This window comes from Heptranchias perlo, chromosome 37 (assembly GCF_035084215.1).
Source record: "Heptranchias perlo isolate sHepPer1 chromosome 37, sHepPer1.hap1, whole genome shotgun sequence".
Lineage (NCBI taxonomy): Eukaryota > Metazoa > Chordata > Chondrichthyes > Hexanchiformes > Hexanchidae > Heptranchias > Heptranchias perlo.
The window spans coordinates 2,282,454-3,413,606 of NC_090361.1; the positions used below are offsets into that span (position 1 = coordinate 2,282,454).

Genomic DNA, 1,131,153 nt, shown 5'->3' on the forward strand with positions numbered 1-1,131,153 from the left:
TCGATGATCTGGCATGTCTTGCAGAGGTTACCGTGGCAGGGTTGTGTGGTGTCGTGGACGCTGTTCTCCTGAAGGCTGGGTAATTTGCTGCGAACGATGGTTTGTTTGAGGTTGGGTGGCTGTTTAAAGGCGAGTAGTGGAGGTGTGGGGATGGCCATAGCGAGGTGTTCGTCATCATTGATGACATGTTGAAGGCTGCGGAGAACATGGCGTAGTTTCTCCGCTCCGGGGAAGTACTGGACGACGAAGGGTACCCTGTTGGTTGCGTCCCGTGTTAGTCTTCCAACACGGGACGCAACCAAAGAGGCCATCCCCTATGGACAGGCCCTGCGAATACACAGGGTCTGCTCAGACGAGGAGGAACGCAATGGACACCTACAGATGCTGAAAGACGCCCTAGTAAGAACGGGATATGATGCTCCTCTCATCGATCGACAGTTCAGACGGGCCACAGCGAAAAATCGCGTAGACCTCCTCAGAAGACTAACACGGGACGCAACCAACAGAGTACCCTTCGTCGTCCAGTACTTCCCCGGAGCGGAGAAACTATGCCATGTTCTCCGCAGCCTTCAACATGTCATCAATGATGACGAACACCTCGCTATGGCCATCCCCACACCTCCACTACTCGCCTTTAAACAGCCACCCAACCTCAAACAAACCATCGTTCGCAGCAAATTACCCAGCCTTCAGGAGAACAGCGTCCACGACGCCACACAACCCTGCCACGGTAACCTCTGCAAGACATGCCAGATCATCGACACAGATACCACCATCACACGAGAGGACACCACCCACCAGGTGCACGGTTCATACTCCTGTGACTCGGCCAACGTTGTCTACCTCATACGTTGCAGGAAAGGATGCCCCAGAGCATGATACATTGGCGAGACCATGCAGACGCTGCGACAACGGATGAATGGACACCGCGCAACAATCGCCAAACAGGAGGGTTCTCTCCCTGTCGGGGAACACTTCAGCAGTCATGGACATTCAGCCACCGACCTTCGGGTAAACATGCTCCAAGGCGGCCTTCGAGACACACGACAATGCAAAATTGTCGAGCAGAAATTAATAGCCAAGTTCCGTACCCATGAGGACGGCCTCAACCGGGATCTTGGGTTCATGTCACACTACACGTAACCCCACCAGCGAACAAATGTTATCTGTTTTTAATATAACGGGTCATTGACTGTCTTCCTTCTCTCTCTCTCTTTTTTTTTGGGGGGTTGTATATTCAGTGGCCTTTTAGATGACACCTTTCTGTCTGCTTACTGTGATTGCCTTGGCAACGGGCAGTAATCACCAGGCTTTGTTATGTGATCTTAAAATGCGAAGGATTCGAAATTGTCACTTCCACACCGCCTGAGGAAGGGGAAAGCCCCCGAAAGCTTGTGGGATTAAAAATAAAATCGTTGGACTATAACTTGGTGTTGTAAAATTGTTTACAATTGTTAACCCCAGTCCATCACCGGCATCTCCACATCATGGCTACACAGAATGACATCACGAACAGAAACTGCTCTATTTCGAGAGTAAGTGTGCACTGTCATCCATTCTCCACATGACACCAAGGCGGCAATTTACTGCATCACATCTCTTTATTTGCATACATGGTGGCCAATAACAAGAAACAAAAGTTACGATAACTACCTCGCTCGTAAGCAGCAACCACCCCAGATCAAACAGGTCACAGTAACAGGCAGCATCATCAGCTTCAGCAAAACAGTCATTCTGAGCCCCAATCTGTGCAATGCGCAGGTTTCATTAAAATATATGTACAGAACGCAAGGAATTAAACCCGGTACAGACAATACGAGAGTGGTTTCTATTGAGAGTTCAAAAGAACTGAAAATAAAACCACCTATCGAAATTGTTTGATGTAAATTGCTCACCTAACCTCATACTTAAAAGGATCTTGTACTAAAAACCTAGCACTCAAAATCCTAAAACCTACACAATTTTGCTAATTATTCTGCTTTCCCCTCCCCATCACCTCAGAAATGTGTTCAGAATGAGGGAGTAAAACATCTGCCCGTGAAGTCATGGAACAAGGACACTATGAAATATGAAGTCATTTCCAGTCAGAATTTTTTATTTAAGTTTGTCAGTAATAATTTAGGTCAGGGATTCTACTTGTTATTGTTCAAATAAACAGAACAGTAGGCTTTTCCATTTTATTTCTGTTCCAATTGTGAGTATAAATATGCTTCTCAGAAGTTTTCCCCGATTTCTCCCCAAATATTATTTGAATTAAGTGACATCTGTAGACACGCCCACTCCACTCCCTTGTAGGATTTTCAACAAACATTGTATTATTTCCAAAATTATCTCCCCACCCCCCCCATCCCCCAAGATGGTAACTCATATGGGGCAAGGTTCTATGGGCAACAGCAGCTCTCTCTCCAGTACCTCTCCCAAGTGATCAATCTTCCTGCACAGGCTTCGACAGTGAGGATTGGGAGGCTGCTCAGGAGGGTATCACTGCAGAGTCTCATCAGGTAACTCGGCACTGACCAGGAGCTGAACGTGGCACCTTCCCAGTCTGCATGGCTCAGCGTCACATCGAGCATTAACTCAATGAAGCAATGGGGAAGCAGTCACTCACTCTGACAATTGTGAAGATTTCACTTGCCAGCTGACCCAGAGAGTTACTGCATCGGAGTGAAGCAGTCCGTATGGTCTCAAAACATGTGTTTTTTTACAAAAAGCAGTTGATTTGTGCAGGACTTAACCTTTCATTCAATAGACTGATACATTGAATTTATGTGAACCCCTAAGGGTCAGTGAACAGGATGCTGTCTGTAACTCAACACAGCACTTAAAACTAGCAGATACTAGAAACAAAATAGGTTTATTTTTCTTCACCGCTTTCCTTTTTAACCTCTTCGTACAGAGGATCCTCATCCTCTGTACTCTTCTCTCCTTCCTCCTCTGCAGCCTTCGCGTTAGGAATCCAGAGCCCAGAGTCAATGCAGCGTTGCATGTGGTATTTAGCCTCCTGCAAACAGCACAGAGCAGATTCATCTTTTAATACTAGTATTTAGAATTTCTCCCTCCAGTGAAGGCAATGACAAACAGTATCAGAATTTCAGGAACCCCTCCAATATCTCACGCAGTTGGCCATTTCTCAGGAGAGCACCTGGAGTATCATTAGGTTAGATGACCATCAAGGGCACCACAAGCAAGCCTGATCTTCATCCAATATCCAAACATGCACAGCTTCCAGCTGGGGACAATGGACACTGAGCAGATGCCAGGGACACGGATCAATTAGAGCACCCAATCTTAAGCGACCACTTTACTCCAGTTGGTGGCACTCTCCCCCGAGTCGGAAGGTTGGAGGTTCAAACCCGACTCCAGGACTTGAGCACAGTCTCGGTCGACACGTCACTGAGGGAGTGCTGCGTTGTCACTCTTATAAACGTGTCCCAATTCAGAATCCTCATCAATCCAAAATTAACATTTCACATCTTTTAATTGCTATATTGTGCTCATTTGGCTCTCCTCTTTTATTCTTTTGATCACAAAGGTATTTTCTCCCTCCCTCGTTCTGGAGTTTTCCTATACCGGACACCACCCCATCAGAGTGTTCTGCTCTGAAAAAGCCGTGAGCATGACCAGGCGAAGATCAGGAACTCAGCGTGTGACCCAACCTGCCCAAAACACTGTCAACTCAAATTATGTTTCTTTCCTCTCTCAAATCCTCTTCTCTCTTCTACCTCCACCCCCCCAACCCACCCACCCACCCCAGGGACATTTTCCTGGCCATTGCAATCCACACTGGTATTCTACAGCCAATCTCTGAGGGGTTTGGAAAAGTGGTGCCAAAATGACACCATGCCTCCAACAATCAAGATCAGGAGGTGTGGGAAATAGGGGTGAACCAGTACCCCAAGAAAAAGCACACAAGCACAGAATTAACTATCAGGGCAACCCGGAAGCATGGGTTATTGCATTAGCAGCAGGAAATACTTACTGTTGGGTCCATTTTGCTGATAACATCCTGTAACAACTGAATATCTTTTGCATCAAAGCAATTCTTCATCTCCTGCAAAGACAGGATGTTAGGAAAACGATGAGCAGCTTTCTAAAATTTTGAAGCAGCACAACAAAAGAGCAAACTTTCCTGTAAACTCTGTCATTATTTATTGGGTGTGGAATAATTTCATAGGTCATTCAATCATTGCCAATTATGAGGCTCATGATCAGCATCACTGATTTACAGTAACTGAGTCAAATGCAGTTTTTAACATGTTGCATTCTGAGATTTTTCCAATGAACTGGAATTCCGCAATTCCCTCCATTTTTCTGTGAAAATCAGTGGCCTTGGTCAACACTTGCTTGGGAGTAAAGAGGCAGCAAAATAAAATTCTGCAATACTGGTTTCTGCCTCGAGGGTCTATGATGGGAATAACTTTGTGCAGCCTGGCAATACGGGGCAGATTATTACTCACTGCATGTAGAAGTGTTGAAAGCACCTGCCAACTCCACTGTGAAAAGCATAAAAAGGGATAAAGCCAGGCAGTTTGTGCTGGGTTTTTTTCCTGACCTGAAGATTTGCAAAGCACCTTCCTGCAAACTTCCCTTATCAAACACCAACTAAACTCTGATCAACCTCAGACTGTTCACTTACAGCAATTCGACATGATGGATTTGGAGAGACAGACCAACTTAAACCCAGCAACAGATTAATGCAGTGTGCCTTATATGGTATCATGTTCCTGTCCTCAAAACAGCACATCCTCTGACTTATGAGCAATGCCATGGGAGATTAGCAATGTCTTGAAACCAGCAGTTTTGCTTCGTTGAACAGAAAAAGTGACGGGATGTGAACTAGAAGTTGAAGAAAAAGCTCAAAGTCAGGAAGCTGCTTCTCCAATGGCACAACTAGTAAAATGCAATTGAGCTGCACAGATCCAGACTCAGGTACAACTCCCAAGTCTGTCGGGAGTTAGCTGATTCCGGCCAGAGACACAGTTGGGGGCGTCCATCTCAGAAGGAAGGAAGGAAACTGGAACAAAAGGAGGAAAAAATACTGCATCTAATGGGTCTTCTATGCAACCGCTCCAACAATCCTCCAGAGCTGGGGCATCATTGCAAAATAATCTACTCACTGTTGGAAGGTTTTCATACACCTCCACAGGGTCTAGTCCACCAGGCCCCATCCGCTTCTGACGTTCCTCCTCTTCATATTCCTTCATTGCCTTCTCTATCCTTGCCTGAGCACGACCTTTGACCCTCTCCTTAAATGCTTCAAGCTCATCATTAAACGCCTCGATGTATTGTTTATCTGCGGTCTGTACAAAGGGAAGTAGTTATAAATATCTCAGTCAACATCACAGGTTCAATACAATGATTTCAGAATGCATCCCCCCCCTCCCCGCACAACGCACCAACTCACGTTGGGTCAGGTTCCACAGGCACCTCACCAAGCAGCTATTCTTCATCCCTGAGCTCGACAGCGAATGTCTGCAGGCTATTCAACCAGACAAGGATCACAGCCCAGCCCAATTCTGTTCTCATCACAAAAACACATTTTCGAACAGTATGCAAATCACTAAAAGCTAGTGCACAGGTACAAAAAGTAATCAAAAAGGCTAACTGAATGTTGGCCTTTATCTCACAGGGACTGGAACACCAAGAGGAAGAAGTTATGCTTTGTTTGTATGGAGCCGTGGTCAGACCCCGTTTGGAGTACTGCATTCAATTTTGGGCACTGCACCTTAGGACGGATATATTGGCCTTGGAGGGGGTACTGCACAGATTCACCAGAATGATCCTGGGGCATAAAGGGTTAAATTATGAGGACAGGTTCCATAAACTTGGCCTGTATTCTCTTGAACTTAGAATGTTGAAGGGTGATCTAATCGAGGTGTTTAAAATGACAAAAGGATTCAACAGGGCAGGTACTGAGAAACTATTTCCCCCAGTGGAATGTCGAACAAGGGGGTACATACTTAAAATTTGAACGAAATCAATCATTCAGTGAATCAGGAATCACTTCTTCATACAAAGAGTAGAGAAAGCTGGAACTCTCTCCCCAAAAAGGCTGTGGACACTGGGGGGAGTTAATTGAAATTTTTAAGACAGAGGTCTTTTTGTTGGGTAAAAGTATAAAGGGATACCGATCACAGGCGGATAAATGGAGTTGAGGTACAGATCAGCCATGATCTTATTGATAGCGGAACAGGCTCGAGGGGCTGAGTTGCCTACCCCTGTTCCTGTAAGAACATTCGAAATAGAAGCAGGAGTCGGCCATCGGATCCCTCGAGCCTGCTCCGTCATTCAATAAGATCATGGCTGATCTTCGACCTCAACTCCACTTTCCAGCCCTATCCCCAGATCCCCTTCGGGTCAAAAAATCAATCTCAGCCTTTAATAAGTTCAACAACTGAGCATCTGCAGCCCCCTGGGGTAGAGAATTCCAAAGATTCACAAACCTCTGAGTGAAGAAATTTTTCCTCATCTCAGTCCTAAATGAGATGTTCAAAGTACACACGCTAAAGTCTGTGAATAAGGAACAAAGAACTCTGCACTGAACACCTACCAATGTTCAGGATCCTGGTCTAATCACCGGAATTCTCTGCCCCACCCCCCTGTCATTTTTACTAAACACCTCCCAAATAAGGGGCATTTCTTTGGCTACTCCTCCCCCCGCCTTTCTGTCCATCCCCATTGCCATGATCACGTCCCCAGTTAGTTTCCTCCCCACCTTCACCATCTCTCCTCCCTGCCTCCTTGTCCCCTCTCTTCTCTCATCTTCCTTCTCCCCCCTCCGCCCCGGCCTTGGTCCAATCATTCCACCTGCCTTTTAACCTTATTTAGAAGCAAGATTGCGGACTTGATTTTTCCCCTCCCTAGCCCTGGGGCCGAGAGCAAATGGAGCATCTCACTGCTACCACAAATGAAATCAATTAACCCAGCACAGATTGGGGTTTAACTTGGGACCCGTCCTGTTCTGCAACTTCAGTTCCATTCTAGGCTGTGTATCTACTGACCGAGTCATCTTGGAGCTATAATTTCCTTGATCAACTATGCGAACAGAGTTCAATTTTCTGTGCGCTCTATTTTCACCACACTGTTAGCATGTGTGCATTGTCTTCTCCATTAAAATGTAGTTGTTGACCCTGTCATCAAACAAGCTAATGAATGTGTTAGAATAGCACAGGCAGAAATTTCATGCAAATCCGTTAACCAGTGTGTTAAAAATAGAACAGTGTGTTAAAAATAGCACAAAGATCAAGTTAATGGCCAGCACAAAAATGTAAATTTATAAGCAATAAAGGAGAACAAATCTTCTCATTAAGTCAGTTATTCAACCACAGCTCTGTTGAGATTTATAAACCACTTGGTTCAACTACAGTGTTACAACTTATCATTGGTCATGATACATAAATTTTATACAGTTAATAATACACGAGATCACTAGAGCAAACATGAATTATTTCACAGGGGGTCAATCTCACAAAATAATTCAGGATAAACACGTGCCGTGGACTCCCAATTGCTTGAAATTAAGCTAACCGGCAGCCAGTTCTGTACCTTGATTTTGGTGAAGAACTGTCGGAAACAAGCTCTGGGATCCACCTTAAGGCTCTTGGCAAGTTCCAGGATAAACTGCATCACTATTGTCTGGTGGGCTACCTGCTCCATCAGTGCATGTTTCTGTAGAGGGAACCCAGAAACATAATTAACATATTGCAAACTAAAAGCTGTGGAAAACCATAAAGACCACATTAATGTAGAAATACGTGAACAGTTACTTGACCATAAAAAAGAGAAAAGCATGATGGGTATTTGACCAATGTTAACTCCTTGACTCCCATACATAGGGTAGTTACAATTTCACACACACACAGAAAGACACAATTGTCCTTGGTACGTTGATAATTAAGTTGGCTGTCCAGGTGCTTGGTACTGTCTGGCCTCCCCCCCTCCAGATAAGGGTATTGCTGGCTTATAATGTAATGAGAATACAGTTTCTTGAGAGGCCATGTAGCCTTGATTCTGACTTCAGCCCTATGATTAACCAGCTTTGGAATTTAGGGAGGTAATGTTCTCAAGCTTGCGAAGCCTGCTACGTGCCAAAGCAGGAATGAGCTATGGAGTCCAGAGGAGGCAGGCTCCCTGCTTGATTGACTAACCACTTGAACCAATAAAAATGTACATGTACGCCTATATTCTATGATAGACAGATATTGCTGATTGAACTGTATAAATGTGGGGGGCGTCCTTTGTCCGGCGAAGTGGTAGTTCTGACTATGGTCAGAACAGGACTTCCTTTGAGCTCAAGTTTCTTTTAATTAAAATTTTTTCTTGTCTGAAAATATGTGTTTGGAGTTAATGCATTGTATATAAGGGGTAATTAAGTTTTCGACAAAGCAATCAGAAACACTCTCTCCAGATGCTATCCACCTGCAGCCCTATTGTCTGTGATGAAGTAAAACCCCCACCCCAAGAGTCCGTTACCACCTGTGTTGGATTCCCATTTCATTCTAGGCGGTCTAAATTAGAAACCATGCCCTGAATATCACCCCAACCTTCTTTAAGGGCTCCACCAGTTGTCTGCAGTGACAAAATACTGAAAGAAGGGAACAGACATCCAAGGTGTACTCCACATGCATCAGTGTAAAACAACACTGCAGAAGCTGAAATACACAAACCTTACATACATACTGGTTCAAAAAGGCAGGTTACGTAGAATTATACAGTGGATAACCTATCATAAGTAGTTATTTTCACAATTATACAACCATAAACCACGAGTATTAAGGGATAAGCATCACTAGCAAAAGTGAGTGCACTTCTGTAGCACACATTAACAAGAGTACAATACTTTCCCATTGTACAAGATTTCATATGAAAAATTCTGCAATGCATCAACATTTATTCACCAACAGTCAGAACCCTCCTGGGTAATAAAAATATCACCAAAAGCTATTTGAGTTACACAAATTCCGACACAAGGTAACAGGGATGAGCTTTTCAAGTTCTAAAGGAGGGTTCTCACTGGAGCTTGGTTGATCTGAAGCTGCAATCTGGGTTTTCTCCATTGGTCCAATTCTCTGAAGCTTAGCAAGTACTTAACTTGCTGGGCAATGCAGACTAGGACCAACCAGTGTGGCTTGTACTATCATAATATTGATCATTTGGCAAACGCAGAGTCAAAATAGCAGTGTGGCCACTATACCTCTTCAACTTCTAAATCGATGCACCAGATGACCAGGTAGTTGGCTGTCTCCTCACACACGAGATGGGGATTATCAGACAGGTATTTCTGGCTGTCATCCCAGCGTCTTAGCATGCCTGTGTGTACATATATGCAAGGAAGTTAGTTTTTCTCCTCCTCTGACCCTGGCCAAGCTTCAGTTCCACAGGCCCCTGCAGCCCTCCAGTACCTCAAACAATCTGCCACCATTGAGGCAAGAACCTGAACAGTGAGTATTGTGTGCTACTTGACTGTGAAAGGCATCAGTCAAGCCCGATCATGTCTTCACATAACATCCACACACATGCAGGGGACCCAAGACAAAATTATTGGTGTACCAATCCAGTATCGCCATCAAGACGTATTGGGAATTGATGTTCTTGTTAAGTAATTAGTTCTGTGCTCATATTATAAAACTGACCAGTAAACTGCACATGGCTCCTAAATATACATTGCAAAAAAAAAAGGCCAAAATGGATTTGGCACTGTGATCGAAGAGAAATAAAGGGAGGAAAAAGCACGAGCTGGCTTTCATGTTGGAAACAAAGTCAACAACGCAGAATATTACTCATGTTAATAAGCAATAGTGAGATGAAGTTTAGCTGATTTCACTGAATTCAGTAACTGGTGCCAAGCCCCAAGACACATGCAAAGGAAAATGATAATGGAAAAAGCAGCTGAGATTTAAAACAAATGGGGAAATGGGAAACTAAAGAGGAAGCACTAAGTACAAGTGATGCAATAGGAATAGAATGAATAATCCACAAATTGCTGGGACTGTCTTGTTCATGCAGGCTCAGAACTAACTTATGTACATTGTAAACAGAGCCCCCAAGAGTACAGACATCCAACAGGAGGTCAGGATTGATGTGGAATCTCAGATGCACAAACAACTGACCATCAGTATGAGTGGTGTCTGTCACAGCACATGTATTGTATGCAGTGCCAGATTTCAAACCGTATACTGGACAGGAAATGGTATTTAGAAAGCTAATGAAAAATGCAGCACATCGTCACTGTGACCAACCACGAACAGGTTACTCCCACTCACCAAAGTGCTTGATCTGTTTTTCATATTTTTCCACAAAGGTTTTGTGTTTCTTTTCTTTATCTTCCTCTGTTTCAGCCTTGGTTGATTCTGGCTTTACATTAAAAACACTCTGAAGGACAGAAGCAGAAAACATCAGTGTTTATGGAATGTCCAATCTGTGCCTGTGAATCTCAGTTACACCCGAAGTCTTCCCCAAATAAAATTACACACCAATACATTTGAAACAACGGAAGAACAATTGTATCCGACTTTTTAAAAATCTATTTCAGATTTTTTTTTACTCTAGCTCCCTTTTATCACCAATAGCCAGTTCCTGCAGTAATTAAATCAGGGTCTTACTTACAATTTCGGTTATTAAAATATACAAGGAGCAGGAGGGCTTCAATATCATAACATGTGAATAGCGTACAAATCAGAGAAAATAGATGATCACCGAGCAGCAGCCGACTGGGGTACAGATACAGTAGACAGAGGTACAAGGGACTAGGGATTGCAGCGTGATACAGGAGAGCAAGGAAGGGAGGATCCAAAACAGAAAATAAAAGTTAAAAAACACAAAGCAGGTTTGTGGCATGTTTGTTAACATGTCTATGCCAGAATTGTAGCAAAATAGCCCTTGGTCCCAATTTGAAGATTGTTACTCCATCAGAAGGTACCAAACAAAAAGCACGTTGTTCCCCAGAGAGACAAGCAGCTTACCTCAGTAGCTTATGATACATTGACTGTCTGGTAACAGTACTTTCAGGGGTTCGGGAGGAGGTGATGATGTGTGACCAGAGGGTAGCAAATTCCAAAATTGGCAGAAACAACTCTGGGAGGGGGTGGAAGAGCCGGATTAACAAGTTAAAAGTTCCCAGTTTGGAAGTCAAGCAAAGCAGAGAACAATGAGCTTAAATGGCCTTATTGCCGAGTGGGTAAAGGCACTCAGCCACATAGATCAAGAGGTCCCAGGTCTGTGCTGGGCAGGTTAAACTTCAGTGAGGTAGTGGGTTGGCAAATAATTGGCCTTGTATCCCTGGGCGATTTAGGCACAAAACAAATTCAGACCAGGTTTTTGACTGTTAATCGCCATCTAGTAACTGCTGCTGGAAGTGGATATTGGGTGAAGCAAGGTAACAGACAATAGCTAGCATCCAAAGAACCACACCCTCACAAGGAGAGGGGAGGAGAGAAAAAAAGAAAAGCACCAAAAAAAGGGCAAGTCATCCCTGGCATACCTCAGTGACTGACTCAGGAACAGCACTGACATATGTTGGGAATTCACCCCTGCTCTAACAGTCCATGAGCTAACAACATGTAACACTGGTTCAACAAACTGCTAACACATCTGTGCTAACCTTACTGAATCCCTCTTTACTCAGCGTATCCACATTCCAAGGCATTGACTTCTCCTTCTTCTTCAGCGACGCCCCTTTCTTTTCCCATTCTTTCTCCTCCTTCTTCAGTTGTTTGAGATCATCCTGTAACTTTGCAATCTCTTTCTTTGCATCGTCCGTTTCCACCAGCACCAACTCCTTCAGCTTCTTTTGGCACTCACTGAGTTTACGTTTACAATCCCCACAACTCTTCTCGTACTCCTCTCGTTCTTTCTGTGCCTCTTCCATCCGCTCGACCCGAGCCTGGAACACAAAACGAACAAGTGCTATTTCTCTAAGCTGTTAATTGCGGAAACAATCAGAGTGAATTTTAGAAACAAAGAGCATTTTATTTGCAAACTGTATTATGCAGTGTTGCCACACTATGTCAGAGGGTATAATGTTTTATAAGAATAGGAGTATTATACCATGTAATACACAACATATTACACTGATTCAAGGTGGCGATATGCGTAATGCTCAGTCCCTTTAAGGTCACAAGGTATGATTGCTTTACAGACATAGCCTGAGGTTAATTAAAGGATGTATGTGGGACCCTGTGTTTACCTACACTTTCTAATATATTTCCCAAAATAAAAATCACACAAGCAACCACGCCTCATACAATGTTCATGCAGTACACAATGTTCTCACCATACACAATCCAAGTTTGGACGGGCAAAATGTACAAAATAGTGTCCATCCAACCTGCAGGAAATATGAAAAATTCACACCCCAACCATACGCATTTTACTAAAATCCGAGCGACATCTTTGGTTTATCGGCTGTATGTCTGAATTTGGCATGGATGATTAGAATTTGTTATTCTCTCAAAAAGCATAAAAAGGTACAAGTACACAGAATGTGCAGCACAGAAACAGGCCATTCACCCCAACAGGTGGTGTTTATGCTCCACACGAGTCTCCTCCCTCCCTACTTCATCTCACTCTATCAACATATCCTTCTATTCCTTTCTCCCTCATGTGTTTATCTAGCTTCCCCTGAAATGTATCTGTACTATTCGCCTTACCTGTTCCTTGTGGTAGCGAGTTCCACATTCTCACCACTCTCTGGGTAAAGAAGTTTCTCCTGAATTCCCTATTGGATTTATTAGTGACTATCTTATATTTATGGCCCCTAGTTCTGGTCTTCCCCACAAGTGGAAACAGTTTCTTTACATCTACCCTGTCAAAACCTTTCATAATCTTAAAGACCTCCATCAGGTCACCTCTCAGCCTTCTCTTTACCAGAGAAAAGAGTCCCAGCCTGTTCAACCTTTCCTGATAGGTATAACCTCTCAGTCCTGGTATCATCCTTGTAAATCTTTTTTGCACTTTCTCCAGTGCCTCTACATCCTTTTTATAATATGGAGTCCAGAAGCGTTCACAGTTCTCCCAGTGTGCTCCAAGTCAATTATCAATCTTCAATTAGAATGGTGTCCTGCTTCCATCCGAGGTCAGCACTTCAGCAGTTAGTTGGGATTCTAAGCCAGGCCTGTATCACCTTAAGGCTCCAACTCTCTCAAGCTCTCCTAGCCAACCCCCACTTCAAACTACTGAGACACTATTGCTGGTAGACATTGGACATAAGGAGCAGGAGCAGGAGTAGGCCATTCGGCCCCTCGAGCCTGCTCTGCCATTCAATCAGATCATAGCTGATCTTCGACCTCAACTCCACTTTCTCGCCTGATCCCCATATCCCTTGAAGTCCCCACCTGGAGGACATTCTGTGCTCCTGCTTTCTGCAGAACTTCTTGCAAATGATATTCAACATGGAGGAGTACTGATTTGTCAGTTATGGGGGGACAGTGGGTGATCAGCAAGAGGTTTCCTTGACCTTGTTTGACCTGAAGCGTGGAGCAATAATGGCCTGTGAATCGTTACTATAATTGGTCAGCACTCCCAGTTCATAATGAGTGAAGAGGGAATTCTACCCAGGATACTTGCACCTATGACTTGACTACCCTTAAAAAGGATAAAATAAGGTTAAAAAAAATGGATAGTTCAACATAAGCACTTTGGAGAGAAGTGTGTAGTTCTGTGTAATTGTGTAATTCTGAAAAGTACACTGTCCCTTTGAGCTCTGAAGTGCTCGGATATCCTGTTAGGTTAATTGGAGTAGACTATCATGTTTATATTCAAAAAGGTGAGGGAATCATAAGAGGTGTTCCCATATCTCTAAGTGTTGATCTTAATTGTTCACCATCCACAAAGATCTGGACAGTGTTCAATAAAGATAACTCTTCACACAGTCCAATCAAGTTTTAAAACTTTCCAAATAAAGAACACCATATCACTGTAAGTCACTCTGCTTCTGTTTACTACTGATATGCATTTTAGAAATTTGGGAAATTAGTTACACACGTAACAGGAATGCATGTCACGTGCAATGGAGAACCTGTTATAAGTACTGATTAGATCAGAAAGATCTAGCTCTCCAATGGTTCAGCTGACAAAGATGGTATGTACCTGAGTCAGAGGATCTCTGGTTTGATACCTGGTCTCAGCTGTGGCAAGACAGGTGCCACAGTCGGTTGCAATGCCCCTAGACCAGGGAGGGCGAGATGTGCTCAGGTTCCTGCTCTTGATCTATTATTGTGTGAGAAAGTCTGCCTGTCTGGACATCCAGCAGGGTCAGGGTCAGGGTTTTGGAACAGCCTCGAGGGGTTGAATGGCGCTACAGCACCACCAGCGGCGGGAGGCTGCAATCACAGGGTGATTGTTTACATGGGACATTCCCATTATAAACACCCACAGAAAGCTTCCCAACGGGAAAAGTTGGCACAGGAAGTGGACAGATCCTAGACCTTTAATATCTTATATAATTAAAGATAAAGATGGGGAAGGGTCGATCCCTCTCCCTATTCCTTCTATTACTGAGCCCAGTAACTATCAGTCGTATTTTACAGAGGGAGAGTGGTATTTTCTCCACACTATTAACTCCGCTCCCAGGCCCGAGGCCCGGGGCTTTCCCTGGATCACTGCGGCCTGTGCGGCGATCGAGCCGGGCCCTCACCTGGTGCCTCCATCGGAACAGACTGGCCGTGTCGATGTTCGGGTGAGTCTCGTCCTCATCGTCCGACACCTCAATGTGGTCCCACACGCTGTAATCCACCATCTTGGAGCGAGGGGGGATCGGGCGACGTGCCGCGCCTCGGGCCTTGCTTCCCTCGCCGCCTCTCTGGCGCTCACTCCCGGCTTCCGCTTCTAGAAAACTCCCTGGGCAACACCGCCGCTGCCGGGAGAACGTCACTTCCGGCCCCCCCCCGGGGGGAGGGGTGACGTCATTGAGAGGCGGCACCTTCTTGGAGCCAGAGAGGGCGGGAAAATGAGAGAGGGCGGGAAAATGAGAGAGGGTGCGAGAGTAGGGGGGTGGGTGTGGGAGGGTGTGTGTGAGAGGTTGAGGGAGGGCGGGCGGGTGTGTGTGTGGGAGGGTGTGAGAGTAGGGGGGTGGGTGTGAGAGTAGGGGGGTGGGTGTGGGAGGGTGTGAGAGTAGGGGGGTGGAGGGAGGGCGGGTGTGTGTGGGAGGGTGTGAGAGTAGGGGGGTGGGTGTGGGAGGGTGTGAGAGTAGGGGGGTGGGTGTGGGAGGGTGTGTGTGAGAGGTTGAGGGAGGGCGGGTGTGTGTGGGAGGGTGTGAGAGTAGGGGGGTGGGTGTGGGAGGGTGTGAGAGTAGGGGGGTGGGTGTGGGAGGGTGTGAGAGTAGGGGGGTGGGTGTGGGAGGGTGTGTGTGAGAGGTTGAGGGAGGGCAGGTGTGGGAGGGTGTGAGAGTAGGGGGGTGGGTGTGGGAGGGTGTGTGTGGGAGGTTGAGGGAGGGCGGGTGTGTGTGGGAGGGTGTGTGAGTGGCACAGACCAATACTGACTGGGCACAGCGACACACCAGCAGGAGGTTACCTCTAATATTTATCCCTCAACCAGCATCACTAAAACAGATTATCTGGTCGTTATCTCATTTCTATTTGTGGGATCTTGCTGTGCACAAAATTGGCTGCTGCATTTCCTACATTACAACAGTGACTACACTTCAAAAGTACTTCATTGTCTGTGAAGCGTTTTGGGACATCCTGAGGTTGTGAAAGGTGCTGTAGAAATGCACGTCTTTCTTCCTTTAAATGATCCATTAGGTTGATACTGGATTGCCCCAGTGTCATCAACAGAAAAAAAGGAATTGACATATGACCCCCCTTTTATTTTTAAGAGGCACAACTAATAAAGGAATTTAAACATAAAGAGTACTTCTCAACAAAACAAAAGGAAAGTTAGAAAATGAAATAAGAACAGTGTTGCTTGTGTCTCCGAGACTCTCTACTCCTTGTAGTGCCCACCGGTCACAGAAGGGTATCAGGTGGATGTGGCTGAGAGGGAACCTCATTCAAAGAAACAACTTGCATTTATGTGGATTGACAGCCAATGAATGACTTTTTTGAAACATAGTCACTTGTCATGTAGACAAATGGAGCAGCCGATACGCACTCAGCAAGATCCTGCAACAGCAGTGAGATGGGCTACGGTCTCTCAATAATGAAAAATACATGCCGAGACTGTCAGCATCTGTCAAGCGAAAAGATGATCAGTTTGGGTAGCGACCCTTCAGAAGTCAGATGGGATGGGAGATGAGGCCAAGAGATACCTTATTTTCCTACATTACAACACTGACTACACTTCAAAAGTACTTAATTGTCTGTAAAGCACTTTCGGACTTGCTGAGGTTGTGAAAGGTGCTATATAAATGGAAGCTCTTATTGTGAGAGTAGAGATGCAGGAAATGGAGTGAATAAGGCTGAGAGCCTCGATAACCACAGCTAAAGAAAACCTAGGCAGAGAAAATGGGACATTTTGGAAGCTCTGGTGTGGATAGTATCAGAGCAGACAGGATGGAAAAACTGAAAAGAAAGGATTGAAACTCCTGTTGCCTTTCCAGCCACTGAATCCAGATGTTGCAGCACATTATCTGAGGGGGCTGCTCTTCAATTTCTGGCTTCATTTCACCTCCATGCTTTTCATCTTTGGTCACCTGGTGCACAGGGGGCCTCCTGGTGGGTCTGCAACAAACCCCCATCCACAGTTCCAGGATATTGCAGCCCAAAGGAGGGCAGATTCGACTGCTTGCCTTTCTTCCAAGGCCATGTGCACACCCGGGTGACCGTAGAATTAGGTGAGCAGTGTCTGCCGGTTCACCTGAAGCCTTTCGCGACCAGTTTTTGTATCATTGATGATTAAATCCAGATTATGGTCGAATATCTCACATACAGGTTTGATTGTTCACCCCATTTATATCAAGAGGAGGGCACGTGAAGTGACGATTTTACACTGGTGGCTTTGGGCTGATGCCCAGTGCCATTCCATTAGTTCAAACTGAGCCCCTTTGAGATACGAGTGAAAATGGCAATATGAGTGTTGATTTGGACGGACTTCTCCACTCAACAAAGAAATTGGTTAATGGGTAATTCTATGAACTATCTCTGGGTTTTTTCAGGAGAGTTGTATGACTCAGTAATCATTGAACACTTAAACACCACCAAGATTAGACGGATAAGGCAGTGACTCTTGTAAAGGTTTGCAGGTTGTAGATTGTGGAAGAGGAATTTGCCTGAACAAGATTAACCCTTAGAGAGTAGCTGTGAATATTTTTTCCCTCCAATTTTCTCATCTGTCCTTCTCTCCCGATTCCCCCAGTTGACACCCAAGGCATTGGTCAATCACCAGTACGTCAGCCAAATGACCATTTTTCATGTTGGGTCGTGTCAGAGAGAAACTATTTCCTCTGGTGGGAGAGTCCAGAACAACGGGGCATAACCTTAAAATTAGAGCTCGACTGTTCAGGGGTGATGTCAGGAAACACTTCTCCCCCAAAAAGCTATTAAGGCGGGGGAGGGGGTCAATTAAAAATGTCCAAACTGAGATTGATAGATTTTTGACAGTTTCGGGTATTAAGGGATATGGAACCAAGGCAGATAAACGGAGTAAAGATACAGATTAACCATGATCTAATTGAATGGCGGGACAGGCTTGAGGGGCTGAATGGCCGCCTCCTGTTCCTATGTTCGTATTATCAGCAGACTATCTGAGCCCCACAGCCAAGCCCGATTCTGTCCTCACATGATGTGGACATGTACATACCTCCAGTAGGGGGGCCAGCAGAGAGAGGTCACTCTGCACCGATCGGGGCATTGGGATCGTCCTGATCTCTGCAGCTCAAAGATGAAGAATTCACCTCTCGGCCACTGGGGCTCCCTGACATTTTTTTTAATGTTTTATTTTATGCTTATCAGGTTGAGGGATATCAGTGCCGGGGAATACAATACTTATCTCAGATCAGGTACCCCAGGGAAGCTGAACTGAACAGTGTTACACGGGGAAAGTTGAATGTACTGAACAGTGTATTACACAGAGAGCTGTATGTACTGAACAGTGTTACACAGGGAAAGCTGTATGTACTGAACAGTATTACACGGGGGAAGCTGTATGTACTGAACAGTATTACACGGGGGAAGCTGTATGTACTGAACTGTATTACACAGGGGAAGCTGTATGTACTGAACAGTATTACACGGGGGAAGCTGTATGTACTGAACAGTGTTACACAGGGGGAGCTGTATGTACTGAACAGTATTACACGGGGGAAGCTGTATGTACTGAACAGTGTTACACAGGGAAAGCTATATGTACTGAACAGTATTACACGGGGGAAGCTGTATGTACTGAACAGTATTACACAGGGGAAGCTAATTGTAAACAATTTTACAACACCAAGTTATAGTCCAGCAATTTTATTTTAAATTCACAGGGGAAGCTGTATGTACTGAACAGTGTTACACAGGGGGAGCTGTATGTACTGAACAGTGTTACACGGGGGGAGCTGTATGTTCTGAACAGTATTACACAGGGGGAGCTGTATGTACTGAACAGTGTTACACGGGGGAAGCTGTATGTACTGAACAGTATTACGGGGGAAGCTGTATGTACTGAACAGTGTTACACAGGGGAAGCTGTATGTACTGAACAGTGTTACACGGGGGGAGCTGTATGTACTGAACAGTGTTACACAGGGGGAGCTGTATGTACTGAACAGTGTTACACGGGGGGAGCTGTATGTACTGAACAGTGTTACACAGGGGGAGCTGTATGTACTGAACAGTGTTACACGGGGGGAGCTGTATGTACTGAACAGTGTTACACAGGGGGAGCAGTATGTACTGAACAGTGTTACACGGGGGGAGCTGTATGTACTGAACAGTATTACGGGGGGAGCTGTATGTACTGAACAGTATTACACAGGGGGAGCTGTATGTACTGAACAGTATTACACAGGGGGAGCTGTATGTACTGAACAGTGTTACACGGGGGGAGCTGTATGTACTGAACAGTGTTACACAGGGGGAGCAGTATGTACTGAACAGTGTTACACGGGGGGAGCTGTATGTACTGAACAGTATTACGGGGGGAGCTGTATGTACTGAACAGTGTTACACGGGGGGAGCTGTATGTACTGAACAGTATTACGGGGGGAGCTGTATGTACTGAACAGTATTACACAGGGGGAGCTGTATGTACTGAACAGTATTACACAGGGGGAGCTGTATGTACTGAACAGTATTACACGAGGACCTTGCATTAATACAGCACCTGTCACATCCTCAAAACATCGCAAAGCACTTTCCAGCCAATCAATGACTTCTGATGTTTTGTTGGTGCTGTACAAACAAAGAGGTGAACTAATTTGGAGTTTGCGACCTGAGTGCACACCTGTACCTTACACTTCTTTTAATTCATGGGATGTGGGCGTTGCTGGCGAGGCCAGCATTTATTGCCCATCCCTAATTGCCCTTGAGAAGGTGGTGGTGAGCCGCCTTCTTGAACCGCTGCAGTCCGTGTGGTGAAGGTCCTTCAGTCACGACTGGACTTTTAAAACATAGTTGTGTAAATCACACCTTGTTGTTGCTGCCACAGGTATCCCTGAACGAGCCTGGTGTTTACACCTGTCTGATATCAGTGAAGACCTTAAATCTTGGAATGAAGCAAAGCTGGTTTGTGAGTCTGAACATATAAGTTGAGCAGTAAATGGGCAGAGTTAAGTAAGGAGGCAAGGTCATTGCACCTGGCGAGAGTGACCTTTGGGACATGTTCTGAGTTCCCCAGTTGCCGTGCTGAGATTGTTCCTATTTTGATCTGACTTTGCTTTTTCCTGGTTTGTTCACCCTTTCCCGAAGCTGCTGATCGATGCCCGTATACGGTAATACAGGTGCCAGTGCCCCTCTTGTACCTCGCTCGGGGGCGGGTGGAGTGCTGTCCACCTATTAGGTCCTGTAAACTGAGCATCAGCCGGCTATTCGACCATGGGTAGATCCCACTGTGAACGGCTCCCCCTCCCTGCCCCCTAGCACTCAATGCCCAGGCTCAAATGTGACAAATGGGTGAATGCCCTGCCCCTGTGGAACTGATGCCCCAGCGTGAGTCAGTGCCTTCAGGATAAGACAGAAAAATAAAGGATGGGACTGGGAGAGGATCTGGGAAGAGATCAGCTACCCTGTCCTAATGGTTGTGACCCAGCAGACAAATCAGCAAAGGAGAGGGGGAGAAAGGATATAAAATAAACATTCAATAAATATTAATAACGGGGGAGAAAATGGCCAATAATTCCTTTCACCTCACAAGGAACAGTCTCTGGTTGGTTGAGTGCATTACCCAGTTTGCAACACCTATGGATCAGTCCGGAATTGCATCTTTTTTTCCATTGTGCCGGCCTCACCTGTTAATCCAAACACTTACTTTAAGTGCTAACAGATGTTCGGGAGAAACATAAAAGGACCTTCATCTGCACAGAATGATTGACCAGCTTTGCTCAGTCAGGGTTATCTGGGCCGCCTCAATCCGCCCACTGCACCTCCTTTCACCAATGGGATTTTGAGTTAAAGCAATGAGGCTGACCTTATGTTTTCCGTTCACAGATTCAGGGAGACGCTGGGTCGGAAGGCGAGACAGTGACTCGGTGCCAAAGCAATCAGGAAAGTCGTTTTTATCCCCCCCTTTCTCAGGGTTTAAACTGTCAAATTGTATTTATTTTATCCGATCAGGAAAGAAACCTAAACACTGATTTATATCCAGCCTGTGCTGTTTGGTCCAAAACTGCACCAAGTCAATTAACAAAGAGTCTCCCCTTCTGTTTAATCACTAAGAGCGAATTTTAATAAATGAAAAGCTTTCTCCGGTTGACATTTTAGTGCCTTGTTGACTTTTTTTTGCCAGCAGTTTCAGTGTCACATGATCACCGGTCGGGAGGCTGATTGTGTCGGGAGCTTTGGTCACTGGGCTACGTTGGAGATTGGAGTGGAGATTGGAGTGGAGATTGGAGATTGGATTGGAGTGGAGATTGGAGATTGGATTGGAGTGGAGATTGGAGTGGAGTGGAGTGGATGGAGTGGATTGGATTGGAGTGGAGATTGGAGTGGAGTGGAAGGGGGAACCCACTGAGTGCACTGCAATTCAGTTGGACTGTGAAGATCTTCCCAAGAGCACTGAAGGAGATCCCTTCCAGCCCTGTCACCTTTCCCACTGAGGAGGACCAGAGCAGCACTCATAGAATCACAGAAAGGTTACAGCACGGAAGGAGGCCATTCGGCCCATTGAGTCCGCACTGGCTCTATGCAAGAACAATCCAGCGAGTACCACTCCCCCCGCCCTATCCCTGTAGCCCTGCAATGTTGCAGGAACATCACCTCCTCCAAGTCACACACTTGGGTTACGTGTCAGCCATGGCTCAGTGGGTCGCACTCCTGCCTCTGAGTCAGAAGGTTGTCCCACTTCAGAAACTTGAGTATAAAAGCCAGGCTGACACTCCCAGTGCTGCACTGTTGGAGGTGCTTTGGATGAAATGTTAATCCGAGCCTCCGTCTGCTTTCTCAGGTGGATAGAAAAGATCCCATGGTGCTATTTTGAAGAAAAGCAGGATGTTCCCCCCCCCCCCAACAATATTTATCCCTCAACCAACATCACCGAAAGACAAAACATCTGATCATTATCACATTGTTGGTCACCACATTGCAGGAAGGATGTAATTGCTCTGGAGAGAGTGCAGAGAAGATTTACAAGAATCTTGCCAGGGCTTGAAAAATTGCAGCTACGAGGAGAGATTGGATAGGCTGGGGTTGTTTTCCTAGGAACAGAGGAGGCTGAGGGGAGACTTGATTGAGGTGTACAAAATTATGAGGGGCCCAGATAGAGTAGACAGGAAGTACCTGTTTCCCCTAGCGGAGAGTTCAAGAACTAGAGGACATAGATTTAAGCCGATTGGCGGAAGGATTAGGTGGGACATGAGGAAAAACTTTTTTACCCAGAGGGTGGTGGGTGTATGGAATTCGCTGCCCGAATTGGTGGTAGAGGCAGGGACCCTCAACTCTTTTAAAAAGTACCTGGACCTGCACCTCAAGTGCTGTAAGCTGCAGGGCTACGGACCGGGTGCTGGAAGGTGGGATTAGAATGGGCACCTGGTTGTTCTTCCAGCCGGCGCAGGCATGATGGGCCGAATGGCCCCCTTCTGTGCTGTATCTTTTCTATGGTTTGTGGGAACTTGCTTTGCGCAAATTGGCTGCTGAATTTCCTAAACTAGAACAGTGACTACAATTCAAATAAAGTTCTTAATGGCTGTAAAGTGAGGTGGTGAAAGATGCTCTGTGTGTGTATATATATATACACACCTACACGCAAGCTCTCCTTTTTTCTTAACACACCCTAACTTGGACAAATATAGTCGTTCCTTCATTGATCCTAGGCCAATATCCGAGAATTCCCTACCTAGTACCATTGTAGGAGCTCCACACGGATCACACAGTCACTGCTCCTGTTTCTAGTGAAGGCTCAAAGTGACTATTTCAGGACAACTGATCCACGGTGTCTTTTCCTCCTCTTATTCCAGCGGGGTTAAAGCCAACAGCAATTCACAAGCCCCCCTGAGTTACAGGGTACGGAGGCTGCACCGTCAGGTCCAACAATTGAGGTAGGAGGTGACATAAAACAGCAGATTCAGCCTTGAACTCCCCTCCCTGGTGTTTCAACTCGACACCAGCAGCTTCCTCCTCCGTTCACCGCCGGTGATTGTTGCAGACGGTCGTTTGCTTTGGGGAGGGGGGCGAGTGCTGGTCAGACGGGGTCGGGCTGTAACAGCAGCCCCCTGATCATGTCTGTTCGGGGTCAGAGCGACCTGCGACCTCCCTCGCCCCTTTCTGGTGATCTGCACTTTCTGCGAAAGCTCACAGCTGCCTTGGTGGCCGGGACGATGTGCCGTGTGTGGGGAGCGAATGTGTAGTCAGTCGGAACCTGCGGACATGGGGAAAGCTCTGTGGAGGTGGAGAGTCACGTCTGCGGAGGGTGTCGGAGCGGAGGATCGAGACCCCGAGAGGGAGAGGAAATGGGCTGAGCTCTTCCAGCAATTTGATACCAACCGGGATGGGCGTGTGGACATGACCGAGCTGGGGGAAGGCCTGAGATCCATGGGCATGTTGATGAGAGCTGATACCGAGCAGGCACAGTATATTTCAGTTCATCTTCTGTTCCTCCTCCCGGGATCTGAACACACCCAAGAGGATCGAGTGAATCTTTCCAGCTCCCTGGGCTCCCCTTCCCTCTCACACCATCAGGGCCAGAGTCAGGAGCTTGTTCACACACAGGCTGTTTCACACGGTGTTTGAGAGTAAGTGGGGAGGTGCGACCACACACCGGGGGTCTTGTCCCATCAAACACTCACACCAGCGGATCGGTTTCTCTCAGGGAGTAAATAATCTGAGCTGGTATCAGAAACCGGTACTAAGGTGTGACACACATTGGTTCCCCCGACAACTGACAGAACGTAAACCTTCACTAACAGGTCTCTCAGAGACATGAAGCACACTTAGCTTCAAGATCTCTCTCCCTCTGTTTCTCTTTTTCTCTCTCTATCTCTCTTTCAGTGCTGGGTCACTCAGTCCTGTTATACACACAGTCAGTGCTGGGACACCCAGTGCTGGGTCACTCAGTCCTGTTATACACACAGCCAGTGCTGGGTCACTCAGTCCTGTTATACACACAGCCAGTGCTGGGTCACTCAGTCCTGTTATACACACAGCCAGTGCTGGGTCACTCAGTCCTGTTATACACACAGCCAGTGCTGGGTCACTCAGTCCTGTTGTACACACAGTCAGTGCTGGGACACCCAGTGCTGGGTCACTCAGTCCTGTTATACACACAGTCAGTGCTGGGTCACTCAGTCCTGTTGTACACACAGTCAGTGCTGGGACACTCAGTCCTGTTATACACACAGTCAGTGCTGGGACACCCAGTGCTGGGTCACTCAGTCCTGTTGTACACACAGCCAGTGCTGGGTCACTCAGTCCTGTTATACACACAGTCAGTGCTGGGACACTCAGTCCTGTTATACACACAGTCAGTGCTGGGACACCCAGTGCTGGGTCACTCAGTCCTGTTGTACACACAGTCAGTGCTGGGACACTCAGTCCTGTTATACACACAGCCAGTGCTGGGTCACTCAGTCCTGTTATACACACAGTCAGTGCTGGGACACTCAGTCCTGTTATACACACAGTCAGTGCTGGGACACCCAGTGCTGGGTCACTCAGTCCTGTTGTACACACAGTCAGTGCTGGGTCACTCAGTCCTGTTATACACACAGTCAGTGCTGGGTCACTCAGTCCTGTTATACACACAGCCAGTGCTGGGACTCTCAGTCCTGTTATACACACAGCCAGTGCTGGGTCACTCAGTCCTGTTATACACACTGTCAGTGCTGGATCACTCGGTCCTGTTACACACACAGTCAGTGCTGGGTCACTCAGTCCTGTTATACACACAGTCAGTGCTGGGACTCTCCGTCCTGTTATACACACTGTCAGTGCGGGGACACTCAGTCCTGTTATACACACAGTCAGTGCGGGGACACTCAGTCCTGTTATACACACAGTCAGTGCGGGACACTCAGTCCTGTTATACACACAGTCAGTGCGGGGACACTCAGTCCTGTTATACACACAGTCAGTGCGGGGACACTCAGTCCTGTTATACACACAGTCAGTGCTGGGTCACTCAGTCCTGTTATACACACTGTCAGTGCTGGATCACTCGGTCCTGTTACACACACAGTCAGTGCTGGGACACTCAGTCCTGTTGTACACACAGTCAGTGCTGGGACTCTTGGTCCTGTTATACACACAGTCAGTGCTGGGACACTCAGTCCTGTTATACACACAGTCAGTGCTGGGACACTCAGTCCTGTTGTACACACAGTCAGTGCTGGGACACTCAGTCCTGTTGTACACACAGTCAGTGCTGGGACTCTCGGTCCTGTTATACACACAGTCAGTGCTGGGACACTCAGTCCTGTTATACACACAGTCAGTGCTGGGACACTCAGTCCTGTTATACACACAGTCAGTGCTGGGACAGTCGGTGCCTTTTACTCGGAAGCATTTTCTCCAGCCAATCCAGTAGATGTTATGTTTCTTTCATGTAATCACTGGCTGCTAGAAAAGTTTTATTCAGGGTCTAACTTTCTAAAGAGACCCAGGTTTTGTTGCACACTGTGAACCCTGGGCTGGCTGGGTAATACTGGGATGTGTGTATCATCCACATGCTGCATTATTGCCCTGACCCCTCAGCTGGTGTCCTTTCAACAGATCAACAATGTTAATAACATATTACAGTAATCGGTTTAGGATTAGGGTTTTGCTCATGTTATTACTCTGGGTGTTAACCTGAGGTCTGCTCGACACAGAACAGACTCCCTCAGCTCATATACTGGGAGCAGCTTTAACAGACAACGAGACTCCCCCTTAAATTAAAGTGTAAAGCGATGTTTAATTTCCAAGCACAGGATCAGCTCAAATTGGTGGGACTCCACTCCCAGGATGGAGACTCTGGTGAGAGAAGCAATCGCTTTGGACACAAAGCAGATCAGTGGAGAGAGTTTACAACCATCATCTCACTGTGCTCACCCCCTGTCACACCCACTCTCTCCACTAGAGAGAATTTGACTATCAGCAAAGTAATCTTTCTTTTGGCCCCTATCCTCTGCTCTCCTCCCTGGAGATGTTGGATTCTCCCTGGGATCATGTTCTGTGGTTACTGGGCCCTTCTGGTCTCTTTCCCGAGTGAGCCGAGACATGGAATGTTGGCAACTGTCCAGGACGTCACACGGAAGAGGGTCCCTGTCTCCAGCAGCTCGCTTTCCAATTGGGGCCACTGGGTGGCGATTAGGGGCAGCAGCTAATGTTTGATTTCCCTTCAATATCCGAGGGAGGCTCAGGCTGATTGTGACCTCAGTGGCTGCCCATGGTTCGGATCGGCGAACAGCACAGACCGGAGGCCTGGAGAAGAGATTACAGACACCGTGTGACACATGGGGGTTGTTACCACAGTCACACTGTGGCTCAGTGGGTAACTCGCCTCTGAGTCAGAAGACTGTGGGTTCGAGTCCCACTCCAGCGACTTGAGAATAAATAGCCAGGCTGACACTCCCATTGCGGTACTGAGGGAGTGCTGCAGAATGGGCCTTGCCTTGTCTTGTCTGTCATCTTTGAGTTGGATGAAAAAGATCCCATGACTATTCGAAGAACAGTGGAATTCTCCCCAGTACCCTGGCCAATGTTTATTCCTCATTAATAATATTATCCAAGTTTGCTGATGATACAAAGGTAGGTGGGAAAGTAAGATGTGAGGAGGATACAAAGTGTCGGCAAAGGGATATAGACAGGTTAAATAAACGGGCAAGAAGGTGCCAGATGGAGTATAATTTGGTGGGAAGAATAGAAAAACAGAATATTTTTTAAATGGTGAGAAACTATTAAATGTTGGTGTTCAGAGAGACTTGGGTGTCCTCGTACAAGAAACACAAGAAGTTAACATGCAGGTACAGCAAGCAATTAGGAATGCAAATGGCATGTTGGCCTTTATTGCAAGGAGGTTGGAGTACAAGAGTAAGGAAGTCTCACTCCAATTGTACAGGGCTTTGATGAGACCACACCTGGAGTACTGCGTACAAGCTTTGGTCTTCTTATCTCAGGAAGGATATACTTGCCTTATGGCGGTGCAACAAAGGTTCACTAGATTGATTCCTGGAATGAGAGTGTTGTCCTATGAGGAGAGATTGAGTAGAATGGGACCTATACACTAGAATTTAGAAGAATGAGAGGTGATCTCATTGAAACATATAAGATTCTGAGGGGGCTTGACTGGGTAGATGCTGAGAGGTTGTTTCCCCTGGTTGGCGAGTCCAGAACTAGGGGCCATCGTCTCGGAATAAGGGGTTGGCCATTTAAGACTGAGATGAGGAGGAATTTCTTCGCTGAGACGGTTGTGAATCTTTGGAATTCTCTACACCAAAGGGCTGTGGATGCTCATTTGTTGAGCATAGTCAAGGCTGAGATCAATAGATTTTTGGACTCTAGGGGAATCAAGGGATATGGGGATCGGGCGGGAAAGTGGAGTTGAGGCCAAAGATCAGCCATGATCTGATTGAATGGTGGAGCAGGCTCGAGGGGCCGAATGGCCTAGTCCTGCTTCTTATGTTCTTATGGGACCTTGCTGTGCAAAAAATGGCTGCCACTTGTGGGGCAGGACATAGGCGAGAATTCCTCGACATCTCATCCAAAAGACGGCACCTCCAACAGTGCAGCACTCCCTCAGTACTGCACTGGGGGTGTTGGCCTGGATATGGGCTCAGGTTTCTGGAGTGGGGACTTGAACCCACGACCTTCTGACTCAGAAGCGAGCGAGAGAGCTCCCCACCGGGGCCGGGTGTGCACCTGCATTTTGCTCTGGTTAGACCTTGAGTGAACTGCTGAAATGAATGTGTCTGTGGGAGCCGGTTGTTAATTGTATCCATGCGATTTAGTGTTAATTGTATTCAGGTGGTGAGCATCAATTGGGAACTCTCTTGTATCCATTTATAAGAGAGCTGATCTCGGGTTTGGTGTGAGTGTAAATGTGGAGCTCTGTGAATAGAGGCTTGGAAGCAACTGAAGACCAAGCTCTAGAATTCTATCCTTCACCACCAGGCCATCCAATTTAGAACACCGGTGAGGGGGGTGCGCAGAGTTTCCGAGGAAGGGGCAGTACAGCCCTGATATTTACGGGGAGGCTGGGTGGGGGGATCCTGGAAATCCTGGGGATCGAGCTGGAGTGCTTCTCCCGGCCCCTCCAGCAAATCCTCTGCCGCGATTGGCCAACCCCCAAATCCGCGACCCTGAGCCTTCTGCCCCGCGACCTCCTTAGCATTTTTTTTTTGCTTCGTCTCCCGCCCGCCAGCCGGACGGTTTGAGAGGCTGGTGGGCGAGAAAGCCTGCGGTAGAAGGCTGCAGCTGGGAAAGATCGCGGGGCAGAAGGTTTGGGATCGCAGGAGTGCTTTAGGGGGCTCGGGGTGGGGGCGGGGGGGAGCACTCCTGCTCCTCCTGGCCCACAAGCTGTGCTGGAGAAAGCACTTACCTGCCGGATCCGGCTGTTCATATCTCCATTTCGCTGCTGAGTTTCCCGAGCCCGGACTGATACCCAGACTTCAAGGGTTAAGTTACGAGGAGAGATTACACAAATTGGGGTTGTATTCTCTGGAGTTTCGAAGGTTAAGGGGTGATCTGATCGAAGTTTATAAGATATTAAGGGGAACAGATAGGGTGGATCGAGAGAAACTATTTCCGCTGGTTGGGGATTCTAGGAGTAGGGGGCACAGTCTAAAAATTAGAGCCAGACCTTTCAGGAGCGAGATTAGCAAACATTTCTACACACAAAGGGTGGTAGAAGTTTGGAACTCTCTTCCGCAAACGGCAATTGATACTAGCTCAATTGCTAAATTTAAATCTGAGATAGATAGCTTTTTGGCAACCAAAGGTATTAAGGGATATGGGCCAAAGGCAGGTATATGGAGTTAGATCACAGATCAGCCATGATCTTATCAAATGGCGGAGCAGGCACGAGGGGCTGAATGGCCTACTCCTGTTCCTATGAGCCCTGGGTAGCTGGTCAGCTGTCAAATTTAAATCAGGCTTCCGACTGCACTGTGGTAGCCTGATTTCAATATTACAATGAGGCGTCTCGCTGCTCGAGAGCAATACACAGACACGCAAATCGCCCGCCGGAGAAACCTCAGCAGTTGCGTCGGCAGTGGGTTGGGGTCGCATGACTCAATTTTAAAATTTTAAACCCCCCCCGCCGACCCCACACAAACAGACCCCCTCCGGCCTGTCGTCAGGGGGTTAAAATTCCTCCCCAAGTCTCTGGAACGAATTGATGTTGAAGATCCAAGTGTGGTTTGTAATCCCAGCGATTGGCGGAGTGACAGTGGCAGAGGGGGGAATCACTTTACATCCACTTTTAGTTTAGCTCTTACCAGTCGCTGACTGAAATGCCAACAATTTCACCGCCCCCTGCTCTGAGGCATTGTTGATGTTTTTAAATGTCAGGGGATGTTACACACAGTGTGAGAGGCCGCCCTCACCAACTGGGCAGGCAGTATAACTGCGGTCACAGGGGTAACGGCAGCGTGAAGTCAGTCACCCACATCCCAACATCTGTCAGTTTGCGAGGCCTGAGAAAGCAGCTTAGTTTACAAAGCGCCTTATCGCAGCGACGGGCCATCTGACAGCCAACTACCTTACCATGCAGACAAACATGGGAACCGTTTTATACACAGCAGGTTTCCACGAATGGCAACATGATGCGCTGGCTAATTAATCCGCTTTGGCCAAGAATTCCCTGGGAGAATTCCCTGTCCTCAAACACTGGCTTCGGGGGAGGGGAGGGATTTTTCACGATGCTGGAATTTGGCTCAGGGAAGGATCTCCCGTCTCCCCCTCTCCCCTCTCCCCGTCTCCCCTCTCCCCGTCTCCCCTCTCCCCCTCCTCACCAACTCCCCCTCCCAAGCCTTTCCAATCGATCACATGGGCTAAAGCAGCTCTTTAATCCTTAAGTAGCAATTCTGGTCACCAGAAATGCACAGGTATAAACGGGGGAGACACATGAGGTGATATTCCCCCGGTTTACCTGCTGTTATCAGATGCCCTTCATATATTTAGCAGACCCCATTATACAGCCCCTGCACTGCAGGAGGGAATCCCACAGGTGAGAGGACTCGGACCTGGAGTAACTCCAGAAAAATCCTGCCCGGGATCCCGAAAATACACCCGAACTGGTTACTCAGGGCATCACTCAGTCCTGCACTGGAGTGTTAACCATGGGGGGCATCACACAGTCCTGCACTGGAGTGTTAACCATGGGGGGCATCACACAGTCCTGCACTGGAGTGTTAACCATGGGGGGCATCACACAGTCCTGCACTGGAGTGTTAACCATGGGGGGCATCACACAGTCCTGCACTGGAGTGAGTCTGGTTTATGTGCACAGGCCCTGGGTTGGGGCTGAATCTGTTTGATGACCTGGACTCCAATGACTTGGACTTGGTCGATAATGATTGCAAAAAGAACAAAAGAAAAGAGACTGGAAAATAATTGGAAATAAAAGGAAAAATATGCAAAAGACAAGAAGAAAAAGCAGGAGACATTTTAAAAATAGTTATATTTCTTAATGCTAAAGGGATTAAGGGCTATGGGGAAAAAGCGGGAACAGGGTACTGAGTTAGACGATCAGCCATGATCATTTTGAATGGCGGAGCAGGCCCGAAGGGCCGAATGGCCTACACTTGCTCCTATTTTCTATGTTTCTCTGTTAAAACTTGATGTGGACGAGGCGAAAAAATCAAAAAACAGCGAAAGAAACGGAAACTGAGGTGGTAATTGACAGTGATGTCGAAGTCAAGACTCAATTTTAACACTGTTAAGATGTGAGTGGGTGCAAATCCAGCATGAACTGGTGATCGGACTCGAGCCCACGACTCGGGTTTCTCCTCTCTGCCCGCCGTTCTGTCCCTCTCCCTCTCTGCCCGCCGTTCTGTCCCTCTCCCTCTCCCTCTCCATCATTCCACTGCCAGTCTTCCCACCTCTACAGGTACTGTTCCATATCATTGGCAGCCCGACTGCCCTCCATCGTCCTTCGGACTCTAGAATATATCAATCAGATTATCAAAGGGGGAAGGTCTTCGTGTGTAATGTATGATAAATGGAGTGATCTTTGTGTGTCATAAATGCAGTGTCAAACGGGTGAGGGCAAATTTCAGATTAACGGACGGCCACAATGTATTTTAATAATAAAGCGAGGGCTCCCTCAGGTGGCTCTTTCAGTAAAAGCGTTTGGAACTGTTCTGCACCGACCGAGAAAACAATAATTTGCATTTATAATTGCACCTTGTCTGTTTCTGTAAAGTGCTTCACAGCCAATTAATTCCTTTAAAGAGCAGTGACTGTTGTTATGTGTGAAGTTAAAATAAAACTGGAAATCTGAAATTAAAGCAGAAAATGCTGGAAATTCACAACTGGACCTCAACATCTTAAAGGAGAAAAGATTAATGGTGTGGAGCCTTGGTCAGAACTTGAAGCTTTTACAAACAACAGGGAAAATCAAAAGTGAGATCTGCTGACTATTTATCCCATTCATGGCGATAAGAATCTGGCTGCTGGATGATGTACAAGAAGAATGAGCGGTGATCTCATTGAAACGTTTAAAATTCTGAGCAGGGTAGATGCTGAGAGGCTGTTTCCCCGGCTGGAGAGTCTAGGACTAGGGGGCATGGCCTCAGGATAAGGGGTCGGCCATTTAGGACCAAGATGAGGAAAAATTTCTTCACTCAGAGGGTTGTGAATCTTTGGAATTCTCTACCCCAGAGGGCTGTGGATGCTGAGTCGTTGAATATATTCAAGGCTGAGATTGGTAGGAATCAAGGGATATGGGGATCGGGCGGGAAAGTGGAGTTGAGGTCGAAGATCAGCCATTATCTGATTGAATGGCGGAGCAGGCTCAAGGGGCCAGATGGCCGACTCCTGCTCCTACTTCTGATGTTCAAACTCAGCCAGGCGGTGGAAAAGGCCTTGGAAAGGCAGAGAGTGAAAGAATCTCAAAGTGAAAGGGAACGGAGAGAATAAGAGAAACAGGCAGGTAAACGGGGGAGAGCGCCACGGTCTGAAGTGGCTGAAGTTAACGTTCAGACCAGTGGGCAGCAGAGTGGTCAAGGGAGAGGTGACATACTCCTCATCTGATGGACATTAAGATTGGTGTCAGAGTGCGAACGGGTAGGGCAGAGAGGATCACACTTAAAACAGAATAGAGAGGTCCCGCAATCTGTGCTGGGTCTCGCCGGTGTTGTGGAGACTGCACTGTGAGCAGAGGCTGCACTAGACTGGAGAATGCACATGCAGATTGTTGTCTCGCAGGGGTGCTGCCCTGGACTATGGTGTTGGGATAGAGGGGAACGAGAGGTGTTGCATCTGATGGGGTTACCAAGGGAAACCGGCAGGGGGTAGTGGGGCAGGGGGTAGTGGGGCTGGTGAAAGAACGAGCGAGGAGGGAGGAAATGGTCCATCCAGAGAGGGGAGGGGAATGAGACCTTGACTCAAACTTCACGTTGTAGTGGTGGGAATAGTGAACGATGAGCGGGCGGATGGAAGGTGAGCACCAGGAGGGAACCTGCTGTCCTCACTGCCATTGGGGTGATGGACTCAGGGTATCAGGGGAACTGAACCCCAGGAGGAGTCAATACCTGCAGGAGAGGAGAACATTTAGTCTATGAAAGTTTTTACAGCAACTTTCACTTCCAGAAAGCAGCAACTGAATAACCGTAAAAATATTTATATAAATATAGAAAAAGAGGGAGAAAGGAAGTTATTTCCTGCTGTTTTCTGATCTTGAGATGAGATGGAGATGTTGAGAAACGAGGAGAGGATTGAGTCCGGACCATAACAAGAATAATTAATCTCCAATTGACCTTTGGATGTATTTAGACCACTTCAGCACAGGGTTACCTGAGCATTGGCCTTAAAGGGACCGGTTAAACACAGCTCCATCTCACCAGCGACACATGCTTCAAACTCCATCACAACGCCACAGGAGACCTTACTGGTCTTTCGAAGAATGTTTCCCATAAATATGGCCGGTGCGTTGCACTAACCAAAGCACCAGGCAGGTGAGAGGATATCTGACCCCCATTGTCCACCGACCAACAGTCACAGCGCCTCAGACTAACTCGCTGTACGTGAAACGCTCTGGGACACTCCTCAGAGGTCAGATGAACGCAACTTTTTTCATTCTTTCCTTATTTCTGCTCTCGTCTTTCAGGAAATCCTGCGAGCGGGTGACACCAATCACGATGGTCAGCTGGACCTGGCGGAGTTCATCGAGTATCTGCGGCAACACGAGAAAAAACTGAAGCTGATGTTCAAGAGTCTCGACCAGAACAATGACGGTATTTATGACGAACCATTCCCCTGAGAGCTGTCCCATTAGTCCCACTCCCTGCCCTTTCCCCAGAGCCCTGCAAATATTTCTTTTTCAAGTATTTATCCAATTTCCTTTTGAAAGTTGCTATTGAACCTGCTTCCACTCTCAAACCCCTTTTCTAAAAATTCATTCATGGGGATGTGGGCGTCTCCGGCGAGGCCGGCATTTATTGCCCATCCCCTAATTGCCCTTGAGAAGGTGGTGGTGAGCCGCCTTCTTGAACCGCTGCAGTCCGTGTGGTGAAGGTTCTCCCACAGTGCTGTTAGGTTGGGAATTCCAGGATTTTGACCCAGCGACGATGAAGGAACGGCCGATATGTGTCCAAGTTGGGATGGAGGGGAACTTGGAGGTGATGGTGTTCCCATGACGATGCTGCTCTTGTCGTTCTCGGTGGTAGAGGCTCCGGGGAGGGCTTGAGGTGATGTTGAAGTGACCTTGGTGAGTTGCCCCAGTGCATCCTATAGATCGTACACACTGCAGCCACGGTGCGCCGGTAGTGGAGGGAGTGGAAACTGAGTCCAGAGGGAGATGAGAATTTTAGCTCTGCTGACCACCAGGCCAGACTGGGATGCAGTAGAAACCGGGCCCCAGAGGTGAAAAGATAGTCACTACTTCATGACAAACCATGTCAGCAGATCAAAGAGTACGGCCCAGCATTGACTGTCAGGGGCTTGATCGGGTGGATGCGGTAAGGATGTTCCCAAGGATGGGTGAAACTAGAACTGGGGGGCATAATCTTAGAATAAGGGGCTGCTCTTTCAAAACTGAGATGAGGAGAAACTTCTTCACTCAGAGGGTAGTAGGTCTGTGGAATTTGCTGCCCCAGGAAGCTGTGGAAGCTACATCATTAAATAAATTTAAAACAGAAATAGACAGTTTCCAAAAAGTAAAGGGAATTAGGGGTTACGGGGAGCGGGCAGGAAATTGGACATGAATTCAGATTTGAGGTTAGGATCAGATCAGCCATGATCTTATTGAATGGCGGAGCAGGCTCGAGGGGCCGATTGGCCTACTCCTGCTCCTATTTCTTATGTTCTTCTTCCTGCAAAGTGTAATAAACACTTGGAATAGATTTCCATTTGGAGGAGAGGGAGAAAGGAAAACCTTTGGATGAGATGATAGGGGAGGTAAGATGGGCCGAATGGGCCTGTATTTATCCTGGCCTCTTGTTGTCCGACTTTGCCCTCCCGCCCTCAACCTCAAAGTGTGTCAGTGACGGGCACACAGTTGAAGAAGTTCAATGGGACAGGGCAGAGTCTTCTGCAATGGATGGAAACACTTTCCCATGTTTGGCCTAATCTGGTCTCTCTCTCGATTGCTGCTCCTGTGCCTCGGATCAGGTGAGATCGACGCCTTTGAGATTCAGCAGACTCTGTCCAGCCTCGGGATCTCCATCACTCTACAACAAGCTGAGAAGATCCTCCTGAGGTGAGTCGCATCCCGGTCGGTCGGCGTTTGTTTGTCCAGTGAGTTTATTTTTCTGCAAAGGCAAATTTATTCTCCCGCTCCTCCTCTCAGGACAATGGTGGCTGTTATTGGGGAACAGTTGCCACCAGCAACCCCCCCTTAGAGTGACTCACCCAAGTAATCATCCTTCATGGGAAAGAAAGAACTTGCAAAAGTGAGCAGCCAGTTTGTGCACAGCAAGGTTCCACAAACAACAATGGGGTACAAATGACCAATGGTGTTGGTTGAGGGATAAATATTGGCCAGGATATCGGGGAGAACTCACCTGCTCGTCTTTCAATAGTGCCACGGGATCACTTGCGTCCACCTGAGAGGGCAGACGGGGCCTCGGTTTAACATCTCATCCTGAGACGGCACCTCCAACAATGCAGCACTCCCTCAGTGCTGCACTGGGAGTGTCAGCCTAGATTACGTGTTCAAGTGTCTGGAGTGGGGGCTTGAACCAACAACCTTCTGACTCAGAGGCGTGAGAGTTACCCACGAGCCACAGCTGACACTTAAGCCACACCTTGAAGTCCATGAGTGTTGGTGGGATTTTGGACTGTGCCGGGGGGGCTCTGCTTTAACCCGAGACCCAGACACTTTCCATCACCTGTTACTGGGCAGAGATCAGGAGCAGGTAACCCCGGCTGACCTCATTCCTCTGCCTAGCCCTGGGGCACTGAGGCCAATTGTAACCTCCACTGCTGTCCCTGTGTGATGTGCTTTCTATGAACAGTCTGCTGTTGCCCAGCTCCCACGGCTGGTGTTGGTGCACAGCCTGAGGCAGTCCAGTAAAGGAAGAGATCTGGGAGGGTCAGGTGGGAAGGATGTTAACGTACCCGAAGAAAAATAAGTGAGCAGCAATTGTGTGAGGTGGGAATGTACAGTGTCTGACTCCAGAACTGACGCTGATTTCTCCTCTATCCCAGCATGGACAAGGATGGAACAATCACAGTGGACTGGACTGAGTTTCGAGACCATTTCATCTTTAACCCATTAACCAATGTGGAGGAGATTGTACAGTACTGGAAACACTCGACGGTGAGTCCAACACCGATGGTGTCACAAAGCATTGCCCGCTCACTGACCCAGTCACCTCTGGGACAGGACTTTGGTTCTGCTCACTCGACCCTTTCAAGTCGCACAGCGCTGACCGTATGGAATCTCACTTTACGTGTCAGTGAAACAGCTCCCTGGAATCAGATGAGGGAGGCCTGTATCAGAGGCAGTAACTGGATTTGGGCACAAATTAAGACACTTAAACTCAGCTCAGGAGTCTCTCCGTTTTCTGCCCGGTTGTTGTAGGCATTGGGTTCTTGTCTCTAAGACGGGAACGGCTGCTCGGTCCCAGGCCTCTGCCGATATCCAATTTGGACAGTTGCCAAGCGATGTGTGACAGTGATCTGATGATAACTCATCTCCCATCAGATTCTGCCCATTCCCCCCCCCCCCATCCAGCCTATCCCACAGGAGGAGTTGGCAGTGATGGGGGATGGGGGATGTGGGGGAGGGGGGATGTGGGGGAGGGGGTGAAGCTGCATCCTCGCACTCGACAGCTCTGAACAACCCTTCTCCGCTTCTCAACATCACTGACCTCCAGCTCATGGGGACATCTTGTACCAGGGTTGGACTTGATTGGGATGTTTGGCCCATTTGGCACATTCTGTCTTCTTCAATGAACAATAAACAGTGCCAATATTAGCTGAACTTTAGAACGATGCGGACACTTAGTGCTGGTCTACATCTGTTCTTGGCCCTGGTGTTTCTGGAGAGAAAGCGACCAACTCATTTCTACTATTGCAAGCAAACCCCTTTATTGGCTAATCCCAGAGTTTTGCCCACGGGGGATTTCTCAGCCTGCACTGTCGTGTATTTTGATTGGTGTGAGGGCATAAAGGGGGGTGGGGAGGGGGGAAACAGATGATTTAAAAATAAACATCTTGTACAAGTTTTAATAAAATAAAAGGACCCTTCACTTTCCTGGTTCTGGGTGCAGTCAGTACCCGGGACTGTGAGGCACTCAGATTAAGAAAGCCCAAAGTTTGACTCCGGATGTTTACTGAGTAGAACCAGAGGACAGGGGGGTAAAATTATGGAACATGCTACCATAGAAGCAGTTAGTATTGATTCATTCAAATGAGATAGAAATCTTTCAGAAAATAACATTTTGGGATCCAGTATACGAGTAATTTGAGACATGACGTGTGGTGAGTGTAACAGACTCGGGAGGTACAGGAGACTTTGGACCTCTGGTTCCCAAAGCTCTCCCCCACTGGGGGTTTTCCTCGCCTCATGTCTGGGTCTGTTGGAGACTAATTGACGGATATTGATTGCTCTGATTAGTCATTAACTCCATGACCATCATATCACACGACTACCAGGATGGTGGAAGGTGAACTAGATGGACCATGGTCTTTAGATTTTTGGACACTAACGGATATGAGGATAGGGCGGGTGAGTGGAGTTGAGGTTGAAGATCAGCCATGATCTTATTGAATGGTGGAGCAGGTTCGAGGGGTCGTATGGCCCCCTCCTGCTCCTATTTCTTATGTTCTTTCTCATCTAGTAATTCCTAACGTCCTCTTGTAGGTAAATGGTTTCAGTCGAGCGGTGATGAGTTACTAAATCTGGCCTCAGTGACCCTGGGTCAGGGAGGGAATCGGCTGGGACTCCCAGTCCTGTTTGCTGTGCAGTGATCCCTTTGCTGGAAGTTCATGAGTGCTTGTGAGGCCAGGACAGGCTCTGTCCCTGTTGTGGAAATAGGCTGTTCACACTCATCAGCATGGCTCACACACGTAAATGATGGCCACTGTCACCAGGTTCCGTTATCCGGGAGTAACTGGTTTCTGTTGCACTTCCGACAAAGTTACGGAAGCTTCAAGGAAATTGGCCCCAAACCCCTTTCAGGAAAATAAAACGGTGCCTTTCCCTAAAGTCTTGCTTACCTTGGGTTGCAGTTCCTGGACATCGGAGAATCCTTGACGATCGTGGATGAGTTCTCGGAGACGGAGAGGCTGAGTGGGACCTGGTGGAGGCAGTTACTGGCGGGAGCGATGGCCGGTGCAGTGTCACGAACCTGCACCGCCCCCCTCGACCGGCTCAAAATCTACATGCAGGTGAAGTGCAGTCATTGACTGTAAAGGTAACAAGAGAATGGGCAGTTCCTCTGGTGTCCCCCAGAGGGCTGTGGCCTGACCCGGCATTTTATTTGACCCCAGTTTTCTCTCCCCACCCCACCCACCCCCCCCCGGCCCCCCGGAGGGCTGAATCCCAGGGTTCAGGGTTCAGGGAGCATCAGTCAGCACCTCACCTAGTGACTGTTCCTCACTGCTGTGTGTTGCCCGACTATTTGTGTCTCAGCGTCCGTCATGATTCAATGGGCATCACTCTCGCCTCGAGTCAGAAGGTTGTGGGTTCAAGGGACACTCCAGAGACTTGTTGGTGAGTGTGAGCTGGAGCTAGTGAGTGTGAGCTGGAGCGAGTGAGTGTGAGCTGGAGCTGGTGAGTGTGATCTCGAGCAGGTGAGTGTGATCCACACCTGGTGAGAGTGAGTTTGAGTTGGTGAGCTGGGGCCGGTGAGTGTGAGCTGGGGCCGGTGAGTGTGAGCTGGGGCCGGTGAGTGTGATCCACACCTGGTGAGAGTGAGTTTGAGTTTGTGAGCTGGGGCCGGTGAGTGTGAGCTGGCTCCTTGACTTTCTCCCTGACCTGGCCCTGTGACTCTGCAGGTGGGATGGGGAATGCACCGTCAGGCTAACCCTGGCATGAACTCACATCCTCCACCACATTCGAACCACTCCCTCCAGAATGAGAAAATGTTTTCATCGAATGCACAGGAGGCCTCGGTGAACATTGGTCCCTTACTCTCTCCTCCAGGTCTTTGCGCACAAGCACAAGTTAAACCTGTACGGGGTGTGGATGATGATGGTGCGAGAAGGAGGTTATTTGTCGCTGTGGCGGGGCAATGGGATGAATGTCCTGAAAATCACTCCAGAGACCGGCATCAAGTTTATGGCTTACGAACAGGTACCAGCTTCAAGGGGGAGGGGGAGAGGAGGGAGAGATGGGGAAAGGGGAGGAGAGGGGCACGCTGAGTGATTTCTCCTCAAGGCGACCCTTGATTTTCATATAAATGTATTCCAAAATATTGTAAACAAAGGTGATCGTTCATTTAGGGAGATGCTGTGCGCGTAGCAGTGTAATTTAAGGTGTCAGCTATGGCCCAGGGTTAAAGTCCCGCTCCAGAGACTTGAGCACAAAATCCAGGCTGACACTCCCAGTGCAGTGCATAGAATTTCACAGCACAGAAACAGGCCATTCGGCCCAACAGGACTATGTCGGCGTTTATGCTCCACACGAGCCTCCTCCCACCTTACTTTCTCCCACATGTGTTTATCCAGCTTCCCCTTAAATGCATCTATGCTATTCGCCTCGACTACTCCTTGTGGTACTGAGGGAGTGGTCCTTTTACAGCTTCACGGTGACTTTTACTGATACAGCTTTTTATTTCCAGATTTTTAAAAACTGGATTCAAATTCTCAAACTGCCGCGGTGGGATTTGAACTCACGATTTCTGAGTTACGAGTCCAGTGACAAAACCCACTACACGACGGAAGCCCCTACAGCAGACCCTAAGAGTTATATGTGGAGCTCACTCTCTCGAGACTGGAACACAGTGAAGTGCCTGTAATCGCTCCCTGTCCCTCGTTGTCGCAGTGTCCCTCGTTGTCGCAGTGTCCCTCGTTGTCGCAGTGTCCCTCGTTGTCGCAGTGTCCCTCGTTGTCGCAGTGTCCCTTTATTTCTGCAGGCAAGAGGTTTTCTGCATCAAAGTGGATTTGTCAGACTGTCTAAAGTTTAACTTTTACACTGATAGTAAACAACTAGCACAGAGCAGGAGGTTGGTCAGCGCCTGACAGGGAGACTGAGCAGTTGCTTCTGGACTTCCCGTCCATTGCATTCGCCCATCTTTCTGCTTCAGCCTCGAGCTGACCAGCTGGACATTTCCAGCCACCTTTGTTTAATTTCTCATTTCCAGCATTCCCGGCTTTGCTTCCCATCTCTGCTATTCCGTGTGGGAATTCCCACCCCCTGACCTGTGTCACAGATTGGGGGGGGGGGGGGGGCGCGGGCTTGCGTCCCCCTCGGTGTTGTCACGTTGCGAAGAGTCACGCTGAAGGTTGTCTGATGCCGACAGCAAATTAAAAGTGTAAATCACGGGGAGGTGGAGCGGGATTAGGGGGCGATTGTCGGTCTTCCTCCCTCTTCCGTCCCCTCTTCTGAAGGTGGTGACTCTCGTTGGGTTCATTTCACATCTGCCAACAACCCCTCCCTTGGTTCAGCTTTCACCTGTGGGCCGACAGAAAGGCTGCTGGTGGGCTATTTGACCATGATGGGAGAACATTGGCTGCCCAGCCCGAACCTCTCCTCACACAGCATGTCCACTATCCAGGGATGGTCAATGAACCCCAATTAGTAGCAGGAATCCTGATTCATCTTTTTCCTCCATCCTTAGGAAACTGAGGCCAATGTTAGTGCTCCCGTTGCTACCTGTGCAGGCCAACTAACCCAGCACAGGGCAGTGATTGAACCGGAGAACTTTCCGCTCTGCTTGCCCACACCTGGGCAGTGCCACAGGGAGCTGCCCCATGCATCCTGTCCCCTGTATTACTGGGCCCAGCTCGGAAGCCAGGATGTCGTGGTGATTACAGTTTTACAGAGGTGTATGTCAATGAGTGATTGCTCCCGATCAGTTCTGCTAATCACATCATCAGTATGCAGAGTTTAAACAAGTTACGTTTCAATCAATAATACAGCACAGAAGGAGGCCATTCGGCCCATCATGCCAGTGCCGGCTCTTTGAAAGAGCTATCCAATTAGTCCCACTCCACCTGCTCTTTCCCCACAGCCCTGCAAATTTTTCCTTTTCAAGTATATATCCAATGATTAAATTTGTTATTAAAAGACACTGTGATATTCTGTTGCTAAGTCTTTGTTTTTAAAATTTTGAACAGTATAAAAAGATCTTTCTGGACACCCACAGCACACTCGAAATGCACGAGCGGTTTGTCGCAGGGTCCCTTGCTGGTGTCACAAGTCAGACCCTAATCTATCCAATGGAGGTAAGCAGTTCGTACGGTGCCTGATGGATCTTACACAGCCTCCTGTGTCTCCATCACTCACTCCTGGTGCAGCATTAACCTGACAGAGAGACACCATATTGCACATTACCAGCAGCGCTGTAGTTGACCACATAGGAACAGGAGTTGGCCATTCAGCCCCTCGAGCCTGTTCCGCGATTCAATCAGATCATGGCTGATTTGTACCTCTACTGAAATGAATAGTTGGTAAAAGTGTTGTTTTTTTTAGACACTGAACCAAAACAGAACTAAATTTCTTCTGAAAACTAAAACTAAAGCAAGATTAAAAATTCAAGATAAAGAGATGGGGCTAAAATTAAAACTACAGCTCGTTCTTCCAATGGCAATGCCTATGGGGAGTTAAGACCAAGTGAGTTTTGAGGTGAAGTGGGGTTAGTGCGCAGGGGATAATTGGACCAGGACATGCAGATGTTAATCTGTCTGCATTTTGAAATCATACATTGTGTCCTTATATTTAAATTTCCATTATAAATTCCTATGTGCACATTGAAAATGGGAACTGCCTATGTAAACGTGTCATGCTACAGTTACACCCTCTCACCAGTGGTAGCGCTGCAACAATTCCACTGGGGGAGGGTGTAATTACAGTGTGACGAGTTTACATGGCAGTTCCCATTATGAATGTGGACCGCAGGAAATTATAATGGAAAAGGTTAGGCTGACACTCCAGTGCAGTACCGAGGGAGTGCTGCACTGTCGGAGGGTCAGTACCGAGGGAGTGCTGCACTGTCGGAGGGTCAGTACCGAGGGAGCGCTGCACTGTCGGAGGGTCAGTACCGAGGGAGCGCTGCACTGTCGGCGGGTCAGTACCGAGGGAGCGCTGCACTGTCGGCGGGTCAGTACCGAGGGAGCGCTGCACTGTCGGCGGGTCAGTACCGAGGGAGCGCTGCACTGTCGGAGGGTCAGTACCGAGGGAGCGCTGCACTGTCGGAGGGTCAGTACCGAGGGAGTGCTGCACTGTCGGAGGGTCAGTACCGAGGGAGTGCTGCACTGTCGGAGGGTCAGTACCGAGGGAGCGCTGCACTGTCGGCGGGTCAGTACCGAGGGAGTGCTGCACTGTCGGCGGTGCAATCTTTCAGATGAGATGTTAAACCGAGGCCCTATCTGCCTTCTCAGGTGGATGTCAAAGATCCCATGGCACTATTTGAAGAAGAGCAGGGGAGTTCTCCTGGGTGTCCTGGCCAATATTTATCCCTCAACCAACATCACTTAAAAAACAGATTATCTGATCATTTATTGTAAACAATTTTACAACACCAAGTTATAGTCCAGCAATTTTATTTTAAATTCACAAGCTTTCGGAGGCTACCTCCTTCCTCAGGTGAACGATGTGGAAAAATTTCCACATCGTTCACCTGAGGAAGGAGGTAGCCTCCGAAAGCTTGTGAATTTAAAATAAAATTGCTGGACTATAACTTGGTGTTGTAAAATTGTTTACAATTGTCAACCCCAGTCCATCACCGGCATCTCCACATCCTGATCATTTATCTCATTGCTGTTTGTGGGATCTTGCTGTGCGAAAATTGGCTGCCGTGTTTCCGACATTACAACATTGACTACACTTCAAAAAGTACTTTGTTTGCTGTGAAGTGCTTTGGGAGGTCCTGAGAACATAAGAACATAAGAAATAGGAGCAGGAGTAGGCCAATCGGCCCCTCGAGCCTGCTCCGCCATTCATAAGATCATGGCTGATCTGATCCTAACCTCAAATCTAAATTCATGTCCAATTTCCTGCCCGCTCCCCGTAACCCCTAATTCCCTTTACTTCTAGGAAACTGTCTATTTCTGTTTTAAATTTATTTAATGATGAAGCTTCCACAGCTTCCTGGGGCAGCAAATTCCACAGACCTACTACCCTCTGAGTGAAGAAGTTTCTCCTCATCTCAGTTTTGAAAGAGCAGCCCCTTATTCTAAGATTATGCCCCCTAATTCTAGTTTCACCCATCCTTGGGAACATCCTTACCGCATCCACCCGATCAAGCCCCTTCACAATCTTATATGTTTCAATAAGATCGCCTCTCATTCTTCTGAACTCCAATGAGTAGAGTCCCAATCTACTCAACCTCTCCTCATATGTCCACCCCCTCATCCCCGGGATTAACCGAGTGAACCTTCTTTGTACTGCCTCGAGAGCAAGTATGTCTTTTCTTAAGTATGGACACCAAAACTGTATGCAGTATTCCAGGTGCGGTCTCACCAATACCTTATATAACTGCAGCAATACCTCCCTGTTTTTATATTCTATCCCCCGAGCAATAAAAGCCAACATTCCGTTGGAATTCTTGATCACCTGCTGCACCTGCAAACTAACTTTTTGATTTTCTTGCACTATGACCCCCAGATCCCTTTGTACTGCAGTACTTTCCAGTTGCTCGCCATTAAGATAATAACTTGCTCTCTGATTTTTCCTGCCAAAGTGCATAACCTCACATTTTCCAATATTGTATTGCATCTGCCAAATCTCCGCCCACTCACCCAGCCTGTCTATATCCCCTTGTAGGTTTTTTTATGTCCTCCTCACTCTCTACTTTCCCTCCCATCTTTGTATCATCTGCAAACTTTGATATGTTACACTCGGTCCCCTCCTCCAAATCGTTAATATAGATTGTAAAGAGTTGGGGACCCAGCACCGACCCCTGCGGAACACCACTGGCTACAGGTTGCCAGTCCGAGAATGTACCATTTATCCCAACTCTCTGCTTCCTGTTAGATAACCAATCCTCCACCCATGCCAGAATATTACCCCCAATCCAGTGATTCTTTATCTTGAGCAATAATCTTTTATGTGGCACCTTGTCGAATGCCTTCTGGCAGTCCAAATACACTACGTCCACTGGTTCCCCTTTATCCACCCTGTACGTTATATCCTCAAAGAACTCAAGCAAATTTGTCAGACATGACTTCCCCTTTGTAAAGCCATGCTGACTTTGTCCTATTAAATTATGTTTATCCAAATGTTCTGCTACTGTCTCCTTAATAATAGACTCCAAAATTTTACCCACCACAGATGTTAAGCTAACTGGTCTATAATTTCCAGCCTTCTGCCTGCTACCCTTTTTAAATAAGGGTGTTACATTGGCAGTTTTCCAATCTGCCGGGACCTTTGCCGAGTCCAGAGAATTTTGGAAAATTATTACCAAAGCATCCACAATCCCTACTGCCACTTCCCTCAAGACCCTAGGATGTAAGCCATCAGGTCCAGGGGATTTATCCGCCTCGAGTCCCATTAATTTACTGAGTACCAATTCCTTAGTGATTTTAATCGTATTTAGCTCCTCCCCCACTAGAGCCCCCTGTTTGTCCAGTGTTGGGATATTCTTAGTGTCCTCTACCGTAAAGACTGAAAAGGTCGTGAAAGGTGCTATAGAAATGCAAGTCTTTCCTTCTTTCTTGATCTCATGTCTGTTATTCATTCCAAGATTCCCTCCAACCCTGAATGTCCTGTTATCGCCACACACTGAGAAACCCCACGTTCTCACTGGATACCCTTGCTTGTTTACATGGAAGTACATAGAATGTACAGCACAGAAACAGGCCATTCGGCCCAACAGGTCAATGCTGGTGTTTATGCTCCACGACAGCCTCCTCCCACCCCTCTTAATCTCACCCAATAAACATATCCTTCTATTCCTTTCTCCCTCATGTGTTTATCCAGCTTCCCCTTAAATGCATCTCTGCTATTCACCTCAACCACTCCTTGTGGGAGCGAGTTCCACATTCTCACCACTCCCTGGGTAAAGATGTTTCTCCTGAATTCCCTATTGGATTATTTGTTTAGATACTGAAGACCAGGCTGGGCCTGGGAAAGAGCGGCCAGTACATGGGGATCTTTGACTGCGTTCAGAATATGCTCAAGAAGGAAGGCCTGCGCTCCTTTTTCAAAGGGTATCTCCCAAACATTATCGGCATCATTCCTTACGCTGGCATCGACCTTGCCGTCTATGAAGTAAGTCTCAAAAAGAAATACTGTGATTTTTATGAGATTTCCTTGAGTGACCCATGATCACAAGTGTGAGATCTTCCTCCGATTACTGAGTATATTTGATGCTCGGTGAACACACTTACACTGCAGAGATTTTATCCAAGGACGATTGTTGGGAATGTTAGCAGACGAACACTAACTGAAGCCCGGATAACATTCCTTTCACACTGTTTCAGCAGAGACATTAACCCCTTTAAAATGGACGGGCTGATGCCTGTGCAGACCAAGGGATGTAATGGAGCCTCTCTGCAAGTTAATTGGCTAATATCACGCAGTATCTTTCCGGGTTGCAGGGATTAGTTGAAGAGCCATTTCCCTGCCGTGATTTGGGGTAAAGTGCGGATGGTTGGACTCAGGTTAGTGGGAAGAGGATCAAATCACAGGACCTCATCTCTCCCCCCACCTTCCACAAAGACTAGACAAATAATTTTATGTCATGGAGTTTGCTTTATTCAGAAATGATAAACCAGTGGTTCTGATTTGTGGAGAATTAGAACATAAGAAATAGGAGCAGGAGGAGGCCATTCAGCCCCTCGAAACTGCTCCACTATTCAATCAGATCATGGCTGATCTTCGACCTCAACTCCACTTTCCTGCCCCATCCCCATATCCCTTGATTCCCCTAGAATCCAAAAATCTATCCATCTCAGCCTTGAATATACTCAACGACTCAGCGTCCACAGCCCTCTGGGGTAGAGAATTCCAAAGATTCACAACCCTCTGAGTGAAGAAATTCCTCCTCATCTCAGTCTTGAATGGCCGACCCCTTATCCTGAGACTATGTCCCCTAGTTCTAGACTCTCCAGCCAGGGGAAACAACCTCTCAGCATCTACCCTGTCAAGCCCCCTCAGAATCTTATATGTTTCAATGAGATCACCTCTCATTCTTCTAAACTCCAGAGAATTTAGGCCCATTCTACTCAATCTCTCCGCACCCTCTCATCCCAGGAATGAATCTAGTGAACCTTTGTTGCACCACCTCTTCTTTAGATAAGGAGACCAAAACTGTGCACAATACTCCAGATATGGTCTCACCAAAGCTCTGGACTGGCAGTTCCCACGTGCATTAAAGACAAGGTCACTGAGTTGTTGTTTCGATGGAGAAACAGATGGATATATGGAATATGATGGCTGAAAATACTGGTAAAAGTCCTGGAATCCCATTAATGAGATCACAGGTAGACTTTATTCACTCACTGTCATCAGAGGCCGTCTCAGAAGGCAGGTATCCAACCTCAGCTATCACAGGCCGGTGTCCAGAGAAGGTCAATTGCTTCTGAAGCAAGTTGGGGGGATTAATTGGAGAGTCCCAATTTCTCCTGTGTGATTCCTGGCGGCTGGTTACAGAGTTCCCCACCCAGGAACCAGCTGCGGCCCACTCTCCCCAACCAGGGGCTGGGAGACTCAGAAAAAAGGGAAAAGATAAAATAACAAAACCCAGCTCCAGTCTTGTCTGGTGGCTCTGGGAATGATGGTTATACAGTTTAATTGTGTCCTGTTTTGTTCAACGATCCCAACTGAGGTGGGGTGGTATAATATAATCAGCCTCAGTGCCCCTGAGCTAGGGAGGGGGAAACATCATTGAGGATTCACGCTCCTGATCACTATCCATTCACACTGGCTGAGTGTGTCTGTCTGTGAACGTGTCTGTGAGTGTGTGTGTTTTGTGAGTGTGTGCGAGTGTGAATTTTGTATGTTGGGGGAACATTGGATCAGACCTGATTGTGATGCCTCCTGTGGTTGAATACCCCATAACATTCCCTGCCTTTACTGTTGTTCCATATATTCGTAATGTGACACACTTGATTCATCACCTCAAATTGCTTTCACCATTATGAGTGATGGACTTCTGGGGACCAGCTCAAAATGCACAACGCAAGTTTGGAACGGCGACATTTGTCCTGTCCCATTGGGTGTTTCCCAGTGAGCAAACCCATCACTCTTTCACATTCCCGCCTTTATGGCTTTTCTGAAATCCTACTGCCGACACTGTGGGTTGGACACGATGTAATGTGCACCATGTGACGTGGATGAGATGACCGGGAGCCGCTGCCTTCTCCTGGTAATCTCGAATTTCAGATCCTTCCCAGTCGCTCCCCTGTGCAGTGCTTCCTATTCATGCATTTTTCTTTCATTCAATGTCAGACTGTGAAGAATCGTTATTTACAAAGATATGGGCGGAACAGTGCCGACCCGGGGGTCTTTGTCCTTCTCGGCTGTGGCACCATCTCCAGTACCTGCGGTCAACTGGCAAGTTACCCACTGGCACTCGTGCGGACCAGGATGCAGGCACAAGGTGAAAGCGCAGGATCCCCCCCTTTGATTCAGGCAGCATTTCCTTTGTGCGCCGTCCGTGGCATCGAGATCACACCCTGTTAGGGATGATGTAGGACACTCGGGGATAGCAGCTTGGGTTTGTCAGCTCCCTCGACACAGTGACTTACTGACCTGAGGATCGCTGCTGACATGAGCTGCCCGGCAGAGGCCAAGAGTTACGATACAGGGAGCGAGGAGAGAAAATCAATAAGGCAGAGGATTGTTCCAGGCTCCACATGCACCCCCCAGGGGCCCATTGCAGAGGGGAACTGGCAAACTGGCAGCGCCCTGGGAGCGGGTGCCGGCAGTGCCCTGGGAGCGGGTGCCGGCAGTGCCCTGGGAGCGGGTGCCGGCAGTGCCCTGCGAGTGTCCTGGGAGCAGGTACTGGCAGTGTCCTGGAGCAGATGGCACTGCATGCACCATAATACACTGTGAGAATCACTTACTGCACTGAGTTATTCTTCGCCTCCTTGCTTGGGTGGGTGACAAACTGAGGCCTGGCAGGAGGGCGGGATAATGGGGGCAAATAAAAACCTCACCTTCAGGTCTGTATCTTTTCTTTTTCCAGCTGTCATTAAAGACGAGCCTCAGCTGAGCATGCTTCAGCAGTTCAACAAGATAGTGCAAGGGGAGGGCTGGTTTGGCCTCTACCGGGGAATCACGCCCAACTTCATGAAGGTGGTGCCTGCCGTAAGCATCAGCTATGTCGTGTACGAGTACATGAAATTTTTCCTGGGCGTCACCTCAAAGTAACTGGTGCGAAGACTCTCGTCCTTTGAATGATTCTTCCCTTTGTCCTTTTCTTTCTTCTGTGCCCTCTCCAAACAAAAAAAAAACTCGAGAAAAATATAGATACCCGGCAAAAACTGAAAAAGCATGTTCTCCCTGATCCTCGATGGTCTGCTCCAGTTTTATTTCTTTGCCATATCGGTTTTACGTTCTGCTGTCCAATTCTCCAGCCACCTAGCGCCTCGCCCCGGGGGGGAGAGCGGCCTCCCAGTGCAGGGCTTGACTCTTGAGTATTGCCAGGCTCACCTGAGCCTTGAAGAGCAGGCGCGGGTGGAAGATTTTACCCTGCACAGGGCTCCTCTTCTCGGGCCTCGAATCAGATTCTTGATTCAGTCCTCACCTCAGGTGCACTTTGCAACAAGAAGCACTGAACTGGGTCACTGGAGACTCCTCAACTGCTGTCCTGGCTGAGATCAGTGGAACCAGTGCAGACTGGCAGTGGGATTCGGAACCTACTGGTCTTGGGTGACCAGGCATTCTTTAAAATAGAAATGGTTTCTCACACTGCATGTTGCCAATACAGCGGGGTAACTTGCTAATGCATGAGATATCTACTGTTGAATGTGATGTCGAAACACTGTATGTATATAATAATAGTTTTAATAATTTAATAAACTCATTTGCTCTTAACCCCTCACTGCTCTTTACTGATGCTGATCTGTGAACTGCACAATAGTGGAGTTGCTATGAACCCCCCTGGAATTCCACGACCTCTACCCTCCTCCCTCCAGCCAGACATTCCAGGACAGCAAACTTCTTTCATGAGATTCACACTCCCACTTTATAATGCATGACCGGGAACATCCCTGTGACCTGGAGAGGAGGCAGTCGGGGAGGGGAGGGGGAGCTGTTTTGCACAGTCAGAAGGCAATAACCCTGCCCCCACTTTTACAGGCACACAATGAACAGCAGCAGGAAAGTAAAGTCTGTGAGCCACAGTGGGAAACCCAAAGAAGGGGCACTGTGAAAAATTGCATTTTTAAAAAACTGATAAGAGGCCGATAGGAACCAAATATTGGACTCGGCTTCCGTTTGCTACAATACACAGGGTATAACCGTCCTAGACCAACAATTAAATCCTGATGCTGTACATACACCGAACTCAATGAGACACATTTACACACTCCGCTCAATGTCATTATTTTGACGCTGGAGAATTAAGGCAGAAAGTGCTGGAAATACACAGCAGGTCAATCAGCATCTGTAGAGGGAAATGAGTTAATGTTTTATGTGCAAACCTTTTGTCAGAACTGGAAACATTAACCTACCTTTTCTCTTCTCAGATGTTGTCCGACCTGCTGTGTATTCCCGGCAGTTTCTGGTTTTCTTTCAAATTTTCAGCATTTACAGTTCAAAATTTTTTTATCACGGTGTCAGCTGTGGCTCACCAGTATCACCCCTGCCTCGGAGTCAAAAGGTCATGGGTTTAAGTCCCACTCCAGAGACTTCAGCCCATTACCTAGGCTGACAGCTTAACATTGCAGTACTGAGGCAGGACTGCACTGTCGGAGGTGCTGTCTTTCATATGAGACGACAAACAGAGGCCCCATCTGCCCTCTCAGGTGGACATAAAAGATCCCATGGTGATATTTGAAGAAGAGCAGGGGAGTTCTCCCGGGTGTCCTGGGCCAATATTTATTCCTCAACCAACATCACTAATACAGATTATCTGGTCATTATCAAATTACTGTTTGTGGGATCTTGCTGTGCGCAAATTGGCTGCCGCGTTTCCTACATTACAAACAGTGACTACACTTCAAAAATACTTAATTGGCTGTAAAGCGCTTTGGGACATCCCGAGGTCATGAAAGTTGCTGTATCATAGAATCATACAGCATGTGAGGCCATTCGGCCCATTGTCCCTTGGTTGGTTCTTTGAAAGAACTAACCAATTAATCCCACTCCCCTGCTCTTTCCCCATGGTCCTGCAAATTTCTCCTTTTCAAGTATTTATTCAATTTCCTTTTGAAAGTTATTATTGAATCTGCTTCCACCGCCCTTTCAGGCGTCGCATTCCAGATCAGAACAACTCGCTGTGTTAAAAAAAAGTTCTCCTCATCTCTCCTCTGATTCTTTTGCCAATTACCTTAAATCTGTGTCTTCTGGTTACTGACCCTCCTGCCAGTGGAAACAGTTTCTCCTTATTTACTCTATCAAAACCCTTCATAATTTTGAACACCTCTATTAAATCTCCCCTTAACGTTCTCTGCTCTAAGGAGAACAACCCCAGCTTCTCCAGTCTCACGGCGTAACTGAAGTCCCCCACCCCTGGTATCATTCTGGTAAATCTCCTCTGCACCCTCTCCAAGGCCTGAACATCCTTCCTAAAGTTTGGTGCCCAGAATTAGACACAATACTCCAGCTGAGGCCTAACCAGTGAGTTTATAAAGGTTTAGCGTAACTTCCTTGCTTTTGTACTCCATGCTTCTGTTTATAAAGCCAAGGATACTGTATGCTTGTTCTTTATAGAATCATAGAAAATTTACGGCACAGAAGGAGGCCATTCGGCCCATTGTGTCCACGCCAGCTGAGAAACGAGCCACCCAGCCTAATCCCACTTTCCCGCATTTGGTCCATAGCCCTGCAGATCACAGTTCTTCAGGTACACATCCAGGTATTTTTTAAATGAGTTGAGGGTTTCTGCCTCTACCACCCTTTCAGGCAGTGAGTTCCAGACCCCCACCACCCTCTGGGTGAAAAGATCTTTCCTCATTTCCACTCTAATCCTTCTACCAATCACTTTAAATCTATCCCCCCTGGTTATTGACCCCTCCGCTGAGGGAAATAGGTCCTTCCTATCCACTTTATCTAGGCCTCTCATAATTTTATACACCTTAATCAATCACCCCTCAGCCTCCTCTGTCCAAGGAAAACAACCCCTGCCCCTATCTAATCTGTCATCATAGTTAAAATTCTCCAGTCCTGGTAACATCCTCATAAATCTCCTCTGCACCCTCTCTAGTGCAATTACATTCTTCCTGTAATGTGATGACCAGAACTGTACGCAGTACTCAAGCTGTGGCCTAACTAGTGTTTTATACAGTTCCAGCATAAATATCCCTGCATTTATGTTGTGTGCCTCGGTTAATAAAGGAAAGTATTCCATATGCCGCCTTAGCCACCTTATCGATCTGTCCTGCTACCTTCAGGGATCTGTGGACATGCACTCCAAGGTCCCTCACTTCCTCTACACCTCTCAGTATCCTCCCATTTATTGTGTATTCCTTGCCTTGTTTACTCTCCCCAAATGCATTACCTCACACTTCTCCGGATTGAACTCCATTTGCCACTTTTCTGCCCACCTGACCAGTCCATTGATATCTTCCTACAGTCTACAGCTTTCCTCCTCACTATCAACCACACAGCCTATCTTTGTGTCATCCGCAAATTTCTTAATCATGCCCCCTCGTTTAAGTCCAAATCGTTAACGTATACCACAAAAAACAAAGGTCCTAGTACCGAGCCCTGCGGCACCCGACTGGAAACAGCCTTCCAGTCGCAAAAACACCAGTCGACCATTACCCTTTGCTTCCTGCCACTGAGCCATTTTTGGATTCATTTTGCCACGTTCCCTTGGATCCCATGGGCCTTTACTTTTTTGACCAGTCTGCCATGTGGGACCTTGTCAAAAGCCTTGCTAAAATCCATGTCGACTACGTCAATTGCGCTACCCTCATCGATCCTCCTTGTCACCTCCTCGAAAATGCAATCAAGTTAGTCAGACACGACCTCGCCTTAACAAATCCGTGCTGACTGTCCTTGATTTGTCTGTGCCTTTCTAAGTGACAGTTTATCCTGTCACTCAGAATTGATTCCAATAATTTGCCCACCACCGAGGTTAGGCTGACTGGCCCGGTCTATCCTTCGCTCCCTTTTTAAACAACGGTACAACGTTAGCAGTCCTCCAATCCTCCGGCACTATATCCAGTGAAGTTTGGAAAATGATTGTTAAAGCCTCCGCTATATCCTTCCTGGCTTCTTTTAACAGCCTGGGATACATTTCATCCGGCCCTGGTGATTTATCCACTTTCAAAGATGCTAATCCCCTTAATGCTTCCTCTCTCACTTTGTTTATCCCATCCAACATTTCACACTCCTCCTCCATAACTTCATTCCCTGTATCATTCCTCTCCTTTGTGAAGACAGATGCATTAAGAACCATACCCACATCTTCCGCCTCCACACATAGTTTACCTTTTTGGTCTGTAACGGGCCCTACTCTTTCCTTAGTTATCCTCTTGCTCTTAATGTATTAATAAAACATCTTTGGGTTTCTTTATATAAGTTCTCTCAAATTTTCTTCTCAAAGAAAATACACAGGTAATTAACCTTGCGCTGCATATTGTATCAGCAGGTCATCTGTAGCAAATCCAGCCGCTCAGTGTGAAGCTCTCATTCCCTCCTTTTTCACATGCTTTACTCATGCAGCATGACGCTATCATCCCGCCTTCCGCCGGTTCTGGAATTCCATTGGCTGAATCCACTGCCAATCAATTCTTGGCCGCACGCTTCACGTCGTGTTCTGATTGCATCGCCAAGACGTCAATCAGCGCGACGTCACAAGGACCGCGCGTCGACGTCGGCGCGGCTCCGCGCGACGATTGGTCGACGGGCGCGTCAATCAACCGTCAGCCGTGTGCCCGCCCCCTCCGTCTCTTGGCGGTGTCGAGGCGGGAGCGTTGGAAGCCATTATTGCTCGTCGCTGGCTCCGTGCGGCTAAAAGTGACTGGTTGCCCAGTGCGTGAAGCGGGGAGGGGGGAAGAAAAAAATAAATAAATCAATAAATCAAAAGACAGGCTGCCCCGTGGAGACGAGACGAGAGGAAAGGAAATGGCGGATTTCGCGACTGTGGCACCCCCGCACGCAGGAGGTGCCGGCGCGGCCGGGCCTGGAGCTGGCGGAGCGGCCTTTAAGAAGCCGGACGCTTTCGCGGACGCGGTGCAGCGGGCCCGGCAGGTCAGTTCAAAGGAGAGGGAGGAGGAGATTGGGGGGGGGTGGGTGGTGGGAAAAGGAAGGAAGAAAAATGTGCGGCCTAGTGGTGAGGTGAGGAGGGAAAGGGGGGGGGTTGGTGAAGCCTGATTGACTAGGCCGCACTGAGGTGGAGCACGCTGAGGGGAGGGGGTGGAAGAGAAGCAGGGGACCCGGCGCTCTTTCTGGATCCTGGAAGGCCGAGGGAGCCGAGCGGCAGGAGCGGATTTGGTTCTGTGAGAGAGAGAGAGGGAGGGGAGCACCTGCACAGGCCGAGGCCCCTTTGTTGGCCTGGTCCGGACTGCAGCACCTTTCATCTGTGGGTAAATGAGGAGAAATCTCCGTCTCTCCTCAACGTTGCTCAGGTTCTGAAAGTGAAACAGGAGGCCCAACACCACAGGGACTGTGCACACTCCACCCTCCCTCAACACTGCACATCCTCCTTGGTTAAAATTACATCTTCATTATTTTCTTTGTTTCTAAAAGAAAAAGTCACAAAATATGTGCAATTATTGAAATTTTGAACTTTTAATCATTTCAAGTAGGTGAATAGCCCTTTCTTCAATACACTAATAATAAAGACTCTACACAGTATTTTAGATATGGCAGTTGACATCAGTTCACCTGATTAGGCAGGTCAGTAAAACTTGAATTTGTCTGCTCAATCTTTGTAGAAATGGGGAGAAAAATCTTCACGTTCTTGTGGAGGAGGTTGTGGGTGAATGTAGATGTTGGTGGAGGGGGGAGACCGAGCATGAGCTCCTTCCCCTGAATGGGAATGTATTCTCATCTAAGGTGCTGAAAGTTTCACTTTTTTGTACTCTGAGCACCCCTATGTCAAGTGTAATGTAGCTCTGATGCAGAGTAAACATCCATTTACTAAGCCCCCAATGGTGGAAGAGGACTCGTAGTTTCACCAGTGTAACTGTTTTCATTTCCCCTCACAAACTATCCTTTTAAGCACTCAAATGCAGTGTTGGTGCCAAAAATTGTCAAGTTGTGGACACTACTGTGAGCTCATGCTCTCCAGGAACTGGACAGCGCCAGATCCAGTCTCATTCTATTTAGGATGCATGGAGCCAGACGAGAAGGCACAGGTAATCAGGTTTGAGGTCAGAGGTTGCACTGTAACAAAGTCCCAGTTTTCTAGTTCTGAAATTTTACACCTTAATGTCTTTTTTTTGCTACTGCATGCTATAGTAAAGTGCAGTAAATGTTTGGGGGTGGTTAGAGAACTTTGGAAGTGTATAGTTACACTACAGTTTTTCAGTCAAGATCAGTGGTGGGCAAGTGAAGTTTTTACACTATGTTCACTAGAACTGTGAAAAGTGCTCAATAATACTATAATGGATTCTGTCTTTCCAAACTTGGGTTGTGCTTGGAGGAACATTTAGAACTCTAACACTAAGATGAAGCATGATCAGGACTGTGATCACTGCTGGTGTTAGCAGTGGGAGCAATTTGTTGTGATGAAATGGCTGCAGTAAGGTATTTCCCAAAGTCCATCGGCACCAATATTATCTGTACAATAAGGATTGTGACCCTGGTTGGATGATGGTGCTGTTTGGAGTGGGGGAATAGTGTAAATTGTATTAAATTAATTTGGGGAATGGGGAAGAGAGAGAATAAACAAAGTAAGTCAGTGAGTTGTGTCTGTGTCAGAACCTTCCATGTGGTGAGGGGAAGCAATTAACCCAGAGAAAAAGCTGGCAGGTGACTAACTCTGGTCTGGAAATTGAGTGTCAAGATTTGGGGCCAGTAAGAAATAACCTGAAAATTAGAATGTCCCTCCATTGTGTTGTCTCCCCTGAATTTGCTGACTCTTGCTGGGGTAAGGCTTTGACAGGTACTGGTATTCTTCCTGCTTTTGCCACAGTGACCACTTTTCATGTGCGAGTGTTTGCAGGCTGTTGATGCAGTGTGTCATAGCTGAGTCCGATTCTGCTGTCGCCTGCCAACTATCTGCTCTTCCAGGAGGAGTCAATGGCTATCATTTAAGAGTAGAAACAGTTGCTATTACACCCCCACCCCTCCCAACTGGGAATGCTGATGACCATTGTGGCATTGTTGCTGCTGGCCTGGCTGAGATCAGCACTGCAAGTAATTTCCTCCTCATGTACCCTAACCAACTGAGCCACTGATGGAGGAGAACTTGTGTTGCTTAAAAACATTTCTGGGATTAAGTTGGCTCTTTGTTCTGGAAACTAAATGGCTGCTCAGCAGCTAATATAAGTTTAAATAAAGAAGAATGACCCCACCGGCATTATGAGTAAGTGGGGCAGCTTAATGCTTGTAACTTTCTGTTTAGTCACCAGCTGATGCAGGATATCCAGACTGAAGAATTAAGGTTTGATGCATTTGCTACAAATTCACTGACACTTAATCAGTTGATTAGCAAGAAGTAATGGATAGTTTACATTTAAGATACCAAATGGGTCCCTCTCTAAGCTGTGAGAAAGCTCATCTAATAAACATGATTTTTGGTGCTCCACTTGTGATGGCATCTCGTCTCACTGGAGTATGGTGCCAGCATCCCTCAGTAAATGGCCAGTCCTTGTGTACTCTGGAAGTTGGAGCAAGTAAAGGCCATTTGACCCATCAAGCCCAATTGTTCCATAGACCTACCTAATCTGCCGTATCCAATTTATACAGCCTGGGATAATGCAAGATTTCTTCTTCTCCTCCTGCCACGATGTCCATTCCAGGATATCTACCTAACCTGGTATTCTACATTCATCCTTGGCATGTCATTTCTGTATTCCCAGTAGTTCAGGAATCAGCATGTTCCACACAGTTTTCAGTTTCCTTAACAATCCTCAACTGTGTTGCAGTTGATGTGTTCGTCCACTTTTTACAAAAAAAATGCTAACATGGAATTAATTATTTTGCATGCAAATTCATTTAATTACTCGAGGTGGGGGAAGGAATGAAATCCACAATAAAAGTGAGTGTTAAGCTATTCAGCTACCTTGGAGCATTATCTGAGCACATACTTTCCTCACTGCGCTCCTCATGCACTCTTTCCAGGTGTGGGTTACTGGTTAGTGACCAAAAGCTTGATCTGTGGCTGTTTTCTCCTCTCTCCATTTGGGGCAAATAGTGCCCTCACCAATCAGAGATCAACTAACTCAGTACGATGCAGGGAGGTTCATACCGTACCACGTGTTGGATTTACCCCAGTCATTGAGTGACCCAAACCAATAGAGTCCAGCCTTGGAATAGATCTTTAACCATTGGAAGCACCACCAGAATTACCCCCTTTCATGGCTCCTCTAATGGCTATAAGCCTCTAATGAGTAGCTGAGCTGTACCGAAAGGGAAGGGCCCCAGTTAGGTTTGTGACAGGAGTGGTTGGGGTTCTCCCATTGGCCTCTGTGTTCTGGGTGAGAGAAGATGATAATGAACCTTTGTTGGTGATCCCAGCTGAAAAGTGTGCTTGTGTAGATGTTTGGTGAGGGGAGGTTTAGGGTCAGCTTGATGCATCCTGCAGGCAAAATAACCTGCAATATTTGCTATCGGGCTCCTTGTATCAATTTAGAACTGTGCCTGAATCCAGCTTCAGGAGTTAGGAAAACTGGTGAGGGAATAATTAGCGCATCTTCAGTTTTTTTTTCCTTGTGCTCAAAGTGAGGGATGTTGGTGCTGGTGAATGGAACTTTCCCCATTCAGCCACCCAGTATCAACATCAGGCACTCCCAGGCCAGGAACAGCTGAGCTGCATTCTGAGCAGAGCTTCCTGTGCTCTGTCTCAACACCATGCCTTAGCTGGGTCACAGAAGAGCACCCCCTTTTCCATTGTATGCACCTGCTGTGCAGTGGCTTCTCGAGATTATCAGCGAGTGCCAATTCAGGAAACCTTGGACCTCGACTGAGACTGCCAAAATCTATTTCATGTGGGACCCTTGGCGTCAGCGGACAGATACATCTGTCAATCTGGGTTGGAATTGAGAGCAGTTCCCGGAGGTGAAAGATTTGTGTCTGACTCTCTGCATACAGTTAACAAAACTGTTGAACAGCAGCAACTTGCATTTATAAAGCACCTTTAATGTAGTAAAACGTACCAAAGTGCTTCACAGGAGAGTTATCAAACATGGGAAAATTCTGCAATACTTATTGGGTTTGATGGTTTGGTTGGATGTGTGTTTGTGCCCATAATTCTGCATTTGGTGAGAGCCAAGTGGAGCACAAGTGCTGCCCCACAGAGGGGGAAATTAAGAGTTTGTTTCCCAAACTTTTTTAACCCTGACCTGTTGTGTATCACTCCCCCTACCCACCCCATCCCATTGTTGGTGGCTTTGCCTTCAGTTGCCTGGATCCCATGCTCTAATTCCCTCCTTAAACCCTTCAGCCCCACTGCCCCTTTCAGACCCTTCTCAAACCCACGTCTTTGCCCAAGGCTTTGGTCACTCCTCCCTATTCCTTTTTGGGGTCTGTTTTTCACCATGCCTCTTTAGCACCATGGGATATGTTCTATGTTAATGGTGCTATATACATCTAAGTTGATTTGTCTTGTGCATTCTGGTGGCTGGTTATAAAGCAGCAGTGACAAAACTCTGGGAGATAGTTGTCTGCTTCCTTTACTGGGAGTGATTCCATTTGGCACTCACTGTGTGGAATCATGGGCACAAACACGTGTTGCACCAGGCCATCACACCAATAGGTACTTGTGAATGTGCAATAAAAGGTGTGGTTTTGGCAACCGAAGATGAGATTCAAGAATTTAAAACTAGAAAGCAATTCCAGTCGTCACACATGAGCACCTTGAGCTCTGTAATGAACTCAGATGGAACCAAGCCTTCAGTTTTCTACTTTACTCACAATTTAAAAGAGCGTTCTTATTTTTCTTCCCTGTCCCTACAGAAGGAATTGGAGGGAAGGAATACTTTTACTCCCATCCCAGCCCAGGAAGAAAACTACAGTGCGCCCCACTGGAAAAAATTCTCTTCAAGCTCCCTTAATGGCTCAACTGGTTACGGCAAAATTGCCCAGCCATGCAGGGCAGGAAGGTCTCAGTTTTGTTGTCTGATTTGTGCGGTTAGCTGATGTCAACCAGAGTAGCAGCTAGCATGCTACTGTCAGCCTTTGTTGGTGCCTCTGGATTTGTGAAGGAAAAATCAACCAGCGGATGCATTTTTGGACTATGGCTGGACATGGTCAGGTTTGATGCCCTGTGATTGAATAGCTTGCTAATGCTTACTGTCTTCGCAGGCAATGACCTCTTGGGTGAGGTACCTGAGGGTTGCTGGCACCTGTGGAACAGTACACAAGCCAAACTTGGTACCTCCCAGGAAAGGAGGGGAAAAGATTAGGAAGAAACAGAACTAACAAAAACCATTGGTGGGAGTCATAGAGTTGCACAGCACGGATAGAGGCCCTTCGGCCCATCGTGTCCGCGCCGGCCATCAGCCCTGTCTACTCTAATCCCATATTCCAGCATTTGGTCCGTAGCCTTGTATGCTATGGCATTTCAAGTGCTCATCCAAATGCTTCTTGAATGTTGTGAGGGTTCCTGCCTCCACAACCCTTTCAGGCAGTGAGTTCCAGACTCCAACCACCCTCTGGGTGAAAAAGTTCTTTCTCAAATCCCCTCTAAACCTCCCGCCTTTTACCTTGAATCTATGTCCCCTTGTTATAGAACCCTCAACGAAGGGAAAAAGCTCCTTAGTATCCATCCTATCTGTGCCCCTCATAATTTTGTACACCTCAATCATGTCCCCCCTCAGCCTCCTCTGCTCCAAGGAAAACAAACCCAATCTTCCCAGTCTCTCTTCATAGCTGAAGCGCTCCAGCCCTGGTAACATCCTGGTGAATCTCCTCTGCACCCTCTCCAAAGCGATCACATCCTTCCTGTAGTGTGGCGACCAGAACTGCACACAGTACTCCAGCTGTGGCCTAACCAGTGTTTTATACAGCTCCATCATAACCTCCTTGCTCTTATATTCTATGCCTCGGCTAATAAAGGCAAGTATCCCATATGCCTTCTTTACCACCTTATCTACCTGTTCCGCCGCCTTCAGGGATCTGTGAACTTGCACACCAAGATCCCTCTGACCCTCTGTCTTGCCTAGGGTCCTCCCATTCATTGTGTATTCCCTTGCCTTGTTAGTCCCTCCAAAGTGCATCACCTCGCACTTTTCCGGGTTAAATTCCATTTGCCACTGTTCCGCCCATCTGACCAACCCATCTATATCGTCCTGCAGACTGAGGCTATCCTCCTCACTATTTGCCACCCTACCAATCTTTGTATCATCAGCGAACTTACTGATCATACCTTTTACATTCATATCCAAGTCATTAATGTAGACCACAAACAGCAAGGGACCCAGCACCGATCCCTGTGGTACCCCACTGGCCACAGGCTTCCAGTCACAAAAACAACCTTCGACCATCACCCTCTGCCTTCTGCCACTAAGCCAGTTTTGTATCCAAAGTGCCAAGGCACCCTGGATTCCATGGGCTCGTACCTTCTTGACCAGTCTCCTGTGGGGGACTTTATCGAAGGCCTTACTGAAATCCATGTATACCACATCCACTGCGTCACCCTCATCCACACGCCTAGTCACCCCCTCAAAAATTTCAATCAAATTAGTCAGACATGATCTTCCCTTGACAAAGCCATGTTGACTATCCCTGATTAATCCTTGCTTCTCCAAGTGGAGACTAATTTTGTCCTTCAGAATTTTTTCCAATAATTTTCCTAGCACTGATGTTAGGCTCACTGGCCTGTAGTTCCCCGGTTTTTCCCTACTCCCCTGGGGGTACCTTGCAGGTTCTTGGCTAGGGTACGATATGGGAGCTCAGAAGATGGGGGAGGATCGTTGTACGGTATCTTATTTCTATTCCACCATGTCATTCAAGTAGCGTATTGCTTAACTTCTCTGCATTGATGTCTTTTTCATCGTGTGATTTTGTTGGATTGATTGTTCTTTAGGTGCAGAAAGTATTGTATTACTTTGGTTTCCCTTTGGTCTCTTGTTTAGATCCAAAAATGGAATTCTGAAAGGAAAAAGTGCATATGTAGTGAGAGGATTTTTGTGGCTTTTCCCCCACCCCCCAAAAATGTAACTCAAATCCCATGACATCTCTTGCTTTGCAGGTGCTGCTGTTGATTGTAGTGCATGTGATCCTGTGGCGATATGCCTTTCTGCATGGCCTGAGATTTGTCGGTCCTTGCAGTGTACCATCAATCAGGGTGGGGGGGGGGGGGGAGGCTTCAATCTTTGCTTTGGTTGATGGTGAATTTTCCTGGCTTGGATGCCACCCCCTGCCCCATCCCCCAGTGAATATTCAGGACTCACCGGGTTTCTGACTATGGAGTTTCCTGTGGGTCACTTGCTGATGATTTGTAGCAACTAAGAGTTGAGACCTGAAATGGTACCTCTTCATGGAAGGATAATGTTGCTTGAATCTGGACTGGCTTCCAGAGGTACAGGAGAGCAACGACCTGCAGATCGTTGACTGTTTGCTTTAATCGTGCCTCTGAAAAGACTAAAAAGTACAATCAACTATGGTGGTCCATGTTACTCAGATACTACTTGCACATACATTGGAGCAATAAAAAAAAATATTTGAACACAGTTTATTTCTGCAGCAACTTTAATATGGAACATGTCCCACGATGCTTTAAATAAGGGGGAAAGTTGATAGGATTTGAGGAGCAGGTGGGTGCTGTGCCATGGTGCTCGTTAAAAGAGATGGCCCTTGGTTGAAAGGGTGGATTTTGAAAAGGGTTTTCCAAGTGGTGAGGTTGAGGGCAGGAGTTCAACATTTGGGCCAAGATGGCTGAAGGCACTGCCACTAATGGTGGGACAAAGAGGAGGATGCACATAAACTTCAGAGTTGGAGGACTGAAGAGTGAGAGGATGTAAGGCTGCACAGATAGAGGGGTGATTGGGGGATTTTAAATACAAATGTGCTTTTGTGCTGTATTTCAGGGTTGTGATTACACTATGAACTTGAGAATTTTTTTTGTAATGTGTAAACTAAGATTCCGATAGGATGGGCAGATATTGAATTTGGTTAGGATGCTGTTCATTTGTGGTCAAGGTTAATCTTTTTCTTAAAAAAGGTTAACTGAAAAAGAATGGAAATGACAAGAAAGGGAAAATAGAGCGAAGAGTTAAAAGCAAATGGAGAGAACATATTTTAAGATAGTATGGTGGTGGAAAAGGTAACCTCAGTGTGGTTATGGCTTCACGATTCCCCATACGACAACTTTGGGTCTTGGCTGAGCAACTGGGTTGGGTGGTAAAGGAGACTGGGCACGCTGCATTCTGCTGTGGAGCAGTTGCAGAACTGCCGATATTCAGGTGCAGATCTGATGCCTATTCCATTACTTGGCAAAATTATAATTAGGGCTGAGGAAGGAAACGTGTAATTTCTTTGTAATTAGTATGTGGATCAATTATTTTTCCTGAAACTGACGTTTCTATCCATACTGATAGATAACTTTGAAACTTTTCTGATCTCTGTTTAACTTGCTTTGGGAGAATGTAGGGAATTTAGAATGTCAGTTCCACTTATCAGTGCTGTACATTTTCCCTCTGCCTATTTTTATTGCCCATGTGTGGCCGCTTGCTCAGGTGTGCGGGGGCCATGTGTGGCCACTTGCTCAGGTGTGCGGGGGCCATGATTCATGTGTGAGCCTTGAGTGCGACAGGCTGTTCAGACACTGGAGACGTCTCAACTGCGGTGAGTAGAGATCAGGGATGGGAAACCTCAGCTTTTTGTTCCTCTTTCCACCTCCTTTTTAACCCTAGAGCTATGGTTGAGATCAGTTAACTCGGGACAGAACTGCGACCTTGCTGGTCTGTTTGGCTGTGCTACCCACCGGCTTAACTTGGTGAGTCATTGCATTTTAAATTACCAGAGTACCTTTTCTCAAATGTCTGGTTGACGACTGCATTTTTCTCCAAGGTATACTGGCTCATTTAAAATTTTATGTGTTGTCTCTTTTGATATGATTCCTGGGTCTACATGCATATGTTAAAAACAAAAAAATTAAATTTCTGTACTTCTGTTCTGAAGACAGCTACTGATGCTCAGCTGTAGTTCTGCAGGCGGACGATCTCCAGTGCCTGCAACAGGTTTGAACAGTGATTGCAAACCCTTTCTATTACTTTTGCTTTTCCAGCCCTGTGCCTCTAATATTCTATTACTGCCAGCCCCAGCTCAGAGCACCGATCAAGCTTGCACCTTCCTGCTTTGTGTTTAGTACATGCCATGTGGTACACTTACCCACTGAATAATCAGGGAAGGCTCGCTCTATGCCTTCCCTTGATTATTGAGAGTAAATGTTTTGGGACGTTGTTATTTTTTTTAAAAGGTAGCGAACGGTCAGCACCAGGATAACCTTTTAAGTTAGCTTTTGATTCAAGGCAAATAGTGGATGATCTCTTACACTATATCAAGGTGGTGAGAATAAGTCGCATTAAAATATACCTTGTGTTGCACGTTATCTGTGCCCTGATACAGTACAGGTTGATGCTGTTTGAGCCGCTACCTTTTTTCCTGGTTTCTGTTCAAATGATATGCTGAAGTGAAGAGTTAGTTGACACCCAATTGGGTGTTAAGCTCTCGTGAAGGTGCACTCAATTAAGTTTGAATGTCTGGTTTAAGTATCTGTTTCAATGTACAATATTGCCAATTAGTATTTCTGGCTTTTGGGTTTCCTTGGGTACGCTGCTGACTTGGTCCTTCTGGCTCATGATGGAAGGGAGATAATGTTGATGATAACTGGAAGGCAGGTTTTGGCCATGTGGTTTAAGGCATAACCATCTGACAAGAAATCTCTATGCAACACTTCGAGGCTACTGAACTTGCAGTAAATGATACTCGTACATGAGTAACTGACCATGACTTTTAATGAATCTGCAGATAGCTGCTAAAATTGGAGGTGACACTGCCACAACAGTAAACCACAGCACACCAGAATTTGGATTTGTTGGTCAAAAGAGACAACTGGAAGATGGAGGTAAGACAATTGGGGGATAACTTGTTCCTTCAACTTGTTGATGTACTTAAGTTTATAGTCAGTCAGTTAAGTAAGTGCTCTGCCTTGATATCTGACATCACCAGTCTTTAATAGTATAATTCTCTAGCCTCTGATCTTGTAGCTAAAGCGATTTCTTTTGTAAGATGTTGAAAAGACTGGCTTCTAAACTGTCCATGGTAGTCAGTCAGTCTGTAATGGTTACAGATGCCATATGTAATAAATAATTTGGTGGAAAACTTCACCGGTGGTGGATCACAGGGGCACTGGTTAACAGTGGTGTAAAATAATACTGGAGTAGTGGTGTGGATTGCAGCTGTTATGACAGATGGAAAAGGTCACTAAGTGGAGCCCAAAGAAACGAGCCTCACTGTGGATCTTTGCTGTTCGCTTACTGAGTTCTGCTCGTCGAATCACAGGAAGAATATTATTGCCCGAAAGGGTATTTGGAGGTGACCATCCAGTTGATGGTCACTGCATGGCTATTATCCCACTCAGACTTTGAAGTGGCCGAGTTTAAAATATAAAGGGGCTTGATGAAGCTGATTCTGCAGTTTTTTTTCACTTTAGTAAAGTGTTCAAAGGCCAGGTCACGAGCTAAACATTAGGAAGTTAAGAGCAAGAAGGGATTTGTTTTTCGGCCAGTAGAGTTGTGGAATAAATTTCTAGGGAAGGCTGTTGAAGTAGGTGGTATAAAAGGGTTCAAAGTACAACCTAGAGAAGGGAGAGATATGGTGAGAAGGTGGGTAGGTGGAGATGATGTTGGGAAAGGGGACATGTTTGGGCTAACGAGCTTTTTCTGTTCCTGATTTTTATGTTCACAGCCAAGGTTTAACCTGCCAAACTTTTTCTCCATCACAAATGCTCAGAAGACTTGGTGAGCTTATAGCAAATCTTGGTGTGTTGTACATATGATAACAAGCACTGGAAGAATATCTCAGACCTGACTCAAAAATGTGACACAATGGATCGCTGGTCTTGTTCTTTTTTAAAAAATCTTGTCTTAATTTATGTGCTGCTGGGGAGGGGTGCAGCTTTCGAAATCACTAATCTCTGCTTCAATACCTTTACCTTTGAGCTGTTTTTTTAAAAAAAAGTGAAAGGCACTGGACACCTACCTTAATGATTGTCATGTAAATGTTACGCTCAAATGGAGACACATGATCTCTGTGCCACTCTTACCGATTTATATTGCAAATTGCTCTTCTCTGGTCCTGAGTAGTGAACGTAAACCCATTCTTTTATGCTTGCATAGTGCTTCTGTCCCAAAATCAGTGTTTACGAGATCTGAGTAAGGAATTTCTTTACAGGCATGGTGCTGTGCCGTATGACATCAGAAAGCTGCATTAACGCCAGCAAGAAACACTCCACACTGACCAGGGAGTTCTCCTTGGCACTTGTCAGACTGGGCTTTGGCCTTAAAATCAAGTTAGATTTCATTGTGGCAGGGTCCAGAATGAACAGCAACAGCACATCTACAGACAGTACGGGTTAGTCCAGGAGGATACATTTTGGAATAGTTATAACTGAACTAGTGTGGTTGTTTCCTTTTTATATCTGGTTTTTGTTACTGTAAAGGTATGGACAGTGTGTATAGGTACTATACAGTGCAGTGGAAATGTAAAATACTTCCTTGATGTTGACTATATTACTAAAATCTATTTTATAAATTTGAGGAACAGGCAGGAAGACTAGGATAAAGTATAATCTATCTAAGTTGAGTTCTACTTATATTTACAATGAGGATCTAGATTTTTGTTTTTGTTAGTATCTTTCTCAATGTTTTGATGTATTGCATAAAATTCTCAGTTAAAGTTTCTTGTTTATTTTTCCTCTGCTGCAGTGACCATCGAAGAGCTTGCTCCATAGTTCTCTAATTGACAATGATACTGATACCAAAGCCCTCAAAAGTTTTGAAATTAAGCTATCAAATTGATGGCAACCCAGCAGACTTGAGCACCGTTATTCCTTTCCTCAGTATCTTATTTGTTGCTCAGTGGTTATGAAGTGTTTTGCGATGTTGTGCAGATCTGATGAGGCAAAATATAAATGCATGGCTTTCTCTTCTTTCACTATCTCGCCAGTTTCAATTCTCTTGATAACTGGATTTGATTGCTTCAGTGGGCCAAAAGTGGCTAAGATTACATTCGTCATGTTTTTCAGCATTAAACCTGTTTGCTACTATATATTTTTTTTAAAAACACAACTTACTTCACCTGTACTCACATTTCCCTTGCTTTTATTTGCTGAAGGCCAGCAGTGGCTACATTTAGATATATAGGTTGTGCATTTAGCTGGGCGTTCCTGTACAACAACATCCACTTGAATGCATAACCTATATCTATCTATCTTAAAAACCTTGAGTAGGGGACGTAGTTCTTGCCCACAAATCTTACTTCCTGATTTTTGGTCATGATCTTCTGTCAACATTTACCACTAAATTGCTATGTCAACAGTCCCAATCCACTTTTTTCTATGTCAACCATTAATTTGTGGTTGTAGGCTCTGCCCACTAGCTGGCACCAGGGGGGCAGGCTTCTGATGTGTCTCCCAACTCCGTTCTCAGTTTGCGTATTTAAAAAATCAGTTACCTGTGGTCCTCATGGGCAGTTCACTGGTGTTAAAAACCTTGCATCTGGCACACACTAACTTTACTTCTGGTTTCACACAGTTTTTATGGAAACCTATATGTCAACATGTCACAATGGGAAAACCCTGTCTAAACGTGAACATTTCTTCAGTTTGTTGAGACAAATGATAAACTCGATACTTTTTTCAAAAAAAAATTCCTCATTGTCTCTTTTCCTCAGTAACTGAAATTTCTGTCCAAAATAAGTTTATAAACCAAATAAAAGCTGCAATTTCCACAATAACATGATTACATTTATTCATTGTTTTCCCCCTTTAATAGCTTCATTTGAAGTACCTTGCCCACCCCCAGTGTTGTGCCAATGCTCTCTCCTCTTGGTACCAACAGGCACTGGGAATCCACCAATGAGCCAATCTGTATACTACCTCCCTAATTCTGCCAAACCCCATGTTTCCCTTCTGCAGTAATTTCAGATCGAAGTATCTCTTTCCCCAAGCTACTAAAACCCAGCAGCCCCACTGGCGTGCTTCCAAATGCCAGCAGCTGGGCCTGAATGCTGCCAAAGACCCAGACCACCCTGTGCAGCTCAATTTCACCCCCCACCCCCATGCCATACTGCTAAATACTCGTTATCTAACTCCAGTTGATGTTGCTTTGTATTCTTAGCTTTGTTACTAGTAATGGATAAAAATTAAATGCATAGATAGATATTTATAATCACTCAATTATGGTTTTCACAGAATCGTGGGATTCTGTTGCCAAAGCACCAGTTAAGTCCCAGAATGCCATTTAAGAAAGGGATTTGACTTATTCACTGACCCTGATGATATCCCTGCAAATGGCAGAGACTTATTTTCATAGGACAGCAGGCCCTCTGAGCCGCATGAACAATAACATGGGAGATCAGCAAGTACAACATGGAGATCGCATTGAGACATTGTCGTGTCTACCTAGGATGAACTTCGCAGTTTGAATTGGGGATGGAGGGACCCAGATATTGGTGTTCTGTTGCACCGGTGGCAGCTTGTAGCAGAGTGCCCAACGGGTGTCAACATTTTTGGTACTCTGGGAATATTAAATCTGTGGTCCTGTCGCTGGTTAGTGCAGTAAAGGGTGGTGGGTGGAGAGAGAAATGTTTTGCCTTCAGAGATGGGACAGAGTATGACATGAATGCTTTTGATATTCTGTACATAGCAGCTTAAATTCTTCACTCCTTGCATGGTGTCAAAAAAATTCCCTCCTTTGTTTTACAGATCAGCCCGATAGCAAAAAAATAGCAGCACAAAGCGATCGTAAGTACAGAGTCCACTTACTACATGTGTTTTCAAAATAATCATTTGGTCAGTGTTGTCACTAGGATTTCAGTCAAGTATGATAATGGGCATGTGAACTTTCTTGGGAGCTATACCACAGGCAACTGTTTCACATCGGCATTTCAATAAAACTTTAAATGGTGGGTGTGTCTAAATTGTGGAAAAACACAAATCGAGTTCCAGATTCCATTCATCCAAAGTCTGCAGAGAATACTTTAAGCTAGTTAACACTATTGCAAGTTTCTGATAAATTACAGGTCACTGTGTAGTAGTGGGGGTAATTTGAGGTGATGAATTATGAGCATGATACTGGGCAGTTAGTGTATTGGCTGATGTGTAATTGATCTGGTAGGACGTTTGTATCATTCTAAATAAACCCAGCAACAACACTTGCACTGAACCAAGTTCTTCACATTAAGCAATGACTGAATATTTTGCTGAAATGTTTGACAGTGGCTGTAGTGGAATAAGATGTTGCTCTTCAGTGATGAAAATTGAGAATCAGGATGAATGATTTTTATGAATCAGTTATATCGCATCTGCATAAATCAATCCAGTAAAACAAGCTGCAGTGTCTCAAGCTGCTAGAAGTTTGGATGTACTTATACCTTGCCTTCTGGGCTTAATTTTTGAAAGTTTTTCCAAAAGGAGGAAGGTAAAACAAATGAATACTGTGCATATGACACAATGGAGTAACTGTTTCACCCTCGGTACAAGAAAACAAAAGGACCATGAGATATGGAGTATAACAACTGGGCAGCAGATACATAAGTGGAATTGTGTTTCCCCCGGTGAATCGCCAGAGTATCCATGAGTAGAAAGGAGTCCAGTAACATGGTGTTTCCGAAATAAAAGATCTTATGTACAAGTGCCATAAAGTTCACTTTCCAATAAGGGACAGCTTAAACCACCAGAGGCTGGAGTGGGCACTCACCGACCAAAAGTTATTTTTAATGTTAAACTACCCCACTTGTTGCACTCGGCACTGCATACAGACATTTGAGTGAGGCTGCACTTGTGACATCTCATGGGGTTGGAGAAAAGAATTAAATTTGTGTTGTGATTTCAGTGTATTCAGTCGTATAGTTTGAATAGCTGGGCAACTTTTCCCCATTATTAAGTTGGGATTTTTAGCTAACTTCACACAAATGAGGAAAACATCGACCCTTGATGGTTACAAAATGCATTATGCAATTTTCTTGATCAGTGTGTTTTTGTTGGGTCCATTTAATTGTCATTACCGTGACACAACATCCAGTGCGAAACAATTGCGCCTTAGCAGTGAAAGTGATCCACAGTATTCATTTCAGTGAAGGAAATGCTTCAGAACTGATGAGCATCGTGTGTAGTTGTGTTGAAGGGTTTTGAATAAATTGACAGTTCACATATTTCTCTCAAGTTTATTGCAGCGACTTTTTCAGTGTGTAATAAGAGCTTCAATATAGAGTTCCATGTGGAAGATTAGATATTTTTCCTTTTAACTTCAACCCTATTTTCTCTCCTAGCGATCGGAGCTCAGCTTGCAGCAATACATCAGCAGCAAAGGTATGTAGAGCTTGATGTTGAAGGTAAATGTCCAGCTGCCCCCTCACAGCTCCTGAGCGATACAGGATGATCCAAGATTTAATTCTCAGTCTGTGCTATGAGCTGGGGCAGCAGCAGTGAGGCACCATGATTGGCTGTAGAGCCTCTGGGTTAGGGTGGGGACAGTTGGTCACGAGTCCTGCTCCTGATAACCCCTACCAGAAACACAGGTGCTTGGCTGTGATCTTGAGCCTGAAAGCCTGCTTCCATCCTTGGTCAAGGATCGTGCATGAATAGTGCTCACTTGAATGAGGTATGGGAGAGACACAAACATCCACGGAGCTGAACTCCTTAAAGAGTCAGCCCCTTCAGGAGGGGTGAAAATAAGAGAGAGAAAGAAACACTTAAACAAGTGACCTCATAACTTGGATCAGTTAGTGAATTGTTCAACAGTTTAGAACTGGAGATGTGTGCAATATGGTTACCACATCTCAAAAATCAGCAGACATAAGTAATTATGTGCAATTTAATCGCTTGCAGATGTTCGGTAAGGCATTATTTAAAAGACTTGGGCGCTATGAAGTAGTGGCATGCAGGTTCATATCTGACCACCCATGTGCTGATAAACCAGTCTTCTAAATGGAAAATCAAAGGGTGATCCTTGTGATTCTCTTGTTTTACTTCCTTTCTGTCAATTTGGTTGGTTTTGGCAGAGGTCTTAGTAGGTTGGCCACAGTTTGTGTAAGTAGGTTGGAGGGGTAAGAGTGTAGAGCTTTCATAATTTTGATCCATACCTCACCACAAGGCACTGCTGGTTTGGAATATGCTTGTAGTTTACATGTTGTACAATAAGATATTTCCATTCAGCTTTATTGATCACTTCCAGTTGTAATTATCTGGCTTGTATCATATTTTTCTGTCGTGGCTATTGTAGGATACCTGCATTAATCCTCACGGCATTGAATAGTTTGCGTTTGAATTGTCTTCCTGCAATAATGTAGTCATTGTGATCTGAACATATTTGCTCAAGGCTGAATGTGTGGACCCCAAGTCAGATCCTTCCAGTTCTATGAAGGTAATGGCAGAGAAGAGCTATAAACTGACATGTGAATCAATGACCAAAATGGTACAAAGCATTTAAATTTGCTTCTGAAATATGCCTATCCAAGACGTTTCTTCAGCGTCAATTTTCTACCACCCCCAGTTTGTTTCTGAAGACATCAATTCCACGTGGGGTGTGAATTTCCAGCTATCAGTTGTGCTCTAATATCTCACCCAGTTGGCCACTTCTCATACGTTGGCCCTGATGGTGTGTCTACAGGCTGTTTGACCCCATGAGGCATTGTAGCCATGTCCCTACATGCACTTAAAGTAAGAGCTGCTGGATCAGGATAGGGTGTCCTCTCATTTCTTCTCCTCCCCACCTGCTTGCACCCGCGCCCCCCCACACACACACAAATCTACAAACACAAGGCCAATTGTAGCACACTTACCACTGCCTTGGCTGAGTTTGATTAATTCAAAATACAAACTTTGTACTTTCCTGGTCTGTATAGCTCAGCTACTCACTGAACCATTGGGAGAGCCGCACTTGTCAAGGCCTGACAAGAAATGGATTCCTAACCTTAAAAAAGAGGAATGCGTAGCTTTTGTTCCTGGCCGTCTTGTTCTTGGTGCTCCTTTCATAGTTCATTTTTAGCAGGAGGAAGGGTGCAACATGATCTTTGGTTAAGTGTAAGCTGTGGATTCAGGATCCATTTGTAGTGGGATGTGTGCTGTTGTGTAAGTTCTCTTTGTGTGAAAAGATTGTCAACTTCATGGAGTGTCACCTTGCCTGAATGGGGACATGGAGGTTATTGGCACTGATCGGGGGGCGTTTGTTCTGTGGTGGTGACCTGTTATGTTTTTGTTTTACAGACCGGAAGATCATCACCCCTTTAACATGTATGCTAAATTTTATTATCCTTGAACTATTACTCCTAACACCAGTTGTTACAAGTGATTTTTATAAACTGCTCACCACCATGTGTTGGTGAATTTTTTTTTGGTAAACTTACATTAGTTAAAGCATTCATTCGTATCTGTTTCAGATAAAATATTTTGCAATGTTCAAAATGTAGGGATGCAAAATTTCAGCTTTTCCCCCAAACTTTTTCCCACATTAAGCAAGGCTTGATACTTTTTGGAAAATGAAGCCTCAACTTTTTTTTGACTAAATGAGAGTGTTTTCTAAGTTGTCTGTGGAGTAATGTGCTATTGTAGGACTGCTGTGCATCATAGGGTCAGAGTTCGTTTTGAAGCTTGAGAATCAGAAGTCAGCATATTAAACGTTGATACTTTTCAGCTTTTTACTTTTTGACAAACCCATTTGTCCCAAACTGAAGATTCTCTGAGTTGGGTTTGTGCTAGCAGCTTTAAGTATGCATTAGTATGTACTTAAGTATATTGTTTGCCTTTTGGAATCAGAGCACCAGTAGGCTGTAAAATACCAGCTATATTGTGAAACTTATTAATAAACAGTATCTAATTAATGGTGGTATATGTGCTATTGAAGTATACAGTTGTAATGGCTTTCCCTGGTTTCTTTCAACCTTCTGTCAGCACTCTCCTCTGGCTGCTTCACTCCTCTTTCCACTTCCAGTTTTGCTCTAGTTAAGAGTCAGTCAAGCTACAGAAGGTGGAATGGACATATGGTGCTTAGAACAGGTAAAACTGCTTTGTGTGGTTGTTTTGCCACTTGCGATCCCCCATAGCAGAATAGTCATTTCCACCTTGCCGAAAGAGCAATTTGAGTGAATGGGAGCAGTAGGAGGAGAGTGAGAAAATACTAGGACAGTTCATCTCTGCTTATGGCTGAGCCAAATATTTTGTAGTGTTGCTTTATTGGCACCAAATGGTTTATCTGGACTTTTTTATTTGGTGCTGGTCCTAAGGGGATATATTTGGGGATAGAAATTAACTGTACACTAACCCACAAAGAATACCTCTGGCAAATTAAATGATATAAGTTTGGAGTCTGAGAACTTTGAGACTACCCCCCTGCTTGTACATATGCAAACTGTGTAAACTGATCCATGGTGCAGAGTAGTGTGAGATATTGTATCCTGTTTATCCTTGATAAAAGCTTTTGGTTCCCTGTTCTGTTGACAAGTGTATTTTTAACTCAGTATTTCAAAAGTAACTGAGCAAAATTCTAAAATTGTTTTGCAACATTAATATTGTGACATAAGGACAGTATTTTCATGGCATCCAGATCTCAATGTTTTAGTAGTTGCTGGATTGTGTATAACTGTGTCTACAACTGTAATTGTGTACACTTCAAAAAAATAAATCACAATAATAATTACATTGACTTGTGCAGCGCAGTTGACCACACTGGAATATTTTTAAACACAGGCAATGAACTTAAAGGATGAAACTTTCGTTAGATTTTTGCAGTGGCCTGTGTCTTCATGCACTCAGATTTATCTTCTTTTCCAGGTCAACCCTTACAGAGGAATACAGAGTGCCAGATGGGATGGTTGGTCTGGGTAAGTGTACATTAGGATAATGCACGAGTGGAGCTTCAAAAAACGTTTATTTTTTTCCAGTTTCATCCTCTCCGTAACCCTGAAGGCCTCTACTCCAGTACCTTGCCCAATTGACCTTCCTTCATGTGAGACCAGACAGTTGCTGTCCTTATTCAATTCCCATACATGTTCACAATTCAATAGGGACCACTGGCTAGCGATCAGGAATTGGGAACTTGGACAAATTTTCCCTAGCCTGGGGGTGCTGAGGCAAATTATAATACCTTGACTACCACCCCAGCTGAAATCAGCTAACTCAATACAGTCCAGGAATTGAACTTTGGTTCAGTTATATGCTGGCTTTACCAACTGATGCGTTGAGAGTCTATATTTGGAAGTGGGGTTGAGGTCACTGCACTGTAATTTGTCTCTCATGCACCTTATGGCCATTTTCATCTTGTAGTAAGTGCTTAAGAGCTTCCCACTGAAGGGGCTAGCTTGTTTTTGAATGTTAAGATTGGAGATTGCTGGACTGTAGCCAGCTATTCTGTACCTTTCATCATTTCTGTATTCTGAAAATTGGGAGCAGTAGAAATGCTGGAGTATCCTGATATGTGCGGCGTCCAATGTTTAACTTTTTTAAAAAGTGGAGATATATTTAAACTTTGACTTTTAAAGTGCGTGTATGTGTAAAATATATAAATATTTTTTTTAAAAAGTGTCAAGGTGTGGCTCATGTAGTGTTTTTGCATTTTTCGCTGGAGCATTCTAATTTCAGCACATGTTCTGCGGAAAACACCTCATAGCTGTTAGATGTTGTCCCTGTGTTGCTGTAGAGCCATTTATTGGAATACTGCATATCTACCCAAATTGGGGCAAACTATGGACAGGTTGGTGAGCGAGCACTAGTTCCCAGTATAGTGGAAGCCTCAATCCTAATTTCATGTTTAAATATTTCGTTGAATCAGCAGGTGCTGGTATTGGTGCATGTTTAAACCCAAGTAACTTGGATTTGTTAGTTTGGAGTATGGAGCCCCATGTTGTATGTTTTCTTCCAAAGTGAGAAGCTCCCAGTTGACCAGAGTGTGCTAATCTGAGCATGCTAAATTTGTTCCCAATGCCCATAAATTTGGGAGGGGGTGAGGGAGATTAGTCAGGCTTCTGATTGCTATCCAACCTCTCCCAGAAGTGCTTTGAGCATGAAGATATCTAACTGCATAGTTGCATAACCCTCTTTTCCCCCAAACCCTCAACACTCACCTTCCAATCTCACTGATGCAGAATGGTCACTTGGGCATGATACTGGAGGCCTGCCACCAACTGTGGAACCATACAGTGGCATGTGTTGTTAACTTCAGGAGATATGGGGTAAGGAGAGAAAATTGGATTGGGAAATCTGGAGGTTCTCATGGGTGTGTGAGATGTTGCTTTGAGTTGCGTGAAGATGGGGCTCTGATTACGCTAGAATAGATGTTGGTGTTCGACTGTGTTTTAATTGTAACACGCATGTTCATTGTTGTGGTGTTAGACTGTAGTAAACTGATCTGATTTCTAAGACTATTGCTGTACTGCATTGATCTGTACTATTGACAGCTCTGGAAGGTGCTCCATGTACCTGTGTACTGTGTTTGCATGCCCAAGATGTGTAGCCACCTGCTGATTAGTAATCCTGCCCAATGAGTGAATTGTGAAATGTGGGTTTATTTTAGTTATAGGCAGAGGTGGGGAACAGATAAACCGAATACAGCAGGAATCTGGTTGCAAAGTACAGATTGCTCCAGGTATTGTAAGCTTTTTTCTTTACTTAAGTTAAAATTTTGGCGGTCCACATGGCAGTGTCTTAATGAAATTTAAAAATGTATTGCAACCACCTGTGTGCATTGTTGCAAGTTAAAGTAAATATATTTCCAGGGTGAGAAATGTGAATTCTCAGCCCTCGTGTTATTTCTGGGCATGGCATTCTTACCAGCTGAATTGATATATTTTAAATCAAATACAGAACTGCTTCGATAAATGCTTTTCACTTGGGGTTTTCTTGATGCCCTCATGGATAAAGTTTTGCCCCATATAGCACAGGGTTCCTGGTTTGATTCGTGCTCTGTGCTGAGTAAGCTGATTTCAGCTTGGGCAGCAGTTACTGCGCCACAGTCAACCCAAGCACCCCATTAAGGCACGGACAAAGGTCAGCCAGGGTTCCCATTCTTGACAGCTATCCTGTGTTCTTTTGTTGGGAAGTGCACATAAATGGATATTGAGCAAGGACATAATTTGGCCACATTGTTATGCCAAATATGTCCAATAGGTGACCAATACTTACTGGGTTGTTTTGTAAAAAAAATGATCACTTGGATGAGATACCAGCAAGCTGTTGGCACCCACAAACATACACCTGATGAAACATTGCTGGTAATCAAAAAAACATTGGCTTCCCTCACCCAGCTCCTGTCCTTTGACAGAAGTAACATTCTTGAGGTAAATTCGCTGTATATGTAGCAGCATTGCAGTAAACGAGTCACTGGGCAGTAAATTGTCCGGGCTCCAGACAAAAAGTTTTTTGTGCTTGTGGCCATTGCTAACCTCATAAAATTTGAGGATCTGGTCCCAACAGCTTGTGTTGCTACAAATCAAAATAAATTGTGATTTTCTTCCTTCCCCAGGGCCAAATTGTGATGGTGAGTACGACTAAATTTTATAATCCTAATTTGCACAGTTTTCCATTATATCTTTCCCTTTTTTGAATTGCCAATTTAGCTGGAAAAATAACATTGGTTGCACGTTTGCAACATTTTAAAGTCATTCTGCATCCCTGTATGATCAGAGCAAAACAATGATTTTTTTCTCCCTGAAAAGTGCCGCTAGTTGAAAGTATGGAACAGTTGGTAACTGTCTTTCACGAGCAGAGCACAGTTCAGCTGTTACCTCTCCAAAAATAGAGCTTTACTGCGTCTGAAGTCCTGATGTGGAGTAAGTTTTTTTTGTACTCCTTGGAAAGTGGTGCTTTTCGACAGCCTTTAACTGTAGCATGCTCCACTTGTAAACGCCTTCCTGTTCAACAAAAGAAGAGCTACGTTATTTCTGATGCTACAGTGGAGAAGCATTAATCTACTAAAAATTGAGATTTGTCTGGCTGCAAAGGCCATATTCTAGTTCTGAGTCCTTTTGTCTTTTTGTGGTTATGGAGGTTTTACTGTTCCACATACAGCAGATCAGCAGAATTTGTTTTGGTAAACTACTTGAGGGAAAAAGTCTTATGGGGGCTATTCATTTTTTTTCTTCCTTTATGCCTGGAAGGATGTTTATATTCAGTATGTGTTGGGAACTCACCATTTAATTAGAAATTGTTTTCTTCCAGAAAGCGGAGGTTTGCCAGAACGATGTGTCTCGTTGACTGGGAATTCAGAGTCAATTCAGTAAGTGCAAATGTCCCAGTTACTGTCAACAATGTTGGTCTGCTCTGTAGTAGAGTAATGAGGCAGTGCCTTTATCCATGCCCCACCCTTTTGTATTAAGTGGCATGTTGTGTTAGACCGTATTCATTCAAAGTAGCACAATTGGGCAGTAGAGTGCCCTGACACAGTTGGGCAATTGAGTTCCCTTCCCAAGGCATTCTCAAGTTGGATCAATGAACTGGTGACAGCAGCTGTTTTCCTTTTTGAATCATGGTCTCAGTGGAATATTTAGGTCTTCAACAGTGACCAAAATAGCATGGGGAGAGGGCTGGCGACCTAGAGATTAGTACCCCCTCAGGAGTTGATCGTCACAAGTAGCTCCTAGAAGCAGGCTTGGCTGTAATTTTTTTTGTGTTCTGTGGCATTTTGGATTCACCAGGTGTTTGGGTGATTAGTCCACTCCACACCTGAAACAGGATTGAACAAGAATGGAACATCTGCAAGAAGGCATCGCTCTACTTGTTATGGCCCAGTATTTTTATTTTCCTGCAAAACCTATACTCCATGACTGCTGGAATATCATAGCCCTATTTCGCTGACCTACATTGGCTCCCGGTCCGGCAATGCCTCAATTTTAAATTTCTCACCCTTGTTTTCAAATCCCTAATGGCCTCGCCCCTCCCTATCTTTGTAACCTCCTCTAGCGCTACAACCCTCCAAGATCTCTGCTTTCGTCCAATTCTTGCCTCTTGCGCGTCCCTGATTTTAATCTCTCCACATAGACAGCTGAAGGCACGGCTGCCAAGGCCCTAAGCTCTGGAATTCCCTCCCTAAACCCCAACCTCCTCCTTTTAAGGTGCTCCTCTTCGACCAAGCTTTTGGTCACTTGTCCTAATACCTCCTTATGTGGCAGTGTGTCAAATATTGTTTGATAAAGTTCCTGTGAAGCGCCTGGGGACGTTTTGCTAGTTTAAAGGCACTGTATAAATGCAAGTTGTTGTTTGAGTGGTTGCAGTCTTGCTCTTGGATTCAGTACAGTTGAAAGTCATCCAAATCAGAGAACTTGATTGGAGTTCACAACACTTAAAGGGACATAGCTGGGTTGGGAATGGAGCAGCAATCACTGTTGCTTCATGCAATATATTGTATGATGGGATCGGTAGCAAAATACCGTCACTTTAAATATCCTAGGAGAGTTTGCTTTTAACTCCCAGCTTCTTTTGTAATAGAAGCTGCAAGAATACTGTCAGGGATCGACTGCTAAAGCAATAAACTGTTTATCAGAAATTAAAATAGCTGCCGTAAGACGCTTGTTATGATGTGATTTGCATTTGTGTGCATTATATTTTCAGGACGGCAAAAATGCTGCTGGACGAGATAGTGTCCAGGGGTCGAGGCGGGCCTCCAGGTCAGCCCCACGACACCACAAATGGACAAAATGGATCCATTCAGGAGATCGTGATTCCAGCAGGGAAGGCTGGACTAATTATCGGAAAGGGGGGAGAGACCATCAAACAGCTTCAGGTACAAAGGGGAGAAGGGAAAGTTTGTGAGGGAACCTAATCGGTCAAAATCCATTGAAATGATCTATTTTGTTGAAGCCAGCCTTTAGTCAGTAGATTAAATCTGAGTTCCCAAGTAGGATGGTTTGGGGCCGAGCTGTGTGGGTACCGTTGGTATCTGATCAAACAGGAACCTGGTTATGAGCACTTTGTTCAATTAGATTGTCGTCTTTCATTTCTAGCTCCATTCAGCTGGGGTCCAAACCTTGAGAATCATAGTTAGGACGCGTGATTTGTTTGAGTGAATTGTCACTGTTCAGAAACCAGGAGCTCAGCTGCTCTGGGACTTCACTAAATTGTGATATTTACGCAGCAAATCACCATGTATTGATATTTATGGAGTGGTTAGAGCAGTATTCAAGATCGTAAAGGGTATGGACAGATGATGGTATGTTTTACATAGCCACAGATTCTACAAGAAGGCACAGTCCCAAACGTAGAGGGAGGGTGAAAAGACAGCTTAGATTTAACTACTTTATGCAGAGGGTGGTGGAATGGGCTGCCAAGGAAGATAGTGAGGGCTGGAGTACAAGAGAATGTACCTGGCTGTAATACTGCAGCAAACAACTTGTTTTAATCAACAATAGGATCTTAACTGGTTTTTGAAATTTGTGAGATTAATTCTAACAAATATGTTAGATTGTAAAAGTTCTTTGAACATATTGTATGATAACTCTGGTTTGCAGGCAATGTGTGGTAGGGCATGGTGTTTTGCTGCACTGTATTAACAGTTAACTGAGCAGAAACCGCCTTATCACCGAGTGAAGAAGTCACCTTGGGTCATTTCTGCACCTACTAGCCTGTCAGAGTGGTGGAGACCTGTCCCCAGGTTGTTTAACCACTTATTTCATTGTGGTTGGTGTGTGGTAGAGGGCAATCACAGGAAAGAAATACTAAAATACTGAATTATTAACCATCTAAAGTTCTTGTGTATGTTTGTTTTTAAATGTTCTCTTTCTGTGAGACACCATCTGCAAAGACTGCTATCCCAGGGAAACCCCTGTCCTTTTGTGGGGGGGGGGGGGTGGGGGGGAAGCTGAATTACCCAAAGAAAAATGGCGCTGTCAACCAGAAGTAAGATGAGGAGAACATTTTTAATGAAGGAAGTTATGATCTGGAATACACTGCCTGAGAGGGTGGTGGAAGCAGATTCAATAGTAACTTTCAAAAGGGAACTGGAATAAATACTTAAAGGGGAAAAATTTTCAGGGCTATGGGGAAAGGGCAAGGGAGTGGGACTAATTGGATAACTCTTTCATAGAGCAGGCACGATGGGCCGAATGGCTGCCTTGTGTGCTGCATCATTCTATGCAGAAAATGTTTTATTAGTCTATAATCTGATAATTCAAGTACAAATACAGAAATTTGTAATTAACTTTTCAGATAGTTTAAGTTCCAAGTTTTATAGACAGGGATCCTACAAGTATTACTCTTTTCATACTTCCATACTAAAGGTTCTGTCTTTTTTGTAAACAGGAGCGTGCTGGAGTGAAGATGATTTTAATCCAAGATGGTTCACAGAATGCTAATGTAGATAAACCACTCAGAATTATCGGTGATCCTTTTAAAGTACAGGTATGAGCCTGTTTGTATCTCCGAATTCAGACTCCAACCATCCACTTGCAGATTATCACCACCTACCTCCTACCCCAGTCCTTCTGGAGCAGCATGCCTCGTGCAATTAGGAGACCTGTTAATAGCCACTTCTCTACTCCCAACAACTTGGTCTCCCAATTCTTCACCCTGAGGCATTGCTTAGCAGTTGCCTTAATGGGAATCTATGGTCATCCCCAGCAAAACCATTGCTCTCTTCCTATTCTGATCGTTCCCCATGGTAAGGCCCCCCACCTTCATCCCCTCAAGTCCAAGGGGTGCAGACTCGAGTGTATCTAAGGCACGGCTGGTTTTGCCATCCATCACCAGATCTGGATGAACCACATGAAGCGCACTCGGCCTCATTTTTCACTGCCAAACCCACCCATTACTCCAGGATCATCTTGGAGAGCAAGGATAACCCTGGCTTCTTTTCTTTACCACAAATTATCTCTTTGAACCCCTCTCCCCTAAACCTCCCACCTTACCAACAAGTACGAGGAACTGTGCACTTCTTTCAGCAATATTGAGACCAGCTGTCTATTGCTTCCCATCTTCCCCTTGACCACCAAACGTAACCTCCTCCTGGCTCCCCCCTGCCCTAGCACATTTCTCTAGTTTCTCTTCCATTGCTCCCCCTTCCATTTCCTGAGATGCACCTCCTGCTCCCTTGACCACATTCTCACTAAACTGCTGACCACCCAACTTCTCTTCCTGGCCCACTAGGTGGCTACCATTGTAATTGGTTCCCTCTCCTCACCACTGTCCCCCTCCCTTTTGGAAAGTCATCACCCACCCCCCTCCCCAAAAAAACACCCTTGGCCCCTCTATCCCTGCAAACTACCCTTTCACCCTTTTCTCTCAATTCCTTGAATAATGTGTTCCCTCCCAAATCCATTCTCATCTTTCGCGCAGCTCTGTGTTTGAATCTCTCCAAACGGGGTTCCGCTGCTGCCACAGCACTGAAACGGCCCTAACCAAAGTCACAAATGACATCCTCTGAAATAGTGGTACACTATCTGTCCTCGTCCTCCTTGATCTTTCTGCAGCCTTTGGTGTGGTTGACTACACCAACCACCTCCAGTGCCTTTCCTCTGATGTCCAGCTCAGTGGGACTGCCCTCACTTGATTTCACTACCTATCCAATTGTAGCTGGACCATCTCCGGCAGGGGCTTCTTTTTATGCACCATTGCCTCCGGAGTCCCCCAAGGACCTATCCTTGGCCCCTCCTCTTCCTTATTTACATGTGGCTCCTTGGTGACTTATTTCGTGCTGCCCCTTGACATTATCCACACACATGGTCAGTTTTCATGTGTACGCTGACGACCCCAAGCTGGGCTTCTAACCCCATGTTCTCTCCATCTCAAAGATAGCCTCCTCCGCTACCTCACCCATTTGCTGCTTGAACTCTCACCCGTGCCAACCTCCAGACTCGACTATTCCTGGCTGCATTCTCATCCTCTCCTGGAAGCTTCAGCTCGTCCAAAACTTTGCTGTCTGCGTTCTATTCCACACAGCCTTGCTTGGCCCCTGTCCTTGTTAACTAATCTCCATTGGCTCCAGGCCTCCACACTTCAAATTTAAAATTTTCTTCCTTGTATTTAAATCTCTTCACTCCCCCCCCCCCCCCCCCCCCCCAAAAAAATGTCATCTCTTCCAGTCCTACACACCCCCTCTTCCAAACTGTCTGTTCCTCTGACTCTGCCAAAGGGGATGGGGCTCTTCTGCAGCCCCACGGTTGGCGGCCGTGCCTTCAGCAGCCTGGGCACCTCAATTTTGAATTCCCTCCCGAAACCCCTCTGCGCCTCCACCTCCCTTTCCTCCTTTTAGACCTTCCTTACAATTCTCTTTGTCCAAGCTTTGGCTTGGTGTCCATTTTTGTCTGATCACACCTCAAACGCCATGGGATTTTTTTTCTGTGTAAAGATGATCTATAAAGGCACGTTTTAAAAAAATCCTTAACTTGGTAGTTGCCTGACACCAGCGACTTGATGAATGTACCCAGCCACCACTGGCTTGTGAGCATTAAGGGTCACCGGAGGGTTAAAAACAATCAAACTGGTTGTGGAATCTTCAAGTTGCAGCTCACTGACTTAAAATCTAGTGAGGAAAAGGCAGGGTTATTGTCAGTCAGGAAATAGGGGCACAAGAATATTTTGTGTAGCCCGAAGCCGCCAACATTTATCAAAGCATTTCTTTTGATGAGACATTTGGGGTTAATGTGAATAAATTTGCTGAATGAATTTCAAATTTAGTGAAATTTGACATGAAAATTTTCTGAGACATTTGCCCCAATGGGAAGTAACAGGAAGGTATTTTGACTCTATTTGGCCAATCAGGCTTCACTAAGTTTATATGGGTTTCATCTTTATGGACGTCATCAACTTGAAGGAGCCCTGTTTTGAATACAATCCAGAGCTGGGGGGTGTTTGCCACCTACATATAATAAGTTTGGGCACTAAAACCTGGACTTGATTAGTGAGACAACTGTCCATGCTCTAGCATACAATACAATGAGATACTTTTGAAGTGTAGTCACTGTTGTAATGTAGGGAAACGTGGTAACTAATTTGTGCACAGCAAGGTCCCACAAATAGTAATGAGATTAATGACCAGATAATCTGTTTGTGATATTGGTTAAGAAAAAAAATATTAACCAGTTCACTGGGAGAATACCTTGCTTCTCTCCAAATAGTGCCATGGGATCTTTTACACCCACCTGAGAAGGGGGCAGGGCCTCTATTTAATGTCTGATTCAGAAGAAAAAGGCATCTTTGACTTTCAGTACTGCACTGAAGTGTCAGTCTAGATTATATGGTCAAGTCTCTGGCTTGAGGCAAACTTGCTATATAATATGAGATCTTGCACACTAAAAGTTTTGAAATTTTCACCGCTTCTACTTTTGATACCCAGTATCTGCATGAAACATTCACAGGACAAGAATATATATCGGACAGATACTGAGTAAAACAGCTATTGCTTAACCCCAGCTCAGAAGAGGATTTTTTTAATCTTCCCCTCTCTCCACCCTCCAAGCTATGTTCTCATTTCTGAACCAGGCATCCTCACAATTCAAGTGCCCCATGCTCACTTAGTATCCACCAGTCATAAGAAATAGGAGCAGGAGTAGGCCATACGGCCCCTTGAGCCTGCTCCGCCATTCAATCAGATGATGGCTGATCTTCAATCTCAACTCCACTTTCCTGCCTGATCCCCATATCCCTTGATTTTCCCGACAGTCCAAAAATCCATCTATCTCAGCCCTGAATATAGTCAACAACTGAGCATTCACAGCCCTCTGGGCTCGAGAATTCCAAACATTCACAACTGAGTGAAGAAATTCCTCCTCATCTCAGTCTTAAATGGCTGAACCCTTATCCCTGCGACTGTGCCCTCTAATTCTAGACTCTCCAGCCAGGGGAAACAACCTCTCAGCATCTACCCTGTCAAGCCCCCTCAGAATCTTATGTTTCAATGAGATCACCTCTCATTCTTCTAAACTCGAGAGTATAGGCCCATTCTACTCAACCTCTCATAGGACAACCCTCTCATCCCAGGAATGAATCTGTCGTTGCCCATATATGCACAGTGTGCACTAGATTTTAAACTGATGCATGCATTTTGCAAAGTACCTAGCAGACAAAGGAGACACTCAATCTGGTCTAGATTCTAGCCCAAATCTGAGGTGAAAGAGTGGTAAAGTAAGCTCCCTGTGTCACCCAATTCTGGAGTCCAGTTCTATACATGTCAGCAGTGGCGTGCATCTTCTGCTTTGAATTGCCAAGTTGCAGGGTTAACTTTCTTTGCTATAAACTATTGCAGCAAGCACGAGACATGGTGATGGAGATCCTGCACGATCGTGATCAGGGAGGGTTTGGGGACAGAAATGAGTTTGGCAACCGGGGTGCTGGCGCAGTTGGTGGTTTAGATGTAAGTATAAAACATTTATTTTTCTTTGTTCACTTCAATTTTTTGGAGGTGAGGAGAAAGTGTATTTAATTTGTACTAAATTCAGCAAGGCTCAAATTGATTAGCTTTCTATTTTTGCTACACACTGTCGGCGCTTCATTTCCTTCAGAAACAAAGTGATTTTCCTTGAGCTGTAATTTTGTACCAGATAAATCATCCCATGGAGTGTGGATTCAGTGTCTGGATTTGCAATTCATTTAGCATTTCTCTCAATTTTCCCCCTTCTGCAGATGCTAACTCTTGCCGGAGTATGGTTTAATGGGTGCCAGTACCGTGCTCAAATAATTTTTGAAAGTTCTGGCAGCACGTTGATTGCCTATTCAATCATGGAGGCCATGCCAGCTGAACCCAAACCTGTCCTTGCTTGCATATGCACACTGCACAGCACGGTCACTAGGTAGTGACGAAAAGCTGAAGCCCTGACTCATTTTCTCCTTCCTTAACTCAACTGCCCTCTGACCTCAGCGGTTTCTAAGTAGCTGCGATTACCTGGTTTTGTCTAGTTACAACAGGGGCTTTTAAGACCTAAGCCAGGGGTTAGCAACTAATGGTTACAGTGGTGGTCTAGACCAGAGACTCCAATGATCAAAGCCACAAGAAATCCACTCGTGTACAAAAATAAAGGTAAAAGTTTATCTTCTGCCCCCCTTATTTATTCTGCCCAGTTGCTGGAGGCGGGCTTTCCTGGAAGCTGCACAGATACTGTATGTAATTCATAGAAAGTTACGGCACAGAAGGAGGATATTTGGCCCATCGTGTCCATGCCGTAATTGTCCAGAGGCTATCCAGCTTCAGAAGAAAGATTAATGTGTGTTCAGTGTTGTATGGCCTAATCCACACAAATGGACTTGTTCAGTTGGGAGTTGCATACTTACGAACAGACGTTTTTCCTATAACTTGGATTTAAGCTTTTTCTCTGTCTCTCCAAATCACGCAGGCTTCATCATAATGGATATGCTGGATTTTTTGACAGTTTTTGTAAATGGAGGGAATATTCCTTTTTCTTTTGTTCTTTACCCCTCCCTCCCCCTCTTCCCAGATGTTCTGAGCCTTCAGCTCCCAGATGGTGCATTTTGCCCCCACTCTTAACCTGCAGCAGTACAGCTGAGATCGGTGCCCCTGAAATAAGGATCTGACTGTTCTGATGCCTTGGTATTCATGCTGGCTGATTCTGTTTTTGATGTCTGAGTGTGCTATCTGAAGTCCATGGAGCAAGTTTGGTTGGATCACAGTGGTACGGTAGCTGAGAACAGTAGAGGAAGTTTATCTGTACCCAGGTACCCAAAGCAAGCTTAAGTTGCTGAATAACATTTGAAAGTCTCCACGTTAAAACCTTGATGTATTGATGGAGCAAATTAGATGAACAGTTTACATATTGCGCATGTCTTGCCTTTCACCTGTGACCACCTTTTACATAACCTGGTAAAAGCTATTTAGAAGCACCAGTCAGACCATAAGAACATAAATAGGAATAGGCCATACGGCACCTTGGGCCTACTCCACCAATCAGTGAGATCATGGCTAATCTTCTCCTTCAACTCCATTTTCTGCCCTAACCCCCATATCCCTTGATTCCCTTCGTGTCCAAAAATCTATCCATCTCAGTCTTGAATATACTCAACGACTGAGTATCCACAGCCCTCGGGTAGAGAATTCCAAAGATTTACAACCCTGGGTGAAGAAATTTTTCCTTACCTCAGTCCTAAATGGCCGATCCCTTATCTTGAGACTCTGTCCCCCTAGTTCTAGGTTCTCCAGCCGGGGGAAACATCAACCCTGTCAAGCCCCTCTAAAAATTTTACATGTTTCAGTGATATCACCTCATTCTTCTAAACTCTAGACAAAATATAGGCCCGTTCTTCTCAATCTCTCCTCAAAGGAGAACCTTCTCATCCCCGGAATCAATCTAGTGAACCTTCATGCAGGTGTAAGATTGTTAATATATAGACGAGCATTGTGACCTTTATATATAATCTTTTAAACCCTAGATACCAGTGCCACGGCATTCAGTAGGAATTGTGATTGGACGAAGTGGAGAAATGATCAAGAAAATACAGAATGATGCAGGAGTCCGAATACAGTTCAAACCAGGTCAGTTTCAGTGCGTGCACTCGGTGCCTGACAAAGAAGCTAAACGTAAATCCTGGAGTCCACCGTGGAGTTTTCCAGATTTTAATACATAGCAGTAGGCGTGACTGGAGTCGACTACAATGAGAAATGTCGTGTATTGGATTAGGTAGTTGATTGAAATGCGCAAACTTAAAGCAATCACTCGCTCCTTTGGAATCCTGTGTAAATCTGCCTTCAGGTTCAACATGCTGCAAGCTCCCTGGTTCAGCAAATGATGGTCTACTGCCATTGGAGCTGCTGTATTCAAAGGAGGCAGAGTTCCAGGCTGGAGCTCTCTTGGTGGATTGTTCCCCGGGGGGGCAAGCAATGTATCCAGTTTCCCCATATGTATTCCATGTAGATGCCTTGGATTGATCGAGAACACCTGGGTGCATAAGGTGCAACTGCTTACTATTATTTTCCTGTTTAGTGGCGTGACTTTTTTTTGCTTTCTTCTCCCCTTCCCCAGCTACGTGATTGGGAGCTGAAGATTAATTATGAGCAAAACTCTTCAATTTAACAAAAATCTTCCTGGTTTTATTGAGAATTTTGCTGTGCTTTGGATCAGCTGTGTTTTTAAGCTGTTGCTCCCAAAGCTATTGGTCTGAAACCACCTGAGGATTGAAGAGTAATGCATCATTAGTGTAACGTGGGTTTCTCCTTCATGGCGCAGGCTCGTTCCAATCTAGCCTGTCCTGTGAACGTTATAAACACAGCAGAGGGGTGGGTGTTGAGAGTTTGTGGGTGCTCTTTTGCAGCTTGTGGCTAGTTCAATCACTATCCCGGGAACAGATTGCCCCCTTTGACCAGGGAATGATGTGTGGAGAGACCTAGTGGAGGAAAATTGGAACCCCCCAACCCCCCAAAAAAAAGCCATGATGTTTAAGGTCTGGAGTGCGCAGAACTTTCTGTGGCGTGATGAACAACATTGCACCCATAGGATGAAATTAAATATCTCACCAGTAATGAGGGTACTTGTGACAAAATGAGCACTCGACATCCCTTTACTGTCTGGAAGTAAATATTTGTTTTTATTTTTTTGAGAAATTGGATTCATTGTTTCAGGTGCTGTCTGTTCCATTTGGACTCGATTTCTGTAATGCACGCTGCGGCTGCTCTGGGACTGCTAACTTTCATCTTTCAATAAAGTCCTTTTCCTTTTTTCATCCCGTAGATGATGGGTCTACGCCAGATAAGATAGCGCATGTAATGGGGCCTCCAGAGAGATGCCAGCATGCTGCACAAATAATTACTGACCTTCTGCAGAACGTGCGGGTATGGAGTGGACTTTTGTTCTCGCTTTCTTCCTTACTGATTTTCTCCCCTTACCCCTCCACTCCTGAAGGAGGCGAGTGTTCCATGGATAGTGGTGGCCTCAAGTTATTTGCGTACTTTAAAAGGAGGGAGGCATCACAGCAGAGAGCACCTGCTTGATCCAGAATCCATGCAAGCACTTGAAGCAAGTGCTGCACAGCAACTGGGATCAGGAATGAGTGCTGTCAACTCAATCTGCAGTCTCAAACTTAGAAAATTGCTCTTTCTGGGATTGCAACTTAACGTTGAAGATCTTTGCAGTGAACGCAGTGCTGTGAAACCCGCTGTATAAAAGCTGCTCCTTTATGCATGTTTCATCCATCATGCATGTATATTTGTAGGGTTCCAACAAAATGTCCATCCGGCCAAAATATGTGTGACACATTGTTCTGTCGTTAAAATCTGATCGACCAGGCAACTGACGGGGCTGCCTGACATGTTTTCGGAGAGGGTGTAGAGGTGATGAGTGCAAGAGGTTGCAGCACTCCCCACAAACTCCTGAGATCTGGACCTGAATCCAGCTCTGATGAATGGGACAAGAATTATCTCTCCACTTGTGGTGTTCCACATGAATTAGATGGTTTCAGCCCAGGAATAATTTGGTTAATATTGGCAGCCTTACTTAATGGTGAGAAGGATATGTGTGGGGAAAATTTAGAAATTCCCACTGGTGTGAGGAGTGTTGTTTGTGGTTGGGCTCTAGGCCCCCTCACCCCTTGAGCACTAAAAAATAGAAAAGATTACAAGTTAACAACAACTTTTGATTTGGTGAAATAAAGGTACAGATGTTTGGCTGTTTTAATTAAAGTAAACCCATACACAATTGAGCAAAAACAGACATCTGAAAATGAATAGCAAATATTTTGGGATCAATAAAGCACAAGTTAAGTTAGATTGCAGTGACTGGCGTATACTATCTCAGTTTGAATTTACTGGTTTGCAGCTGGAATAAGTTTGTGTTTAAAGGTGTACAGACCAGTAACTGGTGTTTTATTGTATTAACATTATACCTTTCACCATACCCAGACTATGTAAGGTGATTAAAAACAGAAAATGCTGGAAACACTCAAGGTCAGGAAGTATCTGGAGAGGAAGGTCGGGTTAATGTTTGAGATCGCTGACCTTTTGTCAGTCCTGACGACCTTTCATCGACCTGAAATGTTAACCCGACCTGCGCCTCGCCTCAGAAGCTGACCGATCTGCTGAGCATTTTCTGTTCTTTCAGATTTCTAGCAGCTGCAGTATTTTGCTTTTTGTTTGATCATGCAAGGTGATACTACAGTAGATGTTGAAACCCATTTTTTTGTGAATTGCTGTAGAACCATGGGTGAATTGCGCAGCTTATCAATTAATATTTCCAGGTATCTTTCCATGCAAGATGTCGGGTGTACTTAGTCTAAAGTCACTGCGTCACACCCACAGCTTGCTTTGCTCCTCCAATTCTCTCCTGTGAAGGTGATGACTTCGATCAGTTCCACAGCTGCTGGTCATCCTTTGCTAACTGTTGGTATCTCATATTCGTGTGCATTTGCCAGCAGAGGTGGCTGGCTGGTGATATGAGTGGGAACCCTGCCTGACTTGAGTCCACACTGGGACCAGTTGTAGTTACTCTTTTTCTCTTCGCCACCCCCCCCCCCCCCCAACCTTTTTGTGGAGCAAAGTTGGGTAAATGGAGTCGAGGAACAGATCAGCCATGATGGCGGAGCATGCTCTGGCTGCTGAATGGCCTATCCTGTTCCTAGAATGAGGCACTTCACGTGGAAACAATGAAAAATCTGGTGGCCAGCTGCTGTTGGGCAACGGTTTCAGGTGCAGAGGCCTAGGAAAAGCACCAATAGAAGGACAAGGGCAGCAGGCACATGGGAACACCACTGCCTGCACGTTCCCCTCCAAGTCACACGCCATCCTGACTTGGAAATATATCGCTGTTCCTTCATCGTCGCTGGGTCAAAATCCTGGAACTTCCTACCTAAGCACTTTGGGAGAACCTTCACCTCACGGACTGCAGCGGTTCAAGAAGGCGGCTCACCACCACCTTCTCAAAGGCAATTAGGGATGGGCAATAAATGCCGGCCTTGCCAGTGACGCCCACATCCCATGAACAAATAATTTTTTTTAAAAACCCAGGTTGGAGAATGGATGCCAGTTTCCTCCAGGTTGAATCCATGTAAGTTTTCCTGTTTGTTTGAAGAGCTGAATTTTGCTGCACTGGATGCAGCAAACAGCTTTTAATGCTCAGTTTCACAGCAGAACTATTGAATTATCAAATTCAAGTACCTGCCCCCAGTGGATCTTAAAATGAGGTTTTCCTGAATTGTTAAGGGTGGGTCTGGACTTTAATGCATTATTCTGTGACTTTCTGTATTGTAAACTGTGTGTGTGCTTATATAGGCTGGTCCTCCTGGTCCTCCAGGTCCTCCCGGGCCTGGAATGCCTGGTCCTGGCCGAGGAAGGGGAAGGGGACAAGGCTCGTGGGGTATGGGGCCTCCTGGAGGAGAGATGGCCTTCTCAGTCCCCAGCCACAAGTGTGGCTTGGTTATCGGCAGAGGTAGGTTATTGAGTTCGCTTGGTATTTGTTTGTTTTGACTCTTAAGGTATGCACTGTATTTGAGGATGTATCTGTGCTAGTTTCTTCCTGGTGTGCTTTTTCAAAAAAAAAAATCAACTTTTTGGTTTGATTTTTATCCTATTTTTTTTCCTCTTTCTGAATGTTGGGACACAGTTCCACATATCGGGAGGCCAATCGACTGAGACGTACCAGCTCAGCTGGATCCTGTCCAGGCCCAGCTTTCACTTGATGGGATCGTTAGCTAGTGATCAGAGCGGAGGGGTTGGATTCCTCCCTGTCGCCACTTGCCCAGGGATATGTGGCTGTTTGTAGCTGCCCTCATTGAACTTGGCATTATTGGGGTTGAACCTCGGAACTTCTCAATCAGTGTATGGCCTAGTACTCTGCTGAGCTTTGCAATCAGGTCCGATTCCCTGTTGCCGCAATGTATCTCCAACCCAACCAGCTTTCCTTCTCTTTTTTTCCTCCCCAGCCCCACCCCCACCGGCCCTTCATGATTCTATGTTTAGTTTACTTAGAATTACATAGAATGCACAGCATAAAACAGACCATTCGCCCAACTGGTCCATGTTGGTATTTATGCTCCATGCAAGTCTCCTCCCCACCACTCTTCATCCAACTCCATTCTATTCCTTTCTCCCTCATGTTTTTCCAGATTTCACTGCAGATGATGTGCCCGCTTTGAAATTGAGAGTATTAATAAAAGGAAGTCCTTTTTCCTCTTTTGTATTGTGAATGATTGGGTTATGTAATTCTGGTTGAGCTAAGGCTAATTGTTTTAACCTTGCAGGTGGGGAGAATGTGAAGGCAATAAACCAACAGACGGGTGCTTTTGTGGAGCTGCAGAGACAGCCCCCACCCAACGGCGATCCTAACTTCAAGCTCTTTACTATCCGGGGATCGCCCCAACAGATTGACCATGCCAAGCAGCTCATCGAGGAAAAGATAGAGGTAACTTCACAGTCTTAGGGCTTCATAATTTTTTGAACTGAGACTCTAAGGCCCTCTGAGTTGGAAAAAATCAATGCAAATTATTTTAACAAGTGCTGCATTCTATCTGTACTAACATCTACATTTGCAAGTTTACAAAGTGTTTTAGTGAATTTAGGCATTGGTTGTGTACATGCACCCCAACTCGCAGCAAAATAATTGCTTGTGACTCGTGCAGCAGTCTGGGGTCCAACACAGCAGAGGAACATTCTCTAGATGCGCACTGTGCAACAAAACTCTATACCCATTCATATAAAGGACACGGGTGACTACCCCCGATGTATGTGCGCTTTGCTGACTGCTAGCAGTGTTTCGAGTACTGTTGAGTGGCATTTGGGCTATTTGTACCCCCAGGAGATTAGAAACTGTGCGCGGGTGGAGGGGTGCTGGGAGGAAGAGGGTGGTGTCCTGTGTTATATTGCACCATCCCGTCACCCTGAGTTTGAGTTGCACCCATCTTGCAAGCGAATTATCTTAATATCCTGGACTCTGGTGGTATCCACTTCTCTTGCTTTTTCAGAGATGGAGTTACCCTGCAATGATCTGTAACTCACTCATGTTACAGCTCCATCAATTCTGCTATCGGTGAAATAGGAGTTTTAATTCAGGCCCTTCAAATATACTTAAGGCTCAATGATCTGAGTGCTAATGGATCATTTTTCAGCAACAGAAAAGTAGTGATGCATGTTTCATCCTTTGGCTGAGACAGTGAGTGCATAGCTTGCTCCCAGACTTGCCAGTGTCTCTGGCTAGCAGGTGGCTTTGAGTATTGCTTATAGGCCTTGTTGGGAACTGCAACTTCTGCTTGGTGCAGCTCAGGAGGGAAGCTGAACAGTGTGGGCATAGTTCTAATAAGGACCATTAGTGTTGCCCAAAGGTGCATTAAAAAGTGCAACACTGTCATTGCTAGTGTTCAGAGCTAGGAGGAGAGTGGTAAGCACTACTAATGTAGAACTGTAAGTTTCAGGTGTAGATGTGCTTTTAAAGATTGGAGATGTTGGCTTGTCTGTGCAGTCTACATTCATCAGTGTATCTGTCTCACTGCTTCTGATTGGGAAACTTGGTAGCCATTAATCTAGTGTCCTACCACTGAGTTTGCTGGAAGGAGGAAAAGGGTGTTACCCTAGACAGTCGTATAATCTTAAAGCAGCCTTTGAACCAAGCCCGTTAAGATTGGCGCAGTAATATACTTGGGTTTGTACTCAACAAATGTTCTGTTTTCAGGGTCCCTTGTGTCCTGTCGGCCCCCCAATGCCTGGTGGCCCTATGGGGCCTTTCCAGCCAGGACCCTTCAGCCAAGGACCCCCAGGGGCACCTCCTCCCCAGTAAGTAAACTGCCTTTTTCTTCCCCCCTCCACTACTACCTTTTTACTGTTCATAGCGGTTGAAATCTGGATCACTTCAGATAAATCGAATGGTGGGCAATGAGCAGGACCACTGGTTTGCAAAGACATGGGACTCTGGGATTTTTTTTTACTAGTGTATTGGAGATTATGTGTTGTGATTCTGTCCTTCCTTCCATGAACATTGTAAATCAGTAGCCTTGGCAATGAGTCCGACAGCCAGATATGCCCACCTGTGTCAGTGATGCCAATTCATGAATCTCTTCCCCTTAATCAGCAGGAAGCTACCTGCTCATTTTGCTGTCACCCAATGGTATTATTGTGCCATAGCCACATTTCCAATGTTTGTGTTTTGTAAAGAGGTTGGGAAACCGGCCCACCATTGATCATGTGCACAATTATCTGAAGCAAGGGTTAGTTTAAATTTGTGGGAGTTCTCACTGGGATAAGATTTTAACTGGGAGAATAGCATGTTTTCCTTGCCACTTCTTCCCCACCCTATCAGTTATCACCTTATTGCCATTGAAGGTGGCCTCTGATACCTCACCCTAGTGAATACCCAGCAGGGGTACCAGTGTGAGCCTTGGGGTTAAGTGTTTGGGAGCTGTTTGGCTGTGAAGGGCTTCACAGCCTGACCGTCTTGTCTGATGTATAAACCACTTTTTGCATTGGCTTTAGCGGGGTGCTAGTTTTTTTCCTGCTGGATGTTCCCGGCAGCCTCCCTTAGCAAGGCTGGTAAGTGTACTCTCTGGTTACTGTCTGTTGCTCTAGACCAACGAGTCAGGAAATGGCAGTCCCAAAGCCCCACTAAACCAATAGAAAAGCATCTGTACAGACCCTGTGAGTGTTGAGTGAAAGGTGACCGGAGAACTGGGTGTCTGCTTTTTCCCAATGTTACATTGCCTTCGGTCAGATGTGAAAAGGAGTCAGATAGATGAAAGGTGAATGAAACAGGAGGATCTGTAATTTTGTTGTGAAGTGAAATGTCTAACCACCATTCTTCCCCAACAGTCCTGCTGCTGGTGGCCCTCCTCCTCCACATCAATATCCTCCTCAAGGTTGGGGCAACACGTACCAACAATGGCAGCCGCCCGGACCTCATGACCCAAGTAATTATTTGCATTTTCTAGCTTCATTCACGTTGTTTGAACCAATCGAGCCATGGTTTCTGAGACAACTGGGAAGTGCTGATTCATGCTGAGTGTGTGTCCACACCCACTACCTTGTCTGAATGGCTACCCTTCATACAACAGCCTGGCTCTGGTATACAGGGCCCGGGACACCCTGGTACATCGGTATGGCTCTTAAAATGACTCTGTCCCGAGTCCACTGATCTATCTTTGTTCAGGACCATCCATTGAGAGGCCCGTATACCCATGATGCCCTTTTTCCTCCATTCATGGAATCTTACAGCACAGGGGGAGGCCATTCGGCCCATCCTGCCTGTGCTGCCTCTTTGAAAGAACTATCGAATTAGTCCCACTTCCCCTGCTCTTTCCCTACAGCCCTGCAAATTTCTCCCTTTCAAGTATTTATCCAATTCCCTTTTGAATTATTGAATCTGCTTCCACCATCCTTTCAGGCAGTGTATCCAGATGATAACTCGCTGTGTGAAAAAAATTCTCTTCAATTCCCCTCTGGTTCTTTTGCCAATTATTTCAAATCTTTGCCTTCTGATTGCTGGCCCTCCTGCCAGTGGAAACAGTTTCTCCCTATCTTCTTCAAAACCCTTCATGATTTTGAACACCTATTAAATCTCCCCGTGACCTTCTCTGCTCTAGGGTGAACAATCCCAGCTTCTCCAGTCTCTCCACATGACTGAAGTCCCTCATCCCTGGTACCATTCCAGTGAACGTCCTCTGCCTCCTCTCCCAAAAAAAATTGTGTTTTCAAACATTATTTATTCTCAAGATGTGGGAATTTATTGCCCATCCCAAGTTGCCCAAACAGTTTGATGCAACTGAGGGCTTGGTAGGCCACTTCACAGAGCATTTATGAGTCAACCTCTGTGTGGGACTGGAGTCATATAGGCCCGACCGGGTAAGGGCGGCAGGTTTCTTTCCCTAATGACATTAGTGAACCTGTTGGGTTTTTACCTACATTGGCTCGTGGTCTGGGAATGCCTTGATTTTAAAATTCTCATCCTTGTTTTCAAATCCCTCCATGGCCTCGCCTCCTCCAGCTGTACAACCCTCCGAGATCTCTGTGCTCTTCCAATTCTTGCCTCTTGCACACTCCACCAATGGTGGCCTAGGCCCTAATCTCTGGAATTCCCTCCCTAAACCCCTCTGACTCTCCACCCTCTCTCCTCCTTTAAGTCGCTCCTTAAAAACCAACCTCTTTGACCAAGCTTTTGGTCACATGTCCTAATATCTTATGTGGCTTGGTGTCAAATTTTGTTTGAAAACGCTGCTGTGAAGCGGCTTGGGATTTTTACTATGTTGAAGGCGCTACATAAATGCATGTTGTTCATGGTCGCCTTTACTGATACCAGCTTTTTATTTCCAGAATTTTGTAAACTGAATTCTCAAACTGGCATGGTGATGGTTGAACTCTCGGTCTCTGGATTATTAGTTCAAGCCTCTAGATTACTAATCCAGTAATTGAACCACTACATAACCGTACACGGAAGTGGTCTAGCAAGCCACTCAGTTGTATCAAACTGCTTGGGCAAACAGGGAGTACGTCCATCTTTTGCTGCTTGCACTCTCCCACCAAGGGTTGAGTCCAAATCTTAAACCAACATAAGGGCAAAATATCAATGATTTCCCCCTTTTTAAAGTAGTAATACAGGCATTTTAAACAAGTCTTTCCAGAATTTGAATTTTTTTTTTAAAAAAAAATTCCTGATCAGTTCATTGCATATTTGTGCAGTAGATTGAGACATTGTTTAGTTTTTCTGTCTATACTTTTCAGTGACTAAGGCGGAAACTGGGAGCTGCTCCTTTTGGTTTCCCTGTAAACAGTTTAAACCAAGGGATATATCATAGTAACAAGAGTCGACCATTTAGCTCAAGTCTGCTCTGCCTGTTAGCTGTGGCAGCTCTTCATCTTTTTAATCCCAGTTGCCTGTCCCTTCACCATAGCCCTTCATACCCTCACTTTCCAAGTCAATATCTATCTCCCTTTGAATGATTCTGCATCCGTGACATTCTGGACCAGTGCGTTCCACATTCCAGAATTTGTTTCAGTTGGTTCTAAATTTTAATATTGTGATCCCTTATTCCAGATTCCACTGCTCGAACAAGAGCTGTTAATTACCGTGTTAATTCCCTTCATAGGTATAAAAATCTATAACTAGAGAAGGTAACCCAGCTTTACTCATTCATTATAACAAAGTCCCTTCATCCCAGTGAACTGTTACTGAACTCCCTCCAGGGCCAGTATATCCTTTTCTAGATGGGTTGCCAAGAGTACTTCATGAGGTCTGACCTGTGTAGTAATGCTTTCTTGCTTTTTGCTTCCTATATACCTTAGTGAAGCCCAACACTTGTTTGCCTGTTCAGTGACTGTGTACCTGGGCCCCTAAATTCCTTTGTTCCTCTTCTGCTCAACACCTCACCGACTCTTGTCTGCCTCACCCATCTGAGTTCTTTGTACCTTCTACAAAAACTGCGCTGACTCTCCTTAGTTTATACATTTCCAAATGCTCACTAGCCTTTGTCCCATATCATGCCTTGCAATCCTTTAATGTTGCAGCACACACATCTAGAGGTGGGGGTGAAAGTTAATAGGCTCTGTTGCCTTTGCAGAAGGAGGCAGTGTACTCTTATGGAAAATTAATGCTGCCTTTTGTGGTGTAGGTAAAGCTCCCGGAGACCCGAATGCAGCTGCCTGGGCTGCCTATTACCAACAGTATTACCAGCAGCCTGCAGCGCATGTGCCACCCCAACAGCCAGCTGCTGCTCCCCCAGGGCCAGGTAAGATGGCGGGCGGTTTGTGTGTTGTTTCCCACGGGACCTCGGTTTAACGTCTCATTAAAAGACGGCGCCTCTGACAGTGCAGCGCTCCCTCAGTACTGCATTGGAGTGTCAGCCTAGATTTTGTGCTCAAGTCTATGGAGTGGGACTTGAACTCACGACCTTCTGACTCGGGCGAGAGTGCGACCCACTTGTAGGTGCCTATGGGAAAGCTGCAGTTACCTGTAATTGTATTCTAACTGTGTTTTAACAGATCCGACACAGCAGCCTCCAGCTCAAGGCCCAGGAGGACAGCCTGATTACACTAAAGCATGGGAGGAATACTACAAGAAGCTAGGTGTGCATATCTCTCTCCATTTATGTTTGTAATAGTAGCCTGCAGAGGAATCCTTGCCTTTTCCTCTCTTCTCTCTTTCTCTCTCTTCCTCCCCCCAGGAGGTGCTTTATCACAAGGGTAGTTTTGTAACGGGTTGGTAGGGGTGTAGCTGTTCCTGTTTTTGAACTGTGGAGGTAGTCCCCCCTTTTAGTTGCTCTATGCTTTCCCATTTACGGTTCAGCTGTGTACTGCTGAGTCCTTGCACAAACAGGGCAAGGATATTTAAATGACCCGCTAAGGCTACAATGAAAACTTTGTAGCCCACCAGTGGACACGCCCCCTTGGGAGAATAAAAGTGCCTTTTTCCTTCATCCTCTGGTCTTCTGGGCCGTGCGTGCCCTCCAGTGTTGGTCACCTCGGGCCGTGCAACACTCCTCCCCCACACCATCACTCAGTGACTGAGGTCCGGGTAGGAGGATTGGCCCTGCACCACCATGTTTTGAACCCACTGCTCCAGTGTGTTCCTGTGTGAGACACGTAAATCTATACCCCTTGTGGCTTGTTCACCGCCATGACTCAGGTGGTTCTCTTGTGTTTTCTCATCCTGACATCCACATGTGACCAGCTGCCCTTCTATACTTTTCTCCTATTCCAGTTGTCCCCTCTTTTGGGCAACAGACACCCACCTAAAAAATCCTTCCTGATTTATGGAATTATTCCATGCCCTTTTGTTTTCCCTCCTGCAGGTCAACAGGGCCAGCCAGGCCAGCAGCCAGGTCCCCAGCAGGATTATACAAAAGCATGGGAAGAGTACTATAAGAAACAAGGTAAGCACACGTGCACTCCACTTCTCGCCCCATTGCTGTGTTCAAAAACATTTATAGAGCATTTCTTTTACTTTCTATCATGCTTGTTTCCTTGAGCTTTATTTTTGTAGCTTTAAAAAAAAAAGGAATTTGGCTTTCTCAGCTAGATGGGGGATGTCTGCTCCAGGGAGTGAACACTTTCCCCTCTCAGTTGCAGAGTGAAGCTGCCAGTCCCACACCCAGCAATGTACCCGGGTCCCAGCTGTACCAGTAACATTTTTCTAGTTCCCCAGGCCAGCCATCCACCGGGCTCAGTGAGATTTCCCAATAGATTGCCCCACCGGGAGTTGCTTTATGCTGCAGCCCCATGATCAGCAGGAGGCTGGGCTGAATCTGCCCAAACTCATTTCATTTAGGACTCCTGAAGCCAATGAACGGAAGAAACTTTGGTTTGAATTGAGTTCAGACCAAATGAAACAATGTCCCAGGTTAGTCTCCCCGCCCTTACCCTCTTTCCTTCTCTACCCCCCCCCCCCCCCTCGCCTTGCCAGCTCGCAATGCGGCTGCATGAGGGTTGCAGATCTCCATTTGAGCACTGCACTCTTGTGATCCCTTTGTAAATAAGTGCTAGAGACTGTTTATGTTCCTTGTTATTGTTCATAGGAGCAGCCATTTTGTTGCTTTGTGACATAAAGTTTGATTTATACTGACAGTGATTAGACTGAGTGACGCACACTATTCACCTCATCCAAAGGGAGTTCCATTCACAATGTATGGCCATGGGTCTATAGTTATGTGTGGGTGACACTGGATTGGAAGACATTGCCTTGGGTATTAAAAGATCCCATGGCACTTTCCAAAGAAAAGCAGGGTGTTCTGGTGTTATCAGCAATATTCTCCCCTCCTTTACTGTGTGAAACATGACTGCCACATTTGTCTGCACAAGTCACTGCACTGCACTGTGTGAAGCCCTTTTGGACAGTTTAAGCAGGTTCTGCATCCATGTAAAACAAAAGCAAAATACTGCAGATGCTGGAAATCTGAAATAAAAACAGACAATGCTGGAAACCCTCAGCAGGTCGATGACTCTTCATCAGAATTTATCAGTTCCGATGAAAGGCCATCGACCTGAAATGTTAACTCTGTTTCTCTCTCCACTGATACTCAGCAGGTCAGGCAGTATTTCCAGCATTTTCTGTTCTTATTCTATATCCATGTATTTGGCTATTGGGTATGGGGTAATTTAGTGTAAAGTAGTTTTTTATTAGGGAGACTTAGTGCACTAAGGGCTGTGAGTGGGAATGTAATGTTTGATCTGGGTGAGGTGTGTGTTGGATAACCTGGTGTGCGCGATCTGCTCTCCAGCTCAAAGTGCCCAGGGGGCAGCAGCAGCACCACAGCCGGGGGCCCAGCCAGATTACAGTGCAGCCTGGGCTGAATACTACAGACAGCAGGCAGCTTACTACGGGCAGCCCGGGGCACCGCAGCCGGCCCCCCAGCAGCCTCCCGCACAACAAGGGCAACCGGTAAGTGCACACATCTCTCCTTCCTGCAGGCTTTAGTTCATAGAATGACATAGAATGTACAGCACAGAAACAGGCCATTCGGCCCAACAGGTCCACACGTGCTCCACACGAGCCTAATTCATCTCACCCTCTCAGCATCTCCTATTCCTTTCCCCCTCGTGTGCTTATCTAGCTTCCCCTTAAATGCATCTGTACCATTTGCCTCAACCACTCCTTGTGGTAGTGAGTTCCACATTCTCATCACTCTCTGGGTAAAGAAGTTTCTCCTGAATCCCTTATTGGATTTATTTGTGACTATCTTATATTTATGACCCTTAGTTTTGGACTCCCCACAAGTGGATATCTCTTCTCTGCCTCTACCCTGTCAAACCCTTTCATAATCTTCAACACCTCTATCAGGTCACCCCTCAGTCTTCACTTTTCCAGAGAATAGAGCCCCAGCCTGTTCTATCTTTCCTGGTGGGTGTAACCTTTCAGTTCTGGTATCATCCTTGTAAATCTTTTTTGCACCTTCTCCAATGCCTCTCTTTTTATAATATGGAGACCAGAACAGTTCACAGTACTTCAAGTGTGATCTAACCAAGGTTCTCTACAGGTTTAGCACAACTCCTCTGCTTTTCAATTCTATCCCTCTCGAAATGTACCAGTGTTTGGTTTGGGTTTTTTATGGCCTCATTAACCTGTGTTGCTACTTTTAGTGATTTGTGTCTCTGTACCCCCAGATCCCTCTGCTCCTCTACCCCATTTAGACTCTTATTACCCAAGCAGTATGTGGCCCCTTATTCTTTCTACCAAAATGTACTACCTCACACTTACCTATATTGAAATTAATTTGCCAACTACACACCCATTCTGCAAGTTTATTAATGTCTTCCTGTGCTTTGTCGTAGTCCTCCTCGGTATTAACTATACCCCCCAATTTGGTGTCGTCTGCAAATTTTGAATTTGTACTTCAGATTCCTGAGTCCAAATCGTTAATGTAAAATGGTGAACAACAGTGGTCCCAGCACCGATCCCTGTGGAACACCACTTCCCACCTTTTGCCAGTCTGAATAACTACCTTTAACCCCTACTCTCTGTTTTCTGTTTTGTAGCCAGCTTGCTATCCATTCCCCTCCTTGCGGCAGTGGTGTCTGCCGGGATACGGCTTACCGCCCGGTAGCACTGGTTCACCGAAGTCAATCGTGACGCTCCGGCTAACACCAACTAAACCTGGCCTGTAAATTTTGTCTACAACTCCGCTCCACACTGGGCAGTGCATTGAGTCAGCGAGGAGGCCACACACACGTGCAGCTTAAATGGTTTAATACTCAATGGAGCCAACAAGCGAGATGGTTCCATCTTTTATAATTGATCAGTGAAAAGCGTTAATGGTATAATTTGTTGGGTGTGACTTTTCCTGCTCACTGCTAGATATTTTCCAGAAGCAGGCCGTGTCTCATGAACTGAAACCTGTTTCTCTTTCTCTCTCTCTCTCTCTCCTTTGCCGTGTATGGGTTAGCGTGCCCAGGTTTAACAATTACCATCTAATTGTGCTAATTCATGTAGAAGGGAACATGTGGGATGCCTGCCGTATTCTTTCATCACCTCAGAGGTGGGAAATAAGACGCTGCCAGACCAGTGTGTGTAGGCTGAAAGTACTTGGCAGATTCTTTTTAAACGGGTGAAATGTACAGTAAGATCCTAATATAACACTGACCAAACTTACACAGCACATGAACTGGCTCTAGCAAGAGAAGATTGAAACCTTGCAGCTTTTCTCAGTAAATTCTTGAACGCAGTTTTCTATTCCGTGCTCCTCGTGAAGGTTCGATGACACAGAAGTCTCTGACCGTCACACGAGCCTTTCAGTTACAAGATGCATTTTCATTGATGTAAAAGCAGACCTGCTGAAGATTTTCATTAACGGGCATTAGAGGAAACAGCGTGTTAGTGGCTTGGAAAACAAGTCTCTCTCTTGTCTTGACATCTTCCCAGTTATCCAGGTTCTGGGCATCCAGTTACACTGGAAATTACATATTCTGTTTGCGTGACCTGGAATTGGCATATAAAGTGCCTCCCCATTCAGGAACCGGTAAAGTCATTAATTTCAGAGGCCACAGCTCAGCACCAACGTTAGTTTTCCCAGGAGCTGCTGAGACACCATCTTAAGCTGAATCTGGGAATGATACAGCATAGAAAGAGGCCATTCGGCCCATCATGTCTGTGCTGGCTCTTTGAAAGAGCTATCCAATTAGTCTCACTCCTCTGCCTTTTTCCCCATAGCCCTGCAAATTTCTCCTTTTCAAGTATATATCCAATTCCCCGAAGCAATAAGTCTCACAGACGTCACAAAACATTTTTTTTTAGAAAGAAAGCCAGTTACTGATTTGCAGCCTGAAATTTACAAGCAGATAAAACTGCCTTCAAATCTCAGCAGTTTTTAAACTCGCTAGAGATTTGCCCGTTTAGAACAGTGACTTTAGGTTAGCAACTAAATGTTACAACTGTGCTCCAGCCTCTTGTTATCTGTGAGCAATGCCATGGGAGGTGTGCTTGTGTATAGAAATTGATCCAGCTGCTGGGATGGTTGCCCCATTGTGTCACCCCACTAATTTCCACATTAAATATTTTCTCTCTCCCCACAGACACAGTGAAGCAAACGGGGGGACGATTGCAGTATCGTCGGGAAGAATATTCCTTTTAACAATGATGCAGACTGACGAAGATCCGTAGGCTTTAGGTTCCCTATCACTGTTTAAAGACGTTCATATTGAGCCAGTGTAGGAGATAGAGTCAGCTCAGCTCCATCTTCAAATTCAGTCCGTCTACAAGAAAAAAAACAAAAAAAAACATGGAGGGGGAAAAAGTGAAAAATTCAGGGTAATACTTTATTTGTTTTTATTTTAAATATAGATCACCCGGCTTTTAGTTGAAGATAGTTAAACATTCCAGACAATGTACTGTTTTGAAATCAAATCCATTACACTGAAAATGGCTGCTGGTCTGTTTTTTGCATCTTGTTGTCTGTTTAAGGTTTAAAAAAAAAACAAAATGTAAGCTTGGTTTTTACTTTTTACCGCTCGTTTTACACTTCACAATAAATGATATTAAAACAGTGGCTCTTCATTACTGTGTGGCTGCCTCAAACCTCAAACTTGTTCTCCCCGCCCCCCCCCCCCCCCCCCCCCGGCCTCAGTTTGTTTTTTTGATTAACTTTTCTCTTTTGGAGGTGCTGACTCTTGCTGGGCACAGTCCACAGACAGCAGCAACTTACCGGTACCTCCATAAGTAGCTGTTTGTCCTTAGTTGTGGGCTGGGGAGAGGGGCAGGAGTGGGGACAGCGCCTCAGGCAGGGTGTGAGAGGGAGGTTTGGAGTCGAAACTGCGTACAGGTTGAAGACTGGGAACCTTCCTGATCTGTGACTCGGTAATAAGCCCAGCATTCTACTCCCCACACCTGCTGCATAGCTGAAGAGCCCTGACCTTTTGGTTCTGAACCTATCAGCTCTAAGAAGTTTGCGCTGTTTTTTCATTGTGAATTAAATTCACACCAATGTTGCGCACACACAAACTGAATCTGTGTTGCAGGCACTGCTTTGTGACTGCACTTTGACAGAATGGCCTGTTTCAGGCAATTGCTTCAGAGTCACTCAACTTCCAATTCCAAGTGAGAGTCTGATTATACCAAAGTACAGAGCCTGGTGGGACACTGGTGCCCCTGGTTGCTGAGCTTGGAGCAGCACAGCATGGAAGCTCCTGGCCTGAGCTCACAGCTCAAGATAGTAACACTCTGAAATCATGCAGAAGTCAGTAATAGACAGTGAATGTTGCCCTGCATTATAACTGACATGGAGAACAGTCCAACAATTCTCTTCATAGGAGACTTGGGAATGTAACCTGGTGGATCACTGCCTCTGCTTGCAGCTCTTCAGTGAGCTTTGGAATTCAATCATTCCACTGTGGCTAGGAACTCCCAAACAACAGGCTCTTCACTCGCTGTGCGGGAGATGGGGGGGGAATCTTCGCTCGCTGTGTGGGAGATGGGGGGAAATCTTCGCTCGCTGTGGGGGAAATCTTCACTCGCTGTGTGGGAGATGGGGGGGGAAATCTTCACTCGCTGTGTGGGAGGTGGGGGGAAATCTTCACTCGCTGTGTGGGAGATGGGGGGAAATCTTCATTCGCTGTGTGGGAGATGGGGGGGAAATCTTCACTCGCTGTGTGGGAGGTGGGGGGAAATCTTCATTCGCTGTGTGGGAGATGGGGGGAAATCTTCATTCGCTGTGTGGGAGATGGGGGGGAATCTTCGCTCGCTGTGCGTGTGATGGGGGGAAATCTTCGCTCGCTGTGTGGGAGATGGGGGAAATCTTCATTCGCTGTGCGGGCGATGGGGGGGAAATCTTTGCTCGCTGTGTGGGAGGTGGGGGAAATCTTCACTCGCTGTGCGTGTGATGGGGGGAAATCTTCGCTCGCTGTGCGGGAGATGGGGGGAAATCTTCGCTCGCTGTGTGGGAGGTGGGGGAAATCTTCGCTCGCTGTGTGGGAGGTGGGGGAAATCTTCGCTCGCTGTGTGGGAGGTGGGGGAAATCTTCGCTCGCTGTGTGGGAGGTGGGGGAAATCTTCACTCGCTGTGCGTGTGATGGGGGGAAATCTTCATTCGCTGTGTGGGAGATGGGGGGGAAATCTTCGCTCGCTGTGCGTGTGATGGGGGGAATCTTCGCTCGCTGTGCGGGAGATGGGGGGAAATCTTCGCTCGCTGTGGGGGAAATCTTCGCTCGCTGTGTGGGAGGTGGGGGAAATCTTCACTCGCTGTGTGGGAGGTGGGGGAAATCGTCACTCGCTGTGCGGGAGGTGGGGGGAAATCTTCGCTCGCTGTGTGGGAGATGGGGGGGAATCTTCGCTCGCTGTGTGGGAGATGGGGGGAAGGAGTTGTCAGAGTTCCTGTTAAAGCCACAGACGTGGAATTGTGTGGCATGAGTGGCCCCAAGGCATGATTACGACTCCTTGCCATATGAAGTATTAATGATAGCAGTAACATTGCTGTGGCTGTCCAGTTTCTTTAAGTATTTGCTGAGGGTTCTTAAATATTTTCTCTTTCTTCCCCCCCCCCCCCCCCCCCCAATTGATTTACTGACTGGAGGACTCTCGTCCTGGTTATTCGGGGGAGTGGAAATCCTGGCTAATTTATCCTATTCTGTGATCCAGGACATTGACCCTAATTGTCAACAAAAACTTAGCACAGATCAGGAATTGAAACTGGGACCATCCTCTCTGGCTCAGCACAAGGTTTACCCATTCAAGCCGAGGATACTGGAATGGTCTGCGTCTGGACCAGGAAGTTGTTCAGTCTGGCCTGTATGTCTGTTGTCTCCTGTCTTCCCCCTCTGAACCTGCCACTGCTGCTTTGCTCATGGATCCAAGTTCCTGAGTCATAAGTGGCCAAATGGAAGTGTAGAAGCATAAGAACTGAGGAAATTGGGAAGCCAACGTGAGGAACGTAGGAACAGGACTAGGCCATTCAGCCCCTCGAGCCTGTTACACCATTCAATTGGATCATGCTTAATCTGTACCTCTTCCCCCATCTACTCCCCTTGGTTCTATAATCCTTTTATACCCTTGCCCAACAAATCTATCAATCTCAGTTTTGATTTTTTTCAATTGACTCCCAGTCTCAACAGCTTTTTGGGGGGGAAGAGAGTTCCAGATTTCCACTCCCCTTTGTGTGAAGAAATGCTTCCTGACATCACCCCTGAACGGGCTGGCTCCAATTTTAAGGTTATGCCCCCTTATTTTGGACTCGCTCATCAGCGGAAATAGTTTCTCTCCATCTACCCTATCAAATCCCTTAATAATCTTAAACACTTCAATTAGATCACCGGTCAATGGTCCACAGTCAAACTGATGCCCGTCCAAACACTAAACCATCAGGGGATTTTTGTTCCTGCAGTGTTTTGCCAGCAGGCGGAGCTGGTTCACAGTGTTGGACCTGTGGAATTTTTAACAGTTCTGCCACCTTCTGGTGAAATGGTGAAACAAAACTAACTGCATCTTGTCAAAGTGAGCCCTGGCATAGTATGGAAACAGGTGTAGACCATTCAGCCCCTCAAGCCCGTTCCGCCACTCAATTAGATCATTGTGAACAATTTTACAACACCAAGTTATAGTCCAACAAATTTATTTGACATTCACCTGAGGAAGGAGGAAGCCTCCGAAAGCTTGTGATTTTCAAATAAAATTGCTGGGCTATAACTAGGTGTTGTAAAATTGTTTACAATTGTCAACCCCAGTCCATCACCAGCATCTCCACATCATGGCTACAATTAGATCATGACTAACCTTGATGGTACTTGTGCCTTGTCACTTTTACATAAAATGTAGCTACTTGTGTCCTGTCAGCACACGACTGATGGTTTGGAGGAACTTTACAGCAGTGGCTGATGGCCAGGGGTGTGCAATGAGATGTTAATGTGCACGACAATTACTCCATGGCTCTTCATTAGTTTAACACTAAACTGTTGGGGAAAATGGCCTGAGTAGGTTCTGATTATCCCAGAGTTAATCAAGTTTTTAAATATCACACACACAAATTTGATAAAATTAGCAGGTGACACTTTCTACACCTGGTTTAAATTGAACATTTACCTGAGGAAGGAGGAAGCCTCCGAAAGCTTGTGAATTTAAAATAAAATTGCTGGACTATAACTTGGTGTTGTAAAATTGTTTACAATGGTTTAAATTGTGCATTGATGCTGCAGAATGGGCTGAGTTGAAATGAACATTTCAGAGGTCTCGATACGGGAGCACTTCGAGTTGATGCACAGGGAAGGAATCCAATCCTTGACCTACTGCACGAATGTTATGTTTTGTGCACAAGCTGAGGGTGGTCAGTGCTCGGTGTTGGGACACTTCCACTTTTGCATCGCGTGTCAGTGTCCAGCGCTGAGTTTATTATTGCACCTACAACGTTCCTGAGCCGGAACATCAAAAGTGGGTCAATGAGTTGGAGGCGGTTTTGTGCCTGTGCAGATCATGAATAACTTACTCACAGCGGAGGCGGGAGCCTTTTAGCCCATCAATCTGGACTCCATTCAGGCTCAGGTCTCAGTGAAAGGTCAGGACCTAACCCACTGCACAAGCGATTAACAGCTGTGGGGAGATTGTGAGCAAAGGAGGACACTGCGATAATATGTGCATTCAGCTCTCGTTTTGGATGCAGGGTCTTGGTTTATTTCAGAAGGGGACTGGATGGTGCAGTGAGTTACTGCGCTATCAGTTCACCTCCGGATCCAGCCCCAACTGATGGGATGAATATCTCCATTCAGTATTGGCTGTGAAATGAGTTCTTGGATGAATTTCTGCTCCAGCTCCAGGTGGTCAGGTTCACATCACAAAACAGCCACAGTTTGGCACAAGTTGACATTAAATTGGCTCTATGGTTCAGGAAGATGGTTGATTTGGCAAATGGAAGGTCATACTGATGCTGTACAGGTTGGGCCTAAGATACGTTGTTGGGGTGCAGTAGTTCACTCTACACCTACCTGTACAGGTAGAGTAAGCACAGTGGGTTAATGTTCCATTCCCTACACTATCATCCTCCAATTTGATCAATTCAAATATTCACCGGAAAGGTAGAAATACACGTGTATATTTTCAATTAATTTAAACTGGTGGGTCATCAGGGACTGGCCCAGATTGCTGGTCGACCCCACGTTCCAGGCAGTCTGGTCTTTACCTGCTGTGGTACATGTTCCACCAGGATGTTTGATATGGGGTTGGTTACAGTCTGCCATGGGAGGGCAAAGCATCTTCTCGAGGTTAGCAGTGGTAGTTGTGCAAACCTGCATGTCCACGTGCCTCTTGCACGTCACACTCACACTCAGACCACCTCCCAAAGAGATAACAATGTGAACAACAATCCCCACAAAGGGGAACAGCCTAACTCTGCATATAGACTGGGCCCCAGCCCAACCCCAGGGGCTATTGTCAAATTCTACCATCACCCAGTGTCCAGAGTGTGCACAGCCTCCAATTGACCATGTGACTAAGCTGTATATTTATATTCTAAAAGAAAATCTATAAGAATATCTTATGTACGGCATACTCTTCCTGTCCACAAATCTTACTTCCTGTTGTCATGATTTTTGTACCAATGTTTACCATTGTAAATTGTTCAGTCAATAGTTCCCATTTAATTTTGCTATGTAAACTGTCATGGTGCAGTTTCACGCTCTGGTTGTTGGATGGTGCTGTGTCGTGAGTTTCTGAAATCTCTGTCGCGAAAGATGAAAGAACGAAAGACTTGCATTTATCACAACCTCAGGACGTCCCAAAGTGCAAAGTCCGTCAAACGGCAATGGGATAAATGACCAGGTCATTAATCTGTTTCAGTGGTGTTGGTTGAGGACATTGGGAGATCTCCCCTGCTCTTCGAATGGTGCCAGGGGATCTTTTACATCCGTTGGCCGGGCAGACTGTCTTTTAACGTCTCATCTGAAAGACGGCGCCTCCAACAGTGCAGCACTCCCTCAGTACAGCAATTATGGGCTCAAGTCTCTGGAATGGGGCTTGAATCCACAGCTATCTCTCTCTCCTCCCCTCGCTCTCGCTCTCCCTCTCTCTCTCTCCTCCCCTCTCTCCCCCTCTCTCTCTAAATTAACTGTAGGCAATTTACTAGTGAAATGAAATAAATTCTGACTTAAGATGTTTTGGAACAATTTATTGGGTCATTGAGATTTGGTCAAGAAAAACCAGGTTTAAAGAAATAACCACGAAACCCCTCACTACCTTAAACCAGACAGAAATTTTATTTCAAGTTTAGAATCTATAAAAGTTAAATGCGCCATTGTCATGTGCAGTAACAGTGAAGATAACAAGAAACAGTTGCCAATGGGACCTGAGGTCTAACCTCGGTTACTTTTGTTTGAGTACTCTTGTTATGAACTGTTTCTCTCTCTTCCCTCTTCCCATGACCTCCTCTGTGCCTCGTGCAGACGCTGGCTCACAGTCCAAGGGACTGAGATCCTCCCCAGCTGCCTCCCCCTCTAGTCCCTGTGCCCTCTGGGTGCTTGTGCATGTCCGGGAGGCTGTGATTTCGGGCCAGTGGGAGGAGGATTGAGGGCGTGTGACTGACCGAGCACAGTGGGGCCTCCCAATGGGTTGGCTGAAGACAGTCGGCATCTTCTGTTTCAGTTTTCTACTCTCCTCTCCTAAAGTTGTGGTAGAGGTTCACAGGCCGCAGTAACTCACTTGCATGACCACTGTGAGCCCAGACAGTAAATGGGAGCAGGCCATTCGACCTTGGGAGGCATCATTTCTTTCTTTCGGAAGTATCATAGCCGAAACCAATCCCACCCTAGTCTGACCTCCAACCCTTATCCTTTCCAGCGGGGGGGCGGGGGGGGGGGTCTCTAGTCAGGAGCTGTGGCTGATATTCCCCCCGCCTCTTGTTGAGTGGAAACTGAAGCCATTTGTAGCGTGGGATCAGCTAACTTAAGGTCAAACATGGAACATTCCTGCTTTACACGGCTCGGTGCTACATTTACTCCAGGAGACATCAGAGGAAGTGTCAATACTTTTAGTTTACAAATACGGCACAAAGCTTTTTACAATGCTGGTTCCATTTCTATCGGTGCGACTCTCCCAGCTTTTATGTGTTGGAGTCCAGTCTTATCCTGTGACGTGGGTGGGGTCAGTTGCTCTCTCATGTAAGAAGTGTTGCATTGTAAATGGGTTGGTCTGTGCAGACTAGAACAACATGTACAGCGTGTTGTACATGGGCTAACACGCAGCCTACAGCGTGTTGCACATGGGCTAACACGCAGGATAACAGGCAGACTATGCAACAAGCAGTGTGTTATATACAGGATACTACAGCCTGCAGTGTTAAATACAGGATAAGAGGTTGCCTGCAATGTATCGTACAGATATGGTAATACACAGGTTGCAGTGTTACAGACATGATAATGTACATCAGCAGTGAGTTATTTATAGGGTAATGTACAGCTGCAGTATATTATGCTGATAACACACAGGTACAGTGTGATGTGGGTTAATGTACAGCTGTAGATTGTTATAGGATAATATACATCTTCACTGTTATACAGGATAACACACAGCAGCAGTGTGTTGTATATAAGATGTAGCACAGATCGGAATGCGTTACATACTGGTTAACACACAGGCAGGAGTGTATCACAAGTTAACACACTGAATGTCTGAGCTGATCAGGTGGGAGACCTCGTCAGGGACCCCTGACCACAAATAACTGAACGTTGTTTATAATCTCACCTGTACCGGATATTGAGCTATCAGATATGATAAACTTGCTGGGGACACCAAACTGGTAGATGGCCTTGGGAATAGGTGTTGCTCAGGGGCTGGGGCTGAGTTACGTTCTAATAAAGTACAAAGAAGCTTTGCATTGCTCCCCAATCAGACCTGAGCTCGGCAGCAGTCCGGGGTCACTGAGTATTTATAAAGTTTTTTTTAAAAAGAAAAAAGAATCTGTAATTCATCCCTCCTGTTTATAAAGCACGTATACACAAAATGACTGGCATAGAACATTAGTTTCTAAAGGGTTGTTGGTGAAAGTTATCCAGGAGTTTTTAAACTCTCATTTTATTGGGTGGTGTTGGGTCCCAGTAAATCCTCCTAAGCAGCAGCCACCGAAACAAAAACTCGATGCAAACTATGGATAATCTGATCCCAGAGTGGCTGCCGCAGGATTTTCCAGCCTGCAGCCTCGGCTGCTAAAGTTCATCGATAATCGCGGTGATACTCTGGAAAACATCATCCTCAGGACCTTCTCCTTGAATCTAAAAGGGCAAAAAAAATCACAAAGACTTGAATCAGCAGTCGTTTCGCTGGGTGAAAACAGGCTCCGTCTGTCCGAACAAAATTGTGAGAAGCGGCTGCTGAATTTTACCCCTCTCCCCCCTTCCCCCCTCTCCCCCCTCGTCCTCCTCTTCCCCCCCCCCCTATCCTTGTCCTCCCCCCCCCCCTTATCATCCTCCTCCTCCTCCTCCTCCCCCCTTATCATCCTCCCCCCCCCCCTTATCATCCTCCTCCCCCCCCCCTTATCATCTTCCTCCTCCCACTCCCCCCCTCCCCCCCCCTTATCATCCTCCTCCCCCCCCCCTTATCATCCTCCTCCTCCCACTCACCCCCTCCCCCCCCCCTTATCATCCTCCTCCTCCTCCTCCCCCCCCCCCTTATCCTCCTCCTCCTCCCCCCCCTTTCTCCTCACTTTAATGTCCCATCTGAAGGGCAGTACCTGTTACAGTGCAGCACTCCCTCAGTCAACCTTCTGACTCAGGACTCTGCCTATTCCACGCACTGTCAGTTAGTTTCCATCTCCCGGCGCTAAAGTCTTTCACCAAACTGATTTGGTGGGACGATGTATAAATGTCTTTACCTTCCTCAGGAGTCCGTTGGTCTCGTAGTGTTTCACAACGGGGAGATTTTCGACGAAATAAGCTTCAACCCGTTTACCGATCGTCACCTCGTTGTCATCAAACCGGCCACTGGTCTGTCCCCGATTCATCAGACGCTGTTTCATAACCTCGGGACTGCAGTCAATGAGCAGCACAATGCTGGGTAAAGCAAACTGGAGAGAGAGAGAGAGAGAGAGAGAGAGCACCGTCCAGTTAATCATTCACTCTGGAACCACCCCCTACACTCAGCTATCTGATCATTTATCGAATCGAACCGGTGATCTTTCTGGTCTTGTGTAATGGAGAACGTCTGACCATCTAACCAGTGACCCCCCTCCCTGTTGGAAAGTGGATGTTAAGGATCTGACCTGGCTGAGAGTCCCCTTGATAACCTTCCTTTACACTCACACATGGAGAATCATCACTGAGGCAAGTAACCAGTACCAGCAAGAATTGGGAAAGAGGTCCCAAAATGCTTTACAGCCAATGAAGTATTTTTGAAGTGTAGTCACTGTTGTAATGTAGGAAACGCAGCAGTCAAATTGTGCACAGCAAGATCCCACAAACAACAATGTGATAATGACCAGATAATCTGTTTTAGTGATGTTGATTGAGGGATAAATATTGGGCAGGACACCGGGGAGAACTCCCCTGCTCCTCTTCGAAATAGCGCCATGGGATCTTTCACGTCCACCTGAGAGGGGCAGACGGGGCCTGGGTTTAACACCTCATCTGAAAGACGGCACCTCTGACAGTGCCGCACTCCCTCAGTACTGCACTGGGAGCTACCGACTGAGCCACGGCTGAGACTTGGGCAGGAGGAAAACTGAAGAGGAAATTAAATAAAAACCCCACAAGAAGATATTTCTAATAACTGTTCCTGTTTATGGGTGTGTTGATGATGAATGTGCTCCTTTAAACATCTTTCTTAAATAGAGGACACGTAGCCTTTAATGACCCATTGATGGAGTTGCTTTTCATGATGTAAAGGAGTAATTATTGGCCATTCAAATTTCACTTGTCAATTATTTTGGAGCTGAGATGGAGGAACCAGTGAGCACGAGGACTGAGCACCGACAACAGTGGAAATAAACCTGCAGCTAATCTGCAATATTATCAGAGTATTCCCCAAACTGCCTTGAACAATATTCCAGGGGGAAAAATAATGGGAATATATTTTATTTCAAATCATTACACAAATGTGCAACAAAGTAGGTGCTCAAACAGATCGACAAATATGGGCCGACACGGAGACCAGAACATGCACACATGTAAACACATTCACACATGCATGTGGACAAGTATGTGCACATGTAGGTAGACAAGTGCATGCACATGTAACACGTAGATAAGTACATGACACAATCATGCATACATAGACAACACATAGACAAGAATGCACAGATACACACAAGTGTATATACACAAGTACACATAGACAAGTATGGTACACACAGACACGGACATGTAGACACGGACATGTAGACACGGACATGTAGACACGGACACGGAGACACGGTCACACGGACACGGTCACACGGACACACAGACACGGTCACACGGACACGGTCACACGGACACACAGACACGGTCACACAGACATGTACACACGGACACACGGAGACACGGACACACAGACACGGACACACAGACACGGACACACAGACACGGACACACAGACACGGACACACAGACACGGTCACACAGACACGGTCACACAGACACGGTCACACAGACACGGACACACAGACACGGACACACAGACACGGACACACACTCATACAGATGCACAAACGCTTTTTAAGAAATATCTTCACCCTCTCCAGATTTCCTCTCCTGAAGGTGCTGACTCAGACTTCAGTACAGTTTCCAGGTGTATCAGGGGCTCTCTGGTACCTCCCTTCAGTGACCCTCAACACTGAGTGTCCACACTCGAGACTGACCCCAGCCCTCACTGGACACCGCTCTGGGACTGCGATTAGCAGCGGGAATCCTCGGGCTGATCTCCCCACTCCCTGGAGTAGGGGGTGGGGGTGCTGAGGACAGCCCGAGAGGGTCTGGGATTCTGAAATGGTTAAATTGTAACGTTTCCCCCGGTAATACGGGCGAGGCTTTACTTGGGAATTGATTATTAAAAAATATTTTACTTTAAGAAATGCCCAAATGGCAGATCAGGGATTCAAACCTTAGCTTCGGGGACGGGACCTGTTTCTCCCCTTCTTCACTCCAGGGCCTGAGATGAATCTTTATCTGTAGTGAGGTTTTAAGAGACTTTTTGCCAAAAAGGCAAAGTGACCGTAATCTGAGTGTGTCAAACTTCCCAACAGCCAATCAAAAACACTGTACCACTTAGCATGCTGGTGATCACATGCAAAACTGGAGCCAATCAGGTTAACCCGATAGTTTTATTTATGATTTGATCCAAACCACGTCTCCTGAACTAATCGATAAACAATTGACCACCATCCATTTTACTGACCACATCTCTGACCAACGTCTGTCGTATCCTTTGACTGACCAGGGCAATGCTGCCAGAGATCCACCAGATTATATTAAACATGTTTATGTTGCAGGGATAGTGATGGGGTCCTGGACAAAGCTCGGGACTCTTGCAGCGAGGGGGTGGGAGAAACCGCTGGGAAGAGGAGAGGAAGTTATTTGAGATCCTGTTCCAACCACATGTCCCAATATCAGGAGCTTATCCGAGGGAATAACGAGGAGACGGGAGGGAGGGGATAAAAGGCGGAAGATTGGATGCAATCTCGGCCTCCACACTTACAGACTTTTCGAAGGCCTCAGCCTGCTTCAGAGTCCGTGGATACCCATCAATCATGAAGCCTTTGGTCTCCTGCAAATTCTCCAACATGGCATCCTTCAAAATCTCTAAAGTCGTTCCCTGAACAAACACAAGGCAAGTTATTTAAAAAAACAGCGAATAATGATTGAGAAACACTATTTAAAGTTTGCCATTCCTAGTTACCAGGGAGTAGCCTCTGTAATTATTCTACCTTTTTATTTATTTATATATTTGGTAATTTTTACTTGATTTTGAAAGAGAAGTTTTTGATTTCCTTTGTTCCAAGACAGCTCAGAAGACAGTAAATCTGTTCAACATGCAATGCAAGTGTATTAGGGTTGCCAACTCCGATCATATTCCTGGAGGTTTCATCACATGACTTCGTGCCTCCAACCACCCTGCCCCCACACTCCCGCCATTGGTCACCTGACATGTCCATCCTCACGGTGCCCCACCCCACACTCCCGCCATTGGTCGCCCGACACGGCCATCCTCATGGTGCCCGGCCTTCCCACGGCCAATCGGTAAGTGAATAGACTCTTCGTTACCTGATTGGCTGGTTCCTGACTGTCAGTCAAACAGCTTTTTTCCCCTCTCCAATATTTTTAAAACTGGTAAACAGAAGGGTTAAAAGAAAATGAAAAAAATTCACATTTTTTTAATACCCATTGATTTTTCATAGAATGAAACAGCACAGAAGGAGGCCATTCGGCCCATCGTGTCTGTGCTGGTTCTTTGAAAGAGCTATCAAATTAGCCTCATTCCCCTGCCACTTCCCCCAAAAAACTGTTGATGCTGGGGGGGGTCAGTTGAAAACTGAGATTGGTAGATTTTTGTTAGGCGAGGGTATTAAGGGTTACGGAACCAAGGCGGGTAAATGGAGTTAAGATACAGATCAGCCATGATCTAATTGAATGGCAGAACAGGCTCGAGGGGCTGAATGGCCTCCTCCTGTTCCTCTGCTCACAGCTTGCCTCTGATTAAAGATTAAAACTTTAGGCTAACAGAGACACTACGGGGAGGATGCACGGATCCCTATTTATCCCTGTTTATCGAGCTGGGCATCACCGGGAGTTCAATGGAACGCAGTTTGACTCCAATTTTTGCCTCTTCTGTCCTGAGGGCATTGACTGGTCTGTGGCTCATTTCATGCACCCAGTGAACCAGAGAGGGAGACGGAAATGTTTGCTTTTAATTAGAAAGGGCATGAATTGGGAGCTGGAACTCCCAACTGGAAAAGGAATCAAAATATCTTACAAGAAAATGGGAAAATCACAAGATCAAAGCTAGCAATGGATGAGGAAGTGAAAGTCTGGGAATGGATAAGACATTAGCTGAAGGACAGCGAGCAGTGAAGACTTTTTGGGATGGTGATCCGAGAGTGGTTTATATCCCAGTGTCGGGATCCCCAACGATTCTAATTTACACCCAGAGAAGTTCTTCAAGACTGAGAAAGTTGATTTAAGCAAATCGTTTTGAGGAGGGCATGTGACGTAAACAGGGAGAGAAATACAGTGAACAGGGATTTCTGTCTGACCTTTGATTACATTCTCAGGCAGTTTGGGTTGGTCGTGAGCGAGGGTTTTTTTTCGGGGACTGAGCATCAGAGAAAGATTCCAATTCAAAGGGGACGAGAAAGTTTGGAGTAAGGAGAGAGTTGGGTAGGACTGTTTGACCCACAGTAAACAGGAGCTCTCGGAACATCCCAGCAGGTAAAGGCAGACGAGATAAATGGGCTCATGCAGCAATTAGAAGGGTTTTTTGGGGAGGGGAAGGATTAAGGGATAAGGTGAGGCAGAGGGGCGGTGAAAGATCGGCTTATTGGGCCTAATATCCTGTTCGTAAACAAATGGTGTTCTTACAAATTGAACAGCGCGGGCTGGTGGGATCAGATTACTCCCCGTGGGGTCAGATTACTCCCCGTGGGGTCAGATTACTCCCCGTGGGGTCAGATTACTCACGGTGGGGTCAGATTACTCCCCGTGGGGTCAGATTACTCACGGTGGGGTCAGATTACTCCCTGGTGGGGTCAGATTACTCCCCGGTGGGACCAGATTACGCACGGTGGGGTCAGATTATTCCCCGTGGGGTCAGATTACTCCCCGGTGGGACCAGATTACTCCCCGGTGGGACCAGATTACTCACGGTGGGGTCAGATTACTCCCCGGTGGGGTCAGATTACTCCCCGGTGGGGTCAGATTACTCCCCGTGGGACCAGATTACTCCCCGTGGGGTCAGATTACTCCCCGTGGGACCAGATTACTCCCCGTGGGGTCAGATTACTCCCCGTGGGGTCAGATTACTCCCCGTGGGGTCAGATTACTCCCCGTGGGGTCAGATTACTTCCCGTAGGTTCAGATTACTCACGGTGGGGTCAGATTACTCCCCGGTGGGACCAGATTACTTACAGTGGGGTCAGATTACTCCCCGTGGGGTCAGATTACTCACGTTGGGGTCAGATTACTCCCCGTGGGACCAGATTACTCCCCGTGGGGTCAGATTACTCCCCGTGGGGTCAGATTACTCCCCGTGGGGTCAGATTACTCCCCGTGGGGTCAGATTACTCACAGTGGGGTCAGATTACTCCCCGGTGGGACCAGATTACTCCCCGTGGGGTCATATTACTCACAGTGGGGTCAGATTACTCCCCGTGGGGTCAGATTACTCCCCGTGGGGTCAGATTACTCCCCGGTGGGGTCAGATTACTTCCCGTAGGTTCAGATTACTCACGGTGGGGTCAGATTACTCCCCGGTGGGACCAGATTACTTACAGTGGGGTCAGATTACTCCCCGTGGGGTCAGATTACTCACGTTGGGGTCAGATTACTCCCCGTGGGACCAGATTACTCCCCGTGGGACCAGATTACTCCCCGTGGGGTCAGATTACTCCCCGTGGGGTCAGATTACTCCCCGTGGGGTCAGATTACTCACAGTGGGGTCAGATTACTCCCCGGTGGGACCAGATTACTCCCCGTGGGGTCATATTACTCACAGTGGGGTCAGATTACTCCCCGTGGGGTCAGATTACTCCCCCTGGGGTCAGATTACTCCCCGGTGGGACCAGATTACTCCCCGGTGGGGTCAGATTACTCCCCGTGGGGTCAGATTACTCCCCGTGGGGTCAGATTACTCCCCGGTGGGACCAGATTACTCCCCGTGGGGTCAGATTACTCCCCGGTGGGACCAGATTACTCCCCGGTGGGGTCAGATTACTCCCCGGTGGGGTCAGATTACTCCCCGTGGGGTCAGATTACTCCCCGTGGGGTCAGATTACTCCCCGGTGGGGTCAGATTACTCCCCGTGGGGTCAGATTACTCACCAGTGGGACCAGGCCTCCTTCAGTCATGATCTTTTTAATCTTATTGCCACGGTCGGTCTCGTTGCTGATCTCCTTCCGCAGGAGATTCCCTGTGGACAGATGTGTGTATCCGTATTTCTCCATCATCTTCACACACTGGCTTCCTTTCCCCGACCCAGGACCCCCTGAAACATCACAAGGTTTTTGGGGTTCAGAGTGAGTTTTGGAATATCTTTATGAGTTTATTTCTTTGCAAACTTTCCCCTCATTTCAGTGAACATTCTCAATACAACAACTTGTATTTATATAGTGCCTTTAATGCAGTGAAACGTCCCAAGGTGCTTCACAGGAGCGATTATCAAACAAAATTTGACACCGAGCTGCATAAGGAGATATTAGGACAGGTGACCAAAAGCTTGGTCAAAGGAGAATCTTAAAGGAGGAGAGAGGTGGAGAGACAGAGAGGTTTAGGGAGGGAATTCCAGAGTATAGAGGCCTAGGCAGCTGAAGGCACGGCCATCAATGGTAGACCGAAGGAAATTGGGGATGCACAAGAGGCCAGAATTGAAGGTATGCAGAGATCTCGGAGAGTTGTAGGGCTGGAGGAGGTTACAGAGATAGGGAGGGGTGAGGCCATGGAGGGATTTGAAAACAAGGATGAGAATTTTAAAATCGAGGTGTTGCCAGACTGGGAGCCAATGTCGGTCAGTGAGCACAGGGTGATGGGTGAACAGGACTTGGCGCGAGTTAGGATACGGGCAGCAGAGTTTTGGATGAGCTCAAGTATTTTGAGGGTGGAAGATGGGAGGCCGGCCAGGAGAGTATTGGAATAGTGGAGTCTGGAGGTAATAACGGCATGGATGAGGGTTTCAGCAGCAGATGAATTCCAAAGGTTGAAAATTTTGGGAAATGGAGATGTCACTTTCTGAAGTTAGGGTTAAGCAAAATTGTTGGGACAGTGCAGAGGGAACTTTATTCTGTATCTAGCACTTGCTGTAACTGCCCTGGAACAGCTTGGTAAAGCAGTGTAGAGAGAGCTTTAATCTGCTTTCACCTTTAGGGTCCATAGAGACCGTGTACATGGAGAGTGATATCTGAGCAAACCTCACACACTGCTCTGCTCCGTTACATTGCTCCTTTGGTCCAGTCTTGGTGTAGTCCCATCGGAGAACAGCATCAGTTCCCTGATGACCTCTTACAATGGGTACATCAGGGAGTTTGACACAGAGCTGGCCCAAGGTGTCAGCTCACTCACTTCATGTCACTATTCGGCATTTTAACCCCCTGTAATGTACAGGGGGTGTGGGGGGAGGGGGTGAATTGTGCACACGGTAATAAACTCATCATATTATCATCATCAAATCAATGGAATGAAAATCGAGCGGGTTTTATAAAGGGAATGTGATCAGATCCGAATGATTACCAAGCAGACAGTGAAGATAAAATCTACCCCAAATACATTAATCCCCTGTGGTATATACCGTGTATATTAATCCCCTGCGGTATATACCGTGTATATTAATGCCCTGCGGTATATACCGTGTATATTAGTCCCCTGCAGTATATACCGTGTATATTAATCCCCTGCGGTATATACCGTGTATATTAATCCCCTGCGGTATATACCGTGTATATTAATCCCCTGTGGTATATACCGTGTATATTAATGCCCTGTGGTATATACCGTGTATATTAATCCCCTGCGGTATATACCGTGTATATTAATGCCCTGTGGTATATACCGTGTATATTAATCCCCTGCGGTATATACCGTGTATATTAATCCCCTGTGGTATATACCGTGTATATTAATCCCCTGTGGTATATACCGTGTATATTAATCCCCTGTGGTATATACCGTGTATATTAATGCCCTGTGGTATATACCGTGTATATTAATCCCCTGTGATATATATCTTGTTTTCCCTCTTCAATAGTTCAGGTCTGTCCCACTCACATTAAATATTTTGTATCTAATGTATTTTATTCCTGTTACAGAACAGATTGTGTCTATATTACTCTCTGCTCGTCATTCCCCTTGTAAAATATATTTTGTTGCTCCATCTAATATACACTGTGTGCACTGAGGGGCTGCTGTGGATGATTCCTTCGGCCAACATCTCATCTCCCTGCTCAGGTGGACGTTAGATTTTTACGGCACAATTCAAAGTTCAGGGAGTGATGGCAGTGACCAGCCCACAGTCCTCCATCAACCAACACTGACACTAACTGGCCGGTTGTCTCAGTGATGTTAGTGAGACGCGGGGAGCACAGAATGGTCGCTACTCTGGCCCAGATAACAAGTAACTGCTCCCTGAAATATCATCTCATTGTGTGAAGCAGCTCAAGAATCATAGAATCATACAGCGCAAAAGGAGGCCATTCAGCCCACCATGCCTGTGCCGGCTCTTTTAAAGAGTTATCTAATTCGTCCCACTCCCCTGCTCTTTCCCCAAAGCCCTGCAAATTTTTCCTTTTCAAATATTTATCCAATTCCCTTTTGAAAGTTATTATTGAATCTGCTTCCACCGCCCTTTCAGGCATCGCATTCCAGATCAGAACAACTCGCTGAGTAAAAAAATTCTCCTCATCTCCCCTCTGGTTCTTTCACCAATTATCTTAAATCTGTGTCCTCTGGTTACCGACCCTCCTGCCACTGGAAACAGTTTCTCCTTATTTACTCTATCAAAACCCTTCATGATTTGGAACCCCTCGATTAAATCCCCCTTAACCTTCTCTGCTCTAAGGAGCATAATCCCAGGTTTTGATGTGATGAGGTATTAATTATTGTAAATTATTAATGTATGTATTTGTCTGACTATAATAATATCATAAACCTTTACACTAGTTTCCGGAGAAAGTTGGCAGTTTTATTTACTCACCAATTACGAAGATAATTTTGGTGACTTTCAGTTTTTCTGTAAAACCAAACAATGAACACATTTAGAATTTCAAAGTTAAAATCTTTGTTTAAGTTGAATTTTCTCAACTCGTTTCGGTGTTCTTGCACTCCGCATGTGACGGATCACAGGTGGGAACTTGTGTCCCTCCCCCATGATGGGATGTGCAACGGTTAAACACCCAGATCGTCAGACACATTCACTATTCGAGTAAACCGAAAACACAAGACAGGTGAACGAAACCTACCTGTCCACCAGGGGGAACTGACGAGTCATTCCTCAAAGGACGTTTTGGAACTGAACCTGTTGTCAGTCCTTGGGTCACTGAGGCAGCTGGTGTGTGACGCTGGGCTGCATTTGCTCTCAGTATTTCTCTGCTCCCCTTTAGAAGGGACTGCCTCGTGTTCGGATAAAGTCCCACCAGTGGCAGCTGCTGTCCGACTGCATCTCACGCCCGTCCTTCAATTGTCAGTGGGCTATTTGACCCTTGAGGAATCACCCCTTTGCCTGATCCTGTCCCAACCCAGGAATCAACATGTGCATCCTTTCCAGCAAGGGGTCATTAGACAGCGAGCAGGAGTGGGAAACTCCCCCTTCCTGCCTCAGGCTGCTCAAGCCAACACTAACCCCCCCTCCCTCTCCCCCCACCCCGCCAACGACACGTACAAGCTCATTAATTAAGATCATCTGTCGATCAACACTGCAAAAAAGGGAGTGAGCTCCTAAAATATCAAACAGGCCAAATGTCCAATTAAAGCTGGTTTTGAACAGTCTCCGAGGAAGTGGATTGGGACCTGGTCAAACATCACAGAGAAAGATCTTCATCGTATTGGTCTGGACAGGATTCTCAAGAGTAGCCCATGGGATGAGTCTCGCTCTTCAATTCTCCCTCTCATCTTTAGGACCAGAGCCTGAGACCTTCCCCCAGAACTAAGGCTCAAATTGGGAACTCCAACAGTGTGTTTGAGGTACTGGAGATGGAGACACATGTCCAGCACTCTGAGACCCCGTGCATCAGTTCACCATCACGCCACATGCTACACACGCAACATGCAACACGCAACTCAACACCATCACCGTGACATCCTTAGCATCGTTTATAATATGTCCTTGAGTGAAAATCTTTTAAAAGCTAAAATGCTGGGGGTAAATTTAACCTAATCCCTCAATTAACACAACAACCCCAATTTTAACCTACCCCGCCCAGTGGGAATATGACATGATCGAGTCAGCCTATTTTACACTCTGCCCAATTTTACTCTCCGTTGATTTCTTTTCCTGTTGGTTCTAAGGGTGTTTGAGCAGGACCCCAATCCAGTTCCTAGTCGACAGTTCAAAACCCGCTGTAATTTGACACTAACTGATGATAAATTGGCAAACTCACCCAGACAGGGGAAGGCTGGTGTGGGAAATGGAAAAGATGTCCCACTGGTGCAGTCAGGGCAGAGCGGAGGGAGCTGTGTTTATAATCTGTGTTTATTACCAACCCTCCTCGACGCTGACACTCGGTGCCCAACACTGAGATGCCTAAACGTTGAGGAATGAAGCTTAGGTCTGTCAGAGTTCACATGTTCTCATGTTCCGACTGTGGTTGGTCAGTAATGGCACCGCCCCTTTCCTCTCACAGCAACAACATTTCTATAAACACCCTTAAAATCGGAAAGTGTCCCAAGGTGCTTCACAGTCAAGGAACAGACACTGAGCAATGATAGAAGAGTGAGGAGAGGTGACCAAAAGCATGGTCAAAAAGATAGAAACATAGGAAGAGGAGAAGGCCATTTGAGCCTGTTCGGCCATTCAGCCCCTCAAGCTTATTCCGCCATTCAATTAGATCACGGCTGATCTGTACCTCAACTCCATTTACCCGCCTCACCTCCATATCCCTTGATACCCAACAAAAATCTATCAATCTCAGTCTTTAAAATTTCATTTGCCCCCCCCAGCATCCACAACCTTTTGGGGGAGAGAGTTCCAGATTCCCACTCCCCTTTGTCTGAAGAAATGCTTCCTGACATCACCCCCGAACGGCCTAGCTCTAATTTTAAGGTTATGCCCCCTTGTCCTGCACTCCCCCACCATCTCTCTATCTACCCTATCAAATCCCTTTATCATTTTAAATACCTCGATTAGATTATCCCTCAACCTTCTAAACTCAAGGGAACACAGACCAAGTTTATGCAACCTGTCCTCATAATTTAACCCTGGTATCAATCTGGTAAATCTGCACTGCACCCCCTCCAAGGCCAGAGTGGATGACCTCACACTTCCCCACATTGAACTCCATCTGCCATAGTTTTGCAACTCACTTAATCTGTCCCATGCCCCTTTGTAACTTCCTGATCCCACCCACACAAGTTACTGTGCATCCTAACTTAGTGCCACCTGCAAACTTGGATATACAACTCTCTATATCTTCATCCAAGTCATTGATTTATATGGTGAAAAGCTGCAGCCCCAGTACAGGTCCCTGAGGAACATCCTGCCAATCAGAGAACAAACCCTTTATCTCTACTCTGTCTCCTACCTCCCAACCTATCACCAACCCATGCCTCCAATTCCATGCATCTCATTTTTGCTAATTATCTCTTTTGCGGAACCTTATCAAATGCCTTCTGGAAGTCCATATAGATGACATCCAAAGACACTCCCTTGTCTACCTCATTAGTAACTGCCTCAAAAAATTCAACTGGATTAGTCAGACACGACCGGCCCTTCACAAATCCACCCTGACTCTCTTTGATCAGTTGATACCTTTCTAAACGTAGGAAAATGAGGGACAGAAAAAGACCAGCTAGCCCAGCCAGACTGGAGGAGGCTTTCAAAGGCAGAGAAAGAGGCAGAGATGGGGAGGGATTTAGGGAGGGAGTTCCAGAGTGTAGGATAGAGATGGCTGACCTCTCTCTATATTGTAAAAAAAAAAGCACAGAAATCTCACATTTCTTCACCCCTTGCCCATTGCTGCACGGAATCTTAATCTTGCAGATTCTCTATTTTCCTCTTTCTTTTCCATCATTTGTATTTCTGATGAATATTTGTGCTCGGATAAGATATTTCAGCACTCGGCAATGGAACCATGTGTCTGCATTGAGTACTCCTAGATTAGATGTAGCACAATTAAATCTCTTACATAGAGTTACATAGAACGTACAGCACAGAAACAGGCCATTCGACCCAACAGGTCCATGCTGGTGTTTATGCTGCTCACGAGCTTCTTCCCTCCTAACTTCATCTCACCCTATCAGCATATCCTTCTGTTCCGTTCTCTCTCATGTGATTATCGAGTTTCCTCTTCCTCAACAATATCCAACTTCAGAGGACCAGCTCCTACTGAACTCTGACCTTTTCTTCCATTCCCCACACCAACCAACCAATGGGGTCAAGATGTAACTTAGTGCCAACTAGCTCAGCTTTGTGGGTAGTTTCTTAACGGTGAGCTGACACCCAATAGGAGTTCATGTTACTTGTGTTTTATGCAGCCAATCGGAGCGAGAGAGAGGAAGATTCCATCCCATCAGTCTTGGGATTGGATTTGAGCACAGAAGTGAAAGGATAATGTCCCAAAGCAGCCAAACCCTCCCTCTAACCCCCTGTCTAAACCTCAAGCTCTGGTGGAGAGAGTAGTCGTCCCACTGGCCCTGGTTCCAGGCCATTCTGAATTGGGTTTATCTCTCGGCGGCTGAGTTGTTCTCACACAAAGTCTCCGGGTTCTTCTGAATGTCGCATCGGTTTAATTCGTCACAAGTGATGAACATTCTTCTCCGAAGGTACGGATATTTGGACTGCGTTACCCAACCATGGAGCGTGAGTTAAGGACCCCAGAAGTTCAAGATAATTATGACATTTTCACCCTGGAGCAAACTGCCCAGGAGTTTTGTTTTCTTGAGTTTCTTGGTACAAACTGTAGACCCCAATATAAAAAGTTTAAATTCCACTGCTCATCAGCCATAATCTAATTGAATGGCACAGCAGGCTCGAGGGGCTGAATGGCCTCCTCCTGTTCCTATCCTCCCATTGAAACATATAAGATTCTGAGGGGGCTTGACAGGGTAGATGCTGAGAGATTGTTTTCCCTGGCTGGAAAGTCCAGAACTAGGGGGCATCGTCTCAGGATAAGGGGTCGGCCATTTAGGACGGAGATGAGGAAAAATTTCTTCACTCAGAGGGTTGTGAATCTTTGGAATTCTCTACCCCAGAGGGCTGTGGATGCTCAGTCATTGAATATATTCAAAACTGAGATCAATAGATTTTTGGACTCTAGGGGAATCAAGGGATATGGGGATTGGGCGGGAAAGTGGAATTGAGGTAGAAGATCAGCTGTGATCTTATTGAATGGCGGAGCAGGCTCTCGGGGAGCTTTGTGGCCGACTCCTGCTCCTATTTCTTATGTTCTGAAGTTCATTGAGAATCATTTGTTTCCCTTTTAAGGATCAGCAAGGAAGTTTAGTGACATTTTGGCAATGAAGAGAACTTTCACTCGTTCGTCTCATTGGAGAAGCCAGATTCCTGGCAGTGATTGTTACGAGGCACCACTGTCAGTTTTTTCTGGTGGGGAAGGAAACATTCACTGGTTTTGCTTTTTCCAAGTGTTCCAGAATTACCTTTCACTTCGTCACAAATCTGTACAGAATCGCCACTTTTACAGTTCCCCATTCCACTCTCTCGTCGTGTGTTTGGGACTCCTGATATCTTCCTGTACCCGGTGAGTAATACTCCCCAATATCGCTGCTGTTTGGCTTTTTTCTCTTTTTTTTTCTTGTTTCTTTACTGGTCACCCAGCCATTGTGACTTAACAGTAGGAGACCTGCTGTCACGCCTGTACACGTATGCTGCACATTGGCTGGACCTCATCCAAGCACTGTGCCATTTAGGAAAGTATAACAGGTGTAGCAAGTGCATGCAATTCAGTAATGTCTCCTGGTCAAGATGTGTAAGTCTGAACAAAGTCTCATCCTACAAGGGGCGTTTGATGTGTCATCGGCAAAGGGTTGTACCATCTAACACAGACTAATACTACCAATTAAAGGTTATAGTGTTCCCTTTTCTTTCTCCATTGATACCACTATGGTCATCGCTCCTCTGAACCTTCTAAGTTCCAATTATGTCAACCTGCACACTCTTCCTTTTTCTTGATCCTCATGTGTTGAAATCAAATCATCACACAATCTTTTACTTGATCTCATTCTTTCCCAGGGTCTCTAAAGTGTGGAATTCCTCCCCCTCCCCCAACCTTCCCTTCCTTCTACAACCCGCAGGCATTTAAAAAACCAAACTTGCCATCTCCTTATCTTCCTGAATCACCTCATCCTTTGGTTCTGCTCTTCTCAGCCCTTGTGGTGTCCTGCACTGTGTGCTTGGGCCCTTGGTTGTGCTTTCTTCAGTGGAGTATCCAAGTAGCATCAATCGGCTGTTACAGCATTGCCCTGTAAACTGCTCGATATTGCTGATATCATCTTGAAATGATGTCACAAAGTATATTATCCCCTGTTTCCCACTGATTGCTGAAGTGTGAAAATTACCAGGAACACTGTGACATCAGAAAGACAAAGAATGTTCCAACATTACAACAACAGACAACATGAGAGCTCCGGATTTAAAGGTCTCGAACACTGGCCATTTCGATAACAAAACGAGCAATCTAATGAGGACTTTGAATACCTCTCAGTGACTATCGAAGGCAGTAAATCAAATGGAGGGGGTTAATTACTGTGTTCAATTCACCGAGACAAAACTAGTATTTTATAAATATATATATATATGAAAGAAAGAACAAACTTGCATTTATATAGCGCCTTTCATGATGTCCCAAAGCGTTTTATAGCCAATGAAACGTAGGAAATCTTGAGATTAATTAAACGTTACCTGCTATTGGTTAGGGAGGGTTGCAGATTGACAGGTGCTTGGAGAGTTTTGGCTCCATTTCAGAAAAAAACACATAAAATTCCTGCTTTTCTTTCCTATACTTTGACGGTGAAATGTAACGTTTGAGGTGTGACAGACTTAAAACTAACAGCAAACCTCCCATGGTACAGCTCACACAGCAAGTTGGACAGGACTTTGTTTAATAAGCACAGGAGCTTTATACCATGTAAAACTCGATATTACTTCCTACTAATGTGTAGGCGTGTATCTTTCAAAGGTTACAGTCAACTAAGAGGCTGCAGACGTTCGGGCTCCTGTTTTCTGTGCTCCTGGGGAATTTCTTTCTTATACTTTTTTTTAAGTGTGACACATAAATTTGAGTGTAACACGAGGGAGTGTTACAGAACAGTGTGACAGACCAGAAACAAGCACTGCATGCGTCCCATTTTTATAAAGAAAAAAAGACTTACATAGTGCCTTTCACAACCTCAGGACGTCCCAAAGTGCTTTACAGACAATGAAGTACTTTTTTTTATATAAATGACTAGAGAATCTCCCACCTATTGCTGCTCAGTGTAAGTCAGCCAATGTGCTGGTTTATAATGGAGTGTTATACTGTACACTAGAGTGTAAACATATGTCCCTTTAAGACTAGAAGGTGTAATTGCTCTGATCATTTGAAATGAATCCTAAGGTCTGTTACAGATCAGGCTGTGGATCAAAGCCTAGATTTGTCTGATGGGTCAATTAAGAAGTTGGGAGGCTTTGTAGAACAAGTATGATTTTAGAGAGCAAGCTGAAACATTTTAAAGATTGTTTTTCACCTGTTAGAAAGAGAGCTGAACGCAGGAGGTAGAAAGTGTAGATTGTCTGACTGTAAGAATCATTGTTTTAAAACTTTCCTCTATTTATACCTGAACTGTTGTTAGTTTGTTTACTGTTACTTCTCCATGGTATACTGAAACTATTGAGGAAGTGGAGGGAGTCAATCACGTGGCAAGAATTACCCAATCAGGTGTGATAGAATAAATTTGCCTAATATATTTGCTTAGGTTAGAATATATTTGACTTTGGTTAAGTGAAGGAGTGTTACAGAATTGCATTACAGGAAGTGTTTCACAATAGGGTCACATGAAGTGCCCGCACTACACTGAAGTGAGCTCTGGGTGAGAACATAATTGCTATTCAGACTGAAGATCAGAACCCTCGTTTTGTTTGTGTGAAGATCAGTGAAGAGGCAGATATTGTGACTCTGGTGTTCTCTGTTCCCGATAAGTTACATCGAAACTACAGCACAGAGACAGGCCATTCGGCCCAACTGGTCTATCCCGGTGTTTATGCTCCACACGAGCCTCCTCCCTCCCTACTTCATCTCACCCTATCAGCATATCCTTCTATTCCTTTCTCCCTCGTGTGTTTATCCAGCTTCCCCTTAAGTCCATCTACACTATTCACCTCAACTACTCCCTGTGGTACTGAATTCCACATTCTCACCACTCTTTGGATAACGACGTTTCTCCTGAATTCCCTCTTGGATTTATTAGCGACTATTTTATATTTACGACCTCTAGTTTTGGACTCCCCACAAATGGAAACATTTTCTCCATATCTACCCTATTATTATCTTAAAGACCTCGATCAGGTCACCCCTCAGCCTTCTCTTTTCTAGAGGAAAGAGTCCCAGCCTGTTCAGCCTTTCCTGATAAGGATATCCTCTCTGTTCTGGTATCATCCTTGTGAATCTTTTTTGCACCTTCTCCAAGGCCTATACTTTGCTAGGTTTCTATACATTGCTAATGACTTTGGTACCTTATACTTTTTAAAGTTTTGCTTCGAAATTTGCATTAGAAGTTTGTGATGCGTGAAATGTAGCAGACAGGAAATGTTCTGGACAGTAAGTGTGGAATATTATTAGTGGGATGGATAATGACCAAGAGAGGTGAGGGTTTCCACAGTTTTCAGATCCTGGGAAAGAATGATTTAGGAGTAGACGACAGTGAGGTGAGTCGGGATTTTAACACAGTGAGGATCCAGGAAGGAGAAACGTCTGAACAAAGTTTTTTTCACCACACACACTTTAAGTGAAGAATCCTGGATTTCATAACTGCACCTCTTGATATGAAATCTGTACTTTCCTACTGTCAGACTGATTAATTCCCACCAACCACATCATCAGGAGATATCGCCAACACTCACAACTAAAGTATATCCAAATAAAACAAATGAACTGTGTAAAAGGACGTCAGTGGCTCTTGGTGACTTTAATTCTCTTGTTCCTTGACATTTTCGCTTCCTAAGTCGAAACGTGTGCAAAATGCACAAGAGCTTTGTACCTCCAGTGCCCCTGGGACCCGTCTCCTGGCTTCAGAGTGAGAGGCACCATAATGTGTGGTCCCTTCAATTCACACTGGGATAACAGAGGGAGATCTTTTGATCTGTTCGATTGGTTAACAGCAGAGTCGGTGAGACTGCAGGGGCACAAAGGGTAGTGTATTTGATTTCAGGTGGACACCTGCCGTTGCCTTTCATGTGCTCCCGAGAAGCCCTTTCTGACGGACTCTAATGCCTTCTCTCACATGCTCGCACACACACTGTGCTTAGACCTTTATTGTTTTGAGCTGGGCTGGGTCCGTGGGATTCAGAAGTTAAACTGACAAGGTCTCATTAGTGGCGAGGGAATTGTGGCATTTCCTTCATGACTGCTGAAGACCGATATAAAAGAAAGAACTTGCATTTATATAGCGCCTTTCACAACCTCAGGACCTCCCAAAGCGCTACACGGCCAACTAAGCACTTTTTGAAGTGTAGTCACTGTTCTAATGTAGGAAACGCAGCAAGCAAGATCGCACAAAGAGCAATGAGATAAATGACCAGATAATCTGTTTGTGATGTTGGTTGAGGGATAAATATTGGCCAGGACACCGGGGAGAACTCCCCTGCTCCTCCTTGTCTCCAGGCACAGTTTGATTAGAAGCCTTTACTCTACACCAAAAGGTACCTCAGCCTCTATCCCACCAGTGTTAACAGTTTTCCATTTCCTGTGCTGAGTCACAGGTGTGGTTAGTATTTACCACGTGGCCTGTACCACGGCCAATGCAGAATCCCGAGAACATGCTGATTAACTGACCTTGCAGGGGCTCCTCGGCAGGGGGAAGATCTCCAACCTGTTACAAAACACAGAGCAGGAAAATATATAATTAATCAGCTGAACACAAGCAGCTACAACCCCAGAAAATCCACAAGCTCGAGACATTCAGTAAAGTTGTCAATTTCCACAACTCCCCCAACCCCAGTTTTTACCCCTCCCCTCCTGAAATCCAACATCTGCTTCATCAGGTGTCAGGAGCCCTCTGGTATTTTGCCTAAGTGGCCATTCTTCATGTGTGAGCCTACGTAATATCACCCGTCTCCGCCCCTGCCTCAGCTCATCTGCTGCTGAAACCTTCATCCAGGCCTTTATTACCTCCAGACTTGACCATTCCGATGCTCTCCTGACCGGCCTCCCATATTCCACCATTCATAAACTTCAGCTCATCCAAAACTCTGCTGCCCGTATCCTAACTCGCACCAAGTCCCGATCACCCATCACCCCCTGTGCTCGCTGACCTACATTGGCTCCCAGTCCAGCGACACCCAGATTTTAAAATTCTCATCCTTGTTTTCAAATCCCTCCATGGCCTCGCCCCTCCCTATCTCTGTAACCTCCTCCAGCCCTACAACCCTCCGAGATCTCTGCTGTCCTCCAATTCTGGCCTCTTGCATATCCCTGATTTTAATCGCTCCACCATTGGCGGCCGTGCCTTCAGCTGCCTAGGCCCTAAGCTCTGGAATTCCCTCCTTAAACCTCTCCGCCTCTCTACTTCTCTCTCCTGCTTTAAAGACACTTCTTTGACCAAGCATTTTTTCACCTGTCCTAATATCTGCTTATCTGGCTCGGTGTCAAATTTTTGTCTGATAATCGCTCCTGTGAAGCATCTTGGGACATTTTTCTACATTAAAGGCGCTATATAAATGCAAGTTGTTGTTGTTGATGTTGAATGTTGGTAGGTTATTCTTCTACAGGGGGCATCACAGCTAGGCTGCTCCTGCATTTGATTGACGAACACTCAGACACACATTTTCCAGCTCTGGCCAGTAGATATTCAGTGTGAGAACCCAGATTTTCTCTCCCTGGCTTAGATGCACCAAACCCGAGTGTGATCAACTAACAGAGCCCAGACTGGGAATCGAGCCTGGGGCCTTCCTGGTCTGTACGGTCTCCTGCATCAACACTGTGCTGAAATCGAGGCTCGTCACACTGTTCCCCACTCAAACTCATTCTTTTCCAGGACTTCAAGCCTGTGGGACTCCTCCCTTCCCTCATTCTGCCCTTCCTGCTACAAGCTACAGGCTTTTAAATCCCCAAATTAGCACCACCCATCTTCGGTAATTAGGGTTCCCAACTCTGGTTGGATCTCTTTCTGAAGGTTTCATCACATGACCTCCAACCAGCCCGCCCGGTCAAACAGCCTTTCTCCCCCATCTCCAATATTTTTATAACTCATAAATTAAAGTGTTCGAAAAAAATGAAAAGAAGACACAATTATTTTAATTCCTCGATGATTTTTCTCCCTGCTTTGCAGTGTCCAGGAGGTTAATTCCTGGAGACTCCAGGGCATTCCTGGAGGGTTGGTAACCCAATTGACCCTGCACTGTGGGTCTTAGCTTTTTACTTGGGTTTCGCGAGTTAACAAACGTGACTCCCTGTGTAGGAAATTGTCTCTGTACCGAGTGGAACTTGAATTGTACAACAAAATTGCTTCTAAATATATGTCTCTTCCCTCCTCCATACAATACTCAAAGCTGACTCGTGATTTCAGCTAAAAGGCAAGGGGAAGCCGGAGAGAGCCGCACAATCTAACATATCACAGACAAGGAGACAACGCTCTTTCTGCAAATTTTGTCCCCAAAGTGCAATCACCGCCATGGGGTCAAATCTTTATCCGTGGAACTTAAAGGCTTTCCTGAAATCTTTAGAGGAGTGCCAATGTCCCTTTAAAAGGTGGACATGTGTTCACGCACACACAGGACGCTGCTGTTAGTGGAGTGGCTCGAATGGGTCCTGACACCAGTCATTTTGCCCTTTCTGATGGGACATGGCCTGTGAGCCGTTCAATCAATTCAAGTCCAGACACTGATACATGACAACAACCAGATCATTTCTTTTCTCTCACACTCTGTCTATCTTCCACTCTCCCTTCTCTCCTCTTGTCCTCCATCTCTCTCTCGCCCGTTTTTTTCTCCCTTTCCCTTTCTTGCTCCCTTTCTCTCTCCCTCTTCCTTTCTTTTTCTGACCCTTGTCTGTCTCTCTCTCTCTCTCTCTGTCGCCCTTTTGCATCATCAGGCCCGTCACTGAGTGAAGGACACTGAAAGTTTGAGATGGATCTGATGAGTAGAGGAGGCAGTCGCCATGGAAATGCTAACAAGGAGGTAGGGTTGCCAACTCTGGTTGGGCCTATTCCTGGAGGTTTCATCACATGACGTCCTGCCTCCAATCGCCTCGCACGGTCAAACAGCCGTTTTTCCCATTTCCAATATTTTTTATGACCAATGAACAGAAATGTTCAAAGAAAATGAAAAAGGAACATAATTGTTTTCTCCCATGTCCTGGAGATTAATTTTCAATTCCTGGAGACTCCAGGACATTCCTGGAGGGTTGGCAACCCCTACAAGGAGGTTGATGCCCTTTTGTGACCCTCACTTGATGGGGAAACAACCCCACTGGGACACGAGGAAAGTGGTGAAATGGGAGGCTTGTCTCAGAGTATCTCTTCTGATAGGTGCTGCATCACGGAGCATTTGGCTGATAGTTTCCATGGAAACCAATCACTCCTGACATTAACATTCAAACTCAATCGCTGTGAAACGGGCTGCATTTAGCAGGAATGTAGCCTCGTCTTTTAAAGGAACCTCGTCCTGTGAGGTGTCTCACGGAACATTAGGCAGAGGCTAAGCCTTCAATTTCATCCCCTTCTGAATTGGTACAATCTCAGCCCCCCGGGGGTGGGGAGAGATAAGGTCAGCCTGCAGTCTGACTCCTGTTAGTGGCCACTGTTGGGAACTGGGTTTTGTGAACATCAGGCTCAGCTGTGCTGCTTTCTACAGTTGAAGAGTTTGCCTACACGGCTCAAACACGTAGAATGGACACTTTGGCCCCCCCGATAGCTCAGCTGGTTAAGACAGTGAGTAGGTGAGGCCTACGGACCAGGAAGGTTCCAGGCCCGACTCCCGGTCTGTGCTGAGTTGGGGTGGTGCAGCACTCCCAGAGTGAGAGCAAATTGCGTTCCAGATCACCACCCAGCCAGATCACCACCCAGCCAGATCACCACCCAATCAGATCACCACCCAGCCAGATCACCACCCAATCAGATCACCACCCAGCCAGATCACCACCCAATCAGATCACCACCCAGTCAGATCACCACCCAGCCAGATCACCACCCAGCCAGATCACCACCCAGCCAGATCACCACCCAGCCAGATCACCACCCAATCAGATCACCACCCAGCCAGATCACCACCCAATCAGATCACCACCCAGCCAGATCACCACCCAATCAGATCACCACCCAGTCAGATCACCACCCAGCCAGATCACCACCCAGCCAGATCACCACCCAGCCAGATCACCACCCAACCAGATCACCACCCAGCCAGATCATCACCCAACCAGATCACCACCCAATCAGATCACCACCCAGCCAGATCACCACCCAATCAGATCACCACCCAGCCAGATCACCACCCAGCCAGATCACCACCCAACCAGATCACCACCCAATCAGATCACCACCCAACCAGATCACCACCCAGCCAGATCACCACCCAGCCAGATCACCACCCAATCAGATCACCACCCAGCCAGATCACCACCCAGCCAGATCACCACCCAGCCAGATCACCACCCAACCAGATCACCACCCAGCCAGATCATCACCCAACCAGATCACCACCCAATCAGATCACCACCCAGCCAGATCACCACCCAGTCAGATCACCACCCAACCAGATCACCACCCAATCAGATCACCACCCAGCCAGATCACCACCCAGCCAGATCACCACCCAGCCAGATCACCACCCAATCAGATCACCACCCAACCAGATCACCACCCAACCAGATCACCACCCAGCCAGATCACCACCCAATCAGATCACCACCCAGCCAGATCACCACCCAGCCAGATCACCACCCAATCAGATCACCACCCAGCCAGTCCTGCTGCGATGGGTGTCGGGCGAGAGGTTGAGGCTCGGCTCTGATGCCTTTCAGAAGTGAACAGTCTGTAAGCCTCCACGTGAGGTGTGGCTGCTCGGGCTAGGAGTGGGGGAGGGCTGGGTGGGGTCAGCACCCGCGGAACATTCCCCGAGCAAGAATCAGCACCGTTAGTAAAACATGGAGGGCGAGGGAGAGAATGATCGAAGAGGCTGAACAAGAGGTAATTGCTGCTTTACCTGCTCCTCGGTGTCTGAGCTGACATCAGCAATCAGGTGTAGATCGAGCTCACTGGGGCCTGAGTGAGAAGAGAGAAGGAAGAATTAGACAAAGCTTCCTATTAACTGTCTTTAGACACCTGCAGAGCCACAATATTCAACAATATATCCCCAGAGGTTTGTGTTTCCAAACCATCTCCTGCCTCAAAGTCAGGGTGGGAAATAAACTCACAGCACAGGCTAAACACGGGGCAGTCGAGCTTCGACTGGTCTTCGGGGTTCAAAGGGTTTTGTTAACTCTGTGTGTCTGCTAGTTTTAATTTGTGTTAACTTCCTGTTGGCACTTCTTTGAACCCTTTAAATCTGTGGTTTTGTGAGAGCCAAGAATTTAACACAAAGGTGTTAACCAGGGCGCTAAAAATAGCAGACAGAGGGAATGAATGATGAAAGTTTGAGTTGGAAATATTTGGAGCTGTTAGTCCCGTGTCCAGGACTGTGATCATGTGGATCTGCTGAGGTTTCTAGTGTAAACCAAGCAGGTGCATCAGCCCAGGGGCACGAGGCCAGCTGAAGAGAACCTGCTGAGACAAATAACTCAGCACAGGCAGGCGATCAAACCTGACACCTCGTTTGCCTGGCTGAGCTGAGCATCATAGAATCACACAGCACAGAAGGAGGCCACTTGGCCCATTGTGTCTGTGCCGGCTCTCTGAAAAGAGCTATGCAATTAGTCCCACTCCCCCCTGCTCTTTCCCCAGAGCCCTGCAAATGTTTTCTTTTCAACTATTTCTCCAATTCCCTTTTGAAAGTTATTATTGAATCTGCTTCCACCGCCCTTTCAGGCAGCGCACTCCAGATTAGAAAGAAATTTCCCCTCATCTCCCCTCTGGTTCTTTTGCCAATTATCTTAAATCCGTGTCCTCTGGTTACCGACTCCCCTGGGGAGAGCCAGCCTGAGAACCGGTCAAACTCATCCCGATTGTAACCGGTCAATTCAACTACCTGTCCTGGAATTCCAAACTGCTCGGCACTGTCTGGTCACAGCTGCATTGTCTGGTCATTGCTGCACTGCCTGGTCACGCTCAGCCCCGTCTAGGCACTGCTCAGCCCTGTCTGGTCACTGCTCGGCCCTGTCTGGTACAGTTGGCAGAGGCTGCCCGCTGCTACTCACCTGCCACTGGCTGTTTCGTCAGGAAGAGTTTGCCATCCACTGTTGCTCTGATATCACCAAACACCTCCTCTTCATCCCTGTCTGCATCAAACTGTGGGAGAAAGAGGACACACTGTAGTCAAACACTCGTCACTGTCAGTCCCTCGTGACAGCGTCAGAGAAAGCAATCTAGGGCAAGTCAAGCAGCCGGATAAATGTCTGTTTGGGAACAGGGCTGGGAGTTACAGCGGGCGAGATGATTAGATACTCCACGGGGTGAGCTCCACAGTTCAACGATAGAGGTAACGGTAAAAGAATATTCTGAGGTTCTGCCTTAGAAACCCTCGGGAATCAGGAAGTATCAAAAACAAAAACAAAAGAGAATCCTGGGAACACTCAGCAGGTCAGTCGGCATCTGTGGAGAGTGCAGAGAAATTCATATTTCAGGTGTGGATCCTTAATCACAATCAGTACCGAGGGAGCGCTGCCCTGTCGGAGGGTCAGTACTGAGGGAGCGCTGCCCTGTCGGAGGGGCAGTACTGAGGGAGCGCTGCCGTGTCGGAGGGTCAGTACTGAGGGAGCGCTGCCCTGTCGGAGGGGCAGTACTGAGGGAGCGCTGCCCTGTCGGAGGGGCAGTACTGAGGGAGTGCTGCACTGTCGGAGGGGCAGTACTGAGGGAGTGCTGCACTGTCGGAGGGGCAGTACTGAGGGAGCGCTGCCCTGTCGGAGGGGCAGTACTGAGGGAGTGCTGCACTGTCGGAGGGGCAGTACTGAGGGAGTGCTGCACTGTCGGAGGGTCAGTACTGAGGGAGTGCTGCACTGTCGGAGGGTCAGTACTGAGGGAGCGCCGCACTGTCGAGGGTCAGTACTGAGGGAGCGCCGCACTGTCGGAGGGTCAGTACTGAGGGAGCGCCGCACTGTCGAGGGTCAGTACTGAGGGAGCGCCGCGCTGTCGGAGGGTCAGTACTGAGGGAGCGCCGCCCTGTCGGAGGGTCAGTACTGAGGGAGCGCCGCGCTGTCGGAGGGTCAGTACTGAGGGAGCGCCGCACTATCGGAGGGTCAGTACTGAGGGAGCGCCGCACTGTCGGAGGGTCAGTACTGAGGGAGGGTCGCCCTGTCGGAGGGTCAGTACTGAGGGAGCGCTGCACTGTCGGAGGGTCAGTACTGAGGGAGGGTCGCCCTGTCGGAGGGTCAGTACTGAGGGAGCGCTGCACTGTCACAGTGGCTGCCTTTTGGGTCGAGATGTTAAACTGAGGTCTCGGATGCTGGGTGTAAAAAGTCCCTCGGCACCAGTTTAAGGAAGAGGAGGGGAACTTTCCCGGTGTCCTGGCCAATATTGACCCCTCAACCAACATCGCCAAAGACAGATTTATTGGCCGTTCATTCATTTGCTGTTTGTGGGAGCTTGTTTTGTGCAAATTGGCTACAAAACTGTGACTACACTTCAAAATTAACTTTCGGACATCGTAGGACATTAAAGGTGCAATATAAAGGCAAGGTCTTTTTATTTCTGGAGCCAGTAGTTTCCAGATTAAATGGATGGCCTGGAATCCACGATGGAACCGATTGTACAGGGACGGCAGCAGGAGTGGGACTGATGCACCAAGTGTCCTTTTCTCATTCCGTGGCTCCCTCTGTTCTAATGCTTCCATCAGTTGCACATCATCTGAACCCCTAGAATCCTCCCCAGACACTAAACCACTCCCATAAACCATTGGACCCCAAAATCATCCTGGTATCTGACATTTTCCATTATTCCCATAAATGCTTATCTTGCTTCCTCCCCCCGACATGCCCCCCTCCCCCCCGACATGCCCCCCTCCCCCCCGACATGCCCCCCTCCCCCCCGTATCCCCCCCCCCCCCGTATCCCCCACTCCCCCGTATCCCCCACCCCCTCCTGAAGGTGCTGACGCTCACTGGGATACAGTTCCGCAGGACTCACCCGCCCTCCAACACATTAAACAAGTGGCCACTCCTCATCTATGAGCCTTGGCAGTGAGTGTCGGCAGGGTATTTAACCATCGGTGGGAGGTGCTGTGTTTTGGTAGGGGGAGTAAGGAGGTCACATTCTCCTTGGAAAATAAGAGTCTAAATGTGTCAGAGGTCGCAAAGGGATCTAGGGATCCGGAGTCGCAAGTACAGGCACAATGGGCTGAATGGCCTCTTTCTGTGCCATAAGATTCTATGATTAAAAGTATCGACGCAGGTTAATAAGGCCATAAAAAATGCAATCAAAGCACTGGGGTTAATTTCTAGAGGGATAGAATTGAAAAGCAGAGAAGTTATGTTAAACTTGTATAGAACTTTGGTTAGATCACACTTGGAATATTGTGAACAGTTCCAGTCTCCATATTATAAAAAGGATATCAAGGCACTGGGGAAGGTGCAAAAAAAATTTACACAGATGTTACCAGAATTGAGAGGTTATAACAATCAGGAAAGGCTGAACAGGCTGGGGCTCTTTTCTCTAGAAAAGAGAAGGCTGAGGGGTGACCTGATATAGATTTTTAAAATTATGAAGGGGTTCGATAGGGTGGACGTAGAGAAGATGTTTCCACTGGTGGGGAGACCAAAACTAGAGGCCATAAATATAAAATAATCACTAATAAATCCAATGGGGAATTCAGGAGAAACTTCTTTACCCAGAGAGTGGTGAGAATGTGGAACTCGCTCCCACAAGGAGTAGTTGAGGTGAATAGTATAGATACATTTAAGGGGAAGCTGGATAAACACATGAGGGAGAAAGGAATAGAAGGATATGCTGATAGGGTGAGATGAAGTCGGGTGGGAGGAGGCTCGTGTGGAGCATAAACACCGGGATAGACCAGTTGGGCCGAATGGCCTGTTTCTGTGCAGTAAATTCTATGTAATTCTAAGCATTACACTCGAAGCCAATCTTATCCTCATGTGACATACACAAAGGTTCAGATTTCCCCAGTCAATCACAGTTTAGCCATCAGGAGCAGGAGATCAGGCCGATTATCCATCATCACAGCCCAGGTCACTCAGGCTAATTGGGAAATTGTGGGGCTGAATCAGCTAATTTGTGATTAAACTGGATAATGTGTTTCTGTGAGGCTCAGTATCACTCTCACTGATCCACGCGCTCCCTCGGCCACTGGAAGCCTCCCAGTTTAAAGAGGCTTTTAAAAAAGGGGCAAAGAAGAGCAGCTCAGAAAGACTGCGTTCAGACAGCAATTTAAACAAAGTGAGAGAACGCCCACGACATCATCTCTCCAGTGTCTGGCGAGATCCCATTGGCTCCTTTCAGCAGTAAGTGAGGTCTCTGATCCTTTTGTGTTGGCGGAGAGTGTGAGAGCTGCCTCTCCAAGTGAATCATCAACACCCCCATCGAGTGTGGAGTTTGTCTGCTCCAGCTGCCGATCACTAGGTCCTTGTGACCCAACCAACTGAAAGGAAACTTCTTATTATCCCCAGCACAAAGAGGCAAAGACCCCATTTTTATCCTTTTTTTTGCCATCTATCAACAGTCACATCCTTAAACAGTCTGGTACTTTCATCCACTGCAGGATTACCCTCCTGATTACAGATGGGAAATGTCGAAGACCGGGGGGGGGGGGGCGGGTTTATATCGCAGGACAGTGACTGACTTCGCCAGTGATACTGGGTAAATCCTGTTGGTTATCTGCAAGTTTATTCTTGTGGCGACAAGAAAAGTCAATCATCAAAGACTCCCAGGGCAGGAACAGGATGGGTTAGATACAGAGTAAAGCTCCCTCTACACTGTCCCATCAAACACTCCCAGGGCAGGAACAGGATGGGTTAGATACAGAGTAAAGCTCCCTCTACACTGTCCCATCAAACACTCCCAGGGCAGGAACAGGATGGGTTAGATACAGAGTAAAGCTCCCTCGACACTGTCCCATCAAACACTCCCAGGGCAGGTACAGCACGGGTTAGATACAGAGTAAAGCTCCCTCTACACTGTCCCATCAAACACTCCCAGGGCAGGAACAGGATGGGTTAGATACAGAGTAAAGCTCCCTCTACACTGTCCCATCAAACACTCCCGGAGGGAGGGGGAGATGGAGACCCTGAGGTGTGACAGTCACCATGTGACAGCTGGGCCTCCTGCTGAATGAGGAGGGGTTGGGCATTCTGCAAAGAGCAAGGTGGAGGAGGGGCCTGTCCCCAGTTGCCGTGGTTACTGAGTTGATAAAGGAAGCCTTCATCGACATGACGCTGGGAGGACGCTTGTCACAGATCTTACTGTGCGCCTCACTTGATGTTGATTCAGATCGATGGTCCTTCCAGCCCCGCTTCTGCTGTCAGTTGTCAACTAGAAACCTCTGTGAGGTCCCCTCTCAATCACCTTCTTTCAAAGATGAAAAGCCAAACGTTTTCCAGTCTTTCTTTGTAACTGATGGTGATCAGTCTGGTGGCTCTTCCTTACACGGCATCAAGTAATTGAAAGCCTCTTTCCGTAAACTTGAGCTCATCCAAAACTCTGCTGCCCCGTTTCCAAACTCGCACCAAGTCCCGTTCACCCATCACCCCCTGCGCTCGCTGACCCACATTGGCTCCCGGTCCGGCATCGCCTCGATTTTAAAATTCTCATCCTTGTGTTCAAATCCCTCCATGGCCCTCGCCCCTCCCTATCTCTGTAACCTCCTCCAGCCCTACAACCCTCCGAGATCTCTGCGCTCCTCCAATTCTTGCCTCATGTGCATCCCTGATTTTAATCGCTCCACCATTGGCGGCCGTGCCTTCAGCTGCCTCGGCCCTAAGCTCTGGAATTCTCTCCCTAAACCTCTCCGCCTCTTTATACTTCTCTGTCTCCTCCTTTAAGATGCTCCTTAAAACCTATCTATTTGACCAAGGTTTTGGTCACCTGTCCTGATATCTCCTTATATGGCGTCAAATTGTGTCTGATAATCGCTCCTGTGAAGCACCTTGGGACGTTTCACCATGTTAAAGGTGCTATATAAATGCAAGTTATTGTTGTTGCATCCGATTTGGAGCAGCGTTTAGGTCTTAAGACAGACCTGGGCTTTATGGAGATTCTGTTCCTCTTTCCTCCACTGGGACTCCATTTAACATTTCCCCAAAGCAAAGTTGAGATTGGCAACACAAACACAAGTGCCACAGGCTCCACGTGCTTGAGTTGAGATTCTAACTGTTCATGTTGTTGCTGCTGCTCGGTCTCAGTGTGTGTGTTGGGAACTCCTGACGAGTATCTTGTGGAAACAAACTGCACAGGAAATACTCCCTTTCCTCAATCATTGTTACCCAGCGACCAGACACTCCGACAGCACTTAAATTAACAGCAAAGATGTTTCATAAACTGCGCAGCAAGAAGGCGGCATGCAGCTTTCGAAATGTCACTGCAGTTGGCTAAGTTATCCAATCTCATTGGCTAATTATCCCAGCAGGGAGTTGCTGGGAAAATGATCCCAACACATCACTTGGCTGCTAAGTGTCCCCTCAGCACAATGAGAATACAGGCGGAGAACGTCCCACCCACAGCTCCCAGCAGAGATTTCAGGTTTTTTGCTTTAGTTTTTGCATTTTCTTCCCTTCACCTCCCAAAGGCGATGACTCATCGCAGCCCTTGCACAAGTGGCCATTCATTGTGAGCTGAGTGTGAACCGTGAGCTGTTTGTGAACAGTGAGAGGTGGTCGGTTATAAAGAATAATGAAAGAACCTGCATTTATAGAGCACCTTTCACAACCTCAGGACATCCCAAAGCGCTTTACGATCAATGAAGTATTTTTGAAGTGGGGCCGAATGGCCTCCTCCTGTTCCTATGATCTGATAGAGGTGTTTAAAAATATGAAAGGATGGGACAGAGAAGATAGAAACAGACTATTTCCATTGAGGGGACATGGATATAAGATCAAATGTAAGGGATTTAGGTCAGAGCAGGAGAAACTTTATTACACAGAGAGTTGTGTGGCTGTGGAATGTACGAACAGAGTTAGTGATTGAAGCAGATATTGAAGAATAGGTTAGAAAGGTGGTTACAGGAGGTGGGGATATAGGTGGACACATGGGATCAGGATGCTGCTCATGTGGGGGATAAATAACAACACAGACTGGATGGGCTGAATGGCTGTTTCCGTGTTGTAATTTCTCTGTAAATCTCTCCCCGACCCCTGAGTGCAGTTGACCTGAAACCTCCAAAGTATCAGTCCAGGATGTACAGAGGCTATTCCCGCGATGCCTTAAGTTTGTGTGCGGAGGATACACGGGTTGAAGCTGCGCGGTGTGATATTAACCAGCGTGTTATCACGTGCCGCTGTGCATGATCTGAACGATGGCCGAAACTGTCGCCTTTGTTAATTCCGCCGACGGTGACGTTCCAACCCAACTGGGGTGGACTGAGGCCTCGCTCCTCCCCTGATGGAAAACAGAGTGGGACGGAAACTGAGTTCATGGAGCAGGTCAGAAATAAATACTCACTAATGAGGGAATCTAACCCTCGAGAACGTCAAGGCGCTAACACAGGGAAGTGGTGACAGGGGCTGGAGGCAGCTATGAATGTTTCAGGAGATGTTTCTCTCGCTGTGGTGCCCATAACAACATAAGAAATAGGAGCAGGAGTAGGCCATACGGCCCCTCGAGCCTGCGCCACCGTTCAATAAGATCATGGCTGATCTTCAACCTCAACTCCACTTTACCATCCAATCCCCATATCCCTTGATTCCCTTAGTGTCCAAAAATCAATCCATCTCAGTTTTGAATATACTCAACGACTGAATATCCACAGCCCTCTGGGGTAGAGAATTCCAAAGATTCACAACCCTCTGAGTGAAGAAATTCCTCCTCATCTCAGTCCTAAATGGCCGACCCCTTATCCTGAGACTATGCCCCCCAATTCTAGACACTCCAGCCGGGGAAACAGCCTCTCAGCATCTACCCTGTCGAGCCCCCTCAGAATCTTATATGTTTCAATGAGATCACCTCTCATTCTTATCAACTCCAGAGAGTATCGGCCCATTCTACTCAACCTCTCCTCATTGGACAACCCTCTCATCCCAGGCATCAATCTAGTGAACCTTCGTTGCACCCCCTCTAAGGCATGTGTATCCTTCCTTAGGTAAGGAGACCGAAACTGTACACAGTAGTCCAGCTGAGTTGTGTATAATTCATCAGCTGGAGCAGGTTTATTGACCTTTACCAGCTCCCACTGCACTGTGCACTGGACTCCAGGTCTAACCGTTTAGAAGAGTTGAACATTCTTCCTACTTTACAACAGTGTCTACTCTTCAAAGTACTTCACTGGATAAATACCTGAAATGGAAAAATTTGCAGGGCTACGGGGAAAGAGCAGGGGAGTGGGACTAATTGGTAGCTCTTTCAAAGAGCTGGCACAGACACGATGGGCCAAATAGCCTCCTTCTGTGCTGTATCATTCTTTGGGATGTCCTGAGGTCGTGACAGGCGCTATAGAAATGCAAGTCTTTCTTCTTTCTGTTCTCTTCCTGTAACTAGTTTGGAAGCCATAAAGAAAGAAAGATTTGCATTTATATAGCGCCTTTCATGACCTCAGGACGTCCCAAAGCGCTTTACAGCCAATGAAGTAATTTTGAAGTGTAGTCACTGTTATTATGTAGGAAACACGGCAGCCAATTTGCGCACAGCAAGATCCCACAAACAGCAATGTGATAATGATCAAATAATCTGGTTTTTTTCAGAATCTCTGTAGAGATTATTTAGCCATCCCTGTAGTGTTACCTACCAGACTGCACTTGGTACAGTCCGCTCAGTGTGAATGCAAAGGTACAGGGATCTCTGTCACCATGGTTACCTGTTTAAGGTCACGAATGGGGAAATATAGATTTGTTGGGCAGCTGAGATTTTGAGATCATTAACAGCTCAGCCCAAAGGTGGTGCTGGTTTCCTTGAGGTACCTCACTCGAGATGCAACTATTTGCACAGGAGCCTTGACCGTGAGTGTTTACAGGCAATTTGACCATGAGGGCCATCTCACTTCATTAACCCTGTAATGTTCCTTAAAGCAGGGGGTGACAGACTGAGGGGTGAATCAACACCAGGTGTCTGTCCCGTTACTCACTCCACCATCAGAAGAGCTACCAGCGTTATGGTTATTACAACTACTGGTAACCTCTAGTTATTTTTCTAGTTATGTTGGACTAGAGGGACTTCAGTTCCGTGGAGGGACCAGAGAAGCTGGGATTGTTCTCCTTAGAGCAGAGAAGGTTAAGGGGAGATTTAATCTTTCCTAGCACAAAAGAAGATGGTAGTGGTTGTTGGAGACCAATCATCTCAGCCCCAGGACATTGCTGCAGGAGTTCCTCAGGGCAGTGTCCTAGGCCCAACCATCTTCAGCTGCTTCATCAATGACCTTCCCTGCATCATAAGGTCAGAAATGGGGATGTTCGCTGATGATTGCACAGTGTTCAGTTCCATTCGCAACCCCTCAGATAATGAAGCAGTCCGAGCCCGCACACAGCAAGACCTGGACAACATCCAGGCTTGGGCTCATAAGTGGCAAGTAACATTCACGCCAGATAAGTGCCAGGCAATGACCATCTCCAACAAGAGAGAGTCTAACCACCTCCCCTTGACATTCAACGGCATTACCATCGCCAAATCCCCCACCATCAACATCCTGGGGGTCACCATTGACCAGAAACTTAACTGGCCCAGCCATATAAATACTGTGGCTACGAGAGCAGGTCAGAGGCTGGGTATTCTGCGGCGAGTGACTCACCTCCTGACTCCCCAAAGCCTTTCCACCATCTACAAGGCACAAGTCAGGAGTGTGATGGAATACTCTCCACTTGCCTGGATGAGTGCAGCTCCAACAACACTCAAGAAGCTCGACACCATCCAAAACAAAGCAGCCCGCTTGATTGGCACCCCATCCACCACCCTAAACATTCACTCCCTTCACCACCGGCACACAGTGGCTGCAGTGTGTACCATCCACAGGATGCACTGCAGCAACTCGCCAAGGCTTCTTCGACAGCACCTCCCAAACCCGCGACCTCCACCACCTAGAAGGACAAGAGCAGCAGGCACATGGGAACAACACCACCTGCACGTTCCCCTCCAAGTCACACACCATCCCGACTTGGAAATATATCGCCGTTCCTTCATCGTCGCTGGGTCAAAATCCTGGAACTCCCTTCCTAACAAAACTGTGGGAGAACCTTCACCACACGGACTGCAGCGGTTCAAGGAAGCGGCTCACCACCACCTTCTCGAGGACAATTAGGGATGGGCAATAAATGCCAGCCTCGCCAGTGATGCCCACATCCCATGAACGAATAAGAAAAAATAGAGATGTTCAGAATTATGAGGGGTTTTGATAGAGTAAATAAGGAGAAACTGTTTCCACTGACAGGTGGGTCGGTAACCAAAGGACACAGATTTAAAGTAATTGGCAAAAGAATCAGAGGGGGAGATGAGGAGAAATTGTTTTACGCAGCGAGTTGTTCTGATCTGGAATGTGCTGCCAGATTCAATAATAACTTTCAAAAGGGAATTGGATAAATACTTGAAAAGGAAACATTTGCAGGGCTTTGGGGAAAGGGCAGGGGATGTGGGACTATTGGATACCTTTTTCAAAGAGCCGGCACAGGTACGATGGGCCGAATGGCCTCCTTCTGTGCTGTAAGATTGGATGATAGTTTTCACCAGCACCTTGACCCAACTTACCGTTACTATCAGGCTTTTTTCTTGGTAATATTGGACCAATGACACCGCGTTTTGCTTGAAGGTGACGAGACGCCTGTTAATGGCTTTGGGGTTGTTGTCAGGGCGTCCTTGTTCTGCCCGTTTCTCCAGCCTCTCCCTCAGTCTAGAGTTGGCGCAGGCCAGAAATATCACCAAATCTGGGTCGCAGATCTGAGGGGAGATGTTCCAAAAAATTAGGATCAAACATTTGATTCTTTTCGAAACATGTTAATTTCAATTTTCCTGTTAAAATTTATATCCATCTATATTTTTAGCCTTATTGTTTCCTGTTCTCTGCCTGTATCTGTAGCACTGTAGCGTGACTCTGGTCCAGCAGTGACCAATCAGAATACAATCAACTTCACTCACTTGGTTGCACTCTCACCTTTGACTCGGGAGGAAATCAAAAATTGGCGACCCATTTCCTTGCTAAATGTCGACTACAAGATTCTGTCTCGCCAACACGCTCAAGTCTGCTCTGGAGCGGGTGATCCACCCAGATCAGACCTGTACTGTACCCGGCAGGAAGATCTCTGACAGCCTTGTGCTGCTCAGGGATACGATCGCCCACGTGCAGGACAGGGGGGGTGAACACCTGCCTTATCAGCCTGGACCAGGAGAAGGCCTTTGACAGAATATCCCACACGTACATGATGGATGTGCTCTCCAAAATGGGGTTTGGGGAGGGAACCCGGGTTTGGATCCGACTGGCCTATGTGGACATCCGTAGCACAGTCCTGATCAACGGGTGGGAGTCAGACAGCTTTCCGATCAGATCTGGAGTCAGGCAGGGCTGTCCTCTCTCTGCGGTCTTGTTCATTTGTTGTATTGAGGCGTTTGCCACGTCCATCAGGAAGGACCCAGGCACCAGAGGGTCAGTACTGAGGGAGCACTGCACTGTCGGAGGGTCAGTACTGAGGGAGCGCTGCACTGTCGGAGGGACAGTACTGAGGGAGTGCTGCACTGTCGGAGGGTCAGCACTGAGGGAGCGCTGCACTGTCAGAGGGACAGTACTGAGGGAGCGCTGCACTGTCGGAGGGTCATTACTGAGGGAGTGCTGCACTGTCGGAGGGTCAGTACTGAGGGAGCGCTGCATTGTCGGAGGGTCAGCACTGAGGGAGTGCTGCACTGTCGGAGGGTCAGCACGGAGGGAGTGCTGCACTGTCGGAGGGTCAGCACTGAGGGAGCGCTGCACTGTCAGAGGGACAGTACTGAGGGAGCGCTGCACTGTCGGAGAGTCAGTATTGAGGGAGTGCTGCACTGTCGGAGGGTCAGTACTGAGGGAGCACTGCACTGTCGGAGGGTCAGTACTGAGGGAGCGCTGCACTGTCGGAGGGACAGTACTGAGGGAGTGCTGCACTGTCGGAGGGTCAGCACTGAGGGAGCGCTGCACTGTCAGAGGGACAGTACTGAGGGAGCGCTGCACTGTCGGAGGGTCATTACTGAGGGAGTGCTGCACTGTCGGAGGGTCAGTACTGAGGGAGCGCTGCATTGTCGGAGGGTCAGCACTGAGGGAGTGCTGCACTGTCGGAGGGTCAGTACTGAGGGAGCGCTGCATTGTCGGAGGGTCAGTACTGAGGGAGCGCTGCACTGTCAGAGGGACAGTACTGAGGGAGCGCTGCACTGTCGGAGAGTCAGTATTGAGGGAGTGCTGCACTGTCGGAGGGTCAGTACTGAGGGAGTGCTGCACTGTCGGAGGGTCAGTACTGAGGGAGCGCTGCACTGTCGGAGGGTCAGTACTGAGGGAGCGCTGCACTGTCGGAGGGACAGCACTGAGGGAGTGCTGCACTGTCGGAGGGTCAGTACTGAGGGAGCGCTGCACTGTCGGAGGGTCAGTACTGAGGGAGCGCTGCACTGTCGGAGGGTCAGCACTGAGGGAGCGCTGCACTGTCGGAGGGTCAGTACTGAGGGAGTGCTGCACTGTCGGAGGGTCAGTACTGAGGGAGCGCTGCATTGTCGGAGGGTCAGCACTGAGGGAGTGCTGCACTGTCGGAAGGTCAGCACTGAGGGAGTGCTGCACTGTCGGAGGGACAGTACTGAGGGAGCGCTGCACTGTCGGAGAGTCAGTATTGAGGGAGTGCTGCACTGTCAGAGGGACAGTACTGAGGGAGCGCTGCACTGTCGGAGGGACAGTACTGAGGGAGTGCTGCACTGTCGGAGGGTCAGTACTGAGGGAGCGCTGCACTGTCGGAGGGTCAGTACTGAGGGAGCGCTGCACTGTCGGAGGGTCAGTACTGAGGGAGCGCTGCACTGTCGGAGGGTCAGTACTGAGGGAGCGCTGCACTGTCGGAGGGACAGTACTGAGGGAGCGCTGCACTGTCGGAGGGACAGTACTGAGGGAGCGCTGCACTGTCGGAGGGACAGTACTGAGGGAGCGCTGCACTGTCGGAGGGTCAGTACTGAGGGAGCGCTGCACTGTCGGAGGGTCAGTACTGAGGGAGCGCTGCACTGTCGGAGGGTCAGTACTGAGGGAGCACTGCACTGTCGGAGGGTCAGTACTGAGGGAGCGCTGCACTGTCGGAGGGACAGTACTGAGGGATTGCTGCACTGTCGGAGGGACAGTACTGAGGGAGCGCTGCACTGTCGGAGGGTCAGTACTGAGGGAGTGCTGCACTGTCGGAGGGTCAGCACTGAGGGAGTGCTGCACTGTTGGAGGGACAGTACTGAGGGAGTGCTGCACTGTCGGAGGGACAGTACTGAGGGAGTGCTGCACTGTTGGAGGTGCCGTCTTTCAGATGAAACGTTAAACTGAGACCTGTCTGTCCTCTCAGAAGGACATAAAAGATCCCATGACACTATTTCGAAGAAGAACAAAGGGAGATCACCCTGGTGTCCTGGCCAATATTTATCCCTCAACCAACATCACTAAAACAGATTATCTGATCATTATCACATTGCGCAAATTGGCTTCTGCGTTTCCTACATTACAACAGTAACTACACTTCAAAAGTACTTCATTGATTGTAAAGCGCTTTGGGACATCCTGCGGTTGTGAAAGGCGCTATATAAATACAAGTCTTTCCTCCCTTCATTGACTGAATAAAAGCATCACCTGATCATCGAAGCAGATTGCCTGAGAAACCTCTCGTGGGAAACCATCGATCACAAACCCTTGTGTGTCTGGGTGCTGCATCAGCTGGTGTTTAATCTCCGTTATTGTAGTTTCCTAAAGAAGAAATGTAAGGAAACAAAATCCCAGTGACGTTACGAGCTATGGAAGAGTTCCTCGTTGAAGCAGATGTTAATACCCAAGAGGAGCTTACATTAATGCAGATGTTAATACCCAAGAGGAGCTTACATTAATGCAGATGTTTGGCCCGGAGAGGGTTGGCAGCATTAGTGCTCCAGCCCCCTTACCCCATGGGCTAATCTACACCAGCAAAACTGCCCTCCAGTTCCTCATCCATTGAATGAATGTTGGCAGGCTATTTAACCATGGGGAGCATCATAGCCAAGCCTTGACTTGTTCTCACCCCCACCCGCACACTCCCCAATGGGCATCACTGGGTTGCGACCAGGAGTGGGGATCCTGATGGTTTCTTTTCCCTTCCTCCCTGTACAGTACAGCTCCTATTGGTGAAGATCAGAAAACTCCCCACAGGGCAGGGATCAAACCTGGGATGCCACTGGTCTGTGTGGGCTCGGCACTCGGTGCAGCGTTTAGTATTTGAGCCACTGATGGAGGTGGAAGGTTCCTCCTGCCCGTATCCTAACTCTCACCATGTCCCATTCCCCCATCAAACCCTGAGCTCACTGACCGACATTGGCTCCTGGTCCGGGAATGCCTCAATTTTAAAATTCTCATCCTTGTTTTCAAATCCCTCCATGGCCTCGCCCCTCCCTATCTCTGTAACCTCCTCCAGCCCTACAACCCTCCGAGATCTCTGCACTCTTCCAATTCTGGCCTCTTGCGCATCCCCGATTTTCATCGCTCCACCATTGGCGGCCGTGCCTTCAGCTGCCTCGGCCCTAAGCTCTGGAATTCCCTCCCTAAACCTCTCCACCTCTCTCTCCTCCTTTAAGACGCTCCTTAAAACCTACCTCTTTGACCAAGCTTTTGGGCACCTGTCCCTAATATATGTCTCAGTGTCAGATTTTGTTTGATAATCGCTCCTGTGAGGCGCCTTGGGACGTTTTACTATGTTAAAGGCGCTATATAAATGCAAGTTGTTGTTGTTGGTATATGTCAAGTGAAATAAGACCAGTGTTGCCGACCTGGGGGGAATCAATCAGACCGAACTGTGAGATTTCTGTAATCCCCGACTCTCTGTTACCTGGGGTGCCAGCTCTCCGTTTGTAATGATTTTCGCGATCAAGCCCCACTTCCTGTTGTTACTTGCGTTGTGAAGCATTTTTTCACGCAGAAGTTCCCCCACTGAGATGTAGAGGAATCCATATCGTTCCGCAATTTTCATGCTTTGAGTTCCCTTCCCGCTGGCTGGCCCTCCTTAGGAAGGAGGGAACGAGAGAGAGAGAGAGAGAGAGAGAAAAGAAAACCTGAAAACAAGTATGCGACAAAAGGAAGTACACAACCATAACTATGTCAGTCAGAGACCGGTGGGGCCTTCAGGATCTTGCATCAGCCTAACTCGTCGCCACTGTACAGATGGGGACATCCAGGACAAAACAGCCCGCTTGATTGGCACCCCATCCACCACCCTAAACATTCACTCCCTTCACCACCGGCGCACAGTGGCTGCAGTGTGCACCATCCACAGGATGCACTGCAGCAACTCGCCAAGGCTTCTTCGACAGCACCTCCCAAACCCGCGACCTCTACCACCTAGAAGGACAAGAGCAGCAGGCGCATGGGAACAACACCACCTGCACGTTCCCCTCCAAGTCACACACCATCCCGACTTGGAAATATATCGCCGTTCCTTCATCGTCGCTGGGTCAAAATCCTGGAACTCCCTTCCTAACAACACAGTGGGAGAACCTTCACCACACGGACTGCAGCGGTTCAAGAAGGCGGCTCACCACCACCTTCTCAAGGGCAATTAGGGATGGGCAATAAATGCCGGCCTCGCCAGCGACGCCCACATCCCGAGAATGTATTTTTTAAAAGTTAGATATTATTCAGCTCGTTATTTAAATGTGGAGTTTGTGGAGAAGGAGGAGCTTCAGTTGCCTATTTTCAATAAACCACAAGAGTTAACTCTGAGTTGCCCCAGTGTCACTAACAGAAAGGCAACCTCACAAACTGAGGAGACCCCACCAATAGAATTAAACGTAAGATCTAATTAAACTGAAATAAACTCATATTTCCGTGCCGCTGTCTGTGCGTTTACAGAGAGGATCCATCTATCTGAAGAGCACTGATCTGAGCTGGCAGCTTTCTGAACTGTCTAGACCTTGGCAGGTGGTTTATGTCTGTAATTATTCCATCACTTTGTGTATTGTCTGCACACTGAATTAATTTCCCTTCACCATTGCAATGAAATCACGATCAGAGGGGTCAGAGGGTCATTGTACTGAATAAGTCAAATTCTGTTTTTATTCTGTGGGATTCTTCCCACTGTTTTGGGGATTATGCTCCATAATTGCATCCGTGAAAAACAGAGTGGTTTCCTGATTTGTTCAGTCAAAGTCTGTCCCTGTGTAATAACAGTGGGATTGTAGTTTCAGTGAACACGACTTTTGCTGCAGTGGTTAACGATTCTGCTCAGGAATTTTACATGAGTTCACTAACCAGTGCTCTGAAAATAGCTGCCAGTGGAATTCCAATCCAACTGGGAGTAAGGAATCCCTTGGAATGATTAAAAGGAATAATGACACCATACTGAGATCTTTCCATAGATCCTCTCCTCCCATCCCCTCCCATCCCAGCTAAAGCCACATCCCCAAAGTATCTTGCTGTGGGTTGAGGGGCGGTGACAGGGATAAAAAGAGACAGACTCCTATATCTGTCGCCTCTTTCATGTCCTCAGGACGTTCCAAACTGCTCTACAGCCAATGAAGTATTTTTGAAGTGTGGTCACTGTTGTAATGTAGGAAACGTGGCAGCCAATTTGTGCACAGCAAGATCCCACAAACAGCAATGTGATAATGATCAGATCATCTGTTTTTAGTGATGTTGGTTGAGGGATAAATATTGGCCAGGACGCCAGGGAGAACTCCCCAGCTCTTCTTCGAAACAGTGCCCTGGGATCTTTTACGTCCACCTGAGAAGGCAGACGGGGTCTCCGTTTAACGTCTTATTCGAAAGGTGGCGCCTGAGTACCTGGCACTGGGAGCGTCGGCCTAGATTATGAATCTACAACCTTTGACTCAGAGGCGAGAGTGCTACCGACTGAGCCACGGCTGACTCTATAATCTGGAAAATTAACCTTGTTGAGGAGGAGATTCCCGGACCACCTTGTCCCACCAGCCAAGGACGGAGTTGGCAGCATTTGTGGAGATGGCAGTAAGTCGACCAATCCTGGATGAGCCCAGCCTGGATGTGTGGGCAGCTAACTTGAAGAAGGAATAGAGATAAAGAGAGAGATTGGATTGTCCAAACTCCCTCTCCCACCGGCGATCTTACCGATGACGAGGATGACTCGAGGCCTGGGTTTTGAAGGGTCAAACACCACGTATTCCTCAATTAGCTCGTCTGTCTCCGATAGGTCCGTGTCACTCTCAATTGAGAATTGGTGGATCGGAGGGAGTCGGTCGTACCGTCGATGACCTAAACTGTGACTCTCCGAGAGAGCTGGGGAGGAGAGAGAGAAACACATACCCATCACAATAAACAGCGAGTCACAATGACAGCCTGAGCTGGACCATATTGAGCTCCTTGCTTCGCAGTTTCAACCACAAGAGCTGCCCTCTCGTTAAAAGCAACCTCATTAAACATTGGCGCTGTGCCAGTCTCCCTCTCTCTACTTTCAGTGGAGTAAATGTGTTACTTTGCATTGATTTTCAACTTGTTGTACTCCCACATAACACCGCTAAGTTGCAATTTAAAAACACGACATCACCTAAATGCTAAGGCATGTTTGATGTGCTCCAGCATTATCTGGCTCAGCCCCACTTCTAATAATACAACTAACACCTCCTCGCTGTTGGATTTGAACCTTCCCTCTCTCTCCTGCTATTGTCATGATTCAGCCTCTCTTCCCAATTCTTTCATCCGTGTTCACGGCAGGTTGCAGTTCCCATATGTCTCCCCACCTTCCCTATGATATAAAACCCACGATATAACACATGTAGTGACTAGGAGTATCGTGGCTGAGGTCTAACAAGGTCCCTGTTATTGCCAGGTTATGTACTGGATGTAAAATGAGATGTGCACAATGCATCCACCCCAATCTCTTCAATAAGCAGAAAAACACCATTCTATCTGAGCATTTAGTTCAGGCTATACAACAAATCAGATTTATTATGAGAAATAGATTTACACTGAAGCAAAATACACCTGCAGACCACAGAAACACGGCACTTAACTTACATATAAAATGTTAGAATTTTTAAATGCCTTTCACAGCCTTTTAGCCATGTCTTTTGATCATTTTTACATTGAACAAGTCTTTCCCCATGGAGTTGTGTCTCACTCATTCCTCACTTGGGAGCCTTGATAATGTCAGCAGGCTACTCAACCATAGAGGCATCACAATCGAGCCCAATCATGTCCTCACCCAACAGTCACACCCTCATTTTTCACAGGGGCCAGTAGGTGGTGATCAGTGGGGCCCTGGGGGTACATTTTAACCCCCAAGAACAGACGGGCAGTGGAAATTCCAAGTTTTCAGGGCAGGACCGCATCCCAGCTCCAACCCGCCATCTTCTGGGTTTAACCCAAGCCGGTTTGTCTGCGTCTGGAGATCAGACACCAGGAAGTCCCACCCCTGCTTAAAGCTGGTGGGCCGATACTTAAAAGGGCAACGTACCTCATTGAGATACTTAATATTTTGTGTATTGGACACTTAAAAAACAAATTTAACCTTACCGTTTGTTAAATTTACCCGAATTGCACTGCTTGTGGGCCCGGAGGAACAGGAGTACTTCATCCAGGCCCAACAAGCTCACCTGGCCAGCAGGACCCCCACGATCGGCCGACCCCCAACCCCCAACCCCCCCACAATGGTGGACACCTCCCCCCCCACCGTGGTGGACCCCCACCCACCTCCAACTCTGCACCGGATCTCCAGTGACCTCCAATCTCTTGCTGGCCCCTCCTCCTGCCCGCCCCGATCTCCTCCCCGGCCTATAATCCCTCCCTCCCTCCGATCCCCAGCTGCGGCCTGCTGCAACAGGCCTTCCTGGTTGACAGCCTGTCAATCAGGCTGGTTGCCGGGTGCGAAACCTGGAAGTGAAATTGATGGGCCTCATTAAGCGACCCGCCCACTTACCTTCCGTGTTTCGCACCCGGAAAACTTTCCCCCCCACTCCCTTCCCGGGTCTCAGTTAGAATTTATCCCTTGGTGTTCATTTCCTCACTAGTTCATAGAAACACTGAGGCCAATTGTGACCACCCCCTCCCTCACCTTCCTCCACTACCCCAACTTAAGATCAGCGAACGAGGCACAGACCAAGGATAGAACCTGGGGCCTTCCCTGGGCAACAGCATCCCACGTGATGAAGTAGCCACTGAGCCATCAGGGATACCTCACCAGTCCCGCACAAACGGCCAACCTAAACCTATCGGTATTAAACCGTCTAGATGTTCTTAAGGCCTTGTGTGTATCCAGAGAACAAAGGCATCTGCAAAGAATGAGCGAGGTTTTACAAGAGCTTTCATTGGAACTGGGGCCCTCCTCTTCTGGTGAGGAGCAGCCTGCAGACTCCGGAGTTACATTTCCAGAGATTGTGACAAGAATCTGCGATCAGGAACCTCCCCCCATTGACCAAGCTCTGAGATGGATCACAAGATAGACCATTTCACAACAGGCCTCAAATATCTCCCGTTGGCCATCTGACAGTGGCCCGGGGAAGTCTGCAGGTGGTCTGACTGACCTCAAAGCTGAAGAAGGCCCAACAACGGTCAGTAGCCAATTAGATTCTTAAAATTGCACCAAAATAAAGAACATAAGAAATAGTAGCAGGAATAGGCCATTCGGCCCCTCGAGCCTGCTCCGCCATTCGACAAGATTATGGCTGATCTTCTACCTCAACTCCGTTTTCCCGCACCACCCCCATATCCCTTGATGCCTTTAATATCTAGACATCTATCGATCTCTGTTTTGAATGTACTCAATGACTGAGCCTCCACAGCCCTCTGGGGTAGAGAATTCCAAAGATTCACCACCCTCTGAGTGAAGAAATTTCTCCTCATCTCAGTCCTAAATGGCCTATCCCTTATTCTGAGACTGTGACCCCTGGTTCTAGACTCCCCAGCCAGAGGAAACATTCTCCCTGCATCTACCCTGTCGAGCCCTGTAAGAATTTTGTATTTTTCATTGAGATCACCTCTCATTCTTCTAAACTCTACAGAATACAGGCCTAGTCTACTCAATCTCCCATCATACGACAATCCCGCCATCCCAGGAATCAGTCTGGTGAACCTTCGTTGCACTCCCTCCTAGGTAAGGAGACCAAAATTGTTCACAATACTCCAGGTGTGGTCTCACCAAGGCCCTATATAATTGCAGTAAGACATCTTTACTCCTGTACTCAAATCCTCTTGTAATAAAGGCCAACATACCATTTGCCTTCCTAATTACTTGCTGCACCTGCATGTTAGCTTTCAGTGACTCATGTACAGGTCCCTTCGAACATCAACATTTCCCAATCTCTCACTATTTAAAAAATACTCTGTATTTCTGTTTTTTTCTACCAAAGTGGATAATTTCACATTTTTCCACATTACATTCCATCTGCCATGTTCTTGTCCACTCACTTAGCCTGTCTATATCCCCTGTCTATATCCTCTTTGCATCCTCCTCACAACTCACAAAGGATAAAAAGTGGAGACATTGCAAAGACTGTGAATAGAAAAGGTTTATGAGTTTACCACTCCGGTAAATGGCTCTCCTCCCCTGGCTCCCACTGAGGGGTGGCAATGTGCGCCTCTCCTGAACAATGAAAGTATCCCATCGCACTTTCTCGAGTCCGCCAATCTCTTTGACTTTCTTCAGGCAGTTCTCCAGATACTCAATGGGCTCGTCAGGCCGATGGTACATCAGGCCTGTCAACATACTCTAGGGAAGAAGCACACAGCAATCACAGGGGATTAATAGCCAGCCTGGGATCAATAATCAACATGGGGTCAATAATCAACATGGGATCAATAATCAACATGGGATCTCTTGTTAAAAAGTTACATTTTAAATGATTTAATTTTTTAAAATGGCAATTGTTTTACATTAAATGTAGATTTTTCTATAAGTGCTGGTGAGTCCTCTCTGACCATCGATGGAGCAATGGTACCTGGGATCATTATCACTGAGAGGGAGCCCGTTCTGTACTGTGAAGAATCCTAACATTATGTGACTGACTGTGTAAAGCTGCTGTTTATTCACAGAGTTTACAATGCAGAAGAAAACTCTATACCCACCTCACCCGAGGGTACTAAACCAAGTCTCTGCGCCTGTCTGCCATTATAATTTCCTATGTCTACACTTATAATGGAAACTGCCTATGTAAACGTGTCATGCTGTAATTACACCCTCCTGATGGTTGGTGGTGCTGTAGCACCTTGGATTTGCCTCTCCCAGCAGCTCGGTTCCGCAGACGAACTCCTGTACTTCAATTCACTCAACTTGTTTCTTTCCAAGATTGCTGCAGGTTTTTGCTATTTGACTATAAATAATATTAAATATTATCTAAAAACAAGACCAGAAGGTGTGACTTTAAGATGGGGACTGGATTACATCTGCACCCTTGGCCCAATTACCCCACACTCTCTCACCCTGCTTCAATGGAAGACGACTCTTGGTCTTCACTCCATGGGGGGTAATGTTGACTTTGGGTGACAGTGTAAAATGGGTGATATCCAATCAGTTAAAAGGGTTAAATTACAAGGACAGGTTTCATAGACTAGGCTTGCATTCCCTCGAGTATAGAAGATTAAGGGGTGATCTAATTGAGGTGTTTAAGAACATTAAAAGGAGTTGATAGGGTAGATAGAGAGAAACTATTTCCTCTGGTGAGGGGAGTCCAGAACAAGGGGGCATAACCTTAAAATTAGACCTAGGCCGTTCAGGGGTGATATCAGGAAGCACTTCGTCACACAAAGGGGAGTGGAAATCTGGAACTCTCTTCCACAAAATGCTATTGAGGCTGGGGGTCAATTGAAAATTTCAAAACTGAGATTGATAAAATTTTTTTGGGTGAGGGTATTAAGGATTACGGAACCAAGGCGGGTGAATGGAGTTAAGATACAGATCAGCCATGATCTAATTGAATGGCGGAACAGGCTCGAGGGGCTGAATGGCCTCCTCCTGTTCCCACCTTCCTTATACATCTCTCCCGGAAATGACAATGGGGCGAGATGTACAATGGACGGTCAATTCAATATCGCCCGCTTTACACTGTCACCAAAAGTTAAAATGACATCTTTTGTGTGAACCATCTTAAACCACAGGAGATCAATTAGTGATTAACATAATATTTGGAAGAGAACATTGTGTGGACTGTAGATAAAGGCAGTAAAAGTGATGTATTGTTTAAAGGCCTGCTGATGTGCTGTAAAGAAAGACATCCATCACTTTCTGTCATCTGTTGCCTTGCTCCACACTGGGGCGTTCAGTGACCTCCCCTGTACAGACAGTGAGCGAGCATCGTCTCAATGGGATTGTGTGCACTGGTTCATGAATAACAAAGGTAAACGTTACTAATTTAACCCACACAGGGAGGGTGATGCAGACCTGCACTCTACGGGCCTAATGCAGTCTGGCTCTCTCACTCCAGCCTGGTTAAGTCAGATTTCTTCCCTCCCTCAGTTTTAACCCCTTTTGCCCCTTTCCTTCACTGAACTCACTGATTCACGTCGGAGGCTGGTTCAACTCTCCAGGATCTTGCCCAGAGTCTCGCTGACCTGCGTTGGCTCCCGGTCCGGGAATGCCTCGATTTTAAAATTCCCATCCTTGTTTTCAAATCCCTGCGTATCCTCGCATCCCCCTCCCCCATCTCTGTAACCTCCTCCAGTCCTACAACCCTCCGAGATCACTGCGTTCCTCCAATTCTGGCTTTTGTCCATCCCTTACTTCCTTTGCCTCACCATTGGCGGCCGTGCCTTCACCTCCCTAGGCCCTAAGCTCTGGAATTCCCTCCCGAAACCTCTCCACCTCCTCTAAGGCGCTCCTTAATACGCATCTGTTTGACCAAGCTTGTGGTCGCCTGTCCTAATGTCGCTTTCTTTGGCTCAGTGTCAATTTCTGTCTGATTACGCTCCTGTGAAACACCTTGGGATGGTTTCCTACGTTAAAGGCACGATATAAATGCAAGTTGTTGTTGTGAATAGAATCTCCTGTTGATTCCCCCCCACACCTCAGTGATTATATTCGAAGACAGCTCTTGTAACTGATGAGGATCACTGGCCGTAACCTCCAGGAAAACCAGAGCACTCAGTAAAGACAGTAATGACAGGTGTAATTACTGCTGTCAGTCTGAAGCACACCCGCCTTCTGTAAGTACCTGACACTTGACTGTAATTACCTTCACAAGTGGCACATCCCTTCGAGGGTCTGGTACTGTCATCGATACATTTGCTGTTCCAATCAGGCTCTAATAAGCCTTAGAGAAGTGACTTATGGGCGGAGTGTTTTGATAAAGGCCAATTACTGTGCTCTTGCAAATGGTCCAGCCTCAGAGGGGAGCTTAAGCCTCACTTAGCAAAAATAGAATCATAGAATGATACAGCACAGAAGGAGGCCATTCAGCCCATTGTCCCTGTTCCGGCTCTTTGAAAGAGCTGTCCAATTAGTCCCACTCCCCTGCTCTTTCCCCATAGCCCTGCAAATTTTCCACTTCAAGCATTAATCCAATTGCCTTTGTCACGTTTTCTTGTCACATTATACAGTGTGCTCACCATTTAATTACTGTGAATTTCCTGAGCTGGTTTATTCATTCCTCTCTGAGTCTCAGTAATTTGGTGTACTTGCGTTGCTATGGCACCCTGTTCCTGTAGAGAGTTATGTTTTCATGTATGCTCAGCTCCGTGACATCACACAACCAGCTTCACATGAGAACTCAGCTGGGTTTTTGCAGAGTAACTGCGAGCCCCACGATGACATCATTTGTTCCACCTGAGCACGTGTGTTCAGAAATAAACAGAGAGATTTGTGATAAGAAGCTGAGGAGGGCCCAAGTTCGAGGACCTACTGTGGTCTGGTTCGAGCAATGGGTGCTGTCGGGTAGTTGCTGGACTAGTAATCCAAAGAATGAGAGTTCAAATCCCACCATGGCAGTTTGAGAATTTGAAATCATGCTGTATGGTGTGTATCAAAATTAACGGCAATTAGGGATGGGCAATAAATGCTGGCCTTGTCAGCGATGCCCACATCCCATGAACGAAAAAAAAATCATACTGTACAGCAAGTGTCTTGTTGTATATGTATCATATATTGCATGTATAATTCTATGGTATGTACAACATGCATCATATTGTGTATGTATCATATATAGCATATATATCATCTATAGCACATATCATTCCATGGTATGTATCATACAGTACAGTATATAACATATTGTATATGTATCCTATATAGCTCGTATATAGCACATATGGTATGTATCGTGTTGGATACACCCGACAGCTGTTGAGCTATAATTGGCTCATCCTCTAACAGTATGGAACACTCGTCTGGGCTCCCAGTGGTTTTCTGGATGTCTGTTGTTATAAACCAGCGATTCAGAGACTTCTAACATCAATTAAATCAGAACTTCAGTCTGAGGAAGAGCTAAATCCTCACAGTCCTCCTCAGCCCTATTCCCATCCCGTACTGACAACTCACTGGTGATCCTCGCTCACACACGAGCCCCCACTCTCACACCCGAGCCCCCCCTCACTCACACACGAGCCCCCCCTCGCTCACACACAAGCCCCCACACTTACACCCGAGCCCCACCTCACTCAGCCTGAGCCCCTCCTCGCTCAGCCCAAGCCCCCCTCGCTCAGCCCCGAGCCCCTCCTCGCTCAGCCCCAAGCCCCCCTCGCTCAGCCCCGAGCGCCCCCTCGCTCAGCCCCAAGCCCCCCCTCGCTCAGCCCCAAGCCCCCTCTCGCTCAGCCCCAAGACCCCCCTCGCTCAGCCCCAAGCCCCGCCTCGCTCAGCCCCGAGCCCCTCCTCGCTCAAACCCGATCCCCCCCTCGCTCAGCCCCGAGCCCCTCCTCGCTCAGCCCCAAGCCCCTCCTCGCTCACACCCGAGCCCCCCCTCGCTCAGCCCCAAGTCCCCTCTCGCTCAGCCCCAAGACCCCCCTCGCTCAGCCCCAAGCCCCGCCTCGCTCAGCCCCGAGCCCCTCCTCGCTCAAACCCGATCCCCCCCTCGCTCAGCCCCGAGCCCCTCCTCACTCAGCCCCAAGCCCCTCCTCGCTCACACCCGAGCCCCCCCTCGCTCAGCCCCGAGCCCCTCCTCGCTCACACCCGAGCCCCCCCTCGCTCAGCCCCGAGCCCCTCCTCGCTCACACCCGAGCCCCCCCTCGCTCAGCCCCGAGCCCCTCCTCGCTCACACCCGAGCCCCCCCTCGCTCACACCCGAGCCCCTCCTCGCTCACACCCGAGCCCCCCCTCGCTCAGCCCCGAGCCCCTCCTCGCTCACACCCGAGCCCCCCCTCGCTCAGCCCCGAGCCCCTCCTCGCTCACACCCGAGCCCCCCCTCGCTCACACCCGAGCCCCTCCTCGCTCACACCCGAGCCCCCCCTCGCTCAGCCCCGAGCCCCTCCTCGCTCACACCCGAGCCCCCCCTCGCTCAGCCCCGAGCCCCTCCTCGCTCATACCCGAGCCCCTCCTCGCTCACACCCGAGCCCCCCCTCGCTCAGCCCCGAGCCCCTCCTCGCTCACACCCGAGCCCCTCCTCGCTCACACCCGAGCCCCCCCTCGCTCACACCCGAGCCCCCCTCGCTCAGCCCCGAGCCCCTCCTCGCTCACACCTGAGCCCCCCCTCGCACAGCCCCGAGCCCCTCCTCGCTCACACCCGAGCCCCCCCTCGCTCAGCCCCGAGCCCCTCCTTGCTCATACCCGAGCCCCTCCTCGCTCACACCCGAGCCCCCCCTCGCTCAGCCCCGAGCCCCCCCTCGCTCAGCCCCGAGCCCCCCCTCGCTCACACCCGAGCCCCTCCTCGCTCACACCCGAGCCCCCCCTCGCTCAGCCCCGAGCCCCTCCTCGCTCACACCCGAGCCCCACCTCGCTCAGCCCCGAGCCCCTCCTCGCTCACACCCGAGCCCCACCTCGCTCAGCCCCGAGCCCCTCCTCGCTCACACCCGAGCCCCCCCTCGCTCAGCCCCGAGCCCCCCCTCGCTCAGCCCCGAGCCCCCCTTCACTCAGCCCCGACTCCCTCACTTCCATAACAGAGAATTTGAAATGATTTTTGACACATTTTTGCACACACAGGGTTAGTGTGTTACAGTGACACCGGGCGAGTTGGCGGAAGTGTCATCATGTAGACGCTCCGTTGCCACTGAGTGGGGGAGGGCAGAGAGCGGGGGAGGGACAGAGAGCGGGGGAGGGCAGAGCGGGTGAGGGGGCAGAGCGGGGGAGGGCAGAGATCGGGCGAGGGGGCAGAGAGCGGGCGAGGGGCAGAGAGTGGGGGAGGGCAGAGCGGGCGAGGGGCAGAGAGTGGGGGAGGGCAGAGCGGGTGAGGGGGCAGAGAGCGGGGGAGGGCAGAGCGGGTGAGGGGGCAGAGTGGGCGAGGGCACAGGCTGCGGCATCCCAGCCCAAGGGGGAGAGTGGCATCTCCCGGGGGAATGAAGGGAAATGCAGAGAGACGGAGAGGGTGGGCGGGGGGATGGGGGAGGCACCTGGGTGCTGGTTACAGGTGGCACTGGCACCATGCCTGCCCATCACCCACCGATAAGGTGTCAGGCAGATGGGCAAAGGGACGAGATATTCCAGAAATCCTGATTTCAAATTTGTAATTAGTGTTTAACATTCCTTAGTGTTGCTTAAACTAAGTGCATTTTATAACATTGGATTCAAAACATTTCATTCATTTATATAAATAATATATATTGTTAAATCCTTACCTCGAAAAGGAGAGGGATTTCCCTTTTAGAAATGTAGTCTTTAGCTTCACTGCTGCTCATTCCGACAGTCTGGCTTCTGACACCGACAGTCTAGAATTTCCTGGTGCTGATGTTGCTGATTTCTCTTCCTGTGTCTCTCTCCTTCTCTCTCTTTCTGTCTCTCTCTGTCTGCCTCTCTCTCTCTGTCTCTCTGTCTGTCTCTCCCTCTGTCTCTCTCTCCGTCTCTCTCTCTCTGTCTCTGCCTCTCTCTGTCTCTCTGACTGTCTCTGCCTCTCTCTGTCTCTCTGTCTGACTCTCTGTCTTTCTCTGTCTCTTTCTCTCTCTCTCTCTGTCCACTCTCTGTGTCTCTCTGTCTGTCTCTTTCTCTCTCTCTCTCTGTCCACTCTCTGTGTCTCTCTGTCTCTTTCTCTCTCTCTGTCCACTCTCTGTGTTTCTGTCTCTGTCTTTCTCGCTCTCTGTCTGTGTCTCTCTCTGTCTGTGTGTCTCTCTCTCTGTCTCTATTTCTCTCTCTCTGTCCACTCTCTGTGTTTCTCTCTCTCTCTGCAATACCTCACTACCTCATCCAACTGAATGTTCTGTACAGATAGATTCCTATTTATTTATTTATTTATTTACATTGTTTCACAGGGAGGCGTTGCCTTGGTAATGTCGTGTAACCCAGATCCAATCCAGCCCCATACTTGGTCCAAGAGGCCTTATATTATTTTTTGACATGACCTGGAGTTTTTTTTAAATAATGTGAGCATTTATGGTTCCATTTACAAACCATCTTCAGTCGGATTTAGCCCCAACCCATAGACCTGTAGAAAACACTTGAGGACCAAAAACCGTGAATGGGAAAAGGACAGGCCTGTATCTCCCCACGGACTGACCCCAACCTCTGCCTTTATATCGTTTCTGCAGGTTCCGACTCACCAATTTCCTGGGCCTTTTGAAAATTTGAAAACTTCAAAACTGATTGTTAGATTTTTGTTCGGGAAGGGTATTAAGGGCTACGGAACCAAGGTAGGTAGACGGAGTTAAGATACAGATCAGCCACGATCTAATTGAATGGCAGAACAAGCTCGAGGGGCTGAATGGCCTCCTCCTGTTCCTATATAACAGACATGAGGGGCTGAATGGCCTCCTCCTGTTCCCATGTAACAGGCTCGAGGGGCTGAATGGCCTCCTCCTGTTCCTATATAACAGACATGAGGGGCTGAATGGCCTCCTCCTGTTCCCATGTAACAGGCTCGAGGGGCTGAATGGCCTCCTCCTGTTCCTATATAACAGACTCGAGGGGCTGAATGGTCTCCTCCTGTTCCTATGTAACAGATTCGAGGGGCTGAATGGCCTCCTCCTGTTCCTATATAACAGATTCGAGGGGATGAATGGCCTCCTCCTGTTCCCATGTTCGTTCCAATTTGTTTCTTTGTTTTTTTTTCGCCTTTTGTTTCCTCCTTCTTAATTTATTGTCCTTGTTCCTATTTCTTTAAGACTTCTTTTTTCTACCTTTCTTTCCCCTCCTCAAACGAGTGTCTGCTCTTCATACCGGAGTTTGGAGAGTCGGTGTCGGCAGAGCTATTTGACTGCAGGGGGCACCACAACCTTACTGGATCCTATGTTCCTGTGCTATCCACATGCTCTCCATCAGGGGTCACTAGATGGTGATCAAGAGTGGGTGGGATCTCGGCTAGAATTTCTCCTCCCTATCCCGGGTGATGAGGTCAATTTTAGAAACCAACCACTTATAGGTCACTCTGAGTTTAATCGTAGTAAATAAACACAGCCCGAGGTCACTCTGAGTTTAATCATAGTAAATAAACACAGCCCGAGGTCACTCTGAGTTTAATCATAGTAAATAAACACAGCCCGAGGTCACTCTGAGTTTAATCGTAGTAAATAAACACAGCCCGAGGTCACTCTGAGTTTAATCGTAGTAAATAAACACAGCCCGAGGTCACTCTGAGTTTAATCGTAGTAAATAAACACAGCCCGAGGTCACTCTGAGTTTAATCGTAGTAAATAAACACAGCCCGAGGTCACTCTGAGTTTAATCGTAGTAAATAAACACAGCCCGAGGTCACTCTGAGTTTAATCATAGTAAATAAACACAGCCCGAGGTCACTCTGAGTTTAATCGTAGTAAATAAACACAGCCCGAGGTCACTCTGAGTTTAATCGTAGTAAATAAACACAGCCCGAGGTCACTCTGAGTTTAATCATAGTAAATAAACACAGCCCGAGGTCACTCTGAGTTTAATCATAGTAAATAAACACAGCCCGAGGTCACTCTGAGTTTAATCGTAGTAAATAAACACAGCCCGAGGTCACTCTGAGTTTAATCGTAGTAAATAAACACAGCCCGAGGTCACTCTGAGTTTAATCGTAGTAAATAAACACAGCCCGAGGTCACTCTGAGTTTAATCGTAGTAAATAAACACAGCCCGAGGTCACTCTGAGTTTAATCGTAGTAAATAAACACAGCCCGAGGTCACTCTGAGTTTAATCATAGTAAATAAACACAGCCCGAGGTCACTCTGAGTTTAATCGTAGTAAATAAACACAGCCCGAGGTCACTCTGAGTTTAATCGTAGTAAATAAACACAGCCCGAGGTCACTCTGAGTTTAATCGTAGTAAATAAACACAGCCCGAGGTCACTCTGAGTTTAATCGTAGTAAATAAACACAGCCCGAGGTCACTCTGAGTTTAATCGTAGTAAATAAACACAGCCCGAGGTCACTCTGAGTTTAATCATAGTAAATAAACACAGCCCGAGGTCACTCTGAGTTTAATCGTAGTAAATAAACACAGCCCGAGGTCACTCTGAGTTTAATTCCTGTTTGATGAGGGAAGTTTGCAGATTGGAAGGAGCTTGTAAATTTCCAGCTACAGGTCAGGAGAAAACAGTATGAAATGACTGGCCTCTTCTTTTTATATACATTTGACACTTCGAAGTGTGACAGACTTTTATGTTGATACTTTCCTCATTTTGTTTTCACTTCCTTGATTTTCTTCCTCTGTCTTTTGAATGCAGAGATGTCTCTAACAGTCCTAGACTGCTAATAATTGTACCGGTCAGTTTGATGAAAGGGTAAGTATAATTATTGTCTCGCATCCAATACAGACATTGCTTATAGCTGTCATCTTTCGAAGCCATCCTTCAGATGAGATGTTCCACTGAGGTCCTGTCTGCTCTTCAGGTGGATATTAAAGATCCCAGGGCACTATTCAAAGGGCATGGAGCTCTCTCCTTCCCCAGGCCAACATTCCTCCCTGAACCAACACCACCAAACGCACCTTGATTGGTCATTCACCTCAGTGTTGTTTGTGGTTGCTGTTTATGCCAACAGAACAACGATAATACACATCAAAAATAGTTTGTTCAGTGACGCACTGCGAGATGTTTCAGTGTGATAAAACCGATTAAAATGATTAAAGTATTAAAATGATTTCTTATCCAGCTGTTGCTTCCTGCTGTCACCGAGGACTGAATCATAGTCACAGTCCGAAATACAACAGAACCAGGCAGTGGGTCATTGGATCATTCAGAGAGAGCACTGGGATGAATGAAGAAATGATTTCTCATTCTGTGCACCTCTTGAATTCCGCTTCCCCACTGGTCCCCACAGTTTATTGATTCCATTTCAGAGACCGGGTGCTGACTAGATGCTCGATTCAGTCTCGTCCCTGCTCGGTGGTGTCATGGACAAACCCAGTTCTTCATCAACATGAGAATAGAATACATACCAACACTCCTCCCCACCCTGATCTTCACACACATAAACACACACACACACAATCACACACACAATCACACACACATAAACACACACAATCACACACACACACACAATCACACACACATAAACACACACACACATAAACACACACACATAATCACACACACACATAAACACACACATCAACACACACACAATCACACACACACACAATCACACACACATAAACACACACACACATAAACACACACACATAAACACACACACATAAACACACACACAATCACACACACACATAAACACACACACATAAACACACACACACATAAACACACACACATAAACACACACACACATAAACACACACACATAATCACACACACACATAAACACACACACAATCACACACACACATAATCACACACACACATAAACACACACACACATAAACACACACACAATCACACACACACATAAACACACACACATAATCACACACACACATAATCACACACACACATAAACACACACACAATCACACACACACACAATCACACACACATAATCACACACACACATAATCACACACACACATAAACACACACACATAATCACACACACACACAATCACACACACACATAATCACACACACACATAATCACACACACAATCACACACACACACAATCACACACACACACACACATAAACACACACACATAATCACACACACACATAAACACACACACAATCACACACATAATCACACACACACATAAACACACATACATAATCACACACAAACACAATCACACACAAAAACACACTCAGACACAAACACACATGTACACACATAAACACACATTAACACGCACACACATAAAACGTGAACATACAACAAAAATCTGTTGAAATCTCTTTATCAGGACAAGCTGTAATTGTGATCCCGCAGCATGTGGTTCTAGCACATTTATCTCTCTGTCACTCCTGCTATAATTACTCTGATTGTAGTGAAAAAAACAGGTTTCAGAAAACAGCACAAGTCTCACCTTCAACAGTTAAAAGCTCCCCTGGTAGCATCACCCTGAAAGTGAATCAGGACAGCAAACCACCCAGGAAGGGCCTGGTTTCGCCCCTTGGTCTGTGCTGTTAGCTAATATCAGTTGGGGTCGTGGTGAGGGAGCTACAGTGTGGTGCCATGCCCCTGGACTAGGACGGGGAAAAATACGGCAGGGTTCCTGCACCCGATCGCTATCCAGGTAGCCCCCTCCCACTTCACTCTCTCCCTCACCCCCCCCCCCACCCCGCCCCCACCGCTGGAAAAGATGTTTGTGGATGTTGCATGAAGACGGGATTGAGCTCAACTGTAATGCCCCACATGGTCGATTAGCCTGCTGTCATTCACTGTCTAGATTCAAACATTAAGAATGGCCATTTTGGATGTTATAACATAGATTTGTGATATTAAGGGAAAAAAGCCTGAATGAAATAAAGGAAAATAGGAATGGGAGTTTCGATGTCTCTGCCCGGCTGGTGTGATGTTCACCTGGTGAAGTACAGAGCGGGAAAAGTCAGCATTTGGTGCCCTCTGGTGGAATTGAGTGAGTCAGGCAGTAGGGAAAGGGGGTGGATTGAGCTCAGGATAGAGCCTTCTGAGTCAGTCTTATACCGATCTGTAATATGTTCAAAGTCGTGCATATAGCGCACACCTCCTGTGACACACTGACTTCCTGAAACACTTCCCCAGTCACAGCTTGGTCATTTGACAAGAGAACCTAACTTATTTGATCGCCATAAATCAGCGGCCCTGAGAAACTTTGTTCATTGTTTGATGCAACCCAGCTCTTTAACAGGGAGCAATGCCACGGGAGGGCGGTCAGCACTTTTATATTTATCATTTTATTCCCAATTTTCAACCTCCTTTCCTGAAGGTGAAACTCAGGTCAGGGTTCAGAGGCCAACAGTCTAATGGCAGGTCCCTCAAGTGGCCATTTTTGATCTTTGTGCATAGACAATGCCAGCAGCCTATTCGACCATGAAGGCATCACCCCTGAGCTCATCTGAAGTCCACAGGAGCAGGAGGAGTCACTGCACAGCCATCTAGCCAAAGTCTGGCTGCTTCTCCCCTCACTATCCTCGGACCAAAGAAATCAAGTGTTGTATTATGAAGGGTTTTGATAGAGTAAATAAGGAGAAACTGTTTCTACTGAGAGGAGGGTCGGTAACCAGAGGACACAGACTTAAGAACCAGAGGGGAGTTGAGGAGAATTTTTTTACGCAGCGAGTTGTTATGATCGGGAATGCGCTGCCTGAAAGGGCGGTGGAAGCAGATTCAATAATAACTTTGAAAAGGGAATTGGATAAATACTTGAAGAGGAAAAGATTTGCAGGGCTGTTGGGAAAGAGCAGGGGGAGTGGGACTAATTGGATAGCTCTTCCAAAGAGCCAGCACAGGCACGATGGGCTGAATGGCTTCCCTCTGTGCTGTGTGATTCTATGATTGTCGTGTCTCTGACTCACTGGCTGAAATAAGTTAATTCTACGCAGACCAGGGATTAAAGTCGAGACTTTCCTGGTGTATCGAACAAGCTGTTCGCTCAGTTATTCATAACATTTTTTTTTGTTTTAATTTCGCCCTCAAACTTTTTCATCCTCCCGTCTCCCACCCCACACATTTACCTCTAGGTCAACAGCTCCCAGCGCCCTGCCTGTCTGTCACACTCTGTGACCAGTTCTAGGAAGCTGTTTGTGTGCCACTCAATGCAGTCACCCCAGAATTTGGCCACACACCCCTAAATACAACACAACTCACCCCACACGCCCCTAAATACAACACAACTCACCCCACACACCCCTAAATACAACACAACTCACCCCACACACCCCTAAATACAACACAACTCACCCCACACACCCCTAAATACAACATAACTCACCCCACACGCCCCTAAATACAACACAACTCACCCCACACGCCCCTAAATACAACACAACTCACCCCACACACCCCTAAATACAACACAACTCACCCCACACACCCCTAAATACAACACAACTCACCCCACACACCCCTAAATACAACACAACTCACCCCACACACCCCTAAATACAACACAACTCACCCCACACACCCCTAAATACAACACAACTCACCCCACACGCCCCTAAATACAACACAACTCACCCCACACACCCCTAAATACAACACAACTCACCCCACACACCCCTAAATACAACACAACTCACCCCACACACCCCTAAATACAACACAACTCACCCCACACACCCCTAAATACAACACAACTCACCCCACACACCCCTAAATACAACACAACTCACCCCACACACCCCTAAATACAACACAACTCACCCCACACTCCCCTAAATACAACACAACTCACCCCACACTCCCCTAAATACAACACAACTCACCCCACACACCCCTAAATACAACACAACTCACCCCACACACCCCTAAATACAACACAACTCACCCCACACACCCCTAAATACAACACAACTCACCCCACACACCCCTAAATACAACACAACTCACCCCACACACCCCTAAATACAACACAACTCACCCCACACTCCCCTAAATACAACACAACTCACCCCACACTCCCCTAAATACAACACAACTCACCCCACACACCCCTAAATACAACACAACTCACCCCACACACCCCTAAATACAACACAACTCACCCCACACTCCCCTAAATACAACACAACTCACCCCACACACCCCTAAATACAACACAACTCACCCCACACACCCCTAAATACAACACAACTCACCCCACACACCCCTAAATACAACACAACTCACCCCACATGCACCAACATGCAATTGCCTGACATTTAGTTTCAGAATCATAGAATCTTACAGCACAAAAGGAGGCCATTTGGCCCATTGTGCCTGTGCCGGCTCTTTGGAAGAGCGATCCAATTAGTCCCACTCCCCCCGCTCTTTCCCCTTTTTGAGGTTGTGTGACTTGGCCCCGAGAGGCTGGTGATGGAGCCGAGGACTTGGGACAGTTATGTAGCTGCCCTTTCAGGCCAGTGTTGGTGTGTGAGGCAGTGGAGACCCAGAGAAAGGGGGAAGCAGACAGAAATAATGAGTGAAGAAAACACACAAAAAAAATCCGTCGAGTTTTTAATCAAATTGTACAAGATTTGCCTTTTTGATATTAGTGGTGTTCAAAATTGGGAAAGTTAGGGTACAAGAGGGATGAGCTGAATTGTCCTCGACTTTTCTTATGTTCTTCTGACTTTTGCCCCCTGTGTCAGGGTGTATTTGGCTAAAATTATAACTGGTTCCATTGGTCTTCACTACGAGTCTCTCGGCTTCTCAAACGACCAACTCCAGTAAGACCACAACTTAAGTTCCTCTCAGTCCGTGTTTCCAAGCTGCCAGCTTGTATTTGAAAACAAATGAAGAGCAGCAATTGGTCTTCACGCTAATTGCTCACACTGGGTAAGATGTCCCTTCATTTATTACATATATATATATATTATAAATATAAATAGGAATTAGGTCATTGGTTTATTGTCTTATTTGCTCAGTGTTGCCGATTGGAGTTCGAGCAAGGAGGCCCAAAGCTCAGCTACTGTCTGCTTCCAGTGGCCTCCAGATCTTAAAGCAGAACCAGCTCGATTGTTAAGCCTCTGTCAGGAGATATGCCAGGTGGGATTGAAGAATTTGATCTTCCTCTCCTTTGCCCACTTTGCGAAGACTGTTTTCTCTGTGATGAACCGATGGCCTCCGTACCGTGCGTTCTCGTGTATGTAATACTCCAGACACTCCTCCTGTCCGCTGGGTTCATAATAATGGTATGGGACATTTCTGTGCCCTTCAGTTCTGTAGGCGCGAGAGACATACAATTTTATTCTCCCAAGGAATCTAACAGAGACAGACAAATCCGAGAACAAACTGAGGTGCCCTGAGGTGAGCATGTTTGATGTAATAACGTTAAGTGAACCCAGGGCCCACATGTTGATCTCGTCTTCTCCCGTCTGCCCTCTCAGGTGGACGTTAAAAGATCGACACTATTGGAAGAAGAGCAGGGGAGTTCTCCCTGGTGTCCTGGCCAATATTTATCCCTCAACCAACATCACTAAAAAACAGATCATCACATTGCTGTTTGTGGGATCTTGCTGTGCGCAAATTGGCTGCCACGTTTCCTACATTACAACAGTGACTACATTTCAAAAGTACTTCATTGGCTGTAAACGCTTTGGGACGTCCTGAGGATGTGAAAGGCGCTATAGAAATGCAAGTCTGTCTTTCTGTATTTTCCTAGAATTTGGTTACCAAAAGTTTCTCCGTTCTCCTAAACTGCTAAGTAATTGGAATTTCCCTCACTTAGGTCTATGTTCAGGATCTCCTTGATTTGAAGCTCTAACGCTATAAGGAGAGAGTTAATAACAGTGTTATGAATAGTGTTAGAGCTGAGATTCCTCAGTCAGGTGCACAATGTGCGACCAAAGACCTCCATCTTGGTTATTATGTTGCTAAGAAACAAAGATCTGTCCCGAGTGCTTCATTGGAATCTTAACGTCAAATGGGTTTGGGTCAGTCTGCATTCACTCGCCAAAAGGGACCAGTTCAAGGCAATAAATCAGGTAATTCATATCCAACCAGCAGCTCCCCCCTCTTGTGTCTGATATTCCACAATTACTCCTTCTACATCTGATAACACTCTTGACCTCACCTTGTCCTCCATCCCTGAAGCTGCTTCCAACGAGCTTGGTTTCCTTTCTGTCAACAAACGCTTCTTTATCCTCAAACAACTCAACCCAAGTCCACGCGAAATGCTTAACACCTCCCCACAATGATAAAGGCCCCTCTATCCCATGGTGAAGGCCCCTCTAACCCCTCTATCCCATGGTGAAGGCCCTCTAACCCCTCTATCCCATGGTGAAGGCCCCTCTAACCCCTCTATCCTATGGTGAAGGCCCCTCTAACCCCTCTATCCTATGGTGAAGGCCCCTCTAACCCCTCTATCCTATGGTGAAGGCCCCTCTAGCCCCTCTATCCCATGGTGAAGGCCCCTCTAACCCCTCTATCCTATGGTGAAGGTCTCTCTAATCTCTGACCCATGACTGTGAAGGCTTATCCATGGTGCCTTCCATGTTTGAAATGTGTAACAATACCCACTGTCTTGCCTCGTACGTTACAAATGGCTACCTCACACCAAAGAGCTACAGGTACTGGTCGATGTGTCCACAAGTCAGGAAGGGAGAACGTTACAAGAGGGAGGAGTGTGTTTCTGAAGCGATGTAATGGTCAGTGCCCCTCCGTACCTGCAGTAAGTATCATTGATCATTCCATAGACATGGATAGTGCTGCACGCTTCCATGGCCAATATAAAGGTAAACCAGCCCGTACTTAGATAGGAGCCAGACAGCACCCTGGGTCACAGAGAGAAGAGGACAGGTTAGAAATGGAGGAACAGGCAGAGGAATTCACACAAGTTCAGTAGTTTGATACCAAAACAGCCCACAGCACAATGTGACAGGACATGGGATTGAAAGTCTCTCCCTGCCAGGCCCTGTTTCTCTCACGGAGAGCAAGGGGAAATTGCCGGCTGCCTTGTGATACTGAACAATACAGACTGTTAAAATTGGATAGCCAAGTGGTGAAGGATAGAACACTAGAGCCTGGTCTTTAGTTACTTCTAAGCCTTTGTTCACAGAGATTCCCCTTTCACACACCCCACACCCTAGCTAAGCTCTCCTATAAAAAAGATACACGAGAGCCCCAATTGATACCCACCACCTGAATACAATTAACACTAATTGATATCAATTATACAATTAGCACAGACCAGGGCGGGGGGTGGGTCATTCTGACTCTGGGCGAAAGTGTAAAATGGGCCATATGGATTCGGTCGTCCGTTGTACCTCTCTCCCGATTGAAGTCAGAGGAAATGGAAATTCGGGAGAGATGTACAAAGGGCCGCTGATCCGATATCGCCCGTTTTACCAAGATAACCCCCCCAGGCAGGTCGAAGGGTCAGTGCCTGATCTGTGATGGATGGACTGATCTCAGTCGGGCAGCAGTCCGAATGCTGCCAGTCACCTCAATGCCGCGTGGGTGCAGCTTTTCGAAGTTGGGCACTGGGGCTTCTGTGAGGGGACTCTCAGGGTTCCCAAACTCACCAGGTTTCTGGATTGACTTCCTAGCTCATCATTTCTGCTGCTTTAAACTAGGAAACATTTTCTGCAGTGAAGTTCGTGTATTCCTTTGGCTAGCTCACACTGTCGTTTGGAAAAGAGGACAAGTGGTCTCTTGGAGTGTGTCAATATTTGCTCGGGGTCCCTGGGAGTGTGTCATTATTTGCACAAGGTGCCCAGGAATGTGCAAATATTTGCAGGGGGTCCCTGGGAGTGTGCCAATATTTGCACAAGGTGCCCAGGAATGTGCAAATATTTGCAGGGGGTCCCTGGGAGTGTGCCAATATTTGCAGGGGTCCGCACAGAAAAGTTTGAAAACCACCACCCTAGGCCAGGGAGTGAGGATTCCTGCTCCTGGTCACTGAGGAAAGACACCTGTTGGAAAGAGGCGTGCCAGGATTGGGAGTAGATGCGAGGCCCCCTCTGGACCCTTGGTTCATTGGCCTGTCCAGTCTCCTGTGTGAAGATTGTCCAGTTAATGGCAAGCTACTGGTACCTGTAAAACCAAACCCCAGCTCGAGTCAACTCCCTTTGAACAGAGGAAGCATCAGCTGGGGAATGAACTGAGGTACCACATGACTCATACTTAGGGTTGCCAACTCTGGTTGGACATATTCCTGGAGATTTCATCACATGACCTCCCACCCAGTCAAACAGCTTTTTCCCCCATCTCCAATATTTTAATAACTAATGAATGAAAGTGTTCAAAGAAAATAAGAAGAAACACATTTAGTTTTAAAGCCCCTATGATTTTTCTCTCAGGTGTAACTCACAGAAGTGTCCAGGATATTAATCTTTCATTCCTGGAGACTCCAGGACAATCCTGGAGGGTTGGCAACCCCTACTCATACTGTAGTGATAATGTTTGATTTATGGAACATAGAGTCATAGAGTCATAGAGTTATACAGCACAGATAGAGGCCCTTCGGCCCATCGTGTCCGCGCCGGCCATCAGCCCTGTCTACTCTAATCCCATATTCCAGCATTTGGTCCGTAGCCTTGTATGCTATGGCATTTCAAGTGCTCATCCAAATGCTTCTTGAATGTTGTGAGGGTTCCTGCCTCCACAACCCTTTCAGGCAGTGAGTTCCAGACTCCAACCACCCTCTGGGTGAAAAAGTTCTTTCTCAAATCCCCTCTAAACCTCCCGCCTTTTACCTTGAATCTATGTCCCCTTGTTATAGAACCCTCAACGAAGGGAAAAAGCTCCTTAGTATCCATCCTATCTGTGCCCCTCATAATTTTGTACACCTCAATCATGTCCCCCCTCAGCCTCCTCTGCTCCAAGGAAAACAAACCCAATCTTCCCAGTCTCTCTTCATAGCTGAAGCGCTCCAGCCCTGGTAACATCCTGGTGAATCTCCTCTGCACCCTCTCCAAAGCGATCACATCCTTCCTGTGGTGTGGCGACCAGAACTGCACACAGTACTCCAGCTGTGGCCTAACCAGTGCAGAGTCCCCAGAGTCTTGCTTTCCTTACCTGTCCTTCCCTGTCTCTTTTTTAAAAACGATGTCGCAGTATCTCATCTGCTCCTCTGTCAGAGTGTAAAGCTTGGCAGAAGGGAAGCGTTTTCGGATGGTCCTCAGCATGTTGTAAACCAGCCCCTTCCCGTCTCGTCTCATGTTGCGCTGAGGGCCCCAGAAGATGTAAACGGAGTTGTTGAGGTCGGAGATGAAAGCTCCCTGCCGGAGGAGCAGTGGGGTGCTGGTGTGAGACACCACTCTCACCGTGGTCCTGCTGCCCACATCTGTTTCGTACCCTTCTGTTGGGGCGTTATTCATCCTCCACACGCATTCCGATTGGTCGATCTCCGCCCCCAGGCTCTTGCCCAACATCTGCCCAGAGCTGGAGATGATGCTGCACTGGTGACAGGAGAGTCTCAATGGCTACAGACGGGGACACACACACAATTACATCGTTTAGTTCCCCCAATTTTGGTTGCTTTCTACTCCCATCCAATCATCTCCCCTTCTCCCTTGAGGCTATCAATGTCTGTGCTTCAGCTATTTCAATAGCCGTTCTTCAAAGGGTAGATGTACACAGTAAGGGTCAGAATGCTATTCAGTCGTGGGGTGCATCAATGCTGAGCCCAAAGCCGTCCTGTGCCTCTGAGTCAGAAGGTTGTGGGTTCAAGTCCCATTCCGGAGACTTGAGCACACAATCTAGGCTGACACTCCAGTGCAGTACTGAGGGAGTGCGGCACTGTCGGAGGTGCCGTCTTTCGGATGAGACGTTAAACCGAGGCCACATCTGCCCTCTCAGGCGAATGTAAAAGATCCCACGGCACTATTTGAAGAAGATCAGAGGAGTATCTCCCCGGTGTCCTGGCCAATATTTATCCCTCAACCAACATCGCGAAAACCGATTATCTGGTTATTATCACATTGCTGTTTGTGGGATCTTGCTGTGCGCATATTGGCTGCTGAGATTCCTACATTACAACGGTGACTACACTTCAAAAACTCCTTCATTGGCTATAAAGTGCTTTGGGATGTCCTGGGGTCATGAAAGGTGCTATATAAGTCTTTTTTTTCTGGGGAACAGCAGTCTCTGTTAAGCCAAACGGGAGTTCTCCTCACTCCCAGTAGCAGTAATGCTGTGTTTGTCTTTATTGATGCTCCACACTTACCCATTACAGGGATAGTGCAGTTGTCAGAACCTCTGCTTGTTTCCCCAAATGTAAGGAGTCTTACAACACCAGGTTATAGTCCAATAGTTTTAAATAAATAAAACTGTTGGACTATAACCTGGTGTTGTACGACTCCTTACATTTGTCCACCCCAGTCCATCACCGGCATCTCCACATCATGTTTCCCTAAATACTGTCGGGCACATGAATGGGGCATATCGACAGTGTTGGCAGCACAGACAAGCACCAGTATACTGAAACATGTTCACATTCCTCACTCTAACTTTCTGATCTCACCTGTTGGCTGAAAAGTGCATTGGGACGTCCTGAGAGCGTGAAAGACATTTATATAAACGCGAGTTCTTCCTTTCATGCAGCTTAAGTGCGGGCATTTAACAAACTCCTCTCAGTTCAGTGATGGGCATTGCCTCACCCAGGGCCTTACCTGCTGCTCGGGCAGGCTGACGTAACCTCTTAGCAGCTTGTCATTTCGTCCAAAAGTACCAAAGAAGTGACTTAGGCTGCTGCTGCCTCGGTCCCTGGCCAGCTGTGAGAGTATTATGGGATAGGGAGACTGATGTATGTAACGGACCATGGCAACGACAAACGACACGCCTCCAATCAGAGCCACCGCTACCAGAACATTCCGCTGGATAAAAACCACAAATTGATTAAAGGTCATTTATAAAGCTCTGATTAGACTCCATCTGGAGATACTGCGCTCAGTTATGGGCACTGCACCTCAGGAAGGATATATTGGCCTTAGAGGGGGTGCAGTGCAGATTCACCAGAATGATACCAGGGCTTAGAGCCTTAATTTACGAGGACAGGTTTCATAGACTAGGTTTGTATTCCCTCGAGTATAGAAGATTAAGGGGTGATCTAATTGAGGTGTTTAAGTTGATTAAAGGATTTGATAACGTAGATAGAGAGAAACTATTTCCTCTGGTGGGGGGAGTCCAGAACAAGGGGGCAGAACCTTAAAATTAGAGCCAGGCCATTCAGGGGTGATGTCAGGAAGCACTTCTTCACACAAAGGGGAGTGGAAATCTGTAACTCTCTCCCCCAAAAAACTGTTGAGGCTGGGGGTCAATTGAAAATGTCAAAACTGAGATTGATAGATTTTTGTTAGGCGAGGGTATTAAGGATTACAGAACCAAGGCGGGTAGATGGAGTTAAGATACAGATCAGCCGTGATCTAATTGAATGGTGGAACAGGCTCGAGGGGCTGAGTGGCCTCCTCCTGTTCCTATGTACTATACAATCCTGTGTATAGGTCAAGTCCAAATAAAGGAGTGTAACTTGTACACTCGCACAATTATAGAGTTTCTGCCAAAATGTTAAAGAGGAGCTTTTCATGGACAGTTAAGATTTACACACCTGGTGTTGATAAGTAGGTGCACAATTTGTGGTGAGAGACCTCAGTGCAGGGGAATGGACTATTTTCTTACTCTGCACCTACTGCCAAGCTCAAGCATTCAGAGGTCAGGTACAGTACAAGCCGAGTGTGGTGGAGAACTCCCCCTACACTGCCCCCAACATTATACAAACTCAGAACCTCTTCCCCTCCTGAACTGGCACCAGCAGTCCAGTGACTATCCCAAACATCTGCAAAATTTAACTTCGATTTATTGAAAATGGAACAGGATTTTATTCTGAGGATTCGTGTAAAAAGACCCAGGTTTTCTAACTCACTCTTGCACAAGGTGTCTTCACCCCCATTATGGAATATTGACCAGAACTTTTGCAGGGGGTCCCTTGGAGCGCGCTAAAAGATCCCAGGGCACTATTTTGAAGAAGAGCAGGGGAGTTCTCCCCAGTGTTCTGGCCAATATTTATCCCTCAACCAACATCACTAAAACATTATCTGATCATTTATCTCACTTTTTATTGTGGGATCTTGCTGTGTGCAAATCGGCTGCCGCGTTTCTTACATTACAACAGAGACTACACTTTAAAAAGAAAAATACTTCATTGTAAAGTGCTTTGGGACGGCCTGAGGTGGAGAATGGGGCTATAGAAATGTAAGTATTTTCATTTTTTACTTTCTTATAATACGCAGACCCAAGAACAGCTCAGGATGAGAAAAAGCTGTTTGGCCTATGGAAGTTCATCATTCCTGGGCATTAACTCTTCCATCGCAGCGTCCGATTCTACTCTGAAAGCCCTCCCCATCTTCCATCCCCCAGTGTGTTTGTTCTTGCTACCTTGGTAGCTTATTCCAAACATATATCACTCTTTGATTAAATGCCATCACATTTCCTGCAGCCTAAGCTTCTGTGCAATACGAGGTTGATTAGGACAGAGGGGCGAGAACAGCCAGTTTATCAAATATCTCTGTCTAACTGAGAATCTTTTAATACTGCACATGTAGAGATACAAAGGCACATGCAAATCACGCTGGCTGCCTCTTCCCCTCACTGCATTTCACCGGAAGATAAAAAGGGAACAACGAAAAGATGCATTTACCTTCTTCTGTGCACAGATCATCCTCACTCCTGCTCCAACGCAGCTTGTTTAAAGAGCAGGGTGGAGGGCATGCGCTTGTGATCTGAGAAATTAGACTCTTGTCGACAAAAACAGCCATCTAAACACTCTCAAGGCACCATTCTTGCATGCCTGAGCTTATCTCTGTCTCTCCCCTCCACCAGCTGAATTCAGCTCGCTCCCCCTCCCCCCGGATCATGTGACAGTGAGGAGGCCAGTTTCACTTCCATTAGCTGCAGTTTACACTCTGAGCCACGTAAGAAGATTTGGGACCCCTTTCTGTGCACACTAGGGAGTGTGTTAAACTGGACAAGGCTGCCTCCAGCATTTAATTTCTACAGATGGGTGTTTGGGATGACGTTGGTTATCTTAAAGAGAGAGCACACTCCTTGCCAAAAAAAAATACTGCTTGTGGCAGATATTTGCTGGTTTTATTTGATTCGTACAGACCAGCAGATTCCCAGATCCTGTGCATCCCCAGTCTGTGCTGAATGATCTGATCTCAGTCCAGGCTTTACTGTGACATTATAATCACCCTCAGTTCCTCTCTGGGTAGCAAGAGGGATAAATCAGCCAGGTTGCAACCCCTGGTGTAAAATGCAGATGCGCGGATATCGGGCGAGCAAGAGGAAGGTTATAAAGGACAGGTTGGTGGAAATCTCCTCTCTGAGGGCAGAGATGGCCTTAGTTTCTCCCCAAGGATTCAGGTCACCATTAGAACCCACTGACATTTTGTTTCTGCGATTTACGTTATCTCTCTTTATTATTATTCATTCTTGGGAAGTGGGCGTTGCTGGCAAGGCCGGCATTTATTGCCCATCCCTAGTTCATAGAATCATAGAAAGGTTACAGCACGGAAAGAGGCCATTCGGCCCATCGAGTCCGCACCGGCTCTATGCAAGAGCAATCCAGCTAGTCCCGCTCTATCCCCGTAGCCCTGCAAATTTTTTCATTTCAAGTACTTATTCAGTTCCCTTTTGAAGGCTATGATTGAATCTGCCTCTACCACCCCCTCAGGCAGTGCATTCCAGATCCTAACCACTCGCTGTGTAAAAAGGTTTTTCCACATGTCACCTTTGGTTCTTTTGCCAATCACCTTAAATCTATGTCCTCTGGTTCTTGACCCTTCCGCCAATGGGAACAGTTTCTCTCGATCTCCTCTGTCTAGACCCTTATAGAGGGATGTATAAGATAGCAAACGATAGGGAAAAGGCAAATGCAGAAAATTAAATAAAATTAAATTGTGAGACTAGAACAAGGGGACACAGGTTCAAACTACTAAAAAGCAAAGTTTGGACTGAAAAAAGGAAGAATTTCTTTATACACAGCGAGCAACACTTGGAATGGACTCATGTAAAGAGCATTGGAATCATTTAAAAAAACAATTGGACTGTAGGCTCTTTCTGAACAGCCTTCCTCATCTGTAATTCTTGTGATAGTATTTTTTAAATAGAAGTTTAAAAGAAAATTACGAGGAATTACATAGAAATCACAACACTGACACAGGCCTTTCGGCCCATCCAGTCCCTGTTGGTGTTTATTCGTACGAGCAGTACCATAATCCCATGTGCTTACCCTGTTCCCATATCCCTTTATCACCTTTTCCTTCAACCTCTTATCTAACCTACTCTTAAATGTTGACATGGTCTCTGTTTCAATTATTAATTCTGGTATTACATTCCACAGCCTCTCAACCCTCTGTGTGATAGAGTTTCTCCTGCTCTCTTTCCTAAATCTCTTACATTTAATCATCTATCTATGTCCCCTCGTTCTTAGGATTATAGAATCACTGAATGATACAGCACAGAAGGAGGCCCTGGGCCCATCGTGCCTGTGCTGGCTCTATGAAAGAGCTGTCCAGTTAATCCCACTCCTCTGCTCTTTCCCCATAGCCCTGCAAATTTTACCCCTTCAAATATTTATCCAATTCTCTTTTGAAAGTTAGTATTGAATCTGCTTCCTTTCAGGAAGTGCATTCAAGATCGTAACAACTCACTGCATACAAGAATGTTTCCTCATGTCGCCTCTGGTTCTTTTGCCAATTACCTTAAATCTGTGTCCTCTGGTTACTGACCTTCCTGCCACTGGAAACAGTTTCTCCTGATTTACTCTATCAAAACCCTTCCAGACCCTCAATCACTGGGAACAGTTTGTTTCTATGTGACCTCCAAAGTGACGGAGCAGACTGCAGCACACCTTAGCCAAACTGGGAGAGCCCAAAGACATTGCAAGAGCCTGGATGGCATCTGAGGGATACAGTGAGAGCCCGGCAGTGTTAGAAGACACTGAGTGCTGGGAGAACTCATTTGCCTTGTTGCTAAAACATTCTAAGTCTATCTGACTGTTCTAGTTGTTGATCAGTTCAATTAGGTTTTGCAAATTTCCACGGAGAGTGGAAAAACTCTCCAAGTAGATATGTGAATAGGTAAAATATTTTATTTTTTCTTTCTATTGTGATCTCAGTGCAGCAAAACTGTACTGTTTTACTTGGCAGGAATGTTTTGCACAGAGGGGGACAGGGGAATCCGAGGGCTGGGGGAGAGGGGAAACTGAAGGTGGGGGAGTGATTCAGAGGGGAAATCAAAGATGGGAGGAACATTGATTCCACCTGTACCTAATAGCAACTCACTGAAATTGTGATGCCTTGTGCATCACAATATGTAAACTTCCCATCTTGCCAATCAGAATTGGACCCAGTGCTCAAGCTGCAGTCTGACCACAGCCCTGCGCAGTTTGATCACCACTTGTATTGTGCTGTTTTGGCTTCGCAGCTCAACATTCTATTGGTTGCTCTGCATGTTGAGTGTTTTTTTTTAACTGTGCAGTTTAGATCTCAACTCAGATTTCAGATAAAAGGTTTTTTTTTTACTGTGGGATGGAAGTTTTTTCATGTTGAGTGTTGAATTTACAAAGATTCCCTACTCTTTCAACCTCATCGTTGCTGAGCTGCTGATTGACCCTGCTGTGCTGTGCTGTGCTGTTTCCCTTTTCATTTCAGATTTGCAGCTTTTAACTCCACTATTTAAACACGAGAAGCTGCGTATAAGGCGTGACATCAGACTAGGTCGCACTTTTAAACCAAAATGTGTCACTCTCACCCTGGATGAAACTTGATAGTAAATTTATATATAAAATAATATATAGAAACTTATATAAAATAATGTATATTTAATCTAGATTATGTATTTACACCAGATTACGCTGGCACATTTTAGTACTGTGTACTTTACACAATCTGCTTCAGATGCACTGGCCATGAAATGCTGCTGTGCACCTTTAATTGCTGCAGGGACTCACCTGAAGGGAATTAGCGGCTGATGCGCGTGCGCAGCCAGGTACTGGCGCTCGCAGTGCTCATGCGCGGGCCGAGAGGTCAGTGGCGAGCGCTCCAAATATTCAGTTGGGGGGGGGGGCTGTTTTGGCTTCTTTAACTTTTTAACCTTTTTATAATATTTGTCAGGCGGGGCGGGAGGGAAAGTCACTTCGGCGGCTGTTTTATTTGGGGAGGTGCGGAGCGTCCTTTGATTTTCCCGCTCTAGCCGGGGGGGAGGCGTCTCCTCCTGTTGGTGTTTGAGACGCCATGTTGTGTGGGGCCGGTGATCGATCAGATTTACCTGAATCACATCCCTGTCTCGCTGTAAAGATGTGGAGATGCCGGTGATGGACTGGGGTTGACAATTGTAAACAATTTTACAACACCAAGTTATAGTCCAGCAATTTTATTTTAAATTCACAAGCTTTCGGAGGCTTCCTCCTTCCTCAGGTAAAGAGTTATCCAACACATAATCGTATGGGCCTTCTCTAAATCTCAGATGCCTGGGGTTGTGAGTATTGACTGTCGAGGGATTTTTGCCTGTCCTGGACACAGGTGACTTGTGTTTGTTTTATTGCCCTGAAATTGCGTCTTTTTTAAAAATCCTTTCACATTCCAAGAATTCTGTGGTATTGTTGATCCAGCTCCTGTAAGGATGCAACATCCTACACTGGATTCACCATAAGCCTTGAACAGTAGCTCATCTTTTTGAGGCAGTAGGGGGGGGGGATATTGAAATCTTGAAAGAATTTGCTGAAGTTCTTTGCAAGGCACTTGTGGATAGATTGTAGGTTTGTGGGATCATGTTGTAAATCGGACAAATAAATGAGTTAGGTGTAGTAATTGGAATCCTAGTTGTCCTAGTGGTGATGTGGAGCTGTAATGAGGAAACAAAAGTGATGCATATAGTCTTGAAAGTGAGAGGGTGGGTGACTGAGTGGATCCAAGGTAGGTGGTATTTAATATCTATTGGTGCTTTTGAAAAAAAAATAGAAAATCTAATATTCCCATAGTGAAGGAAAAACTGAACTGATCTTCAAATGTTTAAAGCAGTGAGTGGTAAGGAAAATAATATTTTAGCAAGTGTAGGTAGGGCCACACAATATCAGCTAGAGAAGTGATACACTTCATAAAGCATTAGTGAGATTGTATTTTGTACATTGTAAACTGTGATCATCATACTTACAAAGGACATGAGGACAATGGAAAGGGATGTAACAACAACTTGCATTTATATAGTGCCTTTTAATATAGTAAAATGTTCCAAGGTGCTTCACAGGAGCGTTATCAGTCAAAATTTGACAGCCACATAAGGAGATATTAGGACAAGTGACTGAAAGCTTGGTCAAAGAGGTAGGTTTAAAGGAGCGTCTTAAAGGAGAAGAGCGAGGCGGAGAGGTTTAGGGAGGGAATTTGAGTTTAGGGCCCGGGCACAGCCACCAAGGGTGGAGTGATGAAAACTGAGGACGTGCAAAAGGCCAGAATTGGAGGTGTGCAGAGATCTGAGGGTTGTAGGGCTGGAGGATATAAAGAGGGTAAAGAGTTTTAAATAATTTAAGATATAAATAGGCAATTGAAACTAAAATGTTTTCATTTAGAGAAGTGATTCACATTCTTAAAATCGTTAGGAATTGTTCGAGTGAATATTAAGGGGGATCGTCAGAGCTTAGGATGTGGTTGAAAGGAAAGCACGATATGAACTTAACTGTTGATAAGGTTGTTTACTGTTTAGACAGTGATCCAGTCCAGGATTTAGCCCTATTGCAGCAAGATGTGGATTTAGCTGAAGTGTACAAGAGGGCAATGTGTTGAATTGGAATTTAACTGGGAGTGTGGAGAGGACGTGCGATGTTTAGTACCAGAGCAGAATAGATCTCTGTGGGTCAGGAAATTAGATTGAAAAGATTGGGAGAGTTGTGATGTATTTCTTTGCAGTTGTATGCTTTGAAATTACTGCCTGGTTGCTGGATTTTATCTTATTTTGGGTTTGTACTCTCTGCTCCTCAGCTATTGCTTTTCAGTGCTCCAACCAGCAACATTTCAGTGCAGTCAGAATTATAAAAACACAAGTATCGTCCTGTCTGTGCCAGCTGACCACCTGCTGCTCACCAGCTGACTACCAGAACATTCTCATTCTCTTGACCTTTTCAAAGCCTTTCATACTGTGCTGATTTTGTTTTCGAAGTGTTTAAGGCTTCAAACAGTAGTGAGGTGTGCAATAGAATGTTGCTTCTGGTGTCACCTGGCTTAACTCTCCCTCCTGAGGAAGATCTGACATTTCATTCGTTTCTGTTGTGCACCCAGGATTGCCCTCCTACCCTGTGACATTCATGTACCAATATGTGACCCAAGGGCATATGGTGCTTGCACGTGAGCAGAAGAGAATTTTCTAATCATGGATTTTCACAAGGCTTGATTGAGATCCCAATTTGTTAGTCCTGAAGTGTTTTTTTAATTCATTCTTTGGATGTGGGTGTCAGTGGCAAGGCCGATATTTATTGCCCATCTCTTGTTGCCCTTGAGAAGGTGGTGGTGAGCCACCGCCTTGATCCACTGCAGTCTGTCTGGTGGAGGTGCTCCCCACAGTCCTGTTAGGTAGGGAGTTCCAGGATTCTGACCCAGCAACGATGAAGGAACAACTGATTATATATCCAAGTCACTCCTATTTCTTATGTTCTTAATGGCAGCCCTCCCCTTTACAATAAAGAGCACAAGGTGCTTTGAAAGCACCTCCCAAACCCGCAACTTCCACCACCTAGAAGGACAAGGGCAGCAGGTGCATTGGAACACCATCACCTCCAAGTTCCCCTCCAATTCACACCACCCTGACTTTGATATATAATCAATTTATCAAACTTATTCTACTAAATCAAGCAGTTGAGTCACATGAGTAATCTATGGTTCTTAGACTGTAAAACCTTATGCTCACTGTTTTCTTTAATGCTTACAGAACTTGGTCCATTAATAAGTCTGTGAGTGGTACAAGAAGACATTGAAGAGTTACTTATAGGTGGTATGGAAATGATCAAAGACTTGACCAATGACACTGAGTCAAATCTTGGACCAGAGGTAGGGATGTTAATACTGGATTGAGAGAATTTTTTAAAAAATAAAATAATTGGATTGAGTGTGAAATAATGCACTGGAATTGGTTGAACACCGATATGATCTTTCCTTCCACTTTTCTGAACTCAGCGCTGCTAGGAGTTGGGAAGAAAGAGCTTGCATTTAATTAGCACCTTTCACGGCGTCAGTAACACCCCAAAGCTCTTCACTGTTGTAACATCGGGAAATGTGGCAGTCAATTTGTGCATAGCACGATCTCACAAACAGCAATGAGATAAATGACCAGTTAATTTTTTTTTTGGTTGGGTTGTGTGAGGGAGAAATGTTGGTCAGGACACCAGGAGAGCTCCCCTCCTTGGAATGGTGCCGTGGGATCTTTTATGAGCACCTGAAGGCAGATCGGACTTTGGTCTCACCCAAAAGACAACGTTCTGATGCTGCCCTGGTTGCACATTCTGAACTCTTAAGTCCTGTAGTGGGGCTTGAACCCATGATCACCTGACTCCAAGATAAGAGTACTATCACTGAGTGTTGCCAACACTGGATGGGAAATTTAGAGGGGGAAGGCCTTTTTCCAATGCTTCTCACATCTGGTGGCCAGCTGAGACCAGCAGTGCACTGAGAGCAGCCTGCCCTACTCTCTCGGCATGAGTTATGAAGCACAAAAAGTCTGGAAGGAAACTGTTAGAGCATAACCTCATACAGGTGTCAGCCGTGGCTCCGTGGGTAGCACTGTTAGCTCTATCAGTAGGTTGTGGGTTCAAGTCTCGTTCCAGGACTTGAGCACAAAATCCAGGCTGACACTCCAGTGCAGTACTGAGGGAGCGCTGCACTGTTAGAGGTGCCATCTTTCGGATGAGACGTTAAACCGAGGCCCCGTCTGTCCTCTGGTGGATGTAAAAGATCCCATGGCACTATTAGAAGAGGAGCAGGGGAGTTCTCCCTGGTGTCCTGGCCAATATTTATTTATCCCCCAACTAACATCACTAAAACAGATTATCTGGTCGTTATCATATTGTTGTTTGTCGGTGAGCTTTTGGATGTCATGAGGTTGTGAAAGGTGCTATATAAATGCAAGTCTTAAATCTTGCTGTTCAGAGTCTGATGTTGGACAGTTGGGGGAGCAAGCTAATTTTTAACTTGAGGCTTTTCGTCTAAAAGTGCAAATTATCACAATTTAACTTTATCCTCTTCTGAAAGGAAAAGAAATTACTTATGGTCAGAAGTTTAAATGTGAAAATATTGATGTACACTTTTTTCCATCTCCCCCACTCACCCCACCCTGCCCAATCCGTTCTACTGCAGCCTGTAAATTAGCCTTGAAGGATGGAGGTTTAACTAGTTACACTACTAGACCTTGCACATTTGAGTTAATCCAGTGATTTTTTTTTAAATTTAATTTCTTGGGGTTCAAGATTACATTTTGGGGAGAAGGCAAAGGGGGTTGGGGGGGGGAAGTCATTCATGACTGACTATTGAGATGTCTAAGTTTTAGGTACAATTGATCACTGGCTAATTCAGTGCAGTTTATATGTTGGGCACAGGATGGCAACAGAACTCCGTGCTTTTCTGTGTTGACCTTTTCTTTTGTAAATAATTTTACAACACCAAGTTATAGTCCAACGATTTTATTTGAGATTTACAAGCTTTCGGAGGCTTCCTCCTTCCTCCGGTGAAAGTCACTGTCCTGGAGTTGCAGGGGAATTCTTCCCGGTGTCCTGGGCCAATAGTTATTCCTCAACCAACATCATAAGCAGATTTTATGGTCTTTATCTCATTGCTATTTGTGGGATCTTGCTCTGCACATATTTCCTACATTACAAACAGTGACTACACTTCAAAAAGTACTTCAGAGAACATTTTAAAATCTGGCGTGTGAATGTGAATGAAACCTGCTGAATTTTGCTAGAAATGTCAAACCGTCTCCCTTGTTGACCAGCCTACCTGCCGCTGAATTGCAGTCTGTTTTGAACCTAAGATTTGGGTATCGATTTCTCCAATTTCAGAAGAATTCAGCCGTGGTGTCCATAGAGAAAGGATCCCGCAACCCCAGGAAGAGCTTCGATGCTGTTGTGTTCGACGTTCTGATGGTGACCCCAGAACAGTTTGCAGTAAGTAGAATATCAAGGGGGGAAAAGGACAGAGGGAGATAGATTTGTATAATGGAGCCATAACTGTAAGCAGCAAATGAGATATTCAAAGGAAGAATTGATTTAAGGTCCATCTCTAGACTCCTCCAGAGATTTGCTGAGTAATGCACCAAGTGATACTAGATAATGTAGACCAGAAGGTCCCATACTTGATTCCTAATCTGTAATATTAGCTGATTGCAGCTGGTGGGGTACTACAATCGCTTCAATGCCCTTAGGCTTTAGAGGGGAAAAATGGTCTTGAAATCCAATAATTCCTGCAACAAAATGTTCACGTGTGAACATCCAACTGGGTCAGGATTGATCGCAGTGCCTGTCACATTCAAATAGCCCACTGATGCTCACTGGGTTCACAAACATGATACTGAAAGGCAGGCTGGAGTTAGAAGGAGTTGGAGAGAAAATTGGAAGGGAGTGGCATGCATGGAAGGTGACTGGTGGCTGTCTTGGAGCAGATTGTTCCAGACTGAAGGAATAAGTTGCAGAACAAAGAGTGAGAAAAATACCTGAATTTTAAGACCTGACAAATTTCTAGGATGGCAACAATTTCTAATTTTTGACCTTGTTTCACTTTCTTTCCCACTTCTATGATTTTAAGCTGCTGGTTTGTTTAAACCTGGATTTCCAAAGTCCACAGTTTTTCTTTGTGCCCTTGGTCACTGCAAAGAATGAAAGAAAGAACTTGCATTTGTTTGGCATTTTTCATGACCTCGGGGTGTCCTAAAGCACTTTAGAGCCATTGAAGTACTTTTTGAAATGTAGTCACTGTTGTAATGTAGGAAACAGCAGCCAAATTGCACACAGCAAGGTCCCACAAACAGCAATGTGATAATGACCAGATAATCTGTTTTAGTGATGATGGATGTGGGATAAATATTGGCCAGGACACTGAGGAGAGCGCCCCTGCTCTTTTAATAGTGCCGTGGGATCTTTTATGCCCCCCCGGAGAGGGCAGAAGGGGCCTCAATTTAATGTCTCATCTGAAAGACGACACCTCCGACAGTGCAGCACTTCCTCAGTATTGCGCTGAAGTGTTGGCCTGGATCATGTGCTCAATTCAAAGCCCAACAATTACTAGGTTTAACTTGTTCCTGGGCTCTTCATGAGTTAACACTGATGAGGCAGCCTCGGGGGTGGGGGGTGGGGGAAGGGAAGGGAAGGGGGTGATCTGATTTTAGTGCAGTCTCAGTTTTGAGTTATACTGCCAATTGTGCAGACCTAAAACCTCTTTCCACTCTTTGTGTATTTTTATCAAAGCGCAAAACCACCAGTAGATTCTGTCTGTATCTTCGAAGCAGAAAGAGAGAGGTCAAAAGTTTGCAATGTCATTTTTTTAGAAAACCCAGACAGTCTGGTTGCTGGAGAGTTGAGCCTCGTTCATGGTGACAGGAGGTCACGTCAGTCTTGGAACTGAAGCCGGTATGTTTTTTAAGATGTCATTCCCCCCACCACCTATCACACTAGCTGTGGTCTTGTAAAACCCAACGATGGTGACTCTCCCTACACCTGGGGAATTCCACCGTGCACTGTCGGGATTAGCAGTGGGGAATGTTGGGAGGGATGGGACAGTGCTACGCTCTGCGGGGCATTGTACAAAACTTTTACCTTTGCTGACAATTAGACTTGGGCTGCAAACCCTCCCAGATTGTCGCTGTGAGCAACCAGGGAGAAAAAACAACTTTTTTTTTCATATGAACACTTTCATTTATTAGTTATAAAAATATTGAAGATGGGAAAAGTTTTGTTTTGACTGACGTCCAATTGGCACGGGAAGGCAATATGCTGTGAGGATGGATGTGTTGGGTGTCTGATGGCAGCACTGTGGGGGCGGGTTAGTTAAAGGTAGGAGGTCATATGAGAAAACCTCCAGGAATGCAAGCAACCAAAATTGGCAACCCTAAATCTAACACAAGTAGCCAATTATGGTTATCGTATTACCATAAACAGGATGGTGGACAATCCCATAGAACAGGAAAAAAATCTGGAAATAAAAAGTTGCAATCAGTTAAGTGACCATGAAGCTGTTGGATTGTCGTTAAAAACCCAACTGGTTCACTAATGTCCTTTAGGGAAGGAGACCTGCCATCCTTACCCGGTCTGGGCCTATATGTGACTCCAGTCCCACACCAACGTGGTTGATTTTTAACTGCCTTCTGAAGTGGCCACTCAGTTGTATCAAACCGTGACGAGTGGTTCAAGGCGGTGGCCCACCACCACCATCTCAGGGCAGCTAGGGATGGGTAATAAATGCCGGCCTTGCCAGCGACACCCACGTTCAGAGAATGAATAAAACAAAATGCAATCAGTAGTAAACCCACGATAAATGCCTTCCTTCCACTGGAATTGTGTGACACTGTGCATTAGCACTCTGTCCTTTCACCTGGGCACGCTCTCTGCTGACTGTAGGATCCTATGTGATACATGTTTGGGACAGTCTCCTCCTAGTTCCTGGTGAGCATGGGTCTACAGGATAAAACTGCATATGATTTGGTGAAGTCATCAGTCTGGGTGGGAGAAGTAGGTGGGTGTTGCCTCTGAGGCTGGGGTTAAAGCAATGCCTTCATATAAACTTCTTATGCAGCCAGATATCCCAAAGCAAAGATGGGCATTGGGAATGCAAACGAGGAAGTGTGGGAATAGGGGCAGAAAACAAAGGCAGGGTAAAGGAAAGTTTTAGGGGACTTGAAGGTATGGAGGGTGGGTTGTGGGGCAAGGCAATTTTATGAGGAAATCTTGGCGGTGGGGGGGGGGGTGCCTGGTGGCTGAATAATTGGTGTTCGATCAAGGAGAGGGGAGTAAGCAATAATTCGGATGAGCAGTGTGCGCAGACTGGGATTCGTGTCTGGTTGTAAAGTACTTTTGGTGCGGTGTAGAATTAGCTGACTTTTTTGTTTGTATATTTAAAACATTTTTTTGCAGCTTACACTTAGTGGAAAAGATTCAGCTTGCATTTCATGTCTTGTGTTTTGTCAGTGGCTGATCCCTAATTTTCTGTGGTTTGTTTCAGAGTCAGATCACAGTCCTGGACATTCCTGTCTTCAAAGCCATCCAACCTGAGGTAAGTGCCACACTGAGGAGTGGTCGCGGAGACCATCATTGATCAAATGCTGAAAGGACCCATCGTTGCTGGCGGCACACTGCGGAAAAGTGACTATAGTGGGAAATGTGCAGCCACTGCTCATCCAGCTGAACTCGCATAGGGTAGTGTAACCTGCTAGGAACAGGAGGAGGCCATTCAGCCCCTCGAGCCTGTTCTGCCATTCAATTAGATCATGGCTGGTCTGTACCTCTGCTCCATTTACCCGCCTTCGCTCCATATCCCTTGATGCCCTTACCCAACAAAAATCTATCGATCTCTGTCTTGAAAGCTCCAGTTGACCCCCAGCATCCACAGACCTTTGTGTTTTGGTGGGGGGGGGGGTTTCCTGTCCAGCCAGCGAAAGCATGGGGCAAAAGTAAAAGTCAGCGGTCTTTGGCTGCCGGTGGGCTGGGCCTTTGCCAGTGGACTCTTGAGGCTGCAGCACGGCGTTGGTGACTTGTGAGAGCAGGGCTGCCATTGGGTGTGCTGCTAAGCATTGCCTACCAACCCTCCCCTCTTAGTCCAGGAGAATCCACCTCCCCCTCTGATTAATAGTTTCAGGGGTCGTGATGACCCAGCTGGGCGACTGGTTTGTATCACTGTCCTATCATTGGCGTTTCTGCTGCTAGCTGTAAAATCCTGATTTATTGCCGAGTTGACTGACCGGTTCAGTTAAGTGCACATACTGATGTGATTAATGGATTTCTTTCCCATGGGAAATTACTCAGAATTTTTTTTTTGCTTTCCCACAATTTTTTTTAAAGTTAAGCTGACAGTGGGGGAAGAAAAATCCAGATAAATGCAAGATTTTTGCTCTGGTTAGAAGGCTGTTTGCTTGGGATGTGATAAGGTTTTTAGGACAACAGTAAAGGCTTATTCTTTGAGCTAGTGACCCTTATTAAAATGTCGTTTGGATGCATTGTTCAGTCTCTGATAGACTAGAAATCATGGGCAGCTCTAATTGCAATGTTGTTGGTTTAATTGCTCATTTGCATGTTTCCATAGTAACCGGAGATGACTGCATAGTTAAAACCAAGTGGTGCACCTTGGTACAATTTGCTTTTTTAATTGAATAAAGTTCTCGTGTTTAAATCCCTCCATGGCCTCACCCCTCCCTATATCTGTATACCTCCTCCATCCCTACAACCCTCCGAGATCTCTGTGTTCCACCAACATGGGTCTTTTGCTCATCCACGATTTTCGTTGCACCACCATTGGCGGCCGTGCCCTCAGCTGCCTAGACCCTAAGCTCTGGAATTCCTTCCCTAAACCTCTCTGCCTCTCTCTCCTTTTTAAGATGCTCCTTAAAACCTGCCTCTTTGACCAAGCCTTTGGTCACTTGTCCTAATATCTCCTTATGTGTCTGTCAATTTTTGTCTGATACGCTTCTGTGAAGCGCCTTGGGACATTTTATTATGTTAAAAGCACTATATAAATGCACTTTGTGTTTAGTGAAAAATATGGACGTGATAGTCACGTATGCTGGGAGGGGGTGCTCTCCCATCCGCTGCTTCCGACTACCGACACCTCCATTCCTGGGACCTGAGAACTGTGGAACTGTTGCCCTCCCTCAGTCTTCTCTTCCCTTACAGCCCACAGGTTTTAAACCCCAATGCTTATGCCCCCAGTCCTTACATTTTCAGTTATTTGCTAATTTAGCACGAAAATGAGTGTCTCTGCTTCTTATTTGCACCTACCGCGTTGCCAAAAATGGCAATAAATTGATCTGCAGTTCTGGATTCATCTCGTCTTTTTCTTTAATCGTGTTGATGCCCTGCCTTGACCTTTTAACCTGGGTTTCTTTTGTTCAGCGAGCAGCCTTTGTGCTGAATAATGGATTGTGGGAAATAAATGCCCCTGTGACACTGTCCCCACCACCTGCTGTGTTTAGACAAGGAACTAGTTTGGAATGTCTAATTTAAGGATTTACTACTACAGCCACATAATCTCATTCTCGTTTCCAACAGCTGTTTCTGTTCATGAACAATTTTTTTTAAAAAAACGAATTGGTTATATTTGCCTAACAGCCTATTAAAGGTACAATGTCCTCAAACTACAGTTAGAAGCTGACAATCCAGATTTTAATGTTTAAAATCATGCTGATCCGGAAATCCTAGGGCTAAAAGACGATTAAAAACAGTATGTTAGTGAAAAGTAAAATAAATATCGAGCAAAGCTCAGTGTTTGGAACAATCTCTCAAGCAATGGAAGAGGCAAAAGCAAAGGGTTATTGAAATGCGGTTAGATGCCTTGATTAGGAGGGTGAGTCTGGACTTTCTGCAGTCTGTGCCTAGATTCTTGAGCAATTGTGGTATGTTGCTGGATAGTGTCTACTCATATTGGGCAAATAGAAACCCTCCCTGTGTGAATTTCTCAGTGGTTTGGTAAGCTCAGACTTGTGTAGAGTCCCCATTGACATCAGACAACAGGCTGACCGAGAAATTCTCTTTTTAATGCAGCCTGTTAAAGGCTCCCTGCTTACCCCATCCCACCTAACTTGGGTGTCAGCCGTGGCTCAGTGAGTAGCACTGGAGCTTCCGAGTCAGAAGGTTGTGGATTTAAGTCCTGCTCCAGAGACTTTAGCACCAAATCTAGGCTCACACTTCCAGTGCAGTACTGAGGGAGTGCTGCACTGTCGGAGGTGTCGTCTTTCCGATGAGACATTAAACTGAGGCCTCGTCTGTCCGCATGGGTACAAAAGATCCCATGGCATTATTTTGAAGTGCAGGGGACTTCCCCCTGGTATCCTTGCTAATATTTATCCCTCAACCAGCATCACTAAAACAGATTATCTGGTCATTATCTCATTGCTATTTGTGGGACCTTGCTGTGTGCAAATTGGCTGCTGTGTTTCCTACATTACAACAGTGACTACACTTCAAAAGTACTTAATTGGCTGTAAAGCACTTTGGGACAAACTGAGGTTGTGAAAGGTGCTATGTAAATGCTATTCCTTTCTTTAATGCCTTTTGAAAGCAGTGACTAGTACTGCCTTACAGACCCATGGACACTAGGGTTGCTGTGTTTTGCCACGTCCAAAACCAGGCATGTGGTGGATCTGAGATTTGCTTTGTATATGTTGAAAATTCTTCAAGATTTTAAATGTCTCCACATCACAAGGCAATGGGCTTTGGTGCCTCGACTAAGTGGGCAATCTGTGTTCAGGGGCTATATGACCAGGAAGATACATCCTGGCCTGATATCTGAATTCATGCAGTTGAAGTCAATGGATAGTGATGAGGCATGGTTACCCTGGCTGGCTGGCTTCCCCCCCCCCCCTTAACCTTTACTAACAACCAACCCCCCCCAAGACATCTTGCACCATCCCCAATGTCAGGTGAGGTCAGCTAACTCGTTATAGATGAGAGATTTGTACCTGGGAATCTCCCCCCACCCCCTCAATGGGTTTGGTTCAGTACCAAACCGCTCAGTACATTTATCAACTCTGCCTTCAGGAGAGCTTGAAATCCACCAAATCGATTAATGTAGCATCACTGGTTACCATGGCGTTTTGTTGCCAGAGATACAGGGAGAAGACCCAAAATGGATGCTTTTAAGGTTTCCTTATAATGTGCAATTTTTTTTTAAGTGATAGTGTCTTAGAAAGGGATTAAAACAAAGTTTGGAGCTGCCCTCCTGCCAGCTGGGACACGTGGATATAAAGCCTTTGGGAATTGCTGAAAAACACTCCCAGATGTTGTGCAGTAAATCTTGTTGGTTGCTGTTTTTTTTATTGCCCACTTTGATGTTTGTTCCTTCGGGGCAAATGCTTTGCCTCTGCCGTTAGCCCTCCGCACCCCGCACTGATGGGCCTCTGCCGTTAGCCCTCCGCACCCCGCACTGATGGGCCTCTGCCGTTAGCCCTCCGCACCCCGCACTGATGGGCCTCTGCCGTTAGCCCTCTGCACCGAGCATTGAAGGATTTTGCTGCAAGTTAATTGCTTACTATGGGGCTTGTTAGAACTTCACAATACATAACTAACCCCATTTCTCCATTACTGAGTACTGGTCGATTTTAAAGTTGAAACGGTTATCCTTGATAGTTAAAATTTAAAATTCTCATCCTTGATTTCTAATCCCTTCAATGGTCCCTGTAACCTCCTACAACCCTCCAAGATCTGCGTTCCTCTAATTCTGGCCTCTTGCACATCCCCGATTATCATCTCTCTACCATTGGCGGCTGTGTCTTCAGCTGCCTCAGCTCTATGCTCTGTAATTCCCTCCCTAAACCTCTCCGCCTCTCTACCTCTCTCCTCCTTTAAAACCTACCTCCTTTGACCAAGCTTTTGGTCACCTGTCCTAATATCTCCTTATGTGGCTCAGTGTCAAATTTTGTTTGATCGCTCCTATGAAGTGCCTTGGGTCGTTCTACTACATTAAAGGTGCTATATAAATGCAAGTTTTTGATTGCTAATTTAGTACCAGTTTTATGAGCTGTGGGCCCATGCTCGCTTGCAATTGGTTTGAGACTTTCCAACTCATTGCATGTGGGACCCTTGCAGCCAACAGAGGGGGATGCTTTCCTCCCATTGTTTGCTTAAAACATGGAAACTGTGTTTAGAAGGCTGTAGGAAGTGGAACGGATAAGATATTTGCTTCGTCACTTTCATCTTCCCTTCCCCTGCTCCACCCCCCCACCCCTGACACTCACTCCCTCCAAATTTAAATGATCTCAATTTGACTTTTTAATAAAACACTCATGGCCAATTCAGGTTGTTTGCCAAAGAATGAAGTTCTGTAATTAAAGTTCAGATGCTGGAAAACATCTGTGTCCAATTCAGGAATTATTTGATTTTTTTTCCCCTCAGAGGTTGGATGGAGAGAAGCTGTTTTTTAAAACTCTCTTTAGCTGTTGCAGTGACTTATATGGTTTATTTGTATATTTCAGCGACAACTACCGACCTGTACGAAGTGACCCGTGCATTTCACAATGGGCCAGTGACATCACAGAACATACAGCACAGAAATAGGCCACTCGGCCCTTCAGGTCCATGTCGGTGTTTATGCTCCACACGAGCCCAAGAGAGAAGTGTAATCCTGTCCTGACCCCCTACACCTAAAATCATTAGGGATCACTGGATACCACTCGGGAATCGACCCCCGATATTTGTTTAGTCTCGTTTCCGAACCTTGAGTTTATTCGTTGTTCTGTGAGCCACTTCAGGACATCCTGAAGTGATGAAAGGGGCTACTAAGTGTGAGCTCCTTCTTCCATTGTAGCTGGGGGGGTAATTTAATCTTTTTATTGTTTTCATGATTTTAACCTTTTATTTCAAAATATCTTTCAGAAGATGTTGCCGTTGTTTTACTTTTCATGCACCACAAATGTTGTTAAATAACAAGCTGGGATTCATTGACAGCTGAGATTTTATTCATCTGCCTCTTTTTTCGTTGTCTGGTCCAAAATTTATTGATCACTGACCATGGTCTTAGTCCTGGTCTCAGCTCTTTATCTCCAAATTTTAGTCTTCAGAAGAGATTTAATCCCAATTTGAATTCAATGAATCAAATACAATTTTAGTCAACCAACTTCCTCGTTTTAGTTGATTTAAAACCACACTGGTTAAGGGCCATTGTTGTGGAGAGTCTCGAAGAGTAGGAGGTCATTCTTATCATGGACTGGGTGTGGCCCTTGGGGGATTTCAGGGGGTTTAGTAACATTTCTTCCACTTTTTTTAATAATGGCTCTCCTAGGATATTTCTCACTAAGTTGGAGGGTACACTGCTTCTTAAAGGCATGAACATTATACCATGTAACACACTCGTTAGCAATGCTGCATCTGGACGTTCTACCAGGAGCTAAACCTGACTCACTCTTCTGGTGTCTTGTTGCTTATCAGGCTCTACTATACTCTTAAAACAAGAATTTCAACTCCTTGTGGAAAAGCATGAAATAAAATTAAAAACTTGCACATATATAGCGTCTTTTACAAACTCAAGCTGTCCTAAAGTGCTTTACAGCCAATGAAGTACTCTTGAAGTGTGATGTAGGGAAATGTGGCAGCCAATTTGCGCACAGCAAGGTCCTAAACAACAATGAAATAATGACCAGATAATCTGTTTGTGATGTTGGTTGAGGGATAAATATTGGCAGGACACTGGGGGAAACTCCCCTGCTCTTCTTTGAAATAGTGCCATGGGATCTTTTACATCCACCTGAGAGAGCATATGGATCTTGGGTTTAATGTCACATCCAAAAGACGGCACCTCCGACAGTGCAGTACTCCCTCAGTACTGCACTGGGAGTGTCAGTCTAGATTATGTGCTCAAGTCTCTGGAGTGGAGCTTGAACCCACAACCTCTGACTTGGAGGCGAGAGTGTTACTCACTGAGGCACGGCTGAAATCTAACTGCAGATTCAATATTTCAATAAGGAGTATTCTGAAACCGGATAACATGAGCATCTGCTCATCTGGAATTTTTTGCAATGGATCTGAACTTTGCATCTTTAATCATGGTTGATTGACAGCTTTCAGAGGACTTGACACTAGATAAATAATGGGGAACTCTCCTGTGATCCTTTGTTCTACTTTCTAGAATATGGGTTATCGAGTGTGATTTCCAGTCAGCTATTCTATCTTTTGAAAAAAAATATGTTTTTGGATGTGGGTGTTGCTGGCAAGACCAGCATTTATTGCCCATTCTTAGTTGCCTTTGAGGAGGTGGTGATGAACCACCTTCTTGTACGGCTGCAGTCCATGTGGTGAAGGTGCTCCCACAGTGCTGTTGGGTAAGGAGTTTCAGGATTTTGACCCAGTGCCAATGAAGGAGTGGCTGATATATGTCCCAAGTCAGGATGGTGTGTGACAATAAGGGTGTATTTCATTCAGGGCACATTAATCCACACATGCTTTGTATAAGGGTGCAGGGGTTCAGGACATGGAAGACTCAGAGCTCATAGTAACTGCCGTTTTGCCAGAGCACAGGAAATGCTATTTGGTGGGAGGAATGGTGAAGTCCAAACTGGAATCTGGAACTGTCCTGCTCCTAAAAGCTCTTTTGCTGGTATTGGGTGATGAATCAAATTTTAATTATTTTTTCCCAAACAGGAGTTATCTGGTTGTGGTTGGAACAAAAAAGAGAAGCATACTTTGGCTCCTAATGTGGTCGCTTTTACCAGGAGATTTAACCAGGTAGGACGTAGGAACGGACATGCTCTGGTAATTAATCAGATAGATTGAAATGAACAAGCCCCTTTGGTCCATTTAATTCTTTTCATCCAGAATGTCAATTCTACCATCTCCCCATTACAGCATCTTGCTGCTCTCTGCATGGGTCCAATGTCCTGGTAATCGCTCCCTGCGCCAGAATACGTCTTGTCCTAAGCTTGACCTTCACAACCTTAACCCTGTGCCCACTTGCCCGGCACCCTGGTGTACTTGAAAGTACTGTTCTAGATCTACTTCCCTTATTTTATTGGAATTTGGGTTTTAGGTCCTGTTTGATCAGCCGTTTGGTTTTAATGTAAAAAAATAATCCAGCTTTTAGACAGAGGAGGAAAAATAAAACCTTAATCTAGTTCTGTTCAGTTACCCATCAAAGTTTTTGATTTTTGGGGAGGGAAAGTTCTAAAGTTTAGAATTTTTAATCCAAGAAATTTGAAATTAATTACTTGTGATGTGCTTTGGCTAAAGCTATTAGTGGATACCTTTTTATTAATTCGCTCAAAGAAAAGACTTGGCGCATGATTAAGAAATGAAGGAATAACACAAATAAATCAATGTTTCTCATTTGCAGGTCAGTTTCTGGGTCACCCGAGAGATTCTCACCAAACAGACTCTTAAAATAAGAGCAGAAGTTCTCAGCCATTTTATCAAAATTGCAAGAGTAAGTCTCTACTTAACCCCAGAGTGGCTTTGTAATCGATGCAGGATTGATAAGTGACTTGTCCAATTGACTACATGTGGTTGAGCAGGAACTTCAGTGACTTGCTCCACATGTGCGATGTTGAGAGGTTGTTGCAGATAAAGTTGATGGTGCTTCCCACCAGCTTAATTTTAGAAAGCTTTTTTTTTTGGTGATGTTCTATATGATAAGCTCTTCTATCTTTTTAAATTAAAAAAACACAAGAATCTAGTACTGGAAAAGGAACTCGTGAAATAGGAAATGTGAGAAGTGTAATATCAAACTGGAGAGGAAGTGTTGTGGGGTTGTGCAGGGGTGAACACTGGAGCGGGCTAATATTGCTATCAATCCGCACAAATGACCTGGCTGTCAAAACTAACTGTAACCTGGTCGAATGTGCTGATTATATTGGAATAGAGGGGGGATTAGGGGCAGAGGAAGCATTGAAGATTTGCCCTAGGATTTAGATTGGCTGTGTAATTGGGCAGGCAAGTATCAATGAAAATCATGCATAGGTTGAAAAATGTGAGTCATAAGTGTACAACGAATGGAATTAGAACAAGAGTACTTAGAAAGGAACTTGGAAACGATGACAAATGCATAATTTTCAATATCCAGACAATGTGGCAAAGGAATTAAAAGAAGCTAATGGATTGAGCTGTAGAGCAGGAACAGGAAAATATACTGAAGTTAGACTAAGGGCATTGCACTAGTCAGAGCAGTGAAATACAGTGTTCCGTCTTGGTCAGCATGTCGCAAACAGATATAGATTTATTGAGCAGGGTACAGAGAGAGATTGCTCCAAAGTGTAAAGGGGAAGAACCCTTCCTAATAATCTGTGGCATGGTGCATTGGAGCCCTGAGTCCAGCACCTGAGACCAGTAGCTGAATCATTCACTACAGGATACTGGTTTGAGTTGGGATTTGATATAGGACTGTGATGGGAATAGAATAACCTGTGCCTATACTCAAGATCCTTCCACCAGTGTGCTATATAATGCCAATTAGTAACATCCAAAGTCCTAAAACCTGGTTATGACAATGAGTTGGCCTAATGAGTGCATAATGAGATCGTTTTCCCATAGTCAGTCGAACTCGAGATACTCCCAGATGGACCAGAGTCAAGTTGTTGGCCCTCGGTCTCTGACTAATGGAATTTTCAACCCTCCGTCGTACAAGATGGTGAGAGATGTTGTGTGGGAGGCTCAGCCCTTCTTAGTCAACTGGAAGAATGTTTTTTTTATTGGATTTAATGAATGGGGAGGAAAGAGAATAAATAGCATTTGCCCTCGCAGTGTTTTACTGAGTATATTTGCCCTGAGGTCATTATATAAATGCACGTTTGTTTCTGTTGCAGAAACTTCAAGATCTCCACAATCTCCATGGATTGATGGCAGTCATTTCAGCTTTACAAAGCACACCAGTATTCAGATTGTCAAAAGCATGGGCGGTATGTGAAGGATCCTTTTAAACTTTTTATTTTTTGTTTCCAAGGAACTACCTGTAATGCCTATTGTACCTGGCTCAGAGCAGGTAAGTGACCTGTTCAGTCTCCCATCAATGCAGGTCCAATAGGCCTAGGAAATGTTTGGATAAAGTCCTCCTCTTTTGCCAAGTCCAGCACTAGCTTTGGACAGGTGGTAGGATCATGGTGTGAGTTCTGATACTTGCGTTGCTGATGAAAATGAATTCAAAACTGTAATTAACAAAAGAGATGGAAGTGGTAAAACAGATGTTTACTAATTGGGCAATCTTGTTTAAACTATAAGGATCCAGTTACATTAATTCAGTCGGGGCACACTGTACTTAACATGTTTTTGTGTTTTCAGAATCTCCAAGGCCACAAATGTAATGTTTTGACATTTATGGGTTTTCTAGGACAGTTCTGTTATGATTTCTTTTTCACCTGAACTTTTTTTCATGTATTTCCACCAACCTCAGCTGAGAGAACAGATTGTAAGTCCCCTTACCTTGCGCTAGGCTGCCGTCTGAAAGGGCAGGGTCACTATTTATTTATAGAATTATAGAATGTACAGCATAGAAACAGGCCATTCGGCCCAACTGGTCTATGCCGGTGTTTATACTCCACATGAGCCTCCCACCCCTACTTCATCTAACCCTATCAGCATAACCTTCTATTCCTTTCTCCCTCACGTACTTCTCTAGTTTCCCCTTAAATGCATCTATATATATATATAATCTCCATCCCCTAACTTTGGACTCCCCCACAAGTGAAAACATCTTCTCTACGTCTACCCTATCAAATCCCTTCATAATTTTAAAGACTTCTATTAGGTCACCCCTCAGTCTTTTTTCTAGAGAAAAGAGCCCCAGTCTGTTCAGTCTTTCCTGATAGTTATAACCTCTCAGTTTTGGCACCATTCTTGTAAATTTATTTAGTGTTTTTCCCCCTATACAAGTTATATATAACAAATTCGCTTGGAATGGGCTGGTCCTCCAACTGACTGTGCCTGGGACTTTTTAAAATGTTACCAGGTCTTAGTTCAGGTTTTGGGAGAGTGACCTCTTTTCCTGCATTTCCTTCTACATTTGCCATTGGATGATGGTCTGTTAGGTGTGTTGGTCCTCACCATATAAAGTAAGGAGGCCCAAGGTGCAAACTGTGAGATTGATTTCCTGTATATATTTTGATGGGCAGGTGGTCATAGCCCAACAGCAGACTCTTAGTACCACATTTTGTTGAACACTTGGTCATTTACACTGGGGCTGGCAGAGTGTAGAATGACAAGTTTGTCAATACCTTATTTAACCTCTTTCTTCCTCCTCCTCCTCCTCTCCACCCCCTGCCCCCGCCCCCCCCCCCCAAGCCAAAAAAAGAATCCTTTTATTCAATGTTGCATTTTGCCCTTTTCCATCTTGGACTGTGATCATTGATTTAGCTCTAGTGCAAAAAAAACCTATTTTTCCCTTCCCTAAAAGAAAATATATATTTTTTAACCTGCTTGGTCAGAAGAGGTGCAGTGTGGTAGGATTGATACAGGGCTATGGGGGGAGAGGGGGCAGTGGGATCAGTTTTGGATTGTTCTAGCACAGACACAATGGGCTGAATGGCCTCCTTCTGTGCTGTATGATTCTAAATGGCCACCTTCTGTACTGTAAACTACTGTGGTTCTAAATGATCAAAAAATGTAATCCTTCTATCTCAACATGTGAGAGGAATGTTGTGATTAAGGTCATGTTTGATCTTTAACTGCAGCTGCTGAGCAGAAAGGATAAGGCTGCGTTTGAAAAACTGGAGACCCTGATGTCCAAGGAAGATAACTACAAGCAGCTAAGACATTACATTAGCTGTTTAAAAATGACACCGTGCATTCCATATTTAGGTGAGTCAGATTTCAAATCTCTCTTGAAAGGCTGTGTTCACCAACCATCACAGTCTTACACATTTTAATTGTAAACTTGGTGGCTTGTGTGGGGGAGTTGTCTGGGTATTTGGTTTGCATGTGTGGAGAAAGCACTATTTTGCAGTCATTACAGTGAGCATATAGTGTGTATTCTGAACCACATATCTTGTAGTTAACGTGGAATTGAGTGCAGAATGGCAGAACACTGGTTAATAGTTTTACTCTGGGAATATTGTACTCCATCTAAATTTTCATTGCACAAATGTGTTGCGTAATGTTACTGATGTCTCCAAACCCTTAATGATTCACAGAAGTGTTCAGCTTTGAAACTCTTGGCGGGAGGTTCCTATTAACTAGAAAATATAATGTACAAGTGTAGGGCAACTTAGGCGTTGGCTTATTGTTTCCACTATGTAATGTTGGCCATGTGGTTTGATTCACGATTAGAAAATCTTTGGGACAATTATAGGAACAAGATATGTAGTCATCTCTCTCGCTCACTCCACAAGCGACAAGTCCAAGAGACTTTTGGATTGTAGGGGAACCAAGGGATATGGGAATCGGGCGGGAAAGTGGAGTTGAGGTCGAAGATCAGCCATGATCTGATTGAATGGTGGAACAGGCTTGAGGGGCCGTGTGGCCTACTCCTACTCCTGCTCCTATTTCTTATGTGCTCTTGCTCGCACCTTGGGTCCAATTTCCTTTAATTGGAAGAGTTGGGATTCCAGACTCTGAGTCAGTCGATCGTGGGATAAATCCAGTGAACAGTCAAATGGCAAACCGTATTTCAAATAAAACTGAGTCAGAAACCTGTTTCAAGGAGGAATGACTCCTCAGCTGGGAGCCGCATCTCTTAGTGATTGCCTCGCAACCAGGGAAAAGCGTCTCAAGGAATTTGGTGATGGTCAGTCCTTGATTGTGAAGCTGTGACCGTGGCAACCAGCTCCTGTGTTTACATTCTTTTCCCTCAATTCATTTCTCTGTTATTTATTTTCCCATCGTCGTCTTCAGAGTTAAATAAAGTCACTAAAGTTGGCAGAAAACCCAACTCGGTCACTCTACCGATAAGTGAATGTGAGATTGCAGCAGTCGAGTGACTGGACGGTATGTATCCCTAATCCCCAAGTGGACACAGCTTTTGACCATGATAGTTGAGGCAGCGCCTCCGATGTACGGCTGACTGAAAATTTCACAGAGATTGTCCAGTGTCGACTGGTTTAACTCACTAATCTATGGGACAGAGTATGTTACAGCACAAAGTGTTTTATTTCTGGAACTCGTTCAAATATTTACAGTGATCTGTTTTTATAGAGCTCAGAGTTGTGATCTTACATAAACAATAACAGATTAATATTTAGAATGAGTGTCAATTTTTTAAAAACTGGTTAGGTTTCTTGTAAATAGCTGGGAGAAATCTCCATCTTTAAAAGATTGAGCAGATGTATATAGACTATTCTAACCATTGGCTTCCATACAGAATGTTGGTAGTTTAATGTATCAGGGTATAAGGGATATGGGCCAAAGGCAAGTATATGGAGTTAGATCATAGATCAGCCATGATCTTATCAAATGGCGGAGCTGGCACGAGGGGCTGAATGGCCTACTCCTGTTCCTTTGTTCCTGTCTATATTGATGTAACTTCAAACTACCACAGGACAATGCCCTTTCGGTTTGGATGACTTAAGCTGCTGACCTGGTTTATGGCATCATCCAAACCCTCTTCTAGTTTGTAGTGCATACTTTTAGAATGACACAAACTTCTTGAGAATAGGAGAGAATTGCCATTATGTTTATTGTGGTAGCTGTAACTCTTTACTGGGGCTTAGTTCACGAATGAAGGAATTATTGATTCACTGCCAGTTGGTTCCAAATCCCAATGGATATGGCTCTCAATTTCTACAATGTCCTTATCGGAGTCATTTGCCAGCTGCAGTCAAGCCCTGGCAGTTGGACCAATGCCAAAACTCCAACTATGCTACTGGTTGCTGTATGAGAATGTCCTGAAGGGGACTGCTTGTTCTTGGTTATCTGTTAAAAAAATTAACCACACCCCACCTACCCATAGGGAACTGCTTGGCCACTTTTTTGGCACATTCCCAAAGTGATATTGCTGAGATTAGCAATTCAGTGACACAAGGTTTATAGATCCAGGTCCCACCACTTCATAGTTGCATATTAATGCTCCAGTATGCCATTCCGCCATGGTGCCTTTGGTCTGCCATGTTTGGGTACACCAGCTCCATTAACAGTCTTGTGTTTGGTGTGTTGCCTCTCTATGTATTTGTATTTTGTGTATTGTCTACCTATTGATTGTGTTGCTCCTTTATTTGCACCAGTTAGGCACATTGACCAAGGTAAATCAGCATGGTTTTTGGGTACTAGTTTCCTGGTATTTGCAAGATGACTGCCCCTTTTTCGAAAATCTTATAAAGGCGCCACAATTTGCGCGTTTCACTAAAAAGACACTACCGCTAATTTTAAAGTGTTTGGGACATACTTGATTGTTTTAATAATTAGTGAGATATAATCTAGCAGTTTGTTTTTTGCCCATATATTTTCTAGCAGTGTGTTCAGGTGGGGAGGGAAAGCTATAGTACACAGGAAAAGCCAGAATGTGATCTGGGAGTAGCTGAATGAATGGTGAATTCTGTGCCATCCTTCCCCATTCCATTGTGTTACTCTGCTCTTCTGGAACATTCAGTCTGTGTGATAGAGCAGGAGGGATACTCCCATAATGCTTGGGATCTACTTTAGTCTTGTTGAGACATATACTCTAAATAGGTAGTTCTGTTGTCTGTAATTTTACTTATAAAACGGTTATTGTGTAACACAATATTTAAAAATTATAAAGAAGTGTCTGACAATAACATGCTGGCTAGTTTGGTTGCGATCCCATTTTGTAAAGCTGAACTAATGTATTACAGCAATGCCTAGTTTGGATGTATCATCATTACCACCCTTTTCAGGGAGTAGGCTCCACCACGGAATTCAGACCAGTAAACGCCATCTTGGTACTTGCTGCGATAGTGGCCTCCTTTATACCACACTCCATTGAGGTTTGAGTGTGCACAGGTGTAGTACCACCAACCTCCTTTCTGATAGTGGGCGCAGTTACCTTTTAAAGGAAGCACACAGACATTAATGAACAAAGCTACAGTGCACTGTGGAAAACATCCAAATTCACTTTGTAGTTCACCTTAGAGGGCTGAGGTAAAATTAGTCCATCCACTTAGGAGTGAAATCAGGAAGCACTGATTCACACAAAGGGTAGTAGAAATCTGGAACTACGCACACACCTGTGGATGCTGGGGGTCAATTAAAATCTTCAAGATTGAGATCAATAGATTTTTTTTTGTTAGGTAAGGGTATCAAGGGCGGGTAAATGGGGTTGATATATAGATCGTCCGTGATCCTATTGAATGGCAGAGAAGGCTCGAGGGGCTGAATGGCCTCCTCCTGTTCCTTACATTACAACAGTGACTGCACTTCAAAAAGTAATTAATTGGCTGTGAAGCACTTTGGGATGTCCTGAGAGTTTGCAAGGTGTTGGAGAAGTGAAAGTTCTTCCTAATTTTTCTTTCATTTGCAAATTTTTGTTTGGCTGGAAGGTCTAGATTTCGTTTTTCGTATTCTAGTCTTGTCACAAATTTCAGAATTTGAAAAGGTGAATTGTTTGACTTCTCGCACAACTCAAGAAATGCCGAAATAAACTGAGGCTTGACTAACACTATTTTTTCCAATTTCCGACATTGTTCCAAAAGTTATGGGTCGCTTTAAGCTTGGGAAAAATTTTAGATTTAAGGATGCCTTTATCTTTAACTTTAGTCTCTGTTGGTCTTTGATGTTTCAGTCCTGTGGATAATATAATTTTAGCTGAGCGCTATCTCGCTCCCTGATACCCTTCCTTTCTGCTTTTGCCCAACTCTGTGTACCAGATTCAGTGGAAGAGCTGCCCCCGAGCCCCTGAGGTACAGCTGCATGTAAAGAACTGGAGAAGCAGTAGTTCGGTGATTTATGAAGGGGAAACAATCTAGGAAAAATAAAGATACATTGGGAGAATGGAGGGGACATCTCCCTTCATCATCTCCTCACCCAGTGGTTATTCTATAAAACCTCCAACTATGCCACTAGAAGCTGCGTGATGGGTGATGACCCTCTTCGCAACTCCAATCTGTCTGCCTGTGGGGAGGTGTCCTTTTGGCGTGAGATTGACATTGCTCACAGCTCCGTAGATGCCATCCTTCCCACTTCTTTGGTGAGTAAGGGAGAGCCATGCGTTTGAGCAATGCGGGCAATCATTTCTCCACCAGAATGCCCAATCCTCTCTGGGTTCCCGAGGCGAGTGGATCTAACTCCTGAGCTAAACATTCTTTGATGACATGACTAATCAACAAATGGCCAAAGTAACAATGGGACAGCTCCACTTTAAATGTGGTATACACTTCATTTCATGTAACCTCTTCCCATTTATTTCTGTACAATCCTGTTCATTAAAGGAGCAGGTAACTTTACAGGTGATTATTATCATGGATGGGCACTCCAAACCTTTGGTAATTGCCCTGAGATATCGACCCAGGCTCCCACTAGTTTTTGAAATGAAAAGGAGAGAAAATAAAATTGCTGGAAAGCTGAACGAAAACATAAAACGCTGGATACTGCACAGCAGATCAGTCTGTATCTGAAAGAGAAGGATGGGTAAACTCATGGGATCCTATCTGATTCTTTTCACTTGTCTTTCTCAGATGCTAACTGATCTGTACATTTCACAGCACCCTTTTCTTGTCTCCACAAGTTGTGTTTTTTGTTGACCTTCAATGACAGCGCAGTCTAACCCGGGGGAATGCACTACCTGAGTACAGGTCCCGATCTCTGTCCAGCGTGGTGAATTGTTTGCCGTTGTGCCAGGAGAAGGAGTCTCCAGCATTCCCGCGGTAATGGCCTAATCGCAGCCTGTAGAAGTCTCTCTCCGCTTCCACTCGGAAATTGTCATACTCCGCAAACACTCTCCTCCCTTGCCAGTCGTCCATGAGGACAAGCAGCTTGTAGTTGTCCTGGTTAGTCAACCAGTAGATGTTTTCCAGGCCTAGCCAGTACTCACCATCTATGTTCCCGAAGCCTTGCTACAAATGAAAACAAAGATTGTTTATTCATAATAACTTTCCCTTATTTGCATAATATTATTGGGAAAGAGTCATTGGAAGCTTTTAGGGTGTATGTGCTGTGAAAGGCAAGTATTGTAAAATCTGATACTTCAGTTCCTCTCCTATTACTTGTCCAGTTTAGCTCATTTACATGAAGTGGCCCCAAGTGTTTGATATCAACGAATTGCAATTCAATATTGCAACTTTTTATTTGTGCTTTTGAAAACCTGGCTCTAATCCACACTCTGCTCGTTACAAAACCTGCCTGCTTTCACCGCCACCAAAACCTGTGTCCATATCTTCACCTCAAAGTTTGATTCCTCCACTGCTCTTCATTGGCCTCCCAAGCTTTAGTTTATATAGACTGCAACTACTCTAGAACTCTGCTGTTACGGTGCCCTGCACCGCACTCCCGCACGCCGTCCCCTCTTCATTGGTGACCTGTCCCCTAGCATGTAAATTTTAACACCTTCATCCTCATTTTTACATGCCTCTGCGACTTCACTCCTCCTGCCTATACCATCTCCAGCCTTACGCTCCACCTGCACTGGTCTGGTCTGTTGTGTTTTGCACACTCTCCATCACCATTTGATGACTGAGCTTTTGGTCACCTCATTGCTGCACTCCAGTTCTCTGGTTGGACCCAGTCATCATGCAACTCCTTCCCTGCACCTTCCAAAGCCTCTTCAAACCCTGCCACTTGGACTGTACTTTGGCCAACCTCCTCTAACGTTCCCCCACTTCCTGCTCCAACCCCCATCTAGAGACAGCTATTCAATTTAAGGTAAAAAATCAATCAAAGTTTCATCTTTTACCATTGATTAGCAGGCAGGTGAGCCAGGAACACTCCTACTCTCCAATTGATGGCTAAACCCACTGTCCAGAAATGGACTTGAGACCAGAGTACTAGCCAATTGGGGCACTTCACTCTTACTTAACTAACCTTATAATTCTCCCAAGTCCTAAAAAAATTGACCGACCCGTCTTGCCGCCGCTGGATGACTGTCCAGCCACCAGGATCTCGCTGATGTTCGCACCACACCTGCATCAGTCGGTTGACGTTTCTTGGTTTGACCAGGTAGATTCCGTTGGATCTATGACCGTCTTCCAAAACCTGGAGACAGTCTTTCCAGGGACCTGATTAAGAAATCACAGTCACACGAGATGGATTTCATCACTTTGATCTTATTTTAAAAAAATATTAATTCTCAGGATATGGGCGTCGTGAGCAAGGCCAGCAATCATTGCCCATCCCATCTTGTGGAAAAGCAGTGGTCACAGGCAGCAAGAGATGTGACAACTGGACTTCTGGATTGTCTAAAAAGAAAAAGTACATGCATCTATTTAATATCTTGCATCTGAAACATTTCAGATGCAAGATATTAAATAGATGCATGTACTTTTTGGTTGGAACTGAAGTGAGTTTTGTATGGGCAGATGTGACCATTTTGTGCATAGCATGATCCCAGAAATAGTAATGAGATGGATGACCAGTTATTTTGTTTTTGGTTGAGGGAGGAAGATTGACCAGAACCTGCTGTTCTTCAAACAGTACCACGAATCTTTAACTTCCACCTGAACAGGCAGACAGCTTTCATCGGAAGGCTTCTGACAATGCCGCACTCCCTCAGTATCTCACTGGATTGTCAGCTTAGGTAATGTGCTGATGTGGAGCTTGAGCCCACAACTTTCTGACCCAGAGGTGGCAGTGTTGCTAACTGAGTCAAGCTAACCTGACCTGAGCCAGTACTAAAACACTGACATGAGCCCAGCTTCAGCTGACACACTAACCTGGGTCAACCATTGGTGTAGTGCTAACCTGGGCTGTTTCTGAGCAGACTGCAGCTTTGTGTTTCAGCTCGATTCATGACGATATAGTGGACCGGTAGAGAGTGGGTGTAGTTTACATGCTGTTTTAAGGTCAGAGGTCGTTGCAGCTTGAGAGCTGTGGGAACAGCTGCGTTGTATTCTACATTATTTTTAGTCCTTTTCTGTAATAGCTGTGGTCTATTATCTTACAAAATGAGACTAATAATAGCTGCTGTCGGTGGCCTGCTTTGTTATCTGAGACATGAGTGGCAATTAACAAAAACTCAAAATATTCCCATCTCCCCCGAACAATAATGGTACAATTTGTTTTTGTTTCTCTCTTGTGCTTTGTTTAAATGTGTTAAGTATCTTAAACACTACTTTGATCTTCAAAGCATTTTTCATCCATTCTCAAACTAACTGGTTCCTGAACAAATTCGACATTCAGTGAGTAAGAGGGAGTAGAGTGGAAGATGCTAAGTTTTGAAGCCCCAGTTTTCACCCTGCCCCCCCCCCCCCCCAACTCCTGATGGATGTGGTTTCACAGGTTCGAAGTGCCCTCCAGTACCTTGTCCTTGTGGTCGTCCTTAATTCTTATTGGCAGACCAGGCTCGAAGGGCTGAATGCTGCTACAGTGTGTTAATCTAGACTTGGAGCAGCAGCATTTTAAAATTCACCAAGTAGGGACAGGATCGAAATGGACCTGCAAGATTGGGATTCACCAAGTCTTCAAGACTCCTGCATGAAGTGGGGGAAGAGGGGAAAGAAAATGGAGGGAGAAACAATCGAGTTTAACTTGGAGCAGGAAAAAACAAATCCTTCATGCCTAGAGGCAGCATCAGTGAGGCATGTGTGTCTATCACAATGACATGTTTTTGGGAGGGTGTGTGTCAGCTTGCTGAGAAATCAAGATTACTTTGAAGGATATTTTCCTTCTTGTCTTGTGCCTTACTTGTCTCTCTTTGCACCCTTTTGCTCTTAAATCTTTTCACTGTTCTATTGGAACATAGGAATTGCAAGACGAATAAAGACCAAAGTCCATCTAGTTCACCACCTACCATCCTGGTAGTCGCAATGATAATTGAGTTATTGAGTAATCATAGTAATCAATCTCTATCAGTTAGTCTACAACAGACCCAGACATGAGGTGAGGAAACCCCCCAGTGGTGGAGAGCTTTGGGAACCATAGGTCCAATGTCTCCTGTTCCTTCCGAGCCTGTTACACTCACCACACGTCATGTCTCAAATTGCTGATACACATGTTACTTTCTGGGTTTTTCTCCACACGTTATCCATGAGTTTTAATTTTCTTTCCAGCTTTTCAAAAATAAACCATTTTAAAATAAAATAAACCCCCTTTTAGTGGAAGGGTTTTTTTTCCCCCCCCTTCCACTAAAAGAACTCACTTATCATTGTGGTTCCAAACCCAAAGCCTGAACTTATACTTTTCCTTACATGTGCTGACATACCTGCTGTGTATTCCCAGCATTTTTTAATTTTCAGAATTGTGGTATTTGCACTTTTTTAAAAAAAAAAAACTGGTTTGATACTTTACCAATACCCAGGTCCTAATCGCTCGTTCTGAGGTACACACATTCTCGAGCACACCACAACAGTGGGTCACATTACCCCTGCTTTCGAGGATCACCATTGGGGTATTTAAGGGCAATTCAGGAAGAGTTCCGCACAGTGAAGTGAAGTGATGTACAACTGTGCCTGTAACCCTCCAAAGGGTGGTGATAAGCTATCAGATGTGCCACGCTGGGTGTAGAATTTGGGGTATTGACATAAAAGGCTAATTGGCATAAAATGGCTGATATTGTATGCATTATGGGAAAGAGAAAGCTCACTTGAGTTAGAAAGATGGGCATTCGTTGCAGACATACTGCCAAGGCAACACTGATCAGGCATTCTTTGTAACTAGCTAGATGGAACAGAATAAGATGAGGGAGGAAGAACAAGGCTTTCTGTGTTATCAACCACAATACAAGTTTAAGCCACAATGAGTGATAGAATAGACTAGATTATAATGTGTGATATTTATACCTGTGGTTGTGATCCTATAAGAAATAACATGAGTGGGTGCAGCGCAGGTTCACCAGAATGATACCAGGGCTAAAAGGGTTAAATTATGAAGACTGGTTGCATGGACTAGACTTGTAATCCCTTGAGTAAAGAAGATTAAGGGGTGTACAATTGAGGTGTTCGTTTGGATTAAAGGAGTTGATAAGGTAGATAGAGAGAAATTATTTCCTCTGTTGGGGGAGTCAAGAACAACCTTAAAATTAGAACTAGGCTGTTCAGGGGTGACGTCAGGAAGCACTTGTTCACACAAAGGGTAGTGGAAATCTGGAACCCCCAAATCTGTTGAGGCTGGGGGTCAATTGAAAATTTCAAAACTGAGTTTGATATATTTTTGTTAGGCAAGGGTATGAAGGATTATGGAACCAAGGTGAGTAAATGGAGTTGAGGTACAGATCAGCAACAATGTAACTGAATGGCAGAACAGTCTCGAGGGGCTGAATGGCCTACTCTTCCTATGTTCCTAACAGTAAGCAAGTTGGTTTAGGGTAATGTGAAAATTACTGTAGGAAAGCAACTGAAGGCTGTTAGCTACCAAGGAATGTGTCCTTCTCATGCACAGATAAGAAAACTTTCTGCCTGGAGGATGATCACAGCCAGTTTGTGTTCTGGATGGTTGCTCAGTAGTTGTATTGAGCAGTGCATTGTGCACCTGGTCAGGTGGCTCTGCTTTAGCTTTTCAGCTGATCAGAAGTTCTCGTGTCCATTGGTTTCACTGGAGCTAATCCCATACCACCCCCTCAATGCAGTTTAGTGGAGGTGAAGAATTGTTTTTAATTCTGCAGTGGATGGAACATAGGATTTGCCAAATGAAAAAAAATCCAAGGTCTATCTAGTTCATCTTCTACCATCCCGGTAGTCCTGTGATACGATAATGGAGTTATTGACTAATCATAGCAATCAATCTCCATCAATTAGTCTACAACATGAGCTGAGGAAAACCCCAGTGTTAAGAGAACTGTGGGAACCATGAGTCTAAAGTCACCTGTTCCACCCAAGCATGCCACATGTTTTTGGAATAAGTCTTTTCCCTCCCCCCCGCTTTACTTTTAACTTGTGATCTCTTCGGCTCCTAGGTTTGAAATTGTAGCAGTTCTTGATCTGAGTGAATTAGAATCGATTATTTGGTGCACAGATGATCTAGATGTAGAATAATGGATAATTGATTAATTACAAGGCAATCATCCAGAAAAGGGATTGAATTGGCACTATACTGCAAGAAGTAATGGTACTTGCCACAGCTTGGATGCATGTTAATGTTTGATCTACAGAATAAATGATTTAGTTATGAGGGAAGAATGCAGGCACCTGGGCTCCTCAGCCTCACCAAGAGGCAGTTGAGAGGGGACCTCAAGGTACAAAAGCTAGAAGAGCTATAGAAATATAAATCTGGAACATCACCAAGGTGAGCTATGAAAATAGGACCAGTGGCACAAGTTCAACCTGGTGACGGGCAAATCTAAGACTGATGCTGGGAAGTTCTTCGCACAGTGATTAACTCTTGTCAACTTTGACATGAGTTACTGGAAGCAAAATACCTTGGAGCTAGTTGGATGCTGTGATGGGGACAGTAGTTGAGCTAAATGGTCTTGTAAACTGTGACATTATTGGAAGCTTATAAGAAATAACTGCTAATTGATTACCAACAAATGGTACGTTTATGAAGCATCGGCTGGTATGGTGGGATCAGGTGATGGGGAAACTATGAGCTGGATATCTCAATGAATGAGAGGTTACAGAGCCAATATTTACTGTCCACTGTTCACTCACCTGCTGTCTTGGTGGTCGTCACCATTGGAACTGTAGTGGGAGGAGGCTGTTCAGTTCTCTTCAGTCTGTCCTGTGCCATGCTGTATATCTGATCCCTCAGTATTTCATTGCCGGAGACCAGGCTCTTGCTTCTGTTGGTGCTGCCATTCAGACTGTTGGGTATGACGGAGACAAGAGATGCCTGTCCTGCCCCTTGCTAGTAAACACACAAACCCCAGGTAGTGACTTGTACATAGAACTATCAAATACTCGACCGAAAATATCTATTTCAGGGTTAACTCTTGGGAAAATTGTCTCAATGCAGGAGTGCAGTGGAATTGCAGGGAAATCACTCTAAAGAGGAACTGATATCTGGGGGAGTTTTTCAGGAAAGGTCAAAGAGCCTAGAACAGCATTGATCATGAGTTGGCTGCAGAAGAGACCCCATTGGGTCAGATCATGAGTGCAGGGTACATCTTTAAGACATACCAGCAGTTTGTTAACAGCTCCTGTGCTTAGCCATAGTATGACCTGGTTCTGCACCTACAGTTTATTTCACGTAGAATTCCTGATCTCCATTGTACTGCTCTGAACCAAGCTCTTGCACACCTCCTAGCAACTGGCTACTTGGAAGTATTGATGCAGGTGGGGGAACAAATCATCAGAGTGTCCCATTGGACGTCCTGTACTGTCTTGGTTACATGCTGACCTCCCCTACCGGCACTGACTCTTGCTCGGGATACAGTTCCACGAGCTGGCTTCCCTGTGAACGGGCTCCATGTGCAAGATGATTAAAGGATGCCTTGGAATCCCCCTCTGGTGGGGGATTCCAGAGTAAGGGGCATAACCTTAAAATTAGAGCTAGGCTGTTCAGGAGTGATATTGGGAAGCACTTCTTCGCACAAAGGGGAGTGGAAATCTGGCGTCGTCTCCCCCACAAAGTTGAGGCTGGGGGGTCAATTGAAAATTTCAAAACTAAGATTGATAGGCAAGGTTATTAAGGGATATGGAACCAAGGCGGGTCGATGGAGTTAAGATACAGATTAGCTATGATCTCGTTGAATGGTGGAACAGGCTCGAGGGGCTGAATGGCCTCCTCTTGTTCCTATGAGTGTTGGCAAGCTATAGGGCATCACAGGTGTGTGTGATCCTGTCCTCTCCTTCCACGTCCATTTTCCAACAGGAATGGTTGTATATCGATAAGGAACAAGACTCTGGGCTTTTTCTTTCCCACCTCCCTAGTCCAGAAATGTTGCGGCCAACTGAAGGACCAGAATCGCTGCCCCAGCTGAGAGATCGAGTGATTCCACTCGGGCCAGGTGCTGGACCTGGGACTATGTCTACTCTGCATGGATTGCTCTGAGTAGCGACATATGTGATGATATCACGTGTGCAATGTTGCTGAACGAGAAACTAATTCTAAATGGGTCATTATCCAAAGAATATACCGTGCGGTGTGTGAGAATCATAGGTTGTAATATCGGAGGGTGAGTGGCAGCGCACTGTGACTGATGGAACTTACTGGACCCGAAACAAGATGGTTGATGTTACGGGTGACCTTGGTTCTCGTGACCACCATGGGTGGCTGTCAATATAGTGGATTCCTTGAGGTATCAGGCCACCCAAGAACTCTACCCTTATATCCTTCCCTCCAGTGGATGTCACGGTTGATCAAACTGCTCATTGTAGTGCAGTAGGCCTGCAATGTCTTTGTTGTGTTGATGCAAAGCAGAAGTGGAAATGCCTTTCATCCCTATCAACATGCACAGTCTATATGGTTGACTTACCTCTACAAAACCACAAACGTACTGTATAGTATAAATACTAGCTTCAAGAACACAACATTGTTCAAATTAGTGGCAACTTTTGTGCTACCGACCCATGTAGCACTGGATTGGATCCTAAACTCTTTTCTGTTGGGAATTTTTCTGCTTTTTATCCTGTTACAGTGGAATGGGTGAGTGACATGTTCCCAGTCCTAGTCAGTTCAGTTCATTTACTGCCTTGAGACCGTTTACCCCGCCAGTGTTCTTCCCCTTCATCATCCCCCCCGCCCCCCCCAAACCCGAATGACACAGGTGAGATCAGAAAGTTTGAGTTGGGGTTGTGAACGTGTTCCAGTATACTGGTACTCGCCTGCGCCGCCAACACACCACTCGCGGGACTGTCGAAATGCCCCATTCATTTGCCCGACAGAATTTGGGGAAACAAACAGAGGTTCTGATAACGACACTGTCCCTCTAACGGGTCAATGTGGAGCATTAGTGAAGATGAATGCGCCGTTACTATTGCCTTGCCAGCGATGCCCACATCCCACGAATTAATTTTTTACAAAAGAGTGGGGTTAGAATCTGGGATCTTATTCATTTGGCTCGGAGATTGAGACTTTATAATCTCTGAACTATGAACATTTCTTTGTTCATTACAGACTAGAAAGGATTGTCTGTGCTTTAGGAAGGGCTAATGCCCAAAAGAGTTGTCATTTTCAGTGACACCGTTGACTTTTTTTTATTTTGTGTTTTTACAAATGGAGGGAAAATTCTTTCCCAGCAACCTATGGGATGGCCATGCCCTTTGAAATGGTGAAACCATCCATTCTGCTATGCCACATCAGGGTTTAGTTGGGGGCATAGATTTGAACCCTTCTGTATAGTAGGTCCGTGTGTCATCAAAGGAAAGCTTCTTCTCTGGAGGTTGTCACTCCCGACCCTCGAACCTACTGGTGCTTTTTTTTTCGATTAGTGCTCGGGATGTGGGCACTCTGCCAGCAAGGTCACATTTATTGCCCATCCCTCGTTGCCCTGAAGATAATGGGCATTCTCGAGGCAACAGTTGTTTGTACAAATGAGGGGTTTGCTAGGCCACCTCGGGGCATTGAGCCAACCATATAGTGTGGGACTGGAGTTGTGTGGAGGTTAGGCCGAGTCGGGAGGCCACTTCCTTGAAGGAAATTAGTGAACCAGTTGGGGTTTTACAACAATCCGGCCCAGCCCATCAATATTACCAAATTAATTCACAACTTGGCATGGTGGGATTTGAACTCTCACTCTCTTGAGTTGCTGGTCCAGTGCCATACCCTAGTTAAGGGGCAGCATTGGCAGAGGCCTATAGGCAGGTTAAGTACATCCTCTTTCTTTCCACCTCCATCTCCAGGATGGAATGGTGTGAGGAGGGGAAAGTCTCACAGTAGTTATTGAGATGGCGGTTTGTATCTTCAACATTATGGACAATAATTGGGCTCAATAACCATCTCATTGATAACTAGCTCACGAGTCCTTTACCTGTTGATTCTGTTGCTGGTGGATCCCTGGGGACACTTGTCTGCACTGTTCCTCCAGCTTGGCTATGGTGCGGCTCTGGTTGTTCATGAGGGAGGTGAGGGCTGCGTACTTGCGCTCCAGGTCCCGGTACCTGCTCGATAGCCTCAGCACCTCGGCCGTGGCATTGAGAACCTTGTTCTCCAGCTGCGAGATCTCCAGGGAGGAGTCCTTCTTCTGGATGATCTCGTGTAGCAGCTGGGCATAGAGCTGAGAGACCCTGGAGTTCATGTTGCGGCTCTCTTTGCGCAGAAACTTCACCTCATTAATCACGCCTCCGTCCACCTCCACTATCTGCCTGAGGTCATCAATCTGCTGCTGCTGCTCGCGCATTTCCTCCCGCATGGCTTGCAGCTCACTCTTGTTTACGCTGCTGTTTTCGGCCGATGGGTTCTTGGTGCTCAGGCAGATGGGGCCGGTGAGCCGTTGCTGCGGGACGATGAAGGTGTAAGTGCACTTACTGGCTGCCTGGCTCTTGGGGGATCGAGCGTATCGATTGGATTCTCCTGTCTCCGCAAGTTTGCTTGAATCCGTTTCTGTGGGACCCTCTTCAGCTCCTGCTAACCCGATCAGGATCATTAGACTGATGGTGAGTTTCAGCATTGTTCCAGTCGAGCTGTAGGAGTCTCAAGTTTCAAAATCTGCAAGGAAGCAATATCCTAAGTTTTAAAAACGTGTGCCGCTGCGCCCCCAACCCCCCCCAAGCAATGGTCGGATCGAGCTCCCTGTGTTGCTGATGTTCAAATCCCTCATGGCCTTGCCCCTCCCTATCTCTGTAACCCCCTCCAGCCCTACAAACGTCAGATCTCTGCCCTTCTCCAATTCTGGTCTCTTGCACATCCCCGATTTCCTTCGTCCCACCGTTGGCAGCCGTGCCTTCAGTCGTCTAGGCCCTAAGCTCGAGAATTCCCTCTCCACCTCTCTACCCCTCTCTCCTTCAAGATACTATTTAAAACCTAGCTCTTTGACCAAGCTACCTGTCCAAATACCTCCTTGTATGGCTCAGTATCAAATTTTGTCTGATAATGCTCCTGTGAAGCGCCTTGGGATGTTTTGCTACGTTAAAGACGCTATCTAAATGCAAATTTATATTGTTGAAAAAGAGAGTGCAAAATGTCATTGCAATATTAATAATTCCTCTGATTTTCCAAGGATGAGACCAGAACTGAGAGTTTATAATCTATTGGGAAAGACTGAATAGATTGGGGCTCTTTTCTCTCCAAAAGGGTAGACTGAGGGGTGACCTAATAGAATTATGAAGGGGTTTGATAGGGTAGCAGTAGAGAAGACGTTTGCTTTTGTGGGGAATCCAAAACTAGGGGCCACTAATAAATCCATTGGGAAATTCAGGAGAAACTTCTTTGCCTAGAGAGCGGTTAGAATGTGGAACTTGCTACCACATGGAGTAGGTGAGGCGATTAACATAGATGCATTTAAGGGGACGCTAGATAAGCACATGAGGGAGAAAGAAATAGAAGGTTATACAAATAGTTAGATGAAGTAGGATGGGAGGAGGCTTGCGTGGAGCATAACCACCAGCACAGGCCTGCTGGGCTGAATGGCCTATTTTTGTGCTGTAAATTGTATGATTTCCATTCCAGAGCAGCATTGGCAAATGCCTTTGATCACCTCTCTCTGCCACCGTGTCAGTCCAGGCAAGGGGAAATAATGGGGGCAAGGGGGAGGGAAGAAGGACCTCATTCTATCTAGAGAGTATCTCACTCGAGGTTGCATCCTAATGCGTCAACCTAGACTTTGTGTTGACTGTATCCTCGGCCAAATCCACAGCAGAAAGGAATGTGCTTTCAGCAAAACAATTCATAAAAATAGTAACATTTTAGAGAACTTCGGTTACACAAGGGTTGGAACTGACCTGGAAGAGATGCTGTTCTGTGAATTGTGCGTCTAGGTTTGTTTGATGCTGTGCAGTGTGTTTGTGAATGTGGTCAGTGTTTACATCCTTCTCAAGGTCTGTTTATAATCCAAGGCAATGAAAACGTTTCTTTAATCTCTCTCAAGAAAAGCAATGTCTGAACTTTCACAAACTGAGATGGATTATACAGTCAGTTACTGAAATACTAAGAAGGGCAGGCGCAAAACTCACTTGGTACTTCATTGAATTGCAATTACTATCCTATTGGTTTGGGTTTTTATCTTTTTTTTAAGGCTAATTAAAGTGGTAAGTGCTGGTGATAGCAGCGGAACTTGCTTGAGGTGGTTGCTGAAACAAACACTGAGGGGGCTGCACTAATATGGAAGGCTAGGATAGAATGGTCAGTGAAACAGCCTTTGGTAAATCATTGCATCTCTACCAATGTTAGTTCTTCCATTAACTTGGCCTCTGTCTCATTTAAAAACAAAAATATTCCAAAAAATCAGTAGGGTTAGAAAGGTGTTTAGTTACGCTTAATTCTTTAACGACTCGCTGACCTCCCGTGGTTTTTGCTCATAGGCAGTCAGGAGTACAGTTATGGTGAGCTGCCAACCCTTTTAAGCCATGTTGAGGCACTCCCTGTGAAGAAGTTCTCTAATTGTACCCTGGGGTCACTTATGCTCTTAATTATGAGCAGTTTCTCTCACTAACCGTCTGCTCTGGCTCCTCTCCAAGTTATCAAAGACGGTGGCCTTTGAGAAATCAGTTCAACATCTTGTGTACTTTGTGAAATGTTGCCTAGTAGTGAGATTGCATTGTTTGTAAAATGATGGATGACCATTGGGGCACAACAGTTCATCTGTTTGCCCTCCGTAGATTTCCTGCTGCATCAGTCTCTGGCTCTCCATTTGCGATCTGCCCAGGCTAGGAAGGAAAGTGGAAGGTCTTTTTATTGCTGACCTGCAAAAGACAATCGAATGCTAGAAGGAGGATGGGTTATCTCAGCATGGTGATGTGGGTGGTAGCATTTCTAAGAGTGATCCTCCAGCAATTGTGGTGTTTGACAAAAGGTTATTGAAGAACAAAAGACCTAACCTGTGGCAGATAACTGATCGAAGCAGTAATGAGCCCCAAGATGGGAGTCTGTTGGCGGTTTACGAACATATGAAAATGATGGGCAGGAAAAGACCAGCTGGACCATCAAGGCTGCCCCACACGTGTGATGGCTACAGCATCACAACTAAACACTCTCCTTCCTCCCTCCCTCAGCCATGCAATTTTCTGGGAGAGGCAAAAAAAAAGACTAATCCAGGACCAATAAGGGGAAAATATACCCTAGAAAATTCCTCTCCAACCCCCCCCAACCCCGCGATCAAAATCAGTCCAAGAGATCGCGTGGACCATGCTTACGTTAACTGTTAATCCACTGACCTATATGATGCGATCTCTGCCCCAGTCAGGAATCGGTCCAGCTCCCTCTTGAAGGCAGAGAGTCGGCACCCACCACACCATCCAGCAATGCATTGCAGAGGCTCACTACTCTCTCGGGGGGTAAAGAAGAAGAACCGCCCAAACATCTATTCCTACTTTTGCATAGTTTTAAGTGCACGCCCCCCTGGTCCTCCCCAATTTGTTAAACTGAAATAATTTATCAATAGGCACGCAATCCAGCCTGCTCATTATTTTAAATACCTGCCAGGGTCTGATTTGTCCCAAAGTGAATTGAATCCTGAACCAACCAATACTGAGGTTAAATTCCCCAGTATGGGTGAAGGATAGCACCAGATCCTGAACTCGATATGTGTAAAATAACCTTGATTGTAAACAGTTGAGCGAACAGCTCAGACTCAGGAAACGATTAAAATTCCAAGATGAGCACTGATCACAGTAGAGATTTCAGTGCCGTGACAACCAGTCCCAGTTCTGTCCTTTCTGTCGGGGGTGTTTACTCCTTGTTCCCAGCACTGTAATCAGCAGCTTCTGTTTCATCCATTATATTCCTGAACCTCCCTCACTAAATCCCCCAGTCTCTCCACTTCCCTTCCTGTTTTCAACAGCTTTGCAAAAGACCCTTGGCTGTGGTTTTTGTAACCCTGCGTTTCTACTTCCATTTTTTTAAAACTCCCTTATATTGAGGGACTCCTCTATTTTATAGAAGAAATATCTAGTTTGTGGAGAATTTTCTTAGGATGCAAATTTTATTAGTGACCGTGGGGTCTGGACAAAGCTTGTGAAATTTAAATACGTGACCAGATCGAGATCTCAATGCTCAAAATGCATCAAAACCAGGAGGACTACAAGTAAACAATGTGTTCAATGGCCGCTCGCTCCTTACCCCCTCCCCACCAGATGATCACACCTGGAAAAAGTCTGCTTATGCACGAAAGGCAACAACAACTGCATTTATATGGTGCCTTTTAAGTAGTAATACGTCCCAAGATGTTCACAGTAGCATAATCAGACAAAAATTGACAACAAACCACATATGGCAATGGACAGGTGCCCAAAAGCTTGGTCAAAGAGGTCTTGGTTTTAAGGCGCATCTTAAAAGAGGGGTAGAGGTTTAGGGAGGGCAGAGCTTAGGGCCTAGACAGCTGAAGGCACAGGCGCCAATGGTGGAGCCAGAATTGGAGGAGCGTAGAGTTCTTGGAGGGTTAGAGATAGGGAGGGGTGAGGCCATGGAGAGATTTGAACACAAGGTTGAGAATTTTAAATTAAAGTTAAATGTGCTGGGTGTCATGGAGTTTTCTATAAATATCTCTGCAAAGTTCACTCTAGAGTACAGTTGTGTTCTGAGTGCAAGACTAAAATGTTTATTTAGGTTAATCTTCCAGTGGAGACCTTGCACTTGTGTTGTCTCGACTGTTTTATGTTTTGGTCATGTTTTCCAAATCCTGATCCCCCGCCTCAATAGTAATTTTCAAAATGTGTGGATATTTTCTCCATTTAAACACCAAACAGCTGAAAGGAGGAAGGAAAATCTAAGGCCGGAGTATTAAGCCTTTTATCTTGAGCTGTATAGATACCAAGGAACCATGTGGAAAGCTTAAATCCATGTTGCTGTTAGGTTGCATGTATCCAGGTGTTGGGATTTGGGATTTGGGATTTTTCCACAAAAAAAACAATGGGAACATCCCTGTGCTGCCTGGACCTGCCAGCTGGGAATTCACTGTCCTGGTTAGGGTTAATAATTTTCCCCAGGCTTCCACTGCTGTGAGCGGGGTTCTGGGAGGCCTGAACTCCAGGCCTCCATTCTGTTATGGAAATACCCCAGAACGATTCCCAGAATGACCGAGCATGGAAGGGGCCTTGGACCCTGGGATCTCCATACCGATTAGGGTTGCCAATGCTCCAGGAATTGACTGTTAATCTCCAGGACGCTGCAGCGAGCAAACGTGGGAGAAAAATCATCAGGGCATTAAAAAAAAAAATCACTTTCTTTGAACCCTTTTTATTAGTTATAAAAATATCGGACATGGGGGAAAAGGCTGTTTGACTGAGGCAAGAATCATCTAATCGGGTAACAGTCTGTTTCCCAATTGGCAGTGGGAAGGTGGGACTCTGCAAGGATGGACATGTTGGGTGACCAATGGTGGGACTGTGGGGGTGGGGCGGTTGGGAGCAGCAAGTCATGTGATGAAACCTCCAGGAATACGTCCAACCAGAGTTGGTAACCATAATGGCAATAAGGCTAATATTCTGTAAAATGGAGGCAAATGTTGAATAAGTACTTTTCCCCTTTTTTGGTTCTTTTGGCTTTTATTTCTAATTTTTCTTTTTTAAACTGGTACAGTGTATTAGAACCGCTAATTTTTTCAGGGATATTTTGTCCCATGTTCCTCGGGAACAGTCTTTCTTAGGTCGATTCAAAAGAGGGAAAAATACAAATATTGGGAGTCTGAAATAAAACCAGAAAATACTCAGCAGGTCAGTCAGCTTCCAAAGGAAAGTGTTTCAAATATCGTCCTTCCTTCCGCAGGCTAGTTTTCATAAAGATCACCGCAGAAATATGAACCATTTTTTCCCCCTCAGGCAGTGACCTACTATGTGTTTCCAGCATTTCTTGTAACTTTATTTTTTAGCCTGCAGTCCTGTTTTCTATTAAATCCTTTACTTTATTACAATCTGGAGAAAAATCACCTTTTTAGAATACCTGTATTTGTACAGTTCCTGATCAAAACATCTTGCTCACAGATGACAAATTACTTCTCGAAGTTCAGTAACTGTTTTGCAGGCAAATGCCACAGCCATTCTACACAAGTAACTTTTTTTTCATTCATGGGATGTGGGCGTCGCTGGCAAGGCCAGCATTTATTACCCATCCTTAATTGCCCTTGAGAAGATGGTGGTAAGCCCCCTTGAACCGCTGCAGTCCGTGTGGTGAAGGTACTCCCACATTAACAACCACTTGCATTTATATAGTGCCTTTAATGTAGTAAAACGTCCCAAGGAGCGTTATCAGACAAAATTTGACACTGAGCCACATTAGGAGATATTGGGGCAGGTGACCAAAAACTTGGTCAAAGAGGCACTTTTTAAGGAGTATCTTGAAGGAAAGAGAGCTTTAGAGAGGGAATTCCAGAGCTTAGGGCCTAGGCAGCTGAAGGCATGGCTGCCAATGGTGGAACGACGAAAATCAGGAATGCACAAGAGGCCAGAGTTGGAGGAGCACAGAGATCTCGAAGGGTTCTAGGGCTGAAGGAGTCCGTGGAGGGATTTGATTACAAGGATGTAAGCAGCAGTGAGGTGAGCGGCTAATCTGTTGTAGTTTTCTGGTATTACCTGAGGTAGGAATGTTGCCCAGGAATTTGGGAGAATTCCCTGCCTTTCTAGTGGTGACACGGGATCTTCAACATCCACCTGAACCTCTGGGACAATCAGATGGGTCTTGGATTAATATCTCATCCGACTAGTAGGACCTTTTTTAAAATGTTTGATTTCTTAAACAGATACTAGTACATCTTTCTCCTCTACCCTGCCCCTCAAAGCAGTGCACACACTGAGAATCTTATGAGTTAATGAGAACACACTTAACTTTTTTTTTAAAACCCTAAAACTAAAACAAATTGGATTTAAAAGAATATCATGCATTACGCTGATAAATTTTGTAAATGCCCTTACCTGTATGTAGCAGACTTTAACAGGCCGATATCTGATTATCTGACAGTCGTGGGCACTCTCAACTTCAGATAATGATGGATCGCAGCAAACGGTGTTCCCTCTCTGGTTGTATCGAGTGCAGCCTGTGCACAGAAACTTCTCTGCGTTTAAGATAACTTTTTTTGGTCAGTTCAGCAACTGCTCGGTGCTTGGTCATTCCATGCTCAAGACAGGGAGCTGAGAATTGCTGGAACTTGTCAATTGCAATCTGTACTGTGTGTGGACAGTGAGGAGAGGCAGCTACAGTGCAGCTCCTCTCTACCTCTTAGTGCAATCTGTCTCCTCCGAACCAACTCGCCCCCTTTCAGCAGCCTGTCTCCTCGTAGCTTGCCGCCCATTAAAGGCTCAGCTTGTCACTGATTGCTGAATGTTGTCATTTTGCAACAAGTCCCGGAGAGTTGTAGACTCCTCCCCAACAGCCCGAGAGGGAGGTGCCGTGAACTCCACATCAATGTCTACCTGATCCAGGGAGAAAACTTCATTTCTCCTGTTCTCTGAACTGGTATTTTTTTTTAAACTGGGCTTTTCTCTAACAAAAGAAACATCATCACAACAAATGAGGGGTATATCCTGTGTGAAACCCAGCCTCCAATTAAAGGTGGTGTGGTCAATCGTGAAAACATTGTTTGACGAGTTTTTCTTTGGGGAGCAGGAGAGAAGAGCCCTGCACTGATTTATATAAATTACACCCGTGTGGGTGTGTTTTGTGTTCAGAGGCAGCACAATGCAAGCAGAGATCAATTCTCCCGCCCCGTGCCCTCCGAGAAGCACAGCCTCGTGCTGCGATAAGATATCTCGGGGGCCGGCTGCTCTCCGCTACTGCAGCCAGCCTTCGTGTGTGAAACTCGAATGAGAGCTTCGGCAGGCTATTTAACCGGGGTTGGGGGTGGGGTGGGGGGTGACGATCCTGTCCTTGTCAGGCCACCTGGATAAGGGGTGGGGGGTGTGGAAACTACCCCACTGAAGTAAATAAAATATTAACTGGTATAAAACAACCCCACTTTATTACTTTAAAAATGTACCTGGAAAGTAAGTACCAGTGACCTAAGTGGGGGTTGGTGAAAATGTCAACTTTTGAATGGGTGTGGGGAAGAAATTTGAGTCAAGATAAATGTTCACGGTGCTTTGCCAGACAGGGTAATAGAGGCAGAAACAAGGCGGGGGATGGAATTGGTTGCTGTACTTGGAGGATTAGGGGTTACAAGGGATGAGGTTTGATGGCCAAATAACTTTTCCTCATCCTGACAATACTTGTGTGCTTGTGACATCCACATGTGCACTTTCCAGTGGGAGTCACTGGGTCACAATCTGGAGCATGATCCCAGCCAACTGACTTTAGTTTTGTTCCCTCCCTGACCATTGATGCAGAAAGAAGGAAAGAGCTTGCATTTATATCGTGCCTTTCACGACCTCAGGATGTCCCCAAGTGCTTTACAGTCAATGAAGTACTTCTGAAGTGTAGTTACTGTTGTAATGTAGGAAACACTGCAGCTAATTTGCACACAGCAAGATCCCACAAATAGCAATGAGATTATGACCAGATAATCTGTTTTAATGATTGAGGGATAAATATTAGCCGGGACACTGGGGAGAACACCCCAGCTCTTCTTCAAAATAGTGCCATGGGATCTTTTACGTCCACCTGAGAAGGCAGACCGGGCCTTGATTTAACGTCTCATCCAAAAGACAGCACCTCCGACAGTGCAGCACTCCCTTAGTACTGCACTGGGAGTGTCAACCTGGATTTTGTGCTCAAATCGCTGGATTCGGACATGAACTCACAACCTTCTGACTCTGAGGCGAGAGAGCTACCACTGAGCCATGGTTAAGGGCAATTGTTATCCCGAATGCTGCTCCAGCTGAGATACACTAAATTGGCACAGACCAGGGTTTGAACCTGGCTCAGTAGAACAACAGGTGGTACCTCTACCCATTAGGGAAGCTTGAGAAACGTGTTCAATGTAGTGAAGGGATGGCGGTACTCTTTCACCAGAATAAAATCCCAGAAGCAATTGTAGTTTAATAAGGAATCACCATCTGTCTGCTGTCCAATAGGATTGTCCTAGTGGACAAAGTAAGGAATGGCTCAGTGCGCCATGTGACGTGGAGCTGAGCCGTACGGAAGTTCTCGAATACAGTTCCCAGTCTGTGCTGTTAGCTGGTCTCAGCCTAGGTGCTGAAATTAGCCTCAGTGCCCCTGAGCTGAGACGCAAGAAAAATTAGTCAGAGTTCTCACTCCTGCTCGCTGTCCAGTAAAGCCCCTGCTGGAATATGGATGTCGGAGTGATGAGGTCAGGGTCACCTGTGGCTCCCTCCGTGATAGGGGATTGTTGATGCTCCATGTCCAGGCTCGCTCATCCCTGTGCCCCCCCCCGCCATGGAATCATAGCCCAGCGTGAGTCAGTACCTATAGGAGAAATTGGGGGAGAAAAAGAAAGGGGGAAGGGAAAGGAATTCACAAATACGAGTGAAGTCACTTTGCTTTGCAAACAAATCTGCGATGGACTATTGGCAATCGTCAAAATGGACGTCAGTGCAGATGTTAACATATACATTCAGGTCAGTGATCCTCTCGTCTAAACAAAGGCCCACTAAGTTGAATAGTTTTGAACCAGTGACCTTGAGTTTATTTACTGTACCAAGGGACTCTAAGAAGCTGAGAAGTTCCAGAGCTCCAAGGAGGGACATGAGGTGCTGAGGAGAATGCAGGAACCTTTTTTAATATTCATGTTCAAAGTCATGCTATAACATGTGCCCAGAAATAAGTTCAATACTGTACATTAAAGAGGCACCGATGCCCTTGTGAAACTGTTGAAGCTATTTTCTTTTGGTTTAAGATTGGAGGTGCGGAGCCTGTTTTCATATTGCTGTGATGTATAGCTGTTCTAAGTACCATCTTCCACCTTCCCCTTATTGTACTGGGTGAAACTAAAGAGCTTATTGACGTCTGGTACGGAGTAATGATTGCCTTGGTGTTAAAGGGCCAGTAGAATTGCTGGCAGTAATCGGACTTGATTGTGCTGGAGGGTTCTTGTGTTGAAATTTGGTAAATGACCAAATCTTTCTCCCTTTACACCCTTCACTCTCACATGCCTCCAATTATTCGTTTAAAGCAACAACCTGCTATTTAATGCTTTTCCCCCCTCTCCTATTTCTCACATTTTGTGCCCTTTCCCCAGGTCAATCAAACACCATCCTCCATTTCCCGAGTAAGATGGACAGGGTGACTCCATTTACAGCTCTCTGTCTAGACAGCTATTGGTTTGCACACCCAACCAGCCAAGACTGAGGGGACTTATTTTTCTTCCAGCCCTGGAAACTGCCCAGTCTTCATTCTGTCTACCTCGCTGTCCAGATTGGGCACTTGACTATTTATTCCTCAACCAACATCACTAAAACAGATTATCTGGTCATTATCGCATTGCCGTGTGCAAATTGGCTACTGCGTTTCCTACATTACAATAGTGACTACACTTCAAAAGTACTTAATGGGCTGTGAAGCGCTTTGGGATGTCCTGAGGTCGTGAAAGGTGCTGTGTATATAAGTTATTTCTTTCTTTCATTCTTTCTTTGACAGGACAATCGCCAGCACAGGTCTGGCGTGTGGGCAATTTTCAGGAGATACTGTCGGGGAAGGGCGGTTCTTGGGAGCGCACCATTCAGTGGATAGGGTGAGCTTTGATGGGCCTGGTGATCTTATCTCACCTTTTCTGTATATGCTATAATGGTTTATTTCTAGTGATGGTGTCCACATTCTTCTCCATCCCCCACCCCACACACTCTGGAAACAATCCAGCTTGGCAGTCAGCTGAGTGGAGGATTGCTTAGTGTTTGGATAAATGGTTCGGATTCTTCCATTCAGGGTGGTGGGGAAATGGGATGTTGGGAAGGGACAGGAAGAAAGCCACATGGTACTGGCCAACAGCCAGGATGACCTTTGGCATTACACTTCCTGATCGCTATCTACCGAGATTAATATTTTCAAATTCATGGGATTTATTTTTTCCCCTGAAACAGCCACACTGAATATGTTTAAATATTGCACAGGAACATCTGTCTCGATGTTGGTACAGACTTGATAACACAGCGGTCGCCATTGATGAGCTTGATAGTGTCACCATTAGCCTTGAGTGGTACAGGAAATTCCAGCTGTTCGGAATTCACTCTTGTACATTTGAACCATTAAAAGATTTGACATTGCAAACTTTTATTTAAATAGATTTTTGTGAACCATTATAATTTTTAAAACATAAACTGAGCTTCCAAGGACTAGGTGGTGCAATAGGTTTAGCACTCTGTAATTTCACCTCTGAGATCCAGGATTGCATTCAGCCTGGACTAATGGGATGAAAGTCTTTCCTGTGCTGTCAGGGAGAGTCCCTAAATTAAATGAATTTGGATGTGGATCCACAACAGACACACTCCCTAACTGGCAATCTCTTAATGGTTTGCAGTGGTGGCTTTTATAGGAAACCGAAGTGTTACATTAGACAGTGGGAGCTGTCTTTCCGAGGTAAAGGCACATTTGTGGAGCTGGATTGAGGGAGCTTTACTGATCTGTGTCTCCACCTGTGCTATACCTGACACTGGCTACCTAAAAAGAAGGAAAGAATGAACTTGCATTTATAGAGCACCTTTCACATCCTCAGGATGCCCCAAAGTGCTTTACAGCCAATTAAGTACTTTTGAAGTGTAATCACTGTTGTAATGTAGCAAAGCATGGCAGCCAATTTTTGCGCACAGCAAGCTCCCACAAACCACATATGAGGTAAATGACCAGACAGTGTGTTTCCAATGTTGGTTGAGGAAATGTTTATGTTCCCGGAGCTAACATTCTTCAGCTTCATGAAATTTATCAAACACAAAAATATTTCAGAAAGAATCCCTCGGTTTGACATCTCTGGACTGTGGCTGTTTGTCTCTTCCAGGTATCCACTTGTCTGACCTGACCTACATCGATGCTGCTTATCCGCCATCGTCAAGCATCTTAGAAAATGCGCACCGCTCTGATCAGATCAACAACGTTCTACGTCTTATCTGTGACTTTCAGCAGTTCTGCGAATACGGTAATGGCCTGTCTGGTGCTCTGGTCAATAGGAGAACTGAGGTTGGAGCTGTCTTTACTTTGAATCTTTTTCAGTAGTCTCTCTCTCTCTCGCTCACCCGCTAATGGGTTTGACAGCCTGTCGAGAGATCTATAGTGTACAGTGCACTTGTTCAGTCAGATGTGTGAAAAACTACTTTGTATGGAGTTCCTCCGTCCTGCCTCAGCAATCTCCTCCAGCCCCATGTTCTATCTCGCCTGGAGTGCGGTTTCACGGATCTTCCAGTACCCTACCAATTCTTCATCGATGAGCCCAGTGAGTGTGTGTTGGGAGGCTGTTTAACTGGTGGGAGAAATCATATTTGAACCCTGTCGACACTTGTTTTCCAGCAGGAGCTGTCAGATAGTGATCGGATGTCAGAACCCTATCCTCCCCCGCCCGTGGGCTAAGGAGGAAGAAATACTGGGCAGTGTTTTTCCCCTCCTGGTCGTGATCCCGGGTAGTAGCATGATCGGGCTTGGCTATAATCACCTCATTCGTTCAGTAGTCTACTGTCAAGGCTTAGGCAAGAATAGCCACGTGAGCAATATGCCAAAGGACTGCCGGTCCCTAATCAGACCGTATCCCAGCAGGTGTTTGATAGGAGACGAGGGAGGAGGAACAAGCCACCTTGCAGCTATTGGATTGGAGAGTCTTATAAAACTGTTAACACAAGCCAAGGGGTTCAGGCCAAAAGAGTGAAACTTGAGCTGATTCTTGTGAACATTTTCTGCAATCCGAATGTGGGCGATGGGTCCTACTCATGGTCTATGGATTAGCTGAGTCCCAGTCTTAACTGCACTGGTGTGGGTAGGTGACGAGCAGAGCCCGGGCTCTGCCCCTTGGAGAAGGCAAAAAGGAGGGTCGTTGTCTCTCAGCTTTGACTATGGTTGTGACAAAAACAGCAAACTAATATAAACAAATTGCTGGCAATGTCCAGAGGGAAGGCGTAGAAATTTCAACATCTGAAATCTTTACCGTACTCTTTCAGATGCTGACTGACCAGCATTTTCTCTGTTTTTGACTTGGGCAGGTGTTGGATTCACACTTGTGTTGATGTGACGTCCTCGTTTGTTTTTCAATTATGTTCTAACTGAATTTTTTTTGTAGATCTTCCCACACTGCCCCATGTCCAGAGGTACCTGAGCTCTGTGCGATACATCGAGGAACTGCAGGGGTTCTTGGAGCACGACAACTACAGGTGAGTTCTGCTGTCGGCTGTGCTTTTAGAGAAGAGTTTATTCAAAGTGCTGATTTTTTTTTTTCCTGCTGGTTGAGTTGGAAGGCAGATCCTTTCTGGGGAAGGGGGGAGAGAAACTTGGCAGATGAGAAACCCTGGCTGCATTCCAGAACCTTCTAGTACCCAACTTGAGTTAACATCAGAAGAGGCACGGGATTTGGTCTTGGATTGGAAAGGTGCATGACACAGGAGAGGGAGGGTGAGAATATGTAAAAGGGGGGGGTGGGGGGGGGTGGTGCATTAATTGAGGTTGGGGCTGAGGCACATTGTTGGGGCACAGTCGTGAGAGCTTTACTCTGCATCTAACTTGGGAGTGAAGCTAACACAGGTGCTGGAGATGGAAAGTTGTTCCAATCCCCAGCACTTGCATCCCTCACCTTTTAGCGCAATGATTCATTGAAGTTTTAAGAAATTCCAGAGTAATCCATTGTATTAACTTTGAATATTGTTTAATGGAACTCTGAATATTTTGACCTCTTTCTACAGACTGTCCCTGACGATTGAACCTATCTCTTGTGTTCAGTATCGGGTATCCAGGCGAGAAGCTGTAGGTGAGGACCTTTTCTTCCAAACCTAGCACAAAACAGTCGACAAATTGGCAATTTGTAGAGTTGAATCTGATAATTATGGGGCATGTTACTGGTGGAACCGGAGGTGCTCCTCGAAAGAAAGACAGACTTACATTTATATAGCACCTTTCACGGCCTCAGGCCGTCCCAAAGTGCTTTACAGTCAATGAAGTACTTTTGAAGTGTAGTCGCTGTTGTTATGTCGTAAATGCAGCAGCCAATTTGCACACAGCAAGATCTTACAAACAAATGGAATAATGACCAGATAATCTGTTTGTGATGTTGGTTGAGGGATAAATATTGGCCAGGACACTGGGGAGAACTCCCCTGCTCTTCTTCGAAAGAGTGCCATGGCATCTTTTACATCCACCTGAGAGGACAGACGGGGCCTCTGTTTAATGTCTCATCTAAAAGACGGCACCTCCGACCGTGCAGCACTCCCTCAGAACTGGCACCAGGAATGTCGGCCTGGATTATGTGCTCAAGTCTCGGGAATAGGGCTTGAACCCACGACCTTCTGACTCTGATGCGAGAGTGCTACCAACTGTACCATGGCTGACACCCAAAAGAGAGTAAAGCACATTGTACAGGGATGATTCCACTCCCCCAACGCCCCCCACCCCCGCCGCAAACCCCGGACACTGTATCCAGGCCCTCGCTTGGGTATGGTTCTGAAAATCTGTTAGCACCCATGGCAGGAAGTTATCTTCAATTTCTGGATAGGTTTGTTACCAAATCCTGTAGAACAGCCTATAGAGTTCTGTCTAAGCACTGTCTCCTCCTCTTCCTCAGACCTGCTCTCCTCCACTGAGACTGAACCGGTGACTATCGAATATTCTGACGCAGACACCACAGTCACATGCCTGTGCTTGATGCGGGGACACAGAAAATGGCAGAGTGTCAATTACAAGTGAGTATAGACTCCGTTCCTAAGATAATCAGCAAGCATCCATTTGTAAACTTGCGCTTTATGTTCTCGTAATCACGAGGGCTGCTAAACAGGACAGCGGCCTTTTACCGGCCATCAGCATTCAATGGTGGGCTCCAGGGCGTACCATCGGACACCACGTGCTGGGGTCTTGATCTCAGCCAAGGCTGTCTGAGGGGGGGGCGGGTGGTGGGCTGTCAGTCTGTCTCTCTCTGTCTGCCTGCCTGCTGTCACTTGTGCCTCTGGCAGAGGAAAATACAAGTGAAGTGATCCTGCAGGGGTTATTCTGAGGCTACCAACTGCTTTTTGACTGGAAATATCTGGCACGAAACTCTGGTTTTAAAAATCGGTATTTTATTTCCTGCCATTAGTTCCTGTACCTCATGGAAATGCTAATTGTTAAAGGGGCCAAAGAATTCTCATCAGTGAAGCAGATCTGAGAGGTCGAGCCGCGATATCCACTGCCGTGTTGCCAACTTGGTTCAGTTTTGTGCCTGGCAGAGGGTGTCTGCTCCAGATTAAATAACCTCACTGTATTTCTCCAACTACTTGATGTACTACATGTTTGATGTATTTTGTACAGAGATAGACGAACGAGCACAGCAGACCCCAAAAGGGCCACATTCCCTGGATATCGGCCACGGAGTCTCTTGGACGACAGTGTGATGGAAGGCGACTTGTTGTGGATGATGCAAACTGTGGCCCAGCCTGCCAGTGGCTGCTCTCCAGGTAAAGGACGGCCTGGTGTAAAGGACGATGGCACCACTTCCAGCCTGATGGTTTTCTCCATTTTCTTCTGTAGCTTTTCAGTTCTGGGAAAGAAAGAACTTGCATTTATATAGCGCCTTTCACAACCTCAAGACGTCCCAAAACGCTTTACAGCCACTGAAGTACTTTTGAAATGCGTTCACTGTTGTAATGTAGGGAAACGTGGCAGCCAGTTTGCACACAGCAAGATCCCACAAACAGCAATGTGATGGTGGCATCGCTCTTACATCTGAGTCAGAAAGTAGTGGGTTCAAATCCCACTCCCAGGACTTGAGCACATAATGTAGGCTGACACTTCCAGGGCAGTACTGAGGGAGTGCTGCACTGTCTTCCAGATGAGATGTTAATCCGAGGTCCTGTCTGCCCCCTCAGATGGACATAAAAGATCCCATGGTGCTATTTCTAAGAGCGGGGGTGTCCTCCCCCGACGTCCTGGACCATGTTTGTCTCAACCAACATCACCAGAACAGATTATCTGGTCATTCATCTCATTGCTGTTTGTGGGATCTTGCTGTGCACATTGGCTGTCATGTTTCCTATATTACAACAGTGACTACACTTCAAAAATACTTCATTGGCTGTAAAACGCTTTGGGACGTCCGGAGGTCATGAAAGGTGTTCTCGAAATACAAGTTCTTCCTTTATAAAACTCCATGTCGTTTATCAGTTGTGTTGACAACACTGGCCCCCTATATCAATGAAACATTTCCATTTGACACGCGCGCACCTTCTTGCCGACCTCTGGCCGAATGTGTCCAGTTCATTTACATGGGGTAGGTTCATGAACCAGCAGGTTAGGGTAAGAGGAAACACAAGTGCAGCTGGTCGGCCCTCCCCCTGGAGCAGCTCCTCCTCCTCTATTTTGCCTGAAAGAATCTCTTGAGTTTAATGGTGTGGTTACTCGCAGCAAATAACCACAGCGGAAAGTAGTGAGGGCACAAGTCTGCACACTACGACTTGGGAGCACCAATGAGGTGCTTTCCTCCTCCCCACCCCATTGCATTGGGCTGCAACTAGTGAAGGCACAATGTGCAGGAACAGCTTGGTTTGTTTCTCCCAAGTTCCTGCACAGGGAACCGGCCAGGATCGATGTTGGGTCCGCTCAGCACCTGCTCTTCAGGTTCTCGAGAGAGAGAGAGAGAGAAGAACATCTAGGGTTTCATGTGTGCATCCCTCACCGCCAGGTTTGTAGCACTGCTATGGCAAAGTTTGAAGAGCCCTCCTGCCCTCTCGGCTGGGGGTTGGTCAAAGAATCGGAGCGAGAAATCCAAAATGGTATTTTTGGAAGGGCTGGTGATGCACTTTCACTTCTTTTCATTCCAGTCTCCCATGAAGAAAGCTGCGATGCTGGAGAGAGAAGCTCTTGGCCAGTGTTTGAAAGGTGAGAGCAGAGTTGTCCGATTTGCGGGGGGGGCGGTGGGGTGCTGATTCGGAGGGCAGGGTAATCTGAAGCCGATAAACTGCAATCGGTTAATGCTGTGCTGATTGTAAGTAGAGCTGGGTGAATATTTGGACTCTTTTTTTTCTTCCCGCACCCCCACCAACTCCCGAGAGTGTTAATTATTTGCTTTACACATTTGTACAACAGGAACCGATTGTATCGCTCCCTGGGTCCCGTATCGAGGGTTATGCGGAGCTGCCACAGGAGTCCAGTCAGGTATGTAATCTTCAACATGTGCACTGTGGTAACTCACTGCCACTGGAGACCCAACACCCTCAACTATAGACACTGGAAATGTACAGGGAGGGCACCTGGTGAAACTGCTCCTTGTGGCACAGGACATTCAGGGTAGGAAGCAGATGTGTGGCTCATACATTCCAGTGTGGGGACTTTCCTGACTGCCGTATTCAGCAAGAAAAATGCTAATATTTTCCTTTTTGGGCTGCCCGTGTTTCATAGAAACACGTGGTGCTGCCCCAGACTGTCTCACTTGATTAATGGTGTGTGTCACGTGGGTCTGGATATTCTCCAACAATGGAATGAATCTCTCCTTATAGCTGCTCAAATCACGATACAATACCAATTGCGCGTGATGCCCTCCACGTTCAAATAGCCTGTTTGTCTCTCAGCTGGAATGGTGACTAGGATATTGAAATTAGATTCTTCATTCCGAAGGAGTGGGTGGGGGAGAGAAAATCACTCGCCAGTGACCCCTACTGGACAGCACCTGTGTGTAGGCATTGGGTGAGGACACGATTAGCCGTAACTGTTTTAGCCCCCTCCCTCCCATGGTTAAATAGCCTATTGAAACTTGCTGTCTCAGCCCACACATGAACGACCATGTGGGCAAGATACTGGAAGGTGACAGCCTGTGATATTGTACCCCAGTCTTCAGGAAAGGAGCGGAGATCAAATGGGAAGGACGGAGGGAAAATAATTACAACGTACAGTTCCTTCCCCGTTAACTTGGGTTGGAGCCTGAATGTCGCTCTCTACACGGAGAAGTGGAATAATTTTGCGTTTGAATTTACTACAAACTTAGAAACTGGAGAGAGGCTGTGAGGCTCCCAAAATCCCTCACTTCACATCACATTGTTACTGGAGTAACGTATTTTGGATCTGTCCTTCCTAGACCCAGACTACCTGACGATTCTGGAGTCCATACCCATCGAGGAGCTGCGACCATCGAAAGCATCCTGAGGAGGAAAACGGTCCTGAAGGCCGGCAAGAAACCAACGGTAAGGGAACAGTCTACACATGTCCTCAGTTACCGTTTATTATATGATCCAGTTATTGGGGGGAGGAAGAGACCGTCCGTTATAAGTTCTGTAACTGAGTTGTGTCTTCCTCGTACCCCACAGTTCCTTTATTATGTGCTGGGTTAGTGCTCGGGAATGGGATACTTCGGGCATCAACCAGAGGTGAAAGGCCAACGTCTAAAGCACTGCACCACACCGACCACCTGCTGATCTAGTTCTAAGATAAGGGAGAGAGAAAGAAAGACTTGCATTTATGAAGCGACTTTCACGGCCTCAGGACGCCCCAAAGCACTTTACAGCCAATGAAGTGTAGTCACTTGTGGGAAACGCGACAGTCAATTTGCGCACAGCAAGGTCCCAGAAACATTAATGAGATAATGACCAGATAATCTGTTTTTAGGTGTTGGTTGAGGGATAAATATTGGCCAGGACACCGGGGAGAATTCCCCTGCTCTTTGAAATAGCGCCATGGGATCTTTTATGTCCACCTGAGAGGGCAGATTGTGCCTCAGTTTAACATCTCATCCGAAAGACGGCACCTCTGACAGTGCAGGACTCCCTCATTACTGCTCCGGAGTGTCAGCCTAGTTTTGTGCTTAAGTCGCTGGAGTAGGACTCAGAGGCAGAGAATTATTTGCAATTTACTGTTTTTTATTGAGCATTGTTTAAATTTTCAGCTGGATGTCCCTTACAGATAGTTAATAGAAATGGAAAAATGTTTACTTGGTGTGGATGGTTGAACAGGAAGGGATTAGTGATTGTTGGAAAACCCCAGTGCTCTGGATTCAAGCAGGGATAAATCATCTGGGACCCCTGCTCCTAATCACTGTCCAGTGCCCCCCCCCACTGCTGTAAAGTGCTTGTTTGTGGACTTTGGGTGAGAGCAGGATTGGGCTTGACTGTGGTGCTTCCACGGTTGAATAGCTTGCCAACACTTGTTGTCTAAGCTCACACATGAAGAATGGCCACTTGGGCATGGCACTGGAGGGCGACCGGAGCTCATTTAACACCTTCAGTTGGGGAGAAAATGGGGGGTAGAAGTTGGGAAGAAATATGCATAACCCACCCCCTTCCCCCCACCCCCCCCCCCACCCAAAAAAAACACTCTATGCTTTGTTTCCTAGGATTCCCTTCATGCCACATGTGGTACCATTGCAAAAAGCCACGACATCTCGGGCTCGTGACTGGTGGAAGTTCCCTGCGTTCTGTTGTACCAAGACAACATTGAGGCATAGATAAATTCATGAATGGGGTGAAACCACCCTAAACATTCACTCCCTTCACCACCGGCGCACCGTGGCTGCAGTGTGTACCATCCACAGGATGCACTGCAGCAACTCGCCAAGGCTTCTTTGACAGCATCTCCCAACCCCGCGACCTCCACCACCTAGAAGGACAAGGGCAGCAGGCACATGGGAACAACATCACCTGTACGTTCCCCTCCAAGTCACACACCATCCTAACTTGGAAATATATCGCCGTTCCTTCACCATCTCTGGGTCAAAATTGTGGAACTCCCGACCTAATAGCACTGTGGGAGAACCTTCACCACATGATTGCAGCGGTTCAAGAAGGCGGCTCACCACCACCTTCTCAAGGGGCAATTAGGGATGGGCAATAAATGCCAGCCTTGCCAGCAATGCCCACATCCCATGAACGAATAAAAAAAAAATCTGTTTATCTCCCCCACTACACATTCCCCACCCCTTGGAAATACACTACACTCCTTCAAGCCACCCCACCCCCCCCCCCCACCCCGTAACCAAGAAACCTGGCTACTGGAGTTCGAATGGGAATCTCCCCCCGAGCTCGTTAACTGGAGAGGCCAGACTACCCCATAGAATGTGTGAGATTGTGGAGCCGTGGATAACACGGAGTGTCAGTAATGGCAGAGAAGGAACCTCTCATCTGTGGACTGTTCTGTCTTAACTCAGGTATCATCATGGACGACATATTGGGTGGCGCTCTGTGACAGTCAGATGGTTTACTACGCAGCCAAATCTCTGAAATCTACTGATAGAAACCAGGTCGGTGCTGTTGGAACACGGTATATGGAAAAGTGTTTGCATTCCTTCCCTGAATATCTTACATCCTATTAGAAAAATAACTGACCTCAGTCTGTTCGGGTTGGGGTGTTGAATTGAGTTCTCGGGCTGGCTAGGTTCCTGGGGCCTACTGTGCAGGCTTTGCTCATAGGATCATAGGAACAGGAGTAGGCCATTCAGCCCCTCGTGCCTGTTCCGTCATTCAGTTAGATCATTGCTGATCTGTTCCTCTGCTCCATTTACCTGCCTTTGCTCCCTATCCCTTGATGCCCTTACCCAACACAAATCTATCGATCTCCGTCTTGAAAGCTCCAATTGATCTCCAGCATCCACAGCCTTTTGGGAGAGAGAATTCCAGATTCTCACTACACTTTGTGTGAAGAACTGCTTCCTGATTTCACTCCTGAATGGCTTAGCTCTAATTTTAAGATTATACCCCCTTGTTCTGGATTCCCTCACCAGAGGTAAAGCCCTTTCGAGGAGGACGGTGACCTTTGAGGTTGGGATTCAAACCACGGAATTCATATATTTCCAATTTAATTGACTCTAAGGTGAAGGAATCTTAAACTGCCTAAGATTTTTTTTAAAATTGTTGACTTTATTGTTTTGTTTGTTTGCGGTGCAGTTTAAGTCGAGCTGGTGTAAGAGGATGTGTGTCGTGGGTTGGATGCCTCTTCTGTTGGGAGATCCAGAGAATGTGGACATGTTTCAGCTCACTGACTCTGAACACGGTGAGTTCAAAGGTGCTATCGTCACTTGGGGATCTTTTTCTATTTAAAAACCTGAGGCTATTACGCTCAGTTCCTTTGGACATGCGGAGGGTGAAGTAAATTCTGTCAGGCAAAGTATTGAGGGATCGTTTCTTTTGATGGGGTTGGTTAAGAAATTGTTTGTTTTTATTTTGAAGCTGATGATATCACGTGAAATGCCTCGAGGGGCAACTGGGCACCATTTCAAAAATGGCCCTTCAGTCTTATGACTGCGTGAGGCAGGGAGCACGTCAAAAATATCTGGTGACACAAGTCTGTCCGTCTCCATAACATTGTAGAAGGCAGCATTGCCGACTGGAGTGGAGCAGGGACAAGGAAAGAGTGACTTTGGCCCTTTGCAGATACAAGTCACTGGGATTGGCCAGATGGGCCGCAGTGGGGTCTCCCAGTCCTGTATGTTCCTATGTTTACCGAGGTCGAGACTATCGCACACAGCTGTTTAATAACAGATTTATAATCAGTATATAATCCTTGAGTATCCTTCTGTTTTCAAGCAGGGAATTCCTATAAGTTTCATGCAGAGAGCAGACTGAATGCATTGCTGTGGTTCAAACACCTTAGCAGGGCTTGCAAGAGCAACAGGAAGCAGGTAAGTGCTACCTGACCAGGGACTACCCAAAAATAGAGGTAAGATTTGAACATGTAACTTGGTCAGAAGATGAGAACTTGAGTCACTGAACTAACCTGTTCAGGTTCTCTGTGGTAAAGGGGTGCATAGTCAGAAACTCAGCTCTCCTCCCTCGAGGCTGTTGTCCGCTGGATCGATGGAGTGCACCCCATCTCCCCTTCACCTGTCACCCTCCAAGACCTCGTGCTTTCTACGAGTGTGGGGCTCCATTCACTCTGCTCAGCTGTGAGATGTTGACCCAGCTGGGATTGTATTCTTTCTTGCTCTGAGTGTGAGGAATTGCTGTTGGCAGGCTTGCTTAGCCCCAGTCGATTATATGTTACTGATTAACAGTGGACCAGACCGTCTGCCCCAGCTGGAGGTACGGTATGTGGTAGAAACAGGATGCCTCATTGAAGGAATACTCGGCCAAGGTTCCGCAGTAGTCTTGCCCTTGAGCGTTTGTTTCAAAGAGAGACCTGTTTAGAAGAAGAAAGACTTGCATTTTATACAGCGCCTTTCACAACCTCAGGACGTCCCAAAGCGTTTCACAGCCAGTGAAGTACATTTTGAAGTGTAGTCTCAAGGAGCTGACTCATGCTGGGCAATAGCTTCATGAGCAGCAGACATTTCACGTGTGAGCCTAGACCATGAGAATCAGCAGGCCCCCCAGCCACGGGGGGCAATCCCGGCCCAGCACAACCCTGTCCTCCGCGATCACCGTCCCTTGTTTGCACACTTCAGCCTGGTGTCAACCTTGAAACATGCCTCTGATCTGAACTGATTTAATTTTTGTTGCAGCTTCCGCTGAACTTGATGTCTTTTGAATGAAGACCAATGGAGGAAAATGTCTGCTTTGTGGAAAACATGATGCAATTTACAGATTTTTTTTAAAAATAGAAGCTGACTCTTTGAGGTGTGAATGTGCTGGATATCAGGAAGCTGATGAAATGATGTAATCTTCTACCAGTATCCCAATCAGTCTGTCCGCCTCCTGAAATTTCCATTATAGACACCAAATAGACTTCCACTGTAGAGCAGCTTCAGACACTCGAGTTAAACTATATGTTCAAGAGTGGGGAGGGGGGGAAGAGATAAAACCACCTGACCAATGGCATCTTTAAACTGGTAATCGTCCAACACGACGGTTGGTGGATGGAGAAATATAATGACTGCTGCCCCCAGCAACAAAGGACCATGGAATTTGAGTTTGATGTGGAGGCTTGATTTTCTATTTGAATGGAGGAAATCTTCACCGAAAATCTTGTGCGTAATTTATTTTGGAGACCTTTTGTAGGGTCTGGACATCTTGGTATTGACGAATGACTATTTTTCTCAAGTGTGGTCCTGATCTGTAACTTACAAATGATGCAGCTGTGAACAGGTAGTGGCCTTTTCCTCTTTTTAAAAAAAAAAAATCATCTTTCACCAATCCTGGGCTGCTCGAGGGAGGCGCAGGCAATCTACTCTTAGTCCTCAGCCAGTGTCACTGTGTAATTAGCTACTGGAATGGAGGACAACATTCTACCTTTCTTTTGGGGGAAGCAACTGGCCTCTATTTGATTACCCCTTCCGATGGTGGTACAGCTCGGATTGGGAATTCTATCTGGGCGTGAACCTGCATCCTGTTACCACTTGACGCAGCAAACTGGAGGTTTAATGTCTGCACCAGCACTTTGCCCCAAGGTCTAACTGTCCTGGTTATTGGCAAGTTGGGTCTGATCTTGTTACACATTTTCTTATAGTTGAACTGTAAATGCACCTTTGAAGGGGCACTGCCTGCATCGAAAACACTTGGTAGACACCCTGTTAAGTGACATCATGATGGGTCAAAACACCTAATCATGTCACATGTACAAAACCTGGTGGTGGAAATGAACAGGGAGCTCCCCTCGAAACCAACAAATACTTGTTGATGCTTTTTCATGGAGATTTGCCCTTTTTTAAATGAACTGTTTGCCTTCCATTGTTATAGTTTTTACCCCAGTAAAGGGATTAGAGTGAGTTTCCATATTGTAATTGTTTCTCTGACTGCTGCCAAAGTTGTTCTATATCCAGACTGGCTGCACTGGTACTAAGATGGAACAGTGCCACCTCTGTCCACCTGTTCCACTACCTCAAGGTTTTTGTCTGCAGCTGACCATTAGGCTGGAGTCTCCGTTGTGCATTTCACCAACCCGCGATGTTCCGTTAAAATGAATGTGGGGGGGAAATCACAAGCAGAAAACCCCGGCTATAATCTCCAGTCTCTGAGGAGACTCGAGTTACTGACGGCCCTGGGACTCGAACCTCCGACTGGGAGATTACTGCTGAGTAAATACTACTTCAGCCACAACTCCCTGGACCTGGATTCTATCTTGGGCCACTTGAGCTAATTTTGATGAACCAGATGTCATTTTACCAGCTGCTAATTGCTTTTCCACAGGGTGGTTATTGCCATTCAGAAGCTTCACTTAATGCACAGATGTGAATAAACCCAAAATCTCCAAGATCCCACAACTACTTCCTAACCCGGCATCAATCTGACACCTGGGAAGAGATGATAGTGAGAAAAAAGTGTTGTTGTGTTGCTCCATATTTGGGGTTTTTCCTCTCCTCCCTTGTTCTCGTTACTGTTGCCAACTCTGGTTGGATGAATCCTGGAGATTTCATCACGTGACTTCCTGCCATTAACTGCCCCGCTCCCACCATTGGTCACCTGACACATCCATCCTCATAGTGCACTCCCTGCCCCTCCCATTGGACAGTGAACAGACTCTTCATTGGCCCATTGGATGATTGTTGACCGTCAGTCAAACAGCCTTTTTTCCCCCATCTCCAATATTTTTCTAAATAATAAATGAAAGTGATCAAAAAAATAAAAATAAACATAATGCCCCTGTGGTTTTTCTCCTGGGTTTGCTCACAGCAGAGTCCAGGAGATTAATCTTTAATTCCTGGAGATTCCAGGGCAATCCAGGAGGGTTGGCAAACCTAATTCCAGTGCTGTTGCTGGTTTCAGTTGGCAGAATAAACTCTGTGCTTGCTATTATCTTTATAAAGAATCCCCCCTTGTGTATATGTCAGCCCTCTGCTGATTTTATGGCCCATTCATTTGCTCGATTTACTGGCTGGGTGTCTTTTGAAATCACACTGGTTGTAGATTAATTGCAAACAAGCTTTTAGGATTTCACTGGTGGGAAATATGTGAGGAAATTCCATCCCCACAGAAACTGGTGAGAATTGGTGTTTGATTTTACTTCCAACTCAATATAGAGAGCCCTGCCTTCACACATCACATTAGTTCCATGTGTGGAGAAACCATGCTTGTTCTGGAAATGGTCAGTGTCCACACCTTGCTGCCTTGTAACTCACTCACTACCTACCTCCCTCATGCCCGTGTTACGGCACCCATCTGACACGTGGCTGTGCCTCACTGTGATTGAGAACACCCTCTCTGCTTATGGTGAAAGGGACATTGTTTGATGAAAAACTAATTTCCTTCACTGGTTTGCTTTGCAGTTGTAAGGATTCAATTGAAGAACAATGTACCAATATATGGTCTGTAGCTCATTTGAAGGGTGAGCTCTTCAAACCATCTGGCCTGTTCTATATTGCACTATATGCTCTTGTATGTCATGCACTAACAGTATGCATTGCACCTTGTGTAATGTTTATCTGCCTCTTACCTCCTTTGTTTCAATGCAGTTGGGTCCTTCTTACATGGGTGACTTCTCACATTGCCTGCTGATTGCAATGAGCTGTACACGTTTGTCTCCATCACCACAATGTTTAATTTAGTTCACTGTTGCACAAATAGCAAAACTGGTACCATTTTTTCTTTCTCTTAACCTGCCCCCATCTGCCACATTAGTGAAATAGCACCTAAATAGAGCCTGGACCTATGCTACATGGCAACAGTAATGGTGTGTGTGGTGTGCGTTAATTGTGAAAAGTCTCAAAACTGCGAAACCCACTGACTCCTTTTTCCTCTGAGGGCTCATGACTTGTTTAAAGGGCTGTTGACGCAGAGAATACATTTTTTTTAGAAGTTTAAAAATAAATATGTAAATATTAATCTGACTCCAGTTACATCCAGAGCCTTTGGTCTGTGAATTCTGCCCCATACACACATGGGCAGTGGGTCTGCTGAGGGTCACTGGTAAGTGAGGGTGAGGAGGGCATGAAAGCCCCAGGCTGTATTCTGAGCATCTCTGGATTAGACGGGTCTTGTTGATCTGAGCAGAATGTAGATTTTTTTTTTCTCCTCTGCAGTGCAGTTACAGCCTCTGTCTGTAGCGCATTCTCCAGTGTGCAGTTTGGGTGCAGTGTGTCAGTCGGAGCTGATGCTGAACATGTTCTGTTTTTTTTTTCTATAGAGGTTTTAATTTAAAAAGAAATATATTTATTATAATTTTTGATACAATGGATGCCTTAACCCTGAGCCTATTGTGTATTAAAGAACTCGCCAGTGTATCCACTTTTCTCTAATGTATATTGATGCTCACCTACCCTTGATTCAGTTTTTAAAAAATAAATATTTCTGATGTAACTCTGCCCTTGGCTCTCTAACATTTTTTTCTCCCTGGTATAATGCCCATTGCTAGTTCAGTAGGTAAACTTGCTACCTGCTGTACGACTCATCTACACTGACCTGTCCCCCATTCGGTCTCCAGTCTGTGCTAAGTTAGCTGTCTGCCGGATTAGCAGTTGGTCCAGTATAGTTATCCTTGGTGGCCTTGGACCATGAAGGGGAAATCGGTGCTGGATCAAGCTCCTGCTCTTAATTATATCCATACACTGCGAGTTAGTACTGGCACGAGAGAAGGACAAGGGCTCTTGTCTGTTGTCGAATGAACAACAAATCACTTTCCTCAAGGAGGAGGAAATGGGACGACTTTGGATTTTTAATGCCTTAAAGATCACGTGGGGCGATCAGAACCAAATCAAGATGGGAACAGTGCTGATTGGCTCATTAATGGGACCTGGAGGGATAGTCCTGTTGGTTGTAATAGGGAACTGGGTCCTTCATATTTGTGTCAGATAACCCTATAAGCCCTCTCGGGTAGATGTAATGTAACTTAGTCTGTTTTGTGGCAGTCTGGCTAAAATGTAAAGCAGATGCAAAAAGTACAATCATGGGGTGACGTTAGTTAGCCATTTTTTCAATGAATCTCAGCCCATGATTCCTCTCCAGGTACAAAGTGGCAACCCTCAAACATAATTTCTGACTATTTCCACAGTTCTAACTATTAAACGGGGAAACATATTTTGGTTCAGAAATGTGATATTTCGACGAATTACTGTTAAAATATTTAAAGCTCCACTTGTCTAATTGGGTTTCTGATCGATTTCACTTTATTTGCTCATAAGCCCTGTTCCTAACGTTTCCCTGGTGTTTGTAGTTCTGGATTGTTACAGATTGGACTGCAGATTCAAGCCGGAACCTTGTACAGGAGCCGCCTGCGGTGTGGCCGGAGCGCTGAGCGGCTGCACACACACACACGTGTTGACCTGGCGGTTAATGGCGGCGCCCAGGAGCCGAGCGTGAACAAGTCGCCGGGCCGGAGAGCGGGAGAGGCGGGAGACCGAGCAGGGCCTGAGCCCCGACACCACCTTCACCCCGGGACCCTCACAGACCAGCGGAGGCCGCAGGATGGGCAAGCTGGACCGGGTGAGCGGGGCTTTAAGCACGGGGCCCGGGCCGGGCCGGGCCGGTTTCTCCCTCTGGTGACTCTCGCTGGGTTTGGGTTTAAAAATGGTATTTTTATCTCTCGAGGCTTCTGCTTGTTGCTGGCGAACCGGCTTCCCTCTGGTTTCCCAACCAACTGCCCCTCTATGAACGTGTCAGACTGTTCAACTACACTGTGCATCATAGAATTAATTTTTATTTATATCGCGCCTTTCACGATCTCAGGACGCCCCGAAAGCGCTTTACAGCCAGTGTAGTATTTTTGAAGTGTTGCTGTGGTAATGTAGGAAACACGGCAGACAGTTTGCGCAAAGCAAGGTCCCCAAAACAGCAAATGAGATAAATGACCAGACGATGTGTTTGTGATGTTGGTTGAGGGGTGTGTATTGGCCCAGGATACCTGTGAGAACTCCCCAGCTCTTCTTTGTAATAGTGCCATGGGATCTTTTACGTCCACCTGAGAGGGCAGACGGGGCCTCGGTTTAACGTCTCATCTGAAAGACGACACCTCCAATAGTGCAGCACTCCCTCGGTACTGCGCAGGCAGCATCAGCCTAGATTTTGTGCTCAAGTCCCTGGAGTGGGACTTGAACCCACAGCCTTCTGACTCAGTGAGAGTGGTATCGCTGAGCCATGACTAATGCACAATCACAGTCAAACCCGATCCCATGCTCACCCGGCAACCAACCACACACTCACTCACTCTCGTTCTGTCTGTCTTTTTTTCTTTCCAGGACATCTACAGAGAAAGGGTACCATGACTGACATCCCCCTCCCTCACTTAGGACTGATTTCAGCAAATTCTTCACCCAGAGTGAAATGGCCGGAGTAAAAGTCCTGGCATCGTTTTATAAAATCAGATATTATGATGGTGGTGGGCTTCAGGGTCTTACTGGTTGGATGAGCTCTGACAGATCAAGTGGCCTCCTTCTGTAGTCACCTGGTAGTCAAGGGGCATTAAAGCCAACTGCAGAGTCAGCTGATCTCGGTTGGGGGGTGGTGGTGAGGGCTGTAGGGGGCCACAATTGGCCTCGATGGCTCCCAGGCAAGGGAAGGGAAACCATCATCCAGGATTCCCACCCCAATTGCTACCTTCTGACTGTGGGATTGGGGACATCGGGTGAGGACAGTGTCGAGTTTGACTGTAATTCATCCCACAGTCGACATCCATTGTAGATTTGTGCATGAAAAAATGGCCACTTGGGTGGAGTATTTACACAATGACCAGTGCTGGTGGAGCAAGCAGCATCGGGAAAGGAGAGGAGGAGGTGATTCACCAGCTCTAAAGCACACGCATCAGGGGACTGAGAAACACTATTGAGAGTTATGTAACTTTTATGAACCTTTGGAGTTATTGGGCAGTTCAGTTGAAGGCAAGAAAGAAAGAAAGAGTGTGCATTTATATAGCACCTTTCACGACCTCAGGATATTCCCAAGGCGCTTTAGAGCCAATGAAGTACTTTTGAAGTGTAGTCACGGTTGTAATGTAGGTTATGGGGCAATTCAGTCGAAGCAATGCTGTTTCCTTAGTTATACTGTGATGCTAGTATATTATTGCCAGCTATGGTTGGATGTTTGTTGTAATTTGAACTTCTCTGGGTAACATTGCAGATGAATTTGTTTAAATCCTATTTCAGACTAAGAATCAGAAGAAAGCTCGTGCGAATGCGATTCACCTCGCGCAGGAGGAGTTTGCCAATGTCCCTCACTCCTTTGTCTTCAACCGAGGCCAAGTGGGGAAGAATGTGCAGCAGCTCATCGCAGACATGAGGCGGGTCATGGAGCCCTTCACCGCCCGCTCACTAAAGGTGAGTCTCGTGCAACCTGCAGCTGAAAGTTCAGGTTCTTGCCGAGGAAGCTCCATCCTGGGAAATCTCGTTATTTAGAAATCTCCGTGAGAGGTGAAACCCACAATGCAGGAGACCACTGATAGATTACGGTGTGGTTAGCAGACAGTAAACTTAGGCTTAAAAGCTGGTATATTGTATGACCATACTCCTTCCCCCACAGACTGATTACCAGTGGAATCTGTCAGCTGGTGGCTGTCACGTTGCCTGGGGATTGATATTTGTTCCCTTGCATTTAAGGGGAAGCTAGATAAACACACGAGGGAGAAAGAAATAGAAGGATATGCTGATCGGGTTAGATGAAGAGGGGTGGGAGGCTCGTGTGGAGCATAAACACCGGCATAGACCAGTTAGGCCATTGGCCTGTTTCTGTGCTGTAAATTCTATGTAATTTCCTGGACACTGTTCTGGGAATTTGAATACATTTCTTGCCAGCCTGGGCCCCACTGAGGCAGCATCCCCTGGCTTCTGGGGATTGTGTGTCACATTTGGAGCCTGCAGTGAGGGGAAGGAGAAAGTGGATGTGTTACTACCTCCTCTTAATAGGTTAAAAAAATAAAAAGTGCAGATACTGGAAATCTGAAATAAAGAAGTTTGCAAATTGCACAGGGTCTGAAGAAAGTGTCTCAATGTTTCGTTGAGACCCTTCATCTGAAGTGATGCCCCGTACGTGGGTTGTCACAGTCTCTGGGAACAGGCTGCTGGTCTGCTAACTTGGCCGGAGACAATGGAGAGATCGGAGAAAGATGATTCATGTTAGGGGACCATGGCCTGAAGTAAACAAGAAGACACTGCCCAGGGTAACCTTGTACTGTCGCCATGATATCACTGGAACTGGAGGAGGCCATTCAGCCCCTCGAGCCTGCTGCGCCATTTAATTAGATAATAGCTGATCTGTACCTCAACTCCGTTAACCTGCCTTCGCTCCGTATCCCCTGATACCCTTTGCCTAACAACAATATCGGTGAGGTACGATGGTGAGTGGGTGAAAGTTTCATATTGTGTCTGCTTGAACTATGGAAAAAAAAAACAGCCAGCTACACAATTGAGGATTGTCCCCCCAAGGTTTGGGTTGTGACTCGGGAGAATGTTTGAGCTATGTGTCATAGGTCTGTCACTGCTGGTTAGGGGTGGGAGCAGTTAGGGTTCATGAGTTATGCCCATCACACAAGGTGTATCAGCACATTAAAGTGCATGATTTTACTGTAAAATGTTGGTGCCAGTATGCTAAGTATGATGGAGTTACGAGGCTATTCAGTAACTCGTTTTACTATTGATAAAATCATTCTCCGTGTGTGTCATTAGGTACGGAAGAAGAACTTGCTGAAGGATTTTGTCTCGGTGGCCGGACCCCTCGGTGTGACACATTTCTTAATTTTTACGAAATCATCGATGAGTGTGAACTTTGTAAGTAGGCTTGAGATCTTCCTCCGAGGGGGGGGGGGGAAATATCATTATTTTCTTCCTTTTTCTCCGATCCTTTGTGATTACAGTAGGGGTTCTTGTGCCTAATCTTCCTATGAATTGAAATGTGACCGTATTCACAATGTATTCTGAGTGGTGTTGTGCCTGGGGTGAATAATGAACCCATTTACCACCGATATCTACACTGGAATTACTGTCTCAAGCTCCTGATTTCTATCTTTGTTGAAATTTGTTCTTGGGAAATAGGTCACACTTATTGTCCATTCCTACTTGCCCAGAATTGATTCGCTGGCTAGGTCACTTCAGAGGGCATTTAAGAGTCAAACACACGGTTGTAGTAATTTTTTTTCTGGTGCCAACCCACAAATTTTTAGAAGTTGATTTATTGAATTCAACTTTTCAACTTCTCAACTTCCCACGGTGGGATTTGAACTCACGACCTCTGGGTTGACAGTCCAGTACCATAACCACAACACTACTGCACCCAAACTGCTGGACAAATAACACTCTGACAGACTCTGGTATAAACTACAAATCAGGGTTATTAAGTGAATTCCCTTCAATTCCAAATATTGTCAGTGGAAAATTTCCCCCAAAATGCAGCTAGGAAAAGTGGCCATGAAGTGCGCACACAAAAGTTTTATGTAAAGGCATTAAATTATAGAGACTCTTCCACCTGAAACAAGACAGCTGTGTGATCTGTCACCGTTACATATTCTCTCTCTCTCTCTCTCTCTGTATATGGCCCTTGTGGCTTCACTGCGATTCCGGCCACCTCCCCATCTCACTTACTGTTTGTCTCCAGCGGTCTGTCTGTTCTGACTGGGGTCAGAGTGAAATACTGTGTGTTGCCAACTCCTCCTGTGTGGTGAGTTCTGGGTGTCATTGAGTTGAAAGCTGGTGTAACAGGAAATCTGCTCGAGAGGTGGATTTGTGGAGGTTTCAACGGGTTCTCTGTCGCACTTCCCTTCTTCCTCCCCAGTCCCCATAAACACTTGCACACACTTCTCCCCTTCATACACCGTGCTGATGGGTAGACTGGAAGGTGACTTAATTGGAATTGCTGTTTTCACATCTTGCATCCAGTTATGAAACCAGATTAATGGAGGCCCTGGAAACCAGTCAGTGCCGGCTGCACCCACCCTGGGAGTGATGTCGATGGGAAGCTCTAACAATAAATGTGAGGGATTGTCTTCAGATCACTGACTTGTATTTTTTTCAACCCACCCTCAGAAAATGGCCCGTTTACCAAGAGGCCCCACGCTCACTTTCAAAGTTCAGCAGGTATGTATCTCCTGTTTAGCTGTGTGCTCAATGCTTACTGTAAATAATCAACGTATCTCGGAACAGTCAGACTCGCCATAGATCCAGCGCCCGAGTATTGTTGCTCCGATTGGGAAATCCCACTTCAATGGCTCATTTCCAATTTCAGGTTGAGTTAGTCATAGAGTTATACAGCACGGATAGAGGCCCTTCGGCCCATCGTGTCCGCGCCGGCCATCAGCCCTGTCTACTCTAATCCCATATTCCAGCATTTGGTCCGTAGCCTTGTATGCTATGGCATTTCAAGTGCTCATCCAAATGCTTCTTGAATGTTGTGAGGGTTCCTGCCTCCACAACCCTTTCAGGCAGTGAGTTCCAGACTCCAACCACCCTCTGGGTGAAAAAGTTCTTTCTCAAATCCCCTCTAAACCTCCCGCCTTTTACCTTGAATCTATGTCCCCTTGTTATAGAACCCTCAACGAAGGGAAAAAGCTCCTTAGTATCCATCCTATCTGTGCCCCTCATAATTTTGTACACCTCAATCATGTCCCCCCTCAGCCTCCTCTGCTCCAAGGAAAACAAACCCAATCTTCCCAGTCTCTCTTCATAGCTGAAGCGCTCCAGCCCTGGTAACATCCTGTTATTGAATGAATCGTTGAAAGGGGTTAGTACGAATAGTCTGGTCAATCCTGAGAAAGACACACACTTTATAAATCTAATCAGTTTGGTGTAAACTAATTGATGGAGGTTGATTGCTATGATTAGTCGGCAACTCCATTATCATCGTATCATTAGACGACCAGGCTGGTAGAAGGCGAACTAGATAGATCGTGGTCTTTTCTCGTCTAGCAATTCCTATGTTCCTGAAGTGTTTTTTTCCAGTATTAATCGTTCTGGTATTTAGCCCACTTAGCTCCTTCTGCCTAATCCCCCTGATTAGTTACAGTGCGGTAAGTTTCAGGCCTCTATTTAACCTCTTTCAGTTGTTATGAGAGGTTGTGTGTCGGCCGGGATCAGTTGGTAGAATTGTTGTATCTGGATCAGCAAGTTGTGGATTTTAACCCCACTCCAGGGGCTTGAAAGTCTAATCTAGGCCCACATTCCAGTGCAGTACTGAGGGAGTGCAGCACCGTCAGAGACACTGTCCTTCCAATATCCCTCCCTGGGCCCACGTTCTCCTCCTCCCTCCCTGGGCCCACGTTCTCCCCCTCCCTCCCTGGGCCCACGTTCTCCCCCTCCCTCCCTGGGCCCACGTTCCCCCCCACTCCCTCCCTGGGCCGACCTCCAAAAAAATCTGAATTTTTCGGAACTGGTAGAAAAACCATTTGGCCCAACAATCCTGCCCCTTTTTGAGGGATCAGGTCCACTTACCCGCCTTAACCATCGAACCCCTCAGCCCCTTCTCTCCTGGAATGCATCTCATTGGGTGGTGTAAATGGGGTCAAGTCACAATCATTGAGCTTCCCTGGTAATTTCCTCCACAGCTCCATCATCCTTTGGGTGAAAAGGTTCTATCTGACTTGCCTCCAAACTCCCTGAGTAACTCCTGTCACCTGGGATTTGAACCATTGTGAGCAGTTTGCCTGGATTCATCCTGTACTTCTTGTGATTCCCAGTATTCCCTGGTGAAAGATATCATCTCATCCTTGAAACGACACCGGATGCACGAGCAGCAGTTTAACCATCACCCTCTGCTGGTGCTGAATAACTTCGGAGGGCATGGGATGCACGTCAAGCTGATGGCCACCATGTTCCAGAATATGTTCCCGTCAATAAATGTCTACAAGGTAGGGGAATATGGAGCGGGAGGGGGTTGGGTTGGGGGAGATCTTGAAGAAAGGGGGAGGGACAAGAATCGAGTAAGGTCCACCCCCTGACTCTCAGCGGCCTTCACCTGATGTGAAACTGGCCTGTGAAATCCAGACGGTCTTCGATTCCATTCCTGGTCTGTGCTGGCCTCAGGCAGGACATCAGTGAGGTGTCCACAGTTAGCCTCAGTGCCCTGAGCTAGGCAAGTGGGAAACAATCAGCCAGGACTGCCACTGCTAATTGAGATCCAGTGACCCCCTGCTGGACAGTGTGCATGTGTAGACGATGATAACAACTGGTCTAAATTTAGCTGTGGTGTCTGAACTCTACCCCAGCACGAGGCAGCACCTCCAGGGGTGAAGGGGATAGAATGAAACATTTGAGCTTAGAAGGAGTGGGGGAGCCCAGGCTGTGGGTGGGTCTTGCTGGGGGGAGGGGGGGCTTTCCTAGATTGTGGCTGGTTTATTTCTAGGTGGCAGTGGCAAGAGTTTAAAGCTCGTGATTTGATTAATTGGGGAATGTAAATGGGGTGGGGCTCGCTGGTTAATGGAAGTGGGGGCACTCTCACTGAGAAATGTTATTGTTCCGCCCCCTGCTAACAACTGGACAAGTTTAACAAACTCTGCAGCCTTTATCTGGCTGGATGATGTCCTGTTCAAGCTCTGGGGTGGTGGGTTGAGAAGTGCAAAGACTATCACTGTTGCTGTGTCTTAATCCTGTCGTATCTCTCTCTTTCACAGGTTGGACTTAACGCCATCAAGCGCTGTGTCCTGATAAACTACGATCCTGCCACACAGTTGGTTGACGTCAGGCACTAGTAAGTGAGCCTCGTGCTTCCAATTTGCTGCTTTGCCAGATACTTTTTTTTGTAAAAAGTGGAGAGGGGGATGGAGAAGAGAGATGGAGGTTCCCTCTGACTCGGGTAAAACCACAACCCAGCATTGAACTGAGCCAAAATCAAAGAATGCAGCACTTACACAACGGGTCCGTCAGCACCGGTGAAGGGGGAACGGCGGGTTATTGATGTTTTGGGTCTGTCCCCGTTATCGAACTGAAGACCTCCAGTGGGTGCGGATTTCTCTCTATCACTGAGCCGTGCAGAAAATCAACTACCCACTGATCCTGGGGAGGGAAGGGAGGAGGAAATCAGCTATCCAGTGATTCTGGGGGGGGGGGGGAAATCAGCTATCCAGTGATTCTGGGGGGGGGGGAAATCAGCTATCCAGTGATTCTGGGGGGGGGGGGAATCAGCTATCCAGTGATTCTGGGGGGGGGGGAAATCAGCTATCCAGTGATTCTGGGGGGGGGGGGGGGAAATCAGCTATCCAGTGATTCTGGGTGGGGGGGGGGGGAAATCAGCTATCCAGTGATTCTGGGTGGGGGGGGGAAATCAGCTATCCAGTGATTCTGGGTGGGGGGGGGAAATCAGCTATCCAGTGATTCTGGGTGGGGGGGGGAAATCAGCTATCCAGTGATTCTGGGTGGGGGGGGGGGAAATCAGCTATCCAGTGATTCTGGGTGGGGGGGGGAATCAGCTATCCAGTGATTCTGGGTGGGGGGGGGGGAATCAGCTATCCAGTGATTCTGGGTGGGTGGGGGGGGGGGAATCAGCTATCCAGTGATTCTGGGGGGGAGGAGGATTCAGCTATCCAGTGACCTGTATTTGTGAGTTTGCCGATTTGAGGGTGGAATTGAAATCCTCCGCCCGGCCAGAAAAAATTATTTTGGGATGAAATGCAGTCGCAGCTATGTGTTTATGTGGAAATCTGGAACTCTCTCCACAAGAGACTATGGATTCTGGGGGTCAATTGAAATTTTCAAGACTGAGATTGACAGATTTTTGTTGGGTAAGGGTATCAAGGGATATGGAGCAAACGCGGATAAATGGAATTGAGGTACAGATCAGTCATGGCCTAATTGAATGATGGAACAGGTTCGAGGGGCTGAATGGCCTCCTCCTGATCCTGTCTGTAAGTGCGGTAATAACTAACTCATTCTCCCCATCTCCAGTTCCATTAAGGTGGTTCCTGTGGGGATGAGTCGGGGGATGAAGAAACTGCTTCAGGAGAAGTTCCCCAACATGAGCAAGTTTGAAGACATCAGCGAGCTTCTGGTGAAGTAAGTGAGAGCTGGGCCCCTATTTGATTTCTCTGCCTCCCCCTCCCGAAGGCTCTTGCTGGGTTTGGTTCTGTAGGCCCCTGCACTTTAAATGTTTAGAACGGTAATTTTAAGTAGGACCATGTTTCCGTGGCAGGAAGCAGATTGTCTGTGGGGCGTTGAGGGACGAGTTGCACTCACTCAGTGGGGGCTCTGGGTGGGGCACACACTCAAAAACAAGTGTTTCTCACTTGGGTTTTCTGGGTGTGTGTGACTGCCTGAGGGTATTTGACCCACACACTTCCTGATTTGAATTTTTCCTCTCTCGATCTGACCTCCTCTCTTAGTTCTTTTATTTTGAGTACAAAAACGTAAGCGTATACATCCGGCAAATTCCACCGTCGTTCTGACCACAGGGTGGAGCTGTGATTCTTTTTTCTCTTTCACAAACGCTCGCTCTTTCCTCACACTCTCTCTCTCTCTCCTCACTCTCTCTCTCTCTCCTCACTCTCTCTCTCTCTCTCTCTCTCTCTCCTCTCTCTCTCTCTCTCTCTCTCTCTCTCTCTCCTCACTCTCTCTCTCTCCTCTCTCTCTCTCTCCTCACTCTCTCTCTCTCTCTCTCCTCACTCTCTCTCTCTCTCTCCTCACTCTCTCTCTCTCTCTCCTCTCTCTCTCTCTCTCCTCACTCTCTCTCTCTCCTCACTCTCTCTCTCTCCTCACTCTCTCTCTCTCTCTCTCCTCACTCTCTCTCTCTCTCTCTCTTCACTCTCTCTCTCTCTCTTCACTCTCTCTCTCTCTCTCTTCTCTCTCTCTCTCTCTCTCTCTCCTCACTCTCTCTCTCTCTCTCTCTCTCTCCTCACTCTCTCTCTCTCTCTCTCTCTCTCCTCACTCTCTCTCTCTCACTCCTCTCACTTGCTCTCTCCTCTCACTCTCACTCTCTCCCCGTACAGTCTCTCTCCCCTCACTCACACTAGGGTGGGACTAAAAAGTACTAGGTAAACTAATGGGTCTAAAGGCTGACACATCCCCTGGACCTGATGGCTTGCATCCAAGGGTCTTAAAGGAAGTGGCTACAGAGATAGTGGATGCACTGGCTGTAATCTTCCAGAATTCACTAGATTCTGAAAGGTCCCAGCAGATTGGAAAACCACAAACGTAACACCCCTATTCAAGAAGGGAGTGAGACAGAAAGCAGGTAACTATAGACCAGTTAGCCTAACATCTGTCATTGGGAAAATGCTAGATTCCATTATTAAGGAAGTAGCAGCAGGACATTTGGAGACTCATAATACAATCAAGGAGAGTCAACATGGTTTTATGAAGGGGAAATCATGTCTGACAAATTTATTAGAGTTCTTTGAGGAAGTAACGGGCAGGATGGATAAAGGGGAACCAATGGATGCAGTATATTTGGATTTCCAAAAGGCATTCGATAAGGTGCCACATAAAAGATTACTGCACAAGATAAGAGCTCATGGTGTTGGGGGTAATATACTGGCATGGATAGAGGACTGGCTAACTAACAGAAAACAAAGAGTCGGGATAAAAGGGTCATTTTCAAAATGGCAATCTGTAACTAGTGGGGTGCCACAGGGCTCAGTGCTGGGGCCTCAACTATTTACAATATATTTAAGGCTGAGTTAGACAAATTTTTGATCAGCAAGGGAGTCAAAGGATATGGGAAAAAGGCGGGAAAGTGGAGTTGAGGTAAAAATCAGATCAGCCATGATCTCATTGAATGGAGGAGCAGGCTCAAGGGGCTGAATGGCCTACTCCTGCTCCTATCTCTTATGGTCTCTCTCACACTCTCTCTCTCCCCTCACTCACTCTTTCACACACATTCCCTGTGCAATAATATATCAGGATGCTCTTTCTCTCTCCCTCACTTCCTCTCCCTCCCCTCTCATTCTCTGTACATTAATAAACCGGGTTCTGTGTCACTTTCTTTGTCTCTATTTTTCAGGGGAGCCAATCTGTCTGAGAGTGAGGCTGAGCAGGATGGAGATCACAACATAACAGAACTACCACAGGTGTACGCAGGACGCGGGAACCTGAAGGCACAGCAGAGTGCGATTAGACTGACCGAGGTCAGTGGGTTATACACGGATACCGGGAGTGCTGGGTCAGGTTTCTTTTTGCTTTGCAGCTTCCCACTAACCCCAGCTTACTCGGGGCGAGAGAGGAGAACGTGGCACGGTGACTCCGAGCTCTCTGCATTTCACACAGGGCCCAGAATGGCATCAAGCTGTAGACACCAAGGCCCGGGTTAGACTCCAGGACCTCACTGATGTCAGCTGGTTCGGTAGGGGTATTACCCCTTACTGTCAGTACCTCCTGGGCCAGGGAGGGGGAGAATCAGCCAGAGTCTCCCCTCTCATTCACTACCCAGTAGCCCCGGCTGGAAGTAGATGTTGGGTGAGAGCAGGGTGGGGCTCTGCTGAGGTAATTTGCTTATTCGAGCAGCCTGCTGCCTGCCCTCGAGGTGAAGAACGGTCACTTGGATGAGCTGGTAGTTCCCATGAATTGTACAATAGGGTGAGAGCTGGAGGCAGTCGGTATTCTTCCTCTTTGTTACTGAGTGTTTGTTGCTGGGGAGGGCAAGCCGAAAGAGGCCATCATGGCTTCTACATGGATTCAGGAACCAGCTCCTTCCCCAGAGACGGTGTCCTGATAGAGATCTATTTGCCTGAGGAATTTGTTCATTTATGTCTGATTTGTAAGCGCGGTCTGGTTTGATCCCAGTTGCTTGCCGTACTGGGTGTAGGTGATGACTGGTATAGTCTGCTGATGGTTTCCATGATTTCCTGAAGTAAACGCTCTGATACACCCAGTCCGACAGCACCGAGTCTGCTTGATGGAAAATGCAGAGCGCTCATTGATGTAGGTTGAGATTGCAGATGTGCAGGAGCCGGAGAGAGGCTTTAACTGATTCTCTGGGATACCTTGAATCTTCTCCAAAGTCATTTTTCACATGTCCGTTGTAAACAACAAACATTGCAATATTTATTTTAGAGTAGAAAAGCAGAATATATTGCTCCCCCGACACAGGCCAGTGTAACAGTTCATCCTATTTTTGGAACAGTCTACGTTAGCCGGTTGCGCCGGCCCGCGCTCGCGCGTGTGCTGGCCCGGGTCCCTGGTTAACACGGGGGCGCGGAGACGTGTGTCACTGATGAGTGATTGCGCCCTTACTATCCCGCTGCTTTCTGTGGTCTCGGAAGTCCTTGGCTCAGCCCTGAGTGTAAGGGTACGTTATTGAGAGGAATGTCCAATGCACGCATGGCCTATAAAACGCCACGTATCAATGCAATCTTTCGTTTCTCAGATTGGCCCTCGAATGACTCTGGAGCTGGTGAAGATTGAGGAGGGGCTGTGCAATGGAAATGTGATGTACCATTCGTTCAGTAAGTACTGGTGAAAGAACTCCAGCCGGTCACCTGTCGGGAGCAGGCCACGGAGCTGCCTGTCGGGAGCAGGCCACGGAGCTGCCTGTCGGGAGCAGGCCACGGAGCTGCCTGTCGGGAGCAGGCCACGGAGCTGCCTGTCGGGAGCAGGCCACGGAGCTGCCTGTCGGGAGCAGGCCACGGAGCTGCCTGTCGGGAGCAGGCCACGGAGCTGCCTGTCGGGAGCAGGCCACGGAGCTGCCTGTCGGGAGCAGGCCACGGAGCTGCCTGTCGGGAGCAGAAGATTAGACCAAAGATGGGAACAGTCATTTTAAAAAAAATAAATGCTAGTCTATTTTGTGCTTTGTTGCCATCTCAGCAAAAGTTAAATTAAAAATAAAATCGTGTTTAGATGCCTGGTGGCTCAGTGGTTTTATCCAGTTACCAGCTGAGACGTATAGTAGAGGAAGATCCCAGACCTGATCCCTGGTTTGTGCTGGGGTGACATTGAGAGTACCGCCCTGTGTCAGGGAGGACAAAATTACCCAAAGCTCCTGATCACTAAGTGCACTGGTGAGGATAGAATGATGTTCAGCTGTGAGGCTCCCCATGGTGGAATGACTTCTGAACACTCACTGTGGAAGCTGACAAATAAATAATGGGCACTTGAGCTACTGGAAGGTACCCGTGAAGGCAACGTCCAGCAAGAGTGAATCAGCATTTGGCAAGAAAAAGATATTTACACTTGAGAAACGACTGCATAATGCATTTTATCCTTTATCTAAATTCCATTCCAGTTCAAAAGACCGAGGAGGAAGTCCAAGAGATGGTTCAGCGGAAAGAGAAGCGACAGCAACTGAAAGAGGAGAGACGGAAAAAGCAAGAGAAAGACATCCGGCGTAAACAGGAAGAGCGAGAGGTGCACAAGTGAGTGCTGCACTGTCCAAACCGCTTCACAATCGCGTTCACACTCCACTCCCAAAGACTGATCCACAGTTCCACTGGCACCAGCTCAGTTGACCACCTGGGACACTTGATGGTATCACAAGCTCGTTATCACAGAGGCCATCATGTGCCTGGAGTTTTTGATCATCTCGGCCTATGCTTGTCCCTGAAACCTCCAATCCAGCACCTTTAATTTGAACATAGGACGAGAAAAGACCAAGGTCCATCTAGTTCACCTTCTACCACCTGGATAGTCGCGTGTCACAATGATAATGGCGTTATTGACTAATCAGAGTAATCAATCTCCATCAATGAGTCTCCAACAGACCCAGACATGAGGCGAGGAAAACCCCCAGTGGGGGAGAGCTTTGGGAACCACAGGTCCAAAGTCTCCTGTTCCTCCCGAGCCTGTTACACCCACCACACGTCATGTCTCAAATTACTGTATCCCAAAATATTATTTTCTGAAAGAAATCTATCTCATTTGCATTTTAATGAATCAACAATCACTGTTCCCACTGTCTCCCTCGGGAGTTTATTCCATAGATTGGCCACTTGCTCACTGAAATAATGTTTCCGCAGATTAGTTTTGAATTGACCCCCTTCAAGCTCAGGCCGTGTCCTTTGGTTCTACCGTTCTGGACCAGGTGAAACAGCTCGTCTACTGTATCCAGTCCCTTTAGAACCTTAAAATCAGCAATCACATCACCTCTCAATCTTCTCTTTTTCCACTGAGAACATGCACAATTTATCTAAATCGCTCCACATAATCCAACCCCTCGACTCCCTCAATCATTCTGGTTGCGTGAATTGCTCTAGTTAGACGGTGAATGGCGGCCCTACCCTCCCACCCGGAGGACGGTGACACGTCCGAGCAGAGAGACCCAACACCAGTCGGAAATGTACACGAGTGGCATTTTGCCAAATTGATATGAAGTGCAGGACAGGACCATGGGTTTAAAAAAAAAAGCAGTGGGAGCGGAGATGGGTAAATGGAGGATTAGTCATAGGTGGCACCAAGTTTGGAGTTTGAAAGCCTGGAGATTGTAGGAGTGAGGGAGCTAACAGGTCCTGGGAAAGAAGGAAGCAACAAGTCTAAACTTCAACACAGTGAGAAGCAACATCAGGCAGGGTGGTGTATTTGGAGCTCAGGATGATCTAGAGAGGAAAGTTCAGAGAAGCAAGGACCATGGTTGATGATATAAAAATTATTTTAATTTGCAGTTTAAATCCTTTATTCTAGAAAGAAGAGTCTGGACGGGATCAAGAGGAAGAAGCTTCAAATGGGTGAGGCTGAAGGGGACAGTGATGCCGAAGACCCGTGTACTGGGGAGAAGCACGGCCTGAGTGAGCAGTCTGAGGTCGATTCGGACGTGGAGTATTACAGGCAGGAAGTTGGAGTTGAACCAGACGAAGGTAACATTATATTTCACCTTATCAGAACCCCTCTGGAGCTTGCTGCCTTTTAGCAAAAAACGGAACTGTATTTTTGATTCATACAATCTTCAGAAACTACTAGCAGATCTCCTGAGGCGTTGCTCGTGGTGAGTTGATGGTTATACCACTGTGAGGGGAGGAACAGAGGCGCTTTTACATGGCACAATGTTACTATCCTTAAAAAATACCCCACTAAATCCCCTCTTCCCCCGGTCTTTTCACACTCACTGATACTCACCTGAACCATGTCTAAGGATCGTTTCTTTGGAGCACATTCTTTAACCGTGATGTCATTTGGTGCCAAGCTCACACCCTGCCCACAGTCTGCTCTGGTTTTCTTGCTCAGCAGTGAGAACGTGTCGGGGAGGTGGAGCCGTCTTCCAATTACTCGTATTCCAGCAGAGTGTGATTGCGCTGTGCTGTGATTGGTTTGGAAGTGGTGGTGTGAAACTAAAGCCCGCAGCTGAGGGTGCAACACTGTTGTTTGCATAAGTGAGAAAGGGAGCTGTGAGCTGCCCTCAACGACAAGCGGCAGATCTGGAACGGAAATGTTTTGCTCTGGGCTGTGCACAGCTCTTCTATCATTTCCTGCATCGAGTTCCAGTTGCCTCTTCTCCTTAGAGAGTTTTGATGCCTGGGAGGATCCCTCCTATGTTCAGGGGTGCATGGTGTGGTCCATGCCCTCTGACATCGGGGGGCTGGTTTTACCAGATCGTTACCCTGGTTTGCATGTTGGTGCACTTTTGCATTTGCCTATATGGCACTCACAGTGTGGTCCCTGACACTTGGTGTCGTGGGTTCAACTCCCACTCTGGAGACTTAAGCACACAATCTAAGCTGACACTCCCAGTGCAGTACTAAGGGAGTGCTGCACTGTTGGAGGTGCCGTCTTTCGAATGAAATGTTAAACCGAGGTCTGCTCAACATGGATGTAAAAGATCCCATGGCGCTATTTTGAAGAAAAGCAGGAGAATTCCCCCTGGTGTCCTGGCCAATATTTATCCCTCAACCAACATCACTAAAACAGATGATCTGGTCATTATCCCATTGCTGTTTGTGGGACCTTGCTGTGCGCAAATTGGCTGCTGCGTTTCCTACATTATAACAGTGACTCATTAAAACACTTCACTGGTTGTAAAGCAATTTGGGACATTCTGAGAACATGTAATGTGCTATTCAAATGCAAGTTCGTTCTTTCTTTCTACACTGATCCAATGAGAATGTTGCCGTAACTGTACATACACTGGTTCACTGGTGTTAGACACTTCAGGATCCGATGTCCTGTTGCCAGTGGCAACATTAAGATGAGAAACAGAAAATAGGAGCAAGTGTAGGCCATTCGGCCCTTTGGGCCTGCTCCGCCATTCAAAATGATCATGGCTGTTTGTCTAACTCAGTACCCTGTTCCCGCTTTTTCCCCATATCCCTTGATCCCTTGAGCATTAAGAAATATATCTATCTCCTTGAATACATCTAATGACTTGGCCTCCACTGCCTTCTGTGGTAGAGAATTCCATAGGTTCACCACCCTCTGAGTGAAGAAATTTCTCCTCATCTCGGTTCTAATTGGCATACCCCGTATCCTGAGACTGTGACCCCTGGTTCTGGACTCCCCAGCCATCGGGAACATCCAGTCTGTCTAGTCCTGTTAGAATTTTACATGTTTCTATGTGAGGGGCCTTGTTTCTCTTCCATTTACCCTGGCTCATACCAGTTTTGTAGTGTTTGTGGAACTGATGAAGTTTCTGCAGCTCCCATCCACTCAACAAACCCTTGTCCCATCAGTCTGTGTTGCAGCCTCTGGGCAGGGGCACTGTTTGGGACAAAACGTTGGTGAAAGACGCTGTGCTGGATTGACTCCCGCTCCTGTCAGGCATGTGGTGGGTGCAGGGTGATGAGTAAAAGATGAGTTGTCCTTCACGGTCGGCCGGTGGCTCTGAACCTATTTGCAACTTTTTGTTTTCCAACAGATCTGTTCCCTGCAGCTTCAAACAGGAAACGGAAACGGGACAAATCATCTCAATCGGTCAGTAAGCGCAGGAAGACTACGGGAACGGATAAAACAGCCAGCAAGCAATGCAGCGGCCCAAACTCTGAAAAAAACGACAGGAGGAAGAATTTGCAAGGGAGGAAAACCCGCCTCATTGGGACTTACCTGACTAATTCCAGGTTCAAGGGCGCAGTGCTCGGGAGTAAAATTGCATTCAAGGGCAAGGGTCGTCGAGGTCCGGGCTCCAAGGACAAGGGTCGAGGTCCGGGCTCCAAGGACAAGGGTCGAGGTCCGGGCTCCAAGGTCAAGGGTCGAGGTCCGGGCTCCAAGGACAAGGGTCGAGGTCCGGGCTCCAAGGACAAGGGTCGAGGTCCGGGCTCCAAGGGCAAGAGTCGAGGTCCGGGCTCCAAGGACAAAGGTCAATCTCGGAGAAAACCCGTACTAAAACGTTACTTTAAAAAGAAATGAAAATAAGAGAAGAAAACAGACAATAAAAAAAAACTCATATTTTGCTGGATTTATACTTTTTTTCCCCACTTTGCAGGGCAACCCTAGAGCTCCAGTATATAATACAGTAACATAGCTTAAAGCTTATCTATTGGTGAAGGACACCTTTGTACTGAGCTCTAAGAATCTCACACTCCCACAAAATGTAAATCTGAGAGGTATTGGTGTTTAAAAAAAATGTTTGATTTGTAATAGTGTGATTTGGGATTGTGCTAATTGAGGTAGAATCTAATGCCCGTGGTTCAGTGTTGGCTTTTGGACCATGAGGTGCTTGGCTGGAATCCTCCACGTTCCTACGCCAGTAATGCCCCTGAAAAAGGGACTCGCTGTACGTGGGCTCCAGTCTGTCCAGTGATGATGGGACATGAACAGGGGGAGTCCTACATGAATGACTGGCTTCTGTCCACAGGAATTGCAGGCTCTTGAAAAGGGGTCGGTCGCTACCTAGCTTTTAACTATGGATCAGCGAATTGTTCTGGGAATTCGAACACTTTTCTACCCAGAGTCGGTCTCTACTGAATCGGAAGTCAAGTCACGGGGGACACATTAACTGTAAACTTTAGCCCTGGGGACTAAAGGCGCCTCACTCCATACTGAGTTGTTTCTGTGTCTGTTGGAGCAAAGGCATTAAATCAAAGAGCAGATAATTGTGGCCGGTGGGAAACCGTCCCTTGATTGGCTCTGGAGCCTCATCTTGTGCCAGTTTCTCGGTGATGCGAAGCTTGGCTTCAGTCTCTCTCCATTAGGGAGAGGGAAAAGTCGGCCAGCCTTCCTGCTCCTGATCGTCATCCAGTCACTTCCCATTGGGTGAGGTCGGGATTGGGGCTCGGCTGAGATTTAAACCCACCTCCACAGGGGAATAGCCTCTTGGCGCAGTCTGGCTCCCATGTGACGATCAGCCAGCTGATTGAGTTGAGGATATTTGGTGTCCTTGAACCTGTACCCCAGCAGCTCCAGGAGAGGAAGGGAGACGATTGGGGTGTGGGTGGGTTGGTTCAATTCAAATTATTTGTTACTCCGTGACCCAAACTGTGATGTATGTGTGTCTTTTTTTTACTCCCATGTCGCAATGCAACACGTACCAGTTTTATGCCAGTCCAAAATCTCTCCCCTCCCACCCAGTGTAAGTTGGTGTGTAAGGCCAGGACTCTATACATGTGCACACTGTGCAAATGTATCACCTGGAAGTGTATCCAGAATAACAACTTTGAGCACTATCGGCTGTGAAACACTCAGTACTTGTCTCATACACCTGTTCTGTGGAAGTCCCACGTTTAATATATCCGTGTGGTTCACACTCACAGCGGCATTCCTCGGTCACTAAAGAGAAGGAAGCCCGGCTGGAATTCCAATGTTTGGTCGGCTTTACAATCTCCCGGCTCCCGCTTAACAAGTGTGGTGACCTTTCACCTTACCAGCCCTTTTCCTTGCATTTGTTCTCTGTGCTCTTCAGTTTTCAAACTTTTCCCTCTTCTGTGCTTTTCCTTAAAACTTTTAACTTCTCCCTTTTTCTTTCCTCTTCCTGATTTCCCCCCACCCCTTCTCATTTTCTCTTCCATCTTTGTCTTTGCCCAAGCCCCTCTGGATCAGGACCACAGTCTCCCAGAGTGCTGTCTTGGTACAGTATACTCTTTCTTTAAAGTTCACATGGCTCTGCAGGTAAACATGTGGCCTGGAGTGCATCTGAACCACATGGACCAGTCAGGTCCCAGGTTCCATCCCTGGTTTAACTGATCTGAGACAGTGTTGATAGAGGCACTATAATTGGACTCTGCTCCTTGGCTAAGGAGGGGTATATCAGCCAGGGTTCGTACTCCTGATCCAATAACCACTGCTGAAATGCCATTGTATAGGGACAACCTTGGGTGCAGGTGTGAACCCCAATGGTTGAATATCCTGTCCAGACTTAATAGCTCACAAGAATTGGCACTTGGGTAAGCTATTGGAGACATGCAAGCACTTGTAGATCTGTAACCTACCAAGTCTCAACCCTTTTGGCAGGGTGGGGGAGGGAAGGAGCTGTCCTCCATGTTAATGGATGCTTTCACTGTTCTTTGATATTCTGTTATCAACTTCACCAGACCCAGGGCAGAATAAGCTGTGGCTCAAATGTGATGTACATTGGGGATGTTTAAAAAAGACAAATGTAGAATTATGTTCAGATCAAAACCAGTCCTGAGCTAATCTCATTGGCTCAATGAGTTTATCCGGTGAGTATTTTGAGTCCCACAGATCAGTAAGATCCCAGATTTGATCCCTTGTCAATGTTGTTAGTTAATCTTATCCAGAATGAGAGTGGGGTTGCTACAAGAGGCTTCACTGCCCCTGAGTTCGGGAAGGGAAATGAGCCAGGTTTCCTGCTCCTAGTCACTATTCAGTGCCTCATACTGGAGAGTGTGCAGTTTTGCCTTCACAGTCAAATAGCCTGTCGACACTGATTGCTGAGACTCATACGATTAACGGCAGCTCGGGGGGAACGAGCAGCAATTGTAGATTCAGACCCCTGCGACAAGTCGGTGTCTTGAGGAGGGAAAATTCTTTTTTAAAAAATGTCAATGGATGGTGAGGTGGTTGGCATTTATCATGACTTAGGTTTAAGGATGGACCACAGACGGTGAATTCAATCAAGAGAATTCCAACTCTTTTTGAACAGATAACTTGAGATGGAAGGATTGGTTGACCAAGAGTGGTGGAGATTAATAGAATAACCAATAGAACTCTGAGAATTAGAAGAGCAGATCTTATGTCACTAACAAAATACTGCAGATGCTGGAAATCTGAAACTGCTCTCAATCTCCCTCCCACTTTCACTCCCCCAATCCCACCCACTCTCACTCCCCCAATCCCCCTCACACCCACTCCCACTCCCCCAACCCCCCTCCCACTCCCCCAACCCCCCTCCCACTCCCCCAACCCCCCTCCCACCCACTCTCACTCCCCCAACCCCACTCCCACCCACTCTCACTCCCCCAACCCCACTCTCACTCACTCCCCCAATCCCCCTCCCACCCACGCTCACTCCCCCAATCCCCCTCACTCTCACTCCCCCATTCCCCCTCCCTCCCACTCTTACTCCCCCAGTCCTCACCCCACCCACTCTCACTCCCCCTCCCTCCCACCCACTCTCACTCCCCCTCCCTCCCACCCACTCTCACTCCCCCTCCCTCCCACCCACTCTCACTCCCCCTCCCTCGCACCCACTCTCACTCCCCCTCCCTCGCACCCACTCTCACTCCCCCTCCCTCGCACCCACTCTCACTCCCCCTCCCTCGCACCCACTCTCACTCCCCCTCCCTCGCACCCACTCTCACTCCCCCTCCCTCGCACCCACTCTCACTCCCCCTCCCTCGCACCCACTCTCACTCCCCCTCCCTCGCACCCACTCTCACTCCCCCTCCCTCGCACCCACTCTCACTCCCCCTCCCTCGCACCCACTCTCACTCCCCCTCCCTCGCACCCACTCTCACTCCCCCTCCCTCGCACCCACTCTCACTCCCCCTCCCTCGCACCCACTCTCACTCCCCCTCCCTCGCACCCACTCTCACTCCCCCTCCCTCCCACCCACTCTCACTCCCCCTCCCTCCCACCCACTCTCACTCCCCCAGCCCCCCTCCCACCCACTCTCACTCCCCCAGCCCCCCTCCCACCCACTCTCACTCCCCCAGCCCCCCTCCCACCCACTCTCACTCCCCCAGCGCCCCTCCCACCCACTCTCACTCCCCCAGTGCCCCTCCCTCTGTTTCACAGGCATCAGCAGTAATTCCCAGCCCCACAAAGCCCAACTCCTTGACCTACTCCAGCCCACAGGTCAATGGCCGAGGGCCTGGGTCAGTGCACTTTGCCTTCTGACATGGGGACATATCTGGATTTAAAACAACCAATTCAGTTAGATTTGGATTAATCACAATTTGATCAGTTGAGCCTAAACAGGAGGAACCCTGCCTGCCCCAGAGAGATGCCACATTGGCCTTGGCACTTGTCTGAGCATTAAGTACATGCGGCTCATGTGATGCCAGCCGGTCACCCCCGTGTGGAATATCTGCCAGTATAAAGGGAATTTGGTTGCGTGTTGCAGATTATTTAAATCTAATACGGCAATTATTGCCAGTAGAAAAGAAAGACTTGCATTTATATAGCCCCTTTCACCAACTCAGGATGTCCCAAAGCACTTTACAGCCAATGAAATACTTTATGAATTGTAGTCACTGTTGGAATGTAGGAAATGTGGCAGCCAATTTGCGCACAGCAAGATCCCACAAACAGCAATGTGATAACGACCAGATAATCTTTTTTAATGATGTTCGTTGAGGGGTAAATATTGGCCCAGGACACTGGGGAGATCTCTCCTGCTCTTCTTGGAAACAGTGCCGTGGGATCTTTTACGTCCACCTGAGAGGGCAGATGGGGCCTCATCCAAAAGACGGCACCTCCGGCAGTGCAGCACTCCCCCAGTACTGCACTGGGAGTGTCAGCTTAGATTATGTGCTCAAGTCACTGGAGTAGAGCTTGAACCCACAACCTTTGACTCTGAGGCGAGAGGGCTGCTCACTCTCCCGGTTGTGCAGCATGTGAGCCATCTGTAGACAAGAAGAGCTTGAGAGAGAGCAGCGTAATTGGCTGGGAGCCAGATGTGTGAGCAGAGGTGTCATTTACTGGAAATACTCAGCCTTTTCATTCGGTTGGTTTTCTGTTACTCATTGCAGCTTTCAAGCCGGAAAGCTGCCAGCGTTGATGATGCATAGCTGTAAACAACTTCAATATAGAAAGAAACCCTGAACTAACCAATGCCACTTTGAGAGTGGTAAAAAGACAAAATTAAAGGTTCTTTATCTGAATGCGCGCAGCATTCGTAATAAGATAGATGAATTAATGACACAAATAGAAACAAATGGGTATGATCTCATGGCCATTTCAGAGACGTGATTGCTGGGTGACCAAGGTTGGGAGCTAAATATTCAGGGTTATTTAACATTTCGGAAGGATAGGAAAAAAGGTAAAGGTGGTGGGGTAGCTCTGTTAATAAAGGATGAAATTAGTACAATAGTGAGAAATGATCTTGGCTCAGAAGATCAAGATGTCGAATCAATTTGGGTGGAGGTAAGAAATAGCAAGGGAAAGAAATCACTGGTGGGAGTAGTATATAGGCCCCCTAACAGTAGCTACACTGTAGGGCAAAATATAAATCAGGGAATAAGGGGGGCTTGTAAAAAAGGTAATGCAATAATCATGGGCAATTTTAACTTTCACATAGATTGGACAAATCAAATTGGCAAAAATAGCCCTGAGGAGGAGTTCATAGAGTGTATTAGGGACTGTTTCTTAGACCAATACATCGGGGAACCAACCAGGGAACAGGCCATTTTGGATCTGGTAATGGGTAACGAAACAGGATTAATTAATGATCGCAAAGTAAAGGATCCCTTGGGAAGCAGTGATCATAACATGATAGAATTTCACATCCAGTTTGAGAACGAGGATCTTGGGTCTGAAACTACTGTATTAAACGTAAATAAAGGCAATCATAAAGGAATGAGGGTGGAATTGGCTAAAGTGGACTGGGTAAACAGATTAGATGGTATGATGGTGGATAAGCAGTGTCAAACATTTAAAAAGATATTTTATGACTCACAAAAAAAATATATCCCTGTGAGGAGGAAAGACTCCACAAAAAGGGTGAACCAACCATGGCTAACGAAGGAAGTAAAGGATGGTATCAGGTTAAAAGAAAAAGCATACAACATGGCAAAGATTACTGGTAAGCCCGAAGATTGGGAAAACTTTAAAAACCAGCAAAGGATGACTAAAAGAATAATAAAGAGGGAGAAAATAAATTATGAGAGTAAACTAGCAAGAAATATAAAAACACAGTAATAGTTTCTACAATTATATGAAAAGAAATAGGGTAGCTAAAGTAAACATTGGTCCCTGAGAGACTGGGGAAATAATAATGGAAAACAAGGAATTGAACAGATATTTTGTATCTGTCTTCACAGCAGAAGACACTAATAATATACCAATAATAGTAGAAAATCAAGGGGCAAAGGGGAGGGAGGAACTAAAAACAATCACTATCACTAGAGAAAAAGTACCAGGTAAACTAATGGGTCTAAAGGCTGACAAGTCCCCTGGACCTGATGGCTTGCATCAGAGGGTCTTAAAGGAAGTGGCTACAGAGATAGTGGATGCATTGGCTGTAATCTTCCAGAATTCACTAGATTCTGGAAAGGTCCCAGCGGATTGGAAAACTGCAAACGTAACACCCCTATTCAAGAAGGGAGTGAGACAGAAAGCAGGTAGTTACCAGTTAGCCTATCATCTGACATTGGGAAAATGCTAGAATCCATTCTTAAGGAAGTAGTAGCAGGACATTTGGAGACTCATAATACAATCAAGGAGAGTCAACATGGTTTTATGGAAGGGAAATCATGTCTGACAAATTTATTAGAGTTCTTTGAGGAAGTAACGGGCAGGATGGATAAAGGGGAACCAATGGATGCAGTATATTTGGATTTCCAAAAGGCATTCGATAAGGTGCCACATAAAAGATTACTGCACAAGATAAGAGCTCAAGGTGTTGGGAGTAATATACTGGCATGGATAGAGGATTGGCTAACTAACAGAAAACAAAGAGTCGGGATAAAAGGGTCATTTTCAAAATGGCAATCTGTAACTAGTGGGGTGCCGCAGGGCTCAGTGCTGGGGCCTCAACTATTTACAATATATATCAATGACTTGGATGAAGGAACAGAGTGTCTTGTGGCCAAATTTGCTGATGATACAAAGATAGGTGGAAAAGCAAGTTGCGTTGAGCACACAAAGTGTCTGCAAAGGGATATTGACAGGTTAAGTGAATGGGCAAAAATTTGGCAGATGGAATATAATGTGGGAAAATGTGAAGTCATCCACTTTGGGAGGAAAATTAAAAAAGCAGAATGTTTGAATGGAGAAATACAACAAAACGCTGCGGTACAGAGGGATCTGAGTGTCCTCGTACATGAAACACAAAAAGTCAACACACAGGTGCAGCAAATAATCTGGAAGGCAAATGGAATATTGGCCTTTATTTCTAGGGGGTGGAATATAAAAGCAGGGAAGTCATGCCACAACTATACAGGGTGCTGGTGAGACCACACCTGGAGTACTGCATACAGTTCTGGTGCCCTTATTTAAGGCAGGATATACTTGCATTGGAGGCAGTTCAGAGAAGGTTCACTAGGTTAATTCCGGGTACTGAAGGGTTGTCTTATGAGGAAAGATTGAACAGGTTGGGTCTTTACTCATTGGAGTTTAGAAGAATGAGAGGAGATCTTATTGAAACATACAAGATTCTGAGGGGACTCGATAGGGTAGATGCTGAGAGGATGTTACCCCTCATGGGGGAATCTAAAACTAGGGGGCATAGTCTCAGAATAAGGGGCCGCCCGTTTAAGATGGAAATGAGGAGGAATTTCTTCTCCCAGAGGGTTGTGAATCTTTGGAATTCTTTACCCCAAAAATCTGTGGAGGCTGAGTCACTGAATACATTCAAGGCTGAGTTAGACAAATTTTTGATCAGCAAGGGAGTCAAAGGGAAAAGGCAGGAAAGTGGAGTTGAGGTAAAAATCAGATCAGCCATGATCTCATTGAATGGCGGAGCAGGCTCGAGGGGCCGAATGGCCTACTCCTGCTCCTATCTCTTATGGTTTCATGTATTAAAAAACAGGTGAGAAGTTTGACATTTGACATCCCTCCAATCAGAGCTTAACACTGGCGGGGCTTTGAGAATGCAGTGTACGGGGCTCCGAGTCTGAGGGGGCTCTTAGGGAGGATGATAGGCTTTGGGGCAATGTCAGGGGGGTCTGCATTTATCACCCATCCCTAGTTACACTGAGGAGGTGTGGGCTTACTCAGCCACTTCATAGAGTATTGAGAGTCCATGTAGTGTGGGACTGGAGTCACATGTAGGCCCAGACCGGGCTGGGGCGGGACTGGAGTCACGTATAGGCCCAGACCGGGCTGGGGTGGGACTGGAGTCACGAGTAGGCCCAGACCGGGCTGTGGTGGGACTGGAGTCACGTGTAGGCCCAGACCGGGCTAGGGTGGGATTGGAGTCACGTGTAGGCCCAGACCGGGCTGGGGCGGGACTGGAGTCACGTGTAGGCCCAGACCGGGCTAGGGTGGGACTGGAGTCACGTGTAGGCCCAGACCGGGCTGGGATGGGACTGGAGTCACGTGTAGGCCCAGACCGGGCTGGGGCGGGACTGGAGTCACGTATAGGCCCAGACCGGGCTGGGGTGGGACTGGAGTCACGAGTAGGCCCAGACCGGGCTGGGATGGGACTGGAGTCACGTGTAGGCCCAGACCGGGCTAGGGTGGGACTGGAGTCACGTGTAGGCCCAGACCGGGCTGGGGTGGGACTGGAGTCACGTGTAGGCCCAGACCGGGCTAGGGCGGGACTGGAGTCACGTGTAGGCCCAGACCGGGCTGGGGCGGGACTGGAGTCACGTGTAGGCCCAGACCGCGCTAGGGTGGGACTGGAGTCACGTGTAGGCCCAGACCGGGCTGGGATGGGACTGGAGTCACGTGTAGGCCCAGACCGGGCTGGGGTGGGACTGGAGTCACGTGTAGGCCCAGACCGGGCTGGGATGGGACTGGAGTCACGTGTAGGCCCAGACCGGGCTGGGATGGGACTGGAGTCACGTGTAGGCCCAGACCGGGCTGGGATGGGACTGGAGTCACGTGTAGGCCCAGACCGGGCTGGGGTGGCAGGTTCCCTTCCCTGAATTGAATGAATTGGGTTCATCCACCAATGCAGCAGCTTTCACGTGTTGCAATGCTAGCTCCAAAAAACAGATTGATTGAACTCTTGACCTCTATTGCTAGACCAGTGTTGTAACCACGACATTACCTTTGGTCTGAGCTTAGAGTGCGTTATGTAATAATACTTCACAGGAGCTGACATAACAATATCCCTGCGTTCATTGTTAAGTTTGAAGTTGTTTGTGACTTCAGTTGTTAATGTATTCAAAGGAAAAAATGTTTTACTGTTTGTGGCCTAATGAGGAACGATTTCTATTCGATTTTAATTAAACAGATGACCTGTCTGGTTCTGTTGGTGGAGTTCAGGGAGCCACCGTGGATAAGAACATAAGAAATAGGAGCAGGAGTAGGCCAATCGGCCCCTCGAGCCTGCTCTGCCATTCAACAAGATCATGGCTGATCTGATCCTAACCTCAAATCTAAATTCATGTCCAATTTCCTGCCCGCTCCCCGTAACCCCTAATTCCCTTTACTTCTAGGAAACTGTCTATTTCTGTTTTAAATTTATTTAATGATGTCGCTTCCACAGCTTCCTGGGGCAGCAAATTCCACAGACCTACCACCCTCTGAGTGAAGAAGTTTCTCCTCATCTCAGTTTTGAAAGAGCAGCCCCTTATTCTAAGATTATGCCCCCTAGTTCTAGTTTCACCCATCCTTGGGAACATCCTTACCGCATCCACCCGATCAAGCCCCTTCACAATCTTATATGTTTCAATAAGATCGCCTCTCATTCTTCTGAACTCCAATGAGTAGAGTCCCAATCTACTCAACCTCTCCTCATATGTCCACCCCCTCATCCCCGGGATTAACCGAGTGAACCTTCTTTGTACTGCCTCGAGAGCAAGTATGTCTTTTCTTAAGTATGGAGACCAAAACTGTATGCAGTATTCCAGGTGCGGTCTCACCAATACCTTATATAACTGCAGCAATACCTCCCTGTTTTTATATTCTATCCCCCGAGCAATAAAAGCCAACATTCCGTTGGCCTTCTTGATCACCTGCTGCACCTGCAAACTAACTTTTTGATTTTCTTGCACTAGGACCCCCAGATCCCTTTGTACTGCAGTACTTTCCAGTTTCTCGCCAGTAAGATAATAACTTGCTCTCTGATTTTTCCTGCCAAAGTGCATAACCTCACATTTTCCAATATTGTATTGCATCTGCCAAATCTCCGCCCACTCACCCAGCCTGTCTATATCCCCTTGTAGGTTTTTTATGTCCTCCTCACTCTCTACTTTCCCTCCCATCTTTGTATCATCTGCAAACTTTGATACGTTACACTCGGTCCCCTCCTCCAAATCGTTAATATAGATTGTAAAGAGTTGGGGACCCAGCACCGACCCCTGCGGAACACCACTGGCTACTGATAAGGAGATTCAGAACCTCATCTGCTGTAAAGAAAAAACTTGCATTTCTATAGAGCCTTTCACCACCTCAGGATGACCCGAAGCGTTTTACAGCCAATGAAGTACTTTTGGTGTGTTGTAATGTAGGTATGTCACTCAAGTGCTGATTCTTCATGTGAGCCTAGATAGTGAGTGTCGGCAGGATATTCAACTGTGGCAAGCATCATAGCTGAGCCTGACCCTGTCCCCAGGGATCACTGGGTAATGGTCCACAGCAAGAATGCTGCCCTAATGCTTTCTCCTCAGCCCTAAACCAGTGGGGCTAAAGCCAATCGTAGCATCGCTACTACTCCCCCAGCACAGACTGGGGATCAAACCTGGGACCTTTCTGTCCTATAAAGCTCTGTATAGAGAATCAGCCGTGGCTCAGTGGGTAGTGCACTCGCCTCTGATCACAGAAGGTTGTGGGTTCGAGTCCCACGCCAGAGTCTTTAGCCGATTATCCAGGCCGACACTCCCAGTACGATACTGAGGGAGTGCTGCACTGTCGGAGGTGTTGTCTTTTGGATGAGATGTTAAACTGAGTCTTCATCTCCCCCCTCAGGTGGACATAAAAGATCCCATGGCACTATTTTGAAGAGGAGCTGGGGAGTTCTCCCTGGTGTCCTGGCCAATATTTATCCCAACACCTAAAAAAAACAGATTATTTGGTCATTATCACATTGCTGTTTGTGGGATCTTGCTGTGCACAAATTGGCTGCCGCATTTCCTACATTATAACAGTGACTACATTTCAAAAGTACTTCATTGACTGTAAAGCGCTTTGGGACGTCCCGAAGTTATGAAAGGCGCTATATAAATGCAAGTCTTTCTTTTACCTGAAGGCTGGGGTTGTGAGTCTTAAGGGAAGCTGTAATAAGAACTCAGTGCCTGACTAATGATCGACAGTTTCCTCTTCAGAACCATTGGTATCATCACAATCAACAAATCCCTCACAGGAAACATGAAATAATGATATGCATTCAGCCACTACTGACTGTCAGCTCCGCCTCTTGCTTTAGTAGAGACAGGCTTGCTGAACAGACTTGACTGGGTGCAGTTGTGCCACAAAAGTACAAGCGAGGAGCTCAGTGAGGAGAAGGACTAGGAAGTTTACTTTTAGGTACAGTATCCCCATTTGCAAAAAACAAACTTCAAGCTCTGGGCTGTTGGGATTTTGCCATCAGTGCAGGTGAGTGTGAGGGAGATTATTTTATCTGCTGTAACTCGTGTTTGCACCTTCCCAGTAACTGTCTCTGATCAGCGTAGCATGCTTACTGTGACTGAATGTCTTTGTTCTCTTTTTATTAGGTGGGATTTTTACCGGTGTTTTGGGGGGTCATGTTCCACAATTCTGTCCATTTCTCTCTGAGAAAAAATAAGTGCCCTTCTCGATAACACACGATAATCGGGGACTGAATAGGTGAAAATTACATGTGATTTCAGGAAACCAGTGACCTTGGTGATGAAGGGGTGCTCCACGTTCCCCTCCCAATCACACACCATCGTGACTTGGACATATATCGCCGTTCCTTCATCGTCGCTGGGTCAAAATCTTGGAACTCACTGCCTAACAGCACTGTGGGAGCATCTTCACCACACGGACTGCAGCGGTTCAAGAAGGCGGCTGCTCACCACCACCTTCTCAAGGGCAATTAAGGATGGGCAATAAATGCCGGCCTCGCCAGCGACGCCCACATCCTGAGAATTAATTTTAAAAATAACATTTTATTGATTGAAGTCGACACGTAATTTCATTAATGCTCATGTACAGGAGTAGATTTTAGTGCAAGTCAGGAATTCAGATCCAGAGGTCACTTTGTCTGATCTGCAGCCCATAATATTTCATATAGCCAGCAATGGAAGCACTAAACCATTAGTCTATAATTAAAGAAACATTAATTAGTTTTTATTTCTAGAAATGAGATAAGGTAATTTGTTACTGCGGAAGGTGTCAGCATGGCTCATGTGGGTAACACTCTCGCTTCTGAGTCTGAAGATTGTGGGTTTAACCCCAACTTGAGATTTGAGCACAAGATCTAGGCTGACCCTCCCAGTGTAGTACTGAGGGAGTGCTGCACTGTCGGAGATGCCGTCTTTCGGATGAGAAGTTAAATTGAGGTCCTGTCTGCTCTTTCAGGTGGACGTAAATGAATCCCATGGCACTATTTTGAAGAAGAGCAGGGGAGTTCTCCCGGGTGTTCTGGCCAATACTTACCCCTGAACCAAAATCTAAAAACAGATTATCTGGTCCTTATCCTTGTTTGTGGGACCTCACTGTGCGTGAATTGGCTGCTGTGTATCCTACATTATAACAGTGATAACACCTCAGAAAAGTACCTAATTGAAACTGTAAAGCACTTTGGGACGTCTTGATGTGGTGAAAGACACAAATGTAAGTCTCCCTTTAACCACCTGCTATTGAAATTGTATTGTCAGAAATTACACGTTTTAACACGGTTTATGGCAATTTGATTAGAGGGTTGTTAATTACCGAGAAGAGAAACACCCCACAACTCAAATCAGAACCCACAGAGGTTAATGTTTCTGAATATCTTGTAATCAGTAACTTGCAGTCTACACTTGGGTGTGGGATAATAGTGAAAGAAAAACACAAACACCAGCATTCCTGCCACCCTCCTGTTCCAGGAATGATTACGCAAGAGAACTGTGTTTTTTTCCAAAGTCAATAATCCAGGCGCTATTTCCATTTGTAAGCAAATTCAATTTGGGAAAGTTTGCTTGCTGACTAGAGAGGTGGCTAAAGACTGGGGAGTGGGAGAAGGAAGGGGCCGTCTGGTGACTCTCTCAGGGTCCTGGAGTTTCGATGCCATGGACATTTATATTAAGGTTCAAACTGAAACCTTCTTGAATCCACTCAGCCCCAATCAAAACAGGACATGGCAGAGAAACAAAGACGGGAGCTGAAGCTCGGAGTTTTGCATTTTTCAGGATCCCATCTAAACCCCACTCGTTTCTATCTACAGGAGATTATGGCCATCTGACCCAGTGACCGACTGAAACTGCAGGTCCAGCCAACCAAACGATCCTTCACATGAGAGGGACAGGCAGCAGTTGATCCTAGGCTGGTTGGAGACAAGACAAGATGAATGGATCAAGTGCTCACTCCTTCAATGTTTCGTTTGCTGATATCCAGAAGGCATTTCTGCCCCCAGTGTTTGGCGTGGAGTTTGTCTTGGCGTTCCTCGGTAACAGTCTGGCGATCTGGATGTTCCTTTGCCGGGACAAGCCTTGGCACACTGGCATCGTCTATGCGTTCAGCCTGGCTGTGAACGACCTGTTGTACGTTATCACTTTGCCGCTGCTGATCCTGTACTATTCCAATGGGAAGGACTGGGTATTCGGGGAGGCGATTTGTAAAATTGAACGTTTCCTCTTCACCTGTAACCTGTACGGCAGCACCTTCCTTATCACATGCATCAGCCTGAACCGCTACCTGGGCATTGTGCACCCAATGTTCGCCCACAATCACCTACAGGCGAAGCATGCCTGGTTCACCAGCCTGGCGGTGTGGGTCCTCGCCAGTGCCATAACCTCACCGGCGTTTGTGTTCTCTGAAGTCAAGGTGTTGAGGAACAGGTCCGAGTGTTTGGGCACCGCCAGTGATGAGATGCTGTCCCATTACTTCCCATACAGCCTGTTCCTGGCTGCCTTGGGGTGCGCTGTGCCGTTCACCGTGACCCTGGGCTCCTACCTTTCCATATTCAGGGCGGTGCACAACAGCCAGAGCTTGAAGAGCTCGGAGAAGAGGCGAGTGGCTCTCCTGGTCTGTGTTGTGGTTGTGTTGTACGCTGTGTCCTTCATCCCATACAACATACTGAGGAACACCAACCTGTACCGGCGGTTACACTCCTTGGATAAAAAGCCCAGCTCTATATATACAGCCTATCAGGTGAGCAAGGGCTTGGTCACTCTCAACATGTGCATCCACCCCTTGCTGTACGCAACCCTACTGGACAATGTGAGGGGGCTGTGCGTGAACTGTACATGGCGGAAAGTCACCACATTGCAATCATGAAGTGTTAAACCTCGCCTGTGATTATAGCGGTGTTACATCACATGGACTGTGGTTTCATCCTTCCACTGGTCAGTCAACATGTTTATTTATTTATTCTCAGGATGTGGGCGTCACTGGCAAGGCTGGCATTTATTGCCCATCCCTAGTTGCCCTGGATGCAACTGAGTGCCTTGCTAGGCCACTTCAAAGGCCAATTACGAGTCAACCACATTGGTGTGGGACTGGAGTTACATTTCGGTCCAGACCGGGTAAGGACGGCAGGATTCCTTCCCTAAAGGACGTTAGTGAACCAGTTGGGTTTTTACAACAATCTGACAGCTTCAGTCACTTTTACTGAGACCAGGTTTTTATTTTCCCAATATTTTATTTTATTTGAATTCAGCTACCTTGGTGCAATTTGAACTCAGGTTCTCTGGATTATTAGTCCAAGCCTCTGGATTACTAGCCCAGTAACATAACCACAACCCCACCGCACCCCGAATGCCATCCCCGTTTGCATCATAACTGGGCGGTTATATTTTCAAAACAACGTCACTGATCAATAAATTGGGGGAAATCCTTGGGTTGAGAAAGTGACGGCCATTACTTCTGGATCTGAAACTGGTGAAGTGTCGTCAGTGGAAATGAGGTTTCCTCAACGGTGTTTGAAAACATAGCCGAGCACCAATCACACAATGGGACTGTCCTACAGTTAAATGTGGGGGAGGGCCAATGTGATGGGGTTCAAGATTCTTGCGTTACAGGGTATTAAGGCACGGGTCCCAAGATAAGGTCCAACCCATGGCCCCTTCAAGTGCAGCTTCCCCCGGGAGCACGGAAGTCCTGAATTTACCCTCTGAGGATTGGAATCACTTACAGGGTGAATTTCTGATTATGCTGTTTGGGCAGTGCCAATCCTGCCACTGGAAAGAGTCAGCACAAGGCTGGCCTCACAAACCTTCCACGCTGGCAGAGGTCTCCTTCTGTGTTGGGGGAGAGGGAAGAGAAAGAGGGAAGACCAGAGGGTGAGGGATTTGTTCTGTGCACCATCTAATGACTGTTACTGAGGTACATTGACGGAGAGGTTCTTGGTTGAGTCAGTAGCTGGGTGCCTTGGTAACTGGCACCAATCTCTCCCCCCTCTGAAGGAGGGGGTCTGATGTCCAGTCAAGACCCCCCCCCCCCCCCCCCCCCTCCCCGACAATGCAGCTAAAATTCAGAACTCACTATTTGGGACCCAGTCACAGGGCTGGAGGCTGTGCCACTGCTCAAAGTGTCGTTCGGTCACCATTAAAGACCCTTCCAGTTTTGAGTTCACCGCATTGTAAACTGCTCGCTGAACAGTGATCGGTTCCTTAGGCACATTCTCCACCTCCCTAACCAACTCCCAAGCTCTGTGAACTCGCTAATTGTTATGAAAATCCCTCTGATTTACGATTGTAAATTGTTGCTTTCAATTTCCTAAATTTTAAATAAAATATTTCATTCACAATACCACCTGTTTTATATTCTTCCTCCTCCCCAGAATCTCATTGTGTTGGAATCGAGACTCAGCGTACTGTTTCCTCTGACTCAGTCACTCCCAGGACTGCGGGACTCCTCATTTCCCTCAGCCTTTCCTCCCTCTATAATCTGCACCCTTTCAAAACTCAAACTTCTCAGCCGATCGCTACTTTCTGATTTATCTTACCATCTCTCACACATTTCAGACCTGGTTTCTCAACAAAAATTCAAATCATGATTTCCTGACTTATTCAACAGACCAGATAACTCGAGGGTGGTTAACAAGATATAATAGGATGGATGGACATTCTCTGCTCTAATTCTCTGCTGGGTCAAAATCCTGGAACTCCCTACCTAACAGCACTGTGGGAGAACTTTCACCACACGGACTGCAGTGGTTCAAGAAGGCGGCTCACCACCACCTTCTCAAGGGCAATTAGGGATGGGGAATAAATGCTGGCCTCGCCAGCGATGCCCACATCCTACGAATGAATAAAAGAAATCTCAGGAATGCAAGTACACTTGAAAGACAAGAAGCTGCTTGAGTGAGAACAGGGACCGTTATAAAGGCCAGTGAGGCATTCCACCAGAGAAAAGTTGAACCTACACATTCCGATCTACAAAACTAGCAAAGACCGGCCCTCAAAACAGCTCTGAATAAAATCCTGTGACATGTGAAAGCAGGTGATTACACTGAGAGTGCAGTGGGACAAATGCTGTTGGCCTCTCTTCCCCAATCATCAACACCCCCCCACCCCGCCTCCACAGCAAGGGCTGTCCCTGCCCTGGGAGTGTTTGATGGGACAGTGTAGAGGGAGCTTTACTCTGTATCTAACCCTGTACCTGCCCTGAGAGTGTTTGATGGGACAGTGTAGGGGAAGCTTTACACTGTATCTAACCCGTGCTGTACCTGCCCTGGGAGTGTTTGATGGGATAGTGTGGAGGGAGCTTTACTCTGTATTTAACTCGTGCTGTACCTGCCCTGGGAGTGTTTGATGGGACAGTGTAGAGGGAGCTTTACTCTGTATCTAACCCGTGCTGTACCTGCCCTGGGAGTGTTTGATGGGACAGTGTAGAGGGAGCTTTACTCTGTATCTAACCCGTGCTGTACCTGCCCTGGGAGTGTTTGATGGGACAGTGTAGAGGGAGCTTTACTCTGTATCTAACCCTGTACCTGCCCTGGGAGTGTTTGATGGGACAGTGTAGAGGGAGCTTTACTCTGTATCTAACCCGTGCTGTACCTGCCCTGGGAGTGTTTGATGGGACAGTGTAGAGGGACCTTTACTCTGTATCTAACCCGTGCTGTACCTGCCCTGGGAGTGTTTGATGGGACAGTGTAGAGGGAGCTTTACTCTGTATCTAACCCTGTACCTGCCCTGGGAGTGTTTGATGGGACAGTGTAGAGGGACCTTTACTCTGTATCTAACCCTGTACCTGCCCTGGGAGTGTTTGATGGGACAGTGTAGAGGGAGCTTTACTCTGTATCTAACCCGTGCTGTACCTGCCCAGGGAGTGTTTGATGGGACAGTGTAGAGGGAGCTTTACTCTGTATCTAACCCGTGCTGTACCTGCCCTGGGAGTGTTTGGGATTCTGTTTCTACAGGAACTCATCTCGATTAGAATAAAAATTCAGAAAAAAATTTGAAAAGAATATTCTTTTTACAAAATCCTGGGAGAGGACTAGTGAAATTTTTGTGGTTTGCCAAATCCCACAATGAATCAAAACATTTTAGTTTCCAATCTCATGTCAGGTTGAGCTTCCTGGAGCTTCCAGTTGGGCAGGTCAGGCCCCAAAAGGTTTCTGATAGTGTTTCATCTCCCCAGGGTGCAGACTCCATAATCTGAGCACCGGCCAGTACACATCTAAAGCAATCGAACTGAGGCTCCATTATGGCTGAGTGGGTAAAAGCCCCATGTGGTGTCCACTGTCCCAGATGGACCACAACAATACCTCAACCTGTAGAAAGAGGCCTGAGGGTGTAATGTTTTCCATCATCAGGAGAATGTTATGTGCAATTTTTTCAATGTTGTTCATGGGATGTGGGTGACCTCCCCCACTCTACTTCAAAATAGTGCCATGGGATCTTTTACATCCACCCGAGAGGGGCAGACGTGGCCTCAGTTTAACGTCTCATCCGAAAGACAGCACCTCTGACAGTAAGGATCAATTGCAGTATCTTTACCAGAGCCATGGCTGAGACCATCTAACCCGAGCCAGGGATTGATCCTGAGGTTTTCCTGCTGCGTACAGCTCAGTTAGCGACTGCGAGCTTCAATGAACAAATGTGGTGGGATATTAGTTAACAGACGCAGTGATAGATTGAGAAATAATCTGTTCCCCACTTGGTATAACCTGAATTAACTCCTCTGGAGTAGATTTATTGTGAATTCCGGTTCAATGCTTACTCTGAATTGTGATTAGGCAAATGGCCAATAACCAATGACGCAGATGGCACATTAAGGCAGTGCTATCTATGCACAGCATTTAGCTTGTCTGCACTTGTTTCCGCTGTAAGTCAGAAGAATAAAGCTGCATGAGCAGAAACCTCAGAAACACAATGGTTGTTGTGGGAAATGGACTGAAGCTTGAGTGGCAAGTTGTTGGGGCAGATTAGAGGCAGCACTTTCCCTCCGACCTCCTGCTCGTCTCCTGAAGGTGATGTATTATAGCGGGGTACAGGCCGTGCAACACCCCACTAGGGTTGCCAACCCTCCAGGATTGTCCTGGAGTCTCCAGGAATTAAAGATTAATCTCCAGGACACTGCTGCGAGCAACTCAGGAGAAAAATGATTGAGCAATTAAAAAAATTATGTTTTTTTTTCATTTTCTTTGAACACTTTTGTTTATTAGTTATAAAAATATTGGAGATGGGGGAAAAACTGCTGTTCGACCGGGTGGGGCAGTTGGTCATGTGATGAAACCTCCAGGGATAGGTCGAACCAGAGTTGGCAACACTACACCCCCCCCCCAGGCAGCCATTGTGAGCCTGGAGAATATCAGCAGCCTCTGTGAATTGGAAGTTTTTTGGGGGGAAGGAGCAAGATCCAGAATCAGGAATTTCCAAAATCAGAACACTGTGAAGAACACAGTGAGACAGCTTCTAAACCCATTGAGGTGAATGGAAGTCGGGTTTGTTACTGACAGTGAAATACTGGAGCTAGGGTGTGGTGCAGACAGCAGGTCGGTGCTAACCACAATGTTATGTTCGATTTGAATAACTGGCATATTGCACTCCTGGTAGAAATTTCAATCAGTTTAAAAAAAAACATAAATGTCTGGCACGTTTTTTTAACAAAACTCTCTCCTAAGAACATAAGAAATAGGAGCAGGAGTCGGCCATATGGCCCCTCGAGCCTGTCCACCATTCAATAAGATCTTGGCTGATCGACCTCAGCTCCATTTTCCTGCCCTACTCCTATATCCCTTGATTTCCTTAGTGTTTAAGAACATATAACTTTAAGGGAACCTCCATCTTACAGGTCATTTTCTCAGCTGTTCCAGTTCCAGGGGGGACGGACACCATTCCTGCTCTTAAGATTCCACTTTTTGAGAAACCCAGATGAAGGACCAAAGCTTGTAGTGACCAGAATAAACCAGAAAGTACTTACGAAGTGATGTCAAGTTAGTGTTTTTAAAGCCGGCTCAGTGGGTAGCACTCTCACCTCTGAGTCACAAGGATGTGGATTCAAAGTCCCAATCCAGAGACTTGAGCACAAAATCCAGACTGACACTTCCAGTGCCGTACTGAGGGAGTGTTGCACTGTCAGAGATACCGGCTTTCGGATGAGATTTTAAACCGAGGCCCCGTCTGCCCTCTCAGGTGGATGTGAAAGATCCCACGGTACTATGGGTGCAGAAGAGATTTACTAGAATGATTCCAGGGACGAGGGACCCCAGTTATGTGGATAGACTGGAGAAGCTGGGGTTGTTCTCCTTAGAGCAGAAAATGGAATTTAAAATAAATTTGTTGGACTATAACTTGGTGTTGTAAAATTGTTTACAATAGAGCAGAAACGGTTGAGAGGAGATTTGATAGAGGTATTCAAAATCATGAAGGATTTGCATAGAGTAGATAGAGGTAAACTGTTTCCATTGGCGGAGGGATCAAGAACCAGAGGACATCGATTTAAGGTGTTTGGCAAAAGAACCAAAAGCGACATGAGAAAAAACTTTTTTACACAGCGAGTGGTTGTGATCTGAAATGCACTGCCCGAGAGGGTGGTGGCGGCAGATTCAATTGTGGCTTTCAAAAGCGAATTGGATGAGTACTTCAGGGGAAAAAATTTGCAGGGCTGTGTGGGGATAGGACGGAGAAAGTGGGACTTGCTCTTGCAGAGAACCCGTACAGACTCGACGGGCCGAATGGCCTCCTTCCGTGCTGTAACCGTTCTATAATTCTATTTCAAAGAGCAGGGGGATTCTCCCCGGTGTCTTGGCTAAAATTTATCTCTCAACCAACATCACTAAAAACAGATTATCTGGTCATTATCTCCTTGCTGTTTGTGGGATCTTGCTGTGTGCAAATTGGCTGCCGGGTTTCCTACATTACAACACTTCAAAAGTACTTCATTGGCTGTGAAGCACTTTGGGATGTCCTGAGGTAGTGAAAGGCGCTATATAAATGCATGTCTTTCTTTTTTTCCTTTAAGGGTGTCCAATCTATGGCCTATGGGACAAATACAGCCTGTGAATACCCTATGAAGCTCAAGACACTCAGTTCTATTTCGTGCTTGTATTTGTTATTTGCTGCGTTGTTCTATCTGCATTTTGTGGGGCTGGAAGTTTTTAAAGAGTTGTCCTTAACTGCGCTGCCTCGTTGATGGAAAAGTCCTAAATCAGAACACCAAAAAAAAACCTTTCCTACTGTTATCCACACTCGGGAGATTGTTATCAGCCTACTCCTCCACTGCCAGCAAAAGCAGAGAGAAATTCGAGGAAAGCCAGTTATCCTTAAATCATGAGATTTTATATAAACAAGGTTTTAACTGGTGATTAACCAGCGCAGGACATCAGATAATCTGGAACATGGGAATTATTAGACAAAAAAAGACCAAGTCCATCAAGTTCTCCTTCTACCATCTGGGTAGTCGCATGATACGGTGATAATGGAGTTATTGACTAATCATAGCAAACAATCTCTATCAATTAGTCTACAACAGAACCAGACATGAGGCGAAGAAAACCCTTTGGGAATCACAGGTCCAAAGTCTCTTGTTCCTCCCAAGTCTGCAACACTTACTCCATGTCATGTCTCAAATTACTCACATACTGTATCCCAAAATATTAAGTTCTGAAAGAAATCTAATTTGCATTTGATTGAATCAATACTGTTTCCACCGTTTCCCTAAGGAGCCTGTTCCATAAACCACTCACTCACTCACTGAAACAATGTTTCCACAGATTAGTTTAGAATTTATCCCCTTCAAGCGCAGACCCTGCCCTCTGGAGAAATGAATTTAGAACCTGCACTTTCCCGAATGAGCACCGGTGCAGAGGTGGCGCTGCGCCCTCCGTCTTGTCTCGAGTCCTCCCAGCCTGCAGGTGGCGCTGCGCCCTCCGTCTTGTCTCGAGTCCTCCCAGCCTGCAGGTGGCGCTGCGCCCTCCGTCTTGTCTCGAGTCCTCCCAGCCTGCAGGTGGCGCTGTGGCCTAGGTTTTACGCGCCCTCCCAGCCTGCAGGTGGCGCTGTGGCCTAGGTTTTACTCGGGCAACTCCCAGCCTGCAGGTGGCGTTGTGGCCTAGGTTTTACGCGCCCTCCCAGCCTGCAGGTGGCGCTGTGGCCTAGGTTTTACTCGCCCTCCCAGCCTGCAGGTGGCGCTGTGGCCTAGGTTTTACTCGCCCTCCCAGCCTGCAGGTGGCGCTGTGGCCTAGGTTTTACTCGGGCAACTCCCAGCCTGCAGGTGGCGCTGTGGCCTAGGGTTTACGCGCCCTCCCAGCCTGCAGGTGGCGCTGTGGCCTAGGGTTTACGCGCCCTCCCAGCCTGCAGGTGGCGCTGTGGCCTAGGTTTTACTCGGGCAACTCCCAGCCTGCAGGTGGCGCTGTGGCCTAGGGTTTACGCGCCCTCCCAGCCTGCAGGTGGCGCGGCGGCCGAGCCCCGGCCTCAGTGCGAGCTGCGCTCCGGTGATGTCCCCCATGGATTTTGAGTGAGTGACTTTCTGTGGAAAGCGGGGCCTAGGCCTGAGCCTGGGGGGTGTGATTTTACTCGGGCGGGCCTGCCACTGCCTCACTAACCGTTGCCTTTATATCTTTTCACTCCCGCAGCTCGAAGCCAAGCTGGGCCGACCAGGTGGAGGAGGAGGGAGACGAGGGTAAGGAGTAGGCCGCAGACGGCGCCGGGTAACCGAGCAGCAGGACACGTGGGGAAAGGGGGGGGGCTGGAGATGGAGCAGCCTGGGCTGGGCTGGGCTGGGCTGAGAGTAACTCCGGCCCGGGCCCGGTGCTGATGCTCTGACACAAAAACTTCATTTTAAACCTTATTTTCCCCTTTCCCCGAGAGTCCTCGTCGGGTCCGGCTCCCCCGGGCGCCCTCCGGGTCCGGCTCCCCCGGGCGCCCTCCGGGTCCGGCTCCCCCGGGCGCCCTCCGGGTCCGGCTCCCCCGGGCGCCCTCCGGGTCCGGCTCCCCCGGGCGCCCTCCGGGTCCACTTCGCCAGAATGAGTGTGCTGGCAGGCTATTCCACTGCAGGAAGCATCACAGACGAGCCCTCACTCGGCGATTGGGGCGGGGCGGGGTCGTGACTTGATTCGTGTTTCAGAAGCAAAATACTGCGAATGCTGGAAATCTGAAATAAAAACAGAAAATGCTGGAAAAACTCAGCAATTCAGGCAGCATCTGTGGAGAAAGAAACAGTTAACGTTTCAGGTCGATGACCCTTTGTCAGTTCTGACGAAAGATCTTCGACCTGAAACGTTAACTCTGTTTCTTTCTCCACAGACGCTGCCTGAATTGCTGAGTTCTTCCAATATTTTTTGATTTGCGTTTCCCCTTTTTTTTCTAGCCCAGGGGTGTTGTAGTGTGCCTGCTACTAACTGACGACAGGAATGAGAATCGAACCTGCTACCTTCCTGTAACTCAGTATTAAGTTGGTGAATTTACACTCACCAACTGAACCATTGTGGGGCTAAATTGATTTACTGAAGCCCTGTAGTATTTTAAAACAACAGCAACAACTTGCATTGATATAGCGCCTTTATAAAAGCGTTGTAAAAGTTCCAAAGTGCTTCACAGGAGTGTAATTAGACAAAGGAGGAGACATTAGGATAAGTGAGCAAACGCTTGGTCAAAGAGGTAGGTTTTAAGGAGTGTCTTACAGGAGGCGAGAGAGGTAGAGAGGTTTTGTTAGGGCCTAGATGGCTAAAGGCACGGCCGCCAATGGTGGGGCGAAGGAAGTTGGGGATGTGCAAGAGACCAGAATTGGAGGAACGCAGAGTTCTCGGAGGGTTGTAGGGCTGGAGGAGATTAGAGATAGGGAGGGGTGAGGCCATGGAAAGATTTGAAATCAAGGATGAGAATTTTAAATTTGAGTCAAGGAATCAACAACAACAACAACAGCTGAGATTTTAAAGTGCCTTTAATGCAGAATAACCACGGCCCAGTGATGGGGTGAAAGGAGGGTGGAACACACAAGAGGTCAGGAATAGGAAGGGAGGTGTGGTTGTAGGGCTGGAGGAGGTTACAGAGATAGGGTGGGGCGAGGCCATGAAGGGATTTAAGGATGCAGATAAACATTTTAAATTTGAGGCGTTGAGGAACCAGGAGCAAGTGTAGGTCAGTGAGGATAGTGATGGGCGAGTGGGGCTTGATCTGGAATTTAAGAAACATAGTTTTGGATGAGCTAAAGTTTAAGGAGGGTAGGGGATTGGAGGCCGGCCAGGAGAGCATTGGAATAGTCAAATCTGGAAGTGGGAGGCACGGGTGAGGGTTTCAGTGATAGGCTGAGGAGGAGGATGTCAGAGATTTGAAATAGGTGGTCCTTGTGATGGGGAGGACATGGGATTGTAGGATGGGAGGGGAGAGAGGATAATCGTGTGGTCTCTGGGTGGAGTGGGCTTGTTTTTTTAAAATTCAGCTTATTTCACTCTTGTTAAAATAAGCATCAGCAATAATCTCACAACTTTTATGTGCGCTGATCCTTAAGGGAGGATGGATCGGGAGGAATTTAATGCAGGATGAACCTTGCCAAGGTTAGAAGAATCTGAGGATGTACACTGGATTTATTCATCATTTGGTGTGATTATAGTTGTTGCATGGTCATTTGTCAAACTAATTTGAAATACAGCGTGCACAGCATTTTGCATAAAACTGGCAGAAATCTCTACTAATTTTTGCTGTCGTTTGCTGCAGTTGTTTGTGGCCCTGCTTGTTCCTGTATATACTGTGGGATAGATCGGAAAGAAGCTCGGAGATACACAAACAATTCCCGTTACAGCACTACTCTCAGGTAGTGGCTGACCCTTGTGGTAGAATCAGTGGGTTTCTGTGAAGGTTGTATACCCTAAATGTCACCCCATCCCTGTGTTTTTCCCCTAGGGCTGTGGGTAACATTGGCAAGGCCTTGCTGGTGATGGGGGGCTGCCATCTTGAAGTAGTGATTGTTTTTACACCTGAGAGGCTTGCGAGGCCAGACCAGGTGGAGGGAAGGATTTTAGTCGGTCGGAAGCGATTTGTTGAATGTGAATGTTGCAGGGCTGCAAAAGCCGATGGCACCCAATTCCTTTTTAAATCCTCCTTTCTTTTCCTTTGGCCAGAAGAGTAGCTCTTCACAGGCCTCTGGTCATTTTTACATTGACCACTCAGAGGAGCCTGACCATGGCCTTTGGATGATGATGGGGTGGGTCAGCTCCACACGGCCGTGCAATGGAAATCAGCAGAAGCATGGTGAGGGATTGACCGTGTTCCACATCACTGCAGTGTTAGGACGCTGATGCAGTCTGCCGCCCAGTCAAACTCATTTTATTTTTTTGACTAATTTCCCTTTTGTAGTAACTTTGCTGAGTGATGTGCAGAGTTTTGGTGGGTTAGCTGCTGCAAATAATTCCTACTCTCGCTTCAGTGCAATGGCTGTCCTTGAACCTGTCCCACACTGGACATCGTACCGTGGTGTTAGATAAGTCCCAGTCCTGATTGCTGTTTATCGTCCTGCAGTTGTTTAGTGGAATTTTTAACCCTTTACCATTCCAGATAAAAGTATTGAAAATGCATTTGAAGCAGATGTGGCTGGATCGTCGCAGAAAGGTAGGCAGCAGGTGGTAGACAATAATTAGTTAAAATAGTCGGAGGTTAGTATTGCTGATCGGAGCCCCTCCCCTCCACACTGCTGGACACACAAATTATTTTTTTTAAATTGACCTCCTTCGCTGTTCAAAGCCTTTCATAAAGGTCATCTTAGCTGGACAGTGTTCGACTCCCTGGGGTTAAGTCGCTGGTGTGTGTCTATTGAATTTGGTTCCCCTTCACTCAGCAAATTGAGCTCCTCTGTGGTTTGGGGGGTGATTTGGGGGAGGGCTGGTCACTGGAGATTCCTGTAAAGCCCCTTCCCCCTCAGGTGGCAAAGGCAGCAGACACGGATACGAGTAGATCACCTCATCCCTAAAGGGAGAATGCGATAAAGGCAGCAGAAGAGAATAAAGAGCTTGCATTTATACTGTGCCTTTTGCAACCTCTGCATGTCCCAAAGCGCTTTACAGCCAATAAATTACTGTTGTAATGTAGGAAAACACGGCAGCCAATTCATGCACAGCAAGATCCCACAAACAGCAATGAGATAAATGACCAGATAATCTCTCTTTTTAAAACTGAGGTGGGAGTAATGGGAGATGCAAGCTGGGACTTGGAGGTGGAGAATGTTCTAGAAGTGGGGGTGGTGGCGGGAGGCCTCAGAGAGATCTGTAAACAGGATGGGGAATGGGGAGCCAGTGGAGGCTGGAATGGTCAAGGGCGCCCGGTGAACAAGGCGGAGTTCTGGATGGATTGGACTTTGTGTAGAGTGGAGGTCGAGAGGCTGGTGAGAAGAGCATGGGAGAAGTCTCGTCTGGGGGGCTACGGAGTCTTGGATGGGGGTTTGAACGAGTGGGGATGGATGCGAATGCGAGTATATTGTGGCTATTCAGTAGATACATTAGCCCCTTAATCTGGAGGTTTTCTGGCTCTGACTGTTACGCTGGACTGCGTTACTCCAGATCAATCTTTCAGATACTCCGAGCATTTACTGGAATCAGCTGAAATAGACAAGAGGATCCTCAGTGAGAATTCTTCAATCTTTTTAAATCACGCTGATGGTGAGATTCCTGCTTCAAGGATTCAGGTGTAAAATTTAGCGAAACAATGATTTAGGATGGCTGATGCGTCACTCCGTTAATTGCCTGCTTTGCTGGCCTGGGGAGATTTGCAGCTGCCCGGCCAGCAGAAGAGAACGCCTGTGGTGAGGAAGGTAAAGCAGCACTCGAGTTGGGGGGGGGCGAGTGAACTTGCACCGTTTCCCCACCACTGCTGGTGCTCTGAATGCAGTGTAAATGGAGGGGATTCCAGACATCCACAGCCTGAGCGCGTTGTAAACTGTTCCATTCGATGCAGTTCTGTGATACAACCGTGCTGTGAGACTGAGAACAGGGCTATTAGTAGGATTTCAGTAAAGCATAATGGTGGGTATCACCACTCACTGTGTCAGACACTTGCTTTCCCCCGCACCCCCGTTTTGCTTTATGTCTCTCACCTGCCCCCACAGTTTGAGACAGCTTCATGCTAATGGAGACAGGGTGCTCCATGGTGCTTAGCAAGAGTGCAAGTGCAGTGTAATCACTCTTGTTTCGCCCTCTGAGCAGTATAGCTGAGCTCCGTCTCCGTTAGTAGGTAATGGACTTGACCTACAACAGGAGAGGAATAGATTCGTGCTGATCCTAGTACTGTTAGAGGATCAGCCTCTGTGTAATGTTTGTCTCCATTGCTTACGGAGCTCAGTGACACTAACAGTCACCAATAGTTTGGGGATTGATACAGGGCTATGGGGAGAGCGCGGGGCAGTGGGATTAGTTTGGGGATTGATACAGGGCTATGGGGAGAGAGCGAGGCAGTGGGATTAGTGTGGGGATTGATACAGGGCTATGGGGAGAGAGCGGGGCAGTGGGATTAGTGTGGGGATTGATACAGGGCTATGGGGAGAGAGCGGGGCAGTGGGATTAGAGTGGGGATTGATACAGGGCTATGGGGAGAGAGCGGGGCAGTGGGATTAGTGTGGGGAGAGAGCGGGGCAGTGGGATTAGTGTGGGGATTGATACAGGGCTATGGGGAGAGAGCGGGGCAGTGGGATTCGAGTGGGGATTGATACAGGGCTATGGGGAGAGAGCGGGGCAGTGGGATTAGTTTGGGGATTGATACAGGGCTATGGGGAGAGAGCGGAGCAGTGGGATTAGAGTGGGGATTGATACAGGGCTATGGGGAGAGAGTGGGACAGTGGGATTAGTTTGGGGATTGATACAGGGCTATGGGGAGAGAGCGGGGCAGTGGGATTAGTTTGGGATTGATACAGGGCTGCGGGGCAGTGGGGTTACTTTGGGATTGATGTGGGGCAGTGGGATTAGTTTGGGATTGCTCTAGGGATGGACACAGAGATGATCTTGGCAAAAGAGCCTGAGAGATGTGTCTGCTGGACCTGAGCTGTCACGTGTTGGGGGAGGGAGGGGTTGGAGGCCTGTTACGGTGTTACTGTGTCCTCAGCTTCACAAACTCTTTACAATAATGCAACAATATGCCTTCAGTAATCTCAGTTTTTGATGATTTTTAGGTCCGCTCCCTTCACCTAAAGAATTGCTCAAAGGGAATATTAAAACTATCATCGAGTATAAAATCGACGAGGATGGGAAGAAAATGAAGGTGAGGTTTGTCTGCTAGGGTAGCCAGGATTGGCTAGTCTTCCTTTTTCAATCCACAGTTGAAATTTTCCTAGCCCAGGAATGTTAAAGCCAGATGTACTGCCCCAATTAAATTCTTTAAAGATGGATTAAGCAGATCAGGCTTCGCTAAAACTCCTTTAGTGACCTGTTTTAGACCAGACTGCGTGTAGGTTCAAGGTAACTTCTCCCTCCCAGACTGACTGACTGGTTTTCTGTTGATGCACTGTGACGGTGAGATTAACAGCAATCGATCTACTGAAACAACAGGTCTATATTTGTTCCTGTAATGTTAACATTTATAAAGTAGTTGTGTGTGCACATGTTCTGTCACACTCCACATATCATACTTTGTAACAGGTGCAAAACAGTCTTTTTAAAACAAGACAAAAGGCAGTCATTTAAATGCCGTGTGATTTTGACCTGCGCTTTGAAACAGGCCTGCACGATCCGGTCGTGTAGTGGGTTTTGACACTGGACTAGTAATCCAGAGAACGAGAGTTCAAATCCCACCGTGGCAGTTTGAGAATTTGAATTCAGTTTTTAAAAATCTGGAAATAAAAAAAACTGGTATCAGTAAAAGTGACCGTGAAGCTGTCGGATTGTTGTAAAAATCCAAGGGTTCGCCAGTGTCCCTCAGAGAAGGAGACCTGCCGTCCTTACCCGGCCTGGGCCTATATGTGATTCCAGTCCCACACCAACGTGGTTCACTCGTAATTGGCCTTTGAAGTGGCCAGTGGTTCAAGAAGGCGGCCCCCCACCACCTTCTCAGGGCAACTGGGGATGGGCAATAAATGCCAGCCTTGCCAGTGACGCCCACATCCTGAGTGAATTTTTAAAAAAATCTGCTTCGTTCCTTCACCAAACAATAATCAGTCTCAGTCCTGAAGCGATGTTTAATTATCAACACTTCGATTTTGTGACCTTAAAGGGGCCCAACTTCACTTTAGCAGCAGAATAATATTGTGCATTACATGATTTAACACTCCTGTCCTGGTAACACTCCTGTCCTGGTAACACTCCTGTCCTGGTAACACTCCTGTCCTGGTAACACTCCTGTCCTGGTAACACTCCTGTCCTGGTAACACTCCTGTCCTGGTAACACTCCTGTCCTGGTAACACTCCTGTCCTGGTAACACTCCTGTCCTGGTAACACTCCTGTCCTGGTAACACTCCTGTCCTGGTAACACTCCTGTCCTGGTAACACTCCTGTCCTGGTAACACTCCTGTCCTGGTAACACTCCTGTCCTGGTAACACTCCTGTCCTGGTAACACTCCTGTCCTGGTAACACTCCTGTCCTTTTTTTTTATTCGTTCACGGGATGTGGGCGTCGCTGGCAAGGCCGGCATTTATTGCCCATCCCTAATTGCCCTCGAGAAGGTGGTGGTGAGCCGCCTTCTTGAACCGCTGCAGTCCGTGTGGTGACGGTTCTCCCACAGTGCTGTTAGGAAGGGAGTTCCAGGATTTTGACCCAGCGACAATGAAGGAACGGCGATATATTTCCAAGTCGGGATGGTGTGTGACTTGGAGGGGAACGTGCAGGTGGTGTTGTTCCCATGCGCCTGCTGCACTTGTCCTTCTAGGTGGTAGAGGTCGCGGGTTTGGGAGGTGCTGTCGAAGAAGCCTTGGCGAGTTGCTGCAGTGCATCCTGTGGATGGTACACACTGCAGCCACAGTGCGCCGGTGGTGAAGGGAGTGAATGTTTAGGGTGGTGGATGGGGTGCCAATCAAGCGGGCTGCTTTATTTTGGATGGTGTCGAGCTTCTTGAGTGTTGTTGGAGCTGCACTCATCCAGGCAAGTGGAGAGTATTCCATCACACTCCTGACTTGTGCCTTGTAGATGGTGGAAAGGCTTTGGGGAGTCAGGAGGTGAGTCACTCGCCGCAGAATACCCAGCTTCTGACCTGCTCTCGTAGCCACAGTATTTATATGGCTGGTCCAGTTAAGTTTCTGGTCAATGGTGACCCCCAGGATGTTGATGGCGGGGGATTCGGCAATGGTAATGCCGTTGAATGTCAAGGGGAGGTGGTTAGACTCTCTCTTGTTGGAGATGGTCATTGCCTGGCACTTATCTGGCACGAATGTTACTTGCCACTTATCAGCCCAAGCCTGGATGTTGTCCAGGTCTTGCTGTATGCAGGCTCGGACTGCTTCATTATCTGAGGGGTTGCGAATGGAACTGAACACTGTGCAGTCATCAGCGAACATCCCCATTTCTGACCTTATGATGGAGGGAAGGTCATTGATGAAGCAGCTGAAGATGGTTGGGCCTAGGACACTGCCCTGAGGAACTCCTGCAGCAATGCCCTGGGGCTGAGATGATTGGCCTCCAACAACCACTACCATCTTCCTTTGTGCTCGGTATGACTCCAGCCACTGGAGAGTTTTCCCCCTGATTCCCATTGACTTCAATTTTACTAGGGCTCCTTGGTGCCACACTTGGTCAAATGCTGCCTTGATGTCAAGGGCAGTCACTCTCACCTCACCTCTGGAATTCAGCTCTTTTGTCCATGTTTGGACCAAGGCTGTAATGAGGTCTGGAGCCGAGTGGTCCTGGCGGAACCCAAACTGAGCATCGGTGAGCAGGTTATTGGTGAGCAAGTGCCGCTTGATAGCACTGTCGACGACACCTTCCATCACTTTGCTGATGATTGAGAGTAGACTGATGGGGCGGTAATTGGCCGGATTGGATTTGTCCTGCTTTTTGTGGACAGGACATACCTGGGCAATTTTCCACATTGTCGGGTGGATGCCAGTGTTGTAGCTGTACTGGAACAGCTTGGCTAGAGGCGCAGCTAGTTCTGGAGCACAAGTCTTCAGCACTACAGCTGGGATGTTGTCAGGGCCCATAGCCTTTGCTGTATCCAGTGCACTCAGCCGTTTCTTGATATCACGTGGAGTGAATCGAATTGGCCGAAGACTGGCTTCCGTGATGGTGGGGATATCGGGAGGAGGCTGAGATGGATTATCCACTCGGCACTTCTGGCTGAAGATGATTGCAAACGCTTCAGCCTTGTCTTTTGCACTCACGTGCTGGACTCCGCCATCATTGAGAATGGGGATGTTTGCAGAGCCTCCTCCTCCCGTTAGTTGTTTAATTGTCCACCACCATTCACGACTGGATGTGACAGGACTGCAGAGCTTTGATCTGATCCGTTGGTTGTGGAATCGCTTAGCTCTGTCTATAGCATGTTGCTTCCGCTGTTTAGCATGCATGTAGTCCTGAGTTGTAGCTTCACCTGGTTGGCACCTCATTTTTAGGTACGCCTGGTGCTGCTCCTGGCATGCTCTTCTACACTCCTCATTGAACCAGGGTTGATCCCCTGGCTTGTTGGTAATGGTAGAGTGAGGAATATGCCGGGCCATGAGGTTACAGATTGTGTTGGAATACAATTCTGCTGCTGCTGATGGCCCACAGCGCCTCATGGATGCCCAGTTTTGAGCTGCTAGATCTGATCTGAATCTATCCCATTTAGCACGGTGGTAGTGCCACACAACACGTTGGATGGTGTCCTCAGTGCGAAGACGGGATTTCATCTCCACGAGGACTGTGCGGTGGTCACTCCTACCAATACTGTCATGGACAGATGCATTTGCGACAGGTAGATTGGTGAGGACGAGGTCAAGTAAGTTTTTCCCTCGTGTTGGTTCGCTCACCACCTGCCGCAGGCCCAGTCTAGCAGCTATGTCCTTCAGGACTCGGCCAGCTCGGTCAGTAGTGGTGCTACCGAGCCACTCTTGGTGATGGACATTGAAGTCCCCCACCCAGAGTACATTTTGTGCCCTTGCTACCCTCAGTGCTTCCTCCAAGTGGTGTTCAACATGGAGGAGGACTGATTCATCAGCTGAGGGAGGACGGTAGGTGGTAATCAGCAGGAGGTTTCCTTGCCCATGTTTGACCTGATGCCATGAGATTTCATGGGGTCCAGAGTCAATGTTGAGGACTCCCAGGGCCACTCCCTCCTGACTGTATATCACTGTACCGCCACCTCTGGTGGGTCTGTCCTGCCGGTGGGACAGGACATACCCAGGGATGGTGATGGAAGAGTCTGGGACGTTGGCTGAAAGATATGATTCTGTGAGTATGGCTATGTCAGGCTGTTGTTTGACTAGTCTGTGGGACAGCTCTCCCAATTTTGGCACAAGTCCCCAGATGTTAGTAAGGAGGACCTTGCAGGGTCGACTGGGCTTGGTGTTTTGCCGTTGTCGTGTCCGGTGCCGGGTGGTCCGTCCGGTTTTATTCTTATTATGACTTTTCGTAGCGAGATTTTACAACTGAGTGGCTTGCTCGGCCATTTCAGAGGGCAATTAAGAATCAACCACATTGCTGTGGGTCTGGAGTCACATATAGGCCAGACCGGGTAAGGGCGGCAGGCTTCCTTCCCTAAAGGACATTAGTGAACCAGATGGGTTTTTACGACAATCATGGCCATCATTACTGATACTAGTATTTTAATTCCAGATTTTTATTTAATTAATTGAATTTAATTAATTAATTGAATTTAACACTCCTGTCCTGATAACACTCCTGTCCTGGTAACACTCCTGTCCTGTAGTTTTATATCATCCAACTTACCATGAGCAGTGTTATGGGAAATCAGCTAGTCAGTATGTCTGCCTTTTGCATTTATTATACTCTGGATATTACATTTTGTTACAGATGCAGAACAGTCTTTGAATTTCTTTCAATTTTAGCCATTGACCTGGAGCCTGAAACCTGCAAACACTTACTGCTGCCCTCTGATTGACCAGAGCACTTAATAACTATTGGCTACAATTACCTGGGTTTACCATGGTGACCTTAAAGTCACAGGTCAGGTTAGCAACTGAACATCACAATCATGGTCCAGACATTGGACTCCCCATGAGAAATGACACAGGATATCTTTTAGAGAAATATTAGAATTTAAACATGTTATCTGTGGTCATCCCCTTTTCCTCCTATTCTGTTTTTTTCTTCCCTAAAACCTCTTGTTAATTTTACTCTTTTTATATCTAATCTTTTCTATCTCTAGTTGCCTGTTTTTTCCCTATTTATTCCTAACTTGGGTAAAATCTTTCACTTGCCTTTTTACTTCTGCTTCCCTCATTTTGCTGTACGTTTCTCAGCCGATTAAAGTCCCTGATGTTTCAGTAAAGGGGCTTCACTTGTCAGTGTCCCCGGGAAGGAGTAATTCGTTGTGTGGTACGGGGTGGGAAGAGTGATCGGGCACCGTACAAGACACTGCAACTTCCTACACCCACCTCGACTTTGCAGGCGTGACTGGTAACAGCTGACTGTCCAGCAATGAGCTCGTGCGAGAAGTTAAATATAACTATTTGAAAGATATCAAACTTCGTGTTTTTGCAGATTGTCCGCACGTTCAGAATTGAAACGAGAAAAGCTTCAAAAGCTGTAGCCCGGAGAAAAGTGAGTTTCTGTACGAGTGATCACCCTCTGTACCACATCCTCATCAAACGTGACTTTTTAAAGCTTATGTTCTTGGACATTTAATGGTGAACTGTTGGCAAAAGGGTTTGCTTGTTTACTTGGTAAGAGTATGTGGAGTTATTCAGACTGTTTGTGTGTGTTGTTTGCATTGTTTACACACTTGGTTTTGGATCATTTGCCAGTGAAGAATGCTTCTCAAATTAAGATCGCGCAAAGTTCGGTTAAATTGACCCTTCGCTCCACCAGTAACTCAGATTGTCGAGTCCAGTCTCCTGTCTATTTTACGTGTTTGATCTTCAGTCTGTGCTCACTTCTGAGCTTGCAGATGACACCGTATAGGGGGATGTGGAATTTCAAATAACGGAACGGGCAAACAAAGTACAAAGACACCTGGATCGATTGGGAAGGTGGGCTGATGAGTGGCAAATGGCATTTAATGTGGACAAATGAAACTAAGGAAGAGAATGTAAATGGCTGCAGGGGACAATAGAGGGGAGAGATCTGGGGATATTGATGGAGAGCAAGTGCACGGTGTTCCACAGTAGGATTGGGCTAGGGTACATCTGGAGTACAATCCACGATTCTGGTTATTGTACTCAGCATGGATGTCCAGGCATTGGAGGCAGTGCTGAAAAGAGCAGCCAGGCTGGTAAGACCCTGAGCGATGAGGTGGGAGAGCCCGGGGTTTTGTACGGTGGAGAAGTGAAGGCTCGGGGAGATATTATCCAACATCCCGAAGGGAAGAGATAAATCGAACTCTGATAATATGTTGGAGATTGCCACAAACCCTAGACTAGGGGGCACAGACTGAAGTTTAGAAGAGGAAGCTGCACAGGCAGTTTAGATTTAACTACTGTATGCAGAGGGTGTTATTTTGTGGAACGGTTTGCTCAGAATGTGGAAAAAACAGGGTGGAATTGGGTGGATATTCGAGGGAGTGGGTGTTCGAGAGGGATATTCGTTTTTGAGACTGGCCGGATGGACTGCAGAGTATTTTCTGGTCCTGTACTTTCCTTTGTTCCTGTCTCAGGCGGGGCTATGGTAAAGGCCCCACAGTTGATCAAGCTTTGTGCTCCTGATCACTCTCCATTGACCTTTGCAAAGTGTCGAGAGAGAAAATTGGGTTTGGCAGTGATGCTCTCTACAGTCGAATAGCCTACCACCAGTCAGTGTTGAGGCTTACAGGAGAACAGCCGCCATTTAGGCAAGACCAAAGGGCAGCCAGAGCCCGTGGGACCATAAACCAGCAAGGAGCTGTCTTCAGAAGAGATATGAAAGATTGGTGGAGAATATTGTCAAGGTAAGAGGTGAGCCTGGAGCCCTGGACGACTCCACCCTGACTGACTGTCTTTTACCTGCTTTCAGAACTGGAAAAAATTTGGAACTTCAGAATATGATCCACCTGGACCTAATGTTGCCACAACAACGGTCAGTGATGATGTGTACATGACCTTCATCACCAGCAAGGAGGTGAGGCACGAAACGTGGTGTGGCCACTGGGATCGGCAAGTAGAAGGTCAAACTGCACTCACCGCTCGCTGGAGCTGCGATATGTTTGACCTGTCATTTCTGTACTATCCTCAATACTCCCACATGAACCTCGTTGTGTATCAAGAACACAGTGCACTGACAGCACTGTACTGACCCAAACCTGCAGCAGAATCTCCACGTGGAGAATTAAGGCAGGAGTTGGCCAGGGCACTGAGGTCTTTAACATCCACTGGGGGTGACAGACAGGGTGTCGTTTTAATGTTTCATCTGAAGGGCAGCACTCCCAATATTGCAGCACTCCCTCTGTTCTGAACCATGTATCAATCCAAATCACCTGCTTCAATATCTTATGGGAGCCGGGTTATAATTGACCAGTACCAGCCGAGCGTGTGGTCCTCTTGCACATGGTTGGGTTCAGTAACCCTCAAACGCCCTCCAGTGAATCTGTTGCTGTTTTTCAATCACAGTAAGTAGAATGGGGGGAGGAATAGAGGTAAAGGGACATCGTGTACAAGCTGAGATGCAAGGGCAGGTAAATGGAGTTGAGGGACAGATCAGCCATGATCTAATAGGATGACGGAACAGGTTCGAGGGGCTGAATAGCCTCCTCCTGTTCCTATAAAAGCCTGCTAGGTTACATGTGTAACTTTTTAAAATGCTCTGTAACACACAAAATGATGCAGTATATTCCCTCCTCCCAATCCCCCCATCTTTCTCCTCACTGTCCCCCTGACTCCGTGCTAGGCTATTGATGAGTTAGTGCAGACTGCCCTCTGCTAAACCGTCCCCCTTTAATTTTTATAGGATTTGAATAATCAAGAGGAGGACGACCCGATGGCTAAACTGAAAGGCCAGAAGATTGTGTCGTGTCGAATCTGTAAAGGGGATCACTGGACCACACGCTGCCCGTACAAGGACACCCTGGGCCCCATGCAGAAAGAACTGGCCGAACAGCTCGGACTCACCACGGCTGAGAAGGAAAAGGGCTCAGGTATGTCTGGACCCTGAGGGGCGAAAGTGGAGGGTGGGTTATCTGTACAGTGCGTGTAATCTGGGGGTGTTATTCATGTTCCCTTCCCTGTAACTGCTTTGTACCAGCATTTCATTCTTTGAGTGTTAGTCTCTCCTGAAGGTGCTGATTCCTGCAACAGTAATTAGTACAATTCCGGCGTAGTTGGTCCCTCTCTGACACATCAGCCTGACGAGTCGTTTTATCCTTGGTCGGCCTAGAAAGTGTTGAAGCTTTTGACCATGGGAAACATCGCTTGTGAACCCGATCCGGCAGGAGTCACTGGATAATGGAGGGGGGGGCTCACCGGATAATGGAGGGGGTGGGGCTCACCGGATAATGGAGGGGGTGGGGCTCACCGGATAATGGAGGGGGTGGGGCTCACCGGATAATGGAGGGGGTGGGGCTCACCGGATAATGGAGGGGGTGGGGCTCACCGGATAATGGAGTGGGGGGGGCTCACCGGATAATGGAGGGGGGGGGCTCACTGGATAATGGAGGGGGGGGGGCTCACTGGATAATGGAGGGGGGGGGGCTCACTGGATAATGGAGGGGGGGGGGGCTCACCGGATAATGGAGGGGGGGGGGGCTCACCGGATAATGGAGGGGGGGGGGCTCACCGGATAATGGAGGGGGGGGGCTCACCGGATAATGGAGGGGGGGGGGCTCACCGGATAATGGAGGGGGGGGGGCTCACCGGATAATGGAGGGGGGGGGCTCACCGGATAATGGAGGGGGGGGGCTCACCGGATAATGGAGGGGGGGGGCTCACCGGATAATGGAGGGGGGGGGCTCACCGGATAATGGAGGGGGGGGGGGCTCACCGGATAATGGAGGGGGGGGGCTCACCGGATAATGGAGGGGGGGGGCTCACCGGATAATGGAGGGGGGGGGCTCACCGGATAATGGAGGGGGGGGGCTCAATGGATAATGGAGGGGGGGGGTGCTCAATGGATAATGAAGGGGGGGGGGGCTCAATGGATAATGAAGGGGGGGGGGGCTCAATGGATAATGAAGGGGGGGGGGGCTCAATGGATAATGAAGGGGCACTGAGGCCAATTGCAGTGTAATTTAGGCTCAATCAGCCCAGTCCAGGGATGGGTCCCAGGACCGTCTGTGGCTCAGTCTCACTTCCCAACTGAGCCACTGGGGGGGAGTAAACTCCTTGATCTTTTGGGAAATCCATAGTGAATGAGTCCGAGTCAAACCTCCTCCATCTGATGGTTAACTCGGGAACACGTGCAGATTTCATCCGTTTTCTCACTAAGTTCCGGAGCAGGAGCTAGCCTGGGGCTGTCCTTCCTCGCGGCATCTTTCGCAGCCTGGTGACCGTCACAGAGAGGAACTTTCCGAGAAGTTTGGGAACATTTGCTGCAATACCACTGGCGGCCAGCAGCTGGCAGCAGTGCCCCCTTCAGTCGGGCTGTGTGTTTAACACTGATTTTCATTCATGGATGTTGTAGATTTGTCTTATAAAATGCACAGGCTAGAGTATCTCTATGGGGAGGGATGATTGGTAGAATAGTTGCCACAAGTTGCTGGACTGAGGAGCAGGGACCTGATGACAGGTCTGAGAGAAAGGCAAAGAAAAATAATACTCTGCCAAGGCATGAAGTGCTGGCAGGACCCGAGTCACTGAACATATTTCTGTGTAAAGATGGAGTCTGTGTGTGTTTTTAGTTTCATTCTTTTTCTCCCTCCCCCCAGATCCTGAACCAGTCCAACCAGCTCAGAGTAAGACCGGGAAGTATGTCCCACCCAGCTTGCGAGATGGAGCCAATCGGCGTGGGGAATCGATGCAGACTAATCGCAGAGGTAAGGGGGCGATGGGCGATTACATAATATGTACCACCCTCCCCACCTTATTTCAAACATTAAACATCTTTCAAAAAGTACAGAAGCAGTGGATCTGTATAAGAATTAAACAAATGAGGCAAACCGTTCAATATTGGCTTTTCCTCTTCCCCTGCTGAAAATGTTGACTCCCTTACTCAGGTACGATTCCTCAGGTGACGATTGCCCACTGATGTGACCTCGTACTCGCGTCAGCCTTGGTAGTGAATGTCACCAGGCGTGTAATTAAAGGGGAGGGGGGGTGGCGGTCCCTTTGCTCTTCAACCTCTGACCTCTGGGGGTCGCTATGTGTGGTGTTGACGTGGCTGTTCTTTCTTTCCCTCAGCGGATGACAACGCGACAATCCGTGTCACTAACCTCTCGGAGGATACACGGGAGACCGACCTGCAGGAACTGTTCAGGCCTTTTGGTTCCATTTCTAGGATCTATCTGGCGAAGGACAAGAACACTGGCCAGTCTAAGGTAATGACATTTAGGGTATTAATGTTAATTAATATTAATATCTGTCTCTAGGGTCAGTGTCACTCTGTGCTGTCTGTCTCTAGGGTCGGTGTCACTCTGTGCTGTCTGTCTCTAGGGTCAGTGTCACTCTGCTGTCTGTCTCTAGGGTCGGTGTCACTCTGTGCTGTCTGTCTCTAGGGTCGGTGTCACTCTGCTGTCTGTCTCTAGGGTCGGTGTCACTCTGGGCTGTCTGTCTCTAGGGTCAGTGTCACTCTGTGCTGTCTGTCTCCAGGGTCGGTGTCACTCTGGGCTGTCTGACTCTAGAGTCAGTGTCACTCTCTGCTGTCTGTCTCTAGGGTCGGTGTCACTCTGTGCTGTCTGTCTCTAGGGTCGGTGTCACTCTGTGCTGTCTGTCTCTAGGGTCGGTGTCACTCTGTGCTGTCTGTCTCTAGGGTCGGTGTCACTCTGTGCTGTCTGTCTCTAGGGTCGGTGTCACTCTGTGCTGTCTGTCTCTAGGGTCGGTGTCACTCTGTGCTGTCTGTCTCTAGGGTCGGTGTCACTCTGTGCTGTCTGTCTCTAGGGTCGGTGTCACTCTGTGCTGTCTGTCTCTAGGGTCGGTGTCACTCTGCCATCTGTCTCTAGGGTCGGTGTCACTCTGTGCCGTCTGTCTCTAGAGTCAGTGTCACTCTGCTGTCTCTATTCAGAGCTGTTAAATTTTATGTGTGCTTTGTTTTCAGGGTTTTGCCTTTATCAGTTTCCATCGCCGAGAGGATGCTGCCAGAGCCATTGCTGGGGTTTCAGGCTTTGGTTACGATCATTTAATCCTGAATGTGGAATGGGCCAAGTAAGTGGTGAAATGTTTAGTCTAATATGTACTGCGCATGGAATTTTCCAGTAACTGAGCAGTTTTGACATGCTGGTTGATGGTGTTGTCTCTATATGAAGTGCACTGACAGGCTAATGGCCCCAGCTGGCAGAGCAACTGACCACAAATTGCAATATGTACAAACATATGCAGCTGTATCTAATGGAACCCAGTAAAATGTAACAGAGTGTGACATGGCTGCACTTTAACCCTTTGACTGCCATGTGGAGATTTCTGTCTCCCTGGACTAACCGTTTCACTTGTTTTCAGTTGACACACTGTGACTGAAACAAACACTAATACTGGAATAAAACTGACTTTGGGAATTGCTTTAGAATTTCAATATTAACTATCAACTACTGAATTAAACATTTAACACAAAGTACAGAACATAAACACTTAAACAACAATGGCATAAAAATACCTAACTGTTTATCATTCTCTTTCTTTAGTTTTACACATTGACGTTTCCAGCTGATGCATTGGGTGCTGGGTCTTCTCTAGTTAATAACTAATTTAATCCATTGAGAATCTGTTGAATTAATCTGTGAGTTTTGTCCTATGATACAAACCGTACTTCATTATTTTTCTCTTTCAGACCTTCAAACAATTGAGGTCACTGATAGCTGAACCAACATGGACCAACTTCCAGTTAACTTGTCATCAAATAAAGTTTTTGGATCAGACATTTTTGTCCCACGTCTATTGTTTGATTCATTTGAAAGTGAATCCTAGAGTGTTTTGTTGCCCTTTGTACCCAGTGAAAGATGTTCATCTCTTCTCCCCCCATCAGGTCAGTGCAAGTTGCTGCACTGAAGTTGTAAAACTTTTTAAAAAGTTCAGTAAAACTAGTTGATCTCACGGTGAGTCAGAGAATAGTGTTGCTCGCGGGTATCTAATGCCCCACTGGAGCTATCGACATGGCATTGTATTCCGGTGCGTGCTGTCCCGCGAAACTCCCGTTCCCTCACAATCTGGAGCACAACCTGCCCCTAATCAGCAATGTTTCAAATGAGACATTGACAAATGTATGTAATGATAAACTAATAACAAATCTTAGTAAAATATTAAAATGTAGTCTGAGTAAAATATGGAAATTGTATTAATTTGCTGTGTAGCACTCCTTATTTGAACATCACCATTTTGTTATGCTTCTAGTGCATTGTGATAGATTTTATTATTATAGAAAAAGTCTCAAAAGTACTTGAGGCATAATCAGAAATTGGACACTGAGATACTTGGATGGTTGGTCAAAGAGGCAGCTTTTAAAGAGCTGCTTAAAAGTGGAGGAAGAGTTTAGGGAGGTAATTTCAGACAGCTGGATGAATGGTTGAGACCAGAATCAAAGGAACTGTATTGAAGGGGGGAGGTTGTGGGCTGGAGGGAGGATAGAGGCAGGGAGGGCCAAGGCCATGAAGGGATTTAAATACAAGGATGAGAATTTTAAATTGGAGATATTGGGGGTCCAAAAACAAGCAAGGAGAGTGGGACAGGATACGTGCTGCAGAGTTGAGGTTTATGGAGGATGGGAGTTTGCCAAGAAGAGCATTGGCACAGTCAAGTCTGGAGGTGACAAAGGCATAGATGAGAATTTCAGCAACAGATGGATGTGGAAAAAGTGGGCTCAGTTATGCATTACTACTAGGGTTAGGGGGTAATTGAATTAAGATGCAGAGGTATAGTCAATTATTCACTCCTTATTTCATAAATGATATTTTTTTAAATATAGTTAAATAGCAAAGTTGATCTCAATTTGGAAAGCAGAAGTGGTTGGAGTACAGGAGTGTCTCTAATACAGACTGAGGAGCTGCTACAGTGTCAAGGTTACAGAGGCAGTTTCTATTAGAATTGTAGACAGGAATTTATAATGGTAACTGACAGGAAGTGACTACATTATTTACAGATGCAAGACAATTAATGTTAAGTAGCAGGCACTTAATGTAACAAAATATTTAATTCCTTGTAATGTCAACAATCTGGGTCTTCACACAAAGGGTCACTTGTGTGAGGGTTACTGGTACTAGCGGCATCACACCCCACCATGCCACCACCTTCAGGAAAGCTGGGAGAAAATTTGGTAGTGGAAGGAAGTAGTATTAAGTTGAAAAGCTGTGCAGTTCTAGTATGTCAATCAATTCATTAACCTATGCTAGATTTACACAGTTACACCGAGTTAGCTGATCTCAATGGGGCGGTGATGAAAATGATACAATTGATTACTGTTCGTTGGGGAGGGAAAAGTCAGTTAAGGTTCCTGCTCCTGATGCTCTCCTGTGATCCTAGCTAGGTGTGGACATGAAGGACAGCATTAGAATTTGGCTCACATGAAAAATTGGGGGGGGGGGGGGAGAAAGAGAAAAGTTTAAATACTCTATGAAACACATTGACTCCTGTGCTGCTGCTACCATGGAATAAGCAGCCAGCTGAATCATGAGGAGGTGGGGGGTGAGGGTTGCAGGAGACAGGAACTTGAATGGACTCCTTCCAGTTTCAATTAATTTACTTTTGGAGAGAGCAGCAGCACATTTGCAGAACTTTTTCCCAAGAGATTAAAAAAAAGTTTGGACAGTCTCCACAATAGTGGATAGCAGGTGATCTGTGGAATGAACTAACTTGTCAGGGTAGACAGCCTATTCTCATTTCAGACGTCCTATTTCTTACACTGGAGCATAAGCTACAGCCAAACACCCTGTTTCTCAGTCTCCAGGACTTGAGACCCTGCACAACAATTTAGAGGGCTGGGGCTAAGAAATAAGATGTGCAAAACACCTTACTAAATATAAACACGTAGTTAGGACACTGCAGCATTCCACTTAATAAAAGGTATTTATTGGAAGAAATATTACAACATATAAAAACTACAAGTTTATTAAACATATGAATTACCACTGCAGAAAGTGGGCAATTATTCAAATACTGTGCATTTTAAAACCACGTTAAAATCCACAATGCATGACAGCACTGCACAATCAAGAGAAAATGTTCATTCTTAACTAAAAACAATGTTACATCTTCATTGGCAACTCCATGCCAGCCAGTTAAAAAGGACGACGCTTCACTGAATATTCACAGGAATCTCGTCTATTTTTTTTTACCCTCAATTTAGTGCGTGAAGATTCTGTGGGGACATCAAGCTCAAGGAGATGAATCAGTTGGTAGTGTCCATGGTCTCTGGTTTGATGGGCTCTGTTAGAAAATGAAGAGTGGTTAAGAACTGAACACCTGTGTCTGTGACTGTTTTGGTAACTTTTTTCTACCCCCAATCCTTGTTCGCCCCATTCTCTCAATCCCCTGCATCCCATAATACCCAAAAGATCAGGTCTGGGTAATTGGATTGCTGATAGACCATTCTATTAGGGAAATGTTTGGCCTTCATTACCTGTTGGTAGAACTCTTGCCTGTCAGCAGATTGTGGTTTCAACCCCACTCCAACGATCCAGCCTGAAACTTGTATCCTTTTGGCTGAGATGTTTAACCAAGATACCATCTCACTGTTCTGGTGGTTTGTGTGGATGCTAACTATCTCCTGGCACTATTCCACCAAGAGCAGGGAATTCTCCTGGTAATCTAGCCAACATTCGTCCCTCAAACAGATTAACTGATCCTTCAATATTGGATTGGGGATTTCAGGTTCAAATCCACATTCCAGCATTTCACATCACGTGTCATTGCACAGCTCACACATCCCCATTATTTGTACATTTTATCTCCAGCTAACACAGCACTGTATGGGCTTGTTGAAGTCACTGTGGAGTGTCCAGTTTCACATCCACTGTTTCCTGTATCACCATACCACAGGCAAGTGCTCAGCAGAGCCAAAGACCTTCCCATGAGAGAGGAGATAAGAGTAACTCAGCTTTTGAAACCTCTGCATTGTTGGGTACAGAGCAGCCATGGCTGGGAACAAGCCTGTAGTTGTTCGTATTTTAGTCTGCACTGTGCAACTTGCATGAGTAACTAATAAAAACAGCCCACAAAATAAATCTTAAGTGAATAAAAATGCTGTCAGGGATGTATTATCCAATTACTGACATTTCAAAAATACAGCATCATATTAAAATTTCTGAACATAGTGAATTACTTTGAAGGGCAGTGAAGCAAATATGCCGCTAATTGTGCAAAGCAAGATCCCACAATCCGCAACTATATGAAGGACCAGTTAATCTGTTTGAGGGACGAATGTTGGCTAAGTTACCAGGAGAATTCCCTGCTCTTGGTGGAATAGTGCCAGGAGATAGTTAGCATCCACACAAACCACCAGAACAGTGAGATGGTATCTTGGTTAAACATCTCAGCCAAAAGGATACAAGAGTTTCAGGCTAGATTGTGTGCTCCAGTGTTGGAGTGGGGTTGAAACCACAATCTGCTGACAGGCAAGAGTTCTACCAACTGAGCCAAGCTGAATATTCATTTACCTCCAGAGCCTCAGATATGGAACAGAGTCTTCCACCGTTTCCAGATTACACAGTAATTGCACCCCCAAGAGTGAAACTCACACAGTTCAAGGATAATCACACTGTCAATGGCACAGAAATAGACCTCAACACAGAGGTTGAGAGTAGCCACTAGTGTTATTTTCAAGCAACAGAGAAGTAGAAGCAGATTTGTGCCCAAACCACAGGTCACCAGTTGTCCAGGGAGCAAACCGTTTATTCCCACCACTGGTAAAATTTACACCAAGACACTTGGCTGGCTGATTGGTGTCACACATCCTCTAGGGGCTATTTCTATTTACTGTGAATATTTAATTTAAAAAAGTGGCGTAATTTAATGAAGGTTCAATTTTGTCTCAAGGGGGCAATTCTCTAGCAATGGGTAAATTCCATAACATCTTGGAAAAAGATAGGCCTTTGCTAATAGTGAACAAGGCCACCACTGCACATTGCCGCAAGATCTGACACATGGCTAGGAAGTGACCCAGTTCATACAAGAAAGACTTGCAATTATATAGAGCTCTTCACAACCTCATAACGCCCCAAAGTGCTTCATAGCCCATTAAGTACTTCTGAAGTGTAGTCACTGTTATAATGTAGGAAACGTGACAGCCAATTTGCACACAGCAAGATCCCACAAACAGCAATGAGATAATGACCAGATAATCTGTTTTTAGTGATGTTGGTTGAGGAATAAATATTGGCCCAGGACACCGGGGAGAACTCCCCAACTCTTTGAACAGTACCATGGGATTTTTTACGTCCACCCGAGAGAACGTCTCATCCAAAAGAGGGCACCTCCAACAATGCAGCACTCCCTCAGTACTGCACTGGAGTGACAGCCTGGATTATGTGCTCCAGCCTCTGGAGAGGGACTTGAACCAACAACCTTTTGGCTCAGAGGCCATCTCAAAGATGCAAGACCACAAAGCTTTGAAAGCAGGGTACGATATAAAATAAATGTGTTCAGCTGTGCACATTTTAAGCCAATTACCTGCTGTGCTCGCTTTCTTCCTCTCAACTATACACAGTTTAATTTCCATGCCGATGGCTTTAGCCAGAGGAGGCGGTACTGCATTGCCAACCTATTTAAAAAAAAACACAGCAACCAGTTAGTAACAAGAGACTTCCTTACGATACAAAGCTTGCAATGCTGCCACAGCGTTCAACAATAAAAGCTACAGCTTCAGGGCGAGATGTAACAGCAACACGGCTCATATGCGGCAAACATTTCCCCGACTACATTATTTGTAAAACTTCCTCTGCCGTACAAATTGCAAAAGGTATCTGTTGCCGTGTCAACATACTGTGCTATCCAATGGCAGGAGACGGGCTCTCTCCAACATACCACCCACCAGTTACCAAGGCAGCCAGACGACTTGCTACTAAGCCTCTGCCAATGACAAGATTAGCAACAAGATCACTCTTCTTAAACTAGCCTGCTGGCAAGTACTATAGAAAGATTTAGTTTTATTCCAGGATCCCAGCAAATTGCGACAGTGCTACTCATTTCTTGCCACTAGCATGATATGCAAATATCCCTGCAGGATTATATGCCAGAAATTGAGCAGTGCGTCAGTACCGCACAATGTTTCAACGAGGAGATAAGCAGCCTCTACATGGTCAGTAATTGCTGCCTCAAGAGCTGTTCTGCTAGACAGCGTTTAACCACGCATCATTCAGCAAACATTTTCCAACTCCAGATTAATGATTAGTAAAAAATTCAGCAACACCCACCTGTCTGTGCTTGTCTAGTACATTTCCAAAGAGCCTGTATGTATCTGGGAATCCCTGGGAGCGTGCGCACTCTCGCACACTCACTACACGGTGCTGTTCAGGATGTAGCACACGACCCTAGGACACAGAAAGTTACATTAGATTCAGTCAAAAATATTATTTAGCTCTTGCCCCAATTTCCCTCCCTCCTCTCCTGTAGGTGTCCATCATGCTGGGAGATCGCAGGCAACCAAAAGCCCTCCTGTACTGCATCCAAGTTGCCATGTGAGAATCAACACGGTGAATGTTGGTGGGTTTTTAGACAGATAGCACCATATCCGAGCCTATTCTTTCTCAACCAACATTCACGTGCACCTCCTAAGCAAGAGTCAGTAAGAAGTCAACAGGAGGAGGAGCCTGGACTAATTTTCCTCCTACCCAGGAGTCAGAGTCCGACAGTAGCAGCCCTATTGCTGTCCCAGCCGAGACCAGATACTGAACCCAAGACCATCTGGTTTGTATGGCTCACACAACACTAGGTGGTGCCTTTACCCAATGGGCCATCAAGGCAACTCACTAAGTTTGTTTTAAATAAGGTGATAGCGACAAGCCAGAGATTACCAGTCAGCAAATTGTTGCATGAAGAGATTGAGTAGAAACCACCACGATTTACCTGTTTACCCATAGGCTCAGGATTGGTGACTGTAGTACTGAAAAATCCATCCCACTCCAGTCTACCGTATAGACCAGCCCAGTGATTGTGCCTGTTTCCAGTGTGGGGTAGGCACCAAGGAATGAGTGTGTTAAACTGTCTGTCAGCTGAGTCACATTGTTTACCTGCAAAATAAAATACAAGCTGTAATCAATTCCGCTCTGGTAATTCCCTGCGTGCTGCGGTCTCCAATCTTTGTAGAGGGGAGGGCAGTGTTCGGGAGGGAGAAAGAAAGGAGACAGACCCAGTACACCAAAGTAATTTCAAACACAAATTGCAAAGTTTAATAAGTTTTTAACGATTACAAAAATTTCTATTTGAAACCAACTTGAAATTCAACAACAGACCCAAGTGACAGAGAGGCAATACACTACAAAATGGGACATTTAAACCAGACTATGTTTTTGCAGAAGGGAGCTTGGAGAAATCTGCACTGATAAGGAAGGCACAATTATGAATTCATGAAAATAAAGCCCATGAAAAACGTTACTTTTCACATTCTTGGAATGGAAAGAAAAAGCTGTTTTCTTGGTGATCTCTCTCCCTTGCGTCTAACTTCCCATGTAACCAGTGTCATCACTTTTTTTTTAAACCAATCCTCCTCCCTGGTCACTTTCTTAGGCTGAGCCAGACAGTTTATGTCCTATTCGACCGAGCTGAGCTTCCAACCCTGTAATCTTTTCCATCACAAAGACGGCCTACTTCACCCTCAACATCGCCCACCTCGGTCCCTACCTCAACAAATCTGCTGCTGAAACTCTCATGCATGCTTTGGCAACTTGACTATTCCAACTCTCCTCCCATCATCCATTGTCTTAAACTTCAGCTCATTTAAAATTCTGCCGCCTGTATTCTGTCCTATACCAAGTTCCACTCATCCATCACATCCATATCATCATTCTATGGCTCGGCACCCAATTTTTTCCTTTGCCTTTGAGACGTTTTTCTATTTTAAAGGTGCGATATAAATGCAAGTTATTGTTAAATCGTTATGTTTAGTGCTTCCCTTAATTTTCCTTTCTTGTTCCCCTTTGAATGTGAATACACCACCTCACAACCTGCATCCTCAGAGTGCTGATCAAAGCTCACGGCAGTGTCCTACTCTAACTCATTCTTAGTCAGGACTTCAGAGCTGTGGAACTTGTCTTCCACCACTTTAAAATCTCTAGGCTTTGAAAACTCGAGTTTGGTATTACTTAAATCATTACTTTCTGAATCAGCCTGTCTTTTTATGCTATTCTACTTTGTTGTCCTGCACTATTAGCCCTGGTTTTTTAATCTTGATTTCTCAAAGAAAAATCTGTGTACTAATTCTAAAGGATATACTAATCCTTAATCATGGAGCACAGAAGGAGGCCATTCGGCCCATCGTGCCTGCCCTTTGAAAGAGCCACCCAATTAGCCCCATTCTTAAGCTCTTTCTCCATAGCCCTGCATTTTTTTTCTTTTCAAGTATTTATCCAATTCCCTTTTGAAAGTTATTATTGAATCTGCTTCCACCGCCCTTTCAGGCAACGCATTCCAGATCATAACAACTCGCTGTGTAAAAAATTCTCATCTCCCATCTGGTTCTTTCACCAATTATCTTAAATCTGTGTCCTCTGGTTATCGACCCTCCTGCCAGTGGAAACAGTTTCTCCTTATTTACTCTATCAAAACCCCTCAAAATTTTGAGCATCTCCATTAAATTTCCACTCTAACGAGAATGAGACCAGCTTCTCTAGTCTCTCCACATAACTAAGTCCCTCATTCCTGGTATCTTTCTGGTAAATCTCCTCTGCACCCTCTCCAAGGCCTTGACATTCTTCTAAAGTGTGGTGCCCAAAATCGTACACAATACTCCAGCTGGGATCTAACCAGTGATTTTTAAAAAAAAGATTTACCATAACTTCCTTGCTTGTGTACTCTATGCCTCTATTTATAAAGCCACGGATTTAACAGCCTTTTCAACTTGTCCACCTTCAAAGATTTGTATATGTGAACCCCCCAAGTCTTTCTGTTCCCGTACCCCCTTTAATATTGTACTATTTAGTTTATACTGCCTCTCCTCATTGTTCCTCCCAAAATGCATCATTAAGGTGCTAACACACACACACACGTATGACTGCAAGTTGATACATTTTTCCCACAACGTCCTCCACTCACCTTCTGCACAAGAGCATACTCCTCGCAGAGCACCAGTGCTACTATGTCCGTTCTTTTTATCGTGGTGTGTATACCTCAGCTTTTTGGTCATGGTGCCATCTGAGAGGCGGACCTCAATGTTTGGAAGGTCGCGCCAGTCCGACCCTGGAGCAAGGGGGATGTGTCGCATTCTGCCTGCCACTAAGGCACTCATATCCTGCAGAGATGGGGAAAAATAGGGGATGAGGTATGAAGAAGCTTTACAGTCTGGAGATTAAGGGGTGGCAGAGTAGAACCTCAGATACATAAAGTATTAGACGACAGAAGACGAGTTGAACTCAAAATATTATTTAGTTAAGTTGGGCTATAAATTGGCATTAGTGAACAGCAAGTTTAAAACAGCCAAAGGAAAGGATTCCTTTACTCAAAGGATGATACATGTTTTGGTTTAATCTGCCAGGTAAGACAATGAAGTCCAAGAAATTAGAGATGCAAGGCTAGGTCAACTGGAAAACTGGATTGGTTGGTGTTTTCCCTGTCTTTGAATCCTTTATGTTTGACATGCAAGGATTGCTAGCTTCTGCAGCTGGTGTTAACTTTGCAGTGAGTGATGGAGGTTGAGCTAGTTGTTAAAACCCATACCTTGCAGATGTGATCCCGCAGAATGGGCTGGTATTGTGTGCCACGGATCTGCCGCTGGAACCAGGACTGCGGTTCACCGTTGTATGAGATTTCGAGCGCAGATGCTCCATTGCGGATTTCAGGGAGATCGGACATGGTATCCCTTACAGTGATGGTTCTGTACGGGGCAGACTTCGTCCTGTGGAAAATTTAATTTGTTTAAAAACTCTCCGACTAATATCATATCAAATCTTCTACAAATTAGAAAGAACGCCACATGGCTCAATTGGTAACTGTACCACCCATGATGGTACTGAACCACACGAACCAGGAAGTCCCAGGTTTAACGGTCAGTCAATGCCAAGTTAGCTGCCTTCAGTCAAGGAACATGGAGTCAAATAAGTAATGGGTCCCAGGAGTTAGCCAACATGGTGGATTCAATGCAGCATGGTGCCACATACTTGCAGGAAAGAAATAAAAAAAATAGAAGGTGTGTTACATTTTCAAAAGATAATTTTTTCTTCTTTTGGGAGAGGAAAAAGAAAAGCTGAAGAAAAATAAACACATTTTATTATTGTAAAGTAAAAACAGGCAGTTTGTCCATTAGACTATAAATAAAACGTGAGCACAAAATTGTACCCATGTTCAGTGAATTTATCCAGAGATTAGTTGAGCCTTAAAAACCAGGAATAGCCCAGAAATGGTCACTTGCCTGCGTTGAATTAACTGATCTCAGCTAGAGTGCTATAACTGGCTTCAGCATTCCTGCAATAGGAAAGGGGGATGGGAACAACGAGAGCTCCTGCTCCCATTAGCTATCTAGTTAACCCCTGCTGAAAATGTGCATGGACAAGCTCCAGCTTGGCTATTGTAGTTGAATAGCTTGTTGACATTCACTGTCAAGACTTGTGTGAAAATTGGGTGAAGTACAGGAAGGTGACTGGCACCAAAGGAAATCACACCCCAACAAAAGTCAGCACCTTCAGGAGAGGAAGAACATTGGCCAGGAAAAGCAAAGATCCCACGCAGTATTTTTTACCTGGTTACGTTGCTGACAAACTTCTTATCATCTACTGCCACACTGAGTTGGCAGGCCCTGGGTGCGAAGACATGTAAAGGCTCTGGGAACAGCGGCAGCTTCTCTCCAGGGGCTGCAGCCAGAATGATAGCTCGCCTGCGCGTCTGGGCGACTCCATACTGACCAGCCTGTCAAAAACAAAAACCCGTTAAATCCAGAAAAGGAGACTGTAATCGGCTTGAAAACTACAAAGATGAAAGTGGTGCACTTTACACAGTTACTTTTGAAGAAGACACTGGCCTCTGTTCATCTCCATCTTTTTTGATCTCTTTTCACCCACAGTATTCACTGGACTGGAGATAAACCCACATCCCCTATTCCATGGTGCAGCTCAAGACCTCCAAGCAACTGCACCAATGTTTAAAATTAAAGTGAGCAAACTGCTCTGGCGACTTAACAGGGGAAAGGCACTGCTCAACATAGCCCTGAGGCACACAGAGCAAATAGCCCCAGACTTCATCCCCATCTGTGCTGAGTTACCAATTTCAGTCAGGGCAGTGGTGGACCACAGTACCCCAGGGCTGGGGAGAGAAAGTTAGCCAGAGTTCCTGCTCCCGATTGCTATTAAATGGCTCCCAATGGAAAAGTGGAGGCCTGGCAATAGTGGATCAATCTCTCAACTGCCTTGTCCACCACTTGTGGGCATCCTGCTGGTGATATCTAGGCTCACGTGAAGAATGGACACTGGGGCTGCTGGCACCTGAGGAACAGCATCCCAGCAAGAGTCTGGGCTTTCAGAAAAGGGGAGCAAAAAAGTGCGATAACTAATTTCACAGACAACTTAGAGTAACCTTTCAAAACAGTGCACCAATACACACTTCAGATTAATAAAACCATTCTATTCGGTGCCCTTTAAAAGTCTCAATAGTTCAAGAAAACAGAAATTAATCAAAGCCTTAGTTACATAGTCTAGTACATCGAGAGAATTGCAGGAATAAAAAAAAGACTGATATCACTATCCAGTGACCCCTTCCACGAATAGCAATGACTGTCCTCACAGTTGAGTACACCACTAACAAAACAGCTACTTGAGGCAAAAGACCAGAAGAATGGACAACCTCTGCACAAAACACATTCTGCTGGCAGACATACATCTGAGTAGCACCAGCTTACCTGCAACACACCGAACGTGCACTGGTAACCCATTCGCACTAGACATCGAAGAGTCAGCTTCAGAACCATGGAGCGCTTGAATGATACAAAGTTCCTCACATTCTCCAAGAGGAAATACCTGGGCCGGTAATAGTCACAATAGCTGCAAAGTACAAGAATACAAGAGATTGGAAAGTTGCGCACAAGACACCCTGCCCAATCTATCAAACAGATTTGTACAAAAATAAATGGGAAATATTTTCCTGTTGCTACTTCTATCAAAACCCCTTTAGGTACAAAGTCAGAAAAGGCACAGCAGTCATTAGTAAACTCCCTTTCCTGCAATGGTAGTAAGGCTGATACTCAAGATGAGCAAACAGACACTGTGAATTTCGGCAGCGACATATTCTGCTAAGCAACTGTACACGGTCAGCATCCCAAATGTTCATACGAGATCAATTCAAACCTAACCGGTACTCCAGTCATTGTAGTTCTGGAGTACCAGAGTGCCCCCTTCGAGCGAGACTGTGTAGTTAAAGCTGCCTCAAAGAAGCTCAATTTCCTTTTCCGCCAAACACTTTCCCCCTCAACAACTTTTAACTGTCCATAAAACCCAAGTCCATCCAAGACTCGAATATTGATTTTTGTACCATAGTGCCAACATTATGTAAACATTGATTAGATTAGTTAATCGGTGGACATTACACCAGTGATACATATAGCTAGATTTCAGTGAGACCACACCTGGAGTATTGTGTGCAGTTTTGGTCTCCTTACCTAAGAAAGGATATACTTGCCGTAGAGGGAGTGCAGCGAAGGTTCACCAGACTGATTCCTGGGATGGCAGGACTGTCGTATGAGGAGAGATTGGGTCGACTAGGCCTGTATTCACTAGAGTTTAGAAGAATGAGAGGGGATCTCATTGAAATGTATAAAATTCTGACAGGGCTAGACAGACTGGATGCAGGGAGGATGTTTTCCCTGGCTAGGGGGTCTAGAACAAGGGATCACAGTCTCAGGATACGGGGTAGGACATTTAGGACTGAGATGAGGAGAAATTTCTTCACTCAAAGGGTGATGAGCCTGTGGAATTCTCTACCCTAGAAGGCTGTGGAGGCCAAGTCACTGAATATATTTAAGGAGATAGACAGATTTCTAGACACAGAAGGCATCAAGGGGTATGGGGAGAGAGCGGGAATATGGTATTGAGATAGAAGATCAGCCATGATCATATTGAATGGCGGAGCAGGCTCGAAGGGCCGAATGGCCTACTCCTGCTCCTATTTTCTATGTTTCTATCACTCCACTGACCTGAGATAAGAGACAACGAGGGAGTTCTTGAATTTGGAGTAAGTGCGGGAATTGAAACGATTCATTCCACTAAAGCCTTGGCATGGAGGCCCACCACAGAGTAACTCCACATCACCCTTCTGAGGCAGCTTCTGCCCAAGAGAATTGGTCTTCTCCCCGGCCATGACGAGTTTCAGGAGAACGTTGCAGTCCTCTGTGAATACAGTTGCGCCGGGATTGTTCAAGCGGAACGCCTGGGCTGCTGGATCCCACATCTCGATAGCCCATAGAGTCTCCGAAATACCTGCGCAAAAGGAAAGTTATTTCTCATGCCACATCTTGGCACATGCACACAGTTTACTGCCCCTTCGAGTAGTACAGCGTCACAGTGCATTCCAGACTGGAAAATCTTAAATGAACTCTGACGTACATTTAAATGTTGCAATCAGTGACATGCAATCCTTAGTCTTAGTGGGCTCCATATAAAGAATGAGCCACTTCTGCTACATTAAAAGTGAATTCTGTGTAACTAAATACATATAAAAAGCACCCCCATCTAAGCCAAGTTACAAACAAATTCCATGAGGGCATTTATGCATTTCTATTCAAAGTTTTTTTTAATGCTACTAGGTTCACTGATTTAAAAATGGAAGGCACTCCCGCTTGGTGAATCAATGGTAAATCCACCATCAAGGGAACACAGCAGAGGCTTTTCAAATCACCAGGCCAGTCAAAATGAAATGGGCAAATCCAATGGCACAAAAATGCAAATGGCAATTGAAAGGGGGGTTTATGGGTCAGATAGCGAGGACTCATGAGCTGTAGATTGGACACCTGTATATGCACGTGTAATGATTCAGGAGGTTATATTGTCATGGAACTTTTGCCTGATTCACCACACAGAATATTTGTCAACAGTGAAATTATTTCCATCAGTTTCTCTAACCACAGAGCCTGACTTCTCAGCCACTCGTTTCGTTTATGTACAGTCCCTACCCCTCCCCCATACTCACCTGCCTGATGGAATCCTTCGGAAAGCCCCCCACAGCCTGAGAAAACATCAAGGCTGCGGAGTTTATCCAATTTGTCCGTGACCTCTGGCTCAGTTTGCTCAGGCTCAGCTGCAGTTTTGCCCTTTGCTTTTCCTGTAAGCAAACAAAAAACATTACAGCTATAAAACACACATCTCCCTTCGCCAAACCCTAAAATAAGGACTCAATCTACCCTGATTTCTGAAAGCATTCAAATCTGTACAAGAGCACAGTTTCTCTCCTCTCATAAATCCACTTACTTTACTAGAGTTCAGTCATTCCCTGTTTACATTACAGACATGCCTGACAATGTCCTAACCTCCACGCATATGCACTTTCCAACAGAGATATCACAGAACAGCGGTAAGGGAACCGGATAAGTACTTGAAAGGAAAAAATGTGCAGGGCTATGGGGATAGGGCGGGGGAGTGGGACTAGCATGGACTCGATGGGCGGAATAACCTTTCTATGATTCTAGGAGCAAACAGCCTGTCTGAGTTTGTGCCATTGTAGCCTAAGTGCACATAGGCTAATTGTAATGTCAAATTTAATATCAGATGAGATTATCTAACTCAGCACAGACTGAGGACCAAACCTGGGCCTCCTGATCTCAGTTACATGCTACCTTTACCAATGGAGCCACTGGGCAAGGTAACAATCTGCAAAACCACATCTACTACTATTAGTAACGTCACAATGACCAGCAACTTCCGAACACCATACCTTTGCCTTTCCCTTTGCCCTTGCCTTTGTTTGCCGAGCTGCGAGCACGGTTTGGCGGATCTTCGTAGCCTTTTATCTTTGCATTGTAGGCCTGTGAATTAAAGACAACTGACAGTTTAAGGGTCTGAACACAGGAATCCCATGCAGAAAATTGTACGCTATTCCAAGTTTGTCAAAAGCATCTTGTAGCTGTATCGGCCTAGCACTCATTGCATACCTGGAATGGACTCAATGCCCCACCTTGCAATCAATCAAGATACTCACTTGCAAGATGTTGAGCACAGAAAATAAAAAGCTCAAATAGCTCAGTGGGCAAGTGAACCACATGATGTGGTACTGAGCCATGCAAACCAGGCATGCCCAGGATTTGATACCTGGTCTGTGCTGAATCAGCAATCTGAAACAGACCATTAGTGGGGTCACCAAAACCAGTTTCCCTGACCGTGGTGGGTAGATTGTCTAAGCATCTTGCAGCTGATCAGTATTCAGCACCCTCTATTAGAAAGAGACTTTTGGGGATATGAAAAAAAAAGACTTTTATTCCTATAGTGCCTTTCACAACCTCAGGACGTCCCAAAGCGCTTCACAGCCAATGAAGTACTTTTACATCCACCCGAGGTGACAGACGTCTCATCTGAAAAAGATGGCTGGTGGCTAAGATAGAATTTGTCTGGGTCACTGAGGACGCGACACAATGAAAAGGAAACAATGCTTATAAGCACATTACTAAGTTTGTGCTTACGAGTCATCCTGCCCCCCACCATTGTAGGAATCGTGCAATCCAACGCAACTCTCAATAATACGAGCATCAGAGACTCAAGCTTCCAGCCAGCGAGTTAGGTGGCAGGAGGTTCACTGTTAAAGATGGCAGTTACACTTAGAGCAGGTGGCAGGAGAGAACTCCATCCACAGCCATTTGAAAATTAATTTCAATCCATTCTGGTACACACTGAATAATCTCATGGTTTCTAAAGTTCTTACCTCTAAGAAATAGAATCGGTCCGGCCCTCCAGCAGAATACTCCTGGATGGACACGGTGAGATCTTCCCCATACTCCACAGAACAGCGTCCCTGAACGTCTTTGAAGTCGATGATCACTTCTTCATCACTCCAGTACAACAAGTTGATATCAGTGTGGTGACTGGCTTTAAGGCCCTTGTGCGTGTTCTCAGCCCTGGAAGAAAAATTTCCAATCAATCAGTGGCGCCATAAAGAAGCACACCTCAAACTCTCCAAGCATCGCGAAATGGAACTCCTGCCAATACCAAACGAATCTTTAAGTGGAAGCATGCACAACACTTATCTAATACAAATTAATTTGTAAGATTTAAAGTGTGGGCTTGGATCAGTTGTTAGTACTCACACCTCAGTAAGAAGTTGGTGGATTCAACCCCTGCCCCGGGACATAAGCTTGTAATCTAGACTGACACTAAGGTAATGCTGAATTGTTAGTGGTGCCATCCTTAGAGATTAAACCAAGGCCCCATCTATCTGTTCAGGGGAATGTTGCAGATTCTATGGCACTATTCAAAGAGCAGAGAGCACTCCTGGTGTTCCAGCTAACATTTCTCCTTTAACTAACACCATCACAAAAACTGATTAACTAGTTGTTCATTTCATTCTGGTTTTTGGGTTCTTGCTATATGCATAATGGCTTCTGCATTTGCCTACATAACAGTCCTTGCATTTAAAAAGAAATTTAATTGTATACAAACCACTTGGATGCACTCCAGACTCTCTTTACTCTTAAGTGTTATTCTGGCCTCTTGCGCATCCCCGATTTTCATCACTCCACCACTGGCGACCGTGCCTTCAGCTGCCTAGGCCCTAAGCTCTGGAATTCCCTCCCTAAACCTCTCCGCCTCTCTCTCCTTCTTTAAGATGCTCCTTAAAACCTATGTGTTTGACCAAACTTTTGGTCACTGATCCTGATAAGAACATAAGAAATAGGAGCAAGAGTGAGCCATATGGCCCCTCGAGCCTGCTCCACCATTCAATCAGATCATGGCTGATCTTTGACCTTAACTCCACTTTCCCACCCGATCCCCACATCCCTTGATTCCCTTAATATCTCCTAATGTGGCTCGATGTCAAATTTTGTTTGATAATCCTTCCAGTGAAGCGCCTTGGGGCGTTTTACTACATTAAAGAGCTATATTAATGCAAGTTGTTGTTATTGGATTTTTATAAAATTTTTTTTTAAAGGCCTCCTTTCCCTAGAGAGATGGGCAGATAGCCTGCTCCTAGGCCAATGCAAATTTCTAACCAGCTCTTAAAAGATGCATAGTTATCTTATTTTGACATGTACAAGCTTTCCTTTACCATGCAAGGCAGGGAAGAAGTCTGCCTAAATTCTATGCCCAGACAGCCAGGATAAACTGGAGGGTGCAGCTATAAAACAACCTCTGCAGTGCCAGGTCATCACTATGGATTGCCACTGATTATTTAGCAACTTATGTACGAACAATAAATTACTAGAAAGAAACAGTTACATATGTTGTAGCTTGGCGTCATGGGATTCTACGCACCTATAGAATTTATTGATACGCAGCTTAATATCTGCTTCATTGGGTTTGCCATTGCTACGCTTGTGACAGAAGATTTCTTGAATGCGGCCAATTCGGAATGGGTCGGGTGCATCAAGGTTGCTGCCTTTGATATAATCAGATGATTTGCGGTAATACTCAGGGTAGAGGTCTTCATCCACGTCATCTTTCTTTATTGGCCGCTTGCCAGGACTGGACGGTTTCACACTGCCGACAAGACATTCATGGTTAGAAAGTTTTTATAGGAGAACCAAAGAGGGAAAATGATTTGTTCAAATGAACAATTCCTTTCTGCTTGCTTCATCCATCTCATAGCTGCTCACGTATCCTCTCAAATGATACAAACTGGTTAACAACTCAGGACTTGTCTAAATTCACCATCTATGCACCTCAAAACATTAAGAATTGTGCTTGAGTATGTTTGAGGAAATGTACTAGGTAAAAATTACTAAGCCCGACAGCGAAGGAACGGGTTCAACTGAACCATCATGACCTCCAAACGTGTCATACTTCCCGATTTTCTCCTTTTCTTCCCTTGAAGGTGCCGACTTGCTGAGGTACAGTTCCAACTCTTCAACCTGTCCAAATGGCCATTCCTTCATATGTGGCCTTGCACTGGCAGGCTGTTCAATCATGAGGGTACCATTTTTACATCTTCCAGCAGCACCGTATAGGAAATAGGAGCGGGAAACATAAGCCCAGGGGTCAACTTTAGGGCTGCAACTACTAGTAAACCAAGACCAGCTCAAGTCAGCACAGATTAGGGATTGAACCAGAACCTTCCCAGTCTGTGGAAGCTCAGAACGACAGCAAGCAGTGCATATACTCATTGAGGTGTAGTTTAATTATTTTAAATCAGTATGCAAAAAACTGGGTCTAGAAGTCATCCCAATCAGTTGTTAGCTTTTTAAAAAGTTTAGTCCTGACACAAGTCATGTAGAATTGGAAGTCATCGTAACTTTACACCAGTTTATATTTAAGTGGGCGAGAATCCTCTCTAATCAGACTTTCAAATGAATTGTTTGGAATTGAATTGTGCCCCTACTGAAAATACTTAACTCAGACTGTAACCTGCACACTGTCTGGTAACCTTTTCTAGTGCAAATGGGCAGTGATAGCACTCAACAATATGCATCCAGTGTAGAACTGGTACTTGTTAGGGAAGTGTATTACCTGAATGAGAATGCATCTTGCAGCAGGTAAATGCCATCTCCAACTTTATACTGCGTTCCATTCTTAGAAGCCAACGAGTAGAAAACCTTTGAGTCATCCTTTACTTCCATCGATTCTAAGACCCGAGGCATTTCACGTTGCCTGATTTCAGCCAACCGAGTACAGCTGTCACAGAATCTAGAAAACCAGCAGCCCAAAGGACTCATAGTTAACAATGATACTTAGAGTGTCACGGTATTCAATAGGTTACAAATTCTACATTGCAGAACATTCTCAACCTGGATCAGTACAACTCCGCTTAAAAAGTCGTAGTAAAGCCGTTTGTAGATAGGTCCCCTAAATTAGGTCTAACAATTTAATATGGAATATTTGAGGTAAAGACTGTCATTTTTGTTGCGGATTTTTAAAAAAGTTACGTTCTTCAGGGTTCTATTGTTAGTGTCAAAACAAAAAGGGAGAAAAATTCAACCCCCTCCCCCAAAATACTGGTGAATAGGGAGAAAATGTAACTTATTAAATGTGAAACCAAATGCATTTTCAGGAGATATAAGCCATTCGCATGGGAGCAAAGCAGTGTTAATAGAATCAGAGAATGATACAGCACAGATGGAGGCCATTCGGCCCATCGTGCCTCTGCCAGCTCTTTGAAAGAGCTATCCAATTAGTCCCACTCCCCCGCTTTTTCCCTACAGCCTGCAAATTTTTCCCCTTCAAGTAACAGGGCTGTTGTACTATTCCAGATACTGGATAAACTAATACTGGCCCCTCCATCACCCATACATTATGTTCTGTTCTCAAAAATCCATTTTCTGGACTGTGGCTATCTTGGTTTGAAAGACCATTTAGTCCAAGTGGCATATAGACAAAAACTGGAGAGTGATCTGACAAAGGGCTTGACACCTTCAGCACCAGGAAGGCCAGGCCTGTTGAGATATTTGACCATGATGTTTATCCGTATATCAGCTTCAAGTGTACCAAATTCTCTTCAGTTTCAAACATTCATCTTCTCGACCTGGTAATCCCAATCTTGCTACTCTGAGGCAAGCAGATATAGAGACTGGAAAAGCTGGTACAACATTGGGAATTATCAAGGATCTTTGGATCTATATTCAATGATATCATTGGTCTATGTACACCCAGTGATGGATTAATGTAGTCCAATTTACCAAACTCTTGCTTACAAGCTCCATGTTTGGCATTTAAGCCTTCAGTTTCTCAGTTTCTTTTTTTTAAAAACCCTAATCTTTGGAGAATCATATTTTCACACTGGACCTAATAATTTTTGCTGTGTTCTAACCAAAATGTTGCAGGGACTCGAAGTTCAAGGTGGTTTCAATTTCTAATGACAGATTAGCCATGGCCACAAATGATGGTCCAAGCCTCAGTGACTACAGGCAAGCTCTCCCCAAACTCCCAACATAATGTTTCTGATCTTTACGCACTTGTGTTTATTCTCCTCAGTCGATTCACAGTTTGGAGGAATCTGGAATCGTGAATACTCTGGGTCATACCACATCTGGTAGAAATAGGTCTTCCCATCATCTTCAACCATCTTCAGCTCAAAATCATCATCCATTCCACCCTGAGATACACAAAAATATACTGCTCACTTTATATTCCATACAAATATAACTTGATGTATATCTTTTAAAAAAAAAAGGCAAGTCACATTGTGGGGTAGTACAGCTTGGAGTTTTGATATGTGCTCCAAGTAGTAGAATTGGGTTCACCTGTTTGATTACAATCTACCGCCAATTCAAGGTTGTTTATTGTACAACAAAATGTGAAATTATTTGGTACAAATCCAGAAATATTAATAATGCAGGAAGGCTTTTTTTGTTGCACCATTTTATTTTGAATTAACAGATAATTTAAATTAAGCAACTTTGAATTAATAGTAGACTGTATTTCTAATGTGTTAAAGCATTGATGAGAAAGAGGAGGCCAAGACTCCTACCCCTGCCAGCGAATGCAAGTTGGGTGAGGATAGAATGGCTCTCCAGGGCCTAACCACCTACCAACCACTAATCAAGATTCATGTTTGAATAAGTCACTTAGGTAAGGTATCGGAGGGTGACTGGTGTCCATGGAATCACACCCAGACTTCGGAGGGGGGAGAGGGGGAGACTTGGGGGGGGGGGGGGCGGTGGAGGGGGGAGAAGAAAGAAAGAAAGAAAGGAAAACATAATAAAATAAGCCTTTTCACTTGTTGCACAATTTGAGCTATGTTGAGTACAAAAGTGCTGAATGGAGGTAATGGTGCTTCCCAGCAGGTAGCAAGGGAGAGCAGGAGCAACAGACTGAATGTCTGCTTCGGGTACAGGCATCGGGTGTAGCAAAGTAGGAAAAGGTTAAACAAAAAAATGCAAAAATAAAAAGCAGAAAACATACCAGAGTATAAACATACCGTATAAAACAAGTATACAAACCATAATAATGGTCTATTGGTAGCTTGAGACACGGGGGAAACAAGAAGTTTACCACATAGGAATTATGGGGCAGTGAGTTTGAAAATCCAACTTTTGGAGCCATCACTGAACCTTTTCTTTGTGCACTTGTTACATCAGCAACAATTTGAGATTTATAAGGAACACAACTTTTGAACAGGGAGTTTCGTTGCAGACAGATAAAGTTAACGGATTCAGTTTCAGTTAAAAAGCTTCCTCACCTCTAGTGCCCAGTTCTCTGAAGCAGTCTTGTAGATGACCCTAACTTTGCTGTCTACGTAAGATAACTGCATGTCTTCACACTCATCTACCAGAAAGAGCTCAAGGGGATCAGAGGTCTCGCCCAACACCGTGTCAGTGCCACGGCAAAACCAATTTGCGTGGAACATCTTCCCACTGCTGTCTTCCCACATGGATGTGATTCTGCAGGAACAAGTACACAATTGTACAGATCACAAAAATACTGTTTCATAACCCAACAGTCACCACTTCAAAAGTGATTTGTTTTGAGGATCACTCTGATGCTATTTGACATGAGGTAATTTCATGCGTTATACACAAAATCCAGTCATTGTTGAACAAAAACTGTTCTGTTGGCTAAGTGCAATTATTGCTGGTTGTTTCTTGTAACTGGATAGTAGAACTATAGAATAAATGAAGTGCTTGCCCAGTGATAAATGATAATTGATTAGAAAGAAAATATTCATTGTTCAAATAGAATCCTACTATCGAATCCAAAGTAGATTCCTGAATTTAACTGTTTCAAAGAAACAGATTATCAAGCGACGAACTCTAGTGAATCTAACCGTATGTAATCCCACGATGATATTGGTATCACTACGACAGTTCTGTTTAGTGAACAGCTGCTGATATACCAAGCATTAGTTACATGAAAAACAAAATCACTAAACCGTCCTCCTCAACCTAAAAATACTTCAGCATGTCAGTTTATCTGCAATATCCAGCTTATCTGCATAATAAATAAGCCAAAAAGTTATTTTAACATCTAATCCACAATTTCATCACAAGCTGAATTACTATCCTTAACCACTATCATCAGAGGTCAACAGAAAGCCTGACCCAAGATGATGGCTTAGCAGACTAATAATGTGACTGTAGAGTGTTTTAAAATCAAGCTGCAGAGTTTTGCAAGTAACTTAAAAGGACTGATTTACAAACTCTTCTTTGTGAGGGACCTCCCATAATATTGATACATTTCCAGGGGCTGCAGTTTTTCAAATATGACACACTCAGCACTCACCCACCCTAATTTTTGAAAGACAGCACTGTTTTCCTCAGGGTAGCTGAAACCATGGTGGGGTGGGGGAGATTTTAACCCCCAGGACAGGCGTGAGGGAGGGATGGGAGTTAAATTCTTAGAAATGGGAAACCTGACCTCAACCTGCCTACTTCCGGTTTAACCGGTGTGGACGAGTAACCAGCCCGCGAGAGGCCGGTTAGTAATTAGAATATGTTAGTGAGGCTGCGGTCCTCAGATTTTAGCAGCCATTTGGATTGAACGGCTATGGGCCAAGTTTCCCAGGGCTCGGGGAACCCAGCAACTGAAGGGAGGCAAGAACTGCCGGCTGCAGCAGCTAAGTGCTTCACCAAAACTCCCCTCTGGGCCAGGAGGAGGAGTGCTTCCCCTCGGCACCCCCCCCCCACCCCCAAAGCAAACCTGCCACGATCGGCCAAACCCCCCCCATCCCGGCCAGTATCTCACCCCCCGCAATCTCACCCTCCCTCTCAGCTCTCGATATGGTTGGCTTCCGGGCGGGAAATGGCCGCTTCCTCCCCATAAATATCAGGGCTTATTGTTCCAAAAATAACTTATATGAGCACAATAAAAATAATGTCCTAGTATGTCAACAAATACATAAAACAAGAAAATATCTATGAGGATGGATAGAAATCTGATGACCTATTCCTTTCGGGGAGTTTGATTTAAAAACCTACAACTTAAGGACACTAACCTGGCTAAGTAAAGGGGTTTGGTGGGGTCGTCTGGGCTGACTGCTACGCAGTCATTGATCGCCAGCATTTCATCATCAACAGACACCTTCTGGTAATAGGTTTTCCTTCCGTCAGACTGAAAAGAAAATCAAGCATCAGACGGTAAGGTTTATGCTATTTAGTGACGATCCAGTCTACTTGTGTTTCAGCAGATTCTGTTGTTAAAACTAACAGACCACAATGGTGCATGTATTTAAGAGCTGAAGATAAAGTGAGGGAGCAATCCTATTCAATTGCTGCAAGCTCCCATTTCCGCAGAAGCACATGGTAGGGTACGAGAAGGAAATAGATGACATTCATTATTATACTGAACAGACCAGTCAAATGAAACACAAGTGTTTAAAAATGCATTCAGGGAGATGGTGAATGCAGTGGTAGGAAAGAGCCCACCATCCCCAAAAATGGCAAGCTGAGGCTTGATGCTGTCCTTCCATACCAGATGTGAGTGAGTGAATGAGTGAATGAGTGAGTGTATATAAGGGGGTTGCATTTCATAAAGGTAACTATTTAAACAGTAATGTTCCTTTTAAAATATGATTATAGCTTTTGGCATCTAAAAGTCCACACAAGTTCGTAAACTTTCAGATTTCTGATTTTTTAGTGTCAACAATATTAAGCACCGTGGGACATTTCACTATGTTAAAGACGCTGTGTAGGTGCAAATTGTTAAGTAAAGGGATTCCTTTGAAATAAATTCAGTTTCTATGGTGAATTTTGAGCTAAAGGTGAGGGTATTTAGTTTGGGGGTCAGCACCAAGCAGTCCCAGGTTTGCTCTACCATGGCTGGATTGCAGAGTAAACTTCCTTTATTTGCTCCTACGTAAAAGTGCACTTCACTGTACTAGTGTGCTACTTCAGTTGCTCTTATCAGCCATCCTGTGACCCCCAAGTAAGGTTGTCGAACTAGTGCTGAATTAATCATGAACAATTTTGTACCAGACAAGCAGAACTTCTTCCCTTCACTCCAGGTTGAATTTAAATCCAAGTCACAGTAGTCAAAGGCCAAGATAAAATGCACCGAATGGATTCAAGCCCTACCCCCAGCACCTAATCTAAGTTGATAGTTAAGTGCACGACAGAGAGGTTTGAAGCACTGCCAGAGGTGCCATCCTTTGGGTGAACCATTAAAGCAAGGCTCCATCTACCTCTTAGTGGTTCAGGTGGATGTTAAAGATCCCATGGTACTATTCGAAGTGCAGGGAGTTCTGTCAGCACTTTGGTCAACATTCTTCCCTCAACCAACATCACCACAAAAAAAAATCATTGTTCGTTTATCTCAGCCAGTTGTGGGACTGTTATTTAGTTGACATTTTGTGCACAAGTGACTGAATTTCAAAGTAACTCATTGCACATGAAGCACTTTTGGGACACTTGAAAGGCAGACGGTGTGACATAAATCCAAGTTCTTTGCTGTCTGACACTGCACTGTCCAATTAAGCAGAGAAGTTCCTCACTTAAAAAAAAAAGATTATGAATTTAGAATTTCTAGAGGTTTAAAAATCACTCGCCGATCAGTTTTACAGCCATGATGTGGAGATGCCGGTGATGGACTGGGGTTGACAATTGTAAACAATTTTACAACACCAAGTTATAGTCCAGCAATTTTATTTTAAATTCACAAGCTTTCGGAGACTTCCTCCTTCCTCAGGTAAATGTTTCGGAGACTTCCTCCTTCCTCAGGTAAACATTTACCTGAGGAAGGAGGAAGTCTCCGAAAGCTTGTGAATTTAAAATAAAATTGCTGGACTATAACTTGGTGTTGTAAAATTGTTTACAGTTTTACAGCAGTAGTGTAAATTAAATTGTGTTTACCTTGACAGCCTCTCCAATCCAGGAGATGCGACTCTTAGACTGCTTCTTCTTCCTACCCTGCAACATTCTTTTGGGAGAAGCTTTGCCAATTATCTCGGAATCATCTTCATCATTTTCGTCATCATCAGCCTCCTTCACAGCCAGATTTGGACACCTTCAGAAAAAATACAGAACAACCTGCAATTAGTTGCAGAGTGCACTTGATAGTGCAATCATTTTTTAAATGAAGGATTCTTCTTACAGTGGTTCTACTGGTTGCACAATTAGTTCCCTGAATGAATGAATTTTGTGCTATAACCTCTAGTTTACTTATCCCCCCCATTTCCTTTATCATGCTGGCTCCAACACTAGCACACAAAGTGCAACAGCAGAATCACTACAAATATTGAGGACAGAACCTGCCACATTTGCTAGTGGACTCATCTTTCAACTTGTCCATTACTTGCAGCAATGCAGTTTTCTGATCACTGGCCTGTAGACACCAAAGTATATTTAACAGACAGAAGCAAATCACAACATAGAATTTCACACCACCAGGAGTCTATTTTTTTGAAAACCATTGTACACTACTAATAATGTGGTTCTTCCAATTTAGCCTCATTTTAATTATACTTAGTAAATTGGTAATGGTATGTACATTAACTAATGCCAAATTAGCATTTAATGCTCTTGTAGAAAAATATGATGTTCCTTGCATTCACACTACAATGCAACAAGATGGTTGACTTTACCTTCTCTGTAAGCAGGCCTGTTTGTTGCGCCCACCGCCTCCAAACTTCACCATGTCCTTACAAGCTCTGCACTTCCCACAGTCTGGCTGTTGGCAAACCTGTTACAAAACGAAGATGGCTGAACAAAGAGGTCGCAAGTTGGGCCAACTTGTAAAAGGTTATTTTCTCCTCCTCCTCCGTTGCCCCTTCATGAGCCGCAGCTTTAACGTGTCCAGTTATAGGAACCATCCTTTAAGTTTCAGCATGACATAATAACCCACTGGAACACAAGGACGCTATTCCCCCAGACCATAAGCTACCCTAATTGCTCTGCCCATTTCATCTCTGGAGAGGAAATTCCACACAAATCACAATCCCCAAACATAATCAAGCAAACTATTAACTAGGGCACATTAGTGTAGTGGTTTTGTTACTGGACTAGTAACCTCAAGGCCTGGAGCAGTAATTCAGAGAATGAGAGTTCAAATCCCACCATGAATTCAGTTTTTAAAAAAATCTGGAAATAAAATGCTGGCATCAGTAAAAGTGACTATGAAGCTATATATAGTCTGATATAACTCATTTGCTACATAATCGTACATCATAGCTTAAAAATCAGAAAAGTATTACGTAAAACTTGATTCACAACCTCATTAAATGCAATCAGTCATCAAGCGACCGCTAAGTTATAAACTTTATAGTATACTGGAACGCCAAGCCAACAACCACCCTAGGTGGCATGGAGACCCTGGTTTCCCCAAAAGCAAGAGCTCAATCTACCTGCAGCAGGCTGCTCCTACACCAGCTTCTTCTGGTGGGTGACTAAGTGGCACTGGTGCTCATAGGAGACAGGGATCTGCTAACGTTCCACATCGCAACTATTAAGTAGTGGAAGTCACTTTCAGATTGTAGAGGAGTCTGATTTTTGGTATAATATTGCCATCCTCCAAGCTCCTCTGAACTGTTCTACCAAGTGTAATAACCCCCAAGCAATGGTTAATCATGATGACGACACAGCACTTACCTCACACACACCACACCGCCTGCGCTTTGGGCCATTCTCTTTGTCATTCTGATCGATTTCCTCCGAGAAGAACGTATCGAAAATCTGATACACCAGCTTAGTGGTGGTGGCTTTGGTGGGTCCCTTGTCCTTATCGATCTTGGTGGGGTGACGTATAGCCTGTCGTCTTGCTGCTCGTCTAGTCACCAAGCACAACAGCCAAAGTAAAGGTACTGCTCAAACAAAGGCCCGTTTGCATCCCTGAATTCTCTTTAAAATAAAATTAACACTCTCTCATGTGGCTACAGTAGGAGGTATGATAAACAAAAGGATGGCACCAGCTGTGCCGATGGCAAGAATTTAATGCATTCTCAGTTTACCATCAAGGTCCCACAAAACGCCAAAGAACCAATCAGAAATCAATCTTTACCAGTGCTCCAGTCCTGGGAGCTTCCACACTTTGGCGGGGGGCGGAAAGAAGATAGGCAGGGGTTAAGAAAGGAGGAGGTAGAGGACTTGAATTCTGTGTGTGGGGCATCTCATTTCTGTGCAACAACATGCGGTTCATCACTGCTTTTGATGTGTATTCGGCCTCCAGCTCTAAAACATTTGATATCCCTATCTTAGAATTAAAGAACACTATATATGCTTCCACACTTTTACTAAGATTTTATTCCTACTTCACTATCCCCAAATGCTCACCTTTTACCAAGAGTGACACCAGCCAGTTTGATCAGGTCTCTCATACAGGGAGTTATGATGATCGGCTGCTCATCAACATCTCCAGCCTCATCATAACTCTCCACCTGTTCCACTACAAACTGGGCGTGTCTCAGCAGCGAATCCTCAGTGAAGCGAGAGAAGCTCAGCCCAGCAGGAGGTACTGTAGTCTATCAAGAGAAACAGGCGATAGTTATTAAAGTCAATCATACAAATAAAAGGAAACCTGCCTGTCTCCTGGGTTTCATAAGTTGTCATTTGTTTTAAAATAACTCAACCAAAAAGGACCTTAGCAGGAGGGATCTTCTGGGAGGATTTTAAAAAAAAAACAGCTCCAAAGAACTGAAGTTAAAGGGGAAGGAAAATCTGGTGAAGGGAGAAAATAATTTTTTTTCGAAGTGCCCCCCAATTGTCTATTGGGAGAACTATAAAATATCCATTGACATTTAAATGTCAAATATCCTATCCAAGCAGAGACTGATTGGGTCTCAAATGATTTTAATGGACAGTAAAATCGGGTGGGGTGTAAAACCAGCCTTGCACTCGATCCAGTCAGATTCCCAACAGGCAGGTTAGGTTAAAGTTGTCCCCAGTGTGTCAGGATTATCTCCTAGGCCATTCCTAAGTCATCGTCACCACTACAATCAGATGCTTCCCTGTTATTGGGATTACCTGATTGTCCCGGAGGAGAGAAGACTCAAAATGGCAAGTTCCCATTCAGGTTAAAAAAAGACCTCATAGACTTTACTTCCTACATGGCCTTTTTATAATATTTTAGTGACTGCTCGTGATATCAAGGGAACTAGCTTAGACTCAGTAAGTCCTACTGAGTGAATAGCGCAAGTCAGAAATATGTAACAATGAAATAACTGTTGCTGGATTACTGCCCATTTCTACTGATTCAGTGTAATCAAGATTGAACTGTCAATTTTTTTTAAAAAAGCCACTAAAGTTACATAATTTATTAAAATTATTAACAGAAGCTCATCCACAATACATCAGCATAATATGCTGGCAAAAGCACCATTCCACCCACATGCTACCATCAAAATAATGGTTCAGGCAGTAGATTTGATTGAATATATCAGACAAATGTAGTGCACCTTAACTCTAATATCACCATTCTAAAGAACAGGAAGTTTTGCAGAGTAGTTTTGGCAGGTACAAGCCAGGGAACAAGTAATCAAACTGTGAACTGCTAACATCTACATTTTTCCTCAGTTGGTAAATGCATGTCCAGTGTGAAGCTAAGCCATAGAGAACAAGATGATCCCAGATTGCATAACCGGTCTGTGCTGAGTTAAGTGATCTCAACCAGGGTAGTGGCAGATGGCACTAGAATTGGCCTCAGTGCCCTGGGCTTAAGGGAAGGGAAGCAATGGTTTACAAAACTTCACACCCTGAAACAACTATAACTTACCTCTATCTTATTCAGCAGGTCTTCATAGGTGGAATCTGGATTATTCTGCAGAAACTCAATGACTATCTTACTCATGTGGATTTTCTCCTGCATCACAGCAAAGATGGCTGCATACTCATCACTGGGATTCATCAGTATATAGTCGGCAAATGCTAGAGGAAAAAGGAATACATTATATTCTCATCCCAAGAACCTTCTAATAATCCAGGATACTGTTCCATTATATCTTCATCAAATGCCTACTTCTAAAAATAAAGTTGGACGCGCAGAAACACGACATTAAGTTGAATTGCAGAACCCTAACTGTCAACATCCTATAGCTCACCACTTTCAATATCGGGAGGAGGAGGCTCTGCAAACATCCCCATCCTCAATGATGGTGGAGTCCAGCACATGAGTGCAAAAGATAAGGCTGAAGCGTTTGCAACCATCTTCAGCCAGAAGTGCCGAGTGGATGATCCATCTCGGCCTCCTCCCGATATCCCCACCATCACAGAAGCCAGTCTTCAGCCAATTCGATTCACCCCACGTGATATCAAGAAACGGCTGAGTGCACTGGATACAGCAAAGGCTATGGGCCCCGACAACATCCCGGCTGTAGTGCTGAAAACTTGTGCTCCAGAACTAGCAGCGCCTCTAGCCAAGCTGTTCCAGTACAGCTACAACACTGGCATCTACCCAACAATGTGGAAAATTGCCCAGGTATGTCCTGTCCACAAAAAGCAGGACAAATCCAATCCGGCCAATTATCGCCCCATCAGTCTACTCTCAATCATCAGCAAAGTGATGGAAGGTGTCGTCGACAGTGCTATCACGCAGCACTTACTCACCAATAACCTGCTCACCGATGCACAGTTTGGGTGCTGCCAGGACCACTCCGCTCCAGACCTCATTACAGCCTTGGTCCAAACATGGACAAAAGAGCTGAATTCCAGAGGTGAGGTGAGAGTGACTGCCCTTGAGAATCAAGGCAGCATTTGACCGAGTGTGGCACTAAGGAGCCCTAGTAAAATTGAAGTCAATGGGAATCAGGGGGAAAACGCTCCAGTGGCTGGAGTCATACCTAGCACAAATGAAGATGGTGGTGGTTGTTGGAGGCCAGTCATCTCAGCCGCAGGACACTGCTGCAGGAGTTCCTCAGGGCAGTGTCCTAGGCCCAACCATCTTCAGCTGCTTCATCAATGACCTTCCCTCCATCATAAGGTCAGAAATGGGGATGTTTACTGATGATTGCACAACGAAGCAGTCCGAGCCCGCATGCAGCAAGACCTGGACAACATCCAGGCTTGGGCTGATAAGTAACATTTGCGCCAGACAAGTGCCAGACAATGACCATCTCCAACAAGAGAGAGTCTAACCACCTCCCCATGACATTCAATGGCATTACCATCGCCGATTCCCCCACCATCAACATCCTGGGGGTCACCATTGACCAGAAACTTAATTGGACCAGCCATATAAATACTGTGGCTACGAGAGCAGGTCAGAGGCTGGGTATTCTGCGGCGAGTGACTCACCTCCTGACTCCCCAAAGCCTTTCCACCATCTACAAGGCACAAGTCAGGAGTGCGATGGAATACGCTCCACTTGCCTGGATGAATGCAGCTCCAACAACACTCAAGAAGCTCGACACCATCCAGGACAAAGCAGCCCACTTGATTGACACCCCATCCACCACCCTAAACATTCACTCCCTTCACCACCGGTGCACAGTGGTTGCAGTGTGTACCATCCACAGGATGCACTGCAGCAACTCGCCAAGGCTTCTTCAACAGCACCTCCCAAATCTGCGACCTCTACCACCTAGAAGGTCAAGAGCAGCAGGCACATGGGAACAACACCACCTGCACGTTCCCCTCCAAGTCACACACCATCCCGAATTGGAAATATATCGCCGTTCCTTCATCGTCGCTGGGTCAAAATCCTGGAACTCCCTTCCTAACAGCACTATGGGAGAACTTCACCATACGGATTGCAAAGGTTCAAGAAGGCGGCTCACCACCACCTTCTCAAGGGTAATTAGGGATGGGCAATAAATGCTGGCCTTGCCAGCGACGCCCACATCCCATCTGCACCCTTGAGTCTCCCATCTTAGGATTTAAAGCTTTGGGTACACAAACCCAATCGCAGTCCCAGCACCCTTCTGCTCAGTGAAAGCGCTGAGCAATCGGATAGTTGTGGAAGTGAAGGCTCAGGCTCAGCAACATGAAGCGAGCATGTATTTCTGTACACTAGTCTCAGAAATGCTGAGAAGGCAGAAGACCCAAATCAGCACAGCCAGTCACAACGTGGTCTGATAATTTTCTTAAAATTCAATACATTGGAAAATACCACTTGTAAATATAAATATCCAGGGTTCCCCTGATGGGACAGAAAGTTTATCCAGTGAATGGTTGAGCCACATAGACCAGGTTCAATGCTAGTTTGTTGTGAACTAAGACAAGTTAGCAGTAGAGTTGCTGCAGTTGATGTGAGGTTAGGGGAGGAAAAAAAAAAATCAGCCAGGAACCCCCACTCTTCGTTCCAACAGCTGGAAGCTTGCCCTGTAGATAATGCATGAGAACAGGATTGAGCTGGGCTTTTTAAAAATTCGTTCATGGGATGTGGGCGTGGTTGGCAAGGCCAGCATTTATTGCCCATCCCTAATTGCCCTTAATAAGGTGGTGGTGAGCCGCCTTCTTGAACCACTGCAGTCCGTGTGGTGAAGGTTCTGCCACTGTGGTGTTAGGTAGGGAGTGGTAGTCCACAGCAGAATAACCTACCAACACTTACTGTAAAGGCTCACAACATGACTAATGACCACTAGAGCACCAAGTGCTCGTCAAAGAATCACTTTCAGTAGAGGGTGGGAAGAAAGTTGCAACAAAAAAAAGATACAAATCCTGTTCCCTTCAGACCTGCTACATAACATCAATACTAAATGGTATTGGTAACAGCTCAAAAGCACTTGTTTTAGATTTGAATAGAGGCTGAAGCTTTGATAGCCCTGATGTTTCTTTACCTGTAGTGAACCCAATCAAAGCCTTTTCACCGCCATCAAACCCAGTTATCCACCAGGCGTTTATTGGTCCTAGTTTCTTAGCTCTGACTCCACCTGTTTAAAAGTGAATACAAAACATGTCAATACCTCACTATAAATTGTCACCACATTGCCCCTCACTACCACTACATTATACATAGGTAGGCACTCCACTGAACTCAAGACTGCTCACAGTCCACAGATGACTAATAAAGCATACTGGTGCAGACTTGTAAATGGGGGAAAGAATTACAAGCAACGGGTCAAGTTTCAATTGGGCCACTAAGAGATACTGCTGAGGGATGGCACCACTGGTGCTATTGTGAGCATGTCAGTCAAGTATAATGGCGATCTTATAAAACTTTCATCAGCATCCACTTGAACCGTAGAATACACCCAGCTGTCTAAGCAGATTTTATCTTTCCAAAATTGTGTTGCGCCTGGAGCAAGCATTCTGAGCTACATAACGCTTAGGGTGAAGAACTAGTGGTTACAGATGAAGGGAACAATCAGAGATTGAATTAAAAACATCTCTCAGGAAGTATACTGTACAACATTGAGCAAAATGGACTTTAAGTTTCCCTTATAGTGTGTCGACACCAATGCATTAAATACATAGCCCTGATAACAGTCTTTCCACAGAGGTAGGGAAACATACACAGGAATCACTATGGATATATCCACTAGCTAACAAATCCAAAAATAATTCAATTAAATATATTTTATTTTAGAATGAGTTTACAACATGGAAGAGTTTACACTGCACTTAACATCGAGACTGCCTCCTTCACATCAGACTACATGGTATTAACTAAGCAGTCCTGAAGTGGAAGAAAGTCAGTGGCCTCAAGTGCCAAGATTCGGTCTTTATATATATCATGCTGTCCTAGTGGCATACTTAGATCAGTTATTTGCAAGGAAATTCACTCACCGTCGAGGCTGGGATTGTCATCATAGATTGGTTTCACCACACCGCTAAAGTACAGCTCCACATTCTTTTCGATCAGGCCAGTATCAAAAGGACACAAGTGACCTTTCCGATCATAAATACTGCAAAGACAATAAAATAAAGTTCAAGAACGAAAGTGGCAGCAACCAAGTTTTCACAATATTAATTTTTATAGGCAATTTCATTAAAAAGTTGACTAAAACCACAAACCTAAACCTTATTTTTTATGCAAATCTCTAGTCTTCCTTGTACTACTGTACCATTAGTTTTGTGAAAGCCTTACCTCACAGTATCTGCAATACCCATGCTCTTTGTTTTTTTAAAAATAATTCCAGCTCATGCCCACACCACTCGGTGAAATTTACCCGCGAAGTTTCTTCACTTTTTGGGAGCAAGTCATCTTGAATGTTTTGAGGGTGTACAATAGTAATGACGTTATTACCATTGTAACCATCCATACTGACCTGAAGGAGGTAACTTTATGTTGAGGCAGGTCATCATAACTCTCAAACCCTTCATCATTTGTTCCTTCAAATAGTGACAAACGCTCATTAGTCAACATCTCAGGCTCTTCCAACTGTTGAAGTAATAAGATTTTTGTACAGCATTAAATTCTTCCCCTTCACTTCTGTGGATTCTCTCCACTACCTGAACGGAGACGGCAGAGAGTTGACCAACTCCCAGGCATTTCCCCGAACATAACTGACTCCTGGGCATGCATGTGGAAGTACTGTTCTCCCTCCCCACAATGGGGCACATAGCAGAGGTCATTAACAGATAGTGTGAAGGAAAAAAATAAAGTGCAAACTGGCACGCCACGACTCTGCAGCACAGGTCACCGGAGCTCCAATGCACCTGAGATACAGATCAGCCATGATCTAATTGAATGGCAGAACAGGCTCGAGGGCCTGAATGGCCCACTGCGTGCCATCAGCAACTCACAGCTAATGACATGGAACAATGTAATCTTCAAATGCCTTTGTGCCACTTTCAGATATATATATGGTTACTGTACCTCAAACAGCTTCAACCACAGGTTAATGACAAAACATTTCAGCAGGAACTGCAAAAGGTAAAAGGCATTTCTCTTGACAGAGGCATAGAACAAATAAAGTCCTAAGCGAGAACTCTACTCAAACACCACCCCCCACACCCAACAGCCAGTTGAACAGCAAAAATTAGGAGAATCTGAGAGCTCATAGCTCATGTTCTCAGGTGGTGCATGACGTAGATGGCCACATTTTTCTTTGTGTAGGGAAATGTCCAGCTACGCATCACCTCCCCTTCAAACACAGCCAAAATTGCTGGGCATTACATGCATCACCCGCAGCCCTATACTCCATGATATAGTATACCAGTATAAACATGCATCAAATTCTTCAGATGGCTGTGGTTACCCGTTCTCAGCTAAGGGAACTACAATTGGCCTCAGGCACCTCACACCAAGGAGAATTGCTGCCAAGTGACACTTATAGAATCATAGAATGGTTACAGGACAGAAGGAGGCCGTTCAGCCCATTCAGCCTGTGCCGGCTCTCTGCAAGAACAATCCAGTCAGTCCCACTCCCCCGCCCTTTCCACATAGCCTGCAATTTTTTTTCCTTCAAGTACTTATCCAATTCATTTTTGAAAGCCATGATTGAATCTGCCTCCACCACCCCCTCAGGCAGTGCGTTCCAGATCATAACCACTCGCTGTGTGAAAAGTTTCGCCTCATGTCGCCTTTGATTCTTTTGCCAATCACCTTAAATCTATGTCCTCTGGTTCTTGACCCTTCCTCCAATGGGAACAGTTTCTCTCTATCTAGGCCCCTTGTGATTTTGAACACCTCGATCAAATCTCCTCTCAACCTTCTCTGCTCTAAGAACAACCACCCCAGCTTCTCCAGTCCATCCACCCAACTGAAGTCCCTCATCCCTGGAACCATTCTAGTAAATCTTTTCTGCACCCTCTCTAAGGCCGTCACATCCTTCCTGAAGTACGGTGCCCAGAATTGGACACAATACTCCAGCTGTGGCAGAACCAGTGTTTTATAAAGGTTCATCATAACTTCCTTACTTTTGTACTCTAATGCCTCTATTTATAAAACCCAGGATCCCATATGCTTTTTTAACCACTTTCTCAACCTGCCCTGCCACCTTCAACGATTTGTGCACATATACCCCCAGGTCTCTCTGTTCCTGCACCCCCTTTAGAATTGTAGCCTTTAGTTTATATTGCCTCTCCTCGTTCTTCCTACCAAAACGTATCACTTCGCACTTCTCTGCGTTAAATTTCATCTGCCACATACCGCCCATTCCACCAGCCTGTCTATGTCCTCTTGAAGTCTATCGCTATCCTCCTCACCATTCACTACATTTCGAAGTTTTGTGTCGTCTGCAAATTTTGAAATTGTGTCCTGTACATCCAAGTCCAAGTCATTAATATATATCAAGGAAAGCAGTGGTCCTACTTGTTGGAAAATGTATGTGTGGATGTCAGTCAAGGACAAGCTGTGATGTTTCCAGAGTAGAAGAGCTTCCTGACACTCAGGAGTCTCACGTGAGGAGCTGTGCTAGAGAAGGGTCCAGTTAGACTGGTAATACTTGGTCATCTTCAGGAGAAAAGTGGCAAAAGAAAAACCACTCACTGCGTCATCAGGATCACCCTGGAAGTACTTGAGATCTGGGTCATCCAAGAACTGTTTGCAGTCTGTGCATTTGGGCGGTGGGGTCTGCAAAAATAAAAAAGTATGAAATACATTTCTCGATCTTAGATTATAATTAACCCATCCTCCAAAACACCCAGCAGACACCCAAGTTCAGATTTATGTTTGAGGACAGATTATCCCAGGAAAAGAGTGGATATGCTGCGCCTGATGTTGGCAACATGGATGTATGTACAAACACAAAGGAGACACTTGATTTTCTTACTTCCTGTAAATATTTATCTGTTAAGCTCATGTTACAGAAACTACTCATCAAAAAATGAATGCATTGAGAAAACTGCTCACCCCATGAATGAGAAGAACGTCAGAATCAACTAGTGTTCTGGTATTAGGATTTCAATTGTAGAAAGAGCACTTTGTTTTACAAAATTATTAAATTAAGCTTCCCCCTCCCCAAAAACATCATTCTGCCATATGAAATTTATATTTCTAGGATGGATAAACCCATCTCTGATCCTACTCACCTTGGGAGTTTGTTCAGCTTTGGGCTTGCAGTCAGAAGTTGTCTCAGTCCCATCAGGCAGCCTACAAAGCAGATGCTCGTTAAATTGCTGTGACGAGGCAACATTCCCCACCATCGGATCCTGCCGTTAATGCAGCAGGTTTCAGCCCTTTACCCGCAGTGAGACTAATTACCAACATTACGTTACGTTTGCTGAAGATGAGCCATTTCCAATTTTATCCACAAACAAGTTTACTTTCTGACCCAAAATACTAAGTCAGTCGATCTCAAATCCATCTCTGCCACTTCCCTGTATCCCTCACCACCCATATCCCCTTCCAACCCCACTTCCTTCTGTATCTACCACTGGAAAAAAACTCTGCACTTTTAAACTCCCAACTGCCTTGCTTTTGGCCCTCCATTCACTACAATACTTCTGCATCTGTCCATTTGATCAAAAACTCCATCTCCACCGTTGATGGCTTTGATCCCATCAAAGCTCTTTACTCGCTCCCATCCTGGTCACTCCCTCAAGTCCAACGGGGGCAGACTTACGTGGCACACAACTGGTTTAGCAATTCTTCACCAGATCTTGCTGGATCTTATCAAGCGCTATTAGCTCTCATTCTCCTCTGCCAAACCCGCAAACTGCTCCAGGATCATCCTGGAGAGCAAGGATAATCGCCGGCTTCTTTCCCCCCCCATTACCAAATGTCGCCTCAAACATTTATCCCTGCCCCCTCTATCCTCACATTCTGCCCCCTCTATCCTCACATTCAACAAGAGGAGCTCATGCTCTTTATTCAGTTGATTCTGTCCGCTTCCCCAACAAGCCAAATCTCCAAGATTCCCCCGCCCTAGCCCTGAATCTGTGTCTCTCTCCAGTTTTTCTTGCATCGCCCCTCGTGCTCTCTCTGAGTTCATTTCGTGCACAAGACCCCCAATTCCCACTAAACTGCTGACCACCCAACTTCCCTTCCTGGCCCTCATACTAGGTGGCATTGTAAATGGCTCGCTTTTCCTTTCAAAGCTGCCATCAACCAATCCTCAAAAAAAAGCTCAACCGGAACCCCCTTGTACTTGCAAACTAACACCCCATCTCCAACCTCCCTTTGCTCTCCAAAGTCCTTGAACGTGGTGTCACCTCCGAATCTGTGCTCATCCTCCCCAATTCCATTTGAATCTCTCCAATGAGGTCTCTGCCTCTGCCACAGCACTGAAATAGCTCTAATCAAAGTTACAAATGACATCTGTAATTATGACTGCAGTTATTGTTGAATGTTGAAAGGCAATGCTGAAATAACAGCAAGTCAGTTTGTAATACATTTAAAAATTATAAAAAGAGGGAAATAAACAAAAACTTACTTTTGTTCAGATTCCACTTTAATTCTCTTCTCATCCTGCTCCTTCGAAGTAGGAAAAAAACCCAAACTGTAATATTTGCGTTAAAAGATTTTCAGTTGAGCATTCCCTACAAACGCACAATACATCAATAATGTATAAAGCCGACAATTTTAATCATGGTAGAATCAAAAGAAACCTAGTGATAATCCCATTTCACAAATGATCTGACCTGTTGTTGACAGAGACTCCTATCCAAAAGACTAATTTGGTTGGAACATTGCAAGAAAATTTAAGTTTACATATGTAGAGGAAGCAGAAAGGGCTGAATGCAGTGCAATAGAACAGGAATGTAATGTGATGCAATACCCTCTCCACCAGTGGTCAATGGCATCCAATGGTAGCAGACTACCGTATACCAGTAAAGAGCAGATGAATTAGTTTAGCTTCCAACCCAAACTGGAAGCAGTTGTTTGACAAGTACTCTTCCCCCATTTAGCTATTCCTCCTAGCCTACCCCTGTATGCCAATTCTATTAGGTCCTGTCAAATGGAGGGGTGGGAGAAGGAAGAGAATGGTAGAAAGGAGGAAAGATATTCTCTCTGCAGCCTTTTCAATTCCAGGGCAACAGTGTTTCTACGCACAGCAAAAACACACGAATAGCAATGGCATAGTACCAACAATATTTAGGCCGTTTTGACATTCGGGAGGCCATTGAAAGAAGAGCTAAAGAGTTCCCCTTCACAGCTAAATGGTGAAATACCAATCCTTGCAGGCCATAGATCCTAGGTTCAATTCTCGATTGTGCTTAGCTGATCTCAAGCACAGTTCGGAGAGCAACAATTGGCTTCACTGATCTGAAGCTAAGTAGGAAAGGACAAGAAACACACACACACCCAAGATTCCCACTCCTTAGCACTAGCCACTGATTCCTGCTGGAGACCATACAGTGGGGAAGTCAGGATCAGACACGGCTGTGATGCCCTTCATAGTCAAACAGCCCCAATATTCACTGTTTAGCGTTACACTTCAAGAACAACCAATTGGGCTGCCAGCATCTGCATGAGTCAGCAGGCGAGTGATGGGGAGCAAGGAGGATAAGTGACACCACAAAAGATAAAACCCTACATGATCTCCTTATAAAAGTTTGCCTAATGCCAATACCTGTTCATCACATTCCTCTTCCTTAACATTTGCTGCTTCTAGTTCATTTAGGTCCTCCGACTTGCGTTTGTTTGCTCTAGAACGGATACAAATATAAACTATATCAAAAACTCTTGATCAGTACATTTATCGTTTCTCCCATTTCTAGAGTCCATGCATCTATGCTTCAATGTTTGACTTCACCTACGAGACTCATGACTGTTCTCTACCTCAATCATACTGTCCACAAAGCATGAAACAGAATTTTAAAAAAACAAAAATCACAAGAGAAAGATGTGCTACATTTCATTCACAACTCTGCTCGCTTGTTACAAGAGGAGGCCTGCAACAGATTCCTCCAGCCAATATGGTGGGCAGTTATTTTACCATATTGTACACTCAGAGCAGGCAGCACACAAGGCACCTCCTCCATAACTGTAACTTTAAATACTTGTTAAAAGCAGATTTTTCCTCCAAGATAAATCAGGGCCAAATGTTACAACCAGTTACCTTCTCCTAGGCCCCACCCCTGCCAGGTAAAATGCTTCCTGGCCTGTGTACATGGTGCTCCTGAACCTCTCAATACCTTATTCAATACAAGTATACAGGACTGCAGTATTCTCATAGTAACTTTATACCTATGGGTCCTTGTGTGAGCAACGCAGACTGGCATTTCTAATTTTAGATACCTCACTGAGGGCACCTAGTGATAGAAACCTATTATTACAGCGGCAAACCATCACTTATGTAACTCATAAAATGGCTGAATGTATTACCGACTCCATCAAGTCCTGGGCCACCACGACCACTGATCCCTCACTCGTTCTTGCCGTACCTTTACATTTGACAAACGTACTCTGAAATACACCCATTTTATTTTTATAACGTGGAATTACTTTTACTCTTATAAACAACTGCATTTATATAGAGACGAAGAATATTCTATCCTCGCTGAAAAAATTAATACGCTGGAATCACATTTATGGGTCAAAATCCACAGACCACCTTTTCCCATTGTTATATAAAGGATGGTTATTACTTTATCTGTGTTTCGCCAACAGAAAAAAAGCTGCTAGATCATACATCAAAACTCGATATACTGAGAGGTCTCAACTCACAACAATGGTTGCCATCATCAAAAAAATATTGGTCAGTAGATTACAAACAAGTAACATCCAGCAGACAAATCACTCAAGCTTTACTGTTTTTTTTTTGCATCACCTGAATCCAATTACTATTAACTTATAATTCATCAGCCAGGAACTTCTAGAAACGAGACATTTCTCCTTTGTGCTGCCTGAACGCTGTTAGAATACTCACGCTTTAGCGAACATGGATATAATCGTAGCTTGCTGTTTTGCTGAATTCCTGGTGACCCTTGGACTTCCTGATAGCCCTGGAATAGAAAGGAATATTGCCAATTGTAAGCAGGGCTTGAAAATCCACATAGGATTTCAAATATAGCAGGTTATTAAAATGGCAGGATTTGGAGAAATCTCAAATGTGGGATTTCCCAAGTCTCTCGGTCCTTTTAGGAAACCTTTCAAAGCATTAGGAAAAGATTCCCCCAAGGCTTCAGTTAGTAAAGGTGCATGAGACTGATCCACATCACCAGAAGGACCCAGGGACCATGGTAGCTGATCTCAGTCGGGGGTTGTGTTTGGGAGGCTATAATTGATTTCAGTGTCCCTGGGTCAAGGAGCGAAAAGTCAGCCATCCTCATGGTTTCTAATCACTATTCAGTAACCCTCTATTATAAAGCAAGTGTCAATATCTGGTGGCAACACAATTGTGCTCAGCTGTGAAGCAACCATGGTAGAATAGCCTGCCAGCACACATCTAGGCTCATGAAGAATGGCCAGGTGAGTCATATACCAACATGCTGCGTGTGCCTATGGAACTGCATCCATCGAGAGTCAGCATTCAAGAACACAGGAAAAGTCCAAATGGTCCATCCAGCCTGTCCTAGTAAACGTTATCAATAATCAGCTGCCCTCACCTACCATCTATAACTCTGCCCAGCTCCCTTCTGAAAGGGCTGCAGTAAATCCATACTTACAGATGACTCTCTGAAAAGAAATCCTTCCTGGCATCTAATCTAACTCCAAGTTTTCCCATTCCCTATCAGGCTCAAGTAACCTATCCACCCAACAAGAATCTATTCCCTTTGCCATTTTACAAAACCTCAATCGTGACCTTGAAGCCTGTGCTTCTTGGCAGAAAAAAAAACAGGCTCCAATTCCCCGAGCCTGGCAGCCAAGAGCCCCAAGGCTAGGCATCATCCTGGTGACCCTCCTCTGCACCACTCCAGGGTCTCAATATCCACTGCCAAACAAAGAACCAAAATTGGACAGGATATTTTAGATGGGGCCGTGCCTTGGACAAGGCGAGTATTGTAATTCTAGATTTATAATGATCTGTTCTAGCTATACGTCCTATTTCCTTTCCCCATGTTCTCACAACATTGGCCGTGGACTGTCCACATTTTGTCAACAATGATCCCTAGGTACCTCTCCTGGTCCGCAGCCGTAAGCCGGTAACTCTGCATGTTATACACATGCCTGGAGCTCACAAGGAGGGGAGGGTGAAAATTCAAAGAAAAAAAAACATTGAAGACATCAGGAAGAAGGAATTCATCATTTAAAATTTTTAGCATATTTGCTCCCCGTCATGCAGTGTACTTTTCCACACAACCACAAAGAATAGACAGAGAGAACACTTCTGAGACTCAGCAACAAGCTATGAGGTGGCTCAAGCAGCTGTCTCTTCCACATCAAGAGTGATTAGATGCGAGGGGTGAAAAATCAGAAGGATAATCATCCTTACAACATTTTTGTGCACCCATAGCTGCAGGTACCACAAGATCATCTTTCAACAAGGGGGTGAGGATACAGAGCCGATAGAGGGCAAAGAAAATGAACGTACGTTTGTTATCTCCGTTGCTTTTACTTAGCCGCTTCCCGCGACTCTTTGCTGTAGGGAAAACCACCGCTTCAGTCTCCATATTGCTCTCCTCTTGGCCGTTTGGCTCATCAGCCACCCCGTTGGTCTCATTTTTATCGCTGTCCTTAGCTCCATTTTCGGAGCAGCCATTTGAATTGACACCAAGCTCAGAATCTCCATTCCCTTCGGAAAGCTCCTGGCTGAGCAGCGCTTTCACTTTGGCTAGATAACCCTCCTGAAAAAGGACAGGCGCACCAGTGACAAAACTATCCAAGACAGACCTGTGGCAGACATACATTACACAACGATGGATTATTTGCAACTAATGAGACGAATGAATCCAGCCCCGAGATCCAGACATCAACCCAACTCAGACTAATGGAATGTAAACACGAGTCTGACCCTTCAGGCCCACTGCCACGTGGGCGCAGTATGCTTCAGCACTTTGTGGGATCAAGGTTGCAGAATCAAAACCCGACTGACAGATGGCACAAGCATTCTCTTATCTGAGAGCTGTTCCGGTTCAGGAAGTAAATATTAATCTGTAGCAGTCTTAAGGGGGTGGGGAGTTGTTTAAAATCTGCAACAATGCACCCCCACATGTATCCAATTGGAGTGAGATTGAGACACAGCTTATTGCTGAAAGAGCAGCAAATGAAGGGCTCATCCATAGAACCCAGGAGGCAATAATCTGACTACAGAACTCTTACTGCCAGCTGACACTGAAAGCTCCACTGTCTTGATATCAGCGACTCTATCCATTTCAAACAAATCTTCAGTTTGCAAACTGTAAGCTACATTTCAAGCCCATCACTATTGTTTTTGGGGGGTGTTTCTCCACATTCATTGGCATTCCCTTTTAAAAAGGTAGATACTCTTCTTAACTCAGTGCAGGTTTCACTGGATTTCTTTACTAACTTACCTCGGAGAGCTCTTCTTTTTGAAATTTAGTTTCCAGCTCAGAGAGGTCATTCTGTGCATCTGCTTGCAAGAAGCCATGCAGCAAACTCAGCTTTTCTTTCACACATTCCTAAAAGAGGAAGATTTTTTAAAAATTATAAAAGCACAAAAATAAGACAATTAAAACTCACCCAAAAATAAAAGCTAATCTTCAGCCAATGTTACATATTACAAGAAATAGAACATAGCAAGAGAAACACAACCAAATAATCCTTACTGCTCCTCTCTCCTTCCCCCCACCAAAAATTGAAATCTGGTTTGATTCAGTGACACTTGTGAACAAATAATTATCCATTCCACTTAATAACCCGCATACTCTCAGAGTAATAGCAATATCCCTACAAGTGCACAAAGAAAAAAAAACTTTGTTTCCCGCAGACAAAAACTTGGGTAAGAGGACAAAAGATTACAGAATCCTGGACTGATCATTGAAAGAATTTAAAAAGGGGTCTACCAACTTTCTTACCACAGGCTGCCAATCCTCAGTCCTTGTACAGCATGGTGGGGAATAATTCAACATTTTTCATTGGTGGATCATTACTGCATTGGGACAGGATATTTTGGAATAGTTTTAAAATGGAGATTTGAAGATAATGCAAATGCTTAGTATTTCAACACACCTTCTCCGTGAGATCAACTTTATCCTCAAGCGCTTGAAGTCTGCAGAAACAAAAACAATGATAAAATCTAGAACCAAGAATTTCAGATATACACAGCTGCTGATTTCTCAATATTTAGCTTGGGTGCTTGTCTAACTAACTAATAAATCACACAATATTTAGATTTAAAAAAAACTTAATGCATAATTTCACCTAAAGAAAAAGACAAATGTAGTCTTCACATGAAGCAGAGCTTGAGGGTGGAGGGGTAACTGGACCAGGGCATGCAAACATAATTCAATCCATATTTTTAAGTGAGACATTCTGTCCTTATAATCCTTATGCCTACATTTAAAAAAAAAGTAAACTGCCCATGCAAATTTGTCATGCTGTAATTAGACCCACCCCAGTGGTGACACTGCAGCATTTCCACTGAGGGGAAGCTATGATTACAGCGTGACAAGTTTACATAGGAATTTGTAGTGGGTTGACAGGGAGTGCATGTAGAAACATAGGAACAGGTATAGGCCATTCAGCCCCTCGAGACTGTTCCGCCATTCAATTAGGCCATGGCCAATCCGCACCTCAACTCCATTTATGAACATACATAATTAAGAGCAGGAGTAGACCATTTGGCCCCTCGAGCCTGCGCTGCCATTTGATACGATCACGGCTGATCTGATTGTGACCTCAACCCTACTTTCCTGTCTACCTACCATTTACTCGCCTTTGATCCATATCCCTTGATACCCTAACCCAACAAAAATCCAATTGACCTCAGTTTTGAAAGTTTCAACTGACCCCCAACATCCACAGCCCTTTGGTTGGAAGATTGTTCCTGATTTCTACTACTCTGTGTGTGAAGTGGTGCTTCCTGATTTCACTCCTGAATGGCCTTGCTCTAATTTTAGGATAATGCCCCCTTGTTCAGGATTCCCCCACCAGAAAAAAAATAGATTTACTTTATCTACCCTACTGAATCCTTTTTATCACTTTAAACGCCTTGATTAGATCACCCTTTATTCTTCTATACGCAAGATAATACAAGCCAAGACTTTTAATATATAGATTATATCCACCCAACTTGATATAGCTTAGTTTCAAAAAGAATGAAGGCTGACTTTGTCCTCTGAACTCTGACATGTTCACACTCTTTTCCAGTAAGAGAAACAAAGGCATAAGTCCCCTCATCTAATTTCATAAACACTAACTGAAGTTAAATCAACCAGCTACCAAAATAAATCAGTCTGTCAAGGTACATTCGGACATAGCTTATGTTATTCCTATATTTAAAAAGGAAGACAGAACAAGTCCAGGAAACTCTAGACCAGTTAGCTTCATGTCGGTGGTAGGAAAGATAAAGGATTCTTTACTCAAAGATGTAATAGTAAAACATCTAGAAAACGAAAATATAATAAAGGATACTCAGCACGGATTTCAGAAGGGAAAGTCATGCTTGGCCAACTTCTCTGAAGTAGTAACAGACAAGAGTAATGCAGTAGATGTAATATATTTGGATTTTCAAAAGGCCTTCGATAAGGTACCGCATTGTAGACTCATGACTACAGTCAGAGCACATGGAGTCAGGGGACAGGTAGCAAAACAGATAGCAAGCTGGCTACAAAACAGAAAAGAGAGAGTATAGGGGTTAAGGGTAGCTACTCAGACAGGCAAAAGGTGGGCAGTGGCGTTCCACAGGGATCGGTGCTGGGACCACTGTTGGTCACAATTTACATTAACGATTTGGACTCGGAAGTACAATTTCAAAATTTGCAGACGACATAAAATTGTGGCGGTGTAGTTAGTACAAAGGAAGAATGCATCAAAATGCAAGAAGACATTAATAAACTTGCAGATTGGGCACATAATTGGCAAATGAATTTCAATATAGAAGTGTGAGGTGATGCATTTTGGAAGGAAGAATAAGGAGGCCACATACTGCTTGGATAATGAGTCTAAATGGGGTAAAGGAGCAAAGGAATCTTGGGGGTACAGATACAGAAATCACAAAGTAGCGATGCAGGTTAAAAAGGCCTTTAAAAATCCAAATGTAAGGAATCTTACAACGCCAGGTTATAGTCCAACAATTTTATTTTAAAATCACAAGCTTTCGGAGATTATCCCCTTCGTCAGGTGAAAATTTAAAAATACAAACCAAGCACTGGTTCATTTCTAGAGGGATAGAATTGAAAAGCAGAGAAGTTATGTTAAACTTGTATAGAACCTTGGTTCGACCACACTTGGAGTACTGTGCACAATTCTGGTCTGCATATTATAAAAAGGATATACAGCCATTTGGGAAGATGCAAAAAAGATTCACAAGGATGATACCAGAACTGAGAGGATATATTTATCAGAAAAGGCTGAACAGGCTAGGGCACCTTTCTCTGGAAAAGAAGGGTGAGGGGTGACCTGATAGAGGTCTTTCAGATAATGAAAAGGCTTGATAGGGGAGGCGCAGAGAAAATGTTTCCACTTGTGGGGAGTCTAAATCTAGAGGTCATAAATATAAGATAGTCACTAATAAATCCAATAGCGAATTAAGGAGAAACTTCTTTACCCAGAGTGGTAAGAATGCGGAACGCGGTACCACAAGGAGTAGTCGAGGCAAATAGCATAGATGCATTTAACAGGAAACTATATAAGCAAACGAGGGAGGAAGGAAAGATATGCTGATAGGATTAGATGAAGTAGGGAGGGAGGAGGCTCGTGTGGAACATAAACGCAGCGTAGGCCAATTGGACCCAATGGCCTGTTTCTGTGCTGTAGACTTTATATAACATTATAAAAACTATTAGCCTAGATGTCATTTTTGGGGCTGAAGTACCGCATTTGATAGCTACGTATATTACAGAATCTCTAATTCAACATGCCAAACAGTGGCTCAGTATTGCAGCTAGCAAATTTGATTCCTGCCTCTTTAAAAAAAAATGGAAAAAAGATTAATTTAACTGAAACAAAACTTATCTTCTCAAACCATTTACAATGCAGTAAAGCACCAAATGGGTTAGGTTTATATAGAGATGCATTCACAAGAGCTTTAATTTGTCCCAAGTGTGCAGGATATTACTGATCCTCCCCCAAAACAAAAAAAATCCTTTTCTCTCCAGTGTAACAGGCACACAAATCAGTATATCTGTACACCAAGTATTCTCCTCAGCTTCTTCCCTCGTTCTCCCTGCCCCCAGATGGCCCCTGACTGCTCCATATCAGTCCTCAATGCTCGTCTTGTTATGGCCAGTAGTGGTGATGGGCAACGGAAGTACTTCTCCCCACCCTAACCGTGGCACTTGATCAGCCCAGCTTATAACAGAGCTTTAAATCCATTTTGATTTTAGTTGTTCTGCACTCCTAGCATCAAAGCTGCTCATAGTGACAATGTACTGCAAGAATGAAATTTTTAAGTTTCATAGGAAGCCTAATATAGCATTCAGTCCATCCCACACATTCCTAGGCAGCCACTACTTTACACAACAGTGAAGTTCTCTCAGACTGTTATTGTGTAGGTTGTTGAGATTGCCAGGAGGAAGAATCTTGAGTATATAGTAAGTACGCAGCAGCAGTTTGATTGCGGGCACAGATTTGCGTCACAGTATTTAAATCATGACTGAACTCATTGGCCACGTGACAAGCTATAGTATTAAACTGTAAAATACAGAGTGTAATAGCGAACCATATGGTGCATTGTAAAGAACTTAACCAACACATACAGACTTTTATTTTTAACTTTGGTCTTTGAGAAAATACTTCAGATCAACCTCTTATTCATCTTGTCCACAGGCAGATATGTGCTAGAGCTGGTTTGGGCTAGTATCACCATTTTGGCACAACTGCACACCACTACCAGGAAATCCAACACTAACTTAGAACCATTTTAATGCATATCAGATTGTTTCAAAAGAACAGCTCATTGAGCCAGCTGAAAAAGCTTTCATTCACAATGCTTTAAGTACAGGATACTGCTCCACACAATGTCATGGAGGAAGTTCATACCATGTCTCACAGAACTGAACTCTCATCTTAAGCAAAAGATAGACTGGAATTTTCCACATTTTAAAAAGTGGAGATGCGTATCAAGATGAACATCAGGGTATGAGCTTAAGATATAACCAAAGCCTGGGGTTGAGGCCAGAAAAACAAAAAGCATTAGCTTCGCTACAATCATTCAAGGGGGGGAGGGGGGGGGGCAGTGGAAGAGAAATTGACTGACCACATTTTATTTTTGTTTGGGGGTGGGGGGGGGGGGGGGGGGGAAGGAAATGGTCACAAGTATAGTTAAAGTTTTATCTGTCTAACATTATACGTTTAGTACTTATTCCAATGCTGATCTATACAGCATAACAAGTCCAGCAATGCACCTACATAGTTCCTCCAAAAGCTTTCCACAACCCACAAAAGATAATTTTTAAAAATTCAGGTTGTAAGGCCATTAATCAACTTGCCCAGATCATTAATCAAATAACTAAAGATAATTTCTAGAAAATATGCATTAACATTCAATGTGGAGGTTCATTAGCAATACTTTATGTACATAATCTGCAGGATTCATATCCTTCTGTACAATACAGCACATTTAGCAGTGGTACACAAGGTGCAGTCAATAGTCATCCATGGTAAATGACACTGATTCCATGGCATCTACATGCATTGTACTCTGTTACAATGATTGCTATTGTCATGTGACTGAACCTCACTACAATACAGTGGAGAGAACCAAATGCAAATACACAGATTCAGAGCAAGCAAGATCCATTAAAAAGCAACTGAAATTCATTTTCTTCTCCATTTGTTTCTGACATAGCTCCCAGTGAAAACAGACAACCACCCTGGCCTGCTGGAAGATGACTCGGAACACAGACGACTGGAATGGGGACAAAGCAGAAGAATGGGATTAGACTAGGCAGCTAATGTGGAGAAAAACACCGCTGCAGATTTGATGGGCCAAACAGCCTATTTATAAGCTGCAACACTGAACAACACCACTCTTCTACTTAGTCCCATATTCTTCAACATTTCCCCTTTTCAAGGAACTGTTTCCCTTTCAAAAGAATTTATGGATTGTTTCAGCAACATTTTGTAGCAAAGAATTTCAGTTTAAATCAACCTTTAAAGAAATGTTTTCTAACAATCCTTTTAACTTCTTTTTGCAATGTTAAATTTGTGGCCTCTGATTCTAAGAAATGTGCAAAGTTCATGGTTGCGAACTTATTCTATCGATCTGGTCATTAGTCAAAACCACATTAGTAATACCCTTGAATTTCCTCACTTATAAAACAGGGAAATAGCAGTTTTCAACAAACCTACCATTGTTCTTTTGAGTGAGATAGTAATGACAGGTTTTACTTATTTAGGAATTGTTAAACTGCTGTCAAAATACAGATCAAGGGACTTTCTAGACTCCTAAATTTCTACATGGTTGTTTTTAAACACAACACCGTAACCAATTCCAATCACATCCCCTTAGAACTATAAATAAATGAAATATGAAGTCTGATATTTAGACTTGCACTCTTGCTTGAAGGTTGTGGGTTCCAACCCAACTCCAATACTTCAGCATTCAAACAGCTGCCACATTTGCCTACAATTGGCTGGACTCCCATCTTCCACAAACTTAAGCTCACCCAAAACTCTGCTGCCTGTATCCTAATTTGCACCAAGTCCCTTTCACCCATCACCCGTGTTCGCTGACCTACATTGATTGATGGTTTGAGCAACGCCTCAACTTTAAAATTATCATCCTCATGTTCAAATACCTCCATGGCCTCGTCCCTCCCTATAACCTCCTCCAGCCCTACAACCCTCCGAGATTTCTGCTTTCCTCCAACTCAGGCCTATGTCCACCCCCCACTTCCTTCACCCCACCATTGGCGGCTGTGCCTTCAGCCGTCTAGGCACCAAGCTCTGGAATTCCCTCCCTAAACCTCTCCGCCTCTCTCTACTCCTTTAAGACGCTCCATAAAACCCACCTCTTTGATCAAGCTTTTGGTCACCTATCCTAAGGTCTCCTTTAGCTCAATGTCAAATTTTGTCTGATTGAGCTTCGATGAAATGCCTTGGGATGTTTTATTATGTTAAAGCCGCTACATAAATGCAAGTTGATGTTGTTACATAATAATCAATGCATCTCAAAGCAACTAATTATAAAAGTGAAGTGATTTGAAACATCAAAAGGCACAGAGTAAGGCTCCATATAAAAGCAAGTTACAATAAATAATAAGCACAACTCCATTCATTTAAACGGGTGGCACTCTTCAAACACAACTGTAACATTCGACAGATGTTGACATCTTGGAGTATCACTGTACAGAAGTTAAAGTCCACCTCAAGCATTCAGAGATAACCTCATCTCACAAGTGATATAACAGGCACATGTGCAACTTCTGACTGTACATTTTAAGCCACTGGAGCAGAATTAATGTACAAGAGGAAGAAATCCCTATTTTATGGAACATCTGCAGAACGCTGCAACCATTTTCTAATCGCCTGTCATTAAGAGTATGCGAGTTCCATTTACATTGACCGCAAACAAAACTGACAGGAGAGATGATGATTGTTGCAGGGCTGCAAATCAGAATACAGACAGATATTAAAGGAGCATTTTAAAAAAATTATTATTCTTTTTAAAAAAGGGCCAAAATGTTAGTTGGACGCTAAACTGCACATGAAGATAAATTATTAAAAATTACAGCCTTTGCAGCCTGGATTTTCCCCGAAACAATGTGACTGAAATACAAAATTGTGAAGCGGGCTCTGGCTCGGCCCCGGGCGCCGCTCGTTGGAGGTTTTTGCAGTTTGGCGCCAAATCTTCAGCATCAGCTCCCGCGCTCGAGCGGCCCGGTCCAGTCAGGCCGTTTGTTTTAATCCTTCCACCGCCCCGCCATTATTATTATTAATAATAATAAAACACAGAGACACACACAATGAGGAGTTGAAATTACCACATCCGATACCCGGGGCGGGAGGCGTACAATAACCGCCGCGGGGATGTGAGGTAAAATCGGGGGCCCTCGGGTGAGGGAAGTTACCGTTTCCTGATGTCCTCGGGCAGGGAGGAGGAAGCGGCGGCGGCGGCGCTGCCGGTCCTGGCTGGCATGGTCAGCGGGCGGTTTGCGGCCGGCGGGCGGCGATCCAACTGAAGCTTCTTCGGCGACAGCAGAAAAAAAAAAGCTCCGGCGGAAAACAACGAACGGACGAACGGACAGGATTTTTCGCGCGCGATCGGGACTCGTCCACTTCCGCCAAGAAAGAGAGAGAGGGGGGGGGAGAAATCACAATTACTTATGATACTTTAAATAAAAAACTTATTAATCATGTTCTAACAATAACTTTTTATTATTATAACACGTATTTATTGAGTGCATAAAAGAAAAAAGATTGATTTTCTTCTTTCAAATATTAACAGCCTGAGAATATTTATAAGCCTCATGTTAACCACCCCACCACCATTGTTGTAAATGTATTCGTTCCCGACCATTGATCATCAAACAGATAAATAATAGGGGGAACTTTTTATACTTTACTATGTTTTTCGATCTAGCACTTTTTCTGTTCACACAACTTATCATCCCTTGTATAATTAATAATGATGAATTAATTATGTGAAGACAAATAGTCACAATGGATAATTTGTTTTTGCAAATTGAATGTGTTTTTTTAAAAAACATTCCCCTTTCAGGAAATGGATTGTTCCCAGTATGTTGACCAGAGAAGATGAATGGGAAAGAGGAGGAGGGGGGAGTTACTTCTGTGCATTGTCGTAGTAACTGGGCTCAAATACTCTACACATCGTAGTATTTCATATTTTTTCATATCAACAATTTAAAATATTGTTTCAGCGAGAATAAAGCAATATCAGTCCAATTTTATTTTAATTTCAAGGTGACATTTTAGCACCTCTCCCTCTGTAGTAATTGAATTAATCCACGTGTGTTGATACTCGCTGGTTCAGAGCGACGTCAGGACAGGAAAGCTACAACTGGCTTCTTACACTTGCAGCATTTGTCACATTTGGTGCATCTCAGTTTCTTTACCAAATAATTTTTATTGCATTGCAACAAGCTTTTGTATCCTTCCTGCATAATAAATCGTTTATTAATGGCTGCAAAGCATTTCTTACTGCCTCTCCAAATTTTCAACCGTAAATATTTAAAAAAAAGCATTTAAGAATCATCAATAAAAGAGGTTCGGAGAATTTTTTTAAGAGACGATGGGGCGTGGAATGCACTAGCAGAACTAGTGGTGGAAGCGGAATCCATAATAGCTTCTAAAATGAAGTCGATAAATGTTTTTTAAAGATTAGAAAAGGGCAGTGGATAGCTCTTTCAGAGCCAGCACAGGCATAATGGCCTCGGACCCAAGGAGAGGTCAACAAGGTAATTAGATTTGTCAGTCTGTCACTGGAATTCTGCATTTTCTAGATGTTATTTCTGCTCCAAATATAAATGTTTATGCAATGATTATAATGCACTTGTTTGGAGAGCTGACACCAAATTAGGACTGGGGGGTGGGTGGGTCCATGGGAATGTGTCAATATTTGCAGAAGGTCCCCACACAGAAAAGTTTGGCCTATTCTGACCATGATGGGTACCACAGCCAAGCCTGATCCTACCCTCAACCAACATCCAAACTTTCCAGTATAGAAATTTTAGAAACAGGAAAAGGTTTTTAGCTGAAAAAGCTTGTTGTTCTCAAATCCACTTATCTGCCTCCTCTCAATATCCCCCCAGTAACTTATTCTGCAATTGTATTACCTTTTGTGTAAACATCTTCTGCCTGACTTCCCTTCTTACTCCTAACTTTCTGATTATTGAATCTTACAAATCTTTGAAAAAGTTATAAACAACTTGGGAAATGAAAAGTGTATTAGTGGTGAAAAGAATGGGAAAATTCTGGTGCATTTTTCCAGAAGTCTCTTGCTGGGATACAGTTCCATAGGTAAGTAACCCTCTAATACCTCGCCAAAGTGACTAATTTTTCATGTGTGAGCCTGAATAGTGCTGGCAGACTATTCTTCTTAGGAAGGTATCAGAGCTGTGCCTGTTCTTGTTCTCACCAGTCACTTTGCAATCAGAGTGGCTGAACTTTGCCTGATTTCCCCCTCTTTAGCCTCGGTGGTGCTGAGGCCAGTTGTAGCAACCAAACTGCACCCCTGGCTGAAATCAGCTAACTCACCACAGACCAGTAGTCAAACCTGGGATCTCCTAGTTTGTATGGCTCATTGCTACACTAGGTGGTACCTTTACCCATTTGACCATCATAGGAACATAGGAACAGGAGTAGGCCATTCAGCCCCTCATGCCTGCTCCACCATTTGATAAGATCATGGCTGATCTGTGATCTAACTCCATATACCTGCCTTTGGCCCATATCCCTTAATACCTTTGGTTGCCAAAAAGCTATCTAGCTCAGATTTAAATTTAGCAATTGAGCTAGAATCAATTGCCGTTTGCAGAAGAGAGTTCCAAACTTCTACCACCCTTTGTGTGTACAAATGTTTTCTAATCTCACTCCTGAAAGGTCTGGCTCTAATTTTTAGACTGTGCCTCCTACTCCGAGAATCCCCAACCAGCAGAAATAGTTTCTCTCGATCCACCCGATCTGTTCCCCTTAACATCTTATGAACTTCGATCAGATCACCCCTTAACTATCAGGGTGCTTGTACTTTTTTTTGTTCTCTAATCATAACAGTGGAACTTCTATTCTTCCTTCAATTTGAATCATAGAGATTGTCATCCAAAACAGCATAGCAACCCTATATAAGAATTGTATTTTAGAGATTAAGTTTGTGATTACGCAGTTACATCTGGGAATCGATAGAGTTATATCGACTCATGTATACGAATTGGATGGCTATGAGTCAAAATATTGGTAAAGGAATAAACTTTTCATATTAGATTCAGCAGCTGTAGCTCCCATATGGCTTAAGTGTAAAATCAGCAAGGCTCTGCTGGAAAATGCACGTGTTGACAGACGAGGAGAGGATCAGGCTTGACTGTGATTTCCCCCTCCTCTTCAATAACAGGGCAACATACCGTGTTTGTTGATTGTAAGTCTGCATTCAGTGCACGAGGTGGCAGTGTTTCCCATAAATTAAATGCTTCAGTTACACACAAACCCAGTGCTATGAGTTGGCCTCAGTGCCTTGAACTACCCCTAAGGTATGGAAAACTGGTCCATGGTAATAAAGATCCCAACTTAATTTACAGAAAATCAGAGACCAAATCTGTAAGCTGCACCAATTATATGAGGTTGCCTCAGGCTTAATAGGGCACAAAACTGTTAGGACTCAGACAGCTACGCTGCATATATCTGTATGACACCCCTCTTTCCACTTCTAGTACCTCACCCAAGTGCCTATTTTTGTAAGTGTTAACCTAGATAGTATCAACAGGCTATTCAGCCATCAGAAGGGGACATGATTCCCTGCTTTCCAGTAGCAATTGTAAACAATTTTACAACACCAAGTTATAGTCCAGCAATTTTATTTTAAATTCACAAGCTTTCGGAGGCTACCTCCTTCCTCAGGTGAACGATGTGGAAAAGCAGGTCACTGCATAGCAAACATGTGAAACCTGACTGATTCCCCTCCTTACCCTGGGGCGCTGAAGGTAACTGCTATCTGGTTGGAATCTAGTCAGCGTAGACCAGAAATCCAACCTGGGGTCTTCTCGTCTGTATGAACGAGCATTACACCAGGTAGTATCTTTCTCTACAAACAAGTTCACCTGATAGCTTGTTAAAAGGTAAAATTTGGGGGGGGGGGGGGTGCCCTGGACAGTGCGTTTAATATTATGACACAGGAACAATCTGTCAAACTGTCACTTGGATTTTGGCAGTTAAACTGGGGCAACTGGTACAGATCTGAATCTATGCTATCAAACTGGCTTTTTGAACTGGATTAGGCAGATTTGGATTAGTTACACTGCACATTTGAGGTCATTATTGTTGATTGAGTAAACAAAATTTAAAAAAAATCTTTAAAATAAGTTTAAACTTAAGTAAACTGCAAGCAAACTAAACACAGAAGCGACTATACAATTGTGTCCTGTCTCTGCTAGATGTTGAAGTTTAGCTCTAGTTTCATCTCCCTTGATTGCTTTAGTTCAATAGGATTAAAATAGCTCCAGTTGAGCAGCTAGCACCAGCATTATGGGCTAAATGTCCCCTTCTGTGCTGTTATTTCTACAAGTCTAGAGAGTGTTGCCACTGGTATACCTAACCCACTGGTATTAATAAAACAGCAAAAATAATTAACCCAACATGCTTCACCTGTGTTTGACATGAATCACCTTAAAATGCTCCTAAAACTATTTAACCCGAGAGATACACAGATTAAAATGCTCTTTCTAGACACAACCCAAGGACAAAATCAATAATAATTGTTCACTTGCTGTTTTTCCACAGCGCAAGTGCATGTGGTATGAACATTTTGAACACTCAACATTATGGTTTACTGAAGTTCTAATAACAATGATACCCTCTCTCAAAAGTTAGCATAGTAATTCATTTAAAACCTTCCACACAGATGGGATAATGTTAACTCCCTTTGTAGCCCACTATATATTTGTGAAGCACCATTCCAACTGTGGCTTCAGCTATTATCACTATATATAGAACAAACAGCAGTTTTTCAATGCATTTAATGAGTCTTCCAGCAGAACTGCAAATACAACCACAATGTCAAGACATTCAGAAGTCAGCATTGTCTGCACTTACTGCTGCAGATTTTTAAGACACTTTTGTACTAAACACATTAAAATCTATTTATAAAATGGTTATGTGTTTGTAACGAATGGTTTTGGCAATTTATGCATCCGAGGTATCAGTGGAAAAGTTATCGCAGGGTTGAAAGAGGCTTCAAAGAATAAAAAAGTGTTGAATTTTTGCAAGGGTTGCAACTTTGATTTTATACAAGTGTAACCTGCAACCTTCTCTTTCTTTCTCCCTCCCACTTGAATCTTGCAGTACTTAAATTCCAGTGAGAAAGCCAATAGTAACAGAAGATCTAGTCACCAGAGAAGATCTTACTGTCAAAACATTTTAACCATCCTGACAGCTCTCAAATTAAATCGCTTGACTGGCAATGCCGCACAGCCTCACAAAAACCACACGGGGCACAGGTGTATTTCTCCACAGACCTCCTAATTTTACCTGTGCTATCGTGAAGTGATACCAAGCAAAACGTAAGCACTGCCACACCAGCATGAGGAAAAGGAAAAGAGGAAGATTGCTGTGCACCAGTCCAGGGTACCTCCTTGTGGCCTATTACCATGGCCTATTACCATTGGCAAAAATAATTAGTGACATTTGCCATGTAAAATTTTAACCAATAAAAAATACTGACGCTCAAACACATGGAAAATAGAGCTTAGTGATAGTTAAGGAGCTAATAAGGAAAAGCAACACATTTTGTCAGCAACTCAAGCATTTTTAAGTACAGTGCCTGTCAAAAGATTCTGTATTAAGAGCTGTACCAAGTTTGCTTCCAAACTGCTCATTGTGCCAGTGTACAGGAATGGCACTCTATTGTGTGCTCTTGATTCAGTCATTCAGATGCTGTTTTGCAGAAGACAGGTAATTTTTTAAAAAAAGACTACAAACAAAAACAAACACTATATCAAACAGTTGGTCTTTAGTTTAGCTGGGAAATGGGACACAGGTTATAGTCTCAAAGTTGCTATCTGTACAACAACTAAGTTTGAAATTCACACATTAACACATTGCTGTGCAAGGCACTTCAGTTTGTAGCAAGGCAGTTGTACCACGTTTTAAGGTTTACAGCATCTGAATATTCCATTCATTATACTGCCAATCAATAGGATATTCAAGATAATTTGGTCCAATTTGTCAAAGGTACATTTGCTTTATTCATGATACAAGTTGGAATGAAGGTCCAAGGTAAGGAATGTTTCAGAGCCACGTGCCACGTGTTATACAACAGAACCGAGCTATGGCACCCTCAACATTCATTTTACCATCGAACCTGAGGATATTCTAACTTCCCATTGAGTCATCCCGCATACAGAATATTCATTACACAGATTGTCTGAAGCATCAAGGCCCAGCAAGAGGAAGAAACAGTTTCCAGCCAATCTGTCCCCAGTATTGAAGCTGTATCGGAAGGTGCTGAAAAGAAAATATTGTACTAGAACTGAATGCCTGGTAAATTTTGGCACCGATTTTACCACCACTTATTACCAAAATACTGGGAGGGAAAGAAAAGCAGTGAAACTGATCTGTGTAGTTTTTAATTTATGCTTCACATGAGAGAAACCTGATTGAAAAAAAACAATTCAGACTCAGATAACTGATACGGTAGTAAAAATAATTAAAAAAAATTACACAAATATATATATATTTCTCTTCCGAAGAACCTCTTCACCACTTCTTTTTATGTTCGTCCATCGAGACTCCACCAGGCCCCAGTGCTACTACTAACAGAAGGCCGCCAATCACAGACATGGTTTGGAAAAAGTCATATTTTAAGAAGTCATGCATGGGCCTGTAAACTGGGACACTCCAGAATGGATTCTGAATCAGATTCAACGCAAAGAGCCAAATGACCAGTGTGAGAGCAGCCAACTTAGTCTTGAAACCAATGGCCACGAGGATTATCAAGCTTGTGCCAACAATGTCTTGAAGAATCTAGGAAAGAAAAATTGCAACACATATTTAGGGAATACTTGATTTTTAAAACTGCCCTATCCCTTGCCTCTCACAAAAGGTGCTGACTCGTGGGGCAGTATAGCTCAATGGACACCAGCACCATTTCCAATCTTCGCATGGTCATTTTTTTAATGTATGACGCAAAAGTGAGTGTTGATAGACTATTTTATTGTGAAGGACTCATAATTGAGCTGGATCCTGCCCTTACTCGATATCAACATCGATGCACACTTTCTAGGGTTCACAGGATAATGCTGAGGATAGAGTGTTTTTAATTGGTTGGGAGGTAGCAGACAGAGAGTAGGGATAAAGGGAAGATTCTCTGATTGGCGGAATGTGACAAGTGGTGTTCCCCAGGAATCTATAGTGGAGCCTCAGATTTTCACTAATATACGTTTCTTGAATGAAGGCATATACACATTCATATGAAGTTTTATATCCATGATTGCAGATGACACTAAGTTAGGAGGCAGAGTTGTGTAGATGGGAGCAGGAAGTTACAAAGGGACATTGAAAGATTAAGTGAGTGGGCAAAACTATGGCAGATGCAGATCAATGTGGAGGAAATGTGAGTTCATTCACTCTCGATCTAAAAGATAAATTGAAATATTTTCTTAATGGTGAGAGACTAGGAGCTGCGGAGGAGTAAAGGGGATTTGGATGTCCATGTGCACAGATCAGTAAAAGCTAGCGTACAGGTACAAAAAGTAATCAAAAGGGCTAATGGAACTGTTGGCCTTTACCTCAAGGGGTTTGGAATACAAATGGGAGGAAGTGATGCTTCAGTTGTACAGAGCCTTGGTCAGACCCCAAGTGGAGTACTGCGTTCAGTTGGCCTTGGAGGAGCACAGCGCAGATTCTCCAGAATGATACCAGAGCTTATTTTTGGGCTCTGCACCTCAGGAAGGATATATTGACTTTGGAAAGCAGATTCACCAGAATGAAACCAGGGCTTAAAGAGTTAAAGTATGAGGACAAGTTGCATAAACGTGACTTGTATTCCCTCAAGTTTAGAGGTTGAAGGGTGATCTAATTGAGGTGTTTAAAATGATAAAGGGATTCCATAGGGTAGATGCAGATAAACTATTTCCTCAGATGGGGGAAATCCAGAACAAGGGGCAGTCTTAAAATTAGATCTGGGCCATTTAAGAGTGAAATCTGGAAGTACTTTTTCACACAAATGATAGTGGAAATCTGGAACTCGTTCCTCCAAAAGCTGTGGATGCTGGGGCAATTGAAATTTTTTAAGACTGAGGTCGATAGATTTTTGTTAGGTAAGGGTATCAAGGGATATGAAGCAAAGGCAGATAAATGGAGTTGAGGTACAGATCAGCCATGGTCTAATAGAATGGCAGAACAGGCTTGAGGGGTTAAATGGCCTACTCCTGTTCCTATATTCCTAGAACCCTGGTCAATTTTCATTCCCCACAACCCAAGAATGTTGCAGTCAGTTGTCACAGTTGTATAGCTGCCCTGGCTCAACAGCTAACATGGCACAGACTGCAATTAAAATCTGTTCTGTATCAATAATAAGCCAAAAGTAATTTGCTTGTTTTGTTGATATTAATGAATGAAAGGGTAGAAGTCTTAAGTTTGCAAATTTTTTTGTCCCTCCCAATTACTACAATACACTTCAACTTCAATTCTCAAAACTCATACTGTTAGGATTATTAAACTCTGCACATTTGGCAGGTGCTCCATAGATCACAATATTTGCTAAACTAACCAGGTACCTCTGGTATCAAAACTGATCTTGCATTCTACAACAAAAATCTAACCAAAAAGGACTGTGCGGCAGAATACATTTAAAAGCTGTTGGTGGGGGTTGGAAAGGGACTGGGACTTGAGGTTGAATCCAATTAAGACTAACTGGCATGAAAGACTCAGATGTGGTTGCAAGGTGACCAAGGTTGGGAGCTAAATATTCAGGGTTATTTAACATTTCAGAAGGATAGGACAAAAGGTAAAGGTGGTGAGGTAGCTCTGTTAATAAAGGATGAAATTGGCATAATAGTGAGAAATGATCTTGGCTCAGAAGACCAAGATGTCATATCAATTTGGGTGGAGGCAAGAAATAGCAAGGGAAAGAAATCACTGTGGGAGTAGTATATAGTTCCCCCCAACAGTAGCTACACTGTAGAGCAAAATATCAATCAGGAAATAAGGGGGGCTTGTAAAAAAGGTAATGCAATAATCATGGGCGATTTTAACTTTCACATAGATTGGACAAATCAAATATGCAAAAAATAGCCCTGAGGAGGAGTTAAGAGTGTATTAGGGACTGTTTCTTAGACCAATACATCAGGGAACAGGCCATGGGTAACAAAACAGGATTAATTAATGATCTCAAAGGATCCCTTGGGAAGCAGTGATCACAACATGATGAATTTCACATCCAGTTTGAGAGCGAGGATCTTGGGTCTGAAACCGTTGTATTAACTTAAATAAGGGCAATTATAAAGGAATGAGGGCGGAATTGGCTAAAGTGGACTGGGTAAACTGATTAGATGGTATGATGGTGGATAAGCAATGGCAAACATTTAAAAAGATATTTTATGACTCGCAAAAAAAAATATCCGTTAGGAGGAAAGACTCCACAAAAAGGGTGAACCAACCATGGCTAACTAAGGAGGTCAAGGATGCTATCAGGTTAAAAGAAAAAGCATACAACATGGCAAAGATTACTGGTAAGCCTGAAGATTGGGAAAACTTTAAAAACCAGCAAAGGATGACTAAAAGAATAATGAAGAGGGAGAAAATAAATTATGAGAGCAAACTAGCAAGAAATATAAAAACTGACAGTAAAAGCTTCTACAAGTATATAAAAAGAGGATAGCTAAAGTAAACATTGGTCCCTTAGAGGATGAGACTGGGGAAATAATAATGGAAAACAAGGAAATGGCAGAGGAATTGAACAGATATTTTGTATCTGTCTTCACAGTAGAAGACACTAATAATATACCAATAATAGTAGAAAATCAAGGGGCAAAGGGGATGGAGGAACTAAAAACAATCACTAGAGAAAAAGTACTAGGTAAACTAATGGGTCTAAAGGCTGACAAGTCCCCTGGACCTGATGGCTTCATCAGAGGGTCTTAAAGGAAGTGGCTACAGAGATAGTGGATGCATTGGCTGTAATCTTCCAAAATTCACTAGATTCTGGAAAGGTCCCAGCGGATTGGAAAACTGGTCTATAGTTACCTGCTTTCTGTCTCACCCCCTTCAAGAAGGGGGTGAGACAGAAAGCAGGTAACTATAGACCAGTTAGCCTAACATCTGTCATTGGGAAAATGCTAGAATCCATTATTAAAGGAAGTAGTAGGACATTTGGAGACTCATAATACAATCAAGGAGAGTCAACATGGTTTTATGGAGGGGAAATAGTGTCTGACAAATTTATTAGAGTTCTCTGAGGAAGTAACAGGCAGGTGGATAAAGGGGAACCAATGGATGCAGTATATTTAGATTTCCAAAAGGCATTCGATAAGGTGCCACATAAAAGATAAGAGCTCATGGTGTTGGGGGTAATATACTGGCATGGATAGAGGATTGGCTAACTAACAGAAAACAAAGTCAGGATAAAAGGGTAATTTTCAAAATGGCAATCTGTAACTAGTCGGGTGCCACATGGCTCAGTGCTGGGGCCTCAGCTATTTACAATATATATCAATGACTTGGATGAAGGAAGAGAGTATCTTGTGGCCAAATTTGCTGATGATACAAAGATAGGTGGAAAAGCAAGTTGCGATGAGGACACAAAGTGTCTGCAAAGGGATATTGACAGGTTAAGCAAATGGGCAAAAATTTGGCAGATGGAATATAATGTGGGAAAATGTGAAGTCATCCACTTTGGGAGGAAAAGTAAAAAAAGCAAAATATTATTTGATTGGAGAAATACAACAAAAACGCTGCGGTAGAGGGATCTGAGTGTCCTCGTACATGAAACACAAAAAGTCAACACACAGGTGCAGCAAATAATCCGGAAGGCAAATGGAATATTGGCCTTTATTTCTAGGGGGAAATGAGTATAAAAGCAGGGAAGTTATGCTACAACTGTATAGGGTGCTGGTGAGACCACACCTGGAGTACTGCATACAGTTCTGGTGCCCTTATTTAAGGCAGGACATACTTGCATTGGAGGCAGTTCAGAGAAGGTTCACTAGGTTGATTCTGGGTATGGAAGGGTTGTCTTATGAGGAAAGATTGAACAGGTTGGGTCTTTACTCATTGGAGTTTAGAAGAATGAGAGGAGACCTTATTGAAACATACAAGATTCTGAGAGGACTCGATAGGGTAGATACTGAGAGGATGTTACCCCTCATGGGGGAATCTAAAACTAGGGGGCATAGTCTCAGAATAAGGGGCCGCCCGTTTAAGATGGAAATGAGGAGGAATTTCTTCTCCCAGAGGGTCGTGACCCTTTGGAATTCTTTACCCCAAAAAGCTGTGGAGGCTGAGTTAGACAAATTTTTGATCAACAAAGGAGTCAAAGGATATGGGGAAAAGGTGGGAAAGTGGAGTTGAGGTAAAAATCAGATCAGCCATAATCCTATTTAATGGCAGAGCAGGTTTGAGGGGCCAAATGGCCTACTCCTGCTCCTATCTCTTATGGTTATGGTCTGTAAGCTAACTCACCAACATTGTTGTATCATTGTATCTTGAGGCAGAATTCCCCCGACTACAATACGGAGCAGACATTCCTAATGTAATTCATTGCAGAGCAAGGTCTTATACCAAATAAGTGCATCAACATTTGGCATTTAAAATAGAGGATATTTTCCACTCACCATAAGCGCATTTAAGGAGAAGTGTAACAAAGTCATAAACATTAGGACAAGCAGGACACGGCCGCCCAACTGCATGTACTGACGTGGGGAATTAGTGCCCATGGTAGGGACACCTGCAAACATAGTCTTCCCTTCTGATCGAGACTCGGCCAGCAGAAGCAGCAACCCACCTCCAAGTGCAAGATTCCTAAATAAGAGGGTCAAAAGGAGTTCAAGTCATTAAACAATTTGGCTGATACCGGGAAAGCAAAATACTGTACTTCTTCCAACTATTGAACAGTTCTAATTTTCAACACAATTCAATGCAGCACATAATTCCCCATCATGTACAGAAAGTAGGGACAACACATACAGATTTCTTATCAAAACTTCTCTAACTCTCCCCTTCTGAAGGCCAATGATTCACAATGGTACAGACCCCCAGGCACCAGCAGTCCCCTGCCACTTCACCCAAGTAGCCAATCTTCATCTGTGGGCCTGGACAGCAAGCATCAATAGTCAGTGCACCCGGGATGGGCATCATAATCAAAACTGTGCTCGCTTAACATCAACACACATGCATTTCCAACAGAAATCACTAGATAGCAATCAGAAGCAGGAAACCTGGTCATTTTCTCAGCAAGTTTGTCCACAGTGGAGGGAAGGAGAGACTTAAAGTTTGTTTATAAACACATGTTCAGCCTTCCCCACATCCATTCATCTAAACAAGAGTTGGTTTGTCTCATTCTTACAATTGATTAAAAAATTCCTCAGCTAAAGTTTTGGAAAAGGAGAGGATTAGCTGGAATAAAGCCTTCAAACTGAATTTTCAGCTTTGGAAACCCAAGGAATCAGAATATAATTTCACCCCTAAATGCCAATTTCAACAACTGCCAAGACTGCACTACCACCAATTAACTTACCTCATAAGGAATTTAAGGTCCCAGAGAATACTGTAGGCAATGGTCTGTAAAAAGAGAATACAGCAAACTGCCATTACTACCCTGAAATCTTAACAATGTAAGTAATAAGTACATTTGTCCTTGAATCATAATTTTAAGGCACAAAAGGAGGCTCTTTGGCCCATCAAGCGTGTGCTATCACTTTAGTCCCATTCTCCTACCCTTTCCTCACACTATTTTAATTTTTTCTTTATTAAATATTTCTCCATTTTCCTTTTAAAAGTTATTCAACTTCCATCACCATTGCTGGTAGGGCACTTCATAGAATCATAGAAGAATCATAGAAGTTACAACATGGAAACAGGCCCTTCGGCCCAACATGTCCATGTCGCCCAGTTTATACCACTAAGCTAGTCCCAATTGCCTGCACTTGGCCCATATCCCTCTATACCCATCTTACCCATGTAACTGTCCAAATGCTTTTTAAAAGACAAAATTGTACCCGCCTCTACTACTGCCTCTGGCAGCTCGTTCCAGACACTCACCACCCTTTGAGTGAAAAAATTGCCCCTCTGGACCCTTTTGTATCTCTCCCCTCTCACCTTAAATCTATGCCCCCTCGTTACAGACTCCCCTACCTTTGGGAAAAGATTTTGACTATCGACCTTATCTATGCCCCTCATTATTTTATAGACTTCTATAAGATCACCCCTTAACCTCCTACTCTCCAGGGAAAAAAGTCCCAGTCTGTCTAACCTCTCCCTGTAAGTCAAACCATCAAGTCCCGGTAGCATCCTAGTAAATCTTTTCTGCACTCTTTCTAGTTTAATAATATCCTTTCTATAATAGGGTGACCAGAACTGTACACAGTACTCCAAGTGTGGCCTCACCAATGCCCTGTACAACTTCAACAAGACATCCCAACTCCTGCATTCAATGTTCTGACCAATGAAACCAAGCATGCTGAATGCCTTCTTCACCACCCTATCCACCTGTGACTCCACTTTCAAGGAGCTATGAATCTGTACTCCCAGATCTCTTTGTTCTATAACTCTCCCCAACGCCCTACCATTAACAGAGTAGGTCCTGGCCCGATTCGATCTACCAAAATGCATCACCTCACATTTATCTAAATTAAACTCCATCTGCCATTCATCGGCCCACTGGCCCAATTGATCAAGATCCCGTTGCAATCCTAGATAACCTTCTTCACTGTCCACAATGCCACCAATCTTGGTGTCATCTGCAAACTTACTAACCATGCCTCCTAAATTCTCATCCAAATCATTAATATAAATAACAAATAACAACGGACCCAGCACCGATCCCTGAGGCACACCGCTGGACACAGGCATCCAGTTTGAAAAACAACCCTCTACAACCACCCTCTGTCTTCTGTCGTCAAGCCAATTTTGTATCCAATTGGCTACCTCACCTTGGATCCCATGAGATTTAACCTTATGTAACAACCTACCATGCGGTACCTTGTCAAAGGCTTTGCTGAAGTCCATGTAGACCACGTCTACTGCACAGCCCTCATCTATCTTCTTGGTTACCCCTTCAAAAAACTCAATCAAATTCGTGAGACATGATTTTCCTCTCACAAAACCATGCTGACTGTTCCTAATTAGTCCCTGCCTCTCCAAATGCCTGCAGATCCTGTCCCTCAGAATACCCTCTAACAACTTACCCACTACAGATGTCAGGCTCACCGGTCTGTAGTTCCCAGGCTTTTCCCTGCCGCCCTTCTTAAACAAAGGCACAACATTTGCTACCCTCCAATCTTCAGGCACCTCACCTGTAGCAGTGGATGATTCAAATATCTCTGCTAGGGGACCCGCAATTTCCTCCCTAACCTCCCATAACGTCCTGGGATACATTTCATCAGGTCCCGGAGATTTATCTACCTTGATGCGCGTTAAGACTTCCAGCACCTCCCTCTCTAATATGTACACTCCTCAAGACATCACTATTTATTTCCCCAAGTTCCCTAACATCCATGCCTTTCTCAACCGTAAATACCGATGTGAAATATTCATTCAGGATCTCACCCATTTCTTGTGGTTCCGCACATAGATGACCTTGTTGATCCTTAAGAGGCCCTACTCTCTCCCTAGTTACCCTTTTGCCCTTTATGTATTTGTAGAAGCTCTTTGGATTCACCTTTGCCTGATCTGCCAAAGCAATCTCATATCCCCTTTTTGCCCTCCTGATTTCTCTCTTAACTCTACTCCGGCAATCTCTATACTCTTCAAGGGATCCACTTGATCCCAGCTGCCTATGCATGTCATATGCCTCCTTCTTCTTTTTGACTAGTGCCTCAATCTCCCGAGTCATCCAAGGTTCCCTACTTCTACCAGCCTTGCCCTTCACTTTATAAGGAATGTGCTTACCCTGAACCCTGGTTAACACACTTTTGAAAGCCTCCCACTTACCAGACGTCCCTTTGCCTGCCAACAGACTCTCCCAATCAACTTCTGAAAGTTCCTGTCTAATACCATCAAAATTGGCCTTTCCCCAATTTAGAATTTTAACTTTTGGGCCAGACCTATCCTTCTCCATAGCTATCTTAAAACTAATGGAATTATGATCACTTGTCCCAAAGTGATCCCTCACTAACACTTCTGTCACCTGCCCTTCCTTATTTCCCAAGAGGAGGTCAAGTTTTGCCCCCTCTCTAGTCGGGCCATCCACATACTGAATGAGAAATTCCTCCTGAATACACTCAACAAATTTCTCTCCATCCAAGCCCCTAATGCTATGGCTGTCCCAGTCAATGTTGGGAAAGTTAAAGTCCCCTACTATTACCACCCTATTTTTCTTGCAGCTGTCTGTAATCTCCTTACATATTTGCTCCTCAATTTCCTGTTGACTATTTGGGGGTCTGTAGTACAATCCTATCAAAGTGATCTCTCCCTTCTTATTTTTCAGTTCTACCCATATAGACTCAGTGGGCGAACCCTCGGATATATCCCCTCTCACTACTGCCGTGATGTTCTCCCTAATCAAGAACGCAACTCCCCCTCCTCTCTTACCTCCTGCTCTATCTTTCCTATAGCATCTGTACCCTGGAACATTGAGCTGCCAGTCCTGCCCCTCCCTTATCCATGTTTCAGTAATAGCTATAACATCCCAGTCCCATGTACCCATCCATGCCCTGAGTTCATCTGCCTTGCCCATCAGACTTCTTGCATGTTAGAATAAAAGACTTTTGCTTGAAGGGTTATCTCATAACTTCTCCCTTTGTTCTTTTGATGATCTTAAATTTATGCCCTCTAGTTATTGGCTCACCAACTAGTGGAACTGGCTTTTCCCACTTTACCTTATTGAAACAATGCATGAGTAGAATCCTGGAATTTACAGCATAAAGAACATAATTTAGAGCATACAGTATTCAAGGAAACTACAAGACCGCCATTGATGAGAATAAGTGAATACAAAAGATGTACAATGCAGGCAACAATACGATGAAACACATTTCAGTGCTGATGAATGGCATCATAGTGTGGGACACAGAATTGATCCCTGCTTTGTTATGATACTGAGCACAGTTATGCTGCTTTGGGGCAAGTACACCTTAAGTACACGTTATTTCAAAGTGAATACGATATGGTATCTTGTGGAGGGGATAACATGATTAATTATGGTCTTTCAGTACAATATACTTCTTGCCTATAGGGGTGGAACATGTGTTCACACTGTAGCAACCCACAGATCATGTTCCTAATCTCAGCCATGCCATCATGAGGTAGTTCTAGCACAAACATTTTTTTCCCCCCAGCAGGGAAGGACAAGGGAAGATTGAAAATTACAAGAAAAAAAAATGTTTATATAATTCAGGAGTAAAAGAACAGTTTCTGCACACTTACCTGCATAGCAATGAGTACAAATAAGCCGCAGCAAGCATAAGGCACAAACCTCCGACTCAGCACCAGAATGCAACCACCTGTAAATAAAAATACAATTGCTAAAAAAAAGTACAAATCGAACAAAATAAACAAAAAAATTGCATGCAGTAGTAAAAAATGGACCTTTTCCGAATCATTTGCAATTAGTATTCATCTGGCAGACTTAGTAATCTGATATCCGAGCTAGTCGAATCTTCAGCCTGGTTCATTTATAGAATTGGAGGGTTAGACTGGTCACTGGGGCTGAGATTCTTCCCAGTTAACTCCAAATAACCCTGCAAGCCAATTTCATATGTACATGGAATGGTGGTCCCAGCTGGACAAGCAGTAGTGCTCTGTGCGGGTAAACTGCTGAGCTTTAGCTGATGCAAACTTGTGGGGGATCTTTAGCCTTGTCTTTCTGAACTTAGTTAAGGGTGTCTCCCCCATGGGAAGATGTACTCTATATTGAGCAAATAGAAACTCTTCTTGTGTGGCTTGGTTTAGAGACTCAAGCCTGGTGATGTGTTTCCACATGTGAGCCACACAATCTCATAGTTGGTTGTAGAAAATAACTATTCATGCTATACATTGGTGAAATTCCTTCCCTGACAACTGTTAAAATTAGCTTGAATCTGACAGCACAATTGGACGACATTTTTAGTGAGATGGTTTCTTAAAAATGTGCATGCTATAGGACTATTTTAGATTTTTTTCCCCTCAAATTCTCTCCAGTCATCCAGGACACAGATTTCTCCACAATCGCCAGAATTAGTGGTAGGAAAAGGAGGTTCAACAAGGGGATGCTGGATATTGTCCATTCACTTTCTCCTTCCTCCCATGACAAAATGCTTCACCTGTGTGCAACACTGAAGACATGACGAAAGCAGCCAAATCTGGCAAGTTTTAGCAAAAGGCATCTTTGAGGCCCCATGCCTTTCTGGTTGGGAGCCAAAGACTCAAATACATCACCTACAATGCCATGAACTGCAGATCATGGAAGTTTTTAATGCGACGATATTCTCTTGGATAAATATTACTGACATCTTAAGTACTATTTATTAAGAATATATCAATAAGAAGAATGAACAGCCAAATACAATTATTGCTATCAATATATTTTTATCAGTGCCTATAACTCACCTTCAGTAGCAAAATGAGACCAGAATGAAAGGCAATGATGACAACGATGATAAAGTGAGGACTGAAAACTGGGACACTTATAAATTGCAACTGCTTATACCAGAGGTGTGTTTCAAGGTCCTGATTTAAACAGGTTTCCTAGACTCAAGAGTCTTTCAAAGAAATAAATAGCACAAGAACCAGAGTATAAAAGTGAACATACTTCTGCCAAGTATGATGCTGTTTTTAGGTCACTCCTGAATTTGGCTTATGCTATTAAAAAAAGTGCCACAGCGGGTGGCTATGCATCTTCTACATATCTCAGTGCCATTCTGCTGGCCTGCAGTCAGTATTCCTCTTAATTTTAAAAAAAGGTTAAAAAAATTCTGTACCAAAACTTAACAGTCGCCAAGTCAAACTCCCACAATCTGGCTGCAAACTTCACGAACTTATCGAGGCCCTAATTTCCAAATTGGAAACGATTTAAAAATCTTCAGAAAGAAAGGGCCATGGATTATAAACATTTTCAACTAATGCAGGGTAAAAGACTGGAGTATAAAGTTAAAATGGTTATTCACCAACTGCCTGACATCGAGTTCTTGGATGAGTTGGAATTATCTTCAACTCAATGTTGATAAAACCAAATCCATCCTTTGGCTTGCACCAGTACCTTACTGTCTCTGACTTTCAGTGAGCCTCTCTAGTTGCTACTTCCTTTAAATCTAGGTTTGGATCCCCAGCACCCTGTACAATCAGGAGCTGAACTTTCCACCCTGCAAGGTTGCCATCTTTGACCTTCAGAACACAACATCTCTACTTCTCTATCACTGCTGCTGAAACTTTCTCCAAACTTGAGAGTTAGTAGTCACTAAGTACAACCACCTTGAGCACTGACTTCTCCAATGCTGTCCTCCACAAACTGCAATTTATTCAGACCTATGGCCCTCTCCCCCAAAATCCCACACAGCCATCTTCCTCAATGAGATGAGCTTCAAAACCCACATCCTATACAACATTATGGGTGGCTACTTTTACCTTAACAACATGCCCCCTCCCTTTGTTATCTCATTTTACCACAGCAGGTCTTATCTGTGCTTTTGTTACCTCAAGACGACATCAACGCCATTCTCACAGCTTCCCTAGCACCTACACAAACTCTCAACTCAAAAACATTGTCACTCACATCCTGCTCTGCAAGCCCATCTGTCTTGTCCACCAATGCATGGAATTCAAAATCCCTGTCTTTGCTCACAATTTCCCCTCAGCAAATTGACTTTGTCCTGGTTTTCAAATCCCTCCTATCCAAGCCACCTTTTCCAGCTATATTTCCACAATCACCTGCCACTCCTCTAACATCATTCATTCCCTCTACTCTATCATCCGTGGCTGTTCTTTCAGTCATTTCGCCTTTGCCTTCTGGAATTCTTTCCCAAAATGACCACCTTTCCACCTGCCTTCAATAGCCCTCTCCTAATTTGTTTCCCTCCACTTTTATGTTCAGTACTCACCTCTCTCCATTTGGCCAAACAAACATTCAGACATTTCATGTTAGGAACACATTAGAAACATACAGTGTTGCTGACAAACACTTAATTCTCTCCTATTACAAGATATTTCCCTCCCCATAACACAACATTCTCTGACTAAACAGGCTGGTGCTTGGTCATCTCCCAAGCTTTTCCCATTATCAGTAACTTAAAAACTCCAGGAAGTGCAAAATCCACAAAGCTCATTTTTCTAACAAATTAAGGTATTTCTTAGGTAAATTCACCACCTGGTGTGCTGTACTGAGTCATACAGATCAGAAAGATCCGTGGTTCAATCTTTGATCAGTATTAAGTTAGCTGATCCCAGTTAGGGCGCTACAACAAGCTGTGGTATCTACTCCTGAATGCTATCCAACGGCTTTGCTAAAAACTGTGCGCGTGGAAGATTGGCAAAAACTGAACTGCACTTATCTGATGCCCATAATGGTCCTACTGCTTACTGATATTGTCTAGGCTTACAAATGAACAGCCATTTCGGCAAAGTACCAGTGGAACTGTATCCCAGCATGGGTCAGCACCTTCAGGAGAGATGGGGAGAAAAGTGGAGTTAAAAAATCTGAATGAAGCCAATTACACTTTCTGTCCACACCTACAAAAGAATTGAGACTGGAGAAAGTATCCCTGTATTGTTCACCAGACCCTGTAGCATCCTTTTTTAAAAAAAATTGTCAACTCAAAAAGGGTCATCCACTTTGGATCCAAGAGAGACAAATCTGAATATTTTCTTAATGGCAAGAGACTAGGAACTGTGGAGGAGCAATTGGATTTGGTGTCCAGGTGCACAAATCACTAAAAGCTAGTGCACAGGTACATAAGGTAATCAAAAAGGCAAATGGAATGATGCCTTTATCTGAAGGAGGTTGGAATAGAAAGGGAAGGAAGTGATGCATCAGTTGTAGAGAGCTTTGGCCAACCCCAATTGAAGTACCGTGTTCAGTTTTGGGCATTGCACCTCAGGAAAGATATATTGGCGTTGGAGGGGGTATAGTGCAGATTCACCAGAATGGTACTAGGGTTAAATTATGATGACAGGTTGCATAAACTTGGCTTGTATCCCCTTTAATTTAGAAGGTTGGCAGGTGATCTAATTGAGGTGTTTAAAATAATAAGGTAGATACAGAGAAACTATTTCATCTGGTGGGGGAATCCTGAACAAGGCAGCATAATCTTAAAATTTACAGGCCATTTAAGAGTGAAATCAGGAGGGACTTTTTCACTCAAAGGGTACTGGAAACCTGGAACTCACTCCCTCAAAAAGCTGTGGCTGCTGGGACAACTAAAATTTTGAAGACTGAGATCAATAGATTTTTGTTAGGCAAGGGCATCAAGGGACATAGAACAAAGGCAAATGGAGTTACAGTACAGATCAGCCATGATCTAATATAATGGCAGAACAGGCTCAAGGTGGTGAATGGCCAACTCCTATTCCTCAAACTCAGTACTATAAAGTATTACAATGCCAAACAAATCCCAAGGACCTGAATGTTTCAAGAATCAAATTATGGACGAATGTGCCCTCTCACTTGCACCACTTGATAAAAACAAATTGCACCAATGAGTTACACATTTTGTGGATCTCATTGTTACTATCCAATGACTCACCTAGCTGCCCGATCATATTAAGCAAAACAAACAAGGTGGCGAAGAAGGTCCCACAGTGCCAGGTCATGTTGATGTAATCACGCTGCTCATTCCACTGGAACCACATGCGAATCCCATCTTCCAGGAACGTGCTGATCAGACACAAGTGCGCAACGTGAGGCAAGAAACGCTTGGTCACTCGCAAAAACTGGAAAATAAAAACAACAGACTTAGGACTCTGCAAAGTACATATCAATTAGCCACGACTGACTGTTTTCCACTTATCCTGGACAATGTCATTTCTGCCGCACCATATAGCTGGTTAGTCAGTTTATCCCTAGAATGAGAAACAGAAAATGTTGGAGGTCTGCAATAAAAGATAGAAAATGCAATGCACAACAGTCTTTGATGAAGCGTCTCGAGCGATACGCAAATAGCCTTTCTGAACCAACAGGCCCATGAAATTCGAAAAGAAAAAGTGATTAACAAACATAAGCAAAATTAGAATGGAGTTGACTGGGCCTTAGGAACCAAACTGCCAGAGTCCAAGGCGTAGAAATGCCCCACCGGCTATAGTTTGGACACCTCTGTCTTAAACACAGGAATAAACACATATAGAAAAGAAACATTTTTAAAGTTTTATTCAGCAAGAAAGAGATAAAATACAAAACATAAAATTTGTGAGCTGCACAATAAGGTCATGTCTCACACAGGGCTTTGTCCTGCAAAAATTCTGATACATAATTGGAGCACAGATTTGGGAGGTTGCACTGAATATTTTTACACATCTATTAATCAAAACCCTTAAAAAAAACTTTTACTAAGAGCCACAGTACTTAGTTTAACATACAAATTTGCTCTTGTTTAAAAGTACACCTACTAAACTAATCAGTTGGGAATCTGAGCTGATCTGTACCTATAAAGCAGCAGTTTTGCTATAAAATAATCCCACAAAATCAATGTTATAACTAATTTTAAATACACACCATCAACTCTTCAGATATACTCTACAAAGTGTCAACAGTAGTTTACCCTTTGGCCTATTACATCAGCAGCTGCTCTATGAAGCAGCTACCCATTTAGTTCCATTCCACTGCTCTTTTAATTTTTCTTTTCCAAACATTTATCCATTTATCTTTTGAGAGAGATTATGGATTGTATTTCTGGTAGGGAATCTCATGACCTAACATCCTTCTGCATAAAAGCAAGTCTCTCCCTTCACTCCTTATGTATAAAAACAAAACAAACAAACGTCATTTCACGATGGTTTCTTTGTACTTAGAGCTGGGAATTTACAAATATCTGCCAATCTGCAAACTTTCCTCAACAGCTTTAGAACATGAACTATTTACAGGCCAGTAAACCACAGTTTGACTTTAGCAACAGAATATTGTGCACCATGTGGTACAATGCTATTATAAAACATGTCATGCAACTTAATTTGAGCAATTGAACTGTAAATACAAAGTAATCCTTTGCCCAATTTTCTGCACCCCTCCATCTTGGAAGTAGCTACATATGCTGGATGTGGTCACTTGCAATCTTCCCTAGGGACTCATACTTCACCACCAAGCTTGGACAGTGAGTGTTAGTGGGTTATTTAAGTCTGGGAAATGGACTTCGATCCATATACACAGTTTACAGAAGTGGTCATGCAGATTTGATTTTTCTTTCCCTATCTCACAACCACAGGTCAACTTTAGTGCTACTAGCCGAGACCTTCATGCCAATTTATATGGTTCAGCGTTATACCATACAATGCATTCACCCAGTGAGTCATTAGGGATGCTCCATAAACTAGGTCTACGATCTGCCCCAGCAGAACTGTGTGGCTTTACAGTACCTTTCAACCAAATACAGATATTTGCCAAACACTGCAACATGGCATGCAATCTGTTTCAAAGCACGTCATTGTGTCACAAAACCAGTCACTTGTTAGATGCAAAACACAACTAACTGCCTATGCTCTTCCCCCCAGCACAAGGATTTATGAAATAATCGTGCAAACTAAAATGAGCTTTCATACAAAGCATTTTGTTCTTTAATATCTTCAACAGCAATCTGCAAGTTTCAGATGAATGTTAATGCCAGAGCTGAAATATTAATTCATTATCTACTTTATAATGTTCCTGCATGAAATGGTTCGTGTATAGTGTTGTGTTCTATTCTATATTGGGTCTGTACTGTATGAATTAAGACTTGTATTCCAGAATTTCAATCTATTACTCATTGGACAGCTGTTATTTTTGTAATATTCCACAACAGTATTTGTACAGATATTTCCAATGGTTGCACATTAGTTAAATTATAAGTTAATTAGAATTACAAAAAGAGAGTGCATCTCACCACTATCTTTCATAAAATGTGGGGAGGGGGTCAATTCGAGTGCCGAGGCTGCTCCCCCGACTAGGCCTTACCTCGCTGAACAAATCACATTTTCCAGCCCTAATGCTAATTTAAAAATTGATCTGTTATGGACGTTACGGTTAGGGTGGTCGCGGTAGTTCGGAGTGAGGGAGTACCTGGTCGGCGACGTCCTCGGCGGTCCCCATCACGTCGTTCTGAGCAGACATATCGGTGTCTCGGTGCGTCTCTGTGCTCGAGGGGCGGAGAGCGGGGCCACGGGCACGAGGCTCGAGCCCGACTGCCACGTAAGTAGGCAGAGAGCACGGGCACGAGCCCGCCGGCAAACGAATGAGCAAAGCGCGGGAGGGGGGAGAGGCAAATGGAGGTGCGACGATAGCGAGATCGGGCGCGAATTTAGCAAAGCGGACGTTAAAGAGCGAGAGCTAATTAATGACTGGGTGGGGAGGCGGACGCGAAAGAACCGACGTACCAGGGAATGACTGGGGAAAAGCGGACGCGAAAGAACCGACGTACCAGGGAATGACTGGGGAAAAGCGGACGCGATAGGAAAGGAACGGGTCAGGGTCGCGCACAAGTAGGCGCGCGACAGCCTGAAGGACCATTGAGAGAGGGACACGTAACCGGGAGCTGCAGCTGACTCCAAATTCAGCCAACGCAGGGCTGAGCAGTGGGCTGGAGAGAGGAATGAGCAACACGGAGAGAATTAAGAATTAAAATCGTTGCAGTAGAAAGAAAACGTGCAGTGAGGGACAAATCAGAGGGAGAAGATTGCCTTCATGAACTGATGATGTGGAGATGCCGGTGATGGACTGGGGTTGACAAATGTAAGGAATCTTACAACACCAGGTTATAGTCCAACTGTTTTATTTGAAAATCACAAGCTTTCGGAGGCTTTCGCCTTCGTCAGGTGAGTGTGGAGGAAGCCTCCGAAAGCTTGTGATTTTCAAATAAAACAGTTGGACTATAACCTGGTGTTGTAAGATTCCTTACATTCATGAACTGAGGAGAGGGAGGCGAGAAGAGAAGTGCCTTTGTGAATTGGGAGGCTAAAAGTGAACTGAGGGAAGAGAAAAGATTGTCTCTGAACTGAAGGGGGTTGGAGAAGAGATCCTCTGAACTGGAAAGGAGAGAAGAATGCCAGTATCAACTGGGGAAAGGAGATCATTGTATCAACTGTATAAACAATTTTAATATAATTTATCAGATTAGGCAACACAGCTGCAATTTCTCCTCGAGATTAACTAAAATCTTTACAGTCTTTGCCACAATCTTTCTACAAGTGATGTAAAGTTGGGTATATCCACAGCTTAAACTATGACAAGCTCGTGTCTTACTGTACCTTCTGTGTAACCATATGCCATAGACATTTGATCAGGTCTGTTTCTGAGTTGTCATCTTTTTTGAAGCTGTTGGTCAGCTTTGATTAGTTTTGTAGGTTGGCATGTTTGCAGCAGAATAACAGGTTGGCTAACCAAAGTCAACGAGATGGGATTCATCAATAGTTTTTAAAAATTCATTCATGGGATGTAGGCGCCGCTGGCAAGGCCAGCATTTATTGCCCATCCCGAATTGCCCTAGAGAAGGTGGTGGTGAGCCACCTTCTTGAACCACTGCAGTCTGTATGGTGAAGGTTCTCCCATAGTGCTGTTAGGTATGGAGTTCCAGGATTTTGACCCAGCGACGACGAAGGAACGGCGATATATTTCCAAGTCGGGATGGTGTGTGACTTGGAGGGGAACGTACAGTTCGTGTTGTTCCCATGTGCCTGCTGCCCTTGTCCTTCTAGCTGGTAGAGGTTGCGGGTTTGGGAGGTGCTGCCAAAGAAGCCTTGGCGAGTTGCTGCAGTGTATCCTGTAGATGGTACACACTGCAGCCACAGTGCGCCGGTGGTGAAGGGAGTGAATGTTTAGGGTGGTGGATGGGATGCCAATCAAGCGGGCTGCTTTGTCCTGGATGGTGTCGAGCTTTTTGAGTGTTATTGGAGCTGCACTCATCCAGGCAAGTGGAGAGTATTCCCTCACACTCCTGACTTGTGCCTTGTAGATGGCGGAAAGGCTTTGGGGAGTCAGGAGGTGAGTCACTCGCCGCAAAATACCCAGCTCTTGTAGCCACAGTATTTATGTGGCTGGTCCAGTTAAGTTTCTGTTCAATGGTGACCCCCAGGATGTTGATGGTGGGGGATTCGGCGATGGTAATGCCGTTGAATGTCAAGGGGAGGTGGTTAGACTCTTGTTGGAGATGGTCATTGCCTGGCACAAATGTTACTTGCCACTTATGAGCCCAAGTCTGGGGACACATACTGCATTTATTATCTGAGGGGTTGCGAATGGAACTGAACACTGCAATCATCAGCGAACATCCCCATTTCTGACCTTATGATGGAGGGAAGGTCATTGATGAAGCAGCTGAAGATGGTTGGGCCAAGGACACTGCCCTGAGGAATTCCTGCAGCAATGTCCTGGGGCTGAGATGATTGGCCTCCAACAATCACTACCATCTTTGTGCTAGGCATGACTCCAGCCACTGGAGAATTTTCCCCCTGATTCCCATTGACTTAAATTTTGCTAGGGCTCCTTGGGTACCACACTCGGTCAATTGCTGCCTTGATGTCAAGGGCAGTCACTGTCACCTCACCTCTGGAACTCAGCTCTTTTGTCCATGTTTGGATCAAGGCTGTAATGAGGTCTGGAGCCGAGTGGTCCTGGCGGAACCCAAACTGAGCATCAGTGAGCAGATTATTGGCAAGCAAGTGCCGCTTGATAACACTGTCGACGACACCTTCCATCACTTTGCTGATGATTGGGAGTAGATTGATAGGGCGGTAATTGGCCGGATTGGAATTGTCCTGCTTTTCCTGGACAGGATATACCTGGGCAATTTTCCACATTGTCGGGTAGATGCCACTGTTGTAGCTGTACTGGAACAGTTTGGCTAGAGGCGCAGCTAGTTCTGGAGCACAAGCCTTCAGCAGTACAGCCGGGTTGTTGTCCAGGCTCATAGCTTTTGTTGTATCCAGTGCACTCAGCCGTTTCTTGATATCATGTGGAGTGAATCGAATTGGCTGAAGACTGGCTTCTGTGACGGTGGGGATATCGGGAGGAGGCTGAGATGGATCATCCACTCGCACTTCTGGCTGAAGATGGTTGCAAAAGCTTCAGCCTAGTTAGTTGTTTAATTGTCTACCACCATTCACAACTGGATGTGGCAGGACTGCAGAGCTTTGATCTGATCCGTTGGTTGTGGAATTGCTTAGCTCTGTCTATAGCATGTTGCTTCTGTTGTTTAGCATGCATGTAGTCCTTGTTGTAGCTTCACCAGGTTGGCACCTCCACTAGTAGTGTAGTGGTTATGTTATTGGTCTAGTAATCCAAAGGCCTGGTGTAATAAACCAGAGAATGTGAGTTCTATGCTCCCTTCTACAGCTCTACGCTCCCTTCTACACCCTCTGATGCTTGAATGCTGACTTAATCCTTGTGACCCTGCTTTCTTTGTTCCACCATTGGCAGCTGCTCTTTCAACCACCATGCTGCTGCCCTCTAGAACTCACTGTCTCAACACTTCTGCTTTGTAACCTTTTTTCCCTACTTTCAAATGCCTCTTTAACACCTGTCTCTTTGTTTGTACTTCGCTTTTACTCCTCTTCCTTTTTCCTTCCGGTTTGGCGTCCAGTTTTTGTCTGCTACATTGTAAAGTGCTCTGAGATATCTCTCTGTACATGAGGAGTGTTACAGAAATGCAGTTGCTGTTGGGGCTTTCTAACCCAACCCCCTAATGGCTTATTGAGTAACATGTGGCATGGCACTAAGCCATACAAAGCAGAAGGTCCTAGCATTGATTTTACTGTGACCTCAACTGGGGCAGCAAATGGGATGTTACATTTATCGTCAGTTGTGGGGTGGGGAAGGAATCAGCCTGCCTTCCTCTTCACTCGTTGCCCAGTAGGATATTGAGGCAGGGATGATGAGTGTCGGACATATGGGATCACATATCCCAAGTAACATGATCCTGTCCATTTTTGAGGCAACCATGGGTATGCCTTATGGCCACAAATAAAGTAGGTTTCATTATATGCAGTGATTGCAGGGGAATTTTTTAATGTATATTCTATCTATGTAAATTTGGCCACCTGCAATCACTGCATATAAAGAAACCTCACTGATAAGAACGACTGTTTATTAAGGAAAATTACTTTCCCAGGACGGTGTTCAAACATCACGAGGCAGTCATGAGGAACCAGAGGGTGGGTTCCCTATTTTGATTGACTAACCACTCGAACCAATAAAGAATGTACGTGTACGCCCATATTCTACGACAGGTGGGCGTAACTGAATTAACTGTATAAACGTGAACTGTTTCCTTTGTTCAGTGAAGAGGTTGTTCTGACCATTGCTTAGAACATAATTTTTAGCACTGTCAGTACTGAATTTCCTTTTCATCTTTTAAAATATACACATGCAAACCTGACATTCTGTATATCTTTAATGATACAATAAAGTAAAATTGAAAACATGCATAGAATTACTCAGAATAAACAAAATCATTATTTTTAGTTTTGGGACTAAATCCAAACAATAGCACAACACTGAACCTTATTGTTGCTCCACCATATACTGCAATCTTAGATTTCTCTACATGTGTTACCAGTCTCAACCACACTATCAAGAGAGGTGGCAAGCAGAGGCAAAGTATTTCCCTAAAGAAGCAATGGGAAAATAAGCAACGGTCACCCTGGACTACTCTGGTACACCTCAGTTACACAGTAGCATTGGTAGAGATAAAGATAGGTCACCTGATCACCTCCGATGGCTTAGTGGGTAAATGCACAACATTTCTGGACTATGAAACAGAGATTCCCAAGTCAACTAACTTGCTCTGAGTCAAACTGGCTCAATTAGTGGGCTGTTATGATAGAAATGTTGCAGTTTCTCATTTTGATGGTTTCCATGCATTTTAACACAACTGAAAGTACGAATACTAGTTTTTGGTTATTGGAGTCTGACTTTGATCCTTTCTTGTGGCCAGCCATGATGTTACCTATGTTCCACAGATGGGGATACACCAGGTGACTGAGATAGTTGAAACAGATGAGCCTGAGGACTAACTAGTTCCTCAGAAAGTCCTTTGTCAAACCGAAGCATCTATACCATCAGCTTTTCTAGGATCCAGTTATGAAAGACACTTTTAACTTCCTTGTGTGACATGGTTGCTAACTTTCAATGGGAATTATGGATCTTGAACCTCAGATGACTTTTCAGGAAATAGGGCATTCAGCAATTATCTCCAGAGGTGTGGCACATGATTCCGTCCTTCTTGAGGGATAGTGGAAGTGGGTCTGACATTAGTCCATATGTTTTCATCTTCCACCAGTCCTTGGAGCTTATCTAAGAATAATGTAGTTTGGAACTGATTTTGGACTTGAATTTCTGGATCTTTTTGTATGGAGAAAGGCTTCCTTGTATTGGATACATTCACACTGGTGTAGTTCTAATATTAAGCTTTTGGAGTAGAGTAGAGAAAGAGAGAACTTGCATTTATATGGTGCCCTTCATGTCCTCAGGATGTTCCGAAGTGCTTCACAGCGAATGAAGTACTTTTGAAGTGTAGTCACTGTTGTGATGTAGAGAAACATGACAGATAATTTGCATACAGCAAGGTCTCACAAATAGCAATGAGATAAATGACCAGATAATCTGTTTTAGTGATATTGGTTGAGAGATAATTGTTGGCCTGAACACAGGGGAGAACTTTCCTGCTCTTCTTTGCATTGCACCGTGGGATCTTTTACATCCATCTGAACAGACAGATGTGGCCCCAGTTTAATGTCTCATCTGAAAGATGATACCTCTGACAGTGCAGCATTCCCTCAGTACTGCACTGAACAGATTATATGCTCAAGTCGCTGGAGTGGGACTTCTTGCTCAGAGGCTACCTCTCAGCCAAGGCTGATTTTTTTTTTCGTTCTCAAGATGTGGGCGTTCCAGGCAAAGCTGGCATTTATTGCCCATTTCTAGTTGCCCTGAAAAGGTGGTGAGTCTGCTTGCTAGGATACAACAGAGAGTGGTTAAGAGTTAACCATTTTGGTGTTGGACTGGAATCGCATATATGCCACAGCAGGTTTCCTTGGCATTTTACGACAATCTGACAGCTTCATGGCTGCTTTCTATTTCCAGGTTTTTAAAAAACCTAATTGAAATTTTCAAACTGAGATTTGAACTCATGTTCTCTGGATTATTAGTCGAGGTCTCTAGATTACTCGTCTAGTAACATAACCACTGCCCTACCATATTCTATACCTGATTTGGGAATACTTGATGCTGACACTGGATGTCCAAAATGGGAAATTGTTCCATATTGCAACACTGATTTCTCTCACTTTGATGAACTCAAAATAAAACACACACACAAATCTTTAATTTGATCCAATACTTCAAATGGAGTGTTTACACCTGAATGAAGCAGTACGAGAGCTCAAGACTAAGGGCTGCCTGGTCATTCAAATCTAACTGCTTCAGTTATGTGAAGATTGCCAAGTTTTGGGCAGGTTGGGAAGCAGAATTGCTAACCAGCAGTGCTGCACTAACTGGCTCACACACTTCTCCAAAACCTGTCATCAGTAGCAATGACAGCACGAGGTTGCACTCAAAACAGGCATAGAGGCAATATCTGTGTGGAAATGAGTGGCGAGATGGTAGTGAGCTGGAAACGAAGAAACTAGCATTGCCTATCTAAACCTACTTGAATGCAACCTGGTGTCACCTGATTGACATTAACAGTAGGTCATAGGAATATATAGGAACAGGAGTAGGCCATTCCGCCCCTCGAGCCTGCTGCACCACGGAGGAGTATGTGACCCAGCTGGTGCAACATTGCGAGTTAACAATGAACATATGGTGGCAAGAAGTCTTGAAGGGGAGGAAAAGAACACAGTTTAAAAATGGCATAAAAGGAAATGTCTGTTTGTGAAATATTACTCTGAAGTCCGTTTATTCCCATTCAACCTTGTTTGCTTTGCACCTTGTAACCAGTAGATGTCCCCATGTAACTATATAAGGCCCATGCACTTGTTGAACAAAATATTCCTTCAAGTGCGTGCAAAGCACAGAGCAGCAGTGAAATAATCTCCATGTACTTCAGTTTGACTCACATGGTATAATTCTGTAATTGCTCTGCTTCATTATTTCTTACGCCTTCAAATTTCTTTGAGATTTCTTCACCCACACTGCTCACTACAAAGTTACCAATTTAGCCTCTGTTCCAAAATACTGTAGAGTGCACTCACCTATTTATCTAAAAGTCTAGCAGCATCCAGCACACTTCAAAATGCTAAATGTATTTTAAGAAAAGAGAATGAAAGCCAGTGGTTTCATGCTAGTTTCTTCTGACCTGGAGCCAGGAATTTGCAAATGCCTGCCAATCTACAAACGTTCCTCATCAACGCCAGTTAACCTCCAATTGACCCTAGGATGTGTCTATATACAGCAATTAGAATGTATGGCCTTACACAACAACAGCTTACATTTATATAGTGATCTTAAATTAGAAAATTATCAGTCATTTCCAACATTGCCTCAAAGGTTTGATTGCCCTCTCTTCTCCCCAGAGGTGAAAAGCAATAGGTACCAAGCCTTTGTAGAAGTATTAGTACTAACCGACAGCTTGGTCAAAGAGATATGTTTTGAGAAGGTTTTTAAACATGGGGAAGAGAAGCAGAGGGGTTCTATTTACAGGTGGAGGCGACGATGGTGGTTTTGAAAGGGGGACAATGCCTTAACAGAGGTAGTCATTAATAATGTTGCAAGCATTGGCAGCAGTAAGGGTAAATGAATGTCAGCAATTGGATGGGGAGAGGTTAAAGAGGGCAGGAAGTGGGTCTCATAGTCAAGATGAGTTTAAAGATGCAAATGCAGGGTGTGGCTGGGAGAGAACCTGCAGTGTGATGGGGTGTTGGAGATAAGATGTAAGCAGCTGGGGGGTAGTTAGGAGCTGCTGCGTAGATCTTGTCAATCTTTGAGACCAAAAAAGCCATGAGCTCCTTACATTTTGTGTCGGAGGCAATCAAAGGTATTAAGGGATATGGGCCAAAGGCAGGTATATGGAGCTAGATCACAGATCAGCCATGATCTTATCAACTGGCGGAGAAGGCATGAGGGGCTGAATGGCCTACTCCTGTTCCTATGTTTCCTATGGAAGAGACGAGGTGGGGGTTTAGGCTGGAAGGTTTAGGGAAGGGACTTAAGGAGGCACTTTCTGATAAAGAAAAGGGATTGTGTTATCCTAACCATCCAAGCTGACTCTGGAATGGCAGTAGGATTTGGCCATTGAGAGGGAAGCATGATAATGTTTGGTATGGTCCCGCAAGATTTGGTGGTGGACAACAAAAACCATTGTGTCTGTGGCTCTTAAAGTTAAAGGTATGGAGTTCGGAGATGTACTGGGGGAACAATGGAATTGGGAAATGGTGAGTGACTTTGCGGGGGCTGTTTAGGAGGTCAACAGTGGCAGCAATGATGTTATGGGTGGAGGGCCAGATCGGGAGTTAAGAGCTAGAGGTAGTTTTTCCAAGGGGAAAAGGGTAACATCAGTAGGATTGGAGGAAGACAGGGAGATGACAGTGGTTGGAAAAAGCCATATCAGTGATTGAGACCTTGGATGTAGTGAAGAAACATGAAATGACGAAGTCGAGGTGGTTGGGAGGGGGAAGGAGGAAGGACTATGTTAAGGGAGGAGAGGAGGGCAGGGAAGTCAGAGGAGGTGAAGCCAGAGAAAATAGGTGGAGGTTGAAGTCACCAAGGTTGTGTAGTCAGTGCAAAGGCCGAGGGAGAAGACCTCAGCAAGGAAGTCGCCTCTGGCTCTTTTGCCAATTGCCTTAAATCTGTGTCCTTTGGTTACCGACCCTTCTGCCACTGGAAACAACTTCTCCTCTGTCAAAACCATTCATGATTTTGAACACCTCTATCAAATTTCCCCTTAACCTTCTCTGTTCTAAGGAGAACAACCACAGCTTCTCCAATCTCTCTGCATAACTGAAGTCCCTCATCCCTGGTACCATTCTAGTAAATCTCTTCTGCACCCTCTCTAAGACCTTGACATCTTTCTTAAAGTGTGGTGGCCAGAATTGAACACAATATTTCAGCTGCAGCCTAACCAGTGTTTTATAAAGGTTTAGCATAACTTCCTTGCTTTTGTACTCAATCCTTTGTTAATAAAGCCCAGGATCCCATATGCTTTTTTAACAGCCTTCTCAACTTGTCCTGCCACTTTCAAAGACTTGTGTACATACATCCCCAGGTTTCTCTGTTCCTGCGCTCCCTTTAAAATTGTACCACTTAGTTTATATTGCCTCTCCTCATTCACAGGTATCACTTCACATTTCTCTGTGTTCAATTTCATCGGCCACGTGTCTGCCCATTTCACCAGTCTGTCTATGTCCTCCTGAAGTCTGTTACCATCCTCCACATTGTTTATTACATTTCCGAGTTTCGTGTCATCTGCAAACTTTGAAATTAAACCCTCTATACCCAAGTCCAGATCATTAATATATATCAAAAAGAGCAGTGGTCCTAATACTGTCTCCTGGGGAACACCACTGTGTACTTCCCTCCAGTCTGAAAAACAACCGTTCACTACTATTCTCTGCTTTCTGACCCTTAACCAATTTTGTATCCACACTGCTACTGTTCCTTTAATCCCATGGGCTTTAATTTTGCTAACAAGTCTTTATCAAATGGTACTTTATCAAATGCCTTTTGGAAGTTCATATACACAATATCAACCACACTACCCTCATCCACCCTCTCTGTTAACTGAATTTATGACTTTTTTGGTATTAATCAGTTTTTTGAGGGTTACTTCTAAAGAGTTTTTTTGTTTCATGAGCGTTTATCACCTCATGATTAACAGATTTTTGGATTTTAGCCTCAGTAGAGGTATTACTCATGTAATTTACAACATAAGAGAAAAGCATCCCGTTGCAGAGGATTGAACACAATACAAGCATTCATTGTTGCATTTCACAACTAGCTTTAAATAATAAAGTGCACTTAGCTTTGAGTGAGACGATACAATTAAATTGGGTAATATGAAATACATCACAACATATGCTTTACAGACATGCCCATTCAGGCTTATTTTAGAGAAGCCTGAGTGGGCATATTTGCCCAGTATTGGCCAGGTTTCCTCTAAGACTATGGGCAACCTTGCTACTCAAATGTGCCACCTGGTAGATTGAATGAAGAGCAGACGTATTTCACTTTTTTTCCATTTCCTGATCGAGAGGGTAGCAAAGCATCCATCTCCAAAGTCTCTGGCAATGCCACGAGGAGATGTATGAGAACAATGTCGGCCAATTCCTTCTGATTTTCTGACATTCTTGTGGGAAATGGCTGGTCTCTGCTCAGTATGTCCCTTGAGCCAGACAGCACAGCCAAGATAAAGAGAATTACCACCATATATCCATGTTTACTTTGTGGCATAAATATACTGAGCAGTTGAGGACCAAACTAATTTACAATTAAAGCCACAGAAGTGGCCTTTCGATGGCTTGGTCTGTAAATCAACCACCTCATGTGATACTGCATCATACAGTCCAGGCTTGCTTTGATCCTAAGGCCATCTCAGTCAGAGTGGCAATAGGAGCCACTGCACCTGTGGGCTAGACAAAGGAAACAAAAAAATTCAGGCAGATTTGCTGTTTTAGATGTCAGCTTTGGCACAGTGGTAGTACTCTTGCCTCTAAAACAGAAGTCTGTAGGTTCAAGCCCTATTCTAGAACTTGAGAACATAATCTAGGCTGCCATTTCAGTGCAACATTGAGGGAGTTCTGTACTATCGGAGGTGCCATCTTTTGGATGAGATGTTAAGCCGAGGCTCTGTCTGCCCTCTCAGGTGGATGTAAAACATCTCATGGCACTACTTAAAGAGCAAGTATGTTCTCCTCGATATCTTGGCCAATATATCTATACCTCAACTAACATCACTAAAACCCATCACTTGGTCATTTACCTCATTGCTGTTTGTGGGACCTTGCTGTGTGCAAATTGGCTGCCATGTTTCCCTACATTACAACAATGACTGTACTTCAAAAGTACTTCATTGGGTCTGAAGCACTTTGGGACATCCTGAGGTTGTGAAAGGCACTATATTAATGCAAGTTCTTTCTTCTGATTGCTGGAAAATGTGTGTGGATATCAAGCAAGGATACGATTACATCACAGTTGAGTAGCCTGCCATCAAGGCTAACACATTAACAATGGTCACTTTGGTGAGGTGAGGTACCAGAATGCTCCCTGAACCTGTTCAACAATACCTCAGCATAAGTCTGTGTCTTCAGGAGAAATGGGGAGAAAATTGGAGAGGAAATAAAGTCATAGAAGTTTGCAGGCCAGCATCAGTTCTCTTTGATATAAGCCCCACTCTTATTCAAAGGCCTTAGATGGTGTTTCAGTAGCAGAGTGCAGCTGCTTCTTTTCCAACAAGCAATTACAGGATAAGCTGGCTGCTGCTATTTCTAGTTCAATGATACTTACTCTTGGGTAGGGGGTCCATAGCTGTGCTCTTTAGTCACTTCATTAAAACATTAATATCCCACTTGATTGGCTTTCAAATCACAATATTAAGGTGTGGAAACAAGAGTAGATTACACCATCGATAACACATTAATGCTTTTCTTTTGTGAGTGTAAAGGACCTGTAAATCATAAGCACCCTTGGCAAGACCAAGTGTTGTAATGATTTTTGTTGTCTCACACGTACGTGGCAATACAGTTGAAATGCAGCATCATCTGTGTAATGGCCTTTTCAATCTAAGATCACTATTCTGCTTAACTTTACAAATCTTTTGGGGCAGGATTATGATATGGATTATTTAGACAATAACTAAGTACTTGTGAGGACGAGCTTGGCTGCTTGTCATAGATTTTAGCAAGCTGTAGACAGTTTGGCCATAGGGTGAAGCTAACTGCTAAATGAATCCAAGATGTTCCAAAACTATAGAGTCCAAGAATTCTTAATCCAGCTCTGACCAGTGATTTCTGGCTAGAATATGGCTTCACATTTGTAGCTGTGAGTGGAGGCCTGATAGTGGCTTACAAGGTCTATGGAAATTTACATCTCCAATGTTAGGTGACCAGAGAGGAGTCTCATATTAAACGGTGCTGAGATTCCAGGTTAACATTCTAATCCCAGGTCTCTTTCAGTTATCTCTCTGGTTCTGTGTGTTTTTAAAGAGAAGTCAGAGGTTGTTTTCCAAATGAGAAGATTTTAGAAGAGCATTTGCTGGAAAGGAAGTACACCCTAGCCCTTACTATAACTTGTGCTATATGCATATAAAAGGTACAGGTAATTCTTAGCTAGTACAATAGATGACATTGTTCTAGGAATCTATACCTAAGCGAGCTGTTTCCTCTTCGCATAGCAATCCACCTTGTTAGAAATGTACTCATGTAATTTTGTAGCTAACTGCAAAGAGGTACACAGGGGTGGTCCACAGAGTGGGGTACTTGCCTTCCCATTTTCTCATTCCATGTAATAGTCCCTGTCTTCCACTTTGCACTTCTTCATAATGATATGTACATGACTGGGTACTCACTGTATGGCCTAGGACATGGAGGTTCACCAAGCCACCTTATTTGGATGAAGCAGTGTTAATCTTTGACATACATTGATGATTCACCCAATAAAACAAATCTGCCTTTATCCTACCCATGAGTAATACAAATTTTAGCTTAGGGACCATTTGGAACTAAGATGGTCCCTGATACACTAAAACATAAATCAGTGTTACTACCTTTTTGTCAAGAACCACAATTCTAAGGAGGGTCTTTGTTTCACAGCCACTCTCAACATTATCCCAACACACTGCAGCACTGAATGGTGGGACTTGGATTTGTGCACGAGGGGGAACTACAGGACTGATAGTTCTATTGACGTTATAGTTCCGACAGTTCTAACGGAGCTCCTTCAGTTAGTCTCTGAGTCGAATACGACCTCTTTGCTGTTGCTTTATGTAGAGCAAAAAAAAGGAGGAAAGTACTAAATTTCAGAAATTTCCACAGATGAGTAGGTTGTTAATGAAAGCCCAAAGGCAATAAGTCTAGAAAGTGCCACAGGTGAGCCCATATTATAAGCATTTTTCAGTTCATTGTGTGCCATTGTAAATCAACTCTGATTCAGAACCTTGAATGGTTCAAAAACTGAACAAAATCAAACAATTATCGCAGGCTTTTGCAATGGTTTTTAATTTACATCCTAATTAATGTAAAGTCAATCAACTATAAACGAACATGATAAATACCTTATCATGAAAGCGATTGCGGACACAGATGATCAAATGCTCCATAGAGCACAATGATTTTAGACCTCTGGGACCTTGGGAATGTGATCGGTGGAATAGAACCAATGCAATTGTATTGTTAGATTAATGTGATTGGAGTTTTCATTAACGTATTGCTATTCACCTCCCTCAAGTGAACTAAATAAACTGGGAAGATGATCAAAATTGGGCACAGTCTGTAGGAGCCTCTCTCATTTTCATACTTACTTAAACTCTTCTCAGTCAATTCAAACACTCCTTTACCTTGTTTAGTCAGCATGACTAAGAAATATAAAGGAGCCAATTTGTTCCAAGTACCATAGGAATATAGGAACAGGAGTAGGACCTTCAGTCCCTCCAGCCTGTTCTACCATTCAATTACATCTGATCTGTATCCTAACTCCATTTATCCGCCATGGTTCCATATCCCTTAATATCCTTGCCTAGCAAAAATCTATCAATCTCAGTTTTGAAAGTTTCAATTGAGCCCCAGCCTCAATAGCTTCTTTTGGGGGTGGGGGGGGAGGGGAAAGAGTTCCAGATTTCCACATGCCCTTTGAGTGAAAAAGTGTTTCCTCACATTACCCCCGAATGGCCTAGCTCTAATTTTAAGGTTATGCCCCATTGTCCTGGATTCCTCCGCCAGAGGAAATAGTTTCTCTCTACCCAATCAAATCCTAACGAGTGTTGACAAGCCTTCTGACCAAGTCCAGTCTTGCCCTCACTTGACAAATGTACACATGCACTTTCTGGCATAGGTTACCGGACAGATATCACCGCAGGGAACTCTATTGATATGTTTCTTCCCCATTGCCTAATGTAGGGGCATGAGCATCCTTGCAACCACCCCAACTGAGATCGGTTAACTCAGCACAGACAAGAGATTTAACCCATGACTTTCTGGCCGGTATGGCTTAGTATCTCAGTGCATTTAAACAGTGAATATGTGGGATCATATATCATTTGAAAACAAACAGGAAATAGCTTGCATTTATACAGGACTTTATCATATCTCAAAGTGAACATGACTGTCATTTTGTGCAAAATAGTCCCTCAGTATTGCACAGAAATGTCAGCCTAAATTATTTAGAATGACAGAGATACAATTTTTTTTATCCATGAGCAATGCCACAGAAGAGTATTCAGTTGTGATAAAAAGCCTCCTCTGGTAGAAACAGAATCCCAGTAAAGTATTCCATATACTTGCCTTCATACGAGACAACTTGTCAAACAGATGGAAAAACCACTGTTTTGTTCTAACTTGTACATTTTTGGTATATGAGCCAAGTGGGTGTTATTGCTTATGAAACATAATGGATTACCTGTTAGAGGTGAAATGAAGGGAACAATTACAACACGACGATCAACTCAAGGATGGGGGGAAATTTAAAAGGGCATAAAATATAAATTAAGTCACAATACTGTAGCTATTGCTACTCCTGAGTCAAACACAGGAATATTATTGTAACTTTAAAAAAAAATCTCCACCAATCTTCACCTGTATGGAAGATGCTGATTTGTTTGGGTATGCTTGCATGGGAATCTGGCACCTTCAGGAACCTCAACCGAGTGACTTTCTTCATATGTGTTTGTTGCCAGGCTATTTAACCATAAAATTACCCCCATCCTCACTTCATGTTTTCAAATGCACACTCGCCACAGCAGTCATTTGATAGCAATCAGGAGAGGAAGCCATGCAGAGATACTAGGGTCAATTGTAGCTAATTCAGCAAAGACCAGGATAAAACCTGTGACCTTCTGGTCTCTTCAGCTCAACTGTACTGAAAGAGAGTTATTGGGAGAGCTATCCTGCAGCAGTTTATGGTAGACACGCATGTTGATTTATGGCTGCCTCAAATTGGGGTTAGTAAGACAACGCCTTAAGTCATGGGTATCCAAACTGCAACCCATATGTGGCCCGAGTCCTGGCAAACTAGCCCTTGAATTGGCAAGGCAATTCAATCCGATTTGTGTTTATTTCTTCTTTTCTGGTAGGTTTGCACTTTGTGGGTATGAAGGTTCAGAAAGGACTATTCTAAGTGCTGTTACCTCATTGGTAGATAATTCTTAAATCAGATTGGTATCTGTTGGTATTAGCAATTTGAGCCAGATGCCAAATTAATGGGATAATTGATTTGAACTTTATTGTGGGCCCCTCTGGTCCATAGAACACCTATGCGGCCCATAAAGACAAATAGCTTGGACACGCTGACTAAGGATCTTTGTTAATTTACCTATTACATCTTCTGCTTTTGCTGTTATTCAACAGCTTACCATAGTCATTATTGTCCCATCTGAAAATACCTCCTGCAAGAGCAATGAAATGTGGAGTTTCAAGGCATTTATCATTTTCTTTTGATTTTTACCATTTTTATTCACGTTTCCAAATAAGTCTGCAGTTGGCAGTGTATGACCCATTTTAGACACCTCTCCTGTGATGCTAACACTAGGCACCAAAAGTTGAAAAATGGTCCAATACACAGCACTGACCTTCACTTTGATGAGAAAAAAATTAAACCTGAAAAAGCAAAATGGGACAGAACTAAAGTACCAGTCAGAATTCTGTATTCAGCAGAGAGATTTTTCATTTTAATCTTCACTGATCTGTGTCTCAACAGACCTCTATAAAATTGTTTCATTGGTGACTGTATGCTTTGATGTTTTACAGTTTATCTTCTGCTGGCAGTAATGCCAAAGGGGTTCCTGAAACTAGTTCAATGTTTCCTCGTAGAGGGCAGCATTTGAGATTTTCTGGAGCATTAAGTAATTTTATATATCTTGTTCCACTTTCCAGCAGGGGTCACAGGATAGTGATCAGAGCCGAAGCATTGACTGATTTTCCCATCAATAACCTGGGGGCACTGAGACCAATTGTGGCATCTTGATTGTGGCCCCAGCTGAGGTCAGCTAACTCAGTTGTCACATTTCAGAACATCTTAACCTTTTTTCCAAGGAATTTTTTTTTAAAAAAAGCATAGTGTTTTCAATCAAGTTTTAAAAAGGCTGTGAACAGAGGGAGATGAGACAAGGACTGAGATACAGGCTGCAATGGAGATGTTTTTAAAAAAAACATTGAAACAGGATGCTGCACAAGCAGTGAGGTTTTTAAAGAGAAAGCTGTGAGAGCTTTTGCAGAGACTAAGGGGTCAGAAATGCTGGAGGAACAGTTAGAAGTCACCTTGTTTAAGTCAAGTAAAACAACCCATTGAAATGGGGAAGCGTGGCATGTTCTTTACTTTCTATCATTATGCAATTATAAGTCCACTGTTTTAACCAAACGAGTCTGATCATAACTGCCAATCTGAGTGTTCACTATATTGTGAAATAAAGCAGCTTATCGATTCATGTCAGGCCCCCTCTCACCAAATGTTTGCTCTGTCTGCCTTCAGAAAGATTGAAGAAGCATCTGTGTGAAAGATATGAATATCCAAATAAAAAGAAACATCCCTGGGTTATGCTATTGTGCAAGCAGATTATAGGGTAGTGCGAGTCAACTCCCTGTAGTGAGACTGCTTATGGGAGCGACTGATGCAACTGAACCTGAGAAGATATCTACCAGAGACCCGAATTTGTAATGTCAGTACAGACCAAGGACCGAACTTGGGATCTCTAGTAGCACATGTTTTTTTAAAGAAACATAATAACCTCATGGTTAGAAGCAGAAAATGTCATTAAATCAAGCATCACTCTCACCCTTCATTAATTATCATATGAATCAACCTTATCAGCAAACAAAACACAATAAACTTAGACAAGTGAGATTCACTGGCACAAGCAAAGACACAACACGAACAGGAAACCAAGACAGGAGTTCTTCAAAAGGAACATCATATTAATGTTCACAGGAAATTATTCAGAATACCCAAGGAAACAAGGCAATAAGATCAGGATTGGAATTGCAAACATCTAAATTTGCATATCCACAGGATCATCTGCAATGATGGAATAAAAACAGAAAGTCAGGCAGCAACCATGGAGAAAGAAACAGAGTTAACTTTTCAGGTTGAAGACCTTTCATCAGAATTGGAAGATGTTAAAGAATTGACAGTTTTTAAGCAAGTACAGAGCCAGGGAAAGGGAGGGCGGGGAGGAAAGAACATCTACAAGGCACAAGTCAGGAGTGTGATGGAATACTCTCCACTTGCCTGGATGAGTGCAGCTCCAACAACACTCAAGAAGCTCAACACCATCCAGGACAAAGCAGCCCGCTTGATTGGCACGCCATCCACCACCCTAAACATTCACTCCCTCCACCACCGGCGTACAATGGCTGCAGTGTGTACCGTCCACAGTATGCACTGCAGCAACTCGCCAAGGCTTCTTCGACAGCACCTCCCAAACCCACGACCTCTACCACCTAGAAGGACAAGGGCAGCAGGCACATGGAACAACACCACCTGCACGTTCCCCTCCAAGTCACACACCATCCTGACTTGGAAATATATCGCCGTTCCTTCATCGTCGCTGGGTCAAAATCCTGGAACTCCCTACCTAACAGCACTGTGGGAGAACCTTCACCACACGTACTGCAGCGGTTCAAGAAGGCAGCTCACCACCATCTTCTCAAAGGCAATTCGGGATGGGCAATAAATGCCAGCCTTGCCAGCGACACCCACATCCCATGAACGAATAAAAAAAAAGGGGAGGTCTGTGATAGGGTAGAGGGCAAGTGATTAAATGACAAAAGGGATAATGATGTAAGGCAAGGAGGGTGGTAATGGGACAAATTAAGAAACAAAAGATGGGTCTAGAGGAGCTGTAAATGGCAACAGCAGAACTATTACCAGCAGCTGCAGACCCACAAAAAAAAAATGGGAGCAGTAGTTATGGTCCGAAGTTATTGAAATCAATGCAGAATGCAATGATGGATTGTTCTGCTTCTGATTACTGAGGTGATCTCTTGAATTTTAATAATCAGATTCAGATTATCTCGAATGGCCTCATTCCAACTAAAAACATTTGACCGCATAATTTCCAACACTCAAAGCAGCTGAAGGAGTCATTGTAAAACGAGGGTTGGCACAGTAAATTGATTTTCCTGTGCACTGTGCCTGAGAAAGTAAAAATGTAGGCTGGTGTCCATAGTTCCTAGCCAAAAGGTTCTCAGCAAAATCAGTAGAGGCTGAAATGATTAACTCATTTAAAAATGGGATCTGGGTAAATAACAACCTTTGGTACTCTGGCTTTTTCTGCATCTTCCTTCTCCTTTCATTCCACCATTGGAACTCCATTCCCACCCCCTCTACCTCTCCCCTTCACCTATAAAAACATTCTCAAAACCCATCTTTTTGGTCAAGCTTTTGCAAGTAGTTGTCAGAGGGAGCAATTAAGCAATTCAGTGGTGACGAGTGTGTGGTAGGTGGAGGGCAGATATGGGGAAATTGAGAGTTCAAGAATGAATTACTGAGGGAGCTAGGAGAGAGATTTTTGGATGACGAGGGTTGTGGGGTTGTGAGACATTAGGAAGATTGTGAATGGAGAGGGAGACAAGGGAGTGGTTGGAGAAAGCCTTATCAGTGATTGAAACCTCAAGAATGGCAAGGTCACAAAAGATGATGAGTTGAAGGAGTAATTGTGGGTGGGGAGAGTTTATTTGGAGGGTGAGATTGAATGAGGATAGGAGGACAGACAAAGTCAGAGGAAAAGGGGCCAGGAGAGTTTGAACGTAGGTTGAAGTCACTAACAATGTGTAGTCACTTGGTATGGAGGCTAAGAGAGGAGAGAAGAGAGGGGGTCTTGATGTAAGTCAGTATGAGTCTTGGGAGGGCCGTAAATGACAAAAATTTTAAATGAGACGGGATGGATGGAAGAGGGTATGGCGCTTGAAGGAAGAGAAAGTGGCAGAGGAGGAGGGATAGAAGCCGAGGTGGGAGTTAACAGTGAGAGCTACCCTATCAACAGAAATAGAGAGAGATGACAAAAATACTTCATGGATATGATACTTCTGATTATCATAGATATGCCATGTTAACCTTGCAAGTTGGCTGAGAAATCTTTTGCCTAATTAATTGATGGATTGGTCATCTACTGATATTATTCCATGTCGTCTGTCATGCAGGTCACCAAGGGGAGCATCTTCCGGTGTCCTGCTGGCCAGAGGTGTCCAGAAGTCTAAAGCAACATTATCTAAAACCATCACCATAGGATTAGTAGGGTGTTAAAATCCTCCGAGATGGAGATCTACAAATGTGTGCTTTCAATATTCGCACCATGAACAATCCTGGTGCGGGGTTTCTCCTTTAGAAAGAGCTATTGAGACTTTGCATTTCACTTGCTGGACTACAAAAGGTCAGATGGCCAGGCTCTGGAAAGCTTCAGCTAGGCGACATGCCATGCCGTGCTCTGGTACATCGGATGGATCCAAATCAGAGGGGTAGCTTTGGTCATTACCTCTAAATACAGATCTGCAGGGTTAAACTGAGCTCCAGAATCACAGTGACTGCTTAAAGCTGTTTTACTCTTAAATCTGTCTCACTCATGACTATATGAGCGTGGTAGTTGCTTATACACCAACTGAGAAGGTGTTAACTGATCTTAATCGGGGCAATAGTCGAGGCACTACAATTGGTCTTAGTCTTTCTACATAATAGGGGGAATTAGAGTTTAATCATTCCTAATCATTGTCTAGTGACACTTGTTACAAAATGTTTCCATGTGGATGTAGGGTGAGAACAGGATTGGGTGTTGCTGTGTTGCCCACCACAGTTGAACAGCCTGTCAATACTGTGTAGGCTCACATATGAAGATCAGCCATCTAAGTGAGGTACTTGAGGACTACTGGCACCTGTGGGACTATATCCCAGCAGGAGCAAGTATCTTCAGGAGGAGAGGGGAAAAAATTGGAGGGGAGAAGATCTTTGTGGTGTCTCTTGTTATTGTCTTTGCTGAATTATATTCACAAAGTGAGGAGGTCACACAACTTCCTCACTGCTCTCACTGCCCTCCAGAGAATCTCTTGGACTGCAGCCAGTGATGCCTTTTGATCATTTACATTAACCATGCTCTCAGGCCTTCAAAATATCAAAAATCAAGAAAGAAGTTTTAAAAAACAACAACCACTGGTGCTAACTGGAGCATAATCTGAAGGGCTCAAGTTGATACAAGCTCACTGTACACATCAGTGAGGTGACAGACAGATGGAATGAGACACTGAAGCCAGCCATTCAGAAAAAAAGAGTCAACAGAGGTAATATTTATCGAAATGACGGGGTACAGGCTCATTGCAAAAGATTGCAGAAGCTTCCTGTTACTGATTTCCACATTGTAATGTTGCCATAGTTCCAGGATCTGGCTAACTGACTCAAATGTTCAGCTGCACAGAGCAAATACACAAGTTGGCACTCATTCCTCTTATTTATTGACTCTGAAACCTGTCTATAATAGCCACTGTTCCAGGCCACAGTTGGCACCCTTGATACATTGCCACAAGTGCAAAAAATTGGACAGATTACAGATCTACTTATTTCTTCCAATTTTCTCCCCTACTCTCTTGAAAGTATTGATTCCTACTGGAGTACAGTCCCACAGGAATCCAATGGCTAAGTGGCCATTATTTATTGTTTGAGCCCAGACAATGCCAGCAAGCTGTTCAACTGAAGAGTGGTGGTAAATATCAGAGCTGGTCTAATCCTTTCCTCAACCACCTATGTGTACTTTCCAGTAGTAGTGAGTGATCAGGAGCAGGAACCTTGGTTGACTTTTTTCCACTCTCCCTAGGCTAGGGGTGCAGAGGCCACCTATAACCCCAACTGCTGACCTGACTGAGATCAGTTAACTCAGTAATAGAACTTATAGGCCTCTTTTATTTCTTAGGGTTCAGGATCATTGATAACTGCTTGAATTTTACTAGATTGAAAAATACAGAAACTATCCAGTGCACTTACAGTCACCTTCCTACTAAGGCCACTTTTTATGGTCCAGAATTACTACCATTGAAGGCAAGGTAAAATTTCCTCCATAAACCGGACACACTGTATTACAATCACCTCATCTGGTCATGTTATATTCTGATCCTCTATATTCCATTTGATGCCTGGAGTAGCATCTGGAGTTTAAGTGCTGAAGCCCAGTTGGACATTAAAATAAATTAACAATTCAAACTTCCCTTAAATAATTTAGGCACAATTATGACCCCACTGATTTTACTACAGATATAAATAACATGTCTTGAAATTGTTCCACCTTGTTCGGAAAGTCACAGACTGTTCTTCAGAGAGACCCAGTACCGTGCACAGTTAGAATAAGTAAGCAGTTCAAACTCACTCTAGAAGGGAACTCTGTGGTAACTCCAGACATTTCTACAGTGACTACACTGCAAAATTACTTAATTGGCTGTGAAGTGCTTTGGGACATCCTGAGGTCGTCAAAGGCGCTACAGTCCCCACCACTTAAAACGTCCACGTTTAAAATGGGCAGTAGCTTATATGGGCCAAAAAACGATAACCATTATCCATTTATATTAACGTCAACTGCAAAGTTGCCAGTTATAGCATTTTAAGTGCTCCGTTTATTTTGGGCAAAAACAGCTGTGCTTACTTACTAGTACGCGGATCATTAGATCCACATCAGTATGCAGGCCTTTTCTTCCAGTTTGGCATATTTTAGAGTGTTGTACTCTGATCATCTTGCCCAATTCACATTCCCGCGGGTTTTATACTGCCAGTCATTGGCACTGAAAAGGCTTTATTCTGCAAGAGTCTTTCCAATTTCTGTTCCTACAGCCTTCATTAGCTTTGCTGCAATGTTGAAAGAATTGTATTGTACAAATGGAGACCCCTGATGTAATATAATAACCAGTATCATGCCTGAAGAAAGTTTATTTTCACTCCCTGAAATATGTCTGGATAAAAAAATCCTTTTCTTGCAAAATTGACAATTCCACAATTTTTATCCGCACAAATCCAGTTATCCAGTCACCCTCACGAGAGCTTTTGCCGACATCTGATCTGCTCTCATTGAAGAGGCTGGAAATTGGGGAGCTGCGGGCGTTTTTTTGCAGGGAGGGAGGGAGAGATAGAGAGAAAATAAACTTTCTTCTGATGTTATACCAGTCTTCGCGTATAGCAGGCAAATCGCGTTCGCAAAACAGGCCTGCTATAAGCGGTGAGGAATGTATATAAATGCAAGTATTTATTTCTGTAACAGCTGCAGGGGCTTCATGAGGATTTCTATGTTTATGAAACCATTTCGTTCATACCTGTGAACGAAATGGTTTCATAACCATATTACGGCCAATTGAGTCAGCCCATGGGCGACAAACTAGACAGTTTGTGCTGTATTTTATGTAAATTCATTGTATTCAGCCTGTTAAGTGAACAATTTAAAATGTTTAGCATTTTGGCTCAAGCCAGACATCTGAATATGTTTGTAATCCTCCTCCCCCAAACTGCACAGTGCTATAAGCTACCGCTGTAAATGTTTTCTGAATTTAGGAGATTTAATGCATCTTAATCCTTTTCCTATTGATTCTCTCAATATTAACTGTTCATGTAGTCCTGGCGTTCCCTCTTAAGACTTCGTCACAGTCATGCTCTACCTGGTGGCTGCTAAAAGTGCTTTTTCACTTTGATGGGTCTCGGGTTAGTAGTCATAATCCTCTCCCTTTGGAATCTTTCCCTGTTAAATTATTGACTGCTCTTCTAATCCTGAAAGCTCTGGGTGAACCTCCCAAACAGTTTGAACTGTCATGTCAAATCCAATCCATCTCCATGTCTTATTTGGCCAGAGGAAGAATATGAGCAAGCAAATGGAATTGGCTAGTTTAGCAATCAGAGGAAAAAAGATTTGTCATGAGTCAGAGGCAACATGCCCGCAGTAGTTTTTACTGTTGTTGCACATATTGATTTTGTGCAATTACTATAAAATCCAATGAATCTGTCACATAGATGTAAAAGTCAAACTTCTGTTATTTTTTTCATCTTAACTTTTCTCCGCTCCTGACATTGGCTCATTTAAGGGTGAAGCTTTATGGGTGACAGCTGCCTTCTGCTATCTCACCCAAGTAGCCATTTTTCATGTGTAAGCCTTAATAGTGTGTGTTAGGACTCTGCTTACGATCACAGCTGAACCTGAACTCACTGAATGCCTATACATGTACACTTTCCAGCATGGGTCACTGGGTAGTGATTAGGAGCAGAAAGCCTAGGTGACTTCTCCCTTCCCAAGTTTTGGGAACTGAGGCTAATTATAGTGCCACAACTCCTGCTCTAGCTGAGATATGTTTACAGTACGGATCAGGAATTAAACCTGGGGCATTTCGGGCTTGTGTGGCTCAATATCACATCTGGCAGTACATATACCATCTAGGATATCAGGGGAGTATGTACATGTCATGAAATCTGACTGGATTATTTGCAAATGTCTACACCTTTGTCCCAGCTTTGAAAATTCAAAGAATCTTGCTTCTTTAGGAGGATCTTCATCGTTCTGAGTACTTTCAAAAAATAAAAACTAGCATCTTGATTTCCAGGCACCCATTAATCCCAGCGTTCCAGAGTCATAGAAAGTTACGGCACAGAAGGAGGCCATTCAGCCCATCCTGTCCGTGCCGGCCAAAAAAGAGCTAGCCAGCTTAATCCCACTTTCCAGCACTTGGTCCGTAGCCCTGTAGGTTACGGCACTTCAAGTGCACATCCAAGTACTTTTTAAATGAGTTGAGGGTTTCTGCCTCTACCACCCTTTCAGGCAGTGAGTTCCAGACCCCCACCACCCTCTGGGTGAAAAAATTTCTCCTCAGCTCCCATCTAATCCTTCTACCAATTGCTTTAAATCACGGACCCCTCTGCTAAGGGAAATAGGTCCTCCCTATCCATTCTATCTAGTCCTGTCATAATTTTATATTCCTCAATTAAATCTCCCCTCAGCCTCCTTTGTTCCAAAGTAAACAACCCCAGCCTATCCAATCTTTTCTCATAGCTAAAATTCTCCAGCCCTGGCAACATCCTCGTAAATCTCCTCTGTACCCTCTCTAGTGCCATCGCATCTTTCCTATAATGTGGTGACCAGAACTGTATGCAGTACTCAAGCTGTGGCCTAACCAATGTTTTATACAGTTCTAGCATAACCTCCCTGCTCTTAGATTCTATGCCTCGGCTAATAAAGGAAAGTATCCCGTATGCTTTTTTAACCACCTTATCTATCTGTCCTGCTACCTTCGGGGATCTGTGGACATGCACTCCAAGGTCCCTTACTTCCTCTACACCTCTCAGTATCCTCCCATTTATTGTGTACTCTCTTGCCTTGTTTGCCCTCCGCAAATGCATTACCTCACACTTCTCTGGATTGAATTCCATTTGCCGCTTTTCTGCCCGCCTGACCAGTCCATTGATATCTTCCTGCAGTCTACAGCTTTCCTCCTCACTATCAACCTCACGGCCAATTTTTGTATCATCTGCAAACTTCTTGATCAAGCCCCCCACATTCAAGTCCAAATCATCAAAACATACCACAAAAAGCAAGGGACCTAGTACTGAGCCCTGCGGAACCCCACTGGAAACAGCCTTCCAGTTGCAAAAACACCCATCGACCATTACCCTTTGCTTCCTGCCACTGAGCCAATTTTGGATCCAACGAGCCACTTTCCCTTGGATCCCATGGGCTTTTACTTTTTTGAACAGTCTGTCATGTGGGACTTTGTCAAAAGCCTTGCTAAAATCCATGTACACTACATCAAACGCGTTGCCCTCATCCACCCTCCTTGTTACCTGCTCAAAAATTCAATCTAGTTAGTCAGACACGATCTTAACAAATCCATGCTGACTGTCCTTGATTAACCCTTGCCTTTTTAAATGACATTTATGCTGTCCCTCAGAATTGATTCCAATAATTTGCCCACCACTGAGGTTACACTGACTGGCCTATAATTACTCGGTCTATTTCTTTCTCCCTTTTTAAACAATGGTACAACATTAGCAGTCCTGGTCAGAGCCTCCGTTATTTCTTCCCTTGCTTATCTTAGCAGCCAGGGATACATTTCATCCGGGCCTGGCGATTTATCTACTTTCAAAGATGCTAATCCCCTTAATACTTCCTCTCTCACTATGTTTATCCCATCCAATATTTCACACTCCTCCTCCTTAACTACAATCTCTGCATCAAACTCTCTTTTGTAAAGACAGACACAAAGTATTCATTAAGAACCATACCCACATCTTCTGCTTCCACACATAGGTTACCTTTTTGGATTCTAATAGGCCCTACTCTTTCCTTAGTTATCCTCTTGCTCTTTATGTATTTATGAAACATTTTTGGGTTTTCCTTAATTTCACTTGCCAGTATATTTTTTCATGCCCTCTCTTTGCTTTCCTAATTTCCTTTTTAATTTCACCCCTGCACTTTCTATACTCCTCTAGGCTTTCTGCAGTATTGAGCTCTTTGTGTCTGACACAAGCTTCCCTTTTTTCCTTATCTTACTCTGTATGCTCCTTGTCATCCAGGGGGCTCTAGATTTGGCAGTCCCACTCTTTTTCTTTGTGGGAACAATTTTATTCTGAACCCCTTGAATCTCCTCTTTGAATGTCTCCCACTGCTCTGGCACTGATTTATCTTCAAGTAGCTGTTTCCAGTCCACTTTTGCTAAATCATTTCTCAGCTTAGTAAAATTGGCCTTTCTCCAATTTAGAACTTCTACTCCTGTTCTATCTTTGTCCTTTTCCATAACTTTGCTAAATCTAACTGAATTATGATCACTACCACCAAAATGCTCACCCACTGATACTCCTTCCGCTTGCCCAGCTTCATTCCCTAAACTAAATCCCTAATGCCTTTTAGAAAGGCATTTCCGCCACCCTCCCATTCCAAAGCAGAACATTCAATTTTGCAGCAGGAGGTTACAATCTGAAATTTGATTAAATCCAAATGCTCATCTGTAGGTTTGTACTGGACCATTGTCAGTGTATCTGAATGGGTGCTGTACTGCTAGTCTGTACGGGAGGTAGGGGGGGAGAAGTATCATGCTTCCATGTTCTGTGCTGGAGGAGGCCAAAGAATGGCATCATGCCTGCCCTGGACAGATCCAGTTAGTCCTCTGATTCACTCATTTGTCCTCCAACTCACACAAAAGCTTATCTCACTCCAGTCATCTTAATAAAACACCACTGCACAGCCCATAGCATTGAAACAATCACCCATACTCTTTTGTTAAGAAAGAAAAGATTCCTCTTTCAAAAATATCTTCACATAGAAGACATAAAACCCAAGCGAGACAATCTTAACATTTCCTTTAATATTGCATCTTTGTGTCTAAGTCACACTGAGATGTGTTCATCAAAATGGAAAAAAAAAGTAAAGGATATTTTGAAGAGCAAAATGGTTTCAAAATGATGGTGGCCCCTTTTGTATGTTTTCAAAAACCATCAAACCCACATCATGTTCTGTTTATTGTCATGGCCTTGTCATAGTGGAGGACGATTTTCATTACTATCATTCAGTTCTTGAGATAAAATTAATCAAAACCAGTGAGAGTGGTAGTCAAGCAATCAGCCACTATCATTCTAGAATGGCAATTTTATAGGAAGGTTGTAGACCAGGTGCCAAATCTTGACATTGCACGGCAAATTCACAAGCCCAGCATTAAGATCAGAAGAAACTTAAGAAAGCATGAAATGAAAAAGGACCATCAAGGCCGTTCCTTCCACAGTCCATATACAATCTGTGGTGAATAAGAGGGGACTTTACTGAGATATATGATACTAAGTGGAATAGAAAAGGTTAATTGGAGCACTATTTTAAATTAAACAATGACTATTGAACAAGAGGACATAGATAAAAACTGGCAAAAGGAAAGTTCAGACTGATGTCAAGAAGTACTTCTTCACACAAAGAGATTAATACCTAGAATAGTCTTCCGGATATGGTAGTGGAGAGACAAACTCTGGAGTCATTCAAGAGGAAGTTGATGCTGTGATACGCATCTGTATATTTTTATGGAAGGATGAGCTAATGGACTGAATGGCCTTCCTCATCTGTAACTTTATGATATGGACTCTACCCTGCTGGTTTAGTCTGCTGAAAAAACAACCTGCCAAATTGTATTGATTCAGGAGAATATTGCAGTACTGGAGAGAGAGGATGTCCTGGAGGGGTCAAGGACAGAATCTATTTGGTTAGAGTTAAGAAATAAAAGAGGTGCCATTACACTGCTGGGTGTATTCTATAGGCCACCAACTAGTGGGAAGGATACAGAGGAGCAAATTTGCAGGGAAATTACAGAGGTGCAAAAGCTATAGAGTGTTGATAACTGGGGACTTCAACTATCCTAATGTAGACTGGGATAACAATAATAATATAAGGGGCACAGAGGGGGAGGAATTTTTGAAATGTGTTCAGGATAACTTTCTTGCCCAGTACGTTTCCGGCCCAACGAGGAAGGAGGCGTTGCTGGATTTGGTTCTAGGGAATGAGGTGGGCCAAGTGGAGCAAGTGTCAGTGGGGGAGCATTTAGTGAGCAGCGATCATAGTATCGTAAGGTTTAGAATAGCTATTGAAAAGGACACAGACCACTCTAAAGCAAAAATACTCAATTGGAGGAGGGCCAATTTCAATGGGATGAGAACAGATCTGGCCCGGGTAAATTGGAATCAAAGATTGGCAGGCAAAACTGTAATTGAACAGTGGGCAGCCTTTAAAGAGGAGATGGTTCGGGTACAGTCTAGGTACATTCCCATGAGGCAGAAAGGTAGGGCAACTAAAGCCAGAGCTCCCTGGATGACAAAAGAGATAGTGAGTAAGATGAAACGGAAAAAAGGGGCGTATGACAGATGTCAGGTTGATAACACAAGTGAGAATATAGAACATTTAGAGGGGAAGTGAAAAAGGAAATAAGAGGGGCAAAGAGAGAGTATAAGAATAGACTGGCGGCCAACATAAAAGGGAATCCAAAAGTCTTCTAATGGCATGTAAACAGTAAATGGCTAGTGAGAGGAGGGGTGGGACCAATTAGGGACCACAAAGGAGATCTACTCATGGAGGCAAAGGGGATGGCTGAGGTACCAAATGAGTACTTTGCATCTGTCTTTATCAAGGAAGAAGATGCTGCCAGAGTCTCAGTAAAGGAAGATACTGGATGGGCTAAAAATTGATAAAGAAGAGATATTTGAAAGGTTAGCTGTACTTAAGGTAGATAAGTCACCCAGTCCGGATGGGAACCATCCTAGGTTGCTAAGGGAAGTAAGGGTGGAAATTGCGAAGGTACTGGCCATAATCTTCCAAGCATCCATAGATACGGGGGTGGTGCCAGAGGACTGGAGAATTGCATGTTACACCCTTGTTCAAAAAAGGGTGTAAGGATAAACCCAGCAACTATAGGCCAGTCAGTTTAACCTCAGTGGTGGGGAAACATTTAGAAACGATAATCCGGGACAGAATTAACAGTCACTTGGACGAAGGTGGATTGATTCAGGAAAGCCAGAATGGATTTGTTAAAGGCAAATCGTGTTTAACTAACTTGATAAAAAGTTTTTTGATGAAGTAACACAGAGGGTAGATGAGGGCATTGTAGTTGATGTAGGGTATATGGACTTTCAAAAGGCGTTTAATAAAGGCTTATCAAGATTGCGGCCCATGGAATAATGGGGGAAGTAGCAACATGGATACAGAATTGGCTAAGGGACAGGAAACAGAGAGTAGTGGTGAATGGTTGTTTTTCGGACTGGAGGGAGGTGTACAGTGGTGTTCCCCAGGGGTCTGTGCTGGGACCACTGCATTTCTTGATATATATTAATGACTTGGACTTGGGTGTACAGGGCACAATTTCAAAATTTGCAGATGAAACAAAACTTGGTAGTAAACAGTGAGGAGGATAGTGATAGACGTCAAGAGGATATAGACAGGCTGGTGGCATGGGCAGGCACGTGGCAGATGAAATTTAACGCGGAAAAATACAAAGTGATACATTTCGGTAGGAAGGACGAGGAGAGGCAATATAAACTAGAGGGCACAACTCTAAACGGGGTACAGGAACAGAGAGATCTGGAGGTATATGTGCACAAATCGAAGGTGGCAGGGCAAGTTGAGAAAGCGGTTAAAAAAGCATACGGGATCCTGGGCTTTATAAATAGAGGCAAAAGTATGGAAGTCTGATGAACCCTTACAAAACACTGGCTCTGCCACAAATGGAGTATTGTGTCCAGTTCTCGGCACCGCACTTCAGGAAAGATGTGAAGGCCTTAGAGAGGGTGCAGAAGAGATTTACTAGAGTGATTCCAGGGATGAGGGCCTTTCTTTACGTAGATAGACTGGAGAAGCTGAGGTTGTTCTCCTTGGAACAGAGACAGTTGCGAGGAGATTTGATGGAGGTATTCAAAGTCATGAAGGGTCTAGACAGAGTTCCCATTGGCAGAAGGGTCAAGGAGCAGAGAACATAGATTTAAGGTGATTGGCAAAAGAACTAAAGGTGACATTAGGATCTGAAATGCTCTGCCCGAGGGGGTGGTGGAGGCAGAATCAATCACGGTCTTCAAAAGGGAACTGGATAAGTACTTGAAAGGAAAAAAATTGCAGGCCTATGGGGAAAGGGCGGGGGAGTGGGAGTAGCTGGATTGCTCTTGCATAGATGGGCCGAATGGCCTCCTTACGTGCAGAAATCTTTCTATGATTCAATGATTCTAAATTTCTCCCTACCCTTCCTGAGGATAAGTCAATCCAAACACCAGAACACCTATCTAACCTCACATTGTACCTCTCTGAACTGGCATAACCACTACCTGGGGTGACTGGGACTTTCCTGACCAACATTTTCAACAGTACAATTTATTACATTCCCTTATTTCATATTTCCCTCTGTAGTTTACTGTATAGTGTGTAGGGACAAAGATTGTACTTGAATTGGGGCTCACATGGATCTGTGCTTGTATCTGACTCCAATGAACCAGTCAAGACCATTCCCACCTGCCTCTCACTGCCACCAATAAAAAGAACTGATGTCCAAAATACCTGGATTGCTACCCATCACAACCCTTTCTTTTGAATGTGTCCCATTGTCATTAGGTACACTTGTTGCCCAGTTAATGCCCAGTTTTATGTGGTGTCAACTATTTTTAAAATCCTGTTGTTTAGTTATTTTAATTAAAGGACCTTGCGCTTGGCCCTCAACCTATCCTTCCAATAGAGATTGCTTCATTGATGCTTGATGTTTTGGTGCATCAACTTGTTCTGCTGAAGTGCCACTTATTTGGGTAAATTTACCGAACCAGTGCTCCATACTCAAAGGGAGCATGGGTTAGAAAATTGGTGCAACAGTGTTATAGCTCTTTCTCCAACCCAGATTCCCTTCAAGTGCAGTTCCTCGGGAGCTCAGGATCACTGAACTTACCCTAATATGTGCACTGGGACTGGCTCAATGGACTGGCTGGTCTTTTCCTGTCGGTCTTTTCATTTGTTCTAATAGATAAAAAATGGTAGGAACAAAAGAAGGTTGGGAAGTCATTTCAGTTGGCTCTGTCATTAAGGCTTAAAATATTTTCATTTCACTCCTGCTAGACCTGGAAAGTGGGGGGGGAAATCAGGCAGGATTCCCTCTCGTCATCACTATCCAGTGATCCTTGCTGGAAAGTGTAAGTGTGTGGACATAGGTAAGAACAGAATCAAGCTTGGTTCTGATACACCATGGAGAATAGCCTGCTGATACTTGCACATGAAGAATGAAGTACCTAACTTAGATACTAGAAGTTGGCTGGCATCTATGGAGCCATATCCCGGATGTCAGCATTTTCAGGAATAAGGAGGAGAACACAGGAATACCCTGTTCCCCTTCATAAAGTAAAGAAGGTCAATCAGGTTTCTCTCTCCCATGAGAAAGCACAAAGATACTGGTTAAATAAGCTATGGTTCTAGACAATCCAACATCAACAAGAATGCAAAACACATCAGACAACCCAGCAGGCATCCTCATTTACCAAAACAGATTCCTGTATTTATTACAGTGTCAAGTACTCTATTTAGTATTATTTTAAAAATATATAAATTGTGTTTTTCGTCTCTTAAAGGGGAACTGTTTTCATGAGAAAAAATTGTTTGGCCAAATTTTTGTAAGTTTGTTTACAAACCCGCAATTTGATTAGGTAAAGTGTGTTGAATTTGATGAGGTAAAGTGTGTTGACATTTTCTCTCCTCTGTTTCTGTTAATGTTGACATATTTGGCTGTGGCTTCATAGGACCCAATCATACTACACCATCTCATCCACCTGGCCATTTTTCATGTGTGAGCCCAGACAGTGAGGACAGGGGAGGATTTTAACCCCCCTGTCCGGATGAAACTGGGTGGGAGGGCAGTAAAAATGGAGTGGGGCAAATTACCCACTGACCTCCCACCACAATCTGGCCGACTGCAATTTTAAATTGCAAGCAGCAAGGGCACTTGCCTGAAGCCAGTGAGGTCCTTCTTTAAATATGTAGATGACTGCAATATTACCTGAGGCCTGAGCGGAGAGCAGTGGTGGCTTCCCTGCCAAGCCAAAGCTGCCAGGAAGTTGATCGGGGGCCAGAAGAAGCCCCAGAAAAGTAAGTTTTTCATAAGCATGTTAAGTTTCCTTGTGAGCCAGGAGGACTAGGAATGCTTCTCCGGGCAACACAAGGAAAACTTGAGCCTCCCCTGCCACGGGCTTCCCTTCCCTTCCCCCAAGCGCGATCCCTGTGGGACTCCCGTCCTGATCACTAACTGGGGATCATTACCTCTGATCTCCGGTGGCAGATTTTAACAGCTAGGCAGCCGCTTCCCGCTGACTTCCCAGCTGTTTTGGTCGGGAAGTTGGCTAGTGGCATGTTAATGAGGCTTGCATGTTAAAATTGGCTGGGACTCCTCGCAGAAGACCGGCCACTCGCTAGGCCATGTTCCCGCCCGGGATTTAATGTTGACCCTGAATGTCAGAAGGAAATTTAATCATAGACAGCATCACAACTGAGCCCAATCTTGCCCTCACCTGGGTTGGGAGTGTTTCTGGCACAGAATGGTAGCGCATATCCCAGCCCGTGATTTTCTAACAATTGAATCATCCACAAAGGGTGTGGAAGGAGGGCTGAAGTGAAAGACTCATTTGAGTAGTGATCTTTCCCTGTTTTAGCCCAGGGGTGTTAAGCCAACCGTAGAAACCCCCCACTGCAGTCTCATTGGAGATCATCATAGACTGGAGATCAAACAGATACCTTGCTGAATGTGTATCACACCACATGGTGTATTTAACTACTGACTCATTGGATGAGCTTTCCAAACAATTTCTCTCGAAGGCAATGCACCTTTAACACTTGTTCAGCTCATTAGAATATGAAAACATGAAATGCACGTACGGAGCACATTAAAGAAAATAGGATTGTTACTTTTATAACCTCAGCAATCCACTTGTATTATCCAAACTATGCAGCTTAGAGCCAGCTCTCCCTGAATAGAAGCATCTAATTGCTCACCTCATGGAAAGCAAGATTTATATTCATGAAGATTTGTTCAATTAAATATATGGATGATTCACAATGATGGAAGGCTAGAAAGCCCATTTTGACTTACTTGCAAGGAAGGTCTTTTAACTGTTAGACATGAGTTATAGAACCGTCTCCAATCAGGAATTTCACAGGTGCCCTTGTTGAAGTCCCTAGGCATCATTCCATTATAAGCTACATTGCCACCACAAGGAGCTTCGCCAACTGCACTGCCTATGAAGTAGAGAATTTATTATATAACGTCCTGCATCCAACTGACATCTGTCTTACTTCAGATATCATACTTCAATGTGTCAAAGGTATAAAAAAAGAGAAAGAAAGGCAATAATTCAATGTTGGTTTCTTCTGACCTGGAGCTGACAATTTACAAGCATCTGCCATTCTTAAAGTTTCCCTCACCAACAATTAACCTATAACTGATCTCAGGATTTAAAGCAGTTTTTGCCCTTAAAGGACGGTCACAATATTATTCATTTTAAAATGAAAGGAAAATAGAGTAAACACAATGGCACCTTAGTAGCAGAATAATACATTATAAGGGTCACTTTCCACTTCGGCGGGGGTGAAAGTCTATCGGTTGTGGATTGGCCGCCTTTCATACACGTCACCCGATTTTCCTTTCGATTGTGTAAAGGAACTTTGGGCTGAATGTACACCGGGCAGGTGATCTGCTATGGCCAGCTTTCTGCCCCCATGTGTTACAAGGTGTAACGCTCCTGTCTTTATAAAACAGCATATGATCTGACTTACTGACAGCAATGCCACTGCAGATTTAGTAGTTCTAAATGAAAATAGAAAATCCTGAAAATGCACAGGTCAGCTGGTGATTCTTGAAAAGACAAAGATAATTTCCTGTGGGATCCTGATGAAAGATTGCATCCTAAACTTTAATATAACTTTATCTTTAAGGTGTCAACTAACCTGCTGCGCTACTTTGAATTCTGTTTTTGTTTGCAGTCCAAAATTTATATTATTTTCTTTAATTTTAAAATGAGAATGACAACAAAATAGAGGGGAACATTAATGTCGCTCACTATGTCGCATGTGTGGCTTCTCTTTGGAGGTGGCTGACTGTCATTTTGGAATTGCCTTCAGCAAGGTTGTTCTCAAGACCTTTCAGCTTCAATTATTGTTGCTTTTACAAGGTAGTCATGGAGCTGGTTTAAATAATTAGCTTCATACCTCTACATATGCAAACAAAATTGCCAAATTTAGGAGTTTTTTTAATTGTCAGGCCAAGGTGAATGGCCAAGACCCATGGCGGAAGACCCACCAAGGCTGAAAAGATTGCACACTGTACGAAAAGAGGCACTGGTGCTGTCATTCAATTCTGCACAACAGATTGTAATTGTTATAGTTTCGCTATACAGTGTCTGAGGACAGCAGATTTAAGGGAGAAATCGGAAAAAAAAGTAGTTTCACTTGCTATGATATCAAAACCATGTGCAGTATCATTTACACTGATGTTTATCTCATTTCACTTAGCTCATAATATATATTACTCAACTTTTAATCTCGTTTCTCATCCTCCTATCATGGAGGCACAAACCCATATTAGGTACAGTTCCACAGATGCTAACAGTAGTGTTACCTTACCAAGTGGCCATTCTTCATGTGTAATCCTAGACAGTGAGTGCCAGCAGCCTGTTCCATCTGGAGAAGGAAACATCAAACCCACTCAATATCCACAAACATACACTTTCCACAGGTTTGGGGGTGGTGTCAATAGATAGTAATCAGCAGGAACCCTGTATGATTTTCCTCTCTAGCTCAGGGACACTGGGGCCAACTGTAACATCCTGTTGTCATACCAGGTAGATTACCTAGCTTAGCATAGACTGAGGATCTAAGCTAGGGCTCTCCTGGTCTGTATGCTCAATTTCACACGTCATTGTCATTAGCAACTGAGCCATCAGTGGAACAGTCAGGTTGTCTCTAGGAACAATCCATGCCGATTCCCAGTGCTCAGGTCACGGACGTGTAACATGAATATGAAAATCTGAAATGAAGTCGATGACAGAAACTGTGTGTAGCAGACACCACTGACCTTGGAAGCTCTGAGGAAAGCAAGATACAAAATTTACTTAATAACTCAATTTTCCCTATTGATCCACAAACATGTTTTACATTTTAAGTAAAAACACATAAACATTAGTGAGATGGACAGCCCTGCAGCATCTTGAAAGCCACTCTATCCTTGGGGAAATCTACGAGAAGTAGGATCACAGATTATTTTCTACTCACTCTCATCACCCAGTTTCAATCTGTCCCTGACCCTCTAGTGGGTTACTACCCACAGGTTGAGAAACAACAATGTTTGAAGGTGTTCATCAATAGGCTTTGATGACAATTAATTTCCCCAAATATGGAGTGATCCATTTTTGGGAAAAAAAGATAGTAAGTTGCAAAGAGGACATTGGGATGCCAACTCACTATCAGAAGTGTCAGTCTGGGGCTCCTTTACCAAGTGTATGGACTCACTGCTTAATAAACTTGCTCCTTAGAACTGGGTATAATGTATTCCTTAGACTTTCCCTCTAATTAACTGGCAAATGATTTATTGATAATCTTGGAGCAATGACATCAAAGTTGTCAATGACACGAGTCATCACACATCATCGACATCGAGTGCACTAGCAGTTACTGCGGATGCTATCAGTGTGAAACAAAAAGCCCAGCAGAGTGCTGCACAATTTTTATAAGATGAGACGCCATTTGAAGTCACCAGGGTACAGCGGCCTCATCTTCAAACCTGTCATCACACTTTCAAAAGCCTCCTGAAAACCTACTTCTTTAACTATAAGAGCAGGGGAATGGGACTAACTGGATAGCTCTTTCAAAGAGCTGGCACAGGCAAGATGGGCTGAATGGCCTCCTTCTGTGCTGTATCGTACTATGAAACTATGAAATCATGCTTTCACCTCCTCCTCTGATTTCTTCCTTCCTTCCTGTTTGTTTCCTAAGCAACTAGAAATGTGCCATTATATGAAAGATGCTGTAAAAGTGAAAGTTTTTGTTGTAGAATCTTTTTTTGGGAACTCCAAATGAGCTGATGAGTATATATTGTGTTAGAATTAATTTTGTAACTTTGTAATAAAGATAATTTTTTCTCATCTCCTGAAGATTTAAGATGACTATAGGTGGAGTACAACTGAATAAATATGGGAGCTTTCTGCTAGCCCACCCAAGTGATCCTTTTTCATTTGTGAGCCTAAGGAGTGATTGTCAATAGGCTATTCAACTTTGGGTCAATCATTACCAAACCCTCATCCAATATCCATATAGAGTTACTTTGCATTAACAGTCACGGGATAACAAGCACGAGCAAGAAGACTGGTTGATTTCTCCCTCTCTTGTCAAACAACAATGTGACAAATTGTAATGCCCCTCTATGTCACCATATCTGAGATCAGTTAGCTCAGAACTTGAGACCTTCTTAGTCTGTATGGGTCAGTTCTACATTAGAAAGTCTACTTGTAGTTGCAGAATTTTTAATTAAAAGAAAAATCCTTTAAATTCATTAAAAACGAAACCACATTGAAGAAGCAACTAAAAGGCTCACTGAACTCATTAAATGGGAAACCCCAATCTCTCATTCCTTGGCACTCCATCCATATTAATCATCTGCACATGTGATGGCGGATGGTAATCTGATGGGTTTCAGTGAGTATGCGAGGGAGGACGACGATGAAATGGTTAGTGTAATCGTTATGGTAATGTGTGTGTCCAAAGGTCAGAAGCAGAAATCAAGAACAATTTATACAAACTCTTTGGCTATCAAAGGAGAGGACAGAATATGCAACGAGAAACAAAATGGTCTTAGTGATATTAAATTTATCACTATCAAAACTTTCAGCAGGAAATGATGCATGAAAACAAGAAGTAATATCACCTCAGAGTGAATGGGAAAACATGATTTTATAATTAATATTTTAAAAATACCTTGATGGTTGGGATGGAGCGGCCATTTTTCTTGTATTGACATCATGCAGAAGTGATGCAAAGATATGTTTTGCATCATCACATTACTATGTTGGCCATTTTTCATTAAAGTCAGTGCACCTTTAAGTTTCATGGCCCTAAATAAAATGCTATTATTTGCAAGGCTGTGACTTAGAGCACTCTATTGCACTTAACCCATTGCAGACCATTACTGAAAATCACATAGCAAAGCATCATTATATTTATCATTTATCACTATGCAGCCCCTGGTACCTATTGATGTACAGAATCAACAATTCAGACAGCATTCTGAATTTTCTGTGATTTTTATTAGGTTGACAAGGTACAGTGGATTTTTTAAAATCCATTCTAGTCCAGGGACACTGGAGCCTGTTGTTGTGCTGCCTCTAATTCCCGAGATGAAATCATCTAAACAACCCTGGATGGAAATTTAGATCTTCCTGGTCTGTGTGGCTCAGTACTATACCACACAGTGGAACAGTCATTTGCAAGCTTATGTCAGGCTAATTGGAAGTTGGGTGGGTACTGGGTCCTTGAAATTATTTGTGCATAAGCATTGGCATATGACCTGAATGCTTCTCCCTGCACCAAGGCCCCGGATGCACAAAATTAATTTCTGGGCCACAGCCATCTTCGTTGGCATGAGAGGAGTTTTTAAATCAGCTATAAAACAGTCAAAACAGTATGTTGAAGCAAAATGCATTGGTACTAACCCACCATATGTGCTGGGAACAGAATTCATGTAGACAATATTTTTATAAATCCTCTTCAATAGTTTAGTGCTCAATATCTGTCACAGACATTCCAGCTCCTCTTCTCCTGGATACTCATCTTCTTACAGAAGAATTGGAAGTTAGTCAATAATCACAGCAAGAGAATTAATGCAATAGATAGAGGAAGTAAAGCTGAAACAATATTTTCAGATGTGCTAAAGCCTGGAAGGGTAGATGATACATGCCTCTTCTGGCTGTTCTCTTTCCCCAAAAAAGAACCTTTGTCAAACTCACTTTCTTTTTTTTCACCTTTTTTCCATCAGTTTTCTCCCTCCTCTCCTGAAGGTGTTAACTCATGCCATGCTGGCTTTCAGCTCCATAGATGCTGGAGGTATCTGGTACTGGTCTATGTGGCTATTTTTTGTGTGTGTGACCTTACACAATGTGCATTAGCAGGGTAATTGATCGGGAGTTTAATCCTGTTCCCATCCCATGTTTACAAGCTAGCACATTGGTTACTGGATAACAATCAGGATTTTCAGGCTTGGCTGTGAGGAGGAAGCAGAGGGGAAATATTTTCTGGTAAGTTGGATAGGAAGAATGGTTTCAGCCCATGGTGTTGGCTTCACACTCACCACTGGTATCACAAGCTATGCTATGCTTACATCCTCCGATTTATTGTGTGCGTGTGTGAAAATGTCAGGTGAGAAGTGAATTAGGCTTGGCTGTGATGTTCTCCACAATTGGATGGCCTGCCAGCACGGCTAATATGTAAAAGAAAGAACTTGCATTTATATAACACCTTTCACGTCCTCAGGACGTCTCAAAGTGCTTCGCAGCCAAAGAAGTACTTTTTGAAGTGTAGCCACTGTTGTAATATAGGGAAAGATGGTAGCCAATTTTCGCAAGGCAAGCTCCCACAAAGAGCAACGAGACCAGATAATTTATTTTACAGATATTGGTTGAGGAATAAATATTGGCCCGGACACTTGCTCTTCTTCAAATGGTACCATGGTTTCTTTTACGTTCATCTGAAAGGGTGGACAAGGCCTCAGTTTAACATCTCAAGATGGGACCTCTGATAGCACTCCCTGAGTACTGCATTGAAGTGTCAGACTGGATTCAATGTTCAAGTCTCCAGAGTGGGACTTGAACTCACATCCTTCTGACTCTTAGCCGAAACTGACACCAGCCTAAGATCAGACTTTGGTGTGAGGTAGTAGAGGGTGACTGCTTTCCCATGGAACTATACTCCAGTTAGGGAGACGGTGCCCTCAGGAGAGAAGAGAAGAGAAGCAAACTGAAAATTGGATCAACAATTAAAATAAATAAAAGAGCCTGCTCATTGATTCATTTTTCTGCACCACTACTTCTGGAAATTTACCAATGTGGGAATTGGAGTACGATACTGCATTCTATGCTCCAGATGCACATAGATGCAAAATAAATTAAGGTATTTTAAAGAGAGATAGATAGTTATTAAGAAGCAAATGAATTTGGGGATATGGGGAAAGGGTGTGAAATTGGGATTAAGAAGATAAAGGGCTGTAACAGCTAATAAAATGGCAGAGAAGGCTTGATGAGCTGGGCTTACTCATGTTCCTATTTTACCACTCTATTGCTTGACACATTTGAGCACCATTATACTGTGTCAGCTATTTAAGAATTACATAATTATAGAATTACAGAAGTGAAATATTATGCTAAGATCATCACTAAGTTTCCTTCATAAACTAGGGCACTATCAAGTTTGTGGGATGATGACTAAGATTTTTATGACTAAGTCGACCAATGGTATTACTAAGTACACTATTCCCATTTCTCCCTGCAGTCAGTATACACTTAAAGTCCCTATGCTATCAGAAATTTGCTTGGAGGCAAGACATTCCTGTTGACAAACATTTGGATTGCAGGTCCTAGTTAGTGGTTGCACAGCAGTTATGGCTAGATTTTAAAATATCCAGAATACAATAAAGGATTTTGCACTCTTCCACCCCTCCTTTTCCCACAGTTTTCTCCTCTCCTCTCCTCTCCTCTCCTGAAGGCATCAACTGTTGCTGGTGTATTGAGTCAGACTGCAATGTTTCAGAGAGCATTTCATATTCTGATCAAGCAACACAGGCCATCTGCCAGTCAGTGCTGCCGGCAATGGTCTATTAAGCAGACCAGATAAGCACACACCTACAACAGCACTGCCTTTATCATCAGGGAGTCCAACGTAGACAGTATTTCTGTTTCATCCCACACAAGCTGTAATCAAAGGGAGCCAGTGAAATTTAAACTTGTTCAAATAGATTGCATTTCCCTGTAAAATAAAACACATAACTACATCTAAGAAAACAGCACTTAAGAGCTATGCATGTAACAATATAAAAGCAAGAAGCACAGGATTATTGTTTCAACTAATCAAAGAATGAAATATATACATGTGTGTGTTGTTAATGTGATTTATATCAACCAGTTAATTGTATTCAGGCGGTGTGTATCAATTGGGAACTTTCTTGTGTCCATTTATAAGAGAACTGATCTAGGGTTGTGGTGCGGGTGTAATGTAGAGTTTTGTGAATAAAGGTGTGGAAGCAACTGGACAAGGCTGTGGTATTTTATCCTTCACCACCTAGCTATCCAATTTATAACATATACAGGGATATATCAGTGGCATAATGCAGTACTGCACTGGACCACAGAACAATGGGGTTTCTCTTTAATTTTTTTATGTGGCTGAGTCCCTGATCTTTGCCATGCTGCTGTTTGGAGAGGGAAGAGAAAAGCAACTAGGGAGTTGTTCTGGTCCTCCTTGCATTTAGTTCAAAGTAGCAGAGACTTAGGAGCAGACCACTTGCCAGACATTTTAGCTGTAGCTGATGTAAGGATATGGGGTGGGGAGAAAAATAGGTTACACTTCAAATAATAAAAAATGCTGTTTGTAGTACATGGAATAAATTATGAGAGAAAGACATTTAAGAAAATAGGTTCAAGAGACAACTAGATTTGTTTCTGTAGAAAGGGGGGATTGAGGGAGGAGGTGGGGTTAGATGGGAGTAGTAGGCTTGTTGGGTCTAAAGGTTTTTTTCCTAAAATTTCTTATATTCTGATCATAGAAATGCCTCTGGACATCCAAATAACCAGCCCAGATTGGTTGGGTAATGCTAGTTGTTCACTGCAGTACTAAATGACAGCTGGGCATTCCTCACAGGGGTAGATGGAAAAATACATTAGGATTAGTTCAGTACTGTATTAAGTCGATTGAGTCAAACACTAAAGTAGTCTGATGTCAATCATGGAGATGCTTATGATCAGTATTTCAAATAGAGATTGATGGCAATGGGAAACCTAAGAGAGAGAGGGGAGGATAGAAAAAACACATACGCACACTGACGCACACACGCAACTACACACGCATTACTGATTCATGGTCAAATGAAAGGAAGTCAAGTGGGTGGAGAGGGTTAAACAGAAGGGTGCTGCTATCTGAAGAATCTTTCATTAAAGCTTAATTCCCTGCAGGTTGTTTGAGAAGCACTGTTCCGCCTGGTTTTATGACTTGCTCTTTCATTAAACAGAGACCATCAGATGCCAGGCTGTCAATGGTTGCCATGGCAACGCACTTGCTTCTGAGGCTGCTGTTTGCTGTTACAATACTGAGGGCCAGGGAATACATGAAGTTGTATGGAAAATAGGTTTAACCTTTTTTATATCCAATTAGTTGGCCCAGATTGAGATCAGCCAGAACAAAGGGTTACCTTTTCTCCAGCGTCTTTAGGCAATAAACATTAATTGACTGTTTAGCAGTTATGGCAATAAAAACTGAGGGAGGACAGTGTTGTTTCTGTTACTGTGTAAGTGAAAAGGTGGTTCAACACATGAGAAGAGGGGTGTGTGACCTGTACATTTAGTCATGATGTGGAGATGCCGGTGATGGACTGGGGTGGACAAATGTAAGTAATCCTACAACACCAGGTTATAGTCCAACAATTTTATTTTAAAATCACAAGCTTTCGGAGATTATCTCCTTCGTCAGGTGAGTGAGTGAATGAGAGGACACTGCGCAACAATCGCCAGACAGGAGGGTTCCCTCCCAGTCGGGGAACACTTTAGCAGTCAAGGACATTCAGCCACCGATCTTCGGGTAAGCGTTCTCCAAGGCGGCCTTCGAGACACACGACAACGCAAAATCGTCGAGCAGAAATTGATAGCCAAGTTCCACACCCATGAGGACGGCCTCAACCGGGATCTTGGGTTCATGTCACGCTACACGTAACCCCACCAGCAGGAAAAAAAAGTTATCTGTTTTTAATACAACTGGAAATTCTCTCTCTGCCTTTCGGGTCTCTTTCTCTCTGTCTGTGCAATTTGACACATTGTGTATTCAGTATACTGGGACCTACTGTTTTCCGTGGCTAACCTGTCTGAACACCAACGACACCTTTGATTGGTGTGATGGTGTTCCAGCCTAATATAAGATACGCCATTTGAGAACCTCTCATTCACTCACTCACCTGACGAAGGAGATAATCTCCGAAAGCTTGTGATTTTAAAATAAAATTGTTGGACTATAACCTGGTGTTGTAAGATTCCTTACATTTATACATTTAGTATCAGCCTTGGCTCAGTTGGTAGCACTCTCGCATCCAAGTCAGAAAGTAGTGGGTTCAAGCACCACTTCAGAGACTAGAGTAATATTGAGGGAATGCTGCACTGTTAAGAGGTGCGGTCTTTTGGATGAGATATTAAATTGAGGCCCCACCTGCTCTCTCAGGTGGAAGTACAAGAAGTACAATTTGAAGATGAGCAAGGGTTTTCTTCTGGTGTCCTGGCCATATTTATACCTCCTCCAACATCACTAAAAAACAGATTATCTGGTGATGTGTCATATTGCTGTTTGTTGGCGCAAAATTGGCTGCCGTGTTTCCCTACGTTACAACAGTGACTACAACTGAAAAGTACTTAATTGGCTGTAAAGCACTATGGGACGTCCTGAGGTCGTGAAAGGCTCTATATAAGCTCAAGTCCTTTCCTTTTGTTTACACATTGGTCACAATAAGAAGCACATTAGTGGCTTCTTGATGGCTTAGTGCAGAGGTTCGCGACAAGGATATAGGGGGGGCGGAGGGCATGAGGAGGACAGGCTGGCCGAGAAGAAGAGCCACCAATGCCACCGTGTATAGCCAGAAGAGGCTAATCAAAAGTCTGAATTTCTTTAAATTTGAAAGAAACTGAGCAAATTTAAGTTTAAACTCAAAGAAAAATTATGAACCAATGCAGCGCGATCTCAGCACGCGTTTGAATTCCTGTTGATTCTTGGAGCGGAATTAGACCAATCAGAGTGCTTCTGGTGCACATTAATTGGTTACAATGCACCAGATTCAGCTCTGATTGGTTCAACTCCCACTTTTAGAAATCAGTGGGAATGCAAAAAATCCTGGGATCGCCCTATGCGAGGCTGCATTGGTTTGTACTTTTCTTCGAATTTAAATTAAAATTTGCTCAGTTTCTTTATAATTTAAAGAAATTCAGACTTTTGATTGCTGATCTACCATAGTAAAGCAGGAAGGTGGGGTCGAGGCTGCATTGGTGGCAGCTGCAGGCACCCATCAGGTTAAGAGTGTCTTTTCACAGTATTATAGTTTGTTACCAGTCCTTGCCTGAATTGATATCTGCACTAATCTGCCATTTCAAATTAAAGTTCTCCAGACACTCTGACTCCTGTGTGCTATATAACTGATGTAACTATAATGTTTTGGTGATCGATGATTGTGAGTATTTTTTGAGCGTAAAGTTGAGGATGTTGATCCTTTGGAAGCAACAACTAGAGCCGGGCAAAAGAAAAATAAGAAATATGACCCTCCATACTTGGACATGCGATTCACTTTTACTGATTCTGACGAAAGTCATCAACCGAAATGTGCTGTTTGTGTTAAAGTTCTTGCTCAGGATAGTGTGAAATCAACAAACTAAAACGTCACTTGGAGACCAAACATCTTGCCTTCAAAGATAAACCACAAGGTTTTTTCAAACAAAATAACTTTCAACTGAAAGGACAGGTGAAGGCAATCGAAGCAGTTCGATGGGTGTCTTGTGCTTTGGTACAGTTAGGAGTGGAACCAAGCCAGGCATCCCACTGAGGCAGAACCACACCAGTGGTGCACTTTACATTTTGAACCATCAGGGGGAGCTCTGCTACTCAATTGACTTCAAATTGGTGTGTGGATATGAAGTCTGAGCCAAAAAGGATGGGTGGAGCGGGGCAGAGGGAGGAAGAGGAACTAATGCAAATTATCATGTATTACTCAAAGAAGTTTCTGTTCTGTGCATACAGGAGAAACACAACAACTTCTGCAGAGCGGCTGAGATACCGAACATCAATTTAACCAGGACTCAAATTCATAGTGGCAGAACAAAAGAGATGATTACAGAAAGGCACATGCCAATCAAAGCCCCACCAGCAGATAAAAAACTTGCAACCATCAATCAAAGGATTAACTCAAAACTCTGAAGAATGTGAAGTGGAAATATAAATTGCAGCCAGCCAAAGAGCTCCATCACACACAGACAAGAAAGGAAAAGCATAAATGACATTTGAATCATCTTTCCAATTTATATCATATATGTACATACACACACAGTAAATTATGTGTGGGAGGATGCAGCTGGAGATATTAGTAATCAACATTTTTTCTGAACCTACACAAGTCACGATTGACACAATGCACAAGTGTATTTTTTTAAACTGAGAAAGCTAGGTGAAGGGCCCTGGACAGTGCAGGACACCAACCAGCTTGAAAAGAGTAGGAGAGAAGATGAGATAAATCAGGAAGTAGTGGTTAGGTGCAGTCCTTGAATTTGCCAGCTGTTTTTTCACTGACTGCTTCGGTAGGTACAGCACCATTTCACTCGAACAATCTACATTACATGCAGAGAGATATGGAAACAGCCTCTCCCTAATGTACTTTGTGTATGGTTCCTAAAGACAACATAAAAAGATAGACAGCTGTATTTCAGCACAAGAACATTAGAACACAAGAAAAGTGAAGGACAAGAAAAGGCCATTGAGCCATTCCCTCTTGTATCCTAACTCTCCCATGAAAGCATTAAAGCTGCATTTTGAACCCCCCCACAAAGTTTTAGCCCCCCCTTACCCACCTCACGCATTATTTGAGCTATTTATACTTTACACCTTTAAGAATGGATAATTGGCATCAGTTTATGATCACAGAGAGCAGAGTTAACGGGGCAGAAATCCGCAACATCTGACCCATCATTAAACCAATTGAGCCTGAAAAAATCTTTCAGTTCCTGAAGGAGGAGGATTTGGCAGAGCCTGACTGGTTTCTATTAATCACACTGGTAGTGGCAGAGGGTCAGTCAGAGCTTCCATTATTAATTGTGTGGTAAGAAATTGCCTTACCCTTCAGCGCGACTGGATATTGAATATTTGACAGCTTGAGTGACTGCTCTTCCCAGCTGCAAAGCACATAGAAGGACCCTGCCGGCCAGGAGCACATAAATGTGGAGGAAATGAATGTAGCTATTGCAAAGTACAGCATGCTTTACTTAATGCAGCTCGTCAAATGTGTGATACATTTAAATGAAGAGCTTCTTCCATTAGGAGTACTGGTTGCAGCAATGGTGTTGATAGTGGCTTGGGAAAAGGTTGCCTGCTTGCCCTCTCAGTTTGGAACTGTGTGATCAGTGGGGAGAGTAAAGCAAAAATGTTAAGCTCAGCCAGGGTTGGAATGGAAGGATAGGGGCTGGGGCAGGAAGGATATTGGATTAGTACAATTAACCTCTGTGTTCACAGGCTGGAAAAGGAAAACAAAAAGCAATCAAGATCCTGAAATTACAGTTTGTCTGAAATTCCTCTGTTATTTAGTGGAGGCATTAATTCATTTGTTTTAAACGGGCTAGCATCTCTGCTCAAATTGCAGAGAGAGGAATTGCAGAGGACACTAGTGTCTTACAGTGTAGTTTTGGGGTCAGGGATCCCTACTCTAATTGTTATCCAGTGCCGCCACTGAAAGTGCAAATGTAGATCCTGGGCAAAGGCAGGATCACTTTGGAAGCCCTGTCTTGCCTCTTCCATGGTTGAGTAACTTACTTAGCATGAATTACACCCCTCAGCCTCCTCTGTTCCAAAGAGAACAACCCCAGCCTATCCAATCTTTCCTCATAGCTAAAATTCTCCAGTCCTGGCAACATCCTCGTAAATCTCCTCTGTACCCTCTCTAGTGCAATTACATCCTGCCTGTAATGTGGTGACTAGAACTGTACACAGTATTCAAGCTGTGGCCTAACCAGTGTTTTATACAGTTCCAGCATAAACTCCCTGCTCTTATATTCTATGCCTCAGCTAATAAACGAAAGTATTCCATATGCCTTCTTAACCTCCTTAGCTACCTGTCCTGCTACCTTCAGGGATCTGTGGACATGCACTCCAAGGTCCCTTACTTCCTCTACATCTTTCAGTATCCTCCCATTTATTGTGTACTCCCTTGCCTTGTTTGCCCTCCCCAAATGCATTACCTCACACTTCTCCGGATTGAATTCCATTTGCCACTTTTCTGCCCACCTGACCAGTCCATTGATATCTTCCTGCAGTCTACAGCTTTCCTCCTTACCATCAACCACATGGCCAATTTTTGTATCATAGGAACATAGGAACATAGGATCAGGAGTAGGCCATTCAGCCCCTCGTGCCTGCTCCGCCATTTGATTAGATCATGGCTGATCTGTGATCTAACTCCATATCCCTTAATACCTTTGGTTGCCAAAAAGCTATCTATCTCAGATTTAAATTTAGCAATTGAGCTAGTATCAATTGCTGTTTGCGGAAGAGAGTTCCAAACTTCTACCACCCTTTGTGCAAACTTCTTAATGATGCCCCCTACATTCAAGTCCAAATCATTAATATATATCACAAAAAGCAAGGGACCTAGTACTGAGCCCTGCGGAACCCCACTGGAAACAGCCTTCCAGTCCCAAAAACACCCATCGACCATTACCCTTTGTTTCCTGATACTGAGCCAATTTTGGATCCAACTTGCCACTCTCCCTTGGTTCCCATGGGCTTTTATTTTTTTGACCAGTTTGCCATGTGCGACCTTGTCAAAAGCCTTGCTAAAATCCATGTAGACTACATCAAATGCACTACCTTCATCGACCCTCCTTGTTACCTCCTCAAAAAATTCAATAAAGTTAGTCAGACACGACCTTCCCTTAACAAATCCATGCTGACTGTCCTTGTTTACTCCATGCCTTTCTAAGTGACGGTTTATCTTGTCCCTCAGACTTGATTCCAATAATTTGCCCACCACCGAGGCTAGACTAACTGGCCTGTAATTACTTGGTCTAGCCCTCTCTCCCTTTTTAAACAATGGTACAATGTTAGCAGTCCTCCAATCCTCCAGCACCACGTCTGTATCCAGTGAGGATTGGGAAATGATGGTCAGAGCCTCTGTTATTTCCTCCCTTGCTTTTTTTAACAGCCTGGGATACATTTCATCCGGCCCTGGTGATTTATCTACTTTCAAAGATGCTAATCCCCTTAATACTTCCTCTCTCACTATGTTTATCCCATCCAATACTTCACACTCCTCCTCCTTAACTACAATCTCTGAATCGTCCCTCTCTATTGTGAAGGCAGATGCAAAGTATTCATTAAGAACCATACCCACATCTACCGCCTCCACACATAGGTTACCTTTTTGGATTCTAATAGGCCCTACTCTTTCCTTAGTTATCCTCTTGCTCTTAATGTATTTATAAAACATCCTTGGGTTTTCCTTGATTTTACTTGCCAATATTTTTTCATACCCTCTCTTTCCTAATTTCCTTTTTAATTTCACCCCTGCACTTTTTATACTCCTCTAGGCTTTCTGTAGCATTAAGTTCTCGCTGTCTGACATAAGCTTTCCTTTTCTGCCTTATCTTACCCTGTATGCTCCTTGTCATCCAGGGGGATCTAGATTTGGCAGCCCCACCCTTTTTCTTTGTGGGAATATGTTTAATCTGCACCCCTTAAATCTTCCCCTTGAATGCCTCCCATTGCTTTGACATTGATTCACCTTCAAGTAGCTGTTTCCAGTCCACTTTTGCTTAATCACTTCTTAGCTTAGTAAAATTGGCCTTTCCCCAATTAAGAACTTTAACTCCTGTTCTATCTTTGTCCTTTTCCATAACTATGCTAAAACTAACTGAATTATGAACTTGGATGTATTGGCCTTGTAAGGAGTGCAGCGCACATTCAACAGAATGTTACCAGGACTCCAAGGGTTAGATTATGAGGAGAGATTACAAAATTGATGTTTCTCGTGGGGTAAGCTGTCTGTGGAGGCTCACCCCATGAGACAGGCACCAGCTGCTAGCCCTGAATAGGTAGACGGGGTCTGGGGACCAATTGCTAGCAATCCTCAGGTCTCTTGGATCAGGCGTGTGCTGCCTCTGCAGCACCAAGCCTGGGCCCAAGGACAAAATTAACCCTGCCATCTTTTGGATGAGACATTAAGCCAAGTCTGCCTATTTGGGTGGATGTAAAAGATCCCCATGGACTATTTTGAAGAAGGGCAAAGAGTTCTGGCCAATATTCCTCCCTCAATCAATATCACCAAAACAGGTTATCTTGTCTTTTACAATCCTCGTTCACAGCACAATGCTAATCAAGGCAAAAATTAGAAAAAAGAAAACCAGCCACTCCTACTAAAACAGAGAAATATTCACTTCTGTTCTTATGTACGCAATCACACCCCTGCCTCTCACCTCAGTGCAGGCATTTTCTGCAGTTGCTCGTGATCCTTCCAAAGATCACCAGCAACTGCAACCTTTGAGACACCCGTGAGTTCAACAGATTTTTAAGAGGGTGGGGGGAAATCCAGAAATTTCCAAAATGTAGACCAGACACCAAAAATCCGCCTTTTAAAATAGAAATTCCCCCCTTCCCAATTTACTCCTGTATCTCATGTTGCAGTCTTTAGTTATTATAATTTTCATCAGCACCAAAGAAAATACCATCACTCAAAGCATGATCCTGTCACATACATTCTACCTCTGTCTTGCTTAGGAGTGTGTATTAATCATTTAGAATATGTGTAATACCTTGGACCAGTCGATTGAAACAAGGCATATTGTACAAGGACTAATGGCCTCTTTCTCATTTCCTGCTTTTTTTGTTTCTATGAGTTACTGTATTAACACCAGAAGAGATATAGTCATTAATGTGCTTCAGTGATCATGTAGTTTCAAATGAGCTTGTGAGAGCGAGGCCCAAGCCCAGTTAACACTACACAGTGGAAATGACTCAGTGACTAAAGCACCTGGAGTTATTGCTGTATTTATACTGGTGTTAATACAAACCCCTTACAGTGTCAGGCTTAGTATTTCATCCAAATTAGCTTCCCACAGGCCTCATTTAAAAAAAAAAATAAAACAAAAAAAACTGTTTAGTAGAATAAATTATTAAGCATCTTTTCTTCTTAAAAAAAGGCTCTTGAAGATTAGACTTACTCTTGAATAGGCTTTGAATTATATTAGTCTTGATTCAGGCTTCCTTTCCAGATAGAACAGTCCATGAATTTCTAATGACGTCACACTCGTGGATTCAGCAGATTATTTGCCATCAGCCATTTAATGACCTGGAAACATTGCTGATGTCATGTGACCTTTACCGGCATCTCTTTTCAATTGTAAAGTTCTATATTGAATTTTGTATCTCACCCCACAACGGGGAGAACTTTCAACTGCGTGGGGGTGTAAAAAGGGTGGTAGCGGATTGGCCACCCGTTATACCCCCTGCCCGTTATACCCGGGGGCTATCCCTTATCCCCTAGCACCCATCCTCTTACTTTCCTGGATGGGTAGAAAAGTGGGGGGATGGATGAGTATTGCAGAATGAAGGATTCAGGGTAACTGCCAGCGAAACTGGTGCAGATTTATCCTTCTGTGGTGATCACACACCAGTTAAACATTGATGGAGTGGATGCTTCTCCTGTTCACGTAAGCTACTGGCTTCTCTTACGGTGCCGTGATAGCTACATGAGTGCATTCTATAATGCCCTGAATACGAGGGAAGCCGCCCCACTGCTGCAAATCCTAGAACTCTCTCGTTCTGGCTGTTGGCATCCATTACAAAGGTAATGTACTAATTTGTACAGGAGGGCGTTGGTGACCTGTTTGATGCAGATGGGCACTACAGCTGATGTCCCCGTAGCAGCCTGCAAGGAGCCTGTGGTGAAAAAAATGAAGGTTGGTGGTGACTTTGACAGCCACTGGCAAAGCATGCGCCTTGGTCCAGCTGGCAGCAAAGGCTGCATATGTCGGTGACAGCCAGCTTGGTGAAGCACAGTCTCCTCCTGCACTGCTCCTCAGAAATGTCAAAAAAAGTAACTCGGCCTATAGACCCTGTGGGTAAGGCCGTCTACGAGTAGCCCCCCCATCACCTGCTGTCTTCTAACAGGCCCAGCTGCTGCTTGTCCTGGTTCTTCAGGCTGCTGCTGCTGCTCCTCTTCCTCCAACTGTTCATCCGTCCAAAGGAGTGAAGCAAAAACAGCACCCATGATAAGCAGTGAGTGCTTAAAGGGAGTAGGTAAGGGGGAAAAATCAGAAAGAAGCAAACTGGAAGCTCAGAACTGGCTTGGAAATGCACTACTGACAATGGCATACAGATTCTAATAACCTGAGTGCCTACTGGTGTGCGCCTCTTTAAATTGAGCTTCCAGTCATGTCAGTCAGTTTGTGAAGTCAAAGCCACTAAGTTTTAGTCAGCGCGTTTGCTACTGGGTGGGATTTCTGGCCCGCTGTTAAAATCGGTCCGGGTCCAAATAACGTCATCAGACTCCTATTTGAATTTATTCATGAGGCCCACCTGTTTTTTGCGGGTATGTTTCTGATCCGAGTCAGCTCCAGAGTTAAAATGGCAGTTGACAGTTTTCTGGCGGGATTGGGGCAGTAAGGCAATTTTTGCAATTTTAACCATTCACCTGTTCCCGCCAGGTGGGTTGGGTTAGAATCGAGGCCCAGCAACATCAGAAGATCAGCTAGTTTTATATATAAAAGTTCTCATTAATTATTCTTCAACTTGATATCTTACAAATGGATTTTCCTTTCAAAGGAAACATAGCTTTCCTTGAATGCTAATGCCATAGCTGATTACAGTGGGCCAGGTCAAGCACTAAATCCCATACGACAGTTTTAATCCCAATCAGCATTGGTGCTTCTCTCTGCTTCTCACCTCTCCTGCTCCCATTTACTGTTTTATTTGATTCTCAGTGACTGATTTCCTTCTCTCCATCTCCGTCTGCATTTATCTTATCACGAGAATTATTATTTCTTGAAATCATTTATTTGTATTTTACGTTAATCGTTTTACTCATTGAGGTCCGGGATGTATGTACAAGGAGCCTGAGAAAAAAAGAGAAAGTGGCAAAAAAGATAAACTCTGAAAAAAAACCCTTCATTTGGTGTCAGATGAGGGAAGAAATGAGATGTCAAACTGAGGCCCTCTCAGGTGGATGCAAAAGATCCCATGAAATTAAATGAAGAAAAGGAGGGGAGGATTCCTAGTGTCTTTGCCAATATTCATCCCTCAATCAATACTACCAAAAAACAAATTAACTGGTTATTCATCTAATTGCTGGTTATGGGGTGTTGCTGTGCACAATTGCCAAGTTCTTTCTTTCTTTCCACACTGTCCACGATTTCATTTGAAAGAACAATTTCAGATTCCTCCTCTACCCTCCTCTCTCTCCCTCAAGGGTAACCCTATTGCCAAATCCAAAATGACACAGGGATCAAGAGGTAAGATACTGGCTGAGATCATGGCAGAGGAGATGGGATTATAGCTTGAGCTCTAATGTTTGCTTTGCTCTTGATGAAAATTAATTGAAAACCTCAATGACTAACGACTCTTCATAAGTAAGTGGGAAAAAAATGGAGCTCCAGTTTAGAAAAGCGTTTTGGTGTTAGTTTACATTTTAGAAATTTCCAGATAACTGACTTACAAAACAAATTGTCCAATTGAAATTGGGCATGTCACATCCTTTTCTCAATCCCCCGCTCCTCTCTCCTCCACACCCTGCTTTTCTCCCCTTCCTGCCTTGCTCCTCTTCTTCCCTCCCTCCTTATTTTCACTCCCTTCTCTGTATCCTTTCTCCTCTCTCCAAACTCCTACCTTTCTCTCTCCCTTGCTTCTCCTCTATCCCGACTCTTCTCTCCCATCTTCTCTTACTCCTTCCTCTCCCTCCCCCTACACGACTTCTTCTCTTTCTGCTCTTGCTCCTTTTCCCAGTCCCATTGCGCTGCCACTATCTCCACTGAAAGAAGCAACAAAAAATAAAATTAAAAAAAGGAAACAAACAAAAAGACAGACAAAAGATTGATTCCAAAGTAAATGGTTTTTCTTACAAAAAGCACAGAACACATGAACCTTAATTGAAGTATAATTAATCTGCCAAGCGATGCTATGTTAGAATCGGGATTTGTATGAGTAGCTTATCTGAAAACTCCCAAAAGTACAAAATGAATTAAAATGTGTGTTAACCATCCTATTGAAATCGCTCAGAATGGAACTGATGGAAATTAAAACTCCTTATTCTACAGTCATCTCTGACAATAAGCTGTCAGTGTATGAAAAATGACTATGCACTGAGCCAATGATATTCAGGGAGCTGAATGAAACAAACATGAATTGGAAAACATGCTCTTAGCTTCACGGTTGGCTAAGGCAGGGTGTAGCTAAGCCATAAAGACCAGGACAGTTCCAGGTTTGTGCTGAGTTAACTGATCTCAGGCAGGGCAGCAGTAGGAGTGCAATAATTGCTCTTAGTCCCTCTGGGTTAGGGAGATAAAAATCAGCTAGAACTCCCTTTCCTAGTGACCCCCCCTCTTCTTCAGAAGTATGTCTGTGGACATCATGACCCCCATGATTGAGTAGTCTGCCAACACTCAGTCTAGACTCACAAATGAAGAGTAGTCACTTGGGTGCTGGAGGTGCCTGTGGAATTGTAGCATAGCAAGGAATCAGCACCTTCAGGTGGGGAAGGGGAAACATGGAGAAAAAGAGGACAAAAACTAAAGATGTTCTTGCTTGGGTTGGGATGGTGCATTTAACAGGAATGTGTCCTGATTTTAGACTCTGGTCTGCTATTGGAGTGCAGCTGTCACTATGGCACCAGCTTCAGTATCATTGTGAGTTTTTTTCTTCATAACTTTGCTTTTCCTCAATTTATTCCCTCATCTTTTGAAAGTGCTGATTCCTTGCTGAATGAAGTTTTATTGGCCCAATTGCCCTCAGGTACCTTGGCCAAGTGATCCTTCGTCATGTGTAAGCCCTGTGTGCTATTTAAGCTATTTATTCACAGAGGCATGGCAGTTGAGCCTGATCATGTCCTCATCTACACATCCACATAAAGGTACTTTCCTGTAGGGACACAGGATAATGAACAAGAACCATAGCTGCAATTTCCCCTTTCTAGCTCTGGAATACTGAAGCCTATTGTAGCCCCCTCTACTACATCTGGCTGAAATGAGCTAACTCAGCAAAGACCAGGTATAAAATCTGGCATCATCCCGGCTCAGTATCACATCAGTGGTGTATTTACCAAATGAGCCATTGGATGAGCCAAACTCTTTTTATCTAGATCATCATGCACCATTCACCATCCAAGGCAACAGGCAGATCAACTGATCTGCGGCATCTGCTGAAGCTGTTCTATGAGTGGCCATCAAGTGGTGCCGGAATAGCCATTCTTCTTTTCCTGTGGGGAAGCTAATAGGCCTTACTCAGTGATCAATGATGGGCACAAATGCACAATTTATCACTCCTTGGCACCATTCCTCCAACACACACTGTACAAGTCTCAGAGGAGGATCCTAGATCACTTGTGCTGGGTGCCAACTCCCAAAGTTGCATGCAAACCTCCAGACTGCAGTGCTCCATCACTCTGTGCAGTCAGAGGGTTTTTCCTGCAATACCAAGAGCTGGCCCAGATGATTCACAATCCTTTTGGGTACATTTGGAGACATGTATACTGAGTGTGTTTAATAAAGCACAACTAGGCAACTAACCCATTTAATTATAGAAATCATATGTGACATTTATATGAAAAAAAGGACAAGAATGTATCTCAGAAGCTATTTGTTCAATAATATTTCAGTACCATGTTGGGCAAAACTTAATTTGTCCAGAGTATAAAATAACCAACTGCACAGTACAAACACAAGAACTACATACAAATTATATATTCTAATAAGTTATGTACTAAAAAACTGTAGGGCCAATTTTCCTCTCTGGGATGCAGGGAGTCTGACAGGCCCAACATCTCAGAGGTGCACTGTGCCTGTGAGGAAAGAGTGCATTCTAATTTCCTGGCCCAGGCCATTTGCACAGCCCTGACGCACTTCTGACATGGCCTTGTGCTAAGTTTGGGGGTGGTAATAGGTACAAAGTTGCAGGCCTAAGAGATCAACAGCCAGAATGCCCTGAAGCCCAAAGATCATCCGGGGGAGGCGGGGGGAGAATTTGACCATCTTTTTTTGGGTTGCTTCCAAGACCCCCGCAGACCCTGCAGTCCTTGGAGGGTCCCAGCACAATCCCATTGCCATGTTTCTTTCACTCCTCTGCTTGGGCCCCCCAAGGGTGCATAGAGAAATGTGAGGCAGGAGGCTGGGAATATACCCTTCCACTTCATTACAATCAATTCAACTGGATTACAATCCAGTTACATGAATTTGGGGAGGCCCATAAATCCCGGGACAGTGTTTCGTGAATAGAGACCTGACACAATGGGGTAAATTTTAATCCCCAAGAACGGTTGGGCTGGGGGTGGATGGGGAGTAAAATACTCCGTTTTTGGAGCAGGACCGCATCCCGACTGCAACACACCTCCTTCTGGGTTTAACACAGGCATGTCTGTGTGCATGTGGAGAGCAGACACCAGATTGTCCTGCCACCACTTAAAGCCGGTGAGCCGATAATGAGGTACATTGCCCTTTTAAGTGAGATACTTGAGGAACTTAATATTTTGTGTATCGGACACTTAAAACAAATTTAACCTTACCATTTGGGTTTCCCATCGCTTCCGATTCACGTCTGGTGAAAGCAGGCGGGAAGGGCCGGATCCACGAGGTGAGTGCCTTAATTGCACTGCTTGTGGGCCCAGAGGAGCAGGAGTGCTTCATCCAGGCCCAACAAACTCACCTGGCCAAAAGGACCCCTACGATTGGCTGACCTCCTCACCCCCCTCCCCAAGTGGGGGACCCCCACCTACCTCTGACACATCACCCGACCTCCAGCGTCCTCCGATCTTCTTCTCGGCCCCTGATCCGTTCCTCAACCCCCCAATCCCTTTCCGGCCTCCCGATTTGTTCCTCACCCCCCGCCCATCTGTTCCTCAGCACCCCCCCCCGATCTCTTCCTCAGCACCCCATAACTCTTCCCTGGCCCCCCTGATCATCTCGCTGCCCCTGCCCGATCTTCTCCCCGGCCTACGATTCCTCCCTCCCTCCCTTCGATCCCCAGTTGCGGCCTGCTGCAGCAGGTCTTCCTGCTCGACAGCCAGCCAGCCTGTCAATCAGGCTGGCTGCTGGGCGTGAAACCTGGAAGTGCAATTGTTAGGCCTTATTAAGACCCATCCACTTACCTTCCGGTTTTGCACCCAGAAATCTCCCCCCCGCCCCGGCCCCGCACTGCTCCCTTTCCAGCTGGAAGTTAAAATTTACCCCACTGGGTCTCCACTTGCATTTCCTCTTTGTTGCATCTGGGAATTGAGTAATCCTTAAACACAAGCAGAGGAAAATCTGCCCCTGTATGTTTATCTTGCATTTTCTGCCGCCCGCCACACTTCAAGCGCTAACACCTCAAATTAAAGTAAAGAGAAATAAAAGCAGTCATTTGGAATGTACAAAGCAGCCCTCCAGCAATTAAGAATATTTTGGCTAAGACAGGAGCCAGAATGTTTGTAACCCTTGACTGACTTTACTAATCACACATAAAAAATACAGAGGCAATTTTAACTTTTGCCGCACTATGAGCAGTCGGGCGGTGGAGCGCGCCTGTCGCCAGCTTATTGTAACCACCGTGATCCCTAAGCCATTTGGAGGCCTGGCCCTCATTTGCACATAGCCATAAGCTGTGTGCGTCAAACTGCAACTCCGAGGGTGGGGAATTGGCCTGTTTCTACTTGGAGCTGGCTGACAGTCGGAGCCTGGGAGGGAGGAGGGTGAAGTGATTCGGGGAGGACGGTGGGGAGGGGGGGTGGTGGTGGATGGGCTGGCAATAAGCCAGAGTAAAAGCGTTCCTGCTCCTCCTGGCCCCACAAGAATGAAAGTTAAAAATTTATTTGAACCATTTTTTGACTGACCTCAAGCAGTTCCTTTCAGATTAAGCCGCTCGACACCAGTGGAGCATCGGCAGCCCACGCTTTGCCCATTTGTACCTCGGAATTGCATTCGGGGTCCTATGTACGTCATTGTGCCCCTAATTGCATATTACAAGTGGCCTCTCACAAAGCAGGAGCTCTGGTAGCCCTTCTCAGGACCCTGCCCAAGATGGCAGCAGCTGGAGGACCAGCGTAAATGGTAGTGGTAAATGACCTGATGCCATTTTCAGACCACTAGTGTCCTGTTTACACCAGGCGGAGGTGCTTAAAATTGGCCCCACAGAGAGAAAAGCAGGGTTCTGACTGGCAGACTGAACTCTGACTTTACCTAGTGTTTATTTAACATGAATTAGACTTTGTGGCCTTAAAAGGACAGAGCTTCAGCTTGGCAGTAGAATAAAACATTGCATTTTAGATGGCATAGTGTGGTACTTAGAAAACAGCATATCAGCCAACTTACCATGATTGGTGCTGTGAAAAATCCACTAATAAAACTTTTGAGAAAACCCATCATATTTTCAAGTGTCAAAAGTCTAAAAAGAGAAAGAAAATGAGTCATTTTATGCTGCATTCATCTGACCAGGAGACAAAAATTTACCAGCAATTTTCAGTCTGTAAATTTCTTCAACCATAACATTTGACCTCAGGATATTTACAGTAATGAGACTTTGTGATCTTAAAACGACAGGCCGGTTTTGAACACAGATTCACGTTAGCAGCAGAATTATACAAGTATTAAATTGTATAACTCTCCTTTCATTATAAAGAAAGAAAGACTTGCATTTATATGGCACCTTCCACGACCTCCGGATGTCCCAAAGTGCTTTACAACCAATGAGGTACTTTTGAAGTGTAATGAAGGAAACGCGACAGCCAATTCACGCACAGCAAGGTCCCACAAACAGCAATGTGATAATGACCAGATAATCTGTTTTAGTGATGTTGGTTGAAGGATAAGTATTGGCTGGACACCAAGGAGAACTCCCCTGCTCTTCTTCAAATAGTACCATGGGATCTTTTACGCCCACCAGTGTCAGCCTGCATTATGTGCACAAGTCTCTGGAGTGGGACTTGAACCCACAACTCAGAGGTGAGAGTGCAACCAACTAAGCCACAGCTGACGCATTACATTCTAAAACAATGTAGCATCCAACCTACTGTGAACAAACCTTTAGGAGGTCCACTAGTAAGCTTAAAAACATATCAGATTCTGTCACTTGTTATTCAAATGGCAAGACAGAATCAAATGAAGTTGTTCTTTTTAAAATTAAAAGTTTTGTTTCAAGTCAAGAGAAAAATTGAAATAAATATAATTCAGTGAGATGCTGGGCCCTTTCAAATTGGAGATCGTAACAATATTTAAATTGGGGAATATGTGGCAGCTCAGCTCACTTTCACTTCTAAGTCAGAAGATTGTAGGTTCACTCCAGGCCTGGAGCTGTTAATCTAGGATGTCACTCCAGCAATATTAAGGGAGTACTGCATTGCTGGAGGTGCTGTCCATAGGTTGAGACATTAAAGCAAGGTTCCATCTGTCTGTTCCAGTGTTCCAAAGGACACCATTCAAAGAGAAGTAGGGACTTCTCCCTATGTTCTGGTCAATATTCCTCCCTCAAACAATAATGGTAAAAACAAATTAACAGGTTGTTCATCCCATTGACGATTGTGGGTCTTGCTATGTGCAAAATAGCTCCCATCTTTGCCTATGTAACAGCAGTCACTCCATTTCAAAGTAAATAATTGTATATGAAATACTTTCCTGTTTCGGAGAATTAATAAGGCACTATACAAATACAAGTCTTCCTTTATTATTTTTTAAAAGTTCTCCACCACCACCATCTTCTCTCCTCTCCTGAAGTTTCACAGCCACTAGGAACTCTCTGGTCAGTGGCCATTCTTCTTGTGTGGGCCAAGACAGACCGTTAGGCTATTTAACGCTGGAGAAACATTACAGCCAAGCCTGATCTTGTTCACGCAAGAGCACACACACACTTTCCAGCAGGTGTCACTAGACAGGGATCATGAGTAGGAATCCTGGCTTTTTTTTCTACTATTTCCCAGGGACATTGAAGCTATCTGCTTTGTGACTGTATGGCTCAAGTGGTCCTTACAGGAGCTGACATTGAAGCACAGATACACACGATGCATAGTACTGGATGGGAGTCAATGGACAGCACTTACACAATGCATGCCACATATGAACAGGAGTTGACAGTGAGATACAGAAGCTAAACAGCACCAGATGCCATTATGTAGAACAGCTGATGCTCTGAACGTGAGCTGCACAAAAGCAGTTGGGTGTGAATGAACAGCCCTCATCCAATGTGTACTGTACATACACAGGAGATAACACTGAATTAGCCAATGTATATACTTACAAAGGAACTGACACTGAATTACTCAGTGTGCACTGTACATACACAGGAACTGACAGTGAGTTACATAGCGCATACTCTACATGTAGATGAACAGACACTGAAATGCACTGTGTGCTCTACATATACAGGAACAGACACTAAATTACACAGTATGTACTCTACGTATAGGTGAACAGACACTGAATTACAAAGTGTGTACTCGACATATAAAGGAACCATCACTGCGTTACTCAGTCTGTAGTGTACCTATATGGGAGCTAACATTGTACAGGAATGTCATGTAGACAAACAAGCTATACAGTACCAGACAGGAGTAACTGGACTGGTCCTGCTCAGTGTGTACGATAAAATTTGATTTTATGACAGACACGTTACTAAATGCAGCTACTGCATGATTTCCAATGAGGGTGAATTAGGGCCTTTGATGAAAATTTGTATCTTAGCAATAAAGTGATAGCACTCCCACAGCTCACAGTGTGTACACAGCACAGATCAAGTCAGAGCAGGCACAATGCTGCATTAACATGACAGCAACTTAATAAAGCATCTCCATTTTGATTTCTAGGTCTGGTTGAATTCAGTAAACAACCCAGGAGTGTAATCTGAATAGACTCTAATTTCAACAAATTTAAGACAACATTAATCTTTAATTGTCAGCAAAAAGAAATTATGCAACAAAGCAGCAGAAAAATAGTGAAAAATACATTCCCACTGATTGTGAAAAATAAATTCCCACTGAGTGATGGCTTAGTATATTGTGGATTCAGATAAGTCCCAGGATCAAGAATGGATGGCTACCTTATGAGGAAACACTACAGGCTCTATCAACCTCCCCTCCCCACCACCCACCACCATCCTGGCCCTGCTAAATTTCCAAGTCAGTTGCACTGTTGTGGGCTGTCACTAAGAAGCTGTATATGCCGCCCATTCTCCAAAGAGGAGGTGGGAGGCATAAAAATTAAAGGGGCAAAGTCATCTCCGGTCACTGACATGTAACTTGTCATCTACGATAATATGAAGTAATACACTTTGGGAAAAATAGAAATCTAACATAAATGGTAAAACTCTCAATGGAATGGAGAAAGAGAGAGATGTGGGGCACAGATACATAGAACATTAAAAGAAGGCTGTGGGTGAAAAAAAGTAATAAAAAGGGCAAATGGGATTCTGGGTTTTATATGTAGGGGCTTTGAAAGAAAGCAAGGAGCTTGATGGTTCAGTTATACAAGACATTGGTTGGTCTACAACTGGAGCACTGTGTGCAATTTTGGGGACACCATTAAAGAAAGGTTTGAAAGGATATTGGAGTGATGGAAGTGGTTCCAGGGATGAGAGATTTAAAATACTAGGAATATATTCACTGGAGCAGAGATGGTTAAGGGGGAATCTAATAGAATTGTTCAGTTATGAAAAGACTTTTGATGTTAAATAATGAAAAATCATTTCTATACATCAATGAATCAGTAAATGGGTCCATAAACTCAGGATCAATGCTAAAGCATAAAAGGGAAACTTATAAGATTTCCTTTTTCATGCAAAGAGTTATTAGAATATATTATCACAAAGGGGCTATTGAAGCTTAGTCACAACAAATAAGAAAGAAAGAACTTGCATTTATATAACACATTTTATGATCTCAGGGTGTCCCAAAGCACTTTACAGCCAATGAAGTGCTTTTGAAGTGGAGTCATTTTGTAATTTTAGAGAAACGGGGCAATTTGCCCAGAGCAAGGTCCAAAATAAACTCTTGAAGGGAAAAATATTAAAGGATAAAGGGAAAAAGCAGGGAAATGGGATTAGAGTAAGTAGGTCTGATGTGGAGCTAGCACTGGCACATCCACAATGGGCTGAATGAATTCCTTCTAGACTGAAATTTCTATAATTCTGTGAAATCCGAGTGGGCTGCTCAGAGCAGCCTGGGGGCAATCTCTTGTCTTTAGTTGGTATATGGTGGTATGTGACCACGAGGCAGTTGAAGATCAATACTAGAGCAGAAAGATCAAAATCACTGTCCTTTGTACAATGGCCTGGAGTTTCCAAAAGTTGCACCTGGAAATTGTGCCTGAAGCTGCACCCATTTTGCTGATGTCAAGTTACACCCAAGTATCCTCCCAATCTCATTAGAATACACTCGAACTTAAAATGGGCGCAAATAAGCGTAAACAATCGGGGCCTAAGGAAATGCCAAATTCACACCAGAACATTTCTTCTTTAGGAAAAAAAGAAAATCTTCTAAATTTCCCTTTTATGCTTTAGTATTGATCCTGATTCATTGACAGATAGAAATAATTTTTCACTATTTAACGTTTTAAAATTTAAAGTTTCAACTCATTTAACCATCATTCATGCACATTGATCACAGCATTTTAAGATCCTGCAATCGGGGAAGCTTTTTGATTTTTAATATGACTTATACCTTGCTATTAAAAACATTAAAAGAAACATAAAATACAGAGCAGGTCTCAGCGAGGATAACTTTTTAAAAAACGCTTTAAAAATTGCAATTAAAAGACCAGAAAATTGACTTTGTTTCCTGCTGCGCTTGGAAATCTGGATGCAATAAGAACATAGGAAATAGGAGCAGGAGTAGGCCATGCGGCCCCTTGAGCCTGCTCCGCCATTCAATCAGATCATGGCTGATCTTCAACCTCAACTCCACTTTCCCACCCGATCCCCATATCCCTTGATTCCCCTAGAGTCCAAAAATCTATCCATCTCACCAATGCCCTGTACAATTGTAGTAGGACTTCCTTATTCTTGTACTCCAACCTCCTTGCAATAAAGGCCAACATGCCATTTGCCTTCCTAATTGCTTGCTGTACCTGCATACTAACTTTTTGTGTTTCTTGTACGAGGACACCCAATTCTCTCTGAACACCAACATTTAATAGTTTCTCACCATTTAAAAAATATTCTGTTTTTCTATTCTTCTACCAAAGTGAATAACCTCACATTTCCCCACATTACACTCCATCTGCCACCTTCTTGCCCATTCACTTAACCTATCTATATCCCTTTGCAGACTCTTTGTGTCCTCCTCACAGCTTACTTTCCCACCTAGCTTTGTATCATCAGCAAACTTGGATACATTACACTCAGTCCCTTCATCCAAGTCATTAATATAGATTGTAAATAGCTGAGGCCCAAGCACCGATCCTTGCGGCACCCCACTAGTTACAGCCTGTCAACCTGAAAATGATCCGTTTATCCCTACTCTCTGTTTTCTGTCCTTTAATCAATCCTCTATCCATGCTAATATATTACCCCCAAATCTTAGCCCTTACCTTGTGTAACAACCTTTTATGTGGTAGTTTATTGAATGCCAATGTTGATAGACTCCCACAAACAAGCACAATTGGAAGATACTTGCATTTGAGAGTCGGGGGCGTGACCAGTTTTGTGGGCGGAGATTTGTTCGGACGGAAGGTTTGATGAACGGATGTAAAAGATCGAGGAGACTTGGGCAAATTAGAGTTATGCATGTAACTCACTCCCGAAATTTCACAATCTTTCAAGCAACATAATTGGTTAGCGTCCAGATTGCGTGTGTATCTGGGCGCAAATGCGAAGGAAACTCCAGGCTAATGTATCGAAGAAAAAATATGAGGAGGGACAGATTTCGATCCTGTTAACAAGTCTGAAATGAGACAATGCATGAGAAGAAACATAGCCCCCCCGCCCCCCACCGCCCCAAAAATAGTGGATATAAAACTGAGTCCTACCAAAAGCAGCTGAGGCTGTGATAACAAACTCCTGCAGAAGGGCAGCAAGCAATGATTGAGTAATCGAGATGTGAGGATGGATAAATATTGAGAATGAGAGAGCATTTATGCGGCATATTCCATCAAAAAATTAAATATGTTGGGGTAGTGCCCTCCATAAAGTAAACTGTACATGGTTTGTGATTGGCTAAGTGAGCCTTTGTTCAAAGTTTTCTTAAGCTTTTGATTGTTTTATTTAATTTAGTACAGAACCATTAATATAGTATTAATGAATACTTTGCGCCTGTCTTCACAAGAGAGAGGGACGATACAGATATTATAGTTAAGGAGGAGGAGTGTGAAATATTGGATGGGATAAACATAATGAGAGAGGAAGTATTAAGGGGATTAGCTTCTTTGAATGTAGATAAATCACCAGGCCTGGATGAAATGTGTCCCAGGCTTTTAAAAGAAGCAAGGGAGGAAATAGCAGAGGCTCTGACCATCATTTTCCAATCCTCCCTGGATACAGGCGTGGTGCCGGAGGATTGGAGGACTGCTAATGTTGTACTGTTGTTTAGAAAGGGAGAGAGGGATAGACCGAGTAATTACAGGCCAGTTAGTCTAACCTTGGTGGTGGGCAAATTATTGGAATCAATTCTGAGGGACAGGATAAACCGTCACTTAGAAAGGCATGGAGTAATCAAGGACAATCAGCATGGATTTGTTAAGGGAAGGTCGTGTCTGACTAACTTTATTGAATTTTTTAAGGAGGTAACAAGGAGGGTCGATGAGGGTATTGGTCAAAAAAGTAAAAGCCCATGGGATCCAAGGGAAAGTGACAAGTGGATCCAAAATTGGCTCAGTATCAGGAAGCAAAGGGTAATGGTCAACGGGTGTTTGTGTGACTGGAAGGCTGTTTCCTGTGTGGGGTTCTGCAGGGCTCGGTACTAGGTCCCTTGCTTTTTGTAGTATATATTAATGTAGGGGGCGTGATTAAGAAGTTTGCAGATGATACAAAAGTTGGCCGAGTGATTGATAGTGAGGGGGAAAGCTATAGACTGCAGAAAGATATCAATGGGCTGGTCAGGTGGGCAGAAAAGTGGCACTTGGAATTCAATCCGGAGAAGTGTGAGGTAATGCATTTGGGGAGGGCAAACAAGGCAAGGGAGTACACAATAAATGGGAGGATACTCCAGATTTAAAGTGATTGGTAGAAGGATTAGAGGGGAGCTGAGGAAAAAAATTTTCACCCGGAAGGTGGTGGGGGTCTGGAACTCACTGCCTGAAAGGGTGATAGAGGCAGAAACCTTCATGACATTTAAAAAGTACCTGGATATGCACCTGAAGTGCCATAACCTAGAAGGCTACGGACCAAGTGCTGGAAAGTGGGATTAGGCTGGGTGACCCAGCCTAAGGGCCCCCCTCTGTGCCATAAATTTTCTAAAAAAAAGTACCAGATACTTGGGGCTCGATTTTACAATGGTGGTGGGTTTGCTGTGGGGAGGCGGGGGGTGGGGGGGTGAAGGTGTGCGTGGCAAACCCGCATGAACAAAACTTACCGTTTCCGATGTGTTCGCGTGTTGATTGATGGTGATTAACGTCCTCTCCAGGTTTCGTGCCCAGCAGCCAGCCTGATTGACAGGCTGGCTGCCGTCAGGAGCTGCAACCAAGGTGAGGTGGGGGGGGAGGCAAGAAAGAGGGAGAGAGAGAGAGAGACGTCATCTGGCGCTGGAACGGAAGACCTGGGGTGGGGGGAGAATGGAAGATCTGGTGCTGGATTGGAAGACCAGGGTGGGGAGAGAGGGGAAGATTGGGGGGAGGAGAGGGGAAGATCGGGGGGGAGAGGGGAAGATTGGGGGGAGAGAGGGGAAGATCGGGGGGAGAGAGGGGAAGAGGGGATATCGGGGGGGTGAAGTGGGGGACATTGGGGGGTGAAGAGGGGGACAACGAGAGGACATCGTGGGGGTGAAGAGGGGGACATTGGAGCGGGAGACATCGACATCGGATCAGGATGCAAAGGTAGGTTCATTTAGTGTTTCACTTCCTTCCATAGTTTTTTATTTAATTTATTTCGTTTTATAATGTTTCCTGATCCGGCCTTTATTTATAATGTTCCCCGATCCAGCCCTTCATGCCTGGTTTCACCAGGCTTGAATCAGAAGCGGTGGGCATGCCGCCCAGGTAAGTTAAAAATCTTTCTAACTACTTAATCTGTCACAGGTAAAGTGCCTTAAGTACCTCAATGAGGTACGTTTGGCTCTTTAACTGTCATCCCGCCAGCTTTAATTGCCGGCGGGGCTTCCCTTTTCGGGTCGCCCGCACGCACACAGGTGGGTCCCTGGGAAACTCGGAAGTCAGCGGGTTGGAGCTGGCTTTCGTACCCGAATGGGATTTCCGCGATTTTCGAATCAACCCCACCCCTGCAATTGCCTCCTAAAATCACCCCCTTGGAAGTGCAATTTATTGAAGCAATCAATGAATCAAGTCAAATGCAGCTCTGGTCCAAGTATAGTTTTGATGTGCGATCAGTATTCTAAGGCGTCAAACCACTCTTTGCTCGCTTATGGGGTTGGAGGAATATAAAATTCTGATTAAGTGGGAATATTATCCAGTTATTTGATATCTAATACTCAACGTACAGACCTTAATGCATCCATTGTCCAAACATCACTTGCAGGCTGCATAATAATTTTAAACAACTGAGCAGCAGGCAGTGGTCCTGATGGTTGACAGCAGTGGCCTGGGTCACGTCATACAGGCTAACTATCTTCTGCCTGAGTTGCATGCTGATCTGATCCTTTGGCGGCATCATCTTCTCCTTTTGCCCCACAAAATATATTACATATAAAAAATACTTTGAGTCTGTTACATTTCAGAGTGTCAAAGTATTAAAATAAATAGAATGAAAGCCACTCGTTTCATGCTAGTTTTGTCTGATTTGGAGCCAGAAATTTACAATAACTGTTCTAATCTGCAAACCTCCCTCACCAACAGCAGTTAACCTCAAACTGATCTCCCAGTTTACAGCAATTCGACTTTTTGACCTTAAATGAACAGGCAACATTAAACACAGCTGCACCTTTGCAGAATATTGGGCCAGAATTTACTGTAAGCAGTGAACGAACAGTGCCTGCCATTCGTTAGACTTGCATTTGCCCATAGACTTTCCATGAAGTTTTGTACGGCAAGTTGCTGTCAACGGGAAAACCAGACAGCATGGTGCCCTCTACAGGCATCTGGGGCCTGTTAAAAAAAATCTCCAGCAACAATTAAAAGCTGAAGGAATGAAACTCCACACTTGTAAAAGTTAATTTTCAGTGCCAGAGAGGTTGCTTGGCAGTAATTAAGACTTAACACACCGTTAAAAAGGGTACTGAGACTGAAAAGGACAAGCCCAAACTTTCAGTGGTGAGTTTAGTTCGTATCTACCGCACAAATATAGGAACTTCACGCCGTTCAACGTATTTGAATGGTGAGTAAAACAGTGAGATGCCTGGTGCGCGAAGCTGACGGCGCAACGGCACATCTCATACAGCAACTTCTGGATTTTCACATTTAACTGTGCATCTGCCCCCCTTGCCAGAAGTTGATGTCCGATTTACATATAAATAACGGTGAGCGCCGTTAGCCTCACCGTTATTTTGACAGTATATTCTGGCCCAATATATTTTACATTACATAGTATAGTGCTTCTGTCATTATAAAACAATGTATCATCTGCCATACCGTGAGCCGAAATGGGAGATCGACTAGTCCACCTTGTAAATTGTTTTTCTGGTAAAATTCAGTTCCTTCTCCAAAACAGCAACCATCCCTTTTTACACTTAGCCCAGTTCCTGTTGGAAAAATGTGACATTAATGATGGGAGCAGTGGATGTGAACGAACAATAAATTAGAACAAAAACAAAATTCAAAAAGTAAAAATAGAAGTATGTGACTGCAAATTCTTGGCATGACGAGGACATTGCTGTAAGATAAACATCTCACTCTCAGGTATAAATCATGGGTTCTTGCTTCTTGGCCCCTTTTCACCAAAATTCTAAGATTCCCAATCCTGTAACTCTTTTGTAGAGTCTAGTTCAGTAAAAGGACAGGGAGGTGAGGACTTACACTGATAGATTAGAACAGTTATTTTTAGTGAGTTTTATATCAAATTACTTGTTTGTAGTTTTGAGGAATAGAAAACTTTTGGATTTCAGGTGTTAGTGTGAGCATCAAGCACTCTCATGTCCGGTATAGCATGGTTAAGTACAGTGAAAAACTCTCTTTGCTCTGACCCACTAATGGACCTCGGCCATACCCCAGAAGAATGCTTACTGCGCCAATGTAATAATTTCATTTTCTACACTAGTTATCCCATTGGCCTTTCTGAGCACTGAACTGGAGTCAGTTTTATGCTATGCCCATTGGGAACTTGGTTGAGGCTGCCAAATTCAATTCATGTAGGATCCTTACAGACCATAAATGGAGGAGATTTTCATCTCATCAATCTGGGCTGGATATAAACTCAGATCCTAGACGTGGATGCCAGTATTCAAACCAGTTCATCTCACTTGGATTTCAAAGCCATTTTGAACACATCTTTCTGACACCCTTACATGTCATTCCATTCTTCTACCTGAAAGATTGAGCACTTGGGCCCCTCCTGAGCCTCTGCCAATATTTCAGAGGTATAAGAGAATATCTCTGTAACTCACTCTTCAATTCTACCCTCCCCACCCCCCCCCCCCCACCACAACCCACCATCTGATAGAGGAATATGCCCAGCAGATTGTTATAATAGCACAACTGAAACTAGGAACTTATTGTGTGAGCAGTCATTAATCCAGAGCTGCTTTGTACCATTCTGTGGTACAGTATCTTGATAGACCAATTAATGATACCAGAGGCCTGCTCCTAATTTACATACCAACAGAAAACAGCTCTATTCAACAGTGCTGTGTTCAATGAACTTAAATAGTCCAGAGAAAGAAATATAGTGCCTTTCACAAACTCAGGATGTCCTAAAATTCTTCATAGTCATGTGGATGTAAAAGATCCAATGGTACTATTTGAAGAAGAGCAAGGGAGATCTCATGGTGTCCTGGCCAACATTTATCTCTCAACTAACACCACCAAAAATTCCCAGCCCCGGCTTCCCCACAATTTTCGGGGAATCCGCAGCCCCAGTAAACCCCAGCCTGCCCTGATTGTCCACTAAAAGAAAATCCTGGCCTCCCCCTTCCGTAGCAATGCAAGGGAATCCACTCCAGCCACTGACTGCCGGGGACCGTTCCCAAAGGTCCCCTGCTGCAGCCAAATTCCCATTCCCGCCCGCTGGCCAGGTAGTCAATATGGCCGGGTGTCGGGCGGGACTCTGCAAATATATACTTAAATGAGGCCCTGCCATGAAGATCGGCAGGGTCTTCACGACCCCGATCTTGCTGGGTTAGTCACCCACTACTGGCGCACCCTTCCTACCCTCCTGTAAAAATTGAGGCCAGATTATCTGGTCATTTATATCATTGCTGTTTATGGGCCCTTGCTGTGCACAAATTGACTGCCACATTTGCCTTCATTTCAACAGTAACTATATTTCAAAACTTGGGTGGAAGAACTGAGGGAGCTGAGGGAAAATGGAGTAAATGCCATTTATGTAGTTTTTACATAGTTAAATCCTATTGCACCACACATAATCACTGTCTGAAAATAAAATCTTGTTTTAAATGGTATTGGCCCTTTTCTTTCCTGTCTCGAATGTGTAATGTGGCACTTGAATTATTTTGTCCATTCTTTTTTTTAAAAAGTCGTGTCTGGCAAGCTTATTTTTGGAGGAATGAACAAGAGCCTGAACACCACGGGTCATTTTCAAAATCATGATGTCACAGGCAGGTGACAAGTTTTGAAGCAATTTATACTGCAGTGTCAAGTGTTTCAAAACAAAAAAAAAGGCAGTTTTTCATGAAGATAATATTTCTTAAAATGAGCAAAACAAATGTGCATTTATACAGCACTTTATCACATCTCAAAAATTTTCCAACACACTTTGCACACAATGAATTACTTTGACATAGTGACTGTTGGTATGTAAACAACAACCATTTTGTGCACAGCCAGATCCCGCAAACAGTAATGAGATGAACGACCAGTTAATTTGTTTTTGCTAGTATTGGTTGAGGGATGAATATTAAACAATAAATGTTAGGAAACTGAGAAGTGTAGAGGAACAGAGGGACCTTGGGGTGCATCTCAACAGATTCCTGAAGGTAGCAGGACAGGTAGATTAGGTGGTTAAGATGGCATACGGGATACTTTCCTTCATTAGCCAAGGCATAAAATATAAGAGCAGGGAGTTTATGCTAGAACTGTATAAAACACTGGTTGGGCCACAGCTACAGTACTGCATGCAGTTCTGATCACCACATTACAGGAAAGATGTGATTGCACTAGAGAGGGTACAGAGAAGATTTACAAGGATGTTGCCAGGACTGGAGAATTTTAGCTATGAGGAAAGGTTGCATAGGCTGGGATTGTTTTCTTTGGAACAGAGGAGGCTGAGGGAAGATTTAATTGAGATGCATAAAATTATGAAGGGCATAGATAGAGTGGATAGGAAGGACTTATTTCCCTTAGCAGAGAGGCCAATAACCAGGGGGCATAGATTTAAAATAATTGGTAGAAAGATTAGAGGCGAGTTGAGGAGAATATTTTTCACCCAGAGGGTGGTGGGGGTCTGAATCTCGCAGCCTGAAAGGGTGGTAGAGGCAGAAACCCTCATCGCATTTAAAAAGTACTTGGATATGCACTTGAAGTGCTGTAACCTACAAGGATATGAACCAAGAGCTGGAAAGTGCGATTAGGTTGGATAGCTCTTCATCGGCTGGCACAGACATAATGGGCTGAATGGCCTCCTTCTGTGCCATAAATTTCTTTGATTCTATGATTAGCTGGGACACCGGGAGATGGCCTATCTGTTTTCTAAATGGGCATGTCATTTGTAATACCTGCCTGAACCAATGGTTCAGGAAGATGGGCCTCACTTGTGTGTCTCAGATGCCTCTGCGACAGAGAGATTTATTATATTTCAAACCATAAAAAGACTATACTTCTATACTTTAACTATTTATGGAATTTCAGTAGTCACTTTATTAGACTGGGCACAGCTTGGCTAATTGATTTGTTTATATGAACTATCTGAACCTAGACTCTCACCACCTATGGTTCATAGCTATGTTAAATAGAGTGACCTTACATTCCTTTTCTTCCTTGACATCATTAATTATATTTGAGAGGATATGTAATATTAGGACCAGACAGATAGTGAAAGCTACATAACCCTATGGTTCACTGAGAGGAGACCCCTGGTTCCACCAGGTGTTAGAAACAGTTGGTAAGGAAACAAAGCTAATCACTTGGGATTGCTGACACATAAGGGGGTACGAGTCTGTTGCAGCAGACTACCTCTGCATTTTAATTCCTATGGATGATTGACAGCTTTATTAAATTGTGAATGATACTTTTTGATTTCCTTCAAAGCAAGGTATGAGTATAACTATTGCCTTATATCTAGGCTCTTAGAGACACAATTTTTGCTTTGCATCTTGGCTCTTCAGTGGGTATAACTATTGCCCTGCACCCAGCCTCTTCAGTGGATATAACCACTGAACTGCATCTAAGCTCTTCGGTGGCTCCCTGCTCACCAGGCGGTTGAATGAGCTGGGGCAGGTGAAAGAGCTGCATGAATGTTCCAGTTCCTGTTGAAGCATTGCATCATGGATGTCTATTTTTTTTGTAACAGATTCAGTGAATGAAGTAGCTTTCTGTAATCTAATGAAATCTGCTGCTGTTGATCTTTTGCCAGTGTGTAATTTCTACTTTTAGTAGACCTGATTCGTATATCGTAGCCTCTGACAGAGTGAATATTCTTCCATTATCTGAAGAATAGGAGTACATGAGCAGGCTTGTGTCATTTCCAATGAGCAAATTATATTAACATGTATACTGTTAACTGTTTGACCCTGGGCAACACTGCATTACCAGAAATTGTATATGTAAGGCCACACTCCAGTTCTTGGTAGTGAGGAATAGTATTTGGGACTGATCCTTGACACTGAATATGAGAAATATCTGGTAGAGCCCAAAAATCACAATGGGCACCTTCAACAATTCTCTCATTACTGCACTAGAATGTCAGCAAAAATTATATGAACAAATCCTGAGGTGGGATTTGAACCCACAACCTTCTGACCCAGATTGCAAAACAAAACGTTTTGCAGAATTCAGGTAAAGAACACATTTAACTGCTGGAGAGGTTTAAGGAGATGTGCAGATCAAAATCAGAAACTTTGATGTAAAGATATAAATAATGCTGTTTGAAAATAAAATTTCTGTCACTTTGTGGAGACCACTTTATCAAGTTAAACACAGACACAACGCCCCTCCAGGATATCACAATTTTATACTGCAATTTTTTTAACCCAGGCTTAATAATTACCTCTTTAAACTGTACAAAAAAGTCAAGGGTTTTTCATTTCCTTTAGTTACAAGAAAAATTATTTATATTTAAAATTTGAAAACTAACACGCAATTTAAAAAAATGATATTACCAGGCATAGCAGGGAGATGTCTGCAGTTGGTCTGACAGCCTCAGCTTGGAGTGGCGATTCATCCAGCCCGCACATCGTTTGAGATGCCTGGATGTGCGCTGTGGTCTGTTCATTTCTAAGTCATCTAGTTGTGGAGTACGTTAGGTGATTGATTGTTCTGGAGATGGAGGAGAGGATATTAGAGTCACCGAAATCTCCGGATCCCTTATGAGGATGGCTCTGGACTGGATAGTTCCTGAGACAGACAGGGGGAGCCGGGCTCCGGTGAGGCTGTTAGTCGATGCCTTTAACCCTTTTTTTATGTTGATTTCGTATCAATTTCACAGTACAGTGTCTCTGTCTCTCCCTATCCGCTTATACAGGATTACATGGATTCCAGGTGAGTGATTTTTGCATTTTAACACCTTGCTATTTTAAAAAATATATAATTTATTCATGAATAATAATGAATGCAATTATTTAAAAGCTTCTGGGGTTTTAAAAAAGTAACTTTAAATCCTTCTGAATTTAACTGATTTTAAAGTATGCTACGCAGAATTTCATTTTAGATTCAGAACTCGTACCAGGAGCGAGTCAGCTTCGTAAATTCAACAACTGCTTAAGGGAGATATAGGAGTGAGCAGAGGCATTTAATCCACAATTTGTGGTGATTTCACTCTGCTGCATGATTAGGCTGTGGAACTCGTTACATATTTTTCACTAGGATTTTTCTTTGAACTTTTAGCCTGGAGTGCTGCCGATTCCACACACATCTACCAGTCAGCTTCTGTCTGTGAAGAGGTTAGAGACCTGGAGTGCTTTAAGTATCTGCCTTTATATTTCCAGTGACTTAAAAAGCAGACTTCATTGGTGTTTTAAAAAAATAGTTAGCTGATCTACGTTGTGTTGTTCACCGGTAGCTTGGGGTCTGGAGCAGGTTGATGTAGCTGCTAAAATAAAGCTGTGTTTAACGTGACATGTCCATTTTAAGCCACTGGGTGGTCTTTTCTGTAGGTAGGTTGTTTAAATAGATACACCCTGAGGCTAATTGCTGAGGGAAGTTTCTGTGCATTGACAGATGCTTGTTCATCCCCAGTTTTGGATGGAAGGGGTGAAGGCCAGGTTATCAAGATTAGAAAAACAATCAGGAAATAACTGACTTTATTTTCCTGTTTTACTTCATGCTTTTGACTGATGTGCGATATTTGAACACTCGGTGAATTTTTGAGTTTGAAAGATCCTCCTCCCCCATTTAACCATTCACAAGAGTTTGTGCTATGTGTAATGGTAATCTTTCTCTTAAGTAAAGACCAAAGTTAGGATGCCTTAATGTTTAGTTTAAAATATTTACATCAGAAGAATATGGAGTGGATATGGATTCACACGATGTCATTGATTTTTGCAGCTGACGCCATTGATTTTGCAGCTAATGTCCCTTTAAGAGTTAAAAACATGTATGTGACCACACTGAGACAGGCTGCTTGCGTGACCACATTGAGAACACTAGCAAAACTCAGTGCAAATTACTCACGTGCAGACATACTGAACTGTGGCAAATTAAATTCAGCGCAGATGAATGTAAGGTATTGCTCGAGGATTATATTGAGCTACGTGAGGATGAGGTTGAAAGAGACCTTGGGGTGTTACTCTTGGCGCTTGATGTATCCAGTCACTTGGAGCAGCAATGCTGCATTATATTGCTAAATCAGTAGAGTAGAAGTGGAAGGATGTCCTGTTGAAACTACTGTTCTAGTTGGACTGCACCTTGAGTTCGGCACACAGTTCTGGTCGCTGAGTTACAAGAAAGACAAAGAAGGCTAAAGAACCAGAGGCGACATGAGGGAAAAAAATTATGCAGCGAGATGTTCTAATATGGAATGCACTGCCTGAAAAGGTGGTGGATACAGATTCAATAATAGCTTTCAAAAGAGAATTGGATAAATACTCGAAGGGAAAAGATTTGCAGGGCTATGGGGAAAGAGCAGGGGAATGGGACTAATTGGATAGCTCTTTCAAAGAGCTAGCACAGGCACGATGTGCTGTATCATTCTGTGATTCTATAATACATTCAAGCACTCAAGGAGGTGCAGAGAAGCGCTATGAGGTTCATCCCTAGTGCAGGTGGTTTATAAACTTGGGCTCTTCAGTCTTGAAAGGATAGAATGAGCGGGGGGAGGGGGAAACCTTAATAAAATATATATAAGAAATTTAGTCTGGAAAAAAGTAAATCTAAACACTATTTCAAACTAAAATTTGATATTAGGACAAGGGGGTACAGGTTCAAACTGGTGAAAGTCAAATTTACTACTGATGTTAGGAATTTCTTCTGCACACACAGAGCGAGCAACACATGAAATGGAATTCTGGGTAGCAGAAGGTAAGTTGGATGCTGTGATGGAGATTATAGATTTTTATGGAGGATGAGCTAAGATGGGCTAAATGGCCCTCCTCATTTGTATTTATCTAGTAGACAAGAGACTCGCTTCTAATTTTGATGTTTTTTAAAACTCTGTTCCATATTCTGTGAAATGAAGACTCCCTGAAACCTCTGTACAGCATTTCACAATTTTCTCTCCATCGCTCCCAAAGGTAGTCTCACTGGAATACCGTATGGGCAGCAATGAAGCTCTGGCACTTTACTCAACTAGCTATTATTCATTTGTGTGCATAGGCAATGAGTGTCCACAGGCTATTTGATGTAGAGGGCATCACAGCTGAACCTGATCCTATCCTCACCCAGTGGCCACTTCATGCACCGTTTCCAGCAGGGAATGATAGATAGAACATAAGAGCATAAGAACATAAGAAATAGGAGCAGGAGTAGTCCATCCGGCCCTCGAGCCTACTCCGCCATTCAACAAGATCATTTTTTTTTATTTGTTCATGGGATGTGGGCATCACTGGCAAGGCCAGTAATTATTGCCCATCCCTAATTGCCCTTGAGAAGGTGGTGGTGAGCCGCCTTCTTAAACCGCTGCAGTCCGTGAGGTGAAAGTTCTCCCACAGTGCTGTTAGGTAGGAAGTTCCAGGATTTTGACCCAGCGACGATGAAGGAATGGCGATATATTTCCAAGTTGGGATGGTGTGTGACTTGGAGGGGAACATGCAGGTGGTGTTGTTCCCATGTGCCTGCTGCCCTTGTCCTTCTAGGTGGTAGAGGTCGTGGGTTTGGGAGGTGCTGTCGAAGAAGCCTTGGCAAGTTGCTGCAGTGCATCCTGTGGATGGTACACACTGCAGCCACGGTGCGCCGATGGTGAAGGGAGTGAATGTTTAGGGTGGTGGATGGGGTGCCAATCAAGCGGGCTGCTTTGTCCTGGATGGTTTCGAGCTTCTTGAGTGTTGTTAGCGCTGCACTCATCCAGGCAAGTGGAGAGTATTCCATCACACTCCTGACTTTGCCTTGTAGATGGTGGAAAGGCTTTGGGGAGTCAGGAGCTGAGTCACTCGCCACAGAATACCCAGCCTCTGACCTGCTCTTGTAGCCACAGTATTTATGTGGCTGGTCCAGTTAAGTTCCTGGTCAATGGTGACCCCCAGGATGTTGATGGTGGGGGATTTGGCGATGGTAATGCTGTTGAATGTCAAGGGGAGGTGGTTAGACTCTTTCTTGTTGGAGACGGTCATTGCCTGGCACTTGTCTGGCGCAAATATTACTTGCCACTTATCAGCCCAAGTCTGGATATTGTCCAGGTCATGCTGCATGCGGGCATGGACTGCTTCATTATCTGAAGGGTTGCGAATGGAACTGAACACTATGCAATCATCAGCGACCATCCCCATTTCTGACCTTATGATGGAGGGAAGGTCGTTGATGAAGCAGCTGAAGATGGTTGGGCCTCGGACACTGCCCCGAGGAACTCTCGCAGCAATGTCCTGGGGCTTAGATGATTGGCCTCCAACAACCATTACCATCTTCCTTTGTGCTAGGTATGACTCCAGCCACTGGAGAGTTTTCCCCCTGATTCCCATTGACTTCAATTTTACTAGGGCTCCTTGGTGCCGCACTCGGTCAAATGCTGCCTTGATGTCAAGGGCAGTTACTCTCACCTCACCTCTGGAATTCAGCTCTTTTGTCCATGTTTGGACCAAGGCTGTAATGAGGTCTGGAGCCGAGTGGTCCTGGTGGAACCCAAACTGAGCATCAGTGAGCAGGTTATTGGTGAGTAAGTGTCGCTTGATAGCACTGTTGACGACACCTTCCATCACTTTGCTGATGATTGAGCGTAGACTGATGGGGCGGTAATTGGCCAGATTGGATTTGTCCTGCTTTTTGTGGGCAGGACATACCTGGGCAATTTTCCACATTGTCGGGTAGATGCCAGTGTTGTAGCTGTACTGGAATAGTTTGGCTAGAGATGCAGCTAGTTCTGGAGCACAAATCTTCAGCCCATAGACTTTGTTGTATCCAGTGCACTCAGCCGTTTCTTGATATCACGTGGAGTGAATCGAATTGGCTGAAGACTGGCTTCTGTGATGGTGGGGATATTGGGAGGAGGCCGAGATGGATCATCTACTCGGCACTTCTGGCTGAAGATGGTTGTAAACGCTTTAGCCTTGTCTTTTGCACTTACATGCTGGACTTTGCCATCATTGAGGATGGGGATGTTTACAGAGCTTCCTCCTCCTGTTAGTTGTTTAATTGTCCACCATCATTCAAGACTAGATGTGGCAGGACTGCAGAGCTTTGATCTGATCTGTTGGTTGTGGAATCACTTAGCTTTGTCCATAGCATGTTGCTTCCGCTGTTTAGATCATGGCTGATCTTCTACCTCAATGACATTTTCCTGCACTATCCCCATATCCCTTGATGCCTTTAATATCTAGAAATCTATCGATCTCTGTTTTGAATGTACTCAATGACTGAGCCTCCACAGCCCTCTGGGGTAGAGAATTCCAAAGATTCACCACCCTCTTATTGAAGAAATTTCTCCTCATCTCTGTCCTAAATGACCTATCCCTTATTCTGAGTCTGTGACCTCTGGTTCTAGACTCCCCAGCCAGGGGAAACATCCTCCCTGCATCTACCCTGTTGAGCCCTGTAAGGGTACAGAATCTTCAGGCGAGACAGAGGGGGAGGTATAAGAGGAGGGGGGGTCGCAATATTAATTAAAGAATCAATGTTGGGGGGGGTTTAAACTAACTTGGCAGGGGGATGGGATACAGAGTGGAGCTACAATAGGGGGTGATGTGCAGCCAAATATAGAGAAAAAAACAAGTCAGCTTGGAAGACAGGGCAAATATGTGAGGGCAAGGCTGGATGGCATCTATTTTAATGCAAGGAGTCTTGCGAATAAGGTGGATGAACTGAAGGTGTTGATAAACACATGGGAGTATGATATTGTTGCTGTCACAGAGACATGGTTGAGGGAGGGGCAAGACTGGCAGCTCAATATTCCGGGGTACAGAATCTTCAGGCGAGACAGAGGGGGAGGTATAAGAGGAGGGGGGGTCGCAATATTAATTAAAGAATCAATTACTGCCATAAGGAGGGATGATATATTAGCAGGTTCCTCTAATGAGGCCATATGGGTGGAGCTTAAAAACAAAAAGGGGGCAAGCACTTTGATGGGAGTGTACTATAGGCCCCCAAACAGTCAGGGGGAGATAGAGGAACAGATATGTAGGCAAATCTCAGAAAATTGTGCAAATAATAGGGTAATAATAGTGGGGGATTTCAACTTCCCCAATATTAACTGGGATACTCAGAGTGTAAAAGGCTTAGAGGGTACAAAATTCTTAACGTGCATCCAGGAGAGCTTTTTGAGCCAGCATGTAGAAAGTCCTACAAGAGAGGGGGCGGTACTGGACCTAATTCTAGGGAATGTGGCCGGCCAAGTGGAAGAAGTGCTAGTAGGTGAGCACTTTGGTGACAGTGACCATAATTTGGTGAGATTTAAGGTGGTCATGGAAAAGGACAGGGAGGGGCCGGAAATAAAGGTTCTAAATTGGGGGAAGGCCGATTTTAATAGGATATGGCAGGATCTGGCCAAAATGGACTGGGATCAGCTGCTTGTAGGAAAATCCGCATCGGAGCAATGGGAGTCTTTCAGAAGGGAGATTGAGACCATACAATGGCAACATGTTCCCGTAAAGGTCAAGGGTGGTTCCAAGAACTCCAGGGAACCTTGGATGTCAGGGGATATACGAGAATGGATTAGGAAAAAAAGGAGGGCTTTTGGCAGATACAAAAGGCTAAAGACGGAGGAAGCCCTAGAGGAGTACAAAAAGTGCAGGGGGATACTTAAAAAATAAATTAGGAGATCAAGGAGGGGCCATGAAATAACACTGGCGAGCAAAATAAAGGAAAATCCTAAGATGTTTTATAAGTATATTAAGGGTAAGAGGATGACTAGGGAAAAAATAGGGCCCATTAGGGACAAAAATGGCAATCTGTGTGTGGAGCCGGCAGATGTAGGAGGGGTTCTAAATGAATTTTTTGCATCTGTTTTCACTATGGAGAAGGACGATGTAGACATAGAAATACGGCAGGGGGACTGTGATATACTCGAACATATTAACATCGAGCGGGAGGAGGTATTGGCGGTTTTAGCAGGCCTAAAAATGGATAAATCCCCAGGCCCGGACGAAATGTATCCCAGGCTACTGTGTGAGGCAAAGGAGGAGATTGCGGGGGCTCTGACACATATATTCAGAACCTCTCTGGCCACAGGGGATGTGCCAGAGGACTGGAGAACCGCTAATGTAATACCATTATTCAAGAAGGGGAGTAGGGAAAAACCGGGGAACTACAGGCCAGTGAGCCTAACATCAGTGGTAGGAAAATTATTGGAAAAAATTCTGAAGGACAAAATTAGTCTCCACTTGGAGAAGCAAGGATTAATCAGGGATAGTCAACATGGCTTTGTCAAGGGAAGATCATGTCTGACTAATTTGATTGAATTTTTTGAGGGGGTGACTAGGCGTGTGGATGAGGGTAACGCAGTGGATGTGGTATACATGGATTTCAGTAAGGCCTTCGATAAAGTCCCCCACAGGAGACTGGTCAAGAAGGTACGAGCCCATGGAATCCAGGGTGCCTTGGCACTTTGGATACAAAACTGGCTTAGTGGCAGAAGGCAGAGGGTGATGGTCGAAGGTTGTTTTTGTGACTGGAAGCCTGTGGCCAGTGGGGTACCACAGGGATCGGTGCTGGGTCCCTTGCTGTTTGTGGTCTACATTAATGACTTGGATATGAATGTAAAAGGTATGATCAGTAAGTTCGCTGATGATACAAAAATTGGTAGGGTGGTAAATAGCGAGGAGGATAGCCTCAGTCTGCAGGACGATATAGATGGGTTGGTCAGATGGGTGGAACAGTGGCAAATGGAATTTAACCCGGAAAAGTGCGAGGTGATGCACTTTGGAGGGACTAACAAGGCAAGGGAATACACAATGAATGGGAGGACCCTAGGCAAGACAAAGGGTCAGAGGGATCTTGGTGTGCAAGTTCACAGATCCCTGAAGGCGGCGGAACAGGTAGATAAGGTGGTAAAGAAGGCATATGGGATACTTGCCTTTATTAGCCGAGGCATAGAATATAAGAGCAAGGAGGTTATGATGGAGCTGTATAAAACACTGGTTAGGCCACAGCTGGAGTACTGTGTGCAGTTCTGGTCGCCACACTACAGGAAGGATGTGATCGCTTTGGAGAGGGTGCAGAGGAGATTCACCAGGATGTTACCAGGGCTGGAGCGCTTCAGCTATGAAGAGAGACTGGGAAGATTGGGTTTGTTTTCCTTGGAGCAGAGGAGGCTGAGGGGGGACATGATTGAGGTGTACAAAATTATGAGGGGCACAGATAGGATGGATACTAAGGAGCTTTTTCCCTTCGTTGAGGGTACTATAACAAGGGGACATAGATTCAAGGTAAAAGGCGGGAGGTTTAGAGGGGATTTGAGAAAGAACTTTTTCACCCAGAGGGTGGTTGGAGTCTGGAACTCACTGCCTGAAAGGGTTGTGGAGGCAGGAACCCTCACAACATTCAAGAAGCATTTGGATGAGCACTTGAAATGCCATAGCATACAAGGCTACGGACCAAATGCTGGAATATGGGATTAGAGTAGACAGGGCTGATGGCCGGCGCGGACACGATGGGCCGAAGGGCCTCTATCCGTGCTGTATAACTCTATGACTCTATGAGATCACCTCTCATTCTTCTAAACTCTAGAGAATATAGGCCTAGTCTACTCAATCTCTCCTCTAACGACAATCCCACCATCCCAGGAATCAGTCTGGTGAACCTTTGTTGCACTCCCTCTATGGCAAAGATATCCTTTCTTAGGTGTGGAGACAAAAATTCTCTATACTCCAGGTGCGGTCTCACCAAGGCCGATTTTAACTGCAGTAAGACATCTTTACTCCGGTACTCAAATCCTCTTGTAATAAAGGTCAACATACCATTTGCCTTCCTAATTGCTTGCTGCACCTGCATGTTAGCTTTCAGTGACGCATGTACAAGGACATCCAGGTCCCTTTGAACATCAACATTTCCCAATCTCTCACTATTTAAAAAATACTCTGTATTTCTGTTTTTCCTACCAATGTGGATAACTTCACATTTTTCCACATTATATTCCATCTGCCATGTTGTTGCCCACTCACTTAGCCTGTCTATATCCCCTTGAAGCCTCTTTGCATCTTCCTCACAACTCACATTCCCACCTAGTTTTGTGTGATCAGCAAACTTGGAAATATTACATTTGGTCCCCTCATCCAAATCATTGATATAGATTGCGAATAGCTGGGGCCCAAGTACCGATCCCTGCGGTACCCCATTAGTCACAGTCTGCCAACCTGAAAAAGACCCATTTATTCCTACTTTCTGTTAACCAATTCTCAATCCATGCCAGTATATTACCCCCAATTTCATGTGCTCTAATTGCATGCGATTCCATGCGATCAGGAGCAGGAATCTAACCAAGTGTAGTGGCATTTATCTCACCCTGCTCATTCCCATAGAGTTTAGCTAATTCAGTCCAGACTTGGATGGAACCCAAAACCTTCTGGATCCATGTTACTCAGTACCACACCTGGTGAATCTTTGCCAACTGAGCCATCGGGAGAGCTATACGCAGACTTTTAAATTGATTCTTAAAGAGACTGTTTGAGGTTGTTGGCTGTTCACTTAAGAATTTACTTTCATTGCTGAAATTCACTGTGAATAAGTACTCCAGCAGACAGTATTGTTCATTGTAATTGAGTACTTTAGTAGTGATATCTGTTAGATTAAAATCAAGAATCCATGGAAGGTAAGGGCGGGAGGAGGCGGTGTTCTCTGCGACTAGATGCAAAATTATTGCTGGCATTGTAACACTGAGGATATGGTGATATATATAAAGATCCTTCTACCTCATTAATTAGGTCCCAGGAGTGTCCTGTTGTACCTGATTTATACTGGGATCCGGTCCCACTCTCTCTGTAGGCCTATTGTAAGATGATTTGGAAAACAGAGACCTGTTCTCCAGCACATGCACATGACCCTATGCTGACTCAAGTCGTGTTCAGGGCAGGGATGGGGCTGGGATTGTAGCGACATGACAGAAACATGCAGACGCAGGGAATTGTCCTGGCATGTTTTAGTCCAGAAGAGGGGGTGGCAAATCCGACAGACTGCAAGATCCATAAAAAAGATGCCATCTGTTCTCCGGTGATTGGGTCATTTTATATTTGGGAACATTATCATTGACAGGAGAACTATGGGTCTACCACTGGCACCATTCCATCAAAGTAAAAGTATCTTGAGATGCGGAGTGCTTTGGTTACCAACTTGCTCGGTCACAGGTGGTAAGACAAATGTATGTCCATGTAATTCTCCGGTATCAGGAGGGTCCACGTTCGAGAAGAAGGCTAGATCTGTGCTGCTCTTGTGTACATCCTTCCCCGCCACCCTACATTAGTAGAGGCCTAGACAAAGGTCCAGCACCCGCAGCATTGCCAACTCTCCTGATTCACTTGTGCACCTTGCTACTTGCAGAAGCTTTTTTCAATGCTTGTGATTCAACAGAACTTCAAACATGTAGAAAGCCCCGTTTCAACTTTCTGTGTGAATCATGTGTCAAAAAAAACTGAAGGGACCTTGTGACATTCTCAACTGGACCCCTGGCAGTAATCTAATTACCCACTAGATGGAGCTACATCATTATGAAACGAAACAAGGCAAATGCAAAACCGTGCACCAGAGGCTGCTGTGTGCTACAAAGTGCTGCAATCCCACCTCTGAACTATATTGCTAGTAAATATACTACCAACTGACCTGAAATGAAGCATCAAGTTACATTACTTGCACAGCAGATAGCCTTACTACATATTTAAAGGAAGGTATTTTGCTTGACGGCTTTGCAAATGTTGATTCTGATATCATGAGCAGTAATATAACTGAGGGGTCTGGATACCTTACAAACAAGATAACCTATATTTGTGTAATCTTAGAACTGGATATGCATTGTTCTATATATAAAGCATCTTAACTCCTCACTTAGATAAATCATCTGAGCGCCTCACTTTGCCGGCACAGGCACGATGGGCCGAATGACCTCCTTCCTCCTTCTGTGCTGTAAATTTCTATGATTCTAGATTTGTAGCATCATAGTCATTAGAGCAAATAGCCTCCTGTGCTGTATCAGGCCTGTGACAATGCCAGCCCTTCAATTGGAGCTCTCTGCTTTAATCCTTGTATCCTTTTACATTCTTCCTTTCCAAATACTTATCCAGTTCCTATTTGAATTATGTTACAGTACCTGCCTCAATAGCTACTACAACCTCTTATTCCACATCATTTTAGTGAATCTTCACTATACCCTTTCCACAGCTTTAATATCCTTTCTATGACCTAATCAATGTCTTTTACAAATTCAACATCACTTCTTTACTTCTACTCTAACCTCTCTTCTTATCCAAGGAACTCCTGCCTCTCCTTTACTCATAGTTGCAATATAGTTAACCTGTACCTTTATCCTGCAATCATTTAAATATCTTCCACTGCTGATCTGCTGTTTAATCTCCCAATTTTTCCCAACCAATTTGGGTTGGCTCCCCTTTCATCTCAGTGAAATTAGGTCATTCCCAGTTCAACATCTTAATCCTTGACTTTTTTTCAATGTAAACCTAATTAGGTTATGGTCACTATTTCCCAATATGGTTTCCTACCATCCATTTCCTTGCTTTGTTACCCAGAACCAGATCTAGCACTGAATCTTTCCACTTTTGACAAGTAATATACTGATCAAGAAAACAACCCTGAATGCATTCTGGAAACCCCTTTCCATTTTGACCACAAACTTTTGCCTTATCCAGTCTACCTCAGGACATTTAAAGTTCCCCATTATTTCAAGTGTGTTAATACTTTAACCCTCTCTAAATTGCGTACAAATTTCCTCAATTTCTTTTTCACTACTTGGTGGTCTATTATATGCTCTCAATATGGTAACAGATCCCTTGTTATTTCTTAACTCAACCCAGATAGATTATGTCTTTCTTTAATTAATAAGGCTACTTCTCCCTTTTTTTCTTTCTCTTTATCTCTTCTGAAAATGTTATTTTTAAAAATTCGTTCATGGGATGTGGGCATCGCTGGCGAGGCTGGCATTTATTGCCCATCCCTAATTGCCCCTGAGAAGGTGGTGGTGAGCTGCCTTCTTGAACCGCTGCAGTCCGTGTGGTGAAGGTTCTCCCACAGTGCTGTTAGGAAGGGAGTTCCAGGATTTTGACCCAGCGACGATGAAGGGATGGCGATATATTTCCAAGTCGGGATGGTGTGTGACTTGGAGGGGAATGTGCACGTGGTGTTGTTCCCATGTACCTGCTGTTCTTGTCCTTCTAGGTGGTGGAGGTCGCGGGGTTGGGAGGTGCTGTCGAAGAAGCCTTGGCAAGTTGCTGCAGTGCATCCTGTGGATGGTACACACTGCAGCCACTGTGCGCCGGTGGTGAAGGGAGTGAAAGTTTAGGGTGGTGGATGGGGTGCCAATCAAGCGGGCTGCTTTGTCCTGGATGGTTTCGAGCTTCTTGAGTGTTGTTGGAGCTGCACTCATCCAGGCAAGTGGAGAGTATTCCATCACACTCCTGACTTGTGCCTTGTAGATGGTAAAAAGGCTTTGGGGAGTCAGGAGGTGAGTCACTCGTCGCAGAATACCCAGCCTCTGACCTGCTCTTGTAGCCACAGTATTTATATGGCTGGTCCAATTAAGTTTCTGGTCAATGGTGACCCCCAGGATGTTGATGGTGGGGGATTTGGCGATGATAATACCATTGAATGTCAAGGGGAGGTGGTTAGACTCTCTCTTGTTGGAGATGGTGATTGCCTGGCACTTGTCTGGCGTGAATCTTACTTGCCATTTATGAGCCCAAGCCTGGATGTTGTCCAGGTCTTGCCGTATGCGGGCTCGGACTGCTTCATTATTTGAGGGGGACATTTAGTTCCTAGTCCCATCATGGCTGAAACTAAGACTTGATCAAGGCTCAACATCTTGTTCCACCATTCTAATTAGTGCATGCAGTTCCCTGATTTTGTCTAAAGCTTTGCTCATTTGTACATAAACATTTTATTCTCCTCTACTAACACTTCTATTTTTTTCTTCTGATTTCCTTCATTATCTTCTTCCACACCCCTATCTGCTTGAAGTTACATATCTTCATACTCCCTCTGAGCTTACTGTTTTGATTCTTCACTAATTATTCTTAAACCAAAATTCGAACAATTTGCATTCATATAATATCTTTAACATAAAAAAAAGTTCCAATGTGTTTCATAGAGATGTAAGGAAAAGAGTGGACACTGAGCCAAAGAAGGAGGGATTAGGAAGCGTGACAAAACCTCAAGGGAGTGAGTTTTAAGAAGGAGGAAATGGATGTGGAGAGTTTACGGAGGGAATTCAAGAATGTCAGGTCCAGATGGCTGAAGGCACGGCTGCAAATAGTGGGACGAAGTGGGGGGGGGGATGTACAAGAAACTGGGAGTCAGAAGAATGGAGAGTTTGTGGGGGGAGGTTGTGGTGAGAGGTGAGACTATGGAAAAATTTAAGCACAATGATGGGAATTTTCAATTTGAGGTAGTGGGGACGGAGCACCAATGTAGGCAGGGGTAATGGGTGAGCATGTCTTTGTGAGGGATAGGATACAGGCAGCAGTGTTTTAGATGAACTGAAGTTTACAGAGGATGAGAGGTTGACCAGGAAACTATTGAAATAGTTGAGTACAGAATTGACAAAGACATAGTTTACGGTTTCAGTTGCAGATGGGCTGGGTAGGGGTAGAGGTTGGCAATGTTAAGGAGGTGGGAGTAGCCAGTATTTTTAATGGAGAGTATATGGGGTCAGAAGCTTAGCTGTGGGTTGAATAGGATGCCGAGGTTGTGAACAGTCTGGATCAGCTTGAGCTGTTGGCCATGGAGGGGGATGGAGTCAGTGGTGAGGATAAGAAATTTGTGGCAGGGGCTGAAAAAAATAACTTTGGTCCTCTGAATGTTCAGCTGGAGGAAATTGTGGGTCATCCAAGACTGGATGTTGGACAAGCAGCTTGACTGCACGGAATGATGATGAAGTAGAGCTGGGTGTCCTCAGCAGACATGTGGAAGCTGATCCCATGCCTCTGGATGATGTCACCAAGGTGAGGGAGAGGAGGGGAACAAGGATGGTTCCTCAGGAGACTCCTGGGGTGCTGGTATGGGGTGGGAAGAGAGGCCATTGGTGGAGATGCCTTGGGTACGGTCTGATCAATAAGGCAAGGCATTCCTACCCAGCTGCACAATGGAGGAAAAGCATTGGAGGATACTGTGGTTGACTGTCAAAGGCTGCAGAAGTGGTAAAAAGCATTACCATCACAATCACACAGAATGTTATTTGTAACTTTGGTTAGGGCCATTTTGGTGCTGTGGGAGGGCTGAAACCTGATCTGAGGTGCTGGAAAGTACATCCAATAAGTTACTTCTGTATCTAGCCTGTACTCACTCCTGGGTATTCAACATTTTAGATATACAGTATAAGCCACCTGAATTCCTCGATCAGATTCCAGCCTGCAACTCACTCCCTGATATATAACTGTAACCAGCGTTGACCCAGCTTCTTAACCTTAAATTTAAACGTTTTTAGCACAAGCCCAGCTGTTGTGCCTTTCAAGTTTCCAATTTGGAATGCAGCCAATGGTCCAGACAAGTCTTGTATATAAGATTAAAAATGTCGCCACTGGGGAGCAAAGTTGGTTTTGTGTGTGTTCATGCTTGCAAGTTTAAACTTTTCTCTGATCTGCGAACAGTGTGAGTATAACTCCTTGCTGCTCACTTGGAACCCTTTCAGTGTAACAGGTGACAAATAACTGGTTTCTTCCCTTATCCTTCACTGCCCTTGCTGTAAGGGTGAATGGAGTGACTTGAACTCTGTTGGACAGCCCCTCCCTGTTATTCTGAAACTAGTCACTAAGAGGATTGTGGTAGCATATTACTCTCTTGGATTTCTGTACTCTTCCTTTGGGAAGTGCTTGGTGCCAATAATTAACATTGGTGGCTGCAGAATTGGTAGGGTTGTCAACCCTCCTGGATTGTCCTGGAGTCTCCAGGATTTAATGATTAATCTCCTGGACACCGTTGTGAACAACCCAGGTAAAAAATCATAGGGGCATTACAAAAATTGTTTAAAAAAATTCTGAGAACATTTTCATTTATTAGTTATAAAAATATGGGGGGGGGGGGAAGGCTGTTTGACCGTTGGGGGTGGTGGGAGGTCATGTGATGGAACCTCCAGGAATAGGTCCAACCAGAGTTGGCAACCCTAAGGATTAGGGGTTTTGTTGTTCATGGTCCAGGAGAGGGGTTTTGTCCCACAGCTTGGCAATGATGCCCTTCATGGTTGAATATTCTGCCCACACTCAACTGTCCAGGTTCTCGCATGAAGAAAGGCCACTTGACATAAGGTACCAGAAGGTTGCTGGGTCGCGTGGAACACGTCCTAATATCTTCATATTCGACGTGCAGTTTCACAAACCTTTCCCTCGCTCCTTCATTACCGTCTCGCCTGCACACTCTTTTCGCCACAGTAAGGAACAGCTGACGTCGCGCAGACCGGACTTTAGAATCGGCTTCTGCTCTTCCAGTCCCGCTTCTGCCGGTCTCATCCTGTATTCCCGCGCTTCCCAACTGTCAGCTCGTGCTGCCTTCCTCCACCTCAACTGCCAGTCTCGTGCCGCGTTACCGTCAACTGACAGTTTGTGTCCCGTTTAATGGCGCGCTTCCTCACTCCAACTGCCCACGAGCTAAGATGTCTGGTGTTGTCGTCCCCATATTTCTGCACCTTCGTTTCTCATTCTTTATATATTGGAGACAATATTCCGATGCCCTTGGACATTTTGCCTGGGCCCCTGTTGGACAATCGCCAAAAATTCTTAATCCACCAGTGTTAGTGGCAGCTGCAGAGGTCGGTGATACAGTGCTTACAAATGAAACCTGTTTTCAATGACTCTTTGTGATTCTTATCGTTTTTCTAAAGGAATGGTCTGTAACAGCAGTGATAAATGCTGTGTATTAAGCCAGTGATGTCTAACCTGCAATCTCCAAACCCCAGTCCTTGAAGCCCAGGCAACTCGGTCCTATTTGCGCTTATATTTCGTATTAAGTGGTTTGCCCTGTTTGAATATGGACGTTTGAAAAGGGCTGTTCTTATTGGCGTTGCCTCATTGGTGCTTAAATCCTAAATCAGAACACCAAGATCTGTTGTTATTAGCAGCTTGAGATGTATGCAAATTATTGGATGTATGGATTTAAACTGTATATGTGGCTCCCAAGGCTAATGGCGTGCATCTGAGTGACTCACAAAGTCAAAAGCCTGGTCAGCTCTGCATTAATGTGAAGTTTGTAGGTGCATGTTTGTCCCTAGTATTAACGCTGAGCATTCCCAGGTAAGATGCAGCGCAAAACTCTTCGGTCTGTCCCAAAAAATGTGCCTCAACTCGAGAAAAAACACCTACCAACGCACCAGTGTAACATTTGCATTTCTCACATCATACATGCTTGTGTCTGTGTGAGAATGCCAATTTAGAGCCAGTTTTATGCTGTTCATTCCAACCAGGAATTGGGCTGAGGCTGCCCTAAATCTGTTTAAAAAAGGTTCCTTACAGGCAGCAGATAGCTGCTATCAGCTGGGCTGAAGTCAAAACCAGTTCCCTGAGATGAAAAGCTAGTATATAACTCATGGCACCATTAAGTCTATTTTATTTGTATGCATTTGTGTGAAAGATGGGTGAAATGCTCAGTAGTGTTATATTACCTGGGTGTGTGACAGGGCACGTGCTACTTTGTGATTTACAGGCTGTTAAGTGTTCTACTTATTCTCTGTGTCTTGTTTTACAGTTGTACGTACACCTCGCTCTGGGCAGACAGATTGATGAATGCAAACACAAATACATGGACGGACCCTCGCGAGCACCCTCAAACAACTGCCCCGGACTTCATCCCATCCCCTCCGAGCTACTATGATGCAGTCTGTGATGTGAAAGGAGAAGCGGACACAGATTCTGCCATCCATCGTAGTCCTCGTGCTTTACATGAAGCGCAGTATTACCAGATGACAGAGAGTGGGCTGGCCGCTCCCTACAGGAGACGAGGAGGGCTGGTAGATCACAGGGATGTTATCAAAGCACATGAAGCTCATAAAATGCACAGTACCCCTCAGGCAAAGCGAAAGGAATGGGAGTAAGTAGTGACTTCTATTTTATATATTGGTAGAAAACCCTAACCCTAATTCTTATTTTGTAAGCAATTTTCTCCCTTTATCTTTAAGGCATTGGCTGCTCCTGGACTACAGCTCCCACAGGCACTGGCTGCTCTTCAGTACTTTAGCAAGTGGCCATTTGTCATGAGTGACTAGACAATGAGTGCAGAATATTTATCTGCTGAGAGTATTACAGCGGGGACCTATCCTGCCCTTACCCGTTGTCCACACCCATGTGCATTTTCCAGAAGGGGTCCCAGGGTTATGATCATGAGTGGGAAACCAAGATTGGAGGGTAGCAAATGTTGTGCCTTTGTTTAAGAAGGGCGGCAGGGAAAAGCCTGGGAACTACAGACCGGTGAGCCTGACATCTGTAGTGGGTAAGTTGTTAGAGGGTATTCTGAAGGACAGGATCTACAGGCATTTGGAGAGGCAGGGACTGATTAGGAACAGTCAGCATGGTTTTGTGAGAGGAAAATCATGTCTCACGAATTTGATTGAGTTTTTTGAAGGGGTAACCAAGAAGATAGATGAGGGCTGTGCAGTAGATGTGGTCTACATGGACTTCAGCAAAGCCTTTGACAAGGTACCGCATGGTAGGTTGTTACATAAGGTTAAATCTCACGGGATCCAAGGTGAGGTAGCCAATTGGATACAAAATTGGATTGACGACAGAAGACAGAGGGTGGTTGTAGAGGGTTGTTTTTCAAACTGGAGGCCTGTGTCCAGTGGTGTGCCTCAGGGATCGGTGCTGGGTCCGCTGTTATTTGTTATTTATATTAATGATTTGGATGAGAATTTAGGAGGCATGGTTAGTAAGTTTGCAGATGACACCAAGATTGGTGGCATTGTGGACAGTGAAGAAGGTTATCTAGGATTGCAACGGGATCTTGATAAGTTGGGCCAGTGGGCCGATGAATGGCAGATGGAGTTTAATTTAGATAAATGTGAGGTGATGCATTTTGGTAGATCGAATTGGGCCAGGACCTACTCCGTTAATGGTAGGGCGTTGGGGAGAGTTATAGAACAAAGAGATCTAGGAGTACAAAGTGGAGTCACAGGTGGATAGGGTGGTGAAGGAGGCATTCGGCATGCTTGGTTTCATTGGTCAGAACATTGAATACAGGAGTTGGGATGTCTTGTTGAAGTTGTACAAGACATTAGTAAGACCACACTTGGAATACTGTGTACAGTTCTGGTCACCCTATTATAGAAAGGATATTATTAAACTAGAAAGAGTGCAGAAAGGATTTACTAGGATGCTACCGGGACTTGATGGTTTGACTTATAGGGAGAGGTTGGATAGACTGGGACTTTTTTCCCTGGAGAGTAGGAGGTTAAGGGGTGATCTTATAGAAGTCTATAAAATAATGAGGGGCATAGATAAGGTAGATAGTCAAAATCTTTTCCCAAAGGTAGGGGAGTCTATAACGAGGGGACATAGATTTAAGGTGAGAGGGGAGAGATACAAAAGGGTCCAGAGGGGCAATTTTTTCACTCAAAGGGTGGTGAGTGTCTGGAACGAGCTGCCAGAGGCAGTAGTAGAGGCGGGTACAATTTTGTCTTTTAAAAAGCATTTGGACAGTTACATGGGTAAGATGGGTATAGAGGGATATGGGCCAAGTGCAGGCAATTGGGACTAGCTTAGTGGTATAAACTGGGCGACATGGACATGTTGGGCCGAAGGGGCTGTTTCCATGTTGTAACTTCTATGATTCTATAAGTTAATTTTTCTTTTCCTTGGCCCAGGAGTACTGAAGCCAATGTAGTAGGCCAGCTGTAGCTCTGATTAGATCAGCCACCTCCACACAACCTGGGGATTAAATCTTTTATAAAAATTTTTTAAAAAACAGTGTAAATCACACCTTTTCTGACCCATGTACCAACTGTGGCTGGAAGTGGGGAAGGTGCAGTTGGACACTCTCGTTCTAGGCATCCATCATAGCACTGTGGGCTGGGTACAACGAAGTGCATAGTGGATGGGGTAACTTCCAAGATTTCCCTCTGCAGTATGAGGAAGCAGTTGGCCTCCATTGAGTATCTTCCACCCCAGTGATGTAAAACACAGTGGCATAGGGCATAAAAACTGTCTCTCACCTTTACTCTACAGTTCGGTGTGCTGTTGTTGCAACTAATTGTACCGAGAGAGTGTAATCTTAACCCACGGAGGTCACTCTTTACACTGTTTGGTAATGCTGGCTCAGTTTCCATTGCTCAACAGCCAGCAGTGTCTGAAGATGGGCAAGTACCATGTGCAGTCTTTTGTTTGCTGATTTTTAAAAAAATGGCATAGTAATGAGTATAATCCTGGATAACACAGGTCATTACTGCTGTAAAGAGTTTTAAAAAAAATTGCTGTGACACACAAGTAATTCCAATATGTAGTAGCTCGCAAAGGTGCAATGGTTCTGTTTGGTGTTTTCAATTGACTGCACTGATGGTCACTGACCACATTCTAACCTTATTTGTACTTTTGGCTAATGATGAAACAGGTCAAACAACAGTTCTGATGAGGCAACAGTAGATGCAGATACATTTTGGTTACCATTTCTTTATTTCTTGATTTTTATTTTAAAGAGTGAGTCTTAGCAACTGGGCACTTATTTAAAGATTGAAGGATGTGAAGAAGGTGACTCCAAATTGAATAATGAGACAATACAAAGTGAAAGAATAACTAACTCTACAAAGCTTATAGGGAGACCACGTGAGAAGCCACTGGGAAGAATACAGGAAGCTCTTTTTTTTAAAGGCAGGCAGGAGCAAAAAGGAAACTCAAAATAAGCATAGATACAGCAATAGAAATTTTTCTAGTATTATAACAGGAGGGTTATCCCTTAAGGATACAAACAGGGTTGAAACTAAGGATGAACTAAAAATAGTTAACATCAAATGATTACTTGCTTGAAGTCGTTTGTTTGTTTGTCCTTCAACATCGAAAAGACAACAACAACAACTTGCATTTACATAGCGCCTTTAACGTAGTAAAATGTCCCAAGGTGCTTCACAGGAGCGTTTTCAAACAAAATTTGACACTGAACCACATAAGGAGATATTAGGACAGGTTGGTCAAAGAGGTAGGTTTTGAGGAGCATCTTAAAGGAGGAGGAGTGAGGTAGAGAGGTGGAGATGTTTGGGGAGGGAATCCCAGAGCTTAGGGCCTAGGCAGCTGAAGGCACGGCCGCCAATGGTGGAGCGATTAAAATTGGAGATGCGCAAGAGTCAAGAATTGGAGGAGTGCAGAGATCTTGGAGGGTTGTAGGGCTGGGAGAGGTTACAGAGATAAGGAGGGATGAGGCCATGGTGGGATTTGAAAACAAGGATGAGAATTTTAAAATCGAATCGTTCCTGGACTGGGAGCCAATGTAGACAGACAAAATATCATCTCATTTTCTACGGTTTTTTGATGACTTGAGACCAATGTTTACTCAAATGTGTGAACTGTGGATCATGAATACATTGGAGTTGGGGATCTTCAGGTGAGACTTTCTCAGCATCAGGAATGTGATGGGCCCCCTCGTAGGAGGTGCCTTCATGGATGGTTTTGCGCCATACTTTCTTATCTTGAGCAAGTTGTTCGCGCTAATGGACATCTATTTGCACTGTTTCAGAGTCACTTTTATGCAGTCTTCATATCTCTTTTGCTGTCCACCATGAGGTCGCTTCCCAGTTGTCAATGAGCCAAAAAAGATCATCTTCAGGATTCGTTCATCAGACATTCACACTGCGTGACCTGACCAGCGTAGCCATGCCTTCGTGATCCAAGCATCTATGCTTGGCATGTCAGCTTTTTAAAAAAACTTTCTAAACTCAAGGGAATACAAGCCAAGTTTATGCAGCCTGTCCTCATAATTTAACCCTTTAAGCCCTGGTATCATTTTGATGAATCTGTGCTGTACTCCATTGTCATCTTTCCTGAGGTCTGGTTCCCAAAACTGAACACAGCACCCCACATGAGACCTGACCAAGGCTCTGTACAACTGAAGCATCACTTCCTCACTTTTGAATTCAAATCCTCTTGCGATAATAGCCATCATTCCATCAGCCTTTTTGATTACTTTTGGTACCTGTGCTCCTAGCTTTTAATGATTTGTGTACATAGACACCCAAATCTCTTTGCTCCTCCACAGCTCCTAGTCTATCACCATTAAGAAAATATTCAACTCTGGAGTAATTGATGAAGCATTTGGATGCTGTGATACAGTAATCTGGGTTTTCTATGGAAGTTGAGCTGGATGGGCTAAGTAGTTCCCCTTATCTGTAATTATCTTTGGGTTTAGGGCAGTAAAGTGTTGTGGTTCAGGCTTTTAAAATACTGTTTCCCTTTCAACAGTTGTACCTGCCTCCCCTTGAGGGAGCTACGCCCTTCATGAGCTGGGAGTACATGATTCAGGTGATGTAGCCCAGGGATAACAATGATCCTATTTTGAAATAAAGTGGTGTATAGGAACTTGCATAGTATTCTCGCTACATCTTCTGTTTCTTGAACAATTTCATGCACTAGACCGGCTTTATACTGGTTCAAATAACCAGTCAAATTTAAAGAAGCAAATATATTAGACAAACACTGTACTGTATAAAACAGGCAATAAGAGGTTTGTTTACCTTTTTTTAAGCTTCAGACTTTCTTTAGTTAAAAACAGTCTAGCAAATGCTTTTTGCAGTTTCTGCAATGATCCCTCTGTCTGCCAAAGGGCTGGTTAGCTTTGGTTACAGCAAAGACTTCCTGTGCTGCAGAATCTTGCAGTTGGAATATCCTATTTTCTTTTGATGGTCCTTGAGGGATTATGTTTAGCAACTAATGTTGATGGGTTTAGAGATCATACGCACTTGACAAGGCTGATGAATTGACACGCAGCCACTGTGATCCCGGAGAAACATAAACAATGGGCTACAGTGTGGGAAGCCAGATGTGCAAGTCACACCAGATGTTAAGCGCACTTCTGTTTGGGACACTATGCTATTGCTATAACATAATTTCAGCAAACAGCTGCTGGCACTGAATACATAAATTAGCATTTTAAATGCACTTCCCATGGATTAAAAGAGTTTTTATCTTAATTCCTGATCAAAAGAATTTGTCTATTCTCACAAATGCTGAGGCAATGGCTGCCATCCTGTAGTTTGGTCAAGGTATAACATTAGAAGGCTGCATATTGTGACACCACAAGTCCCTGCCAGAATGGTGATGATTGGGTAATTCCTCCAACAATCACACCTGGATTCAATCTGTAAGTGACTGGGATTGATTTTACGCACATAATTTGTATTCTCTAATTATCTCACTTGCTGCATTTTGCTGGAGACATAATCCTGCTTTTATCGGGAGACTTTGCTATAGTTTCGGTTATGAGTTCTATTTTCTGTAGTTCGTAGAGACTCTGTTTGCTGAATAAAATAGACTCTGTTTGCTGTAGTGCATAGAGACTATGTTTAAATTGACTGTTTGTTAAATAAATAGATTCTGTTATAAAATAGATTGTTTGCTGTAGTTCATAGAGACTCTGTTTGCTGTAAGTCGCGCCCTGCCTCCAACTCAGTGGCTGACATAGTGCAACTTCTGAGCTGACTCCATTATCTGACGTAATTCCTGATCAAAAGAATTTGTCTGTTCTCACAAATGTTGAGGCAATGGTTGCCATCCTGTGATTTGGTCATGGTACAACATCCATTTTAACTGAGCACTTTAAATATAGACAATATTGATGGGGCCAAATGTCTGTGTTTGTCACATCACAAAAGTTGAGAAAAGTAATAGAGAAGATGAAGTGAATCAAGAAGCAATGATTAGATAACACCAAGTTTGGGTTTTAAAAGCCTGAAGATTGAGGGAGGAAGGGAAGTGTGAGGGAGGTAAGGACTTTAGTTTTGAGTTCCTGGAAAAGAATGAGTTAGAGTAGGGGACGGTGCAATCAGCCCTCATTTCAACACTGGGAGGAAGAAGAAGGGCATGCAAGCTGGCATATTTGGAGCTTAGGAGAACTGAGACAAAAGTTCAGAAAAGCACTGGTGATAGTGTTTAATAAAATTGGAGTAAAATCTCCACTGCTATCACTCTTGGTGCATATCACAAAATTACACACTCCCAGCTCACTATTTTGTAATATGTGGCCCGAGTGCACACCAGAAGTGGGTGCAGTGGAATTTCTATCCCAAAGTTAATCAGTTAACTTCATTTGTGGAATATTTTCAGTTACATTGGGACTGATGACAACCTCTTCGAAGGAGCTGGCTGGGATGATTTACTGAGGCAGAAAGCACGGGGGAGCTCATGAAGTTGAATGTTGAGAGGAAGCTATAAGTTAATTACTATCTCTATTATGACCCTGTCTCTATTGATGTGAATCCACATTCTTAACAGTGTCAGGCTCAATAACTCTTCCTAGCCAACAGCTTGTGTTACTGACTATATTTCTACTGATGTGAATCCAGCTTCCTTGCACTATGGGCCTTGGCAATTCCTCCTAACTAGTGCCTTGTGTTACTGACTGTATCTCCACTGATATGAATCTAGCTTTTTCACTGATATCTGCATCAATGATGGGAGGAAAGGAGGGGGTGAACAAAAAGACAGTTGGAGGACGAAAGATTGTTGAAAATGATGTCACACTGAGGAGGTTGCAGAAAAGACGAGAACAAGGACATTGTGAATTGGGGAATGGGGAGCCAATGTTGTTCAGCAAAGACTGGAGTGATGAACAGAACTTAGTATGGGACAGGATATGAGCATGTGATTTTTGAACAAGTTGGAGTTTATAGAGGGCAGAGGATGAGGGTCAACAAGGAGAAATTGGGGCTGATTTTAACTGTGGCTGCCTGGCTTAAATGCGGTGGTACTGCCCCGCTTACGCTGGCAATCTGGCTGCCAACATCTTGATAGCAGCCTTTAAATGGGTGGCCTGCCTGTTTCAGGTGAGAGGCCACTTTTAATATGTAAATTGGGGTCCTATGACTTATAATGTCCCAGTTGCAATTTTGAGGTACAAATGGATGGAGCTAGAGGTTTTTCAAAAATGGCCCGAAGTAATTTTCATCTTTAATTTTTGTAGGGCCAGGATGCACCATAGAATCCTCTTGCCCACTGCCGGCCCTTGTGTGGCCACCTCGGGAATGCTCACAGGCCTCTGCTATTGCTAGCCATTAGGAGGTGCCTGGAGTATCTCTTCTTTTTTTACTTTTCTCCTTTCTCCTTTCTCCTAAGTAGAAGCAACTGATCTCCATTCAGCAGCATCCCACAGCAAAAGGTTAGGATCAAATATTCACTGCGCAGGTGAGAAGTGGCATTCTATTACTCGCTGGCGAGTGTGTTATTGCTACCCATGCTATGCTGCCCACTATCTTTTTTTATAATGTTTAGAACTGGAGCAATTCAGACTTCATAGAAGTTAAAATTTTATGCATAAAGTTTAAAAATTACTGCTGGTGCATACTTGCACGACTCGTTTGATAAATGCGCTGCTTTTTGTGCTACTGAGTCATACAAACCAAAAAGGTACCAGGTTCCATCATTAGTCTGTGCTGAGTTTGATCTCAGCCAAGGCAGTAATAAAGGTGTAATGATTGCCTTCAGTGCCTCTGAGCTAACGAGAGGAAAAAATCAGTCGGGATTTGTTCTTGTGATGGCTATTCAGTAATCCCTACTGGAAAGTGTTCCTGTTGGGTAAGGACAACTGTGATATTCTCCATGATTGAATAGTCTGCTGATATTCTCTATCCAGCATACCTCTCAATTTGTAAAGCTGAAAATCAGGAACACAGGCCCTTAAAATTACAGACACTTTATTTAACTTTGTGTAGTGTGGTCAATATCCAAATAACCTAATACTTTCATTATGATTTTAATGCATTGTTATGGTTTCTACAGATTAAAGGAATTACGGTTTGGTACGTGCTTAATTTGTTTCCCCCCATATTTCTCAATCAGAAGGATTACCATCTCACTGTAATTTGATGTTGCATACTATGCACATCAGAGTAATCCCTCTGAATAAGAAATGTGGGAGAAAAAACAAACTAAACACATTCCAGACCTCATTTAACCTCCCAACACCAGAAAAAGTCTTAAGTTGCAACAGATGCAGGAACATTTTAAAATTCAGCAATGAGTCAGATTAAAGTTGACTCACACAAATGTGACTTTTTGACTTTAAATTGGAACAGTGATTAGATGCGCCTGTTGATGCTCATGCAGCCATACTCCAGTATGAGTCAGCACCTTGGGGAGATGAGGGGAAATCGAGATGAAAATTAGCAGTTTGTACTGACTGATGTGAAGGACAATAGCACCCCCTTGTGTCCAGATTGTTTTATGTCCCTTTCAGCTGTAACCTGCTTAACACAAGACAAAATACCTTCTTAAAGGAGAGCTGACATGTTCCAAAACCTGATTTAATACAAAAAGAGATTCATGTACACTTCCCCATAGAACGCTAATCTAGTCCCATGTTGCCTTAATCCATAATGTAAAGCTATGAATTATGGGAGGAGGATTGAGTGGGAAGCATGGGGGTGATTTTAAACCCCAAGAATGGGTGGGTTGGGAGAGGTGGGAGTTGAAAATAGTTGTTTTTTTGGGTCACAACTGCAAAATTTTCGAACTTTACATTCCCAGTGGGAAGCCTGTACTTTTACGCGCCAACGTTAAACCCGGAAATAAAACTGGGTTGAGGTCGTGACCTAAAAAAACAACTATTTTCAACTCCCACCTGCCTCCAACCCACCTGTTCTTGGTGTTTAAAATTACCCCCCATACTGTGGGAGACACTTTGAAATAGTTAATATTTTTAGTAGGGTCTTAAACTGATAACTCCTGACTGATTCAGTTAAGAGTCTGTTGATCAGAGATTCCCTTCAGCACATGGACACCATGAGAAATGTTTCAAAGAAGTTTCAACCCATCAGACCTCATTCACCAGCTGAAGGGCCAAGGCTCATAGTGTAGCTGGATAGGAGATGAGGTAAATCAGGAAGTAGTAGTTAGATGATGCTAAGTTTGTATTTCTAAAAGCCCATGAACTATTGGAGGAAGGTGCTGTGGGGGAGCTGAGGAGCACTATAGTTTTGAAGTCCTGGGAAAGAATGGGTTAGAGTAGGAGACAGTGCAATGAGTTTAGGAAGAATAAGAGAGCAAAGTTCTGAGGAAAACTGGCTGTGGTTGAATTGATAAAATGGAGAAAGACAAAAATCAATTGTGACAGAGAGAAAAAGATTGGAAGATACAGGTGATAGATGGATCGCCTATCAGATAAATTTTTTTCCTTGTCCAGAAATGTGAGAAGGGTTAGAATGCTGTTCCAGCCATGGGAGTATTCAAGCATTTAATTTAAAAAAAACTAGCAGTAAAATTACTTATACAAGTATTGTTGTGTAATGATGTGATAAATAGCTGGTATCTGTTTTAAAGAATGAGCTTGTATTATGAAGTGTTATTCCATCCTCGGGGCCTCACAAAGCGCTTTGTGACATTAATTTTTTTCAAATGTAGTCACTGTTGTTACATAGACAAAGACAGCAGCTAACATGTGCACAAGAAGATCCCACAAGAAACAAATTTGAGGAATGACCTGTTAATTTGATGGTGTTAGTTGAGGGAGGAATGTTGCATAGGGAGAACTTCCTACTCTTTTTTCTGACTATGCCGTAAGATCTTTTACATACATCTGAAACAGGTAGATAGGATCTCCGATTGACTCCTCATCTGAAAGACCCCCCCTCAGTATACACGAGTGTCAGTCTAGATTATTGTGCTAAAGCCCTAAAGTAGAACTTTAACCTTCTGATTTAGGTGACAGCGCTATCACTGACCCAAGCTTACACCGTTACTGTGGGAAAAGAAACTTAGTTTGTGTACAGGAGATAACCTGACCGGACTGGCTTTTCCCAGGAGTTGCTGACAGCTTAACAACAAAAGAAGAAGATGCCCTGATGGCTCAGTTGGTAAAAAACGCTACCCGATGTGATACTGAGCCATACAGATCAGGAAGATCCTGGGTTTGACCATTGATCGCTGAGCACTGAGTTAGCTGATCTCAACCTTGTGTTACTACAATTGGCCTCGGTGATCCTGGGTTAGGCAGAAGAAAAAATTAACCAAGGTTTCCCATTTCTGACTGCTATCTAGCGACTGCTATTGGAAAGTGCATTTGTGTGGATGTCAGGCAAGGCTGGGATTTGACTTGACTCTTGATGTCTTCCCCATGATTGTTCAGCTTGCTGATGCTCACAAATGAAGACTGGCCAATTGGGCAAGTACTGTGGAAATATACCCCAGTAGGAGTCTGTGTCTATTGAGGGGGGTGGCATTAAAGGCAGCAACAACAAAAAAGAAATTGAACAAATTTGCGATCAGAGAAAGCAACTGCTTAGCCTGAAATATAGAAACACTCATTGATTTGGTTCCCTCTCTGTAATTAGCAGAACAGAGAGTTTGAGCATCCTTCACATCAAATTGACAGAAGCAAAATTAAGTTAGATAGTACCGACCTCAGCCTTATATTGTTAACCAGTCAGTGCATGCAGACTCCCTCGCTGCATCATCTTCCACAAGCCAAGTAGTGACATCACAGGTGTCGCAATGGCACTACGTATTCTGGGATACTGGTCCTGAGAACTTTGCTTTACACAAGAAAACACCCCACAAGTCCTCCTGGCTAGAGCAGGTCAAAGCTTACAGCTTTAATTTTAATCAAAATTTTGAATTGAGATACCTGAAAGTGGAATACACACACAAAGGTGACTGTGTGCAGAAAGCTGCTGAATATGACATCTTTCCCTCCTCCCTCATTTGTAGGCCTGTGGAACAAATGTGTCCAACATTGTGCAGACTATTTGCGCAGCATATCTGAATGAATCTTCTTGTAATGTTAAACATTTTAAAAGGAGTGAATGTGTTTTAAGTGCTCATGGTTGATGAAATTGTTTAGAGCAGGTATTTTGAAGATGTCCAGGTTATTCTGCTGCTTTTCTCATCAAAGGTGTGTGTGTGTGTGTTGATTATTAGGGTGAGAACAAGGGATTCACCCACACTACTGTAAGTCATCATGTGACATTCTCTAATTTTATACATAATATGCACTTGATCTGCAATTCCCCAGATCATAGATTTTGAAACTGGGGCTTGTAGACCCTAGGGGATCTGTGACAGGTTCACAGGGTTCCTTGAGATTTCTATATTTTTATAAATTTGTTGACTTACTGGCTTGATATTTCTATTGCTATATACTAATAAAAATATTTTATGCAATAATAGTACTTCTTTGGATAGCTGACACTGTCTTTTGAAAGTTAGGACAGGAGGTCACTGGGAGTATGTCAATATTTGCAGGGGGATCTCTGGGAATTTGCCAGAATTTGCAGGGATGTCCTTTGAAGAATTTCAACATTTTTGGGTGTGTTCAACACATATTGCTGCCACAAGATGGTGCCCACATATCTCTTGGCACAGGTTTAGTCAGTAATGGACTGGATTCACACCATCCATTTTGAAAATTGGGGGTTGTTAAGTAATTATTCCTATTTGCTTTCTTATATCATTAACAAACACTATTTTTGTTTCCCCACCCTCTTTCTGTTCCCCTTTCCCTGGTGTTGGTGGGTTGAATTTTCCCATGATGGCTCTGACTTGTGCCTTGGGATATTTTACCACGTTAAAGGCACTATATAAATGCAAGTTGTTGTTGTTTTGTTGTTGTTTGTTGACTAGTGGGAGAATTTTGGTGCATTTTGTTAAACCCACAATAAATACAGCTATTGTGAGAGGCCTTTACTTTGTCATATCCTGGCTAGGTTACTAGTTCTTTACTATTGCAATCCAGGATTGTAATGAATGCCAGCCTTTCTGGCACATGTGACTACACCTGCTGATGGAGCCATAATTTACCTGTTTGAAACCAATAAAGATGGCTCTCTATGAAGCTGCATGAATAAGTTTCTTGATAGTGTAGCATGTTGGAGAATCAACATGCAGTGCCATGTAAATTAGTCTCTCTGCCCTGTTACCAGAATCAATCAGACTCTGTTGGGAGGCAGAGTGTTGAGACCAGATGTCTCCCTGCATGGAGGGCAGTCACCGAACCACACACACCTTACTTGCCCCTATAGGTTTTGTGGCCCAGAAGGCCAGTAAGGGAAGGAAATAAGGTTTAAAAAAAAATCTAAAGAGCTTACCTTTATTTTCTCTAGAGTTTTTTCTCCAATTCACTCTGGTTTGACACAGCTGATTTCTCCCAGTTTCGATACATGGAAGCAAGAGTTTTAGAAATCCACTCTAGTGGAAAAGTACTGAATCACATCAGAAAGGTGCCAGACTTGATATTTGCTCTATGTTGGCACTCTTATCTGGCAGCAAAGGAATCCTAGAATTGGCCTCGGTTTGGCTCAGTTACTAGCATTCTTGGCCCTGAGTCAGAAGGTTATTGCCTCATCTCTAGCACTTAAACCATGATCTAGGCTGACACTTCAGTACATTGTTGGAGGTGCTAATGTCAGATGAGCTATTAAGCTGAGGCTCTTATGCTTTAGGAGCTTAACCGTCTCGGGTTTTTCTATTTCTATTTGAAGAAGAACAGAGAGTTATCCCAATGCCCTGGCCGACAGTTCTCCTTCAACTAAAACCACCAAAAATTGATTAACTGGTCATTCATCTCACTGCTGTTTATGGGAGCTTGCTCTCTCAAAATGGTAGCCACCTTTGCATGCACGACAAAAATCATTGCATTTCAATGTAATTCAATGTACGTGAAGCATTTTGAGTTGTTTCTGAGAGATGTGCTAAGCTGCTATATAAGTGCACGTCTTTATTCTTTTCTCAATTTCCCCAGGATGGGAAAATCAGTCAGGATTCCTATTCAGTGACCCCTGTTGAAAATGTGTGTATGTGTATGCCAGGTGAAGACAGGCTTGTCTTTGGTGCCCTCCATCAAATAAGTTGCTGAGACTTGCCTCTAGTCTCAACCATGGAGAATGGCTAGTTGGATGATGTATCAAAGGGTGTCTGGCACCTTTGGAACAGTACCTGAGTAAGAGTAAATGTCTTCAGGAAAGAAATGTGAAATTGATTAAAGTTTAATTTTAAAAATGACTTTGATTGGTCATTTCAGAGGATGACCACTGCATTAAATTGCAACGGTCACTCTATTTGCAGTAGGGAGCACTCTTCTGAGATTGGAGCAGAAGTACATTGTAAAGTAGATGGAGCTTTACTCTGCATCTAATCATGGTGATGCCTAGCCTAGCACTTGATGGGACAGTACAGAGCAAGATGTACTCTGCATCTAACCATGCTTTACCTGGCTTTGGGAATGCTTTGATGGTAAAACTGGATGTCTGGAACGGGAAATGTTCTAATCCCTAGCACAAAAATCCCTCACCTTGCTGAGCACAAAATTCACCGAAGAATTAAACTTTTTGAAAATTAGTATAGAAATGGTACTACATTACTGATCTTATCAATTGCAGAGTCCTCCATTGTGCAGAATTCTGATGAATTCTCTTGTGATGATCGCCTTTTATTTATACCCCATGAAAGGCTCGCAACCTCCCTGTACTCAAATATAACTACAGCCTTGGTGATGCTACTTAGGCTGATGTATGCTTTGTAATTGGTTGTGTTCTGTTGGACTTGTTTCTTTGTGAATTTTTGTGCTTATTAAGATTGGGGTGTTAACACTTGAGAATAGAACACTTTCCACTTCAGGCACCATAGGTGTCAGCATCAAGCAGTTCCAGATGAGGTATAGCACAGTTAGATGCACAATAAAGCTTCCTCTACTCTGCCCTAACCATGTACCAGCCCAAGTCTTTGATCAGTACCCTCTTCTGCAACAGATGGACATTTTTCCGTTTCACACACCAGCCATCTTTGTGGCTTGTCAGAGTGACATTGGCAATTATTGCTGAATAAAGAGCAGTTTTGTCCTGTAGGCCTAAGCCCACTGGGAACTGGGTTGAAACTGCCCCAAACCTCATTTTATATAGGAACCACATGGCCAACAGAGAAGGGAAACTTTCAGCCCATTAGTCTGTGCTGTATCTGAATGAGGATCCCAGAGGTGAAGGGATAGCACGCTACCCCAATTCGGGAAGGTTCGGAAAAAATCTATAACCAAAATGTACTTTCTAAAGTTAAAATTAAGAGCCATGGGGCAAGAATCGTACTAAAGTTAACACAGCAACATTTGCTTGATTTGTCAGAGCAACATTGACATGATTCAGAATACTAGCAAAATTATTAAATTGAAATCAAGGACATTATTTTAGAAAGACAAGACCATTCAATTTTACATCCCAGTACCTGCATTACCCTCAGACCTCATCACTAATAGCTCTCTAAATTCTATAGAATGCAAGTTAATTAGTTCAAACAGCACAAGTTTGTTGGCAATTATCTGAATGACATTAAATGCTGTTCCATTTCATTTAATTAGCTTTCCCAATTACTTTAGTTGTGCTGTTCAGCACTATCTCCTCAGGCCCAAATTTCACCACTCAGGAATTTAATGTGTTAACCCACTAGGTGCTTAAATGCTCACATCACATAACAAGTATCTGTATAGTATTCTATCCAATAACCTGCTCCATGTACTGTAATTAGGGGTTACCCACCTGGTTCTGGACAGTTCAGTTTTTGACTGGAAATTTCTAAACTGAAACTGGTGATATTTAAAGCAGAACTTAATTTCGGTTCGCACCTCATCCAGAAAATGGCATCACAGACAGTGCAGCACTCCCTCAGTACTACACTGGAGTGTCAGCCTAGATTATGTGTTCAATTCCTGGAATGGGGCTTGAACCACAACCTTCAGATCTAGTGGCAAGTGCATTGCCCCTGAAGCAATCTGATACTTGAAATGTGTTTACGATCTTGGTAGAAATACAGTCCAGAGGAATCTGCATGAATGCAATTACAATGTCATTAAGCATAGCAACCGGATCAATTCTTACCCTCATAACCCAAACCCTTGCTCTGCTCCTGTTCCCTTTCTGGTCTTTGGATTGGGCAAAAGGTGCTATCCTAGCTGTGATCTGTTGAAATATTGCACATTGGTTATGGCTCCCTCATTAATAGAAGAACCATATAAATTACACTTTTAATTCCTCCAAACAAACCAGAGAAGTCCCATCTCTGTTCTGTGCCGAGTTAGCTGATCTCAGTAGGGATGATGGTAGGTTGCTACATTTGACTTCAGTGCCCTAAACTAGGGATTGCAGCCAAGGGTTCCTGCTCCTTGAAAGTTCATTGAAACTTCTAACTGAAGGCTGCAGCATGTGAAACAAAAGTGAACGGGTGCTTGAAATTTCCCTGTGATACTAGTGTACAAACACTTAACATCTGAAGTTCCTCCCTTTGTTATTTTAATGGAGGTGTTAACCTGTTTTAAATAAATGGGTTAATGTCTCCATTTAAAATAGCAGTGTGGAGTTTCAGGCGATTATACCAAGTGTTTGTATGCTAGGAACATATGACATAATTTCAAGGACTGGTTTACAGTTTAGAAGATTCCAGACCAGCCTACTTGATCTTTTATGATTTGTGCGTGAGGAGATTTGGTAATGTGAAATTTGGTTCAGGGGAAGTAATCACAAGATAGGTTAGGATGTTCGGCCCGTTACAGCATCCAGTTATTTCTGGCTCATTGTTCAAGCCTCACACATTTACCTCATTTTAACTAAAAGACAGTGTTAGCTAACCAAAAGAAAACAGTCCTATCGTTGCAGAAACCACTTTTATTAGTACTCAGCAACATGTTATTAAGCCATACTGAAAGCCTTAAACCAATGTAGAAATCTGATGAGCTTGTGGGCCCCAGTTTGAAAACCTATTGTAGAAAAGCTGACTTGTATTTATATGTCTCTTCAAAACATGTCAAAGTGCTTCACACACAATGAATGACTATTGTTATGTAGGCAAACGCAACAGCTATTTTGCACACAGCAAGATCCCACAAACAGCAATGATCTGTTAATTTGTTTTTGGTAGTGTTAGTTGACTGGAGAATATTGATCAGGACACAGGGCAATTCTATTCAAATAGCGCCATGAGATATTTGAACCACATCTACAGCTTAATGTGTTATCTGAAGCACAGCACCTCTGACGATGCAGTACTTCTTCAGTATTGCATTGGAGAGTTGAGCTAGATTACATGCTTGAAGCCTGGAGTGCGGTTTGAACCCACAACCTTCTGAGGGTGATGACAAATGAGCCCAGCTGACATACTGATACAGACAAATAGTTGGACAGGAAGAATGACTAATTAGAGGGTCCTTGAATTAGCATAAGAAAAGTGAAATGGTGAGGTAGATTATGATTGGACTGATGTCAGTGGGGGCTAATTGTTGTGCAGGCATAGGGAATTTTTTTGGGGTTGTGTGCTGTCTGGAAAAGTGTACAGATCAAGAGACAGGCAAAGAAGAATGTGACAGAAGCAACATTCGTGGGGGGGTGAGGGGAGGCGGGGGGAGAGAGAGGGTGCAGAGACTGCACAGCATGAGTACACTGATTACTAGCCTCCAGAGGAGAAAACATACATAGGGCACGATTTTAATTAGAAAGTCTGGGGGCGTTGGAGGCGGGGGGGGGAAAACAAAATTGGAGATTTCTGGAGCGGGAAGGAATCCCGGCTCCAACTCGCCGAAAAACGTGCATGACCCAGACCCATCTGGGTGCGCACGTGGTTCAGGAATCCGAAAGTTGCTGACGGGAAGATATTTAAAGCAGGAATTAAAGTAGTTAAACTCATTGGAATTGTGATTAATCTTGTTATTGATGCCGGGGAACGATTTCAACGCTGCCTCAATGTGTTTCCCGTGCTGTGTGAAGCATGCCATGGGAAACTAGGCGGGTTGCAGCTGGCAACCATTTGGACATTAAATCCCTGTTTGACAGAGGTGCGCCACAGGGACCTGCAGAAGAGCAGGGAGGGCAACAACAGAGGGACCGACATCGCACTCCCCTCGTGAGAGGGTCTGCAGACCTAGGCTGAGCTGCCTGGACCTCTCTGAGGAGCAGTGCTTACGAAGGCTGAGAGTGAGTCGCCAGTTGGTCGCAGACATCTGAGCACTCCTTCATGCAGAGCTGCTCCCGGCTGGGCCTGGTGGTATCGCATTGCCCGTGGCAGTTAAAATGACCACTGCCCTCAACTTCTTCAACTCCGGATCCTTCCAGGGCGCCACTGGTGACATCGCTGGGGTCTCCCAGTCACCTGCCCACAAGTGCATAAGACAGGTCACCAATATGGTTTGTTTCGCAGGGTGTCCCACTACATCAACTTCCCCATGGATGACCTCAGCCAGATGGAGAGGGCAGTGGGTTTCTACTCTGTGGCTGGCTTTTTACGGGTACAGGGTGCAATTGATTGCACACATGTAGCAATCTGAACACCTCCACACGAGCCAGGACTGTTCCTCAACAGAAAGGGATATCACTCCATCAATGCACAGCTCGTTTGTGACCACCGGTAAAGATTTCTTCATGTGTGTGCAAGGTTCCCTGGCAGCCGCCATGATTCATTCATTCTGCGGGAATCCAACATCCCGGCCCTCTTCCACACACCAAACAGCCTTAAGGGCTGACTCCTTGGAGACAAGGGATAATGGCACCTGTGAGAAACCCCATCAGCGAGGCACAGCGTTGATACAACGACAGTCACATCACCACCAGGTCTGTCATTGAACATGCGATAGTACTGCTGAAGAAGCGATTTCGGTGCCTGGATCGGTCTGGGGGAGCGCTTCAATACGCACCAGTGAGAGTGGGTAGAATTATAGTCGTCTGTTGTGTCCTGCACAACACGGCGCAATAGGGAGGGCTACCGGTTGATGATGCCCTCATCTAACATCCACATCTGGCATCAACATTGAGGAGGAGGAGGAGGAATCGGCAGAGCAGCAGCTCACCTGGCTGCTTGTGAGGCCAGGGAGTCACTAATATTTGAATGATTCTCATAAGGACATCTGCAAGGTGAGGATAGTCCAATCCTCAGACCACCTGGAAAGAGCAGCACCAACACCAGCCCCCCACCCCCGCACAAAACAGTTCTACAATTACACATACACCCACTGTAAACGCACCCACTGGGTGGCATCAAGTCTTGACGTTCATGATGAAGCACATGAAAGGGCGTTATCACAAAAGGCAGTCAAAAATGGACAAGATGTGGCAGTAGTGGAGAGAATGCTAACATTTAATGTGAATTTAACAAAAACCAAATATAAATGAAAAACATGACAATCTGTCAGACACCCTTGTGCATATCCTTTGTGATCGCCAAACCTTAGTCTTTCGCTGCCTAATACTTCCACCTGCTGCATTCCCTGTGGCTGTAGCAGAGGTAGCAGCAGGTTGCTGATGTTCATGCCCTGACTGTTGAGATGCTTTTGGCTTGTGGCCTCTGGGTTTTGGAGCCTGTGACGGCCCCACCAAAGACTGCTCCACCTGCACCTGTGCAGGTGCAGACTCGGCTACCGGGAGAGGAGGCAGCATTGTGGTTGAGGGGGCCGTGGGGTGGCAATGGGTGAGACGTGGGAGCGCTTTGAATGGCGTCCCCACTTCCATGTCCTGTTTCGCCATCATTCCTCTCCTGGGCCAGGGTCACATCACTCCTACCCCCCTGCTGGACAACTGTTTGGAAGACATATATGATGCCTTGGAAGCCCACCTGTAAAGTTTCTGTGTCTGCCTGTTTAAGGCGTCAGAATGTTATTCACCCTGAGTCCGCACGGCCATTGTCAGGGACTGAATGGACTTGTTTGTGAGCTGTGCTTGAAGCTCAATGGAGGCCAGCCTTCTTTCCATCGCAGACATTCCCGCACTTACCTGCGCCACTAGTCCACTAATGCAGGAGGAGGACTCCTCCATCCTCTCTGCTATTGTGCAGAGTGTGGCACCTGTTCCAGTACCTCGCAAATATGCTGCTGTCCCTTGACCATTCTCCTTTTAAAGGATGGCTCCCGGGGTTCAGCATCTGTGTCCAGCTGAGCACTTGTGTGTGGTGACTCACCAGGTGCCAACTCAACTAACTTGACTACTAGAACCCACCGAGGTGTGAGTATCTGCGCTGGTGGATGGCTCATTAAGATGTGACAGTGCGCTCTCAGAGGCTGGGAGCTCCTCTGAGGAATCGCCCTCTCCCGTCACTTCAGTCGCTGATGGGCCTGGAAGAGAACAGAAGGCAATATTAAGCATCATCACAGATGTGTAATGTTGCGATGAGCATACTGAGCTGTTCAACATGCTGTTCAATCATTAAAAACATCAATTCATGTTGTGTGTGATGAATGTTAAAGTTGTGTCACCAGACGTATGTGGGGTGCCAGTCTCGGCATCCCCGAGAGCCAGACATTCCAGTGTCCAGCTGATCTGCAGGGCCTCCTCCTCCGCCTCTGTGAGGACCACTATTAGATGTGGCCCCCCCCCTCCAGTCCTCGCCCTTTCCCGTGCATTTTGCTCTCTCTTCTACAAGGGGAGAAAGTACAGATGTGTGAGTGAGTGAGGGTGAAGTGGTCAGCCAGTGAATGCATTGCTTTGGGTGAGGCTGACCATGAAAGAGATGCATTGAGGGTGACTATCAGACAGAGACATCACATTGGATCGTGGTTGTGATGGGTTCACAAATGGGGAGGTGAGGAAGTGCTGAGAAAGTGAAGGTAAGTTGACAATGAGCGTTAAGTGGGTGTGAGGAGTGATGGAACGGAGTAGGCTTGGCAGGGCAGAATGTGAGGGGGGGGAGGAGGTGATGTGCACCATAGAATGCAGGAGAATCAGTAAGTGTACTCACATTTGCTGACCTAGTTAGGTCGTTGAAGCGCTTCCTGCACTGGACCCAAGTACGGGAGATGTTGCTCCTGCGGGCGACCTCCTCTGCATTAGGGTTAGGGCCAGGCCTTCTTGGTGGCAGAGGCAGGGCGCTTCCTCCTATCTGCCGGGTACAGCGTCTACCTCCTCCTCCTCACCCCTGCCAACAGCACCTCAAGTGAGGCTTCACTAAATCGTGGAGCTGGCTTGCCCCTCCGCTGCTCCATTGCTTGCTGCTTTGTCCAGCAAAAGCCTTTGATCAATACAGACACTCCAGCTGACGGCAGATCAGGCAGTTGCGCAGTCTGCCTGCTGTGCAGCTTTTTGGATGCCAAACCCGGAAGCCATGTTAAGGGCCATCAATTAAGTCACGATCGGGTGGGGAACGGTAATGATTTACTTTTTGGGTTTGCTGCGCACCCGTTAACCCCCCCCACCCCCCACCCCACTGCCATCCCGCCGTCTTATTAAAATCGTGCCCATAGAGAGGAGCTGCCAGTGGAAACAGACAAGTCCAAAATCAGACAAGCAGCAGATTAGGGGCAGACCATGAGATGGCATCAGAGCTTGTGTTCTAGTCCTATCATTGCATTTTTATTAGTATTCAGCAATAGAAATAACATGCTAGTAAGCCGTGCAGAAAGCCATAAACAAATGCCGAAAGATGATGAGTTTGGGGACCCCAGTTTGAAAACCTATGGTAGAAAACTTAATTAACTTCATCAGGAAAGCAAACGTGAGAATCTATTGTCCCCAAATCACAAGACACAGAAGTAAGTGGAAAGAATGGCTTCTGTTTTAAAAGAAAATCAGACTTTTGGGGAAGGATTTTTGCCTCCCTATTTACGCCTAAAAACGGTGTGGTAACAAGTTGAAAATCACACGGAGATCAGAACCGCTGACTTAACGCTGGTTATCCACAGTTCAGATTTTTGGAGGACCTCCATTTAGGCGGTCAGAGCTCCCGCCAGAAACAGGCGAGGCCTAATGAATATTTGCAAATCAGAGTCAAATGACATCTTCAAGACCCTCAATGCCACTTTCATCTTTGCTACCGACAGTCCCTTGTCCCGCCCACAAACTATGGGCGGTACAAATCAAAAGCGGTCATTTGCAGGGATATTTAAAAGCTGCTCTCAGGTTAAACACTGGAAAATATCGAGAGACATTTTATTTATATTACATTGTGGTTTTTGACTACTTACACCATTTAAAAGTGCTTGGCAAGAGGACGAGGAGGAGGAGCAGCAGGAGAGAGGAGGAAACAGAGCTGCAGCTGCTGGGAGAGCAAATAGAAAGCGGCATGCTGCAGAAATCCTTATGCTCCCAAAAGAGTTTATAGGCTCAGGACAATATACGTGTATTTTTCTGAGGAGCAGTGCATAGGGAAGATCTGCTTTTCTAGGCAGGCTGTCACAGAGTTGTGTCATTACCTGCAACAAGATCTCCAACCAACTACCACAGGTAGCATAGCATTGCTGGTTGCAGTCAAAGTCACTACAGCCCTCAACTTGACAGATGAACAGATGACACAAAACTCGGAAATGTAGTAAATAGTGAGGAGGATGGGTAACAGACTTCAGGAGGACATAAACAGATTGATGAAATTTAGTGCAGAGAAGTGTGAAGTGGTGCATTTTGGAAGGAAGAACACTGAGAGGCAATATAAACTAAATGGTACAATTTTAAAGGGGGTGCAGGAACAGAGACCTGTTGGTGTACGTACTCAAGTCTTTGAAGGTGACAAGTTGATAAGGCTGTTTTTTAAATAAAAAGCATACAGGATTCTTGGCTTTATAAATAGAGGCATAAAGTACAAAAACAAGGAAGTTATGCTCAACCTTTATAAATAACTGCTTAGGTCTCAGCTGGAGTATTGTGTACAATTTTGGGCACCACACTTTAGAAGAATGTCAAGGCCTTGGAGAGGGTGCAGAGGAGATTTACTAGAATGGTATCAGGGATGAAGGACTCCAGTAATGTGGAGAGACTAGAGAAGTTTGGATTGTTCTCCTTAGAGCAGAGAAGGTTGAGGGGAGATTCATTAGAGGTGTTCAAAATTATGAAGGGTTTTGATAGAGTAAATAGGGAGAAACTGTTTCCACTGGCAGGAGGATCTGTAACCAGAGGACACAGATTTAAGGGAATTGGCAAAAGAACCAGAGGGGACATCAGGAGAAATTTTTTTACGCAGCGAGTTGTTATGATCTGGAATGCAGTGCTGGAAAGGGTGCTGGATGCAGATTCAATAATAACTTTCAAAAGGGAATTGGATGTATATTTGAAAAGCAAAAATTTGCAGGGCTATGGGGAAAGAGCCCTGGAACTAATTGGATAACTCTTTCAAAGTGCTGGCACAGGCATGATGGGCCGAATGGCCGCCTTCTGTGCTCTATGATTCTATGAGCTTCTTTGCTTCCGGCTCCTTTCAGGCTGTCAAAGTGGATATCAGTAACATCAGTCAATCTGCAGTTCATACTTGCATTAAGAAGGTGACTGATGCCATGTTTGCTAGAGCACTTTCATCACTTTCCCCGTGAACATCTGAAAGCAGCAAGATAGTGTTCTGGAGTTCGCACCAATCGCAGGCTTTCCACCAAGACCAGAGCTTCATTGACTGCACTCAAGCCATCCTGCGGGCTCCTTCAGACCACCCCGCTGCCTTCCTGAATAGCAAGGGCTTTTACTCCATTCATGTGCATCTGGTGCCACATTTTGCTGGCAGCTGCCTTGATGTTTTTATATTACAGCAATCCTCCATTCCCCCACTCTTTGCCCCTGCACAGCAAGAGGCTGGTTGCTTGGCTCTTGACCCTTCTCAGGGACGCAAGCTCGGCAGCAAAGAGCACTAAATCAGGTCCGTGGCTGAACTACAGCCCTCATGGGGCAGACCATTGGAGTCCTCTAGCAACAATTCCACTACCTAGACAGGTCTTCAGGCTTCCTGCAATATATCCCACAAAGAGTGTCCTGTGTGTAAGTTGCTTACTGTACCTGCATGCCCTTTCTCTGCAATGAGGGCAGCACATGGAGCCACCATTAGACAAGGACCTTCAGCATGAAGAAGGAGAGGACACTGAAAACACAGGATTGTGAGGAAGTGGGAGGGCTCAAATAGTAAGCTGTTTCCTGGACCGTCCTTTCCATCTGCACTTGTTCCTGCTCACTTGCACTCGACGAATCTCACAGTGCAGACCCCTCTAACTCACTATCTATATCACACGGGGTGCTAATTTCTCTGCTGATGCTTGGACGGGTGAGAGCGAATGATGATGCATCTTCAGGGAGTCTCCCTTCAGGCCCAAGACATCTGATGAACCCATAAAAAATGGGAGAGGGAAAAGGATTAGCATGTAGTGGCTTGGATAAACAATAGCAGATGAGTGGCTGCGCAATGTACCACCAAGTTGTTATGCTGAGTGTGTGAGTGAGAGAGTTAAGTATGAAGAAATAAGGAAGGGAAGATGCCTAAACACCCTGCTGTGCGTGGCTATTTTGGCCATGCCCAATGCTGGATGCCCTCTCTGCCAATAATGTTGATGGCTGCCTCTTCCATTGGTGTCAGGATGTCTATAGAGTCGGGATCTTCTGTTCTGGTACAATCCCTTCTGTTGTGTGCCAGCTATTTGTGCAAGAAGAGTGGAAGTGGGTTAGTCTATGTCCTGTTGGAGAGTTTTCAGATGCATGAGGTAGCTTAGCGTAATGTGCACGATGAGAGGAATAAGCAGCAAGTGTGGGCAAGTGGGGGAAGTAGTTGTGAGGGCAGTAGCAGGTTTTGAGGGTGTGAGTGTAAGTGGAAGGAGATGCATCGAAGAGTCTCATTGTGATTGGAGGAGAGGAATAGGAAGAGGGGGAGGAAAGGATTGACAGTGCTGGGACTAAAATATGGTTCTACATGGTTTGTGTAGAGAGTATCAGAGATGTGAAGGGAGTCTTTGACAGTCCTGGTGAGGGCATTAATTTCTTCCTGGGAACAATGTTAGTGGCATTGACTTGTTCTACCACTTCTTTCCATTGCTGCTGACTCATTTGTTGGGCACCCGTTGCCCATGGGAGGGGAAAAGGACCACCTTCCTGCTGCTCACATGCTGTATGAGAACCTCCACGTTGCATCAGAGAATCTGGGGGTCCTGGATGAAGTCATGCTGTCTGCTGCTTCAGAAAATCATTTTCCACTAACCACCATTGAAAAGTGCATCTCCCCTTTAAGGGACTGCAGGCTGCCTTTAAGTAGTGGCTGCCCTGCTGAATTTCCTGCCTTTCCAATTGGCGATCTGCCTGCTTGGAGCGCAGTTGGTGCAGGAAGCTCACTGATTATGTTAATGAGGCCCAAGCAGGAAAATGGCTTGGGTGGAGTGGACACTCTGCCTACGGTCCACCTGATTTACGATTCACACAAAAATTAACCCCTTGGTATCGGGTATTTATTTTAGAAATTTTTGGACACTTCACTTCTGAACATACGAAAACAAAGAAAAAGAAATGGAGATCAGATCATCAAACTTACCAGTGCGATTATCTGGGTCGTCTAGTCCAAACCTAGCAAAGGGGACAATTGATTTATAAGGCTTTTCCACTTAGACATTGCATTCTGTTTGGAATTATTTTTAAGCTCAAATCCTTGCTCTCATGGTGCTATTGCTTCTGATTACCACAAAGGGATGCTCTTAGAACAGCTGACTGAGCTTTGAAGATCTACTTTAATGACCAGCTTCAGCAGAAGGATGGTGTAAAATACCATACTATAAACTGCAGGCTTTCAAATTAAGGGGTGCCTGAGAGCTATTTGGCCTTTAGCTCAGCAGCAACACTTGTTGTAACTGTTCTGTCAGGAACTAAATTTTGCTCCAGCACGAACTAGGCCTTGAAATATCTATTGATACTCTTCCTTGCAGATACAGAACACTGCAGGCCAAATTTAGCTCCTGTCAAAAATGTCTAAATTCAAAGCCATTATTTGGATATATTTAGTGAATTCAGGTCTTCTGAGTGCCTTGCACAAGCAAATGTGCAGATTCTAAAAACAGTGAAAGGGCAGTGATTTAAAATAAACCAACAAATTAAAAACATTAATTACAAATCTTATTTAAAATTGGCTTTTTAAAATTTTGTCAGAATCATTATGCTCTGTGGATTGGTCAACACATTTTGATGGTATACTGGCCTTTCCCCTCTGGGCTTCCAGTTTCAAATCTATACTGGAAGCCCAGAGGGGAAAGGCCAGCTGATCAGCTAAAAGTATCTCCTCTCTGCTTTCTGTAAGGGAGTTACATGAAATGAGTTTGGCACAGTGTCAGCCCAGTTCCCAGTAAGCATGAACTGATAGAAAAAAAACTGCCCTGAATTTGGCAGTAAATAGTAATAAATTGGTAATTTCAATCAAAGGTCATACAGATGGCTGTTGTGAGAAGTACAAGTGTCGTATTGGTACATTAAAGGGGGATTCTTCTGTGATTGGGCTAAAGCACTCTTGGGGCAGTGTATATACCTGTGGTTGGCTAGTCCTGATGCTAAGTGGAAAATTGCTCCATTCCCTACCACTAACCCCACTCACCTTAATAATGAGGAAAATAAATCAAAGTATATAAACTTAAAAAGTTTTCTTTTCTATTTCTTCCCTGCAGAGTTTTCTCGATAACATACCAGTAAATTAGGGCTATGCCTAGGCCTTTGCCAATGTTGCTTTATGACTAGTACCCAGGTGCTGTTTGAGATTGGAGTGGGGGTAACTCCATCTTATTGATTATTCCAGTGTTTCCCTGTGAGGAATTGTCTGGTTTTTGCTGATGCTACCTAGAATGGTATGGCTAAGACCAACAAGTCACCTTATGGGGATTGGCCGATGTGACGCCATGTTTTACAGCTCTGTAGCTTCAGCAATGGAGCTGCATAGTACTGCCTGAATATTCAGTGGTTTAAGCCATAGAATGTTGTTGATGAATTACTTTTATTTTGGGATGATCTGTGGTCGTGAAAGGTGCTGTATAAATGCAAGTTCTTTCTTTAAACAAAACCATAATGGGTAGCGCTTTCAATTCAGTTAGAAAATTCAACATAGAAAACATAACCATAGATGTGACCATGTAAATTCTACCAGTCCCCAGCCTAGATGTTAGTTTTCTGTTATCAGAAGCCTGTTGCCAACACCTCTGAAAGAAAGAATTTCGATTGTATAACGCCGTTCATGTCCTCGGGACATCCCAAAATGCTTCACAGCCAATGGATTATTTTTAAAGTGTAGTCCCTGATATTTTGTAGGCAAATGTGGCAGCAAATTTGCCCCACCAAGGTCTCACAAACAGCGAGATACGACCAGTTAATCTATCTTGGTCATTTTGGGCGATGCTTAAATATTGGCTAGCAGACAGATAGTTGAAAGGAGTCCTAAAGGGAAGGAGACATTGAGAATGCAGGAAAGGATCCATTAGTGTTGTATTTTTTGAAGAATAAGTGTTTATTATTTCATTCTTTCCAAAATTGTTTTGCTGACTAAACCTGGAGTTTTTCATCTCATTCATTTTAACCCAAAAAAGTATTGATTTGTTTGCAGCTGATTCCAGCCACTATTTTTAACCTGAGTGCAGTAAAACATGAAACCCAAAAATCAGAAGGCTAAATTTTATATTATATCATATCCTGTTTTACTTTGTTTAATTTTACTTAGCCAGCTGTTAATTTGGCTCAGTTGGTGGCACTCTTGCCTCTGAGTTGGAAGGTTGTGGATTCAAGCTCCATTCTAGAATTTGAGCGCATAATCTGACGCTTCAGTGCAGTACAGAGGGAATGCTGCATTGTCAGATGTGCCATCCTTTGGGGTGAGATAGTAAATGGAAGCCAGTGTCCTGGCCAACACTCTTCCCTCAAACAATGCCTTCAAAAAGTTTTGGGGAAGCTACTAGAATCTGTCATTAGGGATAGAGTGACTGAGCACTTGGAACAAATGAGCTGATCAGAGAGAGCCAGTATGGCTTTGTTAAGGATAAGTTATGTCTGACTAATCTCGTTGAATTTTTTGAGGAGGTCACTAATAAGGTAGACAAGGGATGTTATCAGTATGGACTTCCAGAAGTCATTTGATAAGGCTCCTCACAAAAGATTATTGGCAAAAATGAGCGTGCATGGAATTGGAGGTAGCCTTTTGTCTTGGGTTAGAAATTGGTTTGGAGTAGGAGATAGAGTGTGAGGATAAAGGGTATGTACTCAAGGGGGCTGGATTATAGAGGGGTGCAAGTTATGTTTCAGTTGTTTAAAGCCTTCGTCAGACCCCATCTGGAGAACTGCATTCAATTTTGGGCACTGCAACTCGGGAAGGATATATTGGCCTTGGAGAGGGTGCAGTGCAGATTCACCAGAATGATACCAGACCTTAGAGGGTTAAATTATGAGGACAGGTTGCATAAACTTGGCTTGTATTCCCTTGAGTATAGGAGATTGAGGGGTGATCTGATTTAAAGTGTTAAAAGGATTTGATAGGGTAGATACAGAGAAACTATTTTCTCTGGTGGGGCAATCAAGAACAAAGAGACACAACCTTAAAATTAGAGCTAAGTCATTTAGGAGGGAAATCAGTAAACACTTTTTCACACAAAGGGTAGTAGAAATTTGGAATTCTCTCCCCAAAAGGCTGTGGATGCTGGGACAATTGGAGCTTTCAAGACTGAGATCAATAGATTTTTGTTAGGTAAGGGTAATCAAGGGATATGGAGCTAAGGCGGGTAAATGGAGTTGAAGTATAGATCAGCCATAATCTAATTGATAAACGCAGTGGGCTTGGGGGGCTGAATGGCCTACTCCTGTTCCTATGTTCCTAATTGGCCATTCATCTCATTGCTATTTATTGGATTTTGCTGTGTGCAAAATGGCTGCCACATATATCTACATAGCAAGAGTCATTGCACTTCATTGCATTTTGTGAGTCTCGGATGCTGCTAAAACTGCAGCCTGAGGTATTTTTATCAGTTCAAGATGTCAAAATAAGCACCAACTGCATCACACTGGTGCTATGTTTATTTCATGACCTAGTAAAGCCTGAGCAAAATTACTGAAAGGACGGGAATGTCAGCACTGGATGCAGGGACAAAAGTACTGCCCATTAAATTCATGGAAAACATTTCTATTTACTACGAATCCATTTGACTTTCCACGTCATGCGTCATGGTTAATATACAAGGCCTCTCAGTGTTTCGTTTCTAACCTGCTACAAGTTTCATTTACGTCACAAGTAACTGGAAAATGACTTTTTCAGTACAGAAACTGGCAAGCTGGAGAAGTGCCAACTTCATGGTGAGGGCTGTCTATATCTCCATCTTATTTTTCTTTTTCTTGTTTTCTCCCCCATATACACTTAATCTGTGATGTCTCTTTCTCTCTCACACACTCACATTTATTTTGTGTGTGTCTGACCCGGTCATGTACATATTCTGTGCCTAATTTTTTTTTCTGACATGCACTTATCCAGTATTATGAATATTGCTTTTTCTCCCTCAGCCTTGGCTCAGTGGTAGCACTCTTATCTCTGAGTCAGAAGGTTGTGGATTCAAATCCCACCCCACTCCAATCTAGGCTGATACTTCAGTGAAGTACTGCGGGAGTGCTGCATTGTCGGAGGGGCTGTCCTCTCAAGTGGATGTAAAAGATCCCATGGCATTATTCGAAGAAGAGCAGGGCAGTTCTTCCGGTGTTCTGGCCAATATATAACCCTCAGCCAACATCACTAAAAAGCAGGTTATCTGATCATTAGTCTCATTGCTGTATGTGGAATTTTGCTGTATGCAATTGGCTGCCACATTTCCCTGTATTACAATAGTTAACACACTTCAAAAAAAGTACTTTATTGGCCGTGAAACGCTTGGGGATGTTCTGAGGACGTGAAAGGCGCTATATAAGTTCTATCTTCTTTCATTCATTCTAATTTCTTTCTTTCTTTGTCTGTCACACAATGGCCTTGATATTAATACCCCACAAAACAGGCAGGAGAGGGTTGTGGGGGGATTAAAGAGTGAAATATGGGGAATGCATCCACTGCCATTTTTACGGTGGTGGATATCAGGAAGCTTAATTAACATATTTAAATCGGGCTACCACAGTGCAATTGGGAGCCCAATTTGAAATTGACCCGGCAGCGTAAGGGAGGTGGGAGCTGCCGGGTCAATTTCAAAAAGAGGCACTTACCACACGGTAAGTGCCTCTTTCAGCACACCTTGTGGCCAGAAGGAGTAGGAATGCTCCCCCCAGACAGGATCACTGCGTGTTTCAGTCACATACTCTCATTCTATGTCTTTCTCTGTAAATCACAATCAATGCCTGGGGATGATTTTGATGTGGAGCATACATCACCCTGCCCACCACCCACGGTTGAAACTTACTGCAGGCTGAACTATTTTTATGGTCAGTCTCCATTTACATAGAATTGGTAAACGTGCCAGTGCTAAACAAGCGCTGAGAGGCAGCTGATCGATCAAGGGCAGGGGGAAGTGTGAAATCCGGATCCATGGAGCTGGGCTTAAAATGATCGGGGTGGGGGAATGGTGGAAGGTGAGGAAGCGGGTTTGCACATATTCCTCATTGTTGCAGTGGTAGAGTGTGTAGAGCTTGTGCAGAGCAGGCACCACACATTTTTACTTAAAAATTGCATTGGGTCCTAGGTACGTCATAGGATCCCGATTTGCAGAGAGTAATGAGGTTTCTGCCTATTCATGGCAGGAATTTTTTTTTATTCGTTCACGGGATGTGGGCGTCGCTGGCAAGGCCGGCATTTATTGCCCATCCCTAATTGCCCTCGAGAAGGTGGTGGTGAGCCGCCTTCTTGAACGGCTGCAGTCCGTGTGGTGACGGTTCTTCCACAGTGCTGTTAGGAAGGGAGTTCCAGGATTTTGACCCAGCGACAATGAAGGAACGGCGATATATTTCCAAGTCGGGATGGTGTGTGACTTGGAGGGGAACGTGCAGGTGGTGTTGTTCCCATGCGCCTGCTGCTCTTGTCCTTCTAGGTGGTAGAGGTCGCGGGTTTGGGAGGTGCTGTCGAAGAAGCCTTGGCGAGTTGCTGCAGTGCATCCTGTGGATGGTGCACACTGCAGCTACAGTGCGCCGGTGGTGAAGGGAGTGAATGTTTAGGGTGGTGGATGGGGTGCCAATCAAGCGGGCTGCTTTATCTTGGATGGTGTCGAGCTTCTTGAGTGTTGTTGGAGCTGCACTCATCCAGGCAAGTGGAGAGTATTCCATCACACTCCTGACTTGTGCCTTGTAGATGGTGGAAAGGCTTTGGGGAGTCAGGAGGTGAGTCACTCGCCGCAGAATACCCAGCCTCTGACCTGCTCTTGTAGCCACAGTATTTATATGGCTGGTTCAGTTAAGTTTCTGGTCAATGGTGACCCCCAGGATGTTGATGGTGGGGGATTCGGCGATGGTAATGCCGTTGAATGTCAAGGGGAGGTGGTTAGACTCTCTCTTGTTGGAGATGGTCATTGCCTGGCACTTATCTGGCGCGAATGTTACTTGCCACTTATGAGCCCAAGCCTGGATGTTGTCCAGGTCTTGCTGCATGCAGGCTCGGACTGCTTCATTATCTGAGGGGTTGCGAATGGAACTGAACATTGTGCAGTCTTCAGCGAACATCCCCATTTCTGACCTTATGATGGAGGGAAGGTCATTGATGAAGCAGCTGAAGATGGTTGGGCCAAGGACACTGCCCTGAGGAACTCCTGCAGCAATGTCCTGGGGCTGAGATGATTGGCCTCCAACAACCACTACCATCTTCCTTTGTGCTAGGTATGACTCCAGCCACTGGAGAGTTTTCCCCCTGATTCCCATTGACTTCAATTTTACGAGGGCTCCTTGGTGCCACACTCGGTCAAATGCTGCCTTGATGTCAAGGGCAGTCACTCTCACCTCACCTCAGGAATTCAGCTCTTTTGTCCATGTTTGGACCAAGGCTGTAATGAGGTCTGGAGCCGAGTGGTCCTGGCGGAACCCAAACTGAGCATCGGTGAGCAGGTTATTGGTGAGTAAGTGCCGCTTGCTAGCACTGTCGACGACACCTTCCATCACTTTGCTGATGATTGAGAGTAGACTGATGGGGCGGTAATTGGCCGGATTGGATTTGTCCTGCAATCCTGGCTGCCTATTGTGTAGGTCGGCCTACGGAGACAGCGGGAAAATGGCAGTAATTTTCTCCAATTTTGGTCATGCTTCCGCCCTGTTCCCTCCAAAAAATGATGCAGTAGAGAAACCAAAATCGGCCCCTGCATGTGTCTGTCTCTCTCATACACTAAGTCTGTGGCCCAGATTTTAACTCCAGGCCAGTTTGGCTGAGTAAGGCAGCAGTGTGAGATAAAAACTCACCTGCTGCTCCAGAAATGAAGTATTTTAACTCCCGGGCCTCATTTCAATCCCACCTGCCAACTTCCCACCCTCCCTGGGCCATAAGACATATGGTCCAGAAGCTGCCTGCCAAGACCAGGTGAGTGGAATGATGGTCTGTAGTGGTGGTCTCGTGATCTGGAAGGGTGGGGGTGTGAGTCTGCAGCAGGGAAGGCCGAAGCTTTCCTTGTGGAGTTGGAGAAGCACTCCTGCTCCTTCTGGCCCCCTTAAAGAAAGTAAAAAATAAATTTAAAACTTACTTTTTAGGCCTCTTCTGGTCATGACCCATTTCAACTCTGGGTTGGCCTGGCAGGAAACTCACTGCGGCTTCCAATTCAGGTTGCCGAGTTAAAATTGCAGTTGGTTCCTCAACACTTCATCGGGACCTGACGTATATATTTTAAGAAGGACCCCACCAGCTTTGGGCAGGTGCCCTTGCTGCTTGGTCAATTGAGCAGGTTAAAATTGCTCGGCTCCTGGCGGTTCCAGTGTGGGTAAGTAGCCTGAGTGATTTTAACTGCCCACCCCCCACCCCCCCCTCCCCCCCCAGTTTCTGCTGGGCAGGTAAGTTAAAATTGTGCCCTGTGTGTTTGTCTCTTTTTCTTTTTCTCTCTCTCACGTGCACTCATCCTATCCCTCTGTGTCATGCATTCTCATTCTGTTTCTGTCTATCTGTCTGGTAAACACACTCATCTCGTCTTTCTTTCTCTCTGTTCCTGCCTCCCTCTCTCTCACACACACTGATCCTATGTGTTTGTGCTTGTCTCTGTCTCTGTCTGTGTCATGCACACATTCTATATCTGTCTGTCTCTCTGACACACTCACTGGTTCTGTGTCTGTGTATGTGTCTCTCCCTATCTGTGTCTCTCTCACACTTATTCTGTATCCTGTTTGTTTTTCTCTCTTTCTTTGTCACACACATGCATGCTGAGTTGTACGTCTGACTCTGTTACACATCACTTTCTGTTGTGTGTGTCATCTCTTTCGCATTCTCTTGCTGTTGCACACAGCCATTTTGTGTTGCTTGCTTTTCCATCTCTCTCTGCCTATCAAATATCATTCTTTGTTGTGTATCTGTCCAACTCTCCCTCTTTGTCTGTCACACATCATTCTGTGTTGTGTCCCTCCTTCTTTCTATTTCTCTCTCTGAGAAGTATCATTCCAAGTTGCATGTCTCTCTCTCTCTCTGACACGTCAGCGTGTATGTCCATCTCTCACTGTGTCACATGCCATTCTGTGTGCGTGTTGGTGCATCTCTGGCTCTCTCATGTATCACTGTTGTGTGTCTGTCCATCTCTTTCCCTGCTCTCTATGTCATAGATCATTCTGTGTTATGACCCTGTAGTTTCATATCACCACAACTGTGCTCGCTTCCTAGCGAACACAGTTAACTTCATGCTTCTTTGTCGTTGTACACTTAAAAAGTAAACAGCCAACTGAGGCATGAACTCAGTCATCGTGTGCCACCGCTGCTGCTCCCATTGACTGTACTGAATCCACACTATTCTAAATCAGAATTAACTGAAAGCCTGAATCAAAGGCCTTTCCTCATTCCATGCTGCCATATGTAAATATTGCTGACTTGAGTGTTTGCACAGACAGTTTCTGAAAGCAGTAGCACCCAGGAGATTCAGGCCCCATTCCAAGAGACTCCCGGGCAGTCCTGGAAAGTTGATAACTTTAGTCTGCCATCTGAGCTGATTATTTGAAACTGCTTGTTCTGGAATTAAGGCTTTTTAAATTTTAGTCACATCTACAAACATGAACGTGACACAAAGAATTACACTCAGTAATCCCATAACTGAAATTTTACTTGGACCAACAGAATTCAGCACTGTCACTATCTAGAACATTCTAGCTGAAATGATAAAGAATTTGCATTTTTATAAGGCCTTATCATGGCCCCAGGATACCCCAAAGTGCTTTTACAGGTATGAAGTGCTGTTTTATGTAGGCAAACGCAGCAACTAATTTGAGCACAGCAAGGTTCTATGAACAGCATGTGAATAAATCACTGGATAATTCATTTTTAGTGTTGTTGGTTGATGCATTGGAAATGGGGAATGCTTTTATTGCTCTGCTTCCACTGGGAGAGAGGCCTTAAAATTTCCCTCATGGTTTCTGCATTTTCTCTATCTCAGCTTCTGATTCCCTCACTCTGTTTTTGTTTCTCTTTTGCTTCCTCTCCATATCTCTTTACCTCACTCTATCTTTTTATCTTTCTTTACATTTTCTCACTCATTCCATCTGTGTTTTTCCTCTCTCGGGCTCTTTTTTTCTCTCTACTGTTTCTCGTTTTCTTTATTTCTCTTTTGCAACATTTCTCTATGTGTGCATCTTTCTCTCTTTCTCTGGGGTTTTGTTCTTTATCTTGCTCTGTGTTTTTTGTTTTGCTGTCTGTCTTTCATTCTGTTTATCTCTTTCACTCTATTTCTCTGTTGCTCTCTCAATCTCTTGCTATTTTCCCTCTCTCGCTCTGATTCTGCCCCTTGCTCTGTTTCTCTATCGTTTTCCCTCTCTCTTGCTCACTGTTTCTCTTGCTGACTTACTCACTATGTCTATCTTTCTCTGTCCAATTCCGTTTTCTTTTTGTGGGTTACTTTATCTGTTTCTATTTTTCACTTTCCCTATATACTTCTCATTCTGTATGTGTCTTTGTTCCCTATTTCTGTTTCTCTCTGCTCTGCCTGTATATCTCTGTGTCTCTTTCCTTTTCTATTCATTTCAAAAGCTTTGTCTTTTCCTTGCTCTCATTGTTTATTGCTTATTGCTTTCACTTTGTACCTTTCTATCTCTCTCTTCCAGTCTCTATGTGACAATTTTGCTCAATCTCTGCGTTTCTCTCTTATTCTCTCTGTGATTCTTTTTTCCCTCTGGGTCCTTATTTGTTTATTTCTCTGTTTCTCCCAATCTCTACGTGTCCCTTTCAATCTATCTGTTTCCCTCTCTCGCTCTCAGTCTCTGCTTTCTTTCTCTTTCTCTCTCTTTTATTTGTATCTGTCTCACTCTCTTTCTGTCTTGTTTCTAGTTTTTGCCTCTCTAATCTTGTTGATCCTAGTAGACTTTACTGCTTGCATTTTTGTTTGGTAAATGCTAGGATTTGGTTTTGCTTTCCCCAGTAACCAAACTAAAACCATCTCCTAGAACACGACATCCTATTGTAGCAGTACTCGCTCATGTTGCTCCTGTCTGCTGCCAGCCTCTAATTACAGACAGTGACGCACAGACAAGACAGGCAGGAAACAGTATTTTAGCAGTGAATCTTTCATGCTTCACCTAAAAATGGGACAGTATGGATATTCCTTTACCATGAAGAGCCACTGCTTTGCTTCAAACGTCTCGTCCTTGCAGCAAATCTCTGAATGTATTGCACTGTATGTTCAAGAGTGACGCAGGCAGCTAAAATGTGCTGTGTAGGTTTAAAAAAAAAACTCCATTCATTCATCCAGAGGGATTCATTTATAAATTACACCTGTAATTTTAGTAACACATTGATTATTCAAAAAGACACATTTGTTTCTGTCAGGAAGGCCTGACTTAATAGAAAGTACCCTCGTGCTCTCGCTGCTCCTTGTCGGCACTCAGCTGACGTGAACAGAATAATTATTACAGGATTTTTTCGACAGTGTTGAGAAACCAAGATTGGCTCGTGAGAATGCAATGTCTTTCTGATTTCCTGATAATTTTCCTGATAATTTTTACTTTGATTTTTTTTTCTGCTGTAATCAGCCCAGATTCAGGTTTAAACACCATATTTCCCAGATCCATATCTATCAATGACTCCGTAATTGAATCAGGCTCGTTGTGATATGGTTTAATGGCAACATTTTCATTTGGTGGTGCCTCCCTAAACACAGTGCTTGTTTTCATGCCAGACAGACAATAGACTCCACTGAGCAGGGTGGTAGCCAAAATCAAATGATTATAAATGCAGTTCTAGGTCAGGTATAGCACAGTGGCGACACTTGCATACCACCCATGGCATTGCCCATCATTAATCTGAGTTCTGGAGCTTAGTTGTGAGGTTTAGCTGCTAAGATGAAGCTTTGTTTAACTTGGTTTGTCCCTTTAAGGCAATTGCTCATGTACTATCTAATGTGGGGGAAGTGGTCTAAATAGGCACATTCTGAGGAGAGTTTGAGGTTAATTGTTGAGGGAAGTTTCTGTAGATTGGTAGCTGCTTGTAAATCCCTGGCTGCTGCTCTTGGGAAGAGGCCACAATATCAAGGTCATAATATCAGCAGAAATTTTTTATTTAGATGGATTTTACCATTCAGGCTGGCATCCCTCTCCCCTCCCATGTCAGAAAGGGTCTGTATAAGTTAGCAATAGTGAAAGCATTGTTAACTTGTATTAGTGGGCTGAGAGCTCAGCTTGCTTACGGTCAGACCCAGGATAACTTTGACATCAGTGGTACTTTATGTTGGAAGCAACTAGTGAAGCCCCATCCCAGGGAGGATTTCATGCCTCCGAATCCAGTAGCACCTGTTTACGTTACTGTATTCTAATGTCTCTCGCTATCTGAGGTGATCCTAGATAAAAGGGACATTAGATGCAGATTAAAGCTCCCTCTACCTAAAGGTGCCTCACCCAACCTCAGAAGAACAATCCCTACTAACCAGTGTAAAATTTAAATTTCTCCACACTAGCCATCCCATGGCCTTTCTAATTGAGATTGCAAATTAATGACACTTTTGTGTTGGCCCATTACCACTAGGAACTGAATTGAAACCACCTAAACTCATTTCATGTTGGAACCTTACAAGCAGCAAAGAGAAGATACTTTCATCTCTTGAATTTGGGTTGGATTTGAACCCATGACCCAGATATGAAAAGCCAGTGTGCAAATTCAGTGCATCGACCTGGTCACTTGTGATTTTAAGTATGTACAAAGTAAGTACAAATGTTAAACCATTCGAGCAAATTCAGTATGATTAAAATATGTTCATTGTCATTGGATCAATAGTTAGGATGGTAGAGTGCTAGCAATTCATTGAGACTCATGCTTGAATGCCAGTGTCGACTGATGGCTATGCTCTCTTCCCTGAAATGTTGCGAGATCTGCTGGGTAATGAGTGAAATTTGGGAAGGGAAGTGGTGAAGAAAATTCCCTCCTCACCTTTTCTCCTCTCCTGATACTGAGTTTGATTCTACCAGTGTCTGCATACTCCAGTGCTACTCCCAAGTGGCCATTCTTCATGAGGCAGACTAGACAATGAATGTTGGTTGGTTAGTCAATCCTGTCCTCACCTCAATTATGTCTGTATGGCTCAGCAGCAGATTGGGCAATGCATTTACCCACTAATCCATCAATGAGCTAATTTAGGAGATTTTTTAATGTACTTGTCACAACTAAGGATATTAGCTTTTTTTTATTTCAGATTTCCAGCATCAGCAGTATTTTGCTTTTGAAAGATATTAGCTATTTGACCTAGCAGGGTGTTTTGGTTTAAGCTGTAATATGTTCCTGATATGCACTCAGGTTCAGGATTTTTATGGAACAATCCTCAAAGACCAAGCATCCTTGGCAAACTGATGTCATCGAGACAAAAAGGAGATTGTTATGTTTTTGAGCTCACCCAGGAGTTAATGAGCCAGCCATGAAAACTGTTATCCATAACAATCTGGGACAATCAGTTCGTTTTCTTGTTTCAGACACTTCCAGGAGGCATTTACACATGGGATGGTGGGTGAAACTGTGTTCCTGTGTACACAGGCTGGGGTTGTCTGCTAAGAAGCCATTCTTGGGAGGGCGTTAGCTGGTTTAATTGGTAACCTTACAAGATAAGTCCCAGAGGGGGACGATAGTTAGGTCAACCTGCGAGCTTCCTGTCCAAAGAGAGTACAAGAGAACATGTCTTGGGTCAGTTGATAAGGCCTGTTAAGAGAAGCAGGTAAGACTTTGGCCAATCTAAAGAAGAAAGCTGACCAGAGCAAGCCTGAGTCTGATTCAGTGATATGGCTGATCAAAAACAAATGTTGCTTAGCCCACTAACTGGGACTGGATGGCAATGCTTATTTTTCTTATTTACAAGGAGAGACTGAAGATAAGTTGAAGAAAGGCGAGATTTGTTATTACTGTTACTCTTTACATTCACTTAATGACTCTCAAAAAATAAAACAATGGTACCTATCTGGCATCTCTCACTAAAGCGCCAATTAGTCCAACTTTCAGAAGATTGGAGAAGCATGTGAAGACAATCTGGGACAAAAGGCAACTCGTTATCTTGTTTCAGACACTTGCAGAAGATTATGGCATTCAGTCTGTATAGCAAGGGGGTCTCATTGTTACACCTTGCGAATCACACTATTGTAGTTCTGGACGTTGACCTACGGGAGAGACAGTTGACGCTAACCTGAGAGAATAGATCTGATATTTGTAACAACACTGAGTGTACCCTAGTGGTAAATGAAGTGCTGTTGTTTTGTGCAGTGGCTGTACAATCCTGTCCAGAAGACCAAAGTAGATGACTTGGCCTGGGGTGGAGGTGTAGAAAATGGGGAATAAACTACCAAGAAGTAGCTAGTAACAAGTCAAAACTCATGGAACCTGACAATACATGTCAGGTGAATCCCATCGGTATGTACGAGATTGATGCACATGTCTTGATTATTTTTTGTCGTACCATCACTGTAAAAATGACAATAGGCTTTTCTGGCTATCCAAACACACATTTAAAAAAAAGTTTCTAGATAAATCAGAAAGTGGTGGTTAGGTGATGCTAAGGTTGGATTTTAAAAGCCTGCAAATTGTAGGAGGGGGGGAAGATTGAGGGAGGTGAAACCCATGGTTTCAAGATCCTGGGAAAGAATGATTTAGAATAGGAAGTAGTGCAATGAGTTTTTATTTCAGTACAGTGAGAATGTAGAGAGGGGACAGAGTGTGTATGATAGTATTTGGATTTTAGCAACAAGGGAGGAAAGTTAGAGAAGCAATGACCACATTAGTATCGATAGGTACATCTTACACCAAGAATACTATTGATGGAAGGCATGCATGCTATTTCCACCATCACCTTTTTTAATAAAGGACCCAACACTGTGATCCTGATAGCGTGAGTGTCACATTTTCACGCATGAGCTGCTATCAAATTCCACATTTCCTGTGCCTACGCACAAAACACGCAGAGACAGTTCTATGCAAATTATGATTCACATGATATTATTTTGTGTTGTGTTGGTGGTAATATAGGAAGCTGTGGTTAGTGGAGACTTTGCAGAGAGTGCTAATGGGACACAATCAAGTTCCACTGGAGTAACCTCATTATTATCATGGTGTCATGGTGCTCCCCAGTTTGCAAACGTGCAGCTGTAAAAATCTCAGCTATGCGCAAGTCTCCATATAGAAACTGGCTTGCATCAAAACAGATCGCATGATAAATCATGGAGAGGGGTGAAAAAAGACCATTGCTTGCCATGTTCTCAGGACCCGAACAATAATGTGAGGGATCCTAATAAGATAGATATACATTAGGATGTGAGGCAGAGGGAACGTAGAATTAGAGGTGAGGGGCCAGACCAAGAGAATGAATACTTAGAGAGGGGACAAACTAAGGGACGGATTGGAGGTGGAAGAACAGACTGAGGAAGCAAGGATTTAGAGAGGGGGAACAATGGAGGTAAGGATTCAGTGGTTGCTCCACTGATGTTACTAGCAAGCTGATGAGTTGCATTACTTCTCACTAAAGCTAGGAAGTACCTCATCCCCTGGCGAACTGACTAGTGGAATTTTTAGTCCTGTTTGTAATCCTGGAGTGAGGAACTCCTCGCCATGATTCATGTTTCATTGTTCAGTACAGTGAATATTTTCCAGTCAAATACTTCTCTATGACCTACTGTGCGGTAACAACGTCTTGTAAAAGATCACTCATAGTGTAATAAAGAATGTTCCTTTCACATTGTGTTGCATGGTGAGTGATTAAATGGGCCCAGGCACAAATATATAAATATGTCATCTGCAGAAAGTGCTGATCCGAGCAGAACCTTTTGAGCATCACAAGTTGTGCTGTTATTGCTTAAATATATTAAGGCAAGGTTTCACTTACTTGTAATTTTTTAACAAATGAATTTATATTTCTCCCTCAGTTGATAGTTGTATTTCTTGGGGTGGTATTTAAACATAAAGACTAGTAAAGCTTCAGGTTCGATCCCTGATCTGTACCGAATTAGCTGATCTTGGTTGGGGTGATACTGACAGCATTACAATTAGTCTCAGCATTCTTGGGATAAGAAGAGGAAAATCAAATAGAGTTCCTGCTCCTAATCACCGTTCTTGGTCCCCTGCTGTAAAATGTGCCCAGGAGGACATCAGGTGAGGACAGAATTTGGCCAAGATGCCCCTCCATTTTCAAACAATCTGCTGACAATCACTTTCTGGACTTCCAAATGAAGAACAAACACTCGGGCATGACACTTGGCACTTGGGCAAGGGCTTCCTTGGAACTTTACCCAACATGAGCCAACACCTTCAGGAGAGGAGAAAATTAAGAAAAAATAAATTTAAAATAAGGAATTATGATCTTCAAGGAGAGATATTAGATATGATAATTAAAAACTTTTTGATATTCGATCTGTATTAGTGTTTAATTTCATGAGGGAGAAGAGCCACATGTTGTCGTCATGACAAATTCATAATCAAGTGACACAAAGGTGGATTTACCTTTTTACAATTTTAATAACTTTTCATGAAGGAAAATTAGATGAATAATGGTTAGACTTAGAATAGTGAAGGGGAGGAAAATGTGGAAGGCAACAAAGCATGTTTGGGCAGCATTGTCTACAGAAAAGTCAAATTAATTGAAATAGTATATCTCTGATATGTGAAACTGCAGATAAAAGATTAATTACAGTAGCACCTCAGAATGATACTTGGCCTTGAGGTAATACATAGCCCATCAATGCTGTCATTATTTGTTAAAACTGGACAACAGCAACCTTTCATTTTGCTTTCTAAAGGCAGGGCCCATAGTAACAGGACAGTTTAAATGCTGGAAGTGTAACATTAACAACCATTATATTGAATACTGAACTATTAAATTGACCCTATTTGGATAAATATTTACAAAATACATTTGTTTATGTGCTAATAAAGATCACGACTGTACTTTTGTATTTTCTTAATGAGTCCTAGATTTGGAGTCAGACCCAGTTGAGTGGGCGAATGGGGCAGTTCCACACTTCACCGCTGACTGGAGATCCTGCACTCTGTTGCTGATGGTACTGAGTTCCACCGAATGGGGGTCCCACACTCTACCAACAATAATACTGGACCCTTCTGACTAGCAGTCCCACATTCTACTAGTGATAGAGCATGGGCTCCCATGTACCATCGATACAGTTGCTGATCCAGTATCCAGGGACGCTCTGCTGGAAGTATGTGTGCGAATGTTGTGTGAGGACAGGATTGTGTTCAGCTGTAATGCCCCCCTGTGGTCCAGGAGCCTGCTGACTTAGGTGAGGAACTGGAGGATGCTCCGGGCTCATGCAACCATAATCAACAAAAGTGCATGCCTCCAGGAGGGGAAAATATTAAAACTCCTGGCTTGAGGTTGGACTTACCTTAAAGACTTGTGTGTATCTATGTCATGCATAATGTCTAATAATCTTCAGAACATTTTTCATTCCATTTTTATATATATATATATATATATACACACACTGTACAAAGGGATAAGTGACACTCATTTCATATTGCTATTGTATTATCTGCCACAACATTAAAATGGCTCTAATCAAAGTCATAAATGACATCCTCTGTGACCATGACCATAGTGCACTGTAGCTTCTCGTCTTTCTCAACCTCTTCGCAACCTTTAACATAATCGACCACGCCATCCTCAACATAGACCCACTTCCATTGTCCAGCTCATTTTCGACTGCCCTATTCGTTATATTCTTGCCTGTCCAATCGTAGCCAGGGCATCTCTAGCAATGGCTTCTCTTCCCACCCTCCCCACCATTACCTCTGGAGTTCCCGAAGGATCGATCCTTGGCTCCCTCCTCTTCCTCATCTACATGCTTCCCCTTGATGACATCATCGGGTTCAGGTTGTTCTCGTACGTCGTCAACATCCAGGACTACCTCTCTTGATCCCTCCATTGCCACTGTATTGTCAGACTGCTTGTCTGACATTCAGTCCTGGATGAGCAGCAGTTTTCTCAAGTTAAACATTTAGAAGTCGAAAGCCATTGACCCCGATATTTATGGGGAGGGTGCGGGGGAACCCATAATTGGCCGAAGAACCCGGCAAGGTCCTGCCTGTGGAGGCCCTGCCAATCTCAATGGCAGGTCCTCATTTAAATAAAATGATACAGTCTTCCGTCCGATAGCTGGTCAGATTGACAACCTGGCCAGCGGGCAGGAGCATGAGCAAGAGGCAGTCAGTAGGGGTTCGGGGCTCGGGGCCGCAATCGGGAGGCTGGGTGGGTAGTCCAGTTCAAAGGAGGCCCTAGGCTTGTGAGGCTAAGAAAACCTGAGAAATAAATTTAAAACGTACCTGCTGGGCCTCTTCTGGCCCTCAATCCGGCTCCTGGCAGGTTTTGCCTGACGTTGGAGCCGACACTAACCCTCTCCCCCACCCCAACTCAGGCTTCTGGGTAATATTGTGGATCATTGGACCCGATCTGCATACTTAAAACAGGGCCCCACTTCCACTTCCTTCCTGGGGGTGTTCTGCTCGCCTGCTCAAAAGAGCAGGTTAATATGGGGACATGGCAGGAAGGAAGCGGGATTGGTGGGGTTAACTAACACCGGTTATTTTAAATGCCCCCCCAAACCTGGTTTCAGTCAGGTGCGGGCAATTAAAATCAGGGCCATCGTCTTTGGCCCCTACCACAAACTCTGAACCCTCACCAACATTCCACCCCCAACACCGGCCACTATCTCAGGTTGAACCAGTATGTTCACAACCTCGGCATCCTATTTAACCCCGAGGTGAGCTTCCGAACCCAAATCCTCTCCGTCACAAAGACCGCCTGCTTCCACCTCTGTAACATTGCCTGCCTCCACCCCTACTTCACCCATCTTCTGCTGAAACCCTCATCCGTGCCTTTGTCACCTTCAGACTCAATGGTCTCCTGGCCAGGCTCCCATCCTCCATAAACTTCAACTCATCTAAACTCTGCTGCCCGAATCCCATCCCAGACCAAGTTCCGTTCACCCATCCCACTTTTTTCTTGCTGACCTAAATTTCTGGTGCCCCAGTGCCTCAAATTTAAAATTCTCATCGTCGTGTTTAAATCCCTTCATGATCTTGCTCAATACTCTCTTTATAATCTTCAACATCCCTACAAGCTTCCAAGAACTCTGCGTTCCTCTGACTCTGGCATCTTGTACATCCCTTCGTCCCATCATTGGAGGCTGTGACTTCAGCAATCTAGGTTCTATACTCTTGAATTCCCTTTCTAAACCTTTCCACTTCTTGACCTCCCTTTCCTCTTTTAAGACTCTTCTCAAAACCCATCTCTTTTAACAAGCTTTCAGTCACACTCCTAATACAGTCCTACCCACTTATGTCAATATGTTGAGGACCATTCTAAGTTTGTTGACAAAGCAGATATTACATTTAATTAAAAATTATTTATATACTAGAAATGATAAATATAATATATAAATACAACAATATATAAATAATAGTCATTTGTAATAAAAAATATTTAAATTTAACTAAAATTTATAAATTTTAAATTTCTTGACCTTTTATTTAAATGTATTTTCTTTTTTTTAAACTGTTTCATACACATCACTTGTTCTTTACAGATTAGTGCTTGTAGCTTATCTAAATACTTAGCTGCTTCCATTTTTTCAGTGGCTCCATTGAGCAATAAATATCTGCAATTCTTCACACATGCTAAATGCTTCTTTGCACGTCACATGTCAAATATTGTCATCGTTGGACTCTTTATTATTGTTTTCAGGCTCCTCGGCTTCTTGTTGGCTGTTGTCTTGATCCTTTTTTACTGAAACGATGATGCCTTCATCTGCCAGTGCCTTATTGCTTCCTTGACACGTCACACGTGAAGATAAGCGGCTGTTGACATAAGTGGTAATAAAAGAAGACCTTTAATACTGTTAGGGACTTTAAAAAAAATTGTCAAAATAAACGTGCCAGAGTTTATGTCTACCTAAACATACGTGGTAAGTATTTATTATTAATGCGCAGAGAAGGGAACTGCAGCGTCACTTTTTTGTTGATATAAGCAGGATATTGACAAAAATGAGTTCGACGTAAGTGGGTAGGACTGTACCTCTCTGGCTTGGTGTCGATTTTTGTCTGATTATTCTTCTATGAAGTGCCTTGAGACTTTTTTCTACGTTTAAGGCACTATATAAATGTAGCCTGTTGTTGGTGTTATCACAACACAAGTCGTAAATGAATCATATCTCAGTCATGATGCATTATTGCAGTATGAAGCTGTGCCTCAGTGATCGGTAATGTTTAAGTGTAAATAACTAAAGCAAACATTTTAAAATAAAGGTGGCTGCAGAACCGAGGCAGGAATATTTTTTCATTGAAAGTAAACAGAGGAAAATTCTGCCCTGAGGGCTTTAGTAAAGGGAGGTGCTTTATAGAGCTCCAGCTACAGCCTCAGCCACTCGAATAACCAACCACAGCCCCAGCCACTGACACCACCCATTCCAATATCCAAACATAGCTCCAGCTTTGATCCCACTCATTTTGATAACCAGCCCCAGACCTTGTCCCCACCAATTCCAATAATCAACTAATCACAAACCTGTTCAAGTAATCAACCACAATTAAAATTTTAATTGAAAATAAAATATGACCCTTTTATCTTTAAAATTAAAATATCATAAATCTTCACAATTATAACTTCAATCAACATCAGATCTGGAAGATTCAGAAATTACTGAAGAACCAAACGTGAGAAATATGAATATATCTTATTGTTCTTAATTGTGAAAAAAATGAAATTATTGTTTGGAGAAATTCAAACAGACTGAGGACACCATCCAACGTGTTGTGTGGCATTACCACCATGCTAAATGGGATAGATTCAGAACAGATCTAGCAGCTCAAAACTGGGCATCCATGAGGCGCTGTGGGCCATCAGCAGCAGCAGAATTGTATTCCAGCACAATCTGTAACCTCATGGCTCGGCATATTCCTCACTCTACCATTACCAACAAGCCAGGGGATCAACCCTGGTTCAATGACTGTAGAAGAGCATGCCAGGAGCAGCACCAGGCGTACCTAAAAATGAGGTGCCAACTTGGTGAAGCTACAACACTGGACTACATGCATGCTAAACAGCGGAAGCAACATGCTATAGACAGAGCTTAGCGATTCCACAACCAACGGATCAGATCAAAGCTCTACAGTTCTGCCACATCCAGTCGTGAATGGTGGTGGACAATTAAACAACTAACGGGAGGAGGAGGCTCCGTGAACATCCCCACCCTCAATGATGGCAGAGTCCAGCACGTGAGTGCAAAAGACAAGGCTGAAGCGTTTGCAACCATCTTCAGCCAGAAGTGCAGAGTGGATGATCCACCTCTGCCTCCTCCCGATATCCCCACCATCACAGAAGCCAGTCTTCAGCCATTTTGATTTACTCCATGTGACATCAAGAAACGGCTGAGTGCACTGGATACAGCAAAGGCTATGGGCTCCGACAATATCCCGGCTGTAGTGCTGAAGACTTGTGCTCCAGAACTAGCTGCGCTTCTAGCCAAGCTGTTCCAGTACAGCTACAACACTGGCATCTACCCGACAATGTGGAAAATTGCCCAGGTATGTCCTGTTCACAAAAAGCAGAACAAATCCAATCCGTCCAATTACCGCCCCATCAGTCTACTCTCAATCAATGGAAGGTGTCGTCGACAGTGCTATCAAGTGGCACTTACTCACCAATAACCTGCTCACCGATGCTTAGTTTGGGTTCCGCCAGAACCACTTGGCTCTAGACCTCATTACAGCCTTGGTCCAAACATGGACAAAAGAGCTGAATTCCAGAGGTGAGGTGAGAGTGACTGCCCTTGACATCAAGGCAGCATTTGACCGAGTGTGGCACCAAGGAGCCCGAGTAAAATTGAAGTCAATGGGAATCAGGGGGAAAACTCTCCAGTGTCTGGCGTCATAGCTAGCACAAAGGAAGATGGTAGTGATTGTTGGAGGTCAATCATCTCAGCCCCAGGACATTGCTGCAGGAGTTCCTCAGGGCAGTGTCCCTGGCCCAGCCATCTTCAGCTGCTTCATCAATGACCTTCTCTCCATCATAAGGTCAGAAATGGGGATGTTCACTGATGATTGCACAGTATTCAGTTCCATTCGCAACCCCTCAGATAATGAAGCAGTCTGTGCCCGCATGCAGCAAGACCTGGACAACATCCAGGCTTGGGCTGATAAATGGCAAGTAACATTCGCGCCAGATAAGTGCCAGGCAATGACCATCTCCAACAAGAGAGAGTCTAACCATCTCCCCTTGACATTCAACGGCATTACCATCGCCGAATCCCCCACCATCAACACCCCGGGAGTCACCATTGATCAGAAACTTAACTGGACCAGCTACATAAATACTGTGGCTACAAGAGCAGGTCAGAGGTTGGGTATTCTACGGCGAGTGACTCACTTCCTGACTCCCCCATGCCTTTCCACCATCTACAAGGTACAAGTCAGGAGTGTGATGGAATACTCTCCACTTGCCTGGATGAGTGCAGCTCCAACAACACTCAAGAAGCTCGACACTATCCAGCCCGCTTGATTGGCACCCCATCCACCACCCTAAACATTCACTCCCTTCATCACTGGCCCACCGTGGCTGCAGTGTGTACCGTCTACAGGCTGCACTGCAGCAACTCGCGAGGCTTCTTCGACAGCACCTCCCAAACCCCAACCTCTACCATCTAGAAGGACAAGGGCAGCAGGCACATGGGAACAATACCACCTGCACGTTCCCCTCCAAGTCACACACCATCCCGACTTGGAAATCTATCGTTGTTCCTTCATTGTCGCTGGGTCAAAATCCTAGAACTCCATACCATCAGCACTGTGGGAGAACCTTCACAACATGGAGTGCTGCAATTCAAGAAGGTGGCTCACCACCACCTTCTCTAGGGCAATTAGGGATGGGCAATAAATACTGGCGTTGCCAGCGATGCCCACATCCCATGAACGAATAAAAAAAAACTTCAACAGAAGGATTATCAGCCTAATCCTGGAACCAACACCACTAAAAATAGATTAACTGATTATTCATCCCATTGCTGTTTGTGGGATCTTCCTGTGCACAAAATGGCACCTGTATTTCCCTGTATAAGAATTGCAACAAAAGTAGTTTATGGTACGTGAAGTGCATTGACATGTTTTTGAGAAACGTGATAAAAATGTTACATAAACGCAAGCCATTCTTAGAATTGTCTCATATAGTTTAAAGGGAAAGAAAGACCTAAGGGCAGTTCTTTGTCGCCCCAAAATACTCCTCTACTGTGTGTGTGTGTGTGTGTGTGTGTGTGTCCGTGAGTGTGTGTAAGTGTGAACATACATTTACATACAACAATATTTCTTCTTTAAAAAAACAGAAAATTTCCTATCCCAGTTATGTCATTTTGGATCTCCTTTTTTTTTAGGCCAGTCCACTGACAACACTGACGGGAAGGAATTGCTTGCTTCCTGGAGCATGAGAAAACACCTTACCAGCAGTATGTTGCATACTTTGCTGATAATGTGTTTCTAAGGCCAGTTGATACAAGACTGATGTTGCCCTTTACCAACTAAGCAATCAGAAGTGCTCTGGTGTTTTTACATAAAGTGCATTTTTTAATATCCATTTTTAAGGGATGTGATGGCAGATGATTTTTCAGCTATAGTGGTGGAATGCATGCTACATTTAGCTTCAATGCCCCTTGCTAGAAAGGGAAAAACTCTGTAAACGTTCCCATCTTTGATCACTATCCAATGCTTTAGTATGTGTGAGATAAGGACAGGCTGTGAGTTCCATCCCCCAACAACCTGCTGACTGACACTCATTGCCTAGGCTTACACATGCCAATTGGTTTAGATATCAGAGAGTGACAAGTGCCTGTGGAAATGTACCACAGCAAGAGTCAGCGGCTTCAGGAGAGCTAGAGACAAAATTGTAGCAGAAATGTCTCCCGCAAATTATTTACAAATGAGGGATTAGAAAGGTTTTCTTTTGGATTAATCAAGGAACAGAAATATTTGCATTAATGTAGCACTTTGTTACACCTCAGAGTACTTCACATACAATAAATTACTTTAATTACTTTGAACTGCAGTGTCTGTTGTTATGAAGGCAAACATGGCTGCCATTTGTGCGAAGCAAGACCCCTCAAACAGCTCTCGATACCACGGGATCTTTAATATCCACCTGCACAGGCAGATGAGGCCTTGATTTAACATCTCATCCGAAGGATGGCATCTCTTCACAATTTAACACTTACCTCAGTACTGCACTGGAGTGTCATCCTAGATTGTGTGCTCAGGCCCTGGATTGGGAGTGAAACTCTCAATATTCTGACCGAAAAGTGAGAGTGCTACCATCTGGGCCAAGCTGACACTTCTCAAAAAATGCTAAATACTAAGCTGAAGTGAACCCTCTCCTTTCTTTTCCAGCCTCAAATTGTGAGGATTTTCTGACTATCTAAAAACTGATTCAATGGACTCCATCCATTGAGAGGTTTCGTGGTATTGACTGTGGAGCAGTGGATGTGATCTTGAATAACTACAGACTAAAATATAATGCTATAATAGAGTTCACCTTAAATTGATATGTATCCTGTAAGACTTTAACCTTGCAACAGATAGATCCTCTTTCAGATTCAACATACTCAATCATACAACTGGATTTTGCATCAGAGTGTTTGATTGGACATTCAAATTTAAACCATTCTATCAGACAAACAGATTTCCTAAAAGTTGCCAGATCAAGTTGTTACAAGGTACAGTACAACATCATTTATCTACAGTAAAGTGGACCTTGTGATTTTGAAACAAACATAGTTGACAGATTTGGAGGAAAATGTCAGTTTTGGAGTATAATAAAGAAATAGGTTTTACTGCAAACGTGTGGATAGGAAACCTGAAATTGAAAACTGGTAGATGGCTGGTTGGAAGTGCATTGCTGAAAAATTGATTAAATTAAACGATGTTAATTACAGAACTTGTCTCAGAGAATAAAATATCTGTAGAATAGAAACTGATTCTGATTTATTTTTATAACTTGGTTTATTTTTATGACTTTCAAACATTCATGCAGCACTACTAACACTAACAGTTGTGTAGTAATTATTCCCCTCCCACCTATCTTTCTCATAGCTGCTACTTTCTTTCCCAGACCATTCCATTCCAGGCTTTGGCTGGTTCAGGGTTTTACTGAGGCACAACCTAACACCTTTGGAAAAAACAAAAATCACTTTACAGGTCTAAAGGATATAAACAAACAAGTTTCACAAAAGATGAAGTTGGTGTTATTTGTCACAGTCCCAGATGGCAAAATCTGTATGTTGTACCCCAAGCTATGTTGTACCTCGGGGTACAACATACAAATCTTTAAAAGCTGGAAAAAGCCATATGAAGAGTGAATTGAATTCTGAGTCATATATAGGGGCATTTAATATAAAAGCGAGGAGTGATGATGAGTCTGTATAATATAGTTGTTAGGCCACAGTTGGAGTACTATATGCAGTTTTGGGCACCCTATTATGAAAAGATATTGGAGCCATGGATAAGGTGCAGTACAGATTCAATAGGATGAAGGAAGGGATGGGAGAATACAGTTATGATGAAAGACTAAAAAAAATCTTGGGCTTTATTCACTGGCACATAAAAGGGGAGGTCTAAAAAAAGTGTTCAAAATTATAGAAAAGTTTTAGAGGGCAAATAGTGAACGTTATGTCTACTGATATGTGACAAGGGGACATAAACTCAAGATTAGAATATGGAATCCATTAGCACAAGTGGCAATTAAAGCTGAGTCAATCATGGTATTTCAGAGGGAATTAGATAAACACTGGAAGAGGAAGACTATTAAAGGATATGAGGAAAGAGAGGGGAAATGGGATTGGAGTAGATTAGAGTTCTGATGTGGAGTTAGCACCAGCACAGACATGATGTGCTGAATTGTCTCCTACTATGCTGAAATTTCTGATTTTTACAATAACCTTTACTACACAGCACTAACAGTGTAACACAACTGGGCTGCCATTTCAGAATAACAGTGCATACTTCTGGGATTTTTAAAAACTTTCCTTGTGGACTCCTCCGGGCCTCAGAAGGAAACCGTGGGTCTCTCGTGCCCTGGGCTTCCCTCCCCCCTCCACGATCTCTGTCAGATCCCCCTCCTGAAGATTTACCTTAGTGCTTGGGACCATTCCCTCTGGCCTGTCTGATTTCAATGGCCAGGCAGCTGCTTCCTGCTGACTTCCAGGTTGTTTTGGTCGGGACACAAGCTAATGGTATGCTAATGAGGCCCGGCCATTAAAATCGGTTGGGTCCTCCTGCTGCTGCTCCTGGACAGGTCAGCTGCTGGCTAGACCATGCCTGGAACTTAAAATCGATCCCTTTGTTTATGATCTCATGTGCAAGTGCAGAATAGAAAGGGAGGGGAAAGTGAAGAGTAATCTAGACTGTTTCTTGGGCTCCTCCCAAAGTGGGTATTGGGAAAAAAAAATTGGAAGATCATGCACCCTTCTAGTCAGGAAAGGAGTCCAAGGAAGGGGAGGGGGAATACTTTAAAAGAGAAAGTCTAACCCTCAAAAATCAAGTCAAATAGAAGATTGCACTCAAATATTTGAGGCTCCAGAAAAAAAATGAAATGGAGTCTGGATTTGTGCACCTTGTACAATATGAATTCATCAGATTAGGCTCAGAATTTTAACACAAACCAGTAGACTGCCGATTTTGCTCCATGAGTAAACAACTTGTAATGAAATTGCAGGAATGTATGGCTTTGAGTATATGGTAGACTTCCCTGGTCTTTTTTGAATAATGCCATGGGATTTTTAAACTCTGCCTGAAACATTGGGACTTCTGTTTAATAGCTCATCTAAAGGATGGCACCTCCAACAATTTGGCCATCCCTCAATACTGCACTGAACTATCAGCCTGGAATGCTGAAACCTTGGGGTGGGACATTGAATCAACATACTGACTCAGAATTAAGAATGCTACCCACTGAGTCATACGGACACTCAATTTCAGTTGGAGTGAAGGGACAGAACCTCCATCCAGATATTACTAATATTGATGAAATCTTGAAATCCATGTTCTGCACACGGTAATGTGGCCTAATATGAAACCCCTAAGACAGTGAAAATGTTAATTGTGGGTGGGATCAGTAGAACAGATCTCCTTTTGTATATATCAAGAAAACAATGGTTTGCTGAGTACATATGACCCAGTAGATAACTTTCAACACATATCGAATACATCTGGTGACAATTTATTAGTACAGTACTGACATTTTTTCTGTCTACAACAACCATCTCTGAGACTGCCAAGCAGTGCCAATCTATGGATATATTTGTGCTATGTGTTCATGCCTGCTAGGAATTGAATAGAGACTTCCTCTTTCACCTCGGCCCCCTGGCAGAGAAGAGGCTTTCATCCCATCAGTCAAGGCTGGATTTGAACCCAAGTCCACAGGGAAAGAACACTGTCACAATCTATCTCTACTTAAAAAACATTGTGGTTGACTTTGGAAAATCAAAATCTTAGCCATGTAGTTTGAAATATATATTTTTAAAAATCACTTTATGAATAGAGTGTGTTGATGACTAGACAGAAAACTAAAATCACCTGTACATTAACAAAATACTAGCCAACTTTGTTCTGTCAATACTAACTGATAGAAGTAATGGGAAACTTTGTAGACAGTGATTTCATTGACAATTAAGTTGAAGAAGGTGTCTATTTCTCATCAAACTGTTGAAAGAATTAAGCTTAATATTTTTTCTGTCCTCTGCTATACATTGTATGCTTTCAGGCCAGGGTTGAATAATAGTGATGTCAGAGTGGGTAAGTTTTCATCCATATGAATTTTCTTTGAGGACCTTTGGTGATCAGGGAATATTTATGCAAAATCTTCCCTCAGGACATTAAATGGGAGGTGTGGAATCCATAATAGGGTGGATTGTACATTGTTAAAGGGGCTTGATGGACTGAATAGCCTTTTGCCATTTCATGTTTTATTTTATATTTAAAATGGATTCTGGTGATTAGGAGTTATTCATTTGGGAATTTTGAGGGTCCTGATGTCACTGAATTAACATAGGCCGCTGAAATGATGGTGGCTGTGTCATCAAAAGGCTTGCGCACTGTATCTCTGAGCGATTTGGTGGGTTAGTTGGAGTCCATGATAGATCCTGTCTCTTTTTGTCAGATGTCAATCCTGCTTACTCTCCATTTTTCTCCAGAAATGTATCTATTTGCCACTTAAACTAGTTTATACTGTCTGCTGCAATGGCCTTCCCTGGTAATTTATTTTACAAGCCCATTACCTATAAAGTTCTGTCAGCCAATATGAAAGCACATCAACAGCAACTCATGGCCCAGTCCATTGCTGCATGAATACCATATCTAGTTAGAGAGGGGAGTGAATGTTACAAGGGCAAGTGAAGTTAGAGATGATCAAATACAGTGCGGAACATGGTGGTTCCTGAATGGCTGAGAAGTAGAAATATCATGTCGCAGAATGGTACTGTCTAGGATATATAGTGTAGATGTAAGATTGGGCACTGTTGTGAAGTTTTACTTTATGTGCCTTAGGAGGGGGATCAGGGAGACACTGGACAGGGACCAAATGTTAATACAAAGTACTAGAACTGCTTTTCTTGATATCACAGAATCTGGGTCAGTAAATTATCCATTCTTAAAGGACTAATAACTCAACATGGGGTTTGATCAATTTGTATGAATATTTTTAGGTTGCCAGTTGATGTATGTCTTAAAATCCAATTTTGCTTCACCCTCCTCCCAATCCAAAGCCATTGGTTCCCTGGTGGCATGGGCTCTTTTTTAAAGAGGGAATGGAAATTTGTTGGTTTTCCTCTCACTAAGCTTTTTTGAATAAAATCTGGGTTTTGGCCCCTCATTGGGCAGTGGGAATCATGTGGCCAGCTTTGATGCTGTGGGCTGTTGGTTGGCTGTATAAATCTGATCAGATGCTCCCTATTGCTTACGCTTTGCCAGTCGATCAGACACTTGCATTCTAGATAATATTTTATCTGATTAATATAATAGATGAGAGAGGAGGAAAATGTTTGGCGATGCAGCATCTGAAGGAAGCCGATGAAAGGCATGAGTAGATGGCGGATGTTTGCCTGGGAGGCTGTGTGGATTTTACTCTGGGATTCTACAGCTTTGAGATGCAGATGATGCAAAGGCGATCGGGAGAATAAAAAAAAACTGCAGATGCAGAAACGATCGAGAAAATATCAGATCTGATTTTTGACAGGAAAGGGGAAAATTATTTCTTAGAAATCTGCAAATGACCAAATTAGATGAAGGAATAACCCGCTGGACAATGAAAAACTGAAAAAAATAAAACAGGAAAAACTAAACTAATTGCATGTGCACCAGTATTGGAACAGATGGGATGTAATGTGGAGTTGCCGTATTTCTCTACTGAATGGTGATCTTTGGCATCTGTTTATAGAATGGCGAGATTTGGAGACGAGGTGCCGGCCAGGTATGGAGCCGGCCAGGGAGGCGCAGGACGCGGCGGCAGCCGCCAGGGCGGACCGCCAGGAGCACCTCAGAGGATGTACAAGCAGTCGATGGCCCAAAGAGCCCGGACCATGGCTCTCTACAACCCCATCCCCGTCCGACAAAACTGCTTCACAGTTAACAGATCTCTCTTTCTCTTCAGTGAAGACAACTTTGTAAGAAAATATGCCAAAAAGATCACAGAATGGCCATATCCTTTTTTTATTTTGTCTAATATATTGATATATTTTAAAGTATTGCATAGCTGCAATTCTCTCGATCGATTGAAAAAGAAATCAAACGATGTTAATTTCACGCTGAAAAGTGATGTCAGTTTCGCTGTTTTAATGATAGCATAAAATCAGTTTCACTGGTATAATGATAGCATAATGCCAGTTTCATTGGTATAATGATAGCATAATGTCAGTTTCACTGGTTTAATGGTAGCATTTGCTGTGACTGGCCCTTCATGTAAATTGGATGGCGATTGCATTGCCATTGCAGTCAGAGGACTTTTTGGAAAAACAAAATAAAACCAATCACCACCAAAAATTTTGCCGTGCTTAAAAATTTCGCCACACTGTGATGCAGTCAATTTCATGTTGAGGGAAATATCCAGCCATTTGCAAATATTTATAACTGTCATTAATATACCCTGTCCAATCGTAGCTTTTTCCTTAGAATAAATTATAGATGCCTTTATTTGGTATGTAATTGCAGACTTTTGTTTTTATAGTGATACAGAGCTGGTTAATTACCTGATGGGAAAGGGATGCATTAACTGGTGTTGCTGACGCGGGGTTGTATCTATTTTAGGGAACCATTCAGAGAGGTTGGGGTGATGAATAGGATTTTTTTTCATGCGCGTGTTCACACAGTCACATGCACTCCAATGGACACATGATCATACAGAGAAGATGCATAGATTAGAGTCTATACTGGTACAAGATTCTAACCAGCACCTCTATAGCTTTTTTTAAATCCACATATACCTGAGAGTAGAATAGAAAAATAGCAAGTGGGTGTGCATATTTCTGAATTTCTGTCAGTCGGGCTATTGGTTTATGGTGACTGGATAAGTTTAATTGGAGCCCAAAATCTTTACCCATGTTCTGGAGAGTGCAGTCTGCTTATTTTTTGATACAGACTAAAGTAGTGGCTTTGCTATGTCACCCTGTGATGCCTGCTCAAAATTCTAAACTTATAGAGAGGCTCAATGCCCTGTTTATTAAATTCATATCTAGCTTTCCCCTATCATTTGAGCACGTGATGCAAAATCGGAAATGACAATAAATTTTTATAAATGTCAAAGTACAATGAATACATGAGCATATGAAATGGGAATTCACACAAACTGGAAGCTTGGAGTCAGCTTTCATGTCCATGCTGACGACATCCAGCTCTACCTAGCCATCTCCTTTGTTGACCCATGGCTATTGCCACTGTCACCAAATGATTATTTGATGTTAAGATCTGGATAAGCCAAAACTTCCTCCAACTTAATGTCAGCAAAACCAAAGCCATCTTCTTCAGCTGTTGTAAACACCCATGCACGTCCAGACTTGATCTCAGGCTAAGCCCAGAGGTGTAGGACCTTGGTGTAGAGTTTGATCCCTGCCTTCAGATTCCTTTCTCTTCCCCCGCCCCCGTCACCAAGTCCATGTTTTTTTTTGTCTTTGCCCATCAAAGGGAGGGATGCTAGTGCTCAGAAACAAGCATTCCCAGATTAGGCATAGCACAGCGACTTCTACTCTGCTCCAACAATGTGCCTCTGCCCTAACCTCCAAAGAGCAGCTCCTATTGCACTAGTATGACATTTTTTTCCTTCCTAATTGGCCCAGGTCTTTTTTTCCCAAGATTAGTCCCATGCCCATGAGGAACTAGGTTGAGACTGCCAAACTGATTTCACAGAGAACTTTTACAACCAGTAGACAAAGGAGACATTCATCCCATCAGTCTGGGCTGGATTTGAACCCAGTGTCCCAGAGGAGGAAGGCCGGTGTCTAATCCACTGCACCAAGACTACTTCCATCTCCACAACATTTCCTGCCTCCACCGTTATTCCTCATCCCCCTCCTAATGAAGCCTTAATCCATGTTCTTATCACCTCAGTGGCTGGATTTCTCCAATGCTCTCCTTGTGATTCCATGTTTTCATATGTATTAAGACCCACCTCTGTCCTTGCTTGGCTTCCTGTGCCCCAGAGAATTAACTTTTAAGATTTCTCATTTCCCCCGCCCCCCCTCCCCCACTTCAAATCCCTGCACAGCCTTGGTCCCCCTTTTCTCTGTGATCTCTTCCATCCATATATTCCAGTCTGCATCCTCCAGTATACCTCTTGTTCCCGGTTCCACTGCTGGCAACTTCACCTTCAGTTGCTATGCGCCCACCCTCTAGACCTCCTTCACTCCCCGCCCCCCCCCCCTCTTAGCATATCACCTTGCCAGCTTCATCTCTTCAAATGCTTCAAGACATGACTCTATTTGACTGTGTTCCAATCTTCCCCCACCCCCCCACTGGCTCTCTTCTCTTTCCCTCCTGCCAGATGTCCACTTGCTATTCACTGACCTGTGAAGTGTTCTGAAACATCACTTTGTATATAGTGAGTGTTATAGAAATTAAATTGCTCCTTTTCAATTGTGCATTGGCACTAGCCTAATAGCAGTGATATCAGATTATATGCAATCAGGTATACATACATTTCCTGTGATTAGGTAGCCAACTAATAGAAAATGTTCGTACATTATATTGTAAACATTACAAAGTTTTCTCATAACTTTGTAATTCTGTGATGATTCTGTTATTTTGTGTGGTCCATCACAATTGCAAAGAAAGTGTATGTCATAAATCATACTTCTGCCTCACATTGTTGTATACTTATTGGGAATGTATAAGAGTATATATAATTTTTTCAAAAGGCAAAATTTCAGTCTGTTCCTAGAGATACTCTCTGTTAAGTGTTCAGTTTAAAAAAAACCTTAGTGGAGCACATACGGCATTGCTTAAGGTGAGTTGGAGGATATGGTAGAAGTTTGTGAGATATTTGGTGAGAGACAGTAAAGTAAGCGGATAGTGGAAAGTTTTCAGAAAGCACGTTACCACTACTCACATTTATTGATTGGTTGCTGAGAAATTTGAGTTGGTCAGAAAATTGTGCTTTGGACACATTCTAAAGTGTTGGCACATACTATATGCAGGATTATGTAAATTATTATGAATTATGTAAATGAGGCCATGTAGTTTGTATAAGAATTTTCAGAACAGAAAAAGATTATTAAGACCAATAAACTTGTCTTTTTTGATATACCTATTAGCCCCAATTTATCCACTTTTGCACCATATCCCTCAATCCCAAACACATTTATTGCTTCATTTATACTGTCTGTGTCAGTGGACTTCTCTGGTAATTCATTCCACAGTTCTATTGACTTCCCGTCTTACTTCCTAACTTTTGTTATTTTCATAGTGAACAATTTTCCTAGATCAACTTTTTTAATTTCCTTAATAATTTTGAAAACTTGGATCATCTTGAAATTTCTGTTCCAAAGCGAAGAAGCCCAACTTCATAGAATTACATAGTTACAGAGTCTACAGCACAGAAACAGGCCATTCAGTCCAACTGGTCTATGGCAGCGTTTGTGCTCCACACGAGCCTCCTCCCACCCCTCTTCATCTAACCCTATCAGCATATCCGTCTATTCCTTTGTCCCTCGTGCTTATCTACCTTCCCCTTAAATGCATCTATGCTATTCGCTTCAACTACTTTTTGTGGTAGCAAGTTCCACATTGTTACCACTCTTTGGGTAAAGAAGTTTCTCCTGAATTCCCTATTGGATTTATTGGTGACTGTCTATCTTATATTCTTGCCCCTAGTTTTGGTCTCCTCCACATGTGGAAACATCTTCTCTGCGTCTACCTTATCAAACCCCTTCATAATTTTGAAGACCTCTATTAGATCACCCGTCAGCCTTTTCTTTTCTAGAGAAATGAGCCCCAGCCTGTTCAGCCTTTCCTTATAAGTATATCCTCTCAGTTCTGCTATCCATCCTTGTGAATCTTTATTGCATCTTTCCCAGTGCCTCTATATCCTTTTTATAATATGGAGACCAGAACTGTGCTCAGTACTCCAAGTATGGGCTAACCAAGGTTCAATACAAGTTTAACATAACTTTTCTGCTTTTCAATTCTATCCCTCTAGAAATGAACCCCAGTGCTTGGTTTGCTTTTTTTAAATGACCTTTTAGTGATTTCCTGAACTTTACTTGTCACTATTGATAGCAGAATTATTGTCGAAATTCTGTAATCATAGAATCTTACTGCACAGAAAGAGGCCATTCAGCCCATCATTCCTCTGCCAGCTCTTTGAAAGAGCTATCTAATTAATCCCAATCCTCTGCTCTTATCCAGCATTTTTTTATTTTTCAAGTATATGTCCGATTCCCTTCTGAAAGTTACTATTGAACCTGCTTCTACCACCCTTTCAGTCAGTGCATTCCAGATCATAACAACTCGCTGTGTAAAAAAAAATTCTCCTCATCTCCCCCTTGGTTCTTTTGCCAATTATCTTAAATCTGTGTCCTCCTGTTATCGACCATCCTGCCAGTGGAAACAGTTTCTCCCTATCACTCGTTCAAAACCCTTCATAATTTTGAACACCTCTATTAAATCTCCCCGTTACCTTCTCTGCTCTAAAGAGAACAATCCCAGCTTCTCTAGTCTCTCCACGTTACTGGTCCCTCATCTCTGGAATGATACTAGTAAATCTCATCCGCACCCTCGCCAAGGCCTTGCTATCCTTCCGATAGTGTAGTGCTCAGAAATGGTCACATTACTCCAGCTGAGACATAACCAGTTATTTATAAAGGTATGGTATAACTTCTTTGCTTTTGTGCTCCAAGCCTCTATTTATAAAGCCTAGGATGCTTTTTTAACAGCCTTATCAACTTGTCTTAATCTTAAAAGTATAATTACGACAATCATAGGTAGTTCTCCTACTACCCTGCAGCTTCTGTGCTGAGCAGACTGCTTCAGTGCATTCCTGTTCACTTGCAGCATGACCCTCTTTAGTAGTAGGATGTGGAGTGATAAACAAAATATGGGCCCACTTTCATAACTTATCACTCCCAGTTTGCCTGGTGATACTGAGTTGATGGAACTGGCAAAAAGGGATTTATTTTCCATATGTGGTACTTGCCCCTTATATCCCATATTAAGGCCCACAAATTTATTACTCCTCCATTGGCTCCCTATCCCCTAATGTTTCTACTCCAAAATCCTCATTCTTTTCTTCCAACCTCTACATAGCCATGTTCAATCCTACCTCAACAATCGCCCCAGAATCATAGCACGGATCTTCTCTCTTCCAATTCTGGTTTACCGTGCATCCCAATCTCTTGCCCCAACGTTGGTAGCACAGCCTTCAAATACTATGCCCTGCACTCGAGAATTTTCTGCTTAATCCTTATCTACCACTCTCTCTCTATCCTCAAAACCTACCTCTTCAGCTGTGCGTTTGGTCACCTCCACTAACTTCTCTCCTATTTCCTGCCTGGCGTTTACCACTTGCCTTGTAAAGCACCCTGAGGAACGTTTTTTAATGTGAAAGGCCCTATATAAGTGGAAGTGATTGTATACATGGACATGGTGTGCTGAGCTTTCCCACGTACAGAATGGCAGGAGTAATTTGGTCCATTTTAAGTATGCGGTTTGGAGTCCAGAGCTCCATCATTATTGCAAGTGCTAGTCTGATGATGGTTAATCTATCAGTCTAACCTTATAAATGTAATATTGTAGGCAAGTTAAACAACCCTACAAGATATCCCCTGGTGACCTTGCTGGTCTTCATTCTGTCCAGTGTGGTACTGAGACACTTAAAATGGGATGATCTGCAGTTTTGATCCCTGGTCTTTGCTGTTAGTGGGCTGTTTAACAGTGGAGGGTATCCCAGCTGAGCCTGATCCTGTTCATGCTCAAAATCACACTTTCATGCACTATCCAGTGAGGATCACTGCATAGAAATCAGGGCAGCAACTATGGTTGTCTATCCCCCCGGCCTGTACTTCTGCGCCAGCTGAAATCAATTAACATAGAACCAGGCCAGGAAGTGAACCTAGGACTTTCCAGGTCTCTATGTCTTGGTTGCACATTAGGAATTCCGATCACCACTGTACTATTAAATTAACAATAAATAACAGGCTGGGTATTCTGCGGCGAGTGACTCACTACCTGACTCCCCAAAGCCTTTCCACCATCTACAAGGCACAAGTCAGGAGTGTGATGGAATGCTCTCCGCGTGCCTGGATGAGTGCAGCTCCAACAACACTCAAGAAGCTCGACACCATCCAGGACAAAGCAGCCTGCTTGATTGGCACCCCATCCACCACTTTAAACATTCATTCCCTTCTCCACCGGTGCACCGTGGCTGCAATGTGTACATCGACAAGATGCACTGCAGCAACTCGCCAAGGCTTCTTCAACAGCACCTCCCAAACCCGCGACCTCTACCACCTAGAAGGACAAGGGCAGCAGGCGCATGGGAACAACATCACTTGCACGTTCTGCTTCAAGTCACACACCATCCTGACTTGGAAATATTTTGCCGTTCCTTCATCGTCGCTTGGTCAAAATCCTGGAACTCCCTACCTAACAGCACGGTGAGAGAACCTTCACCACACGGACTGCAGCGGTTCAAGAAGGCGGCTCACCACCACCTTCTCTAGGGCAATTAGGGATGGGCAATAAATGCTGGCCTTGCCAGAGACGCTCACATCCCATGAATGAATTTAAAAAAAATAGAAATATTTGAGAAAGCAGGAAATGAGCATTGTGCATGGAGCTGGAAGTGCACAGAAAGAAAAGGAGAAAATGCTTGCAATCAAATAAAAAGAGGCCATTTCAGATATGCTATTTTTAAAGCATATGCTGCATAGGACCCTGCACCGGTTTCATAATCCTTAATGATAAACAGTGCAGAAAATGGAATGGAAATGACGTGAAAACTTGATTAAATTCCCTGTTTTCTAAAAAAATAATCAAAGCTATGGCTCTAATCCTGCATCTTCAGAAAAGTCTTTGCTCTTAATTGAAATCAGTTTGTCTAAATCATGCCTCTATTGAACTCAACAGAAACGAGCCACCGATGATATTAACATTCCTTTCCTTTATGGCTCTATTTATCTTTGAAGACTAATTAAAAAAATTTTTAGTAACACAATATTGACAACAGCAGGCTCTGAATAAAGAGAGCCGCGACAATGGCAAACCATGAGATGCTAAAACGATTTGATTAGAGTTTAACCAATTTTTTGGTTCTTTTAGTGCCTTGTATAAATTGGAAGAAGCAAGTAATTTCGGTTCTGTCTTTAGCCCTTTGACCCTTAATGTTTCAATGCTGGAAATATCACTGATTTTGTGCAAATAGATTTAATTTATTTGATTTTCGTCCTCACCTCCTTTAGTTAGTACTCTGTCCTTTTCATATCAGATCATGCAAGGTTTCAATTCCTTAACGTTTTTGGGGGGTGGTGGAAAGGAGTTGAGGCAGGCTGGTTCCCAGACCTGTGTCAGTACCAGTGTTGAACAGTGCATTGTTCTATTTCCCCTTGCCTCTCCTCTTGAAGAACTGACTTCCTGCTATGCTACAGTTTCACAAGTGCATCCAACCCTCCACAATCTTGCTTGTGGCCATTTCTCCTGTGAGCCTGGACTGTGAGTGTCAGCAGGCTATTTAATTGTGGAGGAGCATGATAGCCAAACCCAATCCTGCCCTCACCTGACATCCACAAGCTGGCACTTTCTAGCCAGGGTCGCTGGATAATGATCAGTAGCAGGAATCCTAGTTGTGTTTTTTAACCTCCCTTCGCCCCTGCCCCCAGTTCATTTTCATATGCCTACTGCTGGCCTGCTTGAGATCACCTAACCCAGCACAGAGTGTGGATTTAATGTTCCTGGTCCGTAAGAATCAGTGCTACACTGGTCAGTTCACTTAATATCTGGACCATCATGGGAGCTGTGCTTTCCTTCCAATTAATTATGGTTTCCTCCTTCCTATCAACCTAAGGAGAAGTGTTACCTCCTAGCACTGACCCGGGATGGGGGGTGGAAATGAAGGGAATGAAAAAGGAGAGAAATGGAGGCATACATACAACTCACTGCTTCACTGGTGTTCATCCATCAGTGACCACTGCCATGGGACTGTTCCACAAATTACATTTATATTGCACCTTGAAAACAGTAAACATCTCAAGGTCCTTTGCAGGGGAGGAACATGTTCAGCAGTGACACAAGAATAGAGAAGGTGACCAAGAAGCTTTTGAAGGTGGGGAGAGAAGTAGTGAGGAGGTGGGTTATAGTGCAGGGCCTTGATGGCAGAACGCTCTGCCTGTAATAGTGGACAAATGTAAGGAATCTTACAACACCAGGTTATAGTCCAACAGTTTTATTTGAAAATCACAAGCTTGTAATTTTCAAATAAAACTGTTGGACTATAACCTGGTGTTGTAAGATTCCTTACATTTGTCCACCCCAGTCCATCACCGGCATCTCCACATCATGTAATAGTGGAGTGGAAGTGGCGGGGGGGGGGGGGGATGCACAGGAGGTCAGAGTTGGAAGAGCAGTGGGTGTGAGCTGGGACAGATTACAGGGGTTGGGTGGGATCCGATCATGGGGATTTGTAAACAAGGATGAGGATTTTGAATTACTCCCCCATTTTGGATTTGATGTTTAAATATCTTGCCACCAGGAACATTTTGCAAAAAGAAAGCAGAAGAATTAACATTAACATCCATTTGCTTTGTCCTGTTCATTTCTGTCATTGATTTTTTTTTGTTATGTAAACAATGCAAGCTGATGATACTGGCAGTTGTCTTCAAGGAGTTAAGAAACCTGACTGTGGAGAAAACATTTCATTAACTTGATTAGTGATCATTCTAAAGCCAGGTGTAATTCAGTATAGACTGTATATGTTAGCTGAGCTGCTTTGTTGTTGACCCTTTCCTGTCAGCACCCTAATGTTCAGTGTTTGAAACAAAAATTAAATCTATCAAACTGAGCATAGGATGTTGGTGTTGATCGTAATTCTTTGTAGCCTTGACCTCTAATTGAGAGTCTGATAATGAGACTCTCTTGTTCATTTTTAAAAAGAATATTCCTCTCCAAAAAGCATGGCTGGACATTTTACTTGTTCCAGAGATGCTGGTGTGACCCAGGTTTCTCATCCCTTGCTTTCTCTCATTGGACATCATGAAAAAGAGAGGGGTCAGTGATAAATCCCAGTTTTGGTAATATTGCCCAGTGAGTCAGCCAGGAGCAGAGGCTCAGAGACAAACGGAGCAGGAGGTTTGCTTGGAGCCATTGCTGAGCAGGAGGTGGGAAGCTAATGACCTGTCAACTGTATTATGAGTACTAATGCCTAAAATGATGTGGCTTTGATGTTGGAAAGATAAGTGCAAAGCATTGAAGTATCCCTGATCCCCCCCAAAATATTGTTTGCTATGACATTTCAAAGGGATTCATTTTTTTATATCATCAATCCACAACTCCACTTTACTCTCCCTAATTAGCACTGTTTTGCTCATGGCTATAAGTGACAAAAGCAGGTTTTATTTTTCACAATCCAAATTAGTAGCTTCAGGAGAAGGAGGGGGGAGGTGAAGATTGCTGAGTGGAATGCTGTGGGTTTGGGTTCATAAAGCTTAATCAACAATATATGAAGCACCCAGAACTAAAATGAAAAACCCAAAGGTTTACTGTGTCAGTAGCATAGAACTGGAGATTTTTATGTTCAGTACTAGTTTCCAATCTATATTCTTTCTTTAAGAAATATTAAAAATGTCCTTTTGTAAATCTGTTTGAATATTTGATTTAAACTAGTGGATCTCCCGTGATGTTGCTCATGGTAAATTGGAGGATATTCTGTTCAAACAAGGACAGGAACATTATAATCTAATGTTGCTAAGGTGGAGCTTTGTGTAACTTAGCCAGCTGCTTAAGGCTGCAAGGTCTAAACTGCTGTAATTAGAGAGACATTGTAAAATCAAATGGAGGCTATCTGGTTCCTCCTCAAGGTCATAAAAAAACAGCAGGAAAAGACTGTCTTTCTCTTTTTCTTTAAAGATTGTTTTGCATCTGTAACAAAATATGAGAGACTCAAAACCTGTGTGTGTGTAATATAAATCTTTGGCAAAAATAACTCTGAGCTAGTTTTGTCATGCCAATTTACCAATTCCTTTTTAAAAGTTTGTTTAAAAAGAAATCTTCCTTCTCTTGCAGCCTCTCTCAGCTGAGAGGACAACCAGACCATCTGCTCCCTGGCCCCAGGGCAGTGGGATAGGGGAAACAAGGAATAGGCTTTCAATCTCTTTGTCTGTTGGGGCATCCCTCCTCCACTCAATGGCATAGCCGAGATAACCTGACATTCTGTCTCTCCATGAAGCTCCTGTGTGTTCCACTCTTTCCCCCCCCGCCCCAACCCTCCCCATAGTTTAATTCTTAAAGGGAATGCTACTAAGGAGGCATCTATAAAAGGATGTTGTCTTGATTTAAAAAATGTTTAGCAAACTTTTTTTTAACAAATGCATGATCTCATGATGTAAATTGCATCACTTGATTGTGGCATTCTAAGAAAAACTGCATACATATCCTCTTCCTTCCCAAATAAAGTTTAATAAAATCAGCACCCCATTCAAATCTAGCCTGCTGATCTGTTTTTCATTTTAGCCTGAAAAAACAGTCCAAGGGTATTTTAGTTATGTTGTAAAGCAACTATTTGTTTTTAATGACAAGAAGCAAAAAAACTGCAGATGTTGGAAATCTGAAACAAAAACAGAAAATGCTAGGAATCTATTTTTAGTAAGACTGTTTCAGAGTTTAACAGATGATTTTTAAAAAATAAAGCTAATCCCATTTAAAGAAACATAAAAGAGAGAAAGGGAGAAAATACAAAATACCGTAAAACAGTGATTCTTTTGTGAGGCACATTTTTGGAGGGGGACAGATTCGAGGGAACTTTACCCTGAATCTAACTATGGTGAACCTGACCTGCTTAATAATGACACCAGGGGCTAGATTCTTCATGATCCTGCCCAAAATCAGGTGGGAGAGTGGCAGAGAATGATGGAAAATTCGGGCACCACCCAACCTGCCAATTCCTCCCCCGCCCTTGCTGGGACTGCTGCTGGCCGCTCCTTTCTCACCAGCCCATGCAGTGGTGTGGGGCTTGGGTTCCTGGTGGATTTCCCTTCTATCTGCCTGTGTTACCACTGCATCCTGGGGTTGCCATGTAGAAAATGGCGTTAGGCACTGGGAAACAACAATAACAGCTCTCAGATCCCCCCATGGAGGGGAAAGGCCTCCTCGCCCTCCATTCTGGCCCACACTTCCATGCTTTATAGTCCGCAGTCCTTGCCCATGGACCTGATGAATGGGTCAGGGCTGTGCTGGTGTCGGAGAGGTGGACACTGTCGCAGGAGAAGAATGCTGCTCTGGATGGCTGAACACTGATATCTAACAGCTTGATGAGTTCAAAAATTCACCAACTAAAACCTTCAGCTACCCCTGCCTTCCCATCAAAAATATTCGTCATTCAGCCAAAAGTTTGTTCAGCAAATATTGGCTTCAGAAGGTTTTTGTAATTTTTCAAAGCTTGGTTGTGATGGAACTGGAGGAAAAAGTTTGTGTTTTCTGACAAGATCTATGATACTTTGATTTAGGTCTTTTTTATCAGTTTATTTGATAGTTAGAGTTGGATTCAGTGGGCTTATTTATCTATTTTGTCTGGGGGAGAAGGTTATATTACAGAATGAGGGGATACAACAAAATAATTTAGTGGAGAATAAGAATGGGACTTTTCTAGGGGAGGTTTAAAGGTGAAAGGAGCATTCATTGCAGAATATAATTTTTAAAATGCTACCCCTCTCCCATCCTACAATGACTTAATGGGTAAAGGCACTGCTTGGTATGGTATAGAATCATAGAAAGGTTACAGCATGGAAGGAGGCCATTCGGCCTATTGAGTCTGCGTCGGCTCTATGCAAGAGCAATCCAGCTAGTCCCACTCCCCCGCCCTATCCCCGTAGCCCTGCAAATTTTTTCCTTTCAAGTACCTATCCAGTTCCCTTTTGAAGGCCATGACTGAATCTGCTTCCACCACCCCCTCGGGCAGTGCATTCCAGATCCTAACCACTTGCTGTGTTTAAAAAAAAGTTTTTCCTCTTGTCACCTTTGGTTCTTTTGCCAAGCACCTTAAATCTATGTCCTCTGGTTCTTGACCCCACTGCCAATGGGAACAGTTTCTCTCTATCTATTCTGTCTAGACCCTTCATGATTTTAAATACCTCTAGCAAATCTCCTCTCAATCTTCTCTGTTCCAAGGAGAACAACCCCAGCTTCTCTAATCTATCCACGTAACTAAAGTCCCTCATCTCTGGAATCATACTAGTAAGTCTCTTCTGCACCCTCTCTAAGGCCTTCACATCTTCCCTGAAGTGCGGTGCCCAGAACTGGACACAATACTGCAGTTGTGGCCGAACCAGTGTTTTATAAAAGTTCATCATGACTTCCATACTTTTGTACTCTATGCCTCTATTTATAAAGCCCAGGATCCCGTGTGCTTTTTTAACCCCTTTCTCAACCTGCCCTGCCACCTTCAACTATTTGTGCACATGTACCCCTTTTAGAGTTGTTTCCTCTAGTTTATATTGCCTCTCCTCGTTCCTCCTACTGAAATGTATCACTTTGCATTTTTCTGCATTAAATTTCACCTGCCACGTGTCCGTCCATGCAGCCAGCCTGTCTATATCCTCTTGAAGTCTATCACTATCCTCCTCATTGTTTACTACCCTTTGTGTCATCTGCAAATTTTGAAATTGTGCCCTGTACACCCAAGTCCAAGTCATTAATATATATCAAGAAAAGCTGTGGTCCCAGCACTGACCCCTGGGGAACACCACTGTACACCTCCCTCCAGTCCGAAAAACAATCGTTCACCACTACTCTCTGTTTCCTGTCCCTTAGCCAATTTTGTATCCATGTTGCTACTGCCCCCTTTATTCCATGGGCCGCAATCTTGATGATAAGCCTTTATCAAACCCCTTTTGAAAGTCCATGTACACCACATCAACTGCATTGCCCTCATCTACCCTCTCTGTTACCTCATCAAAAAACTCTATCAGGTTAGTTAAACACGATTTGCCTTTAGCAAATCCGTGCTGGCTTTCCCTAATCAATCCACCCTCGTCCAAGTGACTGTTAATTCTGTCCTGGATTATCATTTCTAAAAGTTTCCCCACTACTGAGGTTAAACTGACTGGCCTATAGTTGCTGGGTTTATCCTTACACCCTTTTCTTGAACAAGGGTGTAACATTTGCAATTCTCCAGTCCTCTGGCACCACCCCCGTATCTATGGATGTTTGGAAGATTATGGCCAGTACCTCTGCAATTTTCACCCTTACTTCCCTCAGCAATCTAGAATGCATTCCATCTGGACCGGGTGACTTATCTACTTTAAAAACAGCTAGCTTTTCAAGTATCTCTTTATCAATTTTTAGCCCATCCAGTATCTCAACTATATCTTCCTTTACTCTGGCAGCATCTTCTTACTTGGTAAAGACAGATGCAAAGTAATCATTTAGTACCTCAGCCATCCCTTCTGCCTCCATGAGTAGATCTCCTTTATGGTCCTGAATCGGCCCCACCCCTCCTCTTACTACCTGTTTACTGTTTACATGCTGTTAGAAGACTTTTGGATTCCGTTTTATGTTGGCCGCCAGTCTATTCTCATGCTCTCTCTTTGCCCCTCTTATTTCCTTTTTCACTTCCCCTCTGAACTTTCTATATTCTGCCTGGTTCTCACTTGTGTTATCAACCTGACATCTGTCATACGCCCCTTTTTTTCCGTTTCATCTATTCACTATCTCTTTTGTCTCCAGGAAGCTCTGGCTTTTATTGCCCTACCTTTCTGCCTCGTGGGAATGTGCCTAGACTGTACCCGAACCATCTTCTCCTTATAGGCTGCCCACTGTTAATTACAGTTTTGTCTGCCAATCTTTGATTCCAATTTACCCGGGCCAGATCTGTTCTCAACCCATTGAAATTGGCCCTCCTCCAATTGAGTATTTTTACTTTAGAGTGGTCTGTGTCCTTTTCCATTGCTATTCTAAACCTTATGATACTATGATCATTGATCCCTAAATGGAACTGAGCTATACAGACCAGGAAGGTCCCAGGTTTGATTTCTGGTCTGTGTGAATTAGTTGATTACCTTGGGGCCGAGGGAGGAGAAAAATCAGCCAGGACTCCCACCCCTGAATTGCTGTGGTAGTGGTGGGCATCAGATGATGCTCTGCCTTGTTGAATAGCCTGATGACTCTTACTATTTAAATTCACAAATGTAGAATGCCAACAGGTGACTGGCACCCGTAGAACTGTACCCCAGCATTTTTCAGGAGAGTAGGAGAAAAATTGGAAGGGGTGGGGATGACTATTGTTTTGCAAGTGCCATCTGAAGACTGGGCAATAGGGAATGCAGATTTAGTGAGAATTGAATATGTAGGTCTACAGTTTCATTAGCAGATTTAAAATTACTATACGATTGAATATTTGATTACTGGGCCAACTGCTGTGCACACACATCAGCGCATAATCACGCAGTTACTCAGGTGTGCATACAATAACATGCATAAATTACACATGCAATGATACACACACACTCACAGCTGCAACCCGCTTATTCCTCAAAGTCTAGGAATGCGGTGCAGACAGTGGCAAAATGTGGGCAGATCTCAACCTAAGCAAAAAAAATCTAATAGGTGAAATAATGTTGATAGATTAACAATTATAGGTGCTAGTTTGATATGTGAATATTATTCCTGGAAGATACATTATTCATTCACCAAATTAAGAGGAGTTTGTAGTATATTTTGATGTGATCTGTGCCATTTACTTTCAATTTTTTTTTTACCAGTAACACTAATTATGCTGTTAAACCTTTTTGAAATTATTCTTAAGTACTGTGTAGCCACAGAATCCTAAACAGACATGATGTACTAGTTGACGGCCTGCGGAGTTGCTCATAGTCGGTGGATATGGTAGAAGTTTGAGAGGCAGTGAAGTAAATGGATAGTGGGAAAGTGTTTAAATTTTCCAGAAACTGATTAGAAATGGATAAAATTACTTTTGTGATGTGGACAATTTGAAGTATGATGTTCACTAAATGCAAAAAATGTTAATATGTTAAGTACATAGATAGTAAACTGAAAGATTATTCCCCCTTTAAAAATGAGTTTATGTAGTGTATTAAGTTACTGAATGCAGACAATGGCTCATTGGCAATAACCTTTTGACTTAAAAAACTGATAAATAAAATAAATATGTTTAAGTAGCTGTGTCACTCTTGTTGATCATAAATGCCACTCCTAATATTCCCCTCCCCTCAATATTTCTATTACTGTCAATGTGATGGGCTAGCGGTTGGTGTGCGGGATTGTTGGACTTTCATCCCAGACATTTTGATCTTTACTCACATTCAAACTTACTGTCATCACCAGAGAAATTGTAGTGCTTGTTTCTTAACCGAGGTTCGGACACTACATTAACCTCAAGGGATAAAAACCTGGCAGACCAGTCCACCTGCAGAAGTGTGCATCTCCTGGAGGAGTGCTGGAACATTGTCTCCACCTCTGGGACATTGGTTTCAAACTCAGTCCAGACTGATGGGATGAAAATCTCCTCCCTGTAGAGATGATAGGCCCAATATGGCGTGAGATTGGAGCAGTTTCAATTTTATTCCTACTAGGAGCAATCCGACATAAATCTGTTCATAATTTGGGATTGGTATATAAAATAGTCTGACCACTGTAGGGGTTGGTCTATTGAAGTTGATTTTAGGAGAAGAGCAGAGGGAACTTTACTCTGTATCTGACCCATACAACTTTGACCTGGGAGAGCTTGATCCTTATGTAGCAATTAAACGCTTACCACTTTTTCAGCTAATTACTGATGTTTTTCACTTTAAGTGAAAAAGCTCATTGAGGACCCTCACACAAGTGCATTTTCTTTCAGTTGTTTATGCAGCAGATTGATAACAGCAATGGGGAGAGTAATAATGATGGGTTAAAAAAGACACAACTGAAATAGATAGTCAGACCCCAAAATAGTAAAGTTAATGGGGTCAATTTTGACTTTTGAACGACCAACCGGCAGAGCACTGGACAGCTCCTCGTTCCGGTGGCAAAGAGGCTCCTGTGATTTTGAGGCCCAGGCCTCATTTAAATTTGGCAGGTGAGTTGCGGGGCACCAAATGAGACATCAAGATCGGGCTGGGGCGGTTGCCACCATGATAAGGTACGGGGGGAGGGGTCCTGGGGTTGTAGTGGGCCAGGTTACTTTTGTGAGTCCTGGAGGAGCAGTCGTGCTCCTTCGGGGCCCACAAAATAATTTGACACTTACCTTTGGTTCCGTCGCCCTTGGATCAGAGTGTGTATGGCACAGATTTCAATCAGTTCTGACCAAAAATGACAATCTGACCCCGATTTCCATATTAAAAGGGGACTATCGCCTAAAACAAGCAAGCTCTTTGGACACACATGGTCATCTCAGTCTTAAATGGCCGACCCCTTATCCTGTGACTGTGTCCCCTAGTTCTAGACTCTCCAGCCAGGGGAAACAACCTCTCAGCATCTACCCTGTCAAGCCCCCTCAGAATCTTATATGTTTCAATGAGATCACCTCTCATTCTTCTAAATTCCAGATAATATAGGCCCATTCTACTCAACCTCTCCTCATAGGACAACCCTCTCATCCCAGGAATTAATCTAATGAACCTTTCAAAATGGAGCTGGCTGCATTATTAAGGTAAAGTTTCTGACCCCATTTTGACACCATTAATGCCAGTCAAACAGTGAAAATGGACCCCAATGATAGTTATTAACTGCTTGATATTGTTAAACAGACTCATTTAGGTGGTACTTTCATGAACCATGAATTTCAACAAACCAGGATTTATTCGAAAACAAAAGCAAAATATTGTGAATGCTGGAAATCTGAAATAAAAATAGAAAATGCTGGGAAACACTCAGCAGATCAGGCAGCATTGGTGGAGACAGAAACAGAGTTAATGATTCAGGTTGATGACCTATCATCAAAACTCATTTAGTGATTTCAGCTACAGCGCTGTGTTTTTAATGCTTTGATGATTTGTTTTTTGTGGTGGTAAGCTGGAGGTAACGTTAAAATTGCTTCTTAAAAGTAAGAACTCAATTAGCAATAGACAGTACTGCAAACTTTTAATGAGAACCGTCTGTCCAGGGTTCTGAAATTTGGTGAGTCAACGGGAACTGTTGGTGGTACTGAAATTGGCTTGACTGAGGGCAGCTGTCTGTGGTGCTGATACAGACCCATGTTAAAGGGAATTTCTCAAGTAGGATTGATAAAAAGGCATTGATAAATGACTACGGTAGTGAAATGAGCCAAGTTTAGCAGAATATTCTCTAAAATAAGCTGAAACTTATTTTTTTCAGATCCAGAACCTGTTTTTGGTGCTGAAACTGCTTTTTTCTTAATAGTTGCTTTTAGTGAAAACCAAAAAGCAGAATACTGCAGATAAGAACATAAGAAATAGGAACAGGAGTAGGCCATACGGCCCCTTGAGCCTGCTCCGGCATTCAATCAGATCATGGCTGATCTTCAACCTCAACTCCACTTTCCTGCCCGATCCCCATATCCCTTGATTCCCCTAGAGTCCAAAAATCTATCTATCTCAGCCTTGAATATACTCAACGACTCAGCGTCCACAGCCCTCTGGGGTAGAGAATTCCACAGATTCACAACCCTCTGGGTGAAGAAATTCCTCCTCATCTCAGTTTTAAATGGCTGACCCCTTATCCTGTGACTGTGCCCCCTAGTTCTAGACTCTCCAGCCAGGGAAAACAACCTCTCAGCATCTACCCTGTCAAGCCCTCTCAGAATCTTATGTATTTCAATGAGATCACCTCTCATTCTTCTAAATTCCAGATAATATAGGCCCATTTTACTCAACCTCTCCTCATAGGACAACCCTCTCATCTCAGGAATTAATCTAGTGAACCTTCATTGCACCGCCTCTAAGACAAGTATATAATTCTTTAGATAAGGAGACCAAAACTATACGCAGTATTCCAGGTGAGATGTCACCAAAGCCCTGTATAAATGTAGTAAGACTTCCTTACTCTTGTACTCCAACCACTTTGCAATAAAGGCCAACATGCCATTTGCTTTCCTAATTGCTTGCTGTACCTGCATGCTAACTTTTTGTGTTTCTTCTACGAGGACACCCAAGTCTCTCTGAACACCAACATTTACTAGTTTCTCACCATTTAAAAAATATTCTGTTTTTCTATTCTTCCTACCAAAGTGAATAACTTCACATTTCCCCACATTATAGTCCATCTGTCACCTTCTTGCCCACTCAGTTAACCTGTCCATATCCCTTTGTAGACTCTGTGTCCTCCTCACAGCTTACTTTCCCTCACAGCTTACTTTCCTGGAATGTTGGAAATCTGAAATAAAAACAGAAAATGCTGGAAACACTCAGTAGGTCAGGCAGCATCTGTGGCGAGAGAAACTTAGAGTTAAGTGCTTGGCACCACCTGCTTGACTGCACTGAAAACATTGCAGACATTGGGGGGAGAAAAATATCGGATAAGGCCTATTTTCGGGCGCGAGTAGCCCGCTCCGCTATTAACCTGTGCCCGATGGCCCTTGCGCAGGCAGGACAAGACTTTCGTCCGGCCTGAGGACTTACCTGCAAGTAGCATTGGAAATCAGCATTGATAATGAGGATTCAATACAATTCGCACTTTTCACCAACAAGGGAGCCCCAATCTCTTAAACCAAGGATGTCTCTTAAAAATCTCTTAAAGGTAGCCGGTACTTGATATTTGCTAAAAATAACAGTCTGCTATCTATGCTTTACGTGCAGTCTGCACGTGAAGCACAGATGTAGGTCCCGTCCCTATTTTTACAAACTGATGAGTTATGTTAAAACATTGAATAAAGGTTGCACACTACTAAATCCCACATCCTTCAATCTGCATGCCAGACCTCATCAATCTGCCAGTCTGAGTTTGTACCGGGCCTGCAAGAGTGCATGTACCAAGGTTCTCTGCTGATGCACTAGAGGTCTTGGTGCAAGAGGTGGACAAAAGGGAGGGGGGCATGAGGCCCTCTAGACATACACACAAAGGCAGTGGGAGGCAGCACAGGATGCACTCAATGCAAGGTGCATAGTACCATGAACATGGATGCAGTGCAGAAAGAAGTTCAGTGCTTTGACACGAGTGGTCAAGTTAAGTGAGGTCAACTGTCAAATGGAGTCTCCTACCAACTGCACCACAAGCCGCATCCACTGCTCCACGCACTACACCCCCCATCACTCACGTACCGATAAACTCTTTCAATCAGTACTCAACTCTTCCAATCAGATGCTTCCTCTCACCCTAACACATTACCACTGTTGCAAGCTGCCCATCCACAACTCACAGGTCACACACACTGGCAGTGTTCAACCATGACAGGCACATCACCAGACACGGGTCCTGCTCTCTTGCAGGAGAAGGTGACGCATAGCAGGAGGCAGCAAGCGGCAGTGGCATTTAGCCCCAAGAGCCTGTTCCGCCATTCAATGAGATCATGGTGGACCTGTGACCTAACTCCATATACCTGCCTTAGTCCCATATCCCTTAATACCCTTGGTTCACAGAAATCTATCAATCTAAGATTTAGAATTCACATTTGAGCTAGCATCAGCTGCCGTTTGTAGAACAGCGTTCCAACCTTCTCCCACCATTGCGCGTAGCAGTGTTTCCTAACTTTACTCCTGCGCGCCTTGGCTCTAAATATTAGGCTACGTCTCCGCGTCCTAGTATTCATGTATAGAAGACCTCCAAAAACAGGTACAAATGTATCTGCAGCCAGAACCAATAATCAAGCCACTAACCTGTAAATCCTGCATGGTCCCTATAAATAACGCTGGTAGGGGATCCTCCAGGCACTCTAAGACATGTTCAGATGGTCGTGGTTAAGACTGTGTGTTGAGTTGAGTGTTAAATTCCAAAATGGGGTCTATCACTTTAAATCAGCGTTGCACACTGATTGTATCCATTTTCTCCTTGCTTTACATGCTGCTGGCGTTCGTATTTGCGCATACACTAATACCTATACCAAGATGACGTCTGGTGCACGTCACGCTGGAAACATGTGTGCGTAGCTAAGACGTCATCTTGGATGTTCAGGAGGCCGTTAGCGCCGAAACAATTGGCGCTACACGGCCCAATTTCTCGCCCATTGTATTGCAAATTATTTTAGACAGATGCTAGAGACACCTAGTGGCTGTCATGAAATTTGACCTGGTAAACTCGTAATACAGAATTCTATAAACTCAGTGAAAACACATACCTTCAAACTGTTCTCCGTGTATAATGTCCTCGGGATAGACTAAGACTTATTGGATTGAAATTTTAATTTTGATTTTGGAATGAGTGTCATTATAGTTCTCAAGGTTGACAGTAACTTGTAGCAACTAACAACTCAAAAATACTTTATTTTTAAACCAGTAAAACTAACTAGAAATTAAAACCATAGACTGAGCATTCAAACCTTTAATGTACAACTACTGACAAATCTTTCTGTATAATGAGAAGTACTAGAGGGCAACTGTATTCTGGATCTAAAAATGTGGCCATGTGGAATTTAATCTTAAAGTTGACTCTTGTAATACATGATAATTGTACTTGATAAGGAATTTGGTTTTATTTAATTTGGATTTTTATAATATGAGATTCTGAAATATCTGAGTTGGCATAATTGTCAACTGATTACTCAGGATTTTATTGCTCACGGTTATTTTATTGTTTAAAGCTTTTAGTTTTTCACTTCTTGCTTTCCTATTATCATTCTTTGTCAGCTCAATGGAAATTCTTAGCTCTTGTGGCATGGATATTACAATTGAGCAGTATGTAAAAGGAATCTTGCTCCAGGGCTTACTCTTCTTCCTTGTGACACAGAGGAGAACTGGGCAAACTTACTCCCTTGGAAACTGAGCCCTAGTGCTCATGTCATTGATGACTAAGTTTGTATCTCTGTGTTAAGAGGACTTAGTGTTATAACTACCATAGTTATTAAAATTTATCTTTTGAAGATACAGAATTTATTCTTCACCGTTTCTGTCTGGTCTATTCAGGCCATGCACCATCCTTAACCAAACATTAGGCCAGCAGCCTACTCATTGACCTGTATTTACGTCATTGAACAAATGCTAATAGAAGCTGCCTGAGAATGGTCAAGGGTGACTTTATTTCCCTCTAGAATCCCTCGAGGTATAGCTGAGATCCTCATAATATGGGAAGGCTTCAAAATGGGCATCCTATGATGTGGCGTTTTCAAACTTTACAGTGTCACCCATTATTAGATTATTTCAGTAAATCTGTTGACTAATGGGTATCATCCTGAAATCAGCCCGAGTACAGAGTTCACTAGTTGGCTGGCTTTTGAAATGATGAAATTGACAGGGGAGCCTGTTTGAAAAAGATACCAGAGCTTCAAGGCACATAAGTCACAGAACCAAAAATACATGTGTAGGTTTGAGCTCTGTAGAAGATGAACTGTTTTATTCTTTTTATTGTTTCAAATTGGAATCAAAGATTTTCTGTGTCTCTGTGACCTACTGCTAATGCTTGACTTGTGATCAAACTAGAACAGTAAATGCTTTTGGAATCATGAGATTTATGTCTACAAAAAGAACAAAATGGAAAAATAATCATCATTCTCACGAATATCAATTAGTTAAAAAAAAATTCTGTATTGGAGGAATCTATGAAAAAGCTAGGATTTTAGTTGCTGGCTGTAACTGAACTAAACACAGACCCCGCAAGAACTTGACATCCCATCGTGCTCTCTGCCAGCACAAAAAAAGCTTCCCGTCATTCGGCCATTCAGGTCTTGCAACCATCTTCAGCCAGAAGTGCCGAATGGATGATCCATCTCGGCCTCCTCCCGAGAGCCCCATCATCACAAAAGCCAGTCTTCAGCCAATTCACTGCACATAATATCAAGAAACGGCTGAGTGCACTGGATGCAGCAAAGGCTATAGGCCCCGACAATATCCCAACTGTAGTGCTGAAGACTTGTGCTCCAGAACTCTCAATCATCAGCAAAGTGATGGAAGGTGTCGTCGACAATGCTATCAAGTGGCACTTACTCACCAATAACCTGCTCACCGATGCTCAGTTTGGGTTCTGCCAGAACCACTCTGCTCCAGACCTCATTGCAGCCTTGGTCCAAACATGGACAAAAGAGCTGAATTCCAGAGATGAGGTGAGAGTGACTGCCCCTGCCATCAAGGCATCATTTGACTGAATGTGGCAGCAAGGAGCCCTAGTAAAATTGAAGTCAATGGGAATCAAGGGGGAAACTCTCCAGTGGCTGGAGTCATACCTAGCACAAAGGCAGATGGTAATGGTGGTTGGAGGCCAATCATCTCAGCCCCAGGGCATTGCTGCAGGAGTTCCTCAGGGCAGTGTCCTAGGCCCAGCTATCTTCAGCTGCTTCATCAGTGACCTTCTCTCCATCATAAGATCAGAAATGGGGATGTTTGCTGATGATTGCACAGTGTTCAGTTCCATTCGCAACCCCTCAGATAATGAAGCAGTCTGTGCCCACATGCAGTAAGACCTGGACAATATCCAGGCTTGGGCTGATAAGTGGCAAGTAACATTCACGCCAGACAAGTGCCAGGCAATGACCATCTCCAACAAGAGAGAGTCTAACCACCTCCCCTTGACATTCAACGGCATTACCATTGCCGAATCCCCCACCATCAACATCCTGGGGGACACCATTGACCAGAAACTTAACTGGACCAGCCACATAAATACCGTGGCTACAAGAGCAGGTCAGAGGCTGGGTATTCTGTGGTGAGTGACTCACCTCCTGACTGCCCAAAGCCTTTCCACCATCCACAAGGCACAAGTCAGGAGTGTGATGGAATACTCTCCGCTTGCCTGGATGATTGCAGCTCCAACAACACTCAAGAAGTTCGACACCATCCAGGACAAAGCAGCCCGCTTGTTTGGCACCCCATCCACTACCTTAAACATTCACTCCCTCCACCACAGGTGCACTGTGGCTGCAGTGTGTACTATCTACAAGATGCACTGCAGCAACTTGCCAAGGCTTCTTTGACAGCACCTCCCAAACCCGCGACCTCTACCACTTAGAAGGACAAGGGCAGCAGGCGCCTGGGAACACCACTACCTGCACGTTCCCCTCCAAGTCACACACCATCCTGACTTGGAAATATATCGCCGTTCCTTCGTCGTTGCTGGGTCAAAATCCTGGAACTCCCTACCTAACAGCTCTATGGGAGAACCTTCACTACACGGACTGCAGCAGTTCAAGAAGGCAGATCACCACCACCACCTCAAGCGCAATTAGGGATGGGCAATAAATGCCGGCCTTGCCAGCGACGCCTACATCACATGAATGAATTTAAAAAAAGGTCTTTCCATACATAATCTTGCCATTTTAGCTTCGACCTATTTGATTTTTTTCCCCTAGATAGGACCTTTTCTATCATCTTACATGATACAGATCTTCACACATATATGGTACACACATTTTCCCTATTGTTAACATTTAATTGTAACATGCTCCGTTACCACACACAATCCAATCATTACAACTGGTTCAATATTTGTCTTTGATACATTATGATTCATAGAATTATCCTGCTGTTTTCACCTCAGAACACAGAAACACTAAATGTAGAAACAAAATTTGGTAGACAATGTAATTAATATATATAAATACACCTACAGACATGTACTGAGATTCAAACAATTTATTTTTAAACTAGATTTAAAGACTGTTAGCAGCACATTCTTTTCACCTACAGCACCCAAGCTTTAATCCAGTTCAGACTGATGATATGAGTATCTCCACTTTCTGGCTGTAGGGATCTAAGTGAAATAAATTAGTAAGTCAGGGTCAGTGTCAACCCACTTCCCAGTGGGTATGAGCCTGCAGCTCCAAGCTAACCATAATCAAAAACTAATTAGCATTAAATTGGCAATCTCATTCAAGAGGCCACAAGACTAACTGGCTTGGAAAATGGAAAATACATATCTTTATAGCATGGGGCGCTTTTCTGAGGATTGGGTTGGGGCACATTTTGGAGCTGAGGAGAGGCATTTTTATGCTGCATCTAACTTGTGCAAAATGTAACCTGGGAATACCAGCTGCAAAATGATGGATTGACATCACTCATTTTAATAGGCACATAATTCAACCCTTGGTGCAGGGATGGCTATAGGAAGTTGCCAGATATAATGTTGTATTTGTTTGTATCCACACTGTTGCTTCATATGACTCACAGAGGTGGGGGGGGTGTGAGTGCCACCCACAGTTCACTATCTTTTCATGATATCACTACACAAGATGATTGCTTCCATGCTGTCTGTAACCTGCAATTCTAAAATATAAAATGGTGTAACAAGAAGTGACTGAGAGCCACTGATGAGTATACAGATATTTTCCTTTTCATAACATTCAGCATTAGAGGGCCATTCAGTAGAATAGAAACTTTACTTTTTAAATGTGTGACTATCCTTGATGAACATTTTGTTTTATTCCATAGTCTGGCCTCCCCATTTTGTATTGTTCCTTGTCTTTCTCTATTAGATTAATAACAAGGGTTTTTAAATTTTAAATGAAAACAGAATCAGCTATTAGAATATGATGTGTGGTAGCTGCTTTCGTCATTTTTGGATTCTTGGAAACTGGATATCCTTTGAACTGTGAAAGTGGAAACCATAAAACTGGAGCACATTTTGATGCTGGAGTCTGGGTTCTCCACTTTGCTTCAACTTGATATGTTTATGGAGCTGTGGCACCTGGGGGCCATTTGTTGCCTGTCTTCCCCTTTAAGTTTGGTAGACATGCTGCTCCATGTGTCTTAGGCCTCTACTCACAGCCTGCCTGGCTTCAAAATGTCAGCAGAACTGATATTTAATATTTTCCTTCCACATAGTATCTACAATAGAACTGCTGGCCCTATATTTTTACCCCCTTTTCCCATTTCTTCTCTTTCCCCCCTCCTCCCCCCTCCTCCCCCTCCTCCCCCTCCTCCCCCCTCCTCCCCCTCCCCTCCCCCTCCCCTCCCTCCTCCTCCTCCTCCCCCTCCCCTCCCTCCTCCTCCCCCTCCCCTCCCTCCTCCCCCCCCTCCCCTTCCTCCTCCCCTCCCTACCCATCTGTGGGAAACGTACCTGACGTACATTTCACAACATTTGATACCAGGTGCTCACAACAACAACTTGCATTTATAAAGTGCCTTTAACATAGGAAAATGTCCTAAGGCAATTCACAGGAGTGTAATCAGACAAAAACTGTCACCGAGCTAAAGAACGTGATATTAGGACGGCTGACTAAAAGATTATATGGGAAACTATGAGCACAGATTTATGTTCCATCACTCTAGGGTGCAGAACAGGTGTTGCAACATTCCTGAGATCAATCTTTGATGAAGACACTGCTTAGGGTTGCAGAGGATACTGGCTGGCTGACTGAGTTCCAAGGCAACAAACCAATTAAAGGCTTAATTTTAGTAGGGTAAACTTCATGACAGAGCAGATTATATAGTTTGAGCAACAGATGGACTTAAAGATCTTTTCCTTGCTTTCCTAGGTTTCATATAAAGTATGAGAGATGTGTGGTTTTATATTCACTACTGAAATTCTCAATTTAATTACTGTCTGATATTAATGAGATGTCCTGTATTGTATAGTGGATGGTGAGCAATTTTTGTATAAAATTATATACAATATACAATTATATGGTTCTGCTGTTGAAGAAGGGAGTGTATGACCTCTCAGACTGTTGGATAAGAATTTTTGGGAACCAGAAAAGGCCATTTTGTTCAATCAGTCCACTCTCTCAATGTATCCTTCAATCTCTTCTTTCTCCAGAAACCTATTTCATTGTCTCTTTAATCCATTTCTATAGTGCATTTCAGTGGGCTTCCCTGGTGAAGAAAGAACTTTTTAAACATCCCATAGCATTTCACATCCAGTGAGTTACTTGGAGGTGCTATGTAGGTGAATGTAGCAGTCTTTTTGCAAACAGAACATTCTGAAAAGAAGCAATGAGGTGAATAAGTTACTCTGTTTTTAGTGATGTTGATTGAGGGAGGAATGTTGGCCAGGACACTGGGAGAATTCCCTACTCTTTTTCAAATTATGCAATGGGATCTTTAATTTCTCTTCAGCAGGCCGATATTGCTTTAATGCCTAAAATGTATTTCTTTGGGTGAAAAAGATTTCTCCTTGCTCCTAATTTCCTATTTTTTTTTTAGAAGTTGTTTGCCCTGGTATTGGAACCCTTGATCACAATGAACAATTCACCTCATTCAATTCTGTCAGTTCCCTTCATAACTTTAAACCTCAGTAAGGTTACTTCTTTCCCATTAAAAACAGATGCGGGTAATATTGCAAATGGAAATAAGGAGAGGGCGGACTTGTTGAATAATTAATTTGTGTCGGTCTTCACCATAGAGGAAGAGGATGATATATCTGACATTCCAGGGAAACTAATATTGAGTCAAAGACTGGAACTCACTAAAGCTAACGTAAGCAAGAAAACAGTTTTGGAAAAAATAACTGCACTAAAGACTGACCAATCCCCAGGACCTGATGATATCCACCCCAGGCTTTTAAAAGAAGTAGGTGAGGAAATTGCAGATGCTATAGCCATAATCTTCCAAAGCGCTCTTGATTCAGGAATTGTCCCTTTAGATTGGAAAATTTACAAATGTAACTCCATTATTTAAGAAAGGTGAGAGAGAGAGAAACCAGGAAATTATAGACCTGTTAGTCCAATATCTGTTGTGGGGAAATTATTGGAATCTATAATTAAGGACAAAGTGATTGAGCATTTAGAAATTTGAGCTGATTAGAGAGAGTCAACATGGATTTGTAAAGGGTACGCCATGTCTAACAAACCTAATTGAATTTTTTGAGGGAGTAACTATAGTAGACAGGGCAATGTCTATGGATGTAGTGTATGTGGCCTTCCAGAAGGCATTTGATAAGGTTCCACATAAGAGACGTAGCTAAAATTTAAGTTCATGGAATTGAAGGCAAATTATTGACTTGGTTATGAAATTGGTTAGGCAGTAGAAGACAGAGAGTAAGGATAATAGGTATGTACTCGAATTGGAAGGAAGTGATTAATGGTGTCCCACAAGGATCTGTGCTGGGGCCTCAACTGTTCACCATATTTATTAATAACTTGGATAACACAATAGAGAACCATAATTCCAAGTTTGCCAGTAACACAAAGATTGGTGGCATAATAAGTAATGTAGAAGGGAGCATAAAATTACAAAGTGACACTGATAGATTAAGTGAGTGGGCAAAACTGTGGCAGATGGTTTTCAACACAGGCAAGTGTGAGGTCATCCATTTTGAACCAAAAAAGGATAGATCCGAGTATTTTTTAAATGGCGAAAAGCTAGGAACTGTGGAGGTCCAAAGAGATTTAGGGGTCCACGTACACAGATCACTAAAATGTAGTAGTCAGGTACAAAAAATAATTAAAAAGGCTAATGGAATGTGAACCTTTATAACTAGAGGGCTAGAATATATGGGGGAGGAAGTTTTGCTACAGCTATACAAAGCCCTGGTTAGACTACATCTGGAATACTGTGTACAGTTCTGGGCACCACACCTTAGAAAGGATATATTGGCCTTGGGAGGAGTGCAGCGCAGATTCACCAGAATGTTACCAGGGCTCCAAGGGTTAGATTATGGGGAGAGATTACATATTCCAGGCTTGTATTCCCTGGAATATAGAAGGTTAAGGGGTGATTTGATTGAGGTTTTTAGGATTTTGAAAGGAATTGATAGGGTAGATAGAGAGAAACTTTTTCCACTGATGGGGGAATCTAGGATAAGGGGACATAGCCTTAAAAGCAGAGGTAAGCCATTCAGGAGAGAAGTTAGGAAACCCTTCTTCACGCAAAGGGTGGTAGAAGTGTGGAACTCCCACAAAAAGCAGTAGATGCTCGCTCAATTAATAATTTTAACTCTGAGATTGATAGATTTTTGCTAGCCAAAGGTATTAAGGGATATGGAGCCAAGATGGGTGAATGGAGTTAGGATACAGATCAGCCATGATCTCATTGAATGGCGGAACAGCCTCGAGGGGCTGAATTCCTTACTCCTGTTCGTATATTCCCGAAAGAAAACAAGCCCAAGGTTCTTAATCTTTCTTTACAACTTCAATTTATGACTTTTCTGTAATGCTGAATAATGAATCACAGAAGTATTTATTGCCCTGGATAGGGAAGGGGGTAAATTTCTTCTCTCTCCTTTAAGTGTACTCCTATTCCTGTACCCATGTATCATTTCACAGCTTAATATGTGGGATAAGCAGCCTAACAGCAGGTCTCGAATACGCATCTGTAACTCTAAGGGTAACCAGATACTGGGAGTTGCATGAGTGAGACTCTGGGTGGCACCCCACAACAGTTTTCTCTTCTCCCCATTACAGGAGCGTGTTGGAAACCTTAACATGTGACACTACAAACTACTAGAATGTACGTACCCAGGATTCCCCACACGTGTTTATGCAAGTAATATAATCTAACTCCTGTAGGGAGTGTTTAATGCAGGCACTGAGGTTGAAGAGTAGAAACACTGATGTTGCTCACCTTGATGAACAGAAAAAAAACTTGAAATTTAAATTAAGAATACTTCTGATATCATTCAAAAATTATATTTTTAGCTTTCATAAATGTCAAGCAGCTCGAGTTTGAATAGGAACTGTTTTAATTGTAGTGGCTGTACTGGAAATTGTATCTGCACGGCTTTGGTCTCTGCAGGGGATGACTGAGACAACAGGACATGTTTGAAGCTTATCAGTACATCAGTATTCCTGTGGTGATCCTTTTAATTTGTTACAGTGTCAGCATTGTTGTATCTAAATCTTGTGATAATAGTATCCTTCTTTGCGTTGCCATCTTCCTGCCCCACCCAGATGATTTAACAACCCCTAGTTACAACTATATTATTCCCACCTACCCTTTTTTCTCCTCCTCTATTGAAAGTGGTGACCTTCTGCTGCTGTGCGTGTGCGCACGCGTGCTCACGTTGGGTGAGAACAGGAACAGGATTCACAGTGATGCAGCCCCCATCTTTCTCCCTCTGTTTCCCCCTATCCCCAGGGAATATGATATAATAGCCCACCGACATTATCTAGGCTCACATATGAAGAATAGCTGCTTGGTTAAGGTACCAGATGTCTAAAATTACCCATGGATGTGTAACCCAGCATAAGTCATTGCCTTTAGGAGAGGAGGAAAGGAGGAGTGTGGCTCTCTCTTTACGTTCAAAACAACAACTTGCATAGAAAAATGACCCAGGGGTTTCATAGAAAAGGAATCAGAGAAAAATGAATGCTGAGCCAAAGAAGGAGATATCAGGAGGAGTGACTAAAATGACTTGGCCAAGAAGGAGAGGGAGGCAGAGTGGAGTTTAGGGAGGGAATTCCAGAACGTAGGGCCTAGATGGCTGAAGGCACGGCCGCCAATGGTGGAGCGGGGAATGCACAAAACAAACATAAGTTACCATATGATAGCCACAACGCTGCATTTATAGTGTGTTCTACATAAAATGAATGGTAGGCATTTGAGTTGGGATTTTGTCTAAGGCCGCTCTCTTTGATAGTGGGCAAAAGCTACATCAGAAAGTTTAGGAATAATGAAAAGATAATTTGGGAAATCCAGGCTCTTTTGCATGTAGGCCTTATAGTTACAGAGTATCTATTGCATTTGCCTGTAACTCCCTGCAAATTGAGGTTGAGTCTAGCATGTGCCAACATTAGAAAGCAATCGTTAGAGGCTAGGGACTTCGGGTGATGGGATGGAAAATCCCAGGACCACTCTCAAGCTCACTATAGCAACCAGTTCATAACTAACCGATGAAGGCCTGGGAATAGGTGAACTACAGTTTAAGCGAGGAGAAATTCATTTTTTAAATGGGGTTATGGAGTTGCCTTTTTGCAAAGGAATACAAACCCCAAAAAATCAGATCGGGATCTTAACAAATTAGTTGTGTATTATTATTGATTCAGCATATATTTAGAAATGTATCTAGTCCATTCACATTAAAGCTAAACCATATAAAGCTACATTAAGAAAAGAAAGACCTACATTTATATAGCACCTTATCACATCTCTTAAAGCTTACATACAATAAATTACTTTGAAGTACAATGTTTTATAGGCAAACACATCAGCAATTATGCATGTAGCACAGTCCCACAAATAGCAGTGATTTGAAGGATCAGCTAATCTGATTCTTTTTTATAGTGTTGATTGAGGGAAAAACATTGGCCAAAACACCAGGAGAGACCTCTGTTCTTTTTTCAATTGTGTCATGGGATCTTTAACATCCACCTGAATCAGCAGCACTTTGACAATACACTCCCTCAGTACTACACGGGAGTGTCTGCCTAGTTCACGTGCTTAAGTCCTCAAGTGGATCTTGAACCTACAACCCTGACTCTTGAGGGGAGAATGCTACCAATTGAGCTGAGCCAAGCTGACACGAGCCTCTTTACTCATTGGAGTCAGGATTCTGGCTCTTCTTATTCAATCTATGAACGTCAGGTGAAGACAGGGATCCCTTGCCTTCAGATCTTTTTCCTTCTATTCCGGTAGGAATATACTTGGCCCTCACAATACATTATCAATGAAGCCACAGGTGAGATTGGTAATTTACTGGGATCAAGAATCCTGAATATGTAGTCACTCTGCATTGCAGTGCGATGCAGCTGGACACGTGCTGTACCACTGTGCCACCATCCTTTTCCATTATAAAAGCAGAGGATGAGAAACCTAGTAGGCAAGACACTTCAATCCTTGAGCCTTGACTATACGATCAGAGTTTGGAATCCCAAACTCTGCTTCAGCAATCCTTGCGTTATGTTTGTGGTGTAACAGGAAGGAAAGGAAGTGATCCAGAGATGGATCAGCAGCCACTAATCCAACAGGTCTTGTTGGATTATCTAGGGTACCACCACTGCTGACTCTGTTTGGCTCGTTTTATTACTTTCTTTCATTTTGTCCTCTTTCCTTTCCAGCCATCTCCTCCATTTAACACCTTCGCCTACATCCTGATTTTCTTGCCTTCTCCCCAACTCTTTTCAACCTTGGTGGTATCCTGCACTATGGACTTTGGCCCATTATCTTAGTTGCTTAATATTAATTAATTATTTTTTATCTGCACCACTGAAAATGCTGCTACTGGTGACTCATCTGAGGATCAGAATTGACTGCGTCGGTGCATACGTCTGCACGCTGAATCTTTTTCTTCTGGACAAACCTAAAGAGATTTCATCATGAAAAATAATCTCTAATTGTCTTGGACCCAAACCAGCAGAACAGAGGAGATCAATATCTTCTGGGGAATAGACTATGAGACTGCTAAAACGAAGAGCCTTTCATGCATGGATTGCAATTAATCAGTATCTTATAAGGAACGGCTTGCAATTTAATTTACAAATGATCTCCTGACTACCATCACCCGTTTTGTCCAATCCCTGCTCATACACTGGATTCTGAATAAATCAGTTCCTGAATTTTTTGGATGGGGAGAAGTCCACTTTGTTCTCAACAGAACTGATGTGAATATAATAACATTCTAAATTCTATGATGCAATAGTAAAAGGAGAAGGAGCAGGAAAACGGAATTGGTGTAGATAGCTCTGAAGTAGAGCTAACACTACCACTGGGTTGAATGGCCTCCTGTACTGAAATTTCTATGAATTTTAATCTGGGGTGAATTGTGAACTAGTTACCTACTAGTGACCAGTAACCATAGTCTCTATCACTTAGAAAAAGTTATTCCCCAGCCATAAGATTCCTTGGTGAACAATTAAATAATAAATATTTAAAATGTGAGACATACCTGTTACACTTCATGTGTTACTCATGCAAATTTTTGTGTTGCTTTTAAGAAAAGCAGTAACATAAAAGAAAGCCAGTCAGACCTCTAACTAACCTGAGGACATAAGAACAATCAGCTTTTATTTATTAATGTCAAGAAAACATTAATAAATAAACTTGCAGAATGGGTGTGTAATTGGCAAATGAATTTCAATATAGATAAGTGTGAGGTAGTCCATTTTAGTAGGAAGAATAAGGGACCACATTCTGCTTCTATAATAAGTCAAAATGGGGTAGAGGAGCAAAGGGATCTCGGGGTACAGATACACAAATCACTAAAAGTAACGATGCAAGTTAATAAGGCCATAAAAAAGGCAAATCAAGCACTGGGGTTCATTTCTAGAGGGATAGAATTGAAAAGCAGAGAAGTTATGTTAAACTTGTATCGAACCTTGGTTAAACCACACTTGGAATATTGTGAACAGTTCTGGTCTCCATATTATAAAAAGGATATAGAGACACTGGAGAAGGTGCAAAAAAAGATTCACAAGGATGGTGCCAGAACTGAGAGCACATACTTATCGGGAAAAGCTGAACAGGCTGGGGCTCTTTTCTCTAGAAAAAAGAAGGCTGAGGGGTGACCTGATAGAGGTCTTTAAGATAATGAAAAGGTTTGAGAGGGGAGATGTAGAGAAAATGTTTCCACTTGTGGGGGTGTCCAAAATTTGAGGTATCAAATATAAGATAAATCCAATAGAGAATTCAGGAGAAACTTCTTTACCCAAAGAGTGGTAAGAATCTGGAAAGCGCTACCACAAGGAGTAGTTGGGGCAAATAGCATAGATGCATTTAAAGGGAAGCTAGTTAAGCACATGAGGGAGAAAGGAATAGAAGGATATGCTGATAGAGTTAGATGAAGTCGGGAGGGAGGAGGCTCATGTGGAACATAAACGCCAGCATAGACCAGTTGGGCCGAATGGCCTATATCTGTGCTGTAAACTTGATGTAACCTCTAAGTACCTAAGGAGGCACAGCAGTTACATCTTAAAGGTACACATCAAATTTCATACAACAGCACTTTAGCAGCAGTATAATACATTGGCTGGACATTTCCTTGGAACTGCTGCCACTCCGCTGCTGTAATTTTGCTGAAAGTGTGGCAGAAACCCTCATTTATGCCACACTTTCAGCAACATTATGACAGTGGAACGGGAGCAACTCCAAGGAAATTCCCAGCCCATGTGTGTTACATGGTATAACAGTCCTATCCTTATAAAACAACATATCCTCTGACTTACTTTGAGTAGGAGAACTGTATGTGTGTGTAAAATTATTTTTTGTCTGTCACAATTCAAAGTGGCAAAAGTATATGAGAAATATTTCATGTCGTTTCTTTTTTGACCTGGAATCGGAAATTTACAAGCACCTGTCACTGCAAACTGCACTCGGAACAGTAATCAACCTCTGTTTTACCTCAGGATGCCCTATTTACAGCAACAGCAAAGGAGATTGGCTAGCTCACCAAAAAAATTTAAAGAATAGAATATTAGGAAGTAAAACTCAAAATTTTGTCATATATGAAAGTTTTTTTGTAAAGGTAGGTCATATTGTCACACCATAGTCTTCAAAGAGTGAAATTGCTCCTGACTAATGCTGCCATTTGGCATTAGCACTGCTGGCCCCACAAAGATGCTAAATGGTGTAATTATTGGGCCTGTGCAGAGTGGATAATGCCTGCAGCCAAGGCCATCACAAGGTAAACGCATGTGATAAGGGCCTTAATACAGTGAGAGTTGATTACTTGCTTGCCTTTTGCTTCAATAGGCTCAAGCTCCCTGATTCCATTATAAAACACTTTGGAATGTCCACTATATTTTTGTCCAGCACTCATGTTTTAATTTCTTTCTACCACATAGAGCAGCATATCCCAGGTTCAATTCCTTGTCTATGCTGTTAGCTGATCTTAACTAGGGGTGCTATAAATGGTCTCCGAGCCCCTGACAAAGGAAGGAAAAAATTGGCCAAAGTTCCTTCTCCTGATTGCATGTCACTGACTCCTGGCATAAAGTGTGCATGTGTGGATGTTGCAGTAGAATATGGTTAATCTTTGCTGTGTTGCCTTCAATTGTTACATAGCCTGCTGATGCTTGCTGTCCAGGCTTGCATGTGAAGAGTAGTCATTTGGGCAAGATACCCAGAAAGAATTAGTACCATGATGGCCAGCATTCTCTTGCAAAGAACATTCCACAGGTATCTAGCCCATGCTCCTGTTCATTTATCCATTCCCAGACTATACCTTCGGTTGATTGGACATTGCCCTATTTACATCCCCTTGTGTAGTTTATTGTATCCTGTGCCCTTTTCTATTATCTTGTTTGTGGTGAAATAGCTACTGATTTGTGAGTTGATGCTATTTTCTCCCTGGATGCCAGGAGCCCCCCCAGTACCTTGTTCAAGTGGCTATTCTTCATATGTGAGCCAGTAAAGACCTTCTCTGCCATGCCTGGGCAAGTTCTCACCTGATATCCACACACGCACACTTTCTAGAAGTGTCTCTCGATAGTCAGTGGGAAGTTACTGGATGACTTTTTTGCCAAGGGCAGTGAGGCCAATTTTAGTGTCACAATTACAACTCCAAGTAAGAACAGCTAAACAAGTGCAGAGCAGAGCAGAGCAGAGATAAAGCCTGGAACCTTCTGGTCATGTTTGGCTCAGTAGCACACTGGATAGGGCCTTGACTCACTATGCCGCTAAGAAAAGCTGGAATTATATAGTTTTTAAAAAATCTAGGCCTAGGTTTCTACATGTGCTGCAGGCACAACTCACTGGCTTCTTAAATTTTGTGCAAGGAAGGGGTTGATGTCAACCGATGTAGCTAATTCCCAGTCACTTAAACCTTCATCCTGCAATTACTTATCTGCAAACAGTGCCTAAGTGGACGCCTAAGATAGAAATCCACTCGTGCAACACGCTGATTCAGTCACTTTTTGCCTTGCACCAATCAATGAGCAGTAAAAGTCCGCAGCAGGGTGCATTCATCAGTAAGTGATGCTTCCAGTGCACTATATCAAAGTGAAAGCAGGTCATTGATGAGAGCTACAATCACCAGGACATGCTGTGTATAGCTGCAGTGCTTGAAGCAAGGCAGACGAAACCTGGTTGGGGATCCTTTACATTAATGGCAATAACTGTGATTTGGTAATAATTTACGATGCAAGATCTGAACATGCTGCAACATGATTTCAAACATTTGTAAGAGAAAAAGGGGAAAACATTTTTTTAATTGATTTTGTGTCATGAGGCCTAAATACTTTGTTTATGTCAAACCACCACACAGTAGCTGTGTAATACCTATACCTTTTAGCACAATTCTTAAAACTCGGAATGTTAGTATCATTTCCTTTGAATTTGAGAGATTATTGGGCTCCCTTTATGGCTCTGTGAATAAATGCACTACCCTGCGAGGTACTGATCCACACAAGCCAGGAAGGTCCCAGTTTTAACAAACATGAATATGGTGGTTCAGGTGATTAAGGCAATAAGTAGCTGACTTACATAATCAAATAGAGTCTCGGCCTCAATCGCCATCTTGACTAGAGCTGTGTTTGGGGCATTACAATTAGTCTGTGTTCCTGGGTGAGGGATGGAAAAATCAGGCTGTGTTCCTGTACCTGATCACTATCCAGTGACCTTTGCTGGAAAATGCACATTTGGATGTCTGGTTAGAACTGAATCAGTGTTAGATGTGATTGCCTTCTGCTGTTAAATAGCAAACATTCATTTGCACAGGCTTACCCATGAAGAATGGGCACTTGAAGTACTGGAAATGGACTCAAGTGTATTCTGGCTGAGGTGTAATTCTCAGCACATACTGGGAATCAAACTTGAGACTTTTCTGGTCTGTTTGGCTTAATACCACATAGAAGGGTGTAATTTGCCCACTGATGGTTTGGGAGAACTGGCCGCAAATTCCCAATTGTGATTATTATAAAGTACAATTGGAAAAAGGTATAGACCAGAAGAGATGAATTATAATATTCTTGAAATATATTTTACAAAACATGAGCTAGTTGTATTTTAAATTTTGCTACAGAATCATACTGGAGACCTCAAAGTCTGAGTGGGCATTTGAGATTGATTCTGAGTAGTGTTATTGCAAGGTGGATTATCTGTAAAGTTTAGGATCGATGAAACTTGGTGGAGAGGCTGGCCTGGGAGGCACTCTGGGGGCGACTTTTATCTTTAAGTGCAAAATAGTTCTAGTTTGCTAGGCTTCCCAAGTGCTAATAACATGCATTTTTTGTGTCTAACCTTATTTATATAATGGGATAGATTTTAACTCACCCCACTCTGCAGGAACAGGGTGGGGGGCTTTCAAAATCGATCAATACGACTTACCACCCCATTCCCGCTGTAATCGCGCTGGCTGCCATTTTAACTGCGGACTTTATTTAGGTGGCAGAGGCGTCTGCCGGTGAGTGCCTTATGAAAGCATGCAAATCGGGGTCCTACAATGTAATTAGGGCCCCAACGTGATTTTAACTAGGTGGGACAGAAGCCCCGCACGGCGGCCAGCAGTGGAAGAGTGACTGCATCAGGAGGCTGTGCTTCCACCAGGCAGGCTGTTGCTGATCTATTCAACCTTCTGCAACAAGACCAGTTGCCTGCTAGCACAGGTGGCCTTACTTTGCCAGTGCCTATTAAAGTCACCAGACTTCTAGGCTGTCACAGGACACATCACCCACATTTTCCTGTCTGCAGTGTACAGCTGTATCAAGCAGGTCACCAATGCCCTATTTGTTCGGGCCAACCAATAAATCACCTTTCACATGGACACCAACACTCAAAACGAGAGTGCTCTGGAATGTGGAGCAGTGGTTGGCTTCCATCATGCCCAGGGCATTATAGACGGCATGTAGCCATTGAGGCACCAGAATACGAGCCAGCAGCTTTCGTCGTCAGGAAGAGCTATCACTCAATTAATGTCCAGCTGTTGTGTGATCACCTCAGAAGGATCATGCATCTGAGCCAGTTTCCCAGGCAGCTGTCATGATACCTTCATCCTGTGACACATCCATCCCCCTACTATTCCACCCTTCCAGGATCGTGAGTATGGCTGCTTATGTAAGTAAAGGACAAGGGCTACCCGCTTTACACATGGCTGATGACACCCTGGCGCAACTCCACCATGCCTGAACAGCTCAGGTACAGTTACAGCCATGGGACCACCAAGAATACATTTGAGCATACTATTGCGCTATTGAAGCAAAAGTTCAGGTGCCTGGATCGCTGTGGGGGCTCCCTACAATATTCCCCACATAAAGTCTGTTGCATCATTATTGTGTGCAGCATGTTGCACAGCATGGCAATAGAGGGAGAATTGCAGTTGGAGGAGGCAAAGCAAAAGGAAAAGTCATCAGCTGATGAGGAAGAACTAGTTGAAGGCAAGAGAGAAAGAAGCAGAAGAAGGAAAGCGAGCACAATGCATTGTAGCCAGAGAGCCCAATGATCCCAACAAGTTGATAGAACAATGGTTCTGGTGACCTGCGAATTCCTCTCCCTTGAAAAGTTGCACAAAGTCCCTCTGTATTAATAGTCCTTGTTACCCTCTTCATCACTCCATTAATCCTGCATTAAAGATCATTGAACCCATTCAACCAACTTTTATATGAATGACATACTTACAATACAAACTCAGAAGCTGCTTGAAAAGACCAAAGTACTAGATGTGATAAAGGTGATTAATTTAATACCAATCACAATAATTGCTTTGAATTCATTTCTCTTGCAAGTGTCACTCCATAGTGTCTTTCTTAAAAGAAGGTTTACTAACTATTCCTACGGGGTGCTCTTCAGTGGCTTTAGTAAAACTGATGGACGGCTGCTTTGATCATGTTGGGACCGCTGAGGTGCTCATGCATCTTAGCGACTTAGAATCATACAGCACAGAAGGAGTCCGTTCAGCCCATCGTGCCTGTGCCGGCTCCTTGAAAGAGCTGTCCAATTAGGTCCCACTCCAACGGCTCTTTCCCCATAGCCCTGCACATTTTTCCTTTTCAAGTATATAACCAAATTCCTTTAGAAAGTTTCTAAACTGCACCTGACAATAAGGCTTATAAAAGCCTAAGTGACAGCTGGGAACATAAACATGAAAGGTCATCCTTGGCTCAGTGGTAACACTGTCACCTCTGAGTCGGAAGGTGGGTAGGTTCAAGTCTCACTCCAGAGATTTGAGCACATAATGTGACACATAAGTGCTGCGCTGTTGGAGGTGCCGTCTTTCAGATGAGATATTAAACCAAGGCCCCATCTGCCCTCTCCCTGCCCTGTCCTAGCCAATATTTAACCCTCAACCAACATCACTCAAAACAGATTATCTAGTCATTCTCATTGCATTCTGTGGGACTTTGCTATGCACAAATCGGCTGCCGCATTTCCCGACATTACAACAGTGAGTACACTTCAAAAGTACTTTGTTGACTGTAAAGCGTTTTGGGATGTCCTGAGGTCGTGAAAGGTGCTTTATAAGGCCACTTTAGAAGGCCTAATGCACTCATCTTGAATTGTGTGGACCTTTTAAATGCCCACCTGCAGGTCTGCTCAAGGTATTGTCCCCCTGTCAGGTTTCATTGGTGTGCTGGAGATTCGACATACAGCATGCTCCTGGGGCTAAAGTTTTAATACGTTAATGACGCTTCAGACGCCCGTTCCAGGCCTGACTCAAATCGAGCGTCACTGTAACTGAGCGGGGATCCGACTGAGCTCAGTTCCACCGGATTTTCGAACGTTTTCCCGATATTGAAAATCACCCCCTCTGAGTGCATATCAGGCAACTTCTACAGTGAGGGAGGGAAATTTGCTTCAAATTATCTTGAGCTCCTTCTAGTGGCTGGTTATGGAGTTGCTGGAGGGCTAGAAGTGATTGTAAATCTCTTAGGATGAAATAAACAAGAGAAGGCCTACCTTTCCCCCCCCACCACCCCCCTCTTCAGGTTACTGCATTAAGACCCAGGGATAACTGCCACTCCTTCGAGGGTCCAGATTTACCTATTCTTAGTTGAACCGATGGATGCTTTACAAGTTTTCACTGGTCAGACAAGAATAGAAGAATCTTTTAGAAACAGGAAACGACCCAACAAGTTTGTGCCTTTTTGATTAACCTCAACCTCATCCTCTCATCATATCTCTTAGCCAATCCCATGTTGTGTAATCCTGTGACAGTTGATCTCAAGCAATCTATTAATGGCAGGATCGGTGACTTAATTATGAGAACTGTTGGCTCACAATGTCTCACCTGCATCCGTGAAATTCAGTGATGCATACAGAAGGCGTTGTAATATTGTGCAAGACTATCCTAGTGCCACTAGGTGCCCCGAGCACATCACGTGTAGTTGGCTGCAAGCCAAATGTAAAAGATTGATGGCCCAGAAGACCCACTAAAAACAGAACTTCAGAAGAATCTAGGTCACATAACATACAATAAGGGAAGGATGAGAAAAAACCATTGAGCCCATTGAACATCCTCCATTTAGTATTCAAGCCCTTACTGCCTAGTATCTAACAGCATTTTGAAAGCTCCTGGTCTGCACTTCAACCACCCTGTATGGCATATCGTTCCAGACATTTATCACTCTTTGTGTGAAGAAGTTCCTTCTAGCATCTGTTCTAAATTTAATTTTCACTAGTTATATTGATGACCTCTAGTCGCACTGACCTGCCTTATTTTAAAGTAATAGCCAGCATTTATTGGAGTCATTTTAATCTATTTTATATATACTGTTTAGTTTTATGTTGACTAGTAGTTAATTTCTAAATAAACTTGTCAATAGCTTTATGAATAAAGACAGTATGCTGTGATACTGAGCCACACAGACCAACAATTTCCAGTTCGATATCTGGCCTATGCTGCATTAGCTGCTCTCAATAGATAAAGATGGAAAAAATGCCTCAAACTCTGACACAATATAATCCAAGAAAGATTTCTTTATTATGTGTGGGAAGTGGGGTAGGTACAGCAAATTATGCTCAGCACTGAGGGGCTGATATGGGGTACGTATTCTGTCCAAGGACCTCAAAACCATAGAACTCTGCGTCCTTCCACATTTCCTTTCTCCTATAATCTACGGGTTTTTAAAACCAATCCTCAATGTTACCTATTAACTTATCTTGTCATCTTTCCTTTTTTCAAACTTGATGGTGTCCTACATCATAGGCTTTGATCCTTCACCTGGGTTTCTTGACGTAAAACACAATCTTCATAAAATGAATTGTACTTAACCTGGCACTGAAGTCCCCTTCTGTCACTGTTTGCTTAGTAATGCAGAGTGACCAAGTGTGACATCAAACTATGGCACTGAATGATATGTACATAATGGGCTTAGTAATCATTCAGGCTGTGCTCTGAGCTGGCACCAGATCAGCTTGTTTAGAATGTGCAGTCGGAGATGTTTATCAAAAGGAAATGCCAGGAGGAAGTGGCATCGTGGGGACATTAAAGGGAGATGATTAAATGAAGGAATTGATTTTCTTTTCGTTTAATTAGGGGAATGTAGGCAAAAATAATAGTCGCCATCAGAAAAGTTGCTTAGCTCACCCATTATGAGTGACGAGTTGTTTTTCTCAATTGGAAGGAATTGCCAGGATTATAAGCATCCAGCACTACAATGTCTTGTGCTTTGTTATTCAGTTTCCTAATAGCTAGGTTGGTAAGTACACCACCCCATATTGTACTGAGCCATACAAAGCAGAAAGGTTCCAGTTTCAATTGTTGGTCTGTAGTGAGTTAGTTTATCTCAGTCAGCATAGCAGGTGTTACCATTGATCTCTATCCCCACAGATACAGAGAGGGGAAAAATCATTTAGGGTTCCTGCTCGTGATGACAATTCATGCATAAAATGAGGCTATAGCACAAAAATTACGGTTGCCAAAATCCACTCTGCTGTTTTAACAAAGGTAGTATCAGATCTATTTTAAATGGGTTAATGCTTCTGCTAAAATAGCAGGCAGAGGAGTATCATATGAATGCATTAAGCATTCATCTGCTAATATCAGCAACAGTAATATCTAGGTTTTTGTGTAGACTTGCATGCACGATCTGTGTGACTGGAATGGTGTCCTGGTGAGGGGACAGAGAGCTGCAAAAACTAGAAGTGCTTTTGAGAATGTCCAGAGAATGGACAGAAGAAATGTTACAATTGGGCATGTTGGATCATCTATATCACTCAGAATGGGGAGGAGGGGATGGAATGTGCTTTGTTACTCTTTCTACTGTTCAATGCCCACCCCCATCACCCCCACCCCACCCCATTTCTGTTTGAAGATTAACATTCTGTAGAGCTACCCCGCACTATAGTGGCATAGTTTTTCACTAAAATGAATATATAACAAGCTTGTAGTTTATTAAAAGAAAACTGGTAGTTGAGCAGCATTTTGAGTGCCTGCCCAATTGGCCTGGCATGTTGCTAGTGCCGTGCATCATGGCATGGCAGCACACGTTTCTCTCCCACGATCTCAGCTGGGCCATCTGGGGGGAAGCAGTGAGTCAACATGGAATAAAGGAACCCGTAACCATTTATCATCCAGTTTATCTTATAACCTGATACTGTGGAGAAAGACCACCAAAGCCTGTGATTGTAAAAGGTTTGAAGCTGCACTTATACCACTGCACGCCACAGGCGTTGATGCAGCATGGCGCTGTGCCACCCCTCTGCTTAGTGACAATCGATTTTTGAAATATTACCATCAGTTTCTTTGACAATATTTCCTGTAACGATAAACTAGACAACAGGCTAGAAAATATTAAAGGGAATGTTTGGTTGTCTTGGTTGAGATTTTTTTTAAGAAGTGGAAAAAAAACCTTTGGTTTTGTAATGTACGCCTTCCATGCTGACCAAACTATGATACTGATTTCAAAGAATGGTAGAGAAGAGTCTGTTTAATCTGGTATCTTAGACGACAGGTCCTTAAGAAACCTCCGCGCCAACTATCACCTGTTATTAATTTGATTTGCCATCTCCCTGCACTGCCCTGGTTAACTGCCCTTTTTCAAAATTAAAGAAAGAAGACAAGGGTTCAGAGACAGATGGGATGGAAGTCACCTCTGAAGGCTGTCAAAGATCCTAAGTGAAATGAGAGTGGGCAGCTTCGACCAAGCTCCCAGTGGGAGTTCACTTCAGAAAGCTGCCCCCACAATCCATAGCAATAAAAAGCGCACTGGCCTGAAAAGGGCAAGATTCTGTGACTTGGAATGTTTTGCAGGCTTGATGGAGGTTTTAACCCTTTTGTTTGTACAAACATCACAAAACAGCATCTTCAGGATAGCATAATTTTCTAGTTATGCCATGAAAAAGTCCAGCCTCTTGAATCACTTAAATAACTTAGGTCAAATATGACAGTGCTGCTTTTCGGGTCTGGTAATAACACATGGGGCAATTTTCAACTTCTGCCCAAAACAGCATGAAATCAACTGAGCGGCTGTGCTATATGACCAAAGCCAGTGTTGGGAGGCCTGAACCATTTTTGGGTTCAGGCCTTATTTGCATGCAGCTGGTGAGCTGCGGGCACTAGACAGGTGCTCCACAGCAGCCTGCGGGTTGTGAGAGCTTGGGAATTCATTCATTTCCTACGCTGAGCCAGCCATCAGGTCAGGCCTGGGGGTGCCGATCCCGGAATGGGGAGACACGGGCCTGCTCCATCTGGCCTCACAAAAATAAAAGAATAAAAAGGGTTGGGGTTCTTTTGTGGAGCAGCCATCAATGGTCCCTTCACTGACTTGGTACAAATGGGCAGAGCATGAAAATTGCATCAGGCAGGCCTTGGACATCCAAGGGGTAGCCAAGATGCCCCCCTCCCCATTTTCAACTACTTCTTTTCCACACCCAGTCAGCAAGTTTATTAATGTCTCGATGCTATGTGTAGTGACATCGTAAATGTATTCAAAAAGAACATTTTACAATGCCATTGCATTGACTAAAGCATTTATTCCCTCAGTATGTCCTTTCCTTGCCCTTTTACAGTGAGATGTGTCCAGGTCAGCACTGTGTTTATCTTTTTCAATGATGTTTGCAATATCACATTTGTTTGCATAATCAAAAAAAAGTTCATGAATAGCTGTGTGAAGGAAGAAAGAACATACACTTATATAACACCATGGCACATCCCAAAGCACTTCACAACCAATGAAGTGCAGTGCCGGTGATGTAGGGAATCACAGCAGCCAATTTGTACACAGAAAGATCCCACAAACTGAAAATGAGATGAGTAACCAATTAATCTGTTTTTGATGATGTTTGTTAAGGGAAGAATGTTGGCCGGGATGCCAGGAGAATACTGTAAGAATCCCCTGCTCTTCTTTGAATAGCGTAATGGGATCTTTTACATCCAGCCGAACAGGGGTTTTGATTTAATGTTTAATCTGAAAAATTCCACTTCTGGCAATGTAGTGCTGGATTTCAACCTAGATTATGTGTTCAAGTCCTAGAGTGAATCTTGAACCTACAATTTTCTGACTCAGGCAAGAATACAACCAACTTACCCAAGCTGACCATCTATTTATGTTTATCCTTATACTTCCATTATTCAGCCATGAGTTGCTGACTATAGATGACATTCCCTTGGTCTCAGTAGAACAGGAAATTGCAGACCTCACATCTTGCAGAGAAATTGCAGACCATTGTAAATGATTAAGCTCGATTGGTAAATAGTTTTGAATTGTTCATACAGTTGTCACAATGACATGGAAGCAATTGTTTTATCTCCCCCACACCCCACTTCCCCAGGCTAGTTCATGCTGGCACTTTTCTCTAATTCTGCCACTCTAGTTCACACTGACAGCGGCCTGTTCACCAACCCCACCCCCCCACCCATTTCATGCTGACTGTGTTCTTCCCTCCCCAAGTCCATCTTGGCACTGCTCTTCTCCCACTCCCCATTCAAGCTAGCACTGTTCTCCACTCCCTCAATCCCATTTAGGTATTGTTCTTTCCTCTATCTGAAGCTGCTGCTCCAGGGATCAAAACTCTGCAATATGCTCTGGAATGGGAATTCCTGACCTCGCCGATCTCTGTCCGCAAACACGGAATATTGGACACTGCTTGAAATGCTGATAGTGTGTCAAACGCGGAGAGTTGGCATGGATGGTACTAAACTATTTTGAGGTACCAAAGGACTTCTATCTGGAACTAAGCTAAGATTTATGCATGAAGACTTGTAATTATTGTTTTCAATGTTTATAATATAACCTTTCTTTACACTAGATTTTACCTTAACTGTCTCTCACTCCATTTGAATACATGATTTTAGCAACAATCATCGCCAACTGCATCGTTTTAGCACTGGAGCAACACTTACCTGATGATGACAAGACTCCCATGTCCGAACGACTGGTGAGTGATGTTTTTTCTCACGCTCTATCTCACTACAAGTTAGCAGAATTTGGAGGGGAGCAGGAGGTGGAAATCGGTCAAAATTTCTGCTCCTGATAAGTATCCAACAGCTACTACTGGAAAGTGCATGTGTGTGGATGTGGGTGAGGGTAGGATCAGGTTTGATTGTATGCCCCCGTGTCAAATAACCTGCTGATACATAAAGTTTAGATTCACTCAAACAGGGCTACTTGGGTGAGGTACTGAAGGGATGCTAGCATCTAGAGCTGTACCCCAGCAAGATTTGGCATCTTCAGAAGAGGGGAAAATTTAAAAAGAAAATTCTATGTGAAAGTTTTTTGTTTCCTCTCTTACTCTCCTCTCCTGAGAACACTGACATGCTGGGGTATGAGAAAAGATGGTATAGAGGTGAGATTGTTGCAGTGGATGTTTTTGTAATTTGTTCTCTGGGTGTGGATGACACTGGCAAGGCCACATTTATTGTCCATTTGTAGTAAACTGAATGGCTTGCATAGCCACTTCAGAAGGCATTGAGTCAACTATGTAGTGTGGACTAGAGTCATGTGTAGGCCAGACTGAGTAGAGGTGGCAGGATCCCTTTCCTGAAGGACATTAGTGAAACAGCTGGGTTTTTCCAACAACCTGGTAGCTTTCATGGTCAGTTTTCTGGTGCTAGCCCACACGTTACCAGAATTGTATTGTATTGAATTCAGTTTTATAACTTGATAGTCCAATACCATAACCACTACACTACCATATTCATATGTCAGAGTTCCGACATTCCGGTGGATTTAATTTGCCACTTCCATAAATGGAAAGAAAATGAATTCAGATTAGCACTTGGTTTATGTAAATAGTGGCTATTAGAATCATATTCCAATGGTGACATGTTCTTGTTCATGAATCACTCAAACAGCGACGAGCAGCTTTGCAACATATAACCAATTCAAAGCAAAGAAACAAGTAAGCCAGGGAATATCTATCTTCCTGTGAGAACATTTAGAGTCAATAGAAATTCAGATTAGCACAGTTCCCTCCTTTAAAAGGGAAATGGCATTCATGAAAAAGTGTATGGCAAACCTTTATTTACAAACACATGGGGCTCAATTTTAATTTGGAAATGTGGGGGGGGGCCTACGAAAATCGGGGAAATAAGGAGCGGAAAACGACCCCAGCTCCAACACGCCTGCGCAATTAAAGCCGGCAGGATGATATTTAAAGAAGCAAATGTGAGGTACTTAAGGTACTTTATTTCTTACATATTAGGTAGTTAAAACGATTTTTAACTTATCTGGGCGGCTTTCCCACGGCTTCCGATTCACACCTGGTTTCCAGGCATGAAGGGCCAGATCAGTCAAAAATAAAGTAAATTAATGAAATAAAATAACATTTCACAAGGTAAAAAAATAAATAAACCTAACCTTTCAAACGATGTCACCTGCACCCCCCTGCTCCGATGTCCGATGTCTTCTCCTCCCCCCGATGTCCGATGTCTTCTGCACAACCCCCCCCCACTTCCGATCCCTGATGTCTCCCTCTCCGATGTCTCCCCCTCCTGATGTCTCCCCGTCCGAGACTCCCCCCCCCCTCCGATGTCTGATGCCCCCCCACAATCTTTGCACCCCCCCATCCTTGCCCCCCCCCAACTCTCTTGCATCACAGGATGACGTCTCTCTCTCTCTTTCTCTTTCTCCGCACCACCCCCCGCCCCCCGGCGTTGCAGCTCCTCTCGGCTGCTAGCCTGTCAATTAGACTGGCTGCCAGGCGCGAAACCCAGAAACAAGATTAATGAGCACCAATTACCTTGAGAATGCGTGGGGAAAGGTAAGTTTTTATTTTTCGGGTTTGCCATGTGACCATCGACCCTCCCCGCCACCCTTTTCAAATTGAGCCCGTAATGTAGCCATGTAAATCTGCACAGTGCGTTACTGAGACATACAGACCAGGAAAGATCATGGTTTGATCTGTGGTCTTTGCTGAATTAGCTGACCTCAGCTGCGGAGGTGTGGGATGCAACAATTGGCCTCAGCACCCCTGGGCTAGGGAGGGGAAAAAGGTTACAGGATTCTTGCTCCTGATCACTATCCAGTGATCCCTGTCAGAAACTACACTATATGTGTGGGTTTTGGCTGAGAAATTCTGGTGCAGCCGTGATACCCTCCCACAGTCAAATACCCTGCTGACACCGCCAAGCCTCACATTTGAAGAATGGCTGTATGGGCAAGGTACCAGAAGGTATGAGTTAGTACTTTCAGGAGAGGAGAGGAGAAATTTGAGCATGAGGAATGTGGAAAACAAAGCACCACCTTGACCGTCACAGAGTTTACCACAAACAGGCACTAGACAAGTGGTTAGAAACTGTAATCTCATCTCAGGATTTGGATACTGCAGCATCTTTCATATGATCTTGTCTGAACCCCTTGATTAGACTTTTGTTTCCTGTTGGCTGAGTAACTGACAGGCATGGGAGCCTACCATCGTACCTAAGGGTTTCCAAGCTAAGCTGCTAAGAAACCCACATATTTATGTTTGCTTAATATAGAGTGCACACAACTCACCCAAATCCAAAGAGCTTAGGTCTAGGTTGGCAAGAGTCAAGATTTTGGGACCCGTAAGTGTTTGCAGGTTACTGCTGGAATTTAGCTATGCACACAGCACGAGTACATTTCCTGCTGCTTGTCCAGTCGGGACCACCCTACCCATTGGGCATTAGATTTCAAGGTTATCTGTGGCCAAGTGAAAAATCCCAGCCTACAATGGCAGGCTACAGTATTGTCCTTCACTCTGGAACCTCAGTTAAAATCTAGGTCTGAGGTCTCAAGGATGAAAGAACAGTGTTGGAACACATAGCTCCCTAAAGATTTCCATTAAAAAGGGGGATCTTCATCCTCATCTGTCTGGTCAATTTTCTATATGAGGTTCTGGAGGTGAAAAAAATTGTTGTAATACACCGGTCCCCCGATATCTCTATCAAAGAGAGGAGACAGGCAGCCCAATTTGGAAGATCTGGTTTCCAAATTGTTCTCAGATTCAACTTTTCATTAAAGCTGAGGTGCACTTTGAGACAATATAAGACCACTTTGTTAGGACTGTGATATGTGCAACACCTGACTTAAAAGTGCTTGATGTTGTCGCTGGATGCAAATTGGGAAATGACATTCCCTAAGTTTTATGAAAACGATGAAAAGAATAACATTTGTATTTATAGCCTTATCACATCCCTCTGAAAGGTCATGAGAGTTTCACACGGTGAGTTACTTTGATTTACAGTGACTATTGTTATATAGGCAAATAAGGTAGCAATTTTACATAGTCTATTTTTGCTGGTGTTGGATTTTTTTTATTCGTTCATGGGATGTGGGCATCGCTGGCAAGGCCAGCATTTATTGCCCATCTCTAATTGCCCTTGGGAAGGTGGTGGTGAGCTGCCTTCTTGAACCGCTGCAGTCTGTGTGGTGAACCGCTGCAGTCCGTGTGGGAGAAAAGTTTGCCAGGACAGAGGGAAAATTCCCTGTTCCTTTTTGAATACAGCCATGGCTTCTTTAGCATCTGCTTAAACCATGGGCTGACAGGAGCTTGGTTCAAGCCAAATCCAAAGGACATCATCTCAAAAAAATGCAAGTGCTCCTTCAGTACTGCACTGGGATATTAGCCTGGATTATATGCTGAAATGGAATGGGGCTTGAATCCATAACTTCTTACTTAGAGACAAGAGCGCTACTAGCTGAGGCAAACTGACATCTTTTATGAGCTTACAAATATATTAACCAAGAATATATTGAAAAAGGTTAGTAACTGCTAACTTTTTTTTCTGCTCTGTTTCAGGATGACACAGAACCATATTTCATTGGAATCTTTTGCTTTGAGGCAGGAATTAAAATAATCGCTCTAGGATTCGCTTTCCACAAAGGGTCTTATTTGCGGAATGGCTGGAACGTCATGGATTTTGTTGTAGTTCTGACCGGGTGAGTCACAAGAATGTTGTCTTATAATATTTGTGGTTATGGACTGGAGTTGTTTTGGGGCTGGACGAGTTTGTGTGATTGTGTTCAGTAAACACATGGAGCTCACCAACAGTGAGAATATAGTGGGGTCAAATAGAAATAAACTCTAAGATCAAGTTGTATTTGATGGAAGAGTATTTTACTGATTGGTTAAGTAATCCTAAATGCTCCAAAGTGAGATAATTAGAGACTTACATTTGTTTCTCAGTGCTCTCCTTGTTCTTGTATTTTCTACCTTCAGACTGCTGTTCAGAGACAGATGATCAGCCATTTTGTGTAGAATCTGCTTTATAATGACATGATGAAGTTGGATAGAGGACTGTGGGTAAAACTCTCAATGTGCTGTTACTGGAGACCGGATCCTACAGAAAATGACTGTGCCTAGGAGGCATCTAACGAATAGCTAGAAAGCATGAAACAGGATCAGACAAAGACAGGGATTCCAGGATGTTTACTGGAACGGTTTTACAATATTTAGGATCAGGTGCCATTCAGTGCATTGCTTTTCTCCTTTTTCCCTTTTAACCAAGGGCGTTCCTGGGAGGAGGAGGAAAGAATCACTTTCAGTGTGAAGTATTTATCCACTTGTATCTCATGCACAAATTATATTAATTAATTCCAATCTGTGAACATTTATCTTTTAGTGAAAGGTTGAGCTACAGCTTTGAGGTCAGTATTTGGTGAGACTAGACGTCAGGGGTGGCTGTTGTCACCCAGCATGATTGGCGTTTTGTCATTCCTGAATGTGGATTGATCCAGGATTCATTTTCTAAAACAGAGCTAACCATGTTTTGAGCCAGTTGAAGATCTTTAACTGCTTCATTCCTGGAATACTGAGGAGAGGCTTATCGTTACTAATGGTAGGAAAAAAGTCATGGGGCGGGGAGGGGCAGGGTGGGGAGGGGCATATTAGCATTCAAAATTCTATCAACTTGCCTGCTTGCCACACTCTGGATATTTGGGGGTCATACCAATCAAAGATAGGGTGCTCTGAACAGGGGTGAGCAGCCTTTCAGTGAAAGAGTCATGGTTGCAAGTTAAAATTATAGACTAAATGTAATCTATGTAAATATTTGGGAGTAAATGCTCTATACTGCAATAACTCTGTGATTTAAGCTTTGGTAAAATGTAAACTTGCTTTCAATTTCAACAGTGTAACTTAACTGTGTATAAAATGCAATGTATGTTGAAATCTCAAGTTCAAATTTGTTGTCTAGTTAATTCAAGTTTTTTTACTGGGATTATCGTTAGAAAAAAACTCAAAAATGGGTTATATGCAATCAGTGATGAAATTATTTAAAAAAGGAAATCTAAAGGGCAATATAGATAAATAGGAAAAGGATAAACAAGGATAAAAAGTTAAAACTTGATGTTTCACTGCTCTTTCAAATAGCATCTTTAAAAGTGACAAAAAACACTATTGAGGTAAACTGATAAATGGCTGGAAAAAGCAAGGTCACTAAAACAGCAGCAGATGTAAAGGATTACAAGTGGCCACCTGAAACACTGGTGAAATATTGAGTTTTGCTTTTGCCCTTTATTCTTCCTTTTTCAATTATGCCATAACAGGTGTTATATAATCTGTTTTTGATATCTGTCTTGATTCATTTTGTATTTGAATTTTATTTGGAAGGAGAGGTTAACTGTAGGAAGGTCAGTACAATAATAGAGTTCTTAACTGACTTGTGTCTCACATAGTTTGTAAGTTCTAGTTTTCTGTGGGGGTTTTCCCTCCATTTGGTCAGTAGAATGGTGGAATAGAAGTAGTGGAGTCATTCCCTCTCGGTGTGTTCACTTACTACAACTGGCATCTGGTTCCTCACATGCTGTGTCTCCCCCCACGCCCCGAGCCTCCACTGAGCTTTGACAGATACAGAGAAGACAAAGAGAGTAAGTAATATGTCTGAAAATGGATCACTCCAATGCCAGTGATAGGAACAGGATATACTCTGAGGGGAAAAACCCTTTACATTTCTCCAGTACTTCAGCTGCACTGTGTGACTGACAATATGGAAGACAGGCTCCACTGAGAAAATGTGCAGCTCTGAAAGAAAATTATAAAATACTTGGAATACTGAAGAATTATTTCCACTGGTCATTGAGTTGGTAACAATGGAGCATAAAATCCTGATTAGTACTAGAAGCATAAAGCGAGAGTGAGAAGGATTTCTTCTTCATGCAGAGTTATTAGAATATGGCATGCATTACTGTAAGCAGCCACTGAAGTCGAGTCAATCATTTAGGAGAAGAACTCTGGAAGAGGAAAAATATTAAGGAGCAGGTTAGAATACATAGCTCTAGCACAAGCATAATGGGCTGAATGGCTTCCTTTTGTGTTAAAATATCTATTTCTAGGATGCGTCTATCTGGGGGTAAGTACCCACCATCCATAATACTGACTTAAAGAGTTACCCTCCATTTTAAGATTTGTTATAGCACAGTTGATGATCCTTTGTTAAAATATATGGAGGATACTGCATGGCACTTAATGAGTTACAAGGTTGTAACCCATTGAGGGATTCTGCTGTGGTCATAAACTGTAAACAGTTTATCATAAGAATCCCACAACTGGATTTCTGACTGTCATCCAGTGCTATTTAGAATTTAGGCATTCTTTTTATCCTGGCAGCTGGCTGGTTTGACTTTGTGGTGTCTTTGTTTAAAGTAGTGCTGTGTGGCATTGGCATCTCACTGGGCATTGCTGTTATGGTGCAAGATGCCAGGTTATTTCTGATAGTGTTGTGAATTGATGTTGCACTGCATACTCTGTCGTTCCAATGTCACAATAATTGCTGATGTACGTTATTACAGTTGCTCTGGTTTGATTTAAGAAGTATTATTGTGGCCTTTAGACTGTTTATTTGCTGAATTATAAGGTCCTGTAAGGTGCAGTAGAAGCCTTTATGGTTCAGTAGGCAAAGTGCAGTTTCTGCCATGCTACTGAGCAATACAAATTGTGACAATCTTTGTTTTGATCCCTGGTCTCTATCAAGTTAGCTGATCTCAGCTAGGCTAATGGTTGGAAGCACAACCATTAAGTGCAGTGCAATAGGTTGTGGTGCGGTGGGGTGGAGGGCAAATAATTAGTCAGGGTTCCTGTTCCTACTTGCTGTTCATCGACTCCAGCATTAAATTGTGTGTGTCTGGACTTCAGGTGAGGACAGGAAAGCCTTGGCGGTAATGCCTCCCAAAGTCAAAAAGGCTGCAGTCATGCATAACGGCTTGGGCAGGTTTGCCAGACATCCTTGGAATAGTATCGCAGCAAGAAGCCAGCACCTTGAGGAGAGGCAGAACATGTTTATCTTGTTTTGATGTAAGCTGCTTCTTTAGTTACAATAGTTGTTACATGGTACTAGGTAATTGTAAATATCACAGACAAAATCTTTTTGAATTATTTTAGAAACCACTTCTTGTTGGATACATTATTTATTGTGTCACATTCATGCACATCAATGGAGACGATCCTGCTGCATGTGATTGTTCCTCTCTTCTGATATTAAAATGGCAGGGAGGATGTTCACTTATGCATAATCTTGATGTTAGAACTAAACTGGTTAAAGTGAATCTAAAGAAATGTCTCAGAAGGCCATAGATGCAGAATCAATTGAGATGCTTAAAAGGGAGATAGATACTAATTTGGGATGTGAGGGTATTAAGGGATATGGGCAGGGAACTGGGATTAAAATAATGAAGAGCAATCATGGTAAATAAAATGAGCAGATTTGATGGGCTGAGTGACCAGCTCTTGTTACTAAGTTTCCACACTCTGAATTACATATGTTAACCAGTCTGTTCTTATTAATTTTAATGTATCTCTCGCTTATTAAAAAAACAGCTCTGTGTTTTAATGAGTTTGTGATCACTCTCACTAATTTTGATTTTAAATCTCACTCCTAACCATTCCTTGATATTGACGATTTTGTTAATGTTTCTGCACAAAGGATGGGTTGCTCAGATTGAAGTTTTACCCCTGTAGAGATTTGAATTCGGGTGGGGGTCTAACACCAGGAATTTCTCTTGCTCCGCTGCCGTAACTTTAGCGGAGGTCCTTGGGGGACCATGGAAGTAACTGCGGGGGTGGGAAGAGAGGCCATGCTAGAGATGCTCTGGCTACGATTGGATAGGTGAGAGTGGAACCAAACAAGAATAGCCCCACAGGGCTGGACATTGGAGGAGGATGGTGTGTCAACTGTGTCAAAGGCTGCTGAGGAGGGATAACGCACCATGGTACAGTTATAGAGCATGTCATTTATGACTTTGCTTAGGACCATTTTGGTATTGTGGCAGGGGTGGAAACCAGATTGGAGAGATCAAACAAAGAGTTGTGGGAAAGATGGGCATGGATTTGGGAGGTGACAACATGTTCAAGGACTTTGGAGAGAAAAAGGAGATTGGAGATTGGGCAGTACTTTGTAAGGACAGAGGGGTCAATAGTGGAAAGAAATGCAGGAGACAAGGAAGGCAGAGAATTAATGATGGGTTGGGGTAGGGATTGGAGTTGGGCAAAGTACCCAAGGCAGAAGAAATGAATGATGGCATGGCTGGTCGACAGGAAGAGTTGGAAACAGGAAAGAAGGGGCCAAAAGAATTTTTAAAAAGTGAGATCGAAGTAATGGTTTCGGGTCTGGAGTGGCAGGCAAACTGCATATGAAATGGACACCGAGGGAATTTGGGTTACATAGGCATGACAGAGATTAGAAGAGACATGTTCTGACTGTAAACAAAGGACCTTTTCCCTAACTCCAGGTGCCTTGTATCAGATGGATCAAAAATTGTTACACTCCGCACCTTTATGTCACAACAAAATGTTACAATATCTAATTAACCAACTGTCAGTCCACAGGTGCAAAACTTCGCTGGATCACCAAACACTAAAACACTCCACAAAGCGAAGCTCTCAAATTCAACAGAAGTTATCTTTTTTAGTGAGTCTCCCTCTATGGGTACAGTGGGAAAAGGCACTGATCCCTGAAATGCGCTGACTCTCTGGTTTACTGGATAAAGGCACTAATCCTACGTCTGTGCTGAGTTTCCGATAGTTTAGTAACCAAACAGTTATGATGCATATGAGTGTCTCCAGTCATTTCCAGATACAGATTACATTTGCTTGGATTCTTGCACACTATCTAACAGCATAATGAAAAACAGCAATTCACCCATTACATCCAAGTATCAGCCTTCCACAGCAGCTGTTCTAAGTTACCCTTGTGGCAGCTTTGCTTTGCTTTGTCCTCTTTATAGGAGGCAGGTAAGTAAATAAAAACCAGCAGGACAAACTAGTCTATTTTTAACCTTCCACAGCAGAGCCCAGTCTTACCTTCACCAGAGGTCGCCTACAGAACCATTTGGATCCAGATTATATATTAGACAATGTTTAGACCTCAAGTCTTCAATGAACAGGAGTAGATACCAAGGATGCAGCTAAAAAAAGAGTTTGACAATTTCAGTTTCTCCTTTTGTAACAGAAATATTCAGCAGTAGTTACTGGAGCAGAGGCCACTCCACCAAACAGGTCAGTTCTCTCTTGACAATGTTGCTTGCGCTGCTTCCTCTATTTTAGAAGAGCAGATCTTCAGGACAATGGTAAGAAGACTTTATCCTGTCTTTTATCAGTGCTGAAACGCATTTCACATATAACGATTAACTATGCTGTACAGTCATAGGCAAAAGCAGTAGCCATTTTTCACACAGTAAGATCCCACAAACAGCTCTGAGATGAAGGATCAGTTGATCTATTTTTGGCATTATTGGTTGAGGGAAGAATGTTGCTAGGAGAACTCCCTGCTTTTCTTCAAATAGTGCCATGGGATCTTTAACATACACTTGAGCCACTAGAAGAGGCAGATGTGACCTCGTTTTAACATTTTATGCAAAAGGCGGCTCCTCCGACAATGTAGCACTGGCTCAGTGCTGCACTGGAATATCCACCTAGATTATGTGCTCAAATCCCACAGTGAGACTTGAACCCACTTCTAATTCAGAGGCAAAGTGAGAAAACTGAGCAAAGTGACACAGTCTGATGGAAGGATATTGATGGATTATATGTAGAATAATGGATACCCATGAGTGAATTATAGGATTGAATCTGATTGAGCAGTTTGGTTGGTTTATATATGGAATAGTGGGCATCCAGGAGTGAATTATAGAGCGGAATCTAATCGAGGAGTTCAAATTACTTTATAACCCATAAGAGCATGTCACAAACAGTTTCCAGCTGTTATCTTAATCACAAGCATTTGTGACATTGAAATAGCTCCAGGATATCCATTATTTTCTGTTAATTTACCCCGTAGGTTCATGTGGTGATGTTACTAAAACTGAACAATATGTTTTACTGACAGCAGTTCCCAGTGCAGACCCTGGCAACTGATGTGCCCTGTGTGGCTGATGATGGTGCCGTTGGAGAACTAATGATCGTCACAATTGCACTAAATTTATCGTGCAGTAGTCAATAAGTAATTTCCAGAAATAATTATAATTTATTATAATACATTTAAAAAATCTTGTGCCTGTACATACTTTTTAATAAATCGATATGTCCATGTTTAAAATGGAAACTGCCTATGTAAACTTATCACACTGTAAATATATCCTCCCACCAGTGATGGTGCCCTCATATTTGCATCTGACAACTTCCTCAGCCTGTATTGCGGAGAAACTACCATGCTCCAAACAACTCTACTTCTCAGTTCGTTTGACTATTTAATTATCTATATAACATAAATTCAAAGTACTAGACAAAATAATGACAGAATGTAAGACTTTAAAATGGGGACTGAATTACATCTGCATGTCTAGGTTCAATTTTCTCCTGACCTCTCATCCTGCTTCACCTGAAGACTACACTTGGGGCTCGATTTTAGCACCCGCGATCGGGTGCGTTCCTGGCTGGGGGGGGGCTACGAAAATCGGGGATTCCCGGGGAGGGTCGGGTCGGGAGCTCGGCTTCAATCCGCCCCATTTCCGTGTTCCCCACTGACGCGCTGACATGCGCGCGCAGCCCCCGCATGTGGGACTCCCGCCGGCAATTAAAGCCGGCAGGGTGCCACTTAAAGTATTTATTTAGGTATTTCAGGTCGTTTAAAGACCTGATTAACAAAGACGTGGAAGTAGTGGTGCCAATATAATATGTAATGTGAGTTGATCAGAAATTAAATATAAGTAAAAACCATGACAAACCCTCAAACACCCTTGTGCATCCCCTTCATGCTCACGACACGTTTGCCTTACGCTTCCTACTGCACATATGTGATGCATGCCCTGTGGCTGCAGCACAGGTAGTGGCAGGTTGAGTGAGGCTGATTGTGAAAGAGATGCATGAGAGGGTGAGTATGAGATAGAGCCATGAGATTGTATGAGGATTGGATTGAGTGGTAGTGGTGGGATGAGTACTGGCGAGGTGAGTAAATGCAGGTAAGATGAAGATGAGGTTTGAGTGGGTGTGAGGGATGATGTGACAGAGTAGTGTTGGCTGTGCAGAAGGAGATGTGGGGTGGGGGCGGTGATGTGGCAGACGGAGTGTAGGGGAATGAGTAAGTGTACTCACATTGGCTGACCTACTTAGGTCATTGCAGCGCCTCCTGCATTGTATGCAGGTGCGCGATATGTTGGTGGTGCAGGTGACCTCCTCTGCCACCTCGAGCCAGGCCTTCTTGGTGGCAGAGGCAGGCCGCTTCCTCCCGCCCGCCGGGGGAAAGATCTCTGTCCTCCCCCTCCTCCTCACCCCATCCAATAAGAGCTGGAGTGAGGCATCATTAAACTGGGAGCAGCCTTCCCCCTGGGCTGCTCCATGCTGTAATTTTTCCTATTTCTTGCAGCATCAGTCAGTGGAGGACTGCCCCTTTAAGTAGAGCTCCTCCAGCTGACAGACCTTACTGCGCATGCGCAGTCCGCCCGCCGCGCAGCTTAGCAGCGGGGAACCCAGAAGAACAGGTAAGTGGATGCAATCAGCCCGCGATTGCGCGCGAAGCAGACTGATTTCACCAGGCGCGTTACCCACGCGCCCAATCGACCCCCCCCCCCCGCCGTGAACCCGCCGCCATGGTAATATCGGGCCCTTGGTCTTAATTCCCTATGTTCAGCGCCACTGGTGATTGACTCCTTTAATTTCTCAATGGTAAGTGCACTATTTCGTGTGATACTGAGCCATACAGATCAGGAATGTTTCAGGTTCAATCCCTGGTTTGGGCTGAGTTGGATCATCTCATCTGGATAGCAGTTGGATATTATAATTGTTCTCAGCATTCCTGAGCTGGCAAGGGGAAAAATTACCCACCAGATTACCCACTCCAGATGGCTATCATTGACTCACACTGGGAAGTGCACAGATATGGATATCAGTTGAAGATATCGTGGTCTCTGGATTAAAACCCTGAAACTCTCTACTTTTCAGCACTGTGGGAGTACCTTCACCACATGGACTGCAAGAAGGCTCACCAGCACCTTCTCGATGGCAACTAGGGATGGGCAGCACTGGCCTTGCTAGCGATACCCCTATCCTCATAATGAATAAAAAGAATAGCGTTCCGACATTCACCATCTAGGCAAACACCTGAAGAATGGCCACGGGCAAGGACCAAAGGGCGTCTAGTTCCTATGTAACCCACTGATCTTTAAACTTTTCTGTGTGGGGAAATCCCCTGCAAATACTGACACACTCCTAGGGAACCCCTGTCCTAATTTTTGAAACAAAGGTAAACAGTACTTTCATTCCAAAAAACATTTTTATTAGCATGCAGCAGTAGATATGTAGATTTTACGGACCTCCTGAGTCTGGGCCCCCAGTTTGAAAACCTATAGTGTAACTTTATTCCATCATGAGGCAATACCTGTTGGAGAAGATGGCAATGAACCGGTAAAGTGAGTGCTCAGTAATAGGATCTGTGTACACACAGATAGCCAGTGGTTCACATCTCTTGGGACCAATTACTGAAGTAATGAATCCCATTAAACCATGGTGGTTTAATGATAAACCACTGGTGGTTTTGGTTTCAGCTCAGTGGGTTATTTTTCAGTAAACTGCTACTGATCCATCAACGGTCAACAGGGATAGACAGAAAGAATACCTGAGAGCTGTTAAAATGAATCCTAATTCTTTGTAACTGATTTTTAAATGGTTGCTACTGGTGACATTTTCTTTTTGCTGGAGAGTATGAATCAGTGTTTTAAAAAAATTTTTTGTCTACCTTTCTTGGATGTCTTTGCACCACAGGGCATGTTCTGGACGACCAGCGTCCAGTCATGTTATTGTGAAAGCACCTGATGGGAAGTGCCAAAAGTGATCCAAGGCACCCCTCCATCCAAATTTCCTCCTTTCATTTTGGGAATTGTTGATCCCTTGCCCTGCTTCTTTTCACAGCATCAGACTTGAGGTTGGGAAGTCCCCATGTGGACAATTCCTGACATGAGCCCGTGTGCTGTCTCTTTTGGTCCTGCCATGAGAAACAGGGACACACTCACTCTGTCTCTGTCTTATGGGGCAAGTCTGCAGAGATTTATTCAAGTGCATTTTCTGGTCTGGTGCGTTTTCTCTGCAACTGCGTGGATGATGTACAAACCACCTTGAAATTCAGATGTCCTGTGCCTGAATGATCTCACTCTCTGCTAATAATACATCCTTTTCAGTCCACAGATTGCAGTTGTGCATAGTGGTCTAGGATCGTAACAAACAAACCAATACAGAAATCAGAGCTTCCACAAAGGTATAGTGCAGCCATGTCTCTAGTTCAGTCAATGGATGAAGCTTGAAAACAGTCCCTTTGTAATCATTTCAGTTATTTGTGCGGTAAGGCACTGGTTTGAAAAAAAATTCCCGGTGTATAGATATTCATTAGTGTTGATCATGGTGACTCCTGATCTTTTCTGGCCATTTAAAATCTTGATGAGGCTTGATAGTTGATTGTGGGGCAATGTGAAGTTAATGCCTGTGTAAGAGAATAGGCCTGTAGTGACTGGGTGGTGGAAAAGGAGTGAGGGAGAGAGATAGAAACACACACACCTTCCCCGCAGGCACAGCGGAGGAGAGAGGTCTAGACATGGAGTGGGAAGAGAAAAACAGGAGAAGGGGCAAGAAAGAGACATTAAAGTAGGAGAAGGGAGAGAGAGATATGGAGGTCGATGTGAGCTAGGAGAAAAGGGAGGAGAGACATGAGGGAAATAGCCAGAGGAGGCGAGGCACGGAGGAAGGAGGGGAGAGAAAGCAGAAGAGAACCTGCTACGATTAGCATATGAACAGGGAAACTTTAGCGCCCTACCTCCTGAACAGCTCCAGGGACAACTTGCCAGCCGAACCTTGCCAACACTCAGTACCCAGCAATCACTTAGATCCACTCTCCTTGCCTCATGTGCAACCTTTGCCCAGGATTGATATTGTCCCTGTTATCACTCCATGTGTCTGCGAACCACACATAGAGAACTGTGGAAAATCCTCTGGCCTACCACTTTTATTATTGAACTTTTTGCAAAGACTTGCACCATCATCAACTACAACAACTTGCATTTATATTGCACCTTTAACATCCCAAGATGCTTCACAGAGGCATAGGGAAAAATGTAGGCCAAGACAAAGAAGGGAAGATATTAGGTGGGGTGACCAAAAGCTTGGTTGAAGAGGTGGGTTTTAAGAGGTCTTAAAGGAGGAGAGACAGGTTGAAAGGTGGAAGGGTTTAGGGAGTTAATTTCAGTGTGGGGCTTAGGCAGCTGAAGGCACGGTCATCAATGGTGGGGTGAAGGGGAGGGGGGCATGCTTAAGAGGCCAGAGTCAGAGAAATGGAGCGTTGGGGGGGGGGGCGGGGGTGGAGTTGTAGGGGCGGACGGAGGTTACAGAAATAGTGAGGTGTGAGGCCATGAAGGGATTTAAAGATGGGACTGAGAATTTTAAATTGGAGGTGTTGGGGGTCCAGGAGCCAATGTAGGTCAGCAGGACAGGGTGATGGGTGAGCAGGACTAGATGCAGGATAGAATGCAGCAGCAGAGTTTTGGATGAGCTGAAGTTTATGGAGGATGGAGAATGGAAGGCCAGCCAGCCAGGAGAGCATTGGAATAGTTGAGGCTGAAGATGACAAAAACGTGGATGAGGGTTCTAGAGGCAGATGGGCTGAGGCTGGGGCGGAGATGGGAGATATTACAGTGGTGGAAGTAGGCGGCCTTTGTGATAGGCCTACATCCTAGGATTCTAAAAGAGGTGGCTTCAGAGATAGTGGATGCATTGCTTATGATCGTCCAAAATTCTGTAGATTCTGGAATGGTCCCAGTGGACTGGAAGGTAACAAATGTTACCTCGCTATTCAAGAAGGGAGAGAGAGAGAAAACAGGGAACTACAGGTCATTTAGTCGGGAAAATGCTGGAATCCTTTATTAAGGAAGTGGTAACAGGGCACTTAGAAAATCATAATATGATTAGGCAGTGTCAACATAGTTTTATGAATGGGAAATCGTGTTTTGACAAATTTATTGGAGTTTTTTGAGGATGTAACTGGCAGGGTAGGTAAAGGGGAACCAGTGGATGTAGCATATTTGGATTTTCAAAAGACATTCGATAAGGTGTCACGTTAAAGGTTGTTGCACAAAGTAAGGGCTCATGGGGTGCGGGGTAATATATTAGTATGGATAGAGGATTGGTTAAAGGACAGAAAACAGAGAGTAGGGATAAACGGGTCATTTTCAGGTTGGCAGGCTGTAACTAGTGGGGTGCTGCAAGGATCGGTGCTTGGGCCTCAGCTATTTCTGATCTATACTAATAACTTAGATGAAGGGATCGAGTGTAATATATCCAAGTTTGCTGACGATACAAAGCTAGGTGGAAAAGTAAGCTGTGAGGGGGACACAAAGAGTCTACAAAGGGATATAGACAGATTAAGTGAGTGGGCATGAAGGTGGCAGATGGAGTACAATGTGCGGAAATGTAAGGTTATTCACTTTGGTAAGAAGAATAGAAAAACAGAATATTTTTTAAATGGTGAGAAACTATTAAATGTTGGTGTTCAGAGAGACTTGGGTGTCCTCGTACAAGAAACACAAAAAGTTAGTATGCAGGTACAGCAGGCAATTAGGAAAGCAAATGGCATGTTGGCCTTTATTGCAAGGGGGTTGGAGTAGGGAAGTCTTACCACAGTTGTACAGGGTTTTAGTGAGACCTCACCTGGAGTACTGCATACAGTTTTGGTCTCCTTAACTAAGGAAGAATATACTTGCCTTGGAGGCGGTACAACAAAGGTTCACTAGATTAATTCCTGGGATGAGAGGGTTGTCCTGTGAGGAGAGGTTAAGTAGAATGGGCCTATTCTCTCTGGAGTTTAGAAGAATGAGAGGTGGTCTCATTGAAACATATAAGATTTTGAGGGGGCATGACAAGGTAGATTCTGAGAGATTGTTTCCTCTGGCTAGAGAGTCTAGAACTAGGGGGCACAGTCGCAGGATAAGGGGTCGGCCATTCAAGACTGGGATGAGGAGGAATTTCTTCACACAGAGGGTTGTGAATCTTTGGAATTCTCTACCCCAGAGGGCTGTGGATGCTGAATAATTGAATATATTCAAGGCTGAGATAGATAGATTTTTGGACTCTAGGGGAATCAAGGGAAATGGTGATTGGGCGGGAAAGTGGAGTTGAGGTCGAAGATCAGCTGTGATCTGATTGAATGGGGGAGCAGGTTCAAAGGGCCATATGGCCTACTCCTGCTCCTATTTCTTATGTTTTATGTTCTTATGAGAGTATATGGGGATGGAAGCTCCGCTTGGAATCGAATAGGATGCTGAGATTGCGAACAGTCTGGTTCAACCTGAGACAATTGCTGGGGAGGGGGATGTAATCTGCGTTGGGAGTATGGAGTTTGTGGTGGAGGCCGAAGACAATGGCTTCAGTCTTCCTAATGTTTCATGGAGGAAATTGCAGCTCATCCAAGACAGGATATTGGACCAGTAGTCTAACAACATGGAAGCATTGTCGGGTTGAGAGAAGTGGTGGAAAGGTGTTGTTAGCATACATGTATGCAGGTACAGCAAGTGATTAGGAAGGCAAATGGAATGTTGTCATTTATTGCAAGGGGAATGGAATATAAAAGTAGAGATGTTTTGCTACAGTTGTACAGGGCATTGGTGAGACCACATCTAGAATACTGCGTGCAGTTTTGGTCTCCTTATTTAAGAAAGGATATAATTGCTTTAGAGGCGATTCAGAGAAGGTTCACTCGACTGTTTCCTGGGGTGAGGGGGTGATCTTATGAGGAAAGGTTGGACAAGTTGGGCCTGTATACATTGGAGTTTAGAAGAATGAGAGGTGATATTATTGAAATATATAAAATCCTGAGGGGACTTGAAGGGGTAGATGCTGAGAAGATGTTTCCCCTTGTGGGAGAGACTAGAACTAGGGGCCACAGTTTTAAAAATAAGGGGTCTCCCATTTAAGACGGAGATGAGGAGAAATTTTTTCTCTCGGAGGGTCGTAAGTCTGTGGAACTCCCTTCCCCAGAGAGGGGTGGAGGCAGGGTCATTGAATATTTTTAAGGCTGAGTTAGATAGATTCCTGGTTAACAAGGGAGTCAAAGGTTATAGTAGGTCGACGGGAAAGTAGGGTTGAGGTCACAATCAGATCAGCCGTGATCTTATCAAATGGCGGAGCAGGCTCGAAGGGCCGAATGGCCTACTCTTGCTCTTAATTTGTATGTTCGTATGTGCAAGCTGACTCCAGGCCTGCAGATGATGCATGACTGGGTGACAGAAAGGGGAGGAAACAGGAGAGTTTAATGGAGGGTTCTCAAAGGAACACAGGAATGTAGAAGACTGGAAAAGGTCATTGTTGTTCATCTGGCTGGTTACAAAGTTCAAAAATACACCACAGCATAGTCTACCTCAATCACTCCTTTTGTCAAAAAACTATCGAACTCCCTCTGCGATTTACTGACACTATCCATCTTCTCTGTGCTGTATTCACATCTGCACAACTGCAATAATTTTCAGAATACAGACCAGGTTTGATCCTTGAAATCTCAGTCAGGTAAGCTGTAGGGAAACTATATGATCTCAGCGTCACTGTGCTACGGAGGGTAAAATTTCCCATATACTGATGTGAAAGTTTGAAACCATGAATAAACGGATCCAGGGAGACTGAGTGGGTGAAACAAAATCCTTTCAACTCTGGGACTTTGCTTCCAATCCAGCCCAGACTGATAGGATGGAAGTATTCCCACTCTACTGGCTACAAGCATCCTAATATGAAATCCCTTTGAACAGTCTCAACTCAGTTTCTAGTCTGGGTGATTCCAGAACACAAACTACCCCTAATTTAGGATCAAACTGACTCCGAGGGCTGTACTGTAAACGGGTGTGTGAAGTGGAAAATGCCACACTGGTGCACTGGGTGGAGGGCACTCTTCTGAGTTTGGGACTGAGGGATTTGATGAGGTAAAGAGAGCTTTACTCTGCACATAATAGTGCTGTATCTGACCTGAGAGTGCTTGATGCTAACACCTGTTACTTAAACTTAGAAAATGTTCCATTCCCCAGTACTAACATTCTTCACTACTTGATTAGTCCAAAATCACATCTTATGGAAGAAGTATTGAAGTGTGATGACATTATTGGACTCTCTCCTTATTTACCATTATGGTGGGGTTTCCATTATCTGCCATACTGAAGGGGATTCCCTTGCCCCCACCCACAAGTGGATAATGGAAATTAAAGGATAGGCAACAGTCTCCGTTTCTGATCTTGCATGTACAGTACAGCAATACCTTAGGGATAAGAGTATAGACAAATACAGTACAAATAAAAGAAGCATTATGTAGTTTTATTTACTGAGAAAAGGAGAATAAATAACAAAGAAGCTGTGCAAATTGGCGGATATTTGGGATAGTTTTTTTAAAAATAAAGATTGTTTTGCGTCTGTCACAAATGTTTGAAGTGTGACTGCAGTAGACAAGATTTTAAAAAATATATAAATGGATCTTCTCATAGCTTCGTTCATAGCAAGTTGAAGGAAGCACTGTTTTTAAAGGATGGGAATGTTACACTATATAATACAGAATTGGCCCAGAATTTGCTGGGAAAATAACAGAGAGTTTAATGCGCTCGCCATTATTAGTGCGTAAATAACCCAGCAGTTTGTGAAGAGGAGGAGATACGGCGTGAGTTGCGAATCGCCACGATTTGTGCCACTCCGCCGTTAGCCTCATGTAAACGGCAACTCGCCCTTAAACCCCCCTCCACTGTGAGTTTCAAGAAATTGCTGCATTTGTGCTATTAAAACGAATTAAACTTGCCGCAGAAAGTTATCGACGTATGGACCTTTTTAATGACGAGTTTTATGTTCCTGCAATGCCACTGAACCTTAGAGGCCCAGAAAGGGAACAATTGAAACTGTGGGGTCACATTCCTGCAGGTAGTAAATTGTTCCTAGAAGTTTTTTAAATTTCAAATTTTACATTTTTAATAATTTCTCTTACTTTTCCCTCCTGTCTCTTTTTTCTCCCTCTTAATCCAATCTCTTGTTCCCTCTCTTTATTTCTCTTTCTGTATCTAATTTGACTCTTAATTCACCCCGTTTCCTTCTCTGTCGTTTCTATTTCTGTCTCTATCCTTAAATCTCCTTGGTTAAGGAGATAGACTGTTCGTCCCGTCATTCACCAAGGTCCCAGATGCCCCGTTGCCCTCACCGCGCCGTTATTAGCTTGCACTTCCAGCAATTTGCGGAGCAAAAATTTTTCAAGCTGAAGGGTAAGGGAAAAAAATCTAACAAACGGGGCAAGTCTCAAAATGCCCCACTCCAGCAAATTCTGGGCTAATATTCTGCTCATTGGAGCTGTGTTTCCTTTAGGCCACAAAATTTAATTGTTAAATAAACAGAGCCTCAGGTGAATCAGATGAAGAAACTGTGCAGGACGGGAATAGTCAGAGTTTAATTTTTCTTCATTCTGAAGGTTAGAACCCAGGATAAAATGCCTGGGTTACTTTGTTGTGGTTTTTAAAAGTGTGATTGAAAAGAAAACATTCTAACTCCTGTGCTTTAAATGTGACAGAGAAGTGAAATAAATTTGCATTACAATAGTGCAACACAGAATGTCTGACATGATGAACAGTAGATGCATTCACACATACCATTTTGTGTGTGTATATGTACATAAATTTCCTGTGGCATTGCTTATGGTGAGTCAAATGCGATGGACTGTGGAAGTGGGGAAGGGGTTCACATTTCCGCTGAATGAATTTGGAAAGGAGTTTGCAAGAGATCGCCAGTCATTTTTGTCTGCAGTAATTTTCCTCCGATACACGGGTGCTTATAGATAGCAGATTCTGGCAGCCTCTGTGAATGGGCAGTCTTGCTGTCGATCATACATAAAATCTGGGCACACAAGCAAGGTCGGAATTGTAGCCTACAATCTGCTGAGTCTCCAGGCTGCAAGTAATGGCTCTGGAAACCCCAATGAACTTCAGACTGAGGCTTCTAATATAGGCACAGGCCTCTGACAGAAAATATTGCATTTCAAACACAATAAACAAAGAAAGAACTTGCATTTATATAACACCTTTCACAACCTCAGGATGTCCCAAAGAAATGCAACAGCCAATTTGCATACAGCAAGGTCCTACAAACAGCAATGTGATAATGACCAGATAATCTATTTTAGTGATTTTGGTTGAGGGATAAATATTGGGCAGGACACCGGGGAGAACTCAAATTGTGCCACGGGATCTTTTGTGTCCATATGAAAGGGCAGATGGGGCCTTGGTTTAACGACTGATCTGAAATGCTATTATATAGATAAGATTAATCTTTGAAAATTTTTATGGCTTTATTATGCTACTAACCTTCTTTCTAGCTGTAAATCCTCAGTAGAGTAAAAATGGTGGTTGAAAGGATTCTCAAGACATATTTTGAACAGTGTGATTGGTTTGCGTTCTCTTTTTTTTATTGGTAGCTGTTGTCGACTGCTCAGTTTTGATTCATAGTTCTTTGAACTTCATGGTTGTTAATTTTTTCATTCCTGTTTGCTACTTGTTAATTGGTACATTTTCTATTTTTTCAATTGTGATTTGTTGCTGTTTTATGAATGTGAAATTTGAACCAATCAGGTGCAACTGCGATGTACACTTTGTGTATTAGCTGTGATGCCTGAATTGTGACAATGAAAGCATATGCTAGATACAATGTTTTAATAAATAGATGGCAGATATACGTAAATAAATTACATATAATGTCTTACATTTAGAGTGCATCCATCATGCGATTTAACACACGACTAGTGAAATGAGAAAGAAAGCCAATCAATGAGTTGGAGCTTGAAATTTACAAGTTTCTTCCAAACTGTAATTAAACACTGATTGACTTCACCTTCTATTTAATACCAATTAGAGGTGGTGGCCTTAAATCGCCTTAGCAGCAGAATAATACATTCTGTATTGCACGGTAGAACATTCATGCCCTTATAAAATGGCATTTCATACGACTTACTATGAGCAATGCCATGGTAGATCTGCCAATATATAGATATGAACAAAGGCCATCTCTTTATAAATGATTTATATGAAGTTAAAATGTCTGTTGATTGTAATGACCACAATTATATGCCCAGGCGGAAAGTTGAAAATCCAGCCCTATGGCCCAATGCACTTTTGGTGTAGCGACTTGCTTTCAAGTATTTTGACTGAACTTTCAAGACCAGTGATCCAATATCCAGGGCTATTTGGTTGTCTGCTTTTTGAAACTGATAATTTTTTTTGCCAGTTTTCAAAGTTGTCATGTATGGAATTAACAGTACCACCCAGTGTCGCACTAAGCTATACAGACCAGCTTTTATCCCCACTGTCTCGAGCTAGTTTATTTCAACCAGGGCATCAGCTGGGGCACTACAATTGGCATTGATGCATCTGAACTAGAGAGGGAAAAAAATGTAGTCAGGGTTTCCACTCCTATCTCATCCAGGAACTCCTGCTTGAAAGTGCTCATGAGTGGTGTTGGGTGAGATAGGATCAAATCTGCCAACAATCATTATCCGGACTCGCACACAAAATATGCCCACTTGTATGTAGGGTTGCCAACCTTCCAGGATTGTCCTGGAGTCTCCAGGAATTAAAGACTAATTTCCAGGACACTGCTGCAAGCAAACCCAGGAGAAAAATAATATGGGCAATAAAAAATTGAACATTTTTGTCTATTAGTTATAAAAATATTGGACATGGGAGAAAAGGCTGTTTGAGTGACAGTCAAGAATCATCCAATTGGGTAATGAAGAGCCTATACGCTTTCCAATTGGTGTGGGAAGGCGGGGCACAGTGAGTATGGACATGTCAGGCGACCAGTGGCGGGAGTGTGGAGGTGGGGAGGTTGGAGGCTGGAGGCCATGTGATGAAACCTCCAGGAATATGACCAACCAAAGTTGGCAACCTTACTCGTATGGGATACTGCAGCAGTGCCGGCATTCATGAAACTCTATCCCAGCAAGAGCCAGCACCTTCAAGAGAAGTGAAAACTGGAAGAAGGGGAACAAAACAGATGGAAACTGAAGCAAGGAGGCTTGTGCATAATCCCATGTACTAGCTATTATAACCATCATTCATCACAGTGTGTGCCAATCTGCTGGTGTGGGAATCAGAACACTCACACTGTGCAGATGGAACCTTCCAGCAATGCAGAGCTGTATATCTTCAGATCTTACCTGCTAGGTTCTTGTCCTAACAGTGAGAGTATGCGTGTTGCTTTCTGCCCCTCGGGACAGCAGCTACTGTAAGCTTGTGCTAATGACTCTGGCACACTGATGATAACACACAGTCCCCAGATTTATAATAATGGTTTGGCGATGCCCTATTCTTTAAGTTTCAGAGATTTCATTAAAATTATCTTTGTGTCATGTAGGGTAAGGGTTGGGTAACAAGAGAAAATAATTTAACTTCGGTCCTGTCGACTAAATACTTACTACTTTTCGATTGCAGCCCAGTAGACATGAAAGCTCCGTATGAGTGAAATATGAAGATGTCACTCCCCCCTCCCCCACCAACATGAGCAGCTTTTTCATTGACCTTGTCAGGCTGACACAGGAAACAGTGGGGATTTATCAGAGGTCTAGCAAAGGCCTAAATGGAGAGAAACGGCTGACTATTTTTTCATCATTGGGCTGTGGCCTCTCTGAATTTCTCTTAGTACTTCAGTGCAAAGAAGGAAGGTACGAGCTTATATAAATTAGGGGTAAGGAAGAGAAAAGCAGAGCAGAAATCACAGAGAAAGTCGTCCTTGCAGTCACCTTGATTAAACGGCCATCTGTCTTGCCTCTGTGTCATTAGGAATTGCTGCGATTATACACTAATCGGCAATGGGAACAGTTTTACTTCCATTTTTATGAACTTCCTGCTGATTAAACCATTCGCATGCAGTAATTAGTGAGAAATCTTGGTGTGCTCGTGGCTTGTATAGCAGCCTGCTTAGTAACAGAAGCCATAACAGAGAGTCTCCAAAACCTTCTCACTATTATTTTCCTACAGTCATAATAGCTCAGTTTCATATATATTTATGCGTAAGTCAGGAATATGCCTCAGTTTTCTAAACCTCCCCTTCCTTACCCTTTCCCCTTCCCCGAATTTTCTCCCATCCTCTCGTGTTGGGATTCAATGCCAACAGTTTTAGTTAGCCTCTGATACCTTGCCCAAGTGGTCATCCTTCATGTATAAGCTTTGGCGCTATGCAGTCATCGGGTGGGGGGGGGCGCGGGGGCGGGGGGATATCGCATTTGAGCCTGATTCTGTCCTTGCTTAATGCCCATGTACATCCAATTTCCAGCTGGAGTCACTGGAGTGTAAATCCTGGGTGTTCTTATTTAATTTTCTTTAAACGAACCTTTGGTTAATAAAGTTCAGCAAGTGTCATTTTAACAGGGCAGTTTTTTACAAAGATAAGAATAGATGGGGGAGGGCATTTAGCCCATCCAGTTCATCTTTCCATAGAAAGGTGTAAAAAATAAAATCATAGAAACCTATAGTCCTCTCATCATAACATCTAACTGCCATTTACATGATTCAAGTTTTGCCTTCGCTACACTACCCAGAGACCATTCCAGGATTGATCACTCTTTACGTGAAGAAGTGACATTGGTTCTGAACTTGCTTTTTACTAGTTTGTACCTATGTTTCCTTATCATGCAGCCATGATTTAACTTGAAATAGTGTTCTAGGTTAACCATTTATATTTCAATCTATATGACTATATGATCTCCTCTCATTTCTTTTCTTTTGACTTTGTGATTTTATGGTAAAGTGGATCACATTAATGAAAGGCCCAGGATGCTGTCACACCCCTCCTAAAAGTTGGGTTAGTGTCATATTGGAAGACATAGTCAACACTGTCCACTAGGGCACAGTGCATGGGAAATATCGATTATGTTATCAGGAGCACTGGTTGAGAAGAGTGGTTTTCCTCAGTAGTGTATGAAAGATGTACTAACGAGTACTGGTGCTTAATGACTGTTGTTCAAGGTTCTTGCACAGGCAGGGGGAAAGTGGGTGAATTAGGGGGCCAGTAATTGCTTCAATAATGTTATTCATACTCGTTGTTTCCATAGAAAGTGATCAAAGAATAAAAAGCAAATACAGAAAGAAGAGTTTTTAATCCTTTTTACTTATATGTAATTTGCTGACCTTCAAGCACTAAATATGTGGCTGCAGACACAGCTCAACTCAGCACTGAACGTCCTGCTCACTCGCTCTCCAGATTTGACGTCTCTTGGAGTTTGAAGTCTGGCAAGGATTTTGCGATTTGTTCACTGGAATATCAATAAAGACAAATGATTCTGCTTCCCTTGCAGTAAGTGTGGCCTAAACAGACAGAAGTTGTGATTGTTGTGAAACCCCATGGAATTGCTGTGAAGACCCCAGTTTAGAAACATAGAAAATAGGAGCAGGAGTAGGCCATTTGGCCCTTCGAGCCTGCTCCGCCATTCAATATGATCATGGCTGATCCTCTATCTCAATACCATATTCCTGCTCTCTCCCCATACCCCTTGATGACTTTTGTGTCTAGAAATCCATCTAGCTCCTTCTTAAATATATTCAGTGACTTGGCCACCACAGACTTCTGTGGTAGAGAATTCCACAGGTTCACCGACCTCTGAGTGAAGAAATTTCTCCTCATCTCAGCCCTAAATGTCCTACCCTGTATCCTGAGACTGTGACCCCTCGTTCTGGACCCCCCCCCCCAGCCAGGGGAAACATCCTCCCTGCATCCAGTCTGTCTAGCCCTGTCAGAATTTTATATGTTTCAATGAGATCCTCTCTCATTCTTCACAACTCTAGTGAATACAGGCCGAGTCGGCCCAATATCTCCTCATATGACAGTCCTGCCATCTCAGGGATCAGTCTGGTGAACCTTCGCTGCACTCCCTCTATGGCAAGTATATCCTTTCTTAGGTAAGGAGACCGAAACTGCACACAATACTCCAGATGTGGTCTCACCAAGGCCCTGTATAACTGCAGTAAGACATTCTTGCTCCTATACTTAAATCCTCTTGCAATGAAGGCCAACATACCATTTGCCTTCCTAACTGCTTGCTGCACCTGCATGTTTGCTTTCACTGACTGGTGTACAAGGACACCCAGGTCCCTTTGTACATCAACATTCCCCAATCTATCACCATTTAAATAATACTCTGCCTTTCTGTTTTTCCTTCCGAAGTGGATAACTTCACATTTATCCACATTATGTTACATCTGCCATGTATTTGCCCACTCACTCAACTTGTCTAAATCACCTTGAAGCCTCTTTGCATCCTCCTCACAACTCACAATCCCACCTAGGGGTCGTCAGCAAACTTGGAACTTGGAACTTTGGTTCCCTCATCCAAATCATTGATATATATTGTGAATAGCTGGGGCCCAAGCACTGATCCCTGCGGTACCCCACTAGTCACTGCCTGCCACCCCGAAAAAGACCCATTTATTCCTACTCTCTGTTTCCTGTCAATTTTCAATCCATGCCTGTATGTTACCCCCAATCCCATGTGCTTTAATTTTGCACATTAACTTCTTATGTGAGACTTTTATCAAAAGTTATGCCTCATAGCATATAGTGTATGACTGTGCTGCTAAGATAAAAACCTTTAACTAATATAAAGGGAAATTAAATGTTATGATGATGTGAAATATTTGTACATTCACCTCTTATTACCTTGTTTTATGATTAAAACCGGCTGGCTACGGGAAGCTGAAGGGAAGACATATTATTGGGGCTGGTCTTGGGGGTTTTTGGGTCCCCAGTGAGAATAGCTGATGGGGTTCCCTTCAAATTGTTTCCACTGTTACAATGGTTTTTTGGGACCAGTACAAGAAACCACAAACAGGATCCAATCCTATTCATCTTAAATGCACATCAATGTCTGCTGCACAGACTCATGGAATAGTTTTCTAACTGGCTGAATTGTTGCTTCTGGTCAAATTTACCTGCTGCTTATCTTTGGTGATAGATGGGGCAATTAGTAGGAAATTTCTGAACCGACTTATTTTAGGTGTGCATTGCCATTAACCACTGAACAAACAAAAAAGAGCTTTTATTTATCTAGCTCCTTATCACATCTCTCAAATGTCTTAAATCGATTCCCATAGAATGAATTACTTTGGATTGCTGTGACTTATATAGGCAAATGCAGCAGCCATTTTATGCACAGCAAGAACCCAGAAACAATTAGGTGAATAACTAGTTACAATTTTTGGTAATATTGGTTGAGGGAGGAATATTGGCTGGGACACTGGGAAAACTCCCTGATATTCAAATAGTGTCATGGGATCTTGTACATCTACCTGAACAAACAGATTGGACTTTAATTTAAAATCTCATGGTTGGCACCTTTGATAATTCAGTACTGCACTGGAATATCAACCTCAATTGCTTGCTCAGATCTTGGCGTGAAGCTCGAACCCACAATCTTGTGACGAGGCTACCAATTACTGAACTCCTTCCTCTCCTTTAACATCATGAAGTTCATCAATGAGCAATCTGTTCACGTGATGTCGCTGAAGTGGAATATCATGAAATCGTACGGGGGAGGCGGAGAAAAAGTTCTACACAAAATATTTCGTCCTAAGCTACCCTTGGCCAGAAGTTCAACACAGGATGAACAAAGCACTAGGTGTGACACTTTCATTTATATAATAAAAATAATAGCGAATCTCCATGGGGCCACTCAGATGATGCACATTTCTACAAGGTCAGGAACATTGTACAATGTGTAATTCGGCTGCTTATAGTGTAGGTGTGTGTCTCTTTAAGGCTACAAAATCTAATTGATAAGTAAATACTGGGTAAGTTGATACACTGGTAGGTTGAGAAGCAGCACATACTCTTATTCCTGGAGCTTTCTGTGTATTCTGAATGCTGCCTTTGTTTCTCTATACTTGACTTTCAAGTGTGACACAAGCATTTGTATTAGAATTAGACAGTGTGTGACATCTGGAGGAATTGATCATGGGGGGCAGAGGCTACATACGGACGGCTTAAAGCAGTCCATAAGCAATTTTATAATAGATCAGATGATTTTAAGAGAAATTCTAACATTGAAAATGTTATTCTTGTGGCTGAATTTTCAGATGGCTCAGAAATAAAAATGATGGTTTGAACAATGGAAAAACAAATGAACTGATGTGATTGGATTTGATTGATCTGATATGATTGCAGCCTTTCAAGTGGTTACATTACTGTGGGATCTTTGTTGATCTACAGTTCAGTGAATCAGTATGGTTTAGTTAGTTACTTAAGCCAATGTGAAAAATGTGATATTTGATTTTTTTTCCCCCTTGATATGGACAGATATTATGTGTGTCGTGTGATGCACAGGACACCCCTTTTCAGTAAAGCTCCAATTAATAATATTGGGGGAGTGGGTAACTACAAATTACTGGGGGCAGCATTTACTCTTGCAGTTTAACATGCTCAGCAAATGGCGAAAAGGAAAACTTTGCCAGTGTTGTCACTAAGATTTCAGTCAAGTATAATGGTCGGCATATCTGGAGAAAATATTTTCAGCTGTATAATACTAGGGTGAGGTACTGGTGGTTACGAACCTATAACTGGCAGTCGAAGCAAATTGAGGTGATGAATTAAGGATGGGTTTATATTGCAACTTTAGCAGCACTGAAGAGAGTTCAAAGTGGCTGCAGTATAGCTCAAGAATCAGGTTGCAATTCTACTCGACAGAAATAGTGTGAAAACCCCAGCAGAGTTTGACACCACATGCATTATAACTCCAGTGTGGTGCCAAACTGAGTTTTATAAAGTACTCAGTGGACCCCTTGGACTCTAGTTAGTTATTAAATTTACCTACAGTTAATTTCAGCGTTCAAGAGTACGGACGCTCTTGTAAGTGCTTTCTAAGCATTTAAGTTTTTACTTAGGAGCTTTGCACTTGGTTGTTGGCACATAGCTCCCTACTGGGCAGGAGAAGGGTAGTTCAAGGCAGGCTGTCGAAGCAGGATATTGCCTGATTTCAACTAATACTTTAGATGCGAGTCTTGGACCAGTAATTGCAGCACAAATGCATCATAAAATTATCATACATGTAGTACATTGGCTTAACTAGGATTTCTTCCCTTCCCCTCGTACAACATATTAGTACCAATATGTCAAATTAGCTGAGTGATGACACTACCATGTGAAATTCTTTTTGTGTGAGCGCCTCTGGGACTGTTCAGAAGAATGAAACCCTTTGCTTTCATTACATTTGCTATTATATCACAGAACTTAATGATAGGCTTTGCTTTCTCCTTTTTCTTTCTGATGAGCTCAATCAGTTCAGATCAGTTGAGCTACATATCGTATAGCAGAATGTCACAAACACCACAGTCTATAAGTCATTATTCCAGAGAGCTCTGAGAGGAGTATGCAGAATGCTGAGACCCAAGTGTGTAAGCTGGCTGCTTTTTTTTTGGAAATTGCTGACGTCTGTGTTCTTGAGGAATGACAGATTCGTTTCGCAGGCTGCCAGCAGAGCAGCCAGCAGCTTGAGGCCTGTCAGGAGCTCTGGGACAGTGCTGTATGTCCTTGGTTCCACTGCAAGATGAAATGCTGGGGAGAGAGCACTGTGAAAAAAAATAGCTTCTCTGTTTAGGAAGAAAGATAAATGAAGGCATGTTGCTTTGAATTTAAATTAATAACCCAGTTAATGCGATATTTTGCTCATTTTATTGGGCTATTCACTCTCCAGAGAATTTACATGGGTCAAAATTTCTGCCATGCAATATACATGTGACAGAGGTTTTGTCTCATGGTATAAAATATGAGTACAATTAGAGATGTCTACTTTATGTAAGGAGGGTTGGACCATCTGAGATCCCAATGGGTGGAAGTTCAGGACATTTTTAACCAAATAGCCTGACCAACTCTACCCTGTCCAATACCTGTTCTACCCTTGCTAACCTGTCTCGCTTTGCAGTACCAGTTCCATTGTCGGTCTGTCCCACCCTCCAACACCAGCTCCATCTTTGCTGATCTGCCCTGTACTCCAATACAAGATCAGCCCTCACTGACCCATCCTGCTGTTGATTCCTGTGTTTTCATACCCCATCCAAAGGTTCGGTGGATAAATGCACTGCCACTGTATAATTGAGCTATCTGAGTACAAAGGTGCCAGCACTAATACCTAGGCTGTGCTGACTCAGATAATGGAATTCCCTACTATACTTTTTACTTGGACTTTGGGGAGATTTTTGATGCGATTCAGCATGAAAGACTTCTAATTAACTTGAAAGCATTGCAATTCATGGTAAAGTATGGGATTGGATGTGAAGGTGGAAAAAAGAGTAGGGACAGTAGAGTTGCTAAAATTGGCCTCGGAGCTCCTATATTAAGGAGTGGGATCCCACTCCTGATCACTATCCAATGACTCCTATGTGTGAGGACAGGATCAGGCTCAGCTGTGATCTCCCCCATGATAGAATAGCTTTGTGATACTCACTGCCTAGACTATTGTATGAAGTATAGTTGCTTGGATGAGGTACCTGAGGATTGACATTGTAGATAAAATTGTATCTCAGCCTCATTCAGCTACTTGAGAAGGAGAGGAAATGGTGGCAAAGTATGCAGCTCTTGCACATACTGAATCTGCTGGATAAGAGGTTTCATGAAGCTTTATTTTTGACACTATTGTTCTTAAAACCAAATCCAAATGTACTGTTTTCCTCTGTGAATAAATGACCTAGTTTGACTAACACACATTCAGCATAGTTTCATTTTTTTCCCTATTGATGAATTATTGTGTTCATCAAGGTCAGTGCTGGAAATTGAAAGACCGCCTGCATCGAGTATCCACATAGAACACTCCCAGATACAGCACAGACAGATGTGGGATAAAGCCCCCTCTACTCTGCCACAATAATGTGATAACCCCAACTTAAAGAGCACCCCTTACTGCACCAGAGTTCAATGCCATTTCCTACACCAGCTATCCTGGTGATCACTGTGGAGATTGCCACTGCATTATGCTGCAGTTTTCTTGGTATTGATTTTATGCATACTGTGTTGGATTGATGCTACCCAAGCTCTAATTACTTGAGACATGGATCTAGAAATTGGTCCCTGCAGCACCTGTTTTTTGGGTGCTACTTGGACTACTAGGGCCCCAACATGGCGGGCAGGAAGCGAGTGCACATTTTCTGGCCGGAAGTGCGCTGCCCACCATACTGAGTAAGGACAAAAAATATGCGTCCTTTACCCACGCCTGAAACAGGCATTATACCTTTGCATATGCAAATAAGGGGCCTAACACCTGTTTGAGGCCTCCTCTCCAAAATTGGTTTGCCCTGAGGCAGCCAGTGGCAGCTGCACTTGGGGAAACCAGGCCTAGGGGTCGGCTGCTAGGCCCAACCAAGCAAGTAAGTAACTTACCTGAATTTGGAGCCGGAAGGAGCAAGTGTGCTTCTCCCGACCCCACATTAAAGGAACTGATCGCCGCTGCTCCCCCGCCCCCACCAAATTGTCGCCACTCCCAGTCCTGACCGTTAGTCCCTGGCCTCAATCCCGGGCCCACTTATCTGAGGGCCGCTGTGACAGTCGCAGTTGCCCGATATTGCACTACACTTCGTCAGCTTTGATATCGCGGCGGCTCCATTTTAATGAGGCCCGAGGCACACCCGATATTCAGGTGCAGGAATCCTGCGCCCCCCCCACCCCGCATGGCCAAAAATGGATGCGCCCAAATTTCTGGGCCATAGAAGAATTGAAGGATTAGAAAATACTTTTCCTGCCTGTTTTATTGCACTGCATGCAATTATGTTTTGAACTCACCTAAAGTCATGGGCGGGATTTTCCTTTTCTTGGCAGGGTGGGACTTCTACCTATTGCTGTGATCCCGCTATAACTCCGATTCATTTTCTTGGGTCGGGGGTCATTTCATATGCAGGGCATGCTCATTGCATGATCCCTGCTACCAAGAAGGAGGCCATCAACTGCGGAAGAGGAAACTCCTGGTGGTGCTCGCCTTGGCCAAGACCAAGACCTAAAAAGGTAGATGATTGGGGCTGTTATAGAGGTAGAGGAGGCCACTACTAGGCCCTCTCCCTCCATCAATCGACTTTAGGGATTGGGGCCTACTGTCACCTTTCTCCTGGCAATCCCTGTGTCTCTGTGGTTGGGGAAGACAGTGGTGGTAAGGAAGCAAATTGGCTAAGAAAATGGGCCTGGCTTCTCCACTGGCAAATGCATGCTGTGGACGAGGAAGGGGTGTCCTGGCAGATGGAGGGAAATCAAAGACTAGACGGGAATGGCTTCACCGCCTGATTTCCGCCTGCCCCCCCTCTCCCCTTTCCTGCTGCTATCTTGCCCGGTTTTGGGGCAGAATGGCAGAGGAAAATCCTGCCCCATATTTCTACTTACATGCCGAACAGATTAGTCCAGATATTTAGCATCATTTATGTCTGTTCTAAATTGATTTTTGACTAGTTTATATTTGTGAGCTCTGGCCCGGTTTATTTTAATGTAATATTTAGGACTCACCTTATCTGAAGTATATTTTATATATTTCAACAAGGTGCCCCTTTAACTGTCCTTGTGGCACATTTTAAATCTTTCCCCATAGCTCGTCTCCCTTACATTTGGCAAGATTGTTGCTGCTCGTCTCTGTACTTTCTCCAACATTTGCACATCCCTTTTGTAGTGTGCAGAGCAGATCTGTGCACAGACCTGCAAGTATGGTCTGAGCATGGCACAGTACAGCCTCAGCCTCAGCATAACCTCATTAGAGTTGTATTCCACTCTTCTGGCTATATCCCAACATTAAGTAAGCTTTTTCATTGCCTCTGCATATTGTCCAGATAGTGACAGTAATGAACCTACTATTACTCCTTGATCGTTTTCTGAAGAGTCTGTGCTAATTCTAGGCCATACTTTTTGTTCTTGTACTGCACATTATTAAATCCAATATGCAACACTTTGCATTGGTCAGCATTAAATTTCATTTGCTATCTCTCTGCCCACATGCATAAATGATCCAGATCCAGAACTGCACCTCTGCTTTCACTGCTAATCTGACAGCCTTGTGGTTCATTTCAGAATCTGGGTAATTTATGTAAATACAAAGCAATAGCGATCCAAGCACTGACCCTTGCAGAACTTCACTCAACACCTTCCCCTGCCCAACAGTGCACCTCCTAGTACTCTTTGTTTCCAATTCTGTAGCCAACTTTGTATCCAGTTCCATGCTTTAACCCAAATTGCCATGGTTTTCAGTTTAATTAAACGTCTTTCATGTGGAACAGTATCAAAAGCCTTCTGAAAGTCCAAATAATCTATATCATAAGATTTGCACTGTTTACTTTTTCCTTCTCATTCTCAAAGAAATCAGGCTTGTCAGTCAGGATCTTCCTCTTCTAAAGCCATGTGCAGTATTTCTTATGAGATCATTTATATACTCCTACTCCTCCAACCCAATCTTTAGACTGGGTTCCATTGACTTGCTTGGTCTGGGAGTTAGACTAGTTGGCTTACAGCTGCTTGGATTGGATTTGTCTCCCTTAATTATAGGTATTGCATTCATCTGCTCTCAATCTTTGTGTTACCTCGCCCCTCCCTATCTCTGTGACCTCCTTCGGCCCTACAACCCTCAGAGATCTCTGCGCTCTTCCAATTCTTGCCTCTTGCACATCCCCGATTTTAATCTCTCCACCAATGGTGGCCGTACCTTCAGCTGATTAGGCCCTAAGCTCTGGAATTCCCTCCCTAACCCTCTCCGCCTCTCTGTCCTCCTTTAAGATGCTCGTTAAAACCTACCTCTTTGACAAAGCTTTTGGTCACCTGTTCTAATATCTCCTTACGTGACTCGGTGACAAATTTAGTTTGAAACCGCTCCTGTGATGCGTCTTGGAACATTTTACTATGTTAAAGGTGCTATATAAATGCAAGTTGTTGTTGTAGTAGTAGTAGTAGTACCACCACCTCACCAATGCCCTGTACGTTCCTTTCTAACTACTTGTCTGGTGTTCTGGAGCTGAATGTTCCATTATTGCGCTTGAATTTTTCAGCTACTTTCAGCCCAGGGCTTTTTTGTACCTCTTTTAAGCTTTACTCCATTTTGGGGTCTGCTTGTTGTGGTTACATTTATTTTTCTTAGGTATCTAATTACCCTGTATTTAACACTGTGGTTTTAAACATGTTCCATTTTCCCTCAACTACAGTGTCTTTCAGGAGTACATCCCAGTTTGTATCTTTTAATCTGACCTTTATTCCTTTTTAGTTTAGGCGTCTATAGGAAACTATAATCACATCAGTTTGGCCTGTCATTTGATAGAATCATAGAATCATAGAAGTTACAACATGGAAACAGGCCCTTCGGCCCAACATGTCCATGTTGCCCAGTTTATACCACTAAGCTAGTCCCAATTTCCTGCACTTGGCCCATATCCCTCTATACCCATCTTACCCATGTAACTGTCCAAATGCTTTTTAAAAGACAAAATTGTACCCGCCTCTACTACTGCCTCTGGCAGCTCGTTCCAGACACTCACCACCCTTTGAGTGAAAAAATTGCCCCTCTGGACCCTTTTGTATCTCTCCCCTCTCACCTTAAATCTATGCCCCCTCGTTATAGACTCCCCTACCTTTGGGAAAAGATTTTGACTATCTACCTTATCTATGCCCCTCATTATTTTATAGACTTCTATAAGATCACCCCTTAACCTCCTATTCTCCAGGGAAAAAAGTCCCAGTCTGTCTAACCTCTCCCTATAAGTCAAACCATCAAGTCCCGGTAGCATCCTAGTAAATCTTTTCTGCACTCTTTCTAGTTTAATAATATCCTTTCTATCTAGGTCACTAAGGTGAAAGGGCAGACTGCTTAACTCACTGCACTATCAGTACCCTGACTTTCAGTTTACCGGAGAAATGAATATTTCTGCAGGACATACAATTTGAAAGCTGTATTTAAGATGATTAAGACTAGGTCGTGCAATGAGTTAGTATGCTGTGCTTTCACTTTTGAGACTTAGATTTGACTCTAGCTCACACTAAGTTTCTGTCTGACGGATGAACTCAAGGGTCCTTTCTTTAGTAATTTAACTTCTCTTGTCTATCCTCTGTGGTCTCCCTGTTCCACCCAAATTTTCTGAATGAGAGGACGAGCTGGAGAGTAACTCCCAGGCCCCACCAAAGCTCAGAACTGGTCTGCAAGTGAGAGAGGTGTGTTTTATCTGACTTCTCCTTAGTTGCATCCTGAAGTAAATTAGAGATTAATTGCTGTTGGTGTGGGATGTTTGTAGATTGGTAAATGCTTCTTAACTGACTCCAGGTCAGAAGAAACCAGCATAAAATAACTTTCATCCTCACTTTGTTTATAAATATATATATATATATATAATATACATACTTACATACGCACACACATGTATGTATAAAATATTGCACAGAGGGAGGTGAATGTAGAGATGAGATCTGTTAGTGAACTTTATTGTCCAAGTTCTCTTGTTTAGTTCCTGTTCCCTAACTGCCAACACTTGGTACATTTTACTCATCGCCCCCCAAAAAGGGAGCATCTGATTGTTTTATTTTCCAAATTTCACTCCTTGCCTTGTGAAGGTGTTGTCTCATTCTGGGCATCGTGCCTTGGATGCCAACAGCCCTGAAGTATCTCTTCAAGGGTGAGCCTAGAAAGTAAGTGTCAATGGGCAATTTGACCGTACAAATTATTACCGCTACCCTGGCACTTGCCATCTCTGTATGGCCTAGCACTACACTCGGCAATGCATTTACCTACCGATTGACTGGGGGAAGGACGTGATTGATTTATTTCAAATCAAGATCCAGATTGTCTTCCAAAATACCTAAAATCAGAAAAAATCTAAATATTTTCTTTTTTTTGTTGCTTAAATCACTTACTTTATCCAAAATTCTTTTAGTTTGGTTTGTGGTTTTGTACTCTCTCCCCCTCTCTCTCTCTCTCCCCCCGCCTCCCTCCTATGTAGTGCTATGTATGTAAATTTAGCTGCAGGTAGATGGTACCCTGAAATTATGAACAATCTGATGAATGGGCTCTATGCTCTTCCTGTGTAGCCCATTCATCACATGCACTGCGTAGAGGCAGCTTACACCTTTGCCTTTCAGAGAAAGCGTTACATTGTGAGATGTGGCTTAGTGTATTGTACCCCAGAGTGGCAGGACATGGGTTTTTCTTCCCTTCGTGGTGAGTTCCCATATCTCAACCATGTTGTTGGGGAAGTTAATGAACAGAGGCCAGCTGTGATTTCGTGGGCAGGAGGCACAATGTGAAGGCAATATTCAATGTGGCATCACTCTTGCCAACTGCATGCACAAATTCAATATTTTCCACCATGCACTTGAAAATGGAATTTGAATATTCAAATGATATTCTCATGAGTAGGTGGTACTGCTCTACTCAAACTAGATATTTTTGCAAACACATTTCTTTTTGCTAAATTAAAGTTTGATGAGGAATTTTCATTAGGGAGGGTGGAGAAACAGATAATTATTATAATCAGTTATGCAGATAAGAGACAAATGTATTCGTGTGCTTTTGGGAGCCAATCCGTGTTGTGAATGGAAGGAGTGGGTGCGCAGAGCCCTTCACTGGGTTAGCTGCTGTTTCTCCTGCTGATGTAAATTCTCTGGAGCTGGTTTTAATTTGACATAAATTTGGGCCTCAACCTCACGCTGCACTGTTGTTCTACTGTTCTGATGGCTTAAAGCAGGGTTGTCAAATACACGGCCCATGGAACAGTTTCAGCCAGCCCCGGTGTTCTGCACTTAGGGTAGCCGAGTCTCCGGAATAGGACACGAATCTCCTGGGCAGCTTCTAACAGCCCGGGAGAACCGGGATTTTTAAATTTCACGCCACAGCATTCCCTCCCCGCTCTGTGACATCACCTCCCACCCGGCCACAGAGAGCCGTCTCCCTCTCAGGGATGACCAGAAACGGGACCAGTTTGTGGTGGGGAGCAGTGTGGTGTTGGGCTGGGCCGGGCTGGGCTGGGCTGGGTGAACAGGGATTAGGGACCGTGAGATTGGGAGTCGGAGAGGGGAGGGCTCGTGAGATTGGGAGTCGGGGGTGGGGTTCGTGAGATTGGGCATCAAGGAGGGAGGGTTTGTGAGAATGGGAGTCGTGGGGAGGGGGTTGAGAGGGAGAGGGTGACGGGCGGCTTGCCCAACGTCGGGGATCAAATTTGGGCCTGCTGCACTGCCGGCAAGTCTTGGGAGGCTATTTGCTAAAGGGTCCTGAAACAGATGCTGATTTCAGGTGGCCGCCAGGGACACCTAAGAAGAGTGAGGACCAATGTGGAGGTGGCCATTCTGCCGGTACAGATTAGGTGCAGGATCTTGCGCCCAGAAATTGATATATATTACATTTTTAAAAAAGGCAAATCGCATACCAATTTCTACCCCAGTGTGTCCAACTACCTTTTGCTCAATGTCGCCCATGCCAAGTGCCATGATGTCAGATCAGGCCCACCATATAAAATGTTTGATATTCCTGGTTTAAAGGATACTGCTGCCTCCCCCTCCCCCCTGCACTTTCAAGTTACTGAAATTTCCCTCCCCTGAACTGAATTACTGAACATTCAAAGGCGTGCCAAGCCATTACAAGGCACTGACCCATTATCCAAGCGTTGTTTTCAGTGACTTCATTGAATGGTGAGGGTCTAATGTAGGCAATCCTACAGGTGCAAATAACACCTATGAAGGAATACAGCAGCAGTACACTCAGGCACTTTGGCCAAATCTTCTGCATTAATAGTAGGTCCAATTATTTTTTTTCCCTTGCATTTGCTCCCCTCCTTTCCTGAGGATGCTGATTTATGTGGCTGTGCAGTTCCACTCTCTTGAAATTGCCCAAGTGGCTGTTCTTCACATCTGAGCCTAGACAGTGAGTGTTTATAGACTGTGTGGTTGTGGGTGGCATTACCAAAGCCCGTCGCCAAACTTCTGACTGAGATCAGCTAACTCAGCATAAGTCATAGAATACTTTAACCAACTGAGCTATCAGGTTAAGGGAGAAGGGGGGGTGCTGCAACCCAGAGGACCTGTTTATTTAAAGGTGAAAAATCTTCATGAAGATATATTGGGGCAAACTTTTTCTGAGTTGGGCATCATTTTTATGACACAACTTTCATGTGATGTGATTTTTGTCATCATGTATGTTGGCAAGCAAATAAAGGTTTGCCAAAAGATTTTTCATGAAAAAGTCCTAGAGGCAGTGCAGAGGAAAGCAACAAGATTGATGCATGATGGTAGAAGAAAGAGCTCTGAGGAGCTAAGTCAGCTTAGAACCCTTCAGCCTCGAAAAATGAAGTCTCAGAAGGGCATCTTATAGAGATATATAAAATACTTAATGGGATGGAGAGAGTAAATGTGAAAAAATAATTTGAGATATGCCAGGGCAGTAGGACAAAGGGGCACAGGATCAGGGATGTGAAGGAGAAATTTAAGACAGTTGTCCGGGAACATTTCTCCATACAGAGGTTGATAAAAAGCTAGAAAGGGTTGATGAAGTCAGGACGCTGCATTTATTTAAGAAGCAGCAATGGGAAAATGGTAGGGTTGATACTGTGAAAGGATGAGATCAAATGGGCTGAAGGGTCCTCTTCAATCTGACCTGATTTTGTGAAGAGAGTGAACCTTTAAATCGGGAAGCCGTGCCAATAATGTCTGTTTGAATAATGTAGAACTGGATTTAACCAGTTATTTGTGTTGCATCTGTGATATTCATTTTGATCAGAGCTATTGATTTCTGCAGAATTATTATGCTGTAATACAGTTTCAAATCATTTCTGCCAATTTGCTAGTTTGTTTCCTCTTCCTCGGGTTCCCCTCTGCTTGGCATTATTCCCTCACTGAAAAGGCAGGCTGGCAACTTTTGCTTGCTCTGTAACCAGCTCCTATCAACTCTCGCTCCATTTCCTTATTGGAAGGGCACCCTGGGTTCTGTTTGTTGCCTTTTGCTAATGACACAGTTAGCATAATGCAACTTCAAAGAGGTGTTGTCGCATTCAAGAAGCTTTCCATTGGGTGTGGTTGAAAGAATCGCAGGGTGCTCTCTTAGAAAAGAAAACTTGATTGCCATATTACTGTGATATGTTTGTGCCATGCAGCCTGGAATTTCTTCCCCATAGGTTTATCAGTTTTTTTTATCTTGGTTGTTAAGGGGAGAAGTAATAGACTAAAAATAGCCTTGAAAGACAGTGGCATAGCGATTTTAAGCAATGACTCTCAGCACCACAGAGTGGTGGTATGTTTGTTTTGGGCCTTTGTTCTTTTTTTTCATTCATTCATGGGATGTGGGCGTTGCTGGCAAGGCCAGCATTTATTGCCCATCCCTAAATGCCCTTAAGAAGGTGGTGGTGAGCCGTGTGGTGAAGGTTCTCCCACAGTGCTGTTAGGAAGGGAGTTCCAGGATTTTGACCCAGTGATGATGAAGGAACGGCAATGTATTTCCAAGTTGGGATGGTGTGTGACTTGGAGGAGAACGTGCAGGTGGTGTCGTTACCATGTGCCTGCTGCCCTTGTCCTTCCAGGTGGTAGAGGTCGCGGGTTTGGGAGGTGCTGTCGAAGAAGCCTTGGTGAGTTGCTGCAGTGCATCCTGTAGATGGTACACACTGCAGCCATGGTGCACCTGTGGTGAAGGGAGTGAATGTTTAGGGTGGTGGATGGGGTGCCAATCAAGTGGGCTGCTTTGTCCTGGATGGTGTCGAGCTTCTTGAGTGTTGTTGGAGCTGCACTCATCCAGGCAAGTGGAGAGTATTCCATCACACTCCTGACTTGTTCCTTGTAGATGGTGGAAAGGCTTTGGGGAGTCAGGAGGTGAGTCACTCACCGCAGAATACCCAGCCTCTGACCTGCTCTTGTAGCCACAGTATTTATGTGGCTGGTCCAGTTAAGTTTCTGGTCAATGGTGACCCCCAGGATGTTGATGGTAGGGGATTTGACGATGGTAATGCAGTTGAATGTCAAGGGGAGATGGTTAGACTCTCTCTTGTTGGAGATGGTCATTGCTTGGCACTTGTCTGGCGCAAATATTACTTGCCACTTATCAGCCCAAGCCTGGATGTTATCCAGGTCTTGCTGCATGCGGGCACGGACTGCTTCATTATCTGTGGGGTTGCGAATGGAACTGAACACTGTGCAATCATCAGCGAACATCCCCATTTCTGACCTTATGATGGAGGGAAGGTCATTGATGAAGCAGCTGAAGATGGTTGTGTCAAGGCCACTGCCCTGAGGAACTCCCGCAGCAATGTCCTAGGGCTGAGATGAGTGGTCTCCAACAACCATTACCACCTTGCTTTGTCCTAGGTATGACTCCAGCCACTGGAGAGTTTTCCCCCCTGATTCTCATTGACTTCAATTTTACTAGGGCTTCTTGGTGCCACACTTGGTCAAATGCTGTCTTGATGTCAAGGGCAGTCACTCTCACCTCACCTCTGGAATTCTGCTCTTTCAGTTCTCCCCCCACACCATCAGTTATCCAGTCTCACCCCTCCTCTGCTGATGTGCTGAAGAGTCCAGTGGTTGCCAAGTGCTTCTCCATTGGGAGGGTGGGGGGATTGGAGAGTCAGCCCCAGGCCAATGCCATACAATTCCCAGCAGACACTTTATAAGCAGATTTGAAAACCAGGAATAGTTGATTCGCTTGATCTTTGGACTGCAGAAGGCGTGCACTGTGGGACCTGGAGAAGGGGACAAAGCTATTTTGTTTGTACCCTGAACCTCAAATTATTAAATATAAGTAAATCATGTTGTCAGTGACTCAATAATGCCATGTCCGCTGTATACAAGCAAAAGGGTTCGAAACTGCACTGTGCAATATTAGTAACTAGTGTGTTTTACACTCGTATGAAGTTCTTCTGTCCACTTTTTTTAATGACTGGGTTAATCCTCTTTAACCTAATCAATTAATGCTTTTGTTCGACTTGCATTCGAAAGAGTTTCTTCTGAACTAGTTAGCGTGCTAATTACTAATATCACACAGCGTGATTTCAACCCAACGACTTCTGGCATACCAGATTATCCACTGTGTCAATGCACTCTCAACAATAGGTAAGACCCCAACGTTTGGACCCCTTGGGCTCTATTTTCGCACCCGCGATTGGGTGCATTCGTGGCGGGGGGCTGCGAAAATCCGGGATTCCTGGGGCGGGTCCGGAGCCCGGCTCCAACCCGCCCCATTTCCGGGTTCCCCAGTGACGTGCTCACATGTGCGCGCAGCCCCCGCATGTGGGACTCTCGCCGGCAATTAAAGCCGGCGGGGTGCCACTTAAAGTACTTGAACAGGTACTTCAGGTTGTTTACAGACCTGATTGACCTGATATTTTAGGAGGGATCGGATCTTGCAATTAACTGAGACTGTTTCCCTTACTGGGGGAAACACTCCCAGTTAAAATGGACGTGTTGCAGCCATTAGCCTGTGGCAGCTGCAAAGGTCCATTTGACAGGTGGCGGGGGGAGACCCTCACTCATTGCAGGAGGCCACTTTGTCACTTTGGACAAAGTTTGGCCTCCACCACCCTCCTCCTAACAATCAAATGCATAAACTTGCACACTCACCCCGGTGTCCAGACACATTTACCTACCTTGTGGGCCCCCTCAAATGTACATCTTCCGGATGGGGGCCGCCGTAGCTGCAGTCATGACCTCCTTGGAGGGCGAACAGCTTCACCGGCCTCGCCGGCCACGCCGTCCACCTCTGACACGTGGAGCTCCACAACGCAGTGCTGTGACACATCCACTGGCACAGCAGGAGGGAGGGCAACCGCAGAGAGAGATGCATCACAGAGGGCACTACCCTCTCCATAGGGTCTACAGACCGAGGCTCAGCTTCCATGGACATGTAGTCGTGGACATCTGCAGCCTCCTTCATGCTGAGCTGCTCCCGGCTGGCCCGAGCACTGTCTTCTCACCTGTCACTGTCAAAGTCACCACTGCCCTCAACAACTTCTCCGCATGCTTCCAGGGTGCCACCGGGGACATCGCCGACGTCTCTCAATCGTCTGCACAAAAGAGCCCTGCAAATACGCCTACACCCACTCTGCAGTGACACAGTGGGTGGCATGAGTTGTGGATCTTCATAGTGATCCTCAGGAAAGGGCATTATTGCACAAACCAGACAAGATTCGCAAAGACGTGGCAGTAGTGGTGACAATATAATATGTAATGTGAGTTGATCAGAAATTAAATATAGGTAAACACCATGACAAACCCTCAAACACCCTTCATGCTCACGACACGTTTGCCTTACGCTTCCTACTGCACATATGTGATGCATGCCCTGTGGCTGCAGCACAGGTAGTGGCAGGTTGAGTGAGGCTGACCGTGAAAGAGATGCATCAGAGGGTGAGTATGAGTTACAGCCATGAGATTGTATGAGGATTGGGTTGAGTGGTAGTGGTGGGATGACTACTGGCCAGGTGAGTAAGTGCAGGTAAGATGAAGATGAGGTTTGAGTTGGTGTGAGGGGTGATGTGATAGAATAGTGTTGGCAGTGCAGAAGGAGATGTGGGGTGGGGGCGGTGATGTGGCAGACGGAGTGTAGGGGAATGAGTAAGTGTACTCACCCTGGCTGACCTACTTAGGTGGTTGAAGCGCCTCCTGCACTGTATGCAGGTGCACGATATGTTGGTGGTGCAGGTGACCTCCTCTGCCACCTCGAGCCAGGCCTTCTTGGTGGCAGAGGCAGGCCGCTTCCTCCCGCCCGCCGGGGGGAAAGATCTCTGTCCTCTCCCTCCTCCTCACCCCATCCAATGATACCTGGAGTGAGGCATCATTAAACCTGGGAGCAGCCTTCCCCCTGGGCTGCTCCATGCTGTAATTTTTCCTATTTTCTGCAGCATCAGTCAGTGGAGGACTGCCCCTTTAAATAGGCTCCTCCAGCTGACAGACCTTGCTGCGCATGCGCAGTCCGCCCGCTGCGCAGCTTACCAGCGGGAAACCTGGAAGCAAAGGTAAGTAGCTCCAATTATCCTGTAATTGCGTGCGGAGCACACTGATTTCACCGGGCGCGTTACCCACGTGCCCAGTCGACCCCCCGCTGAGAACCCGCCGCCCTGCTAATATCGAGCCCCTTATTTCAAGGGGTTAATCCATACTCATTAAATGAATAGTGTCAAAACTTTGGCTCCTCTGATAGCTAAGTATGTAAATACACCACCTGGCCTGTTACTGAGCTACACAGATCAGGAAGATTCCATCCTTGGTCTCTGTTGAGCCAGTTGATCTCAGCCAGTACAACAGTGGGTTGCTACAATTGGCCTCAGTGACCCTGGGCTAGGGAGAGGGAAGATCAGCCAGGCTTCCTGTGCCTGATTTCTATGGTTTAACCCCTACCCCCACTTTGCTGGAAATGCATTATGTGTGTAGAATTTGGGTGAGGACGTGTGTACCTCCCATCATCCCCCCCCCCCACCCCGCAACCATAGTTAGGTAGCCTGCTGACATTCGCTGTCTAGGTTCATACACAAAGAATGCCCATTTTGGTGAAGCAGTGATAGGTGCGGGCACCCGTGGAACTGTATGGCAACATGAGTGAGTGCCTTCAAAATAGAGGAGGGAGAAAATAAAATGATGATTAATCAGTTGCTCTCATTTCTGCTTTGAAGGCCACCCCCTGGGGCTCGCTGCCACGCTGTGAAACATCTCCGTTAATGTCTGACGGTTGTAGAGCACGAGGGGGAGCATCTCCTGTGGTGTTTGTTCTGAATGCATTTTCCATATGCTTCACTTTACTTGTAGCCGTCTGTCTCTCTTTTAGAAGTGACCTAATTTGTGATTGTTCTGCCCAAGCATAAAGAGTTTCTCGCAGGATATAAATGAGTTTGCGTCCTTAATTATTTACAGTACGTCATCCTTTTTTTTGCAGCAACTTATGTAGAAACTGAGTAGATGAAATGAAGAAAGAGCTCAGCTAAGGCTTCACAGTAAAATATTGCAGCTTGTCTATTCCAAACCTATTTAATGTACACTTGTGTCAAAAAAGATCCAGTCAGCACTTCATGTTTGGGGAATTTAATGTGCCTTAGAAACATTTTGTATCTAGGCCAGATGAGCAAGCTTGCTATTCTACTGAACATTTTGTTTTGTAAAGTTATTCACTCTATTTTTGGGGGGAGGGGTGGACATAAATGCAAGGAATTGATACTGACATTGAGTGTAAAAAGTTACAAGTGCCCACAGGCCATACGTAACATCGGTTTAGGGTAGATGAAGGGTATAGCTCCCTCTGCATTACCCTATAATGTACTCTGATTCTCAACCTTTGAAAAGCTCCCCCCATTATACTAGTGTGAAATTATCACACCAGCTTTCCGCTGTGTGAGATTGGCAATTTCATGGTGAATTGCAGGCAATGCTGTGTCAAATTTACTGACGCTGGCAACTGGATTGAGATGGTTCCAAATTAATTTCAGTTAGATTCTTAAGGCCTGCAGAACCAGAAGTGAAAGGAAGCTGTTGTAATCGACTGAAACACCCAGGCCTTTACTCTCTTCATATCTTAAAATAATTTATGAAAATTACAAAGGGGGGAGGAACGAACTAGTCCTAGATTTACCAATTGGGGGTGGGGGTAAATCTTAAACTTACTAGCTTTAAACTCCTAAGCTCTTGTCACTAGCAAGGCCTCTGGTACCTTGTTCAAGTGGCCATTCTTTATGTGTATGCCTAGACAGCATTGTGTGTAAGTTATTCGATTGTAGGTGGCATCACTGCCAAGCCTGATCCTGTCCTCCTATGATATCCATACATGAATAGGGTAACAGCCTCAAACTGGGGTTGATAGCCTTACCATCCTGCTGATGCTGATCGATTGTCTGCCGTCATTTTTACAGGGGCCTGGAACATGTGAACGGAAGTAGGCCATTCAGCTCCTCGAGCCTGTTCTGCCTGCTTCTGGGTGGTCAAAGCACCCGCCTGTTTCAGGTGGTAGGCTCCTTTTAATATGCAAATCGAGGTCCTAGGATGTACATGGACCCCAATTGCCATTTTGGGACAAAACTGGTTGGAGAATGTGCTGTATATCTCTGACCAGTTTCACTGGTGGTCCAACCAACCAGGACTTACCCTGCTGCCAGCTGGGAAACCTCTGGGCTGCCCGATATTGCACTGGCCCGAATCCGATGAACTGCATCAGGACACCTGATTGGCACCCTCAGCTCGCTGGTTCTATTCAAATGAGACCTAGGCCTCAAAGTGGCTTTGTTCTCTTCACTGCCTTAACGAGGCGGCCCAAAATGTTAAAATCTACTCCTATGTACCAAAAGGGGTTACTGGACAGTGATCCATAGTAGGAACACTGGCTGATTTTCCCCTCTTCTCTTCACCCTTTCACCCCCAGCACAAAAGTGTTGGTGGCAATTGTAGCACCCCTAACACCAGCCTGTCCGAAATCAGCTAACTCAATGTGAAATCAGCGATCTGGGACCTTTCTGATCTCTGTGTGGCTCAATACCATAGCTGGTGGTGCATTTGCCCAGTGAGCCAGAGGAGATCTGCACCAAACCCAGCAATGCTAAGATCAGGCAGGTGCTTGTTGTAATGTTTAAAATCATCAGCATGGACCTGCTTCCCAATACTCTACCACGTAGCCTGTGGGAATGCTGCAACAACACTCTTCTGCCCCCAGGAATAGCTACACTTCAAAAATTTGATGTGGGGTCTAATCTCTAATCCTGTGACTAGTTTGTATCAAATAAATATAGTTTAACACCAGAACCAATAAAAATGATTTATATTCTGATAATATTTATAGTACCATTGAGTCCCACAGGCAGAAATTTAAAACAACTCCATGGCAGGTTATTAAAATATCCAGTCGTTGGGGAACAGCCCATAATTTCTCAAGTTAATTCTTCCACTAAATTGTCAGGGGAGAAGAGAAAGCTATTGACAAAAACAATTGAAATGCTGAGATTAAAAATGCGTAAACATAGCCAAGAAACCACATAGGATTCTCTTTTGAGCTTTGCCTGATGATTTGGTTGATAAATGCACTGTGGAGTGCCGTACTGAGCCATACAGACCGGGGACTCCCAAGTTGGATCCCTGGACTGTGCTGAGTTTGCTGATTTCAGCTGGGATTGCAACAATTGGTATGAGCTCCTTGGGCTGGGCAGGGGAATATCCACCAGAGTTCCAACTCTTGTATATTGTCCAGTGACCCTTGCTAGAAAGTGTCAGTGTGTTGGCATCAGCTGAGAACACGATCAGTCTCAACACCAATGCTCTCCATGGCTAAGTAGCCTCCTGATACTCAGGAAGCCCCGATTTTAACTCCCCCCGTCTGGTGGAAACCGGGTGCGGGGGGTGGGGGGCATTTAAAATGATGGCAGCAAGTTACCCCTTTTGATTCCGCTGCCTTCCCGCTGTGTCCCGATGTTAACCCGCTCAGACACCCTCAGGAAGGAAGCAAGGATTCTTCTTTAAATATGTAGATTGGGTCCGATGATGTAATTGGGACCCAATCTGCTATTTTGGTCCGAGGCCTGAACGGGGGGAACAGTGACAGCTTCCCCCTCAGGCCAGACTTGCTGGGAGGTGGCTCGTGGGCCAGAAGAGGCCGAATAAGTTTTATAATGTTTATTTGAGGTTTCCTTGTGGGCCAGGAGGAGCAGGAGTGCTGCCCCCATGGCCTCACAAGGAAACCTTGGGCTTCTCTTGTCCCGGGCTCCCCCGCACTTCCCCCAATCGCGTCCAGAGCCCCGCTCCTCACCATTTACATGGGTCCCCAGCTGTGGCCTCCTGCCGCCAAATTCCCGCTCCTGCCTGCCAACCTGGTAGTGGATCTGGCTGGGTTCGGGCGGGTCATCGAGAAAATTTATGGTACTGAGGCCCGGCCACCCCCCCACCCCCCCCTCCCCTTTGCAACTGGGGCTCACTGTCTGGACTCTTAAATGAAGGATGGTCATTTTACAAAGAATTACATAGAAATTACGGCACAGAAACAGGCTATTCGGCCCATCTGCTCTATGCCGATGTTTATGCTCCATATCAGCCTCCTCCAACCCTACTTCTTCTCACCCTAACAGCATACCGTTCTATTCCTTTCTCCCACATGTACTTATCTAGCTTACCATTAAATGCATCTATGCAATTTGCATCAACTACTCCATGTGGTAGCTCCCCATGATTTATTTTTACTTTTCCTCGCATCTCTGCTTCTTTAACCTCATCCTCTACTGTGAAACCGATACGTAGTAATTTGGGTGAGGTACCCACTCCCTGTTGCATGTCAAACTGTACTCGAGTAAGAGTCAAAGCCCTCAGCAGAAGAGGAGGGGTGGGGGAAAGAAAATTGAGTACACAAATTTCTTTGTGTTTGATGTCATGCTGTCCACTTAGAAGCAGATGGATGCTAACAGTATGGCACACATTATGGACAGGAGACTGTCAGATGTAATTACTTTGCATTCTACACATACCTTGGTGAAACACAGAGCTAGAAATGGACAGTTCTCTCCTGTAATCTTACTTCGTTGGTAGTTTTCGAAGAAGCTTTGAACATTTGTAATGAAATTCCAACTCTAAATTTAAATGAGTTTATTTCCTTTCCTTTTGGTTGTAATAAACTATTGATTTAGAAAAAAAAGCAGCTATCTGCTGTGGGTTGCTGGCTTCCTGCAGCCATTTTGGGGAGAATTCACTCACATTTGCTGTTGATGTTCTTTGCAAGCTTCAGGAGACAAAATGACACAACTGCTATAGCTCGTCTCAGCATTTTATGGACACCTTCATCACAAGACAGAAGTATCAAAGCACTTGATACTCCAAATGATAACATCCAAAATCTGGTTATATAAACAATGCTTTATATACATTATGTGGAGATGCCGGTGATGGACTGGGGTTGACAATTGTAAACAATTTTACAACACCAAGTTATAGTCCAGCAATTTTATTTTAAATTCACAAGCTTTCGGAGGCTTCCTCCTTCCTCAGGTAAAACATTTACCTGAGGAAGGAGGAAGCCTCCGAAAGCTTGTGAATTTAAAATAAAATTGCTGGACTATAACTTGGTGTTGTAAAATTGTTTACAATTATATACATTAAGTGTAAAAGAGGCCCTGATGGTGAAATTAATGATTGTCTGATGTGCTATGTGCAGACATAGGACCTTGTTTCTTTTGTGTGTTTGTCAAGGTGAGGGAATGAAATACTTTCGGATTTCAGGTATCATTGTCATCATCAGGCACCCCCAAATCTGGATTAGCACAGTTAGGTTAATAAAGCCACAGAGCAGCATCCCTAATTGAAGCTACGTAATGTTTTAGATTTTCCATATCAGGCTTCTTTGAGTAAGATTGCAAATTTATCGCCAAATTAGGGGCTGTATTGAACTCTGGACACTTGTTCATTAAGATCAGGATTGGCACTGCTCTAAATTTGTTTCACATAGGACCCTTGCAGCCAACAAAGAGCAGAGACTTACATCCCATCAGTTTGGTCTGGATTTAAGCCCAGGTGCTAAAGGTGAAAGGACAGTAGTCCCCAACTTTAAAAAAGGAGATAAGATGGACTCGGGTAAATATAGGTCCATTAGTTTGACGTCGGTAATAAGGAAGATGCTTGAGGGAATCATTAGGGTGCAATACGCAAAGTAAACTTGCACTTACACTGTCCCTATTATCCCGGACAGCCACCTATATCGGGCAAATGCTGCTAACCATTTGCCATTTCCATAAGTATCAATTCCCCAAATTGGCCTGGGTTTTTAATCTGGTTTTTTGCCTCTCCAAGGAGATCACATGGCTTTTGGGTGGGATGCAGAGTCTATATATCATGAATGCACAAGGCATCGCAGTTTTGTGGGACAGGCTGGAAGGACCATAGGGCCTTTTCCTGTCCATGACTGTTCGTATCATTGGACCCTCCTTGCCCATCTATGCTACCTTTCTAAGAAAAATAGGTTTCCTTGTCTCCATCATTCAGTAAAACAAGTTTACTTTGCGCATGGCTCAATCTTGCTGTTCAGTGGAATTGTCTGTGGTGTTTCAGTAGCTTAGTTGCCTGTGCTGTTTCAACTTTTAGCAATGTACACGTGAGCAACTGTCTTCCATGACAATTTAAATTCATTGCTATTGGCCTCGGAGCTCCCCCACACAAACTCTAACTCATGCAATACTCTATATCCATGTTTTGCTCACCCCTAACCTTGCCAATCTCCACTGCCTCCCTGCTAACCAGTGTACTCATTACTTCCTGTCCTTATATGCAAAACCTTCCATGACTTATTCTATCTATTCCTCCAGCCCTATATCTGGCCTTGACCTACAACCCAACTCGCACCCTATTCATCTCCCTTTCTCCCCTTCCCATTCAACATATTCACTACTTTGTGGGGGAAAATTTTCTCAAATTTCTCTAGAGACTTTTTAATTTTGCCCTTGTTTTGTCTAAAGTTCTGTCTAATCTCAATGAAAAATGCTGCAGGTGTGGGAACAAACTCTGTGGCTACATAGTTACAGATGGTGTTAACCAAGAGGTGAAAGACTAGCAGAGAGCCCCTGAATATCTTGACCGTTGGGAAGTCAACAGTTCCCGCAGAAGATATGATTTGTGCCAGAGAGGTAATTCTTCTCTGTCTTCCAGCAGATAGTCTAACTCTTATAATAGAAAATAATTAGGCCAGTAAAATTATTTTTTTAGTTTCCAAGGGAAAACACATGAAAATGAAGAGGTAGGTTGGATTATATAAACCCCCTTTAGAGAGTTTATTTGTCATTATATGTTAGACCCTGATGCTTCCCTGCCTCAGCTAATTGGCAGAAATAGAGGTTGTTGAATCACTTGGGAGCACTCCCAAAAGTTGATAAAAGTCAACACTGGCCTTCAAGTGTAGTAGAGTCTAAAATCATACCTCAAACACATGTGTGTTTCCTGGAGAGAGTTTATTAAAGTTCATTCATTGGGCTGACTCAGTCCCCAGAGTCACTGCTGCAATGCCAAATGGACGAGTTCAGTGTAGTGAAGCCTGATTACCACTACAGGCCACCAGACAGGTTCTCCCAATTAGCCCATTAAATGAACACTTGATTTCACCCTGAATTAGAACTGAGGCAGGAAGGGACTTTCTACTTTAAAGTGTGACCTGAAGCTGTGCTTTGTCTCAAGTTGACCTGAGGAGGTATCTACTTGCAGCATTTAGACTTTGTGGTGTTAAAGGGACAGGCTAGGTTACACAAAGGTACACCTTGGTAACAGAATGATACAATGTGCTTTGTGTGACAAAACAATTTATTGTGAGTGATGCCACAAGAGATCAGATACAGCTTTTAAAAAAAAGATTTTACAATGATACTGCACACTGTGGCTGGAGGTGGGGGGAGTAATCCCTTATAATCCCAGTTAAGGGTATGAATGTGATATTAAAAATGTCTTACTGATTAGATCCCAATATGTCAGAGTTGCCGCTGTCAGACATGTGTGTGTATAAAATCGTATTTATTACTTCATGGCAGTGTTGCAGGAGACCAGCAATTTGAAACAGATGGAGCTGGCCTCCCCAGAGCTGCAGAGGAAAGGGTACCGGAGAGTTCATTTCTTTCAGCTCAGTAGCAACATATCCAATAACACTCTTTCGTTCCTCCCCTTTTTCTGCAGTGTTAAATTTAGCTGTTGCTCAGTTTAGATCTTTAAATAGTGTAAAAGCTTATTCCCTTGTGGATATTTCTAGCACCTTCCAGATCTTGCCAGAAGATCTCAGCTGAGGCACTCTTGACAGCCATGTCCGTCTGTTCCCATTAATGTTCAAGGCCTAGGTTTCTGTTTATTCACTGACACATCGGGCCAATTTGGGTGTTTTCTCCAATTTTCTCCCCTCCTTCCTTAAACGCGCTGACTTTTGTTGGCTTTATAAATAGAGGCATAGAGTACAAAAGCAAGGAAGTTATGCTAAACCTTTATAAAACACTGGTTAGGCCTCAGCTGGAGTATTGTGTTCAGTTCTGGACACCACACTTTAGGAAGGTTGTCAGGGCCTTAAAGAGGGTGCAGAAGAGATTTACTAGAATGGTACCAGGGATGAGGGACTTCAGTTATGTGGAGAAGCTGGGGTTGTTCTCCTTAGAGCAGAGAAGGTTAAGAGGAGATTTGATAGAGGTGATCAAAATCATGAAAGGTTTTGATAGAGAAAATTAGGAGAAGATGTTTCCAGTGACAGAAGGGCCAGTAACCAGAGGACACAGATTTAAGGTGATTTGCAAAAGAACCAGAGGCGACATGAGGAAAAAAATTTTTTATGCAGCGAGTTGTTATGATCTGGAATGCACTGCCTGAAAGGGTGGTGGAAGCAGATTCAATAGTAACTTTCAAAAGTGAATTGGATAAATACTTGAAGGGAAAAAATTTGCAGGACTATAGGGAAAGTGCAGGGGAGTGGGACTAATTGGAAAGCTCTTTCAAACAGCCGATACTGGCACGATGGGCTGAATGGCTTCCTTCTGTGCTGTATCATTCTATGATTCTATATGGATCGACTGGTATTAGTCACTCTCTAGCACCTCACTCAAGTGACCATTCTTTATGTGTGAGCTGAGATAGTGAATATCACCAGCCTAGTCAACTGTGGGCAGCATCACAGTTTATTTGGATCCTGTCCTTATACCGCATTCATACATGTGCAGTTCCCAACGGGGAGTTACTGGGTTTTGATCTGCAAGAACTGAGGCCAACTTTCCCATCCCTGCTGTGGTAAACTGAAGCTGATTGCATCTGCAACTGCAGCCCTCATTTTTTTTATTCGTTCATGGGATGTGGGCGTCGCTGGCGATGCCCGCATTTATTGCCCATCCCTAATTGCCCTTGAGAAGGTGGTGGTGAGCCACCTCCTTGAACTGCTGCAGTCCGTGTGGCGAAGGCTCTCTCGCAGTGCTGTTAGGAAGGGAGTTCCAGGATTTTGACCCAGCGACAATGAAGGAATGACGATACATTTCCAAGTCGGGATGGTGTGTGACTTGGAGGGGAACGTGCAGGTGGTATTGTTCCCATGTGCCTGCTGCCCGTGTCCTTCTAGGTGGTAGAGGTTGCGGGTTTGGGAAGTGCTGTCGAAGAAGCCTTGGCGAGCTGCTGCAGTGCATCCTGTGGATGGTACACACTGCAGCCACAACGCGCCGGTGGTGAAGGGAGTGAATGTTTAGGGTGGTGGATGGGGTGCCAAACAAGCGGGCTGTTTTGTCCTGGATGGTGTCGAGCTTCTTGAGTGTTGTTGGAGCTGCACTCATCCAAGCAAGTGGAGAGTATTCCATCACACTCCTGACTTGTGCCTTGTAGATGGTGAAAAGGCTTTGGGGAGTCAGGAGGCGAGTCACTCGCCGCAGGATACCCAGCCTCTGACCTGCTCTTGTAGCCACAGTATTTATGTGGCTGGTCCAGTTAAGTTTCTGGTTAATGGTGACCCCCCAGGATGTTGATGGTGGGGGATTCGGCGATGGTAATGCCTTTGAATGTAAAGGGGAGGTGGTTAGAGACTCTCTTGTTGTAGATGGTCATTTCCAGGCACTTGTCTGGCGCGAATGTTACTTGCCACTTATCAGCCCAAGCCTGGATGTTGTCCAGGTCTTGCTGCATGCGGGCACGGACTGCTTCATTATCTGAAGGGTTGCGAATGGAACTGAACACTGTGCAATCATCAGCGATCATTCCCATTTCTGACCTTATGATGGAGGGAAGGTCATTGATGAAGCAGCTGAAGATGGTTGGGCCTTGGATACTGCCCTGAGGATCTCCTGCAGCAATGCCCTGGGGCTGAGATGATTGGCCTCCAACAATCATTACCATCTTCCTTTGTGCTAGGTATGACTCCAGCCACTGGAAACTTTTCCCCCTGATTCCTATTGACTTCAATTTTATTAGGGCTCCTTTGTGCCACATTTGGTCAAATGCTGTCTTGATGTCAAGGGCAGTCACTCTCACCTCACCTCTGGAATTCAGCTCTTTTGTCCATGTTTGGACCAAGGCTGTAATGAGGTCTGGAGCCAAGTGGTCCTGGTGGAACCCAAACTGAGCATCGGTGAGCAGGTTATTGGTGAGTTAGTGCCGCTTGATAGCACTGTCGCGACACCTACCATCACTTTGCTGATGATCGAAGTTCTCAGCCGAGGGCTCAATTTCTGCCCCACCACCAAAATGGACCCCATCGGTCTCGCGGCGGACATAGAGGAATTCATCAGGAGAATGAGGCTCTGGGAATTCTTCCACAAATCCCAAGATTTCAGCAGCGAACCCAATCAATGATCCGGAACAGCAGACAGAGGGATCCGCGGTACAGCAACCGAAGAAGAAAGATTCAAACTGGACTCCTCTGGAGGGTTTGTTGCCCTAAGCTTGACATGTATTCTCAAGCTGTCAGGAGATGCGTCAACGCCAGATTCATCAGCCGCACTCACAAGACAGTCCAGAATGTCACTCGAGCACAACGCAACGCCATCGACGCTGTCAAGACCAACCGCAACGTCGTCATCAAACCAGCGGACAAAGGAGGAGCCATCGTCATACAGAACAGAACGGACTATTGCAAAGAAGCACACCGACAACTGGACAACCAGGAACACTACAGACGGTTACCCGCAGATCCGACCAAAGAACACACCCACCAGCTCAACAAACTGATCAAGACCTTTGATCCAGACCTTCAAAGCATCCTACGTGCTCCCATCCCACGTACTCCCCGCATGGGAGACTTCTACTGCCTCCCAAAGATACACAAAGCCAACACACCCGGACGTCGTATCGTATCAGGCAACGGAACCCTGTGTGAGAACCTCTCTGGATACGTCGAGGGCATCTTGAAATCCATCGTACAGGGAACCCCCAGCTTCTGTCGCGACACTACAGACTTCCTACAAAAACTCAGCACCCACGGACCGGTTGAACCAGGAACACTTCTCACCACGATGAATGTCTCGGCACTCTACACCAGTATCCCCCACGATGACGGCATCGCTGCAACAGCCTCAGTACTCAACACCAACAACAGCCAATCTCCAGACGCCATCCTACAACTCATCCGCTTCATCCTGGATCACAATGTCTTCACCTTCGATAACCAGTTCTTTACCCAAACACACGGAACAGCCATGGGGACCAAATTCGCACCCCAATACGCCAACATTTTCATGCACAAGTTCAAGCACGACTTCTTCACTGCACAGGACCTCCAACCAACGCTATACACCAGATACATCGACGACATTTTCTTCCTATGGACCCACGGCGAAGGATCATTGAAGAGACTACACGATAACATCAACAAGTTCCATCCCACCATCAAACTCACCATGGACTACTCCTCAGAATCGGTTTCTTTCTTGGATACACGAATCTCCATCAAAGACGGGCACCTCAGCACCTCACTCTACCGCAAGCCCACGGACAACCTCACGATGCTCCACTTTTCCAGCTTCCACCCTAACCACGTCAAAGAGGCCATCCCCTATGGACAGGCCCTGCGAATACACAGGATCTGCTCAGACGAGGAGGAACACGATGGACACCTACAGACGCTAAAAGACGCCCTCGTAAGAACGGGATATGACGCTCGACTCGTCGATCGACAGTTCCGACGGGCCACTGCGAAGAATCGCATAGACCTCCTCAGAAGACAAACACGGGACGCAACCAACAGAGTACCCTTCGTCGTCCAGTACTTCCCCGGAGCGGAGAAACTACGCCATGTTCTCCGCAGCCTTCAACATGTCATCGATGACGACGAACACCTCGCTAAGGCCATCCTCATGCCTCCACTACTCGCCTTCAAACAGCCACCCAACCTCAAACAGACCACCGTTCGCAGCAAATTACCCAGCTTTCAGGAGAACAGCGTCCACGATACCACACAACCCTGCCACGGCAACCTCTGCAAGACATGCCAGATCATCGACATAGATACCACCATCACACGAGAGGACACCACCCACCAGGTACATGGTTCATACTCCTGTGACTCGGCCAACATTGTCTACCTCATACGTTGCAGGAAAGGATGCCCCAGAGCATGGTACATTGGCGAGACCATGCAGACACTGCGACAACGGATGAACGGACACCGCGCAACAATCGCCAGACAGGAGGGTTCCCTCCCAGTCGGGGAACACTTTAGCAGTCTGGGACATTCAGCCACCGATCTTCGGGTAAGCGTTCTCCAAGGCGGCCATCGAGACACAAGACAAAGCAAAATCGTCGAGCAGAAATTGATAGCCAAGTTCCGCACCCATGAGGACGGCCTCAACTGGGATCTTGGGTTCATGTCACGCTACACGTAACCCCACCAGCGGAAAAAAAAGTTATCTGTTTTTAATACAACTGGACATTCTCTCTCTCTCTCTCTCTCTCTGCCTTTCGGGTCTCTTTCTCTCTCTGGCTTTGTAATCTGACCCATTGTGTATTCAGTATACTGGGATGTAATGTTTTCCAGGGCTAACCTGTCTGAACACCAACGACACCTTTGGTTGCTGTGATCGTCTCTCAGGCTAATATATGCTATGAGATTTTAGAACCCTTCACTCACTCACCCGACGAAGGAGGGAAGCTCCGAAAGCTTGTGATTTTCAAATAAAACTGTTGGACTATAACCTGGTGTTGTAAGATTCGTTACATTTGCTGATGATTGACTGTGGATGATGGGGCGGTAATTGGCCGGATTGGATTTGTCCTGCTTTTTGTGGACAAGACACACCCGGGCAATTTTCCACATTGTCGGGTAGATGCCAGTGTTGTAGCTGTACTGGAACAGTTTGGCTAGAGGCGCAGCTAGTTGTGGAGCACAAGTCCTCAGCACTACAGCCGGGATGTTGTCGGGGCCCATCGCCTTTGCTGTATCCGGTGCACTCAGCCGTTTCTTGATATCACGTGGAGTGAATCGAATTGACTGAAGACTGGCTTCTGTGATGGTGGGGATATCGGGAGGAGGCCGAGATGGATCAGCCACTCGGCACTTCTGGCTGAAGGTGGTTGCAAACGCTTCAGCCTTGTCTTTTGCACTCACGTGCTGGAGATCAGATAATTCAGCACAGACTAGAAATTCTAGTACATGCCACCCAGTAGTAATTTGCAATAAATAAAAGCAAGGTGTTTGGATTAGAATGAAGAATCTGTATACTGTAACATGCTCAAGGACCACTTGCTGTAATTGATTTTCAAAAGTTATTTGTGTCAATTTTAGTATTTAGACAGGTGGTCGCACTGTGGAAGGGTTAAGGTGTTCATGCTGTTCATAAGATGGAGACCCAGAGCTGCTTCACTGGGAAGGAATGCAGCAGAGAAGGTGAGTCTCCCAAGCCAGGCTTCTACCCCCATAATGGCATGTGCTGGGATCTGGAGGTTGATTTATCCTCTCCTTCATCGTTTGGAAATGGTCCAAAGTTTGGTTGGAGAGAAAGATACCAAAGGAAAGGATAATGGGGAAAGCAATTTTTTTTGTGGTGGGACACTGGGGGAAGGGGAAGTGCTGATCAATAACTTCCAATCTGGGCTTGGGTGGAGTGGGGTGGGGCGGTGTCTGTGGCTCTCTGTTTGCAATATATCTGTATGACTTGTTCATTGTTGCAATAATCCATATTATTGGAACCTGAGACTGGTATTGCGTGGTACGGTATTGTGTGGTACAGCATTGCTGCAGCCAAAGTCGTACAGCAGTGTAAAACTGTGGCCTGGGCTGCGTGATACATTAACACTGCAGCCTAGGTTGGGCAATATGGTATCGTAGCAGACTAGGTAATTCAGTATAGTAACTCTAGCGTGGGTTGCGCAATGTGGTAACATATAAATCATAGCCGCACATTACTGTAATACTGCAGTCTGGGTACAGTGTGATGATATTGCAGCTGGGGTTTTGCAGTATGATACTGCAGCCTGGCTTACATGGAATGGTAACACTCATCCTGTCATGTTTAGATCAGTCTGCTTGCAGCCTCCCTCTTATTGCTACATTTATATTTGCTATGAGAAGGAAATGCTCATATAGTGGCTCTGTTTTAAAAAAAAACACCTCTTTAGCTGAGTCTCGGAGCTTGTGAAGGTAGCAGCCATTTCATTTACTTCACAACCCTGCTATCTAAGTCAGGGCTACAGTTAGCCATCAGGCAGTTCACAGAAAAGCTGCAATGTGCCAGTGAATTCCTGCTTGGATCTCCAACAAAAGAAAGGAAATAAGGTTTGAAGGTTGAAAAATTGCTTTCATTCTGATGTGGTTAACCTGTGTGCGAGGTCACAAAATCTTATGAAATCTGCTCTTAAAGTAGTTGAGGTTTGCTTCATTAAATACGGAAGGGTCAGCATTCTGCAACTCATTGAATGAAATCTGTTAATAAATCCTCGGTCTCAAGATTTGTAATTTTCTTGAAGAAATCCCAAAGAATGTGATTTCAAAGTTTATTTCAAGGTGAATGATATTTGATTGCGAGCTGTCAGTGTCTGGCCAGAACTGAATTAAAACCCAAGGCCAGATCGAAGCATATTTTGGATTAAATCTAGTCGTATATCCCTGTCATCAACTGCCTTCTCTCTTGTCTACATCATCTATCTATTTATATAAAAATTTTGAGAGCATCTGTTACACTCCAGGCAATATACTTTCCATAGAACATCAACAAATCACAGCTGACCAATCTTTTTAAATAAAAGTATACAAAAAGAGAGCCATTTCCTGTTAGTTTTTCTGACTAGCCTCTCCTGCAGGAGATGCACCAAGCAGCTATCAATCTGGAGGAACTTTCAACAGCAACGGTCATTTGCCTCTAATTGACCTCCGGATTACTTGGACTACTTCCTCAGCAGTGGCCTTAAAGGAACAGATCAGATTAGGTGCTAAATATTACAACCATGCTCCAGATCCTAGACTACCCATGAGCAATGTCACAGGAAATCTGATAGTCATCCTTAAATTATAATCTGGGCCCAAGCAGCCTTGCAAAAAAAGAAACAGAGGGTGTGTGGTTGTGAGAAATCCATTGTAAAAGTGTCCACAGTAGTTGCAGTACCAGTTATGCCAATAGGCGATACTGTAACAGATGCTTCAGATGCAATTAACTTCTCTGTTTTTCAACTAATGTTATGTTACTAGTTCCCTTCATTTACATCCAATCTTGATCTCCTTCTTTAAGTAGAACAGGTGCAGTAAGTAGCCTAAAAAATCAGGAGTAGGAAAACCTACTCAAATTTTTAACCTTTTAACATGGAGAGAATTTTAAAAAAATCCTTATTGATCCTTAAATTGTAAAATGTTGACAGTGTTGGCGTCCTGCTGCCCCTCAGTGGGGTCTCTCGCTGACCTGTCTTTGGTCTGAGTGTTCTAAATAGCATATGATGCCTTTCTCCAATAAGCGATCCTTAATTCTTTACACTACTGGCCACGATAAAGCATTCAAGTAACTTCCACTGTGCCTTAGTAGTATCTTGTTGACCAGAGGTCACCGGTTACGGTTATTGGCTTAGTACAAAGAGAAGAGTCAATTCTCTCTTAACTCTCAATTCGCTTTATTCACGCCGTTAGATCATATACATATGGCTTATACGTCTGGTTAGATATAGACATGCAATTTGCACCAGGTTATACAGTTTTTTACCCAAACTAGGATCTAAACGCTATACGTCTAGTTAGATATAGATATGCAGTTTGCTCCAGGTTATATACAGTTTTATACCCAAACTAGGATCTAAACGCACACCCAGTAGGTTTCTCTGACACTCCCTGAGTGGTCACAGAATATAAAGGATAATACCCAAAAAGGAGAGCTGACGCTGGCCAGGCGTTCCGTTCTCTCTCGCTCTCGACGTCGCCTCTACGTCCCTGACGTAGGTTCTTCCACTTCCGCAATGGTTGGTCTCTGGAGTCTTCGCTCTGGCTCCACGCCCCAGATTCTTCATTCTTATTCCGAATCTTATCTCTTCAAGCTGTGCTGTCTCTCTCTCCCTTTGGTTTAGGCTTGCTTGCCTAGTCTGTGTCTTCTCCTCATTGGCTCTGTCTCAAGGACTTAGGTAGCATTACCTCATTACTCCTTTTCTAAATAAGGAATTGTGTCTTATCACATCTCCTTTGTCTTTCACAAAACTTAGCTAATTCAAACCGGTTCCAGCCAGCTCAGGTCAGCGACTGAACTCAGGTTACTTCAGTTCAAAAGTTGCTCTTGCCTGTGTGTCAGCAGCTGGGGAATCTCAGGTTACTGCAGCCCCTGGCCAACAATCTGTAAGCATCACTTGTAACTATTAAAGTTACCATCTCCCCTCCCTGTCCCCAACAGTCCCAGAGGTGGAACGTTGTGGGCCACTAACACATCTTCCTGGCATGCAGATATGTAGTTTGCTGATCCCCTTGAAGCTGTTATTATTTCCATCCAAACCGCTGGCTGCTCCCTGAACCAATGCCTGCAACAACCCTCCCCAAGTCTAAGTTGTTTTTTGGCCTCTGGCCTGAACCTTGGCCTGCTCCCTCCTCACCGCCTGCTGAGTGCGCTTGTAGTTTCTGGTCCAAACCTTGTCCCTTCGCTTCCAACTGCTGCTGAACAAGTTTTTGGACATTACAGCCAAACTTTGGGCTTTGAGTTTTGGAAGTTGCCCTCCCCTCTTCGCTGGCCAAATTTTGGAGGGCCAACCTAACAACTCCTGCCCCTTCCCCCCCCCATTGAGAGAGTGCAGCCAGCCCGCTGAGGTAGTAGTTGCCATGTTTCAGCTTTCCCTTCTCTTATCTCCTCCCCAGCCCCTCTCTTAATTTTCCTGCCCCCGCACTCCCTCTCCATTCCCCTACTTTTCCCCATATCCCTTACCCTCCATCTCTCCTCTGCATCTCCCCTGCTGTGTCCTCTTCCCTCATCCCCTTCCCCATCTCATCCCTCCCACCCCTATCCTCCTCCTCCCCATCCCCATTTCTGTCCCCTGTAACTCCTCATATGCAACACCTTCTGGGATTGATAGTTTAAATAAAAACAGCAAAGAAATAGAAATAGGCTTGAATTTATATAACACTTTATCACATTATTACTTTTAAATGCAGTAATTTTTGTTACACAGGTAAATTCAGCAGCCATTTTGTGCATATCACAATCCCACAAACAGCAATGAGATGGAGGATCAGTTAATTGGTTTTTGATGCTCCTGGTTGCATTTATGTTGACCAAGAAAAATCCCTTGCCCTTCTTAGAATAGTGCCATGGGATCTTTAACATCCATCTAAACCACCAAGTCAGGCAGTTTGATTTAACCTCTTATCCTAACAATACAGCACTCCCTCAGTAGTTTACTTGAGTGCCAGCCTAGATTGTGCACTCAAGTATTGGAGTGGGTCTAAAACCCTCAACCTCTGACACATAAATCAGCATTAATAAAAGATATTTTTAGTCATTGTGCATCAAGGGATTTTTTTTTCTTGTGGTAACAAAATGGAACAATCTTTTATATATTAAAAAAAATCAGACCTGCACCTGTGTCTCAACTGATGTCACCTCGATTCAGAATGGACGAAGTTGCACATCTTTTAATGGAACATGCAGCTGCAGTCGGTTCCGAGCACCCGTATTTCACACGGTGGTGCTGGATCACTACCTAGCTAGAGATTCATTGTACTTTCAGTCCATCAATTTGCCTCCTTCCACAACCCATGTACAATTTACCCTATCATGAACTCTACCCCACCCATTTAGTTCTGTAGAAATACCCTCTGATCCCCAAAGGTGATCAAGCTATCTACTGAGTTACATTCTACTGTTCTTTCCCAAGCCCTTTTAAATTTTTCTTTTTCAAATATTTATCCAATTCCCTTTTAAAATCTATTATGAATTCTGCTTCAATCACTGTTTCTGGTCGTGCATTCCACATCTTAATGATCCTCGACGTAAAAAGAAAATTCTCCTAACCTCTCCTTTTTGTCTTTTGGTGGTGATCTTGAGTTGTTAATTAAAGAGCACAAACTTATCAACCAACCAGTGAAAATAATTTTTCCCTATTTACTTAATCAAAACCTTTCATAATTGTAAATACTTCTGTCAGATCTCTCTAATAAAAAGAGCACAGTTTCTCTCCTCATAACTAAAGCTTTTTTATTCTTTGTCCTTCCTAAAGTTGGATGCCCAAAACTGGACACAATATTCTAACTGCAACCTAACCAGGGATTTGTAATATGCAGACAGGATCCACACTTCTCTATTTTAAAAATGAGATGTGTTCTTGAGAAAAGTGCTGGTAGCCCCAACTCCCATTGGTCCCTGGAGTTGTGACCCCACATCTTGCTTGGTCTACTGTCCCAAAGCTAAATATTAGAGCTGCATCAATACTAAATTCAATACTAGACTCCAGGTAACAACTACTTATTCAGCTAAAAGCCAGAGCCTGCAAAAACACCATTAAAATTCCTACCTCATTTGGAGTCTCATTGGGCTGGGGTCACTATTCTTGTGGTGCTTTGAATGGGTGATGGTGTGCTCCCATCTTGTATCGGTTGCTTTTTCCTCAGAACTGTTGTTGTAGAGTTGTATAATCCTCAAGGAAGAGATCCAGACTGCTTGTTAGTCTCCCCGGTCTAGTTGGAGACTGTACATGAGCATGCTGTAAGTGACACATGTTTAATACAGGTCCCTTTGTATTTTGTGTTGATGGATGGTATTCTCTGCGTTGTCGATGTGTGATCCATTCACAACGAAAACTCAAAACTGTGATGTAATATTTGTTCATTAAAGAATATAAATAAAAAGTCAGGTTTCTGGAAAATAACATTATCAGTTTATAATTCTAGGCCATTTTTTAATTGGCAGCTTATTGGATATTCTCACCAGAATATTGCTCTGTTAACCTTTTTAACTGAGTGAAAAGACTTTATTTGCTGTCAGCCCACATCTCAATAGATGTCAGCCTACAACACAAACTGCTCATAATTCAGCATTAATTGGACCATTTCAAATGTTCTGTATCTTTCTTGTGCATTCGTTTGCACGGGTATATACACACACACACACACACACACACACACACACACACACTCCTGTCGGACTTTTTTCTGTTGATAGATTCCTCCAGTCCATCATTGTGAAGACCAAAGCCATCATCTTTGGTCTTCGTCACAAACTCTGACCTCTTCCATCATCCTCCCCAGCCAGTGTCTCAGGCTGAACAGGACAGATCTCAACCATCATCATGTTTGATCTGAAATGGGTTTCAGCCTCCTTATCCTGTTCATCGTGAAGCCTGCTTACTTCTACCTCTAACAGTGCTTACCTCCACTCCAACATCAGCCTCCTTGCCACTGAAATCTTTGTGCATGTCTTCGTCATATGAAGACTTGACCACTTAAGTACTATCCGTGTTGGCTTCTATCCTCCACTCTCCACAAACTTCAGTTTCCCCAAAACTCTGCTGCATAATTCTGCTCAATAATTCTCAATCGCCCATTACCCCTGTCCTCACTGACCTACATTGGCTCCCTTTTCCATGGTGCATTCAATTTAAAATTCTTGCCGTTGTCTTTATGGGTTTGCCCAGGCTAACTCTGCAATCTCCTGCAGCACCAGAACCAGTGTATTCCTCTGACTGTTGCCTTTTGTGCATCTCCCCTCCCTTCACTCCACTATTGATGGCAGAACCTTCAACAACCTGGGTCCTACTTTTTGCAGTTCTCCACCTCTCCTTTATCTTCTCAAGACCCATCTACTAGACTTAGGTTTTGTTCACACCCCTTCTAATCCCTCCCATTCTAGCTCAGTATCTGTTTTCCTTATTACTAGTTGTGAAACACCTTGGGATGCATTTTACATCAAAGGCACCATATAAATGCTTATTGTTATTGTAGTAGTAGCAATAAATTGTCCTTTTCCTCTCCTCTCTCCTGAAGTTGCTTTCTATTACTAGTGTATACCTCCACAGATGCCAGGCACCATTCAGTACCTCACCCATGTGGCCATTGTTCATATGTGAACATAAGCTGTCAGTGTCAGCAAGCTATTCAAATGTGGATAATATCTCAGCTGATCCCAATTCTGTGCTCATTCAGCATCTACACAAATGCTTTTTCCAGTCGGAATCACTGGACTAAGATCAAGGGTGGGAAACCTGACAAAATGTTTCTTCCCACTGTCCCTTGTCCAGGTGCACTGAAACTAATGGCATCATCCCAGCTGTTGCTCTGCCTGAGTTCAATTAACAGCACAAACCAAAGGCACAAATAAATTCTACTCTGTTAAATATCTATGTCAACCAGGAGTCTGGCACATGTGGAACCCATCATCACGCTTAAAAATCTCCAAATCAATCTACTCAGAAATCTACACAGGGACAGTTTCTATTTGTCTGATATAAAATACACACTCTCTACTCATAGGAACACACTCCACTGACATAATTTCAAAGAATTTAGGCACCGGTTAGCAAGGGTTGAGATTTAGGGACATCCGGTGTGCTAAGGGCTGCAGCTTCAGTTTAACAAAATAAAACTCTGCAGTTTACTAGCACAGAACACTGATAAAGTTCTCTTTGCTTGTCCAGTTCAGATCATCTTTCCCATAGGGCACTGGTTTGCAGGGTTATTTGGAGATGAGTGGGAAGAACTCCTAACCTCCAGTGATAGATCTGAAAAGTGAATGATTTTGTAGACTGTGTATGTTTGGAATAGTTTGATATTTTCCCTGGATTTTCAAAGATTTCAACACAGTCGGATAGAATTGTTCTTTCAAGTGGACTTCGATCATTGATTGAGTCTCAGGAAGCTGTTGTGCTTTAGGAAGAAGAGTTTTTCAGTATAAGTATTACTTTCATAAGTGCTATTAAAAAGTAGTGTAAAAATCTCCTCGAAGTTCCTCCAATGACTGAGTAGGCAAATACTTTGGTATGGTACTGGAGTTATATCGGCTAGGAAGATGCCAGGTTTGGTTACTAGTCTGTGGTGAGTTAGCTGAACACAGCTGGAGCCACAATAAAAGTGTTACAATTGGCCTCAACACCCTTGGCTTAGGGAGGGGGAAATAAGCCAGGCTCCCATTCCACCAACTCCTGCTGTGAAGTATGTGGTGTGTGAGAGAGAGAGTGAGAGTTTGGAGAAGAAAGCATTGGCTGTGATGTCCTTCATAGCCGAATAGCTATAAGGCTCGCACATGAGGAATAATCACTTGAATCAGGTACTGATGGTCTAGTGGTGCTTATGCTACTGTACCCCTACAGGTGCCATCTGAAAGAAGAGGGGAGAAAATGGTAGAGTATTGGAAAAAAGAGTTTTTTAAAATAAAATCTCTTCACCTTCTTGAGGATCAGCCTTTGCTCACAACTCTTGGTTGAGACCTCACTCAGGAACTGCTCTGCTGACATCAGCTATGGTAGTATGAGCTGGCAACTTACTATGACATCCCACAGATCAGGATCCAGTCAGCTCTGGGTGTTGTTTAGAGATATCAAGCATCAGAAATGTAATACAACAAAAAGAAAATCGACTTTTAACCGTGTGTTGCTACCATAAATGCAATCATTATTCCACTTCACCGCTTAAGTGTAATATGGGTAATAAGGCTTTTCTGTGAGCTCTTCAACATAACAGGGAAACTTACAGAAGATCTGATTATTAGGGGTTCTTACCGGAGAAAGAGAGAGGCTACTATGATGGGGATCAGTGGGACACGAAGGCTAAGTTGTTAGCATTCTCACTTCTGATTCACAGGGTTGTGGGTCCAAGGCCCACTCCAGGGACTTGAGCACAAAGTCTAGGCTGACGCTTCAGTGCGGTACTGAGGGAATGATGCATTGTTGGAAGTGCCATCTTTTGGATGAAACATTAAATCAATGCCCCATCTGCCTGGTCAGGTAGATGGAAAAGATCCCATTGCACTACCCGAAAAAGAGCAGGGGAATTCTCCCAACATCCTGGCCAAAATTTATCCCTGAAATGCACAATAACTGGTCAGCTATCTCATAGCTGTTTGTGGGACTTTTGTGTGCAAAATGGCTGCCAAGTTCGCATACGTAACAGCAGTGACTACACTTCAGTAATAATTCATTGGCTGTAAAGTGCATTGGGACTTCCCGAGGATGTGAAAGGCACCATATAAATGCAAGTTCTGTCTTCTTTAACTTTATGGGGATCAGTGGGATACAAAAACAAACATGATAGTAGGTCAGTGAATTATAGAGATGAACACAGTGAGAATCAGTGGGATAGAGAGGGTGACATGATAGGGATCAGTGGGACATAGAGGCTTATATAATGAGGGATCAGTGGATGCAGAGGCTTATATAATGAGGGATCAGTGGATGCAGAGGCTTATATAATGAGGGATCAGCGGATGCAGAGGTTTATACAATGGGAATCAGTAAGATAGACTAACAAAATGGGACAGAGTAAGATACAGAGGCTTAAACAGTGGGGATCGGTGGGATACAGAGGCTTATGTGATGGGAATTGTGTTGTCATAAATTGCAGAGTAAACCTTAAGCAATATATACAATCACTGCACATAACTCACCCTTGTACATGTGTTATTTTCCATAACTCTAAAAAATCTTCCGTGGTGTTGCTCGTGGTAAGTGGGTGATGCACTGTTTTTAATGCCAGGAGTGTTATACCATTTAACATCCAACATATTATTCTGCTGCTAATGTACAGCTGTGTTTTAATATGACTTGTCCCTTTAAGTGCTTGTCTCTTTAAGGCCATAAAGTTTAATTGTTTTAGATGGGACACTGTGGTCAGTAACAGGTAAATTGCTATTGATGAGGGAAATTTGAAGATTGGCAGGTGCTTGTGAACTTCAAGCTCCAGGTCAAAAGAAACTGACATGAAATAACTGTCTTTTTTATATGTACACTTATAACACTTTGAAGTTTGACATTTGAAGTGTGATGGCCTCAAAATTTTTTTGTTTATAGTGTAAATACATATTCTGGATTTGAGCGTCCACCTATGAGAGTACTTGACCTGTTTTTGCATTGGACAGATCATTGATAGTATTGCATCATTTACACAGTTGCAATATCTATTAAAACCAGATACCTTTCTGCAATCTACTTTTATGCAGATAAGATAGTGTTTTATGTAATGCAGAGTCTGGAAACAGTCTGCAGTGGGTTCATTAAGGTAGGTGCATGCAGGTATGGTGGAGCTGTGGGAAATCTGGTTATGGCATTAATGGAGTAGAACAGCAGTGAACCCAAGCTGCTGTGCACTCCATGGGGAACATGAAGAGCGCAGGGAACATGTCCATTGAGTACCTGGGGGAAGAGTCTTTCATATGATGCAGCTACTTCCTTCCACAGGTTCACTGCAGTGTCCCAGTGAGCTGAACAAACCAGCGAGGAAAGTGTTGCTTGGAGTTCATTCTTTTTCATGACTGTTTAACGTTGGGAGCCAAATTCCTATCTTACATGAAGATATTAACACCGAGATAATTCCAAATATTTCAGTGCCTGACTTCATTCAAAACACAATATTGAACTATAATTGGACACAAACATACGAATTCTTAGAAACAAGAAACGTTTGGCCAAACAATCCCATCCCTTTTTGATAGATTAACCCCATTTCCCTTAATCCCCTCTCTCTCTCCAGAAACACAGCTAATTGCCCCATGAACCTATTTATATTGTCTGCTTCATTGGCCCACCCTAGTCACCAATTCCACAACTGTATTATCCTTTGGATGAAAAGAATATTGAACCTGACTTCCCTTCTTCTTAATTTTTAAACTTATGTTCCCAGGGATTTAAACCCTTCACCGAAGTGAAAAAATTGCATGGATTGACACTGTAAATCCCCTTCATAATCTTTAATTTGGTCACCCCAAAGTCTCTTCCCTAAGAAAACAAGCCCAACTTGATTAACAGTTCTTCACAACTTAGATTATTTATATCTGGAGACTGCCCAAAGTTTAATTGGGTAAGGATTTCATAGAATTGTAAAAAAGGTGGCTATTCAACTCATTGTGCTTGTGCTGATATTAACCCTTCAAATGGAGCTTTCTACTCTAACTCATTGTCCTAATTCATAAAATAATCTTTTATATTCTTCCTTTACAGATATTTATCCAATTTTAAAAAAATGATGTAACAGTCTCTGCCTCAATGGCCACTTGTGGTAAAGTATTCTTTGTTCTAATAACCCTCTGAGTGGGAAAAAAACCCTTCTAACTTTCCCCTTCATTCTTTTAGTGATAGTCCTGAGCCTATGCCTCATTGTTACCAATACCAGTTGAAACAACCCTTCACTACTCACACCCTCAAACTCTTTCTTAATTTTGGAAACCTCAATTTGACCCAGTGAAGAAAGGTTTTAAAAATTGGGGCTTTCATCATAACTATTACCCATCATTCCTGGTCTGATTCTAATGAATCTTTGCTGCACCATTTCCCTGACTTTAATATCCTTCCTATAATAGGATTACCAGGCTACACACAATACGCCAATCAAAACCTAACTGATCTTTTATACCAATCATCACTTCCCTGCTTTTATATTCATTATCCCTACTTGTAAAATTCTTTTGTCTTTTTATGATCTTTTCCATCTGTATTCCCACCTTTAGAGTTCTATGTATCTGTACTCTCAGATCTCTCTGTTTCTCCACTCTGTTAGGGATCTTACCTTTTAGGGTATACTTTTTATCACTATTCTTTTTCACAAAATATACTACTATACATTTCTCTGCAATGAACTGTATCTGCCACCTAACTGCCTACTCTGATAACCTATGTCTCCCTGTGACCTCCTGTATTCTTCCTCTTGGTTTGTCATGCCCCCTAATTTGGCATCAGCAGCAAACTTCAATATCGTTCCTTTTTAAGCCCATGTCCAAATCATTTATATAAAGTGAAAGCAAAAGCCACCCCACCATTGCCAACTGTCTGCTATGGATCCACTTAATGACTGCAGACTGGGAGAATTTCTTGAATTAGCTTTATCGTGCTGTACAAAAGGTAGGTGAGATACTAAGCAATATAAATCATGGTCGGTGTGGTCTCCTGGACTAGTTTTGATCGCTTTAGGGGTTTGCAAAGTTTGGCTGTGGGTTTTTTATTTGTTTTTTTGGCTTTCCCAGAAGATTACATGGCTGCAATTGGATGGGGGGTGTTGGGAATCATGATGCTAAAGGCATCACGACTGTCTGGTGCAGGCTCAATGAACCATCATTTTGTATGTTTATTATAAATACAAGATTTGTAGCATAAAGAAATATGTGTGATCAGAGATTTTTTGCATAACGACAAAGAGATAAAGGAGTCTCTGCATTAGTAAATGTAGATTTAAATGATCAAATATCCCAATGATCATGAAGAATGTTGTGCTGCTGGAACCATGGGAATGTCGAGGGAATAATGGAGATGAGAGTGTATGTTGAAATTGTGGAATTTGACGTGATTATAAAACAAAGAATTACATATTTCAGTTTAATTCATGCTCTCAATTTAAATTACCATGTTTCTGAGTCTCTCTCTCTCTCTCTCCTCCCTTTCTGTAGGTCTCATCTTGATTTTGTCTCTTTATATATCTCACATAGATTGTATTATTAAATTTTTTAAATGTTTTGTACTCCCATATCCTTTTTATATACTTCCTTCTTTTCTGTATATTTGTTTGTCAACATGTCTGCCTCTCCCTCTCACTCACACACCGTAGGCCGGAAGTTCCTCAATCTAACTTGCGTGAAATTTACCTTGGTTTCTGCGCAGATCTTGCCAACAGCAACTTACCCCCAAATTTCCTGAGAATTTCATCAGCATACACCTGAACATAAAACTGGACATAAAACAACTGGGGCCTGAAGCAAACACGGAACATACACCATTTATCTTCTTTCAGTCTCTCTTTTATCTTATTGATGTTATGAAAATTAAAGTTTGAAGCCATCAAACCATCATCTCTGTACACTAAGCACAGAATGTTTAAGAAATGCAATTGTGGAAGCTTTTTTCTTTTTAATATAACAAATGCTGATGCTATAAATAACATTCAAAGATATGGAAAATATAGTGCAGGTCACAGTAAGGAGAAATTAAAAAGAAACTGCTGAAACAAATCATTATAAAACACCAGTAATAGTGACTTCAAGTCGTTCTGCACCTAAAGATTTGGGTGTAAATTTACGTTCGTTCACAACTGGCGCAAATGATTGAAGAAGTTCATGCGTAGTGATGTTTCGCTGTAAAACCAGCGCAAATCAGTTATGTGTGAATTTCCTCTGGGGGGGGAAACTGGTACAACTCTGCTCTTACCCCATACTTACATTGAAACGTTCCAGGAAATTCCGGGCTACTATGTCTTGTGTGTGCCTTTCTCCCTCTCTGTCTCTCTCTCTCTCTGTGTCAGTGTCTGTATACATAATATTTTTATAATGTTACATATAGATATATATTTAAGTGTTTTATATATATATATATATATATAATATATTTACCTTTTGCTAAGGAAATATTTTCAAATTACACACTCAAACAAATATGAAACACTGGCAGTTAATGCAGCAAGGGAATGTCTATGAATGCACAGACTATATAATTATAGATATCACTGCAAAGACAGCAATTACTGTGGGTTATTTTGGTGCCTTTTATTCCACTCAGCTTAGTGTGGCCCCTGTAATGAAATCCATTCATTGTGTGAATTGACTGAGTGCTTATATGTTACATACAAACAATGACGGACAGGAAAAGACCCTCTGGTCCATCCAGCCTGTCTCACACAATTGTGATACCTTGTGTATCACAATATATACACTCCCCATCCCACCCAAAATAACGTGATTTCCTGGGAGAGGCGAAAAAACAGATAAAAACCCAGGCCAATTTGGGGGGAAAAAAATCTGGGAAATTCCTCTCTGACCCATTAGGCGATCGAAACTAGACCAGGGGATCATACCGGTCCTGATAATTCTATGCATTACCTACCTTTAATAAGAGGTGATCTCCACTCTAGCCAGAAACAGGTCCAGCTCTCGCTTGAAGGAATTCAGCAAATCAGCTGTTCAGCATAATTTTGGCAGTTACAATCTTGGTATCCTAAAAAAGGTTATAGATTCTAACCCCTGAGCCCTTGCCTCTGTTCTTGGGAATCCTATGAGCTTGAAACAATCAAACTAGTTTGGTTAAATATTTATATCTAAAAATTAATTGCATATAGAAACCGTTATAGTCAGCAGACGGAGAAAACTTTCATATTTAGTTCTTAGTGGTCTGGGCTGGTTTGAGCCTGGTAATAACATTTCTTTTTCCTTGCTAAGGTTTTCCTGTGTCACAAGCTCTTCCCTTGAGAAGAGAGTGACCATGTTGCTTTCTCCTGGAGCTCTGCCATTTTCACTCCTCATCTGTGGAAATCTGGGGTGACTAAACACTCATTCCTACCATGAATTTTCAGCACTATCCCTCATCACCATTATCCTGAGGCCAGTGAGCTGTTTAAGATGAGATGGGACAGGAATAATTGATGATTGGATCAGCTGATTGGTACATCTTTGAATTAGGGTTGCCAACCCTCTTGGATTATAGAATCATAGAAGTTTACAACATGGAAACAGGCCCTTCAGCCCAACATGTCCATGTCGCCCAGTTTATACCACTAAGCTAGTCCCAATTGCCTACACTTGGCCCATATCCCTCTATACCCATCTTACCCATGTAACTGCCCAAATGCTTTTTAAAAGACAAAATTGTACCCGCCTCTACTACTGCCTCTGGCAGCTCGTTCCAGACACTCACCACCCTTTGAGTGAAAAAACTGCCCCTCTGGACCCTTTTGTATCTCTCCCCTCTCACCCTAAATCTATGCCCCCTCTATTGCCCGGGATTTTCCCGGAATGGGAACTGATATCCTGGGTGCTGCTGCAAGCAGCCCAGGAGATTGCATTTTAAATTTCCCGCCATAGCAACGCCCCCTCCCGCTCCGTGACTCACCGGCCGCCTCCGCAGAGAAACCTCCGGCTCGGTGATGTCACCACCCCCCTCCCCGTCGCTGGTATGCCGGGAACAATCAAGATTCGGGAGTCGGTGGGGAGCTCGGGAGATGGGGGTAAGGGGTAAGGGGTGCAGGAGTTGGGTTGGTGAGTGACTCGAGAGTCGGTTGGTGGTGACGAGCGTGGGAGGAGTTGAGGCACACGGGGATTTGGGGAAGGGTTAAGGGCTCAGGAGTCGGAGTAGTGAGAGTCAGGTGGTATTCGGGGGGGCGTGGGAGTTGGGGTGGTAGTGGCGAACACGAGAGTTGGGGGACGTGTTAGGGGCTCGGGAGTCGGGCTATGGGCTCCAGAGTCGGGGGGGGGGGTTAGGGGCTCAGGAGTTGGGAGAGAGATAGATTGAGGAATGGAAGTCAGGGATTGGGGAAGAGAAGGGGGAGACTGGGGGATGGTGGTCGGGGAGAGAGAGAGAAAATGGAGAGGGAAAGGGACTGGGTGTCGGGAGATGGGGAGAGAGGGAGACTGGGTGTTGGGAGTTTGGGGCTCAAGAGCGGTGGAGAGAGGGAGACTGGGTAATGAGCGTCAGGGATGGGGGACTGGGGATCGTTTGGATTGGAGCTTGAGCGGGCTGGAGAGAGGAAGACTGGGGAATGAGGTGGGTGTGGGCACCAGCATTTTCTGTAGAACCAGGAGCAGCAGTTGTGGCGAGTAGGAGAGGTGCCATGAAAGGAGCAGACAATTATGGGCGGAGTGAAACCTGGTGACTTTGTTATAGGTAAACAGTGATAGATTATTACCCCTAGTGGGCGAATGCGGAACAAGGGGATGGAGACTGAGGATTCTTATTGGAGGAACCAAGGGAAAGGGAATAAAGGTTCTTGAATTGAGGGCTATTAGACCATGGGATGCTTCACCATAAGTGGCTATTGAGGTAGAGAACAGAACATCATTTAAAAAGAAATGGGATTACATAAGAACATAAGAAATAGGAGCAGGCGTAGGCCGTATGGCCCCTGAAGCCTGCTCCGCCATTCACTCAGATTATGGCTGATCTTCAACCTCAATTCCACTTTCTTGCCCGATCCCCATATCCCTTGATACCCCTAGAGTCCAAAAATCTATCTATCTCGGCCTTGAATATACACAACGACTGAGCATCCACAGCCCTCTGGGGTAGAGAATTCCAAAGATTCACAACCCTCTGAGTGAAGAAATTCCTCCTCATTTCAGTCTTAAATGGCCGACTCCTTATCCTGCGACTGTGCCCTCTAGTTCTAGACTCTCCAGCCAGGGGAAACAACCTCTCAGCCTCTATCCTGTCAAGCCACCTCAGAATTTTGTATGTTTCAATGAGATCACCTCTCATTCTTCTAAACTCCAGAGAGTATAGGCCCATTCTACTCAACCTTCCTTCATAGGACAACCCTCTCATCCCAGGAATCAATCTAGTGAACCTTTGTTGCACCACCACTAAGGCAAATTTATCCTTCCTTAGATAGGGAGACCAAAACTGTACGCAGTACAGTTTCTTGTACGAAACAGTGTGTTTCCTGTACAAGGACACCCAAGTCTCTCTGGACACCAACATTTAATAGTTTCTCACCATTTAAAAAATATTCTGTTTTTCTATTCTTCCAGCAAAGTGAATGACCTCACATTTCCCCACATTATACTCCATCTGCCACCTACTTGCCCACTCACTTAACTCTTTGCAGACTCTTTGGGCCCGATTTTACCAGGGGTGCGGGTTCCCGGCGGGTAGGCCTGCGGGCGCGTTCAAAACGCGCCCGGTGAAATTAGTGGGTTGCCCGCGCAATCGCAGCAGGCAACACACTAATTGGATCCACTTAACTGCTCCTCCGGGTTCCGCGCTGCTGATCTGCGTGTCGGGCGGGCTGCGCATGCGCAGTAAGATCTGTCAGCTGGAGGCGCTCTATTTAAAGGGGCAGTCCTCCACTGACAGATGCTGCCACAAACAGTAAAAATTAGAGCATGGAGCAGCCCAGGGGGAAGGCTGCTCCCAGTTTAATGATGCCTCACCCCAGGTATCATTAGATGGGGTGAGAAGGAGGGGGAGGACAGAGATCTTCCCCCCCAGCGGCCGGGAGGAAGCAGCCTGCCTCTGCCACCAAGAAGGCCTGGCCCGAGGTGGCAGAGGGGGTCAGCTGCGCCACCAACATATCGCCCACCTGCATACAGTGCAGGAGACGCACCAATGACCTCAGTAGGTCAGCCACAGTGAGAACACGTAGTCTTTCCCCTACACTCCGCCTGCCACAACACTGCCCCCACCCCACATCTCCTTCGGCACTGCCAACACTACTCTGTCACATCACCGCTCATACCCACTCAAATCTCATCCTCATCTTACCTGCACCTACTCACCTCGCGAGTACTCACCCCGCCACTACCACGCAACCCAATCCTCATACAATGTCATGGCTCTATCCCATACTCACCCTCTCGTGCATCTCTCTCACGGCCAGCCTCACTCAACCTGCCACCACCTGTGCTGCATCCACAGGGCATGCATCACATATGTGCAGTAGGCAGTGTAAGGCAAACGTGCCGTGAGCATGAAGGGGCTGCACAAGGGTGTTTGAGGGTTTGTCATGGTTCGTACTTCTATTGAATTAAATAACAACTCACATCACACATTATATTGGCTCCACTAGTGCCATGTCTTCGCGAATCCTGTCCGGTTTGTGCAATAATGCCCACTCCTGGGTATCCCTATGAGGACCCACCACTGATGCCACCCAGTGTGTCACTGCAGAGTGGGTGTAGGTGTATTTGCAGGGCTCATCTGCGCAGACGACTGAGAGACACCGGGGATGTCCCCTGTTGAAGCCTGGAAGGCTGTGGAGGTGCCATCACGGGCACCGGAACACAGGGGACGTCGGCCCAAAGCATCTACCAGGCCAGGGCATGAACAGGAGCAACCTGCCACCACCTCTGCTGGTGCCACAGGGGTAGCACCACGTAGGGGTACCAGGAAACGAAAACCCAAAGTTCCATGAGCACACAGGGATTGCACCAGGGTGTTTGTCTATTTGTTATCTTTTCATTTCCAGTCTTTGAATGGCAACACGAAATAAAGTCACTTTTTCTCACCAATGCTGCCACTTCTTGTCCATAATTCTGCGGCTTGTGCAATATGTCCCTTCCGTGCGCCTCATCATCACGACGACCATCCCGTCCCACCCATTGGGCATAATACAGTGGGTGCAGGTGTACAGGCACCACTCTTCTGTGGAGGGAGCCTGTATGGACCCTCGTCTGCGCACGTTATGACATGTGAACGCCTCACACAGTGTGATGTTAGGAGAACCGTTGGCATATGAGTGCCTCCCTGGCCTGACGAGCACGCAGGTGAGCCGGTGTTCGGGTCGTTCCTCCTCCTCTCGCTCGTAATCCTCCTCTTCCTCCTCCTCCTCCTCCTCCTCCTCCTCCTCATTGTCGTCCTCAATGTGGGTGGCGGGTGTGCATGGGACCTCCTCCAGCGGCACCCCTCTCTGTAGTGCCGTGTTGTGCAGGGCACAGCAGACAACTATAATTCATCCCACTCGGAGTGGCGTGTATTGGAGCGCTCCCCCGGAACGATCAAGGCACCTGAATCGGATCTTGAGCAGCCCTATGGCCTGCTCAATTGTAGACCTGGTAGCAATGTGGCTGTCATTATATCGACGATGCGGCTCGGTAATGGGGTTCCTCAGAGGTGTCATAAGCCACGTGTGCAGGGGATATCCCTTGTCGCCGAGGAGCCAGCCGTTGCCGGTGTTGGGTGCGTGGAAGAGGGGCGGGACGGTGGACTCCCTGAGGACGAAGGCATCGTGGCAGCTGCCAGGGTATCTGGCGCACACGTGTAGGAATCTCTGGCGGTGGTCACAGATGAGCTGGGCGTTCATGGAGTGATACCCCTTCCTGTTGATGAACAGCCCTGGCTCATGCGGAGGTGCCCGTATTGCGATGTGGGTGCAGTCGATTACACCCTGCACCCGTGGGAAGCCAGCCATGGCATGGAATCCAACCGCCCTCTCCATCTGGCTGTGCTCGTCCATGGCGAAGTTGATGTAGTGCGAGGCCCTGTGGAACAAACCATCGGTGACCTGCCTTATGCACTTGTGTGCAGAGGACTGGCAGACCCCAGTGATGTCCCCGGTGGCACCCTGGAAGGATCCGGATGCGAAGAAGTTGAGGGCAGTGGTGACCTTGATGGCGACGGGTAGGAAGATGCTGCTTGGTCCATCCGGGAGCAGCTCGTCATTAAGGAGGCTGCAGATGTCGGCGACTACCTGGTGATTGACTCTGAGCCTCCGTATGCACTGCTCCTCGGAGAGGTCCATGAAGCTGAGCCTCGGTCTGTAGACCCTCTGCGGAGGGTAGTGCCTCCTGCGACGCAGCTCTCTCTGCGGTTGCCCTCCCTCCTGCTGTGCAGGTGGGTGTGCCGCAGCAACGTGTTGGGGGGCTCCACGTCGATGAGGCGGACGGCGTGGACTGCGAGGCTGCTGGGGCTGGTGATGCTGTTCGTCCTCCGAGGATGTCGAAGCGGCCCCCATCTGGCAGGTGTTGGTCTGAGGGGTTGTGCACGGTAGGTAGGTGTTTCCTCGCACTGGGGCTGCGGTTCCACGTCGGGGTTTCCTCTGGCTTGGAGGGGGGTGGTGGAGGGCAGGCGTTGCCCTATGTGACGGAGTGGCCTCCTGCGTGGGTGAGGGGTCTTCCCCCCCCCCCCCGTGGAGTGCACCTTGGCAGCTGCCACAGGCTGCTGGCTGCAACACGTCCGGTTGGAGTGAGACTGTTTCCCCCAGTATGTGAAACAGTCTGGGTTGAAGGTAAAATCCCACACTTCCTAATACGACAGCTGAATCAGGTCATTTAATGACCTGAACAAGCAAAGTAAATACACTCAAGTGGCATCCCGCTGGCTTTAATTGCCTGCGGGATTCCCACCAGCGGGGCCTGCGCACGCAGCCCTGCACGTCAGTGTGGAACCCGGAAGTGGCCGGGATCGCGGCGCGTTCCGGTCCCGCACCTGGGGATCGGGATTATCGAGGCCCCCCCGCCGAGAACACACACGAAACCCGATGCTAAAATCGGGCCCTTCGTGTCCTCCTCACAGCTTACTTTTCCACCTAGCTTTGTATCATCAGCAAACTTGGATACATTACACTCGTTCCCTTCATCCAAGTCATTAATATAGATTGAAATTAGCTGAGGCCCAAGCACCGATCCTTGCGGTACCCCACTAATTACAGCCTGTCAACCTGAAAATGACCCGTTTATCCCTACCCTCTGTTTTCTGTCTGTTAACTAATCCTCTGTCCATGCTAAATATGTTACCCCCAACCCCATGAGCCCTTATCTTGGGTAACAACCTTTTATGTGGCACCTTATCGAATGCCTTTTGAAAATCCAAATATGCAACATCCACTGGTTCCCCGTTGTCAATTTGTCAAACACTATTTCCCTTTCATAAAACCATGTTGACTCTGCCTAATCATATTATGATGTTCTAAGTGCCCTGTTACCACTTTGTAATAATGGATTCCAGCATTTTCCCGACAACTGATGTCAGGCTAACTGGACCATAATTCCCTGCTTTCTCTCTCCCTCCTTTCTTGAATAGCCGGGTTACATTTGCTACCTTCCAATCCGCTGGGACTGTTCTAGAATCTAGGGAATTTTGGAAATATTTGAAAAGGAGGAATATAAAAGGATTTTGGTGAATGGGATTAAAGGAGAGAACGCCAGCACGGCAGAGGCACCGGGGGTCGAATGGCCTCCTTCTGTGCTGTAATTTCTAACAATCTATGAAAATACTCCTTTATTGAGTCCGAGCCCAGGGAGTGGTTTAGATATGTTGGTGCCGAGCTGAGTTTAGGACGATGTGGCCCAAACACACAGCCCGCTGCCCTTTGTGCAATCTCTTGGTTTGCTTCAGGTTGGTCTGTACCGGCTGGTTTTGGCTTGCGAAGTCCAATTACAGATTGACTCTGACTGAGGCTCCCAGTTCAGAGTTGCCACTTTTACACGAAACCTGAGTCCAAACCAGAGTCCAAGGAGATAGAATATAATTTGCAGATGTTATGTGGTCAGATGTCGCGTGATTCAGAACATCATATGATCAAACCACCAGGAATGCCTCCAACCAGAGTTGGCAACCCTACTTAGTATCTTCTATAAAACCCTTTTGAGGCTGAAGAATTAGAGTTTTTCTAGGCTTTTCTCATAGCTCTTCTGCAATGGGATCTTGATAAATTGGGCCAGTGGGCCGATGAATGGCAGATGGAGTTTAATTTAGATAAATGTGAGGTGATGCATTTTGGTAGATTGAATCGGGCCAGGACCTACTCCGTTAATGGTAGGGCGTTGGGGAGAGTTATAGAACAAAGAGATCTAGGAGTACAGGTTCATAGGTCCTTGAAACTGGAGTCACAGGTGGATAGGGTGGTGAAGAAGGCATTCGGCATGCTTGGTTTCATTGGTCAGAACATTGAATACAGGAGTTGGGATGTCTTGTTGAAGTTGTACAAGACATTAGTAAGACCACACTTGGAATACTGTGTACAGTTCTGGTCACCCTATTATAGAAAGGATATTATTAAACTAGAAAGAGTGCAGAAAGGATTTACTAGGATGCTACCAGGACTTGATGGTTTGACTTATAGGGAGAGGTTGGATAGACTGGGACTTTTTTCCCTGGAGAGTAGGAGGTTAAGGGGTGATCTTATAGAAGTCTATAAAATAATGAGGGGCATAGATAAGGTAGATAGTCAAAATCTTTTCCCAAAGGTAGGGGAGTCTATAACGAGGGGACATAGATTTAAGGTGAGAGGGGAGAGATACAAAAGGGTCCAGAGGGGCAATTTTTTCACTCAAAGGGTGGTGAGTGTCTGGAACGAGTTGCCAGAGGCAGTAGTAGAGGCGGGTACAATTTTGTCTTTTAAAAAGCATTTGGACAGTTACATGAGTAAGATGGGTATAGAGGGATATGGGCCAAGTGCAGGCAATTGGGACTAGCTTAGTGGTATAAACTGGGCGACATGGACATGTTGGGCCGAAGGGCCTGTTTCCATGTTGTAAACTTCTATGATTCTATGATTCTATGAAACTAGTTTTTGTGGCCTTTCTCTGCACTGTCTCCAAGGCTTGGATAGTTTCCTTATGCCTTAGCGACTGTAATGGAACATAATATTCACGGTTCAGGCACACAGAGCACTATACAGCTTCACTACAAAGGCCTTAGACTTGTATTCTACTGATTTAGCAATGCAGCTCAGCATTTGGTTAATTTGATTGATTGCTACTGCACAATGATCTGTAAATTTACAATGTGGAACATTGACTATTATGTATTTACAGTGCGAGTTTCACATCCATCTGAAGAATTGTTCATGTGGTCTGGTGGGCAATAAATGTTTGTTTTTTTATCTTTTTATTAGTGATGATTGTAATGACTCTTGTTGGCAGTATCAGGCTTCTGTTTATGATAGGATCTGCAATATCGTCCCTCCATTAATGAAAATAAGCACGGTCTTAAATAGAAACATGAGAAGAATGACTAATGAGGGGGCTCTTGAACTAGCACAAGAAAGGAGAGAAATTACAAGGCTGGTTGTGATGAGAAACATAACAAACTGGGGGCTAATTATTGGGCAGTCACAGGGAAAGTCATTGGGGTTGTTACTGTCTGGAAAAGTTGTTGGTAACAAATCAAGAGACAGGCAAAGAAGAATGTGGCAAAATTATTTAATGGAATGGACGAATGTAACATTGGGGAGGGGGGAGTGTTCAGAGGTGGGACAGCGTGAATGCACTGGTTCACCATCCTGCAGAGGGGAGTTGTAGAAGGAGAGAGAATTGGGTCCAAATTTCAAGTTATTCTGGTTTTTAAAAGCAAAAAATATCAAACTTTAGAAGTGTAATCTTGTCCCATTTCTCATTCTCCCTGATTCACATCGTTCTTCAGCTGAGAAAGACAGGCCTGCAGTCTACTCCGAAGCCTCTGCTCTATTACCAGTGTCAGGTGGTCGTTGAGGGTAGCCTTCTGTTTCCCACCTCCCTCACTCCATCCTTCCCTCCCTTTGTCCATCCCTCCATCCTTCCCTCCCTCCCTCCTTCCCTCCCTCCCTCCCTCTCTCTATCCCAGGCAATATTTTGTCACTGTCTTAGCCCTTCTCTCCCATGACATTTATTTTCCTTTGTGATGTTGAGTGGCTTTCCAAGCTGATAAGGTAGATACTATCAGCACCTGCTGTTTACACACAAACATTGAACAGTTTGACAGAACAGAAAGATGTCCATGTCATTCATAATTCTTTCCAATAATCTGAGTTTTAAGCACAGCCCCAATGGTGAGATTCCCATTTTACTGTTACTAACTAAATAATGATTTATTTCTTTGAGATCACATGTTCGGTGTGATTTTCTTGCAAAACAATTACAGATGTACACTTTGCAGGATCGGAATTTCATAGGAAGATTGTCAGGACAGGAGTGATGTATGGAAATGTGCCCTTTTATTGCGGGCTGTAGCCAGATGGGAAATCAAAAAGATAGACAGTGCTGGATATTTTTTTTAAAAGGGTGTTGGATCAGCCGTGTGAAATGTGGATTGGATCGGGTGTGTGAAATGTGGATTGGATCGGGTGTGAGAAATGTGGATTGGATCGGGTGTGAGAAATGTGGATTGGATCGGATGTGTGAAATGTGGATTGGATCGGGTGTGTGAAATGTGGATTGGATCGGGTGTGTGAAATGTGGATTGGATCGGGTGTGTGAAATGTGGATTGGATCGGGTGTGTGAAATGTGGATTGGATCGGGTGTGTGAAATGTGGATTGGATCGGGTGTGTGAAATGTGGATTGGATCGGGTGTGTGAAATGTGGATTGGGTTCATTGTGCGGAACAGGTTCAGATCAGGCATGTGAAATGGGGTCCAATTGGGCACTGCAAAACTGGCTCAGATCATTCTCATGTAGTGTTTTTTTGATGCAGCAAACACAAACTGGACACTTTGTATTCTGTCCTGGTCTCGATTGTCAAAATTGCCAGGTAGACAACTACCCCCGCAAACCAGTTGGGAGATCACCTGACTTTTCCACACATTACATTATGTTCCATAGATCTCAACCCCAACCATCCAATTTATCATCATATCCCTCAATCCCTTCCCTCTCTTCAGGTCTTTATTTTCTATAGGAGAAAGTGGTACCAATCTGCCACTATAGGGTTTATTGCTCTACAGATATTTTGCTAAAAGACACTTTGACTTTAAAAGAATCTTTCTTATCTGCTAAAGATACCAATTAGGAAAGATTGAACAGACTTGGGGCTCTTTTCTCTAGGAAAGAGAAGTCTGAGAAGTGACGTGATAGCGGTCTTTAAGATTATGAAAGGGTTTGATAGGATAGACGTAGAGAAGATGTTTTCACTTGTGAGGGAGACCAAAATTAGGGGCCATAAATATAAGATAGTCACTAATAAATCCAATAGGAATTCAGGAGAATCTTCTTTACCCAAAGAGTGATGAGAATGTGGAACTTGCTACCATATGGAGTAGTTGAGGCAAATAGCATAGATGCATTTAGGGGGAAGCTAGATAAACGCATAAGGGAGAATGGAATGGAAGGTTATGCTGATAAGGTTAGATGAAGTAGGGTGAGAGGAGGCTCGTGTGGAGCATAAAAACCAGTTGAGCAGAATGGCCTGATCATGTGCGGTACATTCTATGTAATTCTATGAGACAAAAAAGTTTAAAAAATAATGCTTGCAAACTGTTATAGTTTAAGGAGGCCTGACCCTGGAGTTGACCTTGTTGACTTTAGGCCCTGATAAGCAAGGTTCCATTAGAGGATTTGGGCAGAGAATTGTTGGCAAAGACATGTTAATTTGCAAAAGTTAGTTAGACTGTTTGCATCAGTTTTAGCATAAGCTGTAGCCTTAATAATTGTGGGTCAGGTTACCCAACGTAAAGTTGTTAAGCTAAAGTGTGAGTTTCCTGTATAGATTTTAGGTTTCAGTCTAACTTCAAATAATTTTAATTCATCGGCAGCAAGAGTCAGCAGAACTTAGTTCCGTTTTAGAGAGAAGTTCATCAGTGGTTGTGACAAGATAAAAGAAGTGTTGCATGACAGTATTAATACATGTCAGCTGGAATTAGAAGTGGAAGGCTGGCAACGAAGCAGGAAAGAAGGGGACTGCAGGCACACCAGAGATAGAATGTTTTGATGTGGAACTTGGATATCTAGAAATTAAAGGTTGGTTATACGTATTTGTATTAACGTTCAAGATACAGATCAAACAAGAAGAGTATGGAGGGTACCTGATACTTTGGTATATACGGTGAAAAAGGGTTAACTTTGCTAAGCATGTACTATAGTCTTCTGAGCCGAACACCATTGACACGTTGTATTAAGTTGAACACAACTCTAATTCTGAACTGAATTATCCTATGTTATACTGAACACCATTAATGTTGAGTTAATGTAATTCCTAATCCAAATCTATGGTGTTTAAGATAACATTATTCCCATCCGTAACTACCTAGAAGTAGTGTAATAAAGAAATTATTGTTTGAACTTTGAGCTGTGTTGTGTCCTGTTCAGTGAAAAATAGATTTATATAAGATGGTTCAAGAAATAGTCAAATAAAATGCAGATACAAATCAAGATCTCGCCATTATTCCTGCATTTTCAAAAAAAGAGAGACCAACATTCTTAACTTTTCCACATGACTTGGATTCTTGGTATCATTTTGGTTGCTGGTCTCAAAGATGTTAAAATAATTTCCTGTAAGTGTTTTTAATGTTAGGATTTGTACATGACCTATGAAGGAATTTGACAATGCATTAACTTTCTGTTAAGACCAAATCAAACCATGATTTGAATCCTGCTTCCATATCGGGGAGGTTTCTCTAATACATTTCTCACACTCTAGTCACCTAATAGGCAATCTTTCTCATCTTTAGCCTCCAAAATCTATCGTTTTCTCTCTCACCCTCTCCCTCCCAACCTTTTTTGTGTTTTCTATTTTAATGGTAATACCATCATCATTGCAAATCTGAACTTTCCTCTCTTGTTCTTCCACAATAAATATGCCATATTACATATTCTTCATTCTTGCATCCTTACTATGTTGAAATTGTGACTCATCACACCATCTCCTACTCTTAACTGATTCTTTTCCAGGGCATCAAAATTGTGTACCTCCTCACCTCACTCAGTCTTCTTTTCCCTATATAATCTACAGGTTCTTAAAACCCAAGGAGACTCAGGTTATTTTGTCTTCTGATCTGTACAACTTTGGTGGGGTCTTGCATCATGGGCCTTGGCAATTTCACTTAATTTTTTAAAAAAAGATACAGCAAGACACAGATTTGTGCAATTGTCTTAGTATTCATAACTTGGGAGGAAAATGGAAGAATTCTGAATTTAATTTGAGAAAGAGAGTAGGAGTCAAGTTTGGAGAGTTACAAAAAATAATGTTGATTTTGTGCAAGCTGCATTTGGTCAGTCTCAATCCAATTCCTAGTGAGCATACGTTCAAAGACACAAAATTTTATCTAATTTGCCTCTAATTGTCACTGCTAGCAATCTCAGAGAGGCCATAAGCTTACCAGGCTGGAAAATGGAAAAGCATCACATTGGTGCAGTAGGGGACTCTCTTCTGAGGTTGGGGTACTTCGTTGGGGCAGAATGGAGGAAGCTTTACAAACCATGCTGTACCTGACCTAGGAGAGTTTAATACTAACAGAGGTGCCTGACGTGAAAGTGTTCCACGTCCCTGTGCCAATATCCTTCAGCTTGAGCACAAAATTTCCAAAAATATTAAATTAAGCAGGATGAATAACGTGGATTTAATATTTGTTCTTGATGTTTGCTGCCTGATATTCGTGAAATCCATTCAGTTTAATCTTTTTATGTGGGCTCAGGAAAATATTAAGATTTGTATTTATGGAGCAATAAATAATCTTGTAGGTTTCAGGAACACCAGCACATAGGGTTTCTGTTCCTGTCCCTGCATCTGACTTCTGCCACCAGCTAGAGTGGAATTAATATATTTTTGCTGCAGTGATTGGTTTTTCTATGTATACATTGAAAGCTTGTTTTTGTTTTTTAATCTCTCTTGCAAAATTTTTGGGGCATTTTTCTCACCTCACTGGGGGACGGGGGCCAGTTCCTGATAACAGAAAATGCCAGAGCTGCCTCAATGGTGGCAACAAACCCTGTACACCAGAAGGCTCCAGGCTTGATGAATTAGCTGATCTCAAGTGGGAGAGTGGTTGGGTTGTTAAAATGAGCCTGAGTGTCCCGGGATTAGGGAAGGGAACAATCAGGCAGAATTCCTGATCCTTCTTCTGATCCCAATGCAGTGACTTGTGCTGGAAAGTACATGTGAGTAGACATTGGATGAGGAAAGAATCTGTAACCTCATGGCCCGGCATATTCCACACTCTACCATTACCAACAAGCCAGGGGATCAACCCTGGTTCAATGACGAGTGTAGGTACACCAGGAGCAGCCAGGCGTACCTAAAAGTGTGGTGAAGCTACTACACAAGATTACATGCATGCTAAACGCGGAAGCAACATGCTATAGACAGAGCTAAGTGATTCCACAACCAAGGGATCAGATCAAAGCTCTGCAGTCCTGCCACATCCAGTCTTGAATGGTGGTGGACAATTAAACAACTAACAGGAGGAGGAGGCTCTGTAAACATCCCCATCCTCAATGATGGCGGAGTCCAGCACGTGAGTGCAAAAGACAAGGCTGAAGCGTTTGCAACCATCTTCAGCCAGAAGTGCCAAGTGGATGATCCATCTCAGCCTCCTCCCGATATCCCCACCATCACAGAAGCCAGTCTTCAGCCAATTCGATTCACTGCACGTGATATCAAGAAATGGCTGAGTGCACTGGATACAGCAAAGGCTATGGGCCCAACAACACCCCGGCTGTAATGCTGAAGACTTGTGCTCCAGAACTAGCCACACCTCGAGCCAAACTGTTCCGGTACAACTACAACACTGGCATCTACCCGACAATCTGGAAAATTGCCCAGGTATGTCCTGTCCACAAAAAGCAGGACAAATCCAATCCAGCCAATTACCGCCCCATCAGTCTACTCTCAATCATCAGCAAAGTGATGGAAGGTGTCGTCGACAGTGCTATCAAGCGGCACTTGCTCATCAGTAAGCTGCTCACTGATGCTCAATTTGGGTTCCGCCACGACCACTCGGCTCCAGACCTCATTACAGCCTTGGTCCAAACATGGACAAAAGAGCTGAATTCCAGAGGTGAGGTGAGAGTGACTGCCCTTGACATCAAGGCAGCATTTGACCGAGTGTGGCACCAAGGAGCCCGAATAAAATTGAAGTCAATGGGAATCAGGAGGAAAACTCTCCAGTGGCTGGAGTCATACCTAGTACAAAGGAAGAGGGTTGTGGCTGTTGGAGGCCAATCATCTCAGCCCCAGAACATTGCTGCAGGAGTTCCTCAGGGCAGTGCCCTAGGCCCAACCATCTTCAGCTGCTTCATCAATGACTTTCCCTCCATCATAAGGTCAGAAATGGGGATGTGCGCTGATGATTGCACAGTGTTCAGTTCCATTTGCAACTCTTCAGATAATGAAGCAGTCCGTGCCCGCATGCAGCAAGACCTGGACAACATCTAGGCATGGGCTGATAAGTGGCAAATAACATTCGCGCCAGACAAGTGCCAGGCAATGACCATCTCCAACAAGAGAGGGTCTAACCACCTCCCCATGACATTCAATGGCATTACCATCACGAATCCCCCACCATCAACATCCTGGGGGTCACCATTGACCAGAAACTTAACTAGACCAGCCACATAAATACTGTGGCTACAAGAGCAGGTCAGAGGCTGGGTATTCTGCGGCGAGTGACTCATCTTCTGACTCCCCAAAGCCTTTCCACCATCTACAAGGCACAAGTCATGAGTGTGATGGAATACTCTCCACTTGCCTGGATGAGTGCAGCTCCAACAACACTCAAGAAGCTTGACACCATCCAGGACAAAGCAGCCCGCTTGATTGGCCCCCCATCAACCATAAACATTCACTCCCTTCACCACCGGCGCACAGTGGCTGCAGTGTGTACCATCCACAGGATGCACTGCAGCAACTCGCCAAGGCTTCTTCGACAGCACCTCCCAAACCCGCGATTCTACCACCTAGAAGGACAAGGGCAGCAGGCACATGGGAACAATACCACCTGCACGTTCCGCTTTAAGTCACACACCATCCTGACTTGGAAATATATCGCCATTCCTTCATCGTCGCTGGGTCAAAATCCTGGAACTCCCTACCTAACAGCACTGTGGGAGAACCTTCACCAAACGGACTGCAGCAGTTCAAGAAGGCGGATCACCACCACCTTCTCAAGGGCAATTAGGGATGGGCAGTAAATGCTGGCCTCGCCAGCGACGCCCACATCCCATGAACGAATAAAAAAAATTAGATTTGGCTGTGCTGCCTCCTGAAGTTGATTAGTCAACCAGTGCTCAGACAAGAAAATGGAATTTAGGTGAAATACCAGAAGGTTGCTGGCAAGAGGTGGTACATTTGGGAGAGGAGCGAACAGGGGAGAAAATTGATAGGGGAGGGGTGGGAAAGGAAATTTATTTTGTACTTAGCTCCAAAATCAAGGAAATAGAATACTGCATGTCACTAGGAATTTCAGTGTGCTGTTGAAATCCCTAGTAACTCCATATTCTCTTCACCAAAAGGTACAAATTTTTACCTTTGCAACATTGCCCGCCTCCACTGCTGGTGACCTCCCTTCCGCCATTCTCCATAAATTCCAACTTGTGCAAAACTCTGCTCCACGCATCATATTCCATACTAATGTGCTTCTCCGTCACACTGTTGTCCTTGCTGACCTACTTTGGCTCTCTATCCCCCAAAGTGTTAAATTTAAAGTCCTCTTCATTAAAATTGTCCATGCTCCTTGGCATTGCCTCACAGTATCTATGAAATCTCCTCGAGCTACCTTGGGATATTCTTACATTAAAGGTGCTATGTAATTGCAAGTTGTTGTTGGTTATATTAGGTAGGAAATATTAAATAGCAACAGTCCTGGAGCCCTGAGCTGTTTTGACTCACAATATGCATAACTAGTTAATGTCATAAACATTCGTAGAAACCCCAAATCTACCAGGGACTCATACCCATCTGTAATTATTCCCAACCTTCTATTCATTTGTGTGCTCTGCTCCTTCTCCTCATTTCATTCTGTTAAAATTTGGCTGCCATCTCTTCACAGTGAACTGACCACATGTGTGAGGAGGTCCTTGGTAACAAAGACTGGTGCCAGTTTCTGAAAGCAGAAAATGTCAGAGTTCCCTCAGTGTGGGTAACGAACCCTGTACACCAGAAGGCTCCAGGCTCGATGCGTTAGCTGATCTCAAGTGGGAGAGTGGTTGGGTTGTTAAAATGAGCCTGAGGAGGTCCTTGGTAACAAAGAGCAACAAAAAGAATGACATCATAGGTGCAATGACTGCCTGAAATCAGAGGTACAAAATGGCAGGAGTAGGCAATTTACATGAGTGTAATATTCAGATAATATGGGGAGGATATTGTACCCTGCAAAAATTAATACAAAAAATCTGATCCAAGCTTAATTATGTTAAAATACAATATCATGGTGAGCTGTGTGGTAATTAGATTGGCACTCTAATACTGGAATAGCCTGTCTGAGCCAAGCAACTGAACACTGTTTGTTTAGTGAAGTACTTCAGTGAATTATTGTGTAATAACACAAAAACCCCAGGGTACAGTAGTTATGAATACCAATTTTCTTAACCCTGCTCATGCTGTAAGATTGAGAAGACACTTCAGCTGAGGGAACATATTTTATATAAAGGCTATCTCATCAAAAGGAGGCCCTAAAAAGCAAAAGTTATAAAGTCAGTCTGTCACTGGTAATATCTGATTGTGTTTACCAGTGGTTTCTGTGTTTATTTTAATTATTAGCGAGGCTATTGGTTTGTGGATTTCATTTTAAAAAATGGACCAAATCATGGAATGCAATTCCTAAATCCCAGAGTTCCATGTAATGAAAACAGTATTTTAACTTACCTGGTCACTGTAAACCAGTAGCCCCGATTATCACTGACCTGTAGAGAGTGGGATGGGTTATGGCTCCTCATGTCTTCTTATCCTCATCTTCTCCCTTCTTCCCACCTATTCACACATTATTGACCATGCTGTAATGTAGGTCCAATAAGCTCCTGCAGTGACAAATCTTGTGCTGTGAACTCAGGTTGAAAGTTTAATCATTTTTAAGATTGAAATGACTGGACTCAAGTTCTTCATTTTATATAACAAAATGTTTTTAAAAAAGAAAATGTGTGGACCAACTTCCTGGTACGAATCTGTTAAGAGATGTAGTACAGTAATACTTTATATAATCTGAATCCCAGCAAAATAAAGCTCTGTGTCATTCGTATGTGTTAAAGAACAGATTCTTGGTGCACTGGGGATTCAACAAAATAAATCTGCTTTCTGCTGTATGCATCTCTCGAACACTATGTGCAAGATCTTTTAGGATGTTTCACCGTAGTGTTTCAGGTCTTCCTCAGCTTCTGACTGAGTTTCAGATGTATTGCCTGAATCGGTTGTCCGTTAAATACAACAAAACTCCATCAAAAGCTGAAGAAAACTTGAGACAGTCAACTACAGAACGGGACAAGAAAAATGCAGAAATTAAATTGATACCATTTATTCTTCCATCTCTCTATATCTATCATACATCAGATGTCACATTTTAAAGTGTCAAAACTACAAAAAAAAGAAAGCCAGTTATTTTCTGTTTTTTTTCTCAACTTGATGACCTGACCTCTTCCCCAAGAGCAAGAGCCAGGATTTACGAACAACTCAATCCACAGAGACTTCCTTCAGCCATTCCCCTCTAATTGACCTTAGGATGCCCCCATTTACACCACTTTCCCACAGGAAGTACCTGAGCAGTAACCTTAAAGGGACACACCAGTTAAACAGAGCACCCAGCCTTATGACCCCAAGTGCAGCTGTATATCTAATTCAACCTGAAGCAGTGTTGCAGTATATAAAAAGGAAGAGGGTAGCTAAAGTAAACATTGGTCCCTTAGAGGATGAGACTGCGGAAATAATAATGGAAAACAAGGAAATGGCAGAGAAATTGAACAGATATTTTATATCTGTCTTCACAGTAGAAGACACTAATAACATACCAATAATAGTAGAAAATCAAGGGGCAAAGGGGATGGAGGAACTAAAAACAATCACTATCACTAGAGAAAAAGTACTCGGTAAACTAATGGGTCTAAAGGCTGACAAGTCCCCTGGACCTGATGGCTTGCATCAGAGGGTCTTAAAGGAAGTGGCTACAGAGATAGTGGATGCATTGGTTGTAATCTTCCAGAATTCACTAGATTCTGGAAAGGCCCCAGCGGATTGGAAAACCGCAAATGTAATACCCCTATTCAAGAAGGGAGTGAGACAGAAAGCAGGTAACTATAGACCAGTTAGCCTAACATCTGTCAGTGGGAAAATGTTAGAATCCATTATTAAGGAAGTAGTAGCAGGACATTTGGAGACTCATAATACAATCAAGGAGAGTCAACATGGTTTTATGAAGGGGAAATTGTGTCTGACAAATTTATTAGAGTTCTTTGAGGAAGTAATGGGCAGGGTGGATAAAGGGGAACCAATGGATGCAGTATATTTGGATTTCCAAAAGGCATTCGACAAGGTGCCACATAAAAGATTACTGCACAAGATAAGAGCTCATGGTGTTGGGGGTAATATACTGGCATGGATAGAGGATTGGCTAACTAACAGAAAACAAAGAGTCGGGAAGAAAGGGTCATTTTCAAAATGGCAATCTGTAACTAGTGGGGTGCCACAGGGCTCAGTGCTGGGGCCTCAACTATTTACACTATATATCAATGACTTGGATGAAGGAACAGAGTGTCATGTGGCCAAATTTGCTGATGATACAAAGATAGGTGGAAAAGCAAGTTGCGATGAGGACACAAAGTGTCTGCAAAGGGATATTGACAGGTTAAGCGAATGGGCAAAAATTTGGCAGATGGAATATAATGTGGGAAAATGTGAAGTCATCCACTTTGGGAGGAAAAATAAAAAAGCAAAATATTATTTGAATGGAGAAATACTACAAAACGCTGCAGTACAGAGGGATCTGGGTGTCCTCGTACGTGAAATACAAAAAGTCAACATGCAGGTTCAGATTGGGTCTATACTCATTGGAGTTTAGAAGAATGAGAGGAGATCTTATTGAAACATACAAGATTCTGAGGGGACTCGATAGGGTAGATGCTGAGAGGATGTTACCCCTCATGGGGGAGTCTAAAAGCATAGTCTCAGAATAAGGAGTCGCCTGTTTAAGATGGAAATGAGGAGGAATTTCTTCTCCCAGAGGGTCGTGAATCTTTGGAATTCTTTACCCCAAAAAGCTGTGGAGGCTGAGTCATTGAATACATTCAAAGCTGAGTTAGACAAATTTTTGATCAGCAAGGGAGTCAAAGGATATGGGGAAAAGGCGGGAAAGTGGAGTTGAGGTAAAAATCAGATCAGCCATGATCTCGTTGAATGGCGGAGCAGGCTCGAGAGGCTGAATGGCCTACTCCTGCTCCTTTCTCTTATGGTCTTATGGTCTTGCAGTTAGCTTCCTCAGTTTTGCCTGCCTGAAAATAGGTAGAGAGTAAACATTGGGTATCCATTTAAATACTGCAACAACTACAACCATTTTCATAATGTTACTCATGTAGAGAACAATATTTCAAACCACTTTACAGAAAGATGGATAGTGAGTGGGATAGAAAAAGGGGAGAGGGAACACGATTGGGGGCACATCAAAGAGAATTTTAAGGACGCCATTGAAGAAAAGTGATGAGGTAAAGAGATTTTGTGAGGCACTCCAAAGGATGGGGTGTAGTGGCTGAAGGGATGGCTGCCAATGGTTAAGTGGAATGAGCAGGGCTCTAGAAGGAGGCTGCCATTAGAGGAAGAGAGGGTGTATGCAAGGATGTATAGCTGGAGGAGATTGCAGTGTAAGATGGGGCAAGGCCTTGCATGGATTTGAATGAGAGAATGAGGATCTTATAATCAATTCATTGGGATTACAAAGGAAGCTACTGAAGCTTGGGTTGATCAGAATATCGATCTTTGTGCATGACAACACACAGGCCATAGCTTTCTGGATATATTGTAGTTTGTGGAGGCAGGAAACAGGAAGGCGGAAAAGGAGCATTTGAAGTGAGGAAAGCATATATTAGTTTCTTAGCATCAATAAAGAATAGCTAGGGGCATGATCGACAATATTGCAGCGGTAGTATATAGTGGTGTTGATTATGGATTAGATTGGAACATAGGAACAGGAGTAGGTCCCTCGAGCCTGTTCTGTCATTCATTTAGATCATGGCTGATCTGTACCTTAACACTATTTAACTGACTTTGTTCCATATCCCGACAAGCTTACCTAACAAAAATCTATCAATCTCAGTCTTGAAAATTTCAATTGACCCAGCATCCACAGCCTTTTGGGGGAGCGAATTCCAGATTTCCACTACCCTTGTATGGGTAAGGAAGCCCATATTTGGGTCAAGGAGCTTAGCTTGAAGTGGCAGCCAGAGAGGTAGACAGAGAAACGAGGCAATGGTTTGAGATACTGGTGGGAGATGAAGAGAAGTAAGATGTTGACATTATTTCTTTCTATTTAAGTGTCTTATTTACTGAGGTTATTTAGGATATTTGCATTGTAATTTTTTAATTTATAATATTTATTGGGTATTTATGTATACTTATGGTATATGAAAAATCTTGCATTTGCATCCACTTCTTGTCTACACAACCTGTTGTCACAAATGTTGTCACGTTTTTGTCATTTTTTTCAATTATAAATTCCTATGTCTGCAATCATAATAGAAACTGCTTATGCAAACTTGTCACGTTGTAATTACACCCTCCTGCCAATGGTAAAGCTGTCGTGCTTCAGTTTTATATCTCCCAACTCCTTGGTCTATACTGCAGGGAAATCTCTATGCTCCAACCAATTCTACTTTTCTGCTTCCGAAATTGCTGTAACTTTTGCTATTTAACTATAAACAATTTTAAAAAATTATATCAATACGAGGACAGTCTACGATGATACCAGAACTGAGAGGATATACTTAGCAGGAAAGGCCGAACAGGCTGGGACTCTTCTCTAGAAAAGAGAAGGCTGAGGGGTGACCGGATAGAGATCTTTACCCTATCATACCCTTTCATTATCTTAAACGTAGAGAAAATGTTTCCACTTGTTATGGGGGGGGAGGGTCCAAAACTAGAGGTCATAAATATAAGATAGTCACTCATAAATCCATTTTCCAAATAGTGTGGTAATGTGGAAAGCGCTACCACAAGGAGCAGTTGAGGCAAATAGCATAGATGCATATAAGGGGAAGCTAGATAAGCACATGAGGGAGAAAGGAATAGAAGGGTACGCTGATAGGGTTAGATGAAGAAGGGTGGGAGGAGGTTCGTGTGGAGCACAAACACCGGCATGGACCAGTTGTGCAGAATGGTCTGTTTCTGACCTGAAGACTCAATGTAACTTGACCTTAAAATTGAGACGGCTAAAATTAAGATGGCATTACACCTGCATGCCCCGGTCTGATTATCAGGACTAGTGGGGGTGGGGGTTGGAGGCCGAAAGCTTCCTTGAGGGACCGAGGGAAGCACTCCTGCTCCTCCTGGCCCACAAGGAGTGCTGAAAGAGGCACTTATCTTATGGAGCCGGCAGCTCCCACCTCCCTTTCACTACCTCGTTTCCCGACCCCTGGGAAACCCATGCAGCAACAGTCAGTTTTAAATCGAGCTCTGAATTGTGTCCACGGCGGGACACTCGGACGCCCCGATATCCACTAACATAAACAAGGTGGTGGATTGGGGTCGCTTTCCCCATATTTTACTCTTCAACTTCCTCCGACCCTCTCCCAACCATCGTGGAGGGAATTAATATCGAGGCCAAGGAATTAGGGAGAGAGAGACCAGCAGAAAGATATGGGGGCAATTTTAACCTAACCTGCCCGTCGGGAAACTGAAGGGATCGGGTGCAATGCTGGTTTTACACCCTGCCTGACTACTCTCCATTGAAGTCAATAGAGAGTAATATTGGGCAGGGTGTAAGATCGACGTTCCACCTGAACCCGTGGGTTTCCCGCCCGGCGAGTTAGTTTAAAATTATCCCCACAGTTACAGGTGGAGAGAGAGAGTTTAAAAAAATTTTGTCAATGAATATTGCCACAGGAAATCAATTTGGTGTGTGTATGTGTGACTAATCAATAGATATAAAGTCTTGGCACTGGCGCATATCCATCAGACTTGAAAAGCATCACACCTCAAAGTGTCACATTTGCACATGGCTCAGATATATTTGTAAAAGAATTATAACTGAATAGATAGAAAAAACCTACTAATGAACAAGGAGCAATTTTTTTATATTTAAAAAAAAGAAAAAAAGTCATGCTGGTTTCTTCTGATCTGGAGGTTGGGATTTACAAGTAGCTGCCAATTTACAAACTTAACCTTAGGACTATTCACATTGATTCTACTTTGTCGCCTTTCTGGAACTGACCTGCTTAAACACAGCTCCTGCTTAGCAGTGGAATATTACACTGTGTGTTATATGGTATAGAAACATAGAAAATAGGAGCAAGAGTAGGCCATTCGGCCCTTCAGGCCTGCTCCGCCATTCAAAATGATCATGGCTGATCGTCTAAGTCAGTACCTTGTTCCCGCTTTTTCCCCATGTCCCTTGATCCCTTTAGCATTAAGAAATATATCTATCTCCTTCTTGAATACATCTAATGACTTGGCCTCCACTGCCTTCTGTGGTAGAGAATTTCATAGGTTCACCACCCTCTGAGTGAAGAAATTTCTCCTCATGTCGGTTCTAAATGGCAGACCCCATATCCTGAGACTGTGACCCCTGGTTCTGGACTCCCCAGCCATCAGGAACATTTTCCCTGCATCTAGTCTGTCTAGTCCTGTTAGAATTTTATATGTTTCGATGAGATCACCTCTCATTCTTCTAAACTCTAGTGAACATAGACCTAGTCGACCCAATCTCTCCTCATACGTCAGTCCTGCCATCCCAGAAATCAGTCTGGTAAACCTTTGTTGCACTCCCTCCATGGCAAGGACATCCTTCCTCAGATAAGGAGACCAAAACGGCTCACAATACTCCAGGTGTGGTCTCACCAAGGCACTGTATAACTGCAGTAAGACATCCCTGTTCCTGTACTCAAATCCTCTTGCAATGAACGCCAACCTACCATTCGCCTTCCTAACTGCTTGCTGCACCTGAATGCTCGCTTTCAGCGACTGGTGTACAAGGATAACCAGGTCTCATTGCACCTCCCCTTTTCCCAATCTATCACCATTCAGATAATAATCTGCCTTTCTGTTTTTACAACCAAAGTGGATAACCTCACATTTATCCACGTTATACTGCATCTGCCATGTTCTTGCCCACTCATCCAACTTGTCTAAATCATATTGGAGCCTCTTTGCATCCTCCTCACAGCTCACATTCCACCCAGCTTTGTGTTGTCTGCAAACTTGGAAATGTTACATTCCGTTCCCTCATCCAAATCATTGATATATATTGTGAATAGCTGGGGCCCAAGCACTGATCCCTGCGGTACCCCACCAGTCACTTCCTGCCACCCGGAAAAAGACCCGTTTATTCCTACTCCCTGTTTCCTGTCTGTCAACCAATTCTCAATCCATGCCAGTATATTCCTCCCAATCAAACGCGCTTTAATCTTGCACACTAACCTCTTGTGTGGGACCTTATCAAAAGCCTTCTGAAAATCCAAATACACCACATCCACTCCCCTATCTATTCTACTAGTTACATCCTCAAAAAACTCCAGTAGATTTGTTAAGCATGATTTCCCTTTCATAAACCCATGCTGACTTTGTCCAATCCCGTTAATGCCCTCCAAGTGTTCTGTTATCACATCCTTTATAATAGACTCTAGCATTTTCCCCACTACTGATGTTAGGCTAACTGGTCTGTAATTCCATGTTTTTTTTCTCCCTCCTTTTTTAAATAGTGGGGTTACATTTGCCACCCTCCAATCTGTAAGAACTGTTCCAGAGTCTGTAGAATTTTGGAAGATGACCACCAATGCATCCACTATTTCCATGGCCACTTCCTTTAGTACTCTGGGATGTAGATTATCAGGTCCTGGGGATTTGTCAGCCTTTAGCCCCATTAATTTCCCTCGCACTATTTTTTTTACTAATACTGATTTCCTTCAGTTCCTCCCTCTCACTGGACCCTTGGCTCCCTAACATTTCCAGGAGGTTATTTGTGTCCTCCTTTGTGAAGATAGAACCAAAGTATGTGTTTAATTGTTCTGCCATTTCTTTGTTCCCCATTATAATTGCCCCCATTTCTGACTGTAAGGGACCTACATTTGTCTTCACTAATCTTTTTCTCTTGACATATTTATAGAAGCTTTTACAGTCAGTTTTTATGTTCCCTGCTAGTTTACTCTCATACTCTATTTTTCCCCTCTTAATCAATCTCTTTGTTCTCCTTTGCTGAATTCTAAACTGCTCCAAATCCTCAGGCTTGCCGCTTTTTCTGGCAATTTTATATGTCTCCTCTTTGGATCTAATACTATCCCTAATTTCTTTTGTAAGCCACGGTTGAGCCACCTTTCCTGTTTTATTTTTGCGCCAGACAGGAATGAATAATTGTTGTGATTCCTGCACACGTTCTATAAATATTAGGCATTGCCTGTCCACCGTCATCCCTTTTAGTAAAGTTCCCCAATCTATCCTTGCCAACTCACACCTCATGCTTTCGTAATTTCCTTTATTTAGATTCAGGACCCTAGTTTCGGATTCGACTACTTCACTCTCCATCTTAATGAGGAATTCTATCATGTTATGGTCGCTCTTCCCTAAGGGACCCCGCACAACAAGATTGTTAATTAATCCTTTCTCATTGCACAATACCCAGTCTAGGATCGCCTGTTCTCTAGTTGGTTCCTCAACGTATTGGTCTAGAAATCCATCATGTACACACTCCAGGAATTCCTCCCCCACAGTATTATTGCTAATTTGGTTTGATCAATCTATATGTAAATTAAAGTCTCCCATGATTATAGTTGTACTCTTCTTGCATGCATCTCTAATTTCCTGTGTAATGCCCTCCCCTACATCTCCACTACTGTTTGGGGGCCTATAGACAACCCCCACCAACATTTTCTGCCCCTTGGTGTTTCTTAGCTCCACCCATACAGATTCCACATAGTGATTTTCCGAGCCAATATCCTTCCTCACTATTGCATTGATTTCCTCCTTTACTAGCAATGCTACCCCACCTCCTTTCCCTTTTTGCCTGTCCTTCCTAAATATTGAATACCCCTGGATGTTCAGTTCCCGTCCTTGGTCTCCCTGCAGCCATGTCTCCGTAATCACAACTATATCATACCTGTTAATATCTATCAGCGCTGTTAATTCATCTACCTTATTGCGAATGCCCCGCGCAGTAAAGCACAATGCCTTTAGACTTGTCTTTTTAAGATTGCTCGTCATCTTAGTATTATTTTGCACTATGGCCCTATTTGTTTTTCGCCCTTGTTTTCTCTGCCTTCCACTATTGCTTCTTACCTTTCTGTCTTTTGTTTCTATCCTTGTATCAGATTCCTATCCTTATAAAACAGCAATACCACAGGAGATCCACTAAGAAAGGAAGAAAAAAAGAACTTGCATTTATGTAGTGCCTTTCACGTCCTCACAACATCCCAAAGCACTTCACAGCCAATGAAGTACCTTTTTTCCAAGTGTAGTCAATGTAGGCAAATGCAGTAGCACATTTCTGCACAGCAAAGTTCCACAAACAGGAATGAGATAAATGACGAGATAATCTATTTTTAGTGATGCTCGTTGATAAATAAATGTTGATAGGATATTGCCTGCTCTTTTTTGAATAGTGCCATGGGATCTTTTACATTCACCTGAGAGGGCAGATGGGGCCTCGGTTTAACGTCTCATCCAAAAGATGGCACCTCCGACAGTGCAACTCCCTCACTGGAATATCAGCCTAGATTACGTGCTGAAGTCTCTGGAGTGGGGCTTAGTATATTATAAGAGTAATGTGCCCCAGTGTGACATTTCCGTATACCAAACCAGGCATGTTTGTGGTCTCTGATGAGATTGGCAATTTGCTCCATTCTGTGCTGTGAGCCAACATCCATCAGGAGTTGTATTGAGAATTGCCCAAACTCGTTAAACAGAGGATCCTGATTGCATTTTCACATTTAAAAATTGGAACTAACTGCAAGCATGTGGTTCTCTCATCACCGGCTGCACATCAGGAATCTAAACTTGCCACCTTGCCTTAATCTAATGGGAGTGGAGACTTTTTTTTCCTTGGGTTATAGGAACTGCTGCCAGATTGACCAGGTTCACCTGTGCCTCGTGCCTGATGCAGTACAATGTCGAGTGGAGGTATAAACAGGGAAGAACAGTATCTGATGGTGATAGTGAAATATAAAAGGCTTTTAGAACCTGCAGAGAGAGGAGGCTGGATTTGCGCCCAGGTGCTAGAGACGTAAAGCCAGTGACTAACCATTTCCCCCTGTCGCAGCCATAGATTGGAGTGTAGAAATATTGTCTCACCACCCCCCCCCCCTCCTCCCCACTGATTATGCAAGATGGGCTCTGTGTGCTTATGTTCTATTAAGTTAATTGAAGAAAATAATGATGACATAAGTAGTAGAAATTTTGAGGTAAATGCTCAGTTCACTATCACTGCAGACAATGTGCAGATGTCTTCTATTACATATGACTTGCATAGTTGTGTATTGGAAAACTTGCATCTGACCATCACGGTGTGCGGGCCACCATGCACAGAGTTTATTATACTGAGGAACCACTGCATTTCCCCTCCCCCACACTGATCCTAGCCAAATTCAATTACATTAGCTGTTGGGTAATGGAGTGACATTTCTCAGGCCCACATGTACAGCCTAAGCAGCTTCCAGGAAATGCCTAACTGTGTAGAAATGCAAAATCGGCATCGCACAGCTAGTTCCTGTTAAATTAATAACCACTTTGTCACGAATCATTCACTTGCTGAATAGACAGATGAATCCACCCCTTTGCTGGCTTGCTGTTTCAAAGTTCAGCTTCTAATTGTAATTAAAGCTGTATCATTCCATCAACTTCTATTTATTATTCTTTGATTATTATTGAGAAACTTATGTGAAGGGCCAAGACCCACACTGCAGAATACCATTAAGCTGAAAAGAGTTTGGTAAATACTCCCCCAGTGGATCACTGATTCTGACCACCAAGGCCCATATTTGATCCATGATCTGTGCTATTTAGCTGACCGTGGGAGATGTGGTAGTAGGGATGCTACAGCTGGCCTCAGTGCTGCTGGGTTAGGGAAGGGAGAGTCAACTCGGATTCCTGCTCCTAATTGCTGACCAGTGATCCCTACTGGAAGTGTGAATGGGAATATTGGGTGAGGGCAGGATCAGACTTAGCAATGATGCTTCATATGTTGCAATAGCTTGCTGATAGTCATTGTCTAAACTCAAGAATGAAAAATGGTTATTTGGAGGGCAAATGGTGCCTGTGGGCCCATACCCCAGAAAGGAGTCAATATATTCAGGTGAGGAGGAGGGAGAGAAGACAACTTGGGGGACGGGGGGAAGACATATGTGTAAAGCAGGAAGTAGTGATTAGGTGATGTAAAGTTTAGGTTTTGAAAGGCAGTAGATTGTAGGAAGAAGGGAAGAATGAGGGATGATATGAGGGGGTAGAAATCCATCTTGGATGGTAGCACAAAACAGGCTGCATTGCATGGGTGGCCAATACAATACCACCCGTTCTGTGCTACCACCCAAGACTGATTTCTCCCTCGAGGAGTTCTACAGTTCTGAGATCCTGCAAAAGAATAAGTTAAGATTGTGCGATCAGTTTTGATTTCAACACCATGAGGATGCAGGGAGGCAGAAGGGATGTATATTTGGAGTTTAAGAGGAACAGGAAAGGAAAGTTTAAAGCATACAATAGCCCTGGGAATATGGATTAAATGGATAGAGACTAGAAAGAATGCAACAGAGAGAGGCTGGAGGCAAGAGGTAAGAGAAGGATCACTTACTAGATGATGAACTTTTTTTGTATTTTGTCCAGGGGTACAAGGGAGATCCCAGAAGCTAGTACTGATGTCTGACTAAAAAGATTGTATCAAAGCATGAGTCAGGGCTGACTTTATATCCCTTTTAATGTTGCACTAGTCCGAGATCTTAACCTTAAAAAACCATTTAGGAAAGTAATGGGTGTCCAGAGATCAAAGTCTCACTCCAAGCAGCTGATGTACTTTGTATATAACTCGGAGTCCTGGTATCTCACTAGCTGGTGTTAAGATTTGCCTTAAGTAACTTTTACATTTATTGCTCCTCTAGTGGGATTGTGGGAGACGAGGTCCATGCAGCAGCTCCCCACATTTCCAAAGCTAAAATGTAACTCCTTTATCCGAACAGTAGAATCGTAGACCCACATTTTCATAATTGTATGATTTTGTCATCGCAATAAGTGAGTCTGTTTTAGTAGTATGATGCAGGGAATCTTCACATGGATGATACTTTCCCACAACTGAAACTATAGAGAGTGCCAAGTGTGTAAGCAGTCAGGATCAGAAGTTATGGGTTTAGGTCTTCGTCCCTTCTAAGTAGACCAAATATCTCTGACTTCTGCTTGACCATCATCTGCAGCTTCTATATAAAGCCAGCTTCTCTGGTTGTCGTCCAAGAAGGGAATACTTGGTGGTTGCCACCATCCTTATCGTTGCTTTAGGAGATGGTTTAGTATTTTGAAAAGCAACATTTTACCTTAACTTCTGCATTTGGCTTACCTACCCTAGAAACACCTTCAGACCTGTGGATTGGCAGATGAATCCATATTGGGTTTTGGCTCAAAATTTGGCTAGTCTATTCCTGATCAAAGAAAGGGGTATTGTCCTACCCAATTACCTGTATTGCTGTTGGGCAGTTTGAATGTGTTCGGTGCTGGGGTGTGATCATGAGCTTGCAGCTCAGTGTGTGGAGGTGGAGCATCATCCTTCTTATCCTCTTCACATAGTTAAGCTTTCATTTAAACGGAGTTCCTCAGCTTCCCGTCCTCTCTGCTGTGTCCCTTCACCAATTAGTTGTGATGATGCTGTTGACTTGACAGACCTTTGGCACCATTTTTGTTTCACTGTGGGCCTGTGCCAATTGACCACTGTGGCAGAATCTTGATGCCTCCCCAAGTATGGACAGTGAGTTGAGGCTATTATGAGGTCAGTTTTAAGCATATATTTCAAGTTATCAACATTGATGTTGTTCCATTCTACTGTGCTTTTAAGATGGCAGCTGTTTCTGCTACCTCCAAATAATGTTGCCCTTTGACACAGCTGTGAACACTTGCATTTCTTGTCACTAAAGAGCTCTGTATTTGACAGAGGTTAAACTGGTATCTCTATTCTACTCTAATCAATTACTTATGGACTTGATCCAGTTCAGAGAGAGAGATGTGAAGCAATAGATTCAACTAAGAGAAAGCTCTTTATGCAATGGCTTTACAATGAACACTAGCAACTGACCACAAGACCACAATTGACCACTGGATCAACTTAAGATCCAACGCTGGAGCAAGAGCACAGTTACTCACCTGTATTATTGGGATGTAAGAAGGCTTAAGGTGATATTGCTCATCTTTTTTTATATGCTTCTGGTCAGGGTATAGTTTATTTGATGTTATTTGATAGTGTCAGCCGTGGCTCAGTGGTGGTACTCTCACTTATAAGTCATGAAGGTTGTGGGTTCAAGTCCCCCTCCAGAGGCTTGACTACATAATTTAGGCGACACTCTCAGTGAAGTACTGAGAGAGTGCTGCATTGTCAAAGGTGCTGTCTTTTGGATGAGATGTTAAACTGAGGCTCTGTCTGCCCTCTCAGGTGGACGTATAAGATCCCATGGCACTTTTTAAAGAAGAGCTGGGGAGTTTTCCCTGATATTCTGGCCAATATTTATCCCACAACCAACATCACTAAAACAGATTATCTGGTCATTATCACATTGCTGTTAGTGGGACCTTGCTGCATGCAAAGTAACTACATTTCAAAAGTTCTTCATTGCCTGTAAAGTGCTTTGGGAAGTCCTGAGATTGGGAAAGGCACTATGTAAATGCAAGTCTTTCTTTTTTTTATGAGGTGTTAATCAATTGACATCTAATGGGTGTCATTAGTGGTAAGCCATAATTATTGTACAATTGGTTTTTATCTTTTATGAAGAAAACATTTTATTTTAAAATAAGTTCCAAATTGACCAGGCCTAGATTTGACTGAGTTGTCCTGAAGTTTGGGTTCAGGTTAAGCTTTGTGAATTTTCTCCTTTGGATTTAGAAATTGGCCAATTCTTGTGCTGTAATGTGTTTGAGCAGCAATGTGTTGCTGTGTGCAGAGGGGTCCAGGCAATTTTTTTCCATTTCCCCACTAATTTTGTGAACCCAGGCATGCCACACGGCAAAGTAATGGAGGCCAATGGTTTCCCCACCTAAAGGAGGCACACTTTCTAGCAGGAGTCATTAGATATTGATCAGGAACAAAATCACTGGCTGATTTCACCCTCCCCCTTCTCGATTTACTATCCCCAGGGGTGCTGAGGCCAGTTGTAGTTCTTTAACTCAGCACAGATCAAGGGATCAATCCAGGGATTTTCACTCCTACTTAGCACAGTATCATGCAGTGCATTTACCTAACCAAGCCATCAGATGAGCTTACATCTTTCAATGTTGGAGGATACCTGCAAATGCTGATGTATTCAAGAGTGTCCCCTGTCTGCTAGCCAAAGGAAGTCAATGCTTTCATTAAAAAAAAGCTAGCGTGCAGCAACAGAAATAACATGACAGTAAGTCAACAAATACAGTTAGAAGTATAGAATGCAGACTTCTTGAGGCACAATGTTTGCAGGTCACGGACTGTTCGGTCCTGGATAGACAGAATCTGGTGACTTCGTGGACCCCCTGGGGTTCCCTTGTAGAGCTCAATTTGAAAATCTATGACTTAGTGTGACACACTGTATCAGCTAGTCTCTGCTCAGCACATTTTTGGATCTGTTCACGGTTTTATTTTCCTCACTTATTGAACAAAGACCGAAAGGCTTTTAGTCAAGCAAGAACCTGGAAGCTGGAGGTATTCAATGAGCAAGGTACAAGCTCAGTGAATGAAGACAAGTAAAGATTTCAGATTTTTTTCCCCTTGTATTTCTATACACTTATCAGTGACTCACTTGAATGGAATCTACTGTGCATTGGGAAGTGATTTCATTGTGGGAGCTTTTTCTTTTCACTTTCATTGAGTTTGAGAAGCTCTTCATCTAATAATTCAAGATTAAGAATTTAACATACGGAAAAATCACACAGAAAACATGTATAATTTGTATTTTGCAGGCAACTCAGAGCACAAGGGATTAGATCTCAATGTGAAATGCTGATGTTCAGATGATTCTCCACATAGCTTCTCAGAAGCTGCTGATATTTTGTTGTTATTTGTATTGTAGTAGAACATGGCTCCCATGCTCACTGACTGAGACTGAATTTCTGACACATTACAGCACAGATGGCGTGTGCTAGAAAATTGACTTTGGGTCTTCGAGCTGTATCTATTTGTGTGCTGGATTTGCTTTGGAATCTTGAAAAAATTTCTTCTGGATAAAATGTATTTCTATTTTCCCCCCTCTTTTCATTATTTGGACTCTCTTTTCCCCTTTCTGCTGCCCTCCAGTGTCTCAGTGTTACTTCTGCTGTGGAGGTCAGATGAAATACATCCCCCCTCCCCCCCCCCCCCACAGCCCCACTTCCTGCCTGTGCCCCTTGTAACTGGACATTAATAGGCTGACACCTTCCTGATTTTCCATCCCTGCTTTTTCAAAGAGGCCTATCTGTCCACCAGCAGCTTGAAGAATCATGAACTGTGCACATATACCCTCTTCCCAAATACACCCCTTGTTCTAATAACACTACCCATACAGTTTGAACCACTCAATTTACTTCAATTATTTAAATGTATTTATTTTAACATTGTTGTTCGCTTATCGCCCTCCAGTTCTCCTACCACCATATTATTGCTGTGTTTCATTCGTCAGCCTACAAAGTCAATCGTAGACTTTTCCGCAGGGTCATCAGCTGGTAAATGGTGATCTCACCTTGATGAGCAGACCTCGACATTCCAAGCAGTGAATGTAATTCAAAAAAAAATTGTACAACTGATCCAACAACAGGTACTGGGATTTTCAGTATTTTTTGAATAGGTGTTTTCCTGGTGGCTAAAGCATGGTACTGAGTACTGAGCTGCACAGATCAGGAAGGTCCAAGTTTCCATCCAGTTATTGTGCTGAGTTAGTGATCTCAGTCAGGGCGATTGGATTCAGTGTCCTGGGCTAGGGCAGAAAAAATAAAATCAACCTGATCACCATCGATGAGCTCTGCTGGAAAATACTTGGATGTTGGGTGAAGATAGGATTGAGCTTGCTTGTATCCAAGTGTGCTGACGATACAAAGTTAGGTGGGAAAGTAAGCTGTGAGGAGGATACAAAGAGTCTGCAAAGGGATATCAACAGGTTAAGTGAGTGGGCAAGAAGGTGTCAGATGGAGTATAATGTGGGGAAATGTGAGGTTATTCACTTTGGTAGGAAGAATAGAAAAACAGAATACTTTTAAATGATGAGAAACTATTAAATGTTGGTGTCTAGAGAGACTTGGGTGTCCTGGTACAAGAAACAACAACAGTTAGCATGCAGGTATAGCAGGCAATTAGGAAAACAAATGGCATGTTGGCCTTTATTGCAAGGGGGTTGGAGTATAAGAGTAAGGAAGACTTACAACAATTGTACAGGGCTTTGGTGAGACTTCACCTGGAGTACTGCGTACAGGTTTGGTCTCCTTATCTAAGGAAGGATATACTTGGCTTAGGGGCGGTGCAACGGAGGTTCACTAGATGAATTCCTGGAATGAGAGGGTTGTCCTATGAGGAGAGGTTGAGTAGAGTGGGCCTATACTCTCTGTAGTTTAGAAGAATGAGAGATGATCTCAATGAAACATATAAGATTCTGAGAGGGCTTGACAGGGTGGATGCTGAGAGGTTGTTTCCCCTGGCTGGAGAGTCTAGAATTAGAGGGCATAGTCGCAGGATAAGGGGTCGGCCATTTAAGACTGAGATGAGGAGGAATTTCTTCACTCAGAGGGTTGTGAATCTTTGGAATTCTCTACTTCAGAAGGCTGTGGATGCTGAGTCGTTGAGTATATTCAAGGCTGAGATGGATAGATTTTTGGACTCTAGGGGAATGAAGGGATATGGGGATCGGGCAGGAAAGTGGAATTGAGGTTGAAGGACAGCCATGATTTGATTAAATGGTGGAGCAGGCTCGAGGGGACATATGGCCCACTCCTGCTCCTATTTCTTATGTTCTTATGTGCTTGGTGATATTCCCCCAGTGTCAAACACCTATGAACATTCAGCATCTAGGCTGTTGTATGAAGAATGGCATTTGGATGCAGTATTGGTCTCCTCACATGGTGGGGGACATTGAAGCTTTGGAAAGGGTGCAGAGGAGGGCCACAAGATTAATACTTAGTTTAAAACACCTTAGTTACCCTGATAGACTCAAAGAACTGAGTCTATATATTTTAGAAAAGCTTCGATTCGGGGGGCGATTTGCTCAATGTTTATAAAATAATGAAAGAATTAGATTGTGTTTATATGGACCAATTATTTCAACTAAATAGGTTAGGGAGGACCAGGGGTCAGGCTTACAAGTTATGTAGAGACAGAACTAGATTGGAAGTTAGGTGATGGAACTTTTCTCAGAGAATAGTGGACTCGCGGAACAGGTTGCCCGCTCTTGTGGCGAATGCTGATTCCATGTGTTCCTTCAAGAGAGAGCTGGACCTGTTTCTGCCTGGGGTGGAGATCAGCTCATACATGAGGTCAATACCCTGCAATGAGGCTCCATGTAATCTCCTGGACCAATTTTGATCGCCCAGAGGGGTCAAAGAGGAATTTACAAGATTTTTTTCACAAAGTGGGCCGGGTTTTTATCTGTTGTTTGCCTCTCCCAGGAGATTACATGACTCCAGGAGGGTGGGGAATGTCTGTATCATGATGCATAGGGTATCACAACTACATGGGACAGGATAGATGGACTAGTGAGTCTTCTCCTGTCCATCATTTCCGTATTTTTGTATGTTCGTATTAAAGGGAGGTTAGTGCCTTAGGAAGCATACTCCAGTCAGAATCAGTGACTTCAGGGACAGAAAAAATTAGAGGAGATTAATCAAGGGATATGGAAATCAAGGGATATGGAGATAGAGCAGGAAAAGTGGAGTTAAGGTAGAAGATCAGTCATGATCTTATTGAATGGTGGAGCAGGCTCGAGACGCAATATGGTCTACTCCTGGTCCTATTTCTTATGTTCTTATCTAAAAGGAAAATATTTTCTATTGGATCATCCTGTTTGAAAAGAATTGGGATTTTTCTGATGCAAAGCAGGTCATAAATCAATGGGACACAAGTGCGCAATCTGAACTTACACTACGGAACAGTACTGAGAGTACTGCATTGTTGGAGGTGCTATTCTTTGGATGATTCATTAAACTGAAGCCCCTGTCTGCTGGTAGTTCAGATAGATGTTAAAGATTCCACAGGAAGAATTGAAGAAGAGCAGAGAGTTCTTCCAGTGTCCCGGCCTCCCTCAACCAGCGCCATCAAAAACAGATTAATTGGTCATTCATTAGATTTGCTGTTTGTCAGACCTTGCTGTGTACAAAATGGCTGACATTTTTGCCTACACAGCTTCAATGTAATTTGTGATATTTTAAAGCATTTTGAGATGCTTTTGAGATGTGATAAGATGCTGTATAAATGCTAGTCTTTCAATCTTTTCAAACCTTTTTTCTTTTATTTTAATGTAGTACAGCACTGGGAGCATATGCCTAATGTGTCTAAAATAGTGACTGTGAAATGGGTAGAAAAAGCAAATTGCTGTGGATTTTCAGTTTAGCTCATAGCACTTTGTAGGATTTACTATTAAAAGCAATAAAGATTCCATTGGAGCCTCCCTTTGAATAGGCTGCCCTGGAGGATGATTTAAAAGAAGCTCAGTTTGTGAAACTGCTTGATGAAATTATCAGAGCCAAAAAAAAATCTGCACTCAAGCATCAGTGCTTCGATGGAGCTAAGTGTGCCCGCTTAATGAAGACTATTTGTGAAAAGCTCAGCAGGGCAATGCTGGTGGGGGGAGCATGGTGGAGGGGAGGAGTCTTGTGAGATCCTTTCTGGCTCTGATAGTGCTGGGTGGCTTTTTGTATCAGCTGATTGGTCTCATGCTGGCTCAGCATAGTGCAGGCAAAGCTCTTTGACGGCAATTCATTCTGTCAGAGTCACTGCAGAATTGAAAAAAAGCCATTATACCCATGTTGCAAAAGAAGTTGAGGCAGCTCATGAAATACCGTGCTCTATAACCACAGCGATTTGGCTTCTGAAGCCACAGAGATGACTGTGTACTGGGAAAAAATTACCTTAATGATTACCCTGCTGTGTCTCAGAATTTAATTCGACAAAGTTGTAGAATCTTATTTTTAAATCCATTTCCAATTTTATCCCCTCCCTTCCTGAAAGTGGCTATTCATGTTGGGTGCTGGTTATTTAACTATGGAGGGGATTATATGGTGAGAGAGAGATAGAGAGCCAGGCAGAGATATATACTGGTCAATCGCCCATGGTGTTGCACATGGGAATCAAAACCAAGTGTAATTTTCAGATGAAAAGGGGTGGGGAAAGTTGGACCAGGGTGTGCACACAAATGATTTTTAATAAGAGAAATCGATATATAATATAAAATATACAGATAATTCAGTCCCCATTTTAAAGACATATGGAAATAAAAATAGATAAAACGGGCTGCTGACTTGCTATCACCCATTTTACACTCGCACAAAGTCAAGATCTACCCCATTATGTCCTCATTTTTATATAATACTTTGATTAAAGATTATTTATAGTTAAATAGCAAAACTTATAGTAATTTAGAAGCAGAGAAGTAGAGTTGGTTATGAGCACAGGAGTTTCTCTACAGTATAAGCTGAGCAGCTGGGAGACCCAAAACTGGGTTACAACACCGCCACAGTTGGGAGTGTGTAATTACAGTGTGACAAGTTTACACAGGTAGTTTTCATTATAAATGTGGACATAGAAATTTATAATGGCAAAAGTTGACATAGAAGTGTGTTCTTGGGAAGGAGCCAAAACTTTACAAGAATCCACCAGACTACCAAGAAATAATGCTGTATAATTGACCTCGGTTTGTGCTTATTTGCAGCAGTTTGATTTTTGAGCATTGGGAATGGTTTAACAATCTTTATTCAAGTTCACTGAGGGAGTTTATTAAGTGAAGTGCAGTTTGTTATGGCATGTTCTCTACACCCTGAAATCTTGAGCTCTGAATTGCAATGATCCAAGGCTATGAGCAAGATTTTATTTTTACTATTTGCCTGAACTGTAGCATTGAAGCTGATAGCACTTTTCATACCATGTTGCTCAGAACATACTATATCTGGTGTTGCAAAATGAAGAATATTTAAATTTTATTTTTTGTCAATCTTAAACTGCAGCCGAGGCTCAACTTCATTCCGCCAACTGCACCCCTCCCACAGTTTGAAAAAAGCTGGCCTCAGCAATCCTGGGTTAGGAAAGAGAAAAATAACCAAGGTTGTGCACCTGATTGCTATCCAAAGATTCATGTGGAAAGTACTTGTGTGCACACCACGTATGGCTGCTTGGGAGGGTGACTGGTGTCTATGATACCATATTCCAACATGGGTCAGTGTCTTCAGGTGATGGGACAAGAAAATTAGATGGTGGAAAAACCAGCTTCTCCTATGCCTGTTTGTGGAGTGACTGCTCCTTTGTTGACTTGTATAATACATCATTTTGCCTGAATGCAGCCAATAGCACTTACACTACACACCTTTTTTTTACATTGAGAAACCAAGATGAAAAGCCAAATCCAGGGCATCACCAAAGATGAAAAGAGTAAAGGAAGAGAAAAATCAGGAAGTAGTGATTAGGTGACTCACTGACTCACACTATGGTACAGTTCTATGGCACTGCTATCAGGCTCAAGTGGCCATTCTTCATATGAGTACGCTTTAAAAGCCTGTCCAATTCAAACGCGAGCTGAGTTTCTGAACTCATATCCTCTCCATCGCAAAGAATGCCTACTTCCACTTCCGTAACATCATACGCCTGTGCCCCTACCTCCTCCCATCTACTGCTGAAACCCTATGCTTTTAACATCTGTTCCAATACTTTTCTCGCCGGCCTCCTATCCTCCATCTTCCGTAAGCTTCAGTTCATTCAAAACTGCTGCCTGTATCCTATCCCATACCAAGTCCCACAACCATCACCCCAGTCCTTATTGACCTACATTGGCTCCCAGTTCCACAATACCTCAGATTTAAAATTCTCATCCTTGTGTTTAAATCCCTTCATGGCCTTGTCGTTCCCAAACTCTGTAACCTCCTCCGCCCCCACCCCCCCAGAACTCTCCGCCCTTCCGATTTTGGCCTATTGCGGTAACTTTTAATCACCTCTCCTAATATCTTCATCTTTGGCTCATTTTTTTCTTTACAACTCTGTGAAGCATCTTGAGACATTTTTTCTACGTTAAATACAAGTTATTGTTGTAGTACGAGGAATTGAAAATTGAGGGAAGTAAGGAGTTCCACAGTTTTGAAGTCCTGGGAAAGAATGAGTTACTGTGAAGATATAGGGCCATGAATGCACAGAGGAAATTTCAAAGAAGGAGTGCTATTGATAAAAATGGAAAGAGACAGGAAAATGTTAATAGTATTGATGCAATTTAGTGGTAATATAATATGTGGAATTAAATCTTAAGACATGGTAACTTTCATTTATATAGTGCCTTATTACATATTACAAACATCTCAAAGCCCTTCACAGACAATGGGGGTGATTTTTAACCCTACCTGCCCAGCTGAAACCAGGCAGTGGGCAGCTAAAATCGCCCAAGTTACTTCCCCACCTTGGGGCCGCTGGGAGTTTCTAGGTTTCGATTGTAACGTGCTTTCATGATCAGGCGGCAAGGACATTCGCCCAAAGCCGAGATCATTGGGACCTGGCTGTTATTTTTACTAGGCGGCCTGAGCAGGGAGCAGCAGTGAGTTTCCCGCCATTCCAACTCAACGTGAAGAGGATCGTGGCCAGAAGAAGTCCAAAAAAGTTACGTTTTTGCATTTTATTTTTAACTTTCCTTGCGGGGCCAGGAGGAGCAAGTGTGCTCCTCTGGGCTTCACAAGAAAAGCCCAGGCCTCCCTGCCATGATGACTCCACCCCTGACAATGCAGCACTCCCCCTGCATTGTACTGAAATGTCAACAATGCTTATGCACTCAAGTCTTGAAGTAGGGTTTGAGCCCAAAACCTTTTGACTGAGATGAGAGCCCCACCAACTTAGCCAAGCTGACAATGGGCTCCATGTTATAGGATACAATAATTTTCTGTTAGTGTGATTTTTAGCATTTCTGCTGTATTAGTTGGAAACAGGTGAAGGTGGCCTACAGTGCCACATCAGTCTGTAACCTAATCTTAAGAAACTGTTTGAAAGGTGAAGTTCAGAAATATATTATCTTAATCTGTAGAATGTGAACTTTAATTAAATATTGTATTTTGAGCACCCACCTAATATTTCACCCATTGGGTTTTTAAATAAGAAATTATTTTTTTTGTGTTGTGATTAAAGTTTTCCTGATAAAAGTAAAGTATGATTTTTTTTTTCTGCCCAAAAACTAATCACATGATAAACCACAAAGGATTGCTAGTTCTGTGAGTCAAAAATAAATCATTGAATTATTCTTTCCAAATTTAAATTTAAAATACCTTTGGGATCCTTACAGTGCATACATTTATCTATCTCAGTCGAGCAAAAGAACTAGGCCTGTAATATGGGTCTATACTTCAGGCCTGAAATCTGGGCCTATTATTCAGGCTTGATACTGAGGCTGAAATCTGGGCCTGAAATCCACAAATAGGGTTGTCGCCTATCTAGTTTTGGGCCCAAAAGTCCTGTGTTTTTAAGTGGACTGTTCAGAAATTTCTAAAGTGAAAACTGGATATTAAAACAGTGTTAATTAAAATAGAACTTTACCTCTGTGTCTTTTGACGTGGACTACTTAGTTATTAAGGTTATTAAAGTTTGCAATTAATTTTCATCAAAAGCAAAGCAAATATTAGAACACAAACCATAATCCCAACTTTTGACCTGTGCTTATTCTGCACATTGATTGCTTATGGACTTGAAAGGTCGCTTGATGCTGGAGCCTGAAATCCAGCTTTGATACCAGTGTCAAAAATTAGGGTTTGAAATAGTGCAGTGCAGCTTTTGGTGGTTTAGTGGTTACCACTTTGCTTTGGAATTTAAATGATAGATATTTTAAATGGTAAACTAGATGCTTTAGAATCGATTACGTTTTTCATGCTGGAGGTGGGACTATGATATCTAAGTATGGCTTTGAATTCGTTTTGGTGGAAGGTATTTGGTCGCCCTGTCTATATTCGTTTTAACTCCATTGAGCTCTGATAGCCATTTACAAATAAATCAGGGCATTATTATAATAATAAAGAGTCCATTATTTCTGTACTGGCAGACCCCAGCAAGCTTTAGGGACTTATCAGAATACAGTGTAATTATATTAAATAACTGGGCTTATTTATGGGAAGCCAATATTGTTGGTTTCTTTTTCAATAACATCAAATTTAGTTGATAATTTAGATGTTTTGTTTGATTTAAAGATCTGTTGGCATCAAGAGTCCAGAAAACCAAACTGTTGTAAATGCAGACAGCCATTTTGTATCAGCATATTTTAGATTTGGATACAAATTTCTGGCCTGGATTTTAGGCCTAGATTTCAGACTTGTTGCCTCTGGTTGGTTAACAAATTTGTTAGAAGTCTCACTCATTAGTAGACAGTCTTTCCTATTTTGGTTTAAAAATGTGGCTGTATGATTTTTAAATGGATTTGTTTTCTACCTCACTCATTTTGTTCATAATTTTGAATACTAACATTGCCTTGATGTTGATGGTTCTGTGGGTTTGGGGCAGTTATTTATAATGTGCAAGGCAGGGTAAAAAAAATCCCTGCATGTATTATAATTATTCCATAGGTAAGGGAGGAATTTCTAGTAATAGAAGCCTGATTTGCACATGGTACTTTGGCAATTTGCTGAAGTCTATTGTGTAGTTGTATGTCCAGCAACCACAAGGAAAATAAACCACCAGTTACTTCCTTAATTAATATGTGCAATTTGTAAAGAAAGAATGCTGAATAAATCGAACACTCCAGCATCTAGTTCATAGTACCAATTAATATTGTGGTTTTAATGTAGAATCAAAAGATAACACTTTCTCTCAAAAATGTCTCAAAATTGTTCACATACAGTGAATTGCTTTGAAGAACATTTACTGTTATGTAGGTGAACAGGCAGCCATTTTGCACACAGCATGAGCCCACAAACAGCAATGGGATGGAAAATGGAACAAGTTTCAAAGAGAGCCTTTTACACTTACTGACAGAAGCCATTACCTACTCTAGCATGATGGTTGGCAGTTTTTCTCATAGGATGATGACATCAAGCTCAGATAAGCAGGTTTTTATGAATAATTAATTAGAATAAGAGATTTTTGTATATTCTAATGCCAGCCCTGACATCTGCTGAAAGAAAAGAAAAGAAAATAAACGGCGCAATTTCAAAATTGCCAACTCGAGCTGAGCTCCTGTGGCATTGCTTACACGTAGTTTGGGGTCTGGTATATGGTTACTAGCTGCTAAAATGGACCTGTGTTTTACCTGGCCTGTTTCTCTAAGGCACTGCTCAAGTATTCCCTCAGCATCTAGTGTGCTTATGTAGATGTGACGTTACAAGCTACCAACACTCAGGCCTAGATTTTCCTTGTTGAAACTGCCAATTTTCGGGCAATGTAAAGGCAGTCTGACAAATAAAATAGAGAAAAGTGGCCTTCTGCTGAAACTCAGTCCCAAAAAGTAGCCGTGACAATTTCCCTTCATTTCTATGATCCTGATCTGTCCACCTGAAGCCCATCCTAATGCATGCAGATAAAGTCATGGAGGTGTGGCTTTGTCATTCATGAGATTTCTCTGACTTACCGGCCATTTGCTGCCCTTAAAAATCACCGTCACTATAAAGGTAGTGGTGTTGGGCCTAAATGTGGTCCCAGAAGTTGGAAAGAATCGGGAAGGTCATAATTCATAATTCACAAAGCATAGTTATCCTGCAGTGCTATTTTGGCTGGAAGTAACTTTCAATACATAAAAGCTTCACAATCTCAGTATTGAAAGGTATTTGCTGAATTTTGCTGGCAAATTAAAGTAAGTTCTGTTCAGAGAAATAATGCCTTTCTGTCTGGGGATTCCATTGTTTTGTGTTTGGAGGAGACAATAATAGCTGCCGTAGCTTCCCACCCTATATCCTCTCCATATCAAGACCGCCTACTTCCACCTCTGTAATATCGCCCGTCTCCACCATTGCCTCAGCCCGTCTGCTGCTGAAACCCTTATCCATGCCTCTGTTACCTCCAGACTCAACTATTCAGTGTTCTCCTAGCTGGCATAAACTTCAGCTAATTCACCCATCATCCTTATGCTCGCTGATCTAGATTGGCTTCTGGTCCAGCAATGTCTCGATTTTAAAATTCTCATCCTTGTGTTCAAATCCCTCCATAGTCTTGCCCCTCTGTATCTCTGTAACCTCCTCCAGCCCTACAACCCTTATAGAACTCTGCGTTCCCCCAATTCTGGCCTCTTATGCATCCCTGATTTCCTTCGCCCCACCAGTGGCGGCTGTGCCTTCTGCTGCGTAGGCCCTAAGCTCTGGAATTCCCTCCCTAATCCTCTCTTTCCTCCTTTAATATGCTCCTTAAAACCTACCTCTTCAATCAAGCTTTTGTCTCCTGACCTAATATCTCCTTATGTGGTTTGGTGTCAAATATTATTTGATAATCGCTCCTGTGACGTGCCTTGGTACATTTTACTACATTAAAGGCGCTAGTTGTTGTTGTTGATAATGAGGACATGGAGGAGAGGATAGAAGCCAGGACAGTGTGACATCATGCACGTAGGCAACACCCAACCCGTAGGTATCCACGCCACAGGATCTATAGACAAAGAAGGTTCTATCTGGATTTTTCTTATGAACAGTGTCTGAGAAAGCTGCAGTTTTCTATAGATACAATAACTGAGATATACCAGTTGTTGGAACCTGACCCATTGTCCCTTTCCACCAGAGGCACAACCTTGTTAACTATTGAGTGCTGCATGAATAATAGTTGAGCAGACATTTGGGATTCTCAAGTACCATTTCCGATGTCTGGATCGGTCAGGGAGCCCTAGAATACTATCACCAAAGGTTCAAGAATTATCGTGGCTTGCTGTATTCACCATAATTTGGCCATTACAGAGGGATTGAGCCTTCCAAGCACAGAGGGTAAAGAGGAAGAAGATGCTGCAAAACAATTCTGTGATCAAGAAGAGGACGCTCAGGAGAGAGAGGTTGGCATGGCACACCCTGCTGCCAGCAGCATGTGCCATCAGGCAGAACATCATCAGCAACTTTTTCCACTAGAAAGGGTGCACTCTACAGAAAACAAAAAGCCTCCGATTATCCCTTACCTTGCTCTCAGATGAGCGTGATCCACTAATATCCTCTCAGGAAGAGGAAACTTGCAAACATGAATCACCATACAAGAAAGATAACAGGTGGCCTTCATTGAAATAATACACCAAACATACTGAATTGTCAAATGTTTACATATTTACTTCCACATTGTCCCTTCATTATGCTCCCTTCGTTATGCCAGGAGGCTGTGAGGTTATGACTGGAACTACGAATGGTAGTTCCAGTCCTCGAGGACTGAAGTGTCCCTTCTTTATTAACAGTGTCCTTGCAAGTAACTACTTCTGGTGTCACGTTGCTTATATGTTGAACGTCTACCAGGAGACCCAGGCCAGATGCTCCTGTGCTGGCATTGAAGGGGGCTATCACTAGGATGAGAAATGGTGATATTTGCAACCACTCATTGAAGCCCCATAGTGTTGTGCATGGGCTCAGTTGTGCTAATTGCATGAGAGTGGGTTGTAAGTTCTGAAAGCCTTTTCTAGAGTGCTCTTTAGGGCATTTATGGAAGCTGTCATTGTTGCCACTCTGGAAGCACAAATTCTCTTGACACCTTGATGCTGCAGAGATCTCCTGGATTGCCATGCTCACCAGGATGTTCTTCATGCCCTGCCATATCATATCTCCTTCATGGTGTTGCAGATGTGATTTGTGGATTCATTCAACTTATCCACCATCTACAATACATGAGAGGGGATCGTCTCCACTGCTTGCACATGAGACCTATGTTTTCGAGTCATAGATCTTCTAACGACTGGGCTCCTGACATTTTGATCCTTGGGCCCCTCAGCCTAGAAAAGTCATTACTGCCCTCTATGGGGAAAGATGTCTGTTTCTCCCAGCGCCTCCTGCTCACTGGTTGTGGGTGGGTCTAAAATTGTTGCAATTTTCAATGCCCCCCCCCAACCCCTAACCCACCCGTTTTCCACAGTTAAAATCCTGCCCAATGAATCAGGCGCAGGAAAGAGCTGCCAGGCTGCTCATAAGATCTTTTTCTAACGGAGGAACACAAAGGTGTCATTTTAGGAGGGTGCCCTGTAATTTGTGAATCAGAAAATGTGACTGTGCAATGATAGGAGGCCTTTCAAGTAATCAGAATGTCTGAAGACAGAAAACCCTCACGGTACTGTTAAGTGATGCATCCTATTACGAACCTGAACCTGACAGCTCTCCTCCAACTCAATGGAGATGGGACTCAACATCTGCATTTACACTACAACTCTAATGTTAGTGTAAGGCAGTTTCACCAATTATTAGTGTAAATGTAGTCTAAATCTGGAGGAGGAGATATCACTCCACTTTGTTCTGGAGTCAGGTTGGGCCTCATCTCCAACTTTGGAGCCGGTGGTACTGTTGGGGACCCTATGCAACTTAGCTATTTCTGAGTAATCGAAATGGAAGAGTCCAAACGGCCTTAAACTATGCAAATCGTGCAATAGCTTTTGAGTTTGTTGCACTGCCATCTGGGATTAAAAAAGAAAGCAAAGATAGTAAACTCAAAATGGAAATCCAGGATAAACATACAAACTTGCAGTAAACACACAAGGGAAATCCAGGATTTCCTGCAGTCAAAAGTGGACATCATAGAGTCATAGAGTTATACAGCACGGATAGAGGCCCTTCGGCCCATCGTGTCCGCGCCGGCCATCAAGCCCTGTCTACTCTAATCCCATATTCCAGCATTTGCTCCGTAGCCTTGTATGCTATGGCATTTCAAGTGCTCATCCAAATGCTTCTTGAATGTTGTGAGGGTTCCTGCCTCCACAACCCTTTCAGGCAGTGAGTTCCAGACTCCAACCACCCTCTGGGTGAAAAAGTTCTTTCTCAAATCCCCTCTAAACCTCCCGCCTTTTACCTTGAATCTATGTCCCCTTGTTATAGAACCCTCAACGAAGGGAAAAAGCTCCTTAGTATCCATCCTATCTGTGCCCCTCATAATTTTGTACACCTCAATCATGTCCCCCCTCAGCCTCCTCTGCTCCAAGGAAAACAAACCCAATCTTCCCAGTCTCTCTTCATAGCTGAAGCGCTCCAGCCCTGGTAACATCCTGGTGAATCTCCTCTGCACCCTCTCCAAAGCGATCACATCCTTCCTGTAGTGTGGCGACCAGAACTGCACACAGTACTCCAGCTGTGGCCTATCCTTACCTTTTGGGGTCTACTTTGGATTTACCAGTTGCTGCAATATTCATTGGTATACATCACTCACAGCAAATACACATCTATTTTATTATTATCTAGAGATTGTTCCTTGTATATAGCAGAATAAATCAAAGTGACTTCTTTCTTCTCCTCCCTCCTCCCACCCAAAAAAGCCCATTATGCATTTACACTGATCGTGAGCACATTGTCATAGTGACATTATTTTTGAGCTGCAGCTTTTTGTCTGGAGATTATATGAATGAGCAAAGGCCCATTGCTATGGTAACAGTTATGAATGAGTTATGGCCCATTGCCATAGTAACAGTTATGAATGAGCAATGGCCAGTCGCCAAGGAAACTATGTGACTAAGCCGTGGTCCGTTGCTATGGAGATAGTGTGAATGAGAAGACACCCATGATTCTATCGAATAGGTTTCAGAAATTCATACATGATAATGCTGTGCATTTTTAAAAATCCTGATCATATGCCAAAATTGTTTTAGAAGTCAGATCCGAGTATTAGAGATGTAGGATTTTATAACTTTAAAAAATTAAAAATCAGATTATAGCGTCATGCTCATATAGTTGTTAGAAAAATAAATCATTATAATTTCAGCTGGGGCCTAGGTTTAATCGCTCTCTTCCTCCACATAGTCAGTCACCTTGTATCACCTCATATCCTCCTTCAGCTTGGGGGTAGGGAGAGGGGACTAACAAGCTGCAGTCTTCAGTCATTTATGTTCTTGGTAATAAATACAAGTAATACATTGAAGCCTGACGCCTCTAAACCTGGAAGGCCGCAAGGTCAATAAGTTAGAAAAGGGTGGCAGTATGGCTGCAATAAATTAGCTTCATTGTCCCTAGGCTAGGGAGAAGACAAAAAATCCAGGGATCCTGCTCCTAGCCAATATCTCGTTACCTCTGCTGGAACACGTGCGTGTCAGATGACAACAAGGATTTGGTTCTGCTATGAATAGTCGGACAACACTCACATGAAGAACTTGAACTAGGCACTGATGGGAAGCCAATGTCGAAGAAACCGTCGTGGGTTTGAGTCAGGAGAGGAGGGGAGAAAATTAGAGCAAGCTGGGAGAAGTCTTAAAAGACACGTCTTTGCCACACTGTTATCAGCAGGGATATACCCATGGCACTGGCAGTGGAATATGGAACATAACTGCACATATGCAGATATGTTCTAGGTGGAAACCAGAATGCCTGTTGTATGCAGCCCAGTTCACCTGGCTGGGCACACTGAACTCTACTTACCTACCTTATCAAGGGAGGGGGTTAGACTTGCAGTGCTATGTAGATAGAGTGCTTTCTGTGTGTGTTACAATGCACATTCTTTCTGGGGCATTGCCAACTCTTGTGTTGGAGCCAGTAAAATGTGAATCCATGATTTGACTGCTACTTTTTGTAACTTGCCATGAACATTGGTTTGAAATTTGCTGGTGTCATACCACAAATGTATGCTGAAATGAGCATGAATTTAACACCAAATTTGTAATATCACTGTGTAACATCCTTGTAGAATGATGCTATACAATGCCATGTGGGTAAAATTCTAATTGACTTATCCAGATCCAGAGTTGGAATGGATCCGAAGTTTACAGTTAGATTTCTGTCCATGTTTTGCACTTGTTGTTTGGAACAAGTCCAGTAATAGCTTTAATTACTGCTTTATTGTTGACATTTCATCAACTTTGTTGGACTGTTACTCTTGTCAGTCCTGCAGATAAACACCATTTTACTGATCAAATGAAAAGAATCATTAAAAACTACATTTCTATTAAATGTACCAGTGAATCTCCTATGGTATTGCTCATAGTAAGGTAGAGAATACGCTGTTTTAAAAGGACAGGAGCTTTATACTATATAGTGTACCATGCATTATTCTTCTGCTAAGGTGTAGCTGCGTCTAATCTTACCCTTTATCTCTAATCCCTTTAAGACTGCAAAGGTCCAATTGCTGTAAATAGACATATCCTAGGGTCACTAGGAGGTTAATTGCTGTTGATAAGTGGAGTTTCCAGATTGGTAGGTGCTTATAAATTTCTGGTCAGAAAAAATCAGCAGGAAACAACTGCCTTTTTTTCTCTTTTTTTAATGATTTTTGACCCTCGAAATGTGACAGATACATTCTAGACTTTTAATATAGGGTAGATGATGATAAAGGCTGGAACTGAAACCTCGATTGGCCTTGTGGTTAAAGGCACTACCCTATGTAGTACTGAGCTATGCATACCAGGAAGGCACCAGTTTTGATTGGTCATCTGTGCTGAGTGACATGATCTTAGCAGGGGTAGCAACACAAATTCCAGAAATGGCCTCAGTGACTGGAGGCAGGTGGGGTGAATAGAATCAGCCAAGGTTCCTGCTCTGTTTGATATTGATTGACTCCTGAGGGAAAGTTTGGACAGATTTGAGTACATCTGGGATGCACCTCCATGTTCATTTAAATAGATCATCCTTCATAGGCTCACTTATGAAGAATAGTCACTTGGATGATGCACTAGCACACGTGGTGCCATATCCTAGAAAGAATCCGCATCTTCAGGAGAAGGTGGAAAAAAGCAAACAATTGTACAAAGGTTGGAGAATAACACATTCTTAGTGTTCTGATTATTCAACCACTTACTTTAAAGTGGGTGCAAGAACAGAGAGATCTAGGATTCACATACACAAATCTTTGAAGATGGCAGGACAAGTTGATAAGGCTGTGACAAAAGCATATGGGGTCCTTGGATTTATAAATAGAGCATAGAGTTCAAAAGCAAGGGTTATGCTAAACTTCTATAAATCACTGGTTAGGCCTCAACTGGAGTATTGTGACCAATTCTGGGCATCACACTTTAGAAAGGATGTCAGGGTCCTGGAGAGGATGCCGAGGAGATTTACTAGAATTATACCAGGGATGAGGGACTTCAGTTATGTGGAGACACTAGAGAAACTGGGATTGTTCTCCTTAGAGCAGAGAAGGTTAAGGGGACATTTAACAGAGGTGTTCAAAATTATGAAGGGTTTTGATAAGATTAAATAAGGAGAAACTGCTTCCACTGGCAGGAGGGTCAGTAACTAGAGGACACAGATTTAAGATAATTGGCAAAAGAACCAGAGAGGAAATGAGGAGAATGTTTTTTTATGCAGCGAGTTGTTATGATCTGGAATGGACTACCTGAAAGGATGGTGGAAGCAGATTCAATAGTAACTTTCAAAATGGAATTGGATATATACTTGAAAAGGAAAAATTTGCAGGGTTACGGGGAAAGAGCAGGGGAGTGAGACTAATTGGATAGTTTTTTCAAAGAGCAGGCACAGGCACGATGGGCCAAATGACATCCTTCTGAGTAGTGTGATTCTATGATACTTGTAGGAGCAAACGTTGGGCAATGGGAAATCTCCGTTTGCCTGGATATCCTAATGCAACCTCACCTAGCTATCACCAGGGTCAAAGTCCTGAGACATCTCTCCTTGTTGTGCTCCTCTCTGGCTGCACCTTGTAATACTACCCAACACACCAAAAATTCTCCATTGGCATCTAACTATTCATGCAGATGTTACCTGGGATCTGTTTGTATTAACTGTGCTCTCTACTAAAAGGAAGGGGTTTGAGCTACGAGCTGAGACAGAGAAAGTGTTCCTTCTCCAAAAGTTGAGACAAATGAAATAATAGGTGGCTCATGTATGTGACTGTCTTTTAACAGTCTTGTGAGATTCTCCTAGTCTTTTTTATTCTCCATCAAGCAGCCTCCTAACAGTATCTGAAGTTACTGTTACATTTAGTAATATGCACAGTCCCCCTTTTCTTTAGCTCCTTCCATTATTGTTGCCTTTTTTTGTGTGTTGGCAGTGTGTCCAGACAGAGTCAGGTGACCGTAGGGGCAAGAGATGAGTTATTTTTGGCAAAGTGTTGGATGAACACTCTGAGATTCCTCAAGGCAATTCAATTTTGAGCTGAGATACATCTACCTATTTATTTTTCTCTCCTTATCCCTCCTGCCCTGCATATTGTTTTATACTCCTTGCTGCAGTATGATTTCATGGATGCCAGCTGCCTTTTAATACCTCGTCCAAATGATCATTCTTCATGTATGAGCCAGACAGTGAGACTCGGCAGGCTATTCAATCGTGAAGGAGCATCACAGCCAAGCTCGATCCTGTCCTTAACTGATATCCAGGCATACCCAATCGTACACGCATACAAACTCTTTCCAATAGCGATAAGCGGTGAGAATCATGGCTGATCTTTGTTTGTTCCTTCCCTAACTGTGTGACTGTGAAGCCAGTTGTAAGTCGTTGCTGGTCTGTAGGGCTCAGTGCTACACCTGGTGATTCATCAAACCACTGAGCCATTGGAGCTGATTTATTTCTATTCAATTCAATATTCAGGTTGCAATCAAAATATTGCATTAAACCACATCAGTCTGACTGAGCTTGGCATGTAACCAGAAATGTTACACAATTTTTTTAATTGAAAAGTGAGCTAATCAAACTCTGAAACCTGTTGAAAACGTAGAATCCATTATTAAATGGGAAGGAGGCAGTTAGAACCTAACACAACAGGACCACGCTGAGTTAGTAAATATACATTACATTAGTCAGACCTGGGGCTGGTGCCCTCACCAAGAGTTAAGCTAGCATCTCAATGGATATGAAATGAGGAAAATGGTGAAACTTCTTCTGTAAAAAGGGTCCTACTGATGAGAGTCCATCTGTAAAAGGGAGTTGCCAGTGAGTGTCTCCATAAAAGGGCTTCTCCAAGTGTTGCATATAAAAAAACTCATGTAGGGCCAAGGTCCATAGTGCAGGACACCAAGGCTAGAAAGAATAGGAGAGGAGATGAGATAAGTCAAGTAACAGTGGTTAGGGGGATGCCAGGTTTATCTGATCTCTGTTATCTTCAATTCATATGGACAGTTCATTAGTTTGAAATTTGTTAATCTGACAACCTTGAGCCAAAATACTGCCTTGTGAAAATTGAGTCCGCAAGATTAAATTCAGCTTTTAAAGCAGCTGTAGCACACTCAACACCTAACACCATCATCTCATTATGGAGGAATGCATCATCCCTTTTTTGCTCAGCATCAAGCACACCCAAGATCAGGTAGAGCTCATTTAGATGCCGAGTAAAGTTCCTTGTACACTGCCCCATTAAGAACTCCTAGATCAGTATAGCATAATTAGCTGCCTCTATTCGGCCCCAACAATATGCCTCAGTCTCATCTCCAGAGAACAACCCTCTTTCCACAGCAGCCTTTCTAAGTGAGATTGAAAATTTGTGCCAAATTATTGGCAATTTTGTGCTGGGTATCCATGGCCACCTTATACTGTGTTGACACTGCTGGCTGTGAAGGTCCTCCTAAAATGAGCTTGGGCAGAGAGATGAGACCTTCATCCATCAAGCTGGATTCAAACCCAGGTCCCAGTAGTGAAAGCCCAGAATGTAACCCACTGCACCAACTAATCCCTGAATATATATATATATATATATATATACACACACATACAGAGAGAGAGAGATTTATCCCTTAAGATTTAATTTAAATTGTATAAAAATAATGACTACAGATGTTGTGACTGTGAAGTAAACCAGTGTCCCTTGGGTGACAGGACTGATCTCCACTCTCCATTGAATCTGGAACCCTCTGGTCAATAATTTGGCTGTCAGCCACTGTCAGTATTTTTAACTTGCATCAGGCCCTTCTTTATGTTTTTCTAAATTTGCAGTACCTTTGTGTGATGTGCCTGATCCTATGGCTTATGATTGACCACAAACTATAAGTGTGCTACAGGCTGCATCAGGATAGTGAAAGAAAGAACTTGCAATGTAGGAAAACAGTGCAGGAAAAGTCATTTGTCTGCCTTTCTGATGATTCAGTGGTAAGTGCACTCCCCAGTTTGACGTGAACCATACATACCAGGAAAACCCTAGGAACTATCTCCGTTCAGTGTTAAGTTGGATGATCTCAAATTGGGCAGCAGTAATGATGCCATAATTAACTTCAATGTCCCTCGGTGAGAGAGGGGAATTGTGAAACAGGCTTCCTGCTCTTAATCACCATCCTAGCGACAAGTGTGGGTGTTTGGAAGTTGGGTGAGGACAGAATCAGATTCAACTGTGATGCCTCCCATGATCGTATTGGTGATGATTTGGCTTTTTGGTGCCATAGAACAGAAAGAAAAAAGAATTTACATTTAGATAGCACCTTTCACATTTTTAGGATGTCCCAAAACTGTTACAGCCAATAAATTACTTTTAGAGTGTAGTTATCTTGTTATGCAAATAAACACAACTTGAGCACAGCAACGTCCCAGTAACAGTGAATGAGATGAATGACTAGATAATCTGCTTTTGGTGTTTTGGTTGAGCAAGGAATGCGGACCAAGACACTTGGAGAACTCCCTGTTCTTCCTTGACTAGCGCCCTGGGATCTTTGACATTCACCTGAATACGCAGACAGGGCTTTGGTTTAACATCTCATCCAAAAACACTGGCACTTCCAACAATGCAGCATTCCCTCAGTATTGTATTGGATTGTCAGCCTAGATTATAGACTCCACAACTTTTTGGCTCAAGTAAGAAGGATGTGTGTTCAACCCAAATGAGAGGGAGAAAATACACGTTTTTAGCAATAATACCAAATCCCATTGTGCACACACATGCGTGTGCACACACACACACGAGACACCTTTTCCTCTGATTTCCCATCTTCCCTCACCTGTTGAGTGAAGACCAGATATCTCCACAGAGCGAGTTGGCTGAGACCTGGTACTCCCTGGAGTGGGAGGAGGACTACATATGTAATCCTGAACACCCACATGCCCTATGTTATGCTCCAAAGTACTGTGCCATCAAACCTCCTGAGATGCACAAAAGAATTTTTAAAAGGGAGCTCACCTAAATTTACAACTATTAATATTTCACTTGTCAATTTTTTAATGTTTTTTTTCCTTCCAATTTCCTCCCTTCCTCTGCTGAATGGAAGACTTGTATTTGTAGCACCTTATCACATTTCCCAGAAACATCTCAAAGCTCATCACATACAATAAATTGCTTCTTAGCGCAGTACCTGTTATATAGGTAAAAGTGGCAGCCATTTTGTGCATGGCAAGATCCCACAAATAGTAATGAGATGCATACGAAAATGAGGGACAGGACAAGACCCACTGATCCATCTAGCCTGTCCCATATAGTTGTAATGCCTTGTGCATCACAATACAGACTCTCCCTACCCACCTAGAACCATATATTCTCCTGGGAGAAGCGAGAAACCAGATTGAAAACCCAGGCCAATTAGGGGAAAAATCTGGAAAATTCCTCTCGGACCCCTTTGGCAATCAAAACTAGTCCAGGAGACCACATAGACTCTGATTTATGTTATAGTATACCTACCTCTTCTATGAAGTGATTTCTGTCCAAGCCAGAAACGGGTCCAGCAATTTTTAAAAATTCGTTCGTGGGATGTGGGCATCGCTGGCGAGGCCGGCATTTATTGCCCATCCCTAATTGCCCTTGAGAAGGTGGTGGTGAGCCCCCTTCTTGAACCGCTGCAGTCCGTGTGGTGAAGGTTCTCCCACAGTGCTGTTAGGAAGGGAGTTCCAGGATTTTGACCCAGCGACGATGAAGGAACGGCGATATATTTCCAAGTCGGGATGGTGTGTGACTTGGAGGGGAACGTGCAGGTGGTGTTGTTCTCATGTGGCTGCTGCTATTGTCCTTCTAGGTGGTAGAGGTCGCGGGTTTGGGAGGTGCTGTCGAAGAAGCCTTGGCGAGTTGCTGCAGTGCATCCTGTGATGGTACACACTGCAGCCACAGTGCGCCAGGTTGAAGGGAGTGAATGTTTAGGGTGGTGGATGGGGTGCCAATCAAGCGGGCTGCTTTGTCCTGGATGGTGTCGAGCTTTTTGAGTGTTGTTGGAGCTGCACTCATCCAGGCAAGTGGAGAGTATTCCATCACACTCCTGACTTGTGCCTTGTAGATGGTGGAAAGGCTTTGGGGCCTCAGGAGGTGAGTCACTCGCTGCAGAATACCCAGCCTCTGACTTGCTCTTGTAGTCACAGTATTTATATGGCTGGTCCAGTTAAGTTGCTGGTCAATGGTGACCCCTAGGATGTTGATGGTGGGGGATTCGGCGATGGTAATGCCGTTGAATGTCAAGGGGAGGTGATTAGACCCTCTCTTGTTGGAGATGGTCATTGCCTGGCACTTGTCTGGCATGAATGTTACTTGAATGCCACTTATGAGCCCAAGCCTGGATGTTGTCCAGGTCTTGCTGCATGCGGACTCGGACTGCTTCATTATTTGAGGGGTTGCGAATGGAACTGAACACTGTGCAATCATCAGCGAACGTCCCCATTTCTGACCTTATGATGGAGGGGTGGTCATTGATGAAGCAGCTGAAGATGGTTGGGCCTAGAACACTGCCCTGAGGAACTCCTGCAGCAATGCCCTGGGGCTGAGATGATTGGCCTCCAACAACCACTACCATCTTCCTTTGTGCTAGGTATGACTCCAGCCACTGGAGAGTTTTCCCCCTGATTCCCATTGACTTCAATTTTACTAGGGCTCCTTGGTGCCACACTCGGTCAAATGCTGCCTTGATGTCAAGGGCAGTCACTCTCACCTCACCTCTGGAATTCAGCTCTTTTGTCCATGTTTGGACCAAGGCTGTAATGAGGTCTGGCGCCGAGTGGTCCTGGCAGAACCCAAACTGAGCATCGGTGAGCAGGTTATTGGTGAGTAAGTGCTGCTTGATAGCACTGTCGACAACACCTTCTATCACTTTGCTGAAGGACAGTAAATCAGTATTCACCACATGAGGTGGCAAGTTGTTCCACAGGTCCACTGTTTGCTGGGAAATGAACCACCATCTAATGTCCAAACTAGTTCTGCTCTTACATAGCTTGTAAGCCTGACCCTGGTCCTCCCTAACCTATCCAGTTCAAATAATTGGTCCACATAAACACAATCTAGTTTCATTATTGTATAAACCTCGATCAAATCTCCCAGAGTCTATGCTTTTCTATTGTGCAGATCCAGCTCCTTGATCCTATATGGGTAACTGAAGTATTTTAAACTACGTATTAATCTTGCAGCCCTCCTCTGCATCCTTTCCAAAGCCTCAATATTCCCCACATCTGAGGAGACCAAAACTGGACACAGTGTCTTGGTCCACTTTCCTTGCTCAACCAAAACCACCAAAACAGATTATCTCATCATTCATCTCATTTGGTGTTATTCGGACCTTGCTGTACTCAAATTGACCATTGTGTTTTTTTACATAACAAGGTAACTAAAAGTAATTAATTGGCTGTAATGGCTTTGGACATCCTAAACAGAAACTGTTTCTGCTAGCAGGAGGGACGGTAACAAGAGGACAAAGATTTAAGATAATTGGCAAAAGAACCAGGGGGTGATAAGAAGAATTTTTTTATGTAGCAAGTTGTTACGATCTGGAATGCACTGCCTGAAAGGGTGATGGAAACAGATTCAACAGCAACTTTCAAAAGGGAATTGGACATATACTTGAAAAGGAAAAATTTGCAGGCTATGGGGAAAGAGCAAGGGAGTGGGACTAATTGGATAGCTCTTGCAAAGAGCCGGCATAGATAGGAGGGCCGAATGGCCTCTTTCTGTGCAGTATGATTCTATGATTCTAACTGAGGCCTAACCGAGGTCTTATATAAGGACAAAATGATCTGCTTTGTTTTATAGTGGATTTGTCCTGTGAATACAATCTAGAATCCTGTTTGCTTTAGGTATAGCTTCCCAGCATTGGTCATGAACCTTTAGACAGTGATGCACTAAAACATCCAGATCTCCTTCTTTCACCACTGGCTTTAATCCTGTTGTAGTTAATCTGCTTTTAGTGGTATTGGTTGAAGGTGGAATGTTAGCTAGGAAACTATGAGGCTATTCAACTGCAGATGGCATTACAGCTGATCCTGATTCTACCTGCACCCGATGTCCACACGCAAGAACTTTATAGTGCGGCTCATTGGGTAATGATCAGAGGTGGGAATACTCCTTCCAATTGTGCCATCCCTACCTCAACTCTGACTGAATTCAGCTAACTCAGCACTGGCCAGTGACTGAACCTGAACCTGAACCAGAGACCTTCCTAGTCTGTATAGCTCAGCATCACGTTTACTCAAGATGCATTTACCCTATTGGGGAAGCTTACTGATACTGATCAGAAAAATAATAAAATACATTTATTGGTACAAAGGGATCAATAAAAACAGTGAAGGGTCACAAAGGACCAGAAGCAACAAGAAAGCAGAGAAGCAAACAATGCAGGTTGGAGATGGAAAGATAAATTTACTTATCCCACTGGCAAACTGGCCCCATTGTTTTGTTTTTGAGCTAACAAAAGTTGAAATGGAACTCTTTCACTCAGCAACCAGCTAGAAAGAATTGTTCAGCCCTGGGGAGTAGAAGCCACCTTGATTCAGTCCACTGCACATGTGTTGTGTATTAGTAATCTCAGAGTTCTCACAAAGACTCGAAGCCTCAGGGTTTTGTTCATTCTGCTCAGTTAGTAGGAAGCTACAAATTAATATTTGAAGCTCTCGTTACAGCCCATTACCTGCCCTCTACCTCTTCCACTCAGTCCCAGACACAAGCATGTTAAGAAATCTTAACCCAATTTGAAGATCTCAGGTCCTTTATTGATATCCATGTTCATTTAAACTGCAGGACCTGTGTAAAACACAAACAACCAAAACTGTATTTACTGTTCAAATGCAATCTCTATGTAACACCGTTTATATTTAGATATATTTATCACTTGTTTTGTGCTCAAGGTAAAGCCTGTTAATGTTGGGGGTGGAACACTTTCCCATTTCAACCACCCAGAATCAGCATCAAAATCCAGAGATCAGTTTTAACACATATTGATATAAGGAAAAGCTCCCTCTACACTGCCCCATCAAACACTCCGAGATCAACTACAGAGCAATTTGATGCGGCTTAATGATTCCTCTATGCTGTTCCATGAGTGCACCTCAGAAGATCAGTCCCTTATGCACCACCGTGATATTTTCGATTTCCCACACCAGCCACACTGTTGGTCTCTGAAGGAGTTTGGCAATTAGTCTGAGCTGTTATCAGTTTTGTGCAATGGTTCCTGGCCAGTAGGCATTGGGATGAGACTGCTGTAACCTCATTCTATCTAGGGCTCTTACAACTGACATGAAGATTGTATGTTCATCCCATCAGTCTGGGTGGATGAAATCCCAGGTCTGAAGTGACAGGGCCAAAAATAGTGACTAAAACAACAATAACAACTTGTATTTATATTGGCTGGGAATTCCCTTGGAGCTGCTCCAGCTCCACCGCTATAACTTTGCTGCAAGTGCAGTGGAAACCCTGTTTACGCATGTGTTTAAGCAGGGTTTCCATCACACTTCCAGCGAAGTTACAACAGTGGAGCAGCTCCAAGGACATTCACCCCCATTGCGCCTTTGGCATAGGAAAAACAACCCAAGGCATAAGGAGAAAAAAATGCAGGTGGAGTGAAGAATGAGATATCAGGGAGGCGAAGAGATGGATTTTAAGGAGGGGAGAGAGGTGGAGAGCATGGTGCCTAGACAGCTGAAGTCACAGTCACCAGTGGTGGCTTGAAGGGAGAGTGAGATACACAAGAGACCAGAGTCGCAGGAGCAGCGAGTTCGGGGAGGATTGTAGGGCTGGAGGAGGTTACACAGATTGGGAGGGGCAAGGCCATGAAGGGTTTGAAACACAAGGATGAGAATTTTAAATTTGAGTTGTTGGGGCATCGGGAGCCAATGTAGGTCAGGTAGAACAAAGGTGATGGTTGAACGGGACTTGGTGCAGGATAGGATATGGGCAGCAGATCTTTGGAATAAACAGAAATTTACAGAGGGTGAAGGATAGGAGACCGGCCAGGAGAGCATTGGAATGGTTGAGACTGGAGGTGACAAAGACATGGATAAGGATTTCAGCATCAGATGGACTGAGGCAGAGTGGAGCTGGGCAATGTTACAGAGGTGGAAGATGAAAAAAAAGGATGGAAGTAGGCAGTCTTTATGATGGAGAGCATATAGAATTGAAAACTCAGCTCAGGAATGAATAGGACATCAAAGATTGAGAACATTCGTTCAGCCTGAGACAGTGACTAGGGAGAGGATTGGAGTTAGTGGCAAGGGTGCAGAGTTCATGATGGGGACGATGGATTCGGTCTTACCAATGTTTAACTTGAGGAAACTGTGGCTCATCCAAGACTGGATGTTGGACAAGCAGTCTGACATCACAGAGGCAGTAGAGGGATCGAGAAAAGTAGTGGAGAGGTAAATTTGGGTGTCGTCAGCATATATGTGAAATCTGACCCCATGTCTGTAGATGATGTCACCAAGGGGCAGCAATAGATCAAAGAGAGGAGGGCGCAAGATAGATCCCTGGGGAATTTTAGAGGTAATGGTACAGCGGTGGGAAGAGAAGCCATTTCTAGAGATATTCTGGCTACCATCTGATAAATAAGAGTAGAATCAAGCGAGGCTAGTACCACTGAGCTGGACAATAGAGGAGAGACATTGGAGGAGGATGGTGTGGTCAACTGTATCAAAGGCTGAGAGGTTGAAGAGGACATGTGGGGATAATGTGCCATACTCACCGAGGATTTTATTTTTGACTTTGATTAGGGTTCTGTGGCAAGGATGGAAACCTGATTAGAGAGATTCAAACAAAGTTGTGGGAAAGATGGGCACGGATTTTGGGAGAAGACAACAAGTTCAAGGACTTTGGAGAGGAAAGGAAGATTGGAGGGTTTTTTTTTGAGGAGGTTAATGACAGCGGTTTTGAAAGGGAGGGTGGACAGTACCTAAGGATAGAGAATCATTCACAATGTCAGCTAGCATGAGGGCCAGGAAGGGAAATTGGGTGGTCAGCAGTTTAGTGGTAATTCCCCAAATTCATTCTTCTTCAAAATAAATGTTGATAATTAGAAGGGGGGATTCATGAAGGAGTAATGTACACACAAGACTCTACAATACATTTTCTTGCTACCCTGTCATGCAAATCCAAATTGATATAAACCAAGGATGGTCAGAAAGACACAAAATATAACATTTGTTGTATAGTTTGCATGTTTTTACAGTATTTTTCTTTCTCTTGTCTCCTGAAGACCTTTATGCTGGGATAAGTTCCATGAGTATTAGGCACCCACCGGTACCACACTCAAGTAGTCATCCTTCATCTGTGAATCTACATTGGAGTATCGGCAGGTTATGTAGATGCATTACTGCCAAACTCAATCCTGGCCTGACCCGGTGTCCGTCCTTGACCAGCACTATTTAGTGATCGGGAATCCTGTCTGATTTTGTTTTCCCCTTCCCTAGGCCACTAGCACTAAGGTCAATTGTAGTACCCTCCTGCTGTTCAGGAGATCAGCTAACTCAGAACAGATCAGGAATCAAGCTTGAGACCTCCTGGATAGTGTAGCTCAGACCTACACAAGATGATACATCTACCAACTGAGCCATTGGGACAACTAGTCTTGGAGGTCCTATAATTAAGGAAGCTTTACTCTGCTATACCTGATCTGAGGACGCATGGTGATGACACTGGGTGCCTAAAATAGAAAGCATTTCATTCCCCAGCATCAACATCTCTCCCTTGATGAGCACAAAATTACTACCAAAAGAAATGTCAAAAATGATCATTCATTTCAATGCTATATCCTGATCTTGCACGTGTCTGTTAAAGCCATTAACCTTTCTCATCCTGTCATTCACAAACACAGTGAGATGAGCCCTCTCGACAGCCAGTCTGTACTGTTACAGCCTGGCTTTAGTTTCTCTGGTGTTGAGGTAAATGCTTATTGATTAGGTAAAAAGAATATTTTATTTCACCAAAATTTAATGAATGGGCTCTTATTAAAATTAACGTGATGCAGCAGGAAATACAATTGCAGTGGTGATTGCCTCTTAATGAAATTAACATCATGCAGTAACTGAGCAGCTCAGTCAGCAGGATGCTGTTCTACTGCCAGAGGACTGGAGAATTGCAAATGTTACACCCTTGTTCAAAAAAGGGTGTAAGGATAAACTCAGCAACTATAGGTCAGTCAGTTTAACACCAGTGGCGGGGAAACTTAGAAACGATAATCCTGGACAGAATTAACAGTCACTTGGATGTAGATTGATTAGGGAAAGCCAGCACAGATTTGTTAAAGGCAAATTGTGTTAAACTAACCTGATAGAGTTTTTTGATGAGGTAACAGAGAGGGTGGATGAGGGCAATGCAGTTGATGTGGGGTATATGGACTTTCAAAAGGCGATTGGTAAAGTGCCGCACGGTAAGCTTGTGATCAAGATTGCGGCCCATGGAATAAAGGGGGCATTAGCAACATGGATACAGAATTGGCTAAGGGACAGGAAACAGAGAGTAGTGGTGAACGGTTGTTTTTTGGATTGGAGGGAAGTGTACAGTGGTGTTCCCCAGGGGTCCGTGCTGGGACCATTGCTTTTCTTGATATATATTAGTGACTTGGACTTGGGTATACAGGGCACAATTTCAAAATTTGCAGATGACACAAAACTTGAAAGGATGGTAAACAGCGAGGAGGATAGTGATAGACTTCAAGAGGATATAGACAGGCTGGTGGCATGGGCAGACATGTGGCAGATGAAATTTAACGCAGAAAAATGCGAAGTGATATATTTCGGTAGGAAGAACGAGGATAGGCAATATAAACTAGAGGACACAACTCTAAAAGGGGTACAGGAACAGAGATCTGGGTGTATATGTGCACAAATTGTTGAAGGTGGCAGGACAGGTTAAGAAAGCGGTTAAAAAAGCAGATGGGATCCTGGGTTTTATAAATAGAGGCATAAAGTACAAAATCAAGGAAGTCATGATGAACCTTTATAAAACACTGGTTTGTCCACAACTGGAGTATTGTGTCTAGTTCTGGGCACCGCACTTTAGGAAAGAGGTGAAGGCCTTAGAGAGGGTGAAGAAGAGATTTACTAGAATGATTCCAGGGATGAGGGACTTTAGTTACATGGATAGACTGGAGAAGCTGGAGTTGTTCTCCTTGGAACAGGAGATTTGATAGAGGTATTCAAAATCATGAAGGTTCTAGACAGATCGAGAGAAACTGTTTCCATTGGCAGAAGGGTCAAGAACCAGAGGACATAGATTTAAGGTGATTGGCAAAAGAACCAAAGGTGACATGTGGAAAAACTTATTTACACAGTGAGTGGTTAGGATCTGGAATGCACTGCCCGAGAGGATTGTGGAGGCAGATTCAAACATGGCCTTCAAAAGGGAATTGGATAAGTACTTGAAAGGAAAAAATTTGCAGGGCTACGGGGAAAGGGCGGGGGACTGGGACTAGCTGGATTGCTCTTGCGAGCTAGCCGGCGCGGACTTGATGGGCCGAATGGCCTCCTTCCGTGCTGTAACTTTTCTATGATTCTGCATGTGCACGTGCTTCTGTTCTTGCTTCATACATATTTATGTGTCAATTCATTTAGCCCACACAGACTCTGTATATCCTCATGTGGTGCAATGACAGATCAACCTGCCCATTAAATCTGTTTCATGTGATAAGGTCTGTGTGGACTACAAACTCCGCCACAAACTCTGTTCCCTAGCCACCGACTCCATCCCTCTCCCCGGCCACTCTCTGAGGCTGAACCAGACTGTTCGCAACCTCTGCGTCCTAATTGATCCTGAGCTGAGCTTCTGACTAGATATCGTCTCCATCACCAAGACCACCTACTTCAACTCTGTAACATCGCCTGTCTCCACCCCGCCTCAGCTCATCTGCTGCTTAAACGCTCATCCGTGCCTTTGTTACCTCCAGACTCGACTATTCCAATGCTCTCCAATGCACCCTCCGTAAACTCGAGCTCATCCAAAACTCTGCTGCCCATATCCTAACTTGCACAAAGTCCTGTTCACCAATCACCCCTGTGCTCGCTGACCCACATTGGCTCCCGGTACGACACTGCCTCGATTTTAAAATTCTCATCCTTGTTTTCAAATCCCTCCATGGCCTTGCCCCTCCGTATCTCTGTAACCTCCTCCAGCACTACAACCCTCTGAAACCTCTGCGCTCCTCCAATTCTGGACTCTTGCGCATCCCTGATTTTCTTCGCTCCACCATTGGCGGCCGTGCCTTCAGCTGCCTAGACTTTAAGCTCTGGAATTCCTTCCCTAAACTCTCCTCTCCTCTCTACCCCTCTCCCCTTAAGATGCTTCTTAAAACCTACTTCTTTGACTGAGCTTTTGGTCATCAGTCCTAATATCTCCTTATGTGACTCGGTGTCAAAATTTGTTTGATAACGCTTCAGTGAAGCGCCTTGGGATGTTTTACTACGTTAAAAGCACCATATAAATGCAAATTTTTGTTGTTGTGTAACACAGTGGATTATACACACTGTCCTTTAGTTTGTGGGAAACAGGTGGGTCAGTTCCCTTGTGGATGAAAGTCTTTTCTCCCTGATGGCTATCAGGATCCTAGTGAGGTGAAATCTGATGATAGGTCATCGACCTGAAACATTAACTCTGTTTCTCTCTACACAAATGCTGCCTGACCTGCTGAATATTCAAGCATTTTCTGTTCTTATTTCAGGCAGTTTGAAGTTAGTTCCTATTGGGCATGGGTGGGATCAGCTGTCAGGTCATTTCAAAGTGTTGGGGTTTTGTCCCATTGATGTGAATGGAACTACTCTGGGAAGCACTCGGCTCCTTCCATAACAACTATCATTGGAGGGAAGGAGACCCAAAACCATGGCTCTGTGTGGCATCAAAATCAGCATTCATCAGCACTGTCGAAATGTGTATATAGTCTATTCCTGTCAAGTCAGTCACTCATTTTGAATTACTGGATAATTCAATTTTTTTTACTGCAAAAAACAACTTCAAATTAATAGATTAAAAGTGTTGTGTATAGCGCACACCTCCTGTATTGCACTTATTTCCTGTAGCACTTTCCCCGTCACACTTTTTTGACTCACTGTGAGTAATAGATAATCTGCTTGTGTGTGGGTGTGTGTGTGTATCCAGTTGGGAGGAGTACTTTAATTAGACATGCCAGTAATTTCCATGGGGGTTCTCCCGCTGTAACTTTGGCGGAAGATTGGCGGAAATGGGTGAGAATCGGTGTAAATGGCTGTTTATGCCATTTCTCTGGCGTTATTACCAATCTTCAGCCAAAGTGACGGTGGGAGATTAGGGAACTTCCGCAGAAATTCTGCCCCCTAGCAATAGAAATCAATGTTTAAGCTCTGCAGATTCTTGAGTCTCCAAACTCCTCACTTCTGCATTAATCAGGCGATCTTGGCAGCTGCTGTGCCTTGTAGATCTCAGCCTAAGTTACCCAGATCTGCAAGGCACAGCAGCTGCCAAGAATGCCTGATCAAGGCAGAAGTGAGGAGTTTAGAGCAGCGTAAACCCAGAAAATTTGCAGCTGGTCCGCCACTCGCCCTCGCTCTGACATGGTCAGTGGGGACTCGGCAGGCGGATTGCGGAAAGGCTCAGCGGAACTGGGGGGAAACGTTCTAACAGTGCAAAACAGGCGGAAACCACTTCCACCTGATTTTCCTGTCTGAAAAAGTTTCCTGCACTGTTTATACACCACTGATTTGCTGAAAACAGTGAGGAAATTCCCCCCTCACCCCTATTGGCTTTATACAGGGTGTGGTTAGAATCTGCAATTGTCTGCCACAAACTTGTTGAAGCAGAGTCCATGAATTATTTCTAAAAAGGAATTAGAAAGTTCTTTGAAAAAGAAGAATATTAAAGGGTATGGAGAGAAAGCAGGAATAGAATCAGGTGGCTCACATGGAGAAAAACACTAGCTCAGACTTGATGGGATGAATGACTGGTTTCGGTGCTTTAACATTCTCTGGTTTTTATGACAGGTCCACATAAACAGAAATGAAATTCCTGGGGAGTTGGGGGGAAAATTCGATAAGGGTCCATTTTGGCCGGTGGTAACGCGATGTGCTACCACTTCGCGTCCGACAGACCCTGCGCGGGCAGGATGCAAGTTTGGACCCAAGGGAGTACTTACCTTCCATTGGCATTTCTTTCCAGGCCTTGCACGTGGAATCAATGCAATTCGCACTTTCCATCACCTTCTCCTTCAGAGGGAGCTCAATCTCTTAAAGGGAGGATGTTTCTTAGAAATCTCTTAAAGGTAGCTGGTACCTGTTATTTGCTGAAAATAACACTCTACTGTCTGCATGGAGTCTGAACAGAGATCAGAGATTGCACACATAAAACACAGATGCAGATCCCATCCCTATGTTTACACACTGATGAGTTATGTTAAAACATTGAATAAAGGTTGCACGCTACTAAATCCCACATCCTCCAATCTGCACACCAGACCTCACCAATCTGCCGATCTGAGTTGGTACCAGGCCTGCGAGAGTGCATACACCAAGGTTCTCTGCTGATGCACTAGAGACCTTGGGTGCAAGAGGTGGGCAGAAGGAGGGACATCCTACATTCGCCGGGGGTGGGGGGGGGGGGGGGCAAGCGGTCCTCCAGACATACACCCAAAAGGCAGTGGAAGGCAGCGGTGGATGAAGTCAATGCTAGGTGCACTGCATCATGAACATGGATGCAATGCAGGAAGAAGTTCAGTGCTTTGACATGAGTGGGCAAGGTGAGTGAGGTCAACTGTCAAGTGGCGTCTCCTACCAACTGCACCATGCACTACATCCACCATCCCCCACATACCAATAAACTCTTTCCATCAATACTCAACTCTTCCAATCAGATGCTTCCTCTCACCCTTACACATTACCACTGTTTCAAACCGCCCACCCACAACTGACAGGCCACACACACTGGCAGCTATTCAACTATGACAGGCACATCACCCAGGCACACATCCCGCTTTCTTGCAGGAGAAGGTGGAGCATATCAAGAGGCAGCAAGTGGCCATGACATTTAGTCCCTCGAGCCTGTTCCACCATTCAATGAGATCATGGTGGACCTGTGACCTAATTCCATATACCCGTCTTAGCCCCATATCCCTTAATACCGTTGGTTCGCAGAAATCTATCAATCTCAGATTTAACATTCACAAGTGAGCTAGCATCAACTGCCGTCCGGAGACGAGCGTTCCAAACGTCTTCCACCCTTTGCATGTAGAAGTATTTCCTAACTTTACTCCTGCAGGTCCTGGCTCTAAATGTTAGGCTGTGTCCCCGCGTCCTAGTATTGAAGCGTGGGGGACCTCCAAAAACAGTTACAAATGTCTCGGCAGCCCGAGGCAATAATCCAGCCACTAAACTGTAAATCCTGCATCGTCCCTTTAAATAGTGCCGGTGGGGGGGGGTCTTCCAGACACTCTAAGACACGTTCAGATGGGGTTAAGCCCGTGCGTTGAGTTGAGCGTTAGACACCATTTTAGGACTTATCACTTTAAATCAGCGTTGCACACTGATTGAAGCCATTTTCTCCCTACATTACATGATTCTAGCGTTCCTTATCTGCGCCTGCGCAAACTCCAGTACCAAGATGGTGTCTGGCGCACGTCATGCGGGAAACGTGCGGCGCATCCAAGACGCCATCTTGGATGTCAGAGAGGCCGTGTAGCGCCGAAACAACGGGCACTACACCACCCAATTTAGCGCCCGTTGCGTTTTAAAGAGTAGGCCAATATCAGTTTTAAAACCCAGACGTTTAGAAGGAACTGCAAATCAGGTTGAAAGAGGTATTATTAATTTCCAATTCATTGTTCTGTCCTTTTCCCCTTTCTGTTAATTTGTTTGAATATATTTGTTTGAAGATGAAGTTGGTTGGTGTGGGGAGAGCAGATTCCCTTCAGTGGATGCAGTCAGGAACTCCAGGCACACAATTTCAACTCCACCCTTCTAGTGATGTTTCAATTCCTCTTTAAAAAGAATCCTAATGCCAAGTCGTACTTTGGTTGATACTCCTCTTTCCTTAAACTTTGAATAATCTGTCCTACACATTCTGCCTCCTTTCTTCATCTTCACTGTGTTGATATCAAGATTCATCGCACCATCTCCTACTCTAGCTCATTCTTTCCCAGGCTATAAAAACTAGGGAACTCCTTACCTCCCTCAAACTTCTCTTCCTTCTGCAATCTATAGGTTTTTAAAACCCAGCCTTGGCCTCCTAACCACTACTTGAATTACCCTATCTTCTTTCCTATTTTCTTGATCCTTGCCCTGCACTATGAGCCTTGGCCTTCATCTAAGTTTCTCTATTTAAAAGGGAAGTTCTTAAGGTAAGGGAGAAACCAAAAGAATGACAGTAACAACAACTTGCATTCATGTATCTCCTTTAATGTAGAAAAAAGTCCCAAGGCAGAGGAATAGTGAGAAACAGATGCTAAGCCAAAGAGAGCCCGATTATGAGGGATGATGGTAGACTTGGGAGGAGCTGGCTTTTAAGGATGATTTTAAAGAAGGGGAGGGCAGTGGAAATGCAAAGGGGCCTAGGGAGGGAATTTCCAGACACTGGAACCTAGGTGACTGAAGACACAGCTGCCAATAATGGGTTGAAGGGGGCAGGGGCTGGATGAATAGGCAGCCAGAATCGGAGGAAAAGAGGGGTTGTAGGGCTGGAGGACGTTACAGAGGTAGGGAGGGGCAAGGTATAGCACAAAATAACAGCATCTGAGGCATATATGCACAGGCTGAACTGCTCCATTTTGACTACGTATATGACTAAGAAAGTGTGGTTGTAGCAAGTTATTTGGCAGAAGAGAGAAATCAAAGGGAATAAAGTACAAAAATAAAGATTTTTTCCTGCTAAGTCCTGATGTGCCCTTAATATTTCAGTTTTGCAAAGGAGACATTTTTTTTGCTGGTTGTGTTATTCAGTCAAGAGCCTTTGCTGCAGTATAGTCACCTGATCTCATGAAAATGCATGAAAAATTTCTTGAAATGAGAAACTGCTGACTTTACAGAATGTAAAAATGGCCTAAATGTAGCATGAATCCAGGCTTGCACCCTGCGAGGAAGGGGTACAACTAGAGAAGGATGAAGGATTAGAATTGGTCCGTATGAATTGATAGTCAAACCATTACCACTCCATCTAAAGGGTAATTCATTATGTTGCGTGATGTGAGAATGAAGTTCCTTGCTGTTTCCAGTGCTGGGATGGCGTATGAAACTTTCTCAGTGAGGAAGGTCGGGTGGAAGTCATTTCCACCTGACTTCCACATTTTGAAAGGCTTCCCCTGAGTTTTCTCGCCCTTCTGCAACTCGCTCGGTGAATCGCCTCTGGCCCCATTTGACTATATCAAAGTACAAGCCAGTGGCGAAAGGCCTCCAAGTTTCCTGTAGCAGGTATGCCAGCCCCTGTGGGCACATATTCTCATGCTTCTGCTAGGTACCACTTGAGGCCCAGGATTGCAGGAAGTGGTTGTGCTCTACAGAAGATTCATGAGATTGAGGTGGCCCTCGTCTCGTCAACTTGCTCCTTGGTAACTTGGTGTAGCCTTCCTTGTTCCACTGGTGTAGTGCTATGAGAAGGACAGCTGGAGGCTTGCCATGTGCTGAGAGACAGCAGTATCATGCAGCTGCCACTCCTCGTCATCCTTTCCATCGCCATCATCAATTTGCAGGCTGATTAACAGTCTGAACGCTCTTTCCATGGCTGTAACCATCTTTATACCAGCCGATAGGGTGGAGCTCAGGTTTCCACTTACTGGGGACTGTCTGGAGTGGGGTTCGGACCCTGCACCTTCTGACTCAGAGACGAGAATTTTACCACTAAGCTAAAAGCTCGCTCTGGCTGTGTGGTGCTTCAAAGGGATGCCAGGACAACAGTGTAGGCCCTGCCAGTAACCTAGGGCAAGAGGTTTAAAGGTGGGGATGACCCTCTGGTGGTCTGCCTGTTGCAGGTGGTGTGTGCCAATTTGTTTTGCAAGACGATAGAATGAATGAAGGTAGGGCTAGCAATTGAGGAGTGTGTGTCAATGGCCTGGGACAAGTGAAGTAAGAGATATAAGAAATTTGCAGGGCTACGGGGATAGGGCGGGGGAGTAGGACTAGCTGGATTGGTCCTCCATAGAGCCGGCACAGACTCGATGGGCCAAATGGCCTCCTTCCATGCTGTAACCTTTCTATGATTCTGTGTGGGGGGTATGAGGTTGTTAAAGTGAAAGAAGGTGCATCAGGGTTGTGCATATGAGTAATTGCTGTGAGGGGAGCTGGATAGCCATAGTGCAAGATGCCGAGTTACAGCTCCACCTTAACCAGAGAGCGCTGAATTATTTGTGGAAATGTTGCTTTAAGAGGATGAAGAGTGTGCTGGTTCCAAGGTGGGCAAAAGAAGAAAAGGTGGAGATGTGTAGTGCATTACCTTGCCTGCCCTGCTGAGGATATGGAACTTTTGGAGGCACTGTTCTGCAGTCCTGGGGGTGAGGAAGTTGGCACTCATTGCCAGTGCCACCTCCCTCCAGGTGGCATCGGCGATAGTTTTGGGTGGCTATCACTCAGACCCAGGAGTCTGTTTGTCCTGCCTTCACTGCCCCCAGGAGGGCTTCAGAGTCTGAATGTGAAGTTGTGTTTTTTTCTTCTCTGACTTGGTGCCATGCCCTCCTGCCCTCTGGACACAGATGGTGCTTCAGTGGTCATAAAACTGTACAAAGTGTATCAAAAAAACAGCTAAAGATGTGCAATGAAGTTCTTAGACAGTAACATTAAAGAGCCATACACTGTTGCTTTCTTACCTATTTGTCCCCCAGTCTGCTGCTGAAGTGCAGGTTTAACTGCTTTTTTAAAGACTGCACAGAAGTTTCCAAGCAGTTCAGCTGCTTTTTCAACTTTTTTTTCATGCTAATGTCTGCACCAATGGGTATGCAAATGAGCAGACCCAGGAAACTCCTTTGTATTTCCCTCTAAAGGCTACTGGTAGATATAGCACATTTTTAAAGGTGCAACAGTGTCATTGGTCATTTTGAGGGAATTATAGACCACTGAGTCACAGAGAACAGTCTGTGGTGAGTCAGCTGCTCTGAACCAGGCAGGGCAGTGTTTGTGGCTCTTTCATTGGCCTCAGTGCCCCTAAGCTGGAATCAGCCATGGCTCCTGCTGAAAAATCTGGATGTGTGCAGGTTGGGTGTGGGCAGGATCAAGCTTGTCTGTGTTGCGCCTTGTGAAGGAATAGTCTGCCATTACTCAGTACAATTTAATTAAAGTGTAGCACATTTGGAACCTCCCCCAGGAAGAGCTGATTCAGTCAGGAGAAAAGAGGAGAAAATTACGGGTAATATATTTCCAGGTTTTCTCCTTGGAACCACATATCTGCTTGGACATGGTCTCATTGAGGTAAATCATGATCTATACGGTGCACCATTGCTTTTGCTACCTTTTCGGATCCTTATCGGTTAGATTTTTCTATTTGAATTTGTAACTTCTGTTATAGCCATCAGCTGAGACAGAGACATAAATAGAGAAAAAGAGAGATACAATTCCAAGAACCAATCACAACACCAATTTCAATGTTTGTAGAGATTTCTTAGAAAATTACAAACCAGTTCTGTCAGGCCCATTCCTTCCCCTTCCCCTCACTGCTGATGACACCAGGAATCTACCAATGAGGCAAACCCGACATTCCACCCCCTAGTTTAGTCAAATACCTGTTTCCATTTCCACAATGTTGGCAAATGAAAGGATCCGCCTCCCCATACTGCCAAACCCCAGTTGCCTCGCTGAAGTTTTCCAGGATCCAGGAGTTTGTGGTATTCCATTGAATTGATCCCCTGTTGGTGTATGCAATGCAAGAGGGAAGAGTCAGAAATTAATTCTCATGATTGCTAGCCAATGGGGCTATCAGCTCATTAAACTCCTAGTACACCTAATTTAATTTTGCCTTACTGAGTTGTGAATGAATTCTAGAAATTTCTCTGCGCCGAGATCTCAGCGCTGCTCCAATTCTTGCCTCTTGCACATACCTGATTTTCATCACCACTCCATTAGCTTCAGCTGCTGAGGCCCTAAGCTTTGGAATCCCCTCCCTTAACCTCTCTACCTCTCTCTCTCTTCCTTTAAGATGCCCCTTAAAACCTACATCTCTAATCAACCTGTCCTAATAACTCCTTATGTGGCTTGGTGTCAAATTTTGTTTGCTAACGCTCCTGTGAAGTGCCTTGGGATGTTATACTACGTTAAAGGTGCTATATAAATGCAGTTGTTGTTGTTGTTCTAGTACTGACTAATTATTAAATGCATTCCCTGATATGGAGCTAAGTCATACATACTGGGCAGGTCTTCAATTCGAACAATGATTTGTACTAAGTTAGCTGACCTGAGCCAGGGCAACAATAGGGAGCTTTAATTGGTTTCAGTGCCTCTGGACCAGTGAGTGGAAAAATTAGGCAGAATTTTAACATAGGAACAGAAGTACATAATTCAGCTCCTCGAGCCTGTTCTGCCATTCAGTTAAATCATTGCTGATCTGCACCTCAACTTTATTTACCCTTCTAAGTTCCGTATCTCTTGAAACTCATGCCTACCAAAAATCTATTGATCTCAGTCTTGAAAATGTCATTTATCCCCCAGCATCCACAACCTTTCTGGAAAAAGAATTCCAGATTTCCACTACCCTTTGTGTGAAAAATGACTCCTGATTTTACTCCTAAATGGCCTAGCTCTAATTTTAAGATTATGCCCTCTTGTTCTGGATTCTCCCACTGGAGGAAATAGTTTCTCTGGGATGAAATTGGTCTTGGACAGTCGTGCAAAATGGGCAGTAGCGAATCGGCGGCCAGTTTTACATCCTGCCCGATTTACACACCGCCCAATTTACATACCGCCCAATTTTCTTTCTCGTTGAAGCCAGTGGAAAAGAAAATCAGGCGGAGTATAGAACAGGCCGCCGATTTGCTATTTTGCGCTACTGCCCAATACCAATTTTACCCTCCCCTGTATCTACCCTATCGAATCCCTTTATCATTTTAAACACCTTGATTAGATCATCCCTCAACCTTCTAAACTCAAGGAAATACAAGCCAAGTTTATGCAACTTGTCCTCATAATTTAACCTGGTATCATTCTGGTGAATCTGCATTGTACCCAATACAAGGCCAATATATCTTTTGAGGTTTGGTGCCCAAAACTGAATGCAATACTCCACATGGGATTTGACCAAGGCTCTGTACAACTGAAGCATCACCTCCTCACTTTTGAATCCCAACCCCTTTGAGATAGTGGCCAATATTCCAGTTGTCTCATGGAGACCTAAATCTCTTTGGTCCTCCACAGTTCCGAATCTCTCGCCATTAAGCAAATATTCCAGTTTGTCTTTCTCAGATCCAAGTGGATGACCTCACACCTCCCCACCTTGAGCTCCATCTGCCGTAGTTTTATCCATTTCTATTCCTTATCGATGTGCCAGTGACCCCAGCTGGAAAGTTTGTTCATGCAAATGTCAGATGATGATAGGATCAGGCTTGGCCGTGAAAGCCTCTGTTGAATATTCTGCTGCTACTTACCATCAGGGTTGACACAGGGAGACTAACCACATGGATGACATACCAGAGGCAGTGGAACTGTATCTCAACATGTCATTCATTGCATTCAGGAAAGGAGGAGAAATTAAAGGGGAGAAAGAATAGAAAAAAAACATTCTCCACTCTCCTTATTAAAGTAATGATGTCTCGGGTTTTGTAAATGTGACAGTATGATATTGAAGGGTTGGGTCTTCATAAATAAATAAATGTTCCCTTCTTTGTGTAAGAACTGGTGTTGCATTCAGGTAAATCACATTGAAACATATTCACGTGTTGCTTGGGCTTAACGCCATTGAGATTAAATTGATACATGGATCCCACCCCAAACAAAAAAAAGTTTGCCAATTTTTTTCCCCTGAAGTTGATGCCATTGTTTGGAGTCTAATACCTTGCTCGTGCTATCAGGTGGATTCACTCTGGCCAGGACAGTCTATGGTTGAAACCTGCTGGTGTAAACTACTACCCAGGCACACATTGTTATGGAGTTGGAATTGTGCAGAATGGTATTAGTTGGGGTAAGCTGTGTTTAAGCGAGTATACCTCCACCTCCCCATTCACCGCAGTCCCTGTGCTGGATCTCAGTCATGTAAATGTTCCAGTCAGCACAGTCATTGATTGTAGAGAGCTGGTAGCACAGGATTCTGTTTAAGGTTATTCATTCACATGGAAACTGTGGTACTGAGCCATATGGAACTTGGAAATTATATGGCTAGGATTCCCTTTTGGTTCCCCAATCATCCTAGGAGAAAGGTGTCAAAATACAAGAAGGCGTTAATAAACTTGCAGAATGGATGTGAAAATGGCTAATGAATTTCAATATAAATGTGAGGTGGTTCATTTTCATAGGAGGAATAAGGAGGCCACATACTCCTTGGAAAATAAGAGTCTAAATGGGGTAGAGAAGCAAAGGGATCATGGAGTACAGATTCACAAATCATTAAAAGTAGCAACATAAGTTAACAAGGCCATAAAAAATCCAAGCAAAGCACTGGGGTTCATTTCCAGAGGGATGGAATTGAAAAGCAGAGAAATTATGTTAAACTTGTGTAGAACCTTGGTTAGACCACATTTAGAGTACTGTGTACAGTTCTGGTCTCCATATAACAAAAAGGATATCAAGGCACTGGAAAAGGTGCAAAAAAGATTTACCAGGATGATACCAGAACTGAGAGGTTATAACTATCAGGAAAGATTGAACAAGCTGGGGCTCTTTTCTCTAGAAAAGAGAAGGCTGAAAGGTGACCTAATAGAGGTCTTTAAAATTATGGAGGGCTTTGATAGGATAGATGTAGAGAAGATGTTTCCACTTGTGGGGGAGTTCAAAACTAGGGATCATAAATATAAGATAGTCACCAATAAATCCAATAGGGAATTCAGGAGAAACTTCTTTACCCAGAGAGTGGTTAGAAAGTGGAACTTGCTACTACATGGAGCAGTAGGTGCGAATAGCATAGAAGCATTTAAGGGGAAGCCTAAATAAGTACATGAGGGAGAAAGGAATGGAAGGATATGCTTATAGGGTGAGATGAAGTAGGGTGAGAGGAGGCTCGTGTGGAGCATTAACACCGGCATAGACCAGTTAGGCCAAATGGCCTGTTTCTGTGCTGTAATTTCTATGTAATTCTACGTATCTAATCTCGTGAGGGCCAAAGTACCCAAACCAGGTTTAATACAATAATTATGGCAAGTTGCAAAGACCAAAGATTATAGGTTTTCAAAATGCAATCTAATAGGATTCTTTCATTTTCTGGGGCACTACTGAGCCCTTAGATTAGGAAAGTTCCAGGTTTGACCCTTGCTTGGTGTTGTGTTAGTTGCTCTCAATCGAGGGTGACAGTTGGGGATCTACAATTGGCACAAGCCCAGGTTAAAAAGAGGAAAAAATCTGTTTGGGTTGCCACTCCTGATTTCTATGCAGGGACTTTGCTGGAAAGCGCACAAGGGTGTATGTTGGGTTAGGACCGGGTTGGACTTGGATATGATGCCTTCCCCGCTACCTACCCCTCTCCAGACAAATTTCATTGTCACTTGAGAAGAATGGCCATTTACCTGAGGACTTAGCATGAGGCTGAGCATTTAAGTGAGACAAGAATATTGCGGGGGAAAGCTTTTTGCTGAGACACAGCCTTTCAAGTGCGTACATTCTACAGGGCCAGGTTTCCTTCTTGTGTCCTGGGGCCTGCAAGGATCTAGAGGCAGATGAACAGTGGAGTGTGGGAGCACAATTCTTGTGTGTTGTTGCATATGGATATGTGACATACGCTTTCTGTATTTTTCTCCAGCATTGTTGCTACAACGGGGGCAGAATTTGACCTTCGAACTCTGCGTGCAGTTCGGGTCCTCCGACCCTTGAAACTGGTTTCTGGAATTCCAAGTAGGTATCACAACTGTTTTAAAATAGTTTTGAACGATAACAAGCAGTAGATTGCAAGAATTATTCTCTGGTGAAGTTGATCCTTCATCGTCTGTGTTCTAAAGCGATGCACCATGAAGTGGGTAGAATGTGGCCTTGAGCCTCATATAAGCTGGCTGTGAATGTACCAAACCTGCTAGTCCTTCATGCTGACATTGGGGCCCCAATTTTAACTCTGGGAGAGTTTAGGGCGGGCTGATAGCCAGGTGAGTTGGAAACTCACTCACTGCTCCAGAAACGAGGCCCGAGCTATTTTAATTCCCGGGCCTCATTTAAATCCCTCTGGCCCACTTCCCGTCCATTCTGGATCTCACGTTTCGGGAAGGCGGGGTGTTGAGGGGGGGGAACCTGTGGCAGGGGAGGCCCAAGCTTTTGTTGTTTCTTTGCTCCTCCTGGCCCACAAAGAAAAGAAAAAAAACTTCGCTTTTTTGGCCTCTTTGCCTCTCAGGCCTGTTAAAATTGCAGGCGGGTCCCAATCAGGACTCAAAAATACATATATAATGAAGGATCTCATCAGCTTTGGGCGGGTGTACAGAAGGTTAATATTCATGATAGAGGGTATTCTGAGGGACAGAATCTACAGGCATTTGGAGAGGCAGGGACTAATTAGGAACAGTCAGCATGGTTTTGTGAGAGGAAAATCATGTCTCACGAATTTGATTGAGTTTTTTGAAGGGGTAACCAAGAAGATAGATGAGGGCTGTGCAGTAGACGTGGTCTACATGGACTTCAGCAAAGCATTTGACAAGGTACCGCATGGTAGGTTGTTACATAAGGTTAAATCTCATGGGATCCAAGGTGAGGTAGCCAATTGGATACAAAATTGGCTTGACGACAGAAGACAGAGGGTGGTTGTCGAGGGTTGTTTTTCAAACTGGATGCCTGTGTCCAGCGGTGTGCCTCAGGGATCGGTGCTGGGTCCGCTGTTATTTGTTATTTATATTAATGATTTGGATGAGAATTTAGGAGGCATGGTTAGTAAGTTTGCAGATGACACCAAGATTGGTGGCATTGTGGACAGTGAAGAAGGTTATCTAGGATTGCAACGGGATCTTGATAAATTGGGCCAGTGGGCCGATGAATGGCAGATGGAGTTTAATTTAGATAAATGTGAGGTGATGCATTTTGGTAGATCGAATCGGGCCAGGACCTACTCCGTTAATGGTAGGGCGTTGGGGAGAGTTATAGAACAAAGAGATCTAGGAGTACAGATTCATAGCTCCTTGAAAGTGGAGTCACAGGTGGATAGGGTGGTGAAGAAGGCATTCAGCATGCTTGGTTTCATTGGTCAGAACATTGAATGCAGGAGTTGGGATGTCTTGTTGAAGTTGTACAGGGCATTGGTGAGGCCACACTTGGAGTACTGTGTACAGTTCTGGTCACCCTATTATAGAAAGGATATTATTAAACTAGAAAGAGTGCAGAAAAGATTTACTAGGATGCTACCGGGACTTGATGGTTTGACTTACAGGGAGAGGTTAGACAGACTGGGACTTTATTCCCTGGAGAGTAGGAGGTTAAGGGGTGATCTTATAGAAGTCTATAAAATAATGAGGGGCATAGATAAGGTCGATAGTCAAAATCTTTTCCCAAAGGTAGGGGAGTCTATAACGAGGGGGCACAGATTTAAGGTGAGAGGGGAGAGATACAAAAGGATCCAGAGGGGCAATTTTTTCACTCAAAGGGTGGTGAGTGTCTGGAACGAGCTGCCAGAGGCAGTAGTAGAGGCGGGTACAATTTTGTCTTTTAAAAAGCATTTGGACAGTTACATGGGGAAGATGGGTATCGAGGGATATGGGCCAAGTGCAGGCAATTGGGACTAGCTTAGTGGTATAAACTGGGCGACATGGACATGTTGGGCCGAAGGGCCTGTTTCCATGTTGTAACTTCTATGATTCTATGATTCTATGATTCTATCCTGGTGGTTTTCCGGCAGGTAAGTAACATGGGCGATTTTACCTGCCCACCTGCCTGGTTTCCGCTGAAAGTGTTCCATTTCCCAGAACTGATGTGCTTCATCTTAGTGTGCATGAGAATCACACCCGACCACAAAAAATAAGTTGGAAGATATAAGATATTTCTTTGGGATGATGTACAAAAAAGGGAGCTAATTTGAGTTTTTTTATATTTCAGGTTTACAAGTCGTGCTCAAGTCCATCATGAAGGCAATGATCCCCCTGCTTCAGATCGGGCTGCTACTATTTTTTGCCATTCTCATGTTCGCTATCATCGGATTAGAATTTTACATGGGCAAATTTCATAAAGCATGCTTCGCTACTAACAGTAGGTTGTGTGTTTGAAAGTGAACGTGTAGAAATCTGGAAATGGCTGCAATTTATTCCGGAGCTTTGTTAATCATAAGAATGAAGCACACATTGTCATTGGATTAGCCGCTAAACACTGAGATTAAATTACAGCCATATCCTCACTTTCTGTCGCTTGTGTTTTACAATGTGTACTGTAGTCTTGAGGAGTGCTAATGAAAATTAAATGGACAGCTAATGTGCTACTGAACCATTTGGACTAGGAAGTTACCAGTTTTGTTCCCCAGTGTGCTGATCAGTCAGGGTGACAGTAGGACTGCATAAAAATGTCTCAGTGTCCATTTGCTATGGAGGAGAAAAAAATATCAACCTGTTCCTTTCCATGACCAGTATCCAGTGATCACTGCTAGAAAATGCACCTATATGGAATGAGGACCGGATCTGGCTTAGATGTGATGCCCCCATGGAGAGAATTGCCCATTAATACTGTCTAGGCTCACATGTGAGAAATAGGCCACCTACATGAAGTCCTAAAGGACCTCCAATACATGTAGACTGTACCCCAACAAGAGTCTACATCTTCAGGAGAGGAAGGGAGGAAACTTGAGGGCAGTGCTAGAGGAAGGGTCCTAGGTATGCTGATTTCATCCAAGACAGCACCCCAAAAGATTGGCGGGTATGGGGAAGTTAGGCAAAACCTTCTTCTTACACAAAGGGTAATAGACTTGTTAACTAATTTACCAGGGAAGGCCACAGTATGAATGGGTTTGGGACAATCAGGTGCATGTCAGGAGAGAGAATGGATTGAGGGATATGGTGATAATGCAGGTGGATGGGCTTAATCTATTAAACAAGGGAGGTTTGTTGGGTCTGAAATCCTATTCCTAAAAATTATTTATTTCTTAGAAAATTTGATATATAGCACTAATTCCTTTATCTACACTTACCATCTGATCCTAGAGCTGTCACCCAGTAGACATTACAACTAATGCACATATTGCAGAATGGGGAAAAATACAAACCAGGCCAGTAACCTGCATGGGAAAGCTAAACATAGACAGCTCCGAAGCCTGCCCTAGTAGTCTTGTCTCACAGTCTGTGCAACTGCAGCTCATTCCCAGGCATCTCTTGTTCTATCTGTATCTTGTATCTGAAGACTAATTAATTTAAGGATATCTAATCAGACTCTAGTTAATGTGTTCCACATCCCTGCTTGTACATCACTGCCTTCCCCTGTTTGCACTGAACTTGTAGTTCAATTGACAGTATCTGAATTCTTTGATCAGATTCCAATCTGTAACACCTTCCAAGATATCCAATATTTTATATATAAATAACCATAATGGCTCAATTGGATTCCAGTCTGTATGTTACTTCTAGATAAGCTTTAGTCTATATATAAATCATCTGAAACCCCTTGCTCAGATTCCAGTCTGTAACTCATTCTGAGGTCTCTGTTATTCAATATGGAATCCATCTAAACCCTGGACTGTAACTCACTACTAGGTATTCATTATAATGTATGTAGCCCATCTTAACCCCTCAATGAGATTTCAGTTTGTAACTCACTACTGACACCTGGGACATGCACATGTGTGGGCAGAGTTGGGTTCAGGTGCGACACCATCCATGTCAAATGGTTTACCAACATTCACTGTCTGTGATTACACGTGAAGAATGGAATCTGGGTGAGGTACCAGAGTACTGCAGGTGCCCAAGAGACTGTATTCAGCAAAAATCAGTGCTTCCAAAAGAGAAGAGGGGACAAAATTGGAGAACTTAGTTAATGAATTTGTTAACATTAATTTAGTCAACTTTCAACACCTTCAGTGCTCTAAGTTCAGTGGTGGAGAGAGAGATGTATTCAAACACAATTGGGTTTACTGCGCTGGGACATTAACCTCTTATGCCAGGGACCTGGGATCCCACTCTAAGAACTGGAGAGGTCTTTTAAGTGCTCGTTTGTATCGACAAGTAAACGATAGAATAGGTTTAATAGGAATAGGATAGCAATTAGTTATTGCAGGAAGAAAAGCTTTATATTGTAATTTGAACACTTACCTGTAATTTTGTAATGTACAGATAGGTGTCTCCCATGAATTCCATTACAGTGTGTGTTACCTTTCGGTAACCAGAGGGAGTAATAAATACCAACAAGTCAGTGTAAGCATTTAATCTGTTTTAGGGTTCCGCTGGTTTATATACATAACAATGGAGTGCTGAGGCTCACTGCCAGGCTGAAATGTAATCACAGAGAAGAATGGTTACACAAGAGTGAGTTATAGCTGGAATCTGATCGAGGGACTCAAGTGATATTATAAAATGAATGAGGCTAAAAGAGTTTTGAACTATCATTAGAAACACAAAAGTTTTATTTCTCTTTAACTCTTGATAGTCCATTTGTGTTTGATTCATTTCATTCAGGATTCAATCTGTTTTGATTGTGATATTGCAGTACATTTGAATGCTAAATGTAGATTGTCTTGTTTATTTATCAGGAGAAATAGTGGGTGAGTCTCCTTGTGGGACTGACTTGCCCGCTCGAAAATGTCCAAATGGAACCAAGTGTGAAGAGTACTGGGAAGGACCAAATTATGGAATTACACAGTTTGACAACATCCTGTTTGCTGTGCTAACCGTGTTCCAGTGCATCACCATGGAGGGCTGGACTGATCTGTTGTATGACGTGAGTAACTAGGAGCCTTGGCTTTAACAAGTGTTTGTGTGCCAATGTTGTTTTTAGTCTTTCAATTAATTTTTAAATTTTAGTTTTAGTTTTGGTCTTGGCTCTGGTCCTGCAATTATAGAATCATAGAAAGGTTACAGCATGGAAGGAGGCCATTCGGCCCATCGAGTCCATGCCAGTTCTATGCAAGAGCAATCCAGCTAGTCCCACTCCCCCGCCCTATCCCATAGCCCTGCAAATTTTTTCCTTTCAAGTACTTATCCAGTTCCGTTTTGAAGGCCATGATTGAATCTGCCTCCATCACCCCCTCGGGCAATGCATTCCAGATCCTAACCACTCGCTGTGTAAAAAAGTTTTTCCTTATATCACCTTTGGTTCTTTGGCCAATCACCTTAAATCTATGTCCTCTTGATCCTTTGGCCAATCACCTTAAATTTATGTCCTCTTGATCCTTCCACCGATGGGAACATTTACCTCTATCTACTCTGTCTAGACCCTTCATGATTTTGAGTACCTCTATCAAATCTCCTCTCAACCTTCTCTGTTCCAAGGAGAACAACTCCAAGGCCTTCACATCTTTCCTAAAGTGCAGTGCCCAGAACTGGACACAATACTCCAGCTGTGGCCGAACCAGTGTTTTATAAAGGTTCATCATGACTTCCTTGCTTTTGTACTCTCTGCCTCTATTTATAAAGTCCAGGATCCCGTATGCTTTTTTGACCGCTTTCTCAATCTGCCCTACCACCTTCAACGATTTGTCTACATACATCCCAAGATCTCTCTGTTCCCGTACCCCTTTTAGAATGGTGCCCTTTAATTTATATTGCCTCTCCTCATTCTTACTACTGAAATGTATCACCTCGCATTTTTCTGCATTAAATTTCATCTGCCACGTGTCTGCCCATGCCACCAGCCTGTCTACATCCTCTTGAAGTCTATCGTTATCCTCCTCACTGTTCACAACACTTCCAAGTTTTGTGTTATCTGCAAATTTGGAAATTATGCCCTATACACCTAAGTCCAAGTCATTAATATGTATCAAGAAAAGCAGTGATCCTCGTACTGACCCCTGGGGAACATTACTGTACAGCTCCCTCCGAAAAACAACCATTCACCACTACTCTCTGTTTCCTGTTATTTAGCCAATTCTGTATCCATGTGCTTCTGCCCCTTTTATTCCATGGGCTTCAATCTTGATGATAAGCCTATTATACAGCACTTTATCAAACGCCTTTTAAAAGTCCATATACACTACATCAGCTGCATGCCCTCATCGACCCTCTCTGTTACCTCATCAAAAAATTCTATCAAGTTAGTTAAACATGATTTGCCTTTAACAAATCCATGCTGGCTTTCCCTAATCAATCCACACTCGTCCAAGTAACTGCTAATTCTGTTCCGGATTATCGTTTCTAAAAGTTTCCCCACCACTGCGGTTAAATTGACTGGCCTGTAGTTGCTGGGTTTATCCTTACTCCCTTTTTTGAACAAGGGTGTAACATTTGCAATTCTCCAGTCCTCTGGCACCACCCCCGTATCTAAGGAATTTTTGTCATTTTATTGTAGTCTTTGGAAGAAATCTAATCCTAATTTTAATTTAATGTTTTTTCTGAAATGTTAGTTTTAGTGTTGGGAAAAATTGTCAAACATGTAGTTTTTGCTTTCCATGTTTTTTCCTCATTTTTTCAGGCATATTTTTTCAAGATTCATATAATATAAACTTTTTTAATTGGCCTATGAACCAAACAAAGTTTTTATATTTTTGTACATTTTAGTGAATAACCTTAGCTAGTCAGAGGATGCACAGTTTTAAAAGGACAAGAACAATGTACAATGTAAAATAGAATAAATGTGTCTCTTTTTCAGGCTCAACTTTGTAAATTGCTCCTCATTCTTTAAATGAATGCATGGGTCAGTTACAGGTCAGATTGCAGATGAGAAGCTGGGTTGAAGGCAATGTGAAACAATGTTCTCAGAGAGAGTGAACAGAAATTTTTAAGACTATCTTGCATCTATAAGAAAGAGAGCGGAGTGCAGGAGATAGAAAGTGTAGCAATAATCCTAATTGTAAGAATGATTGTTTTAAAAGTTTAGAGTTGCTCAATTTGTTTGAACTTACTTAGAAGAGGTTACGAAAATATTTTTTTACTGATGATAGTTAGGGCATGGAATGCCCTAGCACAAACAGTGGTGGAAGCAGAATCTATAGTAGCTTTTAAAATGGAAGTGGATGAATATTGGAAAAAGAAAAAATTGAAAGAGTATGGGGAAAGGGCAGGGCCAAGGGACTAAGTGGATAGCTCTTTCAGAGAGCTGGCACAGGTATGATGGGCCAAATGGCCTCCTTTTGTGCTATAAAATTCTATCATTCTACTTGTGTCAGCTGTGCTCAGTTGGTAGCACTTTCGCCTTTGAGTCAGAAGGTTGTGGGTTCAAGCCCCATTCCAGAGACTTGAGCACAAAATCTAAGCTGACACTCCCAGTGCAGTACTGAGGGAGTGCTGCACTGCCGGAGGTGCCATCTTTCAGAAGAGACGTTAAATTGAGGCCCCATCTGCCCTCTCAGGTGGATGTAAAAGATCCCATGGCACCAATCAAAGAAGAGCAGGAGAGTTCTTCCCAGTGTCCTGGCCAATATTTATCCCTCAACCAACATTACTAAAACAGGTTATTTGGTCATTATCACATTGCTGTTTGTGGGACCTTGCTGTGAGCAAATTGGCTGCCGTGTTGCCTACATTACAACAGTGACTACAATTCAAAAGTACTTCATTGCCTGTAAAGCGCTTTGGGGCGTCCTGAGGACGTGAAAGGCGCAATATGAATGTGAGGTCTTTCTTGTTGATGGTCTATTGCAACTCTTGAGAAAGTGGAATTTAGGCCTGGAAAAATAATCTAATCAAGTGTGGTAAAATAAACTTGTCTAGGTCAGAATAAATGTTCTTATGATTAAAAGTGACACAGAAGCATTAAAGAAAGTGTCACACACAAGTATTACAGGAAGTGTTACATAAATGTTTTATAGGAAGTGTGCAATGGTGTACGCTACATGTACACCTTCATGTTAAAAATACTGTACAACTGGGTACACTTACTGTCTGTCACAATTCAGGTGTCATACTTCCTGAGTCACACTTCAGGCAATACACATTGCTGTGTCATACTTTCACCTGATTGAATCAAAATCTATATTCTTAAAACTGCAACAGATTAGAGATTAACTATGACCAGTGAGCAAAATCTAACAATTAAAAAAAGCAGACAGTCAAAGAAATCACTCAAAAATTATTTTCAAAATCCTTTTGGATACCTATTTTCTTTTGAGTAACTGAAGCTTCTAATATAGAAAATAAGGTTTCTAGCATTACATATAGTATATATATATATATATATATATATTTCACAATAACATGATTAAACCAATGTATAAAATTGTCTTTTGTGTCTTAATGGTTTCATTAATGGTTTTGCTCTAAGGCCTCACCCTTTATCAAAAATATAGGGGTGAAGTTGATGATCTTCTAAAGCTATCACTCTGTCGACAGAGAGGAGTTCATGGCTACATTTCTGCCTGCAATTCCCAGAATATTGCAGTGTGGAGAATCACAGCATGCATCACTATGATTCTCTCTTTGTAACGTTGGACGTGTTTCTTTCCTCAGGCTATACTAGTATCTGAGTATGTTTTTCCAAATGATTTCAAAACAAGCTGGAGGATAAATTTTAGAATCTTTTTGAGGTGAGGTTTCGCAAGAAAGCTATGATGAAGTGTTTATTTTTTAAGAGCGAGGCTAGCTGAGAAATACAGAGAATATGAAAACAATAATTGTTGACATAAAGATTTAGTTATGCAGCTCTGCTGTCTATCCAGTTGGTAAGGGAAATACCAATTATTTATTTTTCGGCAACCAAACCAAATTAGGAAAAAACTTGTTCTCTGTCTCTGGGCAGAAGTGTCTTTTCAGATTCTTTCACTTCAGAGGTGCATCTCTCCCTATTTCCACACTTCTTGCAACAGTCTGACTGACTGTGAGCAATGCCCCAGGAGATCAACTAATTCTAATGTGCATTCATCACACTCGAAACTGATGCAAAATAATCTTTAAAAAGTGGAAGGAAGCTAAGCATTTCATAATGGGTTCTTCTGACCTGAGGCCAGAAATTTACACTTACTTCCAATCCCAATACGTCCCTCAGCAAGCAACAATTAAACTCTGTTTGACCTTGGTCTGTGTTTACTTAACAGCAATTCAAATTTGTTACCTCAAAGAGACAAACTCCAACTTGATAGCAGAAAAATGCATTGTGCATCACATGATATAATGGCCCTATCTTTGTAAAAGAATATATTATCGGATTTACAGTGAGCACAGCCACCATAGTTCAGTAGTGTTCCGCAAAATGTCCCATTTGTTGTTTTGCTGCTCACGACCAGTGTTTTGGCCTAGAAATAATTTTAATTTTTGGCTGCTCTCTCATATCAAATTTTAGTCGTGTTTTAGTTGAGTAAAACATCCTTGGTCAGTGCTCTTCTACTGATTGTACAGCTAGTTAACCACATGAGAAAAAGCATTTTTTAAAATTCAGCTAATGTCAAGGGAAGATCATGTCTGACTAATTTGATTGAATTTTTTGAGGGGGAGACTAGGCGTGTGGATGAGGGTAACGCAGTGGATGTGGTATGCATGGATTTCAGTAAGGCCTTCGATAAAGTCCCCCACAGGAGACTGGTCAAGAAGGTACGAGCCCATGGAATCCAGGGTGCCTTGGCACTTTGGATACAAAACTGGCTTAGTGGCAGAAGGCAGAGGGTGATGGTCGAAGGTTGTTTTTGTGACTGGAAGCCTGTGGCCAGTGGGGTACCACAGGGATCGGTGCTGAGTCCCTTGCTGTTTGTGGTCTACATTAATGACTTGGATATGAATGTAAAAGGTATGATCAGTAAGTTCGCTGATGATACAAAAATTGGTAGGGTGGTAAATAGCGAGGAGGATAGCCTCAGTCTGCAGGACGATATAGATGGGTTGGTCAGATGGGCGGAACAGTGGCAAATGGAATTTAACCCGGAAAAGTGCGAGGTGATGCACTTTGGAGGGACTAACAAGGCAAGGGAATACACAATGAATGGGAGGACCCTAGGCAAGACAGAGGGTCAGAGGGATCTTGGTGTGCAAGTTCACAGATCCCTGAAGGCGGCGGAACAGGTAGATAAGGTGGTAAAGAAGGCATATGGGATACTTGCCTTTATTAGCCGAGGCATAGAATATAAGAGCAAGGAGGTTATGATGGAGCTGTATAAAACACTGGTTAGGCCACAGCTGGAGTACTGTGTGCAGTTCTGGTCGCCACACTACAGGAAGGATGTGATCGCTTTGGAGAGGGTGCAGAGGAGATTCACCAGGATGTTACCAGGGCTGGAGCGCTTCAGCTATGAAGAGAGACTGGGAAGATTGGGTTTGTTTTCCTTGGAGCAGAGGAGGCTGAGGGGGGACATGATTGAGGTGTACAAAATGATGAGGGGCACAGATAGGATGGATACTAAGGAGCTTTTTCCCTTCGTTGAGGGTTCTATAACAAGGGGACATAGATTCAAGGTAAAAGGCGGGAGGTTTAGAGGGGATTTGAGAAAGAACTTTTTCACCCAGAGGGTGGTTGGAGTCTGGAACTCACTGCCTGAAAGGGTTGTGGAGGCAGGAACCCTCACAACATTCAAGAAGCATTTGGATGAGCACTTGAAATGCCATAGCATACAAGGCTACGGACCAAATGCTGGAATATGGGATTAGAGTAGACAGGGCTGATGGCCGGCGCGGACACGATGGGCCGAAGGGCCTCTATCCGTGCTGTATAACTCTATGACTCTATGACCTCATGATGATCCAGTGCTGGGCACCCCTGCCATGACTCAGTGAATAACTGCACTGCTTGGTCTGGTATTGAGTCATACAGGTCAGAACAACTGCAGTTTCAGTCCCTGGTCTGTGTTCAGTTAGCTGGTAGGGGGCATTACATTTGGTTTTGCAGCCCTCAGGTCAAGTAAGATTAAGATCAACCAAGGACATGATGAGATTTGCGATAATGGCTGAACACCCTTCTGATATTGAACTGTTTAGGCTCATATGAAAAATGGCCACTTGGACAAGGTAGCAAAGGGTTAATGTGGAACTGTATCCTAGCATGAATAGGGCCTTCAGAAGAGGACAGGAGAAAAAAAATAATAGTAACCTGGACCCATTTGCTTGAGTGCCATGTGCAGAGCTAGACTCTGGCAATTGGTATCCCTCAAAAATCAGCATGCTGTTTTATTTTTTAAATTGCAGATTTTTCTTTAGTTGTGAGTTCTTTTTGTGATACTTCCCCACACTCCTCCCAGAAAGGTGATGCACATGAGCTTGTTCAACCGTTTCCCTGCTGAGATTGCATGATTCACTCTATTATTGATTGACTGCACGACCATGTGTTATATATAGTACAGTAGCCTTTGGCCACAGGCCAGGATAGCATTCATTGTACAGAATAAGATGGATAATATTCTAGTCACAGGAAGAGGCGGAACCTTAATGTCCTCTTTCACTGCAGGCTGTTGTAGGGATGTCGTATCAGTACAGTAATCCTTTACTTTCAGAATATAGTAACGTACTAAAATAATGTTTGTTTTATAATTTACCTTGAAATTTCTTTGCCTGAACAAACTGGTTTAGTACTATGCTTGAGAGTTGAAATTCCAACTAGAATCCAAGATAACCTTTAGCCAGTGAATTGTTAGTGTCTAAACCAATAATTCTTTCCCCAGAAGATCTTTATAGATATTTTTGTTTCAAATTTTATGCTCCTTTTTTCTCCTGGTCACTTTCACTTTTCCTGGGGTCTGGTAACTGGGACACCACCAGCTCTCCAGCGCCTCACCTACAAAGCCATTCTTCATGTGTGAATGTGTTTTTGCAGACTATTCGACTATGGACATCGAAATATATACTAGAAAATACATAAAAGTTACAACTTCGAAGCAGACAATTCGGCCTAAACAGTCTGTGTTGGCGTTCACCTTTCACGAGCAAATAGTCCTAATCACATTTAAGCACCTTGTTCCCATATCTTCTCTTTTCCTTCATCCACCTATCCAATCTATTCTTGAATGTTGACATGGAAACAGTCTGCTTCTATCTACCCTGTCCCACCCTTTCATAATTTTAAATGCATCTATCATATCTGCATTTTTATAACAAAAAACCTCCAATTTTTCAAGTCTTTCTTTGCATTTGTATTTCATCATATCAGGCAGCATCCCAGTGAATCTGTTTTAGAGGCCTCTCTAAAGCCTCAATATCTTTCCTATAGTGTGGAGCCCAATACTGCTCACCAAGGTCTTATTAAGGTTTTACATAGGCTCATTATTACTTTGTGGCTTTTATATTTTAAAACTCACGATAAAACCTTGAATTACATTTTTTATAGCCTTACCAGCCTGAGGTGCTGTCCTGTGAACCTGTACCCCCAAGTTCCTCAGCTTTTTCATATCATCGTGTGAACTTCTAGTCAGAGTATAATTACTGCTCATTTTTTACCAAAATGTACCACCTCATTCTTACTGATATTGAATTCCATGCGCCATGTTTTAGCCCATTCCCCCATCTTTTCAATATCCCTTTGGAACTTCTTTTGGCCTTCTAAAGAATTAACTATACCTCCTATTTTGGTATCAGCATCACGGACAAGCCTGATGCAGCCCTCAGTTAACCTCCATATGCATGCACTTCCCTGCAAAAGCCACTAATGATCAAGAATGGAAAACCTGGGTGATATTTCTTGGGGCAATTATGGCTTCTCCAAATTGTTTCCCTGGCTGAGATCAACTAATAGCGCAGACCACTGAATTTTGGACTGTTCTAGTCTGAACCCCTCAGTATCACAGTGGTGCTCATGTTCTTACCAATAAAGCCTTGGGTTAACTAGAAATGGATTGTTAGTAACACATATTCCACTTAATTTTTCTTGAAGGTGAGATTTGTTATTTTAAGTTATTTTTTGACCCTTTTGCCATCATCGGGTCTCCCTATCTCAATGGTTTCCTTGGCCAAAAGCTTGAGTGCCCAACCTGTTCCTGTCCCCTGTACAATGCCATGCTGAAGCTTGCTACTAGAAAGTTTGTAAATACTGGTTTTGGAAGGACTCTCATCTCCCTCAGTCAGAGACGTTCAGCCTCCACAGAGCAGCTAAGGTGAGGAACACAGTGTGTGGGTAGCTGCGGGTGTGTACCTTCATCCTCCCACAATTACGCAGCCGGGGGGAGGTATGGATGATCGCAGAGGGAAGCAGCAGGTTTGCTTGAGGGGCCAGGGAAAGCACGCCTGTTCCTCCTGGCCCACTTGCAGGACTGGAAAGGCACTTACCCGCTTGATCCGGCCGTTCTCACCTCTCTTCAACTGCCGGGTTTCCTGAGCCCTGAGAAACCCAGCCCGCAGGGGTTAAATCTAAACGGCCACTAAAATTTGAGGCATGTAGCCTCATTAAAATATTTAAATGACAGACCCGCCTCTGGAGAGCAGGTTAGTCGCATGTAGTGAGCATCCACAATACCACTATTAATACTTATTGAATTACTCAGTTTTGAGAATCATTTAAAAATTCTGGATGTCATTTGAGAGATTTTTGCTAAATAAAGGGTAGTTTTGCATTGTCAATTCATCTCTACTCTGGCTTCAGACGTCTCAAAATCACTTCATGCAACTGTTACAGCCAACAAGCGAGAGTGGAGACTCTCATTCCATAAGTCTGGACTGGATTTTAACACAGGCCTCTGAGGTGAATTGACATATGTCAACACAATATTGTATCCAGCCTTTAAACATCTAGGTCCTTAAATTCCAGGTCGGATCAAGAGCAGAGAGAGGACGGATCAGCAGCCTGTGGCGAAATTTGGGGCAGAACCTGGTGCCACCAGGATTCTGCCCTGTATTTTGCTGGCAACCATTTTCTAGTAGGTGAGCTGTAAGCGCATCTTCCACCCATGCTCCCCATGTCATGATGGTGTGTCGGAGGACATTTCCTGAGCTACCCCAGGTATCTCCCATTACATCCTTCATAGGCTTCAATGGGACTCACATCAACTTAGAGCTGGAATGAGTCCATGTGGCTCCTTTTGAAAAGCCTCAAATCTTCCTTACACTTGGGTAATTGATCCCAGATGAATTCACAGAAAAGTAATTTTTTTCTTCAGCCGTGTCTTGGGCAAACTCAGACGGAACAGTTGTGGGCTGATCTGCCTTACAAGTCCTTATTGGGGTGGGTGTCGCTCATGCACCCTTGCGGATGCCAGCAGCCATTCCTGGCCATGGAAATGACCCTGTCTTTGTGATTTGGAATGGGTTTCCCAACTGGGGCAAGAGAAGGCATGGGTTTCCACTCTGTGACACTTGCACTAGTACAGCAGACTTCCAGAAATTACGGGGTTCTGATTCTGTACATAGACATCTTGGTGTTTTTTTCCATCTCCAATCTCTTCCCATCCCCATCCTGGTGAATTGCAAATATTAAAACAAAATAATGTAAAGTCAGTGGGGGGAATTTTAACTCCCCAGGGTGGGGGTGGGAGGGTTAAAATTTTTTTAAATCATAAACCCGACCCCAACCCGCCTCCAACACTTCTGCTTTTAACGGACGGCGACTAACCTGCTCTCCAGAGGCGGGTCTGTCATTTAAATATTTTAATGAGGCTACATGCCTCAAATTTTAGTAGCCGTTTAGATTTAACCCCTGCGGGCTGGGTTTCTCAGGGCTCAGGAAACCCGGCAGTTGAAGAGAGGTGAGAACGGCTGGATCAAGCGGGTAAGTGCCTTTCCAGTCCTGCAAGTGGGCCAGGAGGAACAGGCGTGCTTTCCCTGGCCCCTCAAGCAAACCTGCTGCTTCCCTCTGCGATCGTCCATACCTCCCCCCCGCCCCCCCTCCCCCCGGCTGCGTAATTGTCCGACCCCTGCACTCGCAATCTGATCTCGGGCCTCCGCCCCACAATCTCCCTCCGATCTCTCCAAGGCCGCCCTTGCACCTGCGACCTCTGGTCGCCCCTTGACCTCGGATCCCCCCCTGATCCCCACACCACCTCCAACCCCACCCCCGGACCTCTGAACCCTCCTGATCGATCTCTTCCCGACCTTCGATCATACCCCCAACCTCTGATCTCCCCATGGCCCCTGATCCACCCCCCCGACCTCAGATCCCTCTCCGATCTCCGATCTCCCTAAGGCCTCTGATCCTCTGACCTCTGATCTCCCCCCGACCCACTGTCTCCCCATGCCTTTCTGATCTACCCATGGCCTTTCCGATCCCCCCCCGCCAGACCTCGGATTCTCCTCCGATCTCCTCGACCTCCGATCCCCCTTGATCTCTGATTTCTCCTCGACTTCCGATCACCATTCTCCCAACACCTCTGATCTCCGATCTCCCCAAGATCTCTGATTACCCTCTGACCCACGACCTCTTCCCCATGGCCTTTCCAATTCCACCTCCCCCTGGCCTTTCCAATTCCACCTCCCCCTGGCCTTTCCGATCCCCTCCCCCAGCCTTTCCGATCATCCCCCAGCCTTTCCGATCACTCCCTCCCCCTCACTCCTCTCCAGTCCCCGGCTGCAGCCTGGTGCTGCAGGCCTTCCTGCACGGTAGCCAGACAGTCTCTCAACCTGGCTGGCTGTCAGCCAGAAAACGGAGACAAAACATTTAAATGAGGCCCTGCCATTAAATTTGGCAGGACCTCCAGCTAACCTGCATTTCCGAGTTTCCTGGCCCCCCCACCGCTCCCTCACCGCCTCCCCATAAATATTGGGGCCTGTAAGTCATCAACAAAATTGTGAGTGTTGGCAACCCTGAATTATTTATTTTTAGATACTGGCAGAACTCCTGTGATGATACACTGCTTTATGGACCACAGTTTTATACCATGTTACGCACAATGTATTATTTTGCTGCTAATGTGTTAGCTTAATCTTCCAAACCTCCCATCAGTTTCTTTACTGTGATTCTGGAACTAACAGCCCTGTATCCCATTTACTAATAGCAATTCATCCAGTCCTTTTTAAAAATGTGTCATGGTTTTTGGTTCCATCGCCCTGGCTGGTAATCTATTCATAATTCTATGCCTCTCTTACTAAAAGAATTGTGCAATTCCTGTTTCTTTTGACAACTTTGGGCATGATTTTAAATGGGAAAAACAGGTGGGTTCGGGGCCAGTAAAAATCTTTAAAATCTAACACCCGCCTACTTCTGATTTTCACGGAGGCGGGATGAGAGGCGGGCGACCAACCCACTCTTAGGACGCGGGTCAGTCAGTGAAAGCTTTCAAGGAGGCTGCGGGCCTCCATTTTGACAGGTTTTTTGTTTTTAACCCCTGCGGGCCGGGATTCCTGTGCCTTCTCCTTCACGCCACGTGAGAGGAGGCAAGAAGGATCAAAACTGCAGGTAAGTGCCTTTATAGCACAGCTTGTGGGCCCGGAGGAATAGGAGTGCTTCCCCCAAGCCCAACAAGCCTACCTGCAGCGTCTCCACCCGCCCCCACGATCTCTGACCCCCCCCCCCACCGCTATCTCCGACCTCCCCCCGTGATCTCCGACTCCCTCCCCCGATCTCCGACTCCCCCCCCGCGATCTCCGACTCTCCCCCCCGCGATCTCCGACTCTCCCCCCCGCGATCTCCGACTCTCCCCCCCGCGATCTCTGACCCCCCCCCACAAACTCCTACCTCCCTCCCACGATCTCCGTCCCCCCCCATGATCTCAAACCCCCACGATGCCCCCCGATGCCTGACCCCTCCGGAGACTGAGCACCCCCCTCGATGACCCCCAATGACTGACCCCCCACGATGACATCAGAATCATAAGGACGTTCGGGAAACCCGTACTTCCGGTACTTCTCTCTTTGCATTTATTTGTCCATTGGGGGTTTGTATGGATGCAAGAAAAAAAGAAATCAGGAGGCAGTGGAAGTTAAACAAGTGGTACCTTGAGTGTGACCTCTAACAAAAATGGCAGCTGACCTTGGATGAGAGCTCAGGCTAGCTAGAAAGAAAGAAATGGCTAGAAAGCAATTAAAAGAGATGCTAAATATAGGATTTAGGTTGAAATGCAGTCTGAGGCTTGGAAGAAAGAACCTTGGAACAAAAACATTAATAATTATACAGAGAGAAGTACAAACGTGCAACTATGTGGTGTAAAATTTTTAATATTTTTATTATTTTATAAACCTTATTTTATGACTTGGATATTTGAATTTCTGTAAAAGAAAAATGACACTTGAAAGGATTCTCTGAGCAATTTAATTGGTTTTCTCTTTGGTAGATTTTGGTTGGTGCTGATGTGTGATCATAATTATAAAGTTCTGATTTGTTACTGCTTTAGCTATATAAAATTTGAGGAAATCAAGTAAAACAGTGACAGTGCGACGGACAAGAAATGTAGTGTGACAGACATACTGTTAGACATACTGGCCCTGAAATTCCGCGGGGCTACCACTGATCTCCAGCTCTAATTCCAGTGGGAAACCGGCAGAAATTCCAAAGAAATTGCATAAATGGCCATTTCCAGCCACTGTTTTTAATGCATGGTGGAAAGACATAATAAGATACGAGTTGATGATGAGCTATGAATACAGAAGCGGTTTGGTACTTTGCCTAAAAGACCATACGTGGGCCAAACTGTAAGGAGGAATCAGAGCCCGATATTATCTTATTTAAACTCCACATAGGCACACTTTCCAGCAGAGATCAGTGGATACTGATTATTGGGAAGCCAGGCTGATTTATTCCATCCTTGGCTCTGGGGTGCGGAGACCAATTGTAGCTTACATAATGCTGTCCTGGTTTCAGCAAAACAGACTCTGTACCAACTCAGCCATCAATGGAGCATGTAGAAGTAGCACTTTGAACTTAATTTTCCTCAATGCAATTTACCTCCTAGATTTCCCTTTTCCCTTTAAGATGCCTTATCTTTCCCTCCTACCTGTGATTAATCTGTGTAATAGTGATCTGACTAATTACAGCGGGTGAGCTGGGGCTGAGGAAAATGCTGTTGATATCATTTATTATGCTGAGCACATGGAGTTCCAGTTTATTCATCTGTGGTAAGGGTTAACTGACTGCACTGGGCCAAAGACTGGCAGGCTGTGAGGAGTTCTTGTGCCCCTGGCAGAATCTGCAAAGAATTGGAATTACTCTCTATTTTTGCCTTGAAGTAATTTTTGTTCTTTAATGATTCAAATGTATTTAGAAAAAAATGGTGTTATTACGCATGAACATATATTTTTAAGAGCATTGACAATAATGGGAGCGTGAGAGCAGGAATAATGGATTACAGCACTCTACTGTGATTAAGGACTCAGGGTACTGAGGTTTTCTGCAACTGAGCAATTTTTGGTCTCAATGAGGGAAGAGATGTCAATTTCAGGGGAAACAGAGTACTTCAGTAATTTTTTGCACCCAGTGTCAGCATCAAAGCACTTCCATGTCAGGTGTAGCATGGGTTAGATGTATATCAAAGCTCTCTGTGCTCAGCCACAATGACCTATCTTAATTCAAACCTCAGAAGAATGTACCCCACAGCACCAATGTGAGTTTTTCCCATTTTACAACCAATTATCCTTTTGCCCTCTCTGAGTGAGATTGATAATTTCTGCCAAATTGCAGTGATTTTTGTGCTGTGGGTTTACACCTACTAGGGTTTAAATTTAATGTCTCATTCAAAGGAAGGCACTCCAACAAAGCAGCACTTCAGTATTGCAATCGAGTGACAGCCTAAATTATATTTTGAAATCCTGGGGTGGGCTTGAACAAAGCTGACACTGGGCCCAATCCCACTTACCCATGTATTGAGGTCATATCCTACACTTCCTTGGATACGCAGAGTTGTTAATGTCATACTTGCTGAACAATTATCCGAAATTCAAGGTCTGGTTTAACAAGTCCCTTCAGATGTTTAGTGATCCAGTCAGACAAACCAAGATAGGTGCAAGATTCTTGAATGCCCTTTTCAGAGGCTGAACTCCAGGAAGGCTACAAAACCTTGATGACATGGATGCTTGGGTTCTCAAAGGACTTCCTGAGGAACTACCTTCTTCTCTGGTTGACCTATTTCAATTGTCACTGTCAACTGGTTTATTCCTATCCAAGTGGAAGATAGCAAACATCACGGCCGTCCACAAGAAGGGATCAAAGTCAGACCCTGATAACTTTTTTAAAATTCGTTCATGGGATGTGGGCGTCGCTGGCAAGGCCAGCATTTATTGCCCATCCCTAATTACCCTTGAGAAGGTGGTGGTGAGCCACCTTCTTGAACCGCTGCAGTCCGTGTGGTGAAGGTTCTTCCACAGTGCTGTTAGGTAGGGAGTTCCAGGATTTTGACCCAGCGACGATGAAGGAACGGCGATATATTTCCAAGTCGGGATGGTGTGTGACTTGGAGGGGAACGTGCAGGTGGTGTTGTTCCCATGTGCCTGCTGCCCTTGTCCTTCTAGGTGGTAGAGGTTGCGGGTTTGGGAGGTGCTGTCGAAGAAGCCTTGGCAAATTGCTGCAGTGCATCCTGTGGATGGTACACACTGCAGCCACAGTGCGCCGATGGTGAAGGGAGTGAATGTTAAGGGTGGTGGATGGGGTGCCAATCAAGCGGGCTGCTTTGTCCTGGATGGTGTTGAGCTCCTTGAGTGTTGCTGGAGCTGCACTCATCCAGGCAAGTGGAGAGTATTCCATCACACTCCTGACTTGTGCCTTGTAGATGGTGGAAAGGCTTTGGGGAGTCAGGAGGTGAGTCACTCGCCGCAGAATACCCAGCCTCTGACCTGTTCCTGAAGCCACAGTATTTATATGGCTGGTCCAGTTCAGTTTCTGGTCAATGGTGACCCCCAGGATGTTGATGGTGGGGGATTTGGCGATGGTAATGCCGTTGAATGTCAAGGGGAGGTGGTCAGACTCTCTCTTGTTGGAGATGGTCACTGCCTGGCACTTGTCTGGCGCAAATGTTACTTGCCACTTATGAGCCCAAGCCTGGATGTTGTCCAGGTCTTGCTGCATGCGGGCATGGACAGCTTCATTATCTGAAGGGTTGCGAATGGAACTGAACACTGTGCAATCATCAGCGCACATCCCCATTTCTGACCTTATGATGGAGGGAAGGTCATTGATGAAGCAGTTGAAGATGGTTGGGCCTAGGACACTGCCCTGAGAAACTCCTGCAGCAGTGTCCTGGGGCTGAGATGATTGGCCTCCAACAACCACTACCATCTTCCTTTGTGCTAGGTATGACTCCAGCCACTGGAGAGTTTTCCCTCTAATTCCCATTGACTTCAATTTTACTAGGGCTACTTGGTGCCACACTCGGTCAAATGCTGCCTTGATGTCAAGGGCAGTCACTCTCACCTCACCTCTGGAATTCAGCTCTTTTGTCCTTGTTTGGACCAAAGCTGTAATGCGGTCTGGAGCCGAGTGGTCCTTGTGGAACCCAAACTGAGCATCGGTAAGCAGGTTTTTGGTGAGTAAGTGCCGCTTGATAGCACTGTTGACGACACCTTCCATCACTTTGCTGATGATTGAGAGTAGACTGATTGGGCGGTAATTGGTTGGATTGGATTTGTCCTGCTTTTTGTGGACAGGACATACCTGGGCAATTTTCCACATTGTCGGGTAGATGCCAGTGTTGTAGCTGTACTGGAACAGTTTGGCTAGAGGCGCAGCTAGTTCTGAGCGCAAGTCTTCAGCACTACAGCCGGCATGTTGTCGGGTCCCATAGCCTTTGCTGTATCCAGTGCACTCAGCCTTTTCTTGATATCACGTGGAGTGAATCAAATTGGCTGAAGACTGGCTTCTGTGATGGCGGGGATATCGGGAGGAGGCCGAGACTAGTATCTCATCTAACCGATGACAAGGGCCCTCAACAGCTTCTGTGTGAGAGGAATACTCCGCATTGAACATAATCCACCGAGAAAATGTCTCTTTATAAAAGAGTAAATGAGGCTTGAAGAGTTAGGGGGCTTGCCTTTTTCAACTATCTTGAGTATCACTGTCCCCTTAACTGTTGCCAGTAATTTGTATATTAACTATCTCAGGAAATGGAAGACATCATATTTGGTGAATTTTTATTTTTCCTAATGAGTTAAATCAATATTATTCGCAATATGGTCAAGTTGCTGCTTGTGACCCACTTCTTCACAGATGGCCCTTAGCGTACCTGCTGCTCCCTCTGTGCCTTTGGCCTTCATTATGGCCTACTCAGCCATGGGATGTTGCCAGAACTGAATTTCAGTGGCAATCCCTCTCCTCCTCTTAATTTCCAGTGAAATGAAACAATGTAGGCATGAATACCTAGCATCCATGGCATTAGTGAAAGGGCTCTTTTCAAACTAGAGGATCTGCATTTTTTTTCTTTCCACTCCTGTGAAGCCTCCACTTAGCAACTGTCTGGGTAGCACATTGGAAACCAGGAGCTCAGTGTGGGAAATCCAAAGGCATAGACTCGATTTTGTTGCTCTGTGCTGATGTGTGTTGGAGCATTCTTGAGAGTTGCAAGCAAGATATTGCTTAGGATTGCAGCCATGAACAAAAGTCATAGCATGGGGTTAAATAAAATTTCGTACTCTAGTTGTCGGGGAGTAGCAGCTGTTATGTTATTACAGCAGTATGTGTCAGTCAGGTGGCCCTAAGTCTCTGGATTCAAGTGTGCTATCCAAACCGTTACCAAATGGAAGCCCCCACAGGAACAGGGGAAAACACTTACAGAGAGATGTTGGGGAGGGGGGAAGAAAAGGGAAGAAATGACCAGACGCCTTAAATCAAAACAAAAGAGAGAAAACAAAGAAGCAAAGAATTTGAAAATGGGGTGAAATAAGATGCTGTTTGTTCATTTGTAGGTTCCCTATCTGTTCAATTGTGATTTGTTGTTTTATGAACTATATTTGAACCAATCAGGTGCATGTGTAACACTTTTAGATGTGAAGAACCTGCTAGACTTGAGACTTTATGAGGTAAATTTTGTGACACCCTACACCACCAGCAGGGCCTTGCATTTCGTCAGCACATAACAGTTCTTAAACATATTAGAGTAAATTTTATGAGGTGCTGCTAGTGATGCGGAACTTTATAAAATTTACCCTGATATGTATAAAATTTGATCTCCCGTAGCATTGCTCACGGATAGTCTGGGGTCGGGAGCACGGTTGTGATGTTTAGCTGCTAAAATGAAGCTGTGTTTAACGTGGCCTGTCCCTTTAAGATCAATGCTTAGGTATTTCTTATGGGGAAGTCTTCTAAATAGGTCATCCTGAGGTCAATTAGAGGCTAATTGTGGAGGATGGGTTCTATAGATTGGTAGCTGCTTGTAAATCCTTAATTCCTGCCCATGGGAAGAGGCCAGATTATTAAGATCAGAAAACCCAGTAGGAAATGACTGGCTTTTGTTTTTGATATTTTTAACCGTTAAGTGCAATAGGCAGGTGTTGGACACAAGACTTTAATATATAGATATGGGCATAATTTGATACTGAGCCCAAATCTAACATAATACATTAATGCACAGAATTGTACAGGCACATGGAATAGCGTGTGTTATTCATGGTGTGTATATATATATAAATAGCAAATTACAGTATATTTCTTTATTGCCATTTCCATGTAATAGTAATAAGACTGCATATAGCAGCCTGACTACAGCACTAATACAAACCTAACTTATTAAAGTTGCAATCTATTTAAGGGCTCAGATTACCAGCACACGTGATATAGTTTTCACCTATAGGATTTTAGGAATTATATTCTGTGTTGGTTTAATCACCACACTTTAGACAAGATTCTGATGAATTTTAGATACTGCTGCTACACACTGCTCTGATGGGCACTGCACAGCCTACAAGCTTCATTAGTATGCAGCTGTTGATCTGTGCAGCTAGCTTGCTACGCTTGCTACTATGTAAAGACACATGGGCATAGCACGTGTGAAAGCAGAAATTGTGAACGCAGTGGCTGCATCATCTGAAAGGTGTGTTTTGTGTCAGCACCTCTCCAGCGTAGTGAGGATTGCCAGATCCTATTTGTCAATTATTTGAATGAAACACTGCCTCCATCTTCACTTTCCTCTTTTGCCTTGTTTTTTGGGAGCTGAATGCTGTTGATTGAGTCTGAATTAGGTCCATATTTTAATACTGTATTTATTTTATATATCTTTTTCCCATTTCTGTCAATATGGTTTTAAAAAATATTATATATCATCTCCTCCCCTACTGGAGGTGCTGACTTGTGCTGGAATATAATTCCATGGGTGCTGACCACTCAAGCAGACACATTCCTTGTATGGCCCTAGACTGAGCATCAGCAGATTATTTGACTGTGGAGAAAGAACTCACAGTGAACTTACTCCATTCTCAATGTCCACCTCTGCACTTTCCAGCAGGAGGTAAGGGTAAGACAAGTGGCCTCAGTAGCCTTGGGCTAATGAAAGGATAAAAGAGCAGAGAACCCAACCCTGGCTGGTTTATCCTCCCATTAGCCCAAGGATTTTAAGATCACTTGTAGCACGCCTAAACCAACCATGGCTAAGATCATTTTTTAAAAAAAAAAATTTTTTTTTTCGTTCACGGGATGTGGGCGTCGCTGGCGAGGCCAGCATTTATTGCCCATCCCTAATTGCCCTCGAGAAGGTGGTGGTGAGCCGCCTTCTTGAACCGCTGCAGTCCGTGTGGTGACGGTTCTCCCACAGTGCTGTTAGGAAGGGAGTTCCAGGATTTTGACCCAGCGACAATGAAGGAACGGCGATATATTTCCAAGTCGGGATGGTGTGTGACTTGGAGGGGAACGTGCAGGTGGTGTTGTTCCCATGCGCCTGCTGCTCTTGTCCTTCTAGGTGGTAGAGGTCGCGGGTTTGGGAGGTGCTGTCGAAGAAGCCTTGGCGAGTTGCTGCAGTGCATCCTGTGGATGGTACACACTGCAGCCACAGTGCGCCGGTGGTGAAGGGAGTGAATGTTTAGGGTGGTGGATGGGGTGCCAATCAAGCGGGCTGCTTTATCTTGGATGGTGTCGAGCTTCTTGAGTGTTGTTGGAGCTGCACTCATCCAGGCAAGTGGAGAGTATTCCATCACACTCCTGACTTGTGCCTTGTAGATGGTGGAAAGGCTTTGGGGAGTCAGGAGGTGAGTCACTCGCCACAGAATACCCAGCCTCCGACCTGCTCTCGTAGCCACAGTATTTATATGGCTGGTCCAGTTCAGTTTCTGGTCAATGGTGACCCCCAGGATGTTGATGGTGGGGGATTCGGCGATGGTAATGCCGTTGAATGTCAAGGGGCGGTGGTTAGACTCTCTCTTGTTGGAGATGGTCATTGCCTGGCACTTATCTGGCGCGAATGTTACTTGCCACTTATGAGCCCAAGCCTGGATGTTGTCCAGGTCTTGCTGCATGCGGGCTCGGACTGCTTCATTATCTGAGGGGTTGCGAATGGAACTGAACACTGTGCAGTCATCAGCGAACATCCCCATTTCTGACCTTATGATGGAGGGAAGGTCATTGATGAAGCAGCTGAAGATGGTTGGGCCTAGGACACTGCCCTGAGGAACTCCTGCAGCAATGCCCTGGGGCTGAGATGATTGGCCTCCAACAACCACTACCATCTTCCTTTGTGCTAGTTATGACTCCAGCCACTGGAGAGTCTTCCCCCTGATTCCCATGGACTTCAATTTTACTAGGGCTCCTTGGTGCCACACTCGGTCAAATGCTGCCTTGATGTCAAGGGCAGTCACTCTCACCTCACCTCTGGAATTCAGCTCTTTTGTCCATGTTTGGACCAAGGCTGTAATGAGGTCTGGAGCCGAGTGGTCCTGGCGGAACCCAAACTGAGCATCGGTGAGCAGGCTTTTGGTGAGTAAGTGCCGTTTGATAGCACTGTCGATGACACCTTCCATCACTTTGCTGATGATTGAGAGTAGACTGATGGGGCGGTAATTGGCCGGATTGGATTTGTCCTGCTTTTTGTGGACAGGACATACCTGGGCAATTTTCCACATTGTTGGGTAGATGCCAGTGTTGTAGCTGTACTGGAACAGCTTGGCTAGAGGCGCAGCTAGTTCTGGAGCACAAATCTTCAGCACTACAGCTGGGCTGTTGTCGGGGCCCATAGCCTTTGCTGTATCCAGTGCACTCAGCCGTTTCTTGATATCACGTGGAGTGAATCGAATTGGCCGAAGACTGGCTTCCGTGATGGTGGGGATATTGGGAGGAGGCTGAGATGGATCATCCACTCGGCACTTCTGGCTGAAGATGGTTGCAAACGCTTCAGCCTTGTCTTTTGCACTCACGTGCTGGACTCCGCCATCATTGAGAATGGGGATGTTTGCAGAGCCTCCTCCTCCCGTTAGTTGTCCACCACCATTCACGACTGGATGTGGCAGGACTGCAGAGCTTTGATCTGATCCGTTGGTTGTGGAATCGCTTAGCTCTGTCTATAGCATGTTGCTTCCGCTGTTTAGCATGCATGTAGTCCTGAGTTGTAGTTTCACCAGGTTGGTACCTCATTTTTAGGTACGCCTGGTGCTGCTCCTGGCATGCTCTTCTACACTCCTCATTGAACCAGGGTTGATCCCCTGGCTTGTTGGTAATGGTAGAGTGAGGAATATGCCGGGCCATGAGGTTACAGATTGTGCTGGAATACAATTCTGCTGCTGCTGATGGCCCACAGCGCCTCATGGATGCCCAGTTTTGAGCTGCTAGATCCGTTCTGAATCTATCCCATTTAGCACGGTGGTAGTGCCACACAACACGTTGGATGGTGTCCTCAGTGCGAAGACGGGACTTCATCTCCACGAGGACTGTGCGGTGGTCACTCCTACCAATACTGTCATGGACAGATGCATTTGCGACAGGTAGATTGGTGAGGACGAGGTCAAGTAAGTTTTTCCCTCGTGTTGGTTCGCTCACCACCTGCCGCAGGCCCAGTCTAGCAGCTATATCCTTCAGGACTCGGCCAGCTCGGTCAGTCGTGGTGCTACCGAGCCACTCTTGGTGATGGACATTGAAGTCCCCCACCCAGAGTACATTTTGTGCCCTTGTTACCCTCAGTGCTTCCTCCAAGTGGTGCTCAACATGGAGGAGGACTGATTCATCAGCTGAGGGAGGACGGTAGGTGGTAATCAGCAGGAGGTTTCCTTGCCCATGTTTGACCTGATGCCATGAGATTTCATGGGGTCCAGAGTCAATGTTGAGGACTCCCAGGGCCACTCCCTCCTGACTGTATATCACTGTACCGCCACCTCTGGTGGGTCTGTCCTGCCGGTGGGACAGGACATACCCAGAGATGGTGATGGAAGAGTCTGGGACGTTGGCTGAAAGATATGATTCTGTCAGTATGGCTATGTCAGGCTGTTGCTTGACTAGTCTGTGGGACAGCTCTCCCAATTTTGGCACAAGTCCCCAGGGAGGACCTTGCAGGGTCGACTGGGCTTGGTGTTTTGCCGTTGTTGTGTCCGGTGCCTAGTGGTCCGATGCCGGGTGGTCCGTCCGGTTTTATTCTTGTTATGACTTTTCATAGCGAGATTTTACAACTGAGTGGCTTGCTAGGCCATTTCAGAGGGCAATTAAGAATCAACCACATTGCTGTGGGTTTGGATTCACATATCGGCCAGACCGGGTAAGGACGGCAGGTTTCCTTCCCTGAAGGACATTAGTGAACCAGATGGGTTTTTACGACAATCCGGTCGTTTCATGGCCACCATTACTGATACTAGTATTTTAATTCCAGATTTTTATTTAATTAATTGAATTTAATTAATTAATTGAATTTAAATTCACCAGCTGCCGTGGCGGGATTTGAACTCATGACTCTGGATTTTAGTCCAGGCCTCTGGATTACTAGCCCAGTAACATAACCACTATGCTACCGTACCCGTATACAACATTCTGCTCATGCATGTGATCCAGGTGTGAACAAAGATTCTCATGAACTGGAGGAAAATATTTTAATTCCATATTGTTTGTGAATTTTTGTGTTTAGGGATAGGGATGGTAAATAAAAGTTTCCCAATCAAGTATTTCCAGGTCAGGTACAGCATAGTTAGATGCAGAGTAAAGCTCTCTCTTTTCTACTTCAACAATGTGCCTCAGCTCCTACCTCAGAACATCTTCCCCTATAATACAGATGTGAATTTTTAAAAATTTCCTACGGCAGCTATCATTTTTCAGTGAGATTACTAGTGAGCTTGGACAGTGAGGCTATTCAATTGTGATCTGCCTAGCCAGATACTATCCTCACTTGGCACCCACCATGTTCATTTTCCAGCAGGGGTCACTGGATAATGAGCCGCAACATAATCTCGGCCTGATTTTTTTTTCTTTTCCCCCTCTTTAGCCCAGGGGTATGCAGGTCACTTGTATTACCTACCACAACAACAACTTGCATTTATATAACGCCTTTAACATAGTAAAACGTTCCAAGGAGCTTCACAGGAGGGATAATCAAACAAAATTTGACACCGAGCCACATAAAGAGCAATTTGGACAGGTGACCAAAAGCTTGACAAACAGGTAGGTTTTAAGGAGCGTCTTATAGGAGGAGAGAGAGGTGGAGAGGTGTAAGGAGGGAATTCCAGAGCCTCGGGCCTAGGCAGCTGAAGGCACGCTGCCAATAGTGGAGTGATTAAAATTGGGGATGTGCAAGAGGCAGGAATTGGAGGAGTGCAGAGATCTTGGAGGGTTGAAGGGCTGGAGGAGGTTACAGAGATAGGGAGGGGCGAGGCCATGGAGGGATTTGAAAACAAGGATGAGAATTTTAAAATTTTAAAACTGTCACTTGTAGCACTGCTGCCTTAGCACAGACTGGGCCAACCCTGGAACCTTCTGTTCTGTGTGATTTTAATACTATACTGGGCACACTTTTCCCCATTAGACCACAGGGGAACAGTGATGCACCCTCAATATGTGATGTTCACTGTTGTATTCAGTCTCCAGGGTAACAGACAGTCCTCTGTGCTGCTTCATGCAGTGATTAAATATAGTAACAAGTCAGTCGCAGTGTGTAGGATCACAGTTAGCACAACTACTCAGGATGGAGATTATTTTTCTAAGCAGTGTGTAGGCTGCAGTGATGCAGATCTCTCCGGCTTTGCTGGTGTCTGATCTTTTGCATTAGGTGTGGGACACTGTGTCTCCCACTCATGTTCTTACGCATAAATTATGGGTTGCCTCAGCAAATGATTTATGTTGAGAGTTTAGGGTAAAAATAAATCCTTTTGCAGTGCAGAAAATGGCTGCAGTGGACTTCTGCGCTGCTGACTGACTAAATTACGCTTTTGCCCTTCAATTTTCTTCCATTCTCTTCCTCCCACCCTGACTTTTGCTAGGGTATGGCTCCATGGGTGCATGCAGCCCTCCAGTAACTTGCCCAAGTGGCCATCCTTCACGTGTGAGACTAGACAGTTTGAAGGTCAGCCCGCTTTATGACGTAGGAGGCGTCACAGCCAAACACAAACCTGATGTCCACCTATGTACACTTTCTAACACTGGTTTCTGGACAGCGATTAGGAGTGGGAGCCTCATTGATTTCCTCCCAAACTAGCCCAGGGCAGTGAGGGCAACTGTAGCACTTCAACTGCGGTTCAAATACATAGACCAAGAGTTGGACTGTGACCTTCCTGCTCTGCTTCGTTCAGCATAACAGTACTACATTGGACAGTGTGTTTATAGACTGGGCCATCAAGAGGCTGGTTGACTGCAAGTTAAAGGCTACTTGCTGAAACCAAACTTGTTAGCTGGAATTGGGACTTGTCTATTCCTTTAACAGACAAGGTGGGACTACTGGAAAATTTCCAAAGTGTAAATCAGAAGCTAGTCTTTAAAATCTGTGCTGTGCATTCTATGTAAAATGGAAACCTCACTTCTGCAAAATTGTAGGATTTATGATACCAGTTGTTGTCTCAGGGTCCCAGTTGCTGTCTCAATGTCCCAATTGCTGCTTTGTATGCAGGAAGCTATCTCTATGTCATATTATTGACCAGCAGATAATGGAGCTCCTCACAGTATCCCTGCATCCCACGGTGTCAAAGCTTCAGGTTTAGATTTCACCGACAACCTCTCTGGAACATGTCAATAAGAGCGGCCACAACCAAGTCAGGTTCTGGACTTGGTAAAGGGTACTCAACACTGCTCCATCCCCATCAGGATGATCCTCCCACCCATAATCAGGGGCATTTTTCACCCTTATGTTCATCAGCAGAGTCAGTCACTCAAAGCAAATGCACTCTCACTTACTCCCTTACCAGCTCACTTGCATAACACATGTTCCTTGTGTCTGAGAACTATTCATGACCTATGGCAAGATTTCTGCTGTATACAGTAATAAAGATGCAGTTACCACTGTGTTAAGGGTAACCTAACTCTGGACTCCCTGAAGAAACAGTTGATGATGTGCGTAAGACAATGAATTTTTTAACAAGCATAATATTATAAACAAAGTGACTCTCTAGCCTCAGCTGCTTCCCTCCTCCTTCTATCTGTGTTTCTCCCTTGTGTTCTCTCATGCCACTGAAGACCTGATTGCCAGGTTCTCTCTGTAATTCATCCTCATCTGACTTAGGCACTCCTGAGAGTGTGGAATGAGCAGGCTGTGCCAGCTCATTCCCATTTGAGGACTGCATAGGCTGGGTGAATGCCACATTCTGATACTACCTTCAGGCTTTAGTTGCATGAATGCACCTCCCGGGACAGTCATGCCTCAGCTTTATATCCTCAGGTGGACAGAGATTACATTTCAGTGTTAATTGGCCCCATTGGTTCAATGGAGACCTTCAGGTGGTATCCATCATAACGAAAAGTTTTGTGTCAGCTTTATGACTATTTATTTCAAACCATAAAGAAGTCGTTAGCCTGCCATTTCTCCTTTCTTACACATTCTGAGATTTTCTCTGAAGGATTAATTCATTTTAATATTTAGAAGTGTTTCCCCCCCCCCCTCCCACAACCCCCCTGATTTTTTCACCTCCTTTCCTGAAAGCACTTACTCTTGCTGGAGTACAGTTCCACAGCTGCAGAGTTAGATGTAGAGTAAGGCTCCCTCTACACTGTGCTATCAAACACTTCCAGATTAGTTACAGCGCAGGTTAGATGCAGAGTAAAGCTCCCTCTACACTCTCCTATCAAACACTCCCAGGGCAGGTACAGCACAGGTTAGATACAGAGTAAAGCTCCCTCTACACTGTCCCATCAAACACTCCCAGGGCAGGTACAGCACAGGTTAGATACAGAGTAAAGCTCCCTCTACACTGTCCCATCAAACGCTTTCAGATCAGGTACAGCACAGGTTAGATGCAGAATAAAGCTCCCTCTACACTGTTCCATTAAGCACTCCCATATCAGATAGAGCATGGTTAGATGCAGAGTAAGGTTCCCTCTACACCGTTCCATTAAGCACTCCCAGATCATATACTACATTGGAGTGTAAAGCTCTCTCTACATTGCCCCAGCAATGTGCCTAATCCCAAACATCAGAAAAGTGCCTCCGACTGCATCAGTGCAAATTTATTTGTTTTCCACATCTACCTTTCTGAGTGAGTTATCTAGTTTTGTGCCAGTCTGTGCTGAATTATGGGCAGTTTTGTTTGTGTGAACCCATGCCCACTAGGAACTGAATTGCGACTGCCCCAAACCCAAAAGGCAAAAAAGGGAAGCTTATGTCAGATACCGAGAGCTCAATACTGCAGAAAGCCTAGAGGAATATAGAAAGTGCAGGGGTGAAATTAAAAAGGAAATTAGGAAAGCAAAGAGAGGGCATGAAAAAATACTGGCAAGTAAAATTAAGGAAAACCCAAAAATGTTTTATAAATACATAAAGAGCAAGAGGATAACTAAGGAAAGAGTAGAGCATATTAGAGACCGAAAAGGTAGCCTATGTGTGGAGGCGGAAGATGTGGGTGTGGTTCTTAATGAATACTTTGCATCTGTCTTCACAAAAGAGGGGACGATGAAGAGATTGTAGTTAAGGAGGAGGAGTGTGAAATATTGGATGGGATAAACATAGTGAAAGAGGAAGTATTAAGGGGATTAGCATCTTTGAAAGTAGATAAATCGCCAGGCCTGGATGAAATGTATCCCAGGCTGTTAACAGAAGCAAGGGAGGAAATAGCGGAGGCTGTGACCATCATTTTCGTGGTTCCAGAGAATTGGAGGACTGCTAATGTTGTACCGTTGTTTAAAAAGGGAGTAAAGGATAGACCTAGTAATTACAGGCCAGTCAGTCTAACCTTGGTGCTGGGCAAATTATTGGAATCAATTCTGAAGGACAGGATAAACTGTTAAGGCACAGGTTAATCAAGGACAGTCAACATGATTTGTCTAGGGAAGGTCATGTCTGACAACTTGATTGAATTTTTTGAGGAGGTAACAAGGAGAGTCAATGAGGGTAGTGTGTTTGATATAGTGTACATGGATTTTAGCAAGGCTTTTGACAAGGTCCCACATGGCAGACTGGTCAAAAAAGTAAAAGCTGATGGGATCCAAGGGAAAGTGGCAAATTGGATCCAAAACTGGCTCAGTGGCAGGAAGCAAAGGGTAATGGTCGATGGGTGTTTTTGTGACTGGAAGGCTGTTTCCAGTGGGGTTCCGCAGGGCTCAGTACTAGGTCCTTTGCTTTTTGTGGTATATATTAATGATTTGGACTTAAATGTAGGAAGCTTGATTAAGAAGTTTGGAGATGATACAAAAATTAGCCGTATGGTTGATAGTGAGGAGGAAAGCTGTAGACTGCAGGAAGATACCAATGGACTGGTCAGGTGGGCAGAAAAGTGGCAAATGGAATTCAATCCGGAGAAGTGTGAGATAATGCATTTGGGAGGGCAAACACGGCAAGGGAATACACAAAAATGGGAGGATACTGAGGATACGGAGAGGTATAGAGGAAGTGAGGGTCCTTGGAGTGCATGTCCACAGATCTCTGAACGTAGCAGGACAGGTAGATAAGGTGGTTAAGAAGGCGTACAGGATACTTTCCTTTATTAGCCGAGGCATAGAATATAAGAGCAGAAAGGTTATGCTAGAACTGTATAAAACACTTGTTAGGCCACAGCTTGAGTACAGTTCTAGTCACCACATTACAGGAAAGATGTGATTGCACTAGAGAGGGTGCAGAGGAGATATACGAGGATGTTGCCAGGACTGGAGAATTTTAACAATGAAGAAAGATTGGATAGGCTGGGGTTGTTTCCTTCGGAACAGTGGAGGCTGATTGAGATGCATAAAATTATAAGGGGCTGAGATAGTGTGGACAGGAAGGACCTATTTCCTTAGCAGAGAGGTCAATAACCAGGGGGCATAGATTTAAAGTAATTGGTAGAAGGATTAGAGGGGAGCTGAGGAATTTTTTTTTTTTACCCAGAGAGTGGTAGGGGCAGAAACCCTCATCACATTTAAAGAATTATTGAATATGCACTTGAAGTGCCGTAACCTACAAGGCTATGGAGCAAGTGCTGGAAAGTGGTATTAGGCTGGGTAGCCCTATTTCGAAAGGCACAGATAGGATGGGCCGAATGGCCTCCTTCTGTGCCGTGGATTTTCAATGTTTCTAACCCATTATATGTAGCAGCCTTACAGTCAACAGACAGAGGAGATTTCCATTCCATTAACCTGGGGTGGATTCCATACCTCAGAGGTGAACGGTCAGTGTCTAACTACATCACCTTTGATCCACTCTGCTCTACTAAAGATGCTGATTCTTTATTGGGGCACTGTTCTGTGGGTACCAGTTACTTTCTGGTACCTCTCCTAAGTTGCCATTATTCAAGTGTGAACCGTGAGAATCTCTGTGCTATTTGGCCACAGTCACTGTGCTGTTTGACCTGGCCTCACCCAATGCCCACAGACATGAACTTCCAGCAGGGGCTGCTGATATCTTGCTAAAATGCTAAAAAGAGAAAGGCCGACCAGGGAGATATTTTAGGATGTGGTTATATAGCAGCACAGTAATGTGAAGTGGTTTTGGATGCGTATCAGTGCATATGTTTGTCTCTCTCAGGCTCACAAGGCTGAGACCAATGTTAGTGTCTTGGCTGAAGTCAGCTAATTTGGCACAGATCAGGGATGGAATCTGGGACCTTTGTCTTATTTGGCTCAGCATCACATTGGCTAGTGAATTTACCCAACCAATCCAGCTAGTCCCACTCCCCCCGACCTTTCCCCGTAGCCCTGCAAAAAGAATCAGTTATTCTAATTTTCACAGCATCCTTCAGGAGGTAAATTAAAGAAAAGTAAACACATACTTTTCGTGCTGTTTTGGGAAAAATGATAATTATGGATGGTCCTTTGTGATCAGTGTAGGAGGAGAGAGTGAAGTTTTAGTGGCAGACTTCAACAAGAGTGCTCTACACTACCCTTTAAGATATGTGTTCAGTTTGACCTTTCAGAACATATGATGAAGAGATGAGTCAGGGTTACCCATGATGCATAATCAATGAACACTTAAGTAACTGTTGGCTCCCTTTGGTGTGCCTGTTGGATGAAATGAAGGGATTTTCTGGTGTAATTAGTTAGGGACAAGGGACCTGGTATCAGAGGGAACCTTATCTGAACTGTGCCAATAGGACATAAAAACTCTTTTTTGGTGAAAAAATGGTTTGACTTTTTGAGTTTGTGCAAAGTACAGTACATATTGGGTAAAAGCTGAGAGTCACTCACACAGTCCTGTGCAGCTCTTGCCTGTCAGTGTTGACTCCTATCCATATATCCGGTAAAATCTGGTGTGTGCAGCTCTGTATTGTCCAACCAAAGGCATGTGATGTGTACACCAGTTTACAAGCTCCTTCACTTTAGTTGCATTCTGACTCATGGACATATGAGGCATGGCTCTTGTGCATTTACACCTTATGTTGTTTATAAGAAGATTTTTAAGCAAGTTTGTTTTTTCAAAAATTCACCATGAGAGTATAATGGAGTGTGGAATAAAGACTATGGGGTACAGGGTTTGTGATTTTTTTTATCCCCCCCCTTCCCGTTGGGAAGAATCTTGCCTCCGCCAGCCAAGGTTCAATCCTTAGTTTGTGATGAATTTGGTTAATCTCACCCGGGGCACTAAAATTGGCCTCAATGTCCCTAGGTTAGAGACAGGTTAGCTGAGATGCTGCAGTCTAGCTGTAGAGAATGACGGACTTCAGCAGGTCAGAGAGGTAAGACACATTGCAATCAGCCTGTGCTACAAATGACAAGATATTAGGTTCCCCATGCCAATTAGAATCTCTTGACCTAGACTTAGCTAGAAATCACTGCATGGAATAGACACAAAAAGAGTTCTCAAACATACTTTTCTGAATCAACAGATACAGACAGTGCTGCATTAATATATAAAGGCACAGATAGGCAATGATAAACGGAGACCTGTTCCAGAATATTTTGAACTGTTCCAGAAAGGCTGGGTTATTTGGCCATTGAGACTTTGCTGTACAGCCACATGTGTTTCAGTTCCTTATAGTTTCTTTTCTCAATTATCTCTCCTCCTCCCCTGACTGTGGTGACCCATGCTAGGGTACAGTTATCTTGCCCAAAAGGTATTCTTCATCAGTGAGTGTCAGCAGGCTATTCAAGGGCAGCTAAGTTCAATGTTCACACAGTGATCACTGAATAGTAAACAGGAGATGGAACCGGGGGTGATTTTTCTCTCCCCAACCCAGGGCCACTGAGGACAATTTTAGTGTCCTGGCTGAGACTAACCAACTCGACACAGACCAAGGATTGATCTTGAGGCTTTCTTGGTCTGTGTGGCTCACCACCACACTGAGCAATGGCTCATGTGAGTTTTATGAGTTAATTTATAAGGAGGCAGCTTTTTAGTTTTGGGAACTGTTGCTAATATTTTATTGGGGTTTTTTTTACCTGCAGACAGCAGATGTCCAGTGTTAAATGTGGTATAAATGCTGAGTAATGAGAGCGAGTGTCTGTTTGCTGATTTAATCAGCTAGCTAGAGCCTCCTAATTATATCCATTGTTCATCTTATTGATATAACGGCATCGACCTGACAGTGTATGAGCAGAAGTTTCCTTCAGGGAACAGCTCAATCATTTCCCAAACAGATTATTAGAAACAAGACAACATGGTGTTGAGCAGCGGTCCGTGTACCATGGGATGTGGGTGTAGGTCTGAGTCCGCAATTTTATGCGCGGTGAATTCCCGATCTTTTCAGGGAGAGTGTGTAAAATCTGAGGCTCAGTTACTCCCAGCCACTTTCAATCACTTCCCAATGGCCAGAAATGAAGTAGTATTGACAGAGGCCTGAATGCACAAGCCAGGGATTGAATCTGTAGCCGCCTTGATCTGTATGAATCATATAGTTTTTTTGCTAAAAGGTGAGAGCCTTTTTTTCTCATCTTTCCTTGTCTCCCTGTATTGTTGTGGCTCAGAAGGCAGGCTGGTGATCTGCTCCCAGGCCTCTGCCCTACCCATGCTGATTTGAAATCATCCATGAAGTAGTGCATTGGAGAAGCCTGGATGACATATTCTTCGATATTCACCCTCCTTTGTCTCCCCCTCCCATTGCTAAGATGACTGGTATAAATTGGCAGCCTTTGGAAGTCACAGAGAGAAGATGTAAAAGGATGTAATCCACCTGGCTGGTGCACAGTCTGTTGGAGTTCTGACACGATGCACCACAGAGCGAAACGACATGTGCTCTCACTTGTGAGTTTGCACCCAATTTCTTAAAGAAGTCAGCTGTGCTTTCACAGGGAGGTTGTGAGCACGTGTTGAAGGGACTGCTCCAGAGTCAAGGAACCATCTCCAGCCTGTTCTCTCTACTTTGAAAAGGCACAAGGGAGGGGAGGTTACAGGATGAAGAAAGAGGAAATAATTTTTTTAATCCATAAAGGACAGAATTATTAGGTGAAGGACTACTGTATACTGTTTCATTTAACTGTCAAGTGAAGGACTGTACTTCAATGAAAATCTCCATGCTACTGTCTGTTCTGGAAAATGGGGGCTATTGTCAATGTTGTTCATTTGGTAGCACTCACTTCTGAGTCAGAAGGATTTGGATTCAGGCTTTATTCTAGGACTTGAGCCATCATCTAGGCTGACACTGCAGTGCAATATTGCATTGTGGAGTGCTACATTGCTGTCTTTAAGATTAGATGTTAAACTAAGGCCCTGTCTGCCTGTTCCAAAATGATTGCCATGTTCACCTACATTAACAAAAGTCATTATATTCAAAGCTGTTCTCCTTTCATATGGCTGCCTGAACGTTGATGTTGAAGTTGGTCATCCACTGTATGGTCTCTGGTGATACGGAGTGAGTAGAAGTTATTCTATCAGGGAATGATCTTGGCGAGCGATGGTTCACAAGATGCTCTATGGTTTATATAGCCTCTCTCCAGTCGCAAATTAGGCTTTACTTCGTCTTCCATTTATGAAGCAGATGGTTCATTCATTGTATGTGAAGTGCTTTGAGATGTTTCTGAGCAATGTACTGAGATGCTCTGTAAATGCATGCCTTTCTATCCGTTAGTGCTGGGATCTGAGAGGCAGTATTTGGGTCTGGGAAATTATATATTATTTGTTTTTGGAAAGTCAAACCAGAGACAATGATCGAGTTCCAAGGTGATCTCTCACCTCCCAAAACCAGAGCTAATGCTGCATATTGGGATGGCTCGATGGTGACAGTAACTTGCCATCTGAAATTCTTTTTCACCTGTTATTTTCTTTAGATTTTCTTGATGTTGATTTTTCTGTACTCTTGCTCCCTCTCTTGGGCACGAAGTGCCACATATTGTTCCCTGGCAATGTCAACAGGAAAGATGCCAGCTCCCAGGATGCTGCCATGTCCTCTTTCTAACGACCTGCTCAGAGGCCAAGGCAAGGCAGTCTGGATCAATACAGCTACCCTGGTTGTATAGTAAACAAACCAAGGAACCTGGTGATGTGGCCCTTAAAGTGAAACCAGCTGCTGTACCCAATCTACAGTGAGTGTGTGAGTTAATATTAAGAATCCCACACTATACAAATTTAAAGAAATAAGATTTTTGATTTGTAAAGCAGCAGTTTTCAAACTTTCCTATGCGGGGGAATCCCTGCAAATACTGACACACTCCTGGGAACCCCTGCAAATACTGACACACTCCTGGGAACCCCTGCAAATATTGACACACTCTAGGAACCCCTGCAAATATTGACACACTCCTGGGAACCCCTGCAAATATTGACACACTCCTGGGAACCCCTGCAAATATTGACACACTCCTGGGAACCCCTTCAAATATTGACACACTCCTGGGAACCCCTGCAAATATTGACACACTCCTGGGAACCCCTTCAAATATTGACACACTCCTGGGAACCCCTGCAAATATTGACACACTCCTGGGAACCCCTTCAAATACTGACACACTCCTGGGAACCCCTGCAAATATTGACACACTCCTGGGAACCCCTTCAAATATTGACACACTCCTTGGAACCCCTGCAAATACTGACACACTCCTGGGAACCCCTGCAAATATTGACACACTGTAGGAACCCCTGCAAATATTGACACACTCCTGGGAACCCCTGCAAATATTGACACACTCCTGGGAACCCCTGCAAATACTGACACACTCCTGGGAACCCCTGCAAATATTGACACACTCCTGGGAACCCCTGCAAATATTGACACACTCTAGGAACCCCTGCAAATATTGACACACTCCTGGGAACCCCTGCAAATATTGACACACTCCTGGGGACCCCTGCAAATATTGACACACTTCTGGGAACCCGTGCAAATACTGACACACTCCTGGGAACCCCCTGTAAATATTGACACACTCCACGGACTCCTGAAAATATTGATTAATTCTCGGGACCCCTCATTTCTAACTTCTGAAATACAGTGTCAACTACCCAAAGGAAAATATTGCTATCTGCAGAAAATGTGTTTTATTAGTATACAGCAATTCTGACCGAGTAAGTCAACAAATGCAGAAAAGATGTAAACTACTGAATTCTTGAGACATTGTCCTTGTGATTAGCATTCTTGGTCCTAGATGGTCAGAAATCTGATGACTTTGCTAATCCCCCCCAGGACCCCCTTGTATTCTCCATAGGATTGCTCACATCCCAGCTTGAAAACCTATGGGCCTAGAAATCCGGGTGCTCCTATTTTTGGGCAGGCGGGGAACATGGGGATCAATCCTGAGGGACACCCGATATTGGGTCTCATTACCATTGAGCCGGTGTGCTGCAGACAGTAATAGGCAGCTTGCTGGCAAAGTGGGATTGAAGATAGGGATGCTGTGAGTGATTAAAGGGCACAGGGAAGGGGGTCAACCGGGTCGGGAGGGAGCGGTGGTGATCTGTGGGGGGGAGCGGTGGTGATCTGTGGGGGGGAGCGGTGGTGATCTGTGGGGGGGAGCGGTGGTGATCTGTGGGGGGGAGCGGTGGTGATCTGTGGGGGGTTAGCGGTGGTGATCTGTGGGGGGGAGCGGTGGTGATCTGTGGGGGGTTAGCGGTGGTGATCTGTGGGGGGTTAGCGGTGGTGATCTGTGGGGGGTTAGCGGTGGTGATCTGTGGGGGGGAGCGGTGGTGATCTGTGGGGGGTTAGCGGTGGTGATCTGTGGGGGGTTAGCGGTGGTGATCTGTGGGGGGTTAGCGGTGGTGATCTGTGGGGGGTTAGCGGTGGTGATATGGGAGGGGGGTGATCTGGGGGGGGGAGTGGTGGTGATCTGTGGGGGGGAGCGGTGGTGATATGGGAGGGGGGTGATCTGGGGGGGGGAGTGGTGGTGATCTGTGGGGGGTGCTGTGATCTGGGGGGGATTGTGGTTTGGCTGGCAGCCGCCCATGTTCTCTGAATGTGGGCTCAGGTTGACCACTTCTTCACCTCCTGCCCCACATTCAGGTAAGTATATTTCAAAACCTTACCTTGTCCCAGTTAAATGCAATTTGGATTGTTTTTCAATGAATCATTTCAGCAAAAGAGTTCAGGTTTTTATTAGACGCAGCTCACCTTAGCGGTCAGAAATGATACTGAAACCTCTTAGTCTGTTCCTGCCCCACAAAACATCTGTTAGTGACACAAACACACAACAGTCTTGAGATACAAGATCTTCAAGTACAGATATCAAAATTTAACTATTCCTTCTATCACTTAACATTGAAAGAAAAAAAAGTGACTATTAAAGAAGGAAAGTTTTGCATTTATGTAGTGCCTTATCACATATCTCAAAGTGTTTCATGCACAATGAATTCATTTAAAGTGCAGTGACCTTTGTTATGTAGGCAAACATGCAGCCATTTTCTATAGAACAAGATCCCACAAACAGCGATGAGATGAATGACAATTAATCTGTTTTTGGTAGTGTTGGTTGGGGACGGTAAATTGGTCAGAACACCAGTAGAACTCCCTGCTCTTCATTAAATAATGCCATCCACCTGAACTGCCGGTCTAGATTAGGTGCTGAGAATGTTTGATGTGACAGTGGAGGGATTTACTTGCAATGAGAGATCTTGGTGATGACATTGTGTTCCATTCCCTTTGTATTCTAAGGAATGGACCTACATGTATGTGTGCGTGTTGGCTCAGTTGGTAGCACTCTCACCTCTAGGTCATAAGTTTTGGGTTCAGTCCCAAGAGTATTTATCTCGGCTGATACGCCAGTGCAGTACCTCAGTACTAAGGAAATGCTGCCTTGTCGGACATGCCGTCCTTCAGACAAGACATTTAACCGTGGTCCCGTCTGTTGAAGGGGATATTAAAGATATCATATCACTGTTGGTAGAAGAGCACTGAGCTTTCCTGGCCAACATTCCTCCCTCAGACAATACCACAAAAAAACATATTAACTGAACATTCATCTCTGTTGTTTATAGGATGTTGGTGCTGCTTTGCCTACATAATAGTAGTTTCTGCATCTGTGAATTGCTTTGAGATATGGTAAGGCATTATATAAAAACAAGTATGATTAACTTATTGTCCGCAACACATTATATTTAAAGTCCTCACCGTCATCTTCAGAACCTTACACAGGCTCACGTCACCAAATCTCTGCCACCTCTTCCAGCCTTATATCCCTTCCTTCACCTTTAGGTTCTCTGATTCTCCTGTTTTATGCACCCGCCCCCTCCTCTTCCTATGATCCACCAGTGGCATTAGAGCATTCAGTCACTGAGCCTGTACTCTGGAACTCCCTCCCTAAACCTCATTGTCTCTCCTCTCTCTACCTTTAGAAACCTACTTAAAGCCCATCTTTTTGACCAAGCTTTCAGTTACGTTTCCGAATTGCATTCTCTATGGCTCAGTATCTATTCCTGTTTCTATCCTCATTGTGAAGCACCTTGGCACATTTTTTACATTACGGGTGCTATACAAATGTAAGTTGTTGTGTGTGGTTACTGCAATGTTAGGAAGGCAGTCCCTCTCAGGCTAGTGTGTGTGGTATATTGTTTTGTAAAGGACCAATTCTGCACCCCTGCCACCCTCCCCTCTCTGCCCCCCCCACCCCACGTACAGACATGCATAGAGTTATTTTGGCAAAGCAGAGGCCTGGAGTAAAAAGAAAGTTGGGTGATAATCACTCTCAGGGCTACTTCTGCCCACCTCCACACGCCAAAGGAAACCTAAAATGAGTGGAAACAAACAAGTTTGTTTGAAAAGCTTACTCTTCTCATCTACCTTGTAAAACTCGGGATGTATCACTGGCACAAACACACACACACACACACACACACACGTGTAGTTGCTTCAGTTGGTGGTGAGTTTCTTATTCTAGCAAAGTAAGCCTTGTTTTAAAGCAGAGCTTATGTAGGTCAACAAGTAGAGGATGCTGCAGCTTTAATAATTCATGGTGTTCTCTAGTTAGTACAGAGAAACAGAATGGATCAACTGAACTCGCCACTTGTATTCACTCCAATATGTAACATGGGATTGAGATTTAAATCTTCTCTTGGTTGACTTTAATAGGTTCTGATAAGTGCTGTAAGAATCACAATCATTTCAGTCCCCACCACCACATAATTAAAGGGAGTTTGTATTCTGCGGAACTGCTACATATTCCCAAATGTTATAAAACGAGGTAGTTAGACACTTACGGGCTGATTTTAACTTTCAACGGTAGAGGAAATCAGGTGGTAGCAGATCGGCCACCCGTTATACATCCCACCCGATTCTTTTTTCAATTGTCTTCAATGGAAAGGAAAATCAGACATGGTGTGTAAGGGGCGGGGTGTGTAATGGGCGGGATGTATAATAGGCAGGGTGTATAATGGAGGGGTATTCCCCAGATCCCCTATAAATGAATGACCAGTTGGCACGGATAGGGATGGGGGCAACATATGGAAGCAATGTGTACAACTCTAAATTTCTTGCGTATAGCCCTACTCAGAATGATCCCATCCATGGTCAGTAAGAATGGGTTCAAATCCCCTAGTTGCGATTAGGCAATTTTTAGAAAAGAAAATGTATTTAAAATTCCATCCTCCCCCTCCCCCAGTAATAGATTCTCTGCTGCTACTGGGAGAAAGAAGTTTTAAAATACGAAGAAAAATCATTCATTCCCAAATGACAAATTGAGAGTGGTTTTCAATTCAGCAAAAATGCAATGCCATCTTTTTTTCTCTTTTTGTAGCTTTTTCTCTCTCTATCTTTCATTTTTCTTTTATTTCTCTCCCTTCTGTTCTTCCCACCTCCATTTTTCCCCCTCTCTCCTTTTCCTGCTTCTTTCCTCCTGCTGTCTTTCTCTCAACCTTTCTGTCTGTATCTCTCTCACCCCTTTCTCTCTTGCATTCTCTTTCTTTCTCTCCCTTTCTTTCTCATTCTCTCCCTCCCTTTTTCTGATTCGATCCTGTTCTCTCTCTCCCTTTGTTTCCTTTTCTCGCTTTCTTTTCTTCTCTTTCCTCATGTTTACCTTCCCCCTCTCTCTTGCCCCCTGTTCCCCTTTCTGTCTCTTGCTTTCTTTGTCTTCCTCTACTCTATCTCCATTTTTTTTCCTCCTCTTTTCCTTTCTGTCCCATCCCCTTTCTGTCTTTCTTTCATGCCCTCTCATAAGTTGTAACATCACAGTGAACACTATTTCTGCCACAACCCTTCCTCACGTTTGTTATGCCGGATGCTAGGGAGCAAACCATTCCAGACATCACTTGAGATACCTCTGAATTACTGAGTAAAACCTGCTGTATATGGATGCCAGTTTGGCAGGTATTTCAGGAGCTGCAACGTTATTACATCTCAGTGTTTATCTCACAGGGGTTTGCAGCACTGTATTGTTATCCTGTGTGGTTCCATGCAGCCTTTATCTGTGAAACCCTGTGTAATTGCTCAGAGACCTTGATGTGCGGTGTGTTGCTGTGGTGTCGATCGAGGTGTGTTTCCTAACCAGCCACCTCAGATATCACCTGTCAAACAGTACAGAAGTTGCTGTACTCTATGGTCAGTAAAGCTGTTCTTTTTATTATGCTAGAGAAGATGCTGAACTCAGGATGTTTTATAAGTGACTCATAACATTCAAATATTAATCGCCTTATATTGGCTGGAATGTTGAGATTCTGGCATGTCATGCCAGACGTGTGTTTGGGTCTGTAATTCCCTGAATGATAAGTTCCTGATCTCAGCTATACCATTGCTAAGGAACTGAGTGCCACCTATGAGAGGTGGGGATTGGCTGGTAATAGAGCAGCAGTAACAAAGATCAGCCCATGGACCTGCTCATGTTCTCCCATCACCGTCTCTTTGCATCCCTTCAGTCTGGCTTTCATCCTGTCCACAGTACTGAGACTGCCATGGTCAAAGTCATATATGATATTTCATGTGAATGTGACCATGGTGTGTTAATCCTCGTCATCGGCCTTGACTTCTTTGTAACTTTCAACACAGTCAACCATTATTCTCCTCCATCTCTTTTCCTTCAGTCATGGCTCAGCCGGAAACACTTTTGCCTCTGAATCAGAAGATTGTGGGTTCAAGACTCACTCCAGAGACTTGAGCACAAAATCTAGGCTGAAACTTCAGTGCAGTACTGAGGGAGTGCTGCATTGTCATAGGTACCGTCTTTTGGATGAGACGTTAAACCGAGGCCCCATCTGCCTTCTCAGGTGGATGTAAAAGATCCCACGGCACTATTTGAAGAAGAGCAGGGGAGCTCTTCCCCGTAGTACCTGTGACAAAAATGACCTAGGCTTGAATCCAGCTGAGAGGAAAATCTCCTATGTTTGTTACGCACAAAGGTCCTATGTTAAAGTAAATTAAGGAGGAAGACTGGTGTGGTGCAGTGGCCAATTCTTGTGCCCCGACTGCTGCTCTAGTTGCTGACCTCTCACCTCCTGGAACGTGGATTCAAATTTAATCCAGATCTAAGACACCATAGGCCTACAGCACCCATCTGGCAGCCTCACTAAAAGGATATTTTTTTTGAGGTATGAGGAATTGAGGAGTTTTGTTTATAGCTGGTGAACTTGGTCCCTTCCTAGACAGTTTGCTTTGCCAGCTCACTGCCAGCAGGAGGTGCAGGCAGTTTTGATTTCACTAGTAGAGCACTTGTAATGGGATAAGGGGGAAGTTTCAGTCGCGATATGCTCAATAAATACAATTCACAAAGGAATTTATGGTCAGTGTATGGGTGAAGTTGTCCCATCACATGTAGATTGAGTAACTCTCCTTGTCTTCCGGTTCCTTTCTTGTTGCACTACTTGGGTACTGCTTTGAGTTCTTCAACCATTGTAAACTTTGCCAACAGGCATGAAAACTGCCCAAATGATGGGATTCTGGGGTCTCCTTTTCTCACACTGTGGAGCTCATGAACTTCAAATGATTTCCACAATGATGTTATTCATGCTGGCTTTTAAAACAAAAACATTTAAATAAATCAACAGATCGGACAGATAAGGACACAGCTCATTTGGGATAATGCACCACCCACTGTAATACTGAGGCATACAGATCTGGAAGGTCCTATCTTCCATCTCTGATTTTGGCTAGAGCAGCAGTTGGGGCATGAGAATTGGTGAGTGTCCCTTAGAAAGAATCAACCAGGGAGTTTGCTTTTGATTGCTATCCAGTCACTCTGCTAGAAAGTGCATGTGTGGTGGCGTCCGGTGAAGACTGCATCAAGCTTGGCTGTGATATCTCCATGGTAAAGTAGTCTGCTGACATTCACTATTTAGAATTACACAAGAAAAATAGCTACTTGGGCAGGACACCAGAAAGCCAGTGCTTGTATACTGTACTCCAGCAAGAGATACAGCCTCCTCTCCCCTTCCTTCCTTCCTTTGCCCTCTTCTATTCTCCTTTCCTCCTTCTACCCTCCTCTCCCCTTCTCCTTCCTTCTCTTCTTTCCCTCCTCCCCTCTTGTCCCCATTACTCCCTTCCTCAGTGAGGATATAGGGAGGAGGAAGAGCATGTGAACTGGTGTGTTTGGGGTTTAGGAGGAAAAAGAGAGGAAAGTTCAGAGGAGTGCTAATCATAGTAGCATTGATAAAATAGAGAGAAAGGAATGTGTGCATATTTATGAATATGCATCTCCTAGAGAGCTGGAAGAGGAGAACTATCTGACCCTGCACCAGACGGAGGCAGGAGTAGTGGGAATGTGGTTCCTGGGCTAATATAAACTGACAGCTAATTTCATTTTTCCTTTCTTCCTTTCAGAGCAATGATGCCTTAGGGAACACCTGGAACTGGCTGTATTTCATCCCCCTCATCATCATTGGGTCCTTTTTTATGCTGAATCTTGTCCTTGGTGTCCTGTCAGGGTAAGTAGCTCCTGGTCTATCTGTCTCTCGCTTTGCAAGATTTAGCTGCCTGACTTGAATGTCCAGATCATTGTAAGATGTGCCAATTAATGAAAGCAAACTTGTCCCATTTGATATGTGGTGTTACAGAGCGGGAAATTTTGTTCAGTAAGGTGGTTTGATGGATATAATCTTTTTGATATGTTTTGTGGGTTTTTTTCCCGCCGTCTTTGATCTGCTTGGCTTTGACACTTTTGGCATGAGGGTCGAAGAAGGCCATCTTTACTCTCCCTTTGTAACTGCCTGCTAGGAGGTTCTGAATAGCAGTCAGATATGATTCTCCACAACAATTCTGCCTCCCCTTCTCACCCCTCTCCCGTCACCCCTCCCCCCCACCCCATACCTCCCCCAGGGAGTTGCCATAATCTCCTCATGCCAGCTTGCTCAGGATAACTTGAATCAGGGACTGAGTGTATGAGAAAGAAACTAACATTCTTTACTTTCATCTCCACTTCATGGGCCTGAGCTTTAGTATTGTAACACTCCAGTTTTAAGAAACACACCAGGCCTCTTTACAGCAAATACAGTTATGCTCTGACAGTTCTGTATTGCTTTTTGTATAAATTCTGTCAAATTTTTCTGTAAATTATTTACCAATAAACTATCTTAAATGGGTTTGGAGGAGCCTCAACCACATTGGTCGCATCAGAATACAAAAGGCCACAAGTATGGCTGGTGTAGGAAAAGGAAGTGCCGCACTGGTTGCAGTAGGGAGTGCCCCAACAAGAGTCAATACCTTCAGCAGAGAAAGAGACAAAACTAAGGGGGGAAAAAAATGCACTATGTTTCATTACGTTTTTGTAAAATGAAATGGGCAACTCACCACCACAAAGTAACATTAGTAGTTGTAAAAGTAGACAACAGGCAGGCAGTGGTCTCCAAGGAGGCCAATCACGAGTTTTAGAGCAACTGCAGAACATTTCAGGGTTTGTTTGCCTCAGCAGAGATTTCACTGCATTTTTAGTTTATTTATTTTTTTACCATTTTAAAAAATCCAGTGTTCACTGATTCATCAAGGAGACAGCTGTTTCCTTCAGTGATTTGTCTGGAGATGTTTAATCATGTTTAAGGGTGTTTAGCACTGGAAGAAAGTAAGATAAATAGAACTGTCATTGGTGTGGTTCACATGAATAATTCATATTGAATAAAGCGTCTTGAGTTATGAGATTAGAATATACTTTTACATTTGTGTTGGGGCTTCAAGGGAGGCAGCACTTAACTGGAGACGAGTAACCTCTGAATACCCCCTCTCCTTTTTACTTCTGTAGCATGTTACTGGTGATTTTGGGACCTGTTGGAAGGCCAATAGAAAATAAAGCTTATTTTCTGAGTTTCTGACCTCCATTCTAAACCTCCCCGAGTTGGGTCCCTGATGTCTTCATGTGACAAAAGTCTTATCATTTATTTTCCATTGTCAGGACAGGTGTACATAGGAACACAGGAACAGGAGTAGCCACTCAAGCCTGTTTTGCCATTCAGTGAGATCATGGTTGATCTGTGACCTGACTCCATATACCCGCCTTAGCCCTATATCCCTTAATACCTTTGGTTAACAAAAGTCTATCAATCTCAGATTTAAAATTAACAATTGCCGTTTATGGAAGAGAGTTCCAAACTTCTACCACCCTTTGCGTGTAGAAGTGTCTCCTAACTTCACTCCTGAAAGTCCTGGCTCTAATTTTTAGGCTATGTCCCCACTGTCCTAGACTCCCTAACCAGCGGAAATAGTTTCTCTCTATCTACCCTATCAGTTCGCCTAATATCTAGAAAACTTTGATAGAATCACCCCTTAATCTTCTAAATTCTAGAGAATACAACCCTAGTTTGTGTAATCTCTCCTCGTAATTTAACCCTTGGAGTCCAGGTATCATTCTAGTAAATTTACGCTGCACTCTCTCCAAGGCCATATATCCTTCCTAAGGTGCGGTACCCAGAACTGAACACTGTAGTCCAGATGTGGTCTAACTAAGACTTTGTATAGCTGTAGCATAACTTCTAGCTCTTTGTCTTCTAGTCCTTTAGATATAAAGGCCAGCATTCCATTAGACTTTTTGATTATTTTCTGTATCTGTCCATGATATTTTAATGATCTATGTACATCGACCCCTAAGTCTCTTTGGACCTCCACTGTTTTGAGCTTTTCACCATTTAGAAAGTACTCGGATTTATCCTTTTTAGGTCCAAAGTGGATGACCTCACACTTGCCTATATTGAAATCCATTTGCCACAGTTTTGCCCATTCACTTAATCTATTAATATCTCTCTGTAATTTTATGCTTCCATCTACACTGCTTATAATGCTGCCTATCTTTGTGTCATCGGCAAACTTGGATATGTGGCTCTCTATTCTGTTATCTAAGTCGTTAAGAAATACAGTGAATAGTTGAGGCCCCAACACAGATCCCTGTGGGACACCGCTACTCTCATCCTGCCTATTTGAGTACCTGGCCATTATCCCTACTCTCTGTATCCTGCTGCTCAGCAAATTTCCTAACCAGGTGAATAATTTGCTCTCAATTCCATGAGTTTCAACTTTTACTAACAGTCTCTTATGAGGGACTTTATCAAATACCTTCCGGAAGTCCATATAAACAACATCCATAGTCATTCCCCTGTCCACTACTTTAGTCACCTCTTCAAAAAATTCAATCAGGTTCACCAGGCATGACCAGGCATACAAATCCATGCTCTCTCTGATCAGCTGAAAATTTTCAAGGCGTTCAATCACTCGATCCTTAATTATAGACTCTAGTAATGTACCATGAACTGGGTATTGACAGCATGCTATCAACGCAAGAGCACCTGAAAATATGCACCTGAGATAAGGCAAGCAGTGCTGTGTCAAAGGATCTTTAGAGACTGTTCAAAAATAACAATGCAATGCTGCCTTTTCTCCACACTTCCTCATAATCCTCCATCCATGCCTGAAAGCATGGACTCTTGCTGGGTACAGTTTCATTAAGGATACCTGCCCTCAACTATCTCGCCAAATGGCCATTCTTCATATATGACCTGGTCAGTGAAGGTAAATAGAGTTTTGAATCAAGTTGGGACAACTGAGTCCATTCAAACTTCATGCAGTGTACACATACACAGAATTATTAGCAGGGGTCAATAAATAACAAGCAACAGTGGGAACTTTGGCCTTCCCTATCCCAGGAACGTTGAGGTTGATTGTAGCACCCTGATGCCCCTTGCCAACTGAACTATTGGGTAAGCCAACAACTCAGTCACAGCATCGAAGCGGTTAAAGCAGCCTCTGATAGTGAAGGGTGAACAGAATTGAGAGATCATAAATCAAATCAGCCACTCCCTCAATCCATAAACAAATTTACATTGTGAAATGGACCCCTGTGATTCTGAAAGTTTTTGTATTTATTTCTTATAATGTAATCTGAATTTTGTACAATATAAAGGCTACAGTTCATTTTACTTTGGTGATCTTAGAATTAGCAACTAATAGGTCCTAGTTTTGAGCAATAAGATTAAGGAAGTTGTTTGGAAAAGAAGAGACTTTGAAGTAATTTAAGTGACGTTTTCACAATTATGAAATTATTTAACAAAGTTGATCCAGGTAAGTTGCTGAGTAGTGAAGGGTTTAAATACCAGAGGATAAAGTTAAAAAATTGGATATTGGAGGTAAGAACGTAAGTCAGGTGAAAGGGTAATAACATTGTGGAATAGCTTACCAGGAAGGACAGTAAAATGGATAGAACAAATGGGTTCAAAATCTTAATTGTATCCATATGATTTATATCAATTAGAGTTAATTGTATTCAGGTAGCTCTTATCAATTGAGGACTTTCTTGTATCTGTTTATCGAGGGGGTGCACAGTGGGTAATATGGATCTCTGTGAATAAAAGCTTGGAAGCAACTGAAGACCAGGCTCTAGTATTCTATCCTTCACCGGGCTATCCAATTTATTATACAAGAGGCAATTTTTTATTGTATTTGTTCTCGGGATGTGGATGATGCTGGGAAGGCCATTTATTGCCCATTCCTAGTTGCCCTGAAAAGATGGTGGGCCCTCTCCTTGAACCACTGCAGTCCTTGTGGTGTTGATACTCCCACAATGGTGTTAGGTAGGGAATTACAAGATAGTGACCCAGTGATGATGAAGGAACGGCAGCTACTCTGACTCTCCTTTGGCACTCAACTCTTGCCTCCATGTCTGGATCGAGGCTGTAGTGAGGTCCCACCCCTCCGTGGTTTTGGTGGAACCCAAACTGAGTGGCAATAAGCAGATTATTGGTGAGTAGGTGTTGCTTGATGGCACTATTGATGACTGCTTCCATCACTTTACTGATGATTGGGAGAAGACTGATATGGTGGTAATTGACTGGGTTAAATTTGTCCTGTTTTTTGTGGATTGGACATACCTGGGCAATCTTCCACATTGCCGGGTAAGTGCCAGTGCCATAGTTGTACTGGAACAGCTTGGCTAGGGGAGCAGTTAGCTCTAGTGCTCATATCTTCACCACTACACTGGGATGTTGTCAGGGCCTGTAGTCTTTGCTGTGTGCAATGCAATGCCACTTCTTGATATCATGTGGAGTGTCCCAAATTGGTTGGTCACTGTTACCTGTGATGATGGGGACCTCGGAAAGAGGCTAAGAAGCATCATCTACTCAGTTCTTTTGGCTAAAGACACTTGCAAACACTTCAGCCTTAGATGCATTTATGAAAAGAAAAAGATTAAGGAATATGGTGAGAAGATGAGTGGAGGGTTGAGATCATCAAAAAAGGGCAAGCGTGTTGGAAACAAAGGCCTTTCTCCTGTTCCTAAAAAGTCTTTGTGTTTATATTCTGCTCCGTTCCTTTATCTTTGACTGTAATTTCCAGTTGTGTGTAGTACTTGAATGGATGCCAAATTCATCCAGTTTTGGCATAAATTGGATCCTTGTGTAATCAAGAGCTTTGTTTTAGTTCCTCTCACGCCTACTAAGAATGAAAGTCCAAGTGTTTGATGGCTCCTGTGTAACCTAACTGGAGCCAGCATATGCTGAACAATGTGTAGGCAGCTACCAGTGAGATACTGATACTGGCACTGCCACCAAGGCTGATGCAATGCACAGCCAGTACACCAATACTCTGGTTTCATCCAAAGCTCGGACTGGCAAGATTCCCACTCCCGTCACAAATCTTAATGGTATCTCCTCACTACAGGACAGAGAGAAAAGGATAGTATAGTGTACACTTGTGTCCAGTGCCAACTTTGTACTACCAGCAGGTTCCAAACAGAATTACTACTCTCCTAGGTTACCTTTTACCTAAGATATTGTACATTAATAGTTTTCTCTTCTAGTTTTCTCTCATCCTCTCCTGAAGGTACTCATTCTTGCTAGGCTACAATTGCATAGGTGATGGCAATTTTCTGCTGCACTACCCAACTGACCATTCATTATGTGTGAGCCTAGACAATAAATGTCAGCTCTGGGGTTTTCAGCCAATTGTAACTACCCAATTACTCCCTGGCTGAGATCAACTAATTCAGTACAAACTGAACAGTGTCCTTACCCACTAAATCATTCCATGACCTCTACTGATCTTGTTTTATGGGCTCTGATTTTCATTCCCTCCATCCAACGGGACCTGGGCAGTAATACCTGAAAATTGTGATATTTCGCACCCACCACTATTTCGGTTCGGCTTCTGTATGGGTGGACCAGGGCCTCGCCTGTTTTAGGCGTGAGCCTATTTGTAATATGCTAATCAGGGTCGTATTACATAGATAGGACCCCAACACAGTTTTGAGATGCCAATGGGCAGAGGGTACACCACACACACTCCACCCATTGGTACCAGGCGTTGAGCGACCCAACCAACGATCCTTAAAGGCTGCTCAGGAAAAGGCACCTTTTTCTTTTTCTTTCAGATTTCTGTGGGGTCAGGAGAAGCTTAACCCTGCAAAATCTTCCCTTCCCGTCCGTCCACGTCCCCCCACAATTGCTCCCCCCTCCTCCAGATAAAATTCCCTGTTCGGCTTGGTGTCGGAGCTGCCAGAATCTACGTCCCCTTCAACTGCCAAGAACAGTGGTTGAACCTCGCTGGCAATATTGAAATGTGGCTCTGGCCTCTCGCAGGGACTTTGGGCGGGTGGCACAAGTGCTCCTCCCATCACTCACCTGAAATCCGCCCAAAGTCAGAATTGACCAAATAGGGTTTTATAATCATGCGCAAATGTGCTTATTCCCAAGGGGCTTTTTTTTATTCGTTCATGGGATGTGGGCGTTGCTGGCAAGGCCAGCATTTATTGCCCATGGCTCTTTTGCATCCATCGAAGGCATAAAGGGACTAATACCTGACATCTTGTACTGATTGTTATTTTAAATATCGCCTGTGGGTGAAATTGTATCGACTGTGGTTTGGAGCAGCAGAGCGAGGGGGAGGAGGAGGAAGATGAGCTTTGATCAGTTGAGGTTAGCAGCCAACTAATGTTTTATTAAGTTCATCTGATCAATAACCATTTGAACCGTTGACTTGATTACCACCTGATAATGTAACCAATCTCAGCAACTTTGTTGTTGCGAAGATAACATTTTGGTGATTTCCCTGCCAACTGCTCTTCTGACAATGAAGTGAAGATCCTGTTGAAGGGTCAGCCAACCATTATAACCAGCTTCAATCCCTGGTCTATGTTGAGTTAGCTAACTTCAGCCATTGCAATAGTGGGAGTGCTGCAATTGGCTTCACCGTCTCTCAGGTAGGGAGGGGAAAAATCAGCTAAGATTCCTCACTCTGATCACCATCAAATGACCTCTGATGCAAATGTGTGACTGTTGGTGTGGAGTAAGGTCAGGACTGGGCTCAGCTGCGAATTCCCTTGAGGTAAAATAACTTACCAACATTCACTAATTAACTTTACACAACTGGGAAAAGTATCAGGTGATCTGCACCACAGCAAGCGTCAGTGGTTTCAGGAGAGAAGGGCAAAAATGCAGCACTTACTGAAAAAGGATTTTACTGAAATGTGCAATCTTAACAGACAGATTCCCATTACTAAGTCCATGTACATCAGTTAGAGAGTATTGGTTGCCTCCCATGTTATGCAGATCCCTCTTGCCCTTGCAATCTGGAGGTCTCTCCGTAAACTTTGCCACATTTCTTCATATTTTCAAAAGCTTCATCAAAACCATACCTCTGGACACCTCCCCCAACTCTGCTTCAGTATCCAAATCCCCTTGTAAAAGCACCTTTTAGATGTTTCACCATATTAAGGGGGGAAATTCTCCTTCATGATCCTGGCTGAAATCGGATGTGATTGCAGTGGAGAATGCGGGAAAATTTGTGCGGTAGCTTCCCCGACCCCCATCCCGCTGGTGACTGCAGTGACTGCTTCAGTGCTACCTCACTGAGTCTGTGATTACATTTTCTATTTAGTGTGGTAAAAATATGCTTGCTTGAAGATATTGCGTAAAGGTGACATCAGGCAGGAGCAAATGATCAAACAAAGTTGCATTGAGATTTTTTTTAAATGTGGTTCTTTTCAAAAATTGAATTAATGTCACACATAGAGTTATGTACAGTAGCTATACTGAGATTGTTTTGCATATAACATGCACATTTTTACCTACATGCATTATAAGAAATAATCAATACACTTCTGTGTTATATAAGAAATCAATCTCTTCATCCCTTCAGTGACCTGGACCAGTTGTACTTAATGAAGGCCATCTTCCCTTCATTAGACCTCAGTAATCTTGCTGCTCTATGTATCTCAGGGCCTCCATTTGTGGCCTGCCTGGTTTAGCTGGGGTTCAGTTGCCTCCTCTTATCTTGCTTTACAGAAAAAGAAAGCAAGGGAATGTTGTTAGAAGGCAGGATTATCTCAGCTTCCATGCAGCCTGATAGAACTATTGGTCCAACAGTTTTTTTTCTCTTCACTTGGCAACCACTCACTGTGGCACAGTTGAAAGCAGGAATTTCAGACCCACATCAACAGTGAGAATTCCTGGGAGCGGCTATTGAACAAGATATAGCAGTGCACTGCACTTGAGGAAAGATGTGAAGGCCTTAGAGAGGGTGCAGAAGAGATTTATTGGAATGATTCCAGGGATGAGCGACTTTAGTTACATGGATAGACTGGAGAAGCTGGGGTTGTTCTCCTTGGAACAGAGACGGTTGCGAGGAGATTTGATAGAGGTATTCAAAATCATGAAGGATCTAGGCAGAGTAGATGGAGAGAAACTGTTCCCATTGGCAGAAGGGTCAAGAACCAGAGGACATAGATTTAAGGTGATTGGCAAAAGAACCAAAGGTGACATGAGGAAAAACGTTTTTACATAGCGAGTGGTTAGGATCTGGAATGCACTGCCTGAGGAGGTGGTGGAGGCAGATTCAATCATCACCTTCAAAAGGGAACTGGATAAGTACTTAAAAGGAAACAATTTGCATGGCTACAGGGAAAGGGCAGGTGAGTGGGACTAGCTGGATTGCTCTTGCATAGAGCCAGCGCGGACTAGATGGGCTGAATGGCCTCCTTCCATGCTGTAACCTTTCTATGATTCTATATTGGATAACCCCCGAAACAGGGCACGGGGGTCGCGGTGCACGATTAACCCGCTCCCGGTTGTTGAGATGCAGGCAGCACAGAACATTCATGCTGCCTGGTGATTTACCTGATGGCTGCATCCAGCCAGACCTAGCTGCACTGTTGAGTGGCTGCTCAACAGCAGGGGGGCCCGCCTTATTTGCAAAATATAAGATACAGGTCCGCACAGAGTCTGATCAGAGATCAGACATCGCACACGTAAAACACCGATGCAGATCCCGTCCCTGTGTTTACAAACTGTTGAGTTATGGTATAACGTTGAATAAAGGTTGTGCGCTACTAAATCCTACATCCTCCAATCTGCACGCCAGACCTCACCAATCTGCTGATCTGAGTTTGTACCAGGCCTGCGAGAGAGTGTGCACCAAGGTTCTCTGATGATGCACTAGAGGCCTTAGTGCAAGAGGTGGACAGAAGGAGAGGTATCCTATATCCACAGGGGGGCAAGAGGCCCTCAGGACATATGCTCAAGAGGCAATGGGAGGCAATAGGGGATGAAGTCAATGCCAGACGCATAGCACCACGAACATGGATGCAGTGCAGGAAGAAGTTCAATGCTTTGACACAAGTGGTCAAGGTGAGTGAGGTCAACTGTCAAGTGGCATCTCCTACCAACTCCATCACTAGCCACTGCTCCATCCACTACACCCCCCCATCACCCACATACCAACAAAATCTTTCAATCAGTACTCAACACTTACAGTCAGATGCTTCCTCTCACCCTCACACATTATCACTGTTGCAAGCCACATACCCACAACTCACAGGTCACACATGTTCAACCATGACAGGCACATCACCCAAACATCCTGCAGGATACTGACCGACACACGTCCTGCTTTCTTGCAGTAGAAGATGACACATAACAGGAGGAAGCAAGTGGTAGTGGCTGCATGGAACATGAATCTGCTGTCCTCCCTCAGGAAGACAGCCTCCCTGTCTCATCCCTGCCACTCTGCCAGTGCCTTTGTTGTTTCCTGTCAGCTAGCCAGCCCATTCCCTGTAGAGTATTGAAACTTTATTATAGGAACATAGGAAGATAGGAACAGGAGTAGGCCATTTAGCCCATTGAGTCTGTTCTGTCTTTCAATGAGATCATGGTTGATCTGTGACCTAACTCCATATACCTGCCTTAGCCCCATATCCCTTAATACCTTTGGTTAACAAAAATCTATCAACCTCAGATTTAAAATTAACAATTGAGCAAGCATCAACTGACATTTGCAGAAGAGAGCTCCAAACTTCTACCACCCTTTGTGTGTAGAAGTGTTTCCTAACTTCACTCCTGCAAGTCCTGACTCTAACCTTTAGGCTATGTCCCCTAGTCCTAGTATTCAAGTATAGGAGACCTCCAAAAACAGTTACAAATGCATCAGCGGCCAGAAGCAATAATCCACCAACTAACCTGTAACTCCTGCATGACCTCTTTAACTAGCGTTGGTGGGGAGGGGGGGTCCCCCATGCTGTTTATGACCTGTTCAGCTGTACGAGGTTAAGACAGTGCGTTGGCTGGAGCATTGAGTTCCAAAATCGTATCTGTCTCTTTAAGTCAGCGTTACACACTAATCTATTGCATATTCTCCCTACTTTACATGCTGCTGGCATTCGTTATCTGCTCGTGCGGAAACAGCTTTACCAAGATAGCGTCCGGTGCACGTCATGCTAGAAGTGTGTGTGCACATTCCGGACGCCATTTTGGATTCCTGGGAGGCCACGTAGCGCCTACAAAACAGGCACTACATGGCCCAATTTATAGCCCATTGACTGGGATTGTGGCCCTTAACAAAGTCTAGTATCACTGCTCTAATAGGTACCGGGAAATCTTTGTTGCAGGGAGTTTGCCAAAGAGAGAGAGAGGGTGGAAAATAGACGAGCATTCCTAAAACTGAGGAGACAGCAGCAGATCGAAAGGGAGCTGAATGGCTACCTGGAGTGGATTTGTAAAGCAGGTAAGTGTGGGACTCGAACAAGACAAACCATGCTGAGCTGGGGTTTACCAAAAGATAAACCTTCGAGTAACCTAATCATACGAAGGATATTATTGCCTTTGAGAGGGTACGGAGATGAACAACCAAGGTGGTAGGTCAAGTTCATAAAGCTGTTCAAAAAAAAAATACTGGATCCTTGGGTTTATAAATAGAGGCAGAGAGTACAAAAGCAAGGAAGTTATGCTAAACCTTTATAAATTACTAGTTAGGCCCCTGCTGGAGTATTTTGTCCAATTCTGGGCACCACACTTTAGGCAGCGAGCTGTAATGATCTGGAACACCCTGCCTGAAAGGATGGTAGAAGCAGATTCAGTAGCAACTTTCAAAGGGAATTGGATACATACTTGAAAAGGATAAATTTGCAGGGCAATGGGGAAAGAGCAGGGGAGTGAGACTAATCTCTCAAAGAGCCGGCATAGATACGATGGGCTGACTGGCCTCCAGTGCTGCATGATTCTATTGCTGTAGTCATCTGGAATCCAAGTTATGATGAAAGGAAACTGGGCTTATTCTCTTCCAAAAACAGGAAACTTCCAGCTGATTTAAAGTTTTCAAGATTATGAAGAGAATTGACAAAGTTGATGCAAGTAAATTGTTCACTGTGGCCAAGGATTCACACATCAGAATTAAAAGTTAAAATGGGCAAGTTGGTAAGAGGGAAGTCTAACAGAAGTTTATTTTTAAACACAGCAGGGAAAAATAGATTTATAGTAAAAACAGAAAATGCTGGAAACACTTAGCAAGTCAGGCAAAATCTATGGGGAGAGAAACAAAGATAATGTTAGATTTGTAGAATAAGTTACAAGGGAAAACCTTACAGTAATTCTTACAGGGTGCTGACCACTGGTCTATCCACTGCCCAGGTCCGTTAGGACAGTCCTGACCAACCAGGTTGTCAATTTCCTGCGCCCCCCCCCCGCTCTTTTCAATTTCCCACTTCCCTTGCTCCCCCACAAGGAAGTGGAGGAGAGAGAAACAGAATTGGAGGACAATGAGTAAAAGAGAGACAGTAAAACAGTGAAGGGGAAGAGAGTGAAAATTGGAAATGAAGGAGGAGAGATGGACTTATTTTTCTGCAGACTTACCACCACTGGTATCATTAGCTTGCGGGGCATAAGAAGCTGTGTTTTTTGGTTGGGCCCAGCCTGAAAAAAGCCCGGTTTACAGTGTTTTAAGAACTACTGAATCAGATATGACAATTAGCTTGTGCAGCCTTGAGTTAAGGCATGTAGGCAGGGCATGTGTGTGAGTGGGGCATACCTGTAGTGCACCTCTGATGTCTCTACCATCATTTTGTTGGTGGTTGCACCAATGGTACTAGCTGGAAGGAATTACTGTGCCTGACAATGCAAGGGAGCTGATTAAGGTCAATATGAATACAGGCATTAACCCAAAGCAAAAAACTGTTTGAAGAAATCGCATAGTTAACAGCAATTTTCCATGTCAAACTTCCCAGAACTTAAATAAATCTTTAATCTACTCTTTGCAGGTAATCTGTCCAATGTATATGTAAGACACATATTTTGCAGTGTTAATTTATTGCAGAGCCTTTCATCATATTCCCTTCTTTCTTTTCCTGTTATTTGACTATTCATTTCATGCAGAGGAGGTGATACTGGCAGAGGAGGAGACTGACACTGAGGAGAAATCACCCTTTGATGGTAGGCCTTCTTTTTAAAGACCACTTGGCAAAATCTGCAGACTGGGAACCATTTGGATAATAATCAAGGTTTTAAAGGAGATTGTTATTGCCAGTGCTGTGGAGTGGGGTATTTTTCTACATTTTGCTCCCAGTGCTGACATGAAACATTCCCAGGTCAGATATAGCACAGTTAGATGCAGTTTCTTCCACTGTGCCCCAAAATTATAACTCCAATCTTGGGTCAGTGATCCCCACTGCACCAGTGTGATATTTCCACTTTCTCCATCAGCCATTATATAGGCCTGCTTGAGTGAAATGGACATTTTTTACAAGACTCAAAATTGGTCAGGAAGGGGCAGGAAAGTTAGAACTGGGCATCTCTGGGAGTGTGTTAGTATTTGCGGGAGTTTCCAAGAGCATCAATGCTTACAGGGGGTCCCAAGAGTGTGTCAGAATTTCCAGGGAGTCCCTAGAAGTGTATCAGTATTTGCAAGGGTCCCTGGTAGATTGTCAATCTTTGCAGGAGGATCCCAAGAGTGTGTCAGTATTTTTCATAGAGAAAAATGTGAAATTCCTTATTGTAAAAAGCTGATTCCTTTTAAGAGCCAGGTTTTTCTTTGGAAGAATTAAGCATCTCCGCTCCATCTCATTCATTCTCTCTCTCTTTATCTGTCTTTTCCTGTCTGTTTGTTCCAGCTTTGAGGAGAGGAACAATAAAAAAGAGTAAAACTGATTTGCTGAATCCTGAAGAGGGTGAGGATCACCTGGCAGATATCTCCTCTGTCGGTGAGTGTTTTACATATTGCTGTTGTCAATGTCGATTTTCAGTTAGAAATGTGACAAGCACTGTAAAAGCCGTTTTGAGTAGGCCTAATGGTTCAGTTGGAAAATGCAATGTGGAATTGAGTGGACCAGACCAGCAAGGTCACGGATTCAATTCCAGGTTTGTACAGGGTGAGGCTGATCTCACCCCTAACACCAATAAGGGAGTCTGCACTGTCCTCAGCCATAATTCCTGCTCCAGTGACTGCTGCTGTCTAGGTTCACAGATGAAGAACTGATGAAGTACTGGAGGGTGGCTGGTTAAACGACAGACACTCCCAGAGATCACCTGTTCTAACTATCCTACCCTTCCCTGATCAATTTTAAGTTTTGCAAAAATGCTTGACTAAATTGCTCATCTTTTCTCCACTGATGCAGAATAGTGACTAATAAGAACATAAGAACATAAGAAATTGGAGCAGGAGTAGGCCAATCGGCCCCTCGAGCCTGCTCCGCCATTCAATAAGATCATGGCTGATCTGATCCCAACCACAAATCTAAAGAACACAAGAAGTCGGAGCAAGACCCGGCCACATAGCCCCTGGGCCCTCTCCGCCACCCACAGGGCATTGACCGATCCGAACTCAGCTTCATGTCCAATTTCCTGCCCGCTCCCCATAACCCCTAATTCCCTTTACTTATAGCTCTTGAGCTATAAAAATATTTATTGAAATGAAGTATTTCTCTTATTGCAACCATCTGGTTTGGGCTTTCCCAGTGACTTGATGGGTTAAATACACTATCTGATGTGGTACTGAACCATACTTACCAGAAGATCCCAGCTTTCATACTTGGTCTTTGCTGAATTCGCTGACCTCAGTCAGGGTGATGAAGTTAGCTTCATCGCACCTGGGCTAAGGAGGTGCAAGAAATCATCCATGATTACTGTTCTGGGTTGCTGCAGGAAACTGCACAGCTTGTGGGCATAGTGTGGGGATAGAATTGGGCTTGATTGTGATGGCCCCATAATTGAATAGCTTGCACATAAAGACTGGCCACTTAAATCAGATATTGAAGAGCTGCCAGTACTCTCAGAACAAGGCAACAAGGTAACAGCTTCAGGAGAGGAGAAAAGAAGGGAAAAACGGGGAGTAGACAAAATCAGAAATGCTAATCAATACACTAAAATGGCTGTCTGTTGTTTTCTTCTGGAACAGGATCTCCTTTTACAAGAGCAAGTATTAAAAGTGCCAAACTTGATGGTTCTTCATTTTTCCGTAAGAGGGAAAGACGGTTTCGCTTCTTCATTCGACGGATAGTGAAAACTCAGGCCTTTTACTGGACCGTCCTTAGTCTGGTAGCACTCAACACCTTGTGTGTTGCAATTGTACACTACAAACAGCCAGAGTGGCTCTCCGACTTCCTCTGTGAGTGTCTTGGCAGGACATTCATGCATGTTGTACATTAGTGTGAAGGAGGGGGTGACACCCATGTCAGACTGTGTTAAGACTTAGATACACATCAAGAGGCTGGTAGGATCTTTTCTAAAGTGTCATCTGTGCTGTTAAAGGAGTTAGATCCTCTAAGTACTATTTAAATGGCTGTTTACACTATAATTAATCAGAAGTATGTGTTGTGTCGATAACAAAATGTCATGAATTTTTAGCCTTCCCAAGACATGCCATTTGAGGGGTTCCCAGCCCACTAAGAAGAAGGTTATTTTAATGAGGCTGGGCCTGGGTGCTGTCCGACTCTAGGAAAGCTCACTATGGGCCGATTATACAGTGCTAGGGAAGTCCAACACCTATTTTAAAGGAATAGCGCATCCTGCATATATTGTAGCAGAAAACAAAATACTTCTGTATATTATAGTAGAATACACCCTGTACATATTATAGTAGAATAGTGCACTAAATATATTATAGTAGAATAATACACACTGTACATATTACAGTAGAATATATACATATATATAATATATATATATATATATATATTAATCTACCATAATATATTTGGTGCACTATTCTACTATAATATGTACAGGGTGTGTTATTCTACTATAATATATTTGGTGTACTATTCTACTATAATATGTACAGTGCATGTTCTACTATAATATACAGAAGTATTTTGGGGTGTATTATTCCACTATAATATCTGCAGGGCATGCTATTCTGCTGTAAATATGCAGGGTGCATTATTCTACTATAATATATATTCTATAGGAATAGCACACTTTGTACACATTAGGCAGGATTTGCGCAACCTGTATATTACAATAGAATGGAGTGCCATGTATATGATATAGTAGAATAGTACACCCCATTTTTATTCAAGAGAATGGTGCACAATGCATGTATTTTAGTAGAATAGCCGACCTTATATATAATATAGGGAACTGCAAACCCTCGATATTTTATACAGGAATAGTATCCTGGTGTATATATTGTTTAGGAAAAATGCACTCTGTATATTTATATAGAATAGAAGACCTTTTATATGTTCGATAATAGCACACCCTATATGTATTAAAGAATATCTCACCCTGTATTTATTATAGGATTGTGCAACCTGTATGTACAAATTACTATGTTCACATTATATAATGGAAACTGCGTATGTAACCTTGTCACGCTGTAATTACACCCTCCTGCCATTGGTTGGATTATATATACTCCATATTTAACTGATTGTCTTTTTTCCTCCATTTCAGACTATGCAGAATTCATTTTCTTAGGACTCTTTATGTCAGAAATGTTTATAAAAATTTATGGGCTTGGGACTAGGCCTTACTTTCATTCTTCTTTCAACAGTTTTGATTGTGCGGTAAGTTGCATGTAATAAATTCTTTCTAAAGCTTTTATTCTTAGGACTCCCTGTGAAGTCTTAGTTGGTAAATACACTGCATAGTGTGGAGCTGAACCATTCAGACCAGGAAGGACCTGGATTCAATGTCTTCCCTGTGCTGAGTTAGCTGATCTAATGACGATTGACTACGGAGGATAAGGTACTGGGACCTGCTGGTGCCTGGAAACCAGATCCTAGAGTCAGCATGTTTAGGGGAGGAAGATAGGAAATGTCCCTTGGGTTAATTTTATGAAAATGGGGAAGTTCCTGAGCTGGCTAGTTAGTTTATTGAAGTGTGGAGAAGTTCAGTAGTGGAATTTTCTCTCTCTCTACAGTAGGCTTTAATTGTAATGAGCAGGAGGAGGGGGAGAATTGCTTTGGTCGCTCTGTTCTAAATGTGTTCATGAAGATTTGCTGTAGTTGGTATTTCTAGTCAAAACGTAAATGTGTTCAAAAAGAAACACCAATGAAGCAAATCTCCATAAACATGTTTACAGCGTTGGTAAACTTCACTTGTAGGGACATCACAGCAAAGAATGAATCCGTCCTCAGCTAACATCCACACATGTGCCCTTCTAGCAAGGATTATTGGATAGTGATGACCTCCCTGATGACCAGAGCAACTCTTTTTTTCCTCTCTATTCCATTTCCTTCAGTAAATCTGAAAAGAAAGACAAGTTAATGCTTTGGGTGTGACTATTGATGAGGACCCAAATCAGAATCATTTCTGATGAAGGATTCCACCAGAATCGTTAGCCTGTCTTTTCTCATTCAGACACTGACTTAGATGCTGTGCATTCCCAACATTCTGTGTTTTGATTTCAGATTTCCAGCATTCCTAATTTTTTTCTCTCTATTGGTGGGTAAATCTCTCCTCTCTCTCGTTGCAGGTTATTGTAGGCAGTATTTTTGAAGTGGTCTGGGCTGCTGTTCAGCCAGGTACCTCTTTTGGCATCAGTGTTTTACGGGCACTCAGGTTACTGCGAATATTCAAAGTTACAAAGTAAGTTTGCCCATCCTGTCTACTCTGCACTTAGCTGCTGCTATTGATGTTCACATACTCCAGATTGCACTGAGATTGTTGATTTACACAGGCTCTGATATTGGTGGGGAGGGAGTGGGGGTTGTTAGGTGGGGGCTTGGAGCGCGGCAGCGGGGAGGGAGGGATCGCGGGGTGGTCGGCCGATTGCGGGGGCAGGAGTAATTGCAGGGAGGGAGAGATTGTGACAGAAGATGAGCTTGAGGGGCCGGGGTGGGGGGGAAGAACTCCTGTTCCTCCTGGTCCACAAGCAGTGCTGGAAAAGCACTTACCTGCTGGATCTGGCAGTTCGGGCCTAACCTTCAGATGCCGGGTTTCCTGAGCCCTGGGAAACCCAGCCCGCAGCCATTAAATTCAAATGGCTGCCAAAATCTGAGGTGTGCAGCCTCATTTAAATATTAAAATTACTGACCTGCCTCTCTAGAGCGAGTTACTCGGACATCCCCAAACCAGCCACAGTAAAACCAGAAGTAGAAGTGCTCGTGACAGGTTGGGGTCGGGATTCACATTTTTAGCAATTTAACCCCACCCCATTCCCAGATCCTCTCCTGCCCAGTTAAAATCCCCCCCCCCCTCCCCACCTCACGGAGTTTGATTCAATGGTTACTTTGGCTGGAGTTAAATTTGTTGTAAATAGGGTAGAGCTTAAATTGATTGACAGTGAATTCAAATGAATTATTCAGTAAGTTGGATACTGTGCTTCCACCTGGGACCAGGGTTGAGATTCATCTCACACTAATGGGAATGTAATCTTCTCTCTCTACTGTCTGAGGGTCCTACATGACCTGAATTTGTCAATTCTCAATTCAATTCTGATAGTTGTGGACCCAAAGCACAAAACTGCCCCTAATTTGCAATCTCACTCAGAGGCAACAGAATTGCTGAGGTGAAAATGGAAATGTATTATACTGGTGCAGTAGGGGGTGTTCTTCTGACATTGTACCCGAGGTATATTTATGGAAGCAGTGTAGAGGGAGCTTTAGCTGTGGGAGCAGTGTACCTGACCTTGGAGTGCTTGATATTGACACCGGGTGCCTAAAATGGAAAATGTGTTTCATTCCCCAGCACTAACATTCCTCACCTTGACCAGCAATTTTATAGAAAAAAGGGGCATTCACCCTAAGTATCCCTTCCTAGTGATCAGTTTCAGAGTGGTACTGGCAGAGTGCTTGAAGCAGGCCTCCCATCACTTTTCACATATTGATGATGTATGCCACAAGCTCCAGTTGGATTGAACTTTTCCTATATATGGATGAACAATCTGGGTGCATATGCATCCCTGTGTGCCTCACATAACACCTCATTGTGCTGCCAAGACAACAGTGCACAAATCCTTGGGTAATCATGACATCAGAACATCCTACTCTCTGTCACCTATAATCTCCCACAACACATTTAAAAATTAAAAAGTATAAACTTATTTTTTTTTAAAAGACTTGCAAATTGTGCTGCAGAGGATATTTGGCTGTATACAATATTTAGTGGTTAGACCTGACGTCATGGGGTATTGGGTTGAGTGCTTGTTGGACAGTTACTGCATCCATTTGGTGATCAACTGTATCATCAATCCAAATTTAATGATTATTATTCATTTTAGTTTGGACAGACTGCCTTTTTTTAAGTGGCACCCTCGTTTTAGGAGAGTTGTTGTGTTGGGATTGGGCTCTCAGTCTATACAAAAGCAAATACTTAGTGAAATAGGGAACACCTATAAAATGCTCTTACTGCACCATTACAACAGGTATAGGATTTAGTGCTGTATAAAATTTTGGCTTTCTCTAGCACTGTAAAACTGATCGAGATTTCTTCTTCTTCTTCTTCCCCAGGTACTGGGCTTCTCTTCGAAACCTGGTCGTCTCCTTACTGAGCTCCATGAAGTCCATTATTAGCTTATTGTTCCTTTTGTTCCTCTTTATTGTTGTATTTGCTCTTTTAGGGATGCAGCTCTTTGGTGGCCAGTAAGTACCGGGTTCCTGGATACTTTGTTGTGTATGCATATTGTCTGTGATTGTATTCTCTAATCAAATCTTGCATCAAATGGTGAATATTTAATTATATAAAGGAAATGATTTGGTGATTAGCAATAATGGTACATGTTGTAATGGGGTCATAGCCAGGGATTGTTTTCAAACAGTATCGATTGTAGTGGGAGATTTTGCTAAGTACTGTACTATGATTGATCATTGGATGAGGCTTTGCTAAGTACTATGTTACGATTGAAACATAGGGAAGATTTTGCCCAAACTCAGCTGAGAGTAAATGCTGTAGTCTTGACAAGAAGGAACAAATCTTATGGTAATCTGAATCTAGTTGCAGTCACTTTTATCCTTATAAAGAGTGCTGTAAAATGTTCACCTTTTCTGAATACATACACACTCGAGGTACAGTTACACACCTGCTGCTTTCTTTCCTTTTTGTCAGTTTTCTCCCCTGCTCTAATCTCCTGAAAGCCTTGACTCCTTGCTAGGATAATGTGTTTCTGATTCTGTGATGGGAACATTGCACAGATGTGCAATATTTTGGCAATAATATGGGTCTATTTCAAGAATAAGAAAAATAATGTTTTAGCAAAAGTCACAACAACTTGAACTAAAGATCTGATTTTCAAAAAAAAATTTGGCACACCCCAACTCTTGTCATTGTTTTTATAGGAGTGCAAGAAAGTTGGAACATATCATAAGACTGCTATTTTCAACAAGTTACAGGGGAGGGGAGGATTTGAAAATACCAACAGAGATTAGGTGCCCTAATAACTTATTTGATGAATGCAATGCCTACTTTCAATCATGATGTGGAGATGCCGGTGATGGACTGGGGTGGACAAATGTAAGGAATCTTACAACACCAGGTTATAGTCCAACAGTTTTATTTGAAAATCACAAGCTTTCAGAGATTATCTCCTTCGTCAGGTGAGTGAGTGAATGAGAGGTTCTCAAATCGCATATCTTATATTTGGCTGGGACACCATCACACCAATCAAAGGTGTCATTGGTGTTCAGACAGGTTAGCCACGGAAAACAGTAGGTCCCAGTATGCTGAATACAGAATGGGTAATTTGACCCATTGTGTATTCAGTATACTGGGACCTACTGTTTTCCGTGGCTAACCTGTCTGAACACCAACGACACCTTTGATTGGTGTGATGGTGTCCCAGCCTAATACAAGATATGCGATTTGAGAACCTCTCATTCACTCACTCACCTGACGAAGGAGATAATCTCCGAAAGCTTGTGATTTTCAAATAAAACTGTTGGACTATAACCTGGTGTTGTAAGATTCCTTACTTTCAATCAAACAGAGCAGGTATATTCTTGGGCTCTGCTGAATTAGTAGATCTCAGCAAGGCCAGCAACTGGGATGCTGCATTTGGCCTCCTCGTCCCAGATCCTCATGAAGGGAAAAGTCCATCTCTGTTTAGTGACCTCAGCTGGAAAGTGTGTATGCAGGAAGAAATCAAGCAAGGACAGGGTCAGGGTCAGGTTTGCCTGTGATGCCTGCCCTTCTGCGCCCCACATTTGAATAGACTTTCACCGTCTAAGCTCATGTTTAAAGAATGGCCACTTGGGTAAGGTACTGAAGGGCTGTTAGTGCCATGGAACTGGCAGGAAGGACCAGTGCCTTCAGGTGAGATGGATGGGAAAATTGGAAAGAAAAAATAATCTGTTTTCAAATGAACTAAAAAGAAAAACTTAGTTTTGATTCTTAAGTTCTCTCTTTTTAATTCTTACAGATTTAATTTTGAGACTGGCACACCCTCCACCAACTTTGACACTTTCCCTGCAGCAATAATGACTGTATTTCAGGTAAGACATGAAGGGTAAAACACTAGCTGTACTCAATCAGGTAGAGATCAGTAAATTGTCTAGGACAGTGGCTCAGCCATAGAAAATCCCATCAAGTCCCACTAGCCTTGGGTAAAAAATGTGTAGATTTAGACCTTTAAAAATTAGTAATAAATAATGATATGCAACATTTCTATAGCACCTTTTATGTCACGATGTCTCAAAGCACTTCACAAAATGAATTACTTTTTGAAGTGGAGTGATTGTTATTCGGACAATTAAAGTGGCCTGCTGTTCAACCTAAAATGTGTAGATTTTGCTCCTCAGGCCTGTGGCCTACTAGCCGCATCTACTAAAAAAGGAGTACTGTATTATTATTCAGCTTGATCTCTCCAGAAGGTTACAAGAATTTGGTGGTTGGCGTGCAGTTGGAGGTTTGAAAGGGACCCCTACCTTGCTGCCCTCACCAGTCTGGGGTCTAAAAACTGTGTGTGCCACCAATGCTTTACTTTCTTGCTAATACAGGGACTACAGGAAACAAATGAATTTTAAGTAGGTGATGGTCACTTTTATTTCCTTCTAGGTTCTGACTGGTGAAGACTGGAACGTTGTGATGTATGATGGCATAGAATCCCAGGGTGGTGTTAACAGAGGGATGATCTCTTCAGTTTACTTTATTGTCCTGACTCTCTTTGGGAACTGTATCCTTGTCATTTCAAACATGAACTTTGAACTATCCATGTAGTTTGTTGGCCCAACCCCACCAGGAACATGGATACAGTTTAATAGTTCGAGCAGGTTATAATGACTCTAGTGGCTCGCTCAATGCTGCACATTTCATGGGGCACTCCACAGTCTAAATGGGAATTTTGTTATTTTCCCTCCAGTCCCCTTGTTCTGAATTTCCTTATTGGAGGAAAGAGTTGTTTCCTATCTACTTTGTCATTATATTAAATACCTCAATCAGATCACCCCTTACCATCCTCAGCTCTCCATCCCAGGTGTCATCCTGATGAATTATTGCTGGACTTTCTTCAGGGCCAGTAACACCTTTCTAAGGTGGGTGTCCAAAATTTGTGTTTCATAACTGATCCTTTAAGAGATCAAAAGATATGTTGTACAACCTCTGCCGCCTCACCACCATGGTCCTTACAAAGTTTATTCTTTCAATAGAGGTTTGTCCAACAGATTTTTTGCTCCATTTTATCTTGAAAACAAAAAGGCTGAAATGCCCTCTTTTTATATTCTCCTGTTTCTCAATGGGTTGTTCTTGTGTTATTTAGCATCCATGGCCAAGAGGGTAGAGTTGATTCTTGTACTGAGGTTTGCACCCAAGGTATTCTGAAATGGGCCACTAGGAGGTGGTCTGAATGGCCCAGAATGTATCTCTCCCTCTGACTCCCTCTCCCTCCTATGTGAAGGTGCCTGGTCGCTGCTTGGCCCCTCTCCACAGAAACGCAGGTTCACAGTGGTACGGATTGGTGGTGACACAAACGCCGCGCTCTGATTTATTACATGGATTTTTAAAATTTTAACAGGGATATATTTTGAGTTTCCATCCCTCTTTATTAAATTCCCTTTCTTTCACCTGCCTGGCCTGACACCTGCAGCCAGGAAAGCAGGCGCATAGCCTTCTGCCAGTGTCCTGGTAGCCTGCTTCTAGAGGTACTGGGGGCCACATAGATGTGGGTTTCCCTTCACCATTGGAATTGCTGCAGTCCCTGCTCAGTACCTCTCTGCTGCGCTTGGCTCAGAATGGAAACCACTCCTATGGCATTGAACATTAGCATGCAGACTCTCCACACCAGTCTACCAGCCAGAATTTTGGACTCTGAGTAGAGCCATCATTTTGTTATTCACCTGATGTGCAAAGCACCAATTTCTGTGATAAGTGTGGGTTCTTTACAGTTCTTTAAGAAGGTCCTTGGTAAGTTCTGCAGGAGGGGGGATATTTAAGCATCTTGAGGAAGGGGGTTAGTTAAGTTTGCCTAGTGATGCGTCATAGTCTCCTGAAACTCGCTTGATAGGCAAAAGGAGTCAGGGAGGAGATTCCCAGACCATTTCAGGAGGAGATACTGCACAAAGTTTTATCATTTAATAGATAGGGTGAGCATTAAAGGGCCTGACAGTATTCCCCTTCTTTTCATATGTTCCTTACAATGTTCAATATTGGTCAACAAAAAGGTTCTTCATAGGTTGGAAGCCCTGTGTAAATGAATGGAAACCTGGGTTTTTTATTTCTTCAGAGTTTTTTGTGTACATTCTACCCCTGTTGTCGCCTTCATTTTGTCAACCAGACACTCTGCTGAACGTATTCTTGGCCATCGCTGTGGACAACCTTGCCAATGCACAAGAACTTACAAAGGTAAAATAAAATAGTTAAGCCACTTAATGTTTTATTTGTTCATTTTTTGTGGTTATGAAGGCAAAGGAATATTAGTGCTAGAGATGGAACAATTTCTATTTCAGACAGCCAGTGTCAACTTCATGCAGTCCCAGGTCAGCTATAGCAAAGGTCAGATGCAGAGTACAGTTCCTTTTACCTTGCTCCAACCAGCTCCCACTTTAGAAGAGCACCCATATGCACTAGTGACACTTTTTACTTCTTCACACCAGCCATCCCTGTCGCCTCTCTGACTGAGGTTAGCAGTTTAATGCTAATTTTAATACAAAAACTGAGGCAGTTGTGTGCTGCGAACTCATTTCCACTGGGACCTGCACTGAGACTGGACTAGGTTCATTTCACATTAGTATGCTTAACGCCATGAGAGCTAAAGACTTCCATCTAACGGTGTGGGTTGGTTATGCAGCTAATGCACAGTTTGTAGCATTTAGTACATGGCGTTACTACATCTGGTACAGTTAGAACACAACAATACCACAGCTAGTAATAGTTAATACGCAGCAATATTACAGCTAGTAACAATTAGTATACAGCATTAATACAATGAATACTTTGTTTTTTGTCAAGCTATTTAAGTTTCTCACAGAAGCTCTCAATGTGTCTCAATAGGATGAACAAGAAGAGGAGGAAGCAGCCAATCAGAAGCTTGCACTGCAGAAAGCCAAGGAGGTAGCAGAAGTGAGTCCGTTGTCAGCAGCCAACCTATCGATAGCTGCGTAAGTAGACCTTGTTTTATGGATGATGGTACATGATATTTTGGTGCTAAATGACTTGGATTTAATATGATCTTAGAGCTGTGCTGAAAGCTAATTTAAAAAATGAAGTCACACTTTGCCAAAATAGCTGTTTCCTCTGTAATTGTTTTGAAACTTTTAATTGAAAATGCCATTTGTTAAGACATTTTGGGAAAACTGTGAACGCATCACTGATTTATAAGCTGGCACAGTGCTCTAATGTTGTTTGCTAGCTTGCTGTTCCATGGTCTAGCAGAACATTGCATTTGTGAGTCACCTCATGGTGAGGCTCCAATCCTGTAGATCAGGTAAGGGGTGAAATCAGGGGCCAGCACCCCAAAATGCCCTCTTACCTCTTGGTGTAGGTATATAATTTATATTGACATTACATGGGAACAGGTCAACTGTCTTGCACCTTGGCCAGGGAATGGAAAAAATGGAATGTAAATGAGGGAATTCTATTCAAACAATAGATCAGAATGATAAACGTCCTGCTTTGTTGGAATCTGAGTTCAAATCCATCTCTTGTTCTGACAGCTGCATCTTATGTGGTGATTTCAGCTATTCTCTACAGCCCATGTAAATGTGGGGCAGAAATCCACCTAAAAACTGTCACTAATTTGGCAATCGGTACTGGATACAGCTAAATTAAAGAGAGAAGAGAGTGCCTATTGTTTTAAGTATCACTCCCATCTCTATCTGGGAAATATAGTAATAAATGTATATTTGAATAGTATTAAAATAACATTGAATTTCTTCCTTCTTGGAGAGCCTCCATTTCAGGCTCCTTCCCTCCAGGACCACTTCAGTGATGGCTTGTGACCTTAAACAACTCCATTCATTTTAATGAGGCTGGGAGTCTGGGATAACACCAGAAAAGCAGTAGTCATTTGGTGATATGCTTTTTCATGGTTAGGTGGCCCAGGTCACTTCCCTGGTCCAAGGTTCCACCCCACTGAAATGAATGGAAACGCTCTAAGACACGGCAGCCCCTCCATGTCATTGCCTTCACCTGAACTGTTGGTAAGGTAGGGATGGAGAATGAAATAACTGGTTTTGATTAAGCCAGGCAATCAACCTTATTTTATTATAAGTAAGGAATCTATACTTTTCCGTAAGAGATGGGACCGAGTACTTCGCGCAGAAAAGATTTTCTTTCGCCTTCAACTCTTCCAAAAATGGTGCTTGACCTTTAACCAAACAAAATGAAAGCTAAAGAGAGGAAGGGCTGCAAAAGAGGACAAAAAAACACATACAGCAACAATCAGAAGAACAGCAAGCGGTCAGACGGAGATATTACTCTGGGCTTAGTTACAAACTGGTAAATTCATTCCTCAAAAGCAGAATTATGTAAAATAGACAGCAGAATTTGGTATGAGAACATTAAGTGTCTGTCTGCTAATATCACCAATAGCAATTTCTAGCCTCATATACACTTTCTGCGTACACCAGCCATGCCAGATACATGTTGACATGCCCAGCGTGTAAATTTTGTGTATTTGTTGTTTAAATCAGACCAACATGTTCATCATATATTTCTTCATTTAATTTTGAATCTAAATACCACCAAATCTTTGTTTAACAAAAAGTATTTTTGTTTTTTTTCTTAATGTAAAATGGTCATTCCTCATATCAGTGGTTATTTACTGAGCAAACATTTCTTTCCAAAATAAAAATGAATTACTCTCTGGTAAGTAATTGATCAGAGCTCCCCCGATGTCTTAGTAGGAATGAGCACCGCCCGGTATGATATTGAGTCATAAAGACCAGAAAGGTCCTGGATTTTATCCCCGATTTGTGGTGACTTGGCTAATCTCAGTAAGGTGATAACAACACCTGAGCTCGGTGCATCCAAGCTAGGGAGAGGGAAAAAAAATCAGACAGGATTCCTACTGTTAATTGCTATCCAGTGATTCCTGTTGGAAAGTGTGTGGACATGATTGTGAGGACAGGATCAGTCTCCATGGTTGAATATTTGCTGACACTCACTGTCTGAGATCACACAATAAGAATGGTTCATTGGGTGAGGTACCATAGGACTGCCAGGAATTGTACCCCAGCAAGAATCAGCATCTTCAGGTAAGGAGGGAGAAAATTTGGGGGAAAAATCAAAATGTTGCATTGAAAAAAGATTCTGAGAGAGAGCCATCAGCAGGCCACACTCATACACCTCCTGACAGTCACTGGGAGAAGTTGGTCGGCAGTATAGAGAAATCAGAAAAGGGCAGAGGGGGAAAATAAACTGGGAGAAAGCCAGACTTGTATGAACCTTGGGACGAGCATGTTAATATATATTTAAAACCAAGAATTTCTTAATCTAAGCATAAAAAGACTAACTAGTGCCTGTGTGGGGTGGGGGTTAGATGCTGTCATTTCACTTCTAGGATCTGGGTTCAAATCCAGCTCAGACAGAGACAATGGCCCCGATTTTCAAAGGAAATTGTGGGGGCGGGGGGCTGTGAAAATTGGGGAAATCCCAAGCGGGTGAAGAAGCCGGCCCCAACCTGCCGACTTCCGGGTTTCCCACAAATGCACCTGCGTGCGAGCGGATTTCCCGAATACGGAAGTCCAGCCGGCAATTAAAGCTGGTGGGATGATAGTTAAAGAACCAAATGTACCTCATTGGGATACTTAAGGCACTTTATTTCTGACGTAGTAGATAGTTAAAATGATTTTAAACTTACCTGGGCGGCTTTCCCATGGCTTCCGATTCATGCCTGGAAGGGCCTGATCAAGCAAAAATAAAGAAAATAAATTAAATAAAAATCCATTGCACAAAGTTTAAAAAAAAACCTACCTGTCCACCCTGCTCCGATCCCCGATGTCCCTCTCAGCCCCCGATGTCGCCCTCTCCCCCCTGATCTCCCCCTGATCTTCCCCCTCCCCCCCCCAATCTTCCCCCTCCCCCCCCCAATCTTCCCCCTCCCCCCCCAATCTTCCCCCTCCCCCCCAATCTTCCCCTCTTTCCCCCCCCTCACGATCTTTGCCACACACCCCCCCCCCCGATCTTCCCCTCTCCCCCCACCACCCCCTGTCTTCACGCCCTCCACTCTCTGTTCCAGCACCTCTTTCTCCCCACCGCGTTGCAGCACCTGTCGGCAGCCAGCCTGTCAATCAGGATGGCTGCCAGGCTTGAAACCCGGAAACAATTTTAATTACCTGCAATTACATCGCAATCGCGTCGGGAAATGTACGTTTTTTTTATTTGGTTTTGCCACGCGCACTTCCCCCTCGCTGCCACCATTTCAAAATTGAGCCCAATATCTCCCGTCTCTGCTCACTGCAAGTGTCTTTCATGAATTGAGTTTGGTCAGTCTTAATCCAATCCCTAATGGGCACAAAACAACCTCTAATTTCTCACTAATTGGCAAGCTCACTCAGAGAATGGGAAATGCAAAAATGGCACTGATGCAGTAACAGTTGCTGTCTGAAGTTAGGGCTGAGGCACATTGTTAGGGTAGAGTTGAGGGAGCTTTATTCTATATTTAACTCACATTATAACTGTTATTAGCTGCAAGAAATGAGAAAATGTTCCATTTGGCATTGCTAATATCACTTGCCTTGATGAGCACAAAGTTCACTGAATAAAAAGAAGGAAAATGACTAAATTGCATCTATCAATTAAATATAAAAAGTCTTGCATCTATGTGCATTCATCACACTTCAGAAGTCTTGCTTCAAAATGTGTAAAAATGTATTATAAAAAGAGAACAGTCATTTCCTACTGCTTTTCTCACCTTGATAACCTGGCCTCTCCCCAAGGATAGCAGTTGAGGACCTTCCTTCAGCAATTAGCCTCTAATAGATTTCTGGACGTACCTATTTAGATCACCACTTCCCCTCCCCTCCCTCCCCCGCCCCCCCCGCCCCGCTCGAAAGTACCTGAGAAGTAGTCTTAAAGGAAAAGGCCAGGTTACATGCAGCTTCATCTTAGCAGCTAGACATCAGATCCATGTTCCAGGCCCCAGACTACCTGTGAACAATCTCAATTAGGCCCAAGTAAATATAAAGTTAATACATATTCTTTAAATAAAATCACAGTAACATTGCAAATAAAGATTTTGTAATGGGTACATTCACACTATAATTAAGACAATTTTATTTGTTAAGTCAAACCCATCAACATTAAACATACAATTATATGGTTTAAAACAAGAAGATATCTTGAAATATTATCACAGATTGGATCTTAATGATCTACCATAGTGGTTTGGCGTGTATTATTTCATCTTATTAAGGTTTACAGATTTTTTTCCCCAGTTATTCAGTTATTCCCTCCCTTCTCGTCTGTCTGTTTAGTACAGAGGGTAAATACAAGTGAAAGAGGCCATTTGGACCATCTAGCTCTTAGAATCATAGAGGTTTACAGCACAGAAGGGGACCATTTGGTCCATTATCTCTATGCTGCTCTTTGTTAGACTAATCCATAGAAAATTTAGTCCTCCACCACAGCATTTAACATCCTCTTGAATAATTCCAGAGTTTTTGCCTTCACTACTTGACGTATGAAGCATAGCCACTTAAGTGAGCTACCAGAGGGCTGCTGGCACGTGTGGAACATAGGAATATAGGAACAGGAGTAGGCCATTCATCCTCTCGAGCCTGTTCCGTCATTCAATGAGATCATGGCTGATCTGTATCCTGACTCCATCCACCGGCCTTGGCTCCATATCCCTTAATAACTTTGGCTAGCAAAAATCTATCGATCTTAAAGTTAAAATTATTGAACTAGTATCTACTGCTTTTTTTGGGAGAGAGTTCCACACTTCTGCCACCCTTTGCATGAAGAAGTGTTTCCTAACTTCTCTCCAGAATGGACCTGGCTCTGATTTTAAGGTTATGTCCGCTTGTCCTAGACACCAATGGAAAAAGTTTTTCTCTATCTACCCTTTCAATTCCCTTCAAAATCCTACCCCACCAAGAGTCAGTGTCTTCGGGAGAGGTGATGACAATTGGGGTGAAAAATGTTCTAAAGGTCTTTGCCATTACTATCTCAGCTGGGTGAGCACTGCCCCTGGGTTAGGGAGGGAGATGAAAATCAGCTAGAGTTCCTTCTCTTGATCACCATACAGCAACCACTGCTGCAAGGTGTTCATGCGTGGGTAGGCATTAGGTAAAACAGAATCAGACTCAACTCTAATGCTCAGAGTGACGAAATAGCTTGTGGACAAGCACTATGTAGGCTCACACATGAAGATGGAGAACCCAGGGTCAGCGCCTGTGGAATCATATCCCATCATGAGTGAGTGTCCTCAGGGCAGCAGGAGAGAATAATTGGAATGTTTGGCAGTTTGTTATCCTGAAGTGGCGTGACATTTTTCCAGCTTTTCTTGCAAACTTCCAGCAATGAATATCAAAAAATAGAACTGGAGAAATATAAAGCATCAAAGGCTGAATACTAATTCATACCTTGATAATAGCGTACAAATCCTTAATGTGTTTGTATGACATTACCAAGTTAACAACTACGTTAAAATGATGGACATAATAATGCCATACAAATACGTTAAGTGCTTGTCTGCTATTATCAGCAACAGATACTTCTAGCCAATAAAATTACATTTTTAAAAGCCTCATCATTTATGAAATTGCTTTTGGAAAACTCGAATGATTGAACTCTAACCTCAATTCTGCTGGAGAGTGAGCATGTGTGTGTGGGTATTGGGTGAGGACAGGATCAGGCTCGGGCTTGGGCTGTGATGCTCTCCATGATTAATTAGCCTGCCAACACCCACTATCTAGGCTCACACATGAAGAACAGCCACTTGGGCATGGTACCGGAGGGCTGCTGTTGCCTGTGGGACCATACCCCAACAAGGGCTGGCACCCTAAGGAGACGAGGGGAGGAAAGTGTGGGGAAGGTTAAAAAAAACCTAACTTGGTACTAGGTGTCTTGTTACGGGTGGTGCTGCATCTTGGGTCGGGTCAGCTCTGAACAACTCCATCACATCTTTTAATACATGACTTTGTTTCTTTCAATAATCACAGAACTGTCATTTCTTCGGAGCATACCATTGTGTAGCAATTTGCTGATTAATGTTTGTGATTTTTTAATTGTATATTTTTATATGATAAGGTATCTTATAACACCTGACTTTCCTGGCCTGGCTACATGGCAATCCTGGCCCAAGTAGCCTCATGGCTGAAGGGGGCTTCAAATTTAGCTCCACATTTTGGAAATGCTAGGCCAACATCACAATTTTGACATAATATTGAATGGTTAGAGTATTGGATTTTTTGAACATTTAGAAAAAAAATGTATTTTGTTACTTAAATGAGAGGAATGTTTCAGTAATTTTGTATTTTAATCTTGTTTCTTTGTGCTCTGTTTGCTCAACTCAAATCAAGGAAACATGAAAATACCAGCCACAATTAGCACAACCTCCTTTTCTTTTTGTTGAATTATTTCCCCCCACCACCCCCCGCTCCAATTTTCTGCATTCCACTCCTGAAACCACTGACTCTTTGCTGGCATATGGTTCTATAGGCACCACTACCTCATCCAAGTGCCAATCACGTTTGTGAGTCTGGACAGTGAGTATCGGCAGGATATTCTACCATGGGGATATCAGAGTCCAGCCCAACCCAGCCTTCACTCTACCCCCACACATTAGCACTTTCCAGTAGTGATCTCTGGTAAGTGCAGGAGCAAGAAACTTGGCTGATTCTTTTCCCCGCCATCCCTCTTCACCTAGGGGTCATGAGGCTAATAGTAGCATGCCAATGCCACTCTGACTGAAATCAGTTAACTCAGCAGAGATAAAGGGATTGAACTTGGTACCTTCCTGGTGTATACAGCTCAGTTGTGCACTGAGCATTCCCTTCAGCAAATTGAGCCTTCGAAAGAACTTTACAAATTAAAGTTTGCAATTTATAATTGTTCATAATTTGTATCACCATTTTAAATTTTAATTGATCTGTATACTTCAGGTCATTTTTCCCTCTTTGTGCCCTACCTCCACCACTGATCATCTGTATTTAATAGGAAGCTCCATTGATGCTCCATTGTGTCCACTAGAGGCATGTGAGAGCTGCCTGGCTGACTCTTTTGATTTTCCCTCCATCACTTTCCTATACAGAAGTTTGAATAAAATCGAAAAGTTAAATGATTTTCTAAGTTGCAGGATGGCGGAGGGTGTCTTTGTTGAACTGAAAGATACATGACGTTGCAATGTTTTGTTTAAAATTGGGCTTTAAGAGTTTCACATCCTTTCCTGCCTCCAAGGTATTTTCATGCTTTCTCTGTTCTTGGGTTTCTGTGTGACAAGTATCATCTGCAGCTGAGAGCGCTGACGGGTGACCTGCTAACAGGCCTGTGTTGCGTTAACACCTGCCGCTGGGAGGTATGGAAAAGTGACTGGGGGGGAAGATTCTCCCTCTGTCTTTCCCCTCTTTGTGGTAAGAGCCCCTGATCTCCGCACAGCAATATGATGGAGTTTGGGCAACTCGGGGGATGGGTAGGGTGAATCATGGGCATGAACCCATAGGATTCAGTGACACCATACAGAACCAGTGCAAAAAATGTTAAATGGTGCTAATTAATTGATATTAGCATAGTGATGATGTCATCAAATGCCTGTCACATGATCGGCTCCACCTAATGTTCATCTAACATTGGTTCTAAAAAAGGTTGTTCCATCTCTGCCCACACCCCAGAATCCAATACTCAAACCTTGAAGGCAATTTGATATTCTTGAATACCATTGGACAAAGTTAACTTGATTTCTTCCAGGATGGAAGATTGATTTTATTTAAGTAAAATTTCAGAAAGTTTGAAAACCAAAAGTAACCAGGACAGTCATGAATAAAGAATCCCGAAATGTGTGCACTTCATCTGGTGTTTGGTAACAAAGAACATTCTTCTGAACTTTGACACTTTTTCCACATGTCTGAACAGTACAGAGAGGGTAAGGCCCCCTTCCCCTAGGACCTCAGTGTACTACAATGATGCCTGCACTCAAATGTAAGTACTCATGCAGTGCAGGTTAGAAATGAAACAGAAAGACTAGAGTTCCCCAAAACATCCATACAATATATACCAGGGATTGATCCCTTTTGTGGAATAATTTTTATATATATTATATATATAACATATGTTCAGGCATTCTGACATGTGCCTAATACTGTCAAATCAGGTCTATAAGTCCCACCTTCGTGTTTCTTGATACTTTGAAAATAAAGAATTATAAACCAATATGACAAACATTTTGCTTTTAAAACAGTTTTAAAATAAAGAAATGCCTTATACACCAGTGGTATTTATACAGCAAATTTTATGTAATGTGTTTTTTTTGTAGTTACTTTGACTTAAAATGCATTTGGATTGTAAAATCACACAGCTTATGTTGATAGCTCTCTTTGCAGGTTAAATATACAATCGTGGGTCAGTGGATTAGCACATTGGTTTTTAACCTCTGGGACCTGCGTTTGAATCCAGCCCAAACTGATCTGTCTACTAGTTGTGAAATGAGTTTGGGTCAGTTTCAATTAGGGTTACCAACTCTGGTTGGACATATTCCTGGAGATTTCATCACATGACCACCAACCGTCCCATCTCCCCACGCTCCCACCATTGGTCGCCTGACACGTGCATCCTTGTGGTGCCCCGCCTTCCCACACCAATTGGAAAGCAAACAGACTTTTTGTTACCTGATTGGATGATTCTTGACTCAGTCAACCAACCCTTTTTCCCATCTCCAATATTTTCAGCACTAATCAATAAAAGTGTTCAAAGAAAATGAAAAAAACATTTTTTTAATGCCTCTGATTTTTCTCCCGGGTTGCTCTCAGCAGTGTCCTGGAGATTAATCTTTAATTCCTGGAGATTCCAGGACAATCCTGGAGGGTTGGCAACCCTAGTTCCAATCCATGCTGCAGTGGATATTGGCCCACAGCTTTAAACTGCCACTAATTTAGTATTAATCAGCAATGAGACTGGCAAGCTGGCCCAGAGAGGCTACATGATGGCTGATGTGAGTGATGGAAATATCATACTTGCACAGTAGAGTGGCCCATTGTAAGATTGAGCCATATTATAGGGGCAGAGTAGAACGAGCTTTACTCTGCACTGAACTGTGATTGATGCTAATATTGTGTTTCTGAAATGGAAAAATAGTCCATCTCCAGCACTCAGTTGTCTCAAGCACAAAAATATCATCTTTAGAAGAGAGAATAGAATATAGGCTAGAACGTAGACTTTGTTAAAACTGAACTTTCACCAGGAATTGATAGTGAGTGAGCCTTTGGCTCAGTGGTAATATTCCCACCTCTGAGTCAGAAGATGTAGGGTTCAAACCCTACTCCAGACAGTTCTGGCAAGTGGAGACCAGAGCTCCAGCTCTCAATTCTGGGTTGACATCCAGTGGGATACTTGTGGGTATGGGTGGCTCCTCCATCATCATATGGGTTGTGGGAGCCCATAAAACCTTCCCACCATATAGGACTAACCACCCTATCGACTGGTATAAAGATGGTTACAGCCATGGATGGAGTGCTCATGTCGTGGCCTGTCAGAATGTTACTCAGCTGTAAATCATTTCATTAATTTACAGTGTTCTCCAAGGGAAGCGTATGAAGATACAACAACCAGGAGTTGATTTGGACTCCAATAGAAACTAAGAAAAGATGAAGTTATTGTCTCTTTTTTAACTGCACAGGCTTGATTTATGAGATGATCAAAGTTCACTCCTGATAGACTTGCATGTAATACTGTATGACTGAAAATATATATTATGGGCACATTTGAGGAAGGACACAGCATGTCATCCTTGGGGGAGAGGGCGTAGAGAGAGGAAAATTGTGATTCTCATGCAATAATGGGTGCAACACCCCATGTCACTCATTAGACCTGCTTATGGAGCATGAGGACCATTACACAGAAATAATGTAGTAGTTCCTAATAATCTAATTCAAACCACTTATGTTACATCTTTATTGAAGATACATATCTGATTAATGTGCTTTATGGTTCTATAACAATGAACACAGTATATTATTTGGCTTGAAGTGCCCATTACTTTTAAATCTAACGTCCCCACTGCCTGCATTAGTGAAGTTTAATTCATTCACTGCCAATTCCCATTGTGAATCCACTAGCTACTGTTCACATCCAGTTTGTGGAGCAGCAGAACAGTAATCACCTGCCATGTTCCTGGAACCAGGATCTGCAATGGGAATAATACCAAATGGTGTCTTTAGTAGTGAATGAGTTAACATTCCCTTATTTTAATTTGTACATATTTTGTGTTCATTCAATTCAGTGTATATTCATTATGTGCTTGATTTGTCAATAACTATGGTTCATGGTGTGAGATGGACATGTAATTGATCTGGAACCAGCTGCTGAGTTCCATAGAGCGAGACTGGTTCAGACATTGTCGTAACAATTTAGGCAGAACCTCGAGTTTAATCAAACCATGGCCCATTTGATTTTGTCACAGGACAGGACTTGGGGCTCTAAATTATAAAGAGATGCTCACAAACTGAACTGATTTGATTGGAGAAAAGAGATTGAGAGGGAAATTGAACCAGGTTTTATAAATATTGAAAGAAATGAACTGTGGATACAAACCTAGAGGACACAAGTACAACATTAATGAAACCTGCTGATTTTTGAGTGATCTTCAGCGATCCCTTTAAGGACCCCTGGTTAAGCTGTTCAACACTGGTACAAATGGGTGGAGCCATCAGATGCATCGCCCATTTGTACCTCAAAATTGCAACCAGGGTCCTGTATGTCAAAGGACCCCGATATGCATGTTACAAGTAGCCTCCCACCTGAAATAGCTGATGCTCTTGCTGCCCTTCTCAGGACGCCACCCAAAATGGCACTGGTGGGAGCATCAGCGCAAATGGGGCGGTAAGTGATCCGACTCCATTTTCAGGATGCTACCGCTCTGTTTGTGCCGGGGTGAGGCAGTTAAAATCAACCTCATCATTTGGCTTCATTCCACACTGCTGTCTGTCATCCTGGAGACAATGCCAGGCATCATTGCCACTGTATCTGTGTAGAGTAGATGTAAATTGAAGGTTGGTGACATCATACTGAGCTGAGGATGATATCTAAAACCACTATCTGGACAATTATGGAAGCTTTAAGGCTTTAGACCTGTGCTTCTGGTTGTAGTTCATCCAGAACAAATAAAGCCATGGGTTTAAAGAGGTCAGGGAGAGCCAAATTTTAAAGTATCACTGCATCATTACAACTTCCAGCATATCTCGGGTTGATATGTAAGATCCTTTGCATGTTGTCACATACAATCTGTACATTCAGGAAATTAACAATGGATGGAATGCAGAGCTTTCTTGGTTCTTCCACTGTAACCTGAAGACCCTTGATCTTACAGGTTTTAATTTTATTTATTTTCTTTTACAAATATTCAATGATGGATGGTACACTGATGGAGTGCACTGGTGATGGTTACCCATTGAGGAAATGAAAATGTATTAGAGTTCAATTTAAAAAAAAATCTCAATGGTTTAAACTAGATATGAACTTTCCACAAGAACTGTGATGTTATATACTGGACTTAACCTCAAATTGGATGTGGGCAGACAGTAGTGAGGTTGTGTACCATTAATACATTTGTTCTACTTGAGATAGATTGTAAAGTGCCTGATGTTGTGCTGAGTTTGATCTCCGGTCTGTGCTGAGTTAGCTGGTTTTAACTGGAGTGGCATTGGGGATGCTACAATTTACCTCGGTGTCCCTGGGATAGGGAGGGGACAAAATCACAAAAGAACCATGAACTAAATTATATAAAACAACTGTTCATTATATTTCTGTAGACTAGCAGGGAGGCTTTAACCTCACCTTGAGCTTTGCTCTTGCAATGGGTAGAGTCACCCAATGTACTTCTATGAGACCTATGTAACTTACTCCCTGCTATCCACTATACTGTAGATAGATTTTCAATGGGACTATCCCCAATATCACAAAATTCTGTCTTCGCACCAAAAAGCTGCAGTATTCATGAAACCACTTTTGCTGATTGTGCAGCACAATTATATGAATCGCTTCTTTATTTGGACTTCTTTGCAATCATGTTGCATGAAATGATTTCTTTTAAATCTTTCATTTTGTTTTTCCATTAATTATCATCAGTTATATTTCATTACTTGCATTTTAGTTTCTCACTGGTTGACTTTGCAGGTGGAAATGGAATAATGTCTTCTGACTTATGAATGAAGTCAGTCAGATTTCAAAGCAAAGTTTGGGGTTTTGTTTTGAGGTGGAATTGTTCTTCAGACTTCCCCCTCCCCCAAACATGTGAGCACAGACTGAGTTATTGTACTTCCTGATGTTCTACCTGCTGGCTACACTTGTGATGAGTGGTAATCTTAACAACACCATTAGATGGCATGCCCTGTGGTAGAGGAGCATTTTATTGCCAATAGGTTGATGATGGACAGCAGCTTCTCATCCTGCAGCATGCTCCCTGCCTCGTTCAATAATTAGCACTGAGTAGATTTGCTGATGTTCCCAGACCTCTGCCAATGCATTAAGTACTGCCCCAGGCTTGTCCCTTCCCTCTGAGATTAGAGTTAAGTTATATCATTTATGATTGAGTAAAGACATCTTTACTCTGCACCTAACCATGTATTATCTGACCTGGAGGTCCATGGTGCTGACACTGGAAACCTGAACTCTGAACATGTTCTATTCCCATCCATTATTTGATGAGCGCGATAAACTAAGTTCATCAAAAATGGATATCTGATCCATTTGGATGCAGCTATATCGTCTTGCTGTTGATCCATAGTATAATTTCCTGCATGGTCCATATGTTATGATAGCTCAATCACTCTCCCACTGGTGAAAAAAACAATGCATGAAAGAAGGGAAGTAGAAAAGAGGGTGGGATAGAATTTTTAAAAATTAATATGCTCTTCCAGTTTCCTGCCTTGCAAAGCAATTCATGTTGAACTCTGTACATTTAACTGATTGCATGCTGCATGGAATGCGTTGGATTTCATTTGCTCTCTGGTAAGTAGACATGGCACTATGTGCGCCAACAACCTCTGCTGCATCTTCACTTTTCTCTTTTGTTCATCACGGTTTTGTGCTTTTGCTTCTTTTCAAAGTTCAGTTCGAGGTTACTCATTTAACTAAACCAAATAACTGAAATATATTGGTAAAAGACAATAAGGCTTTCTAGTTGGTGCTGCCTTTATTATAGGCCATTCCTGAGATTCCAGGATATCAGCTCTCCCCTCCCCACCCTGCCCCCAGACACAGGCACTAGAGAATCTACAGCAGTACCATCAAGGGAAGGCGTGAATACTGTCGAGCCTGGCCAAAGCAATCCTCGGGGGAGAAAAGACCCATTTTCAGGAGGCCACTCTGAACCAAGGTGAACTGGGCGTATTCTGAAAATATAAGAGTTTGTGATTTAATTCAGTACGTTTGAGAAGGACACAGTATTTTAAGTTCAGAATATAATAGGGCTACATCTGCATAGCACTTCCCTGTTTATCTGATTCTGCTTTTAGGCACAGACCCTTCAGACTGTGCAACTGAGGACAATATAGATTGGGACTGGAGACACGTAGGCCAGACCAGGTACTCTTCCCTGAAGGCCATTATGATCCAGATGGGTTTTTACAACAATCCAGCAGCTTTATTGGTAATTTCCTGGTGCTAGATTTATTGAATTTATTTTCACAATTTGCATATAGTGGGATTTAAACTCATGACTTCTGGGTGGCTAGACCAGTAAGTTACTGTACCCTTTAGCTTCCTCCTCTAATTTTACATTGGCCACCTCACACATTAAGCAGGATTTGCAATAGCTAACCACATGAAGTGACTAATGAATAACCCCTTATTGACCCCAGGAAGTGCTTGCAAGAAGAACTTGTTGACCTTCCTCATATCCACCAAGTGTTAAGGCGAAGCCATTGTTTTTACAACTTAAACCCTGTTGGTCTTTCCCAGTGCTACCTGTTTACTCCAATTTAACTATGGCAGTTCTCACTAATATAGTTTAAGGCTGGATGTGCAGTCAATTAGAAAAATTCCCTTTCACTTCTGGAACTTGGGTTCAATTCTAGGCTAAACCAATGAGAAGAAAGCCTCCTGTCTCTGGCGAATGTAAGAGACAAGAGTGATGTTAGTTTCCAACAACTTTAATCTGATTAATAAGAATTAATCTTTAATCTATTTCCTATTGGGTGCAAGGACACTACCGTAATCGGCCCTAAATTCAGTACTAATTAGCACTGAACTGAGAAAAGAAATATTACACATCAGAGATTAACGTTGAGGCACATTAATATTGGATCGGAAGGGAAAGAAGGTGGAGAAAACGAGAATCCAGATGGGACGAAGAAGCGAATTAGGAGCTGTCATGCACAATTCACTTATGACAATGATGCAGAAATAGAAAGAGATGACAACGATCCAAAGTCAAAGGAGAGGTGACACAAATGGAAGAAATATGTAATGTTTTAAAGTGGTTTGGCATAAAAACCCAACTGGTTCACTAATGTCCTTTAGGGAAGGAAACCTGCCATCCTGATACTGTCTATCCTATATGTGACTCCAGACTCACACCAACGTGGTTGACTCCTAACTGCCCTCTGAAATGGCCTAGCCAGTCACTCAGTTGTATCTAGGGTAACTAGGCCTGGGCAATAAATGTTGGCCTTGTCAGCGATGCCCACATCGTGAGAATGAATAAAAAAATACTTTGTGTAACCTATGCCTCATACAGGATATTGGTTAAAGGTTACTTCACTAATAGGTTCCTAAGCACCCCTGTGTTACTTAGTTTCTAAAATGGGTTTTTGAGAAAGTGTCATGTAGGGAATCAAACCTTATTTTATATAAACTGGATTTGGTTTGACTTACTTTTATTTATTCTATAGCTGAAGTTAAATACTTTAAAAATATTCTTCTAAAAGGAGTCATCTCTACAATTTCTATATTTTAGTCACAAATAATACATTGACTCCAGTTATAATATAAATGTGTTAACTTGAGAGCCAAAGTCTGCTCTTCCAATTGGTCATTATAATTTTATAATAGCTATTTAGAGCAACAGATAATTCCATTTGTAAGGAATTAAAGTTATGAGTAAAGGTTAAGGCAGTTGGGTTTATTTTCTTTAGAAAAGAGACTTTAAGTTTTCAAGATTATGAAGGGGATTAATGAAGGCAAATTGTTCACTGTAGTGAAGGATTCAAATATCGGGGGCACAAATTGAAAATGAGCATAAATGAGAGTGAGATTAGAACTGAACTTTTTCACCCAAAGGGTAATCCAGTTATGAGGAAAATTCATTGAAGTGGATAGAACAAAAGGGTCAGAGACAATTAAGCAATTCTCTGGAGGGAGAAGGGCTTGAAATATAATGAGAAAACAGGTAGGTGGAGTTGATTTATTGAAAAAAGAATGGGCTTATTTGTAAAACTTCTGTAAACAGGCAGATTTTAGTTACTATGGGGTCCAGTTGACAGTAGTCGGATTGTGGATACTGCACTGGCCAGCCAACATGGTAACTTCTATTTTCTTTACAGGAAAGAACAGCAGAAGAACCAGAAACATGCAAAAACAGTGTGGGAGCAGCGAATGAATGAGATGAGAAAGCAGAATCTGATGACCAGTCGGGAGGCCATTTACAATGAGTTAGACCCTGACGAGAGATGGAAAATGGCCTACTCCACAAACATCCGGCGTGATATGAAAACACACCTGGATCGACCTTTGGTCGTTGACCCTCAGGAAAACAGGAACAACAACACTAACAAAACCAGGCCTTCGGAACCCTCAGCTGATCAACGAAGCAGTCAACAGAGGGCAGAGGAGTTTCTGAGAAAGCAGGCTCGTTACCATGATCGACCCAACGATCCCAACAAAGACAGGACACTTGAGAGGGAAATGGGGGGAGTGGAACAGGGAGATAGGCCCAGGAGGTATCGTAGCAACAGCAAAGAAGGAGAATCAAATCGAGATGGTGTTCCTAGAGATGTGGAATACCGTGGAAGGGAACGGGAAGGAAACCATGAGAGGAGTGCAAGGGATGGTGATGGTGAAAGGAATCGAGCCAATGAGTCCCACAGGCGGCACCAACACAGACCAGGAGGAAGCAAAGAAGGGAGAAGTGCCTCACCAAGGCCTGAGGGAGACAGAGAGCGCAGGCACAGGCCACACCGGCGTATTGCAGAAGGTCACGATGTCAGTGGAGTAGAGGAGGGTGGCAAAAGTGAAAGAAGTGAGAGGCGTTCAAAGCACAGGGAGGGCACCAGGGGCAGCAAGGAAGGGAAAGGAGGCGGAGAAAGCGAGAATCCAGATGGGGCAGAGAAGCGGCGTAGGAGCCGCCATGCACAATCCACTTATGACAATGATGCAAAAAAAGAGAGAGATGACAAGGATCCAACATCAAAGGAGAGGAGGCATAAACGGAAGAAGTATGTGATGTTTGAAGTGATTTGACGAAACATTGTAACACACATTGTAAGAAATGCAAAATTCACTGCTTCAGTGTGCTTAGATTTTATAACAGTAAATGACTCAAAAGGGCAATCTTACTTACCAAGATAGAAATCGTTGATGCATTCCAAAAAAAACACTCAACTCTCACAGTTCAGGAGTTATGTCAGTCTAGCTCAGTTGGCAGTACTCTTGCCTCTGTGTCAGAAGGTTGTGGTTTCAAGCCCCTGTTCTGGGCTTGAGTATATAATATAGGCTGGCACTCCAGTGCAGTACCAAGCGAGTGCTGCATTGTTGGAAGTGCCAATCTTTGAGTGAGACATCAAATTCTTCTGGCTATTCCTATGATTCAGGTGAATGCTATCGATCCCATGACCTTATTTGAAGAACAGCAGGGGTTATCCCCGTATCCTTGCCAATATTGCTCCCTCAACTTACATAACAAAAACCAAATTAAATGGTTATTCGTCTCATTTCCGTTTGTGAGTGCTGCTGTGTGCAAAATTGCTGCCTGTTTCCCTACAGAATAGCAGTCACTGCATTTCAAAATAATTAATTATGTGCACATAATCTGTGAGACATGATAAGGTGCTCTATAACTGCATGTCAACTTCTTAATTTACCTTTGTGCTATGGGGCAAATATGTAAGGGAGCCCAAAAAGATTAAAGCACAAGAAGTTCAGTGAAGACATAACCAACTAGTATACTGAGCCATGCAGACCAGCAAAGTTCCAAGTTTGATCTCTGCTCTGTGTTGAGTTGCCTAATCTCAGCCAGAACGACAGCGGGATCAATAAAATTGACCTTAGTATCCTTGGGGTAGAGAGCAGAAAAATCAGCCATGGTTTCTGCTTCTGATCACATCCAGTGAACCATGCTGAAAAATGTGCAAGTGTATTCAGGCAAGGACATGATTGGGCTTAGCTGTGATACCCTCCATGGTTGCATAGCCTGTTGACACTAATGAGGCTCATGCATTAAGAATCGTCACTTTGGTGAGGTAACTGAGGATGTCCAAGGTACAGGTAACCATACCCCAGCAACGTGCCTTCATGGAGGGGGAGGTTAAAAAAAAAGTACCTCACACTTTGCCCAGCTCTCAGCCCCCAATTTCAGGAAAAAGAACACTTTGATACCCCACAAAATCATCTTCTCATCTTCTCATTATAAGGACTTTTGCATGCTCTACAAGTGGCCTGTGATGATTTTTCCCATCCCCTCCCATTGCAGAGGGAGTCCCTGGCCTCTACTTGAGACCTCCTCCATGGTGGCACAGCTGAGATCAAGAGCTCAACTTGTGACCATTCAGGGACAAAGGTCCTTCATCTCAATGCTCCTCGATGCAACCTGTTGGACTCCAATGCTTTACCCTCTTGTATAACCAGTGAATTTGCTTTTTTCCTGCCTATCCTTATAAATGATGGCTACCTTTAGGCCCCAGTAGACTATTGGTAGTCAAGAATATTGGTAATCAGGGACAGTCCAAAATGGAAATCTGATAGAGAATGGAAAAGTCACTGGAAACCAATCTGCATGACTGAAAAAAGCAGTGTCTGAATTCTTAGGTAATACAACGTGATAAAGCAATATGTACAAGACGTATAACTGACTGGTACTATATAATACACACTGAGTAGTTATAGAATGTATATATATTGAGTTATAGAATATACACTGAATTATTATACAGTATATACTGAGTTACATAATATAGACAGTTGGAATATACATTGACAAATTTATATAATATATACTGACTAAACTATAAAATATACACTGACTTTTATAATTAGTTTGTCAGCCGTGGCTCAGTTGGTAGCATTCTTGCCTTTGAGCCAGAAGGTTGTGGGTTCAAGTCCCACTCCAGGAACTTCAGCACAAAACCTAGGCCGACACTCCCGGAGCAGTACTGAGGGAGTGCTACACTGTCGGAGGTGCTGTCTTTTGGAGACGTTAAACCGAGGCCCCGTCTGCCGTATCAGGTGGACGTGAAAGATCCCACAGCACTATTTCGAAGAAGAGCAGGGGAGTTCTCTTTGGTGTCCTGGCCAATATTTCTCCCTCAACCAACACCTAAAAATCCAGATTATCTGGTCATTACCACATTGCTGTTTGTGGGATCTTGCTGTGCGCAAATTGGCTGCTGCATTTCCTACAGTACAACAGTGACTACACTTCAAAAAGTAATTCATTGACTGTAAAGCATTTGGGACGTCCTGAGGCTGTGAAAGGTGCAATATAAATAAAAGTCTTTTTTTTTCTTTCTTTCTAAGTTATACACTGAGTTATAAAAAATATGCAGTTATAGCATACACATTGACTTATACAATATACACTAAATTATTATAAAATAATTATAAAATACACTGGGGCAATATGTAATACTAGTAGAATCTCCTGTGGTGTTGCTAACAGCAAGTTGGAAGTTAGAAAACAGGAGTGTAAACCTCTCAAGCCTTGCTGTCAAGATTAAAATTATCTGAAGAGAGAAATTGAGGGACTGCTGCTTCCTAATCACTCCTGAATGTTGTTTCTGGGGCTTAGCAAAGCTTCGCTGAACTGGACCTGACCTGCTGGTATTGTGGCTTGGGTGCCAAAAGTGGGCACTGTTCAATTTCTGCACATTTGTGCTGAATTAAAATATTCCACCCCCTAATCCAAAAGCTTTTAACAGCTGAAGAATTCTCTGAGGTTTGAGATTTGCTGATGGAAGCAGTGATTGGGCATATATTTCTGGCAGAAGATATACTCGTGTATAGATTCAGGATCCAAATTGTCCAGGCTGGCATTGAGCCCTGGACAAGAAAAACATTGGAGCATTTTTCACAATTGTGATTGATGTGCATTAATGTTCAGCAATACTTAAAAAAAAGGTTTTGTTATGCTCAGTGCCCTGTTTCTGGTTTTTCAATACCAGGCATCCTCCCTGGCTGGCAGCCTGCTCACAGCCCTTCTCTCAATACTCTTTTACAATTGTTCACTTCAAAGTTCCTATAGGGAGTGAGATTGATAATGGGGAAAGATTTCCTCTGTAACAAAATCAGAACCTATTCTTTATAAACTGGTTTCGATTTCATTAAAAAGAGCGCACAGAGAAAGCCCTGCCTCCGACCCACCTTGTGGGGAAATGTTGGCATATTTCCTTGTTCTGCCTGTCTGCAGTGTTGCCCTTTGCAGCTCCAAAGCCATGCACTACTGTGTTGCTGTCACCTTCACCTTATTTGGTCTCACCAAATTGGGTCCAAACAAGAACAACAACTTGCATTTATATACCTGAAAGGGTGGTGGATGCAGGTTCAATTGTGGCTTTCAAAAAGGAATTGGATAAATTCTTGAAGGGAAAAAATTTGCAGGGCTATGGGGAAAGATCAGGGGAATGGCACTAACTGGATTGCTCTTTGAAAGAGCCAGCACAGGCTTGATGGGCCAAATAGCCTCCTTCTGTGCTGCAACCATTCTATGATTCTATGCTTCTATATAACGCCTGTAACGTAGTAAAACGTCCCAAGGCACTTACAAATGCATAAAGAAAAACCTGCATTTATACAGCGCCTTTCACAGCCTCAGGATATCCCAAAGCGCTTTAAACAATTAAGTACTTTTGAAGTGTAGTCACTGTTGTAATGTAGGAAATGCGACAGCCAATTTGCGCACAGCAAGATCCCATAAACAGCAAGGAAATAAATGACCAGATAACCTTTTTGTTATGTTGGTTGAGGAATAAATATTGACCAGGACACACATGGATCTTATCTTGCATAGATGACTTAAGTACATCTTGGGTGCATTTGTTGTGGTGTTATTGGCAACCTGTACAAAGTGCATAGTGTGTGTTCTATCTAATGCCACACATTTTGTGTTGACTTGAACCTTTTCATTCTTCTTTAAGTTTGTGTGTTGCTGTTCTACCTTCTCTGATTTGCAATTCCTTTTTGTTGTTATTGAAGAGAGAGCCAAGGAAGTGCTCCAGGTGGCCCAGCTCTTTCCACCACACGACCAGTGCAACAGGTCATGAACAGGCAGAATGGACAACACACAGAAGACATAGACAACCTCAGAAACAGCAAGCTGGCAACCCAACCTCCCAATCCCAGGAACACCAATAACCCCAGGGATGTCACTAATCCAGCTAACCCTTCCAATCCCTCCAATCTTCATAATCCTGGAAAAATTGCAAACCATACTAACCCTCATAATCCCAGCAACCCATCAAATCCCCACAATACAGCCAATCGCAAGGCCCCAACTACTACCCCTGGAAATCCTACCAATCCTGGGAACCCCAAGAATCCAGAGAATAACCTCATCCTCACCAATCCAACCAATCCTACCAATCCCAACAATCCAGCAAAAACTGCCAAGAAGCCTGATCACACAACTGTTAATATCCCATTTGCAGATCCTACTCTACAAGGTAAGACTTGATCGCAAAGTCGTTTATATAAATGTTCAGCATAGGCATCTTACTGTGAGCTTGGTATTAATCATGGGAAAGGTTTCCTCTATGCACTATGTGTAACAAAATAAGAATCTGTTCTTTACAAACATATTTATGAGATCATTAAACAGGATAAAAAGACAGTTTATCCCCTGCCATCCATCCTATTATCTGAATGATATTATTCTGCGCATTTCGCTGTTATGTATAATCACATTGAATCCAAACCCAGTTGTAGAGTTTCTTGAGCTGGTTTAGTAATTGGAAACCAGGACACAAATGGATTTATTCTTGCAAAGATGACTTAAGTACATCTTGGGTGCTTAGTTGAAAAGAAAATGATCTCACTGATACAGATGACCATTTGTAATTTTGGACAGTCTGCTATTGGCCTGTCATTGTTCTTAACAGTGTCATTTCTCATGTTCATTCTTTTCCCAGTGTTACATCAAGTTTAATGTTGTTTAAAGCCATTTAACTAACAATGAAAAAACTGACTTTCCCACTAGAATTTAGGCCCCAGTAGTCTCTAAATGGTCACTGTGTAGATTCTGATGGCGAACTAACAGTAGAAATTAAATGAAAATAAGAGATTGGAGTCGGGTATAGTGATTTCTGGTATGGATAACAAGACAATTTTGAAATGGTAATCGCTAGCTGGGACTGGGTAATACAGTGATTAGCACACTAACCTTTCACCTCTGGGATCTAGATTTAAGATCCAACCCAGACTGGTGTGGTAGAAGTCTTCTCCGTTGGCTTTAAGCATCGTGTGTGAAATTAATTTGCTCAACCATCTCAGATCCTGGTTGGTGTGGGCCCACAACACTAGATTTTCAGTCTCAGAGCACCTATAAGATATGTGTGGTAAATTGAAATATCACACTGCTGTAGCCAGTTTTTTCTGATGTTGAGGCTAGAATAGAGGGAGCTTTACTTTGAATCTAACGTGTAACTGACCTGGGAGTGCCTGATGCTGACACTGGGTGCCTCGACTGAAGTGTTTCTTTTCCCAGCACTACATCCAATTCTTCTCAGAGCTGTTGTTCCTTCAACAACAACTTACATTTGTATATCACCCCTCACATAGGAAAGTATCTCAAGGTGCTTAACAATGTGGAAAAAGAGACATTAAGTAGGGACCAGCAAAATTAAACAGGATCAAGACAGATGCTCCTTCTAAGATACTTCTCTTTCCTTTTCACAGTTTTGCTCTGGGGATAAATTGCATGAAACTACAGTCTCCTATTGTGCATTAATGCACAGAGCAGGGTGACAATTCCCCACAGTGAGTGAGATCACTCACCTTCTAGAAGCCAGATTTGGATCAGCATTAGCAGATCTTTGGGAGCAAGTCCGACTCAAGTGAGGGTGCATGGAATAAGAGACCCAGATGAAGAGGCAGAGCTAAAATCCAATGAGAAAAGTATATACAGTTTTTCAGGTGGTCTGTCTGACTAAATATTAGAACTGGGACATTGAAGGAATTATCCACACCTGCATGAACTGGAAATGTGATTTTTTTTTTCCTCAAAGGCATTTTTTAAAACTGCTGTCATTTATTTTGTATTGAGACTTTAGTGTTTGGTTCCATATGTCCATAAATCTAATGATGGGTGATAATGGATACCACACTGTGAATTAGAAAGCATCTAGGTCCAGTTAATGTGGGAGTAAAGCTTGAACATTGAACATATGACCCCCATATTAAATTAAATTCACTAAGAAAGTACCCATTGTTACAAATACATCATCAAATATTTCTTGTGAAATGCTTTTTTGGTCTCAGTTGATTAGTTCAATTAGTAATAGTTCTGACCAGTGTGGGACTTGGTCATACAGATCAATAAGTCTTAGGTTCGGACCCCGTCTGGACTGAGTTAGCTGACCTTGGCAGGGTTGTTAGTAAGGGGACTAAAATTGTAAATAAAAAATCAGCCAGGCTGGTGCTGGACAGTGAGTGGATGTTGGTTGAGGACAGGATTGGGCATGGCAATCACCTGGTTCCTTCTCACTCTGTAAAATAGCCCGCCAACGCTCATTGCCTGGGTTCACACATCATTCCCTTGAGTTTAGAAGGCTGAGGGGTGATCTAATTGAGGTGTTTAAAATGATAAAAGGATTCGACAGATTAGATACAAAGAAGCTATTTCCTCTGGTGAGGGAATCCAGACAAGGGGGCACTATCAAAATTAGAGCTAGGCCATGCACGAATGAAATTAAGAAGCACATTTTCACACAAAAGGTAGTGGAAATGTGGAATTCTCTCCCCCAAAAGGCTGTGGATGCTGGGTCAATTGAAAATTTTCAAGTCTGAGATTGACAGATTTTTATTAGGTAAATCCAGGGATATGGATCAAAGGCAGGTAAATGGAGTTGAGGTACAGATCAGTCATGATCTAATTAAATGGCAGAACATGCTCGACGGGCCAAACGGCCTCCTCCTGCTTCTATGTTCCTAACAATAGCCATTTGGGGTGAGAGAGCAGAGAGTTATAGCACTGTAACCGTCCTTTCTGAAGGGCAAGGTTTTCTCTATCTATTTGTTTCCAACTAATTATTTTCATTGTTTTGTTCAAAAATAATACCTGCGAAAGAAAAAGACGCAATCATTTTAGAAGAGGAAAGAAAATGTAAACCATTCAAATTAGACAGTGGATTAGTCAGCACCAGATTTGCTTGTGTAACAATACTGATGTCATTCCAGTGTCATAACATCGCAAAACTTGAACAGAAGCGTGAAAAGTGAAACCAAGAAATGGATCTTCTAAAAATTTTTTTTCAGTAAACAAAAATGCAAACACAGACGCTTTGCCAAAAAAGGAAGAAGAAAAGAAAGAAGAGGAAGATGAGGCAGATGATACAGACGGGCCAAAACCGATGCCACCCTATAGTTCCATGTTCATACTGAGCACTACCAATCCGTAGGTCACTTTCAAATATTTGTGAGAACTTACATTGCTAAAGATCAAAGCTTTTTTTGTCTAGTTATGTTTCCCAGCCATTTTTTTCACAATCTTATTTGCAAATATCAGTGAAGGAAAAGGAGTTGCAATTTTTTTAATTCACATTGAGAAACCTAGATGGAGAGTCAGGCCTAGAAATTCCCTGCGCCTGAATGGATAAGCTTGAGGAGCACATGATATTGGGCCTCAGGTCTCATTAGCATCAAGCAGGCGAGCTGTGGACAGCAATATAAGTCTCCAGGCGGCTTGCTGGCAAAGTGCAGTTGAAGATCGGGCCGCTGTTGTGACAGCAGTGACCCTCAGGTAAGTCGTTAAAGGTGCGCCGGGAAGGGAGCGCGAGCAGGTTCGGGAGGGATGGCGATCGGATCGGGAAGGGGGTCAGGAGGGAGGGAAATCGGGTAGGAAGGGTAGCAGTGGCTGGGAGAGGGTGGGTAATGATGATCGAAAAGGGTGGGCAGTGGGCAGAGGTCAGGCTTGGGGAGGGTAGTGGCGGTGATCGGGGAAGCAGTGGCTGGGATCGACCTGCATGGTTTGATTGTGGGGTCGGGAGGAGCACTCCTGCTCCTGGCTCCACATTCAGGTAAGTATATTTTAAAATTTTACCTTGTTGGTTGCGGCCTGCAGCAGTCCCTTCAAGGACTGCCTGTTAGGCCGCATGTAGACTTGGCCTGGCACTGGCTGCATTCAGGGCAACCCAATATTGCAGAAAGGGCTTCAAATAGGCATTAAGGCCCTTACTTGAATATGCAAAGAGCCTAACACCTATTTCAGGTTTGGGCCCTGAACGCCAATGTTTTTAGCTCACTACTGGCTCGTAATGAGTGTATGCTTCCTGCCCACCATATTGGAGGCTTAGGAGGCCGTTTAGCCCCTAATAAACGGGCCCTTCACGATCAGGTTTCTAGATCTCTGTGTCAACAGTGCAGAACATCACTAAGGGTTGGAACAAAATAGAAGAGATGAGGGAAAAGAATATGTAAGGGTGTGGTAGCCCATAGATAGAAGAAGGAAGGGAAAAGAATCCAACACAGGTGTTTTTAAAAATTATATATTTGTTCTTGGGATGTAGGCGAAGCTGGCAAAGTCACAGTTATTGCCCATTCTAGTTGCCCTGAGACGATGGTACTGACCCGCCACCTCAAACTGTTGCAGATCTTGTGGTGATGATACTCTCACAATGATAGGATGATCTCTCTCTCTGCTAACTATAAAGGTCCAATTGGAAATTAGTTTAACCCTATTGCCCATTTGACATGTACCTACAGCACAAAATCGCCTTAATTTGGCACTAGTTGACACTAAATTGAAAATGTTGCTCAGTGAAGGTACAGTATGGCTGGTGTGGGAAATGGAAATGTCAAACTGGTGCAGCAGAGGTGCTCTTTTGAAGTTGGGGCTCAGGTACATTATTGGAGCAGAGTAAAAGGAGTTTTATTCGGCATCTAACTACACCACAGCTGACTTGGAAGTACTGGATGCTGGAAACTGGGAAATGTTCCATTTCCCAACATTAACATCCATGATCTTGATGTAATGCCATTGCTAAAATTAACATTCTGCTGGGTGATCAGTGGCATTAGTGGTGATTATTGGAAGTGCTAGCCGCCGTCCATGCCCACCATCCAGTGGAGAGTAGCCTGCAAAGGACAGAAAATGTAGGAGGAAAAAAACATATATCAAACCTTAAAATAGTACTTAATTACTTCTATAACTCATAACAACTTAACTTTATGAGACAAGACAAAGATCACAAGAAAAATATGGATGAGGAAGGGCATTTAGGCTATCCAAGCTCATGCATCTATAAAAGACCTATGGTCCCCCAGCATGGCATTTAACTCTTTCTTAAATCATTTTAGGATTTTTCTCTCCACTATCTACATAGAAGTCCATTCCATGTGTTGATTATTCTTTGTGTGATATCAGCCCTAACTTTGAACCTGTACCTTCTTGCCTTACTATTGTGGCTTAAATTGAATTAACGCAAGTAATATTAACATAATTGAATTAATGCAAGTAACATTCGCACCAGATAAGTGCCAGGCAATGACCATCTCCAACAAGAGAGAGTCTAACCACCTCCCCTTGACATTCAACAGCAATACCATCGCCAAATCCCCCACCATCAACATCCTGGGGATCACCATTGACCAGAAAATTAACTGGACCAGCCACATAAATACTGTGGCTACAACAGCAGGTCAGAGGCTGGGTATCCTGCGGCGAGTGACTCACCTCCTGACTCCCCAAAGCCTTTCCACCATTTACAAGGAACATGTCAGGAGTGTGATGGAATACTCTCCACTTGCTTGGATGAGTGCAGCTCCAACAATACTCAAGAAGCTCGACACCATCCAGGACAAAGCAGCCCGCTTGATTGGCACCCCATCCACCACCCTAAACATTCACTCCCTTCACCACCGGCGCACCGTGGCTGCAGTGTGTACAGTCCACAGGATGCACTGCTGCAACTCACCAAGGCTTCTTCGACAGCACCTCCCAAACCCGCGACCTCTACCACCTAGAAGGACAAGGGCAGCAGGCACATGGGAACAACACCACCTGTATGTTCCCCTCCAAGTCACACACCATCCCAACTTGGAAATATATCGCCGTTCCTTCATCGTCGCTGGGTCAAAATCCTGGAACTCCCTACCTAACAGCACTATGGGAGAACCTTCACCAGACGGACTGCAGCGATTCAAGAAGGTGGCTCACCACCACCTTCTCAAGGGCGATTAGGGATGGGCAAAAAATGCTGGCCTTGCCAGCGACGTCCACATCCCATGAAAATTTTTTTTTAAAAAGTCCCATATTTACCTTTCCTATACCCTTTACTAGGGTCTCGTCTCAGTTGTCTCTTTTTAAAGCTGTAGAGTTTGTTGACCGGAGGTCGCCGGTTACGGTTACTGGCTTAGTACAAAGAGGAGAAGACAATTCTCTCTTAATTCTCAACTCACTTTATTCACGCCGTTAGATCATATACATATAGCTTATACGTCTGGTTAGATATAGGCATGCAGTTTACACCAGGTTATACAGTCTTATACCCAAACTAAGATCTAAACGCACACCCACTAGGTTTCTCTGACACTCCCTGAGTGGTCACAGAATATAAAGGATAATACCCGAAAAGGAGAGCTGATGCTGGCCAGGCGTTCCGTTCTCTCTCTCTCTTTCGACGTCGTCTCTACGTCCCTGACGTAGGGTCTTCCACTTCCATGATGGTTGGTCTCCGGAGTCTTCGCTCTGGCTCCATGCCCCAGATCCTTCATTCTTATTCCGAATCTTATCTCTTCAATCTGTGCTGTCTCTCTGTTTCGTTGGTTTAGGCTTCCTCGTTTTTGCCTGTGTCTTCTCCTCATCGGCTCCGTCCCAAGGACTTAGTTAGCATTACCTCATTACTCCTTTTCTAAATAAGGACTTATGTCTTATCACATTTCCTGTGGATTTCCCTCTCCCTGCCTTTACAGGACAACCTACACCTGTCACCCCAATCCCACTTTGACACTAGGCCAGTTTTCTGAGTTGGGGGTCATTAGACACCCATGGCAGGCCATCAGCAAGATTCCTGCCAGCAAGCAGGAGCCGCCACGCAAAATTCAAGCATTATCGCAGTGGGATCACTGCTGTAATGCCTGAATAATGGTAGCCTCGTTGTAAGACCAGTAGAGCTTCAAAGCTGTTAACAGACTTCCTACTGAGTTCAACAGGTGAGTGCTGGGAGGTGAAATGGTGTGAGAGGAGGCCACTAAAAAGCCCTCTCTCTCCAGCAGGGGATTTCAGGGTCACCCCAGGTTTCAGCTGATGATCCTGGGAAGCTGCAGAAACAGGGGTGGATGGAACAGAAATGAGCTGGGAACCATGCAACCCCTACTCCCTGCTAGCATTTGCATGCAGCGAGCAGAAGAGGAGTCCCAGCAAGGGCAGAATGAGGTTAATTCAGGTTGGAACGGCAGCTGTAGGCCTCACTGACCATGTTGGCCCCGTTTTCTGTCATTATCCTGCCTGATTTTGGGCAGGATAACGACAGTGACCCCTCAATAAAAAAAAACTCACAATAAAAGAAAATTTCTTGAAAAATAGTCTGAGAACAGACATTTTGTGATAAACTCTTCCTTGACATGACATTGAGAGTCTGCTGCAGGGATGCAATGAAGGGGAGTAACTGGGTGGTACTCTTCATCAGTAATGTCATGGGAATGGAACTTGATGATGTCACTAAATGTCATCTTAACAACTCACAACTCTGTAAGTAAACATGCAGGTGCAGCAAGCAGTTAGGAAGGCAGATGGTATGTTGGCCTTCATTGCAAGAGGATTTGAGTACAGGAGCAAGGATGTCTTACTGCAGTTATACAGAGCCTTGGTGAGACCACACCTGGAGTTTTATGTGCAGTTTTGTTCTCCTTACCTAAGAAAGGATATACTTGTCTTAGAGGGAATGCAGCGAAGGTTCACCAGACTGATTCCTGGGATGACAGGACTGTCTTATGAGGAGAGATTGGGTTGACTTGGCCTGTATTCACTCGAGTTTAGAAGAATGAGAGGGGATCTCACTGAAACATATAAAATTCTGAAAGGCTAGACAGACTGGATGCAGGGAGGATGTTTCCTTTGGCTGGGGGGTCCAGAACGAGGGGTCACAGTCTCAGGATATGGGGTAGGACATTTGGGACTGAGATGAGGAGAAATTTCTTCACTCAGAGGATGGTGAACCTGTGGAATTCTCTACCACAGAAGGCTGTGGAGGCCAAGTCACTGATTATATTTAAGAAGGAGCTAGATAGATTTCTAGACACAAAAGGCATCAAGGGTTATGGAGAGAGAGCAAGAATATGGTATTGAGATAGAGGATCAGCCATGATCATATTGAATGATGGAGCAGGCTCGAAGGACCGAATTGGCCTGCTCTTGCTCCTATTTTCTCTGTTTCACCTTAGCACCACAGCCACCCACCCGTTATAGAAAAATAGTGGTAGGTTGTCATTACAATGCCTGACAATATGTTCCAGACACCTTAGCCACCATTACCACCTGCCACATTTTGCTTCCCATCCTTCAGCCTCCCTCATGCTTACTTGCCAAGTCTCATGTGTTGAGCTTTAGCTTTTATCTCCACCCAGCTTCAGTGTTCTCCCAATTGCTCCTGGGCTTTTGCGTTTCAACCCACAGATTGTTGACTATGGAGGCAATAGTGGAGGAACACATAGGAACAGGAGTAGGTCATTCACTCCCTTGAGCCTTTTCCGCCATTCATTGAAATCATGGCTGACCTGTATCCTAGCACCATCCACCCGCCTTAGTTCCATATCCCTTAATACCCTTGGCTAGCAAAAATCTATCGATCTCAGAGTTAAAATTATTAATTGAACATCTACTGCTTTTTGTGGAAGAGAGTTCGACACTTCTACCACCGTTTGTGTGAAGAAGTATTTCCTAACTTCTCTCCTGAATGGCCTGGCTCTGATTTTAAGGTTATGTCCTAGACTCCCCCACCAGTGGAAAAAGTTTCTCTCTATCTACCCTATCAATTCCTTTCAAAATCTTAAAACCTCAATCAAATCATCCTTTATCCTTCTATATTCCAGGGAATACAAGCCAAATTTATGTAATCTCTCCTCATAATTTAACCCTTGGATCCCTGGTAACATTCTGGTGAAACTGCGCTGCACTCCTTCTAAGGCCAATATATCTTTTCTAAGGTGCGTTGCCCAGAACTGTACACAGTACTCCAGATATGGTCAAACCAGGGCTTTGTATAACTGTAGCAAGACTTCCTCCCCTTTATATTCTGGCCGTCTAATTATAAAGGCTAACATTCCATAAGCCTTTTTGGGTTTTTTTTGTACCTGACTACTACATTTTAGTGATCTGTGTACACGGACCCATAAACCTCTTTGGACCTCCACAGTTCTTAGCTTTTCGCTATTTTAAAAAATATCGGATCTATCCTTTTTTGGTCCAAAATGGATGACCTCACACTTACTTGCGTTGCAAACCATCTGCCACGGTTTTGCCCACTCGCTTAATCTATCCGGTATAAATGCACTATAAGTCTATTAACTGAAAAATGATCATTCCCATCAGTACCTTGATCTTTTTTTACAACAGTTTGTATTGATGGACTAGTTAATTTGTTCTAGTTTTACAAAGCTTTAGCAATAACCCACAATTGCAATAAACCTCTTTATTTTAAAACTTTCTTGACAGACTGCGCAGAGCATGCCATTACATTGTAAATCTACGCTACTTTGAAATGTGTATCCTCATGGTCATCGCAATGAGCAGTATTGCACTGGCTGCAGAAGATCCCGTCCAACCAAATGCCACAAGAAACAATGTAAGATGTTGCCATTTATTTTTTAATAAATTGTTGGTCACTGTACATCAAAAGGGACATAGGCGCATTGGAGATGGTGCAGAGAAGAATAACGAGAATGATCCTGAGTGTAAAGGGGAGAAAATAATGAGGAAAGAGTAGAGAAGCTTAATTTCCATGACTAACAAAATGGCAGAGCAGACTCAGTAGGCCAATTGGCTCTTCTGAGGTTGTACTTGAGCCACTTTGTTGGGGCAGAGTAAAGGGAGTTTTACTTTGAATCTAACCATACTGTGTCTGACTTGAAAGCACCTGATGCTGACTAGGTGCCTGAAATGGTAGGGTGTTACATTGCCCAGCAACATTGCTTGATGATTAAGGAACAAACCTCTCTCCACCAAGAAAAACGTGTCTCTGATCTCCATTTAACAGCTCTTCCCCAACCATCAGCTGAGATTGGCTTGTTACCAACTTTATCACATCACACTAACCTATCTCAGTTCAGTATTTTTCTAGTTGCCCCAGGCATTTTGGCTGAGATCAAGCACTTGACATATGGATTAGCTTCCATTCTCTCACTCTTCAGTGGACCAGTCCACTGTGTCACCAAGTTGCCTTTCTTCCATTTTAATTACCTTATTATCCTCACTATCTTTTTGGTTTATGTAATTGAAAAACCTTAATGAGGAGTTTGAGCTCATAAGGGTTAATTCCACGATTGTGTGCTTCCATTGTGGAAGCCACACTCTAACACAGCGTGCACTGGACGCAGAGCCACAACACTGTGGCCCCAATTCTCCAAACTGTGCTCCCTGCAAGTGCAGCTCCCTATTGGAAATAGTTGGGACAGCACCAAGGTTTAAAAGAGTAACAGAAGAGAACAGGAAAATCAAGAAGTAGTGGTTGATGTTAATAAGCTTGGGTTTCAAAAGCCTTTAGTTTGTAAGAGGAAGGGGAGACTGAAGGAGGTGAGGAGTTTCACAATTTTGGGATCATGGGAAGGAATGAGTCAGAGTAGGAGATATAATTATTTAACAATGATTATTGTTAATTATTATCAGTGACTAGGCTGTGCAACTTTGAGAGTGCTCATTATTTTCATTCCTTCTTTCCACAGGTTTTAAGATACTTTGACTATGTATTTACAGGCGTCTTTACCTTTGAAATGGTTATTAAGGTAAGTAGGCACTGCCCAGTAAGTAGCTGAGGCACATAGGGTTGGAAGGCAACAGATTCAGTCCCTGGTCTGTGCTGAGTTAACTGATCTCAGCCAGCCTAACAGTAGAGATGCAACAACTAGCCTCTGCACCTGGGTTAGAGAGGGGAAAATCTGCCAGAGATATACTCCTTATAACTATTCAGATACTGCTTCTGGAAAGTGTGTGTTGATGTCAGGGAAGGATAGGATTGGGCTTGGCTCTGATGTGACTTCTCACCTGTGATCAAATAGCTAACACTCACTTTCTAAGCTCACATGTGAAGAATGGTCACTTAGCTGAGGTACTGGAAGTACAGCCATCACATGGAATGTACCCCAGAGAGGAGTTGGAGGAGGGCAAGAAAATTTGGGGGAAAATATTGAGGCTTTGAACAGATGAGCTGTTCCTCTGCTACATCTCATTGTGTAATAATGAAGTTGAACTAAACTGTCAGATTCTGCTGATGGCTTTCAGAAAATTAGTATAACTGGTACATTTTGGGTGACAGATAAATAGTCCAGAGCCCCAGTAAAGAGGGAAAAGATGTGCAGGTAGAATACAGGCAGTACTGGGAGTGATTGGTAGACAAGGAAGCAGAGGTCGTTCAAGCGATGGCGACTTGTCATATGGCGGAAAGCGGGTCCGGGGCACGACAGGAAGCGAGCGATGGGCAATGTCACCAAAGAGTGGAGGCCCAGGAGGAAGAGTTAGAGGTGGGGGCAGTAAATGGCAGCTGAGGCTGTAAGAGCATGGATATAAAAAAAAAAGGAAGACTTGCATTTATATAGCACCTTTTACAACCTCAGGATGTCCCAAAGTGCTTTACAGCCAAAGACGTACTTTTGAAGTGTACTCACTGTTGTAATGTAGGAAACGCGGCAGCCAATTTGCACACAGCAAGATCCCACAAACCGTAATGAGATAAATGAGCAGATCATCTGTTTTAGTGATGTTGGTTGAGGGATAAATATTGCCCAGGACAACGGGGAGATCTCCCCTGCTCTTCTTCGAATAGTGCCGTGGGATCTTTTACGTCCATCTGAGAGGGCAGACGGGGCCTCGGTTTAACATCTCATCCGAAAGACGGCACCTCCCACAGTGCAGCACTCCCTCAGTACTGCCCCTCTGACAGTGCAGCACTCCCTTAGTACTGCATTGAAGTGCCAGCCTAGATTATGTGCTCAAGACTTGAACCCATAACGTTCTGACTCAGAGGCAAGAGTACTACAACTGAGTTAGGGCTGACATCTTAAATAAGATTGAGAACTAAGAGGTGAGTGGCAGGTTAGGCCTGAAATGGTGCTAATGACGATGGGTAAGGGGGGAAGGAAGACCTTTTTTGTGCACTATTTGTAACATTTATAAAGAGCAGGTTTATGATTTTGTTGTACATAATGCTCAGAGAAAATCTTCTTCAGGGTCAGAAACATCCTGATAGATATAGAGCTAAATTATGGCTTTTCTCTTTATCTTCTGTGTTTGCAGGGAACAGAGATAGCCCGTAACAAAGAGCTGATTTTTTTTTCTCAACGTTCCACTCTTTCTATGATCAATCAGAATGGGGGGGCTGATTTTTCCCACTATTTTCTGATTGATTGCTTTTCATAGTGGAACTAGTGAACCAATCAAAAATTTGAGACGGGAGCCTACATTGAAGCAATCAGGAAGTCTGTGTATGATGCTCTGGACAAAAACAAATTATTGTAACAGTAGATTTAAGGATATTAGTAAATCAGTTGGATTTTAACATCAAAATAGTAGCTTTTGTGGTCACTTTCTGGTGCTAGCTACACTTTCCTAGATTTATTGAATTCAATTTCACAACTTGTTATAGTGGAATTTGAACTCATGATGCCTGAGTTGCTAGTCTAGTACTATAACCACTAGGCTACCCGTCCATTAGTATTTAAAATTATGAAGACATGGGATAGCTAGATAGAAACAGGCTGCTTCTAGTGGTTGAGGAGTCCAGAGAAAGAGCACATGGATATAAAAGATTTAGGTCAGAAAAGAAGAAACTTTTTTTACATAGAAGGTTGTGATGCTGCGGAATGTACTGCCAGAGTTAGTGATTGAAGCAGAGACCTCATTAACATTTAAAGATAGGTAGTTGAAGAAAAGCGGGAAAAGGGATATGGAACCAGGGCTAGGACATGGGATTAGGACTGCTGCCTATGTGGAGCACAAACACCAATGTGGACTGGTTGGGCCAAATGGCCTGTTTCTATGTAATTCTATGTAAAGATTGGACTTGGGTGATCTCAGCTGGGATAGCGGTAGGGAAGCTACAACTAGACTCAGTACCCTGGGCTAGGAAGGAAAAATTAGCCAGAGATCCCGGTTCTCTATGCTATCAGTAATGAAAAGTGTGAAAAATTAGCATGTCTATGCATGAATGATGTGGAGATGCCGGTGATGGACTGGGGTTGACAATTGTAAACAATTTTACAACACCAAGTTATAGTCCAGCAATTTTATTTTAAATTCACAAGCTTTCGGAGATTTCCTCCTTCCTCAGGCAAATGTTTCAAGAGCTCCTTGAAGCCTACGCATTTATACATATAGAACAATACATGGTGTTTACAGACTGCCCCTGCAACTGCCCGTTGCCAAGGCAATCACCGTGTTCAGACAGAGAGGTGTCACCTGCAGAACCCCCGAATACACATTCAACAAAAAAACAAACAGGGAAAAAAAACAGAGAAAAAAAACAGAGAGAGGCAGAAACATCCGGAAGGCAGAGAGAGCCAGCAAATGACCCATTATATTAAAAACAGATAACATTTGTTCGCTGGTGGGGTAACGTGTAGCGTGACATGAACCCAAGATCCCGGTTGAGGCCGTCCTCATGGGTGCGGAACTTGGCTATCAATTTCTGCTCGACGATTTTGCGTTGTCGTGTGTCTCGAAGGCCGCCTTGGAGTACGCTTACCCGAAGGTCGGTGGATGAATGTCCATGACTGCTGAAGTGTTCCCCGACTGGGAGGGAACCCTCCTGTTTGGCGATTGTTGCGCGGTGTCCGTTCATCCGTTGTCGCAGCGTCTGCATGGTCTCGCCAATGTACCATGCTCTGGGGCATCCTTTCCTGCAACGTATGAGGTAGACAACGTTGGCCGAGTCACAGGAGTATGAACCATGCACCTGGTGGGTGGTGTCCTCTCGTGTGATGGTGGTATCTGTGTCGATGATCTGGCATGTCTTGCAGAGGTTACCGTGGCAGGGTTGTGTGGCGTCGTGGACGCTGTTCTCTTGAAAGCTAGGTAGTTTGCTGTGAACGATGGTCTGTTTGAGGTTGGGTGGCTGTTTAAAGGCGAGTAGTGGAGGTGTGGGGATGGCCATAGCGAGGTGTTTGTCCTCATTGATGACATGTTGAAGGCTGCGGAGAACATGGCGTAGTTTCTCCGCTCCGGGGAAGTACTGGACGACAAAGGGTACTCTGTTGGTTGCGTCCCGTGTTAGTCTCCTGAGGAGGTCTATGCGATTTTTTGCTGTGGCCCGTCGGAACTGTCGATCGATGAGTCGAGCGTCATATCCCGTTCTTACTGGGGCGTCTTTCAGCGTCTGTAGGTGTCCATCGCGTTCCTCCTCGTCTGAGCAGACCCTGTGTATTCGCAGGGCCTGTCCATAGGGGATGGCCTCTTTGACGTGGTTAGGGTGGAAGCTGGAAAAGTGGAGCATCGTGAGGTTGTCCGTGGGCTTGCGGTAGAGTGAGGTGCTGAGGTGCCCGTCTTTGATGGAGATTCGTGTGTCCAAGAAAGAAACTGATTCTGAGGAGTAGTCCATGGTGAGCTTGATGGTGGGATGGAACTTGTTGATGTTATCGTGTAGTCTCTTTAGTGATTCCTTGCCGTGGGTCCATAGAAAGAAAATGTCGTCGATGTATCTGGTGTATAGTGTTGGTTGGAGGTCTTGTGCAGTGAAGAAGTCCAGCTCGAACTTGTGCATGAAAATGTTGGCGTATTGGGGTGCGAATTTGGTCCCCATGGCTGTTCCGTGTGTTTGGGTAAAGAACTGGTTATCGAAGGTGAAGACATTGTGATCCAGTATGAAGCGGATGAGTTGTAGGATGGCTTCCGGAGATTGGCTGTTGTTGGTGTTGAGTATTGATGCTGTCGCAGCGATGCCGTCATCGTGGGGGATACTGGTGTATAGTGCCGAGACGTCCATCGTGGTGAGAAGTGTTCCTGGTTCAACTGGTCCGTGGGTACTGAGTTTTTGTAGGAAGTCTGTAGTGTCGCGACAGAAGCTGGGGGTTCCCTGTACGATGGGTTTCAGGATGCCCTCGATGTATCCAGAGAGGTTCTCACACAGGGTTCCGTTGCCTGATACGATGGGACGTCCGGGTGTGTTGGCTTTGTGTATCTTTGGGAGGCAGTAGAAGTCTCCCACGCGGGGATTACGTGGGATGAGAATGCGTAGGATGCTTTGAAGGTCTGGATCGAAGGTCTTGATCAGTTTGTTGAGCTGGTGGGTGTGTTCTTTGGTCGGATCTGCGGGTAACCGTCTGTAGTGTTCCTGGTTGTCCAGTTGTCGGTATGCTTCTTTGCAATAGTCTGTTCTGTTCTGTATGACTATGGCTCCTCCTTTGTCCGCTGGTTTGATGACGATGTTGCGGTTGGTCTTGAGAGCGTTGATGGCGTTGCGTTGTGCTCGGGTGACATTCTGGACTGTCTTCTGAGTGCGGCTGATGAATCTGGCATTGACACATTTCCTGACAGCTTGAGCATACATGTCCAGCTGAGGGCAGCGACCCTCCGGAGGAGTCCAGTTTGACTCTTTCCTCTTCGGTTGCTGTACCGCGGATCCCTCTGTCTGCTGTTCCGGATCGTCGATTGTCTCATTGGGTTCGCTGCTGAAATCTTGGGGTTTGTGGTAGAATTCCCGGAGCCTCATTCTCCTGATGAATTCCTCTGTGTTCACCGCGAGACTAGTGGGGTCCATTTTGGTAGTGGGGCAGAAATTGAGCCCTCGGCTGAGAACTTCGATTTCGTCTGGTTGAAGGGTGTGGTCGGATAAATTGACAATAGACTTCCCTGTGGTTGCAACCGTGGTACCAGGGGAAGCTTGGTCGTTGCTGGTGGTGATGCCGAGTTTCTCAAGCTTCCTGCTCTTGGTTTTCATGTAGGCAGCGTAGTTCCGTTGCCTCGTCTGTTTGGCGGTATAACGTAGCTGGTCTGCTGTGTCCTGAGTATGGACTCTATCTTGGTTTCGAGGTTGTGGCGTCTGCTGTAGAGTTGGTGTATGAGATGGTTGCGGAGTGTGCGAGAGGTACGGCGGCAGAGTCTCTCAGCGTAATCCGAGTTGTATGTGGACTTGAGTGGGTTCGTGATCTGGAGTCCTTTCGGGATCTTGTCTGCTTTCTTGCAGCTCTGTAAAAACTTGATGTCTGTGTCTAAATGCGCGATCTTCTTGGATATCCTTTCCACTGTGAGCCGGCAGTTTGTGGTGTCGATGGTAGTCATGATGTGGAGATGCCGGTGATGGACTGGGGTTGACAATTGTAAACAATTTTACAACACCAAGTTATAGTCCAGCAATTTTATTTTAAATTCACAAGCTTTCGGAGATTTCCTCCTTCCTCAGGCAAATGTTTCAAGAGCTCCTTGAAGCCTACGCATTTATACATATAGAACAATACATGGTGTTTACAGACTGCCCCTGCAACTGCCCGTTGCCAAGGCAATCACCGTGTTCAGACAGAGAGGTGTCACCTGCAGAACCCCCGAATACACATTCAACAAAAAAACAAACAGGGAAAAAAAACAGAGAAAAAAAACAGAGAGAGGCAGAAACATCCGGAAGGCAGAGAGAGCCAGCAAATGACCCATTATATTAAAAACAGATAACATTTGTTCGCTGGTGGGGTAACGTGTAGCGTGACATGAACCCAAGATCCCGGTTGAGGCCGTCCTCATGGGTGCGGAACTTGGCTATCAATTTCTGCTCGACGATTTTGCGTTGTCGTGTGTCTCGAAGGCCGCCTTGGAGTACGCTTACCCGAAGGTCGGTGGATGAATGTCCATGACTGCTGAAGTGTTCCCCGACTGGGAGGGAACCCTCCTGTTTGGCGATTGTTGCGCGGTGTCCGTTCATCCGTTGTCGCAGCGTCTGCATGGTCTCGCCAATGTACCATGCTCTGGGGCATCCTTTCCTGCAACGTATGAGGTAGACAACGTTGGCCGAGTCACAGGAGTATGAACCATGCACCTGGTGGGTGGTGTCCTCTCGTGTGATGGTGGTATCTGTGTCGATGATCTGGCATGTCTTGCAGAGGTTACCGTGGCAGGGTTGTGTGGCGTCGTGGACGCTGTTCTCTTGAAAGCTAGGTAGTTTGCTGCGAACGATGGTCTGTTTGAGGTTGGGTGGCTGTTTAAAGGCGAGTAGTGGAGGTGTGGGGATGGCCATAGCGAGGTGTTTGTCCTCATTGATGACATGTTGAAGGCTGCGGAGAACATGGCATAGTTTCTCCGCTCCGGGGAAGTACTGGACGACAAAGGGTACTCTGTTGGTTGCGTCCCGTGTTAGTCTCCTGAGGAGGTCTATGCGATTTTTTGCTGTGGCCCGTTGCATGAATGTTGGTTGATGAGAGGACTGGGTTTGGCTGTGGTGCCCTTCAAAATAGAATAGTCAGCCAGCACTCACTGTTTCAACTTAAACTTGGAGAATGAGTGAGGTACTGGAGGGCTGCTGTCATACCCCAGCATATGTCAGCACCTTTGAGAGAAAAAATAGTAAAGGAAAAAATGTGAATTTGATAGTTAAATGCTATTTATTTATTTCCTCTTTCTATTTAAAGATGATTGACCTTGGCTTAGTCCTGCATCAAGGAGCATACTTCAGAGACCTATGGAACATTCTGGATTTCATCGTAGTCAGCGGAGCACTGGTGGCTTTTGCCTTCACGTAAGTTTCTTACTGACCTCATGTGCCTGCTTGGAAGGGTTTGCTGCCTAGGAACTGTGTATGCAGTGCGTCATTTATTCTCAGTTTTTCACTGAGAGGCACGGTATGTACACTCTGCTAGTATCTCTATGCTTGCAGAGAGAGGACATGAAATGCATGCTGTCTGTACTTAGCAACTGTTCTCAAATTTTAAGTTTTCATAAGTGTTCAATATCAGATTGGAGTGGGATGGGGTTTATGAACAGGTTTGAGGAGCAGTGTTCCTTTGACAAATGCTAAGAAAACTAACACAATGCAAACACAATGAACACAATAGAAATTACTGTTGATGATATTAGTAGATGAAAACTTAACAAGTTCATATGACATTCCTCTGTCCGCTATTTTAACAGAAGTGTTAACCCATTGAAAATAAAGGAATTAGTACCTTCATTAAAATACTGGAGAGAAGAATGTCACATAAAAACGTTAAATATCCTTTTGCCAACACTCAGTTCTAATACCAGTGCTCCAACCCCGGTAGCTCAGTTGGCAAATGCACTGAGCCATACAGACCAGAAAAGTCCCAGGTTCCATCTCTAGTCCATGCTGAGTTGGTTGACCTTAATTAGGACAGTAGAGGTGCTATAATTGGCTTTAGCACTTCTAGGTCAGGGAAGGTTTAAAAAACCAGCTGGGGTTTCAGTTCCTAATCATTGTCCAGTGACTCCTGCTGAAAAGTGCGAGTGTTTGGGTGTTAGGCTCAGCTAAGATGACCCTCATGGCTAAGTAGCCTGCTGACACTCACTGTCTGGCCTCAGACTGGAAGAATGAGCACTTGAGTGAGTTACCAAAAGACAGCTATCGCCCATAGAACTGTAACCCACCATGAGTCAGCACCTTCAGAAGAGGAGGGGATAAAATTGGTAGGGAAACCAATCATAGCTGTGGATAATCAGGCTAAACATCAGCCAACATTTTTAAGAATGGGGTAGGGCTGCCAAAAAGTTAATTTAGGCTTGGGACAAGAAATTAAACCACTCTCTTCTCCTCTTGTCTTGAGTATGAGAGCATGTGTGTCCTGGGACATTTGCTCACCTGGATACCCCCCCCCCCTACTTCCCTTCTCCTCCTTCCCAGCGATTCTAGGTGTTTGCATGTTGAGGTGGGGAGGTAAAAAAGAAAAAACATTACATACACTTGTGAAAACACTGAAAATTGTGAAAATCGCTAAGTAGTGAATAGAATTTAAAAGTTGTTTCTGAAAGCATTGCCGTAGTAACGTAGGCTGTGGATCAACTGCAACAAGCTTTTCACCATTGGTTGGGGCTTTATGTGATCAGTCCACTTTAACCAATAGCTACATGAAGTATTGTTTAAAAAATATCCCATTCAAATTTCTGTAAATATCTCATTTGGTGCAGTTCAGGCCTTCCATCATTCTTGAATTCCATGCCCAATTTCCCCATTTTAAAAATTATTTATCCCCATTTCCATACCTTTTATTCCTATAATTTCCTACATATCAACCATTTAACCATCACTCATCTCCAGCAACAGAGACAAATGCCTGAAGACACATCTGGCATTCTGTGACGCTCCCATTCATTCTGATTAGGGACACAAGTAACAGGGTAAAAATATGTTTTATATATACAGCTGACACAGTTGTAACTTATTAAATATTCTAACACTTGCCTTTAAATATTTTGTTTAAATGAATTGGAGCACATAGATTGTCAGGCGGTGTAGTTGGAACAGTGGAATATAAATTCACCATGGTATTGCTGAGGCTTTATATTGTATTGGTTAGACCTCACTTGGAGTGCTGTGTGCAGTTCTGGTCTGTTGCACTTCAAAAGGAATGTACAGGCATTGGAGGAGATACAGAGAAGAGCAACAGGAATGATCCCAATTTTAAAGAGGATGAGTTTCGAGGAAAGCCTAGAGCAGCTTAAGCTCTACACTCCAGAGAGGAGATGGTTAAAGGTTATTCCCATTGATGTGTATATAAAATATTAAATGATGTAGCCAGGGTAAACCCAGATTATTACTTTTAGATCAGTCAGACTCGTAGAACTAGAGGACAGAAGTTTAAATTAATGAAGCTAAATTTAAAACAGACCTTAGAAAAAATGTCTTTATTGAAGGTAATTAATGTTTGGAACAATCTACAAAGTATAACAGTGGAATCAGAGACATTAGGGAGTTGGATGTTAGGCTGGATGAATTAGAATGTTAAGCTCCATGGACTTTTCACATCCTTGATATTTCCTTCTATTCTTATGAGCTATTTTTTATTGTCATAATAGTGGTGTTTTTGACTGTGGGGGAAGGGTGAAGTACAGCTACTTTAGGAGGGATGGAAGGGTTCCTAAGGGTTGCATATGTTGTAATACCTTAATCCAGCAAGTAGTGCGTTGTACTTCTAAGATTCAAAATTTCAAATCAGATACTTGTTTTATTTGGTTTTCCTTCTATCTCATTGGCTATCCAAGACCAAACTGGACCAGTTGGATTTTTGTGTCACACTGAGCAGTTGTGTTACTGGGGAGAGGGCTATGTTGTTGCATTACACAAAGGGTGGGGTGAGATGGTCTCAGTGACATTGGTATCCAGAGGAAGTCCGAGACTGCAAAAAACATGGTAATTTCTCTTTTGTTAAAATAGTACATTTGTATCTGTTGAAACAGAAGTTGCAGTTAGTGATGGATTGGTGCTTGTAACTAGTCTTACCCTGCATGAACTTACTAACTAGATCACCATCTACTGCTTTCTCTGTCACTGTGCCTTCTCCCCCACCACTATCTTATGTGAGAGATGTCCAAGACACATTCCTGTACCAGTGCAAGTTCTGTCACATACATGCTTCATATAACATGTGCCATGCTTCATTTGTCCTGCCTGTCTGTAATGCTGAACATTATAAAGTATAACTGGAGAATTATACTGAGCTACCAAAACAATTCCTCATTCATATTATTTTCTGAACCAACTTTTGAAAGAAAGAAAATAAACTTTATATTATATTTATAAATGGGCAGAAAGTTATGAACATACACAGCAGTCGGTCAACACCTGAGAGACAAAGGATAAATTAAGAGTTTGGGTGGGTCCACTCATCAGAACTGGCACAATCAGCAGCCCCATTAACAAACTAACAAAGATGAGGTGGGGCATGTCTGAGAGAGAGGGGAGGGGAGAACAACAGGATTCTCCAGCTCGAATGTGCCACTTCTGACATAGGGTCCAACCTGAAATAATACTCTGACTCTTCTCCTTCTTCTGCTGTGTACTTTCAGTGTTTCTGCTTTTATTTCATATTTCCAGTATTTGTGGTGTTCATTTTTATCTTTGCTATATTTTTATTCGAGGGGTGGAGGGGGAGTATGAGAATTGAAAAATTGCTACTTCAATCCTGATGTGGTTGTGTTCCCTGTGAATAGTGTTGATCCTCCACAGTCTTGGTCTCAAGACATTGGATCATAAGTCATTGTCTGAAATATTTAGAGTAATCAGCATCTCAGCAATTATAACATGGGGCGGGGGAGTTGCTTTGTGTAGCGACATTGTAAACGCGTTTGAAAAGAAATACCAACAGGAGGTCTTCATGAATACGTTTACAGTGTCACTGGGCAATGACCGAGTAATTCTTCGTGAATGTATTTACAGTGATTGAGTATTTCTGCCCCCACAAACTGTCTTGTTGAGTTGGGTATACTACAAGTTGGTTGTAGAATTTCCCAATAACAAATCAAAAATTGGTTGGGACTTTCCATGTGTGCATGCGCCAACCTGTGATTTTCCCTCTATTTAATGGACAGGAAACTCACAGACTGGCAAGCAGAGAAGCAGAAAACCCCGGCTAAACTTTACTTACTAAACATGTTGTGATGTCGTTGATCCCTCAGTATAAAAGTTCTTATGTGCCAATGCAAAGTGGTCCTTTGTCAGCCAGTGTCTATGCTGATGACCACTGAAAATCCACCTTAGTAAAATTAATGATAGATCTGTAATATATTACACCCACAAAGTAATTTGAAGGCAAAAATCTATCTTTTGAGTTCACATAGAATCATACAGCACAAAAGAAGGCCATTTGGCCCATCATGTCTGTGCCAGCTCTTTGAACAGCTATCCAATTAGCTCCACTCCCTTGCTCTATCTCCATAGCCCTGCAAATTTCTCTTTTTCAAGTATATATCCAATTCCTTTTTGAAAGTTACTATTGATGCTTATAAATTTTAAATGTGTGAAATATAATCAAAACCCCTCAATTTTATTACAGTCTGTAGCGTACTCCCAGATACCCATTGTTCTATATATAAACCATCCAAACCTTTGATTAGATTCCAGACATTATCTCACTCCCAGATTTCTGTTATTCTATGTATCTGAGCTCTTGATTGGATTTGAGACTATTAGCCACTCCCAAATATCTGTTATTCACTGGCTTTTCTGTCAGACTTTAAAGCAGAATTGTGAGACTGCAGTTATATAGATTTTAGAGATCTGTTAAAGGAGAGTTCTAATAGTGAGGCCCTTGTTTCAAATCCCAAGGGCTTTTTTTGCATAATCTGGAGGAAAGGCCAAGGCCCATAGAGTAGGACATCACCAAAGTTGAAAAGTGTAAGCTAAATTGAGGAGTTGGGTGCCATCAAGTTTGGGTTTTAAAAGCCTGTAGATTGTTGGAGGAAGGAAAGACTGAGGGAGGAGAGACAGTTTTGAGGTCCTGGGAAAGAATAAGTCACTGTAGGGTCACAGTGAAGATTAAGGAAGAGTGATCCATAGTGCCAGAGATCTGAGTTATGAGGAAAGACTAGAGAAACTTGGATTTATCAGGCTAGAAAGGAGGCATCTGACAGGTGGTTTTATAGAGGTATATAAGATTACTAAGCATAGAGAAAACATTGACCAATAATATTGCTCTAAATTTAGCAGTGGGAGTAGAGCAAGGGGACACAAGTTCAAATTAGTAAAAGGTGATTTTAGGACAGAATTTAGGACACCAGATTCTTCTTCACACAAAGAGTGGTCAACATATAAAATAGACTTCCAGATAGAGTAATTGAGGCAAAAAGTTGGAATCATTTAAGAGACAATTGAATGCTACAGTGGGGTCAGGGTATTGGAATCTCTCTAAATGGTTGAATTAAGATGGGCTGAATGGCCTTCCTCATCTGCAGTGATCTTAAGAGGAACAAGAGAGGAAAGTTCAGAGGAGCACTGCCATAGTAGCATCACTAAAATACTTGGCTGTTGTTCAAACTTGGCTACATTTTGGGCGGTGCATTGAGTTGTAGAAATCACCGTCATCTCCATGATGAGTTCCAGATCTCAGTTAATCTATTGAGGAGAGGAGGGGTAGAAGCCATTCAGCAGAGTCAGTGCGTTTCTCTAGATTGAGGGAGAGCAAATCAGAGAGTCAGCCCATTCCACTCTTACTTTCCTAGCTGGAAAAGAGCATAGCTGGGAACCTGGGAAGATGTTGTCTAGCCACTCCCTTGTTCGTGAATAGTATAGGATGTGGCCATATTAAAAAAAGAAAGTGGAAGAATAAGATGCAAAATGGGGAACAAGTATAAAATGATAAAACAGTGTAAGTGAATGTAAATGTGGTTCATTGCAAGTTGATAATTATTCAGACAAATTTAAAGTAGAAATGATATGAATGTTTCAAACCCTCCTGGACTATTAAGATTTCAGAAATTTATGAATGTTTAGAATTTAAATAGTCCCTGATACTTTGCACCAGAGCTGACTTGTTGCACGCTGATGTGATACGACTTTCTCATCTGTGTTGTTCATGTCTGGGACAAGTGATTTACTATTGCTCAGATCCACTCAGAAACAGTTACTTTCACTGCTTCTGGGACTTTTTATACAAAATGACAGCCCACAGGCAACAAATGGTGCTACACACAGTAAGTGTAGAATCCATGGGATTTGTTGGCCTATACCAAATCACTTGTCCCAACCATGTCCAAAAGATTCTAGGGTGGAATCACCTTCCCTGCCTCATTATTGCTATGGAGGAAGGAGATCCCATGATGCACGTTCGTTGAATAATTGAGATGGATCCCTTTTGGATATGGTGTAAGTTGATGGTTGAGAAAATAACACATAGCACAGAGCCGGGTCTGCCTGTCAAGGGCTATAGTTGCATGTTGCATGTTGGTGCACGTCACATTGGGTTTCGCTGCTTGAACCTATCTTGGTGAGATTTCAATACAGCGTCACCAAAATGTGACATGTTTGTGTCTCAAGTTATGTCCACACCAAGAATTCCAAAAATGTATTAAATTATCATTAAACATGTCCATAGTTTATTTGCGGTCAATAGAATGATGAAGTGTAGACACCAAAAATGGTGACCCATCAATGCACTACTAAGCCAAAAACCTACTTATGGACAAGCACACTAGGGGTGGAACATATGGTGTTATCCACAGTTCAAACCTTCTCCACCAAAACATTTTGACCTACTTATAATTTCTTGTTTTGGTTTTTCAAATTTTCTCCCCTCCTCACATGAAGCTGCTGACCGTTGCTGGGTTATGGTTCCATGGGCGCCAGAAACCCTCTGATACCTCACCCAACTGGCTGGTCTTCATGTGTGAGCTTGGACTGTGGGTGTCAGCAGACTATTGAGTCATGGGTCATTAACCTGACCCTGATCAAGACTTCACTCCACATCCACAGACATACATGTTCTAGCGGGGTCACAGACAGTGACTAGAAACAAGAATCCTTGCTGATTTTTTGCCGTCCCTATGTCAAGGACGCTAAGTGCACTTATTGACGGACCAGTACTCCAATCTGATATCTTCCTGCTCTATATTGCTCCATATCATAAATGTGGTGCATTTAGCAGTGGAGCCACTGGAGGAGCTTTATAATTTCTCTTGTTTTTCTTATTTCTCTTCTTTTGGTTTGTATGCCCATTATTGGCTATCAAAACAACCCTGATTTCCTGGAGGCTTTTTCACCTGTCACCAAAGGGCCAAATGGGGGAAAGAAAGTCCTTTTAAAGGGGAGGGATCCTTTAACACTCAGATGCACTCGCTGGTAGATAACTGAAAAGCAGAATTAATTATATCCACGATGAAATCTGTGAGTTGGGCTTCTCCTCCGGAACAACAATGTGAGGACTCCTTACATCCAGGTAAGAGCTTACGAACAACCAAACTAGACCTACCTCAAATAGTACCCAAGTTCCTAAGTGGGATATTTGGAATATGCTATGAAGTTTTGTTTCCGAATAAGGACCTATTCAGATATTTTTTGCATCTTTAAAATGCGCTAAGTGATGATTATCTTGGACTTCAGATGCCAGTCCATTTGAGTGCAGCCACACATCACCTAAAGCTACACTGAGAAAAAACAGCAACACTATCGCTCCATTGTTCTGGATTCACACACCACGCTCAAGCCTAAGTGAAGGAACACAGTTGTGAGCCTACAAACCACTTGACTTTAGACAGAATTCAGCTAAATCCTAATTAGCATAGGTCCACAGCAGAATACTATCTATAATTTGGCACTAATTGGGTAGTCTTACTTAGACATGCCATGATAATGGTGAGTGAAACTTAAGTGTTTCATCCTAATCAGTGTACGATTCTCCTGAAATACTGCTCTTTCCTAACATCCTCAAATTGCTGTATCTTTCTGTGAATTCATATCTTCAGAAAAGTTTGAAAACTTTACATTGCAGCAGCTCAAGAGCATTGTTGGGATGGATTGAGTGAGAGGATGCTTGCTAAACTTGAACTGAAAGATATCATTGAATGCAAAAAGGCAAAACATCCCAGAACTGCCAGCCTTCACCTTGTTGAGCCTCACAGTTATTTCCCCCCTAAATAAAAGGTCTATCCATAAGATTATAAAGGAAATGTTGAAAATAAGTGATTTCAAAATTGAATTGTTTGCCTTCAAGAAATGGAGTACACCAGAGCCTAGCTCAGTTTTAACCAAATTACATAGAATCTACAGGACAGAAACAGGCCATTCGTCCCAACTAGTCTATGTCAGCGTTTATGCTGCACCCGAGCCTCCTCCCAGTCCTCTTCATCTAACCCTATCAGTACACTCCTTTCTCCCTCATGTGCTTATCTCGCTTCACCTTAAATGCATAAGAACATAAGAAATAGGAGCAGGAGTAGGCCATACGGCCCCTCAAGCCTGCTCCACCATTCAATAAGATCATGGCTGATCTTCGACCTCAACTCCACTTTCCTGCCCAATCCCCATATCCCTTGATTCCCCTAGAGACAAAAAATCTATCTGTCTATCTCAGCCTTGAATATACTCAACAACTCAGCATCCACAGCCCTTTGGGGTAGAGAATTCCAAAGATTCACAACCTTCTATGTGAAGAAATTCCTCCTCATCTCAGCCTTAAATGGCCGACTCCTTATCCTGAGACTATGCCCCCTAGTTCTAGACTCTCCAATCAGGGAAAATAACCTCTCAGCATCTACCCTGTCAAGCCCACTCAGAATTGTATATATTTCAATGAGATCACCTCTCATTCTTCTAAACTCCAGAGAATAAAGGCCCATTTTACTCAATCTCTCATCATAGGACAATCCTTCCCTCCCAGGAATCAATCTAGTGAACCTTCGTTGCACCGCCTCTAAGGCAAGTATATCCATCCTTAGATAAGGAGACCAAAACTGTGCACAGTACTCCAGGTGTGGTCTCACCAGAGCCCTGTACAATTGTAGCAAGATTTCCTTACTCTTGTACTCCAATCCCCTTGCAATAAAGGCCAACATCCATTTGCCTTCCCAATTGCTTGCTGTACCTGCTTGCTAACGTTCTTGTTTCTTGTATGAGGACACCCAAATCCCTTTGAACACCAACATTTACTAGTTTCTCACCATTTAAAAAATATTCTGTTTTTCTATTCTTCCTACCAAAGTAAATAATCTCACATTTCCCCACATTATACTCCATCTGCCACCTTCTTGCCCACTCACTTAACCTGTCTATACCCCTTTGCAGACTCCTTGTGTCCTCCTCCCACCTACCTTTGTATCATCAGCAAACTTGGATACATTACACTCGGTCCCTTCATCGAAGTCATTATATAGATTGTAAACAGCATCTATGCTATTCGCCTCAACTACTCCTTGTGGTAGCAAGTTCTACATTCTTACCACTCTTTGGGTAAAGAAGTTTCATCCTGAATTCCCTATTGGATTTATTGGTGACTGTCTTATATTTAAGGCCCTTAGTTCTGGTCCCCCCAGGAGTGGAAACAACTTCTCTACGTTTACCCTATCCATCCCCTTCATAATTTTAAAGACCTCTATTAGTTCACCCCTCAACCTTCTCTTTTCTAGAGAAAAGAGCCCCAGCCTTTCCTGACAAGTATATCCTCTCACTTCTAGTATCATCCTTGTAAATGTTTTTTGCACCTTCTCCAGTGCAGTTGTCCTGATTTTTGACAGTACTTGGGTGATCTTGCAAGAACATGAATGACTGCAGGGTCAATATGAAAGGGAACTCCTGGGGCCACCATCACTAAAGGCCAAAGGGGTTTTTTTTACAAAAAATTATCTCAGATCAAATAACCTTTTGTTCTATGACCTATTCTGATATTGGATTATCCAACTGCTCCATTGTTGACCTTGGCCCATCTTTGTTTCTAGTAACTCATCTCATTAGTCATTTGTGTCTACTGCCAATTAAAATCCCTAAATAACATTACATTACCAGTTACCAGCTAACTTTCACTATCGACCAATACTATACATCTAACAGCAGCCAGCGTTGGGCTTGATTTTCCTTCTATTGGCACTCTATGCATTGTGGCGGTACTGACAGCTTTATTTTTCTTCAGGTCATTTTATTAAATGTCAAATCAACTTCTTGAGAGCACATTCATCCTCATCATTCATTATTCTTAATTTGTGAGGTGCCTAATAATTAAGGGAATTTGGGCTTTTTGGGTGCCCCCCCTCCCAGTCCTCAACAAACCGTTTAATTGCTGGTGAATTCCCCTTCCACTATAGATCAGAGTTCGCTGCTTGTGGATTAACATAATTACTTTTCTTGTTAATTAACAAAATCATTCCTCAAAACTGCTACGGGTTCTTCTTTTATTTGAACTCATACACCATTGTGGATTTTCATGACTGCCCAAAGGTAAAGTAAGCATACATGAGCCTGGCATTGCCTGCCTATCCCGATATCAAATACTCAGAAGTAGCTGCCTACTGCTGGCAAAGCTTGGTAAAGGATAAACATTTGGTGCAACTGGATTTTCCTTTTGATGGCAGCAAGCTGTCAAAGAAGCCAAGAAATTATGGGTAAATTTCCATTTAGCTGGGCATCAGAACTCGACAATCCTTTCCGTAGTGAAGAATGCCTCTCTTGCTCTCTGATAAGATATAACTAGCTGAATTACTCTGGCTGGTAGAAAATGTGCAATTGGAAGCAGTGAAATAACTAATTTAAAAATTGGGCTTCCTTTAGGCTGTAAGATAGTGGGTTCTTGCAATTTTATATTCTGTCTACACAACAGATATGATCAAACTATTTAAGGCTCATCTAAAGGCCCGCTGCCTGATTGGTACAGACCAACAGGTACTAGGACACACTGGCACATTCACTGTCTAGGCTCACACACGAAGGATGACCAATTGGGCGAGGAGCAGAAGGCACCCAGTGCCTACAGGATCATTCCCCAGCAAGAGTCGCTACCTTTAGGTGAGCAGGGAGAAATTGAGGGAAAAAAACAAAAAGAAGCTATTCATCATGTGAGTTTTACTCATTTCTTTTAATATATTAATGGGATTATTACAAGGCTGGATTTTAATATTAATTATGTCATGTGAGCTGTTCTTAGTCAGTTGCCTTTGCTGCTATCTCCAAAATCCTGTTCATGGAGATAATATCTAAAATTTGTGGGGCCATGTTGACCCCAAGCCTTACCATGTTCACCTGTGAGTCTCAACAAATAAATTATTATATTCACCACCAACCACATGGTAAGAAATTCCACTCCCATTAATTCCATGCAGCGTGCCATCAGTGTACTGACACCGCTATACGATGCCTGAATAGAAAAGAATGGTGGATTAGAGAGAGAGAATATTCTAACTGCATTAGAGTTTCCTGATGGCTGTGCTGATATAGCTAAACTCAGCACCCCTGGGCTAGAGAAAAATCAGCCAGGATTCCTTGTCCTGATCGATATCCAGTGAACCCTGCTGGAAAGTGTGTTGACATCAGGCTGGGACAGAATCTAGCTCAGCCCCACCATGCACAGTCCAAACTCACACGTGGTCACGTGGGCAGGGTAGCGGAGGGCTTCACCATTCATAGAACCATACCCAAGCATGAGTCAACACTGTCAGGAGATGTGGGGGAGAGAGAAAAAAAAATAACAAATGACAAAGCTAAATAAGTAACGCTGATATAGAAATAGCCAATGTTGCCCATCTGCAGCTAATGCCAGCTCTCACCAGCTTGCGTTGCCTGGCACCATTAGGCACTGCATGTTACAAGCTGAAAACATGTATCACTGACACCTGGTTACTGTTGTTGTGAACTCAATCTGGGCGCCATTGATAGCACAATGAAGTTTTAAAATCTTTTGCTATTAATCGGGTTCAGTTGTGTTAGTCTGCCTTGTTATCATAGTAATCTAATTCAAATATGCATAGTGTGGACCCTTTGGATAGACGCTCACTGATGTAGCTCTGTCTTTGTTCTGGAACTGTGACCTGGTTTGAGCCCCTACCCTCAGTGGTACGGTTGACTTTGCCATGCAAAGATTTTGAAGGAATGGTGAGGGGGTCAGCCAGGTCTGGGCACAGAGTGTGGCAACGCTGCATTTGTGAGCGTGGCGCTGACATTTTATAGCTCGTGTTTTTGTTTAAATCGCTTTTACCTTTCTCAACAGGAAGCCGCCGTCGCCGGAATTGGGGTCAAATCAGGAGTCCACTGAAATGTAAATCACCCAACGCAGCTGGCGTTGGGATTTATTAAAGACATTTATTGTGCGCTGGATTGTTGATTAGCATCTAAGTGATAATCAGAAGACCTTATTTATGTATTTTAACTTTTTAATTTCCCCCTCCATATTTATAATTTTCATTTACTCCTATTCTTTGTGTCTTCATGATCTATTATCCCTACTCCCTAGCACCTGTGATGGATTGAGGCCTTGGCCCTGTTTCCAAAGCTTTGTAGTGCAAGTGTATAACCAACTACTAGAGCCATTGGAGAGCATGGCAGGATGCTGTTCTCCCTGGGGTGGAAGGGGGAGCACCTCCTCTCTGTCCAATGTCTGCACCCAGACATCCCAACTAAATTCGGGAACCCAACAGGAAATTGCAAAGCCTGTGGCCTAATGTGCCATGTAACAGCACCCCAGCCCAGTAACGAGCTGTGCTGCTGGGTGCAGTTGCCAGGTTCCTTAATAAATGCTGACCTGTAGCTTCCCTGATAGCATGGTGTGGTTCTATACTATCTAAACCAGGAAATTCCCGGATTCAACTCCTGGGCTGTATTGAGTTAGCTGATCTGAGCCAAGTGAAAAATCAGCCTTCTGATCACTATCTAATGACCCCTGTTGGAAAGTCCATGTGTGGAGACATGGGGTGAGGACTGGATTGACTCAGCTGTGATACTGTTCCATGGTCAACTTTCCAGTTGACTCTCACCGTTAAGCCTCACACATTGGCCACTTGGGTGAGGTACCAGAGGGTCACAGGCACCTTCAAAATGTTACCCTGGCAAAATTCAATGCCGTCAGGAGAGGTAGGGTGAAAATAAAATAAAATTGGGGTATAAGAATATAAATGGCGCCACACCCAACCTTTTCTGTCCAATCACTGTATAACACTATAACTGTTCACACTAAAGTTCTGTACATGTAGCATCATCAGACACCTTTTTCTACCTTTATTCATAATTAATCAATGAATATAAATGTGGACAGTGCAGGCTGTGTGCACTCCATAACCCTCACAGTTTCTGTTACTTGTCTGACACTGAATCACCTAATTGCAAACTTACTACCTACCCAGAATGCACAGAGTTAAGAGGCTGAGGGGTGTAGAGGGCATGGTGCCAAACAAGAGTTGGACCTGATGTTAATAGTGTCTGACTGCAGAATGTAGCAATGACAGTCACAGAAAAGATCACTCCAAGTGATCTAGGGGTAAAAGACTGGAGTAATGTTCAGTGCTGTTCTCCCTGGTTCTGACTGGTGAGCACTCTCTGTAATGCATGATTTTCTTGGTTCTTGGAACAATATTCTAATTAAAGTGTCATGTAGTTGGTGTGCTAACACCCCTGCTCTTTAATTAAGAGATTTAAACTTGATATTTGGACTGTATATGCAGGTGTGATTTTTGGTTTTAAATCTAATTTTTTTATTGTACTGTAGGTAATCATGCCTTGTGTAATTCAGTTTTGTAGTGTTATATGGAGGATGCACAATGTGGAGGTTTCGAGTGACATCAGAGAACCTCTGTTACAATCATGTTTTCTGATGTCACATTTGGTTCATTTGCTTAAGGACTTTTTGACATATCGCAACCCACCAGCCCCACCTGCAGCCAACCCTTCCTGCTGCCCCACCCCACCCACCCATCAACCCCACCTGTAAACCAACCCTTCTACTATCCCATCCCACCAACCCTACAACCCCACTTACATCCCTATCAACCATGATGTGGAGATGCCGGTGATGGACTGGGGTGGACAAATGTAAGGAATCTTACAACACCAGGTTATAGTCCAACAGTTTTATTTGAAAATCACAAGCTTTCAGAGCTTACCTCCTTCGTCACCCTTCACTCACTCACCTGACGAAGGAGGTGAGCTCCGAAAGCTTGTGATTTTCAAATAAAACTGTTGGACTATAACCTGGTGTTGTAAGATTCCTTACATTTATCCCCATCAACCCACATTCTCACGATATCTGTCATTCCCCTCTCCCAAGAAGTGCATCCAGCGCAAGCATCAGTTGGGTTTGTAATTTCTGGAGCATGTATTAGTACAAAGTTCAGATTGCTAAGTAGAATTTTTTTCTTATGTGTAGTGATTTTCCCCCTTCCTTTTCAGTGTCAGCCCATCATTCCCCATCATGTGTCCACTTTATACAATGTGTTCTTGTGTGCAGGACTTTGAAAAGCTCATTTTTGTACAACAAAATTCTTTTTTACACTTTCTAATTTTCTCCTCTTTCCCGAAGGCGCTGCCTGGTGCCAGCGCACGGTTCCATGGGCACTGATCATCTTTTGGTACTGGGTCAAGTGGCCACCCATCGTGCGTGAGCCTAGACAGTGATTGTTGACTATGGGTGCATTACAGCTGAGCCCGATCCTCTCTTCACCCGATGTTCACACATGGCACACTTTCCAGCAGGAGGATAGGAATCAGGAATTTATTACTGGCTGATTTCTACCCCCCACCCCAGCCTAGGAGCAGGGAAGCCAGCTGTGGTGCCTCTATTGCATCCGCACCTTAAATTGGTTAACAACAGAGACGAGGGTGGAATATTGAGCCTCCCTGGGCTGTATACTTCAGTACTCGACTGGGAGGTGCATTTATCCTCCCAAACAATGGGGCACACTTGGCAACAAAACTCATAACAAAGTGGCATTGTAAGAAGGTGAAAATTAGCCTGGGCTCCCACTCCTGATCACTATCCAGTGACTCCAAATGGAAATTTCATGTGGATGTTGAGGAAGGACAGGATTGGGCTCAACTGTGATGCATATCCCTCGCTCCATGTTTAACTCTCCTGCCAACACTCATCATCTGGGTTTATACATGAAGCATCGCCATTGGGTGAGGTATCAGAGAGCAACCAGCCTGTGGAACCATACCCCAGAAAGCAGTCAGTGCTCTCAGGAGAAGAGAGAAAATTGGGATGGGGGAGGTGAAGACTATCACCCTGAATTACAATTGATACTTCTGGTTTGTATGATAACTGCTATGTGTACATCAGCAATTAACAGTTTCAGTTTCATCATATCAGAGGGCAGCAGTTGTTTGTTCTAATGAAGCGATCAGGCACGGAACAGTAGCAGAAATGGCAGTTTAGCATGTTGACTGCTTTTCTTTAGTCTCTCATGACTGAGATTAGAGAATTTAATGAACCAAGCAATCAGCAATTAAATAAATGAATGATTCCTTCAGTAGTTCTGTGGTGGTGCAGTGGGTAAGGCACTGATTTTAGCCCTCTCTGGTTATGGGTTCTGAGAGATGAAAGAGTAAAAGGTACGTGGGAGAAAACTGTAACTTAAACTCAGGCTTCAGATGAAATCTTGTCCTTAGACAATGATGAATGTAATATGAACCCTGAGATTAGGTTACAGACTCACTGCCTGGTAACTAATATTTTATGTAACATATACTGTCTTTGGCTTCCCAATGATAAATGCAATGCTCATTGTGACACTGTGTTATACAGACCAGGAAGCTCTGAGATTTAATCCCTGATGTGTGCTCGGTTAGCTCATATCAGCTAGGGTGGCAATAAGGCTGCTAGAATTAGCCTGTATACTCTTGGACTAAACAATATTAGCTACTCACTGTCCACTAACTCCTGCTGAAATCTGTGCATTGGATGATGATGGGGTCAGACTGAGTGGTTATTCCCTTCACAGTCAACACTGACCATCGCACCTGAAGAATGGCCATTTGGGTGAAGTATCAGAGTACTACTGGTGCTTCTGGAACTGTACCCCAACATGGCATGTTCTGGAGAGGGGAGCAGCAAATTCTTCTTAAAACTTAAATTTTTATTTTAATCTGTTTGGAGTAGCATGGTATTACTTTGATGCTTCACATTGGGGCAGCAAAGTTTATTTTGATGCATCATTTGTGCAATATATATTAAGCCATTCGATACACAGTATATATTATAACCCACTAACCAATAATTGTGGCATTCTCTTCAGTCCTTCCCAACCAGTAGATGTGATGTTCGAACAGTATGAGAGGCTCCCTTTTACTGGCTGATCTGTGGATAGGACATGAACTGACACGGTCTGCTTTTCTTGCACTTGGGGGGAGGTTAACTTAAGAAAAAAATAATTTGAGGGCAAACGAAATTAAGTTTTGTCGTACTTTTGAAACATGAGAGAATTCCTCCAGCAATTCAATCTCCATTTAATAGTTTTGACTGTGTTTCTGTTGTTTCTTATTCCTCTGTGCTCACTTGTGCAGGTTACCATGGTGCATTTTTCTATGAGTCAAACTTCACCCAAAATTCCATGAGTCTCTGTTTTCAGTAAGAAAATAATCTGTTCTGGTAGCTTCCCCCCACCCCACCCAGTTAAGAATGTGAGGGGGAGATAAATAAATGAGCACAGTGTGTTCAGGTTGGAGGAATACAAAACAGCAGAGGAAAGATGAGGAATGGGACAAAAGGATTAAAGCCACTTTTCTGAGGCTTAGCTTCCTTTCAAGCCAAAATGTCATGCTTTATCCATAGACAGGCACTACCTCAGAAGCCATGGAAACCAGGCATCTACCTGGAGTTTTGTAGGGAGGGTTGCATGGTAGCAAGAAGCTACATAGGGGAATATCAGAAGAGGGAAACAAGAAAAAGAAGATACTGAACAGGCATCCGTGTTTTATATATTAATGATTATGACAAAACTGTTGCTTCTTTGATGAGTTTTAGTTAGACTCCCAAGAGGTAATTAAAATACAACATGGATGTCAGTCAGTATTTTGTTTATAACACTCCTGTTTTGTGTTTTACTTGAAGAAATGAATTTGTAAGCTTTTGTGTTTTAATAACTAGATTACATCACTATTCCACGGTGACACCGCTTGTGTGGAAATACTGTTTCACAGTACGAGTGTTATAAAAATGGCTTCATTCTCCACTGCTGCGGCACCAGTGTGTGTTCTTTGTGTGTCCATGTCACATCTAAGTTAGATACAGAAAATTTAATTAAACCGATTTCTTATTTAAGCATTAAATCTGACAAGATCAGTGGAATTAAATAGCTAGGCTGTGTGCTGCATTGTCACACCACGTGCTATAACCTACACTGCCCCAGCATGGTTACGGCACTGGGCAACACCTAATAGGAACTGTGCTGTGGGAGTGATACCAAATGGCATTTTTAGTAGTGAATAATTTTAAGTCTTTTACAGCTTGTAATTGGTCACAGGTGTGATGTGAACACAGACTGGTGGAGAGTGACCTCATGTTTAAATATTTTTTTAAGGTAACCACGTTAGCGTGGATGTGAGCTTTTAATTGCGATGCTCAGTTCTCTTGAATTTTCCTATCCAAGGTCAAAGAAAACTGCACTCTAAATGAGGCTATTTCCTGAATGAGTTCTTTAATGTAGCATGACTGACATGACTGCTGGGGTCTGTGCTTTGCGTCTCCTGTGTCCTGTTTCCCTATTTACTGCATTGTCTGTAATGGTCCTTCAGGTTTTTATAACTGTGCCTTCTGTTTTCTTAGTCTCATTCACCTCTGTACATGCAGTATGTGTTCAAGCTTTTTTGTCCTTTTTTTACACTGACCCTTTTCTCGTCTTTCTTGACTTGCTGGATCAGGAGCCTTATGGGGTAATATATCTGCTCTTTCTCTTCATGATACTGTCAGCAAATTTGCATTGTGTTCTATTCCTCTCTGTGTATCTCTGCTTCTCTCACTCTCGATTTTATATCTACTTATATATGTACATATGTGCTTTTTGATAAGTGATTGTGTTGCAGTTCTGCTGGGTACAAGGTACTGACGTCATTGACTCAGACTGTGCTGGGGTATCACAGCTGATTTTTTAAAAAACCACTTTAATAACTTTACGGTGATCACACAGCCAGTTTTGAACCGGCCAGTCTAATTTCCGGGACAGTCACCCAATAATTTTGAGTAGTTTTCAATCGCAACGTTTAAAAAATATATTATTCACTGGTAGATCTGTTCTTTGTTTTCTCATTAATGATCTGACCTGTTTCGTAGAGGCACTAACAAGAACTTTTTCACACATATGTGAGTGTATTTTAAAATGCCAAGAACTCTATTGGAACCCAGGCCCTCTTGCAGAACTTTGCCCTAACCTCATCTTTTCTTGGATTGGATCAAAGGTACAAATCTCATACAATGTGAATGAATTAGTGCTGAGTTCAGTGTCAGTCGCCCCTACTACTTGTGGTTAGCAAGATACTGTGCCTTTCTGCTGAAACTGAATTTGAGCAATTATGTTACATGAAGCACTATATTGTATACACTTGTTATTTTGTGTTTATTCAGCTGTTCATGAACTCCTATGTGCAGCAAGTAGTCTGCAAGAAGTTCTACAGTCGCCATCTTATGGGTTACACATCCTTTGTGTAATCAGTAAATATTTGACAAATATACCAAAAAGCATCTCACAATTTATGATTTAGCAGAAGCCCTAGGTTTAATAAACTAGTTCTGTGAAGTGTGAGGGAGGGCGAGTCCCTTCAGTGGCTTACATTGATCGCAGCTATGTCTGTAATTCAGTTTACCGCACAGTCTCAAATTTCAAACATGAAATCTGAACACCAAAAGCCCATTGAAATTCTCCAAGAGAAATAGGTATGAAGTGCATTAAAATTATACCTACTCCCTTTCTCACTTCGGAGGGAGTCTGTGGCTAAGTTCAAAAGCCCAAATAATTGCGTCAATTTGCGTCCATTTTTATCTTATAATGAAAAGGTGTTAATTATTGAAAGAATTTCGTCATAAGGAAAACATCAGAACTCAAGCCATGATCCACCTCTTAGACCTGGAAAAAAGTGGTGACCCGAATTTGACACTGATTGATGAGGCCTTGTAAGTGAGCAGTACTGTTTAATCCTTCGTGGGTACTCTGTAGATACTCTGGGACAGGAATAATTCAGGAGATCCTGAGGCTTCTGTCATGAGGATAGTAAAAGCTGGTTGTATAAGATTGCTGCCAGCACTTCCTGAGCTGCAGGGCTGTAACTGAAATGAAATGTATCAGCTATCAAGTGCAAGGATGGGAGTTCACCAGGCTAACCTGGTTATACAGTTAGTGCCAGGTCATACAGCCAACCTCCAGCTTATCAAACCCTGTATCAGTCAATATTTTAAGCTGAAGTTAGACCTTGTTAATTCTTCAAAAATTCATGTATAAATTATATTTTTTCCTAAATGAAGGAGTTCACACAGGTTAGACTTCTAATGTTTGGGTACAAATCCAGCCCAGACTGATGGGACAAACATTTCCTCAGTCTGCTGGCGGAAAGGATCCTATACGAAATGAGATTGGACAGTTTCAATCCAGGTCCTAATGGGTATGGTCGTTTAGCACAAAGCAACTAATAATTCAGCACCAAGTTGCCAATTTCACCCTAAAAAGCCACAGGATGGTTGGTTTTAGATGTACAAAAATGTCACACTGTCTCACAAATTTTGCTACCAGGTTGATGTGCTGTAAGATATAATTGAAACATTCAGGCTTTAAACATACAGATTTAAACACTGCAACATAATTTTTCACCATGGGATACTACTTACAAAAAATGGATTACTCGTGTATGGAACATAGCTGCAGAATGGGTTCAGTGATTGGGATAAGATATTTACACTTTGTATTGGTTAAATTATTGCATTTTGTCATTATTAATGAGTAATTAATTATTCAGATCAAACAGCTTTCAGTCTGAATGGTTTGAGAAATATGTTTAGTAGTGCTTTTATTAAACGGAAGAATGCATTGTCTGAGCGGCTGACAAAGCAACGGCTTATTCCTGATAGAGCCTATTCTTCAAGCAGTTTAAACATCAAAAGCTGCCTGCTTTCCTTAGGTAGATAATGCAGTGAGCATTCCAATACCACTGACTGCAGAGATATTTCTGCAGTGAAATACAATGAAAATAATAGAGAAGACAGTTTAAAAATAAAACAACACTCGGCTGTGAAAATAGTGTGAAACACAATTGCAAAATGGCTATAGAGAGCCGCTGTTTGTAGAGTCTCCTCCATTCCAGGTGAATACATTTACTCCAAAAAAAATGAGTGAAGTTTTGCATTAGTGTGACATTCCTGAAATAAGGTGAGGTTTTAAGATATATAAAAAAGGAACAATTCTATGTAATCAGCCACAAAAATCTGTCTTACTGTTAGTGTTATTCAATGAAGTGCTCATTCCTAATTTTGTATTATTTTATTGTCAGTGGGAGCAAAGGGAAAGATCTGAATACCATCAAATCTCTGAGAGTGCTTCGAGTGCTACGACCCCTTAAAACCATCAAACGCCTGCCTAAACTCAAGGTAATGAAGATATGCTTTGATTAGACTGCTTTCAGTTCCAGATCTTCTCCGTTGTAGGGATACTAAGACAGGGTTCCAGAATTCTGTTAGAAACGGGAAAGAATGACTGTGTAGTGGCATTATAAATGTGTCCAGAGGACTTCTTTGATTGGTATTTCTAGTGGAATCGCAAACGTATCAAAAAAACAAAAGCTGACAGGAAATCTTTATAAACATATTTAGGATGTGGTTACACACAATGACCCAAGCAATCCTTCCCTCGCTCAGCTGTAGACTATTCACTGCAGCACACTTGCATTATAACTTGTTAGAATGTGCACCTCATTATAACCTGTTCGTGGGCACACCCTACCATAACCTGTTAGAGGGCATGGACCATTATTATCTGTTTGAAGGAGCACCTGACGAAGGGGGAAGCCTCCGAAAGCTTGTGAATTTAAAATAAAATTGCTGGACTATAACTTGGTGTTGTAAAATTGTTTACAATTGTCAACCCCAGTCCATCACCGGCATCTCCACATCTGTTTTAACCTGTTAGAGCGTGCATCTGTTGTAATGTGTTATAAACAGCAGATACCTTGTTTTAATGCAATAGCACATCCTTCATTATGACATTACGGGACAAGGCTCATTGTAACATATTATTCCATGCACTTCGTAATGTGTTACTGTGTGCACCTCATTATAACGTGCTAGGGAACATGTCACATTATTATGTAAACAATTTTACAACACCAAGTTATAGTCCAGCAATTTTATTTTAAATTCACAAGCTTTCGGAGATTTTCTCCTTCCTCAGGCAAATGTTTCAAGATTTCCGAAAGCTTGTGAATTTAAAATAAAATTGCTGGACTATAACTTGGTGTTGTAAAATTGTTTACAATTGTCAACCCCAGTCCATCACCGGCATCTCCACAACATTATTATGTGTTGGAGCACTGCCTTATTGTGGCACGTTGTTACAGCGCCAAATCATAAGATGCATTTACCCACAAAACCAACAGGGGAGATCCTCACTGGTATATTTTGTTCCATTTTCTAATTAATTTCCTCTGATTAAAGTTTGAAGTGACAGCCTTTGATGGATTCAAAAAGATTTTTCCGTTGCCCGTTTAATGCTTTGTCTTTCTATTTGGTAAGTTCTGGTCAGTTTTGACAAATTTTGCAGTTTTTTCTGGCTCACTCATTTTGTTACTCTCTCTTTCTAGGCTGTCTTCGATTGTGTGGTAAACTCCTTGAAGAATGTTCTCAACATCCTGATCGTTTACATGCTCTTCATGTTTATTTTTGCTGTAGTCGCTGTGCAGCTATTTAAGGGCAGATTTTTCTACTGTACTGACGAATCCAAAGAGTTTGAGCGGGATTGCAGGTACACAGCTAGCAATCAACAGACAAATTCTTTCCCTTAAAAAGTTATGGTTATTGGTGTAGAGCATTAAAGCACAAATATATCATGCTGCAGAGTGCTGGGAATGCAATGTCTTATCCCTAATTAGCAGCGCAGTGAAGGCTGAACGTGTGTTAAATGTGTCAAGAAGATTCTAAAAAAGGGAGAATTAGCAAAACGTACACCGAATTGCTGCTGTGCACCTTTGAGGAAGCTATAGAGGCCTCAATTCAGGTGACCTGCCCATTGCCCCTCATGAGTAGGGTATAATATGTAAAGTAGGGAGATAAGAGAAGTAACGAAATATAAACAAAGTACAACACACACCAAGAATCAGAATTTATAGTGACTTAGATATTTGGGCAATTAAATTTTAAATGGTTAGCCTTGGGGGAGGCTTGCTTTGGCCTCGTGGTCTTGTAAAATATTTCAAGATGAATTAAGACTTTGCTGTGTGCAAATTGGCTGCCGCATTTCCCTACATTACAACAGTGATTACACGTTAAAAGTAATTGGTTGGCTATGAAATGTTTTGACACGTCCTGGGGTTTTGAAAGGCGCTATATAAATGCAAGTTTGTTTGTTCTTTCTTTACCTCCTCCTGATTATCTATCTCTTTTATAAACAGTTGCTACTTGTTAAGTATCCCTGCCAATTTCCGTTTATCCCCGACTAACTCACTATCCTCTGCTCTCAAGGATGCAACCTCATGTTCAACAATCCTCCCTTTCCTGATATATTTGTAGAATACTTTTCTTTTAATATTTTTTGAGATTCTCTCCTCATACTCCCTCTTTGCATTCCTTATCCCGCTCTTAACCTGTTTCCTTATTTTCTTGTATTCTCTCTTTCATAATATCTATTGGCCCGCTTCAATTTTAGTTTGTTTCAAACCTCTTTATTTATCCATGCAATACTAAGACTTGAAGTAGTCTTCTCTTAAATGGTATATATTTATTCTGCAGCTTTGCAATCTTTTTAAAAACATCCCATTGTTGAGCTACAGTCCTGTGTGCTAATTTCTCCTTCCACCTCACATCAGCTAGCTCACGCCTCATCTTTCTAAAATCTGCCCTGTTCCAATCTGGTACTTTTGCTTTTGTACTAACCTTTCCCCTTTTTATTTGGACCTTAAATCTTATATTAAAGTCACTACTCCTGCCATGCTCACCCCTATTTAACTCATCTATCTGATCTATCTTGTTACTTATAACTAGATCTAGCAACACGACTCACCTTGTAGGCATGTGGACATATTGCTTGAAGAGGGAGTCCTGCACACATTTTAAGAATTCCATTCCCTTTACTTTGTTTACTTTCTCCCTGTCCCAATCAGTGAGACAGGGGTTTTGAATCATGGGGCACTGGCGCCAGTACTGGGAAAAGAGGGAGCTGTTCCGTTAGGCACTGGGACCAGTGTCATGGTGAATCGAATAACTGGGGCGGTAGATAGGGCTTTAAACTAAAAAGCGGGGGTGGGGGGGAGGGGAGGGTTCATGTAAGGGTAAATTTATAAATCTAAAGAGAAAAGTCAAGGCCATAGAGCAGTGTAGCAATTTGGATAAAGATAAGCAGAGTGTGTCAGGAAGGGACAGAGAGTTTAATGGTAATAGTGCATCAGTGAACAAGGTCAAATCAGGGAAAAATAGTAAAATGTTAAAATTAAAAGCACTTTATCTCAGTGCACGAAGCAGTGTAACAAGATAGATGAATTAATGGCACAAATAGAGATAAATGGGTTTGATCTAGTAGCTATTACTGAGAAGTGGTTGCAAGGTGGCCAAGGTTGGGAACTAAATATTCCAGGCTACTTGACGTTTTGAAAAAACCGACAAAATGGAAAAGAAGGGGGTTAGCCCTGATAATAGAGGATGACATAAGGGCAGTAATGAGAAAGAATCTTGGCTCAGAAGATCAGGAAATAGAATCAGTGTGGGTGGAGATAAGAAATAATAAGGGGCAGAAAACACTGGCGGGAGTAGTTTATAGGCCCCCTAACAGTAGTTATACTGTTGGACAGAGTATTAATCAAGAACTAAGAGGAGCTTGTAACAAAGGTAATGTAATAATCGTGGGGGACTTTAATCTTCATACAGACTGGGCAAATCAAATTGGCAAAAGTAGTTTGGAGGACGAATTCATGGAATGCATTTGAGACAGTTTCCTAGAACAATACATCGTGGAACCAACCAGGGAACAGGCCATTTTAGATCTTGTCTTGTGTAAGGAGACAGGGTTAATTAGTAATCTCATAGTAAGGGATCCTCTGGGGCAGAGTGATCATAATATGATAGAATTTTATATTGAGTTCGAGAGTGACGTACTTAAGTCCGAAACTAGAGTCTTAAACTTAAACAAAGTCAATTACATAGGTATGAGGGGCAAGTTGGCTACAGTTGATTGGGAAATTAGATTAAAAGATATGACGGTAGATAAGCAATGGCAAACATTTAAAGAAATATTTCATAATTCTCAACGACTATACATGCCTTTGAGGAATAAAAACCTCACAGGAAAAGTGATCCATCCGTGGCTAACTAAAGAAGTTAAGGATAGTATTAGATTAAAAGAAGAGGCTTATAATGTTGCTAAGAAGAGTAGTAAGCCTGAGAATTGGGAAAGAGGGAGAAAATAGAATATGAGAGTAAACTAGCAAGAAATATAAAAACAGATTGTAAGATCTTCTACAAGTAGGTAAAAAGGAAGAGAGTAGCGAAAGTAAATGTGCATCCCTTAGAGGCTGAGAAACGAGAAATTATAATGGGGAATAAGGAAATGGCAGAGACGTTAAACAAATATTTTATATATGTCTTCACATTAGAAGACACAAAAAAATACCAGAAATAGTGGGGAACCGAGGGCCTAATGAGAGTGAGGAACTTAAAGTAGTTAATATTAGTAAAGAAAAAGTACTGGAGAAATTAATGGGACTAAAAGCCGACAAATCCCCTGGTCCTGATGGCCTATATCCTAAGGTTCTAAAAGAGATGGCAGCAGAGATAATGGATGCATTGGTTGTGATCTTCCAAAATTCCCTAGATTCTAGAACGGTCCCAGTGGTTTGGAAGGTAGTAAATGTAACACCGCTAGTCAAGAAAGGAGGGAGAGAGAAAACAGGGAACTACAGGCCAGTTAGTCTGACATCAGGAGTCGAGAAAATGCTGGAATCTGTTATTAGGGACGTGGCAATGGGGCATTTAGAAAATCATAATATGATTAGGCAGAGTCAACATGGTTTTGTGAAAGGGAAATTGTGTTTGACAAATCTACTGGAGTTTTTTAAAGACGTAACTAGCAAAGTTGATAAAAGGGAACCAGTGGATCTAGTATATTTGGATTTTCAAAAGGCATTCGATAAGGTGCCGCACAAAAGGTTGTTACACAAGATAAGGGCTCATGGGGTTGGGGGTAATATATTAGCATGGATAGAGGATTGGTTAACGGACAGAAAACAGGGATTAGGAATAAACATTCTCAGGTTGACAGGCTGTAACTAGTAGGGTGCCGCAAGGATCAGTGCTTGGGCCTCAGCTATTTCCAATCTATATTAGTGACGTAGATGAAGGGACCGAGTGTAATGTATCCAAATTTGCTGACGATACAAAGCTAGGTGGGAAACTAAGCTGTGAGGAAGACACAAAGGGCTCAATTTTAAAACTATGGCGGGATGGCAGCGGTGGGGGGGAGGCAATGGGCCTGCGGCAAACCCGAATTTTAAAAAACTTACCTTTCCCCCACACAATCGCGAAGTAATTGATGCTCATTAATCTTGTTCCCGGGTTTTGCACCCGGCAGCCAGCCTGATTGACAGGCTGGCTGCCAACAGGAGCTGCAACGCCGAGGTGGGGGGGGGGGGAGGGTGAAAGAGAGCGAGAGAGACGTCATCGGGCGCTGGAACAGAGAGTTGGGGGTGGGACAAAGATCGGAGGGTGGGACATAGGACATCGTTGGAGGCGGCGGAGAAATCGGGGGGGTGAGACATCGGACATCAGAGCAGGGTTGTGCAGGTGACATCGTTTGAAAGGTAGGGTTTATTTATTTTTTTAACTTTGTGAGATGTTATTTTATTTAGTTTATTTTTGTCTGATCCCGCCCTTCACGCCAGTTTTCACCAGGCGCGAATCGGAAGCCGTGGGAAAGCCGCCCAGATAAGTTGAAAATCGTTGCAACTACCTACTATGTAATAAATAAAGTACCTTAAGTACTTCAATGAGGTACATTTGCTTCTTTAAATATTATCCTGCTGGCTTTAATTGCCGGCGGGACTTCCGGATTCCAGAACCGCGAGCGAACACAGATGCTATGTGAGACGCGAAAGTCGGTGGGTTGGAGCCGGGTTCCTTACCCGCTCTGGATTTTACCGATTTGTGTTGCCCCCTCACCCCCAACGCACCCAGATTTTCATTTGAAAATCAAGCCCAAAGAGTCTGCAAAGGGATATAGACAGGTTAAGAGAGTGGGCACGAAGGTGGCAGATGGAGTATAATGTGGGGAAATGTGAGGTTATTCACTTTGGTAGGAAGAATAGAAAAACAGAATATTTTTAAATGGTGAGAAACTATTAAATGTTGGTGTTCAAAGGGATTTGGGTGTCCTTGTACACGAAATGCAGAAAGTTAACATGCAGGTACAGCAACAATTAGGAAGGCAAATGATATGTTGGCCTTTATTGCAAGGGGGTTGGAGTACAAGAGTAAGGAAGTCTTGCTGCAATTGTACAGGGCTTTGTGAGACCACACCTGGAGTACTGTGTACAGTTTTGGTCTCCTGACCTAAGGAAGGATACACTTGCCTTAGAGGCGGTGCAACAAATGTTCACTGGATTGATTCCTGGGATGAGAGGGTTGTCCTGTGAGGAGAGATTGAGTAGAATGGGCCTATACTCTATGAAGTTTAGAAGAATGAGAGGTGATCTCATTGAAACATATAAGATTCTGAGAGGGCTTGACAGGATAGATGCTGAGAGGCTGTTTCCCTTGGCTGGAGAGTCTAGAACTAGGGGGCATAACCTCAGGATAAGGGGTCGGCCATTTAAGACTGAGATGAGGAGGAATTTCTTCACTCAAAGGGTTGTGAATCTTTGGAATTCTCTACCCCAGAGGGCTGTGGATGCTCAATCATTGAGTATATTTAAGACTGAGATTGATAGATTTTTGGACTCTAGGGAAATTAAAGGATATGGGGATCGGGCGGGAAAGTAGAGTTGAATTCGAAGATCAGCCACGATCTTAGTGAATGGCAGAGCAGGCTCAAGGGGCCGTATGGCCTACTCCTGCTCCTATTTCTTATGTGGTTATGTTCTTATGAATGGGTAGTTAAAATCTCCTAGAATAATTATATTGTTCCTACTCATCTCCCTGATCTGCCTATGCCTTTCCACCCACAATTTGGGGGTCTGTAGTACCAAGCCACCAATGTAACAATCCTTATTTATCTTTAATCTCTAACCATATTGACTCTGCCTGAGCCTCTGTTTTGTGTACATTGGTCCTCTACAGCAAGTTTCCCTCCTTCACCAATATTGCCACTTCTCCTTACCTATTCTGTCCCTCCCTAAAATATTATAACCCAATATGTTTATTTTCCACTTCTGCCCAGTTTGCAGCCAAGTTTCTGTGACACAATTACTTACAATTCCCCCAGTTTATTTCCAACACTTTGAGCATTACAATACATGCACTTTATCATTTTTTGCTTGTATGTAACTGCTCCTTTTCCTTTGATTTTCTTTGTTCAAGCTAATATCTCATTCCTCTATCAGTCTTTACTTAAGTTGATTTGATTTCCCCCCCCTGTATTCCTTCTGCCTGTTATCCCTTTTTGATATTTTTAAAATTTGTGTATTAACCTCCTCTATTTCTACTTTCTATCCTTGCTGTTACTGATTGCTTTTATTTTCCCTACCCCTTCCTTCCTAGTTTAAATCTCTTCACTTCCCTATTTATCTATTTTGCTAGTGCATTAGCTGCCTTTCTATTTAGATGTAGTCCTTTTTTGTGGAGTAGTTCCTATCTTCCCAAGAACTAGTGCCGTTAACCAACAAAATAGTATTCCTCTTCCTGACACATGCCTTTAGCCGCATGTTGAGCTCTCTAACCTTCCAATCCTTCCCTATTCTAGCATGTGGCTGGAGGAGTAATCTGGAGATTACCATCCTTGAAGTCTTGCTCCTAAATTTGCTTCCAAATCTCCTAAACTCCTTTTGCAGGACTTCAGACCTTTCCTTTCCTACATCGTTGGATCGCACATGAACAGCTGCTGTGCTGCCTCACCTTCCATAATCTTTTTTAGTCTTTCCAAAATATTCCTTACCCTGTTCTCACTGTATTCCCATCTTACTCTGGGGTGCGCTGTCCATTCAAGCTCACTTGTTTATGTAATTCATTATGTTACCTATTTGTTTTATTGGGTTGTGATGAAAGAAAAAGATGGAATTTCTACCACTTGAGTGCACTGCTGCTGAGGTTCAGTATTCAAGAGCAGCAGTGTACTGCATCATGAGTTTTTGATCCTCGCCTTTTCTCTACAGAAGAGGGAAATTGGAAGTGAGTTTTGCCACAAAGATATCTTCCTCCAATGACTTAGCCAAGACCAGGAAATCTGAATAGAAATCTAGAGTGTGAATCCCAGCTAAGTACATATATCTTAATTGAGCCTATTGCTCTAGTATTAATCCTACCAGAGCTACCCCAAATGTAGCCTTGATTGATTCCACCATAGCCTTGTAACCTTCCTGAATAAGACTGCCAACCTTGTGTGCCTCTCAGCAATTGGTTTCAAAGCTGCTCTGGTAAAGGCCCGAGAGCTGTCTGATCACCTATCTTCTTAACTAAAGGCAATAACTAGTGGCAGAAGAGGGGAAAGAAAGATTCATGCAAGTAAAAGGATACCAGTGAGGTTTTCCATGTACATTCATCCGAAGTCAGCTTGGCTCAGTTGGTGCACTCTTGTCTTTGAATCAGAAGAGTGTGGGTTCAAGCCATACCCCAAAACTTAAGCACATAATCTAGGCATACAGTTCAATGTAGTACTGACAGAGTTCTGCATTGTTCAGGGTGCAGTCCTTCAGATTAGACATTAAAGGCAAGGCCACATCTGCCTGTTCTGCTGGTTCAGGCAGACTTCAAATTGTCCCATGGGGTCTTTAAAGAAGAGCAGAAAGTTCTTCCAGTGTCCTGGCCAACATTCCTCCCTCAACCAACACCACTAAAAACAGATTAACTGGTCATTTACTCATTGCTGTTTGTGGGAAGTTGCTGGCAGAAAATGTCTGCCACATTTACCTAGGTAACAACAGTCACTGTATATCAAAGTAATTTATTGTATGTGAAGTGCTTTGAAATTTTTCTAAGATGTTTTAAGACAATATATAAATACAAGTCTTTCTTTCATTTTTCTTTGTTCTTGTCTGTTTCAGAGGACAGTACCTGGTCTACATGAGGGAAAGTGATATTAAGGCACAGAAGCGGGAATGGAAACGATATGAGTTTCATTACGATAATGTGCTATGGGCCTTACTGACTCTCTTCACTGTATCTACCGGAGAGGGCTGGCCAGAGTTTGTATCATTATTAAACACAATTACATTTCAGTCTTTTATTTCTTTTTGACTCTTTAGTCTCCTGTTTAGTTCCTTGTGAACTTTTGCTAGAAACTGTAAGTGTGTGAGATCAGGATCAAATATGACGTTCCCCATGATCAAATAGCCAGCCAACACTCATTGTCTAGGTCAGCATGTCCAGTATGTTAGCCATTAATTGGGAATCCAGATGTGGCTAAATACATTTCTGATTAGTAAATTAAAAAATGAGTAATAGGTACTGTCATTGGACATGTAATCTCAATACTCATTCGCACAGCATTTGTTGGTAAAATGGTAAGATCGCTATGAGTGCTTTATTTCCTCAATTAATGAATGGTGGTTTGTTTAGTAAATATAATTTACCTGTATTCTGTGCGTGTGTGTACGTTGTTTTCTACTAAAATTAGTGCATGTGACTAAAATGGGGTCATCATCGCCACACCTGTGGCTACTCAGCAAATTCTATTAGACAACACTGGTCTGGGTTCACACAAGAATAGCTTCATGGAAGGCGACTGGTGCTTGTAGAACTGGATTAAGTCAGGTTACCGGTGCCATCTTTACCAGTTCCATGTAAGTACATTGTTACAATGGATAATCAGTCAAAAGTAAAATTGATCTGTGCAATAAAGAAATGTGAATTGGAAATTCAGGCCTTCCAAATTTCATAGCTGCGGAGTGGGGTGGAAATTGTAACTTGTTTTCTGGAAAGAACTCTTCTTTCAAAATCAGCCCTCACACCCCTCCTGCGTGGCATTGGGTGGGTGGGTAAATTGTACTGCCCTCCTCCACACCACACCACCACTCTAACATGCCACAGTTGGCATTGATGTGATTTCAGCTTGAGATTTCAGTAAGAGAAAGCTCACAGTATAAATTCTGATTCATCAGTGCTTGTTTAGTCATAAGACACTACAGTACTGCCTGTCGGATTTCCCAGTCTATCATTAGATCTTAAAGGAGCAATGTACAGAGTAACTGACCAATGTTGTGTTCTCCATGATCGGATAGCTCCAGATGAGCTGTCAGACAGGAGCCATTCCAGGACCCAGCTCGCCCTTCCCTGTGAGGTTCTGAAGGCCTGAATTTTCATTTTGGATCTTTTAATGGTACAATTTGGTTTTACTGGTAATTTTGGTTGTTTAACCATTGCAACACCCATCATTGTGCTTATATAAAATTGGTAGAGTTCAAATTAGTGGCATGAAGCAGGCACCAATTGCCTGGTAACAAAAAGATAGCTTTAGAACTGTATTTTTTAACAGGGACATTGGCAGTACTTGGAACTACGAGTGCTCACCTAGACTTTCCTTCCACTTTAATGATGGTGACACTGGAACTGCATGCCAATGGGTGCTAAAATTAAAAAACAGCTGTTCACAGTATAGTGGCAGAATACAGGTCCTGAAGGTTCCAGAATACACCCATAATTGAATTTGGCAATCCCACTCAGCAAGGCTAAAGGGGTGACTGGTAATGGAAATGTCACACAGGTGTTATAAGGTGTACTTTTTTGAGGTTGGGATTGAGGTATCTTTTTGTGGCACTGTGGATCGAGCTTAACTGTGCAGCTTGCTTTGCTGTACCTGACCAAAGAGTGCTTGGTGAAACAGTGTACAGGGAACTTTGCCCTGCAACTAATCCATGTGACCTTGGAGCCCTTGATGCAAGCATTGTGTGCAAAATTTGGGAAAATTGTCCGCAGCATTAACGGTCTTTACTGTGGTTCATTACTCCTCCCAAAAAAAGACATCTTCTCCCAAAAAGTCTAATCTAAATCACTTATTGCAAATCACCCTGAAGAAACAATAGGTTAAAACATCCTCAGTTAACCTCAAATACAGCACAAGGTTACATAAACAGTCAGTGCTGGAAGAAGAATAAACCTACATTTTTCTACTTCTCATAATGAGTCTTCCTTTTCTTCACAGTGTACTGAAACATTCAGTAGATGCTACCTATGAGAATCAAGGACCCAGCCCTGGCTACAGGATGGAGATGTCTATTTTTTATGTTGTCTATTTTGTGGTCTTTCCTTTCTTCTTTGTGAACATCTTTGTGGCCTTGATCATCATCACTTTCCAAGAGCAGGGGGACAAAATGATGGAGGACTACAGTCTGGAGAAAAATGAGGTTCGTCCTGTTCGACCAACTTAGCAATGTAATGTTTGGAAGCCAAACTATTGAATGGTCAGGAATTAATTACATGTAGGGCAAGAAATAGCTAGCTTTGAATTACAAATGTTATATAGCACATGAGTTGGAGTATTTTATGGACACTATAATAGATACAGCATGAGAGGAATCCCAAATGGAAATGTCATAGTGGTGCACCTTCTGATATTGGTATTGGGGCACAGTGGAAGGTTCTTTACTTTGCATCTAACATGTTCTGTACCTAACCTGATAATCCTTGGTGCTGACACTGGGACCCAGCACTGACATCCCTCATCTTGATGAGTGTATATTTATTCTCTTACCCCTACAACCACACGATGTGCTAAAATGTTGAATGTGTTCCAGCCCATAATAATTGAAGGCTCCTGTGAGGGATTATGGAATTTCACCTGAAGTGAAATTAGGTTTTATTTCACCCTATGCCTTGTGTATGAGGTAGTAACTGCACTGAGGGATTCTCTCGATATAATCAGAAGCCTGAGATTGAATTACTGCATGGTATCTCAGGCAGTCCATTATGGTTGACATGAGGTAGTGTTTGTGTTCATTACTGGAGCGGGGTTGAGTTGTTGACTGCTGTTTAATGTCAGTACTGTTCTTTGGCTTCTGGAGTTTGGTTTGTGAATAATGCACATAGGAATTTTTAAGACCAGGAGTTGGTCATTAGGCCCAACAAGCCTGCTAATTTTTAATAGATCTTAACCCCACCTACCCACTTCTCGCCAATCGCTTTTGCTTAGACACCTAAATGTCTCTAGAATCCCTTTATACTTCTGCTTCATTACTTTCACTAGTCATTTATTCCAAGTGCCTATTACTCTTTGGGTAAAGAGTGCCCCATGAATTCCCTTCTTACTGCTGTATCACACAATGTAACTTTTTTTTCAGGTGAATTGTTTTTGCTTATCAAGATGAGGGATGTTAGTGCAAGTAAATTTCCTAATTTTTAACTTGTATCACCTGGTATTTGAAAACTTCACCACAGTTAAGTTTGTTCCAGACCAATTTTGCCAGTCCCCCTCATAATCTTGAAAACTTCAATGAGATCACCTTGAAATGGATGATGGGTAACATGGGTAACGTGACATGAACCCAAGATCCCGGTTGAGGCCGTCCTCATGGGTGCGGACGGCCTCAACCGGGATCTTGGGTTCATGTCATGCTACATGTAACCCCACCAGGGAAAAAAAAGTTATCTGTTTTTAATACAACTGGTCATTCTCTCTCTCTCTGCCTTTCGGGTGTCTCTCTCTCTCTCTCTGTCTTTGTAATCTGACCGCTTGTGTATTCAGTAGTCTTGAGTGTAATGTTCCCCTGTCTGAACACTATCCACTCCTTTGATCGCTGTGATTACCTCTCTGCCGAGGTGTGATAACGGGCAGTTGGAAAGATTATCTATAATCACCAGGCATTGTTCTGTGACTATATATGCGGTGCCTTTATGGAACCCTGCACTCACCTGACGAAGGAGGAAAGCTCCGAGAGCTTGTGATTTCAAATAAAGCTGTTGGACTATAACCTGGTGTTGTAAGACTCCTTACATTTGTCCACCCCAGTCCATCACCGGCATCTCCACATCACAGATAAGGGTGACGTTGGTACAAACATCAGATGACTGCTGTTTGTGGTAGCATATGTTATAAAGGTTTATGTGGCCTGAGTTGATTTTGGAACATTCCAAGTACCTGTTATATTACATAGAGTTGATTTCCCCTTGAGCAAGGACCTGTAAGATCACATCTCTCTTGGGTGCTGGGATCTGAGGCATCCCACATCCTTGGTTCTGGGACCTGTTGGATCCTATCTCCCCTGCTCCAGAGACCAATAAACCCACTCTGATTCTGCATTTTATCTACTCTCTGCTATGCCCGGTACTCATTTTATTTTTCCCAAGTGTCTGTGGACCAGTGCAGCTGTAATCAATGTTTGTAACCAATATAATGCATTTTTGTTTCTTTATCTGAGTGTTGAGCCTTTATATGAACTCACACTTTCCTACAACCTTTGGCTACTCCCCTTTTATACAAGATGCTTGGAATACCAGCATGAAGTTAAGATGAAATATAGCTACAGTTAAAGTCTGATTTTAAAAGCAGTTTCACAAGATCAATATGGATGAGGAAGACCATTCAGCCCATTTTACCTCATCCCCCCCCCCCCAGAAAGACTCTACAGTCTTCCCATCCCAGCATTCAGCTGTTTCTACAAAGTTGGACAACATGGATGATTTACAGAGAGAGTGAACATTATTAAGTGAATTATCAGCTGGTGATCCAATCAGAAGGTTCAGATAATATTATAAACTGCAAGAGCAAAGCTCAAATAGTGTAAAAACATAACCCAAAGACCAAGATTGGGTTAGTACTGTACCTTAAACTTACTTAGCTATATTTATCATTTATATTTAATGTAAGACAGCAAATTTCCTTTTTAACTTAGTTTTCATGCCATTTCAGAGTGGTGTGACCTGTTTCCTTGTTATTGGTATTGGAGGGGAGGAGGGGGGATGCTGGTCCTGTAGAAACTGGGTGACACGTTGGATTGAATCCAGTTCAGATGGAGGAATGAATGCCTGCTGGTTGCAAGGTTCCTACGTACATGAGTTTGGGGCAGGTCTCAATCCAGTTCCTGGTAGGTATAGATGAAAAGTACAAATTGCACTAAATTGGTAGACTTGTTCACAGAACCCAAAGCTGAATGGTGTGGGAAATAGCAAAAGCTCCACTCAAGCAGTGATGGAGCACTCTTCTGAAATTTGGACTGAAACTATTGGATGCTAAATTGGGCCATGTAGCGCCTGTTGTTTCAGCGCCGCACGCCATCTTGGTGTGGAAGTTAGCGCATGCGCAAATACCGAACGCCAGCTGCAAATAAAGTAGGGAGAAAATGGATACGATCAGTGTGCAACGCTGATTTAAAGTGATAGATACCATTTTGGCACTTAACGGTCAACTCAACACACAGTCTTAACCCCGACCATCTGAATGTGTCTTAGAGTGCCTAGAGAACCCCCACCAGTGCTATTTAAAGGGACCATGCAGGATTTACAGGTTAGTGGCTGGATTATTGCTTCTGGCTGCCGAGACACTGTAACTATTTTTGGAGGTCTCCTATACTTGAATACTAGGATGTGGGGACATAGCCTAAAAATTAAAGCCAGGACGTACAGGAGTGAATTTAGGAAATGCTTCTATACGCAAAGGGTGGGGGAAATTTGGAATGTTCTTTTGCAAATGGCAGTTAATGCTAGCTCAATTGTGAATTTTAAATCTGAGATTGATGGATTTCTGTGAACCAAGGGTATTAAGGGATATGGGGCTAAGGTGGGTATATGGAGTTAGGTTACAGGTCCACCATGATCTCATTGAATGGCGGAACAGACTCATGGGGCTAAATGCAACTGCCACTTGCTGCCTCCAGATATGCGCCACCTTCTCCTGCAAGAAAGCGGAACATGTGTCTGGGTGATGTGCCTGTCATGGTTAAATAGCTGCCATTGTGGGTGTGCGGTTTGCAACAGTGGTAATATGTGAGGGTGAGAGGAAGCATCTGATTGGAAGAGTTGAGTACTGATTGAAAGGGTTTGTTGGTATGTGGGTTATGGGAGTGTAGTATGTGGAGCAGTGGATGCGGCTAGTGGTGTAGTTGGTAGGTGATGCCACTTGACAGTTGACCTCACTCATCTTGACCACTCGTATCAAAGCATTGAACTTCTTCCTGCACTGCATCCATGTTCGTGGTGCTGTGCGCCTGGCATTGACTTTGTCCCCCACTGCCTCCCACTGCCTTTTGGGCATATGTCTGTAAGGCCTCTTGCCATCCCAGCGGATATAGGATGTCCCTCCTTCTGTCTACCTCTTGCACCAAGGCCTCTAGTGCATCAGCAGAGAACCTTGGTGTATGCACTCTCGCAGGCCTGGTACCAACTCAGATCGGCAGATTGGTGAGGTCTGGCATGCAGGTTGGAGGATGTGGGATTTAGTAGTGTTCAACCTTTATTCAATGTTTTAACATAACTCATCAGTGTGTAGGGACGGGACCTGCATCTGTGTTTTACGTGTGTGATGTCTGATCTCCGTGCAGACAGCAGACGGTTATTTTTAGCAAATGATAGTTACCAACTATCTTTAAGAGATTGGGCCTCCCCCTATTGGTGGAAAGTGTGAATTGCATTGAATCGCCGTACAAGGCCAGGATTTCAACACAGCTGATTGCAGCTGAGTACTGAGGCTGGACAAAGTTATCGCACTACCTAGGCCCAGTAATAGGCCCTATCGAATTTTTCCCCCATTGTTGGGTGCAGAGCTATACCTGGCACTGGGTGCCTGAAATGGCAAAGTGGTCAATTTACTTGCACTAACTTCTCTCATCTTGATGAGAAAAAACAATTCACCTGAAAAAAAAGTTGCGAAGTGTGAAACAGAGAACATTTTTCTTAATGAACTGGAGCCTAAAGGTAAAGGACCGATAATATCAGACTATTTTTAACAAAAGGAAAAGTAATCATTGTAATACATTTACCAGGCAAATACTCAGCTTCCCTCTGTTGATGAGAATAATGGCCCAGTGCTTCCCTGTACAAGCAGAGAGAAGTTAAGTATTTACTGTATAAGTATATAATGTTCTGAATTTGTACTGTTTCTGCTGAATTGAACTTTGTTATCTTGTCCCTTGCAGAGAGCATGCATCGATTTTGCTATCAGTGCCAAGCCTTTGACACGTCATATGCCACAGAACAAACAGACCTTTCAGTACAAAATGTGGCAGTTTGTGGTGTCGCCTCCATTTGAGTACACCATCATGGCCATGATTGCACTCAACACTGTGGTGCTAATGATGAAGGTCAGTAAAAGATTTTCACTGTTTGATTTTCTGTCCCTCGCTTCAGCTTTTTGCTATTTGTGTTCTGGCCCCAATGCCTCCTGCTGTCATACTGCAACACTTCTCCAGGTGACTGTCAATACCAAAAGGAATACCTCCTCTGTGGGGTTGTCATTGATCCTGTCAGTTTTTCCTCTTTGCCCTCCCAAATCTTGTACCACAAAATGCTCCCAGCCAGCAGGTTGGCCAAAACTTGGCAATATTTTCCTGGAAGTTTACACATGAGTGTACAAAAAAGATGGGAAAAGACTATCCATCCAGCCTGGCCCATTCAAATATGGTGCAGCCATGCACACCATAAACCCTCCCCGTTTGGTCACACAATCTCCTAGGAGAGGTAAAAACACAAGTTTATCTCAGACAAGGCTGTAATTGGAACTTAAAACTATCTGGTAGCCGAACTTAAGTTTAACATAACCCCAGTCCACTTTACATTGACCCCGGGTTCATATATTTCTTTATGAACCCGTACTCATTGCATTTCATCTGTTTGGCATTGAAGCTGAAGACCTGTAATTCTTATAGACTCGGTCTCTGATAATTTGATAGTTCCTGTGATGTCCACCTTTACCAAAAGTTTACTTACAGGGTTATCTAGAAGGAAATCCGTTGATTCAATTAAATTGATTAAGGTTTATCGTGTAGTCTCCTATTCTAGCTTATTTTTTCCATATGAAACTCCTTACTCCCACAGTCTTTTAAAACTCAAACTCTCTTTCTTTCTCTCATTATTTCAACCTTGGTGGTATCTTGCACTATAGGCCTTGACTTTTCACCTAGATTTTTTAAAAATTATAAGCCCGGTAAGTGTCAGTTCCTAATATTCTGTGTCAGACATACCTTCAATTTTATTGTCAAATTCCATTGCTCTCAGAGATATTGTGGGCAGTGCCTAGCAGAACATTATCTGGTGAAATTGTTCTTCTGAAAAGTGGGGATCTAGATAATTCAGGTTTTTCAACTGCTGAGGATAGGGTTTTAAAGGAGTATAACCAGCTTGGGGCTGTGATGAGTACTCAGTGACATCACACAAGCAATGACATCTCTGCGTTATGCTGACATTCTTTGGTGCAGATTGCCAACTTTAGGGGAGATGATAGCAAATGACATTCTTTTAAAAGGACATCAGAGATTGAGGACAATTCTGTTAAATTGGCTTTCCTTTCAGTACAGCTCCATACCTACTGTCTTTGAGTTAAATGGATAAATTCCTCATATCCAGTTTGGGGATTCGATGGGGAAAACAATCTTATTTATTGTCAAGATGTGGATGACACATAGAATCACTGGCAAAGCCTCATTTATTACCCATCCGTAGTTGCCATTTGAAGTCAGTGACGGGCTTGTTCCTTGAGGTGATGGTGTACCCATGATGATGTTAGGTAGAAAATGTCAGGATTTTGACCCAGCGACGCTTGCCTGGTGAATTAGTTGACCTGAACCAGGGTGGCATTTAGTGTTGCTGATTTTGGCTGCAGCAACTCTGGGCTAATGAAGGGAAAATAATCATCCAAGACACCCACTCCTGATCACTATCCGGTGACTCATAGAATCATAGAAAGGTTACAGCACGGAAGGAGGCCATTCAGCCCATCGAGTCCACGCCGGCTCTATGCAAGAGCAATCCAGCTAGTCCCACTCCCCTGCCCTATCCCTGTAGCCCTGCAAATTTTTTCCTTTCAAGTACTTATGCAGTTCCCTTTTGAAGGCCATGATTGGATCTGTCTCCACCACCATCTCGGGCAGTGCATTTCAGATCCTAACCACTCGCTGTGTAAAAAAGTTTTTCCTCATTTCACCTTTGGTTCTTTTGCCAATCACCTTAAATCTATGTCCTCTCTTGAAGGGTTCTTGACCCTTCCGCCAATGGGAGCAGTTTCTCTCTATCTACTCTGTCTAGACCCTTCATGGTTTTGAATACCTCTATCAAATCTCCTCACAACTGTTCCAAGGAGAACAACACCAGTTTCTCAAGCCTATCCACATAACTAAAGTCCCTCATCCCTGGAATCATTCTAGTAAATCTCTTCTGCACCCTCTCTAAGGCCTTTGCATCTTTCCTAAAGTGCGGTGCCCAGAACTGGACACAATACTCCAGTTGTGGCTGAACTGGACTCGTGCTGGAAAGTGTGCTTGTGGACATTTGTGTGAGGATAGAATCAGGCTTGGCTATGATGCCTTATAGTCAGCATAGTGTGAGACTTGGAGGGGAACTTTCGGGTCTTTTGCAGGGGTTGGGGAGATTGTTAGTATGAAGTGAGTCTGATCACTTCAAACTTTGGGCTCTCCTAACTGGACTTTTCTGAGACTTGAATCCAAGACCACAGCAATATACAATTGGCTGCTAAAAGCATTCTACAGTGGGGCTGCATGGTTTTATAAATTATATGACAGATTACAGTTGACATCATTTAATGGGGCTGTAGTTAACAGAGATATCCCTATATGGGGAATTCTCCCGCTCACCAATCAATTCCCTGTTTCCACTGGAGCAAAGAAGGCTAAAAGGAAATTTAATAGAGGTTTTTAAAATTATGAGGGGTTTTGATAGAATAAATAAGGAAAGACTATTTTTGCTGATGGCAGTTTAAAAATGAGTGAGGAGTGAGGTCAAGAGAATTTTTTTTATGCAGAGAATTGTTAGAGCATCGAATGCTTTGCCACAAGCAGAGAACATTGCATTTTTTAAGGGAAAAGTGGATAAATATTTGAAACAGAGGAAAATACAAGGCTTTGGGGAGAGCATGGGGCACTGGGATTAGTTTTGGATTACTCAAGCAAAGAGCCAGCGCAGCCACAAAGGGCTTAATGGCCTCCTTCTATGCTGTAATTTTCTATGGTTCTGCATTTAAATCAATGGGTTTGATTCTACAGTGATAATCTGACAAATGGAATGACTTCACTTATACCAGAGTGTCCCAATTAACAAGCTTCAATGATCATTCTCGCCTGCCTCCATTGTCCGTGTTAGTCGAAGTATGGTATTAATAACCAATTCTCTTTTTCTTGCTTTAGTTTTCTGGTCAGCCGCAGTCTTATGGAGACGTTCTAAAGTATCTCAATATTGTGTTCACCATTTTGTTCTCATGCGAATGTATCCTGAAAATCATCGCCTTCGGAGCTCTGGTGAGTACATGGCACGAGTTTTAGATTATTTGTTTCTTTCCCCAAATTTTCTCCCCTCCCCTCCTGTAAGCACTGACTCTTGCAGGGTAGAGTTCCATAGACGCAACCCTCTACTACCTCACCTGAATGGTCATTCTTCATGTGAGCTCGGACATAAGTGTTGGAAGTGTTGTTGGACCACTCAACTATGGGGGCATTGCATCTGGGCACGATCCTTTCCTCACTCAACATGCACTTTCCAGCCGGCACCACTGGATAGTGATCAAGAATGGAAAGCCAACTGATCTTTCCCTACCCTAGCCAAGGGACGTTGAAGCCAATTGTAGCATTCCATCCGTGACCCAGTGAATTAGCTGACCTGACCCAGCACTTGATGTGCTGCATTTAGCTGCAGCAACTCTGGGCTAAGGAAGGAAAAAAAATCATCCAAGACTCTCACTCCTGATATTTATCCAGTGGCTCGTTCTGGGAAGTGCTCATGCTGATGGACATCTGTTTGAGGATAGAATCAGGTTTGGCCATGATGCGTTATAGCCCTAATAGTCTTCCAACACTCACTGTCTGAGCTGACACATAAAGAATAAATTTGATAACCCCCGAATCTGGGCACGGGGGTCGCAGTGCGCGATTAACCCGCGCCAGGTATTTGAGATGCAGGCAGCACATGAGATTCGTGCTGCCTGGTCATTTATCTGATACCTGCGATCAGCCAGACCTAGCTGCACTGTTGAGTGGCTGCTCACCAGCAGGGGGGCCCTGATATCGCACAAGTGGCACCACGTAAAGGCAGCCTGCACCTCTTGAAGGCAGCCTACGCCTCTTATTTGTAAAATATAAAATACGGGTCAGCACGAAGTCTGAACAGAGATCAGGCATTGCAGACGTAAAGCACAGATGCAGATCCTGTCCCTATGTTTACAAACTGCTGAGTTATGTTAAAACATTGAATAAAGGTTGCGCAGTACTAAATCCCATATCCTCCAATCTGCACGCCACACCTCACCAATCTAACCGATCTGAGTTTGTACCAGGCCTGCGAGAGAGCGTGCGCCAAGGTTCTCTGCTGATGCACTAGAGGCCTTGGTGCAAGAGGTGGACAGAAGGAGGGACATCCTATATCCACAGGGCGGTGGGGGGGCAAGGGGGGGCTGCAAAAGGCTCTCCAGACATATGCTGAAGAGGCAGTAGGGGACGAAGTCAATGACAGGCCCATGGTACCATGAACATGGGTGCAGTGCAGGAAGAAGTTCAATGCTTTGACATGATTGGTCAAGTTGAGTGAGGTCAACTGTCAAGTGGCATCTCCTACCAACTGCACCACTAGCCACTTCCATTGCTCCATCTACTACACCCACCATCACCCACATACCAACAAACTCTTTCAACCAGTACTCAACACTTACAATCAGATGCTTCCTCTCACCCTCACACATTACCACTATTGCAAGCTGCACACCCACAACTCACAGGTCTCACACACTGGCAGCTATTCATCCATGACAGGCACATCACCCAAATATCCTGTAGGACGCTGACCGACACACGTCCCACTTTCTTGCAGGAGAAGGTGGCGCATAACAGGAGGCAACAAGTGGCAGTGGCTCCATGGAACGTGAAACTGCTGTCCTCTCCCAGGATGACAATATTCCTGTCCTACCCCTGCCACTCTGCCAGTGCTCTTGCTGTTGCCTGTCAGCTAGCCAGCCCACTCCCTGCAGAGTAATGAAACTTTATTATAGGAACATAGGAAGATAGGAACAGGAGTAGGCCATTTAGCCCCTTGAGCCTGTTCCACAATTCAATGAGATCATGGCTGATCTGTGACCTAACTCCATATACCCGCCATAGCCCCATATCCCTTAGTACCTTTGGTTAACAAAAATCTATCAATCTCAGATTTAAAATTAACAATCAAGCTAGCATCAACTGCCATTTGTAGAAGAGCGTTCCAAACTTCTACCACCCTTTGCCTGTAGAAGCATTTCCTAACTTCACTCCTGCAAGTCCTTGCCTAATTTTTAGGCTATGTCCCCACGTCCTAGTATTCAAGTATAGGAGACCTCCAAAAACAGGTAGAAATGTATCAGCAGCCAGAAGCAATAATCCAGCAGCTAACCTGTAAATCCTGCATGATCCCTTTAAATAGCGCTGGTGGGAGGTCCTCCATGCTGTTTACAACCTGTTCAGCTGTGCAAAGTTAAGACAGTGCGTTGGCTGGAGCGTTGAGTTCCAAAATCATATCTGTCCCTTTAAATCAGCATTGCACACTGATCTAACGCATATTCTCCTTACTTTCCATGCTGCCGGCGTTCATTATCTGCGCTTGCGCAAACGGCGTTACCAAGATGGAGTCCGGCACACGTCACGCTAGAAGCGTGCATGCGCATGCATTCCGGGCACCATTTTGGGTCCTTAGGAGGCTGCACAGCGCCTACAAAACAGGTGCTACACGGCCCAATTTATAGTCCATTATGTGGTGGACCAGTGGGACCCATAGCTCATCATAAGCCAGCACTTTCAAAGGAAGAGGGAGAATATCACTTAAAGATTTAGCATTCTTAATCTTGTTGTTTTTTGCTCCACAGAACTATTTTCAGGATGCTTGGAATATATTTGATTTTGTCACAGTCCTGGGCAGTGTCACTGATATATTAGTGACAGAAATTTGGGTAAGTATGCATTTAAAAATATTCATATTAAACATCTTAAATGTAGCAATTAATAAACCATGGCCTCATCTCTGCTCTGATAATAGGGAGACAGGTTATTTCTGATTCACTGACGCTGTTGCAATTCCTAAAGCTTTCCTGGAGCAACTCCATCTGTTCCTGTTGTGTAGTTCTGATCACACCAGTGTATGTGCACATAATCACATTTTTAAAATGTTTTGGAGTGCAGCCTGCTTAATCTGTCAGCAGAGGGCTGCATGGCCTGATCATTCTGGTAGGAGAGTTGTGGACTCTCAACCAGAATTTTACAAGATCATTTCGATATTATTTTAATCTTTACTGCATATTCATCTGAAATAAATGTTAAAAAAACAATAAATTGGCAACACCAAAACCTTAAAAAGGAAGAAAACAAATAAACCATAGTGAAATTGATTCTTTGTATTTTTGGTGAAATCTTAAGGTCATTAAGATTAGGCGTATTGGCCCTGAGGAAAGGAAGGTTTGTTTTAAATGCACCCCGTGTTAACATCGAGCACTCCCAGGTCAGGTACAGCGCAGTTAGATTCAGGGTAATGCACCCTCTGTTCAATTAGTATATCTTAACCCTAATCTCAGAAAAGCAACCCCTAGTACACCATTTCCCACACATCTCCATTTCTGTTTGAGTGAAAATGGCAACTTAATACCAAATATGCCAAATAGAGCCATAAGTACAAAAGGAAGGAAGTTAGGCTAAACCTTTATTAATTACTGGTGAGGCCTCAGTTGGAATATTGTGTCAAATTCTGGGCACCACATTTTAGGAAGGATGTTAGGGCCTTGGAGTCAGTGCAGATGAGATTTACTAGAATGGTATCAGGGATGAGGGACTTCAGCTATGTGGAGAGACTGGAGAAGCTTGGATTGATCTCCTTCGAGCGGAAGGGAAAATTTAATAAATGTTCAAAATTATGAGGAATTTTGATACGATAGACAGGGAGAAACTGTTTCCACTGGCAGGAGGGTTGGCAACCAGAGGACACAGATTTAAGATATTTAGCAAAATAAAGCAGGGGGAGATGAGAATTTTTTTTACGCAGCGCATTGTTATGATCTCGAATGCACCTGTCTGAAAGGGTGGTGGAAGCAGATTCAATAGTAACTTTTGAAAGGGAATTGGATAAATACTTGAAAAGGAAAAATTTGCAGGGTTATGGGGAAAGGACAAGGAGTAGGACTAATTGGATAGCTCTTTCAAAAAGCTGGCACAGGGATGATGGGTCGAATGGCCTCCTGTGTTGTATGATTCTGTGACGTAGTAGCATATATTCCCTCTCCGAGATCATTTACAGAAGAAATTCCAGAGCATGAGATCTAGATGGCTGAAGGCACAGCCACCAATGGTGGGGCAAAGGGAGGGTGGATGCCTGAGAGGCCAGATTCAAAGGAATAGACTTTGGTGAGGGGATGTAGGGACGGAGGAGGTTACAGAGATGGGGAGAAGAGAGGCCACAAAGGAAATTAAACACAAGGATAAGGATTTTAAATTGGAGGCATTAGGGGACCAGGACCCAATGCAGGTCAGCAAGGACAGGGATGATGGTTGAGCAAGACTTGGTGCAGGATAGGATACAGGCAGCAGAGTTTTAGATCTGCTGAAGTTTATGGAGATTGAAAGTTTCTAGATGGTGAGAGACTAGACTGAAATGGAAACTGACAGAATTACATAGTTAGATTGACCTTTATCTTTTCAGTTCTAGCCTCTGGGTTTGAATCCAGCCCAGGCAAATGCAATTAAAGTCTCCTTTCTTTTTGTCCTTTTTATGTCTCCAGTGACAGTCCAGCACAAACCAATCTATGATTCAGCACAAATTAACATGAATTACTCAGAGACACCGTAAGGGTAGCTGGTGTGAGCAATGGAAATATGACATTGGTGCAATATGAGGTGTGGTAAACTGAGGTTGGAAATGAAGATTGATTGCTGGGGTAGTGAAGAAGAATTTGAAGACTGTGCCTAATGTGCATTGTGCCTGAATAGAGAGTGCTTACTTCTGTGACTGATACTGAGAGTGATGGCATTTGTTTTCACTGAAAAAAGTCATTTAAATCAGATGAACAGCCAAAGAAATCCTTTCACACTTGAGCCCTGCAGGACAAGTGCAGGTTCTCATTGTGAAACTATTGCCTTTTTGTTATGACAACAATAATGACTCTAATATCATACGAACAGGAGTAGGCCACTTGGCCCAACAAACCTGCTGTGCCATTTTTGTTAGCCGTGGCAGTTCTTTATCTTTTTAATCAAATTTCCTGCTCTTCCTCCATATCCCTTAATAGCTCATTTTCTAAGTAGATATCTTTCTCCCTCTTAAACACCTCAATTGATTCTTCATCAATACTTACTAGGCCTTTCCACATTCTCACAATCCTTTTTGAAGACATTTTTTTTGGATTCACTTTTAACTAATTTAGTTTTAATTTTAAGATTAAGCTCCCTTGTTCTAGCTTGCCCTAGCTACCTTGTCAATTCCTTTCATTATTGTTGGTTTCATTATAGTACAAGTTTAACGTCTGTGTGACACATTGCACCAACACTGACTTTGTGTGGTGCAAATCTGGAGTTGAGATCCAAACTGACTTTGGATCTCAGCAGATTGAGATTCATTCCTCAAGGAGTCTTGCTGTGCTTCACTCCTATGTCAGGTCATGCCCTGATTCTGGATTTAGGCTGAATTTAAATTATAATTGTAGCATTGGAGTGAACTAAACAACTGTACCATTGTGTAAATGCGCCATTAAACATCTCATTGAGATCACTCCTTCCTCATGTCTACGGTATATAACCCAAATTTACTCAGTCTCTGATCATTGTCAAAACCCTTTATTCCAGATATTATCCTGGTAAATAATTTTTGGATTCCCTCCAGGGTCAGTATAACCTTCCTAAGGCGGTAACCTAAAACTGAACACAGTACTCCAAATATCTATTTCATCAGAATATCATAATGGTTGGTGGATCCTCTGTATTATTACCACAATAACACTTCATATACACAGCTATATCTTACCTGGATGGTCTAGTACCTTTGTAGGACATCCCAATATCTGAGAGAGGCTGTTGCCTGATTTTTCTTTTTACTTATCCTGTACCCCTCTGCTTTCTGTTTCATATTTTCTCTTAAACTTTATCATATTTTCCCGTACAACCCTTGAATTCGTTAGGTTTTCCTCCACTTTTCCCTCTGAACTTTCTTCTCTTGTTCCTCCTAAGTTTTAAATACACCATTGCACATGCTTTTCCTTCTCCTTTTATCCACCTTGTGTTGAAATTAAGACTCATCACACTCTAACTCTAACTCATTCTATCTTCAGATCTCCAAAATATCACCTCCCCCTGGCTTCCCTTCTTCCTACAATTCAGGGGTTTTTAAAACCCAAGGTTGGTGTCACTCAATCACTGCTTCCCGATTCACGTCATCTTTGTTCTATTGTTTTCAACCTTGGGGTTGTCCTATACTACAGACCTTTGTCATTCAATCCAGGTTTCTCATTTTTTTTTTAAACTGCCACCTCCTGCTAGATTACCATTCCCCAGCACTCTTATCCCTCACCATGGTAAGCACAAATGGAAAATTACAAATCTTACGGAAATTGACGGAATGAAGTATTGGGGATCATTTTAGTGCGAATCTCTTAAGACTCTTTCTCAGAAACTTGTTAGGTCAGAATATATTGGGAAAGTTCTGTCATCCTCAGAGGAGAACATGTGAGTCAGAAACTTCATAGGGCCAATTTAACGGTAGGTATACACTGTGGCAGTGATCATGGAGTCTGTCACAACTTTTACAGTGTCACTTCACCTGACGAAGGAGCAACGCTCCGAAAGCTTGTGATTTCAAATAAAGCTGTTGGACTATAACCTGGTGTTGTGCCACTCCTTACAACTTTTACTACAATGGTTCTAAAGATTTGCTCCAAACCATGTCCTTGAAAATAGTTCATATTGGTTTGGTTTGCAAAGCTAGCACCATGTGGAGAATTGCAAACGTTACGCCCTTGTTCAAAAAAGGGTATAAGGATAAACCCAGCAACGACAGGCTGGTCAGTTTAACCTCGGTGGTGGGGAAGCTTTTAGAAATGATAATCCGGGACAAAATTAATAGTCACTTGGACAAGTGTGCATTAATAAAGGAAAGCCAGTATGGATTTGTTAAAGGCAAATCATGTTTAACTAACGCGATTGAGTTTTTTTTTATTAGTTCAAGGGATGTGGGCGTCGCTGGCGAGGCCGGCATTTATTGCCCATCCCTAATTGCCCTTGAGAAGATGGTGGTGAGCCGCCTTCTTGAACCGCTGCAGTCCATGTGGTGAAGGTTCTCCCACAGTGCTGTTAGGAAGGGAGTTCCAGGATTTTGACCCAGCGACGATGAAGGAACGGCGATATATTTCCAAGTCGGGATGGTGTGTGACTTGGAGGGGAACGTGCAGGTGGTGTTGTTCCCATGTTCCTGGTGCCCTTGTCCTTCTAGGTGGTAGAGGTCGCGGGTTTGGGAAGTGCTGTCGAAGAAGCCTTGGCGAGTTGCTGCAGTGCATCCTGTGGATGGTACACACTGCAGCCACTGTGCGCCGGTGGTGAAGGGAGTGAATATTTAGGGTGGTGGATGGGGTGCCAATCAAGCGTGCTGCTTTGTCCTGGATGGTGTCGAGCTTCTTGAGTGTTGTTGGAGCTGAACTCACCCAAGCAAGTGGAGAGTATTCCATCACACTCCTGACTTGTTCCCTGTAGATGGTGGAAAGTCTTTGGGGAGTCAGGAAGTGAGTCAGTCGCCGCAGAATACCCAGCCTCTGACCAGCTCTTGTAGCCACAGTATTTATATGGCTGGTCCAGTTAAGTTTCTGGTCAATGGTGACCCCCCAGGATGTTGATGGTGGGGGATTCAGCGATGGTAATACCGTTGAATGTCAAGGGGAGGTGGTTAGATTCTCTCTTGTTGGAGATGGTCATTGCCTGGCACTTGTCTGGCGCAAATGTTACTTGCCACTTATGAGCCCAAGCCTGGATGTTGTCCAGGTCTTGCTGAATGCGGGCTTGGACTGCTTCATTATTTGAGGGGTTGCGAATGGAACTGAACACTGTGCAATCATCAGCGAACATCCCCATTTCTGACCTTATGATGGAGGGAAGGTCATTGATGAAGCAGCTGAAGATGGTTGGGCCAAGGACACTGCCCTGAGGAACTCCTGCAGCAATGCCCTGGGGCTGAGATGATTGGCTTCCAACAACCACTACCATCTTCCTTTGTGCTAGGTATGACTCCAGCCACTGGAGAGTTTTCCCCCTGGTTCCCATTGACTTCAATTTTACGAGGGCTCCTTGGTGCCACACTCGGTCAAATGCTGCCTTGATGTCAAGGGCAGTCACTCTCACCTCACCTCTGGAATTCAGCTCTTTTGTCCATGTTTGGACCAAGGTTGTAATGAGGTCTGGAGCCGAGTGGTCCTGGCGGAACCCAAACTGAGCATCGGTGAGCAGGTTTTTGGTGAGTAAGTGCCGCTTGATAGCACAGTTGACGACACCTTCCATCACTTTGCTGATGATTGAGAGTGGACTGATGGGGCGGTAATTGGCTAGATTCGATTTGTCCTGCTTTTTGTGGACAGGACATACCTGGGCAATTTTCCACATTGTCGGGTAGATGCCAATGTGTAGCTGTACTGGAACAGCTTGGCTAGAGGCGCAGCTAGTTCTGGAGCACAAGTCTTCAGCATTACAGCCGGGATGTTGTCGGGGCCCATAGCCTTTGCTGTATCCAGTGCACTCAGCCGTTTCTTGATATCACGTGGAGTGAATCGAATTGGCTGAAGACTGGCTTCTGTGATGGTGGGGATATTGGGAGGAGGCCGAGATGGATCATCCACTCGGCACTTCTGGCTGAAGATGGTTGCAAACATTTCAGCCTTGTCTTTTGCACTCACGTGCTGGACTCCGCCATCATTGAGGATGGGGATGTTTGCAGTGCTCCTCCTCCCGTTAGTTGTTTAATTGTCCACCACCATTCACGACTGGATATGGCAGGCCTGGAGAGCTTTGATCTGATCCGTTGGTTGTGGAATGCTTAGCTCTGTCTATAGCATGTTGCTTCCGCTGTTTAGCATGCATGTAGTCCTGAGTTGTAGCTTCACCAGGTTGGCACCTCATTTTTATGTACGCCTGGTGCTGCTCCTAGCATGCTCTTCTACACTCCTCATTGAACCAGGGTTGATCCCCTGGCTTGTTGGTAATGGTAGAGTGAGGAATATGCCGGGGCATGAGGTTGCAGATTGTGCTGAAATACAATTCTGCTGCTGCTGATGGCCCACAGCAACTCATGGATGTCCAGTTTTGAGCTGCTAGATCTGTTCTGAATCTATCCCATTTAGCACGGTGGTAGTGTCACACAACACGTTGGATGGGACTTCGTCTCCATGAGGACTGTGCGGTGATCACTCCTACCAATACTATCATGGACAGATGCATTTGCGACAGGTAGATTGGTGAGGACGAGGTCAAGTAAGTTTTCCCCTCGTGTTGGTTCGCTCACCACCTGCCGCAGGCCCAGTCTGGCAGCTATGTCCTTCAGGACTTGGTCAGTGGTGGTGCTACCGAGCCACTCTTGGTGATGGACATTGAAATCCCTCACCCTTAGTACATTCTGTGCCCTTGCTACCCTCAGTTCTTCCTCCAAGTGGTGTTCAACATGGAGGAGGACTGATTCATCAGCTGAGGGAGGGCGGTAGGTGGTAATCAGCAGGAGGTTTCCTTGCCCATGTTTGACCTGATACCATGAGATTTCATGGGGTCCAGAGTCAATGTTGAGGACTCCCAGGGCCATTCCCTCCTGACTGTATATCACTGTACTGCCACCTCTGGTCGGTCTGTCCCGCCGGTGGGACAGGACATACCCAGGGATGGTGATGGAAGAGTCTGGGACGTTGGCTGAAAGGTATGATTCTGTGAGTATAGCTATGTCAGGCTGTTGCTTGACTAGTCTGTGGGACAGCTCTCCCAATTTTGGCACAAGTCCCCAGATGTTAGTGAGGAGGACTTTGCAGGGTCGACTGGGCTTGGTTTGCCTTTGTCGTGTCCGGTGTCTAATGGTCCGATGCCGGGTGGTCCGTCCAGTTTTATTCTTATTATGACTTTTTTAGCGAGATTTTACAACTGAGTGGCTTGCTAGGCCATTTCAGAGGGCAATTAAGAATCAACCACATTGCTGTGGGTCTGGAGTCACATATAGGCCAGACCGGGTAAGGACGGCAGGTTTCCTTCCCTAAAGAACATTAGTGAACCAGATGGGTTTTTACGACAATCAGATAATTTCATGGCCACCATTACTGATACTAGTTTTTTAATTCCAGATTTTATTTAATTAATTGAATTTAAATTCCCCAGCTGCGGTGGCGGCATGAGGTAACAGAGGGGGTTGATGGGGGAATTCAGTTGATGTTGTGTATATGGACTTTCAAAAGGCGTTTGATAAAATGCCACATAATAGGTTTGTGTGCAAAATTGTAGCCTATGGAATAAAAGGGACACTGGTAGCATGGAAATGAAATTGGCTAAGTGACAGAAAACAGAGAGTAGTGGTGAACGGTTGTTTTGCGAACTGGAGGAAGGTATACAGTGGTGTTCCCCAGGGAGATCTGGGGGTATATGTGCACAAATCTTTGAAGTGACAGGACAGGTTGAAAAAGCAGTTAAAAAAGCATATGGGATCTTGGGCTTTATAAGTAGAGACATAGAGTACAAAAGGAAGGAAGTTATGTTGAACCTTTATAAAACACTGGTTCGGCCACAACTGGAGTATTGTATCTAATTTTGAGCACTGCACTTTAGGCAGGATGTGAAGGCCTTAGAGAGGGTGCAGAAAAGATTTACTAGAATGGTTCCAGGGATGAGGGACTTCAGTTGCTGGACAGACTGGAAAAGCTGGGGTTGTTCTCCTTAGATCAGAGAAGGTTGAGAGGAGATTTGATATAGGTGTTCAAAATCATGAAGGGTTTAGATAAAGTAAATAAAGAGAAACTGTTCCCATTGGCGGGAGGACACAGATTTAAGTTGATTGGCAAAAGAAGCAAAGGCAACATGTGGAAAAACGTTTTTACGCAGTGAGTGGTTATGATCTGGAATGCCCTGCCTGAAAGGGTGGTGGAAGCAGATTCAATCGTGGCTTTCAAAAAGGAATTGGATAAATAATTGATGGGGAAAAAATTTGCAGGGCTACAGAGAAAGAGCAGGGTAATGGGACTAACTGGATTGCTCTTACAAAGAGCTGGCATGGACTTGATGGGCTGAATGGTCTCCTTCTGTGCTGTAACCATTCTATGATTCTATGTTGCATATCCGCCACTGGGTTGATCCAATGGAGTTCCGGTCCTATACACGATTCAGGCCCTTTATGCTTTTGTGGGTTAGATGGCAATAAAGAGCCGTCTGCTCTGCTCTAAATAAAGTCTTCAGAAGGCATTCAGGAATGGCAACCAACGTTAATCATTGTAAAATATCCTCTAACTTCATTTAGCTGTCAAATAGAGAATGAAGCTTTTAAGTTTTTAAGCGGGACAGTACTTGATGGAGGCATATAGTTTCAGTCTAAAGTATTCCCCTCCAAAATGTTATGCCTTTGCTGACACTCACTGTCTAAGCTCACAGATGAGGAGTGGCCACTTGGGCAATTTACCTAAGGGCAGCAAGTGATAATGGAACCATACACAACAAGATTTCAACATCTTCAAAAGAGGAGTTGTGTAAATTGGCAGAATAAATTAATGAAATTGATTGGAGAAAGAAAATTTGAAATGTCTCTTGCATGAGAAGCTTTCTTCTAAACCTTGACGTGTCCAATCAGCTGTAGCTTGGTTTTCACACTGTGAGGTTAACTAGATAAACTTGTTAGAGCAGATAGCTGCAGTTTTTAATCACTAATGTGATGCCTCAGTCTATTAAAAATCTTAATTTAGGGTATTGCAACATTAATTTTGGATCTGCTTAAAATTATTTATGCTCATGATTTGTTAAAGTGCTAATTAATAGGTTTTTCAATATCTAGAATGATAATTTTAAATGTTATACTTAACGTTTTTCATTCACTGAAATACTGGGGTGGGGGAGGGATTTTAACTCTCGGTATGAACAGAATGGACGAGCAATTAAAATGGAGTGGCTCCATTTCTGGCTCCGTTCTCGTCAATCTCCGATTTTAACGTTGCTGGTTTTGATGGCGGATGAGGCGCCCGTTGGATTCAGGTGGGGGCCTCATGCATAAATGCTAATCGGGGTCTTATGATGTCAATAGGATCCCAGTGGCATTTTGACTGTGGCCTGAGCAGTGAATTTGTCACGGTTCCCCGCCAGCTGGTGGGAAGTACGAAGTGGCCCTCCAGAGGTAAGTGAAAGGTTTTCCTTTGTGGGGCCAGAAGGAGCAGGAGTGCTTCTTTGGGCCCCACAAGGAAAGTCACAACCTCCCCTGCCCAGACTCCTTCCTCTTCCCTCCTGCAAGAACCTCCCAAACTTCCACGCAATGTACCTTTGGCCACCCAATCTTCTCCTGGCAGCAATTGCCCTGAGCCCTCCTCCCGCCTACCCGGTTTCACACTTGCCCTGCCCCGCTCCCTAGGGGTTAAAATTGATCCCAATTGAATTTAAAGTGGCTACAAAAATAGTTTAGGTGTTTTTTGTTGAAAGTTGAAAGGTTCAGATTTAGCATCAGTTGCCTCTGTTTTACATTTGGTGAACAATATGGGCAGACTGCCATAGGGAATGGAACTGTGTGTAAGTACCATTGTGGACAGTACCTAAAATGTCTACAATATCAGTTCAAAAATAAAATGTTTCCTTTTTTTGAGAAATTAGAGCTGCTTTCCTCCTGTAATTCTTCATCTGAAACCAGGCATGGTGAATCAACAACAGCCAGAAGGAGTCCTTTCAATGTGGCACAGAGCAGGGATTTCCCTTTGCTGGTCTTCATTTCCCGTTTCTCCTCATTCCTCCCAAATCACTAATTGGTATTGAGTAATTTCTTACCTTCTCCAGTCCAGAAGTCTTGTCCTTTCTGTGCCACCCAAAAAACACGGTTTAAATTGTTATGTTGAAGTATAAGGACATTAAAAAAAAATTAAAAGCAAGAAAAGGCCATTTAGCTCTTCAAGAATGTTCCATCCAGATTCCGAATCTGTTCCCACCAATGCCTGTTGATCTCTAACTGCAAGGAAAACTGGTTCTTTTCTCCAACCTTCCTTCAAAAAGAACAGGAACAGTCTGTAGAGAAAATCTATCGGTACATAAATTCCAACAAATGCAAAATGGGATATAAACAGTGTCTTCGTGATGATGCAAAAATATAAATGTAAAATGGGGGCTGATGTGACATATGGAACACTGCATGATAGGATATTCTATTACAGGAAAAGCTAAAGTTGCTAGCTCCTGTTTAGCAAAGGAGCATGGCAGAAACAGGAAATAATACGATGTAGTGTTATAGATCAAAACACATTGGGTATTCTCCTTATTTTGTTATCCATTGTAAGTACTTTTACAGTTAAGGGTTGAAAGCCTTAAACATGTTTTTTTCAAAGGGGCAGTGCCTTAATGAAAATGTGTTTGGGAGAGAGAAGAACCATGCGTTATTTTCATCATGATGATATTGTGCTTAAGTAGCACTGCAATGTGTTTGTGTTGTGGGTTTGTAAATGGGAAGAAGGCGTTTACCAAACGTTTTTTCAGTTATTAGTGCCCCTTTGGAAAGTGTGTGTAAAAGTCATGAAGTTTGAGTGAATGAAAAAACTTCAATGTGAACATTTTACTGGATGCCTGTTGATCATTGTTATATAGTGATAGATTGGTCCAACCATGGGAACGGTGGGGAAACTGGAAATATATTAGTTTTGCCGTAGTCAGGGGTGGTAGGACCTAAACTGGATGTTTATCAGTGACCTCCTGTACTACTGTCAGAGATCTACCAGTTTGCGGGACCATCAAAACAATCCAACTTTATTAACCCTCCCCTTTGAATGGGATTGGTGCCCTCTTACCATCTGATTCTATTTTTGGGCCCTGTTTTCTCAGCCTGGAAGTAACACTATTTTTTCTACTAGGAATAGTGCTATTTTCCTCATTATTTTTGTCCAAATTGCACCATTTTGCACTAGAACTAAAAAAAATCACAAGAATAATTGCAAATGGACATTTTTTGTACAATCCTTGTACAAAAGATGGGATGAAAATAGTGCCAAAAATGCAAGCGTCAAATTAAAGGGAAAGTGCAAACTATGAGTGTGTGTATGCACATACATGTGTGTTAATTGCTGTTCCCTAACCAACACCTGCAGCCGGTGTGCACCATTCCTGTTTGTACCAGTCTATCACTATTGTATTTTGGTATAGATCATTGCCGTCAAAAGATAAAGAACTGCCTATAATGATTGATGTATTTCTTGTTTTATCTTTTCACATGCTGTCTTTAATCTGTGCTTTATTGGCACAACGCCTTCTGAAATAATTCATCCAATCAAAATGCACTATGAAATTCATGTGTCCATCCATGTATCCGTCTGTGTGTCCATGCCAACTAATTTTAAAACTGGTTGCAAACCAATCCCAATGCAATCCAATTACAATCATCCATCAACAACATCTACATGTAGATCACGGTTGGTTTGTAATTTTTTGAGCCTAATGCATACACAAACTAAGTACCTTTGGCATGTCATGCAGCGTTGAATTGTGAATTGCTGTCTCTTTCTTGCATTGTGCTTTTTGGCATGGCTTTGGATTCTGCTATAACTCCCACGCACCCCTCACCCTCAGTCCTACCCTCCCAAAACTTCAAGAATAAGTTTTGCCCTTAACAGAGAACGGTCCAGTTAGTCCAACAAGGCTGTGCCTTCCACAGTTTTATCAACTTTATAGAAGAGTCTAACCAACCCATTAAATCTTCAAAGGAAGGTTCTGCAAAGTTTCTCTCTGCCCTTGAAGGTAAATGGAACAAAGCTCCAGAATATATATTTTTACATCCTACATTATAGATCCTTGGCCAGCTGCTTTACTCAATATGATGAGGTCAGAGTAGCTCAGGAACCATCATGTTCTATAAAATGTTTCTTTGTCATCAGCCTATCTTGCCCAACTTGCAAATGCCAACTCGTCCATAACCAAACCAACTCTCATATGTCAATCCTCCATTTAAAATAAAAACAATTAGATTTTAAATGTAATGTTCATAAAATCACTAACAACGAGGGTCTTACAAAAAGTATTTACTGGTGTGTCATGGGTAATTGCAAGTTATTGTTGGCTCCCAGTAATTGCAGCCATATTGGAATGTGGTTGAATAAATGATGTGTTAATGGTCTATTACAAAATCAGAGGGATGCGCAGAGCCACACAGAATTAGCAACAGACAACAAAATTGACCTAATCATGACAGATGTAGTTCTGTCTCTGCAGAAGTGAGTATCAACACCAAAACCTTAAATACTATGTTGACAAACAATTGTAATGCAGTGAAAATACCAATCTTTCTCGCCGCTCATGAAAAATGCAATACCCCAGGAGGCTTAGTTGGTGCTATGGTTTAGGCATTGGATTTTCACCTCTGGAATCTGCATTTGAATCCACTGATGGGATGAAATTTTACTCTCTCTACTGGCTATAAGGATCCATATAAAGTGAATTTGTGTGGCTCCCAGTAGGGTCCACTGTACAAAATTTCCCCTAATTGCCAATCTCACTTACTGATATGAGAAATAGAAAAGTTCGAACTGGTACAGTAGGGGGAGCTCTTCTGAGATTGAGGTTGGGGCAGAGTGGTGAGAACTTTACTCTGCATTTAACCATGCTACCTTTTTATTCGTTCATGGGATGTGGGCGTCACTGGCAAGGCCAGCATTTATTGCCCATCCCTAATTGCCCTTGAGAAGGTGGTGGTGAGCCGCCTTCTTGAACCGCTGCAGTCCGTGTGGGAGTACCTAGTTTGGGAGTGCTTGATGCTGTTACAAATTATCCCAGTCCCCACCACTAACATCCATTATGTTGATGGCCCAGTTTTTTTTAAGCAAATGGACCATGCAACATTCATACAACTCATGGACCTGATCTGACAAAATACACTCGTGGCTTTGTCGTTCATGAGCCAATCAGTTTGGTCAATCGTATTCATTAGCATTTTTAAAATTTTATTTGTTGTCAGGTTGTGAACAATGCTGGCATGGCCACATTTATTATCCATCCCTCGTTGTACTGAGAAGGTGGTGGGGGCTACCTTCTTGAACCAATTGTTTTACCACTGAGTGGCTTGCTAAAAGGGGCATTTAGAGACAACCAAGTGGTGTGGGATTAGAGTCACATAAAGGCTGGCCAAAGTAAGGGTGGCAGGTTCCCTTCCCCGAAGGACATTGGTGCACCAGTTTGGTTTTTACAACAATCTGGCAGGTTTTATGATGATTTTTCCTGGTGCCAGCCCACAAATTATCAGATTTGTTGAATTCAGTTTCTGAACTTACCGTGGTGGGATTTGAATTTACTAGCGCAGGACCATAACCACTACGCTACTGTGCCTGTATCATATTGTAGCTGTCTGTAGCTGTGACAATTCCTGACATCTTGCCCCTTACTAAAGCCTTCCCGCCTGGCTATATATTTTACCACCTGCCCTGCCAAAACTGCCCCAGTGACAGTGTGGGCCTTATCACCAAATCATGTTTTGGTCTCCCCCCCCCCCCCCTACTCCTCTGGTACTTTCTCCTCTTTTGAGCTCCTTACCTTGTTTTACCCTCTCACCTTTCCTTTAAAAACCTCTGCACTGAGTGACTCTTCAATATTTATCTCAGCTCCCCTTGCCCTCTCTCCTCTGAATTCACTGACCTCCTGACCTCCCTAAAGCTCTCCCACCATATAAACTCTCCTAACCATATTCATGGCAACTCCTTCGACTCCTTCGCCACCTCTCTATGCCATGGTCTCCATCACAGAAAAGGTCATCTCCAACCATATCCTTGGTATCCATTACCACCAACATCCCCCTTCCATCTCCACATCTTTCTGTGTCCGTCCCTAGAAAAAACTCTCACCCAAGTCACACGACGACACTTTCTAAATCCCAACTGCACAGCCTCTGGCCCTCCATTCACCACAATACTTAAGCAGCTGTTGATCTGTTCAACCACTCCTTCATGTATCTGATATACAACTTGTTTAGTCATCCATCGCCAGATCTGGCTGGACCAAATAAAATGCTATGGAGCCTCATTCTTTTCTGCCAAAACGGCCCACTACTAAAATGTAGAATTTTAGAATAAAAACCAAACATTTTGGATACACAGCAGCTCTGTCAGCATCTGAAAAGAGAATTGTTATGAGTTTCGGTGTAGATCCTTTATCAGAAATGGAAACTTGGAGATAAGCAAGCTCCTTTATAGGACTCAACAAAAGTAAAAGTCAAGAAGCAACAACTTTCATTTATATAGCACCTTTAATGTAGTAAAAGGTCCCAAGGCGCTTCTTAGGAGCATAATCAGACAAAAATGGACACCGAACCAAAGAAGGAGATATTAGGATGGATGACTAAAAGCTTGGTTAAAGAGGTAGGTTTTAAGGAGGATTTTAAATGAGGAGAGGCGGAGAGGTTTAGGGAAGGAAATCCGGAGTTTAGGGCCTAAAAGGCTGAAAGCATGGCCTGCAATGGCGGGGCAAAGGGAGTGAGGAATGGACAAGAGGCCAGAGTTGGAGGAACACAGAGTTGTTGGAGGATTGTAGGGCTGGAAGAGGTCACAGAAATAGGATTGGGTGAGGCCCTGGAGGGATTTGAACATGAGGATGAGAATTTTAAAATCAAAGCGTTGGTGGATCGTGAGCCAATGTAAGTCAGCTAGCACAGAGGCGATGGGTTAACGGGACTTAGTGCAGGTTAGGATATGGGCAGTAGTGTTTTGGATGACCTTCAGTGGGTGGAAGATGGGAGGCCAGCCAAGGGAGAATTGGAAAAGTTGATTCTAAAGGTAACAAAAACAAAAATGAGGATTTCAGCAGGTGATTCCTGTCACAAAAAGACTTTTTACTAGCGTCTGAACAAGTTATTTAGAAAGTGGGAAGAGATGAAAACCTGCTAATAACACTTTGGAATTCTGATCTGCTCCCTCCCCGTGAAGGGTTGTCCTACACTCTTTGCTGGGGATTGGGGGATAATATCCCTGTGTGGTGGGAATCTTGCTGTAAAATAGAAGAAAAAATTCTTAAGTAAATTAAATAACTTGTAGGCTTTCAGGGCAGCATAAAAGATTACAACCTATTCAGCTCACCCTGCTCTCAAATAATAATAATCCCTCTGTTACCTCCCAAATTATAATAAACTGTGGGTTCACACTTGATGAGTTCCCAGTCTCAACCATACATTCACATAGAGATGCTCTATGCAAACCTTATGAAGTATTATAATGTACCAATCCAACCATTCCAAAATACCACAAAGCATAGGCAATAGTAATAGTAATGGAATTTAACCTGGGGCACTGAGATTACATCATAAATAATGGAATTTGAATTCAGGCAATGGGATTATACCATAGGTAATAGGATTTGACTTTAGGTAATGAGGTCATACCATAAGAAATGGGAGTACAACATAGGCACTGGCATTATACCATATGCAATAGAAGTACACCATAAGCAATGAGAGTAGATCAAAGGTAATAACATTTGACCTTAATGGAATTACACCAGGGAAAATGGGAATTATATCATAGGTAATGGGATTACAATGAAAGTTCAAGGAACTTGGCCTCAGGCATAAAAGGGATTACATCATAGGTAACAGAATATTACCAAAAGCAATGGGATTATATTATGGATAAGGGGATTTGACCATAGGCACTGAAATTGCACCACAAACATTCACAGGTACATTTTTTGTGATGGATGGCTTTTCAGATCTTTAGAACCAAAAAAAAACCTTTTGGTTTATATTTCCTCTTGAAGCCTGTGGGCCCCACTCCCTGCTTTGGACTCTTTCCTTGTGTTTTGTCACTGGTGCATTAAAGACTTGTGCATGTATCTGACTGACCTGCTGCCTCTACCTTACCTAACAGGGATGATGAAGATTTTGAAATATCCATGGGTGACTGCTATTAAGAATCCTTCATACAAAAAAACAATATACTGAAGCGATTAACAGCTCTGATGATGTGTCACCTGTTGACCAATTAAAATTTAAAGATATAATAAATTATATTAAATAATGAATATATTTGAATGAGATTATTAAATATATTAGGAAGGAACTGTATGGAACAATGGATTAGCATAGTGCCCTTTCACCTCTAAGACCTGAGTTGAATCTAATCCATAATGATGGTTAAAGTCTCTATCGCAAGAGTCCGGCACTAAATGAATTTGGGATAAATCTCAATCCAGCTCTTAGTGTGTACAGTTTTGGTCTCCTTACCTAAGGATGGATATACTTGCCTTAGAGGCGGTGCAACGAAGGTTCACTAGATTGATTCCTGGGATGAGAGGGTTGTCCCATGAGAAGACATTGAGTAGAATGAGCCTATACTCTGGAGTTTAGAAGAATGAGAGGTGATCTCATTGAAACATATAAGATTCTAAGAGGGCTTGACAGGGTAGATGCTGAGAGGCTGTTTCCCCTGGCTGGTGAGTCTAGAACTAGAGGGCATAGTCTCAGGATAAGGGTGAGATGAGGAGGAATTTCTTCACTCTGAGGGTTGTGAATCTTTAGAATTCTCTACCCCGGAGGGCTGTGGATGCTTAGTCATTGAGTATATTCAAGAATGAAATCGATAGATTTTTGGATTCTAAGGGAATCAAGGGTTATGGGGATTGGGCGGGAAGTGGACTTGAGGTTGAAGATCAGCCATGATCTGATTGAATGGCGGAGCAGGCTCGAGGGGTCATATGGCCTACTGCTCCTATTTTTTATGTTCTTAAGACAAGGCCACAGAACTTATGTCTTTTTTAATTACAACAATACAAATATAGTTCCAGATACAGGAGGCAGAGAAACAGTGTTTTGCAGCACCTGTGGTGGCCTTTTAAAATTATCTCTCCAGTGAGAAAGGCCTTTCCTTGGTTACCAATTCTGTCACAAGAGGGGAGAGGGGCATCCTTGGCAGCAGGTTGCTGTACACTTTTACAGTTTACATCCTAGTGGTCAGGCCATGGGAGTGTTGTTACCACTTTCCATGTGTGCAGAACTCACTGGTCTGCCCATGAGTTGCTGTTGTATAGTCCTGCTGCCTCTTTCCTTCTTCACTCTTTGCCAAAGGGCAAGATTTGGAAAAGCACCATGATGAAATGATATAAGCCAATGTAGGCTTTTTTTTTAGATGTGAAAGATCAAAGCTCCTAGTGCAGGACATGATGAAAATTGAAAAAAGTAAAAGAGAAGACGAGGTAAATGAAAAGCCAGTGGTTAGGTGACATCAAGATTGAAGGATTTATTTTATTATGACGAGTCTGCTCACCCTTTATTTTTCTTTGCCATTTTTTGGTACTTCAAAGCTGGGTCATGCTACCGATAAACTCAAGCTGTGGCATTACTAGAAATGTACATTTACTGCATGCATTTCAAGAACTCCCGAATTATCGGTCCACAGGTGTTGTCAGAGTCTGCTACTGTGTTGTTGCTTTTTGCAACTGGTGCCCGTGCATGCTCTCTGGAGTCTACACATGTAAATCATAACTTTTAAAAGGAGTTGTTGTTTTATTTCTGCGGTGTGCTTGCAAACCTCACTGTACGTGCATCTTACATGTGTAAGTAGACTCCACATTATGGCTTGCTTGTGTCAAAGAACAGTGCATTTGGTTGTGTTACAAATATATATATATATATTTATTTATATATATTTATATATATTTAAACATTTTAAAAAAGAAACCCGTTCTTTTCCATGATTGGATGATGGCCAGACTTGTTTTTTGGGAGTCTTCTTTAAGTGCCATTCTTGTCAAATGCAGCCAGCGGAGACGAACGGGCACTCACCTTTAACTATCCTGTTTGTTCATTGACTTCGCTTTTTTAGAAAAATGTTATCAACTTGAGCTTCCTACGGCTCTTCCGTGCTGCTCGACTGATTAAGCTCCTGAGACAGGGTTACACCATCCGCATCTTGCTGTGGACATTTGTCCAGTCTTTTAAGGTAAGACAATTTGCAATTTTGATTCAAAGTATGTTGGCAAGAAGACTGGGTGGTGCAGTGGATTAGACACTGTTCTTTCCCCTTGGGGAACTGGGATCAAATCCAGTCCAGGCTGAAGGAATGAAAGTCTCTTCTGGATATAGAATCCTATGTTTGGACAATCTCAATCCAGTCTCTATTAGGCATGAGCCCACAGCGCAAAGGTGCGTCAAGTTGGTAAAGTTACTCAGAGAAATCATAAGATGTTGGTGTGGGAAATTGGAAAATGTCACACAAGTGCAATTGGGAGGGTGGTGGTGGAGGGCACTCTTCTGAGGTTGGGGTGGAGTAGAGGGAGCTTTACTCAGTATCTAACTTTGCTACACTTATTTGGGAGTACTTAGTGCTGGCACTACATGGCCAAATTAAAAGTCTTCCATTCCCAGTGCCAGCATCTCAGTATCTAATTTTGCCTGAACACAAAATTCAGAAACAACATTTTTAAAAATTGATGAATGATCACTGTTTCAGGAAGTGAAAATAGCCCAGAAAGGCTAAGCTTCCTTTTGTGTCGTGATGATATCATAGAGAAGTAACACAATAATGATTTTGCAATGCAAGGACACAGTACAGGTCAAATAATGTAATTGGAAAGCAAATTACAAAAGAAATCATTACAATCACATTGTATGTGGCACTATTACCCCCTCACCTCTTTCAGCATTGGCTCAGATCCAACCCAAGCAAATTCAATGAACATCTCCACTCTATGATACTGTAAAGAGCGTTTGGGAAATGGAAAACCTCCCACATCCATGGAGAATTCTTGTATTGTGAACATGGGAAGGAAAAAGACAAAAATGTCAAGACATGGGATTTTTAGGCTACAATTTTCTATCCAGTTTGACAGTGGCTCCTGTTACTAGAAGCGCCTCATGTTATTAGAACGTAATCATCACTGGTGCGGGAAATGGAAATGCCACATCAGATAGGTGCAGGTATGGAGTGCTCTTCTAGAACTTAGGTTGAAGGCACCTTGTTCAGGCAAATTAGAGAAAACTTCAATCTGGAGGGCATTCGGTGCCTGTGCATTCCAGCCAGAAGTCAGTGCTTTCATGACAGAAGGGGGGCACCTTGAGAGAACAGAATCTAATTTCACCTCTTCTCACTTAAGTGTCAGCTGTTCCTACCCTTTCTCTATATCAGTCTCTCCCGTTAACCTTCAAAAATTAATGATACTGTAAGAAATGACTGAAGTTCTTCCAATCTGAACCTCCATTTGAAAGCTGTCATGTCTAGGGCCATTTTAATAGGAACTGTTGAGTAGATTAGGTTTTTTGAGCCTCAGTAGGGAAGCAGTCTGGTTAATAAAATGTTTGTGGAACTTGAAATATGTTATCAGTCTGATACATAATAATCCTTTTCTGAGACATTTAGAGAATTGAATGGAATGGGTGATTGATTTTATTTTTCAGGCTTTGCCTTACGTCTGTCTCCTGATCGCAATGCTGTTCTTCATTTACGCCATTATTGGAATGCAGGTGAGACAGGATTTATTTTCTATTCATAATCTAGGGGGAGAATGTCCAAAACCTTCAAAAACACGTCTTTAAAAAGTTACCATTGATGTACTGGGTTAAATGAATCTAAAATAGGTCCTCTCCTCATCCTCTCCGGCTCAGCTGGAAAACGTGCCACAGAGTATGAAATTCGGCAGGAAGATCCTAGATTCACTGCCAGTCTTTGCTGATTGAGCTGATCTCCTGATCTCCTGTGAGGTCGTGTAATTGGCCTCAGCACCCCTAGGCTACTAAGGGGAATTTACAAGCATCCACGACTCCTGTTAGAAAGTGGATATGTGTGAGGACAGGATTGGGCTCGGCTGTGATGCTGCCCATGGTCAAGTAGCCTGCCGATACTCACTGTCTCAGTTGAAACACAGAGAGGCCATTTGATGAGGTACCAGCAGGTGGCTGCTGCATGTGGATCCATACCCCAGCAAGAGTTAGCGTCTTTAGAAGACACAGAAAAGAAAGGATATTGAAAAAAGTAAAACATAATTTTATAATTTTTGAAGAACATAAAAATACTAACCCAAACAGAGACCATGCTCAGTACATGACGGAATTTGTTGGTGCTGCATTTTCATGGCGTTTGGTGGCTTTGAATAAGTTCCTAGGCCAGTCCAAAGTCAGGGCGCTCACTGCAATCAATAGAGCCGCGCCAGATCGCTCCCCGCCAGTGAGGCCACTGCAGTGGCCTAAAGACAAGGAGCTCCAACAAGGCAGGTCAGAAATTTGACATTTTAAAAAATATCAAAGTATATTTACGAGTAGAAGAAATTATACAATGCCTTATCACATACAAAAAATTACTTTGAAGTCCATTGATTGCCATTTTGCACACAAGATCACACAAACAGCAGTGAGATGAATGATCAGATATTTTTTGTTGGTGTTAGTTGGGGGAGAAGTGTTGGCAAGGACACTGGGAAAACTCTTTGCTCTTCTTTAAATAGTGGAATGGCAGGCAGATGTGGCCTCGATTTAATGTCTTATCTGAAGGACGGCACCTTTGGTTGCCTCAGTGACGCACTCGACTGTCAGCTGATATCGTGTGCTCAGGTCCTGGAGTCAGGGCTTGAACCCATGCCCTCTGACTCAGTGGCAAGAATGGTACCAATTAAGCCAAGTTGATTCTTTGCCCCTAAACATTCCTTCCTCTTTAATACATGTCCATTTGTAGACATACCACAAACTGAATGCTCTTTTTGAATGTGAGGCTTTATATTTAGGTCATGTGATAAAACATTTGTGAATGCATATAATGTCATCATGTTATTTTGATGTAGCAGAATTTGATTGGTTCTTGCCAATCAGGGAGTTATACGGATCACATGGTGCTGATTCCCTGTTGTACTTGGTTTATAGTAACTTTGCAGCTGGTCATGTAGGAATGTTGGGCTCTTGCCAATGAGAACGACGTCTGAACTGAATCACACTGACATTGACACTCAGGTTTTCCCATGGGAATAAACCTCCCTGTCTGCAGTGGGGTTGTCTAGGGGAAGGGAAGAAAGTGTTTTCAAAAGGGACTGTCTTCCAACTCTGCTCGGTACACCTCCTAGTAAATCAACCAAGCAGTGGTGTTGTCAGCATTAACAACAACAACCACTTGCACTTATATAGCGCCTTTAACGTAATAAAACATCCCAAGGCACTTCACCAAAGTATTATCAAACAAAATTTTGACACCAAGCCACATAGGGAGACATTAGGACAGGGGCTTGGTCAAAGAGGTAGGTCTTAAGGAGCGTCTTAAAGGAGGACAGAGAGGTAGAGAGGTTTAGGGATGGAATTCCAGAGCTTAGGGCCCTAGCAGCTGAAGGCACGGCCGCCAATGATGGAGTGATGAAAATCAAGGATGCGCAAGAGGCAAGAATTGGAATCCACCAAAATGGTTGCCAGCTAGACTGTTCCACTCTTCCAACTAGGGGAGAGGGAACTAACCAGTAGAGAAAAATAATGAAGTATTGCAAAATGAAAAGAAAATCATATGGTATAAACAGGAAACCTCAAAATATTGATTTGAAAAATCATAATATTTATAGCAACTGGGTAGTATAATGGTTAAGCAACTGGTCTTTCATGTCTGGGATCTCGGTTCAAATCCAGACCAGACTGGTGGAATGACAGTCCCCTTTCTCTGCAAGATTTGTACATGAAATGGGGAAGTCTCGATTCAGCTTCTAGTGGGTGGGGCCCACAGTTACAGACCTGCTCCTAATTTGGCAATCTAACTCAAAGGCCATGGGATGGTTGGGATAGGAAATAGAAAATGTCACACTGCTGTAGTGGGGAACACACTTCTGAGTTTGGGGATGAGGTGCATTGTTGGGGAGGTGTAGAAAGAACTTTTCTTTGCATGTAACCCATGTTGTACCTGACCTGGAAGTGCTTGATGCTGGTACCAAGTGCCTGAAGTGGAAAATTGGTCCATTCTCAAACACTAACATTCCTGAACTTGATTGATGAGTTCAAAATGTCCCTTAAGAAAATGCACCAAAGAATTCTGATTAATGACATCCATTTCTTTTGTTCTATTTCTGTTGAGTTTTACATCCTGTTTACATAGAGAGTGCTGCTGATCATGAAGAATGGGGCTGGTGAGAGTTAGCTCAAGTGAGTTGGGCATCATCAGTGAGAAGAATTGAATTAAATTCACCAGAGCAAAATTGTTTACCCTGGGGGGAGGGAGAGGAGGGGGAAGAGCTTTGCCATCATCTGTAGCAGTTAATTCAGTTCCCCATCATTATTGGGTTCACTAACCCTTACAAGCCAATATCTTTAGAAATAAAAATAATCAATTCATTGAGAACGAGGCAGGATGATGAATGAATTATAATACTTTCCAAGTAATACTTTTTGCATTTTTAAAATGGTTCTTGCTCAGATATTACATCTGCTTATATCTTAGACTAAACTGTTTACAAATGGCATTTAATAAATAAAAATGGGACATAATAAATTGCATCAGTACCCGCGTGCTGGTGAGCAGCTATTTTCGGTGTTCTCCAGTGGTTGAAAAGGACAGTGAACAGTTCCACTTGGTTTTCGTAGAAAGCAATTGTCATGATCTATCTGTGGAGATGCCGGTGATGGACTGGGGTTGACAATTGTAAACAATTTTACAACACCAAGTTATAGTCCAGCAATTTTATTTTAAATTCACAAGCTTTCGGAGGCTTCCTCCTTCGTCACCTGACGAAGGAGGAAGCCTCCGAAAGCTTGTGAATTTAAAATAAAATTGCTGGACTATAACTTGGTGTTGTAAAATTGTTTACCATGATCTAGCTGGCAGCGTGCTACTGCCATCTAGTGGCTAGATGCAGGAAATTTAGCTGAACACATCAGTCTTGCATCAGCTCATTCATAGCCTGAGTCTTTCCATCTGGGATAGGCAGCATTGCTCACTTACTGGGCTGGACCTGATTGCTAGCTCTGAGGGCACTCATGGTTACCACATCTGCAAACCACTGGAAGCTGTGGTAAAACTGACCACCTGACAGGCCTCCCAGTCTCTTCTCCCCCTTTCAGCAATGATGGACTGTCACCAAGGCCTCAAACAGGGGTGAACAGCATTAATAGTGACATTCCCCCCTTAATTTCACTACTTGTTTTCATACCGTTGTCTGGGTGAGAAGACTAGTTAGAAGCTGGGGCAGTCAGTCACATCCCTAGAGATTTTATGTCACCTCTTTCCTCCCTGCGACCCCGAATCCCTCTGGTATGTTGACAGATCTCGGAATATCAACTAACCCTGAAATTTCCCGACATCTGGTGAGCACACAAAACCAGAAAACCAGATGACTAAAACTGGCCCTTAATCTATTGATTGATTTCTGTGAGTTATCCAAAAATAAACTGGCATTTTCTTGTTTTGAATTGTTGGATTATTGAAAAACTTTAGCAACATTTTGACAATTGCTGATACATCATTCCTGGTCCCATGAGTCCCACAGACTCTTCCTCCTCCCTGCATCCTCCCTGTGTTGAAATCAAGATTCATCGTACGATCTCCAAAAAAAAAATCAAGATTCATTGCAGTATCCCCAGCTCCTAACTCATTCAGTCCCAGGACTTGAAATCTGTGGGGTTTCCCCCTCCCTCAGTCTTCCTTTCCATCCACAATCTACAGTTTTTTTAAAACACAAGTTTGCTACCTGCTACCTGATTTATCCCTGCTTCTCTCCTACTCTTTTCAAACATAGCAACCCTTCACTTAAGTTTCTCAATTTTTAAAAAAAATTCCCAGTACCCAGTATTTGAAATTCCAGCGGGTTCTGTTGAGATTCTGCAAATATTTAGTTCAGTGCCCTTCCAACCTATAAGACCATAAGAGATAGGAGCAGGAGTAGGCCATTCGGCCCCTCGAGCCTGCTCCGCCATTCAATGAGATCATGGCTGATCTGAATTTTACCTCAACTCCACTTTCCCGCCTTTTCCCCATATCCTTTGACTCCCTTGCTGATCAAAAATTTGTCTAACTCAGCCTTGAATGTATTCAATGAATCGGCCTCCACAGCTTTTTGGGGTAAAGAATTCCAAAGATTCACGACCCTCTGGGAGAAGAAATTCCTCCTCATTTCCGTCTTAAACGGGCGACCCCTTATTCTGAGACTATGCCCCCTATCAACCTAGTGAACCTTCTCTGAACTGCCTCCAATGTAAGTATATCCTTCCTTAAATAAGGCACCAGACTGTACGCAGTACTCCAGGTGTGGTCTCACCAGCACCCTGTACAGTTGTAGCATGACTTCCCTGCTTTTATAATCCATCCCCCTAGAAATATTCCGTTCGCCTTCCGGATTACCTGCTGCACCTGTATGTTGACTTTTTAAGTTTCATGTACGAGGACACCCAGATCCCTGGGTGTCCTCGTACATGAAACTGCAGCATTTGTAATATTTCTCCATTCAAATAATATTTTGCTTTTTTACTTTTCCTCCCAAAGTGGATGACTTCACATTTTCCCACATTATATTCCATCTGCCAAATTTTTGCCCATTCGCTTAACCTGTCAATATCGCTTTGCAGACATTTGGGGTCGATTTTAGCACCCGCGATCGGGTGCGTTCCTGGCGGGGGGGGCTCCGAAAATCGGGGATTCCCGGGGCGGGTCGGGAGCCCGGCTCCAACCCGCCCACCTCCGGGTTTCCCACAGACGCGCTGACATGCGCGCGCAGCCCCTGCATGTGGGACTCCCGCCGGCAGTTAAAGCCGGCGGGGTGCCACTTAAGCTATTTATTTTGGTATTTCAGGTCGTTTACAGACCTGATTAATGAGATATTTTAGGAGGATTGGGATTTTACATACAACTGGGACTGTTTCCCGTACTGGGGGAAACACTCCCAGTTCAAATGGATGTGTTGCAGCCATCAGCCTGTGGCAGCTGCAAAGGTCCATTTGACAGGTGGGGGGGGAGACCCTCACTCATTGCAGGAGGCCACTGTCACTTTGGACAAAGTTTGGCCTCCATCACCCTCCTCCTAACAACAAAATTCACCAACTTGCACACTTACCCCGGTGTCCAGACACATGTACCTACCTTGCAGACCCCCTCAGATATACATCTTCCGGATGGGGGCCCTGAAGCTGCAGTCATGACCTCCTCGGAGGGTGTACAGCATCACCAGCCTCGCCGACCACGCCGGCCACCTCTGACACATGGAGCTCCACAACACAGTGCTGTGACACATCCACCTGCACAGCAGGAGGGCAACCACAGAGAGAGATGCGTCGCAGAGGGCACTACCCTCGCCACAGGGTCCACAGACCGAGGCTCAGCTCCCTGAACCCATCTGAGCAGCAGTGCACACGGAGGCTCAGAGTCACTCGACATGTACTCGTGGACATCTGCAGCCTCCTTCATGCCGAGCTGCTCCCGGCTGGCCCGAGCACCATCTTCTTACCTGTCGCTGTCAAAGTCACCACTGCCCTCAACAACTTCTCCTCCGCATCCTTCCAGGGTGCCACCGGGGACATCGCCGACGGCTCTCAGTCGTCTGCATAAAAGAGCCCTGCAAATACACCTACACCCACTCTGCAGTGACACAATGGGTGGCATCAGTTGTGGGTCTTCATTGTGATCCTCAGGAAAGGGCATTATTGCACAGCCCAGACAAGATTCGCAAAGACGTGGCAGTAGTGGTGCCGATATAATATGTAATGTGAGTTGTTCAGAAATTAAATATAAGTAAAAACCATGACAAACCCTCAAACACCCTTGTGCATCCCCTTCATGCTCACGACATGTTTGCCTTACGCTGCCTACTGCACATATGTGATGCATGCCCTGAGGCTGCAGCGCAGGTAGTGGCAGGTTGAGTGAGGCTGACTGTGAAAGAGATGTATGAGATAGAGCCATGAGATTGTATGAGGATTGGGTTGAGTGGTAGTGGCGGGATGAGTACTGGCGAGGTGAGTAAGTGCAGGTAAGATGAGGATGAGGTTTGAGTGGGTGTGAGGGGTGATGTGACAGAGTAGTGTTAGCAGTGCAGAAGGAGATGTGGGGTGGGGGCGGTGATGTGGCAGACGGAGTGTAGGGGAATGAGTAAGTGTATTCACCCTGGCTGACCTAGGTCATTGCAGCGCCTCCTGCACTGTATGCAGGTGGGAGATATGTTGGTGGTGCAGGTGACCTCCTCTGCCACCTCGAGCCAGGCCTTCTTGGTGGCAGAGGCAGGCCACTTCCTCCCGCCCGCCGGGGGAAGATCTCTGTCCTCCCCCTCCTCCTCACCCCATCCAATGATACCTGGAGTGAGGCATCATTAAACCTGGGAGCAGCCTTCCCCCTGGGCTGCTCCATGCTGTAATTTTTCCTATTTCTTGCAGCATCAGTCAGTAGAGGACTGCCCCTTTAAATAGGCTCCTCCAGCTGACAGACCTTACTGTGCATGCGCAGTCCACCCGCCGCGCAGCTCAGCAGCGGGGAACCCGGAACAAGAGGTAAGTGGATCCAATCAGCCCGCGATTGCGTTCGGGGCAGACTGATTTCTCGACCCCCCCCCCCCCCCCGCCGCCCTGGTAACATCGGGCCCTTTGTGTCCTCATTGCAACTTGCTTTTCCACCTATCTTTGTATCATCAGCAAATTTGGCCACAAGACTCTCTGTTCCTTTGTCCAAGTCATTGATATATATTGTAAATAGTTGAGGCCCCAGCACTGAGCCCTGTGGCACCCCACTAGTTACAAACTGCCATTTTGAAAATGACCCTTATATCCCGACTCTTTGTTTTCTGTTAGTTAGCCAGTCCTCTATCCATGCCAGTATATTACCCCCAACGCCATGAGCTCTTATCTTGTGCAGTAATCTTTTATGTGGCATCTTATCGAATGCCATTTGGAAGTCCAAATATACTGCATCCATTGGTTCCCCTTTATCCACCCTGCCCATTACTTCCTCAAAGAACTCCAATAAATTTGTCAGACACGATTTCCCCTTCATAAAACCATGTTGACTCTCCTTGATTGTATTACGAGTCTCCAAATGTCCTGCTACTACTTCCTTAATAATGGATAACCTCGCTTGGCTTTAGCAGATGGAGAAAGGGGTCACAGTCTGTTTTAACACAGACGTATAAGTTATGACATCCTGGAGCTGTTCTCTGATGCTAAGTATTCATTATAAAATTATTTTTCTTTTTTTCCCACGAGCGGAGTACCTTTGTGAGCACATTAATTAAGGTCTCACAGCCATAGGATAAGCACTGTTGTCTGATTCTGCAGGTATTTGGAAATATTGCGGTTGATGATGAAGATAGTGAAATTAATCACCACAACAACTTCAGAACATTCTTACAGGCCCTGATGCTCCTCTTCCGGTGGGTAACATCAACTTTATTCACCTTTTACTCTCCTCTCATTTTCTCCTGATTCTTGTTGGGATACAAGTTCCATAAACACCAGCCACCTCTCCAGTACCTCACCTCATCCAGCCTAGGCTGTGATTGTCGGCAGGCTATTAAAGCATAGAAGGCACCGCAGCCAACTCCAATTCTGTCCTCACCCGACATGCACACACATGCTCTTTTCAGCAGTGGTCACTGTGTAGTGATCAAGAGCAGGAATGTTGGCAAATTCTTTTTCTTCTTTCCCTAGCCCAGAGGCGATTAGGCCATTCTCCCCCACCCGTCAGTGAAGCCCTGGCAGCACTGCCCATACCAGAGATTGAAACTGGGATTTCCTGGTCTGTACAGCTCAGTAGGACAGTATACACTGTACTTACCCACTGAGCCATCATGGAGAAGGACTCAGAGTGGGTAATTTCTCCCATTAATACGTCCATTGTTCAGTCCCTGTACACAATCAGAGAGAGGAAACTCTGACCCAACAAGCCTGAAAGGGGCCTCAAACTGATCACCCAAAAGGTTTTTGTTGTAGTGTTGGGAAACTCCTGTACTGGGGCTATTATCAAGTTAAAATATTTCAGACGAGTTATTAAGGGCAGAGTGTGTGAATTCCCGATTGCAGTCAGGAAAAACAGATTGAAACCGATTATTCCTGTAACAAGACTGTGTGTGTATTTCAGGAGTGCAACAGGGGAGGCGTGGCACAGTATCATGCTGTCGTGCTTGGGAGGCAAACCGTGTGATCCTCGATCCGGCATCCCAGGAAACGAGTGTGGCAATGAGTTTGCCTACTTCTACTTTGTCTCCTTTATTTTCCTCTGTTCCTTCCTGGTAAGTATCGAGTGTATCCCTTTCCTTATCACCCCCCATTATTTTAGTAACTACAAACAGAAAATGCTGGATATACACAGCAAGTCTGTCAGTATCTGTTTTGGGTGTATATCCTTCACATCAGGAGCATTAACCTAACTTCTTGTTAAAGATACTTATGGCCTGTTAAGTAGATCCAGCTTTTTTTTTGTTTTTTTCTGTTTTTTTCTCTATTATTAATGCATTGTTGTCTCATCAAGCTAACTAAAGTGTTTTTTTATAATTCATGCTCCATCGATTCCCATTTTCCATGGCTTCCACGGTTCTCAGAGTGAAATATGACTTCAGAGGTCATACTTCATTTAGGTTACTGCTGATGCAGTTTGGACACTGGATGTTGCGGTGAGCTAGCATGCTGTCCTTTTGTTTCTGGGACCTGGGTTCTAACCTAGCCCATACTTGTGAGATGAAAGACTTCTTTTTCTCTGCAGGATGGAAGGATTCTACCTGAAATCAGTTTTGAAAATTCCAGGAAAGAAACACAAGATGGAGATGTCCATGTTTGTTCTTGTTCTATATCTCGCTGATCATAACACGTATTACTTGTGTTTTTCAATGTACAACTCACCGTCTGCGCCATTTTCTTCCCTTTCCTCCCCTGTAGGCTATTCATGCTAAGGTATGGTTCCATCAATCCCTTGCCCTAGTGGTCAGTTGAGTAGTGAAGATGGGAGGATGGATGAATATTCTGCAGTTGCTTGATCTCTCTGGGGATCAGAGAATATTTATACAGAACTTTCTCTTCCCTCAGGATATTTAATGGGTGATGTAGCATCCATGACAGAGTAGATTGCACATGACCTGTGCAAGAAGCAAGACTGAGTGGTTTTTTCTCATTCCCTGCTGCCTTACTTTATGATTATACCACCTTGCTGTGATGCGAGATTGGGGCTTCTCCATATGGGGAATCACACAGACCATCATGCATCCTACTCTGTGTAACAGCACAGAAGGCTTCTATATACTGCCCCACCCTTTACAGTTCACTGTTATACAGAGTAATAATTTGTAGTTAATTAAAGTTGATGAGACTCCTCGAGTTTATGCTTCTTCCCTTTTTATATGTTAGATGCTGAACCTCTTTGTAGCCGTTATCATGGACAACTTTGAGTACTTGACACGGGATTCATCCATCCTTGGACCCCATCACCTAGATGAGTACATCAGGGTCTGGGCTGAGTACGATCCAGCCGCCCGGTAAGCACCTGTTCTTAGAAACCTTCCTTCCTAAAGCTCTGTACCACTGCGTGGAATCTAAGGGGATGGGAAACAAGAACTGACAGCCACATCTTGAGTCCCGGCCAGAAGCAGTGTACGTACACATCTCACTGCTCACATAATGATTGGGGTTAAAATGTTCATTTTCAGCTCATTTTTGCTCTGGAGATTAGTGACAGGTCGGTATGAGTCAGCAATGTATATCCAGATTCAGAACTGAATGGAACAGAACTGGATGAATGGCTCCTGTCATACCATCCCCATCTGGAGAGCATTCTTTTTAAACTTTTTAGAAACATCTCCCTTTAACAGGATGCAACATCTCTGGCACCTGTCTAGAAACCTTCTCAATCTCAATGAGTATTTCTGGCTTGCAAGCTTAAATTCCAGGTGGCATAAGTAATGCTCTTCCTGTTAAAATGAAAAAAAACTTTCTAACATTATGAATCCCCATCCCCAAGCAGATGTCTACATACACTGTACAACAGAGCACAATAAATACACTCCCTGCTGACAGTCTAGCCGTTTGCAGTTGACTTGTGGTCTCTCTGAGATCCTGTAAAAATGCTGCCGGATTTACTGAGCTGCAGAGAGCCTACCTGATTGGCTTCACAAAATTTAGAAGTGTTTTATTAAACTTTTAAATTGTCTACTCTATGAGCCCTATTTTTCAGGCAGTTATCTGGGTGCCTCTCTACCATAATGAGTGGACCTCAGTAATGTTGCTTGAATTTTTCTCCTGTTCCTAGTCAATGGGGAAAATTCCGCTTAATCAGTCTTTAATGTAGATAACATGTATCATAGTAGATACAGCACAGGAGGAGACCATTCAGCCCATCGGGCCTGTGCCAACTGTTTGAAAAAGCTATTCAATTCTGCCAAATGTATTTTACCAAATTTTCATTGTGTATGATATCTGAGTATTAACAGGAATGTTGCTTTCAAAGGTGCGATTTCTCTCGCCTCCAGTGTGCTGTGTATTCCTCCAACATGCATACTCCTCACGTGGTATAACAATTCCATGCAGTCATAGCATCTTAACAGGAAATAAGAATGCACTTAAAGGCCAAAAGTCATAGGATATGGACAAGGCTATGAGTGAAAACTGGTGTTTATGTTCACCAACTTTCGGAAATCTTATGAGCCCCTGTTATGATGTGAGTGGGCAGGGTCTTTCATTCTGGGGCATATTCAAAGATATGGGCTGCAAGCTACTTTTCTATGGTTTTAGAAAAGTACTAAAGACCTCTCACCTTTCAGCGTTCACCTGTATTAGGATGAATGAAAGAACCAGAATCCCAGACCAAACTGAACCAACGAGCCTGCTTGCCATCATTGGATGAGTGTCTGGGACATATTGCTGGGTGAAGTCCGGAGTGACTGAGCTCCATTTTGGTTTGGAGGTGGAGAAGAGAGAGGACAACATGGAAAGACCAGTGCTGCCCCTATAGGAGCACCTATCTTGACAGTCAGTTATGGCTGCTGTGGAGGAGGTGACCCCAGTACTCAGTGTTCCTCCTGACTGAAAGGAGGGAGCATAACAACAGAAGACAGTCTCCACCCATCTGGAAAAGGAGAAAATATAGGGCAAAAAACTGTAGAGCTGGTTATTTCACATATATCCCAAGGACTCATATATGTGCTCCTCTAAACATTGAATATCCCTACCTCCTGGAGAAATGACCCAGTTTCCTGACAGTGGCCCTACAGTAATGGCTATTAATGGACATATTGTGGGTCCATTTAGGTAACTGTCCTTGATTGTCCCATTGTCCAGAGTATATAAAGTGAAACTTTGTCCGCTGTAGGCACCTGTAGCTCATCCTGGAGTGGCCTGGATTCTAGTCAGCTGCTCGCAGTAACTGCTGTTAGAAAAGGTCATTTAATTCATTTCCCTTCTGGTGGAGATGACTCTTTAGGTTACAACTGAACATTGAAATAATACTAGAATCAAATGAAGGAGTTGGTCTTTAAATAAACTCAAATACAATGAATGACTGCTGGGTGTACTCGTGGAGAAAAGACACTGATCACTGACTGGGTTGAATCATGGAAACCAGCATTACAAAAAATAGGTCCTTTTTTTTGACAGTGTCACAAATATAATTCCCTCCCACCTTCCCCACCAGTCACAAAACTGAATAAAAAATGGTTTTCAAAAGCCTCACCTTTTTGTGCTTCACAGTGTAATTGAAGCTCCTTGCTAATATCCCAGCCTTGTTCCTCAGTATCTGATGTTGTGTGTGAATCCTGTTAGTGTTCTTTGTGATTTGTGGAGCGATTATTGTTCAGTAAAGTGATTTTTTTTTAAATGACAGTTTTATAGAACAATGTTTCGTACAAGTTTTGTACTGGGAACACGTGGCTGTTCTCAAATTCATCCTGCAAAATTTAAAGTTGCATTGTACTGTCAAGGCCTGACCTAGCTCTAAGATGTTATACAATCAATTCATTTTTTATTTGTTTTAAAAACATCACAAACACACAAGAACAACAACTTGCATTTATATAACGCCTTTAATGTAGTAAAATGTCCCCAAGGAACTTCACAGGAGCGTTATCAAACAAAATTTGACGCCGAGCCACATAAGGAGACATTAGGACAGGTTGGTCAAAGAGGTAGGTTTTAGAAAGCATCTTAAAGGAGGAGAGAGAGGTAGAGAGGCGGAAAGGTTTAGGGAGGGAATTCCAGAGCTTAGGGCTTAGGCAGCTGAAGGCACAGCTGCCAATGGGGTGTTGAAAATCAGGGATGTGCAAGTGGTCAGAATTGGAGGAGCACAGAGATCTCAAAGTGGGGTAGAGCTGGAGGAGGTTACAGAGAAAGGGCCATGAAGGGCCCAGGCCCAAGCCCAATCACTGTTCAGTGCTGAATCTCCACCAGAATAGCAGTAGGGGCTGCGACTGGAAAATGTACATGACAACGTGTTGGGGGTGAGGCCAGGATATCTGGCTAAGCTGTGATACACTCCTCTTCCCACTGTTTAATAGCCTGCAGACACTCTCTGTCTAGGCTCACACATTAGGAATGGCCACTTAAGCAACCTAATAGGGACAGTCATTAATTCTGGAATTGTACCCCAGCAAGAGTGAGTGCCTTCAGGAGAGGAGAAGATAAAATGGGGAAAATAATCATCATGATAATAAAGAGGCTGGAGGAAATTCTATGATCAGGTATCAATAAAGGAGATTAAAATTGTAGTTAAATTTACCGGAGGAAAGAAAGAGTTTAAACACCTGAATCAACACCTAATTTTTCTCACAATTTATTAAAAGCTAAAAACACTATTTTCATTAAATGAAGATCAAGAAACCTGCTTTCTTTAGATCAAGATAAGTAAAATATTTACATAAATCTGCTGGCCCTGCGCGATAGAAATTACATTGTTACTGTGCCAGCTTTCTGCTTTGAGACGTACCCAACTGAAGATTCATGATTATAAAAGGTACTGATAGAGCTGATCCAGGCACATTGTTCACTCGATTGAAGAGTTCAAATACCAGTGGATAAATAGGAAGTTAGGAGTAAAAAGGAAAGCTAGGTGGAACTTGTTCACCTAAAGGGTAATAAATTACAGGGGAAAGTCATTGAAGCAAACAGTATAAACAGGTTCAAGAGATAAACAGAAAATGCCAGAAATACACAGCAGGTTCCATCAGCATTTGAAAAGAAAAAAGGCAGGTTAACATTTCGGCTGTGAACCCTTTGTCAGAACTAAGCTTTTTTTTAAATTCAGATGCTCATGAGCCTGCTATGTATTCCAGGATTTTCTGTTTTTATTCCGATTTGTGTTCTTTTTAATCCCTTGAGAGACAACTAGATGTGTTTCTGGAGAGAAAAGGGATTTAGGGATATGGGGAGGTGGTAAATAGTTGGGGTGATCTGGCAAAAGGGGGTGGGCTAATTGGACCAATTGGCCTTTCTTGCCCTTAAAAATGTTTTTACGTATCTTTACCAATCTTGTAGCTCACAGAGGGCCTCTAGCAGCAGAAACTTGGCACTGATACCTTGCAGAAAAGTCAGGCTCTTATAAAATCAGTCTTACAAATTTCGGTACATCATTCCACTGTGCCAGTGACGTTGTTAGCGCCCCACCTGCTCTTTCCTGGACTTTTAAAATATGTTTTCTCATCTAGTGTTAATCTAATTCCCTCCTAAATGCTATGACTCAGCTCCAGTAGCTATTTGTACTAATGCATTCCATTTTCAAACCCTACTAAATTCTAGTAACCTCACCATTCCTGCTTCTAGTATTAATCCTAAATTTATGCCCCCTTTTTACTGATTCACTGACCAATGGAAATAATTTTTCACTATTTGCCTTCCCAAATCTTTCTGTAATTTTGAATACTTTTATTTGCTCTCTCTTAACCTTCTCTGCTCCAATGAATAAAGACCTAGTTTTTCAAGTCTCTCATGATAAATATCCCTGGTATCATCCTAGTGAATCTACATTGCACCTGTTCCATGGCTACAATATCCTTTCCATGTTCAATACTTTCTTTTAAAGATCTGTATATCTGCACCCCTAGATCTATATATTAGAACCTCTAGAACTGTGTATCTGTACTCTGATCTCTTTGACTCTCCACTCCATTAAGAATTTTAATATTTAGGGTTTATTTCTATTCTCTGTATTTTTTCCAAAATATACTCTTCACATTCAACTGCCCTCTCTCCTAACCTGTCTATGTCATCCTAAAGTCTCCCACATTCATTCTCGTACCTACTAATTTGGCATCATTAGTAATTCTTGATATTCCCTTTATACCCATGTCCAGATTATTTATGTACTGTATATGAAGAACAAGAGTAGTCTCAAAACCAATTTGTCAGGCACACCACCAGATACATTTTGCCAAACCAAGAAACATCTCTTTACTCTCTGTTTTCTATCCTCCGGCCATCCTTCTATCCATGCCCCCATTTTACCTTTAATAGCATGGGATTTAATATTTGCAACAAGTCTGTACTGTGGCACTTTATCCAGTGCTTTGTGAAAGTCAAATCTGCCACATCTACTGCATACTTTGACAGAGAGGTCTTGGATGCTCATGAATTTTCCACTTCTGAAATATTTTCTTAGATAAAACACTCATTAAAATCAAAAAGAAGAGTACATGAACAAGAGGAAAAGGAAAACCCTGGTAGCTGCAGTAGGGATAGTTAAAATGTAATTTGGTAGACATAAGTTGGATCCAGTCTTTGTTGCCAACCCTCATGTTCAAATTTCATTGCCTGACAAAACAATGGACTAGAACTGGAACAGAAGTGTCCATGGAATTCCCCTGGCTTTGTGGACCAGGAAAGTCTGGGTTGGATCCCTGGTTTGTGCTGAGTTAACTGACCTCAACTGGGGTGCCCCTAAAATAGCTTTAATGCTCCTGGGCTGAAAATAAAAAAATATCAGCCAGGTTCCCAATCCAGATCACTGTCCAGTGACTCTTGCCAAAAAGTGCATGTGTGTAGATGCTAAGTGAGGCCAGGGTTGGTTGTACTTGGCTGTGATGCCCTCTGTAGTCAGCTAGCCTGCCAGCACACATTGTCTGGAGTTACACATGAAGTACTGAGAAAGGTACTGGAGGGCTGTTAGTGCCAGTGGAACGAAAGCCCAGCAAATGTCTACTTCAGAAGAGGAAGGGACAAAACTGAGAAGCAAAAGCATTACATCCAGTTGTGAAGAGAAGGAGGGTAATATTAAATTTAACAGCAGCTAACTAACATCAGGACAGTAATGGGGGAGAACTGAACCGTACTTGAGCCTGAACTCTGATTTTATTCAGGTTTGGGGCTGACGCAGTGAACCAAACCAAATCGAATCTTTACCGCCTAACTTTGGTAATGTGAAGAAATTGCAACTCTGTGCACAATGCATGTTTTCCCCTCCCCTCACATTCTCCCAGATTGCACTTGTGCATGGGCAAAGTTCCATGTGTGCATAGTTACAATTTCAATTGCTTTTGAAATATTAGTTTAACTTGAACCAGGAATTTGACCGGCTACATCAGAGTTCCTATGATCCAGGTGGGTTCACTAATCCCCAACGATTTACCCAAGCCCTACTTAGATTCTATGAAAGGATCATTTGCAAGGATTATAGCTGGCAGGGGGGAGGGGGTGGGGGGACTGCCTATGTAGAAATAAAGTAATTAAATGAAATAAAATGAACATTTAATAGGAACAAAAGAAGATTGGAACGAGAAAGGCACTTTAGCCCATCAAGGACATTCCCACAGCCTATTCACAGCAACAGACCCCATTGCCCCCTCCCCCAAGCTCCTTCATCAGTCCATGCACAGCAACCTCAAGAGAACATTAAGCAGGATGCTAATGTATTTGGACATGTCAAGGACATGGATCCACTAAATGAGGATGGTGGAGCCTGCCCATGGACTGATGTAAAGATTTCATAATTTTAAGACTTTAGGAAGGAAGATTTTCTCACTGAACTTTGCATAATAAATTTTTTAATATATTTATAAAGAACATATAGACACAGTTTCAGCACATGTAGCTCAGCACAGGCCATACATACCCCTCTCTCTCTTACAAGTGGACAGGGGTGGCATTTGCCTTGCAGGTGCCCTATGCAAAGATTCAGTTTGGGGCTCCTACATTTTACCAGACAGTCTTATCACTGAATCCACTCAGGGTCCCATCCATTTGCGTGGATTACTCGGTCCTAATGCCACCCCTGCAGGTGGAGTTACCCTGATTAATTAGGGTATCAACGTGATAAAGTTATTGCTGACTGCATTGAGCAAAATAAATCAATCATTTGTCAGGGAAGAAACATGATCAGTAACAGTTTTAGTGAGTTGGGCAAATTAAACTTTGGCCTTTACCATACTCTGCAACTTTAACCATCTGATTGGCTGGTTTGATTGTTTTTTCCCAAAAATTATATTTTTTTACAGTTCTTTGAAGGCAATATCCACCAATTGCTGAATTTTTAACAGAATTCTAATTGTGTAGTGAACGCCCCTAGTTGCTGCCTGCACTGAGGCCTGTATAGTTGCTAAACAAGATGAAGCCTTGACTGTTGTTAAGGTGGTGATGTCATAATGGCTGCCTCTTTGAATCTTCATTGATCTGATGATCAGGTACCATTCTAAGTGTACAATACAAAACTTCAGAATTATATCTTGACTATTAATTACCTCTTCTCAAATGCAAACCTGATTTTTTGTTTTTACATTGCATTGTTCAGCAACGTTCTGTCAGTTGTCCACATAGGTGGAAGGCTGGGCCATTATTTGCATCAGTTACAGGTGTGTCTATAGGGCTATACTAAGGCATACAGGTCTCACCTTAAAAAAGAACATTTTGAGTCATGATTATGCGTAGTGAGAGTGACTAAGACCATAATTTGCAACGTGACACATGGGTTAACATTTTGAGGAGTTAAATATATCTCTGATGAGTGATTTGTTTTTCCTTTCTAATCACTGATCTGTTGAAAATGATGGGGTATGGTGAGAGTGAAGATAGGAAAGAGTTGGATCCAGGGCTCCTGTTAAAAGTCCTTTAAAGTTAATGAGAAAGTATATTGCATTGTGTTGCCGCATGCCAATTTGATTCACTCCACGTGATATCAAGAAACAGCTGAGTGCACTGGATACAGCAAAGGCTATGGGCCCCGACAACATCCCAGCTGTAGTACTGAAGACTTGTGCTCCAGAACTAGCTGCGCCTCTAGCCAAGCTGTTTCAGTACAGCTACAACACTGGCATCTACCCGACAATGTGGAAAATTGCCCAGGTATGTCCTGTCCACAAAATGCAGGACAAATCCAATCCGGCCAATTACCGCCCCATCAGTCTACTCTCAATCATCAGCAAAGTGATAGAAGGTGTCGTCGACAGTGCTATCAAGCGGCACTTACTCACCAATAACCTGCTCACCGATGTTCAGTTTGGGTTCCGCCAGGACCATTCAGCTCCAGACCTCATTACAGCCTTGGTCCAAACATGGTCAAAAGAGCTGAATTCCAGAGGTGAGATGAGAGTGACTGCCCTTGACATCAAGGCAGCATTTGACCGAGTGTGGCATCAAGGAGCCCTAGTAAAATTGAAGTCAATGGGAACCAGGGGGAAAACTCTCCAGTGGCTGGAGTCATACCTAGCACAAAGGAAGATGGTAGTGGTTGTTGGAGGCCAATCATCTCAGCCCCAGGACATTGCTGCAGGAGTTCCTCAGGGCAGTGTCCTAGGCCCAACCATCTTCAGCTGCTTCATTAATGACCTTCCCTCCATCATAATGTCAGAAATGGAGATGTTCGCTGATGATTGCACAGTGTTCAGTTCCATTCGCAACCCCTCAAATAATGAAGCAGTCCGAGCCCGCATTCAGCAAGACCTGGACAACATCCAGGCTTGGGCTCATAAGTGGCAAGTAACATTCGCGCCAGACAAGTGCCAGGCAATGACCATCTCCAACAAGAGAGAGTCTAACCACCTCCCCTTGACATTCAACGGCATTATCATCACCGAATCCCTCACCATCAACATCCTGGGGGTCACCATTGACTAGAAACTTAACTGGACTAGCCATATAAATACTGTGGCTGCAAGAGCAGGTCAGAGGCTGGGTATTCTGCGGCGACTGACTCACCTCCTGACTACCCAAAGCCTTTCCACCATCTACAAGGCACAAGTCAGAAGTGTGATGGAATACTCTCCACTTGCCTGGATGAATGCAGCTCCAACAACACTCAAGAAGCTCGACACCATCCAGGTCAAAGCAGCCCGTTTGATTGGCACCCCTTCCACCACCCTAAACATTCACTCCCTTCACCACCAGTGCACAGTGGCTGCAGTGTGTACCATCCACAGGATGCACTGCAGCAACTCGCCAAGGCTTCTTCGACGGCACCTCCCAAACCCGCGACCTCTACCACCTAGAAGGACAAGGGCAGCAGGCACATGGGAACAACAACACCTGCACGTTCCCCTCCAAGTCACACACCATCCCAACTTGGAAATATATCGCCGTTCCTTCATCGTCGCTGGGTCAAAATCCTGGTACTCCCTTCCTAACAGCACTGTGGGAGAACCTTCACCACATGGACTGTAGCGGTTCAAGAAGGCGGCTCATCACCACCTTCTCAAGGGCAATTAGGGATGGGCAATAAATGCCGGCCTTGCCAGCAACGCCCACATCCCATGAACGAATAAAAAAAAAACCCTCAGTGTTGTAAAGAGAGAGCGATTTCTGTGCATATGCTAGTGTACTTCCATCACCGCTTATTGAAATGCTGGTTAGAAGCAGTCTAGGAACAGACTCCGCCCATGATGTCATGATGGGAGGATTGCTGCTCTCAGCCCACTGTTCTTATTCATGATGTCACAGGAGGAGGAGTTTTACACAACATAGTAGTACCCCTGCTGTTTCTAAACATCAGTTGTAAATCATAAACAGTACTGCAAAGGATAACTGAGAGGTACCAGTACCATTGTGGGCACTTAGGATTGTGGGACCTTCTTTTAATGCCATTACTGAAATTTGAATCCCAGTTTTCCTGTTACAAAAAATACTGAGTTCATTGTGCTTGGGTTCCTGTCTCAAGTGACATGTTGAGTACCTTTACCATCACACTTCCTCCAGCGGGAGAGAGTGATGTGGATAAGCCCAGGGACTCCTCTATAGCTCACCTATTCACCACCCCCTGTCCATCCACCAAGATCAAGCCTCCCTATCTGGGAACCCAGCCAGGAGCTGACAATACCCACTGATTTGAGACAATAGAAGAGGAAAGAACAGCTGAATCTGGGACCTGAACTCTGACCCTTAAGCCCAAAGATAGTGTGAATTTATAGAATGTAAGGATGGCTCTCACTATTGCCTTTGATAGTAACTTAGATAATTATGATGTCATGCATTTTTGAAAGGGAGCTGAAAAAAGTTTACCAGCACTATTTCCCTTCTCGCTCAGTCTTGCATTTCGGTACATTAATAATGTAGAGCCTCTGTGCCTCTTTATATCCAGTCAATAGGACCTCATTGGAGATGTTGCAACCCATTTTATAGTGGATTAAAGCTAGTATAGTGTACAGCAGTGCTCTCTAATTGAAGGATTGTAAAGGAAGATATCTGCACATTTTCCAGTAATCTTTTGTCACCCTGTTTTAAAGTTAAGAATGGCTGGCTGGAGGGGCAGCAATTTTGTATAGATCTCTGGCTGTAACATCATAAAACTTGGATGCAATGACATTGTGAACAGGGACAGTGGTTTGTGGGTAGTGCTCCCTGTTCATGGCATTGTGGAAGCAGAGCTTTGTGCTCTAATAGCAGGAGCAGTGCTATACAAAATGTCTGTTCTCAGACTGTCTCTATCCAGCAGTATAAAGCAGGATAACAAAGGGTGATTGACACAGCAGTAAGTGTACAATTTTATGATTATGGGGCAAATCTCTAGACTGTATTTCCTGTTTACAATTCAAAATGGCAGTTATGTTCCTTTTACAACAAACTGTTTGTTAAATATAATGGCCATCATGACACTACCTTTGGCCGCCAGATGTTTTGGCTTGGCAATTGATTTCCCCAGAAAACTTGAGTACCACATTTGCAAATAAGGAATCACCCCTGCTTCTGATTCTGAAATGGCTTGTTGGGCCGAATGGCCATTTCATGTTCCTAAAAAAAAAAAGAAAATTGAATTAAGGTCAGGCCTTTGCAATTACAAATCATCATCGCGTAGGACAATTACATCATGTGGCCTTACTTTATAGTAATTGCAAGTCACACACAGGCAGGGTCATTTCCACCTATATACAAAGGCATGTCCGGTTTGCCACCTCATCTCAAGTCCAAAACTAGACAAAGGGCAGCTAGGGATGAGGTTAATACTTCAATTCTGATGGTTGCTTTACTGCTGATGAAAATTCATTGAAAACCCTTTAAAAACTAACAACTCCACATCAGAGGAAAACTGGACTTCTATTTAAGAGTTTTGATACCTGATTTATATTCTAGAAAATCCTTCACAGCCCACTTAAAAAGCAAACTATCCAGTTCAAAGCCAGATGGGCAGTAACCCTAACATGTAGCTGCTGACTCATAGGATGGCACTCTACTTAAGGTGGATTCTAGATATTTCTTGATGTGACAGTTGAGCCACTGCAAACCAGCTAATTAGATTCTCAATGCTCTTGACGTGCTGTGCTTTACAATGATGTTTTACATTAAGTTGCTGTATGTTAATTTGTGAAGTTGTGCTCTGTTTTAACCTCACGGCCTTGTTTTCACTAACTGATTGTATTCTTTTTCCAGCGGTCGCATTCATTATAAGGATATGTACAGTTTATTGCGTGTTATCTCACCCCCTCTGGGCTTAGGCAAGAAATGTCCTCATAGGGTGGCCTGCAAGGTTTGACTTCCACTAACCTACCAACCTAAGCATCAATGAATGAGTGTGCTTTCTCTTTTTTTGCATTTCTTGAAGTAGAATGTGCAGGAAAATGCAGTCACCTAGAGAAAATAGCATGGAAATGCACTGATCAACCTCAACCTCAACCTCAGCCATTGCTGCTTGTTGTAACCAAAACCACTAGGCATCTTGGGTATAGTAGTGTTCATTGCTATAGGGACAGAAACTGCATTGACAAAGACTGCCATCTCCTCACAACAGGCAGAGGACTTTTCATCGAGACTAAAAGATAAAGCTCTCTGTACTTCTATGCAATATTTAGACGTTGCATAGAAATTGGGTGAATTTCTGCAATTGACAGGCCCATAAAGAATAACCTTGTAATTTTTTTGTGTTTTGTTTGTTTCCTTCCATTTTTCTTTTCGTTCGTCTTGGATGCATCTTCTTTTTGCCTCATTTCTGCTACAAAGTGGCCGCATCAGTTACACTGATATGTATGAGATGTTGAGACACATGTCTCCGCCCTTAGGCCTGGGGAAGAAATGCCCTGCGCGAGTTGCTTATAAGGTAGAAATGTGTCCTTAGTGTTCAGTGTGTCGGAGAAAATCTGTGACCTTTGAACTGTTAGGGTCAGGGATCGTGCAGTCCAGAAGAAGTGGGAGGCGTCTGAGAGGGTTGACAATAAATGTGGTCTATCTATTAGTTGATGGAATACTTATCTAAAATCATACCTCAATTTCTTTTAGGAGGAGGTAATTTATTTCTCCAACTCAATTACTTTCTCTTAATTGAAATCATTGTGAAGATTTTGCTTTTCCACGTACCCTGCAGTATTTGACCCAATAATTGGTTTAAAAAAACTAAGCAAACAACTTGCCTTTAGGTGTGATATTAGGTCAGATAAACCTCTTCCTTTTCCATTAGAATTTACAGATCTTGCTATCAGTGTGTCCTAAAGAAAAAGCTCACTACATCTCACAGGACCACACTCTCTTGGGTTCTTCCTCCAGCCTTTATTTCTATTGTAGGTTGCATCTTCCCCTCCCTTCAGATCAGTTTCAGATGCTCACGGCCATGTCAGAAGAACTGACAAGCAATCCGTAGACTCCTGCAACCAATGTGTCAGTCTTCCTTTTGGATTATCTGGTGAGAGGTGTGTGTTTAAATAGAAGAGAAAGGGAAGGGGGATCCATTCTTTCAGAGATTTGGTGGTCCAGGTTAGGACCTCAATTTGCTCCCAGCATTATTCTTACTGAGCTGGATATAGATCCAGGCCTAGAAGTGTATTCAAGTTTCAACCCAGAAACTGACACATATGTGTCCCTCACAGGCACCTATACTGTGTTCTATATCCGCTCAGGTTGGTTTTATTCTACATCAACTTATCCTAAATTTAACAGCAAATAACTAAAAGGAATGTAAGCCCTTTATCCCCTCACTCCATCTTACTCCCCATCTCTCTTGAAGGCACTAACTCTTACTGCAATACAGGTTCCACAGACTCTATTACTCCACCTGGGTGGCCATTCTTTGTATGTGAGCCTAGTCAGTAAATGTTGGCAAGCTATTTGTCCCATGGGGTGGGGAGAGGCATCACAGCCAATATTAATCCTGCCTTCAGCTGACTTCCACACACATGCACTGTCCAGCATTGGTCACTGAATAGAAATCAGATATGACAACCATGGCTTTTCCCAACATTGGGGATACTGAATCTAACCACCATTCCATCTGAGATTTGTTAACCCAACGCAAACCAGGGATGGAACCGGAGATCTCCTTGGTCTTTATGACTCAGTACCACAGTAGTCTGTGCATTTACTCACTGGGCCTTTTGGGGGGTATGAACATTGTCTCTTTAAACCAGTTACAGTATTCAATTCACAAAACAAAATATCCTGATTATCCCCTATATTGTTACTTACTCAAACAGACGCAAAAGCGCCAGAATTCTTCTGGTTGGTGTGCATGGCGACCTTGTGAAAATCTCCTCTGCAATGAAACTGTGAACATGTTCATTTAGAATGTGTTTACGGTCTCACTAGAGAAGAGTGGAAGCCTCACATACAGTTACAGAGTTGCCACACACAGTGGTAAGAGCAATCCTTCCCCTGGAGAGTTAGGAGAGGTGAGACCCAGAGATGCTGTGAGATCTGAGTGTTGGATAGAAAATGCATCATTAAACTATCACCCACTCTACCATTACTGCTTTTGTATTGTGAATACAAAACAGAATTTAAATCTAGCCTCCTTTGCTTGGCAAAACCTGAATCAGAAGGGAAAATATCATTTTTTTGATTGATAACAAAATTTTTAAAATATTTCAATAAATAAAAGTTGTTTTACAACAAGCACACTCCCCTTCCTGTGGGTTGCATGACGATTGTTGTGTGTTTCAGAGAGGGCAAATTCAATTTCTCTTCAGGTATCCAGGCTTAAGAATAGAATTTTCAAAGCATTAAATAGTTTTATTTTTCAAGTTCACCTTTGACCGTTTAACTGTTACTAACTTTTCCAGCTTTTACCTATTTTCTTTCTGTCAATGCAGTTCTAACCTGTATTGGTCCCTTTTTCCTACATAATGCACCTAGTTAATCATGTATGTTTTCTCTCTCTTTCTCTCCATCCTGCATGCTGCAATGTAAAGATGTGCCAACATTGATAGGGCATCAGCAGGAAGTGGGCAAAATGCTGTGCCCTTGGGATTATCCAACACGGAACTTTGCCCCCTTTACTAAATTTTTGTAATTTTAAAAGTGGCTTCCCATAAAGTTATTTACATAGTGGCATATTCAATGCCAAGATCATCTTCATTTATTTCTTGCTTGCAAGCGCTGTAAACTATGTTTACTGTGATACTGGGAGCCATCTTGTCCCATGATTGGTTATGCCCACGAGCTTACCACAGATATTGTAATTTATGCTTGGGCACAAAATAGAGCAGAATATCCCAGTTAAAAGTTGAAATGTTGGCATATCAGTGCACCCATCTCAGGCATGAAGTCTCCCACTGAAATCCATGTTTATCCAGCCCACAAATAACCTCTCTTTTCCAGCCCATGGATAACCTCTTTTCCATTCCTTATTCCTCGCCAATTTGAACATTTTTTACCCCATTCTCTCCTCGAAATGGCACACGTGCTCAGTCTTTGAACAACAGAGAAGGGATGTGAAAACAAACATTACTATAAAATCTACATGTCCACAGCGTAAGCTGACTAGATAAAATATATATGCTCCATTTAAGGCAATGATACTCCTATTATGGCATGTGGCTACTTGCAGCCCAGTTCCTTTCATCAATTGTCCTCACCTGTTGCTCCGTGTCCTCTGGACCTCCCCTCATGGCCTGCTCTGCTGTGGGATATCACCAGAGCTGGAATCCATAGCTATTTCCTCTTCTCTCGCTGAGAAGTAGTAAAGGCCAGGGAATGCTATTAGGAGACTGGGCTATCCCAGCCTTTGCAGGCTAATTGAAAGAGCTCTTTAATAGAGCATATAGTTTAAATAGAGCTATTTTTCCTATAGCTTTTCCTCTCCCATTCCTGTGGAGCCTCCATTTTATAGCTGTTCAATGTAGCACCATTGAAATCAGGAGCTGACTGTGTAGGGAATCACAGGCACAGGCCCTTAGCCCATCACTCCATGTAGTAGAATTTTGCAACATTCCCCTGAGAAAAGCCCTTGAATAGGGTGTTGCTCAGGACTACAGCCCTCAACAACAGCAAAGTTGGTGAATGATTCTGACACAGGTTAATATTTAACAGGCTGAGTAGATTTCTACAAAGTGTGTCCATAAACCACATCTCTGGGATCGAACGTTGCAACCAGTGATGAGGTGAGAATGGTGTTATGACCTTGTACTTTCCTTGTATAAACTTGATCCTGTGTTTCACAAGATTTTACACCTGGGCCTACCCTTACTCAGGTGCACAGGTCCAGGGTATTTTTTTCTTTGTGTTAATACAGTTGAGGTTTCTAAAAGGTGAACTTCAGCAAACTTGGATAGTTTAATGGATATCAGATATCCATTAAACAGTTTAATGGATATCAGATATCCATTAAACTGTTACAGGAATAGAGTCCTCAAAGGGGGTTCATTTACCCACTTTCTGATATGGCTGATGTCATTATCGCATTAATTATTTGATACTTATTTATAAATAACAGCTTTGAACAAGGGTGAGTCATATCAAAACCCAGTCCAGGGGTATTTTTTTACAAGTTGCTGTTGTACATTTCAAACCAAGCTGGTCTTTCCTTGGAACTACAGATCAGAAAGAGTCCAGGATAATTGGAGTCTGGCTTTGGAGAAGTAGAGATTGGAGGGTATCATCAGCAGTGGAAGTGAAGTAGTTGGACATGAAGCTGAGTTCGGATCGGTCAATGCCCTGTGGGTGGCGGAGAGGGCCCAGGGGCTGTGTGGCCGGGTCCTGCTCCGACTTCTTGTGTTCTTTAGATTTGTGGTTGGGATCAGATCAGCCATGATCTTATTGAATGGCGGAGCAGGCTCGAGGGGCCGATTGGCCTACTCCTGCTCCAATTTCTTATGTTCTTATGTTCTTATGTAGAGAGGGATGCGGGTGATATTGTGGAGGGGATAATAGATGGTCTTAGTGATAAACCAGATGTGGAGTTTGAAGCTGAGCTCAGGGTCATATAGGACACTAAGGATGTGCACTCCCAGGTTCAGTCTGAGTGAGCCACTGAGGGGGATTAAATTGGGGCTAATGTGTGCAGTTTCTCATGGGGACAGATTCAGTCTTGCCATTGTTGACCTAGAGAAAGTTTTGGGACATCCACAACTTGATGCCTGAGGCAACCAGATAGACAGCACAATAACAGTTGCAGAGAGGCAAAGCTGGGTATCATCAACATAAAAATGGAAGCTGACCCATGGATGTCGGCAAAAGGCAGCATGTAAATAAGAAACTGGAGGGGGGCCAAAAATGGAACCTTGGAACATGCCAGACATGACAACGCAGGCGCAGAAGGAGCAGTCCTTGCTGACAAGAATGTAACCACCAAAGTGCCAGAGAGGATGGAAGGGTCAGTTGTATCGAGGAGAGGTTGAAGAGTCTTAAGGATATTGTTGGTGGCTTTGAACAAGGTGGTCTTGGTGCTGTCGGGAAGATGCAAACTAGACGAGGGATTCAAACAGGGAGTGGTGAGTTTTGGATGCAAAATCACACCCTTCGCCTTGGTGGCACATTGAATTTGCTAGCGTGCTTATGTCAGGGGCTCTCTGAAAATGTGCCTCAAATTTGTTTTATTTACAGGAAAGGACAACATATGTTATGTTATATGCTCACATATATATGGAATATTCATTAGTTTTGATTATCACGGGGTTCAGATCACATTGTTCTCACAGTTTAGAAGTCACGCCACGGTACCTTTTATTTATATAAAAACTTTTTAAGTTTCTAGAGTAGTTTTGTTCAGTTTACTGCAGTGCTTATCTACTCCATATAGCCGAAGTTTATAAAGAAACAATTTGCAGTTAATTAGCAGCAACGTTCTACAGCCAGTGTGTTTTATATTAATGCCAGCTAGCTGGGCGGGAACCAAGTGCTGAAATTCAGTCACATGATGTTCCTCAGATTCTTCAGAACCTTCCGATTGGATTCCAGCCTTGTAGCTTCCTCCTAGATATCACTTTCTACCATAATAATTAATGACAGCAAAGTCACATAACAGAAAGTGTGACTTAAGTCCTCCCATTAGTGTAGGGAGGTCAGTTAGCACTTGCATTGCAACTGGGAACTCGCAGGATCAAGTTATATGGTCTGCTTGTTGCTAGTATCTCACCTGTGCTGTGTTGTATGTCCTTTGGAAGGCTGCGAGGTGGGCTTACCTTGTTTGGAATCCCAGAAATGGGACTTATTTAGTGGGCTTCAGGAACAGGCTGTCATAGAGATGTCTGCGCTTTGGACCATCTGGGCCTTCCAGCTGGAGAAAGGCATTTTGGAGGAAGGAATTGGGAGGGAAGTTGAGGAGGGAGGGACAATGGTTCTAACTGAAGACTGCAAATTTTAAAAAGGCAACTCATGTCATCAGATTATGTTCTTGTAATTTACTTAAATTCCCTATGTGGAGTCTCCTTCTGCCCATGCTCCTTATCTGGTTCACAGAATAGGTTGGAAATTCACTCCCAGCCAGGGTTCTGCTACTTGTTAGGAGGAGAGTGTGAGAGCAGCCTGGGTCCACAGCTCCCCCTGATTGCCTCCTTCCGTGAGAGTTTGCCCCTACCCTTTGCTTGATGCCTCTCTCAGGGACATGATTCAAATCAAGAATTTGCTGATGAGCAGTAGCGGCTGAGAGCCTGCATCTTACCCTTGTGGTGCAATATGTTGGATCCCCCACCCCCACCCCCACACACACTGTTCTGCCCTTAGATGGTCCATGTTTAAATCTTTTCCCTCCCCATTCACCATTGAACACACCCCTCCCCTTTGTTCCATATCTTATTTGTTGACCTTTTACATGTCCTCAAAAATAAGCAGTTCATTTTGGTTCAGTTAATATTTTTAACTATTTCTACAGTTGAATGATATAAAACAATTAATAATTACTCCATGAATCATTCTCCAGTGGTTCCACAACATCTTGCTCAACCAGTCTCAGAGAATCATAAAATACAACATAGGTGTGTTTGATATTTACTGTATTATGACCAGCCTTTCCCGCTACTTGCTGAGTTCCCTACAAAAAAACCCAGAGCTCTCTTACAATGGCTTACTGGGTGAATGTTCCATCCAGTATATAACTGTGCCATATAGACCAGAAAGGTCACAGGTTCAATCCCAAATATAGAAGCAGACTCCTGTCCTTCTTCCTGATTGCAAAATGGAAGAGGATCTAAAGGGTGAGAAAAAAAACTAAAAATAGCAAAAAGAAATGACCCCAACATTAGACGTTCCAGAAACCAGAAGGATAGCTCCCCATTGAAGGTGGCACTTCAATGTGTAGCACACCATTCACAAAATTAACTCTCAAAACATCAGTCCGGTATTGGAAATGGAGCCAGCCTCTTCATTCTGGTTCATACAAAAAATGCTGTCAAATACAGATCAGACTGCCTCCCCCCACCACCTGGATTGGAGCTGTATCTGTTTATTTTTTAAAAGACACCATTTGAACTTTACCCTCTTGCTTCCCACATTTGTGTTTTCCTCTGTGATGATTTTTTTGTATCCATGGGCTTTTCCTTTCTTTCCCTGATGTCCTCCGATCCTTTCTGATATTTCCTCTCCTTCCAAACAAGAGTGTGTGTCTAGAAAATTCGGTGCTGATGGTAAGAATGATTATGTAAGACCTTACGGTGTTCCCCCACCTCCCAAGCCCTTTTTTTTGAGGTGCTGAGGGAACAGACACGTCGTTCTTTTTGTTGTCGCCTATATAATTCTAAAGCACACCCACTTACTCATGTTTACATCGTACACATTTGAGGGTGAAATTCCTCCCTCCACTTACATTTTAGTGAAAATTTTAACACGAGAGTAAAGCAGTGTCTGTTTAATAATTACTGTAAGTTTTTCACTCTAATTAATTGACAGGATTTTCAGCCACATATAAATTGAATCTCTACAGCAGTGACATGTAATATGGCCTACACCCTACTTGAGGCCTTCTTGCTACTCTGCCTTCTCACCTATGCATCTCAGCAGGCCTGCTGATCTATGCATGATTGATCTTGTGTCCATAGACTGAGCAGCTTCAGAATGTCTTCAGAGCAGGGATTCAATACAATTCTGTCTTCTCGAAGACAGGAAGTTGGGCAGTGCAACTAGACAGTGTGACATGATTCACCTCGAGCTGTCTGGAGATGCAGCCTTGTGTCCCATCATCCTGTGGTGCAATGTGTTCAACCATTCCTGAGAGCAGTCCTCAAGCAAGATGCTGTTTGGGATTGTGGTCCTGGATTAGAAACTAGCAACTCTGATGAACAGGACCCATGTTCATGCAGGGTGTTACATCTTACAGCACACATAGCTTGATTTAGCTGACCTTAAATTGGTGCTTTTCAAACTTTTCTGTATGTTGGACCTCTTAAATTGGTTGAGACCCTTTGCAAATACTGACACACGCCCAGAGATCACCTACAAATATTGACATAATGACACACTCCCAGAGTTCCCTGTCCTAACTTCAGAAAGGCAGTTTTAACTATTCAAAGGAACATAGTGCTATCAATACAGAGATAGTTTTATCAGTTTATAGAAATAAAAATAATGTGCTAATAAGTCAAGACATATAGAAATCTGATGACTTTATAACCCCTGGGATCCTCGCAAGGAACCCCAATTGGAACACATATGTCTTAAATGATCTCCGCTGTACCTTATTCAGCACAACTTGATTTCTACACACCTCTCCTAATACCTCTCTTATGCTTTAGCTATCCTCATTGTCTCATCCTCTCTTTGCCACTCTCGTGCTCCTTCTGCCTGCCTTCCTCTCCCCATTATCTCTGTCTGTCTGTCTCTCTCTCTCCCCCATTACTGGCATAACACTTTCCTGAAAAAAAAATCTTTGAAACCATTTCATAGTCTCCAGCTTTCATTGCAGCAAATGCATTACCTGTGTCCATCCCTAATTCATTCAGGAACCTTTGGATGCTGCTATTAATTATCCTTGAATGATGCTCCATTGCATTGAGAGAGCAGATTTTAAACAATAGCATCTTATAGCATAGCTGTGAATGAAATCCAGCGTCTTAACCTTAGAAGCTTCTGTGTACAACTTGACTGCACTGCTTGTCCTGTGGGGTACTTGTGCTGCATGCTGCATGTGTCTGCATCACTTGTGTTTGTTAACTGGATGTCAGTGACTCAAGTGGAACTGGGAATGATCATTGCATTGTGTTCTGTTCCACGGATTATTTGTGTGCATCGTGTTATATTGCAATGATGACCTGCGTGCTTGCATTTGTACACAAATGGAATGAATTGTTTGAAAATGTTTAAGTTAAAATGAAAGGAACCTTCGAGTGCTTTGCAGTGACTCAGCCGAACAGCAAATGTGCTTTGGGTTACTGGGCTAGGTTTGTTGTGATTGGTTCTCTGCAGAGGCTCTTGCGAATGGATTTGCCGGTTGCTGATGACAACAGTGTGCACTTCAACTCCACGCTCATGGCACTGATTAGGACAGCCTTGGATATCAAAATAGCAAAAGGTATAGTGTGGATTTATTTAATTGTCATGCCCCCACTGCCCATGGTAATTGACTAATACTGCTACTACAGTACATGCCTAACAAAGAAAATCTGTGATGATTTATACATAAGCTTCCAAGCATCTAGTGACTACCTTACTTGCACTGCATAATTATTTCATGCTACCAATTAGATGGAAAATGGACATTCATTTATTATGTGCCCAGACTTTTGTTTAGAGGCTCCACAGGCACATCTTTTGATTGTGTTAACGGCTCCTTAGTGCATTCTCACCTCTGAGTTAGAAGGTTGTGGGTTCAAGCCTCACACCAATGGGGTTGAGCACATAACCTAGCCTGACAGTCCAGTACAGTACTGAGGGAGCGCTGTGTTGTTGGGGATGCCGTCCTTTGGATGAGACATTAAACCAAGGCTCTGTCTGCTTATTCCTGATGCTAAAGGTGGTGCCATTTGAAAACGTTCTTGTGGTGTCCTCCCTCAGCCAACACACACAAACTCAGATTAACTGGTGATTCATTTTATTGCTGTTTTTGGGATCTTGCTATGTGCAAAATGACTGCCCTATTTACCTTCGTAACCTTCACTGCACTCACAGTAATTAATTGTTTCGAGAGACGTGATAAGGCGCTAAATAAATGCAAGTCCTTTTTTTTCCAGGCGGGCAAGCATCCTGATCCCAGGCCTCTTTCAATTTCACTCTGATAATAATCACTGGAAAGTATGGGAAAGCTGCCAGGCTGACTGTCATGATTCTGCCTCCTTCATTGTGGAAAGTGTCTGCTTGGTACCTCCTCATGCCAACACGACTCAAACTAATAACTCACCTTGAGAGGGCAAATCATGGGCATAGATCCGTGTCTGATGTACTGTTTTGTGCATAACAATGGTGCACACCTCTGTACCCCAATACCAACCATTCAATTTTCAATGGCATTGGATTTTTAAAGAAAAACACCTTCCAACAGAGTAAAAAATTATTTTCTTGGCTATGTACCACAAATGCTTCACTCAATTGTAGAATGTCAAGTGATGTGGGGAAGATTTCCCCTCTGTGCTATGTGCATGTGAACAAAAGGTTTATAACTGCGTTATACGTGGCGCACAGAGGAAATCTTGCTCCATAGTGGTTGCACATAAAGATGTTTTTGCGACAATTGTGACCTAATTAGAATTTAGCCCAAAGTGTGTCTACCAATCCCTTATTATTTGTTCTTCATTAGGAGGGGCTGATAAACACCAAATGGACTCAGAGTTGAGGAAGGAGATGATGTCCATCTGGCCTAACCTCTCCCAGAAGACAATGGATCTGCTGGTTACACCTCACAAATGTAAGTAAAGTTCTCTTTTTAACTTTCTTCCCCCCCCCCCCCCACCATCAGTTCCTTACACTTCCTGGTGTACCAACTGGGAGGACAGGTTCCTGTCATGTCACTGTCAATGCTACCCTCAAACCATATGAGAGGCAGTACTGGGGAAAGAGTCAGGGTGAACAGTGCTTGAACATTCAGTTGAGCTGTGCTGTGCATCACCCTGTTAACTCTAGCACCTGGCCAAAAGTTGTTCTTGTTATTGTTGTCAGTTCTTGATGGCAGGATTTTTTTTTAAATGGTAAAACAGTTCATTCAGTGAAACCAGTGTTCTTAATGGGAGAAATGGAGCAGTAATGTTGTGTAAAGCAGGGCCAGCTGCCCTCTGACGGTAGAAACTTGACCCCAAAACTGGCAACTCAGGAGCCAGTTTATCGTCTATCTTACACTTGCTGCTTTACCTGCACTAAACCAAGAGAGATTCCTACTCTCCATTCATCATCCTCATTCTGGATTCCTCAGGACATCATTTATTATCATTTCAGAGTTCAGTCACCATCCTCTAATCCTCATTCACCATCAATCACCATCACTCCAGAGACCTCAGTTTCTTAGCTTCTCTTCATAGCTCATTATCTAAAGACCCAATATCGTACTCATTACTCTACGTGGAACTCTATTCCTTGTTTTCTCTTAAATTAAGTGACCAAAACTAGACACCATGCTCCAGGTACGATACACAACTCCAAAGCTGGATGGTTATGTCCTTTCTCCTGTGGAGAAGCATTGGCATTGATGGAAAGGAACTAATCACCAGTTTTGCTCATCTTTCTCAATGATCATGCGTGGAGGATTTTAGAAACTTGAAAAGAAATATGTGAAAATTTACTAGGTGTTTAGGGAGGCCTTGGGAAGAGAACATGTAACCTACAACAAGCCCAGCTATTTGTTTCAGTTTCCTAATTCTTTTTCTTGTCCTCTCACCTTCCTGCCTGCAGCGACTGACCTCACGGTGGGGAAGATCTACGCAGCTATGATGATCATGGAATACTACCGACAAAGCAAAGCCAAAAAGCTCCAGCTACTCCGTGAGGAGCAGGTACTAGCATAGCGGAGAGCAATGATTGGAAAGTCTGACAGAGTTTGCAATTCAAAAAAAATACAAAACAAAGAGAGAATCACGCAGAAAAAGAAAAAAAGCTTTCCTTAATTTGCTGTGCTTCCAATTTTGCTTCGTGATGTTTGCTTCTTACACATTCCCATCCATGGTGTTTCACTTTAGATGTCACAGTAATAGAGAATAGAACATTTTTAACAGCATTGATCTCCCAACCTAGTTATTTATTTTTGCATCTCAGCAAATCTGGGGTATCCAAATTGTGGCTCATGGGTTTTATGTGGCTGGTGAGTCCTGACAGTACAGCCCATGAAGCCTCATTAAGTCCATTTCTATTTACACTTCTATTTCTTACTTGCTGGTTTGTCCTGTTTGAATTTTGAGGGCCTGGAGGTTTGGAAAAGGCTGTTGCATTATTGTTGGATAAATGCTAAATCAGAATACGAAGATCGATCTGTTAGCATCAGCAGCTTGAGATATAATGGGAACAAGAATTTAAACTTTTTATGTGGCTTGTGAAGATCCATGGTTAGCAGCCCATGAAGACAAAAAGCTTGGATACTCCTCCAAATCCTCTTGCTGGAGTTAGTTATACTTACGGATAGCTGCATTTACCATTTCTTTTATCATTAAGCTTTTTAAAGTTTTTTTTAATATATTGATAAAAGGGCCAACATCTTAATGAAAAAGCATTTGCCAAACAACATATTTTTGGAGGAGACGGAGGACAAGGAGCCCTGGAATACAATGGCGTCTTTCAGCAACAAAATTAGAAAAAGATTTGCCAAGTCTTTTTCCTCGCAAAAATGGTGCCCTTTTTAAATGGGAGAAGTTTGCTGTATACTATCGGTAGGGCCTATCGTAAATCAGAGTTTATCAAAGTCCGTTGTTTGACCACGCCCCTGCTTTCTTCAGGAAATATTGTTATTTGTAGATATTCCATGTGTTTTCTGCTGGTTCCTTCCCTGCTTTTAATGACTGCTACAACTGGGTCCTTTTGATTTTGGATGCAATGTGACCTCATCATGTCCAAATGCATGAGACTGAGCCAATGGCCATCCCCAGCCTTCAGACAGTGTTCTGCCTATGCAGTGTTAAAGTAGTGCATCTATGGCCAATGTTACAACCACAGACAACAGACTTTAGAGATGCATTCAACAGAAAACTTTATTTGTACTCAAAGCACATTGAAGCAAATGATCATAACTTAAACTGTAAATGTACTAACATTTATATAATACTAGCTGATCTCCCATGGCACCTGGGGTCTGGAGCACAGTTGTAACATTTAGCTGCTAAGATGAAGCTATACTTAACCTTGCCTTTAAGGTCACCGCTCAGGTACTTCCTGTGGGGGAAGTGATCAAAACAGACACATCCTATGGTCAATTCGAGGCTAATTGTTGAGGAAAGTTTCTGTACATCAGAAACTGGCAGTTGCTACTCTTGAGGAGAAGTCAGGTTATCAAGGACAGAAAATGGCTGACATTTTTTGTATAATTTTAACACTTTGTGGTGTGGCATTTGAAGTGTGATGGATACATGCTAAATGATGTTTTGTATACTAGTGAATTTCCATTGGCACTGTTCACAGTAAGTCAGAGGTTGCATTGTTTTATCAGGACAGGAACATTATACGTTGTAAAACATTCTGCAGCTAAAGTGTAGGTGTCTGACCCTTTAAGGCTTTGCATTCTGGAAAAGAATTCTTGGGGCAGTTACAGGTTGTAGATCAGAATCCTAACTTTGTTTGTAGGAGGTCAATTAAGAAGCTGTAGACATTCTGGCTGCGGTATTAACTGAGTTACAGACATTTGTTTTTAATATTTTTTACTTATATAAAAGAGGAAAGTTCAGAGGAGTAATGTTCATCATAGTAGTGACAATATACAGAAATAAGAAAGGTTGTGATGAAGAGAAAGAAGTTTGTTGTTAGAGATAAGAGTGAGATGTGTCATTCTCATAGTGGCTGTGCTCTATGAGTAGCTGATTATTAAAAAAAGCTTACACTCAACAGAATAATCTGACCCAAATACTGGTTCCTACTTCACTAATACAGCCTGAACAACTCTCACATCAGCTCTTCATCTGTAGGGTCATGCAAATCCCTTGATTCTCAGTTTTTTTTTCAGTCAGTATATTGTTACTGCAATAAAATCTTGGGTTATAATATTTTAGGAAGGACAGAATAGGTAAGAAAGGGGGAAGAATGGCAATATTGAGAGGGAGTACATGGAGAAGGGGGAATGGAATCCCTGAAATATGCACCTTCCTCAAGCAGTATGTTCATATGCCTACAAAGGGGAAAGGCATTGCGAGCTATAGTTATGAGTAACAAAATAGATCAGGTAGATGAGGTAAATGTGGGTGCACACCTGCAGAATAAATATATACCATTAAAAAAAGCTATGTTTTAGAATACTATGCATAAATAAAGAGGTTACAAACAAACTAACATTGAAGAAGAGGGCACTTAAGGCGTTTGAAAATTATTAAAATAAGAGAATACGAGAAAATAAGGAGAGAGGTTAAGAAAGGGATAAGGGAAGCAAAGAGGGAGTATGAGGAGAGAATCTCAAAATATTAAAAAGAACAGTAAAGCATTCTACAAATGTATCAGTAAAAAGAGATTTGTTGAAAATGAAGTGGGACCCGAGGGGAGAGGGTAGTGAGTCATTAGAGGATAAGCAGCAATTGGCAAGGGTACATAACAATTACTCAGCATCAGTGTTTACAAAAGAGAAGAATATTGGGGAAGAGGTAAATCCTGCATTGGTTAAAAGCAACATGGGAGATAATATAATCAATAAAAGAAAAGTATCAGAGAAGTTAACTACGCTAAAGGAGGACAAAATGTCAGGACCTGATGAGATACATCTGATGATCCTAAGGGAAATGGGAGAAGAAATAGCAGAGCCCATAGAAATTCTATTTCAAGCTTCTATTAAGAGTGGATGTGTGCTGAAGGGCTGGAGAATGACTAATGTACCCATTTTCAAAAAAGGAGACAGCGATAACTTGAATCGGGCAGTATATAACAGGCGGCTGATCCACTACTGCTCTTTTTGGCCCCCGCAGAAGTTGAATTTCACCCACTATGAATGCAGAAGCTGACAGTGAGACAGACATCATCCAAGCAGAACCAGACACCTTCAAATTGTTACCTTTTGCTTGTATGGTTGTTCGATGGCTCACTTGGTAAATTCACAGTATGGAACTGAGTGAGCTGATCTCAAGCAGGGCAGTAGTAAGGGTTCTACAATTGGCTTCAGCCTTTCTGGCTGGAGAGACTAAAATCAGCCAGAGTTACTGCTCCTGATCACTATCCAGTGACACCGCCCGCCCCCGCCCCCACCCCCCCACCAACTGAAAGTGCATGTGAAAATATCAAGTGAGAAGAGGATCAGGATTGGCTGTGATTCCCCTATGGGTGAATAACGCTGATGATCACCATCAAGCCTCACGCATGAATAATGACTTTGGACGAGGTACGAGAGGGTGACTGGTGCTTGTCAAATAAAATGTTTGGAGGGAAACCCCTTTCACAGTCATTTGTGCTGAGGCAGTTATCACTGGGTGCACGAACTTTCCCCAGCTCTTCTTTTCCCTGCTCTTCTTTGAATAGTCATGATGTGGCGATGCCGGTGATGGACTGGGGTTGACAATTGTAAACAATTTTACAACACCAAGTTATAGTCCAGCAATTTTATTTTAAATTCACAAGCTTTCGGAGGCTACCTCCTTCCTCAGGTGAACGATGTGGAAATGAAGTCCTCGAAATGAAGTCGCATTTATAATTCACAGAACAGTGCTTGGTGAGTACAGACAGTTGAAAAAACTGTCTGTACTCACCAAGCATTGTTCTGTGAATTATAAATGCGACTTCATTTCGAGGACTTCATTTCCACATCGTTCACCTGAAGAAGGAGGTAGCCTCCGAAAGCTTGTGAATTTAAAATAAAATTGCTGGACTATAACTTGGTGTTGTAAAATTGTTTACAATTCTTTGAATAGTGCCATGGGATCTTTAACATTCATCAAAACCACCAGAAGAGGCTTAATATCTCATCCAAAGAACGGCACCTCTGAGAGCGCACCACTCTCTCAGTACTGCACTGAAGTGTTAGCCTAGGTTATGGGTTCAAATATTGGAGTGTGGCTTGTTACACAATCTCTGAATCAGAAGCGAGAGTGCTATTCTCTGAGCTAAGCTGACACTGTAACAACTAAATTAAAAGGGTTATCTGATCACTCATCTCAGTCACTTGTTCTATTACTGTTTTAGAACTACTGGCTATAGGCAGCCTTGGGCAGCCATTTTGTATAGAGCTCCCCTGATGCGATATCATGAAATTCTGTCCACAAGCATCGTGATTGATAACACTGCATTGTGGGTAGGTTTAAGGGCACTGGCAACTTCTCACAAAAATTCACTGAATATAATAATTTGTTTTAAAAAGAGTACACTGTGCAGTGTTGGACTAAACAACATAGACCAACAAAGTCCCAGGTTCAGTCCTATCCTGTACTAAATTAATTGGTCTTAGGTTCTACTATTGTCAGGATTCCCACCACTCATTATCCAGCAGAGTGGGGCTTGGCTATGATACCCTGCACATTTGAATATCCTGCCAGCACTAGCTGCCTAGGTTCACACATGAAAAACAGCCACTTGGACAAAGTTCTAGAGGACAACCAGCATCCATCAAACCATTCCAGAACCTTCAGGGGAAGTGGAGAGAAATTGGAAAGAAAAAGAAAATCTAGACATTCAGATCTCTGTTAAAACTTCACATTATTCCATAAAATATAATGCTGTCAAACCAACTGTTATCCATTTCCTGAATGATTTAGACCCTAATGAAGCATTTTTAGGTGATGCTCAGATCATCATTTATGCAGTTACCATGTAGTAGTGAGATTTACAGCTGCCATTCTTATTGTAAAAATACAACTTATGCTCTGATCAGAGGTGACCTGAAGAAGCACTTACCTGGTGTGATTGAGACGTTTAAAATAACGAAGGGAATTCACAGGGTATTTGGGGAACAATTCTACCCTCTAATAGGGGAATCGAGGACAAGGAGGCCTAGGCCCAGAAGTTCAGGAGCGCCCGGTTTTGGGCATGCAGGATACAATCCCTGCTCAAGAATGGAGAGGTCCGAGGAGCCCTCGATATTGGGCTTCAAATCTCATTAACATCAAGCCGGTGTGGTGGGGGGACCTCTGGCTAAGATTGAAGCAAGATCAGGCAGCTGTTATCACCGCAATGGCCCCCAGGTAAGTGTAGGACAGTGGGGGGGGGGGAACCGGTCCTCAGGGAGGGATCAGGGGGTGGGGAAAAAAAGAGTTCGGACCTTGGGGGGGGAGGGGGATGGGGGAGGGTGGGAGGAGGAAAAAAAACAGCGCCACACTGCTGAGCAACTTCAGCACATGGGAAATGAAGCGCTGGGGCGATTGAAAATCGAGAACAGGTTCTACAAGAAGCGCAGGACCCTAATTTACATAATTTATTCTGGAGTTAAAGTGTTCATGAGGTGCGCTTCTGCCTTTTCCAATATGGCGAGCGGTGCACTTCCGACCGGAAATATGCGTGCGCTTCCTGCCTTTTATATTGGAATCTTAGGAGGCGGTTAAGTGCCTGAAAATGGGCGCTGCTCGGACAAATTTCTAGGCCATAATCTTAGAATTAGAACTAAACTGGATAGAAGAGAATCCAGAAAATTGTCCTCACACAAAGAACGTGACTCACCATGTGATAATCTCGCCCAGCAACTCACGGTGCTAACAGTCAGCAAGGACTCTGCAGCAGCACTGTTTAACGGGCTCACCCCCTACAGGTTAGTTGCTGGTTTGTCTGCAGGCTGCTAGTTAGCTTCTGTTTCTTTTCTGCATTCCACAAGTGAATTCTGACTTCTGGGAACAACTTTGTGCTGGTGCTGGACTGCTTTGTAAACAGTTTATTCCATTCTGGGTGGTCTGGTAGGTCTGCCTTTGGGGCTGGAGGATAAGGGGGGAGCAGCAAGGAGAAAGCAGGAGCAGCTCTCAGAAGAGGGGGGAGGAGGAGGGTGTACCCACAGCGAGTCTTCAGGGAGCATTTCTCATGTCAACTTCACAGAGGAGCAGTGTGTGAGAGGTGTTTGTGCTTCACCGTGGAAACTGTCAACGAGCTATGTCACCTGTTGCAGCCACAACTGGAGCCTCAAACCAGGGCATGGACACCACTGCCAGTGGATGTCAAGGACACTTTGGCCTTTAACTTGTACACCACAGGGTAGTTCCAGGTTACAGCAGGTGACATCAGCAACATCTCACAATTTGCTATGCAGCACTGTATCAGGGAAGCGATGGAGGCTCTCTACACCAGGGGTAACATTCAGAGAGAAGCAGGACAAGAAAGCACTTGGCTTCGCACTGATTGCAGACTTCCCCAGGGTCCAAGATGCCATACACTGCACCTACATTTCCCCACGTGTTCCCCATCACTAGTCTGGCATCTTTCTCAATAGAAAGGGATACCACTCCCTGAATGTTTTGCTTGTTTATGACCACAGGCTACATCATGCAGGTCTGTGCCCAGCTTCCTGGCAGCAATCATGATTTATTCATCCCGCTCCAGTCCTCTGTGCCACCTTTATTCCAACCAGGCCAACAGGTCACAGGCTGGCTACTTGGCAACAAAGAATATCTCCTCCGAACATGGCTTCTGACTCCTGTCAGGAACCGGAGCACAGATGCAGAGCTTGCCTACAATGGGAGCCATGCTGTCGCCAGAAATAATAATTGGACAGACCATCGGTGTGCTCAAGTTCGGGAGGAGCTCTGCACTACACCCTTGACCGTGTTTATAGATTTGTGGTCACGTGCTGCATGCTGCGTAGCTTCGATTTACTGAGGGACCAGCCCTTACAACCACATGGGTAGCAAGAATTGGAGGAGGAGGAGGCACATGAAGAGAAAGAAGAGCAGGAGCAGCATCAACCACCAGTGCCCCTAGCTGCCAAAGAGCAACTGATCCAAGAGCACTTCACCTGAACCATCCTGCAATCCTTATCACCACCATCCTCATTAGCACCACCCGATTGCCTTCCTTCAGTCCAGCCTCATGGGTATTGGTCTCAACTGACTACAAATATTAACACCAATTCCAGGAAACAGAAGCTTTACTTCAACAACTCACTTCAGATTTGAATAACAGTTAACTGAAATAATTAAGAAGCAGCCTTGTGCAACCCCCTAGTGCCTATTCCACTGCTCCTGTGAGGTGTAATATCCCCAGTGGCTACTGCTAGGTGGGAGGCTGCTGAGCTTCTTTTGAGGACACTTCAAATGGTCATGGTGGGCGATCTCTAGTATCTCTGGGACTTGAGGGCCCGGCTACAGACTGCAGTATCTCGGCGAGGGCTGGGGCAGTCTAGCTCAGCTGACTGTGTGGCACTGACAAGGGCACTGGCAGACTGGGTGACAGGAGTGCAGGCATGCTGTCATCCGGAGAAAGGACAGCAGGTGCCTCTCCCATCAAGCCATGGCCACTCTCTTGGGACTGCGTCTCGACACTCCTCCGGCTCTGCACGAGGATAATTTACAGCAGTGAAGTGACACTCTGGCAACCCTTATCAGTGCAGGCCCCCCGAGCCTAGATTGCAGCAATGTGAGCTGCCATGGAAGCTGTCACCAAAGGCTCATTGTGGTGGGCCCCACTGCCATGTTCATGGAGCTGACCACTTGATCCATGCATGACAGAATGGTCTCTATGCTCTGTGCGAAGCTTCAACACAAGTCGGAGCTGGACTCCTCCATGCTCTCAGCCAGTGTGCAGGCTCACTGGCGGGATGCCCAGTGCACCTGGCATCTCCCAGTCTACGCCAATCAGTCTTCTTCAGTAGCCTGGGCCCTCAGTCAGCATCTGAGTCCTCTGCAGCAGAGCTAGTATGTGGTCCCGCCCTCCAACAAGCTGGCACCTGTGGCGTCCTATCCCTCTGCCCTGGCTCCTGCACGCTTGTGCCTGGTGATTCACCACGTAAAGATCACTCTTCTAGCCTACCCGGTGAAGTATGCGTGATGCCAGTCTCTCAGCTGGTGCTTGCTGAGGTCAGATCGAGTGACGCTGCATTTTCAGGAAAGCTGTCCCAGCCAGTGGGAGGGCAGTACTTTTTGGCTGTACCCCATTTAGTAATTCATCAGTTGGCTTGTCAATAGAAAGGCTACTTCTCCCCCCTCTCCCATAGTGCAGGTTTAAAAAATACATCTACTGTTCTCAAAATCAATAGGGGCCGTGCTTGATTAATGGGTCTGGGGAAGGGGAGAATCAACCCACTCCTCCATGGAGCTAAGCCAGAAGTCAGGCCCTGAAGTGTGGGGGGTGGCACTGAACAGCCTGCAATGGACCTAAAGATTATTGTGGGACCACAAGGTGCATTCATGCTCTTCCTATACCACAAAAATCATTGTAAAAAAAAATCTTTTTTGGAGCGGTCACCAGCAGACCACTGGTTAGGCAGCTCATGCCTGATACCAATAGGCAAAACGTGCGGGGCACATGCTCCACTCATTGGCACACAAAACTAGTGTCATGATCATACTACTGGTGTGTGAGCCCAATTTAGATATTTTAATAAGGAACCTGCCTGCTTTGGAAGGGAGTACTACCTGCCCATTTCGAGACCCGCCTGAAAACAGGCACCTCTTGGGCAGTCAATGGGTGGGCTATTTTTTTCAATTATCAACTGCCGGCCACCTTGTTTTCCAGTGTAAATGGGGCAGGCAGCAGTTGAAAAATGCCTCCCTTGAATTCCCAATCTCAGCTGGTTTGATAGGATAGGCAGATGTTGAGAGCAAAGCCAAGGCTTTTCCCTTCTCCCCACCTCCCTTGAATCCAACCACAGCAGGGAGGGGGCAAGACTCAAGTCACTTTGGCTTGCTCAGACCTACTCCCCTGCTTACTTCCTAGGCCTGAAACAGTTGGGGGAATGGTGGCTTTAAAAAAAAACGATAGAAGGGGCCAGAAAACTTCTCAGCATAACACTGGATATTGCTGAACAGCTGAAGAACTGTACTGTCAGGACACACAGTGTGGGGAAGTCAGCAAGGAATCTAGTTCTGCTACCAACCTGTACCCAGCCCAGGACCCTCTGGCACCAAATTGAATATAAAATTTTTTAAAATGTTCTACTCTCCAGCACTGTCACCTCTGCCCCTGAAAGTATTAACTATATAACCCACCATTTCAATGGTTCTTGGCTTTAATGTTGTTCCAGTTCTCTTGGTTCTGCTAACCTGGACTTTGGTAAACAGTGTATTGTGGAAGTTCCAAATTATTCACGCTTTGAAGACATAAAAGAAAGCTCCCAGATAGGCTCACTAAGTCGTACAAACCAGGAAAGTCCAGGTTTGATGAGTCAGTTATTCTCAGCCAAGGTGACAGTTGGACACTACAGTTGGCCTCAGCTCCCCTGAACTAGGGAGGGAAAAAATTAGCCAAGGTTCCTGCTCCTGGTCACAGTCCAGTCTCAACTGCTGGAAAGTGTGGGAACATCAGGAGGACAAGACCATGCTCAGCTGTGATGGCCCAACGATTGAATCATCTGCTAACATTTACTGTCTGGTTTCACAAGTGAGGAATGGCCACGTGGGCGAGGTACCGGAGGGTGGTCAGCGTCCGTGGTACAGAATGCCAACAGAGTCGAGACCTTCAGAAAAGGAAGGAAGCAAATAGGGGGCGGGGGTGGGGGGGAAGATAAAGAATCATAAGGGGAAATGGAAGAACAAGGCATTGAAATGGTGGTGAATCCCCAGTGTCCGGAGCAATGGTTTCTCTTCTCAACAAAAGCAATTTTATGAACAGAAAGGGATTGTTTCTTTCAATCACAATACATTGTGTTATGCTCAGAACAGTAACTCACGCAGTAGGGTCCAACTGCTTAGTCCTTTTTATACATTTTTTTTCTATCCCCATTCACCCCTCATCTCCTGAAGGTGCTAATTCATGCTGCAGAACAATTCTGTGGGTGCCAGTCATTCTCCTGCACTTCACCCAAGTGGCCATGTTTCACATGTACGTCTGGACAGTGATTGTTGGTAGGCTATTCAACAGTGGTGGCATTACAGCGGAATCCGATCACTGCCTCACCTGACACACACACTTTCAGCAGGGTCACCGGATAATGTTTAGGAGAAAAACAACGGCTGATTCTCTCCTCCCTAGTCCATTGGACAGGCCATGTGCAGCAACTGTACCACTACCCAACTGAGAGCCGCTGACTCAGCACAGATTAGGGATCAAACGTGGGACCTTCTTGTGTGTGGCTCAGCTACATGCTACCTATACCAACTCTGTAGCTTATGTTTGGGATTGTGTCTTAGTGATGAAGCTTAGCCCAGTATTCCACATTAGCGTGATGCCTCAGCCAATCTGCCACTTGTGGATCGCCCACCCTGGATGTGCCAAACAAATCCTATATGAGACATCTTGTGCTGGCTGAGCTACAGGAGATGCCATTCAGGGTCAAAGAGCCAGGTAATCTACTACTCCCTTACCACGGTATAAGACTGAGACCTTACTGGGGCATTTGAGAGACAGGGTGGAAAGAGCCAGTCTCCATAGCAATATGCAGTTCCTTGTAGGGCAGCCAAGGTTAATTTAATTTGTGAGTTGCAGCACATTTGATCCCCTTTCCCACAGCTATGCCACCTGACTTTGGAAGGTGGCACTGTGGATAAGGTGGGCAAGGTGGAGAGAATGAAATGGGTTCTCCTTAAAACTAATTCTTCTAAAACCACAATGTTGTTTAAAAACTTACCCATAATGAATTCTATCCTTCAGAAGCACAATATCCTGAGCAGTATCCAGACAAACAGTGAGTCAGAGTAAGGTGACCTGGTCAGAAGTCCTGTTGCAGGACTGAGCCATAAATCTGCAGCAAAAAAAACAGCTGCCCCATAGAACCATAGAAAAGATACAGCACATAAGGGGGCCATTCGGCCCATCATGTCCGCACCGGCTCGAAGAACAACCAGGTGCCCATTCTAATCCCACCTTCCAGCACCCGGTCCGTAGCCCTGCAGCTTACAGCACTTGAGGTGCAGGTCCAGGTACTTTTTAAAAAGAGTTGAGGGTCCCTGCCTCTACCACCAATTCGGGCAGCGAATTCCATACACCCATCACCCTCTGGGTAAAAAGGTTTTTCCTCGTGTCCGCTCTAATCCTTCCGCCAATCAGCTTAAATCTATGTCCTCTAGTTCTTGAACTCTCCGCTAGGGGAAACAGGTACTTCCTGTCTACTCTATCTAGGCCCCTCATAATTTTGTACACCTCAATCAAGTCTCCCCTCAGCCTCCTCTGCTCCTAGGAAAACAACCCCAGCCTATCCAATCTCTCCTCGTAGCTGCAATTTTTCAAGCCCTGGCAACATTCTTGTAAATCTTCTCTGCACTCTCTCCAGAGCAATTACATCCTTCCTGTAATGTGGTGACCAGAACTGCACACAATACTCCAGCTGTGGCCTTACCAGCGTTTTATGCAGGTCCATCATTACATCCCTGCTTTTGTATTCTATACCTCGGCTAATAACGGAGAGCATTCCATTTGCCTTCTTCACAACCTTATCTACCTGTACTGCCACCTTCAGGGACCTGTGCACATGCACTCTGAGGTCTCTCACTTCCTCTATCCCTCTCAATATATTCCCGTTTACTGCGTATTCCCTTTTACTGTTTGCCCTCCCTAAGTGCATTACCTCACACTTCTCCGGGTTGAACTCCATTTGCCTCTTTTCCACCCACTCCACTAATCCGTTGATATCTTCTTGGAGTCTACAGCTATCCTCTTCACTATCAACTACACGGCCAATTTTTGTGTCATCTGCAAATTTTCCAATCATGCCCCCTACATTCAAGTCCAAATCATTAATATATACCACAAACAACAAGGGACCCAACAATGAGCCCTGTGGCACACCACTGGAAACGGATTTCCATTCGCAAAGACATCCATCGACTTTTACCCTTTGTTTCCTATTACTGAGCCAATTTTGGATCCAATTCGCCACATTTCCATGTATCCCATGGGCTTTTACCTTTCTGACCAGTCTGCCATGTGGGACCTTGTCAAATGCCTTACTAAAATCCATGTAGACAACATCCACTGCACTACCCTCATCAATCCTCCTTGTCACTTCCTCAAAGAATTCAATCAGATTTGTAAGGCATGACCTTCCCTGAACAAATCCATGCCTTTCCAAGTGACAGTTTATCCTATTTCTCAGTATTGATTCTAATAGTTTGCCCACCACCAAGGTAAGACTGACCGGCCTGTAATCGTTCGGCCTTTCCCTTGTACCCTTTTTAAACAATGGTACTATGTTTGTAGTCTTCCAGTCCTCCGGTACCTTCCCCTGTATCTAGTGAGGATTGGAAAATGATCCTCAGAGCATCCGCTATTTCCTCCCTGGCTTCCTTCAATAGCCTAGGAAACAATCCATCCGGCCCTGGTGATTTATCAACTTTCAAGGATTCCAGTCCCTCTAGTACTTAATCTCGTTATGTTTACCTTATCCAATATTTCACACCTCTCCTCTTTAACTACTACGTCCGGAACATCCCTTTCCTTTGTGAATACGGACACAAAATATTCATTTAAAACCCTACCCACATCCTCTGCTTCTACACACAAGTTACCCTTATCATCCCTGATAAGTCCCACCTTTTCCTTAGCTATCCTCTTGTTCTTAATGCACTGATAAAACATCTTTGGGTTTTCTTTCATCTTACTAGCTACTATTTTTTCATGCCCTCTCTTTGCTGTCCTTATTTCGTTTTTTACATCATCCCTGTACTTTCTATACTCCTCTAGGCTTTCTGCAGTATTTAGTTTTCTGTGACAGTTATAAGCTTTCTTTTTCTGCTTTATCTTGCCCCATATACTTCTAGACAACCAGGGGGCTCTAAGTTTGGCAGTGCCACCCTTTTTCTTTGAGGGGACGTGTCTGCATTGTACCCATAGAATTTCACTTTTTAGTGCCTCCCACTGGCTTGCCACTGATTTCTCCTCAAGTAGTTGTGTCCAGTCCACTTCTGCCAAATCACCTCTTAGTTCTGTAAAATTTGCCTTCCCCCAATTTAAAATGTCTAGTCCTGATTTAACTCTGTCCTTTTCCATAATAATGCTAAAACTAACTGAATTGTGGTCACTATCCCCAATATGATCACCCAGTCACTTCACCCACTTGCCCATCTTCATTTCCCAGGACTAAATCTAGAATTGCATCCCCTCTTGTTGGGCTTGTCATGTATTGGCTAAAAAAGTTCTCCTGAACACCGATCAAGAATTTTGCACCCTCTGTGCCCCCCACACTGTTTGAATCCCAGTTGATGTTAGGGTAGTTGAAGTCCCCTACTATTATTGCCCTCTTATTTTTGCACTCAGAAATGTGCCTACATCTTTGTTCTTCTATCTCCCTTTCGCTATTCGGGGGTCTATAGTCCACTCCTAGTAGTGTGACTGCCCCTTTTTTATTTCTTAGCTCAACCCATATGGCTTCGATCGAGATCCATTTAGCATATCATCCCTTCTCACAACTGTAATTGATTCTTTAACCAATAATGCTACCCCCCTCCTTTTTTATCACCCACTCTATCCTGCCTGAAAACTCTATATCCAGGGATATTGAGCTGCCAATTATCCCCCTCTTTAAGCCAGGTTTCCGTTATAGCAATGATATCTTGCGGCCATGTGTCTATCTGTGCCCTTAGCTCATCTGCTTTGTTTGTAACACTCCTTGCATTGAAGTATATACCCTTTAACCCCTTCAAATTCCTGTGCTGAATACTATTTAACCTTTGCTTCTTTTGCCTTTCTGAGTTGCTGACTATATCACTAACTGCTTTTCTACTTCCCGTTTCCTGGTCTGAATTTGTCCTATCTACACCTGCCCTTTGGCTCCCATCCCCCTGCCATACTAGTTTAAACCCTCCCCAACTGAACTAGCAAATGCCTCAGTGAGGATATTGGTCCCAGTTCTGCTTGGGTGCAACCCGTCCAGCTTGTACAGGTCCTGCCTTTCCCAGAATCGGTCCCAATGCCTCAGGAATTTAAACCTCTCCCTCCTACACCATCTCTCAAGCCACGCATTCATCTGGTCTATTCTCCTATTTCTGCTCTCGCTAGCACGTGGCACTGGGAGTAATCCTGAGATAACTACATTAGAGGTCCTGCTTTTTAATTTATTTCCTAATTCCCTATATTCACCTTGCAGGACCTCATCCCTTTTTTTACCGATGTCGTCGGTACCGATATGGACCATAACCTCTGGCTGTTCACCCTCCCCCTTCAGAATGTCCTGCAGCCGCTCCGTGACATACTTGACCCTAGCACCAGGGAGGCAATATACCATCCTGGAGTCATGTCTGCGGCCACAGAAACGCCTATCTGTTCCCCTTACGATGGAATCCCCTATCACTATTGCTCTCCCATTCTTTTTCCTCCCCTCCTGTGCAGCTGAGTCACTCGTGGTGCCACGGTCTTGGCTCTTGCTGCATTCCCCTGATAAGCCATCTCCCTCAACAATATCTGAAGCAGAATATCTGTTTGAGAGGGAGATGGCCCCAGGGGACTCCTGCTCTATCTGCCTAGTCCTTTTACTCTGCCTGGCGGTCACCCATTTCCTTTCTGTCTGCGTAATCTTTACCTGCAGTGTGACCACCTCACTGAACATGCTGTCCACGATAATCTCAGCATCGCGGATGCCCCACAGTGAATCCACCCGCAGCTCCAGCTCCGAAATGTGGTTAGCCAGTAGCTGCAGCTGGACACACTTCCTGTACACATGGTCGCCAGGGACACCAGTAGTGTCCATGACTTCCCACATAGTGCAGGAGAAGCAAATCACGGGTGCAAGCTCTGCTGCCATGACTTGCCTTAGATTAAGCTCGTTAGTTACTCCCTTTAAGGAGTTTACTCCTTTAAATTACTCTTAATTTAGAGAATGTTAACTACACTAGGGACCTTGATTCACTAAAAAACACTACTTAAAAAACTAAACTTAATTTAGTTATAGTTTTTAAAAAAATTAGTTTTATGCTATGTTACTTAGCCCACAGTCCTAAGAAAGAAGAAAACAGAAGAGATACTCACCAGTTTTGTTTTGTTTTTGCTGTGACCCGCTCTCAGTACGCTCCGCTCTGCTGTCTAAACAAACGCACCTCACCCCTACTGCACCGAATTCCCTCACGCACCGAATTCCCAATTATAGACTCTGTCGAAACCAGACTCCGTCAATAGCTGCTACTCCATGCTCCCTCACCCCCACTGACTCAGTGGAAAATAGACCTTATGATGTAATACTGAACCACACATACCAGGAGGTCCAGGTCCAATCCCAGGTTTTTGCTGAATAGCCAGGGTGGCAATGAGGTTACTATAATTAGCTTCAGCTGCCCTGGGCTAGGGAGAGGAAAAATTAGCTCCTAACTACTATCCAGTGACCTCTGCTGGACAGTGTGCATACATCAGATAAAGATTGGACTGGGCTCAGCTATGTTGCTGCCTCTTCCATGGGCAAATAGCCTGCTAGCACTCACTGTCCTGGGCCACACCTGAAGAATGACCGCTTGGGTGAGGTACAGGAGAGTTGCTGTTACCTGCACTACCGTTTCCCAGCATAACTCAGCGCCTTTAGGAGAGGAAAAGGGGAGAAAACTGGCAAGGGGAAAAAAGAACAAAAAAATGCTGATGACCACGTCTCACAAAACTGGCAAATCAAATGAAGGCTTTCAGCAGATTGTGGTGTGGGGAGAGGAGCTTTTCTCCTCAGAGCGATAAGTGAGCCTTTTTAGATTTGTCTGTTTTACTTTGGTATACAATAAGATTATTTTTAAGTGTCGGGGAAGATAGTGAACGGTCCTAGTCAATAAAGGCAGGACACTGCTTGTGACAGTCATTGTTTATTCTGATAACTAGATTTGTAGAATTCAATGTAAAGTCAATTTTTTTAAAGGCATGAAAATAAAGCATTTCTTTCAAACTTGCCTGAGCTGTTTCTTTGTTCTCCACCTGACAGTTTATTTTTCAACTCTATTTTTCATCATTATTAATCCCTTCATGTTAGGTTCCCACATTCGGACTATCTCCTTTGGTCAGTGTCGTAGAGCAGTCCCGCCCACCAGTGATGATTCTAGTGCCAGCCGGGTTTGTAGGGTTGCCAATTTTTGCCATGTCCAGGAGGCAGCACTTGGGGAAAGCTTAGGAATGAACATGGAGGATGCCGTTTCATATTAAACTACCTTAAAGGAAGTCATCTTACCCTTTATGTGACTGTTTCCAGGACAACATTTGCCAGTGCCAGACCAGCGGATGTCAGAATAAAGAAGAATTGAAATGTTTTTGTGCTGTGCATGCACAGGGCATTGATTTTCAAGCTGTCTAGTTTAAAATTCTGTTAAAGGAAAACTGCCCTAAACTGAGACTGTCCAGTTCACAGTCGAATGGATGGTCTCTGTATGTGTTTGTGCAATTTGGATTTAATCCTTTCTCAGAATCCACTCACAGTGACTGGCAGTCGTCACCTTATAGTTATAGAGGCAGGCTGGAAATCAGTGTTAGTGGAAACTGGACTCCTTTCTCAGAATCCACCCACAGTGACTGGCAGTAGTCACCTTGTAGTTATAGAGGCAGGCTGGAAATCAGTGTTAGTGGAAACTGGACTTCTGACCTGGGCTTTGAGTCACAAATCCAACACTCTAGTGTAGTAGCTGCTGGGCTGTCCCTATAGAATCGTTCAAGCTGGGAGGAGGGGGCACATCTTAACCCCTTAAGGCTTCATGTTCACTGCGGTTAATACAGTCCACAGTTTCTAGCAGCAGTCACTTCCTAGTGAGCAGGAGACGGAACCCTGGCTAATTTTTTTTCTTTCCCCTCTCCCCAGAGCATTGGCACTAAGGTCAAATAATAGTGTCTCTATCACTGCTCCAGCTAAGTCTTCAAACTCAACACAGACCAGGGATTGAACCTGGGACCTCCCTGGCCTGTAAATGTACACCAGGCAGTACATTTACTATTCCAGCCATTATAATTGGGCTTCTTTTCATTGAGAAAACCTTATGTTTCTGACAATTGTGATGAGTTTGTAAGCGATGTTACAGTTTAATTTTTGTTTGTGGCAGATATGTAAAATCCTTACCTTGTATGCTGGGAGAGACCTTGTATGCCAGGTGGTAACTACAGCCTTACATGGAAACAGATGATAACCCAGCAACCCAAACAGTACAAGCTGGTGATGAGGCACTCTGCCAAATGGGAACATCAAAATGAAGGGAACATTCACTAAGGGATGGAGTCATTCCCTTTACATTTATACAGACAAAAGTGCCTGACTTGCTCTGGAGCCACAAATCTAACTGATGCTGAGACTGAGATATTAACATAGTGGTGGTAAATATACATTCACATCCCAATCTGCAGCATTTCCCTTACTCTTACCCTCACCTGCAACTTTTCAAAGGCCTTGGTAGGGCGAGGGTTGTCACCTTAGAGGGAATTTTACAAGTCTGGGTTGCTGGTAGGGCTCCCCATCCACTAGTAGCATTTATCGCAAAATCGGACACATGCTGCCCACAATTTTCTAACCATTGAAACGAAATGGTCGGATAATGGTGGACAGCAGTGCAGACTTATAAAAGTACTCCTCTTTTGTCAAGTGGAATGGTGGGCTTAGGATCCCCTTTGAGCTGCACCATTCACTTTGCCTCTACTAAAAATTCAAAGTAAACCTTAATAATTAAAACCTGGACATTCCAGGATACAGAGTGAACTTGGACTTCTACTTAAAAAGAAGCAGACTTTTGGTGTTCCATTTTTGGTCCAGCCCCAAACTGAATGGGTGGCGATCTTTGGCATGTCCAGCACATACAAATCTGCGATTGGTTCATTTGCTGTTCTTTATACAGTTGTGTGTACTGCGAAAAGTCAGGATTTGTTTCCAATTAGGTGAAGCATTACGTTGAGTTTAAGGAACTTGTTAATCAATACCATTGTAACGTTTTAAACAGTGGTCGCAGATCTGAGATGGAATTTGTCTTAGCCTGGTGACCCCACCATGAGATCATTTATTCGCCCTGTATTAGTGGATTTGGTGGATGTCATTACTTTAAACAGATGAGATATTGCCAGTGCAAGTAAAGTTTCAGTCTAGCATAAGACAATCCCCAGAAGAACCTCACTGATAGCTGGTTTATAACCAGTTCACAGTTAGGCCTATCAGTTGCTAAGCAAGCTGATGCTATAACCAGACTGGGGCTCTTCCTCTCACTAAGCTGACGATGCCATAATAGCTGCCTGTTGGGATTTGTCTTCACAGGTCAGGATGGGCCAAATAATATTACTTGACTATGGTTTATTGTAAAGGATAAGGATTGGAGAGTTCATTAGAGAGGAACAATCTTCACAAATGCATTAGAGGTACTATTTTGATCTGTGAGGGAAGAGAGCTGGCATCATCTTTGCCATCCTGCCATTGCATGTAAAAATTTAACAACGCAAGTTTATGTAGTTCTGTTGAAACAAAAAGAAAGATTGCAAACCTAAAACAAAAACAGAAACTACCAAAAAACTAGGTTCCAGTTCTGACAAAAAGGTCTACACCCAATACGTTAACCTGTCTTTTCTCTTTTCAGATGCTGATAGGTCTGCTGTACATTTCCAGCATTGTCTATTTTTATGTAACTGTGTTGTGTGTTTGTTAATGAAGACAATGCCCCTATAAATCAACTTAAAAGTTCACATTTTATTTCTGCACAGAGAAATTTCACAACCAACTGAAATAGTCCTTAAACTGGAGCTCATCCAAAACTCTGCTGCCCTGTATCCTAACTCGCACCAAGTCCCGTTCACCCAACACCCTGTGCTCACTGATCTAAATTGGCTCCCGGTTCGGCAGCACCTCGATTTCAAAATTCTCATCTTTGTTTTCAAATCCTTCCGTGGCCTCGCCCCTCTCTATCGCTGTAACCTCCTCCAGCCCCACAACCCTCCGAGATCTCCGCACGTCCCCAATTCTTGCTTCTTGCACATCCCCGATTTTAATTGCTTCACCATTGGTGGCTGCGCCATCAGCTGCCTAGGCCCTAAGCTCTGGAATTCCCTCCCTAAACCTCTCTTTCCTCCTTTAAGATGCTCCTTAAAACCTACCTCTTTGACCAAGCTTTTGGTCACCTGTCGTAATATCTCCTTATGTTTCTCGGTGTCGCATTTTCTTTAATAACACTCCTGTGAGGTGCCTTGGGACATTTTACTACATTAAAGGTACTATATAAATCTAAGTTGTTATTGTTGAGTCACACTTACAAGAGACGGCAAGCCAGTCTGACCTCCAATTGACCTGAAGATCTGCCTAAGAGCAATTAGCCTCCAGATGACCTCTTGAAATATCTATTTACAACTTTTAGATCCTTTCGCCTTACAGGGCCACGCAGCTCCATCTTAACAGCAGAATAATACATGGTTTAATGCTTCTGTCTTAACAAAACTGTGTACCCTCTGACTTATCACAGGAGTTTCACTGCCGTTTAACAAAAAAAATATTAAGCCACTCATCCTGTTGGATTGGAGAGAAAAAGGTTCTAGTTTGGTGAATACAGGACCAACAAGGGGAAATGCAACCTGCACTCTATCGTTTAAACTGGATTCTGCTTTTTTTTTAGTGTTTGCCTATTTCTTTCTCTCCTTAAGATGCTTTTTTGGCTGCCCTCTGTCCAGGTTGCCATTCTTCACGTGAGAGCCTGTGCAGTGAGTGTTGGCAGGCTGTCTGCCCATCAGGGTAGTCACAGCTGAGCCTAATCCTTTCCTCACACAGCAGCCAGACAGTGATCTCTCACTGTCTTTCTTTTCCTGTCCAACCTAGAGTCGCCAAGGCCAATTGTAGTGATCCCACTAGTGTCCCAGCTCAGATCAACTAACAGCACAGAACAGGGTCAAACATGGGATCTTCCTGGGTTATACGGCTCAGTTCCACACCAAAAGGTGTACTTAATATTACTTTAGTAGCTAAATTTTAGCTACCTGTCATAAAATCAAATGTAACACAGTCCATAAGCACACCTCAGGACAGAAGGAACACCAATAAAAATCCTAGAATTCAGTCACCACAAACTAGAGACCCTGACTATAATCAATTGTTTTAATAAATCTAATTTTGAAACAATGATCTTGACCAATCTTTCTTAAACCTGTTTTGAGCAATTTGATTTTGTTTAGATCAGGGGGTAAGCCCTGTCCCTCCTGCATCAATCAGTTTATTTTCTCTCCCCCTCCCCTCCCCATTCCTCACTCCCATCCTGAAGACTCTGGTTCACTCTGGGGCCATTGTTCCACAGGATCTGGCTGCCCTCCACTTTCTCATCTAAGTGGCCTTTCGTGTGTGAGCCTAGGTGGGTAATTCGGCCATAGGGGATCACAGCCAAGCCTGACCATTTCTCACCAGCCATCCTAACATAGAATCAGGAGCCCTAGCTGATTTTACCCTCTTTATCCAGGGGTCAACTATAGCAACCCTCAACCTCCCTCAGTTGCGATCCACTAACTCAGGATCACAAGGTTGACATCTGTTTTTTGACTGAACTATTCCAGCTCTAAACCACTAAGAAAGAGGTATTAAAACTGAGGCCCAAAGAACTGGGTTGGACAATTATCATGTCAGCATTGTAATGATGCATACTGTCATGATGCAGATTTACTGAGTGCGAATTAACTAGATGTGTGGGTGTGTATCAGGTACTTGGTGTGAACTTAGAAAATTGCAGTGGGCATTATGTAAAGTAAAGCAAGTCCCAGAAAACAGCACAAGGCCAAGCAGACAATTAGAGGAAGGGGAAAAACTGATACTTTTTGTCATACTCTGTTATGAGCACTCATTATGTTGGGTGATTACATTGACAATAGTCCCTGATGAAAAACATCACAACAAAATGAAAGCCCTGGTTGGAAATCATTTGGGATGACAAGAGGCAAGTTAGACATTTTCAAATTCAAGTGAAGCCTACATCAAGTTGTATGTCTGTCTGGGCTTTTCAAATCAAAACTGAAACCAAACCAAATCAGTGTTTGAAACCCCCTATATTTCCTTATATAAACTAAGAACCATGAGATGTAAATGGATTAATAGATCTAGGTTGGTTAGCAACGCTTTCACCCAGATATTATCAAAATACAAAAGTACATATTGCCTTTGGTTCTGCTAATGATTAGGTGAGTGAATGTGGTAAAGATATTTCCAGGAGTCCTTAAAATATTCAGCAGCCATCGTGATTCCCACAGTAAGGAAGAGGATTGTGACTTCTGTTTTATGTAGATGGGGTATATCCACAACATGGAGCAATTTATGATGTCTTGTAGCTCAAGACATCCCTTGTTTAATTATTCTCCACTTTGTTTTACAGTATATTTGGGTTTCTAAAAACCAGTTTTAATTAAAATCTGATGCTGCAATGGCTCAGAGATTAAATGCACCACCTAGCATGTTACTGAACCATTCATAACAGGAAGCTCCCAGGTTTGGTCTATGCTAAGTTATCTGAATTCAGCTCGGGTAGCAGTTTTGATGTGCTGCAATTAGCTCCAGCGCTCCTGGATTAAGGATGGGAAAAATCAGATAGGTTCAACCGCCCCCCGCCCCAACCTCTGCTGATCGCTTTCCAATGATTGCTGTTGAAAAGTTCTCATTTGCAGGAATTGGAGGATCAAGGTTGGCTGCAGTGCTCCCATGGTCATGGCTGACACACTTTCTGGGCTCACACGTAAAGAATGAGCAAGATACCAGTGGACTGCTGGAACCCCAGCAAGAGTCAGTGCCATCAGCAGATCAAGAGAGAAAACTGGGAGAAGGGGAGCAAGCAGTTTAACAAATACTGTTTAAATTCTCTGTGTACCATATCTTTTGATAAATCCAATAGAAGAGGTCTTCTGTGTCCCAAAATGTTGGAAGGCCGGAGAGGCCTGTGCTGTGATTGTTTCATTGTGAGCCACTCTTGACAATGTCTGAGGCTGATTCTGACCTGAGAGAGAAAAGAAGAAATGGTTTGTAAAACGATTGAAATTGTTTGTGCTACTTCAAAAAAAAAAGCTGTTGTTTTGGAGTTATAGCCTGTTCAAGGAAAAAAATAGTCACTGTGAATGCTGATTTGAGTTGACCCTCTGTTGGAGATGTGTGTGCGCAGGCTGTGGATGCCTTCACTGGTTATCGTTTACAGATTGCAGAGAGGACTTTGGAGGAGAGGGGGTAGTGACCCCTTTGAAGGCAAGTCATGACCTGCCACATTGACAACAGTGGAAAGCGTGTAGATTCTCGTTGCTTTTCACAACCTACACTGGTCAATAAAAAGGGATCCTGTCTCTAAATATGTTCCAAAATGGTGGAGAAAGGTTTACCCCGGATTTCGTTTCTGCATCTTGCCTTCAAAACACCAAAATTATGCTAATTATCTGCATGATTTTTTTTCAATGAATGCTTTTGGTTCAGATGATATTCATTTACTCAGGAGGGTCATTCAGCATTGAATCTTCAAGCAGGATGTGAAATTTTGCAACGACAATTTTTTTAAAAAAAATCTCTCATGCATTTCCTGCATTTAGTTAAGATAGTGGAGAGTCCCTCACGATCAGAGGTTAATAGGAAAACCCCAGAAACACTTGCAGGGTTTGCAGGCATTAGATTTTATCTCTTCTTCCCTTTGGTTGGCGTTCCTAAATCCTGAACCATCCCCAGCCAGTGTGTGGGTGACCTGCTAATGGACCACTGCCAATGTCACTCTGAAGCCACCTGCAAGGAAGTGTGCGAGATTGGACTGTAGGGACGAGGGCAGTGACTCTTCCCTCCCCTGAAGGGAACAATGTGGTCAGTAGGTACTACCTCTTGCTCCTCCACATGAGAATGGGAACACTGTGTGACCAACCATGGGAATGAAGCCATGGCAACACATTGGACCTCCTGTAGGCCATTATTAAACATTATTTTTAAAATTCTTCTTAGAGGGATAGTCCAATTTTCAGCCACTTTATTTTCAATCTAATGAAAATGGCAGTTTTTTTTTCTTGGGATGTTAAATTTTTAAGACTGTTATGGTGGCTGACATTTTTAAGGATGAGACATGTTCTTCTTTGGATATATTTTTCCCCTACAACCTCCTGGTCTCCTTCCATGTGGCATCCATGACTGGGAATGTCATTCGATGCCTGCTGCTAAGCCTCTGAGAGCAGCTTATTGGAGACTTGCCCAGAATGTCCTTCCCTCTCCCTGGAAAGTGTCTGGCCTCTACTCAGCTCCACCCTGTGGCAATAGTTCAAGCCCAGAAACAGCACAGGCCCAAACAAATTACTTGTTCCTGGCTGATGCTTTACACTATCACCTGAACATTTTCCTGAGGTTCGTTACGTGATCTCATCTGATGACAAGTTCATTTCCATAAACTGTACATTGTATCCTGCAGGGAAATATGTTTTGAGCAATTTTATAAATTGCCCATCATGATGAGAGATTTATTTTCTCTCTGAATTTCCTGAAGACAGTGAGTCATAATAGGGCATGATTCCACGAGCACCCTTTGGTAATCTTGTCCGCTTGCCCCCTTTGCATGTGTGAACCTATCAAGTGAGTGCCAGGAGGCTATTGAACTGTATCACTGCTGAGTCTGATCCTATCATCACTGAGATTCACACACACACTGGATAGCACTCAGTGAGAATCCTGTCTGATTTGTCTCCTTCCCTACCCCAAGACGCTGACTCAGCTGAAACCAGCTAATTCAGCACTGACCCATTAAGTATTAAACCTGGGACTTTGCAGGATTGGTCTACTTTCCCACCCTAAATACTTTGATATACACTCGGCAGCCCTAAGATGACTAAACTAGGATTTTTGGATCAAAAATTTAAATGAAAACTATAATTATCTAGTGCATTTTGAAAATATTGTGACTGAATATAAATTGTTTTCTGATTCCTTGCAGTGGTATAATATTTATAACTACAATATCAAAGGTGATTTTTACTACTATTTGTAGTACAGATTAGTTCTTACAGAGCTACAGTGTTAAATGACCCCCCCTTTCCAGAATCAGGAGTGACCTGGGAAGTAAATGAATTTTCTCTTGGCATCACAACACTCTGAATCTTGTATCTTCATTCCCATAAGTCTGTCTGATGCCAGCCCTAGGCCATGTTATATCTCACACAGAATCGAACGCCATTACTGTTTCAGCGCATGGAGCCACCATCGCCCACACAGGAGATGGATCCAGGGCAGAACGCCTTACCAGACCCACAGCAGATCTCTGGAAATGGCCTGTAAGTTCCAATGTCAATTAATTATTTCTTAAAGTAACTAAATCCATAGACATAACACGTTACAGGGACCATATGGTGTAGAATAAAACTGCCAATGGGACAGTGGATGAAACTCAAATCCCTGACAGAAACTCTTCAGAACAATTGTATAATATATAAAAGTACTTTTTTTTTAAGTTTATATCGGTAATTTATTCCTTTACTTTTTATTTCTTCCTCCCACCTCAACCCACTGGATCTAAACTGTCCTCAAGAGTTGGGAGGATGGGATGTGTGACACCAATCAATCTCCAGTGACATGATCAATATCACTATTTGGTTGAACCACTGGGAGACACACTGACCAGTATGTGAAATGACCTTCACCCCACTCCTACCCTCCCCAATAGGTTTCTCCCTTGAGACTAATAAAGTTGACCCCCTTGGAGAAACCTAAGTTTTTAAGTATCAGTCAGGACTGTGATTTGTACCCAGGTCTTCTAGTTGTGTTGGGATTTGTATCCATGTGTCCTTGTTGGTATTGGGATACTCAGTCGCTAGTTGGGATTGGATTTATACTCAGTTCCTAGTTAGGATTCAGATTTATACCCAAGTCTCCTGGTTGGGACTATGATTACTATTTGGTTCCTAGTTGGGATTGAGAGCCCAATTTTATGTGTTGATGATGCTGCCCCCCATCCGATCAACATTTCTAAATTTTCTCATTGGATTAACTGGAATGGATGCTCTTATACAATTACATCGAATTTACAGCACAGAAACAGGCCATTCGGCCCAACAGGTCCATGCCGTGTTTGTGCTCCAAACGAGCCTCCTCCCACCCTACTTTATCTCACCCTATCAGCATATCCTTCTATTCCTTTCTCCCTCATGCACTTATCTAGCTTCCCTTTAAATGCATCTATGCTATTTGCCTCAACTACTCCATCTGGTAACAAGTTCCACATTCTAACTTTTTTTTTTGAATTTTTTGAATTTTTTCCACATTCAAACCAACAATTGTTTCAACTTTAGAATGCAGTGGATGACTTTGTTGGACCAACAAGACTATGATTCAATTTATTTTTCTGAGTGTGAGTTTAAAGCAATATTCTTTCTTCTTACAGGATTGACACAAAAAAGGAAATTGCTGTCACTACCTGTTAACAGTAGTAAACATTGCTTAACAGTGACATATTGGTTTCTGCACATGCCCAGTAATAATCTTGCACTGTGGCTATGTCACTACAGAAGACATTCCCATAGTGTTTTAGAACATGCATATCTGCATGTCATGCTGCAAACAGCTTCTTAAGAACCCAACAGCTTAACCTGAAGCAGAGAAAGAACCTTTCCATTGAGATTCTAAATATCCAATCAGACAGTTAGATGTATGGATCTGACTGATCTCTGAATCTCAGTCAGAATGGCAGTGGACAGTGCCCAATCTACATTTTGGTTTGCAGATTGCTAAAGTTGGCCCTAGTTCCCGGGGTAGGGACGGGTTTCATCAGGCGAGGTCCCTGCTCCTGATTGCTGTTCAGTGACCCCCTGCTGGAAACTGCAGCGTGGATATCAGGTGAAGACAGGATTGGAGCCAACTGTAATTCCCACCACAATCCGCTGGCCTTTTGGTGCTCGCTGTCCAAGCTCATATATAAAGATTAGCCACTTGGGCAACATGCCAGAGAACTGCCACTGCCCAAGGAACCTTATTCCCAGCATGAATTGCTGCCTGTACAACATGGGGGAAAAGACAAGAAAAATTATTTTAAAACCCACAATTATTTGAGATGATGGAGGATATAGGAATACCAAAATAATATGCTGCAGTTTGTACCAGTGATCCACTTTGTGGCTGGCTTCCTGTCTGTAATCGTGCCCATATGAGAAGAGGTCTGATGCTTCCCAACAGTGCCCTAAGCCACTCTCCTCACCCTCCGAGCAACTGGTTTCAAAGCAGAATAGGCAGAGACCTATCAGCAGGTCTCTCAGCTGCAGGTTCAAACTGCAGACAGACCAAGAAAGGTGAGGGGGAGAGAAAAAAACAGCCACATTTTCCCTAAGAAGATCAGAAAGCAGGAAACAAGAAAAGACCACTCAGCCCATCAATCTCACTCCTTCCATAGTCCATGTACAATCTTTCCTATCATGGACTCCACCCCACCCATTTAATCTCCTGAGGGAGAATATGGCTTTAAAGAACATCGAAAAATATTTCTATGTTGCTTCTTTATTAATGTCTTTACCAGCGATATGTTGCAGTGCTTAATTACAGGTCTCACACTCAAAGGAAACACCAAGGGGGCAATTTTAACCTAACCCGCCCATTGGGAAACTAACGGAATCGAGTGCAATGCTGGTTTTACACCCCGCCCGATTTTACTCTCCATTGAAGTCAGTATTGGGCGGAGTGTAAAACTGGCGTTCCACCCGATCCTGTGGGATTCCCGCCCGGCAAGTTGGTTAAAATTAACCCCCCAATAGCCATGGTTTAGACTGCTCATTAAAAGCACCCAGTAGTTCACTGAAAGGGGTCTGAGATTCTATTCATCTCCACAATATTAATTGGAAGGAGGGAGCGTTTGGTGAAAGTTGCCTGTGCAGCCCAAACTGGTGCTGTTATGGTGATGATGTGACCAGCGTACTACACACAGTAGTTTGTAGTCTGAAGGTTTTGGCTCCTTCACTGGATTATGGGTCCACAGCCGATGGCCACGCTCAGTACCTTGTCCCAATGGTCATTCTTCATGTGTGAGCCAGGTAGTGTCATTGAGCTATTCAATCATGGAGGTCATCCAGCTCAGCTCCATCCTGTCCTCACTTGATGTTCTGAAATGCACATTTTCCAGCAGGAGTCACTGGATGAGGATCAGGTGCAGGAACCCCAACTAATATTTCTCCTCCCTAGTCCAGAGCTGAGCCAATTGTAGAACTTCAGCTGTAGCTCGAGCTGAGATGCATTGACTCAGCATGAACCTAGGACCTTCTGGTCTGTGTGGGTTAGTACCACACCAGGCAGTAAAGAGGAGCACAGCATATTGTTAATCCAATGCGCTGTGCCAGCTGCCTGTTACACGCAATAGGAATTTGAAACAGAACCTTAAAGTGCCTGTAATATTCTATACTGTGTCTACCAGAGCATAAACTGCACAGTGAAATAAAACAAATGAGCCAGAGAGTACAGACAGCACAATTTGCACTATAATTGACCAATAAGTAGCACTTACTGACCAGCACTCTAAAACTCAATCTCTCAATGATTTTGAGGTAAGTTGACTGGTCGAGTAAAATATGTTCACTTAAAGCTGAATTTCACAAATTTCCTTACGTATTAATAGGAGTTAAATACATTTTCTGCTCAGATTACTGTAATGCAATGAAGCTGTAATTATGAAATGTACCAGCTGGTATGGTAGTGAACCATACAGGTCAGGAAGATCCCAGGTTCGTTCCCTAGCTTGTGCTTTTTTCAGTGTTTTGGGAGCATTACAATTATGACCTCTGTACTAAGGAAGAAAAAATTACCCTGTCACCCCTGCCTGGTTGAGCTCAGTTAACAAAGTACCAGTTGGCTCACTGGCACCAATGGTGAATTTGCCACTGTCCTCTATTTTAACAAAGGCGTTAACCCATTTCAAATAAATGGTTAAAATAGTAGACTGAGGAATTTCATCTGAACACACGTTTTGCCACTAATATCACCAACAATAATTTCTAGGCTCCCGCTGGCAGTTACAACATACCTCAAAGCATATCACATTCCATAGCAAAGAGTTGTCTGCACAACTGGCATGAATTGGATTTACATAGAATCCAGGGGCAGGGGGTTAGACGGCTGAAGCCTCTGCCATCAATAGTGGAGCCGAGGGAGGGGAGGTACAAAGAAAGTCAGAGGACTAGAGGCTATGAGAGGGGCTGGAAGGCTGAAGAAGGTGGCAGAGGTGGAGCAGGGCAAGGCAAGGCCATGGTGATTTTGAATTTGATGCTTTAGGAGATAGGAGGCCAGTTTAGATCAGTGAGGATGGGATGATGGGTGAGTGGGGTGTGATACAGGACAGCATGTGGGTGTTGTAATTTTGACCAATTTGACGGTGGAGGTCAGGAGCCAGCAAGGAGGGTCAAGGAGAAATCAAATCTGGAAGTGGCAAAGAAATGGACAAGGGTTTCAGTAGTGGAGATAAAGTAAGGGCAGATGTGGAAGTAAGTAGTCTTGGTGATGAATAGAATATGGGGTTTGAAATTCAGCTGTGGATCAGACAGAATGCTGAGGTTGTATGCAGCCTGATTAAAACTCAGTGAGCAGCCAAGGAGGGGAATGGAGAGAGTGGCAAGCTGATTCCATCTGATATCACAGATGATATCGCTTACGGGCAGCATGTAAATGAGGAAGAAGAGGAGCAAATGATGAATCTGTGGGGAACTGTGGAGGTGACCATGTTGGGGACAGAGAGGAGAGGCACCACACAGGGGTAGTCCCTTGGAGGATAGACGCTGGAGAAGTAAGTCCATCTCGATCCAGCCTTTAGTGGGAACAAGCCTGGCTATAATTTGACACTGACTGTTATTTAATGGACAGTCTAACTCAGAGATGACATATGGGAAATGGTGCAGTAAGGCATTCTTCTCTGAGATTGGGCAGAGTACAGGGAGCTTTACCCTGTATCAACCAATTGTATACTTGACCTGAGTGCTTATATTGATATCGGGCGGGAAAGTGAAGTTGAGGTCGAAGGTCAGCCATGATCTGATTGAATGGCGGAGCAGGCTCGAGGAGCTGTATGGCCTACTCCTGCTCCTATTTCTTATGTTCTCATCTGCAAAATAATTAAGAAAATGTTGCACTGCTCAGCACTAACATCCCTCACCTTGATGAATCCACAAGAAAAAAAGGAAATAAATCATTGCCCAGATACACATTCTGTGAATGACAGGATACTGCACATTTTAGAAGGATGCAAAATAATTAGTAACTTTCCTGAAACATGATTTTTCACACACATCTTTTCCTGCCCTCTACTTGTCTCCATTGGTTACTCTGGAGAGCCTCAGACAGCAATGCCACACCTCTTTAAACCGCACTCGAGTCCCATCCCCACCCAGGTTTCCAGAATTACGAGAAGGCCAAACTACTGCTCCTTGAAGGACTGAGCCATGTCTTCCTTTAATATGTCATAGGATAGATGATGTTTAAGATGTTCTGCCTAGCATTGAATCCTGATTTCTTCATTATGAATACTAATGTCCTTACTAAATGCATGATTTCTCTGCCCAAAGTGCGCAAGATGGGATTATGAAGGAGAGTCAATCTTGGGTCACAGACCGAGCTCAAAAAATGTTTCAGCAGACGGGGGCTTGGAGTCCTGAAAGAGGTCGATCAGAGGAAATAGAAGACACTCGGCCGAACTCTCAGGTATAAGTTGTCAAAACATATCTCACAGCTTTATTGCTTGGTACCGCAGCAGTTAAGAAGCTCACTTGACAGTCTTCTGGTTATGCACTTCAATCCTGGCAAAGGCATGTATCTAAAATTTGCCAGCCACACCTCTACTGAATTTTGCCAGTTCTAAACTGGTTTAATAACAATAGTTTAAACTCCTTTTACTGGCAGAATCAGAAAACACTGGCTTCTGCTGCCTTGTACACCTCTTATATGTGTATTATTCCTCTTCCCTCACAAACTATTTGTAACCATATGTGAGGTTAGACGGTCTGGACCCCAGACACCTTTCTGACTGGCAGCAATCTTCCTTCATCATGACTTTTCATAGGCAGTACCAGAGTTTTTAAAGTAAACTTCTAAGAGTAATTTGAAACATTTTATTCTATTTAATAATTTAAAATATAAGTATTTGAGCTGTTGCTAGTTTTCCTGACTCCTGTTCCTAACAATTGTTAGTGTTTTTTCTTATTTTGAATATAGTATTCTTTGGGTCTCAATAGGCTGCACACAATGTCTGGGACAGTCAGGGAATTCACCCAGGCCTCTGCCAATGCTGCTCCAGAGGTGACTGTGTGGAGCTGTGTATGAGCTACAGGTAGAGCCTCATCCTCTGAGTTTCTCTTCCTCCCTGTTGGAAAGCGCCTGTCCTTCCACATCATCCCACCATGTCCTGACAGCATGGCGGAGATTGGGAAGTTGGAACATGGGGAATCATGAACACCAATATGCTGGAACTCTGCCACTGACTTTTGAAGCCCCAAGAATTGCCTACATCTTTCTCAACTTTTTATTTGTTTTTTCTTATTATTTTTCACCCTTCTTTTAGATCCAACAAATAAACCATTTCCAAGCTGAGTGGCCAAATACATGACCTGCTGCCCAACCCCTGCCAGTGCCATTTGGTAACTGGGTTCAGTTCCGTGGTTGTTGCACTTTGTATGTGTTTTATATAACCCTGGGCTCTTTATGTAGACCTCATGCAGGGTAGGTAGATGCCTATGTTTGAAGGGTTTACCAATTTGTAAACCAAAATATCATCAATCAATATCAAGTAATAGAATGCTGCCAATTATCCAATTAGGTATTGTAGTTATTTAATAAACTGTTCACCAAAGTCACCAGAATCATGAGGCTGAATTACACCTGAAACTCTACAGGGTATTTGTTCTTTATATTAAAGACTTACATTTATTTAGCACCTCAACACATCTCTTGGAAATGTCTCAAAGTGCTACACGTACAGTTTTGCTGGTGTTGATTGAGGGAGCATCGTTGGTCAGGATAACGTTCATAGAGTTGACAAATCATAAATTAATTTTGTTTATTTACTACCATCAGGTGCGCACGGTGAGCACAGGAGAGAGGGTGGGTGAGGTGGGTGAAGGGGCAATAAACATTAAGTCCTAAAAGAACACAGCAATACATCATATGGATTACGGTCCTATTCCACAGTCCAGTCTTTCCAGCAGCACCTCATGAAATGCACTATATTCTATATGTTATAATATACTGCTTGCAGATGACCCATGATGTTGCTCACAGTGAGTCAGAGGATTTATAATGGGGTATAATAAACAAAGTGTGATGGAGAAATTGCGACAGCAAAATGTTGCAAGAAGCAAATATGACACTTACAAAAAGTGCATTCAATATAAAAGATATATATCTATAATATATTAAAAATCTTATGTATGTACGAACTTCCTGTCAACTTTTTTCATTATGAATTCCTATGTCCACATTTATAATGGAAACTACCTATGTAAATATATAGGACTATAATTACATCTTCACCCCATCCCCTCCTCGCCCCCAGTGGAAGTGCTGCAGTGCCACTTCTGGTGGAAGAATGTAGTTCTAACATGATGTGTTTACTTAGGCAGTTTCCATTATAAATGTGGACACAGGAATTATAATGGAAATATAAAAATAAGGACAGACTGTATGACTTTCAAAATTGGACTGTATTATATCTGCACACCTGCTCCAATTATCCCCTGTCCTCTACCGCTGCTTCACCTGAAGACCACATGGTCTGCACTTTCTGTGTAAAATGCCATGGGAGATTGGCGAGTATATATTTTTGCACACTTCCTATCAACCTTTTCCATTATAAATTCCTATGTCCAAATTTATAATGGAAACTGCCTATATAAATTTGTCACCCTCTTAAAAGTGGTGTAATAATATACACTATAGAGTAACTACATTATATGACACAGCAATATAACATATATTGGCCAGGGAATCCTGATAGCTGCAAATTGTTTCTCAATAAACTGTCATAATCATGAACATCAATAAAGCTGCTGCCATATAAGAATAGACCCAAAACTCAATCAAATTAATTCCAAAATATTTAAATCAGTCTATGTCACAAGAATAAGTGATACCCTGGAGTGATTTCAAGACATTTAATCTCACCTTGGTGTTTAATTATTTTTTATAAACCACTCAGGGTTTGTTCTTATAATTTTCAATGATATCTGTAACCCCCCCCCAAGTTACACTACTTATTTGAAATCATTCCCAGGTATCCATCATACCCTGTGTAGCCCATGTCGTGATAGCTTACATAATAAGATTCCAAAAGTAATTCGTCATGTGAAACACTTTCAGCCATTTCAACAATGAGATGAGGCCCCTATAATTGTATTATTATAAGTTTGTTATATTTCAGTGTTAATATGACCGTAGTTGGAAGCTGTGGGTTCTGCTGTTACTAGCAGTAGTGCAACGGGTGAGTGTCTGCATTGCCACAAGGGAGACTGTTCGGTTTCCTTGATGTTGATCAGGGGCTGATGTCTTCTCACCAGCACAGAGCCAACAGTACTCCTCTGTGTATGCCTGTTTATGAATTCCTCTCACAACTTCCAATTATTGGCAGTTTTGACAATACTGTAGCAATTTATGTTGCCACTGAGAAGCTAGATGTTTTAATCACAAAGACACAGTGGGATGGAGCACTATCTTGTTACCTCTGGTTTTATCCTAGCCCACACTAATTTGAATGAAAGTCTCCTTTCTCTGACAGCTGAAAGAATTCCACATGAAGTGAGTTTAGGACAATTTCAACTCAGTTCACAATCAGTATTGGCCTACCCATAATTCAACTAAAATTGGCATTAAAATAGCACTTTTGTGCAGGATTGGCATGGGAAATGGAAAATGGAAATATCCCACTGGCATCTTCAGAGGTTAAGGTCAAGGCACATTTTTGTGGTAGGGTAGAGAGAACGTTACTTTGTATCTAACCTACGCTTTGCCTGACTTGGAAGTGTTTGATGCTGTTATTGAGGACGGAAACTGGGGTAAAATGTTCCATTCCCAATGTCCCCCTAGCCAATGAGAAGAAAGTTTACCATAAAATTTAAGATAAATATTTAAAACAGAATTGAATATCTGGACCTTACTTATGAGACTGATGGGGTAATCCTGGAACTCCCTACCTAACAGCACTGTGGGAGCACCTTTACCATGTGGACTGCAGCGGTTCAAGAAAGTGGCTCACCGCCACCTTCTCAGGGCAACTGGGAATGGGCAATAAATGCCGGTCTTGCCAGCAATGCCCACATCCCGAAAATGAAAAGGAAATCAATTAGTGTATAGGCTAATTGTCTGGTGTGTTAACCTTTTAAGTTATAATAATTCCCCTTTCTTTCATTGTTTGTTTATGTCTGTAATTTGTGTGCAGCACAGAAGAAATCTACTGCTTTCTCCCTTCTCATTCAGCGGACTCCATGTCCCAGGCTTTAGTCAGTGCCTCTGTGTCACTAGCTTCTAGGAGATGCATGAACACAGTCCTGTTCTGATTTTGCCTGGGTGGAAGTGCCCTGCCCCCGCTCAGGCCTCCCCATGATTGTATGGCTAAGATGCATAGTGTAACCAGTGAAGAACCTTGGATATGAACTTGTGAATCGGGGGGTAGTGGGCAGTGAGTTGGAGCTCCAATCTGCTGTGGTACCTCAGGCCATTTGGACTGTGAATTGTCAACACACATTGAGCGTGTAGTGGGGTATACACCTGACAGATATACACTCAGGAACAGCAGATAAAATGAGGAGCCTTCCAGCTTACTCAGTTACAGCTGGGGCTGACGTTTCCTTCCCTTTAAAACCCCCCACATTTGGTTTTTTATTGCAGGCTGTGGAGATGCAAGAAATGGGGAGGGATGGCTACTCGGACAGCGACCATTACCTCCCGATGGAAGGCCAGAGTCGAGCGGCCTCCATGCCACGGCTACCTGCAGAAAACCAAGTGAGCTCAATGAGACATTCTCCACTGTGTCCTGTATTGTGTTCCATTATTTGAACTCTTTCAATGCAACCAGTGCCAACATACCCGATGGGTACTCATCTAAAGCATTACAGAAGAAATCATTAGATTATAAATACGCCCAAATGAATTGTTCTTTCAGTTTATTTACAGCGGAGAAAACTAGTAACAAATAAAATATTTAAAGGGGTATTGGCATTAGGAATTTCTGTTTTGCAAGCTAGAAATCCCTGTGTTAATCAGCAGCCAGTTTTGTGTGGAGTGGGGAGGCATCAAAGGGAATATTTAGAATAGCTTTTAAAAACATGATTTTCATTCAAAGTTTCGTGTGAAGACTGTGTCTTTGAAGGTTATTTTAAAATGCTGTGCAGCTCTCACACTTGCTCTGTCCATTGGGTGCTATCGATTTATATGGAGAAAGGATGAACATTGTCTGAATCTATATTGGACTTCTTTTTATTTTTGGAGGGGGAACGAATGTTGTGAATATTTGAACTTTGACTTTAGAATGTAGAACTAATCAGGGAACCTGCATTTTAGTACAATTCAATTAGCCCAAATCATGAAGCTGGACTTACGGTATGATAAAGCGAGATTCCCAACAAGGGAAAACATGCTCCTTTTAACAGGCAATGATGTTATCCTTGGGTGATGCAGAACTGAGAGAGTTAAAGTGAGATAATTGTTTATACAAAAGGGATTGTTTGCCTTTTTCATCTGCATGTTTTCAATTTTCATTTTAAAAAAATTTTCCACCATTACTCAAATATTCCTTAAAAAAAACAAAGGGATAGTACCTCATTTGTTAGCACTTGTGAAGAATCTTGAACAGAGCATACCCTGTGCCTGCTCCACTCACATCATCCAATTTAGGAGAGGGGTCCTAAAGACAGGCGATAAGCTCCTCATTCACCTATATAAGGAACCTAACGCCTGTTTTAGGTGGTTGCCACGGGCACCTGAAAAATCGCTCCAAATCAAATTGGGGTTGGAAGTATTTCAGGCACTTTTGGGGTGCGGGAAGCAGACTATGAAATTGGTGCTTTTTGGCGCTGTTCTGTGAAAAACAGGCACAGCAGGGGTTCAATTCCTCCCTCACTAAGTGCAGCATCCTCAATCTGATTGGTTGAAAGAATCCCTAAACTCAACACCATCATCTTTAAATGTCATCATCCTTAAACTCAATGGTGAAACAGGCTGAAGGGGCTAAATGGCCTACCCCTATTCCTATGAACCTACATTCCTAAAGGGGCCACACTTGTTTTTCTCACATTTGCCAGACATTTGATAAAATGAAACAATTCACAACGTACCATCGCTTTGCAAAAACACCACCATGTCGCTTATGCATGAGGTCATCAGGTCAAATTGACAAGTGCCTCTTCTCTCTTGCTATTGATAAAGACAGTGCTCTTTAAATTTATGTTAGTTGTGGCTATAGAGCTGTGCTCTCACAGTTAATAGTGTGAAACAGGATTTATTTTTTAATAGAATGTTCAGCAATTTATTGTTCTTAATACTTGTGATGGTTTAACGAACAGAAATATTCTTGGAAGCATTCTCTAATGAGATGAATATTTCTACTCCAATATTCACAGATGCATTCATTCTTTCTAAACCCCCTCCAATGCAGGCTGTCTAAATATTCTTCTGAATTAGTTTTTGGAGAGTTTCTTCCCAATTTATAGTCAGTCAAGGTGTTTATTTTTTTGAGTTTAATAACATGATTGAATGATTATTTAATGGTTAAAGCTCTACTCTCAAAATATTCCAACCGTAGGGCAGTCCTGTGTTGAAGTGAGGTGTTTTATTAACCAATACTCTGCCATGGAGTGGTTGACACCCATTGTTCCCCATATGACATGTCTCATGACCCTATGTTTGCTCGCATTTAATGGCAGGGCACAAAGGTCGAGCATAGAGGGCAGTGTCGTCCTTGGGACACACTCACGCACGTCCTCTGGACTCATTACATGAATTGTTGCCATTGACATTAAAACTGGAGAAACTTATGGGACCAGGCTGCCTGTCTTATGACCAGGAAATGGTACCTGTGCCCAGAAAAACCTAAACTAGAAGGGTGAAGAATACATTTAAAAAATGGAAACAAAATATAAATATATATATTTTTTAAATCCAAGCTTTATAAAATTGCATTGAATTATTGAGCTATCCTTCCAAAACTTGGTTCTCTTTTATGCTTGTGATTCATCAGCACCTGCGGTGAAGGGGTCAACTTCTGCTAAAGGATGCTATTATATGCATGTTTAACCTCCAAGCAATGTGTGGCCGTCAAGCTTTGTGACGACAGATATGAAGATACAATTAAATAGATAAATTGGATGAGTAGATCTGCTGTGCTTGAGCCATCAGTGACAAGAAAGACTTTTATCTATGACTTTCATAATGACTACTTGCATATGAAAGCTTAATTTTGAAAGCTGCAGTATCCCACCTTGTGTAATACTCTTTGAATCAATTTAGTAGAATGATCTAATGTGATTCTACAATCCGGCACATTCTTTGAACAACTGTAGAACCTGAAAGTTATCATAACTTAAAAATAACCATCACTTTCTTCTGTATGTTTTGGTGGGAACGTTCCCTTCATTTTCTCCATCCTTGTATCAATGCTATCTTCTGCCATAGACATTTCCAATAGAAGCAGTGACTGAGTATTGCAGGAGAGGAATTCTCCTCCTGGGTAATTTGTCTCCATCTCCAATCAACCTGGAAACACTAAGTTTGACTGCTAGTCAAGAGAGGAATTTGGGATCAAACTCTCCCAGTGGAGACCACCATTTTATAATAATATTTGCATTTATATAGTGCCTTAACATGTCAAAACATGATAAATTTTCACACAATGAACTATTTTTGAAGTGTGCTGACTGTAGTTAGTAGGCAAATGGCACAGTCATACTGCTTCAGCAATGTGCCACAAACAGGTGCCCTTGAATGAGGTCCGGTACAACTCCCTGCTCTTTTGAATAGTACCAGGGGATCTATAACTAGCAGAACAGGCACTTGGAGGTTGCTGAGGTTTAACACCTCAATTGAAGGATGGCACCTCTGACTGCTTCAGTACTGCACTGGAGTGTAAGCCTAGATTATGAGCTCAAATTCCCGGGGCTTGAACCCACAACTGTCTGACCTCGAAGCAAGAGTGTTACCAGTTGAGCTAATCCGACACATTAGCAATATACATATGGAACCTGCATAATCCTTTAACTGAAATCAATGGTAAATGTGTCACTGTCTGAATGTTAAGAGCAACTTCAGACAGTGACCAACTTGAAGTCCATTCTGCACATCCAGTCATTGCTTTCTCACAAATCACCGTTCTAATTTCTCTTAATTAGAACGCTGTTTATATGAATGGCCCCTGAGTAATCAGTCTCACTATGTATGGGTGTGATTCTTTCCACAGTACTCAGCTCATACTGAGTTATGGAATCCATGTGCACTCTTATCTGTGCTCATGAAGGAAAAGGATACCACTCTCTGTTCCTTTACACCAGCCATTTGTCAGATAAGCAGGAATCAATGTCTCTACTCAACTCCTTAGAAGTGAAAGTGAAATAATTCTGCTAACATATTTTGGAAACTTTCATACCCCTCGTCTTCCTCCAGCCCACCCATTTTTCTCTTCCGATGAAGGCAGTGCTCATGTTGAGGTATGATTCCATGGATCAATGTGCGGTTCCTTGGCTCCCTGTACGGGACCTTGGCTCCCTGTACGGTTCCATGGCTCCCTGTACGGTTCCTTGGCTCCCTGTACGGTTCCATGGCTCCCTGTACGGTTCCATGGCTCCCTGTACGGTTCCATGGCTCCCTGTACGGTTCCATGGCTCCCTGTACGGTTCCATGGCTCCCTGTACGGTTCCATGGCTCTGTGGATGACATCAGCTGTCAGTAACCTTGTCCAAGTGCCCATTCTTCACCTGCGAGCATAAACAGTGAGTGTCAGTAGGCTATTCAAATCTGTGAGGATGTCCACACATCCCATCGGGGAGGGTGGTCACTGATTGTAATCAAGAGCATGTACCCTTGCTGATTTTTCCCCTCTCTGGTCTGAGGGTGATGGGATTAACTGCAGCCCACTCTCCACCCCGATGCCCTGGCTGACATCAGCTAGAGGAAGATAAAAGTAGAAAATTATTTTGTCTGAAATGCCTTCTTCTATAGCCCTATACTACTTTATGGTGGTAATGGGATGGGAATTCAAATGTGAAAGTTTGAAAATGGAATCTTTAGAAACAGAATAATAACCCACCATCTCACCTGAGGGCTGATTCCTCAAGTGGGTGCTCACAAGGAGGGCTGAGCAGGAGATTGTGAGCCCACAATGCCTGATTTTTCAATCCATTAATGCACAGAAAATCAGTCACTATTGGCCCAGGATTTCCCAACCAGTGTTCTCTGCTCTTCATAGCCAGAGTGGGAAATTAGCCCTTATTTCGCTCAATCCCTTCTCTCTCCACAAACGCATCTGATTGTCTCTTGAACCCATTTATAACTATTCTCTTCAGTGGCCTTCCCTGGTAACTTACTCCACAACAAATATAACCTAAAGGAAATTGCCATCAATTTGAGGATAAACAGAATAGTCATACAAAAGGTGCATGAGAATAACATCACGCACAAGTAGCCCAACATCATCTTCATGATGTAGTGACATTTATCAACATTAATTATCTTATTACAGCACAGATTACATCTTGCCATTGCACATTTACACACTCAAGACATCTCAGTGCCCATTATACCACTTTAAACAGTATGACTGAAAAATATTGAAATGTAATGATTGCATTTAAAAAACTATAAGAACAAAAACATAACAAAAGTGTATGTAGCTGGAAGAGCCTGTTTTGGGATTTTGACCTCAATCAATGGGATACTGCAGCCTCTTTAATGGACTAATATGTGCTCATGCACTTTACTTTTCCTATGTATTAAGCACTGATTTAATTTTTGAAGTTTTCAACTGTGTGCTCCTCAATGTTGACTCTAGTTTGCGTCTTATGTACATTTAGTAAATGTAATAGGCCAGTCCAACTGGATTTCTTGCTTTTGTACAGTTTCAAATTAAAATTGGGTTAATTCAAATATATCACTCAGGTAAATATTTGGAATCTTTGGCAGCCAAGTTGAGGGGTGGGGATCTGTTTTAATAATGCAGAACCCACAGTGCTAAAAGTGCCATTGTAGATCAGATGCAAATACAAACCACCTCACTGATTATTCAAGAGTAGAGTTCATTAATAGGTGGCTGTGTAAACTAATCAGACTAAACCCAAAATGGAAGAACAACAAGGGTCTTTCACTTCAACTGGAGACCATTACATCTTTGACCTTTGTTTGCAAACAAATGATCTGTGTTGGATATGTGGTTATGGAATATCTCTATCCATGCTTCCCACATTGCAATCTGATATAAGAACCAAAAAAGGAGATATTAGGAGGGGTGAATAAAAGCTTGGTCAAAGAGGTATGTTTTAAGCAGGGTCTTAAATGATGAGAGGGAAATGGAGAGGTAGAGTGATTTATGGAGGGAATTTCAAAGTCTGAGGCTTAGGCAGCTGAAGGCATGGCCACCATTTGTGGGGCGAAGGGAAGGGAAATGCATGAGAAGCCAGAGTCAGAGGAGTGTAAGTTCGGGGAGTGGTAGGGCTGGAGGAAGTTATAGAGATAGGGAGTGGCGAGGCCACGAAGGGATTTAAACAGGAAGATAAGAATTTTAAATTTGAGATGTTGGGGGATCAGGAGCTAGTGTAGATCAGCAAGGACAGGGGTGATGGGTGAGCAGGACTTGGTGTGGGATAGTAAACGTGCAGCAGGGTTTTGGATGAACTGAAGTTTATGGGGGTGGCGGATGGGAGACACGACCAGGGGAGTATTGTAGTAGTCGTCTGGAGGTGGATGAGGTTCAGCAGCAGATGGCTGAGATAGGGGCGGAGACAGGCAATGTTACGGAGGTGGAAGTAGGCGGTCTTTGTGATGGAGAAGATATGGGGTTCCTAGTTCAGTCTAGGATCTAATGGAACAGTACCAGATGGTAATGAATCATTACTTTTCACGGTGAAATGTACATGTACAGGCGTCGATGCAATGACATACAGGAGCTGTATGATACCAGACATAATGAAAATCTTACCTTTTACAATGTGTTTACTGTACTCGTGCAGGAGCTGATAGTATGGCCCATGTGGTAGAGCTGGCGTCTGTGGAGGCCAAGCACTTCCCCATATAGAAGGAAGGAAAATAAAGGATTTGCCACCGTAGGGCAACTCTTCTGCACCTCCTACCTACCTGTTCAAGGGCAAAGCTGGCAGAGCCTGAGAGCAGGTTCACTGCCCATCTGCTTGGCCACGGAATGGATTGCAGAAACCTAGACAGAGGACATTGAATAAATTACATTGGAGTTTTGGTTTGGTTAGTAAATATACTGCCTAGTCTGTCACTGAACCACACAGACCAGGAAGGCCTGAGTCAATCCCTGTTCTGTACCGTTAGTGACCTCACTCTAAGCAGTGGTGGAAACACTGCCATTAGCCTCATCCGTGGGTTAGGGAGGGAAACATCAGTCAGGGATACCTCTCCTGATCATTATTCATTCCCAGACCTCACATTCCTCACTTTTTAAAAGCTCCCCCTCCAAAATTCCTCTCCTGAACATGCTGGTTCATGCTAGGGTTCCAACAGCACCAACTGCTCCACAGTACCTTGCCCAAGTGGAACAGACTGCCTGCTGGTGAGGTGTTAGAAGCATATGGTGTGGCAAGAGGGAACTGAATAGACATTTGATAAAGAAAAGAATTGAGGAATCGAAGAAATGATGTACGGGTTCTTTTGAACTTTGGGACAGCCAAGTGGACTGTGGCCTCTTCTGTTCCTAAAATATGTAGGATTTGGTTTACTATAGAACATAAATTCTCAAATAATGTTAGCCCTTCTGTTTCCCCCCCACCAAAACAAAATCTGTCTTTCAACTTGAAGAAATCCTGTTGGTCTGGCCTAACCACTTCTCTTTGATGACTATTAAACAGTCAGGTGTTTTCTATTCTGCTCTTTCTACCTGCTTATTGTATAACTGTTATATCTTTGTGCTTTTTTCCTTCTTCCCTTTTCTTTTTATATGTTTTGTTTTTAAAAACCCAACTGTTATTTCAACAAAACATCATTGTCCTTGTCTGTGTCTTTCCATACCCTGGACATTCTTGTTGCTGCCTTGTTTCTCTGTTTTATTCATGTTTCCCTTTTCTTTTGGTGTGGGGTGTTCTTGCTGCCATTTCCTGCCCCACCTGTCCTGTCTCTGCCTCCTCCCTCTGTTCCCTGTCTGTTGTGTTTTTTTCTGCTCCTCTCGGTGTGCACCCTCTTGTGTGACTGTTAGCAGAGGAGAAAGGTGCGGAACCGTGGAAATAACCTCAGTGTATGTACCCTGTCTTAGTCTCTCTTCTCTTGTGCTTTGATTACTCTTGTCTGTCTCTAAGTTTCATTTTGCCAAATGTGGAACTTGCTGGTGTTTCCCTTAAAGGGCTTGTTCAGTTGTTAAAGGGGCAATGTCTAAATGGGGGAAAAAATTGATCACATTTTTTATAACGAAAAAAATTGTTCGCAGACATAAAACACAATGATGTAAATCACATTGAAATGTATAATTGTGACAAAAAGTGACACACAGATTACCCAGCTCTTCCCCAAAGAATAAAAGGTTTGCCAAACATTTTCTTTATGAAGAGAATGACCCTTTAATCTGCCATCGTATTTGAACAGCTCTGTTTCTAGAAATTATTCCCTGGGTACTTTTTTTATTAATATGCTGTTAAATATGTGCACTGCCTATTACTACACAAAGTGTTATAAGTTATTTTAATTTTGTTGATGGCAGGTGTAGAGGTTTTCAGGCATGAGAGTGTGGAAGGTTTTCATTTAATTATTTTTTGGTATTTTTCACACCTCTTTTCTCTCTTTTTTTTCTTTGTCCATCTCGTCTGATATTTTGCAGCTGCCAGTGCCCCTTGTAACCTGAGTAGTGCCAGGGACTACCCGGCCGTGACTCTCCCCTCCAGTTTCCCCATCCTGCTGCAAGCCACAGACTGTTGACACCTCTCCTTTGGCTCAGGAAATGAGTTGAAAGCTGCATGGACCCTCTCTCTGTGGCAGTCCCGTGTATCTGAGGCTAATTGTTCCAGTCTCATTTGCTGAGATAGCTCAATACAGACCATGTATTGATCCTTCCTGGTCTGTATGGCTCAGTATTGCACCAGCCAATGTACCTACTTATCCACTGAACCAATGGGAATTCTATTGTAAATTTCTATTAAAAACAAAATCTAATGACAACTGAACGTGCCCTTTCGATAGTGTCTGCATGCCAAGGGCCTTGTTTCCAACCAGGTATTTTAAAGCTTGCACAAGGTCAATTACTTCATTTTGTTTTAGGAGAGATTGTGGGCAGCTGAGAAACCAGCTGAAGGATTGCATGTTCCTGAGAACTTGCTGGAATGTTAACGCATGACGTACCTCTTAAGAACTCAGCACCAGCATGTGACGTGGTCTTTAACTATTTGATGAACAGCTTTGATTTTTTTTAAAATGTTGTCATATGGAAAGGGAGGAAACAAAATTCAATTTATAAGGTAGTGATAGACCGATATCAAAAGGTGCCATCTTGGTGCTTGATTAAAATAATGCGCAGTCCAAATAATCCCTCACCATCCAACAGTTTGTAATTATTTGCAGCCTATAAACATTTCCACTATTGTGAGGAATCAGTGGGAATGATTGTAAATTCTGCATTTTACAACATATGTCCAGCATTGGATTATGGGTAAGAATTATGAAGAATCTGATTGGATGAGAGCTGTTGTACAACTGTTGACACGGTACACTGAAGCCCCAATGAGCATCGCTGTGGAATGGTGGGATGTAGGTTCAAGCAGCACACTAGGCCCCTCACTGCACCAACTGCCCAATCTCAGTCATCATGCTATGCGTAGGCCACAAATGGAGGGAAAATCTGTGGATGTCATCACTGGTGCAGGCATCTCTTACATACTGCCTGAAAGCCAGCTCAGTAAAAGCCTGAATAAAAGCTGCTCACCAGCCCCTTGCCCAGACCCAGGGCACAGCCCATCGAGACAAAGGGGAGCAACATGGAGGGGAATATGCCCTCAAAGGAAAATGTAAAATAGCTGTAAAAGTAAAACTTTGGTTGGGGATTTTTTTTCCCAAATTCCTTATTTCTCATTTGGTTTCCCTGAATTGTACACTGCTTAAAGCCAAGAGCTTAGGCAAGCAATCTGCTTCTAGGCTCATTCATGCTACTCTGAACCAAGCACAAGAAGGCATGTGAAAGTGTCCCAAGAATAACACTCTGGGGAGAGTGTGTTAACCATATGGCCCCTGGTCCCACAGAAACACAGTTGAGATCATGAGTACAGTGGAGTGGGTACATCAAACCTACATCCCACTGCTTCAGGCAGAGTGTATCCCAAGTATTCCAGAGCAAACTCTTATTATTGCAACTTGCTCCAATTTGGAGAAATAATTGGGACCTTCAGTGCATGAGGGCAGCCTAAAATGGCCTATGCACTCATTAGCCCCGATTTCAGTCTCCCCACTGCACCATTTTTGCAGCAGGAACTGGGCAGGAGAGAGACCAAAATAACAAAAAAAAATGAACTGCCAACTTCCCAACCAAGATCCGTCCGCTGCCCTTTTCAAGAGGGCCTTGATTTAGGCGGCCAGCACTCTGCTAGGAACAGGCAGGAGCCTCATTATTCACTATAAATCGGGGTCTTAATATGTCTTTGGGACCCCAATGCCAATATGATGCAGTTAAGTGCAGTGCCTGCTGAGTGCTGGAACCGGCCCAGTACACAGAGTGAGAAACGGCCAGAATCAATGTCCTTTAAAAGGCATCTTTGTAAATAGCTCTGAGGACAATTCAAAAATAATTTATTTGGCACATTTTGGGCAACAGATGGGCATAATTGCTTTCCCTGCGCCTCACTATTAACCCTTCTCTCTGTCGTCACCCCTCCCCCCAATTGGTCCAGCCCTCCCCCTTAATCCCTTCCTGTAGGCCCATGCTGTATGAAAGGCCCACTAGATTTCTCATCTACCCAAAACGGAAAGCTGCCTATCAGAGCTCAGAACTTGCTGGCAGATTGCCAGTTGATTGAAAATGTGGCCTGACCATCAAAATGGTTCGTGCCTCTTTCTGACGACATCGGGTGAGCGTTCCAATCACTCTGCCCACTGCCCGACCGATGTACAGCGAAGGTTAAAATCAACCCCATTGTGCGTTCAGTCTCAGATCCAGTCATGGTTCTGCACCAGGAAAAATCACAGACAGCAACTCAAAGTAAAAACAATGCAAAACGAACTTACTCATAATCTAATGGAAATAATGAACGTGACATATGTATCGGATAATCAATTGCTCTCAGTTTCTATTCTCATGCTACATGTCAAAAAAGTCAAATATAACTCCTGTATTAATCGCATCTTCTCCTTCATCACTGTTGAGCCATAAAGGATTGTATTTTTTGACATTGTACATTAAGGGGACCTGTCCACACAGCTTCCTTTCCCCCTCCTCAATCTGCTTTTGGGGGTAGCAGTGGAAATATCTGCACTCTTTACCGGTCTATCACTAGGCTCAAAAGGGATTGTTGGTTTGGTATCATGTTGGTTTTTAAACAGCGAACAGTATCCTGATCTTCTTTGAACAAATACAATGTTCATGCCTTGTTACTGCACCTTAACGGAAAAGGTAAGCATGGGAGAGGAAGGCAGTCCTGCTATTGGACAGTGGAGACATACGAACACTCCTGCTGTGGGCAATGGGAACACACAAACACTCCTGCTGTGGGCAATGGGAACACACAAACACTCCTGCTGTGGGCAATGGGAACACACAAACACTCCTGCTGTGGGCAATGGGAACACACAAACACTCCTGCTGTGGGCAATGGGAACACACAAACACTCCTGCTGTGGGCAATGGGAACACACAAACACTCCTGCTGTGGGCAGTGGGAACACACAAACACTCCTGCTGCGGGGAGTGGGAATATACAAACACTCCTGCTGTGGGGAGTGGGAACACACAAACACTCCTGCTGTGGGCAATGGGAACACACAAACACTCCTGCTGTGGGGAGTGGGAACACACAAACACTCCTGCTGTGGGCAATGGGAACACACAAACACTCCTGCTGTGGGGAGTGGGAACACATAAACACTCCTACTGTAGTCAGTGGGAACCTATATATTGTATATATAGGCTGAGTATCCATACATAGTATATGCACAGTATGTTCAGACATCTTATATAATGTATGTATAGGCAGTGTGTCTATAGATAATTTGTGTATAGTATGTACAGGCAACATATATACTGTATATATACTGCATGTATAGACAATGTATCTGTAGATAATGTACATAAGGTGTGCTTGGGTAATACTAACAGATCTCTATGATGCTGCTCACGACAGGTCAAAAGGTACACTAAAATGTGATGTCTAAGTTTGCCACAAAGTAAGTGTGACACTTACAGAAAGTGCGTGTTATAAATAAGTATTTTAATATATGTATAGATTATGGGGCTATTATAATATAACTCACCAGTCGGGAAACTGATGAGATGGTTTTACACCCTGCTTGATTTTACTTTCCATTGAAGTCAATATTGGGCAAGGTATAAAACCAGCGTTCCACCCGATCCTGTGGGTTTCCTGCCCAGTGAGTTAGGTTAAAATTGCCCCCTATGTGTCTATAGATAGTTTATATACAGTACATATAGGTAACTTGTATACTGTGTGTATAGCAAGTGTATGTACAGTGTGTAATGGCACTACATAGGCTGTTTCTAGATAGAATATATATTACATATAGGAAGCTTATATACTGAATGTATAGACAATATACGTATAGATATATTCAGTGTATCTAAAATGCATATACAGGGCTGCATAGTTTGTGTCTGTACACTGCATTACAGTGCTGAAAGTATATCTATGTTAGCGTATCTTCAATATATTTATTGATAATATATATTTGTCTGCACTTCCTGTCAACTTTTCCATTATAAATTCCAATGTGAACATTCATAATGGAAACTGCCTATGTAAACAAGTCACACTATAATTACAGCCTTGCCCCAGTGGAGGCACTGCAGCACCATCACTGGCAGGAGGGTGTAATGTGTATGTGTGTGTGTATATATATTTAAAAATGTATGGTAGTGTAAGTATAAGATATGTAATAAGTTTGATGTTTTGTCCCAGAAGAGGGGCTGGTATTTGAGAGCATGACAGGACTGTTTAATAATGGAGGAGCCAGTATTTGTCTAGTGCAGGTGGGTTTAGCAGCTCTATCAATAATGTGTGTCACCCCTCCAAGTGCTGTGCGTTTCCACACAATCCTGCTGCTTTTTACACGCTGTGCACTTCACACTAGCTTCATAAATTTTTCTTTACAACCAGAGTGTGTTTCTTTAAGTAATATACATTTTCTTTTACATCACAGACTATCGAAGACTCGAGCCCGATAAAGAGATCGGCATCAACACTGGGCCATCAGCGCTCCAAAGGCATGCGGCTGGATGACTATTCGCTAGAGCGCGTCATCCCGGAGGAGGCACAAAGGCCCCATCGCCGCAGGGAGAGGGGTCACAGGACGTCCGAAAGGTCACTAAGCCGATATACAGATGCTGACACAGGTAAGCTTTTATCATTCTACTGAAAGGCTACAGCATGGCTGTCGGACAATACAGAAAGATATTCCATTAGGGAACTAGCCCAAACACTTGACTTATTAATATATCGGGGATTTATAGGTCTGTTCTGAGTGGAATCGTTTTCGTATACCAGTCACATTAAAATATAATGGAGGAGCATCTCTGTTGGCTCAGTTGGTAACTGCATCGCCGAGTGTAGTACTGAACCATACAGACCAAGCAGGGTTCAATCCTTAGTCTGTGCTGAGTTAGCTGAGGTTCACCAGGGCAAAATTAGGGACATTACAATTCAGCATCCTTGAGCTAGGGAGGGGAAAAAAACAGCCAGCGATCCATCTCCTGAAAGCTATAGAATGACCCCTCCTGGAAAGTGTATGTGTGTGGAATTTGGTTGAGGATAAGATTGGGTTTGGATGTGGTGGAATAACCTACTGACATTCATTGTGTAGGCTGGTACATGAAGAATGGCCACTCAGGTGAGGTGTCAGATGACACCTTACACCCTTGGAACCTTACCCTAGTATTGCTCGTGAAAGGAGGGAAAACAGGGAAGAAAACTAGAATATAGCCTTACACAGAACGGTGAGTAATTATTAAATGTTGGTGTTCAGAGAGACTTGGGTGTCCTCGTACAAGAAACACAAAAAGTTAGAATGCAGGTACAGCAAGGAATTAGGAAAGCAAATGGAATGTTAGCCTTTATTGTAAGGGGGTTGGAGTATAAAAGTAAGGAAGTCTTACTACAATTGTACAGGGCTTTGGTGAGACCTCACCTGGAGGACTGCGTACAGTTTTGGTCTCCTTATCTAAGGAAGGATAAACTTGCCTTAGAGACAGTGCAGCAAAGGTTCACTAGATTAATTCCTGGGATGAGAGGGTTATCCTGTGATGAGAGGTTAAGTAGAATGAGCCTATACTCTCTGGAGTTTGGAAGAATGAGATGTGAGCTCATTGAAACATATAAGATTATGAGGGGGCTTGACAGGGGTAGCTGCTGAAAGGTTATTTCCCATGGCTGGAGAGTCTAGGATTGGGGGCATAGTCGCAGGATAAGGGGGCGGCCATTTAAGACTGAGATGAGGAGGAATTTCTTCACTCAGAGGGTTGTAAATATTTGGAATTCTCTACCCCAGAGGGCTGTGGATGCTCAGTTGTTCAATATATTCAAGGCTGAGATAGACAGATTTCTGGACTCTAGGGGAATCAAGGAATATGGGGATCGGGCAGGTAAGTGGAGATGAGGTCGAAGATCAGCCATGATCTTATTGAATGGTGGAGCAGGCTCGAGGGGCCGTATGGCCTACTCCGGCTCCTATTTCTTATGTTCTTATCCTTTTTTGCTTACCTTCCTTCATATGAAAATTCTATGCTCCCAACATCTGACGAACCATTCTACTCCATAAAATTCCATCTTTGCTTATTCTTCTAAACTTCAACAATATCCTTTCTGTACTTATATATATTCATATAAAAAATCTTTCCATTGGAAATTAGATTTTGAAATAACCTAATGGAAGTTAAATCAAAGTTAGGCTGACAAAGTTGACCTAGACACATTATTCATATTGACAAAAGGCTCAAAAACTAGGAGACATTGTTTAAAAATGAGGAGCAAACCGGGAATTCAAACGGGTGAAAGGATAATAGACAGAGAGTTGCTTATCAAGGAAAGTCATTGAAACAAAACATAAATGGGATCAAGAGACAATTCAATTTCTGAAGAAAGAAGGGATTTCGGAAAAGTGGAATTGATATCAATCAAAAATAGTTGAGCTTATTGAATGAAATGGCCTCTCCCCTTTTCCTAAATTTTGAGGTTCCTTATCTCATTCCTCAACCGATTATTCGCCATCTCTTTTTTATAATTGGTAACAGTACGTTAACTGCTTTAGCTGGCTTTTGTTGGTAGTCTGCATTTTTGGGAGGTTTTTTTTCCAGTACTTTCCTTCATTATTCTTAGTTGCTGCTGCCATTTAAATGGTATCACACAAAGTGGTGAGGATGAGATTCTTTTTAGGGGTTCCCATAATGGTGCAAGATGTAGATGAGGAAGACAAGTTTGTGAGGGGACGATACCTGAGGTTTTTGTCCACACCTCAGGATCTGTGTTTCTAGACCCCTCCATGTGTACCTGGAAATGTCAGAGAACTGTCTTCATCACCTCAACTTCACCAAAGGCACTGTCACAGAGTTCTACCATCTGCTACAGCAGGGTTTGCAGACAACATCTGGAACATCTTGCCTTAGAAGTGAAGGCTATCATAGCATTAAACTTGCATGCTACTGGATCGTTCCAAGCCCCCCAGGGGTCATCTGATACATCAGGCAGTCTGCAGTGCACACAAATGTCAAACAAGTGACAAACTCAATGTTTGCAAGGGGCAACACCTTCATCACTTTTCCTTTGGAAAGGAGACATCAGCTGGACAGGATGCAGAACTTTCACAGGGTTCGATTGAGTGTCAGGTGTTGTAGATAGCACACATCTGAGTATCAGCAGTCCTCTTATCAACTCCATGGCCTGCATCAACAGAATGAGTTTGTACTCAATCAATGTTGAGTGGTATCTGATCACAGAAACAAATGATGTATGTCAATAGCCATTATCCTGTGATTCTTTCATTATGCAGCATGCCAGGGTGCCCACATCATTGAAGATGAAACACAGAGATTAGGATGGTTTAGGAAATCAGTGTATAAAATGGCTAACATTTTTGCCTACATGACAATAGTCACCATACTTCAAAATAATTCCTTGCATATAAAATACTTTGAGATGTTTCTGAGAGAGATGATAAGGTGCTGTATAAATGCAAGTCTTTCTTTCTAAACATTTTACGATTTCTTTTTCTTTGCCTAAATGATCAGCTTTTATTGATATAGGGCTTGGAACAGACCTCAGTACCACAACACAGTCAGGCGACCTCCCCCCAAAGGAGAAGGATCGAGAACGAGGAAGACCCAAGGACAGGAAACATCACCATCACCACCATCACACGTCATCCGACAAGGAGCGCTACTCCCAGGAACGGCATGAGTACAGCAGACCTCGATCGAGGGACAGGCGATGGTCCCGATCTCCCAGTGCAGGCCGCGAGTGTGTCCCCCATAGACAGGTGGGTCTGCAGGGTTCACAGACCTTGGATGTAGAAGGAATGATAGACAGTCAGATATCCTACATGTGACTTAGGTGACATAGGAATTGGCTAGTCACAGAGGACTGCTCAAGATACCTGCTGGACAATTTAAAAACAACACTTCTGGAAAGTGATGACAAAATTAATAACCAAAGCCCCAACTATTGTAATTAAACATTCCAGCATCAACTGTAATTACATCCCCAGCCCCATCTACTGTAATTACAATCCCAACCCCATCTACTGTAATTACAACCCCATCCCCATCCACTGTAATTACAAACCCATCCCCATCTACTGAAATTACAATCCCAACCCCATCCACTGTAATTACAACCCCAACCCCATCTACTGTAATTACAACCCCAACCATTATAATTACAAACCCATCCCCATCTACTGTAATTACACTCCAACCCCATCTACTGTAATTACAACCTCCAACCCCATCTACTGTAATTACATCCCCAGCCCCATCTACAGTAATTACAAACCCATCCCCATCTACTGGAATTACAATTCCAACCCCATCTACTGTAATTACAACCCCAACCCCATCTACTGTAATTACAAACTCCAACCCCCATCTACAGTAATTACAAACCCATCCCCATCTACTGGAATTACAATCCCAACCCCATCTACTGTAATTACAAACCCCAGCCCCATCCACTGTAATTACATACCCATCCCCATCTACTGTAATTACACCCCAACCCCATCTACTGTAATTACAACCCCAACCCCATCTACTGTAATTACAACCTCCAACCCCATCTGCTGTAATTACAACCCCAACCCCATCTACTGTAATTACAACCCCCACTACTGTAGTTACATCCCCAACTATTGTAATTATATTCCCAACCCTGTCTACTGTAATTACAACACCAACCCCATCTACTGTAATTACAACTTCCAACCCCCACTGCTGTAGTTACATTCCCAACTATTGTAATTTCAACCCCAACCCCATCTACTGTAATTACATTCCCAGCCCCATCCACTGTAATTACAAACCCAACCCCATCTACTGTAATTACAACCTCCAACCCCATCTACTGTAATTACATCCCCAGCCCCATCTACAGTAATTACAAACCCATCCCCATCTACTGGAATTACAATCCCAACCCCATCTACTGTAATTACAACCCCAACCCGATCTACTGTAATTACAACCTCCAACCCCCATCTACAGTAATTACAAACCCATCCCCATCTACTGGAATTACAATCCCAACCCCATCTACTGGAATTACAAACCCCAACCCCATCCACTGTAATTACAAACCCATCCCTATCTACTGTAATTTCATCCCCAACCCCATCTATTGTAATTACATCCCCAGCCCCATCCACTGTAATTACAAACCCATCCCCATCTACTGTAATTACAACCTCCAACCCCATCTGCTGTAATTACAACCCCAATCCCATCTACTGTAATTACAACCCCCACTATTGTAGTTACATCCCCAACTATTGTAATTATATTCCCAACCCCATCTACTGTAATTACAACACCAACCCCATCTACTGTAATTACAACTTCCAACCCGCACTGCTGTAGTTACATCCCCAACTATTGTAATTTCAACCCCAACCCCATCTACTGTAATTACATTCCCAGCCCCATCCACTGTAATTACAAACCCAACCCCATCTACTGTATTTACACCCCAATCCCTTCCACTGCAATTATAAAGCCGACTGAAATTACAATCCCAAGCCCATCTACTGTAATTACAAACCCCAGCCCCATCTACTGTAATTACAAACCCATCCCCATCTACTGTGATTATAATCCCAACCCCATCTACTGTGATTACAATCCCAACCCCATCTACTGTAATTACAAACCCCAACCCCATCCACTGTAATTACAAACTCATCCCCATCTACTGTAATTACAACCCCCACTACTGTAGTTACATCCACAACTATTGTAATTACATTCCAAACCCTGTCTACTGTAATTACAACCCCATCTACTGTAATAACAACTTCCAACCCCCACTGCTGTAGTTACATCCCCAACTATTGTAATTACATTCCCAACACCATCTACTGTAATTACATTCCCAACCCCATCTACTGTAATTACATTCCCAACCCCATCTACTGTAATTACATCCCCAACCCCATCTACTGTAATTACAAACCCATCCCCATTCACTGTAATTACAACCCCAACCCCATCTACTGTAATTACATTCCCAGCCCAATCTACTGTAATTACAAACCCAACCCCATCTACTGTAATTACACCCCAGCCCCATCCACTGTAATTACAAAGCCATCCCCATCTACTGAAATTACAAACCCCAACCCCATCCACTGTAATTACAAACCCATCCCCATCTACTGTAATTACACCCCGACCCCATCTATTGTAATTACAACTTCCGACCCCATCTATTGTAATTACAACCTCCGACCCCATCTGCTGTAATTAGAACCCGAACCTCATCTCCTGTAATTACAACCCCCACCCCATGTACTGTAATTACAACCCCCACTACTGTAGTTACATTCCCAACCCCGTCTACTGTAATTACAACCTCCAACCCCATCTACTGTAATTACAACCCCTACCCTGTCTACTGTAATTATAAACCCCATCCCCATCTACTGTAATTACACCCCAACCCCATCTACTGTAATTACAACCTCCAACCCCATCTACTGTAATTACATCCCCAGCCCCATCCACTGTAATTACAAACCTATCCCCATCTACTGAAATTACAATCCCAACCCCATCCACTGTAATTACAACCTCCAACCCCATCTACTGTAATTACATCCCCAGCCCCATCTACTGTAATTACAAACCTATCCCCATCTACTGAAATTACAATCCCAACCCCATCCACTGTAATTACAACCTCCAACCCCACCTGCTGTAATTACAACCCCAACCCAGTCTACTGTAATTACAACCCCATCCCCATCTACTGTAATTACATTCTCCAACCCCATCTGCTGTAATTACAACCCCAACCCCATCTACTGTAATTACAACCCCACTACTGGAGTTGCATCCCCAACTATTGTAATTACATTCCCAACCCCATCTACTGTAATTACAACCCCACCCCATCTACTGTAATTACAACCCCAACCCCATCTACTGTAATTACAACCCCAACTCCATCTACTGTAATTACAACCCCCACCACTGTAGTTACATTCCCAACCCCATCTACTGTAATTACAACCCCAACCCCATCTACTGTAATTACAACCCCCACTACTGTAGTTACATCCCCAACTATTGTCATTGAATTCCGAACCCCATCTACTGTAATTACGTCCCCAACCTCATCCAATAGAATAAATAACCCCACTTCCACCCATTGTAATTAATAACCCCAGCTCCACTTACTTTGATTGATAACCTTAGCACCACCTACTATAATTAATAACACTAGCCAAACCTACCGCGATTAGCACCCCAGTCCCACCTACTGAAGTTATCTCATTAGTGGATGTTCTTTCAGTAAGGTAGACAGCAGGAGGTGATCCTCTCCCCAACTCTTTTCTCAAAAAAATTGAAGTACCAACAAACTTCAGCCCTATATTGTTTCATTATGCACAATGTGATGTTTAATGAAGCACCAGGGACTTTTAAGTAAATTTGGTGTATACTACCATTCTATTCATTGTTAAATGCATTTTTTGGGGGGAAGGAAATAGTAAGCTCTAAATGATTATTAAACCAGAGGGTTTCAAAATTATTGATTTTTTTCCTCACTTATCAATTAGTGGGACTGGTATTTAAACAGGTGCAGTTGCTATCTGAACCAATTTCTGGTGCAATTGAGCAGCTAGCATTTTGAAACTCGTGACTGACTCGTGATGATTTTAAGGTGATAAGTAGATAACATGCAGTCATGCCGCACTTGTCATTAAAACTAGCTAGTGAAGTCCAGTGAGGAACAGTGGACAGTGAAATGATAGAAATTTCCCGAAACAGAAAAGATTTAAGAGTAAGACTATTCCAATAAGCGTCCTTCCATCGAGTGTCAGTGCATGTCACATGAAGATTTCTCAGGAAGTTCCCATGTTTGATCACTGGTCTGTGATGAGTTAGCTAATCTCAGTCAGGTTGAGAGTAGGGACATTACATGGCCCCAGTCCATTGGTCTATAGAGAAAATCAGCCCAGGTTCCCGCTCCTGATCACTATCTGTTGGAATCTGATCACTGCACATGTGGACATCAGATGAGGACGTGGTGAGGCTCAGTTCTGTTGTTCTCATGGCCAAATAACCTGCTGACACTCATCATCTAGGCTAAGAAAATGTAGCCCTACACAGAGCAGTGGTCTTCCATCTCCAGGAGGAAAAAGCAGAGATTGATCCTGTCCATCCTCTCTTTTCTCCCTCCAACTCCCCTCCACCAACTTGAATCATAGCTCCTGCTAGCCAATTGTGGAGCAGGATGGATGGATGGATGGATGGTAACACAAAGAACATTTTCCAGGGTCTATTCTAGAGGAGGCACAAGTAGTGGTGAAGAACCCTCTCTGGGAGCTAACTGGAAGAAGCAAGTCACTTTAAGTAGGAGTTGGTCTAAAGAACTGAATGGGAAGCTGAGACCTTCAAGAGCATGTTTCAGGCAATTCTTTTGCACACTTCTTGTTAAGAAGGTGGCTGTTTTGAGTTCATTCGGCTCTAAGGATTGCACTGAAATGGCTGCAATTTATGGTTATTCATTACCCATTGCACTAAGGTCCAATAAGTTATATTGTGAATGATGTCTCCCTCCTGCCTTCTGCTTTTCTGAAAAGCCATTAGAGCATACAGGTTACATGTATTGGATAACAGATGCTTCACACAACTCTTGCACTTTGTAGCAAGTGGTCCCTGAAGCTACACTTCCCCCCCCCCCCACAACCTTACTCAATAAAAGTGCCCCATAAGGAGAAGAAAAGAGTTCATCTAAGCATGATGGAATGATTATTTGGATTTTATTTCAAAACTTTTTAAACCCTTCAAGTTCTACAAGGCTACCCATCTGGTTGCTATTGTTCTGCATGGGCCTCCAACAATTGTGTTCATCTGCAGCCCTCTCCCTCATTTTGATTCAGAAAAATTCATCAGAGATTGACAGGATAGTATCTATGACCCAACCCTCTCAATCTTCAGGTCTTTGCCAACTGATTGGCTTAAAATTCAGCCTTTGGAGTTGGTTTGTAGCCAATCAGGGAGGTTTTTGTACTTTGTACCCAGCTCCAAAATGGACAAAGAAAAAGGAAAAATAGTGAAAGATATGGAAGTTGGGAAAAAAGGTTGGAATTGGTAGAAGAGCGTGAATTATTTAGGAAAAGAGTATTCATTTTTTTTTAAATGACAGAGAATAGGGAGGAAGAGATTAGGAGGAAAATGGACAATAGAAACAGCACATGTAAATTGTTTAAATATTTTTAATGTAAAATTGTGTTTTTTATGTGTTTAATTTGATACTTTAGAATTAATATACAATAACACTTTTAAGCCAAAACAAGAATCTTACTTCAGATGAGAAAATTAACAGCTACTTCTGATGTTTAAGTAGTTTTATTACTGTAATATTAATGTTTCTTTCAGCCTCACATCACAGTTACTGCACTTCATAGTAATTCATTGTATGCCAAGTGCTTTGAGATGTTTCTGACAGTTGTGTAAAAGCACTATATAAATTCAAGCTTCTCTTTTCACAATGCATGAGCTAAAAATGAACGACCGGTCAGCCCAGGGAGGTAGGAGTTTCTCGGAAGCCAGCAGGAGCCCAATAATTCATTGTTTCATTTTCATACATCTATCAGGGAACTCTGTGCCACAATTAATATCAACAAAGGGTAGAAATTACTGTCAGCGATGTTATCGGACGGGTGCTAAATGTGCTCATATCCAGCTATTCCCTCCAGTATTTTGGTGGAGATGTTAAACAGGTCACCAGCACCATTAAAAGAGCGGAAACGAGAATTGGATATGAGCATATTAAATAACATGGCTAACTAATTTGTACCCTTGAAAGATTTTAGTCATTGGTCTTAACGCTAATCAACAATCTGTGCTAAAAAAAATTCTCAAAGTAGTTACAGTATTTAAGTATGAGTAAAGGTGTAGGTGATGCATTACATTAGGGTGCCAATGCATGGAGTGGTGGGCGCAAATTCAATCTCACCTCCACCCCAGTGAATCTGGAGAAGGGGGGAGTATTCTCAGTGGGAATTCATTCCTGCCCATTCTCATGGAGCGCCCAGCAGCTGACTCAGTGCCATTGACAGCAGTTTGACAGCAAGTCAGCTAGTTGGGTGCAGTTGCCATTTACCCCATACAGACCAGTGCACTGGGGATAAAATCACAGGATTTCAGCTTGTCAGAAGAAATAGATTTCCTTCCCCATCCTCTCCCCTTTCGGTGCTGACTCTTGTTCCTAAGATCCCATCTGCCACTCTAGCACCTCACTAAGGCAGCAACTTTATCATTTTTGAGCACAGACAGAAAATGTAAGGAGGCTATTCAACTATGGTGGATATCAAGGCTGAGCTTCATCCTCTCCTCACCAGCTGTTCACACGTACTAGATTTTCCAGCAGAAGTCACTGGACTGTGATCAGAAACAAAAGCCCTGACTAATTTTTTCCTTCTTTAGCCCAGTAGAGACTGAGGTAAATTGTAGCACACTCTTACCAGCACCCTGGCTGAGATCAGCTAACATGGCATAGACCATAAATCGAATCTTGAGAGCTTCCTGGTGTGAATGGCCCACTGAGTCACAACAGGCAATTTGGAATCAGGTTTCAAACAGCTGGCTTATGCCATCACGTGCAATGTCTCATATGGAAATATTTTATAGTCAAACTTTAATAAGGAAACTGCACAGAGTTTTTGGGCTTGCACCCTTTACTATCTCACTGCACCTATCCATGTCCAAACTAGGGGAAGGGGTTTTAAATATTCTTAGTGACAGTGGCCGTATGGTGCTCATTCATCGCTTCTTAATTGTTATCTAACGTGAGGTCTTTTAACCCAACTTTAAGTAAGATCCAAACAAAATTTAAAATACTGCAGATGCTAAAAATCTGAAACAAAACCCCAAAATGCTGGAGTCATTACGCAGGTCATGCAGCATCTGTCATAGAATAATAGAATCGTAGATGGCCATTCAGCCCATCGTGCCTATGCCGGCTCTTTGAAAGAGCTATCCAATTAGACCCATTCCCTTGCCCTTCTCCGATATCCCTGCAAATTTTTCTCCTTCAAGTATTTATCCAATTCCCTTTTGAAAGCTCCTTGTCGAGAGCACAAATCAGTTGGGGCTTTGGTGCTACAATAGCTGAGACACAGAGTGTCAGTTACTTTCTCGATGATGTTGAGTTTCTTCAATAGTATCAGTTCTTTTACAACCAACTTACACAGAGCGAAAAGAATGCATCTGTGAACTCCACAGAGGGATGCACTGTTTTATCAATCTGCAACTTCATTTGGTAGTTCTTCAGTTTACCAATTCTTTGGAAACAGAAGGATATTTATTTGAGGGTTGAATTGTCTGGGAATGAATGCATTGCAGACCATCTTGATAAGATTGAGAGCAGTTACAGTGTTGTAGCTAAGAAAACTGTTATTGTCCTGTGCCACTACATAAAGGGCATATGTTATGAGACTGAAAGTTTTCAAAAACTGGTAGAAATTGAAAGAACCTGTAGACATATGTATAAGCTTGAACTGTTTGAGAGGTGGTTTAGTGGGCAGTAGCTCATTAATGCTTTTGGCCATCACATCTACTGATGCACTCGTATCAACCAGGACCTCTAGTGGATATCCTTCCAGCAGTGTTGTCCATTTAGATTGGGTTGGACTCAATTGCTACTCAGTTTCAATGCAGATACAGCAAAAGTTTATGTGCTATCATCATCATCACCGGGTTGGAGCTGATTCACATGGTGCGGGCTAGATGTCTGTTTTATGCTGTTGCGTATGTCTTGAGCTGAATGCCTTTGCACCTGCCCAGCTGGGCAAAGAAGCTGCTAGTGTTGGAGGTTACAGGTATTTTGTCTCTCCTAGTACTAATCTGATGCATATGAGTACAGTCCATGCTTCTGGCCCTCTGCTGTACCTGACCTGGGAGTGCTTGATGCAGACACAAGATACATATTTTGATACCCAGCACTTACAACTCAAAATTAAAGAAATCTCATTGTGCATTTTATTTTTTCCCTTGCTTTAAATCGCCTGACAAACCATTCCACGGCCAAGCAGCCAGAGCGCACTATTGAGCCAATGCTGCCCTGTAACTGGCCAATAGTAGGTGCACAAGAGGTTTTGGAGATCTCTCTTGGGCAGGAGCTTGGCCTCCACTTGGTGCCTTGTCCTAACAGCACAGCAGAGATGGGAGAATTGTGGCTTGATATAACTTCATTCAATAGTGGAATCCTGTTTAATGGAAGTTCCCTCTCTCCCCTCAACCCCAATTTTTCATTTAATTTTTTTGCTCCTTCTCAACACTGTCCCTTGCCTAGGACCTAATCTGAGGCTCTTCTGGTGATGGTACTCTCGGGCCTACCCAGTAGGAGGTTGCAACATAGATGCAGGTGAGGAAGGCCATTTAGGCCATCTTGGCACATCCATTCAGAACAAACCTACAGTTCCCCATCATACCAGCTAACTATTTTTAAAACAATACCAGGGTTTTTGCCTCCACTACTCTGCCCAGACGTCCATTCCACTCTTTATGTGAAAAACTTCCAGATACCAGGTTCCGTTTCTCCTTTTGAACCTGTGCCCACTTCTTCTACTCACACAGTTTAATTTGAAGTTTGAGGTTTACCTTTTCTATATTGTTTATTATCTTATACACTTCAATGTGTGTCTTCACCTCCATTCGTGAAAGCAGGCTGTATTTTACCCTCCCTCCACCTAACAGCACGGGCAACATTAGAGAGAGTGCAGGAAATTGAAGCCATTAATGTACAATTTCTAAAAAACTGTGCAAGCCAGCAAAGCATCTTCATGCTGTGTCACTGCACCTCCGATAGCTTGGTGCTATTTCTGAAGCAGTATCTTAGCATACAAGGGGTACAGAGAAAGACTTGGTAAAACAGAGCAATTACTGGGTTTAACCCTCATCTGTGCACAATTAGCTGATCTAAGCAAGGGTGGCAGCAGGGGGACTACCATCTACCTCAGCACCCCTACTATCCAAAGACCTCCTATTGAAAATTGCATGTGTGTAGACATTGCACAAGGCCAGGATTTGCCTCAGCTGTGGTGTCGATAAGCCTGCCTAGGCTCACCATCTAGCCTCTGATAAGCTGTACCCCAGCAAGAGTCAGCACCTTCAGGAAAGGAGAGAGAAAAGACTGAAAAAAGCAGAGAGCAACTTAATGGTTAAAGCACACACTTCAGTCTATTGTGTGTATTGGCACCAATACAATTCAATATATTCATGTACTAAGAAAGGATGTGAGGATTATGTGAAAATTCCCATTCTTCACCCAGTACACAGTTAAAACTGCATCCAGCAAGATTGCTCCATCAGCACTCAGACTGTGTCTATGTCTCACATCATCATGTCTGTTTACACGTGTGTCTAATTTTGTATCCTGAAGTGTTATATTTGTTTGACTGTACCTTATTCTGAGATTCCCATTTATTTATTCGGTCCTGTGTATGCAGGATACAAGTCGCAAGAGTGCCACACAAGGATTATCATCCTGTAAAAGGGGTCTAAGGTCAAAATTTGATTAATTAACTGAAAAGGCCAATCCACTATATCTTTCCATTTTATTCAAAGCACCAGTTATCTTGTCTATTATATATTATATGATGCACCATCGACTATTGCCACTCAGTAATTGAGGGATTACTTCACTTTTGTTAATCCTTCAATGCCACATGGCAACTGCATGGAGCATCCTGATCACCGGAATCAGCCATGATGCTTGCCTTTAGGATGGGTGAAACATAAAAAAGGAACCGAAAATAAAAAAAACCTTCTCCATAAACTCCGCATTGTAAATTATTTAAAAATAATGGATACACAGGGGTAACCTCACCTGAGGTGTCTGAGCTTTGCTTTTTTTTTGGTTTCTGACATTCCTCACTGAGATTGCTGCAGTGTGATCATTCTCACCTACCTGTTGTTCTCAATGTAGACTGGTTTCACACATTAAAGACCAACCAAAAGCTCTCCCGATGGCTCAGTTGGTAAGAGTGTTGTGGTGCTGATCTATAAAGAAGGCCTCAGGTTTGATCCTTGGTGTGCACTGAGTTAGCTGATCTCAGTCGAAGTGGTAGTAAGGTTGTCCCTGGGTTAGGGAGGGGATCTTATACACTGCTACCAGATTCATTCTGCTTTTGCTAGAGAGATTTTCCCTCCCTCCTCAACCCAAACACGGAAGCCACCACTGCCCTGAGATGAGCTAACTCAGCAGAGATGGGAATTTAACTTGGGACCTGGTCTATTCAGCTCAGTGTTACACTAGGCAGTACATTTACCACTGAACCATCAGAGTTTTTAATTGCCAGCGATGCCCACGTCCCGAGAATGAATTTAAAACATTGTTCAATGTGCTGCAAGTTTCAGATATGAGGGAACACAAGGTTAAAAACTAGAAAGTTAGAACAAAGAAAGGAAACAAGGTCTGTTTCACACAATGGGTAATAGAGCTGTGGAATTAATTACCACCAAAAGACGATGAAGTGGACAGTATAATTGGGTTCAAGACATGTTTCTAAAAGTGATTTGATAAGAAAGTGGGTCGATTGGTGTTGATGTATGAAAAAGGAATGGCTTGTTGGGCCAAATAGAATTTTTCTGCAGCTAAAAATTCTTATGTTTTTATTGAATTGACATCAAATGAAGTTTGTGGCTCAGTATTATAACAAGAGAATCTTAGTGAGAGAGAGAGGAGGTTCTTGAGATTTGTCAGTACAGAAAGAAGGTTTCTAGAATTAATAGGGAGATTTTCCTAGGCATGTGCCCGGACACACTGGACAACCTGGGCACAATCAATATCGGAAATTCATGCAGGTCGGAACAATTTTCTCCACTAATTTAAATGAAAGAAGAATCGAGTGGGTTCCTTGCAATCTGACACGCCCAATTTTCTGATATTCGCTGCACCCGGACACTTACCCAGGAAAATCTCCCCTCCCAAACGTATCAGATATAGCCGTGACTGAAATAGGAACAAACATTCTGGAAATACACAACAGGTCAGTGAGCATCAGAAAGGGGACGATAGGTTAATATTTCAAGGAGATCGGGATCCTTCATGGATAGGACGGGAGAAACCACATTTAAGGGACTGACATATACAAGTCCAGAGGGTGAAGGGGACAACAACAGATTTCTCCAGCCTGGGCCTGGGTCAAACCCCCGGAAACATTAACCCATCTTTTCTTTCAGATATTGACATATTTGCAGTTCCAGCATTTTCTGCTTTGATTTTGGATTTCCAGTATTCACAGTATTTCCCGTTTTATCTTGAGTTTAGACTCCAAGCTGTCTAATGTGTATGGCCTAACAATACGATTTTAAACCCATGTAAACTAAAGGACAATGTCTGCTCTTTTTTAACCCCTTGACTTACAGACGTCACTTTCTCTTTTTACTTTCTTTTGGCTTTTTGTTCTGTGATCGTTGCTTCCCCCTTTTTCCTTTTGTTATCTCTTTGCTTTCTTCGATGTTTTTTCTGTCTGTGTTGTTTCTCCTGGTTTTTTATTTTTTGATTTGCTTTGTTTCAATTTTCATGTAGGGCAGTAGTTCTGTGAGTGGGAGTCCAGTACCTTCCACTTCTGGCACCAGCACACCAAGGCACGGACGCAGGCAACTCCCTCAGACACCCTCCACACCTAGGCCGCATGTCACCTACTCCCCTGTGGTCCGCAAGGCCATGAATACGTCACAGCAGCAGGGCAGGATACCAACCCCCGTGCCACGCAGGTACTCCCCTCCGCCCCCGGAGCACCAGCGGGGGGAGCGGCAGAGCAGCAGCAGGTCCCCCACAATGGAGAGGAGCACCGTCCCCCGCAACGAGTCCCCTCGACTGAATCGCCAAAGCAGCAGCCACTGGTCCACCCCCAGCTCCCACGTTTCCGAGCCTTACCTGGGGTCTCACAACGATGACTATTACTGCAGCCCTGACTATGATGTGCCAAGCGAGGAAACTCTCACCTTCGAGGCTGCCATAGCGACAAGTTCCGGAAGGTCGCCCAGGACTTCTCGGGCGACATCATCCTCCGTATCCCCCTCACGGCATGGGCGGCGGGTACCCAATGGGTACTATCACAATCTCGGGGTGACGAAAACGAAAGGACCTGGCACAAGGAAAGGAATGCATGAACCCTACAGTGAAACTGATGAGGATGACTGGTGCTAGCCCCAACATTCTTCTTATATTGCCAAGCGAGCCAGGGGATGTCTCTGGGCCTCTTAAGACGTGAGGAGCTCTTGCCTTCTAAAAAAAAATGATGACAAAAAAAACTCAAAAAAAAGAGAAAGGAAAAAAAACCTGAAAAAAAATTTTAAACTAATCTTTATTGGGGGTGGGGGTTTGGAGCATGTGGGAAAATAAATCAAAATGGGGGCATAGCAAAGAAAATATGGCCCATGTGGGTCCTCATAACAGGTTTAGCTGTCTCTGACACAAATAAGGAGAGGAAAAGAAAAGGAAACAAAACCCTAAAAGGACTTTTGGAAAATGTTGGGTTTTATTGATGAGTTTTATCATCTGTTACCTGTTAATATATATTAATATTGTGTGGGGGAATGAAGGTTATCCAGTACACAACATGTTCAGCCACATAAGTTCATCCGAATGCCTGCGATACTACTGATATCTCTGAGGGGTGGTCTCTAAGCAACGACAAACAAGAAAAAAAATAAGAAATCCACCTGCCAGCTTGGAAGTTCTGTTGTGCACCTTCTTGCCTCATCAGAACGGCCTATCACAGCATGGAATCCTCTTGAAGCTCACGCTCTGTGGAAAGAGCATGTCCTGTTCAAAAGCACTTTGATTTTGTGTGCGTTTGGGGGAGAGGGGGTAGGGTGGTTAAGAGGAGAAAGTTGCCAGATCAATAATTAACTATTTTAACTCTTGTGAGATCATTTCCATTTCATTTGTAATTCTGCTTTTTCAAACCTGCAAATTGAATGAGGATGGGTGCAATCGCCCTTCATCTGGGGCTCTGGATTGATGAGAGGGGCAGAGGAAGGTGTGTAAGACATTCAAAACAAATGTTAGCAGCAAACAAAAGATACCAGCGGAATGCAAAACAGAGTGCATGCTTTTTGTGTGAAACCCTATCTCATATGTGTCTTCGTGATTTAATCCATTAGGATTATTCATTAGTTTTTCAAACTTGTTTGCTTACCCTGCATCCCTCCTTTTTAATTCAGGTTTGCATGGGTTTTGCGTACTTTACTCGGAAAAGTGTAAGGGTTGACTCTCCGAGTTTCTAGGTCTCCCTTCACATTCCAGGATCCGTAGAATACCCAACTATTGCCAAATCCTATAGCAGACAGAGGTGGGAGGGGGGAGTTGGGGGGATTGCAACTCGAGTTCTGATTTTAGTTTGCTGCAGATTCATTAAAAGCTTAATAATTACTCATGCCTCTTAAAAAAAAACAAAGGAAGTGGGGCAACGACAAGCTTTTATTTTCAGAAACAAACTTCTGATATCCAGTTTACAATATTCCTGAATGCTCAAACATCGGCCAACACTGGACAAGTTGCAACTCTCAGGAACCTGCCAGATCTGCTAATCCTTTGAGTTCTCTTCATCCTCTGCCCTCAATATCCACCAGTTCAGGGAACGTTGACTCTGGTTCTGAAGTTACTGTTTAAGCTCATCACGAATTGGCAGGTCTGTTTTGAGTTACCCTAGAAATTACAAGCAAAATGGTGTCTCCCAGATCCTGCATGCGCTGGTAGAGTAAGAGAGAAGAGAAGATAAATTAAGAAGAAGGGGTTGGGTGTCTTAAAGGTTGGGCTTTAAATGCTTGCAAATAGTAGGAGGAAGGGAAGACTGAGGGAGATGAAAAGTTCCACAGCTTTTTGAGGTCCTGGGAAGAATGAGTTAGAGTAGCAGATGGTGCTATTTCAACACAGTAAGGATACGGGGAGGAGAAAGAGGCTGTAGGACAATATATTTGAAGCTTAGAAGGCACAAGTATCAAAAGCAATTTTTTTAAAGGACCTATTTCTAAAGAACAATAACATGCTCCCCCTTTCCCCCCACCCTGGACAGGTTGACCTGTCAGTGAACTTTGCGGAGATGATCTCTCATAATCACACTGGACATGATTGGCTCTGGCAAATATTCTAAAGTGGAATGTGATGCAAAATGCAATAAGCAGTCAAAAAGCGTCCAATAAAACAGAAAGATTACAGACAGAGCCTCGCCTTCACCTTTCTGAATCAGTAAACGTGCAGCCATTTTGCAAGTGTGCTGTGTTGCTGGCAGTACTGAGATGGTATGAATCAGCGTGCGCACCCACAACATGCACAGGCTGACTTGTCTGGAGTCTTAGTTTCCGTTTACTTCCCAAGTGTTTCCATTAAGACTGAGAGATCAGGATCGATTTCGATTTGCAGATCATCCTGATCCGTTACATCCAAGCCTCCGGATGCGCAGGTCAGGGCAGGGGAAGGAAGGTGTGAGGCAAACAAACAACGAGAGCTAGACTCGTGATGCACGTTTATCGATTTGCGCTGGTTCATAATTTTTGTCTGATCAGCTGTTAATCAGTCAATAAATTTGAACTTTTCATGAGTTTTTCATAACGTGGATCTTAGTGCATGTTTCCAAAATTGGGGAGATGATAAAACACTGAAGATTTGGCTGCAGAATATAGCTGTGCATGTTTTGTTTTTGCAGAGGGTGGTCAATGCTGCAAAGCCTAAATTAATAGCTCCTCCAGCCCCCATCCCCAGTGCAATACTGCCCTCAGATGAGCATTTGCAAAAAGTGCAAGCCTTAAAATATCCGATAGTACTACCTGTGGGTACAGTGGTAATGTGCACTAGCCAAATGTGTCTGTCAAAGGGGGACAAAAGAAAAGGCCTTGAGCCCACTTTGATTTCTCTGTGCTGGGTGGGGGTGTGTTGTCCATGGGGGTCCACATACAGTGAGGGGTTGTCAGTCCTCCTGAGCTGCCCAGCAGCTTGTAAAATATCATCATTATCCTCAGCATGTCTGAAACAGCAGGAAAAAACTGGGAAAACTCCTAAAATGGGTTTGCAGGACCCTGTAAACAGCAATGGGACCTTTAATAATTAACACATGATATTTTGTGTGAAAATGTTTGCCTGAGGCTATGCATCCTCCTTATTGTAAATAAGCCAATGGTTCTTTTAGAATAATAAGATAATGATTTGACTTTATAATTAGTACAGTTCCAAAAATAGAGATTCTAAATTTCTGGGAAATATATAAATATATATATATGCATATATTTATGTATGAAGAATATTTATTAACATGAATCACCTTACAAGGCAGTGCAGGTGCAAACAGTAATGTCACTGTTACCTGAGATATGTAAGAGGTAGAACAGGAAAAAGAGAATTACAAAATACTCAAGTATCGAATCCTAATGGAGGTGATCTCGTAAAGTTTCGAATGCATTCTATACTCCAACTTCAGTTGTAAAACTTTCCCTTTTTTTGTCATTTGAATCCACTTGGCTGCCGGCTCCTGTCCTGACCGCCTTTAACTTCTTGTGTAAAGTTTTGTTGTTTAAATACTTCTATACACTCAAGAATAAGATTGGATGTTTATGTTCTTGTTTGGGGCTAAAAGTAGGAGGAGGGTTGCCTCTTACAAGAAACATATCCTCCTCCCCGTGAAGCAATTCCTCCAACGATGAGCTCAGCAGCAGCACTAACCATGCCAGTACCTCCCAGCTCCCGACCTGCCGCCAGAGACTGCCCAGCAGGGATAGATGCAAGGAGAGATGATCTAATTTGCCATTAAAATATTCCACTGCTGGAGGAGCTAATAGGAATGTGCTGATTGAAATGAGAAAGAACAAAGGGAAAATATATCCTGGGGCAGCAGCTATGAGGGTGAGAATAATGGGGGAGAAAAGTGCTGTGATAAAAATCCTCGTCTTATATGAGGATCATTTATTAGTGGGTGGAATTTGGGAGGTAACCTTGTATATTAGTATGTACGGCAACCATTAACCTTCAGATTGTTACCACAATATAATCTCTCACTGGGCTAGGGGCCAGGTCCTGAAACCCACAGACACAACTGCAAATCAGGACATCTTACTTTTGCTTTTTTATCTCTGTTCCTTTGCTATAGAAATTAATCCATCACGAAAATCTCAGCCATGAGATCATTATGAAAAGCTACCCAATGTACAGTATTTTATTCTCAAAATTACTTTTGAAATTATAATGCAAATAAACTAACAAAAACATTTCCAAATAGTTAAAAATTATTAAAAATCAATTGTGAAATAATAATTGTAATAACTATAGTTTCCCAGCTGTCTTATAAAATGCAGAATTATAGCCTGGTCTCGAACCGAGAATCTTTCATTGTTTTCCCCTTAGGCTGTCCATCTCCCTGCTCTGCATTTTTGTGCAGTTTTTTTTAGTTTATGCAATACATGAGGTGAAATAAATTTATTTTTCCATCATTAACAAAAAGGCTCTTCAATGGTGTGCTGTTAAATCGGTTCCTGTAGTTTAGCCCCATATCAAGAACAGGAAATTGATTCAACCCACGCAACTATTGTAACGGGCACCTTAAACCTTACCCTAATTACACAGACCAAATATTTGAACCATGCATCTAGACACCAGCACAACAGCAACAAAAAGAAACTTTACACAAAAAAATTTAAATAATATTGTTTCAAGAAAGCTGCCAGCCCCGTGGATATATACTTATCATCCTAGTGTTAAATATATCTTTGGACAGCGGATCAATTTGTCAGAGAATGATGATTACTGTCCACTGTCCTTATTTGAAGTACATTTTATTGTGTTATTTTCTGAATGTTACTGTATGGAATGTAAATAGGCTTGCAACAAAAGTCCTGCCGGGTTGCGTGGCAGTATGTAATACCATTTATTGTACTGAACTTTGGCAGTGAGAGGAATGTCTTTTGTTGAGCAGAGTTTTGACAGACAGATGATACTTTAAGCTATTTAATTTCTCTAATTGGGGTTATATTCCAGAAAGGTATATAAAAATTCTATATCTCCTGTGAATTGAAGGCTTCACATTGATCGTTTGCACTGGCAGTAAGATTCAGTCCCTGTTCTGTATTCAGGAGCCAGACACTATTAGATAAAGGCCAATGGTCCACTTTAAGATTCTAATTTTCTGAATTTTTCTTGTGAGAAAGTTATTTTATATTTCCCCTCCACTCCCTTCTCTTTAAGTATCTCTCTATCACATGCTATCCCTGGTAAAGAAAGGAAGAGGCGTAGCCTGCTGCCAGATCTCTGGCATTGCTGTTTGGTGACTGGCGTGGAGGTGCAGTGAGGTCTTTGATTTTTTTTTCCTGCCTCCCTGAGGAAGAAACTCAGCTTCTGCTCAGTGTCTGCTCTTGATGGGAATGTCTGACAAACCAAACCCCGTGTCACATCATTCTGTCACCACTCCACCCATCATTCCAAATCCAATCAAAATACAGACTCATCTGATTTCAGTCTGGGCAGCAGTGGGGGCTACTGTTGGCCCCAGAGTCCATGGAATAGGGGAGGGAGGAGGGAGAAAAAATGCTCCTGATTGCTATCCCCGCTGGAATAATATGAATGTGTGTGGGCTTTGGAAAGGAACAGGATCAGGATCAGGATCAGGATCAGCCTCGGCTCCTCCATGTTGAATGGTCTGCCAACACTCATTAACTAGGCTCACACAATAAGAATGGCCTCTTGAGCAAGGTAACAAAGGGCTTTTACAGACTAGGGAATCATATCCCAGCAAGAATCAGCACTTTCAGAAGAGAAGGGGAGACAACAGGGTGGGGAAGGGGGGAAATCTATTTTGTTCACGTGATCCCTCGATAATATTTCAAAGTTGCTGCCGTTTCGAAATTCTGGGGTAGATTTCTGAATGCGACCGGCAGTGAGGAAGTTTGCACATAGTGAAAATCGCAGTCAGCACGACTGGACGATTCCAGTATGGACTGCTGGCAGGGAGATTCCCACTGCCAGTATATGCTCATAACTTACCCCTCCCTTCAACCAGCTAGACTTTCCCATCATGCATTTCTTATAGCTCTACAATCATCTCTCTTCTAATTTTTTTAATTCTGGATTTTAATCTTTCTGAAAAATTAAATCCCAAGTTGGAAAACATTGTGGGCAAAAATGTCCGTGAATCCTCCTGTTAGAAGGTCCTTAACGAGCCATGAAGTACCATATACTGCAATGTATAGGGCACAGCTTCCTTTGGGCTTTTATCATCTGCAAGCCTGAGGATGCAACTTATACGATTCAAAGATTTTTGACAGCCAATTAGTGTGTAAATCACAGCTGGCATTTTTTTAGACCAATGCAATGACGATTATTGATAGCTTAAAATTGTGCTTTCATAAAATATGGGGTCCAGAATTTTTCAGCTTATACGTGGGTTTGAAGGGAAAGTTACTCAGAGCAGACTGAACTCATAAGAACATTAGAAATAGGAGCAGGAGTAGGCTATATGGCCCCTCGAGCCTGCTCCGCCATTCAATCAGATCACGGCTGATCTTCAACCTCAACTCCACTTTCCTGCCCGATCCCCATCTCCCTCGATTCCCCTAGAGTCCAAAAATCTATCTATCTCAGCCTTGAATTTACTCAACGACTCAGCATCTACAGCCCTCTGGGGTACAGAATTCCAAAGATTCACAACCCTATGGGTGAAGAAATTCCTCCTCATCTCAGTCTTCAGTGGCTGAACCCTTATCCTGCGACTATGCCCTCTAGTTCCAGAATCTCCAGCCAGGGGAAACAACCTCTCAGCATTCATCCTGTCAAGCCCCCTCAGAATCTTATATGTTTCAATGAGATCACTTCTCATTCTTCTAAACTCCAGAGAGTATAGGCCCATTCTACTCAACCTCTCATCATAGGATAACCCTCTCATCCCAGGAATCAATCTAGTGAACCTTCGTGGCACCACCTCTAAGGCAAGTATATCCTTCCTTAGATAAGGAGACCAAAACTGTACACAGTACTCCAATTGTGCTCTCACCAAAGCCCTGTACAATTGTAGTAAGACTTCCTTACTCTTGTACTCCAACCCCCTTGCAATAAAGGCCAACATGCCATTTGCATATTTACCATATTCACTGCTGTTTCTTTTTGTGTCCAATTAGCATGTGAAAGTGGGGGAGAAGACGACTGGCAATGCCTCACTCCCTACTTGAATATGGAGGGTTTTGCTTTCCGGCCATGGCCTAAGTGGAATCCATAGTCTGGACTGTTCTGACCTCCTACTTGGAGGATCAAGCATTATGTCAAACAGCCTGCAAGAGAAGAGTGAACTCAACCAATGCCAGAAAATATTTGAGGCTAAAGATCTGTCCATTTATGTGTGCCTGTCTCTGTGTGTGTTTCTCTATGTTTTTCTCCATCTAGCTATTTTAACTACCATTTCCAAACCAACCACAAATATCATCTTTCTAAAGCATTTACCTTTATCTAATGCTTATTTTGAGATAGATTCATAACCTCTATTTCACACAGCTGAGCTTCACAATCTCGCTCTAACTCTGCCCCTCTCTGTCTTTTTGAAGAACTTACAGTCCCTCCCCGTCTCCCACGTACCTTATATTCCCTCACAATCTCTTCCAGACTCCCACACTCTTCATATCTCCTAACAACCTCTTCCAATCTCCCACACTATTCATATCCCCTCACAACCTCTACTTATCTCCCATGCACCTCACATCTCCTTACAATCTCTCCCTGTTCCCCATACAATTTGCATCCTTTCACGACGTCCCCGTCTCCCGTGCACCTCACATTCCCTCATAAGCACTGCTACACTCCACTGTTACCGATGCTACTTTGCCTCCCTGTTATGACATTCAAAAATATTACTGTTGACTAGGCCCAATGCAATCACCATTATGGATTTTTTTTGGGGGGTGGGTGGAGGATTCAGGAAAATCAAAATGCAATAGGTTCCCCACATTTGAAATCGGAATGTGACCTCACTTCATTGGTTGCCCATCACAACAGACTTTGCTGCGACCACACAACCTGGTGACCTGAGTCTTTGCAGCTGTTCCCCAAGAGCGTTCTTGGTGGCCCAGTGCCAGTTTTCAGGGAGTGAAGGAAAAAGAGCCAAATAAAGTATTGAAGACATTCCTCAGTATTATTAATGTACAATTTGCATTTTAATTGCGGAGAAGTAATTCCACAAAGGCCTTTACAAACCTCTTGAAAATGCACAGTTTGTGGTTTGGATGGTGCAGTGGGTTACCACCTTAATAAGCATAATCAAAGGAAACAGTAAACTTACAAGGTCAGAGGCTGGGTATTCTGTGGTGAGTGACTCACCTCCTGACTCCCCAAAGCCTTTCCACCATCTACAAGGCACAAATCAGGAGTGTGATGGAATACTCTCCACTTGCCTGGATGAGTGCAGCTCCAACAACACTCAAAAAGCTCAACACCATCCAGGACAAAGCAGCCCGCTTGATTAGCACCCCATCCACCACCCTAAACTTTCACTCCCTTCACCACTGGCGTACCGTGGCTGCAGTGTGTACCATCCACAGGATGCATTGCAGCAACTCACCTAGGCTTCTTCGACAGCACCTCCCAAACCTGCGACCTCTACCACCTAGAAGGACAAGAGCAGCAGGCGCATGGGAACACCACTACCTGCACGTTCCCCTCCAAGTCACACACCATCCCGACTTGGAAATATATCGCCATTCCTTCATCGTCGCTGGGTCAAAATCCTGGAACTCCCTAACAGCACTGTGGGAGAACCTTCACCACATGGACTACAGCGGTTCAAGAAGGCGGCTCACCACCACCTTCTCAAGGGCAATTAGGGATGGGCAATAAATGCTGGCCTTGCCAGCGACGCCCACATCCCATGAACGAATAAAAAAAAGCACACCATTTTGTTGTATCAGGTCCAAGTGAATTGGGACTATTGGGCAGAGTTTTTTAGTGGTATTCTGAGTGTACACTATGAATAGATTTGTAGATAACACAACCATCAGGATGCAGAAACTGTTTGAAATCTTCTTGAAATTCCCTCTGAATTACATCGAGTTCAGTTACAAATATGTCCCCACAACCTCAGCTTTTAAAAAATATTTCTCCTGTCCTCTCCATGCTACATAACAACCCCTCCCCCCCACTACCGGCCGACCTGTGCTGGTGCAGCTCCATACTAATCAATGGTAGGTGAATGAGAGGCAAAGAGAGACTAGTCAAATCACCCTCCCAACCTTCCTTGATCTCCTTCCCATCTGTGGTGGACAATCTTTCCATCAACTGCTGCCAATGTAAACTGGGCAACCCTCTGTCATGTGCAGACTGCTGAAATGTACACACAAATAAACAGCAGCAGAGGTCACACCCAGCAATGCAATTTAAAGAGGCTTTGTAGTTTGTGCCAGTAAAAAGGAAGGTGAAGATTAGGGCAATGTGGGGTAGGCGAGCTGGTTATAAAGATATTTGTAGAAGAGTTTCTGGAACAACCCCTCGTACTTGTTTTTCAATCCACAGAACCCATCTGGCCATTTCCTGCTCTAGAGATGTACTTCAAGATGGCATTTTCTCTTACAGATGTGAATGTCTGAGTGTGATGGGGGTAGCAAATGAACATTACCACGAGTAAAGACGGAACATTAAAACTGCACGTGAGTGTGGTTACTGGCACAGTCTGTACCAGTTATTCCTTTACTGGTGATGAAAAGCCCAAAAATATATTTCAGCTATGTTATGGAGACCAGCTGATATAGTTGGTACAATCACTAGCCTTTTCACCACCGTGACCTTTGTTCTAATCCAGCTCAGACTAATGTGTCCACAAGCTGTAAGGGTCTAATGTCAAATGAATTTGTGCGGTCTCAGGCGAGTTCCTTGTGGGCTGGAGTGTACAGCTCAAAAACAGTCAGAATTCATTGTAAGGGCAGAGCAAAGATGGCATTCCACTACATTGAACTCATGTTGTACCTGACCAGGGAGTGCTTAACATAAAAGCGGAAAAATGTCCCATTGTCCAAGCATGACCCTCCTCAGCTCACGGAAATAAATCATGGGTTTTCCTAACTCTACATACAAGGAGGTTAATGCTGGCTAATTGGAACCTTCCTGTCTATTGTGATATAGATGATGCAGCCTGAACATTCACCAGTATCATATCCCAGACAGGGCTGTATTCTGTGGGTTAAAGGAAACGAGTTGAATTTATGTCAAACTCTTAAACTTCATGTCAGTATAGATCAGGATTTACATGGGCAGTAAATGCCATGCTTTGCAGCTGTGAAAAGCAACTCAAACAATGATATATTTAAAATATTGTTTTCTGATATTTTCTACATAAACTTAAATCACTTTACAGGCCTCATCATCGGCAGACACTTACCACGAGCAACAAAACGGCATCATCTGAATCCTGCAACATTTAACCTGTAGCAATACTGATTACAAGTGCAAAATTCTAATTATTCCCTTTTCCAAGTCAAGGAATGAAAGAAACTGGGTGCAGTGTTCATTAAAGGTGAACTAAAGGCAGGTTGACTTTCAGTCGTAGTTTTAAACTTGTGTAGGTTTTTCTTTTATTACTGTTTGATTTCACAATTGACAAAAACTTAATTACTGAAAAATATATTTTGTGAAGAATAATGTGGGACGGTCACCGTTGGTAGGTTAATAGATCCTGGGTCTCTGAAGGTCTTTTAATGTCTGAAATTGTCAATAAAACCTGTCAAAAGGCCTGAACACATCATTGGGGGTGGGGCAGGGAGGGAGAGGGAGAATTCCAGAAATGGATCCTTTGGGAATCGGGAACATTTTCAAAGCTGATTTCTGTCTGTCATCTCTCTGCTTAACCAATGCGCTGTTGAATTGAAGAAAGAACCGGAAACCTATACCAGTGGGATAAGGGGGCATTCTTTGTAACACAATATCTGATATACCAAGAGGCTGTTTTTAAAAAAAAAGCCTAGAAATGATTTTAGGTGATATTAGCGGCCAAACGTTTGATGCGTTCATGTCACATTCCTCTGTTAACTATTTTATTGAGGGCGTTAACTTGTTTAAAATAATGTCATATGAATGTGTTAAGCGTTTGCTAATATAACAACAGTCATTTCTAGATTTTTAAAAATTCTATGCCAATGCATCTCGGGCATCATACAAGTTCTAGATTGGCTGTCTGTGTATCAACAGTGAATAAAAAATAAGCAATAGTTTGTGTGAGTATCTCAGCGGCATAGAACATGGATTAATTTTTAACATTTTTAAATCAATTGAAAAAACTGATACATATATGTCCAAAAAATCTAGTTGCAATATATGTCAGTATTGGGATATCTAATGAATGCTCTCGAAGTTGCTGGGCTGTAGGATGCAGTGGCTGAATACATTATGTTGCAGTGTCGGGAAAGAGTTTGTTGCAAGCCTAGTATGCAATGCAAGTATGGAAAGGTTAAATCCTCATGTATGTGTATTGTGATCAGATGCATTTTGAGAATATTCTGTCTTTGAGCAACAGTGGATGCACATGTGCTCAGCTTTGCTGAACTGGTAGACCCTGAATGACCTGGTTTGCCAATAGATGGTTAGCCCGGTCCAAGGTCGTTGCATTTCGCTAAGACTTTCCCCGCACGCATCCACTGCTGCACCTCCATCAAACTTAAAGGCTTTTCATTTATGTTTTGCTCCAATGTTTTCTGTAAGTCGGTTACAAGCTGTTTATAGGCTCTTCCTCGACTCCCAATGCCAACCCTGCAGCCATCCGATTATCTGATATGGCATCACCAAACATTATGGCTTCAGCAGTATCCTTGGCGAAGGTGAACTGGCTTCAGCTGGAAAAAGGAATCAAGGAACACCACAGATCCTGCTGTTGTAAGGAGGCGTGATTGTACTGAGGATTCCTGTGTGTCAGACTCTTTTCACAGTCTCATATTTTAAATATTATTTGTGTTAATGGAGGTAGCGTCTAACCGTTTGTCACCATAGCAAATTGTTGTTGCAGAAGATCTAAACAATTATTGTGTAAATGGTTCGATAAGTCAAAAAGGTTCAGGACTGAACCATGGGTTAAACAAGGCACCCATCCTACATGTACTCCCAGTGATGCTTCAATAACTGTTACACTGCTGAGTGGCCGCCTTATACACTAAAATGCACTGTGAAACCGAAGGATAAAACTAGCGCCACTTAAAGTCCTTTCAGTTTGGCAGACTGAGTGGCACAGTCAACAGTCATTCAGATCACTGACCTATAATCTCGGTGTTCGGGTATAAATCCAGCCCAAATTGAGTGGTTGAAAGTCTGACTGCAAGGGTCCTTTGCGAAATGAGGTTTGTGGCAAGTCTGAACCCAATTTCTAGCTAGTGCAGGTCCAAACCTCGTATAATTATCTAGTAATTGGCAATCTCACTCTGAGATCATAACGATGGCTGGTGTAGAAACCTGTAAGGAATCAGACTGGTGCAGTAGAGACGCTCTTCCGAGGTTGGGGTTATGGCAGGTTGTTACTCTGCATCTAATGTGCACAACCTGGAGGCTCTTGATGTTGACCTGAGTGAAAAGTGCAACAGTGTTCCAGTCCTCAGTGCTAATATCCCTTTCCTCAAAGAGCACAAAAATTGATCCAAAAATTGCCTGGTGTATCTAGTTTGTGGCCTCACCTGCTGTATTGGCTCCAATTCCCCATTGGGGTAACCTCTTCTCGTTCCATCAGTGCTCCATCACTATTTAATTTTGAGTGTGATATTCCATCGCCAAGATTTTCTTTTATATTTACTGTATTGAGCTGATGACACTGAACCACAAACACAAGCAGGTAAGAGTTTTAGAATAAAGATGGAATTCTGTGTCCATTGAGAAATATGAGGAATTAACCCCCAAAATACAAAATTGAGCCAAGTTTCAACCTATACTGTTATCTCTTCCCTCAGTTTCAATGAGTCACGTCAACATTAAGCTGCACCTAGCCACCCAGTGATGTCTCAGTGACATTATCCAGTGAGAAGCTGAGCCATACAGATTGGGACGGTGACAGATCCAATACCTTGTTGTATACTGAGTTAGCTGATCTCAGTCAGGGTGGTAGCTGAGATGTTACAATTGGCCTTAATGTCCCTGGTTAGGGAGAAGTCATTAGCCAGGTTCCACATCTGTTCACTGTGACAGTAACTTGGCTCCTGAAAGTCGATGTCATGTGAGGATAGGATTGGGCCTGGATGTGATGACCCTCACAGTCGAATACCCTGCTGACACTAGGCTCACACATGAATAATAGCCACTTGGGCAAGATAACAGGGGGCGACTGGCACCCATTGAGTTTTAACCCAGCATGGAGTAATTTCCATCAGGAGGGCAGCCGGGGTTTGGCAATGTAAAATCCAACGCATTTTCACCCCTCCCCAATAAGATATTCAGGCTTTTTGTTTAAAAAAACTTTTTTTTCTCACCTGCATGCTAGCTTCTTTCATTGAACATGTCCTTAACATAGTTAAAAGGGGATTGCTGCCATATGGGGAGGAAAATTAAACCACTCACAGCACCTTATCACATTTAGAGGAAGGAAGCAAGTTGCTGATATCCTGTTGCTTCAAATTAAGTGCGGTCTGAGCTGATAGATGTCTACAACAACAATTGAAGGGATGTTTTTCATACATCAGTAGACCATCTATTTGGATACTGACAGAGATCGCCATGGTTACATTGTTCATTGTGTCAATCTTCCACCTTCATGTAAACATTCTGCCCAGACCCATAGCAATCAATGATCATAACAGATTTAAGAGCTATTTATTAATTCATTCTTATTCTATTTCTATTGTTATCTTATTATTACACTGATGGTATTAAGAAGTAAAATTATAAAGGTTTTTCCATAGTCTCTCTGGATGCCATTCAACCTACACAGAGACAGAGCTGACTGTGGCCTGGGCTATTACTCTTTCTCTGTTCCGTATTTGCGGAGGACCTCAGCTCATTAACTCACTGCAGTGACCTTGTGCTCTAACTCAAACCATTTTAAAATTATATTTAATGGGAACCCCTGTGGACCAGTGGGTAAATGCACTGGCAGATGTGGAGCTGAGCCTTGCAGGCCAGAAAGAACACCCAAGTTCATTCCCCAATCTGTTGGTCTCAGGCCCCCCTTTGGTCAATGTTAGTGAAAATAAATCAGCCAGGGTTCCCATTCTTGATAGCTAGCTAACTATAGGTCATGTGTGTGTAGATGTCAAGTGAAGACTGGGTCCAGATGTACAAACCTCACAGATGTTTAGTCTATTCACTATTCAATCGCTGTCCAGACTTGCTTAAGAAGAAAGGCCAATTGCTCAGGATACTGGAGAGCTGCCGGTGCCTATGGAATCAATCTCTAATATGATTCAGGAGAGGGAGAGAGAAAATTGAGGAGGGGGGAATGGAAAGTAATTTAGTGCAAAGGGGCTATAAGTGGCTCGGTTCTCAGTGTTACCAGTTACTGGACGTATACACTACTGTTAGGAAGCAAAAGCCTGTGGGTAAAATTCTGTCCTGAACTTTTCACTCAAGGTCAGACTAAATTAACTCTGGTTTCTAGGGCGAAATAAAATCTAAATGTGTCAGAGGTAGATTTTTCCCCCCAATTATTATTAAAATCTCAGCCTACCTCTATCCTTCCTATTTATCTCAATGCACCATGTCTCTGCTCCATCCTATATGGTGCAGACAAGCTTCTCAGGAAATGGTATCATGGCACTTAACGGGAGATGGCCTTCCCTTCCCTAGCTCACAGGGCTGTTTGTATTACTGTAATATATATGTGTGCAGTGGTGATATTGGTGAAATTGAATTCTGATATTCATTCAGTCTTGTGAAAATTCTTCTTGGAGAAACAAGAACCATACGTATAACCATCATACATCGATTCAAAGTATCAACGTTATTTTTTTTAAAAGAGAAGAAAGCCAGTCATTTTGTGCCGGTTTTTCTGACTTTGACAACCTGGCCTCTCCCTAAAGTCAGACACCGGAGATTTTACAGGCAGTCATCAATGCAGAAAAAACTTCCCTCAGCAATTAGCCTCTGCCCTCAAGCCTGTTTAGACCACTTCCACACAGCAAATAGCTGAGCTTGGTCTTATAGGGAGAGGCCAGTTTGAACATGGGGCTCCATCTTAGCAGCTAAGTGTCAAGTCTGTTCTCCAGATCCCACACTATCCATGAGTAATGCCACGGGAGGTCGGCTATTCATTTAGTAACAGTTTTTCTTGAACTTTACACAGATACCCCAGTGCATGTAACTCTCTGCCAATTTTTAAATTAATATGCTTGCTGTTATCTCTATAAATATTGAAATTATATAATGTTTTGCTTTCACAAACTAAAACTGTTTTTGGTTAATGAAATCCGACCTGTTTGGTAAGATGGCAGAGTTTGGCAACCAACCAGGTCTCTGGGCGTTGCAGTAATTTGCCTCTGTGATGGGATTTGGGTTCTCACAGCTAGATCAGGCTGACATGGACCAATATGCACAAGGAATCTAGGAGCAGGGTGGGTTATTTCTGGAGTTTCTCCAGTGCTGAGAGAGGTGAACACACTTATCATGACATGTTCCCCCCCCCCCTCTCAACTGCATGCTCCCATTTTCCTGTAAGCAGCAAAATTAAAGAGGGATTATTTTCTCTCAGTCGCTGCTCAGGGTGCAGAGTTTGAAAGGATCACTGTAATTATATATTATGTAAAAATAAATGTATGAGCAAACTCCAGGAAGTGATGGAGTATGATGGAAAATGTATCCGTGTCTTTTAATAGTGTTTATATATTCCAGGAAGCTAGGAAAGGGAATACTGTCTTGTTAAATTTATAATAGCAAAATCTATCAAATTGAATTCCAAAAGTGACAGATTCTACCCAGACACAGCCTGTTAATATGGAACCGTAGGAACCAGCAGCAGTTAGTTTGGTCTGGCTACCGACTATTGTGTCAGTATGTTAAATGTGTCGACTGGAAGAGCAAAGGAGCGATATTGCCACCTGGACCCTGCAGGCTGGTGAGACCTTGTCTGCAGTAATTTACAAGTAGAGCCCATCCTGAACCCTGCTGAACCAGGTAAAACGTGCCTGCGTTAAGAGCAAAGCATCCAAATTCGACATCACTGTCCTTCCAGTACTCTCCAGGGCACTGTAAACATGGTTCACCTCTTGGCCCACTGCACCCATTTGATTTTTAATGTACGTTTTAAATGTAGTCAAATACCACTTCAATGCTTATTTGCTTTATCCCCTTTCCTCCATAGACATGCAAGCAATTAAAGACCCAAACATATACCGTAAAATCCCATGTATAAGTGGCAACTCCATGCACATTTTTTGATGTCCTTAAACACACAAGGAGCAACTTTTGTAGCCAAAATGAAGATGTTTTTTAATAAAAAAAGGGGATGTGACTTATAATCTAGATTTTACGGTAACACAACATCAACCTGCCATCTTATTGAAGTGAACTTGGATTGTGATAAATTGGCACGCCATTCCCCATAGGACAAACCAGGTGGCACAATCCCAGACCTGCTCTAATGGAGACCAGTTTAATGAACAAATAACTGTGGCAGTTGGAGACCCATGTGAGGTTCTCAGTGCTGTGGAATGGAAATTGTTGCACCCTTTGTTTGCTGGAGGTTTGGAGTCGTTTCGAGTCGCTTGTTATGTGCATGTTTTCTTTTTAACAGATCAGTATTACTTCGGTGATTAACGACCCACAAATAAAAACCTGGGAACACATCCAATGGACTATGCAATTCCATAAACTGCCATTCCTCCCTCTGGTATTTATCCAACAGTATTTGCTTGTTTCGAAGCGGAGGTTACAAGGTCCATGACTCTGCAAATGAAAGAGACCTTGGAACAGTGGTGTCTGTATTCTGCATGGTGTGTAGTTAGCATGGCTTCTGACACTGCCCTCCCCTTTGCTCTTTCCTCTCTCCTCTCCCCGATCTTTATGTTGCTTACAGTCTGCAGTCGGGCACATCCTGAAACCACTAAAGCTTTCTCTCCGATCTCTCAATAGGGGAGCTGGTCAGTGGTGAGTGACTATAAAGATGCAAGTATGCTCCTTGTCTGGCACTAGCATATTAAGCACTTATCTAAAATGACAGCTGATTGGATGAAATTTTAAATTGAACAAGATTATTTAATAGCCTATTTAGCCTAGTGGCGTTGCAAGAATTTCAGTGTTGGGACCCTGTTAGGATAAACTCTTGTCAGATAAAAAGAGCCACTATATTTTCTTATGCTGCCTTTATACTGCAGCTACCGGTCTCAGTGCATCTGCACACTCTAAACACTTAAATTAACTCCCAGTAGTTTTAAAAAGAGCACTGCTTGGGCAATTCCTAAACCTGGAATTATTCTGCGTGCAGTGTTGAACCCCAGGGTCACTGATACCCCTTCTCCAGGGGTTCTCTCGTTGCTTCAGGCTCTGACTCTACCTCAGAATAACATTAAGTTGTGTAAACATGCCCCAGCTCATAATCTCACCCTGCCAACACACGTTTACTTTCACAAGTCCCAAGGAGAAATAGATCCGATTTCTTCAGATTGCTATAGTGACAAAGTGCACCAACTCATGTAATTTTAAAATGACATGCATTGAGTGGCCGGTACCTGTTGGTAAGTACAGTGCCTGGTGATTTACTGAGTCATGCAGATCAGGATGATCCCAGATTCCATCCTTGGTCAGTACTGAGTTAGCTGGTCTCAGCCAGGACTACAATTAGTCATGAAACACTGAGCTAGTGAGGGCTAAAATCAGCCCATGCTCCTGCTCCTAATCGCTACTGGTAAGTACTGCTCTAGGATGGGGACAGGGGCTGACTGGGCTAGGCTATGATGCCCTCCATGGAGAATAGAATACCGCACGTGCTATCTCAACTTACACATAATGAGTGGCCACTTGGGTGAGATACTGGATACTGAGTGAAACCCCAGCAAAGAACCAGCGCTTTCAGGAAAGGTGGGGAGGAAAATGCTACCCATCTATATCCCAGGTTAATTACAATTCTACAGAGGGAATTAGGGTGAAGTAAATGAGTGAATAGTGCCTGAGCCAAAGAATTCATTTTAAAACTTTGAGCCAATCTGCTTTTTTTAAATTGACATTATAAAGTCTAATTTTTATTCCATTCTTATTTGTGGACTTTAAATATTTTCCAGTAAATCATTATTCAACTAAATCCCAGATATAGTTGGAGAAATAAGTTAATGTGTGTACACATGTTGAATTAAAACCGCATTTGGAGTTATTTTGTTAGCATGTTGCAGCTCAGTGTCTTGGCCGGATATATTATGCTCAATATTTAGTATTTAAACAGGAAATGCATGGCTTGTTGCAAAATCTCCTCATTTATCAGGGCTCCATAACATTGCCTGTTTTAATTAGCTTCAGCTTTTTCTTGAATTCATGGTCACATGTAGCTAGGCCCACCTCATGGGATAATTGTGAATTAAATAAAAGATGATGAGGTTAGTGAAGTGCAGAGTCCCAGTCAGACTGAGAACCTGTCGTGTTTTTGGAACATCTTGGTGCTGAAATTGGTCTCCCGAATTGGACGCCCGTTTTACAACTTGCCCGGTTTTCTTTTCCAATGTGAAACAGGCAGCCAATTCGCGATTGCCTGTTTTGCGCTACTTCCAAAGACCAATTTCATGCCCCTACAGAGCGGGGTTTCAACCACATATAAGCAGTGGGAGGAAGAGGTCAGGGCAAATTCTGGAATTTGTTGAAGGGAGGGAGAACTGAAGCAAAAAATATTCAGGGGCCCCTTCACCTATGCTACAGTGTTATTTATGGATACCCTCACCCCACCTCCAACTTGATTAAATTCACAGGCTGATTGAGCAAACTTTAATGCTTGGTATTTCTTTGCTGCCTACAATAATATTGTCAGGAGCCTTTTCACTGTTCTTGGACTCGTTGCATTTTTTTTGCTTATTAGGCATATACAGGAAAGGTCCCAGAGGTTTATAGGAAACATACAGGAAGCTAGTAGGAGGAACTGCATAGTCAGGAAAAGTCTGGTCCTGGTGAAGGAATTCGACTTGATTCCCTTTCCCACTTGAACCCTTGGGAAAAGATAATCACCAAACAGCAGAAAGTGTCAGTCTAACTTTTAAAATATTTCTTGCAGCAATAACTTTGTGATCAGATTTCCATCCTCATCATAGCTCCTAGTTATTAAACAACTTAGTACATTGGCACCAAAAATCCCAAATCCAACTGGATCTAATTACATAACTATTATAACTGTGTATTTATCTAATCTTGCTTTGAAATGTTTAGCCTTAGAAAGTTACAGAAAATCAACTTAGCCAATGTTAAGAAAAGCGACATACTTTGAAAATTGAAGCTGCCTTTCAGCAATCAACCACAGCTGGTAAATAACTGTCCACTGTGACACTGAGCCAAGCAGGACACAAGGCCCCAGCTTCCATTCCTGGCCAGTGCTCACTCAGCTGATCTCAGTGCACCGAGGGCACGGGAGAGGGAAACTTAGTGAAGGTTCTCACTTCTGACTGCTACCCAGTGACTCCTGCTGGAAAACGTGCATACCTAGATATTGCAATAGGGCAGGATTGGGTATGGCTGTGTTGTTTTCCATGGTCAAATAGCCTGCTGACACTCACTGTCCAGACTCACACATAAAGAATGGCTTGATCTTGCAGTCTCAGCCCTGACTGGCACTCCATTGACAATCTTACTTAGAGATGCTATAGGATGGCTGGTATGGAGAATGGAAAAATATCACACTAGGGAAGTTGGGGCTGAGGCACACTGTTGGAGCAGAGCAGAGGGGGCTTCACTCTGTGTCTACCACAAATGGTATCATTACTTCTCTCTGCCATTAACTTTCACTTCACTGTATTTGACTCCTTCGGAGTGCCACACCTACAGCAGCCTGAGATACCAAATCGGTTTACAGCTCTAGTGAGTAAGTTATACAGAATGACAGATTATGTGGAGGGATTTAGAATCTGCATTTCAATCCTGAGCCTGGAAAGGGGCAGCGGGGGTTCTGCTGAAGTAAAAAAAATCTGTGACATCATTACAACTTCTTGATTGAATGGCAGCTTCATGCCCCTCCCATCATGCCCCGCCCATCATACCCCTCCCATCATGCCTCCATCAACCTATCTTGCTTTTCATACTAATTTTGTAGTAACTAAACTGCCTGTTCTTGATTATAGAGACTTGCTATCCCACACTTGAGATTTAAGGATTGGACTGTTCATTTCGAGACACTGGGATGTCCCATTTTTTGGAAAGAGAGTGGACTGGTCAGTTCCTAGGATGTAGGGACTAGCCTGTTCCCTTCTTGGGATGTAAAAATTGGTCTGTCCCGCTCAAGGTTATAGGAACTGGGCTGTTCAGTTCTTGGCATGTAGGGTGGTCTGTCCCATTCTTGGAATGTAGAGACTGGTCCGACCTGCTCTTGGATTATAAGGATTGACCTATCCCATTCTTGGGATTGAGGGACTGATGTGGACCCTTGGGATGTAAGATCAGGGCTCTTTTATTCTTCAGTTGGTAGGATTAGGCTGCCTAGCAGCAAGTAGATGATAAGGCCGTTTAGAAAGATTTGACTGGACAGACACCTCCCTGTCCTCTCAATAATGTTTTTCTACCTTTGTACATAATATCCACAAAACCAAATTCCCTGCAAGTTTCTGAAAATACCGTGTTTAAAGTAGAATTAGAAAACTGGGCTTTTCTTGGGGTCTTCAAATTAGAAATTCCTAATCATAGATTTTTGAATTTTGTGACACTTAAATCCCTGCAAAAGGAAGTGGTGATTCAGTAATAACAAAAGTATTTTGGTAGAAATAATCCTATTACTTACATGGTTTTGTCCTGCAGGCTCAGTCCACTGCTAGATTGAGAATACATGAAACCCATTTCACTTTCAGAAACCTTATCAGCCACACGTGGAGGAGACTTCCCTAAACACCTCTCTCCTAGGCTAGGCTGGTTTTAAACCCAAGAGCTTGAGGCCAAAAAGAGAGGACAATGTTCTATTCTATCACCCTGATCTCCCCCGCAACCCCCCCCCCCCCCCCCGCAGCACACACCTTTCCCCATGCTCAATGCCCACTCTCTCCCTTTCCTCCTTACTGTAGAACACTCCAAGACCTCTTGCTGCGTAGGAGGAGCACTGTATAAAAGCAAGTAGTTGTTGATCTAGTCCTGACTCCAAATCAAAAGCAAAATACTGCGGATGCTGGAAATCAGAAATAAAAATAGAAAATGCTGGAAATACTCCACCTCAGGCAGCATCTGTGGAGAAAGAGACAGAGTTAACGTTTCAGGTCGATGACCTTAGGTCAATGACCCTTCCTCCCTACTCTCCCCTTTCCCTGGCTCTGTACTTGCATAAAAACTGTTAAATCTTCAACTTTTTCCAGTTCTGATGAAGGGTCATCGACCTGAAATGTTAACTCTGTTTCTTTCTCCACAGATGCAGCCTAACTTGCTGAATATTTGCAGCATTTTCTGTTTTTATTCCTGACTCCATAAGCTTTTCCCAACTCTTTACACAATGGTAATTTACCTCAGGTAAAGCACTACTTCTTCCAGATTTCTGGACATCAATGGAAATGAGGGATTAAAAAAACTAATCTGAATGCATGTTTGTATGGTAATGCCCAAATAAGGATGGACTGAAGTAAGGAGGGTCCTGAGATGTCCATCACTCTACCCACTGTTTGAAAAGGCCAGCTCTAAACAATGTAAATTCTTGCTGTAAACACTCCTCAGAGGTTTTGTGCTTCAGTCCCAGTTCATATATAAAACATCTGATTAAATATGGTGCTGTAAGGGCAACAGAGTATCCTCAAACTAAACTGTCTTCAACAAACATTGCCTTTCAGCCAAGCAATCGTCAGTATTCGAATAAGATGTGACTGTAGACCCCCTAAAGAGAGATTCCAATTGGAACTCTGGCTGATTCCCTTAAATTGGGATGGTGTTGAGGCTGAAAGAGTAAGTAGTTACTCAGCTAGGTAGTTACTTTGGGACATCTCAGTTCTAACAGGCCAATTTAGAACTGAGAAAACCCACCATTGCATCTTAGCGGGCTGGGACGTTGGATACCTGAGTTTATTACATTCATTGTTGCCACAGAACAGGAGGAGAGAGGCTGAACATAAAATATAGAATTTGACTCTTAACCTTTGCACTTCCCTCCAAAGCTCCAGTTTTTTAAAAACTATATAAGGAAAGGGCAAAGGTTAAACTTGAATATGTTTACATATTCCCCCCAACCCATAAAGGTTTTTAAAAATGATTCAATTTAACCATGTTCACACACCACTGACCAGAAATTTGGCTTTTGTTCCATCTTGGGCTTAGCACAGAAAAAGTAGGCCTCAAATGTATGAACTAAACCAAATATTTAATTTAATATTCTTTTTTTTTATAATTCTGTTTTGTTCAGAAGACTATAATAGACTTAAGTTTTAAAATTATTTAAAAAGAAAATTTTAAAGAAATGCATGAGATTTTTAAAAATGCATTTTAAGCTTGTTGTTTCATTTTCTCCACTCAATATTCGAACTGAGCCTCTAACGGCTTCGGGACTGAGCTCACTTCAGTCAGGGGGCCCTCAATGCTCCGCTCCACTATCCCATTCAGTGCACCTGTTGATCGATTGCGGAACGTGCAGACATAACATACAGTAGGAGCCGTGGATTAACAAGAGTACTAAAAGTTTAAAAACCTGCATGTGCAATGTGCATGCCACTATATGGGTAAATGTCATCTTCAGGATTATAGATGTTTTTAGGGCAGTGTGTTCTTTCCTCTATTTTTAACAAATTTGGTAAATTAATGGAAGTTTGTTTGAGATATTTATATACATGCTGTTATTGAGATGGTCGAATCCTTCACCAGATATACCTGAGTAACAAAGTCTAACAAACAGTGACAGGATCAAGCTGCCTGATAATGTAATACTTTGGCTTTGGACTATCAGTGCTGTTTCTACCAGTGCATTTTGTAATCCCAAACAGAACCTTCCTTACCAAACCTGAATAAATCAGAGAGTATGCACATGTGAACTGTCTGCAATGGGTGTAATTATTTCATTCACCTTTCTCTCTCTCTCTCTTTATTTCTGTCTTTATTTTCTGCCTTTCAGGCCTCTTATGGTGTAAGTAACAGCACTCTCGTACTCCAAGCCTGTTGGTTGCACTACTTTGGTCTTCCAGGCCATCAGGTGGTGCTGTAGGTAACATCGTTTTGAGTCCTCCAGGAGTGGCACTTTAAACAGCCTGGGGGTAATTTTAACTTTTAGCGGTAGTGTAATACAGGCGATATTGGATCGGCTGCCTGCTATACGCCCTGCCCATTATACCCCAGCCCGTTTTACACCCCGCCCATTATACCCCTATTGGTTATACCCTCCGCCCGTTATAGCCCCCGCTGATTTACACCCCGCCCGTTATACCCCCCGCCCGATCCAATATCAGCTGTTTTACACCATCGCTGAAAGTTACAGTTACCCCCCTCACTCTATTTTCCTTTCACTATATCGCCTGGAATTTCCATGGGACTTCTCTCAATCAAGAAGCCCCAGAGCAGTGATGTTTTCTCCAGGATTTCGGCCGATCTTCCGCTGAAGTTATGGCAGGAGATCGGGAGAAGTTCCACAGAAATCCCAAGCCCATTTTTTATTTTTCTGGCTGTTTTCATTTCTAATTTTTCTTTTGATGAGTTCTTTTTTTTCTTCCTTCTTTAAGTAGGAAAGAACTTGCATTTATTTAATGGGTTATTAAGTCTCAGGATGTCCCAATGTGCCGTACAAACAATTAATTTTAAGCTGCAGTCACTGTTATATAACCAAACATGGCAGCCATTTTCCACGCAACAAGGTCCCACAAACAGCAAATCTATTTTTGGTAGTGTTGTTTAAAGGAGGAATGTCAGCTAGGACACTGGGAGAACTCCCTGTTTTTCTTTGAAGAACGGCGAGGGAACTTTTGCATCCTCCTGAACAGACTGGTTTTACATCTCATCTAAAAGAAGGCACCCCTGACAATCCAGCACTCCCTCAGTACTGCACTGAAGTGTCAGCCTAGATTACAGACAGGAGATTACAGACAGCTGCAAGAAAAATAGGGTGGTAATAGTAGGGGACTTTAACTTTCCCAACATTGACTGGGACAGCCATAGCATTAGGGGCTTGGATGGAGAGAAATTTGTTGAGTGTATTCAGGAGGAATTTCTCATTCAGTATGTGGTTGGCCCGACTAGAGAGGGGGCAAAACTTGACCTCCTCTTGGGAAATAAGGAAGGGCAGGTGACAGAAGTGTTAGTGAGGGATCACTTTGGGACCAGTGATCATAATTCCATTAGTTTTAAGATAGCTATGGAGAAGGATAGGTCTGGCCCAAAAGTTAAAATTCTAAATTGGGGAAAGGCCAATTTTGATGGTATTAGACAGGAACTTTCAGAAGTTGATTGGGAGAGTCTGTTGGCAGGCAAAGGGACGTCTGGTAAGTGGGAGGCTTTCAAAAGTGTGTTAACCAGGGTTCAGTGTAAGCACATTCCTTATAAAGTGAAGGGCAAGGCTGGTAGAAGTAGGGAACCTTGGATGACTCGGGAGATTGAGGCACTAGTCAAAAATAAGAAGGAGGCATATGACATGCATAGGCAGCTGGGATCAAGTGGATCCCTTGAAGAGTATAGAGATTGCCGGAGTAGAGTTAAGAGAGAAATCAGGAGGGCAAAAAGGGGATATGAGATTGCTTTGGCAGATCAGGCAAAGGTGAATCCAAAGAGCTTCTACAAATACATAAAGGGCAAAAGGGTAACTAGGGAGAGAGTAGGGCCTCTTAAGGATCAACAAGGTCATCTATGTGCGGAACCACAAGAGATGGGTGAGATCCTGAATGAATATTTCACATCGGTATTTACGGTTGAGAAAGGCATGGATGTTAGGGAACTTGGGGAAATAAATAGTGATGTCTTGAGGAGTGTACATATTACAGAGAGGGAGGTGCTGGAAGTCTTAACGCGCATCAAGGTAGATAAATCTCCGGGACCTGATGAAATGTATCCCAGGACGTTATGGGAGGTTAGGGAGGAAATTGCGGGTCCCCTAGCAGAGATATTTGAATCATCCACCGCTACAGGTGAGGTGCCTGAAGATTGGAGGGTAGCAAATGTTGTGCCTTTGTTTAAGAAGGGCGGCAGGGAAAAGCCTGGGAACTACAGACCAGTGAGCCTGACATCTGTAGTGGGTAAGTTGTTAGAGGGTATTCTGAGGGACAGAATCTACAGGCATTTGGAGAGGCAGGGACTAATTAGGAACAGTCAGCATGGTTTTGTGAGAGGAAAATCATGTCTCACGAATTTGATTGAGTTTTTTGAAGGGGTAACCAAGAAGATAGATGAGGGCTGTGCAGTAGACGTGGTCTACATGGACTTCAGCAAAGCATTTGACAAGGTACCGCATGGTAGGTTGTTACATAAGGTTAAATCTCATGGGATCCAAGGTGAGGTAGCCAATTGGATACAAAATTGGCTTGACGACAGAAGACAGAGGGTGGTTGTCGAGGGTTGTTTTTCAAACTGGATGCCTGTGTCCAGCGGTGTGCCTCAGGGATCGGTGCTGGGTCCGCTGTTATTTGTTATTTATATTAATGATTTGGATGAGAATTTAGGAGGCATGGTTAGTAAGTTTGCAGATGACACCAAGATTGGTGGCATTGTGGACAGTGAAGAAGGTTATCTAGGATTGCAACGGGATCTTGATAAATTGGGCCAGTGGGCCGATGAATGGCAGATGGAGTTTAATTTAGATAAATGTGAGGTGATGCATTTTGGTAGATCGAATCGGGCCAGGACCTACTCCGTTAATGGTAGGGCGTTGGGGAGAGTTATAGAACAAAGAGATCTAGGAGTACAGATTCATAGCTCCTTGAAAGTGGAGTCACAGGTGGATAGGGTGGTGAAGAAGGCATTCAGCATGCTTGGTTTCATTGGTCAGAACATTGAATGCAGGAGTTGGGATGTCTTGTTGAAGTTGTACAGGGCATTGGTGAGGCCACACTTGGAGTACTGTGTACAATTCTGGTCACCCTATTATAGAAAGGATATTATTAAACTAGAAAGAGTGCAGAAAAGATTTACTAGGATGCTACCGGGACTTGATGGTTTGACTTACAGGGAGAGGTTAGACAGACTGGGACTTTATTCCCTGGAGAGTAGGAGGTTAAGGGGTGATCTTATAGAAGTCTATAAAATAATGAGGGGCATAGATAAGGTCGATAGTCAAAATCTTTTCCCAAAGGTAGGGGAGTCTATAACGAGGGGGCATAGATTTAAGGTGAGAGGGGAGAGATACAAAAGGATCCAGAGGGGCAATTTTTTCACTCAAAGGGTGGTGAGTGTCTGGAACGAGCTGCCAGAGGCAGTAGTAGAGGCGGGTACAATTTTGTCTTTTAAAAAGCATTTGGACAGTTACATGGGGAAGATGGGTATCGAGGGATATGGGCCAAGTGCAGGCAATTGGGACTAGCTTAGTGGTATAAACTGGGCGACATGGACATGTTGGGCCGAAGGGCCTGTTTCCATGTTGTAACTTCTATGATTCTATGATTCTATTGTGGGCTTAATCTTCTGACTCAGAGAAAAGAGTACTACCACTGAGCCAAGCTGACACTTTTTTTGTTCTCCTGATAAAACTGAATACTGGGGATAACAGGACAGTAGGAAAAAACCAACAGAGGGTTACTGTAGTGTAGTGGCTATGGTACTGGGCTGGCAACCCACAGGCTCTTTATTTAAATCTCACCATGGCAAGTTGTAGAATTGAATTCAACAAATCTGGTAATTTGAGGTTGTGGTATAAACCCAACTGGTTCACTCATGTCTTTGAGGGAAGGGAACCTGCCACCCTAGCTGGTAATCCCTACCCAGTCTGACCTACATGTGATTTCAGTCCCTCACTACATGGTTAACTCTTAAAAGCCCTCTGGAGTGGCCCAGCAAACCACTCAGTAATAGGAATAGGCAATAAGTACAGTTCTCGGCCTTTTGGCTAAGATCAAGTGGTCAAGTGGGGGAAGGCAACCATTTGGAGCCTTCCTGCCATTGTATGCCGGGGGGATGCAGTCAGGGAGAAATCCCCTCGGGCAGAGTGTAGAGCTTTGGCTTGATGTAATGTCACTGCAAGGAATCTGGAATGAATCTGTAAGGCAATAAGGCACCCCAGAGTGTCAGAAAAAAATAAAATAAGTACAGGCTTACCAGCATCGCCCACATCCCAAGAACCCCTAACTAACAGGGAACGCTGAGTTAATGTGATAGTTAATGTACTGTATTAGTGTATGTGTGTATGAGTGTGAGTGTGTGCAGGTCAGTATGTGTATGTTTATGTATTAGTGTGTGTGTATGTCATTGTGTAAACATATCATTGTGTGTGTGTCATTGTGTGTACATATCTGTGTGTGTGTGTCATTGTGTGTACATATCTGTGTGTGTGTGTCATTGTGAGTACGTGTCAGTGTGTATATCATTGTGTACATATCAATATGTGTGTCAGTGTGTACATGTCAGTGTGTGTGTCATTGTACAAGTGTGTGTGTCAGCATGTACATGTCAGTGTGTACATGTCAGTGTGTGTGTCATTGTACATGTGTGTGTGTCAGTGTGTACATGTCAGTGTGTGTGTCATTGTGTGTACATGTCAATATGTGTGTGAGTCATTGTACATGTCAGTGTGTGAGTCATTGTGTGTACGTCAGTGTGTGTGTGTCATTGTGTGTACGTCAGTGTGTGTGAGTCATTGTGTGTACGTCAGTGTGTGTGTGTCATTGTGTGTACGTCAGTGTGTGTGAGTCATTGTGTGTACGTCAGTGTGTATGAGTCATTGTGTGTACATGTCAGTGTGTGTGTCATTGTGTGTACATGTCAGTGTGTGAGTCATTGTGTGTACGTCAGTGTGTGTGTGTCATTGTGTGTACATCAGTGTGTGTGAGTCATTGTGTGTACGTCAGTGTGTATGAGTCATTGTGTGTACATGTCAGTGTGTGAGTCATTGTGTGTACATCAGTGTGTGTGAGTCATTGTGTGTACATCAGTGTGTGTGAGTCATTGTGTGTACATGTCAGTGTGTGTGTGTCATTGTGTGTACATTGTGTCTGTGAGTCATTGTGTGTACGTCAGTGTGTGTGTCATTGTGTGTACGTCAGTATGTGTGAGTCATTGTGTGTACATCAGTGTGTGTGAGTCATTGTGTGTACGTCAGTGTGTGTGTCATTGTGTGTACGTCAGTATGTGTGAGTCATTGTGTGTACATGTCAGTGTGTGAGTCATGTGTACGTCAGTGTGTGAGTCATTGTGTGTACATGTCAGTGTGTGAGTTATTGTGTGTACATGTCAGTGTGTGAGTCATGTGTACGTCAGTGTGTGAGTCATTGTGTGTACATGTCAGTGTGTGAGTCATTGTGTGTATATGTCAGTGTGTGTGAGTTATTGTGTGTATATGTCAGTGTGTGTGTTTACCAGTACGTGAATGTTTTCCAAGATCTTCTTGTTGAGATTCCTGCCTAATTTTCTACCTCCTTCTACGCTGACTCTTGCTGGAGTTTGGTTTCATTTTTGCTGCCAGCCTTCTGGTACCGCCCCCCTAGTGACTATTTTTTTATGTTTGTGCTGTGTTGAAGCATTCATCTAGTTCCAAAGTTGTGGGGCACTAGGACCATGGGGAATGAATAGTGGCAGCTCAACTGGGCTCCAAAATAAGTGGTCACAGGTGTCCCTGATTAAACAAACAGGCAACGGGGGTTCATATAAAGCAAAGGTTTTCGATTAGGGGCAGACTAATTGGGTGAAGAGACTGAGGGTTAATTGGTTTTGGTCAAGTGTGTTTTTGTTTGCTGAATCTAACAATAAAAGTTTGCAGGAGTGCTGAACAGAATAGGTGTTGAGAGCACAAAGAGGTGATACAAGTGCTGGTCATCCTGACATACGGGCCACTTGATCACACTGCCTGGGGTGTGTGTTGACTGGTTATTCAACCATGGGGATGTCACATCAAACTCAATGGAAGTAATTTCCAGAAGAGGTACTGAATCAGGAGCAGCAATTGTGGCTGTTTCTTCTGCCCCCTTCCCACCAGTGCAGGGGATAGTGGCCCCAAGGAAGGGGAGGCTCCCTCTTTTTAAGACACTTTCTCTAATGTCCCCTACCTTCAGGGGAGGTGGAGTAACCTCCACCTGACCTGCTTTCCCTCCCTGTTGGGGGGAGTGTCTGGCATTTGCTTGACTCTGCCCCACAGACGTTGGTTGTAATCAGGAACTCAGTGATTCACACGGGAGGGTTTGGACATTAGGAAAGGAAGCAGCTTTCAGTAATGGAATTTCCTAGGATGGAGCAGTGCTTCAGAGTTCAATCGAACAAATGGACTACTGCTTCCGCTTTACAATAAATGACTGTAGTGAGCTCTCCTGGGTCAGGTATGGCAGATTCCAGACATTGATTAAAGCTGCTGATGGATTGAGTAATGGGCTTAATTAAGAGCATGGTCTTAATGAAAACATGTTTGAGGTGCCGTCTTAAATTTCATGGCAGACATTGAACACACTGACTAAAATCACATCTTAGGGCATCACTAACACTGTTGTGATGAAAATGGATCTCTGGTTCTTCTCTCTCTCAGCTTGGCTCGATTGTTAGCTCTCTCTCCTGAGTCAGGGGATTGTGGGTTCAACTCCCGCTCCAGGATTTGAGCACATAATCAAGGCTGACACTCCAGGGCAGTAGTGAGGGAGTGCCGCACTGTTTTTTTTATTTGTTCGTGGGATGTGGGCGTCGCTGGCGAGGCCAGCATTTATTGCCCATCCCTAATTGCCCTTGAGAAGGTGGTAGTGAGCCGCCTTCTTGAACCGCTGCAGTCCGTGTGGTGAAGGTTCTCCCACAGTGCTGTTAGGAAGGGAGTTCCTGGATTTTGACCCAGCGACGATGAAGGAACAGCGATATATTTCCAAGTCGGGATGGTGTGTGACTTGGAGGGGAACGTGCAGGTGGTGTTGTTCCCATGTGCCTGCTGCTCTTGTCCTTCTAGGTGGTAGAGGTCGCGGGTTTGGGAGGTGCTGTCGAAGAAGCCTTGACGAGTTGCTGCAGTGCATCCTGTGGATGGTACACACTGCAGCCACAGTGCGCCGGTGGTGGAGGGAGTGAATGTTTAGGGTGGTGGATGCGGTGCCAATCAAGCGGGCTGCTTTGTCCTGGATGGTGTCGAGCTTCTTGAGTGTTGTTGGAGCTGCATTCATCAAGGCAAGTCGTGAGTATTCCATCACACTCCTGACTTGTACCTTGTAGATGGTGGAAAGGCTTTGGGGAGTCAGGAGGTGAGTCACTCGCTGCAGAATACCCAGCCTCTGACCTGCTCTTGTAGCCACAGTATTTATGTGTCTGGTCCAGTTATGTTGCTGGTCATGGTGACCCCCAGGATGTTGATGGTGGGGGATTTGGCAATGGTAATGTCGTTGAATGTCAAGGGGAGGTGGTTAGACTCTCTCTTGATGGAGATGGTCATTGCCTGGCACTTGTCTGGCGTGAATATTACTTGCCACTTATGAGCCCAAGCCTGGATGTTGTCCAGGTCTTGCTGCATGCGGGCACGGACTGCTTCATTATCTGAGGGGTTGCAAATGGAACTGAACACTGTGCAATCATCAGCGAACATCCCCATTTCTGATCTTATGATGGAGGGAAGGTCAATGATGAAGCAGCTGAAGATGGTTGGGCCTAGGACACTGCCCTGAGGAACTCCTGCAGCAATGTCTTGGGGCTGAGATGATTGGCCTCCAACAACCACTACCATCTTCCTTTGTGTTAGGTATGACTCCAGCCACTGGAGAGTTTTCCCCCTGATTCCCATTAACTTCAATTTTACTAGGGCTCCTTGGTGCCACACTCGGTGAAATGCTGCCTTGATGTCACGGGCAGTTACTCTCACCTTACCTCTGGAATTCAGCTCTTTTGTTCATGTTTGGACCAAGGCTGTAATGAGGTGGAGTCGAGTGGTCCTGGCGGAACCCAAACTGAGCATCGGTGAGCAGGTTATTGGTGGATAAATGCCGCTTGATAGCACTGTCGACGACACCTTCCATCACTTTGCTGATGAGGTAATTGGCCGGATTGGATTTGTCCTGCTTTTTGTGGACAGGACATATATGGACAATTTTCCACATTGTCGGGTTGATGCCAGTGTTGTAGTTGTACTGGAACAGTTTGGCTAGAGGCGCAGCTAGTTCTGGAGCACAAGTCTTCAGCACTACAGCCGGGATGTTGTCGGGGCCCATAGCCTTTGTTGTTGGAGGTGCGGTCTTTCAGATGAGACGTTAAATTGAAGCCCTGTCCACCCATTCTGATGGCTAAGGTAGATGTTAAAGATCCCACAATATGAACTGAAGAAGAATAGAGAGTTCTCCCATTGCAACGAGTCTTGATTTCATCACAGTTATGATCAAGGGTGAAGAGCATATAAGATGGTGTGTTTGGAGTTAAACATGAAGAACACGACCAACATTCCTCCCTCAACCACCAAAAATACATTAACTGGCCATTCATCTCATTGCAATGTGTGGGATCTTGCTGTGTGCAGAACGGCCTCCACCTTTCCTCACATAACAACAGATGCTGCACGAGGTAATTCATTCTACATGAAGTGCTTTGGGATTTTACATGATATAAATGCTGTGTAAACACACGTTCTTTCATTGTCTACTTTATTGTTCCTGCTATAACCAATTGTTCCCCTGAACTTTTTTCTCTTATTGCAACCTTAGCTCCAAATACAATGTCCTACACGTTGGAAAGATGGGTGCCCCGGGGTCTGGGTCCTTGCCCCAGGGGTCTGGGTCCTTCCTCCGGGGTCTGGGTCCTTCCTCCGGGGTTTGGGTCCTTGCCCCAGGGGTCTGGGTCCTTCCTCTGGGGTCTGGGTCCTTCTCCCGGGGTCTGGGTCCTTCCTCCGGGGTCTGGGTCCTTCCTCCGGGGTCTGGGACCTTGCCCCAGGGGTCTGGGTCCTTCTCCCGGGGTCTGGGTCCTTGCCCCAGGGGTCTGGGTCCTTCTCCCGGGGTCTGGGTCCTTCCCCCTGGGGTCTGGTCCTTCCTCCGGGGTCTGGGACCTTCCTCCGGGGTCTGGGTCCTTCCTCCGGGGTCTGGGACCTTGCCCCAGGGGTCTGGGTCCTTCTCCCGGGGTCTGGGTCCTTGCCCCAGGGGTCTGGGTCCTTCTCCCGGGGTCTGGGTCCTTCCCCTGGGGTCTGGGTCCTTCTCCCGGGGTCTGGGTCCTTCTCCCGGGGTCTGGGTCCTTCTCCCGGGGTCTGGGACCTTCCCCTGGGGTCTGGGTCCTTCCTCTGGGGTCTGGGACCTTCTCCCGGGGTCTGGGTCCTTGCCCCAGGGGTCTGGGACCTTGCACCAGGGGGCTGGGACCTTCTCCCGGGGTCTGGGACCTTGCCCCAGGGGTCTGGGTCCTTCTCCCGGGGTCTGAGTCCTTCTCCCGGGGTCTGGGTCCTTGCCCCAGGGGTCTGGGTCCTTCTCCCGGGGTCTGGGTCCTTCCCCTGGGGCCTGGGTCCTTCCTCCGGGGTCTGGGTCCTTCTCCCGGGGTCTGGGTCCTTGCCCTAGGGGTCTGGGTCCTTGCCCTGGGGTCTGGGACCTTGCCCCAGGGGTCTGGGACCTTCTCCCGGGGTCTGGGTCCTTCCCCTGGGGTCTGGGACCTTCTCCCGGGGTCTGGGTCCTTGCCCTCGATTTTCTGACCCACGTCCACTGCCTGCAAAACCCTGCACTGTCGGCCTGGCCTGTAAACTCTACGTGATCCTTCACCTATCATTCCAAACACCATCAAAGAAAGGTTTCCTTCTAATGAATACAGTTTCCCCTTAACTGCAATGTCCAGTAACACCTCAGCAGCTTGGCTCAATTGGGTTCACCTCGGGGTCAGAAGGTTGTGTCAGTTCAAGCCCTGGGGTTTGTGCTGTATGGTTGGAGGGGCCATCCTTTTTTTAACCAAGGTCCTGTCTGCCTGTTCTGGTGATTTTTGGGTGCTATTTGAGGAAGAGCAGGCAGTTTTGGTTCCCAGGCCGACTTGCAACCAAAACCAAATTAATTGGCAGTTCATCCCATTGATTTTTGTGGAATGAAGCTGATGTAGAATGGCTGTTAGTTTCCCTAAATAATAATAGTCACTGCTTGAAAAATAATTCATGTGTGAAGGACTTTTGAGATACTTTGGCATGATAAGGTGTTTTATAAATGCAATTATTTTGATTCCCACCCACTGCATTCTCCTTTCATTTGCATTAACTGCCTGTGAATACGATTATCCAATTAGTGGTAAACTAAAGGCAGTTTATATATGGATTCATATACCTGGGAGATGGCAGGTGTCTGCCTGGCTCGGCTGTATGGCTGTCATGCAGACAGTGAAGGCTTTTAAATCACTGGACTGGCCTGAATTCAAAAGTGAAAGGACACTTTCTAATCCGGAGTGTAATGATATGTCAATTTACGAGAGCATTTAGAGACGTTCCATTATGTGCTGCATCGATGTTTCAATTAGGCAATCAGGTAGAACCGGACTCAAGTGAACTAGTCTGCAAGATGGAATTTGTGAGCCAGCAGGGAGCTGCCAGATGTACAATTGTTTTCAAGCATCCAGTTGCTAAATTATCAGTAACTCTACACGTGGAAGGTCACCTAGGCCCCTAAAAATATAGGAGTCATTTTAAAAAGATAACGCCAGTGACATTAGAAGCTGCCGAACCAGCTCATGAACAGCATGCTGAAACACACATCTGCCAAAATCTCCCAGACCATTTTCTTAGGACTGATACAGGTAGGAGAAGGACTGTTTTAAAAACCAGATGTGTGGCCCTAATGGCTCGGTGGGTGACTGCACTGACCAGGAACTGAGCCAGTCGCCAATCTCAGCTACAATAATCCTCTGTACCACAGGGCCAGGGGAAGGGAAAATCAGCCAGGTTTCCCACTCCTGAAAGCTCTCCAGTGACCCCTGCTGACATGTGAATACCCGGAGAGAACCAAATTGTAACGTCCTCCATACTGACACTTGCGGTCTAGATTCGTATCCAAGAAAGGCCAATTGGGTGATGGACCAGAAAGTGGTCAGTGCCTGTGGAACTGGACCCTAGCGGAGGGTCAGCACTTGGAGAAGAGGTGGGAAGAGAAGGAAAGAAATTGTTATAATCCCTGTCAGGGCACCGCTGCTTTTGGCAGCAGCTTATGAATAAATTGGGTTGTCACGGGTATGAATTTATTTATTCAACCCATCACTGAATACGGATTCATGCAATCAGATTGTATTGAGCCTCTCTGTTCCTGGCAGCTAACCCTACTCAGGAGCCTTCCTGTCCCGGGAGGAAAGCCTTGGTCCTGCTTTGGATGTCGGAGGAAGCTGGGGGGTGCCTCTCCATCAGATTCTGGGCTAGACCGTCCGGTTCTTGACCAGGCCTGGCCAGAAAATGTTCCCAATGTAAACAGGACGTCAAAAGGGCCAGTTTATAAAATGGAAGTCTGTGTTTTTTCTCCCCCCACTTAGAGTCTAAGCTTCTGTTTCCATCTTAGTGCCACAACTCCCAGAATCCCATAGTGCAGCATGTCATTGGCTGCACTGATTTAGAAATTCACACTTTGCCATAATTTATTTCCTTTGCAGTGACTTTTTTTTCTAATTTTATCCTCTCGTCTCTTGGAATCGCCGACTCTTGTCTCTTGTCTACTGTTCCACGGTGCTGGTAACACTCCAGTACCTTACCCCAAATGTCCGATCTTCACCTGAGTCAAACCGTGAGTCAGCAAGTTATTTGATAGTGGTGGGAATCATTATTAAACCCCACGCTTCCCAGCAATGGTTTAATGGGATAGTGAACAGGGGCAGGAACCCTAGCTGGCATTTGCCCACCCTAACCTGGGGACACAGCCCTCCCTAACCCAGGGACACTGCCCTCCCTAACCCAGGGACACTGCCCCCACTAACCCAGGGACACTGCCCTCCCTAACCCAGGGACACTGCCCTCCCTAACCCAGGGACACTGCCCTCCCTAACCCAGGGACAATGCCCCCACTAACCCGGGGACACTGCCCTCCCTAACCCGGGGACACTGCCCTCCCTAACCCGGGGACACTGCCCTCCCTAACCCGGAGACACTGCCCTCCCTAACCCGGGGACACTGCCCTCCCTAACCCGGGGACACTGCCCTCCCTAACCCGGGGACACTGCCCTCCCTAACCCGGGGACACTGCCCTCCCTAACCCGGGGACACTGCCCTCCCTAACCCGGGGACACTGCCCTCCCTAACCCGGGGACACTGCCCTCCCTAACCCGGGGACACTGCCCTCCCTAACCCGGGGACACTGCCCTCCCTAACCCGGGGACACTGCCCCCACTAACCCAGGGACACTGAGACAAATCGTTGCGCCCTCAACTGCTGCCCTGGTTCAGTTAGCTACACTCAGGCCAGAGGGTTACCAACCCTCCAGGATTGTCCTGGAGTCTCCAGGAATTAAAGATTAATTTTCTGGACACTGATCCAATCAAATCCCAGGAGAAAAATCAAAGAAGCATTTAAAGTGTTTTTTTTTCATTTTCTTTGAACACTTTTGTTTATAAAAATATTGGAGATGGGAATAAAGGCCGTTTGACCGGGCCACCCTACCAGGATAAAACCTGGGACCTTATGGTCTACAGCACAGTGCGATGTTGGGCAAGGCGATGTTGGGCAGTGCTTGTATCCACGAGGCTCTCCGGGAGCACGTACGTGTTGTGTTAATGCCGCTCAGCTCCATTACTGCCTCGAGTGCACATCAAATGAACTCTAGAAAGTGTAAAGTTGCCCTCTGCCTTCCTTTGAAGTATACTTGCTTAGAGACATTCCCAGCATGCAGTCCCGATCCCCCATCACCCCTGAGCTCACTGACCTACATTGGCTCCCGGTCTGGGAACGCCTCGATTTTAAAATTCTCATCCTTGTTTTCAAATCCCTCCATGGCCTCGCCTCTCCCTATCTCTGTAACCTCCTCCAGCCCTACAACCCTCCGAGATCTCTGCGCTCCTCTAATTCTGGCCTCTTGCATATCCCTGATTTTCATCACTCCACCATTGGTGGCCGTGCCCGGGCCCTAAGCTCTGGAATTCCCTCCCTAAACCTCCCCACCCCTCTCTCCTCCTTTAAGACCCTCCTTAAAACTTAACTCTTTGACCGAGCTTTGGTCGCCTGTCCTAATATCTCCTAATGTGGCTCGGTGTTAAATTTTGTCTGATATTGCTTCTGTGAAGCCCCTTGGGACATTTCACTACGTTAAAGGCGCTATATAAATGCAAGTGGTTGTTCTATTGCTTTACCTCATCTATCCAGCAGGGGGAGCCAAGGTGTGTTTTAATGTGATCCCTGGGACTTGAAATTGGCCTGACCGCTGGGACCAAATCTGGGAGATTGACCACGGACTGGTGACGAGAGGTGAGTCACTGTGACAGTGGGCCCACGATATGGTCTGTGTATGGCAAGCACCTTATTGGGAGGTCCAGGATTGTGTATGTATGTGTAGCACTCACACCGTGCAGAGTGGGTCAGAGCTGATAGTGACGCAAACACAAGTCACACACAGGCAGGCGTGACTGAATCTTTCCTCAGGAGCTGGCAAGCAGCCTGCCAGCTCTTCCCTATGTGCACAAGGTCTAAGAGTGAGATGCCCACAAACTGGGCAGGAGTAAATTATCAGCTTTTTTCCAATGTGCACTGTACATACAAGAGTTGGCATGGAGACCTATGAGTCATACAAATCAGATGTAAGTGAATCATTGCCTGTTAGTCAGTGTGTACTGTACACACACACACACACACACACACCACTTTAACCGTGGAGTCTCCAGTCATGGGGAGCCATGCTTTCCTTCCAGCCTTTGCACTGAAGCTGTGGGGTCAGAATCCTCGGGTGGGAAAGCAAGACCCTGATCTCAGACTTCTACTGAACGTAGGGGAGTTGTTGAAGCCTTGCTGATTGTAACACCCTTTCTGCCCTGCTGGCTGATGGCAGCTAACTCGACACAAACCAGGGTCTGAAGCTGACACCACCCGGGAAATCCCTCCAGCCCAGTATTAAATAAATGAGGCGGCTGACCATCTACTGTGGGATGGCTGTTGGCTGGATTCCCTGTCCAATTATTCCAGCATTCCTTATTTTTATACATGAGACCTCAGCAACATTCCACACTTGCAGCTCACTTCCTTTATCCTAACCTCCGCCCAGTGCCAAAAGAGCACAGCGTATCAGCCAAGGCAGCATGTGGGGCTCGCGAGCAAGTCGAGGAGAGTTGGATTCTGCTAATCCGTTCATCCTTTCAAAGAGTGTGGGCTTGCACTCAGTTAATAAAACAGACGGTGTGATCCATCAACTATCACACAGATATCGTACAGTGTTCTCCGATATCACACAGCTCCCCCTGATATCGTACAGCGGTCCCCGATATCACACAGCTCCCCCTGATATCGTACAGTGTTCTCCGATATCACACAGCTCCCCCTGATATCGTACAGCAGTCCCCGATATCACACAGCTCCCCCTGATATCGTACAGCGGTCCCCGATATCACACAGCTCCCCCTGATATCGTACAGCGGTCCCCGATATCACACAGCTCCCCCTGATATCGTACAGTGTTCTCCGATATCACACAGCTCCCCCTGATATCGTACAGCGGTCCCCGATATCACTCGGATCCCCCTGATATCTGGGTGGGGTACTGGAGGGCTACTCGTGCCTGTAGAACCCGACTCCCTGCTTAAGGCGGCACCTTCAGGAGAATAGGGGGAAATCGGCAGAAAAAATGATACAAAAATTCCAATGGAGAGGTTTAGGAAATAAAAATAAGAGGAAGGAGGAGAGCAAGGATACAGCAGGAGGTAACTCATGGCAGATCAGCAACCCGTCTTGATCCAAATGATGAGAATTTCCATATTTTAAAGTACTAGTGGACGGTGTTTGTTGTCCACTCTCTGAGGTACCACCCTTATTTATACTGAGTGTCAGTTTGGCTCAGTTGGTAGCACTCTTGCATTTGAGTCAGAAGGTCATGGGTTCAAGTCTCACTCAAAGACTTCAGTGCATAATCTAGGCTGACACTCCAGTGCAGTACTGAGGGAGTGCTGCACTGTTGGAGGGTCAGTACTGAGGGAGTGCTGCACTGTCGAAGAGTCAGTATGGAGGGAGTGCTGCGCTGTTGGAGGGTCAGTACTGAGGGAGTGCTGCACTGTCGGAGGGTCAGTACTGAGAGATTGCTGCACTGTCGAAGAGTCAGTACTGAGGGAGTACTGCACTGTCAGAGGGTCAGTACTGAGAGATTGCTGCACTGTCGAAGAGTCAGTACTGAGGGAGTGCTGCACTGTCGGAGGGTCAGTACTGAGGGAGTGCTGCACTGTCAGAGGGTCAGTACTGAGAGATTGCTGCACTGTCGAAGAGTCAGTACTGAGGGAGTGCTGCACTGTCGGAGGGTCAGTACTGAGGGAGTGCTGCACTGTCAGAGGGTCAGTACTGAGGGAGTGCTGCACTGTCAGAGGGTCAGTACTGAGGGAGTGCTGCGCTGTCAGAGGGTCAGTACTGAGGGAGTGCTGCACTGTCAGAGGGTCAGTACTGAGGGAGTGCTGCACTGTCGGAGGGGCAGTATTGAAGGAGTGCTGCACTGTCGAAGGTGCCGCCTTTCAGTTAAGACAATAAGCAGATTCCCACCTGTTTGTCTAGGTGGATGTAAAAAAAAACATTGCTTTTCTATTTGAAGAATAGCAAGGAGTTCTCTGTGTACAGTTTTGGTTTCCTTACCTAAGGAAGGATATACTCGCCTTACAGGGGGTGCAATGAAGGTTCACTAGATTGATTCCTGAGATGAGAGGGTTGTCCTATGAGGAGATTGAGTAGAATGGGCCTATACCCTCTGGAGTTTGGAAGAATGAGAGGTGATCTCATTGAAACATATAAGATTCTTAGGGGGCTTGACAGGGTAGATGCTGAGAGGATGTTTCACCTGGCTGGAGAGTCTAGAACTAGGGGACATAGTCTCAGGATAAGTGGTGGGCGAATTATGACTGAGAGGAGGAGGAATTTCTTCACTCAGAGGGTTGTGAATCTTTGGAATTCTCTACCCCAGAGGGCTGTGGATTTTCAATCGTTGAGTATATTCAAGACTGAAATTGATAGATTTTTGGACTCTAGGGGAATCAAGGGATATAGGGATCGGGCGGGAAAGTGGAGTTGAGGTCGAAGATCAGCCATGATCTGATTGAATGGCGGAGCAGGCTCGAGGGGCCGGACGGCCGCCTCCTGCTCCTATTTCTTATGCTCTCTGTCTCTCCTGGACAATACTCATCCCTCAACCAAATCCATTATCTCATTGCTGTTTATGGGACCAGGCTGTGCACAAATTGACTGCTGTGTTTAGCGATATGATAACAGTGACTACACTTTATTGGCTGAGAAGCACTTTGGGACATGTGAAAGGTTCTATATAAATACAAGTTTGATCTTTAATACATCTGATCCATAGATTCTAGCCGAATACCCACAGTCTGACTGAGTGATTACTCCTCCATTATCTGAAGGCAAATTGGACATGAGAGAGTTTATATCAAACCAGTGTTTTCGATCCAACCCACTGCATTACTGGATATTATGGGTTGTAAAGTTACAGGTCAGTTGGTTTCAAGTGGTCCATTGCTCAGAGCATGGAAGAAAATTCTGGCTCAACTTACCAAATTGCAACAATAAGGATTAAAACCTCCAGGCGATGCCCACCCACCTTCCACCCTCTCAGAATTTGTGTTGACTGAATCCAGTTTTTTTGGATGTAAATTCCGATTTTCTTTAAAGGGGAAATCTCGGGTGAAGGCTCGAGGATCACAATGCTTCGGAAAGGGGAAGGAGAGAAGATGAGATACCGAGCTTGGATTAACATTTTGGACACTGTATGAGGAAGGGAAGACTGAGGGAATTCCCCAGATTTGAGTTCCTGGGAAAGAGGAAGTTGGAGTCGAAGATGGTGCAATTAGTCTGGATTTCAAAGTTAGACACATTTGTTTGGCCTTCACAAAATGGAACAGCAGCAAAGAGCAGGCCAGAAATAATGAACTATAGTCAAAAGGATCAATACCCAGCCATGATATTGCAGGACATACAATTCAAACTCCTAGAGGGTGATTAGTTCCACGATTACAGTGGAAGCTGCTTCATTGTAACTGCTGAGGACAATCGATTAAATGGGAATTTCTATAAAGCGAAAAGCAACAAAAATTGAGGGTAATCTGGTGCATAGCAACCTTCCTTTTAACTAAGTTTCATACAACAAGGGTGAATGGAGTCCTGTTTTGATATTTTATTGTAATCTCTGCAATGGGGCACACATCTGCCAAAAAAACAGAAACAAATACAAAAAGCGAAAGTTTAATTCCAATTTACATTTTAAAAAATGTAAAAATGGACAACGTGCTCATAAAGTGGATGGGAGAGCAACACCAACATAATGGGTGTTTCAGCCATGGCTCAGTGGGCAGCACTTTCACACCTGAGTCCAAAGGTCATGGGTTCAAGCCCCACTCGAGAGACTTGAGCACATAATCCAGGCTGACACTCCCAGTGCAGTACTGAGGGAGTGCTGCACTGTCAGAGGTGCCGTCTTTCAGATGAGATGTTAAACCAAGGCCCCGTCTGCTCTCCCACTATACTATTCGAAGAAGAGCAGGGGAGTTCTCCCCGGCGTCCTGGCCAATATTAATTCCTCCACCAACACATAAAAACAGATTATCTGATCATTACCACATTGCTGTTTGTGGGATCTTGCTGTGTGCAAATTGGCTGCTGCATTACAACAGTGACTACACTTCAAAAGTGCTTTGGGACGTCCTGAGGTTGTGAAAGGCGCTATATAAATGCAAGTTCTCTCATTCTTTTCACACCCAGAGCTCTACTTTCCCCAAGTTAAACCACAGCTACCCACGTGTCTGCTGTCAGACTCTCACAGCTCCCAACCTGTCTCTTGCAGTATAAGTGAGGCATTAATTGTACAGGAAGTTTGAGGTAACACCCAACACTGTGAGGAAGGGTGGAGTGAATCAACTGGAACTGTAGACTCATAAAACCACACAACTAACTTCCTTCCATCTGCTGACAAGCATGGGTGGAAACTCTGCGATTTATCACTGATATAAGTCAAGGAAACACAGCACCTGCCAGGAGAGAGGCTGGAATCTATTTAACTGCTGGGTAACCACAATCAGCACAGCTACCCCTGGGTCCTAGTGACAGTCCCTGGCAGTGACCAGTTGCACATTTAATTCCCGAAATCAGAATCCTAGAGTGGCTCACTAGGGGTCAGGTAAAGTTCAAATGTTTTGACAGAATAAAATCTGGGGACAGACCAGGACCAGAACTGGGAGGAGAGAACAAACTAAATTTGTTCGCGGTCGAACAGTCAAATCGATAGCGTGAAAATATAACTTTTACTGGAGGGGTGCGTTTGGTAAAAGCAACACCAGGGGTTTGAATTTCCCGTTAGTTTCGCGCCCAGATCCCAGCGCAATCGGCCAAACCAGTCCAAAAATTCGGGGCATTTTAAACGCAGGTGAGTTACGCCCAAAAACTACTCACGCTCGTGTTTTCCGCCATCTTTTACGCTGGTTAACAATTCAATTCGCCCGAGTCAGGCCCCGCCCATAAAACTGGCCACGCCCCCAGGTCGGAATTGCGGGATTCTGCCGATTGTGATGGTTTGGGAAGACTCTTCAAATTGGGTTAATTTTCCGAGGCGCACGGGCACTAGGAGACAGATTCTAAAAGTTTTTTCACATCAAAAGATATTTAATTTACTAAGAAACTGACTAGTGTACACCAATGAAACTTTTAAATGGTTCGCTATAGTTTTTTTTAAGTCATTTTCAGTGATTTTAAATCAGATTACCCACAGGTGGAGGATGGACACCCTGATTAAAAAGGCTTATTTTTTGGTGGTAAACCCATTTTCAGCTGAATTAATAAAACTGCACCAGGTCATCCCTCTTAAATACATCAAGGAATAGAAAGAAATGATTATGTTCTATTACGCTGCCCAATTGCTCTGGCTCATTGAGAATTTTACGTTTGTGATTCTGCAAATGAATTTTAGTGGAAACTCGGCAGGTCACCTAACCAGTGCATTTTGGCCGCACTTTCCCGATTGTACCCAAAGCGGAAACTCTCCCCCCAGGTGTAAAACTGATCCCCGCAGACCAGGAAGCTCCTTGACCTTCAGTCTGGGCTGATCTCGGTGGGAGGGCTACACTTAATAGGATTGTTAACCCACCCGGATTGTCCTGGAGACTCCAGGAATTAATCTCCTGGACACTGCTGTGAGCAAACCAGGGAGAGGAATTAAGATAACTGTGTCTTTTTCTCATTTTCTTTGAACACTTTCATCTCATAGAATCATAGAATGATACAGTACAGAAGGAGGCCATTCGGCCCATCATGACTGTGCTGGGTCTTTGGCAGAGCTATCCAACTAGTCCCACTCCCCTGCTCTTTCCCCGTAGTCCTGCAATTTATTCCCCCTCAAGTATTTATCCAATTCCTTTTTGAAAGTTACTATTGAATCTGCTTCCACCGCCCTTTCAGGCAGTGCATTCCGGATCATCACAACTCGCTGAGTAACAAAAATTCTTTTGCCAATTACATTAAATCTGTGTCCTCTGGTTACCGACCCTCCTGCCACTGGTAACAGTTTCTCTTTATTTACTCTATCAAACCCTTCATAATTTTGAACACCTCCATTAATCACGCCTCTGCTCGAAGGAGAACAATCCCAGCTTCTCCAGTCTCTCCACATAACTGAAGTCCCTCATCCCTGGTACCATTCTAGTAAATCTCCTCTCCAAGGCCTTGACATCCTTGACTTTTATTTATTAATTATAAAAATATTGGAAATGGAGGTAAAAAAAAAAGGCCATGGGAGGCCTTGTGTTGGACCCTCCAGGAATAGGTCCGACCAGAGTTGGTAACCCTATACACTGCGCCTCAGCTAATTGGCCTGGGGAGGGGAGTAATTAACCAGGTTTGCTGTCTCTCCACCCGCTGACATTCGCCATTTGGGTGAGGTACTGGAGAACAGCTGGTAGCTTGAGACACATCTCTCCCAGCATGACAGCACCTTCAGGAGAGAAGGTCGGGGAGTTTATCTTTAAATGGGATTTTTTTTTCATGCTCTGATGTAGCCGTCACTGGCAAGGCCGGCATTTATTGCCCATCCGCAGTTGCCCCTTGAGAAGGTGGTGGTGAGCCGCCTTCTTGAACCGCTGCAGTCCGTGTGGTGATGGTTCTCCCACAGTGCTGTTAGGTCGGGAGTTCCAGGATTTTGACCCAGCGGCGATGAAGGAACGGCCGATATATGTCCCAGTCGGGGCGGTGTGTGACTCGGAGAGGAACTTGGGAGGTGGTGTTGTTCCCATGCACCTGCTGCCCTTGTCCTTCTGGATGGTGGAGGTCGAGGGTTTGGGAGGTGTGTTGGACACTGATGCCTCTCTCCCTCTGTCGTTCTCTCTCGGTGCAGAATTCTACATCAATTTCACAGACGCCTAGACACAATCAGAACATTTAGAAACGGGTCCCAGCAGGGTGAAGCTGCACCTGGGACGAGGATGTAAAAATAGGGATTGTCCCAAGGGCACAAAAGTGACGTCCCCCAGTGGCAATCGGTGAGAGTGGGCGAAGTGCGAACACTGGGGTCTCCCTGGTCCTTGGCAATGTGTCAGCAGCCAATTGTTGGCACGGGGCCACTATTCTGCAGAGTCTGCCAGACTATTCAAAACAGGGCGTTACCACGACAACACGGCAACATTCCCACTGCGGCTCAGCTGTGCGTCAGTCCTCGAGCAGCATTTCCCAGGAGCCCGGGACAACACACAATCAACAGGCTCACTGAGGGAGCTGCAAACAATGGAATATCCTGGCAGCTGGGATATATTCTGGGGCGGGGAACAGCTGCTTGCCGAACAGGCTGGGCAGGTTCGGTCAGATTTCCTGCTTTCATGTAATTCATTTTATAACCTAACTCGTGTATCTCTAAACCTGTTGGATAAAACACAGATCCCCACAGAGATTATTTCATAGCTACCCAGTGCTATGTTCATTGCTCTATACCACATAGAATTTACAGCACAGAAACAGGCCATTCGGCCCAACTGGTCTATGCCGGTGTTTATGCTCCACACGAGCCTCCTCCCTCCCTACTTCATCTCACCCTATCAGCATATCCTTCTATTCCTTTCTCCCTCGTGTGTTTATCTAGCTTCCCCTTAAATGTATCTATATTATTCACCTGAACTACTCCTTGTGGCAGCAGGTTCCATATTCTCACCACTCTCTGGGTAAAGAAGTTTCTCCTGAATTCCCTATTGGATTTATTAGCGACTATCTTATATTTATGGCCCCCAGTTTTGGATTCTCCCACATGTGGAAACACCTTCTCTACGTCTATACATATGAGTGTGAGACTGATTTAAAAGCCTTGAGAGTTCTTGGTCCGGGCCTGGCCTAGCAACACAGAGCACCCCCTACTTGTGTTGCCGTGATAACTGCATTCCTGTGCCTCAGGATTGATTTATATCTTTCTCTGCCCCACATCACTGCTGCAAATAGAGGCACCCTGGATTGCTAAGTTGGTAATGCACTGCACGCTGCACTGTACAGGCAGCAGGGACCCAGCTCGGATTCCTGCTCCATGCTGCATGAGCTGATCCCAAACCGGGAGAGCAGTAGGGACACCACAGTTGGCCTCAGTGCCCCTGGGATTGACTGGGTTGCCACTTCTGATCATCTCCCAGTGGCCCCTGTTGGAAAGTGCACCTGTGGGTGTCCTGTGAGGAGGGACACACAGCGATTATGCCCCAATGGACGGAAAAGATCCCATGGCCACTATTGGAAGAAGAGCAGGGGAGTTCTCCCTGGTGTCCTGGACCAATATTTATCCCTCAACCAACATCACTAAAAACAAATTATCTGGTCATTATCACATTGCTGTTTGTGGGATCTTGCTGTGCGTAAATTGACTGCCGTGTTTCCTACATTAAAGCAGTGACTACACTTCAAGAAGTACTTAATTGGCTATAAAGCGCTTTGGGATGTCCTGAGGTCGTGAAAGGTGCTATATAAATGCAAGTTCTTTCTTTTATGTGCGTCCACATGCTGCTGACCTAAACACTGTGTGTGGTGTCACGGTGAGAGAGTGGCACTGCACTTGTAACAGTGCATTTACCAGAACTACTGATCTAACCAAATTCTGGTAGGTCCGGGTTCAGTTGCCAAAAGCTGTGGGAGACTCGTGTCCCGGGAGTGTGGGTTCCTGTGGGACGATTTGTTGAATGGGCCTCTCTCATCTGTGCCTATCTTTGTATTTTCTAAGAGCCAATGTGTGTCTGACTGAGAATCTCAGTGGTGAGTGGTGTTAGTGACACCGCAGCCAGCCCTGCTAATGGTTTTCTGTGCTCAGTCACTGCCGGGTGAGGGGGTGGGCGCCTCTCAGCTCAATTCTTAGCTGCTGCGGGGTAAAGTCTAAACTTGTTCGACAGCATTCCATCTAACCTCCACATGAAGGCTTTCTGGAAAATTCCCCACCCACACACTGAGCGGAGTCAGATTCTTGTCTCCTTTTTATAAGACTCTTTGCTACCGACCCGACTGTTTATATAAACAGGTTTATTGTCGCTCCAGCCCGGCCTGCAGTGGGTAAAGTAACGATTCTGTACGGCCGGGAATGTCTCCAATTCAATCCTAGGTCACTGACTGAATTGGGATTAAGGGGCAGGAGGTGCTACTGTTAGCGTCAGTGACCCTGAGCTAGGGAAGGGCAACGCTAGCCAGGGTTCCTGCTCCTGATTGCTATTCAGTGATTCAAAGAATCGTAGAATGTTACAGCACAGAAGGAGGCCATTCGGCCCATCATGCCTGTACCGGCCCTTTAAAAAAAAGCATAAGGGATCCTTGGCTTTATATTAAAAAAAGAGGCATAGAGTACAAAAACAAGGGAATTATGTTAAACCTTTGCAAATCACTGGTTAGGCCCCAGCTGGAGTATTGTGGCCAATTCTGGGCACCGCACTTTAGGAAGGATATCAAGGCCTTGGAGAGGGTGCAGAGGAGATTTACTAGAATGGTACCAGGGATGAGGGACTTTAGTTATGTGGAGAGGCTGGAGAAGCTGGGGTTGTTCTCCTTAGAGCAGAGAAGGTTAATGGGAGATTTAATAGAGGTGTTCAAAATTATGAAAGGTTTTGAGAGTAAATAAGGAGAAAATGTTTCCACTGGCAGGAGGGTCGGTAACCAGAGGACACAGATTTAAGGTAATCGGCAAAAGAACCAGAGGGGAGATGAGGAGAATGTTTTTTACGCAGCGAGTTGTTCTGATCTGGAATGCGCTGCCTGAAAGGGCGGTGGAAGCAGATTCAATAATAACTTTCAAAAGGGAATTGGATAAATACTTGAAAAGGAAAAATTTGCAGGGCTATGGGGAAAGAGCTGGGGAATGGGCCTAATTGGATAGCTCTTTCAAAGAGCCAGCACAGGCACGATGGGCCGAATGACCTCCTTCCGTGCTGTATGATTCTATGATTCAGGGGGTGGATTCAGAAGTTGGTGGACATTCTGAGGGATCAGAACCAGCTGGGGAAAAGGCTTTGGGAGTTTAGACAGGGGCTATGGTGTAGACTCAGGCTTGTACCAGGATGAAGGAAAAGGCACAAACATACTGGAGCCATGAGCACTGCGTGTCCATAAGTGGAGGTCAAAATCCAAGTTTGTCCAGGCGACCGTGGGTTCATCACTCGCTCAATTCTTTAGCTTTAATTTTCTCATTTATATAGCGCCTTTAAAATAGTAAAACGTCCCAGGGCGCTTCATTGGAGCGATTATCAGACACAATTTGAAACCGAGCCACAGAAGTAGATCATAGGACAGGTGACGAAAAGCTTGGTCTAAGAGGTAGATATTATGGACCGTCTTGGAAGAGGAAAGAGAGGTTTAGGGAGGGAATTCCAGAGCTTAGGACCTAGGCAGCTGAAGGCACGGCCGCCAATGGTGTAGCGAAGGAAATCGGGGATGAGCAAGAGGCCAGAATTGGAGGAGCGCAGAGATTGCGGAGGGTTGTAGGGCAGTGACTTGTACTGGGGAGCAATTCCACAGGTTCTAGTGGCCTCTTGTATCTTCGCCAAGGGGCCATTCTTTATGTGTATGCCCCAGAAAACAACTGGTGCATATCCGGAAACTGGCCACACACACACTGTCCAGCAGGAGGCACTGCACCGCGGTGAGAAGCAGTAACTCCAGCTATCGATTTCCCTCCTGATTATGGGGAGACTGAGGCCAGGTTTAGTGTCCTCACTGCAAGGTAACCAGGGGCCTACTCACACCTATGGAATGTTACTCCAGAGGAATTATACCTTCAGGGTAAGAAGAGACATTTGTGAGAAAATCAGAGGAGTGAGGTTAAAGTCGGGGTCAGGTCACCATGAAACGCAAATCAATTCATCTTAGAAATTCTGCAACTTATCACAACACAGGCTCGGCCCATCTGTTGGACAGAGTGTAATCCTGGGTCATGACTAATATTTTCTCTATAATGTTCATCAAATGGACGACTGCATGGGAGGAAATGAGCCTCCAGTTATACCTCACATGTTGTGCACATATTCTATATTAGTATTTACAACGTGAATAAACATTAACATATAATTAGAAAAGGAGACCAATTGGCCTCCTGCCTGACTCCAAAGTGCTAGTTCACAGCAATCAGATGTTGTGACCGTAAAGGGCCAGGCTACATTAAGCACAGCTAGTATCAAAGTGCTACATTGTATGTTACATGTTATGTTTCTTGCCGTGTAGATCAAGGCCTCCCCAGACTTGCTGTGAGCAATGTGACAGGAGATTCCATTTATTTTTCCAACATTGTTCCTGTTTCTCCCATCCTCTCTCAAACAGGACAAGTCTTGTTGGTTCTGGCGACCTTCTGATAAACAAGTGGTTGGTGTCCATGTGGGAGCTGAGGCAGCGATTGTCAGCGAGGCTATTCCATTCTGGAGGGCATCACCACTGATCCCGACATCAAACACTCCCAGCAGGAGCCAGTGTCACTGGCTGAGTCTCCTCCCTCCCCTCACTAGCCCAGGGGCACCAAGGGTAAATGTCCTCCCCATATCAATGGCCAAAGAAAGATTAGCAAAGTAACAAATGAGTAATCACCTCGGTCGGTGGTACTGGCTTCACACTGAACCAACTGCAAACAGATCTGTACAAGCCGTGAACTGAACGCTGTTTTGTGTTTCAAAGCTACATATCGAGATAGGGGAGTGGAGGCTGGCAGCTGATTCTGACATTGGAACTGTGCCCAGACTGATACAATGAAACTCCGCCAGCCATCAGTGACCTTTGTGAAATGTGCTCGAGTTGTACAGCAAACCTGCCCACAGCTCAACAGAGAAACATCAGGTACTTCTCCCAACTTGCGCCGTCTCTCGGAAATTCCCTCTGTGCCATTCCACTCTGAGCAAAGGGGTTTCCTGCTCCTGCGAACTCCACTTCCTCGCCCGCGTCTCCCGGCCGGACACGCCTCGCCGTCCGGCGGAGACCTCTAGGTTCTCTCTAGGCGGGAGTCCTCTGCTGCACCATTGGGGATCTGGGGTGGAGAGTGTTGCATGGAGCAGTTCCGTCAAACAGGTCTTGAAATCAATTCATGGACTCCCAGGCCGCCTGTATCTTTTGCGACCTGGATGAGTCCGTGTTTCACGTTTACAAGGAGTGTGAGAGATTGCAGCTCCTGGTTCATGATACTCCTCAAATACTCAACTACTTCAGTTACAAAGCTCATCAAGGACACAGTAAAGTTTTACACTGACACTCACTGACCTAGCAACTTCCTGCCTTCAAATCTGTGTGCATGGGGGCGGGGAAAAGGGAAGAGAAACCAGAGGGGATTATCACATTGTTTCCTCATTTTCTGCAACATATACTTTTCGATGTTTAATCTTGAGCTGGGCTGAACTGTTCTTTCGCTATTGTCGAGGACACAACTCCATTTTGCTTTCTCTTTCCACTTGTTTGGTGTCCCGAGACCGACTCCTTCCCGTCCATGACAAACCATCCACATCGTGTGTGGACAATACGCGTTTAGACTTGGTGTCCACCTCGTCTGTATTAGAACTTTAAAATCGGTCCAAGCTGCACCCCCCCCCCACAGTGGGGAGTCACTGTACTCCCCGGCCAGCCTCGTGTGTGAGAGTGTGAGTGTGAATGTGAATACTGTCACGTCACAAGAGCCAAGCCAACAGTTATAGGAGCAGACTCCAGAATGCTGTTCACATTCTTTTCACAAATGTCTAAATTCACACTTGAGTGAAACACATTTTGATGATACTTTCATCGTTTCCCACACTCTAAGTTGGTCCTAATTTAAGATTGCAATGAGACGCCCGTAAACTTTCAGTCTACTTGCTTTCCCGTCTTGGCCTGTATTCTGGGCTCAGGAGTTGAGTGTCTGCTTTCCGAAAAGGTGAGGCTATTGGAGGGAAATTTGGGACAAAATAACAACAACAACTTGCATTTATATAGCACCTTTAACATAGTAAAAAGTCCCAAGGCGCTTCACTGGAGCGATTATCAAACAAAATTTGACACCGAGCCACTTGATGATATTTTAGGACAGGGGACCAAAAGCTTGGCCAATGAGGTAGATCTTAAAGAAGGAGGGTGAGGTTTAGGGAGGGAATTCCAGAGCTCTGGGCCCAGGCAGCTGAAGGCACGGCCACCAGTGGTTCCGCGATTAAAATCGGGGATGTACAAGAGGCCAGAATTATAGGAGCGCAGCGCTCTCGGAGGGTTGTAGGGCTGGAGGAGATTAGAGATTGGTGGGGGGTGGGGGAACGAGGCCATGGAAGGATTTGAAAACAAGGATGAGAATTTTAAAATTGAGGCGTTGCCAGACTGGGGGCCAATGTGGGTCAGCGAGCACAGGGGGTGATGGGTGAACGGGACTTGGTGCAAGTTAGGATACGGGCAGCAGAGTTTTGGATGAGCTCAAGTTTCTGGAGGGTGGAAGGTGGGAGGCCGGTCAGAAGAGCATTGGACTATTCCAGTCTGGAGGTAACAAAGGCATGGATGAGGGTTTCAGCAGCAGATAAGCTGAGGCGGGGGCAGATATTGACGTAGTCTGGGAAGACCAGTCAGGAAAAATCCCAACAGCTGAACACTGATTGTCTAAACATGTTTTTAGGTTTTGTGCTCAGGAAGGTCTGTCACCATGAACATGGTTTAAGATGTAAAGGTCACCAATAGCCCCACTTACACCTGTGACACCTCCACTTCCTATACCCATACCAGCCTCTAATCAACTGCTGTATTAGGATTGCTGTGCTGTAGGGCCTATGCAAGAGCAGAGACAGTCCCAAACTCATTTCACAGAACCCGACAGGCATCAGAGAGAACAGACGTTCATAGAATCTTCAGTCATTCGGCCCATCGTGCCTGTGCTGGCTCTCTGAAAGAGCTGTCCAATTAGTCCCACTCCCCTGCTCTTTTATCCCACAGCCTTGCAAATTTTTCCCTTTTCAAAGTTAGAATTTACTCTGCTTCCACTGCCCACAGGGCTGATCTGGACCCAAACCCCACCTCCAGGAGGTGAAAGATTAACTCATTAATTAAAGTGTGTGCCTGTTAATTCAGCTCAGTAATTCCTCCAAACCAGTTCACTTGATGTCACCAAAAACAAAATATTTGCAGAAAACACAAAAAAAATGCACATTTGAAACATGTGTTTTTAGAATCTCTAGGTGAAGATTTCCCAAGGCCATTGTGCAAAATACTCCTATGATTCAAGGGCAGTGGAGTAGATAAAAAAAACAAGAGATTAGATGACATTGAGTTTGGGTTTTAAGAACCCAAAGACTAAGAGAAGACAGGAGGTGGGAAATGATACAATGATGTGTTAACTTTGTATTGATCCAATGTATACCCTCTGACCCCCCCCCCCCAACATTGAGACCACTCAAAATCAGGGCGGTATCTAAGTGGCTTGGTCCCTTTTCAGGCAGGATGTCAGAGTGTTTTAATTGGACAAGGAACTGTCATGGTCGCTGTGCCTCCTGCAGGAGGTCAAGGTTCAGTCAGGGAGAGACTATCATTGGTGGCCAGCTACCATTTTATGGCCAAATGCAATTGGTGCATAAAACTTCAGAAAGGAGAACTTTTTTTGGTAGAATGTGATTGGTCATATGATTTGTGAGATGATTACTTCAAAGCAGAAAATAACCAATTAGAAAACATAACAAAAGAAATTAGACTGTTCCAAAAATTATAGTTAACAATTCCCCTGTATAGCTTTGGTTTTGGAAAGAGTCCCAGAGTTGAGATCTACACAGTACTTTGAACTTCTGAATGCTGACCAGATGTTACTGTTTAACCGGTCAGATAACAAGATTGGCTCAGCCCATTCCGCTGCTAGTCAGTATCATGCCCTTTGTACTTGTAAACATACACAATTCAACCCACCTCACTTGCCCAGTTTACAATGACCTGGCTGCTGATGGGCATGTTTAATAACAGCAACTGACTCACATCAACAATCACCAGCCAATCAGGTGAATGGTGAGTTCACTTCAGTGACACCCACCCATTTTTTTCCTATCCAAAAAATGTTGTTCTGGGGCAAGTGATCGTCTCCCACATTGGAGTAGTCCCACTCCAGAGACTTTAGCACAAAATCCAGACTGACACTCCAGCACAGTACTGAGGGAGTGCTACACTGTCAGATGTGCCATCAAACCAAGGCCCCATCTGCCCCCTCAGGTGGATTTAGAAGATCCCATAACACTATTCGAAGAGGAGCAGGGTCATTCTCCCCATGTCCTGGTCAACCAACATCATGAAGAAAACAGATTATCTGGTCATTATCTGTGGGATCTTGCTGTGCACAAATTGGCTGCCGCATTTCTTACATTACAAGAGTGACTACACTGAAATATCCCCTCTGGAAGACTTGAAAAAATCCCAGTCTCTCCAGCTTTCCCTCATAACTCAGCCCTCTAATGCCAGTGGTTAGCAGCAGGAAGCCAGGCAGATAACCCGCTCCCTGGCCCAGGGCACTGAGGTTTACTGTAATCTCCAATGGTTATCAACTAACTCGGGACAGATCAAAAAAATTGAACTCGGAAACTCCTTTTCTGTTCAGCTCAGTACGACACTGGGCAGCAACTATATCCTGTAGACCAGGGAGCTCAGTCCTAAATTAAAAAGACATGGGAATGGAAATCTGAAATAAACAGCAAATGCTGGAAATACTTAACAGCATCTGGGAAGAGACAGGTTAATGACCGGCGTAATCCATTAGAAGCGAAGTAATTAGAATTTCATTCAATATTTTTTTATTGGTCTATTTTGAAACAAGTCCTGAATTTAGAAATACATTTCAAGTTCCATATAATTTAATTTCTGAAGCAAGAACTACAGTAACTTTGAATTACAAGAGTCCAGTCTGATGGTGGAGCGACTCCTCCCCGTCCTTAATAAAGCCAGCGAGGGGGGGGGGATTCCTCGCACACATTTGGCTCAGTTTGTTGTGACCCAAAGGCTGGCCTCGGGTCTCTGATCAAAACAGGACGCTCGGAATCCTGTTGTGTAACATGAGAAAACGCCTCGTCACTGCCTTGGCATCGAGATCTGAAAACACGAGTCACTGGTGTTGGCTCCTCTGGGTTGTTTAAGCGGCTCCTTCCAAACCCTTTAGGGGGGTTAATGAGAGGCTGAGGCGGCGATGCCATTACCGGTAGCTGGAAGGACCGGTCACCGTGTACCCTTGACCCGGTTTGAACGCCATCAGTCTTTAAACGCCCTCGGGATGACTAATTTAATCGGAAGGGCGAACGATCCCTTCTCGTCGCCAGGAGGAGAGTTACCGCGTGTGGATTTCCGGTCAACCCTCTTGTTCATTTCTCCCGTCAATTTCCAAGCCGACTCTATTTTTCTGACCTCCAGCAGCCTCTTCAATAGGCCACAATGGCTCGGACCCAAATGCCCAGTTTGCTGAGCACCCTGTCCCGGCAGATCTGTCCAGGAGACACCGACTGGTCTTTCGGTGACTCGGCCTTGCCTTTGCTCAGCAGCCCGGTGAATCCCGAGCCGAAGACGCTGACCAGGCTGTGGATGTTTGAGGTTTCCACTTCCTGCCCTGGCCTCCCGGAAACCAACGCCTCCTCCTCCTCCTCCAGTCGGGCTCTCTTGTTCGGCAGACACTCGGGCTCAGCCCAGTCTCTGTGATCGGAGCCTTTCCTCCGCTTCCTGCTCCTGTCGGGTCCGCACACCCCGTCATCGGGAGTGGGCCGCACATCCCCGGCCTCCCTTCGAGTTACAGGCGTTTCCTCGGCGACGTCTTGTCCTAACCCGGGAGCTGCTGTTTCCAGCGGCCGGCCACTGGTGTCGCAATCCGGGCAAACAGATGGGTCGCTGCGCTCGGCCTCTCCCGGGCGGCCCTGGGGCGATTCGGATACATTGTATCGGCCGGGAGTTGCGGACTCGATACATTCCGCGTCGATACATTCCGCCGAGTCGATACATTCGCGTTCCGTGGAACGCCGCGGGATTCCATTCGAAGCCGACTGGCTACATTCAGATTCCACTGGAACCTCCTCCGCCTCCACGCCGCTCGGGGTCAGTCCCTGATCGGTTCCGCTCTCCCGATCCTCAGCCCGGGGCTCGATCTCCATGGCGGCGGCGGCCTCCGCCTCCTCGCTCGCTTCCTGCTCGGCTCGAACGTTGAGATAGACATCGCGGGCGCTGCGGAGCACCAGCGACAGCAGCAGGCTCTTGTGAAGCCGAATGCCTCCTCGCTGGAGCCGGGAGCTGTACATCTTCCCCAGGGCGACGGCCATCACCCGCTGGGCTTCTACCTTCAGATCCATGGAGGGGGTGGGGGGGAATGACAAACAAGGGCCGGTGGAAATGCTAGGGGGTAATGGCGGGAGAATGGAACCCAGAGCCCTCTGACCGTCAGCCGCTCCCGCTGCCTCCCCGCTTCTTCAATCACCCGCGCACGGGGCGAACCTCCTTATATAACGGTGACGTAACCCCCGAAACTCCACCCCGCCCCGCCCATCACCCTTTAAACCCCTCCCCCCGAATATTTAACAGGATCTCCAGCCCTTTCCTCTGTTTCCTAATGGCCCCAAAATACTTTGAATCCCCCTCTTTATCGCAGGTTCATTTTCTTTGGTCTCTTCACTGCCTTAATCCATATATGGTCTGGGCGGATGGGCCGCCTCATCCGTTTCAGTCAGCGGATGGGGGTGACGAGCAGTTTCCGATTCCATATATGGGAGTGTTTGGAAACTCCCTGTGACGCCGCTCTGTGAGACCCGAGCGGACGGACGAACCGGCGATCGTATTAAAGGAGGCAAAAGTCACGCCTACTTTAAAGAGAAAAAATCAAAATATTATTAGCATTCTAAGTATCAAAGTTTTTCGGATGTTGGGAGTGGAAAGGGGAAGCCCCCGGCGGAACCTTTCCATCCAACGTTATGGACGGTTCAAGAAAGGTGCTTCTGACGAGAGAAAGAGTTCAGAGATTTGGTGACAAATGGTCAGCCCTGTTCCTGAAAAGTCTTTCTTTCTTTCTTTGTTTCTATCTATCTGTCTGTCTGTGTAAAAATCTTAAATCTACAACATCAGATAAGTGTCAAAAGTAGATTTTTAAAAAGCCAGTCATTTCCTGCTGATTTTTCTGACCTTGATAATCTGGTCTGTCCCCAAGGGCAGGATTCCGTGATCGGTGGGCGCCGCAGAGCATGGAGTGTCTTATAAATACCGTTAACAACATTATCATTTAGTTCCCTAACCGCCCCCCCCCCTCCGCTTATAAAAGGGGGGCCTATAAACACACGAGATTTGGCTAATTTGGCAGGATGGGGAGTGCCGACATACCCAGTCCCAAGGCTGAGCTGGGAACTGCAGAGACTCGCAGCCTGAACCTGGAGGCCAAAGACAGGTGACTGAGAATCCTGGGAGTGAAATAAAGGTGGTCCTTCAAAGCCACGTTGGCTGACATTGAAATGATTTTTGGGGGTGGACGGGGTTCATGACCCCCACTGGCTTCGCCTTGGCTCTAATTGACCTCGGTGTCAACCGTGGGTCAGTGGGCAGCACTCTCGCCTCTGGGTCAGAAGGTCGTGGGTTCAAGTCCCCCTCCAGAGATTTGGGTACATAATCTGGGCTGAGACTCCCAGTGCAGTACTGAGGGAGTGCTGCACTGTCAAAGTTGCCCTCTTTCAGATGATGCATTAAACCTAGGCTCCTTCTACTCTCTCCGGTGGATGTAAAAGATCCCATGGCAGTATTTCAAAGAAAAGCAGGGGAGTTCTCCCTCCCTATTTATCCCTCAGCCAACATCACTAAAAGAAAGGTCATTATTACATTGCTGTTTGTGGGATCTTGCTGTGCGTAAATTGGCTGCCGCATTTCCTACATTACAACAGTGACTACACTTCCAAAGTATTTCATTGGCTGTAAAGCACTTTGGGACATCCTGAGGTTATGAAAGGTGCTATAAAAATGCAATCTGCCTTTCTCAGAGTGTGCCTATTTAGATTGCCTCTCACAAGGTGTTGAGTGCTGACCATATATGGAGAGATGACCCCAGTCACATAATTTCAGCAACTAAACCTCACAGAATCTAGATGAGCAACAGCACAGGGGAATCAGTTGGTGTTCTAAAGATATACAAACTCGTTTAACATTTCAATTGTATGGTTCTATTAAAAATAACTAAAAATAGTTCTATATTCTGTACAAAAGACACACCTTAAACCAGTACCTGCCTGTGTCTATCAACATTTCTTTCAGGATTAGTAACTCATCACATCAACAATGAAACTGGATGGTGACGTTTAGCATCAGAAATGAACACCTCGAGGTACAGGAGTGATAATGTAAAGTGACTACTGAGGGGCATTGAATTAGGTAGCTTCATAAAACCTAAGAGATAGATTTCTGGACTCTAGGGGAATGAAGGGATATGGGGATTGGGCAGGAAAGTGGAGTTGAGGTTGAAGATCAGCCATGATCTGATTGAATGGCGGAGCAGGCTCGAGGGGCCGTCTGGCCTACTCCTGCTCCTATTTCTTATGTTCTAATCATGATGATGGATATTTATTCACAGTTTTTATGGAAAAGTGGAAGGAATTATAGAATGGGATAGTTCTGGAAAAATCCTGTAGATAAAAACTCAGGAGATATTAGGACAGGTGATAAAAATGCTGTTTGACTTTTCCTGTCATCCTGAACTGTTGGGTCGAATTATAAATGGATGGATGCATGGAATGCCAATCCCAAAACAGCAGTCAAAATTCTTCCTACCTTTAACGTAGTAAAATGTCCCAAGGCACGCCACAGGAACGATTATCAAACAAAATTTAACACCGAGCCACACAAGGGGACATTAGGACAGCCTTGATCAAAGTGGCAGGTTTAAAGGAGCGTCTTCAAGGAGGTGGAGAGGTTTAGAGAGGGAATTCCAGAGCTTAGGGCCTAGGCAGGTGAAGGCACGGCCGCCAATGGTGGAGCGATGAAAATGAGAGAGTAGAATTAGTAAACGGTAATTTTGGGACTGAGATCAGGAAATTCTTTACACAAAGATTGATCAACAAGTGGATTTCCTGGTAGAGTACTGTAGGCAAAAAACCCTGGAATAATTTGGGAAACAAATCATAAAATCTTACAGCACAGAAGGAGGCTATTCGGCCCATCATGTCTGTGCGGGCTCATTGATAGCGTTATCCCATTAGTCCCACTTCCCTGCTCTTTCCCCATAGCCCTTTACAAGAGTATACCCAATTCCCAATTGGATGCTGGGGGGGAGGGGGTTTGCTGGGAAAATGATGACGAACCAGCACCTGGTGTGTTACTATGGCAACAGATCACAAACTCACATTTATAGGGTACCTTTCATGTAGTGGGATGAATCGAAGGGATGAGCAGGAATTAAGAACTAGTCAGGGTGGATGGAAACTGGAAACAGACAGCTCAGGTCCTCCGCCACCACCGGTTGGAGCTGTTCCGTTTGCTAAAGACACTTTTGAGGGACTGATCTTGTTTTCATGTTGGGTTTGTTGAAGCCCAGTCCCTTGTCAGGTGACCAGGGAGTGTTGCCCGGATGCTATCGAGGGTGGTTGACAGTGGGAGTTGTGGCTGTGTATTGTGGAAAGACAAAGATGTCACTGGAGGATCCATTTTTTGTTGTGAAAGGGTGAGTTAATAATCATTGCACATCCTCTTGCTGGAAGGGTGTCGCTGGCAGATCAGGGCTTTCAAGGCTGACCAGCATCCGCAGTATTTTGCTTTAGATTCAGGGCTTTCTTCCCCTAGTTTCTAAAGCCACTTCCCTTTCTTGTTGAGTTTAAAGGGATTTAGGAACTGTCCCACTCTCCCCTCCCTCCTGCCCATTCCCTGTCCCCACTGTCCTGGAGCTCCACCTTCCCAGTTTGTTAATAAGATTTCGCCCGGGGGGTGATTTTAAAGCGTGAGCGAACTCCACAAATCACAGACCTGTGACCACAAGTCACAGCACGCGAGGATGCAGGAGTTTGGGAGAAGTTTTATTCTCTACTCGAGGGTGTGGAGAATTCCCCAGGGTGGGAATAATCAGATTTCATTCTAAAAGAAAGAACTTGCATTTATATAGCGCCTTTCACGACCTCAGGACCTCCCAAAGCGCTTTACAGCCAATGAGTTACTTTTTGAAGTGTGGTCACTGTTGGAATGTAGATCCATCCATTTAATGTGATGTATTTCATTCTAATTTGAGAAGGTTCTCCCCTTGACTCTTGCTGGGGTACAATTACACTGGTACCAGACGCCCTCCTGCACCTCATCCAAGAGGCTAATCTTGATACATGAGCTCGGACTATTTGACAGGCTGTGCAACCGTGGGGAGAGGCATTTAAGTCAACAACAACTTGCATTTATATACATTCTTCACCGCACTTGCCAGTGGAGTTACTGGATCGCAGGAGCCCTGCTATTCCACCCCCCCCCCTCATTGACCAGGAGCGAATTAACTAGTTGAGGAGCGGAGGGTAGCAATACTGACAGCAAAAGAAAATAGTTTTGCAGGTTGTTTTACTAGAATTGTTGATTTGATGATCTGGTGCAAAATAAAATCTCCACTGACGCAGTGTGTGCCACACCAGGTCGCAGTGCCACTGGAGGGTGTCACACAGCTTCACTCTGCCGGGTTCCTGATTTCCTATATATGACCAGACACTCATTGTCCACCCTGGGCTCCCTTGGTCTTCTTGCTCCGTGTGCAGGGCCAGGAAAGATACTCGAGCTGTTTCCTGTCTCTCTCTCTCATGTTCAGTTTGTTCTCAGTGGCTGCCCACAGCAATGGTTTGACTGGAAAGTGTAGCTATGGGGACTCGCCATCAGAAGCTTCCATCAGTCCCTGGTCTGCGACCCCCCCCCCCCACCTCTGCAGCGCCGTCTGCGACCCCCCCTCCTCTCCAGCGCCGTCTGCGACCCCCCCTCCTCTCCAGCGCCGTCTGCGACCCCCCCCTCCTCTCCAGCGCCGTCTGCGACCCCCCCTCCTCTCCAGCGCCGTCTGCGACCCCCCCTCCTCTCCAGCGCCGTCTGCGACCCCCCCCCCTCCTCTCCAGCGCCGTCTGCGACCCCCCCCTCCTCTCCAGCGCCGTCTGCGACCCCCCCCCTCCTCTCCAGCGCCGTCTGCGACACCCCCCTCCTCTCCAGCGCCGTCTGCGACCCCCCCCTCCTCTCCAGCGCCGTCTGCGACCCCCCCCTCCTCTCCAGCGCCGTCTGCGACCCCCCCTCCTCTCCAGCGCCGTCTGCGACCCCCCCCTCCTCTCCAGCGCCGTCTGCGACCCCCCCCTCCTCTCCAGCGCCGTCTGCGACCCCCCCCCCTCCTCTCCAGCGCCGTCTGCGACCCCCCCCCCCCCCCCCTCTCCAGCGCCGTCTGCGACCCCCAGCTGAGTCTACCAGTGCAGTCCTGATAAATACGGGGATGTGGTCTGTTCTAGAATTCCCTTCTTTGTTTACAGAGAGGTGCAGAAGGCAGTGAACACAGCCCGTGGGCTATACCAGCGATGGTGTGAACTACTGCAGGACACGCAGAGTATCAGCAAAGAGGAGTATGACTGGACGACTAATGAACTGCGAAACAGCCTGCGGAGTATCGAATGGGACCTGGAGGATCTGGACGAGACCATTGATATCCTTCAGTAACAGCGCCCTCCCCCTTCTCTCTCTTTTATATCTCTGTGTATTTTTAAAAATCTGTTCTCTCCTCGACAGCTTTCTGCAGATGACATTGACCCTCACTGGGATACAGCTCCCCAGGTGACAGCTGCCTCTGCCAAGCATGTGTAAGCCTCAGCAGGCTATTTGACCACCGGAGGCATCACAGCCGATCCTGACCTGATGTTCACTCTAGTACTCTTACCCGACCGGACACTGATCTAGAACAGGAGTACTGGATAATTTGTTTTTCTCCAATTTCAGTGCCCCCACCATCAACCAGACTGTGATCAGCAAACTCAGCACAGACGGGGAATTGCACCTGGGACTGTCTGATCTGAACAACACCGGGCTGCATTTACCCATTGAGCTATGAGGGAAACGGTGTGTGGCGATATCGCTGGCAGGCAGCAGCTGTCTGTGTGTCGGATACGGTTGATGTACTGTGATGGGGTCACGCAGTCGTTGATGAACAGGGTGCCGAGGCCGAGTTGGCAAGTTGTAAAGCGGCAGAAAGTAGTGCAACAAGTTTCTGTAAATTAGCATAACGGGAGCCATCAAAAATCGAACAAAAGTTAAATAGGAACTGACCAAAATTGTTGGTGCAGGAACATTGGGTCTGTGTATATGTGCATGTTTGCATATATGTGGGTGTGTGTGTATATACATATAGTGTGTGTGACTAAAAATTATTCTGAAGATATAAAAATGTGTGTGTGTAAAATGAAGTCATGTTTCACACGGTATAACATTCCCAGATATGTTTGTTTGACGTGTCACACTCCTCAGTGCAGGTCCCGAGTGTGATTCCCTGTTTGTACTGAGTTGGTTGGTCTCACTCGAAGGGGCAGTTGAGGTGGACAATTGGTCTCTGGACTGGGAACGGGTAATGGTTCCCACCCCTGATCGTTGCCCATGTGACCACCTGCTGGAAAAGTGTGTGACAGTGGGTGAGAACAGCATCGAACTTGGCCACGATGCACGCCGTGGTCAAACAGCCCACTGCACTCACTGTCTTGGATCACACACCAAGGTGCCCAATGCCCATAGAACTGCAGCCCAGTATAGCACAGCACCTTTACCAAGGGGGACCCAATGACTCTACATTCTGAACATTTCTCCTAAGCCCCTCTGCCTTGCTATCTCTCTCTCTTCCTTTAAAGGTCGTCTCAAAACCTCCCCTCTTCACCATGCTCTTGGTCACTGCCCCTAATTTCTCTCCTATTTCCTGCTCCCTGCTCCCTTGACGTGTGTGAAAGGCCCTGTATTAAATATATGTATAAATATAGGTTGGTTTAAAACATAGAAGCTTTCTCTGGAAATCTCAACACCTCCTTATAGTGACATTCCTGGGATTGGGAATTTGGGGGGTAAGGGAGGGATTGAACCTGTTTACGGGCTCTGCGAGGCTACACTTTGGGGCGTCAGTAACTGCTGTGGGGTTTTTGCGTTGAAAAGTGATTAAGAAAACTGCGGTGATCCCAAGTTTTATTTTATTGTCATTTACAGGAATATAATCTGTGTATAAATAATGTCAGCGTCCTGAGCTTTGCATCGTGTGTGTGTGATGGAACTATGCTTATCACGGTCCCCTGGCTGTTTCTGTTATGTTCCAGGGGACTCTGAGCTATTGTTTGTCTCTCTCTGTTTTTCCTCCCTTAACTACTGTGAACGCATCGTGGAATCGAATCCTCGGAAGTTCAAGATCGAGACTGCGGAACTGTACGAGAGGAAAGCATTTGTCATCAGAACAAGACAAACTGTGAAGGTAGCGTACAGCGCAGGGCATTGCTAAACCCAACTAGGGTCACTGCGGAGCTGATAGGGTAGATAGAGAGAAACTATTCCCTCTGGGGGAGTCCAGAACAAGGGGGCATAACCTTAAAATTAGAGCTAGGCCATTCAGGGGTGATGTCAGGAAGCACTTCTTCACACAAAGGGGAGTGGAAATCTGGAACTCTCCCCCAAAAAAGCTGTTGAGGCTGGGGGTCAATTGAAAATTTCAAAACTGAGATTGATCAATTTTTGTTAGGTAAGGGTATTAAGGGTTACAGAACCAAGGCGGGTAAATGGAGTTAAGATACAGATCAACCATGATCTAATTGAATGGTGGAACAGGCTTGAGGGCCTGAATGGCCTCCTCTTCCAATGTTCACCAGATACACAGGTACAGGGGGAAGACCCTGCTCGGTGTGGCACTGAGCCTCACACAGAGGAAGGGCCCAGTTTTGAACCCGTCCTTGTGCAGAGTTAGCTGGTCTCGGCCGGGGGTCAAGGATAAAGAGAGAGTGTACATTCGCCACTCTTGTAGGTTATCTTCAAAGTAATTTGTAGTTGAGGGGTTTGTGTGGTTTAGAATAATGGGGGTGAGTCACGGTCTGGAATCTGGTTATGGAATTGTATGATGTTCACCCTCCTATTTATCCTGTTTTCTGAGCCCCAGGATTAGATTCCAGCCCTGACGTCACTCCCAGGTATAGGCTGATTATAGTAGAGTGTTTAAATTTTCATAGAATCTCACAGCATAGAAGGAGGCCGTTTGGCCCATCGTGCCTGTGCTGGCTCTTTGAAAGAGCTATCCAATTATAATGTCCCACTCCCCCTGCACTTTTCCCATAGCTCTGCAAATTTTTCCTTTTCAAATATATATCGAATTCCAGCGTTACACACCATCCCGACTTGGAAATATATTGCCGTTCCTTCATTGTCGCTGGGTCAAAATCCTGGAACTTCCTTCCTAACAGCACTGTGGGAGAACCGTCACCACACGGACTGCAGCGGTTCAAGAAGGCGGCTCACCACCACCTTCTCGAGGGCAATTAGGGATGGGCAATAAATGCTGGCCTCGCCAGCGACGCCCACATCCCGTGAACGGGATTTGGGCGTCGCTGGCAGGGCATTTCCAGATTTGCTTGTGAGAGGGATGAGTTTGGCTTGAGGCCTGTACTTAGTGGCAGCAACCCCTGTTGTGTACAGGCCGTGTGTCACTGCTCTCCGTGTCCCTCCTTTCCTGAGGGGGTTGGGATTCTTCACGTGGCCATTCTTCACGTGTGAGCCCTGGACAGTGAGCATTGCCGGGCTATTCGACTATGGGAGGTGAACATCACAGCCGAGTCCCAGTGCTCTCCTAATGTCCGCAGCTGTGCACTTTCCAGCAGGGATAACACACAAGAGGGAACCTTGGCAGCTTTTCCCTCCCCTAGCCTGCACTGTGGGTATTTGTAGTGACCGAACTATCGGGGATTGAAGCGAGGGCCTCCTGGTGTTTAAGCCTCCAGTGCTAGGACAGCTTGTGCTTTAATCCCCTGCGCCCTGGAGGCAGTGAACTCCAGAGAGAGACTCACCAGTTGATTGCCGAGGGCACTCGGTGTTTCTAACTAACAGTAACTTTTACTTTGTGTCACCAGGAAATGAAAGATCACATTTCAAGCCCGTCCGCCGCTGCGTTTGGTGAAAGGCGGAACCGGCAGGTGAGCGAGTGGTTTAATGTCAGTCGTGTGTTGTTTTGATTCCACTTTCTGGCCTGCTGTCCGATGGACGCTGATTTTCACATGGGTTCAGTTTTATATACACACACACACACACACACACACACACACACCCTCTCTCTCCCAAGTGTGAGCTTAGACGATGAGACTATTGAACTGCGGTGAGCGTCACAGCGAGCTTGGTCCTATCATCGTCCAACATCAGATAGTGATTAGGAACGGGAATCCCGGCTGATTTTCTAGCCCAGAGGTCTGAGGCACAGACTAGGAATTCAACTTGGTGCTTTCCTGGTCTCTCTGGTTTGTTACCAGATCTGCAGTGAGCACAGTCATTCTGGCATTAATCACAGGATGTGAGCTCAGGCAGTGAGAACAGTCTACTTCTCATAATTCATTCTTTCAACTAAAAGTATTGAATTATCTAATAATTTTAAGCTATGTAGATAACACAACAAAGAGGGACTTTATTACTAAAAATATTGAATTCTCACTCTCCCACCTCAGTTATGTGGAGATGCTGAGACTGTTCTCCTTTACGATAGAGAAGTTTAAGGGAGATTTAATAGAGGTGTTCAAAATCATAAAGGGTTTTGATAGAGTAGATAGGGAGAAACTGTTTCCACTGGCAGGAGGATGGATGAACAGAGGACACAGATTTAAGATAATCTGCAGAAGAACCAGAGGGGAGATGAGGGGAAATTTCTTTGTTGTTATGATCTGGAATGCGCTGCCTGAAAGGGCGGTGGAAGCAGATTCAGAAGAGAATTGGATAAATACTTGAAAAGGAAAAAGCTGCAGGGCTATGGGGAAAGAGGAGGGGGAGTGGGACTAATTGGATAGCTCTTTCAAAGAGCCGGCACAGGTACGATGGGCTGAATGGCCTCCTCCTGTGCTATAAGATTCTCAGATAATTTGAATTAAGTGACTTTGAATTAAAATATTTAAGCCATGAGGTAACTTCTCAATAGTTCTTTCTTGGCCCTGTTCCAGTTCTCGGGTTAGTTAAAGAATTGTCTGACCTCCCAGACAGTGATTGCCTCAGCCAGTCTAACACACTCTGTCCGTTATTTTTATGATGAATTGTTGATCACTGTGGCTGTCGACTGCCATCAATGTTCGTATAACGCACTGTAATGGGAATGCAAGGCCTGACCTACTTTTCCTGTTGTAGAGCCTGATTGGAGGCATTGAAAACCAGCAGAAGCACATAGACCGATACAGACGGCTAGACCAGGAGCTGGAAGCTGTAAACTCCCAGTACATCGAGGAGCAGCAAGTTCAGCAGCGCGTACGTACTCAAACGCAGACCGTATCACTCACTCCAGAAGGTGGAGTGACGGGCCAAGGCCCAAAGTGCAAGAAAACACCGAGAGTGGGAGAGAGGTTGGGTTTAACAACCTGTTCATTATAGGGGCGAGGGGTGGCACAGTTTGTAATCAAGGGGAAGAATGAGTTAAGCCTTGCATTTATATAGAGCCTTTAACGTAGTAAAACTTCACAGGAACGATTATCAAACAAAATTTGACACCGAACCACATAAGGAGATATTAGGACAGGTAAAAGAGTTAGGTTTTAAGGAGCGTCTTAAAGGAGATGAGAGAGGCGGAGAGGTTTAGGGTGGGAATTCCAGAGCTTAGGGCCTAGGCAGCTGAGGGTACAGCTGCCAATGGTGGAGTGATTAAAATCGGGGATGCGCACGAGGCCAGAATTGGAGGAGCGCAGAGATCTCGGAAGGTTGTAGGGCTGGAGGAGGTCACAGAGATAGGGAGGGGGTGAGACCATGGAGGGATTTGAACACAACAATGAGAATTTTGAATTCAAGGTAGTGTGATGATTGAGGTTATACCAGTGCTGCCTACTTTCTTCTGGGAGCTCCGTGTGAACACAGAATTGTTCTTTCCCTCTCCTCCCACCAGTTCAGCACAGATTAGCTGACTCTACTCGGGCTTGGTATAGAGCCTGGGACCATGTGGCTCAGTGCCACTCAGTGCATGTACCAACTCAAGGATCAGGGTTGTGACTGTCCAGCTTCAGCTCTTTGTGTTTTATGCCCTGGATTTGAGGGAAGAGGGAAGGAGGGAAGGAAGAGGGGAGGGAGGGAGGGTGTCTGTCTGTCTGTCTGTCTGTATGTATGTATCTGTACAAGTGCACATCCTGTTTACCAATTGTGAAGCTGATAGCGTGTAGCAGTAACGGGGAACTGAAGCCTCCAGGTCACTTGTATCGGCCGTTCCTTCATCGTTGCTGGGTCAAAATCCTGGAACTCCCTCCTTGACAGCACTGTGGGAGAACCTTCACCACACGGACTGCAGCGGTTTACGAAGGCGGCTCACCACCACCTTCTCAAGGGGCAACTAGGGATGAGCAATAAATACTGGCCTTGCCAGTGACGCCCACATCCCGAGAATAAATGTTAATCTTTTGTTTTTTGCCTCGATTTTTTTTTTAAAAAGAGACTTTGGTGTTAAACATGCACAGAAAATAATGCTATTTATTTTTCTGGAACACGGTGTGAGGTGTTGAGCTGAGCGGTTTTGTAACTGTGACTCTTGGTGTCTATACAGCTGATAGTAGAACAGCAGGACGAGCAACTGCAGTTGGTGTCTGGCAGCATTGGGGTCCTCAAGAACATGTCGGGGCGAATTGGCGATGAGCTGGACGAGCAGGCAGTGTAAGTAGATTAACGCACAAAAGTCAGACCTCACGAGTCGTCCACAGACTCCCAAGTGTTGTTTCTCTTTTGAACTGAGAGACCTGGGTGAAGAGCCTGGGTCTGTAGTGGCCATGGCTCAGTGGGTAGCTCTCTTGCCTCTGAGTCAGAAGATCATGGGTTCAAGTCCCACTCCAGAGACTTAAGCACGTAATCCAGGCTGACCCTCCCAGTGCAGTACTGAGGGAGTGCTGCACTGTCGGAGGTGCCGTCTTTCAGATGAGACGTTAAACTGAGGCCCCGTCTGCCCTCTCAGGTGGATGTAAAAGATCCCACTGCACTATTTTGAAGAAGAGCAGGGGATTGCTCCCTGATGTCCTGGGCCAATATTTATCTCTCATCCAATAACACTAAAATGGATTATTTGGTCATTTATCTCATTGCTGTTTCTGGGATCTTGCTGTGCACAAATTGGCTGTCACGTTCCCTTCACCCGAAAGCCATGGGATCTCCTGGGAGAGGTGAAAAACCAGATAAAAGCCCCCGCCAATTAGGGGATAAAAAATCTGGGAAATTCCTCACTGACTCCTTTAGGCAATCGAAACTAGTCCAGGTGATCAATTTGGCCGTGATAACTGTCATATATTATCCACCTTTTGTACGAGGTGATCTCTGCCCCAGCCAGAAACAGGTCCAGCTCTCGCTCGAAGGAATTTGGTGAATCAGCGTTCACCGCACGAGCCAGCAGCCTGTTCCACAAATCTCTGGGCACAGAAGAACCGCCTCCTGACATCTAACCTTGTTTCATTTCCTTTCTTAGGATGCTGGGTGAATTTTCCCACGAAATGGACAACACCCAGTCGCGGCTGGACAGCACGCTGAAGAAGTTGGCCAAAGTTTCCCACATGACCAGCGGTAAGTTTACCAGCCCCCGCTCCCTGCCCTGCCCCACCCCACTCTGCCTCTTCCCCCCCCTCTCCTAATCTATTCCCCCTTGGCTCGGTGTCTTTTTTTAAAATTACATCTCTGTGAAATGCTTTGGGATATTCTACATTAAAAGCACTTAATAAATGCAAGTTGTTGTCCTTGTTAAGATCGTGGGATGCTTTGCCACGGGGAGGAATTGAGGCAGAGATTGCTGCATCTTTTACGGATAAATATTTGAGCCAGAGGAGATACAGAGCTATAAGGAGAGACAGCAGCAATGGGATTAGTTTTGGGTAGATCTAGCAAAGAGCCAGCACAGGCACAATGGGCTGAATTACCTCCTTCTGCGCTGTACACTTCTATGATTCTATGGGATGTGTAAAGCACCAAAGACTGGCCATTGTTTCCAAGTAAATTGTCAGTCTCGCTCATTGTCATTCATTGGCTGTAAAGCAACTTGGGATGTCCTGAGGTTATAAAAGATTCTATATTAACAAGCTCGCTCTTTTAACTGGAGAATGCTCTGTAGGTGCAGTCGGGGTTGCTCTTCTGCATTTGGGCCTGAGGCAGGTTCACCATGTAGCCTGCTGTGCTGTTCCCACTACCCAGCCCCTTCCCTTGATGAGCACAAAGGTGAGACAGTATCTTCTTCCGCAGTGATTGACAGCTTTCGTAGCCTCATAGAAGTTGTGGCACAGGAGGAGGCTGTTTGGCCCATTGGTCCTGTTCTGGTACTAGCTCAATGTCTGAGCTATCTACTCTAGTCCCATTTCCCTGCTGTTACTTCAGATCCATCTTTCTTCAAAGGTTTAATTCCATCCCAAATGTGATTGACTTGACTCCCAATAGTTGCTGGTAACAAAACACTCCACATCCTAAAATCCCTTGATTGTGAAAAAAATTCCTGAGTTTCTCACTGGTTCACTGACAAACGGAAACAATCTTTCTCTCTTTACCTCGATTTTAAAATTCTGATCCTTGTTTTCAAATCTCCCCATGGCCTCGCCCCTCCCTATCTCTAACCTCCTCCAGCCCTAAACCCTCAGAGATCTCTGCGCTCCTCCAATTCTGGCCTCTTGAGCATCCTCTGATTTTAATCGCTCCACCATTGGCGGCCGTGCCTCCAGCTGCCTGGGCCCTAAGCTCTGGAATTCCCTCCCTAAACCTCTCCGCCTCTCTCTCTCCTCCTTTGAGTCACACCTTAAAACCTACCTCTTTGACCAAGCTTTTGGTCACCTGTCCTAATATCTCCTTATGTGGCTCGGTGTCAAATTTTGTTTCTCGCTCTTGCGAAGCGCGTTGGGAAGTTTCACTACGTTAAAGGTGCTATATAAATGCAAGTTGTGGTTTACCCTCCCAAACCCCCTGGTGATTTTCAACACTTCTATTGGATCAGTTGGTATCTCTGCTAACGGTAACTTCCTTTTTGTTTGGCAGCTCGGCGCCAGTGGTGTGTGATCATTGTTCTTCTCGTCATCCTGATTGTGATGCTCATATTGTTCTTCACTCTGTGATCGTTGAGTTGGGACTCTTTAATAGTGTACGACATAGACTGCCCAGGGCATTCAGCAGCTGGAACATCTGTCCCGGGAGAGAGCAGTAGCACCTTACTTGGAGCTCCCTTCAGATCCAGGGCAGGATTCTGGAAATGCTGACTCTTTTTTTGTTTGTAATCTTGGACCTAGGTGCTGTATCCAATGTGACCAAACTTGCTGCACAATTGTGGAGGGGAGAGGAATGTAAAATACTATTTTTTTTTCTGTTAATAGGTTAGCTCATACATTTCAGTTCATCAATAGTGGACACAGGGTAGGCTATTGGGTTGCTTTGGGATCGAACAAAACTTAATCTCCAGCCTAATGGCTTTTTAATAAATAATGTGACTGAATCTGCAACAGTTAAGTGTCTTTTAAAAAAAAAAGCTCAGCCTCCCATCGACGGAGAGAATCTGTGATCAGATCTGCACCTGCAGAATTTTAGGCTGCTAAAACAGTGTGGCATTCAAGGGGAATGTAATTTAAATCCCAGATTTCCCTGGATTCCTCTCTGCTGAGGAATGGAGGTGATGTGGGATTGAGGGAACAGAAGGATGGCACTCAGTTTGTGATGGGCAGCACAGTGGGCGAGTACCTGGGCATAGGGCAATCTGCCATGTTTAGGAACAGAAAATGTTGGAAATGCAGGCCAGGTCGGTCAGACAGGCTGGAGATCTTGGTTATTCTCTCCTGCTCCCTCTTTTCTTGAGCAGGACTACCACAATCTGACTGTGCCACTCCCCTTGAAGGGACTTTACCCAAAATGTTCAACCTTTCAGATATTGTGCATTTCGTGGTATTTCCCCTCTGGGTCTGAAGGTCGTGGGTTCAAGTTACACTCCATGGACTTGAATACATAATCTAGGCTGACACTCCCAGTGCAGTACTGAGGGAGTGCTGCACTGTCAGAGGTGCCGTCTTTTGGATGAGATGTTAAACTGAGGCCCTGTCTGCCCTGATAGGTGGATGTAAAAGATCCCATTGCACTATTTCGAAGAAGAGCAGGGGAGTTTTCCCCGGTGTCCTGGGCCAATATTTATCGCTCAACTAATACCACTAAAGCAGATTATCTGATCATTATCTCATTGTTGCTTGTGGGACCTTGCTTTGCGCAAATTGGCTGTTGCGTTTCCTACATTACAACAATGACTACACTTCAAAAGTATTTCATCGGTTGTACAGTGCTTTGGGACATCTTGAGGTCCTGAAAGGACCAAAAAAAAAATTATTTTGTTTCAGATTTCTGACATTTGTGGTTTTAATTTGGGCCACTTCCAGTGACGATAAAGGAACTGCCGATATACGTCCAAGTTTGGACGGTGTGTGACTCGGAGGGGAACTTGGAGGTGATTGTGTCCCACAACATTGCTGCTTTTGTGCTCATCAGTGGTAGAGGTCAGGGGGGATGGTGTGAGGTGCTGTAGAAGTGACCTTGGTGAGTTGCTGCAGCGCATCCTGTAGATATTACACACTGTGACTGTGGTGCGCTGGTGGTGGAGGGAGCGGATATTGAGTCCAGTGGCAGCGGCACAGATCAGGTGAGCTGTTCCGTCCTGGACGGAGTTGAGCTTTGTTACTGTTGTTGCGACTGCATCAGTCCAGGTGAGTGGTGAATATTCCATCACACTCCCGACTTGAGCTTTGTAGATAGCGGAGAGGCTTTGGGGGCTCAGGAGGCAAGTCATGTGTCACAGGGTCTCTGCCCTGCACTTGCAGCCATGGTGATGATATGATTCCTAAAAATTAATTCTTAGGATACTGGCAAGGCCGGCATTTATTGCCTATCTCTAGTTGCCCCTTGAGAAGGTGGTGGTGAGCTTTTCCTTTTCCCCCCCCCACCCAGATATCTTACACACCTCCGAGGAGGATCTCGAATCACCTGGGCTGTTTGCAACTCCTGAAGTTGTATCAGAAACCTTCTGAGTGCAGTCCTTCTTTGGCCTGTCTGAAGCTGTACCGTCGGGCTTTGGCACAGGGTGGGCCTGGGATAGAGCGGGAGGCTCGGGAAATCCACCCTTTCGTTCTCTTTCAGCCTCTCGACACTCCTGTTGTGGAAAAATAAAAGTGAGATGGCTACACTTGAGCAAACACCGAGGGGCTGTCACTAGCAGCCCGCTGCTCCATCAGCCAGTGTGGCCTCAGGTCGCTTACGAGTCTGTTTGGGTAACGGGCATTGTTGTAGTCACAGGATAACGCATCCAGAGGGTCAGCTGTGACCTGTGAACCCAACTAACTCCATTCTATTTGCTCTTGTATTTTTTATTACTTCGCCCTGTTTGAATTCCATGGGGTGGAGACTTGGAAATGGCTGCTTTTAATGCTAACTCCTATCAGCAGCCTCAGATGTAGGGAATTCATGGGACAGGGATGTAATTTTTAGAACAGGAGCAGAGGAATACCCTGGCAAACAGCTGTGCCACCGGAATCCGCTCCTCCACAAACGACCCGAGCAGGAAGCCTCTGGACAGCCGGGTCCTCAACGCTGTGAAAAGTGAGTAACGTGGGACCTGACTCTGTGCTCACAGGGCAGCCAAGGCACCGGTGGCTTCAGCAGCATCTGTGGATGTGTACAGACTGTAACAGTCAGAGGGAGTGACCCAGTACAAAGTTTTCCAAACCTTTCTCTGTGGGGAGGGGCAGGTCCGTTGTAAATATTGACACAATCTCGGGGCCACTCCCCCCTCCCCATCCTAACTTCTAAAGATAAGTCAAAAACAAAATCCTGCAGATGCTGGAAATCGGAAATAAAGTCAGAAAATGCTGTAAACACACATTAGGTCAGGCAGCATCTGTGGCAAACTGCTCCATCTGGCCTATGCCATGGTGACGGAAGTGGAGGTTTCTGGTCCACAGCAGGGTGATGGAGGGATGGTGACAGTGTTTATCCGCGCTGGCTGCTTGAGGTGAAAGGACACTTCCTGTAAACTGGGTTTTCATGTCATCCTTTGTACCACGCCAACATGTTACCGGGTGTGTGTTTTCCAGATTAAAAGTGCCAGCGTGGTGGGTGGGTGAGGGGATGGAGGACAGTACTGAACAGGAGATCACCAGCCTTTGGTGGCAGTGTGTGAGAGCGCAAATAAAACCAAACCCCAAAAGATCTGCAGCATCAAAACTTAATTTCTGAAATTTGGCAATTCTTAATTTTGGGCAGGGTTATAAAAGAACTACTTTACATAGATATCATTGAAAGAGCTCAAACATGCTTCACACAATGAATTACTTTTTTGCAGTGCAGGGATTTTATCTTGTTTGAGGTGCTGGGTGCAGCAATCAGTGTTTTAGATATTTCACGACTGTGGATTGTTACAATGAAATGATTGAATTTTATGCACTTGAAACATTTCAATGAAAACTTGTATTTCTAAGCACAAGTGGCCCAAGGGAGAACGTGAGGGTGTTTAAGGATCTGGAGAAAGGGTCAGGGACTTTAGGAGAGAATTGGTGGGAGGGACATACAGTACGTTGGAGTAGCAGTTGAAACATTTCCATCCCTTTGTTAATTATTCAGTTATAACAATGTTTCTCATTAGAAATGTAACAGGTTTAAACTCTCTGTACATAGGGCAAAGAGATTTGTAATAAAACAAGCATTTAAAATTAGATTGCCTCTCGTTTGTTATCATTGCCTCCTTCTCCTGACAGTTTTCTTTCCTGAAGGTACAGCCTTTTATCAGGCAACACCCCCAACCCTTCCGCTTGTGTTCATCCCTCACTCTGGGGTAGTGTCTGGCTGCTCTTTTGTTTATCGACATGTTGGTGTGGCGGAGATGGGGCGCTCAGCCTGGGACGGATGGAGGATGCCAAGTCCATGTCGTATCCATCCGTGGGCTGGCCCATTGCTCTTCCAATCATTGCATTGCTCAACCATTAATCTACTCACCTTCCTGTACCAAACTGATCCATTTCTACCATGAGGCATTAGCTGAAAAAGTAGGTTTTTTAATGTTTGTTGCCCTCTTCTCTTCCCCCTCTCCACCCCCCCCAAAGTTTTCTCTGCTCTCTATTAAAGGGGCTGGAGTCACAGGCACTAGATATCCTCTGGTACCTTCCCCAAGTGTCCGTGGTTCATGTATCAGCCTAGAAGGCGAGCCCAACTCCCAGCCTGTGAACCATAAAATCAGGGGTGAACAGCCCTAATTGGGGAACACTTTACTATGGAGAAGTGCCAGGAATATCCAAATAATTCAGTACTTTTATTTTTTTGTACCATTATTTCTGTGCTTCAAATGCATTGTTTCACAGGCTACTGTGTGCTTAAATTGTTGTTTTGCCTTCACAGTAACATTTTCTGTATTTTGATGGCTCATAGTTTAAACATAAAAGGTGTCAAAACTGTTTGAGACTTGTGGGAAAGAAAAGCAATTGAAATAAATTTCAGACTTGTTTTATTCATCCAATCCCTTTGTCTCCAAAAACAATCTTGGGACCCAGAGTTTTAGGATTAAAGGATGTTTTAGAAAGTTACTCTGAAGATTGAAGTTCTCCAAATCGGGACAGAGGAGAGCTCTGACTGTCAGCAGGTTATTTATTTGACTGGATGGGCAAGGCACAAACTCCTGTCCTCACCTGATGTTGACAGGGAGCACTGTTCCCAGCACTGGAGAGCGAGTGGGAGCAGGAACCCTCGCCTTAAGTCCAGGGCAGCCGAGACCAGCTAACTCGGCACAAGATAAGGGGGTTGAACCCGGGACCAACCTGGTGTTTCAGCAGCGCACCATATGGTGCAATTACTCAGCTATACCAAAAAATATATATAGAACTTGCTGTGCGGTGGGTGTATACCCGGGGGGAGCTTGGGGTGGGGTGCATGGGGTGGGTGTACTCCTGGGGGGGGTCATGTGGGGAGGTGTATGCTGATTCGCTATCGCCCGAGACCGATTTCACCTCCGGTTAAGTCTTCATTCACTAATGTCACCAACAGTAGCTTCTAGGCTAGACAGCGAGTAACTAAACAAGAAGGAAAAAAAACTCGTCTTTTTAATAGTCACAGGCTATGTGATACATAAACTTTACAAGTATTGGTCAATATAAGCAGTAGCTGGAAAAAAATTTATGCACAAGTATTTTGTACAAAACTGTTATGATATTAAAAATGTTGATCAGCACGACCTACATCCATGTGACACTGATATACATGTAAGGCAACAGAGACAACAAGCCCTCAGCAATGAGTCCGGACTTGTGTGATGTTTTTATTTCCCTCTTTAAACTAAATTTAAATTGACAGTAGTTAAGCCAAAATAAGAACTATATATACACATTACCCTAAAAATGCTTTTTTTAAATTATTTTTTTGTTTTAGAAGCTAAAAAAAAAATCCTTTCCTCACAGATTACAGGTAAAAGTGCAGTCATCACTTCAGGACGCCCTTGGCAGGTGAGAGAGGGGCTTTAGATGTTAAAAGGGAGGTGAATTTTGCTGGCTGGCCAAACTGAACGTTGGCAAAGCGGTTCAACCCATTCCCCTTCAATTCTCGGAGCCCACTCTCAGCAAGGTAGTACACAGAGCTCGTCACCTCACTCTTAACCCATAACATTGGGATTCAAATTATTATTTTTAAGTGGAGAAACTGCTGAAATGAGACATTTGGAAATCTTGTATTAAAGCTGTATTATTTCTACTTTTAGAAGTAGTCTACTATCCCATTATCTGGAACCCAGATATTTTTTTTCTCCTTTACATTCTCTTCCCCCGCTTCCCTCAAGTAATATTCCATCAGTGACTTGTTTATACCACCCTGAGTGTTGTACAATAGACATTCTACAACATGGTCTTTTGAGGCGACGGAGCAAGCTATAGTGTGCTTGGTTCACTCGTTAATGAAGAGCCCTAAAGAACAGGTATCCGATGAGGCTGTGGTGGATTGGAGGGCTACAGATTCTCCAAATAAATACACATTTAACCTTGGCTTCAGTATTACAGTGAAATCACTTAACCTTTAACTCCCATTTGGACCAAGAATTCCATTGGACCAAGCCACTTCCCATTCACTCCCATTGTATAGACTTCTATTGATGAAACCACTTCCCATTCACTCCCATTGTATAGACTTCTATTGATGAAACCACTTCCCATTCACTCCCATTATATGCACGTTCGTTGATCAAGTCACTGCCCATTCATTCCCACTGTATACAATTCCATACCCAAGTACAAAATTTTTCCCTAATTGTGGGTTCTCACATTTTATGGTCAGCACGGTAGTCAGTAATCATTTGCACACTAATACTTCTTTTTAGATTATTTTTGTATAAAAGTGTCTGCATTTGGATCCAGTGACAGCACAAGTCATTCTAAACACACTGAAGCACTAATATTTAGTTGATCTTCTCAAGTGCCCAACGTAATTCAATTGATTAGTTTAATATTAAGACATCCTTTATCTCAGTTGCATCTAACTTTCATCTTTCATTGTCATGCGAAGAATTCCAGGGAAACAGATGGCTGAAAGGCAATAATTCAACTAAACAATTTTGATCACGCCATAACCCCCCAACTGCTGACTGTTACTCTTTATAAAAAAACTATTTTGTTTCAAGGTGAGGGATGTTTGTCCCATTTCTAAAACTCTTTCTTGTTTCAGTGTCAGCATCAAGCACACCCAGGTTTGGGCACAATGGTTAGATACTAAGTAAAGCTCCCTCTATCCTGCCCCAACAATGTGCCTCAGCTCCAATTACATTTCTCAAATCAGAGTGTAGGCTCAGAGTGTCAAACTAAGGGCACTTTTGGTCTGCATGTGCAAATACATTTAACATAGGCAGACAGAAGCAGCTTTCATTCCACTAGTCTGAGCAGGATTGGAACATGGGGTCTCCCTGTAGTGCATCGTTGAGGCAGTGCAAGAGAGGCGAAAACTGGAATGATGCTGGTGTCTGATTCTACTGCATCACATGAGCAGCATCAGGATCTGTGGCAGATAAACAGGAAGTATCCTACAGACTGTATTACTCAGTTATTGTAGCCAGTTTCACATATTCTCTTGCCTTTAATGTGCAGTCCTTATTTTTTGGAAGTTTGCCGAGGTGAAGTCTTGGAAAGGTCAGCATACAGCTGCCTAATAAGACACCTCAGAGCCTGTCATCGTAATGCAAATACAGTATGGCTATTCGAGCACTAGGTGTCACCACCATGTTAACAAGTATATCATAAACAGGCAGCGTCTCATTCCCACTCCAACGCTCCCTCTAAAAAGACTTCTGGAATCTACAACTGAAACCCCCCCACCCAAGGATCGGATATGGGAGAGGAAGGCCTGATAGGTCCCACTTGTTTCTTCCTCTTTGTGTCAATGCACCCTTTTCCCCTTGGCCCCTCCCTCTCCTGAAGGCGCTGACTCTGGTTGGATACTGGCCACCTCACCAAGTGACCGTTCTTCATGAATGAATCTGGACAATGACGACGAGGAACGGGCATCACAACCAACCTCGATCCTATCCTCCCCCCAACATTCACACACACGCACTTCCAGCAGAAGTCCCTGAACAGCAGTCAGAAGTGGGAACCCTGACTGATGTTTACCCCCCCCCCCCCCCCCCCCCACCGCTTAACCCGAGGGCAGTAAGCCGATTGTAACTCTCCCATCCTGGCTGAGATCAGCACACTCGGGACTGACTGCAGATCAATCCTGGGACCATACGGTTCACCTACTCACTGGATACATTCATTGGGGGAACCCTGTTTCTTGCAGGTGAGATGCACCCAGACAGTTCTGCTCTTCACCACAAACTCTGATGGTCCTTCTATGACCTCCCAGCCCCATTGTTGTCAGTAAACCTCTGAACTCACATCCTGGAGAGGGAATGGAGTATAAGTGAGATGGAGGAAACGCTCACCAGTTCTAAGTGAACAGTGAAACATGCAATAAAAAAAAATCCCTATAAAACGATTTCTTCTTACAGTACAAGTCTCTCCTCCCATTTTTCAGCCTCTTAGTTGACCAGATCTCACCCTTGCTTCCAAAAGAGTGACTGTAAACTGTCAATAATAACAAGGCTCCTGTCAGGAGGCTACACTTTGCCTCCAGGTAACAGCTAAAAGAAAAAGAAAATCACTGTACAAATACAGTGCATGTTCTCCAGCCATTGTTACTGCAGCAATTTAAGTTCTGCGGTGCTGGGATTCTGCTTGGTATGGCGGGTGACTCACATACTATGTGCACGCACATATGTTTGATTAAAAAAAATCCAGAATTGCGGGCCGGGACCAGTAGATTACAGCGACTGAACGTCATAGTCCGTTTATATTACGTGACTCTGGAATTTTTGTGGGTCGCGTTCCACAATTCCATCTGTTTTTCTGTAAAAACGCAAAAGCCAGTGGTGTTGCCTATAATAAACAAGGGGGCTGCTGTTCCCTATGATCAGGACCACTGGCGGCTGAATAAGTCAAACTGTATTCTTATTCTAGGGGATTCGGGGGGAGCAGGTACTGATGTTTTGGCATCACATCCCATGCTAGAATTGGGAAATGTACCTCCAGGCAACAGAAAGGGGAAACCAGGCTGTGCTTCCTGATCCTTATCAGGTGACTCCTCCTGCAAAGAGAGCGTATGCAGGTGCCAGCTGAGGACAGCATCAGGTTTGACAGTGATGCTCCTCACAGTCGAATAGCCGTCTAGGCTCACAAATGAAGACTGGCTACTTGGCTGAGGTCACAGATGGCTGACCCTGTCGATGGAACTGTACCCAAGTGTGAGTCACCACCTCAAGACAATTGGTCGAGGCCGAGAAGACAGTGCGAGGCTTTTTGAAAACTTGACTGGATTGATAAAGCTTTTAAAAATGGTACAAAGGTGTTGGTGAGTCATTTTACTCTTTTTCTAAGTTTAAAAATGTCCTGAATTTCTTGGGCACCAGAATCTGAACATATATAATACTGAAAAGACCAGACTGCTGAATAGAACGGTGAGTCACTAATTTCTCTCTTATAGTGTTCCTACTTTTAATAGGATTCTCAAAATGGCAGAAAACACTTCAGGAACAGATTTAGGCAGGGTCTTAAAAAAAAAAAGGGAGGGGTGGGATGAGGTAGGATATTGTGATAAAAGAATTTTCTTAAAGGGGAACACGCCTCCTATGGAAACACAGGTGATTGGGGAAATAGAAACCAGCCTTAAAAGGAAAATGCCTATCTGAATGTGGAGTTGGGAGATTGTGTGAATGGCACAGAACGACCCAAGGTAACGCTCTTACCAATGATGATACTCAACATGGCAGGAGGTCGATGCCTTATCTCTCCAATAAAGCCATTATTTAAACACAGTACCTGGTACAATCATCGGACTCCTCCCCGGACTCAAAAGGAAGACTTGGGACGGCCCTACAGTTTTGAACATCTACAATATTGTATATAGGTCTGGGAGGGACTCACTGAGTAACTCTTCCAACTCTACCCCCTCCCCTTCCCTCCACCCCAACCACAGGGCCTTGCTGCAACCCTCCCAGCATCTAAGACCGCACCGACTTTCAGTTTATCGTCTCTGATCATTTTAAACAACTATTGCCTTTTTTCCACAATGTTCTGTGAGCGAGCAGCTGATAACACGGGTTCGCGATACTGACCTGTAACCGGCAGATAGAACGTAGGACAAAGGAAACGGCCATCTTTATAATACTCATTCCGATTGCACATAATCCATAATATCGGAAAAGGTTAGGGAGAGACCAGCTGGTACACAATGGAACCGGTCTCCACCGCGGTTCTTATGCAGGGCTCGCTGGCAATGGTGTCCTTTAATTAAGAAAAAGATGTCAGACCTACGTTGCTGGTCCAGGGCGCTGGTAAACATGGTAATTATGGCGCCAACTGCCTGCTGTTTATACAAGCCTAAATGGCAAAAAAAAGAGCGGTATGATTCCCTTTGAGGACTGAAGGGTCTATTCTAGATTCAGTAACAAACCGACATCCACCCCTATTTAATAAAATAAAACTGTAAAATGCGTAATATTGACATTTTATAGAACTGTAGGAGAATCTTTCTTTGCTAAAGTATGCATTTTCCACAAAGTGTCTCTCCCTTTCTCCGTCCCCCTAAACTGGATGTGTCTATAAGATGACACTTCAATACATCTCACTAATTAAAAAAAAAGTTATTACTATTTCTGTACCTTTTAAAAAATATATTTAAAATGAAACAACGTCTAATTTATAGTCGGTGTGTTGGTGTCCTGTGTTAAGCTCAGTACAATCTCGAGCACCATTCCCCTATTTCACATTGCTGGCTTTGGTAACCCACGGGAGCAGATGTCCCGCAATTTATTTTGTCAGTTTTGTGCTCATCAAGGTGAGGGATGGAACATCCTAGGTCAGGTACAGTACCATTTGATGGAGAGTAGAACTCTGCTACACTGCCCCAGCAATGAAGAGCACCCCAACCATGCCTGTTCAGACGTGCCAGAGTTTGTGCACAATCTACATCTTCCAGAATGAACCAGTCTCAACATCAGAGATCGCATCATAGAGAAGGTCAGTGGATTAACAAGTTAACGTATGCATGGTCCATGTGATCACCAGGACTGGGGTCGGAGAGGAATTTTCCAGGGTATTTTTTCCCTTATCAGCCCTGAGTTTTTTTTGCCTCTCCTCGGAGATTCCTTGGCTTTGTTAATTATGTAAATTGTATCTGTAGGGACATATAATGGGGTGGGTGAAGAACAAACATGGCCAATGAAAGGATTTGGGAAAGAATTTAATAGGATATGCTGAGACACGGTGAGGTAAGAGGGGAAGTATTTTTTGACCGGTTCTTGGGAAATTTGAGCCACTTGGAACACTTTGTTAAAGAGATATTGAGATGCAATCGCCTCACCAGGTTTAACAATATTAAATCAAATCACACACTTTAGCAGAGAAAGTCTGTAAAATAGTCAGCACAACCCAAACACCAGCCAGAGCGATTTCAGTAAACCGGGAACGAATTGGAGCAAACAATCTCAATGTGTGAAGTCTGCCCTTATTTATCAGCACAAACTATGTATCATAAAGCAGCGCTGCTGCAGTCCTCAAAGGGTTAAAAATTGTGATTGCAGTAAAAAGAGCAGTTTAAAAAAAATTCCTTCAAGACCATAGCTTATGAGACTATTATTAAATATTACTGTAGTGTTGATTTAGTGAAACAAAAACTGGATGCGCATAAAGGACACAAACTTTGCGTCAACTCCAGGCTCCCCCCCCCCCGCCCAATCCCCAACTCAGAATGGTGTCACCTTCAGAACTTTAGACTGAGAGGGAGGAAGGGCCAGGAACGAAGAAAACCAACTTGAGAGTTAGAAATGTAACAGTCTCCATTTCGGATAGGATGCCTCAACATACCCGATTAATCTAGGCCGCAAGTGTTCAGGGTTCAATCTAGGCAGAGTCTTTAAGCGATTGGCACATCCATGTGTTGTGTACCCTTTCCACCTACAACCTATGGACGTGCGCAATACCTAACCCATTACATCCCTCCACCTACTCTGTACACACACTTTCACATCTTAAAGACTCACTGATGCAGAATAAATAGTTTGTTTTCTTTCTGTACCACCGAACAGTACTTGTGTGCACAAAGATGCCAGATTTTGTGTTCCGCCACTCATGTTTCATTCTAGATTGAACCCTGCATTTTGACACCTCCCTCCAAGATGGCTCCCGTCACTGGGCGGACTCCAAGGAAGATCCTGCCTCGCCCTCGTGATTGGTGGCGTCGAAGCCCTGCTCCGCGTTCAGTACGTCGGATTCCAGGCTGACCCCGGTAGTGTCCGAGATAAAGGAATGGTAGGCGTCTCCCTCCACCATCAGCAGCTTCAGCTTGGGAATCCAGCTCTTGCGGACCACCCGACGAGCATTGGTGCACATGTCCGCTGCAATGGCGTTCATCTCGCTCTCCTTGAAGTTGGGGGCGAAGTTCTGGCAGTAGACTTCGGGGGGGGGGGGGGGGAGAAAGGCACCAGCGTTAGAACAATTTGGTTCCCTCTGTTTCCTGATCTCAAATATTCAACACCACAGTTTCTTTTAAATTCCCTCCCAGTTTTCTCCTGTCCCAAAGGCCTGGACTCTTGCTGGGGATATGGTTCCATGGGGCCTGGCTGTTCTCTAGCATTTAGTGACCGTTCTCCATGAGTGAGACTATACGGGTGTCTGCTGGTTGTGAAGGGCATCACCGCCTTTCCAACGGTCTCTCCATAACAATCAGAAACGGGAACCCTGGCTGATTATTTTTCCCTCTCTAGCCCACGGTGCTCAATACGTGCGGCGAGTAGTTAGACCAAGGATTCTGAAGTAAAGTCCATTCACAATATGTCCCAACAAAGTCAAATTGGAAAAAGTGATTGGTGCAACAATGATACTGGTTCACGATAAGCGTGATTATCACTCAGAGACCAGTGTTTCCATTGCCGTCAAGTTTTTTTAATGCTAAATTGCAGTACTTGGGTCTCGTATTGATGTGGCAAGTATTGATATTTGCAGGGTGTTGCACCATATCAAATCATTGTCTTACCCATGATATCCTGAGCATGCTTTGTAAACAGGACCTGCGAATATTTACTAAACCATGCGACAGGCCGATCACAGTACTGGAGCGACTTTTATTCTCATTATTCTGATGGGCTGTTCAATTTAGATATTATCACATTCCTCTTGTCCCATACTTCTTTGCCATTTCTCTGAGGTCAGCATACTTTTCTGTCTGTCTGCCAGCTCAGTGTCTCAGGAATTGTGTATTTTTTATATTTTCCATGTTTACTGGCACCAGAAGGACGTCTTTTGCTGTACGTTAATGGAACAATTTTTGCATTGCCAGCATTGTTGACAGAGTCTTACAGAAGTTGGGGCAGGTCCACCAAACGCCTCGATTTTAAAATTATCCTCGTGTTCAAATCCGCCCATGGCCCCATTCCAGCTCTGTAACCTCCTCCAGTCCTACACCCCACCCAGTGCTCTGCGTTTCTCCAACTCTGACCTCTTGTGCATCCCCCACTTCTTTCATCCACCATTAGTGGCCATGCCTTAAGCTGCCTAGGCTCTAAGCTCCCTAAACCTCTCCACCTATCTCTCCTTCTTTAAGATCCCCCTTAAAACTTATCTCTTTGACCAAGCTTTTAGCAACCCATCCTACTATCTCCTTCTTTGGCTCGGTGTTATTTTTTGTCTGATTATGCTGCTTGGGATGTTTAAATTAAAGGCGAGATATAAATGAAAGTTTTCAGTTTTCGCAAGGAGTCCCCACACAGAAAGGTTTGAAAACTATGGATGGAAACTCATCATAAATCTATTTTAATTCATTTAATTAAAAAAAATGTATTTAATTAGAACTTGGTATGTTTATATTTCATTATACTGGAACAGCCAGGTAGCAATGCTAATGGAATGAGAGTGTGCAAAACTTGAGAGGGAAAAATCTATTTGAATAAATGTCTTGGTGCTCATTTAATTTCATGGTTGATGCAGCAGTTTTCCCAGAATACTCCAATAACCTGCATCCAACCAGCAAGTGAAAGGAAACAGCACAGCTGGTTTGACACCAGGATCGACTGCTCCACTTATCCAGCTGCAATAACAGATGGGAGTGGGAACTACCTGACAAATGGGGCATAAAGGAGCAATTTAAGTTAAAAAAACACAAGACTAATTAGCAATTGCCATGATCAGGCTGAGCCCTGCCCATGCAGTTGACTGGCAGCTCTGAAGGTAGAAAAACACACAGTAATTAGTGCACCTCATCGACACAGGTTTGAGTGGCAATTTAAAATTAATTACAGCTTTTTACATTTTTTTTCTTCTTTAAAACAGATTTTCTCTCTCCCTCCTCTCCCCAAGGTGCTGACTCGTTGATGAGGAAACAGGGCCTGTTGTCTTCTGGCACCTCACTCAAGTGGCCATTCTTTACATGTGAGCCTAGACAGTAAGTGTTAGCAGCCTGTCTGACGGCAGGAGCATCACTGTAATGCCCAATTCTACCAGCTCTCCCCTTCCCAGCTGTGATCGGCCACCACAGCAGAGAATTGCAGCTTATAAACCGTGTACCGATGTGGCGGGCTAGAAGTCCTTTACAAACGGCCTTTGAAGGACTGGCAGATGATTTGCATGGTATTGTGATATGCCATGGAGATCGCTGTTTCGAACCGTTGTTCTCCTAACACAGAGAGAGAGTTCCTCATCTCAGCCAGGCTGTCACGGTTAGCAGCATGATGAGAAGAGGCACTTCCCTCATAGGCAGGGAGCAGGAGACATTCCAAAGGGAAACAAACTGTTCGCAACTAGTTACAGTGCGAGGGAAGTGAGATACAGGTTACTCAGCTATCACAGCACTGGCAGGACGCAATGAATGTCCCTACGTGTCAATTGGTGACTTATAACAAAAACAACTTGTATTTATATTTGGAGGAGGGGACCGAGTGTAACATTTATATCGATTTGGAGGAGGGGACCGAGTGTAACATATCAAAGTTTGCAGATGGTACAAAGATGGGAGGGAAAGTAGAGAGTGAGGAGGACATAAAAAACCTACAAGGGGATATATACAGGCTGGGTGAGTGGGCGGAGATTTGGCAGATGCAATACAATATTGGAAAATGTGAGGTTATGCACTTTGGCAGGAAAAATCGGAGATCAAGTTATTATCTCAATGGCGAGAAACTGGAAAGTACTGCAGTACAAAGGGATCTGGGGGTCCTAGTGCAAGAAAATCAAAAGGTTAGTATGCAGGTGCAGCAGGTGATCAAGAAGGCCAACGGAATGTTGGCTTCTATTGCTAGGGGGATAGAATATAAAAACAGGGAGGTATTGCTGCAGTTATATAAGGTATTAGTGAGACCGCACCTGGAATACTGCATACAGTTTTGGTCTCCATACTTAAGAAAAGACATACTTGCTCTCGAGGCAGTACAAAGAAGGTTCACTCGGTTAATCCCGGGGATGAGGGGGCGGACATATGAGGAGAGGTTGAGTAGATTGGGACTCTACTCATTGGAGTTCAGAAGAATGAGAGGCGATCTTATTGAAACATATAAGATTGTGAAGGTGCTTGATTGGGTGGATGCAGTAAGGATGTTCCCAAGGATGGGTGAAACTAGAACGAGGGGGCATAATCTTAGAATAAGGGGCTGCTCTTTCAAAACTGAGATGAGGAGAAACTTCTTCACTCAGAGGGTGGTAGGTCTGTGGAATTTGCTGCCCCAGGAAGCTGTGGAAGCTACATCATTAAATAAATTTAAAACAGAAATAGACAGTTTCCTAGAAGTAAAGGGAATTAGGGGTTACGGGGAGCGGGCAGGAAATTGGACATGATTTTAGATTTGAGGTTAGGACCAGATCAGCCATGATCTTATTGAATGGCGGAGCAGGCTCGAGGGGCCGATTGGCCTACTCCTGCTCCTATTTCTTATGTTCTTATATAGCGTCTTTAATGTAGTAAAATGTCCCAGGAGCGTAATCAGACAAAAATTGTCACCGTGCCATAGATGGAGACATTAGGACAGGTGACCAAAAGCTTGGTTAAAGAGGTAGGTTTTAAGGAGTGTTTTAAATGAGGAGAGAGGGAGAGGTTTAGGAAGGGAATTCCATAACTTAGGGCCTAAACAGTTGAAGGCACGGCTGCCAATGGAGGGACAAAGGAAGTAGGGTATTCACAACAGGTCAGAATTGGAGGAACAGAGTTCTTGGAGGATTATAGGGCTGGAGGAGGTTATAGAAATAGGCGAGGGCTAGGATATGGAGGAATTTGAACACAAGGATGAGAATTTTAAATTCGAGGCACTGGGAGCCAATGTAGGTCATTTGCAGTGGTTTGAAACCAGCAGATTTCAAACAATTTAGTTATATTTCTCATACACAAATCCCAGTTATATCCAGTTTTGTATTATTCCCCCTTTGTGTGGAATGTGTTACAAAAGTTTATTTCTCTTTTTCCCTAACCTATTACTTTAAATCCACAGCACCCCACTAAAAGTGCAGTCAGTTATAATTTTAAACCCCTCCCTTTTGCTGCAGCCTTAACATGACACATGCCATTTCCCTGACTGAGGGGCTGTGCAGGGGGACCTTCTCTTGGGCTTTAGCAGTGCTGTATGTTAAACAGCCACCAGGAGGCATGTGAGAGCACACAGTCCAGTTTAATTCCCCTCTCATTATCTTCTCCCCATGTTGGTGACTGGTGCCAGGCATGGTTCCCTGGGCACTGGCATCTCCCCGATACCCCATCCGAACGGGCATTCTTCATCAGTGAGGCTATTCAAATAAGAGGACTTCATAACCAAGCCAGATCTTGCCCGCACTCTATATTTCCAGCAGGAATCACTGGCTATCAATCCCTGCCTGATTTGTCCCCTCCTTAGACTAGGGGTACTGAGACCTATTGAAGCACTCTCGCCATTGCTTGGGCAGATATATATATATATATACTTTTTTTTAAAAGTAAAAATAATTTCTCCTTCTCCTTGTTGTGTCAGGTGGTTGGGTGGATGGGAGGCAGCAGAGAAAAGAGAGAATTCTGATCCCCAGTCAGATCCCAGCCAAGATGGGGACGGCATATATTTGAAATCCAAGAGGAAAATCCTCGTCCTACCACTCTGTGTGGCAGTACATTGGTATAACAACCCCCCACTGCACTGGGCTTTCAAACCGGGGTCCCTGGACCCCAGGGGTGGGGCAAGATGGGATTCCAAGGGCTCAGTGAGTTCATCAGATTTCTGTGTTTCTCTGTACATGTTGGTATTACTAGTGCTGCTTTACACTGACTTAAAAAAGAAATACTGCAAAGTGGGAACAGTTTCATTTGGGCAGCAGACATTTATCTTCTGAATAAAAACGTGAAATGCTGGAAACACTCCGTAGGTCAGGCAGCATCTGTAGGGAGAGAGGGAGAAACAGAGTTAACATTTCAGGAAACGTTAACGCTGATTCTCACTCTCCACAGATGCTGCCTGACCTGCTGAGTGCTCCCAGCATTTTCTGACTTTATTTCCGATTTCCAGCATCTGCAGGATTTTGTTTTTGACTTATCTTTAGAAGTTAGGACGGGGAGGGGGAAGTGGCCCCGAGATTGTGTCAATATTTACAACGGACCTGCCCCTCCCTCCCTCCCCAAACAGAAACATTTGGAAAACTTTGTACTGGGTCACTCCCTCTGATTGTTACAGTCTGTACACATCCACAGATGCTGCTGAAGCCACCGGTGCCTTGGCTGCCCTGTGAGCACAGAGTCAGGTCCCACGTTACTCACTTTTCACAGCGTTGAGGACCCGGCTGTCCAGAGGCTTCCTGCTCGGGTCATTTGTGGAGGAGCGGATTCCGGTGCCACAGCTGTTTGCCAGCGTATTCCTGCAGCGGGAGAGGGAATTAGGATAAAATGAACTGCGTGCCTAAACAAATCCGCAGAATGTTGCGGTGTGAACAGCTGCTTTCCCACTCAAATCCTTTCGAGGGCAGTTAACTCTCTTGGAATAGGCTGCTCTCTGGTGCCTTGTTTTATGAAACTTTCTGGAACTCGGGCTGAATTTACAACTCTCCCTCTCCCTCCCCCGAAAACGCTGGCACACTAAACGTCGGCAGGTTACTCAAGCATGAGGGGCGTGCACTCAGTCCCTGACTGCTTAATGCAAAGCATCAGAGTTTAAGGGACGGCTGGTACCTTCAGTCCGAATAGGTGCTCCTTCATTTACCCTTTAGCCTCATTCTCTCTCTCTCGGTTGCAATATTTCCGTCTGTACTTCATCGTACCTTTTGACATTTAATCACTCCTGCCCTCCACTCTATCGCAGACCTCTCCCTTTTGTTCTTTTCCTGGCTCCGTACTTGCTTAAAAGCTGTTCATCTTTAACATCTTCCAGTTCCAATGAAAGGTCAACGACCTGAAATGTTAACTCTCTCTCCCCGCAGAGGCTGCCTCACCTGCCGAGTGTTTCCCAGCACTTTTTTTTTAAATTCCTTTTTTTATTTCACTTTGTTTCCTGCTCATCTTACCGGTCAAAAAAGGACGCGAGCAGCCTTCGGAGCAGGACTTTGTGGCGTGTCCCTGCGCAGACATGGCAATTCATTAACTGGGCTCGAGTGATAAAGACGCTGGTTCCTGTCAAAAAAAAAGAAACTCAAGAGATTGCTCTTCACAACATTAAACAGCCCAGACATGAGCAGGGCAACCGCTGGTGTGAGGTCCAACCTGGTGGAGCAGCTGGGGAGCGGGAAGGCCTCGTTTGCGGTGAAAGGTGTCTGATTCGTGGCCTGTACCTGTTACAAGTTCCAGTTTCTCAGTGGGATCCCCCTCCGCGTAGAGCTTGGGGTGACATCGGTTTCCAATCTGGGTGATCAGTTCAGCTGGCAACGCCGCCAGGTCTCTCCTCATCCGCACCCTCGAGCGGGCGTCTGTGGTCAGGTGATCTGGCAGGGCTTCGACCCGCTCGGCCGCTGGCAAGAAGACAAAAAAAAACACGGATCTGGTGGTAAAGTATGTTACATAGAATTTAGAGTACAGAAACATGCCATTCGGCCCAACTGGTCTATGCTGGTGTTTATGCTCCACACGAGCCTCCTCCCAACTTACTTCATCTCACCCTATCAGCATATCCTTCTATTCCTTTCTCTCTCAGGTTTTTATCCAGCTTCCCCTTAAATGCATTAATGTTATTTGCCTCAACTATTCCTGGTGATAGAGAGTTCCACATTCTAACCACTCTCTGGGTAAAGAAGTTTCTCCTGAATTCTTTATTGGATTTATTAGTGACTATCTTATATTTATGACCCCTAGTTTTGGTCTCCCCCACAAGTGGGAATATCTTCTCTACGTCCAGCTTACCAAACCCTTTCAAATTTTAAAGACCTCTACTAGGTCACCCCCTGCCTTCTCTTCTCCAGAGAAAAGAGCCCCAGTCTGTTCAATCTTTCCTGATAGTTATATCCTCTCAGTTCTGGTATCATTGTAAATATTTTTTGCACCTTCTCCAGTGCCTCTATATCCTTTTTATAATATGGAGACCAGAACTGTGCACAGTACTGCAAGGTTTGATACAAGTTTAACATAACCTCTCCCAGTTTCTGGTTCTGATGAAGGGTTTACATCCGAAACATTAATCGATCCTTTCTCCCCAAAGATGTTTACAAAGGTGCTGTGTATTTTTCTAGGTTTTATTTCACCAGTGCACGATCCAGTGCGCAGCACAGGGAAAACAAGGGAATTCTTACTTTACTTTAGCAAACTGTTTACTGCGATGATGTGCACAAGACAGTAGATGGCCGAGGAAAACGCAGAACAAAATTCTGTTCAGTACAACAGGCTCGGACATTCAAGTAACACAACTTGGGGCTGGACAGTCCATCAGGCCCCGGACACATTCAGAGGTTTGTCTTTTGTTCTTTCTCAGTCTGTCACCGGCTGGTACAGAAGCAGCAGACCAGGTAAGTAATTAAAACTGCTCCACGGGAGGTCAGGACCAGACAGGGCATCAGTAGCAGTGTTCTTCAAATGCAAGATGATTGTTAATTACACTGCCAGGAATCTAGGTGACTCTGAAGGTGTTTTTAAATTAGAACAGGTGACGAGAGATGCTGAGTCTCCCTCCTCCGACTGCTCCCCATGGTATAAACATCCCCACACCCGGGCATGCTCGACCAATGGAAACCCTGGAAATCTGCTGTCACATTAAGGGGGTTGGTCACATTGAATTTACAGCACAGAAACAGGCCATTTGGCCCAACTGGTCCATGCTGGTGTTTATGCTTCACATAAGCCTCCTCCCAACCTACTTCATCTCACCCTATCAGCATATCCTTCTATTCCTTTTTCCCTCATGTGTTTATCCAGCTTCCCCTTAAACACATCTATGCTATTCACCTCAACTACTCCTTGTGGTAGCGAGTTCCACATTCTCACCACTCTCTGGGTAAAGAAGTTTCTCCTGAATTCCCTATTGGATTTATTAGGGACTTTCTTATATTTATGGCCCCTAGTTTTGATCTCCCCCACAAGTGGAAACAACATCTCTACGTCTAACCTATCGAACCCTTTCATTATCTCAAAGAGCTCTATCAGGTGAAGGAGGAGCAGATCCTCATCTCCACCGAGACACCAGCTCGATCTCCACCTTTCACAGTGGAGCCCAGAGCGACCGTGCCCAACTTTAAATGTAAAAGAAGGAGAGGGACAAAATAAGGAGAGGGAAACACTGGATAACATGAATGCGCCCTGAAATGTTCCCAATTTGAGAGTGAGGTCGGATATGTTTGGGGATATTCGGAGAAATGAACGTAATGAACATGAAGGGGCCCATGTTGTTCTGCATTTTCCCCCCTCAACTACTGACTCCCAGTACAAGCCAGCTTCACTTTTCTACCTTGAGCTCCAAACTCGATCTTCCCACCATCACAGATTTGTGGCACTTTACGTTTTGTTTGTAAGTCACCACGACAGAGGTTTCTTTTAACCAACGTGATTGTTGCAGTTTGGACACCATCCTCTCATCTCCCAGGAACGGTGACGATCCATCTGGTTTTCCAGTGCCGGATCTATCAAAAAGCTGTATGCGCCAAAAACTCACTGTCACCCGTGCGCCAAACACTCTCCGTCACTCGTGCGCCAAAAACTCACCGTCACCCGTGCGCCAAACACTCCCCGTCACTCGTGCGCCAAAAACTCACCGTCACCCGTGCGCCAAACACTCCCCGTCACCCGTGCGCCAAACACTCACCGTCACTCGTGCGCCAAACACCCCCCCGTCACTCGTGCGCCAAAAACTCACCGTCACCCGTGCGCCAAACACTCCCCATCACTCGTGCGCCAAACACCCCCCCGGTCACTCGTGCGCCAAACACTCCCCGTCACTCGTGCGCCAAACACCCCCCCCGTCACTCGTGCGCCAAACACCCCCCCGTCACTCGTGCGCCAAACACCCCCCCGTCACTCGTGCGCCAAACACCCCCCCGTCACTCGTGCGCCAAACACCCCCCCGTCACTCGTGCGCCAAACACCCCCCCGTCACTCGTGCGCCAAACACCCCCCCCGTCACTCGTGCGCCAAACACCCCCCCGTCACTCGTGCGCCAAACACCCCCCCGTCACTCGTGCGCCAAACACCCCCCCGTCACTCGTGCGCCAAACACTCCCTGTCAGGCGTATATCAAACAGCTCTGCTCAGGCAGGTGCGCAGCTTTTTTCTGAGATAACCTGCCCCGGCCTGATGTTGGACTGAGCAAAAGAGGCAAATGTCCCTCCTGCCTGATATAGGAAATGCTCAGCCACCTGTCCTGCCCCCACCTATCCACAACCTCAGTTACAGCCGAGAAAAGAGACTCAAATGTTGCAAAATCACACGGAGCCAATGCAGTTCCCCTTTAAATTAGTGATCTAGATGTTGCCACTATTAAGTAGCAGGATAATGGATGGCAGGCTTACCTGGCTGGCCCACATTCATCATGCTGTACATAGTGTACATGTTACAGATCTGTCGGTAATGCTCCTCCGTCATATCCTCGCTGCCTTCCTCCTCCTCGTCCTCTTCATTTTGATAGGAGTTTGGACTGTCACTGGTGTAGGCGCTGGAGGTGCCGGGACTGGTGCGGTCTGAGCTGCCTGGCCCTCCTCCTCCTCCTCCACACCCCTGCTGCCTGCTGGCGGAGGTGCCATGGGAAACCCGAGCTAGCTTGGAACCCACGCTCCCATTCCCCTCCCTCTGGCCATTGTCCCACAAACGCTTGCCGATGGGGGTGAACTGCACGGAGTCCGATTCGGCCTGCTCCGTCTTGACGCGGGAGACGAGCGAGAGGGGTGTGGCCGACACCGAGCGGGAGGCCTGGGCCGGGCTCGGAGGCTCCGAGGGCGTCTCCTCCGCCTGGAGCCCCTGGGAGTCGCACCGCGGCGAGCTGACCTTCAGGCAGAATTCCGTTTCCTTGTCCATTATCTGCTGGATCTGGAGGAAGCCGGCCGTGTACATGAGGAGGAACTGGTCGCCCATGTTCATGCTGAGTCTGCCCGTGTAACAGAACGACAGGATCTGCTGGAAGGACTGCGGCTGCACGGCTGCGGGTAGCTCAAAGCTCGTGCAGTTGTTTGAGCTGAACAGGTCTCGGAAGTAGGAGCTGCTCGCCGCCAGCACAGCACGGTGAGCCTTGAAGGCCTGTCCCTTGACAACAATGGAGACATCACAGTACAGGCTCTGGAGCCGCTGCTCATTCAGACATTCCAAGATATTATTCCCAAAGTTCGGAATCTCCATTTGCAGGGTCTGAGCCATGGTATCTGCTCAGCACACCGCAATATCTGCCAGCACAGAAGAGGAGACAGGAGGGTTAGTGTTTTAAAAATGTTACATGTAGCATTTCCCCTGCAAAAACCTCCACACTCTTCCTTTTCAGCTGTGGCTCAGTGGGTAGCACTCTTGCCTCTGAGTCAGAAGGATGTGGGTTCAAGCCCCACTCCAGAGACTTGAGCACAAAATCTAGTCTGACACTCCCAGTGCCAGTACTGAGGGAGTGCTGCACCCTCAGATGTGCTGTCTTTTGGTGAGATGTTAAACCGAGGCCCCGTCTGCCCTCTCAGGTAAACGTAAAAGATCCCATGGAAGAACAACACTGGAGTTCTCCCCGATTTCTTGGTCAATACTTATCCCTCAATCAACATCACCAAAAAGCTGATTATCTGGTCATGAAACGCGTTGCTGTTTGTGGGATCTTGCTGTGCACAAGTTGACTGCCGTGTCTCCTACATTACAACAGTGACTACACTTCAAAAAGTACTTCATTGGCTGTAAAGCGCTTTGCAATGTCCTGAAGTTGTCAATGCAAGTCTCTGTTTTTCAGTGATGTTGGTTGATGGATTAATATTACTCCTTCCCTAAAAGGACCTTAGTGATTTTTACGACAATACGACAGCTTCCTGGTTACTCTTTTATTTCCAGATTTTTTAAAAACCAAATTCAAATTCTCAAACTGCCATGTTGGATTTGAACTCACGTTCTCTGGATTATTAGTCCAGGCCTTACTAGTCCAGTAAGATATTCAAAAAATGCCTGCCTCTGGGTACAGAGGGCATCAAGGCTGTAGTCTCTGCACCCACCCTTTTGACTGTGAAAGATCAGGTCAGGTGGGCAGGTAAAAGTCCCGGAAAGAGAGGGAAAATTCCAGAAAAAAAAAACTCCTTGTGGATAAAGAAAGTTTTTAAATGGCCTTTTAACATGTCAACATAGATAGTGCCTGAAGTGTGATGTCATCACAAAAAGCTGAGCACCAGTCCCTCCAAGGCGGTGAACAGCCTGCTGTCAGCAAGTGCAAAACCTTTACTTTGAGGCTTGTTTTCACTGTGCAGATGAAAAAATTTTAAATAGTGTTTGAAACCAGGCATCAGAGGTGTTTACAATGCTTGAAATTTATCTTTAACAAAGCTCAAGGGAATTCGTCCGTGGCATTTAAAAAAAACCTTAATCATGAGGCTCTTCAATTATTCACATTCAATGCAGTGTTTGTCACGAGCATTATTTAGCATACCAATACACTGTAGGAGAAATTGCAATTAAGCCAATACACTTTAATGGTGTGCCAAAAGCTTATTGTGTTATAACTCATCACCTCAAATTGCTCCTACCACGAGTGACAGACCTGCACCCATCAGGACTTCACCCAAGTATTATACAGCTTAAACTGCTCTCTCCAAATACAACCCACATTTGGATGTTCAAAGTCTATAATTATAGTGCAGTATTTTTGAACAGTTCAAGTGGAAATAGTAAGAAAATTTATCAGGCTGCTACTGTGTGCCTCACGACACTGAAACTTGCAGATAACCCCTTGTCCTATAGATCCACTATGTACAAGATTGTTAACAATAACTTGTATTTATGTAACACCTTTAATGTAGAAAAACATCCCAAGGGGCTTCACAGATGCAGAGATGGATTTGGAGCCAAAGAAGGAGAGGTTGTGAAGAGAGACCGAAGGCTTGGTCAGTAAGCCTTTCTGAAGTTTTTTTGTGACTCTATGTCTCTCATCTCATCTCTCTCTTCACTTAGCGACAATCCAATTCATTCCTAATCACCGGGGAGGGAGGGGAGAGCCAACGACTCTCTCCCACCTCTTGGGAAGCTGCACAAAAACCAACCCTGGGCTATCTCTCCCTTTGGCTTCCCCATCCTTCCCCCATGGGGAAATACAGGACCTCACTCAGCCCCTCCCTCCCCGGTGTGTGAGAGATTGAACACTCATTATGGAGAAGAATCGCAGGTGCTCCCAAACACCGTGCTATTGTCTGCTTAATTACTGCTCGCTACCCGAAAACAACTCACCTAAAGAGGAGGCAAACTTCTGGTTTCAGAACTTGTTTCCATTGAGTAACCTAGTGCAGAGCAAAGGCCCGTACAAGTCCCACTCCAGAGACCTGAGCACAAAATCTAGGCCGACACTCCCAGTGCAGTACTGAGGGAGTGCTGCACTGTCAGAGGTGCCGTCTTTCAGAAGGGACGTTAAAATGGGGCCCCGTCTGCCCTTTCAGGTGGACCTGAAAGTTGCCAGGGCATTATTTTCAAGAAGAGCAGGGGAGTTCTCTCCGGTGTCCTGGCCAATATTTATCCCTCAACCAACATCATTAAAAACAGATTATCTGATCACCTCATTGTTGTTTGTGGGATCTTGCTGTGTGCAAATTGGCTGCCGCGTTTCCTACATTACAACAGTGACTACACTTCAAAAAGTACTTCATTAACTGTAAAGCGCTTTGGGACGTCCTGAGGTCGTGAAAGGCGCTATATAAATGCAAATCTTTCTTTCCTTTGATTCAAAAGAGTAGAAGAAAAGGCGAGATGAATCAGGTAGTCGTAGTTAGGATATGGGCAAGCTTAGGTTGTGAAGGAAGAAGTGAAGACCGAGGGCAGCAAGGAGTTGCTCAGTTTTGGAGTCCTGAGAAAGAACGAGTTGGAATAGGAAGCTGAGTGATGTGTCATGATTTCAACACACTGAGGATGTAGGGAGGGCGAAAGGGTATAAACAAGAGAGGACAGTTCACTTGTTCAAAGGATCAATGTCTTTTGCAGTATCAATAAAATAAAGACCAGAAAGGTTACAATGGAAGGAGAGGGTGAGGGAGAGATCAGAGGCTAAAGGGGAGTAAAGTTTCAGCTATCAGATTAGAATGTTAAACTAAATTCCCGATCAAAGTTGCACCAAAAATGTCTGTAATTACAAAACCACAGGTGTGTTTCAGAATCCAGTCCTAAGTATTAACCTCTGTCAATACTGAATTAAAGAGCACAGGGATTGTTCAGTGATACAAGTTGAACTACAGATTTTCTTCCCTTTTGTACACACTACACAGGGCAATAGGTACCACGGATGGTCTTTCACAGGTTTCATTCATTTGGAAGAGGGAAGTGCTGGCAACACTGGCACTTTGGTCAGCTTCTGAGAATCAGCACCAGTCCAAGACAAGGCTCTCCAATGCCTCAGTTGGAAGAAATACAGCCCAGTTTGGAACTGAGCCTTACAAAGCAGACTGATCCCAGATTCCATTCCCTGCCAGTGCTTAGTAAGCTAATCTCAGCTGGGGTGGAAATCCGGGGAACTTTGATTGGTCTCAGTCCTAGGCTTCTGCTCAATCCAGTGATTCCTGACCAAAAGTGCCCATGTGTGAAACTTAGGTACGATAAGATTAGGCTTGGCTGGGATTCCTTCCCCCACAGTTGAATAACCCGCTGACTTTCACTGTCCACACGCGCACACATGAAGAAAGCAGAAAGAGGGAGGCCGGTGCAAGTGGAACTGTACCCCAATATGAGTCATGACCTTTAAAAGGGGGGAACATCAGAAGGAGCAAATAGGGGAAAACACAAGCTCAAGATTGTTTTACAGCCTTTCTATACTTAACTACAATTTTCAGAGGACAGGAAAACTATAATTTTCAGATGACAAGAAAAATTGTGCACTGACACATTATACCATTATGACTGCTCTGCTATTGAGACCAGGTTCTGTAATAGAATGCAAAAGGCAATTGAAAGCAGCATTGCAAAGAGAGATATAATTACTAAATGCAATGCTCACAAAGTAAAATAACTATCATGTCACTCACAAGCTGCATACCGAATTGTTCTGTTTTTATAAATTTGGTGCTGATCAAGGTGAGGGAATTTAATGCTGGGGAATGGAATTGGTGTCCAGTGTCAGCACTAAGCACTCCCAGATCATTGGTACAGGTCACTTAACTGTGGAGTAAAGGTAGTTGTATTCTGTCCCAACAGCATGGGTCAGCTTCAAGCTAAGGCACCCCCCACTGCACCAGTGTGGCATTTTCTTCCATTTCGCACAGCACCTTCACCATCGGCCTCTTCAAATCACGTTGTCAATTTAGTAGCAGGCTTTTACTGTGGGCCGATGGGCACAAAGAACTGAGTGGAGACTTCCCAGACCTATTACAGATTGCAGAGGGGGCTGGATTTGAACAGGGATTCTCAGAGGTGAACAGCCACGTCTAACCCATTGTACCACACAGCTATTTTTCTTTTTTTTTTATTAACAGTTATGGCAATCCCAGAGACACTGCCGGACCTGCCAGCTGAAAAATAGGCTCACATTTTTAAACAAAGTTTCATTCCCGAGATCCATCTGTTTTTGTTTCATTGCATTTGGAATTACTCTATCTGCTCTTGGCTGAACCACAATTAATACTTTATATATTGGGATCTCTTCAAATCTCCCAGAATCATACTGTAAAACAAACTCTGCATGACATGCAAATTAACTCTCTCTTAATAAGTAAAGATATAGCTGTCCTGTTACACACAAGCCTAGTTACAAACAACCTGTTAGTGACTATCTTAATTTGACTTAGAAAATAGATAATAAACCAGTGTCCCTGTGTTATGATTTCTCCTAATATTGAACCAATACATTACAAAACACACACACTAAACAAATCATCCATTTTCTCATTAAAAAAGGACAATCCTCTAACTGAAATCAAGTTTCCCCCACCATCATTTTTTTCTTAAAAATTAAAACAAAATCTGTCCTTTAATTAAGACTTGCAGCAGAACAGAAAAAAAATATATAAGTTTTAGAAGTAATAATTTTTTTAACAAAAAAAAGTGCAGGTTGAATAGTTTGCTGCAGCTTTTTAAGTTTTGTTTGCTGTCCAACAGGCCCCATCCCCCCACACACACACACACACACACCGGCAGAGTCTGCACACATCCCCAAAACACAGAGAAAACACACAAAGGGGGGGATTAAATATGGGGGGAGGGACAATAAAAACACCCCCTCCAGAGTCTGTCATGTTATATAAATAAAAGAAATGATGCAACTTGGAAGATAATCTAGGGCTGGAGGCTCACAACTCACCCCAATGTCTATAAATGCTTGCAAGCAGCTTTCTCTCCCAGACCCTAGCAGCAGCCATTCATTGTCAAGACAGCCAGCGCCTAGCAACCGAGCGCCGAGCGCATCGATACCCCCCCCCCCCCCTCTCCTCCTCCTCCCCCCCGCAGCCGAGCGCCGAGCGATCGATCGAGCGACGCCAAAACAGCCAGCCGCGGCCCGTGACGTCACGCGACCCCTCCGCGGGGGAAGGGGTTACTTCCCCACAATGCTTTGCGTCGCAGACCAAAATGGCGGCTCCCATCAGCCGAGAGGGCGCCGTCCAGCTCTAGTCTGTTGACAGCCTCAACTGTACGAAATGTAAGTTAGCTCGCCATCGCTTTTAATTTATTTTATGTATTTATCTGTTTTTTTTAATTTTTAAGTTATTTATTATATGTTAAAAGTCTCACCTCTGCATGTGGAGCATAAACACCAGCACAGAGCTGTTGGGCCGAATGGCCTGTTTCCGTCCTGTACATTCTATGCATGCATTTCCTGTCATGCTATTTTTTCTTTGTCACATCTGCCTCCTGTCTCTAAACATGTCTCTAAACATGTATACCTATGAAGGGGAAACATTTGCAGGGCTATGAAGAAAGAGCAGGGGAGTGGACAGCTCTTTCAAAGAGCCGGCACAGGCACCATGGTCCGCATGGCCTCCTGTGCTGTCTGATTCTATCATTCTGTGATTCTATGTATACTTACGTTTTGAGTCCTCCTAGCTCACATTCCAGGGTAAGTGGAGCTGTGCTGCCCACCTCAGACCCACTTGGCTCCCATTACTGCTAAGACATAATAGGAGGCTCCCCAGCTATGGGGTGGATCCTCTTTGGTGAATCCCACCTCGTGGTAGAGAAAACTTGAGTGCCCAGCAGTGACTGAGAGCCACTTTAAGTTGGTTAAACACTTTTGAAAGGCACATAATGTGATTCTAGCTTTCTGCTGGAGAAGCTATTAATTTTTTAAACCTTTTGGGAAAGGAGGGGATTGATTTTCACCACTCTCCTCCTGACTATCAGTGACTTCCCCTTCTCCCCCCCCGAATCTCCACTCCTGCTCTATGCACCTGTGCCTGCCCTCCTGCTCCATCCTACTCCATCCTACAGCTGCTACTCCTCCTCCCCTCAGGCCCCACCACCTTTCTTCCTCCCCAGCTCCGTTCCCAACCGCTATCCTTTTCTCAGCTGCAACCTCCTACATGGTGCTTCCACACCGCACAACCAACCTCCCAATGTTACTTAACCACATGACTGTTACCACTGCATGGTATTGCCACACATACTAACTGCAACCAACCTCCTCCCTACTATCTTTTCCTGTATCCAGGTAACATTAACTGATACTAATAATCTGTGGAAACTGCAGCATAGTGTCAGTGAAAAGTTGCTGAGTGCTCGTAGCATTGGGACATGTAACTGGAAGAAGGAATAAAGTGCCGTTTGGATTAGTGTCCATTTTTTCTCGTGCCTCTGTGAAACGTTGAACTTTCTTCTACTTCAAGGGAATATAAATGCACATTGCTGATGTTAGTGTGCATTTTACATTTAAGATCTTTTGCCCTACAGTATTTCATTCTAATTTTTCTCTAATGGATTATTCTTTGCTTTCCCCAGAGTTTAAGGACCACGGGTTGGATTGTTGCTTTATGCTGGTCAACAGTGTGTTTCAGGTCAGATTCTTTGTGCACCGCACAGCAAGGATTGTGGCGAGGAGAGCACTGAGAGCAGAGTCTCTCCTTCACGATACCGCAGGGGAACGCTCCGTGATGGAAACAGGAGAGAAAACACAGGCAGAGCCAGAGCTGACATGTAGAAGCAGTGGTGACAATCAGTGCCAGAAAGCCAGCCTTTTGGAGGCTGCATCGGACCTTTTGCCAAATAGTGCACCTTCCTCAGAGATAAAGAATGGGGAGACTGTTATAAATGAGGGGAAGGCAGAGATTATTTTCCCCAGTGCCAATGAAGTATTTTACAATCCTGTGCAGGAGTTTAACCGTGATCTAACGTAAGTATCCATGTTATGGAAATTTGTTAACATTGAGCAAGTCCCACTATCAGAACCCTAATTAAACTGTTACAAAGGATTATGCTTAATATTCTTTTGCTCCAGTTTTTCTTTTGCAGTTTTTTTTAATAGTGCGATCTAATGACATTGTAGATACTGATTTGGAAGAACTACTGAGTGCCGGTTTCAAAAAGCTGAATTAATGCACACAGTTGATGCCAAATCATCCCCAGTTTGTGGTTGTATTTCTGCCGTTTATACTTTCTGATCTTGGTTGTAACTTGTTCAAGACAATAACCCCTTCACCATGTTGTAGAACTCGTTGGTTAACCAAAAATATTTTTATTTGTTGAATAAACTTAGGATTTACATGAACCGTTTTTAAAAGGGTTTGTGATTTGTGACTTCTCTCTTTATACAAATTAACATTCAGATACTAAACTCTGAGTACGCATTAATGTTTGACTCGTGTAATTTGGATCAGATCAGATCCTCTTGTAGCCTCATTATTCATGTGTGGGGTCCGGTATTCCTTGCCTTGGGAGAGTGGGATCGAGGGGCGAAGAGGAAGACGATGTATTTTTACAGAATAAAGTTGCCAAGCTAGATCAAGGATGATGATGTGCATTACATAAGAACTAGGAGCAGGAGTTGGCCATACGGCCCCTCGAGCCTGCTCGGGTTGAATGCAGACTAAAACTCTGCCCTCTTTTTAGATAGAAGTTGAAAATAGTTTAATTCTCAGCTGTGTCACTGTAGGAAGTACCAGAACAACATAGATTTATATAGTGGCCTATCGCATAATAATAGGTCCCAAGGTGCTTCATAAGGAGCAGTGAGCCCTGAGCCAGAAGCAGAAGTAGTTGGGGATGTGACTGAAAGCAAAGTCAGCGAGGAGGCCTTCAAAGTGCAGCGAGTATAATGTGGGGAAATGTGAGATTATTCACTTTGGTAGGAAGAATAGGAAAACAGAATATTTTTTTAAATGGTGAGAAACTATGAAATGTTGATGTTCAGAGGGATTTGGGTGTCCTTGTACACGAAACACAGCAAGTTAACGTGCGGGTACAGCAAGCAATTAGGAAGCAAATAGTATCTTGGCCTTTATTGCAAGGAGGTTGGAGTACAAGAGTAAGGAAGTCTTGCTGCAATTGTACAGGGCTTTGGTGAGACCTCACCTGGAGTACTGCGTACAGTTTTGGTCTCCTTACCTAAGGAAGGATATACTTGCCTTAGAGGCAGTGCAACGAAGGTTCACTAGATTGATTCCTGGGATGAGAGGGTTGTCCTATGAGGAGACATTGAGTAGAATGGGCCTATACCCTCTGGAGTTTAGAAGAATGAGAGGTGATCCCATTGAAACATATAAGATTCTGAGAGGGCTCGACAGGATAGATGCTGAGAGGCTGCTTCCCCTGGCTGGAGAGTCTAAAACTAGGGGACATAGTCTCCGTATAAGGAGTCGGCCATTTAGGACTGAGATGAGAAATTTCTTCACTTGGAGGGTTGTGAATCTTTGGAATTCTCTACCCCAGAGGGCTATGGATGCTGAGTCATTGAGTATATTCAAGGCTGAGATTAATAGATTTGTGGACTCTAGGGGAATTAAGGGATAAGAGGATCGAGCGGGAAAGTGGAGTTGAGGTAGAAGATCAGCCATGATCTTATTGAATGGCAAAACAGGCTGGAGGGGCCGTATGGCCTACTACTGCTCCTATTCCTTATGCTCTTATGAGAGATAGCGAGGCAGAAAGATTTAGGAAGAGAATCCCAGAGTGCAGGTGCCATTGGTTGAAAGCCATGCTGCTGATGGGGGCGAGCTGGGGCCTTGCAGTGGAGCAGAAGGTGCTGCCTGGGGCCTGGGACAAGGCCATGGAAGGAACTGAAGACTAATGAGGATTTTAAGTGGCTGAAGGTTGTCCTATTGTCATCGCAAACTGTTCCAGAACACCGCATGGAGGGGGTCTGTCAGCCTGGAGGAGGACTGTAACCAGGGAACCTTTATGGTGACTGTTGATGCTTTCTCCAGAGAAACCAGAGAGCAGAGAAGAAATTAACTGTGACAGAGAGGGATGTACACAGCTCTGTCACTCAATAAATAAACCAATCGTGGGCTCCATGGGGAATTAGGAGGGCCCCCGCTTCTGCTCTGCGCTGAGTTATCTAATCTCTGGGCGTAATGCTACAACTGGTCTCAACATCCCTGGGTTAAGTAAGGGTAAAGTGACTAGGGTTCCTGCTGTGATTGCTGTCCAGTGTATCTGGTTGGAAAAAGTGCAATGTGGGCACAGTCATGGATTGCCTGTCATACCCCATCATGGTCAAGCAGCCTACCAGTATTTGCAATTGAGGCGCATTCAAAAAAAAAAAGAACCACTGCTTGTTTGAGGTATTGGGAGTGCTGCTGGTGTCAGTGGAGCTGTACCCCAGCAGGACTCTGAGCCTTCAGGAGAGGAATGGTGGCAGGGGGCAGAGTTGAAGCACGTGCTGCAGTTATTTCCGCTTTATGTTCTCTCTCCCAGGTGTGCCGTCGTCACAGAATTTGCTCGTCAGCAACTGCTGGCAAAGGGAGTTAGAGGTGAGTGGAATTCACCTCGGATGCCACTTATTTAATGGGGTGTTGTAAGCAGATATGGTGCTAACCAGCCTTGAAATATTTTGCATAGTGCTGGTCCCTGGAGAAGAGGAACGAAATAAGATTGTCGTAAACTTGACTGAGAGTGAAACCGCTGGGAGTGCAGCAGAACCCGGACATGTACCAGTGATAAAGAAAACGACCAGTGTAGGAGAGAAATGTGAGGTGAAGCAATCTTTGTCTAGCCTGTTTCTAAACAAAAAAGTTCTGAATTTTAGACCAGTTTCCACGTTGGTACAGTTGTATGTTTTAATTACACGACATTTGCAGAAACATGGGCTGATGTGATGTGTAGCGTTAAGTGCCGCTATGATCCTGCTGCTTTTAGTTGCTGTGCTAGGGGAGGCGGGAGGGGGATGGATGATCCATTTGAATATAAAGGAAAATCATTAGCTGCTGTTCGATGGTGCCAGACTTATTGGTGCTGATTACTGCTGACTAAATGAAATACCAGGAAGTGGAACAGCCAATTTAACATTAAGGTTACACCTTCCCTGATCAATTCAATGGGTTAAAAACACTACCTGGTTCAGACCAGGAGATCTGGTTTGATCTTTGTCTCTGCTGCATTAGCTCATCTCGTTTAAGGTATCTGTAGGGACTCTAATTGGCTTCAGTGCCCCTTTAGCTAGGGATAGGAACAAAATACCATCTCGGGTTCTGTTCCTCAATATTGTCCAGTGCCAGCTGCTGAAAAGGGTCTTTGGTCATCAGGTGAGGACAGGATTTGCCTTTGCTGTGATGGCTTCCTAGTCGAATAGCTTGGCAGCAGTCACTGTCTCATCTTGCGCTTGGGTTAGGTACAGGACGACTGCCAGCGCTCTGTTGAGCCCTTATAGCTTTGTGCCACATCAGTAATTTCTGCTGGCAGCACAAGTCCGAACCCTGGGGTAGCTTCAGGTAGGAGTGGAGTGGCAGCGACGACCAGATGAGGGAGGGGCACGAATGCCTCTTTGAACGGGGGAGAGATAGGGCAGTAGTGCCCCTGAATGGGTGCAGAGTGAAAATGTGCCTCTGTGAATGGGGAAAACTTTATAGTGTGCAGCCGGTCACTGATGTTATGGCTGTGAAGAGCTGGTCTGTTTAAATTTTTTGATTTTGCTAAAGACGGATCTGATATTTTTTAAAGGGTTGAGAATCCCACCAGAGTGTGATTACATGTGCCCCTGCCTTAGTCAGCTGCTCTCATTTTTCTAATGTCTAATGCTTGCACACACTGACGTGGCCTCTGTTTATTTAGTCTGATTCTCTGTGCAGGATGGGATTCGAATACTCGAGGGACTGGCAGCATCTGGGCTCCGTTCTATCCGATTTGCCAAAGAGGTCCCCGGCATTCACAGTATTGTGGCAAACGACTTTTCCTCAAAAGCGGTGGAACTAATGAAGAGAAACATTGAGCTTAACGGAGTGGAGCACCTGGTAACAGCTAGCTTGGCAGATGCAAGGTACGGTGTTTTTTAAGGGGAAGAGTAAAAGATCTTTCATTGCTTGTTTGTATCAGGTGTTCTTCGGTCAGGTTAGATCCAGGTTAATAAAGAAAGACTTACATTTATATAGCGCCTTTCACGACCTCAGGATGTCCCAAAGCGCTTTAGATCCAATGAAGTACTTTTTGAAGTGTAGTCACCGTTGTAATGTAGGAAACGCGGCAGCCGATTTGCGCACAGCAAGATCCCACAAACAGCAAAGATGATAATGACCAGATAATCTGTTTTAATGATATTGGTTGAGGGATAAATATTGGCCAGGACACCGGGGAGAACTCCCCTGCGCCTCTTTGAAATAGCGCCATGGGATCTTTTACATCCATCTGAGAGGGTAGATGGGGTCTCGGTTTAACGCCTCATCCAAAAGACGGCACCTCTGACAGGGCAGCACTCCCTCGGCACTGCACTGGGAGTGTCAGCCTGCATTTTGTTCTCAAGTCTCTGGAGCGGGACTTGAACCCACAACCTCCTGACTCAGAGGCGAGAGTGTGCCGCAGCTGACGTCAGTCAGCACCTTCAGGGAAGGGGAGAAGAAACTCTTAAAGGTAAAAGAGAATAAGAAGGATGTTAAATTAGTCACTATTTGATTTTTACTGATGATTAATACTTTAGCTTTTCCAATGATTGTTTGTTTGGATCGTGTTGCAGTCGGATCTTGTGACCCCAGCTGAAAGTTTGTGCTTTTCCCATCAGCTGTTTGTTAAATTTCAGTTTACAAATAATACTTTGGCCGATTCTATGATTTGACGTGTGAGACTCTGGAGAATACTAACCGGGATTGGGGGGGGGGGGGTCTCCGACTCTCTCCGCAGCATGCTCCTGTACGAGTCCAAAAGGAGACGGGAACGGTTTGACGTGATTGACCTGGATCCCTATGGAAGTCCCTCGCAGTTCATTGATGCAGCTGTCCAAGCAGTTAGTGAAGGAGGTGAGGTAGTACTGAGACTGCCTGGTTAGAATAAGTATGGGGGAGAGAGAGGAGCCATTCAAACCTAGCCATTGACATTTTAGGGGGCTCTCTACATTAGAGAGGTGTGTGTTTGGGGGGGGGGGTGGAATTTCACACAAACTCTCCCGGGCTTGTGCAGCTTGTAGATAAGCTCACTGAGATGAAATAGGTTGAGAGGAGGCTCATGTGGAACATAAATACCGGCACAGATCTGTTGGGCCGAATGGCCTGTGTCTGTGCTGTGTAATAACTGCCTTGAGAAGGAGTCCTGCAGCCTGGTTGGACTTGCCTTGGGTTAGGGGAGGGTGTTTGTTGCAGTCTGGATAGGGCTGCCTCGGGAGGTGGGATTCTTGTAGCCTGGACACTTGCTGGGTGGGGAATCTTAACATATTTCAGCTTAAGATTTTTTTGGCCAGCATTTCTAGAACTGGAAGCCTGGCTCTCTGTCTTTCTTTCTGGCTGTCTCTCTCTCTCTTTCTGGCTGTCTCTCTCTCGCTAGCTGATTCTCTGTCTCTGGCTGGCTGTCTCTCTCATTCTCTTGCCCCGCCACCCCCCCCCCCCCCCCCCGGGCAGTGGGGAGAGAATCGTGTGAACAGTGCCTGTCCTGTCAGCACCCCCTCACCGGATACATGTAAGGAGTCTTACAATACCAGGTTATAGTCCAACAGCTTTATTTAAAATCACAAGCTTTCGGAGGCTTTCTCCTTCGTCAGGTGAGAAGGAGAAAGCCTCCGAAAGCTTGTGATTTTAAATAAAGCTGTTGGACTATAACCTGGTGTTGTAAGACTCCTTACGTTTGTCCACCCCAGTCCATCACCAGCATCTCCACATCATCACTGGATACAGGCAGTCACACAGGACACTTCCGAATCTTTGTGCCAGTTTCTGATTTTTGCGGTCTTCCCATTGTGATGTATCTTCCTCTGTTTCAAATATTTATCCAACCCAACCTTTCCTTAAGAGATGCTGTGGTCTCTGCCTCAGTCACTCTGTGGCAAAGCCTGCCGTGCTCCAATAACTCTCTGTGTAAATTGTGAACCTGAGGAAGGAGGTAGCCTCCGAAAGCTTGTGAATTTAAAATGAAATTGCTGGACTATAACTTGGTGTTGTAAAATTGTTTACAATTGTCAACCCCAGTCCATCACCGGCATCGCCACATCTCTGTGTAAAGGTAGAACTATAGATGTTTGCATTTCTCATTTGAGCCTCGGGGGAGGGTACTGGCTTCAGTTGAATGTTTTGGAGCCTTTGTTGGAGGATTAGAATAAATTTAAATAACAAAGTATCGCGTCTCTTTTAAGGGCTTCTTTGTGTCACATGTACAGACATGGCAGTGATGGCCGGGAACAGTGGGGAGACCTGTTACAGCAAGTATGGAGCCATGTCACTGAAATCAAAGTTCTGTCATGAAATGGTGAGTTTCAGCAGATTCCGGGACCCTGGGTTTAAGTGTCGGGAGGGTAGGAATCATTGGGAAGAGGTTGCCAGTTCAGGAATGCACTTGGGAAAGGGCAGGAAGAGAGCAGAGTCGAGGGGGCACTCTGGGTGAAAAGGGGAGAGCTATGGGTACTTGTGATTTATTACTACTCCTGGGGTACGATTATACAGGCACCTTAAGTCTGCATCTTTCACCTGAATCGTTAATATTGAGGGGATGGTCCTAGCTGGGCCCAACCCTGTCATCGCCTGCCGTCCCCTCACGAGTTACTTAATGGTGATCAGTGGCAGGAACCCTGCCTGATTCGTGCGCACAAGTGCTCTGGAGTTGAGTGATTTTAGTGGCTGCGTGCGATCTCCCCCGATGTTTGGGAGGGTTGTGTGTAGCATCGCATTGCATTGCCTGCACGGGGTGGGCTGACCTGCACTAGCGGTGCCAGTGGTGCCCAGGTTTATGTTTGCCGCTGGCAGCACATGGTGTTCTGGAAGCGGGGGGGGTGCATCAGGTGGTGCCCTCTACAAAGCTGAGTCCTGGTGCCTCTGACTCTGTCTCTAGGCACTGGAGGCAATCGTGTAAATGGAGTTAGTTGCTGACTCTTGAGGCAAGGCACCGAATTGAGGCTGGGAACATAACTGTGAAGCATCTCTGGCCTTCTCTCGTTGCCTGGATACTGCACTCCAGATGAAGTAGTGCAGCAGTTTGGGAGGTTTTGTCATAAGGTGCGATATAAATGTAAGGATTAGAATACTGTGCTGTGCAGAGTTCTGGTCTCCTTATTATAAAAAGGATATCGAGGCACTGGAGAAGGTACAAAAAAGATTTACAAGGATGATACCAGAACTGAGAGGATATAACTATCAGGAAAGATTGAACAGGCTGGGGCTCTTTTCTCTAGAAAGCAGAAGGCTGAAGGGTGACGTGATAGAGGTGTTTAAAATTATGAAAGGTTTTGATAGGGTAAACAGAGATGTTTCCACTTATGGGGGAGTACCAGAACCAGGGGCCATAAATATGATAGTCACTAATAAATCCAATAAGGAATTCAGGAGAAACTTCTTTACCCAGAGTGGCTAGAATGTGGAACTCGCTACATTGTGGATTGGTTGAGGCGAATAACATAGATGCATTTAAGGGGAAGCTAGATAAGTACATGAGGGAGAAAGGAGTAGAAGGATAGGCTGATAGGGTTAGATGATGTAGGGTGGGAGGAGGCTCGAGTGGAGCATAAACACCTGCATGGACCAGTTGGGACGAATGGCCTGTTTCAGTTCTGTACATTCTATGTAAAGAATGATCTGCCTCCTAGCACTGGTTACAGAGCTGTCTGTGTTGGCCTGGGAGATAAGTTGCCTGGCCACCCTCCTTTACCCGGGAGTGACTGAGAAAGTAGAATGTAGATTTTGTTTTTTTAGTCAAGTGACATATTCTGTCTCTTCCCCCTCTCCCCCTGGCCTGGTTCCTCCCACAGGCTCTCCGTATTATCCTGCACAGCTTGGACCTACGTGCTAACTGCTACCAGCGATACATCGTACCTGTCCTCTCCGTCAGTGTAGACTTCTACATCCGAGTCTTTGTCCAGGTGTTCACGGGACAGGCCATGGTGAAAGCGTCAGCCAGGTACGGTACAATGAGGCCCAATCAATCTGCTCAATGTTCGCTGCTCAGCAGTTTGAATCAAATACATTTTTTTGGAAATCACTACTCAATTGCCAGTCAGTTTCCATTTTCTATCTGCCTATTGGATGGAATCAAGCATGAAGACCAATCCTGTGGCTCCAACCTTTAATGCATGTCTGAACCACTTAAATTGTTGGATTTTAAATGCCCCCCCCCACCACTCACAAAGGTGCTGACTCCCGCTGGGGTTTGGTTCCACTGCTGCGGGCTCTCCTTTGTACAGCATCCAAGTGGCCGTTCTTACTCAGCCAGAGAATATTGGGTGTTTTCAGGCCCACTGAGGTGGGGTCGAGACCTATATCACAGCTGAATCTAACGCTGTCCTCTCCCCAAACCCGCTCCCAATGGATCGACACCATACCCAATAAATTTGTGTCAAATGAAGCCCCGTTCCTCCCTCCCTCTCTCCTGGGTCATGAACTGGGACAGTCTGAACACAGTTCCTGGTGGGAATGGGTCCAAACTTCTCAGTGTGGATCTGATTGACAACTTCACTCCAGAAGAAGCTACAAGAATAGCTGGAGTGAGAACTGGGGATATCGGTGATGCATTAAAGTCAGTCTCTCCTAAATTGGCATTAGGGGATCCTGCTTCCTTCCTTCCTTTTCCCCACTCTCCTGGGAGAACGAAACTCCAAACTCATTTCATTTAGCCGTGAAGCTGTATAATTGCAGTAGTTTACTGATAAATCACAGTGTCTGACTCAGTAACTCCCAAACCTTCAGGGGGAAACTGAAAAAAACTAATTTATTTCTGTCACTAAGTTTTGAACATGTCCTGACCTAGAGAGGCTGTAAGCTGGTGTGTGTCTGAGAGTTGTGATTCTCTGTTGCAGTAAGCAGGCTCTGGTGTATAACTGTGTGGGCTGTGGCTCCTTCCACATTCAGAGGATGGGGAAAATGATCCGACACGGGAAAAAGTAGGTGATTGTTTCTCTTTCTAAAGTATTTATACAACAGTGCCCATTTATTTTGTTTCTCTCCTGTTGATCTCCCCTTGGTTACGGCCGTATCCCAGGGACAGTAGAATGCTCTGGGCTGCAGCGTTCCCTGCCAATGCTGCAAAGTCACTTGGCTCGGCCAAGAGAGGTCTTTCGGATGAGACGTTAAACCGAGGCCCAGTCTGTTCTCTTGGGTGGACGCAAAAAATCCCACGACACTTTTTTGAAGAAGAGCAGGGGAGATCTCCCCAGTTCCTGGCCAATATTTATCCCTCAACCAACGTCACTTTTATACATAAAAAAAAATTATCTGGCCATTTGTCTCATTGATGTTTGTGGGATCTTGCTGTGCGCAAATTGGCTGCCACGTTTCCTACATTACAACAGTGACCAAACTTCAAAAAGTACTTCAATGGCTGTAAAGTGCTTTGGGACATCCTGAGGTTGTGAAAGGTGCTATATAAATACAAATTCTTTCTTGCTCATAGTGAATGAGTCCAACTTTGATCCGTTTGCTTTGGATACTGAGCACAATGGCAGGGGTGCTGATCAAGTAGACCAGTCTGTCTCTTTGATAAATCAAATATTCTTAGTGACTAAAATGTTGCTCTGCAAAATAAAAACCACCCGTACTTTGCTGATGTGCTAATGTTCTGTTTCAGAGCTTACCCTCGGTTATAGTAGTAACCTGGGCTCGATTCTTTTTTTGCAGCTACAAATACACAGCGAGCTCTGGGCCGCCGGTGGGAGCAGTGTGTGAGCATTGCTGCCAGAGACACCAGGTATGGGGGAGAGAATTCGGCATTTCCTTCCTTTTTGTTAGTTTCTGCACCCTCCCCGCCCGCCCCCCCCAGCCCTCCATCCTCCGTACCACTTCCCCCATCTCACCCGCTGTTCCATTACCAAGAGACCGTGTCACTGCCGAATTCAGGCCTTTGCCAAAGTTGTCGTCATCAGTCATGAGGATGAGTGGCTCAGGTCCCCTCGACATTGGATCGGGGGGTGGGGGGGAGAGAGAGACGTGCCTCTCTGGATAAACTCTGAGAGGGAAAGAGCTGGCTTTGTGGAGAGACTAGGACATTCTGATTGGTGCAGGTGCCTTGCAGTTCTGGTCGGCACTTTACTAATAAATAAAAATTCAATTATTGTAAAATGGGATAAAATTGACAATCTTAGTTGAGAGCAGATTCCAGTAGCTTTCCCGGTCCCGGTCAATATCTAGTGACTCCTGCCAGTAACTGCGAGCGTAGATTGGGTGAGGACAGAATCGGGCTCAACTGTGAAGCTTTTCATGGTCAAATAGCCTGCTGACACTCACTATCTAGGCTTGTACAAGAGGTAAGGCATTGGAGGGTGACTGGCAACCGTGGAATCGAACCCCAAATGAGCCGGCAGAGGCGGGGAGAAAACTGGAAGAGGGAAAAGTGAGCAGCCTGCGTAGAGTACGTGTTCCCCAGGGGAAGGATATTCCCTTGTGGTTTTATTTGTGGATGTAGGCTGATTGTTTTATTTTCTGGTTCCAGCTTGGTGGCCCGATCTGGGCAGAGCAGATCCACGACCCGGGTTTCACCCAGAGAGTCCTCGAGTCTGTGGGACACAACCCTCAGCGGTTCAAGACTTCAGATCGGATACTGGGCATGCTCAGTATGGTCACAGAGGTGCGCTCACTAAGTATTCCTTTGGTGAAGGACCAGAGCCTGAGGAGCAGGACACCCAGTAGGCCGAACAGCGGAGGGAAGACTGAGTAAATCTAGTCGTAGTTGGTTAGGGGACAGCAAGCTTGGGTTTTGAAAGCCTGAAGAAGGAAAGCCGTGCATTTACATAGCAGCTTGTCACGTCGTTCAAACGTCACATGTTATGGATTACTTTTGAAGGGCACTGACTGTTATATAGAATGATGCAGCACACGAGGAGGCCATTTGACCCATCGAGCCTGTGCCGGCACATAGGCAAATGCAGCAACCAGACTGATTGTAACTCCGAGCAGAGCTTCTGACCCCATAATCCTCCGTCACCAAGACTGCCGACTTCCACCTCCATAACATTACTGGTCTCCACCCTGCCTCACCTTACCAGCCTTTGAAACCCTTATCCATCCTTTGTCACCTACAGGCTCGATTATTCAAATGCTCTCCACCCTCTGTAAACTTCAGCTCATCCGTAACTCTGCCGCCTGTATCCTGTCCCGCACCGAGTCCCGCTCACCCATCACCCTTGTGCTCGCTGGCTTACATTTACTCTCGGTGCCTCAACCCCTCCATTTTAAAAATTCTCATCCTCGTGTTTAAATCCCTTCAAGGCCTCGCCCCTCCCTATCTCTAATTTCCACAGTCCCACAAACCTCCTGCCCCCAGGACTCTCTGTTCATCTGACTGTGGCCTCTTGTGCACCCCTCCACTTCCCTTTGCCCCATCACTGGCAACTGTGCCTTTAGCCACCTAGACCCTGTGCTCTGGAGTTCCCTCCCTAAACTCCTTATCTCCACCTCCCTCTCCTCCATTAAGACTCACCCTTAAAACACCACTTTGCCCAAGCTTTTGATCACCATCTCCTCCTTTAGCTCAGCGTCCATTTTTTGATTATGTCTCTGAAGTTTCTTTACGTTAAATGTGTTGCATTGGCTTAAATGCTACCCCTTTTACCCTCCGACATTGCGCAATGGGTAAACTGGCAGATCACCTCTTTACTGAGTCACACGATTGATTCGTTTTGGTTTTACTTGAAATTGGTTTGTCTTTACCAGGAGTTGCCGGATTGCCCTTTATACCACACCATGGACCACCTGAGCAGTGTCATCCACTGTAGTACCCCATCCCTCCTGCAGATGAGGTAAGATCATTGGTTTTAGGTTCTCCCCTCTGGCTCTTGGGAATCACGGTCCAGGGTGATGGGAGATGGATGGTCAAACTCCAGCAGGCAGACTCCTGCATGGGGTCGGTGCTCTTTAATAAATAGGCAGAACTGTGCCTGCCTGAGAGGGGCGGCTTTGGTGACATAGAATCCTACAGCACAGAAGGAAGCTATTCGGCCCATCCTGCCTTTGCTAGCTCTTTGAAACAACTATCCAATTAATCCCAACCCCACCCCCCCCAGCTCTTTCCCTGCAAATTTTTATTTTTCAAGCATTTATCCAGTTCCCTTTTGAATCTGCTTCCACCACCCTTTTCAGGCAGTGCATTCCAGATCAGAACCACTCGCTGTGTTTAAAAAAAAAAAAAAAAAAAAATTCTTCTCATCTCCTCCCCTGGTTCTTTTGTCAATTCCCTTAAATCTGTGTCCTTTGGTTACAGACCCTTCTGCCAGTGGAAACAATTTGTCCTTATATCAAACCCCTTCATAATTTTGAACACCTATTAAATCTCCCCTTAACCTTCTCTGTTCTAAGGAGAACAACCCCAGCTTCTCCTGTCTCTCCACATAACTGAAGTCCCTCATCCCTGGTACCATTCTAGTAAATCTCCTCTGCATCCTCTCTGAGGCCTTAATATCCCTCCTAAAGTGTGGTGCCCAGAGTTGGAGACAATACTCCAGCTGAGGCCTAACCGGACTCCTGGGAGTTCCTGTGCTGCCACAGCTCGATGTTCCACCCCTTGAGCACAAAATAACGACAAGTGAAGATGAATGTGAACTGCATGGAATTATACATTGAGAAAATGATTTTGATCTCTTTACTCCCCCCCCCAATCCTGTAAGGTCGGCCCTACTCCATGCTGGGTATCGAGTGTCCCTCTCACACGCTTGTAAAAACGCTGTTAAAACTGATGCACCATCTTCAGTCATCTGGGACGTCATGAGGAGCTGGGTAAGAGACGAATCTGTAGGTGTGCAGGTGACATTTTTGTCGATTTTAGATGCGTGATAGTGTGAAATAAGAATTGAACCCGCTGATGTGCAACGGTCCAGAAACATGGGTGACCATGGGACTCGTACACTGGATTTTGAGGTGACTGTGGGTTTTCTAAGCGGTGAGAGGGTTAATCTGGGCTGTGTTTCTGGTGCAGGCAAAGATCCACCCAGTGAAGCGGGAGAAGCTGTCGGAGAGCAGTCCTGCATTTCGGATTCTCGGCAAAGACCCTGTGTGAGTTTTTCTTAAAATGTAATCCCTCTGTCAGCGGGAGTTGGTAAATGCACCGGCCTGTGTACAGACCAGGAGGGGCCCACGCCTGGTCCCTGCTCAGTGCTGAGATGGTTGGTTTCTGTTAGGGTGGCAGTGGTGGGGGGTGCACAAACCGTCTCGGGACACCCTGGGCTAGAGAGGGGCTAACAAAATCAGTTGAGGGGGGGTCTTGCTGTTTGTCCTGTGGATCCTGTTGGGAAGTGGGCGTCGGGGGCCGATAGGATCTGGCTCACCTGGTTGAAGATGCTGCCTACGTTCGCTGTCCAGCTCTGACGAGAAGAGTCATCACCTGGGGCAGTGCCCACTGGCGTATCCCGAGGGTGGCATGCCTGAGGTCATGTGTTTAGATGTGGATGAAGCTGTGCCTCATTGCCCTGTGACACGGTGCATTGCATCATCAGTGTTCTCTCACCTAATGACCAGTTACACATAACGAGTACCATGTGGTTTTGCTTTTGTCGATCTTCCCATTCTGAATGCCCCGATTGGGCTCTGATTCCGGGGGCACTATTTTCCGTCTAGTAGACTATTCTACTGTGGCGAGCATCACTGCTGAGCCTGTCCTTGATATCCGGGATTGCGTGGCTGTATTATACTCATTTTACCAACTGAGTGCTCGAGATTTCTTTTGCAGTGATATACTCTGCGATTGTGCACGATTCTTCCCTGTGTTTAAATCTTTCAGAATAGTCGTTTCTTTTAAGCAACGTAAACCTCTCCCGTTCAACTGGTTTTTAGACCAATCTTGCGTCTCTCAGTCTGCAGGCTTGCTTCGATATCCGGGAAGATGCAAACCCCAAATCTAGGAAGCAAGGGCTAAAGCGTTTCCAGGAAAATCCAGAAGCCAACTGGGGGCCGAAGGCGAGGGCTAGAGCAGGGTAAGTGAGATTGTAGCCGGGAACGAGAACCGCACCGAGGAGGGGGGAGGTGGGAGGGGGTCCAGGCTGAGCTGGGGGGGGGAGAAAAAAAACTCATTATCCCTCATGTTTGTGCCTGTACTGTCAGTCTGACTGAAGTCCCATGAATGAGTTTCCTGCCGGGTTCAGTGGTTGTTTCTCACATTATAACAGTGAAGGGGAGGAAATCTCAGCTGCCTTTCAGCCTCCGAGGTTCATGCTTACAACCAGACAAACGAGGCAAGTTGTAATTTACCAGCATGGCCTGCGGTTCTCTCCCTGGGTCTCCCACTTCCTCACCGTTCACCAACCAGGTGATGCTGCACACCCTGCCTCTCCGTGTACCCACTCCCCTACTCCTCCATTTCTCAGATGTACTTGTGTTGTAAGTCTGCGGGTCCTGAAACGACAGGACCGGAAGCTGTAGCATGAGTCGTTTTCATATCTTCACACTCTTCCCTTGGAGAGTAGTGGAAGGATTCGCTGTCTGATTGGCCATGACGTGAATGCTCCTTCCATGGCCCTAACTATCTCTATTCCAGTCGACAAGGTGGTTAATCCTATACGGGGGGGGGGGGGGGGGGGGGGGGTTTAATGGGCTTCCACAACCCATACGAGAGGGACCACCCACACCCACCAGGAGTGAGTATCCTAGAATTCCAAGCTGGAGCTCCGGTCTCCACTCGTCGGGAGTGGGGTTTGAGCCCTGCACCTTGGGAGTCGGAGGTGGGAATGCCATCGCTGAACCAAAGGCTGGCTCCATAGCCCGAATAAATCTAGGGTTGTAGCTTGAGGCTCTCGAATGAAGGAGTTAATTGGATGTATTAAAGGGTTGGTGTTTTGTGTCTCCCAGTGGTGGAATTCTACAGCCTCTAGAAGAAAAAAGCAAACGGCTGCAGAATAAACGGAAGCAGAGGTATGAAGATCCAGAGTACGGGAAAAATATCCCTTGTAAAAAATTCAAAGAGGTGAGAATGTAAGCTTTTGGTAATGTGGATTTGTTTGAATCTGAGACTCGACTAAATCCTGTGTTCACATCCCTGGGCAGTGCTTGGTTCCATTTGGAGCAATGCACAGTAGGGCAGGGCATCTATTGGATGGGGTTTACACCAGGCACTTGTTATCTGGTCAGATCCCCTCTACAGAAGTCAGTCTTTCAAAGGCATTTCACTGTGGGTTTTCCACAGTGTGTAGATGTGACTTACCCGCTGACAGAATCTGCCAGTAATACTTGGGTTGCTAACCATGTGGGTACTGGATGTTTCATTGGGTGGTGTTCTAGTAGTAAGGGGGGGGTGGGGGAAGACTCTCTTTGATCGGCCTGCTATTTAAATGGATGTGTAAAGGCTCTCAGTCTGTTTTAAAGGGAGGCTCCCAATCAGGTGAGAGCACTGACCCATGTTGTGCCCCGCGCTGTGCAGTCCTGGTGAGGTTCCCTGCCGTTCCAGGTCAGTCTGTGTTGGAACCACCCTGTGCTGTGGACGTACAAAGCAGGCGGAGTCTGGGAATGCTTTAGGAAGCGTCCCACCTGCTACCTTAAACTATCACTTCTCCACAAACTACTGTGGGGTACATTTTCCAGCATTTTCTGTTTTTTTCCATCTCCGCCAGATGTAATCTTTCATTGTTCAAGCTGTTGTCCAATTTTATTTTCAGGCCTAAGGGTAATAAAGGCATTGAACACACTGCACTCGTACAGTGTCACTGGCCTTTTCACCCTTGGTTACTGGGGTTACCAACAGGTTGCTGCCCATTAGGAATGCATTAAAAGCAGAGTTGCTGTGGTGTACTTGGACTTGTTTGCTTGGCTTCATCTCCCCTTTCCATCACAGGGGAACTGTACGTATGGCCAGGCGTGTCGTTACTCTCACCAGCAAAAGAATGAGGAGACCACGCCAATAGAAAACACCATCTCTCGGAAGCCTCCGTCGTAAAAATAAAAGATTTGCTTAAGGTTCTACGTCGCCAGAGTTATATTGCAAATACTGAACCCTCCAAAAATAACTAATGCTGAGAGTGATTGCAGAATCTGTATATTGAATGTAAAGTATAAGATTCTATGTGCAGTGATTTGTCTTTATTTTTAATTAAACTGCATTTTAAAAAGTTCTTGGCTTAAAGTATAATTCCCCAATTACGCTGCCCCATATTGGGGTACAGTTGCAGCGAGCTTGCTGAAGCAACAAATGTTGATGGTTAAGCCTACCAGAGGTAAACCCCATCCTGATCTTGTCTAACGTCCATACACAGGCCGGGTCGCTGACCAGTGATCAGGATAATGAACTCTTGCCACATTATTCCCCTGGGCCTGTTCAGGTCAATTTGAGCACTTAACCAGCTCGGCCCAGAGCAGGGATGGACCCTGCCGATCTGAATAGAGTTTCTTGGTGCCTCGTGTTCTTTTCTGGTTACAAATTTTACACAGCAAAATTGGAAAAACCAAAGCTGTCTCAGGCCCCACCCTGTGGAATGCTGGTTATTGGTACAGGTGAGATCCCTCTTTAGTGAAATGTTTGAACCAGTTTGGTTTTCCCCTCTCTTCCCCCCCCCCCCCCCCCCCCCACCCATGACTGAACTATATTAGCCCAGCACTAGAACACTTACACTAACTTGGGTGCTAGTTTCAATTTTTGAAGCATTAACTTTTTTATTAAAAAATGGCAGATTGTGGTGCTTTACATCACCAGCGTAGAGACACAGGTGGCTTTCAGGCCCCGGCTAGGCCCAGTCTCACCCACTTCCGCTACTACTGGTTGCACTAAGTGCAGTAGCTGCCTTCTTAAAATCCATTTTTAGTAATCAACTTTATTTATTAAAACATTCACTTGCATGATAAAGTGGTCACAAAAGCAGTAACATGGAAACTTATTGCACTCTTCTTCCCTAGTCCTTGGTTTTTATGTATCTGAATCATGCAGGATCTCTGGGGTCAGCTTCTGTCTGATCTGTACTGTCACAGAATGTTTGGTTATAGTGTTTCAGCACTGGACTGTGTGTATGGCCCTTGAGTTGTCACAGCCTTTGAAATGAAGCCCTATTTATTGTGGCGATTCATTGCAAAGTAACAATCATTCCTGAGCAGGGGCTGAAGAGACAGTTTTGCTGTACAAAGGCCTGGGTAGAATTACTCAAACTGTTATCCTGCACCAAAAAGGACAGCAATAAACCCCATCCCACATGACAAGAAACATCCTTCTGGGCGGTGTGTCTCCCAGCTCTCTATGTTGTAAGGCTGCAGATTGGCATAGAACCAGCACATCAACCAATTGAATTATGCTCTGGCCAGAGAGTCTTATCTCTCTGGCCCTGCATTCTATTTGCCGAGAGGTCAGTTGGTTTGGGTTTTGCGGGGGTTGGATATATATACTGAAATCAGGTAGTTCCCTTACCTGTTTTATTAAAATAGTGATTGACAGCTTTCAGACCAGCTGATGATAGAAGCCCAATCCACAAAATATGGATAAAAGGACAGGAATTTGGAAACATGAAGCAGATTAAAAAGCAGTGCTGTTAGTTCCATATTACTTAAGGCAATTTCCAGCAAAGGGTAAAAGACCAGCAGAATCAAACCTGTAACTCAAGGATACTGTCTCTGTAAAGCAACAGATTGGACTCTTTTGGAAATCCATGTGCTTGCTGATTGTTTGGCTCATTCTCGCAGTATTCCCACGGTCCTGTTCATTCCCAGTGGGTGATTAGCGGTGCTGAATGTGAACACGGAATGTGCGGATCTCCATAGGATTTAAAACCACCGAATACCCGATTGGATCTTGACGGCTCGAGGTTGAATTGAGGGTTTTTGCTTCTGAAAGGGATAGAACGTAGTGTCAAACATCTCGCAATGGGGCCTCGTACTAACTACAAAGTATTCTTTGTGTTGCTCGGTGGGTGAGGGATGTTTACAGCTGCCAGAGTCTTTTATCCATCTATCTGGGTTCAAATAAGGAGCTGAAAGGGCATCCCTAACCAAATGTGGTACCAAAAGGTGAGGGAGGGGACAATCCGGGTTCCTGCCCATGTGAGGAATGCTCACTTGGGACACCCAGCAATAGAATGAAAGAGCACAGGCTACAGGAGAGGGGGACAGAATTGACAGCAGCACCAAGACACTGTGAGCCCATCTTATAAGTGAGCCAGGGGCCGGTTTCAGAGCAGCACTGGCAGAGGTAGTGGGGTCACTCCACGCCTCGCGCTCTCTATAGTCGGGGCAGAAAAGAAAAGGTAAGTGGGGGAAAGAGCTAAAGAGAGGGGGTTGTGGTCTTGATACTCAAACTGCAGGACCAACCTTGCATGGTTTTCCATGTAAGCCTGGACATGTCTTTCTTCTTCTGGTTGACACCCAGAGACATTTCCTCAACAGACGTGATCTTGAATGCAGAAAATAAATTCTGGAGAGAGAGAAACATGTAAATCAAATGCAAACAGCCATTCTTAGTCCAAGCAGGAAGTTTTGGTTACTTTTCTTCACCCTCTGGGATACAGTCCGCAGACCCTGGCCACCTTATGGTCCCTCGCCCAAGATGCCAGTCTCAGAGCATGGTTAGTGAGTGTCTGCAGACATTCAACCACGAGTGGCATCGCAGCCGAGCAGGATCTTGTCCTCGGGCAAAGTCCAAAGTTGTGTGTGATCAGAACCAGGGACCCTGGCTGCTAATTCCACCCCCCACCCTGCCGGTCCAGCTCAGGAGTGCTGAGGGTTACTACCTCCTGGCTGATTAGCTAACTCAGAGTGGGGATTAAATCTGGGCCTTTGCAGGTATGTAACTGGCTCAGTACCACACTGAGGGGAGGTCATAAAACAATGGGCCTGTTACACACTATCCTCAGAGCCCCCATCTCTTTATTCCCCTGCCCCCTCCCATCCCCCCAACACACAACCTGGTTATCTCATTTTCCCCTGACACACACGTCACTTGTGCAACCTGCCTCCTCACCTACACAGGGTGGATGCAGTGGAGCTGTCTCTCCATTATCCTGACATGGTTTTCCCCACTTCATTCCCAGACAATGGAGATTTCCAATAGACTGAAGCCCACCCTTTGTGAAACGAAGCCTCGAATTGTTTGATAGATATCCCTCCATCCTCACACCTTTCACTGTGTTTTGTCTCTTTAATTCACCATTTAAAATAAGAAACGGAACCTACAGCCAGATCCAGGGTGACAGGCTTCGAGTAGACGCTGCTCTCCCCCACTTCAAATTGGTGCTCCAGGCGTATCAGGATGGACTGGGAGTCCCACTGAGCCAGTGTTAGGAGATGGAGGTTGTAAGGCAGATCCGCCTTCAGGGCCGAGAACTGGAAATATCAGGAAAAACTGTACAGTTAAGGTGAAATAATGGAAAAAATAATTCAGTTGTATTACATATAATTTACAGCACAGAAACAGGCCATTTGGCCCAACAGCCTCCTCCCATCCTATCAGCATATTCTTCTATTCCTCATTGTTTATCTAGCTTCCCCTTAAATGCATCTATGCTATTTGCCATGTGATAGCGAGTTCCTCTCTCTGGATAAAGAAGTTTCTCCTGATTTCCCCTTTGGATTTATTAGTGACTGTACTATATTTGTGTCCTCTAGTTTTGGACTCTCCCACAACATCTTCTCTATGTCTACCCTATCAAACTCTTTCATAATTTTGAAGACCTCTATCAGGTCACCTTTTTTCTAGAGAAAAGAGCCCCAGCCTGTTCAGTCTTTCCTGATAGTTATAACCTCTCAGCTCAGTACTTGTGGCTGAGACACTTCAAAGTATTAACTATATAACATACGAGTCTCAAAACGTTTTTAAATGTATTAATTAGCAGCTCTCCATGGTGCTGCCAGTGAGCATCCAGTATGGAAAGGATGCTGCTGTAACACACTGCTGACTGAGCTCTTTCCCCCTCCCCTCAGACAATCCCAAAGCCATCATTAAATGGAGTTACCTCGGTAACGGGAGTCGGACGTGTGCTGTAGGGCGTCCCGGTGCCCTCGGCCATGACGATCTGTGGCGCCATGTACTCCGCCTGTGCTTGCAGTCTGTGCAGCTCAGCAGAGGCGTGGACTGTGTCCAGGAAGATGAGATGCTTCCCTCGCACGATTAGCCCCTTGCCATCGTAACCTGGCTCCGATAACTCCTCCTCGACACCTCGGCTATCGTCGTGCAACAGCCTCCGATGAACCTGTTACGATTAGCGAAGGATTTCAGTTATATGGTAATGACTGGGAGCCGGGGCCCATCACTCAATCACTTCAATCCCAGGGCACCAACAGGTGATCAATACTGTTACTAAATTCACCACAAAATTGAGATCTTATCTTCCAGGCAATTGCATTACTCCCATTTCCACCTTTAACTGTACTGGTATTTTTCTTATTGCCAATCTCTTCAGAGTGGGCAGAGTAAATGGGCTCCAGAGACAACTGGATATGTTTGTAGAGAGCGAAGGCGGTGAGGGATAGGGTGGGAAGGCAGGCAGGCGGGGCTTGTTGGGCCCAATGATCTCGGCCAGCTCCTAAAGAAGATCATGGCTGATCTGCACCTCAACTCCATTTACCCGCCGTTCCATATCTTGTCTCAGTTTTGACAGCCCCAACTGACCCCCAGCATCCACAGCCGTGGGGGGGGGGAAGGGAGTTCCAGATTTCTGTTACCCACTATTTGAAGTGCTTCCTGATTTCATTCCTGAACGGCCTAGCTCTAATTTTAAGATTACGTCCCCTTGTTCTTGATTCCCCCGCCGGAGGAAATAGTTTCTCAGTATCTACCCTATGAAATCCTTTCATCATTTTAAACACCCCAATCCGATCACCCCTCAATCTAAACTCAAGGGAATACAAGCCCAGTCTGAGACCCTGATCCTCCAGGTGAATAAATGGATGTTTCTTGGAAACTTCGCCTGAAGTCCTCGATTTCTTTTCTCCCCATGTTTCGATATAAATGAAAGTAAAGCAAGGAAATTATGTGATGCCTCCACGGTTGATTGGCTGGCTATTAGTTGTCGTCGGGGAAGAGGAAAAATAGGAGAAAACTTGGAGAGAGGTTTACCATGAGCTCGAGTGAACCGTCCATGATGCTGCTCCCTCCCTGCGATCGGTCGGTCAGCACAGTCAGCTGAATCTTGCCTTCCTGAAACAAGAACGTCGCCATTATTCCCACCTGTACAAGTGGTTTAGTGGCTAAACCCCCCTCCCCCCCCCCCCCCCGGTGCAGGGTGACCCTCGGCTTTCCAGTCTTCGTCTCAGCTTCGACCCGAGGCAGCAAGAGTGAGACAACTGGTCCCAGTGGCCCCTGGTTGTGCTTCCCCGCTCTGGTCACTGACCAGTGGCCCCTGGCTGTGCTTCCCCGCTCTGGTCACTGACCAGTGGCCCTGCTGCAAAAGGCATGAGTGCATACTCTGTGTGAAGACAGAATCAGACCTGGAGGTGATGCACCCAGTGGTGGAATAGTCTGTTGACAATCACTGTTTGGGGGTCACACTGAGATGTACTGGAGGGTGGACAATGCCCATGGGACTGTAGCCCAATAAAGGGGGGGGGGAGGGGGAGAGAGAGGGGGGAGGAAAACTCGGCTTTACTATAAAAGGGGGGCTTTTTAGGGTGGGGAATTAAAGTTAAAATAAAAATGGTGTTACCTTCATATAAATACGACTGTTCACAGGATAATAGTTTCCAGCAACCAGCTCGGTTTGATTGAGTGGCCATGTTGGTCGATAATCTCTCCTTGAAGCAAGAAGAGTAATTACAGAACGCAGTACAGCACACAAAATGTACCTCCCCAAACAGAACCCATTAGTAACCCGTACACTTCATTTAACTCCCACTCTTTGGCCGCGTTTTTGCAATTTAAAACCTCAGGTTCAGAGCAGACGTTTTGTGGAAAGTGCTGCCTACAGCTCACTGCTTCCCGGGCTGGAATTACACAATCCCACAGTATCTGAGATTTTACTTCACACGAGTGAATCAGCTGTGGTGTTGCCCACAGTCAGTTGATGATATACAAGATAACAGAGTTGGGTAAAACTTCTAGGCATCCCTGCACAGCATCACCTAGTGGCCTGAGCCCATGGTGACGCTGTTACAGACAACTGTTTACATACAGGATTTCAAATCCATATTCTTACTTCCGTAAAAGGATCTCTCTTCCGTTGGAATCCGTGTAGAAAATTCTCTCTGTTTTTAACGGCGTGTCAAAGCGACTGATAACTTCCTTGCCGATTTTGTCACTAAAGTTCAGGAGAAAGAAGGGAAACAGGAAGTTAAACTTGTCCCTCTGCCCTCAGTGGAATCAGATGCATGGATAATAATGAATGATTCTTCGAGTAGGGAACAGAGCCTCGAATGTCAGATGAAGCCCTGGTGCACTTTACAGAGACTTTAGTGTTTAAAGACAGTTGTTACTAAGGCTTCCGATGGGTTTGTGTATGTTATGACACAGTACTGCGACATGGCAACCAGGAGGCCCTAAGTCCAACTCCCTGACCCCGCGTGTCCAGGCCATTCGATCTCCCGGACCCCGCGTGTCCAGGCCATTCTATCTCCCGGACCCCGCGTGTCCAGGCCATTCTATCTCCCTGTCCCCGCGTGTCCAGGCCATTCTATCTCCCGGACCCCGCGTGTCCAGGCCATTCTATCTCCCGGACCCCGCGTGTCCAGGCCATTCTATCTCCCGGACCCCGCGTGTCCAGGCCATTCTATCTCCCTGACCCCGCGTGTCCAGGCCATTCTATCTCCCGGACCCCGCGTGTCCAGGCCATTCGATCTCCCTGACCCCGCGTGTCCAGGCCATTCTATCTCCCTGTCCCCGCGTGTCCAGGCCATTCTATCTCCCGGACCCCGCGTGTCCAGGCCATTCGATCTCCCTGTCCCCGCGTGTCCAGGCCATTCTATCTCCCGGACCCCGCGTGTCCAGGCCATTCGATCTCCCGGACCCCGCGTGTCCAGGCCATTCGATCTCCCTGACCCCGCGTGTCCAGGCCATTCTATCTCCCAGACCCCGCGTGTCCAGGCCATTCTATCTCCCGGACCCCGCGTGTCCAGGCCATTCTATCTCCCGGACCCCGCGTGTCCAGGCCATTCGATCTCCCTGACCCCGCGTGTCCAGGCCATTCTATCTCCCAGACCCCGCGTGTCCAGGCCATTCGATCTCCCGGACCCCGCGTGTCCAGGCCATTCTATCTCCCAGACCCCGCGTGTCCAGGCCATTCTATCTCCCAGACCCCGCGTGTCCAGGCCATTCTATCTCCCAGACCCCGCGTGTCCAGGCCATTCTATCTCCCAGACCCCGCGTGTCCAGGCCATTCTATCTCCCGGACCCCGCGTGTCCAGGCCATTCGATCTCCCGGACCCCGCGTGTCCAGGCCATTCTATCTCCCAGACCCCGCGTGTCCAGGCCATTCTATCTCCCAGACCCCGCGTGTCCAGGCCATTCTATCTCCCAGACCCCGCGTGTCCAGGCCATTCTATCTCCCAGACCCCGCGTGTCCAGGCCATTCTATCTCCCTGACCCCAGGCTGAGACACGACTAGCAGTAACAGAGCCTTTATATCTGGAATCCCGGATACTTACTGCACCGGAATAGGCCCGACAGTCCATTCTAGTTCAACAAACTTTTGGTTTTTGTAGAGTCGGACGACCTGGGAGCACCATGAGGAAAAGTTTTGATGAACTTCCTGAAATAAATCCGTCTGCAAAATGGATGAAAAGCAATGCTTTAATTTTTGTCACATATTTTCCCGCTCTGATCGATCCCCAATCTCTCCCCACACACCCTCAATCTTCCTCTCGTCCAATCTTCCTCCCACCCGATCTCCCCAGCTGACAGGGAGGATGGGTGACCTTCTCACAAGCCTCGCGTGATGATGTTGAGAAACCGGCTGCGTAACCCATAACTTGTCACCAAACCTCAGAACGACTGGTGTGGAGAATGGAAATATGTCACCAATGCACCAGGGCAGCCCTCAGAGGGTGTGAATGGGGCAGATTGTTGGGTAGAGTAGAGGGAGCTTTACTCTGTATTTAACTTATAATATGCCTGAACTAATATGTCCCACTCCAGAGACTTGAGCACAATATCTAGAATGACACTCCCAGTGCAGTACTGAGGGAGTGCTGCACTGTCAGAGGTGCCGTCAAACCCAGGCCCCATCTGTCCTCTCAGGTGTACGTAAAAGATGCTGTGACACTATTTCGAAGAAGAGCCGGGGAGTTCTCCCCGGTGTCCTGGGGCCAATATTTATCCGTCAATCAACATCACTAAAACAGATTATCTGGTCATTATCACATTGCTGTTTGTGGGATCTTGCTGTGCACAAATTGGCTGCCGAGTTTCCTACATTACAACAGTGACTACATTTCAAAAGTACTTCATTGGCTGTAAAGCGCTTTGGGACATCTGAAGGTCACGAAAGGTGCAATATAAATGCAAGTTCTTTCATTCTGAGCTGGGAGTGGTCGATGCCGACGCTGGGTCTCTAGCACTAACCTCCCTCTCCGCACTCCCACAATACAGGTGACTGAGGGACCACAGGTAACTCAAAAGTTTCTTTCTCCCCTTTCACCAATCCTCTTCCCTCTCCCACCCCACTAATGGAGCTGACCGTTGTTGGATAAACTTGTACAGGCACCACGTGTCCTCTGGACTGTCAGTCGGTTATCGTTCATGTCTGAGCCTAGAGGGGCAGCAGGGTTTTGCACCATGGGAAGAATCGTGGCCAAACCCGACCTTATTCCTGCCCAGCAGGAGCCTCTGGATCGGGATCAGGACTGGGAGCCCTGGCCGATTTCATCTCACCTCTGGCTCTTTTGCCATTTAACCTCTGAACCCTGGCTGATCTTCCTCTTCCCTAACCCTGAGGCCAATTCTAGCACCCTTACTGTTGCCTAATTTGAGGTTTATAGCACAGGAGGTCGTCATTCGGCCCATCGTGCCTGTGCCGGCTCTTTGAGCTATCCAATTAGTCCCACTCCCCCGCTCTTTCCCCATTGCCCTGCAAAATTTTCCTTTTCAAGTATTTATCCAATTCCCTTTTGAAAGTTACTATTGAATCTGCTCCTAACGCCCTTTCAGGCAGCGCATTCCAGATCAGAACAACTCGTTGAGTAAAATGATTTCTCCTCATCTCCCCTCTGGCTCTTTGGCCAATCTGTGTCCTCTGGTTACCGACCCTCCAGCCAGTGGAAACAGTTTTTTCTTATTTACTCTATCAAAACCCTTCATGATTTTGAACACCTCTGTTAAATGTCCCCTTAACCTTCTCTGCTCTAAGGAGAACCATCCCAGTCTCTCCACATAACTGAAGTCCCTCATCCCTGATACCATTCTAGTAAATCTCCTCTCCAAGGCCTTGACATCTTGAGATTCGCTAATTGAGCACAGACTGGGGCGGGGGGCAGAGTTCGAAGTGTAGACCCTCCCGGTCATTACACTCAGCTACTCGCTGGATAAATCCTTTAGATGTACAATTTCCGATCAGGTGCCCAGTGCTCAAACCCAAGCTACCTGGCCGCTCATTACATTTATAATAAAAATAGGAATACCCGCCTCTTACTTCTCTTTACCTGGACTGTGTACGTCTTCACATTTTTGGACAACGGGAAAGGATACTTCCCTGTCGGCCTAAAAATATAGGCTCCGGAGGCTTGGCTGTTTTCAATGTTGCCTGGACTAGCACTGTACCTATTCAAACAGATCAACAGCGTGGATTCAGTGATAACCCCAGCCTGAGAAGTAAAGGACTTAAAGCTTAAAGCTTCCCTCCGGAAGATGATAACCTTTGATGTGGTGTGGTTCCGCAGGGACCAGCGGGCCTCCAACAGTTCCCCAGACAGCGAGCGGAGACGCGCTGTTCGACCACGATGTGCATCACAGCCCAGGCCGATTCAGTCCCCACCGGACACAGGCACGCACCGCTTTCCAGCGGAGGTGGCTGGACAACGATCGGAAGCAGGAACCGAGCCTGAATTACAGCCTCCTTTGGCCAGGAGGTGCTGAGGCCAAGTGGAGGGGCCGTTGCATCACCCCAGCTGGGAGCAGCCAACTCAGCTCAGACTAGGGATCAAAGATGTGCCCCTGTCTCCTCTGTGTGGCTCAGTACCAGTCCAGAGGGTGCATTAAACCTCTGAACTATGGCAGCAAATTAAAATGTCTTGCATCTAGTGCTTTTACCTTAAGGTGTCCCAAAGGATTGTGAATCTTTGGAATTCTCTACCCCAGAGGGCTGTGGATGCTCAGTCACTGAGTATAATCAAGGCCGAGATCGACAGATTTTTGGACACTGAGGGAATCAAGGGATATGGGGATCGAGCAGGAAAGTGGAGTTGAGGTTGAAGATCAGCCATGATCTGATTGAATGGCAGAGCAGGCTCGAGGGGCCGTATGCCTACTCCTGCTCCTATTTCTTATGTGTACAAAAGTGTCCATCATGCTTCAAAGTATCTGACATGCAAATAAATTAAGAGGCCCCTCAATAATGCAAACTGCACACCATCCACTGGAGGGCTAGGGCTCAATGGGCCGAAGGGCCTTTCCCTGCTCCACACGTCATCAATTCCTGTAACACTGGAGTGTACTGTCTCGAGTGCTGAATAAGCCTGGTGATAAATGCTGATTAGAGTTGGATGGCAAAGCAAGATCTGGTTAATGGGCACAGAGAGCCCTCTGGACAAGGGTTACTTACCAGTGGAAACACTGAGTAACAGGTAGAGAAAGATTCTTGTGCAGGTTCTCAATCCCACTGATCAGTCCAGTGTCCTTGTCAAATAACACTCGGATATACTGCACATAAAGCACGAGAGAAAGAAAAAGAGTGACGTTTACAACCCGTGTCTCAGTATTAAACCCTCCCAGTGCCGGGGAGAGGATTTAACTGTTTGTTAATATTGAGAAAAACCAGGTGGAGGGACAGGATCCCCAGTGCAGGAGTAGCAGCGAAGACAAGGTGATCGGGAAGTTGTCACTTGCTTGCGTGGACTTGGGCAGTGAGTCGGCAGCTATTTGACTACGGGAGAGTCGCAGCCAAGCCCGACCATGCTCTCGCCCGACTGTCCACACACACGCACTCTCCAGCAGGATATGAATAGGGGTTCAGTACTCCCCAGTTGCCCTGATGTAAATGCACCCAGTGGTATGATACAAATCCACAGACCTGGAAGGTCCTCTGCTTGATACCTGGCCTGTGCTGATTTTGGGTCGGCTGTATGGGGGGAGGAAAACCTTCAGAGGAACAGGAGGAGGCCATTCAGCCCCTCGAGCCTGTTCCGCCATTCAATTAGATTATGGCTGATCTGTATTTTAACTCTATTTACCTGCCTTGGTTCCATATCTCTGCTGAACTCCATCTGCCACAGTTTTACCCACTCACTTAATCTATCAATGTCCCTTTGCAACTTTCTGCTCCCATCTACGCTGCTTACTGTGCCACTCAGACAAGGGCTCCAGCTTCTGACTCCTGCTGCAAAAACACATGTGTACAGACATCCAGTGAGGGCAAAAGCTTGGCTGCGATGCCTCACATGGTCGAAGTGCACACAGGCCCTCACTGTCTGGGTTCACATGTCAAGAACGGCCCAGAGGGTGGGCATCTCTCATGGAACTGCACCCCAGTATCAATCAGCACAAGGGTGGAGACAATAATTCTCCAATACTTCACCTTGGAAGAGACTGCTTACCTCATTTTCAACAGTGAGGGCTTTTTCTCTCTGGTTCTGCTGTCTCCTCACTGACCTGACCAGCCTGCTATACACAGAGCTGTCAGATACCTTGGACACACTGTAAGTGCTAAATCCCAACGCTGGCACCGAGGCCTGGAACACCAGCTCATTCACTGCGTAACCTCGGTCTTTACGGACTGCTTTCGTGAAATTTGACACGGCAACAACCTGAGAGACACAGAGATACACACGCACACAGAGACACACACACACACACACAAAGACACGCATGCGCACACACAAAGACACAGAGAGACACGCACGCACACACACACAGAGACACGGAGAAAAAGAGAAAAAAAAGAGGTTATTACCAAAAAACTCTATCATTAAAGTGCTGTGTTATGGAGCGATGGGAAGCAGAGCTGCTGATTTCAGCGATGCCACTCCATCACTGGGAAGTGAAAAAACATCACAGGCACTTTCACAAAGCAAATCTGGGGACAGCCACATTAAGCTGCTTTTTGGCACCTCCCAGTAGCAGGTTTGAGAGTGGGAGAAAGTCACCGGTCCAGCCTGTCAAATGCAGGAGACATCAGAGAGAGAGAGAGACACACTCAGGAGCAGGACTTTCTGGGGTAGTGAGAGTCATAATGTGATGATCATTATCTATCTCTGGGACTGGGGTTTAAAACGGACATTAGTGAACCAGTTGGGTTTTTACGACAATCCGGCAGCTTCACGACTGCTTTTACTGATTCCAGCTTTTATTTCCAGATTTTTTGAATTTAAATTCTCAAACTGGGGTGGTGGGATTTGAACTCACATTCTCTGGATTATTAGAAGACAGAGGGTGGTTGTAGAGGGTTGTTTTTCAAACTGGATGCCTGTGTCCAGCGGTGTGCCTCAGGGATCGGTGCTGGGTCCGCTGTTATTTGTTATTTATATTAATGATTTGGATGAGAATTTAGGAGGCATGGTTAGTAAGTTTGCAGATGACACCAAGATTGGTGGCATTGTGGACAGTGAAGAAGGTTATCTAGGATTGCAACGGGATCTTGATAAATTGGGCCAGTGGGCCGATGAATGGCAGATGGAGTTTAATTTAGATAAATGTGAGGTGATGCATTTTGGGAGATCGAATCGGGCCAGGACCTACTCCGTTAATGGTAGGGCGTTGGGGAGAGTTATAGAACAAAGAGATCTAGGAGTACAGGTTCATAGCTCCTTGAAAGTGGAGTCACAGGTGGATAGGGTGGTGAAGAAGGCATTCGGCATGCTTGGTTTCATTGGTCAGAACATTGAATGCAGGAGTTGGGATGTCTTGTTGAAGTTGTACAGGACATTAGTAAGGCCACACTTGGAATACTGTGTACAGTTCTGGTCACCCTATTATAGAAAGGATATTATTAAACTAGAAAGAGTGCAGAAAAGATTTACTAGGATGCTACCGGGACTTGATGGTTTGACTTATAGGGAGAGGTTAGATAGACTGGGACTTTTTTCCCTGGAGAGTAGGAGGTTGAGGGGTGATCTTATAGAAGTCTATAAAATAATGAGGGGCATAGATAAGGTAGATAGTCAAAATCTTTTCCCAAAGGTAGGGGAGTCTATAACGAGGGGACATAGATTTAAGGTGAGAGGGGAGAGATACAAAAGGGTCCAGAGGGTCAATTTTTTCACTCAAAGGGTGGTGAGTGTCTGGAACGATCTGCCAGAGGCAGTAGTAGAGGCGGGTACAATTTTGTCTTTTAAAAAGCATTTGGACAGTTACATGGGTAAGATGGGTATAGAGGGCTATGGGCCAAGTGCAGGCAATTGGGACTAGCTTAGTGGTATAAACTGGGCGACATGGACATGTTGGGCCGAAGGGCCTGTTTCCATGTTGTAAACTTCTATGATTCTATCTCTGGATTACTGGTCCAATAACATAACCAGTGGTGTATCATGCCTCATTATACAGAGGTAAAATTTGGCACTGCAACTCTTTGAGCCAGTGATTTTTAAGCTGTTAAATGACAGCACCCCTGAAACAGCAGGTTTACAAGATAACAAAAACCCTCCAGATATATCCAAGTCGCTTTTAAAAAATCGTATTTAGATTTACGTTACCTGGTTTAGTACCGAGCTGCCTTTGGGATCAGAAACAACGTATTTTGTGCCGTTGACAGGGACTCTCACGTACAGACTGACTTGTCTGGCCAAGGGATTGTAGACAGTAACTGTAAACTGGAGGCACAGACACGGGGTTAATACTGAACCTTAAATTGTACACAAGTGACACAGTGACAAACCCCCCAGAAAATAAAAGTGAAATAAACATTACTGGAACTCGAATGATAACCGCTATAATCTGACATCATAAGACAAACACTAAAAACAGAGCATCACGACCCATTGTCCTTTAAAGAACGTTAAACAATATTTGAAGTTAAATCTTTCTGGGCGACAAGTTTATGCCTCGACACCAGGCGGTGTCACTCAAATATCATTAGCTTTAAGTGAGACTTGCCTGGCCAATGGAATTCCCAAGGGTGAATTTATCCAACATACTAAACTGTCAGCCGTGGCTCAGTGGGGAGCGCACTCGCCTCTGAGTCAGAAGGTCGTGGGTTCAATTCCCACTCCAGAGACTTGAGCGCAAAATCTAGGCTGACACTCCCAGTGCCAGTACTGAGGGAGTGCTGCACTGTCAGAGGTGCTGTCTTTCAGATGAGATGTTAAACCGAGGCCCCGTCTGGCCTCTTAGGTGGATGTACTATTTTGAACAGCAGGGGAGTTCTCCCTTTATCCCTCAACCAACATCACTAAAATAGATTATTTGGTCATTATCACATTGCTGTTTGTGGGATCTTGCTGTGCACAAATTAGCTGCCGTGTTTCCTACATTACAACAGTGACTACACTTCAAAACTACTTCATTGGCTGTGAGGCGCTTTGGGATGTCCTGAGGTCGTGAAAGGTTCTATATAAATGCAAGTTACTGCACTTACTTTGCTGAGTCCTTCGATGCGAGGGCAGACGCTGATGTTGAGTTTGTTGCAGAAGATGAAATTCTGCTTCATCCCACTGAGACTTGACAGAGCGTTACTCACCAGCACCTACAGGTGAGAGAGCACAACATAAAGCACCAACACACGACAAATCTTCAACTAGAACACGCCAGCACAAGCAAATCCCCATCTCATCTGACCATTAAATGATAATTGTAAACAATTTTACAACACCAAGTTATAGTCCAGCAATTTTATTTTAAATTCACAAGCTTTCGGAGACTTCCTCCTTCCTTTATTGTGAATTTAAAATAAAATTGCTGGACTATAACTTGGTGTTGTAAAATTGTTTACAATTGTCAACCCCAGTCCATCACCGGCATCTCCACATCATTAAATGATACTGTGAGGGTGGTACCTCCAATGCAAAGCAGAGTTTTATATTATTTATCATAGCAGTTCCCTAATGCCTCAGCCCCTGGCATGGAATGTACTACAGAGGGGAGCTGGCTACTCCCTGGCATTTACATGGTGTTATTATTACCTGCCACTTGTCAGCCTAAGCCTGGATGTTATCCAGATCCTGCTGCAGCCTGGCATAGGCTGCTTCATTATCGGAGGGGTAGTGAATGGAATTGAACACTGTGGAAATCATCAGCAAACAGCTCCGTTCCTGACCTTATGACAGAGGGAAGGTCACTGATGAAGATAGCTGGCCCAGAAAACGTCCCTCAGAAACTCCTGCAGTGATGTCCTAAGGTTGCGATGACTGATTCATGGAGGTGCCTGGCTGTCCATCACCAGTCTCATAAGAACATAAGAAATTAGAGCAGGAGTAGGCCATACGACCCCTCGAGCCTGCTCCGCCATTCAATCAGATCATGGCTGATCTTCAACCTCACTTTCCTGCTTGATCCCCATCTCCCTTGAGTCCAGAAATCTATCCATCTCAACCTTGAACATTTTCAACAACTCAGCGTCCATAGCCCTCTGGGGTAGAGAATTCCATAGATTCAGAACCCTCTGAGTGAAGAAATTCCTCCTCATCTCAGTCTTAAATGGCCGCCCCCTTATCCTATGCCCCCTAGTTCTAGACTCTCTCGCCAGGGGAAACAGCCTCTCAGCATCTACCCTGTCAAGCATTCTCAGAATCTTATATGTTTCAATGAGATCACCTCTCATTCTTCTAAACTAGAGAGAATAGGTCCATTCTACTTAATCTCTCCTCATAGGACAACCCTCTCATCCCAGGAATCAATCTAGTGAACCTTTGTTGCACCACCTCTAAGGCAAGTATATCCTTCCTTAGATAAGGAGACCAAAACTGTACACAGTACTCCAGGTGAGGTCTCACCAAAGCCCTGTACAATTGTAGTAAGACTTCCTTACTCTTGTACTCCAACCCCTTTGCAATAAAGGCCAACATGCTGTTTGCCATGGACAGGATATTGGTAGGACTACAGAGCTTTGCTCTGATCCGTTGGTTGTGGAGCCGCTGAGCTGTCTATAGCCTGCTGCTTTTGGTGTTCAGTTTGCAGGTAGCCCCGTGTGCCAGCTTCACTCCTTCCAGGGTACACCTGGTGCTGCGCTTGGCATCCCTCTGCGATCTGGATTGAACCAGGGTTGGTCTCCTGGCTCAATGGCGATCGAAGAGTGAGGAATGTGCCGCACCTTGAGATTACAAATAGCAATGGTGTACAATTCCGCGGCTGCTAATGGCCCGCAGCACCTCATGGTTGCCCGATCTGTCTTTAGTCTGTCCCACGTGGCACGGTGATACTGGTACATTACACAATGGAGACAGGACTTTGTCTTCACAAGGACTGAGTGGTGGTCACTTCTACCACAGCTATGATGGACAGATGTATCTACAACGGGTAGAAGGGGAAAGTTCGGAGGAATACTGACCATAATAGTGTTGAAGAAATAGACAAGAAAGGTTGAGATGCTGAATATCACTTGGAGGAAACTCTGAGGGAAGAAAAGAATGTACTTTGGGTGGAGGACTTCAGTGTCCATCAGCAAGAGTGGCTTGGTCATCCAGCCACTGACCAAGCTGGCCGAGTCCCAAAGGATCTAGTTATCAGACTGCGCCTGAGTCAGGGAGTGAGGGAACCAGTATGAGGACGTAACCTACTTGGCCACATCCTCATCAGCCTACCCGCTGTAGATACATCCTTCCTTCTGTCTTCCCTTCCTCCTACAGCCACAGGCTTTTAAAACCCAAGTTTGGCGTCACCATTTACCAACGAACTATGGGCCTTGGCTACTCGATACAATCTGTAGGGAGGCAGATTCTGGTCGTACCTCACACCGGTCCCAGCCTTTGGCCAGTCTCTTGGCGTAATCGTCCGCGACATGCTGCCTCTCTGTGCCAGAGACAGCATCGTGATGCTGTGCCACACCCATCGCCTTCTCTAAATTTAAAAACGCCACACACATCGTTAATTCCATGTGATGATAAAACAGTAATTAAACTGCCATTTGACAGACTGGGTGAACAGAGAAGAGCACAAGTGAAGGTCAAACCTACACAGAGAGAAGAGGTCACTCACCTACCCCCCAACTGCAAAAATCTCATCTCCTCTGACTGGGAGCTAAGTCCCAGTGGGATTCAGTGCTGTTCCCTCTCCTTCTCAGTAAGAGATGACAAGGGATTAGGAAGCTGTACATTAAATACGACCATCAGTTCTGTAATTTTTCCCACCTTCCTGGAGGAAAATGCTCACCAAACTACACAGCTGAGCTCAGGTGTTGACTGTGGGAGATCTGTGGGCAGGGATCTTTGTCCCCTTGTTACATGGTGCAGTGTGCTGGGACATTATCGCGAGCCCTTCTTGGGGTTTTCTTTAGGTCAGTGTCCTCCCGTTCCCCCCTGACGACACTGACTTGTGAGGGATGCAGGCCCAGGAGGGTTGATCGCCCTCCAGTACCTTGCTGAAGTGACCATTTTCTACGTCCGAGCCCGGACAGTAGGCTACTCCACCTCGTGAGGAATCACGGACGAGCCGGATCCAGTCCGCGCCCGACCTCCACGACCCCATGTTTCAACGTAACCGTGTCCGATTTTCCCTCCCCAGCCCAGGGACGCTGCAGCCAATGTGTATCTGGTGTCAATTCCAGTCATCATCCATTATGGCTTGTTGCCAGGAATTGAGTAGATGGCAGGGAGCAGTGAGAAAGTTATGGTAGGAGCCAAAATGCAAATCCACAAATATTAGAGATCTGAAATAACAGAAAATGCTGGAAGTGCATAGCAGGTCAATCCGACTCTGAAAAGGAGGAGATTGGTTAATGTTTCACTTGGGATCTTTCGTCATGTTTCCTCTCCTGTGACTTTCCCCCACCCTCCCCCAGTAGAAAGTGTGCACATGTGGAAGTCGGGTGAGAACAGGATTAGGTTTGACTAGAACGTCTCTTGTGGAGAACCTGATGATACACAATGTCAAGGTTCACACGTGAATAATTGCTACTTGGACAAGGTACCATTGGGCACCTGCAGCCTACGAACCCCACCACAGAAAAGAAATGTCTTCAAAAGGACCTTGGCCGATTTCCCCTCCCGAACCCACCAAAACGGCGACATGAGGAAACACGCAGCGAATTGTAATGATCTGGAATGCGCTGCCTGAAAGGGAGGTGGGAGCAGATTCAATAATAACTTTCAAAAGGGATAAATATTTGAAGGGGAAAAATTTACAGGGCTATGGGGGAAGAGCAGGGGAGTGAGACTAACTGGATCGCTCTGTCAAAGAGCCGGCACAGGCACGATGGGCCGAATGGCCTCCTCCTGTGCTGTACCTAATATATGATATGGCTCCCCCGCCGAGATCGCTCAGCTCAGGCGGGCGATTGAGCCTGAGGCCTCCTAGTCTCCGCGGCTCAGTTACAAGCTGACCTGTCCAACCGAGCCAGCTGAGCAGAATGACCTGGTTATTATTACAGAGGAACCTCCACCAACCAGAACAGTGGGACCCTCTCCCAGTGGAGAGTAGAAACTGGTGGTTCACCAGAGGTCCCTACATTTTGGGTTTATACATTCGGCGCTGCAATAAAATGAAAAGATAGAAAGATTTGCAGCAATGAGATAAATGACCAGGTAATCAGTATTTTAGTGATGTCGGTTAAGGGATAAATATTGGCCTAGGAGACCGGGGAGAACTCCCCCTGCTCTTCTTCGAAAGAGTGCCATGGGATCTTTTACATCCACCCGAGAAGGCAGGCAGGGCCTCAGTTTAACGTTTCACCCGAAGGACGGCACCTCTGACAGTGCGGCACTCCCTCAGTACTACACTGGGAGGGTCAGCCTAGATTTTGTGCTCAAGTCTCTGGAAAGGGACTTGAACCCACGACCTTCTGACTCAGAGGTGAGAGTGCTGCCCGCTCCGCTCCTGGGCGCAGGAATGAAGAGAAGCTGATGGCCGGCGCGGACACGATGGGCCGAAGGGCCTCTATCCGTGCTGTATGACTCTATGACTCTAAGCACAATACAAATAGCAAGACACCTTCTGTAGTTTTATGCAGCAGGAAAAGAAGCAGTGTAACGAGCCGCCATCTTGTACAGGGCTCAGCAATGTGGAAAACTGGAGTGCAGATAATGGAGGCTCCACCTTCATCAATAGTCAGGGGTTTCAGGTGGGAGGGTCTCCCGAGCCAGCGCTCTGGACCTCTCCACACAGTGTGCCTGAGATTGGGAACTCAGTGGGATGGAGGCTTGTGGCTACAATCTCTGGCCAGCAGGGCCACACAGTGCTGCCCCTCTTAGCTGGCCGACCACTGTAACGTCACAAGTTTCCTGAGATGCAGATGGCGATGTGTAAATCTTGGACTGGGACTCACTCAGTACAGAGCTGTCTCCGACTCCGTAAGGGCCGCTGTGAGACTCCAAACCCGCCAGGACTTCCAACTGATTGCAGACCTACAAAGAAAACAGATATTGGAGATAACAGCTTACTGACTAATGAATGAAAGCCTCTCAATTCTCAATCACCTGGCCCAATGTTGCACGGAGATCTCCGTCCTCACTTCCATTTATTGCAGAATCTGGGGCATTAGTCACATGCTGGGGGTTTCAGGTGGGAGGGGCTGAGCTCCCCCTGTACCTATTTAATGGGAGGATTGTGGCTCAAACACATTGCAGAACTTGCACAATGCCCTGTATCCCCATGCGCCCCATTCCTGTATCACACAAACGAGTCCAATCACTGCGCCACATTGTAAATCGCCCCCATAGCTGCATGCCCCCCCCCTTTCACCCCACTGCAACCCACACTGTTGCCTACGTGCCCCAACACATCACCCCCCTGCTATGCCATCCCCTAACACACCTCCAGCTCATTCCTTAATCCCAATTCGTTTTTCTTTATTTTTAAGAAACGGAAAGTAACTTTTCTTCCCCCCCCTGTGTTTCTGCCAATTGCAGCAGTTCGAAATCAAACGATAGACCTACAAACAAAAGAGAAAGAGAGAGAGAAAGAGAGAGAGATAGAGAGATAAAGAGATAAGAGATGATAAGAGATGATAAGAGATAAGAGATGATAAGAGATAAAGATGGAGATGGAGATAGAGAGATAAACCCTGCTCACCTGTAGGAAATTGTTGCTCAGCCTCTCGTATCGTTTCAAAGCAGGGCGGCTGGTGAAGTAACCTGTCCAGAACTGATGGGGACCATCCGCATACGGGAAGAAATCATCAGTCTTCACTGGCCTGCGAGGAATTTTTAAACCAGAGGGTTAAAGCTGCAGTTTTACTGCTATTTTCACATTAGCATGAAGCGCTTTCTGGAACACCCAGAAAATGGTGGTGGGTGGGTGGGTGAAGTGGTCATAGCTTGGACTGGTGACATACTTTTAATAATATTTTTATTTAATTATTTTTATTAATTTATATAAAACTAGCAGATCCCCTATGGCATTGCTCATATTCAGTGAGGAATGGGCTATTTTATAATAGGAGTGTTATCAACGAAGCGTGACAGTGAAAGTGTGACAGGAAGTAAACGTGACACTTATAGGAAGTGCGTGCTATAACGCACGACCTTTAATATGCGATTGATACATTTTGTGTGCTGTGCTGTATTTGGTGTCAAGCCTGGTTTACAGGGTGCTCAGGGGCTCAACTGAACCTTCTGGGCACCTTATAAAAATATTTTGGGATCCAGTATATTAGTAATTTGAGACATGATGTGTGGTGAGTGTAACAGGCTCGGGAGGAACAGGTGACTTTGGACCGAAGGTTCCCAAAGCTCTCCACCACTGGGGGTTTTCCTCACCTCATGTCTGGGTCTGTTGGAGACTCATTGATAGAGATTGATTGCTCTGATTAATCAATAACTCCATTATCATTGTATCATGGGACTACCAGGATGGTAGAAGGTGAACTAGATGGACCTTGGGCTTGCAATTCCTATAAGAATTTGATAGGGTAGACAGAGAGAAGATGTTTCCACATGTGGGGGAGACCAAAACTAGGAGTCATAAATATAAAATAGTCACTAATAAATCCAATAAAGTATTAAGAAATTTCTTTACCCAGAGAGTGGTGAGAATGTGGAACTCGCTACCACAAGGAGTGGTTGAGGTGAATAGCGTAGATGCATCTTTTTTGGTCTATCAATTCCTATGTTTTTATCAACTGGAGCAGAGCTGCTACTGCCTGTGAGACTGTGCCCCAGTACCCCAGTTAGAGTCAACACTTTCAGCATATGGGAGGAAAGGAAAGCAGAAAACCAGCTTGAGACTTACCAGTTTAGGTTTGCCTTGTTTAACTCATACAGATAGCAGGATGGAGTGGAGTAGAGCACATTGACATCACTGCCAGCACTTTGCTGATTGTAAATAAACAAGAGGTATAAATTAACATTCATCCTCCAATATACAATGCCACTTCTCACAAACTGAGCCCATTCAGTGCTCCCCCCCGATTCCCCAGAGGGGCAGGACTGGGTACGGACACGCAGGCCTGACAATTACGTTTCAAAACTGCAAAGAAGCTTCAGCAATTTAAGGGAGACACAAATTGACGGGATATTTAAATATGTGATTCACAATCCCAATCTGGGCTACACCACCGGGTAACGTGCACAGCAGTCAGGTAAAGGAAGACAGATGTGCATTTCTATAGCGCCTTTCAAGACCTCTCTCAAAGCGCTTTACAGCCAACAAAGCACTTTTTTGAAGTGTAGTCACTGTTGTAATGTAGGAAACGCGGCAGCCAATTTGCGCACAGCAAGATCCCACAAACAGCAATGTAATAATGACCAGGCAATCTGTTTTTAGGTGTTGGTTGAGGGATAAATGTTGGGCAGAACAAAGAGGAGGTGTGAAGTAGGGTCAGTGATGAGTCCAGCATCCAATAAACCACCGATATTCCGGTCCGATGCCATGGGAATGACCCAGGGTGCAGTACCGATATTCAGTCACTGGATGTCAGTGGCACATTTAGTAAATACCACGTCACAGTACAACTACAGAGTACACTGAAGACATCCAGGGGCCTATGGCCTAATGGGCAAAGGCACCAGCTGGTGTAATACTAAGACATACTGACCAGAAATAGCCAGGTTTACTTCCTGGTCTGTGCTTTGTTAGCTTAGCTCAGCCAGGGCTGGGGCACTTTATTTGGAGTTCAGTGCTCCTGGGCTGTGGGAGGGGGAAGGATCAGCCAGGGGTCCCAGTCCTGATCGTTATCTGCAAAGTGTACGTCCACGTGCATGTATCAGGCTTCGCTTTTTGATTCATTCCATGGTGGAATAGCCTACCAGAACTACTGCCTCGGCCCATGGATGAAGAGAGGTCCTTTGGGTGGGTCTGTGTTATAAGCTTCCCAGCGTGTCTCAGGGGTGGAGAAAAGGGACAGAATTGGGAAAAAAACAGCAGTGGACCAAAGTTTGCTGAATTAGACTCCTCGAGTCTCACGCAGGACTCCTGAAAATCAAGAAGGGAATGCAAAAGGATTCCCTGCTTCAGGACTGAATGGTCAGTCCCTAAACCCTGCTTTAGCACCTCCTCGAAAATAGCACAGGTAGGATCCCAAAAAGGAGGTTAGAGAGCTGGGGAACGGTGCAGGGCCCAAGGAGATTGTAAGTGAGGATAAAGAAAATACAATCAATAAAAAGATGAGAATATTGCAGAAACATTACTTACTGCAGCATTCACGTGTGCGATGAGCTTGTCGAGGTTCTTGTACCACATGTTTGCATTTTGAAACTGGAAGTCCGATCCCATGGTCATGATGATGTGGTTGGTTCGGTAATGCTTCGCCTTAAGGTCGGAGACACACTCTCTGTTACACACTCACTGACAGTGGCATTTGCACAGTGTCTGTTCGTCTCAAAATGCTCCAACACACTTGAGAAACTTAGATCGGCTGCCTGTCCCTTTAACACCTCCTAGTGGGTGAACTATTATGTAGACAGATGTGACAGACGTTCTGCACCAGTAATAAACCACAAACAGCTGTCAGGCCAGTTAATGGGACTTTGATTTGATTGGGGTGCACATCAAGGTGCTGAATCTGTTGGTGTGGCTGTGTATAACAGGACAATGCTGCACCTTTCGAGATCAGGTGCTGTTTGCAATGGTGGGGCCGGAGAGAGGGGGGAGCTGGACTGCTGCATTAGGGATCTTTCCTGCCCTGTTTTGAGATGGTGTCGGGTTGGGCTGTTGGTGAGCTAGGAGTTTTAAAAAAAAGCTCGAGTGCATTTGGGCATTAAAGAGTTCCTGATCTCATTGTCCCCAACAGAGGAGGGGCTGAGAGGAGGCCAGAACTTCCCCAGTGTATGATGTTATTCTCCTCCCCAGGCATTGTGCAAAGTCACGCGCACGCGCACACGCACACGCACGGGTAAGGGGAAGGCAGGGGTGGGGAGATGGTACCTGAGACTCACTGCACTTGGCTCCTGATGGGAGCTGTGTTGAGTGGACAGACCGGGAGTGAAGGTTACAGCACCTCCCACTGGGCAGGGAGTAAATAGAAAAATCAGTGGGCAGTGTTCTCCGGGGCAGTCTCTGGTGACACTGGCTGCAGACTAGGAGCAGGAGTTGTGCCCACTCTCTCGACTGAGTCCATCCTCTCCTGAACCCACAAGCTGACTTTCCAGCAGGGATCACTAGATAGGGATCAGGAGCAGGACCCCTGGCTGACGTTTCATCTCTCTAACGCACAGCATTGATGCTAACGTCGCACCCAATTCTGTCCTGGATGAAATCACTGGACTCAGGACAGCACAGGTATCACCCCTGGACCTTCTTGTGTGCAGGGCCTAATATTACAGTCAGTGGCTCCAACTACCCACTGAACAGTCAGGAAACGTCATGTCCAACACTAGCGAGTAAAGAAACAGACACTCACCTGATTGTGCGCAATTTTTATGAAATATGAAACAATTTGGTCCACGTTATACTCATCCAGCTCTTTATCATCTTTGATGGGCTCATCTGAACAAAGCACGTCCCAACACAGCATTCTGGGAGGGTTATATCCATTGGGAAGAACACCTGGAGAACATGTAAAAACCATTAATGTAACACACAGGATGATTGTTCTGACTGAATAAGCTAATTGGTAATCATGTAGAAGGGTCAGTCAGTCAGTATTAATGAACAGTAGCTTTCAGTCCAATCATGTCACCACATGTGGCAGAATTAATTCGAAGCACTTACTCCTTTTGTTATTGTGTATCCATAATAAAGGCTTTAAGGAGCTTTCTCATATTATTCCTCTCCTCCCTGTCATTTTCCTTTATTTACTCTGCTTCTATCTTAAAACCAACCAATATCCAACTCTCATTTCCACTGCTTTTATCTGCACTCCCTGCAATCTTCTTCCTTCCTATCCTTTGCTCATTCCTCAAGCTGCAACTACAGTACTTACTGTCATCGGGTCTGTCTTGCCCGGGTTGGCAGGCTGTTACTAGGGGGTGCCACAGGGATCAGTGCTGGGGTCTCAGCTATTTACAATCTATATTAACAACTTAGATGAAGGGACCGAGCGTAATGTATCCAAGTTTGCTGACAATACAAAGCTAGGTGGGAAAGTAAGCTGTGAAGAGGACACAAAGAGTCTGCAAATGGATATAGATGGGTTAAGTGAGTGGGCAAGAAGGTGGCAGATGGAGTGTAATGTGGGGAAATGTGAGGTTATTCACTTTGGTAGGAAGAATAGAAAAACAGAATATTTTTTAAAATGTTGAGAAACTATTAAATGATGGTGTTCAAAGGGATTTGGGTGTCCTTGTACACGAAACAAAAAGTTAGTATGCAGGTACAGCAAGCAATTAGGAAGGCAAATGATATGTTGGCCTTTATTGCAAAGGGGTTGGTGTACAAGAGTAAGGACATCTTGCTGCAATTGTACAGGGCTTTGGTGAGACCTCACCTGGAGTACTGTGTACAGTTTTGGTCTCCTTACCTAAGGAAGGATAAACTTGCCTTAGAGGCGGTGCAACAAAGGTTCACTAGATTGATTCCTGGGATGAGAGGGTTGTCCTATGAGGAGAGATTGAGTAGAATGGGCCTATACCCTCTGGAATTTAGAAGAATGAGAGGTGATCCCATTGAAATGAGAGTTGGATATTGGTTGGTTTTAAGATAGAAGCAGAGTAAATAAAGGAAAATGACAGGGAGGAGAGGAATAATATGAGAAAACTCCTTAAAGAGCTTGACAGGATAGATGCAGAGAGGTTGTTTCCCCTGGCTGGAGAGTCTAGAACTAGGGGACAGTCTCAGGATAAGGGGTTGGACATTTAGGACTGAGATGAGGAGGAATTTCTTCACTCAAAGGGTTGTGAATATTTGGAATTCTCTACCCCGGAGGGCTGTGGATGCTCAGTCATTGAGTATATTCAAGACTGAGATCGATAGATTTTTGGACACTAAGGGAATCAAGGGATATGGGGATCGGGCAGGAAAGTGGAGTTGAAGTTGAAGGTCAGCCATGATCTGATTGAATGGCGGAGCAGGCTCGAGGGGCCGTATTGCCTACTCCTGCTCCTATTTCTTATGTTCTTAAGTTATCATACTTGCCCACTACTGGAGAAATAGTTGCAAGAAACCATTTTCAATGCAGCAATTTTTACAAAATGGTGGTTTTGGTGGCTAAAGAGGAAAAATGAATACACAGAAAACATCTTTAACAACCTGTGAACAGGTCAGCGCTGGGTTTCGGCAGATTTGCACTGGCTCTCCACACTAGTTCCATTTCCCTGAGTCTTTCTCGGTTTCTCTTGTCCTGATAATCAAGGCGGCCAAAGAAAAAACCATCGAATCCCATCTACAGAGAAAACAATGAAGGGGGTTCACCTCGCAACAAGTAACATTACTACCGGTTATTTACAGGTCTCTGCCAGGAGGCTTAACTCGACATTCACTAGGTGGTGCACCAAGGGCTAGTGAGGCTAACTAGCTATTCACTAGGAAGTGCACCAAGGGTTAGTGCTGCTAACCAGGTGTTCACTAGGAGGTGCACCAAGGGTTAGTGCTGCTAACCAGGTGTGCACTAAGGAGCTCTCATTTTTCTTCTCTCCTTTTTAGCAAATGCCTGGCTTCTCTAATTCCCCATGGAGTGAATTCCCAATCCCAGCAGCAAAGTTCGGATTAGGAACTCACTGCCTGAGCTGGTACCAACCCTCAGACTGTACACTAACTGCCTCTGTAGGAGCAGGATGTCTGCACCGTGCACTCTTAGATGCTGAGAGGTTGTTTCCCCTGGCTGGAGAATCTAGAACTAGGGGTCATAGTCTCATGATAAGGGGTCGGACATGAGATGAGGAAAAATTTCTTCACTCAGAGGGTTGGAATTCTCTACCCCAGAGGGCTGGGGATGCTGAGTCGTTGAGTATATTCAAGACTGAGATCGATAGATTTTTGGACACTGTGGGATCAGGCAGGATAGTGGAGTTGAGGTAGCTCAGCCATGATCTGATTGAATGGCGGAGCAGGCTCGAGGGGCCGTATGGTCTACTCCTGCTCCTATTTCTTATGTTCTCTGCAGAGCCACTTAGTGGCCAGAATTTGCAACTACATTGTGACCGTTGACATGCAAAATTGAATGGGAAATGTTGACATAGCAATTTACATCATTGGAATCGAGAACAAAAATGGTAACAACAGGAAACATGAGGTTCTTGGACATGGAGTGGCATTTTTAACTATACAGGTAGCTGATTAATAAACTGAGCGGTATTCCTACCTGAGCAAAGAGGGAGGCCTGCTCCCTGGAGTGTCCGAACGGGTCGATGTGCCAGGCCACACGAGGCCGTCCACACTCTCCAAATGTGTCATTCAGAAATTGGAAGCCGAGGGTCATTTGATCGATGATGGAGCTGTAATGGGTGGTTGCCTCGTCATTCATGCACCAGCCTCCGTTAATAAACTCCAGCCTGCCTGCAGAAGCAAGACCGAGTACACTTAGAACTAGGACAATCCAACCAAACTACCGGTTTAAAAGTAAAGAAGAGGGAGCCCCCCCTCTCCCCTCTGGTTCAGTTGATGCAGGGAGCATTTAATAAAACCACACTGACTTGAAGGGCCCAGGTTCAACTTCTAGCCTGTGCTCAGTTTATCTCAGCTGGATGGCAACTGGGTTGCTGGCCGTGGCTCAGTGGGTAGCACTCTCACCTCGGAGTCAGAAGGTTGTGGATTCAAGTCCCACTCCAGCAATGAGCACAAAATCCAGTACCGCACCGACCCGGACCCCGATACGCCGCACCGTACCGACCCGGACCCCGATACGCCGCACTGTACCGACCCGGACCCCGATACGCCGCACCGTACCGACCCGGACCCCGATACGCCGCACCGTACCGACCCGGACCCCGATACGCCGCACCGTACCCCGATACGCCGTACTAACTCATCCGCACCCCGATATACGTACTAACCGACCCGGACCCAATTGCAACATACTTTAATTTCACAGAATACAGGGAAATATACTGGGGTGGGATTTTTCTATGGTCACTACATGGTCGTGACATTGTAAACATCACAGAAAGTTTCCTGACTCGCTTTCCAGTGAAAACGGAATCCCATCCTTTTTGAAGTGTTGACAATATTGCTAGAAATAATGGGCACAAGAAACCTTCTGGCTAAACTTAGGCCATTAACACACAGCGACCAAAGGAAATCTTCTACATACAGTCCACAATACGGATTTGTGACTGATGCCTCCTTTTACACACAACAGGATCTCTGTGCTTCTTGCAATCTCCTGGAGTCTTTATTTCAGTGAGAGTATTTTAAATATGGGCGCATTACCTTCATTGACCAGCTGCTTCACCACCTTCTTCATCTCGTTGGTCTGCTGGTTCCACCAGCAATAGAAGAAGGCAATCTCCACATAGATGAATCGCCTGGCCGGGTCTGCCTGCAGTTGGGGGATCACAGAGTCCAAGATGTACTGCACCCCGGCCCGCTGGATCTCAGTCTTGGCTGAAAGGCGGAAACACACCATAGTTTTCTGAACGAGGGCTCTGAAATACCTTCGCGGCCACCACACGCGTCTCGAGTGACCAAACACACACACTGCCATTCAGCCCCTCGATCCCGTTCCGCCGTTCAATGAGAACATGGCCGTTCTGCACCTCAACTCCATCTACCCGCCTTTGCTTCATTGATGCCCTCACCTAACAAAAAAATCTATGGGTTTTGAAAGCCCCAACTGACCCAGCATTTGTGAGGGGAGAGAGTTCCAGATTTCCGCTACCATTTGTGTGAAAAAGTGCTTCCCGATTTCATTCCTCAAAGGCCTAACTCTAAGTTTAAGGCTGAGGAATATTGGCCAGGACACCAAGAGAACCCCCTGTTTTCCTCCAATATTGCCATGGAATTTTTTAGCATCCACATGAACCATAAACACCTGATCTGAAGGAGAGCACCTCTGACAATGCAGAACCCCCTCAGTACTGCACTGCAGGTCCTGGCACAGAGATACCGCCAAGTACTTAAAGAACTTAAGTATATTTACCTCCATAATAATACTGATCCACTGTCTTAAGCCACCCCACGTCATCGTGAGTGTGGGGCACCAGGTGAACATTCAGCTTCCCAGGGTCGGTAGCAGGACAGGCCTTGAGGGGAAAGAAAGTAAAATTACATTAATACTTAACCGAAAAAATAACGTTTTACCGATCGAGAATCCCGGGCGAGTTTTCTTGTCCGACAGGTACTGGTTCCAAAGGACTGTAGTCCGTCGCTCTCATTTGGAAACCCTCTCCTTGGTTCAATGCGAAAACACGAGTTATTGTAGTTTGTCTTTCTCGGTGGTCTGAGGCTGGTGTAAGTGGGTTTTCTGCCACTGACAGCTCCCCTACATTATTTCAGGGTACTGGGGTTGTAATGTCATGTTACTATGCTGGACCCTCAAAAGTGTCAGGAGGATATCGACACCAATCGCAGACCAGCCATTTCGTAGGGGGGAATTACCTGAGATTTCTTAAAATCGTTCTGGGCTCAGTCACATTTATTGAACGGACACTGGCGGAAAAGCTCCCGGTACAGGGGCATTGGACGGCTGTGAAGAATTACTTAGAGACTCTACCAGTATTTACAAAAAGTTACACATTTCATTGAATTACAGAGATTCCCCAGCACAGAAGCAGGCCATTTGGCCCAAATGCTGGCACTGGATTTGACTTGGGACAAGGGGCCCATGTACTGATACTCCCAGGGATGGAACAAAGTTATGCACTTCATTCCTGCCTCTCTGTTCAGAGGCCAACTCCCGTCAACAAGGGCATGGGCTGAGCTATTCTGTTCTTCCCCCATCGCTCCTGAAGTGCCTCCTAGTGGGATAAGGCTCTCTGGGCACCATGTGTTCCAATAACTCACTCAAGTGGCCACTCTTGATGTGAGAACCCAGACACTTGTGTCAGATGTTATTCACCACCATTTCCGACACGTGCACTTCCCGGAAAGAGCTCATTAGATAGCGAATGGGAGCCTGAGCCCTGAACACTAATCTTATTGCTCGCACCTCTGCCCTGTGCCAGGTACAATATCTATCCACTGAGTCATCAGGGCAACACTTTGTAACTAGGAACCCAAGTCAGACATTCGGTAGGAACAGTCTGATACTGAATGTCTCAATGGCAAGGACACCAATCCCTCACTCAATCTAATGAATGTAAGGAATCTTACAACACCAGGTTATAGTCCAACAAATTTATTTTAAAATCACTAGCTTTCGGAGATTATCCCCTTCGAAGGGGATAATCTCCGAAAGCTTGTGATTTTAAAATAAATTTGTTGGACTATAACCTGGTGTTGTAAGATTCCTTACATTTGTCTACCCCAGTCCATCACCGGCATCTCCACATCAATATAATGAAGGCCAGACAAGTAGCAGGCGTAGGGCTCCTGTTACTGGAGAGGCTCTTATGCAACCAGCTGACCTGACCTCTCCAACAGGCTGCCCAACAACCTTGGGCATTGAAACTAACGGCAAATCTACTTCACAATATTTAAAAGAGGAAGCCAAGAATTCTTTTTATAGAAATCACTTCCCTTCAAACGGAGAATTTGCATTTCTATAGCGCCTTTCACAACCTCAGGGTGTCCCAATGCGCTTTACAGCTAACAAAGTACTTTTTTTTTTGAAGTGTACTCGCTGTTGTAATGTAGGAAATGCGGCAGCCAATTTGCACACAGCAAGATCCCACAAACAGCAAAGTGATAATGACAAGTCACCTCCCTATGTTGAGACACAAAGGATGAGCCTGTGACTCAATGCACCAATTGTGCAACAGTCCAACTGTACCCTCAAGGAGCTGATTCAGTCACACCCACAAATGACCAAACAGCACGAGTAAACCATACATTTGCAGCCCCATTATCATCTTCTAATGCACTAAAGCTGCTGCACATCAGACGGACAACAAAAAAGGTATTAAAAATCTTATGATTTAGTACTTATTTTGAAATTCAACTGTCTCATTGTTTTCAGGACTAATTACATTAGTCAAGAATTCTCTTCACAAAAGATCCATTGAAACAGCTGTGCTTGAAGGGGCTCTATCACAGTGGAGTGTTATCAGACAAGGTTTTACAACTGTGTTTGTAAAACTGGGAGTGCAAAAGGATTGCTTGAATGTGTAAATATTGTGAAAAAAACAAGATAAGTTTGAAACGTTGGCTAATTGGCCTCATCTATCCAAAATAGGTCATTTTCACAACACTTCTTTCAAAGGTCACCTGAACAGGACTTCATTATTTATTTATTTCTGTGTCAGCCTCAACTCAGTGGGTAACACTCTTGCCTCTGAGTCAGAAAATTGTGGGTTTCAAATCCCACTCAAGAGAGCATAAAATCTAAGCATTCAACTCCTGTTATGGACCTCGAGCCCACAGCCTTATTTGTGCTACTAAGTGAAGCAAGCTGACACTTATAGAAAGGATCATGGAAAGGTTACAGAAGGAGGCCGTTTGGGCCACTGAGTCTGTGCCAGCTCTATGCAAGAGCAATCCAGCTAGTCCCACTCCCATAGCCCTGCATTCAAGTACTTATCCAGTTCCCTTTTGAAAGCCATGATTGAATCCGCCTCCACCACCCCCTCGGGCAGTGCATGCCAGATCCTAACCACTCTGAGCAAAAAAGTTTTTCCTCATGTCACCTTTGGTTCTTTTGCCAATCACCTTAAATCAATGCCTTCTAGTTCTTAACCCTTCCGCCAATGGGAACAGTTTCTCTTATCTATTCTGACTAGACCCTTCATGATTTAAAATACCTCTATCAAATCTCCTCGCACCCTTCTCTGTTCTAAAAGGAGCTGATACCAAGCTCTTCATTCATGAAGTTGGTACTTTCCCATTTTAGAAGCAGTACAGTCATAAAGTTCCTGAATACCATCATTTCTGTAAATAAGCAAACCTCTTAAGGTTCAATTATTCAGTGTTAAAATATGATCTATTTTGATGCATCTTACTCAGAAAAGGAAACACAATTCTACTTAAATGTGTTTGTGGTTCATCTCACTCTAAACTTCCTAACCAACAGCAACATTTATTTTGACAAAAGAAACCACTGTCTGTGAAATTAGAAAATGGCCGTAGGAACAATCCAGAATGACAACTCACACAAGAATGCAATCTTAGCTTATGAAAAAAAAATTATCCCTTACTGGTACATTGCTTTAGAACTTCCGTATAAAAAAAAACACTTTGAAAGCCACGTTTCAGAATTTTACTAGAAATCAGAAAGAGTTGCTAAAAAAACATTTTTAAATGGGGGAAAATGCATAGCAGACCTGCCAGCATCTGAAAAGATACAAGTTAAAGTCACTTTTACACAGATGTTGCTTTAATTCAGACTCCAGAAGACCGGAGTCTAGGACCCTGCCACTTAATCACCGAGGCGAATTTAGTAACAAATGCAGTGACCCAGCTCCCATGCACCGTGCTTCGAATTGGTGCGTGTATGTAAAAGCAGCTTCACAGTGCAGGTAAAGAGCCTGTGTCAGAAATGCTCCTCTCATCCTCTCTCTCTGTAGTTGTGCATTCCCAACATTTGCTGCCGTTATCTCAGATCTCTCTCCCAACTTATGCTCCGTTCCCGTTGTTGCCCATCAGACCAGTTCCCAGTAAACCGGTCCCAACTTCAGGGGAAAACGCACTGACTCCCCTCGTTTTCCGCCACTCACCTGGTAACCGCATCTCCCGGCCGGCTTCCCGTCACTATCTGCCCCACAACCGACAACGAAGAGGCAGAGAGAGAGGAGCCGGAGCGCACCGTCCAGCACAGCCATCGCCGCGGGTCATGTGACAACCGCCACGTGATCTTCAAAAACGATACACTAGGATCACATGACTCGGAGCAGCCGCCAGTACCGGTGACCCCCCCCTGGGAGAGGGAGGCTGGTATTTTCAGACCGACACTTGCAAGTTTAGAGCCGCATTTAAGAGGAAATCATTGCTTCGGCCTGACATCACAATGAGCTAAAAAGGTCACAAAGCTGTTCCACTAAAGTCACTATTTTCCTGCCCATCCCACGTTACACAGAATTTACGGCCCAGGAACAGGCCTTTCGCCCAACTAGCCTGTGCTGGTGTTTATGCTCTATAGCAGCCTCCTCCCATCCTACTTCATCTCACCCTATCAGCATAATATATTTCTCTCTCGGGTGTTTATCTAGTATCCCTTAAAATGCATCTCTGCTGGTCACCTCACTATTCCTCATGGTAGCAAGTTCTACATTCTCTAGGTAAAAAAGTTTTTCCTGAATATCTTATGTTTGTGTCCTCTAATTTTGGTCTCCCTCACCAGTGGAAACATCTGCTCTACATCTACCCTATCCAACCCTTCCATAATTTTAAAGACCTCTATCAGGTCACCCTTCACTCTCAGGAAAGACTGCAGCTCTTTTCTCTATAGTTATAACCTCTCAGTTCTGGCATTATTCTTGTAAATCTTATTTCCACCTTTGTCAGTGCCTCCACAATCCTTTTTGTAAGATGGAGACAGAGGTCAGGTTATGCTTGCCAGCAGTAGGAGTATTAGCCCCCAAGTGGAGACATAGAACCTGTTGAGCAATGATACAAGGATTTGCAACTGGGAAGAAATCACAGGGAATCAGTGATACAAGGAGCAGGTTCCCAGAGAGACCCCAAGCATCACACTTCATCATGCAAGGGTACTACAGGTCATGTTGGCTCTAAGCTAGCCATTTCTTCAACCCCCCACCAATTATAATTGGTATCAGAATAAACTGATGGAATAAACAGAATTACTGCCAAAAAAAATGGTGCAGGGAGTGGGGAGGAAACTAGTTACACTCTCCCAACTTTTCATTTCTCCAACAGGTGGTAGGACTTTGAATGACCAGAAGCACCACCTTGCATTGGTAGGGGACAGGGAGCATAGGCCCAAGTGTTGCATCACACTACCACAACCTTCTGTGAAAGGGGATTTTGGACAGTCAGGAAATTTAATCTACAAAACCAAAAAAGGAAGGCAGATACATTTTTGATCAAATGTGGCAGTCTAGATAACTGCATTAAATACAACAGTTACCCTGAAGTGTAAAGAAAAAAACTTGCATTTATATAGCACCTTTCACAATCTCAGGACATCCCAAAGGTACTTTACAGCCAATTAACTACTTTTGAAGTATAGTCACTGTTGTAATGTAGGAAACAGCAGCCAATTTGCACACAGCAAGGTCCCACAAACAGCAATAAGAAATGATCAGATAATCTGCTTTAGTAATGTTGGTTGAGGGATAAATATCATCCAGGTTACTGGAGAGAACTCCCTGATCTTTTACAGGACCTTAGTTTAATGTCTCATCTGAAAGATGGCATCTCTGCCAGTGCAGCACCCTCAGTACTGCATTGGAGTGTCAGCCTGGCTTTTGTGCTCAAGTCTCTGGAGTGGAACTTGAACCCACAACCTTCTGACTCAAAGGCAAGAGTGATGCCCACTGAGCTGCAGCTGACACTTGTTCAGGCACAAAATGAACTAGGTTTGAAATGAAAAAGTGGGGGTGAATTCTGTTGGTTGTAAAATCTTATAGTCACACCCAGCAGCAATATAGACAGACTTCAGCAGCATCCACTACCAACACAATTTTCATTAAAGTCGCTACAGATGGGAGATTTAAACTTTACTTCAGTGTATCACTATGGTAACCAAGAAATCACTACCAAGGTTAGGGGGCTGGGATGTGCTGGGTAGATGGTGGCTGTAATTTCCAGGACTAGAACTTACACACCCATTAATCCCCCAAACTTGGTCAGTTGCAGTCTCACTAGGTCCAGGTCCATGTCTCAAAAGGAAGTCACAGTCTGAGGTTTAATATTCCCAAAGGGAAATACAGTAAAAGCCCCATTCTATCTGGTGTATTTGAACCACACACCCATCAACTGCACACCCTGGATAAGCAAATAAAAGACCACTTTGAACAACTGTATGGCAAAAAACTTTATTAAACACATACCCTTTGTATACACGGAAACATTAATTGCACAGAATCCCAAGCATCAAGGCTACAATCACTAATACAGATTCCAGAATGTCTATTGAAATAACATATCTGGGAACTTACTTTTAAAAAAACCAACTATATATTGCACAGACAAATTTCTCATGAGGGCTGGACCATTCGTGCCTCCAGCCTTTCAATTTTTTCTTCTATGGGACTGAAATAGGCAACATTTAAGTCGCAAGATTTGTTTTTCTAAAATGTAGCAGCAATATATAATGTATGGCAATGTAACATTTTATTTGAAGAAAATTATATGCATTGTCTACAATAATAATTAAAATAGAAATCTCACCTGTGAGCACTGAGGCAAGAAATACAGACAGCATTGAAATACATCGACAAGTAAACAGGTTTAACTTTTCCTGCCCCTGAAGTTTAATTGAGGTACAGTTGTACAAACGTGATTGGAGTGTATGTAGAACGAAAGCAACACACTACTCACATTTTACAGGGTCAGGTCATCGCGCATTGCAGAAGTAATGTGACCATTAGATTGGTGTGCACAAGTGTCCACTGTACAAAGAATCATCTGGGTCATTCGTAAACAGAGCAGTGCGGATCCATCCAAGGTCATTCCTCGTTTGGGTTGCTGAATCACGCTGGTTGGACAGTGTCCCTCTTGTGCTGCAGGATCTTTTAAGTCGTGCAGTAGTTGCAGACCTGAAGCTGTGGCAAACAGATAACTGGACTTTGATTCTATGCATCTGATACAGAATTAAAATATTACAGCACAGACGCCAATTATGCCTGGGCCAGCTCTTTGGAAAAGCAATCCAATTGTCCCACTCTCCTGCTCTTTCCCCATTGCCCTGCACATTTTCTCCTTCATGTATTTATCCAATTCCCCTTTGGAAGTTATATTGAATCTGCTTCCACTGCCCTTTCAGGTAGCACATTCCACATCTTAACTCAAAAAAATTCTCATCTCATCTCCCTTTTGCCAATTATCTTAAATCTATCTTCTGGTTACTGACCCTTCTGCCAGTGGAAACAGTTTTTCTGTTATCTATTCTATCAAAACCCTTCCTAATTGTGAACCCCTCTATTGAATCTCCCCTTAACTTCCTCTGCTCTAAAAAAAGGAGAACCACCCCAGATTCTCCAGTCTCTCTACATAACTGAAGTCCCTCATCCCTGGTACCATTCTAGTAAATCTCCTCTGCACCCTCTCCAAGGCCTTGATATCCTTCCTAAAGTGTGGTGCCCAGAATTGAAAGACGACTCAAGCTGGAGCCTTACTAGTGATTTATAAAAGTTGTGCATTAAGACCTGGCAAAAAAAAAAACCTTGCAGATCACTCACTGTGCTTCACCTGCAGACATACACCCAAAATTTGGGATGAAATTATTTTTTGCAGAAAAAAGGATATCTTAGAACGGCTTTGTCGATCAAGAGAATTCTGGACTGGCTAGGATGACAAAAGTAATGTACCATAGGATACAGTTGTGTAGCCAGCAGTAAAAAAAACCATGCATCCCAGCCAGTTCAAAGTACCAATTTTGGGATTAATGCCACGAAGCTGCACCCAAACATACCAATCTAAATGAGAGCCTCTGGAGGGGGGGGTGGGGGGGGGAGATGGAAGTGGCCTATTTCTTCAGGTGAGTGTTTCATTAATAGTGACCTCTGCAAAAAAAAAATCTTTATGGAACATTTCAAATTCATCATTGGGGTGGAAGGGGGAGGGAGAGAGGAGAACATATACTTTACACTGCACCCTCCTAATATTTTATAAACCCTACAATAACAAAAGTCTAGCTCTGAAGGAACCTATTGGACAGGATCAGACAATTATTAACACTGGCATTCACCTCTGTTCTGGAATCAACCCCAATACTTTGTACAATTCGTGGGTTGTAGGCAGTGAAAGTCTCCGGGGGTCTCTGCCTTTGGACGGTGGGCTTGGAGTGTGCATTGGTGCACAGTGAGAACGCATAGACAACATGCCCATCTTTCGACTGCTTAGATGTGGCGACGTATATTCATGGTCTGGGCCTAGACAATTAGAAGGTTAAATCAGTAAACCCACACACAGGGACAGGAAGATAGAATAAGGAAACTCCTGAATATCCCAATAGATCACTAACACACCTCCTCTAAGTCTAATTTACCAAGAGTGTGGCATGGCCCACGATTACTGCACCATCTTTCCTTTTCAGACAGCAGACGTTTGCCTATGTAACATGCACTTCAAAGAGTTAATGCATGACATGAAATGCTTTGAGATGTTGGAGGTGGTGAGACATGATAAAATTAAAGTCTCCTTCGCCAGTCTATGCTCAAGAGTTTTATTTTTACTCAAAAACCCTCTCCAGAGCATGCGTTGTTCACTGGCCAAGACATGGGTGGCAAAGGGAGCAGCCCCGGGTTATGAATGCTCTAGGCCTTTGGAAATGCTGCTAAACATGGTGGTCGGAGGCAGCAGCCCCAATAATTTTACCTTTTGGAGGAAAGCACACCTGGGTTCTGCTCAGCAACTGTGATAAAGCCAGCCACCAATCATAGTCCAACCACAATACAGAACATACTGAAACGTTCAATGGCTTAATTTTGAGAAGTATCCCCCAGACAAATTGGGGGGAAAAAGTTTGTTTTTTCTTAAATCTCCAGACTGCACTGTACAGTGATTACACAAAACAGAAATATCCTGACCAAGACCATTGGTTTTTCATGAAAAACAATTGGAGTCACAGAACGCAATGTCAAAACACAAGTTAAATCCTACAATCCCATGTAATAAAAACAGAACTCATCGTAAACCAGTGATCCCTCGGCAATCTTCATCAAGCGAGATTTAGAAAAAGATAGCCCCTTACTGGCTGCAGCAAAGGGACTCCGCAGTTTCCACTTGGGCTTTGTCCTGTGATCCCGAAATGGAGTCAGGTTCAAGAACTGCTCCTTCACGTGTAGTGCACATTCCTCCTCAAACGATTTCCTCTAAACAATAAAACAAAACGCTATTTACAGCAAGGGGGGGAAACGCACGTCTCACTGGCTTTTTAAATGCGACGCCGAGTCCTGCGGCAGAAATAGAGCAGCAGTTTCCAACTCACCTCCTGACCCAGTCGAATTGCCGCCTCTGTGAATTTTTCCCGCTCCACCTTAAAGTTCTTTTTCTGCTCCTCGAACAGCTGCCGCTCTTTGTAAAACCATTCCTGCTCCTCCAGCAAATCAGAACCTCGGGCGAGTTCTTCATTCCGAACGGTTAGCTGCTCCTGGAATATTACAACCGCGTTTGTAGCAAAGAGCCAGCTTTTAAAAGACACAAAGTTAAGGTTTGGCACAAACTGCTCCATTCCGTTTCGTACCTACAATTTCCGGAGATCCCATTAAACTGTCGAAACAGCCGGACTGCCCACCTTGCGTGTGTACTGAAGTGTTACATCTCCCAATATTTGTTCAAGGATGTCGGAGAAAGCTGTTCAAGATCAGAACTGCCCCGTCCCGGTCAGTGCACCTAAACCCACCAGTTCCACTCCACTCACTCCCGCGTCCCCCTTCTATTTGGGCGGGACAAACGCGGCTACAGACCAGTCTTGCTCTTATTGCTGTTACTGCACTTTAACAGGAGTGTCTCAGACACTGAAGCCCAGTCAGCATCGCCCACCCTCTCCAAAAGATCGGAGTGTTCCCGCATGCAGCACGTTGAAGAACGGGGGAAGTCTCAGCAGCAGCCGAGGCTGCCTTTGAACTCCGATGTAAGGAATCTTACAACACCAGGTTATAGTCCAACTGTTTTATTTGAAAATCACAAGCTTTTGGAGGCTTTCTCCGTCAGGTGAGCGAGTGTCATTTGAACTCCGAGCCCGGGACTTAAATGCTCCTGTGGGCCATGGGAGCTCAAATCTGTCCCAAAGACTGGAGATTGGAAACTGGGGGAGGTGGTGATTCCTATCCTTGCTTACTGTGAGCAATACCATTGGACATCTGCTAACAGAGAGCCTGAGATAGATAGATTTTTGGACTCCAGGGGAATCAGGATAAGGGGAATTGGGTGAGAAAGTAGAGTTGAGGTCAAGGATCAGCCACGATCTTATTGAATGGCAGAGCAGGCTCGAGGGACCATATGGCCTACTGCTTCTCATGTAAAGAACTGAGGAAGAGGGAGGAGACTGCTGTGGACAGAATAGCAAGATAGATACTAATCTACAGCACGATAGAGTAAAAAAAGTGGCAAAATTGCTCCTTCGAGAGCACTTGCTCTCAAACAAAAAGGATTTGCTGCATAAATATTAAAACTACGTTCATTCAATCCCCGTTTTGCCCAAGATCCCATACCTCGAGAAGCTGCTGCTGCACACTGATGATTTCCTTACTCTGCTCGACCTCCAGCTTCAGCTTTGCTATCTCCTTGTCGTGGTCAGTTACGCTGACTACATGCTCACCCTCCCCAACAATCGGTGACTTCTGCACAGCTGGGGGGGAAACGATTGCACAGGAAAAGTCGGTCACCAATAAGACATAAAATAGATCACTGCTGTTATTTATTTTATTCATTCTCAGGATGTGGGCGTTGCTGGCAAGGCCAGCATTTATCACCTATCCCCAGTTGCCCTTTAGGGGGTGGTGGGCCTATTTGTAGCGGTTTGATACAACTGAGTGGCCACTTCAGAGGGCAGTTAAGAGTCATCCACGTTGGTGTGGGACTGGAGTCACATAGGCCCAGAGCAGGTAAGGACGGCAGGTTCCTTCACTAAAGTTAGTGAACCCATTGGATTTTTACAACAATCCCAAAGCTTCATGGTCACTTTTACTGACACTAGCTTTTTATTTCCAGACTTAATTTAATTCTTTAGAAAAAAAAATTTAAAATCCACAAAGTGCCATGGTGAGATTTTGAACTCATTCTCCAGACTATTCGTCTAGGCCTCTGGATTACTAGTGCAATAACAACCACTACACAAAAAAGTTTGCACACAATGGGATCCGTTACATGATTGATTTTTTAAAAAAAATTATGACTTGTTTTTAAAAGCCCCACTTCTCATCAGATAATTCCCAGTCCAGCTGCCGTAATGAGACACGGCTTTCATTTATCACTTTACCCACAACTCCTAGTTTTTCCATGTGATCCTTTAAGGAGTTCCACTGCTTTTGAATACTGTCAGTCAGATGCCCCCTGGCCACATCCTGGGATTCGTTGAGGCTGATTTCTTCCTCCTTTTTCAAGAAGTCAGCACAGGATTTCATCACTTTAGACGTTTGTTAAGCAAGTTATAATACTGCAACATTACTTCAGTATTCAGCACCAACTTCTAGACATTTCAGTGCAGTTTACAGAGACACTGGTTGTAAAATCTGGCGTACAGGTTCGTTGCAGTTCACTGAAAACCCTGGAGTGCTGATGGGCAGGCCACCAGCCCACCTGGGACAGACCAATTCTTGGTTCATTCAGCTTTCCTCTAGCTGCCTCCAACTGGGCCAAATCATCGTGAACACAAAAATTGTCCAACACTAAATACAGGAAATTATGCAATGTGACAGAACTGTTTAGTTTAGTTAGCTTAGCTCTGCTGTAGTAGACTAAACAGAATCTATGTTCCAATAACATTGCAAAAGACCTTTGAACAGTTTAAAAGTTACTGATAGTTACATGCTTTTAAGAACTAGATGATTGACTGAACATAACTAAGTTGACTATCAATTGTGCAAACATAGAAAGAACTTGCATTCATAGAGTCCATCACATCCTCAGGACGTCCCAATGCACTTCACAGGCAATTAATTACTTTTGAAGTGTAATCACTATAGTTATGCGGCAGCCAATTTCTCCACAGCAAGGTCCCATGAATAGTAAATTAAATGTGATCAGTTACAGTTTTGATGTTGGTTGAGATAAACATTGGCCAGTACACCAGGAGAACTCCCCTGCTCTTAAAAATAATCTATAAGTCCATCTGAACAGGCAGGCAGGGCCTCAGTTTAATGTCTCATCAAAAGATGGCACCTCGGACAGTGCAGCACTCCACTAGGAGTGTCAGCCTGGACTATCTGCTCAAATCCTGGCATGGGGCTTGAACCCACAACCTTCTGACTCAGGTAACTGTTGGAATGTTCCCTGGGGATTGGCATTGTTGGATCAAATGATACTCATGGGCAAAGCAGGATCCCATTAGAATCACCATTAGTAAAACTCTAATCCATTATAATAGTCGCCTGTTTTTACTTTCAAGTTGGCTTCAACTCAGAAGCTATATACTCACCGTTAGTGACTGAAGAGAATTAGCTCTGCAGAGTTTCTTGTGAGGACTGAGAAATCCACTTATTTCTCTCTTCATTTGGTTCAGAACTCTCCTCAGCTCTGTGTTGTCTAATACCAGCTCCTTAATTTGTGCCTCATAGTTACCTGCGAGCACTTTGTACACTTCCCCTTCCCTCCTGTAGCAGAGAGCAGATATTGTGTTTAAAACCTGGCACAGGGTCATTCCCAGATTGCCAGCCCATGCCCTCTTCAACCAGGGCAGAGGAGTTGGCATCAACATCAGGCCACAGACCAACAGCAACTGTGTGGCTGCAATCTCCTGGTTCGTATTATAAACTCTGCAGCAGTAAATGCCTTCAACTCACACAGAACACAAATACAGCTCTTTAAAAGTATCAGACCGAAGGTAACTCAGGGTCAAAGGCAGCAATGTTGAGTTATGGTCGTGATTATTGGAGGGGAAATTCAGACCTCACCAATTCTTATAGGCTTCAGGAAGTGGATTCACCACTTCTGCACTCAGTGGAATAACCAATATGATTTTATCAGAGTGTAGTTTAAATAGGAAGGAAGTGGCACAGTTGCTTAGAGCAGCAACACTTAGTGCTGTAAAGGAAAAAGGTTTGAACCCTGTTGAGCTTGGCTTGAGTAGAGCTGCAGCAGGCAAGGGGAATGCAGAGCCTCTTAGGAAAGGGAGTGGAGGGGGGAATGAGACGAAAGAGAAACAGAAAAGGCCTAGCTAAAGCAGGGCCTCAGGCCTCAAATGACCAGAGGGGGCATTGGCAAGAGCATGGAGTGGGCAGCTGCCCACCCTCTTGGCAGCCAAAGGTAGAGGACAGCAAAGCATGACAGGAGAAAAAATTACCAGTGAAATAAAATGGACTCACTCCCAGAACACAAGGGCTGCCATGTTGCATGTGGCAGGGTTGATTTGAAATCTGACTAGTTTGCAAGTAGTGCATGGCAGAGGTATCCTGGGGTCAGCAACAAAGTCATCCTGGCTGCTTTGGAGGGAGATATCTATCCAGCTCCCTCTTCAGCTTAATGACAACCTCCCAAGCAGTCCATTCTACACATTCATCACCTCATGTAAAGTAATTCAATCTAAACTGTTCTGTTCACCTGTCCAGACCATAAATCCAACGCTCCCTATTGTAAAGTTTACAAATATCAAACAGTTCGATTATATCCCCAAGAATCTTAAATACTTGACAACACAAACTCCCTTCTCTCCCCCATGTCCCCATTCCCAGATGCTAACAAGCACAGCAGAACCTGTTCAAGCAGGGAGTGCCTCACAACAGAGCCTAGAGACCTCTGACGGTTATTTGAGGTGTTGAGTTAGGATTTCAGGGTTTAATTCAGTTTTAGGTTTGACGGAGTAAAGAAACCGGCCGACAGTAAAACCTGTTCCTACCTCGATTCAGTCTTCCCAGTTCTCCATAAGGAGCGCCTTCCATCAGATCGTCCAATGTGATTCAGAATATCTATAGCTTAAAAACATTAACGAGTAAGGGGGTCTTAGTTTTTATATTCACTACAGCGATGCTGCCAATTAGCAGGTTCTCCCACTCCCCACGGGTGAAGTAGTCTGACCTCAATCCTCTTGAGGAAGGGAAGAGGATCCGAGAAGCCACCCATTTATCTCGTTTGCAGTCCTCAGCACTGCAAAGTATACAGCCTTGCACAAACAGATGGCTGGGCCCGCATTTGCAACACTATTAAAAGCCAGTGGGTTCCAAACAGAGTGAACCCATTTTACGTAACGGAAAGTACAACATCCCATTTACTTGCCTTTTATCAGGGCCATAATAATCACCTGGACTGGTTTCAAATCGCCAAAAAAGGCAGGGGGTGTTAGAGAGGAATCTTCCAGATTTCTTTCCCCCCATAATGGGCTTTTATCTGGCTTTTCACCTCCCCCAGGAAATCACATGGCTTTTGGGTGGGGTGGAGAGTCTATATATTGAGAAACACAAGGCATCGCAGATTTTTGGACAGGTTTTTCTGTCCATCCTTGATCGCATGTATTTGTGTTGCTGCCCAAGGTTCCAGCACTGGACCAATGGTTAGACTAGTACATTCCTCACCGCTTATAGCGGACAAGCTGTTAACACCATTTGCCGGCTACACTCGGAGGATGGTAAAACCAACAAGATGGTAACCAATTGACTTTTTTTTAAGAAACAGGCAATCTCCATTTAGCAACTGCCTCATTGTTAGCAGTTGCATCCAGAGTATCATCACTAAGGGACTGCACTTTAATCGAGGTAGGAACAGCTGATTGAAGACCAACTTTGGCTGCAAGTACAGGGTAAGTACTTATTGAACCACCCGAAATAGGCAGCATGCTTAATACTTTGTAACTGACGCCTATAGCAATGGCAAACAGTTAGTGCCACTTGCCAGACATGGGTGGCTGCCCATGATATGCTTGGACAGTTTAAGTGGTGGGGACTGTGTACTCTTGTCTGGAAGTCCCTCCTCCTTAAAAAAAGTTACCAATCCTTTTGTCCCTTTTGTCAGTCAGATGATGGTGCATCTTCTCCTTCAGTTTGTTTAGTTCCTGCTCCTTCCTCTTCAGGTCATGGACATATTGAGCAGCCCGACTTGCAATAATATTCTGCAACTTCACCACCTGTATTAGAGTCAACAGCAGTCACTAACCCAGAACACGGAGTTTGGAGTTACACCCAGGTTCACAGTGATCCAGTCACTTTGAGGTGCTAAGGCCCCCAAGCTCTAATTCCCTCTAACCTCCTCCAGCCCTACAACCCTCCGAGATCTCTGCACTCCTCCAATTCTGGCCTCTTGTGCATCCCTGATTTTCATCACTCCACCATTGGCGGCAATGCCTTCAGCCATCTAGGCCCTAAGCTCTGGAATTCCCTCCCTAAACCTCTCCACTTCTCTCCTCCTTAAAACCTACCTCTTTGACCAAGCTTTTGGTCACCTGTCCTAATATTTCCTTACATGGCTCTATCAAATTTTGTTTTATTACACTCCTGTGAAGCACCTTGGGACATTTTACTATGTTAAAAAGGTATTATATAAATGCAAGTTGCTGTGCTGAATTCCAAGGGTGCTGGCCAATTTCTACTACCTCAGCCAAGTGTCCAATTAATATATTTAACTGTATGGGGGGGAAAAAAACAGGGAGAAAGAGGGGCCAAGGGCAACCTGACAGTGTTTCAACCCCACACCCCTTACAGCCACCTTCCTCTTTCCTCCCCAGCATTCCACTAACAGCACAGACCTAGGCCTGTCCTGCTGTGACTAAGCAGTGTATCTACTTAGTGATTGTTATAGTGAAGGGAAGAGGTCTCTGGAGGAAATATGGTGCCATTCAATGCTGCAAGCAACTAATCACCTGATCATCTCTCCCCAGACACACTTAATGGATCCAATTCTCTAGATGTCTGCCAATCTGCCTTCACCATCAGGTTAAGAACTAACCCCTGATGCATTCTCACTGGGGGGGGGGGGGGGGGGGCAGGGGCAGGGCAGCAAAATGTCATCTTTACTTTCATGCTCTGGTCAGGGAGCAGAGGCTGAACTCCACGAGTCAGCAGCAGCAAAGGACTAGAGGGAGTTAGAATCAGAGCTCGGATGGCACGATTACAGGTCCTGTTCAACACCTTAACACTAGATCTTACCTCATCCTTATTGTTCTTTAGCAGGTTATTCAAATTCCTGATGTTTTTCTGTCCTTGCTGCTCCTTTGCTTGTAGAGCAGCAAATTCCCGCTCGAACGCCACTACCTGTTCCTGTTTGGAAAGCACAAAAACAGCAGAACTGGAGTTTAAGTCTACCGTATAGTCTTTGAAGGACAGAACTTCAGTGTTATTTAATCCTCCCTCTGCCCCTCCCACCCCCAGCAAACTGCTTCCACATTGTCATGCACAATAGCATGGAGGAAGTGGGGTGGGGGTGATGGCAATAGACTAGGAACAGCTGATTGATCACCAGCATGAATCTGTTGTACGGCACCTCACTGCAGCACCTTTTAATAAAAACAGAACTTTTGAGGATGGCTGGTCTGATGAAAGGTCATCAACCTGCAACATTAACTCTTTCTCTCGCCGCAGATGCTGCCTGACCTGCTGAGTGTTTGCCAGCATTTTTTGTTTTATGTTAGTCCTCAAGAGTGTTGGATTCCCATTCTGAAGAAGCTGTCTGCTACTCCATCAGAAACAATACCTCTGCTAGTACTGCAAACAGAGCAGCACTATTCAATTGGAAAGAGACAAGGTAGCAAGATCCTCCATAAAACATTCCCCCAATTAAACAAAACCAACCCCCCCTTGGATAGAGGGGTCCAGACCGCTTCCTCCATGGTCAGCTGGTGGGAATGGTCATGTTCAGGTTCAGGTTACAAGTACCCACCAGGATCCTCATTTAACACCCCAATTTTGTAAAACATTTAGATTACAGGCCCAGTTACAGTATAACCTACCTGCAGTTTTAACTGGCTGCTTTTCAAGGAATCCTGCTCATTGAAGGATTTAAAACGCTCTGTTTCTAACCCATCCACTTTAGCCACAGTCTTCTGATGGAGCTGCAGCAGACTGTACACGCTGTTTATTAGGGCTACAAGGTTAAAGCTTGAAGCCGGACTGTCCTCAAAACTGTCGTCTCCATACAAAGAAGGAAGTCCCAATGCAGTCAGCTCCTGGAATATTTGATGAACAGTCAACGCCGTTTATTAACACCTGCTACTTAAATCCAGGACAGACTGACAGCTGGCAGAAAGGTTACGGTGTACAAGTAGCCCATACTAGCATTAACTAGGTAGCCTCACTCAAAGCTTACAAATATTGAGAGAAGTGGCAGAGAGCTTCACTCTGGATCTAACCCATGCTGGAGGTGTCTATACTCCAAGTACCAAACCATATGTAATGTTCCATTCCACCACACAGTGCTGGAGTTAGCTTCTACAGTAGGGTTTTCACTGGAATGCCAATGATGGCAGACAGCATACTCTTGCCTTTGACAGCACTAATAAATGCCATGACCGGACAGTATTGGAAACCCACATATTCAGGGAGGTGGTGGTCTCGCAAGCAGTCGTCATTGAGTGAGCAATTAATTGCAAACTGAAAAACCTTTAGCAATGGTAATTGCAGGTCTGAGGACTGGATTTGCAGTGTCAACAGGAAGGCACTGAAATGGGGGAGGGAGGCAGGAAAGATGGAGAAAAAGAGATGGCCCAGATCAGTCTTAGTTTCAGCACTGCCACTCCACGCCACCATTTATAACGAGAAAGTGCCATAAAATCAAACTCTCATTGACAAGTCCAGGACATGCAGTATGTTCAGCCTGCAGTGTGGGGAGGGCAGTGTGTGTAAATTGTGCTTTAGTGACATCTACTGGGTGTGCGCTGGCACTGCACCCCCAGAGGACAAAGTCTTGCTCATTAAGATGCTTTCAATTGGACTGATCTGGGAGCCTTCTCTGAATTCTCCGGTGAGAAGCTAGGAACTGGAGAGGAGCAGAGGGGTTTAGGGATTAAAAACAGAAAATACTGGAAACTCAGCAAGTCAGGCAGCATTTGTGGAGAAAGAATTAACGTTTCAGGTCAATGACCTTTCGTGAGAAAAGTGCTGATGAAAGTTTATTGACCTGAAATATTAACTGTTTTTTTCTCTCCACAGATGCTGCCTGACTTGCTGAGTATTTCCAGCATTTTCTGTTTTTATTTCAGATTTCTAGCATCTGCAGTATTTTGTTTGAGATTTAGGGGGTCAGTGTACAGAAATCACTACAAACTAGTGGCCAGGTACAAAAAAATAATTAAAAAGGCTAATGGAATGTTAGCCTTCATCTCAAGGGGGCTAGAATACAAAAGGGTGCAAGTGGTCTGGTTAGACCACATCTGGAGAACTGCGATCAGTTCTGATCACTGCACCTCAGGAAGGATCTATTGGCCTTTGAGGGGGTGTGGCATGGATTCACCAGAATGATACCAGGGCTTAGAGGGTTAAATTATGAGGACAGGTTGCAGACCAGGCTTGTATTCCCTTGAGTATAGACGATTAAGGGGTGATCTAATTGAGATGTTTAAGATAATTAAAAGGAGTTGATAGAGTAGGGTAGAGAGAGAAACTATTTCCTCTGGTAGGGGGAGCCCAGAACAAAGGAGAATGACCTTAAAATCAGAGCTAGGCTGTTCAGGGGTGATGTCAGAAAGCACTTCTTCACACAAAGGGGAGTGGAAATCTGGAACTCTCACCAACCCCCTCCCACCAAAAAACTGTTGAGGCAGGGGGAAAATTGAAAATTTCAAAATTGAGTGATAGATTTTTGTTAGGCAAGGGTATTAAGGGTTATGAAACCAAGGCGGGTAAACAGAGTTAAGATACAGATCAGCCATGATCTAATTGAATGGCGGAACAGGCTCAAGGGGCTGAATGGCCTCCTCCTGTTCCCAATTGCTGAAAGCACCTCTCCACCCCCTAACTTCATATTGACCATTAATTATCACTGATTTTGTACAACTAAGATATGGTGATGGTGGAGTTTCTATATTTATAGAAAGATAAAAGTGTCATAAGTGGTTGAATCGTCAATAATGTGATCAGAGTGGGACTGATCCAGTAACAGCCAGTCACTTGACCCATGAACTGCAAATAAATGATCAGAAACCCAGAGTAATCTAATGGGCACCAACTGATTCTTGGATCCACATACTGATCTCCGACACCTGGGGTCTAGAGAATTGGCAGCGATGACAGACCGGGCAGGCGGGGATTAACAGACGGAGAGGACAAAGAGAAAAAAAGCAAAAGATGCAGAGATGTATTTAATTTCTAGGTGGAGTTTAGGGTTCTTGGTTTGCTTTGAGTCAGTAGTGTTCAGGATCAGACTAGTGGCCTCGTGCAGCTGCTGTAGTGAACAGTAGTGTCACACAATTCCAGAGACCACAGCATCTGTATTTACACAATTACAGTCAGTCCTTGAAACTAAACCAGCATTTCACTTCAGCCTACCTTGTTCAGGTACGAGAGACACTCCTCCACATTGTCGCCCCAGCAGAAAGCACTTTGGTTGAAAAGACCTGTAAGCGACAACACCGGGGAGCAGTGCAGAATTACAGTGCGGTCTGTGGAGAATGGCGAAGCAGATTGAGAAACGCACCTCAAGATGAAATTCTTTGCATCTGTGGACAGATTGATTTTAAAGAGGTTAATACCAACAATGCATTAGGCCAAGGGCATTCAAAAGGGGGGTGGGGGAAAGCAGCTTCAGTTACCCTGCCCTCAGAGCAATGCCCCATTTCTTCACTGATCTTACAGTAAATCAATCAATAATTGAAGGACGATAAAAGGAGGCAGGACTGCAGATTTGATTGATGCAGGAGTTAACCAACAGCAGCTGAGTTAGGAAGCAACATTTAATCTCATTCATTTTTCATTCCGGAGCCAGAGGTTGCGATGCTTGGAGCAAATCCTGAAGCCCCCTGTGCTTAGGCTGGCGGGGGAACGTTGCTAGAATCCGCATTAAGGCCACAGCTGCTTTAGAGAGAGTGGAAGCAGAGGCTTGCTCATGACTGGCAAATCAATGCTAGAGAAAGCAGCTAACCACAAAGCTCAACCCAATGTGGTAACAAGCCACAAGGAATAGGTCAATCCCATGTCAGAGTTAAGTTAGCTGAACTTAGTTCAGAGACAAGAATGGGCACTAGTTTGCTTTTAAGCATCCCAGACTGGGAAATGGGGCAGGGGAACATGGCAACAAGATTTCTTTCTCCCCAGTCCCAGGATGTGGGCATCAAAAGGACTTGATTGGCTGTAAAGCACTTTGGGATATCCTGGGGTCATTTCTTTCTTTCTTTTTACACACAATGGAATGGGTTAAAAACTCACCCGGGGAAGGTCCAGCTTCAACCACTGACATGGCCCTCCAGTCACCCATCTCTCCAATTGGTAATCCAACTTGCCAGAGGAAGAAAAGGATAGCTGTCATTAGAAGATTATTTTGGTGAAGGGATAGGGTGTGGTGGAGAAAGATAATAAAGCAAAACACAAGGGAATGAACAAGGAAGTTTACATTGACAAAAATAACATCCTTAACAAATCAAATCAAATGCTGGCATTTCACCAGCTTCCCCCAGTCAAGTGATCTGTTCACCACTTGAACTAGCTGTTAGGATGGGGGGTAATCAGAGGCAGGAATGCCCTCAAATTCTCTCCGCCCTCGTTCTCAAAGGCAATTTCAAACAGCACATTGAAGATATGATCTGGAGCAGACTGCAACTGGCCAGGTGTCAGGGGTGGTACAATACAGTGCTGAACCTGTCACCACACCTCAGTGAGTAAAATAAACTATCACAACACCTAAATCTTGATTCTCCTGCAGATATCCACCCTGTTACTACAGACAAGAGAGAGCCAGGGGCACACAATGGGGGAGGGGGGGAGGGGGAGGGGGAGGGGGAGGGGGAGGGGGAGGGGGAGATATTTAACTCCTTCCCTCCCCTCCCCTCACACCAGGCCCTCACCCACAGATTCGCACAACAAACCCGGGCTCGCCCCCTCCCCGAGTCAGGTGGCCCTGTGAGGGGGAAGCCCGGGGGGCTCGGACTCTCACCTCAGCCGCCCAGCACCTGCCCGAGCAGCCGCCCAGCCCCGCTTTAAATCTCCCTCCATAGCAACCCGCGCAGCCGCACCCCCTCCCACCGCCGGCACCCATTGGTCCGACCCGTCCCTCCAATGAGAGAAAGAAAAAGCTCGATTCCGGCCCGGCCGGGGAGCGTGGACACTGCGCGTGCGCGGAGCCCGCGGCGGACTCTGGGAGTTGTAGTTCTCGCCCGGCCTGTGGGCACACTGCCCCCTGTGGCGGGATGACCACTCAGCACATGGGACCATAGCATTCAGTGCATGGGGAAGGCACTTCACATGAACTCAGTGCCTCAGCCTGGATCAGGCACCTCCAAAATCAGGGAGCAGGGCTGAACCCATGTCCCTCACTCATAGAATCATACAGCACAGGAGGAGGCCATTCGGCCCATCCTGCCTGTGCCTGCTCTTTGAAAGAGCTATCCAATTAGTCCCTCTCCCCCTGCTCTTTCCCCATAGCCCTGCACATTTTTTCCCTTCAAGTATTTATCCAATTCCCTTTTGAAAGTTATTATTGAATCTGCTTCCACCGCCCTTTCAGGCAGCACATTCCAGATCATAACAACTCGCTGCGTAAAAAAATGTTCCTTCATGTCACCTCTGGCTCTTTTGCCAATCACCTTAAATCGGTGTCCTGTGGTTACGGACCCTCTGGCACTGGAAACAGCTCCTCCTTATTTACTCTATCAAATCGTCCATAATATCAAATCTCCTCTTAACCGTCTCTGCTCAAAGGAGAACAATCCCAGCTTCTCCGGACCCTCCACATAACTGAAGTCCTTCATCCCTGGTACCATTTCTAATAAATCTCTTCTGCACCTGATCTAAGCCCTGACATCCTTCCTAAAGTGTGGCGTCCAGAATTGAACACAATACTCCAGCTGATGCCTAACCAGTGTTTTATAAAGATTTAGCAAAACTTCCTTGCTTTTGTACTCTATGCCTCTATTAATAAAGCCCCAGGATCCCATATGCTTTTTCAAACAGCCATGTAAAGTTCCACAAAAGAGACTGTTAGCAAAAATGAGAGCGCATGGAATAGGAGGAAACCTTTTGACATGGTTAGGGAATTGTTTAGGAGGTAGGAGACAGAGAGTAGGGCTAATGGGTATGTAGTCTGGGGTTGCCAACCATGGTTGGACGTTATCCTGGAGGTTTCATCATGTGACCTTCAACCACCCTGCCCCCCACGCTCCCGCCATTGGTCGGCCGAAATGCCCATTCTCACCGCACCAATTGGAAAGTGAACAGACTCTTAGTTAGCTGATTGGATGATTCTTGACTTTCAAACAGCCTTCCCCCCCTCTCCAATATCTTTATAATAAACAAAAGTGTTCAAATAAAATGAAAAGATTCTATTTTTTTAATGCCCCCTGTGATTTTTCTCCTGAGTTGCTCATAGCAGCATCCTGGAGATTAATCTTTAATTCCTGGAGACTCCAGGGCAATCCTGGAGGGTTGGCAACCCTAGTGTACACCAATGGCAGAATGTGACTAATAGATTAAGTGGGTGGCAGATGGAGTTCAATGTGGAAAAGTGTCACTTTGGGCTTAAGAAAGACAGATCAGAGTATTTTCCAAATGGCAAGAAGCTCGGAACTGTGGAGGGGCAGAGAGATTCAGGGGTCCAGGTACACAAATCACTAAATCAAAGGTACAAAAAATAATTAAATTGGCCTTTATCTCAAGGGGGCTGGGATACAATGGGGTGGAAGTTATGTTACAGTTATATAAAGCTCTGGTTAGACTCCATCTGGAGATACTGCGTTCAGTTCTGGGCACCGCACCTCAGGAAGGATATATTGGCCTTGGAGGGGGTGCAGTGCAGATTCACCAGAATTTGACAGATTGTGACTTGAGTCACTGTTTGCTAGTGATGAATATTCATGGACAACCTTAGTGCAATTTAAAAACAGAATCCATGTTATGAGGCATTTGTAAGTGGGGAAATGGACTTCTATTTTAAAAATTAGGCTTTTGGAGTTATTTCAGAAATTTCTAGACAGCTCACTCAAAACAGCTCTACATTGCAACTGGAGTAGGCCATTCAGCCCCTCGAGCCTGTTCCGCCATTCAATTAGACCATGGCTGATCTGTATCCTCTCCATTTACCCACCTTGGTTCCATATCCACATCATGACCAACAAAAATCGATCAATCTCAGTTTTGACATTTTCAATTGACCCCCAGCCAAATTTCCACTCCCCTTTGTGTGAAGAAGTGCTTCCTGACATCACCCCTGAACGGCCTGGCTCTAATTTTAAGGTTATGACCCCTTGTTCTGGACTCTCCCACCAGAGGAAATAGTTTCTCCATCTGCCCTATCAAATCCTTTTATCAATTGGATCACCCCTTAATCTTCTACATTCGAGGGAATACAAACCTAGTTTATGCAACCTGTCCTCATAATTTAATCCTTTCAGCCCCGGTATCATTTTGGTGAATCTGCACTGCACCCCCTCCAAAGGCCAATATATCCTTCCTGAGGTGCAGTGCCCAGAAGTGACTGGATATCTCCAGTACCTCAGATTGTCCCTTGCGCATAACCCTGGAAACTGAATCTCAGCAGGCGTTGCAACTATGGTGGGGGAAGGGAATCACAGCAGAGTCAAATCCTGTCCTCAGGCCCTGTGCACACATAACCCAGATAAGAACTGGAAATGGGAACCCTGCTCCGAGATCTCTGCCCTCCTCCAATTCTGCCCTCCCGCGCATCCCCAATTTTCATCCTTCCACAATTGGCGGCCGTGCCTTCAGCTGCCTGGGCCCTAAGCTCTGGAATTCCCTCCCTAAACCTCTCTCTCCTCCTTTTAGACGCTCCTTAAAACCTACTCTTTGACCAAGCTTTTGATCACCTTATGTTGCTAATATCACCTAATATCTCCTTATGTTGCTCGGTGTCAAATTTGGTTTGATTACTCTCCTGTGAAGGCGCTATATAAACGCAAATTGTTGCTGTTCATTCTCCCCTCCCTGGCATAAGAGCATTGAGCACAATTGTAGTTTTCCTCCAGCGAGCCCAGCACTCTGAGGTCAGACTAGACATGAACCCTGGCCTACACAGTGTAATCTTAGTGCAACTTCTGCTCAGAAGCCAGTGGGACAGCGAGAGATATATTTTGAAAGATATGCAGTGTAGACGTATTTATATAGCGCTTTTCATGACGTTCCAAAGCGTTTTACAGCCAATGAAGTACTTTTGAAATATAGTCACTGTTGTAATGTTGAAAATGCAACAGCTAATCTGCACACAGCAAGATCCCACAAACAGCAACGTGATAATGACCAGATAATCTGTTTTAGTGATGTTGGTTGAGGAATAAATATTGGCCCAGGACACCGGGGAGAACTCCCCTGCTCTTCTCCATATTGTGTCAGGGACTTTTACGTCCACCCGAGAGGGCAGAACGTCTCGTAAGAAAGTACAGCAGCACAAAGTTTTAACAGGTCATCAGTTTGAAATGTTTAATACTGATGTAGTCATGGGGACATGTACGTTGTTGGGTCTACAATCCTACACATTGCGGAGAAACTGAACTAACTACGAGTGAGACGGACCCTGCAGTTCAGGGCTCAGCGGAGGCCGATGCTGTCGGGTCTTCTTTATGAACAAGCTGTGGCTCATCATCTCCATCCTGTGGAGGGTGGACTAGGACCTTATCGATTATCCCGAACTCCTGAGCCTCCACGGGGCTCATGTACCGATCCCGTTCCATCACTCCTTCTGTAAAACACCAACCACAGGCGTCAGTAACACGGTATTAAACCCGCCGACTGTCTCGGGCAGTTTTACCAACTTTTTAAAAAGACGAGTTTTTTTTTATGGCTGCATCCAATCAACATAAGAAATAGGAGCAGGAGTAGGTCAGACGGCCCCTCGAGCCTGCTCCACCATCACACTTTGCGACAGAAACAGAATCACAGGGACACAAATAGAACCAAGACATCGTATCACAGGTTAACCTGATCTCACGGCAAAAGGTATCAGCTGATTGAAGCAGCTCCAAGTCTCCACTGCCTTCCCATTGTTGTTAGCAGTGCGAACGGCTGATGGAGACTTGGGGCAGCTATTAACAACTGCGGGAGGCAACCGGAAAGTAAAGCCCTGCCGAATTCAGTCACCCCCTCGGGGGCCTCACAGCCCATCGAGGTCCTGCCTTCACCCAATGTCCAAATGTGTGCACTTCCAGCAGAAGCTGCCAAGAGTGGGAATCCTGGCGGATTTTCCCGGCTCCTTAACCCAGGGCACTGAGGCCAACTGTGTTGCCCTAACAACGCTCAAGAAGCTCGACACCATTCAGGACAAAGCAGTCTGCTCGATCAACACCCCATTCACCAGCTTAAACACTCACTCCCACCGGTGCACAGTGGCTGCAGTGTGTACCATCCACAGGATGCACTGCAGCAACTCGCCAAGGCTTCTTCAACAGCACCTCCCAAACCCACGACCTCTACCACCTAGAAGGACAAGGGCAGCAGGCACATGGGAACAACACCACCTGCACGTTCCCCTCCAAGTCACACACCATCCCGACTTGGAAATATATCGCTGTTCCTTCATCGTCGCTGGGTCAAAATCCTGGAACTCCCTCCCTAACAGCACTGTGGGAGAACCTTCACCACACGGACTGCAGCGGTTCAAGAAGGCGGCTCACCACCACCTTCTCAAGGGCAATTAGGGATGGGCAATAAATGCCGGCCTCGCCAGCGACGCCCACATCCCATGAATGAATTTTAAAAAACCCTTGGCCCAAGCTGTGATCAGCCAACACGCGGGAAACTGCCTGACCCAGTTTTTTAGCCTCACCTGTAGGAGAACTCCCAGCATTCTGACCCGGGTGAGTCTACACCCACTTCACCAACTGAACCATCGGGGGGTGGGGGTGGGGGGTGAACAGGTTGGTTTTATTTCACTAATTACTGGTCACGTAACACTAACCAGGACCTGCATCGAGCACTTACCGATCACGGACAGCAGCTGTTTAGTGTGCTTGGCGTAAATGTGATTGATCTGCCTCTTGATTTTGAGGATCTCTTCTGCCTGTATAGCGATGTCAGTCGCCTGGCCCTGCGAAGGACGCACCAGAACGCAGCAATTAGATCAGTCTCGCACACTGCTCCCGCGCCTTTAGTATCCCTGCACCACCCGAAACCAACAAGGTGGCGATCGCCACGCACAGTCACATCAGCCCCGCTCCGCAAATAAAAACATCCCGGGGGGGGGGAAAAGAGAGAGAAAAAGAGAGAGAGAGAGAAAAAAAGAGAGAGAGAGAGGAAAGGGAGGGAGGGAGAGAGAGAAAAGAGAGAGAGAGAAACACTTGTATTCATCCAGTGTTACTACATTGAAACAATTTCCATTCACACGGCCTCTTTGACGTAGGAAAAAGATCCCAATTCGCTTCACGGAGGCTTAAATCAACAAAATGGATTCTGAGCCAAAGAGGGAGATATTGGGGGAGGTGGGGGGTGACCAAAAGCTGGGTCAAAGAGGTGGGTTTTAAGGAGGGTCTGATATGAGAAGAGCACGGTGGAGATGGGGTGATGCATCATACAATGAAATACTTTGAAATGCAGCAACGGTGTTCTGGAGGCAAACACTAGCAGCCATTTTGCACACAGCAAGGTGTCACAAACAACAATCAGATAAACGAACAGTTAATCTGTTTTTTGGCGGTGAGGTTGAGGCATAAATTTTGGCCAGGACACCGGGCGCACTTCCTGTTCTCCTTCAAATTGTGTCATGGGATCTTTAACGCCTTCCTGAATGTTTGTTTAACGTCTCATCCAAACGACAGCATCTCAGGCAGTGCAGCACTCCCTCCGCGCTGCCCCTCCGACAGCGCGGGTCTCCCTCCGCGCTGCCCCTCCGACAGCGCGGGTCTCCCTCCGCGCTGCCCCTCCGACAGCGCGGGTCTCCCACCGCGCTGCCCCTCCGACAGCGCGGGTCTCCCTCCGCGCTGCCCCTCCGACAGCGCGGGTCTCCCTCCGCGCTGCCCCTCCGACAGCGCGGGTCTCCCTCCGCGCTGCCCCTCCGACAGCGCGGGTCTCCCTCCGCGCTGCACTGAAGTGTCAGCCTGAATTACGAACTCAAACCCACAACCTTTCTGACTCAGCGGCAGGAGCTACCAACAGAGACACAGACTGTCCTGTTCTCCCCGGATTACTGGGTCATTAGGAAATTGCATCTTAAGGTACGAAGCAGGCGGGAGAATATGCCACAATTTCCAGCCATCAACACCTGATTAAATGTCAGTTTTTCTCTGGGTGAATCTGGAGTAAAAAGGGGAGTGGAAATCTGGAACTCTCTCCCCCAAAAACCTGTTGAGGCTGGGGGGGTCAATTGTGAATTTCAAAACTGAGAATGATTTTTGTGAGGGAAGGGTATTAAAGGTTACAGACGCAAGGCGGGCAGACGGAGTCAAGATACAGATCGGCCACGATCTAACTGAATAGTGGAACAGGCTCGAGGGGCTGAATGGCCTCCCTCCTGTTCCTCTATTGATGTCACTTGCCTCTGAATCAGAAGATTGTGGGTTTAAGCCCCACTCCCAGATTTAAGCACAGACTGGCTTTAAACAAAGCACATTCTTTCACATAACACAAAGGTACTTTCTTTGGAAATGCAAATCTTTCTTTTTATTGGGAGGTGTTACAGTCCCTGCTCAGTGTTCGGGTTTCATCGCGATGGGCCGAAGCCCCGGTGCAGGCACGACCAAGGTGGAAGGAGTAGGGGGTAAACCGGGAGGTTGTGGAGCAGAGCAGGGAGGGAAGGGTTAGCCTGTAGCACGAAAAGCAGAGCTGGGAAGGTGCGACTGCTCCTGGTACTTACACTCGCCCCTCCCGAGGGCTGGTGAATCATGATGCGGGCATTGGGCAGGGAATGCCTCATACCCGGGCAGCCTGCGGCCAGAAGCAGGGATCCCATGCTGGCGGCCTGCCCCACGCACCATGTGGAGATGGGGTTGAGGATGTACTGCATCGTGTCGTAAATAGCCAGGCCGGCAGTCACCACACCACCTAAAGCGGGGGAAGAGGGAAAGGGGAGGGGGGGAAAGGAAACGCAGTCACTGAACAGATCGCAAAAACATTGAAGTGGGGGGGCGACTTCGAATGGGGACTGGTTCCAGGCTCGCGTCCCCACTACACTCAGTACAGATAGACCGTCCAACACACTCCGCCTTCTCCCTCCATCCTCACTGCACCGAACTCAAGATTGCTCGTTCCCTCTTTCCCAGGACCTCAAAGCTGCAGAACCCCTTCCCTCCCTGCTCTGCTCCACAACCTCCCGGTTTACCCCCTACTCCTGCCACCTTGGTCGTGCCTGCACCGAGGCTTCGGCCCATCGCGATGAAACCCGAACACTGAGCAGGGACTGCAACGCCGCCCAATAAAAAGAAAGATTTGCATTTATATAGCACCTTTCACCAGCTCAGGATGTTGCAAAATGCTTTACAGCCAATGACGTGCAGTCACTGTTGTAATGGAAGAATCGTGGCAGCCATTTTGTGCACAGCAAGATCCCACAAACAGCAATGTGATAATGACCAGATAATCTGTTTTTAGTGATGTTGGTTGAGGGATAAATATTGTCCAGGACACCGGGGAGAACTCCCCTGCTCTTCTTCACAATACATGGGATCTTTTACATCCACCTGAGAGGACTGATGGGGCCTCGGTTTAACGTCTCATCCGAGAGACGGCACCTCTGACAGTGCAGCACTCCCTCAGTACTGGCACTGGGAGTGTCGGCCTGGATTATGTGCTCAAGTCTCTGGAGTGGGACTCGAACCCACGACCTTCTGACTCAGAGGCGGGAGTGCTACCCACTGAGCCAGGGCTGACACCAAGTCCAAATGCGAGTAATTATTCAGTACGTTGTATCAAAGCGGGCAGCGAATATCCTCGAGAAATATAAAAGCTCAGAGTTATCAGCGGCAGTAGAGACAGACCTGGTGATAGATCTTGTGAAATGTGGCCAGAATCACTGGCCGGTGAGTGACGCTGGTTGGGAACGTGAACAGAGGCGGGCAGTGATGGAGGGAGATCCCAGTGACGCTGTTTCCAAAATCGGACCAGCAACTTTAAACCACCGCCGTATTTCTGGGGCTCCTGGCACTGAAAGCTGACGCAGAGATGGGGAACGCAGGGACCCGAGCTCACCTGGACTGTTGATGTACATGTGGATTGGCTTCTTGTTACTCTCTGACTGAAGGAACAAGAGCTGAGCGATCACAAGGCTCGCCACAGAATCGTCTATCTGAGAGAAACACGCAGAATTATTAAACTCAACCAACATTTACCACAGGCAAAAAAAACTGCATGAGATTTCAATAAAATTATCTACTCACAGGTCCCATGACACAAATAATTCTTTCCCTCAACAGCCTTGAATAAATATCATAGGCTCTCTCCCCACGACCCTAAAAAGAAAAACAGTTATGGATACATCTGATTGTTCACAACCGTCTACTCCCACCTCTGTAACATTGCCTGTCTCCGTCTCCGTCCCGCCTCAGCCCATCTGCTGCTGAAACCCTAATCCGTGCCTTTATTACCTCCAGACTCGACTATTCCAATGCTCTCCTGACCTGCCTCCCATATTCCACCCTCTGTAATCTTGAGCTCATCCAAAACTCTGCTGCCCCGTATCCTAACTCACACCAAGTCCGACATGGTGACCACAGCGATCATCCCTGTGCTCGCTAACCGAGTCTGGCAACGCCCCGATTTTAAAATTCTCATCCTCCTGTTCAAATCCCTCCGAGGCCTCGCCCCTCCCTATCTCTGTCGCCTCCTCCAGCCCTACAACCCTCCGAGATCTCTGCGCTCCTCCAATTCTGGCCTCCTGTCTGCCCCTCCTACCCCCCGGTCAAGGGGGAAGGACGCGACAGTCACATCCCAGTCCCAGGATGTGTTAATCTTCTGTAAAACACTGGAGACTTTGCGTTATCTGATTAATAACGAACCTCTGAACCACCCGAGCACTTACTGTCTGTTCGATGACGATGGGGATTAACGGGTGGCGACAGCCTGAAGTCTGATGGATCTTCCTGCATCCCGTCACCAGCTGCCCAGAAAACTGCACAAACGTCTAAACAGAAGATTGATAAATACATACAAGAAGTGGTGAGATATATTAAAATTAATTTAAGAAGGCGTTAAAGCTCCAACAAGAGGATTTACTGACTCAGCACTCCCGCCCTTTCCCCCTCGTACTCCTTCCCTCCTCTGCCACATGGTCACCTGTAGCCTCCAATACCTCACCCTATCAGCAAACTCACCATGAATCGAACTGGGATCTTCCCAGTTTGTATGGATCAGTGGTTAAATGATACTATCCTGTGCTTGAATATTTAGCATTTCCTACATTACAACAGTGGCTACACTACAAAAGTAATTCATTGGCTGTAAAGCTCTTTGGGGTGTCCTGAGGTCAGGAAAGGCGCTATATAAATGCAGGTCTTTCTTTGTACTGGGGAATTGGATAGCAGTGAGTTAGACACTGGCTTTTTGCCTCTGAGAATCAGGAACTGGAATCAAATCCAGTCCAGATTGAAGGATGAAGGACTCCCCTGTCTGGATCCTCCGCAAAGTGAATTTGTGCAGTTTCAATCCAGTTCCTGGTGGTTTCGGTCCGCAGCACACAACTCTGACTAATTTGGCACAAACTGGCATTCTGATTCAGAAAGGCCATCGGCTGGAGTGAGAAATGGAAACTGAGTAAAAGGAGCTTAACTCTGTATTGGGCTGTGCTAATCTGACCTGCGAGTGCTTGGTGGGGACACCGGGCTTTTGAAGTACTAACATTTCATATGCAATAAATGTTTTTAAAATGTGTGTGTGTTAAAAAAATATAATGCAGGAAATTCTCTACAGAAAACGAGTGAAGCTCCAAACATTTTCTTACAATGTGATCACACTCTCGGTATAATATTGGGATCAAACGCACTCCCTCCTGCTCTCCACATCCTTTGCCCCCTCCACTCTTCTTACCCCCTCCCTTCTTGCTCCCCTCTCCCTCACCTCCTGCCTCCCTCTTCTGCCCTCTCACCTTTTAACCCCTCCTCCCCCCTCACCTCACCTTTGCCTCCTCCTTTTCTTACCTCCTGCCCCCCTCACTCACCCCCCTCACTCACCCTCGCCTCCTGCCCCCCTCACTCACCCTCGCCTCCTGCCCCCCTCACTCACCCTCGCCTCCTGCCCCCCTCACTCACCCTCGCCTCCTGCCCCCCTCACTCACCCTCGCCTCCTGCCTCCCTCACTCACCCTCGCCTCCTGCCCCCCCCTCACTCACCCTCGCCTCCTGCCCCCCCTCACTCACCCTCGCCTCCTGCCCCCCCTCACTCACCCTCGCCTCCTGCCCCCCCTCACTCACCCTCGCCTCCTGCCCCCCCTCACTCACCCTCGCCTCCTGCCCCCCCTCACTCACCCTCGCCTCCTGCCCCCCCTCACTCACCCTCGCCTCCTGCCCCCCCTCACTCACCCTCGCCTCCTGCCCCCCCTCACTCACCCTCGCCTCCTGCCCCCCCTCACTCACCCTCGCCTCCTGCCCCCCTCACTCACCCTCGCCTCCTGCCCCCCTCACTCACCCTCGCCTCCTGCCCCCCTCACTCACCCTCACCTCCTGCCCCCCTCACTCACCCTCGCCTCCCTCACTCTCCCTCCACTCCCTCACTCACCCTCACCTCCTGCCCCCCTCACTCTCCCTCTCCCTCCACACCCTCGCCTCCTGCCCCCCTCACTCACCCTCGCCTCCTGCCCCCCTCACTCTCCCTCTCCCTCCACACCCTCGCCTCCTGCCCCCCTCACTCACCCTCGCCTCCTGCCCCCCTCACTCACCCTCGCCTCCTGCCCCCCTCACTCACCCTCACCTCCTGCCCCCCTCACTCACCCTCGCCTCCCTCACTCACCCTCCACCCCCTCACTCACCCTCAGTCTCAGTCTCTGAAGCACCATGTTGTTTCCTTTTTACCTTCGACCCGGACATTCTCAGTGAGTTCCCCCCCCCCGGGGTGTCCAACCGATGACGTAAGCCGGAAGGAGGCTCAGCCTTTCACCATGGTAACGGGGCCTATCGCGAAGCTTCAGTAACACCAGCTCCTTAAAGGTGAAAAGCGGCTGCTGGAAACTCGCGAACCTTCACCCTCCGCGGGCGGGAGATTTTTATTGTTTCATAAAACTGGAAACAGCGGAATATCTTCAATTGCTGTTTTCTCATCTGTAGAGTCGGGAGAGTTTGGCCAACCATAAAGTAGCGCAGAGTTTGTTTGAGTGAGTTCCAAGATTCAGATCCAGTGAGAGTCGGATAAACTCAACTCATGCCCAGAGTGCTTCTGGTTTCATGTTTTCCTTAATGAATAATTAAATTTATCCTTTCAAATTAAATTATCAATGGCCTAATAACAGTAGATGTAAAAAAAAAATCCTGCAAATGCAATTTCCCTACAACAATAACTACACTTCATTGGCTGTAAAACGATTTGGGATGTCCTGAGGTTGTGAAAGGCGCTATATAAATGCAAGTCTTTCTTTACTGGACTTCTGTAATTAGAAAATTATGGAAATACACAGCAGATCAAAGACAACTTAATCAAAAACAAAATACTGCGGATGCTGGAAATCTGAAAATAAAAACAGAAAATGCTGGAAACATGAGTTCAGGCGATCCTGAGCTCTGTTTTTCTCTCTCCCCACAGATGCTCCCTGACCTGCTGAGTGTTTCCAGCATTTTCTGTTTAGACAACTTGATGTTTGGGATAGAGGTGCTTCGAACTGGAAACCTGACCTTCTCCACCCACGTCCGATAAACGTCCTCCTCCTGAAACACTAGTCTGTCTTTTCTTGCTGAGTATTGTCAATGGTAACTAGTGCTCCCAATGACCCATTAAGGCGGGAACGTTGCCCCCCTCAAAACAAATCAAATCAGTTTTTCACCACTTTACCTTTTTTGATGGATGAATTAAAATGGTCAACATGGCTTTCCTCATCCATATGTTTTTCTTTATTTATTCTCGGGATGTGGGCATCACTGGCAAAGTTGGTATTTATTGCCCATCCCTAATTGCCCTTGAGAAGGTGGTGGTGAGCCGCCTTCTTGAACCGCTGCAGTCCGTGTGGTGACGGTTCTCCCACAGTGCTGTTAGGAACGGAGTTCCAGGATTTTGACCCAGTGATGATGAAGGAACGGCGATATATTTCCAAGTCGGGATGGTGTGTGACTTGGAGGGGAACTTGGAGGTGACGGTGTTCCCACGCACTGCTGCCCTCGTCCTTCCAGGTGGTGAAGCTGGTGGAGTATCTCGTGATGTGAAACGCCACTGATGATTGTGGACAGTAATTCTTATTTGTTTTTGGAATGTGGCCAAAGCCTGGTAAAGCAACATTTATTGTCCATGTGTTTTTCTGAGGATATTAGGAA

The 1,131,153-nt window shown here is 44.4% G+C and overlaps 20 protein-coding genes across 29 annotated transcripts; 8 read left to right on the top strand and 12 right to left on the bottom strand.

The window, feature by feature from the left end:
- Nucleotides 1-1,582: 1,582 nt before the first annotated feature.
- cdc37 (cell division cycle 37 homolog (S. cerevisiae)) lies at nt 1,583-14,859 on the bottom strand. The gene is made up of 8 exons (XM_067972957.1): nt 14,633-14,859; nt 11,600-11,881; nt 10,263-10,371; nt 9,194-9,309; nt 7,546-7,668; nt 5,118-5,300; nt 3,980-4,051; nt 1,583-3,001 (listed from the first exon to the last, which is right to left on the bottom strand). Exons 1-8 carry the CDS (start codon nt 14,732-14,734, stop codon nt 2,855-2,857), a joined length of 1,134 nt encoding a protein of 377 aa, XP_067829058.1. The 5' UTR covers nt 14,735-14,859; the 3' UTR covers nt 1,583-2,854.
- A 7,789-nt stretch (nt 14,860-22,648) lies between these two features.
- On the top strand, nt 22,649-48,294 carry LOC137304383 (mitochondrial adenyl nucleotide antiporter SLC25A24-like). The gene is made up of 10 exons (XM_067972958.1): nt 22,649-23,132; nt 32,812-32,938; nt 34,314-34,401; nt 35,352-35,463; nt 37,380-37,538; nt 38,296-38,445; nt 40,431-40,538; nt 44,356-44,523; nt 46,705-46,855; nt 47,444-48,294. The coding sequence occupies exons 1-10, from the start codon at nt 22,908-22,910 to the stop codon at nt 47,626-47,628; spliced, it is 1,473 nt and encodes a 490-aa protein (XP_067829059.1). The 5' UTR covers nt 22,649-22,907; the 3' UTR covers nt 47,629-48,294.
- Nucleotides 48,295-52,306: 4,012 nt separating this feature from the next.
- khsrp (KH-type splicing regulatory protein) lies at nt 52,307-100,063 on the top strand. 4 transcript variants are annotated; one of them, XM_067972962.1, is made up of 23 exons: nt 52,308-52,620; nt 62,509-62,605; nt 66,467-66,505; nt 68,032-68,071; nt 69,968-69,994; nt 71,531-71,580; nt 73,269-73,340; nt 74,217-74,231; nt 74,912-74,969; nt 76,301-76,472; nt 77,987-78,085; nt 81,927-82,034; nt 84,062-84,164; nt 85,357-85,457; nt 87,888-88,044; nt 88,856-89,016; nt 90,280-90,380; nt 91,410-91,507; nt 94,202-94,318; nt 94,572-94,655; nt 95,381-95,461; nt 96,806-96,966; nt 99,594-100,063. In XM_067972962.1, exons 1-23 carry the CDS (start codon nt 52,495-52,497, stop codon nt 99,600-99,602), a joined length of 2,076 nt encoding a protein of 691 aa, XP_067829063.1. In that variant the 5' UTR covers nt 52,308-52,494; the 3' UTR covers nt 99,603-100,063. The 4 variants fall into 4 exon arrangements, with proteins under 4 accessions (XP_067829062.1, XP_067829063.1, XP_067829060.1 ...); XM_067972959.1 differs by lacking the exon at nt 99,594-100,063 and adding an exon at nt 98,061-99,587; XM_067972961.1 differs by lacking the exons at nt 94,202-94,318; nt 99,594-100,063 and adding an exon at nt 98,061-99,587 and having other exon boundaries at nt 52,307-52,620.
- A 5,662-nt stretch (nt 100,064-105,725) lies between these two features.
- Nucleotides 105,726-158,135, bottom strand: LOC137304267 (adenylate kinase isoenzyme 5-like). The gene is made up of 14 exons (XM_067972816.1): nt 157,627-158,135; nt 151,457-151,643; nt 148,049-148,216; nt 145,797-145,969; nt 144,575-144,688; nt 141,505-141,693; nt 131,875-131,965; nt 130,725-130,783; nt 126,358-126,394; nt 117,354-117,389; nt 114,493-114,656; nt 111,156-111,272; nt 108,358-108,549; nt 105,726-107,758 (listed from the first exon to the last, which is right to left on the bottom strand). The coding sequence occupies exons 1-14, from the start codon at nt 157,684-157,686 to the stop codon at nt 107,693-107,695; spliced, it is 1,653 nt and encodes a 550-aa protein (XP_067828917.1). The 5' UTR covers nt 157,687-158,135; the 3' UTR covers nt 105,726-107,692.
- Nucleotides 158,136-165,503: 7,368 nt separating this feature from the next.
- On the bottom strand, nt 165,504-173,810 carry LOC137304268 (alpha-N-acetylgalactosaminide alpha-2,6-sialyltransferase 3-like). Of its 3 annotated transcripts, XM_067972817.1 has the most exons (5): nt 173,633-173,810; nt 171,609-171,812; nt 170,014-170,420; nt 167,661-167,768; nt 165,504-166,215 (listed from the first exon to the last, which is right to left on the bottom strand). In XM_067972817.1, the coding sequence occupies exons 1-5, from the start codon at nt 173,651-173,653 to the stop codon at nt 166,026-166,028; spliced, it is 930 nt and encodes a 309-aa protein (XP_067828918.1). In that variant the 5' UTR covers nt 173,654-173,810; the 3' UTR covers nt 165,504-166,025. The 3 variants fall into 3 exon arrangements, with proteins under 3 accessions (XP_067828918.1, XP_067828919.1, XP_067828920.1); XM_067972818.1 differs by lacking the exon at nt 167,661-167,768; XM_067972819.1 differs by lacking the exons at nt 171,609-171,812; nt 173,633-173,810 and adding an exon at nt 171,461-171,583.
- A 6,111-nt stretch (nt 173,811-179,921) lies between these two features.
- On the top strand, nt 179,922-236,846 carry LOC137304233 (ras-specific guanine nucleotide-releasing factor RalGPS1-like). Its single transcript, XM_067972790.1, has 19 exons — nt 179,922-180,032; nt 182,036-182,140; nt 185,187-185,237; nt 192,308-192,391; nt 192,996-193,085; nt 194,461-194,553; nt 196,321-196,447; nt 222,528-222,665; nt 223,794-223,884; nt 224,410-224,474; nt 225,285-225,402; nt 226,004-226,149; nt 227,512-227,569; nt 227,777-227,845; nt 228,762-228,867; nt 230,823-230,915; nt 231,559-231,664; nt 232,201-232,292; nt 233,112-236,846. The coding sequence occupies exons 1-19, from the start codon at nt 179,979-179,981 to the stop codon at nt 233,139-233,141; spliced, it is 1,716 nt and encodes a 571-aa protein (XP_067828891.1). The 5' UTR covers nt 179,922-179,978; the 3' UTR covers nt 233,142-236,846.
- Nucleotides 197,716-218,224, bottom strand: LOC137304386 (angiopoietin-related protein 2-like). 2 transcript variants are annotated; one of them, XM_067972964.1, is made up of 6 exons: nt 217,561-218,224; nt 210,531-211,207; nt 207,271-207,466; nt 202,553-202,746; nt 201,318-201,588; nt 197,716-199,583 (listed from the first exon to the last, which is right to left on the bottom strand). In XM_067972964.1, exons 2-6 carry the CDS (start codon nt 211,167-211,169, stop codon nt 199,399-199,401), a joined length of 1,485 nt encoding a protein of 494 aa, XP_067829065.1. In that variant the 5' UTR covers nt 211,170-211,207; nt 217,561-218,224; the 3' UTR covers nt 197,716-199,398. The 2 variants fall into 2 exon arrangements, with proteins under 2 accessions (XP_067829065.1, XP_067829066.1); XM_067972965.1 differs by lacking the exon at nt 217,561-218,224 and adding an exon at nt 217,222-217,244.
- Nucleotides 236,847-237,793: 947 nt separating the features above from the next.
- LOC137304385 (suppressor of SWI4 1 homolog) lies at nt 237,794-294,048 on the top strand. The gene is made up of 18 exons (XM_067972963.1): nt 237,794-237,963; nt 239,619-239,789; nt 241,134-241,235; nt 242,487-242,537; nt 244,133-244,303; nt 245,066-245,142; nt 246,336-246,443; nt 248,386-248,509; nt 249,748-249,826; nt 250,603-250,732; nt 251,994-252,166; nt 254,158-254,612; nt 289,068-289,172; nt 289,998-290,184; nt 291,910-292,017; nt 292,382-292,518; nt 293,235-293,341; nt 293,961-294,048. Exons 1-18 carry the CDS (start codon nt 237,946-237,948, stop codon nt 293,974-293,976), a joined length of 2,319 nt encoding a protein of 772 aa, XP_067829064.1. The 5' UTR covers nt 237,794-237,945; the 3' UTR covers nt 293,977-294,048.
- On the top strand, nt 265,898-270,380 carry p2ry11 (purinergic receptor P2Y11). The gene is made up of 2 exons (XM_067972966.1): nt 265,898-266,060; nt 267,856-270,380. The coding sequence occupies exon 2, from the start codon at nt 267,975-267,977 to the stop codon at nt 268,905-268,907; it is 933 nt and encodes a 310-aa protein (XP_067829067.1). The 5' UTR covers nt 265,898-266,060; nt 267,856-267,974; the 3' UTR covers nt 268,908-270,380.
- A 2,128-nt stretch (nt 294,049-296,176) lies between the features above and the next one.
- On the bottom strand, nt 296,177-343,349 carry dnmt1 (DNA (cytosine-5-)-methyltransferase 1). 2 transcript variants are annotated; one of them, XM_067972967.1, is made up of 34 exons: nt 343,155-343,349; nt 336,151-336,190; nt 335,493-335,600; nt 334,553-334,805; nt 332,948-333,023; nt 331,649-331,724; nt 330,509-330,543; nt 329,166-329,226; nt 328,624-328,707; nt 326,459-326,571; nt 325,977-326,095; nt 325,028-325,120; nt 322,027-322,178; nt 320,589-320,776; nt 319,908-320,085; nt 318,905-319,002; nt 318,174-318,327; nt 316,322-316,437; nt 314,570-314,771; nt 313,344-313,483; nt 311,902-312,078; nt 310,711-310,935; nt 309,164-309,356; nt 308,183-308,273; nt 307,442-307,573; nt 306,450-306,732; nt 305,160-305,301; nt 304,008-304,174; nt 302,990-303,167; nt 302,369-302,564; nt 300,185-300,348; nt 299,533-299,649; nt 298,790-298,880; nt 296,177-296,548 (listed from the first exon to the last, which is right to left on the bottom strand). In XM_067972967.1, exons 1-34 carry the CDS (start codon nt 343,220-343,222, stop codon nt 296,511-296,513), a joined length of 4,548 nt encoding a protein of 1,515 aa, XP_067829068.1. In that variant the 5' UTR covers nt 343,223-343,349; the 3' UTR covers nt 296,177-296,510. The 2 variants fall into 2 exon arrangements, with proteins under 2 accessions (XP_067829068.1, XP_067829069.1); XM_067972968.1 differs by having other exon boundaries at nt 330,509-330,549; nt 343,155-343,348.
- Nucleotides 343,350-347,753: 4,404 nt separating this feature from the next.
- On the bottom strand, nt 347,754-366,470 carry LOC137304390 (surfeit locus protein 4-like). The gene is made up of 6 exons (XM_067972969.1): nt 366,122-366,470; nt 363,621-363,807; nt 359,332-359,408; nt 355,484-355,527; nt 354,582-354,768; nt 347,754-349,773 (listed from the first exon to the last, which is right to left on the bottom strand). Exons 1-6 carry the CDS (start codon nt 366,170-366,172, stop codon nt 349,507-349,509), a joined length of 813 nt encoding a protein of 270 aa, XP_067829070.1. The 5' UTR covers nt 366,173-366,470; the 3' UTR covers nt 347,754-349,506.
- An 86,259-nt stretch (nt 366,471-452,729) lies between these two features.
- LOC137304234 (voltage-dependent P/Q-type calcium channel subunit alpha-1A-like) lies at nt 452,730-956,237 on the top strand. Its single transcript, XM_067972791.1, is given in 49 exon segments — nt 452,730-453,061; nt 505,865-506,125; nt 550,169-550,274; nt 554,100-554,239; nt 692,301-692,392; nt 694,565-694,714; nt 697,197-697,381; nt 736,966-737,069; nt 747,494-747,609; nt 749,253-749,309; nt 749,723-749,725; nt 749,987-750,076; nt 751,270-751,479; nt 752,769-752,881; nt 753,793-753,905; nt 755,768-755,899; nt 757,672-757,744; nt 758,307-758,424; nt 760,021-760,088; nt 760,737-760,843; nt 776,381-777,271; nt 781,242-781,726; nt 784,518-784,656; nt 790,912-791,041; nt 792,138-792,197; nt 799,017-799,123; nt 819,272-819,368; nt 820,577-820,737; nt 828,173-828,313; nt 830,269-830,470; nt 835,193-835,357; nt 838,412-838,522; nt 841,108-841,191; nt 859,249-859,365; nt 860,820-860,885; nt 868,632-868,726; nt 869,434-869,584; nt 870,693-870,820; nt 882,114-882,210; nt 891,282-891,387; nt 892,609-892,716; nt 893,694-893,794; nt 918,031-918,140; nt 923,397-923,532; nt 927,706-927,819; nt 935,237-935,272; nt 940,384-940,576; nt 943,478-943,710; nt 955,485-956,237. Coding segments are annotated over 49 exon segments (7,734 nt in total). The 5' UTR covers nt 452,730-452,753; the 3' UTR covers nt 956,109-956,237.
- Nucleotides 956,238-987,752: 31,515 nt separating this feature from the next.
- LOC137304235 (basic salivary proline-rich protein 3-like) lies at nt 987,753-988,775 on the bottom strand. The gene has a single exon (XM_067972792.1). It carries the CDS (start codon nt 988,773-988,775, stop codon nt 987,753-987,755), a length of 1,023 nt encoding a protein of 340 aa, XP_067828893.1.
- Nucleotides 988,776-1,008,366: 19,591 nt separating this feature from the next.
- On the bottom strand, nt 1,008,367-1,010,049 carry LOC137304391 (immediate early response gene 5 protein-like). Its single transcript, XM_067972970.1, has one exon. The coding sequence runs from the start codon at nt 1,009,914-1,009,916 to the stop codon at nt 1,009,002-1,009,004; it is 915 nt and encodes a 304-aa protein (XP_067829071.1). The 5' UTR covers nt 1,009,917-1,010,049; the 3' UTR covers nt 1,008,367-1,009,001.
- Nucleotides 1,010,050-1,013,152: 3,103 nt separating this feature from the next.
- On the top strand, nt 1,013,153-1,027,460 carry LOC137304392 (syntaxin-6-like). The gene is made up of 8 exons (XM_067972971.1): nt 1,013,153-1,013,254; nt 1,015,062-1,015,231; nt 1,016,931-1,017,025; nt 1,018,665-1,018,727; nt 1,019,917-1,020,033; nt 1,021,310-1,021,416; nt 1,022,216-1,022,310; nt 1,023,760-1,027,460. The coding sequence occupies exons 1-8, from the start codon at nt 1,013,220-1,013,222 to the stop codon at nt 1,023,834-1,023,836; spliced, it is 759 nt and encodes a 252-aa protein (XP_067829072.1). The 5' UTR covers nt 1,013,153-1,013,219; the 3' UTR covers nt 1,023,837-1,027,460.
- A 7,590-nt stretch (nt 1,027,461-1,035,050) lies between these two features.
- LOC137304396 (nucleus accumbens-associated protein 1-like) lies at nt 1,035,051-1,051,243 on the bottom strand. The gene is made up of 6 exons (XM_067972975.1): nt 1,051,154-1,051,243; nt 1,045,224-1,046,087; nt 1,042,068-1,042,244; nt 1,041,804-1,041,909; nt 1,041,064-1,041,161; nt 1,035,051-1,035,760 (listed from the first exon to the last, which is right to left on the bottom strand). The coding sequence occupies exons 2-6, from the start codon at nt 1,046,059-1,046,061 to the stop codon at nt 1,035,495-1,035,497; spliced, it is 1,485 nt and encodes a 494-aa protein (XP_067829076.1). The 5' UTR covers nt 1,046,062-1,046,087; nt 1,051,154-1,051,243; the 3' UTR covers nt 1,035,051-1,035,494.
- A 142-nt stretch (nt 1,051,244-1,051,385) lies between these two features.
- On the top strand, nt 1,051,386-1,069,423 carry trmt1 (tRNA methyltransferase 1). Of its 2 annotated transcripts, none has more exons than XM_067972973.1 (17): nt 1,051,386-1,051,489; nt 1,052,785-1,053,175; nt 1,055,698-1,055,753; nt 1,055,842-1,055,975; nt 1,057,068-1,057,255; nt 1,058,110-1,058,225; nt 1,059,548-1,059,660; nt 1,061,153-1,061,301; nt 1,062,197-1,062,280; nt 1,063,014-1,063,083; nt 1,063,825-1,063,959; nt 1,065,045-1,065,130; nt 1,065,995-1,066,103; nt 1,066,303-1,066,379; nt 1,067,177-1,067,296; nt 1,068,168-1,068,282; nt 1,069,147-1,069,423. In XM_067972973.1, exons 2-17 carry the CDS (start codon nt 1,052,817-1,052,819, stop codon nt 1,069,246-1,069,248), a joined length of 2,013 nt encoding a protein of 670 aa, XP_067829074.1. In that variant the 5' UTR covers nt 1,051,386-1,051,489; nt 1,052,785-1,052,816; the 3' UTR covers nt 1,069,249-1,069,423. The 2 variants fall into 2 exon arrangements, with proteins under 2 accessions (XP_067829074.1, XP_067829075.1); XM_067972974.1 differs by having other exon boundaries at nt 1,059,572-1,059,660.
- Nucleotides 1,069,424-1,069,935: 512 nt separating this feature from the next.
- man2b1 (mannosidase, alpha, class 2B, member 1) lies at nt 1,069,936-1,101,699 on the bottom strand. The gene is made up of 24 exons (XM_067972972.1): nt 1,101,573-1,101,699; nt 1,097,903-1,098,005; nt 1,097,194-1,097,367; nt 1,096,127-1,096,320; nt 1,095,076-1,095,208; nt 1,093,289-1,093,434; nt 1,092,082-1,092,198; nt 1,090,681-1,090,763; nt 1,089,523-1,089,643; nt 1,088,777-1,088,855; nt 1,086,245-1,086,354; nt 1,083,938-1,084,045; nt 1,083,057-1,083,173; nt 1,080,963-1,081,172; nt 1,079,972-1,080,069; nt 1,078,854-1,078,971; nt 1,076,862-1,076,980; nt 1,075,418-1,075,519; nt 1,074,929-1,075,016; nt 1,074,343-1,074,423; nt 1,073,240-1,073,476; nt 1,072,461-1,072,610; nt 1,071,600-1,071,702; nt 1,069,936-1,071,119 (listed from the first exon to the last, which is right to left on the bottom strand). The coding sequence occupies exons 1-24, from the start codon at nt 1,101,675-1,101,677 to the stop codon at nt 1,071,010-1,071,012; spliced, it is 3,006 nt and encodes a 1,001-aa protein (XP_067829073.1). The 5' UTR covers nt 1,101,678-1,101,699; the 3' UTR covers nt 1,069,936-1,071,009.
- Nucleotides 1,101,700-1,103,836: 2,137 nt separating this feature from the next.
- LOC137304397 (afadin- and alpha-actinin-binding protein-like) lies at nt 1,103,837-1,118,782 on the bottom strand. The gene is made up of 14 exons (XM_067972976.1): nt 1,118,707-1,118,782; nt 1,117,983-1,118,051; nt 1,117,107-1,117,276; nt 1,114,574-1,114,789; nt 1,113,774-1,113,884; nt 1,112,620-1,112,755; nt 1,111,535-1,111,610; nt 1,110,119-1,110,293; nt 1,108,961-1,109,075; nt 1,108,194-1,108,330; nt 1,106,969-1,107,130; nt 1,106,732-1,106,852; nt 1,105,727-1,105,910; nt 1,103,837-1,104,581 (listed from the first exon to the last, which is right to left on the bottom strand). The coding sequence occupies exons 2-14, from the start codon at nt 1,118,029-1,118,031 to the stop codon at nt 1,104,404-1,104,406; spliced, it is 1,830 nt and encodes a 609-aa protein (XP_067829077.1). The 5' UTR covers nt 1,118,032-1,118,051; nt 1,118,707-1,118,782; the 3' UTR covers nt 1,103,837-1,104,403.
- A 3,391-nt stretch (nt 1,118,783-1,122,173) lies between these two features.
- On the bottom strand, nt 1,122,174-1,129,769 carry clpp (caseinolytic mitochondrial matrix peptidase proteolytic subunit). Of its 2 annotated transcripts, none has more exons than XM_067972977.1 (7): nt 1,129,665-1,129,769; nt 1,127,725-1,127,826; nt 1,127,084-1,127,155; nt 1,126,896-1,126,992; nt 1,125,565-1,125,752; nt 1,123,698-1,123,803; nt 1,122,174-1,122,459 (listed from the first exon to the last, which is right to left on the bottom strand). In XM_067972977.1, the coding sequence occupies exons 1-7, from the start codon at nt 1,129,689-1,129,691 to the stop codon at nt 1,122,302-1,122,304; spliced, it is 750 nt and encodes a 249-aa protein (XP_067829078.1). In that variant the 5' UTR covers nt 1,129,692-1,129,769; the 3' UTR covers nt 1,122,174-1,122,301. The 2 variants fall into 2 exon arrangements, with proteins under 2 accessions (XP_067829078.1, XP_067829079.1); XM_067972978.1 differs by having other exon boundaries at nt 1,129,708-1,129,737.
- Nucleotides 1,129,770-1,131,153: the final 1,384 nt, after the last annotated feature.

Excerpts from the sequence above, each read along its gene's own strand:
- cdc37 (XM_067972957.1), bottom strand. The coding sequence starts at position 14,734 with ATGGTGGATTACAGCGTGTGGGACCACATTGAGGTGTCGGACGATGAG. Across the intron at positions 11,882-14,632 it reads TGTTCCGATGGAGGCACCAG|GCTCGGGTCGAGCGGATGGA; the intron begins GTGAGGGCCCGG and ends TTTGTGTTCCAG. Across the intron at positions 10,372-11,599 it reads GTAAAGAGGGATTCAGTAAG|AGTGTTTTTAATGTAAAGCC; the intron begins GTTAGCACAGAT and ends TCTGTCCTTCAG.
- LOC137304383 (XM_067972958.1), top strand. The coding sequence starts at position 22,908 with ATGTGTAGTCAGTCGGAACCTGCGGACATGGGGAAAGCTCTGTGGAGG. Across the intron at positions 35,464-37,379 it reads AGTACTGGAAACACTCGACG|TTCCTGGACATCGGAGAATC; the intron begins GTGAGTCCAACA and ends CTTGGGTTGCAG. Across the intron at positions 37,539-38,295 it reads GGCTCAAAATCTACATGCAG|GTCTTTGCGCACAAGCACAA; the intron begins GTGAAGTGCAGT and ends TCTCTCCTCCAG.
- khsrp (XM_067972959.1), top strand. The coding sequence starts at position 52,495 with ATGGCGGATTTCGCGACTGTGGCACCCCCGCACGCAGGAGGTGCCGGC. Across the intron at positions 90,381-91,409 it reads CCAGGGGCACCTCCTCCCCA|TCCTGCTGCTGGTGGCCCTC; the intron begins GTAAGTAAACTG and ends CTTCCCCAACAG. Across the intron at positions 91,508-94,201 it reads GCCCGGACCTCATGACCCAA|GTAAAGCTCCCGGAGACCCG; the intron begins GTAATTATTTGC and ends TTTGTGGTGTAG.
- LOC137304267 (XM_067972816.1), bottom strand. The coding sequence starts at position 157,686 with ATGAGCAGCAGTGAAGCTAAAGACTACATTTCTAAAAGGGAAATCCCT. Across the intron at positions 145,970-148,048 it reads TCGAGTCATCCTCGTCATCG|GAGGGCCAGCCAGCGGGAAG; the intron begins GTAAGATCGCCG and ends CTCCTTCCTAAG. Across the intron at positions 131,966-141,504 it reads AAAAAAGCCTGATAGTAACG|TTTGATGCAGACAGGGATGA; the intron begins GTAAGTTGGGTC and ends TTTCTCCCACAG.
- LOC137304268 (XM_067972817.1), bottom strand. The coding sequence starts at position 173,653 with ATGATCTGTGCACAGAAGAAG. Across the intron at positions 171,813-173,632 it reads TGATCTGTGCACAGAAGAAG|CGGAATGTTCTGGTAGCGGT; the intron begins GTAAATGCATCT and ends GTTTTTATCCAG. Across the intron at positions 166,216-167,660 it reads ATCAATGATACTTACTGCAG|AACTGAAGGGCACAGAAATG; the intron begins GTACGGAGGGGC and ends TCGCGCCTACAG.
- LOC137304233 (XM_067972790.1), top strand. The coding sequence starts at position 179,979 with ATGGAAATGATCAAAGACTTGACCAATGACACTGAGTCAAATCTTGGA. Across the intron at positions 196,448-222,527 it reads ACCGTGCATTCCATATTTAG|GTATCCACTTGTCTGACCTG; the intron begins GTGAGTCAGATT and ends TGTCTCTTCCAG. Across the intron at positions 226,150-227,511 it reads TGCCAGTGGCTGCTCTCCAG|TCTCCCATGAAGAAAGCTGC; the intron begins GTAAAGGACGGC and ends TTTTCATTCCAG.
- LOC137304386 (XM_067972964.1), bottom strand. The coding sequence starts at position 211,169 with ATGCTGAAACTCACCATCAGTCTAATGATCCTGATCGGGTTAGCAGGA. Across the intron at positions 207,467-210,530 it reads ACCAGCAACAGAATCAACAG|CAAGGGGCAGGACAGGCATC; the intron begins GTAAAGGACTCG and ends TGTGTTTACTAG. Across the intron at positions 201,589-202,552 it reads GGACTTGGGAGAATTATAAG|CAAGGCTTCGGGAACATAGA; the intron begins GTTAGTTAAGTA and ends TTTCATTTGTAG.
- LOC137304385 (XM_067972963.1), top strand. Across the intron at positions 242,538-244,132 it reads TCACTTTCAAAGTTCAGCAG|TATTCCCTGGTGAAAGATAT; the intron begins GTATGTATCTCC and ends TGTGATTCCCAG. Across the intron at positions 254,613-289,067 it reads AAGGTCAATCTCGGAGAAAA|AACTGGAAAAAATTTGGAAC; the intron begins CCCGTACTAAAA and ends ACCTGCTTTCAG.
- p2ry11 (XM_067972966.1), top strand. The coding sequence starts at position 267,975 with ATGAATGGATCAAGTGCTCACTCCTTCAATGTTTCGTTTGCTGATATC.
- dnmt1 (XM_067972968.1), bottom strand. The coding sequence starts at position 343,222 with ATGCCAGCCAGGACCGGCAGCGCCGCCGCCGCCGCTTCCTCCTCCCTG. Across the intron at positions 299,650-300,184 it reads CTGAGCCTATGGGTAAACAG|GGTCGTGTGCTACATCCTGA; the intron begins GTAAATCGTGGT and ends TCTGTGTCCTAG. Across the intron at positions 296,549-298,789 it reads GAAGAAAGCGAGCACAGCAG|AGCCCATCAAACCAGAGACC; the intron begins GTAATTGGCTTA and ends ATTTTCTAACAG.
- LOC137304390 (XM_067972969.1), bottom strand. The coding sequence starts at position 366,172 with ATGTCTGCTCAGAACGACGTGATGGGGACCGCCGAGGACGTCGCCGAC. Across the intron at positions 355,528-359,331 it reads TTGTACTCATTGCTATGCAG|ACCATTGCCTACAGTATTCT; the intron begins GTAAGTGTGCAG and ends CTCTTTTTACAG. Across the intron at positions 354,769-355,483 it reads GACCTTAAATTCCTTATGAG|GAATCTTGCACTTGGAGGTG; the intron begins GTAAGTTAATTG and ends CCTCTTATTTAG.
- LOC137304235 (XM_067972792.1), bottom strand. The coding sequence starts at position 988,775 with ATGATAGGTGAAGGATCACGTAGAGTTTACAGGCCAGGCCGACAGTGC.
- LOC137304391 (XM_067972970.1), bottom strand. The coding sequence starts at position 1,009,916 with ATGGATCTGAAGGTAGAAGCCCAGCGGGTGATGGCCGTCGCCCTGGGG.
- LOC137304392 (XM_067972971.1), top strand. The coding sequence starts at position 1,013,220 with ATGTCACTGGAGGATCCATTTTTTGTTGTGAAAGG. Across the intron at positions 1,020,034-1,021,309 it reads AGCAGCAAGTTCAGCAGCGC|CTGATAGTAGAACAGCAGGA; the intron begins GTACGTACTCAA and ends GTGTCTATACAG. Across the intron at positions 1,022,311-1,023,759 it reads AGTTTCCCACATGACCAGCG|CTCGGCGCCAGTGGTGTGTG; the intron begins GTAAGTTTACCA and ends TTTGTTTGGCAG.
- LOC137304396 (XM_067972975.1), bottom strand. The coding sequence starts at position 1,046,061 with ATGGCTCAGACCCTGCAAATGGAGATTCCGAACTTTGGGAATAATATC. Across the intron at positions 1,041,910-1,042,067 it reads GAAACTGGAACTTGTAACAG|GAACCAGCGTCTTTATCACT; the intron begins GTACAGGCCACG and ends TTTTTTTGACAG. Across the intron at positions 1,035,761-1,041,063 it reads GGTCCTCAACGCTGTGAAAA|TCTACTGCCAGAACTTCGCC; the intron begins GTGAGTAACGTG and ends CCCCCCCCGAAG.
- trmt1 (XM_067972973.1), top strand. The coding sequence starts at position 1,052,817 with ATGCTGGTCAACAGTGTGTTTCAGGTCAGATTCTTTGTGCACCGCACA. Across the intron at positions 1,055,976-1,057,067 it reads GTGTAGGAGAGAAATGTGAG|GATGGGATTCGAATACTCGA; the intron begins GTGAAGCAATCT and ends TTCTCTGTGCAG. Across the intron at positions 1,066,104-1,066,302 it reads GGGACGTCATGAGGAGCTGG|GCAAAGATCCACCCAGTGAA; the intron begins GTAAGAGACGAA and ends TTTCTGGTGCAG.
- man2b1 (XM_067972972.1), bottom strand. The coding sequence starts at position 1,101,677 with ATGGCTGTGCTGGACGGTGCGCTCCGGCTCCTCTCTCTCTGCCTCTTC. Across the intron at positions 1,089,644-1,090,680 it reads AACAAGGCAAACCTAAACTG|GCCAGTGAAGACTGATGATT; the intron begins GTAAGTCTCAAG and ends AATTCCTCGCAG. Across the intron at positions 1,074,424-1,074,928 it reads ACAGTCGTATTTATATGAAG|GAAGGCAAGATTCAGCTGAC; the intron begins GTAACACCATTT and ends TTCTTGTTTCAG.
- LOC137304397 (XM_067972976.1), bottom strand. The coding sequence starts at position 1,118,031 with ATGGGTGACTGGAGGGCCATGTCAGTGGTTGAAGCTGGACCTTCCCCG. Across the intron at positions 1,113,885-1,114,573 it reads GCAGCCAGTTAAAACTGCAG|GAACAGGTAGTGGCGTTCGA; the intron begins GTAGGTTATACT and ends CTTTCCAAACAG. Across the intron at positions 1,104,582-1,105,726 it reads GGGTTGATTCCAGAACAGAG|CTTCAGGTCTGCAACTACTG; the intron begins GTGAATGCCAGT and ends TGTTTGCCACAG.
- clpp (XM_067972977.1), bottom strand. The coding sequence starts at position 1,129,691 with ATGGTGCTTCAGAGACTGAGACTGAGG. Across the intron at positions 1,126,993-1,127,083 it reads TTATTTGTGTCATGGGACCT|ATAGACGATTCTGTGGCGAG; the intron begins GTGAGTAGATAA and ends TGTTTCTCTCAG. Across the intron at positions 1,122,460-1,123,697 it reads ACAGCTGCTGTCCGTGATCG|AAGGAGTGATGGAACGGGAT; the intron begins GTAAGTGCTCGA and ends GGTGTTTTACAG.